This window comes from Canis lupus, chromosome 7 (assembly GCF_011100685.1).
Source record: "Canis lupus familiaris isolate Mischka breed German Shepherd chromosome 7, alternate assembly UU_Cfam_GSD_1.0, whole genome shotgun sequence".
NCBI lineage: Eukaryota > Metazoa > Chordata > Mammalia > Carnivora > Canidae > Canis > Canis lupus.
The window spans coordinates 38,722,820-39,683,941 of record NC_049228.1 but is presented as its reverse complement, the minus strand read 5'-3'; the positions used below and the strand labels follow the sequence as shown (position 1 = coordinate 39,683,941).

The 961,122-nt window shown below is 44.6% G+C and overlaps 13 protein-coding genes, 9 long non-coding RNA genes and 3 pseudogenes across 73 annotated transcripts; 10 read left to right on the top strand and 15 right to left on the bottom strand.

The window, feature by feature from the left end:
- Positions 1 to 30,272: 30,272 nt before the first annotated feature.
- Positions 30,273 to 30,524, bottom strand: LOC100855683 (40S ribosomal protein S27-like). Its single transcript, XM_038541777.1, has one exon. The coding sequence runs from the start codon at positions 30,522 to 30,524 to the stop codon at positions 30,273 to 30,275; it is 252 nt and encodes an 83-aa protein (XP_038397705.1).
- A 17,549-nt stretch (positions 30,525 to 48,073) lies between these two features.
- LOC111096895 lies at positions 48,074 to 59,422 on the bottom strand. The gene is made up of 4 exons (XR_005361676.1): positions 59,256 to 59,422; positions 55,370 to 55,766; positions 52,803 to 52,950; positions 48,074 to 48,261 (listed from the first exon to the last, which is right to left on the bottom strand). It is a non-coding gene; the product is annotated as an uncharacterized LOC111096895 (long non-coding RNA).
- A 28,294-nt stretch (positions 59,423 to 87,716) lies between these two features.
- Positions 87,717 to 421,527, top strand: DNAH14 (dynein axonemal heavy chain 14). 18 transcript variants are annotated; one of them, XM_038542857.1, is made up of 86 exons: positions 87,717 to 87,752; positions 114,885 to 114,979; positions 121,223 to 121,386; positions 130,580 to 130,723; positions 136,414 to 136,544; positions 139,522 to 139,674; positions 140,792 to 140,904; positions 149,080 to 149,142; positions 153,489 to 153,633; positions 157,117 to 157,248; positions 167,527 to 167,777; positions 179,329 to 179,458; positions 185,492 to 185,771; positions 186,200 to 186,245; positions 186,333 to 186,430; positions 189,311 to 189,477; positions 190,203 to 190,547; positions 195,710 to 196,051; positions 199,999 to 200,368; positions 202,213 to 202,403; positions 205,372 to 205,617; positions 210,363 to 210,484; positions 212,432 to 212,603; positions 224,078 to 224,182; positions 224,269 to 224,387; positions 225,113 to 225,187; positions 229,204 to 229,291; positions 232,703 to 232,956; positions 234,936 to 235,167; positions 235,906 to 235,959; positions 237,299 to 237,444; positions 239,807 to 239,875; positions 240,461 to 240,647; positions 241,702 to 241,778; positions 246,084 to 246,255; positions 255,617 to 255,706; positions 261,995 to 262,129; positions 265,763 to 265,978; positions 267,699 to 267,789; positions 269,099 to 269,307; positions 270,064 to 270,316; positions 288,411 to 288,495; positions 290,883 to 291,124; positions 309,549 to 309,665; positions 312,402 to 312,560; positions 313,523 to 313,655; positions 315,169 to 315,230; positions 316,344 to 316,528; positions 317,480 to 317,608; positions 318,133 to 318,270; positions 319,517 to 319,684; positions 320,686 to 320,856; positions 325,749 to 325,916; positions 326,607 to 326,699; positions 332,158 to 332,355; positions 334,287 to 334,448; positions 336,410 to 336,601; positions 337,701 to 337,882; positions 341,790 to 341,898; positions 342,823 to 342,948; positions 344,726 to 344,820; positions 347,907 to 348,102; positions 353,868 to 353,999; positions 354,435 to 354,530; positions 361,003 to 361,143; positions 362,043 to 362,258; positions 366,314 to 366,544; positions 367,657 to 367,778; positions 369,845 to 370,089; positions 373,790 to 374,211; positions 374,287 to 374,485; positions 380,319 to 380,534; positions 383,000 to 383,085; positions 386,880 to 387,036; positions 388,268 to 388,478; positions 390,339 to 390,441; positions 392,261 to 392,488; positions 393,684 to 393,881; positions 395,744 to 395,943; positions 398,845 to 399,005; positions 399,841 to 400,037; positions 413,483 to 413,595; positions 414,434 to 414,573; positions 416,855 to 417,018; positions 420,775 to 420,921; positions 421,288 to 421,527. In XM_038542857.1, the coding sequence occupies exons 2-86, from the start codon at positions 114,948 to 114,950 to the stop codon at positions 421,498 to 421,500; spliced, it is 13,857 nt and encodes a 4,618-aa protein (XP_038398785.1). In that variant the 5' UTR covers positions 87,717 to 87,752; positions 114,885 to 114,947; the 3' UTR covers positions 421,501 to 421,527. The 18 variants fall into 18 exon arrangements, 16 of the variants coding, with proteins under 16 accessions (XP_038398785.1, XP_038398784.1, XP_038398789.1 ...); XM_038542856.1 differs by lacking the exon at positions 87,717 to 87,752 and adding an exon at positions 91,286 to 91,375; XM_038542861.1 differs by lacking the exon at positions 87,717 to 87,752 and adding an exon at positions 91,292 to 91,490 and having other exon boundaries at positions 347,943 to 348,102.
- On the bottom strand, positions 342,164 to 365,836 carry LOC119872556. Its single transcript, XR_005362293.1, has 4 exons — positions 365,389 to 365,836; positions 360,646 to 360,727; positions 347,351 to 347,406; positions 342,164 to 342,235 (listed from the first exon to the last, which is right to left on the bottom strand). It is a non-coding gene; the product is annotated as an uncharacterized LOC119872556 (long non-coding RNA).
- A 1,551-nt stretch (positions 421,528 to 423,078) lies between the features above and the next one.
- LBR (lamin B receptor) lies at positions 423,079 to 444,450 on the bottom strand. Of its 4 annotated transcripts, none has more exons than XM_038542851.1 (15): positions 444,334 to 444,435; positions 441,517 to 441,702; positions 440,445 to 440,623; positions 438,909 to 439,112; positions 436,632 to 436,715; positions 436,195 to 436,390; positions 435,019 to 435,215; positions 433,380 to 433,434; positions 430,404 to 430,595; positions 429,712 to 429,815; positions 428,704 to 428,829; positions 426,958 to 427,126; positions 425,655 to 425,735; positions 425,435 to 425,557; positions 424,794 to 425,002 (listed from the first exon to the last, which is right to left on the bottom strand). In XM_038542851.1, the coding sequence occupies exons 3-15, from the start codon at positions 440,607 to 440,609 to the stop codon at positions 424,842 to 424,844; spliced, it is 1,857 nt and encodes a 618-aa protein (XP_038398779.1). In that variant the 5' UTR covers positions 440,610 to 440,623; positions 441,517 to 441,702; positions 444,334 to 444,435; the 3' UTR covers positions 424,794 to 424,841. The 4 variants fall into 4 exon arrangements, with proteins under 4 accessions (XP_038398781.1, XP_038398779.1, XP_038398780.1 ...); XM_038542852.1 differs by lacking the exon at positions 444,334 to 444,435 and adding an exon at positions 443,607 to 443,822; XM_038542850.1 differs by lacking the exon at positions 441,517 to 441,702 and having other exon boundaries at positions 444,334 to 444,450.
- A 15,127-nt stretch (positions 444,451 to 459,577) lies between these two features.
- LOC119876440 lies at positions 459,578 to 465,213 on the bottom strand (annotated as a pseudogene).
- Positions 460,885 to 470,517, top strand: LOC119876441. Its single transcript, XR_005362289.1, has 4 exons — positions 460,885 to 461,022; positions 464,580 to 464,708; positions 468,252 to 468,350; positions 469,224 to 470,517. It is a non-coding gene; the product is annotated as an uncharacterized LOC119876441 (long non-coding RNA).
- A 2,509-nt stretch (positions 470,518 to 473,026) lies between these two features.
- Positions 473,027 to 478,929, top strand: LOC119876442. The gene is made up of 2 exons (XR_005362290.1): positions 473,027 to 473,470; positions 477,529 to 478,929. It is a non-coding gene; the product is annotated as an uncharacterized LOC119876442 (long non-coding RNA).
- A 3,069-nt stretch (positions 478,930 to 481,998) lies between these two features.
- Positions 481,999 to 627,323, bottom strand: ENAH (ENAH actin regulator). 21 transcript variants are annotated; one of them, XM_038542832.1, is made up of 16 exons: positions 627,040 to 627,236; positions 553,248 to 553,413; positions 547,344 to 547,521; positions 525,906 to 525,962; positions 521,095 to 521,179; positions 502,891 to 503,195; positions 500,944 to 501,735; positions 498,642 to 498,946; positions 497,649 to 497,782; positions 497,391 to 497,448; positions 496,705 to 496,753; positions 495,055 to 495,121; positions 492,127 to 492,189; positions 488,917 to 488,995; positions 485,530 to 485,587; positions 481,999 to 484,950 (listed from the first exon to the last, which is right to left on the bottom strand). In XM_038542832.1, exons 1-16 carry the CDS (start codon positions 627,171 to 627,173, stop codon positions 484,913 to 484,915), a joined length of 2,568 nt encoding a protein of 855 aa, XP_038398760.1. In that variant the 5' UTR covers positions 627,174 to 627,236; the 3' UTR covers positions 481,999 to 484,912. The 21 variants fall into 21 exon arrangements, 20 of the variants coding, with proteins under 20 accessions (XP_038398760.1, XP_038398772.1, XP_038398763.1 ...); XM_038542844.1 differs by having other exon boundaries at positions 500,944 to 501,054; positions 627,040 to 627,220; XM_038542835.1 differs by lacking the exon at positions 492,127 to 492,189 and having other exon boundaries at positions 627,040 to 627,226.
- Positions 627,324 to 648,613: 21,290 nt separating this feature from the next.
- LOC102155950 lies at positions 648,614 to 658,676 on the bottom strand. 8 transcript variants are annotated; one of them, XR_005362281.1, is made up of 6 exons: positions 658,478 to 658,676; positions 658,090 to 658,264; positions 654,564 to 655,014; positions 654,155 to 654,316; positions 653,896 to 654,051; positions 648,614 to 651,312 (listed from the first exon to the last, which is right to left on the bottom strand). It is a non-coding gene; the product is annotated as an uncharacterized LOC102155950 (long non-coding RNA). The 8 variants fall into 8 exon arrangements; XR_005362283.1 differs by lacking the exon at positions 648,614 to 651,312 and adding an exon at positions 657,160 to 657,226 and having other exon boundaries at positions 652,943 to 654,051; XR_005362286.1 differs by lacking the exon at positions 648,614 to 651,312 and having other exon boundaries at positions 652,943 to 654,051; positions 654,564 to 654,752; positions 654,863 to 655,014.
- Positions 658,677 to 658,749: 73 nt separating this feature from the next.
- LOC111096720 lies at positions 658,750 to 669,875 on the top strand. Of its 2 annotated transcripts, XR_005362279.1 has the most exons (3): positions 658,750 to 658,889; positions 665,841 to 666,345; positions 668,137 to 669,875. It is a non-coding gene; the product is annotated as an uncharacterized LOC111096720 (long non-coding RNA). The 2 variants fall into 2 exon arrangements; XR_005362278.1 differs by lacking the exon at positions 665,841 to 666,345.
- A 4,830-nt stretch (positions 669,876 to 674,705) lies between these two features.
- On the top strand, positions 674,706 to 677,590 carry LOC102155860. The gene is made up of 4 exons (XR_005361675.1): positions 674,706 to 675,015; positions 675,123 to 675,266; positions 676,122 to 676,200; positions 677,146 to 677,590. It is a non-coding gene; the product is annotated as an uncharacterized LOC102155860 (long non-coding RNA).
- A 31,661-nt stretch (positions 677,591 to 709,251) lies between these two features.
- SRP9 (signal recognition particle 9) lies at positions 709,252 to 720,123 on the top strand. The gene is made up of 3 exons (XM_038542829.1): positions 709,252 to 709,446; positions 714,245 to 714,313; positions 717,883 to 720,123. Exons 1-3 carry the CDS (start codon positions 709,375 to 709,377, stop codon positions 718,000 to 718,002), a joined length of 261 nt encoding a protein of 86 aa, XP_038398757.1. The 5' UTR covers positions 709,252 to 709,374; the 3' UTR covers positions 718,003 to 720,123.
- Positions 720,124 to 732,958: 12,835 nt separating this feature from the next.
- EPHX1 (epoxide hydrolase 1) lies at positions 732,959 to 767,959 on the top strand. Of its 2 annotated transcripts, none has more exons than XM_038542827.1 (9): positions 732,959 to 733,112; positions 748,892 to 749,079; positions 751,340 to 751,520; positions 760,808 to 761,035; positions 761,549 to 761,678; positions 762,125 to 762,330; positions 763,130 to 763,238; positions 766,884 to 767,009; positions 767,509 to 767,959. In XM_038542827.1, the coding sequence occupies exons 2-9, from the start codon at positions 748,897 to 748,899 to the stop codon at positions 767,708 to 767,710; spliced, it is 1,365 nt and encodes a 454-aa protein (XP_038398755.1). In that variant the 5' UTR covers positions 732,959 to 733,112; positions 748,892 to 748,896; the 3' UTR covers positions 767,711 to 767,959. The 2 variants fall into 2 exon arrangements, with proteins under 2 accessions (XP_038398755.1, XP_038398754.1); XM_038542826.1 differs by lacking the exon at positions 732,959 to 733,112 and adding an exon at positions 742,172 to 742,594.
- On the bottom strand, positions 754,710 to 755,237 carry LOC119872551 (annotated as a pseudogene).
- Positions 767,933 to 793,023, bottom strand: TMEM63A (transmembrane protein 63A). Its single transcript, NM_001287159.1, has 23 exons — positions 792,613 to 793,023; positions 790,692 to 790,891; positions 788,375 to 788,454; positions 786,884 to 786,950; positions 785,996 to 786,033; positions 783,862 to 784,004; positions 782,754 to 782,805; positions 782,245 to 782,353; positions 781,511 to 781,581; positions 779,428 to 779,508; positions 779,067 to 779,190; positions 778,842 to 778,975; positions 777,534 to 777,671; positions 776,249 to 776,402; positions 773,844 to 773,950; positions 773,681 to 773,767; positions 772,997 to 773,059; positions 772,456 to 772,618; positions 772,091 to 772,196; positions 771,107 to 771,274; positions 770,403 to 770,518; positions 770,027 to 770,086; positions 767,933 to 769,463 (listed from the first exon to the last, which is right to left on the bottom strand). The coding sequence occupies exons 2-23, from the start codon at positions 790,875 to 790,877 to the stop codon at positions 769,290 to 769,292; spliced, it is 2,421 nt and encodes an 806-aa protein (NP_001274088.1). The 5' UTR covers positions 790,878 to 790,891; positions 792,613 to 793,023; the 3' UTR covers positions 767,933 to 769,289.
- LOC111096719 lies at positions 786,234 to 794,995 on the top strand. 2 transcript variants are annotated; one of them, XR_005362277.1, is made up of 7 exons: positions 786,234 to 788,855; positions 790,528 to 790,606; positions 792,178 to 792,239; positions 792,420 to 792,638; positions 793,009 to 793,530; positions 794,129 to 794,365; positions 794,546 to 794,995. It is a non-coding gene; the product is annotated as an uncharacterized LOC111096719 (long non-coding RNA). The 2 variants fall into 2 exon arrangements; XR_005362276.1 differs by having other exon boundaries at positions 794,129 to 794,995.
- A 2,276-nt stretch (positions 794,996 to 797,271) lies between these two features.
- LEFTY1 (left-right determination factor 1) lies at positions 797,272 to 799,709 on the bottom strand. The gene is made up of 4 exons (XM_038541802.1): positions 799,630 to 799,709; positions 799,093 to 799,284; positions 798,632 to 798,874; positions 797,272 to 798,354 (listed from the first exon to the last, which is right to left on the bottom strand). Exons 1-4 carry the CDS (start codon positions 799,707 to 799,709, stop codon positions 797,991 to 797,993), a joined length of 879 nt encoding a protein of 292 aa, XP_038397730.1. The 3' UTR covers positions 797,272 to 797,990.
- A 26,579-nt stretch (positions 799,710 to 826,288) lies between these two features.
- PYCR2 (pyrroline-5-carboxylate reductase 2) lies at positions 826,289 to 829,517 on the bottom strand. The gene is made up of 7 exons (XM_038541776.1): positions 829,356 to 829,517; positions 829,052 to 829,122; positions 828,466 to 828,645; positions 828,149 to 828,370; positions 827,840 to 827,932; positions 827,495 to 827,658; positions 826,289 to 826,987 (listed from the first exon to the last, which is right to left on the bottom strand). The coding sequence occupies exons 1-7, from the start codon at positions 829,420 to 829,422 to the stop codon at positions 826,822 to 826,824; spliced, it is 963 nt and encodes a 320-aa protein (XP_038397704.1). The 5' UTR covers positions 829,423 to 829,517; the 3' UTR covers positions 826,289 to 826,821.
- Positions 829,518 to 835,351: 5,834 nt separating this feature from the next.
- LOC490387 (left-right determination factor 1) lies at positions 835,352 to 840,236 on the bottom strand. Its single transcript, XM_038542825.1, has 4 exons — positions 839,905 to 840,236; positions 837,286 to 837,532; positions 836,825 to 837,067; positions 835,352 to 836,547 (listed from the first exon to the last, which is right to left on the bottom strand). Exons 1-4 carry the CDS (start codon positions 840,152 to 840,154, stop codon positions 836,184 to 836,186), a joined length of 1,104 nt encoding a protein of 367 aa, XP_038398753.1. The 5' UTR covers positions 840,155 to 840,236; the 3' UTR covers positions 835,352 to 836,183.
- Positions 837,913 to 838,897, top strand: LOC102151399 (ribosome biogenesis protein NSA2 homolog). The gene has a single exon (XM_038542824.1). The coding sequence runs from the start codon at positions 837,963 to 837,965 to the stop codon at positions 838,743 to 838,745; it is 783 nt and encodes a 260-aa protein (XP_038398752.1). The 5' UTR covers positions 837,913 to 837,962; the 3' UTR covers positions 838,746 to 838,897.
- Positions 840,237 to 862,643: 22,407 nt separating the features above from the next.
- On the bottom strand, positions 862,644 to 877,068 carry SDE2 (SDE2 telomere maintenance homolog). 2 transcript variants are annotated; one of them, XM_038542823.1, is made up of 8 exons: positions 876,874 to 876,911; positions 876,322 to 876,422; positions 870,578 to 870,695; positions 868,844 to 868,955; positions 868,337 to 868,506; positions 867,085 to 867,199; positions 864,941 to 865,445; positions 862,644 to 864,403 (listed from the first exon to the last, which is right to left on the bottom strand). In XM_038542823.1, the coding sequence occupies exons 4-8, from the start codon at positions 868,942 to 868,944 to the stop codon at positions 864,182 to 864,184; spliced, it is 1,113 nt and encodes a 370-aa protein (XP_038398751.1). In that variant the 5' UTR covers positions 868,945 to 868,955; positions 870,578 to 870,695; positions 876,322 to 876,422; positions 876,874 to 876,911; the 3' UTR covers positions 862,644 to 864,181. The 2 variants fall into 2 exon arrangements, with proteins under 2 accessions (XP_038398751.1, XP_038398750.1); XM_038542822.1 differs by lacking the exon at positions 876,322 to 876,422 and having other exon boundaries at positions 876,874 to 877,068.
- Positions 877,069 to 907,892: 30,824 nt separating this feature from the next.
- LOC111096928 lies at positions 907,893 to 915,228 on the bottom strand (annotated as a pseudogene).
- A 10,632-nt stretch (positions 915,229 to 925,860) lies between these two features.
- On the bottom strand, positions 925,861 to 926,972 carry LOC119872678. Its single transcript, XR_005361674.1, has 2 exons — positions 926,913 to 926,972; positions 925,861 to 926,116 (listed from the first exon to the last, which is right to left on the bottom strand). It is a non-coding gene; the product is annotated as an uncharacterized LOC119872678 (long non-coding RNA).
- Positions 926,973 to 928,584: 1,612 nt separating this feature from the next.
- Positions 928,585 to 936,907, top strand: H3-3A (H3.3 histone A). The gene is made up of 4 exons (XM_038542821.1): positions 928,585 to 928,733; positions 930,165 to 930,315; positions 931,776 to 931,929; positions 936,239 to 936,907. The coding sequence occupies exons 2-4, from the start codon at positions 930,188 to 930,190 to the stop codon at positions 936,365 to 936,367; spliced, it is 411 nt and encodes a 136-aa protein (XP_038398749.1). The 5' UTR covers positions 928,585 to 928,733; positions 930,165 to 930,187; the 3' UTR covers positions 936,368 to 936,907.
- Positions 936,908 to 961,122: the final 24,215 nt, after the last annotated feature.

Sequence of the window (961,122 nt, the reverse complement as noted above, 5' to 3'; positions counted from 1 at the left end):
ACTTCTCCCTCTGCCTACGTCTCTGCCTCTTTATCTCTCTGTGTCTCTCATGAATAAATAAATAAAATCTTTTTTAAAAAAAATACACATTTACAGAAGGAAAAACAAAGATACTCTGAAACGTCTACTTTTGCAATAATCTGGGTGCTGTTTACAGAGTCACTCTTGGGCAGCATGACCGATGTTGTAAGGCTGTGACACTTCCACCCAGAAACATCCTGAAGGGCAGGAAAACCCCCCTGGGCCCAAGAAAGAAGCCCGGACCTGTGAGCAGCTTCATCTGACATCACAATCCCTGCGAACACTGCTGGGGCTGCAGGAGGAAGAGTCTGGAAGCCTGGGTCGCTCGGGGCCCATTCAAGAGAGCAAGAGGCTTCAATGGAAAAGCTTAAGCATAGGAGCTATGACTCTGTTAATGTTTGTTATTTGGAGCACAGGGTGCTGGATGGTGAGCCACTGTTCCACAGAAGTTTCCACAGAAGACCATGAGAGATGCTGAGATAGAGATGCTTTTACAGGACCTGGAGAAAGTACGCAGCGTGTCTGTAGGAGCTGCACAGCAAGGTCAAGGCAGGGAGAGGCAGGATCCAGGGCCTGGGCAGAGTGACTTGCGGTTCCTGGGCTGGGACCCGATTGGTCCACTCAAATCCAAGGAGTGGGGAGTGGGTTCGCCCCATGGGGTCTGAGGGGCACAGGCCCCATGTGGCAGACCCGGCTGCTGACCACAGGCTGTTGGGGAGTCCTACCAGGAGCTAGCACACAGTAGGATCGCACCCAACAAAAGTCAATTTCCCTTCTTCCGGATGAGCCCCCAAATCAGATTACACTGAACCTAATTAGCCACGACAGACTGCTCTTTGAGAACGTTCAATCTACAACTTCTGCTTAGAATAAAAGCTCTTTTTTTCAGTAAAAAACAAGTTCTTTTAAAATTCTTAAAAGCAATTATAGATGTTTTTCACGGCAATATCAAAATACTTTCATAAAACAAGTATAACTCTAAAATTGTATGGAACTATACAAACTGGCTTATTGCAGTTAGGAATGTGAGTGATCCTAATGCCCCAGAGGGAAGAGGATATGTATTAGCCACAGTCTGCAGCCACCTACTGTGGCATTGTCTTGTTTAGGATTTTCAGCGGTTTTCTTCTTCAGTATTTTACAAATGAATCCTCTGGCGTATGTGATTCTGCTTCCTCCCCAGGACTGAATTGCAAGATTTAATATTCAGGGGAGATTTTAATATTTGTTTGTTTGGTTATTTTTGCCAAAGGCAGCAAGAGAATCCCGGGTTGGAGGGGTTGGAGCCGAGATAGCAGAGGTGGTGGGAGGGCTGCGTGGCCTCCTGGGGGGGGTCCCAACTTCGGAATCCTCTCTGTGTGCTGGGGACTTCGGTAACGTGAGTTGAGAAGTGTTGTCTGCGCCTTCCTGGCCCTAGTGTGGCTCAGGACCCACCAGCAAGGGCCCTGAGGTGGGGGTTGGTGAGCAGGAGCCTCGGCCAGAAGCTGAAAGGTTTGTCAATGTCAGGAACCATCGGCATCTCTTAGAAGGCAGGGGCGTCCTTCTACTCTGTTCTCAGGCCCCAAGCTGAGGGCCACAGGGACCCATCTAGGATCCTGAGAAGTGTGGCTTCTGCCCAGAAAGAGGCCAGGAGCTCTGGCGGAGAGCCTGGAGCAGACAGCACCTGGGAGACACCCCCGTCCCTGGTCCAGGGAGACTGGGGGGACATCACAAGGCCGGCTTCTGCCTCTGCAGGTGGGGGAAGGGCCGTGGTCCTTTGGGACACATGGGTCTGGGATACGCCGGTGACCCATGCCATCTAGAGACCTCCACTCCTCCATCACAGAGTGTGGGTTTGAGGCCGTAGGCCCGACTTCACATCCCACCTCCAGCACAAACCAGGTGTGTTAGTGGCACGATGTCTGCATCTGCCAAATAAGACCTTACCTGTGGCTTGTGGGGCTGTCGGGAATAAACACATCTATAAGGGCCAGGCCTTTTGGAGGACCCGCGGGTTCAGTACCGGTTGTATCTATACCTTAGAAATCACTCACTACCTTGGCCAGTGCCAGGAAATGAGAGGCGTCTAACGGCAAAGTCTGGATTTCCTTATAATTTGCCTCTTAAATATTTTTAGACATTCTGATCAGCGATCCTGTCCTCTTGGCTGAGAAGCCTTTGGTTGGAAACAGCAGAGTGGACATCTGCTGTTTGTTAGTGTTTAAGGGGAGCACGGCGCCCGTGTTTTAGGACTGGCCCCCCGCAGTCCATGCAGTTGTGACAGGGCTGCCAGCCCAGTGCTCAGTGCTCAGGCTCCCAGAATCAGGATGCGACCCAGACGCTTAGAATATGTCACTCTCTCTGGAGCCCCAAGTGACCCATGTGGTGACAGGCCTCGGGTGCCACACACGATGACACTGCACCAGGGAAACAGAGGCACGGGCACCCACCCCTGGGCCACACTGGCTGGCTGTGTCTGCCTTCCAAAACCATCCTCCCCACTTGTCCTGCTATTTGTGCAACAGGTTCCTGCTCCTGGTAATTTTACAGGTCATTTCGGTTGCTCAGAGTAAAACGTGTCTTAACAGACAGAGTGCTTTGTAACTTATGCAATGGACAAAAAAAGATGCCATTTGAAACTAAAACTGTAGAGCAGCTCATGAGGTTGAGGGGAGGGTGGTCTCGGGATGGTGGGGGCATGAGCTCTGCTCCTCCTCTGGCAGGGACTGGCGGGGCAAGGAAGAGCAGAGGTGCGTCTGCCAGCAGAACCACACCATGGGGCCTGAGGAGGTGGGCTGATGGGAGGGCTGAACTGCTCTGCTAACAAAGTGGTGGAAGTTTCCAGAAGACTGTAAAGCTAGCAAGGTGGTAGAAAGCTCCAACTTAAAGAGAACTTGGCCAAAGGAATTTTGAGGATAAGGTAACATGTTTCGTGTTAAATAATTTAAATTGGTTCAGGGTAAACCCACTATTCACTTCCTCAGAGGGAGAGTCAGCTGAACACAGATTTCTGTATGACCGACATGGGCGTATGTGTGTGTGCGCAGAGAGCAGGTGAATGGAGGGAAGGCGCCTGGATTGGCAGTGGCAGGATGTGCTGTGCAATGGGGATGGAAGATCCAGGAAGGCAAGATGATTCACAGACTAAGCCACTTCAGCAGAACAGGGCAGGCCCACCGCCCCTGGAGAGATGGGGTAGGACCCAGGCCGGCTTCTGCCCATGGTGGCCCTTTCACCTCAGGGGCCAGGGACCCTCAGCTCATGTCTGGTTGACAGGGTGTGTACTCGCCTCCTGTGTGCAGCGAGGAATGTGGGGGGTGCAGGACAGAGCCCCGAGCACGTTGTGTCACCATCTCATGGCTGCACAGCCTGCTGGCCAGGGCCATCTGTCCTAGGGCGGCTTTCACCCCGACAGGACGGGCTGACCTGCCACACACACCCTGAGGACCTAAAGCCTACAGTACTTCCTCCGTCGCCCTTTATGGGGAGGTTTGCGCTTCTGCCCTAGAGGCCGAGAAAGCCGTACGGGGTCAGGTCAGCCTCTGGCTCAGGGCTTAGAAAGGTCCTAATATGGGCCCATATGCCTGAGGTGAGGTTACGCTGTGCATCTCAGGGCAAGATGGGGAGAATCTACACCAGGGAGGCCAGGCCCAGGGGGGCCGGGGGGCCCCGCCGCACAGAGGCGCTGGCAGAGCCGTAGAGGTGATTTAGGACTTGTGGGAGACCTGACCTGGGACCTGGTTCACCTGCGTGTGTTCCGTGAATGCGGGATCCCTGCTGGAGCCCGGCAGGACCCCACGCGATCGCCCGCAGAGGAGCTACTGCCCACCGCTTGGAAAGCACTTCGCCTTAGACGCTAGTGCCGCCGAGAGGCCTGGCCTCCCGGGCTGGACTGCGTGGCGGGACTTGTGCGCCCGCTGCCCTGGCTCCCGCGGGCTGCCGACCAGCAGCTCCCGGTCGTGTGGAAGTTAGGGGACGTGCAGCCCCTGGGTGAAGCCCAGAAAATCATTGTCACCGTAAGAACCCTGGGAGCGCCGTGGGCTGAGAGCTCGCTGAACACCAGCTGTGTCACACACACCTTATTCCCCAAAGGTTGGGCTTTTACCCCCATTTGAGAGATCTAGAAACTGAGGCACTCAGATGTTAAATCGCTGGCCCAAGACAGGGTCATTGGGTCCTGCTAACTCCAGAGTCTTGGCCGCGTGTGTGCTGGCTTTGCTCACAAAAACCGAGGTCAGCATTCTCCTCACTGCCAGGCCCCTCCTCTGGAGGTTCTGATCCAGTGGGTCTGAGGAGGTTGGCGAGATTTGGGATGTGATAGGTGATTCCTGTCAATGGGGTCCTCCAACCCCTCCTCATAGCCCCGCATGGTGACATGTGGAGGCTAAAGTGCAGACACGTGTATAAGAGGATGAGAGGCCATCAGGCTTCCCGGGACGCCGTCCCGGCAAAATCCCATCTAAGGAGGTGGGAAAACCCAAGCATGACAATAGCTCCAATTCCACTGGGCCACACTTGATTTTTCAGGAATGGAGACAGAAGACGCAGGCTCGTAACCAGGACTGGAGGAGTGGTGCTGAGTTGGCATAATCAGCTGCTGTAGACTAGATGTAGCAGATGTCGGCTGTGAAAACCAGCCAGAATGAACTCAGAGCCTCAGAATGACTGAGAGAAGTAGACTTCTCAGGCTAGGAGGCCGTCGTGTGCTCAACAATGGGACCGTTACAGGTGCACAATTGCCAAGCCAACCATGGGCCCCCGCGGTTCATGGGGTGTCTGTAGTAAGAGTGAGTGTCTTTCTCCTGGCTGCTGGAAGTGGGCCACAGAAAGTTAGCATGTCCATGGCAAAGGCGGGAACAAAAGATATAGAAAAACCCTTAATTTACATTGAAACATATGAGAAGTCTTCTACATTGAAGCCATTCAAGGATTAAAACAAAACCATAAAGCTTTTAACACCAGGCAGATAGCAGGCTTTTCAGAAATAGAAATAGCAGGCCCTTCAAAAATAAAAGGGTACGGAGCCAAGGCAGATCTTGTCTAATGTTCCAAATGGGCGTGCAAAACAAAACAAAATAAAAAACAAAAAAAAGGGTGGGGGGGGGGGACACAGAAAGAAAGACAAGCAAAGAAAAAGAGAAAAGAAAAAAACAAAACAATAGCAAAGTAATTTAAAAATAGAAAAAAAAATCACTTTCTGATTGTCTGAGATGAGAACTGTTTGGTCCAATTACCATCCAGATAGTCTTTTCTGCTAGTGTGTGCGGGTTTAAGAATTCTTTCGAGTTAGAAGATTTTCTGTTAGGATCAGGTTGGAATGTACACAATACAAACAAATAGATAGGCGAAAGTGGCTTCAACAAGATAGTTCCCTCCAGAATAGAAGAAGTCAGGGGAGTCCTGCAGAGCTAATGTGGCCATTCATAGTCTTCCAGACCCAGGCTCCAGGCTCCTTCTTCCCACCTGTTCCTCCTCCACTATTTGGCTCCTGCCCCCAAGAAGGCTGCTTAACCTCCAGCCATCACATCTACTGTCTAGTCTGCAAGAATAAGAGAAGGTGACAGTGTGGCAAAGTCAGCTGTTTCTCTGGGCAGTTTCCTGGAAGTTGCTGCACAGCACTTCTGATTCCCTCTAACTGACTAGCACTTGGTCCCATAGCCTCAGCTAAGTGCAAGGGGAAGTGGGAAACTGGTCTTTGGGCACATGTGCCCAGCTCAAAATGAGGGATTCTATCACCAAGGCAGAAGGGGTGAATGGAGAGTTGAGTGGCAAATTACGGTTCTTGCCACAAGATGTGATGTCCTCGCCACCAGGAAATGGCCTCAGAAGCTCTGGGTTGGGTGACCAACAATAAGCCTGTCCGTTCTCCTCTAAAGTGGGGAGCCTTCTCCTGACCCTTTGGCCATTGCATACGAACAATGCTCCAAGCAGGTGCCCCAGAAGTGCTCTTGTCATGATCTCTGGGAGGCTGCCCAGGCCACTAAGTCTCGCCTGTGTCGTATGAGAAAGGAAGGGCGCACCTGTGCACTGCTGCTGGCCGACCGCCATCCCACTGCTGTATTCCTCTCACACGGGAGCTTCCTGCCATGCCCGGCTCTGGACCACTCCCTCCAGGGCAGACGTATCCTGCCTGTCTTCTCACTGAGGGCAAGGACGGAGCATTTAGCTGCTCTCCGCGGGGCTGAGGGGGAGGCAGTGGTGGGTGGCTGGAGGGGAGGCCACACAGCTCAGAGGGCTGGGTTTGCAGGTGAACAGGAACATCCAGTGAGCCTTCACTCAAGGCCAAGCACCGTTCAGCATTGTATATTATAGTCCTCACAATAAACTCGGGGAAAGATGGACACATATTTACCCATTTTGCAGATGAGAAGACAAAGGCTTAAGGAGGCTAACTTGCCTAAGGTGGACCCGGCCAGTAAGTAAGTGGTACAGTCAGGTTTTAAGCCCCAGGCCCTTCTGACCCCAGACAGTGACCTGTAACCCTACACTGTGCCCTGTAGCCTTTGGAGGGAGCTTCACAGAAATGTTCGTTCCTTCCTGATGCTGGTCAGCATGCGGTGGAGCCAGAGCGGAAGCTCCTGCCCACGACAGCTGTGGGGCAGCAGGCCTCATTTTGCCTTGTCACGCGGGAAGTCAGGCCAGGGAGAGCTTCTGAGGGGATCCAGGGCAGGCTTCGTGCCCTAAATAGGATTCTGTCCCATGTGAGCTTCTAAATGGCAACTTTCTTCCTTCATTCCATCTCCCTGGCTCTGCTGCTTTCGAGCAGTTGTCAATGCTGCTAACAAGCCAGCAGGGGATGTCAAGAAAGGATAATTTATTCTCTTTCTCCCGCAGCTGAGGATATCACCCCCACCCCACCCCCCACCCCCAAAGACAGACACTCTCTTCCTACAGAGAGAAAGAAGCAAAATCTGGCATCCTCATGAGTGGCCAGCTGGGGCTTCCTGCGAAAGCTCGCGGTGAGAGGGGGTGCAGGGGGTGCTGGTCCCTGGTGCATTTGCGCGCCTTCTCGGGATGTTGGCTCGCAGCTGGGGCCACCGAGAGCGTGGGTGCAGCTGCACGCCAGCCCTCAATGCTTCTTGAGACCATCAGAAAGGGCCTGGCTTGGAAATAGAGACTTTACTTTGGTTATTGCTGCTTATTTAATTTTTGTATTTTTTTTTAAAGATTTTATTTATTTATTCATGAGAGACACAGAGAGAGAAGCAGGCTCCATGCAGGGAGCCTGATGTGGGACTCGATCCCAGGTCTCCAGGATCAGGCCCTGGGCTGAAGGCAGGTGCTAAACCGCTGAGCCACCTGGGCTGCCCTTTTGTATTTTTTTAATAATAAAATTTGCTATTGAGTTTATGTAGCTGTTTTCCTCTTCATCTACGGCGCATCAGTGCTACAACTTTGTGGTGATTCTATCAGATTTAAACCAGCAGGCAGGTGTCACCAGAATGACGTCATCGTAACAAATCTCTCCGGTCCAGACAAATTCTTCTACACGGTTCATAGAGGCCAGAAGGAAGAAATGAATTAGTTGCTCAGAAGATAATATAACTCTCCCTGGAAACTTAAAGAAATTTCTTCTTTGGTTTTTTCATAAAGTGGCCTCTGTACTATAGTGAACAAGGTAGCTGGTAATAGGGTAGTCTCATGATTAGGGTTGCCAGGTTTAGCAAATAAAAATACAGCATACCAGTTAAACTGAAATTTCGGATAAGCAACCGATAATTTTTTAGTATAAGTTATGTCCCATGAAATATTTAGGAATGTGGTTATGGGGGCTGGGGCAGGGAACAGGGGGACCCTGGTCAAGGGTACAAAGTTTCCGTCAAGCAGGCTGAATGAGTTCTGGGATCTAATGTACAACATGGTGACAACAGTTGATGATACCGACTTGTATACCTGAAATTTGCTGGGTGTTCTGATACACACGCAGGAAGGGTAGCTACATCAGGTGATGGATATGTTACTCAGCTTGATGGCGGTGGATACATAGATCACAATGTCACATTGTACACTTTAAATATATACAATTTTTGTTGCTAAAAAATTAGATTTTTAAAAGTTTGATGTTCATCTGAGATTCAGCTTTAGTGGGATTTCCATATTTTATCTTGCAGCCTGACTTCTGATAAATACAGCTTTGAGACTCTGAAGGCTGCGTTTATTTTGTTTGTCTAACATCTTATTTCTTTTTTTTTTTAAATTTTTATTTATTTATGATAGTCACAGAGGGAGAGAGAGAGGCAGAGACATAGGCAGAGGGAGAAGCAGGCTCCATGCACCGGGAGCCCGACGTGGGATTTGATCCTGGGCCTCCAGGATCGCGCCCTGGGCCAAAGACAGGCGCCAAACCGCTGCGCCACCCAGGGATCCCTTAACATCTTATTTCTATCCAGGCTCCATATGCACAGGGACCAGGAAGTTAGAGAGTTCCACCTGGTTGGCTGCAAAACCATGACCCTCCCTCCATGTCTCCCACCTCAGAGATGACTATTTCCAGCTCCTCTGATGTTTCTGGCAAGGATCGCCCCATCTCTGAGTGTCAGGCTCCCATCTCTGTGTCTTGATTTCACAGCGTCTGCTGCTATGTGCTGACCTCCTTCCACAGGAGACAAGAACATGAGGCTTCACCACCTCTCTCTGCCACCTCCCAAGGTCGTTTTATGGTGATTTTGACCCAATGCATAGGGTTTGCATCACTATGACCTGTGCACCCTGTTCACCAGTGAGCCAATTATATCTCCTTCGTGACATAGCTATTTGGGAGTTTTTCTGGGGGGGAGCTAGTCATGGTCTTTTTTTGTTTAGGTTTTAAAGTGCTTATTACTAACTTGTCCCAATTATGTGACCTCTCTCGGTTATGCAAATCTTTCAATACACTCAAACACACCAGGCATCCAACATTATCTTCTGGACAGTACCCCGTCCTCTTCCCTACTCTGACGTGAAGCAGTCAACTGTTGGCAGGCAGGGTCTCACCTGGGGCCTCTCTCATTTGTTCTGGGGACATCCCCTCAGCCCCTTTGGTTGCTTCACCTGGTCCCTGGAGGCAGCGCCTCCTATTCCTCGGGTGGCTCCCTTGTGTTGATGGAGTAGACTCCTTGCAGCCTTCCATAACTGCTTGTTGAAGGGAAAGTGGTGAACAGCACAGATGAGCTAGTTGACGATTGGCCCTGGTGGTAGGGTCATGCCCACGTCCCAAGGGCTGGGCACTGCCGATGGACATCTAGCACCTCCCCTCCTTCCAAGCCTGAGGGCAGTTGCACCTCATTATCTGCATCCAAACCTTGGCTGTCCCTGCTGTTTCAAACAAACTGTGAGCAAGGAGCCATGAAGATGTCAGTAGAAGCAGCAGGTGAGGTGTGCAATGTAGGGGTCCCACAGAGTGACCAGCAGATGTGTCCAGAGCACATGTGCTTTGTGTTTTCTTTGTCACTAGTGATCAATCACATCAAGTACCTAGCGATGTCATGGTTTGCCTCTCTCCTGATTGGATGGGGATGGTTATAAAAGGGGAAAAACTTGCTCTCTACCTCCAAATTGTTCTATTTCTGTTTTCTGATCCACATTGTCATTTTTCGTTGTTCCTCACCCAACAGAATAAACATCATGCAGGATGAACCCTCAAGTACCTTTATCTTTCGACATGCTGGAGACATGCCCCAGGCATCACCTGATCTTGACCCAAGTGCTGGCTGCATGTGTGTAGCTAACTGTGTTAATGTGGTTTGGCTGCATCACTGCGAAGAAGATACTTCACGGTCCATGCTACCCACGTAGATCAAAGTCCATTTTCTTAAGGGCAGATGACATGTGGATCATGAAAGACAATAGAAATGCAAACCACTCTCTTATTCTGGACATGGACACTTGTAGTAGGAGCATAGGCTGTGTCCCCAGTTTTGCAGATGGAGATGGTGTGGGTGCACCCAGGTGCAGGGCCTGTGGTGTGCGATGCAGCCAAACAGCCCAGATGAGCACTGTGCTGGAGGAGATGTGTGGGGATGGTTTATCAAGCCACGTGGGTGCCACAGTCGGTGGGAAAGTGGAGGTGAACTCTCCTTGCTGTTGCTGTGTTTGTATCCAAGGAGCACTCTGTCATCAGGCTGTAAGACGTGCCTCTGAAGGGTGAACGTACACTTTGTGCAAATTATACTATTGACTAGCTTCCTTCACGGATGAAAGAGATAAAGAGCAGGTGGGTTGTAAACCATAAAACTCTCCTGACCAGGGACTCTTTGCCCGGCTCACCCTTCCATCTCAGAGGAGCTGGGATCCTCCTGAAATGATGTGCAAAAATCGCATGTATATTCATTTTTCTGAGGACAGGGTCCAGTTCTCTGACAGGAAGGTGCACAAAAGAGAGTGGACCTCTGATGCCTGTAGACCTATCACTGCCTCCCCCTGGTGTCGGTGGGGGCGGGGGTGGGGGGTGAGGGGTGGGGACTGAGTGCCGGCCTGTCTGAGGGGTGTTGGCGCCGTGGTGGGGCTGCCCTAACTCAGGGAAGCAAACATTCCCTGAGCACAGGGGCGGACAGGGGGACGGACCTTCTGGAGAACGAGGCGTGATGCGTGGGGGGTGTGCTTTGGGGCCAGGCAGCTTGCTGGGTTCAGGTGCCACGGACACCCCAAAGTCTGGCTCCGCCTCTGCCCTGCCATCTGTGAGACACTCCTGAGCTCTCCTATGTTTGCCACCGCCTTCTTTTTTTTTGCTTTGGTTAAACTGGTTCCAGCTGGTTTCAGCTATTTGCGAATAAAAGAGTCTCAAATAACACAAGGTGTCAGAGTAAGAAGACTTGGAAAGCTCCTTGCTGGAAGAAGAACCAGGTGGGGGTTTCCTTTCCTCTGCCAAAGTCAGGCTCAGGTGGTCCTTTGCCAGCTCCAGGAGATGTAAAATCAGGCCGTTACTTGCTTGCGATCCTTCTTCTTTTTCAGTGTAGATATTAATTTAATTTCCGCCCATTTGTGAATTTCCCATTCTTCTCTATGCCACTGATTTCTAGTTTGACTCCACTGTGGTCAGAGGAGAGACTTGGTAGGGTCCCTGTTTTCCTACACGTCAGAACTTATTTGGTGATCTGACATGTGGTAGGTTCTGGAGAGAGGGGAGTGTGCGTTCTGCTGCTGCTGGAGGATGCTCTGCATGCACCTGTGGTGGTCTTAGCGCTGTTCAAGTGGTGTTTCCTGTGGGTCTTCTGTCCAGACATTCTACTCTTTATTGACAGTGGGGTCGTGAGGTCTCCTGCCGTGGTGGGACTGCAGCCTACTTCTCCCTTCAGCTCTGTCCACATGTGCTTCCCATTTTTAGAGGTAGATATATTTGTATTTGTTGAATCTACCTGATGGATTGTTGGCCCTTTATCATTATGCAAAGTATTTCTTTGTCTCTCATGACACTGTTTGACTTAAATCCATTTTCTCTGATGTAAGTATAATCACCCACTCTAGATCTCTGTTTAAGGGGAATAGCTTTTCCATCCCTTCACTTCTGGCCTTTGCACATGCTTGAATCTAAGCTGAGTTTATGGCACATGATTTGGTTGTGTGATCTTCACTGATCTTCATAGCCCTGTAAATAATGCAGATCCTTAGGGGCGCCAGGGTGGCTCAGTTTGTTGAGCATCCAACTCTGGATTTCGGCTAAGGTCATGATCTCAGGGTCGTGGAATCCAGCCCCACATTGGGCTCCGTGCTCAGCAGGGGGTCTGCTGAAGATTCTGTCTCTCTCTCTGCCCCTCTCCCCACACTCACGCTCTCTCTTTCAAATAAATAAATAAATAAATAAATAAATAAATAAATAAATAAATAATAATGCAAATCCTTTTTATTTCCATTGGAGGGGGAGACCCTGGTGCTCACAGATGAAGTGACTTGCTCAGGCCCCTGGGTGCTGAGGGTTAGACCCAATCCCCTGGCTGGCAGAGCAGGGCTGTTTCCACAGACCCACCCACTACCTCTCTCCATCCTACCCCCTCCTCCAAACACAGGAGGAGCTGCTCACAGGAGGGTCACAGATGCCACGTGAGGAGTCTGGTCTCAGGTGGAAGGGCCACAGAATGCCTCGGAAACTGGACGCATCGTCCTGTGTCCCCAGCCCCAAGCACTGCTGGCTACAGACTAACATGCTTGAGGGTTCTGTGGTCAGTACATTATCATGCTTCTGGCACTCAAGAGTATTAGGTGGTATTATCTGTCCTTTTTCCCGTATCATTTTCCACCATTTGATTATTAAGTCATATCAAAAATGAGATGATCTCCATCTTCTCTTGGTGGTTGCCATGGAGCTTCACTGGGCATCCCTTCAGGCTGGAAGATCCAGGTGAGACAGCAGTTGGGTGTGGAGGAGCTGCCCGTGGACATTAACGGGGGACAGAGCTCTCTGCCAGCACCCCGAGGGCTGCTCCCCAGCAGCAGGGAGGACGGGGCATGCCCACACGGCCTCAGCTTAGCAGCACCTTCCACTGCATGGCTGGGGCCAGGGATGTTCAAGAAAGGTTCTAGGCTTAGAGAACTTTAGGAAGTTTCTTTGTCTAAGGAAGCAACATAGAAAGTAGAAGCGAAGGCTGTGGGATTTGGACAAGCCGGTGGCTTTCACACATTTTTTGGACATGATCCACCATAAGAAATGCATCGTGACCCAGTGTGTGTGTGTGTGTGTGTGTGTGTGTGTGTGTGTGTATAAATTAAACAAGAAGTATTAAGCACATAATACTTTTCCAAAAATGCTCTGTCCTCCTCTGTACTCTGATCATTCTGTCCAGGCCAACCGATTAAAATAAATTTGAGTCCTGACCAACCGAATACATTTGCTACCCACCAATCCAACCTAGGGCAGGACCGTTGGTTAGAAATCTTCTGAAATGAACCTTGGTGCCAGCTTGGCTGCTCTGCCAATTCTCCATCAGTCAAAAGGCGGCAGCGCCCCTCCAGCAGGTGGCCGTATCGGTGAAATGTCATCCGTGCTCACAAGGCAGGCAGGGCTTTCCCCACGCTGTTTCTCTGCACCAAGTGTGGGGCTTGGCCCCTAGCTGGTACTTACCTTTACTGCTCCTCCGTCCCATCCCACCTGGGGCCAAGGGAGGCGTGTGAGCTCTGAGGGCCCCTCTGGTGAGGGCCCAAGGTGGCGGGCCTAGGCCAGCCATCCCAGGGCCTCTGCAGGGAGAACACGCCAGAGGATGCTGCGTTCAACCAGAGGCCAAAGCTGTGTCTGTAAATTAAGGGTAAGACCCTGGAATAGCGCCAAGCTGGACCCAAAACTTTTTTTTTTTTTTTTTTTTTTTTTTTTGCAATCCCGCTTAGTAGCAAGTTTACCCCATCAAAGAAGTAACAGGATTGACAAGTAAGTAGAGGCCCTGAGCGAGCAAGCCCATAACCTGTGTGCTTAGTGGGCAGGAAAGGCTGCAGGGCCCAGTGTTTTGCAGTAGACGCATCCTGGAGCAGCTGATTGAGACGATGCCAAAGCTCCCAGGAGCTCATCAATGATCTATAGGTGAGGCTGCTTGCTATCAGCGTCCATAGCCTGTGTATGTATTTCATACTCGGCCCACAGACAACACACTGGAGTCTCCCAACGTAGAGGAGACCCTCCTCTTAGTGCTGAGAAGAAGGACTTTGCAGCAAAGGTGAGAGGGTTCATCCTAGCTCTGTCACCTCCTAGCCCTGTGGCCTTTGGCAGGTGACCTCATTGTGGGAAATGGGACCTGTAACCGTGTGCACTGCACAGTGTCTTTGGGAAGATCCAGTGGATTAAAATATGTAGGACTCTGTGAATGTGGGAGAAGGGGAGCTGACACTCCGTGGGGCCCAGGACCCTGAGCCGTGGGAAGCCAGAGAACCGATGAGACCCCCCCAGGGCACATGGCCTCCTCTGGGCTCCTCCGAGCCCCCAGCCCCTCTTCTCATGCTTTCGGGCATCCTGGGCAGGGTGGCAGAGGTCTAGCTGGAGGGCTGGAGGTTTCCCAAGCCTCACAGAGGGTGGAAACAGAACTGCCCCCAGGAGAACAGACCGCCACCTGGGTTTCAGCCCGCCCCCCTCCTGGTGAGCTCTGCTGCCCAGGGAGGTGGAGTCATAGCTCCCCATACTGCCCTCCCACCCCCGAGGGTGGCAGACACAGACAGAGACAAGAGGCGGGTACACAAACAACTCTATTTTGGTGACGCAAAGTGGGTACAACCGTACATGGAACGCCATCTGCACATACCCACTCTTGCCTTCTGTGTGTCCTCCCACCTGGCATGGCTCAGCTCCCCACAGAGCTCCACCTCCTAACACACCTGCCCCCAGGTGCTGCCCCCCACCCGTTGGGGAAGGGTCCTTTCTGCCCCAGGAGCTTGGTGGGCTCTGCCTCTCAGACCGTCCGACTGTGAAGAGGGTGGGGTTAGAGACACCGTGGCTCAGGCATCCCCGCCGTCGGACTGACAGGATGCAGGGGCCCAGGTGCGCCCCAGCAAGACGGCTCAACCCCCAGGATGTGGGAAGCTGTCAGTGGTCTGAGCCTCCAAGTCTGGGGGTCCGACAGATGCGCACCTGCACGTTAGGAGGGACATTTGATCTTCGGGCCTGGCTAGGAAGGGGCCCTGGAGGTTCACGGGTAGGACCCAGTGATGACGGGCCGAGTCCTATGCGCTGGTCCCTGGCCCATCAATGCTCGCTGCGGTCCTGCGGCTAGTGGGAAGCCCGCCTCAGGGCTGAGGCCCCGGTGGTTCCCTGGGGGCAGGCTTCCTGGGAAACTACAAGGAAGACTGGGGCGCCAAGAGGGAGCCTCTGCGGGTCCTGGTGGAGGAAGTGGGGGGCGAGGAAGCTGGAGCCCCATCACTGGGCATGGCCCCCAGGGCAGGGGCAGGGAGAGGCGAGAATGCATTTTCAGACATTTCTTGCTTTCTTCTTGCATGGGGGGCAGTCTTCTGGAAAAGAGCTGCTCGCCCTGGTTGATGGGAACAGACAGCAGAGATGGAGCTGGGAGTGCAGGGCACATCTCTGCCCCGGGGTGGGGGAGGGGCACCTGCACGCAATCTGGGCAGGCCACAAAGGGCAGGCTGCACGCGGCCCTGCGCTCCCTGAGTGCTCCTCCCGGGAGCCCTACCCGGCCTTCCAGGGTGTCCCCAGGCGGTCCTGTGGTCCCAATGACACCCCAGGCTTCTTTGCCTCCTCACCCCTCTTCTGAAACAGCGAGGCTGCAGCTCGGCCCGGCTTCTGCTTGTGTTCCTTATGAGATTGTCAGTCTGGTGCAGCCACAAGAGGAGCCCCGGGAAGCCCAGGATCACGGTTTATTGTACCCCCAGGTGCTGGAGACCACAGCACGCCGGCACACAGGGCCCCGTGAACACGCCAGGGGGTCAGGACCCAGGAGACAGAGCCAAGGAGGGCTCAGGCCAGAGGCAGGGCAGGGCAGGGCAGGACAGGCAAGTGGCTATGTTCTGGCCCGTTTGAATGAGGCCGACAGGCTTGGGGCTCCGGGGATGTCCTTGCTCACCTGGTCCCTGGCCCAGGGATGACCCAGATGGCTAAATGCTGCTTCCTTAGCCCTGCAGGGTCAGTTTGCAGGTCAAAGGCACACGGGGCCCTCGGCTGTCTCCAAGAATTAGCTTTCCTGCCCAAGGGCAGGCCTCTCCAGCCAGAAAGGTGCTTTGGGGATGTCAGAACGTCACACGCAGAAAATCAGGTGTGTTTACGATACAGCTTCTCAGCCAAAGGGTGTTCCACTCTGATTCTTCGCTTCTTGACAGGAATGTTCTACGATTTGTCATCACCACACTTACATACATGGAAGCCTCAAGTGTCCCAGAAAAACCACCTCACACATCAGGTTTAAAACCGTGTGATGTGCTGCTTGGCAGTTTAGACGTTATAGTCCAATCAATTTGAGTCGTAAAGCCTTGAAAGGGTGCCTTTTGTTGTTAATATGAGCAGCTAATACTCATCCTAGATAATTTTTAACTGTTTATTTTGAAATAAATAATCAGACTTGGAAAAAACATAGTGCAAAATATTTCCATATAGATTTTACTTAGGTTCCCCAAGTGTTAACATTTTACCATACCCACATAATCATTTGTTGTCTCCCTATACACGCACACAGACCTATAGATGTGCACATGAGCACACACACAAACCACACATATACAAACACACAATTATTTTCCTGAAATGTTCTGAAGTATATCATTTCTATATTTTTGTGGTTTTTTTCTAAACACAGGTCCTTTCTCTTACCTAATCATAGTTTAAGAGTAGCAGGTCAGCATTCCTCTGATTTTTTTTTAAATTTTATTTATTTATTCATGAGAGAACAGAGAGAGAGAGAGAGAGAGAGAGAGAGGCAGAGACACAGGCAGAGGGAGATGCAGGCTCTGTGCAGGGAGCCCGACGTGGGACTAGATCCCGGGTCTCCAGGATCACGCCCTGGGCTGAAGGCAGGCACTTTAACTGCTGAGCCACCCAGGTGTCCCCATTCCTCTGATTTTATCGGAGGACTGGATTCCAAGTCTGCCCTGTGTCCCGTGCACGTCCTTACCTAGCCTGCAATCATGCTGCATTTTCAGTATTATGAGTGATGCTCACTTTGATCATGTGATCTTGCTGGTGTGTGCCTGATTTCTCCATTGTAAAGTTAATGTGATTTTCCCTTCACATTAGTAAATATTTTGAAATTGTGTAAGTGTCCTGTTTCTCATGCTCTCCTGCCATGCTTGTCCCTGAGAAGGACTCTGGCCTGAAATAGTCGCTTCTGTGCTGGTTTCCAAGTGGGGCTTTCCAGTGTCATTGTCTCTGCTACTTTATGACTTGGAAGAGCTTTTCCTCCCTCATGCTCCCCCCACACCGCCCCCCGTTTGTTTATTTATGTCAACATGGATTCATGGATCCTTGGTTTTATGGAATATAACCCACTGTTATTTTATTGCTGAAATTGTCCCGTATTTGGTGGGGGAGGCTCATCAAGATAGCCCTCCATCCCTTGGCATGCCCTTGTCCTTTCTGGAGCACCTCCTTGCTCTCTGGCATTAACAGATGTTCCAGGGTTCTCTGGTTCTCTGGAAAATGAGTTTAGAAATCCAAGATCTAGGGGGCACCTAGGGGGTTCTGTTGATTGAACATCTGACCTTGGTTTCGGCTCAATCATAATCTCAGGGTGGTGGGATGGGGCTGGGTTCTGCGCTCCAGGCAGAATCTGCTTGAGATTCTCTCTCTACCACCACCACCCTCCACTTTCTGAAAAAAGAAAGAAGGAAGGAAGTGAAGGCCGGGGCACTAGGTATGCTCGTTGGTTTTCCCTCTCTCTGCTGTCACTGTTTGTGAGCCTCCTGGGTGAACGGAGCCAGGACAGGTCTTACATGAGCATCCACCAGTGTGAAGATGCACATACACACCTATATCCATGTGCGCATGAGTGTGCAAGTTCATATTGACGTCTCCAGCTCCCCTCCAACACCACACAGGGTTCCCAGGAGCCCCCCATTTGCTTATTTATGAGTTTCTTCTCCAGCAGGGAGAAACCTGTGTCACTGCCAGACTGTATTCGCTTATCCTGAGGGTTAGCATACAGCTGAAGGAGTTTTGCAGTGGGTGACCCATTCCCTCGCCTTTGAACTTTGAATGGCTGTCCATGGAGCCACACAGGAAGCTGCGTTTTGGGGAGCAGGAGAGCCGATGAGAAGGGGGCTCCCTTCTAGCTCTTTCCTATCCCCATCCCTTTTGGTTTTGCCAGGAGCCCAAGGGATGGAGTCAAGGGAAGATGGGTGCCTGGGAGGCAATGTTTTTTTTTTTTTTAATTTTTATTTATTTATGATAGTCACAGAGAGAGAAAGAGAGGCAGAGACACAGGCAGAGGGAGAAGCAGGCTCCATGCACCTGGAGCCCGATGTGGGATTTGATCCCGGGTCTCCAGGATCGAGCCCTGGGCCAAAGGCAGGCGCCAAACCGCTGCGCCACCCAGGGATCCCGGAGGCAATGTTTAAATCCACAATACCTGCTGTGTAGGCTACAGGTTTGTAAATGCAGGTCACAGAGCTGTTGGGCTCAGCAGCTGAGGTGGGGGCGGGGGTGGGGGGGGGGAGGCACTCTTCACACATAGCAGGTGTAATGATAAACTTTTTCTTCCTCCGGTGTGCTGGTGTGCTGACCGCAGCTGGCCCTGTGGGCTGGGGCTCTCTCTCTCTCTGTCCCCCTTGTTCCTTGCTGCTCCTTGAAGTTGTCTGTGATGACAGGCTCCCTGCTCTGTGTTATACCCACAACAAGTGGAGTTGAAGAACATTCCACTGGATTCATTTTAGATTATAAATAGAATTTCTGAGTTTTTTCCAAGTCACTTGTATTGATGCCAGTAGTTTATTACTGAAACATGTGGTCCTAAACACAAATGTTCATGACAATATGAAGAATAAGCAGTTCTTTGCCACAAAGGTCCAAAATACCCCCATCAGCTATGTGCCCAGGGGGCTTCTGGCAGGGTTCAGCAAGGCCCACTGGTGCAGAGAGAGAGTGGTGTCGCTGTAAGGGTGACAGCCCCATGGCTCCATGTTGTGGAGGCCGAGAAAATTAAGGCCATTCCACTTTAAGTTCAGCGTTAGCACAAGTCCAGCCATCCCAGGCCCCTGTGAATAAGAGCTGAACTTTACCTTACTTCAGTTACTGGAAGAAAACAGCTTACAGCTAAACGTCCTAGAAAGCCCCATATTAGAATAAAAACAGAGCCCAAGCCAAGGGCAGGAAGCCCCTATTAGAATGAGAATAGAGCTCAATGCCCTTGAAGGCCCCAAATCAAAATGTAAACAGAACTTGAGAAATTCCTCCACCCCTTCTGGAGGTCCCCTAGACCAGCCCTTAAAACTAAGCTAAAACTCACCTGGGGTCCAAGTCCCTGCTCCGCTGTGTCGGGTATACTTGGACCCAAGCTCGAGCTTGTAAATAAACCCTCGTGTGTTTGCATCGGTGTCGGCTCCTCAGTGGTTTCTCGGATTCGCGATCTTGGGCACAACAATGTCACTGCCCGCCGCGCCCTCTTGTCAAGTACTGGCTCTTGGATTTCAGAGTTGGCGTGACGAGAACATGGAGGGGGGTGCTGTCTGCCTGCAACCCCCGCCCCGACCAGGCAGGATGGGCAACAGCTCTGACCAGGATGTCTCCTGGCCAGGGTGAGCCCAAGGGTCACGGTGGTGGTGCTGCGGCCTCGGCGGAGACTCCACGCCAGGGGGGCGTGAGCAGCTGTTGTCACTGGAGCTCATTGCCTGACCGGGGTGTGTGTTGGGGGGGGTGATGTTGTACTGCTCAGGACAGACCTCAGTGTACGGGAGGCAGGTCTGCCCACAGCTCATCTCCCGCACACAGTGGTCAGGGGAGCCCGAGCTGGGTCCTGGGCTCCTCCTTCTCTCTGGGTGGTGCCTCCCAGGAGTGGGGCCTGGGGACACCCTGGGAGGGGTTGGGTAGCTTTGTTCTCAGTTCAAATTTAGTTTCTAAATTATGGGATGACCAGACCTTTCCACTTGTAAGATTGGCATATTGTCAGATTATTTGGGAAATAAAAAATAACCCACCAGTCAGGGGCACATCTCTGCCACCTGGACTCTGCTCCTGCAATTCTGTTTGAGGTTGTTTTTCCTCTTATCAGAAATGCAAATGGACTCCTTTAATGGTGCAAAAAAGCCCCCCAGGCAGGCACTGGATGAGCTCATTCACACCCCCCCCCCCCCCCCCGTTGAAGTCTGGAGGGCCCCTTGGTGAGAGGTGCACACAGCCCCATTATCTGGGGAGTCTGCCCCACCCCCCCCACATCCATCCTGGCTTCTCCCCGCTCCCCCCCCCCCCCCCGCCCCCACGTCCCTTAAGAGAAGACAGGATCTGTGCTTCACCCCTGCATCAGCCCTCCTCCCTGCCCCTCCTCCTCAGGATCTGGGCCCCAACACCACTCCTGCTCTGGGCCACTCCCCATGGTGCTCACCGCACTGGACCACCGGACGGCTCTCCCTCCCCAGGGTGTCAACCACAGGGCGGGGGTTGGGGCCTTCGTTCAGTTTGGGGAAAATGCTGTTCTTCAGGGTCAAACTACGCATCACAAGGCAGAAACTCAACCTTTTTGGGAGAGTTAATTTCTATGCGCTTCAAATGCAAACACAGAGCACGTGTAGCAGTCTTGCTTCCTGCTAATTGGGGTTTCATTGCAGAGGAGGGACAAGAGCAGGGCATCCTGTGTTCATTGCTGCTGGTTCCCCCCAGGTTATGGTTTGCAAAGCATCTAGTGGGTCCGGGGCAGGATTTAAGAACAGATATGGAGTAGAATCAGCACAGACTAGATGAGACCACCTGGCGGAGACGAGCCCCAGGAAGCCTCTGTTTTGTCTGTACACAGGCGAAGGTGTCCACGAAGGTGTCATGGTATGTTGGACCATAGTGATGGGGCAGCAGGGCTAGCTGAGGGAGGACAAAGCACAGCTGATACCCCACAAATGACCCTGCCCAGGGTGAGATATGTGTGTGATTCCTCAGGAGGCTTCCAATTGTCTTAATGTGGGTGCCTTGCTAGAGGGAAAAACAATCTTTAACTTGACAATGGCAAGGCCTCCAGTGTCTCTGTAGGTCCTCCTTAGCTTATGAAAATCCTTTTGAAATCTCCCTTTTCCTTACCTCCCCCAACTCCCAGGTATATAAGCAGCCACCCCTCACAGGCCCGGGGCAGCAGCTCTTCCTGCCCACGGGTCCCGTCCCTGGGCTTTAATAAAACTACCATTTTGCACCAAAGACATCTCAAGAATTCTTTCTTGTTAGCACAAGTACAGCCATTCCAGGTCCCTGTGAATAAGAGCTGAACTTTACCTTGCTCATTGGCTCCGGACTTCACCTATATTCCAAAACTTCATCAATAACCCTGGTTTCTTGGAAAAATTGGGAAACCACAGACTGCTTTTTACAGAGTCTCAAACTCTCTCTGATGCATCATTTGCATCAGAATGACCTGGAGGGGGACCTGTTCAAATGCAGATTCCAGATGCCAGCAAGACATCTTTGTGGGAGGGGCTCCCCTTCCCTAGGGCAAATGCCCACTGGTGCCCTGGCCATAGCCCTCGATCAAGACAGGTCTGAACCCCGGGCACAGAGCCAGCTGGAGGGAGCTGGGACCCTCACCTGTCCGAGTGTTGCATGGGTGACTGTGCTGTCCCCAGCAGGAGCTGACACGCACAGCGAGGGTCTCGCCACACCCCGCGTAATGAGCACAGAGCCAGCAGGGTGTCACTGTTGAATGTAGCACTGTGACTAGTGACACAGAAAGCATTTATCCTGAGAAATGAGCCGTGGAAGGTGCCCCACCAGGCATTCGTAACGAGCTTCCCAGAGGAGAACCCCGATGCCCTGCTGGCCTGCCCCTTGCTTCCTCCTACTGAGCCCTGTGGAAGGTGTGGGGCGCGGGGAGAGGGAAAATGTGCAGTTTTTGGCGTGAAGACAGGCGTGGTGGTCCGCTGCCCGTTGTCCCCTGGTGGCCTGACCTCACGGGATTGGCTCTGCCTGCTTCTAGATTGTGTTGCTCTGTACCAGTCTGTAGGAGACACTCAGGAATGTTTGAAGAGTGTGGAAAGGCAGGCAGTTTAGCTGCTCGGAGGCTGGCCTTGGTTCACAGCTCCTACCAATCGTCACAGAAAGCCACTACTGCCTTTGGGGAGTAAAATCCTCCTTCATTGCTTCCCGGTTGCATGACGTCGGTGACATCTTTATTTCTCCTGGGGCCGCAGGGATTTCCTTAGAGGGCAAACCGCTTCTTAGGGATGCTTTACCTTACACCTTCATTACCTTCATTACCTGGTCCGGGCCCTGCATCGGCCTCCCTGTGCGTCGGTGCCGCTGATCGCACAACTTTGCCTCCTACGATATGAAGTCAGAGTTTTTCTAAAGGAACGTTTCCTCTTTCCACTGAGGTCATGACGATCTGCGGCTCTTAAGAGAACTACCCATTGAACACTGTACTTCTCGCTTTTCTTCTGGGACTCTCTCCACGTGACACAGGAGAGTGGAGAAGGAGTAGGAGTTGAAAGCGCTCATCCGTATTCTGAGGCGCAGGATTGAGTTTAAATAGACTCATTAGATCTTGGGAAAGAGGTCAATATTCCGAGGGTGGTTACTGAACACTGTCTTGGGAACACACAGAAGGAAGTGCTGATTAAATTCAATTAAACGAATTGTATGTATTATTGAGCCTGCCTGCCGGGGCCCCACAGGTCCTGCGGGAGGTGCTCAGGGACTAAGGTCCCGCCCACTGGGTGCGGATAGATTTCCTGGGAAGGCTGCCAAGCAACTAAGTCATCCTCCAAGGAACGCAGGCTAGATGGGTCCGTTCACCTGTTGCAGCAGCACCACGCTGGGCTCCCGGCGATCACGGAGCAGGCAAGCAGGGGCACGCCTCAGGAGACTCCCCGGGGGAGCCTTGTGATAATGCATGTGTTTCAACCTAGGAAAAAATTTCCAAACTTTTCTTGTTTTGAGTTAATTTTAGGCCAGGAAATTACCACTGACACAATACTATCGATCAATCTGCAGATCTCACTCCAATTTTGCAAAGTGGCTCATGAATGTCCTTTTTGTCCTTTATGATCCCACATCGCCTCTAGCTCTCCTGTCTTCTTCCTTTCCTTGAATCTGCATCTTGGGAAACTTTCACATCGAAGCTTTGGGGTGGGTTCCAAGAAGTTCCCTTTTTCAAAAGCTTCACAAATGCAGGCCCCTCTTTGGGAGTCTCTGCGTTGGCATTTAAATATGAGTATTACTGATCTGATACCCAATTGTGATGATAATACTATTTCTAGTAACATTCCTCATAACAGTTAACATTTCTTCAGTGCTTTCTGGGTGCTAGACACTGTTCATCGTGTTGCATTTTGCACCAGTTACTTTTCACAGGAAGACTTCGAGTTGGGCTTTGCAATCCAGATCTCTCAGCCCAGGACACTACTAGGGTACAGAGAGCTCAGTGACTTGCCCAAGGTCACAGAGCAGCTAAACGGTAGAGGTGGGATTTGGACCCAACTAAGCTGGCTCCAGAGGCCCCGCAGGATCTGAACCACTGCTGGTGGACTTCCATAAGTGGCAAGTGGTGCTTCTGTGCTTCAAACTGCAAGGCGCTAGGCCCCAACAGATAGAGGAGGAAGGCATATCCCCACCCTAGAGAAACTTCCAGAGCAGATGACAACCCAACTCATCAAATACAAGTGATGTCTGCAGGGATAAGGCAGTAGGGTGGGACTCCCCAGGAGAGAGCAGTGCACAGGGGCACAGGGAAGGGAAAGCATGCGTGGCCCCCACAGACTGGCCAGCAGGGGAGCTGAGAGGCCAGAGGGGCCGACATGAGGGTGTCTAGGAGGGGTCTCAAGTGCTGTGCTAAGCAGGCCTGTTCCCTGCAGGGGAGGGCTCCATCTGAGGCAGAGGATTTTGCAAAAATTTGCGTTGGCAGAGGGGGAGATGGATCTGGGCACTGGATCCCAGGAATCCCATTTGGCTGCTTTACGAGCCCAAATGTGAGCTAGAGATCACACGTCAGAACAGGCCAGGGGATGGAAACCACTGTCTGGAAGGAAAACTCGCTTCGGTTGTGACAGGGAGGGGAAGACAGAGGGGATTATCTTTATTTTAAACAGAAACTCTGCTTCTCACAGGGTCGGCGTTAGGGCTGTCACCCGGTGTCCTAGTTTTCCTAGTTTGGGTTCCCTCAGAAGGGGACCAGAGGTAAGGATGCTAAGGTGTGAGGTTATTCTAGGGGCAGGAGGCCCAGGAGGGCTGGGTTCTGTGAGAGGGGAGTTAGGCAGCCCGTGGAGGGTGTGTTATCAATCCAGCCTCCTCTGCTGAGAGTCTGGGGCTTAATCCCTAGGGAAACTCTGCATAAGAGCATAAAACATACTCCTAAAATGGATTCCCCGGGGGTGAGGGGTCTGAAGTACTCATACACCCGCTCTGTCAGTCCTGAGCTCTGAGGACAGCTCTGGGGTGTATTAATTTCCCCTCCTGCTGGCCATCAGGCTGCAGGGAAGTGCTGGGGCAGAGAGTTGCACCCCCAGGGTCAGGCCCTCTCCCCAGGGGCCAACAGGGCCTGGCTGATGCAGGGAACGGAGCCAAATAGGACTAAGGAGCAAGGACTCCACAGATATTTAGAAATGGCATATCAAAATGATGTGTTTTAATAACCCTAGTCATGCAAGTTTAACTTGTCAGTCATAGACAGTGGCAGGCATGTATGCAGCCTGGCTGGCAGGCTTTCTGCCATGGAACTCTGGAACTCTTGTGGCGGGAAGGCTTAGAGAGGATGTGGGGCTTAGCCCAGGGCAAAGGATGGGAGGGTTCCAACAGGTAGAGCGGAGCCCTTGCACATCAGGACAGGCCATGCAGGGCATGTGGGGGGCAGGCAGGCCGGGAAGGGAGCCTTGGCTCAGCTTTGGGGGAGGGTCAGGTGCAGGAATCTGGAGGTAGAGCTGCCTGGAAGCACCACCCCTGTGCGGGGCAGTCAAGAACAGAGTACTTGGCCTGTGCTTTTCCAACCCCTACCTGTGCAATCGATTGAGTGCCCTGTGAGGCTGTGACCGAAGCTCAGGTGTCAGACCCAGAGCAGGGTGGTAGAGATGACCCGGGATGCACAGACGGTCGGTTAAGCAGGGAGGGTTCATTGGGCAGGAGTGTATGCTGGGAGTGTAGAAAGGGATGGATGGCATCATTCCTGGAATAGAGGAGTCGGGAGAAGGAGCAGAGGTGGAGGGGAAGCAGATGAGTTTGGGCTGGATGCTCTGGCGTCTTCAACAGCGAGTCAGGAAGGTGTCCTCTGTCCACTAGAAGCTCTGGCCTAATAAGTGAAGTGATGTGTCCTTGAGTAATAGGATCACAAGGTAGAGAGAGTGAGCACGAGGACCCAGGGAATTGCATCCCTTCCAGCCACAGGGATGAGGGGAGGCAACCAGGAGGAAGCACCTTAGTCTGATCTCAAGAAGCAGGTGGAGAAAAGAGGGAACGCCTGGAACCAGGCGGGACCATCAGAGTGTGGGTTCTGCTGGGGGAGCCGGGCACTTCGAGACACTGGAGCAGAGCTGGAGCCAGATGCAGAGTCAGATATTTCTTCCCTGTGCATGAAAAACTATAGATTTTTAACTTACAGCCATTGAAGGCTATTGAACTGGGGCAAATGGTGTTGGACAGGGGGACAGGCAGCCCATGCTGGGCAGGAGACGGAGATCCTGCAATTGAGAACAGACTTTACTTGGGGAAGGTGAATGAGCAGGACTATGAGCCAGGTCACAAGGCAGAGGACGCCCACACCAGGCAAATGGCCCACTTCCAATCTCGTGGTGCACTTCCACGATGCAGCGCAAGGTTTGGGCTTTCCTGTTGAGGCAAATTCAGTGGGGCTGGTCAATCTTGAACACAACTCATGGGTTAATTAGTTTATGTTTTCCTGCTTTTCTGAGATGTAGCTTTCACAAGTGTGTCAGTGGGAAGTCGTAGGCAGATCCAAGAGGGCTGTGGGTTGAAGTGCATCAAAATGCATCCATCCAAAATTTCTACAAGTCTGTTACCAAGTGACAATGTTTACTGCTGTGCAACAAAAGTTTGCTTCAAATGACCTTGAAGGAAGTTGGACTGTTTCCCATGTCAGCCATGAACAGATGGAAATGTGTGTGCAGACGGCAAGAGAATTTATTTTGAAAGCTCTTGAAAAATCATGTCTCCTACCAGTGTCAGAACAAGTATCAATGTAAGAACACACTCTGTGCTGGCATAAACAATAAGAATCTTGTTTCATTCCTGACAAACAATATTTTTTATGAAAGCATATGAATGTGTGCTCTGTTTTCTCCATAAAATTCTTGGGAATTTTTAATTTTAAACATTTAAGTCAGAGAACAAGAAAGCTGAAACTTGCCATTTAAGGTAACCCTAACTGGGATCCCTGGGTGGCGCAGCGGTTTGGCGCCTGCCTTTGGCCCAGGCGCGATCCTGGAGACCCGGGATCGAATCCCACGTCGGGCTCCAGGTGCGTGGAGCCTGCTTCTCCCTCTGCCCGTGTCTCTGCCTCTCTCTCTCTCTCTCTGTGACTATCATAAATTAAAAAAAAAAAAAAAATTTAAGGTAGCCCTAACTACTCCGATCATGATTAGCTCTCCACCAGGAGAACCCACAACATCACCATCACAAGTGTCTCTGTGGCTGACCATATTTTCCCCAAAGGGCACAGAAACATCTCTGCTTCTATGTGTGCTTCCAGAACAACACCACTCGCCCTCCCAGAGGTGGAGTCTATTTCCTCCACCTTGAAACTGGACTGGGGTTTGGGGTGGTGAGTGGGGTGGGGGAGGATCTGCACCTACCTTAACTAATAGGATGTGATGGAAGTGACACTTCAAGACTAGATCACAGAAGGTGGTATGACTCCCATCTGGCTCACTCTGTCTCTCAGGACACTTGCCTGTGGGACCCAGCCATCATGTCGTGAGCAAGCCCAAGCCACATGGAGAGACCACGTGTAGCTGCTTCTACCAACAGTATCAGGCAGGCTGACAGCCAGCATTAACCACCAAACCGTGAGTAAGGGAGCCCTCAGGAGATTCCAGTCCTCAGCTCCAAACCATTCCAGCTGAAGCCAAGTGGAGCAGACAAACTATCTCCACCCAGCCTTGCAAACTGTAGATTCATGGGCAAAATAAATGTTGCTTTAGGACACCGAGTTTTGGGGTAATTTCTTATGCAGTGAGAATAACTAGAAAAGCCCCTGAAAGCCTAAAGCCTAGGACAGAAGTGCGGGCAAAGAGGATGACTGAGTTCTGGGTGTTGGATTGAAATTCTTGACCATGAAGAGGCTGGGCAGCATTTAAGAAAGAAATTGCAAATTGCAAGGATTTGGAGCAGTCAGGGCCACAAGGAATCTACCATCTGTCAGCATGGCCAGACTTCAATGCTGCAGGTGTAACCCCTTCCCCAGAAGCACATGCATGAGCACGAGTGAGCAGAAGCACAAGCAAAGCTCATAATGTGAGAGAGGATGGAAGGGCCTGGTGACAGCTATCTGTTTGTGAGGAAGCCGGAGTCACAGATCCTGAAAAGAACATGACCTAGAGGCTCCTGGGAGGACAACCAAGGTAGGAAGAACTCTCCTCCTTCTCTTCTTCCTCCCTGTTCTTCTCTTGCAAAAAGGTAAGGATTAATTACTAATCAATGAAAAAACCTCCCATCCCACCTCCCATCACCTGCCTCTGGCAACCACCAATCTGTTCTCTCTCTCTATCTCTCTATATTACTATTTTTTCCCATTTGTCCATTGAGGGACACAGGTTGTTCCCATCCATTTGCTATTATAAATAAGGCTGCAATGAACATGGAGATGCAGAAATCTTTTCGAGTTAGTGTTTTTGTTTTCTGTGGATAAATACCCAGAAATGAAATTGCTGGATTGTAAATTATTCCTATTAAAACTTTTTCTTTCTATTTAAAAAAAATTTAAGGAACCTCTATACTGTTTTCCACAGTTGCTGCGCCACTTTGCATTCCCACCAATAGAGCATGAGGGTTCCTTTTTCTCCATATTCTTGCCAACACCTGTTGTTTTTTGTGTTTAAGATTTTAGAGATTCTGACGGTTGTGAGGTGACATCTCATCGTGGTTTTGATTTGCATTTCTCTAATATTGAGCATCTTTTCATGTGTCTATTGGTCATCTGTATGTCTTCTTTGAAAAAATGTCTACTCAGATCTTCTGCCCATTTTTTAATTTGGATTGTTTGTTTTCTTGCTATTGAGTTGTGTTTTCTTTATATATTTTGGATATTAACCCCTTATCAGATATATCACTTGCAAATATTTAATCCCACTCCATAGGTTGCCTTTTCACTTTGTTGATGATTTCCTTTGCTGTGCCGAAGATTTTTAGTATGATGTCATTCCAATAGTTTATTTTTGCTTTTGTTGCTTTTGCTTTTGGTGTTGGATTAAAAAAATCATCATCAAGACCAACATCTAGTTTATCACCTATGTTTTCTTGTAGGAGTTTTATGGTTTGGTCCAATCTTTAATCCATTTTGAGTTAATTTTTGTATATAGTGCAAGATAGCGATCTGGTTTTATTCCTTTGCACATGGCTGTCCATTTTTTCTAACATCTATTGAAGTGACTGTCCTTTCCTTTTCATATATTCTTGGTTCCTTTGTTGTAAATTAATTGATTATAAATGTGTAGGTTTATTTTTGGGTTCTTTATTCTGTTCCATTGATCTATGTATCTATTTCTATGTCAATACCATATTATTCTCATTACTACAGTTTGGTAATATAGTGTGAAGTCAGGGAGCATAATGCCTTCAGATTTACTCTTTTTTTCTCAAGATTTCTTTGGCTGTTTGGGTTTTTTGTAGTTCCATACATATTTTAGGTTGATTTGTTCTATTTCTTTGAAAAATGCCATTGCAAAAAAAAAAAGAAAAGAAAAGAAAAATGCCATTGGAATTTTTATAAAGGTTGTATTACTCAATGAGTAGATTGCTTTGGGTAGAGCAGACATTTTAACAATATTGATTCTTCCAATCCATGAGCATTTTCATTTATTTGTGTCTTTTTCAATTTATTTCATTAATGTCTTATAGTTTTCAATATAAGCGTGTTTCATTTTCATGGTTAAATTGATGCCTAGGTATTTATTTTATTCTTTTTGATTCAATTGAAATTGGATTGTTTTCTTAGTTTCTCTTTCTGTTAACTCATCATTAGTGTATGCAAATGCAACAGATTTTTGTGTATTGACTTTGTATCCTGACACTTTACTGAATTGATTAGTTCTAAGAGTCTTTTTGGTGGAGTCTTTAGGGTTTTCTATACATAGTATAATGTCATCTGTAATTAATGACAGTTTTACCTCTTCCTTTTTGATTTGGGTACCTTTTATTTCTTTTTCTTGCCTAACTACTGTGGCTAAGACTCTTAATACTATGTTGAATGAAAGTAGGAAGTAGGGTCATCATTGTCTTGTTCCTGATCTTAGAGAAAAAGTTTTCAGTTTTTCATCACTGAATATGATAATAGCTATAGGTTTGTCATGTGTCAACCATTTATGACAAACCCACATATATGGGGTGAAGTACATTCCCTTTATACCTACTTTGTTGAGTATTTTTATCATAAATGGATGATGAATTTTGTCAAATGCTTTTTCTGCATCTATTGAGATGATCATATGTTTTTTTCCTTTATTTTGTTGATGTGGTAGATGACATTGATTTGTAGATATTGAACCATCCTTGCATCTGTGGTCTAAATCCCACTTGATCATAGTGTATGATCCTTTTAATGTACTGTTGAATTCAGTTTGCTAATATTTTGTTGAGGATTTTTACAACTATGTTCATCAGGGATATTGGCCTGTAGTCTTTTTTTTTTTTTTTTTTTTTTCTTGCGGCATCCTTGTCTGGTTTTGGTACCAGGGTAATGCTGGCCTCGTAAAATGAGTTTGGATGAGTTCCCTCCTCTTTTATTTTTGTAAGAATTTGAGAAGGATTGGTATTAACTCTTCTTTGAATATTTGGTAGAATTCACTAATAAAGCCAACTGGTCCTGGACTTTTATTTGGGAGGCTTTTAATGATTGATTCAGTCTCCTTATTAGTAATCACTCTGTTGAGATTTTCTATTTCACCATGATTCATCTTGATAGGTTGTATATTTCTAAGAACTTTTCCATTTCTTCTAGGTTGTCCAATTTGTTGGTTTATGATTATTCATAGTGTCTCTTATTATCCTTTGTATTTCTTTGGCATCGGTTGTAACATCTCCTTTTTTATATTTGGTCTTATTTATTTGAGTCTTCTTTCTTTTTTTTTTGGTGAAATTAGCTAAAGGCTCATCAGGGTTATTTATTTTTTCAAAGAAACAGCTCTTACTTTCATTGATCTTTTCTATTCTCCTTTTAGTCTCTATTTCATTTATTTCCTCTTTAACCTTTGCTATTTCCTCTTTCTACAAGCTTTAGGCCTTCTTCTTTTCCTAGTTCCTTGACGTGCAAATTTAGGTTGTTTATTTGAGAATTTTCTTGTTTTATTGAGGTAGGTATGTATTGCTATGAAGTTTTCTGTTAGAACTGCTTTTACTGCATCCCACAAATTTTGGTATGCTACATTTTCATTTTTCTTTGTCTCAAGGTACTTTCTGTTTTCTTTTTTTTTTTTATTTCTTCTTTGAGCCATCGGTTGTTCAGTAGCATGTGTTTTATTTTATTATTATTTTTTTAATCCAAAACCTGTTTATTGGGATAGTGTCCCACTCCTCTTGATTCAGGGAGCTTTTAGTGCTGCTTCCACCTGAAGGAGCATCCTTCTGTAAGCCTTGCTTTTCCTCCCGTGGGCTGGCAGAAGACTGTGGAGCAACCGACACACAGAACTACCGTCTGTGCATGGCTGAAGACGGTGGTGATTTTGTAGCATCCTGGGCACTTCATGTCCATGAAGTAGGAGTTGGGGCTCTGCACCAGGTGCTTCTTCTTGTGCTTCCTCTTCTTTTCTGGGGATGGGTGCAGGAGGTCCTTCACAAGGGGCATGGTCTTATGGGGAGGTCGTCACCACCAGAAAGGTTCAGTAGCATGTTGTTTAATTTCCACATGTTTATGAATTTTCCAGTTTTCTTCATGCAATTAATTTCTAGTTTCATACCACTGTGATCATAAAAGACATCCATGTAAACACTTAGCACAGTTCTGGCATATTAAGGTGCTAAGTAAACAAGAGCCCTTCTGGGAAGAGAGAAGCAAGAAGGCTGGGGAAGAGGGTTGGTGAGGAGATGGGGGGCTTGGATCCTTGATGTGACTCTGCCACCAGCTAAGTGATCTCAGACAAATCACTTACTTGTTCCCTGGCCTATTTTCCTACCTGTAAAATGAGCATACTGGACTCATGAGTTATGGGTTTCCATATTTTGCACTCTTTAACTTGCATTAATATTGGCTTATATTTTTTGTCATTACTAGACTGACCTACTACCCCTAAACCCAGACCTGGGCTGGCTTTCTGCAAAGCATTTCTATTACCTCTGCTTACTACACTCCCATCCCGGTTCTCAGGCCCACAGTGCTGTCCAAGGTCATCCATGGTGTTGGAAAAATGACTTGATACCTACATACACATCTATTTAAATATTAGAAGTGCTCATCACATCTGGGTTCCATTTGACCAAAAAGGCCTGAGAGGACGATTTTGGTATTTAGTGATTGCAGGGTCTCTCAGACCCCATTGCAGAGTTCTTTCCTGCAGGGATTGCAGGCAAGGTGTCCCTAAAGGGCTGCCAGCCTTCCATGAGAGAAGAGTTTAGTCTCTTTTTACTTTCTTCCAAATTATCTTTCCATAAAAAATGTTTGACTCTACTCTGGAAGCCCAGGGCCCCTGCCTCATCCTCCTTTGCACCATCCCTGGCTGCTCACCCAGGTCATACCCTGTGGTTGTAGAACAATCAAGCCATGATCATAGTGGGGGAAGATCCAGCACTGCTGTGTTTCCAGACGCCTCACCTACGTGTGCATGTGGATCTTCCACATGGCTCAGAAGCCATAAGCAGAATAGAAAAATTAACAGAAGGACAGAGCACAAACATTTATATTATTAGCTGGCACATTATTTCTATAAGAGTTACTTTCCCAAGGGAAATATCTTGTCACAAGCTTAACTCATTGGTAGAAAAGGACGATGCTGTTTATAGAGAACACTTTTGTATTGATTGTCTTATTTATTTGAGACTCATCAGTGGAGAAACAGAGGCCCAGAGAGGCTGCTCAGAGTCCAACAGCTAACCTGTGGCAGAGACAAGACTGGCACACAGGTCTTTGGGCTCCTGGTCTAGTGTTCTTTCCTGGGCCAAAAGCTACTTTAAAATGAAAAGCTTTTCAAAACAGTATCCTCTTCAAACAAATAACTGATTGATAATATAGAAAAATTGTTTAGGCTTGTTGGCAGAACTTCTCTCCCAAAGTCCTAAAGTGCTTATAGAGTCAATGGCCTAGCTGTCAGTGTTTCTGGACCGTGTATTTCCACCTGCCTCCTAACTGCCCCCAGAAGTCTGCATAATGCCATTGTCACGGTTCAGTCACTGAGTGCTGGGGGCTCACCCCGTCCCGGCTTCCCTCATTCATTCACCTTTAATTTCAAGCAGGAAACAGGAAATATGGCCATGGGTAAAGCCACGAGATGGGAATACAACATTTGCTACTACATCCTTCATTAAACTCCAAAGTTAAAATAATTCATGCAGATGGCACGGTCATCAGTGCTCTGCCAGTTTATTTTAAGAGAGTTCTTTTTTCCAATTCAGTGGTGGGGCTAGATATCAACTCTAATAAGGTGGAAAATTCTTGCAGTGGAAAACCGTGTGGGTGCGTTTCTGACAAACTCTGAGGACCCACTATGCATTGCCTCATGTAGGGATTATTTCTTATTTTGCTTCCCAGATAATGAATAGGCTCAATTCCAATCTCAAAGGCAAATGTATCTGGAGAGATAAAGGAATGGAGGAATGGAGAGAGGACCCATTTAAAACACAACAGGGTCTCTTTCAGCAAAATGAATAATTAAATTTTGGATTTGTTGTCCAACAAAAGCAGTAATATGGGCAGACGCCAAGAGAAGTGTGACCGTGGTGTTAATGGTGGATTAAATGAAACATTACACTGTTCTCTTATTGCTGCATGGGGTTGGGTGTGAGGGAAGGAAACGAGGTTACGGAGGCAGAGTGTCCCACGGAGACTAAGGCACTTGGCATTTTGTGATCTTGCCACCGAGTTCATTTGTCCTGAGGCAAAGTTATTCTCTTTTATTGTATTTTCTTTCCCTCCCTCTCTGTTCTTCCTCTCTGTCTCATGCTGCACAGTCCTTCACATTAGACTGGCTACATCCAGCACTGGTTAAAAACTTTGACCTGTTCCTTGCAACTAAATAAATTAATAGTTTAGGAATAAGGAATTTAGGACTAGTTTTGTATTCACAGCTGATTGGATGGACCATAGAAGCGCTATTCACAGTGACTCGGAACCACAAGCTACCCAAATGCTCTTAGACCGAAGAATAGTTCAGGTGTAGTGTGCTCGCCCACTGAGATGAATGACCTACGGCTTCTTGCTACAGGATGGATGAACATCGCATCCGTAATGTTGAGCCAAAGGTGCTAGACCCAAGAGAGAACAGGCCATATGAATCTGTTTATAGACAAGAGTATAAAATCAGGGAAAACCCAATCTATCCTGTTAGAACCAAAGGTTGTGCTTATCCGTAGCTTTTAGTGACCAAGAGGGAGCACAATGCAGCGGGGGTGGGGTGGGGGGGGGTGCGGGGGGGGGGTCCTCCTGGATTGACATAATTTTCTTTCTGGATTCATGTGTTGGATAAACAGATATAATCTGTTTGGTTCGTGAAAACTCTTTGAGCTGTTCACTTATTAGTCCTTTTCTGAATGTGTATTTATTTATTTATTTATTTTAATAATTTTTTTTTTTTATGATAGTCACAGAGAGAGAGAGAGAGAGAGAGGCAGAGACACAGGCAGAGGGAGAAGCAGGCTTCATGCACCGGGAGCCCGATGTGGGATTTGATCCCGGGTCTCCAGGATCGTGCCCTGGGCCAAAGGCAGGCGCCAAACCTCTGAGCCACCCAGGGATCCCCTGAAAGTGTATTTAATTTTAGTTTTAGAGATTTTATTTATTGGTTTGAGAGAGAGAGCACAGTCAGTGTGGGTGGGGGGTGCAGAGGGAGAGGGAGAATGTCAATGGCCCCACTACACGGTGCTGGCGGCTGCATGGTCTGAAAGTGCTTCCTGCGGTTAAGTAGGACCCAGCCTTGGACCGCCCAACAACTGCTCCCCTGCGGCAGCTGGCTCACAGATACAGACCAAGGGAAAAGCCAGAGAAGAAGCAGAGGCTGCTGGCCTAGATGCCCCACTCAGAGGCCACCTGTCCCCCGAGGAGATGTGGAGCCCATCACCACTCTGGTGGAAGGAAGGAGGCTCAGCTGGCAGTGGTTGTGCAAGACGTGGATCCTGTCGAGCACACTGTCTGCTCATGTTGTTAGAGCAGTGCACTGTCCAGGGGGAGGCAGGCCAGGTGTCCCATCCACAGGAAGACCTCACCCCTTGCCAAGCTCACACAGGTCAGCTTGGAAGATGGTGGAGCTCTGGCTAACTGGTGGGAGCCTTCAGGACCAGCTGCACATGGCAGACAGGATGGGATCCCTCATCACTGGGAGGCAACATCCTGTGTCCAAGCTGGAAAGGGCAAAGGATAAAGCACTGGCCACCCAACTGGGCCCAGTGAACACTGTTGAGGTTTCTGTACATAAAAGTAATAAAAATTCAGCCAGTGTCAAAACTAAAACCAAAACCAAACCAAACCAAAGCCCCCAGAAATTGAGCAGGGCTCTCCTCCCCAGGTAGCCCCACCCTGGGCCTGGGTCACCTGCTGGGGTCAGCCCAAGCCTGCCACACAGACATCTGCCCACCTTACTGTCTGCCCACCTTATCGGCTTACCTTCTACTCTTCTCCATTTCAATGCTTACTGCTTTTCTGCCTCATACCTCCTTCCTTCTGGACTGCCAGCCCCACACATTCCCCCTGGCTCTCTTGGAAGCAGCAGTGATCTTGTGACCTTCAGCCACCGCCACCGTAGATTGGTTCTGGGATGGGCTTGCGACTGAATAAGGACCAATTTCAGTTACCTCCCTAAAGCATGCCTCCCCTGCCACCACTGGTTGGTCCGGCAGCAAATACATGGCCAAAGGGAGTGAATCCCAGTTTTTCTGTAGGACATTTTGGAACTAGAACAGAGAAGGAGAAATAAGTCTTTTCCAGGAGTTAAGCGGTTATGTTTAAAATTTAAGAGCCATGTCAACCACATTCCCTGGAACAGGGATACAGAGACAGCTTAGGGGGAGAGAGAGAAATGATATAAAGACAAGACAGAGAGAAGTCCCAAGAAGGTTCTGGAAGTTTCTGGCAGCGTTCAGCTTCTTGGTTATACCCCTTCCTGAAGGCATACAGCTTTCTTGGTGCCACAAGGAAGCCCAGGATCTGCAACATAAAGTTCTGTTCTTTTGAACCAAGTTCTAAAGTTGACCAGTGCCTGGTGCCTCATGCACACGTCCCACACTGTGCTGGTCAGCTTGCTCCCCATAAACAAATCAGTCCTCATTTGTAGCATTTGCCAATCCCATGATATAAGTACTTCCACTGAGGCCAATTTCAAGCTACCAGAATTTTAACGAGGGGAAAGTTGAACATGTGCTGCACTCAGAGGAGCTGGCACCAGCATGCCCTTGTGCGGCCAGGTCACATCCCCCTCTGTTTGTGGTCTTCTCTCACCTTGTGATGTCCTCCCATCAGCTCTCCCCCGTGGCCTGCTTACTTTCTCAGTGCCTGTCTCCTGCACCACCAGGAAGCCTTCTGGAGCCCCTTCCAACCCCCTTAGCTCCCTATGTTTGCCCCTGTTGTTGTGCTCACAACACGAAGTGCAAATTTTCATGAAGACTGTGCCCCTCCATTTACACAGGCCATATCTCAGGGACCTTGCCCTGGGACCCCTGTGCTCACCATGTGCTTCTGCGCAGGGCTGAGGAGGAGGGGGCCGGGATTGCTGGCTGAGTGTACCGTCCAGCAGGAGGTCCCGGCTGAGACCCTGTAGCACAGACCCTTAGAGGACAGGCTGCTGTGGAGAGGCTCATCAGCCTCAGCCCTGAGAGGAGCTTCAGTCCAAGGCAGCCCTATGATGCTGACTGGGGCCCCAGAATCCAGGGAATAAATGATTACCTGCCGGAGCTGGACTATTCTCCTGGGAGAATAGCTGTGGTCAAAACACAAGCAGCACCAGACTTTCCAGGGAGACTCAAACTCTAGGTGTTAAAAAATCAGTCTGGGGGTGGTGGGCACCTGGTGGGTCAGCTGGTTGAACGTCTGACTCTTGGTTTCAGCTCAGGTCACAATCTCAGGGTCCTAGGATCGAGTCTCACATTGGGTTCCCTGCTCCAAGGGGAGTCTGCTGGAGATTTCTTCCTCTCCCTCTGCCTCTCCCCACACTCGCTCTCTTTCTCTCTCTTAAATGTGCAGGATACAAGAAGTAATGCTGCTCAGCTCTAAAAGCTACCTTCAAGGCCTGTCTGTAACCCCTGACTCCGCAGTGAGGCTGTGCCAAGCAGTCTGACTCACCACCACTTTAGTTTCTAAGGTTGTAGGACTTTCATTCATGTTATTCAGTTGCCAATTAATCATGAATCAATTACTGGTCTTTAAATAAGTCCTATTTTGCAAGACTTAATATCTGTTGGATCTACCCATATCAGTGCAAAGTTTTTGAAGCTAGGAGCCATGATAGAGCCTTTCTGTATACAGTGTTCCTTGGTGTCTCTGATCATGCCCAAAAATTGGGTTTTCTCCTTAAGCACCCATCTGAAGGATGCCAGGGGCCTCCTCTGTAGGGGACCGACAGTGCACGGCCTGGCAGCTGGAACTGGATACCATGCCCTCCACTCTGGTGTAGCAGGCTTCTCTGTAAAACGGGAGCAGGGTATTTGTATCTGAGTCCAGTGTGCCCGACCACTGGCTGGATGGCACAGCATATGCTGCATGAAGGGGGACTCCTGCTAGGCCCCTGACACCTGTCATGCTGTGATGATGTAGCTCAAGCCTTCAGTTCTGGGTCTGGAGCATATCTCACAGGAAGGGCTGTGACACTGCTCTGTCTGCTAATGACAAAACATCATCTCAACCAGATACTTTCACCTTAGGTGAGGCCTCTTGTCAAAACCTGCCTGTCCTACCAGTGAAGTTCCTAAGAGTGAGAGTATGTGAGTGAATCAGTGATCTCAATCCAAAAGCATTTCCTTATTGACCGGCTTGGTTCCCAAAGTGAGAATGGTGAGAATCTGATGCCTGGTTGAAGTTTTGGTCTCCTCCGAAGCATTTACCAGATCATGGCCTCTACAAAGTCTGTGTGTGACCATGGGGCTCTGACCCACACTGGCTGAGGTGGGGCCCAGGGTGGGCCCAGAGTATCTCAGAAGCTCACACTTAGACACGGGGTGCCCTGGGTCACTTTGGTAACTTGGAATAAGTCATCAGGCTGGCAAGGGAGTGGCTGTCCTGGCAGGTGACAGCCATCTATGTGGACACCCGCTGGTCTGAGGGCGAAAGAGGAGGGACCTGAGGCTGTCATCATCACCTGCATGATGGACTACCCTTCTGGGTCACCTCCAAACTGTCAGAGTGCGAACATGAGCAGAGAGCACTACTTCCAGACCTTGTTTCATAGGTCTGTCCAGGGAGCATTTAGGGAAAGGGCGCTTTGTGTGGGTGCTGTGTTGGGCAGAGAGCAAATTCACAGTGGAGCCAAACAGAAACAGTCCCCACTTGTGGCTTTCCATCTAGAAGACACATCAGTGTTCGATTCATTGGTCTGTTACTCCTTTCTAGCTCAGGTGGGGCTCGATGTGGGGCCCCCACGGCGTCAGGAGAGCAGGCACTAGGCTGAATGGAAGGACTGGTCTCCTGGCTCTGATGTCCACTCCTGGGAGGGAGGCTCTCGGGTCCCCGTGCCGTAGCTGGTCACCATATGGTCTGATAATTGCTGCCTCACGGCAGTGGGTGGTGGAGCAGCCGAGTGGATGTGGGGTTCCTCTTATAGCACAGAGCCTGGGGCAGCTCCTCAGAGACGTCTGCCCTGCCTATACTACAGGCTGGGAACCAAAGGGGATGCTCCCCAAGCCTGCAGTCGGCACAGGACTGAAGCTTTAAGCACCACCCACCCAGCCCTGCTGCACTGTGTGTTGTCTCAAGGTGACTGTGGTCAGGGAAGGTGGCTCTGAGAGGACTGTCTGTCCTCCAGGAGGGTGGACGGAGGACTGAGAGGGTGGCAAGGGTAGTGCACATGCAGCACGCTCAGCATCGTCACACGCTGGCCAGTGGCACTGCTCTTAACCAAGGGGACAGTGACCCAGAAGACAGGCCAGTGGAGGTACCCCCTGAGCCCGATCTCCAAGGGGGGAGAGCCAGATATCCGTCACCCTACTCCGTGTCAGCCAACCTCTACAAAGTCCGAAAGCAAGTTGCTCCCAGGTCCCGTGGAGCCCCATGTTTTCTGACGGGCACAATCACAAGCTTCCAGCTTCCAGAATGTTCTTGGGTGTGTTAAGCCCACAGGTGCCTGACAAAGGCCAGCTCGGGTGCAGTGCCTGCCCCACACCTGCCCCACATGCTGGGAGGAAGGGCAGGTCAAGACACAGATTCCTTCTCTGGCCACCACTGGTTTTGATTAAATGTGAAAGAGGTCAGCAGAGAGGATCCTGGCCATGGGGTGGGGACAAAAGCAGAAGAGAGGCAGGGGTTGCTTGGGGTGGTATTGGAGCCGGGCAGGCCCAGCCTCTTCTACACTTGCATTTCAGTGTTCACTTACATCTGCACACACGTAGGACTGCCTTACCTGGCTGCTTTGTAGGCTTTGGCCTCTTTGGGTTTCTTGGCATCTCACCATTGTAAGGTCCCCATCTAGCGGCAGTAGAAGCCAATTGCAAGTCTGTTCCTCTTGTCTTGTGCATTTGGTCCTTAGGGAGACTGGGGAAAGTCAAAATGCATGCTGAGATGAAGCTGGCAGGGCAGTTTAGTATTTGCTGATGGATCAGGATTTGAGATGAAATGTCTCTGTAGATTGCTGAAGCAAGATTGGGTGACATTTGGGGGGAATATATCACACACTGAAGTGAATTTCATGTTCTTGGGCCAGGAGGGGTTGCTTGAATGGGGTGGAGGGTCCCTGTGGACAGTTGCCAGGAGTAGCTGGTGGCCTTATGTAGGGCCTGGGGCGGTGGGTGGAATTCAGTTCTGATGGAACAACTGTCCCAAGACAAGATGCCGCACCACTGTCCCAAGATGCCCCACCTCTGTCCCAAGACCGTCCCCCCACCTCTGTCCCAAGACCTCCCACCTCTGTCCCCAGAAGCCCGGCCTCTGTCCCGAGATGCCACGCCTCTGTCCCCAGACCCCCAACCTCTGTCCTGAGATGCCACACCTCTGTCCCAAGACTGGCCAGCAGTGTAGGTCAGGGGTCCCCGGTCTCATTCCCTGCAGCGTGCCCTAAGAGACAGTGGGCTGCCCATCTTCTTTGTGCCCCCCGCCCCCCGCCAGCCTCTCGGGAGGCTGTGTGGGACGGGGGTTCAAGGTGTGGGTTTAGGGTCAGGTCACCTGTGCTCCGGAGAAAGGCATGCACTTGTTTCCTCACCTGTGATGTGTGGTGCGGGCAGGGTGGCTCTAGGTCCTGCGGGTTGCCGTGAGCATTGCGGAGACCAGCGTCTGCCTGGCACAAAGTGGGGCTCCACACGGCACTGATGTTAACTCCTCTCTTTCCCTTCATTGATCACTCTATCCCCCCCACCCCACCACGTTTACTAGGGTGGCTTTGTGCTGTGCTTGTGTAAGAGGATGTTCAACACACACCCGTTCCTATGGTAATGGAAGCACCTGAAGCCAAGAACGACACGAGCAACTCTTCATGGGCCGTGGCCACGGAGCCGCTGTGGCCTGTCTGCACCAGAGCCCGGGAGGTGTACAAGCAAAGGCCGAGAAGCCCTGGAGCGGCTCAAGGGGCGGGTGGAGAGCTGCCAGTGTGCGTGCCTCCTACCCGCCCCATCTACGGGAGCCCACGAACCGGAGGCCAAAGAGAAAGGAAGCACCCAGAGAACAGCTACGCGGGGAGAGTGTCACGTCCTCTGAGGTGGGAGGAGTGGCTATAGGTGACCTGAAAAGACTTTGTTCAAGAAGACGTCCTGCCAGAGCTAGGCACCTGCCCAGTGGGGATTGTTTTCGGGACACAGAAACCGCGTTGGGGGTTGGGCGAGAAGCTTGTGAGCAGCCGGCTGGGGGAATGACTGCACCAGTGTCCAGTGTCGTGGCTCCAGGAAGAGAGTTCACAGGGGAATCCCTAAAAGCCCTTGGCCTCACGGGGAGCTCTGGTCCCTCAGCTCCTGACCGGCCCCTTAACCATGCTGGAGACTCCCCAACCATAGCTCATGAAAGAGGCAGAGACTGAGAAAATGAGGGGCCCCGACTCTCCGAGTATCCTGGGCAGCGTGGAGCCAGGACAAACTTTAATAGCATGAGATTCTGGAGTTTTGATATTAGGCTAGATTGTATGTGTGATGACCTCAAAGTAGAGGACCTGCTGTCAATGGCGAGTGACCTCTGAAGCCATGGTACCCGGGTTTCATGCAGGGGTGACGGAGGGTGGCAGGCAGATGGGGTCCTAGAGAGGGGGATGGAGCTCGTGCCTGGAGTCCTGCTCGTTTAATAAATAGGTAACGGGTGCATTTGCCCTGCATCCTCAGCTTTGCTGAGCTGAGGAATTGGCTCTTATCCTGGGAGGACCAGGTCGACATGACACTTGTCTATCCATGTTGGGACTGTCCAATGTCATCCTGCCCAGGAGCACAAAGGTGCATAGACTAGATCCTCTATTGGTATTTCTCACAAGTCTGCACATAAAAAGGCAGTTAATACCACAAGCCAGGGTTGGGGACCCAGAGCTCAGCAGGACTCAACCTTGTTGGCTCTCATCTCTGTCCTGTGTGCACACACTTCACCCTGTGGAGCCAGGGTTTCTTCATCTGCTCCAGGGGTATCACCTACCCTGGAGGGTTTGTGGAGTCAGTGACTCAGTGGCTGTGGAGACTGGAGCAGTACAGACCCCCAGATGCAGTACCTAACCTCTGGTCTATAAATGTGACTGCCCAGGATGGGGCAGCTGGCAGGACACTGCATGTGACAGGATAACCCACAGTCTCTGTGCCCAGAGAGCTTCTACCCTGGGAAAGGGGTAGACTGGGTGTGTGCACACCTGCCTAACTCAGACAGTGAGTTTTTGGTGAAGACTGCATGTTTTTACTGACCTCTTTCTACACAGATGCTTTGGGTCGGGTGTCAATATTCTTAGGTGAGTTTGTAGCCAAATGAAAGATAAATTCAGAGTCCTTACCTAGGAGGTGTGATACAAGCGGCAGAGTCGGGCAGTGATGACCCCAGGACCTCCCCCTAGGTTGTCTGACAGCCAGCCAGCGGGCTTTGGGGCCTCTGCTCTCCAGTGGCACCTGGGAAGTACCCGTGGTGACTTCCCGTGAACTCTGTGACAAGGTTCTGGGGTCTCCAGGTGCCGGCAGCTTGCTTTCCCAGAAAGCTTCAAGAACAGTGGGCACCCAGATCCAGACTGCCGGGTGACCAATAAGGCTGTTCTCAGATTGGCCCTCAAGGAAGGGAAGGCAGCTGGGGGCCAGGCCCCTCCCTGGCACCCAAAGTCACATGGCAAGGTCAGCGTAACGCAGGCCCACACCGTCTCCCAAAGACAGTGTGAGAAAGACCTGTTCTTGCTGACTCTGTCTGTAAGGTTTGTTCCAGGAGAGCCCATTCCCTGCCCAACCTACATATATGAGGGATGTGGGGCTGGGGGAGGGAGGGTGGAGACAGAAATCACTCAGACAGCATGATCAAGATTCTAAAACATCGGGGCACCTGGGGGCTCAGTCGGTGAAGTGTCTGCCTTCGGCTCGGGTCACAATCCCGGGATTCCGGGATTGAGCCCTGCATCGGGCTCCCTGCTAGGTGGGGAGCCTGCTTCTCCCTCTGCTGCTCCCCTTGCTCATGCTCTCTCTCTATATATCACAAAAAATAAATAAAATCTTTATTTATTTATTTTTAAATCTTTATTTTTTTATAAAGATTTTATTTATTTACTCATGAGAGAGAGAGAGAGAGAGAGACAAGCAGAAGGAGAAGCAGGCTCCATGCAGGGAGCCTGATGTGGGACTTGATCCTGGGACCTCAGGGTCACCCCTGGACCGAAGGGGGCGCTAAACCACTGGGCCACCCAGGCTACTAAAAAGATTCTAAAACGTCCCCATGACTTGAAAATTTGGAACCATACACTAAAGAGAAAATACAAGATCAAAGCAACATTTACTTGGGTTAGAAACATTATAAACCATGAAATGGAGCGCTCCTCTTGATAGAGTTCCTCTGAAGACTCACTGGGGCTTTACCGGACCCAGCTCCTCACGAGCACCCAGTACGATGCGGGTGTCAACGGGAACGGGGGGGGCACAGTCAGGTCCCCTGGGCTCCACGGTGGGCTTGGATCTGGAGTGTCCTTCACAGCCTGGCAGCAGGGTTGACGCCTGTAACAACCTGGTGAAGAGTAGTAGGAACGGGGTGGGGGCTTGTGAAGAGACCCTTAGGGGCCTGAGAGACAGGAACCCTCAGACATTTGTTGTTCCCAAACCGTTTCATAGAAAGGTGCCCTCCCTTGCACTGAGGCTGTGGAGGCAGAGCATCCTGGAGGGGTGACTGAGCCATGCCGCAGCCCCTTGTGGCAGAAACTGCTAGGTGTCTACCAGTGTACATTTTCTACTTCTTTTTAATGACAAAACCCTGATTTTTTTATGGGGCAGCAATGTGCTAGCCAAAAACCGTATTTCTTGATCCCTTGCAGTTAAGTGTGGTCACACATCTAAGTTCAAGGTCAAGAACTGTGAATGGAAGCATTTTCTGGAGCCACTGGGAAGGCTCATTAATGAGAATTGATTCACTGGGAAGCACACTTTTTTGCCCTTTCTTCTTTCTGTTGGTTAGGGTATGGATGCAAGATGGCACTCCAGCAGCCATCTTGGACCATGATATGACCTTGAGTGTAGGAGCCACACCACAGGATGTTGGAGCAGAAGGATGAGAAGAACCTGAATGGCAGATGGAGACAGAGCAGATGTTTATATGCACTTACTGGGTGTTCACTATACTCTACACAGTGTCTTAGGCACTTGGTGAAACAAACACACAGTATCTGCCCCCATAGATATCAAATCAGTGAGGCAGCCAGGGCTGCCTGCTGCCATATCCAGTGTATGGCCAGGGAACATCGATGCAGAGTGAAACAGGGCCCTCTGAAGTGGTACAGAGGGGAGGTCCTGCCAGGAACTTACATTGTAGGAGCTCACTCACAACCCTGATTAGACAGATGATAGCATGGGGATTTACAGATCCCAAGATTGCTCAAAGAAGTGATCCAACAGGGAATCAAATCCTAAGACTATTTGACTAGAACTCACTTTCTTTTTTTTTTTTTTTTTTTAAGATTTTATTTATTTATTCATGAGAGACACACACACAGAGAGAGAGAGAGAGAGAGAAAGGCAGAGACACAGGCAGAGGGAGAAGCAGGCTCCATGCAGGGAGCCCGACGTGGGACTCCAGGACCATACCCTGGGCCGAAGGTGGCGCTAAACCGCTGAGCCACCCAGGCTGCCCTACAACTCACTTTCTTAACCACTTACTTCACTTGCTCAGGGCAAGAGGTGAGAGAAGTGCAGGACCGTCCTCGGAGGCATAGAGAGGAAGAGGACCTGGAGAGGGCAGTATTCTGAAAGTGGGGGTGGTGGTGAAGAGAAGTGTAGGGAGATGATCATGACCTTCAAGAGGACAAAGTTAGTGATAACCTCCCTAGCTTACTAAGTCTCTCAACTTGAGTCTTTCCCCTGTAACAGGTTTACAAAACTTTTCCTTTTCATGTCTATTATTGAGATTTATGTTAAAAATAGATTTCAGCAACTGTTGGGTAGCGTAATTATTCCTCTGACGCCAGTAGGACATCCAGTACCAGCTTCTTTTGTTGTCAATCTACCAAATGCCACACAGAATCGCATGTCACGCAGTGGTGGCAGCTGTTTTGCAGACATTTAAGTATAGAACGGAGCTGTTTTTCACAAACAACTTCACGACTTCACGTCCACGGACCTGAAAGGTGTTTCTGCACCATATGCTTCTCCTTCTTGCACCGTAGAATGAGAAATAACACTGCCGAGATCACTACCAAGAAGTATACATTCTCATCTTATCTTGAGGGGTGCGGACAATATGTTTCCAAAAATGCTTCCTCCTATGACTGTGCCCCCATGGCTTAGAAGAAACCTGCCCTCCAGATTGAAAGTGATTTCCTTTTTTTTTTTTTTTTTAAGATTCTGTTTATTTATTTGACAGAGCAAACAAGCATGAGCAAGAGGAGGGGCAGAGGGAGAAGCAGATGTTCCACTGAGCAGGGAGCCCGATCATGACGCTTAAGGCAGACGCTTAACCACTGAGCCACCCAGGTGTCATCTGTTTCATTTGTTGAAGGTTGTAAGGAGACAGTCCAGCTGTTTGAAGGATAAATCGGATCCTGTTTCAGTCTGTTCTCTCATGGCATCGTGTGGGGAACCTCACTTCTTCTTCAGAACAACCCCATTATCATCCTCATTTATTGTACATCTGGAAGAGTTGAGGTCCTCACAGCTGGGGGGCTGGTAATGACCTGGGACACGCTGTGACTGCAGTCTGGCTGCAGAGTGGTGCATTCCCATGACCCTCCTGAGCCAGCTTCCCACCCCAGCCTGTCCAAGACTGAGCTTCTGTACTCTGTGCTCTGCAAAGTCTTTCTTGGGGTATGCAAAGAAGGGACGCTTTGGGCCACCATTTGGGTATAGATTCTAGAGAGTTTCAAGGGTCAGTCATTTTGAGGGTTTTTTGTTGTTGTTGTTGTTGTTGTTGTTGTTTGTTCTTTTCTGTGTATCTTTCTCCGGGGGGAATTAAATAATCAATCTTAGGATGGGTGCTGAAGCAATTGCAGAGCAGTATAGCTAGACAACCAACACCAACCAAATCATCAACTTGATTTCTTCACTCAACATTACATTTTGAGCACTCTCCCTGATGACATAGACGGATGGGTATAAATAGTCGATTCCCTTTTAACTGCTGTATAAGAAACGGTTCACGGTGTGGCTCTATCGGATCTTATTTCCCCATTTCCCTTGGAAGCATGCTGAGCTTCACCTCTGGCTGCCCCCTAATGCAAGCAGCACAGCCGCCCATATCCCCGTCCAGAGTTTCTGAGAACAGCTGCACTGTTTGCACTGACTGTGTCCTCAGCCCTTGCTGAGCTCCCGGGCGGGACATACTCTTACCTCCTGCACTGACTTTGGACGTGGCCGTGGGACCTGTTTGGCCAGTGGAACTATACTGTATCTGAGCAAAATATTTCACTGACTTGTGTGGTTGGCCTTAGCTTCCCTTGAGACTCTGCCCTCCGTTATGAAAACAACACAGCCTAGATGGTGGCTAGTCCTTTATCCCTGGGACACAAGAAGCAGGCACCAGAGCCAAACGGAGAGCAGCCTAAGCCAGCCTGGTTGGGGGATCCACTGCCGCCTGCAGCCCTCGTGGTGCACAGGCAAGCTGCCTGTCTCCTGACTCCGTTGTGTCCCCTGGAATCTGAGTAGCTCTGTTGCTGTGGCACAAGCAACTCCTATAGATAAAGGGCTCCCAAGAGTGAGCTGCTGCCAGAATCCATCCTGCAGATACGCTCTGGCCTCAGGAGATGGCCTGTGTGCCGGCAACATGATGCAGATCACTTGATGGAACCATCAGAAACATACTAATAGGCTATGGCTTTGGGTGAAGAGATTTCAAGGCAGAATGTTCACTGTAGGGGTTGGATGTTGTTTGCTGTATAAGCTAAGGTACTAAAAGAAAGAGGTACTCAGAAAATAGTTGGCTTATTTGTTTGAAGGTTTAATTTACTCATGGCAAAATCCATCCTTTTTTATTTTTAAGTGGCTCCACACCCAACGTGGGGCTCAAACTCATGACCCTGAGATCAAGAGTCAGATGCTCTGCCTACTGAGCCAGCAAGGGCCCCATCCTTTCTTGGGTGCAGTCTGGGAGTTTTGATGAGTGTATACAGTCATGTGACTACCATCAAAATCAATACAGGATGATTACATCATCCTGCCCCATTGGAGTTAAGCACCTGCTTCCAGGTCCAGCGCCTAGATTCTGTCTCTATGGTTTTGTATTTTCCAGGTATGTTCTGAACAGAGTCCTGCAGTAGGGAGCCTTTGAGTCTGGCTTGTATCACTCAGCATATGCATGTCCAGTTTACCCATGTTGTTGCGTGTATCAGCAGTTTAGTCTTTTTTAAATTTTGAGTATTTTTTCACTGTTTAGATGCACCACTTGTTGCTACTTGCTGTATCACAGTTGAGCCATTGTCTGTTGAAGAACACGTAGGTATCTTTCACTTTTTGGCAATTACAAAGAAGGCCACTATAAACATCTGCATAACAGTTTTTGTTTGTTTTGTTTCGTTTAGAGGGGGGATGAAGGTGCAGTGGGTGCAAAGGGAGAGAGATAATCTCAAGCAGACTCTCTGCTGCATTTGGAGCCTGATGCAGGACTTGATCTCATGACCCTGAGATCATGACCTCAGGCAAAATTCAGAGTCATGTGTTTAACCAAATGAGCCATCCACCCAGGCGTCTCTGCATACTTTTTTTTTTTTTTAAGATTTTACTTATTTATTCATGAGAGACACAGCGGGGGGTGGGGGTGGGGGCGGGGAGCAGAGATTCAGGCAGAGGGAGAAGCAGGCTCCTTGCAGGGACCCCGACGTGGGACTTGATCCCGGGTCCCCAGGATCATGCCCTGGACTGAAGGCAGGTGCCAAACTGCTGAGCCACCCAGGGATCCCTGCTTCCTGGTTTTTGAGTGAAGTTCTGTTTTTATTTCCCTTGGGTAAATCTCTAGGAGAGAGGTTGCTGGGTCGTGGGATACCGCAGACTGCTTCCAAAGTGCTCGTGTATCTTCCGTTCTTGCCAGCAGTGGGTGAGAGCTCCAGTTGCTCTTCACCAACAGATAAGGAGTAGTATCTCCTTGTGGTTTAGGTTTGCATTTCCTACTGACCAGTTAGGTTGAACATCTTACATGTGCTTTATCGACCACATGTCTTCTTTGGTGAGGTGTCTGTTCAAATCGTTTGCCCATTTAAAAAATTCTATTTAATAAATAAATAAATAAATAAATAAATAAATAAATCTTTTTTTTTTTTTTATTAGTGAGTTTTAAGAGTTCTTTGTATGTTCTGGATACAAGTCCATTGTCAGAAATGTGATCTACAAGCATATTCTCCTAGCCAATGACTTGTCTTTTCATTCCTTTGGCGAGGTTACTTAATTTTGATGAAGTCACATTGGTGTGTTTGAAAGCATGGTTTATTTATTATTATTTTTAAATTTTATTTATTTATGAGAGACAGAGAGAGAGAGAGAGAGAGAGGGAGAAAGAGAAAGAGACAGGCAGAGGGAGGGGGAGAAGCAGGCTCCATGCAGGGAGCCCGATGTGGGACTCGATTCCGGGTCTCCAGGATCACGCCCTGGGCTGAAGGCGGCGCTAAACCGCTGAGCTACCGGGGCTGCCCTGAAAGCATGGTTTATTTTTATTTTTTTTTAAAGATTTATTTATTTATTCATGATAGACATAGAGAGAGAGACAGAGGCAGAGACACAGGAGGAGGGAGAAGCAGGCTCCATGCACCGGGAGCCTGACGTGGGATTCGATCCCGGGTCTCCAGGATCGCGCCCTGGGCCAAAGGTAGGCGCCAAACCGCTGCGCCACCCAGGGATCCCTGAAAGCATGGTTTAAAGAGAAGAAAACAGAATCCAGACATTCTGAGATTTACAAGATTGAAAGATACATAAGCTAAAGACATGAGCTGATAGCAAAGACCAAATCAAATGTATGGTTCTCTTATTGGATTAGGTGTCCTCCAAATCCTTTCAACCAAACAAAATGGTTCATGGAGAAAGACCGAGGGCATGGTCTCACAGAGGCAGGAGACACTAAGTGAAGTCAGCCATGGCCTTGTCAGCCATGCAGTGAGTGCCATGGACTGGCCCAGCACCTCCTGGTGTAGAGTTGTGAATGTAGATGGTGTGTGCACACATGTATGTGCATGTCTGCTGTGTGCCTGTGTGCACATGTGTGTATGTGTGTGTAGATACATATATATGTGCACACACGTCCCAGGCCTGATACATATACACATGTGCATCTGTGTGCACATATACACGTATGTATGTGCATATGTGTGCTGTGCACATGTGTGTCCATTACATGTGCGTGCATTGTGTGGCTGGGTAGTGCATATTTATGAGCATTGCAGTGTGCCAAGTGTGTATTTGGTGCAAAATTAAGAAGTTCCTCATAATCTCTTTCCTTATGTATTTATAGTTCAGAGAGATTCAAGACAGCAGGTGAGAAACAGCATAGATGTTAATAGGCCACCTTTTGTTGGGCATTCTCTACAAAGTGTCTCATTATTACTGAAAGTTCATGTTTATGAAGTCCTCAGATACTTCAGGCATTGTCCAAGCAACTGGTAACAAAATATGGTCTGTGTTTTCTTCATCTGTAAAAGTAAAGGGTAGAAGTGAATAGATTTTAGCCTCCTTTCTCTCTAAAGTGTTATGTTTCAAACACACATTTTTCTGAAGTACAACCATCATTATCAAAAAATCCTCAAGAAAAACAGCAGCCATGAGAAAGTTGCAGTGTGGAGCATGCTGACCAGGCTCCTGCAGAAATCAGTGAGGCTGAGGGTGAGGTAGGGTGGCCCCACTCGCCTCCTCCAGAGAAGCACTGGAAGACCATAAAGACTGGAGGTTGGAGGGACTCTGCCTTCACTCACTGACCTGCTTGTATGTTCATCCCCTCACTCATCCACTGTCCCATTCTCTCTTTTCCCTTCCACCCACTCTCCCATCCTTTCCTTCTCTCAGAGACAGGAAGAGATGCCCAGGTATGCCCGTGATGTGGAACATCCCTATCTTTTCTACACAGTGCTGGATCCTCCTGTGATCTGTTCCACCTACAGATTACTCCATCTTCCCTGGTGTCTTGCCACAGATTCACAGATGCCTCATTTCACAGTAAGGACGCCTGGGCTGGAAACAGGCTCAGTGACTCACCTAAAATCACACAGCTGCTTACGGCATAACCACCATGCCTGAATAAAGCTTAGAATCACTGCATCGTAGGCTAAATGACATCTCAAGGCTTCCCACGGTCCATTTGCCAGCCAATCTTTAGGCAAACACTGGAGCTGAGCTCAAAGTTTTTGCTTCTAAGCATGGAAAGAGCGAACAAGATTCCAGACCTGGCTCGTTTCTGAACTATGGTCAGAAACCAAATCCCTCCAGTGATATTGACTGCAGGCCTGTTGCATTTGTGCCTTAAAATCCTGTTTCTTACCTAATCTGGACTACTGGAATCGTATCTATCACCCACTGGAAATTCTACTGCATCTCTTAGCCTCACTCTTTAAAATGCATGTTTAATATCATCTCTAGAAATTACAGTCAGGGTTTAGAGGACTTCAGTTGTCTAATCTAACAATGTTCAGCAAAAAGTGATCAAGGTGATTCTTGCATGAGGTAACTGGTAACAGCAGCTTTCATGTGTTAGGTTCCTTCTAGAAACTAGGATAATTTCTAGAATAATTACTGACTGAATAATGTCTTGCTCCATGTGTATACATTTATATACATTTAAGAAACGGAATACTAACTTTTTTTTTTTTTAAGATTTTATTTATTTACTCATGAGGGACACAGAGAGAGAAGCAGAGGCACAGGCAGAGAGAGAAGCAGGCTCCATGCAAGGAGCCCAATGTGGGACTCGATCCCGGGTCTCCAGGATCAGGTCCTGGGCTGAAGGTGGTGCTAAACCACTGAGACACCTGGGCTGCCCAAGAATAGGAATACTAAATATAACTATTAAATATGAATATTCAGTCCAATTGATAACTAGTGATTTTATTTTTCCTTGGCATAAATGCCCTGATGTTTCCTGCCCTGAGCTGAACAAATTGCAGGGCTCCCTCCTCGCCACCTGACTGGACAAGTAAGCCACACATCTGAGTGATAGGATCTATGAAGAGCAGATTATCAGCTTGTGCCTAGGGAAGGCTGTGTCAGTCTTAAGGCACCTGCTCACTCTTGGGAAAGGAACAGCATTTTGCTAAAAATGCTTGAGCTCTTACAGAAAGAAGCCAGCTTTCTGCATAAATCAGTCTGGCTTCTAGGGCGAGTTAGAAAAATAATGCTAACTAGATCCATAATGAGTGTAGAGATTCAGGCAGGTCAAAAAAGAGCAGAAACCTAGCACAATGGCCTTTTAGAAAGGAATGGGCTATGAGCATTTGTTCTAAGTCTATAAAAAGGGTAATTACCTTGGCAAGTAGTTCATTTTCTGCCCCATAAAGGCAGCTGTAAATGGATTATAAATAAGTGATGGCTCATAATTCATTAAAAACAAGAATATGGGAACAGTTTTAAGGAAGCATGAGTTTTAAGGAGAACCTTCAAATTCAGCAAACTTTACAGAGTACTGGAGCAGCCCAACAACCCCCCCCCCCCAACTTGGCATTGAGATAAGCAAAAGGGGAACTTTCCTTCATAGGGGCTGGCTCTTCCACATGCGCTAGGCATGGGGCTGGGGCCATTCTTCCTCCCCAGGTGTGGGCAGAGCATTGGATTTGGCATCCGAACAATGAAAGCCAGTTTACTCCCTGGAATCTTGGGCAAATGTCCTTGAGCCTCAATGTCCTCAACTGCAAACTGGGATAATAAGAGCATCTGAGTCACAGAGTGGGCATGTGTGCTGCTTGTCTCATTCACTCAACAAATACATGATGTGTGATTGAAGCCTACCTTGTGCCAGACCTTGGGAGAGGTGCTGAGGATGCATACCAGGACCTGGCCCTTCAAAAATTCAAAACTTGCCTGAAACCAACTGAGTCGAAGTCTTAGAGGTGGGACCCAAGCCCCAGAATCTTTATAGGATTGGCAGGTGAGCTCAGGCATAGGGACTGCTGGTGTAGACAGCATAGGCAAAGCACTAAGTGAATGGAATGCACAGGGCTTCATGGGTGTGGGATAGGTCTTGAAGGACCCGTGAATGTTTGTCTGTAGAGGGAGCCCAGTGAACGAAGGCACGGGGCATTCATTTGGCTTTGAAGTTTGAAGTGGAGGAAGCCCAGAAAGCATTTGTTCCTGCCTGGGAACTGAGTTAGAGGTGTGCCAACAGAGGGACAGGAGTGCTGTACTGATGTGAAGTCAACAAGGGGGCCTGGGACTTTTCATATGTACATTGATGGGGCTCAGGACACACTACCCTAAAATATGGAGGATTAAATAGAATAGCAGAGTCAAGAAGGTCACTCTGATCTCCCCAGTCCACTCTGATCAGCCTTTCCTCCCTGAAACAGGTCATAAAACCCCAAGTAAAAGGTGTCCTCCCTGTACCAGGGACCCATCACCAGACTCCTGGAGATGGGGAATTTGGGACCAGGAAACCTGTACAAACAAACCCTGTTAAACCAGCCCTCATCTTCCTACTTCACTTCTTCACCACCCACTCCCATTTGTCTTGTCAATGCTTCACAAATCTTTTTTTTTTTTTTTAATGCTTCACAAATCTATTACTACCTTGTCTAAAAGCTATCAAAGCTTCTTGTTCTGTTTTAGACCCAGTGGGGACCCTAAGAGGGTCAAGGGGAAATTTTTAACAAAAAAAAAAAAAAAAAGGAAAGTTTAAAAAAAAAAAAAAGAAAGTTTTTCACAAAAGTCAATACCCATTCAAGATAAAAAGCTCGAGGGTAGGTGTAGAGGGATGTACATCAGCATAACAAAGGGTAAAAAGACAAAAGCCTGTGAAAAACTGAGAGCTCTTCCTCTGAGATCAGGAAGGAGACAAGGATGCCTATTTTTGCCACTTGTTCAACACAGTATTGTAAGTCCTAGCCACAGTGATTAGGCCAAAAGCAAATGGAAGACATAAAACTGTCTCTATTTGCAGATAACATGATACTATAGATAGAAAACCCTAAAGACTCCCTAAGAAACTTTTAGAACTAATAAATGAATTCAGTAATAATTCATGATTTGGGGCATTATGCTAAATGAACTAAGCCAGACGGAGAAAGACAAACACAGAATAATATCATTTATATATGGAATCCAAAAAACCACCTCAACTTATAATGCAGAGAACAGACTAGTGGTTGCCACAGTTGGGAGTGGGGGGGTGGGATAAATGGGTGAAGGGAATCAAAAGGCCCACACTCCCAGTTATCAGATGAGTAAGTCCTGGGGAGGCAGTGCACAGCCTGGTGGCGGCTTTGCAAGGGTAATAATTCTTTACTGTAGCTTTGAAAGTTGCTAAGGGAGTAAATCCTAGAAGGTTTCATCACAAGAAAAGTAAATTGTACTATGTGTGGTGAAGGCTTGATTTCACAATGTATACACAAGTCAAATAATTATGCTGTATACCTAAAGTTGATACAATGCTACATGGCAGAAAAACTTTGTTCAGATCCAGCCAGGGAAACTCAGCTGGTGCAGGAAAATGTCTTCCTCCCCTGCAGTGTGTTAGCAAGACCAGTCAGACTCCAGAAACGGAAACTCCCACTCTTAGAGAAGCAGCTCTGGGTCCCAGGTACCATGAGCTCTATTCAGGTCACATACTCACTATGTTAACCTTGGGCAAGTTCCTTAACCTCTCTGTGCTTTAGTTTCCACAACTACAATGCAATCAAAACCAATTTCTATGTCATGGCACAGTGGTTCAGATCAGTGACCTACTAGTGGTAGAGCAACCCAGAGCAATGCTGGACACTCCACCAGCACTGAGTTTGCTGCTGTCATGTTGGAAGTGCTGGCTCCTTCCTCTGAGAGCTCCATCATGCCTGGTGAATAGTCCCCCTGTTTTTCCTAACATTTGTATTGCAGTTACTTATCTATATGTTCCTCTCCTGAGGCTGTGAATTGATCAAGGGCAAGGCTATTCTTACTTCTTACCTGACATAGGTCTGGGGTAAGGGCTTTCTACTTATTTATGGCATATGACTAAGTTTTTATTAATTTAATAAAATAAAAACTACTGAGGTACCTGGGTGGCTCAGTTGGTGAAGCGTCTGCCTTCAGCTCAGGTCCTGATCTGGGGTCCTGGGATCCAGCTCCGTATGGGGGCTCCCTGTTAACAGGGAGTCACTCCTCCCTCTCCCTCTGCTCCTCCCCCATGCATGTGTCCTCTCTCTCTGTCAAATAAATAAATAAATAAATAAATAAATAAATAAATAAATCTTTTTAAAAAGGTAATTAATTAAAAAATAAAAATGAAAGCAAAGAAAGATGTTTTTAACACTCAGCAACAATCTTTCATTGTGTTTTAAAGACTGAAATTGGATTTTTTTTCCCCGTGTTGAGAAGGACTTGCAAATGCAAAGACATTTCAATTCCTTTGGTTTTTGCTATTAAAAATTTGGCCTTCCCTCTGGCATTTTCTTGCTGCAAATCCTATAAAATATTTAGTTTCCTAAGCACACTGAAGTTTAATCCTTGTAAAGAAACTTCCGTCTAGAAATGTCAGGCATAATTTATTAACTCCCTTTTCTTGCACACTGATAGTTACAGTTCTGCATTTCTAATTGGGAGTTGAGTTGCAAATACAATGAAGATATGGAAATAGACAAATCTCTTTGAAGGTACAGTTAAGGAGGTATTTTAGGATGATCTGCAACTGTAGTTGTGGCCTGATTCACACTTGGTTTCAGTTCACAGGGGCTCCTGCTGTCCCTCTTCCTGAACGCCCTCGCCCCAGATGTCCCAGAGGCTAATGCCCTTACTTCTTTCAAGCTGAATGGGTGTAGACTATGTTAGTCAAAATATGCCTCTTTTGCATAAAGAGAATCTTGAGCTGTTTTTCTTTTAAGATTTATTTATTTATTTATTTATTTATTTATTTATTTATTTATTTATTTAAGAGAGCAAGAGAGAGTATGAGCAGGGGGAGGGGCAGAAGGAGAGAATCTCAAGCAGATTCTCCACTGAGAGTAAAGCCCCACATGGGACTCGACCCCATAACCCTGAGATCATGACCAGAGCTGAAACAAAGAGTCAGATGCTTAACCAATTGAATCACCCAGATGCCCCGAGCTGGTTATTTTTAAGAAACAGCAGACACAGGAGAAGCTCTGACAAATTTTGTTTTGTTTACTGGCATAGCCCAGGTACCCAGAGCAGCCTCCGGCATTTACTAGGTGCTCAAAAATCGTGGTTGTATCAAACACCAGCTACTCTCCAACTACTGCCAGTACCAACTGTTGATAAGACACAGCAGGAGGGAAGAACACAACCTTGACAGTCTTGTCTCACACAGAGGGAAGGAAAGGTCAGAATTTACAGACCATTTGAAGTTTGGTTTCAGGCAAGTCTCTCCAAGGGGAGGTGGGTGCAAATCAACTTCTAATATCTTTAAAAATACCTTTAGTATCTTAGTATCTTTAAAGCTATAATATTACATTTTATACATTTTTATTTGTTTATGTCATCTTGAAACTATGAGGTCTCTGGAGCCAGGCAGATTATCATTTATTTACAGCAATAACTGCATCAGTTCCCCACATGCCAATTCCTCTCTTTTTGGAGGTGAGAGCCAGGTGGGTGAGTCTGTGTGTACAACGGGACTCCTTGCATCACAGGAGAAGAACCCTGAAATTGTCAATCTGTTTATATAGGATGGCATGCACTTCAGCGGGCTGCCCACAAGCAGTTGGAAGAGGCGGATCCCCATGAATGGAAATAAATGTCTCCAGGGGATATAGAAGACAAGCTTCTTTTTTTTTTTTTTTTTTTTTTTTTTAAAGATTTTATTTATTTATTCATGATAGTCACAGAGGAGAGAGAGAGAGAGAGAGAGAGGCAGAGACACAGGCAGAGGGAGAAGCAGGCTCCATGCACCGGGAGCCCGACGTGGGATTCGATCCCGGGTCTCCAGGATCGCGCCCTGTGCCAAAGGCAGGCGCTAAACCGCTGCGCCACCCAGGGATCCCAGAAGACAAGCTTCTAGGCCTTGCTTACAACCCCAGAATGTCTCCCTGTCTGGGTTTCATCCTCCCTTGAAATATAAATGCGTACCTCCAGAAAGCTGAATCTTTCTGGAGTTCTATGGCAGCTGCATGCCCATTAACTTCCAAGACTTATCCCTTCACCAGATTCCAGTAAAATTTGCTCAGAGGGGTGTCTTGGTGGCTCAGCGGTTGAGCATCTGCCTTCGGCTCAGGTCGTGATCCTGGGGTCCTGGGATCAAGTCCCACATTGGGCTCCTTGCAGGGAGCCTGCTTCTCCCTCTATGTCTCTGCCTCTCTCTCTGTGCCTCTCATGAATAAATAAGTTAAAAATCTTTTTAAAAAATTTGTTCAGAGAGCCTTAACTGTCAGAAATATGAAAATGTTTACTTCCCGACGTAGCCTTAATTGGGATTGGATAAGATCACGACAAGGCCGTCATGGAAATGAAGACCATCTAGACGAGAACAGGCAAAGACTATGTATTCAGAGCAAAGGAATCAGCCACCATCACCTACATTCAGCACAGACACAAAGAAAGGCAGAGGAGTGGGAAAGAGGGACTTCACAATTATTCATCAAGTGCTGGCGGCTTGAGGCTAATTATTACCGGAGTCACTGGCTTCGTAGACTGTTTGCTAGAGACAGGGAGCTGACTTCCTAGAAGTCTGATTTGTAGGCAGTAGGTTGGCTTCCCCTGCTGGTTACTGTTGATGATGACTCGTTCTTGGGCTGGCTGCTGCATATTGTGGGTCAGAGTTCTATTGTGTATGTTGTCCCGGCACTGCTCGTTGTATGTTGAGTCTGTCATGGTCTGGAATGGGTGGAGACGGCAGGGCAAAGATTTTGAAGCAAGGGAATCTCAGGCTGCAACCACTCTGTGGATGCTTCCCATGAAGAGCTGGTTAATCTTTTGGGAAGTTCTTACGGTGAACAGTCAGGTTATCTGCTTGGAGCAGTAGAGTGATGTTAATGTCAACAGGCTGGGGGAGGGCAGACAGGTGGTTCTGGATTTGGTTGAACAAATTGAAGAGAAGGGAAGGGTGAGATTTTTCTAGTATCACAGATGTCCTCAATTTTAGCACCTCCCCACCCGCTCAGTGAGGCGTAGTGCTGTGATAGAAATGACACTATTCCTGTTTTACAGGAAACGGAGACTCAGAGTTTATATAAGCTGCCCAAGGTCACATTAAAATTATAGTAAAGGCAGAACTCAAAGCCAGCCCTGCAGGACCTGCCAACCTCAAAAATAAAATAGTCCCTTATCTTACAAGCAAAATGAGTATACTTAGGAAGAGCAGAGGAATTGCAATTGTGGCTGAGCAAAGTGTAGCAAACCAAAGGCAAGTCCGAAGAGACAAAGCAAAGGTCAGCTCTCCTTATTAGGTTTCAGGAGAAAATTGGGGAGCATTGTTCTGAATAAGACATCATTGAGAAAGAGGAAGAGGTTGTAGCAGTGTGTCCCTGGCTGTGGGCGGTGGGGGGTGCCCTCTTGCAGGGACAGATTTTTCCTTTTTTTTTTTTTTTTTTTTAATGCAAGTCTTACGTGGAAAGTGTCCTTCCTCCCCTACTGGTTTGCAGGCTGCCCCCTCAGGCCTTCCTGACTCTACGTTTGTTTGTTTTTTTAAAGATTTTACTTATTTATCAGAGAGAGAGAGAGAGAGAGAGAGCATGAGCAGGGGGAGGGGCAGAGGGAGAAGCAGGCTCCTCGCTGAGTAGGGAGCCCCATGTGGGAGTCAGTCTCAGAACCCTGAGATCATGACCTGAGCTGAAGGCTGATGCTTAACCCACTGAGACCCCCAGTGCCCCTGTTTTATTGTTATTTAAAGATTTATTTATTTTAGAGTGAGCAAGCCAGTGTGGTGGGGAGGAGCAGAGAGAGAGAGAGAGAATCCTAAGCAGGCTCCACACTACACTGAGTGCAGAGCCAGGTGTGGGGCTCGATCTCACAACCCTAATATCAGGACCTGAGCTGAAATCAAGAGTCAATTTCTTCACCGACTGAGACACCCAGACACCCCTTGATGAGGCTTCCCTTCTCATGTGCACACCCCAAAATCCCATGCTGCCTTCCATAATTGCAAATACCACCCAAGTCACCTCATCACTGCCATGCACACGTGTGTGATACGTACATCCATATGGGTGTTTTTTGGTGGAAGATGGGGGTGGAGTGGGCCTTGGAGGGACACAGAATAAGGACATTTCGAGTGTTTTCAGGGTGAACCCAGAACTGAACCTGCTCTTCATGTCAAATATTCTCTGTACGGAGAGAAGGCCCTTTTAGCTACTGAATCACAATTCTCCTTAATACATGTTCTTTCTACTTTTTCTCCCCCTTAAAAGTAATTGGCAAAGTATCTGGAGTCAATGTCGAGTAATTAAATGTATGTGATTCCTGGGAACCGGTTCAGATTTTGCAAGTGCTCGGCAGCTTTCAAGAACCATGGAAATAAAACTTCAGGCTGTTCCTAGATTTACAGTCTTCACAGTTTGTGGTCTGTGCTGCTGGCATTTTTACCGAGCTGGCACACTCTGGAGAACATCATTTTATCTTTTAAAAACAATTACAATTATAATTAGTACTGTTATTATTCTCTGCACCGCAGCAGGGGAATGCGGTGATCAGCCTCCAGCTCATCAACGAGAAATGCTGCCAGCACAGCAACGTTGGGGGGCCGGGGGGCCGGGGGGCTCCGAGCTGAGCCCCAAAGCTCTGGGTAGGACAACTGTGGGCAGGACTGTGTGTTTGCTAGGAGCCAGCAAAGGGCGTGCCCCCCCAGAACCCCTGCAAGTGGCCCTTTTCTTCCTTTCTTCACTGAGAGGGTCGCCAACCATCCCTGTTGCCTTCCAATGCTGCTGCATGTTGGGATCAGCTGGGAAGCTCTGGCCGCAACCACTCCCAGGCAGTCCCTCCGCCTACCCCACTGCAGCCCCTGCAGCCTGAGGTCAGGCCAAGCTGGGGAAGAGAGGAGGTTTAAACTGGAGGAGGAGTCTGGGCTTTTGATACTCTCCTGGCCTCAATGTTTTCATACCTGGAAGAGTAACTTGCTTATTACCCGAGAGACTAACCACATACCCAGTCCGTCTGCCTCAGGCTGCAGGGAGGGAAATGCAGCTTCAGAGCCGGTGGGGAAGAGGTACAAGGGGTCTCTTGATCTGGCCTCGGTCATCCCAAAACCCAGTTGCAGAACCATAGAGTGAAGGTGGAGCTCGGAGTCTGAGTCCGATCCCTGGGTCTACGTGCTTGGTCATCATCGGTACTGACAGGGCAGCTATCCCAAAACAGCCTTTGCCTCTGCCTCTGCATCTGCCCCCACTTGTGCTCTCTCTGTCTCTCTCTCAAAAAATAAATAAAATTTTTAAAAATGTGTATGTTTTTGTCCTGCTAAACTGTTATTGCAGTTTAATTTCCAGATCCAGCCAGGGACTCAAGATGGTTGAGGAAAACTATCTTCTCTCCTACACCTCGGACCAGAGAATCTGTGCCTCAGTTTCCCCTCTGTGAAATGGGGATAATTTGACCATACAGAGTTACTCTGAGGATCATATGAATGAATGAATATAAAGCATTTGAAACAATGCAGGAACATAGGAATAAACATTGGTTATTAGTAGTTATTAATTGATCACCTGGGAGCTTATTAGAAGTGTTGATTCTAACACTGGCCCCTCACCAGTGGTCCAGATTCATTAAGTGTGGGATAGGGACCAGAAAACTGCATTTTAAACAAATACTACCAAATTTTTTTTATTAAAAGGGGTCTGAAGACTATTTTGTGGAGTGCTTGCCATAAGGGAATGTGGTGTTCATGGGTAAGATGTCTGTCTGGTTAACGGAAAATGAGGTGAGAAGGTTGGAAGAGGTGAATATAGAAACCACTTATACTATTCTGTGGTCAAGAAACAGAAACTATTTTAGAGATACAGCATCCCCTTGCTCCAGCCCTTCCCATCTCATAGGTAGGGAAACAGGTCTGGAGCCATAGCACCCACAGTCATGGCTGTTCCCTGAAGCCTTGAGCCACAATCATTGTGTCTTTTTTTTTTTTTTTTTTTTAAGATTTTTATTTATTTGAGAGACAGAGAAAGAGAGAGAGGCAGAGAGAGCATGAACAGGGGGAGCTGCAGAGGGAGAGGAAGAAGCAGACTCCCTGCTGAGCAAGAGCCCAGTGTAGGGCTAGATCTCAGGACCCTCAGATCAGGACCTGAGCCGAAGACAGATGCTCAACCAACTGAGCCCCTCAGGTACCCCTTGATAGTTGTGTCTTAACTGCAAGCCTCTTGCTCTTCTCGCTCTGCAGGATTGGCTCAGAAGACATTCATTATCAGGGCAATCCTGTTTCTTTCACCAGGATCCAGAAAGTTGTCAGATTCTAAGTTGAGCTAGAATATTACAGTCAAATATGTGGAGATAAACAAAGACAGAAAAACAGGAACAGGCAAGAGCTCCATGTTCAGAGCTCATGATAGCAAGGGCTGCTGCTGTCACTCACCTTCTGGCAGGGACTCAAAGGCAGACAGAGGAGTGGTCGACCTTTGTGGTTGGAACAGGGATGGCTCTCAGGGTGCCCTGGCTGGAGGCTGTTGGCTGGAAGCTGCAGGACGGCTAACTAGAGGAGGGCATCCTATGTGATTGCTGATCTGGATTTCTCTGATTGGCTCTGAGTTGGAGGTAGAGACAAGGATTAAGAAAGCTGTCAGTTATTTATTTATTTATATTTTATTGAAATTCAAGTTAGTTAACATATAGTGTATTATTAGTTTCAGGGGTAGAATTTAGTGATTCATCAGTTGCATACAACACCCAGTGCTCATCACATCACGTGCCCTCCTTAATGCCCATCACCCAGTGACCCTCCCCCCATCCCTCTCTTGTCCAACGACCCTGTTTGTTTTCTAAAGTTAACAGTCTCTTATGGTTTGTTTCCTTCTTTCTCTCTTTTTTCTGTCCCATACGCTCATCTGTTTTGTGTCACATGTGAGTGAAATCATATGGTATTTGTCTTTCTCTATTTCACTTAGCATAATACCCTCTAGTTCCATCCATGTCACTGCAAATAGCAAGAATATTCCATTCTATGTATATACCGTATCTTCTTTATACATTCATCCATTGATGGATACTTGGGTTGCTTCCATATTTTGGCTATTGTGGACATTGCTGCTATGAACATTGGGGTGCATGTGCCTCTACAAAATCACTATTTTTGTATACTTTGGATAAGTATCTAGTAGTGCAACTGCTGGGTCATAGGGTAGTTCTATTTTCAACTTTTTGAGGTATCTCCATACTGTCTTCCAAAGTGGCTACATCAACTTGCATTCCTACCAACAGTGTACAAGGGTTCTCCTTTCTCCATGTTCTTGCCAACATCTGTCATTTCCTGACTTGTTCATTTTAGCCATTCTGACTGATGTGAGGTGGTATCTCATTGTGGTTTTGATTTGATGCCAAGTGATGTCGAGCATTTTTTCATATGTCTGTTAGCCATCTGAATGTCTTCTTTGGAAAAATGAGAAGTCGTGAACAGTCATGTCTTCTGCCCATTTCTTAACTGGATTATTTGTTATTTGGTGTTGAGTTTGATAAATTCTTTATATATCTTGGATACTAGCCATTTGTCTGATATGTCATTTGCAAATATCATCTTCCATTCTGTAGGTTCCTTTTTAGTTTTGTTGATTGTTATTAATCATGTCTTGGCTATTTGGGGCCAATTGTTAAAGGCTTTATTGTTTGGCTTGATGGACTGTTTTTAGAGACTTCCGATGAGTCTGACTTGTAGGTAGTAGGTGGGCTTCCTGGGCTGGTTAAGTGCAGGTAATGGGTTGGTGTCTTCAGTGTGCCACTGCAGATCACGATCAGAGCTCTGTTCCCATATGTGATCTGGCCATTTACTCTATTTGCATATTCAGTCTTTCACCTATTTCAATCCATGTACTTTCACCATTCTCTCCTAACCCAGATTTTGTCATGAACTACAAGTTCTGATTTACATATCTGTAGTTTGGGAAATTAGGGAAGGGTGTTGTTTTTGGTATTCATGGTGCAATGTGTGTAGTGAAAAGGCAGACAAAGACTGAATCACAAAAATCCAGCTGCCTGGAGAAGGTTCAGCCTCTGAGAACTGCTGCATGCTGTTCTCATGAGAATAGTTGCAAAGATAAATATAGCTTTTTTTTTTTGGATTAGTATCTTATTTATTCATTGTGCATTTTAAAAATACCTATATCACATAAAGAACTACTACATAACTGTAGACAGTGTGCATATATGTGTGAAACACCTAAGTAAAAATTATGATGGGTGGGTTGTCCTAATTTTTAAATAAATTAAAAATATTGAAATATTCTTCGCTGGAAAAAAAGCCCACCTGAAAGAAACTTTATCTGCAACCAAGAGATAGCTAATTATCTAGAAAAACTTAAGATTTTATCAGTCAAAGGATGAAGTATTCCTTAGCCATCAGGGAAATGCAGATCACAACTACAATGAGATAACACTTTACACCTCCTGGGATGATAACAACAAGTGTTGGAGACAATGTAGGGAAATTGAAACCCTCACACTCTGCTGATGGGAATGTAAAATGTTGCACCTCCTGTGGAAAAATCAGTAGGTCCTCACAAGGTCAGACACAGAGTTATCCTGGGTCTGGGAAAGTCTGCTGCTAGGTATCTACCCAAGAGAAGTGAAAATATACATCCATATGATAACATTATATGAATGTGTATATAAAGTTTATTTGTAGTAACGGGAGACTGGAAATGACCCAGAAATCCACCAAAGACGCATAGATAGATGAAACACCATGCGCCTTTGTAGTGTAGGTGACTCGGGCTGAAAGGGAGCAGAGTGATTATACACACAGCAAGGGTGAATCTTGAAAACACTGTGTGACAGAAAGAAGCCATTCACTGAAGACCACATGTCGTATGATTCTATTGGTGTGAGATATCCAGAGCCAGCAAATCCATAGAGATGGGAAGTAGATTAGCAATTGTCTAGAGCAGCAGACCTGGGGAGAAATGGGAAGTGACTGCTAAAGAATTTTGTTTTTTTCGGTGTTCTAATATTGATTGTGATGGTTGCACAACTCAGGGAATATAATAGAAACAACTGGATTGCAGATGGGTGACTCATAATGTGTATGAACTGTATCTGCATAAGAGTCATGAAAAAGATGACAAATTAGCACCATTTTGCTTGGCTGTAGAACAACCCTTCTGGTTAAAGAACATGACATAAATGTTAAGGCTTTAGAGAGAACATATATATTACTTTATCATTTTCATAGTCATTTGCACAGAGATGTTGAGTACTAACAGATTTGGTGAAAGCAAGTTATATGAAAGGGATTTACGTGAAGTAGGAATTGGTTGAACCACATACATATTTCCTACAAGTCTCCAGTATATGTATCTTTTTTATTCACTAAGTCAGAATTTTTGGATCATGTATTACCTGTCTAACACCATTTTAGGTGCTGAGGAATAAATAGATAAATGAATATATATCCAGCATAAGGAATATAAATATATATAAATATAATACCTATCTATATAAATATTTACATATCCAAGTATGAAGTCCTAGAGAGTATAGTCAGTGCTATGGGGCACATAGAAGCACATGTACATGCTGTCAAGGAAAGCTTCTGATTCAATAAATAAAAACATACTCACATGACCCTATTGCTTAACTAATAGGATAATTTGGGGGCAAGCAGAAGGGTTTTCCTAAGCATAGGGATGCATCTGGGTGTCAGGGAGGAAGGGCACTGGAAACCAGAAAATTTTGCCCCCAGTGATGTCTCTTTCTTTTTCTTTCTTTCTTTCTTTCTTTCTTTCTTTCTTTCTTTCTTTCTTTCTTTCTTTCTTTCTTTCTTTCTTTTCTTTCTTTCTTTCTTTCTTTCTTTCTTTCTTTCTTTCTTTCTTTCCTTCTTTCTTTTCTTTTCTTTCTTTTCTTTTCTTTTCTTTTCTTTCCTTTTCTTTTCTTTTCTTTTCTTTTCTTTTCTTTTCTTTCTTTCTCTTCTTTCTTGATTTTATTTATTTGAGAGAGAGAGAGACCCCGAGAGAGCACTAGCAGAGGGAGGAGCAGAAGGAGAGGGAGAAGCAGACTCCCCGCTGAGCAGGGAGCCCAATGCAGGACTCATGGATCATGACCTGAGCCGAAGGCAGATGCTGAACTGATTGAGCCCCTCAGGCCCCCTTGACTGTTGTTTCTGAACCTCTCTGCCTGCTCCTTCTCTCTCTCTCTCTCTTTTTAAAGATTTTATTTATTTATTTATTTATTTATTTATTTATTTATTTATGAGAGAGATGGAGAGAGAGAGAGAGAGAGAGAGAGACAGGCAAAGACACAGGCAAAGGAAGAAGCAGGCTACGTGCAAGGAGCCTGATGTGGGACTTGATCCCAGGATCTCGGGATCACACCCTGGGCCAGAGGCAGATGCTCAACTGCTGAGTCACCCAGGCATCCCTCTTTCTCTTTCTCTATCATCTTCTGCTAATTTATCCACTAAAATAAGTGTGGTTTCTAAGTTCACAGATCCAGCCACAGAGACCATCTATTTTCTTTTTATCCTCCATCTCCCCATCTTCAATCTCAAATTGCCTCCATAACAGAAAATGTGCTAAGCATCTTTCAGCTGCAAGTAACAGAACACCCAGCTCAGAGTGACCTAGATCTCCGCCACTGCCTGTGTGATTTATGGACCAGTGTCATCGCCGTCACTCAGAGGCTTGCTGGGAAAGCAGAATCTCAGGTGCCACCCAGACCCCGTAAATCAGAGCCATACTTAACTAGACCTTCAGGAGGTTGGAATGCATAATATAGTTTAAGAAGTTGCCTAAGATGAAACAGATTCATTGTCTTTTGTAACAACATGGCCCAGGACTGAGACCCCCATCTGGTGATTCGGAGGCTTGGTGGTCACCAGTGTCCCTCCTCTGCATCTCTGTCCTCCTCTCAGGCTTCAGGACATCTTCCCAGGATTCCCATCCTCGTGCAGTAAACATCCCATAGCTGGGGGACAGGGCACTCATCTTTGTGCTCCTTTCCAGGAGAGACAAAGAAAGATCTTCCCCGTCTCCCCTTAGTGGGTTTCCCCTCCTGGCCGCTGGCAGATTGTGTAGCACACCTATTCCTAAATCAGTCACAGGCAAAGGGATGGGATTGTCCTCGGTGACAGACTAATCAGTTCACTCCCAGATCTGGGACTGCCCTACTTTGTCCAGAAGCACATGTTGCCCACTCTCTGGAACAGAAGTGGGCTCTGAGAGTAAGAACCTTGGGAGGAGTGGGGCTGGGCGGTTGCCCCTAGCATCTGTCCTTCCAATCCAGCAGCAAATACCCATGTAGGCAACACGTGTGCATGTGCAAGGCTCTTTAGTGTGATGTGGTAGTGGTGGAGGCGCTGGTGCTCAGATGGGGACATGTGAGTTCTCTGGCCATTACACATCAGTTTCTCAGCAAGCTCCATGTAGGGACCTGCTCTGGCAGGCTTCACCACCCCAGCCAAAAGTGATTTTTCCTGAGATGACCAGGATGAAATGAAAGCTTATTGGAGCCAGTTTTGGGAGCCCTGGGAGAAAAGTGGTGAAACGGTCATAATGTGTTTTGGGATGATGTAAGTCACCACAATGGGAAGCTGGAAGTTGTAGTTCTCATTTTAGTTATTCTGTATAATCGTAGTCAAAAACCCAAGCACTGGATTGATACATAAAATAGTAACTAAAATATATTGAACAGGCACTGTTCTAACATGTTATGCAGGAATTAGGTGATATAATCACCACATCATCCCTTTAAGTATATACTATTACTACCTCCAGTTTACAGAAGAAAAACTGAAGTAGAGAAAGGAAAAGAACTTGCCTGAGGTAAACCCTATAAGAGATGGAGGCAGGCTTTGAACCAAGAAGGTCTAATGCTAGGGCTCCTGTTCAGAAGCTTTGCAGCAAATGAGAATCTACTGGCTCTCATGCACGTCCACTTCTACAACTGGAAAAATCACAGGTTGACATGACCGCCAGCAACATCCTGAGAGTCCATGATTATCAGCTGAGGAAAAAAAAATCCATAAATGATGTCCTTCTTTTGAGCAAATATTAGCCCACACAGAAATTCATTTCTGAATTATAGACCCAAAGGAGTGCTCTGCCCTTTGATTTTACTTCATTCATCCAGTGATGTTATACTTTATGAATAAGCTCAACGGAAGGAAATGTGCTCATTATGTAATAATACTATTCATCGGTTTAAACACTTGGTGATTGCCTATAAAACCCTCACATTTATATATCCCAATTACTGAATAATAGTACAGGGGAGAAAGTATTATAGCTAAGATAGTCACAGATCAGTACCTCTAGATGCTCATGTGCTGGTTTTTAGTATCTACCTTAGGATGTGACCTAATGAAATATGAAGCTAATGTAGTCAGCACTCAAAATGGTACTTATGGTTTGTTTCATTATCCTTGGGTTGTTTCTGAAAGAAAAAAAATTAGTTATCTTTTTATGGTTATTCAGTAAGGATGATAGCAGCTTTACTATATTGGCTCAATAAAGATTAATTTTTTTTGCTTAAAGTGCTTAGAGTTACTTAAAGTAATAGCATGTAATTCTTGGATCTTACTTTTTTCTATTTTTTTTTAATTTTTTTATTTATTTACTTATGATAGTCACAGAGAGAGAGAGAGGCAGAGACACAGGCAGAGGGAGAAGCAGGCTCCATGCACCAGGAGCCCGACATGGGATTCGATCCCGGGTCTCCAGGATCGCGCCCTGGGCCAAAGGCAGGCGCCAAACCGCTGCGCCACCCAGGGATCCCTTAAGGTAGCTTACTTTTTTCTAAATCAGTTCATTCATTCTATCATCGCCAGGAGTCCTTCCTCTGTAGCGAATTCAAATGGGCAGATATGAGGTAAGTTGCAAAATGTATGGATTTTTAAAATACTAGAGGATCTATTGGCTCACAGGAGAGAATTGTTAAAGTATTAATTCATCAGTGTCTACAGATCTCATCAGAAGAAAATTTTATTGTCCTCAGATTTTAATTTAAAAAACTTAAAACATACATGAAGTATGTGTATACCTGAATTTTCCATTAAGTAATGTTAATACTGGCATACCAAAGAAAGAATATTTGCCAGAATTGCATATGAAAATCATCTCACTTAAACTGGGGATTAGAAGATGGTGGCAGAACGGGAGAATCCCAGGCTCACCTTATCCCATGAACACAAGTAGGTAACAATCAAATCATCCTAGATACCCCAGAAATTGACCTGAAGACTATCAGAACAAACTCCACAACTAAAGGGAGAGAAGAGACCACATCAAAGAAGGTAGGAAGTACAGAGATGTGGTTTGGGAGAGAATTGGACCATGAATGCTGTGGGGAGAGGGAGCCATGTTCTCAGAGAAGAACAGGAAACTAGCACTCACGGGAGCTCATGGGGAAAATGAACCCCCATAGCAATTGGCTTGGAAAGCAAAAGGGGCTGAATTTCCTGAGTCCTTGCAACCAGTGGGGCTTAAAGCTTGGAGTTCTAAAGTCAGCAGGCTTGGCTAAGATAGAGCCTGGAGGGCACTGTGCTGCTCTTGGAAAGCAGGCAGGCCAACAACGCATGGACATACAGCATGGAAATGGCAACCTGAAGGAAAAAATCAACAAGGAAACGATAGCTTTGAATGACACACTGATCCAGATGGATTTAACAGAACATTCCATCCTCAAATAGCAGAATATACATTCTTTTCAGGTACACATGGAACGTTCTCCAGAATAATTCACATATTAGGCTATAAAACAAGCCTCAACAAATTCAAGAAGATTTAAGTCAAACCATGCATCTTTTCTGACCATGACACTATGAAACTAGAAGTCAACCATAAGTAAATCTGGAAAGACCATAAATAAATGGGGGTTAAATAACAACCTACTAAACAATGAGTGAGTCAATCAGAAAATAAAAACAGAAATTTAAAAAGTACATGGGAACAAATGAAAATGAAAACACAATAGTCCAAAACCTTTGGGATGCAGCAAAATGGTCCTGAGAGGAAAATATATAGCAATACAGGCCCACCTCAGGAAGTACGAAAAATCTCAAATGAACAACTTAATCTGACACCTAAAGGAACCAGAAAGAGAACAATAGACAAAATCTAAAGCCAGCAGAAGGAAAGAAATATTAAAGATTAGAAGAGAAATAAATGATATAGAAACTAAAAACCAATAGAACAGATCAAAGACACCAGGAGATGGTTCTTTGAAAAACCCAACAAAATTGACAAGCCTTTAGCCAGACCTATCAAGAAAAAAATAAAAAGGACCCAAATAAATAAAATAGCAAATGAAAGAGAAGAAATAACAACCAATGCCACAGAAATACAAGCAATTATAAGAGAATATTATGAAAAATTACATGCTAACAAACTGGATAACCTAGAAGAAATGGATAAATTTCTATAAATATATAAACTACCAAAACTGAAATAGAAAGAAATACAAGATTTGAACAGAGAGATAACCAGCAGAGAAATTGAATCAGTAATCAAAAAACTCCGAACAAACAAATGTCCAGGGCCAGATGGCTTCATAGGCCAAGTTTACCAAACATTTAAAGAAGAGTCAATACCTGTTCTTCTCGAACTACTCCAAAAAATAGAAAGGAAGGAAAGCTTCCAAATTCATTCTATGAGGCCAGCTTTACCCTAATACCATAACCAGATAAAGACAGAAGTAAAGAAGAGATCAATAGGCCAATATTCCTGGCGAACATAGATGCAGAACTGCTCAACAAAGTATTAGCAAACCAAATCCAACAATATGTTAAAGAAATTATTTACTGAATCAAGTGAAATTTGTTCCCAGGATGCAAGGGTGTTTCAATATTCACAAATCAATCAACATGATATGTCGCATCAATAAGAGAAAGGATAAGAACCATATGACCACTTCAAAAGATGCAGAAAAAGCATTTGACAAAGTACAATATGCATTCATGATAAAAACTCTCAACAAAGTAGATTTAGAGGGAAAAACCTCAATATGCCAAAGGTCATATATAAGAAATCCATAGCCAACATCATCCTTAATGGAGAAAAACTGAGAGTGTTTCTTCTATGGTCAGGAACAATACAAGGATGTCCACTCTTACCACTTTTATTCAACATAGTACTAGAAGGCTAGTCAAAGCATTCAGACAACAAAAATAAATAAAAGGAGTCTAAATCATAAGGAAGAAGTAAAACTTTTACTATTTGCAGATGACATGATATTATATATAGAAATCCTAAAGGATCCACCAAAAAAAAAAAAACCAGCTAGAATTGATAAATAAATCCAGTAAAGTTGCAGGATACAAAATCAATGTAGAGAAATCTGTTGTATTTCTGTACATCAGAAAGAGAAATTAAGAAAGCAATCCCTTTTACAACTGTAACAAAATTAAAAAATACCTAGAAATATACTTAAGAGGCAGAAAACCTTTACTCTGAAAATTATAAAACATTGATGAAAGTAATGGAAGATGACACAAAGAAATGGAAAGACATTCCATGCTCATAGATTGGAAGAACAAATACTGTGAAAATGTCTGTACTACCCAAAGTGATCTACACATATAATGCAATCCCTATCAAAATACCAGTAGCATTTTTCATAGAATAGAACAAACCTAAGTTTTATATGGAACCACAAAAGACCCCAAAGAGTGAAAGCAGTCATGAGAAAGAAAAGCAAAGCTGAAGGCATCACCATTCTAGACTTCAAGTTTTATTACAAAGCTGTAGTAATCAAGACAGTGTGGTATTGGCATAAAAATAGACACATATATCTATTCTATGGAACACAATATAAAACTCAAAAATAAACCCACAACTATATTATTTATTAGTCTTCAACAAAGCAGGAAAGATTTCAAATGGGAAAAAGTCTCTTCAACAAATGATGTTGGGAAAACTGGACAACTACATGCAAAAGAATGAAATTGAACCACTTTCTTATACTATACATCAAAAATAAACTCAAAATGGATTCAAGACCTAAAGCCATAAAAATCCTAGAAGAGAACACAGGCAATAATTTCTCTGACATCAGCTGTAGCAACATCTTTCTAGACATGTCTCCTGAAGCAAGAGGAACAAAAGCAAAAATGAATTATTGGGACTATATCAAAATAAAAAGCTTCTGCACAGTGAAGGAAACAACCAACAAATCTAAAAGACGATCTACTGAGTGGGAGAGGATATTTGCAAATAACATACAAGATAAAGTATTAGTATCCAAAATATATAAAGAACTTCTACAACTCAATTAAAAAAATGAGCAGAAGACATGAACAGACATTTCTCCAAAAAGGACATACAGATGGCCAACAGACACATGAAAAGATGCTCAATATCACTCATCATCAGAGAAATGAAATCAAAACCATGATAAGATACCACCTCACACCTGTCAGAATGGCTAAAATCAACAAGAAATAACAGATGTTGGAGAGGGTGTGGAGAAAGGGGAACCCTTATGCTCTGTTGGTGGGAATGCAAGCTAGTGTAGCCACTGGGGAAGACAGTGTGGAGTTTCCTCAAAAAGTTAAAAATAGAGCTACCTTATGACCCAGTAATTGCAGTACTGCATATTTACATGAAGAATGTGAAAACACTAATTTAAAGGGATACATGCACTCTGGTGTTTATAGCAGCATTTTTTACAATAGCCACGATGTGGAAGCAGCCCAAGTGTTTATCAATAGATGAATGGATAAAGATATATATACACAATATATATACACAATAACATGGGTGGATCTGGAGAGTATAATGCTAAGTGAAGTAAGCAAGTCAGAGACAGACAAATACCATATGATGTCATTCATATGTGGAATATAAGAAACAAAGCAAATGAGCAAAGGGAAAAAAAGAGAGAAACCAAGAAACAGATTCCTAACTCTTGAGAACACACTGCTGGTCACCAGAGGGGAGGTAGGTAGGAGGATGGATGGAAGAGGTGATAGGGATTAAGGAGTGCACCTGTTGTAATGAGCACCAGGTGATACATGGAATTGTTGAATCACTGTATTGTATACCTGATACTAAGAAAACACTGTATGTTAACTAGAATTAAAATTAAAACTTAAAATATAAATTATAATAACTAAGTTTTCATTTGAGTGGAGGCTTTCTTGCCGTTAGAGCTTCTCTAGGATTAATTAATACTTAGCAAGGTACAAACTAACCAACCAGTTCTTAATTATTTACAGGTTGATGAAACTTTCTAGAGGCTCCTGATTTTGTTTTTTCCATGATTAGGTGGTTCATTGCTCACTGGAAGCATGTTTTGCAAAAACTGGAAGTTTGATACTACATAAGGCAAGCTAAGATTTGGTATATCCCCACAATCTAGGGCATACACTGGAAAACAGACATGAAATAAACCCATGAGTATAAAACCAGGGATCCTTTCTGAAGTAGATTTGCTTCACTTAGCTCAATCTTGATGGATTGGTCAAGATGAATTCAGTGTATTGATTGTTTCCAGAGTTGGAAAGCTTGACAGGTGCCATGTTGAGTGTGAAACTTCTTTACAAGCTGGTTGGCTGCTTGATACCATTGTTCTGCTTTATCAGATACTTTATGTGATGTCTCTCATCCCTCAATTTACTCAGTGCATTTGCTTCACTCCTGCTGAGCGTGGACCCAGATGTCAGCCTCTGGAGTTCATGAGCGGTCTCCATGTGGCTTCCATGGGGTCCGTTGTCCTTCTTCCCCAGGTCCTGTCAGCCGCAGTTCAGACTTGGTCTAAGAGTTCCTGTCCAGGTGTGGCAGGGGCACCACCTTGGGTCTGTCAGTGTGGATGCAGAACCTGCAGCCACCTCCCTTCCCGTGCTGAGCCCCTTGCTGGCTTCCCTGGCGGCTGAGCCAGGCCCATGTGAAGGATGGGTAGCAGAATATGCCTCTCTGCATAAGGGTTAATTTGAGCTGATTATTTTGGGAGACAGCAGACAAAGGATAAGCTCTGGAAGTAGAATAGAAGTTACCCTTTTGTAAGGGACTGGACAGCTTCAAAGACTATGTCTCTTCCCACGCAGGAAGAGAAGGATGTGTCCATGTCAGGACGCGTGCACCAATGCAGAAAACATGACTCAGATCTGTGTAGCTAACCTCATTCTGTTTACATACTTTCCCTGTCACCTGCCCAGACTGGCTCCCCCACACCTTTTCTCTCTTCCACCTAGCTGAAGATGGTGTTGCAGCCTGAATTGTGAGCCACCTCTTTGATAGGTACACATTTCTCCCCAGGCATGTCCCATTGGCACATGAGGTCTATGTATTAGTAAACTTCTTTTTGGGGTTTTTCTCCGTTAATCGTCTTTTGTGGCAGGAACCACAGCAGAAAACTTAGAGGGTTTACCTTTTTTAAAAATATTTTATTTATTATTCATGAGAGAATAATAAATAAAACACAGAGAGTAAGGCAGAGATACAGGCAGAGGGAGAAACCACTTTTACAAGCCAACCAGCTTGTAAAGAAGTTTCACATTCAACACGGCACCTGTCAGGCTTCCTATGGGGAGTCTGATGCAGGACTTGATCCCAGACTGCAGGATCACGACTTGAGCCAAAGGCAGACGCTCAACCACTGAGCCACCTAGGCATCCCAATTTAGAGGATTTAAAGGAAAGTGGTTTCCCCTCCTGTACCCGAGTATCTCCATCCCTATACTACCTTCCCTTCCTCTTTCTGGGCTGTCAGACAGTTCAGACTGCCTACCTTCCAATGGACTCACACTACTGCTGAGAAATTCTCTGGTTTCTGGATCACTTCCTAGTATATTTCCTCATTGCTGATCCATAACATTGTCCATATTCTGTGGACAACATCCACAAATCCTTCCCACTACACTTTGTAAAAACAAGTTCCTCCCTCGTGTATAATATTCTGCTCTATATAAAGTTTTTGGTCTCTATCTCTTCTCAGTGGTGAAAGACTTTGAAAATGGGTAGCTGGTCTTACCATCCCAAAGCCCCCAAGAACTGTGAAGAACGCTTGGCACATGATATCTCCCCAAAACCCCTGCACTAAGAGATGTGACTGAACGTTAACATGGTTTCTGGCTGGCAGCCTAAGGTCAGCATCCCTGGGACAACCCAGCGCCCCCTTGAGTTCCAGCCTGGAAAAGCGTGGGGCTCTGAAAAGAATTAACTGTTCATTCTAGCCAACACCTGGCGATGGGCCCCTGGCCTCCCTTTCTCATGGCATTTGCTATAAAAGGCCCGCAGTCGTAAATCCCTTCTCTGTCCCTCCAAGGGATGTATATATCTCCTGTGACTCGGGGGTGTCTTTCTCAGGGACCCAACAGCCATCAGGAAGGACAGGGTCTCTGCCTCCCGTCTCTGTGGGAGGACGGACTCTTGACTCTGATCATTGCCAGCCAGCAGACACAGCTGCCTAATCACATTTACACCAAGCTACGCTTTGTCATTTTTCAGTTCTGTGACTACTTGCATCCCTACCTGCCTCCTCATCCTCCCCTTAAAATTCCCAGTCATGTCTGTGTAACTCAGAATGGAGTCCTCCTTTCCCTTGCCATCAGCAGTTACTGAATGCTGTTTCCACTGTTTCAGCAGACCTCCAGCCTGTTGATATCTGACACCCTAGCACGGGCTATGGGCAATACGGTGTGACACCTCTCTTGAGTCCCTGAGAAGAGCCTGCAAGGCCAATTCGGGATAGAGGAGTGTGGGGGCTGTGCATGTATTCATTCACTCATGCCTTGTTTAATCATGCCCCAGGCACTGCAGTGTGCGATGGCTCCCACAGAACTGCGTGGCTCGTAGAACCACATGAGAGGAGGACATCGGACTCCCAGATACAACTGCTCCCACCACAGCACTTTCTGCAGTCACCTAAGTGTGGAGGATTGATGGAAATTGGTCAGGCTGATAGATTTGTTCACAAAGGTGTTTTATGGCATTAGAAAATTTAATATATTCTTTACATATTGATGGAGGGTTGTTAAATCTCATTGCTAATGGTTTTGTAACGTAAATACCAAGTGAGAAGAGGTCATTTGCACCTGCTTTCTGGATTTGCAGTTTCACAAGATTTTTTTTTTTTTTTGGTTGGTTCAGTGTGTGTGTTTTTTGTTGTTGGAAACAGTCTTCAGAGAATCCCACTTTAACCTCGCAGAATGAATCACAGGTGTTTTTCCTTATTTCGCAGCCCAAATATCAAGTTACTGGGATCTCTCAGCCTTGTAATTATATGCCAATACTACATGAGGTGCTGATTGTCTGCGTTTGATTCACCCATTATTTGGTCTCTCCCCCTTCCTCACCCAAAGGTTACATTTGCATAAAAGATATTTGAGGATGACGCTTGATCATCGGAGGCTTGAGTCCTTACTGCCTACATTACAGGCTGTGGTGGAGAGAGATCAATCTGAGAGACATCTAGCAATCCAGGTGCAGGCTTTTGACATTGTCAGGAAATCATCTTCATGAGGGAACTGTGAAATTCTAATGTCTCAATTACCACATGTTACAAGCCTCCCTCCCACGCTTTGTCTTACCACCCCATCTTCTGTAACCCCCTCCCACTGAGGGTGAGAGATGGAGGAATCATGCTCAACTTTTGTGCAGTTCCCAGACTGAACTGTGCATCAGAATCACCTGGGGGTTTCTACACACACACAAAACCTCACTCTTTACAAAGAGACAAGTTCTGTTAATGAAAGGTCAGGGCTCAGGCATTTGTATTTTTAAAGCTTTCTGGGGGCTTTTGATGCAAACCAGGACTGGAAAAACTATGGTCCATATAACAGAAATGTGAGTTATACAGCCACACCAAAGGAGGGGTTCAGTAACCATGTGCAAATCATATCCTGGAATCCAAGGGCTCCTGAAAAGTTGGGTAGCCTTTTTTGCCAAACACTGCTCCCCCCATTGCAGGATGTGTTGGAGTATAAATACCTCTCCTCACCACCCCCAACACACCCGCCATCACCGACCACACCCTAGGAGGTGTGAGCATGATGTGAAAGATGGACACCACGCCCTCGGAGAAACGGCCAGCCAACATTTTAGCAAAACTTTATGTTTGCCTTACATTTTTCTTAGTTTGGTTTTCCCTAAAATAAACTCTAAGACAAGAACTTAGATGCAATTGAAGGAGCAGGGAATGTGAGTCAAGGAAGGGAGAAAAGCCAAGATGGGATGCACCATTGTGCAGACTCCCACTGTAGGTGACCAGGGCTCACTCCTGTGCAAGCCTCCGAGGAGCAGTGTGGAGGCAGCTCAGGAGTGTCCTGTCAGAGGACCAGAAAACTGGAGGACTTACCCACCAGCAACAGTCCCAGGCCAACCCAGGGCTGCCACCAGGGGCATTTAAATTGCAGTTCTTGGGTGCAGCCTTTCCTGAACCAGGCAAGCTCACAGGGTGCCTCAGGAAGCCTCTGCAGAAGAGCACAGGTGTGGGCTTTTGAGTCTAGAAGCGTTCTGTGCACACAGAAGCTGCCCACCATCACTGCAGGTGACCTCAGAGCAGGCTGACAATATCTGAAGCCCAAATTTTGAGACGTTTCCAACTGGATCTTATCTGGGTCTAGTCTCAAAGGCCCTGATACAAAGGAGTGTCCCTACCAGTACAGACTGACCTGGTACATGGTCAGTGGGAAACAGAGACAGGCGAGGACCAGGACAAATGTTTCCATTCCCATGGCCATGAAAGGCTTCCTTTAGACCAGGATAGCAGCTACACGAAGGCATTCTAAGTATTGAACTACCTGCTCTCAGATGCTGCCTTTCCTCTGTGCTGTGCGACAGGGAGCACCTTTTCTGGGTTCCGCTGCCCTCTGGCTTCCTGGAGAGGTGGGTATCGCCAAAGATGGAAAGTGGGGGTCAGAGAAATGCCAGAGCATTCCACCCTTTCCCATGCTTTGAGGGCCCTGCCAGCAGGGACTACACTGCTCCGTGACTCTACCTCCCACTGACTGCCTATCCCTAGTACTGGAGATTAGAATTCCAAAATTAATCTCACTGGAATAAAACCAAGGAATGGGCAGGGTTGTGTTCATTTCTGGAGGCTCTAGGAGGGAATTCGTTTTCTTGACTACTCTAGAGTCTAGGGCTGGCCTCATTCCGTTACCCCCTCCTGCCTTCAAGGTCAGCAATGGCTGGTAGAGTCTTTCTCATGGTGTCCTTTGACCTACTTTTTTCTCTCCCTTTTCTGCTTTTAAGGACTCTCTGGTCCACTCAGATAATCCAGGATAACCTCCACATTTTAAGGTCAGCTGATTAGCAACCCTAACTCCATTTGCTACCTTAACTCCCTTTTACCATGCGATGTAACACATTCATAGATTCTGGGAATGAAGATGTGGATATTGTGGGGGAGGCCACTGTTTAGCCAGTTACATCAGATTTCTAAAACGGCAACTCTCTTCTGCAAATGATGCTTTTAGGTCCTGGAAGCGTGCAAGTTTGGTAACATGAGCAAGTATGGGAAGGGCATCCATCACATAGGGCCACAGTGAGTCATTTCTTTTCCTTTATTCTAAAAGGAAGATGGGGTCTTCTATCTGTTGAATAGTCTACATAAACACTTACTAGGTGTAAAACATGCTCCCATAATGGAGATAAAGGTGAATTTTCCATGGATTTTGCACTCAAGCACCTTTCTATCTACCAGAAACTTAAACATGCACAAAGTATACACAGACCAATGCAGGGAATGAGTAGAGCTGAATGACATTCTGCTCCGTGGAGTCACAGAATTGCCACATTGGCCTCACACTTCCAAAGTCAAGCCCTAGTGATTGTCTTCTCACCTGGGGGATGTCTTTTAAGTGTCACGCTGGGGAGGATGAGGGTGGCTTAGGCCAGGAGATATGGCCATAGGACACTGAACGTGTTACTCCATATGAATCTCAAGTTAAATATGGGATTTATTCTTTAATCATTTGGGGCAAATGGGATGAGTTCATGTAGCAAATGCTTACCATGAGGTTGCAGGGTGAGGACATCTCCACACCTTCTCATTTCTCTCCTGCTGCTCAGTGACTGTCCTTGTTCTATTCCATGCTGCTTCAATGTTTAATCCCGTTAAGTATCCCACATCTTAAAAATGTCTTTGTCTTAACCTTAGAAACTTGCATCTCTAGAGTAAATATTTTATACAATCACATTGATCTGTATTGAAAGAGTTACTGTTCTAGGAGATCCTTGCCGTGGTAGAAGTCATATCCAGACCATGGATGGATCAGGACAGAGGGACTGGGCTCAAGAATTAGACAAAACTGAAGGGAAACAATTGGGGATTAGATAAGACATTTTGCCCTAAGTCATGGGAACCAATTCAAGCTCTTAGGAAGCATGTGGGACTTGCAGGGGACTGGACAGTAAGTGTCCAGGAACCTCTGCTGCTCCTCTATGCCACTCCCTGTTTCTGCTCTGTTCTCCATTACCTGCAAGCTGGTTTTCCCATCAATTCAGCCTGTGCTATAGCACATGGTCCCCCTCAGGGGCTACCTGTCTCTCAGTCCCCATCTACAGGGATAGGAGGAGGGCTTGACTGGTCATCTTGACCCCATATCCAGTCAACTATGAGCTCAGAGGGCACAGTCATGTAGTATGAATGAGGCCATTCTCATGGCCTCAGAAAAGGCATTGTTTGGAATTAGCCAAACTCATGCTTAGGGGCACAGTCCTCCAGATGGTCAAGTCCACCCAAGACTTCTGACACCAACTGCAAGTTCACAGGTTTCCGAGAACTATCCTTGGATTCAAGAATTCATTAAAAAGTCTCATAGAACCCACTAAGAATTATTACTCTCATGGACACATTTACTACAAGGATAAGATACACATTAGAATCAGCCAAAGGAGGAAGCATAGAGCAGAGTCTGGGAAGCTTACAAATGTGAAGATTCTGTCGTGCTCAGTGTACCTTTCGGTACTGATGTATGGCTGAACTGACTGAGTGTTGTCAGGCCTGGAAGCTCACCCAAGCTTTGGTGTCCAGGTATTTTACTGAGGCTTCATTACCTAGACATGATTAATTCATCAATTGCCCATGTGTTTGAACTAAATTTCCAGCTCCCATCCCTGGAGGTCAGGTTGGTATCAGCAGTCTGAGACCCCTGTGCTCTCATCATATGATTGGTCTTTCTGACCTGGTTAGTCCCCACTCTAAGACTGCTAGGTGTGTCCTCCCACCCCAGTCATCTTAGTAATTAACTATCAGAGGTGGTACAAGGAGCCTGCCATGAATGAGAAAGACATCCCTATCAGGAAATTCCAAGTGGATCAGGAGCCAAAGATAAAGGCCAGTCCTGTTTGGGATAAGGACAAATTCCTTACTACACAGAAGTAAACATAGTAGCCATTCTGCTTAAATGGTCTTAATGCAAAACACAATAAAATAGAATTTAATTTAATTTTTTTTTTGAGAGAAAGAGAGTGAGTGCTCAAGGGGAGGGGAGGGATAGAGGAGGAGAGAGAGAGCATCTAAAGCAGACTCCCTTCTCACTGTGATGTCTGATGCGAGGCTTGATCTCACGACCCTGAGATCATGACTTGAGCCAAAACCAAGAGTCAAATGCTTAACCAACTGAGCCACCCAGGTGCCCCCAGTGGGCTCTAATTTTAAAGAAAGCTTCATGTTTTCTGCTCTGTGGTGACCACAGAAAGCAGGGTCAGAGACCTGGTGGTGGACTCCATCCCTTGCTGATGCACCAGCCCACAGTGGAGTTGACTGTAGCTAAGAGTCCATGGTGGCTGGGGAGAGGGGGTAGTACCCGCAGTGTCAAAGAACATTCAGGGCAACACGTGGTTCCAATGACCAGAACAGGTCCCAAGTCCTTTGTATTCAGTGAAGTCAGGCTTCTGGATTCTCCCACCTTCCTTTTCTGTATCTCCTGTCTTGTCCCAGCTGTCTTCCAGTGGCCCCAAAACCCCAGGATTATGACTCTTTCTTTGCCACAGCCAGCTCCATTCACACAGCCGTGCCCACAATCCTAATCACTCAGCTGCTGGGAAGGGTTGTAGTCAGGTAAACTAATGCATAATTCATGTTTAATCATGTATGTCCTTTGCAAATTCTGTTCTGTTTACCAGGAAAGAGAGTCAAAGTCTGAATTCAGAGTGAGTTACAGTCAGGGATTAGACTGTTAAAGTTGTCAAAAGCGAGAAGACTAACCTGTTATTTTAAACAATTTGATGCAAACCTGGTCAGCAACACCGATTTGGAGAGCAGGAAATTAAACAACATAGACTATTATTGCAGGGTTTTCAATAAACTCAAGTGTGCAGACTCCTGCTTATCTCTTCCTAGTGGGGTGGCAAACTAATTATTTTAGCTAAGACAGCAGGCACCTCAGAAAACAGAAGCCAACCAAATCAACAATTCTCTGAGTCAAGTTCAAAGTAACAAGTCCCAGAGACAAGGAACTTCAAACTCCACCCATTTCTCCTTGTTTTGAATTTGAATACACTGCCAGGGAAGGCTCACACTCCCAATGGGACGAAAATGGCAATTGAATTGTGCAGAAGCAAAACACACAGATATAGATGGATCTGAGCATCACACAAGCTTCACCATGTAATCAGTATGAATATAGACGTTGCAACACTGGAGAAGTAGCTCAGCCTTACTGGGTATGATGAAATGCAAACTTGGGTCACCAAAGCCTTTTTCCAGACTTAACCTCCAAATCTTTAAGATTTGGGGTGGAGCGTGTCAACATGGAAACTGCCCATCAACTTGATTCAGAATAGAACATCTAGTGATATGAAAGACAGGACATCTCTACACAGGTGAATACTAATTCAAACTCTAGGGACATTCTGGACTTGGGTGAATTCTCTGGGAGTGGTATTATCAACATCAGCAGCAAGTTCCCAGACAAGAGTCTGAGAAAACTCTTTATTTGGATAACATTGGTTTTTATATAATTCAAACCTGTTATTTCCATAGCGGGCCTAGAGAAGCCATTAAGTAGACCCTGACTTTTTTATTTAAGGAGAGAAAATTTATTTAATTTATTTAAATTCAATTTACCAACATATAGTATAACACTCAGTGTTCATCTCATCACATGCTCTCCTTAATACCCGTCACCCAATCACCCCATCCCCACCCCCCATCAACCCTCAGTTTGTTTTCCAGAGTCGGGAGTCTCTCATGGTTTGTGTTCCTCTCCAATTTTTCCCTACTCAGTGTTCCCTCCTTCCCTATGGGCCCTTTCACTATTTCTTATATTCCACAAATGAGTGAAAACATATGATAACTGTCTTTCTCTGATTGACTTGTTTCGCCAGCATAATACCCTCTAGTTCCATCCACTTAGAAGCAAATGGCAGGTATTCATCCTTTCTGATGGCTGAGTAATATTCCATTGTGTATATACACCACATCTTTTTTATCCATTCATCTGTGGAAGGACATCGTGGCTCTTTCCACAGCTTGGCTATTGTGGACATTGCTGCTGTGAACATTGGGGTACAGGTGTGACTACATCTGTATATTTGGGATAAATACCTAGTAGTGCAATTACTGGGTTATAGGGTAGCTCTATTTTTAACTTCTTGAAGGTGTACCAGTTTGCATTCCCACCAACAGTGCAAGAGGATTCCCCTTTCCCCACATCCTCCCCAACATTTGATGTTTTCTGTCTTTTTAATTTTAGCCATTTTCACTGGTGTAAGGTGATAGATATCTCATTGTAGCTTTGAATTGTATTTTCCTGATGGCAAGTGACATGGAGCATTTTTTCATGTGCTTATTGGCCATGTGTAGGTCTTCTTTGGAGAAATGTAGGTTCATGGCTTCTGCCCATTTCTTGACTAGATTGTTCTTTGGATGTTGAGTTTGATAAGTTCTTTATAGATCTTGGATACTAGGCCTTTATCTGATAGGTTATTTGCAAATATCTTCTATTCTGTAGGTTGTCTTTTAGTTTTGACTATGTCCTTTGCTATATATCTTGATGTAGTCCCAATAGTTCATTTTTGTTTCTGTTTCCTTGCCTCTGTAAGAAGGCAAGAAGTTGCTGTAGCCAAGTTCAAAAAGGTTGTTGCCTGTGTTCTTCTCTAGGATTTTGATGGATTCCTCTCTCACATTTAGGTCTTTCATCCATTTTGAGTTTATCTTTGTGTATGGTGTAAGAGAATGGTCTACTTTCATTCTTCTATATGTGGCTGTCCAATTTTCCCAACACCATTTATTGAAGAGACTGTCCTTTTTCCATTGGATATTCTTTTCTGCTTTGTCGAAGATAAGTTGACCATAGAGTTGAGGTTCCATTTCTGGGTTCTCTATTCTGTTCCATTGATCTTTGTGTCTGTTTTTGTGCCAGCACTATACTGACTGGATGATCACAGTTTTGTAATATAGCTTGAAGTCAAGCATTGTGATGCCCCCAGCTTTGGTTTTCTTTTTCAACATTCCTCTGGGTATTCAAGGTCTTTTCTGGTTCCATCCAAATCATAGGGTTATTTGTATCGGCTTTGTGAAAAATGTCAATGATATTCTGATAGGGATTGTACTGAATGTGTAAATTGCTCTGGGTATCACAGACATTTTCACAATATTTATTCTTCTAATCCATGAGCATGGAATGTTTTCCCATTTCTTTGGGTAGACACTGATTTTTACAACTCGATTTACATTTGGAAATTTAAGGTTCTTGATTTCAGTTGACGTATTTGTGAATCTAAATTATTGCAAATTCCTACTGACTATGCTAGTCATTTTATATGCTTAGAAAGTATTGCTTTGGATGGTTATGTTAATTGCCATTTCGAACCAATTTCTGTGTGTGTGTGTGTGTGTGTGTGTGTGTGTGTGTGAGAAAACAAACTGTTACAAATCACCATTCTGCATCACAGTTTGGTAGTAAATTATAGTATATTGAGCTAAAGTGTTTCTGTTGTAATGTAGAATGGAGAAAATTATCAAAATTTACTATCCATAGTGAAAAGCTTAATGTTCATTGTCTTTTGTAAACATGGAAATTAAAACAATTAGGAATAAGAAATGAACTTTGTTTGTTTACAAACACAATCAATTCTATTCATCAATACTTTTCTGGTCTTTAGGGAATCCATTGTTCTCTTTGTGACAGTTGAATAGATTTAGATATTATTCTCCTAGCCTTCATTTTAAATTAAACATGCTCAGTAATTATTTATAGAGTGCTTACCATTGCAGGGTACTGCAGGAGACACAGGGAGAATAGACCCAATTTCTGTCCTTAAATATATATATTTTTTATTCATTCATGAAAGACACATAGAGAGAGAGGCAGAGATACAGGCAGAAGGAGAAGCAGGCTCCATGCAGGAATCCTGATGTGGGACTCTATCCCGGGACTCCAGGATCATGCCCTGAGCCAAAGGCAGACGCTCAACCACTAAGCCACCCAGGCGTCCCTGTCCTTAAAAATTTAGGTTTTACATTGAGATATAAAGGTTCTGGTTCAGGGGTCATTTTCTAGCTATTTTCACATAAGTTCTTATTTACATCATCTAATAATCTTTTAAAGTAGAGAAACTACTTTCATTAAATATAAGGCATAGTATTAGGGTAGTTATAACACTGTGATGTGGGCTGAGGCATGGTAACATTACACAGATGATAAGTGAAGGAATTCTCAGTCCATTTCTAGTGCTCTCACCATGTTTGAGACAGAGTTAAGTGCCTATGTGTTAAGAAAGTGCTTGAAGGGTTTGGAGGAGGTCGCATAATAATAATTTGAAAAATCTCCCCAATGAATGCTATATGAATCTCAGTTTCTTCTTAGAATCTCTGTTGCGTATATTTAACCCCATCATTCTAGTTATTTCCCTGGCAGATTATAGATTTGTCTTTGCAACTGAGTCAACATGAGTTCTCTCCTTGGACAAGCCAGAAATCACACCAGGTGAGTTGTTGCACAAAGGAAACTTTATTTGCAGTAAATCAGATCACAGAATGGCTTCCAAAGTAGCGACTCCCTGAGAGAGGGTGAATGCATGTAGAGGTGGGAGGGAATAAGGCCTCGCCTGAGCCTTAAGGAAATGCGCCTGTGCATTATGTAAATAGGGCTAGTGCTCCTCCTTGAGTGGGGATTTTAGCATTATAATGAGCTAAAGGGCCATTCTAGAGGTCATACTAGAGGTCACCATAGTCCTTCTGCACAGGGGCCAGTTGGGGTTATGCTGAAACTGGTCTGGGTGATCTGGGCTGGTCAGGACAGTTGCTGCTGCTCCAGGGGTGGTTTTTGGTTTCCAGATTTCCATTTGCCTGAGTTAAGAGACAAGCTGTAAAGAAGAGCTTAAAGGAAAATGTGGGCCAAGGGTCGATGAGGACAAGCAGGTGGGCAGTCAAGGTCAGGTCTTGGGGTGCAGCTGGTGACACCTTCACTTCTTTGGCCTGCATTTCTGTATGCTCTCTCCCATTCTTCTCACCTCTTTCCCTCTGCATTCTTGGAGAGCTGTTTTTAGACTGTCGCTCAGTTTTCTGCAGGATTAATGTGTTTCCTTCTGCCTCTAGAGCACATGGCTCACTCTTTATGGTGCATTGTTCCAATTACAGAAGTGCTATATTTTCTTGATTCCTTGAGAAAAGCAGAAGTTCTCTAAAATTTTTGAAAGCATGCCCTTCTTCCGGGTTTTTAGATTCAAAAAACCTTAAAAAGAAAGGCTCAATTGTATGAGTTACCTGATCTCACAGCATTTCTTTATCTGAAAGTAAGGTTCATAGTAGTGTTCACTTCAAAGGGTTGGTATGGCAGGTAAATGAGTGAGGACACTTAAAGACTGGCCCAGTCAGGGGACAGAAACCACACAGCAGGCTAAGCTGGGGAAGTTTAATGTAAAACTTTATTGACCATGATAAAAGACTATCTGGTAGAACAAACTCTGTGTGGTCCTCCAGGTTGAGGGAGGCAGGAAGGACAAACCTGGGAAGGGCTCAGGCTTCCACTGCAGGTGATGTGGCTCAGCCCACAAGTAGAAGTTTCCCTGTTTGGCCAGACTGGAGCTGCTGGGCAAGCAGCAGGCTTCTGGAACACAAGCTGGTGATGAGAGCAGGTATGGCGTGGGCATGCAGGGGGAGAGCCAGCATCGACTGGGATGGGAGCCCTACAGGGCCTGTGGATTGTAGGCACTCTAGCTTCCATGTTGAAAGGGCTTTGGATGGGTATGGCCAGGCCATGGCTGCAGGGCCACAGGGTCTGTGGCTGGTGCAGGCTCTCCTGGATGAACTCACCCTCTACCACTGACCCCAACTCCTATGAGAAAGGGCAGGAGAGCCTCCACCCTCTGGCAGTTTCCTCTCACTCTCTACTGAGAAAACTGGACAATGTGATCACTTTAAAGGAGAAATAGAGAATTTCATTGTTTATCACAGAACTTATACTGAGAAGATGATTCGGAGCTGAGAGGGGATATATGAATTATTGGTACAGAACTTAAAACTGTGCCTGGCTCTGAGTCTCTGCCACTACTATAGTGTTCCTTTCTTTAATAATCTTTGAATAAGGAAATACCTTGTGGCCTGGTGTGAACCAACAGTTACATTGAGGGTCTTCAGCTCTGCTTGGTTTTAATTTAGAAGCTAGCAGATTCTTTCTCTCCTACAAAGAATCAGCATTAAGGGTGATACAAACAGCCCTTAGCCCGACTTTATAGGCGTTTTCCTAATGGGGGTCTTGCCTACCTGGCTGGCTGATCACCCTGATTATTAGAGATGGATGCAATATATAGAAGGATTCTGTACAACATCGAAGACACCACTCCTTACCACCTCTGGCCCCTGGGCCCGTTCCTGCTCAGCCAGGCCCACAGCGCTTCCAGGATGTTATCATTGTGTGTCCTCCTCTGTGGCCGCTGCTGCCAGTTTCTGTGGCATCATGGGAGTGACAGTCTCTGAATGGGAATGTGAGCATGAAGGAGGTCAGCAGTCGGCTGGAAGCACATTATTCTGATGCTGAGGACAAGACTGTAATGCTTTCCAGGCAGCGTAAGTCTAGACACGGAGGCTTTTCTGACCTTGTTCGTGGCATTATATTTGCTCTCTGCTTTAGAAGGCAGGGTAAGTCAAGGTCAGGGATAAATTTCTCAGTCAATTGCCATATATCCCGCTGATGGTAGAACATCTCAGCAGATCGATCTCCAGAATTGCAGTTAATTTTTGTTGTTCTGTTTATCATTTCAAATATTTTACTTGGGAGTGGGAAAATGAATACTAGGGGCTATGAGCATACTATCTTATAAATTGTGAGTCTACAGTTTGGCATCTATCACTTCCTCAAAGTAAGTATTACAAGTATCGTAATATTTTACATATTATATTTAATTATAATTTATATAATTTATTATTATTATAGCTACCACTTAATAAGTGCTTGCCATTTGGAACATGGCATGTGTTTCTCATCTCCCTTTAATACAATACTATGAGATGAGGCACGATCTTCACTTAATGGGCAAGGAACCAAAGCTTTGTACATTTTGTTAAACTACAGAAATTCATGCTTTAGTTACCAGAATTCAAATTCAGGTTATTGTAAAAATAAAGTCCATGTGCTCTGTTATGCTGCTGTTTTATTTTACATTTTTTTAAAGTAGGGTCCACATGGCTCATCAGCGTCCTACCACCCCACCAATTGTCAGTCTAAAAGAGACAAATCATCAACTCAAACTTCCCATCTACCTCCTCTTCCACTTTTGCTTCAAGAGCTCGGCCATTTTTGCGTAAACATTGCCTTCCAGTGGCAGAGACTTTACAGCACATCACGGTGTGGAACTCATGGTTAGGTGGATTGACTAGTGAGAGAGTTTCCCTTCATACTTAATGTCAGTATGTTTCTCTGTAGTTTGTATGCAGACGCTGCACTACTGGGTTCTGGGGCGTCAAAGGATACGTCTGTTCCCACTACTCAGGTATGTGAAAACTGGCTGTACCGTCTATCAAACCAAACTGTTAACTCAATGAATTCACAGTGGACTAAAACTCTTAAGATTTTTCATGATTACTATTCTTAAATACATCTCCTTCTTAGGTTTTGGCAAACTTAGCTTGTTAAATGGAAATCTATTTTATTTATTCTCCTGTGCCACTGAGTCATGGGTTTGGTGTGTTGTTCCAGTTTACTGAGGTCCTCCCAGGTCCTGGCTCTCTCACCATTGTACACACCTAAAGTAGCTTGCAGTACATGCCAATGTCTAAGTCTCTAAAAACAACTTGGAATGAGATTGGGCCAAGGAAAGCCTGGCAACATGATGTTAGACACCTTTCCCACTAATTACAAACCCACTTAAGTGTAGTATCACCATTGTGTCCATGAGAACCTTTACTGAATGTATTGCTAAAAATCCAATAATACTAACTGAATGATTTTCTCTTTACCCATGAAATTCAAATATCTAGAGTTTCCTAGAAGTAGAAAAAAAAGTAACATTTTTGAGTGATATTTTTGCCTCCACAGAGGCTACACTAGGGTTGGTAGAAGGGAGTCCCCACTGGCATGAAGCCTCAGCTGGAAAGGAACCAGTCTGATGAACATAATGAACATAATGGGTGAGGGTTTGAGAGGAATAGTAGGAAGTCTTGGTCTTTGCTGGAACCCTGGCCCCACTCAGTCACTCAGGCCACTTGACATGAAACCTGTCAGTAAACTTCCTTCCAAGTTTGGATTTAAGCAATTAATTAAAAAAAAAAAAAAAGGATTAGTCATCATTCACATTTTTTTGAAATTCAAATCAGGATTAACCAAGAATAGGTTAGTGAAAGGCTGACTTACCATTACCTGTCAGGTTTTTGCAATGTGGGTATTTGGATAGCCTAAAATAACTGAATTTGACTTCATACTATTTTTTTTTTTAAAGTACTGGATGAAAAAAAAAAAAATAAAGTACTGGATGAGCCAGAAGTAAGTGTGTAGAGGAGCAGAACAATACTTTTTAACTGTTAAACTCATGGTTTGAAGGTTATTTCCTTTGGGAAGTCATTTTAATGTTGATTAATTTTAATTTGGGAAAGTACAATGGCAATTATTTGTGGAATGCAGGAATAATTACATATAACAATGTAAAGTCACTCTTGTTTGAAAAACGGAAAGGAAAAACTAGATGACCTCTAAGACCTCTTTCTGCCTGAAAACTGTAGATTTAGTGTTGGAGCAAATGGCTGAAAGTACAGAGAATGGCTGTCTCCATTCAGGGCTTTCTACCAGAGCATGTGCAAGTGCTCATGCTGCACTGGGCAGATTACACAGTGTGCAAGTGTTTGTGCTGAGTTGGGCAGATTAGTGGGTCCAAAGTGCTCACGCCCTGCTGGGCAGATTACAGCATGTGCAAGTGCTCATCATGTGCTGGGCAGATTAATTGACAAGCACTTGATTCCAAAGATCCACACAATTATGTGTAAAAGAGTTTGCATCTGTAAAACATCATTAAATGGGCACACATACAAATGAAACCCAGCTGCGTGACTCTTGGGAATTTAACCAAAAATGTTAGTTTGAGGTGTATTTCCAGATTGTGGGAGAGTGCAAATTAGAAAAGAAGGAAGTGCTTTTTAAAATAATGAATTTCCGTCTTGAAAATTAGAGTTAAAAAGTGGAAGAAAAGGATGACTGACAAAGGCGCTGATATGTTTGCAAGGAAAAACAATGCTAATTTATTTAGCAAGTATAATAGGTGTTGAGAACCTACTATGTTTCACCACTGGGCTGAGGATGGTATCTAGTAAAGTGGAGATCAAGCCCTTGTGGAACAGAATCTAATGGGGGTGATGGACATTAAACCAGTAATTCTATTGATAAATACATACTTGTAACATGTTACGAGTACCATAAAGAAAAATGACACGGCGTCGTGAGAGGGTTTGCCCAGGGACACAACCACAGAAGTCTTCTTGAAGGAGGTGACATTTCAGTTGTTCCCCAGGGGGTGAGTTGAGGTTAAAGAGGTGAGGGCTGTGGGAAGATAAACTCAGGCAGAGGTGTCAACGTCATTGTGAGTGGCTGAGAGAAGGGGAGTGGGATGAGAAGGTGTCAGGGACAGGCCAGGCAGCTCTACAGGACGGGCAGAACCTATAGGATTATGGGTCTCATGGCAGGGAGGATAGCTTCAGTAAAATGGAAATCACTAAAGGTTTGTAAGCAGAGGGGGTCCTGACTCTATTAGCATTTCACAAAGAACATTTGGGAGGATGGACAGGAAGAGGGCAAAGTGGACACAGAACAAGTCCTAGGATGTTTCCATAGACTGAGATGATGCAGCCTTAGTCCAGTGTTCTTCCCGCTGTGGTCTCAAGTTATTACAAACATAATGTGTCCTGTCATACATTTTTAAGATAACATTTATATTTCTCATTATGCTTAACAATTACAAAGGACATAGTTTCTGCTGTATTGTAAATATTGACAATTTAAAATGAAATAGTTGCATCTCTAATTTAAGTCAGTTAAATGAGAATCTAAAAACTATAGTGATTTGATACCCGCTATTATTACCCATTTAAAAATTCCAGGAACTAGCTCTTCTTTGCCAGGGGGAGCTTTGTATCACTCCTTTTTCTCTTCTTATTCCATTCCAAATTCCCCACAAGACTCTGTACTAATTTGCATGTTTTTATGCTTGAAACTCTTAACTGAATCATGTCTCTGCAACAAAAATATGCATATAAATTACCAAAAGGTTCTAAGTTCAATATGGGTTGAGGAATTATAACTAGTATACAATCGATCAAAACAACACAAATACTATAGAGACTTTTAAAAACAATCGTTAGAATAAAATTGTTCTGGAAATTAACTTTTAATGAGATGAATGGGGTGCTTTTTTCCCAAGTACTTTACATGTCCATGGATAAATATGACTTATTTCAGTTATTGATGTAATGAGACAGAGTTCAGCAATAATTCTGGTTCTATTTTTCTTTTTTAATAGATGAAAGCGGTTACACCCATGTTCATATAGATACAACAGGTAAGAATGAAAGTTTTGTTGTAGTATTTCTTTGAACCCCTGAGTTACATGCAAAAACCCAAATAGTAATTCATCATAAAAATTATCTTTTATCTATCAGCTAACAATTCTATTAGGTCCTCCTTCAATTTTTTTGAAAGCACAAAATTGGAAAAGAATGATTTATAACCCTGGAGGCCCTAACATTTGCAGGGCAAGAAGCAAAGAAAACCTCAAACCATATATTTAACTCTGTAAAAATACCCAGTTGGTTCTTGCTATTTGCAGTAGCTAGGTTCTAAAAAGTTGCCACAAACACTGATTTAGCAAATACTGAACCATTGCTCTGAGGGAATTACAGGGTTAGGTTCCTGAGAGCATTTACTTACATTTTTATCAACAGATCGATCCATAACCTTGTGTTATGTGTGTTTCTGTTTGAAGGTATTTATATACTATGATTCATTAACATTGAGCTCAGAGCCAAGAATCCTATGGAAAGCCTTGAGCTAAGTGCATGTCATGCACCTATTTTCTCTGGAAGACAAATCACAGCCTTCTCGCACTTGGGAGCACTAGGCAACACTTTTGCACTACATTTGGGTGCCATTTTAAACAGCAAAACCACCAGCAAAAAGCATAAAAATGTGGAAAACATGGCACTGACTAGATCAGGAAAGATCACTTGTTTACTACAGCATGAGAGCTGAAATGAGAAGGCTGTGCGCTGCCTCGTTCAGCCTCAGCCGGGAACCTGCTGGTCAGGACCTTCAAAATTGTCACCACTCACCACTCTGTGTATATCCACATGTAACCACAAAACACCACAAGTGTTGGTATAGGGGCTACACATACATTTGAGTGAGTAGGCGAATTCACAAATATGGAACCCGTGAATAATGAGGATGGGCTGTAATCGAGTTTATACATGGTCTAATAAAAAAGGTCCTATGGATCTCTATTATCACAGATCTCTGTATCTGTATGTACTTTCATAATGAAATGAAAGGTTAGATTTAAGTGTAAAAGTATCAGACCCCTTGGATTCTACGTGGAAGGGGAGCAGGAAGAGTCCACTCTGCTTGGTGGTTCTGGAAGAGTCCACTCAGCTCCATGCTGTGCCCGGCCTCCTGCTCTTTGGGCTGTGCAGAGGCGGAGGGAGGTCTCATGGTCATGCTGATTACCTACTCATTAGAATCACTCCTTTTCCTAATTTTAGAACAGTATTATTAGCCGTATTTTTATCAAATAATTTAATTATGCTGTTGTTATGATTTTTTACTAACAGGTGCCTTGTTTAACCCAACAGTTTCAGAAAGGGTTAGGAAAATATAAGTAAACAAATTATAATACACCTTTGCCAATACAATTTTAATAACGCTTATTATTTTCATGTCTTTCAATATTTTTTGTCAAAACATTGAAACAATGGATTTAGCTCAATGAATTTATGGAAAATGTCTGCTGTATCATTAGCATTGCCAAATCAATTAGCCAAATCAGACTGACTTTCAATCTTAAAATTTGACTTGTTTTCAATTTATACAAGTTAATTAATAAACATTTCAAAAGCTACTAGAGGAACACTGGGAAAGAAATTTGAATATATTTTTAGAAATGGACTATTAAACCAATCAAGTCAAGATCAAATAATGTAGATATAATTTATTTATGTTAATAAGCTATACAAGGGACATCTGGGTGGCTCAGTGGTTGAGCGACCTATTGAACTAGGTTTTCTAATTTAATCTTCATCTTATTTCATAATATGTGTAATATTTTCTACTCTCAAAAAAAATCAGTTTGTAGATGTTGAACCAAATAGATTTTTTAGCCTCATATACCTTTCTCTCACTAAATATCTAGAGATATTTTTACCATGATGTATATAACATTAATAAAATTATTTCCAAAGCAGTCTCTACAATGCTTTATAACAAAAGCTGATGACCAGTTTTCAATAACAACATGCTTTTAATCACACCTCTTCCTTCATAAATAATGTATTTAACTACATATCCGATTGTGTTGTTACAATTTAAGTAATGAGAAATAGTATATAGGTTTATTCTTATTTGTATAGTTTTTAAAAGATTTTATTTATTTCTTCATGAGAGATACACAGAGAGATGCAGAGACACAGGCAGAGGGAGAAGCAGGCTCCACGCAGGGAGCCCAGTATGGGACTTGATCCAGGGACTCCAGGATCACACCCTGAGCCAAAAGCAGGCGCCCAATCCCTGAGCCACCCAGACGTCCCGTGAGCAAAGAATGAGTTTGAGGGTATGGAAAAGTGCTTTGGAAACAAATTCTCATGAGTCCATGCTGTGTCTAGCACCCCTTTTCACTCTTAACATAAGACAGAAAAATGGGAAGCCCTGCAACATGCTTCTGGATGCTTTGATCATTAGAAGTGTCTCACCCTAATTTGTTTGTTTGCATTGGCTTTTTGGTGTCCTTGCACGTGTTTCCACCCGGAAAGCAGTGCCGTGGGCTTGCAGGTGGAGCGTGCTTATCCTCCTCTTGTAAAGTGGGTGAAGGGCCATTTTGAAAGAGGGGGTAGAAGAGGGAGTCTTCATGATGCTTAGCGAATGGTATCCATGAAGGTGTGGACCTATAACTCCATTCCTCATAAACCACTGCTATCTTCACGGCCCCGGGGGTCTGTGCACGTGCACAGACACTGCACCCTCCCCTGGAAACACCGCTGCCTACAGCGGAATCAGCAGGCACGGACCGCAGCGACGGAGCTGCCATGCTTTGCGGTGTAGCCTGCAGAAGCCAGGCATGAATTCCGCTGGGTGGGAACAGGAGATGGAGTGTGGACGATCCACAGCAGGTGGCTGCGTCAGAGGAGGGGTGCGGTGCCACCCTGGGCCCTGTGGCCTCGTGGTCAGCTTTCTTTTACCCCAGATCATTTTATAACGTGTTGACTGGTATTTTATGGCGTTGACTCTCAACTCTTGGCTAGTTTACCAAATGTAAGTGATGACTCGCACATCTTCCAAAAGACCTCCGTGCACCGGGCGTCCCCTCACCGTCCGCTCCAGCCTCTTCCAGCATCAGTCATCCTGGGTCTCGGCGGCGATGGGTCCCGCGCGCTCACCCGACACATCCCCGTGTCTCCTCTGCGGCAGCCCCGAGGGAGGGGACCCAGGGTAAGCGCTCAGTACGCGGCGGCTGCGCGAGCAAACAGGCCATGTGACTGCGACCTTCCTCAGAGAGAAAGGAGGGCTGTGCGCACGGGCCTCGCTCCGTCCCGCTACACTCCTCGCTCCTTCTGGAAGCTTCTACGGTAATGGACCCGTCCCGGCCCCGGGGCATCAGGCCGGTGTGCGGTGGGAGCAGATCACACCTGGGTCTCACCCGCGCGGCCTATGTGCTGTGCCCCGTGGAAGGAGGCACGCCCAGCGTCGTCTGCGGGGCAGCCTCCCAGCAGCGGCCAGCCAGGGCCTCCCGGTCGGCTGCAACCCCAGCCCCCTCCCCCCAGCGTGCACTGCGCGGGGCCGCCCCCTCCCCCCAGCGTGCACTGCGCCTCCCTCCCCCAGCGTGCACTGCGCGGGCCTCGTGACCACACCGTAAGCTCCGTGCGTTGGAGGCTCGTGGCCGTGGCCGGAGACTGGCGGGCGGTTACGGCCAGGAGGGTACGGGGCGCCATCCCTCTAGGCGGTCCTCGCCCGGCTCCGACGCCTACGAGCCTGACCTTCACCTCTTGGCCCCAAAGGGGGCCGAAGCAGCCGCGGGACCACGGGGCTGCGGGTGAGGGTGGGCGGCCTGGCCCCTTGCGGACACTCGCCCTTTGCGTGCGCCTGCCCAGTGGGCCAGAGGGGTGAGCCCCGGGGCGGGGTGGGGCCCTGGGGTGCGCAGGGCTGGGGAGGCGGGGTCAGGTGAGCGGGCTGGGGGGTGTGGCAGGACCCGCGGAGCAAGGCGGGGGAGGTGGCGGGTGTGCGGAGCGGACCGGGGAGCCGGGAGCGCGGTGGGGGTGGGGGTGGGGGTGGGGCGCGGAGCCAGGGGAACCCGGCGCGGTGGTGGTGCTGGTGGTCGGGCAGGGCCGTGGGTCCGGGCGGGGCTGGCCTGGGACCGGCCTGGGGGTGTCTAGTGGAAACGGGCCTCTTCGTTCCTCCAAGTACCGCCATTGGGCGCAGCCCTCCGCGGGCTCACCTTGTCACCGTACGGTTGTTTACCTGCCCTTTATCAGGCCAAGTGACCTCTTCTAGTCCCTGATTCCTCTGTTAGGTTTTGTTTCTGCAGTCGTAATTGAGTCACAAACCCCGGAAACCGCCTCTGCTTACCGTGCAGTATCTACGTGTAAGGGTACGGACGTCATTTAATAGAGATGTGAATAGCTTAATCGATACGGCGAATTAATGACACGGATACTGCGTTCATGAAATAGACTTTACTAAGCTATCTGTGTATCGCACGTGTGTGCCTTGATGCTTTGGATTTGGTTTTCTAATATTTAGGATATTTGCATTTCTGTTCAGAAGTGTTACTGTCTATGATTTTTTTGGTGCCTGGACTTGTTCAAGTAAGTTTGGTAGTTTTCCTTTATTTCTGAGAGTTTGTATAGTATAAGAATTTTCTTTTCTTTGCATATCTGATAGAGCTCACCTGTAAAACTCCTCCGGTCTGGTGTCTTTTACTGTAGGGTAAAGGAGAAACTTTTGAGTACTGTTTCTTTTTTTTTCTCTCATCAGCTTTAATGTTACTGATCTTGATTATTCTTTGCTTTCTGTTATATTAATTTCTCTTAGCTTTTTTGTTCATATCCTGGCTTTATTGAAAACATCAATAAATGCACACAATGCTCTTAAATTTTAATTTCTAAGCTCTAAGAACTAATATAGCTGCATCCACCAAGTTTGAATACGATATTTTAATTGTTGAGTGGTTCGAGAGAGCAACTTCCAGTTTTATTTTCTTTTTAATCCATGGTTTATTTAGGGGTGCTATTTCAAATCCAAATAGGGAACATTTTTAAAAAGTGTAATTTTGTTGACTTACAATTTATTTGGATTGGACTCTATTGGAAAATGAGTCTTCGTAATACTGATTCTTTGAAGTTTGTGAATTCTTTTTTTACCTAGGATGTGGTCAATTTTCATAAGTGTTTTTTGTGATTTAAAAGTAAATTTCTTACATACTGAGTTCTTAGGTCAAGCTTATTCGTGAGGGTCAAATCTATTGTTACTTTTGTTCACTTGATCTGTAAATCACTGGGATGGGTGTAAAATACCTCACTGTCATTGTTTTTCTGAAAAGTCATATTTTTTTGTGATTTTTTTTTCTGGTTTTGCTTTATTTTGAGGTAGTGTTAGGTATATAAAAGTTATAAGTTGTAGCTTCTTGATGAATTGTCCCTTCTAATACTATGTTGAGACCCGGTTTCTTCACTTTAATGCTTTTTCCTTCAATTCTGTTTTTTGTCTGGCAGAATATTGTTAACAAGTTTTCTTTTGGTTTTCATTGGCATGGTATAGTGTTTTCTATTCCTTTATTTTATTGTGAAATATGCACGACATAAAATTAATCATTTAACAAGTGCAGTTGAGCAGTATTCATACTGCTCCAGGATTTGTCCTCATCCCAAACTAAGATTCCATACCCATTAAACAGTAACTCCCCGTTACCCCTTCCTCCAACTCCTGGTCACCATTCTTCTACTTTCTGTCTTTGTGAATATGACTATTCTAGGCACCTCATATAAGTATAAGCATAAAATATTGGTTCTTTGTGTTTGGCCTGTTTTACTTAGTGTGATGTCTTCTAGGTCTATCCATGTTGTAGCTCATCAGGATTTTTTTTTTTTTTTTGTGAGAACAATTCATTTTTTCAGCAGATTTCATTTTTACAGTAGTGTTATAACTGTAGTCACTATGCTACACATTATTCTCAGATCTTAATCATTTATAGATGAAAGTGTGTACACTTTTTCTAGTTTCCCTAGTAACTCTTAGCAACCATTTTTTTTCTTTGTTTCTGAGAGTTCAACTTTTTTTTGGATTCCACATATAAATCACACCATGCAGTAATTCTCTTTCTCATCTGGTTTGTTTCACTTAGCAAAGTGCCCTCAAGTTAGGTCCATGTTCTCACAAACTGGATTTCCTTCTTTCAAATGGCTAATATAACATTATATATGTACACCATATTATCCATGTGTCCATTGACACTTAGGTTCTTTTTGTATCTTAGCTATTGAGAATAATGCAGTGAACATGGGAGTGGAAATATCTCTTCAAGATTGTTTTCATTTCCTTTGGATATATTTCCAGAAGTGGGATTGCTGGATCATATGGTAGCTCTATTTTAATTTTGTGAGGAGCCTCCATACTGTTTTCAAAGTGGCTGCACCAATGTACATTCCCACCAACAGTGCATGAGGATTTGCTTTTCTCTACATCCTTGACAACACTTGTTAGAGTTTTTTTTTTTATAATGGCCGTTTTAACAGGTGTAAGGTGTTATCTCATGGTTTTGATTTGCATTTCCCTGGTGATGAGTATGTTGAATACTTATGTCTCTGTTGGCTGACCATTATGTCTTTATGTCATTATGTATGTATGTGGAAAATCAGCCCATTTAAATTGGTTGTTTATTTCTTTGCTATTCAGTTGTGTGAATTCTTTATATATTTCAGATATTAACTCCTTATTAGATGACTTGCAGATGTTTTCTCCAATTCTGTAGGTTGTGTTTTCATTTTGTTGATGGTTTCCTTTGCTATGAAGAAGCATTTTCATTTGATGTAGTCCCACTTGTTTATTTTTATTACCTTTGCTTTTGGGCTCATATCTGAAAAAATCATTGCCAAGACCAGTGTCAAGAAGTTTATCTTCTATGTTTTCTTGTAGTTTTATGGTTTTAGGTCTTAAATTTAAGTCTTTAATTCATCTTGAGTTAGTTTTTGTGAGTTAATATGATTCTGTACCTAATTCCAGTGTGTGTGTGTGTGGGGGGGGTGGTGAGGGGGGGTTCCCTCATATCACCAAGCAATGCTCAGACACCACCTGGTGTCCTACAATTCAGCTCCCTTCTGACAGCATCTGGAGATCACATCAGATTTCATAGGCTAAGTGCTCAATCCTGTAACGCTGTACCCATCCTACCTCCTCTCCCCACTTCAGATGCCAGTCTCAAGCCCAGGTTCTCGCCTTTTCCTCTGAACAGCTGCAGATGGGAGGCTCTAATGACCCCCATTTTGGGTTCCATTACTTTCCTAGAGTGACTCACAGAGCTCAGAGAAATATTTTACCGGTTTATTATAAAAGGATGTAACTCAGAAACCTCCAGACAGATAAGAGGCCTAGGACAGGGTATGGGGAAAAGGCACAGAGCTTCTATGCTTTCAAGTGAACCACACTCTATGAACCTTCATGTGTTCACCAGCTCAGAAGCTCTCTGAAACCCATCCTTTTGATTTTTTTTTTTAAATGTGTGTTTTAGAAGTGTGTACACCTGTGTGTGTGTGGGGGGGAGGGGATGTGGTGAATGGGAAGGGCAGAGGAAGGGAGAGAGAGAATCCCAGTCTCTATGCCCAGGTTGGAGCCTGTGGGGAGGCTCCATCCTACAACCCTGAGATCATGAACCAAAATCAAGAGTTGGACACTTAACTGAGCCACCCAGGTGCCCCTCCTTTTGTGCTTTTATGGAGGCTTCATTACATAGGCAGGATTGATTAAATCATCGACAGTTAATTTAACCTGCAGCCCCTCAAGAGATCAAGGTGGGGGGCTGAAAGTTCCAACTCTCTAATCAGTCTTAATGATGGGTTCTCTTGGCAATCAGCTTCCGTCTTTAGATGAGGTCCAAAAGTCACCCATTAATGGAACAAAAGACTCTTGTAGCATTCACTTAGGATATTCTGGGAGTTTTAGGAGCTTTGTGCCAGAAATGAGGACAAAGACCAAATATATATTTCTTATAAAGCACAATATCACAAAGGTGTAAGATAGTGGTCCGGTTTCATTCTTTTGCATGTGGCTGTCCAGTTTTCCCAACCATTTGTTGAAGAGACTATGCTTTCTCCATTGAATATTCTTGCGTCCTTTGTCATAAATTAGTTGATCCTGTATGTGTGCATTCATTTAAGTCATAAAGTGTGATGCTTCTAGCTTCATTGTTCTTTCTCAAAACTGCTTTGGCTTTGAATATTTGGAGTCTTTTTTGGTTCCATGAAAATTTTAGGATTGTTTGTTCTATTTCTGTGAAAATGCCATGGGAATTTTGATAAGGATAGCTTTGAATCTGTAGACCATTTGGTGCAATATGGATGTTTTCATATTCTTCCATCCCATGATCATGGTAGATTGTTTCATTTATTTGTGTCATCTTCAGTTTGTCACATTTATTGATTTGTGTATTTGAGCCATCCTTGCTTCCCAGGGATAAACCCCACTTTCTCATGTTGTATCATCCTTTTATTGTGCCATTAATTTAGTTTGCTAGTTTTTTGGTTGAGGGGCTTTGCCACTTATTCCTCAGGAATATGGGCTATAATTTTATATTCTTGTAGTTTCTTTTTCTGACTTGGGATCAGGGTAATGCTGGCCTCATAATATAACCCTGAAGTGTTCTCTCCTTTTCCCTTTTTTGGAAGTTTGAGAAGGATTAACATTAGTTCTTTAAATGTTTAATGGGATTTATCAGTAAAGCCATCTGCTTCTGGGCTGCTTTTTTGAGGATGTTTTTTTATTACTGTTTCAGTTTCCTTGTTATTTGTTCAGATTTTGTTTCTTTCTGATTCAGTCTTGATAGGTTGTATGTTTCTAAGAATTTTTGTTTTTTACTTGCTGAATCATTATATTAGGACATAAATGTTCTTAATATTCTCTTATGATCCTTGATATTTCTGTGGTATCATTTGTAGTCTTTTTTTTTTTCGTTTCTGATTTTGAGTTTCTTTTTTCTTACTTTACCTAACAGTCAGTTTATGTTTTCAAGATCCAGTTGTTAGTTTGTATCTTTCCTTTTGTTTTTCTAGTCTCTATTTCATTTACTTGTGCTCTGATCTTTCTTACTTCCTTCTGCTAACTTTGTGTTTTTTTCCTCTAGTTCTTTAAGTTATGAAGTTAGGTTATTTATTTTAGATTTTTTAAAAAAGTTGGTCATTATTGCTATAAACTTTTCTCTTAGAACTACTTTTGCAGCATGCCATAGTTTTTGGTATTTTTCCATTTTCATTTGTTTCAAGATATTTTTTATTTTCCTTTTGATTTCTTCTTAGACTTATTGGTTGTTCAGGACTGTGTTGTTTAATTTCTATATGTTAACTTTTCAGATTTCCTCCTGTTTTTGATTTTATTTCTAGTTTCATAACATTGTGTTTGGAAAAACTACTTGATATGATTTAAAGTCTTCTTTAATTTCTTAAGACTTGTTTTGTGGTCTACCATATGATCAATCCTAGGAAAAGTTCTGCATTCCCTTGAGAAGAATGTGTACTCTGCTGCTGTTTGATGATATGTTTTGGATATATCTGTTAAGTCCATTTGGTCTAAAGTGTAGTTCAAATCAAATATTTCTTTCTTTTTTTAAATTTTTTTATTTTATTTTTTATTTTTTTTTAAGATTTTATTTATTTATTCATGAGAGACACAGAGAGAGAGAGAGAGGCAGAGACACAGGCAGAGAGAGAAGCAGGCTCCCTGTAAGGAGCCCAATGTGGGACTCGACCCCAGGTCCCCAGAATCACACCCTGAGCTGCAGGCGGCACTAAACCGCTGTGCCACCAGGGCTGCCCTCTTTTTTTTTTTTTTAAACAGATTTATTCAGCGTCATGATCAGACTATTAAATTTAGCAATCAACAGAATGGATGCAAAAAAAAAAAAAATTCTACATTAAAGCCCTTTGTTGGAATGCTTTACACTTTCCACAGAACAGAAAGTAAAATAACCTGTTATACAATTAGTCACAAATACAGTCCTCGAGTTTTTTGCCCATCCACATGAGTATTGTCTAAAATATGTCTTCTTTGTGGCAGCTAGGCCCTGCCACCACTGTGCTTGGCTGAGTTCACAAATCTGTTGTAACCTGTAGCTTCCCTGTCACTTCTCTGCTCTCCCCTCCGGCTAAGCTTTGTTTTGTGGCAGTAATTAAAACCTTCTGCCCCTGCCATAGCTGCTGCTGCTGCTGAAACCGTCATAGCCACCTTGGTTTCATGGTTTGGCAAAGTATTGGCCTCCACCACCATAGGGGCCAGAGCTTCTGCCTCCAAAATTTCCTCCTTTCATGGGTCCAAAATTTGAGGATTGATTGTTGTAATTGTCAAAATCATTATAGCTTCTGCCACCTCCAGAGTTGCTTCCATCATTACCAAATCCATTATAGCCATCTCCACTGCCACCGTATCCACCACCACCTCGACTGCCACTGAAACACCTTGACCACTGAAGTTCCCTCCACGACTAAAGTTGTCATTCCCACCAAAACCACCTCCATGACCACCACCAAAGTTTCCAGAACCACTTTGGTCTCTTTGGCTGGATGAAGCACTAGCCATCTCTTGCTTCGATAGGGTTTTCCTTACTTCACAGTTGTGGCCATTCACAGTATGGTATTTTTGCATGACAATCTTGTCTACAGAGTCAGGGTCATCAAATGTCACAAAAGCAAAACCTCTCTTTTTGCCACTGCCTCGGTCAGTCATGATCTCAATCATTTCAATTTTCCCATACTGTTCAAAATAATCTCTTTGATGATGTTCTTCAGTGTCTTCTTTACTGCCACCAACAAAAATCTTTTTCACAGTTAAGTGGGCACCAGGTCTTTGAGAATCTTCTCTTGAGACAGCCCTCTTTGGTTCCACAACTCTTCCATCCGCCTTGTGTGGCCTCGCATTCATGGCTGCATCCACCTCCTCCACGGTGGCATATGTAACAAACCCAAAGCCTCTGGAGCACTTGGTGTTTGGATCTCTCATTACCACACAGTCCGTAAGCGTTCTCCATTGCTCAGAATGGCTCCTCAGACTCTCATCGGTTGTTTCAAAGCTCAAACCTCCGATGAAGAGCTTGTGCAGTTGCTCAGGCTCTTTGGGAGACTCTGACTTAGACATGATGGCAGTGGGAGGGGAGACTTTAATGATGCTTACTTGACAGCATTCAGGGGCAGAAAAACCAAATATTTCTTTCTTGAGTTTTGTCTGGATGACTTATTTAAGTTGAAAGAGTATATTAAAGGTCTCCGTTATTATTGCATTGCTATATATTTTTGCTTTCAGATCTGATAATAATTTGCTTAATATATTTAGGTCCTCTGATGTTGGTGTATAGATGTTTACTGTTATATCCTCTTGATGATTAGACCCTTATGTCGTTATATAATGACTTTCTTTGATCTAGTTACAATTTTGGACTTAAAGTCTATTTCATCTGATATAACTTCCCCTAGTCTTTTTTAGTTACCATTTGCATGAAATATCTTTTTCTCTTTTCTTCGAACCTGTATATGTTCTGAAAGCTGAAGTGAGTCTCTTGTAGGCAGCTTATGGTTAGGCCTTTTTGAATCCAGTCAACCACTCTTTATTGGAATGAATATTCAGTGCATTTGCATATAAAGTAATTATTTACAGGTGAATACTTATTATTGCATTTTTCTAAATGCTTTCCGGCTACTTTATAATTTCTTTGTTACTTGTTACCTCCTTTACCATTTTCTTTCGTGGCTTGATAATTTTCCAGAGTGGTATGTCTTGACTATTTTACCTTTTGTGTATCTACTATAGGTTACCAAGGGGCTTACATAAAACCCCTTATAGTAAGGATAGTCTGTTTTAAGCTGAAAACAGCTTAACTTTGATTGCATATAAAAACTCTAGCCTTTTATTTCTATCTCCTACACTTTATCGCTTTGGTGTCATAGTTTACCTCTTTTTGTATTTTATATATATATGTGTATATGTTATTTTAGCTATAGTTATTTTTAGTATTTTTGTCTTTCAAGTATATCCTAGAGTTAAGTGATTTATGTAATAACACTCTTACAGTATTATTCTAAATTTGCCTATATTCTTAACTTTATTAGTAAGTTGTAAGTTTTATACTTCCATATGTTTTCATATTACTAATTAGCACTTCTGCATTTCAGCTTGAAGAGTTTCCCTTAGCATTTCTTATAAGGCAGGTCGAATGGAGGTGAACTCCTTCAGCTTTTATTTGAGAAAGTCTTTATCTCTCCTTCATTTCTAAAGGATAGCTTTTCTGGGTAAAGTATTCTTTTTTTTTTTTTTAAATAATAAATTTATTTTTTATTGGTGTTCAATTTGCCAACATACAGAATAACACCCAGTGCTCAGCCCGTCAAGTGTCCCCCTCAGTGCCCACCACCCAGTCACCCCCACCCCCTGTCCTCCTCCCCTTCCACCAACCCCAGTTTGTTTCCCAGAGTTAGGAGTCTTTCATGTTCTGTCTCCCTTTCTGATATTTCCTACCCATTTCTTCTCCCTTCCCCTCTATTCCCTTTCACTATTATTTATATTCCCCAAATGAATGAGACCATATAATGTTTGTCCTTCTCTGATTGACTTATTTCACTCAGCATAATACCCTCCAGTTCCATCCACGTTGAAGCAAATGGTGAGTATTTGTCGTTTCTAATGGCTGAGTAATACTCGATTGTATACATAAACCACATCTTCTTTATCCATTCATCTCTCGATGGACACCGAGGCTCCTTCCATAGTTTTGCTATTGTGGACATTGCTGCTAGAAACATCGGGGTGCAGGTGTCCCGGCGTTTCATTGCATCTGTATCTTTGGGGTAAATCTTTACCCAGCAGTGCAATTGCTGGGTCATAGGGCAGATCTATTTTTAACTCTTTGAGGAACCTCCACACAGTTTTCCAGAGTGGCTGCACCAGTTCACATTCCCACCAACAGTGCAAGAGGGTTCCCTTTTCTCTGCATCCTCTCCAACATTTGTGGTTTCCTGCCTTGTTAATTTGCCCCATTCTCACTGGTGTGAGGTGGTATCTCATTGTGGTTTTGATTTGTATTTCCCTGATGGCAAGTGATGCAGAGCATTTTCTCATGTCCCATTTACAATTGCACCCAAAAGCATAAGATACCTAGGAATAAACTTAACCAAAGAGATAAAGGATCTATACCCTAAAAACTATAGAACTCTTCTGAAAGAAATTGAGGAAGACACAAAGGGATGGAAAAATATTCCATGCTCATGGATTGGCAGAATTAATATTGTGAAAATGTCAATGTTACCCAGGGCAATTTACATTTTTAATGCAATCCCTATCAAAATACCATGGACTTTCTTCAGAGAGTTAGAACAAATTATTTTAAGATTTGTGTGGAATCAGAAAAGACCCCGAATAGCCTGGGGAATTTTAAAAAAGAAAACCGTATCTGGGGGCATCACAATGCCAGATTTCAGGTTGTACTACAAAGCTGTGGTCATCAAGACAGTGTGTTTACTGGCACAAAAACAGACACATAGATCAGTGGAACAGAATAGAGAATCCAGAAGTGGACCATCAACCATTCATTATGGTCAACTAATATTTGATAAAGGAGGAAAGACTATCCACTGGAAGAAAGTCTCTTCAGTAAATGGTGCTGGGAAAATTGGACATCCACATGCAGAAGAATGAGACTAGACCACTCTTTTGCACCATACACAAAGATAAACTCAAAATGGATGAAAGATCTAAATGTGCGACAAGATTCTATAAAAATCCTAGAGGAGAACACAGGCAACACCCTTTTTGAACTCGGCCACAGTAACTTCTTGCAAGATACATCCACGAAGGCAAAAGAAACAAAAGCAAAAATGAACTATTGGGACTTCATCAAGATAAGAAGCTTTTGCACAGCAAAGGATACAGTCAACAAAACTAAAAGACAACCTACAGAATGGGAGGAGATATTTGCAAATGACGTATCAGATTAAGGGCTAGTTTCCAAGATCCATAAAGAACTTATTAAACTCAACAGCAAAGAAACAAACAATCCAATCATGAAATGGGCAAAAGACATGAAGAGAAATCTCACAGAGGAAGACATAGACATGGCCAACACGCACATGGGTAAAGTATTCATTGCAGTTTTTTCCTTTTAGTACTTTGAATATATCATCCCACTCTCCTGGTCTGCAAGATTTGTGTTGAGAAATTCCTGATTGCCTTTTGGGAGTTCCCTTTGATGAGTTGAGTTTCATTTCTTCTGCTGCTTTCAAAATTTTCTTTGATTTTTGATAGTTTTAATATGATGTGCCTTAGAGAAGTGCTCGTATGGGGACTTACTAACTTCATGCACCTGGATGTCTCCCCCTTTTTCCTTTCCCATGTATGGGAGTTTTTCAGGCATCGTTTTAAAAAGCCTTCTGCTCCTCTCTCTCTCTCTCTCCTCCTTTTGGAACTTCCATATCCTAATATTATTTTCACTTGGTAGTATCCTGCAATTCATATATTTCTTTAATCTTTGTCATTCCTCATCTTTTTTATCTGATTGGATAATTTCAAATGATCTTTGAGTTCATAGATTTTTTTTCTTCAGCCTGATGAAGTCTGCTGTTGATGCTACTGCAAGTTTTTTTTTTCATTAATTATATTCTTTATCTCCAGAATTTGTTTGGTTCCTTTTTATGCTTTTTATCTGTTGATCTTCTCAGTTTACATTTTATTTTCTTTTTTTTTTTTTATTTGAAGACTATTGGTAAATTAATTTTATTATGCACAAGGGTATTTGAATTATATGGTCGTTTGAAGAATGAAGTATTTACATAACATTCAATTGGTTACATACAGGGTGTTCTATGCACCTAAAATCAAATTGTTTTAGAGTCAAGAACTCATATCAGTAAGAGAAATATCTAACAGTCTTCTAGGACTCAGTGAAGGACAAGAAAAAACAATTCACTAAAGAAAAAAATGAATAAGAACTTATAGGAGATAGTTTATCACACTTTAAATTAATGATATGTCTAAGTACAAAGATGCAATCTTTGGCCTGTCAGGTAGGTGTAGATTATAAAGGAATATTATGAAATGGGCACTCGAAAAGGCTCCTCATGAGATCATAAACCAATGTCAGTATCTGTTTAGACTATTTTAAAGGGCTCAGACTGCTTTCTTTTTTTTTTTTTTTTTTTAATTTTTTATTTATTTATTTATTTATGATAGTCACAGAGAGAGAGAGAGAGAGAGAGAGAGAGGCAGAGGGAGAAGCAGGCTCCATGCACCGGGAGCCTGATGTGCGATTCGATCCCAGGTCTCCAGGATCCCGCCCTGGGCCAAAGGCAGGCGCCAAACCGCTGCGCCACCCAGGGATCCCTCAGACTGCTTTCTTAAAGTAATAAGCCATAAACACCACTAGCTTAAACAGTAGGAATTTTTTTTTTAGGTTTTTTTGATTTATTTATTTATTTATTTATTTTATTTTATTTTTTTTTACTTTCATTTATTTTTTATTGGTGTTCAATTTACTAACATACAGAATAACACCCAGTGCCCGTCACCCATTCACTCCCACCCCCCGCCCTCCTCCCCTTCTACCACCTCTAGTTCGTTTCCCAGAGTTAGCAGTCTTTACGTTCCGTCTCCCTTTCTGATATTTCCCACACATTTCTTCTCCCTTCCCTTATATTCCCTTTCACTATTATTTATATTCCCCAAATGAATGAGAACATATAATGTTTGTCCTTCTCCGACTGACTTACTTCACTCAGCATAATACCCTCCAGTTCCATCCACGTTGAAGCAAATGGTGGGTATTTGTCATTTCTAATAGCTGAGTAATATTCCATTGTATACATAAACCACATCTTCTTTATCCATTCATCTTTCGTTGGACACCGAGGCTCCTTCCACAGTTTGGCTATCGTAGCCATTGCTGCTATAAACATCGGGGTGCAGGTGTCCCGGCGTTTCATTGCATTTGTATCTTTGGGGTAAATCCCCAACAGTGCAATTGCTAGGTCGTAGGGCAGGTATATTTTTAACTGTTTGAGGAACCTCCACACAGTTTTCCAGAGTGGCTGCACCAGTTCACATTCCCACCAACAGTGTAAGAGGGTTCCCTTTTCTCCGCATCCTCTCCAACATTTGTTGTTTCCTGCCTTGTTAATTTTCCCCATTCTCACTGGTGTGAGGTGATATCTCATTGTGGTTTTGATTTGTATTTCCCTGATGGCAAGTGATGCAGAACATTTTCTCATATGCATGTTGGCCATGTCTATGTCTTCCTCTGTGAGATTTCTGTTCATGTCTTTTGCCCATTTCATGATTGGATTGTTTGTTTCTTTGGTGTTGAGTTTAATAAGTTCTTTATAGATCTTGGAAACTAGCCCTTTATCTGATACGTCATTTGCAAATATCTTCTCCCATTCTGTAGGTTGTCTTTGAGTTTTGTTGACTGTATCCTTTGCTGTGCAAAAGCTTCTTATCTTGATGAAGTCCCAATAGTTCATTTTTGCTTTTGTTTCTTTTGCCTTCGTGGATGTATCTTGCAAGAAGTTACTATGGCCGAGTTCAAAAAGGGTGTTGCCTGTGTTCTTCTCTAGGATTTTGATGGAATCTTGTCTCACATTTAGATCTTTCATCCATTTTGAGTTTATCTTTGTGTATGGTGAAAGAGAGTGGTCTAGTTTCATTCTTCTGCATGTGGATGTCCAATTTTCCCAGCACCATTTATTGAAGAGACTGTCTTTCTTCCAATGGATAGTCTTTCCTCCTTTATCGAATATTAGTTGCCCATAAAGTTCAGGGTCCACTTCTGGATTCTCTATTCTGTTCCACTGATCCATGTGTCTGTTTTTGTGCCAGTACCACACTGTCTTGATGACCACAGCTTTGTAGTACAACCTGAAATCTGGCATTGTGATGCCCCCAGATATGGTTTTCTTTTTTAAAATTCCCCTGGCTATTCGAGGTCTTTTCTGATTCCACACAAATCTTAAAATAATTTGTTCTAACTCTCTGAAGAAAGTCCATGGTATTTTGATAGGGATTGCATTAAACGTGTATATTGCCCTGGGTAACATTGACATTTTCACAATATTAATTCTGCCAATCCATGAGCATGGAATATTTTTCCATCTCTTTGTGTCTTCCTCAATTTCTTTCAGAAGTGTTCTATAGTTTTTAGGGTATAGATCCTTTACCTCTTTGGTTAGGTTTATTCCTAGGTATCTTATGCTTTTGGGTGCAATTGTAAATGGGATTGACTCCTTAATTTCTCTTTCTTCAGTCTCATTGTTAGTGTATAGAAATGCCACTGACTTCTGGGCATTGATTTTGTATCCTGCCACGCTACCGAATTGCTGTATGAGTTCTAGCAATCTTGGGGTGGAGACTTTTGGGTTTTCTATGTAGAGTATCATGTCATCGGCGAAGAGGGAGAGTTTGACTTCTTCTTTGCCAATTTGAATGCCTTTAATGTCTTTTTGTTGTCTGATTGCTGAGGCTAGGACTTCCAGTACTATGTTGAACAGCAGTGGTGAGAGTGGACATCCCTGTCTTGTTCCTGATCTTAGGGGAAAGGCTCCTAGTGCTTCCCCATTAAGAATGATATTTGCTGTGGGCTTTTCATAAATGGCTTTTAAGATGTCGAGGAATGTTCCCTCTATCCCTACACTCTGAAGAGTTTTGATCAGGAATGGATGCTGTATTTTGTCAAATGCTTTCTCTGCATCCAATGAGAGGATCATATGGTTCTTGGTTTTTCTCTTGCTGATATGATGAATCACATTGATTGTTTTACGGGTGTTGAACCAGCCTTGTGTCCCAGGGATAAATCCTACTTGGTCATGGTGAATAATTTTCTTAATGTACTGTTGGATCCTATTGGCCAGTATCTTGTTGAGAATTTTTGCATCCATGTTCATCAGGGATATTGGTCTGTAATTCTCCTTTTTGGTGGGGTCTTTGTCTGGCTTTGGAATTAAGGTGATGCTGGCTTCATAGAATGAATTTGGAAGTACTCCATCTCTTTCTATCTTTCCAAACAGCTTTAGGAGAATAGGTATGATTTCTTCTTTAAACGTTTGATAAAATTCCCCTGGGAAGCCATCTGGCCCTGGACTCTTGTGTCTTGGGAGGTTTTTGATGACTGCTTCAATTTCCTCCCTGGTTATTGGCCTGTTCAGGTTTTCTATTTCTTCCTGTTCCAGTTTTGGTAGTTTGTGGCTTTCCAGGAATGCGTCCATTTCTTCTAGATTGCCTAATTTATTGGCGTATAGCTGTTCATAATATGTTTTTAAAATCGTTTGTATTTCCTTGGTGTTGGTAGTGATCTCTCCTTTCTCATTCATGATTTTATTAATTTGAGTCTTCTCTCTCTTCTTTTTAATAAGGCTGGCTAATGGTTTATCTATCTTATTAATTCTTTCAAAGAACCAACTCCTGGTTCTGTTGATCTGTTCCACAGTTCTTCTGGTCTCGATTTCGTTGAGTTCTGCTCGAATCTTTATTAACTCCCTTCTTCTCTTGGGTGTAGGATCTATTTGCTGTTTTTTCTCTAGCTCCTTTATGTGTAAGGTTAGCTTTTGTATTTGAGTTCTTTCCAGTTTTTGAATGGATGCTTGTATTGCGATGTATTTCCCCCTTAGGACTGCTTTTGCTGCATCCCAAAGATTTTGAACGGTTGTATCTTCATTCTCATTAGTTTCCATGAATCTTTTTAATTCTTCCTTAATTTCCTGGTTGACCCTTTTATCTTTTAGCAGGATGGTCCTTAACCTCCATGTGTTTGAGGTCCTTCCAAACTTCTTGTTGTGATTTAGTTCTAATTTCAAGGCATTATGGTCCGAGAATATGCAGGGGACAATCCCAATCTTTTGGTATCGGTTCAGACCCGATTTGTGTCCCAATATGTGGTCTATTCTGGAGAAAGTTCCATGTGCGCTTGAGAAGAATGTGTATTCAGTTGAGTTTGGATGTAAAGTTCTGTAGATATCTGTGAAATCCATCTGGTCCAGTGTATCATTTAAAGCTCTCGTTTCTTTGGAGATGTTGTGCTTAGAAGACCTATCGAGTATAGAAAGAGCTAGATTGAAGTCACCAAGTATAAGTGTATTATTATCTAAGTATTTCTTCACTTTGGTTAATAATTGATTTATATATTTGGCAGCTCCCACATTCGGAGCATATATATTGAGGATTGTTAAGTCCTCTTGTTGAATAGATCCTTTAAGTATGATATAGTGTCCCTCTTCATCTCTCACTACAGTCTTTGGGGTAAATTTTAGTTTATCTGATATAAGGATGGCTACCCCTGCTTTCTTTTGAGGACCGTTCGAATGGTAAATGGTTCTCCAACCTTTTATTTTCAGGCTGTAGGTGTCCTTCTGTCTAAAATGAGTCTCTTGTAGACAGCAAATAGATGGGTCCTGCTTTTTTATCCAGTCTGAAACCCTGCGCCTTTTGATGGGGTCATTAAGCCCGTTCACATTCAGAGTTACTATTGAGAGATATGAGTTTAGTGTCATCATGATATCTATTCAGTCTTTGTTTTTGTGGACTGTTCCACTGAACTTCTTCTTAAAGAGGAAGTTTAAGAGTCCCCCTTAAAATTTCTTGCAGAGCTGGTTTGGAGGTCACATATTCTTTTAGTTGCTGCCTGTCTTGGAAGCTCTTTATCTCTCCTTCCATTTTGAATGAGAGCCTTGCTGGATAAAGTATTCTTGGTTGCATGTTCTTCTCATTTAGGACCCTGAATATATCCTGCCAGCCCTTTCTGGCCTGCCAGGTCTCTGTGGAGAGGTCTGCTGTTACCCTAATACTCCTCCCCATAAAAGTCAGGGATTTCTTGTCTCTTGCTGCTTTAAGGATCTTCTCCTTATCTTTGGAATTTGCAAGCTTCACAATTAAATGTCGAGGTGTTGAACGGTTTTTATTGATTTTAGGGGGGGATCTCTCTATTTCCTGGATCTGAATGCCTGTTTCCCTTCCCAGATTAGGAAAGTTTTCAGCTAGAATTTGTTCAAATACATATTCTGGCCCTCTGTCCCTTTCGGCGCCCTCGGGAACCCCAATTAAACGTAGGTTTTTCTTCCTCAGGCTGTCGTTTATTTCCCTTAATCTATCTTCATGGTCTTTTAATTGTTTGTCTCTTTTTTCCTCAGTTTCCCTCTTTGCTATCAACTTGTCTTCTATGTCACTCACTCGTTCTTCCACCTCGTTAACCCTCGTCGTTAGGACTTCTAGTTTGGATTGCATCTCATTCAATTGATTTTTAATTTCTGCCTGATTAGCTCTAAATTCTGCAGTCATGAAGTCTCTTGAGTCCTTTATACTTTTTTCTAGAGCCACCAGTAGCTGTGTAATAGTGCTTCTGAATTGGCTTTCTGACATTGAATTGTAATCCGGATTTTGTAACTCTGTGGGAGAGAGGTCTGTTTCTGATTCTTTCTTTTGAGGTGAGGTTTTCCTTCTAGTCATTTTGCTCAGTGCAGAGTGGCCAAAAGCAAGTTGTATTGGGAAAAAGAGAAAAAGAGAGGAGAGAAAGAAGGAAAGAAAATAGAAAGAGAAAAAAAAGGGAAGAGAAAAAAAAAACCGAAAGAAAAAAAAAAGAAAAAGAGAAAGAAAAAGAAAGGAGAAAAAAAAAGGGGGGGTGGGGGAAGGAAACAAATCAAAAAGCAAAACAAAAAAAAACAAAAACAAACAAACAAAAAAAAAAAAAAAAAAAAGAACCACAGGGGAGTATCTTCTGATTCTGTATTCTTTAAGTCCCTTGGCTTCTCCTGGAAGTTGTCCGTCTAGCTGGTGTTCTGGGGGAGGGGCCTGCTGTGCTGATTTTCAGGTGTTAGCAGTTGGGGGAGCTGCTGTGCCCCTGCCTGGTGCAGGGCTCGGTGGGGGTTGTTTACCCCGTGAGGCCGCAGGAGGAACAGCCCCAGTGGCGGGGCCGCTCTGGAAACCTGGATTCAGCTCCGGCGGGAACTCCGTCTGCAGGGCCTGGAGGCTCCGGGGCGGGGCCGCTGATCTGCTCAGCTGGGGCAGGAGCGTCCTTGCTGTCCTGGGCCCTCCCGGCCTCTGCCTGTCCCGGGGGAGGCCGGATCCTGGGCTGGGGCCCGGCGCCCTGTGCTCCGGCGCCTGCGCTGGTGGATTCGCGTTCCCGGGCCGCGCAACCCCCTCCGCGGAGCCGCCGCCCGAGCCCCTCCGAGCTGCTCCTGGAACCGCGCAGCCCCCTCCGCACGGAGCCTCTTCCTCTGCCCGAGCCCGGCCGAGCTGCTCCCGGGGCCGCGCAGCCCCCTCCGCGGAGCCGCCCCCGAGCCCCCCCAGCTGCTCCGGGTCCCACCGCCCGCGCTGCAGCCCTTAGGGAGCTCGGCGCACTCTCCTGGGCGCGCAGTTGCTGTTACTGTCCCGGGGAGCCCGAGGGCATCCCCGCCCTCCTGGGTCCTGCTCCACCTCCCCGCGAGCCCCTTTCCGCCGGGAAGGTCAGTGCAGCTCCTGCTCCTCCGGGACGGGGCTCTCCTGTCCTGGGGACACTCGCCCCGGCCTCAGCCCGGTTCCTCGCGGGGCCCCTCCCCCTTGGAGGCCTTTGTTTCTTTATTTCTTTTTCCCCGTCTTCCTACCTTGATAGAAGCGCGAACTCTTCTCACTGTTGCATTCCAGCTGGTCTCTCTTTAAATCCCAGGCCGAATTCATAGATTTTCAGGATAATTTGAAGGTTTTCTAGGTAGTTTGGTGGAGACAGGTGATTTGGAGACCCTACTCTTCCGCCATCTTGCTCCTCCCCGCTTACATTTTATTTTCTTGATCTTCTTTAGTTATCTGTGTTCTCTTGTAGCTCACTGAGCTGCTTTAAAATGATTATTTTGAATTCTTTGTCCAGCAATTCATATGTTTTCATTTCTTTGAGATCTGTTATTGGAAAATTAGTGTGTTCCTTTGGTGGTATCATATTTCCTTAATTTTTTTTGTGTACTGTGGTAGTCTTGTATTGATATCTGTGCATTTGATGGAGCGGTCATCTCTTCCAGTATTAGGGACTTGTTTTGATGGTTAAAGATCACCTGTGGGTGAGGGCACTGTCTTAATGGGATGTGGCAGCTCTGGCTCTAGGGAAGACCCAACCACATAGTTTCTATGTAGCTTCTTCAGTGAGGTCAGTGTTGGCATAGTTTTAGGGGTTCTCAGTAGCCTAGGCTACAAGTGTTCACAGTGGCAATGAAGACTGTTGGGGACTTCCATATCCTTTTTCCTCCTGTGTAGACTGTTAATGGTTGAGGGGATCCCTCCTGGCACAAGGTCTGGCTCCTGAGCCCCCTTGTAGTGGTGGTGACACTGGTGTCTGATATGTGGGCACTTTGGAATACCAGAAGCTCTGGGGTCTGAGGAAGTAGCTATTCCACAGCAGTGGTGACTTCAGTGGCTGCCATGTAGATTCCTGTAGAGCAGCCATGGGACTAGGGTTTGGTGCATGGGACTGTGCAGAGCAGCACGAAGGTGGAATGTGAAATGTGCATGCATGTGGAGCACTGGGACTCTGGAATCAAGGCACGTGCAGGATTGGGGCATGTGGCAGTGCTGGTCCTGGGGCAGCATGGTAGCAGCTCCTTCTGGGGAGAAGGGCACAGTAGAGTCTCCATCTCTGGGTGTTTTATTGGCAGTAGTGCCTGTTGGTTATCTCAGTAGCTGATGCTCCTGGTGTCCTCTGTGGAGCAGCATGCTAGGATCCCCATGACAGACACTATAGGATCCTCTACTGTGAGTGCTGTGTGGAGTCTGTGCTATTCTGGAAGCTGCTGAGATCCTCAGTGGCGAAGGCTACCAGGGTCCTCTGCAGAACATGTCTCTGGGGACTGTGATGGCAGCCCCTGTGTGACTGATACAGCCCACCTTGTTTGTTCTTAGCCAGACCTCCCAGCTCAGTCTCCCCAGGGATCCTTTCCACATAATTGTTCTCTTTTTCCTCCACTGCCTTGCTGTAGTTCTTAGTTGGGACTCTTGAGCACCCAACCCAGGCCTATTTTTGTTCATGGGTAGCAATCTACTTACTCTTTCTTATGAGAGGACAAAGAGTAGCATTTCCTCCCATTACCTTGTTCATGTCCAGAGGCCTGCTCTCATCTTTATTTTTTCTTTCTCCTTTCTTTGGATTTATAAAGTTTTGCTCTAGCTTCCTTTCTTCTGGTATACGCATAGGCTTTTTTTTTTTTTTCTTTTTTTTTTACTTGTCAGTACCTTTTTAGATGCATCTTACAAGTTCTGATATTTAATATCTTAGCATTTAGTTCTTAATATTTTGAAATTTTAATTATGATTCATTCTTTGAACTATGAGTTAGGTGTTTCTTCATTTCCACATTTATGGGATTTCACTTTTTACTGCTTTATTTCTAATCTGATTACATTGTGGTCATAGAATTTGGATTATATGATGATAAAAATGAAATTTGTTGAGATTTACATTAGGACCCAGAGGGTGGTTAATTATGAAACTGTGCCACATGCGCTTTAAAATACATACAGTCTCCATTTCTTGAGCATATTTGTTAAGTCAGATTTTAAAATTAGATTATTAAACTTTCTATTGTTACAGTGTTTTGTTTTGGTGGCAGAGGAGTTGGCCTGATTTACTGAAATGAATTCATTAAAATGTTGCATTATCATACTGTATTTGTTTTTTCTTCTAGTTCTTCCAGTTTTTGAATTATGTATTTTGCTTATATACTTGCATTATATATTTTGAAGTTATTTTGTTAGGTGGAAGTTCAGGACTGTTTTATTTTCCAGTGAAATGAACCTTAATCATTATGTAGTGAACTTTCTTTGGTTTAGTGACTCTGCCTTAATATGTATTTTTTCTGATAGAAATATAGCTATAGTATCTTCATTTTGCTTAATAGTTGCCTCATAAATCTTTTACTATCCTTTTCTTGCATTTGTTTTGTATCTTTCTGTTTTACAGATTTATCTTTTAAATAAGGTATAACTGGATTCCTCCCTCCCCCACCCAGTTTTTCTGCCTTTGTCTTTTTTAGAAAATTTGGAGCACTTATATTGATTAACTATTACGTTTTGGTTTATTTCTGCCACCTTGTTTTGTGGTTACCACAGAAGTTTTAAGATGTGTGCTTAACTTACCAAATTGTAAATTTAATCATTTTCCATCTTTCTCCAGATAATATAAGAATCTTAAAACAATTTAATTTTGATCATCATCCTCCTGACCTCTGTGCTATTGTTTGTTGTATAGTTTAGTTCCTTCTCACTTTTAATCCCTCAGGAAATAATTACTCTTTTATGCAGTTAGTATTTATTTAGGTGTATACATATTCATTATTGCTACTGCTGAGAATTTCTTACATCTTAGATCTGTCATCTTAGGATCATAGTCCTTTTTGAAGTCCTTTAGAGTACATTTTATGTGTGTTGATTTTATTTGCCTGAAATACATTATTGCCAGGTATAGAATTTTAAGTTGACAGTTACTTTTCCATTGCACATTGGAGATGTTATTCCACTGTTTTAATTTTGTGTGCATTATCACGAAGCCCGTACCTAGTCTGTTTTTCCTTTTAAGTAATGTGTCTCTGGCTACTGTTATGATCTTCTCTTTGCTTTTGGAATTCTACAGTTCCACTGTTTTGGAAGGGTGCGTGTGTCCGTGTGCATGTAAACACTTCTATGTTCATCCTGCTTAGAATTTGTAGGATGTGAAACTGTAGGTTGGAGTCCAGAAAACTGTTGTTGTATTGCCCAATTTACCTCTTCTTCCAAGCTTTTGATATGTATTATGTCTGATTTGTCATTCTCTCCTGTTATTTAACCTGTCTTTTCATTTTTTTCATCTCAATGACAATTTTTTCACATCTACCTGAAGAAAAATCAGAGTAGTGCTAGGGAAAGGGAAGGAAGGAATATTTTATAGGCAACCTACCGAAGTCAACCACACCTGTCCTTTATTTATTTTTTAATGTTTTAAATCCTTGTTTTATGTTAATACATAGTTGTGGTTTTTTTTCTCATATTTGGGGGAGGTTCATGCACCATTTTAGTTCTTCTATGCTTATAGCCCGACATATAGTTTCAACCTTTATGTTCTGTGCAGTCTAGGTAGCATCTGTTGGCTCCACATTGTGAAATAAAGAAATTAGAACATAATTCATGCATTTACATTTTATCTGATACCTCATACTCCCTAATTTTTATTGGATATATTATAATTTTAGCTCTTTTTGGGGGTACCTTTATACTTTTAAATAATATAGTTAAACTTTTTTGTTATTTTGTTACTTTGCTTATCACATTTAAGGAGTATCTGTTGACCTGTGTTTTTGAAAGATAAGGAGCATAAATATTCCTTGTATTCCATTTACTTATTCTCCCTTCTTGATAATTTTAACTCTTCATAGCTATACTACCAAGGTTCTACTCTGTATGGTAAGTCCTGAAGTTGTCGTGACCTACTTCTGTACCGAAATGAATTTAATGCTCTTCCTATTACTTCTTTGATTATCATATTTTTGTCTTCATTGCTGCGAGGGTGGAATTTATTATCACATACATTTTACAAGAAGTGTTCATGTGGATGATACTTCACTGAATTTTACATGTGTGGAAATGTTTGTTAGCTTCATACTTACATGAAAACTTGGCTCGGTATGGACTTCTTAAGCCACACTTATCTCCTGAGGAAATGTTCTGGCATTCGAATGTTGTTGTGGAGAAGTAAAGGTTAACTTTTTTCCTCTTGTCTGGTAGGAAAGAGGAATAACTCATTTGGTTTTTTATACTGTTTGATAGTGAGATCAAACAACTTCTCTCTCTCTCTCTCTCTCTTTTTGATATGTGGTGGTGGTGATAATAGCATGAAAATATACTCCAAAGTTAAAGTAGATGTTGCAGTTAACATATATACTCTCTGGTAGGGGCTGGCAGATGATGGCCAGCCCCTACAAGATAGGTCAAATCTGACTTGCCATCTTTTTCTATGTCCAGAGGCTAAGAATGGTTTTTATAAAGGAATAATGTTGAGCAATTTGATGATGGGTAACACTAGCCTTGAATCCCTATATGTAACATGTTATCTTTCTCAAGAGAATTCTGTTTCTTTGTTAATAGGAGCATTTAAATAGGAATATTTTTAAAAAGTTGTGTTTAACTATTTTCATATTGAATTTCATCAATAAAATATTTACAGAAATTTGTTTTCTCTTGCTGTGTGAATAATGTGTAACATCTTTGATTTTTTGCCCTCTGATCCTCAAGCCTTTTTCCAGAAGAATTCTGCTGACCTCTACTCTGTTGTAAATCCAGAATGGGTTTGATTCAGGGATGCTTTTGAATCTAGTGGAGTGTCCCTTGGATCTATCTCTTTGTTTCAAGTGTGGGCCTCAGAGTTGTAACTTTCAGTTCCTGGGTACAGTGAGTGATCCATCCGCAGGCATTGTTGGCACCCTTTGGGTCTCATTGAGACCCTTTCTACACCTTGAGTCTCCTCAATAGATCTGTCCTGCACTGATACTGCAGTTGTAGGCTTCGTTTCTGATGTAGAAATATCTATCATTTCTATTCCAATAAGAACTACTCTTGTCTTTGGCCTGTTTCAGTCTGTCATATTTGATTTGTCTGATGCTTATTCAGTTGACATTTAAATCTGTTTCTGCCCTGCATTGAACCTAGGCTATATGTTGGCTTCTTTAGTTGGAGTATACTTCCATGCCTATGCAGTGCATCTTCTTTTTTTGGACCTTGTTAGATATCCCTTAGTAATCAGAAAGAGAACCTTTCTTTGTCATATTTCAAAACCCACTCCCATCTATTCTGTCTAAATGGCCTTTTAGTACTTACTGAATGGCAAAATGAGTTTAACAGCTTAGGCCACCAGTTCTGTTACATTCTATCTATGATTTTCCCTGAAGAGAGGATCTTAAAACCTAGCATTATCTTTAGTATGGAATTTAAGTTAATTGGAATCATACATACATAAGCTCATCATCATAAGAAGGAAAACACTGTATTTAGAAGTATATTTTATGAGAAGATATGCAGAGGCTGCTCTGAGAAGGATAACTAGAGTAGCAAAGAGCCTGGAAATCATATTATATAGAGGAAACACTTGAAGGTAGTGGAGTTGTTAAATTAAGCCTAGTGGGAAAGTTGGGAACCACATACGCAGTTTTGAACCCAATAGTCATAGCTGTGAAAGCATCTTTTATATTTAAAAGATAACATGAATGTGTTTTTTACAGCCTGTTCCTTCATAGAAAAATATCAAAAATATACCCACTGATTTGGCAACAGTAAATCAAGACATGGACAAGGAGAAAAGCAACACAAAATCAAGGTAAAATAAGATAATGAAATTAAAATTTCAATAGTAATGACTGGTGGTAAGCCATTCTGATAAAGCAGAGTGTGCATTGTCATGTGGGGGTGGGGATTGGGTGAGGGTGCTGGAGTTTAACAAACCTTAGGGAGTAGTGGTTCTCAACAAGATAGGCAGATTAATACTGGCTCCTTCCCCAGACCAGTCTTGGATATGCCAAAAAAGTGAGAAAGGGAGTTGATGGAAATGAGAAGTTAACCAACAGCTGAAAAACCCCAGGAAGGCAAAAAGGTGGTTAGATATAGGTAGATGGAGAAGAGGTCAGAGAGATTGATATGCTTTCTTTTCTTTTTCACATTCCTGTTGGTGGATCAGCATCCACTCAGCAGGAAGAAAATAACAGAGATGAGGAAGTACTGGAAGATACTGACCTCTGTTTAAATCTCATGGGCTAAACTCATGCTCTTACTGTGTCCTTTCTGAAATCCGACCAAATGATCAAAATTTGGGATTGTGGGAATAAACACACAAAAGGAGGAGAGAGGAGACAAAAGCACATGGGAGCTACCAGTGTAGTTTTGGAAGCTTGGAAACAGAAGGATAAGTGATTACTGATTTTGCAGAGCAGACAGTGCAAACCTAAGGTGGCAGGGAGTGAAGCCCAGAAGGGACTGCTTCATCCCTGCCCCCACATCACCTCCCACCTGTAAGGATGCTACTAGATACTCAGGACTCCTCTCAAAGTGGCAGTGGCAGCAGCAGTGGCAGCGAAAGCAGTAACCTGAAAGTTTGTAGAAGCAGCAGTTAGAAGACAGATCCCCTTCCTTAATCTCACTCAGCCAAGAGAATGTTTCCTCTTTCATTCCAACAGACGAGATCCAGGATGTGGGGACACCAAACACAGCTAAGAGTATATTACTGTACCCAAATTATATAACCTTAGTATTCTTTCTCTGCTGGACTTTGAGAAAGCTCACAGCCAACATCTAACTAAGCACATTATCCTCTGGGAAACTGACCAGCCAACAAGAAAGATCTATATAGATAAGGCCAATTGGAAAACAACAAGCCTCAGATTATCCCACAGTGAAACCTACCAGTTGACAGATTCCACCAGTGCATGAAGAATGGTCTCATTGCTATCTTGGTGATGATTCTTAAATATGAAAGGATCATTTGACAGAAACTAAATCACAGAAGCCTGGAGAAAATACACTGTGTAGGGAGAAGAAAAGTTCAGTAACACCCAGCTCAAGCCTATCCTAGGTTGTCAGGAGACAGAAGAAATAACATTAGGAGAATAAAAAATAAGGCACCTGGGTGGCTCAGTGATTGTCTGCCTTTGGTTCAGGTGGTGATCTCGGGATCGAGTCCCACATCAGGCTGCCCATGGGGAGCCTGCTTCTCCCTCTGCCTGTGTCTCTGCTTCTCAGTCTCTCATGAGTGAATAAATAAAGTCCTAAAAAAATTAGGGAACGTTTGGGGAAAAATAGCTTTTAGAAATTATATAATAGCAGAAATGGAGATTGAGAGGATAGGTGAAAGATAAAGTCGAGGAAGTTCTCCAGAAGAAAAAAGGAAAAGGTAGAGATAGAAAGTAAAGATAAGAAAAAGGGATACATAGACAAAAAAAATAAGATGCCTATAATCACAACAAATGCTAATGGGCTAGACTTGGGGGTGTGTGTATGTGTGTGTGTATTTTAAATGTCAAACTGAATTAAATGCATGTATGGAGGGATCCCCGGGTGGTGCAGCAGTTTAGCGCCTGCCTTTGGCCCAGGGCATGATCCTGGAGACCCGGGATCGAATCCCACGTCGGGCTCCCAGTGCATGGAGCTTGCTTCTCCCTCTGCCTATGTCTCTGCCTCTCTCTCTCTGTGTGACTATCATAAATAAGTAAAAAACAAAAACAAAAAAAATGCATGTATGGAAACATGTTGGAAAGCAAAAGGATACCAACAGATGAAAAGTAAAATGGTGCCTCCATATTCTCTTCTGGGTCATAGGGAACAATTACAAGACTTCACCTTTGTGGACCATAAAACTCCTTTGAACAAATTCTCAAAGCATCTCAATAGATCATATACTCCTTTATCACAGTAGACATCAGTTACAAGAGGTTAACTAGAAAACCACTCTACATTTGGAAGTGAAATATAATGTCTGAAAACAGATACTTTTCTGAGTGACTCCCTCTGATGAAAGGAGGAAACCGTGTAGAACTAATAATAGAAAAGCAAGAAACAAAGAAGAAAGGAAGGAGCTGAACCTTCCCCACTAACCCTGTCACATTTAAGTGGTGTGGTATAGCTGATTCAGCTGCACAGAGAGAAATTTATAGTCCTACAACTTACATTAGCAAACAAGATAGCCTGTAAAATTCATGACCTAACAATCCATTGTAGTAAGGGGGAAATACTGAACAGAATAAACCAAAAAACAAATTGAGGGAAGGAGATAAATAGTATCAGAAATTAACAAAATAGAAATCAAAGAGAGAAAATCAGGGAGAGCAACAGCTGTCAAGTCAAATTGGCAGACCTTTGACAGAATCAACCAGGAAAAAGAAAGTCACAAGTGACTTTGCACAGCTCTAGGAAACATCACTTAGCATGTGTTCACTTTATATACTGCCTCCTAAAGCACAAATGCAAGGGGAGCGGAGTGGTGCCGGGCAGTGGCTCTATAACCATCACCAAGGAGGTGGGAAATGGGAAATACATCAGCACAGAACTATTTGCAGTTAAAAAGATGAGAAAATTGGGGCACCTGAGTGGCTCAGTTGGTTAAGCATCTGATTTTGGCTCAGATCATGATCCTGGAATCCTGGGATCGAGCCCTGAGTCAGTCTGCCAGGTTGCAGGGGAGAGTAGGGGCCTGCTTGTCCCTCTCCCTCTGCCCCTCCTCACTGCTCCTGCTCTTTCCCACTCATGCTCTTTCTCTTTCCCTCAATTTTTTTTAAGGATGAGAAAATTAAGTATGGCAGTTAGTCTGAAACAAAATGTAAAAGTTTTAAGAAAAGTATGAACAAAACAGGCTCAATAAGTAATAGGCAAGGTGAACTTTTAAAAATTTTTATTTAAGTTCTAATTAGTTAACATTTAGTGTTCTAGTGTTCTAGGTGTATGATGCAACAATTCAGTATCCGAATAACACCCAAAGTTCATCAGGGCAGTTGTACTCCTTAATCCCCATCACCTGTTTTCACCATCCCTCCTCATCCTCCCCTCTGATACCATTAGTGTATTCTCTAGAGTTGAGTCTTGTTTCTTGATATGCCTCTCTTTTGTTCCCCTCTACTCATTTTTTTTCTCAAATTCCACATATGAGTGAAATCATACAGTATTTTTCTCTGACTGACTTATTTTGCTTAGCACAATACTCTCAAGTTCCATCCACATCATTGCAAATGGCAAGATTTTGTTCTTTTTTATCCACTGAAATTGTTGAATTTGTAATTCTGAATCATGACTGCCTCCCCACCTACCCCTTCCCCACAGACCACACATACCAGGCTTAGGCAGATTTCCAGAGATTTTGAGTTTCTACTAGGTTTATAAGTTCTAACAGAAATTCAATAAATGGATAATTACAATCTTATACAACTTCTTCCACAGAACAGAAAAAGAAAATATCCTTAAATTGAGCTAGGATTGCTTGTACAATCTTTTATATATATATGTAAGATAATTGATTTGAAAGAGAGAGGGTATGTATGCATGTACATGGGGGTAGGGGCAGAGAGATTTAAGCAGACTCTATGCTGAGTCCAGAGCCCAAGGTAGGGCTTGATCTCATGACCCTGAGATCACAACCTGAGCCAAAACCAAGAGTGGCACTGACTGTGCCACCAGTCAGTTTATACAATCTTCTAAGTTAGTTTCATTCACAACCTTAGAAGCAGAAAACCCTAAATAAGATATTAACCTACAGGTTACATTTGCATATACAAATGGATGATATACCAAGGTCAAATTGAGTAGCCTATCTGGAAAATGCAAGGTTGGTTCAACATTAGAAAGTGCATCAATACCAATAACTATTAATAGATTAAAGGAAGAAAAGCATTTGATAAAATGCATTGTCTCTTAATGATAAAAACCCGTGGCAGACTATATGATTAAGGGCATTTATCAAAAAACCTGAAGCAAATATTTTAACAAGACTTAAAAATATCCCTCTTAAATTGAGAAAAGTGATAAGGATACTTGTGATTGCCACTTATATGTGACATCCTATTAAAGGTCATAAGGCAATAAGACAAAAAGATGAAATGAAAACTGGAAGGTTTGAAAAAGAAACAAATCGTAATCAGTTATAGATGATTGATGTCTAAAAAAGTATAGAAGAATTTATGAAGTTTTATAATTAATAAGTGAATTTCATTTCGCAAGGCTGCTAGATTAAAATCAGTGTAAGTGAATTTCATTCCTGTAGTCCAACAATAGATTGAAATTTTAATTTTAGTTATAACTACCATTTGTGTAATAGTAATGAAAAATCCAGTACCTAGGAAAAATCATTTTTAAATTTATGTGTTTGACCTTTGTGGAGAAAACTACAAAATTTAATTGAGAATGCAACAGAATTTACATGGAAAATGAAAAGGCCGAGGATATGTAAGCCCTCTTTAAGAAAAAAAAAATCTGAGGTGTGAACCTACAGCTATGACAACTTTAAGCAATTAAAGCAGTGTGATAGGGCAGCCCAGGTGGCTCAGTGGTTTAGTGCGCCTTCAGCCCAGGGGTGATCCTGGAGACCTGGGATCGAGTCCCAAGTCAGGCTCCCTGCATGGAGCCTGCTTCTCCCTCTGCCTGTGTCTCTCTGCCTCTCTCTCTCTCTCTGTCTCTCTCTGTCTCTCATGAATAAATAAAATCTTAAAAAAAAGTGTGATAGAAAAACAAGGATAGACAAAGAACGAGGGGTGGATAATTGTATACATTTGGAGTGATGCAGACTTGGTGTTACAGGTCAGGGAAAGAAAGGATGGGGATGTTCAGTAATGTGCAGTGACAATTGCATTATATTACGGGGTGGGAGTAGGGAGAATTGGATTTGCCCCTCACATCACACCCCGAACTCAAGGATGAATTGTGAAAGGCAAAACTTTAAAACTATTAAGAAAAAGTAAGAGAATTTTGTCAAGATTGGAGTAAGGACAGGTTTCTGAAGAATAAACACAAATTGTAGATGCAAAGATAGTTATATTAAAGGGAAGAACGAAGACTTCATAAAGCGAGAAGGTGAGTCCAAACCAGAAGACATTTTCAGCACATATGAAATAACAGATTACTATATAAATTGTGAAAAGAACTCCTAAACATTGTTAAGAAAAGGTATATAATTCAGTATAAAAAATCAACAACAACGAAAGATATGGATTAGACATTTTAATGAAGAGGAAACTGGTCAAGGTGTTTATAAATCAAGGGACTCTGAGTGTTCAAGGGAGGAGAATTTAAGAATAAAGACCCATGAGCAAGTGTGAAGTTATGCTGTCTCTTTGAAGAGAAAGTTTGCCTTCTTATTCATGTGATATTTTTGTGCAATATATCAATAGGTAGTTGTGCCCACTGAGCAGCATGTGAGGATCTACAAATGCTGAATTTCCTCCATCTTACAATAACATGGTCTGTGGCATTAGTTAGCTTCAGGCATTGGTTTTGGATTCTGTTGTAATGAAAAGGTTTTCTAACATTTACAAATAGTTGGGTAATGTATTATGAGAAGATTTTGGTTTTGGTCTTGATAAGGGTTGGTGATGGTGGTGGTTTTATAAAGAGTAATATAGGAGTATTGAGTTTCAAAAAAATGTATTCTGACCTCACTCAGCTGCTAATTAGGTAACATTTCTTTATCTTTTAAGTTAGATGAGGATTCTTAAATTCTTTCCAGCATTAACATTTCAGTAATAGTATCAGACCTCTTTTGCATTTAACTAGACTCTCCATGTTTCAGATCGGCTTTTTATGTTATTTATTTATAAATTAAAAAAAAAAATTTTTTAAGTAGGCTCCACCCCCAGCGTAGAGCCCGCGGTGGGGCTTGAACTCATCACCCTGAGATCAAGACCTGAACTGAGATCAAGAGTTGGTCGTTTAACTGACTGAGTCACCCAGGTGCCCTCAGATCTGCTTTTTAAATTGTCTTTCAAAAAATTGCTTGAAGGGATAGATATTTTATTGTAGAGTATAAAGATTTAAACTTTAAGTTCTAGAGAATGTTAACCATAGTATCTTATTTTCTTTGTCATATTAGACTTCTAAAATACGAAGAGCAAGAGTATGAAGCTGTCATACCATCGGAAAGTGAACCAGCTAAAATAACAGAAAAAGAAACCTTGAAACATAAAACATTTAGAACGTTTTCTGTACCCTTGAAGTCAGAGGAAACAGAAGACATCTATCAAGATTACTATCCAGGCATGCCAAGTTTTCTTTCGTGGAGATGGAAAGTAGTTTTCATAGCATTAAATTAAGAAAACAAGTGAACTATGTTGAAATACTAGTCTACTTCCAAATTATCGGGACTTCACTGATTTCATTAGTCATAAGTTGGTGATATCTTCAGATACAGAGCATGTCTCTCTTAAAGGGAACAAAACCTAAGTACTGGTCATCATGGTAAAAACAGCAGCAGTGATACCACTGCCACGCCAAGAATGTCTGACATTTTTGGACCAACTTAACATCACTCTTTCCCACACACCCTGTCTTTCGGGGTTTGCATGATGGGAGGACCAAGAAGTTGGGCCGGGCCTCCCCTGAGGGCCTCAGAGCCTCCTGGCTGCGCTGTGACCTTGTTGGTGCCCTTGTCTGCCATGGCACGGATTCCTCCTCTGTGTGCCTTCATTGTCTTCTTCCTTCCACCGGTCCCAAATGCACCATTAACAGGATGTAAAAGCGTTTTTTTAACCATGTTTCCTTTTTTATCCAGCTCTTTTCTTTCCTCACTTTTATGAGGGTTGCCCTTTCGTCTCCACCCATGGCCCCCTTCTTCCTCCAGCAGTCAGTCTGTTAGTGATGTCCTTAACTCTTCCACTTCTCTGCTCCTGAGTTGACAAAACTTCAACTCTAATCAGTGTGATTGTCAATGTTCTCTGCATTCACCCTCATACTGCTGAGCCTTTTTGCAGAAAACTTTCACAATCACGTGGGTTCCTTCTTTTTCCTGAGTCACAGTCTCCAGCATCAGTGGGACAGGGGGCACTGCCTGGTGCCCTTTTATGTCTCCTTTTAACTTTCCCTGTCATTCTTCACAGCATCTCTTTACACTGTCACAGTTTAACCATAAGCATTCTACTACCTGATTATGCTTCCTACTTTATAGAAAATGAAAATTAAAAATAGACGTAACCAAATGGAAACATCTAACTTGCAGCTCCCCGGCCCCATTTTAGTACTTGCCTCACATCTGGAGCTCCTTTTCTGCTACATCTTCAGGAATGTGAGGTCCATATGTCATCTCTCTCATCTTCTTTTTTAATAGCTCTTTTCTGTCTGTGCATTAATATGCTGTAGGCTTACGGCTCACCTGTCTTAAAATGACCCAGAAGCATTGTTGGGCCAATGCTCCCTTTTCACATGATGAGATCAGGCCTCTTGAAAGAGTTGCCTCAGCCTTCCCCTCCACTTCCTTCTTGTTCCCTGCTTGGGTGGGTTTGACTTCTTCATTCTACTCAGAAGACTGCAGTGTCACCAAATACCTCCACATGGTTAATTCCTTGTTAAAAGAATTAATTTGTACATAATCTTTCTTTACTAGACTAGTTTGCAAAATTTTATTCCTTTGACCACTTCCTTTTCTCTTGACTTTTGAGGAGACTACTGTCTTGGCTTTCTTTCTACTTTTCTAGCTGATCTTTTTTGTCTATTTCATGAATCTTTATTCCTCTGTCTGCCCTTTAAGTTGTTGTTTTTCAGATGTATGTGCAATTGCCTACTAATCAGTCTCTGTCTGAATATGAGTATGTTTGATTTTCAGAAGGAGCCTAAGAACTACTGGTGTACATTGAGCAAGGATGTTTTATCTGACAGATTAAAACAGAGGGAGTACCTGGACCTTACAGCAATTTGTAGGGCTGACTAAGCTTCCTTTCCAGCAAAGTGAAAAGTAAAAGTACTCTGGTCCTTCTGTTATTTTCCTCAGTAAAGAGGGCTCAGAAATACAAGACTGGATAGGAATACAAGAGCCAGGCAAAGCAATGACTTTTTGGCTTTGTTAAGGATGCAGGGCATTATACTATGAAGATAAAAACCAAGAAAGGTTTTGCACAGAGTTAACATGATTAGATTTTTGCTTTGCAGAGATCACTCTGGCTGCAGACTAAGGAATAGATTGGAAGGGAACAAGAATTGATAAGGAGCTCAGTTAAGAGGCTTTGAATATTCTGAAGGCAGGATTATCGATTAGGATGATGAGATGGTGAGAGAAGTGGTGTCAAAGATGATAGTTAGGTTTCTGGTTTGTTTGATATAATGAACAGTGATGCTATTCTCTGAGATACAAGGCCCTGAAGAAAGGTCAGGATTTGTGGGGTCTGGGGACGGATCAGGGTTCACTTTGGGGCATGTTGAATTTGAACTACCTTTGGTCCATTCTAGTGGGGATGTCATAGAAGCAGTTGACTCTATGTGTCTGGAGCTCAGAGAAGCCAGGGCTGAGATGATGCATTTGGAATAACTATAGGAGTGGAAGCTTAAGGCATGGCCATGGGTGAGATTGCCTAAGGAAAGTGTATGAAGTGAGCCAAAGAACTGTAGCAGCTCTGGTCCAAAGAAGGATGGCTGCAGTAGACACATGGGTTGGTCAGAATCAGGCTAGAGAGAATGATGAGCAAGAGGATGGGTGTGGGTATCACCAAAGCTAAAGGAAAAAATTATATCAGAAATGGGGGTAGGTCCTGGTTGAAGATGGTGATGTAGAAAGATTCTGAATTTACCTCTTCCCACAGACACACCAAATCTACAGCTACATATGTGGCAGTTTCCTCTAGAAAACACCCCAAAATTGGCTGATCAACTCCTAGTGATTGGGTGAATAAAGAAAAAAGCTGTGTCAAAATGGTTAGGAGAGGCCAAGACACAATCTCACTGTAAACCCTACCCACAGTGTAGCAATCCACATTCAGGAGGAAACTCAGAATCCTGATCTCCCTGAGGAGCAAAGAGTTGGAACCCCTACATTGGTCCCCTCAAATTTTAAGATCTATGCCTGTAAGATGAGCTCCCAAAACAGCTAGCTTTGAAACCCAGGGCTTTAATCTATGAGACCTACAAAGCTATACTGAACTGAAAAACAGTTCTTAAGGGCTCATGCAGACTTGCCACCCCAGAGCCTAGAACACAGACAGGTGGGAGACTAAAAAGTTCCCAGTTGTTCAGTGAAAGAAGCCTATTTGTCCTAACTCTGAGGGTCAGGCTTCTGAAACACACACCCAAGGGCCCACTGAAATGCTTTCCAAGATGGAGGCTGGCAGATGCCATCCTTACCCTCTCCCTTGCTCCAAGCCACCATTTTCTCCCAGAATAGAATATATACACTCATCTGGCACCCTGATTTTTGTGACCACCACCTTTGGGATACCTCTTGATGGCCTGACTGGTGTCCAGAGGTGCTTACACTCACAAGTCCCGTAGGCCTGTAATAAGGGGAGAAAGAGTTCTTAATTGGCTCCACCCAGGGCCCAGCACACACAGAAGACTGAGACACACCCCAGGTTGTTCTGAAAAAGGAGTCTGTTGGCTTGTCCTATAGCTTCAGCCTGCAGAGCTGGCCTCTTGTTTGGCTGAAGTGCTGTCTGGGGACAGAGGCCAATGGGCACCATCTTGGTACTTTCCTTCTGCCTCATTCTGGGTCCCTGGAATCTCCTCAGGAGGGAGCTTGTGCACTGATGCTGCACCCTGATTTTTGTGTCTGCCATCCAGGAGACCCTTTTGAACTCCTGGCTTTGGTAACCATGGGGTTTGCACGTGTGAGTCTGCTGAACTGTTGCAAGTGGAGAAATAGTTCTTAGTGCCCATCCCAGGGACAGAGCAGAGATAGCATACTGAGGTGTACCCACAGTCTGTCAGATTAATGTTGGGGGGGGGGTGTAGGTTAATCACTTATGTCCTAGTATGAAGGTTAAAAGATAAAAGTAGTAAAAAGAACCATAAATGCAAAGTTTTGTTAATGGATACACAGGATAAAAAGATGTAAATTGTGAACATCAAAAGATGTAAAATGTAGGATGGAGGATTAAAAATAATAGTTTTAGAATGCATTCAAACTTATGTCGCTATCAACTTAAATAGATTGTTATAAGTTTAAGTTGTTTTATGTATGTTTCATGGTGAGCACAATGCAAAAACCTATGTAGATTCACAAAAGATAGAGGGATGTAAGAATATGTTGTAGAAAACCATCAGCTCACAAATGAGGGCAAGAGAAGAAGAAAGGAACAAAGAAATTATAAAACAGCTGGAAATCAATTATCATTAATTACTTTAATTAATGAAAGTTACATAAAACAACTTAAATTTAAATGTAAATGTACTAATTCTCCAGAAAGAAGATCTAGAGTGGCCAAATGGATTTAAAAAAAAAAAAGACCTAGGGATGCCTGGGTGGCTCAGTGATTGGGTGTCTGCCTTCAGCTCAGGGTATGATCCCAGATCTGGGATCAAGTCCCACATCAGGCTCCCTATGAGGAGCCTGCTTCTCCCTCTGCCTATGTCTCTGCCTTTCTCTCTCTCTGTGTGTCTCATGAGTGAATGAATGAATGAATGAATGAATGAATAAATAAATAAACAAACAAGACATATATATTTTTTTAAGTTTATTTGAAAAAACAGCACAGAGGGAGAGGGAGAACAGTCTCCCTGCTGAGCAGGGAGCCCAACCCAGGGCTTGACCCTAAGACCCTGAGATCATGACCTGAGCCAAAGGTAGACACTTAATTGAGCAACTCAGGTGTCCCAAATGAGACCTATCTATATATGGCTTACAAGAGATTCACTTCAGTTTGTACAAACATTCACGACTGAAATGAAAGGATGGAAAAAATATTCCATGCCCATGGAAACCAGAAGCTGTGGTCATAATAGACTGTAATAAGAGACAAAAAAGTCAATATATAATGATAAGGGGGTCCATACAGGAAGATGATATAACACTAGTAAATATGAACTCAATGTTGGGGCAATTAATACATATTGACAGACCTAAAAGAAATAGATAACAAGACAGGAAGAGTAGAGGACTTTAATGTCAATGGACAGATAGATCATCCAGACAAAAAAATAAAATAGAAAATCCCTCCTACAATAAGGAAACATTGGTCTTAACATGAGAGACCAGATGGATTTAACAGATGTAGTAAAACATTTCATCTAAAAGCAGCAGACTACACATCTCAAGTGTATGTAGGAAGGACATTCGCCAGGTTACATCATACAACGGGTCACAAAACAAGTCTTAATAAATTTAAGCAGATTGAAATCATGTCAAGCATCTTTTCTGCCACAATGGTAAAAACAAAACAAACTAGAAATAAGTTCCAAAAAGAACACTGGGGAAAAAAACAACAAAAAACAACAAAATACCCGAGACAAATAAATATGGAAGTACCAAAACTTACAGGATACAGCAAAGTAGTTAGAAAAGGGAAGTTCATAGCAGTGCAGGCCTACTTGGATAAATGAGAAAAATCTCAAACAATTGAAGTAGAAAAAGAACAAAGCCAAAGGTTAGTAAAAGGAAAAGAATAACAGATCAGAGCAGAAATAAATGAAATAGAGACTAAAAAGACAATAGAAAAGACCAATGACACTAAAAGATGATTCTTTGAAAAGATAAACTTGACAAACCTTTAGCAAGAATCACATAAGTGTAAAAAGACTCAAATATAAAACGAGAAAGAGGAGATGTTACAGTGGATACCATGGGATCAGAGGCACTATAAACAATTATGTGCCAACAAATTGGATAACCCAGAATAAATGCACAAGTTCCTGGAAACCTACAACCTACCAAAACTGAATCATGAAGAAATAGAAAATTTGAACAGAACAGTCACTATTAAGAATTTGAATCGGTAATCCACAAACAGAAGCCCAAGACCAGTTGGCTTTACTGATGAATGCTACCAAACATTCAAAGAAGATTAATACCTATCCTTCTCAGATTCTTCCAAAGGTAAGAACACTTCCAAACTCAGTTTACAAGCTCATTATTACCCCGATATCAAAATCAGACAAAGTTGCCATAGGAAAAGAAAATTACAGGTCAATATCCCTGAGGAACATGCAAAATTTCTCAACAAAATATTAGCAAACCAAATTCAACAATACATTAAAAGCATGAAACTCCTAGGAGAAAACATAAGTGGAAATGTCCTGGATGATTGGTCTTGGCAGTGATCTATTTTTGGATTTCACATTAAAAGCAAAAGTAACAAGCAAATACAAACAACTGAGACTATATCAAACCAAAAATCTGCACACTGAAGGAAAACAGCAAAATGAAAAGACTATGAAATGAGAGAAAATATTTGCAAATTATGTATCTAATAAGGGTGTCATATCCAAAATATATATAAAGAACTCCTACAACTCAATAGCCAAAAGAAACCCAAACTAATCCAACTAAAAACAGAGGACCTGAATAGACATTTTTCCAAAGACCTGCAGATGGCCAAGGTAATCATCAGGAGAATGTAAATCAAAACTGGAATGAGCTGTTTACCTCACACTTGTTAGAATGGCTATTATCGAAAGATAAGAGCTAGTGTTAGTAACAATGTGGAGAAAAGGGAACCCTTTGTGCTCTGTTGGTGGGAACATAAGTTGATGGAAGCCACTGTGGAAAATGGTATGGAGGTTCCTCAAGAAATTAGAACTACCATATGATCCAGTAATTGCTTTTCTTCATATTTATTTAAAAGAAATGAAAACTCTCAGAAAGCTGTATTATATCCCCACATTCATTGCAATGTTACTTCCAAGACAGAAATAAACTCTTGATGGATGAATGGATAAAGAAGCTGTGATATGTATACACAATGGAATATTATTCAGTCATAAGAAAATGAGATCTTGCCATTTGTGACAACATAGATGGGCCTTGGCAGCATTGTACCAAGTGAAATAAATAAGTGAAAGACAAAGTATGACAATATGATCTCACTTACAGGTGGAATCTAAAAAAACCACCAAACTCATGGGTAGAACAGGTGGTTCTAGAGGCAGGGGTTGGGAGTGGATAAAATGAGGGAAAGTTGTCAAATATATAAATTTTTAGTTAAAAATGATGAGTACAGGACATACAACATGGTGATTGTTAATAGTGTGTTGTAAATTTCAAAGTTGCTAAGAGTAAATCTTAAAAGTTCTCATCACAAGGAAAAAATGGCAACTGTGTGATTAATGTTAGCTAGACTCATGATCATTTTGCAATACGTACAAATAACAAATCCTGTGTTGTGCACCAGAAAGTAATGTTGTCAATTATATCTTAATTTTAAAAAAGAAAGATGTCAAAAGTAACAATACTGATAACGTTGTGGAGAAAGGTGAGATAGAACTCACCAACTAGAGGGAAGTGTGGTCTAGGAGCAGGTGAAACTTGATGGCAGCTCAAGCTCTATGTTGGAAGCTGGATACACAAAGGAAAAGAGGAATGGTTAATGCTGTAGGAATGAGAGGGGTGGGGTCCAAATGAAAGGCTGAAAGGATTGGTTTGGATGGGGAGAGAAACACCTCATTTATGAAGTCAGATAGGAAAGGATGATGCTGGGGTGGACTCGGCTGACTTAGCACAGGCATGTTGAAGGAATTCCCATCTGATGACTTTATGTGCCTGGGGAAGTAGGCATGAGGGTCAGGTGAAGTAGAGAGATTGGAGGTGTAGGTTCGGGGGTTTGTAGTGCATGGAGACTGAGCTAGGCTGAAAAGCCAGAAGGGCAGGTGAGCCAGGCAAACAGGATTTCAGGTTAGTGTTCAGGGTCAGTTTGTGATTCATTAAAGTGGATTTCGGAAGTTACCAATCCACTCATTTTTGGGTATTTGTCTAACAGCGCTGGGCTGTGCAGACGTAGGCATACTGAGCACATAGAGTTGGATTCTTCCAGGGCCACTGTTCTGCCATGGAGAGAAGATAAAAGAGTTGAGGGTATTGGCCAGAGTGTTGAAAGACAATGTAATTTCTGTGGGATAAAGAGACATGAAAATAAACAGAAGGAGGATGGATAGTAATGGGGCCGTGAACTGGAGGTGCTGATGAGCTAATGAAAATTGGGAGTACTGAGCAGGTTAGAAGGAGAGAGGCTGGTGCTGACAGGCTCTAGTGGGTAATCTCAGGAGTGGTTGGCTGAAGCCAGAGTAAGCCCTCCCTGAGTCAGGGCTCCAGAGCAGTTGAGTGGCCAGGCAGTTGGCAGAGAGGCCAACAAAGATGAGTATGATGCCATAAAAAGCTTGAGCTTTGGGGGAGTAGGATTTTCTTTTAGGGCGAGTTGTAAGGATTTGCAAGTGGTGAGTAGGAGCAGGGAGGGAAACAAGCCCTATGGAGGCTTTTGGAGGCATTTGGAGTGCAGGCATGTTAACAACCATTGTTTGGGAGGGCTGCACATTCCTGAGGTCTGGGAAGTCTCTGGGTTCCAATTAAGGCTTGGGAGTGAGTGTGAGAAACTCTTGGAAGAGCCTTTAGGGAGAAAGGAAGGTTTGCAAGGTTCTCTCTCAGACTTTCCACTGAAGCACACATTTCCTTGTGTGGTCTCCTGAACAAGACCTTACTCTCACCCCTAGCCCTGTCAATGAAAAACCTTACCATTCATTCAACATTTGATTTCGTGGAGCAGGATGGGTGTGTGCTCTCTGATTATACAAACAGGATGTCTTCTTTCTCTCTATCTTATCCTGTCTTGTCTCTCCTCTCATTTAGTTTTATTGGGTGAAGTAGAACTTTGCTGGCTATCTCACTTATACTCATTTTGTTTGTAATTCTGTGTCTCATCCCTACTCAATTGAAGCTCTGTGCTGTATACCACATAAATCTCTGTTAAATCAATGAAAAAGTGTAAAATTTATTAGCTTTTGAAAAACTGCATTTTCAGTAATTTCCCCATTCTTCTTCATGCTGAGAATCCACGAATCAGGTAAGTCAGGGAAGAATCTGAGAAACAGAAGAATCTTTTTTACATTTGTATCTAAGCATTTTTTGGCTGCAGTTAGCAAATTAGAGTTAACAAAAGGATTTTGTTATTTTTTTGCATGAGAATTCACATTTTAAAGACTTCTTGTAATGATAAAATTAACATTTATCTTTGTACGCACTTATTGTGTGCTGTAAACATTGATTAACTTAATCCTGGTAACACCCTATGAGGTTCTCACTGTAACAGATCTTGTTTCACAGGTGGGTAAAGAAAGGTAGATGGGTTACTTATGAAATAAATCACGGAACTGAGTGGTAAAGCTTCTAACTGCTTGGAACAAAGGCAGTCTAACTCTGAGCCCATGCTCTTCAAAACTGAAATTATTTCATGATCGACTGACTGTATGGCCTGGTGTGTAGAATTGCCCTGGTATTATTTATAGCTCTTGCTGGTTTCTCAGTTAATAATGCTTTTGTTTTCAGATTACTTTCAAAAAAGTAGAATTCAACAAGAATCTTCAAAACCAGTTTCTCGTAAGAAGGAAGAAAAACCAAAGGGAAAAAAGGATCAAACTCATGGTTGTCCAGAATTTAAGAAAAAAAGGCTTGTGTCATATGATAGAATAGGTACGTAGTATCACTGACCCAGATTGTTTAGAAGATACTACACTTTTTTCCTGATAATTTTGTGGTTTTATGTGTTTGAATAGAACACTGACTTTAGAAGAAACAATCTTACTGAATTTTATGTGTTTGGTTGCTTAAAGAACTGTTTTTTAAAAATCTTTTTGAAAACCTAAACTATCAATAGATTGAAAAATTGTACACTATGTTCTTAGAAACAATCTCTGAAGGTTACTGTTATAGAATTATAAATAAAGTTGTATGGCTTTGTTTTATCCTTTGAGTAAGATTTTGTGGTATCATTAAATTTAATTCTTTTGTGTCTTTGACATAAAGTTTAAATTCCCAAATAAATAATTCATTTACACTGATTTTCCTCACTAATGTTTAACAGTTTGTGCTTTCTCTGTACCTGAAATTCTTATTTGTTTTATTAAGTTTGACAGGAAAAGGAAAACTTTTCTAAGTTTCACCAATATACCATAGTCCAAGGCAGATTAGTCATAAAACTATTGACACCTAAACTTCCTCACTTAACCAGACTTCGTTTTTTTAAAAAAGAAGTTCCTCACTATGATAAATGCCTCCCAGAGCACAAAACCACATGAGTGTGGTGGTTCATGCCTTGTCTACTCCCCTCCCTCCTGGTGAGTGATGCAAAATCTGTGAGTATGGTGGAGCATTGCTTCTAGGACTAGGTCAGTCTCTCTCACATTGTTGAGATGTAATAAGACCTCTAATCAGCTGACTTCTTGTTAATCAAAAGGAGATTTTCCTGGGCGAGCCTGCCCTAATCTGACAAACCTTTAAAAAAGACCAGAGCAGTAGTAGATGCCACACTGCTGCCTTTGAAGGGGTTGTGGAGAGGGGCCAACAGTAGTAGCTGGCCAGCCACTAGCTAGAAGATGGAGGCCTCATCATGCAGCCACAAGGAAATGAGTTCTGCCAACAACCTAGGGGAGCTAGGAGGCAGTTCTGTCCCTAGCTGTGTCTCCAGATGAGGGCATCATCCACTCACATGTTCATTTCAGCCCTGTGACATCCTGAGCACAGGACCTAGCTGAAATTTGCTAGACACCTGACCCGTGTAACATGTAGTGTCTTAGCACCAGTTTGTGGTAGTTTGTTACATGGCAACAGGAAGCAAGTACAGAAGTAAAATGGTACAAGTTAGCTCAAGGTGCTCCCCCTTCCACTCCCTGTCCTCAGTTACAGGAGGTCCAGCTGATAGTCACATTGACATGAGTGACTGTCCTTTCCATGGATTGTCTACATTTATAGTTATTGTGGGAGTTTAAAAATGTGTCCATGTGTGTTTTGGTACTCCATCCTTCAAAAGGTGGAGCCTTACTCCTTTCCCTTAAATGAAGGCCAGACTTAGTGACTCCGTTCTAGCTAGTAATACAGTGGATATGATAGTCTACAATTCTACGGAGTAGAATGTGGCGGTGGAAATGATGGTGTGTCCTCCAAGACTAAGTCATAACAGGCATAGTAGTCCCTTCTACTACATACTCTTCCAGCTAGCTCACTCTCTGAGGGACACCAGGGTCATGTGAGACATTTGCACAACCCTACAGAGAGGTCCATGTGAAGGAAAAGCTGAGATGACCTGTGTGCCGTAGCCATGTGCTGGAGCTGTCCAGGAGAGGGGTCCTCCAGCTCCAGGAAAGCCTTTAGAGGATTGATTGTAGCCCTAACCGACATTTTGATTGCAACCTCATGGGAAACTGAATTCCTAACCCATAGAAAGTGTGAGATAATACATATTTGTTTTAAATCTCTAAATTTCAGGATAGCTGCTTATACATCAATAGATAACTAATACATCCATAAAATGTATGGCATTATTTTGTGTATGCAGAAGCACACACCACAGTATTGACCAGAGTAAGCTAGATATAGAAGAATACATAAAGTAAACACTAGAATGAATTGATCTCTAATCTTAGAAATCAGGTCAGTGGTTACTTTTGTGGGAATGGGATGAACTGGGCAGGGTTTTGAGGCAGACTTCAGGAGTGCTAGTGTTGCTTTTTTTCTTGATTGGTGTGCTGGTTCAAGGGTATATTAATGTCTGAAAGTACATTAGGCTGTATGCCTATGAATTATACCTGTACTTTTTTGTATGTATATTATACTTCAGTGAAAGTTTTGAAATATGCACATATGTGATGTTTTGCACAATAAAACATCTGTGTCTTTTTGTAACCTGTCCTTTTCAGGTTGTTCATGTTGATGTGTGCTTTTGGAATTTACTCTCTCTCCCTTTTAAGATGACTTTTTGTCTAAAATGTCCTCTTTTCTCTTTTTGCTCCTCTCAAGCCTTATGTTAAGATCCATTTTTATGAGACTTCTGTAAAGCTTTCAGTAAGGTCCCTAGTCTGCGTTGATCCTTCTCCTTGGAATTAACACAATATTTACTAGCAGTATTATTCATTTGACAATATTTATATATTATCTTTCATTATGAGGACATTCACATGGTGGAATAGTATCATCACTTAAACATTTTAAACTCCAAAGCAGCAGAAGTTCTGTTTTAAACTTTTTTGAGAGAGAGAGTGGGGGGAGGAGGCAGAGGGAGGGAGAGAGAACCCCAAGCAGACTCCCCACTGACAGTGGAACCCAACGTGGGCTTGATCTCACAATCCTGAAATTGTGACCTGAGCCAAAATCACTACTCAAAACGCTTAACCGACTGAGCCACCCAGGTGCCCCTGCATTAAACTTCTTAAAGGTTTTATTTTCATCCTAAAGATATGTAATTTTACCCTTAAGTGCTGGAACTCTTCATTAACTATTGTCTTCACTGTTTCTCCTGCTGAAGATTCTGTCCTGTGATACTGCTTGTTAAAGGCTATACAATTAGAAGGTGAGGGAACTGGAAGTTCAGCCCATTGCTTGCTGATGAGGTTTTATTGCATCTATATCAAGATATTGTGGGGTGCCTGGGGGGCTCAGTCATTTGGGCTGTTGCCTTGGGCTCAGGTCATGATCTCAGGGTCCTGGGATCAAGCTCCATGTCAGGCTCTACATAGACACAATAAATTTAGTCTTTTTTTTTTTTTTTAAGATTTTATTTATTCATGAGAGCCAGAGAACCAGAGACATAGGCAGAGGGAGAAGCAGGCTCCATGCAGGAAGCCCAATGTTGGACTCGATCCCAGAACTCCAGGATCATGCCCTGAGCCAAAGGCAGATGCCCACCTGCTGAGCCACCCAGGTGCCCTGATAAATTTAGTCTTTATGCTGCTCACTCTCCCATTTTTTCTTTTCATGGTTTTTCTCTGGAAGGCTTTCTCTTGAAAGTTGGAATTTCCTGACCTTAGTTCTGGTACCTGTTTTCTTGACTCACTGTGAAAGTGCAATACAGGCTAGTCTCCTCATATTTCTGTTATAAAGAATTGCTTTTTTGGATCATACCATGCACCCAGCATGGAAGGATAGTGCCACACCTTGCCATGTTAGGTGTATAATATATTGTCTGTTATTAGTAAATACCTATGATATTCTGCATTAATCTGGCTTTTTAGAAAAATTTTCCCCCAGCATTTTGGAGGATATATATTTTCCTTAAATTTACTACTTATTCTGAAGAATTGTTATTTTAAAATTGTCCTAAATTGCTTCCATTCTCCAGTGGTCTCTATCATTAAATCCGCCAGATTGCCATCAAGAATGGATGTGTTAATTTATGCTTTTGCAGTATTGCATGAGAGGAATACCCTGGTCAGCAGTTGCTGTTTCCTAACTTAATTTTTTGCAAGTCTGATGAGTGAGAATGACTTTTTTCATTGTAATTTTAATTTATGATTTCCTGATTACTAATGGGGTTGAAAATTTTTTGTGTTTACTGGCCATTTGTCTTTCCATATAAGTTGTTCATCTTTCTATCAAAATGTTTATTTTTTATTGATTGGAAGAACTCTTTAAATATTTGGTATATTAATCCGTAGCTTCTTACATAGGTTATAAACATTTTATTCTAACTTGACAATTATGCTTTAGCTTTATTTATGGTGGCTTTTCATCTGTATGAATTGCTAAGTTTAAATAAGCCAAATTTATTATTCTTTTTTTTTTAACATGCTTTGATTCTTTTTCAGGAATATATTATGTGTTTTCTTCTAATACTTCTATAATTTTCTTTTCCACACTTACTGCCATAATCCATCTATAATTTACGCTTGCCTATAATAGCGTAGTTTCCCAAATGGCTAACCACTTTGCCGTTATGATTCATAACAGTTAATGATTGCTCTACTTATTTGAAATGCCTTTTTTCACTTACTAGATTCTCTTTTGTAAATGGTCCTATCTCTGGACTCTAATCGGTTCTACCGATCTGTTTTTTCCTATGTCATAACCTCGCTACTTTGATTTCCACAGGTACGTGCTGTTCTGTCCTAGTCTGCATGGCTTACCTGTCAGCTGGACATAAGCAGTTTGTACTGTCCCTAAGCGTCAGTACTTTGCCTTCTCTCTTCCACACCTATTAGTAACTGGCTTTTTTTTTTTTTTTTTTTTTTCAGTTAAATATATTAAAGTTCTTTCTGTGTTTAAGCAACTGATAGGGTCTAGACTAGGGTGAGACAGGTAAGGCACAAAGTTAAAAGAGGAATTTACTCTTAGGGTTGTGTAGGATTGTATCCTGGTCCTGACACCATTTTACACAACAGTTCCAGGCTCATTAGTCCTGAGTTTCTAAGAAGTTGTTTTGATCAGTTGATGTTTGTGATTTCTGGAGAACCAGAATTCTTGAACAACTTCACAGCATTGCTGGTTTTGCCAACATGGTTTCTGGGTTGCTTCTCTTCCTATGATTAGTTTTATCAAGAAAACCAGAAGGACTAAGGGGACGAGCTGTAGAGCATGGTGAATAAAAGCCAAGAAAAGAGAATGTTTCAAGAAGGAGAGAATCATTAGCTGCTAAGAGGTCAAGAAAGATAGACTGAGGGGCAGGTGGGTGGCTCAGTCAGTTGAGTGTCCAGCTTTTGATCTCAGTTCAGGCCTTGATCTCAGGGTTGTGAGTTCAAGCCCTGCATTGGACTCCACGCTGGGTGTGGAGCCTACTTTAGGAAGGAAGAGAGAAGGGGCAGGGGGAAGAGGGGAGGAAGGGAGGAGGGAAGGAAGTCTATTGCATGAGAATCTTTAGAAAGAATATTCCTGCCTTTCCTCGTCATTGCTTCTTTCCTGGTCCTGCTGTTTCCACCCAATTTGGCTTCTGTTTGAGTGTCATCTTGTGCCAACTATCTGTGCAATTGTGAAATTAGGTCTTTTGTAATATATATATTTTTAAAATATTTATTCATGAGAGACACAGAGAGAGGCAGAGACACAGGCAGAGGGAGAAGCAGGCTCCCTATGGGGAGCCTGATGCTGGACTCCATCACAGGAACCCGGAATCATGCCCTGAGCTGAAGGCAGACACTAAACCACTGTGCCACCCCCACGTCCCTGTAATATCTTTTTTAAATGGAAAAATAATATTCCTTCCTCCAGCTTCTATTAAAATTAAATTTTAAGCTATATTTTCTCTTTCAATTATATAGTGTTTGTATGAACATTAAGTATAAGTTTCCATTTAAATTTTTTCTCTATGTAGAAATATTTGGAATATTATACATTATTAAGTGATGCCCGTACTCATACTTATATTAGATATATATTTTTTTAATGTCCCAAACCAGAACCAGAGGATGATGATGTGACAAGACATATTATTAGACTAAGAGAAAAGTTTGGTTGGCAGACAGTGTTACCACAGCACTATTTGGAGTACAGAAGCTTCAAAATTGCAATTCAGAAGATTATTCTAAAGGTATGTCTATTAAGAGTTAACATTTAAAACTGTATCCTGATTTCTTTTACTTCACAATATATTACATCAAAATTAGACATTATTATAGTAATATCAAATTATAATCATTGTTTCATAGTAAATGCTTATGAAAGTGTTGAGTGTCATTTCACTTATTTCAAGAATGGAGAACAGATAAGATATATATGCCTGAAATTTGAATCTCTTATATTCCTGTTTATCAAATTTTTTTGTTATTTGAAAAGAAATTCTAATGTACTTCTATAACTGTATCTTCACTCTTACTGCCTGGTACCTGATTTTCTGTCTCAGTATCTTTGTATTTCCTTCTTCTTTCCTCTTTGGAGAAGTTTTTAATCTTGTGCAGGGTCACATGACCAGAGGGTACAAGCAGTGAGAAGAAGTAAGATCTGCCTCCTCTGCCCTTCAGTACAGGAGATGGAAGATTGGGCAGGATCATCTAGTCCTACTTTTAGACCCAAGATTCTCAAAGGGCAATCCCCAGGCAATGAGCATCACCATCACCTTGGAGCTCCTTAGCCACACATATGCTCATCTGCACCCCAGCCCTTCTGAATTGAGACTCTGGGGGTGGAACCCAGAGACCTGTACTTTATGACACTCTCCAGGTGATTCTCATGTACAATTGAGAACTGTTGTTCTAGACCAGGGGCCAGGTTAACTTTTTCTGAAAAGTGCCAGATAATAAATATTTTAGGCATATTGCAGGCTATCTGATCTCTGTTGTAAATTACTCAGCTCTGTCATGGTAGTTCAAAAACAAGAACAGTATATAAACACATGGGTGTGGCTGTGTTCCAGTGAAACTATATTTACAGAAGTAGGCACCTAGTCCTGGCCATAATTTGCTGATTCCTGCTCTAGACTGTTACTATGAGGATAAATGGTCTTTGTATCATTGTTAGAGGCAGCATTAATGTGAAGCAAAGTACCATGCATTATAGAGTCAGAGTCGCCCAGTTTTGAATCTGTATTTCTTTGCTCACTGTGTGATTTTGGGCAAGTTCCTGACCTCTCTGAGCTTTAGCTTCTTTGACTGTGAAAGAAAGTCTAGTCTTTCTAGACTAGAGAGCTGTGAAAAATTAATGAGGAATTAATGTGGCATGGTATCTGGCATATAGTGGGCATGGTGGTTTAGAAAACACATAGGTATACATGGGCTTGATATCCTTGGACTCACTAATAGGGTATGTTTCATTTGTAAAGGAAGGGTTGAGAATATGAAAAAAATACATGTTTTTAAATGGAAAACAATTTAATTGAAACATACTATGCTTCTAATAAGTGGATGATATAATTACATACATGACCCACTTGGATAATTATGTCTACGTTAAGTTTCTAGTATCTTCAACTTTCTGGAACATAATTAGAACGAAAATGATTCCAGTGGCCACATAACTGTAACCAGACCACTGTACTGTACAAATCATCACCCAGAGCTTATTTATTTTATTTTAGTTACAGGTTTTAAACTTGCTTCATAAGGTTTCTGGGTGCATATCATATCAGAGGTTAGAACAAGACAGAGAGGGGTGCTTGGGCTGTACAGTCAATTGAATGTCCAACTCTTTTTGGCTTCGATCGTGATCTCAGGGTCGTGATATTAAGCCCTGCATTGGACTCCATGCTCACTGCAGAGTCAGCTTGAGATTCTCTCTCTCCCTCTCCCCCTACCTCTCAAATAAATAAATCGTTAAACAACAACAACAACAACAAACAAGACAGTGAACACCTGGGATGAGTAAAGACAAACAGTAACAATATTTTAAGGAGGACAAAAACTTTTTTAGAAGAAAAACTGGATCTGAAACTTTAAGTGCCAGTAATTAGAAAGTCCCAAAGCTAAAAGAAATAAATTTCACTTAAAATTTTTTCTTAATATGAAGTGGCTGATTTCTCAGTAATGCCAGGTAAATAAGAAAGGGGCATTATAGTATATTGCACTGTCGGGCAGCCCCTGTAGCGCAGTGGTTTAGTGCCGCCTGCAGCCTGGGGTGTGATCCTGGAGGCCTGGGATCAAGTTCTGCGTCGGGCTCCCTGCGTGGAGCCTGCTTCTTCCTCTGCCTGTGTCTCTGCCTCTCTCTCTCTCTCTCTTTCTCTGTGTGTCTCTATGAATAAATAAATACAAATCTTAAAAAAAAAAAGTATATTGCACTGTCTCAGAACATGGGTTTATTCAGACTTGTATTCACATCTCAACTTACCCCTTCCTGTCTTTGTGACTTTTCCCAAATTTCCTAATTTCTCAAAGTACTAATTTCTGCATCTGTTTTATGAGCTTAAAATAAGATGATCATCCCTGTATCCCTGTGGGTAATTTAAAAGGTTAAATTCACAGGGTTAAATTCCTGTGGTTATAATATGTATGAAACATTTATTATTTATTAAATATTTACTTTTTACTTCACAAATATTAGTTATTATTATAATACTAAGCCACCATCATTATCAAACTAAAAGATTAACATGCTCAAAAGGTGGGGCACCTGGGTAGCTCAGTGGGTGAAGCATCTGCCTTCTGCTCAGGTCATGATCCCAGGGTCCTGGGATTGAGCCTACAGGGAGCCTGTTTCTCCCTCTGCCCCTCCCCACTGCTTGTGCTCTCTCTCTCAAATAAAATCTTTAAAAAAAAAATAGCATGGTCAAAAGGCTTCTGGTGTTGGCAAATTTACTGAAAGTGGGGCATGTGTGTTAAAGGTATGTTGCCAGTTCTTCATGTGAATAAGCATGCATTGGGAAGCACATAGATGAATTTCTCACCACATTATGAGAGTGAAAATTACATATTATGTCTTTCATAAGATTGATCTTGTTGAACTTTGGACACAATTTGATGTCAGCTTTCCTCAGTGATATTACTCTTAATTTTAATCTCAAATTGTTTAAATTTACTGAGGAATCTGTTCAGTCATTTTATTAATTTGATCAAGTTAATTATTTTTTTTGACCTCAGGAACCTTTAAAAGATGATGGAGAATTTATATATTGCCTTCCTCGGAAAAATAGTCAAGTTCTCTATAATCCATATGATCTTCAGGTGGTCTCTGCCCACAGAGCTAGACATTGCAAAGAATTTTGGGTTGTTACTGCATCATTTATCTCAAAGGTAATATAGAGTGGGTGTTTTCCACTAATGAAAAAATATTATCCAATTTAGAATATCTTTGTGTATATCAGATAAACCTGGTCATTTGAGAGACAGTTTGTGTTTAAGATACTCTTTGGGAGAAAATTATTTAATAGCAAGGTTTTTTTCTTTTTTATAGAGATACAGGTTTAAGGATTCAATTAATGTCAAATACTTTATTAAGTGTAGTTTTTTAAAAAGAAAACTCAACTATAGGGATTTGCTGACAAAATAGGAATTATAATAGTAAAAGAAAAAAATGTTTCTCAGGCTTGTCAGAAACTTCATTGCCAGTTGTAGAAACCCCCCATTACATTCTTGCATAGCACTTTCATACTTCTCACAAGTTGTAATTATACAGTTACTTGTTTTGATCGTTTTCTTAGTGTCTGTCTGCTTCCCCCTACTCTCCCAACCTCCCAACTACACTATACTGTAAGCATGTGAGGGTAGGGCCACATCTGAATGAAGCAGATCTGTAGGTGCAGGTGTAGAGATATATCCCTGATGTGTATTATCAACTGAAAATGGGAGGAACAGCTTGTATATAAACAAAAGTACACAAATACATATGTGCTGATATAGAGGTACTTTTATTGCCAGAAGAAATTTAAGGAAATGTTAACATTCAGTTGGGGAAGAGGGACTCTGAGGAAGGGAATTCCTTAGGAAAGGCCTGTGGTTCTTGAATGTCAAAATAGGGCATCTTGGTAATGGGGTTATTAGCCCCTCTGAAACTACTACATCTTTGTGGTTAAAATTGAGTTCATACATATGACTTTTATAGAAAATGTGGAAATTATGAGACTGAAAAAATGAACATATATTTGTGAAAAGCATCTCAGGGTGAGGAAGAAGCTTCTCTTATTCTTTCTCTATTGGAGCATGAGAAATAGCATTAGAAAAATGGCAAGTATAGAAGTAGTGTGGGAAGGGAAGTCAAGTTTGGGTATAGATGAAGCGGTGGAGGTATTATATAGAGAACAACCTTAATTATAAAAGCAAGTAGTTATGAGGCAAACATAGGCTTTTTTATTTCTTTAAAATAGTGCATATTTTTAAAAGAAAGTCATGGTTTTGTGCTTTATATTTGCAGGTTACTAAAATAGGTGATGTAGAAGAAATAGAACTCATACCTACCTTGGAATGGCTTTTAGAAAGAACATGTTACTCTTTATTACAGCAATTCAGGATATTTCCCAATTTTCGGTGAGATGAAAAAAACCCCAATTATTTGTAGTATGGCCCTATTGAAATAGCAACTGCCTGGTTGATATGGGTGTTCTACTACATAATTCTATCTTTATGGGGAATATTAGAGGAAATGGGATATTCCATAAAAGTATTTTAGACAAGTTGGAGGTGTAGGGAGATCCTGACTTCACCACCTCTCAGGCACAACAATCCTACAGTTCTATGTGGAATAATTTCCTTTGGAAAAGTTCTGGAAACTAGATGGAGAGTAACTCCACCACAAAAATTAAAGGCAAGATGAAGACAGGAGAAACAGAGATGCACTTTCACCAAAAACCCCACCCCCCAGTGTGGCAACCCATGAACAGGAGGGAGCTAAAAAATGTGGAAACTTTACCTGAGGAGTAGGGAATGTTTCCCTCATCAGGCACCCCAATCCTTGGGTTCTGCACCAAAGAGATGAGCCACCAAAATGTAAAAACAATGGAGACTGGTCCAGAAAAACCATAGAACTTAGGGAATGGAGAACCTGCTCATAAAGGGTTTGCATACACACTCAACTCACCCTGGGACCCAGAACAAAAGTTGCACCTTGAAAAACATCTAGGCCACATGTAAAGGAGACCCACTTACTATTCTTAAAGTGAATGTCAGAAAGGCAGGAACCTTTTGGGACATTTTTAAGGAGAAAAGTGCTGGAAGGTACCATTTTTACAATCCCATTCTACTGTGCTAATGCCAGGGTTGACAGGCACTGATTTGGCAATCTTCCTGTAACCTGGGCACACGCCAACCCCCCATGCCACAGGTCCACCACAGCCATCTGGGCAAGCATCCCATCCATCGTTAGCCATAGCTGCATCCCTACTGGCCATGTGAGTGCCATGCCCCTCCAGTGCCACAGACATGGTCTTGCCACAGCCAGTGGTGTGCCACAGTGCCACCCTTGTCACAGTTGGGACTCCCCTTGAGCACCTAGCACCGGTGGTCAGGGGTAATTGTGCATCTCAGCCTCACAGGTCACCTACATAAGGCCACTTCTTCAAGTTTGGGAGAGGTAGCTGTTTCACCTAATACATAGGGAAAAAACAAAATCAGACAAAATGACAAAGGAATATCTTCAAATGAGAGAACAAGACAAAAACCTTGGAAAAAGACATTAATGAAATGGGAATAAGTAAATTACCTAATAAAGAGCTCAAAGTAATGGTCATAAAGATACTTACTGAACTTTGGAGAAGAATGGATGGGCACAGTGAGAACTGCAGCCAAGAGAGAAAATACAAGAAAGTACAAAATGGAAGTCACAGAGCTGAAGTAGAATAAATTAACTGAGAAATACGCTAAGGGGATTTAACAGCAGACTGCATGAATCAGAAGAGTGGGTTAGACGGTAAGCTAGAGGACAAAGTGATGGAACTCAGAGCAGCAAAAAGAAGTTTTTATAAAGTGAAGATAACATAAGTGACCTTTGGGACAATTTTGAGTGGAATCACATTCTCATTATAGGAGTTCTAGAAGAAGAGGGGGAAGAAAGGGCAGAAAAACATATTTGAAGAAATAATGGCTGAAAATTTCCTTAATTTGGGGAAGGTAGCAGACATCATGTCCAGGAAGCCCAGAGAGTTCCATGTAAGAAAAACCCAAAAGAGACCAAAATATAGCATAATTAAAATGTTAAATGTTGGAGATAGAGAATCTTAAAAGCAGTGAGGGAGAAACAGCTTACTATATACAAGATTTATCCGTATGGCTATCAACAAATTTTTCAGCAGAAACTTTGCAAGGCAAAAGGGAGCAGCAGAAAATATTCAAAGTATTAAATGAAAAAAAGAATGCAACCAAGAATACTCTGCCCAGCAAGGTTATAATTCAGAATTGAAGGCGAGATAAAAAGTTTTCACATAGCAAAAGCTAAAGGACTTCATTACCACTAAACCAGCCTTATAAGAAATATAAAGAGACATCTTTAAGCTGTAAAGAAATGGCACTAATTAATGACTAGAAAACATATGAAAGTGAAAATTTGACTGGAAAAGGTAAATGTATGGTGAAGGTAGTGAATTAATCATTTATACACTAATACAAAGGTCAAAGACCAATGTAGTAAAAACAACTAAAACCACAATAATGAGTTAAGGAATATATAAAAAGTTGTAAAATGTGATATCAAAAACCTAAAACAAAAAAACAAAAAACAAAACAAAAAAACCTAAAACATAGGAGAAAGGGATAAAAATGTAGAGTTTTGGAAGTTATTCAAATTTAAGTTGCTATGAACTTAAAATACACCTTTATATACATAGGATATTATATATGAACCTCATGATAACCATAAAACAAAAACTTAGTGAATACATAAGATGAATGAGAAAGGAATCTAAACATTAAAGAAAGTTATAAGGTGTCAAGGGAAGAGAGAAAGAATAAAGGAACAGAAAAAAACTATAAAAACGATTCACAAAAGGGCAATAAGTACATACCTATCAAAAATTAGATGTAAATAGACTAAATTCTCCAATCAAAAGGTAGAGTGACTGAATGGACTTAAAAAAAAAAAAGACTCCTGCAAATGCTGTCATCAAGAGACTCACTTCAGAAGTGTAAAGGCATGCTTCTAAAAGTGAAAGTATAGAAAAAGACATTTTATGCAAACAAATGAAAAGGCTGTTGTAGCTATATTCATACAAAATAAACTTAAAGACTTATAGAAAACAAAGTAGGGCATTACATAGTGATAAAGGAGTCAGTCCGGTAAGGGGATATAATATTTATAAATTATATGCGCCCAACATAGCACCAAATGTATAAAGGATATATCAGCAGACCTAAAAGGAGGAGACAGTGATACAATAATAGGAGGAGACTTTAATTAAACACCCAACCCATGTCAATTATTAGATCACCCATGCAGGAAATCAATAAGGAAACATTGGCCTTAAATGACACATTAGACTAGATGGACAATAGATTATACAGAACATTACATTCAAAAGCAGCAGAATACATTTCTCCTCACATGCACATGGTACTCTTTCCAGGATAAATAATGTTTGGCCACAAAAAAGTCTCAATATAACGACTGAAATCATATAAAGCATCTTTTTCAACCACGATGGTATGAAACTAGAAATCAGTTATAAGAAGAAAACTGGGAAAACCATAAAAACAAGGAGCTTAAGCAACATGCTATTGAACAACAAAGAGGTCATTGAAGAAAGCAAAGGAGAAATAAACCTAGAGACAAATGAAAACAAATGTGGCATCAAAAATCTATAGGATATAGCAAAAGCCGTTACACGAGGGAAGTTCCTAACAATACAGACCTACCTTAAGAAACAAGAAAATCCCAAACAGCCTAACTTTACACCCAAAGGAACTGGAAAAGAAGAAACAAGTGAAACCTGAAGTTAGTAAAAAGAAGGAAATAATAAAGATCAGAATGGAAATAAGTAAAATAGAGACAAAAAAACAATAGAAAGGATCAGTGAAAACAAGAGCTGGTTCTGTGAAAAGACAAACAAAATTGACAAACCTTTAGCTAGACTAACCAAGAAAAAGAAAGGGCTCAAAATCAGAATGGAAGAAGTTACAACTAATACCGTAGAAATATGAAGAATCATGACAGTTGCTATAATTATGCATAAGCAAACTGAACAACCTATAAGAAATGGATAAATTCCTAGAAACATACAACCTACCAAGACAATCATAAAGAAATAGAAAATTTAAATAGACCAATGACTAGTAATGAGATTGAATCAGTAATCCAAAACTTCCCAAGAGTCCATGACTGTTGACTTCATTGGTGAATTCTACTAAACATTCAAAGAGTAGTTAATACCTATTATTCTCAAACTCTTCCAAAAAAAAAAAAAAAAAAAAGAAAAAAGAAAAAAAGAAAAGAAAAGAAAAAAGAAACCAAAAAATGGAAGAGGAAGGAATGTTTCCAAAGTCATTTCATGTGGCCACCATTACACCAATACAAAAACCGGAGGACACCACACAAATAACATTGCGGGCCAATTTCCCTAATGAACATACAAAAATGCTCAATAAAATACTAGCAAATCAAATTAGAAAATGGATCATATACCATGGTCAAATGGCATTTATTTCAGGGATGGCAGGATGGTCCACCATCTGCAAAATAATGTGATATATTGTGATACACCACATTTAAAAAAAAATCATATGGTCATCTCAATTATGCAGGAAAAGCATCTGAAAAATTCATTTATGATTAGAACCCTCAACCAAGTGCTTATAGAGGGAATATACCTCACCATAATAAAAGCCATATATGACAAACCCACAGCTCAAATAATATTCAACAGTGAAAAGCTAAAAGCTTTTCCTCTTGAAGATTAGGAACAAGACAAGGATGACTACATTTCCCAGTTTTGTTCAACATAGTACAAGAAGTCTTAGCCACAGAAGTTAGGCAAGAAAAAGAAGAAAAGGCATCCAAATTGGATAGGAAGTAAAACTCTTATTTACAGATGACATTATACTATATATAGAAGAACGAAGCTGTGGGGCACCGGGGTGGCTCAGTGGTTGAGTGTCTTGACTCTTGATTTTGACCCAGGTCTCGAGTCAATCAGGGTCCTGGGATTGAGCCCCATATAAGGCTGCATGCTCATTTGGGAGTCTGCTTCTCCCTCTCCCTCTGACCCTCCCCCTGTGCTCTTACACACTGTGTTTCTCTCTTTCTCTCTCAATAAATATATCTTTTTAAAAAAGAAAATGAGCAGAGAATCTGAATAGACATTTTTCTAGGACCTACATACAGGTGGCCAACAGAATCATGAAAAGATGGTTAATATCACTCATCAGGGAAATGCACATCAAAAACCACAGTAAGATATTACTTCCTACCTATCAGAATGACCATTTTAAAAAGAAGGTTTGATGAGGATGTGGAAAAAAGGGACCGTTGTGCACTGTTTGTGGAAATGTAAATTGGTGTGGCCACTCTGGAAAATAGTCTGGAGAGTCCTGAAAAAATTAAAATTAGTACCACTATATGATCTAGCAGTTCCATTTCTAGATATCTTTTCAAAGAGAACAAAGACTAATTTGAAAAGATACATACACTTCTTTGTTTAGTACAGCACTTTTATAATAGCTAAGATAAGGAAACAACCATGGTATTCACTGATGAATGGATAAAGATGTGTATATATAAAATGAAGTAGTACCCAGCCATAAAAGAAACTGAAATCTTGTCATTTATGTCAATATGGATGGGACCCTAAAGGTATTATGCTAAGTGAAATAAGAGAGAGATAGATATTATTATATCATTTCACTTTTATGTGGAACCTAAAAAACAAAAGTTACACTCAAAGTTACAGAAGACAGAGGTGTGGGTTGCCAGAGGGGAGAGGTGTTGGGAGGGGGATGAAGTGAGTGAAGAGAATCAGAAGGTAAAAACTTGGAGTTATGCAGTAGACTAAGGGGCAGTCAGTAATATTGCGTTAACTGTACCCTAACAGACTAACTCACTGTGCTCATCAGTTCACTGTATTTACAAACATCAGATCACTGTGTTGTACACCTGAAACTAATATACTGTATGTCAATTAGACTTGAATAAAAATTTTTTAGACAAAACTTAAGTATTAAAACTTCTTATCTTTTATGATAAATATTGTAAGAAAAAGATTTTTTGTGGTTGAATTTAAATTAACCATAATGACCTTAACTTGCCTTTTGTTTTTCATGCAGTTATTCATGAAACATATATACTGAGAGTTTGCTAAGATCCAGTCCTTGTTCTAGATGCTGGGGATACTCTATTGAACAAAAGAAACAATGTCCTGCTCTCAAGTAACTTATAGCGGGAGGGAATAAACATATAGATGTGTAAGATATCAGGTAGACAAGGAATGCTATAATGGAAAATAAATCAGAGAATTAGGGAGTTGGGCAGCTTGTTGATTCAAGGTCATCATTTAAAAATTTATCTAGTTTCTAAGGGACATGACAGGAGACCAGGACTTCTAGACTCCTGATCCTTCACACAGTAGCCCCAGACTTGTTCTTCTAGTGTTTATATCTAGTTTTTTTTCTTTTTTTACCCTTGTTTCTCTTTGTATTAATTGACACATGATGTTACATGAGTTTCAGGTGTACAACATAGTCCTTTGACATGTATGTATGTGGTGCTGTGCTCCCAACAAGGGTGGCTGCTGTCACTGTATCATGCCACTACAATGATGTTCTTGTTTCTGATGTCTGTATTTTCTTGTGGTCTGCTGCTATCTGCTGGAGACTAGGGAAAAAGATAAGTAATATTTTAAGTGGTTACATTTTTTTAAAATGTTGTTTATTCATGAGAGAGACAGAGAGTGAGGCAGAGACACAGGCAGAGGGAGAAGCAGGCTCCATGCAGGGAGACCAATGTGGGACTCGATCCCAGAACTCCAGGATCATGTCCTGAGCTGAAGGCAAACTCTCAACTGCTGAGCCACCAAGACATCTCAGTGGTTACATTTAATATGATAAATAATTGAAATAACTAAGAACCTGAGGAAGTTTTTAATAAGCGAAGTGAATGGATTTTGTGGCAGAATAGTTACTCATAGAACAGATATTTGCTTTGTACTTCTGTTGTTCTATTGTCATGGGCACTGGAGATAGAACCACATGAAAAATATATAAGGTTCCTGTTGCTATAGAACTTCCACTCTAATGGAGGGAAATAGATAATAAGGAAATAAGATTATATTTCAGTGAGTGGTAAGGTCCAGAAAGATAATAAACGGGCAACGGAGCTGGTCCCGTTAGGGTCTCAACCCACGTCACGTGGCCGCAGAGGTGATTGAGGGAGACATGGGTCTGACCAGATCCTCCTCCAGAGTCCACATGACAGTGGTTTTGCCGGCAAGCAGGCGGTAATACCAGCTTATGGTATCGTGGAGAGCAGTATGGTCTGCATCTTTTGATTTAAACTGTCCCTGCTGTACTTTCCACTGGCTGCCTTGCCTGTCATAAATCCTGGGCTCCACTCCTCTAGAAATAATTTTAATTAAACTTTTGAAACACAGTTGACCTGGGATGAGTCCTCTTTTTATAGAACATGTGACATCACTTAGTACATGGTCAAAATGATATATTTTCTTTATTCATGTTAAAAGTATAAACTGAAGTTTAGGCATTTAAAACTTACAAATCCATTAGATTTTTGAATTTTATTTTTAACATATTTTGTGAAGTTTAACAACAAATTAGTTACAAGACTAACTTGTAACAACAAGTAACATTTCAAGTAGAAAAATGAGGTAAATCTATAGCATTGGCAGCTTCCACTGGCAGTGCAATGTGTGAAGTGTGGAGGTGACTCACAGCAGCACCAGCTTCTTAACTTTGGGGGCCTGCCTGGAAGCATTGCTTTGTGGCCTGGTGTGGACACTCCTAACACTATCATTGGGGTGATTCATCTGGGATTCTTTCCAGGGATCTTCTAGAGTCATGAGGCTCCATGACCAGAGAAAAGTGAGATAGGAATTTAGCTAGAATGCCTTTTGGGAGCCTGACCTAACGTTAGAAGCATTTCTGATTTCTGAGGCTTCAGGTATGCCTGTTTGTGTTGTGACATCACAGGATTCTTTCTGATTCTCAGTCAGCCAGAAAGATGAGTAGCTTGGCTTCTGGGGCACTCCTGCCCCACCAGCTCCTCTTGCTACATGAGGAATCTCACCTTGGCAAACAAGCATCACCTCAAAAGTACCACCAAACATCATTAAATTTATTCTCAGATGGGTTCTTTGGAATTTTAAAATGATAAATTCATCTTTTCAAAAACATAAATATTAGATATCAAAATGACACACACTTTCTTTACATATCAATATAAAATGATTTCTTATCAGTATACTTTTTCATTATCACTGGAAACTGAATCCTGATTCTTCTTGAAATATGAGTCTCTTAAAAATAGTAAGCTAATAAATTAGATAAGGGGCAAGAATATATGTTTTTAGTTTTTATATTATTGAGATGTAACTAAATTTTGTGTCTATGAGAATTGCAACAACTCTTGCTGTTATGTTCCGTTGATAGTTTGGGAGAGAAGTATTTAGGTAAAATTTAGGATAAGTAAAACATGTTCCAGGAAATCTAGTATTCCACATGAATACATGATTTATGAATATAGAATGTAAGAAATGTTTTTCCTTTCAGAATTAATAAATTATTCGTTACTTGGAAATTGAATGTTAGAAGAATTAAGACAGATAATAGCAGGTAAGTTTTGATGGACAACGCATTTTTAAAAATTGTGTGTACCTTGAATATGTAGGATGGAAGCAAGTCTAAGTCATTTTTCACTCAGTGACTGGAAAGTCACTTTATGGTTAAATTTAACCTATCTTATTTTTATACACAATTTCTTTTTTTTTTTTTTAAGATTTTATTTATTCATGAGAGACAGAGAGGCAGAGACACAGGCAGAGGGAGAAGCGGCTCCTTGCAGGGAGGCCAATGTGGGACTCAATTCCAGGACCAGGATCACGCCCTGAGCCAAAGGCAGATGCTCAACGACTAAGCTACCCTGGCACCCCTAAACACAATTTCCATAGAAACATGATAATACCCACTTACTTTATTTCCTGGTCTGCCAGTCCATGACAGGAGGAAATCACAGTACTGTGAAGACATTATGATGATTCTCTTTGGTCACTTGATTTAAATGCCTCCAGAAAGGAAAGGACTCTGTCCTACGTGTCCTACGCGTAGCTGGCTGCCAATCCTGTTCTGCAGGATCTCCAGCAGCCACATTTTGTTTTTGAACCTTGTACCCTGAGGTGACCTTGATGGAATGCAGCTATGAAAAATGACACACAGGGATCTCTGTGGCCCCCAGCGGTCATGTTTTGCACACTTACTAGTAGGACAGCTGTGGGCAACCAGAACGGTGGTCTTCCCCATTTGGGGTTTTGTCTTTCCGAGAATGTTGTAGAAATGGAATCACGCAGTCTGCAGTCTGAGAGTAGAGCTCTTCCCAGGCTGCTGCCGCCTTTACTGATAGTCCTCTACGCAGGGCTGTGCCACAGTTAGTCATTCCTAGTTCAAGTATGCCTCCTGCTTTCCAGTTTTTGATCATTAGAAATGAAGCTGCTATAAATCTTCACACACAGGTTTTTACGTGACCACGAATCTTCGTTGCTCTGGGGGCCATGCCCAGGAGTGCCGTCCTATGGTGATTGCATGTTTAGGTTTCCTCAGAAATTATTGTACCATTTTGCATCCCCACCAGCAACATCTGAGTGCTTCAGCTTCTCCAAGTTTGCAGTTGTCAATGTTTCTTCATTTAGACATTCTAGTGGGTGTGTGGTAGTATCTCATTGTGGGTTTTTGTTTTGTTTTTACATTCAATCTAATTGTTTATATGTTAGGGCTTAAGTTTGCCACTTTATTTTTTGGTTTCTGTTTCTTCCCTCCACTTTGTTTCTTCTTCCGGTAGATTATTTGAATATTTCTTAGAATTCTTTTTGGATTTTTTATAGTATTTTTTAATGCATCTTTTTGTGTAACTTTTTTTAGTGGTTGCTGTTGGTGTAATACATGTGCAAAACATACAATTTACTAGTGTTGTCATAGTATTAGTTGGCATGAACTCTACAAACATTAGCTTTATGTCCCTTTTCCTTCCTCTGTTTATAGCGTAATTATCTTAAATATTAACTCTACCTGCATTTGGCACTGTATCAGAAGAATTATCATTTTTGCTTCCATCATCAAACCTAAGTTATAAAACTTATAAGAAGATAACCTATACATTTTTACTTTTATTTTTTTAAGATGTATTTATTTTAGAGAGAGAGTGGGGGGAGGGCCAGAAAGAGAGGGAAGGAGGAGGGAGACCCCCCGACCCGAGCTTGGAGCCCTACCCTGAGATGTGACCTGAGCCGAAATCCAGTGTCTTACTCTTAACTGACTGAGCCACCCAGATGCTCCTACATTTTTAAAATGTGTTCAGTTTGGTTTGTTAATCATGTTCTTGCTTCCTTCTCCATGTTCCAGGATTCCCTCTTTTATAGTTTGTTACTTAATTTCTGTATAGAGAACTGTAGCCATTCTTTTAGAGCAGGTCTGATTGCAATAATTCTTTAATTCTCCTTTCTCTGAGCTGTCCTAATCTCTCCTTCACTGAAGAATATTAATTTCCCAATATGGAACTATGCCCTGATAGTTCTTTCCTTTCAGCATTTGAAAAATGGGTGCCGTTGTCTTCTGGCCTCCGTGGTCACTCAGATTGCTTTTCTTCTATAGATGTTTCTTTCGCTGCTTTCAAGATTTTTTCTTTTGCCTTCAATTTTCAGAATTTTGATGCGTTTTGGTTGGATTTCTTTGTCTTTATCCTGTTTTAGGTCACCCTGGCTTCTTGAACCTCTGTGTGCATTCTTTGACAAATTTGGTAAATTTTCATCCATATTTCTTCAAGTATTTTTTCAGCCCTGCCCTCTTTCTCCTCTCCCTTGGGACTTCAGACACATGCTAGATCTTTTTTATAGTCCTGCTGGTCCCTGAGGGCCTGGTTATTTTTTTCAGTCTATTTTTTTCTCTGTTTTTCAGATTGAGTAATTTCTATTGTTCTTTCAGTTCACTGATTTGTTTCTCTATCCATTCCATTCTGCTGTTGAGTCAATGTATTGAGTTTTTATTTTAGTCACTATATTTTTCATTTCTAAAATTTCCATTTAGTTCTTTTTTATGTCTTGTTTCTTTGTTTGACTTTCTGTTTCTTTGCTTGCTCCTACCCAGGGAAGATGAAATTCCTGGTTCCCGACTCAGCTTTCCCTGGAAGCCCTCAGAGGAATGCTAGGGAAGCCTTGTTACCCCTTGCTGAGGATGAAACTCCACACTCTTCTCTATGGTATCGCTGAAATAGAATGGTTATTGTTGAAAATTTTCTTGCATTCTTGACTGCCCCTTTCCTGATTCTTCAGCTGGATGGCAGGCTTATTTGTTGGCACCTGTAGGTGTTTCCAGGTTGCTGGTTTCTTCAACTCCAAGCCTGGGATAGAGGAAGCAAAAGAAAACCCAAAGACCTTACCACTATGTCATTCTTGGCCAGTCAGTCTTCTTTGCCTTTCAGTGTCTTATGTCACTTGATTTATGATGTTCACAGTTTTTGGTTGTACTTAGAGGGAATAATAGTGGAAAGTCCATTTATTCCATTTTTCTAGAAGCCAGGATCCTAGTTTTAATAGATTTCTGTGACATATTTTCTGTTACCAAGCAGTTCTAACTTGTGAATTAAGTTTTAGAGAATGAATTTAGTTTTCTGTTATAATGGAATGGAAGTCTGTTGGTGAGTTCCTCATAACACCTATGCTTGAATAGTCATTGTGATGCATTTTTTGTCTTGTCAGATTTCACCATTACAATTCTACATTTTTTTCATGCTTTTCCCACTGTTAATTATTTTTATAATGCACTCTCCATAATTTCTTCATATCTGTGTTAAAACCTGCAAATAAAATCAACTATATTTTTTAAAGGAAAAAAAGAAAGCTTTAAACAATTCTGAGTAATGTGAATCCATTACTATGTGAATTTTGATCACTATTTTGTTAATAAATGTCAAGATTGGGTCTGATATTTGGCATTTCACTTTCTGGAATGTGTGATCTTTTTTTCTCCCTGTGCTAGACACTCAGGCATGTCACGAACCGTTCCACCTCTGTGAGTAGCTTCAGGTGACATGAGGGCTGCGTAGTGTAGGGAGGCCTTCTCTGAGACACAGAGCTCGTGCTTTGCAGGAGGCAGAGAGAATGAAGGGCCCACGGAGCTTCAGCTTCACTGGTCTCATGGTATATAAAACTCTTGCCAGTAAAATGGAAAGACAGCAAAAGGTTTAATATACAATATAAAATATTAATATTAAATGTTAATATATCGATCACAATATTAAATATTAATACATAAAAACCAGCCACTCCACAAGGGATCAGTGAGGGGCAAAAGACCTCCTCTTTTTTATACACTGATGCACAGAAAAGTTTGCATTTCTTGATCCAATTTTTTTGGCACCTTCTCTCTCCCATTCTTCTCTTTTCTCCTTTGACCTGTCTTGTGTTATTGGAAGTGATCTATCTCACCTTTGTGACCATGACCAGACAGTAGAAAGGGGCCTAGGAAAGAAAAGGGCCCATGTTTTCTATTTTAGGACTCAGGTGGTTGGAGAATTTAAGAAACATTCTCCAAATGGTTCCTAATCCAGTTAATTTTTTCCCCTATAATTAGGGAAAAATTAAATTTAGATTAATAGGAAAAATGTAACTCCTTTTGGATATCACTGCCTAATATTTCAAGACTATTAGGACTTGGTGACATAAATAAAATTGTAACATCATCACTTCTTCCCCCTCCTGTTTTGTTCTTACTCAACACACCCAGTACCACAGCCTTGCTTTCAACATTGTCAGCCAAATAAACCATGTCATGCTTACTAATGTTTATTAATGTCACTTAAACTGTAGTAGATAGCATACATTTGGATACAAACAAATTATACTACTTACCTCCAAATCGATTTTACTGATTTTGAATGGGAGATAAGTCTGTGGAAATTCTTTAACTTTCAGGTCATTTTTGTACCACCATCTTTTTTGGGCCGATGAGTTATTTCAAGGCTGTTTGCTTTATATAAAGGGACTTTGTGAAGATGCAGTTGATATCAAAAAAGGTTATGAACACGAAGATCATCCATCTGCCATATGCCTCATTAAGGTGGGTAGAAATGCACTACCATATGCTAATGTTTGTATGCGGAAACCAGGAAGAACAAACAGAGTTGAATTGGAGGGTTACATATTGCTAGATCCATTAGTAAACGATCACAATGCATGACTAATGTTCTAAAATATCGCAAAGAACATTATTCCCTCTGATAGCCATTTACAAGAATTTACATTCCTTATGCATAATTTCTTCCCTAACTAAACTCAACCTAAGTCTGTTATGAAGCTCCTTCTTTATTTTCAAAACTCTAAATATACAATATAATTTATAAATAATTATCTCTAGTACATAATTGATGTTACCAGCTATTCTCTCAGTATAACATGTCAAGAAATTATCGTAAGTTACAGCCCAGAGGTTTAGGTTAAGTTTATGAATTCTTCTAGTCTACAATTCTAAGAAAGGGTAACCTTTCTAATGAATGATTTAATTCAGTTTTATATGGAATAGTTCTTTCAAAGAGGTTAAAATACATAGAAGTATATCTTTTAGGTGTTTAATATACAGTTGAACAGGATTCCAGCAACTTTTATTTCATTTACCCACTGAATAAGGTAGAAACTGAGTGAGGAAGAAACTAAAAAGTAAAACTGATAATCACCAGACTTAAAAATAGTACAAGAATTTAGACAAGTTATACATTTGATAATCAACTCAAAAATTGTGTTGACTATACAGTTGTTATAAGGTTAATACTTATAAATCAATAGCTTATTTTAGAATTGATTATATACAGTGGCTGACACATAGTAGGTGCTTAATAGTCTTTGAGTGAATGAATAAATAAAAGAGTTAATGAAGAAAGAGAAGTTAGTCACTACAGCTGAAGTACATTTTTTATAGTTCTATTGAGATGAATGTTTCAAAAGGATTAAATTCAAGTTAAGGAAACATTTCATAGAGGAGTATTTTTTATATGGTTTCATTCTAGAAGGAAATTGGTTGGGCAGCTATATAGGTTGTTTAATGAGTGACTTTATGACAGAATTTATTGGTTCGTGATGGGTGGGAAGGCAGAGGAGACTTTAGATTATCTGTGAATGCTGGTGCCTGGTGGATGGTAATGCTAACAGTGTGACCTTAGACCCTGTCAGCTTCCCCCAGAACATCAAGAGGAAGTGAACAAAACTTTCCAGGTAATTTATAAATATTTGTTAGTTACCTATTATATGCAAAGTAAATGGATACAAACTAAAAATGAAGTATTGCTCTTTTTAATTTGCTTACAGTTTATTGGAAGAGAGAATTCTTTACATATAAAAATGATTGCTAATTCCGGAAGTAGTCACGTGGTTTTGCTAATCATTATAGCTCACCAATTAGCAAAATACAATACAAAGAAAATTTGTAAAATATTCATGCCACAGATACTGAGAGGAAGCAGAGATTAGATTAGCCTTTGTAGTTAAGTCAGGGGGTGTTTCATGAAGGAAGAACACGATGAGCTAGGCCATGCTGGATTTGAATAGCCAGGGAGCAGGGGAGAGTATGAATGTAAGTAAAGCATTCAGTGTATGATTGATGTGAAAGGTCTTAAATGTTGGGCCAAGAATAGTAGAATAAGGGAGAAATAGGAGCCGAACCTGGGCATTAGGGCTGAGAAATTCCTCGTGGGACTTGTGAAGAAAGTCAGCAAGAATAGGACTTTCTGAGACTGAAGAAACCAGGGCCAAAGGGAGGGAGAACAGAGATTGATAGCCAGGAGAACCAAAATATGGGGGTCAGGAATCAGAAGGTGGCCACTTGTGCATTAGGAGTAATGGGGATGCAGGTGCCAATGAGGATTGACAAGGGGGAGGCAGGAAGGATGAGCAAGGTCAGGAATGCAGATGAGGGATTATTCAGAAGTTAGAGTGGAGTGCAGGAGTGTGTGGGTGCTCTCCTGGGATGAAATCACTCTGTGAAGGGGCTAGGGTTTCTAGAAGTGGATGGGATAGGACAGACGTGGATCATTTTATCCAAACGTATCCTTTCAAATGGAAACCTAAGTCCTAGAGAGATAGTGGTCTGTCCAAGGCCACAAAACCCGCCAAAGGGTTGGAGGAGGCAGTACTTTGAGTGCTTAATAAAAATATAAATTTTTGTGTTTCACTTCTTTTGGGGGAGAGTGCAGTGAGTGGCGCTAGTAATCTACACTTTTAGCAAGCCCCTTAGGTGATTTCCTATGCAGAGTAAACTTTGAAAACTATTTCTTCTTTTTCCATGCTGGGCATGGAGTCTAATGCGGGATTTGAACTCACAGGCCTAAGATCAAGACCTGAACTAAGATCAGGAGTCAGACACTCAACCCACTGAGTTACCCAGGTGCCCTGAAAATTATTTTTAATGAACAGTTGTTGAAAGCTTTTGAACATGTTCTTTTAGGAAAATCAATGTGATGTTGGTTTGTGGGGGGAAAAGGAGATACAGAGTTAAAGAGATCACTAGGAGAGTGGTGGAATCATGCAGGTGTGAGCCGGAATGGCTTCAGGTAGGAGGTTGGCAGTGAGATCAGAAAGGAAAGGAGATTTTGAGACACATGTACTAGAAAAATCAGGATCTCGTAGCCAGATGTGGGACCAGGAGAAGAATACAGAGTTAATCTAGAACAGCACTTTTCAATCTTTTTTTTTTTTTTTTTGAGGAGAGTGTACATTTTTAAAGTATTTCAATAGAGGGATCCCTGGGTGGCGCAGTGGTTTGGCGCCTGCCTTTGGCCCAGGGCGTGATCCTGGAGACCTGGGATCGAATCCCACGTCGGGCTCCCGGTGCATGGAGCCTGCTTCTCTCTCTGCCTGTGTCTCTGCCTCTCTCTCTCTCTGTGTGACTATCATAAATAAATAAAGAAAAAAACATTAAAAAAAAAACTATTTCAATAGAGCTGGGGTCAAAGGTGTTAGCTATTTATTGATGAAAATGCATTTTGGCAAGAGAATTAATAGAATATGGGAAAATAAGAAAATTCTGGAGGGAGGAAGGATGCCGTGATCTATGTTGTTTGTCTATGACAGGGCTTGGTAGCATAGTGATGGAAATTTCTCCAGGCTACATTTTGAATGAGCTCAGAAGAATGTGCACATTACTTGAACTATGTAATTTTAGCCTCTTTATCCCACATTAGTGCTCACGTTTTTAAGTCTTACACATAATTGGGACTTCAAAGGTAAAAGCAACTCCTGGGTTGGATGGTTACCCTGGGTTCATAGATATTTCAAAAATACATCAACTCTTGAATTTTTCTACTGAGGCTTAATCTTAGTTACGATTAAAATAATATTTTTTTCCTGTCTTTTATTGAGATTTAGCTTGTTTTAGCTACTGGTGTTTGGATTTGAAGAACATAAAAAGCATTTGGTATATAAAGAATGATGTATACAAAAGGAAGTATAAAATACGTTCTTTGTGACATGAAAGGATGGCCAAATTATACGTTTTCTTTTTGGTGATGAATTTTGACTTTTCAGCACTCAACATTTACTGTCATTTAATTAGCTGAACAGGTCTCGAACATATTCTCTAGATGAATTTTATAAAGAACAGTTACAGCAAGCTACCCAGGCACAGAAGCAACTTGAGGATATCAGAGATAAAGCTATTTCTGAAATCAAAAGTACAATTTTAAAGGTAATTCTTTAATTACATCCTCTCTCTTTATCAATTTTGAATACTAACTAAAGCAGTTGCTCCAAATTACATCCCTGGACAAAGTGTTGGAAACTGGCAGGTAGATTCATTAGCCAATGAGCTAATGCTGCATATTTAGTGGGTGCAGGAAATTTTCCAGGTGCTGCGTAGAATGCAAGTATTTATGTGTACAGGTATATTCCCTGCTTTTTGAAAGTTCATGTTAACACCATTTTGCTTTTACGAAAGATCTGTATTCGTACCTCTTTTTGCTAGCTAACTGAAAGAAATCCAAAGAGAATTTTTGCCTTTATAAAAAGCCAGAAGCAAAAATAGCCTTCAGTATCTGTTTTGCAGTATCCTTTTTGTTACAGGGGCAGCACCCAGAGCCATGAGAGGGGCCCCCTGGGTCCTTCCCCAGGACCCACAGTTGGTAGGTATCTCAGCATGGGGCTGACAGAGCCTTGAACTGTGTCTGTGATCTAATGTGCTTTTTCTTGACTTGGTTTGTGCATCCATTAGCAAGATGTGTCCTTACGGTATCGGAAAAGCCTAATAGAGGTGACTTTTATAGTTTGGGAGTGCTAAAAAATTCTTCCATATAAACTCATGGTAATTGCCTCTGCTTTATGCTATTTTGGATTATGGAAGGTTTCATAGTGACTCTACTTTTGGATAGTGGGAAAAATCTTGTATAAGTGTGTGTATGTAAATGTATTTGTCTCTTTACATACATCCCTTCAAGATACCTAAAATCTAACCTGAGCTGACATATATAGGGAAATACAATTTGTTATAAACTTCGGTTTCGTAAGATGAAAACTCATTGCTCAAGAGAAACATACCTAGATAAGACAAAACTCTCCTAAGGATTCTATAAAAAGGACTCAGTAATACAATGAATAGTGTCCTCTGAACATTCTTACCTGAGATGCTATGACTCATTTCACAGGATTATTCCTTACGTAGGGATTTACAACGCATGGAAGCATAGTTTACAAGTGCAGTTTGGTAAGGAACTGATGCAGTGTGTCTGGTTACAGGCTTGCTGCCTCTCTTTGCTAGTTTGGCAGAATCCAGGTGGATATTTGAGGCTCTCTGGAGGAATAAGTGGACTGGGTCTCCCTCAAGCCATTTTCAGATGTTATTTCTTGAATTAAACTTTGATAGATACTAGGAAGTGGCGACTTCAGGACTTTGCTTCTTGACAAGGAGATAAAATGCAGCTGTTTCAAACCAATGAAAGAAGAACTCTCTTTCCTCATTGTATTCCGCAGTCACCCTAACCTCCCTAAGCCTTGTCATATGGACAGACTCTGGGACAGTTTGGCCAAGAATCATATAAATCAAACAGGGATGAACAGCACATATCTTAGACCCTGAGATAGTAGTTACATATTCCTATAGTCATTCTAGTCTCTCCCATTCAGTATCACCAGGATCTGGTCATAAATATTTGTTAACTTCAGATAAGAACCCATTAGACCCACTGCCAACCAACCACCAAATTGTTGAAATTTACCCAAGTTATTCACTCCATGGAAGTATACAGATTTAATAAAAAAGATCATAAAACTCAGAATGTGTACAAACCAAAAAAAAAAAAAAGTATGGGGAATGGAAGTATAAATTAGGCATTGCATTAATTTTTCCTTCTTTGGTGTTATCTCTCCACAGAGGCTCATGTTTGACATGGCTCTTTAGCCAATACATGGCTGAGTTGCTGGGTCCCATCCCATGCAGCTACCTAAGTCAGGCAATATTCCCCCTTTCCCCATTTCCAGGCTGAGTGTAATTAGAAAGCACTGACATTATGTCTACTATTTTGTTAAGGCATTTCATATTTAAATGCTAAGGACCATGATTATCCAGCTTTTGTGGGCAAGAGAATCACCTAGGAAGCTTGGTATAACAAGGGGTTTCAGTTTCAGCAGGTGTGGTCAGGGAATTTATTTCTAACAAGTTCCTAGGTGAAACTTGATGCTGCTGGTCCTGGAATCACTACTCTAGAATTCCTCAGGAGAATATCAACAGTTTATTGATGTGTTCAGACTAAACTTGATATGTGAATTGAACATACTATAAAACTATTTATTTCTCACTGTGAGTTTCCCTGATCTCGGTAGAAACATCTGATTCAGAGAACTTCAGAGATATCTGTTAGAAATAAAGTCATAACTTCAGATGCAGATTTTAACAAATAATGAATCATGCATTAAGTTTCAGTGGCTGCACCCTTTAGGAAGAATTTGAATTATTAAGCATTTGTCCTATCAATTTGACTTGCCAGGAAGTTTCACCATGCATAGAATTTTGGAAGTGATGGATATTTTCATCACATCACATAATTACTACTATTTTCTTGCGGTGAGAAAGGAAAGGAAAAGCAAAGGAAACCATCAACAAAATAAAAAGGCAACCTATTGAGTGGCTAAACATATTTGCAAATGATGTATCTGAAAAGGGTTTAATATCCAAAATACATAAAGAACTTCTATGACTCAACACCAAAAAACCTAAATAATCCAATTTAAAAATGGGCAGAGGACCTGAACATTTTTCAAAGAAGACATAGAGATAGCCAAGAGACATATGAATGCTCAGATCACTAGTCATCAGGGAAGTACAAAACAAAGCCACGATGAGATATCACCTTACCACCTGTCAGAATGGCAATACAAGAAAGACAAGAAGTACGGTGTCAGCAAGAAAGTGGAGAAACAGGGAATCCTTTTGCACTGTTGAGGTAATGTAAATTGTGGTGTAAAACAGTATGGGAAACAGTAGGAATTAAAAACAAAAATACCAGATGATTCAGTAATTCCACTGCTGGATTATTTACCCAAAGAAAATAAAAACACGAATTCAGAAAGATATATGCACACCTATGTTTACTGCAGCTTTATTTACAGTAGTGAAGATATGGAAGCAATCTAAATGTCTATTGATAGATGAATGAATAAAGGTGTGGTACATATACACAATGAAATATTACTCAGCCATCGAAAAGGATGGCATCTTCCCACTTGCAACAACATGGATTAGATCCAGAGGGTGTTATGCTAAGTGAAATAAGTCAGAAAAGACAAATACTATATGGTTTCATTTATATGTGCAGCTGAAAAAATGAACAAAAGCATTCATAAATACAGAGAACAAACTAGTGGTTGCCAGAGGGAAGGGGCTTTGGAGATGGGCAAAATAGGTGAGGGGATTAACAGGTAAAAACTTCCAGCTATAAATAAATCATGGAGATGAAAAGTATAGCATAGGGAATATATGTTGTAATAATATTGTGTGGTGACAGATGGTAACTACATTTATTTATTGTGTTGAGCATAGTATATTGTATATAGAATGCAATATATTCTATAGAATTGTGAAATTTCTACATCATATACTGGAGACTAATTAGAACATTGTCAGCTATACTTCAGTTTTTTTAAATTGCAGTTTTCAGTATGTGGATCTTTTACCTTCTTGGTTACCTATATTCCTAAGTATTTTATTGTTTTGAGGCTATTATGAATGGGATTATTCATTTTTCAGATATTTTGTTGTTTCAGAAATGCAACTGATTTCTATATCTTGATTATTAGTTTTAGTGTATTTTTGATGAATTCTTTAGGATTTTCTGTAAATAAGATTATATTATTTGAAAACAAAGATAATTTTACTTTTCTTCTGATACAGATGCCTTTTGTTTCTTTTTCTTGCCTGATTACTCTTGCTGTACTGCCAGTACTATATTTAATAGGAGTGAAGAGAATGGGCACCCTTGTCTTGTTTCCAATCTTAGAGGAAAAGCTTCCAGCCTTTCACCATTGAATATGATGGTGTTAGCTGTGAACTTGTCATATATTGCCCTTATTATGTTGAGTTATGTTCCTTCTCTACCCAGTTGTTGAGCATTTTTATCATCAGAGAAGGTTGTATTTTATCATATGCTTTTTCTGCATCTATTGAGGTGATCACATTTTTATCCTTCAGTTAACGGAATGTATCTTACTTACTGATTTGTGTATATTGAACCATCCTTGCATCCCAGAGCTATATCTTGCCTGATCGTGGTGTATAATCCTTTTAATATGTTGTTGAATTTGGTTTGCTAGTGTTCTTGTGGAGAATTTTTGCATCTGCATTCATCAGGGATATTGGTCTGTAGTTTTCCTGCAGTGTTGTTATCTAGCTTTGTATCAGACTAATGCTGTAAAATGAGTTTGAGGATTGTGCCTTCTTCAAGTTTTTGGAAGAGTTTAAATGATACTGGCGTTAATTTTTCATTAAATGTTTAGTAGAATTCACCAAGGAAACCAAATAGTCTTGGGTTCTTTGTTGGGAAGTTTTTGATGGCTGACTTGTCCTTAATTGTTACTTGTGCTTCTAGTTTCAGACTTGGTTGGTCCTATGCTTCTAGTAGTTTATCTGTTTCTTCTAGTTTAACCAATTTGTTGGTGTATAACTGTTTATAGCTGTCTTTTTTGATTGGCTAATTCAGCTCATTTTTATTTAGAATAATTATTGATAGGTAATGACTTACTAATACTCTCCTATTATTTCCTGGCTGTTTTGTAGTTTCCTGTTCCTTTCTTCTTTTAATGCCTTCTGTGGTGAATTGATGATTTTCCATAGTGCTGTGCTCTGATTTTCTTTACATTTTGTGAACCTCCTATATCTCTTTGCTTTGTAGTTACTATGAGGCTTATGTAAAACATCTAGATAGCACAGACTATTTTACACTGATAATTTTGATCACAACAAAAATACTACCATTTTATTCTCCCCCTTTTATGTTTTTGATGGCATTATCTACCTCTCTCTATATTGTATCTCCATTAACAGTAATGTTAGTGGAACTAGTTCTTTTTAATATTCTTGTCCTTTAATCTTTACATAAACTTCAGTGGTTAACAGCCCACCATATTACATTTTTAGAGTATTACAAGCCTGACTATGCCTTTTCTTTTATCACTGTGTTGTGTATTTTCATGTTTTATATTACTAGCTAGCACCTTTTCATTTCAGCCTGAACAACACTTTCTATCATTTCTCTTAGGGCAAGTCTAGTGGTGAGGAATTCCTTCAGCTTTTGTCTGGGAAAGTCTTATTGCCACCTCATTTCTAAAGGACAGTTTTACCACATAAGGTATTCTTCATTGGCAGTTCTGCTAGCTCTTTGAGTGTGGCCATAAAGTTTTTACTTAGAAATCTGCTGATGGCCTTATGGGAATTCCCTTGTAAGTTACAAGCTTTTTTTTTTTTTTTTTTTTTTTTTTTTCCTCTCTTACTGCTAAGATTCTGTCCTTGTCTTTGATTTTTGAGAGTTTTATTATGTGTCCTGGAGAGGATCTCTTTGATTTTGTTTAGTGACTTGTGAGTTTCATGAACTTGCATGTAGACATCTCTCCCCAGATTTGGAATGGTCTTAGTCATTTTCTTTAAATAAACTTTCTGACCTTTTTCCCTCTCTTTTCCTTCTTGGACCTTCAATAATTTGAAAATTGGTTCTTTCCTTGGTATTCTCTAGATTATGTAAGTTTTCTTCACTCTTTTTTCACTCTTTTTTCTCTGATTGTGTAATATCAGTTGATCCGTTTTGCAGTTTACTTTTTTCTTATGTGTTTTGTGAAGTCTGTTGTTGAAGCTCTCTGTTGAATTCCTCATTCAGTTATTATATTTTTAAAACTTGTTTCTTTTTTACATTTTCTGTCTCTTTTTGAGCATCTCATTTTGCTTGTATTGTTTTCCTGGTATCATTAAATTGTATATCTGTGTTCTCTTCTTATAGATCTCTGAGCATCCTTTTTTAAAGTTTTTGTTTAAATTCTGTTTTTTGTTTAAATTCATACAGTGTAATATTGGTTTCAGGAGTAGAATTTTATGATTCATCACTTATATACAACAGCCAGTGCTCATCATAACAAGTGCCCTCCTTAACACCTATCACCTGTTTAGCCCATCCCCCCTACCTATTTTCCTCCATCAACCCTCAGTTTGTTCTCTGTAGTTTATGACTTGCCTCCTTCTCTTTTTTCTCCTTCTCCAATGTTCTTCTGTTATTTCTCAAATTCCACATATGAGTGAAATCACGGTATTTGTCTTTCTCTGACTGACTTTGCTTAGTATAATACACTATAGCTCCATCCATGTTGTTGCAAATGGCAAGATTTCATTCTTTTTGATGGCTAATATTCCATTGCGTATATATACCCATCTTCTTTATCCAGTCATCATTTGGTGGATATTTGGGCTTTTTCCATAATTTGGCTATTGTTGATAAAGCTGCGCTAAACATTGGGGTGCATGTGCTCCTTTGAATCAGTGTTTTTGTATCCTTTGCTGGGTCACAGGGTGGCTTTATTTTAAGGAACCTCTATACTATTTTCCACAGTGGCTGCATCATTTTGCATCAGCAGTGTAAGAGGGTTCCCCTTTCTCCTTTTGCCAATATCTATTGTATCCTCAGTTGTTAATTTTAGCTATTCTGATGGGTATGAAGTGGTATCTCATTGTGGTTTTGATTTGTATTTTCCTAATGACAAATGATGTTGAGCATCTTTTTGTGTGTCTGTTGGCCATCTGTATATCTTCTTTGGAGAAATGTCTGTTTATGTCTTCTGACCATTTCTTAACTGGATTTTTTGTTTTTTGGGTGTTGAGCTAATAAGTTCTTTATAGATCTTGGATACTAACCCTTTATCAGATATGTAATTTGCAAAGATCTTCTCCCATTCCATAGGTTGCCTTTTGGTTTTGTTGATTGTTTCCTTTGCTGTACAGAACCTTTTAACTTGATGAAGTCCCACTAGTTCATTTTTGCTTTTGTTTCCCTTGCCTCTGGAAATGTATGTATCTCCACAACATTGCTGTCACAGAGGTCAGTGAGGTTGCTGCCTATGTTCTCCTCTAGGATTTTGATGGATTCCTGTCTCATATTTAGGTCTTTTGTCCATTTTAATCTATTTTTTTATGTGGTATAAGAAAGTGGTCCAGTTTCATTCTTCTGCATGTTGCTATCCTGTTTTCCCAACACCATTTGTTGAAGAGACTGTCTTTTTCCCATTGAATATTCTTTCCTCCTTCATTGAACATTAATTGAACATATAATTGGGTTTATTTCTGGGCCCTCTATTCTGTTCCATTGATCTTCATGTCTGTTTTTGTTTCTGAGCATCTTTAGAACAATTAATTTGAATTCTTTGTTGGGAATTACTGGGTATCCATTTCTTTGGGGTCATTGACAGAGTTTTACTTTGGTGGTCATGTTTTCCTCGTTTTCATGATTCCTGTAGCCTTGCAAAGATGTCTGAGCATTTGAAGGAGGAATTACCTCTTCTGGACACTATGAACTGACTTTGATAAGGGAAATATTTCATCTGCATGTGGGTCATGCTGGAGCATCTTGTGATCTTGGGGTAGTGGTGCAAGGTGTCGTGATGTCTCTTTGCTCAGGCCTCTGAGGACCACAGCATTGACAGCTTTGTGGTCCTTGGCAAATACGATGGAGGCCCCCAGTGGCTATAAGGATTTTCAGTAGTGGCTCCAGGTCCTATGGCGAGGGACCAAGGCAGGAACTACTTGCAAGTACATAGTTGGCTGTTGGGGTCATCTGTTTCTGTATAGTGGCAGGGGCTGGTTGAAGACACACTGTGGGTGCACTGGTAACTGATGGCACCTGACTGTCAGCATGTATTAGTGTGGCTGTTGGATCACACCATGAGTGCATGGTATTCAGGGGTCCGTAACAGGTATCAGGCCAACAGCTTGCAAATGCACATCTGGAGAAATAGCCCTGAGCACGTACATGGTGGGGGTCAGCGTTGGGGGTTTAGGCTGGTGTCTTGTGCTCATGTACCCACAGAAACCTGGGCTGGCTGACAATGTGTTTCCCAGGCGTGGCAGGAGCCAGAGAGGGGCATGGCTGGAGAGGGACTTAGGAAGCTGGCATCAGTGAATACAAATACCTATGTGCCAAAAGCTGATGAAATCTGCTGGAGGTCTGTGGCAGCTATGTTGGCTCCTGATTCCTTCTTCAGGGGCAAAAGCTACTGTGTTTGTGGGTTGAGCTGGTCACTCTGAATGGGGATCATTCCTACTGCATGGCTGCTATTGGCAGTCCATGTTTTCTTCCTTGTTCTAGCCATCTCTGTCCATCCCAGCTTTGCTGGCATGGGCAGGGTGAAACCAAAGTGGGACCTTTGTTCAGTGCCCCAAAGTTTGGGGAAGCCAGTGGTTATTCTGCTCTTCCTTTCCCAGCGAGGGGAACTTTATCTAGCTAGAAAGTTTCCTCTTGGCACTGAGCAGTGCCAGCTCGGGCTGGGATGATGTGGGCAAATTGAAGCTGTCTTCCTTTTCGTTTTGTGTGGTTATTCTCAGGTTTTTGGTTTCACTGTGTTGCTGAAGTTTCTTAAGTGGACTCCAGAGCTCTCCCAGAGCTGTTTTTGGTCATGGATACCTGTCTTACTTGCTGATCTTTCTTGGGAGCAAAGGCTGGGGTTTCCTACACCACCATTTGGGTGAATTTTTAAAACTGAAATGTGTGACTACTCAGTAGCCAAACTCTAAACTAGTGGTTCTCAAATAGGCTGCAGACTAGAATCATCTGGTGTGTGTGTATGTGGGGGGGGGGGGGGGGGGGGGGGGGGGCACTCAAATATTGATATTTATCAATATCAATATTGATAAATTGGGACCACCGTAGGCCAATTAAATCAGAATTCCTGATGATAGAGCCTCAGGCAGCAGTAGAAAATCTCCTTAAGTGAATCTAAAGTACAGCTAGGTTGAAAAGCATTCTGCGTAATTTTGGGGACTGCTCAGCTCCGCAGAAATACAGCATGGGCATAGAACTGAGGAAATGGAAACCAGGAGCCACTATCAGTGAGTGATATGCACCTAGAGTCAGACTTGACTCAAAATATAGTCTGTGATGGTAATAGAGTATCCACCTATCTGCCTATTGGTGTCAGAATATCCATTAGCCTCAGAATATTCAATAAAAAGGCCAGTATTACCAGGCTTACTACTACTGTATACTTTTATATTAATACAGTTATTAAGCTATTTAAAACTCTTTTAGTACCAATGCTAAAAATCTTTATTTTGAATATTTAATAGACTGTGCCTCACCATTTTACCGATTAAAATGCATTTTGCATATAAAACTTCAAATCATGTGGCCATTCCTGGAAAAATATTTATTTTTTTCAATAAAAACATAACCTATTAATAAAGTCAGCATTTCCTCTGTTAGGCCCATGTAGCTATGCCCATAACTGGTATAGAAATTATCTTGTCTTTCTTTAGTCCAATTTCTACAAGCATTTGTTGTAATAGTAAAGAACTGCATCACGGTGGTAAACCATTCCTCCGGAGAGTCAACCAGTGCTGGAAGAAACATGCCAAATTGATAATCAACTGACCTAATTAATTTAAAAAAGAAAGAAAATACAAACGAAAAAGAAAAATAAAGAGAGGCAGCATAAATGAATGCAATTATTAGAATATAGTTTGGAAAGAATTTAAGTATCAATGAGGAAAAAATAAAAAGAATGAACAACCAATAGGTGAACAAATATTGGAAATATTTTTAGAATTTTAAAGGCCCATCACTAATAAAAAAAAAAGTATTATGTGTCAAAAGGAACCATTTTGACCAACTTTGGGATTATTTTGGAGAGCTCAATTTGGAAATTTGGGTGGTACTAGTACTACTGATGCCACCCTACATTTTTTATCAAAACATGCCATTCCCTTAGCAACGTACTAAGTCATTTATCTTAAGAGATACATTGTTTAAAGGATAAAATTCTAATATTGGATTTGATGAACTTAAATTTTTTCTTAATTCTGTGTTATGTACCATATATGTGTTAAAAACACAAAAGGCGTCTAATTGCTGTAGCCTAGCATAAGGGAGGCAGTATTAGACTGAATTTTAGGAAATCTTTTATTTCCATTTGACTCTTCCCCCCAGTGGTGGGTGTACTTGAGGAGGGTCCCTCTATGTAGGAACGCTTAGATAATCATTAGTATGTACTTTCTATTTGAGTCCCATAAACTCATCTCCTTATAATTGAAACCCCAAACTTCATAGGCTTTTTATTTTGTCTGCCGTTTAGATACAGCACAAGCATAAAGTTTTAATGAAAATGATCATCATAATGTTTAGTTGCAGTGTTATTCAGACTAATGAAAATGCTATACATTAGAAGTCATGCTATATTATATCAACATAGGAAATTATCACTGGTTTTTCAATTGTTCATTGAATTGTAGGTGGCAGAAAAGAAAGAAATTAAAGAATATTTTGAGTCAAACTTCTCTGAAGATGACACAACACATTTCAAGCTGCCTAAATATCGACGTTTATTAGAAACAATTTTGAAGTTTCTGATGTTGATTGACTACATATTTCAAGAACTCATCCGTCAACTAATGAACACTGCAATCACACTACTTTTTGAATTATTTAATAATTCTGCTAGAATGCCATTTTCAATGGAAAAAAGGAATGAAGATCTCATTAAGTAAATCCCACCTTTTTGACTTTTATAAAAGGGATATTATTATCATAATGAAATATATTTCCTCTTATAGAGGAAATAGCCAATAACTTAAACTAGAATTTGTAGCACATTATATGTACTCAGCTTTTGCAATTACCTGAACTTCTTATCTGGTAATACTTTCCTTCATACTGTGCATAAAATTTAAGAAAATGTCCTCCCCCTGCCCCCCCAAAATTCTACCTAGGTTAGGTTGCTATGTGAAGTACATAACACATGTACTTGAAGTGAAATTTGAAATTCAGATAATAATATCTTAGTGTAAGTATGTCCCAAATATTGCCTATACTAAAAATTATCATCTTGGAATTCAAATTTAATTTGATGTTCTGTACTAATTTGCTAAATCTGGCAATTGTATACATAGGTATGCTGTATCTTCAAAGTTCAGAACTAGTTCCTAAAAAGTCATTTGTGAGAATGATTCTGAAAGTAGCCACAAAGTTCAGTTGGAACTTGAGTCAATTCCAACTACTTATTGAAAACAAAATATTTTTACCTATTTAAATACTATTGTTAAAACCTTTTTATTATTTTCCACAACTGGATCTATCACTGTAATTTGTGAACCATGGAATATGAATTGACACTTGTAAAATATGTTCAAACTCAGAATTTAGCAATATCATTTTAAGTCAAACCAGAGTTTTAATATCAAAACTAGAGAACAAAAAATATATCAATTCATAACATTTTGAAGAATCTTAAAGATAATATATTATTTCTCTAATTTGTTATTGAATCCAACAGAGCTTAAATCACTTTTCTAAGGCCTCATAAGCGATTTGGTTTTTTTTTTTTTTTTATAAATATTTGTTATTATTTGTAAACTATTTTATTTATTCATTAGACACACACACACACACACACACACACACACACAGAGAGAGGCAGAGACACAGGCAGAGGGAGAAGCAGGCTCCATGCAGGGAGCCCAATGTGGGACTCGATCCCGTGTCTCCAGGAGAAGGACCTGGGCAGATGCTAATCTACTGAGCCACCCAGGGATCCCCCTCATAAGCGATTTGAATCAGTGCCAGGACTTTAACCTGTATAAGAGCACAACTGTTTAGTAATAGCACAATATAATTTTATTTTTCCTAAAACTACAGGAGTGTGTATATGTGTATGTTTGTGTGTTTAAGAGAACTTCTAAATTTTGAACAAAATTTCTTAAATGATTTTTATTATTAGTTAATTCATCATGTAATAGAAAATTTGAAAAAAAAAAGAAAATTTGGAAAACAGAAATTACCCTCATTCAATAACTTAAATTCAATGTCTTATTATTTTTGATATTTCTCGTAGACTTTTCTTATGTAATTTTGTTGTAATCCTAGTGTGCTATTTTGTAGTTTATTTTAAAAATACAACATGTCTTATATATATGTTTTTTAATGTTATAGGAGGAATACTTGTTCAAGTACATGTGTTTTTGGAGTTTTGGAGTCATACCACCTGGGTTTTAATCTCTGTTTCATCTCTGAAAAGCTGTGTGACTTTGGTTAGCTAGTATGCTAACAGACATTAGGAAATGCTTTAGACCTGTTTCCTATCTATAGACTGGAGATACCAGTAATACCTATATCACAGTGTTGTTTGAGAATAAACACAAAGTAAATGTCTGCCAAGTAGGAGCTACCATTATTGAATCTGTTTCTATCGACCTTCTTAACAGTATTGGTTTGTATTTCCATAATAACTAATGATATGGTGTATCCTTTCATATGATTAGTGGCTACTTGATATCTTCTCTGAAGAAACATCTTTTCAAGTCCTTTGTCCATTTTTAAGTTGTGTTGTCTTTTTATTATGTTATAAAGAGTCTTTTTTTTTTTTTTTTTTTTATTTATGATAGTCACAAAGAGAGAGAGAGAGAGAGGCAGAGACACAGGCAGAGGGAGAAGCAGGCTCCATGCACTGGGAGCCTGATGTGGGATTCGATCCCGGGTCTCCAGGATCGCGCCCTGGGCCAAAGGCAGGCGCCAAACTGCTGCGCCACCCAGGGATCCCAAGAGTCTTTAAAATATATTTTGGGTACAAGGCCCTTATTAATTCCAAATAATAGATAATTTGCAAAAGTTTTCTCTCATTCTGTGGGTCATCTTTTCACTTTCTTGATAGTAACCTTTGGAGAATGAAAGTATTTAATTTTGAAAAAGGCCAATTTCGGGGGCACCTGGGTGGCTCAGTAGTTGAGGTCTGCCTTCAGCTCAGGGAGTAATCCTGGGGTCCTGGCATGGAGTCCTGCATCAGGCTCCCTGCAGGGAGCCTGCTTCTCCTTCTGCCTATGTCTCTGCCTCTCTGTGTCTCTCATAAATAAATAAAAGATAAAATCTTTTTTTGAAGAAAGCCAGTTCTTCTTCAATTGTATTTTAAGTGTCATATCTAAGAAATCCCTGCCCATTGCAAGGTCATGAAGGTTCTATTTTTTCTTGTAAGATTTTCAGTTTTAGCTTCTGCATTTAGATCTTTGATCTACTTCCATTAAGGGTATTTTGTTTGTATACAGTGTGAGATAAAGGTCTAAGTTCATTCTTTCCCACATGGGTGTCCACTTCTCCCAGCACTACTTGTTGAAAAGACTGTTCTTTCTGCATTAACTTGTCTCGGAACTCTTGTTGACAGTGAGTTGACCATAGGTGTATGCGTTTATGTCTGGACTCTAAATTTCATTAGTTGATCTATATGTCTGTCCTCCTGCCAGAACCATACTGTCTTTATTACTGCAGCTTTGTAGTAAGCTTTGAAATTGGGAAGTGTGAATCTTCCAGCATTGTTCCTTTTCAACATGGTTTGGGCACTTTTGGCTCTCTTTCATTTACATATGAATTGTAGAATAAGTTTCCCAATTTATGCAGGAAAAAACAGCTGGAATTTATATAGGGATTGCATTGAATCTGTGGATAAATATGGAAACTTTCATTTTAATAGTATAAAGTTTTCCAATCCCTGAACATGGGTTTATCTTCCATTTATACAGTCTATTTTTTCAGTGGTCTTTTGTTTTTCAGTGTATGTGTCATGCTTCCTTTATTTATTCTGAAGTATTTTATTCTATTTGATACTACTGTAAATTGAATTATTTTTTTAAATTTTATTTTGGATTATTAATTGCTTGTGTATTGAAATAGGGCTGAATTTTATATATTGATCTTGTATCCAGCATCTTTGCTCAATTTATTTATTAGTTCTATGTTTGTTGATTTGTTATTCCTCCTTAGGATTTTCTTTTTTTTTAAATAAATTTATTTTTTATTGGTGTTCAATTTACCAACATACAGAATAACACCCAGTGCTCATCCCGTCAAGTGCCCCCCTCAGTGCCCATCACCCATTCACCCCCACCCCCCGTCCTCCTCCCCTTCCACCACCCCTAGTTCATTTCCCAGAGTTAGGAGTCTTTATGTTCTGTCTCCCTTTTTGATATTTCACACACATTTCTTCTCCCTTCCCTTATATTCCCTTTCACTATTATTTATATTCCCCCAAATGAATGAGAACATATAATGTTTGTCCTTCTCCGATTGACTTACTTCACTCAGCATAATACCCTCCAGTTCCATCCACGTTGAAGCAAATGGTGGGTATTTGTCGTTTCTAATGGCTGAGTAATATTCCATTGTATACATAAACCACATCTTCTTTATCCATTCATCTTTCGATGGACACCAAGGCTCCTTCCATAGTTTGGCTATTGTGGACGTTGCTGCTATAAACATCGGGGTGCAGGTGTCCCTGCGTTTCATTGCATCTGTATCTTTGGGGTAAATCCCCAACAGTGCAATTGCTGGGTCGTAGAGCAGGTTAACTCTTTGAGGAACCTCCACACAGTTTTCCAAAGTGGCTGCACCAGTTCACATTCCCACCAACAGTGTAAGAGGGTTCCCTTTTCTCCACATCCTCTCCAACATTTGTGGTTTCCTGCCTTGTTAATTTGCCCCATTCTCACTGGTGTGAGGTGGTATCTCATTGTGGTTTTGATTTGTATTTCCCTGATGGCAAGTGATGCAGAGCATTTTCTCATGTACGTGTTGGCCATGTCTATATCTTCCTCTGTGAGATTTCTCTTCATGTCTTTTGCCCATTTCATGATTGGATTGTTTCTTTGGTGTTGAGTTTAATAAGTTCTTTATAGATCTTGGAAACTAGCCCTTTATCTGATACGTCATTTGCAAATATCTCCTCCCATTCTGTAGGTTGTCTTTTAGTTTTGTTGACTGTATCCTTTGCTGTGCAAAAGCTTCTTATCTTGATGAAGTCCCAATAGTTCATTTTTGCTTTAGTTTCTTTTGCCTTCGTGGATGTATCTTGCAAGAAGTTACTGTGGCCGAGTTCAAAAAGGGTGTTGCCTGTGTTCTCCTCTAGGATTTTGATGGAATCTTGTCTCACATTTAGATCTTTCATCCATTTTGAGTTTATCTTTGTGTATGGTGCAAGAGAGTGGTCTAGTTTCATTCTTCTGCATGTGGATGTCCAATTTCCCCAGCAACATTTATTGAAGAGACTGTCTTTCTTCCAATGGATAGTCTTTCCTCCTTTATTGAATATTAGTTGACCATAAAGTTCAGGGTCCACTTCTGGGTTCTCTATTCTGTTCCATTAATCTATGTGTCTGTTTTTTGTTTTGTTTTGTTTTTTATGTGTCTGTTTTTGTGCCAGTACCACACTGTCTTGATGATCACAGCTTTGTAGTACAACCTGAAATCTGGCATTGTGATGCCCCCAGATATGGTTTTCTTTTTTAAAATTCCCCTGGCTATTCGGGGTCCTCTCTGATTCCACACAAATCTTAAAATAATTTGTTCTAGCTCTCTGAAGAAAGTCCATGGTATTTTGATAGGGATTGCATTAAACGTGTAAATTGCCCTGGGTAACATTGACATTTTCACAATATTAATTCTGCCAATCCATGAGCATGGAATATTTTTCCATCTCTTTGTGTCTTCCTCAATTTCTTTCAGAAGTGTTCTATAGTTTTTAGGGTATAGATCCTTTACCTCTTTGGTTAGGTTTATTCCTAGGTATCTTATGCTTTTGGGTGCAATTGTAAATGGGATTGACTCCTTAATTTCTCTTTCTTCAGTCTCATTGTTAGTGTATAGAAATGCCACTGATTTCTGGGCATTGATTTTGTATCCTGCCACGCTACCAAATTGCTGTATGAGTTCTAGCAATCTTGGGGTGGAGGCTTTTGGGTTTTCTATGTAGAGTATCATGTCATCGGCGAAGAAGGAGAGTTGACTTCTTCTTTGCCAATTTAATGCCTTTAATGTCTTTTTGTTGTCTGATTGCTGAGGCTAGGACTTCCAGTACTATGTTGAATAGCAGTGGTGAGAGTGGACATCCCTGTCTTGTTCCTGATCTTAGGGGAAAGGCTCCCAGTGCTTCCCCATTGAGAATGATATTTGCTGTGGGCTTTTCGTAGATGGCTTTTAAGATGTCGAGGAATGTTCCCTCTATCCCTACACTCTGAAGAGTTTTGATCAGGAATGGATGCTGTATTTTGTCTAATGCTTTCTCTGCATCTAATGAGAAGATCATATGGTTCTTGGTTTTTCTCTTGCTGATATGATGAATCACATTGATTGTTTTACGAGTGTTGAACCAGCCTTGTGTCCCGGGGATAAATCCTACTTGGTCATGGTGAATAATTTTCTTGATGTACTGTTGGATCCTATTGGCTAGTATCTTGTTGAGAATTTTTGCATCCATGTTCATCAGGGATATTGGTCTGTAATTCTCCTTTTTGGTGGGGTCTTTGTCTGGTTTTGGAATTAAGGTGATGCTGGCCTCATAGAACGAATTTGGAAGTACTCCATCTCTTTCTGTCTTTCCAAACAGCTTTAGTAGAATAGGTATGGTTTCTTCTTTAAACGTTTGATAGAATTCCCCTAGGAAGCCATCTGGCCCTGGACTTTTGTGTCTTGGGAGGTTTTTGATGACTGCTTCAATTTCCTCCCTGGTTATTGGCCTGTTAAGGTTTTCTATTTCTTCCTGTTCCAGTTTTGGTAGTTTGTGGCTTTCCAGGAATGCATCCATTTCTTCTAGATTGCCTAATTTATTGGCGTATACCTGTTCATAATATGTTTTTAAAATCGTTTGTATTTCCTTGGTGTTGGTAGTGATCTCTCCTTTCTCATTCATGGTTTTATTAATTTGAGTCTTCTCTCTCTTCTTTTTAATAAGGCTGGCTAATGGTTTATCTATCTTATTAATTCTTTCAAAAAACCAACTCCTGGTTCTGTTGATCTGTTCCACAGTTCTTCTGGTCTCGATTTTGTTGAGTTCTGCTCAAATCTTTATTAACTCTCTTCTTCTGCTGGGTATAGGATCTATCTGCTGTTTTTTCTCTAGCTCCTTTATGTGTAAGGTTAGCTTTTATATTTGAGTTCTTTCCAGTTTTTGAATGGATGCTTGTATTGCGATGTATTTCCCCCTCAGGACTGCTTTTGCTGCATCCCAAAGATTTTGAACGGTTGTATCTTCATTCTCATTAGTTTCCATGAATCTTTTTAATTCTTCCTTAATTTCCTGGTTGAGCCTTTCATCTTTTAGCAGGATGGTCCTTAACCTCCACGTGTTTGAGGTCCTTCCAAACTTCTTGTTGTGATTTAGTTCTAATTTCAAGGCATTATGGTCTGAGAATATGCAGGGGACGATCCCAATCTTTTGGTATCGGTTCAGACCCGATTTGTGACCCAGTATGTGGTCTATTCTGGAGAAAGTTCCATGTGCACTTGAGAAGAATCTGTATTCAGTTGAGTTTGGATATAAAGTTCTGTAGATATCTGTGAAATCCATCTGGTCCAGTGTATCATTTAAAGCTCTCATTTCTTTGGAGATGTTGTGTTTAGAAGACCTATCGAGTATAGAAAGAGCTAGATTGAAGTCACCAAGTATAAGTGTATTATTATCTAAGTATTTCTTCTACTTTGGTTATTAATTGATTTAAATATTTGGCAGCTCCCACATTCGGGGCATATATATTGAGGATTGTTAAGTCCTCTTGTTGGATAGATCCTTTAAGTATGATATAGTGTCCCTCTTCATCTCTCACTATAGTCTTCGGGGTAAATTTTAGTTTATCTGATATAAGGATGGCTACCCCTGCTTTCTTTTGAGGACCATTTGAATGGTAAATGGTTCTCCAACCTTTTATTTTCAGGCTGTAGGTGTCCTTCTGTCTAAAATGAGTCTCTTGTAGACAGCAAATAGATGGGTCCTGCTTTTTTATCCAGTCTGAAACCCTGCGCCTTTTGATGGGGTCATTAAGCCCGTTCACATTCAGAGTTAGTATTGAAAGGTATGAGTTTAGTGTCATCATGATATCTATTCAGTCCTTGTTTTTGTGGATTGTTCCACTGAACTTCTTCTTAAAGGGGAAGTTTAAGAGTCCCCCTTAAAATTTCTTGCAGAGCTGGTTTGGAGGTCACATATTCTTTTAGTTCCTGCCTGTCTTGGAAGCTCTTTATCTCTCCTTCCATTTTAAATGAGAGCCTTGCTGGATAAAGTATTCTTGGTTGCATGTTCTTCTCATTTAGGACCCTGAATATATCCTGCCAGCCCTTTCTGGCTTGCCAGGTCTCTGTGGAGAAGTCTGCTGTTACCCTAATACTCCTCCCCATAAAAGTCAGGGATTTCTTGTCTCTTGCTGCTTTAAGGATCTTCTCTTTATCTTTGGAATTTGCAAGCTTAACTATTAAATGTCGAGGTGTTGCACAGTTTTTATTGATTTTAGGAGGGGGGGATCTCTCTATTTCCTGGATCTGAATGCCTTTTTCCCTTCCCAGATTAGGAAAGTTTTCAGCTATGATTTGTTCAAATACATATTCTGACCCTCTGTCCCTTTCGGCACCCTTGGGAACCCCAATTAAACGTAGGTTTTTCTTCCTCAGGCTGTCGTTTATTTCCCTTAATCTATCTTCATGGTCTTTTAATTGTTTGTCTCTTTTTTCCTCAGTTTCCCTCTTTGCCATCAACTTGTCTTCTATATCACTCATTCGTTCTTCCATCTTGTTAACCCTCGTCATTAGGACTTCTAGTTTGGATTGCATCTCATTCAATTGATTTTTAATTTCTGCCTGATTGGATGTAAATTCTGCAGTCATGAAGTCTCTTGAGTCCTTTATGCTTTTTTCTAGAGCCACCAGTGCTTCTGAATTGGCTTTCTGACATTGAATTGTAATCCAGATTTTGTAACTCTGTGGGAGAGAGGACTGTTTCTCATTCTTTCTTTTGAGGTGAGGTTTTCCTTCTAGTCATTTTGCTCAGTGCAGAGTGGCCAAAAACAAGTTGTATTGGGAAAAGGAGAAAAAGAGAGGAGAGAAAGAAGGAAAGAAAAGAGAAAAAGAAAAAAGGAAGAAAAAAAGAAAAAAAAAGAAAAAGAGAAAGAAAGGAAAAAAAAGGGGTGGGGAAGCAAACAAATAAAAAAGAAAAACAAAAAACAAAAAACAAAACCACGGGGGGAGTATCTTCTGATTCTGTATACTTTAAGTCCCTTGACTTCCCTTGGAACTGGTCCGTCCAGCTGGTCTTCTGGGGGAGGGGCCTGTTGTGCTGATTTTCAGGTGTCAGCACTTGGAGCTGCTCTGCCCCCTGCCTGGTGCAGGGCTCAGTAGGGGTTGTTTACCCCGTGAGGCCCCAGGAGGAACAACCCCAGTGGTGGGGCCAGCTCTGGAGCCCTGGAGTCAGCTCCCACAGTAACTCCAGAGCTCTCCGTCTGCAGGGCCTGGATGCTCCGGGGGCGGGGCCGCTGATCTGCTCAGCTCGGGCAGGAGCGTCCTTGCTGTCCTGGGCCCTCCCGGCCTCTGCCTGTCCCGGGGGGAGGCCAGATCCTGGGCTGTGTCCCGGCGCCCAGTGCTCCTGCGCTGTTGGATTCGTGCCCGGCGCACAGCCCCCTCCGCGGAGCCGCAGCCCGAGCCCCCCGAGCTGCTCCGGGTCCCGCCGTGCGCGCTGCAGCCCTTAGGGAGCTCGGCGCACTCTCCCGGGGCGCAGGTGTCTGTTACTGTCCCAGGGAGCCCGAGGGCATCCTCGCCGTCCTGGGGTCCTGCTCCAACTCCCTGCGAGCCCCTTTCCACCCGGGAAGGTTGGTGCAGCTCCTGCATCTCCGGGACGGGGCTCTCCTGTCCTGGGGACACTCGCCCCGGCCTCAGCCCGGCTCCTCGCGGGGCCCCTCCCCCTTGGAGGCCTTTTGTTTCTTTATTTCTTTTTCCCCGTCTTCCTACCTTGATAGAAGCGCGAACTCTTCTCACTGTAGCGTTCCAGCTGTTCTCTCTTTAAATCTCAGTCTGAATTCATAGATTTTCAGGATGATTTGAAGGTTATCTAGGTAATTTGGTGGGGACAGGGGACTTGGGGACCCTACTCCTCCGCCATCTTGCCCCTCCCCTCTCCTTAGGATTTTCTATGCAGGATCATGACACCTGCAAATAGAGATAATTTTACTTCTTTTTTGTCCAGTCATACATCTTTTATTACTTTTTGTTGCCTTAATTGCCCTAGCTAGAATCTTTAGTATCTTGTTAATAGAAGTGGCAAGAGTGAACATTCCTGCTCTTGGGAAATTTTAGTCTCTTTTCATTAAGTATGATGTTAGCTGTGGGTTTTTTGCAGATGCTTTTATCAAGTTGAGGAAGTTCCCTTTTACTATTTATTCAATGTTTTTACATGAAACGTTGGATTTTGTTAAATGCTATTTTCCTATGTCAGTTGAAATGACCATATGTTTTTTACTTTATGCTACTAATGTGTACATTAAGTTACATAACGTACATTTTTGTATGTTGAACCAACCTTGCATTCTTCGGATAAATTCTACTTGATTATGGTATATAATCCTTTGTATATATAGCTGTACTGAATTTCCTCATATTTTGTTGAGGATTTCAGTATCTCTGTTTATAAAGCATGTTGTTCTGTAGTTTTCTTGTCATGTCTTCATTTGGTTTTGGTTCCAGGAAAATAGTGGGCTCATAGAATGAATTGATATAATTTCTTCCTTAAATATTTGACAGAAGTCACAAGAAAACCTATCTGGGCCTAGGGCTTTCTATTTTGAAAGCTTATGAATTGTTCAATTTCTTTAATAGATGTGGTCCTATTCATATTGTCTATTTCTCTGATTTTTTATAAGAGGAGGTAGATATTTTTTAAATATTCTGTGCCATTCCTGCTGCCAGAAATTCCAAATAGGTCTATTTATTTATTTTTTTACCTTTTCCTCCTTAAATTGAGATGTTGGTCATATCTTATTATAGTTTTATACTGCTTTTTAACTCAATCTGATATTTTCTGTCTTTTAATTAGGACATTGAATAGGTTCAATGTAATCATTTAGTAATAAATGGTATACTTTTCTTACTCCTTCTATTTTATTTATGCTTATTTTGTCATTTTTTCTCTTTCCCTTTCTCAATTTTCTCTTCTTTGTTGATTCAAATGGCTCTTAATTCCCAATGGTTTCCTCTAACTTCTTGTTTCAGTTTTCTTGTGCTTTTCAGTGTGTTTTAGAATTCTTGATCTCCCTCATTATTGTGATTTAAATTTTATTTCCCTATTTAGCATATATTTGTAAATCTTTATTTTTTTTTTATAAAAACCCTTCATTTTGGGGCACCTGGGTGGCTCAGTGGTTGAGCGTCTTTTCCATCCTGCTGAAATGAGATATGAAATTTTTATTGTAGTAACAATTCAGTATCACTAAGTGCATTCATAATATTGTGCAACCATCATCAAATCCATTTCCAGAACGTCTTCATCACCCCAAACTGAAACTCTGTGTCCAATAAACAGTAATTCCTCATTCCCCATGCGTGGCCCCCTTCCTCCCACCAAGCTCTCATGACCTCTAATACAAATTCTCTATGAATTTGCCTATTCTAGATAACCTCACTTAGTGAAGTTTTCATACATATTTGAACTTTTTGTCTGGCTTATTTTGCTTAGCGTGTTTTCAGGGTTCATTCATATTGTAAAATGTATGAGAATTTCTTTCCATTTCAAGGCTAGATAATAATCCATGTGTGTATATATCATGTTTTATTAGTCCATTCATCTGTTGTTGGACATTTGGATCATTTCACCTGTTGACTCTTGTGAATCATCTTGTTATGAGCAGTGGTGTGTAAATTTCTGTCTGAGGCTCTCAAGTGGAGCTGCTGGGTCATATGGTAATTCTACATGTAAGTCTTTGCGGAATTTCCCTGCTATTTTCCACAGTAACTGTACTAGTATTATTCCCACCAGCAAGGCGCAAGGGTCTAATCCTCACCAACACTTACTGTTGATATCTTTTAGAATATAGTAGCTATCCTAAATGGTGTGAAGTTATATTTCACTGTGACCTTGATTTGTATTCCCCTGATGATTAGTGATGCTGACCATCTTTTATTATACTGACTGGCCATCTGTATATATCTTCTTTGGAGGAATGTCTATTTTGTGTTCTGGATATTAGTAAGATCTAACAGTTTAGAAAGATTATGTTTATGTTTCTTCTTTCTTAATCTAGAATATACAAGGACATCTTTGCTTTCACTGGAAAGATAACAAATGATTGTGAAGGATTTGTTGATAATTCAAACTTACATGCCACTTCTGTTTTAAAGTCAGAAGTAAAAACGGAAGCAGATGTTAATGAGGTAAAATGGTCTTTGAAAAATATAAGCATAGATTTTTTAAATGTAAAATGAATAAGTTTTTAAATTAAAAATATGACTTATGATTATTCAAAATTTCTTGTGCACACACAGATACCCTTCCACTGTAGAAAGCTATAATTGCACTTATCTCAGTTGGCTCATTTGTTCATGCATTGAGTACTTATTTACCAGTCACTGAGCTAGGCACCCATATAGAGCAGTGGGCAGAACAATTCCCTGACCTCTTGGAGTTTATATTTTTCAGAGAGAGACAGATATTGAAGTGATGAGTGCTATGAAGAAACACAAAGGAAGATAAGGGAATGAAGAGTGATGCTGTGTGCTACTTTACATGGGAGTAATCAGGAAAGACCACTTATCTGCAGTAGCAGCTACCCCATCCTACCCCCACTCCTGTATACCCCTTACTTTTTGCTGTTCTTCAAAGTACTTTCTTTCCCCTTGTTATTAACTAAAGAATGACACAAGACAAATAGGAAAAATCCTGACAGAATCCCAAAAACTTTCATTAGGAAATCTTTCTTTGCCATGAAGAATTGTACCCCACTCCCCACAATATTTTATTAGGATTAAACTTTAGATGGTAGATGCTTGTCCTGTTTAGCAAAAGCAGCATTTTTTATGAGATAGTACTATATAATATGTATACTTTACACATTTTTCCTTTTAAAAAATATTTTAGGTAGATTTGGTAACAAGGGAAAATGTCTACATTTTTTATTTTGTTTTTCTCTTATTAGTGTACTTTAAAAAAAGATTTTATTTATTTATTCATGAGAGACACAGAGAGAAAGAGAGGCAGAGACATAGGCAGAGGGAGGAGAAGCAGGCTCCATTCAAGGAGCCTGATATGGGACTCAATCCCAGGACTCTGGGGTCACACCCTGAGCCAAAGGCAGACATTCAACCACTGAGCCACCCAGGCATCCCATTATTAGAGTATTTTAAGAAATATGTTTTAGGAGATTTTTGCCCATTAATCTCCTGGATTGATTTTTCTTATTATTTTGTAGGAATTCTCAATGTCTGTATTGCAGTTATCTTTTCCTACTAGATGGTTTGTTACTTTTATTCCCTTATGATGTATTTTTATTAGTAGTAATTCCTTCTTTTCAAGATTTACTTATTTGAGAGAGAGAGTGAGTGTGGGAGTATGGGCAGAAGGAGAGAGAGAGAGAGAGGGAGGGAGAAAGAGAGAGAAAATAAAGCAGGCTCCCTGCTGAGTGTGAAGCCAACATGGGGCTCTATCTCATGACCTGAAGATCACAATCTGGGCCAAAATCAAGAGTCATAGGCTCAACAAACTGAGCCACCCAGGTGTCCCTATTATTAGAAATTCTTCATTTCAATGTAATAGAATTTATCAGTCCTCTTAGTTGTGTTCATGTTTGGAATTATTTACCTTCCTAAGTCATAAATATGTTCTCCTTTATTTTCTTATGAAAGTTTTTAAATCCATCTTTCACGTTTGTCTCTAATTTATCTGTGTGTAGTGTGTGTTAGGATTCATTTTCATTTGTTTCTATCTGAGTGACTGAGTTACTCAGGCACGGTTTCTTTACATCCTTTCCCTGTTGATCTGCCTGGCAGCTCTTTCTTCATGTATCATATGTGTCCATACACGTATGTCTTCTGTTTCTAAACTGTTACTCTGTTGTTGATCTATCTGCCAGTTACTGTGCCAATCCCATACCAGATTAATGAGATAGCTTTGAAATAAGTCTCCTTTTCTAAGAGTGTCTTGTCTATTCTCAGCTGTTTGCACTTCCATATATGTTTTAGAATCAGACCCTATTTGGATTTTGATTAAAATTGCCTAGAAGATGGGGAGAGGTAATATTTTATGACATTGAGTCTCCCTACATGATTGTGTAATTTATGAGTCTTCTTTAATTTCTTTCAATGTCTTTTATAGTTTTTTTCCATAAAAATGTTGTGTATTTTTTTTGTGGATTTAACCTATGTGCTTTATAGCCCATGCCTGTACTTTAACAGTATTGTTATTTTAGTAGCTTCTACTAGTTCTTTATGAACACTTCAGAATAGAAATATTTTTAAATAAAAATATTTGCATTGCTTTAATTTTTTCCTTAGAATTAACATTAAATCAGCACTATGGACCTTTTATGGCCTTCCATTTCCATTGCAGAATTTCTCTTTAGACAACATTATACTAATTTCTATTAAAGACTGCCTTCTAAATGTACCCAATTATATACTGGCTGATGCTTATTGATAACAAATTTTGGATTAACTGGTCTTAATTTTTGCTTATTGCTCAGAATACTGGATGCTTTCCTTATGCTCATTAGCCATTTATATGTCTCATTTTTATGACTTTTTGATATCCTTTCCATTTTTCTAATGGAGTTTTCTTTTTTTCTTACTGAATTACAAAACTATAATATAGAGACTATAACCATTTGTTATATCATGAAAACATAAATCTTGGTGCATTAATTTTTCTGTGTATTTTTTAATCCACCCTCCATAGTTCACAGTGAATTTTTTTTGAAAAATACTGGGATATACATGTTAAAGTTTGTATAGGGTCACTGTTATCCTGCATCTGTACATTCCCTCACTCAAGACCTGTGCCACATGTGTGGCAGTCTAGGTCCAGATCCCACTAACATCACTTAGTAATGTTCCACTAAGTGCCCACAGTGTGGGGCATGTTTCCCAGCTGCTGGAAGTGCTGTTAGCAGACAGCCTTTAGCTGTCGTCTTTTTCAGAGACGGCTTCAAGTACAGACCCCTTGTTCAAGGTCATGCCCCTTTTTGGGGGTGGCCCCCATGCAATGAACAGTTGTTATAAGGGTGATAAGACATGGCATCTCAATTCTATTCTGGACACTTCTGAAGGGCTGTTTGAGCTCCTGTGCTCCTTAGGGGTTGGCTGAGCCTATAGTGTGGCTTGTATGACAACTCAGCTCTCCCCTCTAAAACTGTGATAAATAGCCTCTGAACAGGTTTTCTTATGGACTAGTTGAAAATTTCTCTGTGTTGTGTAGACTTGGGCATGGATTGCTGGGTCATTGGATTGGCACTTCATTTAAACACCACTCTCTTGGTCTCCAGCAAGAATAGAAGTTAAAGTCCTGTTACCAGTGCATTTCTCCATATTTGATGACTTTTTAATTCTTGCCAGTCAGGGAATCAGTATATAATCTGTGATGTCTCACTGTTTCTATTTCTCTTTACCAATGTGGTTTCATATCTCTATTAACTATTTTAATTTTTCTTCTTTGAATTGCATATTGATACTTTGAACATTTTTTCTATTGGGTTTCTTACTGATTTGGGGCTTTCTTGTGTATTCTAGATATTGATTTGTTAATTTTAGACTTTGTTAATATTACCTCTTTATCTCTGTCCATTAACCTTTGGTATTAGAAATTCTTAATTTGATTTTCTACTTTGCTTATGATTACGTTTGCTTATGTAATACAATCATATGATTACATTATGATTACAATGCTGTAGACAGCCTTGTGATCCTGGCATAAATCCTGTCTGTCCCTGGTTCTACTCTTGCCCCACAGCCCTAACTGTAGCATCTCACTCATACTTTGCCTTCTAGTATCTGACCTTGGTTCTCTCCTATTTTTGATAAACTCATGGATATCACCTCAGTTTTTGAGCTCATTCTAACATCCAGTCCAAGAAGAGATAGAAAGCAGGGTGCCTGGGTGGCTCAGTCAGTTAAGCATTTGCCTTTAGCTTAGGTCATGATCCCAGGGTCCTGGAGTCAACTGGCATCAGACTCTGTGCTCAGCGGAGAATCTGCTTGTCCCTCTCCTTCTGCCCCTCCCCCGGCTCATGGTCTCTTTCTCTCTCTCTCAAATAAACAAATAAAAAATCTTTAAAACACAAGATAATTATTTTATTTGGGGATGTATTAAGTTAGAGGTCCCTGCGGGCAACCAGATGAAAATATTTTCATTAGGATTTTGGAAATCTAGATTTGACTCTCATAGAGCAGGGCTAAAGTGGGGGAGGTGCTCATTTCCCATTGTGTACTGTAGAGTTTAGATTAACTATTTCTCTCTTATACAATCCTGAGGAAATCAAACTATTTGCTGACCCATTCTTTTTGGCACACACACACACACAAAATAGCCAAAAAATTTATTACAAAAAGATTTTCAAGCCCCACAACAAACTTCAGCCCTACCACATGGTGGTAACATAGCCTTTGACAAATTAAAAGAAGCTTCCCTAGTCTCAGCTTCTTTTTATGTATAATAAGAGTAATAATTTCTACCCCAGGATTACTGTGAAGTTGAGGTAAAGGTTGCTTATTTACCATAGTGCCTAGGATGTGATAAACACTAATCAAATAGTAATCAAATAGTATCAAATAGTGTAGTATGCTGTATCAAGTATACTTCAGTATTTGGTCTAAGTCCAAGTATACTGGGCAGCCCGGTAGAGTCCCACGTCAGGCTCCCTGCATGGAGCCTGCTTCTCCCTCTGCCTGTGTCTCTGCCTCTCTCTCTGTGTGTCTCTCATGAATAAATAAATAAAATATTTTTAAAAAGAACCGACTTCCTTTAAAAAAAAAAAAGTCCAAGTATACTATATCAAATAGTAACTATAGTATACATATTTCAAGAACAATTCTTTGCAAAATATTTATGTACTATAATATAGGAAAGTATGTAGGGGTTGAGGCCAGTACCAGAATTCAAGGTTATTTTCCAGAAGAAGCTGTACAACATATTATATATTTGTTGGAATTGTCTGTGAACTTTAGTGTGATAAACCATACATAACATACAATTTACCATTTTAACGTAAAATTCAGTGGCACTGGTACATTCACAATGAGGTACATTATTGGCACTATCCATTTTGTAGTTTTTCATCATCCCACAGAATCTCCATATTTATTTGTGTGGAATGTTTAAGGATTGCATATCACCTTCAGCATCTACTCCATCTTTTTCCGTAGCAGTTTAACAGGGTGTTCATGGTGTTTGCTTATATTGTTAACTGCCTTTATTTGTTAATGAATGGTCAATGTTCTAGCAGGCAACTTAAAACTACCACTCTAAGAAACACTGGGTTCCTCCAGAACAGTGGATTTATGTGGGGCTCTTAGGGATCCATATGTTAGTGGAGAACTCATGTGTAGACAGAGCCTAAGAGCAAATATATTGTCTAAGAAAGATATTCACACATAAAATACTCCAATTATTTCCAGTAGGGATAGATACCTGTATTGGGATATGTACATTAAAGTGAAGAACTAGCACGTATAGTAGTGGATTTGAAGTATATTCCTGATTCATAATTCTTAACTTATAGTGCACAGTACAATCTCCTCAGCTTTTATTTATATATTTAAAAGATTTTATTTATTTATTCATGAGAGACATGGAGAGAGAGAGGCAGAGACACAGGCAGAGGGAGAAGCAGGCTCCATGCAGAAAGCCCGATGTTGGACTCTATCCCAGGAATCCGGGATCACACCCTGAGCCAAAGGCAGATGCTCAACTGCTGAGCCATCCAGGTGTCCCTCTCCTCAGCTTTTATTTTATTTAAAAATTTTTTTTCTCCTCAGCTTTTAAATGATTCAAATTCTTGGTATAAAATTGCTCAATCGATGTATTGTACACCTGAAACTAATATAACATTGTGTGTTAATTATACTTAAATTAAAAAATATATATATTCTTGGGTCTTTCCCCTGACCTTTTAACTCAGTCTCTGGGGATGGGCCTAAGAATTTGTATTTTTAATAAGCTCTCAAATGATTAATATGTAGTCACTCTGACATTAAGGCATTAATTTACAGTCTTTGGAGGGTGCTACTGCATTATTATGTGTCATGTTTTACATTAACTGATTTTAACATGGAAATGTCAGTTACATGGTAATATAATGTTATTGTTATACTGAAGTTATTATTGATCATTTAAAAGTTAGGTCTGTATCATCCTAAGTTAAAAGGAACGTTCTTTCAGTTACATATTGTCACCATCACCCTAACATGTCTATTCATTAGGTTTTGAATAGTATTAAAGTGGATGAAGATTTGAGAAAAATCTATGCACCGATATTTGAAGTAACTGTACACTTAAGTGTACCTGAAGAGAGTGACTCTTCAGGAAATTCCACAGAGAAATTTGATGAGTCTGACAAGTCCTCTGAAGAATCTGAGGTGTGTGAAGATGAGGCATCAACAAATGAAGTCAGTTGTGTCATAAAACACTCAAGTGAAGAACTGCTCCCAATAATGAAGAAACCAAAAAAAACGTTTTACAACTTAGAAGGAATTCTTTCAGGTAAGATGAAGGAGACTATTAAGAATGAAAGGAAATGTCCTAACAGCCAGAAAAGACAAATGAGAGAGAACTGTAGTAGTTTATATATGATCCGTGACTAGGAAGTAAGTGTTAAGAATGCACAAAGTGCACATAAACTTAGATCATTTGTGGTGTGTGTAGTAGTCTCAGTACTCACACCATTTCTCACTAGTGGGGTCCTGAGGACCTCATGAGGATGAACACCACCTGGGATGCTTGTTAATAGTTCAGACTCTCAGACTCCATTAGGATCTGAGGATGAGGTGTCCTGCTCAACACTATCTTTCAGATGACCTTTCAAGTTTATTCTTTGGTGTTTGGGAAGCACTGACACATATCAATTGGTCATTGAGCTGGTTTAAGTATCAATGTTTTATTCTCTTTTTTTTTTCAATGGATTCTCACAGATACAGAAATCATGGCTGAGTTTGAGAATAAATACATGTATGATGAGTAAGTAGTAGACATTTTTTAAATTACAAGTAATTGTAATTTATATTAGTTACTGTATTTTTCTGAAATAAGCTTTTATTTTCTCAGATTTTCAGAATTTGCTGCAAATCTCTTCTTAGCTCCCAACAGATTAGAGTTTTCAATAAAAATTCAAAATATGGTGGCTGACATTGAAAAATGTATAAGTAAGTATTTTAAAAATTTAGCTAGATACATTATCATCTTTGACAGTACTTTTTTAGATTTAGGCATTTGATGCTTATACCCAGAAATGTGGCCACCCATTATGGTATATTAGGAGATCAGACATTCCCAGTCTTTGAGATCAATTGGTGTGAACTTGGGATTATTTGAGAATATGGGATTTATACATATAACCACAGAGTGCATAGAAGATGGGAATTAGGAAAACAGCCTAAGGTTTGGATTTTTTCAATGATATACTACAGAATTTTGTGAGACTTAAATAAGCCATATATGATAGCATAGCAAATATATTGTTTCCATCTTAAACAGATTTTTATTAATTCTTTTCTAGCTATGTGTATACAGTCTGAAATTACATGGCTGTTACTAGCCTGACCAATGAATTGCTCCTTTCTCCATAATCTAAGTCTTATAAAGATCTTAACACAGCAGGACCCTTGTCAACTTTTTAAATGTTTTAATTTCCTCTTGTTACTAATAAATTTGGGGAGGGATATTTTTAGATGGTCAGATATCTTTGTTTCTTCTAAAAATTTTGCCCACTAATTTTAGCTTTAATTTGTGGATCTAGCCACTAATTAATGAGTGGATCCATTTCTTTGTTCAGTTATTTATTTACATAAATATGGATTCAGTGCTCTGTGTACATATTCATATATGTATATATACATGTATTGTGTCTGTGTGTATATTTACCTGAGAAAAAATAAAACATCTTGATCATCTCATTTCAGTCACCTTTATACAACAGCTATTTGCATTTTTAGTTTCATAAGCATATATTAGTGAAATTTATGTTTAAAATATTTTATCATCACTATTATAGACATTTTCCACATTGTTGAATTTGCTCTCAAAATCATCATTTAGATGGCTGCATAATATTACATTACATTAATGTGCAATAATATGTTTAACCATGAGTGCAAAGTTAAACATGCTCATTTCTACACATTGTCATGCCATTAATGTCTACCACACAACTTGTGGTTCCCATGGGATCTTCTCACAGAATAACTGCATAGGAGTGAAACTGATGGGTCTCAAGTCTTTCACTGATGTGTGGTTCTTTTGAATTAAGAAAATTAATTCTTAATCTTTAATATGAGTTTTAAGAAAAATAGGTTGTTTGGCTTGATTTTATGGTGATATTTCTGCTGCAAAGAACATAATCTTTATAGCATAACATGTGTAGAGCCTTTTAGAAAAGGCTCCAGGGGGCTCCCTGAGTGGCGCAGCGGTTCAGCGCCTGCCTTTGGCCCAGGGCGCGATCCTGGAGACCCGGGATCGAATCCCACGTTGGGCTCCCGGTGCATGGAGCCTGCTTCTCCCTCTACCTATGTCTCTGCCTCTCTCTCTCTCTCTCTTTCTGTATGACTATCATAAATAAATAAAAATTTAAAAAAAAAAGGCTCCAGGATATGGTGTCTGAGTTAGACAGGCTTGCCCAGTGAACATCATAAAAAACATTCTCCTATGTCTAATTCTATTATGACTTCATTTTTATGTTTAAATATTTGATTGCTCTAACATTTATTTGGCATTCTTTCCAGAATGTCATATAAGTGGATAGGTAGGCCTTTGGGTCTGGCTTTTTTTCAGATTTATTAATACTGTTGCATGAAGCAATAGCCTGATTCCTTTTCATTGCAGAGTTGTGTTCTGTTGTCAAGATGCACCACGGTTTGTTTATTCACTCACATCCGAGTTTTTCCAGTTTGAGGCAGTTACGAATAAAATTGCTATAAACATTCACATACAGGTTTTTGGATGAACATAAGTTTTCTTTTTTCTTGGGTTGATAATCAGGGATAGGATTGCTGGGTCATATGGTAGGTATGTGTTTAATTTTATGAGAATTGCAGAGTGGTTGTGTCATTTGCTTTCCTACCAACAATGTGTAAAGTTCTAGTCACTCTTCATCCTTGTCACCACTTGGAATCGTCAGATTTACAAATTTAGCCATTGTAGTAGGTGTATAGTGATACCTCATTGTGGTTCTGTTTTGCATTTCACTAATGACTAACATTGTTCATCTTTTCATATGCTTATATGTATATGCTTATGTGCATTTTTTGTGGTCAGATCTTCAAATCTTTTGCTTATTTCATTTTATTGAGATGTTTGTTTCCATATTTTCAAGTTGTGAGATGTACCCTGGATACAAGTCTTTTATCAGATATAAGATTTGCAAACATTTTCTCCCAGTCTGTGCCTTATCTATTCATTCTTTCTCATGGACCTAACCTTCTTAACTCTGATAAAGTATGGCTTATTAATTTTTTTCCTGTTGTGGATTATGCTTAGGTACCTATAAACTCTTTGACTCACACAGATTCTTCCTGTATTTTCTCTTGGAATATTTATAAATTCGTGCTTTATATTTAGGTATATGATTCATCTTGAGTTAATTTTGACATAATGTATGAAGTGTAGGTGGAAGTTTTGTTTTGCTTGTTTGTTTTTGCCTGCAGTTTTTGAGTTAGACTGTAAACACACTGGTGTTGGAGGCTGTGTCTCCTCTGTCTCCTCTCTGTGCTGGTTTAATACTCTCCACGTGACACCACGTAGCATAGACACTGCAACTATTTCTCAACTTAATCATTTTCTCTCAGTTTCTATTTTAACCATGCCTTGGGCCATCACCACCCAGGACCTGTGAGTGATTCTGTTGTTTGCATAAAATTAAATCCAAACATTTACACCTGTCTTCAATTCCATTTATCAGCATAGAGCACTTGTAGCCCTCATAATAAATTAGCCTCCATGTCCAGTAGTTTTAGATGTCATGGGTAACTTTCATGTGTTGCTTTCAGTGGGACTTCTGAAAATACTAACTTTTGAATTATGTATTTTAGCCAAGATTATTCCCCTTTGCCAAGATCCTCGCCTGTCTCTCTTTACTGAATCAGTTTTAGTTATGGATTTACCTAATAAGGCTGAAAGTAGAATTGCCTATAAGAAGCTAGCCAGATGGCCAGATTGTCAGATACTTTTTGAAATGGATCCTACCTACCAAAATCAAGTAAGTTTGAAAACCATTTCTCTTAGGGACTATTTGGCTCTAGGAGCAGAAACCTACTGAAATTCTTAGGTTAAAGGAATTTATTGAAAAATTCAAGTATCCTAACATGTTGCAATGAAGTGTCATTTCCAGTGAATCTCCCTATTTGTCCTGCTCATGGGCTTTCAGCTCCACTCACCTCTTTTGTTTTTTTCCAACTTCTGCTACAAAAAAGAGCTTTCTCTTTTATGGCTCCCTCGCAATACTGACCTGCCAATCTGTTGACCTGCAACTTCCCCATTATGCTTCATCTGGGTGGTGTTGTTCAGACCCATAAGAGAATCTCAGTGTCTCTGCCTGGGTCAGAGTCTGCCTCATCAGGTAGCTGTGTCTTGGGAATTGGGCAAGGTCACACAGTACACAGAACTGCCCTTGTGCCAGGCTGTGCACGGAGCATGTCCTAAAGCAGGATGACAAGTACAGGAATACATGACTGGTGTTTCTGGTAGTACATGGCTTAAAACAACATACTAACCAGAAAGGTAAATGGCCTAGTAAGGCTTTTCAGAAAAACTAAATATTTTAAAAGCCATCTAAATTTCTTAAAGTCTTAGGTTTCCAACATAGTTCTATAGTGTGGGTGCTTCACGGAGAACTGTTGTATATGTTCTGACAGAACTGTCACCCTGTCAGCCCACACTTGTTTCTCTTACAAGTCTGACTAACATAAACACTTTTTTTTACAGATTGCCAATCTCCTGACTGTTGTTGGTAATTCCATGGGCCTAGTTAATGTTTATATATCTAAGTTTATAAAATATTGTTCCATGGTACAGAAGGCCAAAGCCATGAGTATGAAACTGTCATCGATAGAAGAATTAACTTCAACACAGTTTAAAACTATCCTGGCTAAATTCAGAAACTATCTTCAACATATTGTTAATATGACTATTGAGAAACGCATTGGTATTTTCAATGTTTTAAGTCTTAATTATCAGTCAGAATGCTTACCATATGTTGAGACTGTCATACATCTGAGCCACGATCTCTTGCGATCTGTAATTGAAAGAAAGAATACAAATCTACTGGAAGTAAGTATTTTCAAAATTCCTATTGCATGAGAATCTTTATGATTATTAGATTATTATTTTAAAATATGTACTTAGGAAATCTACATGAGTGTTATCCTCAGAAAACTCTAGTATGTATTAACATTTGTTTGGTTCTTTGATCAGATATCATTTCTTCAAAGAAACATTCTCTCTATCTACCATTTCTAAAGTGGTACCCCATGTTCCTTTTTCCTTTTTTTTCTGCTTTTGGGAATCATTGTAATATTATAAATGTGGAAATGACATGATACAGCTTGCATTTCTGTAGGGACCACTCTGGCTGCAGCATAAAGAATGGATTATAGTGGGACAGGATGAGAAGAAGGCTGTTTCTCGCATCTAGAAGAGAGGTGATGAGGGCTTGAACCAGGGCAGCAACAGTGTGGAGTCTGAGAAGCAGATGGATTTGAGATGCTTTGAAGAGATAGAATCAACAGGATTTAGAGATTGGTAGACTGTAAGGAGGAAGGAAAAGGAATTAATGATACTTTTAGCTTTTTTATTATGGCACAGGGGAAGGGAGCATAGTGCTCGCTTAGCTATGTAAACTGCAGATAGATGTGCGACTGTGTGTGTCTGGCTTTCAGGAAGGAGTCAGCGCTGGAAGCACGTGTTGAAGTGACTGGCATAAAAATGGTCTTTGAGGTCATCCTTCATGACAGTGCCTCTGCTCTGGAGGTAGTGGGATGGAAAAGAACCCTATGTCAGAAGCCTGAAGAATGTCAGCATTTAGGAGGTTGCTAGATGAAGAGGAGCCTGCAAAGTAATCTGAGAAGGAGCAATCAAAGAGATTGAGGAAAGCAAGAGAGTATTTTGGGAAAGAGGAAACATTTAGTAGTTTTTATTTTTTATTTAAAAATTTTTTTAAAGATTTTATTTATTCATGAGAGAAACACACAGAGAGAGGCAGAGACACAGGCAGAGGGAGAAGCAGGCTCCATGCAGGGAGACCGACATGGGACTTGATCTCTGGGGCAGTTCCAGGATCATGCCCTGGGCCAAAGGCTGCGCTAAACCACTGAGCCACCCAGGTGTCCCCATTTAGAGGCTTTTAATGCTACAAAGATTTTAAGAGAGGATTGAAAAGTGTCTATGAGCTGAGAGGTACCACATGCAGTGTATAATGAGATATGCATTATCTTTAGAACCACAGCAATCCTAAAAACATACAAAAACTATCTTACTTAGGATTGTATTCCCCAACTAGTATCAGAAAACAAAAAGAAAAAAAAATGTGTTAAACAGTGATTTCTGTGTCTCCTGCACAAAGACGTCTGAGTATTGGTAACCCAGGCTGGTGTGGTAGCTGACATGCAGGCAAGGAGCCAGGCCTTCCATTCTTTCTGCTCCACTTCCCTTGATGACAGCTGCTGCCTCACAGGCACTGTGCTTGCACTTTCGGCAGAAATACAAGGGACGCAGGAGCAGCAGCATGGTGAATGCTACTTCAGCTCCTGTTGGCCGAGCTGGGTCATGGTGCCTCTGCCAGCTGCAGAAGGACTTGACTGAGTTGAGCTCATCTTCCTCAGTAGGAGAAGAAAGCAAGTGAAAGATGGGGTGAGTTGGGTTTCAAATCAGACAACTTGCTGTGTCTGCCACAGTTGACACTTAGGCTGTTGACACTCTTCTTCCCATAAGTATTACCACTCTTATTCAGCTGAGTACTCAGCTGATTGAGAAATAAGACAACAGGTTAAGGCAAAAAGAGATTAAAGTGTATCCTTTATTAGTAATAAAGTGGACCTTGGAGAGTTTGGCTTCTGGTTACTTAAAATTAACCTTCCCCCAAACTCAGAGTTAGGGAGGGACCTAACCCACTCAACACTGGCTGCTCTGAAACATCATCAACATCCTGGTTCCAGGGAATTCCTTTCCTTGTACAGCAGTGAGCAGAGAGGGACACAGATGCTCTGAGGACAAGGTGACTTTTGAGAGGAAGTACCTGGGCTTTGCTTGTCTACTTTCTCCTTCCAAACTCACTAATCACAGGAGTCACTTCACCTGCCCCAGGAAATGAGCATGAGGTGGAAGAGACACCAGGAAGGCCAGACGAGCCGGGGCCTGCCTCATGGAAACATCAGAAGTAGGGGTGAGTGTTGCTCCCCATGCACACTCTATCAGATGAGACATGGCACTTAGTGTTCTGGTGAACTCTAAATAAAGACGGGGTAGAAGCCCCTACTCACCCAATGTAAAATGGTGGAGAAGGAACAGGATAAGTAGAATTAAAACCTCCACCCTGTAAAGAAGAAAATGGGGAAACAGCTATCTGAGGTGGTCTAGAGCAAATATCAAATCTTGCTGGACAAAAGTACTGAGCATTCCCTTCTTTGAGGGTAGAGTAAGCTCTGTCATTGGTCAGTCTGGTAATGCTCAGTCTCTGGGAGGTCTCTCTGTCTGTGACCCCCAATGGGGCCCTGTAGGATAACCCTCTGGATTTGTTATTCTCCACCACCTCATCCAAGCCAGGCATTGCCAAACAATGCCTGAGAATCATACTACAGGGGGTGTAGTATGGGGTGACCCACTGGGGGTCACAGAGGACGAGTGTTATTAGGCTTGGATTTTCTTCTTAATTTTTTCCTATCTGCTTCTGGTTAATTCCACACTTAAGTCTAGACATGATTTTGAAGCCTGAGAAGTTTTTATTTTTAGCTGCTGTCTGTACTATCTGGCCTAAAAGTATGGTTACGTATCTGGTCCTGTTTGGAACATAGACTTGGGAGGAAAAGCTACATCCTTCATAGTGTCTGCCAGGGAGCTTCCTGCCAGCCCTCTTGTCACAGCTTCTGCAGTGACCATCCATGCTTGATTACAGATAAGGGCCCCAGCCTTCTCTCCTGCTGTGGCTGTCACTCTGGAGCCACCACCAGAATCTAGAACACCAAAGCAGTTAGCTCTCTCAACTTCTGCAGACCTATGAATTAAATGATCCTCAAGTCAGCTCTGCAAAAGGCAGACAAGAATCTTCTAATCGAGCTGTAGTTCCTTCAGTCTCTGCTTAGCTTGTTTTAGCATGAGTTCATCTCATAGGATTTCACTGGAACCAGAATATGCAGGACAGCACATTTTTCCTACTATTTCCCTAATGCTATAGCTTTGGCTAGCACATCCGCTCAGTCCCAGGAAATTGCAGGCAACATTGTGACCCAATATTTTGTTTGCCACCACATAACATATGTTCACAAAAGAAGATGGCCAATAGATAAGAGTATTCTGACCACCACAGTCATCAGGGAGGTGAAAATGACTCACCTGCTTAGACGGCTAGAAGTAAACAGATTGACAATAGCAGGTTCTGAGGAAGATGTGGAGGAACTAGAATGTTCACATGTTGATGACAGTGAAATTCGTGCAGTCATGTTGGAAAACTGGTGATTTCTGGTAAAGTTAAATTTTCTCTTACCGTTTGACCAGCAACCCCATTCAACATTTACTTACAAGAAATAAAAACAGGTTCACACAAAAACTTGTGCTCACATAATCATAGAAGCTTTACCCGCAAGTGCCAAAACCTGTAAATGATCCAGATACCTCTTGAGAGGCAAATAAGGAAAAAAACGGTGCGTTCATGCCTTGGAATAGTGTTCAGCAATGAGAAGGGATGAGTGAGTGCCACATGCACTTCGGATGGATTACAAAAATATATTGACCAAAAGAAGCCAGACACATAGGATTACCTACTGGAGGATTCCATGTATATGTAACATGACAAATACACAACAGATGAGTGGTTTTCTGAGGCCAGAGGTAGGAGGAGATTGTTGGGGATAGGGCACAAGGCATCTTTTAGGGCAATGAAAGTTTCCTAAATATTGATTACAGAGGTAACTACGCCTGTGTATAAATGTGTTAAAACTCATTATGATATAGAGTTAACATCTTTTGTATGTAAATTTGGCTTCAAAGATTAAAAAAAAAAATCCTGCCTTTTCCCTTTACTATTTGAAAGAACTTACCTTATTATTATTGTTGTTGTATCTCAATCTCTTTATCTGTGAATTAGTGACTAATCTAGAGAAGTATGAGAGTTAAATGAGTTACCAATTACAAAGCTTTTAAACACACTCTGGCACATAGTCACTGCAAACCAGATTCCTACAGTTAGAAGGGTCAGGGTTTTTTTAGTTCCAGAAAACTTTCTGAGTCATAATTTTTTTAAAAAGATTTATTAGTTTATTTGTGAGAGATGCATGAGTATTCATTTAGAGCCCTGGAAACATGAGGAAAAAAATATGGCAAAATTGTAATTTGAGTATAGAAATGCAATTACTTTGAAAATTTCATAGAATGATGTACATACACTTAGAAAAGTATTGATATTATACATATAATGAGTACATACACTTACAACAGATAAAAACAGGATTTGGAATCAGATTTGGGTTTGTTGAGAGCTCTGTAACTCACTACATTTCTGATTTTAAGCTAATGAGTGCCTCTGAGACTGTTTGCTCCTGTGCAGACTAGAGAAGATACCACTTAATGAGCAAATGTGCTATCAGAACAAAGTGAGATCACGTACAGAAAACTGGCACATCACTGCCCCCAAACAGGGTAGCAATTCTACATTGTTCACATTGCAGCCAAACCCTTGCTGTAGCCTGTAGCTCTTGGTTTATTTCTTAGAAGCAAAGTTATCCATAATATTACTTCCTTTATATCTTAGTAGCATTTATTTTATGTGGAAGGTACATTCAGGTTCCCTCTGTTAATAATAGAAAGAATTTGAGCATGTTAATGCTCCAATATTAAAACAATAGTTAGAATGTCTAGATGTAAAAAAAAAAAAAAAAAAAAAAAGGGCAGCCCGGGTGGCTCAGTGGTTTAGCGCCACCTTCAGCCCAGGGTTTGATCCTGGAGTCCTGGGATCGAGTCCCACATCGGGCTCCCTGCATGGAGCCTGCTTCTCCCTCTGCCTGTGTCTCTGCCTCTCTCTCTTTCTGTGTGTGTGTCTCTCATGAATAAATAAATAAAATCTTTAAAAAAAAAAAAAAGGAAAAAAAAGGAATGTCTAGATGATGTCTTCATTTTTTTGTGAAATTATAATGATGTAAGTTAGCGATATTAAGGGAGTAATTAGCTGTGTAAAATAGTGAAAAATCATTATTTAATTATCATTGATGTGTTAATAATCCCAGGTAATGGAATCCTCTCTGAGAAAGCTGGAATCTGATCCCACTGAAATAGAAGAATTTGTGGAACATTTTACTTTTTTGGATGCAATTTCCTCGAAAATACCTGTATTAGAAAAAGAGTACTCCACAATTGCTCAGCTGTATTCCATTGTACGCTATTACCAGATCCAGATTTCTGAAGAGCAAATTGCCATATATAAAATTATTCTTATCAGGTTTGGGCAACTAAAAACTTCTATGAAGTTAAGTGAAATAAATAAAGATGCATCTATTTCTAGATTCAGAGACAATTTGGAAGCACACATCACTGGTCTGCGAGTTGACCTCAGCAACCTAAAGGCCAAGGTCAGTTTTTGTTCTTTAACACTCAGCTGGATCTTCGCTTCATGTAGGCCTAAGCATAAGATATTTGCTTTTTGTGGAATTTTAGGTCAATGATCTAATACAAGTGTTGTTAACCCAGGATCCACAGACAGAATCTTGGTGATTTGTGAGCTTCACTGGAAAGAGAAATTGCATGTCTGTTTTCAGTGACCTCAGGATTCAGCAGTCAGCTGCAGGAAGTGTTGTCGTCTACCCCCGCCACACCCCTACCCCTGCCCCAGTGCCCGATCCAAGAGGCACACCCTGAAGTCTGTGTGGGCCTAAGTCTGGGCCAGAAGGAAAGAAGAGGTGTGATTTCAGCCACTAATGAGGGGTAAACTGTAAAACAAGCCCCCAACATCTGCTGGGCCCTTCCCTCGTGTCAGTAACCTTCTTAGGTGCTTTTACACTTTTATCTGCCTAAAGAAAGTGAGAGGTCAGCTGACTTGCTTGAGATGGCACCACAAATAAGAGCCAGGGCTCTGGAAGCCTTGCCTCTGTGCCTCTCTGCCCTCACCCACACTGCCAGGTATTAGCACCCCATGGAGTCACTACAGCCGGAGTTCCTCAGTGGATTAGACACAGTGTGACTCGTTGCAATCACTGGTTTTTCAGTTTTTCCATCAACATAGTAGATTGGCACCATTTCACACAAATACAGTGAAGATGAAACAAATTAGTCCTGAAAGCAGTTGGTGCACATACCCCATTGGCAACCTTTAACATCACCCTAGAGATGTATACTCAAAAACAGAAATTTCTGGTTTGCACAGTTTATGTGTGTTGAGTGCACGAGGCTGGACACCACCTGCAAGGGAGGTCTGTGTTATAGGCAGTTTACTGCCAAGTGCTGGTGGCAACCACATGGCAGGCCAGGGGCATGAAGCTGGGGCAGGAGAAGGTTTGTGCCCTTGTCACACAGGGTTTGAGGTGCTGTAAGAATCAAGAACTGGGGTGGCTCTGCAGAGTGTGATAGTGGGTAACTTTAGCTCTTCTTGGCCAGGGGCAGCTTCTGGGAAGAGACTCAGGTGTGCAGAGTGAGTGTCTGTCGTCAGGTCACTGACACCGTCCCCCACTCCTATCCCCTCCCTCCTCCTCTTGCCCAGTAAGCTTTCATCTCTGCTGATTGTGGTTTTTCACTTCTAAACTTTCTATTGGGTTCTTCTCTACATTTTTTCATTTTTCTTTCCTAAGAATTTCTGTTTTCCCATTGGTTTCAAGAATATTTGTCATTTTTTGGTAGAGCATTTTTTTTTATCACACCTGCTTTAAATCTTTTGTCAGATAATTTTAATATCTGTGTCTTTGAGGCATTGGTGTCTGTTGAATCTTCCTATGCGAGTTGAGGTTTTTCTGATTTTTTTATATGCTGAGTAATTCCACGTTCTGTATTTTGGATTAAATATTAGGCTGTGGGAGTCTCTTATTTAAACCACATAGAATGTTGGTATTTTTGTTTTAGTAGGCAGCTGACCTAGTCAGGTTTGGGTCCCAAGTCCCAACCCATGCTCTTTGGTCTGCGGTCCCATTGTCATTTTAGCTGTCACAGCCTCAGAAGGGCTGCTCAGACGTGTCCCCCTGTGCACCATGGGGTGCTCAGTCTCATTCTGGGTACTGGTCTGTTAGCTGAGTCTCCAAGTCTTAGATCCCTCCAAGTGTGTGCAGCTTGGCAGGGTGGGGAGGGTGGGGGATGCAATTGTTGCACAGAGCGCTCATCCTCTGGGGTCCCTTTCTCTCTGTGCTCTTCCCAGAACTTCCCACATTCCTGGCACTCTTCTTTCCGGTGCTCTGGTTGGAAAGCTGGGGTTGGTTACCATGCTCTGCCTTTCACTTCCATCACTGTGCACACTTGTGGGCACAGCAGTGGGAGGAGAGCCAGCAGTCTGCGGGGTCATCCCTCTCTGGAAGCACAGCTAACTACAGCAGAGAGGACAGTCCCCTTCCCTTGGAGTTTCAGCATCTGAGGTTTTCAGGCCACCGGCAGTCATACCACCTGGGGACTACTTGAGGGCTGGAACATGAGACAACAGGGGAGAGAACGTCCACAGCTGTCGGAGGACCACCAGGGCTGCACAGCAGTGAAGGCTCTGGGACCTGGCCCAGTTCCAAGGGCCCAGGTTAGGGGTGAAGAGAGGATTCCTGCTGAAGATGGGCCAGAGCCATGCCAGTCCTGTCTCCCCAGGAGCCCCACATCCCCCTGCGTTCAGTGCAGGCAAGGTGCAGAGCCTGAGCACTCAGGGGGGCCTGGTAGTGTTCTTACTGAACTTGGACTTCACACAAGTGGGCCACAGAGAAGCCTCAGGAGCCTGAGCAAGAGAATCCTTGCCAGAACCTTTGCTGCTCCTTAAGTTGGCAGCAGGAAGTTCTCCCAGAGCTCTCAGGGTATGTGGCTGAAGCTCAGGCCCACATTGTCCACACTGAGCTGAGGCCTGGGTGTGGGGAAGGAAACGGGTACATTTACTGCTCATCTGCTTCCAGGGCCTGCCTTCTGCTCTCTGCTTTCCAACTCCTCAGGTGGCTGCTCCACAGGGAGAGCTAGGTGGGGTAGGTGGACCCTGTCTTCTCACCTCAGCAGTGTAACCTTTCACATAATTTCATTTGTATACCTGATGGCTGAGATCATTTTGTGAGGATCTTGACTGGAGGACCACTGATAGGACTGGTGAAACTTGTGTGCATATGAGCCAGTAAGATCATTTCTCCAACTAGCTTCCCCAGAGATCACTCACCAACAAACAAAATATTGAATGGAAATTATGGGAGAAACCTAAGGAAAACTTTTATTATGTGTCCATTATATGAGCATCCCTTTTACAGATCATATGGTAAGCTCTGTCCATTATCATGAATACCATTTATCAGTTTTATGCAGCATGGCCACACCACGTGTAACATAATGTCACATGCAATTCCACAGGTTGGACTTTTTAAAAGAGTAAGATGATAGGATTGAAATCCACTTATTCAATAAGTTTTTAATAAAAACTGTATGTTCTGTTAGGTATTCAGAAATAAACAGATGAAACTATTCTTAATCCTGAGAAATTTATAATCTAATAAGGGATAAATCAGGGCAAACTTCTACTTATGTCTTTTTTTGGAGGTCGTTGTTGCAAAATGTCCACAATTTTTTTTTAAAGATTTTATTTTATTCATGAGAGACGCAGACTGAGAGAGAGGGAGAGGTAGAGACACAGGCAGAGGGAAAAGCAGGCCCCATGCAGGGAGCCCGATGTGGGACTCGATCCCAGGTCTCCAGGATCACACCCCGGGCCAAAGGCAGGTGCCAAACCGCTGAGCCACCCAGGGATCCCAAATGTCCACAATTTCATGTGCAGTAGTTAAACCCTAAAACAAGGCAGCATGTAACAAGCACCATAAAAATAGTACAAAGTTATGGGGTGCACGTGGTTTTCTTGGTGGAGCAGTGTGTAACTCTCAATCTCAGGGTTTTGAGTTCAAACCCTACGTTGGTTGTAGAGATTACTTTAAAAAATATGGTCTTCCAAAAAAAAATATGTTAAACAGGATAAGAAAAAGAAAATGGCCTCTGGAGTCCGTACGATGCCCTGGAGGCCATACCCTGAAACTGCCACCTAACCATTTAATGATGTGACAATTATTTGTAACTTTAGAAGTTCCTTGAAAAATTGTGAAAAATACGACTATCAGGATTGTTGTACAGAGTTGATAACGTAATGTGTTACCACAGAGCCCAAGATAGAGAAGGAACCTGACAAATTATATGTATGATGATAATAATTAAAATTTATCATAGTAAACACACATAATTATAAATTAAAGACAGTCTCTTCAGATGATTGCAAGTAAGGGTTGTTAAGGCTTCAATTATGCGCTGAAATGCTATCAAAACACGTTTACGTCCTGGATACTGTGATACCTTAGAATGTTTTCCTGTTGTACTTTAGATAAGAACTCCCATTCTGTTGTGTGCTGGCACCCGCGTGGACACAGCCATGGAGTTGATGCAGACTCTCACGGAGGAAACTGCTAGTTTAGCTCATAAGGCTAAAATGTACTCCAGCTACCAGAACTGCTTTGAGGAGATCCAGCCTCACATGCACTCTCTGAACATGGAAGAGATCATACAGCTTGTCCTTGGGGAGGTTTCGGACATTGAATATGACCTAACCCTGAGGAAGCTATTGTGGGAGGCCCAGGAGGAATGGAGGACACTGTTCTGGGAATGGAGGAACACTACTCTTCACAGCATTGATATAGAATCAGTACAGAGAAGTGTCTCAAAATGGATGCACAAAATCACTGTCCTAGAAAAAGGTAAGTGTCTTTCTGTAGTTTCCCACCTATTGATTACATGCAAAGTGGCCTCTGGACCAGGAAGATCTTTGTCCTCAACCTTATTTCTTTACCTGTTCCCAAGGCCTGACCATTAATGGCTGGAGAGGCAGTACAGGAGAGTAGGGGTAGGAATTGTTTCCTGAAGCAAGAAAGAGATCAAACTTTGCAAAAACAGTTTTAAGTAATTAATAATATTTTGTATTCTTTAAAAGTTGTTTCCCTAGGCAGAACCACAGACACTTCACTATGATCATGGCTCTTCTTTGGGCCAGACATGCTTTGATGACAAAGGCCTACCTGCAGAGCGTTCACCCAGATCCTTGCTGTTTACACCTACAGTTTCCTTTGGCCAGTGGGGCAAATAGCTAAAAAGTCATTTTGAGAGGTTTCCTTTCTGCTGATCCTCAAATCTGAAACCTTGCCAACATAGAGATGCTGTTTCTATTTGAATACTTATATAAGATCTGTCATCTCCACGAGGCTAGCATTTGTTTTTGAAGCTCCTCCCTTACCTCTCACAAGTACCTCAAGCTCTAATTTCCTTTCTAGAAAAATATTTTAATTTGTTTGTTTTTGAGTTATATAAGAAATAATATCAGGAAAAGTTTACAAATGAGAAAAGCTGGGGGACAAATTGCCTAGAGCCTTACTGCTTCAATGTAGCATTCATTCTAGGCATCTTCCCCCAGTATTTTGTCCTGTGTTTCAGAGAATGAGGTGTGAAGTATATTATATTCATAGTTTCCCAGGTAAAAAATCTTGCTATTTGCCAAAATGTACTTACAAAAAACATAGTTTTTCTTTTGTGCTTTTATTTCACTAGGTCTTGAAAAACATTTTATCATTCATGGCTTTCTAAAAGAAGCCCTATTTGTACAAATTGGATATTCAAGTGTATCAGTGTAGTCTCCAGTTCTTTTTTTTTTTTAATTGGTGTTCAATTTGCCAACATACAGAATAACACCCAGTGCTCATCCCGTCAAGTGCCCCCCTCAGTGCCCATCACCCTCTCCAGTTCTTCTGAGTCCCCAACTCTGGCTATTTCTCTGCCTCCTCTCTTTTTCTTTTACAAGTTGAGTAAAAAGTTTATGAGGTTTGAAGTTTCAACTGCAGAGGTTTTGAGTCCTGTACATCAGTGGTTTGTCAATGCTAGAGGACAGACCAGTACTGGTTGATGGCAAGATTTGTAAAAGTACGTTTCTTATATTTCAGTGTTAAATCTTTTCTTTATGAAATGATGACAGATTTTCTTCCCCTTGATGTTCCTCCTTACTGAGCAGAATTTTAAAACCCAAAACCTGTAACAGTCTTTGGAATGTATATGCATGTACCTGTCCACCTGTATATCTAGTCAGTAGAAAACTGGGAAATTCTGTGGTAGTTGGCTTTTCCCAGTATCAAATTTTCTAAGAAAACTTGGCTTAGGTGATCTCAAATTTTAATCACCAGTCCTGATAGCTATTTTTTTTCTCTCTCTTTTTAAAAGATTTTATTTATTTATTCATGAGAGACACAGAGAGAGGCAGAGACAGGCAGAAGGAGAAGCAGGCTCCCTGTGGGGAGCCCATTGCGGGACTCAATCCCTGGACCTTGGATCACACCCTGAGCTGAAGGCAGACGCTCAACCATTCAGCCACCCAGGCATCCCTATTTCTCTTTGTTTTAATCCATAGTCGATCTTCTGGGAGGGTGATGTTAATAAAACTCATTGTTTTAATGCAAACTAATTGATAAATGAGAATTACACTAAATAGCAGATGCATTTTCTGATTAAAAAAATATTATGAATGTATCATAACCTTCTGCCCCATTGCTATTTATAGGTTTACCTAAAAATGACATAGTCACCCATCTTAAGCAATCAGTGACAGAATTTAAGCAAGAACTGCCTATTTTCATGGCTCTGGGAAACCCCTGTCTCAAGCCAAGGCACTGGGAGGCTCTCCAGGAGATTATTGGAAAGTCTGTTTCTCTTGATAAAAACTGTACAGTAGAGAATCTTCTAGCACTCAAGGTAAACAAATATTTAAAAAACAGGTTGAAATACCAGAGGGGCCAATTTTAAGCAAGCCAGTAAATCTACAAGGAATAGGAATTTAAAAAGTGAGAGGTTTGTGGACTAAGAAGGTGGGAACAGCTGGTGGAGGTCAGGTGGCTGAAGTTATGGGTAGCTACAGGTATGACGTGCCATTTGTTATACTATTGTCCTGGTGATTTGGAAACTGATCGTGGTTTTCATGTGTGACAAATGAAGCTAGTGTTTTATTACTTAACAGTGCTACTTCTTACAGAGATGCAGGAACAGAAACATCCAAACTACTTACTCATTTCACATAAAATGAAAATACATTAAGATCATATTAGGATAGCTCTGCCAAATCACTTGATACTCTATTTAAAATACACAAGAACTATTTGATTTGCCTTCTAGTTTTGTTGTAAAAATAGATTCCATGATTTTTATGGTTAAGAGTTGTTCTGTTTTCAGACCTAGCCTACAGTAAGCTTCATTTATATTTCAGGCTTTGTGGTTAATAGTATCCAATGTAATGAGAGACAGTATTTTATAATTTTCTACAAAATGATTTATTATAATGAAGAAATGGGAAATTTTAAGGCATTTAAAAAGAAGAACTTTTAAAAGACAACTTTAGTTGATCTTTAAAATTTGATTGCTGTGTATCTCGGGCCCTGGCCTCAGTCTTCCACTTAAACTCACATGTTCACTTTGCTGTTTCAGAGATACCTCACAGTTAGGGTTCTCCACCTCCCAGGTGATTCTCTTTCCTCCCTTCCCCATATCAGCTAAGGGCATCTCGTTGTTTTTCAGTTGCTTAGGCCAAAAATCATGAAATAATCTAAATCTTCTCTTACTTTCTCACTTCTCACCCCATCTAAATCTCTCATCCTTTCCTGGATCGTTACCGGGCCTCCTGACTGATCCGTGTACCAATAGCGAATACAGCAAAATATCTAGATTATTTCAGAACATATGCTTTAATGTCAATGGCTAGGTTTATTCAAAACAGCATTCCAGAAATGAAGCACAATGGCAATGACATTTTCCTTGTCAAAGTTTTGGGTTATTGGAGTCATCCCTGGGCAAGTCAGGTAAAGGGGGAAGTTTGGCAGTCTAGCATAGCAGCAAGCAACAAAAGTGAGGGCAGGCAGGCAGGCCTTGAGCGGATCAGCTGGTAGCCTTCCTGGGGTTGGTGACTACAGTAGCTCAGAAGGTTTCAGCAAGCTGTCCCTGTATTTCTAATGTAAATGGAGAGTTTAAAAAGGAATTCCCATGCAGCTTTTGGAGGATCCAAATTAACATAATTCAACATCTCAACAAGAATGAACAAGGTCTTCAGCCTTTGAAATACTGGAGCCAGGAATCAGAGGAGCCCTTTCTTCCTGAGGTTGATTGATATAGTAGTCAGAGGGGATACCTGGCAATCAGCTGCCAAGAGTTCATGGAAGATTGTGATCATGCTATTTATTTGACAACTTATCTAGTATAATCTGTGTACCAAGATGGATAGGATTTGGACCAGAAACTCAGCCTTCATTTCCGAAAGCATGCATTTCATGGGGTCGACCCAGAATCGACCCAGCAGTCATGCTGCAAGACTGCCCAGGACAGTCTGTGGCAGGAGTTCTTTTGTGATTGTGTCAAATGAATAAATTATGATGTTCTATGACAGCCATTTCTGTCCAACACATTATGTACATTATGTAGGCTCTGTAAAGCCTATGATGTGAAAAGCATGTTGCAAAGTAAATTAAGAGGAAGTGGTCAGTAATATGCATAAAATAATCACAGTCACTTCATGGTTGATCTTTTTCACTTTAGAAAACAGGTGCTTTATCATATAGGCAGATAATCAATTATAGGTATTGGGTTCATCTGAAGCCTCCTAGTCATTACTAAGTTAATTGGGAGATCTGGCCATTTGTCAGGCCCAAACTTTGACCATAAGGACTTGAAAGGGCTCAATGCATTTGGTTGAAATTTTGCTTTACACATTATCAGTATCTGGATTTAGTTACTAGCAATTTCAGAATGTCAACATTAAGCAAAAAGTTCTTTATTCAGCAAACTTGATGGTTCAATGTTCCTTATCTACTTTTGGCTGGGTAGTCTGTATCAAAAGGCAAGCCTCCTTGCTAAACTGTTAATGAAGGCCATAAGCAGTCAACCAATTCCACTGTTGATACCCATCTTTGGCAGATGATGAACACTAGTTGTAATTGCTGAGTCCCCTGAGCTGCATTACCAGAACATAGGGGTTAGGCATTACTCTTTAACCCTGTGGAGTAGACATATGGAACAGTGGTAGATTCTTCTTTTAGGGATAAAAGCAATGAGCCCAGCTAGTTAATTCTATGATGTGGGAATGAGAAGCTCTCCGAGTATCTCTGTTGCCATGAGTGAGCCTGGAGATCTTGTATCAGGATCTTGTCCTATGGGAACTGGCAGTCAGTGGACATTATTAGAAAGGCCTATCTGTACTCCCTTAATTTGTTGTGAGAGCCATGTAGCCTCATGGCAATAGAACACAGAAAGGGAAGCCATGGAAAGCTTGGGTCCATTAGGATTATGTTCTCTCATAATTGTATCTCGAGGATTATTGCAGAAAGTAAAAGCATGTTACTGAGTGATAAAACAGTGGGCATTAGTGCAGAGAAAAGAAAGCTGGAATAGGTAAGCCATCTGCACATGTACAGAAGGTGCTGTTAGCTGTTCTTCATATGAACTAGAATTAGAGGAGATACACATAGCAATGAGAGATTTCACTGAGTGTGTAGACCGTGAAATGGTTAGAATGAATAAAGCCTGAGAAGGGCCGTGTCGTTCAGGTTGGGACCCACAATCTCGGGTCAGGGCATCACTGAGCTGGGACCAGGTCTCCAGGACCTGTGATGTACACGTTCACCTAAGTCTTGTGCTGCAATCATCTGATGAGTATAAAAGAATAATGTTTTCATTTTAGATGTTTCAATACGAAAATGAAATTAACGAAATCTCAACCTCTGCCACTAATGAAGCTGCTCTGGAGAAACTGCTATTTAAGATTATTGATCAGTGGAATACAACCCCATTACACTTAGTTGTTCATCAGTCAGACACGTTGTCCATCCTGATCATTTCATCCATAGACGACATATTAGCTCAGTTAGAAGAGTCGCAAATGATACTTACAACAGTTAAAGGATCTTCGTCTCTTGGGCCCATTAGGGTAAATATTATGACAAGGGGAAAATATGTTAATTGTTTATAGCTTTATTTATCACTTGAATTTTTTGCATTTTGCAACCTTTTGAATTGTATTAATCATTCACATACTTACATAAATCATTCCACATACTTAAATAGAAATGAGATTGAATGTTAGTAGCTTAAATACTAGAAGTAACTTTTTATGGAATCATGAATTGTTCACGAAGAAATGTTGTAAAGTTCAATTTGAGCAGGTAAAATAAATTTGTATGAATTATAAAACTATGACCCTATAAACCATGACTTATTAGCAGTGCCACTGCTGCTAGAAATACCCACAGTTCTAGCAGGGTTCATGCCAAGCCCATTGCCTGCAGACTCCATACCTGTGTGTTCCTGTAGCTACTGCTAGAATGTCAGCCTGTACATACACTCTCGTAGTTAGGAATCGAAGCACAGAGCCAGCTGGTATTCAGTGTTCTCCAGTAATCCCTCTCTGGGAATCCCCTGTCCAACACCATGATCAAGGATCATTTAAAAACTTAAAGAAACTCGACAAGATATGTTATAATATAGAGATACTTAATAGTAAGGTTATCATATTTGACAGAGATAGAGTGAGAGAGAGAGAAGTGTGCACCCATCAAATGGAAATCACATTATTTGCAAACACATCAGCATTTAGAGAAAATGTCAGTTAACTGAACCTTAGAGGGGGGAAAAACTCAAGAAATTACAAAAAAGGGGATGAACCATATAGACTATATTCTCTAAGTGTATTAAAATAAAAAATGAACAGCAGAAAAACAGCAAAAAATAGACAAAACTATCACAAAAAAACTAAAAAAATTCAAAGCATCCTTAAGAATATATAGGAAATGGGGGATCCCTGGGTGGCTCAGTGGTTTGGCGCCTGCCTTTGGCCCAGGGCATGATCCTGGAGTCCCAGGATTGAGTCCCACATCTGGCTACCTGCATGGAGCCTGCTTCTCCCTCTGCCTGTGTCTCTGCTTCTCTCTCTCTCTCTCTCTCTCTCTGTATGTCTTTCATGAATAAATACATTTAAAAAAAAAAAGAATATATAGGAAATGTAATAAAAAATTTTAATTAAAAGTAAAAGGGAGAAAATTCTAAATCAAACACTGTCACAGTTGGCTTAAAGCCCCATGAAAAGGAAGATTTAGAACACCAAATGCCTTTATTAAAAAGTAAAAATGAATTTAGTAAATGATACCTTAGGCATACTTCAAGAAGCTGAAGAACAGCAACACACACATGGACCTCCACTTCCAGGCAAGATACAGTAGAGGGACCAGGTACACCATCCTGCCTGAAATACCCAAAGCTGAACAGGAAAAAGTAGCTGGAGCTATGGTTTTCAGGACACTCGATATTAGGAATGGAACGATAAGGATCCTTGAGAGATGGGAAACACACAAGAAGCCCCATGGTTGCTCCAACTTGAGTTTGCAGGCCTTGGTGGAGTTGAGAGTAATCCAACCAGAGCCTGGTAGACTGCCCGATAGGAAGAGATGCTGCTGAAAGTTAGAGGATGCCATAGCTTGCAGGGTGAAGTACCAGGAAGGATACTCTAGAGAGCCATGGAAGCTCTCTATTCAAGTACTCCACAGTCCCAAGTGCTGGGATGTGAATTGGAGGAAATTCCTTGAAACCAGAGAGATGACTGTTTAAGAGGATCTGAGGGAGCCATTCATACAACTCTGGGAGTAGCACCCATATCCACCAGCCGCAACAGTAAGCAATGATTTGTACACATTATAGATGGAGCCATTGAAAGGATCTTGCCACAGTAAAATAAATACTGTTCTAACAGATCTGAAAAGCAAAACCCCAAATGATGAAACTGTTTCAAAGTGATTTACCAGCACTCAGAACAAAATTCAAGAATATTTATAGGAATACAAAAATAGGGGTCCCTGGGTGGCTCAGTCAGTTAAATGTCTGCCTTCAGCTCAGGTCATGATTCTGGGGTCCTGGGATTGAGCCTCACACCAGGTTCCCTTCAGGGTAGGAAATCTGCTTCTCCCTCTCCCTCTGCCTGCCACTTCTGCTTGTGCTGTCTCCCTTTCTCTCAAATAAGTAAAATCTTTTTTTAAAAAAAAGTAGATCTATAGAGGATCATATAGGCCAAATAGAAATATAAAGACCAAACTCAAACTTCTATGGATGAAAACTATAATATCTGACATGAACTATGCGCTAGATGAAATTGACAGCAGATTAGACATTGCAGGAGAGAAGATTAGTGAATTTAAACAATTTTGAAAAAGAAGAACGAAGTTGGAAAATCAACACTACCTGACTTTAAGATTTAATTGTAAAGCTACAGTAGTCAAAACGGTTTCATATCAGTTTAAAGATAGAAAAATGGAACAGAATAGAGTACAGAAATAGACCCACAAATATACAAACACCTGATCTTCAACAAAAGTTTAAAGATAATTCTGAAAAGAAAGTCTTTTTAGAAATAGTGCTGGCAAATTAGACAGTTGCATGCAAAACAAAATTTTAAGAACTCTTCAAGCCATGTCTTGTAGCATATATAAACTTTTAACTCAAAAATGGATGAAAACCTAAAACATCAGAAGACATTTTTGAAACATTAAGAAGAAACCATTAGAAAAAATTTTGTGACCTTGGGCTAGCTAGGTTTCTTCAGTAGGACACCAAAAGAATGATCAATAGAAGGATTTCATCAAAATTAAAAATTTGTGGGAGCCCCCGTGGTGCAGCGGTTTAGCGCCGCCTGCAGCCCAGGGCCTGATCCTGGAGACCCGGGATCGAGTCCCATGTTGAGCTCCCTGCATGGAGCCTGCTTCTCCCTCTGCCTCTCTCTCTCTCGCTCTGTATCTCTCATGAGTAAATAAAATAAAATCTTTAAAAAAAAATTAAAAATTTGTGCCCTTCAAAAGACACTGATAAGGGGAAAAAAATACAAACCAAGACTGGAAGGAAATATTTACAAAGTATGTATTTGGTAGTAGAAGATATAGTAGTAGATAGTAGTAGTAGAAGATATAGGAGAAAGATATATAAATGAGTTGCATGTGGTAAATGCAACTATATTATAGTTATATAATATGCAACTTATAAATGCAACTTATATATTTAAGAATATATACAGAATTCTCAAAATAAAAATCAGTAAAGAAATGGGCAAAAGATTAAAGCAGACACTTTACCAAAGAAAATACTGGAATGGAGAATAAACATATGAAGATGCTTATCTTCATTATTCATCAGGGAGAAGTTAGAATCCTAGTGAGGTACTGCTACACCCCTTATGGAATGACTAAAGCTAAAGAGACTGAGCATCCCAGGTGCTGGCAAGGATGTGGTGGAATGGGGAGCTCTCACTGCTGTGTGAAGGGTAAAATGTTATGTACACTCATTTAAAAGGTTTCTTTAAAAGTTAAAAAAATAGACCTACCACATGGTGCAAGCATTCCACTCTAGGTGTTTACCAAGAAGAAAGGAAAGCCTATGTCCACACCTGAATATTCATAGCAGCTTTATTTATAATAGTGAAGAACAGGAGGCACCCCAGGACTTCATCTGGTGGATGAGTATATTGTCGTCCATCTATAAAATGGAATACTACTCAGCAGTACAAAAAAGAAATACTGACATATGCAACAACAGGAATGAATCTCAAAACAATTCTGCTGAGTGAAAGAAGTCAGACCAAAAAGAGTACATACTATACGGTTTCATTTATAGAAAATTCTAGGAACTGCCAACCAGGCTATGGTTTCAAAAAGTAGATCAGTGTTTCCCTAGGAATGGGAATAGGCAGGGGTTGGAGGAAGGGATGCCACAGGCTGCAAGAACCTTTCCAAGGTGAAGGATGTGTTCATTATTTTGACCGTGGTGATTGTGTCACAGTGATAAACATAAGCCAAAATGTTCAACTGTGCAATTTGAAAAGATGCCATTTACTATATGTCACTTATGCCTTAATAAAGTTATTGAAATATAAATTAGATGTTAAAAGAAATATGGAGGTACATAGTAGAAATATAAATGAAGTGCATGTGGTTCCCTCTGAGGAATCGAGTTAGGGGATGTGCCAGTCTACTGATATGCAAGCATTTTAGTACTAATTGATTTTTAATCATTTTCTTCTTACTTTAATAAATATACAAGTCAGAAAAAGATGTTATATCCACACAATTTTTTTAATTCAAAGAATGGAAAAAACCTGTAAGTACTAATGTAAATCCTCTCTAAAAGACAAAGTCAGGGATCCCTGGGTGGCGCAGCGGTTTGGCGCCTGCCTTTGGCCTGGGGCGCGATCCTGGAGATCCAGGATCGAATCCCACATCGGGCTCCCGGTGCATGGAGCCTGCTTCTCCCTCTGCCTGTGTCTCTGCCTCTCTCTCTCTCTCTCTCTGTGACTATCATTAAAAAAATAAATAAAAAAATAAAAGACAAAGTCAGGTTAAAAAAGTTACAAAACCATGTGTATAATATGGTTGCACTAAAGATATTACTTGTACATATATACAAAATATTTAAAGAAAGGACTGAAAGAATATACATATAAAAATATTTGTATGTTGTATAATGAATAAAATAAAGTTGTATGAATAGAACATCTCAAACGTCTCCCAAAACTAAATATAATTAGATTTACATTTATTTATGTGATCCGCTATGTCAGTGACTGATAATCACCTTTGATGTCAGTATTTCTACTAAATGAATCTTTAGACTTTATGAATGTGTATGTTCATCTTATAGGATCTTGTGGATGAGTGGGATCAGAATTTGACTCTCTTCTCTTACACTCTTAAGGAATGGATGAATTGTCAAAGAAATTGGCTCTCTCTTGAACCAATCTTTCATTCAACCGAAATACAAAGGTAAAAAAGCCATAATGAGGTTAAAAAATGCGTGGTGGATATTTATTGCTTGTGATTCCTAAGAAGTCGTTTCTTCAATGAATGCTCTAAAATAACCCACCTATAAGCACAGGTGTATAAACTGTTGAATTGTGTTTTCATGAAAGATTGCAAGCATCATCTTTTTTTCTAAGTCCTGTTTCTCAATTATTGATATAAAATGATTAAGGACTCGGAAAGGTGCATTGGATAGTTCATTATAATCTATACTACAATGCTGTGTGTCTACTGAGTTCTGGAATATTAGTGTGGTTTTTATATCAATAATGTGTTTCTAATAGCATTCATACATGAATGGTAATTTTTTTACTTCAGACCATGTAAAAGAATGGAGGTCCTAGATGGTGAAAATTCTACCTTTTCTTTTTATTCATAGCATTCAAATTAATTGGTCTCTCTTTAAAGTGACTGGTCTTGAGAGTGTGTAAGTTGTGACACATGTATTATCTAGATAGAATTTAAAGTGTTGACCGTAAATCACACAAGCTAATCTAGGAGCCACTCTGAAATAGGGTAGGAAGTCATAGAGCATGTATTTGTAAGGTGTGTTAGATGATAGAGGGCCTTGAATATCAGGTCCAGTATTATGAATTTTATTTTAGGGGCAAAGGGGAGCTGTGAGAGGCTCACAAAAGAAAAATGTCTAGATGTGACTACTGCTCTGCAGGGAGCAACGTCCATTTTTGTTATAAATGTGTATTTGTCCGATGTTTCATCTATCAACCTGTAGTTTTTCTAGAGTTCCCAAAGGTGAAAACACATACCTAAGGAATGTATCCTCTGCTTACAACAGCTTAGGGCCTTGAACTCAGACTTCCATATTACTACTTTATTGATGGAAAGGTAAGACTCCTAGTTGACAGTGTCACCTCAGTTGTTCACAGGATTTGAGAGAAAAAGGGGGGCTTTTAGTGAAAGGATGCTGAAGAGTCCTGTCCAAGAGTGTTCAAGAAGAGAAGATACGGGTCTGTAATGGACCTGCCTTTGCTGGTGGAGAAAGATGGGGGTGGAGGGATGTGAAAATGAGGAAGGGGAGGAGACATTCATTAGCGAGGAGAATCATGGGAAAGAAGAGGATACTGCCCCTTCCCATCCCTCCATACTCACTGTGAAGTGGCACCAGAGCCTCCTGTGGCTGTTAGGAGGGTACCGAACAGAGGTGAGCTTGAAGCCTCCTCCCTAATAGGATTTTTACTGCACTGAGGATATTTTTAGGCCCATCGCCCAAAATGGGGGCTGGGATAATGTTAGGGAGGGCAACTTGTGGAAGAGTTTGATGAGTATTGCTCTGGGGTTTGGGGCATTAGAAACTAGGACCTGCCTTTTTGAAGAGCTCTGAAGCAGCCTTTATTAGCAGAGCAGAAAAGTACAAGAACACACAGTCATGGTGGACCCCTGATCCTCCATCACGGGGATGTTGCCCTCTAGGGGACATCTGGCAATTCTAATGCCAAAAATTGCTGCTTCAGGAAGATCAGATTAATAGCTTCTTCTCAGGAAGCTGTCTCCAGATCCCATTTCCTCCAGAATTTTAGTGCCTTTGTTTTGTTACCTTTCCTAGGACATGGGTCACTTTTTCCTACTTTATGCAGAACTTGTATACCTGTCTTTACGTAGAACTTGTATACCTGTCTTTACGTAGAACTTGTATACCTGTCTTACATGTCTCACTAAGTATAGTCTTACGAAATACTGGACACATGTCTGATTTATTTTAGTATTTCCTACCATGGACATCACCACAGGTAAGAAACATTATCAAATATCTTCAGCTAATGATCAGCAAAAATAAAACATATCACAACATTTTAAAAATTGAACAGCATCCTGTAGAAAATGCATTTAGAGTATAGATTTTAATTATACTGCCTTCAAAAGATAAAATTATCTTTAATTTTCTTTCTAAAGGCAGCTCCCAGAAGAAGCAAAACTCTTCTCTCAAGTGATTTCCATGTGGAGAGAAATAATGTTAAAAATACAAAACAAACTGGATGCTTTGCGAATAACTACCTCTGCAGGAATCCTCGAAATTCTGCAAAATTGCAATACATGTCTTGACTATATAATGAAAAGTCTTGAGGTAAAACTATAGCAGTCCTAAAGTGAAGAATCATTTAAACTTCACAATGTAATGTAAAGGACAACAGAAACTATTCCAATGCAAATTTTCTTTCCAGTAGCTGCCCACAATATTTCCAACTCTCACTAACTATAGGGTTAATGAAAATACTATCACAATGAAAAATAGTGGATAGACCAATCTAAATGGCCTGAGACAAAAATACCGAATTTTTAAGTGCTTAGATTTCCTTATCTTTAAATTGGGAATAATGGTAGTGCCTACTTTGAGGAGCTTTGTGTTAAATGAGATAATGCATTTAAAGCATAAGAGCTGGTACCAAGAAAGTATTCAATGAGTGTTAATTATATTAGCACTATGATTATTAAATTGACAAAATCCGCAAAAATTGATATGGAATACTTTGATGATTCCATTTATTTTAAATCCAGTACAGTTAATTTAGTGATATGTTAGTTTCTGGGGTACAATATAATAATTCAACAATTCTATCATTATTCAGTGCTCATCAAGCTTTGTGTACTCTTAATCTCCTTCACCTATTTCCTCCATCACCCCACCCACCTCCCTCTGGTGACCATCAGTGTGTTTCTAGAGTTAAAAGTCTGTTTCTTGGTTTGTCTCTTTTTTTCCTTTATTTGTTTTGTTTCTTAAATTCCACATATGAGTGAAATCCTATGGTGTTTGTCTTTCTCTGACTGACTTCATTTAACATTATACCTTCTAGATCCATCCATGCTATTGCAAATGGCAAGATTTCTCATTTTTCTTTATGGCTGAGTAATGTTCCATTGTATGTATAAACCACATCATCCTTATCTTTTCATCTGTGGATACTTGGACTGTTTCCATAACTTGGCTGTTGTAAATAATGCTGTGATAAAGCATATATCTTTACAAAGATATATGGGGTACATATATCTTTCTGAATTAGTGTTTTTGTATTTTTTGGGTAAATCCCCAGTAATGGAATTACTGGATCATATGGTAGTTCTTTTATTTTTTCAAGGAATCTCCATACCACAGTGCCTGCACCAGTTTGCATTTCCTACCAACAGTGCAGAAACACCTATTGTTTCTCGTGTTTTGGTTTGGGTATTCTTATAGGTATGAGGTGGTATCTCGTTGTGATTTTAACTTGCATTTCCCTGATGATGAGTGATGTTGAGCATCTTTTCATGTGTCTTTTGGCCATCTGGATGTCTTCTTTGGAGAAGTATCTGTTCATGTCTTCTGCCCATTTTTTAATTGAATTATTTAGGGGTTTTGATATTGAGATATATAAATTATTTATATACTTTGAATACTAACCCTTTATCAGATATGTCATTTGCAGATATCTTCTTCCATTCAGTAGGTTGTTGTTTAGTTTTGTTGATGGTTTCCTTTGCTGTGCAGAAGCTTTTTGTCTTAATGTAGTCCCACTTGTTTTTGTTTCCCTTGCCTCAGGAGACATATCTAAAAAGAAGTTACTATGGCTGATGTCAGAAACACCATTGCCTGTGCTCTTTCAGGATTTTTATGGTTTCAGGTTATCATTTAGGTCTTTAATCCATTTTGAGTTTATTTTTGTGTGTGGTGTAAGAAAATAGTTCTAGTTTCATTCTTTTGCATGTTGCTGTCCAGTTTTCCCAATATCATTTGTTGAAGAGACTGTCTTTTTTCCCATTCAATATTCTTGCCTCCTTTGCCTCCTTTGTCAAAGATTAATTGACCATATAATTGTGGGTTTATTTCTGGGCTCTCTATTCTGTTCTATTGACTTATAGGTCTTTTTTTTTTATTTTTTTATTTTATTTATTTATTTTTTTTTTTGAGAGAGAGAGAGAGAGAGAGAGATGGGGAGAGCAAGAGCATGAGTAGCAAGGGTGGGCAGAGGCAAAGGGAGAGAGAGAATTCCAGCAGGGTCCACACAGCATGGAGCCTGATGTGGAGCTTGATCTCATGACCCTGAGATTATTACCTGAGCCAAAATCAAGAGTTGGACACCTAACCTGAATAAGCCACCCAGATGCCCCTCTATCTGTCTATTATTTTGTCAGCACCATATTGTTTTGATACTGCTGATTTGTAGTATATCTTGAAATCTGGAATTGTGATGCCTACAGCTTTGTTCTTCAAGATTGCTTTAGGAAAAAAAAAAAAGATTGTTTTGCTTTGGCTATTTGGGGTTTTTTTGGTGGTTCCATACAAATTTTAGGATTGTTTATTCTCATTCTATGAAAAATGCTGTTGCTGTTTTGATAAGCATTGCATGAATGTATAGATTGCAATGGGTAGTATAGACATTTTAACAATATTTATTCTTCCAAACCATGAGCATGGAATATCTTTCCATTTGTTCATGTCATCACGAATTTCTTTCATCAGTATTTTATAGTTTCAGAGCACAACTCTTTCACCTGCTTTGTTACATTTATTCCTAGATATTTTATTATTTTTGGTGCCTTTGTAAATAAGACTATTTTCTTCATTTCTCTTTCTACTGCTTCATTCTTAGTGGATAGAAATACAATGTATTTCTATATATTGATTTTATATCCTGCAACATTACTGAATTCATTTATCAGCTCTAATAGTTTTTTTGGTTAAGTCTTTATTTTTTTTATGTATAGTATCAAGTCATCTGCAAATATCCTTACCAGTTTAGATGCTTTTTATTCCTTTTTTTCTTGTCTGCTGTGGCTAGGACTTCCAGTACTATGTTGAATAAAAGTGATGAAAGTAGACATTCCTGTCTTGTTCCTAACTGTAGAGAAAAAGTTCTCAGTTTTTCTGCATTTAGGATGATATTAGCTGTGGGTTTTTCATACATGGCCTTTATTGTGCTGAGGTATGTTCCCTCTAAACCTACTTTGTCATGAATGGATGTTGTACTTTGTCAATGATTTTTTTTTATGTCTGTTGATATGACTATATGGTTTTTATCCTTCTCGTGTTGAGGTGATGTGTCATGTTGAATGATTTGTGAATATTGAACTACAGTTGCATCCTGGGTATAAATCCCACTTGATCATGGTAGATGATTTTTTTTTAATGTATTGTTGGATTCTGTTTACTAATATTTTGTTGAGGATTTTTGTTGAGGATTTTTGCTGAGAATTTTTACATCTATGTTCATCAGAGATATTGATCTATAGTTCTCTTTTTTGAGGTGTCTTCATGTGGTTTTGGTATCACGGTAATGTGGCCTCATAGAATGAATTTAGAAGTTTTCCTTCCTCTTCTATTTTTTGGATTGATTTGAAGAATAGGTATTAACTCTTCTTTGAATGTTTGGTAGAATTTACTTGTGAGGCTAACTTTTGTTTTTTTGGGAGTTTTTTGATGTCTGATTCAATTTCATTGCTGATAATCAGTCTGATCAAAGTTTCTGTTTCTTCCTGATTCAATTTTGGGAGTCTATAAGTTTCTGGGAATTTATGCATTTCTTCTAGGTTGTCCAGTATGTTAGCATATAATTTTTCATAATATGCTCTTATAATCTTTTGTATTTCTGTGATGTCAGTTGTTATTTCTCTTCTTTCATTTCTGACTTTGTTTGATCGCTCTTTTTTTTTTTTTTTTAGATGAATCTGGCTAAAAGTTTATCAATTTTGTTGATATTTTCAAAGAACTAGCTGCTGATTTCATTGATCTCTACTATTTTTTTTAGTTTCTGCTTTGCTTATTTCTGCAATAATTTTTATTATTTCCTTCCTTCTATTAGTTTTGAGGGGTTTTTGTTCACTTTCTCTAGCTCCTTTAGGAATAAGGTTAAATTATTTGAGATTTTTCTTCTTTGCTGACATAGACTTGTATTGCTATAAACTTCCTTTTAGAACTGCTTTCACTGCATCCCAAAGATTTTGGACCACTGTGTTTTCATTTTCATTTGTTTCCATGTATGTTTTTTTATTTCCTGTCGATTTCTTGGTTGACGTGATGATTGTTTAGTAGCATGTTATTTAGCCTCCATGTATTTGTGCTCTTTTCAGATTTTTTCTTGCGGTTGATTTCTAGTTTTGTAGCATTGTGGTCAGAAAAGATGCATCGTATGACTTTGATTTTGTTAATTTGTTGACACTTGTTTTGTGGCCTAACATGATCTATTCTGGAGAATGTTCCATGTGCACTTGAAAAGAATGTGTAGTCTGCTGTTTTAGGATGAAATGTTGTGAATGTATCTGTTAGATATTTCTAGTCCAATGTGGTATTCAGAGCCACTGTTTCCTTATTGATTTCCCATTTGGGTGACATGTCCACTGATATAAGTGGGGTGTTAAAGTTCCCTAGTGTTGTTATATTACTATCATTCCTTTATTATTCCTTTATTATATCCTCCATATATTATTTCCTTTATGTTTGTTATTAGCTGTTTTATGTATTTGGGTGCTCCCATGTTTGGTGCATAAATATTTACAATTGTTATATCTTCTTGCTAGAATGTTCCCTTTATATAGGGTCCTTCTTTGTCTCTTGTTACAGTCTTTGATTTAAAGTTTATTTCATCCAATATAAATATTGCTATTGCAGCTTTCTTTTCATTTCCATTTGCATGATACATGTTTTTCCATCCCTTCACTCACAATTCACAGATGTCTTTAAGTCTGAAATGAGTCTCTTGTAGGCAGCATATAGATGGGTCTTGCTTTTTTAGTCATTCCATCACCCTGTGTCTCTTGATTGGAGCATTTATTCCATTTACATTCACAGTAATTACTGATAGATGTGTATTTATTGCCAGTTTGTTATTCATTTTCTGGTTGTTTTTGTAATTCTTCTCTGTTCCTGTCTTCTCTTACTCTCTCAGTTTGCTGGATTTCTTTAGTGATATACTTGGATTCCTTTCTGTTTATTTTTCACATATATATTATCAGTTTTGGATTTGTGGTTATCATTGGGTTTGTATATAAACATCTTATGCATATAGCAATCTACATTAAGTTGATGGTTGCTTACGTTTGAACTCATTGTAAAAGCACTAAATTTTTACTCCTCACATTTTTAAGTATATAGTGTCATACTTTATATCCTTTTATTTTGTGAGTGTCTTGACTGATTTTTACATACAAACTTATTTTTAATGTTTTTGAGATTCCCACTTCTTATTCCTACTTATGGTCTTTCCTTTCCACTCAGAGTCCCCTTTAACATTTCTTATAGGGCTGGTTTAGTGGTCACAAATTCCTTTCACTTTTGTTTGTCGGAGAAACTGTTTCTCTTTCCTTCTGTTCTGAATGAAAGCCTTGCTGGATAGAGTATTCTTGGTTGCAGGTTTTTCCTTTCAATACTTTAACTATTTCTTACCACTCCCTCTGGCCTGCAAAGTTTCTGCTAAAAAATCAACTGAGAGTCTTATGGGATTTCCCTTGTATGGAACTGTTTTGTTTTTTGTTTTTTTTTGTTTTTTTGTTTTTTTTTTTTGTTGTTGTTGTTGTTTTTCTCTTGCTGCTTTTAAAATTCTCTTTTTATCTCTACTTTTGGCCATTTTATTTTATTTTTATTTTTAATAAATTTATTTTTTATTGGTGTTCAATTTACCAACATACAGAATAACACCCAGTGCTCATCCCGTCAAGTGCCCCCCTCAGTGCCCATCACCCATTCACCCCCACCCCCCGCCCTCCTCCCCTTCCACCACCCCTAGTTCGTTTCCCAGAGTTAGGAGTCTTTATGTTCTGTCTCCCTTTCTGATATTTCCCACACATTTCTTCTCCCTTCCCTTATATTCCCTTTCACTATTATTTATATTCCCCAAATGAATGAGAACATATAATGTTTGTCCTTCTCCGATTGACTTATTCACTCAGCATAATACCCTCCAGTTCCATCCACGTTGAAGCAAATGGTGGGTATTTGTCGTTTCTAATGGCTGAGTAATATTCCATTGTATACATAAACCACATCTTCTTTATCCATTCATCTTTCGATGGACACCGAGGCTCCTTCCACAATTTGGCTATCGTGGCCATTGCTGCTATAAACATCGGGGTGCAGGTGTCCCGGCATCTCATTGCATCTGTATCTTTGGGGTAAATCCCCAACAGTGCAATTGCTGGGTCGTAGGGCAGGTCTATTTTTAACTCTTTGAGGAACCTCCACACAGTTTTCCAGAGTGGCTGCACCAGTTCACATTCCCACCAACAGTGTAAGAGGGTTCCCTTTTCTCCACATCCTCTCCAACATTTGTTGTTTCCTGCCTTGTTAATTTTCGCCATTCTCACTGGTGTGAGGTGGTATCTCATTGTGGTTTTGATTTGTATTTCCCTGATGGCAAGTGATGCAGAGCATTTTCTTATGTGCATGTTGGCCATGTCTATGTCTTTGTGAGATTTCTCTTCATGTCTTTTGCCCATTTCATGATTGGATTGTTTGTTTCTTTGGTGTTGAGTTTAATAAGTTCTTTATAGATCTTGGAAACTAGCCCTTTATCTGATACATCATTTGCAAATATCTCCTCCCATTCTGTAGGTTGTCTTTTAGTTTCGTTGACTGTATCCTTTGCTGTGCAAAAGCTTCTTATCTTGATGAAGTCCCAATAGTTCATTTTTGCTTTTGTTTCTTTTGCCTTCGTGGATGTATCTTGCAAGAAGTTACTGTGGCCGAGTTCAAAAAGGGTGTTGCCTGTGTTCTTCTCTAGGATTTTGATGGAATCTTGTCTCACATTTAGATCTTTCATCCATTTTGAGTTTATCTTTGTGTATGGTGCAAGAGAGTGGTCTAGTTTCATTCTTCTGCATGTGGATGTCCAATATTTCCAGCACCATTTATTGAAGAGACTGTCTTTCTTCCAATGGATAGTCTTTCCTCCTTTATTGAATATTAGTTGACCATAAAGTTCAGGGTCCACTTCTGGGTTCTCTATTCTGTTCCATTGATCTATGTGTCTGTTTTTGTGCCAGTACCACACTGTCTTGATGACCACAGCTTTGTAGTACAACCTGAAATCTGGCATTGTGATGCCCCCAGATATGGTTTTCTTTTTTAAAATTCCCCTGGCTATTCGGGGTCTTTTCTGATTCCACACAAATCTTAAAATAATTTGTTCTAACTCTCTGAAGAAAGTCCATGGTATTTTGATAGGGATTGCATTAAACGTGTAAATTGCCCTGGGTAACATTGACATTTTCACAATATTAATTCTGCCAATCCATGAGCATGGAATATTTTTCCATCTCTTTGTATCTTCCTCAATTTCTTTCAGAAGTGTTCTATAGTTTTTAGGGTATAGATCCTTTACCTCTTTGGTTAGGTTTATTCCTAGGTATCTTATGCTTTTGGGTGCAATTGTAAATGGGATTGACTCCTTAATTTCTCTTTCTTCAGTCTCATTGTTAGTGTATAGAAATGCCACTGATTTCTGGGCATTGATTTTGTATCCTGCCATGCTACCAAATTGCTGTATGAGTTCTAGCAATCTTGGGGTGGAGGCTTTTGGGTTTTCTATGTAGAGTATCATGTCATCGGTGAAGAGGGAGAGTTTGACTTCTTCTTTGACTTTTGGCCATTTTAATTATGTATCTTGGTGTTGGACCTCCTCAGGTTGGTTTTGTTTAGGGTTCTCTGTGCCCCCTGGATCTGGATTTCTCTTTCCTTCCCCAGATTCAGGAAGTTTTCAGCTATTATTTCTTCTAATAAATGTTCTGTCCCCTCTTCTCTCTCTTCTCCTTCTGGGATCCCTGTAACACGACTGTTATTGTACTTGATGGTGTTGCTGAGTTCCCTTAACCTGTTCTCATTTTTTATTATTCTTTTTTCTTTCTCTTGTCCAGCCTGATTGCTTTTTATTAGTGTCTTCCAGGTCACTGATCTGTCCTCCTGCTTCCTCTAATCTGTTTATACCCTCTGGTGTATTTTTAATTTCAGTTATTGAGTTCTTCATCTCTGATTGGTTCTTTTTTATGTTTTCTATCTTTGTGGAGGGTCTCACTGAGGTCTCCATCCTTTTCTCAAGTCCAGTAAGTATCTTTATAACCATTACTTTATATTCTCCATTAGGCATGTTGCTTATCTTCATTTTTTTAGGTCTCTTGCTGTGATTTTGTTCTGTTCTTTCATTTGAGACTTATTCCTCTGTCTCATTCTATCTAACTCTCTATTTCTCTGTATCAGCTATGTCTCCTGCTCTTGATGGTAGTGGCCTTTTGAAGAAGAGGTCATACAGTGCCCTGCAGTGCAGTGTTCCCTGTTACTCCAAACCTGGTGCTTCAGGGAGGTCTCCTGTGTGTGTTGTGTGCACCCTCCTGTTGTGGCTGGGATGTGTTTGCCTTGAGTCTCGTCTGCAATGGCTCTCTGCCTGTCGTGGGCAGGGTCTGGTCCCTGTGGTGTTAGTGGGCTGCCTTGAGCTTGGGATGAGTCAGACCAGGTGTTTGCCAGAGATGAAGTAGCACCAAACTATAGGGCACTCTCCCTGTCTTGTCCCCTAGAATCTTTTGTTGGTGGGTAGACCTATAGTCAGACTGGTGTGTGGTCATCTTCCCCTCTCTCCAGGGCAGGACTCATTTTGGAGTGGGGCTGGTTGGTGGTGGGGCTGTTTGCACACTGCCAGGCTTGTGGCACTGCTTTGGATGGATTCTTGCCAAGGGCCCTTTGGAGAGTGGGTGGACCCACAACATGCATGTGAGTGGGGTGCAGTCCTAGCAAAGTCTGTGCAGGTCTGCTGTGGGAGTGGATCTGGAGCTGAGCTCTGGCTGGAGGGGGCATGTCCACACTGGAGTGAGGGGGTGCTGTGAGCAAATTAGTTCCAGCCAATGTTAGCGTATCTAGGCTAAGGGAGAAAAGTGACACCCGCCAGCTCCTTTGTTCCTGGAGAAGTCTCCCCCTGATTTCTGTCCCTTGTTCCTATATGCCCCAGGCACTTTTCATACTGCAGCTTCTGTGCTATATCTCTGTGGGACTGTCATGCAGTCTCTTTAACAGTGGAGATGGTCTCCTCTCTCCCTCCCAGCTCTCCCAGAGCTGAGTCAATGTTCTCAAGATTCCAGGGTTTAAGTCCTCCTGGTTTTAAGAAGTTGTAAAATTTGACCTATCTCATTTTCAAAGCCAAATGTGACGAGGATTCATTTTCCCCATGCTGGATCCTCCCACCCCAGTCTTTGCCTATGGGTCTTTCTCCTGCCAGCAGACCCCGGGTCCAGTTAGGTCCCCACCCCGTCTCTACCCTTCCTCTCGTTTTCTGGGTCTCTACATTCAGCTGTGGGGTCTGTTCTCCCAGTCTACAGAATTACTTATGCTGATGTGGATGTTATCTAGGTTTACCTGGAGGACAAAGTGAGCTTGGGTCCTCCTACTCCACCATTATTCCCCAGAAGTCTTAGTTTGATGATTTTATAAATGAAGTTATCGAATCCATATATTTAAAGATTGCCAAAACATTAAATTTTCAGCTTAGACGTACATTTTTTTAAATACTGGGTTTTAATATTTGAGATTCGTGGTGAATATATTCACTTCATAAACCAAGATCTCCTTCCAGGTTTTTGTATCTTTTCCTTGTTGAACACAAGTTACAGTGGTTGTGATGACCCTTCCAGATGTGGAAGGTAACTACCCACATGTGGTAGTTACAGCCTATAGAAAGTTCTCTACCCAGGAAGACCCTCTGCTACATGAATCCATGATTTGGGGCACGAGCTGGAGGGATCTGGTTAATAATAGCAAGTTTACTGAGTAAGGATTGAGATAGGCTTTCTAATTATTTTTTAGCATACCTTTGGACTATTAGTAAGCATCATTGCCAACCGGTAATTCTCCATTTATTGATGTGTTGAGCACCTGCTCTGTACCAGGCACTGCTGCCATGTGCTGGGAGTCCTCAGACAACTCCCTACTTATTATACAGAGCTCAAGATCTATTATAGGAACCAAAGTAGAGAGATACTAATGTGTGATGTATGCTACGATCATTTGGATGATATGGTCATGTGAAAGAAGAGAAATTGACCTAGCCTGCAAGAAGTGATAATTCATCTGGGTTTTGGAAGATTGTGTTGAGTTAGCCAGGTAAAAGGGTCCAGGGTGTGTGGGTAGCTGAGTGGAAAGAGCACCCTAGGCCAGGGGAGAGTATAGATATGGAACCATGAGCAAGCATGGCATGTTCTGGAGCTATAAATAAGATGGAACCTAGTTTGCAAATGGGGAAGTGGTGAAAGGTGAGATTCTCTAAGGAAGCAGGACCAGATGAGGAAGGGCCTTGAATATCACAATGAATGCTGACCATAGAGTAGCTACTGAAGGATTTTGAGCAGGAGGGTGAAATGATTTGATTTAGAAATGTCTCAGGACCCTAGGGTATGTGTAGATGGCGGGGGGGAAGGGGGGGGCAGTGAGAATAGATAAACCAGTTACAAGACTAGAAATCCTGGGGGGACTAAGGTAAGACGATGGTGAGGATGAAAGAAGGTGGAGCCACAAGCTTCAGATGGGCACGTGGCCCAGGCTTGTGCCAAGATACCTGGCTTGGCCACCAATATGGAAGGGTTCACACTACAGAGAGGAAGTAGGAGGGAGAGGCTTGTGTAGAAACAGCTAAGTGCCGTACATGTTGGAAATCTAATACTCATGGGACAGCCACATGACCGTCTTCAATCAGCAATTGGGGTTAGAGATCTGTGGCAAAAGGTAGTGACAGGAGCTACAGAGCATGTGTGTTATGTATATGCCCAGCAGCCCAGGAAGAGCAGGATGGGTGGAAGGAGAGCAGCATCCCAGGCAGAATAAGGAACGGAGCCAGCTGTCAGATGTGATGCAGACATCATGCAGCATGAAGGCTGACCAGCTAGTGTCAATCTGTTAGTGATGCGGCCACACAGCAGGGCCTGGAGTGGCTGAGAGATGCATACGCAGAGACCCGGAGTTCACAGACCATCTTTTCAAGGCCTGTGACCGTGGAGAGGAGGTGGGGACCCAGACAGTAACTAGACGAAAACAAAGCACAAGAGGGGCTTCTTGTGTATACTTTTAATGAGAGGTAAAAAGGAAGCCTGTGGCAAAGGAGAGCTTGAGAGAGGAGGAGAGTAATGAGTGACACAGGGATGGCTTGGTTGGCATGTGGGAACAGGTGTCTCTTCCTCTGGAAAAGGAGGATGAAGTTAAGACAGCATGGGTGCAGCTAAGCCTCGGGGAGGGCTGGGACCAGAGGGTGTCACCATGGGACATGAGAGGACAATCTCTCTCCTGATGACCAGGAAATGGGCAGAAAGTGAGGCTGTGGGAAGGCAGTGCTAGTGATCCAGCATACAGCAGGGTGTCTGCATGTGTACATTCATTGGAGGGGGAGGTTAAATTTACATTTACTTTAGTTTTGCTTTATTATAAATTATTTTAGCAACTTAAAAAAAATCAGCATGGACTCTTATTTTTACTAATGCAGCTACATATGCTGCAATTTAAATATTGTATTTTTTATGTGCAAATGTAGCCCCAAATGAGGCTGTGATCGTATTATGATTAAACATACATTATGAACTGTATTTTCTTTTGGTTCTGGACAGGACTACCTTGAAATTAAAAGAATGATTTTCCCAAGATTTTACTTTCTTAGCAACGCTGAACTCCTTGATATTCTAGCTGACAGTAGAAATCCTGGGTCTCTACAGGTAATATTTTTCTCTGCTCAGGGATATTATTTCCAAACCAGGTCAGAATTGTATAGTGTTTATTGACATTTGATTCTGGTCCACAGCCTCATCTTGTGAAGTGTTTTGAAAATATAAAACAGTTATTGATTTGGAAACAAGAAATTGGCCCTCCTGCTGTGATAATGCTCATGTCTGCTGAAGGGGAAACTCTTCTGTTGCCCAAGTATGACATATGTGTTACTAATGAAACATTCAGACACCATAAAACTTTATTATTTAAAACCTCTGCTTGGAAATTTCTGATATTTCAAGAAGTTTGCTAAGCAAACTATTTCCCCAAAGCTAATGTACTTATGCAGAATTTTACTTTTTCATGTCTGTATTTATTGGTATTATCCTAGGTGCCAGCATAGGGGTTTTATTATAGGAACTTATTAGGAAGAAAATTTGCTATTTGCTTGATGTTGTTCATGCTGCTCCCTATGCTGCCTCCCTGGCCCCTGGCCCTAGGCCCCCTCTCATCAGCTGATTCCCTCCAGCCTTTGGCACGTGGCTCCTATTGGGAGTTGATTAAAAAATGCTGTGCCCAAGTGTTTCCATCCACTAAAGTCCCTAACCCCACCGTAACCTAGGCTGGCTGTTTAAAAGAGCCAGCAAGGAATACAAAAATGCTCTGTAATATGACTTATCTACTTTGTCAGTTCATGTTTTAGTGGAACCTCTTAATTTTGTAAGTCAATGGTTTCAGTGTCATAGTTCCATAAAGTTAGGTGATAAGTTGTCTCCGTAGCTTTCCAAATTAAGATCTAGAAAAAAACACAATTGTAGAATTATCCTTTGGCCTGTGAATGTTATAAGTGTAGAAAAGTTAGTCTACAGCCTTATCAAAGGAATGAAGAAACATAGATAAAAAGAATTATTTGCGATTTTTTTTGGAAAAAATTACAGGAAAATTCGTGTAAGAAGTGCTGTGGAACAGTGGTTGATAAATGTAGAGAAAAGCATGTTTGATGTACTGAAAAAGTAAGTACAATTTTTAAAAGATTTTATTTATTTGAGAGAGAGAGAGAGAGAGAGAGAGAGCACGCGCATGAGCAGGGAAGAGGGAGAGGGAGAAGCTGGGAGCCTGATGCGGGACTCAATCCCAGGAGCCCAAGATCATGACCTGAGCCAGACACTTAACTGACTGAACCACCCAGGTGTCCCTGTGAGTACAATTTTTAATTCTAAGATTGCATTATATATATTTAACCTTGGTTAATTACCTACTAATCTTATTGGAAAGGATCTGTAGAAATGTAGAGTGAAGTCTTTTATGAAATGGGCTTTGATAGAACATGACAGCACATGGCTGGATGGAAAATCACTTTTCCAGCGTGAATGTCAGTTTGAGAGCATGATCCTGGACTGCATCCAGGTGTTTTTGTGTGTGCTTTCAGCCTAGTCAGTTTTCTAAAGACCCCATGCCCTGAAGGCTCGGCTGTAGCCCATCCCCGTTCTGCTTCCTCACATTGTTTGCTTGGTTCCATCTTTGTGATGTTCTCCTTTTTACGTTCCAGTTGGTTTAGAGCGAAGAAAGAGCCCCAGAGCATGAATTTTTAAATGACTTTGACTCGCGCTGCCTTGTACATTTCTAATTCTTTGTGGTTGGTTATATTTGTTGGTCTTAAAGTTTTTATATATTTGTATTAATTAATATGATCCTGAATGCCAACACGAGACTCCTAGAGCAGAGCAGATCATAACCACAACAGCTTTCTCGGCTATAGTCCTTCCCCAGGTGATGTGATCAGAGCCAGATGCCGTCTCCCATGAGGGCAGGAGCTTCTGCAGGCTCTCAAGAGACGGATGTTCACTTGTCACGCCAGGACCATCTTATCAGCTGCTAATCATGATAGTTCTTTCTCTTTATGGTTCTTTTGAAATGTCTCTTCCTTTTCATGTTACTTAGGATGACAAATTTGGTACAATGTTAAAAAGTACACATGACAGTCACCATCCTTCTTTTGTTCCTCATTTTACTGGGAACATTTCTAATGTTTCACTGTTTGCTATGATGCTAGGATTTCTGGAACATACCCCTCCTCAAAATAAAGAGTTTTATTCTCTAACTTGTTTGCAAAGTTTTTAACAATTGAAGGGTATTTAATTCAAAAGTTTTTTAATGAATCTATCAAGAAACCTAAATACCCTTTTGCCTGAAATTTGCCATGAATGACAACCACAAATGTCCTTATGTTGAACTTTCCTTCATTTTCCTCTTCATATTTTGGTCCACTTAGTTTATTTTCTGGAAAATTGTATTAAACATTTCCTCCTTTTCTGTGGGTTTGTCCTTATCCTCTTTTTGTTTCTAGCATTTATTTCTAATAAATAACTGCATTACCACCCATGTTAGCTCCCTGAACCTTGCCCACAGCCCTGCAAAAAGTCCCCTCATTAAACTCTCTAGGCACCCTTCACATGTGCTGCTGCATGCATGCTTCCCATCCTCTGTCCACCCTCGAATCAGCAGGCTTTGGGTCTGGGGGTTTTTACTTCCTGTTGCTGCACTGAGTTTCTTCATATCTTTTGGGGTAGCCATGCCAAAGTCAGAGACATTTCCTTTGTTCTAGTGAATACTCTTAAAATGTGAATGCACATTGTGAAACATACTTTCATCAAAGCTTATGGTAAATATCTCCTATTTGTCCCCAACAAGCATGGTCACTTCATACTGCCCTCCCATCACCTCCTCCATATTGTAATCATGCAGGATTTTATTCCAGTTGTATTAATTTCTATATCATCAAATGTCACAAGACATGGCAGCATTTAGTCTCACCAGAAAGTGTTCATATTCCTCTGTTACACTCCCCACTGGTTGATCTCTGATCTCAGAGAGCTTTAGCCAGGGGTTAGCATCCGTGAAGGAGTGGTCTGTCACTGCGTCAGCTTTGTTCATGTTTCTACTGGTCGTTTTTGGTTGTCCATTCGTGTTCAGACTGGTGAGTGTCCCTCTCCCTCTCTAAGCAAGTGCTGGTATGTAATTACAGTAGCCTGCCTGCATAGCTACAGGTGACAGGATGGACACATGGCCTAGGATGTGAGTGGTTTTAGCTCCCAGCATATGGAGATTCCTTTCCATTTCTCCTGGGAACTACAAGACACCCTTGTCACCTCCCCAGTGTGTGAGTTCCAGTGTCATTTCAGGTACTCCGCATCTTGGAGAAAAATGACAGCGTCAACGCCTCGATTCCTGTCTTCCCCTTACTCCCTTCCTGTCCTGCCATGTTTGAAGATGTGTGGTGTGATTGCAGGCCCTCCTCTGTTTCTCTCTGCAGCCTCATCGCCCTTGGAGATGGCTATTCATTGTGGCCATTGGCAGCTGGGGTGTGGGGAAGGTAGAGGCCGCCACTGGCCCTGCTTAGAGAGTTCTCATTCCCTGCAGAGCCGCCCTGATCTCTCTTGTGTTTGTCCAGCTTGGCAGTGGTGTTCTCCCATTTCTCTGCTCATTTCTGTAACTCAGTCCCAATTTGCTTTCCGCCTGCTAGAGCCTTTTCAAGTTGATGCCCTGCGGCACACTTTCTTGTGTTCCAGTGTTTTGTGTGTGTACATATGTGTATATGTACAATATATATGATATATACTATTAACATATTATCTGTCACTTGAAGGAATATCTCTCATGATGAAGACAGGATTGTTACATCAAAAATCTTGATCCACTCTCTCCCAAGAGGCTGTAAAAAATCAGAATAAATATTTCTAAAACCCTGAAGGAAGTTAAATAAAGAAATTATAATGTGCTGTGTGTCTGTGTGTGTTTATATATAAATGGGGGTACCGTGTCAAAATAAGAGTAAGGTCTTTTTTTTGTCAAAAGAGAAATGGAACTACATGTTTTTTGAGAGATAAAGCAATGCTACAAAAGGTGCAAATAAAAGCAGTAAAGACAGGTCATGGAATAGCAAACAAAAAGAAAACAAAGACATTAAAATAAAAGGTCATTTTAATAAGAGCTGCGTTTGTATCTCAACAATGTCACTGACATTGTTTTAGAATATATAAAAGTCATTATAAACCTATTTCTCCTCTGTGGCAGTGATAATAAGAAAATAATAAAAACAGACACCATTTGCAATTACAGCAAAAATTAGAAGAATCAATATTTATTTTAAAAATAAACTAAATTCTAGATTAAGATTGGTAAGTAAAGAAACTGTCACAGTAGTAGAAGAAAAGTAAAGTTTAATGTTGAAAATTTGTGACACATGGGATCAGTGATCAGTTTGACTATATAGAAACTAAAAATTTCTAAGTGACAAAAAACCCACTGTAACAATATGAAAACCTATTTTGTTGGCACAAATTAACTTGATCTTAAATAAAATTTCTGCATATTTTTCATGAATCCTATTTTTCCTTATGATTAATTTTTATTTTATTTTTTTAAAGATTTATTTATTTATTTATGATAGACACAGAGAGAGAGAGAGAGAGAGAGAGAGAGGGGCAGAGACACAGGAGGAGGGAGAAGCAGGCTCCATGCCAGGAGCCCGATGTGGGACTCGATCCTGGGACTCCAGGATCGCGGCCTGGGCCAAAGGCAGGCGCTAAACTGCTGAGCCACCCAGGGATCCCCTATGATTAATTTTTAAAGCTAAATGCAGGGCTTTACTGCTAAAGTTCATTTAATGGTTTCAGCCCAGTACTCATCTTGTAGAAATTATCTTAAATACTGATTTTGTCATTGATAGTAATAGATATTCAAAGCTAATATGGCCATCTCCCCCTTCCAGTTTCACCACCCCAGAAACTCAATGGCCCCATTGGAAGAGTACAGGTGATATTAAAGGGAAGTTTAAGGAATCTGCATTATGCATGAATTCAGGCTCTGTTAACTCTAGCATTTGGTCCCTTACGTACACCTAAATCAGAATTAAAGAACCAGAGATCCTAAAGGAAAATCCCCACCCCCACGTGATCTTGTCATGCTTGATCATTAAATGGCCACTATGATTACATGTAATAATAGAAATAAAATGTTCTATTTATAGATTTGTAAGTCAAGGAGTTGAAGACTGGAGCTGCCAAACTTTTTCCGAGTGGGTGGTGTCTCATCCAGGACAAGTGGTCCTCACAGTGGTGAGTTAATTTATGGTCATACTGCCAAGAAAGCAAAGATTTAGAAGTAAACCACTCTGAAGGGTACTAATATGTGTCACTTTGAAATGCATCAAAAAATAATATAGATGGTTGGATGGATATATGGACAGATGTGATAAAGTAAATATAGCAAAAATTAGTTGGAATATAGGTGGTGGGCATATGGGCATTTGTTTTAGAATTCAACTTTTTTATGGTTTTAAAATTTCTTCATAATGTTGAATGAAAAGAATCATAAATTATTTTCTCAGGGATGTTCCCCTATGGTATTGTATTTGGTTTCTACTGCTGTCATTACAAAGTTACCACAAATTTAGTTGCTTAAAACAGCACATGTTTATCGTCTTGCAGGTATGTCCGATGAAGGCCTCACTGGTGTCACTGGCTAAAATTGAGGTGTTGGCAAGGCTGCATTCCTTCCCAGAGGCTCAGGGGAGAATCCCTTTCCTTATCTTTCCCAGCCTCTAGAGGCCACTGGCATGTCTTGGCTGGTGGCCCCTTCCTTCATTTTCAAAGCCAGCCCTGTTGGCACCTGTCTGACTGTTCTACTTTAATCAAACTTCCCTCTGCTCACAGCAGAAAAAGTTCTCCAGTTTTAAGGGTACCTACAATCATATTGGCCCCGCTCAGGTAATCCCGAATAATCTCTCCATCTGAAGGTCTTGATTTAGTCGCAGCTGCAAAGTCCCTCTGCCATCTAATATGACTTGGTCACAGGTTCTGGAGAGTAGCATATGGGTGTTTTTCAGGGAGCCTTCATGCTGCTGATTGTTGCTTTTGTGGAACTCAAAGGAGAAAGAGAAACGAGGTATGTGTGATAGCAAGAAAACCAGGGCACATGGTTCTTTTGAGAAGAAGAACTTATAAAGTAGTGATTGAAGTCAAGACAGTAGAGAATTCCCCAATAGAATGTATAGAATAAGAGAAGGACAAAGAAAGACCCCAGAGGACATCCACATTTAAGGAGAAGATGAAGGAAGGGGCTCCGTGAAGGGGTCCAAAGAAGAGGCATCATGGAGCTAAGGGAGGAGAGATGGAACTGGATTAACTTTTCTCTAGAGCAAGTGAGCAGTCAGCATTTTATTTTATTTTATTTTATTTTTAATTTATTTTTTATTGGTGTTCAATTTACCAACATACAGAATAACACCCAGTGCCCGTCACCCATTCACTCCCACCCTCCGCCCTTCTCCCCTTCCACCACCCCTAGTTCGTTTCCCAGAGTTAGCAGTCTTTACGTTCTGTTTCCCTTTCTGATATTTCCCAAACATTTCTTCTCCCTTCCCTTATATTCCCTTTCACTATTATTTATATTCCCCAAATGAATGAGAACATATAATGTTTGTCCTTCACCGACTGACTTACTTCACTCAGCATAATACCCTCCAGTTCCATCCATGTTGAAGCAAATGGTGGGTATTTGTCATTTCTAATAGCTGAGTAATATTCCATTGTATACATAAACCACATCTTCTTTATCCATTCATCTTTCGATGGACACCGAGGCTCCTTCCACAGTTTGGCTATCGTGGCCATAGCAGTCAGCATTTTAAAATGCTCTAGAGAGATCTGAAAACTCCATTATGTATGTCGGTGATGAGAATCCCCATGAACCTTGGGGACGGAGGTTCCCCTGCAGTGATGGAGGAAGAAGCCCCAGCTCCATGAGTTACCATTACCAAGTGTTTGTAAAACAGACTTGACTTTATTAAATTCTCTAGTAAATTTAAAAATAACATCACATCTGTTTACTGTGCCTTGCCCTGCCACAACTGTCAAGTCTCTGTTAAAATAAGCTGGGATTATGGACACAAATGATGATGTCCTTTGTCTCTTGTCTCCTTTGTTATCCACTTGGCTGAATATTGATAAAATGCTTGAAGAGCCTGAGCTGAGGACTGTCTGCAAAGGCAGCAAAAGGATAATGAATTATTGTGGACATTTCTGTGATTTACCAGGCACATACTCAGATCTGCTCTATGAAGAAGAGATCATCCCAGATCCCTGGTTCTCCAAAAATCCCTGGTTCTCTAACAATAAGAAGCACTCTGTCGTGTCTCCAGAAGTACTTCATTATAGGCTTGAACTTACATCATTGAACAGACTTTGCCAAAATTTCTCCCCTTTCTGCCCTGCCTACTGCTAATTTCCCATCCCAGCATACAATTGACAATTACCCTTTCTCCTGCACTTCTGCATATGGACTAGGAGCCTTCTCCCAGCAGACATCTGTGGGGGAGTAGGGATGATAACTGGCCCATATGTTTGGCCACTGAAAGCATTTCAGTGCGGATTTATCCAGACTAGAGCAACTTCCAGCTGTCTAAGGAAAGAAAGATCTGGTTCGCAGCCCACCTCACCAGAACCCACACTGACGCAGCCTAGCGAGGGGACTCTTCCCCTTGGATGCTCTCTCCGGAGACTGAATCCTGAATAAATGCCTCAATCATAGCAGTGCAATGGCGCTTGACTGGACTCCTCTGTGATATGGCCTTGGTTCCTGCCCACTTCCCAAGCCATGGTCTCCAGCCTCCTGTTGATCTGCCACATCTCTTAAGAAAGTCAGAGTTAGTTTCTGTTGCATGTGGCCAAAAACACTGATGCATCAGGTTTCACATCCTCTACCCTTTCACCTCGTTCTAGAAAAAGGTCCCATCGCTATGCCTCTTATTCCAAAATTACTCTATGCTAATTATTCCAGAATGTATTTCTTTATAGCCTTACTTACATGTTTCTTAGGCACTTCAAATTCATTAAATCCCCAAACACATTCACTGTGCCCCTTCCCCTCCAGCATGCTCTTCTTCAGTAGCTACTATCCTTGTGACTGAAATCACAGTTCACCCAGTTACGGGCCAGAAACTTGCAAGCCTCTGGACATATTCCCCTTCACTGACTGCCAATGTGACTTTAAACCATGGGCCTTCTGGCATACATGGAGAGAGTGAGCATCAAAAGGTGGATCAAGTAACAGAAGTCCTATAGAGTTCCTGAAAAATTATGATTACAGACAACATATTCTAGGAAAAGTTCCTGAAAAATTATGATTACAGACAACATATTCTAGGAAAAGTATTTCTGGGGTCAGCTGAGCACACAGTCCTAATTTCATGCTGGAGTTTTTCTTCCATTATTACTGTCTCAAGTTATGAGTCTTGTGATGATAGCTAAGAATATCAGATTTCTAAAGTAGACATATTGGGGGTGAATATATTTCAATTTACTAAAAAAATAAGGCCACACAAGCATTAATAAAATTCAGTGTCTGACTCTCAAATGCATTCAAATGTTGTAAGCTCTCTTTCACATACACTCACACACACATATCATGAAAACACCTGATTTAATTTATAGTTGATTCTTCAGTTCTCATCTTTATATCTTTTTCAGAGCCAGATCATGTTTTATAATGATTGCATCAAAAGTTTTGTGAGTTCTCATTCAAGAGCAGAGTTGGAAAAAGTCCATGCTGGTATGATTGGTCATCTAGAGGAGACTGCAGCGCTGGTGGCGCTGGATACTAGTAACACTCGCACAAAAGCTGTACTGACAGCACTGCTTACGCTTTGCGTTCACTGCCGAGACATAGCAAGAGATTTACTGCTGAAAGGTGTCTCCGGTGTGGGGGATTTTGAGTGGACAAGGTAAGTAGATCTCAATTATAGCTCCACCTGAAATAACTCCTCACATAGCTTCCTCTTGATAAACTTATTCTCCACCTCCAATTATGTGAAACTTGCGTTTCAATTTTCTGGGATTTATAGACATTCTGGGCAAACAGTGTCAGTTTGAGTACCCTGTGCCTGTGTTTTCTTTTCCACTGTGCTCCCTTCATTGTAACTTCCTTCTGTATCACATTCCTGAGTGGGCCTCACTTCTCACCATTCAGCCAGGCTGCAACATCCAATGTGTAGTGAGAGCAGCTCCCCCCAGGCCTCCGTTCTCCTTCTTCCCTGGGTGTGGTCCATTCTGGAACTCACTAAGCTGGGAAACAAAACTGAGAACGTTTGTGGCCAGTTCTCCACCTCAGAGCCCCATTCTCCTCCCAGGAATCTGGTGTGTGTGTGTGTGTATGTGTGTGTGTGTGTGTGTGTGTATTAATGTCTCCCATCTATATATTCATAAATACATATTTCATACATGAAACACCACACAGCCACTGACCCTGGGGAGAAGAGGAGAGCACACTAAGATTCGTACAAGAAATGTGAAGCTTTAAACTTCTGAGTTACTTTTCCCTAAAGATGCCTCTGTTCATGGAAAAATTAACTGTCCTGCCTATATAAGGTCTTTGATTCTCAAGAAAGTGAATTTTTAAGAAATTCTGCTATCGTATAAATTTCCTTATTTTAGATGTGACAATTTCCTTTAAACTCTAGAGAAGATGGAGCAGAGAGGCTGATGTATTTAACTAACACCATTTGAGTATATTTTACCAGAATACTTCATATTTGATATGTATTTCCATGTCCATTTTACTGTAGAAGTATAACTATACCATTTTTAATTGCCAAAGAAATATGCCATCTGGATGAATCATCACCCAAAAGTTCAATATGTCATTATTACTTTCTAGTAACTCTTTTTTAAAGTGAAAATGAAAGGTGGAAGAGCCTATATAGAAAAGTAAAGTAGAGAAGACATGACTCTAATAAACTCTGTGAGCATCTATGATTCTAGGGCTAAAGTATGCTAGAGTCCCTCAAGATCCCATAGGGAACTCACAGGACACTGCAAAACATGTTAACCTTTTGAGGGGCTCTGAGGGATATGCATCTATGTCAGACACCAACCAAACTGGTAGCTCAAAGTAGTTGACAGGTGTGGTGCCTGGGACAGGAAATGTGGATAATGGATAAAGGAAGTCAAAGATACCAACTTCCAGTTATAAGATAAATAAGTTCTGGGGATGTAATGGATAGCATGGCAACTATAATTAATAATACTTCATTGTATACTTGAAGGGTACTAAAACAGTAGATCTTAAATGTTATCACAAGAAAAATAAATTCATAAGTATGTGAATGATGGATGTTACCTAAATATATAGTGATCATTTCACAACAGGTGCATATATCATCATCATGTTGTATGTACACCTTAAACTAACACAAAGGTTTGGGTCAATATCTAGGGGAAGGAGTGCACACTATAAAGCTCCAGCTGGGTCACAAGTTTTGCTCATAGCCTTACAGAGAAGAAAATTTATGGTGAGCCACGCCGATGCACAGGGTTCATAAGATAAATACCACTATTTTGTTTGATATTAAGAACAACTAGCATTTCTCTCAGCTCTCCTTGTAAGGATCCTGGTTATAATGAACAATGTAAACCATAATAAATTTCATAGGGATGATTCTGGTATAAATCCTCTATTTGTGTGGCATACATCACAGCAGAGCAGCAGGATTCAGCCAGACTGCTTTCCTCACAGGGAAAGTGCTCACATGCTTGTAGTGTTTGGAGTTCTGAAGTTTCACTGATGAACTATCCATAACTCTTTTCATTTTGTTGTAATTTTTTAGTCAACATTCCATTTTTAATCTTCATTATGTTTCTACATGTGAAAAAATTAAGAATGATTTTGCCCAAATACTATGTGCACTTAAAATATTCTTTTCAGACATTTGCAGTATAAATGGAATGACAAGCAGAAGTTGTGCTATGTGTCCCAAGGAGATGCCAGCTTCATGTATGGCTACGAGTACTTGGGATGTACTCCTCGGTTGGTTATTACACCCCTCACTAACAGATGCTGGCTCACCCTCACGGCAGCTCTGCTCTTGAATCTTGGAGGCTGCCCCACTGGCCCCGCTGGCATGGGCAAAACAGAGACTGTCAAAGATCTAGCCAAAGTAAGTGGTTTCTATATCCAGAATACTATTTTTTTTATAGTCACACAAACTTCCAATGGTATCTTAAATTTATACTATTCCTGCTATTAAGATGTTCCTAACATTTAACAAACACCTGACCACATTCACTAAGTCATGTAATTCATCTGTTCATTTTGAGATGTCTGCTCTGTGCTGGAACTTGGGACCTTGGCAGGGCCAAGTATGCTTTGTGCGACTTGGTATTACACTGTGCTAACTGATGTGCCAGCGGCAGTGTCGTCCCATTCATTGGGGGTGATTAGTCTGTTCTTAGCCACACACAGACTTTTACTGTTACCTAGTCTTTGTGATTAATAGCAGTGTGTGTGTATCTGTGTGCGTGCGTGTGTGTGTGTCTGTGTGAGAGAGAGACAGACAGACAGACAGAGACAGAAAGACAAGTAACGATGGAAGTGAAGGATGTAGTTTGACGTTGCTGCAATGACATCATTGAAATGCTTTTTTCTTAGTTTTTTATCCGTTGATGTTTTAAAAACATGACTTTAGTGTTCCATGTATTAATCAACTTAGCTAATAGTGTATGTGCATTTATGTACCCTACCAAGTTTTGTGAGTTTCTAAATTTGGTATGCAGTTCACCTGTATATTGCAACGTTTTCTCAAAAGAGTAAAGACATTTTATTACTCTGAAGTTTTAGCATTAATATTTTGCATCATAATGCAAGAGATCTATTAAAATAATATTTTGTTTCTCAGTCCTTAGGCAAACATTGTGTGGTCTTCAACTGTTTTGAGGATTTGGATTATAAGGTAAAAGCTTATTCATATATATGCAGGAAAAAATATGTACTTAAAAGAAATAATTCAAAAAATAAAATAAAATAAAATAAAAGAAATAATTCGTTGAGGACTGAAAGACAAGACAAATATTTCTCTTAGATATTAAGTATTAACAGAACAATAGATGCTATTGATTCTTCTAAATTAATAGAATAGAAACAAGAGTATAATAGAAACTTAAAACATTATGCAATTTGTTTTCATGCAACTGAACTACTACTTAAGACAGTGGTTTTCAAACTTTTTGACAGGGGGATTTTTCCAAACATGTGGAACATGTGGAACATGTGGAACATGAATATATTAAAAAAACTAAGAGTACTGCTCTATTAATATAAATTTATTTTATAATTTCTGACACTATACTTTTATTTACTAAAAAGGTAATCATTAAGAACAATGAGGCTATTATAATTAGCACAAAAATTTGAGTCAGAGCTTGTATCGATGATTACAATTTAAGAGTTATTTTGTTTTTGGCGGGACATTCTGTAAGACATAAAATTCTGAAATACTTCTTGAAATGTCGTGTACGTTAGTGCCTGTCACAAATTTACTTGAAGTTTCAAAACACTCCCATTTATTTAGTCTTGCACGTTAAGTTCAAACTATTTACCTTTTATTGTCATTTTCTTTGCAGTTAAAAAGCACATTACCTGTGAGATCCTGCATTTTCCATTTGTGCTCACTTAGCACATTATAAATATCAATAAACATAAATAAGCTGTTTGCATTAGTGTTAAGACATAGAGTTTCTTGTTTCCTCCCTGGGAACTGCCTTCCAGTGGGGTCAGAAGGGCTGAGAGTAGCTGTAGTGCCTGCCCGCCTGCAGATATTTTAATGCAAAGCTTTTTAGAATAATAATTAATGTCTCCTAAAACCCCCAAGATAAACAGAATATCAAAATTTTCAATAAAGACAGGACCTGATTCCTGCAGCCAGTGGGATGAACCGGCCTGTCTTAGGGCCCAGGGGCTCTGGCATGGACTCTCCATCCCCTCTGCACCAAGTGCATGCATTCCCTGGCCTGTATTCATCCATGCATGTTATGTTTGGCCTGCAGTGTTTCCGGTTGTTTCAGCTGCTAGCATTTAGGAATCAGTAGGTTCCAGAACTGGAACCTCCTCTGAACGCTGAGGGCCAGGCAGTGCTGCCCTGCACCTGCCATGGACGCAGGCCGAGCACCACACATGGCCCTGCGGTAGAGGCCATGGCTGGGGAGGGTGTGCACTTGCCCTGGAAAAAATGAGGGAATGCACAGAGCCCTGGCCCAGTGAAAGCCTTCTCCTGTATAATCATTGTTTTCAAGATAATGGGAAAATTCTTCTTTGGAGTGGTCCAGTCGGGAGCATGGTGCTGTTTCAGTGAGTTCAATCGGATTGACGTGCAAGTCCTCTCCGTGATTGCGTCGCAGATACTAACAATCAAGGTCGCAAAAGACAGCTATTCTGTCAGGTACTGGCTGAATACATTTGGTTACTTACTATTAAATATTTTTTCTACAGTAAGTGTTGGGTTTTTGTTTTTTTTTCCCCTAAGTACAGACCAAAAGGAATGACATCTTGGTTGTCTCTTTTGCTTGGCAAGTAAGGTGCAAACATATGTAACTAACGTTCATGCCAGCCTGAGGGTGTCCAGGCTCCTGCCCAACTTCGGAACAGTCTTCTAGGCCACAGTACAAAGTTGCAAATATAGCCACTTGCTTTTACTTTGGAGTTTAAATTCTCTTAGTACCTTTCCACGTTAGGACATTTCACTTGAAGAAACCGAAGTCTTTTCTTTAATTCTACATCTTAAAAAAAAAAAAAAAATTATAAGGGTTCCTGGGTGGCTCAGTAGGTTGAGCATCTGCCTTCAGTTCAGCTCATCACCCCAGGGTCCTGGGATCAAGCCTTGCGTTGGGCTCTCTGCTCAGCGGGGCGTCTGCTTCTTCCTCTCCTTCTGCCCCCCTGCTGCTCATGCTCTCTCTCACACTTTCTCAAATAAATAAATAAAATAATTTTTGAAACTTATACTAGCCACACATCTGACTGAAGCCCCCTCTTATCCCATTACTCTTAATTAATATATGCTTTATTTTTAAAAATCCTGTAAAAATAATATTTGTACGTTAGGATTACTAAAGTTTACTAATCTGAGCAAATTTTTTTTTCTTCAGATAAATTCAGGAACTCACATGATTTACTTTATGGGCATAATTGAATTTCTGTATTTAAATTTTCTATTACAATCTAATATTTCTTTTTTTATTTTTTTTTTTTAAGTAATCTCTACACTCAATGTAGGGCTCAAACTCACCACCCCAAGATCAAGAGCCACATGCTCCTACAACTGGGCCAGACAGGTGTCCTTCCCCCCGATATTTCTAATTCAAGCTAATGGACACTTACTTCTGGCTTTACTCTCAAGAATTTTGTTCCAGCTGTTAGAATCAATGTTGCAAGGCCTTACAAGCCACAGGAGGCCACATGTCACCAGTTCTTCATCACACCTCAGTATCTGCCAGACTTTGTTCTGTCCAGAGAGTCCTCAGCTTTTGTTCCCAGTGTTCTTCCTTTCCAGCTTTGACCACCCTCATTGGTATCAGCTATCCATAAAGTCACCAGAGGATTTCTTGCCATGTTCCCTACCTCTGGTGCTGACAAGAGGATACTGATCTCCTGGGCTGCATTTCATGCTGACACAAGAACTCTATGCCATGGCCACTCTTTGCTCCATGGTGTCACTCAGGGAGAACTCTGTGTCCAAGGGTCTCCTTGGGTTCTCTTCCCTGTTCAGTAAGTTCATTCAGGTGGGTGCCTTCCAGTCTTAGGCCCCACAAACTCTTTAAACATGATCAAATAAATATGAAACTTCAGAGCACCTATGTGATGAAGTTGGTTAAGCAGCTGACTCTTGATTTTGGCTCAGGTCTTGATCTTAGGGTCATGAGTCTGCTTGGGATTCTGTCTCCCTCTCCCTCTGCCCTTCCCACTCATGTTCTCTCTCTCCCTTTCTCTCTCTCTCTCTTTCAAATAAATAAATAGATGATTGATTGATTGATAGATAGATTGATTGATTGATTGATTGATTGATTTTAAAAAAAAATCTGAACCCCAGCAGGGCTCACAACTTTGGCTTAAGATGACCCTCTTCTTTCCTCTCTTAAAATTGTTTTTTCCCCAGCATGTGCTGTTTGGATTTAAATATAACACAGTCTTAGGAACATTCCCAAACTCACTTATTGTTTTAACATACTTTGACTTAAAGAAAACAATTCTCTTAGTAATGAATATTATAATGGATGGGAGAGGAAGTTTTTTCCTTTACCTTCCTAGGTTCTTTTGGCTTATCCATTAAGTAAATTGGCATCAGATAAATTAATAGGATAAAAATTTAATTGCCTACGTACATGAACCTCACACAGACATGAGAGGTTCAAAGATAGGCAGTTAAGGTTTGTATGCCATGCTGAGTTAAACAGAAGTGGAAAGAGGTCTGGGGATTCAAAGGGAAGGAAAAGAAGTCACAGGGAGATAGGAAGAGCAAATGCTTGGTGAACAAATATTTGTACCCTGCAGATACAGCAGGGCACAGAGAGGAATTCAAATGCACAGGCCTTCTGAGCTCCTTACAGCTTATGATGCCCAGCCTATATTCTCTGTTGTTGTCTCTGGTTATAGCTGTCTTTCTGGACCTGGCCCTTAAATTCTTAGAAGCAATTAAAGAGGAGGTAAAGTTTTGGGGGCCTTCATTGTCTTCAGCTAAAAATTATCCATATAATGAAGTGGCACATTTTGGAGGTTACTCATTCTGAACCCTTTCCAATGTCTTATAGGTTTGTACTGGAAGGAAAAGAAATTCGTATCAATATGTCTTGTGCAATATTTGTTACTATGAACCCTGGGTAAGTATTGGTTAATCTGTGCCAGGAGTAGGGACAAGTCAAAATCCTTTTCTTGGATCTTAGCCACAAAGCAGTTGTCTGTCATTGTAATCAACCATCCACCACCACCACTGGAATCCCTCCTCTACTTGCACACTTATAAATAGCTACAGCTCCGTCCTTATCCACTTGCATGGTCCTCATAGTAAGTTTCTGACTGAGGGACGTTTTCACTTCAATAGCCAGAGAGAAAGGAAGAGGTCAGCCATTTGTCACATTGAAAACACAAGAAAGCAGAGAGTAGCAGAAGGGAGGGAACATGGTGGTCACAAGGAGTGGAGACCAGGCAAGCTCAGTAAACACCCATCCATGGAACATGGTGATAGGGCCTCAGTGAACTCGTATGAGGAGCACTATGGGAGGAAAGGTAGAGGAGGAAGATCTTGAGAGGAAGAGTACAATATAAGCCATCTTATACTCTTATTTTCAAATGAAGGTCACATAGAAAACTAATAGGATTATTTGGGGAAAACTGTATTGTGTGTTTTCTCATCAGAAAAACTGAAAAACTGCATTTTCTTTTTTCATTTTTCTTCCCCTTATAAGGTACAAAGGTCGAGTAGAACTCCCAGATAACTTAAAATCTCTGTTTCGCCCAGTGGCAATGATGGCTCCCCATTATCAAATGATTACTGAAATAATTCTGTTTTCATTTGGTTTCAAATCAGCAAAATCGCTCTCTGGAAAGCTAGTTAACATTTATGAATTAGCTAGCAAACAGCTCTCACAACAGGTAACAAACTGCTTTTCTCAAAACGAAGGTGATTATAGAAAACTTTAAATAAGACCTTTCTGGTATTGGAATAGGGATGACCTGGGAAATAATGGAGCTAGAATCCTATCAATACTTCTAGTTGGCAAGCCAACGTGGATGTGAGGTGATACGTAAAATCAGTCAGGGTTTCAGGATCCCTGGGTGGCGCAGTGGTTTGGCGCCTGCCTTTGGCCCAGGGCACGATCCTGGAGACCCGGGATCGAGTCCCATGTCAGGCTCCCGGTGCATGGAGCCTGCTCCTCCCTCTGCCTGTGTCTCTGCCTCTCTCTCTCTCTCTCTCTCTGACTATCATAAATAAATAAATAAATAAATAAATAAATAAATAAATAAATAAATAAATAAAATCAGTCAGGGTTTCAAGCCTTTCCTCCAGGACCTGGAGAGAATAATGGAATATCTGCTGTGTTAAATTATGGGCTACTTTCTCCTTACAGGGAAGTTAACCTCTATAGCAGTGGCCCTCACACTTTATTGTGCTTCAGGATAATTGGGGGGATCTGTTAAAATACAAATCACTGGACTTCTTACCAACTTTTTGACTGTCTAGGGTGGCCCTTGATAATTTGCTTTTCTGACAGGTTTTTGACAGTTCCTGATGTTGCTGATCTGAGTACCACATTCTGAAAATGATTATTATGGGATATGTCAGCTTAATGAGTATTTGTTTATGGTCCAAGATAGTTTGGCCAACCAACCACACTACCTCCAAAGTGTTCCTCTTTTTCATGTCCTTTCAATTCATATCTCCATTTCAGAGAAAACTTAACTTAAATACTAATAGTTTTTAACAGCTTTAATACTTGTTACTCTCTCTTTGAGGAGACTTGGGGCACCAGTTTGGGAGGGAAGTGAGGGCATTGGAAGCAAAATGCAGACTTTCTTAAGTTATATCGTAGTCTGTCTCCACAGTGTACATGATTAGGGATCTAACTGGGTAGGATATGCATTTATTTCCAAGTTGTCCAATTTTTCCTTCAGAAATTTAATAACTCAGATATTTTAATTCTTATAGGCTCATTACGATTTTGGCTTGAGGTCTCTGAAGACAGTTTTAATAGTGGCTGGAAAAAAGAAACAGGAGTTTAAGTGGTGAGTTGAATTTTTTGAATATTAGGTCAAAGAAAGTTATAAACAACACAGGGAAAATAATTTGTAAAATTCTAAGTAACAATGACAAGATAAAACAGGGATCTCCCAGAGTGTCACAGTAAAATACAGTAAAAGTGTTTAAGAATGTAAAAGAAGAGGAAGAAAAAAAAGCACAAAATCCTTGGGTACTTTTTCCCCAAAGAATCTATTATTTTTTAAAAATGTGTCTTACCTTTATATAATAAAAGATACACAAGAGTAAAAGACCTCATTTAAAAGAGCAGTAATTTAATGAGAAATGTAAAACCCATATGAAGAAAACATGGGTAAAGGACACAAATCAAAATATGAATAAATGAAATAATATACCATGTGCTTAATATCATAATATCTTAAAGGGCTTAGCAATCATAAAGAGTTAAAGACACTAAGCATTCATTTATGAATGGGAATGTATCCCAGTGAATATACCAAAAGGCATTATTTATTTATTTCTAGGGAGGTACATTCTAAAGTTAACATAGAAAGGGGTGCCTGAGTGACACAGACGGTTAAGCATCCAACTCTTGGTTTCAGTTCAGGTCATGATTTCATGGGTGATGATCTCATCGGTTGTGAACTTGAGCGCTACATCCAGCTCCATGCCCAGCAAGGAGTCTGCTTGAAATTCTTTCTCCCTCCGCATCCCCCGACTCACATTCATGTGTGTGCTCTCTCTCAAATACTCTTTTAAAAAAGAAAGATAAACAATTAAGACTAGCTAGAAACACACTAACAAATGAAAGCAATGAAGGAGAAACATCCCTTTAAGCATTGAGACATGTTATCTAGAGCTTCATTAGTTTTAGCACAGGCTGGCTTATGAGCAGAGAGGCAAGCCTTCAGGCTAGAACAGAAAGTCCAGAGGCAGGACTGTTCCCACTGGGCATATAGTCTGTTGTCAGCTCTGAGGGAGGAACAGACTAACAGACTTTTCAGTGAGTGCCCTTGGGAAAACTAAACTGCCGTGTCCACGAAGATCCAGTTGGAACCATAGTCCATGTTATTTACCTGGAGAAGAGGATCAAAAAAGGACTAAAAACATAAAAGTATTTGAAGAAACAAAATGTCCTTTATATCCTGACTATGGAAGAACTTTTTTTTTTTTTAAAGATTTATTTATTTATGAGGGGGGGCGGGGTGCAGAGACACAGGAGGAGGGAGAAGCAGGTTCCATGCCGGGAGCCCGACATGGGACTCAATCCCAGGACTCCAGGATCGCGCCCTGGGCCAAAGGCGGGCATCAAACCGCTGAGCCACCCAGGGATCCCCTATGGAAGAACTTTTAAACTAAGACTCAAAATCTAAAAGCCATAAGGGAAAAGAGTGATAATGGTTAAGAAAACACTGTTTGTGAAGTCAGGAGATGAATGATGGACTGAGAAGGATATTTGCAGCCTCCGGTGCATTGAGAGAGCTCATTCTCAACACACTCAGGACCCTCTAGAAAATGAGGGGAAGAAACAAATTGTATGGAAAATGGGCAAAGAACAGTTCTCAGAAAAAGAAACATAAAAGTTTTTTAAATATATGAAAATATACTCAACCCCACTCCTAATGAGAGAAATATACATTAAAAATTACACTGAAATGTTGTCTCTCATGAGATGGGCGAAAATATGAAAGTTAGATGGGACTTTGTTGATGAAGCTATAGGGAAGTAGGTGTTTTCATTATTGCTAAGGGGTGGAGCTGTATCCATGTATTGCCTATTAAACATTAAATGAAAAAAAATGAATATGTTGTAAAAGGACATACCAATATACATTTACCTGAATTTGTAAAATGCAGTAAATGTTACAGATTGTTTGTGGGGACATAGATATAGCAGCAAGTACAGAACATTGTGTGGGAGAGGAGGAGTCAGGGATAATGCGTTCCTCTACTGTAGTAGTTTATTTCTTAAATATAAAGGAACTAAGGCACATACTGTAAAATGGCCTGTGTAAGATTGATGGCAAGTAAATGGGTATGTGTTATGAAATGCTTTATTACTGGGGAGCGTTAGAGACAGGAGTATAAGAATCAGCTTCCTGACATCCTCAGGTCCTCCTGTGTTTCCAACAGGCATCAGCTGGTCATTTGTATGAGCACCTGCTCCATTGAGAGAAAGACCCTGATCGGTGGTGTCCATGTTCAGTTCTCCCAGGTGCCTGGGCAGGGCCTCCCATGTCCAGAGTGCTGTCAGTCTGTCTGCCATCGTGAGGAGCAGCCAGTGGTCTTCTGTCTTTGCTTACCTCCCTCCTTCCTCCAAAGCACCATGCAAATCATGTACTTGTGTGAACCTGATTGTTATATAAAGAGGATGGGGGAGTTTTTATCAGAGTAAAGCACAGCAAGCAATTTAAAACTTAATAGTAGACTTTTGCTTTTTAAAAATCCTTTGGCCCTCCCGACACCAAAAATTATCATTATTGTTCTTGTCTGTCCTCTTCCTTTCTGTCCCTTCCTCTCCCTCTGTTCCAGCCCATTCCTCCTCAGGCTTCTGGCTTTGCCTCCCAGGCACACAGAGATGCCACAAGTGTCCCTCATTTCTAGATGCATTCTGGATGCACTTCTCCTTTCTCCTGCCTTTTCTGTCTGGAGTGTATTGTCAGAGCCTAGACTAACTCCCAAAGAGTTTTGAGGTGCTTACATTTGAAAACTAATAAAAGACCATATATTTGTTTTGTAGGGCTGCCATAGGAAGTTATGACAGATTTGACGTCTTTTTTTTTTTTTTTTTTTTTTTTTTTTTTTTTTTTTTTTTTTTTTTTTTTTTTTTTTTTTTTAGATTTGACGTCTTAAAACACCAGAAGTATATTTTCTCATAGTACCTGAGGCCAGAAATCTGGAACAAGGTTGTGGGCAGGACTGCTGTTCCTGCAGAGACCCTGAGGGAGATTCCGTCCTGTCCTCCAAAACCCCTGGGCTTTTGGGCACATTACTTCAGTGTCTGCCCATCTTCTGTGTGCCTCTGTGTCTCTCCGCCTCACTCTCAGTAGGAATCTGACTGCACTTAAATCTGGATGATCTGGGATAACTCAAGATTCTTCATCAATCCATCCTCTGTTGTATCAGATAATATTCACAGGTTCCAGGGATTAGCAAGTGAATAGATATCTTGGAGCCATTTTTGTCTGCCTCCCACAGGCAGCTTCTCTGGGTCCCAGGAAGGAAGTTTCCCTATCTCCTCTTTTGTTTAGAAAAAAAACTGCCCAACAGCTGGAATCCCAGGATGTCCTTGGTAGAAATGATTTGCTTTGTCAACAGCTAGAGAATTAATATGTCTTCAGGTAAACACTTGAAGCGCTTACAAATCCTACCATGGTACTGAGCCATGAAGTGGGTCTTAACTAACTCTGAAGAACTGGTAGGTATCTTGAAGGCAATCATAATGGGTAACAAAAATAAAAAGGTTTAATAAATATCCTTTTCTTGAATTTTAGTTGACATTAATCTAGAGCTTTCATTTTTTATTCTTAAATTATAACAGATATTCCCCATGATAATCTCAGATGCTAACTCCCAAATTATTGTTTTGTAGAACTTTAGTCAAGTCTTATCTTTGTATCTAATAGCAAAGTATCATAACATTATTATTATATATAAACTATGATAACTCCCAGATGTAGTAGTCATTTCTTTCTTTTTTAAATTTGTTTTCCTAATGTAAAGCAGATCTGTCTTGAGTAAAGACCTCACTGACACCCAGCTGCTGTCTGAACTTGCTCCCTACCTCTTAGATGGTTGAAAAGATTAATGAATTCTTTAAAGAATTAAAGTGCCCAATGCAGAGAGAGTTCATGGTTTCTCTTCATCAGGAAATGCAGAGGTGTGCAGGGTATGACTACTTTTATGAAGGTTTCAGTTTGATTTACAGGATCAGTTCTGTGGCATAACTTTGGCCGTTGTTCCCAGCAGCATAGCCTACAAGTCTACTTCTCTGGCTTGCCTAGAGATTTTTAATAAATTATGTTATTTTTCATTTGATATTAGGCTGAATTCATTTTGTTATTTGCAGATAAAACACTTTACTGATACAGTGCACACCCCTGACTCAGTGACTGGGGAGTAGCATGACCCTGACTGTCCGACCAGCCCAGGCCCATCTCTGGACAAGACCCAGAGTCACCTCACCCACACTACATAGCTGCTTTGCAGTGAGGAATAGGAGGAAGGGCTGTTGGGAGAGCCACCTGTCCCAAGGAATAGTAATTACCTTCAGTGTCAACAAAGCATACTTGCTAACTTGTTCTTTATCTCTCTTTTCTTCTTCCCTTAAAGTAACACCGATGACCATCTTTCTGAAACAGATGAGACTCTGATCATTATTGAGGCTATAAGAGAAGCTAGTCTGCCAAAATTTCTCCCTAAAGATGCCCCACATTTTGAAAAGATTATAAGAGATTTTTTTCCTGGAGCAACATTTTCAACAGCAAATCAAATTGCCTTGGAGGTAAGATTTTTGAAAACCATCACAAATGATTTAGATGTGGAATGTTAATTAAGATAAGAAACTTGATGTAAGTAAAAAATGCTGTCATTCTTCCTGAAATACTCTACTCGTGTTACAATTAGAGGAATAAAAATACCTGGAGATTGATTTCCCTTTGGAGAAAAACAGCATCTCAGCCTCAGTCAGGAAAGGCTCCTACTTATTTTGTTCCCTGGTTTTCTCATCTTTCCACTGAGAATGATGATGTTTTCTCTTTCTACTTTAAAGAGATACTTTAAGGATCAAATTAGATCAGAATTACAAAATGACTTTACAATATAAAATTTTGTGGTCATAAAAAATAACGTATTAAGACTGTAGAGATCTTTATTTCCTCTTATACCTGCCACCTTGTGGCCATTGCCACAGTCTCAGTGGGGTCTCAACTTCTCTTGTGGTAGGAGGAGCCCCATCACCCTGTGGCCTATGGCCACACACTGCCAGGTGGCCTCCAGCACTGCTTTCCTAACATACCTGTGACCACACCAACAGAGCCACTGTGGGACAAACCCGGAGTCAGGTCCCCTGACTCATATAATACAGCCCTTTACAGTCTGGCCAGACCAGCTTTACCTTGCCAGTGTGTCGTCCTCCCTCCTGCCTCTCCACTGCAGGTTTCTCCCTGTCCTCTGGCTCCAGCTGGGCCTTTATCAGCTATCAGGCTATCAAACCCATACATTCCTTTCTCTGGGACCCTGCCCAATTTTTTAAAACACTGTTTTTCTAATTTATTTTAAAATATATGGTTTATGTAGCTTATAGTTCAAAAAGCTTTGTAATTATTCTTTCTTTAAATATAGATATAAGCTGGGGGCACTTGGGTGGCTCAGTCAGTTGAGCATCTTGCCTTCAGCTCAGGGTTCTGGGATCGAGTTCTGCATAGGGCTCCCTGCTCAGCAGGGAAGCTTCTCCTTCTCCCTCTGCCCCTCCCCACCATCTGCTCATGCTTCTTCTCTCTCTCAGGTAAATAAATAAAACCTATAAATAAATAAATAAATAAATACATGCATACCTACATAAATAAAAGTATAAGCTCAACATGGATGGAACTAGAGGGTATTATGCTGAGGGAAGGAAATAAGTCAGTCAGAGAAAGACAATTATCATATGATTTCACTCACATGTAGAATTTAAGAAACAAGATAGGATCATAGGGGAAGAGAATAAAAAATAAAACATAGTGAAATCAAAGAGGGAGACAAACCATAAGAGACTCTTAATCATGGGAAACAAACAAACTGAGGGTTGCTGGAGGGGGTGGGGGGAGAGGGCCGCTGGGGGATGGTCATGAAGGAGGGCATGTGATGTGATGAGCACTGGTGGTTATATAAGACTGATGAATCACTGACCTCTACTTCTAAAACCAGTAGTACACTATATGTTAGTTAACTGAATTAAATTAAAAAAAAGAAAGAATAAATAAAAGTATAAGCTATGTGCATAACCTCATACCCAACAGGCAGAAAATACATAATATTTTTAGGCACATATGAAGCGCTTAGCAAAAGATCATCATTTATTAGGTTATGTAGGAAGATTTGGGAAAATTTCCCTTGGAAACGAGGCTAGGAGTTTTATGACAGGATAGTTCTTTGGCATTTCTGGTCTAGTTAGATTTCATATCCCTTCTAGGATCAATTCCATTGAACTAGATAGTATTCCCATTGCTTTCAAATGTTAGAATGCAGTCTGGGGATCTGAGTAAACCACTGTCTTGTGACACCTGTGGTTTCTTGTTTCTGTTGTTGCTCTCCTGATCATGCCTTATTTTCTTAATTTGGGTTTTCTTCTTTACATAAGTAATTTAGAAGTTTATATAATTGTTTTCTTCAAAAACCAGCTTTTTATTATTTAACACATCTTTTTAAATTCTAACCCTTTAATATCCATATTAATATTTTTAAATATCTTCTTTTATTCCTCTGGGTTTTAAGTTTTCTCCCCAGCTGTCTAAGTAAGATATCTAATTTATTATTTTTTACTAATGTAAGTTTATAAAACAAGGGACGCCAGGGTAGTTCAGTCAGTTAAAGCATCTGGCTCTTGGTCTCAGCTCAGGGTTTGGTCTCAGGGTTATGGATTCAAGCCCTATGTTGGGCTCTGCACTGGGTGTGGTAAAAAACAAAAAAACAACAAAAGAAAGCTATATAACTTTGTCCAAGCACTGCTTTAGTTTTATAGGCTATAAGTTCAGGTAGGTAGGGTTTTCCTAAGTATTTTTTCCCAGAAATTTGATAGGATAGTGAGTACTTCCTTTTTTCCTAAGTGTTCTTTTAGGACAGAGGTTTCTCATGCTTTTAATTTCCAGGTAAAGGATCTTTTTATTTTCTGATTTTGTTACCGATTTCTAGTCTTACTGAATTGTGATTAAAGAATATTATCGGGCAGCCTGGGTGGCTTAGCAGTTTAGCACCGCCTTCAGCCCAGGGTGTGATCCTGGAGCCCTGGGATCGAGTCCCACATCCGCATCCCTGCATGGAGCCTGCTTCTCCCTCTGCCTGTGTCTCTGCCTCTCTCTCTGTGTGTCTCCCATGAATAAATAAATAAAATCTTAAAAAAAAAAAGAATATTATCTTTGTTATTTTTTTAAACTGTGTAATTTAGACTTTTTAATGGCCCAATATACAGGTAATTTTTCTTAATAGGCCCTATGCACATGAAAAGAAAGATATTTTCTCTTATGGATTGCAAATATAAAACAAAGTTCAGTTTATCTCCATTTGTTATGGCTGTTAAATTAGCATTTGTTAAGTGGAGCACAGGGTATGGGCTGGTGAGCCACAGTTCAGCAGGAGACCATGGGATGCTGAAAAGAGATGCTTATTCCTCATGGGTCCTGGAGGAGGTACACAGGGAGGACAAGGCAGGGTGCAGGCAAAGAGACACATGCCTCCATCAGGGTCCACAGCTGGAGTGCTTTGAGGTTCCCATGCTAAGGCTGGATTGGTCAGTTCAAACCAAACAAAGCAGGACTTTGGTAAGTTCCATGCAGGTTTCAGGGGAGTGCGTAAGCGGAAGGCCCAGGGAGGCGGTGAGGTTCTACCAGCAATTTGCACCTGCTCGTGACTCCACCACCTGCCATCCCAGGCCTGTGCTGGTGTGAGGGGCTGAGGTCGTGGATTCAAGTCCCTGCAGGCTCTTCAGTGGAACAGAAGGGATGCTGAGGCAGCAATATCATGAAGTGGCTTAGCTAAACCCTCGCTCCCATTTTTGCTGTCTTATTGATAGACTTGTACATCTTTACTTGTTCTCACTCAGTGAAGTAAATCTATGTTAACTCTTACAGTCTCTGCTTTCTAATGGTTGTTACCACATTGTTTGATACATGAATATCAATTACAAACTGCCCTTTAATATATAGTGCTTTTGTTTTCTTGTCTACCACTTTTTGGCTTGTATTCCATTCTGTTAAGACCGTTATTCTATTTTTTGTTTGCCTTGTTTACTTTGGGACTTTTTTTTTTCAAACTTTATAAATTCCACAAAGTGAAGTGGTTTTTAAATTTTGTTTTATCTTACTGATTTTTATGCAGATGAATATTTTTACTCTACAGGTAACTTTATACATTTTGATAATAATACCCATAGTTCTCCACTTATTTGGATATCATATCTTAGTTCCCTAATATGAAAAGTAATACACTTCTTTTCCCCTTTCTGCTGTCGCTGTCACTGCCCAAACGTTGTAAATTAGAAGTGCTGCCTGTGGCTCTGTGCAGGAAAGGTGTGTGTGAACTTCCTCTGCCTCCCAGGCCCCTGGCCCTGGTCCCTCCAGCAGCTCGTGCTAGATCCAGCCTCTGCTGTGCAGCCATGCAATGCACTCAGTTACTGCCCAGTATTGTAGAGTTTTTGGCAATAATGGTGTCATATTTTTATAATATTCCTAGTGGTCTAATGCAGGCATGCTGTAATTTGAAACTCTGATTTGAAACTCCCCTTGAATATGGCAGCCTTGCTGAATTCTCTTATTAGTTCACAAGTAGCACTGATTTTTGTGTGTTCCCCTGGGATTTTGTTGTTGGATCGTCATAATGACAGTTGTACCTCTTTCCTCCAATCCTTGTGTCTCATATTCTCCTTTTCTTGTTCTTACTTTTCTAGTGATGAGTTATTCCTGCATTCCTGGGATATATCATGCTTTATCATCATCATGTGATTTTTAATACACTACTGGATTAAATTAGTTAATATTTTATTTAGGATGTTCACATGTACACTTATAAGTCAAGTGTCCTTACCTGTTTTTAGAACCAGCTCTTCAAAATAGGCTGAACAACAAATGTCTTGTTTTCTGGAAGAATTCCATAAGATTGAGATGAACTATACTTTAGATTTACTTTAGATTTTTAAATGGTCAAACTTAACTATAAAAGTGCTTGGGGGATCCCTGGGTGGTGCAGCAGTTTGGCACCTGCCTTTGGCCCAGGGCGCGATCCTGGAGACCCGGGATCGAATCCCATGTCGGGCTCCCGGTGCATGGAGCCTGCTTCTCCCTCTGCCTGTGTCTCTGCCTCTCTCTCTCTCTCTTTGTGACTATCATAAATAAATAAAAATTTAAAAAAAGTGCTTGGGTCTGGATTTTGTTGGGGTGGGAGGGAAAGGCTTTGAATACTGTTTTAACTTTTTGTTACTTAGTGACCCCTTCACACTCCGTGTTCATACAACATCTCTGGGTTTCTAAATGTCTTAGCTAAAGTTATTTCTACTCCTCTCATCAGTTCCCAGGCTCTGCTACAGTTTTTTTGTTGTTGTTGTTGTTGTTGTTGTTGTTGTTCTTTGTTATTGATCATTCTTGCTTGAGATTTGCATATAATCAATTTTTTCAAAGAGGTAACTTTTGGTTTTGATTATTTTCCCTTTTTTTCTCTGTGTCCATTAGGTTGATTTCTGTCCTTCATTATTTGCAATTTTTTATTTTGTTGGACCTGTTCTCCTGTTCTTTTGTTTGTTTCTTGAGTTTAGTGCTTAGATTGTTTGTTATCTGTGTTTCCTCAAACCTGAAGTATTTAAAGATGTGAATTTTCTTCTAAGTATTCCTTTAGCTGTTTCCCACAAATTTTCACATGTAGTATTCTAATTAGCATTTAATTATAAATATTTCTTAATTACCCTTATGAGGGTAAAAAACCTGAGAGGTTTTTTTTGCTAAATTCTGGGAATTTAAACTATCCTTTTATTATTAATCACCATTTATGGTTAGCTTTGACTGGGGACTGTATGCTGTATCATATATTTATCCCTTTGAGATCACCTTTATTTAGGTTTCCTACACCTTCTAATGTATTGTTTTGTAAGTGCTTCATGTGTGCTCTCAAATGGTATATATTCTGTGCTTGCTGTATATAATGTTATATACACATACTGTGATGCAGCTTTGTTATCAGTTTTTTGCTGATCCATCAGTTTCTAAAAGGGTGTATTAAGATCTTAATGACAGTTGTTGATACATCTATTTTCCCTGCATTTCCAACAATTGCTTTATATAGTTTGAAGATATAAGTGGTGTATATATTTATATCTTCTTACTCTTCTTATATTTCACATGTGAGTGAAATCATATATTCATCTTTCTCTGACTGACTTATTTCACTTAGCATTATTGTCTCTGGGTTCATCCATGTGATTATAAATGATGAGATTTCATTCTTTTTTATGGCTGAGTAATATTCCACTGTGTGTGTGTGTGTATACACCACATCTTCTTTATCCATTCATCCATCGATGGACACTTGGGTTGCTTCCATACCTTGACTTTTGTAAATAATGCTGCAGTAAATATGTAAAGATAGGAGTGCATATGTCTTTTCAAATTACAGTTTGCATATTCTTTAAGTAAATACCCAATAGTGAAATTACTGGATAATATGGTAATTCTATTTTTTTTTTTTTTTGAGGAAACTCCATACTTTTGTCCACAGTGGCTGCACCAGTTTGCATTCCCACCAGCAGTGCTGCAATGCTTGTTGTTTCCTGTGGGTCTTGGTGGCTTGAGGGTATTTTATTTTATTTTATTCCATTATAATTAACATATAGTATTGTATTAGTTTTAGATGTACAGCATAACAATTCAACAATTCCATATATTGGATTCCTGTTCATTCTATGAATTCATTCTTACTCCTCTCCCTCCCATGTTTTAAGTATATGGTGACATACTTTACATCCTTTTATTTTGTGAATCCCTTGACTTAGTTTTGTAGATACACTTATTTTACCTCTTTTGTGCTTCCTACTTTTCTTACTCCTTCTGGTCTTTCCTTTCTACTCAAAGAATCTCCTTTAACATTTCTTGTAGGGCTGGTTTAGGGTCATGAATTCCTTTAACTTTTGTTTGTCTGGGAAACTCTATCTCTCCTTCTGTTCTGAATGATAGCCTTGCTAAATAGAGTATTTTTGGCTGCAGATGTTTTTCTTTCAGCACTTTGACTATTATCATGCCACTCTCTTCTGGCCTGCAAAGTTTCTGCTGAAAAATTAATTGATAGCCTTGTGAGGTTTCCCTTGTGCAAATGTTTTCTCTTGCTGCTATTAAAGTTCTCTTCAGATCATTACTTTTGGCTGTCTTATTTACTTTGGGTCTTGGTGCAGACCTCCTTGGATTGGTTTTGTTTAGGGCTCTCTCTGCCTCCTGCATCTGGATTTCTGTTTCCTTCCCCAGATTCAGGAAGTTTTCAGTTATTATCTCTCCAAATAAATCCTCTGCCCCCTTTTCTCTCTCTTCTCCATCTGGGATCCCTATCATGCAACTGTTATTTATGCTTGACAGTGTCACTGAGTTCCCTGGGTCTATTTTCATTTTGCATAATTTTTTCCCCTCTCATCTGCTTAGCTTTATTACTTTCCATTACTCTGTCTTCCAGGTTACTGATCTGTTCTTCTACTTCCTCTTGTTTGCTATTTATTCCAGGTGGCCCACTTTTAATTTCATTTAGTGAGTTCATTATCTCTAACTGGTTCTTTTTTATTTCCTATCTCTTTGTGGAGTGTCTTACTGAGGTCCTCCACTTTTTTCTCAAGTCTAGAAAGTATCTTTACAAGCATTACTTTTAATTCTCTATTAGGCATAATATTTATCTCCATTTCACTTAGATCTCTTGCTATAATTTTGTTCTCTTCTTTCATTCAGAACATATTCCTCTGTCTCCTCATTTTGTCTCTGTTTCTTATTGTATATTCATCTTTTCATCAGTTTTACAAGTCAATTTACAAGCATCAGTTTATTCTGCTACTTTTCCCTTCATATAATTTTTACATTGATAAATATACAACCTCTCAACTGTTAAATAAAAACTGTTAATAAAATGTTCCAAATAGTAATATGTGTCTTAAGAAATGGCACAGAGGAGCAGTTGGGTGGCTCAGTGGTTGAGCATGTCTGCCTCTGGCTCAGGTTGTGATCCCCTTCTTCCTCTTCCTATGTCTCTGCCTTTTCTGTGTGTCTCTCATGAGTAAATAAGTAAAATCTTAAAAAAAAAAAAAAGAAATGGCAGAGAGATCACAATTTGTAGTTTTAATATTAAATTTAGAATATTTAATGGTGTATTTTTGGTGGTTTACACAAAAACCTGTCACATATAGCATATCCACATATGAATATATGTTATTAAATAAATAGTCTGTAGGTATGCTATTTGCACTTATTGCTCATTTAACATATAAGAATCTGAATTGCATGCAATAGGCAATTGGAATCTTTTTTTTTTAAGATTTTCTTTATTCATGAAAGACACAGATAGTGAGGCAGAGGGAGCCCAATATGGGACTTGATCCCAGGACTTCAGGATAATGACCTGAGCCAAAGGCAGACACTCAACCACTGAACCACCCAGGTGCCCCAGCACTTGGAATCTATCCAGCTTCTTCATGTTTCTGTCACTAACAATATCTGCAGGAGTGGGGGTGTCATTAACTCAGAGCAACCACAGGATTAACAGAAGCCATATCCTGGAATAAATAATGTATAGTTTGCCATCCAGTTGATTCTATGGAATATCATATACAAACCATAAATACTTTACAGTAGGATTATGATTTTATTTCACAACCTTCCAAAATAGGGAATTGTGAAAATCTTTAACCAGATGGGATGAACCTGTCTGAATGTCTCTTATTTTGATTATCCCACTTCTGCTGATCTTCTGTGCATCCCATGCTATCCCTAGTCCACTCCTGCAGGGCTTACAACCAGGCAGACATCTAGGTTTGTATTGTCTATGGCAGAGAATCTCTAGCCCCTGCATCTAAAACTGCTCCAAGTACAGGCCTTAAGTGAGTGTCTCATCCAACTCCATTTAAAAGAGGTTTCTTTCAGCTGATTTCCTACCTCCAGTAGCCTTGCCATAGGAACTACTTTTCTCCATTTGTACAGTCCTACTGAGTGTTCTGTTTTGCCTTCAGCTGCTCCTTGTCTGTCCCATCAGGGTAATGCAAGAAATGAGAAATGGAGTAGGAGAGGTCAATGAGAAAAAAGATAAATCCCACTTTTTTTTCTGTAGGCACAGTTTCTGATAGTATTGACAGTGAAATAAACCCCACTTTAGAAGGAAACATAGATGCCCTTATAATTCCTGTGTTAAAATATTAAGTATCTTTACAAGTTGCAGCCACTTCCTGGATGTTTTATTGTATAACCACATCAGGTACTCAATCTTACAAATTGTGCTTATTATCCTATGATATTATGAACATTGAAACATTAAAATAATTGTTGTAAAGCTGAAAACCTACCTTAATGGTGACTAGAATTATACAAAGATATAGACTCTTTTAAATTTTCTTTTGGTGTAGGATAATTAGATAATGATTCTAGAATAACAGCTAGTTCTTAAACATATTCTAAAGAATGAATTCTTTTCTTTTTAAAGATTTACTTAGAGAGCATGTGAGCAAGGGGAGGGGCAGAGAGAGGGAGAATCTCAAGCAGACTCCCCACTGAGCCCGACCTGGAGCTCGATCCCAGGTGATGATGATGATCCCAGGTGAGATGATGACCTCAGCTGTAGTCAAGAGTTGAATGCTCAACTGACTGAGCTGCCCAGGTGCCCCAAGAATGAATTTTAAATTGAGGGAGCTCCAAAAATAAATAAATAAATAAATAAATAAATAAATAAATAAATAAATAAATAGAGGGAGGGAGGGCCTACAAATTTGCTACTGGGGGTCTGTGAACATAACATTTTGTGTGTATTGTATTTTGGTTGAGAAATTAAGAACCACTGTCTTGATATAGTAGTATTCAGTACCTAGTTAAGAAAGATTTTGTAGGATTATGTATTAAAGGTTTAATTTGCAATGCCTTTTAAATTAATGTATTTATTTTTAGAAAGCAATATTTATTGCAACACAACAGTTGGGCTTACAACAATGGCCAGCTCAGAAAAAGAAAATCATACAGTTTTATAATCAACTGCAGGTGAGTGTGGAATGACATGTTAGCAGCTCTTTGCTCCTGAATCATTATGATCAAGGAGGAAACCAGGATAACAATAAAGTGTTTTACTCATTTATTTACCCAAATGTGGCTGCTCAATTCTCACTTTAACTTTGAACAGGTCAATCCTTTTCGCCTTTGTCCCCTTAATACGTGATTCTTTTTTTTTTTTTTAAAGATTTTTTATTTATTTATTCATGATAGTCACACAGAGAGAGACAGAGAGGCAGAGACACAGGTAGAGGGAGAAGCAGACTCCATGTACCGGGAGCCCGACGTGGGACTCGATCCCAGGTCTCCAGGATCACGCCCCGGGCCAAAGGCAGGTGCCAAACCGCTGTGCCACCCAGGGATCCCTTAATACGTGATTCTAAAAAACCCTCCAGTGTTCTGCCTCACATAGCTAGCTATGAATTCATAGCTAGCTTTGAATTTTCTGTCCCCATGAATGAACCATTTGGAAAATATGGTGCGTTTCGCTGATTACTAGTAAAATTGTACATCCTCATATATATTTCTTTGCCATTTGAGTTTTCTATGAGTTGCCATTTCTCAATTGGATTTTTTATCTTTTTCTTACCAATGTGTAGGCTTTTCATTATGTAATTTCATATACTATTTCTTTCTTGTTTCTGTACATTACAAATAAATTCTCTAAGTCTTAGATTTTCAGAAATAATTCAGTTGTTCAAGAGACGTTGTTAATGCAGTAAAGTCCATTGATCATTTTTTATGGTTTGTGTTTTTGTGAATTTTTAGAAATCTTTTCTATTTCATAAAGATATTTTATGGTTATTTTCTAAAATGTTTTGATACTTGCAATTTCCATTTCTAAGTTGTCTAGAATTTCCTTTTCTTTAAGGTGTCAAATATGGATCTGTTTTTCCTCAGATGGATAGCCATTTCCCAAGACTTTTCCTCCCTGGTTTGCTGTTTCTCTCATATACCATGTTTCCAATATAATAGGTTGGATTTCCTTGTTGATTTCTTCCATATTTTATTATTTTGGCCTTTATCTTATGACAGCACCAGTCCTAATTACCATAGCTTTATAGTAGGTCTCCATGATTGGTGGTACCAATTGTAAGAGGAAAGAAAAGCTATTCCTGACCCTCTTAGAGTTCCTGGCTGAATCTGAAAATCAAATTGACAGGTAGATTAGCAGGATAAAAACATGCACATTTTACTGTATTTGATATTTTTTTATATAGGAGCCTTCATATAAGAATGGAAACCCAAAGAAGTAACCAGAATAGGAAGCTTTACACCTTTTAGATAAAAAATGAATTTGTGAAGAATTGGCAGGACAGAGGGGTTTGGACTGAGGGTGTAGTAAGTGGTAAAGAAGTAACTGGGAAGATATGGGCCAGTTGAACCAGGTTTGTTCACACAGCCTTGTCAGCCCTGCATTCCCCATAAGGATGTCTCTGCTCTCTGGGTACAAGGAGGGTGCCTTTCAGTGGGAGTTTTGTGACCTGTTTCAAAGAAGAAAGATGGTGGTGTTTAGGAAGGGGGTGTTTAGAGTGACCTTCTTGCTTCTCCATGTGAAAAAGACTCCTCCAGCTTAATCTGCTTAACACACCAGGGTCAAGGTGCCTAGCTTGTCCTGAGCCCTACCTCAGCCATAATCTTTGATTTTTGCTATTTTCAAGATTCTTAGATAATCAGTTCATTGACTGCCAGTTTAAAAAAAAAAAATCTTGTTTGGGTTTTTATTGGGATAGAATTGAATAAATAATTAATGGTGAGAATTTTCATGAATATAATGGGTTGATTTAATAAGTTAGTCTACCATAGCTTCATAGCATCAGAAAGCACTAGACTCCTGCATCAGAGAGGTTTGTTAATCATTCAGCAACAGCAGTAGCCATGTCCCCAAGATTGAATTCTCAGAGGATGACACAAGGTCAAGTGATAGGTCTGTGTGCTGCACACACAGTTGGTTGTTCCACAGAAGAAACCCATGCTTAGGAGCACTGCAGTCTTGTGAGGGGACTACTCCAGACATTCCTAGCCTCTACTCTTGAAGGGCACATCATCTTTGTTGTTCTAGCCAGCAAATAAACATTCCCCATCCTGGTAAGAGGATTATTTCTATCTTCCAAAAACTTCTTGCTATACAAACATCCTTGAAAAGGTAGCCCCAAACAAAGCTTATCAATGCCCCTGTTCAGAGGCATGTAAAAGTGTCAGCAACCGTAAAGACTTGTCTCCCAAAAACTCTACCCCTCATTTATACTCTGTCTTGGCTTCTGGTGAATTTCCCCCATGGCCACTCTATTGACTGCTTTGATTAATCTGACTGACAAGGACTGGAGCCAGACCATATTCAATTTATTTCATACAGCGTTTATGTAAAGCCTCTCTCAGGAGGACTATATACAGTAGGATGGAGCCAACCTAAAATATTAATCTCAGCCATGCCCATCCAAGATTCTGGGCCCAAACAATGAAACAAATCCTAAGGCACCAGACTCTACCTTAGAAAGCCAGTGAATTTCTCCTAAAATTACTATATTGATTGTTCCTCTTGGTCCAAAAGATTAATCCAAGTAGAGCAAGATTATCAGTTGTACAAATGTTTCTTGGCCCTGAAGGAGGAAGTGATTAGGGCAGTTCTTTTTCCTAACAACCCTAGAGAGTAAATTGAGACTGTCTGACTGCCTTCCAGGGACAAGTTGATGTTTCCTTAAATACTGAATTTTTAACATGTTAACTACCTCTGATGTGCAAGTTGCATTGTTTTAGGGAAGGAGACTATTGTCTGACTTCTACATAAGAAATACAATCATAAATGTATACATGGTGCCCTTTAGAAAGAGTTTCTTAATAGTTGTTGGGTGGGTTCCCCAAGTGGGATTACAACGGTTCAAGAAATTCAGCATGATGGTGCCTCTGCCATGGGTTCTCAGGTCAGCTCTAATAATTAGATTTAGTTTGTTTGGTTTTGGGTTTGTTGTTTTGTTTTGGTTTGGTTTTGGTTTTGGTTTTTTTTGGAGTGGCCACTTGAGGACAAGCAGTCCAGTTTAACCTGTTTACCTTCTCACGAGCCAGATGGCATTTGTCTGTTCCATAAAATGAGTGAACCATGGAGATAGGGGAAGACATCCAAGTTATCTTGAGGTATTGACAGGTGTTTTGTCTGGGAAGCGTAGAAACTGAGGCCATCCCTGCTGCTTCTGATAGGCCTCTCAGTAATACTTAAGCAAATAAAAATTAAATCATGGTCAATTCCACTAGTAGGGGATAGCAGTCCCAGCAATCTGTAAAATGAAAGGCTCCTGCAGTTGTTTGGAATGCCACATTAGAGTATTTTCCTTTGTGAGGATGGAGAGACAGAGTTTTGAAAAAACAGATGTTCAATATCCATCCCTCCCCCTGTATTCCATGGTCTGAGGTATGTCTGGCCTAGGTGTCTGGGTTTTTGCTATCCTTGCACTGCCACAAAATTGGCATGCCTCATTTTAGTAATTCTTACCCTAATTATTTTCCAAACATCTCCTGCTGTGAGACAAGAGGGACAAATATGTTTTTATGGAACTTGTAACCATTATATACCCTGCTTTGGCCTATATGGGCCACTAAGAAGAACTCATCAGGAAGTGTACTCAGTCAAGTAATCATTATCCTATGGACTAAGACCATGACAATCCAAGAGAATCTGTATAGTTGAACCAGAATTAAATTTTAATCCTCTAAGCCCCATTTTGGAATGTGTACAGTCAGGATGAACTGGGGTTGTGATTACGGACAAGAAGGAAGCAACCATGCTCAGGAATGGTTAGGATTGAATCCCAAATTTCCAAAATAGGTTTCTATAATCCCCCATCTCTTTTATGCTGATAATTACCCAAGAAGCAGATGAAAGGAGATGATCCCCTTCTGGGGATGTCCACATTCAGTGACCAACCCTCCCTGGCAAGGTGTGTGGACAAAGAGAAGGTAAGGGGGAGAGAGTCAGAAATATTTTGCGTCCGTCTTCGAGAAGGCTGTTTCAGTGCTCAATCATACCAGATACATATGGATGATAGGGAGTGGAGAGACCCCATAAAATATCTTGACCATCAGCTCAGGGTTAAGAGACTCTTGAAATAAAAGGTATACCATTGTTAGACTGCAAATGGTACAGAGTCCAACTGACAAAAATTTTGTTTCAAGAAACATAATGGTGTGGCTGGAGTTAGCTGATTGGAATCAACAGCAATCCCATAGCTTGAAATAGTGTCATTGTCAGTGAGTCACCACCAATAGCCCCAAGACAGGAGGTCACAGATCTAATGTGGGACCTGCCAGGAGTATATGGGACTCATTTGTGCCCTAAGGCAGTATGACTTTTCCCACCATGAGACAGGAGTCTGGAGTGCAGCAGTATTCTCTGCATCACAAACACAGGCCTTTACTTGGTGAGTTCTGTGATGGGGAACGTGTTGCCGCATCCAGTGTGATGTTGTGTCCAGACAACAATCATGGCAGTCTGTGAAGGGCAGGCTGGATGAGCAGCATGATTCTGGGTCATCTCAGTAAAGAATGGATCCTCATCCCGGGCCCATGAGTAGCTCAGTTTGAGGAGCAGCCACAATTTGTTCCCACAGTTCACAATCCTAGAGAGGGTTGTCTTTAATCTTCTAGTCTGTGGTTTCCCAAGTGGCAGACCAACTAGCAAGTCAGAGTTCTCACCAGTGGGCAGGATTGACAGATGTGCTCTGGTTCTACATAGCTGGCTCTGAGGAGGGACAGCAAGAGCCTTCAGGTCCCAGTGAGGCTGAGCCACCAGGACACTAGACTGAGGCATTCATGGGAATCTTTCTAAATTAAGGGCTTAACAGAGCCAGCAGCTTTGCTTCAGGAGGTGAAGTAGGGAACAAAGTCACTCCCAGAGGGGCAGCTGCCACTCATTCATGTAAAGCCATGATGCCACTACAGCCAGTTAGCTGCATTCTTGAATATATCATTTCTTCTTGACATCCAGGGCTTCTCATCTTGCCTATCAGACTAGAGAATCACAAGACCTCCATGAAGATAGATTGGAATGGAAATGAAAAACATTTTAGATTTATCCATATTTGAATTTTGGCATATTTATTTAATATATTATTAAGAATAATCATTTCTTTAGTGCTATTACAATAGTCTAAAAGAGATGATCAGGGACTCTTTTTAAGAGCATCTGGCCCTTTCCTTCTTGCCTTAGTCCATTTGGGCTGAAATAGCAAAATACCATAGATGGAATGGTTTAAACAACAGATATTTATTTCTTACAGTTCTGGAGGCTGGGATCAACATGCTAGCTGATTTGGTTTCTGCTAAGAACAGTCTTCCTTGATAGATAGTCACTTTCTCACTCTGTCCTCACATAGTGGAGAGATGTTGAACTCTGAACTCCCTCTCCCTCTTCTTACAAGGACATTAACCACCCTCATGACCTCATCTAACCCTAATTACTCAAAGACCCCACTTCCAGTATTATCACACTGGGTGTCAGCCTCAGCATTTGAGTTTTACAGAGATGCAAACATTCTTCACTCCATGACACCAATTGTGATTGGGTTGGACAGAAGAAGATGGAATCAAGCAAATTTTGTAAGACATGAGGGACTTTGGACAATGAGTACCTAGTGGTTTTATTAACTAGATCAGGAAATAAGAGAAGCAACAATTATGAAAAGGTGTAGGTTAAATTATGTTGACTTTGAAAATCATGTGAGACATCCAGATGGAAGTATCTAATAGACCACTGAAATTTCACTTAGGCACATAGAACCAAAGACCAGGGAAAAGATGTACACATTAGGAAGTCATTAGAACTCAAATCATAGTTACTCACTCAAGTTGATGAGATTGGTAGGGCCAATGGGGGAGTGGGGTAGGGGAGGAGAGAGAGAGAAGGATGAATTAGGGAAGACTAAAATAGAAATGACATTCAAAACTCAAAAGAGAGAAGATAATAAAGAAGAAAGCTGAGATGAAACATATTACAGAAGCCAATCTTAGAGAAACGTACAGAAATAAAGGAGAATTGGAAAGAGATAAACTGTAAAATATCAAGAATTGAAAGTTATCCTTTGAATTTTAAAATTAGGAAATTTCTGTTTATTTTGACATTAACCTAGTCAATGGAAACAGAACCCAGATTATAATAAATTGAACAGTAATTTGAAGGAAGGGTTTCCAGACATAGAGATGTATTTGTAAATAAGAACCTTCAGATTTCAGTTTAGCTGAATCATCAGTAAACCAAAACTAAATCATAAATCTGCAACTTTGTTTTAGACTTGTGTTGGTGTGATGTTAGTAGGCCCAACAGGTGGAGGAAAGACAACAGTCAGAAGAATTTTAGAAAGAGCATTAACACTATCACCAGTTGAAGACCTCCTGTCAGTTACAGAAAGGGAATCTACTTCACAGGTAAATACTAAGTAATATGTTTCTCTATTTCTTCAGACCTTAATTTATACTTCAGTAACATTTTATGTCCTATTTACATAAGTATGTTTAATTTATTGCTAGGAATTTAGTAGTTAGGAATCATTGTAGTAAATTGGATTTTTTAAAAGATTCATTCATTCAGAGAGAGAGAGAGAGAGAGAGGCAGAGACATAGGCAGAGGGAGAGCAGGCTCCATGCAGGAAGCCCAACGCAGGACTCGATCCTGGGTCTCCAGGATCACACCCCGGGCTGCAGACGGCGCTAAACCGCTGCGCCACTGGGGCTGCCCAAATAGGATTTTTTTTATTTGAATTAAAACTAGTAATTACTAGTATAAAATAAATCTATTAAATTATATATTTATTTTGTAATTAGTCACCTTCACGGACTAGTTAAGTTGTAATTGTTTTTATAGGTGATCAATTGAATCATCTTCAAATGATTATAATTTTGTCTCTTGTAATATTTATATAATTTATATTCATTAACCCTCCAAGATAGTGTTAACTATAATAATATCTTGTTCCTTACTTTATCAGAAATGCAGTTTATATTGCTGTATTTAATATGATATTTGTTCTTCATGTATGGTAAATATTCTTTTATACTTTGGTAATTTTCTTCCATTCTCATTATACTTTGGTTTTTGACTTCTGTAATTTATGAAATAAATTATATATATAACACCCAGTGCTCACCATGACAAATGCCATCATTTGTCACCCCTCCTCCCCCCACCTCCTTCCAGCAGCCCTCAGTGTGCTCTCCATCATCTCCTATGGTTTGTCTCCTTCTTTTGTTCCCTCCTCCCCATATATTCATCCATTTTGTTTCTTAAATTTCACATATGTGTGAAATCATATGGTATTTTTATTCAATATAAAGTTAGATTCCAATAAATAGTGTGTACTTCAGTTATCTTATTTAAAGACTCAGCAGGATATTCCAAAAGTTTTAGAAAGTCAGGGTCTCAGTTCTGATGTTTTTTCAGCTAGTGTGCAGTTTCTTTCCATTTTCAGATGTTTGTTTCAGTAAGCAAGAAAATTTTTTTTTGTAGTTCTTAATAAATAACTCTTTCTCCTCCTTGATTAAATTTATTACAAAGCATCTTATTCTTTGGATGCTATTATAAATGGAATTAGAATTTCTTAATTTTTTGTGTTGTTGTTGAAGTGTGTTTGTTGCTGCTATTTAGAAATGCAACTGATATTTATGTGTTGATCTTGTATCCTACAAGTATGCTGGTTCATTTATAGCTCTAGTAGTTGTTTTGTAGATTCTTTGTAGATTTTCTATATATATAATCATGTCATATTTTTTTAAGATTTTATTTATTCATGAGAGACACACAGAGAGAGACAAGACAGAGGCAGAGGGAGAAGCAGGCTCCATGCAGGGAGCCTGATGTGGGACTTGATCCCGGGACTCCAGGATCACGCCTTGGGCTGAAGGCGGTGCTAAACCACTGAGCCACCCGGGCTGCCCTCATGTCATATTTAAATACAGATAATTTTACTTCTCTCTCTCTAATTTGGATGCTTTATATTTTTTTTCTCACCTAATTACCAGGCTAGAATTTTCAGTGCAGTGCTTAACAGCTTTGGTGAAAATGGGAATTCTTGCCTTGTGCTTGATTTTAGGGAGAAAGCTTTCAGTCTTTCATTATTGAGTATGAAGTCATCTCTGGGTTTTTTCATAAATGCTCCTGATTAAATAAGTAAGGAAGTTCCTTTCTATTTCTAGTTTGTTGAGTGTTTTTATCATGAAAGGGTGTGAAATTTTATCAAATGTTTTTTCTGCCTCTCTTTATGTGATCTTGTGGTTTGTTTCCTATGTTGTATTAATATGTTATATCACATTGATTGATTTTCTTCTGTTAAACCTGCCCCTCCATTCCTAAGATAAATCTCGTCTGGTCATGTGCTGTTACATTGAGTTTGCTAGCACTTTTTTGAGGATTTTTGCATCTCTGTTCAAAGGGATATAGTATGTAGTTTTCTTATGGTGTCTTTGTGTGGATTTGGTATCAGAATAATTCTAGCCTCATAGAATGTGTTGAGAAGCATCCTCTTCTTTTCTATTTTCTGCAAGAATTTGAGTAAAATTGATGTTAATTCATTGTCAGATGTTTGGTGAAACTCCTCTACCATCTGATTTTGGACTTACATTCTTGGAGATTTTGATTACTGATTCAATCTCTTTACTTGTTACAGATTTGTTGAGATTTTCTATTTCTTGAGTCAGTTTTGATAATTTTTGTTATTTCTAGGTATTTGTATCCTGCAGATTATATAATTTGGCATATAGTCATTCAAGTGTTTTTTTTTTTTTAAGATTTTATTTATTTGACACAGAGGGTGCACAACCAGGGAGAGTGGCAGAAGGCAAAGGGAGAAGGAGAAAGACTCTCTGCTGAGCAGGGAGCTTGATGCAGGACTTGACCCCAGGACCCTGAGATCATGACTTGAGCAGAAAACAGATGCTTCACTAACTGAGCCACCCAGGCGCCCCATAGTGTTTCTTATAATCCTTTTAATTTCTGCAAGGCACTAGTAATGTCCATACTTTATTTCTGATATTATTTATTTGTGTCTTTTTTATTTAATATTTCCTTTTTATTGAGGTATAATTGACATACAGTATTATATTATTTCAGGTGTACAACATAGTTATTTGACATTTACATATATTGTGAAATGATCACCACCAGTCTAGTTACCATGTCACTATACAAACTTAATACAGTATTGTTGACTCTGTTCTCCATGCTGTGCAGTGCTCCCTAGGACTTAGTTATTTTATAACTGGAACTTTGGACTTCTTGATTCCTTTCACTTATTTTGGTCCCCCTGCCAGTACCTTTCCCATTTGGCAACCACCCATATATTCTCTGTATCTATGAGTCTTGGGTTTGTTTTGTCTTTTGAAAAGATTCTACAGGGGATCCCTGAGTGGCTCAGTGGTTTAGTTCCTGCCTTCAGCCCAGGGTATGATCCTGGGGTCCCAAGATCAAGTCCCGCATCAGGCTTTCTGCATGCAGCCTACTTCTCCCTCTGCCTGTGTCTCTGCCTCTCTCTCTCTGTTTCTCATAAATAAATCTTTAAAAAAATAAAAAGATTCTACATGTAAGTGAGGTCATGTGGTATTTGTCTTCCTCTTTGTAACTTATTTCCTGAGCATAACCCCAAGATCCATCTGTGTTGTTACAAATGGAAAGATTTATTCTTTTTTTAATGACTGAGGATTCCATCATGTATACACTTTGTGTGTGTGTGTGTGTGTGTGTGTGTGTGTGTTCGTGCATGTATACACACCACATCTTCTTTATCCATTCATCCATCAGTGGACATTTAAGTTGCCTCTATATTTTGGTCATTGTAAGTGATGTTGAGCATAGGGGTACATATAACTTTTCAAATTAGTGTTTTTGTTTTCTTCCAATAGATACCAAGTAGTGGAATTGCCAGATCATTTATTAATGATCAGAAATTATTAGGATCTCTTTCTTTGGAGTGAAAGACCTCTTCTAAAACTTTTGATATTAACAGTGTAAAAATTTAAATAATTGTATTATAGTTGATGCCTTTAAGAAACCACACTGGATTTTTTCAGATTTCAGGAAGAAAAGGAAAAGTAGATATTTGTGTTTTAAATCCAAAGTGTATCACTGTTAGTGAACTATATGGACAACTGGATCCTAATACTATGGAATGGACTGATGGATTGTTATCAACAGCAGTTCGGAATTATGTATATTTTAACAATGCAAGGAACTTAAAGAAAAACAGTGATTTCGGATTGAAATCAAGAATCTCAGATGCATCTAATGTAAGTTAATATGGAAGGATTATTTTTTACTATTGTGGATAAAATATTTTTATCCATTGTTTAAAGCATTTAAGCATTATTAGATCCTTACCAGTATAAAAGTAAATTTAAAAATCAGTTTTAAAAAGGAGAAAAATTATAAGCTATAAAAAACTGAGATAATATGCTAGTGTGTCTTAAAATGGTTGATAAACAATAAAATGAAAGATACTGGCTTTTAAATTAACATAGAGTGGAATAAGTGTAAGCAGAGGATGATCTAGTCATTCTGACACCACTAGTATATCTTACAAATTAATGAAGTATGAACATAATTCAATGGCAAGGTAAATAAAGTTTTTGATACAAAATTCATCATATAATTGTAAATAGAAAGAAAAAATTTGAATGTTGTATTCTCATAAGTTATAAGTAGAAATTACTAGTAAATTTCATTAGCCAAAATATAATGGAAGAATGACATTTAGAACCAAACAGATAAGCAAAGGTTTTTTTCAGGTTTTATTTATTTATTCATGAGAGACAGAGAGAGAGAGGCAGAGTGAGAGGTGGGCCGGATGCAGGACTCGATCCCAGGACCAAGGATCATGACCAGAGCCTAAGGCAGATGCTCAGCCACTAAGCCACCCAGGTGCCTGCAAAGATTTTTTTTAAGTTTTTACTTAAATTCCAGTTAGTTAACAGAGTATGATATTAGTTCCAGGTGGACACCATAGTGATTCAGTACTTGCATACTTCACCTGGTGCTCATCTTAATCCTCATCACCTATTACTCCCATTCAGTGGCCTCTCTGGTGACCAGCAGTGTGGTCTCTAGAGTTAAGAGTCTTTTTCTTGGCTTCTCTCTCTCTCTCTCTTCTTTTTTCACTATGCTCATTTGTTTTGTTCTTAAATTCCACTTATGAGTAATGTATAGAATTGTTGAATCACTGTATTGTACACCTGAAACTAATATAACTCTATGTTTACTACACTGGAATTAAAATTAAAAAGAAGGCAATATTAACTCTTCCAATCCATTTTTTTTAAAATACAAGTCCCTTATCAGGGACTATGATTTACAAACACTTTCTTTCATTTTGTGGGTTGTCTTTATTTTCTTGATATCCTTTGAAACAAAAGCTTTTAACCTTGATGAAGTTCAGTCTGTTTTTTTCTTTTGCCACATTTGTTTTTTTTGATATCATATCTGAAGACAGTTTTGTATAATTCAAGGTCAAAAGACTTTCTTCTGTGCTTTGTTTGTAAGAGTTTTATAGTTTCCACTTTTAAATTTAGGTCTTTGGTCTGTTTTGAGTTGATTTTTGTGTGTGGTATAAGGAAGGGATTCTGATTCATTCTAAAATTTTAGAATTATGACATAATAAAATTTTAAAACTATCATGAAGGAGGGGGAAAATACCCACCAAAATATCCACCGTGATTCTTTATAGGTGGTAGAAATTCAGAGCAGTTGCTATCTTCTTTGTCCTTTAACAGTATTATTTTAATGTTATATAACAAGCATGTACTTAACTGTATGGGAGGGACTAAGAGAATTCTCTATAAGAAATAGCCTGTGATCACCTCTTAGCTGAGCCACACTGTGTTGCTTCTGTGGGTCTTACAGCAACAGAACCTTCTGCCTTTCCCATTTTCATACTCAAGAGACCATATTGGCATATAGTCCATTTGGATTGGAAAGTGTGATCAAACAAATATTATTGCTTACATATTTTAGGTCTTCAAACTTGATTCCTCTGATGCAGCAGATACTGACATTCATGTGTTTGAGGAGGTGGGGAAAGATGTCAACATTCCAGAAGGTCAGAGTAAGTGTTACTAAGATTCGGTAAAGTGACTGATTAACAGAGGAGACAAACTGAACCAAACGAGCTTTATTGCTAACTTTAAAAACATTTTTTTAGTGATATTTTGTTCTTATACTATTTATTTTTTTCTTCATTCGTTTATTTAGAATCTGTGTAGTGTTACCACATACTGTGGTATATTCATCTATCCTTATGTTATAGAAGCAGTAGGTCTTATTAAGCCTTTTCAGTTTATAAATGAACATTAATATCTCACAAGAACCATATAGATATTAAAGGTAAAAGTAATATTGTGTGGAAACCTACAATAGCATTGCCTCTGAAGTGGGACTCCACACAGTCTATATAATACAACCCAAGCATACCCCTCTAAAAAGAATTGCACATCCACCGTGTACTACTTTGCAGTGTGCCAGGGGCCAGAGAGTGTGTACAGTGAGGTTCCTAGAGCCCCCTTAGTCTCTCACTGCTCCAGGCTGAACCTTCAGCCACACACTCATTGTTTTGTTCTTAAATTCCACTTATGAGTAATGTATAGAATTGTTGAATCAGCCATATGCCAATCTTTCAGACTTTGAAAGAGGCTTCTGCTATTGCTTTTACATTTCTAGAATTCCTTAGTTTGTGTGTGTCACTTCTTGGCATTTGAGTTAGGAGAGCATAGTCTTTGGGCATAGTGAGTCCCCTTCCTAGGGCTTTAAGACAGGCACCAAGGCAAGTATTTCCACCAGTCAAAGCCTCTAGCATCCTGATTCTCCTCCCTCTTCTGCTGGGATTCTAATGTTCACAGGCAGCTAGCTATTTTGTACCTCCACAGTGACCCTCACATCCCTCCTCTATCTTGACCAATGAGTTTTTTACAACCGTGGAGCAAGGTGGTGCCTGTAGTGTATGGAAAGAGGAATAAATGGGGTCACAGTATGAATTACTCTGAAATCTATTTGGTTCTTTCTTTGAAGGGCATCTACTTCTGTGCTCTGTTTTCCCTTCCATGCAGAAGGGGGAAACTCACAAACTATATTATTGTGGAAAAGATAAATCCATGGATCTCTCTCTTATCCAGAATGTAAGGGCTAATGATACAATGCAGTAATCTAAGAATATTGAAACAATATTTAAAGAATTACTAAGGTGTATGGTGTAGATAGGGTTGTTTTTATTTAATAGATATTAGAAACTGCATATAAACATATTAAGTCTAGTATTTTCTAGGATATCATTTTTCCAAACAAAATAGAAAATTTGCAAGGTTGTAATAAAAGAAGACTGAGATTATTCTCAGTTACATTAAAAATACCTTTCTCTGCAGACTATGAGTGGCAGTGGATTATTTTAGATGGTCCAGTGGATACCTTCTGGGTAGAAAATCTAAACTCCATGCTGGATGATACTAGAACATTATGCCTAGCAAACAGTGAGCGAATAACCTTAACTAATAAAATACGAGTGATTTTTGAAGTAGACAGTCTTTCTCAGGCCAGTCCTGCTACTGTCAGCCGATGTGCAATGGTCTATATGGTAAGTTTCCAAAAGCATATTTCTTAAAATGTATTGTTTAGCCATCGTCTACAGCATTTTTAATGACTGTTTATCAATACCCCTGGACTCAGAGGTGATCAAAATAGTTTTGTGTTCCCTAAAGCCTCTAACCCAGAAATGAATAGGAGAGTAAATAGGACTATTTAAACTAGGACTGCTCCGTCACTGGAATGTCAATATTTTCCACAGCCGTGAGCAAGTAGTGCCCTTAATAGGCAGGATAGGCTGCTGGTGTGGATTCTTTTCTAGTAGAGGAAGACTGCCGTGAAGCCTTTCCATACCTGCTCTATGACCCTCAGGATTCGTGGAACACAGGACAGTGGTGAGGGAAATGGAAGACACAGCAAAGAATTCTTTTTTTAAAATTTAAGTTGAATTAACTAACGTATAGTGTATTATTGGTTTCAGATTTAGAACTTAGTGATTCATCAGTTGCATATAACACCCAGTGCTCATCACACATCACATGCCCTCCTTACTGCCAATCACCAGTGACCCCATCCCCCACCCCGCTCCCCTCCAATGACCCTCAGTTTGTTTCCTGTGATTAAGAGTCTCTCATAGTTGAGAATAGATCATTCTTTAAGCTGTTCTGATCAGTTGCACTTTGATGAATGATGATTCTGATCCATATTTTGTGTGGGGCAGCAGTGAACTAAAGAGATGGTAAGTAAGAAGATGGGCACTGTATTTTTCTTTATTCATGTAAAATTATTTTGTACTTTGTATTGTTAGGATCCTGTTGATCTGGGATGGGAGCCTTATGTTAAGTCATGGCTTTTGAAAACTTCAGAAATTATGAATCAAACAGGAGTGAGTTGTCTTGAATTCATGTTTAAAAATAGTGTCACAGATGGACTACAGTTTATAAAGAAGCATCAGAAATATCAGCCATTTCCTGTCCAAGATATAATGACTGTTATAACTCTGTGCAGAATTCTTGATGCTTTCTTTGACTTCATGAGTAAAAATGGAGGCTTTGGAAAATGTGAGTTTCCTTCTTACATGATGTGATCTTGTATTTCACCTCATCAATGCCAATGATTTATCACCTTCTATTAAGTCTTATAAAAGAAAACAAAGGAAGACCATGAATTTTTAGTCACCTTGAACCAACAACAGACATAGAACAGCCTAGGATCATTCATAAAGGAGCATGTCATTAATGTAAAGTAATATCATATGTATGTTGAAGGGTCACTGAAATGACTAGAAGGAGTTCTAAGAAGGTCTCTATTCAGAAAGAATGCTTTTGGTATGTTTTAAAAATTCTCAGAGATAGAAATAGTGGGGGAAATGTGTCCAGAATCCTAGGTGTGAGATGTAATCATGCAAAGCTATAAACATGGAGTGTAGTAAAACGTGCAAGGTGAGAGCAAAGGATTCAGAAAATAGTGTAGCATTGTAGGTAAACGTGTGGTTTTCAGGCTGAGGATGCCAATCTTCAGACCCTAGTTCTGTCTGGTTCGCAGTGAGACAGGTCATTAGCACAGGCTCCCAGCTCTGCTTCCAAAACCCAGCTGTAGATCCGTCAAACTAACAGACATTGTGAGAAATCCCTGGGGTGACAAGATGGCTAATGTCCCAGTTGGGGGAAGCAGTAGTCCTGAGCAGAAGAGAGCTGTATACCAGGAATGGGAGAATATCTAGCTTTGGCATCTCCCCTTCTCGCAGCTCTGAACAGACCATCGTCCTTCCCTTTACCAGCCAGCACACCACAGCCCAGCTAGGGGCAGTAACCACATAGCATGTTGGCAGCGAAGCCTGACTATGTTAAGGAGCAGCTAAGAGCATATTTCTTCCTACTGCTGAAGCCCTTCACATCTTAAAGTCTAAGTGGTTAAGAGAAAGAGAAGGCATTTGAAAAAGAGCAGTGTCAGTGTGGATACAAGTTAACACATGCCTCTCCTGCCTTGAAGAGTGTCCACTGCCTCTCCAGATGCACAGTTCTAAATTCATCAGAAGCATAAGTCAGGGAAGTGGGAGTATTAGAAACAAAGCAAGAAGTAGTTAAAAGAAGGATCATAATCAATGGGTTGAATCTTGATGTGGCTAGCTAGATGACAGCTCAGCCAAGGAGCAATCCTGGATCACAACAGGAAATGCCAAAGAGAGAAAGTATCATGTATGTGTACATGCACACTTCAATAGAACTAACTATATTAGAGATGCAGTTATTTACATACTATATATGCATATGTGTACATAAGTATGTGTGTGTGTATTTAGTTGAAAGATGATTGAAACTTTAGCATCCGTATAATTGAACCTCCACAAAGAAATTTTTTAAATAAATAGAAGGGAGGAAATACTTCAAGAAATAATTACCAAGGTGTTTTGGAATTTGAGAAAGTAGAAGACATAAGATTAAATAGGATTCTGAATATTAAATAGAATAGAAAAGTAAAAATGTACATCTAGATATATTATATTGATATATTGCCCCCACCCTCAGTTTTTAGTTGCTCTGCTCTTTTGGTTTGTGGGGGTTTTGTTTGTTGTTTTTTCTTCATATTTCAGTTTAAACTTTTGTTGATTCATATTCCAAATCACTGACTCTTTGCTGCATCCTGTCTACTGTACAAGCTCTTTGAAAGGATTCTCATCTCCATTATTGTGATTTTTATTTCTAGCATTTCCATTTGACTCTTTTTATAGTGCTCAGTGGTCTGCTAAAATTCTCTTCACTTTACATCAGGTGTGTTAAAAGATTTTGTTTATTTGTTTGACAGAGTGGGAGAGCACAAGCAGGGGGAGCAGCAGGCAGAGGGAGAAGCGGACTGCCCGCTTAGCAGGAAGCCCAATGCCGGGCTTGATCCCAGGACCCTGAGATCATGACCTGAGCCAAAGGCAGATGCCTCCATCAGGTGTTTTACAGTATTATTGTAGTTTCTTTAATTCTCCAACATCTGGGCCATGTCTGGATCTGTTCTTTTTTTTTTTTTTTTTTTTTTTTTTTAAAGATTTTATTTGTTTACTCATGACAGACACAGAGAGAGAGAGGCAGAGACACAGGCAGAGGGAAAAGCAGGCCCCATGCAGGTAGCCCGACGCAGGCCTCGATCCTGGACCCCGGCATCAGGCCCTGAGCCAAAGGCCAACCCGCTGAGCCACCCAGACGTCCCTGGATCTGTTCTATTGACTGCTTCATATCCTGGCAACAGGACTCTTTTTTCATGTTTATTTTTGTGTCCCATACTTTTTAATTGAATGCCAGATATTGTGGGTAGAGGAAGAGTAGAGACAGGTATATTGAGTTTATATCTGAAAATGGTTACACCTTTTCTTCTGCCAGATTGTTGAGTTAATGGTGGGGAGGACTGAGTCTGTATTGACCAAGATATAACTTTCATTGTTACTCATAGTTAGCTTCAGTGCACCTGAGCCTGGGGCCTGGGGTTTCTCAGCAAAGAAACAATTTGTTGTGATTTAAGGCTATCTAAGATTAAAGAGAGATTCTAAGAAACTCCAGAGAGAAAAATCCAATAGAATTATAAGAAGAGTTTAACACAAGATTTCTCAATAGTGATACTGACTGACGGGAAAAAAATAATGTATTATGTTCACAGTGTTTTATATGTAGCTAATTAAATATATTCTCAGATCTGCAAAGCCTGAAAAAGCTTAACACAAGATATTTTTGGAGTAATTCAGTACTGTAAGAAATGGATAAAGGAGAATTATATGAAATATGGAAATTAGATGTGATTAAATAATTTAGTAAAACTTAATGCAATCAGAGTAAGCAAAGAATACTTCTCAAAAGTATTAACATAAAAACCCAGAACAAAACTTAATTTTTTTTAAGATTTTATTTATTCATGAGAGGCACAGAGAGAGAGAGAGAGAGAGGCAGAGACACAGGCAGAGGGAGAAGCAGGCTCCATGCAGGGACCCCAATGCGGGACTCGATCCTGGGACTCCAGGATCACACCCTGGGCTGAAGGCGGTGCTAAACTGCTGAGCCACCCGGGCTGCCCCAGAACAAAATTTTAGACAATTCCAACATAAAGTGGATAGGAAGGGAAGGAGGTGGTAGTTCAAAGAAAGCTGAGAGAGAACTATTACCTGCACTGTTTGAGGGGGAGGAAAAAAAAAAGAGAAGTCTAAAAAAGTGATGGGGAAGAATAAACATAAGTATAATCTTAATGTGTAGTGGTTAAGCCTCAGAAGAATAATAGAATCAATAGCATGGTACCTGGGTGGCTCAGTTGGTTAGGCATCCAACTCTTGGTTAGCCCCATGTCAGGTTCTGTACTCAGGAGGAATCTGCTGGAGATTCTCTCTGTCTACCCCTTCCCCTCTTGCTTGCTCTCTAAAAAAAAAAAAAAAAAAAAAATCTTAAAAAAAAATAGAATCCATAGCTTTATATATGCAAAGGAATATTTGTTCTTTACAATAGAGGGTAGCAAAATAAATGAAAAGAAAGAAATTTGAATAACAAAAAAACCCAATCCAACTTTAACAATAATTACAATAATAAAAATGAATGAAACTCCCTCATTTAAAAGATAGAAACTGATTTCAAATTTTTTGTAGGTTATTTTTAAATTTCAAGTTTTTATTTAAATTTAAGTTAGTTAACATATACTGTAATTCTGTTAACAGGTATAGAATTCAGTGATTCACCATTTATATATTCACACCCAGTGCTCATCATAAGTGCCCACCTTAATCCTCAACACCTATCTAGCCCATCTTCCTCCCTCCATCAGCCCTCAGTTTGTTCTTTATAGTTACGAGTCTTTCTGGTTTGCTGCCCTCTCTTTTCTTTTTAAGCTGATTCAATTTGGGGGCCCCTGGGTGGCTCGGTCAGTTAAGCACTGTCTTTGGCTCAGGTCATGATGAGTCAGGCTCCTGCTCAGCAAGGAGTCTACTTCTCCCTCCCCCTGCTCTTGTGCTCTTGCTTGCATGCTCGCTCTCTCTCTCTCTCTCTCTCTCTCTCTCTCTCTCCCCCCCCCCCAAATAAAGTCTTAAAAAAAACGGATTAAATTTTAAAACAAATAGAAACTTTTTCTCTACAAGTATCATCATTAAACCAAAATGATACAAATGGAGCATGCACTTTGGTTAAACAGTTTGGCAGTTCCTATAATGTGAAACATAGTTACTATATGACCCAACAAATCCACTCCTAAAAAATATACCCAAAAGAAAGAGAAATGTGTCCATGCAAAAAGTTGGACACAGATGTCTTTAGCACCATTATTCATAATAGTCCAAAAGTGGAAACAACCCTAATTCCTATCAACTATTAAATGGATAAAGAAAGTTGTGGTTTACCCACATGACCCAATTATTGGGGCCTAATAAGAAATGAAGTATTGATGCACAGAATGGATGAACCTTGAAAACATTGTGTTAAGTTAAAGAAGCCAGTCACAAAGACCTTATACTGTAAGACTCCATTTATATGAGATGCCCAGAATAAGTGAATATGAAATAGGTTGTGCTTGCCAGAGGTTGGGGGAAGGAGGAAATAGGAAGCTCTGCTAATGGGCAAAGAGTTTCTTTTTGGAGTGATGAAAACATTCTAAAATTATAGTGGTGATATCTGCACACCTCTGATTATACTAAAAACCACCAAATTGTGCACTTTAAAAGGGCAAATTCTGTAATATGTGAATTCTATCTCCATCTGTTATTTATAAAAATGGATATGGAAAGGCTGGAATAAGGGACAGAAATAAGATAAATAATGTAAATACAAATAGAAAGAAAACCAAGCTGTCAATTTAAGTATTTGCTCAAATTTTATTTTAGCATGAAAATTGTCTTAAGCAATAAAAAGAGTAAGACATATTAAGAACATACTGGAAGATAAATATAGCAGATTATTGATACATACACACACACACACACAGAGGGAGGGGGAGTGAAAGACAATAGAAGAACTAAGTGTTAAATAAAGCAAATCTCAGTGATCACAAACATGTTAGCAACCTCTCTTCGAAGGCCCTCCAGGTAGCACGCAAAGAAATCCTTATATCCTGCAACTGAAGGGATATGAAAGCTCCAGGCCAGGACTCAGTAATTAGAGTGGTGACGCTTTAGAAATATTAAATGACCAACTCTGACACTCAGAGTGGATCGCATCTGAGCAAACATCACCCTAAATATTGACACACCCCTCTGACTCAGTACACCAAGGCATGCATTCTTAATAAGCTCAGTGATGGCTCTGTAGACTAGAGCTAATGGTAGGATGGCCATTGCTGAACTCATCTCCCTGGAGGGTCTCATATAGCCCTTACCCCCAGAAACCAGAAGAATTCAGCCAAGCAGGGGTGGGAGGTGCAGTAGATGATTCTCAGAGTTACCAAGATTGTTAGTGGAATGTTGCATCCCTCGGGGCAAAATATATGGGCAACCAACTCGGTACCACCAGCTTGTATTGTGAGAAGTCAAAGGTGAGTTAGGAGGTTGAGGGTAGCTGCCTCAGTAAAAAGTTGTGATCCCTTGTCCATTTCCAAACCCAAGCCAGCTTTCAGGCCCAGAACTCATTGAATCAAGAAGAGGCTGGGACCTTCTGCAGTATCATGGAAAGTACTTATAAAAATAATTACATGGATCCTTCTCCAAAGGGGACTTCAGCCATTTACCTGAGTAACTCATACTAGGGAGAGAGGAATAATCAAAGATCTATAGAACTGTGGACACAGGCTCTGACTGATACAGATATCCAGAAACCTAGAGCATCTTGTCGCTCTCCTTCTGTAAGAGTGGGGGGCCTGAGGGCTAGATAATAAATACAACAGGGAATTTTGACCAGGGTTCAGTTTACTGAACTCAGAACTGAGAATTCTACTGGGAATTAAGAATTTAATTTTTTAATGCTATTAAGTTTTAAAATCTTAATTTCCAGTTTATTGCTGGTACATACAAATACAATTGATATTTTATATTGACTTTTTGTCTTACATATGTGTTAATGTACATTTCATTAGCTTTTGTAGTTTCCTTTGGATTTACCATGTAGATGATCATGTCGACTGTGAATAAAGACATGAGTACTTTATTTCCAATCAGCGCTTGTTTTATTTCTTGTATTTGTCTCATAGTACTGGGTAGGACCTACAATTCAAAGTTCCATAGATATTTTGAGAGCAGACATGCCATTTTTTCCCCTATCTGAAGGAGAAAGCCTTCATTTTTCACTATTTCAGTATCATTTTAACCATAGGTTTCTTCCGTAGACATCCTTTTTCAAGTTGAGGAAGCTTATTACTATTTCCAGTTTGCTAAGAGATTTTCTTTATCATGAATAGTATTGATCTTATTTGTTTTTTTCTGCATATATTGAGATTATTAATTTTTTTAAATAAAGCATTCTCTAATTTCCTTTGTGATTTATTTGTCCTATGGTTGTTTAGAAATGTGGAGTTTATTTCCAAATATTTAGGGATTTCTAGATGTCTTTTTGTTATTTCTAGTTTAATTTTTCCTGTTATAAAATGTGCTTTGCATGATTCTAGTGTTTTAAGTTTATTGAAACTTGTTTTATAGCCCAGAAGTTACCTGTCTGGGTGAATATAACTGTGCACTTGAAAACAAGAAGTATTCTTCATTTGTTGAATGAAATATTCTAGAAATATCAACTTAGTCTAGTTGATAGTTTTGCTCAAATTTTCAATATCCTTTCTAATTTTCCTTTTATACATTCTTATCCATTATAATGAAAAAGGAGTATTAAAATCTCAATCTGCAATTGTGGTTTGTCTGTGTATCTCTTTTTAGTTCTGCAAGTTTTCCCTTTGTGTATGTTGAAGCTGTTATTAGGTGCCTACATTTAGACGTATTCTCTTCTTAATGAATTGAATCCTTGTTAATTATTTCTTTATCTCTAAGTAATTACCCTTTCTCTAAAATCAGCTTTGCCTGATATTAACATAGCCACTTCTGCTATACTGCTTTCCATTCTTTTACTTCTAACCTATGTTTTTGCGTTTGAAGTGCCTTTCCTGTTGACAGCCTGTATTTGGTTGTCACTTTGTTATCATCTGATGGTCTCGGGCTTTCAGCTGGAGCATTTGGACCATTTATTTAATATGTAATGCTATATATTACATAACATCAGATAAATACAAGAGCACTTTGAGACTACAAAAAATTATTCAACAATATGAAAAATAAATATAACTTCTAAAAATGCTAGTCAATGAATGGAAAACTGAGTGGATGGGCTAATGCTGACTCAGTTTTATGTAATGCTAAAAAGAGAATTAGCAGACCAATATATAAAAAAATATGGCACTATGACAGGTTAAAAGACAGGGCAAATTGAGACAGAGAAATCCTCACATATATTTGTTTGGAGTTCCAGAAAAAATCTTGAGGAAAAAGCTATATGCAAAAAGTAGATGTGTGAGAATTTTCCAGAACTGATAAAATACATATATTCTCAGTACAGAAAGTGAAACAAATCTCAAGCAAGACAAATAAAGTGAAACACTCACCTACATTTACCAACATGAAACTACTGAGCACCAAAGACAAGAATACATTTGAAAGGTAGAGAAAAAGGATGGATTACCTACTAAGGAATCATAATTGGATTGACAAGAGACTTTTCAACAACAAAAAAGGAAGCCAGAAAACAATATATAATAGGCTGAGAAAAAAGTGACTATTAATTCAGAAGTGGTAGTCAGTTTGCCTTCCATTTTAAAATGATAAAGACCACTTGTATTTTCAGACAAAACATTTGAGAGAGTTCACCATAACAGACCATAATTAAAGGAACTTCTAAAGTATGTGCTTCAGGTAGAATGAAAATTATCTCAGAAGAAATATCTGGGGTTAAAGAAAAAAAAACATGAAAAACAGAGATGATTTAAACAAAATAAATGACAAAAGTAGCACAACAGATGAATAAGAATAAACATTTTAATTATGTTGGATCAATTAATTATCTGTATTTTTTTAAAAGGGCTTTTTGCCTCCATTAAACACAAAAATAAATCTGGTAGGTTAAAGTGTCTAGTTGAAAAAAATGATACTTGAGAATTTTTAGAAGGAAATATAGTAGGATTTGTTCATGATATTGAATTGATTGATATTGGATTTACACTTGACGTATTTTTCCGTATAAAATTAAAACTATGTGTTTCTCAAAAAGCAGCAAAAATTTGAAAGACAAGCCCCAGACTATAACACAAATAACCAACAAAATATCCAATATATATAAAGTACATGGATTAAAAGCTACATGTATCAACATGCTTGATGATCCACAAACATAATGAGTAGAATAAAGCGAACTGTACAAGTACATACATTTGACACAATTTATGTAAAATTTTAAAGTCATAGAAAGTGAAACTATGTATTTTAAAGAGACTTACTACTGAAATTATTTTCATTGCTCATGAAAATAATAAAACAACAAATTCAACCTGATAACATCTACAGGAAACAGGAATGTCAACAGAGAATGGTAGCCAGAGGTCTACAGATATATTTGTGATGCTTCATATCCTAAGCTGGATGGACTATTAAAAAACATTTATTGTTTAATTTATACTTTTTATATACTTTTGTCTATTGCACAATAAGTATCTTTTATGAAATGTATAGCTGTCATACTATGAAGGTAAAACAGTTCAATAAAAACAGTGATCAAAATAATGAAACTTAAGAAAAGGGAGAAACAACATGTTTAAACACTGCAAATAAAATGATAAATATATCATGATTGCAATGAAGATAGATTCTCAAATTCAATTTTTCAACGCTACTATAAAAGACACACTTAAATCATAATGAAATAAAGATTGAAAGCAAAGTAATGGAAAATATACAAGAAAACCATCAACAGTACCTGCCATGTATGTTTTATATGTACATATTCATCTATATATGGGTTGGCAATAGTAATAGGAGACAAAAGGAGTTGTAAGCTAAAAACACTGGAGAGGGAATGCCTAGGTGGTTCAGTGGTTGAGCGTCTGCCTTAGGTCATGATCCTGGAGTTCCGGGATCGAGTCCCACATCGGGCTTTCCGTGGAGAGCCTGCTTCTCCCTCTGCCTGTGTCTCTCATGAATAAATAAATAAATAAAATATTTTTTAAAAACTGGAGGGAAAAAGGAAGGGCATTTTCTGTTGGTAATCGTAACTATCTACTAAAAAAATAATACAATTATGAGCCATTTATGTATTAACAATACATAATATTACATAATTAACAACATGGCCTCAAAATATTTAAATCAAAAACAGACAGAATGGTAAGAAGTTTTCAAATCCACACTTCCAGTAAAAAGAATTGTTTGATGATTTGAGATTTATTTTACAATTTTATTGAGATATCATGACATCCATCACTGAATAAGTTTAAGACACACAGCATGATGGTTTGATTTATATCTATTGTGAAATGATTAATACATTAGGTTCAGTTAACATCCATCTTCTTATATACATACAATAATAATGAAGAAAAAATTGATTTTTTTCATGGTTTTATTCTCGTAGTTTTCCTTCGTATACCATTTGAACAGATTTGCTATCTATTGTCTTTCAGATTTTAATTGTACTTTATCAATTTTTAAAAATTTCTGTCTTTTTGAGTGTAGTTGACACACAGTGTTATATTAGGTTCAGGTATACAACATAGTAATCTGACAGCTCTACACATTATGCTGTGCTCACCACAAGTGTAGCTGCCATCTGTCACCACACAACATCATGACAGTTCCATAGACTGTATTCCCTGTGCTGCACCCTCCATCCCATGATATATTTATTCTATAACTGGAAACCTGTGTCTCCCACTCCCGTTCACCCACTCTGCCCATTCCCCCCACCATCTCCTCTCTAACAGTTATCAGTGCTCTGTATTTATGGATCTGTTTCTGCTTCTTTAAAATGTGTTTGTCTTTTATGTTCCACATGTAAGTGAAATCATACCATATTTGTTTTTCTCTGTCTGACTTATGTCACTCAGCACAATACCCTCTAGGTCCATCCATGTTACCACAAATGGCAAGACCTCATTCTTTTTTCTGGCCAAATACTTTTTCATGTGTGTACACATTTGAAGGAGCTCCTCCCCCTTCTTTTAGCTCAGCTATGGTTAGTTGTTGTTATAGTTGTTTCCATACTTAAGTGTTTGGAGTGGTAGGTAGTAGTCTATATCTGTCTGGTTTTCCATATTAATGAGATGTCAATAAATTTGAAAACCTATTTAAGATGGATAATTTTGAAGTAAAATATAAACTTTCCCAAATGATCTGTAAAAGGAAAAGTCGTGGGGTGCAAGGGTGAATCAGTGTGTTAAGCCTCCAATTCTTGATTTTGACTCAGGTCATGATCTCAGGGTCATGAGATCGAGCCCCATGTTGGGCTCCTTGCTGGAGTGTGGAGCCTGCTTAAGATTCTCTCTCTCCCTCTGCCCCTTCTCCCTACTTGCATGCATGCACTCTCTCTAATAAAAAAAAGCTTTTGGATTCTGGAGGGATTAGACAGGTAGAAAAATATAAATGTTTTATCTTTGTTAACAAAGGTATGGGTTAGCAAATTGCTGATTTGCTAAGAGAAGTGAGAAAAGGTTTCCTTTTTTAAGTCAGAAAAAATAAAACTATAAAAGAACCAACAATATTTTAAACAAAAAGTCATAAAAATTATAATCATCCTCATCAGGTCATTTAGTTCAGTATAATTACTTGTGTTGATCTTGATCTTTTGGTTTCAGTTTTATGAATTCATCAGCTTTATATTGGAGTACTGTAAATTCTTACTCAATTCGGTGGTATAATGTTAGCTATCAGAAACCTGTACTTTATGATAGAGTCTTTTCTGTGGCTCTCCTGGAACATGAAGCATTAGAGTAAAACCATAACTGTCTATAAGTGACAAAAGACTTAAAAACAGCTGTGGTTAAAGATTTGATGAGAGTTCATTATAATGCAATTAACATGGAAATTTGGTGATTTTTTAAATATCCTTTTTAAAAATCACTAAAATGATAACATTATACTAGTTCATAAGATTTTTAGGAATTTAATATAATTTTTAGAATATTTACATTAATAATATATATATGTTTATATATAACCTAGAGAAAATTTAGTAACACTTTTATTTGATAATGCTTTCTGTGTAATTCAGTATATCAAATAAGCCTAATTAGTTGAAGATCTCACTTTTATAGGGAGAAATATCAAATCTTTTGAAATGGTCCAGGGACCCTCTTGAAAATCTGAAACTTGGGATCCCTGGGTGGCTCAGCGGTTTAGCGCCTGCATTTGGCCCAGGGTGCGATCCTGGAGTCCTGGGATCGAGTCCGGCGTCGGGCTCCCGGCATGGAGCCTGCTTCTCCCTCCTCCTGTGTCTCTGCCTCTCTTTCTATGTCTATCATAAATAAATATTAAAAAAAAAAAGAAAGAAAGAAAATCTGAAACTTATTTTTTTAATAAATTTATTTTTTATTAGTGTTCAATTTACCAACATACAGAATAACCCCCAGTGCCCATCACCCATTCACCCCCATCCCCCGCCCTCCTCCCCTTCCACCACCCCTAGTTCGTTTCCCAGAGTTAGGAGTCTTTATGTTCTGTCTCCCTTTCTGATATTTCCCACACATTTCTTCTCCCTTCCCTTATATTCCCTTTCACTATTATTTATATTCCCCAAATGAATGAGAACATATAATGTTTGTCCTTCTCCGATTGACTTACTTCACTCAGCGTAATACCCTCCAGTTCCATCCACGTTGAAGCAAATGGTGGGTATTTGTCGTTTCTAATGGCTGAGTAATATTCCATTGTATACATAAACCACATCTTCTTTATCCATTCATCTTTCGATGGACACCGAGGCTCCTTCCACAATTTGACTATTGTGGCCATTGCTGCTAGAAACATCGGGGTGCAGGTGTCCCGGCGTTTCACTGCATCTGTATCTTTGGGGTAAATCCCCAGCAGTGCAATTGCTGGGTCGTAGGGCAGGTCTATTTTTAGCTCTTTGAGGAACCTCCACACGGTTTTCCAGAGTGGCTGCACCAGTTCACATTCCCACCAACAGTGTAAGAGGGTTCCCTTTTCGCCGCATCCTCTCCAACATTTGTTGTTTCCTGCCTTGTTAATTTTCGCCATTCTCACTGGTGTGAGGTGGTATCTCATTGTGGTTTTGATTTGTATTTCCCTGATGGCAAGTGATGCAGAGCATTTTCTCATGTGCGTGTTGGCCATGTCTATGTCTTCCTCTGTGAGATTTCTCTTCATGTCTTTTGCCCATTTCATGATTGGATTGTTTGTTTCTTTGGTGTTGAGTTTAATAAGTTCTTTATAGAAACTTATTTTAAGGTCAAAAAGTCTTCATTTAGAATTTGATTTGGGGAAGTTTATCAGAAATTTCACAAAGTTTTCAAATGCTTGATTAAAAAGGATCATATCCTTGTGAAACAATATTTAGTTATTAATTTAACCAAATGACAAAGACTTGAGGCAAATAAAAAGCTATGTAGTTGTAAAAAAAAAAAAAGAATTCACCCTTTTAGTAGAGAAGACTCAATTTTCTTAAGTAATCAAAGACCTGATAAAGATAACATTGATCCCGGGAGATTATTTGGTAAAACACAGAATCTTTGTTTTTTTTCCTTTTTTTTTTTTTTAAGATTTTATTTTATTTATTTGAGAGAACGAGAGCAAGAGAGAGAGAGAGAGAGCACAAGCAAGGTGAAGAGGCAGAGGGAGAGAGAGAAGTAGACTCCCCACTGAGCAAGAAACCTGATGTAGGACTCAATCCCAGGACCCTGAGATGACCTGAGCCAAAGGCAGACACTTAACTAACTGAGCTACCCAGAGGCTCCCAGAATCTTTGTTTTCTAGGGAGATTACTTAAAATAAAAGGTAAAGAAAATCCTTCTATAATCCTATCAGGAACAAATCAATAGTCCCAGAAAACTTTGTCCTTTTAGCAGACAAAAGAAAATTAAATTTTAGTTTCACATAAGTTCATTCTTGATATTAAAGCTTATTTTCCTTTAAAGCAATTAAATAGAGATCTTTTATAAATTAATTTTGAAGGCACCTGAGTGGCTCCAATTATTTGGGTTCCTGCCTTTGGCTCAGGTCATGATCTCTGGGTCGTGGAATCGAGCCCCACATTGGGCTCCCTGCTCAGCGGGGAGTCTGCTTCCCCCTCTCCCTCTGCTCCCCCACTTCATGCACTCTCTCTAGTAAATAATATCTTTAAAAAATTAGTATTAACAGTGTTATCTAGATATAGAAAAATGTTATCTATACATAGTATGGCCGTACACATAACATAAACATACAGACAGACACAAAGACCCTATAGCTCTAATAGTAAAATTTATCCACGAATCTGGTAAAACAAAATGAAACTCTCTTGTTTACAAATAACAGTTAGGTTCAAATTGTGTCTGTGGCAGATGGAACAATTTATGGTTACCTACCTGAAGGGCCAAAAGCTTTGAACTAGTATTTGTGGAGAGGACTTAAGATTTGTGTTTGTCAAGTTTTCTCATGGACAGTGAGGCCTGGATTTGGGATGAGGAAGCTTCCAGAGCCCTCTGGATTTCACAAAGCTCAGATGAGTGTGGGTACTGCTTTAGTTCTCTCTCCCAGGAGGCTTACATTTTAAAGATATGATCAAATTTACATTTTCAAGGGACAGAGAGACAATGTAAGTTTTGGCATATGTTTATTATCAGAAGTCCAGAGTAATTACTGTTTAAAATTTCTCTTTGTCTTAGGGGTCAGGCGACATGGGGCAGTTCCATCTGTTCACTGTCAATCAGCATAACCTCCTCCCCTTTGCTATCCTCATTTTGTCAGTGATTCTACCTCTTATTCTACCTCTGATTCCCCATCAGGATTTGTCAGAGGGTGCAGACCTTACTCTGTGGACCTTGTGCCTTCCTGCTTTGTAAAATGGCACGCTGAAGTCTCCACCTATCCTGCTCTCCTGTGTGTCTGCCAGCCCCAAAGCTAGCAGAGTGGTGGACAGCTGCACATCCTTTGCTAACCTGGGTTCTTGTAACTTTCTAACTCAAGCTTCAGACTCTGGTTAGGCATCAGTGGCCCACACAGCTGCCCACAACACAGGCCAGCCCACAGCAGCAGCCACTCACATCCCTTCTTTGCTGCAGTGCTGTGCAGTTTCTCAAACAGCCAGCATTGTCAGCGTTTCCTCATACTCCTGTGGCAGTTGGTAAACATCTAACATGTGTGCCATCCCTCCCCACAGAGGCTCATGGCTAACCTGGAATGTCTCCTGACAGATGCCTTGTTCCCAAGTCTAATTTCTTTGGTCTCCTGACTGACTGACTCATCAATTGTCAGTTTGTTACCTCAGGAGTTTCCTGGATGAAATTCAAAACCAGCCCTTACACATGGAAGCAGGAAAAGACCAAAGAAAGAGGCAGACCAGTCTAGGTTGGTGGGTGGCAGTTTTAATAAGCAAGGGAACTTACTTGTTTAATAAGCAAGGGAACTTACCCAAGGCTTGTCTTGAATGACTACAGGATGAGTGGATCCCCACATCAACACATAAGAACCTTACAGGTTTCTATAGAGGCCTTAATAGGATTCAGTCCCTATTCATTCTGGATGGTCTCAATGACCCATTGCTCTCTCAAAATGGTATACCTGAAGTGGCTTGTAACATGGGAACAGGAGGCAGAATGTGCATTATGAGGATAAAAACAGAGAGTAACAAATGCCCAGTTCCTTGGGGTTCAGCTGCGGGTCAGACAACAGTCACGTTCTCTCAATGGCCTTCTCCAACAATTCATATTAATACTGTGTTTACTCCTATTAGTATCCAATATGGCCTTCATGATACCAGTCAATTAAACAACAGAGGGGAAAAAAGTTTTAAGAAATAGGAAGAGGAAAAGTTGTTATTGTTGGCAGAGGCTTTAATCATATTTATTATAACAAAAACAAAAATCAGGATTTGATTAGAATTGGAGATTGCAGCACGTTCACCAGATATTAGATCAATGGGCAAAACTCAGTAGTGTTTTTTATGAAAAATATCATAAAGATATTGTATATTTTTTTAACCATGTTACAGTTTTATTTTTAGTTTAAATTATCAATAGTGTAAAAAGGCTCAGACTGGGAGAAATTATTTTCAGATTACATATCTGATAAAGGATTAATATCCAGAATATATAAAGAACTCCTTCAGTTTAAAAACAAAGGATAACCTGATTTAAGAATGGACAAAAGACCTGAATGGACATATCTCAAAAACTATATAAATGGCCAAGAAGCATGTGAAAAATTAAACATAGGGCAGCCTGGGTGGCTCAGTGGTTTAATGCCTTCAGCTCATGCTGTGATCCTGGGGATGTGGAATCAAGTCCCACGTCAGGCTCCCTGCATGGAGCCTGATTCTCCCTCGGCCTCTTTCTCTCTCTCTGTCTCTCATGAATAAATAAATCTTAAAAAAAATAAATGCAAAAACCAAACATATTAAATCAAAACCACAATGAGATATCACTTCACACCCATTAGGATAGCTATTATAAAAAATTTTTTTAAATCAGAAAATAACATGACATGAACATGGAGAAATTGGAACCCTTTGCATTGTTGGTGATAATGTGGAATGATGCAGCCACTGTAGACAACAGTATGACCATTTGTAAGCAAATTGAACATGAACTTATCACCTGACCCAGCAATTCCCCTTCTGAGTATATACACAAAAGAATTAAAGCAAAGACTGTCACAGATATTTGCTCACCCATGTTCATAACAGTACTATTCACAATACCAAGGGATAGAAACAAGTCAACTGTCTACTGCAGAAAAATGGATATTATTCAGCCATAAAAAGAAAGGAAATCTGTCACTACAGCACAGATGAATGAACCTTAAGGACATCATGCTGAGTGAGATAAGCCAGTCACAGAAGGGCAAATATTGTAAGGATCCATTTATATGAGGTACAAGAAAAGGTAAATTGATAGGAACAGAAATTAGAGTAGAGATTACCAGGGCCTGGGGGGAAAAGGAATGGGGAGTTATTGTTTAATGGGTACAGAGTTTCAGTATGAGATTATGGAAGGTTCTAGAGATGGATGGTGGGGATGGTTGCACAAAAACTAAATGTATGTGATGCCATTGAATTGTACACTTAATGGTTTAAAGTGGTAAATCATATGACATTACATATATTTCACCTAATAAAATGAGTTCTTAAAATTATTCCTCACAGTTTTTCAGGACCTTCTAAAAAGCTTCAAATATCCAATGGCATGCCTACTATCACAGAACTATTCCACATCCTACGATATGTACATAGATGGGGTATCCTTCCTGAACATTCTCAGCTAAGCTATCAGTGGCTAGAAGGATAGAGAGGAGAACAGGTAAAAAAATCCCTGATCTTTTCAAAACTAGTAACATTTCCAATAAATAAAATCCTTAAGGAAATGTTTAACCTTATAGATAAAGAAACATTTATTTGAAAATAAAAAATGAAATAGCATAGGGTGCCTGGGTGGCTCAGTGGTTGAGCATCTGCCTTTGGCTCAGAGCATGATCCCAGAGTCCTGAGATAGAGTCCTACATCAGGTTCCCCACAGGAAGCCTGCTTCTCCCTCTCCCTCTGCCTATGTCTCTGCCTCTCTCTGTGTGTCTCTCATGAAAAAATAAATAAAATCTTAAAAAAAAAGAAAATAGCATAAAATTTTCATCTAATATTTTCAAATGGAGAAAACACATCAATTACCAGAATATATCAACATATAAACTCTCACAGAAGCTATTTGATGTATATATTGATTCAGCCTTTCTTGGTGAGCCATCTGGCAATATATGTTAAAAATATCAATATAGGGGCACCTGATGGCTCAGTCAGTTAACTGTCTGCCTTCGGCTCAGGTCATGATCCCAGGGTCCTGGTATCGAGTCCCACGTTGGGCTCCCTGCTCAGCAGGGATTTTGCTTCTCCCTCTGCCTCTCCTCCAACTTGTGCTCTCTCTCACTGTGCTCTCTCTCAAATAAAAAAATGTTTAAAAATCAATGTACTGTGTCCTAGAATCTCTTATTCTAGGAATGAATTCATTATAAGGAAATAGTCACAGAAGTGTACAGATTTGTGCACAAGGAACTTTATTTATAGCAGCATTATTTACAATCATAAAACAGCAATAATCTGAATTCCATCAATAGAATAGCTTCATAAACCATGGTGCAACAATGTTATGTTTCAATGGAAAGACATGAAGACAGACTTAAAAAGCAGAATGAGAAGACAACTCTCTTTTTAACTTTTGATTTGAGTTTAAATTTTAAAATATAGTATTTAAATACTATGTATTTATATAAAGGACCATAATGCATCAACATTTTTTTAAATTGGAGTTCGATTTGCCAACATATAACACCCAGTGCTCAAATGCATCAACACTTAATCATTGTTAACCTATCAGTGTGGTCAAATTCTATAGAATGATAAGTTCTACAAGAAGCCTATATTATTTTCATACAAAGAAAACAAACATTATGAAAGACAAAATAAGCTAGAAGGAAGAACCTAATAATCACCCTTTGTGTTCCTCTGTGACCTGCATGATCTGGACAAAACAAGAGGGTGACAGGAACCAGGGAGAGGAATACATCCTGCCTAAAGTGCACCTGTTTGATGTTTGTTTTAGTAAATTTATCATTTGAAATTATACAGCTTTCTTTCTACTCTGCTCTTCATTAGGACCCATTTACTATTTAGTTTGTAATGTATGCCATATTTGGAGGTAGTTACCTGAATATTCTAAAGTTTTCCTGTTGGAACAATCAGACTTACAAAAAAGTTGGTAGAAGAAAAAAGTGTCAATTTATGCTTCAAATAAATAATCGTTTTGGACAATTGCAGGTACATTCTCTGCTCCTCTTAGAAAGGTAACTCTCACTGAAGTCTGATAAGGTAGCTACTTGCTAATGCATGTGAAAGAAAGATGTTCTAAAAAAAAAAAAAAAAAAAAAAAAGAAAGATGTTCTGTGATGATTTACAAACAATTTTGAAGGTTAAACCTCACTAAGTAACCAGATAAATTTTGGGTCTCTTGTTCACTGTGGAAAAATACTCTTTCCTTGTTAAGGTGAAGATTTGAAGGACATTCCAACCGAGAAGACACATTCTTCACATTCAAAAGTTTCTGTCAAGTTCAAGAATACAAAAAAGAGGTCAGTTAAATTCCACAGACATGCTTAAGTACCTACTAGATCCCAGACACTTAAGCAAGCACAGGATTACCTGTCAATAAACCAGGACTTTTGTGACTTCAGAGTAACACAATCCACTTAAATTTATTTTATTGCAGCTTAGAATAGAGTCCTTGTGTATTTAATATGAGATCATTAGATTTTGATGCCAACTTAAATGGATAATATGAATACATTTGTGCAGGTTCTGTACATAATTGAGAAAGGAATAAAATTGACATGAGTTTATTTCATGAATCTGCCATTTATGAGCTGAGAAATGTTGATCCAGTTACCAATTTATTTTTAGGCTTTGGTTTTCTCATTTATAAAACTAGATAATAATGCAATGTGCTACATGTCTAGAATAGTGCCTGGTACATAGTAAGTGCTCAATAGATTATAGCCACAGAAATTACTATCTCTACAAGTCTGCCATTTTACAAAAATGGACAGGAGAGCCACAGCTGAGGGTTTTCTACATTCCATTAAAAGGTACGAGGCCCTGACACATTCACGTCACATTTTCTTTTAAATGACAACATTTCAATATGGTTTTTACTCTGCCTGTCAACTCTGCCTTCAATTCCACATCCTGCCCAAACCATCACTCTTTCCTGCCTGCCCTGTAGCAAGAGTCTCCCAGTTGGTTTTCCCAGTTCTTCCAGCCCATTCTCAACATGGCAACAATAAATTATTTTAAATTTTTATTAGGCTGTGAGTAGCCATAAAAGAATATTTGTGAAGTATGTGCAAGATATAAGGAATAATACACAATCATCCCTATATACACCACACAATTCTAGAAAAACTTTATAATCTATCTTTGAAGTCCTCTGTGTACCTATCTAGATCTTATGCCATCTCATCATTGGAGGTGACTACTAACCTGGATTTTGTGTTTATCAATATATTTCCAAACAATATATTTTTCACCTTTGCATGTTTTTAAACTTTAGTAGAATCACCATGTTCTTGTATGACTTACATTTTTTTGTTCAGTGTTATGTTCCTATGATTAATTCATCGGATATAAGGATTCTTCATTCATTTCACTGCTGTCTAATAGGCCATTGTATAACTATGTTACAACTTACAACCTGTTGATAGACATATATGTTGTTTTCAATTTTTGTTATTATAACTGCTACCATGATTAATATGCTTGTACATGTCTTCTGGTATTTATATGCAGACATTCAATTTTTTAAAAAACATACACTACAATAAATAAATAATAAATTAGAATGTTTCTTTTTTTAGAGGCGTTTAATGCGCCTCCTTTTAGAGGCGTTTCATGATTTCCCATTACACTAAGAATGGAAGAAAAGAAGCCGTGATAGAGCACGAAAGCCCTACCCATTGCTGCATTCACTACATGGGCTTTGGGGACACAGGCTTTTTGTTGTAGTTCCTCACTAGCCTTGATCCTTTGACCTCATGGTCTTGGCACATGTGTCCTTCTGCTCAAAATGTTCATCATCCACCATTTTGCCAAATCTCACTCAGTCGTCCTGTCACGTGTCCGCAAAGGCTGTCCCTGATTCCCACTGCTCCTCACGGCATGTTTACCTATTCCTTACACACATCATGGCTTAGTAAGCATGTTCTTGTTCTGGAGATAAGGGAGCGTGTCCAGAGTAACTGATACATAGTAGGGATGCAGTAAATACTCACTGAATGAACTATTTATTACACCTGACTAGAAATTTAAATAGAATTGTACATGTGCATTGTACATTAATGATTGCCAATAAGTTTTAGTTCAGTGATACTTTTTTAGGGTTTTCATAATTTAGAATTAATTTTATGATAATGCTAAATCCTGAACTATTTTAAATGCCTTGAAATCAAGCCCAGACCTCTCATTCAATCCCTTCACTGTCAGCCCTGTCTCATAGAATCTCAGGGCCCCACCGACCAGAGTGATCTTGTTGGCCCAGCCTGGACGGACAAGACTCCCCCCAGACTCACATTACCTGGCTTTAGCCAGGTTAAACTAAATCAGCCTCTAGAACTTGGTTGAGAGGAGTACAGTACATTTGCTTCTGTTTTTGTACATGAAATGGAGAATTACCAGATAATCTCCCAAAAGAAGGGTAAACTCTCAATTAATAAATTGATGTAATAAATAAAACAAAAGTGAATCATATGTACTAAATAAATGAAATAAAGGTTAACTGCAAACCTCCTACAGAAGTGGTACTTTAAAAATAGTAGCAGTGCATAATAGTAGCTTGATTTATCATAGAAAACTGTACATTAACCTTAAAACATTTGTGTCAATACCTATTTTAATTTTTAATAATGAAACTTTGATATGATATTGAAATCATTGAACTTTCTTCTAAAATTCTTAATTTTCACAGTGTCTACCCTAGAGCTGAAAATACATGGTATCTGGAGAAGAATCCTGATAAATTAAAAATAATGATTCAAAAGCTCTTCGTATTTGCATTTACATGGGCATTTGGAGGAACTTTAATGCGTGAGGATGAGCATGAAGATGACACAGTACTTTATTCAAGCCATGAGTCTAGTTCGCCTGCCAAAGTGACCTATGATTTTGACAATCTTGTGCATGAATTATTTGAAAGCAATCCACAAGTAGGTAAGTTCTGGGGGGCAGCAGTCATAATTATGTTTACTTTAGAGTATTACTTTGGGGGCATCTGGGCAGCTCAGTTGGTTAAAATTTTTTTAAAAAGAGGAGCACCTGGGTGGGCTCAGTTGGTTAAGTGTCTGACTCTTGATTTTGGCTCAGGTCGTAAGCTCATGTTGTGAGATGGATTCTCTTCCTCTGCCCACCCCCCTAAAAAATTAGTTTGAGACTCTTTATGGTTGGGCTCATATTGAAAGGCTCATCTTTTAAACTGTGAAATTAAAGATAAAAGCACACTCCAGTACCCTTAACTCCAGCAAAAAGAGGCTGAAGTAACTTAGATTACTGGTTCATTCTTGTTTCAAACGAAATTGTAACACAAGTAGGTGGAAGAACAAAGATAAAGCCTTGAAACTATGACCTCAGCCCAGTTGAGCCCATCAGCCCTATAAGCTGGATCTGTGTTATACATATCATCACACACCAGGAACTTATGTATAGTTTGTTTCATTTACTTTCTAAAGACTAAAATTTTTAAAATTATTTTATGAAGTTAGATTTATTATATGTGTTTATATGTTTTATATTTATTATATGTGTTTTTAGTCAGTTCTAACAAATGGAATCCTAATATTCTGAAAGAGTAAGCCTTCCCAATTAGCTGTTACTGATTAAAGGAACTGTGAACAGATGAAGAGATCCTTGGTGCAGGTACCAAAAAGACTCATAATACTGGACATGAATATATTTAGAAGAACTTTGTTAAATAAAGATGAAACCTAAAAAAATTTTACCAAAATTACAAATTCTACTGGTTTATATGATGTGATTCTTGAGGTATCCTTTTGAAGTTATTTGTAATAGCTCTATTTAAGGTATCTTTAATCACAAAGTTGTATGTTATTTCCTATGCAAATTAACTATTTTTTAAAGGCTTTATTTGAGAGAGAGAGAGAGAGAGAGAGAGAGAGAGAACAAGTGGGGTTGTGGGGAAGGAGCCGAGGGAGAAGCAGACTCCCCACTGAGTGAGGAGCCCGAGGCAGGGCTCAATCCCAGCACCTCAAGATCATGACCTGAGCCAAAGGCAGATGCTTAACCAACTGAGCCACCCAGGTGTCCTGGAAATTAACTTTTAATATCAAAGCATTGCATGTTAATTTGTTGTTGAACTTACTGGTTCAACTTGATGTTGCTAACTTTGAAGATAAATAAACTGCCTTGATTTTTCAGGCAGAAAACCCCCAAATTCCGTTATTTCTTCTCCCTGTGAACCTAAAGACAAATCAATAAGTTTTATGTTATGTTAGACTGTTCATCTTAAAATGATGAATAAGAAATTGTGTTTTGTCATCTGAGGTACCATAGGAAAGCTACTTTGGAGCACAGATGTAGGAATGAAAGGAGACGCAGGTGGTAGCAGTCATTAAAAAAAGTACAAAACCATCAGAATGAAAATAAGAGAAGAAAAGAGAGTCCATAAACCTCCCACTTGTAGTCATCCTGCAAACTAAATTGTAAAACACAAAACAATTCAGACAAAACAGTATACCAATAAAATCACCTATCATAATATGAACTCATTCCAGATGAAATTATTATAGCCTAGCAGAGACTTTAATATAAGTGTGTTTAGGGTTCTTTTTTTGGAAAGATAAAGAGATGGATCAATTTTTAAATAAATAAGCATATATGAAGCACACACAAAAAAAAGTAGAAATGAAGACAACATATGGCTATGAGAAAAGACCAAATAGAAATTCTGTAATCATTCAAGTAAAAGTTGGTAGCCTGGATCAACTCTACTCTTGGCACCATCAAAGAAAGAATTTGTAAATTAAAACCTAGGAAAAAATGTTTTTAACTTTTCTTCATATTGACTTTGCCTGTTTCTTATTAAGCTTAATCGTAAAAATTTCATCTGTTCTTTTGCGGGTTTGCATTTGACATTACAAATGGTAATGCTGCAAGGGCTTCCCCATGACGTATGGTCCTGGTTTTGTTGCTGCTAAGCATTTCTGTCTCACTTCTGGAAGGTCTGTTTGGGTCCTTTTCAAATAGGCTGTGTCACTTTTTAGAATTTTTTGTTCTTCATAGGTACTTTCCATCTTGCTTTTATTTAAACATAGTAAACATGGCTGTCTTAGAATATGCATCTGATAATTCTAGTCATTCAAGTCTTGTTAATTGGTGGCTGTTACCTTGTTTCTGCTAGTTACCTTTAACTAATTATTAAATTTGTGAAAATTATCTGTGTGGTTTAGGACAACAGTTCCATTCTATAGACAGTATATCCACTGCAACCATCATAGCTAAAGATTAGATCAGGCAAGAACATCGATGGATATTAAACTTAGGGCAGAATCTGATGAGGACAGGTTAGTCCCTCATCTGACACTGTTTCCTCACAAACTAGTTCTTAGTTGCAAGAGATAAAACAACAGAGAAAGAAAGTAAAGGACGAATGTTCGAATGAACCCTCTTGTTGGATGATGATAGAGCAGAATAATGGCTTTCCTGAGCTTCCCACATCCTATTCCTTGGGACCTGTCAGTATTCTATCTCATAGCACAAGGGAGTTTGAGGGTGTGATTAAGTTAAGGAGCTTGAGATGGGATGATTATCCTGGGTTATCTTACGGGGGCCAATGTAATTACATGAGTCCTTAATGATGAAGAAGGAGGCAGGAGTGTAAGGAGGAAAGCAGAGCTTGAAGTGACACAGTTGTGTGGTTGCTGGCTTTGAAGGTGGAGGAAGAGATCCCAAGCCAAAGACTGACGGTGGCTGCCCTAAGCTGGAAAGGGCAAAGAAAGGGATTCTCCTTGAGAGCCTCCAAAGGAATGCAGTCCTGCCAACACTTTGATTTTAACCCAGTGCCAAACAGATTGGACTTCTGACCTCTAAAACTATAAGAGTAAATCTATGTTGTTTTAAGGCCCCTAAGTTGGTGTAATTTATTACAACAGCAATAGAACACTTACAGAAAGGCTTTATTAGTCTGAATTCATGCTTTCCTTTCTTGATATGCAGAAATAAAATAGATGTGTATATATTTGTTAGTATACATAGATCTGTTTCTCAGTTCTTCACTTGTATCACCCTCCCCTTGGCAGCACAGCCCACTGCCAAAGAGGCCCATTTTTCTTTAGCCCCATATAAAGTAGTGAATTGTGAACTACCTGACTGTAGGTCAGTGAGTGGCTGGGAGGACAGCAGCCAGGGCTCAGAATGGAACATATTAAAGAGACACAAATCCTACTAAACATCTTTAGGACTCCCAACAGGAGGTCTTCCCATGAGCTGCTGGGGACACCTTGCCTGAGGATACCCTGAACTGGCTCATGGGCTCCCCAGCACTGCATTAGCCTCACCCATAAACACCCTTAACTAGGTGCCCTGTGTGCATCCCAGACGGGAACAGAAGTGAGCCTTTACAGATGGCTAGTAGAGAACCAGGCTGACTATAGGATTGAGAGAGACGACACAAACACAGCCCAGCATCACCCTAGGGACAGCAACAAGGAGGCTGTCAGCACCTGGCCTGGCCTGGCCAGATGGAGAGAAGGCATACATGCCTAAACATCACCCAACAGGAGAGAGCAAGAAGTGTGGGACAAGAATACCCATAGAAAAGACTTTAGAATCCTTAACAGTTGAAGGGAGTTATTTCTGTCTCTCCCACAGCCAGTAAAGACTGGAGAAGACTGCCTCTTCAAATGCGGAGACCACAACGAAGGACTTCAAGGAACCCGAAAAACTGAGGAAACATGACAACCAAAGGAGTCCAATATTTCTCTAGTAACTGACCCCAAAGAAACAGAGATTTGTGACTTGCACAATAAAAAAATTCAAAATAGTTTTTTTGAGGAAGCCCAATGAGCTAAAAGACAACAGTGGAAAGCAATTCAATGAAATTAGGAAAACAATACACGAAATGAGAAGTTTAGCAGAGAGACAGGAATCAGAGCAGAACCAAACAGAAGTTATGGAGCTGGCGAATACAGTGAATGGAATAGAACATCAACAGCCAACTGGATCAAGCTGAGGAAAGAGTCTCCAAGACAGAAAACAGGTCATTTGAAATTATCCTCTTACAGGAGAAAAAAGAAAAAAAGAATGAAGAAAGGCTATGAAATATGCAACACCATTTTTAAAAATGTACACATTATGGGAGTCCTAGAAGGAGAAGAGAGGGAGAAAGGAGCAGAAACCTTATTTAAAGAAATAATGGCTGAGAACTTACTGAGTCTGGGAAGGGATTTAGATACCTTCAGAGATTCCCCCCACCCCCAGTAATTTCAATCCAAAAAATGTTCTCGTACACATTATAATAAAAGCTGTCTAAAGAAAGAGAATTTGAACACAGGCAAAGGAAAAAATTGCCCACATACAAGGAACCCCATAAGGCTCAGCAAATTTCTCAGCACAAATCTTGGAGGCCAGGAGAGAGTGGGATGATCTATTCAGGGTACTGAAAGAAAAAACTGCCAACCAGGAATACTTCACCCTGCAAAGTTGTCCTTGAGAAATGAAGGAGAGGAGTACCTCAGTGCCTTGGTTGGTAAAGTGTCTGCCTTCTGCTCAGGTCATGATTTCAGGGTCCTGGGACTGAAGGCTGCATTGGGCTCCCTCTCCCTCTGCTCTTCTCCCTGCTTGTACTCTCTCTCATGAGCTTGTTCTCTTCTCTCTCTCTCTCAAATAAATAAAATCTTTAAAAAAAAAGAAGAAGAAGAAATGGAGAGAAAGACTTTCCCAAACAAATAAGCTGAGGAAGTTCATCACCACTAGAAATGCTAAAAGGAGTTCTTCAAACTGAAGTGAAAATCTTAATTAGTAGCAGGAAAACATGAAATTATAAAACACATTGGTAAAGGTAAGTATATAGTCAAACTCAGATGCTCTAATACTGTAATGTGTGTGTGAATCACTGAACTCTAGTATAAAAATTAAAACACAAAAACATTAAAATTTCTATAGCTACTTAGATGTGTAATAGATACACAGTATAAAGGGAGGTAAATTGAGACATGGAAAACATAAAATGTGAAGGGAAGGTACAAGAGTTTTTTCATGTGATGGAAACTAAATTGTTATCAGCTTAAAAGATGTTTTATGTGTCATGGTAACCACAAACCAAAAACCAATAGTAGATACATAAAAGATAAAGAAAAGGAAATTAAAGCATACCACTAGGGAAACAAAGGAAGAGAGGAAGAGACAACAAGGGAACCACAAAACAGCCAGAAAACAATCAGATGATAGTAGTCTTTGCTTTTCAAAATTACTTTAAAAGTAAATGTATTAAATTCTGCAATCAAAAGATATAGAGTATATAAATGGATTTTTTAAAACAAAATCAACTATATGCTGCCTACAGGAGATTCACTTCTGATTCAGGGACACACAGAGGCTCAGATTGCAGGGTTGGGAAGCAATATTCAATGCAAACTGAAAGAAAGCAGGTGTAGCTAAGCTATATTTATATTTATATTAGACAATATAGACTTTAAGCCAAAAAGTGTAACACAGACAAGGTCATTATGTGATGATAAATGAGTGAAGATCTGAAGAAATAGAGACCAGTCCATTAATAGTAGGGGAATTTATTTCCCTACTTTAAACAATGGATAGATTGTTCAGAGAGAAAAATCAATAATGAATACTGGAACTGAGCTATATTTTAGGAAAAATGGGCCTACCAGACATAGAGAATTCAATCCAATAGCAGCAGAATACACATTCTTCTCAAGCACATATGGAATATTCTCCAGTGTAGGTCAAATGTTAGGTTACAAAACAAGTCTTAACAAATTAATAAGATGAAAAATTATATTAACTATCTTTTCTGACCATAACGAAATGAAACTAGAAATCAATACCTTGATGAAAACTAGAAAATTTAAAATATGTAGAAATTAAATAACACACTTCTGAAAAATCAATGAAAAAATTATTAAACGTTGAAAAAACAAAAATGAAAACACAACATACTGTAACTTACGGGTTTCGGTAAAAAATTCTTAGAAAGAATTTTATAGCAATAAATGCCTACATGGTGATAAAAGAAAGATCTCAAATAATCTAACTTTACATGTCAAAGAAAAAGGAAAAGAATAATAAGCTAAGCCTAAAGTTAGCAGAAGGAAAGAAATAACAAGATCAGAGTAGAAATGAATTAAAAGAGACCAGAAACTAAGAGCAGGTTTTTTAAAAAGACAAAATTGAAAAAAAAAAAAAAAAAAAGACAAAATTGACAAGCCTTTACCTAGATTAAGGAAAAAAGAGAAAACTCAAATAAAATTAGAAATCAAAAAACATTACAATGGACACCATAGAAATACAAAAGTTCAAAAAAAAATACAAAAGTTCACAACAGACTGCTATGCACCAACAAATCAAAAGGCCTAAAATAAGTGGGGACATTCCTAAAAGCATACAAGCTACCAAGGCTGAATCATGAAGAAATAGAAAACCTGAACAGCCCAAAACGAATAATGGGATTGAATCAGTAATCAAAAACTTACCATTAAACAGAAGTCCAGGACCAGATGGCTTCACTGGTGAATTCTATCAAACACCGAAGAAGAATTACCACCAGTCCTTCTTAAAATCTTCCAAAAAATTGAAGACAAAGAAAACTAACAAAGTCATTTTACAAGGCAGCATTACCCTAATGCTAAAATCAGATAAGGACACCACAAAAACAAACAAAAAACTCTACAAGCCAATATTCCTAATATATATAGATAGAAAAATCCCCCCGCCCCCGCCAAATGAACAAACTATATTCAATAGCACATTTAAAAAATTACAAACTTTGATCATGCAGGATTTGGAATGCAAAGATGGTTCAATTTATGCAAACCAATAAATGTGATATGACACATTAACAAAATAAAAGATCAACATCATATTTTTAATAGATGCAGGAAAGGCATTTAACAAAAATCCAACATCATCTCATGATAAAGACTCTGAACAAATTTGCTATAGAATTAACATATCTCAGGATGCCTGGATGGTTCAGCAGTTTACAGCCTGCCTTCAGCCTAGGGCATGATCCTTGAGTCCTGGGATCAAGTTCCACATTGGGCTCCATGCATGGAGCCTGCTTCTCCCTCTGCCTGTGTCTCTGTCTCTCTGTCTCTCTGTCTCTCTCTCTCTCATGAATAAATAAATAATCTTAAAAAAAGAATTAACATATCTCAACACTATAAAGGCCATATATAAGAGGCTTACAGCTAATGTCATACTCAATGGTTAAAGAGTGAAAGCTCTTCCTCTAAGATCAAGAATAAAACAAGGGTTCTCACTACTCCTATTCAATATGATACTGAAAGTTCTAACCAGAAAAACTAGGCAACACATCAGGGAAATACAAATCAAAACCACAATGAGATACCACCTCACACCAGTGAGAATGGTGAAAATTAAGACAGGAAACAACAAATGTTGGAGAGGATGTGGAGAAAGGGGAACCCTCTTGCACTGTTGGTGGAAATGTGAACTGGTACAGCCACTCTGGAAAACTGTGTGGAGGTTCCTCAAAGAGTTAAAAATAGAACTGCCCTACGACCCAGCAATTGCACTACTGGGTATTTACCCCAAAGATGCAGATGCAATGAAACGCCGGGACACCTGCCCCCCAATTTATAGCAGCAATGTCCACAGTAGCCAAACTGTGAAAGGAGCCTTGGTGTCCATCATGAGATAAATAGATAAAGAAGATGTGGTCTATATATACAATGGAATATTACTCAGCCATTAGAAATGACAAATACCCACCATTTGTTTATGTGGATGGAACTGGAGGGTATTATGCTGAGTGAACTAAGTCATTTGGAGAAGGACAAATATTATATGGTCTCATTCATTTGGGGAATATAAAAAAATAGTGAAAGGGAGTAAAGGGGGAAAGGACAGAAAATGAGTGGGAAATATCAGTGAGGGTGACAGAACATGAGAGACTCCTAACTCTGGGAAACGAACAAGGGGTGGTGGAAAGGGAGGTGGGCGGGGGGTTGGGGTGACCAGGTGACAGGCACTGAGGGAGGCACTTGACAGGATGAGCACTGGGTGTTATGCTATATGTTGGCAAATTGAACTGCAATTAAAAAAAATTTTTTTAATTAGGCAACAAAAATAAATAACTGCAAAGTAGGTCTAGAGGGACCATACATCAACATAATAAAGGCTTTATATGAAAAACTCACAGCCAACATCATACTCAGTCATGAAAAAACTGAGCTTTTCCTGTAAGGTCGGGAGCAAGACAAGACAAGGATGTCCACTCTTACCACTCTTATTCAACATAGTGCTAGAAATCTTAGGCACAGCAATTAGACAATCTAAAGAAATAAAAGGCATCCAAATTGGTAAGGAAGAAGTAAAACTCTCACTATTTGCAGATGACATGAAATGACATATAGAAAACCATAAAGACTCCACCCAGCTACTGGAACTGATAAGTGAATTCAGTAAAGTGACAGAATACAAAATCAGTGTACAGAAATCTGTTGTGTTCCTATACACTAATAATGAAGCAACAGAAAATGAAATTAAGAAGGCAGTCTCATTTACAATTTCACCAAAACCAATAAAAAATCTAGGAATAAACCTAACTGAAGAGATAAAAGATTTGTACTCTGAAAACTACAAAACACTGATAAAAGAAACTGAAAATGACACAAAGTAATACAAAGACATTCCATGCTCATGGAATGGAAGAACAAATATTGTTAAAATGTCTATACTGACTAAAGCAATCTACATATTTAATGCAATCCCTATCAAAATATCAATGAAATTTTTCACAGAGCTAGAACAGACAGTCCTAAAATTTGTATGGAACCACAAAAGACCTCAAATAGCCAAATAAATCTTGAAAAGAAAAACAAAATAGGAATTATCACAATGCCAGACTTCAAGTTATATTACAAAACTGTAATAAAGCATTATGGTACTAGCACAGAAATAAGCACATATATCAATAGAACAGAATAGAGAGTCCAGAAATAAACCCACAATTAGGGCACCTGGGTGGCTTAGTCAGTTGGGTATCTGCCTTCAGCTCAGGTCATGATCTCAGGGTCCTGGGATCGAGCCCTGCATTGGGCTCCCTGCTCAGAGGGAGATTCTCTCTCTCCCTTTTTCCCTCCCCATGCTTGTGCATTCTCTATTTTTCAAATAAATAAATAAAATTTTTAAAAATAAACCCACAGTTATATGGTCAGTACGCCTTCAACATAGTGGAAAGCAAATGCAAAGGGGAAAACACAGTCTCTTCAATAAATGATGTTGGGAAAACTGGGCAGCCACATGCAGAAGAATTAAACTGGACCACTTTCTTACACCATACACAAAAATAAACTCAAAATGAATCCAGGACCTAGTTGTGAGACCTGAAACTATAAAAATCCTAGAGGAGAACACAGACAGTAACCTCTTTGACGTGGACTATGGCAACATTTTTCTAGTTAGAAATCAAAGTAAAAATAAACTAACCAAAGTAAAAAGCTTCTGCACAGCAAAGGAAACAACAAAAACTAAAAGGCGATTAATGGAATAGGAGAAGATATTTGCAAATAACATACCTGATAAAGGGTTAGTATCCAAAATGTATAAAGAACTGATACAACTCAAACCCAATAAACAAATAATCCAATTTAAAAATGGGCAGAAGACTTGAACAGGCATTTCTCCAAAGAAGGTATCCAGATGGTCAATAAACACATGAAAAGATGCTCAACATCACTCCTCATCAGAGAAATGAAAACCAAAACCACAATGAGATATCTCCTCACAATTGTCAGAATGGCTAAAATCAAAAGCATCAGAAACAAGTGTCAGCCAGGATGTGGAGAAAACTCATGCATCATTGGTGGAAATGCAAACTGGAACAGCCACAGTGGAAGACAGTATTGACATTCCTCAAAAAAATTAAAAATGGCACTACCCTACAATCCAGGAATCACACTACTGGGTATTTACTCCCAAAATATTTAAAAAAAAAAAAACACTAATTCAAAGAGATGCATGCACCATGATGGTTATCGCAGCATTATTTACAATAGCGAAAATGTGGAAGCAGCCCCAAGTATCTATCAACTGATGAATGGAAAAAGAAGATGTGAGGGATATATATACATATATATCCATATATAATGGAATACTACTCAGCCATAAAAAGAATGAGATCTTGCCACTTGCAATGACATGGATAGAGCTAGAGAGTATTGTTCTAAGCAAAATAGGTCATTCAGAGAAAGACAAATACCATATTATTTCACTCATATGTGGGATTTAAGAAATAAAACAAATGGAAAAAGAGACACAAGCCAAGAAACAAATTCTTAACTGTAGAGAGCACACTGATGGTACCAGAGGGAAAGTGGATGGAGGGTGGTGTCAAATAAGTGATAGGGATTAAAGAGTGTGCTTAGCATAATGCAAATAAGGAAAAAATATGAGAGAAAATAAAACATCTTTGAAAAGAGTGATGAAGGGATCCCTAGGTGGCTCAGTGGTTCAGCACCTGCCTTTGGCCCAGGACGTGATCCTGGAGTCCCCGGATCAAGTCCCGCATTGGGCTCCCTGCCTGGAGCCTGCTTCTCCCTCTACCTGTGTCTCTGCCTGCCTCTTTCTCTCTCTCTCTCATAAATAAAATCTTAAAAAAAAAAAAAAAGAGAGAAAAGAGTGATGAAGGGGTGCCTAGGTGGCTCAGTCGGTTGAGCATCTGCCTTCAGTCAGGTCATGATCTCAAGAGTCCTAGGATTAAGCCCCAAACCCCTGCTCCTCCCTCTCCCTCTGCCCTCCCTTAGTTCATGCTCTGTCTTGCTCACTCTCTCAAATAAATAAACAAAATCTTTAAAAAAAGAAAGAAAAGTGTGACAAGAAGAAACAGAAGTAAAAGGCATACAGATTGGAAAGGAAGAAGTAAAATTGTCTCTGTTTGCAGATGATATGGTCTTATATACAGAACATCCTAAAGAGTCTACCAAAAAAATTTTAGAACTAATAAACAGATTCAGTAAAGTTACAGGATTCATAATCACATACAAAATTACTTGTGTTTCTGTGCACTAACCATAAACTAGGTGAACAAGAGTTTAAGAAAATAGTGCATCTATTTACAAGTGCACCAAAAAGTGAAATACCTAGGAATGAATTAACGAAGGAGATAAAAGATCAGTATGCTGAAAATTATAAGACATTGATGAATCCAACAGGAGACAAATAAATATTTTGTACTTATGGATTAAAAGAGCTAATACTGTTAAAATGTCCATACTACCCAAAGCCATCTATAGATTCAATGCAATCTCTATTAAAACTCCAGTGGCATTTTTCACAGAAATAGATAAAAGAATCCTTAAATTCATATGGAACCACAAAGGACTGAAGATCCAAAAGATCCAAAACAATCCTGTGGAGGTGGGGCAAGATGGTGGAACAGTAGGGGTCCTCAACTCACCTGGACCCACCAACTTACCTAGATACCTTTCAAAACATCGTGAACACCTACAAATTCGACCTGAGATTTAAAGAGAGAACAGCCAGAACACTACAGAGAGAAGGGTTTTTGCTTCTAGCAAGAATCATCTAGGGTGAAATTTACTTAGGTCGTGGTTGATTTTCTTGACTCAGTCTGCTCATACAGCCACTCTGCACTGAGCAAAATGACTAGAAGGAAGAATTCACCACAAAAGAATCAGAAACAGGACTCTCTGCCATAGAGTTACATAATATGAGTTATAATTCGATGTCAGAAATCCAATTCAGAAGCACAATTATGAAGCTACTGGTGGCTCTGGAAAAAAAGCATAAAGGACTCTAGAGACTTCATTACTGCAGAATTTAGATCTAATCAGGTCGAAATTAAAAATCAAATGAGATGCAATCCAAACTGGAAGTCCTAACAACTAGAGTTAATGAGGTGGAAGAAAGAGTGAGCAACATAGAAGACAAATTGATGGCAAGGAAGGAAGCTGAGAAAAAAGAGAAAAACAAGAGACCATGAGGAAAGGTTAAGGGAAATAAATGACAGACTCAGAAAGAAGAATCTACATATAATTGGGGTTCCAGAAAATGCTGAGAGGGACAGAGGGCCAGAATATATATTTGAACAAATCATAGCTGAGAAGTTCCCTAATTTGGGGAGGGAAACAGGCATTCAGATCCAGGAGATAGAGAGGTTGCCCACTAAAATCAATAAAAATCGTTCAACACCTCGACATTTAATAGTGAAACTTGCAAATTCCAAAGATAAAGAGAAAATCCTTAAAGCAGTGAGAGGCAAGAGATTCTTAACTTATATGGGGAGAAATATCAGATTAACAGCAGCCCTCTCCACAGAGACCTAGCAGGCCAGAAAGGGCTGGCATGATATATTCAGGGTCCTAAATGAGAAGAACATGCAACCAAGAATACTATATCCAGCAAGGCTGTCATTCAGAATAGAAAGAGAGATAAAGAGCTTCCAAAATAGGCAGAAACTGAAAGAATATGTGACCACCAAACCAGCTCTGCAAGAAATATTAAGGAGGACCCTGTAAAAGAGGAAGCCCAAAGAAATAATCCATAAAAACAGGGACTGAAGAGGTATTGCAATGACAACTAAATTCATATCTTTCAATAGTTACTCTGAACGTGAATGGGCTAAATGATCCCATCAAAAGATGCAGGGTTTCAAATTGGATAAAAAAGCAAGACCCATCTATTTGCTGTCAACAAGAGACTCATTTTAGAACTAAGGACATCTCCAGCCTGAAAATGAAAGGGTGAAGAACCATTTATCATTCAAATGGTCCTCAAAAGAAAGCTGGGGTAGCCATCCTCATATCAGATAAATTAAAGTTTATCCCAAAGACCGTAGTAAGAGATAAAGAGGGACCCTATATCATACTTAAAGGATCTATCCAACAAGAAGACCTAAAAATCATGAATATTTATGCCTCTAATGTGGGAGCTGCCAAGTATGTGAATCAATGAATAACCAAAGTAAAGACATACTTAGATAATAATACACTAATCGAGAGACTTCAACATGGCATTTTCTGCAAATGACATCTTCTAAGCACATCACCAAAGAAACAAGGGCTTTAAATGATATACTGGACCAGACGGATTTCACAGATATATACTTTCCATCCAAAAGCAACCAAATACACATTTTTCTCAAGTGCATATGAAACTTTCTCCAGAATAGACCACATACTGGAACGCAAATCAGGTCTAAACCAATACCAAAAGATTGAGATTGTCCCCTGCATATTTTCAGACCACCAATGCTTTGAAACTAGAACTCAATCACAAGAAGAGATTTGGAAGAAATTCAAACACGTGGAGGTTAAAGAGCATCCTACTAAAAGATGAATGGGCCAACCAGGAAATTGGAAAATTAAAAAGATTAATGGAAACTAATGAAAATGAAGATACAACTGTTCAGAATCTTTGGGATACAGCAAAAGCAGTCCTAAGAGGGAAATACATGGCAATACAAGCCTCCCTCAAAATATTGGAAAAAACTCAAATATACAAGCTAACCTCACACCTAAAGGAACTGAAGAAAGAACAAGTAAAACCTACACCAAGCAGAAGAAGAGAGATAATAAATATTTGAGCAGGACTCAATGAACTAGAGACCAGAAGAACTGTGGAACAGATAAAACCAGGAGGTGGTTCTTTGAAAGAATTAATAAGATAGATAAACCATTAGCAAGCCTTATTAAAAAGAAAAAAGACTCAAATTAATAAAATCATGAAGAGGAGCAATCACAACCAATACCAAAGAAATACAAATGATTTTAAAAACATATTATGAGCAGCTATATGCCAGTAAATTAGGCAATCTAGAAAAAATGGATGCATTTCTGGAAAACCACAAATTACCAAAACTGGAACAGGAAGAAATAGAAAACATGAACAGGCCAATAACCAGCAAGGAAATTGAAGCAGTCATCAAACACCCAAGACACAAAAGTCCAGGGCCAGATGGCTTCCCAGGGGAATTCTATCAAACATTTAAAGAAGAAATAATACCTATTCTACTAAAGCTGTTCCAAAGGATAGAAAGGGATGGAATACTTCCAAACTCGTTTTATGAGGCCAGCATTAACTTAATTCCAAAACCAGACAAAGACCCCACCAAAAAGAATTATAGACCAATATCCCTGATGAACACAAATGCAAAAATTCTCAACAAGATACTAGCCAGTAGGATCCAACAGTACATTAAGAAGATTATTCACCATGCCCATGTGGGATTTATCCCTGGGATGCAGGGTGGTTCAACACTCGTAAAACAATCAACATGATAAATCACATCAACCAGAGAAAAAATAAGAACCATAGGATCCTCTCAATAGATGTATAGAAAGCATTTGACAAAATACAGCATCCATTCCTGATCAAAACTCTACAGAGTATAGGGATAGAGGGAACATTCCTCAGTATCCTAAAAGCCATCTATGAAAAGCCCACAGCAAATATCATTCTCATGGAGAAAAAATGAGAACCTTTCCCCTAAGATCAGGAACACCACTGCTCTTTAACATAGTACTAGAAGTCCTAGCCTCAGCAATCAGACAACAAAAAGAAATAAAGGCATTCAAATTGGCAAAGAAGAAGTCAAACACTCCCTCCTCACAGATGACATGATACTGTACATAGAAAACCCAAAAGACTCCACCCCAAGATTGTTAGAACTCATAGCAATTCAGCAATGTGGCAGGTTACAATATCAATGCACAGAAATCAGTGGCATTTCTATACACTAACAATGAGACTGAAGAAAGAGTCAATCCCATTTGCAATTGCACCCAAAAGCATAAGATACCTAGGAATTATCCTAACCAAAGAGGTAAAGGACCTATACCCTAAAAACTACAGAACACTTCTGAAATTGAGGAAGAGATTGAAAAATATTCCATGCTCATGGATTGGAGGAATTAATATTGTGAAAATGTCTATGCCACCCAGGGCAATGTACATGTTCAATGCAATCCCTATCAGAATACCATGGACTTTCTTCAGAGAATTGGAACAAATAATCTTAAGATTTGTGTGGAATCAGAAAAGACCCCCGAATAGCCAGGGGAATATTGAAAAAGAAAACTAGAGCTGGGGTCACAATGCCAGATTTCAAGTTGTACTACAAAGCTGTGATCATCAAGACAGTGTGGTATTGGCACAAAAACAGACACATAGATCAATGGAACAGAATAGAGAATCCAGAAATGGGCCCTCAACTCTATGGTCAACTAATATTTGACAAATGAGGAAAGACTATCCCCTGGAAAAAGGACAGTCTCTTCAATAAATGGTGCTGGGAAAATTGGACAGCCACGTGCAGAAGAATGAAACTGGACTATTCTCTTACACCATACACAAAGATTAACTCGAAATGGATGAAAGTTCTAAATGTGAGACAAGAATCCATCGAAATGCTAGAGGAGAACACAGGCAACACCCTTTTTGAACTTGGCCACAGCAACTTCTTGCAAGATACATCTATGAAGGCAGGGGGAAAAAAAGCAAAAATGAACTATTGGGACTTAAGATAAAAAGCTTCTGCACAGCAAAAGAAACAGTCAACAAAACTAAAAGACAACCTACAGAATGGGAGAAGATATTTGCAAATGACATATCAGATAAAGGACTAGTATCAAAGATCTATAAAGAACTTATCAAACTCAACACCCAAGAAACAAAAATTACATCATGAAATGAGCAGAAAACATGAACAAAAATTTCCCCAAAGAAGACACACATGGCCAACAAGCACATGAGGAAGTGCCCGAATCACTTGCCATCAGGGAAATACAAATCAAAACAACAATGAGATACCACCTCACACCAGTGAGAATGGCGAAAATTAACAAGGCAGGAAACAACAAATGTTGGAGAGGATGTGGAGAAAGGGGAACCCTCTTGCACTGTTGGTGGGAATGTGAACTGGCACAGCCACTCTGGATAACTATGTGGAGGTTCCTCAAAGAGTTAAAAATAGACCTGCCCTACGACCTAGCAATTGCACTATTGCATATTTACCCCAAAGATACAGATGCAGGGAAATGCCGGGACACCTGCACCCCAATGTTTATAGCAGCAATGTCCACAGTAGCCAAACTGTGGAAGGAGCCTCGGTGTCCATCGAAAGATGAATGGATAAAGAAGATGTGGTCTACGTATACAATAGAATATTACTCAGCCATCAGAAAGGACGAATACTCACCATTTGTTTCAATGTGGATGGAACTAGAGGGTATTATGCTGAGTGAAGTCAATCGGAGAAGGACAATCATCCTATGGTTTAACGCATACGGAGAATATGAAAAATAGTGAAAGGGATTATAGGGGAAAGGAGAGAAAATGAGTGGGAAAAATCATCTAGGGTGACCAAACATGAAAGACTCCTAACTCTGGGAAATGAACAAAGGGTAGTGGAAGGGGAGGTGGGTAGGGGGATGGGGTGACGGGTACTGAGAGGGGCACTGGATGGGATGAGCACTGGATGTTATACGGTATGTTTGCAAATTGAACTTCAATAAAAAAATAATAAATCAGGAAAAAAAGTCCCATGGAAGAAGAACAAAGCTGGAGGTATCATACGTTCTTATCTCAAACCATATTTCAACGCCATAAAAATCAAAACTATGGTGCTGGCATTGAAAACTGACACACAGACCAAGAGAACAGAATAGAGAGTCTAGAATTAACCCAGTCCTGTATACCCAACCATCTTTTCTTATTCACTTCACAGAGAGACAGTGTACTCTTGAGTGGGGAGAGGGAGAGGGAGAGAGAATCTGAAGCAGATTCTACAGTCAGTGCAGAGCCTGATACGAAACTCGATCTCACAATCAGGAGATAGTGACCTGAGCTGAAACCAAGAGTCAGATGCCCAACCGACTGAACCACCCAGGCACCCCCTAGCCAACCAATTTTTTACAAAGACACCAAGAAGATGTCTTTTTGGTATACAGAATTGGGAAAACTGCATATTCACATGCAAACTGAATGATGAAGTTGGACCTTTATCTTGCATCACTGACAAAAATAAGCTCAAAATGAATTAAAGATATAAATTTAAGACCTGAAACTATAGAATGTCTAGAAGAAAACATAGGGGAAAAGTTCCTTGGCATTGGTCTTAAGAATGATTTTTTGGAATTATTGCCCAATAGCAAAGGCAACACACGCAGAAGTAAGCAGGTGGAACTGCACAGATGGAAAGCTTCTGCACCATGCAGGAAACAACCAAGTGAAAAGGCAGCCTGTGCAGCAAGGGGAGACATTTGCAAACTGAATGTGTGATAAGGGGTTAGTATCCAAAATACATACGAAACTCCTATAACACAGTAGCAAAAAAAAAAAAAAACAGATCATGGTTACCAGGGGTTAGGACTGAAGACAAAAGGGAGTTTTTTTAGGGTTTTAGAATTCTTATATTATCTCATCATCTATTATGGTGATGACAAGAATACATTCAGGGGGTAACAAACTCCTAGTACTGTATACTCCCAAAAAATAAATTTTCCAGTATATAAAAATTTTATAAATGATTCAAAAAACAGTCAAATATTCACACTTTTATCTTCATCTGGTGAAACCATGGCTACATGGTTTAGCATTATTATTCTGTGTTTTCCAGAATCTATTAAGAAAATGCATTACTTTTATGATGGAAAAACAAATATGTTTTGCAAGTAAATAGTTATGTAATATACTGGTTTGACTAAAACCAGCATAAACTGTCATTTCATAATATCCATGTGGGGCAGCCCCAGTGGCTCAGCAGTTTAGTGCAGCCTTCAGCCCGGGCATGATCCTGGAGACCTAGGATTGAGTCCCATGTCGGGCTCCCTGCATGGAGCCTGCTCCTCCCTCAGCCTGTGTCTCTGCCTCTCTCTCTCTCTCTCTCTTTCTCTCTCTCTGTGTGTCTCTCATGAATAAATAAATAAAATCTTAAAAAAATATATCCAACATGTGATAATAAGTAGAGCTTCTGGGTAAGATTTCAAAGGATATCAGATCATGATTCACCTTGCTTTCTGGATATAGAAATACATTTTTATATAATTAAAACTCAGAAGGGGATCCATGGGTGGCTCAGCAGTTTAGCACCTGCCTTTGGCCCAGGGTGTGATCCTGGAGTCCCAGGATCGAGTTCCTCGTCGGGCTTCCTGCATGGAGCCTGCTTCTCCCTCTGCCTGTGTCTCTGCCTCTCTCTCTCTCTCTCTCTCATGAATAAATAATAAAAAAAATCAGAAGGAAAAAAAGATAGGCCTGTTTTATAATTTTGGATATATCCTTGGTGAATGGTTATTATTTCTGATTCAACAATCAGATTTTTCACATTGAGATCATATCATTAAGGAAACATTCCATAAATGAACCTTTCTAACTTGGATTTCTTTTTCATTTTCAAATGCAGGTGTCAATCTACCAACTGGTAAGCGTTCTATCTTTGGCTATTTTGTGGATTTACAGCAATGCGAATTCATACCATGGTCAGAATTACTTCCTAGTATTCAGACACTAATTCAAAAAGGTAAGAATAATTCTAAGAATCATACTCTAACTTTTTTAAAATGTTGAGATTGCTCTAAAAAGTAGTTAGATCAGCAGCTTTGAAGACTGACCTATTCCAAGTTTGTGCAGAACCAATATAGATCTATGTTTACAAAGCATGACTAAAAACATAACCACAGAATATTGATTTCTGAGAAATTGGAATGTATTTGATTGAGGCAGTTGTGCATTGTAAAACAATATATGTATGTATTTTGCTTATTGAAAGTCTTACTAATGGGAATATTTAGTATTTTTTTTACTTTTATTTATTTATTTATTTATTTATTTATTTTATTTATGATAGTCACAGAGAGAGAGAGAGAGAGAGAGGCAGAGACACAGGCAGAGGGAGAAGCAGGCTCCATGCACCGGGAGCCCGACATGGGATTCAATCCCGGGTCTCCAGGATCGCGCCCTGGGCCAAAGGCAGGCACAATCCTGCTGCGCCACCCAGGGATCCCAGGAATATTTAGTATTTTAATTAGTTGTGGGTAGTGAAAGCAGAAAAGGGAGAGGATCTCTTCTAAAATAGGAAAAGCATATATGTAAGAACTACAGTCAATTATAAAAGAAATTAGAAAAGAATAATCATACTTTCACAGATATCTTCTGCTTATACATAGAGAAAACAAAGATACAGAATATGTTGTACCATGAGAGCTTAGCTGAAGTTTGAGGCAGGAACTTAATGATTAGAGGTCTTGCAAATATAAGAAATTCAATAAATGCAAATTGAATTGAATTTCTTTTAGGTCAGGTTTCTCTCATCAGTGAATTTCAAAGTTCAGTTATAAGACATTCTGGTAGGAAACAACCAGAGATATCATAATTATGGAGTGTTTGGGAATTTCTAATTTTGAACTAATTTATACGAGCATCCTACTGTATAATATTTGTCACAGTATGCATTAGTAGATGATTACATTTATCTAAAACCTCCAAATTGTCTATCACATGTTTTGCTAATATTGGTTATTTTTCTCCTTAGCTTTTACTACTACGTATAAAAACATAACTGAATGTCCATGCATATAGCTCAATATCTTAGTTTACCATTCCTCTATAAAACCATAAAACCAGGGGTATTTACTCCAAATCTAAGGTACCACTTCCTCTGCCCCCACCTTTTCCTAATTGTAGGCAACAGGCTTAGAAGAAACCAAAACCCTCACAGGCTTTCAAAGCCAAACCTATGACAGGAATTTAAATATCAGAACATCACAATATCGTCTTCCATTGAGCCTGTGCAAGGTAAATCAGAGGTCCTGGTGCCAGACCAAGACCAGTGTCTGGTACAAGAAACAAAAAAATGACAAAACCCCACATTTTGTTCATGTAAGAATCCAGGAAGATTATCAGAAATACAGTGAGTGATGTGAGGTGCTTTGGAATGAAAACACTGGAAGGCAATTATCAAGATACATCAAAATTATAAGTCATATGCCAGTTTATAGTGACCCAACAACTTTCCATGTGGGGAAGCTATGTGCAGAATAACATGTGTATATTATATAAATTCATCAGAAGACAGGAAACACCATAAATATCTAATACTTGATTGCTGGTAAGAAATCTAGGACACACAAAAAAAATCTAGGATACATTCATTAAATAGAAGAACATTAATCAGAAAAAAAGTCTTTACTGGTATGGAAGGATTTCTAAAATGTACCAAATTTTTAAAACTTGCTGACCAGCATGTGAATGTATCGGCTAGTTGATTTCTAATGTTAAAAAAGCGAATATGAGATGAAGGAAGTGAGGTCCATGTTGTGTTGAGCCCTTCTGAGAGGTTTGGCTGCATAATGGGAGAAAGAACTGGGGTGGTATTTGTAGGAAACTGTGGGGTCAAGAGAAATTTAGTTTAGTTTTGGGTGTGTGTATTTTCTATTACATATAAAATTGCCTATATTCAATTAGTTTTTCTAAATAAATATCCATTTCCCATAGTTCAGCCAATAAAAAGATGGGTGATACTAGTACATAAATGTTTGTACAACAGAAAATTTGAACAGAAACGAGACAGATGATGGGAGGAGAAGTCTTACCCGAGAAGTGAAGTTCTTTTTTTTTTTTTTTGTATATTTTTTATTGGAATTTGATTTGCCAACATATAGTATAACACGCAGAGCTCATCCTGTCAAGTGCCCCCCTCAGTGCCCGTCACCCAGTCACCCCATCCCCCCACCCACCTTCCCTTCCACTACCCTTTGTTCGTTTCCAAGAGTTAGGAGTCTCTCATGTTCTATCACTGTCTCTAATTTTACCCACTCATTTCCCTCCTTTCCCCCATAATCTCTTTCACTATTTTTTATATTCCCGGTATGACTGAAACCATATAATGTTTGTCCTTCTCTGATTGACTTACTTCATTCAGCATAATACCCTCCAGTTCCATCCACGTCACAGCAAATGGTGGGTATTCGTCCTTTCTGATGGCTGAGTGATATTCCATTGTATGTGAAGTTCTTAAAAAGGACCACAGGAGGTTCTGCAGGAGAGCTGCTTTCCTCCTGGGCATCACCTACAGGGGTGGGGGGTGGGGGAGCTGGAAGACAGGGTGGGGGGAGTGTGGGTGAAAGGAACAGAAGCCGTGGGTGCTAGTGTCAGTTTACATTGTGTCACAAGGGATAGACTTTTCCAGAAAGTGTTTAGTACCTTAAAGATTAACATTCATGTATAAGTCATTTGAAACATTTGCACTTTACCTTAGGAACTTCAATTCTAGCGGACCCTGAAGGATCCAGTGAAAATCTCTTGAAGATCAGGGAGTACGGAGAGAACATCAGTCACATCGCCACCAGGGACACGGTGTCCCTTTCTTTCCTCATAAGCTTTCTATTAAAGAATTTCTGCCCTGTGCTTCTCACAGGTACTAAAACAGAGTTAGGAACAGACTTAGTAATTACTTAGTCTAATCAATTTACTTTATAACTGGGGGCAAAATAAGCCCTGAGAAGCTTTAGACACTGTATCAGTGTACAGTCTTACTAACAGTGCATGAATGCCCATCTCCCCCATGTTTGCCAATAGAGGACAAATCTCAGAGGCAACCTGTGGGCTCAGTCCTTGCTAGGGCTCCATACCCATGGGCTGACAGCCTGGACGGGGTGGGTTGGGGGGTGGCTGATGTTAGGAACATCCATTCACTCACATAATTATATACACAGAAAAAAAAAAAAAAAAAAAAGAAACCGCATGAGTAAAAAATGACAGATGTAATTCCTCAACCCAGTGTTAAAATTTTTCAGTCTTTTGCTACCAAATGAGTTCATACAGTCCCCCTCTTCCTTAACATTTCTGTCACTTCTTCTTGCCTTTCTCCTATGCTGACCTGCCCATCACCACAGGCAGTGGTTTGCTCTCCCAGTTCCATACAGAAAATATGGAGGCAAAATGAGGGTGGAACTCTCAGTCTATACCTTGCCTCCAGTTTGGTTTAGAAAATTCTTATTCTTAGTATTTGGTGAATTGTAAAGCCATGCCCCTATATTACTGTAGTAGTTTGTCATCAAATTTCTCCCGCAGATTGTGTTGACAAAAAATTTCAGGGAAATTAATTTCATGAGGTAGCTCTGCTGTCCTGTAAGAAAGATTTGTGATAGGTGCAAGTGACTATTCAATTAAAAATAGTAGTTAACTCTTAATCTATCCTTTTATAAGAGATGTAAATAATTTGAGCAGATTTCATGTTTACCTCCTAGTTTACCCAATCTTGACATTGTTTAACATACAATTTTCAAATAAAATGTTATTGGTTCATCTTAATATGTTAGCATCTATTCATTTCCTTGGCTATAAATCTAACCTAATGTGGGTTTTTTTTCCCCCTAGGAGACCCTGCTGTTGGGAAAACCGCTGCCATTAAAGAAATGCTTGAGAAGTTGGAGTGTCCTGGAGCACTGGATGTGAAATATGGCTCAATCTTAGGAGAAGTCCTACTATATAATGAAATTAAAAAATCAAGGTTGTATATTTAAACTCTAAAGTTGATTTGTCTGGTAAAAAAAAAAAAATGTTTACTTTAATATATAAATGTGCCTTGTTTTAAAAAGCAAACCTGTTATGTAAAAATGCAGAATTCTTCCAAAGAGGAGTGAAGAAAATCTGTATTTTTCCAAAGTATTAACACCTAGATTAATTCCTTTAAATGAGAAATTTTTATATATAATTAAATTTAAAATCTTCTTTTTCTTACATCACAAAGTACAGCTATAAACTATTTTCTTTCCTGGAAAAATGTACCCACAACATACAAAAAAATGTTGCATATAATTTCTAACACTAGAAATACATTTTCTTCTTATCAAATATAAAAATATTCTTCACAAGGGTGCGTGGGTGGCTTAGTCTGTTAAACATGGGACACTTGATCTCAGCTCAGGCCTTGATCTCAGGGTCATGGGTTCCCACCTTGTGGTGCTCCACCCATGCTGGGGGTGTGGAGCCTACTTGAAAAAAAATTTTTTATAGAGAACTTTGTCATACTCTGTGTCTCTTCCTAAGATGGGGGAGGGGAACAATGAAAAAGAGTTCTAAATTGTGCAAATAAAATGCAAATTTTTAAAGTTAATTCTAATTAAAATATGAGAGAACCACACTGTTGTTTGAACAGAGTAAGCAGGTGGAACTGTGGAGGAGCCCAGTTCAACCCCTTCTATAATGTTAGACTCCCAGGAGGAGGAGGGAGGCCCTCCCAGGGCTTAGCATCACCAGGGCAGGGTCTCAGATACAGAAGAGACACCTGCCCTCCCTTCAGGGGATTCCTTCCAAGCCACAGCCCCTCTCCTGCCCACACTGGCACTCATCAAGGCAGTCCTGTCTTCCCAAGATATCTTGAATTTCACTTGTATCTCCAGTGCCACTGGTTTGCAGGAGCACTGTCACCTGCATGTTCCATGAATGATTTTGGAATAGAATCCTTCTTTGCTTAAATAAGGCTGTTAAAAAGTCAGAGAAATAATTTTGGAAACATTGAATACCATAGGAATCATTCCTTACCTGAATTACTATAAACATAAATAATGGACACCAGAAACTAAATCTTACTATATGTGCAGTATATAAAGTGAAATGGAGTTTAATACAGCAATAACGTTACAAAGCAATACCTGAAGACACGGCCAGAATAAAGGTGAAGGGCTTGTGTGGAACCGTCCACAGGCAAAGTGCTTTCCATACAGGGATGAGGGAGTTAGTGGCTTCCTGCCCATCAGGGACACTGGCAGCCTGGCACCCCTGAGATCTGTCCAGTTTGTTCTTTAGAGGAAATCTGCGTTGTTAAGTTTGGGTATCAGCTTTAATGGTGACAGTGGTGACACAATCTTATCTGTAAAAGTGTAAACAGGAAAAGAGAATGTTTCCTTGTAGGAGAGTGAGGTAGAGCCCACCACACACTGATGCTTTCCTTATGTTTTGTTCATAAGGCTACTGTGGGAAGCAAGCTAACTCTGAATTTCTAAAACATTGTTTTCCACTAGCCTGAAGCAGAATATCAGCATCTTGCTTTCTGAAACTCACAAGGCAGCAGCCGGGAGTCTAGGTACGTGTACAGTCCTGGACATCCCTTCCTATCTCAGCCGCATGCAGGTCACAGCATTTCGGGATGAACACATTTCCACTGATAGTTTAAAATACAAGATCCTGAACTGCCTTGCCCTGCCCAATAGCTGGAGTGGTTTGGGAGATCTTCCGAGGAAGTGGGAATTTGGACTAATTCTAGAAGCACCGGGAGGCAGTATCGGCCTATTCTGTTCTTTCGTGCTTGTATGAGTAACATGGTGGAGGAGTTAAAATGCTGTGAGTTCTCAGATCTGGCCACACGTGTTGCTTCCAGGCCTCATCCCAGAGACCTCTGGCCCGGTGGTTTGGGAGCAGCCACTCATTTTCTGAAGAAGAAAAGCAGGGGCAATCCAAAGAAAGCTGCAGAAAGGGAAGGGAACCTGGCCACAAGATTCTTGCCTGAGGAGTTGTTTTGTTTTTACTTTCATATTTGCCGTGGCACCATCCCACCCTTGTGGAGGATCCTCTCAGGGAATGAGTCTGATGGCTTCTGTAGACACACTTGCATGCTGCTTTTAAATCGTTCATACAGGGATCCCTGGGTGGTGCAGCGGTCTGGCGCCTGCCTTTGGCCCAGGGTACAATCCTGGAGACCCGGGATCGAATCCCACGTCGGGCTCCCGGTGCATGGAGCCTGCTTCTCCCTCTGCCTACGTCTCTGCCCCCCCCTCTCTCTCTCTGTGTGACTATCATAAATAGATAAAAATTAAAAATAAATAAATAAATAAATAAATCGTTCATACATACTTTCATTAGATACATAACATCTTGCAAATCTAAATATTTTTAAATCATAAAAAGTGACCTGTGTCAATTGTGCATAAATGTACAGAGAGTTTTCTGGGCTTTCATACTGTTTCATTTGGCTGTTGTTGCAGAGACCCTGCATACCACAGAAAAGGAAGGAAATTGATGGAAATATTTCAGAGTTGGTATTCCTTCTCTCTCTGAATTGTCTGCAGAGTGATTTCATGAAAATGAAAACAATATAGTAAAACTATATAATCTTCATATTTCCTAACACCTTAAAATAAATCACAAATATTCTTAAAGTACTCTGAATTTGTGTTTCTTTCCATATTTGGTATAACAGATAAGCCTATTAAAAAGCCAGAAGTCAGAATTGATGAAAGTTCATTTAAAAATGATAATAAAGGAATTATAGTCTCAACAATAAATTTTAGCATCAGTATCACAGCTGCCCAAGCCAAGGAGATGATTCTCAAGAAGTTAGTACGAAGAACCAAAGACACTCTTGGAGCACCAAAGAGCAGCAGGGTAATACACCCCCCACTACTTTGACTAATATGCTTCTGCTACTCAAGCCATAATGTGACTTATTTTAATTCATAGTAATAGAAAAAACTGTGTCTCCATATACACACCTGCACATTGCTAGAAAATGCACTTTGTAAATGGAAGCTTTGGTTTTCACATCCATGTAATACTGATCAATTATACTGATTCAGAATTACTAAAGCCAGAAGAAGCTCCTGGAACCTAATAAACAAGATCAGATAAGACAGGAAAATGCATTAGATGCCAATGGTTTTGTAACTGAGTGTTTAACCATGTTTTCTTCCCATGATCATGACTTGAGATGCTAAAAAACCAAAATTCAACTGAATAAATTTTAAAGATTAGTTGGCTTTATTCAATTATTTGTGAATCTGCTAGGCATCCAACTAGCAGAAAGGAGCTTCCAGGAGCTGAACAAAATGAAAGACTTTCACAGGCACAGTAGTGTGGGAGCAAGGAAGTTACACTGGCAAAAAGCATATTGTTTGTGGCAATGTCACTTCCTTTAGGGAGTTGGCAGTGTCTATCAGGCAGAGGACCTCACTAGGGCTGAGTTCCTGGTTTTAGATTCCATTTCTGGGAGAGCGGAACTGTCAAGAGGTTTGGGTTTGGTGGTCTGGCGCTTAGCATAAATGACCCCCATTTGGGGCTGTTTTATTTTTAACATGCAAATAAGAGGAAGAAAAACTAGATCCATGGCCTCAGGGAAAGGTACCAAGAGAATAGCCTTGTTGAGTATGTCCTGCTGTTTTGAAAACTTACTGTTTTCTAAAATCATATCTTCAAAATAGAATTTGGTCTGCTACTTTTTAAGAGAAAAGCAGGCATGTCATTACATATAACTTTGTTCTTACACCGTAGTATAATTAATATGTGCAACTGAAAGAAAGACAATTCTAAGAGATATGTTTTAAAATCCTTTGTCTTAAGATTGTAGTATTCATCGATGATCTGAATGTGCCAGAATCAGATACATATGGAACACAGCCACCCCTGGAATTAATCAGGCAGTTACTAGATATGGGAGGGCTTTATGATACTGAGAAGAATGCTTGGAAGGTACCGTATATCCTAAGATTTTGTTCACATTAACTGTTGTTACTTAACAAACATTCATAACGGCATTGAGTGAATTGAGAAACTTAGAAACTCTAGTCAGATGAACATGCAGAACAAATTGGAAACTAACCATGCTGATGGCGTCTTTATGTGTGTTTGTGGGTGCATAGAAATCCTGGCTGTCCCAGAAACTCATGCCCATTCTTCTGCGCCCTCCCTCATCACCAGAGTCCTTCATGCGCCTCAACATGTTGCTTCGTTTCCAGTAATTGCTTTTTAAAAGACAGGCTATTATTTGATGACATTTAGAAAGCCTCCTAGGAGTAACAGGTCTTAAAATTGCTTTTGAGGATTTCGGTTACGTCTAAGAAGACCAGTTTCTATTACCATCACAGTTTTTGTTTTTTGCAGTAAATCATCTTTTCATCTAAACATTTAAATATTTTGTGCACCGGGGGCTGGGAAGTGGGTGATATTTCACTTTCTACAGATGCATGTACTTATCCTTTTCACTCTTCAAGCAGAACATTCAAGATCTTTCCCTAGTGGCGGCCTGTGTCCCTGCAGCAGTCAGGAGGCACATCAGCCCACGTCTCCTCAAGCACTTCTCCATCCTGGTGCTGCCTCATCCTTCACAGGGCTCCCTGCATGCGATTTTTCAGGTAAAATGAGTTTTAATTCCATGGTATAGGAGAAGACATGAGAACTTAAACCACCGAAATTGAAAGAAAATTCCTGTAAGGGATGAGTTTTATTCCCTCTACATTTTCTGGCTTCCAGTGGTAATTTATCTCTAAATAGCAGAAACTTAAGTCAGTGTGCATTAGAAATACATGTGGTGCACATTTAATGCATGTTTAAAATGTAGGTCCTAAGACTTCATTCTCAGAGATTCTGATCCAGCGTATCTGGGGTGGAGCTCAGGAATCTGTATCATTAACAAGCACACCTGGGTTTTTGCTATATTGGTTTGTTCTTTGTGTTTCTTTATAGAACACAAAATGAGAAAAGGAATCTGAAATATCTTATTAGAAAAATGGCTCAACTTGAAATCTAGTTTTATTAGAAAAATAAATTTGAAGGGCACCTGGGTAGTTCAGTAGGTTAAGCATCTGACTCTTGATCTCAGCTCAGGTCTTGATTTCAAGGTTGTGAGTTCAAGCCCTACACTGGGGCCTACTAAAAAAAGGAAGGAAGGAAGGAAGGAAGGAAGGAAGGAAGGAAGGAAGGAAGGAAGGAAGGAAGGGAGGGAGGGAGGGAGGGAGGGAGGGAAAGAAAAGGAAAGAAAAAAGAAAAAAGAAAAAGAAAAGAAAAGAAAGAAAAGAAAAGAGAGAGAAAGAAAGAAGAAAGAAAACTTATGCAAGATTACCAATTTCTTCAAAACTAACCATGTGTTTTTCTTCTTTATAATGTAATATTTAAAGATTGATCTTTTAAATCTATTTTTCAAAAAGCACTTGGTAATTCTGCACATGATCAACAACTTATACCTTAAAAAAAATCCTAACATAGGAGAACGTACATGTACATAAACCAACCAAAAATGAGAAACCAGTTCTGTCACTTTATCTTTCATCTGGTAACCTCCCTTCAGGAGCAAGGAGGTAGAAAGATTGCCAGCACACCTGGTATACACACAGGCGGGACATAAATTGTCCCTAGAGGACATGCAACACATACCTCTAGATCATTCATCAAACTCGGACCAATTGGAATTTTCCCCAGCTTGCGACACTCGCAGTGTCTTTGTATTATTAGTCTGTTGTCAGTTGAAAGTGGATTCTAATTACTAGCATTTTAAATGCCGTTAATCCTCCCTGATAGTACACAACTTCCTTTTTAGAAGGGATTATTTAGGAAGAAACCATGCTTAAACTTTTGGGCTAACTATAAAATTTCTCTTTAAAGGTTCATTTGGGAATATATTTCTCCCTCAGTAACTTCACATCTGATGTTCAGAAAAGTAAGGATCAAATAATATCTTGTTCTCTCGCTGTATACTACCAAATATGTCAGAATATGTTGCCAACTCCAGCAAAATGCCACTACATGTTTAATCTTCGAGATATGTTTAAGGTGTGTTTTAGAATTCATTCTCTATCTTTAAATTATAAGTTGAGGGAATGTAATTTTACGGAATTGACTCTCTCCATTTCTCCACTGTCAGCATCCAATTGTTAGAAGGAGGGAAAGGAAATCCACATTGATTAGTTTTGCTATTTATTAGCACCTTATCCCATGAACCATTTGAAAAGAATCATTAAAATAATTCCTTGCAGAGAATTCAGTGATGAAGCCACTAAGACTGTTAGAATATTAGCTGAGATTCTCAGCAGGGAAAGCAGTGGCAAGGGTATTCGAAAGATTTTGGTTTTGCTAAAATACTATTGCAGCTCTCAGAAAATGAAAGCATGTATGCATTTCATGGATATGCCTACATTTCCCACAAGCCTTGCTTTCTACCATAGGAAACGTTGCTAACAGTGCTGACTTAGTCATTAGCTTTGATCAAATAATTTTTAGAATTAAAATATTAAGAAAAACAATTTTTGAATTTGATCTTCCTCTCCTTGCCATGGGACTGTGGTTCAAAATAGTGCATATAATGTTTGAAATGGGTTACACGTTCTTTTCATCAAGATTCAGAATCTTAGAACATGTGTGCAGTGAGGAGTGTCTCTGTAAGCATCAGCACGCCTGCCTCCAGGTCAGCACCATAGTCAGGACTCCTGGCTTCCCATGCTAGCGAGGCGAGCCCTGGGAGGGGTCCTCAAACCCTCTACTCCAGGGGGGATGCCATGCCTGTTTTCCCTGCTATATTGGGGAAAAATATATTCTCTCACCCTGTTCATAGGAGCCCAGGACATATCATGAATTCACAACAGTAAACTGCCCATCTCATCAAAACTCCAGTTTATGACTTGGAGAAATGGACATGTTTTACCTCAGATAATCACTTCTATTTTTATGGAATCACAAACATGTAAAAATTGAGCCTCTACTTCACATAGTACCTGCTAATGTTAAAAAAAAAAAAAAAAGGAAAAAAAAAAGTCTTACATTTAAATCCTTAATAGCTTCTTCTAGGATTGCTGCAAGCTGACAAAACTGTTATTACCTCCAAAGAGATGTTGGCTCTATTCTTCGTTCATGAAGCCACACGAGTGTTTCACGATCGCCTAATGGAATATACAGAAAAACGGCTTTTCTATCAATTTCTTTCAAAGGAACTTGAGAATTATTTTCAGGTAAACTTAAATTTTAAGAATTATTTTATTTTTAATTTATTTATGATAGTCACACACAGAGAAGAGAGAGAGGCAAGACACAGGCAGAGGGAGAAGCAGGCTCCATGCACTGGGAGCCCGACGTGGGACTCGATCCCAGGACTCCAGGATCGCGCCCTGGGCCAAAGGCAGGCGCTAAACCACTGCACCACCCAGGGATTCCTTAAGAATTATTTTAAATGGTATCTTAGGCAAAAGGGTTGTTTTCTCCCTCTTACACTGTTGGTGGGAATGTGAAATGGTGCAGCCACTCTGGAAAACCGTGTGGAGGTTCCTCAAAGAGTTTAAAATAGACCTGCCCTACAACCCAGAAATTGCACTGTTGGGGATTTACCCCAAAGGTACAGATGCAATGAAACGCTGGGACACCTGCACCCCGATGTTTCTAGCAGCAATGTCCACAATAGCCAAACTGTGGAAGGAGCCTCGGTGTCCATCGAAAGATGAATGGATAAAGCAGATGTGGTTTATGTATACAATGGAATATTACTCAGCCATTAGAAATGACAAATACAAAAAAAAAAAAAAAGAAATGACAAATACCCACCATTTGCTTCAACGTGGATGGAACTGGAGGGTATTATGCTGAGTGAAATAAGTCAATCGGAGAAGGACAAACATTATATGGTCTCATTCATTTGGGGAATATAAATAATGGTGAAAGGGAATAGAGGGGAAGGGAGAAGAAATGGGTAGGAAATATCAGAAAGGGAGACAGAACATAAAGACTCCTAACTCTGGGAAACGAACTAGGGGTGGTGGAAGAGGAGGAGGGTGGGGAGTGGGGGTGACTGGGTGGCGGGCACTGAGGGGGGCACTTGACAGGATGAGCACTGGGTGTTATTCTGTATGTTGGCAAATTGAACACCAATAAAAAATAAATTTATTATTAAAAAAGTTGTTTTCTAAAAGTCCTCAGCTGTTTCTATTGTATTTATAACATTAATATTATTAGCAATCCCATTTCCAACTTGATAATGTCTAAATAAGTACAGACTTGATATGATGGAAATGATAAGGTCTTGGTGCCTTCGCTGGTGCATTTGTCCTTTGCAAGCTCTGAAACTGCTCCCGTTTCTCCAGGGCTGGAAGAAGTGCACACTCTCAGTACCTCCAGCCTTTTGAACTGTGGTGTCCATGGTGCCGGTGGACTCCAGGTCTGGAAGGAAGCTCAGCACTTCAGGAGGCTAAGCCACACCACCAGGGTTAACAGGAAGCACAGGGGCAAGCTCAGCACCTTCACAAAGCCTCCTTGCAGGCTCCTCTCAAGAGCATTAGGGAGGTCCTTGGGAATTCCTTCCAACATGACTCCTCCTTCCTTTTCCGTCTTCTTTGGTGGTGCTGCTTTCTCTCACCCTGTTCATAGGAGCCCAGGACATATCATGAATTCACAACAGTAAAAAAATAAAAAAGACTTTTGGATATGAATCTTATACCTAGAGATATGTGCAAGCACATAAACTCAGAGTACAATGTATACACACACACATGCACATCAGCATTTGTGTGTATGTGTGTACTCATGTACATGTACATAGGTCTCTTTAAGACAAGTCACAAATGCAGAAAGTTTTTACGAAATATTTTCTAGACACTCCCATACAATCCAAGTTCTCTGCTCTTCAGCCCAGATCCTTGATGTGATGATTCATGTTAGCACACAGCCCCCTCCCCTCCAATCTTTCTGTTAGGCTCACAGGGATGACTCTTCTCCCACCTGCACATCCAGCACTCATGGGTGGGGTCTCTCAGACTTGGCCTGGTGTCACTCCTCCTTCCTTGCCCTCCTTGGGGCTACCCTTCTGTGATGCTTCGGCCTCCTCTCATCCCTGCATTCCTTCGCTCAGAGACCACACTCCCCAGCCTACCCATGTATTGTTTCCACTTTCTTCCCTGAGAAAACAGTTGAACATAGAGGGTACCACATGGGCTCTGCCTACCTGCAAGGCCCAGCCCCTCCCATGCCCAGCTGTGGAGCTCTGGCAGGTGACCCCCTGTGTCTCAGGTCCCTGTCACTGAGGTTAGGGTAGCAGCTGGACCCACCTCGTAGGCTGTGCTGAGAATCTATGGCACAATTTGTGTCAGATGATTAGACAGTTTCTGACACATAGTAAATGCTTGATAGATATAAGCTATCATAGAGCAGTGGTTTGGCAGAAAGAATCTGAACCCTAAAGTGAGACCTTGGTTTGTCTGCTAAGTCTAGCTCATGTTGCTTGGGGTGCTTCATGCTCAACATGCAAAACCACTTGCAGAACCATTCCCAGTCTTTGCCCCCTGTGCTCTCTGCGCTGCCTGGATGCCCTATCCTGATGGCTCCCACCCCTGTGATCAGCGGTACCCTCCAAGCGTACATCTGCACTGGAAACCTCAGCACCTTACCCCCACATCCTAGCACAGCATCACCTACCTCTGCCTGTACACCTCTGGGGTCCCTACCCCCACTACCCTCTGGCCATCCTTCAAAATTCAGCTCATGCTTCCTCTTGGGGTGGATTTTTCCGGCCAACACTGCACTCTTTCCAATTTGAGTGCCCCTTCTTTGTATTCCTATCATAGAACTTATTATAATGTAATTACTTCTCCCTCTCTCTAACCTATGGGTTCCATAAGAACAAAGTCATTGATTTATTTTTTATTAAGTTTTTTATTTTAATTCCAGTATAGTTTTTTAATTTTATTTAAAACATTAATTAACATATAATGTATTATTGGTTTCAGAGGTAGGGATTAGTGATTCATCAGTTGCATATAATACCCAGTGCTCATCCCATCACATGCCCTCCTTCATGCCCATTACCCAGTTACCCTATCCCTCCACACCCCTCCCCTCCTGCAATCCTCAGTTTGTTTCTTGTGATTAAGAGTCTCTAATGGTTTGTCTCCTTCTCTGATTTCATCTTGTTATATTTTTTCCTCTCTTCCCCTATGATCCTCTGTTTTGTTTCTTAAATTCCACATGAGTGAGATCATATGACAATTGTCTTTCTCTGATTGACTTATTTCGCTCAGCATAATACCCTCTAGTTCCATCCATGTCATTGCAAATGGCAAAATTTAATCCTTTCTGGTGGCTGAGTATCCGTAGTGTGTGTGTGTGTGTGTGTATATATATATCTACACATATGTGTATATACATATACATATATACATATATATACATATATATGTATATATATGTATATCACATCTTCTTTATCCATTCATCTGTTAATGGATGTCTGGGCTCTCTTTGTTGATTTTTATTTTTACTTAAATCACCAGAATTTAGCATCCTTTCTTACTTTCATTTGGTGCTTGATAAAGATATCTGGGATGAAGGGAGAAGGGAGGGCGGGAGAAACTTTGCTAAAAAAAAAACAAAACAAAACAAAACTAGAATCTCTGTATTTTAGTAGAGAGAGCTCATTCCTGCCCATGAAGTTTGTAAACTCTATCCTATAAAGGCCAACTGAAATTCAGGTTTAAGACTTGGCTAGACCAAACAATAGATGTAGAGGCAGTAAGACATGGGCACGCAAATGCTTCAGGGACACAAAGCTTGCCCTGTGGATGGACAGCAAAAATAACTACAATATCCCCAAATTAAAGACATATTGACAAATCTTCCTTAAGGATATAAGGATATAAAGTAGTCCTCTGAGAATTTAGGTTTATATGACAATGTTTAATCAGTTGGTTGGCAAGCTTATTTTAATTTTTAAAAAATACAATGCGATAATAAAAACAGTAGTTGTACTTACACTGTGCCAGGCACTGTTTTCAGAGCTTTATTTTTTTTTTTTTGTTTTTTGTTTTCAGAGCTTTATATGTCATTACTCATTTTAATCTCTATAATGCCTTTGTGATGTTGGTGCTGTTGTTATCCTCACTTTACAGATGAAGAAACTGAGGCAGAAGGGGATTAAGAACTTGCCCCAGGTTACATAGCTAGTCAAGTGGCGGATTCATCCAAACCCAGGATAGCTGACTCTAGATACCCCTTTAATCATCATGTTATTCTGCCCCCCAACCTTATCTCCTGAGTGCCTGCTAGGAATTTCCAGTACCAGATACAAGTGAGAGGGTGCTAAGACCTACATAGAAGGCGTGGGCTTACAATACAGGTGCAGCACATTTCTGGAAGTGCTGTGACAGACCTGTCTGCATGAGTGGCCTAGGGATGGAACCAAACAAGTCATTTTTTTCTACCAAGTTTTAGAGGAATGGGAAATAATGGTCAGATCTCTTTGTATGAGGGATAGATGAGAGCTGGCCAAGTGGACCAGGAAAGCAAGTGTGGAAGCTTGCCAATTTATGGTGGTGGTGTTTTTAACTAGAATACAGATTTTTAGATTTGCCAGTTTTCAAATCACTCATTTGTAGGAGTGGAGGGCTGCATTTTTTCTATGAAATTTTATCCCATGTATGGATTTGTATAATTATCACCACAGTCTTAACACAGAATTGTTCCCATAACACAGAGATCTCCCCCATGCTACCAGATGTATGATGGTATTTAACAATTAATTAAGGGAAGAGTCCTTGTTTTTAATTGTTAGTGAAACTTCAAGATGTTATTTCCACAACAGAGACTCTTAATTTAGGGCCTATAGATCTTCAGAGTGTCCTTAGATAGAGCTCTATATCAATATATTTGGTCTCCTTTGCAACCTTGTATTTGACTACATGCATTTTAAAATATCATTCTGAGAAAGAGTGCATAGGTTTCACTGACAAAAGGTAAAGAGCCCCAAGACTTGCCTAGCTCTGTTGTGCCAAGAGCTTCTCTTATAGAGATCTATTACATTCGTTTTGATAACAAGTAGAATTTTGCTATTAACAGGTACTATTAAATGATTATTTTACAATAGATCCAGTGGACCAAAGAAAAACTGATGAATGACTCAATTGTATTTGTGGATTTCTTGGATATAAACAAGGCTCATAGGAAAAAGATCTATCAAAATACTAATGACTATAATAAACTTGCCAGTATACTGAATGAATTCCAAATGAAGTTAAGTTCAGCATCTTTGGAGGTACAGACATGTGTAAAATCTGAGGAGTGCTGTGTGTATATGTGTGTGTATACATATGTATACATACACATGGATATGTATATTTATTTCACAACAGATATTTTCAAGACTGTGTGTGTGTGTGTGTGTGTGTGTGTGTGTAAGAGAAAGAAAGGGGCACCCAAGTGGCTCAGTTAGCTAAGCGTCCAACTCTCGATTTCAGCTCAGGTGGTGATCCCAGGGTCCTGGGACCGAGGCCTGCCTCAGGTTCCACACTCAGCCGAGAGTCTGCTGGGGGTTCTCTTTCTCCCTCTGCATGTCCAGAGCATGTCCAGGGCAGGCAGGTGTCAGAACGGGGGCACCAACAAAATCACAGATGCCATAACCCTATTTCCTGGGGTCTCTTCTCCCCACCCCCACCCCCACCCCAGAGTTCTACCCCAAGACAGAGCAGTAGAACAGCCCCAGTGCTGCTGCTCTCTTCCTTTTCTTCTATTGAGCCTCTCACTCTCCCAGTCTTGCTCACTGGAATACTGGCAAAAGAACAGTCCTCATTATGCAAATTTATTTTGCATAAATGTAAACCAGTTTACTGGGTCTAGGTTATTGGGTTACCAAAATTGTCACTCTCACTTCCAGATCCTTGTATGTAAAACTATAGTGACTTTTCTCTGCCTCTAAACAGTTTATCTGTCCCATTTCCTCTGCTAGATTTTTCATTCCATGGTGTTCTTCAAGGAAGCAATAGAACACATCGCAAGAGCTTCGAGGGTCCTTCGACAACCAGGGAGTCACATGTTACTGGTAGGAATTTAAATTGTTCCAGTCATTTTAAGTTTCAAAATAACAATTAAGGAAATCTGATAAAATTTACTTTGCTTACAAAAGTTTTACTTATGCAGACTTTCTATTTGTGAAAGCTTGCAGCCACTGAGTCCCCACAACAAGGTGATATTCCTCTCTAGAGTCAGCATAAGAAATTTATCAGCACATAGAAATGCTTGTTTTTAGAGAGCATTTGACATGAATAGAAGTGCTAGAGTTGGCACCATCTTTAACATATCCTCAGCACTGATGTACCATCACTTCAGGGGGAGCTTGACTTTGAGAATAGTACATTTCCTGGAATATTTAGAAACATGAGTCTTTGCACAAAGTTCTACTTCTCATAAAAACAAGTGGAGTTAAATTCTTGCAAAATCCCCAAATAACTTGAATAGAGGAAAGCTTACAGAAGGCTAGGTCAAATCCAACACATGCAGCCAATTCTAGGAATCATATTATTTATGAATATTTAAGCTATTGTTTGTGCCTATTATTGATGTATAATAAAAATTATAAATACTTTGATACTTTTATTTATGACTAGTTATTTAATTCACATCATTTTTTCCCAAAAGGACTTGTTTTGCATTCAGAACTACTAGACCTCTATTTAAACAGATATGTATAGGGGATCCCTGGGTGGCTCAGCAGTTTGGTGCCTGCCTTCAGCCCAGGGTGTGATCCTAGAGTCCCGGGATCTAGTCCCATGTCGGGCTCCCTGCGTGGAGCCTGCTTCTCCCTCTGCCTGTGTCTCCGCTTCTCTCTCTCTCTCTCTGTTTCTCTCATGAATAAATAATAAAATAAAATCTTTGAAAAAATAATACTAATAAAAAATAAACATATGTGTATAAGACTAATTAAAAGGAATTAAAAATTGAAAGATAGAATTAAGGTAAAAATACAAAATGAAGTATTTCCTCCACTAAAACTATTCCTTTACTAACTGTTTGCATCTCATAAATGGCACCAACATAGATCTGCTCAAGCCAGAAACCGAGGAACCCCTCATTCTTGACACTTTTCTGTCACACCCCACACTCAACCATCAATATATCTTGACAATACAACTTCCAAAATATTTTTCAAGTCTACCCACTTGTATGCATCGTGTTTGCCATCACCCTACCTGAGTCACTACCACCTCAGCCTGCAGCCTTCTCTGCCTCCCTATCTAAAATAGCAGCCTCTGGGGACCCCTGGGTGACTCAGCGGTTTAGCACTGCCTTCAGCCCAGGGCATGATCCTGGAGTTCCAGGATAGAGTCTCAGATCAGGCTCCCTGCATGGAGCCTGCTTCTCCCTCTGCCTATGTCTCTGCCTCTGTGTGTGCGTGTGTGTGTGTCTCTCATGAATAAATAAATAAAATCTTTTTAAAATAAATAAATAAAATAAGAGAGCAGCCTCTTCCCCCCCTTCAGTCTCTGTCTCTGTCCCTTTATTCTTGCTTTTTCTTCCTAAACCTTAGCATTATCTGATCTTATGTACTTCAATTTCATTTACTTATTATGTCTCCACATTCAGAACATAAGCTCCATAAGATCTGTGATTTTGTCTGTCTTATTTCAGTTTTTAACAGATTTTTTTAAAGATTCTATTCATTTATTAGAGAGAGAGAGAGAATGAGGCGGAAGAGGGGCAGGGAGAAGCAGACTCCCTACTGAGCAGGGAGCCCAATTCGGGGCTCAGTCCTAGGACCCTGGGATCATGACCCAATCCAAAGGCAGGCACTTAACCAACTAAGCCACCCAGGTGCCCCTAACAGATTATTTTTTAACTCCCAAATGGCACATACTCTCAGTTTGCTTCTTTTACCGTAAAGTGACTTTCTTTTTTAATAACAAGTGAGTTTGCAAAAAGTTCTCAATTCTAAAATTCCTGAGAATGCAATCAGAGCAATTTTTTAAAGACCTAACACTCAACTAGAAACTTGCCTCCTTAACAGTGCTTTCTCATGACCCTATCATCCTATCAGAGCCCTTATTAAAAATACAAAGTAAAGCATATCAAGTCCCTGTTTCCTCCCTGATCCCATGACTACTTTGTCCAGTTAAACATCATTAATAGATCTTCGCCCCAGGTCAAGCTAGCACTGGGATTCACTTATGTAAAATAGTAATATAACCAGAAGCTGACATAGCCTGTGAGGCTTCAGCAGGGAGAAGCAGCTGGAGGGAGCATAATGACTTAGTGAAGAACATTTAAAACAGATTTTAAAAAAATAAACAATCATGATCTAGATTGGCCAGTTTAAATGAGATTAGTTGAATAGGTAAAGAAGTAAAAGATAAATCATACATGACTTGGTAAAAGTAAATATCAGTTCAGCTTGATTTTATTACTGAACCATCAGAGCAAGAAAACAAGTTTCTAGAGGCTGCCCTCCTTCCTTGGCTCAATACCCAGTTTTTCCATCTCCCAAGCCAGCAACATGCTATCATTCTGACGCTTCATCAACTGTTACACATCTCCCTTTCTCTCTCTGGCCACAGCCAGGAAAGTTTCCTGGATTTTAAGGACTCATGTGTTTAGACTGGGCTCAACCAGATTATCCAAAATCATCTCCCCATTTCAAGGTCCTTAATTTTAATCACATTGGCAAAATCTCTTTTGCCATGTAAGGTAATATATTCACATGCTCTAGGGATCATGACATGACACATTTGGGGGTGAGGGTGAGGGTGGCAAAGATATTACTCTACCTACCACAGACAGTATCAGCATATTTTTCTCTTAGCTGCTTTCAAGGATAGATACATAAAACAGTAATTATGAAACTATTGTTAGTTTTATAACATAAAGATTTAGTATGTAAAATAACTACAAAAGAGGAAGGAACAAATGGAGCTATATTGGAGCAAACTTTCTATATTTTACTGGAATTAAGTCAGTATTAATCTGGAGTAAATTGATAAAATATCCAGTGTAATTCCTAGAGAAAATATCAAAGAAATACATAATATAAAACATCAAAGGAATTAAAATAGAACTCTAGAAAAGGTTGCATTAACACCAATAAGAAGGTACTGAAGGAGAAACAAAGGAGAAAAAGACATGAGACATTTAAAAAAAGCAATATGGTAGATGTAAATCAAATCACATCAATCATAACATTAAATATAAATGTACTAAATGTTCCAATAAAGAGGCAAAGATTGTAGGACAGAATTTTTTTAAATCTAATCATATGCTATCAACAGGAGTTGCATTTTAGATTCAATGACACAAAGTGGTTGAAAATGAAAACATAGAAAAAGATAATTCATGCCAACAATTCCCATAAGACAATTGGTATAATTATACTAATATTAGACAAAATAGACTTTCAGGGAAAAAAAATAAGTGTTCTGAGGGAAAAGAAAGATGTTATAATGACAAAATCATCAATCATCAGGAAGACATAACAGTTACAGGCACACACACATAACAACTAAGCCCCAAAATATGTGAAGCCAAACAGACAAAATTGAAGAGAGAGAAATAAGCAGTTCACCAGCAATAATTGGAGTCTTCAATATCCCCACTCTCAATCATTAGTAGAGCAACTAGATATAAAATCATTGAGGATATAAATATGTCAACAGTACTGTACAACAATTTAACCTAAAAAGAAAAAAAACAAAAAACAATTTAACCTAATTGATATATACAGAAGACTGCTTCCAACAACAGCAAAATACACATGCTTCTGAAGCATACATGGAACATTCTGCAGCATAGACCATGGTACCAGACTATAAAACAAGCCTCAGTAAATTTAAAAGGACTGAAGTCATTCAAAGTATGTTCTGACTACAATAGAATTAAAGCAGAAATCAATTAAAAAAAAGAAAAAAAAAAGAATTAAAGCAGAAATCAATAACAAAGAAATTTGAAAAAAAAAAAAAAAAACAAAGAAATTTGAAATATTCACAAATATGTGGAATTTTTACACATATCCCCAAATAACCAATGAGTGAAAGAAGAAATCACAAGAGATATTAGAAAATATTTTGAGATGAATGAAAACACAACATACCCAAAAGCATCACTTAGAGGAAAATGTATATAAGCTATAAATGCCTATATTTTTAAAAAGAAGAAAAATCTCAAATAACCTAACCTCCCACATTTGGAAACTACAAGGAGGAAAGAAAACTAAACCCCTAAGCAAGCAGAAAGAAGGAACTAATAAAGATGAGAAGAAAGTAGAGAACAGAAAAGCAATAGAAAATATCAATGAAACCAAAGGTTCTTTGAAAAGATCAACAAAATTGACAAACCAAAGAGGGAAGGAAGGAAGGAAGGGAGAAAGAAATAATGAATGAATTCATTATTAAAATTATCAAAATCAGGAATTAAAGAAAAGACATAACTACCAAAATTACAGAAATAAAGGATTGTAAGAGAATAGTATGAACAACTGTGTGCTGGCTCATTGGATAGCCTAGATGAAATGGACACTTGCTGGGAAGACATAAACGACTGAGCTAAAGAAATAGGTAATCTGAATAGACCTAAACAAAGAGATTGAATTGGGAATTTAAAAATTTCCCCTAGAGAAAGCCCAGGACCAAACAGCTTCACTGGAGAATTCCATCAAACATTTAAGGAAGAACAAAATCAATCCTTTACAGACTCTTCCAGAAAATAGAGAGAACAGCTCCCAACTTTACCCATGAGGCCAGTATCATCTGATAACAAAACCAGACAGATGTGGAAATCTGTCCACAATGGTCCATTGTGAATAAACAAAATATGGTGTAGCCCATCCAGTAGGATACTACCACATGAAGGAACCACAAAACCATCATGCTAAGTGAGGAGGCAGATGCTATTTATGATTCATTATAGGAAGTCTACGGAGGCGGGTTCCCAGGCCTGGGGTTGGAATGAAGACTCACTACAAGCCTGGAGATATTTCCAGTGATAGAAATGTTTGAGGATTGGATTGTGGTGATGGTTGCATAACTGTAAATTTACTAAAAATCACTGAATTGTACATGTAAAAGGTGGTATAGTCTGTAAGTTACACCTCAGAAAAGCTGCTAAAAAAGATAATACTTGGTCATGATTACCAAAGAGCATTTAAATGTTTATTGCTCAAAATAAATAGGAAAAGATCTATCTAAATTCTTATAAATGAATATCCAATCAAATATTGGCAATCATATAATGATGATTTATAAACCTGCCAATGCTATTTTTCCAGATTGTATTATCTTTCTAGTGAAATTGTCTCATATGTCAACAGACAATATAGAGAAGAGGTGAAAATATTGACTGTGTGTGAAAGTCTTATAGAACTTTGATGAATACTTTAGTTATATTTAATGTATTTCCCAAAAAATTTATAAACATTTTGGCCATGTAAATTTCTAGCACATACACATAGGCAGCTTATACACTGCAAAGATTCCAGGATGTATATAGGAATCATATGTTGTATTGTTCTTCCACAGATTGGAATAGACGGCTGTGGGAAGGAGACCTGTGCCACCCTGGCCTGTTATTTAACAGAATGCAAACTCTACCGAGTGCCCACATCCCACAATTTTGCCTACGTAGAATTCAAAGAAGACTTTAAAAGGGGCTTCATTCAAGCAGGATTAGAAGGGAACCCCACTGCTCTGATAGTTGCTAACTTAAACCCAAAGCAGGTAAGTACATTTTGTCTATCTTATTTGCTAACGTTTGCTACATAAGTAGTGCCCCCCATTTAATATTTGAAAATGAAACACAGTCCTGCCAGCCTGCCCTGTTTTTTACGTTATTTTGTCCTTATCCAGTCACAGCCCAGAGTTTATATATTTGTCATCATGCTGCAGTTTTACATAAGCATTACAACAAAAGTATTTTCTGTCTTTATAGTTTTCATTTTAATTGGCAAATTATAGTTTGCCCACGTAGCTACACTAGTTTTGTCGTCTGTGTTTTGAAAACAACACCATCATCTGAATTCACTATGTCCTTGCGTGCTCCGCAGCGTGCCATCACAGATTTGAGGCTCCTTTTCCTCTATCCGCTGCCCCAATGTCAGCATCAAATTTAGGTCTCCCTGCAGGATGTGCTTTGTTCACAAGCAAAAACTGCTAATCACCCAGCTTCATTTTTAATCTGATTTATGGCATAAATTGTGCCCTTCCACAGCCTGAACATAATTCGGCCTGCCATCTCTGATTGTATTTACTTCTTTGTGGCAACATTCCAAGGCACACTGTTCATCATCTATGTTCCACGCTCATAGAGTTACAAGCGTTGTGTCAACTCTCATCTTGTTTTTTCTCTGCATACTGGGCCTCTCTCCCAAGGCTTGTGGTGTTCTTGCATGTTGTTATTTTGAGAGTAAGTCCTAGTGTTGTATTGTATCTGCTGTTCTCTATAGTATCTGACTTTCCTCTTTAATTCTGTGTCCTTCCTTTCCCAAATTTAAATACCCTGGTCTGTTCATTAGCTTGAGGTTTCTGCCAGACACCTCTAGATTCTAGATGTCATTTCTCCCCTGCCAGGAGCCTACCGTTCTAGTTTAAGAAATCATTTTTCAGAAAACTACTGTAAGGTCAAAGCTGAGATGGATGTGATCATCTATTCCCATGTCATTTAGGACTTCAAGGTCATTTGACTTCAAGGTCTTCCCCACACTTCCCAGGTTTCTCCTGCTCACATCATTGTTTTCCATGTGAATCCAAAACCTGGTGCTATGACAATGTTAAATTAACATTTGTAAAGAGGATTACAGAGTGCTGGATGGTGATCCCCAGTTCAACAGGAGACCACAAAAGAAAGTGAACTAGAGAAGTTTACTACAGGTCCTCGAAGAAGTAACACAGCATGCCTTGAGGGGCCGCCTGGAGAGGTCAAGGCAGGGTATGGGCAGAGAGAGGCAAGACCCAGGGCACATGCCTTCATCAGGGGCTGTGAGCAGAGCGACTTGGGGTTCTCAGGTCCACTCAAGCCTAAAGAGTAGGGTTTCGGTTTGCCCCATGAGGGTCTATCTAAGGGGCATCTAAGGTACACAGGCCCTGAGCAGCAGGGACTGCTGCTGACCACAGACTGTTGGGGAAGTCCTCCCAGGAGCTAGCACTTGCTTGTCACTCTGTGGGCTGCTTGCATGAGGGGCTGGTGTCAGAGTAGGGTCTCCACAGGCTGCCTGGTGGAACAAAACAGATGCTGAGACAGCAGCACCCCAGAGCAGGTAAGTGAACCCTGGACAAGTAGGAAATAATTGGTGTGCTTAAGAAGCTTCGTCAGTCCTCCATCAGTCTTGGATGAGACAGAAGATCAGCCAGCTTCGTGTGAGCTCTGTCAGCCCCTCCTGGAGACTGTCCCACTAGCTTTCCTTCCCCACCTGGGCTGAAACACTAGGAACCCGGGAGGGTCTGAAGAGTATCCCAAGGAGGTCATGATACTAAGGATGCTTTTTTTAAAGTAAAGCTTGGACTTATTCTCAAAATCCAAATGCTCATACTTATTAATAAAAATTCCCTCTGATAGTTTCACAGCTCTTTGTCCTGGGTTTCAATTTGGTGTGTTTCAAGTGGAATATGTAAATAATTAACTCAGTCCTGATTCATCATTTGTTTCACCTAAGGAGGCGTTTTTGGAAGATTTGAACAACGTTCTCAACATGAGGAAAGTACTTGACCTGTTTGAAAATGAGGAGCTGGATTCCATTGTGCTAAGGATGAGATCTTTTGTTGAACAGTCTGGTTATATTGATAATAGGCAGTCTTTACTTGCATTCTTCCAAAAGGTATTGGTTTTTTCAAATTATTATATTAAATTAAAAGTAGACTACATTTATAATTCTGTACCTGATTTTCAAGTTGGATAAAGTTTTTTAGTTCTTTAAATGAGTTTTTAAAGTTAAAACTAATGACTGGACCCCCGCACACAGACAAATCACACCCTAAGGACATCCAGGGTCAGCAAGGGTCTGGGTCTGCCTGCTATCGGTGGCTAAAGAACATGGTAATAACAAGAGGCAAAGATAAGAGAAATAAGACCCCGGGTTTACTTCTTACACTGAGTTCCCTGCCTACCCACAGTTGGCATCAAGTCCGCAAAGACAAGAAACAGGAATTCTTGTATCCCTTTGAATAGCCTGGAATTGGCCAGGGGGTGACGGGAACACACGGAAATAATCCAGATAGAGCAGATGATATTCTAAAGGACCTCAGCAGTGGGTCAGTAAAGGGCTGGTTTGAAGGGAGGCAAGATCCAGACCAACGAGCTAAGCTTTCTGCATCTTAAAGGCACAATGACTGAACATCCACCTAGTGGTGAGAGAGGTGTGATTGCTGAAAGCAGGAATCCACAGGGGAAGCACCGCAGGCTGGCTTAGGTCTGGCGCCAGCTCCTATCTGTGATGGAGTCGTTGGAAAATCGAACTAGGTCACCTCATCCTCTGTGGATGTTTAGTGATCCGGCACAAGAAGATGTTAAAAATTCCAGAAATGGAGTCCACTACTGACAACATCGTCATGTGAACGGATGCTTAGATTGGGTCATATTTTTAAATGCAATTATCCTGATCACTTGTGGCCTTCTAGTGCCTTGTTACTAAACTGGTTTATATGTATGAACTGATTGGTAAGGAGGAACAAAGAATTTCTAACTTGGAGTATGGAGAACAGTGCACTCTAGAAATAAAAAATAAACCAAAAATCCCAGTTAGAAATCAGTTTTCATTATTTGTCTATTTTATATCATACTTCCAAAAATGGCATGAAGTATCTTACAGTAATTATAGTGAATTCATCATACTTTCAGCTGTTAACATTGAGCATCTTTAGGTAGGAGTTTAAGAATGGGTTAGGCAAAGAGAGGTAATTTCATTTTTAACTTAAACATTTCTCTGTTGTATAAATTCTGCATTGAGCAGTTTAATTTACTTTTATACATTTTTTAAAGACAAAAGGAAAGAAAGAGAATCTTACGCTTTCCTCCTCTTTCAGCTTTTACCATACTTCTTTGGCAAAATAGGTTGCTTGATACTCAAACATCATCTTATCAGTTTGTACAAATTGAACTGTTTGAGTTGAAAGGAACATTGATTCACCTAAACTGCTCTCAGTAATGTGGTTTCATTTAAAGTGATGTATGGGAATGAGGAAAGAAGCTGCACCCCTGCCAGTCCTTCAAGAAGCCAGGAACAGCAGCCACACCACAGCACAGTCATATGGGGGAAAGATGCAGGGAGATTCACAGGAGGCAGCACCTGCCAAGTACCTGGGGATGGTTGAGGCTCTAATATTGCTGAGCTCTAACCCTTCAGGATTTTACTAATGCTTCCCTCATGTCCCACCCATGACATTGGTCTGTTTTTCTCTGTCTTTCAGCTTTCATTCATCTGACCACTTCCCACATTGAGTTTCTAGGCATCTTAGATGCACACCAATCCAGAGCCAAAAGTGAAGTAGTTAGACTTGTCCCAGTCTGCTGTAGGATCCCCTACTGAGCAGAACTCGGGCACCACACCCACTCCTAAGACCTGGTTTATATAAGAGGTGTTCCAGGTCCCAGAGAGCAGAACCTGGCTACTTTCCTCACCTGAGCTCCGGGGATGTGTAGTTTCCTTTGGAAGGTGCTCGGGGCACACCTGCTCAATTCTAGTAAAGAAGTGAAACAATTTTCAAATGGAATTTTTAATAAAATATTTTTTCCAAAGCAGAGGATTACATTTTAACAACTTATATCTTTATTAATTTTCAGAGGATATATAAAAATCTTCATATTTTTATAACCATGAGTCCCACAGGACCGCACTTCCGCCAACATTGTAGAGCATATCCTTCTATGATCACCATCTGCACAATTGACTGGTATGAGAAGTGGCCAGATGAAGCTCTCCTTGTTGTAGCCAATTCTTTCTTAAGAGAAAAGGTGGATTTACAGAACAGAGAGGTAAATACATTCTCTTTTAAAAATCTGACACAATGGAAGATTTCAAGTTATTGACAGCATCTGACAGAATTAGATCTCTGAATGAATCCTAGGTAGGCAAAAATAGGCAGCTCTAGGCAAACTATGACATAGGTCAAGGGTTTTCCTTGACCCTTCATCAGTTTCCCCTGATCTGTGTCAGAGATGCCCAGATTCCTTACTGCCCGGGCTTCTGAACTCTCCTGCCTCATGGCAGACAGCAGAATCCCCAAAGGGAACAAGCTCCACTTGGCACACCAGATGCTGTGCTATGGATGCTGTACCCTTTGCGTATTCCTTATAAGTCTCTCTGTCTCCAACAAACCACATGCAAAATTAGTTCAGAACTCATGAGCCTTAGTAAGTAAGAATCTTCCCTAGCATGGCCCAACCAAAGACCCATGGGGTGTCGACAAAAGAAGCTATAAAAGTAGCTGCCCGAAACTTGGTACAGCACTTGCGACGTTACCTGGCAAGCACCCAAGGAAAGCAAAGGCTGAGGGTGAGTCAGGTGGACCTGGGAAGAATGTGCAGCTGGGCTCAAGGTGACTAGGTGATTGGCTAGCCATAATGGGCAGGGCGGGTGCTGGGGCCAGGGTGTGTCTCAGACACAGTTCTCTCCAAAACTGTGTAAGGGGCACTCTCTCCTTCAGTTTTCCCAGCCACATACCTGTATGTCCTTTGAGCCCCTACATTTTTGCAGCCTTCTTTCACTCAAGGAAGAGAAGTAGAGTCTCTTGCAATTGCTAACCCACTTTAGGAAAGGAAGGCACCATGAACCAGGCCACGGACGATGGCCTCTGAGTCCTTGGACAGCTGGAGCAGAACGGAGGGGAAAGCCTGGTAGGATGAGTCCAGCATGTCACCAGTCACCGGTCCAGTTGTTGCCTCTTTCATCCCAACACCATCTAAGCCACTAGCATGTCTGTATTCTCGGTCCCATTTGCCGGGGGCCTTCTCAACCTCAACCTCGCCACATATCAGAATGATAAACAACTTCAGGTTATTCACCATGTTCAATTTTCTCTTTATGTCTATTTAGATTGTTGTCTCTTAATTCTTAAAAATTATTATTTTGTAGAACTTAAAAGAAAAACTTGCCCCAACATGTGTCCAGATCCACAGAAGTATAAAAGACTTGAACACAAAATACTTCCAAAAAACTGGAAGGCATTATTATATCACTCCCAGTAGCTACTTGCAGTTCATGGATACCTTTGCTCACATTTTGAGGTCACGGGAGAAGGGAATGCAAACAAAGAGGTAAGACTTTGAGACCAAATCAGAAATATATATCTATATTTTTAATTGGTGCTTTTATTTGTAAAAAGAGACACAAATACAAAAGAATGAGTCAGAATCTGCCTTTCCAGTGGGGGAAAAGGACAAAAACTGCACAAGCCCTTGAGAGACATAAGGCATCCACAAGCTGCCTGGCCGTGGAGACCTGGCTGGCACAGGCCCCCTGGGAAAAGGCAGTGTGCCCTCCCCTTGATCATGTCCTGAAAGCAAGAGCAAGCGCAGGTGCCACCGGCTTTGCCTTTATCCCAGGGACACCAGCAAAATAAAGGGAGCCCAGTGACAGCATCATTGATGGTGAGAGAGTATTGCTGAGGAGCCTATGCAGCTCCAGAGCCCCCACTGCACCGGGGAAGGTGGGCAACGAAATACTAGGTAGGACATCTCGTACCTGATCAGAGTCCAGGAGACCACTAACAGCCTCCTGGGAAGATCGGGAAGTGAGTGGGAAATGACCTGGTAGCCTCTGCCCACAAGCATCCTGTGCTCTCGCTCCAGGAGGCCCACAGGCACAGGGTGTCCGGACAAGACTCCATGACCTCCAGGGGCCACCCCATGAGACACCCTAATTAGCCATACTGATAGGGGCTTGAATCCAATCTGTTCTGTGTCTCAGGCCATGCTGGATGACAGTGGCTGTGACTCTGACCACCCCCTCCCCCCAGAACTTAGAGGGTAGGCCACAGCCAGGCTCCTGATTGGGCGCATCAAGAGGCATTGGCAGTCATACATACTCTCCTCAGATGTCCAGCAGGAAACCCAGGACAATGACAGATTATCATCACCAGTTGTGCTAGAGATGTCAGACTGGTTTGCATATGGCAGATTAGTGTAGGCCTAACTTTTAGGCAAGAAGTAGTAGCAGCCTCAGCAGTGGCATGATGCTAATGTGAGGGCAGGGGCTAATTTCGTAAAGTTGTTGTTAACAAGGTTGGGGGCAGGGAGTACATGGCAGATTCAACTCAGCTAAATTTAGAGCAGTTGCTGGAGTCTGTAAATACAGTGAGGCTACAAGGAATCCTCTTAGATTCTTTAGAAGGTGAATCTTGTCCTGTTGTTTTAAGTAAAGACTCTTCAGGTCCTGGATTTAGGGACTTCTAGGTGGTTCTGGAAGTCTGTGGATGGAGCTTTTTGTGGGTCGATGGTTCAATTTGAGGCTGATGACAGCAGTCTGGATAAACTGGCCAGATGCCCCACACACAGGAGTTAAGAGATGAGTGGATCCTCTTTCCACCTCTGACTTTCAAGCTTCCAAGTGTCTCCTTCCCACCACAGGGACTGCTGCCTTCCATTTGCAGCAACATGACTATGATCACGTGGCCAGTCACTAGCCCAGTGCTTCTTCCCTTCCCCATCTTGTCTGTGCCTCACCCACACCCTCAACCCAGACACATGTCTAGGTGGCTCTTTGTGCTATACTAGAATATCCCCTACCCACAACGTGTGGGCCAGACCAGGACCGCATCCATGCATGGTCATGATCATCTATTATAACTGCTCACCCCCATCACAGTCGTAAAGGAAGCCCCAGGCTAGAGGTCCCAGTGCCCCAGCTCCTATTTGCCACTTGAAGATTCCAGCAGCCCTGTGTCCCAGGGGTAGACATGGGAGAAGAAGTGGGGAGGGTTCATTGTGTGGTCTGGGTCCCTTACAGCCAATCTACATCTCTTCTCCAACCCAAAACTCATAATGAAACATTCTGTTTATATGGGAGGGACCCTTCAGGAAGGTAAGTCCCAAACTGCCTGCCTTATGCATGGGCTCCCCTGGGAGCCAAGCTTCAGGAGCCCCACTGTCTTTTCAGTTTTTCATTTTATTTTTAATAGCACCTACTTCTTGGGGGTGATATTTCAGATTAACTGCCAAGCTGTGGCCAACATACATCACTCACAACAAATAACAACTCTGTTTAATACAGACTTGTGTTTTAGGAAAATCAGTCTGGTATTAGAATGGGGGATAAATTCGATATAAAAACTAAAACCAAAGATTTGAAAGCTATTGTAGGAATCCAGATGAGAAGTTTTGAGGAGCTGTCCTGGGTTAGGTCAAAGAGTGAATTGCCCAGCAGTCTTGGTGTCATTGACAGTGTAAGCATGTGGCAACGACATCCTCATAGGTTAGGAAAGCCCAAGAAGTAGAAACTGGATCTTCCACAGGGCTTTTTCCTCCTTTTGCTAGAGTTAGGGCTAAACAGGGCTATAGATTTGTAGTCCTCTGATTTTACAGTGTTTATTTTATTCCTTACAAACTGTGTATTTTCAAGTTTTTATTCTAGTAAATAGGTAAGTGGAGAATTTTCAACTTTATCTTATGTTTCTTTAAAAAAATAATCTTTTCATTTTGAAATAGATTGACCAGAAGTTGCAAAATAGTACAGAGAGGTCCCGCATACATTAAGCCAGTTGCCCCCCTCACTTGTTACATTTTCCATGACTGTAGTGCAGCACCATATCCAGGACGTTGGTGTGGACACCCGGTGTGGACACAGTCCTGTGCCCATTTACCCCGTGTGTGTGTTTGTGTGGACCTGCAACAGCAATGAAGATGCAGAACTAGTCCCTCACCACAGCCGAGTCCCTTGGGCAGCCCCTACGCAGCTCCCAGCAGCCCCCGGCCACAGTCTGGTCTCTGTCTCCAGCCTCCCCTGTACGTGGGGGGCGAGATGGGCTTCGCTCAGCATCACACCGTGGATTTCCATCCAGACGTTGCACGTATCAATAGTCTATACGTTTCTGTAAGCACTCTGAGGCATGGATGGGTATGCATGGGTATGCACATGAGTGCAACCACTCATCCACAGAAGGAGCCAGGGTGGTTTTTGCGGTGGAGCGGTTCTAGGAGAAAGGCCAGAAACAGGCCACGGTGAGTATATGCTGGATCGTAAAGAAATACCACATTGTTGTCCACCGCGGCTGTGTGCATGAGGAATAGTGTTCCTCTACAGCCTTGCAGACACGGCACTGTGGTCTCTGCCTGCGGCCCTCCACCACCAGGGTAGCCCTCTCTGTGCCTGCGCCTCCTTTCCCCGTCAGTGTCTCTGCACAGCGCTGGCACATTTGCTAAATGGATTCTTCAGTTTTTCTCATTGCCGAGTTTTGAGAGCTCTCTGGGTGTTCTAAATAGGAATCCTCTGTCTGATATATGGACTGCAGATATTTTGTCCCAGCAGTTATTTGTCTTGTCATTCTTTGGATGGAGTCTTTCTGTTTTAATTTTGATGACATCCAATTTGTCAAATTTGGTTTTCTTTCTTGGCTGTGCTTCTCTTGTCATGTCTTCGAACTCCTCCCTCCTCCCCCAGTCTTGGGTCCTGGAGACTTTCTCCTATGCATTCTTCTAAAAGTACCACAGTCCCACCTCTCACACTTCATTCTGCCCTCCACTTAGAATTAGTTTTGTGTAAGGCATGAGGCTTACATCCACAATCTGTTGTATAACCAGCCACTCTACACCCTTTGTTGAAAATCACTCTCGCACCTTTGTCAAAAGCCAGTTGACTGTGCATCTGTGGGTTTGTTTCTGGCTTCTCTGTCCTGTTCTGTTGATGGAGGTACCTTACCCTCTGCCAAGACCTCTTCCTGATGACCATCATTACTTAATCAGTCTCACAATCAGGTAGAGAGATGCCACCCACTGTATTCTTTTGCAAAATTGTTCTAATCATCCTAGTTCATTTCTATGTAAATTTTATGTGAATTTTAGAAAAAGCTTGTCTGTATCTACAAAGAAAAATCTTACTACGATTTTGGTAGGCATCACATTAAACCTATATGATAATTTAGAAGAATCGACATCTTTACCATGTTGTCTTTCAATACATGATTGTGGTGAATCTCGCTTTGCTAATATAATGCTATTTTCCCCTCAGGAATCGTTTTTATATGGGTCTATCCAAGATCCTGGAAGCAACCACTCTAGTTACAGATATGCAAGAGGAGCTCTTGGTCCTTGGCCCACAAATAGAACAAAACACAAAGGTACATTAGGACACCTGGGTGGCTCAACGGTTGAGGGTCAGCCTTTGACTTAGGTCGTGATCCCGGAATCCTGGGATCGAGTCCCACACTGGGCTCTCCTCAGGGAGCCTGCTTCTCCCTCTGCCTGCCTCTCTCTCTGTCTCTCTCATGAATAAATAAGTAAAATCTTTAAAAAAAAAAAAAAAGGTACATCTGGTTTGAAATCTCTTTTAAATATTTTATATTTAATATAGAACAGCATTGGGAAGCAAAGGCTGTGATACTTGGCAAGCATGGATTAGGATTGCAGCTTTGTTAGCATGCAGCTGTGTAGCTCTGTTGGCCTCAACTTTCTTATCTGTAAAATGAACAAGACAATGACAACAAGACAACAATGATAGCAAAATAATAACAGCACTATATTGTAATAACTCAGTGTGATAATAGGCATACAACTAGTTGGAAAAGCTCACATGGAATAATTCTGCTGTTATTAGTTAAATCAATCAACTATGCTGTGGTAACTCGCAGTCTGCAGGGTGCTCTAAAACTCTTCACATGTATCTCATGAGATGATATTGGCTATGGTTATCCTTTCCAGTTTAATCTGTTCAACAAATATATTTCAAGCTGATTTTGGTAAATTTTAAATAATGAGATGAGCTGGGGCACCTGGGTAGCTCAGTCAAGGAAGTGACTGCCTTCAGCTCAGGTCCTGATTTCAGGGTCTTGGGATCAAGTCCTACATCAGCTCCCTGCTAGGGTGGAGTCTGCTTCAGCCTTTCCCTTTGCCCCTCCCCCTGCTCATGCTCACACTGTCTCTCTATGTCTTTAAAATAATAATGAAATGAGCTTTATGAATTTTTCTTTAAATGAATTTCTCTTTAAAAAAGAGGTTCTATATCTCTTAAACTTCATTCTTAGAAGAATTATGTGTCTCATTAGGAAAAGGAAGCACTCATGGAAAAGCTGCAGAAAGATTCACAAGTAGTGGAGAAAGTCCAGGTGCTTGTTAAACAGGATGAAGAAATTATGGCTGAAGAAGTAAGAATTGTAGACGATTATGCTCAGGTAAAAACTAAAATATAATCAATACCAATTATTTGGAGATTTGCAAAATTATCTCCTACTTCTTCATGTGAGAATTATTCATTAATATCATTTCCTGTGCAATGTTCAGCATAGTTGATAAAAATGTGGGTTTTTTGATAGTTGGATAGTTTCTTTGAACTTTATAACTCATCACCAATAATGTCATGAGTATTTTTAATGTTGCTATTGATTGGTTTAAGCAAAACTGGCATTTCAAGGTTTCTTGGGCAATTAATGATTTTTAGATGGTATATGAATTGAAAGCATTCATTAACTAGTTTTCCACCAATATCTTCCTTATAGAGTTGTTTTCTGATATTTAGATTTTCATTAATGTCAATATCTCTTGCAAACTCAGCCAGAACATTGACATTTTCCAGTGTGATTGTATGATGCATTCTTCTTTGTGAATTGGATTATTAAACAGACAAGAGCCAGATCTGAAATGTATTTTTTTCCTCTTAATAAATTATTGCTTTTGGTGTGATCTGAAAATTTTCATCACATTTGCTTCTCTATCAAAATAATCTCTATTGATTTTAACATTTAATCACTTCTGTGTTCACTAAGTTTTGTCTTAATTATTTATTTGTAAAGAAAATTTTAAAATTACAAAATAGAGTACCTTTCACACACATCTATGTAAGGAACCTCTAATTTCTCACTTATTTCATTGAGATACTCCAAAACATCTTTTTAAATGCAGTAGCTATTACCCGAAAACTGAGGAATTCTGATGGCTTGTTTTTGCATAACTCCCACTGAGAAAAACAGAAGCTCTCTGCTAAGTTTAGAGTAGTGTGTACTACATTATCACCTGTGTTCCATTTTGGGTAGGTATCATTGAGAATGTGACCCTGCACTTCCAATCATACACATCTGATGAACTGACTTTCCACAAATCAGATTCTGGGTTCATATACCACAAACCTTGTTTCTTCTCCCACTGCCCACGTAGGTGCTCGGCCTGTGGAATAAATTTATGTTACAATGTGACTCCTAGCTGAGCCCTTAACATCACATGCCCAGGAAAGCTGAACAGGGGACAACTGAAGAACTTCTCCAAGTCCTTCCTAATTTAGATAGCTTCTAATAACTTCACTATATAGAGTAGTGACTATGTCCAACTCAGCTTCTCAGCCAGACCCCAAACATGTCCACAGCTGCTCCGCTGACACCTGACCCAAGGGAAAGCCGGTTGCAGTTACAGTGTCTGACTTTTAGAGCCAGTGAAGACACACAGCCCTGTGAACCCTGACAGAGCTCCTTCCAGGCACAGGAGAAGGCCAGAGCCGGTGAGGGCCTCTGAATCTCAGGCTTCCTTAGCTGGGCAACCCACCTTTCCCAGGACCACCCTGAGTCTGATGGAGAAGAGTTCTCACACACACAGCTCCTCATCACCCGCACTCAGGACTGCAGCACACATTCCTAGTTGTGTACACAGCATGCATCGTAGAAAGGGCCAAGGGGGATCCCTGGGTGGCGCAGCGGTTTGGCGCCTGCCTTTGGCCCAGGGCGCGATCCTGGAGATCCGGGATCGAATCCCACATCAGGCTCCCGGTGCATGGAGCCTGCTTCTCTCTCTGCCTCTCTCTCTCGCTCTCTCTCTGTGACTATCATAAATGAATAAAAAATAAAAAATAAAAAAAAAAAAAAAGAAAGGGCCAAATCTATTTTCCAGGTTCAAGATAGAAGAATTTACAGCATGCAACTATATGCATTCATACATGTTTGGGGGCCTCTAACTTTGTTGCAGGAAACTGCCCATGAAATAAAAAGTGTGCTGCCAGCTCTCAACAAGGCGATCGTGGCTCTGAGCGCCCTGGATAAAGCCGATGTCGCTGAGCTGAGGTAATTCACCTCATTTGTTTGGAACTGGAAAAGCCCAAAATAAAGCACAAATGCCTAGTAAATGTTACTAAGTCTGTATTCATATGTTTTTAGAACAAGTCATTTTTACCCATCTTGGTTACTTTAAACTAGTTATTATGTGTGTCACATAGTGTATGTCATCCATGTTATGGCTCCATCACCCGCAGGGCACATCAATATTTTTTGCAGCCGTGAGAAAAGCCACTGCTGACTAAACTACATGCTGTGCTACTGATGACAAACTTTATCCCAGTCTCAGAGACCTAAAACCCACGTCCTAGGATTGGCCCAACAGTGCATATCCAGGATGAGAGACGGAGCCATGGTGACTCTAGCAGCACCTGACCTACAGGTCCAAAAGTAGGACAGTGTCTGTGGTGCTGCTGTGGGCTACAGAGGGCCGGGTCCATGGCACCACAGTGACGTGCGTCCAGGGCCACAGTGGCCACCAGGTGCCCCTGGGGAACCACTGCCCGGGCCCTGGGCCCCCTGGCCGCCCTCCTGGGGTAGGAACTTCCAAGAAGAAATGAGATACTCCAAGGTCCAGAGCCTGATCCCAATATTTGTAGTTTGAATCTCTTGGTGAGATGCTCTCCATAGGGGTCTGTGGCCCAACAGACAAGAAGACTTTGCTGTCACCTGCAGGATGTGTTACATTTTCCATTATTTATTGGAAGTGATATTTCAATTAAAGATGCAGAAGTAGGCAAATCTACCATGATATTTGTAACATTATTAACTCTGGGAACAAGAAGAGACGATGACAAACAAGCTGTCTTTAACCAGCAGGACTTTCCCGGGAAAGCAGCGCATACCACAGTGCCCAAGCTCCTCCCTGCAGTTGAAAGTCAGACAAGGAGAAGCAGACCAAAATCTTGACTTCTTTCTCCTGTGTGACCTCATTCACAGGAATGCATTCCCCCGTGCTCAGGCAGCAGGGATGCTAAGTGTGTGCTGTGCACTAGGCCCCAGTCTGGGCACTGAACTTAGAGCCTCTACCAGTTAGTGAAGGCCCTTCTGACCAGGCAGCATGGAAGTAGAGAACTAAGCCAGATTTGCAAGTGAACCAGGAAGGTGTCTAAAGGAAAGGTGTTCTAAGCAGGAGAAATGGAAAGCATGACAGTCTGAAGCCAGAAATGCACTTCATGGGTTTGAGGAACTTCAAATGCCAGGGTGCCTGCAGCCTTTGAGCATGAGAGGGTGGCCTGAGTCCATGTGAGAGAAGTAGCAGTGTCTAAGCCACCCCCAACATCACCCTCCCTGGAACCTCAGGACTTGTTTCCAGAAGTTCCGTCCTCTTAGCTTTTCTCTGGGAGATATTCCTAGGAGAGAAGCCAGAGCAAATGCCTATGAGCCTGATTTCTAAGAGCAGCATGTTATGCTGGGTAAGCGCTCTGGCTCTGGTGCCTCAACTTCCCTTTTATGCAACAGGGATGACAGGTTATTAGAGGACTGGTTGAGTTAAAACATGTAAAGTGCTTACATTAGATTCTAGCATGAGGCAGGTGCTCGTTATTTTTATGCTAAGAGGTTTCTAGGACCGAACAGGCCCACTCCCATTCCCTAGCTAGAAATCCCTAACCTTTCCTTGCATACGTTATGGGGGTTTCTTGTTGTGCAGCTTGTTTGTTAAGATTCCCCCTTGTGATATTGCTGATTCCAATGCCACATCTTATGATGTGCAGCAGAGACATCCAGCAGGTACCCAGGGCAGCCCACTCTCTTTCCTAGCTGCATTAGCCACTAGAAGAAGGGGGAAGGTGGTAGAAAATATAGATTAGAGCAAACCAATAAAAGTCTAAGAGGACTCCTGTGTAGTAACGAGGCTTTTAAAGCAGATTTCCAATGTAGGTTGGTCTTGCTTTGAATCAGGTATTTGTTTCTTAAAAGTGATAGGTAGGTGGGATGATAGTCAATTGAATCTATTTTCCCTTTAATTTACATTAAAATTTTATATATAATGTATTTTTATCTCAATTTTACTATATTTCCATTATGTTTGTTTAAAAAGTGTCAAATATAGGCAAAATTGAGGAAAATCCTGTTTTTGGACCTCTCTTTTCTCCCCTGTGGACCTTGTCACTCTTTCCCTAGTTCCTGTTACAACCTTTCTCCTTATTTCAAAAACAAAACAAAACAAAAAAACCCACACTGATAATCTCAGAAAAGCCGTCTGATAAATTAGTTCTAAATAAACCATTAATTATTTAAATATATAGTCCTGAAAAATATCTGCATTTTCGAAGTAGACTGTAAAAGAAAACCAAGATTAACCTAAATGAGTGAATCTCTAGTGGTGAAATTTAAGGCAGGAGGACCTTCTTGGTAACCCTTGTAGCTAGTGTTGTATGCATATAGTTGGCTTTGTTGCCTGCCTTCTGTTGGGAAGTCTGTATGGTTTCATTTGGGGGAGACTCATTGCTGTGGATGGACCTGTGCCTTTAGTTCCCAAGTCCCAAATGCTACTGCATAATAATCACCACCCTCCTGGCATCTCACTGAAACTTACTTCTTGTGACTGTTCTTCTGACCCCTGGCTCTCCAGAATGTCACCTTCTTGTGCTCCTGCAGTGGCAAGTCAGCTGATGAGGATGCAAATAAGAAGTGGCTTCCAGCATTCCAATAACCACACTAACAATCTAAGAGACCAGCCCCCACCAATCCTCTTTCCCACACTCTGTTGTATCAGTGATTTTATGGCAGGAATTTCAGATGAGGATGGAGAAAAGTCAGAGGATATGTTTAAGGGGAGTGGCTTAGTTGTCTCTGTCAAGTAGTCATTAGGACATCAGTGCTGGGACGAAACAGGAGGGATCCTGCTATAAAGGACTCTGCAGTGAGTACTTTTCTAATGAAAAGAATTAACCTCTAACTTAGATGTTCTACATATTTAAGTCTTACGCATGTCATCTTCCCAAAGTAGAGATACCCATATGTAAAACATACCCAAATGTTTGCATATAGCCCAAACTGAAATAGCTAAGTAGTTAACCTTATGAAAAAGCCTGTTAAAAATCTGCGTATTTTGTCTTCTAAGATAGTTTACAGGATGCATTCAATTTCAGTTGTGAAGCTGACCAGGTTTCCACCACCTATTGCAGAGTGTATACACGGCCTCCCTTTCTCGTGCTGATAGTCATGAATGCGGTCTGCATTCTTCTGCAGAAGAAACCTAACTGGACGTCAGCAAAATTGCTTCTTTCGGAAACTGGTTTCCTGAAAAGACTGATTAACCTTGACAAGGACAGCATACCGGAGAAGGTACAGAGTTGATCCCTAATTAATGCATAACTGATGCCTCCCATACTCATAGTCTACAGGAGTCCAACATTGGAATTGTGCATTAGAATGGAAAGTCTTTGATGCAGGTTAGAAGATGAGGGAGCAAGCTCCATAACCATATGTAACAGGTTTGCTGGGAATGCTGAGGAAAAGCAGTGTGTCTCCCAAATCAGGGAATGCTATGTCTCAGAATCTCTTTAATGAGAGAAGAGACCAACAGAGGGAGAAAGTCTCTCTGGAGGGACTGCATTACACTAAGAAACCACAAGGTTTGAATAAAAGTGTCTGGAATTTTTTAAAGTTCAGATATAATTGACATATAACATTATATTAACTTCGGGTGTATGGTATAATGAATCAATATTCATATATATTGTGATCATCCCACAGTAAGCCTAGTTATCATCTAACACCACACATTGTTGCCAATATTTTTTCTTATAATGATAACTTTTAAGATCCTACTCCATAATAACCTTCAAATGCACAATATGATATTTTTAACTCTAGTCATCATGCCATACATTCTACCCCCAGGACTTATTTATCTTACAGCTGAAAGTTTGCACCTCTTGGCCCCCTTCACCATCCCTAAGTCCCCTACCTCTGACAGCCACCAATCTGTTGTCTGTATTTGAGTTCAGTTTTTGTTTTAGATTCCACATGTAAGTGATAAAATCCTTCTCTGTCTAACTTAGTTCACTTAGCATAACACATGCAAGGCTCATCTATGTTGTCACAACTGGAAGGATTTCCTTCTCTTTTTTTTAAAGATTTATTTTTATTTATTTATGAGAGAGAGAGAGAGAGAGAGAGAGAGAGAGGCAGAGACAGGCAGAGGGAGAAGCAGGCTCCATGCAGGGATCTTTGGAAAAATGTCTATTCAGATCCTCTGCCCATTTTTTAATCAGATTGGGTTTGGGGTTATTTTATTTTTTTTGTTTTTGCTTTCTCTTGTTTGAGGTGTGGTTTTGGGGGGAGTCTGTAGGAGTTCTTTATATATGTTGGGTATTAACCCCTTACCACATATGTGGTTTGCAAATATTTTCTCCCAGTCTATGAGTTACCTTTTTGCTGATGGTTTCCGTTACAGGGCAGAAACTTTTCAGTTTGATGTAGTTATATATATATATATTTTTTTTTTTGTTAGCTTTCTTTTTTATGTCAAATCCAAAGTCATTACCAAAATCAATGTCAGTGAGTTCACCATCTATGTTTTCTTCTAGGAGTTTTATGGCTTCAGGTCTACATCCACATCTTTAATCCATTTTGAGTTATTTCTGTGTATGATGTGAGATAGGGGTCCAGCTTCATTCTTTTGCATGTGGCTGTCAAGTTTTCCCAGCACCGTTTGTTGTAGAGATTATCCTTTCCAACTATTGTATATTCTTACTTATTTTTATTTTTATTTTTGGAGGGAGTAGGGAAAGGGCAGAGGAAGAGAGAGATCTTAAGCAGACTCCATGCCCAGCACAGAACCTAATCCAGGGCTTGATCTTATGACTCTGAGATCGGACCTGAGCCAAATGAACAGTTAGATGCTTAACTGACTGAGCCATCCTGGCATTCCTCCCCATTATATATGGTTGGATCCTTTGTTATAAATTGATCAACTTTATGTGTGGACTCATTTCTGGACACTCAGTTCTGTTCCATCAATCTATGTGTCTGTTATATGCCAGTACCATACTCTTTTGATTACTATAGCTCTATAATACAGTTTGAAATCAGGAAACATGTTGCCTCTAGCCTTGTTCTCCTTTTTCAAGATTATTGGGTTATTTGAGCTGTTTTGTGGTTCCATACAAATTTTAGGATTGTTTGTTCTATTTCTGTGAAAACTGCTATTGGAATTTTGATAGGGATTGCATTCAATCTATAGATAGCCTTGAGCATTATAGACATTTTAACAATCTTCTTCCAATCTATGAGCATAAAATATCTTTTCACTTATTGTGTTTTCTTCCATTTCTTTCATCAGTGTCTTACAGTTTTTGGTGTACTGAAAAGTATTTCACCTCCTTGGTTAAGTTTATTTCTAGGTATTTTATTCTTTTTGATGCAACTGTAAGTGGGATTATTTTCATAATTTCTGTTTCTGATGGTGCATTGTTGGTGTATAGAAATGCAATTGATTTTTGTATATTGATTTTGTATCTTGCAACTGTACTGAATTCATTTTTTCTAAGTCTTTAGAGTATTCCACATATAATATCATGTCATCTGCAAATAGTGACAGTTTTTCTTTTCTAATTTGAATGCCTTTCATCTTTTTCTTGCCTAATTGCTCTGGCTAGGACTTTGGATACTGTGTTGAATAAAAGTGGTGAGAGTAAGCGTCCTTCTCCTGTTCCTGACCTTAGAAGAATAGCTTTCAGAATTTCACTGTTAAGTATGATGTTAACTGTGGGCTTGGCTTGTCATGTACAGTCTTTATTATATTGAGGTATATTCCAGCTATACTCAGCTTGTTGAGTATTTTTATCATAACTGGATATCGAAATAGTCATCTATTGAGATGATAATGTGATTTTTATCCTTAATTTTGTTAATGTAGTATATCACATTGACTGATCAATTGATACTGAACCATCCTTGACCCCTTGGAATAAATCCCACATCATGGCTTATGATTTTTTTGAAGTACTATTAAATTCAGTTTGCTAATATTTTGTTGAGGATTTTGCATCATTGTTCATCAGGGATATTGACCTGTAATTTTCTTTTTTTGTGATGTCCTCGTCTGATTTTGGTAACAAGGTGATGCTGTTACCTTGTCATTATAAAATGACTTTGGATGTGTCCCCTCTTCTGTTTTTTGGAAAAGTTTGAGAAGGATTGGTACTAATTCTTTTTAATATATTTGATAGAATTCGCCACTGAGGGACACCTTGGTGGCTCAGCAGTTGAGCGTCCGCCTTTGGCTAGGGTGTGATCCCGGAGTTCCAGGATCGAATCCTGCATCGGGCTCCCTGCGTGGAGCCTGCTTCTCCCTCTGCCTGTGCCTCTGCCTCTCTCTGTGTATCTCTCATGATTAATAAAGAAAATCTTTAAGAATGTATATATGTTAAAAAAAAAAAAAGAATTTGTCACTGAAGCCAGCTAGTTCTAGACTTTTGTTTGTTGGGAGGTTTTTCATCACTGGTTCAATCTCTTTACCAATAATTAGTCTGTCCAGATTTTCTAGTTCATGATTCAGTCTTGGTAAGTTGCATGTTTCTAGGAATTTATCCATTTCTTTTAACTCATCCTATTTGTTTGTGTATAATTGTTCATAGCAGTCTCTTCTAATCTGTTTGTACCTCTGGGGTATATTGTAGTATCTCTTTTGTTTCTATTTTTATTTATTTGAGCCCTCTCTTTTTTTCTTGGTGAATTAACTACAGGTTTTTCAGTTCTGTCTTTTTTTAAAAACCAACTCCTCAATTCATTGATCTTTTCCATTGTGTTTTAGTCTCTATTTCATTATTTCTGCTCTCATTTTTTTTTAAGATTTTATTTATCCATGAGAGACACAAAGAGAGAGGCAGAGACATAGTCAAAGGGAGAAGCAGGCTTCCTGCAGGGAGCCTGATATAGGACTCAAGCCCAGGACCTGATCATGACCTGAGCCAAAGGCAAATCCTCAACAACTGAGCCACCCAGGTGCCCCTGACTTGTTCTTTTTTTGCTAGTTTTGTTTGGTATGTGAAACTAGAACACCAACCCTCATGTCAAAGCTATGAGATAAGCACATGGGCCTCTTTCCCTGGATGATTGGGAACCTTTCAGTCACCCGCCTGTGCACTGGGCCCTAGGGGATAAGCCTGCATGAGCTCTTTCAGGACTGTTCCTCAGTTCACTGTGGCCTCGGGAGTCTTGTGGATGCAAGCCCTGTTGGCTTTCAAAACCAGATGTTTTGGGGATCTTCTCTCAGGTGCAGGTCTAAAAAGGTAAGGTGCCAGGTGTGGGGGTTCAAACTTTTCAGAGAGAAGCTTGGGGCTGTGAGTTCCCTCCCAGTTGTGGGTCACCATGCCAGGAGTGGGTGTACAGCAAGATTATGTCTCTGCTTCTGCTACCCATTTCAAGGGTGTTTCTTCTCATTGCCCAATGTGTAGGAGTATTCAGGTAGCTTCTTGGTTCCTTTTAAAGATAGTTGTTCTTATGTAGTTGTAGATTTGGAGAAGGGAAGTTTCGGATCCTCCTACATCACCATCTTGAACTGGATCCCAAAGATTTATTTTAATTTGTGTAACAAATGTTCATATAACAACATATGCCAGACATTGTTCTGAGCACTTTGAAAATATTAATTCATGTTGGAGGAGATGGGGGACAGATGAGAGCAGAGAAAAAATAGAAGAAAATCAAGTAGTGTAGACACCTAGTGAAGGGTTTTGCTGGAGCAGATTTAATTCAGAAGAATATAGATTTACTGTAGCACTTCAAGAACCATGAGAGTGGGCCAGAGTGCTGAGTAAGTGTTGGGGCTCAGTGCCCAATGTAGTGGGAGGCCATGCTGGACAAAGGAGTCCTGTAGGAAGAGGAGAAAAGTATGGCAGGGTAGGCGGAAGGTTCCGAGGGCCTGGACAGAGGCACAGTAGAGAGCAGTAACTAGCCCAGACACCACCCATGTGGCCACAAGCCAAGTAATGCTTCTGGCAGCAGAAGCTGGAAAAGGCAAGGAACAGAATCTCCACCAGGCCCCCAGAGTGAGTACTGTCCCACCTGGACCTTGATTTCAGATTTCTGGTTTCCAGCACGGCCAGAGCATAAGTTATGGTCTTTGGTCACCCAGGCTGTGCTGATTTGTCACAGTACTCACAGGAAACTCGGAGATTTGGGCCACAGGCAGTGGTTGCTATGGTAACAAATACCCAGAAATGTGAAAGTGGTTTTAGAACTGGGTAATTCCAGTGTAGAGGCTAGAGGAATATCCGAACAGGAGTATTAGGCAGGAGCTGAGCTGAGATGTTAGGCAGGTAGATTTGTAGATGCACACAGCGCCCTGTCCTTGATTCATTCACAACTATCTATGGAGTGTTTTCCTTCTAAGGGACATCATGAGACACGACGATAGCTTACAAGACCAACTCGTTCCTCGATGTTATGAAGTTGACATTATAAGAGGGAAGCCAGACACGAAACAGCTAAAAACAAAATTAATTAATTACTTACAGTGATAATCTATGTTATCAGGAAATACAGGATCATATATGAACAAGGTGCATTCTTTAGCAGAATGTTAGTGCTGACATCCATATTACTCATGGATTAATGTAACAACTACTCACTCTCTGAAGCATTCTTAGTAAAAATGATTCCTTGTGGTTTTGTTTAAATAGAACTTTCAAGCTAAAATAATAGCTCATCTAAAGAAGTTATTAAAAGCATAACAGTATTTTAAGCAATAATGAAAACAGCAATAATAAATTGATAATGGATCACCTGCCATCTAAATTATTTAGCAAAATGGTTCTGACCTACCAGGCAAGAGAAGAAAAGGAATCTCAGGTCTCAGAAGGATTTTATTTTGATTATGGCTCCGCAAAATAGAGGAGAAATAGTATGTAAGCAACTGGAAAAAAGGCATGTGACACAAGTCAACTATAGTGTCCTCAGCGTGCTCAGGCCTCACTGCCACCACTGACAACCCAGACCCTTCACTGGGGCCTGGAAACTGTGCCCTGCAGATTGTGTATTTAGGACAACTTCAGGTCAACAACATTGCTTTTTCTTTAATACACGAATTGTATTATCTCTAGGTTTTCATGAAGCTGAAAAAAATTTTAATCTTACCTGATTTCAACCCAAACAAGATTGCTCTCGTGTCTGTTGCCTGCTGCTCTATGTGCCAGTGGGTTATAGCTTTGAATAACTACCACGAAGTGCAGAAGGTATGTTCTTTCCTCCTCAGTACCTAAAACAACCTGGAAGGGACACCTCAGAGTCCCAGAAATAATGTTCCCTTAACAATGCTCAAATGAACTTCTGTGAAAGGATACCTAGTGCAACTTGAATCAAAGATATTATGCTAACAGATACAAATTTTATTTTTAAATTGTTTTTATTATATTTTATAAATAATTACTTTTTAAATAAATATATTTATTATATTTATTTTTTATTATTTTATTTATGGCAACTATGCTATTGTTTTATTTGGTTTTCATATATTTCACCATATTAAACTTCTTTATATCCCTTTTGTACACATAATTTCTAGGAAAGCCGATCATAAGAATTGACACTTATAAATGTCTTTCAAACATAAGCAACATTTTTAACTTGACATTTTTTAACACTTAAATGTTGTGACATTCTTTTTTAAGGTGGTGGGCCCTAAGCAAATGCGAGTAGCTGAAGCTCAGAATGTCCTCAAAATTGCACGGCAAAGGCTGGCCGAGAAACAAAGAGGTTTGCAGCTGGTAAGACATTTGTTTGCTTGTTAAACTTACAACACCTTTATGAACTAGTCAGAAACACCAAGAAACACCATCATATTTACCTCAGTAGAGTTTTATCAGTTTAGAATAAAATGAGGATAATAAAGGTAATGAAGATATTAATTGTGATTAAGTAAATAATACCAGTACTATATGTAAGGGTACCTTCCATATAGTAAAACACTCAATAATGATAATTATTACTGTATCAGTAATATATTAACTAACCATTTCACCAGATTTCTCCCAGGAGAGCTTTGTGACTTCTGTCTACCAAAGACCCACCCATTATCAAACTGTGATCTTAAAAAACTGTCCTTAACCTGTTTATATCAATGACTCTTTTGTTTTGTAAAGACAAGGTTATTTCTTAAACTTCTGGGTTTTAAGTTAAAACTTCTGTTTACCTGTATGGTCTTTCTCCCTAAGCTCTCCATTTCAACGTAGTTACCAACATTTTAAGATCTGGGGATTTCATTTAAAATTTGAATTTCTGCCTTCATTTGAAAATTCAGAAGATCTGGCAGCCTTGGGTTGGCACTCTCACTTGTCTGTAATAAGCCCCCAACTCACTTCAAGCATTTGTGTCACCTGCCTGGCCCCATAGGCATTTCTTGCAAACTCAGCTATCTAAAAAGTATCAGACATTTTTTAAGAAAATTAATAAATTTTTACTGAATATATTTTGTGCTGATATGTCATTTTATCGCTAATACTTTGTTGCAGCCTATCATGTACCTATATAGTTATATTTAGAGATGTGTTAATAATAGCTAACATTTATTGTGTATACTATGTTCCAAGTACCACACTGAGGCTTTATACAGACTTTCGCATTTAATCCTCAGGTCAGCTTTCAGAAGGAGATGTTTACAAGGAAGAAAGCTTAAGTGAAAGATTTATAAATTTGTCCAACACCGTGACCCTCTGAGTGGTGCCCATGCTCTAACCCAGGCATGTCTAACTCTAAAGCCCATGCACTTACCTACTCCACTATAAAATACTTCTCTCCAGGAATGATTAATCTAGTAACTGGTGTGGCACAGACACCAACCAGTCACAGAGCAGTGTCAGGTCCTGGAGCCTACAGTGAAAACAGAATGGGGATAGAGGGCCGGGGTGGGCAGTGGCAGGGCTGGGAGTGCTCTCCAGGGCATAGCACAGGACCACTTAGCAACCACTACAGAAATAGTCTGTATAGTCTATGCTCATGGTTAGGAAGAATGAATATTGTAAAATGTCTATACTGTTTTTTCTGACGCATTCTAACAGGTGTGAGGTGATAACTCTTTGTGGTTTTGTTTAATTTGCATTTCTTTGATGATCAGTGATGTTCAGTATCTTCTCACGTCTGTTGCCCATCTATATGTCTTCTTTGGAAAAATGTCTCTTTAGTTCCTCTGCTCATTTTTAAAAATATTTATTTATTTTGAGAGAGAGAAATAGAGAACAAGTGGGGGAGGGGCAGGGGCAGAGGGAGAGAGAGAATCAATCCCAAGCAGGCTCCTCACCAAGCAGAGCCTGATGTGGGGCTCGGTCCCGTGACCCTAAGATCATGACCTGAACCTAAATCAAGAGTCAGAGTTGAGATGCTTAACTGACTGAGCCACCCAGGTGTACTCCATCTTCTGCTTATTTTTTAATTGGATAGTTTGGGTTTTGTTACTGAATTGTAAAAGATCTTTATATATTTTGGATATTAGCATCTTATCCAACCGTTTTACAAAACTATTCTTTTTTCTAGGTTTTTCCTTTCATTTTGTTAATTGTTTATTTTGATCTGCAGAAAATTTGAAGTTTGATATAGTCCCCGTTGTTGATTTTTGCTTTTATTATTTGTGCTTTTGGTACTCTATCCAAAAAAAAAAAATCATCACCAAGACCAATGTCGAGCAGCTTCTTCCCTACATTTTCTTCTAGGAGTTTTATGGTATCAGTTTGATGGTATTTTGATTTATTCTGAGTTAATTTTGTGAGTGGTGTAAGATAGGACTCCACTTTCATTGTTCTGCATGTTATCTTGGCACCATTTGGTGGGAGAGATTGTCCTTCCCCATTGGATTGTTCTTGGCTCCCTTGTTGAATATTAGTTGACCATGTATGCCAGGATTTACTACGGGGCTCTCTATTCTGTCCCACTAGTCTCTGTGTCTATTTTATGCCAGTACCACATACTGTTTTCATTATTGTTCGGAAATGCTACTGATTTCTGAATATTGATCTTACATCCTGCAATTTTACTGACATTGTTGATTAGTTCTAACAGTTATTTGGTTGAATTTTGGGGATTTTCTATATACAAAAGCATGTCATCTGCAAATAGTTAACACTTTTACTTACTCCTTTCTGATTTGGGTATTGTTTATTTCTTTATCTTGCCTGATTGCTCTAATCAGGACTTCTAATACTATATTGAGTAATAATGTTGAGGGTGGGCATCCTTATCTTGTTCCTGATCTTAAAGGAAAAACTCTCAGTTTTTCACCATGGAATATTATGTTAGCTATGGGTTTGTTGTAGTAACTGCCCTTTATTATTTTAAGGTTTGTTCTTCCTTTACCCAGTCTGTTGATGGTTTTTATCATGAACTGATATTGTATTCTGTCAAATGCTTTTTCTGCATTTATTGTGATGATCGTGTGACTTTTATCATTCATTCTATTAATGTGATATAATACATTTACTGATTTGCATATTTTGAACCATCCTTGCATCTCAGGGATAAATCCTATGTGGTCATGGTGTGCAGTTCTTTTAATGTGTTCTTTAATGCACTTTGCTCTATTTTGTTGAGAATTTTTGCATCTTTATTCATCAAGGGTATTAGTCTGTAGTTTTATTTTTCAGGTCAGTTATTTCATTTTTCTGTGATTTGGAATAAATAATTTTGTTTCTTTATTTTCCTTAACTCTCTGTGTTGGCTTCTGTGCATTTGACAAAACAGCCATATCTCCCTATCCTGTCAGAATGGTCTTGTGTAGGACATAAACCTCCTCAGCCCAGCCTGAGCTCCTGGTGTCTCTCACACCATTGCCCAAGCAGCTTTGTTTTTTCTTAGAGATTCCCAGTATTCAGAGTGTCCCAAAGGGAAGCATCTCCGTCAGTACCTAGATGCAGGCTCTTTGGACACCTGTGTAAATAGCTCTCTTCAGGGACAGATTGGGAGATGAGTGTTTCTGTCCAAGCCCTCGACACTGAGCCAGTTGAGAATTATTTCTTTGTTTGTTGTAATTCTGGCGACCCACAAACACAAGGTTTCTGGCCACCAGAGCTGGGTGCTCAGGTACTGTATCCTCTGGGCCACAACCACCAGTGCAGGAGGATCACAGTCAGCCCCTAAATGTGTACTAAACTGGAAGCCTGACCCTTAGACCACAGCCTCTTTCAGATAGGCCTCCTTAAAGCAAAGACTGAGAGATACACATTTCTATCTATTCCCTCCATGCTAAGCCCTGGAGGGATAGCCAGTTAGAAAGTATTTGTTCTAGTTCAGTAGGTCTTATGGATGCAAGCCCTCTTGGCTTTCAGAGCTAACTGTTTTGGGGGCCCATCCCTTAGGTGGAAGTCTTAAAGGTTGAGACATGAGATGTTGGGTTCAAAATCTTCACCTGCAAGGGAAGCTAGAGTTGTGAGTTCTCCTGTTTGTGTCATTGTGCCAGGGGTGTAGGTTGTGGTAGGAGTGTCCCAGCCTTTACTGTGTGGATTTGAATACTTTTCATTCACCCGGTGTGTAGGAGTTGCTCAGTTAGTTTCTGAATTTCTTTCATGGGGACTAGCTCTGTGTGTAGTTGTAGGTTTGGTGTGTCCACAGGAGCAGATGGGTTCAGATGCCTCCTGTGTCACCATCTTGGACTGGAACTCCCTTTCACTTATTCCTTGATGCCTGGTACTTTCAATTTTAGTATTTACTCAGTTCATTCATGATTTTTGGTATATTTTTTGTATTTCATTCATTCACCCAACAAAACTTTATAATATTGTCCTTTTTTTTTTTTTACTATTATCAAGTGGTAGGGCAGAAAAAAATAAACTCTAAATTTCAGTCAAAACCTAACTTAAAAGTAGTCTGCATTCCCTTCCAGCTTGCAAACTTGGCCTTCACCAGACATTTCAAATATTTTAATTCATTGAACTCAAGTATATTTAAATGTTTATAAAATATTAATAGATACACTTAGCATTTTAAAAGTGAGCGTAATAGTTAACGCCACTGGTTTTAAGCCCTTCGTTGAGATTTTCTCCTCAGTTATGTACTGTCTCCTATTTTAAAAATAGATCTTTTGTTCACTTGGGCCCTAATATAAAAAATATTTCCAAAAAATATAGGGAACGTTAGGGGAAATAAATAATGCCAGAAGCTATGATATTACATGGGGATTCATTAAAAATGTTATCTTGGAGAGCATAGTGCCTGTCTTGTAACATCATCAGGAAAATGCAGATCAAAACCACAATAATACCTCACACCTGTCAGAATGGCCACAATCAAAAACAAGAAACAAATGTTGGGGAGGATGTGGAGAAAAAAGAACCCCTGTGCACTGTTGGTGAGAATGCAAACTGGTGCAGCCATTATGGAAAATAGTATGGAGGGTCCTTAATTAACCCCTATGTTTATAGCAGCATTATTTACAATAGCCAAGATATGGAAGCAGCCCATGTGCCACTGATTGATAAATGGATAAAGAAGATGTGGTATATGTATAGACAATGGAATACTACTCAGCCATTAAAAAGAATGAAATCTTGCCATTTGCAATGACATGGATAGAGCTAGAGAGTATAATGAATGAAATCAAAGAAAGACCAATACCATATGATCTCACTAATATGGAATTTAAGAAACAAAACAAAGAAAGAAAAGCCCAAAAAACAGACTCTTAATTCTAGAAAACACAATGATCACCAGAGGGAAGGTGGGTGGGTGGGTGGGAAATAGGGAATTAGGGAATGGGGTTTAAGGAGTGTGCCTGTCCTGATGAGCATTGTGCAATGTATGGAATTATAGAATCACTATATTGTACACTTGAAACCAATATAACACTGTATATTAACTATAATTGAACTAGAAGAAAATAAATAAAATGACAGCACAAAGCAGAAAAAAAAAAGAAAAAGGAATTTTACATGTTTAGTTGAGTCAGTAAAGCCCGTACACTTAAATATTTATACAGTTCACTATGTCACAAGTAGCAAGAACGTTTTCTCAGAATAATCAAATCAAAAGGAATGAGCAAACAAAACAGCATTTTATATTAGAGTAAAAAGAACTGAGTAATCATTATGGGTGAACCAGTAATAAATCTTTAGAGTAATCATGCCACAGGTAGTAATGTGTGTGTGTGTGTGTGTGTGTGTATTTAGATATTTTCACTAGAATAACATATTTAGGAGGATAAATTATAAATTAGAAACTGTATTCAATAAGCACAATTTGGTATATATGATTCCATGAACATACTGTGTTCAAGTTTCCATGTTAAACACTGTCTTCAAAGATTTTGAGAAGACATGAACATCTTTCAAAAATATAAATATAAAATATAAGGATAATAAGTCCACAACCCAAGAGATAATATCAGGCAATTTATGATTAGTACTCAAACAATGGTTATAAACAAGTACATCAGTGTGGATTTGAGAGGACAGAGGCTTTGTGGCATCTAGAATGTGATAAGGATTTTAAAGAATGCCTTGGATGTAGATCCAAGGGATCCTTTCAAGGAACGATTTCAGGTATAAGGGAAGGATGGCAGTCAAATCCCAGAGGCAAGAACATTTAAGGTGTGTGTAGGAAATATGGAAGAAAGCAGTCTGGCAACAGTGTAATGTTATTGGAAAGGAGTTGACATTGGGGAGTGAGGTTGGGGTCAGATCGGGGAGGCTTTTATTGACAAGGCCAAAACTTTGGGCCATATCCATGGGCAATCATTTTTATAGAAATTCACCAAATGCTTTTGAGCAAAGGCGTTATCAAGATAAGCACTAATTTAAGAATATCATTTTGTCAGCTATTCATGATGGTATCTTTTCCACTGACAGCCCAGGCATAGGTTAGAGCTGCTTCATCCTACCAGCCTTCCTTCAAAAAACCTACCCATTCCTCCAGGCTGGTCAGTGTATCTGGGATGATAAAGTTCAGTCATTTTCTTGGAGAAGGAAACTGGATATAACATTTTCTGTGTGAAAAATAAATCAGAAAATGATGATTCTTCAAGTGCTGAGCTTATAAGAAAACCCATTGAGGAAAGTGACCTTTTAAAGGCAAACTTGACTTTCATGGAATCATTTATTTAATAACTATGTTTCTATTGTTAACATAATCCATCTCTCCAGGAAGATTTTCCAGGATGTGGAAATGAAGTAACCACATACTATATTCATATAAGTGATAGTTAAACTCTTGAGGCAAAATGAGTGTAATACTGTGTCTCGATAATGAATTGTCTTTCAGATTGAAGAGCATCTGCTGTTTTTGCAGGCAGCCTACAAAGATATAGTTGCTGAAAAACAACTCTTGGCAAACAGAAGAAAACTGGCCACCAAGCGCTTGCAGTGTGCATCTGTCTTACTGACTGCTCTGAAGGATGAGAAGGCATGATTCTCTTTCGTTTTATTTCTCTCCTTCAGTAATTTCTACTGAGCTTGACAAACCCCAAGATGTTATTTTCACCAAAGGTCATATCATGTGCCCCCTAAAACTATCTTATCATCCAGTTGCTTTTTATTGAGATCAGTAGACACTCCTGATAAAAATAAAGGAGTCCTGGTCAAGAAGTCTTAAAACAGAGGCAACAGACTACAAGGATCAGACAGGACTTTCTCTTGTTCCTCAGACATCAGTTCTCTTGTCTGATAAGATCCACAGGAAACCTGTCAATGAACATGTCATGGGGCTTTCCTTTGTCCAGCACAGGGACAGCCTGAGCCAAATGCATAAAACAGGGGTGGCTAAAAGGGATGAGATGTCATAATGGAGAACATTTTATTCTGTTCTGTCAATCCTCAGACCTCTTTCATCCCTTTTAAAAAAAAATTCTGCTAATCTCTAAACTTCAGTCTCCTGGTCTTAAAATGAAGTCAATGGCCTTTACTTAATAGGATATTGAAAGTGTCAAATGAGACTTTCAAAGTAAAATGCCTGTTAGACATCTAAGGATTCAATAAATATAAGTCAATATTATATTGAACATCATTAATAATATAACGAATTGTTAACTTAAAAATTATCTTGCTTTATAAGACAAAGGACTTGACTATGGGTCCTAACAAATATGACACTGTTGACAAATCCAAGAATAGGACTCATGTTCCCCGTAGAAAATAGTTTGTTTTATGATTTATCCATTAATAATTTAAATGCAAACACAGCATGAGAACAGTAATAGTGATAGCAATGCTATATCCAAGTTGGAGACCACAAATATCTGAACTGTCTCATAATAGTATATTTTATGTCAAATAGCAAGAACTCATTTTTATTTTAACATTTAGACTCGATGGCAAGAAACAATCAATCAAATAGACAAGAAGTTGGAAGGAATTTTGGGCGACATACTTATTTCAGCAGCATGCATTGTCTACAGTGGAGTGTTAACAGCAGAATTTCGCCAGCTAATTGTGAACAAATGGGAGAGCCTTTGCACTAAAAACAACATTTCTTTGTCCCCTAACTTTTCCTTAATTGAAGTCATGGCACAGAAACATGAGGTAGTAACATATTTCTGTTATCCAGTTAAGTGGCTGTTGTTGATTTGAATTTTGGGCATAAGTGCATTTTTTTAAACTGGGATCTTTTCCCCAAATTGTTTGTTGTTGTTGTTTTAAGATTTTATTTATTTATTTATTTATTTATTTATTTATTTATTTATTTATTTATCAGAGAGAGCACAAGCAGGAGGAGCAGCAGGCAGAGGGAAAGGGAGAAGCAGACTCCCACCTGAGCAGGGAGCCCACCCAATTTGGGGCTCAATCCCAGGATTCTGAGTTCCTGACCTGAGACAAAGGCAGATGCTTAACTGATTGAACCACCCAAGTGCCCTCAAAAATTGTTTGACAGAGGAAACTACTGAAATTTTTTAAAAATTTTAAGTTATAGTTCTAATGCCTCAGTTAGCTACATCTATTGTTTCTCATTCTCGGGGCAAAAGTCACAGAAAATCCTCTTACTCATTGTAATTTTACTGCCTCGCCCTAATAAACATAGCCAATTTATCTCCCAGAAGTCCCTTTCATTAATAAAATTGGTGAGCTTGGGGCACATGGGTGGCTAGTTGGTTAAGTATCTGGTTACTGATTTTGGCTCAGATCATGATCTCAGGGTCATGGGATCAGCCCCTCTCTCCCTCTGCCTCTGCCCTTTCTTGCTCTCACTTACTCTTTCTCTCTAAAAATGAATAAATAAAATCTTTTAAAAAATAAAATTGGTGAACTTACTGAACCATAGGTAGCATTCTTAGAAGGAGCCAGAAAGGGACACCTGGGTAGCTCAGTGGTTGAGCGTCTGCTTTTGGCTCAGGTCATGATCCTGGGGTCCTGGGATCGAGTCCCACATCAGGCTCCCCACAGGGCACCTGCTTCTCCCTCTGCCTATGTCTCTGCCTCTCTCTCTGTGTCTCTCATGAATAAATAAATAAAATCAGAAAGAAAAGAAAAGAAAGAAAAGAAAAGAAAAGAAAAGAAAACCAAAAATACAGACCTTACATTTATCAATAAATATTTATTGTCTATCTATCTGTGTGGAGAGGATGAAAAAGAAATGCACCTTTTTTTAATTTATCCCCAAAGAGTAATTTTAGATAACTTTAACTAACCACCCAATTTACAAAATCTCAGAAGCAAATACTGGCTTCTTATTTTCATAATGCCAATAACCAACTTAAACCCAAATATATCAACAATTACATTAGATGCAAGTGATCCAAAGAAGTCCACTTAAAAGGCTGAGATTGTAAGACTGTATAAAAATATAAACTAAAGCCCAAAATAGAGACCGTAAGTTACTTAGAAGGACATTTCTAAATCATAAAGGTTGACAGTTAAAATAAAAGGTGGGGGGAGGAAATTTACCACAGATTACCAAAAAAGGACAGAGTAGACATTAAGGCAAAAAAAGATTACTAGAATTAAATAAGTTTATGTTGTGGTAAGAATTAGTTTAAGTCTCCAAAAACGTTTTATCAATTCTGAATTTGTTTGTGCCTAATAATAAGACTTGAAACAATACAAAGCCCACATTAAAAGAACTGCAGATAAAAATGGACAAATCTACAATCATAGAGAAAGATTTTAACATACTGCTTCCTGTAACTCATAAAAAAAGAACACAAAAATCAGTAGGAATAGAGGACATTTGAGCAATGTAATCAACAGACTTAGTGGGCAGGACCCTGTGGCCTACACCTGAGGCTTACACATTCTATGAAAGCACACGTAGAACACTACCCACCATATAATAAACCACCAAAAAGTTCCAACCAATATCAAAGGATTTAAATCACAGAGTATATTATCTGTCCAAAAGGCAATAGAGCCAGAACTCAATAATTAAAAGTTTCTTTGAAAATCCCCATATTTCTGGAAATTAGGATATACACTCCCAAACGAACTGAAAGACTCAGTATCCTGAAGTTGTAATCCTAGTCGTAATTCCAACAGGTGAGGGGAGCATGTATGTGTCTCTTACATGACAAACTGATTCCAAAAGTAATAAGAGGAGGCAAAGAGCCAACATGTCTAAGATGTTGTTGATGAATAGGTAGAAGGACTTGCAGCATCAAATATCAACATTTACTTTAAAGCTACACTAGTTAGGATGGTGGATTTATTTATCCATGTGTAACCAGTGCAGAACAAACAATACCACCAATGGAGAACAGAGATCCCAGACACAGACTCACACACATGTGGATGTCTGACTTACGACAAAGCTGGTACTGCAGTGCAGTGTGGAATTAGTAGTCTTTTCAATAAATAGTGCTGGGTGATTGAATGTCTACCAGCAAAAAAGAGAGAGAGAGAGAGAGAGAGAGAGAAGGAAGGAAGGAAGGAAGGAAGGAAGGAAGGAAGGAAGGAAGGAAGGAAGGAAGGAAGGAAGGAAAGAAGAAAGAGAAAGAAAGAAAAGAAAGAGAGAAAGAGAGAAAGAGGAAAGAAGAAAGAAAGAAAGAAAGAAAGAAAGAAAGAAAGAAAGAAAGAAAGAAAGAAAGAAAGAAAGAAAGAAATTTGATCATTACCACACACCACACATAAAAATTCAATTGCAATTGAATGGTGGCCCTAACCATGGAAGGCAAATTAGTAAGGCATAATTTAAGAGAAAATGTTCATGACCCTAAGAAAATATTACTTTAAGCAGAACTAACCATAAAGGAAAACATTAATTGAATAACATTGAAATTTAGACATTCTGTTCATCAAAAATCACCACTCAGAGGCTATGAAAAGAAGTCAATGAATAGAAGAGGATATTTGCAGTAAAAAGGTCTACTACCAATCAGTAAGCAAAAGACATAAAAGCCAGTAAATAAATGGGTAAGAACTTTAAACAGGAAGCTCACAAAATCACCAATAAACATTTGAAAACTGCTTAACCTCATCATTCATTAGGGAAATAAAAGTTAAATCTAAAATGAGAGATCACAACACTCTAAGTGCCCTCAGCAGTAGAATGTATAAATAAATCTAGGTATGTTCATAAATACTCTACAGCAATGGGAATGAATAAAGACAGCTATAAACAACACAGATGATGTTGGACAGAAAAGGGAATATACTTTAAGATTTCCTTTATCTAAAGTTCCAAAATTAGTGAAGTGAAATTATAGCATTTAGGAATACATACTTTGGTAAAACACTAAAGAGAAGCATGGAAGTCAGGAGAACAGAAACTCTTGGGTGGGTAATGTGTTTCTCTCACCATGCTGACCTTCACTCTAGGCACCTATATTCGGGTACAAACAGGGCTACTCCTGGGTTTCAGGATTCTTCATCCCTTTTCCTGTTTCCTTTTGTGTAGACTTCTAGAGCATGCAGTTCTTCACAGGCTTAAGTGAAAAACTTTTTCTTTCCTTTAAAAACTGAGAAGTATCCTTGGCTTCTCCTGAGGATGCCCTGCTGCCTAGGACGTCCCCTGTGTCCTGTTCCTTCTCAAAACTCCATAGGCCTTCTTGGCTTTTTCCTCCCAACCTGCTGATACTGCCATGAAGTCAGAGCCACAGGCAGAGACTATGTGAGGATGAGAAGTTTATCAGTCCTGGAGTCAGCATCTGAGTCAAACCCTCGGTCTGCCTCTTCCTCTGACAGTCTGACCACAGGCAGACCCCAATTCCTCCTCCCAAACAATTAGGGTTGTTGTCACAATTTAACCAGATAATGTATGTATGTGCTTGGCAGGTGGTGGGTGTGCAACAGAGTAGCTGTGATTACATCTACATAATTCTGTGTTATTGCATGTTTCATGTATGCATTAGAGTCCAGGATCCTTGGGAACAGGTACCCTGTCCTATATTTATCTGTTTCCCAGAGCATTTTTGTTGTGATGGGCGTTCATCCTCCCTGATGAACAGAAAAGTGTGTTTTAGTGAATAATTACTCATCTGACCCAAAATTTCATATCCCAGCATTTAAATTGTTATTTCCTTAGTCCTCTTAAAGAGTATTTGATTTTTCTAAAGGCAGTGAGCCTGTAAGATCCTTTGGTATCCTATAGGATACTAAAGATGTGAAGAAGTATATGAAACAGTAAAGTACTAACGATCTCATTCCAGGTTGGCCGATGGCACTCTCAGGGACTCCCCCTTGGTCAGTATTCGACAGAGAACGCCATCCTGATCAAGAATGGCCTGCAGTGGCCACTGCTGATTGACCCCCACAAGCAGGCACACAACTGGATCCGGCAGATGGAAGGGCCCAGGCTGCAGGAGCTCTCCATCAAAGACAGCAGTTACATCCAAAAAATTGAAAATGCTATGAAAATAGGAGGGAGTGTCCTCTTGCAGGTATTTGGACAGAATGTCCCAACCACCCAATTCCATGCAGCTGACATATATACTGTGTGCACCAAGCATAGAAACTGAAAGCTTTGAGTTACAAGTAACTATGTCATGGAAAAAATAATAAATAAACAGGAGTGCCTAGGTGGCATAGTCTGTTGAGCATCTGACTCTTGATTTCAGCTCAGGTCATGATCTCAGGGCCCTGGGATCAAGCCCCACATTAGGCTCCCTGCTCAGCATTGGAGTTTGCTGTAGACTCTCTCTTTCCCTCTCTGTCTGCCACCACTCCCTCATACATGTGTGTGCATGGGCACTTTCTCTGTCAAAATACATAAAATCTTTTAAAAAATAATAACTACAGTGACTTTTCAGTGTTCAGTTCTCTCAGACCAGGCTTTCTTTGGTATCCAAATACTAACATTTCTTTTTATTTTTCTTAATACTAACATTTACTTTTATTTTTCTTAAAAGAAAAAGTTGGGGGTGGGCAGCAAAGGGAGAGAGAATCTCAAATAGACTTCCCACTGAGCAGGGACCCCAAATACAGGGCTCAGTCTCACGACTCTGAGATCATGACCTGAGCCTCAATCAAGAGTCGGACACCCAACCAACTGAGCCACCCAGGTATCCCTCATTTACATTTTCTTTCTTTCTTTCTTTCTTTCTTTCTTTCTTTCTTTCTTTCTTTCTTTCTTTCTTTCTTTTTTTTAAGATTTTACTTATTTATTCATCAGGGACACAGAGAGAGAGAGAGAGAGGCAGAGACACAGGCAGAGGGAGAAGCAGGTATCCCTCATTTACATTTTCTTTCTTTCTTTCTTTCTTTCTTTCTTTCTTTCTTTCTTTCTTTCTTTTTTTTAAGATTTTACTTATTTATTCATCAGGGACACACAGAGAGAGAGAGAGAGAGAGGCAGAGACACAGGCAGAGGGAGAAGCAAGCTCCATGCATTGAGCCTGATGTGGAACTCATCCAGGACTCCAGGACAAAGGCAGGCCCTAAACTGCTGAGCCACCCAGGGATCCCCATTTACATTTTCTAAATGCTCTTTGAAATGCTTTTTAACTGATTTGCTTTCAGATGAACTTTTTATATATTTCTCTTGTGTTTTTCAGAATCTCCCTGAAACATTAGCTCCAAGTTTGAAGGCAATTTTGAAGAAGGATATCCATCAGAAAAGAGGACAATATTTCATAAGGGTTGATGATTCTGAGATTGAATACAATCCCAGATTTAGGTAAAGTCTCTCACAGCGAAATTGAGTCAAGTGTTTATATTTTTTAAGACAAATATTATAGAGGCCTCTATTGACATAGTGGTAAGCTTCTCCTGGAGCAAAAAGTGAGATTACATTTTGAATATTTTGTTTATTTCTGTTTCTGGTTGCACTCGTCAGTACACAGAATAGTGAACTGACTTTTATTTATCAAGCCATTCCAAAACAGTTTCCAGGCAGCCTGGGTGGCCCAGCGGTTTAGCGCCTGCCTTGGGTCCAGGGCGTGATCCTGGAGACCCGGGATTGAGTCCCACGTCGGGCTCCCTGCATGGAGCCTGCTTCTCCCTCTGCCTGTGTCTCTGCCTCTCTCTTTCTCTCTCTGTGTCTGTCATGAATAAATAAATAAAATCTTTAAAAAAAAAAAAAAAAACCAGTTTCCATACTGTTCCAGCTAAGACCTGTGGGTCCAGAGGGAATCCTCAGAAAGTGTGCTGGAAGGGGAAGCCTGGCCCCACTTGAATCACAAGAACTCCCCCATTGATCTGTTTGCCTAACATTTTATTTCAGCAGGAAAAGCTTCTGCTTCTTTAAAAAACAAAATCCATACTGGATATCCAGAGCAAAAAGAGAGACTTTGCCTAGCCAGATAAAAATGTTGCATCCATGTTCCCAACAGTAAGGGACCTTCGGGATTGCAACCCCCACCTCCCCCCAGTCAACTTCACAAAGCACTTTTATATAGTCACATTTGATTACCACAAAAATATAATTCCCAGGGTAATAAGGCATTTGAGTTGCCAGGCAGGTGCACTGTCCCCTTGAATTCATAATCAGCAGCTCACTGTATGAGTGGGTAGTCACAAGGGGAGTTGGAAGGTGGATTTATAGGCCCTCAGCCAAGTGGGCATAACCGCCTTGCAGGGGCTCTGACACGCTGGTCCATATATCCTTGTCCCAGGCAATGCTCTGAAGTCTTGATCCTCACCACACTCTTAGAGCCTGTAATCCTCTCTCTGGGCCTCCTTCCTTCAGTTAAGAAAATATTTTGCAAAGTATGTTCCTCAAAATGACATTCCAGGAGTTTAACAGGTGTCACTCAAAAAAGGGGTCCCAAACTTCTGAAAAGCACTAGGTTAAACCAAGTTCTCTCCTTCAAGGACTTAAAACCCCTTTATGTAACAAGCCCTCTCCAGAATGCAGCATTTGGCAGGACACCCATTCTTTCCCTCCTGCTCTCAGAAGGCTAATGAAGTCATGTGTTGCTGCAGTGCCAACCTGGTGCCCATATTGGATTGTTTGTGAGGAGGTGCTAGAGGGACCTCTGGAAAGGTGGGCTGGCCACAGGTCCCCACTCGGCCACTTTGTGGCCACAGGCTGTGAGCAACTTAGTTAACCTCTCTAAGCCTCCATTCTACTCTTTATAAAATGGAAGGAGAAGCTGTCCCTGTTGTATCGAGTTGCTGGAAGACTCCCCCTCTACCACCCCCATACCACCTCGCTCCAGGTTACAACCCCCCCATACCACCTCACTCCTGGCCACCCCACCCCTGTGCCACCCCACTCCAGGTCACACACCTCCCTGTACCACCCCACTCCAGGTCACACACACACACACACACACACCCTGTATCACCCCACTCCAGGCCACTACCACCACCTCTTACACAAACCAGTCTGCCAGATTCCTTCCCTCCAGCCCCCAGCCCAAGTCACTCTCCTGGCAGCAGCTGGGGTCATCCCTTTAGAGAAGGTATATCTCCCTGTACTCACACCCTCCACCGGGTATTGACAACCATCTAAGGGCAGGTCTAAGTTCCTACTAGCTAGCACTTCGCTTTCCTCCATCTGGGTGCTTCAACCAAATACAGCAGGGACATCATCTATGGTTGTATTTCTTCAAATTATAAACAGGAAATGTCTCCACACAATATAAATGGAGAGCCTATTTTGTGTACAAGGCTGAACAACACTAAAAGTTAACCTTGTTAACCTCCAGGAGAAATATTTTTTTCCATTATTTAATAAATTAGGTTTTTTTTTTCCCTCTGCAGATCCTTTGACTAACTGGTGCCTTTCTCATCCTTTAGGTTATACGTTGCTACAGAAATAGACAACCCTCATTTTCCTCCCTCAGTTTACAATTTCGTTACTATGATCAACTTCACGGTAACATTCCAGGGTTTGCAGGATCAACTCTTATCTACCGTGTTAACCCATGAAGCCCCTTACTTAGAAAATCAACGTTTCCAGTTATTGGAGAGCATTTCCCTTGATGCTGTGACCCTTGAAGAACTAGAGGAAAAAATGTTAAATGTTCTGCAGAATGCACAAGGTGAGTTCAGGTCTTTAGTGACGTTAGAAGACCTGGGCGTAACTTGGGGAAGGACAGAATAGAAGCTCCGAGAACCATACTCTGAACTGGTACCCAAAACATCAGATCTACATTTCCACCAGATAACTGATCAATGTGGGTGAAACACCCCATTCTTAAAACATTGTGGCTGTTGATGTTCCTATATTCCTATCTCTGTCTTAGCTCATCAAACCGCAGGACATTTGCCACGAGGCCATTACGTCAGGTATCTGACATCTGTTATATGTATCAAGTTAGATTACAGAGACCAAAAGATTAGGTTTACCCCAAGTATTAATACTAAAATATACCAGGATGGAACCCAATGACTTAATCATACATGTCCCATGAAAATGTGGTATTTATTAAAATAGCAGTGGAAATTATTTTCCTCTTCAACATAAAAAATAAGAAACCATAGTCTTTAAATTTTTTTTTTTTTTTTTTTAGATTTTTATTTATTTATTCATGATAGTCACAGAGAGAGAGAGAGAGAGAGGCAGAGACACAGGCAGAGGGAGAAGCAGGCTCCATGCACCGGGGGCCCGATGTGGGATTCGATCCCGGGTCTCAAGGATCGCACCCTGGGCCAAAGGCAGGCGCCAAACCGCTGCGCCACCCAGGGATCCCCAGTCTTTAAATTTTAACAATGTAATTTCTAAACAACTAAATATAAAGCATTAGAAATTCCTGGGGCACGCTGACATTCCTGCTCCTAAAAGGGGTTCTGGATACCCGATTTCAACATGCAGGATGGGGTCCCCCATGCTGGTAAGCAGTGCTCAGACACTATGTGGGTGTCTCACAGTTCAAGTCCATTCTGACACTATCTGCCCAGAGACAGCATCAGATTCCCCTCCCCTTAGGGGTTCAGTGCTACAGGCGCCCCCTCCCCACAGCCGGGCTTCAGACAAAAAGTTCCAGCAAGCCCTTTCTGAGGTCTAATTAGTTTGCTAGTAGACTAGAATCGGGACTCACTAGATTACTGGTCTCCTATGGAAGAATGGAACTAGGAACAGCCAGGTCGAAGGGATTGGGTGGCGGGGGGGGGGGGGGGGGGGGGGGGGGGGGGGGGGTGGTAGGCAGAGTATCACGGATGGGTGTGGGCTTCAGGGGCGCTGCCAGGGCAACCACCCCATCCTTTTCAGAGACTCAAGCAACCTCATTAACATAACAAAATACACATTTATTCCTCTCATCCCCAGGGTATTCAGAGCTCTAAGCCAGAGCTGGGGATGGAGACCTTAGGTGTATTTCCTGTCATAAATCACAGTATCAAGCTCCTGACTCATCTGTCATCTAATACTCTTTATCTAGCAGTGGATTGCTGTTCTCTCTTAACTGCTGACTCAGTGGGGCTTGAAAAGTCTCTCAGATACTTTCGTTCCATATTATAATAAGATCTGACTGTAATCCTTCCTATTTTGCTGACACCTAATACACAATTTCTGTGTAACACATGGCTAAACCACGCTTCTGTTAATGATAGGACTAGGACGAGATTGTGTGGACAACATTGTCACATCCGTGTCTCTGGGAAGGTTGGAGTGAATTAGCAGCTAACTCCTTAGGGAGCAAAACCAGGACATGTGGGTAATATGTGACACACCAGAGGTGACACTGTTGGTGTAACAAGACTCACAAGGATAGCCTCTGCTGGTTTATGAGCCACTGTGTGACAAATGTCATGTTGTTGCTGCAAGTTTTGCCTAAATTGGACAAAAGATAAGCTTAATGAGACAAAAGGATAGTTGTTTATGATAATACCCATCAGCACACTGTGAGCTGTTATTATGCCTTTGCTGCTTATTCTCTACCAGGCATTCCTCATGGTAGAGTTGGATTGTTTTTAAAGACTTAATTTTTTACTGATAGTAGTTATAATAAAAATTGTCCTTGAAAAAAACTAAACGAAAAAGACTCCTCAATTTGGTACATATTTTTTCCTCCCTTTTTCCAAGTTTTAGTAAAATAGATCATCCTACTATCTCTTTGTAAATATTTTGTCTTTAGTGTGACCACCCGCTCTCTGTGGGCAGTGGTTGGTGGGGGGGGGGACACAGCAGTAGCCCACAGCTCAGGTCCTGACATTGCTTAGAAAGCTTCCCTAAAATCAGTGAGAATATGCTATCCAGATCATGGAACGTAATAATCCCGTAACTCCTTACAACAATCATGTGATGCTGTTTAGTTCTTTTTTTTTTTTTTTTTTAATTTTTATTTGTTTATGATAGTCACAGAGAGAGAGAGAGAGAGAGAGGCAGAGACACAGGCAGAGGGAGAAGCAGGCTCCATGCACCGGGAGCCCGATGTGGGATTCGATCCCGGGTCTCCAGGACCACGCCCTGGGCCAAAGGCAGGCGCCAAACCGCTGCGCCACCCAGGGATCCCTGTTTAGTTCTTGATACTGATGTAGTTTTAAAATATTTTTGGTGAGGTTTGGTGGGGTCCAGAGCCGATGGCCAAGAAAATTCTTGAGACGTCTTTGGTGCAAAACGATGGTTTTATTAAAGCCCAAGGACAGGACCTGTGGGACAGAGAGAGCTGCTGCTGCTACTCCCACTGCCCCCGCCACCCCTGCTGCCCCACTGCCCCAGGATTGTGAGGACAAATGATTATATACTTCAGGGTTGGGAGAAGTAAAGAGAAAAAAGTTCCAAAAGGACTTTCAAATGCCAAAGAAGACTCACAGGACACTGAAGCCCTGGCTATGGTCAAACCAAGCCAGGTTTTTCCCTCTAGCGGAGCATTAGCATAAAGACAATCAGGAGCTTCCTGGAGGAACCTCATTCTCTGCCCCCTCCAGTATGTCAGTGGGCTGCAGGTTATATGGACATTTAATTGTATCTACATCTCCCTCTGCCTTTGATTCCCAATCAGTACCACATTTTAAAAGGGCTCTTTTCAAACTACCTGTGTCCGGGGTAAGCATAAGGATACTGAGGAGTCTATAAATCATATCATTAACAAAAGCACCTCAGGAAAATGGAAATGTTCATAAAATAGAGTTTGTAATCAAAATATGAGAACCAGGGGATCCCTGGGTGGCGCAGCGGTTTGGCGCCTGCCTTTGGCCCAGGGCGTGATCCTGGAGTCCCGGGATCGAATCCCACGTCGGGCTCCCTGCATGGAGCCTGCTTCTCCCTCTGCCTGTGTCTCTGCCTCTCTCTCTCTCTCTCTGTGACTATCATAAATAAATAAATAATTTTAAAAAAATATGAGAACCATCTTAAACACTTGAAATGGAGAGAATAATTCTGTTTCTAGAGCAGTGCTTTTTCGAAAGGTAAGTTGCAATCTGTTCGTGGTCATTACCAACTTGATTGTTTGGTGAAACACGATAGAAACTATTACCGTGCACATGCTATTTTCTGGAAATTTTGTTTCCTTGTCTATGCGTATCATGGGTCATTAGGACAGATTAGCTATTTACTATGTGTTTATAATGGGAATAGAATCCACTCTATGAACGTCATCTAAAGAAGAGATGGGGGATGCTATTAACCAAATTATTCAGAAATATGCCCTGTCTTCATTTAATGGCCTATCTCCCAAATAAAACCACACACACAAAAAAAACTAAACTAAAAACTCTTATTAAAGAAAGATTTCAGAATGAAGGAACTGCATTTAATATTCCAGTAGTTTTTATTTAAATTCAATTTTTGTTTGCCTTTAGAATGTGTCTTAGATGATGAGGAAATCGTAGACATCCTAAGAAAATCCAAAATGACTTCAAATGAAATTTCAAAGCGCATCAAAGCCACAGAAAAAATGGAAAGTGAAATCCAAGAGACTCGTACAAACTATCTCCCCATTGCAACTCGAGGCTCCCTGCTCTACTTTCTCGTGGCAGGGCTCGCCCAGGTCAACTGCATGTACCAGTTCTCCCTAGACTGGTTTCGACAGGCCTTCGTTCTGTCAGTAGTCTCCGGAAGCAAAGAACAAGAGAAACCCAGCTCGAAATGGGATAAAATGTCTCTGAAAAAAATTCATGATATTACAAACCTCTCAAAAGAACCAAAGTTAGAAAGTGAGAAAAATCTCTTAGAGAGACATCTTAAAAATTCAATAGATGTGTTAACAAGAAATATTTTTAAGGTGAGGCATCCTTTAATGTGGATTATACATATTTAATCTAGCTGGGCCGGTCAAATGCTCTATTTCCCTCCTTAGGTGGTCTCTTCAGCTCTATTTAACCAACATAAACTGTGCTTCTCCTTCCGGCTTTGCACCACAATCATGCAAAATAATGCTCATGGAAGTTTACTGCAGGATGACATTGGGTCCCTACCAGATGAAGAATGGGACATCTTCCTACATTCTGCCATGTTGATAAATATTAAAGCTGTGATGCCCCAGGCTAGACTTAATAGTAAGTAAAGGATACTGCTCTGGGTTCAGTAAAAAAAAAAAAAAAAAAAGCCATTAAAAACATGTTTCCCTGAAAAAAACACTGAGAGATTTTTTAAGATGCTCTAAGTCAGTGCTTCTGTCTGGTTAAACTAAAAGCAGCTTGAAGTCAGGTGTGATGTTTAATTCATTGTTGTGTCCTTATATGTTGAGCACATGATTGGTACTCAGTGATTTTTGAATAAGTGAATGACATTTGCTATGGTAATTGTAATGCTAATCTATAAAGCTGAACCCCTAGTGCTCCTTATTAGAGAGGTGAGCGCACACATGCACGCACACATTGATTAAATACCACCTGGATGAAACTTTACCCCTCCTCACTATAATCACCCTCAATGTCTTCTGAAAATTCCTGGAGATTTTGAACCACAAAAACTATGCTTATGCAAAACAATTGGGCAAAAATCACTAAGTGTGGGCAGCCCGGGTGGCTCAGCGGTTCAGCACCTGCCTTCAGCTCAGGGCGTGATCCTGGAGACCCAGTGTCAGTCCCACATCAGGCTCCCTACATGGAGCCTGCTTCTCCCTCTGCCTGTGTCTCTGCTCTCTCTCTCCTCTCTGTGTATTCTCATGAATAAATAAATAAAATCTTTTTAAAAAAATCACAAAGTGTGGGATCTTTCCAAATCCTCCTGTGTTGTACATTTTTAAGTATATTTATTTTTTAAATTGTGGTAAAATACATGTAACATAAAATGTACCTTCTTAACCCTTTTTAAGCATCCAGTTCAGTGGCATGAAACTACATTCACATTGTTGTGCTGTTTGTAATTTTAAGTCACCAAAAAATACAAAGTTCTAGGTAGTCTGACATTCTCACTGAGGGAGAAAAGGTGGTTGTTTAGAGTAGCCTTTGTCAGGTGTTTCAAGACTATTAGCAAAGACTAGAAATCACAATTGAAATGTCAAAGAATTACTCTAGAGGTATACCAGACATTTGAATCATTTTGTTTTGTTTTTTGTTTGTTTTTACTTATCCCAAAGCCTGGTATACAGTAGGTGTTTGTGAACGATTGTTGAGTCAATAAATGCTCTTGTGAGTTTACTAAGATTCTTTTGCTTGCAAAAAAACAGACAACGACTCAATATTTTAACCCAAAATAAAAATGTTCAGAAGGATTCTGGGGTATCTAAGAAAACAGCAAGGAAAATGTGAATAACCAAGCACCAACGTGAGAAGAACCAGGGACCACTATTAACCCAATGTCTAGCAGTTCTAAGACTCTGGGCCTTGGAGACCCTCCAAAAGGGAGGGTCTGAGTGCCACAGCCTCAGTCAGGACTCTTCTCCTCAACCATCTGCCTGCAACCAGGAGACAAGGTCACGCAGCAAAACAGCCAGCCCACAAGGCATCCATTGCACTTGGAAACCTAAAAACATCCCCAGTGTATTTTAAGAAACAACAACAAAAATGTAATAGCTTCTATTTTTTTATTATACAAATAGTACACGTTTATTAAACAAACCATTCCAACCTACAGATAAGCAAAAAGAAGTAAATAAATCTTCTGTAATTCCACAATCTAGAAAAATATTAATATTTTTGTGGGTTTTCCTTCTACTGGTTTTCCTAACTTTCCCAACTTTTTTCAAATTAATAACGTCAAAAGTAGCTGCTCGTGTCAAATATACTTAAGAAAAATTATATATATACACACTTAAGACTTTTTAATGTCTGCACAACATTCCAATTTTTGAATGGACCAAAACTTACATAATCACTCTCTCAACCACACTCTCTCAGACTTGGGTTTCCAATTTTCTGTTATGCTAAGCAATAAGCACAATGACTGATATACAAAGCATCTTTTCTGACCACAATAGAATGAAACTAGAAATCAATATTAGTGGGGAACAGAAGCACAAGCTGACACCTTGCAAACCAGGTGGGATACGTGTGACATTCCTTCAGGAAACTCCAAACTATCTTAATGCTTTACTAGAGGGAAAGACAACCTTAATTTGACAATGGCAAGACCTCCAGTATCACAGTAGGTCCTCTTTAGCATATGAGAATCCTTAGAAACCTCTCTTTTCCTTACCTTCCCCCAACTCCCAGGTATGTAATCAGCCACCCCTCACAAGCCCAAGGCAGCAGCTCTCTCAGCCCACGGGTCCTGTCCCTGGGCTTTAATAAAACCATCATTTTGCACCAAAGACATCTCAAGAATTCTTTCTTGGTTGTCAGCTCTGGACTTCACCCCACCAAACTTCACCTAGTTCCAAAACTATGTCAAATATTACATGAAAAATCCAAAACTATGTGGGTATTAAACAACATACTCTTAAAATAACCAGTGGGTCAAAGAAGTTAAAAAGGAAAATAGAAAATGTCTTGAGATAAAAATTAAAACACAATATAACAAATCTTAGAGGATACAACAAAAACAGTACTAAAAGAGAAGTTTATAACTATAAATGCATTCATTAAAAGAGCAGGTCTCAAATAACCTGACCCTACACCTCAAAAAACTAGCAAAAAAAAGAAAGAGCCAACCATAAAGCTGGCGTAAGGAAGGAAACAATAAAGAATGGAGCACAAATAAAAATAGAGCATTAAAAAATAGAAAAATCAGCTAAACTAATAGCTGCCTTTTTGAAAATATTGACAAAACTGATAAACTCTTAGATTAACAAGAAAATAAGACTCATAACTAAAATCAGAGATGAAAGTGGGGACATTAAAACTGATGCTACAGAAATAAAAAGTATCATAGGAGACACTATGAACAATTATATGCCAACAAATTGTACAACCTAGAAGAAATGGAAATGTATAATCTACCAAGACTGAATCATGGAGAAGTAGGAATTTGAACAGACTTATAACCAAGTAAGGAGATTGATTCAATAAGCAAGAATCTCCCAACAAAGAAAAGGCCTAGCTAGCCCAGATGGCTGCACTGGAAAATTCTACCAAACATTTTTAAAAGAATAAACACAAATCTTACTGAAATGCTTCAAAATAATAATAATAAGGAGGAGGAGGGAACACTTCTAAGCTCGTCTGTTAAGACCAGCATTTCCCTGATAGCAAAGCCAAAGATTCTACAAGAGAAGAAAACTACAGGCTGATATTTCTGATGACTATAGATGTCAAAATTCTCACAAAATACAGCAAACCAAATTCAATACCATAGTAAAAGGATTATACACCATGACCATGTGCAATTTGTTCCTGGAATGCAAAGATGTCGCAATATAAGAAAATCAATCAATATAATTAAGCACATTAACAAAATGAAGGACAAAACCAAATGACCATCGTAATTGATACAGAAAAAGCATTTGATAAGATTCAGCTTTTTTCATGACTAAGAACACTCAACAAACTGGGAATAGAAGGAAGCTATCTCCACACAATAAAAGTCATTTGTGAAAAACTCACACCTAACATCCTACTCAGTGGTGAAACTTCCGTTTTTCTCTAAGATCACAAGCAAATCAAGGATACCCCTGCTCTCATCACTTGTTTTTAACATGGAAGTTCTAGCCAATGCACCAGACAAGAAAATAAAAGCCATCCAAACTATCTTTGTTCACAGGTGACATGACATGACAACTCTTTAGAGTTTTCTCTTTCTCATGAAAACACTGTTAGAGCTAGTAAACCAATACAGCGAAGTTGCAAGATACAAAACCAACATACATTATTAGATGTGTTTCTATACATAAACAACAAATAAAATGAAAAGGAAATTAAGAAAACAATCCCATTTGTAATAGCATCAGAAGGAATAAAACACTTAGGAATAAGCCTAACCAAGGAGGTGAAAGATGCATATACTGAAAACTACAAAATATTGCTGAAAGAAATTGAAGATAACACAAATAAATGAAAGACATCCAATGTTCATGGGTTGGCAAACAATATTGTTGAGATGTCCATGGTAACCCAAAACAATCTACAGATTCAGTGTAATTCCTCACAAAATCCCAACAGGACTTTTTGCAAGAATAGAAAATTTCTTCCTAAAATTCATATGGAGTCTCAAGGGACTCCAAATAGCCAGAACAATTTTGAAAAAGAACAAAGTTAGAGGCCTCATACTTCTTGGTTTCAAGCTATATAATAAAGCTACAATAAAAACGTCTGGTAGTGGCATAAAGACAGGTAAATAGACCAATGGAACAGAACAGAGAGCCTAGAAATTAACACATAAACGGTCAAAAAATCTCCAGTGAGGGTGGAAAGAGCACTCAGTGGGGAAGGGACAGTCTCTGTAACAAATGGTGCTGTGAAAACTGGATATCTACGTGCAAAAGAACAAAACTGGGGCAGCCCTGGTGGCTCAGCGGTTTGGCGTCACCTTCAGTCCAGGGCGTGATCCTGGAGACCCGGGATTGAGTTCCTTTTCAGGCTCCCTGCATGGAGCCTGCTTCTCCCTCTGCCAGTGTCTCTGCCTCTCTCTCTCTCTCTCTCTCTCTCTCTCTCTCTCTCTCTCTCTCTCTCTCTCTCTCTGTGTGTGTCTCTCATGAATAAATAAATAAAATATTTTTTAAAAAGAACAAAACTGGACTCTTACACCAAATATAAAAATAAACTCAAAATGGATTCAAGATCTAAACATAAGACCTAAAACTATAAAACTTAGAAGAAAGCAGAAGGGGAAAGTTTTATCACACTGGACTTGGCAATAATCTCTTGGATATGACACCAATACACAGGCAACAAGAGCAAAAAGAGACAAATTCAATGACATCAAACTTAAAAACTTCTGTACATCAAATGACACAACAGAGTAAAAAGGCAACCTATGGAATGAGAAACAATTTCAAATCATATACCTGATAAGGAGATAATGTACAGAATATATAAAGAACTTCAACCCCTCAACAAGAATCAAATAACCCAATTTTAAAATGGGCTATTCAGAAATGTCTGAATAGACATTTCTCTATAGATGATATATAGATGACCAACAAGCACATGAAAAGATGATCAACATCCTTAATCATCAGGAAATGCAAACCAAAAGACCACAATGAGATATCATCTCGCACCCATTAGGACAGCCACTGCAAAAAACTGAAAATTTGAAAAGTGCTGGCAGGGGCGTGTGGGCATCAGAACCCTCGTATACTATTGGCGCAGCTCTTATGGAAAACTGTATGGAAGCTCCTCAAAGAAATTAAAGATAAAGCCAGCATATGATCTAACAATGCCACACTGGTTATATATCCAAAAGAATTGAAAGCAGGGTCTCAGATTACTATTTGCACACCTGTGTCCACAGCAGAACTGTTCATGTAGCCAATAAGTGGAAGCAGCCCCAGTGTCCATCAGGGGATGAATGGATTGACACAATGTGATTTGCCATTTCAGGGGGATATCATTCAGCCTTTAAAAGAAGGAATCCCTGACACCTGCTACAACAACATGGCTGAAGCTTGAGGACATTATACTGAGGCCAGTCACAAAGAGACTGTGTGATTCCATCCCCCTGAGGGATCTAAAGTAGTTGGAGGCATAGAGACAGTACAATGGTGGTGCCCAGGGGCTGGGGAGGCCTGTTTAATGGGGACTGAGTTTTGGATTTGCAGGGAAAGTTCTGGAGATCTGTTTTACAAAAACACGAAGGTACTTCACATTGATGAACACATACCAATGGTTCAGAAGGTAAATGTTCTGTGTTTTTACCACAATGAAAAAAGTTGCTGTTTATGTGATTAATTTTTATATAAAATGGCTTTTCCTTAAAAACATATTTATTTAACATCTACCTTTTATGAATAACTCAAGGCTGAAAGATATTGTACCTTTCAATGTGTCCTTTCCCCTTTTCTGTTAGGTATCTATGAGACCTGCAGAAATCGACATCTTCAGTGGTTGTCGGAATCCAGGTGGAAGCAGTGCCAGTATGTCAGCAGTGAGCTGGAGCCCTTCTCTCTCCTGTGCAAATCCCTTCTGTCTAATGTGCCCCAGTGGGATGCTTTCATAAACAGTAAGGCTGCATATTGCCTGATGAGTGTACCTTTCTGTTCAGAAGAAGCTTCATTGGAGAAACGTAAGTAATCACCAATGAGAAGTAAGAGAACATTCGGTGTTTTACTTAACCTGAGTTGCATGTATGTGTCTGTGGATCGTCAGCTTATAGACATAGCTCAGTGTCTGACAGGGAACATAGCTTTGCGGTGAGCAAGGCTTGGGTTACTTATGCACCTTAGGCCTTGCAAGGTGATCACCATGGGTAAGCATCACTGCCACCTGTGCAACCGGTGCAGATTTCATGGGTTATTTTATACAACAGATGCCTTTTAAGAATTGCATAGGAAATAGACCTTACTTTAGATGTGAGTCCCTGCTCATTACTCCCTGCCACCTCCATGCCCATCCTGCTTTGTTTCCCTCCGCAGCTTTCTCCACTTTGCTTCCACATTTTTGCCATAACATACAATTACATTTTGCGAGCAGACACATCCTTAGACACACTTCCTCTGCCCTTGTCTCTGTGGGATGAGCAGCCAGAGTGGAACCATTGGGTCAGAAGCATATTATTTAATGTTAACAGCTGCTGCCAGGTTACTTGTCTTAAAAGTCCAGGATAACTTACATTTCCACAAACAGTACATGACTTCCTTCTCCAAAAGGGGTATTGATTTTTTCTTAACTCGTGCCAATCTGAAAATTTTAAAGTACTTTAATTTGGATTTCCTGACTAGCACCACGTTTAAGTACCTTTTCTTCAGATGTTTGTAGACCATTTGGACTGACCTATTTATGTACTTGGCCCATTTTTCTACTGAATTGTTAATTCTTTTTTTTTCCGTTTCAAATTTTATTTTATTAACTTAAACGTTGAATAAAATGTGTATTTTGAATCTTTAATTAAACCCATTTATCTAAAACATGTTTACACACAGGACAGATACAGGATTTCAAGTAACTTATGGTAGAGTTCACTGTCCATTTAAAAGTATGCTTCTTTCTTCCACAAAAACTGCGTTGAAAAGCAAACAAAATTTTCTTTTATACTGCGTAAGAGCTAGATGCAAAGTTCTGATGCAAATTTACTTCACTGTCAACTCTGATGCTGAAGCTGGGAGGCAGAGATGTCCATAGTTCCGTTAAATGATACAAATAAAAAGCTTCTGTTTCTCTTAAATATAAATTAGAAGCCTTCATTCATGGTCTCTCTCAGTAGTACCAGACTTGGCCCCCTTAGGCAGTCACTTCTTTCCTTTTCCTTTTTTGCTTCCCTCTCCTTGCTGAAGACTTTGGCGTATCTGAACAACAAGAAGGCCATCGCCAAGGGCCAAGGGCCGGTGCATCCCCATCAGCAAGGCTGTTGAAAATCCTACAGCTACTGAGATTCAAGATGTGTGCTCAGCAGTTGGGACTTAATGTATTTCTTAAGAAAAATAAAATGTACTCTAGAGAGTGTTAATTCTTTTTTAACCAGCTGTAAGAACCCTATTGGTGTAACAGATAATTAACTTTTTGTTTTGTTAAGATACCAACCTATTATTCAATTATGTTTAAAAATCGGTCATTGTCTTTTGGATTTGTTTATTCTGTCTCTACCACACAATGGTGAAATCTCTGGCCAGTTACACCTTTTTCTTTCTTTTATAGCTTCCTGATTTCCATTTCTAAGAAGTTCTCCTTCCTTAGAGTTTTCTCTCTAGGTCACTATTTTGAAAAGTGAAGATCTTTTTATTTGGGGGGAGAAAACTTTTTGTTTAAGATCAACAAACCTATTATAGCTCTATTCAAAAAAGCTATTTCTGTATTTCAAGTTGTGTTTGAAGTTAGACATGGGGCAAATACGTTGAAATAATAAGTAGGCAGAAACTTGAGAATCTGGTTGCATTTCCACTTGATTCTCATTTCCCATATCTGTTATAGGTAGATTATAACTAGAACTTTCTAATCTCTGGAGTTAATACTTTATATTCACCAGAAAACCCTCACACTCGCAGGAACAGATTGTAAAGTGTTGGCCATACTTCTGCTTCTCGTGTGTCTGCTTCAGCAGTTCACAAGCTTGTTAGAGCACTCCTTGCCAGCCTCTCCACCAGGATGGGCACACTTAGACCTGGCTCAGTGCTCACCTCACTTGTGATCATAAGGATGCCTCAAGTCTTAGGGAAGTCAGACAGGGTGCCTGGTGGTACTATCAGTTAAGCGTCCAACTCTTGACTTTGGCTCAGGTTGAGATCTCAGGGTCATGGGATAGATTTCCCCCCCTCCACTACTCCCCACTCCCACTCCAAACCCCCATGTCTGGTGCTCAGCAGGAATCTGCTTGGGATTCTCTCTCCCTCTCCTCTGCCCCTCCCATCCACACACTCATGCACATTCTCTCTCTAAAGTAAATAAATCTTTTAAAAAATAATAAAAAGAAAAAGTTAGACATGTTTTTAAAAAAAAAAACTTTACAGTTCACAACAAAATTTTCATTTTGGTGTCTTCTAGTGATCCCAGACACTTGATTGTTCATTTCAGTTTCTTTCTCTAAATTCTATCTAGCTGAACTTCCGGATGAAAATGAAGACATGTGTAGTCCTGTGAATTTCCCCTGGGAGAAACTCACTCCATTTCAGAGACTTATTTTGGTAAGATGTGCTATGAGAAAACAGTGATATTCTGAGTGTTTTGAGCACTTTATCAGTAACTTAAACCATTCAAATTTAAAATTTTATTAGCAAAATATAAGGATTTTACAAGTAATGTTCATGTTAGAGGGAAGCACACTCTTACTGGCTCATTTGTGTGGAGGGGGTCCAATCAGGTAGCATCCTTGGCCCTTCTCGCCCCCATGACTTCCCCCCACAGAAGTAGGGGACCCCATGTGTGGGGTGAGCAAGAGCACTTGGCTCAGCAGCTTCTCCCTGGTGCCTTTGGGATCTGCCTTCCTGCAAACAGTGTACCTGTGTTCTGCTCTCAGCACCACAGATGGTCCAGGAACAGACCCAGCCTGTTAGGGTTCCCTATTAGGAAGCACACATGCCTAAAGCACAGCCATCCTCCTATTGTTAGTAAAGGTGATATTTTACCTGACCCCTGTTGCTTCAGAATCCCTGGGAGAAGGCAGGTTGGGGATGTAAATGGTTGTCATTCATGAGCCCCTTAAAACATCTAAAGCTTAGCCTATGCTAATCATTTTACAGTCATTGTTTCATTTAATCCTCATTGTAATCTTGGGGAGAGATGTGATTATTTCCCTCACTTCACAGAATTGGGGGGACAGGGCTTAGAAATTGCCTAATGGCTGCCTTGCCTGAGTGATTCAGTAGGGAATCTGCTTGAAGATTCGCTCCCTCTGCCCCATCCTCCCTTGCTTACTCTCCTCCCCCCCCCCATAAATAAATAAATATTAAAGAAGAAGAAGAAAAAAGAAAGAAGAAAGAAGAAAGAAAAAGAAGAAACGAAAAGAAAAAGAAAGAAAGAAAGAAAAAAAAGAAAGAACGAAAACTAAGCAAAAATGCCGGAAAGGAAAGTAGGTCGAAAACCTAAGGGACGCGAGGGCTAGCGAAGCAGATCAATATTTCACAATACTTGAAGAAATAGGAAGAGATGGGAAGGGAAAATATGCATCATTTCATTGAACTCTAATCTCTTTTAAATTAAGTGAGAAATTTTAATTCTTACATGATAAATTCAGCAGCATTAAAGTGCATTCACAGTGCTGTGCAAACACAATCTTATTTCTAGAACTTTATCATCCTAAACAGAAACTCTGCACCCACTAACCAGTAACTCCCCATTCCTTTTTCCCACTAGGCTGACAAATACCACCGTACTTTCTGTCTGCAGTTGTCTATTCCAGGAACCTCATGGAAGTGGAATTGCACAACATTTATCTGTCCATGTCTGGCTTCTTTCACTCAGTATAGTGTGTTCAAGCTCACCATGTAGTAGCAGGTGTCAGAATCTCTTTCCTGTTCAGAGCTAAGGAATATTCCATTGGCTGGATGTACTACATTCTTTATCCATTCATCTGCCTGTGCACACATGGGCTGCTTCCACCTTTGGGCTGCTATGGATATGGGTGTACAAGTGGTTTTTGTTGTTTTTTTTCTTTTGAGCCAAAATTTGCAAATTGAGAGATTTCACAAAAAAGTCCATATTTCCAGCTTTTACTGAAAAAGTAGGAGATCAGGCACTACTGGATCTGCAGTCTCAGGAGCAACAGTAAGAGCTGAGCAGCATCTGCCCCAAGAATGGGTATGCCATGGTCATCACTACTGGTGATCACTCCCTCACATGGGCAGTGACTGTCGGCCACCAGTAGGCACCATACCATACTTACATCTTTGTTTTTCTTGCAGGAAGAATTGTTTTCATTCTGTCCAGCCGACTTCTCTAATTCCTGTTACCCACCTGGCGACTGTAGATGACTGACCCCCAACCCACCCCACCCCCACCCCGCCTGTGGATTGTTGACCTCATCATGACATGAACAAACATTTAAGCTGCAGTAACTGACAAATGCTAAACATCTAACAGTCTGTAGTATAGGTCCACCTGTGGAGCAAAGGAAGGTAGATGGAGTGATGCTTGTATGTGCACAGAACACATCTGCAAGGAGCCACAAGAACCAGTCATGGTTCTCCAGGAAATAAGACCTCCATTTTTCTTTTTCTAAAGATTTTTTAAAGTTTATTCATAAGAAAGAGATAGCATAAGCAGAACAGCAGGCAGTGGAAGAAGGAGAAGCAATCTCCCTGCCGGGAACCTGACATGGGGCTCAGTCCCAGGACCCTGGGATCATGACCCTAGCTGAAGGCAGACCGAGTCCCCCAGGCATCCCAGGACCTCCATTTTTCAATTTCTGGCTTTTTGTATTATTTGAATTTTATGTAGCCAGTATATATTACCCTAACAGCAAAATTAAGCACATTTTTAAAGCCTGTGATACATTGACTTTCCCCAGTAAACTCCAGATGATGTTAGTTTGTGAGCTAGAAACTTCATGAGTGTAGCAATCCTATTTTCCAAACCCACAGTCAAAAGACATGGTCTGATGAAGTTCAAGTGCTCATATAAAGAAATTGAGTTAGAATATTTGAAACTGGGTCTGACCGTGAGAGTCAGAAATTGAGATTGCCACATGAGAGATTTAGAATACATTAGAAAGAAGGCTCCACCTGGGGAAGGACACTATCTCAGAGCTCTGCGAGGGCAAGGACTTGGTTCAGTTGATGCACCGCTTCCCATTCCAATGGCCTGCTGGACAGGGAAAGAAGACAAGGCAGGGGCAGGGAAAGTGGACATGAGAATTTCCAGAACTGTCTGTAGTTGTTTAGAAAGGAGCTGTAGAACTGAGTTCAGCGCAACCCCATTTCTGCTGGTCTTGCTTTCTCTCCCACCCCCACCCCCCGTGTTAAAACTTACAAAGGCATCATTTTATTGGTCAATACAGTAAGGAAGGAGCAGCATGATGGTAACAGTGGGTCACACTTGCTTCTGGGAGCACAGACTCTGAGAATGACGTGTTGGGACTACACCTGAACATCTGTTGCTTTCAGATGATTCCTGTGCTTTTGTTAAGTGGATGTGCTGGGCGAGCCCTGCTCTTAGACCCCAGATGCTTTGCATGCTTCCAATTTTCATCTAAAAATATATATGTACCGCATTTAGTTAGATAAAATTGATTAATTTTTCCAGGGAGTAACAGAAAAGAGCAGAATTTGACATAATAATCAATATTTGACAATGTAAAAATAGCAATTTCCCATGGTTCAACCTAGGGCATCCACACAGATCCACACATAGTTTCAGCTTTGTCTTAAATGATGAGGTCTCTGATGCCAAGGACAGAATTCAGGATCATTTTATAAATAACACATAAGTTTAGTTTGTATGAAACAATTTTCATGGAAAAGATCCTTCCTCCAAGATTTGCAATGGTTTCTTCCAGTGGGCCCCAAACCTCTACTTACTACATGCACACTGCTTCCAAAGTCTTCAGCCCCTCTCGAGCTCTGTTTGGATACAAACTTGGTTTGCTGTGCTACTTCCCTTTATGTTACTCATGGAGGAGTTAGTGGTCTTCTGGTTGTGCCGTCCTGAGTTCCATACTCCAACTCAGCAGAGCAGGAAGAGACCCACAGCCAAATTTCTCTTTGCAGAATCAGGAACCATAACTTAGATTTTTACAACCAATGCAAGATCTCTGTCAGTGTGAGAGGGAGGGAGGCACCAGGTGGCCCTGACACCAAGGAGGGATCATGAGCCATGGTGGCGGTTTCTCCAGCACACACAGACCCTCTGCCATTAAACGTTCCCATAAAACTCTGACGACACAAATGCTGAATACTTCCTCATTTTATTCCACTTTACCATAGGGGCCATTCCCTTGGGTGCTTTATTAAAGTTACCCTATCTTCCCTGCTTTCTTGTTTAGATAAAAATCCTTCGACCAGAGCATTTAAAGAATTCAGTGAAAAGGTTTATAACTGAAAAAATGGGAAATGACTATGTCTTGAGAATGGGATTGAATCTGAAAGAGCCCTACAAGGAATCCACAGCCATAACTCCACTGATACTTACTCACACCCATGGTAAGCTATATGAGCACAGGTAAGACACCACCACGATACTAACCAGAAGGTGTAGACAGGTATGCTCGGTGCTGGGTATTATGTTTAAGATATTTCCCTATTCTTATTTAACTGTTTTGGGAAAGGGACTGATTAAAACTTTAAACCATATTAAGACTGAATATTTCTAAAAATGTAAAAGGACAAAGAATAATAGAATTTCCCAGATTCATAACCATAAAACACTTCTCAGTGCTAATTCTCTGTGCAGAAAATATCTCCTAAACACATATTATCAATCTGGAAGTTGGGATGGACCTCGTATTTATTAACTGTTTTAATATGTTGGGTCATGAAAACATACATGTATGACAAACCATCAGAAAGTGGCCCTGCCAACACAGCCCTTGTATCCCTCAAAACTCCAAATGCTTTTTCCCTTGTCTTTGCCCCACAGACCCTAAGCAAAATATTTTAACTTATCTTCTGTTCATTGTCATCTCTAAATCAAGTATGTCTTCACAATTCACCATTTTCAAACTTTGATTCAATTGGGCAATAAAAACTTTCTGAGGGGAGCCTGAGTCAGTTAAGTGGCTGCCTTTGGCTCAGGGCATGATCTCGGCTCAAGGCATGATCTCAGGTTCCTGGGCTGGAGTCCCACATCAGGCTTCCTGCTCAGCAGGGAGTCTGCTTCTCCTTCTCCCTCTGCCTGCTGCTTTGCCTACCCGTGCATGCTCTCTTTGTCAAATAAATAAATAAAATATTTTTAAATTTTTTCTGAAAGTGTGTCCATGCAGAGCCTTCCTCCTCTGTAACCTTTTATGTAAACCAGCTGCTCTATACCTGACACAGAGTAGCTGCTGTCCATTTCCTGCAGACATAGCCCAGAATGGCTGCCGGGCTCTAGCCCTCATGTCCACACTCTAAACAATAGAGTAGAAGAAAGGAAGTATTATAAAAGTTAACAAACTTTGCTACCAAAGCTTGTTCACAACACCTAGATGCCCATACCTGGCTGCAGGAGCTGCTAAAATGAAGTATTTCAGGGGTGCCTGGGTGACTCAGTTAGGCATCTGACTCTTGATCTCAGCTCAGGTCTTAATCTCAGGGTTGTGGGTTCAAGCCCCACACTGGGGCCCACGCTGGCTGTGAAGCCCATTATAAATAAAGAAACAAAGACAGATGTAAGTTTTCAAAAGGGGATGAGATGAATTTACAATTATGTGTACGTTTCCACGTTGCTGTACAGGGATCGACCCCACCAACACTGTCCTGAAGTTTGCACAAGAGTTAAAAGGAGGAACAAGTCACGTGACCATGATTTCCCTGGGCCCTGGCCAAGCCGCTAAGGCAGAGGAGCTCATCATGAAGGCCCTCCCCAGAGCCGCTCAATGGGTCTTCCTCCAGAACTGTCACCTCGCAGCATCGTTTATGCCAAGGCTTTGCACTATCATTGAGTCGTAAGAACTTTACATTTATTTGTAAGGGATCAGATTAATTATAAGAACAGTGAGGTGAAACTGGGAACAGCCACGTGAAGCAACGATAAAATAATAGTGATAGTGTTGTGCCACTCAGAGAAAATTCAGCTTGCTTACATGGACCCTCCTTTGTCCGGGATCTTTAAACTATACTAAGAATACCTCAATTTTATAAGAAAAAAAGCCTCTCTGGTTTCTACTCTCCATTGCCTTCATCACTTCCTTCCTCTCCTTCTTAAGCCTTCCCTCTCAGTAGATAAACCTACAGACATAGTCTTTATTATTCTACGTGATTCTGCACAGCAAAATGCAATAGCTCACATCCCTCCTTCCAGGGGTGATTTATTTTATGGCCTATGTTTAGTACTTACTTTGACTTTCTTGGACTAAGTCCACTTTTATAGGCTGCATCTGTCAAAGACTTGTTCACTCAGACAGAAACTTCCAGAGGCTCAGCCCTTGTTGGCAGTGGAAGTAGTTGGGAGTCGACTGCTAAGTTGGAGTGAAGAATTATCAATGTTTGGGTTTTTTTGAAGATTTTATTTATTTATTTATTTGGGAGAGAGCACATGTGCACAAGCAAGCAGGAAGAGCAGAGGAGGCGGGAGAGAGAATCTCAAGCAAACTCCCTGCTGAGTGAGGATCCTGATGGAGGGCTCAGTCTCACAACCCTGAGATCATGACCTGAGATGAATCCAAGAGACAGATGCTCAACCAACTAAGCCACCCAAGTGCCCCAGCAATGTTTCAAATTAGGAAAGTTTTAAGCAGTTGTGTTCTATAGTTCTGTCTCCCGCTTTGCATTTCTGTCTGCTTCACTGGCCACAACTGCTGTATTTGGGATGTATGTTCATGTGCTCATTTTCTTCATGCAGCTGTTTTTATGTCACGAGCATCCACAAGGAAACTATAAACCAAAATGCAACTGCTCTGACTTAAATTTCTAAAAACTTTGTTAGTATCATTTGTTCTGTTCTCAGGCTCCTATGCTTTTAGCAGTTTCAAAAGTATTCAGTAATCTCTGTTTCACCTTTACTTCACCACTTAAGAGAGCCAGAAGATGACATTTGCCTAGTTGTATGATTTCAATAGTTGTAAACTTTGGAAGATGACACAATAATTTCTACCAAGTCCTTCAGTCATTGTTCATTCAAAAACTATTTATAGGGCACCTACCTATTTCCCAAGAATCATTCTAGAGACCAAGGACACAGTCTGGACCAGATAGACATCCTATTAACCTTCCAAAGTGTATTAAGGTAGAGTAACAATAGAATGGCAGATAGTCATGTATCATTCTAAAAACAGAAATTGGAAGAACATTCTCCAGAACAGAATTTCAGAAACTTAATAAGAGTAATTAACAATGTATAAAAAAAAATTCTATATAATCAGAGTGTAATTAAGAGAAATTCATACTTCTTTGTCAAATCAAGCCTGTAAGTGTTTAAGACTGCCACCTAGCAGCCTACTGTGGGAGAGAGAAATGTGAAGCAAATTTCTTACATGTAAGAGTTAAGAAAATATGTTCAAACATTGTTAAGAGGAAAAACAGCAGGCTACAGACAGGTACAGCATAATACTTTTATTTTAAGAAAAAGAGGTGCAACTGGGTGGCTCCATTGATTGAGTATCCAACTCTTGATTTTGGCTCAGGTCATGACCTCAGGGTTCGGGGATCAAGCCCCATCGGGCTCCCTGCTCAGAGGGGAGTCTGCTTCTCCTCTGCCCCTCCTCCCCCTAGTGTACTCGCTCGCTCTCTCTTTCTCTCTCTCAAATAAATAAAATCTTTAACAAAAATTTTTACACTAAAATATTTATAAATTTTGTATTTTGCAGATTTAATAGCCCAGATGTGACAATAGACCCTGAGTTCCGGCTGTGGTTGAGCTCAAAATCAGACAGTTCTTTCCCAATTCCTATTCTTCAAAAGAGTTTGAAGGTAAGGACAGAATAGAACAGAGCTTGATGCTGACTGAGGAGCACTGTTTGAGTGTAAACTAACTTGCATTCATGATTCCGAATTCCGAAGAGTGCTTGACTTTCTACTCTAGCTCAGCCCTGACCTGTGGGCCAGGAAAGATGCTCAGGTAGTAGATGAGATCCTTGCTTCCAAGTAATTGAGAGTTTGATGGACATTTCCTCCAATGAGGATGTTGAGACTTCCAAGAGCCATAAACCAGAATGTGGGATCTGAGTTATCCTCTCAGTCTTCTTCTCCAGCCTTTCCTGTTTCTGCTCCCCAAAGCACCCCACAGCATGTTTTCTGGAAAGGCTCTAGCAGAAGCAAGTTGAAAGCAGGTGTTAGGGATGGAGACCAAAGGGTGGCAGGGCAAGACAGAGAAAGAGCTTGGAGGAACTTTCACCTCCCGTAGATCCGTTGCTCTAATTAGCAAAATGCTCCCTCAGTTCAGATGTTAGCAGCTTTCTTCCACAAGATAACAGCTTCTCTTTCCCTGTCTCTCTCTCCCTTCTCCCTCCTGCCTTTCCCTTTATACATAGCTCCTCACAGGGAGCAGACATGAGCAAGAGTCTCCAGAGAATCAACCATGATACAAAACTCTCTGAACATTTCCTCATTTCTGCAGTCAGGGCTTTCTCCACAAAAATTGCAGGCAATCTGCATTGAAAGATGTTGAAAGATAATGGGGCCCTGGAAGGAGAGAATATCTGCTCTCCTAGGCTCTTTCCATGGTCATGTGTCTGCATGCAGGGGATGGAAAGGCTCAGAGCCGTTCGCTCACACTCCAGGAATCATGAAAACCCAGGCACCTGCTCCTGTCTCCCCAGAGAGAATTTGTTTGCATTCCAGAACATTCCAGAGCAAACATCTTCCTGCTTGTCTATCTCTGGAAGAAGGAGGGGCTGCTCTGCCAGCCATTCTATATGAGCACCGAGTTTCATCCCTTGAGTACCTGTTCTGGGGCACAGATGCACTCTACACATGCTCTGGCTCTGCCTGTGTCACCCCATGGGGAACCGGAGCATGGGGGAGCACTGTAAGCCTCTCTGTGCATACACATCAGCCTATCCTTGATCCAGAAACATCATGTTCGTGTGCATAACACATCCATATGTCCTGCATACAGACCCACACAACTCTTATATGTGAATTTGTGTGTGTGCATGTATGTCTGTGTATATATATGTGTAAATGTGCAAGTAGGGGAACATTTCAAATCTTTTAGTTTCAGAGTTAACAGCCACACTCTAAAAAGCCCCTGCAGCTGGATCTCCCCACCTCACCTCTGCCCCTCATCACTGTGATCACCCTAGTTAAGAAGTCAACCAAAAGGATTTTTAATGCCAGCAGAACAATTGGGTAATACACCAAGTTAGTATCAGTGCTGATGAGACAGATGTGTCAGCCCCCTTGTTCTTCTGTCTCCTGTCCTGGGCACCCCGAGTCTACTGCTCTCCAAGGCCATGCAGCACCACCTTTGTCACAGCCATGTGGCCACTACAGTAGCTCTTCACTGCCACACTTTCCAGGATACTGTACTTAGAGCCAATAGAAGTGCTTTTATGACAGTGTTAAACTTTTCATTTTAAGATCTGAATTGGAACAGGAAATCTGGTACAATCTTTTAACAGAAACTTTCAAATTAAAAAAAGAATAACTCAGGATTTTTTACTTGCCACTGACTCTTGCAAACAGTGGCACTCCTCCCAGTTCTTGTACCAGAGCAATGTAGGCAAGCATCTCCCTGGACCTTGTGCCTGCATCTGTTGCTCACATGCTATCATTACCTCTCTTAAAGATCACAGTGGAAAATCCCCCAGGACTGAAAAGTAATTTACTTCAGACATTTGGATATAGTGGGAGTGGAGAGGTAACAGAAGAGATATTTGAAAAACCTGACTGTGGACCGTGGTGGAAAAAACTTCTATTCAGCCTGTGTTTTTTCAATGCTCTGATCAATGAAAGAAAAAATTATGGAATATTGGGCTGGAATATTGCTTATAAATTTAGTTCTTCAGACTTGGAGGTAAGTGTGATGTCTTCAAAATAAACAGTAACAAATGAATCATAGTATGATTCAAATTGCCTAGTGTCTGTCTACACAGACACTGAGTATTTTCATGGTAAGAGAGTGAACTCTGTGACCACATGACAAGGGCCAGTGTTGAGAAGGGGCCTTGAAGGCAACTTTTCTGGAAACAGGTCACAGCCCCCACCTACAGATGTACAGCATTTACTCTGGTGGGCAAGCTGGCGACCTCTCGGGCTCTTTGTTCCCTGGGCCAAAAAAGAAAAAAGCAGGATCAAGAAAGGGAGAGGAAGTGGGGGAGGGTCGGGGACAGTGGGACGAGGGCAGGGTGCAGCCAGGGGAGAGCAGACACGGGGAACTGTTCCAGGGGGCTTTCTTTGAGGCCAACTAGTTGACCTGAGGTGAGGCTGTCAGGAACCTCTCTGCAAATGTGTCGGCAGTAAGAGCTTGCATTGACCCACGGGTGGGGGAAACACACAACTCGCTGGTCTCGGTCTAGAGCCTTCTGTGGACTTTGCAGGGTATTTTCTTACTGCTGAAGGAAACGTGGTAACAGCTGCTTACATTTCCCCCAGGTCAGAGCAAATACCAACAAACTCTGAGCATAATCTTGATTCTGCCGCTGGGCATCTGCCCCTGAGACCCGCCTTGCACCCGCCCTACATCTGCTCTGGACGGGCACCTTCCACCTCTTCCACATCCTCAACAGGCCGCTCAGCTTTCACAAGCGGCCATTACACCTCTGCAAGCTGTCTTGCTATTTCCAGATACAGTGACCCTGGAAATGCAGGGAATAGGGGCACTGACCCCCTGTGTGGTTAAAATCTATATATATATAGCTTCTGACTCCCCAAAGCTTTCCTGACAGCTGACTGCTGACTGGAAGCCTGACTGAGCAGTGGACACTCAATGAACACCTGTTCCGAATGTTGTGTGTATAATACACTGTTTCCTTATAATGAAGTCAGCTCCAGAAAAGAAAATGATATTGAGAAAATACATTTACAGGACTGTGAAAAACCCCACATATACAGGGACCCACATAACTCAAATGCATTGTTATTCACGGGTCAACTGTATTTTTAAAGAGAAAATATACGTGGCTGATTGAGAATTGTTAATTTTATGTTAAAACATCAAAGTGAGCTGCAAACACATTCTGAAATAATAAAAACAAGTGGATTTTTTAAAGGTTGCCATAAAGATGTTGGAGAATGCCCTGAGCACCCGGTCCAGTATTTCGTGGCCGACCCTGCGCTACCTGTTTGGGGAGGTGATTTATGGGGGCCGGGTGACTGACACCTGGGACCGGCGATGTTTGAACACCCTTCTCTACAAATATTGTAATCCTGACGTGCTGAGGGATGACTTCAGTTTCTCCAGTGATGAGGTAAGAACATGTATTTCCTTACACTACTTGGTTATCTAAATGTTGTTGCATTATTTAGAATCTGCCCTTAAAGAAACCATAATGCTCACTTCCAATACTTTTATTAACTTCTAGCATTACAGAAATAACTTACCATTAATCTAGCAGTTGACATTTCATCTATCCATCTGCACTCTCAAGGCCAGAAGACCTGGACATGACTTCTGTCCCTTGGATTATTCTGATTTACGTGTCCCTACGAAGAGACCCAAACGGAAGGCCCACAATGGCCATGAGTCCCCAGAAATGTGATCCTATCGGATTACCAGCTCCAGGCCTGAGACCCAGTCTTACTTCCCAGGAGCACTCAGAGGTCCCTGTGTCTGAGCACCGGGCTCTTGGTTCCGCCCTCTGCACCACCCTTCCAACTCTGTAAAAAGGGGCCCATGTCTATAGCTAAACCATTTCTTCAGCAGCTTCCTTTTTGCAGTTTTACAGCGGTCTGACATCCTCTTCAAGTTTTACTGTCTCTATCCCTTTCAACCCAAGCAGATACATTTCATTTTTAAACTGAGTTTCTTGTGAATTGATTTGTAATGTTCTCCAATAAAACCGTACCAGCATGTATCCCAGGGACAGCTCAGTTGTGTGGTGGTGGTTCAGGGCCCCCCAGAGAGTGATGGGGCTGCAGGGCGTAAGGGCTTAACTGGGGCATGAAAAGCCACTCCCCAGCCTGCTCACAGGACTGTTGGCCCAAAGCCTCAACACCTGGGACCTTAGGGCTGCTGGAATGTCCTGTGCCCTGGTGGCAGCGCTGGGGGTGGCTCTTTGACCACCAGCTAGATGTGGGGGATGTCAGAGAATTGGGGCTGTGCAACTGGTGACCCCCAGAGCAACCGAACCACCAGAGAGAAAAGAAGCTATAGTACCATTTATGGCCTCATCCCCAGGGTCACACATTGTCCCCTCTGCTCCATGTTCTGTCAATAGAAGCCAACAGCAGGCAGCCTCCATTCAAGGAGAGAAGGCGGCTCCGTGTTTCAAAGGGATGGTGTCAAAGAAGTGGTTGGACTTATTTTAAACCAGCAGAGTCATGTTCATTGTTAGCACTGAATAGGGTTTTGAAGGCACATTGTCTCCCAATTAGACAAAAGTCTGAGAGTCAGCCTTAGAAAGCAGTACTCAGAGCTAATCACAGGAAGATGCAGCTGGTAGACAGGAAGAAAGCTCTCCCGTGCCCATTAAGTAGCTTGTCAATTTCTTAAAATTTTATTATTTATTTTATTACTGGAATTTTGTACCTTTTACCCATCTTCACCTATTTTGCCCATCCTCCACCTCCCAAAGGGTCAGAATGATTCTTAAGATCACTGTCACATTCCTTCTTTAGTTTTTACCCCAGTAAAATGGCTAAAGGCTTGATTGCATCCACTCTCTGTGGGTACAGCTCACAGAGGCAATAGGTAGTCAGAATCAGCCTAGCTTTTAAAGTCTCTTTTCCCAACAAGGAAGTTATTGTGCATATCATACAACTTCACTTTACAAATACAGTCATCCCAGAGGTAGCTTTTGACATAAGAAATAAGAAGAGCCAGGCACTCCAGGTGGATCAGCAGTTTAGCACTGCCCTCAGCCCAGAGCCTGATCCTGGAAACCTGGGATTGAGTCCCACGTCAGGCTCCCTGCATGGGGCCTGCTTTTCTCTCTGCCTGTGTCTCTGCTTCTCTTTCTCCCTGTGTGTCTCATGAATAAATAAATGAAATCTTTAAAAAAAAAAAAAAAGAGCCTTCTGTATAACTTTTATGGGAAGTAGTATCTTCATACATTCCTGAAAATAGGTATCACTCTGGGAAAAAAAACTAACAAAGTGCTTAAATTTTCAGATACATCAGCCAGTGCCCAAATTTGGGAGCATAATGGACTGCATACACACTATCCAGTCCTTGCCTGACGACGACTCTCCTGAGCTCCTAGGACTGCACCCTGAGGTCATAAGAGGCTGCAGGGAGATCCAGGGCCAGAAATTCATCGACAGTCTCATTGCCATGCAACCAAGAAGTACCACTGCCAAACTCATGATCAGGTAAGAACTCAGCAGGAAAAGTTTTAGTTGGAAATTATTAAACATTCATATGAAAGAATTAAATATTAAAGGAATAAGTTAATAATTTGAAGAGATTTGATGCAGAACGTATGGACAAATAAGTCTAAAATATGGTGTAAAATATAAAATACAGTCTAAAAATACAGACTAAATTCTCCAAAGGACACAGACAAGCAGACACACAGGAGCACATGTGTGCACACACACAGAAATATAATTACGAAGTATGTAGTGGGTACTCAATAAATCTTTGTGCAGTGTGTGGCATTTTTAAACAAAATTTGTTTCAATGTGAAATGTCATATTTACTTCTATAGGACAGGGAAAGATCCCCATCACAGTAAGAGGACAGCATGGTCAAGAGGAGCTAGCTCTGCATTTAGAGGCCTGTGTTGCTCAGAGCTCTTATTTGAATGCTCTGTATCCAAGGTCACACTGTTTATCTGTCCATAGAGACAATGCCTGTCTCTACCCATCAAGGCCATTATGAGGTTCAAGTGGTCTCACAGATGTGACCCAAATTCTATAAGATAAGATTGTGTTTGTCAAGGCCACTAGCTGGTGTGAGCCCTCAGTGGCATGATGGCCTTCCTAGCAAAGCATGTTCCTGCTATTTGGAAACACCCTCCAGGGTGCTCATTCAGAGCTGCTCAGGACACAGGCTTCACCTCTCTTCCTTCCTCATGGACTCTGGGTTCAAATCCCAGCTCTGCCACTTGACTTTGCAAACTTGGGGATGTCAGTTAAGTCTTTCGTCTTGGGTTCATTAAACAAATATGCTGGATCTTAAACTCTCTTATGTTTTAAATATATCAACTTAGCTGGTTTCAACCTAAAATCATAAATTTAAACCCATTTCTCAATTATTTGTTTTAAATTGGAGTCCCAAAGCTGACCTTCAGGTTTTAAGAGCCCCAAATATCTTAAATATCACAAATATTACAATACCAACATGTACACATTCCTGAACACAAAACTATTGTCATTGTGACTTTGATTCTGTTAGCGTTATCTACACCAACTTCTATGTCTTCCCCTGTTGAGAGATGCTAAAAAAACAATAAGCAAATCAGCTAAAACAGAGATGGAAACCTCAATATGAATTGATGCTTGTTGGCAACCCTCAGAGGATACCTTGAACCCTGATTATAGTTGTCACTAAGATGGTAACAACTCCAAAACCCTATGAGGTGACAGTCACATTGCCCCATCCCGGGTTCCAATGACACGTGCTCTAACCGCCTGTGTACTCATAGACCGGGATTGACATTTTCTTTGCTCTGCAGGGTACTGGCATCACTAGCTCCACCTATGGCCCCCAAAGTTCTCCCTCAGGCACAGGCAGACCCCCCTCTAGACCACTACCCTGTGACCTCACCACAAGACCCCTCCTTCTATAAAAGCTGTGGGGTGAGGCTCGGATTTTGTGGAGAATATTTGCGTACTGTCAGGATCTTCCATCCACAGGTTCCTACCTGTCAGTAAGTTACCCCAAATAAAACTCTGTCACTGGGCTTCTCAGTCTGGAGGATACTTGACTGGTCCTCCTCCACCGTCTGACAGGCTCTTAATATACTCGTGTTATTTGTTCCACTTGCCTCTAAAACCTCTGAACCCATGGGAATCCTGTACTCTTATGGTCTTCCTGTCTTTTTGGACCATAAAATTCATATTAAAATATCCAATTGGATTCTCACTGTGGCTTTGGCTGACTCTTTGGTCATATCTTCCAAGATCATTCCACTGACATAAAATAAACACAGTTGAGCTCCCATTTCCCTGAATGAGTGAATATATCCTATTTGCAAATTAGAAGGGAAGCTACACACAGAAGGAGATGGTAATTAGAAATCTCCTAGTATATCCCCAGAATAGCAGGTTAAATTCCCTGCACATCCTACACTTCTAAATATTAATTCTGTACTTTTAGTCTCCAACAAATACATCAGTAAGAGATGAGATGATTGTTAAGGGGTTGCTTTTCATAAGCATATGTCCCTCCAGTCATTTCAGGAGGCTAAGATTATTGCACTTAGGCTGCCTTTACTCAAAACATTAGAAACTTTTCTGTGTGACAGGACTTAACAGATCTGTCCCATCCTATTTAATGACCTTGGTGGTAGCAAACATTTTCCCTTTGGAGATGTTTGATTATTGAAATGTTTTGATCTTGCAAAACATCAGAAGCCACCCTGGATGAATTCCTCCTGAGTAAATCCGACTTACACGTCAAAAGCTAAGGTTCCCCAGCTATTTCATGGGAGTGGTAAGCTGGCTCAGAAGCAACACGTTACGTGCGGTTGCAGCCTCCAGACTACCGCTGAATTTATAGGACGACAGTCATCTGAGTGTGTGTCCCAGGGCATTGGTTGAAAGCCAGTCCCTGTCCGTACTTTGAGTAGCAGAGTGGGAATGCCAAAGTGCTGAGTCCCATTTCCTTCTCCTCCACTAATGGTAGGGAGCTGCAGTCACCACCCTGGGCCCTGGTTTCAAAGAGTTCCTCCAGCTTTAACATCACAGCCCCATCCACACCTGTACCCACATGGCCACTCAGGATGCCACCAGATGAGCCAGTACACACCTGAAGTCCTGTGACCCTCCACAAGCGCATGCCAGTGGCCTGCCTACTCTTCAGTCCAGTGTTGGCACTTTGTGCAGACGCATTCAGAGGATGAATAGTTAAAAGGAAATCTTAAAACTTCAAAAATATATACTTTCTTGTCAGTATTTGCCATGCATTGGACAGTTTTCTCCTCTGTATCTTCATCTCATAGTTCCATGGTTCCGTGAGGCTGTGTTTGCCTACAGATGCGGCTGATCAGAGGGCTCTCCCGGATTGAACAGACCTGTATCTCATTCTCCTCTTAATTTCTTCTGCAGTCGTGAGCAGAGTAACGATGAACTAGTAATGGAAATTTTATCTGACATGCTAAAGCGGCTGCCAGTGTCTGTGGAGAAAAAAGAGTATGCTGGAACTCCCAGCACCTTGAAATGCATCATGTCCAGCCCCATTTGGGAATCTCTTTATAAGAGTATCCAAGGTAAGCACAGACGTGAGCTGCATCCTCGGGGAAGGACTCGGCCACCAAGGGAATGGGAGAGTGGATTTCCCCCCAAAGGTGCCACAGAAGTAAAAAGCCTGAGGGAGCACCACCCACCTGTCTTGTCTCTCCAAGCAGAAAAGAAAACAATGCTGTGGCTCTACTTCTGTTGAGGCTGGGTGAGGAAGGTGAGGAGGGTCGTGGCCCCAAGACTAAAAGGGAGGAAATCATCCTTATCACAGAGCAGCCAGGAGCAGCTCTGCAGGCAGTGGGGCTCAGATCCTGACAACTCAGGGCAGGCCAAAGGGTGGGGCTGTGGCAACTGGCCAATTAAATTTTCAATATTCATATTGTAACCCTCTAAAGAAAGTTCATCTGAGAACCGAATGTTGAGCACTAGTCTATGCAGTCAGTGCTATTGTTGAGTCTGAACTAGGTCGGCAAGCTGGGACTGCAGCCACATCCAGCTGCCATTCGTTTCTGTACAGCCTGAAGGCTAAAATGGTTTTTACGTTTTTTTAATGGTTGATAAAAAATGGTAAAATATTTTAGGCACATAAGTATTATATGAAATTCATATTTGAGTGCCCACAAATAAAACTTGATTGGCACGCAGCCATGCTCATTCATATTTGTATGTCGGCACCTGTGTTCACGCTCCAGAAGCAACGCGGGTGGGATAGCCACAGAGGCTGCAAAAGTTACTGACTTTTTTGCGGGAAATGCATTTCAATCCCTGGTCTGGAGGTTCCTTTAATTTCCAGAGCCTATATTCCTTCATGTAAAGCCTCCTCTTATCTGAAAACTATACATAATTTTCTCTGTCTAAATCTAGGCTATGATCCCCTTATCCACTGCGTCTTGCTAACCTTTCTGAGCCAAGAAATTGAACGATTTGATAAATTGTTATTTATTGTGCATACATCTCTGAAAGGCCTTCAACTTGCAATCAAAGGGGAGATCATTCTCACCCAGGAACTGGAGGAAATCTACGGTTCTTTCCTTAATACTCGAGTACCTATGCTGTGGCAGGTAAGCCACTGCCTTCGGGCTCCCTGGCCCCCGGCTGTGGTGGAACATCCTGTCGCCGCTGGAGCATGCTGACCTACTTGCTCTGGGAGGGCAGCTTGGCACTCTGCTTAGACAAATTTAAGATGTATTGTTAAATTGTACGTCTTTTTAAAGATAACAAAACCTGTATACTTATGTGTGCAGGTATGTGGTTATAGAACATATACATGCTTCAGATTCAAGACACACAAGCAAATGTTTCGGAAGAAAATGTAAGACAACCGCTGTTAGGAGTTGTTTGTGCACAAGGGAGACTTGCGTGTCCTGTGGGTAGGGCAGGAAGCTCAAACTTCACATTTTATATATCACTATATCTTAATGTATTGTCTTGATTTTTTTTTTACCATGTTCATGTCTTTTTATTTTTATTCCCGTATAATTGACATACAGTGTTAGATTAGCTTCGGGTGTACACGATAGTGATTCAACAATTTTATACATCACTCAGGGCTCATCATGACAGGTGCACTCCTTCATCCACATCACCTGTTTCCCCCATCCCCCCATCCACCTCCCCTCTGCTGACCAGCAGCATGCTCGTCAGAGTTAAGAGTCTATTTCTTGATTTGTCTCTTTTTGTTTTGTTTTGTTTCTTAAATTCCACATATGAGCAAAACGATATGGTACTTGTCCTTCTGTGACCTATTTCACTTAGCATAATACTCTCTAGTTCCCTCCATGTTGTTGCAAATGGCAAGATTTCAACCTCTTTTATGGCTGAGTAATATTCCATTGTGTATATATACTACATCTTCTTTATCCATTTATCTATCAAAGGACTCTTGAGTTATTAGTTTTATTGGTCTTGGTTATTATAAATAATGCTACAATAAACATAGGTGCATATATCTTTTTGAATTAGTGTTTTTGTATTTTGGGGGTAAATATCCGTGAGTGAATTAATGGAAATGCAGTAATTCTACTTTTAATGTTTTGAGGAACCTCCATACTGTTTTCCACAGTGGCTGCGCCAGTTTGCATTCCCACCAACAGTGTAAAAGGGTTCCTTTTTCTCCACATTCTCTCCAACACGTGTTATTTCTTGTGTTTTTAATTTTAACCATTGTGACAGGTGTGATGTGCTGTCTCACTGTGGCTTTGATTTGCATCTCCCTGATGATAAGTGATGTTGAGCATCTTTTCTTGTGTTTGTTGGCCATCTGCATGTCTTCTTTTTTCCAACAGATTTATTTAAGAGAGAGAGAGCACACAAACAGGGAGAGGGGGAAACGGAGAGAGAAAGTGAGAGAGAGAGGAAGAGAGAATCTCAAGCAGGCTCCCTGCTAAGTACAGAGCCCAACACGGGGCTTGATCCTACTATCTGACCTGAAATCAAGAGTCAGACACTCAACCAACAGAGCCACCTAGATGCCCCCCGCATGTCTTTGTAGAAATGTCTGTTTGTGTCTTCTGCCCATTTTTTAATTGAATTAATTTTGGTGTTGAGTTGTACCAGTTCTTAAAATGTTTTGGATGCTAACCCTTTATCAAGTATGTCATTTGAAAATGTCTTCTCCCATTCCATGGGTTGCCATTTAGTTTTGTTGATTGTTTCCTTCACTATACAGAAGCTTTTTATTTTGATGAAGTTCCAACACTTTATTTTTGCTTTCGTCTCCCTCTCCTCAGGAGACATATCTAGAAAGACACTGCTATAGCTAATGTCAGAGATATTACTGTCTGTGCTCTCTTCTAGTAGTTTTATGGTTTCAAATCTCACATGTAGGTCTTTAATCTTTGTGTATGGTGTAAGAAGATGGTCCAGACTCACTTTTCTGCATGTTGCTCTCAAGTTTTCCCAACACCATCTGTTGAGAAGACTGTCTCACATTGTATATTCTTTCCTTCTTTGTTGAAAACTAATTGACCATTAGCTATGACTTTACTTGTGGGTTCTCCATTCTGATCCACTGATCTATGTCTCTGTTTTTGTGCCAGTATCATACAATTTTGATTCCTACAGCTTTGTTGTATATCTTGAAATCTGGGATTGTAATACCTATGCTTTTGTTCTTCTTTCTCAAGATTGCTTGGCTATTTGGATTCCATACAAATTTTAGGATTGTTTGTTGTAGTCCTATGAAAAATACTGTTGGTATTTTAATAGGAATTGCATTAAATCTGTAGATTCCTTGGGGTAGTATAGACATTTTGACAATATTTGTTCTCCCAATCCATGAGCATGGAATATCTTTCCATTTGTTTGTGTCATCTTCGAATTTCTTTCATCAGTGTTTTGTAGTTTTCAGACTACAAGTCTTTCACATCTTTCGTTAGGTTTATTCCTAGATATTTTACTATTTTTGCTGCAATTGTAAATGGGGCTTCTGCTTCATTATTGGTGTATAGAAATGCAATGGATTTCTTTGTTGATTTTGTATCCTATAACTTTACTGAAATTATCAGTTCAAGCAATTCTTTTGGTGGAATCTTCAGTGTTCTATATATAGCACCATGTCATCTGCAAATATTAAAGTTTTGCTTCTTCCTTGCCAGTTTGAATACTGTTTATTTCTTTTCTAATTGCTGTGGCCAGGGCTTCCAGTACTATGTTAAATAAAAATGATGAGAGTGGACACCCTTGTCTTGTTCCTGATCTTATAGGAAAAGCTTTCAGGTTTTCCCCATTGAGCATGAGGCTAGCTATGGGTTTTTCATATATGGCCTTTATTATGTTGAGGTATGTTCACTCTTAACCTACTTTGTTCAAGGATTTTTTTTTAAATCACGAATGGATGTTGTACTTTGTCATGTTTTTTCTGCATCTATTGAAAGGATTATATGGCTTTTATCCTTTCTTTTATTGATGTGGTATATCACGTTGATTGATTTGTGAATATTGAACCACCCTTGCAGCCTGGGAATAAATCCCACTCAATCATGGTGAATAATTTTTTAATGTATTGTTGGATTCAGTTTGCTAGTATTTTGTTAAGGATTTTTGCATCTATGTTAATCATGGATATTGGCCTGTAGTTGTTTTTTTGGTTGGGGAGAGGGGTTTTTATCTTGTCTTGGTATCAAGGTAATGCTGCCCCCAGAATGAGTTTGGAAGCTTTTCTTCTTGTATTTTTTGGAATAGTTTGAGAAGAATAGGTATTAACTCTTCATTAAATGTTTGGTAGATTTCCCCTGAGAAGCTGTTGGGTCCTGGACTTTTGTTTGTTGGGAATTTTTTAATTTAATTACCAGCAACTAAATTGAATCAGAAATCAGTTGAAATTTTCTATTCTTCTTGATTCAGTCTTGGGAGGTTCTATGTTTCTAGGAATTTATCCATTTCTTCTAGGTTGTCCAATGTATTGGCATATAATTTTACATAATATTCTCTCATAATCCTTTGTAATTTTGTGGTACCAGTTATTATTTCTCCTCTTTTGTTGATTTGATTACTTGAGTTCTCTCTGTCTCTGCTTTTTTTTTTTTTTTTTTTTTAAGAGTCTGGGCTAGTTTAATCAATATTGTTGATCTTTACAAAAATCCATCTCCTGGTTTCATCGATCTGTTCTATTGTTTTTGTAATCTCTCGTTCATTTATTTCTGCTCTAATCCTTATTATTTCCTTCCTTCTACTGGTTTTGAGTTTTATTTGTTCTTCTTTTTCCTGCACCTTTTAGGTGTAAGGTTAAGGTTGTTTGAGATTTTTCTTACTTCCTGAGGTAGCCTGTGTTGCTATAAACTTCCCCCTTAGAACAGCTTTTGCTGTGTCCCAAAAACTTGAGACTGTTACATTTTCATTTTAATTTATCTCCATGTATTTTTTTATTTCTTCCTTGAATTCTCAGTTGACTCATTCATATTTTAGTAGCATGTATTTAATCTTCATATATTTGTGTTCTTCCCAGATTTTTTTCTTTTTTTTTTTTTTTTTTCCAGATTTTTTTCTTATGGTTAATATGTAGTTTCATAGCACTGTGGTCAGAAAAGATACAGTCAGACTGAATACAGATTCAGTCTTTGAATTTGTTGAGACATGTTTTGTGGCCTAATATGTGATCTACTCTGAAGAATGTTCCATGTGCACTTGAAAACAATGTTTATTCTGCTGTTTGAGAATGGAATGTTGTGAATATATCTGTTAGATCATCTGGTCCAGTGTGTCCTTCAAAGCCACTGTTTCTTTATTGATTTTCTGTTTGGATGATCTGTCCACCGATGTAAGTGGGTGTTAAAGTCCCCTAATACTATTGTATTATCTATTTCTTCCTTCATGTTTGTTATTAGCTGCTTTATGCATGTGGATGTTCCCATGTCGAGTGCATAGATATTTAGTTATTATATCTTCTTATAGGATTGTCCTCTTTATGAATATATAGTGTCCTTCTTTGTCTCATTACAGTCTTTGTCTTAAGGTCTGTGTCATTAGATATAAGAATTGTTACCCTGGCTTTCTTTTCCATTCCATTTGTATGATAAATGTTTTCGTGTCCCTTCATTTTCAATCTGCAGGTGTCTTTAGGTGTGAAAGAGTCTCTTATAGGCAGCATATAGATGGGTCTTGCTTTTTTATCCATTCCATCACCCTGAGTCTTTTCTTTTTTTAATATTTTATTGATTTATTTATGAGAGACACAGAGAGAGAGGCAGAGACACAGGCAGAGAGAGGAGAAGCAGGCTCCATGCAGGGAGCCTGATGTGCGACTGGATCTTGGGACTCCAGGATCACGCCCTGAGCCAAAGGCAGACACTCAATCCCTGAGCCACCCAGGTGTCCCACTCTGAGTCTTTTCATTGGAGCATTTAGTCCATTTACATTCATAGTAATTACTGATAGGTGTGTACTTATTGCCATTTTGTTACTCATTTTATGGTTGTTTCTGTAATTCTTCTCTGTTCCTATCTTCTCTTGCTCTCTTCTCTCAATTTGTTGGTTTTCTTTATTGATATACTTGGATTTCTTTCTCTTTGTTTTTTGCACATCTATTACCAGTCATTTGTGGGGTTTGTTTTTATAATAGAAAGAGCAAGGAGGAGGGGCAGAGGGAGAGATAGAATCTTAAGTAGACTCTACACCCAATGCAGAGCCAGACATGGGGCTCGAATTCACAACCCCAAGATCATGACCTGAGCTGAAATCAAGAGTCACATGCTTAACCGACTGAGCCACCCATGTGCCCCTCTGTTAGCAGTTTTTGATTTGTGGTTGCCAATCACTTTGTATATAACATCTTATGTGTATGGCAATCTATATTAAGTCTATATTAAGTTGATGGTGTCTTAATTTTGAGCCTGTTCCAAAATCACTAAATTTTTACTTCTCTTCATGACTTTATGTATATGGCAACATATAAGAGGATCTTATTTTGTAAATCCCTTGACAGATTTTTACATGTATACCTATTTTTACTTCTTTTGTGTTTCCTGCTTTTCTTGCTCCTGCTTATGGTCTTTCCTTTACACTCAGAGTCCCTTTGTCACTTCTTGTAGGGCTGGTTTAGCAGTCATGAATTCGTTTCATTTTTGTTTGGAGAATGTTTTTCTTTGTCCTATCCTGAATGATAGCCTTTCTGGAAAGAGTATTCTTGGCTACAGATTTTTGCTTTTAGCACTTCTCAGGCCAGAAGGGAGCAAAAGGAGGTAATCAAAGTTTCTGCTGAAAAATCCACTGATAGCTTAATGGGGTTTCCCTTGTATGTAACTGCTTACTTCTCTCTTTAGCACTACTTTTGGCCATCTTATTCACTCTGTGTCTTGGTGCAGACCTCTTTGGGTTGATTTTGTTGGGGGCTCTCTGTGTCTCTAGGATCTGGATTTCTCTTTTCTTCCCCAGATTCAGGAAGTTTTCAATTATTATTTCTTCAAATATATTTTCTGCCCCCCTTTTCTCTCTCTTCTCCTTCTGGGATTCCTATAATGCAACTGTTGTGCTTGACAGCGTCTCTGAGTTCCCTGAATCTATTCTTTTTCTTTTTCTCTCTTTCTCTCTCCCTTACTCAGCTTGATTGCTTTCCATTACTCTATCCTCCAAGTTGCTGATCCATTCTTCTGCTTCCCCTAGTCTATTCATTCCATCTAGTGTATTTTTTATTTCATTTATTGAGTTCTTCATCTCTGGTTGGTTCTTTTTTTTTAAGTTTTATTTATTCATTTATGATAGACATAGAGAGAGAAAGAGAGGCAGAGACACAGGAGGAGGGAGAAGCAGGCTCCATGCTAGGAGCCTGATGTGGGACTCGATCCCGGGTCTCCAGGATCACGCCCTGGGCCAAAGGCAGGCGCTAAACTGCTGAGCCACCCAGGGATCCCCTGATTGGTTCTTCTTATGTTTTCCATCTTTGTGGAGGGTCTCACTGAGTTCTCCACCCTTTTCTCATGTCTAGTATCTGTGTGACCGTTTCTTTATATTCTCTATCAGGCATGCTACTTCTCTCCATTTCCCTTAGATCTCTTACTGTGACTTTGTCTTATTCTTTCATTTGGGATATATTCCTTTCTCCTCATTTTGTCTACTCTCTGTGTCTGTTTCTATGTGTTAGAAAAGCCAGCTATGTCTCCTGCTCTTGAAAGTAGTGGCCTGATAAAGAAGAGGTCTTGTCATGCCCTGCACTGCAATGTTGCCTGTTCACCAGAATCTAGCACTCCTGAGGTGTCTCCTGTGTGTGATGCATGCACCTTGTTGTGGTTGTGCCATGTTTGCCTGCAGTCAGCTCTCTGCCTGTTGTGGGAAGGGTCTGGTCCCTGTGGTGTTAGTGGGCCAGTCTGGGGCCACCTTGGGCTTGAGCTGAGTCAGACCAGGTATTTACCAGAGATGAAGTAGCACCAAACTGCAGGGTACTCTCCCAGTGTTGTCCCCTGGAAGCTTTTGTTGGTGGGTAGAGTGGGGACCTACACTCCCATGTTCATTGCAGCCCAGATATGGAAACAGCTTAATGTCTTTTGATGAATGACTGGAAAAAGGAAAAAAATGATATATACACATAATCATATTTATTCAGCCATAAAAAGGGAAGGAAATCCTGCCATTTGCAACACCATAGGTGAAACTGCAGGGTCTATGCCAAGTGAAATAAGCCAGACAGAGGAAGGCAAATGATGGATCACTTCTGTGTGGAATCTAAAATAAGAAAGCCAGTTTTGTGAAGACAGAGAACAGGATGGGGTGGGCTAGGGGTGGGTGAGGGGAGGCAGAGGTGGTGGTGGTCAGGGCACATATTTTTAGAAGCATCAGTTGAAAGGAGCAGGGGGACAGCATGATGACCACATATGATAATGCAATGCCATGCACTTGGACGCTGCTGCAAATAGATGAGCATCCTCACCATCACACAAACAAGAGTAACCATTTTAACTGTGGTATATGATGACCACGTTCGTTATCTTCACCTTGGTAATCACTCTACAGTGTTTATCAATCATCACATAGTATACTTTCAACATATACAATTATATTTGCCAATTATTCGTTAATTTTAAAACACTCTGTTGTGGGGGAGGAGAGAGGCCCTCAGCCCTCACTCTGTGACCTCCTTTTATCGTCCAGTTTCCTGACAACTTTACCAGCAACTGCCCCCTCTTCCCACTGACTCTGAACTTATCACCTTTGGCACTGTCTACTTTTCCTGTTCATGATTCCACACCCCTCCCCACCCCCACCCCCTGCCCCTGTCCTGCTTTGCACCTGTTCTCTGCAGGTCACCTCTGCCCTCTCTCACCCTGGCTTCCATGACCACTTTCTATCCTAATCTCTGGTTCTCCTCATTGGCTCTTCTGCTCTTTCCTCCCCTTTGGGTTGGTGTTGTCTAGACCAGCCATCGTCTCTTCCTACTTTTCCTAGATCTAATCCAGGGCTGTTCTTTCCACTTCGTCTAGACAATCCTTAATCTGCTTTCTGCCTCTATGGATTTGCCTGCTCTGGACATTTCCCATGAATGTAATCCTATAATGTGTGGTCTCCTGTGGCTGCCGCCACTGACTCAGCATCCTGTTATCCAGGCTAATCCATGCTGTAGCATGTGCCAGTACTTTGGTCCTTTTGACGGCTGAATAACATTCCGCTGTATTCATGTGTTTGTGTATATCCATCTCTGTGTACCTACCATATTCTGTTTGTCCATTCATCGGGAATGTTGGCATTGTCTCTATCTTCTGGCTATTAGGAGTAATGCTGCTATGAACATTCATAGAAAGTTTTTATGTGGCAATGCTGTCATTTCTCTTGGGTATATACCTAGGAGTGGAATTGTGAGGTTCAATGGTAGTGCTATGTAACTTTTTGAGGAACTTACAGACTATTCTCCAAAGTGGCCACACCATTTTACATTCCCAGGAGCAGTATACAGGGATTCCAATTTCTCCATATCCTTGCAATGTTTGTTATTATCTGCCTTTTTGATTCTACTCATCCTGGTAGATGTGAAGTTGTATCTCATTGTGGTTTTGATATGTATTTTCCTGATGACAAATGATGTTATGCATCCTTTAATGTGTCTATATAGGTTTTTAATCTGGTGTGGGCTTCAGGGTTTGAGGGAGGGCTAATATAAAAGGAGAATTTAACTTCTGGAGCAATAGTTTTGTTTTCAACATTGTATTACCTTTTCAACAATCCTTGTTCATTTCCTACTCCATGCTGCAAGAACTTCATGGCTGATTTTATTCTTGTGTTTCTAAAATTTGGTTTTCTGCTTAAGACAAAGGCCCAGGAATCATTTCATCTTTTATTTTTAATTTTTAGTTTATGAGTGTCATTCAATTTTTTTCTGTCTACAAAGAGCAATATATTCTCATTGTAGAAGTATGAAAATATAGAAAGGATAAGGCAGAAATAGAAATCACTTAAGGTGTTTGGGTGGCTCAGTCAGTCAGGTCATAATCCCAGGGTCTTGAGATTGATCCCTGTGTCAGGATCCCTGCTCAGGGGGAAGTCTGCTTCTCCCTCTCCCTCTGCAGTTCCCCCTGTTTGTGCTGTCAAATAAATAAATAAAACTTTTTTAAAAACACTCATAATTCTATCACCCAGGGAAAATTTGTTATTTTTCTATGTTTTCTTCCAATTCTCTCTCTCCACATATATACGCATATATAGTTGATTTTCCTTATTTGCAGTAGTTAAGTGGCCATGAACACTGCACTAGTGAACACTGAACTATTGCTTCTGATCACATTTTTGTCACCCAATCAATAAATAATCTTGTTTTATGTATGTTTGCATAAAGACATCTATGTAGTATTGAATCATTAATATCTCATGGCCAACAGCAGTATAATTCATGAGTGAGCAAAGCTTACTTATCTAACATGTGTATTTTCTGCGTGAAGTACATCACAGCCTTCTTCTGTGCAGGAACACCAGGTAGAATTTTAGCACTATGCTTGGAGCCATTTTAAGCAGTAAAATCACCAACAAAAAGCAAAAAAATATGAAAACTGTAACACTAAATAGATCATGGAAAGAAAAAACAAGCAGAATATCACCTTTTTGGTCTCAGTTGGGAATGTGCTGGTAGGGGACTGAAATTTTTTTGCCACTCTACATATGTGTGTAAATGACTACCAAAGCACCAGTGGTACAATTTTGGAGTTAGAAATATTTTTAGGGGCACCTGAGTGGCTCAGTCAGTTGAGCATCAGACTCATGATTTCAGCTCAGGTCATGATCTCATTGGTTGTGAGATCGAGTCCCATGACAGGCATTGTGCTCAGCAAAGAATCAGCCTGAGGTTCTCTCTCTCTGTCCCTCCCCACACTGGTGCTCTCTCCCCGTAAAATAAATAAAATCTTTAAAAAAATATTTTTTACGAAGCAGTCAAGTTTGCAAAGATGTAATTCATGAATAACGAGGACTGACTTGGCAAGGGTTTCTGAGGATGTGCAGACAGTCCATGGGAGGGAGGAGTGCAGCCGGGCAGAGAGGGAAGAGGAGTGGACCCCCAGGTATGGGGGACCCATAGAGCAAAGACAAATCCCCAGAACATTTAGCTTTGAAAATCAGAGGGGCCTAACTTTGCCAGGTCTTAAAATCAGTGGGCTTAACACCTGTGACTTTAAAAATCAGTGGGGGAGAGAGGAAATTGAGTCCCTGCCCTTAAAGAAACAGAACAAAAAATAGCCTATGGAGATAATTGCACAGAAGTGGTTTGAAGAACAGTTGAAGCATATGGGAGAGAGATTTGTTTACTAATCACAGAGCCTCTCCTGGAGGTCCTGGGAGACCCCTCCAGGAAAAAAGGAGCTGGCACCATCTCCCTCCATGAGTCTGCAGACAACCATGGGAACCAGCACGGCTCCATCACTCACCACCCTGCTCCTCATCTTCACATACATCCCCTCCAGCCAGTCCTCCACTGCAGCCCCCACCTGCCCCCGACAGCAGACATTGCTAACACTGCGTACCCCACACCCTGGCTCTTCTGCAGATCTGCCAGCTCCAACATGCCCTTGGCAAGGGTCCATCCAAAGCTGTGCCACCACCCTGGCAGTGTGAGAATAGCTGGGATAGGGGCCAGCCCCACTCCAAAGTGAGTCCTGCCCCAGCGAGAGGGAAGATGACCACGCGCCAGTCTGACTGTGGCCCTAGCAATGGGCTGGGGGCAGGCAGCTTCAAAACACTGATTCTAGTTCCTTTGTGTGTGTGTGTGTGTGTGTGTGTGTATATATACACACACATATATGTGTGTGTATATATGTATACATATATGTGTATATGTGTACATACATACATACATGTGTATATATACATGCATATACACACACATATATCAGAGTGGGACTGCTGAGTCATGTGGTAGTTCAATTTTTTTTTTTTTTGGTAGTTCAATTTTTAATTTCTGAGAAATTCCATACAGTTTTCCATAATGATTGAATCATTTTAGGGGCACCTGGGTGCCTCAGTTACTTAAGCATCTGACTCTCGGTTTCAGCTCAGGTCATGATCTCAACGTCAGGAGATGAAGCCCCATGTCAGGCTCCACACTCAACATGAACTTTGCTTGAGATTCTTTCCCTCTCCCTCTCCACCCCTCTCCCCACTCATGCAGGCGTGCTTGCTCTCTCTCTAAAATAAAATAAATGACTGATCCATTTTAAATTCCCACCAACAATGCATAAGGGTTTCCCTTTTCCACATTCTCATCAATATTTGTCATCACCTATCTTTTTGATGATGACCATCCTAACATATATGGTGCTATCTCCTTGGGGTTTGGTTTGCATTTCCCTGGTAACTAGTGATGTGGAGCACCTTTTCATGTACCTGTTGGCAATTTGTATATCTTCCTTAGGAAAATGGCTCTTCAGGCCCTTTTGGCCATTTTTTTAAATTGGATTGTTTTTTTTTGTTTGTTTGTTTGTTTTTTTGCTATTGAGTTTGGATGAGTGCTTTGTATATTTTGGATTTAACCCCTTGTCAAATATATGGCTTGTGAATATTTTCTCTGATTCTGTAAGTTGCTTTTCCAATTTATTGATTGTTTCCTTTGCTGTGCAGAAGGAGTATAGTCCCCCTTGCTTATTTTAGCTTTTGTTGCCTGTGCTCTGGTGTCTTATCCAATAAATCATTGACAAGACCAATGTCAAGGATCTTTTTCCATATATTTTCTTCTATAAGTTTTACGGTTTCAGATTTCATATTTAAGTGTTTGATCCATTTCTACTTTTTGAATGGTGTAAGATAGGGATCTTATGTCCTTGTTTTGCATGTGGATAACCAGTTTTCTCAGCTTCATTTGTTGAAGAGACTGTTCTTACCCCAGTTTGTGTTCTTTGCACCCTTGTCAAAAATTAGTTGACCATACATCACTGAATTTGGGCTCTCTATTCTGTTCTAATCTATGTGCCTATTTTTATGCCAGTGCCATGCTGTTTTTAGCATTACATGTAATTAGCATTACAAATTATTACAAATTTGTAATAGAACTCAAAATCAAGAAGTGTGATGCCTGCAGCTTGGGTCTTCTTTTTTAGAAGTGCTTTGAATATGTAGTGTGTTTTGTAGTTCCATACAAATTTTAGGAAACTTTGTTTTTGAGAAAAATGCCATGGGAATTTTGATCAGGATTGTATTGAATCTGTTGACACTTGGGATAGTATAGACATGTTCACAATATTCTTCCAATCCTAGAAGACAAGAAATATTTCCATTTGTGACTTTCTCAACGTCTTTCATCAATTTTGTACAGTTTTTTAATATATAGATCTTTTACCTCCTTGTTTAAATTTAGCCCTAAGTATTTTGTTATTTTTGATGCTATTATAGATAGGATTGCTTTCTTAATTTCTCTTTCGGATGGTTTGTTGTTAATATGTGGAAATGTAATTAATTTCTCTATGTTGATTTTATGTCCTGCAACTTTACTGATTTCGTTTATTCTACAGTTTTGGGGGGGTCTTTAGGGTTTTCTATATATAAGATGATATCATCTGCAGAGACCATTTTACTTCTTCCTTCCGAATTTGTATGCTTTTTGTTTCTTTTTCTTGCCCAATTGCTATGGCTAGGACTTTCTATACTATGTTGAATAGAAATGGTGAGAGTGGGCTTCTTGTCTTGTTCTTGATCCTAGAGGAAAGGCTTTTAACCTTTGACCATTCAGTATGATGCTAGCTATGGGCTTGTCATCTGTAGCCTTTATTATGCTGAGGAACATTCCTTCTATGCCTAATTTGAGGAGCCGATGCTCCACCACTGAGCAGATGCTCAACCACTGAGCCACCCAGATGCCCCTCCTTCATTCTGTTTATGTGGTGTGTCACATTTATTGATTCCCATATGTCGAGCCATCCTTGCATCCTGGGGTGAATCCCAGTTGATTAGGGTTTATGATCCTTCTAATGTGTTCCTGAATTCAATTTGCTAGTATTTTGTTCAGAATAAAACAAGTAGGATTGAGTGTTGGATGGTTGTGTATTTAGGATAGAAGGGCATGTTAATAAACAGGGTGAAGAAAAAATTTTAAAAAATAAAAATAAAATAAACAGGGTGAAGAATGGAAAGCTGAAGCTACTGAAGAGAGGCAAACTCCAGAAAGGCTTTGCAGAGCATGGCAGGTCTGCTTGACTCAGAACTAGAAGGACAGGTGATTCAACAGTAGGCAGTAGATGGGTTTGTCGGATTTGGTATAGGGGAAGGCTGGGGAGTTGAAATTGCTCACATTTAACTGCTTGTGAAGTTAAGCTGCCCAGAGAAGGGGAAAGGAGCAGACCAAAGGACTTGAGGAGAGTGATAAAAAGCCTTCAGCCAGGTTGGAAATGTCAGGTGTTTTGTCCAAAACACAGTTAAGATAATGCTTCTTTTCCTGGGTATTAGTTTTCATATTTCTCATGTGCTCTCAGCTAGAAAATGGCATCCTTCTGCCAAGTTATTTTTCCTTGGAAATTGAGTACAAGTTCACAGATATGCTCCCAATGACCCCCAAAATAAATTCTAATGACAACAAAAATATGATGTACCTATCTCTAAATCCCAACAGAAACATGCCTACAAGTCCTGTAAGCCCCTGAGTTCCTGGGTTAATGATCTCATCCAACGACTGAATTTCTTCAATACTTGGGCCAAAATGGCTTATACTGCAATACATCATCGGTATGGATGAAAGCCGCCTTATATCTCTTACTTACTGTGGCTTAGAGCTTGACCTTTGGGGTTCTCAGAGCAACATGTGAATTAAGCAAGGGGGAAGAAGTGTTATTTTTAGTTTAGGATGAAGACCTGGAGACATGGGATGCTGAGAGTCCTGTCCGTGGTCCGTCCACTTGAAGGACTCTGTGGCCTGCACCTCGTGCATGTGTACTTCTGTGATTCTGCACTGTGTCCCAGGAAACCAGCAGGGAGAAATGTGAAAGGAAATGAGAATTAGTTATGTGTAATTTTTAAATGTGTTTAACACACAAATTGAAATAATCTGAACAGCATGAGAGCAGCCAACACTCAAGGAGTCATGTCATTGTCACAGTAGCCCTGTGACACACAGGGGGTACCATCCTTCATCATCACCCTCATTGTAGAGATGAGCACACAGAGCCACAAAGACTTGAAGTAGCTTGCCAAGTGCTTTGCAACCAGAGAGTGAAAGTATTAAGATTTGAACCCAGAAAATCCAGTTCCAAAGTTTGTACCAAACTGTGTTTTGTGCCATTTAACTCTAAGTGAGTGCTGGGGCATCTCCTCTTATAGAAACCAGCAACTCTGGAATAGATGCCTTAGGGCACAGCCAGGACCTCCAGCATGGAGCAGCACCCCTTGTCACCCAAATCCATGGCCTTCCCACATGTGTGAACCATAGTTGGTCTCCACTAAAGTATGAGATTGGGTCCTGAGTGGGAGAGCTTGAGATGGAAAGGAAGGACCTCAGAGGGATGGTGGTGGGAAAGCGTGCATTGGTGGTGCCCTGACCTCTCTGCCCATGGTCTGCCTCCAACAGGTATATGAGATTTGTCACAGTCTCGAATCTTTCTATTCCATCACCTGCCCAAAGCCCCAAATATCCCTATGATAAGAACAGTGATTTCTTTGAAGGATTTCCTGCAAGATACTGGCTCCCAGCTTTCTTCTTTCCACAAGGTGAGTGCACCCTGCAGGTACCCGCACCTGGGCGGTCTCTTCTCCCTCCCACTCTCTTCCTTTCCTCACTCCTACCTCCCTCCATGCTAAACTAGACCATCCTCCTCAGAGCACACCTACACCTGGCCGGCCGTGTCACGTCATCTATAGGAGGCTGATTCTGGATGTCAGAGGCTGACCCCACACCCCTCTCAGGGGCCACTGCACTTCACTGGGACTGCTGCAGATGGGTACTCCCCAAGGGAGTGCATCTGTGCTTTGGCCATTTTCACTCCTTTATGAATGAATGGCGCTGGGTCTGGGCACCATGCTCAGCATAGACATCCAGCAGGAAGGAAAGGCGTCCCAGCAGAACATGTCACCACAGCATGTGGTTGGGGGTTATGGGAGTGGTAGAGGGACATGGCTAGGTCCTAAGCACCATGAGGGCAGACCCAGGTGTGTCCTAATGCCCTGCCATACCCCTCACATCTACTAGCCCCCAGCACCTAAAAAAATCTCTTGGGAAATATTTGAAGAATGATTAAGTGACTTTCTGAGCAGATACATATGCATAAATAAAGGAACGGCTTTGGAACAGAGCACAGGGCCCCGAGCTGAAGTCAGGGAGGCTCCTCAGGAAAGACCTGGCTGCCTGTAAGGTAGTGTGCAGTGCAACAGGCAGGAGGATGGAGATTCCACCCTGATACGCCCTGATGGGGAGCCACGGGCTGCTCTGAGGACTTGGTAGACACTTGCTCATTCAGCGCTCCTGACCATCTTACAGGGTCCTGAATATTGTCACTCTTGTTCTCAGAGAGGAGAACCATGGCAGAGAAGTTACGGAGTTTCCCCATACTCCCAGGACCAGACACACCTGAGCCAAGATAAGACCTTGGCTTGTGTGACTTGGAAATCCCTGTGTGTGACCGTGGCACAAACTGGGAGTCCCCCAGTGTGGAAAGGGTGACTGGGCAGGGTGCAGTGGGGACGCTGGGCAGGCTGGGGACACACCAGGGAGTCTGCCCCCTGCAGCCAAGGGGCCACGGCCATGGTCAGGCCAGGGAGGAGCCAGGGTGGGTCTGCTTGGTCTCCAGACAGGAGCTGGGGGTGGCCCCGGGGGGGGGGGACCCTGAGGAACAGAGTGTGTGCGCTGGCCCTGGCTCTCTGGCTCCCACAGCTGGTGGAGGCTGACACCCTTTACTGACATAGAGACCCAGGGTGGAGCCACGTGATGGGCAGCAAGGGGATAGCCACTAGCCACCTGTCATGTCTAAGACAATCGGGGAAGACAATGCAGTGGCCGGTGCGCAGTTGTGCAGGGCTGGCTTGCAGGAGAGATGGAGGCTCCACACACCACGGGGCAGCACCGCCCAGCACTGCAGGCCCCGTGTGGCACCTGCCACCAGAGGCCTAACGGCATCCACAGCACAGTCTGGTCTCCTGCAGCCTGCAGAGCCCTGAGGTGCATGGAGGAGGGCGAGGGCCCCTCTGACCTGCCGGCACTGACGGCTTCTGGGGTCTCAGACAGTTATAGGCAAAGGATGAGAATGGCCATCCAGGCAGGAGGCAGGCTCAAGGACACATAGGAGGTGCCCTGTCTCAGCGGGTCATTCCCGCAGCCACGAGCAGAGGACATGGACCAGCGTGACAGGGGCTCGGTGGCCCAGTGAAGGCCCTAGAATTCACTCTGTGAGGACTGCCAGGGCAGGTTCTGGGCAGGGCTGTGACAGGATTCAGAAGTAGGATGAGGGTCCGGGCAAAATGCAGGGTGGATTAGACAAGAACAGTACCTGCAAGAACTGTTAGGATCCACGTTAAGAGTGTTGGTAATCAGACACACAGCGTGATCCAGACTTGCTTGAGCAAAACAGAGTAAATATAGGCTCATATGAGTAAAGAGGAAGCCAAGGCTGTTGGCTTCAGGAATGGATGGTTCCAGGTGACTGTCCTCTATGCTACTCTCAGCCTCCTCCTCATCTCTTAGCTCTGTTTGCACTGCCTTGGTCTCCTTTTCCTCAGCTGCACACAGCACTTTTCATGCAACCAAAGGTAGAAACAGCCCCCCCACCGCTTAGCAACTCCAGGGGAGATGTGCTTCCCTCTCCCGATGTCTGAACACCACTTCCTGAGAAAGACTCTGACACGCTCCGGTCTTCTACTGTCTCTGGGACCCAGCTCTGTTGCCAGGAGGATGGAGTCCATCAACACTGCTCTCTCAGACCCCAGGGAACCCCTAGGGCATACTCAGCCCCTGACTCCCCCGACTCACTGGGAACTGCTTGGGTGTTTTTCTCCAAAGGCTTTCTTACTGCTGTGCTTCAAGACTATGGAAAGTCCCAGGGAATCTCTATAGACGCCCTCACTTTTACCCACCATGTGACCTCGGACACCACTGACATCAAAGATGAGGAGTTCTCCATAATCATCCAGAAGAAACTCAACATCGTCAGGAGAGCCTTTAAGGTACTACCCCAGGCAGCCCAGGTGGCTCAGCGGTTTAGCGCCGCCTTCAGCCCAGGACGTGATCCTGGAGTCCCGGGATCGAGTCCCACGTCGGGCTCCCTGCATGGGGCCTGCTTCTCCCTCTGCCTGTGTCTCTGCCTCTCTCCCTCTCTGTGTTTCTCATGAATGAATAAATAACATCTTTAAAAAAAAAAAAAAGGTACTAGCCTGCTTAAAACAGTACATGTCCATATGTCCAGTCACTTCCTCACCAGCCTCACTCCTGCCTTCCTCTGAGCCGGGTGCTGCATGAGCAGAGTTTGTGCAGATCCTTCTTTGTACTTTTTTTTCTTTAAGAGAATTATTACTTTTTCCCACTTCTTATTGTGGCAAAATATACATAATGTAAAACCGTCATTTTAACTATGTCTAAGTGTACAGTTCTGTAACATTGTGCACATTCACTGTCTGTCTCCAGAACTTTCCTCAGTGTAGATCAGTGGAGAAAGTGAGTGAGCTCTCTAGTCTCTTCTCAAGGAGGACGCTAATCCTGGTGGATCAGGCCCCCACCCATGTGACTTCACTTGACCTTAATTACTGCCCAAGAGGCCTCATCTCTTAAGTACAGCCACGTTGGGTGAAGGGCTTTGCACAGGGGTTTGAGGGCATTGCACCACGCTGCCACCTGCCAGTGTCACCAGGATTGCTCCCTCCTTCTGTCTACCATAAACACTGCTTCCTTGAATGTGGGTGCACAAGGATTTGAGCTTTTGATTAATTTGGGTATATGTCTAGGATTGGGATTGTTGGATTATTTGGCAATTCTGTTCAACTTTCTGGGGAGCCTCCATACTGTTCCCAAGTGGTGGCACCAGTCTGCATTCCCACCAACAGGGCACTAGGGGTTCCCTTCCCTACATCCTTGCCAATACCTGTCATTTTCTAGGTTTTGATAGTAGCCATCCCAGTGGCTGTGAGATGGTATCTCACTGAGGTTTGCATCTGCATTTCCCTAGTGATTCAGGATGCTGAGCATCTTGAGGTGTGCTCATTGGCCCTCTGTGTGTCCTCTTTGGCGAAAGTCTGTTCAAGCTCTTTGCCCATTTTTTTTTCACCAGGATTTTTTGTTGTTAAGTTGTAGGAGTTCCTTAGGTATGCTGGATATTAATCTCTTACAGTATGTATGACTTGTATTTTTCTTTGTCCTGTGGGTTACCTCTCCATTCTGGGACAGCATCCTTTGATGCACAAAAATTGTTAATTGTGATGTAGCACAGTGTATGTACTATTTCTTCTGTTGTGCTTCTGCTGTCACAACCAAGAAACTACCAACAAGCCCCATATCATGAAGCTTTTCTGCTCTGTTTTCCTCTGAGAGTTTCATAGTGTTAGCTCTTAAGTTTCAGTCTTTGATCCATTTTGAATTAATGTTTAGACATAAGGTCATGCTCTATGTGGTGGGTGATGTCTAATTTTCCCAGTACCACTTATTGAAGAGACTTGTTCTTTCCACATTGAATATCATAGCACCTTTGTTGCAGATCATTTGAACACATATGTCAATGTTTATTTATGTTCTTTTTTTTTTTTTACGATAGCACACTGTTTTGATTACCATCACTATCATAAGCTTTGAAATCAAGAAGTGTAAGAACTCCAGCATTTTTCTTCAGGATTATCTTGTTTACTTGGTTGTCCTTGAAATTCCTTATGAATTTTAGAATAGATTTTGTTATTGGGATTTTGGGATTTTGATGGGGATAGATAGCACTGACTCTGTAATCGCTTTGGGCAGTATTGACATAAGCATGTCTTCAAATCCATGAATTCATGGTTTCTTTTGAAAATGATTTGTGCATGCTTTCTCTTCTAGATGAATTTGACAGTAGGCCTTTTATATTTCATTTTTTAACTTGGGATTTTGATCAGCTTGCTGGACATTTATGTATAAATTTGGGAGAGAATGGTTATCTCTTTAGTATTGAATCTCTCCATATAGAAACATGGTTTATCTTTCCATTTATTCAGGTTTTTCTTCACATTGATCTTAGAAATTTATGTTTACACTGTTTTCCTAAGTGTTTTGTAATCGTGCTATTGTGAATAGGGTTTGTAATGCCCTACATCTTCCTCTCTATGTTAGCTCTCTACCTGGGCTTAGCCATGCTGGAGATTAAGGACACAGTCCTCCGAGGCTGTTACATCCAAGACTTCTGACACCAGCTGCAAGTTTGGGGTTTCCTAAAACCACCCTCAGGTTTAATAATTTGCTAGGAAGATCATAGAACTCCAGGAAAACACTATACTTACAGTTTTATTATAGCAAAAGGATACAAATCAGAACTAGCCAAAGGAAGAGACACATAGGGCAGAATCTAGGCCTGGGAGGGTCCCAAACATCAGTCTTCCATGTCCTCAGGCCCTGTTCCTCCTGGTGTCGACATGTAACAACAGGAGAGTGCTGCCCACCCAGGAAGCTCACCCAAGCTTCAGTCTTGAGAATTTCCACTGGGGTTTCCTAATGTAGCCCTATTGGCTGAATCACTGCCCTCATGGCTTCCCCTAGTCCCGGAGGCTGGTTGATGTCACTGGCTCCATGTCCCCCCCCCACCAAATCTCCTGTTGGCTCCTTCTGTGCCCGCCAGCCCCCATCCTGAGCCATCTCATTAGCACAAGCCCTCTGGGGACCGGCTGGGGAGGCAAGTCCTTACCCTGAGCCTGCAAGGTGGTCCCTCCCGGGAACCAAATCCTTTATTTTTTTTTTAAGATTTTATTTGACAGAGAGAGAGAGAAAGAGAGCAAGGGGAGGGACAGAGGGAGAAGCAGATGCCCTGCTGAGCAGGGAGCCTGACTCCATGGGGCTCCATCCCAGGACCCCAAGATCGCAACCGGAGCCGAAAGCAGACACTTGACCACCTGAGCCCCGGGGCACCCCCTACATTCTTTATGACACATTCTTCTGCTCATTTCTAATTTTTTTCTAATTTAAACTGGCCAAGTTTGTCTACTTCATTTACTTTCTTCAAATATACCAAATTTGCCTTTATTAACTGTAATGGTGTTTTGTTGGCCTTCAATTTCTGTTTCCCATTTATTTGCTCTTCACAGGTTTGTGTTTACTCCCCGAGGCACAGTATGAGGAGCGCAGGCATCCTGCTCGCTGCCTGGCTCGCACCCCCGCCAGGGCACGTCCCTGGGCCACCCCACCCGCGGCCCCGCCTCCGCCCCCACCCCCCACCCTGACTCCCGGGGCGGCGGGACCCCGCAGTGGGCCCCCTCCTCAGGTCTGGCTGCTCTTGCTCCCAGTCAGAGTGAGACTCGTCCCTGCAGTGTGCATAGGAACGGGTGTTTGGTGGCTCGGGAGTGTGCTGTCGTGCTAATCGCGTACCACAGGTTCTCCCCGGTGATGGGCTGAGGGTCGATGTCTGTGGAGGACTGTTGCGATCTGCTGACTCTGTCTTTGGATGGACACGGATACTCATTTTCCTTGGATGCATACCTGGGAATTAAACCGAGGGCCATTGGTGGCCGTGCACTTGGCCTGATGTAGATGCTTCTGGTGTTGGGTGGTTGTGCTGACATGCAGAAGCCCTGGGACCATGTCAGAGTCACCAGAGTCACGGCCCCCGGAGACCAGGAAGGACGACCGTACCCCTGGGAGGACGGGAACCTGGGAGGACCAGCAGGGCCGGGCTGGGAGGGACCCCCACCCGACAGAGCTTCTGTTCAAGGAAGCATCGCGCCGGGAAGCCACTGACACCACTTCTCCTACGGCAGGGCACGGACCGCACACACGTGGGAGTTCACATTTTTGGCTTATTCATCGAGGGAGCCAGGTGGAATCATGAACAAAATGCACTAGAAGACTCGCTGCCTCGTGAGCTATGCTGCGATTTTCCTGAAATCTATTTCTTGCCAACAAAGGTAACTGCCTACCTTTTGGTCAGGAGTCAGCCCTCCTGGCTTTCCCTCAGGGCTGCCAGGCACGTCCAACCCCACTCCTGTGGCCTCACTAGGACGTGTGATAAATACTTCAGACAGCAAACGACACTTAAAATAGCCCAGAATACTGATTGCTAACATCTGAAGTAGATGCTATACCAACATCCAATGCTGCTTCTCCAGACTATGTACCGTGATGTCATGATGATCACTCGGCAAGTTCGAGTCTCTGGCGTATCCCGAATATGCAGCCACAGAACCACTGACCAAAAATGCATGCATTTTACAACTGTCCCCCAGATCTAGCACATGGTTTGCTTGTGACTATTGTTTTTTTTTTTTTTTAAGATTTCTACTGAAACAACAAATACTTCTGAGCAGAGAGATTCAGAACTCTACACATTTGAATGTCCAGTTTATCAAACACCTGAGCGGTCAAGAATTTTGACAACTGGCTTACCCTCGAACTTTCTAACATCAGTGTATTTATCCACAAGGAGACCTCCTAGTCACTGGATCACAATGCAGGTTGCACTGCTCTGTGAGAAGAATGAGAAATAAACACATGTACCAAACCATTGAATTTTTGACTCTTAACCAGTTTTATGTGTCTCAAGACCCTTGCATGTAGCCAACACCTTCCACAGAAACATCCATGCTCAGCGGGGGGGCCCCACCATATACTGTCCCCGGTGAGCACATACCATCCCCAGTGAGCCTGCACCATCTCAGTGAGCGTGCACTGACCCTGGTGAACATGCATCATGCTCGGTGAGCATGCACCTCCCAGAGCGCAGGTCCCCCTTCAGTAAGAGTGGAAACCCCCACACCCAGCAAGCACTTGGGGCATGTTCGAATAACTTCCTGATTCCCAACAGTGATTCCCTCAGTTCCAAACAGTAAAATACGCACGAGGGGGGAGTTCCTGGGAGTTCCTGGCTTGTTGGAGCCCAGAACAGGACCCTGCTGGGCAGCCTGCAGACTTCTGAGACACAGGCGATCTTCTTCCCTTCTGCAGGAAGTCCTGTGACCTCACCAAACCCCCTCCCTCTGAAAGCCAATCCCGAGAGGGCAGCATGCTCAGTCACTATGGAAATGCATTTTTGTGGCAGGACCTGTGCTGCAGAGCACCGAGCATGGAGCACCAAGCACCAAGCACCGAGCACCACATTGAGCAGGATCAGGATCTTCTGGGACCCCCGGGCCAGCCTCGTACCACAGGGTGCTGGTGGCCAGCTCTCTGCTTTAGAAGCTGCTGCTCAGAGCCCTAAGTCTTGCCCACACTCACTGCGTGGAGGAGGGCCTGTAGCCACACTCACAGCCCATCCTCAGCAGCAGGGGGAACCCGGATGGGGACCCATGCTCCACCGTCGGGAGCGTGGGCAGGGCAGGCCCACACCCCTAGCTAGATCCAGGAGAACTGCCAACAGGATACCAACAGCTTACCTTTGTGTCTATGAACTTGTACTCTCTGAAGGTAACCATCCAAAAAACACATGAGCCAGTTACACCCCACAGTCTAGAAAAGACTGAGACCGAATCTCTGTCAATTAGAAATTAAGAAATTGGCATTTGGTCCATTGCACTGGACCGTCAGAATTAGACGCAATTTGCTAATATGGTCCCTGAGTTCTGGAGACATCCGGCACGTGCTGCCTTTTCTCTGAGCCATCCAAGGGTAAAGACCAAGGGAGGCACCTGGCTGTGGCCTTCTGACCCCACTGAGTGTTGACGCCGGGCCTGACACCCCCATGTCCCACCAGGAGGAGGTACACATGGAAGGTGTCTGGTCTCCTCTCATGAACACACAAACACCTCACAGACATGCATGGTCTTTCCAATGTACATGGATGCTTTTGTGGCTCATCCAGACTCGTGCAAGTATGACTGAATGTGAGTGGTTTCTCTATTCTCTCAAACAAGGACAAACAGCCGGCCACCATCTGGGACCCGGGACCCTCAACTAAGCCCTTCAAGTTCCAGCCTTCTGCAAGCCTGATGCCAAGAGCCATGGCCCTGCACCCAGGTCGTCTCTTGGATCGCCTTCCCCTCTCTATGGCACAGGAGTGTGGAGGTGGTCACCTCCAGGCTCCTGTGTTAGCACCAACGACCCCAGAGTCACAGGCAAAGAGACTCTCATATGCAAAGAACATCTTTTTTATTTCCAACTTAAAACTTCATCATTACACTTGTCAAATGCGTCAAAAAACAAAATGAACCAAAAATCGTAGCTGATATCCAGAAAGACAGCTCTATGGTGGTAAGGGCTCTCTTTTCATTACTGGAGACTGAGTCCTTCTTCCTCCCCTACAGCTTCCTCAGTCAAGTACAGAACACGCTGGCACGCTCTTTCCGACACTGAGCAAAGCATAATAAAAAACTCCTGCTTCCATCAGGGTGAAGAAAACACAACTTCCCCCAAAACAAGATTTCAATACCACAGGACGTAGGATGCCAGAGCAAGCCAACTTCGTGATCACACACCTTCCAGTGGCTGAGCAGGACCAGTCGACACATGTAAATGTCGCGTGTGGAAAATGCATCATTAAAAACCCAAACGTATACACTCTAGATTCCCCTATATTTAAGATACTGAGAACAATTGAAATATAAAATTTTAGTGAGTTTGCTACTGTTCCATTCTAGGACAATTAATACTGAGACTGTATCAACTAGAATTTAATAGCTACAGCTACCCTACACACCTCTATTAAACTAAAATAGAGAAATGATTTTGAACTCTTATTTTTAGATGAACAGACTCCTAACAATAAACACCACCCTCTTTTACAGGGAGTAGCGTTTTGTGACTATAAGGAATGTACAAAATACAGTATGAATAGCATGATCCCAACAGTAGCAAAACCACGGTTTTATTTTTTTAAAGTCAAAAACATACAAAAATATTAGCCTGAAATGGCAAGTTTTCAAATACCAATCTGTGTAAAAATGTTTAAATAGTGATGTTACTGCAAAAATATATATTTATTCTATTTTTTTCTATCTGCAACAGTTTATAAAGGCAAACGAACACCTGCAATTGAGGTAGCGAAGCCAAATTCACAAACTTTGGATTAAGAAAATATCCTTCCTATGTTTTAACAGCATCTTTTATACAACGTTAAATGAATTCTAATGGTTTTGCGATTTTTAATTGACATGTATCACTTCATAAAACTTAATATAAAATACTGCAAATGTTTTTGTTAAAGAGATATTTCGTCCTGACAATTATTTCACATTCAAAATACTGTACAGAAAAATCTGAAGTCACCATATATTACATAAAAAGCTATGTATTTACATTTTCAAATGCAGTTCTGGAAGCTGGGGGTAAGCAAACTGCTCCTGGCGGTCTCCTGCATCAGTGGCTGCGAATGATCCCTCTTTATGGAGGGTGGTTCATGCAGGGCCTCTGTGTGCTTTCCAATCACAGAACTAGGAAATGACTCAATTCAAAAGGAAATGGATAAAAATTGTCTTCTCTGAAGGTAACAAGACAGAAATGTGCTTCAAAAGTAACAGCTGATTTCTGGTTTCATTTCAGTAACACCGACACAATCATAATTTGAAAATTCATCAAACTCACAGACATCTATGGTATTCTTTTCAGTGCAATTACAAGACTTTTGTTTTCAGATTTTTAAGGATTTTTAAGGTGGGATTTTCTTCCCACCAGAAAGCCAATTCTAACACCTTGACATTTTTCCTTATGTTGTTGTGATTTAATAATAATAAACATGGCTACGTTAAAAGACCACTTGGCTCCATAGTCCTGACCCGAAAAGAAAAATAAGATCCTGTCAGTGCAACAATGAAGACTGGTTCTAGAATGTTTCCTAGTTTCTGCAGGTGGAAGCCAGAGCTGCGGGAGCATCCAGTGCTGCGTGGGGCCGGAGTGACTAGTACACGTAGGGGAAGATGCGGTAGGGCACCCGCTGGCAGTACTTCTCCCAGGCCAGGCCGTACTTCTTCCGACAGTGGCGCTCATCACGCGCTTCCCGGTGCACCAGCAGCACGGTGAAGTAGATCACGTAAAAATATGGCAGGACGTGCTTAAAACCTGTGGGTCGCCACCGCAGAGGAATTAGGTATTTTTATGATCCCAGCGCAGTATTTTCCCTGCTCTGACCCCCAAATCCTCTCAAAGTGAAGCATGAGATTGCTTCCTTTTTTCCAGTGATGGGGAAAGCACCCTGCCCCCAGCACATGGCAGACGTGGTGTCCGCAGCACAGACTCTCCGGGGGACAGCAAATGCCACGCCCGTCCTCCCCTCTGCCCCAACCTTCGGGATCTCTGAACCCCAGTCAAAGCTCTAAACTCACTACCCTAGACTCGGCTTAGAAAGAAAGCTATCAGGCACAAGCTGCAGGTGTGGGAGTTGCTTCCGCCAGGGGCGCTCCCAGATGCTTTCGTTCCAAAGCACCCCCCTGCCCCTGCCCCTGCCCGTCACCCCCACACCACACACACCATGCCCCCCCACGCAGTGCTCACCACAGGGGAGGGACCACGCCAGGGCCATGATGAGATCACCCAAGTAATTGGGGTGGCGAACGAAGCCCCACCATCCACTAACTAGAAGATTTTTCCCTGTTGAAGTATGGATGGTTTTTAAATCTAGAGGAAAATAAAAATGTATTTATAATGACCTTTACACAAATAGAGACATAAAACCTACGTAATGCAGATAACATAAATATAAACCAATGCTTACGTGCAAGCTTCGGATCAGTGGGATTTTTCCGGAATGCGTTTTTCTGAGAATTTGCACATCGGAAGATTACATATCCACAAACTGTAATTTTTATAAAATTTCATGTTAACAATTTAGATATAACCTAATACTTAAACGCATCTCTAATTTCACTCCAATTATTTCTGTGCTCTGAGGAAATTTCCAAAGTACAGAATACTTTGAAAGGTTTTGAATTGTTCTTAAGAAATCAATCTCAATGTCAAAAGAAGAGAACTATCCTGAAATTTCACCATCTACCAGGGGAATGCAAAACCAACCAATACAGTTACATCGACAAATAAAACCGAATACAGACCAGGCTGTAATTACATCAAGCCTGGCGTCCTGTAGACTCAAGAATGTGGGGTGTCATCTGATGCTGTAGCACCTACGAGTCGTTAACATGGACGCTGCATGAATCACAAACTACAGCTCGGAGGCAGCACCAGGGTGCCCTGCATATAACACTCGCCGAGTCCCACTGCAAGCCTACAAGCTGACTGCTTTATTTCAGATTTCAAATGTCTTGTGGGCTTTGACATATCACTGCCTATTAACCACCAGGTAGTCCGGCCTCCACCCGTGCTGAGCCACAGCTGTACCCCCCACTTGCACGACCACCCTGAGGGACACGCACACATGGTGATACTAAATCTTAATTTTAACTTTAACCAATGCCTTGAATTTCTTCTTCTGCCATGGGTGCTGGTTGGCATAGCAGACCTCGCTACCCTCGAAGCTCACGCTGATTTCCCCACCCTACCTCTGGGGCAGGCATTTAATAAACAGAGTAACAGAAGGAAAGCCAAGCTGATGCTGTACGCACCTGCCCATGCTGCCCCTCTGCCCTCCTCTTCCCACAATTCCCCACCACCTCACAATTTAGATCAAACACCCTATCCTCTAGTGAGTCCACACCGCCTGGCATTCCCCAGAGAGCCATGCTCTCCACCTTCAGCACCTCACTTGGGCTGTAAATCCCCCCCACTGGTACGCTCACACCACACACGGAGTCAGAGCCCAGGCAGGGCTAGCACACAGGACCAACCTTCCTGCCTTTCAGGTGCCCAGCAGGGACAGCAAAGGGAAAGCCACCGACGGATGAAGCATCATTCTCTCTGAGAGACCAGAATTTTTCTGTATCACTCACCAATCACAAGCCACTTCAAACCTGAGCTAACTGTGGCCGCATGAAAAGGCGTGTTAGAACAACATGTAGATGCCAGAACACGACAGACTCAGCAACAACGCTCCATACATAGACACTGAAGACAATACTCACGTTTCAGAGCGATGATCAGGGAAGCCATGGGCCAAGACACTTCATTTGGATGGTTGACGAGATAAAAGGCTTGAAAGCTGTAGATAAACGGAACCCACACTAGGTCTCCAAAAGCCAGCATGAATCCAAACCCATCGTGGGTGATGTCCATGGTTGTCAACAATGCTTCCTGTGGGAAAGAGCGGGAAAAGCCATCGTTAAAGACCTTCGTGGAATGAAAGCTTCCAGACTTCAGGTTTACAAATAAAGCATGGGTTTCTAGTCAAATTCATACCGAGCTATGGGAGAAGACCCCAACCAAAAGTGTTTGAGGCGGGTCTCGGATACTGCACCTGCCTACAGCCTCGCAGACACTCCCAGGAAAGTGCACTTGTGTTTAATGACTCTTCTCCCTCCCCTCCTGACCCAGTGAGAAGGTGGGTCAGCCTCCAGCGGGCGCCCCACAGCAGCCAGATGCCACAGGAATTCCTTAACTGGAGCCCTTTCCTCCAGAAGGCTGTGGTACTGACAACACACGGCCCACCCCCGCCCCCCGACTGCACCCCTGCACCCCCCCCATAAGGACCCGCCTTCCCAGCAGCCGTCACTCCACTCAACAGAAGATGTGTCAAAAGTTCCAGAACATCAACGTCCAGCACTGCACGTCAGAAAGCAGCCGAGAGGAAAAACTAGAATTACTAATCGCTGAAAAGCTACCAGAAAGAAAGTTTTTTTAGAAAAGCCTCTGAGGTGATGAAGCAACAGGGAAGCATCGTTTGGCCTCCATGACTCCAACAGCAGGAAGGCCATGTGCCCAGAAGACCAAGTTGCTTTTAGGATCAAGGTTTTCTTTCCAAAGCACATCTCCCCAGGCACTCAGAGAGCAGGGCCCAGGGCTGAGCAGGAGGCAGGACTTGAGAGGAACCGTGACCCGGATTCTTATAACTGAGGCCCACTGGCCACAAACTGCCCCTGCCCTCCCAAAGACAAGGAAGATTCCTGAAAGACCAGCATCAGGCTTTCCAGTGGCTCTGACAGTGCTCTCTGCAGCCAGCCTGGCGCAGGCCAGGGGCGATGCGCTGGTGACCCCACCACAGGGCCTGCAGAAGCCCCTTCAGACACCAGCCACCAACACACCATCACGCAAACTTGCTCTGGGACGAGAGAATGTCAGCTGCCAGTTGTTTTTGCAAACCGAGAGAAAACTCAAGTTGGAACCAGAGGCACAGATTACAAGGACACCAGGAAACTGGTAAAATGAGTCTAAGATGGGCCCAAGGAATACATGATCCTCAAGCAGCAGAAAACACAGATGGCTTCTCAGCATGAGGAAAGCCACATGTTAGGAACTTGGCCTGACTTATACTGGTTTCCTCCATTATCATGACTTCTTTCTACCCATTTAGTCACAGCGGTTGTGTTTTGCAACACCAACAGTGGGCCCCAGGATGTAAGAACTGGCTGCCTCCTGACAATCCAAAAAGTATTATCCTAATCCAGTGACACTGCATCAAATGAAGGTGGATGGATACATTGATTAAGAAATTGAGACTGATTTATATCAACTGGCCACATCTGCAAAGCCACAATCTACAGATCTTAAGTATCTCACACTAGGGAGCAGCTGACACACATGGAAATTCCCACTTGCATGTGTTGGCTCAAGGTGCCGCGTGGACGGACACCCAACCTGCTCCTCAGCAACAGCCTGAGAGGGGTGCCCCCTCCAACCCCGGGCAGGAGGCCAAGGCTCCTAAAATGAATTACCTCATTCCAGAGAGCGTCCACCACGTACAAGAGCTGGAAACTGTTAACCAAAATCATCGCTAAGGATGGAGCAGCTCGATGCTGTAGCTTCATCTCAGCCAAAAGCATCACCAAGTTCACAACCACCTAAAAGAAAAGGGTTAGGTACCATCTCGAAGTGCCTCCCCAGAGCCTTAGCTACCATGGCAGGAGACAGTCACCGTCACTTCACTGCTGAGAAAGCTGCAGATGCCACCTTACCACGCAGCAACCTGCAGAGCCAAGATGAAGGGGGGAGACCATGAACCCAGATGTGATGCTCCAGGAAGGACACGTGGTCACCTCTGCAGTACTCTTGTCAAAAAAGCATCATCACTCATGCAGTCATGAGAAGACAGCAGCCCCTACACAGCACAGGCCCAGCACTCTGCAAACGGCAAGGCCACATAAGCCGGGAAAGCCTCCGAGAGGCAAAGCCGGGTCACAACCCCAGGGACCGGGGGTCTGTGGAGCAAGGGTCCCGGGATAGAGACAGGGCAACAGTGGAAAAACAGGAAACCCAAACACAGTCTGTGGATTTAGCTGATGATACTGTAACGACGGTAATCCGCTGGCCTGCAGGATGCTCACTCGGGGAACCAGCGAGGTGCAGATGCCAATTATTTCCCCCAACGGGTCTAAAATTAAGTCAAATTCATTTTCTTTTCTTTTTAAAGATGAGGAAAATACATTTTTTCATACATGAATTCACCTACACAAATAACACATCCCTACATAAACAACTGATAAAATCAAAACAAACTCTTAGTTTTTTATAACCTACAACAAGAGGGTATCTGAACCCCACAGCCTCTATTTACAGGGACAAAATACTCCAAATACAGATCTGCAGAAAGCTATAATTATTCCTAAAAACAAAATTATTCCTAAAAACTCGCAGCTTAATCGAAATTATCTACAGTTTTTTCTAAATGCAAGACGACCATGTAGTCCTGAATAGAAATTTTAAAGAGAAGAAGACATACGTACCCATCCAATCAATCCAGGGCGCAGTTCACAAAAGTATTTGAGATCAAAAGTACCAATCCGAGGATTTAGTTCACGGCCAATGAAGAAGTCATAGATGGCATTTCCTGGAAAGGGAAAAGTCCTTATCCAAACAATACAGCAGTTGTGAAGCTTACAAAGAGCACTGCTGCATGCCGCCCAGGTCCCAGTCCAGCCGCTCAGGGTCTGGCAGGCGGCTGCGCGGGTGGGCAGGACGGACTGTGAGCTCCAGGTGGCAAGAAGATGCGTTCCCCTTCCAGAAGCAGCCAGGGCCTTTATGGCCAGATCTGCTTTTAGGGGACCCGGAGCTTTTTTTAAATGTAGACTCAAAATTTTCTAAAATAAGCAAGCTCATTTTACAAAATGTTTGAACACTTCAGGTCAGAATCAATCAATTTGTAATATCCGTGACTTGTCTTCTTTTTTTTAAGGCTGTTTACCATTTGGGCCTGAAAGGAGACTATCCTAACTTGTGATGCTGATGATAGTAAAACGTTAGTGACTGTACTCAAGTCACTAAAGTAAGAGGTCTTACCTGTCAAGTGACTGAGAAAAGAAGAGAATTGAATAGGAAAGAAGAAGAAAAATACTCTATTTTTTCCCTTATTGTGTCTTTTCTTTCCTGTGGGTTCTCCATCCCGCAGGGCTGGAGAGGGCAGGGCTGCGCTGCTCACCAGAGCTGGCGGGGGCCAGGGCGGCCGGGGGTGCCCATGCAGCCCGCACGGCCAGGTAGGTGCTCAGGGCCATGGCGAAGGTGGCAGCGGCCAGCGCCAGCGGCAAGAAGTGGTGGTACACGTAGTGCAGCTCCACACCCCGGCACAGAGCCGCCCCAACGGCCACGCAGGTCAACAGGAAGGCGTAGAACCCTTCAAGAAAGGGCAGAAGAGAACCGTTAGCCTGGGTTCCCAGGTCTCTATCCTGAGAAAAGGCTGCAGCGTCATCTTTTCAAGGCTCACTTGCATGACTCAGGATCAGCAGCCAAGCGGCGTCCTGAGCCTGACCTTTCAACACGGGTCCCCTGGCTCTCAGTGTTTCAAGTATTTTAACATACTTGAGCTATTCTTTTTTATTAGGAACAGTCATCATGTGCTTTTAGTGAAGAGAGAGCTGAAAAGTACATAGAAATTCACTATTAAAAAGCTGAGAAGGTTCTCAAAATTTACCTAATCCTAACCCTCAGGCCAAACCATGAACAGAACTATGCCAAACATACCTATAAAGTCTTTGGGGCAATCTTAACAGTTAAAAAATTGTAATTAGGGGCACCTCGGGGGCACACTCAGGTATCGGACTCTTCGTTTTGGCTCAGGTCGTGATCTCAGGGTCATGGGATCGAGCCCCCTGAGAGGTGCCTTGCCAAGTGCAGTCAGCTTGAGATTCTCTCCTTCTGCCCCTCCCTCCACCTCTCTAAAATAAATAAATCTTTTAAAACTAAAATAAATCTTTTTTAAAACTTGTAACTATTTTCACTTGAAAATACCTTATCGGTAATGGTTTCAGAAGATCCTGGTTATATTGTATCCCCCAGAACAAAGGTAAGAGGAGAGGCCATTGGGTGGGGCCTGTGGGCCCCCAGGGAACCCCTGCCCCCGCCAGCCCCCCTCAGCTCACCAGCCGCCCTGTCTCTGAGCTAAAGCAGCAGTTCCACTTCCAGGAACAAGCACCTACGAGAGCACTGCTCTAAGTCAGAAAGTTACATTTGGACTAACAAACACAGAAAAGAGGTAGCTATTATTTACGTAAGAATTCTACAGATGAAGCTCTTAAAAAGCAAAAGGGTCAGCTGTGGTTTATAATTTAAATCCACATTCTCCACATACCAGGTTTAGTCCAAAAACTAACTTTTAGGTATTTAAACTTTTTCTTTAACTTTTTACAACATTCATTTAACTCTTATAAGCTTTATGAATATTAAAGACAAAGAACAGCAGAAAAAGCAGCTTCCAGCCCTACAGCCCGTAGTATCTAGGGCTCTCCTTGACTCATAAGGGAGAAACCTCTTGAAGAGAAACCTAACGCTGGAACCAGTGAGAGAGAAGGACTGAGCAACTAGTCCACGGCTGCCACCCAGACACCGTGGCTGGTAGTGAAAGGGGAGTGAAAACAAGATCCCTTAGGAAAGAAGGAAATCCATGCCAAGGGAGAGCCTCTGACACAAAGATCAACAGGCCCGAAGGCAAAAATAACCCCCTCACCCTCCCTAGCCTGGGCCTACCAAGGGGGCAGAGTGTTAGAGATTCTGAAGCTGGTTCTCTGGTTCTAGCAGCAACAGATGTGGTAAAACTAAAATAAATAAAATACCTGACAGTAGCAGCAAGTGAGCATAAAGCAGACACACGGGTCAGCAGTGAGCAAGTCTCCATATTTTACACACTGGGCACAGGATGCATCTAAAATATCTTTGCCTGACCTTCTAGAACCCAGGATAATAACTTCAGATTGAGTAGGTGCTAGGTAAGTCATAAAAAAATGTACCCAGGGTTAGAAAGGTAAGTGACAGGATTAAAAATAGCCAAGAATTAAATTTATAACATAATTCCCAGGAACAGAAATCTACTCAATCATGCTGAAGTGGAAAATCACTGAGGGATAGCCATAACATACACCTAGTTCCTAAAAGCAAGTGAGCTGCACTTGATCAAAGTCTTTGCATGGCACGGGGGGACCCCCATCCTCACTCAGCACATCATCCCACCATGGGGGTACCTGAAGGTTCGGACCACACTCAGCCTCACCCACTGGTGCCCAGTCATGGACACCTCCTGCAGGCCAGTCACCATCCCACCACCGAGGGTCCCACGGGGAACAAGACAGGGTCCCCACTTCCCCATCCCCAGATGTTGGGAAGGCATCACCAAACAAACAGGAGAAGGGAGACAAATGATGAGCACAGGGTGATGTAGGGACATGTGGAATCACTCCACTGGACACCTGAAACTAATATGACACAGTATGTTCACTACACTGGATTTTTTTTTTTTTTTTTTTTTTTTTTTTTTTTTTTCTTTCACTACACTGGATTTAAGATAAAATTAAGAACTAAAACCATGGGTGCCTGGGAGCTTAGTCGGTGAAGCGTCTGCCTTTGGCTCAGGTCATGATCTCGGGGTCCTGAGATGGGGCCCCACGTCACGCCCCCTGCTCAGGAAGGAGTCTGCTTCTCCCTCTGCCGCTCCCCCACTAGTGTTTTCTCTCTCTTTCAAATAAATATTAAAAAAAAAAAAAACATAAAGTAAAATATAAAAGAGAAAGGGACCCAAGGGCTTCTCTGAATAGAGATGTGACAGGGATGAAGCAGCTCCATCGGCACTTCGGGGACAGCTTTCCAGGCAGAAGCACTGTGGCCACAGCTGAAGGAGGATGGCGTGCTCCAGAATGGGACTTGCCGGGTCTGGCAGTGACCCAGGATGACCCAGGAGGATAAATACACAGACAAGTACAGTTACTTCAGTCAGCAATAAACACCTCTAGGAACATCAAACTCGGTGGCGGCAGAGGCGCCCGAGGGGCTGTCACCACACCGGGCACTGTGGGCTGGGGAGCCAGCGGCCTGTCCCCACTGGCAGCAACCAGCTTTGACACGCCAGAGAGCAGAGCGTTCAAGGGCTCTAAACCATCATCAATTTGAGTGTTTAAAAAAGAAAAATCACCATTCAATCTATACTTGAGTCTTCTTCCATCAGCAAGAGGCATTCCTTCCACAACCTTAAAAGGGGGAAAAAAAAGGGTTTTTTAAATTTAAAACTTTAAATAGCACCACACTCCACCATCACATCCATCCTGGCCCTAGAAGGAAGACCACCTTTCAGTAGCAAAGGTGGTCACAGGTCCAAAGAGTTTAGTGGCGCGGCCAAACCCCACAGCAGCTGCTCAGGCATGAGGCTGTGGGATGATCCCCACACCCCGCCCCCCAGGTGCCACCGCCAACCATACGCACGGAGAAGCCTCTGTCTTGTCCACCCTGAGCTCCAGAGTCTCCAGGGACTTCCTGCTGCTCCCAAGGCAGGCTACCAGGCTTCCGTCCCACACAGCATGGGTCCCTGTCCTCAGGCCCGCCACTGACTGACCCGTCCTCACAGACTCACCCGCTCTTCCATGCAAACATGCACGCTCACCCTGTCACTCAACCATTCCATGTGCTGCTCCATCTGCTCAGTAGTCACACACGTCACACCCACACAAGCACTTAAGAAACACACGTCTCCCACTGGATGAATTAAAAAGTCCACTATTCAGAAACGGTGTGATTCACTTTGAATACAAAGCGCTAACACGGTGTCATTTGTCTTGGGCTAGACCCTCTTCCCTTTCATCGGCTATGAAAGGGGATCCAGGGGAAGGGTCACACCCGGCTGGGATCACAGGTCAGCAGCATCCCGCCTGCTGACTTCAGGTGATCTATGATCCTATCCGGTACCAATCTAACACCACACTGGCCTGTGGTCTATAAATGTGTGAAAATATACACGTACATGTATACATAAAATCTTTAACCATCAAAACTGCTTTTCTTTTTAAATATTATCTAGTTTGAAGTAAGCTTACCTAAGTCAATCTGAATGTGCATTTTTACTGTATAGCTTTACCCTAAAAACGCCTGAGAGTTCACATCCCAAAAATCATCTCTAGAACCAATAAAGTTATGGGGAGACCCTAAAGTATGGAAGGTCTGCAGCCCCAACCTCCTCTATGGGTGCTCGCCGCAGCAGTAACAAGATCCTCTAGTTCACAGACTGTAAACTTGCAGAGCCCCAAAAATAAGATCTTTAAATGAACTACTTAGTGCTCAGGGAAGCCCACATTCCTTTAAATATACCTGAGCATTCTAGGAAAAAAAAAGAAAGCAACTACACTCAGCAATTTAAGACACCACGTGAGTCTGAAAAGAACTTAAAATGCTCCTCACAACACATTTTTTTTTTAGAAAGATGAGAATCAGAAACTTACTATATTGAAAAAAAAAAAAAAAAGAAAGAAAAACCAAAGCTACAGACTAGTTTAAAATCCTGATCTGGCATCTGAAATAACACTGAGGGGAAGAAGGTCTTTCCTATTTGGTTTGGGAAGTGACGCAGGACCACCCCGCCTCATCGGGGGTTCATACCATTCAGACTTTCAGAAGCACGAGTGTCACAACAGACAAGAGCAGTGGCTTCGCAAATGAGGCAGCCCTGCTACTTCCTACCATGGACGGCTTCCGACCTCAAAACTACTGTCAACTTCCTTCTGGAAGCCCCAGGGTGGGTGGGGCGGGGTCCCCACAGCAGGTGCCTCCCAGCAGACACTTACCTTCCCAATTGGCAATATGTAGAACAGAGCCTGAAGGGAAAACCAGAAGAAGTAGATCGCAAACGCTCTGGTGTCCCACAACTCAGACAAAGCTGGCATAGGAGGCGGGAAATTCAGGAGACTGGGCTCCTTCTCTTTGCACAGCAATAGCAACAGGAAGAGGAAGGTGGGCAGGCCAAGCATGATGAGAAACACACCTGCAAACAAGCAGTGACCATTCAAGGCTTGAGGTTCAGTGCAGACTACCTCGTGTTTTCACTGTTTTAAGGCAGAACAGAAGGCTGGCTGACCATCTGCCACCCAGGGCCGCACCATCCCCAAGTCCACCCTGCCCTGCTTGCCCCATGGGTCCTCAGACAGCAGGTCAGCTGAGTCAGTGCCCAACAGCCAAACCCCACCTGGCAAACCAGGCTCTGACACACTTCACATCCAACCACCGCAGGAACAAACATATTGAGATTCCAGCAAACTAAAGATCAGAAAATCTAAAACTTACCAGCCTAATCGTAAAAAAGCACACTTTCTTTCCCTATGTTTCTAGCAATTAGGACCGCATGATGTTCGTGGGACACATGATGCTGGACACCACCATTCACAGCCCAGCTGGCCCACAGTTATAACTTCCAAAATACAAAGCAACGAAGCCAGGCAGAGTTTTGAACCAGTTGTCTAAAAGTATTTTCTTTGACTAGTATTTTCCTTTACGTAAAATCTCATCACTTTCAAATTACTACCTCTTAATAACACTAAGCCTTTAAACACTTCTGATCCTGGATGCTCACGCCAACCTGTCCAGCGGGTTGGGCAGACATGCTGACCCCATCCTGTGACCCAGGGGCTTTGCTGCAGTCAAGCTCTGTCCTCTTGGGCCTGATGAGTCCATCTTCCTGTCCCTACCTGTCCACCACCCTACCCATACACCTCCCACACAACCTTTCTTTTACCACTCGTCTGCATTTCTTTGTTCAAAACCTATTAATGGGTTGCTGCAAGTTTTAAGTACAGCTATATGGGCCCCCTGTCAACTCCAGGATGTCCTCAAAGATGTTCCCACCCCAGGACTCTGGACCTGCTGCTCCTTCTGACGGGAAGGCTCCTCTCCAGGTTCCACGCCACCAGTCACTGCCCCGCTGCCCCGCTACACCCCGCTACACCAAGCCCCCCACCCCCACCTACCAGGGACTCCACCAAACTCCAGGCTCTTGGGCTGTGTGCCCAGCACTTCAGAGGTTTTCAGTAATGTAGATCCTTTTGTTGGAACAATGTTTTCTTCCTTAGAATCTATGTCTTTTAATTTGATCTCCTCTCTTCTTGGACGAAGGCTATACTGTGTAGACATGGACCTAATTTCTTCCGACAAATGGAATTTTTCCTAATTAAGAAACAGAAAATACTAAACATTTATAGTCAATAGTTATCATTAATGCTGCCACATTCCCTAATTCAGCATCTAAATATAGCCATTTACTAACAAGAATAAATTTGCTAAATTATAGTCAGTCTCAATTTAAGGACAGAATTTTAGAAAAGATAGTAAGAAAATACTATGCTGTACAGTGTGATCCTCGAGGGGAAGTCACACTAACAAAGAGATGAGAAGGGACACCCCGTACCTCAGCATTTCTGTGAAGCATGCCATCCCTCTCTGTGTGCTCGGGCTCCCCATTGTATCTGCTGATGCTGTTCCCAAAAGGCTTCTACGTTGAAGAACACAAACCATTGTAAACATAAGAATTGGACCTTATTAAAAAGACCAAGATGGCAAAAATTTGCTATTAGAAATCAAGCAACAAAACAAAGACAGCTTTGATTCTAAAGAATTTCAACATACTTCTGTTAAAAAGGGAAAGGAATAGATTAGAATTTCTCAGTCTCTAAAAGATTGGATTTCACAGCACAGATTTCTACACAAGATCTTTCATCTTTTAAACATAATGAGACTGAGTGTTACGATGTCACTGAGCCATAGCAGGTACTTAGGGAGCGCCACCAAGTGACCCACAGATCACCTGCCTCCTTGCTAGATTCCCACTGCCTGCTTTCTACAGGGCCCTCAGCTCCCTCTGCCTGGGTCTCCTTCCTCAAACCTGCATCCTATCAGGCAGTGGAGAGGATTCCTCATTGGACCGAATGGTGCAAATCTGTTAGTTTGCAAAGATTTTCCAGGCAATGCTTGGCTGAAATCTGTCACTTTGCTCCTTTCTCCATCACTGACAAATTACAACGCTAATAAGCCAAGAGGAGGAAAGCAAGTTAAAAGTGTCCTTGGGAGGCGGGCTGGCAGAGAGAGGGCCACAGTGAGATGGTATCAGGTTCCAGCTTAGATCAGGGTCAAGCTAAGCAGTGTAAACATTCAACGTACACTTAAATCTACCCAAGCGCCAGTGAGTACTCAGCAGCCAACGGAGCCGCGTAAACACCACACTCCACTTCCAGCAGCCAGCATAGAGTCCACAGCAACAAGGTGGCCCAGTACCACAGCTGGTCAGCCAGCCCCAAACTATGCGGCTGCAAACTGCCAGGATGCTCATGCAGGGAGGCCAGCGACTGCAAAAGGTCACGCTCAGGCAGCCATGTGACCATCAAAGCTACATGCAGCACAGGTCCTTCCCACACAACACACCGTCCTCAACTCCAGGGTGGGCATGCAGTGCCCAGGGCGCTGCTGGTGAGGAACAGAGCCAGTGTTCCTGAGGCACCAGGACTCTAAGGTCACACTGTACACACAGAATGGTCACTACATGCTAAACACGAAGAAATGACAGGGAGTAGCATGCAGCCTGTTCCCTAACCTGAGTCACCTGACTGGCTGTGAGAACCGCTTACATGGAATGCTCGAGCTCACCAGCCATCATCAAAACACAAGGTAGAGCTCTGAGCTGACAATCTCTGCCAATCAGATTGACAAAATATATATATATATTATTATAAATCTCAGGATGAGAAAATGAAATAGGCATTCACACACCAGTGATGTTGGCATAAACCTTCTTGAAGCAATTTGGCCACAAATCTGCTCTACCATCTGACCTAGCAGTGCCATTCCTAAGAATTCATCTTAAGGAAAACTTCACAACAGTGAAAATTTAGAGAAAAATCTAAATGCCTATCATCAATAAGGAAGCTGATGTTAACAATCAGGTCACATCTGTATGATTTACAGTATAGCCGAACAAGAACATATAGCAAACCATGTACAAAAATATAATACAGGTTATTCCCAATATTTTAAAATTTAAAAATCTGACTATAAAACAGTATGTACACAAAGCCAGTTTTTTAGGGTTATTAAAAATCTGTGTGCACTTTCCCAGAAAAGAGAGAATATTAAGTGAACAAAATAAAAGATCATCTGTATTCTATCCTTTTTCCTCAAAATCATTTCCATCTGGCGTATGTACAATGTAAGATATCCAGTGCAAGGACCTACGGGTTCTGTACATGGATGTCTCTAAGCTTCAACTTGGACAATGATTCCCCTAAAGTTATCGTCTTGGAATAGGGCAAGTGGTCAAGTGTGATGATGTGAAGACACCACAGATATGTTTCCCTATTTTATACACAAACTTCTATAAACTATAAAACTTTTTCAGGTCTACCTACAATATACCTCTATGTCAAATTTAAACACTGCTTTTTTAAAAACCATGATATTAAACAGCACCCTCATAACAGCATTTTTCCCCCCCTGGTATTAAGAGCATTATACTTCTATTCTTCCATTTGTTTATATCATCCTCCAAAGTCATCACCCAGATGCACTGTTTCCTGGGCCCTTTATTCGACTCACTGCAAACAGTGTGAGAAAACAGGCCCCCAAAGCAGGAGGCACTTTTGGAGGGAACCCTGAATAAGGGGAAAGGCCCCTCCACCGGCCCAGGACCACGCACCAGCACCAACGGGGTCAGCTTCACTTCAAGCACCTCCTTCCTCATTTCCTTCATGTCGGCCTGGTGCGAAGCGGAGGCAGATCGGCGGGAACTTCTCGGTGGTCGACCCGGGGATCGGGAGCGCGATCTGGACCTACTCCCTCGGCGTCTGGAGGGAGAACTGGAAGTTGAGCCACTTTTCCTTTGTCTGAAGGAAGTTAAAGGCTAGAGAGGAACAAAAAGGCAGAGCTTTAGCATAGAACAGACCTGAATAAGATGAGGGCATAAAGGTGTGGCCAGTACGGACTCCACCACTGCCCTGGGCATTGAGGCCTCCAAGGGCCTGCCGGATAGTGGCCCACCTCCCACAGGACACGTGTGGCCTGTCCACTCCTGACCCTCCTCATGGATGTGCCCAAACAAACCAGCCATGTGCTTTCCTGAGAGTACATACAGGGAAAACAGCTACCACAGACTGAGTCAAACCGAGATGAGGGGACACACAAACAGCATGCAGTAACAAGAAACCCAACCCCCCCCCCCCCCCCCCCCCCAGGTACAATCTGAAGGCGCATAAAATCTGCAAGGCTGGATTACTTCACAGCGCTTCGCACTGCCCTCTTCTTTCCCACCCGATTCTGTGTGGCCAGGGAGCTAAGAATGGCTTCACATTTTGTAAATGATTGCAAACAAAAGCAAAAGAAACATGAAACTTTGTGACACATGAGAATTACTTGAAATTCTGGTTGCAGTGTTCATAAATAGTTTTATTAGAACACAGCCACATCCATTCACTTCCAGACTGCCTGGAGCTGCTCTCACACTGCAGAAACCACAGGGCCCATAACGCCTAAGATATTTACTATCTACCTCTTTGTTCAAAAACTTTGCCAACCCCGGCTAGAGTACTTAAACTGTGGTTCAGGCTGTGGGTTCAAGAACTGTTTCTTACTGATCCACAACAAAAAATGAAATTGAGGTTGGACTTTTAGAAATGTTTAGAGCATTTCGACAAAGTAATTTCATGCCTACTGAATCAAAGGGTACAAAGTTAGGGCTTTTACTTTGTACATCCTTTTCCATGTGTCTAGTAAGTTATTTTTATGGTATTTTACATAAGCACTTCTACACCATGGATCAGATCATTTAAAGCCCAAGCCCCACTGAGAGGCCAAGAAGCTCCAGGCCAGACCTAAATCTAATTGTCACTCTCCTGATTAAATCCTCCGTGATCGGGATGAAGCCCAAACCCCTCCAGTTCTGCTCCCATTGAACCCTTGGCTGGTCCTCACCCCCACCCCAAGCCTTTGGCCAGAGTGTGACCTCCATCACCCAGGGCTTCCCCATCTGGCCTCAGTGCCCACAAAGGTGTCTCCCTGAGACCCAGTTCCGCCCCACCCCAGTGTGCGCCAACACCACCCACCAAACTTCCCTCACCAAAGGCATTTATCCCAGCGCCTCCAAACAGAGCCAGAGGCGACTGCTCTATGCCAACAAGCCCCCCATTGGTTATGTCCCCTTCCTCTGAGCAGACTGGCTGACCACAGGGGCACCGACCTTGATATCATTCTCCTTCAGCTCAAGCTCAGTGCCATCTTTGTACTGTACGGTGTAGAGCTGCGAGTGGCTGTCATGGCTCAGAATTTCCACTTCGTAGTAAAGCGAACTCCCCGGCCACCGACCTCTCACCACCTCGCCATCAGCGAATTTCCTACTCGGCATCTTCAGGACTCAGTCTGGTTGAAAAGAAAAAACAAGGAGTTGCTGCATACGCACTTACATGTGTCTTTTTTCACAGAATAAACACTAAAACAACTTTCCAACTGGCCAACATTTTTGGACCAGAAACACCTCTGGGCAGGGGTAGGGGGAGAAGGGGACGTCCAACCCCTTTGTCCAAAGGTGAGAATATAGTGTAAAGCTGTTAACTGTTTTTTTCAAGGACATAAAAATTGGCAGCAGGAAATGGCAAGGGTTGGGATACACAGAGGCTGTTCTTTCTGCCAGGACATAAACCTTCTGGGGTCACTTTACACAGGATGATGTTGCCACCATGTCGCCTGCCAGTGATATGAAAATGCAGCAGGACATAAAGGCACCAGGTGGTTTGCACTCTGCAAAATCTATCACCCAAGTGACCAGACATCTTGCTGTTCAACAAGACACAGTCAACAATTAGGTCCATTTTTTCATTTATAAATTCGCATATGGGGGCGCTTGGCGGGCTCAGATGGTAGAGCGTGCAACTCCTCATCTCTGGGTTGTGAGTTCAAGCCTCACATTGGGCGTAGAGCTTACTTCAAATAAACTCTAATAAGAAACCAACCATCTGGGAAAATCAAGGATATACAATTAACGTTACTACAACCCACCAACAAGGAGAAAAATAATTCCAAACTCATAATGAAGAGCAAACTGGGGGTGCTTAAATAAAGTTTTTAAGTCTTACAGCTAAAATACAAATTCTACCAAACAAGTCTGCGGGTACCCGGCCTTCATCCTGGTGCAGCTCTCAGGGCTGCAGCAGACACCCACCCTCATTTTAACATTCTTTTGCACACGGCCCCCAGAGCCGCCTTTCCACCACACTCTGAGAAACCACGCATGATCCGCAGGAATTGCCACTTACAGGGGGCCTGCTGGCCACCCTCCTCCAATATCAACTGGTTGCTGGGCGCTTCCAGCTCTCAGGCCGCACGGTTTCCCCGTCCACGGAGTTACAGATTCCCACTTCCACGTGACAACACCGAGTGCCTCCAACTCTCCGCACCGGCGGCTGAACCAGCGGCTGGCCTCGTCTAAGCAGCAGACAGTCCTGCAGAGAAATGCTCCCCCAATGACCTTCCTGTCGCCAGCTCAACAACCTGATCGGCCGTCTGGGCACTAAGCATTCCTCCTCACTCTTCTCCTGTCCAGAGCCGCCGACTGTACAACGCCTGCCGTGTGGGCCCCCCCAGAAGCTCTGGAGTTAAGAAAGGACAAAGCTGCATTACCCCACCCCTCCAGGGGGAAACCTTTCATAAGCACATTTCTTCACTGTTAATTGCCTGAGAAAATACTTCACAAACTGCACTTGTTTAGAGATAGTAGGGAGGCTGGGAGATGAAAGCAAACACAGCCACTCAGCCAGTGATTAGAGGGTGTCCATCCATTACCCACCAGTGTAGAAGGGGCCCTGCCCGCACCCACCTGAGATAGCATCATCGTAGGCTAATGAAGGGGTGTGGGCGAGGGTGAGAGGAGCCAGAGGCATTGGGGCTGACTCACACCTAGCTAAGGAGGCACCGGAGGGGCACCTCGCCAGTGGAGGCAGTGGATGCCTGGGGACACACAGAAAGGGCACAAAAAGGAAGGTGACAACAGCAAACCTTGTCTGTTTCAACATTCAGGTCCGAGAACCTCCAAGTACTAAGAAAGAGGAAGGAAATGTGCCCTCTTCTCTCTTGCCCCTCCTCCTCCCTGGACCCCCTAAAATCAAACCACTGTTACTGGTACTGATTCTCTGATGCTGGTCAACCAGGGTTTAAAGAAGACAACTATATCTGACTACATGAAGATGCCATTCAAGTTTCAAACAACTCTCCACACATCTGAAATCCAGTCCCTCAGAACTTTTAAAAAGGCCTCGGAACAGATACTGCACCTTTCTGAACACTGATTTATTGGCATCTTTCTATTACACTCAAGTAAATCTTTTAGGTTAGGGTGCCTGGGTAGCCTTGTGGTTGAGCATCTGCCTTTGGCTCACTGCGTGATCCTGGAGTCCTGGGAGAGTCCTGCATCGGGCTCCCCCTGCAGGGAGCCTGCTTCTCTCTGCCTATGTCTCTGCCTCTCTCTGTGCCTCTCATGAATAAATAAATAAAATCTTAATTAAATAAATATTTTGGGTTACAGAAATTAAGATACCTGGTGAATATCTGTTAGGTCACTATGCTTAATTTTTTAAAAAGATAACAAAGAACTGGGACTTCATAGTGATGTTTCACATGGTGGCCAAGAAAGAAAACCCAAGCCGGCACTTTCCTTAGGAGACCACTATGGTATCAACAAATACCCCAAAAGATGAAACCACAGCATCATGTGCACCTCCACTTTGCCCAAGATCCTCCCACATTGTGACAGCGGGGCCACCTTCTAACAGGATCTCCTGCGGGAGTAAATGGGCCAGGTCTGGACACTCGAGCTTCACTGCCATCACACATCCTTCTAATGAGGGGCAGACACACAGACAAGCTTCTCTTAGAAGGGATGTATCAGTCAAGGGTGGAAAGAAAAAATGTGTTTACTGAATACCACCTTCTCAGGCTTGTGGCTGTGAAGCCCCATGCTTGCTAACTTCTCAGTCAGCCCTGGAATCCTCACCCACTTGGGCTCCAATATGTTACTGTTTATCAACACCACAGAGCACTGCTGATCAGAGACCACAGTGTTACACGGTCTGTGGTCATCTTTCCCTCACTTTTCCAAACCAGTCCAGATAGGGCAGAAAGGGGAACTTGGAGAAGTCTGACTGCCTCCCTTGCACACCTGGGCCCAAGGTCGGCCCACTAGGCATACCCTGGCCTTGCCCCCTGCCCCCTGCCCCCTGCCCCCTGCCCCCTGCAGGAGGCCAGGGTAACACCACAGCCCCGGCCGCCGTCAGGTCAGGCCGGGGAGGCTGACCGAACCCCCTAGGTAATGCAAACACCCCAAGGTGAGGCCCGCTCCCCGGAGGCTCACTCTTCTCCCTCCTCCCCGGACAGCTCTCGGAAACCGGCTGGAGCAGCTGCCCGTGCTCTGTCCACACCCGGCGTCTTCCTGCCCCGCAGCAGGGCCCGTCCTCCCGCCACCAGCACACGGGGCACGGGGCACGGGGCACGCGGCGCGGGCTAGTGCGGCAGGTGCGCGCAGCCGCCAAGGACCTCAGGCCGTAGAGGGGCCCCTTGAGACCGTGGGACGGTGTCGCGACGAGGACTTTGTAAAGATCCTTAAGACGCTGAAAACACAGGGTCGAGCACGCGCAGCCCGCCGCGCTACCCGCGTTCGGAGCGTGAGAGCCGCGGGCCGGGAGACGGCGAGCGCGGACGTCAGAGCATCCCCCGCCCCCGCCCCGGCCCGGCCCCGGCCCGGCCCCCGCCCCGCGCGCCCCTCCCCCGGCCCCGGCCGGGCCCCCCTCCCCTCCCCCCGCGTCCCCGCCCGGCCCGCCGCGGCCGCACGCAGGCTCCAGGCCCCCCCGCCGCCCTCCCGCCGACGCCGCCGCCGCGCGCCCAAAATGGAGGGAGGCGCCGGCGATCTCCACCTCCGCTCCACTTCCGCCGCGGCCCCGCCGACCCCCGCGGGAAAGCCCAGGCCGCGCGTCCCCGCCCCCGCCGCCCCCCACCCCCCCGCCCCCGCCTCCCGCCTCCCGCCTCCCGCCCCCGCCCCCGGAGGCCGCTCGGCGCTGGGCGGCGGGCGCGGGGACGCTCACCTGCGCCGGGCTCCGGCGGGACGCGAACGGCTCCGGGACACCCGCCCAGCAGCACCCGCCCAGCAGCACCCGCCCAGCAGCACCCGCCCGCCGCTCCGCGCGCACGACGCCGCCCGCCCCGCGCGCACCCGCACCCGCACCCGCGCGCCCGAGCGCGCCCCCGCCCGCCCCGCCCCGCCCCGCCCCGCCCCGCCCCGCGCTCCCATTGGCCGCCCGGCCTTTTGAATCGTCCCCGGCGCCGCCCATTGGCCGTGCGCGTGGCGCGGCTGCGGGGGCGGGGCAGGCGCGGAGCCGGGCCGAGGGCTCCATCCGCCCGCCGCCCGCCGCCCGCCGTATCTGGGCGGCCCAGGCGCCGCGCCCCCGCCCCGCCCCTGCGCCCCCGCCCCGCCCAGCCGTGCCCCGCGCGCTCCGGAGAAAGATAATCGCTACCTGCCCAGGAGTCCGTCAGTTCGCGCGGTGCCGAGTCCGGGCCGACTGTCGGGGGCGGCAGGTGCTTCCCGCCAACTCGCAGGCTGAGCTCTCCCGACCGCGAGGGCGGCTGCGGCCGGCCCGCCCCGACGGCCCCTCCAGGGCTCCGGCTCCTTTGTCCCGGCGGCGGGACCCGGCCTGGGCCGCGAGCGGGTGGGGGGCGCAGTGACCGGAGCGTGGGCAGGGGTGGGGCGGGGGGCGCAGTGACCGGAGCGAGGGCAGGGGTGGGGCGGGGGGCGCAGTGACCCGAGCGAGGGCAGGGGTGGGGCGGGGGGCGCAGTGACCCGAGCGAGGGGCAGGGGTGCCGCGGGGTCTGGGGAGCCAGGGGGCCGGGGGTCCTGGCCGCAGGTGCCAGAAAGTACGCCGTTAACATGTGACCGGCGACAGAGAACTCTTGCCTTGTGCGCCCGGCTACCACAAGGCTGGTGTTAATTGGCCTCCAAAGCGGCGATCGATAACTCGGAATCTGGTATGGATCCTATAGCTTTTTGTGCCTCAAGTTATCATCATCGGTTGGTTGGTTTCCTTACTCTGAGGTCGAGAGTTTAAAGAAGTCCATTGAAGTTCCCCGTTTTGCAGTGTGGTCTTCAAGTACTTCTTAACCCAACTACTAGGTTAGCCTAACTTACTGGTAAATTTAAGTGAATGTCAAAAACTCTGTCAGTTAAATTATAATAATAAACAGGCTTTTCCTGTTGATGGCACAGCTTCACTCGCAAGAGTTCTCATTTTCTAACAGTTATGAGCTACAAAACACTCAGTTTACTACTTTAAAAAAAAAAAAAAGCTAATTGAGCTTTCTCAGTCATTCACATCCAGTGTGAAAGCTTTTATCGGAGCCTTTCCTGAAAACAAGTCCTGACATCAAACTGTCTTCATTGTTGTGGAGTTTTCTTGGAGATCTGAGCTACAAAAATGGACATTGCACTCCAAAGTCAAAAAACCTGATTTTTGGCAAAGCCATGGACCCTGGTTGTCTAACGTTTAAGATAATATCAACCCTGCCTCATTTTTTTTGCAGCAGATGACCCAGAAATGGGTACCTATCCCAGGTCCAGGGGGCCCCAAGATAGACTTTATTCCTAATGGCCAAGCAGTGCTACTCTGTTCTCATCTGCCCTGCCCAGAACCAAGATTTCACTGCCCTTCCCTTGAAATACGCATTTCCTGGATCATTTCCGTTTATGAGACAAAAGATTCTCTTAAACACACATGTTGCATTTTCAAAGTCAGGTTTATAAAAGCCTCATAACAAAATGAAATTAAAAGATTGTAAATCACTAGAATGAGCTGAGCTAACATTTTACCTTATAAATTACCAAAAATATTTTTCAAAACAGCTGCTTCTGACATCAGAGAAACAAAGCAATACTTATTTATTTCTAGCTAGTGGACTGAGGTGTGTTGTGAAAAATCAGATTGATACATAGGCTACTTCCTCAATAAAGGAATAATTGGTATTTTCCTCTCATTTTTCTTACAAAAACTACTTAAAGTGTGTATATTTGGGAGTAGAGAATTTCCAGGGTTTGTTCTCAGAGAGATGTTCATCAATCACATGTAGCAAGTGTGGATTTTCAGAATATATAAAGTCAGAGTCACTTAAAGAGCAGAGTCTTGGATGCCTGGATGGCTCAGCGGTTGGGTGCCTGCTTTCAGCTCAGGTCATGATCCTGGGATCCAGGATTGAGTTCTGCATTGAGCTCCCTGGGAGGAGCCTGCTTCTCCCTCTGCCTGTGTCTCTGCCTCTCTCTTTCTGTGTGTGTGTGTGTGTGTGTCTCTCTCTGTCTGTCTCTCATGAATAAATAAATAAATCTTTAAAAAAAAGAGCAGAGTGTTGGCACTGCTGTTAAGGTAGCAGTGAGTGGCACAGTGCCCTCCCACAATCTGCAAGGAAAGTGAGGTAGTGGGGAAGCAAAGCCCACCGCCTGGCCACTGACAGAGCCAGAGACCACACGTGGGGCCAGGAAATCTCATGTGGGAAACCCAGGAACCTCCTTGCGGTGTGATCGCTCATGGAGATTCTCTGCTTTAGCTTCCCAGAGGATCTGGGCTGTGAGGACTGAAACAGTTCTTTTGGGAAGCAGGTCTAGGCACAGTTTCACATGACGTGAGGAAGCCCATTTGGACTCTTTCGGTACTGTTTTGTTGAGGCTGTTTTTAGCGATTTTATTTATTCATTTATTTGAGAGAAAACAAGCAGAGGGGGAAGGAAAAGTAGGCTGCCCGCTGAGCAGGGAGCCCCACCAAGGACTCGATCCCAGAACCCTGAGATCATGACCTGATATCCAAAGGCAGACACATACCCAACTGAGCCCCCAGGCGCCCCAGTCCTGCTTTATAAGGGAGAAGCTGTTAGATAGACACTGGAGCGCGGAAATCATCATGACACGGACGTATCCCAGGGGCCATCTGATAGCACATTCCTACTGAAGTTTGATCTGAATCATTTCTACTTACACAGAATCGGAGTTTGTGGTTACCACGATCAAGGAATTAGGTCCATCTTGATAACGACTTTGTTCATCCTTATTTGAAACACTTACACTTACATATATTCATAGCACTTACCTGCTTCTTTTTTCTTACTATTTCACTATCAGAAGGGGAAGCTTTGAAAAGATAGACCCAAGAGCCCTGCTATCCTTGGCTTCGGTGGAAGAACTGAAACAAAGGAATATCTTAAGCAATTCAAGTATGAATATGTGATTTTTTTTTCTGCCAAAATACTCAAGCTGTGCACTACTGAGAGCTGTTATATTCGAGCCAACTGTGTACAACTTTCACATAACTGTTGCAATTACATTCTGTCTGAAAACAGAATCACTTGCACTTACAGTCTTTTATGTATTCTGAATAAAATAATTCAACAGACCACTGTGCTCCAAATAGGTTTCGGGTTGTACAATCAGTTAGAATGCTCTTGCTTCAAATAAAGTGAAGATATAAAATAATTATGCAACTTTTATTTTAAATTCATGCAAATTTTAAATTCTGTTTAAAATAATAACATCCGTCTCAAATATTTTGTATCATCACCCTGGGACGTGTTTTACATAGATCCAATTGCACTGGATACTGTAGGAAAGAAAGATTACAGTGATCTAGTGAGTCTTCCAAGACTAGCACTGGGGAGGGAAACAGACAAGCAGTTCTTCAGAGCCCAGACTTAGGGCATCAGAATTAAAAGATCCCTGGAGGAGGGCACCTAGGCAGCTCGTTGGTTAGGCCACCGACACTTGACTTGGGCTCAGGTCATGACCTCAGGGGCATTAGAGCCCCGCCCTGGGCTCTGCAATAATCAGCGGGAAGTCTGCTTGAAGTTCTCTCCCTCTGCCCTCCCCCACCTCATAAATAAATCTTTTAAAAATAAAAAATAATCAGTTAAAGACTCCTGGAGGAAAGAGTCAGAGTCGTGGCAAGTTCATGTGCCAGGTGTGCTCAGGCAGCATGGCCAGCGATGTTCTGTGACCCCAAAATGTGGACAAAAAGCCCATGCACCAGCTGCTTTTTTGATCAGCCTGGGAAGCCTCCCACTGATAAGACAGTGGGGTCAGGTGGTCCCTGGTTCATGTGGCCTCTGGAAGCCCAGGAACTGCCCCCAGGGACCAGATCAGCTGGCTGGGGAATTGAAGCATGGCAGCTCTGGAATCCTCAGTTGTAGGCCAGAACTTCTGCTCTAGCACTGGTTTGTTGGGCATGACCTTGGGCCAGCTTGGTGACCCCTCCCAGTCTGTGCCCTCTTCCTAAAAATGGGGATGATGACACCAATTTCACTGAGCTGATCAGAGCCATAAAGAAGCAAGGAGTGAAAGGGCTGCCTACACAGCAGGGTCTCAGACATCAGGCCTCGGACACTCCTTGCCTCTTTCTCCACTATGCTGATGCCAACTGCGGGGACTCCCCACTTTTACTAAAAGGAGGGGCACAGTATTAGTGCTAGGCTCTGAGGACAATTGCAAGTGCTAAACATGAGCATCGCCGAGGGGCTACGACTTGGCACTGGTGGGTGCTGGCACAGAATGGTGACCGCACATTATGTAGGTGAGTGTCTGTGTGCTCCGTCTGCCTCCTAGACTGGGGTGGGAGGTGCCCTCAGGGGCTCACCCTTTATTTTAGAGCTGTGCCAACACAAACCAGGCACCTGTGTGCAGCGTCTAAACCCCACAGGAAAAATACAGTAGGATTTTAAAAAGTAACATTTAGGAGCACCTGGGTGGTTCAGTGGTTGAGCGTCTGCCTTTGGCTCAGGTCGTGATCCTGGGATCCTGGGATCAAGGCTCACATCGGCCTCCCCGCAGGGAGCCTGCTTCTCCCTCTGCCTATGTCTCTGCCTCTTTCTCTGTGTCTCTCGTGAATAAATAAATAAAATCTTTAAAAAAAAATAAAATGTTATAAAATAAAATGAGGCTATAAACTCTAAAATAAGGTCATAAAATAACACAAAGTGTTATTGTATGCTGTGCCCACTAACATGTCTAAGTGCAGCTAATCCTCACAATTGCCATTAGGACAGGGACAGATCCCTGTTTTGCAGATGAGATCCAGACTTTGGAGGAGAGTGCTAGGACGGGGTTCACACCACCTCCCACCCTGGCCCAGCGCCACCATGGGGGTTACATAAATCAACACCCAAGAAGTGCTTAGAGGAGCAGTGGGCAGGGGTAGGAATATAATAAGCCAAGCTGAGTTATTGAGATTATCACATCAGATCCTGCTTTTCTTTCTCACCAATACGTGTCCCACTGTTTTAAGTTCTTGCAGTGAAGCAGAGGACGGCAGTGTCCCTGGATCCATGTACTCAGAAGTTCCCCTTCTCGAGGGATCCCCCCAGGCTTGTTTAGTTTAATACAGAAGGCTAGGACCCCGCTGCGGAATCAGTGGTCTGAATTGGGAGTTCTCCAGTGTAAGGCATGGTGTTAAACGGCATGCCATTTTAGGTCTACTTTAAGCTTATTTGGCTATATAGTCATGGTTTTTATATGCCTAGATTTTTTTAAAGATGTTATTCATTTATTTGACACAGAGGGAGCGAGCACAAGCAGGGGGAGCAGCAGGCAGAGGCAGAGAGAGAAGCAGACTCCCCACGGAGCAGGGAGCCCAACATGGGGCTTGAGCCCAGGACCCTGAGATCATGACCTGAGCCCAAGGCAGACACATACCAGACTGAGCCGTCCAGGCACCTTCATCCCTAGATTTCTAAAATAGTACAATAACATTTCCCCCATGTAAGGTAATAAAGGAAGATTTTATCCAGAACGATCTCATTTGGAAAGCACGAAAGTATGAGGTGGAAAGCCTTCCTGCAGCATAACCCACAGAATAACATCATAGCAGCACCCCTGGAAAGTGTCATTTCTACAAATACATAGAGCTCCCTTTTTTTTTAATTGCCATATCTTTTTTTTTTTTTTCTATTTTCCTTCTGATGTTCTCTGTATTCATTCTCCTGGCCCTAGAGACAACTCCTGTTGATCTGCAAGTTAAGCCAAGACACCCGTCCTGATCGGAAGGGAAGATGCCCCAGGCTCCCTCTGGGACTCCTTCCAGTCCCAGGGCAGGCAGCTCAGGAATATTTATGCTCAACTTCTAAAGAAACATCCTTTGCCTTAACCGTAGTTTTGCTTCCCATATGCCTACTGGACAGTGTATATGCTTGTGGGAAGATCCTAGAGAGCTGACCATGAGTTTGCCAGGACAAGGTTCCCTTCTCAACATTCGCAACCATAAGGTCAAATGGGGGTTCCTGTTAATAATGAGTTTTCCGTATTACATCCAAAGGGCAACATGAAGTCCTGCCTGTTACTTTGAAGATACTTTGCTCATCAATGCCTACTCAATATAAGTACTACCAACTGTTTTTGCTTCCTTTTTAAGACTGAATGATATTCCATTGCATGTACATGGCACATTTTGTTCATCTGCTCATCTAGCCATAGACTAGATGGGGTGCTTCGATCTTTTGGCTACTGTGAATAATGCTGCTATAAACATGAGTGTAGAAGTATGGCTGCTTTTAGTTCTTTGGAGTATACATCCAGAAGAGAAATTGCTGGACCATATGGTAATTTTATGCTAAAGTTTTTAAGGGAACCACCATATACAAGTGGCTACACCCATTTCCCATTCCCATCAATGGTGCTCAAAGGTTCCAATTTCCCCACATCCTTATCAACACTTGCTCTTTTCTGGTTTGTGCTTTTTTTTATTATTATTGTTATTACCCATCCTAATGGGTGAAACTTGGTCCTACCAATGTTCTAATAAAATAAATATTTCTGATTTAAAAATATTTTTATTATATCATACACACAGGGCATACCTGCAAATTTTGACTTAGGATGTGCCCATCAGATTCAGATGAAGAATGACTGCTCTAAAACATGATATTCATGCCATGCAAACTTTTTTTAATACAACACAAGATGGCTTCCAGTGTGGCATACCTCAAAATCTTGTTAACTTCTTGAGACCAAGGCCAAGAGTGAGAAAATGCTGGCAAGCGTGTGAAGTACTCGTCCAATTTCTTTAGGAAAATACATTTTGAGAATCACTAAAATATGAAATATTAACAAAAGTAAATACCATAGAAGCACACTGTTGGCCCCAGTCACCTCATCTCACTGTCATTCAGTCAGGGTGGAGGAGAATAAGCCTTGCGAGGCTCATGGGACTATCCTTAGCAGAACAAGAGAGCACTTCTCTGAGGGAGACTGTGTCAGCAAATGCCAGTGAGCCTCAGTTAACCTATTGGGTTTTCAAGGAGAAGAGAGACATGTCAAACTCTGTGGACTGCACCCAGTTTTGCAGAGCAAGTGTTCGGACACATAAGCATACAGAGTCCGATGGGGAGGGGTGCCAGAGAGGCTCAGTCCATTGAGCGTCGGGCTCTTGGTTTCAGCTCAAGTCATGACCTCAGGGTCCTGGGATAGAGCCCCGAGTTGGACTCCATGGGATTCTCTCCCTCTGCTCTCCCCCTGCTCACTGTCTGTCTGTCTCTCTCTGTGTCTCTCTAAAATAAATGAATGAATAAATATCTATCTATATCTATCATCTATCTATCATCTATCTATCTATCTATCTATCTATCTATCTATCTATCTATCCACACACACAGGGAAATAGTAGCCGAGAGAGAATGGCTCTCTTTCAATTCCAGGAGTCCACACCAGAAAAAGCTGGAGGGATACTGCCTGCAGACTTCAGACCCAGGGAGACTTGCATCAGGACCCCAGCCTCTTTCCCAACACTGGGGACCTTAGGCAAGGTACTTAGACTTTATTTTCAGGCTCTTTCCTTATCTACAAAATAAGAAAAATCATAGGGATTATTCAAAGGGCTGTTGTGAGGTTTCAATTTAAAAATAAGTCATCACTAACTACTTCTGACTCAGTGATTTATTCATTTGGCAAATATGTGTTGAACTCTTATGGAAGAAATTTGAAAACAAAATTTTAAAAAATTTTACAACAAATTCTAGGAATGCCTGCGATTCTTATCAAAATATGGTATAAATTAGTTGGGGGAGGATGAAGCACCCTGCTTTGAAGGGATCGTTTCAGTAAAGCTTCCCAGCGAAGCCCCACATGCTGTCGGACACTTGGACTGCCTAGAAAAGCAAGTGGAGCCAGTGTGCTGTTGTGCAGAGCACAGCCCCTCACCCCCACCTCGGCAGGAGACCTGTGGTTCCTGGGGGCCCCGGATTCACACTTCTGGCTGGAAGGTCATCACCCTGTCGCTCATCCCAGTGACATTAGACTGACCACTTGATAGGTAGGTCAGTCCTTTGCCACCCCAAAACATTTTAGAGTAACTAACATGGAAAAAAAGTCTCTCCTACCATTTGGAAGTACCTGGGAATCCAAAAAATATCCCCCCTTAAAGTACTGGTAGTGCTTGGTGATTTTACGTTGCTGAGTGGTTGCAAAATGCCAGGCACTGGTTGGCAGAAAGTCCTGCAATCGCTTGAGCTGCTCTTTGCCCAAGACACACACACCAGGGCCTCCACCACATCCTCTGCCTTTAAATACATTTTGCAAGAAGTATGCCACTCACAGCAGGGCCTTTGAAACTTCCCTGGCAGGTCTGTCCCCTGAGGATTGACTTCAGGCTACGGGAAGAAAGCAGAAAGCGTTGGCGTCAGGCAGAGAGGGGCGGGCCGGGCATGGTCGGACCAGGGTTCGGGTCTCCCCAGCATCACACCCCAGCAGCTTTTGAATGAACTTGCTTTGTCGGGCCATCGGCTCAGGAGTGCTTCATGATGAGTCTCACCTCCTGGTGGTGAGATTGGAGTCGTTTCTAAATGTTTATCATTCCCGGTGCCCGTGTGCCAAATGCTAGAAATTCTGAATTCGCTTTGTTAATATTTAACAACATCCCTGAGCTCCTCTCCTGACTCTGCTGCTGCCAACTGGGGCGTGGGGCAGTTCTGTTAATATTTCTTTCAAGGAGAGAGTGGTTTCGGGGCGCCTCGGGGGCTCCGACAGTGAAGCTGTCTTGGGCTCAGGTCATGATCTCAGGGTCCTGGGATCGAGCCTCGAGCCTCGTGTTGGGCTCTGCTCAGCCGGGAGTCTGCTTCTCCTTCTCCTCCCTGCTCGTGCTCTCTCTTTCTCTCAAATAAATAAATAAAATATTTTTAAAAAATAGTTTTTAAAAAGGGCATGGTTTCTAACCCAGCAGCAGGAATAGGGCAGGGGCTGCATAGCCTGCGGTCGGGGGGCCTGGCGGGCCTGGGGGGCAGGCTCCGGGGCAGGTGGACGTCTGCACATCTGGGCTGCCTGCAGGAGCCCTCCCAGAACTGTGGTGAGCCCCCAAAACCGAAAGCAAAGGGGTGGGGAGCTCTTCCGCCCTTTGTCAGGCACCTGAAGCTGAATTCAAGGAGAATAAAACAACATCTGACCCCTTTGTTTTCCATTCCAAGTTTTGAAACAGGAAGAACAGAGCAGGAGGGGGAAGGCTGCCCTGGCAGGAGGCTCACCCAGCCGCCTGGGGCACCTCCTTTGTTCCGGGGCTCCCTGAGGGAGGGGAGGGCCCATCAGTACCCTGGGGAGCGGCCAGGGCGTGGGAGGGCCACCCGGGGTGCAGCAACCTGCGTGTGCGCTGGCCTCTGCCCCACACCCAGGACGGGCGCCCTGCCATCACTGTACTGGGCTCTGTGTCCCTGTCATGCTATCGGCCGACATCTGTTGTGTCGATAAAACACAGACCCCCGCTGGGACAGAAAAGGCTAAGAAGAGCAGAAGAGGCGACTGTGCCACCCTGGGGACTGGATGGGCAGGGACATCCTGGCTCAGCACAGGGAGGAGCACTCAGCACGCGAGCTGGCTGAGTGCAGGGCAGCCCTGAGACAGGGGTGTCCATTCACAGAGACACACTGGAGGGGACACAGAGCAGGGACAGGGGAGCCACCCCCACGCAGCAGGGACTTGGGGCATGGGCAGGTATGAGGGACCAGGAGGCCAGCCGGGTGCAGCTCAAGCCCTGCCTGGGCCCCAAAGAGACAGGACAGGATTCAGGGATGCTTCCATGGATCCCCATGGAATCCCCAACCCTAGGGTTGGGATGGATCCCCATCGCTGAGATCCCCAACCCTGTGCCTGTGATGGCCCCACCGACTACAGGAGGAGGCTGTCAATGCAAACGGTGGGCCAGGCACCAGGCAGGCAATCTGAGGCTGCGGGGGTGGGGAGATCTCGCTCTGACTTCACTTCCTGGGGTGCAAGGTTATTGCAGGCGCTCCACGTGAGCAGGAAGTGGGCAGGCCCCGCGGCTCTGCCTGGTGGTTCATGAAAGAAAAAACAGACAAGTCATAACCTCTGCGGTTTGGTTCATGTTGCAACATGGAAACCAGGAAGCTTATCTCAGAGGGAGCCAAGGTCCCAACATGGGGCTGTGGGGCCTGGGCTGCTGAGGCTGAGGGAGCAGCCAGTCTCCATCCTGCAGGGGAAGCACCTGGTCCTGGTAGTGGGCAAAACTGGAACCCTTGGAATGGGCCCCCAGATGCAATCATGTCATCAGAATGGGCCAACTAGAACAGAGTTCACAAGAATGGCATCTTCTAAAACAAAAAACATGAGTTTGATTCTCCCTAAAAAAAAAAAAAAACCAGCCCCTCCCTGAGTTTGAGGTGAGTGAGAAGCATCTCAAGTAAGTGGGTGACAGGATGTGGGGACAGCTTGATGCCCTTGGGTGGGGACACAGGGCATCCCAGCGGGAGGGTCAACCTGACTTTCAAGCCTGTGAATCTGCTGGGTCTTGAAATCCTGTTGGGCATCAGACAGATGGTCAGGAACCGCCACCCCGATCAGCGAACACACCCACACTGCCAGAAAGGACTGCCTGCAGGTGCACCAGAGAAATGTCCTTCCTGGAAAACCGCAGGAAGAGACCAAAGTTTCAGTGGGGATGTGCTGGTTACGCACAGAAGTCCTGATGCTTAGTGACATGGAGCATCCTGGTGGAGCCAGAAGAGGACAAACCCTCTGACAGCCACACCAAAGGTGCCCTGAGGCATGGGCTGGGTGAGCCTCACTGGCTCCCATGGCTTTGGTGACCACTGGGGAGAGGAAGCCAGCCTCCCCACAGCCCTCTGCTACCTGCCACCCAGCCAGCAGGTAACTAAGACTGGCCAAACACGACTGGGAGTAAGAAACGCCTGCTCATAGTCTGCCAACATAGCCTCCTGAGTTTCTCGTTGTTTCGAAAGATGAGACAGCATAACCAGATTTCCAAGTGCCCCCCCACAGTGGATGCCACTGCTGCATCCCCGGTGCTCCTGGAGCGTGGGCACAGGCAGCTGCAAGACACCCTCCAGCGTGTGCACCCCGGGGTGAAGCACTTTGATCTTAATTAGCATCTAGGATTTAAAATAAATACCCAGTTCCTGGGGTAGGGAGGTAGCCAGGGGAGTCCCAGGAGGGGGGCTCTCAGGGTCTGGGGCAGATGGCCTCCAGAGGCCACATGGGGAGCTTAGCTGAGGGGGGGTCACCTCTACCCAGCTGCTGGGTGTGTCCTGGAAGCTGTCCCCCGGCCTGATAGGCCCGACCCTACTGACTTCTGAGAACAGAGACACCTGCTTGCGGGCTGTGCCTCTGGGGCTGCTGTGCATAAACACGGGGCTAAAGATGCAGGAGGATGGGCAGCCCGGGTGGCTCAGCAGTTTAGTGCTGCCTTCAGCCCAGGGCCTGATCCTGGAGTCCTGAGATTGAGTTCTACTTTGGGGTCCCTACATGGAGCCTACTTCTCCCTCTGCCTGTGTCTCTGCCTCTCTGTGTGTGTGTCTCTCATGAATAAATAAATAAAATCTTTTAAAAAATAAAAATTAAAAAATAAAGATCCAGGAGAACGATGCTGTTTTGCATGGGGTGAAGGGATTGTTTATATATGGGGAGGGAGGTACGTCTGCAGAGACCCCCAGCCCCCAACCTTTGGAGCCTGGCTGAAGGGACCTCCTGGGGGAGCTCTGCAGAGTGCTGGGTGGTTGGGGAGCTGGGGAGTTGGGGAGCCCAGCCCAGCGAGGAGCAGGTCCTTCTGCATCAGGGCCCTTGCTGTCTCTGGAACGTTTGGGAAAAGACTCCTTCCCGGGGCCAGTACTCATCCCGTACATTAAAGGGTTCATTGCAGAGACACTTTTAATATCCAAAATGTTGTTGCCTGCAAGCCGATACTACCGTCAGCGCCCTGCAGTGGATGGCCTGGCAAGCCCTGGCCCAGTCTTGGTGCAGTGAGCCTCCAGGAAGGAGTGCAGCCCTCGGGACACCAGGGAAGGGGACCTCAGGTCTTGTGGATCAATAGTGAACCAAGGTCTGCTCACTCAGGCCAACATCTGTGGAGCACCTGTGTGTGCAGGTGCTGGGCTACAGCCTGGCCACAGCCTCAGGAGAGACAGGGGTGGCAGTGGGCCACAGAGTGGGGACCTCACAACGGGACCCATCAGGTCCGGGAGGTCAGTCCCTGCAAGCCCTTTGGAGATTTCCCTGGTGCAATTTGCCAGGGGCTTCTGACGACCTCCTTCTCTAGCAGTTGAATACTTCTGGCGCCCCAGTCCTGCCTTGTGCCACCCACATGAATCCAGGTGAAAGAGATTTCTCCTGGGATGCCTGGGTGGCTCTGTGGTGGAATGTCTGCCTTCGGCTCAGGTTGTAATCCTGGGGTCCTGGGATCGAGTCCTGCATCAGGCTTCCTGCAGGGAGCCTGCTTCTCCCTCTGCCTATGTCTCTGCCTCTCTCTGTGTCTCATGAATAAATAAATAAAATCTTTTAAAAAACAAAAAAATTAAAAATAAAGACATTCCTTCTGAGAATGTTTTCAATAGTAAGGCTGTGACCAAAGAAAACACTTCCCAAAAGGGCAGAGGCGGTCACTACTCCTTCCATACCTACACCACCTCCCTCTCTGCCTGAGTTGCTGATTTAGGGGTCTCATGCAAAATAGAGAACAAAGCAAAACCAAACAGCCCCCTAGGGGCAGGGGGCCTGGACCTTGGTGCCCAGCCATCTCCCAGAGCCCTTGCCTGGTTGTCCACAGTGCCTCAGGCAGGATTCAGAGACTGGGGTGGACTCCTAGCACAACAGCACCCTAGGGGAGGCCCTGAGACTGGACTGGCCCCTCTGGGATGCCTTCCCAAGGAAGGGACCCCAGTGATGGTGCCCGCATGGATGGAAATACAACTACCACTGAATCAAAGCAACGGGCTGTTCCATGTGTAGAAGCTTGGCAGGGGAAGAAGGAAAGTCCCTGAATTTCCAGGGCACTCAGCCCTTGGTAGCTTTTGGTGACCACTCATCTGCAATGTCTCCTCTGATCATCACAATAACCAATGGGGAAAAGGAAAAGATACTTCTCACTCACTCTGTACAAGCACGCAAACAGGTGGTGCAGAGGTGCCTGCCGGGGCTGCTAGAAGGCAGAGTGGATGGAGCCAGAAGCCAGGCTCTTCTGCCCATCTGAACTCCACAGCCTCCTAACTGGCCCCCTTCTTCCATTCTTGCCCTGTAGGCTGCTTTCCATGCAGCCACCAACTGATTTTCTCTTCTGAAAACATGAGGCCAGGTCAGTCGTCTGCTTCCCATCTTTCACAGTGCTGCACAAAGCCCCTCCAAATCTGCCTTCCCCTCTGCCCTTCACTGGCCTCATCCCCTGCCTTATCCTCTCTGCTCACTCAGCTCCAGCCACCCTGGCCTCTTTGCTATTGGCTTCTACTTCAGGGCCTTTGTACATGCCGCCCTCTCTTCTAGAACCCTTCCCAGATACTCTGTCTCTCTCCCTCTCTTCTTCAAGTCTTGCCCTCATGATCTTTAAGCAAAGGAATGACCCAGATTATTATTTTTGTGTTCAAGGGACCCAGAAGAGCCCCCCAAAAATCCTGGAAAAGAACAAAGTGGAGAATTCACACTTTTTGATTCCCAAACTTATTCTCTATAGTACTCAAGACTGTGTTACCAGCACAGGGACAGACATATAGACCGATTAGATGGGATTAAGTCCAGAAATATACCCTCACATTTACAGTCAATTGATTTTTGACACGGGTGTCAATACAACTCAATAGAGAAAGAACAGTCTTTGCAACAAATGGCGCCGGGACAACTGGATACCAAAGTGCAAAAGAATGAAGTCGGACCCCTACCTCACACCATATGTAAAAATTAGCTCCAAGTGGATCAAGAGCTGGAATGATAAATCTTTTTTTTTTTTGGAATGATAAATTTAACAGGAAAATATAGTCATAAATTTTGTGAGATCAGATGAGGCAATGGTTTCCTACCGAAAGCATTAACAACCAAAGGGAAATCATAACTAAACTGGACTTCATCAAAATTAAAAGTGTTTGTACTTTCTAAAAGCCATTAAAGGACACTATCAAGAAAGTGAGACTACAACCCATAGAATGGGGAAACGTTTTCCAAATCAAGTATCTATTAACAGACTTGTTTTAAAAATACGTAAAGAATGCTTACAATTCAATAATAAGAAGATAAATAATCTGATTTTAGAATGGGCAAAAGATCTGAATAGACTCCAAAGAAGACATACCAAGGGTCAATAAGCATATGAAAAAATACATCATTGGTGTCGGAAAAATGTGAATCAAAGCCACACCACTTCACACTCACCAAGTACAGAGGAAGGAAGGAAGGAAGGAAGGAAGGAAGGAAGGAAGGAAGGAAGGAAGGAAGGAAAAGAAAGGAAAGGAAAGAAGAAAGAAAGACAGAAAGACAAGAGACAGAGAAATACCAAGTGTGGACAAGGATGTGGAGAAAACAACCCTCATGCTGTACAGAGAGGACTGTAAAATGGTGCAGTCACTTTGGGAAATAGTTCCTCAAAAGTTAAACCTTTGGTTACCATATGACCCCTAGGTATATGGAGGTATATGGAGAAATGAAAATGTATGTCCATACAAACACTTGTACGTAAATTTCATAGCAGCTTTATGCAGAACAGCGAAAAGAAGAAAAAACATATGGTGCCCAGTCCATCCCCTGGCGAATGGCTAAAGGAGATGCAGCATATCCGTACATGGAGTATTATGGGCCAGAAAAAGGGGTGAAAACATGGTACATTGTGGATGATACTTAAAAACATCAGGCTGAGTGAAAGAAGCCAGTCGCAAAAGACCACACAGTGTATGATTCCATTAATATAAAATGTCCAGGGCAGCCCGGGTGGCCCAGCGGTTTAGCGCCGCCGTCAGCCCAGGGCGTGATCCTAGAGACCCAGGATCGAGTCCCATGTCAAGCTGCCTGCATGGAGCCTGCTTCTCCCTCTGCCTGTGTCTCTGCCTCTCTCTCTCTCTCTGTGTCTCTCATGAATAAATAAATAAAATCTTTTTTAAAAATAAATAAAATGTCTGGAACAGGTGAATCCATATATACAGAAAGTAGATTGTGATTGCCTAGGGCTGGGGGTAGATGCAGAAATGGAGAGTGACTGTCAGGGTCATGGGGCTTCTTTTTGGGGGGATAGCAAAGTTCTGAAGTTGGTTGTGGTGATGGTTGCACACTGTGAATATACTACACATTACAAACCACTGATTATACATTTTAAATGAATGAAGTACACATATGTGAATTATATATCTCAATAAAGCTGGTTTTTTCTAAAGCTTTACCTATATTTGAGAGAGAGAGAAAAGGAGTACAGGAGGGAGGAGCAGAGGGAGAGGAGAGTCTCAGGCATACTCCACGGTGAGAGTGGATTTTTTTTTAAATTTTAAATACAATTTTTATTTAAAAACATAAATCAAGATTACAAAGTTTGACAAATAAAAATAGATATTTTAACTTACTATTTTTAAACAGTGCTCCCTCCTTATATATTTGTTCAAAACCCTCAATAACATGTTTAATTTTTTAAATAGCCTCAAAAAGTTAAATTGTGACAGACTAAAAACAGTTACTGTATTTTCAGGCTTTGACCAATATGAAAATAACCTCATTTGTTCAGAGAGACAAAAAGCATATACAAAATATTAAATCATGAATGTTGGCAAAAGTAATGTAAAGTATTTTCACTTGTTTAAATATAGGAAGCAATCAAAATGACATTTTTACATAGTAAGAGAACTTAATAATTTGAGAGAAAATAAAGTCTATTATTATATTTAAACAAACAAGGCCTATTTGGATGATGGTTTTAATTTTCCCAGTACTCTTCATGAAGCTTTTGTACTTGATGGCAATGGTGCCTTTCCTTTCTTCTTAGCAACCTTTTTCATCTTTATCTTTTCTTGGTATTGTCTTTCAAAGAAAGCCGTGTCATCCTCCGCAGGTCTCTTTATGGAGGAAACTTGGCTACTCGTACCTACATCTGTCCGTGTTCCTGGAGAAGAACGAGATGATGCTTGTAATGCTGTTAGAAATGGGTGGTCCATGGCTGTAACCGGAGAGTCTAAAAGTCCAATTGAAGGCGCACCAAGCCCACTGTCATCTCATCGCACGTAGCCTTCTGCCAGTGGGCTGAAGCCAGTTCAGCCTCCCATCGCTGCACAAGGAACATCCTGTCCCACTGGTTTGCCCTGAGCCAGTCTTTGGTGCTTAGGTTCCACTACTGTGTCATGAGCATATGCAGGCTGACCGCAAGCACAAGCGAAGCAACTATGGAATCCTGAACACTTGGAACAGACGTTGCATATAAAGCCTGGCGCAGTGCTGTGCTGAGCCACAAAGTGCTTGCACCTGCAGCGAATGGGCCGCATCCCCGCCCCAGAGGGACGAAGAGGTAAGTCCTGCGGGAGCAGCCGGCTGTGGAATCGTTTCAAAGTCAGTTTTATGTTGTGTATACCTATGTGTACAAAAACACAGTGTCTCTGGCCCCACAAGCTTACAATCCATTCCAGTTGGTGATGGCCAGCTCACAAATAACCTGTTCTGCAAGTGCATCAGTAATGGGTGGGTTTGTTTTTTGTTTGTTTGTTTGTTTGTTTGTTTGTTTTTTGGTATTCTTCATATTCCTCAGGAGTAAAAAGTTTCCCTCCATCGTCCTCACCAACAATTCCCCGGTACTCCAGGTACGTCCAGGGCGCGGCGGTGCGGGAAGGCAAGGTCAGCTGCTCGGTGGGGAAGTGAGAGGCAGCTGCCAGGCGCACCGGCCCGCGGGGGCCCCCCACGCACCCGAGCGTGGATGTTTAATTGCCTAAGCCACCCAGGGGCCCCCCCGCTGTTGTGTTTTTAAGGCGGTCTCCAGCCGGACTGGAGCAGGGAGAGCAGGAGGGTAAAGGTAGGGAGGTATTGAGGTCATTTTGGGTGGAAATGACAAAGGTCCGTGTCCAGGCTGTGGCAGTGAGGGATCCAGGCAGGACTGGGAGCAGGATCCAGGGGGAGGTGGATCCCAAGGATGGAGTCACTGGACATGCAGGTGGCTCCTGCTTACTGAGTGCTCACCTGTGCGGTGGCCCCATAGGGCACCTCCTCCTTTATTTCTTCTTCCCGTGACTCTGCAAGAAGGGCACACGTTTTGTGCTGTGAAACTGAGGCTCAGAGGGGTTTCTGGGTTCCACCCTACATCCAGGGTTCCTTCCTGCCCCCTTCCCGGTCTCCAGAATTCTGGACTTCTGCTGGGGACTGGGGGGTGGGTGGGGAGTGGGGGGACTGGGGGGCAGGTGTGGGGGTGGTTGGGGGCAGGTGTGGGGTGGGGGGGCAGAGGGCAAGTGGGGGAGCAGAGGGGCAGTTGGGGAGGGGCCAGAGGCAGGTGTGAGGTTGGGGGGCTGGAGGGCAGGTAGGGGGGCTGGGGGGCAGGTGTGGGGGTGCTTGGGGGTGCTGGGGGCGAGGTATGGGATAGGCGGGCAGGGGAAGCTCAGAGGGGCCAGAGGGGCTGCATTCAGGCACATAAAAACCCAACTGGCCAAAGACACACGAAACAATCTGCTAAAAATAAACTCCCTGAGGAAAACCCTCCTATGGCTCTATAAGCCCCACCGCTCCCTCCACGCGGTGTGCTGGGGTCTGGGGGAGCCATGTCCAGGGGTATTGGCCAGCATCCCTCTCCCCTGCAGCCCCGAACCCTGAGGAGGTGTCCCCCTGCCCGCCCCTGCACCTCCCCTCCCTCCAGCCCAGGGAGCACAAGGTGGGCCATCTGGGCAGAGGAGACTGGGGAACCCAGCAGGCCAGGTCCAGGGGCGCAGGGTGCAGACAGGACAGGCGGATGGGGCACATGCAGTTGGGCTCTGGGGGCAGGGAGCATGGGAGGGACGGAGGGACCGTCCCAGACGGAGGCCCTGGGATCCTGGCTGGCATGGGGGAGGGCATAAACCACTCCCCACCCCCCACCTGGCACAGGTTGTGTCAATAAACTTTTATTGGAACACCGTCCCGCCTACCGTTGCAGCGGGCAAGCGCACCTCAAGTCTGTGCACCTGACTCTGCAGAGAAGGTTTGCCGCCCCCTGCTGTAGACAGTCTTTCACCCCTGAGCAAGAATGAGTGGACCAGGCCTTGCCTGCGCCCTGCAGGCCACTGGGACTGAGTGGGGCTGGAGGCAGGGCACAGGCTGGGGGACAGGCGACCACCTGTGGCTGCCCCCCGTGGGGGCAGGTGCCGACCTGAGCGGGGCTGGTCAGGACCGAGGGGGGCTTGGCTTTACAGGAATGGCTGAAGGATCCCCCACCAGCAGTGGCTGCCTGAGGCCCTGGGTTGGGAAGGAGTCTGAGGTCATTCTACTTAGGAGGAAGATGTCACTGCGTCATAACCTCTCGTGGAGAAGGGCCGAGGAGGTAGAGACACAAGGACCCCATATCTTCCCCTTAAATTAAAATGTCTGCGTCCACTGAGTTGAAAATAAAGCTTGACCACTGGAATTTCTTCTTGGCTGAAAAATAAAAGACGTCATCTTGGGATCTGCTCAGGTCTGAAAATTCTGAGCAATTTCTTTGTTCCTCTTGTTGACAAGCCTGTGGAGGCTGGTCTGGGCATCTGTCCAGACCCGGGCCCCCGCCTGCAAGCCCACCCCGCATCCTGAAGGAGGAAGCGGCAGGCAGTGGGGGCCAGAGGGGTGTGGCTGCGAGGTAGGGGGGCCACAGAGATGGGGGGAGGGGCGTGGCTGCAGAGTGGGGGGCTGCCTGGCTGCAGGCCCCAGAGACCAGCACCACCAGCAGAGTCCACTGGGCGGCAGCTCCCAGGCAAAGGGAGCCACGCGGCCTGGATGGAGCTGGCAAGAGGCCTGGGCCTGTGAATGTGGCCTCTGTAAATGCTGCAAAGAGAAGCGGCAGTACTGATCCCCAGGGGGATCTGGGTGTCCCTGAGAGCAGGCCCTAGAGGCCTGGGAGGGACACCCGAGCCTTGCGGTTCAGACGACATGGGGGCCTGGCGGGGACAGGAAGTAAGATCTGAAACAGTGACAGGACCACGCGGGGTCAGCCCAGGCTCCCAGGCTTGGGGCAGGAAATAGGAAGCCTCATCTCTCTGGTGAGCCCAGGGGGCGTGGGGGTGCCTCCCGGACTAGTGCCCACATGTCCCCCATGGGCTACCCAGGACTCGGGACTCACCCCCTGAACCCCGGCACCTCCCTGAGACATGTTCAGCTGCAAGCGAACAGCAGGATGGCTGTAAAATGAACTGTCTGCACAGAAGGAACACAATGAGAGGAACGTCCCCTCCTCCCACTGGGAAGGACACACAGGCTTTGTGTCCCTTGGCCAGGCTCTCAGAGGGAGAAGGAGGGACGGGAGGGAGATGGGAGCGGCTTCTCTGTGCTTTGGGGGTGCCCAGCCCAAGAAGAACCCCTGGGTTCTGGGGTTCCTGGGGCCCAGTGATGGGGGCACCTAGGCTCCTCCAGAGGGAAGGCCAGGCTGCCCAGGGGATGCGGCAATGTCCCCTCTGTGGGTGAGCCCGCAGGGTTTCCTGGGGCCAGAGCAGAGCAGGGGACCACTGTGCCGACCTGTGGCAGGCCAGGGAGACCCTGGGGGGCGGGTGATGCTCAGGGAGCAGAGGGAGTGGCAATGGCTGCACAGGACTATATAGCCCAGGCGTGCCCCCCCGAAAGCCTCAGTGTCCCCATGAACCAGAAGGGGTCCCCAGAAACTGAACGTGGATGATCCCCCTCAGGGAGGTGCAGGCTTGAGTCAGATTAATTTAGTTTAGAAAACGAAGTTCGCGGCTTTCACATTTCAGCATCACAGTGTTGTTAGGTGGCCACGCGAGTGATGGAGACCCTCACTTTTACCCCAAAAGGCAATTCGTCGGGAGGAGGATGAGTGAGCAGAAAAGATCTAAATGTGGCATGGTGTCCGGGCATGGGGACGCCAGCGAGAGCCCAGCAGAGCCCCCTTTGCTCTCTCTGCAGCATCTCCCCTGGGCCTGGGGCCTCACCAGAGCACTCACACCAGCAGGGCCCCGTGGGCACTTGCCATGTGCCAAGCACAGAGCTGACCATTCTACGTGGGCTGTTTAATCGTCACGGCAACCTGGTGAGGTAGGCATTATCGTCGTTACCCCCAGTCTACAGATGTGGGACCAAGGCACAGAGAGGTCGAGTAACTCACCAAAGACCACACAGTCAGGACACAGAGTCAGGAATCTCTCCACCGCTCTGCTGTGGCCTCCATCAGGAACTGGGCGGCCACCCCGAATGTGTCCCCTCCCAAACACCTGACAAGTCACCGGGGAGGACAGGCAGGAAGAGGCAGATGGGCTACTGTCACACACCTGTGCGTATAACTGTTTACATGGCCACCCATTTCCTCTTCTCAGCCACACATAAGTGAAAGGCCTGGGGCCTCTGCCTGGGCCACAGCAGGTGCTGGGAGTGATGCAGGGGCCGTGTCGCTCTCCTGGACCTTGGCACGGTGGGGGGAGAGGGCTGCAGGCCCGGCTGGAGCCAGGGCACCAAAGTCAGATAAGAACCAACTTCACACAGGGCCTTCTGATCAAATCTGATGTCCCATCTCTCCAAGTTCTGCCACTCAAAGCCACCAGAAGAGGGGCGCAGAGCAAAGTCACTGTGTCCCTGGTGCAGGACCGTAAACCAACCGCTGAGCCTGCAGGGAGCCGCCCTCTCTGCGGCTGGCCACCCGTTTCCTGCCTGACTTCTGTGTCAGGGTGGAGGCCGGTGTGCAGTGGAGCTGCCCAGAGACCTTCCCCTGCCCCTGCGGCTGGGGCCCCCTGCGTCCTGTCCCGGGAGGCCTGGGGATCAAGGTGCCACACAGAGAGGGCTGGGGGCTCTCCAAGGCCGCTGGGAGGTGACAAGGGGCTCCTCGGGGTCAAGGTCTGGACCAACCATCCCACCTGCAGAAGAGCAGGGGAGCTTCCTGGCCCCGAGGACAGGACCGGGCTAATCGTTCCTTCTCTCTCTTGCTTGCTCTTCCAAACCGGAAGAAAGGAACTTGAGCTTCAGCTCAGGATGGACGGGAGCTCCACGCCTGCAGGGAGAGCGGAGGGAGGACTGGAAGGGGGGTCAGAGCCAGAGGTCCGGGTGGGAGGCCCCTCTCTGAGAAGGAATGGCCACGGGCCTGGGCGCACCTGCTCCTTGGGCTCCTTCCAGAAACACACGGAACGGAAAACCAGGCACCTCCGTGCAGCCGGGAAGGACTGTGTGCTCCTCAGATGAGGCCCTGAGAGAGGCCTGGAGGGGTTATCGGGCAGTGGCAGGAGGGGTTTGCACCTGGTGACCCCAGGGGCTTCCCAGCTCCACCTCTAAGACTGGGAGTTGAACCCCCTGCATGCACTGCGTGTAGATAATTCCAGAAGGAGGAGGGAGTACGGCAACACCCCGAGGGCTTCTCCAGGACGACAAACCTGTGTCCACTTCACCACCTAGTAAATCACAGGCAGGGCCCAGCAGGTGCCGGTAAGGAGCTCACAGCAACATCCAGGCTACAGCGCACTGGCCCTTGGGCGCTTCCTCCCCCAGGGCCCTTGCACCTGCTGCGCCCCTGCCTACACCTCCCTCCAGGTCTGCGCTGCTCACCTCGGTTTCATTCGGGTCTCTGCCAGAACATTCCCCAGTGGGCTTTCCTGATGGGTGAACAGGCCTCAGTGCCGTCCGGCTACGTCCTGTACTTTGTTCGGGAAATACTTCTGCTAGATAAGTATCTTGGAGCTGGGATGGCTGGGGGGTCGGTTTGTGTCCCACTCTGAAATCCATATGTGATATCTGAGCCCCAGCACCCTGACATGTGGCCTCCTTTGGAGATGGGGGCTGTGAGGTCACAGCAAACATCTGTTGGTCTCTGCCCCTGGCTCCTGACACAGGCAGGGCCCCCGGAACCCTTCCCATTTCCTAGGTGACGAGTGTACCCTGTTCTAATGAGGCAACTTTGGGTGGGCTCCCAGGTGGAGGCGGTCCCGGGAAGGCCAATCTCCTCCTCTTAATCAGACCTGGCCCATTCCCTGGAGAAGGCACAGGGGCTGAAATGGACTTTGTGGCCGGGAGGTGGTCCAGGGGCAGGGAGGTCCTGGGGGTGGCCTGAATCCCATATGACCAGCGTCCTCCCAGGAGGGGGTCTAGACGCAGACACAGAGGCAGGGAAGCCCATGAAGACACGGGTGGAGGACAGCCGTGTACAGGTCAGGGAGGGCCCGGGGAAGGAGCCAACCTGCCCATACTGGATGTGGCTTTGCGGCCTCCGTTCTGTGGGTGGGGACACCCGGTTACCCGGCTGGCCAATCCAGGGCCCCCATCCCTCTGTTAATGCAGGTGGGGGTCCCCCAAGGACACGTCTGTGGTGAAGCCCCAGGGTGACCCCTTCCCTCCTGCTGAGGAACGGGCTCCTCCTGGCTCAGGAAAGCTGCTTGGCGCCACCTGGTTGGGGCCCCAGCCCCCAGGGCTGGCCGGGGCGGCGGGGGGCAGGGGGGCCGCACTTGCTCTTACACCAGCCTCGCTGGGGAGTTTGGGGACCAGCCGCAAAATGCTCCCTGGGAGCCCAGAGTAGGACTGTCAGGTTGTGCGGCCGGAGGAGAGATGGGACCAGCCAGTCGGAGAAGGGCGTGCGGCCCGTGGCGAAGCCGGGAGGTGGGCTCCCGTGTTCGCGGAGCGCGGCCGTGCACCAGGGCGGCTCGGAGGCCGCTGGCACCTGGGGTGGTGCCCTGCCCCGCTGCCCTCTGCGCCGGCACCCCGCACGGCACCTGCACGCAGGTGGCGCTCAACAAGTGCTTGGCGCTTTGGCCTCCGTCTGAGGCTCAGAGGAAGGAGGTCCCTTGCAGGCGCCGAAGCGGTCTGCTCGGTGGCGGGCACTTGGAGCCCGCGTTTCCACCAGACGGGCGGGTCAGGAGCTCTGGATTCCCCACCAGTTGCCAGGTGGCCGCGGCTGGGGCACCTTGGGCGACTCCTGCCACCTGCTCCGCAAATGGAAGAGCCCGGGTCCCCCCGGGGCAGCATCTGGCCCCAAGATCCCTTCCCAGCCTCCGGTGGGCGGTGGTGCGGGGCCTGAAGGGCGTCCCCAGGGGGAGAGCTCCCCGAGGGAAGGAGGGAGACCCCCCAGCACCGGCCGCCAGGTCAGGGCTTCAGGTACATCGCACGGAGCTGCTGCGGACAGAATGTGTGTGGGCCCCCTGCCCCCCAGATTCGTAGGTTGAACCCCAGCCCCCAACGGGATGTTAAGAGGAGCCTCTGGGCGGTGAGGGGTCATGAGTGGGGGGTTAGTGGCCGTGTGAGAGAGGTCACAGAGGCTCCCCTGGCCCTTAAGCCACATGAGGGCTGCTTGGGACCAGCCACCAGCTTGGACTCCAGCCTAGGATGGTGACAAATGAACTTAGCGAAAGCCCCCGAGCTGATGCGCTTATGCCACAACACGTATATGGACCAACATGAGAACAGGTTGCTTCTTAGTGTCTTTTAAAGAAATAAATGCCCGTTTTCAGTGACTGTCACCTTGTGCCCACCTGGGGACCCTAAGCCTGAAGAATGTGGGGATGGGCACAGAGGGGTGGCGGTCCTAGAGCTCTCTGCCCAGGGAGCACCCAGATATCTGGAAGGGAGGCCCCAGCACCCTTAAACCTGTAACTGGCCCTACTGCAGGCAACCCAGGAGAGAGATGGACACCAGGGGGCAGAGTGACGCTGTGGCCAGTCCGTGACCCGCACACCAGGCCTGGACTCCTGCGAGGACAGGTTGGAGGTGAGTGAGCAGCCCAGGGCCAGCACTGTCACCCTGCTCCCATCCTGCCTCTTCCACTCAAGCACCCCAGCCAGTCTCACGGAGCACGCGCTGTGCTTGGGCCCCAGGGACACCAGTCGAGAGGGACGGGACCACCTGAGCCCTCAGCCCATTGCTCACCATGGCCCAGAAAGGTGGGAGACTGGGAGGGCCACCCAGGAGGGCCCTGCAGCCCCCAGTCCCCTCCCCAGGGCAGGGGTGGCCTCTCGGGAGGGCTCAGGGCTGTGGAGCTCAAGCCCCACTCCACCCCTAGCTGGGGTCTAGACAGGCCGCTGGGACCAACCTAGAAGGGTGTGCCCAGCACAGGGAGGGTCGTCGGCGGATGGCTAACCTGAGGGTGGGCTTGGCCCCAGCTTCGGAGCCATGGTCAGGGTCATCTTGTTGCCCCTCCAGCCAGAGACTGAAGGAGGCAAGGCCGGAGAGCCTGGCCACATGTGCCCTCTGATGGGCCCCCACTCCCCTTTCCTTCCCCTGGGGCAGCTCCCCTCACTCCTGCTCCCCTCCAAAGCCCTGTGCCTCGGTTTCCCTGACACTGCACAAGGGGATGGTGACCCCCCTAGGCCCGAGCTGACGGGGCACCAGGATCAGGAATGGGGCCCCCCATCCCCTGCTGGCCTCAGTGTCCACAACAGAGATGCTTCCACTGAAATCAAAACGCAATCCCCCAGAGGAGACCCAGGGGCATAACCAGCAAACCAAACCAGCTGGTTGTCCCAGGAGTCACCCCTGCCTGCTGGGCACTCCCTCCCTCCTCCCTTGCTGGGGATCAGGGCACTGCCCCGAGTCACCAGGCACTGGGACGCATCTGCCCACTCGCCTCGTCCTCCCCCACAGGCCTGCGGCTCCCTGGTCACATGCCCAGGTGGGATTCGGTCCCGTGGTATGTCTGTCCCCAAGACAAGGACACTGCACGGCCTCAGAAGCCAGGCGCCTGGACCCTCCTCCCCTCACAGCCCCTCCACCCTCAGGTCCTCCCCTATTCTGGCCACTCAGTCTGATCGTGCTGTGGTTTGCTGGTGGCTTCCACAGAGTGGGGTACCCAGGGCCCAGCACCGCCCTTGGGGGTGGGAGGGTCAGCTGGGTCCAGCACGGCTCTGCACACACCGTCCCGTGGACGCACCTTGGGGTCCCGTCAGCCCTCCTGGACTCGGTGCCGACCGTGGAAACTGCCGGGCTGCACGTCCCATCTCAGTCCTTTCCACCAAACACACCTTAGCCTCAGTTTCCTTAACTGTCGGAGGACGGAGGTAGCACCTGCCAAGTGCAAGCCACATCGGGGAAAGAGGCGAGAAGGGCTGGTGGCCACCAGGGGCACCCGAGCGCCGCCACCCAGGGCAGCCAGTCGGGGGCGGGGCCCTTGCACCTGCCACCGCTGGGCCGACCCGCAGCACCTGCCCAGGGACGCTGGCCGTCCTCTCCTTGCGCCTCCCCCGCCCTCCTGGAAGGCCCAGTGTGTCGGGCGGCCCACTCCCCGGACGCACATGCAAACCCCAGGTGCTGTGGCCAATGAGCAGGGCAAAGGGCACCTGGTGGGAACAGTGGGGACGGCGACTGGGAAGGATGCTTGTTTGCTGAAAGAATGGAGATGACCGGAGCCCGGCCACGGCCAAGAATACGACAGAGCGGAGTCGGCTCTCTCCACACAGTCTCTGCCGCTCACCTGGCCTCTGGTGTCTCACGCTGACCCTCACCGTCGTCCTGTTCCCCACTCCCAGGACGGGGTCCCCTCTGAGGAGAATGACAAGCTGGCCCAGGTGGTAAAGTTAATGGGTCAGGGGGGTGACACATGGGACACAAAACAGATATCTGACTCCCAGCTCTTCCTCTTGGCAACGACCTCTTTCTGGTCTGACGGGGAAGGCACAAATGCTCACACAACCCCCTTCCTCTTCGTGGGGGATGAAGCCAAGGGTCAGCACTTTGACCTGGCTTAGCTGGGAGAAAAAGTCCCATTTCCAAAGTGTCTGTCATGTCCCTGGCAGCCAAGGGAATGTCAGGAGGACACATCTATGACGGTTAAATTTTTTAAAGATTTTATTTACTTATTCATGAGAGACACAGAGAGAGAGAGGCAGAGGCACAGGCAGAGGGAGAAGCAGGCTCCAGGCAGGGAGCCCAATGGACTCGATCCCAGGACCTCAGCATCACACCCTGGGCCAAAAGCAGGCGCTCAACCACTGAGCCACCCAGGAGTCCCTATTTTTTAATTTTTTTGAGGAACCTCCACACTGTTTTCCACAGTGACGGCACCAGTTTGCATTCCCACCAACAGTGCAGGAGGGCTCCCCTTTCTCTGCATCCTCGCCAACACCTGTCGTCTCCACTTTGCTTATTTTTTTTTTCCACTTTGCTTATTTTAGCCATTCTGACAGGTACAAGGTAGGATCCCACTGTGGTTTTGATTCTCATCTCCCTGATGATCAGTGATGATGAACATCTTTTCATGTGTCTGTTGGCCATCTGGATGTTTTCTTTGGAGACATGTCTATTCTGATCCTCTGGAGTTGTAGGAGTTCTTTATATACTTTGGGTACTAGCCCCTCATCAGATGTATGATTTGCAAATATTTTTGCCCATTCCGTAGATTGCCTTTTTGGTTTGTTTCCTTTGCTGTGCAGAAGCTTTTTAATGTGATGTAATCCTACTTACTAACTTTTACCTTCCTTTGGTGTTGGGAATGGCTTATCAGGTAGCAATGGATGGTCTCTGCCACACTCTGCCTCCCAGCCTAGAGGCTGGACTAGACCCTGCAAGGGCTTGTAAGGAATTCAGACGCGGTTTTGGGTACAGCAGGGAGCAGGAGGGACGGACTCTGAGCTGCATGTAGTGAGGCTGCTTCCATGGCCCGTATGCAGGCAAGGGAGGAGAGAGGGCAGGGACACTATTTTAGGGGGTCCTGGGAGGAGCTGTGAGGGGCTCACGCAGCCCCAGGTAAGGAGAGCCAGCAGATGAACCACAAGGAACTGGGCCACAGGGGGAGCGTAGCCTGAGGCGATGGTCTGGAGACAGAGGTGCCACAGGTGGCAGATGGCCAGGTCATGCCCAGCCAGGGGGTGCTTGCAGGTGTTGAGCTCCAGAGGCATACCCAGCAGCCCTGGGCATGTAGGCAGAGGGCCAACCTTCCAGCACACTGAGACTGCGAGAAGCTGCTGGGAAAGGAGGGTGGCCACCCTGCATGCTCCTTGTGACTCGGCATTCAGGGCCCCTGACACCTGCTCCTAGTGCCTAGGGCCAGCCCAGACTTACTACCTTCCACCCGTGGGGTGGAACAGCAGTGACAGGGCTCTTCCACGTGGCGTGGTACCCCACTGGAACCTTCCAGCACATCTGCACTGTGTCTGCCTGCCTGCCCGTGAGGGCTTTACCTGAGAGCATCTGGCAGAGGGCTTTTGGAGGTGGTGTGTGTTGTGCCCCTGAATGCAGAGACCAAGTGGTGGTTGTCTACTCCAGTGTGTGGACGAGGCTTCCAGCCCCTGTGCACAGGTCTGTTTGACACCTGGAGGTGCTCACAGCGTGCTGTGCCCTCTCGGAGCACGGGGTACCGGCCCTGTGTGGGCAGCAGGTGTGCAGACTGTGACAGCGGCCACGTTCTCCACCATCACGTCCCCTCTGGGGCTTGCACGGCCGCTGGGACCTGAGCAGCGACTGGCGGGAGCTCATCTGGCACCTGCCCCTCTGCAGCCAGAGAGGCATGGGACACACACTGGCTGCAGCCCCAAGGGAACCACCGTGGCCACAGGCAGCCCTTCCGCTCCAAGACATGGGCAGGGTGCTTAGGAGGAAAGCTGCCCCCAGAGCTGCAGCAGCGTCAGTGGCCTAGGGCAAAGACTGGCACAACCTAGGGCATTAACCAGCCTTCTACCTGGGGCTGGACTGTTCCTGGGCCAAACAAACCTACAGCAGGAGACCAGAACTTAAACCCATTATCATGTGCTGCCTTGCCACCTGGTCAAATGGGGAGGGACCTCCCGGGGGCCAAGCCGGCCTCCCCCTGCCCCCACTGTTGGCTCTGCTCTTGATGGCAGGTGTGCAACATCTGCCCATGCTAGCAGCAAGTGGCATTGGATGTGAGTTGGCTGTTCCTACAGCTCTGGGTGGACACCCCTTCCTCCCCAGTAGGGTGCACAGGTAGCAACGACATGACTCCTATGGTTTTGGTCGCTTTTTGCCTGGGGACTGACCTCTGACAGTGCTCAGGGTCCAGCTGGGTATCAGCCACCAGGCCCACCTAATGGGATTCAGGACTCGGGAGTGCAGCACCAGCAGCTTGCATTTCCCGTCCCCACGGTGGGGGGTGAGATGTGCCTCTGCCGATTGCCCTGCAGCACACCCAGGGGCCGCCAACGCCACCAAGAAGCCAGGGGTCTGCGCTCCCCAAGGGGCCAGCCCTTTCTGCTTTCCCTCTGAAAGCTTAAAACCAACTTCAGGGGACACCTGGGTGGCTCAGGGGTTGAGCGTCTGCCTTTGGCCCAGGATCCTGGGATCGAGTCCCACATCAGGCTCCCCGCAGGGAGCCTGCTTCTCCCTCTGCCTATGGCTCTGCCTCTCTCTGTGTCTCTCATGAATAAATAAATAAAATCTTAAAAAAAACCCAACCATCTTCAATTGGTTATATTTGTTTTCCACATAGGGCCTGCATGTGTGCACAGATGCCAAGCCAGATACTGCTGTGGTTCCTGTGGACAGGGGTTGTGCCACACATTGTTATATCTTCTGGAAACTTCGCACAGTGCTAGAAACTCAAGATATTCTTTCAAACATCAGAATCAATCTCTCTCTCTCTCAAGGGCCTCTGAACCTCTGCAGGAACCACCCCCCTGTGGCATGTGCTGGGGCTTCAGTGGGGGAAGCGTACGTCCTCTCCAATTCTTTCCCACGGTTCAGGCGCTGCCTCTCACTCCCTCCCAGCCTGCCTCCGCTCCTGACTTTGACCCCCAACCTCACCCCCCAGCCCTGCTGGCTGCTGGGCGTCAGGAGCGCCTTCCCTAGGTTGCCTGCTTTGCCTCAGAGCCCAGCTCATGCATGGACGAGGATGGGACCTCTCCAGCCGCTCCAGGCAGATGATGACGTATGAATCACAGGTGCACCATGACTTCTACTTTGTAACTTAGGCAGACGTAGCTCACCAGGGCCCCCCACCCCTCTCCACTGCACACACCACACACACAGGTGCTGGAGCGTGTTTCAGAGGCAGCTGGTCAACTCTTCTTCCTCTTCCATCTTATAGTTGGGACAGAAGGCTGGCAGGCTAAAGCATCAGGAGTCGGTCCCCTCCCAGAATGTGGCCCCTTGCAGCGCTGTGTTCTCACCTGCTGAAGCTCCAGGGCATGTGTGCTGGGTCTTACTGTGGCAAGAGAACTGGGACAGAGCCTCCGTTGGGCAAAGGGGCCGCCTTGAGCTCACCTGCATTTGCAAATCAGCTGGACCTGGCTCCCATCCCGCAGGCTCAGAGCTTCCTCTGCTGGAGGCCGAGACATACAGGGCAGTCCCCGCAGGACTCCCAATGGGACGAGCTGCCCCTGGGGACCCTGGGCACATACTTGACCTAGCAGTGCTGCTCCCAGTCAGACACCCAGAGGTGCAACCATAGGTTCAGCAGACACACGCAGGAATACTCAGGGCATGGCACCCATGAGAGTCTCGAGCTGGGGGCTGCTCCATCACACACAGAATATGGAGGGAAAGAAACCAGCGCAGAAAAAAGCACCATTCCGCTTACATAGAGCACAGTGCAGTCAGGAAAGGGTTTATGCTGGGCTTGGCCCATGGCCGAAGGGAGCATGTGGGGGCTGCTGGGGTGGTGATATCATTTCCTGAGCTGGGTGCTGGTCAAGTGGAAGTGTTTAGTCGGCCAGGTAGGTGAGCTGTATGTGTATGTGCACTTGTCTTTACTTAGATTAAAAAAAAAAAAAAAAAACTAAACCAACTTGCTGGAGACTCCTGGCAGCATCCCGCTTCCGGGGCTGGGTGCCTTGTCAGGGGAGTGGTTCTTTTCAGCCAGTTGACAGGCAGCAGACTTGACCTTGGGCTCTACTGTGTGCCCGTACCTACGGAGGCTGAACACAGGCACCCACAGTGCCTGACCCCACAGTTCTCCCCAGCCACGCACCCAGAAATGCAACCCCATGCTCCCATGTGGGGCCTGCCGCTGCCATGGATGTCAGAAAGACCCCTCACTCGAGTTCTGGGACACCAAGTATCATGGTTAGCCTGGCCTCCACAGCTGCGCACCTCTCAGCACAGAACAACCTTGAAGCTAGAGCAAGGCCTCTGAATTCCCACTGAACCTTCCAGCTGAGAACAGAAGCACTCAACACTAGTCCCAATGTCCAGGGCACGCTCTGTGGGGGCTAGCTTCACCTGGCATGGCTCTCGGCCACCCCGGGGTATTCTGTGGTCATGACCGCCAGCCCAGCATCCCAGAATACCATGTCATAAGCAGCTCCAGGATGGTGCCTTTCTTGGGACCAAGGGGCTGGCAAATGTTTCCATGGTACTGACTCTTGCAAGAGGCGCCCTGTGTCTAACAACAGGATTTAGCCTGAAACGAAGCATTGAAGAATGCAGGAGGCAGAGGGCACCCTTCTCTCCACATCGGCTCCCTTCCTCCCAACCTCAGGGGACTTCTCAGGCATCGGACCCAGGGAGGAGAGCTCAGGAATTTCAGCTTAGAGATGAGGCTGCGGGGAAAGGAAGAGGAAGTTGCACTACTCGGTCTGCAGAGAGGCCTGCACCTTCTCTCGCACCTTCTCTCGTTTGCCTAACTTCAGGAACGACGATGTTGTGCAGATGTGAAGCCACCAAATGGTCACATCCTTTACACCACTGTCCCTGCGAGCTCTATGTTAACCAGACCCAGATACCCTCGGCTGGAAGGCATTGCCTGAGCATATTCCACACGGATTCCTCATTAATGACACAGCGTCTTGTTTGTGCCTTCGGGTTCTAAGCTCACGGCACTGAGGGACCCTGCAGTGGTCCCACTCTCAGATCACATACTGACACAGTTGACAGTAAAGAGCACAGGGCATCCAGGAGGCCTGGAGGAGCAGGGGGTGTGCACAGCCACTCACTAACTCGACAGGCTCCCTCCAAGTCTGAGCTATGGCCCAGGATGTCTCCAGCCCAGACAGCACTGAGATCCCTGGAGCGGTGGAGCATGGAGGGAGGGGCGGCACTTGTCAGGCAGGCTGACACCCTCCCAATAGTGGGGTCACATGTGGAAGGGGTGCCCAGAGAAAGCTCTTAAAGCTTTCAGAATTAAGTGTATTAAAAAAAAAAAAAAAACTTGACAGAGAATGTGCACATGCAAGTAAGGGGAGGAGCAGAGGTAGAAGCAGACCCCCAGCTGAGCAGGGAGCCCACCTGAGGGCTTGATCTCAGGACTCTGGGATCACAACCCAAGACGAAGGCAGACACTTCACTGCCTCAGCACCCTCCCCCCCGCCAGGTGCCCCAGAACTGAGTGCATTCTAATGTCAGAACCACCACCAGTAAAGCGGTGAGCAAAACTTTCTCATGCTGTCTTTGGAAAACTGGTCCGTCCCAACTATAAGAGCAACCAGTACAATGAACACCTTTGAATTAAGTATCTCATCCTTTTATTTCAAAAGAAGAAAGGACACCAAGAAGCAGAAGGGTGAATGGTTAGAAAAGCAAAGCTGCAGAGGAAAGATGGGCGAGAAGTGGATCAGATCCCAGTGACGTGGTGGCCGGATGCTGTGAACCTCCATCCAGGTCCTGGACTTCAGCAGGCTCGCTGGGCCCCTCTTCTGGGACATTCTAGATGTGTCATACAGCTACCTGTAGGGCATCATGCCGCGTGCAGGCGCTGCTCCTGCCTGCCAGATCCTTCCTTGGGTCCTCTCCATTCACTCCTGCTTGAGGCTCTGACAAAATACCGGGTGCCACCGTATGCTCCCTGCCCTGCTGCCCTGCTCTGTGTCTCAGCTTCTCTTTCACTCCCCTTCATGAAGGGGGAGGCCAAGCTCAGAGGGTAATGCTTCCTGACAGTAAGACCCCCTCTTGTCTGGATTTGCTGATGATTTGACCAAAGCAGTAATTGATACTTTGTTGCTTTAAGACAAGTTGCTACGTTTCCTCGGCTCCTGAAATTGGGCTTGGCCTGTAACTCAGAACTTCCATGAGATGAGACCGTGAGATCTGTCTGCACATCAAATACAGCCCTGTGTGTGTTTAAATCAACGCATGTTGTGAAGCATGATTTCCGTCCCTGCCACTGCAGGAGACTCACTCCCAGATTGGAAGGCCCTCATTACACAGGCTCCATGTGTTTACATCTTTTGCAAACAGCACTGCATAATCTGAGGGCACAAGCACACATTTCTGGTTTTAAAATCTGTAGTGAAGCAACATAACATGAGAGACTAACCCATCTGGACCATAAGGAAGTCACCTTTACATTGTATCTATTGTACTACTCTAATGAATGCTTTTGGCCCATCTACCGGGTAGGTCTGGGAGGGAAAACGTATTTAACATTCCAAATCTCATAATGGAAATAGTGGAGGTTGTCCTCTAGCCAGAAAGCAATTCACTGCCTCCCCTCCCCACCAAGAAACAAAATACAAAGCACCAAGCCAGTCACTCAGATCGCACTCTCACACCCAAGGGGTCAGCAAGAAGCACAGTGGAGCTGATTTCTGTTCAGGTCATATAAAGGAGGGTAAGCTTTGCACCAGTACTGAGAGCTGAGAGGGCCCCCTCTGCTCACAGCACAGGCCACGGGTCCTAACACACCCACGCTCCACACCCAGCTACAGACTAGAGGTTTTCAGCGAGTTTCTATAATTACAGACTGAGGGGAGGCTTCCTCATTCAGCCTTATCAAGAAAAAAAAATATTCTATGAAAATATGTAAATACTGTAATTGAGTTTGGGATATTTTACATCAACTACAGATGGCTCAAGATAGAATTTTCTTTCTAGCTCATTCACTTTTGTTAGAAACACTTCATTTTCCCAAAAAAGAAACACTCATAAAACGAAAAGCATATCTTACTAACAAAAAAAAGAATTCCAGAACACATGCATCCCACCTAGAACTAAGCTAAAAGAATGTCTACATAACAGGGCTCACCTTTGTTTTTTTTTTTTTTTTTTTTTGGTTTTTTTTTAGGGCTCACCTTTGTAATCCCAAACTGTCCAGGTCAACCTCTGGCTTTGTGCTAATGAACTTCACCTTGTCAAGGTCAACTGACCTTCACCTTTTCAAGGCCAACAAAGGATGCAGGACAACACTACCTCGAACAGTCAAGAAACCACTGGATTAAAATGAGCAGCTGGCAAGTAGCTGCAACCGTGTGCTTCCCTTGCTGCATCAAGAGCAGGGCACAGGCAACGTCAACATAAGTGCATTCCTCCCCAAGAAACAGGAAGGGGCTGCTTCACCCCATGTGGCCGAGTCTGTTCACTGAAGCAGCTCCTAGGTGGAAAGTCACAAGGATGTCCTGTCGTCGACCATCTCCTGAGATCCCACGGCACCATGCCACCTGGTCTTTGTGAAGAGCAGTATGAGCTCTAGGGTTCAGGGCTGGTACCAGGACACACAAATGCTGTGAAGAGGACACTCGGCATCCCCTCAGGCACCACCAGCCTTATGTGACAGCACTGACCCCAACGATCACCTCACCGATTTTTCCTTATTGTTCCACCTATGATGGGTGTTTCTCGGTGATTAGGGTCTAAGATTTAGAACACTTAAAATGTGTGCTGAAGATCAGAGAAAAAAGTCAGGGTTTTCCTTTCTGCTGGATAAAAAAAAATTAAGCAACCAACCAGTGGCCACAGAAGAAACGTGGAAGCAGAAGCAACCTGTGAGGCCCAGAGGGAGAGGGCCTGGATGGCAGCCTCATGGCCACGAGCAGAGCCCACAGGGCCCCACCTGCAGGCAGGATGATGGCAGCGACACAGGAGCACTGGGCATTACACACCGCTCCCTTCCAGAGACGGCACTAAGCCCAGTGTCACCACCAGCAGCTGACACTACCTACGGCAAGGCACGATCCAGGGAAGGCACTGGCACGGGACCACCACCTGCCCCACCTGGTAGTAAGTAGAAAGAACAATGACAGGCTTTAGTATGGCACTTTGCTAAGTATCTAAACCCTTCCAGCACCTTTCTCGGGGAAATTCTCCTCCCTGAAGATCCTGGAGACCATGTCCATGCCTCCCACAGAGCCTCCCAGGGCTGCTCTGGACGCTCCATCCCTTTCTCACTGGTCTGGCCTGACCAGCATCAGCACGGCGGCTGGCCAGCTCTGCGGAGGCAGTCTACCTGGAGCACAGATGCCGCCAGACTCGAGCATGTGTGGGGCCAGGGAAACTCGGGAGCTCTCGTGCCTTTTGCCGGGGCAGGCAGGATAGACCATGTGCGCCCCCCAGTGCACACTGTGTGTGTGTGTGTGTGTGTGTGTGTGTGTGTGTGTGTGTGTGGAGGGGGGTAATGTAAATCCTAGGTTATTTCTCACCTAAAATGTAACGAAGCAAATTGAAAGATGTTTAAAAATGCCTTTAATGTTTAAAAAAAAGAGACAATTTCCATAGGTGTGATTCAGGGCATGGAATGTTAGTAGTTTTAGGAACCAATGTTAATAACCCACCTGTGGCACGCATGTCCCATGGTTGCAACAGTGTGTGCTCAGAGTGTTAGCCAAAAACGTCTTTTCCTGGCCTTTTCCAACCAGAACACATTCTTGTGCCTGCTGGAGAATTAAATACCCCTCAGTGTAGATTTCTCCTCCTCCAAACATCCTTTCTCACGTAGTCCAAAGGACCAGCAGTGCGCTTTTCTGCACATTCCCCACGACTTACTGGAAGGAAGGATTTCCTAACCACCACTTAGGAAAATGAACCAACCCACAGGACATTATTCGCTACGTTAGTGTTTTCTTCATGGGTTTAAAAAATTTTACCTACTGGAAAGAAATCATTCTTGGAAGCTAAGAGGAAAGAGTTAAATTTACACGAGGAACGTGGAGGTTGTTGTCTGCATACAGATTTTTCATTTACGGTATAAATACAAATTTAGTCCTCTGAATAAACCGTTACTGAAAAGGAAAAGTTGTGTTCTCTCGCATCTAGTGGCCGGTGCCTTCAGTTTAGGGAGTTTCTGAGCAGCACTCACCTACAATCATTCAAAGGAAAAATCTATTTTTTTCTCTGTCTTCACATATATGATTTCTTCAAATTTTTAATTTAAAAAAAAATTTAAAATTAATTTATTCATGAGAGATACAGAGAGAGGAAGAGACACAGGCAAAGGGAGAAGCTGGCTCCATGCAGGGAGCCCGATGTGGGACTTGATCCGGGGACTCCAGGATCACGCCTTGAGCTGAAGGCAGATGCTTAACCACTGAACCACCCATGCATCCCTGATTTCTTCAAATTTAACACGATTAACGAATAAATGTGGCAGTCATTCCTTTATACCCTATGACCAAGTCACTGATTTGCCCTCTCGTAAAAAAGAACTATTTAGGAAGGCAAGTACATTCAGTTTGTACTTGAGCAGTGTTTAAATGGGTGTCCATCAAGGAAGACCCCAGATGCCCCTCAGGTGAACACAGTGTGGCTGCTCAGGTAGGAGGTGCTGAACACTCCCGCCACCCTCCATTTACTGTGGTAGCCTTTTCTTAGCAACCTTAGACTTAAGTTGAAGGCTTCACTTTTCTAATATCACCAGGATATAAAAATCTCTTTGATTCTCAAAAACTATACAGAGACAACATAATGGGGACACGGGAAGCCCATGGCCCACCTGGATGTTGGGACCTGAGAGGCTGCAGCATGGGTCCCACCGGCAGTGCTCCATCAGGTAAACATCCTTCCCTGGAGGGCTGCCCGCTTGAGCATCTTCATCAAATGTGCTGAGACGCCAGAGAAAGCTACTCTTGAAAGTCAGCGTTCTTCACGATGTCTTCTTGTAGCTGCAGGCACCTAAAGCAATTCTGTTCACTCAGATTCACAGGTCCTTACACGTGCTTCAAGTTCTGACAACTTCAGAAGCACCCAAGTATAAACACTAAACAGCTTTTCAGTGACAAGTTAGAGATATTAAGCATCAATGCTTTTGATGCACTCTGGGGACTCCTTTCTCATCCCTCAGAGTTCTGAGGTGATGTACAGACACACATTCATCTTTCTAGTAATAACAAAAATGGCATACAACAGGTTTGGGGTTTTGAAGTAAACGTCTTTAGGAAACGGGATGATAGGAAAGTGACAAAAAGGCCCCTGGAGAGTTCTTTCACACAGTACACTTTACGTGATGCCATTTTCATGCTACCAATTCACAGACTTTTTAGATTTTTTTTATTTGTGAGAGTGAATGAAAGTGAGTGAGCATGGGCACAGGGAGAAGCAGGTTCCTCTTGGAGCAGGGCCTGAGCCCGGACCCCGGGATTATGACTCGAGTAGAAAGCAGATGACCGAGCCAACCAACTGAGCACCCAGGACCCCAATGGACAGATTCAAAGGTGACAGGGTTATGAAGTTATGATGCAACATTCCTTTGTAAACTGTGCTCCATAGGATATTGCTTAGAATCGAGCCCAACTCTTCACAATAGCATTGAAAGTATATACACATCTTAGGTGACATAGAAGTTGTGGCTAGGCGAATTGAAAAGGTAACTTAATTCACTTTTTTCTTTTTTAAAGGTTTTATTTACTTATTAAGAGTATGGGGGCAGGAGCAGAGGAAGAAAGCAGCTCCATGCTGAGCCGAGAGTCTGACATGGGGCTCTCTGCCACAACCCGGAGATCATGACCTGAGCTGAAGTCAAGAGTTGGATGCTTAACTGAGTCACCCAGGTGCCCAATGTTGCTTAATTCACTTCTGAATGGGAAGCGACTTCTAGTTTGTAGTTGAGCATTGTGATTTATACATGAAGGGAAGAGCCTGAGACGGTTGGCATTTTTTGAACTGTGGCCAGTGACATGGCTGCAGGCACCAGTGAATGACAGGGATACACTGTCAAAAGAAGTGGAGAGGATGGGAGGAACCGGGGTCAGGGTGACTGGGGTGTGGTGAAAGAGGAAAGACAAGTGTTAATGTACCTCTAATGAAGACATCAGAATTTCACAATGGACTCCAAATCAGTACTGGGTGAAGTCAGATAAAAAGTGTCCCTGCTCACACAAAGGCTTCGGGAAATCGGCACACTAAACACTACAGATCAGACTTTACTATGCTTAAAATTCACTGCTTGCTAAGGCTCTTTCCCTCGTAGACTACATAAAGGGAAATAGTAATTGCATGAGTTTTGCTAGTACCTATGTTATAGAACAAAACTGTAAAATTAAACCTTTGTCCCTCTCTTGACGAGAAGAGTAACCCACTGCACTGAGGCTGGCCGAGGGGACACAAAACAGTCATTTCAAACAAACAGTAGACACATAATCACCTCTTCCCTTTCTCTGCATTACTCAGTATTTTTAAGGAAATCTTGAAGGAACAGTGAAGAGCTGTGTAAACTTTAGATTGTGAAGTCAAGGGCTTTTGTGTGGGCTTTTCACATTCAGTAGAACTTATTTTAGAACCGACAGATTATTTCATAGTGTCATCTAAGTGTCACAAACAAGCAACATGTATATACTGCAAGTTTATTTTCAATCACACAAACGAAGTTAGCGTGTAGGAAATTTAAATGAAACAGTATGGTAAAAATAGCAAGAGAACCGAAAAATCTAAAAAGGAAGCACACCTAAAGCATGGGAATCCAACATTCATTAGTGTTTCATCTTCAGTTCTGATTGACACGTGATGCTTGCAAATTTTGAACCAACTGTGAAACCATGATGACTATTCTGGAGAGATTTCAGCACCGGCATTAAGATTTGTACATTCAGTGGGTTTGCAATGGACTGTTGGCCATTTACATAGCGTATAGGACAGATTTGTCACGGGTCAGATCACAGTGTTGAGGAAAGAAGTGCCTTCCTGTAACCAGAAAGGACCCCCTGAACTGCACTCAGCTTCAGACACCCAGCATACAAGAGCAGGAACACCATCGTCATGATGGGTTCCAAGGAACATCACTTCCATAAAGGAGAGTAACTGAAGCTTCTGCTTCCCATTTTAATTACTGAAATCTCTAACAATGACAAAACTGTCACATAGGACAGTAAATGTGTACAGTGACTGAATCAAACTTCTTGGAAGAACAGTTAGCAATCTGGGAAAACGCAAACTGATGGAACACGATGTGACCCAGCACTGGTTCTGTCCTGTTACACAGACATCCCGTGAGGATCAGACCAAGGCACGAGACATTTAGTGCATAAACCAGTTCCTTTTGAAGATCTAGTGTTTTGCTGTAGTCTTTTATCTGACTTTGGACCACTTGTACCCAGCATTCTATCCTACTAGAGACTAACTTCACCGACAAAATCAAGTGATTTCTCACCAGATTTATAGGGGACTTAAAACACTTATACCATCAAAGTGTTTGCATAACCAAAAGTACAATAATAAAGATCAAAAGTGCCTCCTATTTCTTTTAGAAGACGCTACTTTAGAGGCTTGCTGCCGCTTGAATGCCTTTCCTACTCCTAACAATGAACAGTTGATAGAAAACAGAACTGTAGACTTGAATTATGATCGCTCATCCATCACAGATTAATTCTAAAACTGAAGTCTCTACAGAAACAGGAACTATTTTAACAAGGAAAACAATTCCCTCACTCAAATCTTTTTGAATGATAAACTGCAATCAACAAGCTGTCTGACCAACTGAGGTTACAAAATCTAGAAAGCAGATGAAAATGGATTACTTCTTCAAAATTTTAGTAAAACTTCAGATAATCAAAGATTTCAAAGTAAATATGGCACATACCAAGCAGAAATCAAGATGGAGAGCCTGGAGAATTTTTAATGTCCTAAATTAAAAAAAAAAACAAAAAAAAACTATCCTTGCAACATACAGATTTTCTTCCCTGTTTTAATCTTCACAAGTTTCCGGGGTGGGGTGGGGCGTGGATTACACACTGCATGTGTGTACACAACACGCACACACACCCAGACCCATGTGGGGGTGAGTGGAGGATCTAGTTCCTTCTTCCCACCACCTGAGTCTTGCTCCATCATGACAAGAAAACCAAGCAGAGCCCCTCGCTGGTCCCCTCTGCCACGTGATGTCTGTGACTTCAGTTGCTGCTGACATCACTACTTCATGTGTTTCCATGTAACAAAATTCAAAAGCAGCTTCCTGGTCAGGAACACGTACCTGAACACCTGTCCAACTGCAGGGCACCTAGGTAGTAATAACTGCCAAATTCAGGGATCAAATTTTCGAGTTCCACAGTACAATGTAATCCATGTGAAGCTCAGAATCATGTTTCAGACCACTGAAATTACTGAAGTTAAAATACGAACAGCTGAAGACATGATGTAAAAGATTGAGTACTTGGTTCTGCTAACATATTTACCAATTAAAGTCACAAAATATTCCTCATTATTATTCATGCAGGTAATTGAGAAAAAAAGACAGTGCAGAAATTAACTTTAAAAGAAAAATTATTCCTTCCCTTCCTCCCACCCCCTATATTCTACAAAATGTTTTCCCTGGGACCAGGCCTTGAAAAGGCCACTACGTATTAGTGTGACATGCATTACTGTCTGCAATTAAAAAAGCTAATTTTGTGGTGGTTGTAATTACATTATAAAAATGTCCACATGCATAAATCTAAAAAAGGTTGAAAACCTACAATAAGTCTACAATATATTGTTTTACATTTGACCACTGGTGTGTGTTATGTAGGAGTCATAGATTTGGTAAAGCATTTTAACAATTTAGGAAGGCATCTAAATCTTTAAATTCTGGATGAATTTTACGTTTTAATCTACAAAATTGCATGAAGGCTAACTCGAGAGACTTCCTATCATTCTAAAATTCCTCAAGCCAGACAACTCATTTTTAGGACACTTTCTTATAAATATCACCCTTTGAAAGCACATACAATTCCATTTGTTCCACATTTTATGATCTTAACCTACACAGGGCTGATCTCCATTACTCACGGAATATCAAATGTGATAGGAAGACAAACCTGAGAGAAACATTTACAATAGTGTAACTTGCTAAATTCTTCATCAGCACTCTCTGAAAACAAACTTCTTAAGCCTTTCTCCTCTTTATTTTAGCAATGGATTGTGAAAAACGTGCGGTTTTGTCTTGACATGAAAATATTTCAAAGCACGGCGATCTTGCCTGATGGGTTTAGTATTTTCTGCATTAATTGTTAAATAGGAACTCTCATCCAACTCTTCCATCCTGTTGAAAAGGTCAGAAAAAAGCAGCAAACTGGGAGGGAAATAGCTTATCGCCAGAGTAATAGCGTCTGAAGGCTTGCAAGTATGTTGGTTTTCCTCCTTCCAACTATTTGTCTCCACTTTCTTCTCACAGCTCACAAAATGTAGGGGTTTGTTGTTAATGGCTGTTGTTCACAGGGGTCTTTCTTCTTTCTCCAGACTAAAGTCCTATTTCTCCTTGGTTTGTTTCTCTACGCAGAATTGGACTTGCTCAGTTCTTGCCTGATCGCTGGGTAGGAAAAGGAAACATAGTTCTAGTAAATACAATGATAAAGTAAAATCAGCAAGTGATTCACTCCTAAGAAATCTTAGTGATTGTCTTCAAACTCCCAGTAATAAAAAAAAAAGAGCTGACCCTGCATCTTCTGCTGCATGGACTTTGTTTTCTTAACACAAAGAAGTACTAATATATATATATATATGTACACAATACATATACTTAACTCATTTGCGTTCTTCCTTTTGTGCACAAAATGAGAACAAAGACTCTGTGGCCTCAGGACAAGAGAGTAGTAGGGTGGGACATGAGGAGAGGCAATCCAGAGACAAGTCTATTTGCCTGGATTTCCATCTGAAGCTACTCAAACCCTGGTACGTAGGGACCTTGTTTATCACTATTCTTACAAATAACTTCCATTGTAGGCAGGAGAGGGCTCCTTCCTGACATCCTAAGCCAAGTGAAGGACAGGATACTATGCAAAAGTAACTGCTTTATGCCTTGAGTAAGAAACTGGTTATTTATGTGCATTTCCTTAAAAATGGATATTCTTAAACACTACAAAGGCAGCAAATCTGCTTATATACTCACCATCAATGAGCTCTTCTTTTAGCTTTGTTAATTCTTTTCTCATTTCATCTAAAATGTCCTAAAGTATTAGAAAGAAAAACATCAGGAATATAGGGGAAAAATTAATGCTACAAATATTGCTCATATAAAATTTTAAGAATATAAAATATGAAAAACTAATGTAAAACATAAAACTAAAAATAATTCTGCCATCCAGTGAAAGGATTCAGATAACTTCTAGAAAAGATAATAAATAGCTCTGCTTTTAACCTCATTTTCTGGAAGGAGTCTGAAAGGTGGTGCAAAATGAAACTTCCAAGGAACAAGAGAAGTAAACTAGATAAGCAGATCCTGGTCAATCTGCGATCTGGAAGTATGGAATTCCACATCTGCCCAACTATGCTTCAAGGAATCGAAGATTCCCCTGGAGCTGCAAGGGTGGATTGGGGCCTGCTGGACCTACATGGTATGATATGGCAAGCACCAGTCACACGTAGTCACCTGAGCACCTGGTGACTGGCCACATCTGGGTGACTGGCCACATCTGTGGCCAGTATAAAATGAGATGCACTGTCAGTGTAAAACATACACCTGATTTCAAAGATTTAGTGTGAGGAAAATAATGTGTAATAATTACAGATTATTACACATTATAATTATATAATGGGATTATATACTGAAATATTGTTTTAGTTATATTAGGTTAAATAAAATGTATTAAAATGAATTTCACCTACTTCTCTTATTTATATGGCTACTAGAAATTTTAAAGTACTTGTGTGATCCCTATTTGTATTTTTTTAAACATTTTATTTATGAGAGAGAGACAGAGAGGCAGACACACAGGCAGAGGGAGAAGCAGGTTCCCTGTGGGGAGCCCAATGTGGGACTCCATCCCAAGACCCCGGGATTATGACCTGAGCCAAAGGCAGACCCTCAACCACTGAGCCACCCAGGTGCCCCCCTATTTGTATTTTAACAATATTGCTCTAGATGCTCCTTCCTCCATGAAAACCACTCTTTCAAATATTCTGCAAAATCTGTATTTATAAGTTCACTCTGAAATAAAGGACAACCCCTTCCCCAAATTTAAAAAAATTACTAAGGACAGGGGCTCCTGGGTGGCTAAGTCATTTGAGCGTCTGACTCCTGATTTCAGCTTGGGTTCCAGTCTCAGGGCCCACGCTGGGCATGGAGCCTGCAGGAGATTTTCTCCCCTTCCCTATCCCCCAAATTACTGAGAATAGTGTCACATGCCAGCTAGCTAAAAGGGCTGTGACAAGGTGATGAAATTTGAAGGAAGAATAACACCTACCCTTTGGATGGATTAGTTTCTAATATGTGACCTCCTTTAACACTGCACAGCTCCAGTAAAATTCAATCGCTCTATTTAAGGTTCATTTTCTTAAAAAAACTTCTCTTTTTTCTTTTTTAATGATGTTATTCATTCATGAGACACAAAGAGAGGCAGAGACATAGGCAGAGGGAGAAACAGCCTCCTCACAGGGAGCCCGACATAGGACTTGATCCCTGGGACCAGGATCATGTCTAAGCCAAAGGCAGATGTTCAATTGCTGAGCCACCCAGGCATCCCCTTAAAAAGCTTTTCATGTTTAAAATAAGGTTGAAACTACCAATTAATATTAATTCCTCCATTTTACCAATAAGCATACTAACACAGAAATTATTAATACAGACCATGACATATCCTTATTCAAATTAATATTAAAATGAGCCCTAACATGAAAGTTTTCCTTTCTTCTCAACTACTTCAGATAGCCAAGAGTTTACCAGGTTTTCAAGTGTGTGCAAACATCTACTTTAAGGTGTTTTTCAAAAACAGAAAACCATGTTTTAATATACAGGAAAATAAGGGCTTGATCATCAGTGACCTCAAGCTTCCTTTTCAAACTCAATTTAAATTTTCAAATAGTTTTCCATATAAAAATTAGATTTATCTGAAATTATTCTTAGTATTTCTCTAATTCATCTTTGACTCCTATCACTGCAACACTCTTGGTCCTTTTTTGAACCCCAAACATTTGTTACCATTTAAACAAATGAGTGACTCCATGGGGACAACAGGCTTTGAGGAAAGATCTGGGCTCTGAGCCAAGTAACTCCTCAGAACCTCAGTCATGCAAAATCTGAGTATAAATACTGTCCGACAGGATTCCCACAAGGACCAGAAGACAGCACTGTGCTAAGATCCCAGCCAGTGCCTGGCCGGCACATCATCGAGTGGATCAGTATGAGGTTACAACAGGGACTGGTGTGGTTACTGCTCTCAGAGGCCTCCTGGGGATGACCCTGCTCGCTGCAGCTCCTCTGGGCTCAGGTCTTTGAAACTGACGTCTGTCTTACAAAAGTACACTGGCCCTACCTTTCAAATCTTTTTGACACTACCAATTTTTTTTTTAATTATTTTACCTCTTCTGGGAATAAAATATTTTATTTTATTTTTTTTTTAATTATTTTATTTTATTTATTTATGATAGGCACACAGTGAGAGAGAGAGGCAGAGACATAGGCAGAGGGAGAAGCAGGCTCCATGCACCGGGAGCCTGACGTGGGATTCGATCCTGGGTCTCCAGGATCACACCCTGGGCCAAAGGCAGGCGCTAAACCGCTGAGCCACCCAGGGATCCCTCTTCTGGGAATAAAATATTTTAAAGCCCCACAATCTTCTCGCCTATCAACACTCCTTCCCCTTTGTTTCTGATTATGCACGTGAATAATGCAAAGTTATCCAAAAAAGGACAAGATGCTATTCTTTTTCATAAAGTTGAGATAACTGTTCATATTGTTTGGTTACCTGTTTGTTTCACCTAGCATGGGCAAGTGCTCACATTTCAATATTCAATACTCTCATTTATGATTCCTTAATGGCCACTGTGCCCTCCCCAACGCCGTAGATTTATATACTTTTGCAGTATTTTCTTGGCATCAATTCTTGGAAGTGAAATTGCTGGGTTCAGAACTAAGATATTTATTTTTAAGGCTTTGTTATTTGTTTTCCCACCTGCTTTCTAGAAAATAAAAGCATATGAGAGTGCCCATTTCCCTCATATTCTTGCCCAAACCAGATACATTGGGTCCATTTTTGCCAAAGTTAAGTGAAAAGTGCAGCCCATTCTCCTTTACAGTAGTACACGATGCATGTACAGGTCAAGCTTATGTTCTACCATTGAACTATTTGCCCCACCACTGCTGGAACTTTACATGAATGTACTGAACCAAAAAATGAAGAGTTAAAGAAAATAATCTAGTACTAATGTCACTGTTTCATTTGTATAACAATATCTTCACTCTATACTCTTTCCAGAGCATTCAATCTACCAGATACCAGCAAAGAAGCCACTTTTATAGACAAACAAGCACATAGGGAAGTGGCTGTCTGGTGCCTACCTGCTTCAGGCGCTCATAGTCCAGCCCCTCCGTCTGGACGCCATTGGCACTGGGTTGTGATGAAGGTGCAGATTTTGGTCTGTATAAATGGAATTACCAGGACAGGTAAATAACACTTGGGATGTTTAAGGAGTTCACAAAAAATTGCAAATTTACCAACACCAGAGTTCAGTACTTTCCTCAAAACACATTACATTAAAAAGTTAATTGTCAAAGTTGCAGAACTGAATAGAGAACATAAAACAAAGTATTTTTCACTTTGCTCAGTACTTCCAGTTACTTGTACAGAAATCAGACAATGGTGACGGGATGATGATGCTTCTTCAGTGAAGGGCAGAAGAGCATGATGCCTGTGCAGGAGGCGGGAGGCGAGGCTGCGCACAGCACACTGACCAGGACGGACCCCCCAGACCAGCTGCAGCATCGAGGCCCAAGGAGGACAATCATGTCCTGAAACTGTGTGGAGCCTACTAAACATCTGTCAGACCAACCACTAAGATGAATCAGTTAACAAATTCTATGCCTCGGTTTATGGGAAAAAACCATTTTAGTAATAAGCATGATTCATTCTATATTTTATGCCATTTCAAGCATCCAAATAATGTTGGGGGAGATAACTAAAAGTATATTCATATCCAACTGGCAGTTAAGATGAGGTTACTATGGAGATGCCACCTAAACGATGTGTTTCCAACTACTACTTACATAAACTTATTTTGTTTAAAAAAAAAAAAAAAAGTGGGTGCCTTGGGTGGCTCAGTTAAGTGTCTGACTCTTCGTTTCAGCTGGGATTGTGATCTCAGGGTCCTGGGATTGAGCCCCAAGTTGGGCTCCGTGCTCAGTGGGGAGTCTGCTTAGGAGTCTTCCTCCCCTCCCCCTGTGCTCCTTCCCTATGCGCATGCACACTCTCTAATACATACATCTTAGAGAAAAAAAAAAAGGAAATGCCACATAGAAGCAGTTTGCTGATTATTGTACTTTCAGAAGTATAGCTTCTATTAAAACTTCTACATGAAGAAATAAGCCTTAGAAATTAGGTATTTTTAAGCAAAAGTTTCAATATCAAATAAACCAATCATGGCTCCTCTCCAATTCCGGCAGGCAGGGAGAATCTAGAGTCTTAACTGGGCACTCCTCTATGTTGTGGTTTTGTATGGTAAGTGGCCGTGGATTGAAAGCCACAACTCAATGCAGATGAAAAGAGCTAAGTCATGTATCTTCAAGTGTGCAGAGGACCAATATCACAAATGTGAACCAAGACTTGGTTCAGTAACTTTTCAAAGTTATTATTTCATAACTCTTACAATGCAGATTATACTCCAAACCCATAGGCACTGTTTGTGAAGATGAAATATTCAATTAATTGCTTTAATATCAAAATATGACTGCTTAACAGGTTGTTATACAAAGCAAGTCGACCAATTTTATTTTTAGGAGACCTCTGCTGCTCTGCTTGTATAAACAAGGGAAATACAACTTCCAGGAAACTTCACTCAATGAGTCCTGAGCTAGGCACTAGGGGGAAAAGAACACTTATTTCTAGGACATATTTCCTTTCCTCTAGAGAGGACCACTGCATCCCCTGGACACAGAGCATGTACAGAGAGCCATGGTGCATGAAAAGCAGGCATTCCAGGCCCAATGTGATCTAGGGACTGCTCCTGATGGTTCACATACTGTGTATTTCATTTACCCACGCTGTCTGTTCCTGCTCGCCAGACCTACACTCTTAATTATTATGCTTTTCTCTTACTTTTCACATTGAAGTGGTATAACCAAATGAATGCTTTTCTCCTAAGCTATGTAACAAATATCCCTGACTTTCACATGAGTAACTATGGTCTACTAACCAACCAGGCAATATTATACGAATATATCCATATTTATTAAATGATACAACACATTATTGTTATATAACAAACGACTGAGGAAACATGCAATTAAGAAACTTTAATTCATGCTAACATGCAATCCTCCACCACCACCACCACCACCATGATAATTAACTAAAGGGGGGAACTTTTCATACTGAAGGAAAGAAGTAATCACCACGTTTTAAAAAAGGTTTATCAACATTATTCTCTCAAGGGGCCCCCCATGGGAAAGCAGCAAGAGAACTGAAAAGATTAACAGCAGAATATCTCACTGAATGTTATTTTTCTTGGCACTAGCAAATTTTCTATGTAAGTCTTTTGGTCACAACAATTAAACCACTCTGGAAAAAAGCAGGAAAAATGATTTCACACTTGTAATAAAACATTTTATGCAGATTTAGTTGGCTGACAAACTTGTAAAATATTTTAATCATCAATGGCATGAAAATATTTTGGCCAAATGCAGCCTGCAGAACTCCTGACTCACTGCCGTAGACACCCCTCCACATACTATTTAAGTCATAGCTCCCAGTAGACTTGATGCATATTTTTAAAAATAGGTGCATATGACTTAACATGGGCACATATTGGTTATTTGTAATCTATGGGTTTTCACCATAATTGATTATAAAGTACAAGGGCTTCCCAGAGGTTTCTGTGTTACCATAACATTTAAAGCCCCTGTTCCACCAAGTCAATTCTAAATATAAGCTTACACTTGATTTTTAATTGTCAATTTCTTTAATTAAGAAAGAAATACATGATTCTTAATTTTCTTAATTAAAAAAAACAGTATTAACAGGACTCATCTTAGAAAACAACCTGCTCAAGATGGTAGATGTCAGATTGGTAAAGGCACTCAATCTACTGCACAGTATATAGGAGACACAGACATTCCTCCAGGAATACATTTTTCACAAGTGTGCCTGTAACATAGTCCCATGTTCCCCTAATAAACAGAAAATCTTCTACTTTACCTTTTAAAGGCTTTGTCTCATGCTTATAAGGAGAAAAGCCTTTAGAATAAAATACAAAAGCTACAAAGGGCCTGGAGAAGACACAGGTGGCCTCTGACTCCATTCTAGCCTTGTTGATGTGTCCACCATTCATGCTGATCCAACTATAAAATGAGGGCAAGGAAATGAATACTACTAACTTTTCTAATTAAAATTTCTTGGTGTTTTTAAAAAATACTTCTAAATAAACCTATATATGAAAGATTCAATCTTCCTAAGTACTTCCCTTGTGGTGATTACCAATCCAGGTAGAAAAAGCTCAGCCCTATCCTCAATATGTTATTTCAGTTTCAAATCACAAAGTCACATCAGGATGATACCTGTGTAATGAATCATAGGACCTGTTGTCAAAAACAATCTGATTTTTCCTTGGAGAATCCCGTCTATGAAGGGGAAAAACCATTTAAAGGGAAATACAATAGAACTTTAAAGAAATAATTCGCACTATATTCCTGTTTTATATAGGTTTGTAGTCATAGCAAAACAATGGAAGGAGTCCATTAACCTTAAAACAATCGTTTTTTTCCCAATACAAAAGAATGTACTTGGACACTAGTTCTAGTTATGTAAGGATACCCCTTTTGACAATTACAGAGAAAAAGGCAATCATAGTGCAATGACCACTCTTATAGGCTGTAGACATAATAAAAGCTACCTACAAAGTATCAACAAGTATCAAAACACAAAAAAAATGACTGTAGCTTGAAGTAAGCAAAATTAACCCCTCTCAGAAAGAAAGCATATAAACTTTTTTCTACTTTGAATATAAGATCTGTGAGCTCTTACTGAAAACCATATGAGAACTCACACATTTTCCAATGGTACATTCCAGTCATAGTTTAAAATAATTTTAACTACAACATTCTTGCTTTTATCCTACCATTCAACATCTTCACTTAATAAATACAGCATCATGCAGATTCTCCTATGTATTACAGGGTATTAATCCATCCTACCACTAATATAATCTTAACATGGATGTTCGTAAGAGAATGGAGTACTTTCACCACCCTGCAAGGATGAGGTGCCCGTAAATAAAAATATCAAGTGGCCAGTACACTGGAATAGGGGAAGGAATAGGGGAGAAAACTTGAGAAGAAAAGCCATACAGTTTAGTCCTTCAAACATACTTTTAAAATCTTTTATGGCTTAAAATTGCTTGGGGTGAACTTTTTAGACATGTAGTGCTGGCTGGATCAAATCTTTTTTTTTTTTTTTTAGTTTTTATTTATTTATGATAATCACACAGAGAGAGAGAGAGAGGCAGAGACATAGGCAGAGGGAGAAGCAGGCTCCATGCACCAGGAGCCCGACGTGGGATTCGATCCCGGGTCTCCAGGATTGCGCCCTGGGCCAAAGGCAGGCGCTAAACCGCTGCGCCACCCAGGGTTCCCTGGATCAAATCTATCAAAAGGTGTGTGAGTGGTTAGGGGAATGATTGGGCATTTCCAAATTTCCGTTTCAGGAACGGAGAAAAAAAACCACCTACCAGAGCAGAATACGACTATCAATACACTACTGGATAATAAGAACCAATATTCAGTCAACCTAAAGAAAAGTCCTTTTTAAATGGTGATTTTCAGAACACTTATTAAACTTCCTTTAGAAGTCTGAAAAATCTTTCAAAGAGTATTTTTTAAACGAACCCAAACACAGTAAGGAACTTACTCCACTTGGAGAAGCTCCTTCACATCCCTCCATGGACTTAGGGTTAGCTTCAGGGAACCCATTATCAGGAAGGTAGGAATGAAGAGTAGACACAAGAGAAAGATTCTTCCCTGTCACTTTATGGCTTCAAAAGACACATGGAGCATCACACTTCTGTGCTCTGATATGCACTTGATAAGTCAGGCTTCAAAATGTGCGAGTGGAGAAATTCTGTAAAAACTACTTGAGATGCACTGGAAGGCCACATCAATCAGGTATCTGATAAACATTAATGTGTAATTTTTCTACTCTATCGAAAACATGTCCACCAAAAGCAATTCCTGCATTTTCTTCCAAAATCAAATACATTCATCTTTTAGCCACTGAGAAACTAAAAGCTTCCATATAGTCGAAAAGGCTGTTTCTTTGAGGAACTTTAATTGTCATCACCAAATCTTTCCTGTCAAGCACACAGAACCACATAAAAACAAATCCAAATTTAGATTTAGGCTAACAGGAACAGACCTGTGACAATGTGAGGTCTGTCCTTGTATTTTTCTTTATTAGTTTTCTATTATCAGAGTCAAATTTGCTTTTAAGGTAGGCAAAAATAAGGCAAACAGCTCAGAAATAAAAGGCCAAAACCTTTTTAGTCTCTAGACACAGTACTTTTTTTCTGAAAAAAATGTAAGCCCTCTAAGCTGCCTCATAAATCAGGAAAAAGTTTCATCTATATTCAAGACCTGAGATACAAATTTAGTTATGGCAATAAAATATGCCTAGGTAAGAAATGCTAAATTTGCTAAGACCATGCCCTCATGGCCACTGGTAGAAATAGAAATTAACTAATCTTGTTTCTGGACACTATCTTTTCTAAGTTTATTAAAACTAGAAGTGTCAACTGAGAGAGAAATCAATCTTCCTACTTCACCAATTCCAAACTTCAGGCTTTATTTTGCTCTCTCTTAAACAGTGCAGGAATTTTTCTCCAGCTGCTTTTATAAATTTCTTTTAAAAATTACATTTACAAAATGAAGGATGTCACTGAGATGAGAGAAATGTGAATATATTATAAAATATTGTTCAACCTTAAATTTTTTGAGTGATAATGGTACTGGGGTTACACAAGAAGACATCTCAGGTCTTAGAGAAAATGCTGAAGGATTCAGGATAAAGGAGCACATATTTGTTCTTTCCAACTCTCCAGAGGAACATGTATAGAAGTACAGGTAAGAAGAGCTCAAGCCAGTGTGGCAAAACTCGTAACTGGAGAATCTGGGTGATAAGCATATAGGGGTATTTGCCTACTATTCTCTCAACTTTTCTACAGTTTTGAGTTTTTCAAAATAAAAAAAATTGGGAGGAATGAAAGCTATCTTAAAACTTTAGACAACCTGGTAAACAGCATCTGTTGGAATTCAGACAATCACTAGGGAAAATACAATGGTGCTCAGTGGTTTCCAGTCACTGAATAGTAGGATTACAGGTTTTATCTGCTCCTTTGTACAATTTCAAGTTTACCATTTAAGTTTTTCTATGATGAAAATGTAGTTGTTCATTTCTTTTTAGATACACGTGTAGTAAGATTTAGACACACATACCTGGAGATAACAGGTGACTTGCTGCCATTCATTGTATTTGTTCTTTCCCAAGGTTTTCTTGTTGGTTCTTTAAAAATAGGGAACATAAGTTATGAAATATTCTATGTACTCCCAGACTTATTTATTATAAAACAAATGACAAAATACTAAGTAACATTATACACGTTTATGTAGTAATACAGATGAAAAATTTATTTCAATTCTGAACTTTAATTAAAATCTATAAGGATTCTAATTTGTACAACTCTCAGACCTTAAAGTGAAAAGAAATTAATAAGCGAATGTGACAAGCCACCCTGGGAAAGTCACAGATGGCGAAGCCTAAGACACTAGAAGCCCACAAACCAGGAGGTACATGGTCTCTCTAAAGAAGCAGGGCTCCGTATTAGATAAGTTCTCAGCTTGGGGTCCAGATTAGCTTCAGGGAGTACACGAGTGAAATTATGAGCAAATCTGTATAAAAATATGGCTAACCCCTCTTGGGAGAGAGGGAGGAATCAGCTCTTTAACTTCTGAATGGTGACCTTAATTTACAATGGAGTTCTACACTACCTGTGTTCTTAGTAACAGCATATATATTAATTTTGGCTTCTGGAAGAAAGACAAAACTATTATAGTAAGCAGTTCATGAATCAGAGAATTTTTCATCAGAGTAAATCAACAATCCGGTCTAAGGTCTATTTAGAGGAAAAACAATTCACAAAGTCACAATAATTTTAACCACAATAATCAAAATATTGAATAGTCACCATTCAATAATGAGAATGTGAGTTTTTCTTGGCAAATGGATTACAATCACAAAAACAAATTTTTTAGAATTTCTAAATAGTGGAATTCTAGAGGTCGCTGCTAATCAACATGTGTAGGTATTAATGTGGACATTTCTCTATAAATACTTCTCATGGGCCATTCTAGATATTAATCCATCGAAATGACCAAATTTACTCATATCACTTTATTCCAAATGAGATAAAAAGCTGAAGAGATAAGTAGTCTAGCTCTTCTCTTCAGTCAAATACAAGGAAATGGCGTGTAAAACATAAGCACCTCAAATCCTTGTCATGGACACAGCGCTTATCAGGTGCCTCCAGTAAGAGGTAGTTGCTCATATTCTATGGAATATACTTGCAACATAGAGTCAACATCAGAAACTGCGCTGAATTCAACAACCTTCCCCAAAGCTATTATGAGACTTTTTTCCTTACAAATTAGAAGCTTTATTTTCCTGATTATCAGTATTACCCAAATGCATGGTTAAAATGCTCTCCATGTGAGAAAATGTTTTGAAGTGGACATCGGTGCTAACTACACGCTCACCTAATCATCACCTTTAAAAATCCATGATTAAAAGTACTTTCCTTTCATTTGATAATGTATGTCTCTGTGCTCTAGTGAATAACCTCAAATTATCAACAACAGTACACATGGAAATCGTCGGAAAAAAACTTTGGGTTTTAATGGATCTCCTAGTATCATAAGGGCAGAAGAAAAGCAAGTCACTGCTTTCAAGCGTAAACAAAAAACTTCAACATTTTCATCACCAGGCAGGCACTTGGTCCCAACATGGGTAAATGGGGCAGTTTTAGTTAAGAAGTATTAGTATTTCAAGACGGTTCATAAAGGTTAAAATAGATCTCCTCCTTAACTTACCGGGTGTACTTGTCGATGAGGCCTTAGAAATTATGGGCTCTGAATCTTCCTAAATATATAGAAACACTCATTAATCACACAGACTCAACGGCTTACACTCTTCATTTCCAATACTCCTGCTCCATTTCCTACTGTGTCCTTCATCAGCCTTTCCCTAGACTTTCCTCCTATCCCCCACAGTCCCTATCCTTGTGCAACCTCCCTGAGTGGCACTGGCCACTGCTACTGAGCCAGATGTCAGAGGCAGGTGGGAGGACAGGCACTGAAGCCCAAATGCAGCAGGGAGCAAGGAGACTGCTTGTCAAGCACTAGCATGTGGAGCAGATAAAGCGCAGCTGACCTGGGGCTCCTTGGGAAACATTTTAAAACCCCTGGTTTAGTCTCTAATTCCTTCATTTTCAATGCAAGGCAACTGACCCCCTAAGAGATTCAGAAAATCTAGTGAAGGTACAGCATTCACTCAACAGGTCTGACTGAGCATTTCCCCAACAAATCCATATGCCCAACCCGCCACGCAAGAATGCTATTAAAAATTGATCCATCACGCTCAAATAAGCCATTTTTAATATGTGAAGAGCTGAAATAAGTAATTTATAAGTTCCAGCTAATCTTTGACATCATGTCCTGAATGAGCTACGCCTGGCTTTCCCATTTTCAGATGTGGTAGATTCTCTTTATGAACTTACGTTTTTGTCCTCTTTTTGTTCTGTTTCTATTGTTGATCCCTTTTCAGCAATTCTTCTCCTAGAAAGAAGGTAAACCAGATTTTTAAAAAATTCATCTAACTCTCTTAGTATAAAAACTACTCTGATAAGGGAAGAACTGCATCTAGTTAAATAGTATCTGAATAAAATGAACCCAATCCTCTTCAACATTTCATTTGAAATGAAATGAAACATTTCCTCTTCAACAATTCCGAACATTTCATACAGTTTCTCACTCACCTCCTGGCCAGCAGGGCACTCATTTCTTCCATTAATCCACTGCCTCCTAAAGGAAGGGGTCCATTCCCACGACCTGTGTCTGACTTAGATGAGGCTGGGTTCACACCTCCGCCTGGGAAAGAGGCATCCTCCATCTTAATGAGAAAAGACAGATAATAAACTCCTGTGTTTATTATATTAATTTCAATACAAATATCTAAATATTATTTTTTAAATTTTTAAAGAACCAATGGAATGAATGGCACGAATTCTACATTCATCAGTGGAAGTTACATCCAAGTTATCATCAACAACAATGGGATAAAACATCATCACATGTCTCCCTGTTTGATACATGGAGAAGGACAGATCTGATGGCAAAAAAAATGTGTATCCTGCTCCAAAATGCATAATCCAAATCTAATCTTGAGGAAACTATCAGGGAAACCAAACTGAAAGATGAGCTACAAAGTCAGTTTTGCAGGTTTCACCAAAGTCAACCAGATTGCAGCAAATTTAGGCCATCACAGATAAATGTGCTGAGCAATGTGTCATAAAGGACATTATTGGACAATAGATGAAATTTGAATAGATTTGTAGATTAGAACAGTCTGTCATTTAAACTTCCTGATCTTTATTATTCTACAGTGGGCACACAGGTGACTGTCCCTGTTCCTATGAACCACATGCTCCAGTGTTTACGGAAACAGGGGCCTGGTGTGTCTGACTTAACTCTCAATTCAGACAGAAAGGGTGAGTATGTGTCCCGCAGAAGGAAACACACCCACACAGAGAATAATAAGCAAGCAGTAAAATGTTAAGTGGTGAGTCTGGGTGGTGGGGTTTACAGAAACTGTATTCTCATAACTTTCCTGTATGTATAAATTATCTCAATTTTTTTAATCAATGAAGTGAATAACAAGGGTTCATGAAATGAGAAGACAGTAAATCTGCTGCCCCAGTTCCTGAGAATTGGCACAAGCAGAAAGCACAGAGACATGGAGGCGCATTTACCCGGGACACTTTCCTCAGTTTCGCTCCGGCGATGGCAGCCGCAAGTCCAGTCAAAGGGCGATTGTCTTCGGACGCGGATGCCGCAAAAAATCCAGATGCAGGGAGGGGGGGAGCGGGAGGCGGAGGGGGAGGTGGGGGGGCTTGATTAGGAAGAGGGGGTGGAGGGGGTGGTGGTGGAGGTCCTGAAGCAGGGAGCGGAGGGGGTGGTGGAGGCCCTGGGTGGGGGGGCAGCGCTGCTGGAGCCAGAGCAGGACCTGGGGGGAGCGGAGGGGGAGGTGGAGGTGCAGGTGGTCCCAAGACAATGCCTGAGAGAGAGAGATGTTAAATAAGATGGTCAACAACAGAGCCTCAGGATACGATCCTGTGGAAAGGGCTGCAGGATGCCATGCTAAAACTAACTGCTTCTAACATCTACTACCTATAAGTGAGTTCCATCTAGCATAATGTTTAAATCTAGATCAGGGTTAAAAAAGATGCTAAAATCAATGCCAAAGTATATAATGTTCTACTTTAATGCCAGAGCTTTATTAACAGAACTCTGTGACAGTCATCTAATTACTTCTCTTGGGACCATGGGGATGTGGGAAACACACAAAGTAAGTGCTTACGAAATCTGTGACAGAGGCACCATCCCTGAAGGAAGGAGCCATGTGTATGACTGCAGTTAGTACCGGTGGAAGTACCAGGCCCCAAAGAGTCTGTGTGAACCCATAAAGGTTGAGACAGACAAGTCTACAATAGTGAAGACCCATATTTACGTGGTGACAGGTGGCCAAAGTAGCTGGACTGAGGACATGAGGGAGGGGCAGGTTCCCAGTTCAGGGTCTTAAAAGTGTTCCCCCCTTAAATCCAATGTGTACAGAATCACTAAAGTGAAGGAATTTATTAGAACAAACTATAACTTCCAAGTAACTACTAGAAACTATTAAGTGATACAGACTCTGAAGTATATCTTTTAGTCTAGATAACAGGGGTAAGAGAGAAATGCCTCCAATCTTGTAAAATCACAAAGGAGAGTAAACAAGAACTTATTCAACATCAGAAGACTGAACTAGGAGGCACTCTCCCTTCTTGAAGACTTAAAGGTTGATTTTAGGACAAATAAAATGCTACTTGCACACTGGGTGGTTATTTTTTGTAACTGAAAATACCAACAGCTCTCGGGAGAACACAGAGCAATGGACTGCCTCTCCTCCTCGGGCTGTTGGCTGTAAGGGTACAGCAGATGAGTCACCTGTGTCAGGTTCACTATACCTTCTTGTCTGGCATTACTGTCACGTGATATGAGTCTGCATGTACTAGAATTCTGAGTTTTTAAGCAAATTCGATGAGTCAACAAGAAAAATATATACGCAACAATGAGTCTTATTACTTAAGAACAAAGATTTTTTTAAATGGGGTAATTTAAAATCTAGGCTACAACACTGTTTCTTTCTACATACATATTTGTTGTCATATTCCTTCCTGTAATACTTGCTAAACCCTATCTTTGAAAAAAAGGATTGCCAAGCATCATCTTACTTACTGATGCAACCAGGTCCTTCTCTACTTACAAATAATCCATACTTAGAAGATTACATTCTCTCTTCCTCTATTACCATGACGGCAAGGTCTGGACAAGAGGAGGGTGGTGGGAGGGATAACTGTAGAAGATGCTTATTTTCTTTCAACTATCCCTTCAGACCACTAATTCTTGTAATTCTGGAGCATGGAATCCACTGGGGCATACGTCAAGCCTGCCATACTCCCAACTCCTGAGGCAAAGTCAGGCTGCTCCTGACGATTTGGGGTACATCTAGCCTAATGTAAGAAGCCCAATACAGGAGAGGCCAAAATGAAATAGGGCCCAAGATCAGAACTGTTCCAGGAGACTCTAGGATGACACATCTAATGACTTCAGTTGGGCACCAAGTATCATCTCTAAATTTCCCACCAATTAAAGGAAGACAAGTTAGGTCATATATTTATTGTGTCGATAAAATGTGTCAAGTAATGTTTTCCTAGTGGGACTAAAAAGGAATGTGTTGTGGAGGCCCTCAAATACTGGAACACCCCTCCAGCTACAATACTGTGAAAGACACCAAAATCCAAATTAATGTGGAAACTCCTCATCTTGATCTTCCAACTGCAATTAATCCAGCAGAAAGAGCCTTCTACTTGTTTAAATTACAGTAAGTTGGGGCACAGTGACATAGGGCTGTTCACCTATCAAAACCACCCTCCCCATGTTTCTAGGCAGTAACAGCTGCTGATACACCATGTTTCCAGGATGCGTTGTTAGCAGCAACAACGGAAGCCTTACCCTGTTGGGCTGGAGTCTCGGCCGGCTGAGAGGCTGCCTGCAAGCCTGGCTCAGAAGCAGAGGAGTCCCCCAGCACAGAGTTTAGAGGAGTCTCCGCAGAGGCAGGGGCAGCTGCAGAGGGAGAAGGGAGAACACTAGGCTTGGATGAGGGAGTTGAGGCAATAGGGGTGCTTGGAGGAGGAGAGGCTTGAGATCCACAGTGTGAGCGCGGTGCGAGGGAAGGCAGTGGAGGCGGCGGCGGCGGCACTGCTGGCCCTGAGGTAGGCGGTGGAGACACTGGACATGTGACAGAGTCAAGCGGCCCATTGGGTGCTGTTGGTGATGGAGGCATTGGGGGCACAGGAGAAGAAACACAAACAGGGAGGACAGGCCTCGGACCAGTCGCTTTGCCTGGGGGGCTGCTAATCATTACTGGAGGAGATGGAGGGAGGGGCGAAACAGTGGAAGTAGACCAGGCACAGGGCTTCGTAGCTGGAGGCTGAGAAGAGGGTGTGTTCACAGGAGAAGAAGGCCGAGAGTTTTTGTTCAGAGGACGAGGAACTGTAGCATAATGGGGAAGAACAGGGTGGAAGGCTGAACCTACAGATGCTGCAAAACGTGTCGCTGAGTGTCGCAGTGGTGGTGTAGGGGGTGTGGAAGTAGGTGGCAAAGCGGTCACTACAGCATAGTCAGGAGTGGCCTCTGACACTGGAGCTGAGATGACTTTAGCATAGGATGGAGGAGGTGCCGAAGGAGGCTGGCAACTGGCATACTCAGGAAGTGGCGCGCTATACGGGGAGCTGTCGGACGGTGCTGCACAGAAGGTGGGAAGCGGCAGCAAGGACAGGATAAAAAAGGAGAGAGAAAAAGGGAGCTAGTAAAGCCACAAAACCAGCATTCAGACAAAATGTACAAATGTAGACCACAGTTAGTACCCAACAACTAAGCACGTGTGCAGAAACGGACCTCACCCAAGCACCGCATTACCCTATACGTGCATTCTGAGACCCAGAGGAGGAAGAGATCAATTTTCTTTTTATCAGATAAGTATACTGATAAGTTAAATTGCTGAACTTCTCCTTTGTAAGAAAAAGACCATATCTTACTTCTCGTTATCTAGCCCACTAGAAGGACATTAAAATTATAGGACTACGACCACAAACAGAAGAATCCGTCTGCTTGTCTTTTAGAAACAACAAACGGTGAAACTGGCAAAAAGTTTTATAAAGGGCTAGGAGCCCCCTATTCAATGCTTATTTGTGGATAAGTGTTGTCCTATTGGCTATACCCCCAGAAAATAATTAGGCAGTTAAGAACAAATTATCACAAACAAACCAATCAACCACACTGAGACCCACGTTGAGACCTTTGACATAGGCCTTATGGAATAGAAAAATCATTCTTAAATCCTATTACAATAAATGTCCATTTTAATGAATGTTTCAAACTTTCAGTTTTTTCTTAACCCTTATGTCTTTCGATAAATTCCATCCAACTTAGAAATTTTCACCAATTTTTTGCAATACTAGAACATACATAAACTACTAGTCAGTTTTAGAGAGGGTATTTTCCTCCTTTGACAACTCTAGAGTACGCTCAAGCAAATTTCTTGAATCCTATAGGCTTCAGGACAGTTTAAGAAACCCCAAAGGGAAATACATTCACCCAATATAAAAATTTCTCATAAAGAAACACTTGTACTTTATAGCCAATTTACAGGGCCTCAGAAGAGTTTGAAAGCCAGACTACACATTTTTCAAAAGCTTTCCCAAATCTCCAAGCAATAAATGCAATAGAGAGAGGACTAAGAAAGTGGTAAAGCAGCAAGTGCTGCACGTTTTGCCCTGTCCGACTGTTCTGCCTGCCCCCGAGCCCCTCCTGTGCGAGCTCCGACAACCCAGGCCCTGCACCCGACACCCAGGCACCCACCCAGGCACGGGGCAGGAGAGCAAGGCACGTACTCCTTACCAGCGGCTGACAGCCTGCGCTCACGCTCCCGCTCCCATTCCAGCTGCTCGCGCTCAAGCTGCTCCTGCCTCTCGCGCTGCTCTCGCTCCCGTTGCTCCTGCCTCTCACGCTGCTCCCGCTCTCGGTCCAGCCGCTCCAGGCGCTCTCGCTCCAGCCGGTCCTGCCGCTCACGCTCACGCTGCTCCCGCTCGCGCTCACGCTCCAGCTGCTCCTGCTCCAGGCGCTCACGCTCCACCCGCTCCACCCGCTCGCGCTCCACACGCTCGCGCTCCAGCTCCTTTTGTCGTTGTTGCTCTTGCAGCTGCCTGAAAACCAAACATTAAAAAGATCAGAAATCTGCAACAATGGCCACTCATCACTAAACACCCACTCCTTCAGATGAACCTATGGGTGCCTTAGTTCTGATGCAGATACACAGTGGAGCCTGCAATCAACAGCTGCCAGTGAGGAAAGACAGGACAGGACCACTTACCAGTTTCATGGAAATGAAAAGGACTTCTCTTCGCTGGATCATTAGCATGATCATCTCATTTTATTCTGCACTGTTCATGAATGAGGTGCTACAAATAAATGAATTTTCCAAGTAACTGCAGTGACCATGCCACTGAATCAAATGTTTACTAAGGAACAGTCATCATTTTAGAAAACACAATGGCTGGCCACAGCAGCAGCTTGGCAAAAATCTGCTTATTTATTTTATTTTATTTTATTTTATCTTATTTTATTTTAGAGAGAGAGAGAGAAAGAATGGGAGCACAAGGAGGGGGGAAGACAAGAAGGTATAGTGAACCTCACACAGGTGAGGAGGGGAAGAGCAGAGGGAGAGAGAAGCCTACTCCCCGCTGAGCAGGGAGACCAACATGGGCCTCGATCCCAGAACCCTGAGGATCATGACCTGAGCCAAAAGCAGACGCTCAACCAAATGAACCGACCAGGCACCCCTGCTTCATTTATTTTTGAGCCCCATCTCTACTGTTTCTGAAGGATCGTTACTGGCAGATTTGCTAGGAGGAAAGGCACCTGTATCTTAAGATTTTGGATACATGGCTCCAAACTGTGTTCAGGAATGGTGGCTGGGCTCCCAACAGGAGATGAGAATTTCCTTCCTCTTCTCCAATACCCAACATGATCACCCTTTTTAATCGCAGCTAAGAGGCTTGCTACCACAACCAGCCTGCATCTTGGACCTTTCAGAGCACAATGAGACAAGGCTACATGCACTCTCTGACTGGTTGACTCCGGGGAGAATTCATATTCTATACTCACATGAAGAGCTCCTTTCTCTATTAAAGGTAATAACCCTTGGTCACAAATGTTGGTCATATGTATTTTTAACTTTTATTATGGCTTCTTAAATGCCTTTGATTTTTAAAGTTTCGTTTAAAACTGTAATGTGTTTAACTTTGTTAAAGTTGTCATCTGGCTTGTAACTTATACATAGAAAGTCTCGTGGTGTCATTCCTTTATGTGATCTGACATAAAATTCATGTTGGGTATGGGATGTGCAGTACTGAGCTACATCACAGCACCACTTAGAGCATTGACCATCCTAATTTAGATGCCACCTTTACATGTATTAACTGTTTCTGAAATTCCAGAATATTTTGGTTGGTGGATCTGTTTGTTTAGTATGACACTAGTACACTGATGCTTTGACATCTGAAATAAGTATCTGGTAGGGTGCATCTATCCTTATCCCTCTGCTTTTTGAGTTTTTCTAGATGATTCTCACTTACCTTCTTTTAGGTAAGTTTTAGGATTACTTTCTTAAATTCATCCCTTCTGGCAAGATCTATCCTTCTCAATCTTATTAACACTTCATTAAATTTGAAGACCAATGAGAAAAACATTCATGTCTTTTTAATCTCCTCTAAGAACATATGAAATGTCTCAGTATTTATGCATTTACATAAAAAATCTTTCACTCTAGGACTTCAAATGGTGGCTGTGTAATCACTGTGATTATATTAAAATCTACAGAGGCCCAATGTATATGGCTCTAAAACATACAGTTTGTTTTTAACTTCCACACATACATGTAATACAGCAAGCAAATGTCTCTAAGTTCTCACCTGGACCTAAACAATAGTCTTGCTATAAAAGTTACCTCTCCCTAAAATAAAAAATAGCCCCATCTTGTACATATCTCATAGCACAGAGGGTAAGATTAAATTAAGCGATGCCTTAAAAAGCTCTTTCAAACATTCCTGGGGCATAAGAATGCTCAATAAATGTGAGCTATAATTTGGAATCTCATGTGAGGACTTTTCTTAGATTGGCTAATAAACCACTGGGTTCCCAGTAGAGCCAGAGTTAAATGACAGAACATGGGTGCCAGTCTTTGTCCCTCCCAGCGCTACCAATAAACTACTAAAAGATTTTCCCAGAAATCTCTCCCCTTCATGATTCCTAAACTGACTATAAAAAGGGAAAAGCTCACCTGACAAGTGAACCAATCCCACTTCTCTCAGAAAAGCACGAAGTCCCTCTCTGGGCCTATCCCCATACCTAACAGTACCTGTCCGAAGGAAACAGAAAAGGCCTACAACAGTACTCAGGGCAAGCAGTCGCTGTGTGTGAGATACCAGCTATAAAGTCCTAAGCCAGATCTTTATGGTGCAGTATCAACTTGGGGAATCTGGACAAAGCACTAGCTGACACAGTTTTTGAGGAGTAGCAATATGCTGCAGGGGTGAAGGCAAGAAATTCGGGGTATTCACAAGTATGTTTTCAATAAGAAACCAAATAGAGAAGAGTCAGTTCTTTTTGTCAGTTCATCACCTCTAATAGATGAACTCAGCTGGGACTTACATTAAACACACAGTGTGTGTCAAAAAAAAATAGGAGCACACTCTATAATGTGATATTCTAAGCGATCGATTGGGTCCAAAAGGCAAAGACACACCCATATTATTCTAATTAGAACACATCTGTGTACAGTAGCTAAGAGAAACTACTTAGTTTCAGAAGATAGTAGCTTGGGCAGCCCGGGTGGCTCAGCGGTTTAGTGCCGCCTTCAGCCCAGGGCCTGATCCTGGAGACCTGGGATCCAGTCCCATGTCAGGCTCCCTGCATGGAACCTGCTTCTCCCTCTGCCTGTGCCTCTGCTTCTCTCTCTCTCTGCATCTCTCATGAATAAATAAAATTAAAAAAAAAAAAAGAAAGAAAGAAAAGAAAAGAATATAGTAGCTCACCAAGAAATCTAGGATGGAAAGACCCAAGTTCCTAGGCCCTTTTCCATTTCCACACCACCTCTTTCATTTAATTCTTGTCAACAGAATACAGGTACATAAAGCGTATTAACAAAAACCAACAGTTCATTGCTCCAACCTTCCCACTCATTCCCAGTTACTATCAACTCTTTTTAGACATTTCTTTTTAACTTCAGACACTACCTCAGGTGACTCCTTCAGCTCCCTCACCACACCTAAGCCTTTCCCAGCATGGTCACATACACATACACATACACAGGAGAATATACATTCCTGGGGAAATCGATATTCAGAGTTTATGTTATTAATACAGTTAAACCATACAGTATCCTAAAGCTACACTGCATTTCTTTTATTTTAAGTCAACTCTACACCCAACATGGGGCTGGAGCTCATGACACTGAGGATCAAGAGTCGCACACTCTTCCAACTGAGCCAGCCAGGTGCCCCACACTGCATTTTCATATTGAAGTTCTTAGGTTTGATTTGTTTTGTTGTTGTTTTTACCTCCACATTGACAGCCACTTCTTCAAGCAACACAATGTTTTTGTTTTGTTTCGTTTTGTTTTTAAGATTTTATTTGTTTATTCATGAGAGACACAGAGAAAGAGAGAGAGGCAGAGACACAGGCAGAGGGAGAAGCAGGCTCCATGTAGGGAGCCTGACGTGGGACTCGATCCCCATCTCTAGAATCAGGCCCTGGGCTGAAGGTGGTGCTAAACCGCCAAGCCACCCAGGCTGCCCAACACAACGAACGCTTTTATCATAAAAAGTAAGCTTAAGTTACAGGCAGTAAGCCAGGTCTCAAAAACTTACTGCATAATGGCTATTTAGAGCCAGGGAGTTCTGACTTAGAAAGATTATTCCACATATCGTAACGTAATATTTATTCTAGGGTTTTCAGTCTATAAAAGATCCAGAATATGTACTGATGTAGGAGAGGAGTATGATGCCAGAGAGATTCCCCAGGTTCATGGATAGTGAGTGGAGCAGGCATTTCACAAAGCTGCAAGAGATTCTGCTGATTGTATATTTTCTTGATTTGAAGGGGGAAAAAAGGTGGTAGTCAAAGTCCTTGGCTAATGTTTTAGCTTGCTCACTAAAAAGATGCATGTCTAAATATATTTCCCAGATCTTTAGTAGCATGAATAATTCCCACCTGAACTGGACAGTAAATAAATCTGACATTCATGTTTTGACCTCTAAAGGAGAACATTTGTATTTTCTTTTTAGGGGACAGTTTCCAAGTTTGCAAACCCTGCTTTTCTTAGAAATATCACTGCCGACTCACACTCAGGAAACACATATGATGCTTCTTCCCAGAGCGGTGTTGTGTCTACAACTACTCTTTACTGTTAGAACCACCTGAAGACTTTTTCAAATTACAAGGGCTTGAATTCTGAAACTATGCAAAACTTCTCCCAGGCTGTTTTAATTAAGGATGTGCATTTTACATTAACTTGAAAATTTCTGAAAAAATACATTTTTCAAAGACAATTATAGAGCAAATGACCGATATAACAGTCAAAAGCATTTTAAAAACATCAGAAATAGTCTCTCCCACCACCAAAATACCTATTTCCTCAAAAGAGCTAGCCACGAATATAAAGATATATCCAAAACACTGGCCAGCAATAAGGTTAATGGCTTTTTCTTAAATATATTCAGGCACACATTTAGTTTATGTTAACTCAAAGATTTTTTTTTAAAGCAAGCAAAATATAAATAAAGTTTAAAAATACATTTTATACAGCCTTACCTATGTGGGAGAGTGTTAGGTAGGTAAAGAATGATTGAAATTTTGACACAATTGGAAGTAGAGGAGAGCAGACAGGGAAGAGGACAGGACCTGAGTTGGTAACATTTAGTAACACTACAATATTCCTAACATTTCACAGAAAATAAAACTGTATGGATATATTCTGATCATATCATGTGGGTCTTTCACTTCTTTACTAGCAAACAAATGAAAAGTGGACAAAATGAAACAAAGTAATTAAGGTTTAAGGTTATAGCACTCCTGAGACAGGGAGGTGGTCATACTTACAGGAGGAGGCGATCCACTCTTGGTCCACCCTGCCTGTGAAGGCTGACTGGGGGGCTATACACCCTCATGGCTGCCCTGCTGCTTGGGTACTGGGACTACAGTCCCCTTTTATAACTTTCAAGTAATGGTGCTGATCTACTAACTATTTATAGACATTAACTAAATTAAGTTCTATGTTGAGACTAAACACAGGACTGACTCATGTTTCTTAAATATGTTTTTCACCATAGTCAAAGAAGCCAAATATTAATAATATGAGTAGACACCAAAAACTGATATTAACAAATGAAACAAAAGTGTGCAGAAAACTAAACAATAGCACCATCACGTGATGACAGGAAAGGTATGGGGCTAATTAATATCCGAGGTAAACGTTAATTTCAACTCCTCTCACTCTTATTAAAGTAAACAAATTAAAAGTGTATAACCAGCAGTACAACAAAGCTTGTAACAAAACAGGAATCCCTTCCCCAGGGAGGGACCCTCCCAATCCTGATTTCACTCTCCAGAAACAACTACTTTCAATCTGGTACTGACCTTGTGTTTCTAAACACAGTGATTTGTTCAGAGTGACTGAGTCCTCCAGCGTGACACGTTTCTACTGATGTTCAACTGCACAAAGGACCTAGTTTCTACCCCTCCAACCCATAAAACCTCTCCCTTCGCATTCTTCTAACCAAACCATACTGCCACTTGGGATACATCAACATTCACTTATATTATTCATGGGTGATCATATTTACTTTTCAGAGCAATTCTTCCTTGCTCTGGTGTTAAAAATTACAACCTTTTTCCCCATTTGATCCTTTTTTCTCTATACTATCCCTGCTCCACCCCAAACTCTCCAACAGAACTGTAAACCCTCCTGATATGGTCCAGCGTATCAGGGAATCCACTCTATTTTCTGTTCCCTCATGGTTGCTCTCCTCCAGAAACACATCAGGAACCCTCAGACCTCTTGGCTTATCAGACAGGTCCCTAAGGTCTGGCTTTCGCCTTAGCCACACTGGGAATTCCCTTGTCTCTGTCCCAAGCTGGGTCCCTTGCTTGCAGGCTGCTCCTATGACTTCATCACTCTTGGTTTATTCTCTCATTTTAATAGAACACACCTTCTGGTAGCTTCCTGGGGAAGTTGTGCAGAGATATAAGTTTGACTGGCAACATCCTCTTAGGATTTGAAGCCACAGTCCTCACCCCAAGCTCTGAAAACATTCTGTCATACTCTGAAATGCCACCATGACAGGCCTTGGTGAGTCTCATCAGTCTAGAACCAGGGGCTGGCAAATAACACCCAAACCCAGCCACTCCTGCCCCCTCAAGTGTCGTCCCTGGCAAGCCGCAAAGAAGAGGTGAACTGCTGCCATAGAAACCTTGTGGCTGTGTCTGCAATAATGACCACCTGGCCCCAAGCAGACTTCCCAATGAGCATGGAGCCTTGACACAGGGCTCGATCCCACAACCCTAAGGATCGTGACCTGATCCAAAACCAAGAGTCGGATGCTCAAATGACTGAGCCACTCTGGTGTTCCTGATTATTTTTAAATAACTACAGTTTCTGCCTTATAAGTGAAATATGTTCCCTTAGTTCTCTGCAGCTGCTGCAGGGTAGTTTTAGGTTTTCTTCTGTTTCCTGTATTACACCTATTTCCTCAAAGGTCAATTTCCTGTTTGTTGTCTTCTGTTTTCATGCATAGGTGTCCCTCAAAGGTCTGACGATTTCTGGCTGTCCACTTATGTCTATGGAGTGGCACTGAAGCTGGGCAGAAGCCCTCGAGGAAATTACCTTCACTGGCAGGGACCCTAAATGTCAATACCTATCCTTTCTCTTGGCCAGGCCAATTTTGCCAAAGATGGCTCAACATTTCTTGCATGAGCTCTACAGGTGTGGCTACCAATGTCTAGGAACTGGGCAAGAAAAAGAGACTGACCTGGCCGACTCTAACCAATCCCTGTTTTCATGGCAAATTGCCCACACCTGCACTTCTATGCCTGATGTGGCCCAGTCAAGACCAGGGGTCAACAAACTTTCTGTGGGCCTCACACAGCATCTCTACTACATATTCTTTTCTCTCTTTTTAAATACAACTCTGTAAAAATGTTAAGTCATTCTTAGCCATCAGCAATGCAAATACAGACCTGAGGGCTGGATGTGGCTGGTGAGCTATAGTTTGCTAACCTCTGGCGTAGGCTTCTGAGCAGTCCAAAACAGTAGTTGCCAGTTGTATTTCACCACTGAGCATTTGACATGCTCCTAGTTTGAAATGATACATGCCTGACATATAAAAATACATATCAGATTTTCCACACCTAGCATAAAAGAATGCAAAATATCTCTAAAGATTTTGTATCACTTATTGAAGTTATTTTTCTTAAGATTTTTTAAAGTAATCTCTACACCCTATGTGGGGCTCGAACTCATAACCCTGAGATCAAGAGTCACATGCTCTACCAACTCAGCCAGCCAGGTGCCCCTGAAATGATAATACTTTAGATTTAGAAAGTTAAATACATTATTAAAGTTCATTTTTGTTTCTTTTTTTATGAGAGAGAGAGAGAGAGAGGGGCAGAGACACAGGAGCAGGGAGAAGCAGGCTCCATGCCGGGAGCCCGAGGTGGGACTCAATCCTGGGACTCCAGGATCGCGCCCTGGGCCAAAGGCAGGCACTAAACCACTGAGGCACCCAGGGATCCCCTCTTTTAAAAATTTTAAAATGTAGTCACTAGCAAATTTAAAAACGACATGGAGTTTGCATCATATTTTACTCGAACAGCACTGGTCTAGAGTGTGTCTGGTTCACTTCTAGAGAATAAATCTCTGGTCTCCTGGCCAAGTGTGGTGGAGGACATGTGGCTATCTACATACTCTTCATAAAGACTTGTAACTGACACTTCTGTGTGTGGCACTATAAAATAGCTGGCTGTTGACAGGTGCCATGGCCACTCACCCTTCCTCTGTCCTGGCTTAGCTGTAGCTTTTGCTGGTCTAAGCTACTACTCATACTAGTTTTTTTTTATGATCGCCATAATAAGATCCATAAATGAGGAGGCTTACAACAACATGAATGCATTCTCTCATACGAGAGGTCAGGCTCTGAAATCAAGGTGCTGGCTAAGGGCTCTGATGCTGAGCCTGCTCCATGCCTCTTTACTGCTTCTGGTGATCACTGGTAACTCTTGGGATTCCTTGGCTTGCAGATACAACACTACAGTCTCTGCCTCCCTCCATCCTATGATCTCCTCCCTATGTCAGCCTCTGTGTCTTCATAGGGCCATCTTGCTTTTGTATCTTTATTTAAAATTTTATTTAAATTCAACTTAGTTAACATATAAATGTATTACTAGTTTCAGAGGTAGAGATCAGTGATTCATCAGTCTTATATAACACCTAGTGCTCATCACATGACATGCCCTCCTTATGGCCCATCACCCAGTGACCCCGTTCCCCCACACCCTTCCCCTCCAGCAACCCTCAGTTTGTTTCCTATGATTAAGAGTCTGTTATGGTTTGTCTCCCTCTCTGATTTCACCTTGTCTTATTTTTTCCTCTCTTCCCCTATGATCCTGTTTTATTTCTTAAATTTCACATGTGAGTGAGATCATATGATACTTGTCTTTCTCTGCCTGATTTATTTCACTCAGCATCACACCCTCCAGTTCCATCCACGTCATTGCAGCCTTTCTCCTCTTCTTCTAAGGTCACCCAGTATACTGGATAAAGGGGGTCCACCCCACTCTAGTATGACCTCATCTTAACTAATGAATCTATTTCCACACAGGGTCATATTTTGGGATGCTGGGAATTGGGACATATCTTTCTTGGGGGGCACAATTCAATCCAGAACATCCTTCATGAAAGTTAGAGAGTAGATGCCCATTCCTTTTCTGTCACATTACATAACTGATGTTCTGCAAAGGGCAGCTGACCTTCCTAAACAAACCAGATTCTAAATATGTTGTTTAAACTTTTCTTTAGTAATTAATTTCCTTTTCGTAACTATTTCAGAAGCCAGGAAAAAATGATTTAAAGAATAAGAATTCTTAGCTATTAATTAAAATAACCCATTAATAGGGGTGCCTGGGTGGCTCAGGTGGGTACACATCTGCCTTCAGCTCAGGTCATGATTTTGGGGTCCTGGGATTGAGCCGCACATCTGGGGGGGGAGGTTCCTGCCCAGCAGGGAGTCTGCTTCTCCCTCTGCTGCTCCCCCCATTTGTGCTCTATCAAATAAATAAAATCTTAAAAAATAAAATGAAATAATCCAGTAATAATTTATGGTTCTGAGTAAAAAATCCTATCAAGTTTGTATGCATACCCAATATACATATGGCTGGGGAGCACATTATTCCTGTCATTCTCTTCCAACCCATCACTTACTACTTACTCACCAAACACAAACCACTTGCCCATCGTCAAAAATCAATTCATGAAACCCTCAAGAACAATATACCTAAAAGCAGTAACAGAAATGTATCATTATATAATATGAACTTTATACTAAAAATATAACTACCAAAATCTTACAGGTGAATAATTATAATGTAATAATCTTCATTTTGATTACACTTTTCAGTAATGGTGTAGAAAAGAACCAGGTAAGGAGCCAAAGTTATTAGTAAGGTCACGAAATAAAAGTTGGCCAAGGGTATTGTATCATGCCTCTGAAAATCAAATCAAATGCAAGAACATTTATTTCTTTATAAATAACCACATAAAATAAATCTTGGAAATAGAATTTCTATTGGAAATCCAGCTTCTGATAGTCTGTGCTGCATTACCCTGCTACCATCATGTTTCCTTACCAACTGCCTCTGCTGCTGAGACAAAGACCAGTGCTAAGTGTCTGTATAAAGATACTACAAAGTACCTTCTTCCAAGTGTGGTTTCATCATGGGCAAAAACAAATCCCATAGGATGTAGGCCACAGGAGAACAGCGGAGACTTTTCTCATAATTTGAGAATACTGAAGTGTTAAAAAGCAAGGTCCTTTTTATTACTCAACAAATACAGGAAAAGATAATAAAAAATCAATTTCTCAATATGGCATATAAAGCACTTTACAAGCTGGACACAACTTATTCTTCCAACTGTTCCATCAGTCCTGGGAGCGGCACCCATGTCACAGGGCTGACTGCACCCCCTTGCCTTACACATCTGCTCTTTCTGCCTGGAATGCTCTCCCTTTCTGAAACCAAAAGTTCCTACCCAGCTTCCTCTTCAGGGCATGACTCCAGGTGCATCTCCTCAGGGAAGCCTCCCACCATCTCCCAAATAGCACAGACAGAAAAGCCTAAACAGCATGAAAATGGATTGTATTATCTTATTTAACTGTCTCCCAACCACATAAACTCATATATTTTCTGCCTCTTATACCTAACTAACACCTACATACATGTGAATTCAGGACCAGAAAATTTCTTGGCTTTTTCTCAGAATTTTTTTTTTTAAGATGTTATTTATTCATGACAGACACACAGAGAGAGAGAGGCAGAGACACAGGCAGAGGGAGAAGCAGGCTCCACGCAGGGTGCTCGATATGGGACTCGATCCCGGATCTCCAGGATCACACCCTTGGCTGAAGGCGGCGCTAAACCACTGGGCTACTGGGACTGCGCTTTCTCAGAAATGTTATTCAGGTCTCTACTCTCTAGGAGTCTATAATGTTCACTGTATAGATGAGGGTCAGCTATAAAGTACATAATAAACAGTAAAATATAAAGTAAGAGAGGATGTGATTAAGTTGTAAGAGTTCAAAAAAGAAAGCCACTGGTACAACTAGAAGAGAGTCTACAGATGATGACAACGCACTGTCAGAAAAGGAAAACCAGAGAGTGGTGTGTGGAGAGCGAGCCAGGAGAAAGACAAATGTGCAAGGTAGTCCTCAGACATTAGGCCAAATGATGCAGCTGGAAGTGAGCAGGACTGGCCCTTGGGACACTGAGGGCAAAGTGACATGGCAGGACTGTCTGGACTCTTATTCAATCTGACTCCACTCCAAGACTCTACTGGAATTCCAGAAAAATCTTGTCTATGAACAAACTCATGACAAAGTAGAAAACTGAGGGGTCATCAGCAGAACAACTCTATCATCAAGTTTATGGAAGCAGGAATGGCAGAGAGGAGTTTAATTAAGTCTACACTTCTTTCCTCAGTTTCCATAGACAAATATATCCAAGTACCCATTCAACATCTTTACATGGATGTCTAACAAACATCTCACTCTTACAACAGTCTCAAAGTTTACCTCTGATACCTCCCAACAAAACCTGCTCGACTCATATATAGTCTTCCGTATCTCAGTGAAGGACAACTCCATCCTTCCCACTCACTTCATGTTAAAAGCCACGATCCCCCCATCTCTCATACCCCGTATACAACCTCAGAAAGTGGGGTTTCTGCCTTCTTGCCACCTCCGTCACTTGGTGGAAGCCACTGTTATATCCCACCTAGTTTTCGTTAATAGCCACCCGGTTTTCCTGCTGGACTGTATTCACCTCTAGAAGGCGCCCACCTCTATCTGTGTTTCTCCACAGGCTAGTCTCAACAGAGCAGCCAGTCTGATGGTTAAAATGGTAAGCCAGGGCAGCCCCAGTTGTGCAGCGGTTAGCTCCGCCTGCAGCCCAGGGCGTGATCCTGGAGACCAGGGATCAAGTCCCATGTCAGGCTCCCTGCATGGTGTCTGCTTCTCCCTCTCCCTGTGCCTCTGCGTTTCTATGAATAAATAAATAAAAATCTTTTAAAAATAAAAATAAAATAAATAAAATGGTAAGCCAAATCATTTCTACCAAAATCATTCAGGGGCGCCTGGGTGGATCGGTCAATTGAGCGTCCGACTCTTGGTTTTGTGCCAGGTCATGATCTTAGGATTGTGGGATTGAGCCCCATGTTGGGGCTCCATGCTCTGCAAAGTCTGCTTGAGATTCTCTCCCTCTCTCCCTGCCCCTCTCCCCATTCTCTAAAATAAATAAAATCTTAAAAAAGAAAGAAAAGAAAAAGAAAACCATTCAATGGTCCCTCTTTCTCTCAGAACTAAAACTACCTTCTCTGCAATCTCTGGCCAGGTACTGCACGATAGGATTCTCCTTTCTATTCTTGCTCTCTCTATCCAAGTCACCGTGGCCTCTTCATTTGTCCTTGTACACAAATGCACGATCCCACCCCAAGGCCTCTGCACTAGCTGTTCCCTCTGCATGCAAAGTATTTCACCAAGACACCTGCTTGGCTAGCTCCTTCCTTTGTCTCAGTAACACCTATCCTGACTGACCCACCCCATTTACAATTATAACCAGCCTCCCTTGCCCTGCCACCACAACCACTCCCCTCTACTTGGCCCAGTCCCTTCCCAGAGCACTAATCATCTTTTGCCATGTCTACTGTTTACTGTCTGATTGGGGGTAAGGCTGTTTACACCCCCATCCCATTCCCTGCCCTGGTGTGTTACAAACACAGGGAACAGACAGTGCCCAGAAACTCCTTACTGCGCTGCAGAGCAAAGACAGCACATCCAGAATACATACTCAAAGTGGCTAAAGCACACATGACAAGAGGAACCTGGGAGAGATCTCTCATAAGTCCAGCAGACACACAGGATGGGAGGGGGCAACAAGGCCATAATCAGGCTTAATAAACTCACGCATTGCCTGAAAAGCAGGGGCATCTGCCACCCCTCTCCTCCTCAACCTTCGCTCAATGGATGGAATGGCATTTACCACAGGAGACTGTTCTCTAAACAAACTCAACATGCTGCCTCTGGTGAGTCAGAGCTTTTGGAACCAGCTCAGCATCTATGGGGTCCCAAGGCCTGTCTGTTCCCCACCCTTGTATCCTCTAAAGGAGAGCCCGCCAGCCTCTGCATCCTGCCCACCTCCACAGATGTCCTGACAGCTTTCTTGGTCAGGGAGGAACCTGCCCAGTAGAGACCTTACCTCCATGATGCAAGAGGAAACCCAAGCCATGGACTGACACCATTCAATCTCGTATGTTTAGAAATAAATGGACCACTAAAGATGACCAGATAATTTGAGTAAAACCAGTATGACAATCAATTTAACTCTACAGGAGGGAGAAGACTCAGGCAAAGCAAGAAAAATAGAAAATAGGAGAGGATTAAGATACAATTATGAATTTGAAACAGGCTGTTAAAAAGGGAATAATTATAAAATAGAAAAAGCTCTTGGAGATTAAGATTAATCTTTCAACAGACGATCCACTACTGTGCTCAAACCTCATTAGGCAGCTGTGAGCCATGTGTGTGGCTCCTGAACATTTGAATGTGGCCTGTCTGGATGGCAATGTGTGGTATTCATAAACACATTCCTAATTTTGAAGACTTGGTATGAAAAATAGGATATAAAATACTCTAACAATTGTTATACTTATTTCATGTTAAAACGATAATACTTTAGATAAACTGGCTTAAATAAAATATATTATTAAAATTAATTTCACTTGTTTTTTACTTTTGGTAATTTGGCCACTAGAAAAAAAAATTTTTTTTAAAGATTTATTTGTTTATTTATTCAGAGAGAGCGAGAGAGAGGCAGAGATACAGGCAGAGGGAGAAGCAGGCTCCATGTAGGAAGCCTGACGTGGGACTCGATCCCGGATCTCCAGGATCTCACCCTGGGCTGCAGGCGGCGCTAAACCGCTGCTCCATCGGGGCTGCCCGAAAAATTTTAATTACATACATGATCCATATTACATTTCTACTAGATGGTACTGGTCTAGAATATATTGTTACAAATATCGCCAAGAGGGGTGTCTGGGTGGCTCAGTCGGTTAAGTGTCTGCCTTTGGCTCAGATCATGATTTCAGGGTCCTGGTATCAAGTCCCACATCGGGCTCCCTCTTCAGTGGGGAATCTGTTTTTCCCTCTCACTCTCCCTCTGTTTTCTCTCTCTCAAATAAATAAAATCTAAAAACAAACAAACAAACAAACCTCCAAGAATACAGAACTGAAAAAGAAGCAAAAAAATGAGACAAGTAAGTATCATGAGGAAATAACCCAGAAAGGTCAGCATTGACTAACATTGACTAACAGGAGTTCCCAAAAGAGAACTCAGAAAACAGAGAGAAGAAATGTTTAAATGGTTATAAGTCTTCAAATGAAAAAAAGGTCCGTTAAGTACTGAGCTAAAGAAAATAAACCCCACAAAACCCTAAAACTTTAGTTCATGACATAGTCCTAAAAATCCAGATTACTGTGGTTGACAGGTTTAAAGGGATTCCAGAAAAGGGGGCGGGGGAGGGGGCAGAACACCTGTAAACATAAGGACAAAATTAAGGACAGATGTAAGAAGACTGCAAATGTATAAATTGTTAAATGAGAAAACCAGGGGATGGGATGGAAGCACAGGGACAGGGGTGTCACAGAACGAAGAAGGTGGAAACAGCTCAAGCGAAGACACAGGTTCAATCTGAAAGAGAAACCAGTGTCAGGGCTGAAACTAACAGCTGCTGGAAGCTGGCCAGGGAGGTGACAAGTTGTGCTTTCTAGGGGGTGGGTACACAGCCCCCAGCTGTCACAGGACTCATCAAGAAATAGAAAAAGCAGCATACGATTTCATGCTATGGAAGAAGCTATCAGGACTATTAAATGCAGAAATGGTTAAGAGTGATTAAACTCTGGGCATTAATAGGAAGGGAAGGCAGGCGACCCTCCCCATCTTCTGCCCTCCAGAATCTACCATGTGCTATAAAGGGAGTCTACCACGTGCAAATGACTTTAAAAAAATTAATCTGACAGTAATAAAGTGGGAATAACTGAAAGGAAGTCTAGGTTAAAGATCAGTAAATCAACTACAAAACACTGGCAGTATGTAAGAGAACAAATACTGGAAGCTACTAGTAATGAGAATGTCAGAAGAGTAGAACAGGCTTTTAGAGACAGAAGTCACAGGGCACACTGGAACAGAGATCATGAATGAAGAGCATTACAGACCCTCTAAGCAGAAAGTCTGGGAGAAATATTAAAGAGAAGAAGGTATGTACATTAAGAATGAAATCATAAGGGTTTAACACTTCAGTATTAGTAGGACACCCAAATGCATGAGCTCTAAAACAGGAATTCTCACTGAGGATCAACTGTTGGAACTGAGGGTGGGAGGGTCTGTGACCCTCTGAAATGACATGCAGATGTTGCACGTAAGTGCACATATATGTGCATGTAAGAAGGGCGGGAGGCTGGGGGAAAGATGGCACGAATCTGCTGCTGCGCCAAATTCTCAGGAGGGTCTATGATACTACCCTATTTCGTGGGCAATATGGCACAGATCTCAGGTGTATGATCACAGCTGTCGATGTAGAAGCCACCGGGATAAGACAGTTAAGGTAAAGCTTCAATATGCAACCCAATCATCAGTCTGTCAAGGTATACCACATACAGAGGGAGAACAAGGACAGCTTGTGCGCATGTTCATGTAAGAAGCCAGAGGAGTGAGGGGTACAAGGGACAAAAGGCAGCAAGGAAGAGACTCTGCACTTTGAAAGGAAGAAAACAAAGTGGCAAAGTTGCACAAAGAGGAGATATTTGAAGTAGAAACAAGTCAATGCTGGAAGCAGCATTTCCAGATTTGAGGAGACACAAAACAGATTTCAGCAGATAAAAAAGGAAGTGGGTGAAGGAGAGAGAAGGGAAGGGACAGAGAAAAAAAATTAACACTGAAAGAGAGAAAGTGGTACTCGAATGGAAGGTTTCCCTACAAGAAAAGGGGGCACCCAGCTGGCTCAGTTAGTGCAGTGTTCGACTCTTGATCTCGAGGTTATAAGCTTGAGCCCCATGCTGAGTGTAGAGATTACTTAAAAAAATATTTTTAAAAATCTTTTTAAAAAATAAAGAAGACAGTGTAGCTAGGGACAGAAAATAAAAATTTACACAGAAAATTTACATTTACCAAAAAATTTTAAAAATTAATTTACAGAAAATAATTTAAGAATTTTTCAGAACTTTGGGTTTTACTCTTCAAAACGATTGAGTTCAAGTTTTGACCTAAATGAGCAGTATAGACAACATTCAATTTTCAAACTCTGAAGTATCTTCCTATATACAAACAGAAAAGCCAGGTGAGCGCTGCAGGGCCAGCCCCTGGACGGGACAAAATCAGACTCAAGGTACAGCGTTTTCACAGCAGTTAGTAAAAATTCACTCAATATTCATTTCCACTAAAACTGCAAGTTCCAAGTTCTGTTCTGAATGACCTCCATGCAGAGGATCACCCATCTGAGATCCTCACCAAGCCAGCAGTACCCTCTGCTGGCTCCTATTTCTATCCTGCATTGTCCTCATCCAGCAACTGTTCCAGGAGCCACTTGTCATTCCATGATGCCAGAAATTATGTTACATTTGGGTTCTTTCCTGGTCCTTCCTAGCTTTCCACAAAGGTTATTCCCAATCATTCTCTTTTAAAGATCTATCCATTCATTTGAGAAAGACAGAGAGTGTGCAAGCAGAGGGAGGTGTAGAAGGAGGGGGAAGCAGACCCCTCGAGTGTAGAGCTTGACCTGGGGCTTGATCTCACAATCCCTAAGATCAAGCTCTGAGCCCAAACAGTGTGAGACACTCAACCAACTGAGCCACTCAGGCACCCCATGATCATTTTTTGTTAATTACTTTTCCGTGTGTGTGTGTGTGTGTGTGTGTGTGTGTGTCTATGTGTGTGTGTGGAGGGGGAGGCAACAGTCTCATTATAATTTCTAACTCTTGGAATTGTTCTGTTTAAAACACTCAATACAGAACCAAATTCCATCTTTTAAACTTTCCTTATTTCTACAAAAATTTAATTGTATTTATATTTGTTATAGCTTCACTCAAAAGAGTTGGATAGATTTTCATCAAATTTGGAGCTATTTCCAGAGCAACTTTACTAAATATAAAAGGCTGTGACAAAACCAAAATTCATTTCAGAAGGGCCTTCCCCAAGAGCCAAGCAGTTACACACCAAAGCAGCCAACACGGAACATGGTGAGAGATCCCTCTAGCTGACAGGGGAACATGACACACACATCAAAACAACACAGAGAATCTGAAGAGTGTTTCAAATGTGAGATCCAAATCAAAGGTCAGAAGAAGAGATGCTGGCATGCTATGGATCAAATGCTTGTCAACTGGAAGAATCCATCTAAGTATGATGGTTATCAGCTGTCTAAAATAAAACAGGTGACCGACTAGTGATAAAAAGCAAGATCAACATCTCCAAAAAGTTTTCATATGTTTAAAATGGAACACCTAGGGGTGCCTGGGTGGCTTCAGTTGGTTAAATATCTGCCTTGAGTTCAAGTCATGATCCCAGGGTCCTGGGATGGAGCCATGCATGGGGCTCCCTGCTCAGTGGGGAGTCTGCTTCTCCCTCTGCCACTCCCCATGCTCATGCTCTGTCTCTGCCAAATAAATAAATAAATAAAATCTTATGAAATAAATAAATAAAATCGAACACCTGAGTTTAACTAACTCAATTTTACTGAATGTATCTGAATTTTACAAAACTGTTACAAATTTGGTAGCTTATAGTTCGGAGACTCTGCTAATTGAGAAATTTTCTTACAAACTGTACTGTATTTCTTTATAAATTACATTGAAGCAACAAGATGTTATCATTGATCTTACTGAACCAGCAATTTAATCATAAATAGAATGAGTTTGTATTCCATTACTAAGCACTATGATAATATCTCATTATCAATGACTTCTACTAATAGCCATGATTTCAACTTTCTAGTTAAATTAGTTATGTGAAAACCATAATGACCATAGATCAATTTATAATTGCTATAAAAATAAGACTCCCTGAAGTGAAAGTCACTTTGTATGCTGCCAAGTGACTTTTTTTTTTTTTTTTTTTTGCCAAGTGACTTTCAAACGGCTGACAAGATATAATCCACTTTCAATATTAGGATGCTTACAGGTTTTCTGCAGTAGAAAGAAAAACTGCAAATAACAACATAAAATTTACCTTCTTTGAATTTCCAATTCTTCTTGTGATGGGCCATTTTGAACTTGGGCAGGCAGTTGAGAATTTTGTCTAGGCAATGTTGGCCCTAAAAGGGAGGGAAAACATTATAGATGAACATTATCTTTATAGTTAGCTGGACGGAGGAGATAAAATCATGAGAAGAATAACATAAAACCATCACATATTTACAAATGTATCTTCTCTTTGTTTAGCAAAATAAAATATAAGCTTTACATAACACACAGCAAATGAAAGACTGCAACATAATGCTGTCATCATCTCCAGAAGGCTTACTTGAAACAAATGGAAAACATCAACAATAAAGGAAAAATAAACATTTATATATGAAGAGCTGGAGGAAAACAAGTGTTCAATGAGCATCTGAATAGGCACCTGAGCTGGACGTTTCTAAGACAATGAGACATTCTCTTTGGGGTACTTATTCATGAAGTGAAGAGGGAGAAGTTAAATGAAAAAAATCAGAATTCAAAAACTCACCTAAATAGAACACTGGAAATGAAAAACAGGAGAGAGAGAGCATGAGAACCTTATTACTAGGATGAAGAATGCTAATGCATTTATCAAATTTGCCCAATTTAAGCTGCCATTTTTATTTAATGGCTTGGCATTTCCAGCCCTGGTGAAAACAAACATTTGCTAAACTTCTATATATAATTAACCTACTTATCTGAATTTTAAATATAACAGAGGTAATCTTAATAACTTTTCATTAGGGGTAAAAAAAAAAAAAGCAAACAAAAAATCAAACAAACAAACAAACAAAAAAAAAAAAACACCCAAAAAAACAAAAACCCTACATTCAAACCAACATGGCTGTCACGAGAAACTAATGACCATCCATTCCCACATACCATGTGCAATGCAGACCCATTTTTGCCATCTTGTAAAAAATGCCACTAAATATGGGACATTTGCAATATGCAATGCCTAGGATTAAAACAGAACAATCTTGAAATCTAACCCAGGAAACAAGAGAATCCAGTAAACAAGTAAATCTAGTCTGCCAGCAAATGCCAACAGATATTTTCAAAGTGATTTGTAGGCCACTAGTACCAGAAACAGGTAATAGAGAAATGCTTCTGTGTACTAAGGCAAATTCTTGGTAACTGTGCCGTACTAGGAAAGTAAACCTTGCAACTAGAAGGATAAGTTTCCTGGCAATGTGGTTCGGTACTGGCATATCCCAATTGTAGAGAAACAGATAATTTGATCTAAACTTACCTACTAAATTTTTTCCTCATGTCTTTACCCATCTCTAGATTAACCATGTAATTTGTCCTCTAAAAGACAAGTTACATGACAATTGTGGTGATGTATTTCATCAGGTTTCCTAACAGTCTGCTATTTTGAGAACCACATAAAGGAAATATTAAAATATATTAATCCCATGTCCTCAGCAACAACAACAAAATCAAAAAACTTTTTGAAGTTAAACATGCACTTAAATTTTTGCATAAATAAAAAAATAGAACTTGTGTAGTAAACAGCCTAGAATTCTTTCCTTCTTTTTGGAAGTGTACACACTGTACACTTTTTGGAAGTGTACACACTGATGTAAAAATAGACTATATATTAATAAACCACACACTAATATCTAATACTCTTAGAAGGAAAAGATGTCTTATCTCTTCCAGCAGAAGGAGAGAAAAACAGAAGATTGGGGGTGGGGGATGAACTTGGGAAAATAGAAACTATTTGGGGGAAGTATTTTTTATATCCAAAGTTACATTTATCCAAAAATATTAAATGTGAACATTTAACCTAGGCAACTCATGAGACCATTCTGGTTTATTTTTTAAAATTATAATTAAACAGCTAGATGCCAGGGGGTCAGAGAGACTTGTCCAGCATCCATCTCAAAAAAAAAAAAAAAAAAAAACAAACGCTAACACACAGCTCACATCTAGCACAAGCATTTTGACCTTAACGGTGATCCTAACAGATGAAATTCACCAATACAAATCTACCGATGTAAATTTTAACTCAAATATATAAATTCAAGAAAAGGGTATCAAAATTTCAACTCAATCCTGTTTTATTAAGCAGATTTTAAAAAAATAACAAAAGTTCAATGTAACTTAAAAATAAAGCTTGAATGAGGAATAAGGGTCTTTTAAAAGCAATTTAAAGAAACTGTTTTGAATTTTTTTTAAGTTAAAAACAAACTTGTTTTAAAAGGAAGTTTTAAAAATGTAGGAAGTATTCTCTGGCTGATATCATTAAATTATAAAAATAATTTACCACAGTTTATTCATGCAGCTAAAAAGAGGAAAGTTATAAGGAAGATCCTTTTAAAATGAGGGGAATTTTGATACAAGAAAAACTCTTAAGATTGTTTTCTATATGGTTCTTTCCATAGACATCCTCTCCGTGGAGGGCAGGAGAGGAGGGGCCTTCCCCTGGTGTCTTCTTACACCTGTATTTAAAATCTAGTTGTCCTGTTTGTTTCTTCTCCATCAGTACTATCAAGTCACCATAATGAGCACACTGAAACTCATTTGCATCTAACAATAATGCAAATACTGTAAGCACTGACTAGAAGAGTTCTGGGTCAGTCAAGACCTTTAGGGACACAATTTCCTATTTCTTTCTCATCAAGCACTCTGTAGTCGATCACACCAATGTGAGGCACTCGGCAGGAAGCAGCAACTGAGATTAGTCAAGGCTTCCAGCCACCAGTTTTCTGGACTGTAACTCTTACTTATTTCACATCGGTCATATTCCTAAATGAGTATCTGTGTCCTCACAGAATGAAAAAAAAAAAGGCACTTTCCTATCTGGTGGGCAAATGACAGCATTGTTACGAGCATCATGTGGTGGATGACAAGTCTCTTTTGGGAAGAAAGAGAAGAAATGTGAGCCTGCCTCCTCCTATAATGGTGTCATGAAGTACAGTAACTGATTTTGAGGGTTATTTCCCTGTTATATTACCATAGCCAGAGACAAGGACTGATACTAATATGTCCTGGCTAGAATTCATATAGCAGAGATGTGACTTAGTTTCTGATCAAGAAAATGTGCTCATGCCACTGATAAGTTCTCTATAAATGATGGAAATCAGAACAGAGTGTCTCTCAGATCCAGGAATGAATGGCATTTCGGTCTTGAATTAATACTGAATTTTGGCTAAAGCACATTGCACCTGCTGTCACATTTTAATTTTCACAAATCTGGTTTCACACTTAGCCACAGACTGCTTAAAAACACAGGACTAAAAGACCAATAGGTGTTATTATACACAATACAATCAAGTGTAAACTTAGCAATGTGGTAATTATATTGTTATACACCGTTAAATCAACTAAAGGTAATAATGGGGAAAATCTTCTTTTTAACACATTATTTTACAACTTAAAAAATTCACTTTTATTAAGGGCAAATCAATCTTCCCTGCAATTGGGTAAAGTGTATTATTCTGCATGTGGAACTCAAGATAGTAAGGAGCAAAGTACAGAACATCAAGTAGGTTTTCAAAATAACTAAAAAAAAACTCCTAATAACACCAATACGAGTAATAGCTCATGGCTAGTTCAAAAGGTGGCCTAAAAGAGCCCCGGGGAGGAGGCCGATAAGCACAGCTAAGAGTCACTGATTAAACCCTGGGGAGGAGGGAGTTACAAAGATCTACACCACAGGCTCACTGCTGTAACTATGTCACCTGGAGCAATCTGAAAATGGAACTTTAGGTGATTAAGAAATACATCAGAGATTTCCTTTTTGGAAATTTATCACACATGCTTCTTTGCCTAAACCAGCTGTACATAAATTTTTAAATAATTCTAAATAGAATTATGTAAAGAAACAATATCAGAAATACTGAAGAATCACATCAAAAGTGGAGTCACATGGATATAGTACATATACACAGCTGAACTGTTTATATAAAATTTTAGCAGCATTATCACTTTATAATTTTATTTCTCATAGAGTAATTGGGCCATTCAAGATATACAGGAGAAAAAAATGTTCAAATAATTACAAGTCACTTTCTGAACTTGGTTTTTCAAAACAGAAAATTTCAGAATCAAATGAGGATAAAAACAATTCAGAGGAAGGTGTGTGTGCGCGCGTGTGTGTGCATACCACACAGCTCTATCCTTGTGTTAAGGACACAAGCATGTACCTGTCTAACTGTGACTCGGGCAGCTAAGGGACACATCCAGCTCATGCGTGTGAACAATGCCTATATGTGCACACGTGTACACAGGAGTGGAAGAGCCCTCTGGAAGCCCAAGCTCATTCCTCACCTACAGGAGAAAGAAGGCTGTCACTCAGAAGCCTATCCAGTGAAGTAGCAATGGCCTCCACCTGCCTCACAACATGCATGCCCACAACTTAGCTCACGATGAGCAAAAGCTCCCTTAAGATAATCACATTCACATTCCTCAAAACATACTAAGGTGGATGTAGTATGTGGATGCGTGTGGAGCCACATACTAAGGTGAATGGAATTTTGTCCCCATTAAATTATAAATTAAAAGACTGCTTCAAACAAAATAGCTGAAAACAAAAACGAACAAACAAAACCCCCTCTCATTCGTGTTAGAAGAACTGAAGAAGGGTTAGTCTTAAGACCCTCATTCTAACTACATTCTCACTAAGAAGCCAACTCAAAAGCTGACCGAATCACCTACACGAACCACAACAGATATCACAACATAAAACGGTAGCTTGCTGTCGATCCCAAATACCACAAACCAGACTATGGCCTACGGAAACAAAAGTTATGGAAATGTGCAAGTAGTATGTAGCACAGCTTGAAAAAGTAATGGAAACATAATGTTGCTTACCACAGAAAATACATCGCAAATTAGTGCTGTCCTGGGTAGCAGCAACCTTGCTCTGGGCTGCAACAGACACCTTGGTGTTAGAAGCTTCAAAGGACAACGGGGCCATCTGAAGAACTTCACACAAACTAAAAGGTGCTTTGAAAGGTTCAAAATGTTTTTATACATACGTCCTATCTAGATCCTCATTCTGGAAGCTCTGTAATTTAATAGAAACGTATCTTCTTTAATATAAACTTTAAAGAGAGTTTTTATGTGTCATCTTATTTGTGGAAAAACCCTATAAAAAGCCACAGACCAAATGATGCACTTATAGTCTCTTTTCCGAGTTAGAGAGTGCAATCGATTTACATTTCACAATCATAGTTTAAAAAGCAAATGAAATTGCAGTAAGAGGGCCAGGATCCATGGCTGAGTTTCACAGTATCTACCCTCTTTTAGTACTGCTCATTAAGAAGACTTAGCAGCTGAAAAAAATTCAGGGGAAACACTTAAGATTAACTTTATTTACATCAGAATTCACTTCTACTAGCTGAAAGAGACAAAGCCGGTTTTTAAACAGCCTGTAGCAATTAAAGTGTTTTATAGTTATTGATGTAATAAATAAGAGTATCTTCATTGGCTTTGTACTCTGAAAAAACATCAAAACTATTCATTGTTTTACCAAGGCCACATTTTATCGTTCTCTTTTCCCTCAACATGTATATATACACAATGAAATATCTTATTAAAAACATGTGGCCACATCAAATAGGCATTTCTACATTAAAATTTACTTTAAGTAAATTTAAGAAAAAAAAAACTCAGTGAGAAAAAGGTGCTAATTTATGAAAAGTGGAAAGGCTTATATAAAATCAAGGTGACATTCAAAACTGGGATAAAAAAACAAATTTAAAAAATTCCTTAGTATTAGTGACATTCAAAACTTTACATTAATAATTTTCTATAAAATTGCAAAGAAATTCTTTTCACTGTGGGAAAGATTTTTTTCCGTTGGTAATAACCAAAAAACAATGAACAGATTAAAATATATTGATTCAAGAAAGACTGCATAAAGGCAAACAAGACAGTATCTTAGATTTCCCCTAAACTGAGTTAAGTAATACAATTTATGCTAACTAAAAAAGTTTGCACAGATTGAGAACCAAACCAATTTAAAGATTGTATATCTGAAAATGGTAATAAACCTTAATCAGAATTTTTTATCATTTTTAGAAATTAGATTAAATATCATCCAATTAAATTTATATCTTGCTTTAAAAATATTACATACAGCAGATATTTTCAAACACAAACAAAATAAGATTGATAAATGTCACCTTTGCTAAGTACTCCCAACAACCCAGTCTATTATTATTAAAGCCGCATGCACAACACTTACTGTAATGACAGGAGACCACAGGCATACATATAAAATGTCTACCAAGTCAATCATATCATTTCAAAGAAGATAAACAATTTAGCAAAATTTTAGTAGTTATATTTTAAGTTTAAAAGAATCTGTCTTACCGATATCTATAAATGACTACTTCTGTAAAAAGCTTTTATTAATAAACATGCCTGGTCTTCAGGTTTTACCCCTTCTGTTCCTTTAATTCATGTTTAAAGGAAAAAGAGAGTAAGGAAAATATAAAAACTTACAAGAAAGCCCTGAGAAGTGATCCCGTCTCGGACAGCAAAGCACCTGCCAGGCTGCATTACCAATCATTCTGGCACAGTCAGCCGATGGCTGTCAGAATGCAGGGGGACCATTGGGACTGTATGAGACCCAACATTTTCCACCAAAACTCCCATTTTTTTCACAGTTTACACTACGAGGCACCACTCTTGCACTCAGTATCTTCAGGCATCTTCTTTCTACAGACTTCTACTCCTTGCCACCACATAAAATACTGATCTCAGTTCGATCACAGTCGGCATTTCCTAAAGATGCGAGATTATTCATTCTGTAGTGTGCACACGCCTAGTGTGCCGAATGCTGATGCCACTCACTCTCTTGGCTGGGGGGGGAGGGGGTGAAGAGGGGGAAGGAAAAAGGGGAGGGGCGGAGGGGAAAGAGAAAGGGAAGAGGAGGGGAGGAGGAAGGATGGAATAGGGGAGGATGGGGGGAGAGAAGGAGGGCAGTTACTGCCCAGACTGGGCAGAAGCAGTAAGAGGATGCCTGCAGCACCCCTTTACTCTCAGGGTTATAGTCCCAGCATTCCATACCTCTCTACCTGTCCCCCAAGGGCCCAGAGGACTAATCTGGCTTGGCGCTGAGAGATGATGAATGCGCCCTGAAGGAAAGCAGGTACTGAGGACGTTAAGATGCACCAAAAAAGCAAAATTCAGCATCTACATGGGACTTTTGGAGAAGAAAACAACCTGGTCTATCAGCCACTCTGACCACAGACAGCCCTGTGGCAGCAGCTCATGCTTTTCTAATATAGTCTATAAGTGGTGATCCTCCGGCTCTGCCTACCAGTCCTCTCTCCCCTTGGGTGTTTGGTCTGAGCAGTGAGATAGAAAAGGCCTGGGTGAGAGAGTAGTCACAACCATGACAGGCTGTTTGCATCTGATCAGCATAAATGCACATTACGGCTATAGATAAAATCATTACAGCAGACCCTTAACTTCAGTTCTGAGGCAACTGGTAATGGGCTATCAACCATCTCAGCATTTTTTCTGAGGACTCAATGACATAATGTTTGCCTAAAGCTGGTTTTCCTTCGATTTACTCTCAGGAAAGCGATCTGTTGAATAGGCACATCACCAGCTTCCAAAGAGGCAGTGTTCCCACTTTTGACCATCAATATGGCCCCCAGGTATTACCCTCGTGATTGCAAAGTTCAACTACATACGTTTTGAAAGGGAATAAAAGCAAGTATGTATGTGTCTGTTCTAAGGTGTCTAGAACAGAATGCAGGAAGACCTGCAGTGGTGTGGCTGCCTGCAATAAAATAAACAAAAATAGGTACCACAGGAACACAAACTGGTGCCGCCACTATGGAAAAAATATGGAGGTTCCCCAAAAAATTAAAAATATAACCACCCTAGGATCCAGCAATCCCACTTCTGGGCATATATACAAAAGAAATGAAAACAAGATACCCAAGAAATACCAGCACCCCTATGTTTGCTGCATTATCCACAATAGTTAAGATACTGAAACAACCTAACCTCCTGTCCATCAGCAGATGAACAGATAAAAGAAAATGCAGTGTGTGACTATGTGTATGTGATAGATAATTCCATTCCAGAATATTACAGAATATATACAACGGAATATTACTCAGCTTTAAGAAGGAAATCCTGTAATTTGCAAGAACATGGATGGACCCTGCAGGCATCATGCTAAGTGGAATGAGCCAAACAGAGATAGACAAAGACTGCATAGCTTCACTTGTATGTGAACTTTAAAAAAACAAAACAAAACACCAAGCTCATAGAAAAGTGGTTGCCAGGGAGTGTGGGTGGGATAAATAGGCTGGTAAGAAGGTACAAACTTTCAGTTATATAATGAGTAAGGATTGAGGATCTAATGTAAACTTGGTGACTCTAGTTGATAGCACTGTACCTCATGCTATCACGAATTGAAGTTTGCTATAACTCACCAAAATTAATCTCTCTCTCGCTCTCGCACTCTCTGTCACACACACACACACAACACACAGAGGTAAGGTGACAAATGTGTTAATTAACTAGATAGGAGGGATCCTTTCACAAAACAAGCTATACTAGATCATCATGGCATAAATTTTTATTCTTAGATTATACTTTAATAAGACTGAAAAAATATATATACATATATATCTAGGTCTCATACTGCAAGGCTTCATGCCAGCAGACATGAGAATTACAGCAAAGAGCAAACTGTGTGTTCAGAGTGATGGCATTTTTTTTTTTTTTTAAATTTATGATAGTCACACAGAGAGAGAGAGAGAGGCAGAGACACAGGCAGAGGGAGAAGCAGGCTCCATGCACCGGGAGCCTGATGTGGGATTGGATCCCGGGTCTCCAGGATCGCGCCCTGGGCCAAAGGCAGGCGCCAAACCGCTGTGCCACCCAGGGATCCCCGATGGCATTTTTTAAGTGGCATTTTAATACTTCTTCAAAAAAATTTCATTGTTTTAAAATATGTGCAGTTTTTAATAAAGAAAATCTTTAAAGATCTCAGGAAATTGAGCATCATGAATCTATAGCCATATGAAAGACGGCCAACATATAAACCTCTCCCATGTCGTTGTGCCAATTCTTAGGCAGACTGTATATGTGATCCCTCCTTCATTTCTTTGATCTTTCCTCAATTTAAGGCCTCAGATACATTTTATTCCTTTCTTAGCAAATGTTAGATGGCTGCTAACGGCTGACAAACTGCAGATAACCCATTAGAGGTTTGAACAGCAATAGTCCCAACATGCCCCCTAGCCCACACCTATTTTGTAGACCTTTTATTTTCAGCTGTGGAATCAATGACTCTGAAGCCAGCTAAAGAAAGCTTTAGAGTCAACCAGAAGTAAGAAGACCTGTAATGTACCAATCCTGCCACATCCTAACAACCATACCATGTTCCCTTCTGTGCAGAACAGAGCTGTCCACCAACCACCTTACAAGCACCCCCTGCCCTCTGCCACCACAGGCATTGTGAGGCACAGGTGCAGTCAGGCAGGGCTTCAACAGGTCAGCGCACTGCTGGATTGCTAGCTGAGTCTCTAACCAGCACTGGGATCCACTCAGTGACACAAACCAGAAACCCAGAGCCCTCCTCACCCCTTCTCTTTTGTTATGACTAGTTAATCTACTGCCAAGTCCCTTCCTGCAACCTTGAAATCTCACTCTCCAAATGGCCTTCATTGCCACACATTATGCTCCATGACCTCTTGTCCAGACTGTGGTTTTCAAAGGGGGTGCGTTTATCCCAGACCACTAAACAAACACTGGGCTGGGAAAGAAAACGGCAGCGCTTCTATTTCTGTTCATTTTTCTCTCATCCTTTTTCTTTTTCTATGTTTCTCACTGTTCTCAAGATAAATCTCAAACTCTAGGGCCTTCTCTCCATGCTATGACACTGCCTCCCATCCGGTTCATGCTGTCTCCCTATACTCTAGGCATGTCTTTCCATCTTTCAAACATGCTCTCAGGGTTCCTCATTCTGAAGGGCCGCCTTACAGGTGCCCATGCCTTCTGTCCACAGCAGTCATCTCTGGGTCAGCAAGAGTATTTCCTTCTGAGCCAACTACAACTTGCTAGTAGTACAAAACTCAACTGGAGTTCAGACAATGAAGACAAGTAGTCCCCCTCCTTCACTAGGAGTTCTTTCTCCTACTTCAAGTTTTTATCATGTTTTTTCCTGTTAGCCACTCAAAAAACTTAAAAGAATGTAATAAGCATAAAGATAAAATTAGGTAATTATCAAATTTTTTAAGAAATATGAAGATCTGTCTAAAGACTTTGGAGCAGGGATCCCTGGGTGGCGCAGCGGTTTAGCGCCTGCCTTTGGCCCAGGGCGCGATCCTGGAGATCCGGGATCGAATCCCACGTCAGGCTCCCGGTGCATTGAGCCTGCTTCTCCCTCTGCCTGTGTCTCTGCCTCTCTCTCTCTCACTGTGTGCCTATCATAAATAAAAAAAAAAAAGACTTTGGAGCAAAGTTTTAATACAATATTCCAATTTAGGCAAAGTGGTCCACTTGGACCTTGGACCAAACCTCCACTTGGACCAAAGTGAGATAGAAGAAACGGACCTGCAACAGCCTTCAAAACTGGAGTCTGGCGGCGGGTGGGGGGTGACAAAGGTGTCCAGCTCAGTAGGCAAGACTCATGGTAGGCGCACATTCAGTGACATGAGGATGTCTCAGATCCTACGTAAGGAAACTCAGACAACCTCACTGCTGTATCCACACAGAAGGAGTTGAAATGAAACCCCTGTAACCAAGAAAAGTGTTTGCACTCTAACCGTACAACACACCAACTTTCAAAGACCAGGTCTCCTTTCCTACTTTTACAAGACAGAGAATTAAAAGAATAAAAAAAAAAGTATAAAGTTTCTAAGCTAAATGGTCTTGGACATGGGAAAAAAATGAAGCTGGGCAACTGTGGGCAGATAAACTGAGCCTGGAGGCAAACAAATCTGAGATTTCACAAATCCGTTAAGCACTTCCCTCTATTTACATTCAGCTCAGCACACAGTTCCACTACAGTTCACCACAGTTTAATATGTGGAGTTTCTCTAAACTAAAGAATCTGCAGAAGGCCTTCTGCTTTGCTTTTAAGCTTATTTTTTAAAATGCAAGGATTCAGTCATTACTTTCACTGTACACCAGTCATGCAACTTTAAAATAAGAAAGCTAGCTGTTGAAATCAGTCCACAGAGCATGCCTGGACACAGGACACATATTTTTTATTATGGTTTACTTTTCAAACTGCCATGCGTGACACATGCTACAAGATGCCTCAACTGTGAAAGCATCACAGTAAATAAAAGCCGGTTACAAAAAAAAAAAAAAAAAAAAAGGCCGGTTACAAAAGACCACATATCATATGATTCCATGAACATGCAAAGTCCAAAACAGGCAAATCTACAGAGAGTAGATCAGGGGTTGCTAGGGGCAGGGAAGGGTGGTGGTGACAGCGTAAGGGTCTGAGGCTTCTTTCTGGTATGAATGATAAAAACTCTCAAAGGTTGCCTGTGCTGATGGCTGCTCAGCCCAGTGAAAGCACAATGAACCACTGAATAGTATGCTTCACACAGGTAAACTGCACAGTATGTGAAGTAAAGCTCAATAAAGCTATGAAGGAAAAAAAAATAGTGCTGGGTTTTTGTGTTCTTCATCTCAAAACCGTCTTTAAGACAAACTTGAAAAATATTTCAATGCCTATCACCTTTCCCTTATGGAAAATATAAAAGGTGATTATCTCTGGGTGGTAGGATTTTAGGTTTTCTTTTTTCTTTACTTTCTTCTTTATGCTTTTCTTTACTGCTTAAAATTCTTTTTTTTTTTTAATTCTTATAATAAGCACACGACTTTTTAATCAGAAGAAAGAATTCCTTATTTTCCCTTGAAAAACAAAATGTTATGCTGGAAGTTACAGTTCCATCAGCAAGAGCTCTTGCTGGGTGAGGTCCCTCCAGGCTCTGGCCTCGGACCTATGAAATGGATACAAACAATGAAGAAAGTGACTCGAGTTAATAATACTAGGGTGACGAGGGTCTGGAAAAGCTTGTGAACCAGGACCTAGATGCCCTTTCCAAACTTGAGAGCTAGTGTGGGAAGGCCTGTGGCAGTTCCTCTGCCAGCAGGTTCTTTTTCAGCAGGAACCAACACCTCCTGATTTCAGCAGGAATCAACCCCCCCTTCTTAGGTGGGGACTCTGAATACCTGTGCACTTGGGATGGTTTTTACCCTAGAACAGAAGTTTCCCTCTCCACAGGGTCCAGTGCCTAGCTCTCACCTTTTCTGCACAGGAATTCCAGATAATCCAGCATGGAAACCAAGAAGCAACTTCTACCAAAAACCACACAGGGCAACTAATACAACAAAGGCGTCCAAATTTATTTTGAGAATCTAAAATATGTAAAGTTGTATTAAGAGAAGAGTTTGGTTAAATACATGAAGCAAAACAAAACAAAACAAAACAAAAAATAAAATAAAATAAAATAAATACATAAAGCACAAAATAAGCTGGGCTTGATCACATGATCCAGGGTTTCCACCTAGGCTGCTGGCGTGGGGGGTTGGGGGGGGGGGGTGCTGTCATCGACCATGAACTCACCCTGTTGACTGAACACCAGGAGCTTCAGTCTCTGAAATTTAATTATATCCACAACAATATATACCTTTATGTCCCTACTTTTTTTATTTTAAAGATTTTATTATTTTTTAAAAGATTTTTATTTGACAAAGAGCACGTGCACAGGCACAAGCAGAAGGAGCAGCAGAGGGAGAGGGAGAAGCAGGCTCCTCACTGATCAGGGAGCCCATACACAGGGCTCGATCCCAGGACCCTGAGATCATGACCTGAGCCAATGGCAGACGCTTCACCAACTGAGCCATGCAGGCGCCCCATGTCCCTACTCTTTAAATACAGTGTCTCATGATTAGTGATTAGTAGGCTATATATAAACTCTGCTGCCAATTCAAACTTGATGTTTGTGAAGGTGATGAAGCATTGTGTTTTTATTCAGACAAAGAATAAGGAAACAAAGTTAGTGTCACAGGTTCCCATTCTTAATACTCAGTAAATGTTACTCAATAAAGTACTTCTTTTTCAGGAAAACTGTACACTAAATACTTATCATCTTTTAAATTATATTTTTAGCATTTTAATCTTTAGGTTTATATTATTCTACTTTCTTCATTAGACATTTTTCATGTTAAATCTGAATCTTTTAACTACTCATCCTCTATAAGTAAGATATAAAAGCAGCAGCAACAGCAACTAATTGTTATTTAAAAACAAAATGAGGGGGGACCGCAGTATCAGCAAGAACCCAGAAGGAAACATGATAAAACCCAGCACCACCCACTAGAGCCTAAGGTCTTTCCAACATACTATGTGATTGCTAAGTTCTTACTTTATATTATCTACTCAGAGTTAGGGGTCTGCCTCACTGGACTTGAAGATACTCAGAGGTCACGTCTGTACCATATTCATCATCCTATTACAAGCAACCAGCATTTCCAGCTTGGCACGGAGTAATTATTACATTTGTTTAACTAAAGTGGTTTTTGGGAGGCTTAGTAGTTGAGTGTTTGCCTTTGGCTCAGATCATGATCCTGGGGTCCTGGGATCGAGTCCCTCATAGGGCTCCCCACAGTGAGCCTGCTTCTCCCTCTGCCCATGTCTCTGCCCCTCTTCCTGTGTCTCTCACGGATAAATAAAATCTTTTTAAATTTAGAAAAATAAAGGTTTTTTTTTCAGAATCGATGCAATTAAACAGAACTTATTGAAGGCATACGGTGTGCTAGCAGTCATCTAAGTACCTTTACGTATATCAATCCATCTAAATGAACGTAAATATGAGAATGAATGAATCTGTACATAATTTTACTAAAAAGGAGAGGTATACAAGACCAGAAATATTTCAACAAAAGTCAGGGAAATAAAATTGCTTTTAAATTTAAAAAACTAACCTTTATTTGGACAGAGAAGTGGGGGGGGGGGGGGAGGTCCTGTAAGGCCTAATTCAGTATAATATAAAGAAGAACTCAGAAAATCTATCTGAAATTTTTAATGCACTGCAAGATTGGGATCCCTCAAGCTCACAGGAAAGAATTAATTCTTTAAAAAGCAAGAAAGCAGCCTCATCCACAGCTACTTCCCAGAGAGAAGAAATTCAGGTGAAGCCAAGTTCTGGCCCAGTTCTTACAACCAAGAGCCCTCAGAAGGCAGGCATGACTTCAGAAACCAGGGTGTCTTCAGAAGGCAACCTGGCTGTGTATCCTCTTAACAAGCTCAGCCTGAACTTGTCATAAGCAAGTGTACACTTGACAAGCCACATGCAGGGACCCGGGACGGTCACTATGGTGGTCACAGGAAGATGAAGTGCACAAGAAAACACTGATGGAAGTCCTAACAAGTTGCTCTAGATCACACTTTACCAAGTAAGAGAAGTACAAACTGCACTAACAGACAAGGCAGAAGCATCAGAGTCCTGAACACCTAGTGCTTGCGTGGAATGCGATCCTCGAAAATAAAACCACACTATCCCAACTGAAGCAGAGTGTTTATTTAAAAGTGAAGAGATGTACTTCAAGCTGATTTCCCCAAAGAATAGTATGTCCCCCTTTGGAATAGTAAAACAGTCATGCCTTTGTAAGGACAGAGTTCTAGACACTCCAAATCCATTCACGGAAAAAATACCATCAGTTACTCTTAAGGCATTAAATATACTTAAGAGCTGTTTATAGATCACATCTTAGTCCAAATTAGGAGGACTGTAGGTTACATTTTTTAAAAATGTATGTATGTGTCTTTTGGCCTTCAGCAGACAAGACACTTTAAATAACTTGATCTGTATGCCAAGAGAACCTGCTAGGAAAGACAAGCATTGTCACTAACTTTGGTTCTGTCAAATTTATTTATATAATCCAGAAATCAAGAGTTTAAAGTGTTCTGAGAAAACATTAAGTCCCACCCACAGTGGTGAAAGAAGAAACAGAAAGCCAAGGACCTGGATGCAGGGAGAGTGTTTACTTGATACAGAATCAAAAGGGGCTGCCTCTAGAGAACCAAGAGCCATGTTAAGGACTCTGCACTTTGTTCTAAAAACAGCAGAAAGCTCCCAGAAGACTACGTGGTGCCCACAACAGCAGGAGTACAAAATCAACAGAAGGTCTGTCCTAAGTAGTACTTAGAGAAGAGATGAGAAACTCACTTCCTGGGAATTAATGTTACTTATCCAGTCAATATCCTCAAATTGGGTATGTATAATTCTGAGGCCTACATATATGAAGACTAGTGACTCTAAATCTGAGTAAGAAAAAGTAACTATTTGTGTTTAGTACAGCATTACCACAGTAAAGATCAGGATGTTATTTGCAAAGGAAACTCCTTACTATAAATGTATCTCTTCCTACGTGAACAACACTGTCATAACCAAATGCCCCTGAAAATTTCCAGAAAACAGTAGCCATTTGTTTTCTGGTGTGCATTTTCTCAGAAATTGCAAAAGCCTGCAGAAATAGCAGGTCTATCTTATAAGGACTATTTCCAGTGTCTGCCCATGATCAGCACACTGTTTGCTTACTACACCTCACAACTGCCACTCTGTACCCCCTCTGTACCACTCGTGAGGTTCACGCTGCCCTGCAGACATTTCTGACCATGTCGGTCTACTCTATCCAGTCAGTAGGCCCTCTAGGTCCACGATTCTGAATTACTTGCTTCTGTTTCTTTCATAGAGTGTAACATGGCACCTTATAAGATTATAAATAATTCAGTACCCTTTTCTTCTTTTAGATTACGAGACCACCTACCTCTTAGGAATTTTCTATGGATTAAGGAAACAATATCCTTTATATATATGATACTGATTTCAAGGATACCACTGTTTAATACCATCTTCAAAAGATTGATTAGAATTTTTCTGTCTTGGGATGCCTGGGTGGCTCAGCGATTGAGCGTCTGCCTTCGGCTTGGCTCAGGGCATGATCCCATGGTCCCAGGATCGAGTCCCACATCGGGCTCCCTGAGTGGAGCCTGCTTCTCCCTCTGCCTGTGTCTCTGCCTCTCTCTCTCTGTCTCTCATGGATAAATAAATAAAATCTTTAAAAAAAAAAAAAAGGAATTTTTCTGTCTTGTCTAGAACATAAAAATAGAAGTGCCCAATGTTCACTTGGAGGCACCACTGTATATGTGCTCTTTGCTGGATACAAACACACAAAAGCCCACAAAACACCACAATTCAGCTGTAAGAACGCCTGGGCAGACGTGGCTGCCATTGTGATGTTGTGATTGGTCTCACCAAAGAAGTAGTTCCATCAATCTGGTTCTCATCATCAATGAAGAACAAGATAGATTCCACTCTATTAGAGCGTCTCCCTACTCCCTACATCCTTAATTAAAGATGGAAAGGTCCTACAAAACAGGTATCGGGGGATCCCTGGGTGGCTCAGTGGTTTAGCACCTGCCTTCGGCCCAGGGCGTGATCCTGGAGTCCCGGGATCAGGCTCCCTGCATGGAGCCTGCTTCTCCCTCTGCCTGTGTGTCTGCCTCTCTCTCTCTCTCTCTCTCTCTGTGTGTGTGTGTCTCTCATGCATAAATAAATAAAATCTTAAAAAGAAAAAAAAAAAAAACAGGTATCAGAATGTGACACCCAGCAAATGCTCCTCCCACTTATAGGCAAAAAAGTGATTAAAATTCAGGAATACAAGTAAAGTAACTGTATATAAATTACTATTCTCATGCAGTAAAACATGCAAATAAGGATGGCATCCTCAGATCACTGCAGCGCCATTAATTAAATTTTAAGCTAACTTTAAAATAAGCTGAGAAATGTCATCCCCAGCTAGACCTGCATTAGACAATACCTTACAAGATGCCCACTGCCAGAGAAGCAGAGAAACAAGAATGAGAGTCAGGAAGAATATAGTGTCTGTCTGACAACTTCAGGCTCAGGTCACCTTCTCTAAGACCATGACATGTAGATTAATCACAAAAATCTTATCTGTCTCTTTTGCTCATTCAGTCACACCAATCTTGGAGCAGGACAAGATTTCCTAAGGCCGCCCCCTAAGACTAAAGCCATGCCCATGAACAATGCAGTATAAGACCTGAGTTATAGCCACACTGAAAAGCAGCTTTCCTCAAACAGCTAGTGATCTGGAACTTAAAAGTCTAGAAGCAACTATTTTAAAGTTTATTTATTATAAATCATAATTCCCATTTTATGAATATATAACTCATCTATTAGAACATAATTGTGAAAATCCCAAGAGAAGTCACAACTGTACCAATGAGAAACCAAAAGAATGCGAACTTCTAAGAGGCAGAGCTAAAACAGCAACAGTGGTCACCAGTGTTGGATACAAGATGGTTTCAAATCTCATCACTGGGAAATTTTTATCCATGCAGCATGAAATAAGGCTACCAGACCTCCACGCTCCCTGTCACTGACAGGATGAGCAGGACAGGAATGATGTCTGTACTCTGTCTACTCCTCCACCATGCCCAGCCCCCAGGAAGTCCTCTTGCTGGGAAGGAGAGAAGAACACTGGAAGAAAGGCTTCTCTGTTAGAAGCAAAGCTGGGCTTATCTTAGAGAAACAGAATCTTACACTAAGGAGATAGAAAATACGGAATCATCAATTCTCATCTGGAGACGATCTTATCCAGTAGACAAGAGTCCTTTGCTAGGCTGCCTGGAAAGGATAAAAGCCACTGGAATTCTCTTCTCAGTCAAGAGTCTCCATGATGATCGATGAAGGCAGTCATCCTCAAGGGTCCTGGTCATGGGCCCCTCACACTTTTCAACATCATTAAAGACCCTCAACAGCTCTTGTTTAGGTGAATCATGGCTACTGTTATTTTCTGTATTAAATAAACAATATCTACCAGTTTTAATTTCTAGTAATTCATTTTAAAAAATAACAAAAATTATTGTAACAATTACTCTCCAAAACAAAAATTATTTCCCAAATAAAAAATAGTATCCAGGATAACAAGGTTTTATATTTTTACAAATCTCTTCAATGTTTGGCTTAGAACACAGCTGGATTGTTTTATTTACTTTTGCATTCAGTATGCTGCAGTACCTTGTTTTGGCTGAAGTGTAAGAAGGAAAAAAGAGTGCCTTACAGACCTCCTGAAACGGTCTAGGAGAGGGACCTCAAGGTTTCCTGGAGCACATTTTTCAAACCCTGAGTTAGAGCTTTCAACTCAAGATTTCTAATGCTACACATGGTTTAGCCCAGAGAAAATGAGAATATGGAGAAAAATCAGGTGGAGACCCCAATCCAGGGATGACATCAATCCCTCCCAATGATGAGGGGATGATGAGGGCATCTACAAATGAGTGGTAGCTACAAGGTAAACGTTCATTCAAACTGTCCCCCTAGTGACCAAGAACTAGATATGGAGTCATTCCAATTATTACTCATTATAAATGCTGGAGGACAGGGCTGTAGTGAACAATCGAGAAAGAAGGATGTGATACCTCGGTACTTATCATCTGCACTAATCCACAGTCACTTTTAGTCCCAGAACTTCAGGTAGTTCCTGCAGGTGAATGGGAGACCAGAAAGCAGAGGCAAAAAGGAAGGCCAAGGGACAGAACCCACGAGAGGCAGCCTTCCCAGGGAATGTGCCTCTGGTGCACCCACTGAAAGGGCACCTATGTTCCATCCTGAGGAGAACAGAGATGTATCACCCAAATCACTTTCCAGATGCACTCAGTCCCCCCAGGAAGCCCAGCTGAGAAATGTGGACACACAGGTTAGAAACTGAGGCCTGGTGGTACAGCAGGCAGAGCACAGGAAACAGAAGTCTATCTCAGCAGCGCCTGACCTGTTGCACAGCTGGAAACCCTTTTATTACTTTAACGAGTACCCCCACCCCCGGGACTAGATGTTTGGAGGGCACCCATCCAGAGAACCTTCTTTCACAACTAATTAAATCAGATATGCAACTGGTCATGTTTTCAAATCAGGTAATGGGACTATTTAAACTTTTCTTATCAGTATCTTGGCACAGTCACAAAATCACAAAAGATCCAAAAATTCCTAAAATGTCAACAAGTCAATCAGAACTTCTTTCTCATCGGTTTTAGATTAAGTATCTCTACAAAGAGCTGGTAAATTTTAGTTCCAAGCAAAAAAGCTTAATATGGAATTAGTGGTTTTAGCAACCCTATCACTGGGATGTGTGGTATACAACAGTGTTCTTTTAGCTTTCTAAAACCCAGGAGATTATCTCACAACTTCAGTTGTTTTATAGGAGTCTCGTAGGTAACAAACTGAAAATCACTGCTCTAATATGAAAGGAATCATCTCCTATAGTAAAGGACATTCGCATGTAACACTCATGCAAACTGTCAATACGTTACTAAGCGAGAGGTGACGTCTGGGTGGCTCAGTTGGTTGGGCTTCCTGCTCTTGGTTTCGGCTCAGGTCATGATCTTGGGGTTGTAGGATCGAGCCCCATGTCAGGCTCTGAGCTCACCAGGGAGTCATTTGCTTGGGACTCTCTCTCTCTCTCCCTTGGCTCCTCCCCCCTTCCCTTGTATGTGTGCATGTGCATGATCTCTCCCTCTATTATAATAAATAAATCAATCTTTAAAAAAAAATTTACTAAACTTGGGGCTGAATAGATTTGCTAATTTCATTTTAAAGTCTGAAAAGAAATTTGCCCCTACTGTAAGCTACCTGAAGACAATATTGTGACTATATACCCTTTTTTTCTGAAACCTGGACTTAGGTTCACAATAAAAATCAACTTCATGCTGAACTATGTTTTCGTGTTCGCCTTTTTCTCCCAATCTTAGGACTGTCTTTACCTAACAGTCGTACCACAGCATGATGCTGCAGACACGGTGTTCTCCCCAGATGTCTGCCACTGTTGTGGAAAAGAAGTAGCCAGAATTCTTCCATAATGAAACAGCACCTAAGGGGGCGAGGCACTAGAACAATATCGGCTTCCTGCAAGCTCACCTGACTCTCACTACAATCTCTTTCCCGCTTCTATTTTCCCCTCTATTCTCATGATTTCTGTCTCTACTAGGCAATTTCATACTTATTCCCCCGCCTCCAGCAGCTCCCTTTTCAAACTACTGCCAGCTTTCTGAAGTACAGCTCTGTTCCCATTATTCCAGCTGCTTGAACACTCACACTGTAACGGTCACCAGTGGCTCTTAAAGGCCCTTCCTCATCAGACCTACCTTCTGACTTTCTCCCTGCCAGGACAAAACCAGCCCCTGCTCAGCAAACACCGTTCATTCTTTACCCTTCCGTTCTCCCTGTGCCTACATTTCATTCACCTTTCAAACTCCGCTCACAAAGCCACCCCATCAACACCTGCCCAGTTGCTCTAGTGAAAAGAAACCTCATTCCCCCTCAGGCAGGATTTTATCTACACCTCAGCAATGACCTCCCCTTTTTGGGACAATGGGTATGTCTTATCTCTTTGAGGATGAGATGGATGAGATGGGAGTCTAATTTCCTCCTGGATTTAGATGCACCCATATGATGAATGAAATAACTAATTTCCTAAGAGAAAAAAAAACTAACAAGACAGATCTCCACCAGGGAGCAAAGACAAGGAAAAAGCTAGAGAAAAATCAGTCTCCTTATCACTTCTTATTCCTCAAAGTCAATTAATCCACACAGCAGAATCTTCCAGGTATTTATAAATATTAGCATTCAAAAATAACATTTTATAGTTTAAAATACTGTCTTCATCTCATTTAATTCCTGTAATGATATCTTAACCTATTCTCCAAAGAAAACCACTTCAGAGAAGGCACCCTGCCACCAGAAGAAGGGTCAGCCTCTGCCTCCAATGGTGTTTTCCACTAAATCACTTTGAAAGACCTTGAAATTTTATTCAAAGACATAAAACAAAAAGTAAATAAAAGATCTCTTCTTTCCTATTTTCTCACCCTAAAGTGATTTCCCTCAAAAGTGTCTTAAAAGTGCCTGGAAGATGTTGATTTGAAAAAGCAAAGCAACGGCCTGAGGGCCAGAAGACCCAACCCCAGTTGTGGCTCCCACTGTGGGTAAGACTCAAGTGCCAATTTTTGTAACTGGAAACTGGGGTCACCGCTCCTGCAGATCCACCTCCCTTCCTGTGAAAACTGTGAATTTAGAAGTTGGGGAAAGTACGGGAGAGGTTAATTTAAAAGTGAAGCACTATGTGAGCATACACACAAAAACACTGTCCCACCCACCTGACCCCAAACCTGTCACTCCCTGCATCCTGAAGAGCAGCGGACATCTCACTGTTTCAAAAGGTTACTTCAGTAAAGTAAGTTGATTGACAAAAACTCAGTGAAAAATACTGTCCAAGATGACCTTTGGGATTCTTTCAAGGTCCAATTTCATAGGATATTATGAGGGCATTAATAAAGTGCTCCAAATGCAGCATGTCCAGGACCAAACGCATGTCCCTGTGCCCAGAACCGCACCCCCTCCTCTCCTTCTATGGCTAATGTCATTTCACCAGGGGCCCAGACAGACACATCTGTAATCACCATACAGCACCTGTGCCTCCTTCCTGGCCTGTCCATCACAGCCCACCGACAGATCCTAAATGCCATCTTACGCAGCAGTCTGGCTATACGCCCCAGGGCTGGTCCCGTGACCTTCTTGTAAGAGAAGGAAGATACCACCCCCTGATTCTGCGGGGTTGTTGTAAAGATCTTTAGTTAGACGCCTGGGTGGCTCAGTGGTTCAGTGTCTGCCTTTGGGTCGGGGCGTGATCCCAGGGTCCCAGGATCAAGTCCTGCATTGGGTTCTCCTTGAGGAGCCTGCTTTTCCCTCTGCTGATGTCTCTGCCTCTCTCTGTGTGTCTCTCATGAATAAATAAAATCTTAAAAAAAAAAAATTTAGTAATACACATGCCAAGGACTTGGCACATGGCAGGCACCTAATAAACAGATTATTTCTGCCTCTGCCTCAGATAGGCTTTAAGGACAAAATGGGGACCTGGATAGAAGGCCCAGAACAATGTCCTCAAGGGTACAGCAGCAGGAAGTAAAAGTGTCACCTCCTCCTCTGCTTCTCACCTTGCTGTGACTGTTTCATTTCAGGGCACCACCTATCTTCCCCACGGCATCACACCCTAACCTGGCCATACCTGGGCCCCATGCTCACCCGCCCATCACGATCAACCTAAAGCACGGACCTGGTCACATAAATGCGCACCTGGCACCCTTCACAGGCTGTGTCCCACTGACCCTGCACAGGGCCATGCACAGCCCTCAGCAGGATACCACGCTCTTCCCAACCTTCCCCACCTTTTCTCTTGGAATTTCTCTCCTCCGTAAATTCTCATGCCCAGGCCACAACACAGCCTCTCTGTTGTCTCCCAATGGTTCCCATCCCATCTAGAATGTTCTTCTACCGCTGCCAAGGCCTACGCTTTCTCCAAGATATGTCTCCAGCGTCATCTGCTCTTCGAATCTCCCTTGGACCCCAGAGTTTTCTTTGTGCGGACCCCACTCATAGCATCTCACACATTGTATCCTAATGTGCTGATCTTGTTTCCCGTAGCCGAAAGCCCGGAGGGCAAGGGACAGGCCTCATCCTGTTAGCATTATTCCTCATGCCTGACACAGAACCTATGCTCAAAACACACTTGATGACATCTATGATACAACCACAATATTGGTCTCGTGACTCCTGCGATCTGCAGGGCTGAAAAATAAATGTCTCTATTACCTTAAGGTATTTCTAGAAACTTTTTGAGGTTTCTAAAATCCAATTAATTCTAAAACATATCTCAAAAAGATTTTAAAATGGTGAGATAAAATTCATATAAATGCTCATATGAAAGGTGTATCAGATCAAGTTTCCAGCAAAAAAAAAAAAAAAAATTTAATGGAATCTCTATAAAACTATTTTTAAAATCTAAAATTTTTAAACATGAGATCTCTGTGTTCTCATCTTCAATAGCTATAAAATAAAATCAAGCAAAAGCAGTCTTAGTTAATGGTATAATATTTTAAGGTTTTCTTCTACAAAGGTATGCTTAATCTTGATTGAGAAGAACAAAAGCAGAATATACTTCCTGGCTATGCAGGAAAAAGTGAATTTAAAAAATTATTTCCTATTTTCAAATGCCCTGAACCTTTCACAAAAACAGTGTGCAAATTTACCTCCACTAATCATCGCAAGGACTAACTTTATATTTTATGTAATCCACAACTATTACCTGCAAACCTGCTATAAATGTACCTGACAAACAACACAGAAATAAAAATATCAGTCTGGATAATACCATCTGAAAGTAAGTGTTTAAGTTGAGTCTAACCTTAGAGAAAGGGAAGAGATAAACTGTAGCATTTGGTATAAAAGAAGGAAGGCTAACCCAACTCTTTTTTTAAGAATGTTAGAACATGTGATTTGTGTTTTTTAAATTCCAAATATAACTCGCTGTATTTAGCACCTCCTGTACTTTCCAGTATATTAGATAATTGCACACCAAGTTAAAAACAAAATAAAGGAAAACATTCCTGCCACCCTCCCTTTTCATAAAAGAGATGGAAATTTCACATGCACAGAGTACCTTATAAAGGTCAGTATGAACAGCCCCAAAGAAAGTGGTTTTTTGTCCATTAAAAAAATATTTGGAGGGCTTAGAGAACTCAGGGACAAGGGAGAGGGGAAAGGAGAACCATGCAATTATGGGTTTTGGCAAAACGAATGGGCTGGTACCTTCAGCCCCTGCTCTGGAAAGCTGCATGGTGCCTCAGTGGCTCTGGGCCCTGACCCTCCCACAAATCAGAATGGCACCACAGTTTGTCTGAATGCACTAAGGTTCTATAGGAGATTTTGTTTGAACAAGGCTGTGCATAACTTTAAAAAGCCTAAAATCACTCAGAAGAATAAACCAACGTTCAGTGAATAATACTGATATTAATAGCTAAAAAATAACAAAATGAACAGAAGTATTCAATATGGAAAAATAGTTTTAAAACATGGCAAACCATTAAGCAGCAGGAAAGACTACTGTCTGCAGTCACTTTACCTTTAGAAATGTTTGTTTCTGTGGCTTCTGATCAGAGGTTTACTGGGTATATTGTTTGCTTAGGGAGGGGACATGCCAGTGAACTTTTTTCAAGGTGGTTTTGGCAGGGAAGACAATAGATGGTTTCAGCAAGGAACTGGCTGTGAACCCAAAGCAAACAGCTGTGGAAGGGGAAGGCATGCTCAGGATGAGAGGTGACATTATTGGGTTTGTTTAAGCAGCCAAGTCAAGTCCACTAAGTGATCCTGGGGTGGGGGACACAACCATCCTACTGTGGAGACCTACAGAGAAAATGACACTCTTCTGGATTCTTCTGATTCTTCACCTCCTGCGCCTCTATTTCCAAGCCAGTTAGTGCCATCAAAGATCAGAAATTAGAGTCTAGCTACAGTTAATTATGAAGAAAGTCATTATCTAAATACATCAACCATTCCACATGCTTTCTTTTCTCTGATGAAACTGCTACAAAACCAAGTGGCAGGGCCATGGTGCAGGGAGATGGTTACAATGGGCCCACCTGTTCTGCCACTATCCTCCTCCCCTTGGCCCATGGCACGAAAGGCTTGTTGTGACCCTGAACAGAACAAAATCTCACAATCATCTAAGAAGAATCTATTGAATTTGTCTGCCTTACCAAAATGTTCACAATTATAGTGAGATGGTGGGCAATTTTTCCATTTGCCAAACTTTCTAGAATGTGGAAATTATAAGAGAATGTAACTGAGTCTCTCCACACTAAGACTCATCAATTTCAAAAGACAAAGATCAGAAGGGAAAACATTAGTGTTTACATTCTGAAAGCAAACTACAGGACTCCACACTTAAAAACAATCTTTTCCATTTGGTTAAAAACAAATAGATGACAAGATGAAAAACAATCGTCTAGTTTCTAACATCCACAGACACTCTTTTGAAGGTTTAGAAATAAAAATGCTATTTTGCTTCAAACATGCAGAAGCCAAATGTCACTGTCCTAAACACACCCACTACACTTTGGGACTTTAATTATTCATTATGCAGCTGGCCTCTTTACAGAATAAGAGCCACAATCCTAGTTTCTCCCCTACAGTGAGACCACAATGAGGGGACATTCTATCCCTGCAGCAGAAGGCTGACAAGAGACCAATGCGTGGCCACTCAATCTACACCCAAGACTATGCACACCCAAGGGCTTTCCTGTGCTACGTTCTGGACTTACTGAAGCTCCAGAGGTTTATCTTCTCAAAACAGATAAGATGTAAGAGCTATGTCCCAATTATTTATAAAAAATCTTAATTTCCTCAAAAGACCTCCTATCAATCATCTTATAGGCATAAAAAGGTGGTTTTGGCAAGATTCCAAAATGTCGTCTTGCTCTGAAATTTCTATCTGAAATAGACTAATCTATGGGCTAGATGCTTCAATGCTTCTTAGAATAAGTCATGGTATAAATAAAACTTGACATATCTATAACAAGCTTTGAAACTGTACCTTCAACAAAGTATCAAAAATTAATCTGTCTCTCCTCTTAAGATACATAAATAAATTTTGCTTCTGGCACATTTATATCATCAACATCACTACTAAGTATACAACAAAGGCAAAAGTAATCGTATTTACATTGTTTTACATATAACACTTATTTTTAGGATATAAAATCTATCTCCCCAAAGAGATAACCACACATCGGTATATTTCATTTTCGATTTTGTGAACCAAAGCTAAATCACATCTCTGAGACATACACAATTTTAAACCCTGGGTTTTTAAACAGTACAATTATTTCCACTTCTCTTTTTCACTACCACACAGTATCAGAAGGGATGCAATTCATGGCGCATACCACCTGAGGGCACTCCTAAAATCTTTAAACAACTTTCAGAATCAAGGTCTCTTCTGTGCAAGGATGAAGGAAACCCAGTCCTACATGAAGTTCATGGGCTTGGAAGTGACTTAAAAAACATATTTCGGAAAGCATGTGTTTCTTCATATAAAGGTGAGATGACGATAAATACACAATTTCTATCCACTGCATATTCTCTGAGGTTCACATCCATGCAATAAAAGCTAAGGTTCTAGAGTAGGAGGATCATAACCATCTTCAAAGGAGAAGGTTAAAAACTTACTGACTAACCAATCTTGTAAGATTATCCTTCTAAACTGTATGTCTATCATCAAGAAACCAAAGTTCACACTTCTGAGGGAAACAACAGAAATTTAAGAATTACTTCAAACATTATTTCACATACACATACACAGGGCACTTGAGTTGGAAGAAACAAGTAAACCAAGATACCGTACCTGTTTCCTGTGAATTCAACACCTCTAAGGCATGCATCATGGCACTTGCGAAGACATTGGCATCCTCCTTGCTGCCAAAGTTGAGGCCATACACCTGTCTGGCATCTCGCCACTGGTGGAAGGTCTGTGTAGCCTGATTGTACTTCAACCCCTTAGGGATGGCGCAATTTATCACCACCTGAAAGACAGTGATTCCTCACAGAGTCAACCTAATACTTGGCAGAACCAACAAATCCTGATAGGATGTACTTAAACCTGTTCCGCCCAGATCTTGGCCAAAAAAAAAAAAAAAAAAAAGTTAAAAATCATTCTCTTGGGTAAAGTCAGTCAAGTCAGTCAGCAGAAATAACAGTCTGATGATGGAAGGTAAGGTGTCTGATGTTACAAAGATCTGGCCATAACCAGAAATCTATACCCTCATTAAAAATCTATACCCTCATTAAATATATCTTAACATGCTTATCGAAATATTAATTCAGAAAGCATATAAAACATAAACAGTGAACAGTCCCACGTAGCCAAATCCTGATCAAGAAATAAGAATGTCAACACCAGAAACTTCCTTCATAAGTCCTCCGCCTCCCCAAAGGTACTAGCTACAGTTCTAGCATCACAGATTAGTTCTGCGGGTCTCCAAATTTTATGTAAAGCAGAGTTACACAGTACATACTGTGACATGCCCACTCTATCCTTCACAACTGTTTATGGGAGTCAGCTATTCACCACACACAGCTGTGGTTGATTCTTTTTCAGTGCTCTGTGGTATTCCATCATAGTAATCACACTTATTTACCCATCCTCCTATTAATGAACATTTGGATTACTTGCAGTTTGGGGCTATTAAAAATAGTGATGCTATGAACATCCTACTAAATGTCTTCTGCTACACATGGGCACCCACTCTGTTGGTCATACACCCACAAGTGGAGTTGTCACGGGCCAAAGACATACTTGACTTTAGCAGAAAACTCCAAGTAGCTTTCCAAATTGGTTCTGTCAATTTTCACTCCCATGGCAGCATACAACAGCTCTCCTACTTGTACGTACAATGCAACATTATGACTGGAATTGTCGGCCTTTATTTGAACACTCCTGATAGGTATGAATATACCACTGTGGTTCCGCTCCATGTATCCCTGATTACTAATGAGGTTTAATCCCTTTGCGTGTTTTAATGGCTATGTGGATACCTTCTTTTACAAATAGGTGCTTAAATCAAATCTCTTGCCCAATTTTTCTCTACTGATCTGGAAAAGTCCTTTATATATTCCAGACAGGACCCCACTGCTGGTTATCTGGGCTGGAAATACCTTCTCCCCGGGTGCAGCCCACCTTTTCACTCCCTGAATGGGATCTTCTGATGAATACAAGTTCTCAACTTTTATTCAGTCCAAAGCAGCAATCTTTTCTTTTCAGTTAATGCTTTTAATAACTTGTCGAAGAAGAGCTTCTCAATTCCAAGACCATGAAAATATTATCCCACGTTATTTTAGGAGCTTTACTGTTTTACTTTCACAGTTACATCTCCAATCCACATGGAAAGCTTGCCTTTGGTGTGAAACAAGGTTCAAGTTTCCTTTTTCTTCCAATATGGCTATCCAATCAATCCAGCACTATCAATTGTACTGCAGGCTTACTTTTTTCATAAATCAAGTGTTTAAATGGTTTGGTTTTGTTCTATTCATCAATATGCCTAGGTCTGACCCAACATCACAGCATCTTAATTGCTGCAGCTTTATCCTGAGCCTTGGAGTATGTCCTCCTTACTCTGGTGGTCTTCACTACTGCTGTGGCTGCCCTCCATCCTTTGTGCATAGCTACAGTTTCATATTAATTCTGCATGACTTACACAATCTGCCTGTGTCTGCTTTTCACTGGAGGGTTGAGTCCATTTATTATGTTTCATGTAAATTATATAAAATTCGGGTCTAAATCCATCTCACCTTCTTTTAGAGTGTATTCTTATTACCCTCCTACTAGCTAGCTCGTTGTACATGCTTTCGATGGCCTAGAGAGTACAAGAGGTATCAGTACCTCACTGTCACTTTTCTATGACAGATGATCATTTAGGATTTGCCCACATTTACACCTGTTGCTCTTTATTCCTTCCACCCCCTCCAAACTTCTGCTGGGATCATTTCTGATTCTGAGGGACACATTTCAGAATTTCAATTTCTTCCAATGTAGATCTCCTTGTGATGAATTCTCTCCATTTTTCTCAGAAAATGCCTTTAATTCACCTTCATTTTTGAAGAGGATTTTTATTCTGTACGGTCACTCGTTTTCTTTCAAGCCCACTCCTTCTCAGCTTTTGCTGTTTCTATGGAGAAGTTGGAAGTTGGCTGACCATCCACTGTAGCATCTTCAAGTCGTCCTGTCTTCCCTGGCTGCTTGAGGGTCTCTAGCTCCATTTAATGGGCAGGGACTTTGTATGATGGGTTTCTATATGGCTTTCTCTGTGTTTATCCCACTTAAGGTTTTCAGCATTTCTGAGCTGGTGTTTCATTGCCTCCTCAGTTTTTCTTCTTCCTTCTTTCTTCCTTTCCTCTAGACCTCCAAGTACACATGTATATTATACTTTCCCTATGTCTTTTTTTTTTTTTTTGGATTTTATTTATTCATGAGCGACACAGAGAGACAAGCAGACACAGGCAGACAGAGAAGCAGGCTCCACGAAGGGAGCCCAATGTGGGACTTGATCCCAGGATTCCAGGATCATGCCCTGAGCTGAAGGCAGAGCACAACCACTGAGCTACCCCGGCATCCCTCCCTATGTCTTTCTCTCAATTCTCTTCACCTCTTTCACCCCTCCACCCCTTCCCTCTGGCAATTTATTCTCTGGATTTAGGAGTCTATTTCTGTTTTCTGTTTTGTTTAGATTCCACGTGTTAAATGAAATCATATGGTATTTGTCTTTTATTTCATTTAGTATTATATCCTTCGGATCCATCTAGTGTTGTTGCAGATGGCAAGGTTTCATTCTTTATTATGGCTGAGTAATATTCTATTGTGTACACACACCACATCTTTATTCACTTGTTTATCAGCAAACACTTGGTTTACTTCCACAGTTTGTCTATTGTAAATATTGTTGCAATAAATGTAGGGGTGCATATACCTTCTGGAATTGTTTCCCTTTGTTTTTTATACGTCCATATTTTTCTGTCTTAGAATATCTTAGCTTCAATCTGAATATTTTCTTTTGAGAGAGACTCTCAAGCAGACTCCAACTCAGAGTGGAGTGTGACACAGGGCTCAATCTCACGATCCTAAGATCATGATCTGAGGGGAAATCAAAAGCAGATCCTTAACCAAATGATACCCACCCAGGCGCCCCTGAATATTTTCTTCTCCCCTGCATTCCATTTACTGCTTCTCTTTAGCTGTTCCTAGTCTGCTATAAAACCTACCACCAAACTGGTAATGGAGCACTTAGTCTTCAATTCTGAAATTTCCATGTGGTTCTTTTTCCAAGTTTCCATTCTCTGCTGAAATTCTCAACCTTGTGTTATTTCCTTGAATATATCAAGCATAGTTATTCTAAAGTTAATTCTGAATTCCCCGTGGGTCTGTTCTGTTACCGCTCCTCTTACCTCCTCATGGGCCTATTGATTTTTATTTCCTGTCAGATGCCATATATGTGGACAGCTGTATGGAAATTGTGAAGCCTACAATGATGTTTTATTTTTCCAAAGAAGATTCACATTTGCTTCTGGCAAGCAGCTAGGGAAATTAACAATCTGAAATCAACTTAATCCAAGAGTGAATGAAGTGATTAAAGGCTGGATGTCAGTTCCCGTAAAGACTAGCCTTGGTCTAAGGCAAACCTCTTCCCAGGGGATGGGGCTTTGGGTTCCCAAATGACAGCCTGGGGATGGCCAAGAAAACCCTCCCTTATTAGCAGACCCTAACTCTTAGTTCTTGTTTTGCTAGTCCCAGGAGTCTGCCAAAAGCTCTGCTCAGTCCCCTCTTTCAAAACTGGGGTGTGGGGGCACCTGAGTGGCTCAGTGGTTGGGCGTCTGCCTTCGGCTCGGGGCATGATCCCAGGATCCAGGATCGAGTCCCACATCGGGCTCCTTGCAGGGAGCCTGCTTCTCCCTCTGCCTGTGTCTCTGCCTCTCTCTCCGTGTGTATTTCATGAATAAATAAATAAACTCTTAAAAAAAAAAAAAAAACTGGGGTGTGCCTCTAGGTAAACAGAGGTCTGAAGCTGGGCTCACTTCTGTGGTTCTCTTTTCTTTCAGATCATGGACCTGTAACTCTTGTCATGTAGGCACTCCAAACACTTTCTTCTTCTTACTATTCTGTCCAATCGTGTTAGTTCTCAGGGAACAGCTGTCTATATTACCTTATCCACCAATACCCAAATTTGGAATTCTTTTTAAAATACGATAACCTCTTAAAGACATTATGCCAGACACAAACTTGATAAATACTGTCTGACTCTACTTATCTGAAATACCTCAATAATCAAATTCATTTAAAAAGGTGACGGGGAGCACCTAGGTGGCTCAGTGATTGAGTGTCTGCCTTTGGCTCAGGTCATGATCCCAGGGTCCTGGGATAGGGTACCACATCAGGCTCCCCGCAGGGAGTCTGCTTCTCCCTCTGCCTATGTCTCTGCTTCTCTATGTATCTCATGAATTAGTAAATAAAATCGTAAAAAAAAAAAAAGAATGGAGATTCTCAAGGACCAAGGAAGAGGAAACAGAGACTTAGTATTTAATGAGTTCAGAGTGTCTGTGTAGGAGGATGAAAACATCCTGGAGATGAATAGTGGTGACAGTTGCACACCAACGTGAGTGTACTTCGTGCCACTGAACTGTACACTTAAACATGGGTAAAATGGACAGTCTTATGTTGTAATATTTTACAATTTAAAAAATGATGGCTTCTTGTCATGTGGTGTTTCTACATGTTGGGGTGGGAGCCACAAGTTATTACTGGGAAATTATAAGCCCCATTTTAAAGTGGATCTATATCCCTGCTTGGCAAAAATTCTGAAAAGGTCAAGCAAAGACCAAAGAGCCACATTCAGTTTTTCAATTGTTCAGCAACAGAATGTTAGAAAAGAGGAGGAAAATGTTACTAAACTAGTTTTATGGGACATGAGAGTGCTGCCTTTGGCTCAGGTCATGATCTCAGGGTCCTGGGATCATGCCCCATATCGGGCACCCTGCTCAGAGGGGAGTCTGCTGCTCCCTCTGCCCCTTCCCCCAATTGATGCTCATGCTCTCTCTCTCAAGTAAAATATTTTTTAAAAAAAACTTTTTGTGAAAAAATATTTTTCTGAAACTATTTACATTTTTTTAAAAGATTTTATTTATTTGAGAGAGAGAGAAAGAGAGAGTGAAACAGAGTATAAGCAGGGGAGAGGGAGAAGTAGACTCCCAGACCAGGAGGGACTTCAACATGGGGCTCAATCCCAGAACCCTGGGATCATGACCTGAGCAGAAGGCAAAGGCTTCACCAATTGAGCCATCCAGGCGCCCCCACCACCCTCCCCTCCCACCACCATTTATACTTTCAACTCCTTCTTTGAGCCCCACACCATTGGCTGGAAATAAATTCCTTAAACATTCAATCTGCTACTTACATAGTATTTCACATTTTTGTTTGTCCTAAATTTACTTTAGATTCCCAAATCTAGTTATCTGGAAGGTCAAAAGACTTAATGCATGTTCATAATTTAAAGTCGTATCTATATTTTTGTGCAATTAGCTCTAAATCCCCACCCAAATTCAAGCCTCCTAAAAGGGGGAAAGGGTGGGAAGGTGTACCTCTACCTAGCTCTGCCACACAGAACATACTGACTGCACTTGCAAAGCACTACTTCAATGCACTATTTTACAAGTCCTTCTGTAATTCTAGACAACTTTCAGTAAGAATTTAATAGATCCTTACCTGATGGTCCTGAATCTTCCTGCCCACCACTCGGAAGGTGTTGTTGCCTGTATGGTGATATATATGAACTCTGCTGAACCCAGTTGAGCCACCAGCTGGCACCCACTTCTTGTTGGCATCATCATAAACCATCACAGCAGCTCTTGCCTGACAGATACTCTGTTCGCTGTAAAAAACAAAATAGGCAAACTTGAGATATTTAAAATATGCTAAGTTTCCCATACAGCTATACGAACCAGAGTTAGCCAACAATCAGTGCTTTACTGGCTGTTAGAACAACAGTGAATAAGAAAGAAGCTTCCTGTCTTTATGCGTAGAGTCTAATGGGGAGAAGAGACCAAAAATGAAACATAATGAGGGACCAGGGGAGGTCAGGACTCGTGAATAGCACTTAGACAAGCAACACAAGAAATGTTTTCTAATTCTTTTTTTTTTTTAATTTTTTATTTATTTATGATAGTCACACAGAGAGAGAGAGAGAGGCAGAGACACAGGCAGAGGGAGAAGCAGGCTCCACGCACCGGGAGCCCGACGTGGGATTCGATCCCGGGTCTCCAGGATCACGCCCTGGGCCAAAGGCAGGCGCCAAACCGCTGCGCCACCCAGGGATCCCAATGTTTTCTAATCGAATACACGGAGTATCTATATGCTCATGAAACTGAACAGAACTTCAAGTATAAATTAACCATCATTTATTCAACTGTATATATGTTTATAATACTGGTGAACTGGGATTACCCACTCTTTACTGGCAAGATTATTTTTATCATCAGGCTTGCTTCAAGGTTTACAAAACAAATTCTGATAAGCTCTATCTGTACCTTGAAATATGGAGTGGCCACTATCAATCACAGAATGGCAATGTGATTAAGTGCCTGATTCCACTTGGGCTAGACAACATCCTATATACTAAATTTCTTCATTTAAAAATGAGGGCAGCTCCGGTGGCCCAGCGGTTTAGCACCACCTTTGGCCCAGGGTGTGATCCTGGAGACCCGGGGTCAAGTCCCACATTGAGCTCCCTGCATGCAGACTGCTTCTCTCTCTGCCTGTGTCTCTGCCTCTCTCTCTGTGTCTCTCATGAATAAATAGATAAAATCTTTAAAAAATAAAAAAAATAAATTTCTTCATTTAAAAATCAGAAAATAAAAACGAGATAATTTCTAAAGAATTTTCTAGATTTTAAATTCTAACCTTCCTAGACAAATATTAAAGAAAAGACTAATTTCTATGATAGAATCTTTAAATCTCAGCTTTGTTTAAATTGTTATCAAGTAAGACTGAGATACAGGAATAAATAAAATGTAGAAATGATCTTAATTTCATATTAAGTAGTAGGATCATCTTTTAAATATTCTATACTACCCGGGGCGGGGGGGGGGGGGGGATTGATCTGAATTTTATTACTTCATACCATAGCTTATTTTTGAAAGAATCAAATACCAAGAGCAAGCAACAGAAGAAAACAGATTCATTATACTGACCCAACAAATATAACTCAATCTACACATCAAAGACCAATCTGATGTTTAAAGCAGAAGTTAATGGAGATGCCTCTACGCAGCTCATCCAATCTCATTCTTAACAAAAGCACTGCTCATCTACCAATTTCTGCCTCAAAGATTTTCAACAGTTAATCATGTGGGATCTTGGCCAATATACTCAAAAACAAAAAGTCACTTTCAGACCCTCCCCTCTTATGCTCTGCCCCATCTCTCGACAGCCTGTGATTTGCTCTTGTCATGTGACTTGGCGACAGACTATCAGGACAGACCCACAGGAGTCCCAAGCACTGGACAACAAAGGTCACTTCAGAACAGCAAGGTAAATCATTATTTCTAATTTTCCATCAGAGAAACTATAAAAATAACTCATAACAATATCTGTGTAGCACAAACACTGAAATAGAATGATACTTGTCTAAATTTTTATGTTGCACTGCAATTTCTTGGTAAACTAGTTCTGGATATAACAAGTTAATGACAAAAGCTTGAATTATTTCTAAATGCCTGATTAAAGAGAGCATTTGTCAGCACAGAAGTTAAAATCTCTTCATCATTCACAACAGAAACAGTTGTGAAGTGACAGCATTTACAGGACCCCACACAAAGATTATGTGAAACAAGCTATGGCAAAGTGCCCCTCACATATATAATCCAAGAAAGAAATCTACTACTAGTCACCAATAACAAAACAGTATTTTCCATTTTCAAAAAAAAATAGTATTTTTGGACATGTTTCCTAAGATTCAAAATACCACGTCTCCTCCAGAAGTCCCAGTGGGATCATAGAAGCCACGGCAATAAACCCCCATTTGCTGTAAATTAAGTCATTTCAAGACTAAAGCAAAACGAAAATAAACCTTTTTAAAATATACAGAAATTTTTAATATGTATAGGAAATCTAAAACCAAGAGAGCTAGATACAGTGTCCCCACTTCTTCCTCCATTTTTCTCCCCCACTGCTCAAGTGGGCTACTGGAGACATTCCAAACAATGAAGCACAGTTAACTCAACATCGTTAACCCTTGATTAATCAAGATCTATGCAAATTACTTAGCAATCAATATCTGGTCACTTCCATTTTCCTGGGAAACTTATAACCACAGAAGCAAAGACAAATGGACCTATCCACGCAGCCAAGAGAGGACAAAAATGCAAAATTAGTTGACTAGTTTTCTAAGGAAGATGAAAAGAAATCTTCAAAATGAGATGCTAAAAATACAAATCCAGCTCTAAACATAGCCAAAAAGCACAAAGAGAAGCTAGAATTAAAGAGAAGAAAAGTAACATGTCTGTGTGGCAAGCTGTGAGGGACAGGTTTTTCCCAAGCAACTCTGTTGTCCTAGATGCCACAGAGCACCCAAAGTCACAGTAAGGCCCAGGCAAGACAGGACAGCACTGACCACTGGGATTCTCAGTGACAAATGCAAAACAATTCCTTCCAATTCCATTCCACAGTATGGGAGAACCTCTCTTTTCTAGACAGCTGTGTTGTAATAAAAATTACTTGGTCTTTGCCCCCGCTCCAGGCACCAGAGCTCCTAAAACCCCTGGACTTATCTGGGCAGTGAGGGTGTTGTTGGTGTGCTAATGAGTGGCTCTATGCTTCAAAATGGGAGCTAGCTGTCAGAAATACCAGGCCATGCTCTATTAGAAGGTTGAAATTTTCGGTTCCACCCTACCCCCCACCTCTGGGGAGTAAAGAAGGACCAGAGATAAGGTTCACACAGCAAAGGGCAATAATGTCCTCCATCATGCCTACATAATGAACCCTCCATAAAACACCCCAATGAGCTCACACCTCAGGGCTGGCAGGGTGGGAAGCAGTAGAGGGCATGGAAGCTCTGAGCTTGCCCCATTCTTTGCACTACACATATTTTTCACCTGGCTGTTCCTAAATTACATCCTTTATTGAAAACAAACAAAAATACTAATAGTAAGCAAAGCAGTTTACTGAGTTCTAGGAGTTGCTCTAGCAAATTACTGAACCTGAAGGGAGGCGGTGGGAAGCATCAAATGTGAGTAGCCTGAGTTCCCCTGTTGTCAGCTGGTTCCTGAAGTGGGGCCAGTCCCAAAGGACTGAGCCCTTAATCTGTGGCATCTACGCTAACGCCAGATAGTGTCAGAAATGAAATGAACTGCACACCTAGTTGGTACTGGAAAACAGAACTGGTGGTTGATGTAAGAAAACCACATATATACCAACTCTGATTATAGGTGTGCATAAAATAGGCCAGTAGCACTCAGTTTTGGATTTCATAAATCCACAGACTTCAAACATAAGCTGCATGAATCAATATGGAATTGGTCGACAAGATTTTGGTCTACTTGCCAGGGAGGAAGGGTAGAGGGAGGAAACACCACAACAACTTACTAAAATGAGGATACTTGGGAACTTAAATATCTCAAAATAAAAATCGTGTCATGTAACAACGTAAACATAACTAGCTTTCTCTACAGAGGCTATTTTTCCATCTCTCCCTGGTCCAGTGAAATACTTCAAGTAAGACTGGCCTCAGGCACAAGAGAGCTTCCTGAACGCCGGGGTGCACAAGCAATAGAGCAAGCAGAGAAACAGCCCACAGGTTCTTCTGATAACAATTTCCAGCTTTCTCTAGGATTTTGGGCTAAAAAAGTCAAAGGGTGAGTTTCCAAATTGCTGAAATTATATACATATGCGCAGGGTTTCAGGGAAAAGTCAAATGGAAGGCAGGCAAGATTTAAGCATCACAGCTACTAAAGAGTCAAAAAGAAACAAAAGATTTTTAAGAAAATGAAGATCTAACAAGCACAGCAGAGACAAAAATGTTAGGATCCTCCTAACAGCCTTCTATCTGCATTATAATAAGCCTCAAAAATAAACAGCTAGTCAGAGTCTTCAACATTCGGAGTCTGTAAAGGAACTACACACAAGATTAAATTAGTAAATTACTAAACTATCGTTTTGTGAAGATCGAGCAGTAAATGAGTTTCATTTTATGATCAAATACTGTTGGTATACATAGTTGATTATAGCTCATCTTCCCGATATTAATTTTGATGACTGACTGATCACAACACAGAGCCTAACCTGCAGTAAACTACCCAGGTCTATACGACAACCTCTGCTATACTACCAACCACTTACAGAAGGAGAATTTGCATTTTGTCTGTTGTGATACAGAGTCATTCCATGAATAAAGATGTAATTCAGAAGATAAAATATTAAAATAACATTACACAAGAAAGCTGGGAATTTTAAAGATAGGATTTCTGTCTTATGCTCTGATGTCAATTTTTTTTTTTTTTGCTCAAGCCTGCACTTTTATAACATTTTTGAAGAGTCTTAGAGTATAAATGTTAGATTTTAACTCAATTCCACAAATGTTGCTCACACCTACTGTGCACAACTCCTGGTGCACAGAGTCACAGGGAACTAGGTCATCTCAGTTATAAAAGATAATGTACCCCAACTGGAATAATAAAATGCATTTTTCCCAAATAGGAAGAAAACAATAAAAAAGCATGTCCTGTATGGTGGTGTTAAGCACTACAGAATCACAAATAGAGTCTTTTTTGCTCAGTTCCCCACTTAAAGATCCAAGCACCCTGCAAACCCATGGATCACTCCAGAACCTTCCCTACCCTCATCTGCCCAGGCCCTCAACTAAATCACCACAGCCTGCCAATTCTACTTCCTCACACCTTCATAAACTCATTCATTCCCTTTACTTCACAGTGCTCAGAAGCTCTGGGCCCTCCCTAGTTTTTAACTAATTATTTCAGCAATCTAACTGGTATTTCTGACTCCAATCTTCCTCTATTCTCTCCTCCAATACTTCTGGAGGGATTTTTTTTTTTTTTAAACAGACTCTTTTTTAAAAGATTTTATTTATTTACTCATGAGAGACACAGAGAGAGAGAGAGAGAGAGAGAGGCAGAGACACAGGCAGAGGGAGAAGCAGGCTCCATGCAGGGAGCCTGACGTGGGACTTGATCCCAGGTCTCCAGGATCACGCCCTGGACTGAAGGCAACGCTAAATCGCTGAGCCACTCGGGCTGCCCTGGAGGGATATTTTTCTAAGTCAAATCTGATCATGTCAGTCTTCGGGTTAAGACATTCCAAAGATTCCTTTCAGGATAGATTCTGGCTTCCTAACACAGCAGACAACGTCCACTCTCTTTAATATCCTTTCTTTCCTTCAAATACTTTTGAAGCATGTAATGCATGCCAAGGCACCATTCCAGCATCCTAGTGCTTGGGGCACATCAGTGTTCAAACCAGTCCAAACCCCCAACACCACAGTAACAACTTAGCCATACTTGTCGAGAATGTCCACACCCCTGCACTTGCCTTTCCCTCCACCCATCTGCACATTTTCTCTTCCCAAATACCTTCTGCCTCATAATTAGCTGTCCCTCAAATTTTAGACACAAGTGTCACATCATCTTCAAAGTTTTTCCTGCCCCCACCCCCAACAGAACTCATTCTCTGTATTGTCACAACAAGCTATGCCTATCACCTCTCCACTAGCATCGTGGAGATTTGTCAAAGTGGTGAGAGACAGTAACTGCAAAAAGTAAAAAAAATTCTGCAGTAAGAGGAGAACCCAAAAATATGCTGGGGAAAGCCCCCTTTTCTGACTTGCAATGCCCAAAGGGACAACCTATCATTAGCACCCAAAAGCTACTCCATGCTGTGCCCCAGCAGCTGGCCAGTGTGCTCATCAAGAGTCAGCTTTGCTTGTGACAGAGTGTATTCACTCTAACTGTACTTGTCTTACAGTTCTGCAATTTTTAAAACGGATATTGTGTGAATATACAGAAATTCTATGAAATTAGGTTCAATGTTTTGGAAAGTTTCTCTCAAGGTCTAAGTCACTAAAGAGTTATGAGCCATGTACATAGGGGGAGAGGCTCGCCCAGGGAAAAAAAAATCCCACACAACCTTGCTAAGATTCAGAAGGAAAGGGGCAGCTGGTGGCTCAAGTAGTCAAGTGTCTGCTTTCGGCTCAGGTCATGATCCCGAGGTCCTGGGATTGAGTCCCACATTGGGTTCCCTGCAGGGAGCCTACTCCTCCCTCTGCCCGTGTCTGCCTCTCTCTCTGTGTGTCTCTCATGAATAAATAAAATCTTAAAAATAAAATAAAATAAAAACTCAGAGGGAAAGCTGCCTGCTAGTAACAGGTGCCGCTGTGACACGAGGAACACAGGAAAGACATGACTGCTGACACAGAAACACAAGGAAGGGCAGCAGACAATCTGTTTTCTGCTGTTTTCTGCAAGGCAGGAAAATCATCTGGGAGGCAGCAACTCCAGATACAGAGAAAGGCAAAATTTCCCATAAGGACCACACAGGAGTAGACCACTCTTCTAAGGAATACTAAGGCTAAAAAGTGAAAACATCAATGTTTCACTACTAACCTCTTTATCCTGCAACGTCTATATTCATGTGTGAAATACAAATGCAATATAGTATAATAACTGATCCAGTCACCAAAGAAAATGATCAGTCTATCTAAAGCAAAACAGTGTGTTTTAGAAAATGTTTTAGCAAATCTGGTGGGTTATCCTGCAGGATGAAAAACATCTCTTAAATGAGGAGAAATCATTGGGTTGGATAAAATGTAGAAAAAGCACCTTGAGGAAACACTTACTGCATGCAGTCATGAGTGCTCGGGAATAAAGAGGGCATCTCTATAAAAATCTGTATGTGCCATGTGGCTTTAATTATGACCACCTTGCACTTGAGTAAGTATAGGATCTGCACAATCCTATAAATGTGAAGAAGAACCCGGCTCTGTCCACAACGTATCTGGAGAGAGATGAGTGATACAGAAAATGAAAAGGCACAGCTCTGGAATGCTCAGAACCACAAGAGAGGAGGAAGCAAGGACAGGAGTTAGAGGATTCTATGGAAAGAGAAGAAAATCAAGTCCTACAGGGCAGGAAGTAACAAGCAGCAGGACGGGAAAGACCCCAGATGGGAACTGACTCAGGATGAACACACGAAAGGAGACCCAGCCTCACTGCGAAGGACTGCAGGCAAATTCAAGCCCTCCTACCTTTCCTGGGGTACACAAGAAGCCTACTACCAACAGTAAAGCAAATGTTAATTTATTTTCTAAAAACTGTTCTTTAGATTTTTCTAAAAATTAAAACCAACTGCTTCAGGAGACTGCTCTACAACTATCCATAGATAAATATTTTTTAAATATTTAAAAATGTTTTAACATATTACCTGCAAGCACAAAAATCCTAATAAAATCAAGGAAGGAAAATATACTAATGGGTTACTATCTGTAGTATCTACTATACAGACTGACACATCCCCTCTTAAAGTCAAGGTCATAAAGAATCCAAATCACTTTACATCATCAAAGATTTAAAACCCAAAGACAATTCAGTGACATAGGTCATTAATGACTGAGCCAGTGTTGAGAAAATGACACTATTAAAGATGTGAATTATGAATACAACACATAGTATCACACACTATTCCATGGGCTTTTTCCTTTAGTGATTCATTGATCTATTTATCAACCTTATTTGGTAGGTATTTGCCAATATCCCCACTATACAGAGAGGAAGTTGAGACAGTGGGAGAAGGGATTCAGAGCAGCCAGTCAGCTTCAGAGTAAGGACTCATGACAACTCTACCTGAGTAACTATCAATTATATTAGTTCCACAAAACTACCTCCTCAAAGTTTTCCACTATTTCCACATTATTCTCATGCTATACTTAATTTGAAGGGAAGGGAACCTGTATATGATGGACTCTTGAACAAAAAAGGTTTCAATTGTGTGTGGATTTCTGATAGACACAGTGCCGTTGGCAGTCCTGTGTTTTCCTTATGCTTTCCTCAACATTTCCTTCTTTCCAGCTTACTTTATTATAAGAATACAGCGTATAATACATAGAACATACAAAATACATGCTAATCAACAGTTCATGTTGTCGGTAAGGCTTCCAGACAACAGGCTTTTAGTAATTAAGTTTTTTTGGAGTCAAAAGTTATATACGGATTTTTGACTGCATGAGGGTTCAGCACCCCTAACCCCCATGATGTTCAAGGTCAACTGTACATTCAATGGAATATTAGTCTTAAAAAGGAAGTAAATCCCGACACCTGCTATAACATGGATGAATCCTGAGGACATTATACTGAGTAAAATAAACAAGACAGAACAAATACTGCGTGATTCCATTTACGTGAGGCACCCAGAGCAGTCAAATTCAGACACAAAGAACAGCGGTTGCCAGGGGCTGAGGGTGGGACGGGTGAGGAGTGATTTAATGGGTTGAGTTTCAGTTTGGGATGATGACAAAGTTCTGGAGATGGATGGCAGTGATGTTTACACAATCATGTGAATGTACTTAAGGCCACTGTACACCAAAAAATGACTGTACACCAAGAAATGACTAAAATGGTAAATTTAGTTATGCATATTTTGCCATAATGAAAAATATATGTAATAGCTTTAAATATTAAGAAAATACTTTTGTCCATCAAAGAATAAAACTATATTTATTAATCTTACTTGCTTTTGGTTAAAGGTTACATCTTAACACAAGTTTTAAGAAATTGGGCAGCCCAGGTGGCTCAGCGGTTTAGCACTGCCTTCAGCCCAGGGTGGTGTGATCCTGGAGACCCGGGATCGAGTCCCATGTCGGGCTCCCTGCATGGAGCCTGTTTCTCCCTCTGCCTGTGTCTCTGCCTCTCTCTTTCTCTGTGTCTCTCATGAATAAGTAAATAAAATCTTTAAAAAACAAAGTTTTAAGAAATTAGTATTAATAAAGAAAACAAAGATGACATTTTCTAGAATGAGTCTAACTCGTTATAATAAAAATCTAAAGTTTTGTTATACTCCTGTATTTGAAATACTTTGCTACTCTAATTTCTTTCTTTCTAGAAGACTTCTCTTTGGGTTGTTACTGACAACCCACTACTTCCTTGTCATAAACTCCGGCTTTAAAATCTCTCACTCATATACATTTCCAGCCCCTGCTGGAAGTATACACTGTGAAAAACAATCCCCATCTCCTTCCCTCCTTCCAGCAACAACCAGACAGGTGCCTCCCAGTGCCCCCTACCTCCTGGTATTCATGCCCTCGTGTGATCTTCTCTCATTGTCTGTGGGCAGGACCCGGCAACCTGCTTCTCCAGCAAAAGTAACGAAATCTCTCTTCCAAGGTTAATTTACAGAAACAGTGGCCTCCGTTTATGGAGAAGGCCCAGCCCACGTGACATGGCCACCCGCCAGGAAAGGACAGCCACCCTCAGTCCCAACAGCTCACAAGCAACTGAATCCAACCCATAACTCTGTATATGAACCTATAAGGAGGTCTTCCCAGGGGTAACTGTGGTCAGGACCATAACTCTGGCCAGCATTTTGTTAGCACTTTGTTGAGCAACTTGTACTCAGATTCCTGATCCACAGAAACTGTGTGGCAGTAAAATGTGTACTGTTTTAAGGCATGAATGTTTTGCTATAATTTTTACTATATAGCCATTAATAACTACTACACCGACATGGGACTCGACCCCAGGTCTCCAGGATCACGCCCTAGGCTGAAGGCGGTGCTAAACCGCTGAGCCACCGGGGTTGCCCACAATACAGTACTTTAAGTAAATTTCTTAAAAACCAAGATAATGTCAGACTTATATTGCCCCGAAGGAACCTAGCACATGACAGACATGCAGGGTGTATGTTCTTTATCTAGCCACTCATCTTCTTAAATTGAATTTGCAGTGCCAAAGACCAATTCCCAATGTACCAGTGAACCTAAAACCTCATTAATATCATGACAGCTCACACAAAATACAGACATTTAGAAACAGTCACAGAAGGGAAAAATAATACAGACACACTTCACTTGGCAACATATACCTTCACTATCCTAGCAAATCCTTCCATTAACAAGTAATTCTTCTCAGATGGGGGGTGGGGTGCTGGGTGGCTCAGTAGAGTCGATAAAGCGTCTACTTCAGTTCAGGTCATGATCCCAGGATCCTAGATCAAGCCCCACATGGGTCTCCTTGCTCAGCAGCAAGTCTACCTCTCCCTGTCCCTATGTCTGCAGTTCCCCCTTCTTACGCTCTGTCAAATAAACAAACAAAATCTTAAAAAAAATTTTTTCTCAGAACTGATTCAAGATTATTTCACCTGTTTCCTGAGGCTTTTTTGCCTAAAATTATTTTCATCAGGTTATACGGCAAAGCATCCAAAGTACTTCTAAGCACTGCTTGAGTTAAAAATACTAAAGGGATGCCTGGCTGGCTCAGTCAGAGGAACATGTTTCTTGTTCTCAGGGGTGTGAGTTCAAGCCCCACGTTGTGCATAGAAATAATTTAAAAACAAAATCTTTAAAAAAAATTTTTTTTAAATACCAAATTATGGCTGATTTTAGCTATAAAGATACCAGACAAGGTCAGGCTAGGCCAGACTTGGAAGTAAAAACAGGTATGGAACAGGAGTAGATGGGGTTTCACTTATTTATATTCTCACTTTGGAAGGTTATTAATTTCCTGAGGTCATAATTCCATGAACATGTGTGAACAATAAGGCAAAAGACAAGTGCCATATGAGATCAAGAGAACTGAGGCAGAATACAGTAGGATCTCAACTCCCCCCGCCCCCCCCCCCAAAAAAAAATTCCCTGCCAGGAGGGCTCTGCTTCTGGCCAAGTAATGGCCACAGGAGCTCCTTCCCAGAGGACCCTCCCATAGATAAAACTACAAACTCCGGGTAAGATGTACAGAACAACGATCTGAAAGTGAAGAATGACTGATAGGAAAGGAGTAAGCTCTGGTAAGAAAAGGAACAAAATGGGAAGAGAGCCCTGATTTTTTACAGCTTTCAACCTGAGGACAGGTCCAAGAATCTGTGCTACATGGCAGATCTGCCCCAAAAGAAAACCCCAGTCTTTGTAGCTTAAAGAAGCAAAAGACAGAGTTGAGGTCAATCCAAGGGACTGGAAAACTGGAGGGTAACTGTAGGGGAACAAAGCAGGTGGAGGGTCACAGGAGACATTCGGTGTATACACTCTGCCTACATCTCCTGCTGAGCCCTAAAAAGACACATGTGCAGGCACTTTCTGAGCAGCCCAGCTAAGATTGATGGAATGGAACTGGATTCCACCTGCTGCCTGAGAGATTCAGCATGCAGCTGAAGTTCAACTAGACTAATGTCCTGCTGGAACACCACTACCAGCACTCTCCAGAGCACCACAACAGAGGGCAGAGGCTCCACAACGTGTCACAGACTAGGCCCATTAGTCCATAAAGACCTGCAGTCTGCCTCAGAAGGGACAGGTATGAGAGTCCAAGCACATGATGAAGGTGAGAAGTACTGGAGTGAAAGCAGCTGCTACTATCACTGTGCTCAATGGCATCGAGTAAAAGGTGCTGATAATGGAAAGACAGGGATTAACAGACAAATGTTTTAAATGTCAAGTGAAATTTCTACTACTGAAAAATATTTTTTCTTTATTGTTAATATTAAAATTCTCTGGATGGACTTAACAGAATGGACATAGCAAGGGAAAGAACTGGTAAACTTTACAATGTATCAGTAGAGATTACCCAATATAAAGATAAGAGGAAAAAAGACTGGGGGGGGGGGGGTGGCGGGGAGAACAAGCAGTGGTTCAGGGACCTGTGCGGATTATGAGCAGGTCTAACATACGTGCAAGAGTCCAGGACCAAAAAAAAAAAAAAAAAGGTAAAGCATGGGCAGCCCGGGTGGCTCAGTGGTTTAACCGCACCGCCTTCAGCCCAGGGTGTGATCCTGGAGACCCGGGATTGAGTCCCATGTCAGGCTCCCTAAGTGGAGCCTGCTTCTGCCTCTGCCTGTGTCTTTGCCTCTTTCTCTCTCTGCATCTCTCGTGAATAAATGAATAAAATTCTTTAAAAAAAAAAAAAGTAAAGCACAAAAAACATAGAAGTAATCACCTACAGACATACTGTAATCCAAGATAAAGAGAAATGCTTGGGACAGAAAAAAACGACACATCACATACAGGAGAACAATTCAGATGACCATGGACTTCTCTTCAGAAATAATCGCAACCAGAGGACAGAAAAACACAAATGTCAATCCATACCTCACACCATGCAAAAAAATTAGTTCAAGACATATCATCGACTTAAACATTCAAGTTAAACTCAGAAAGGTTTTAGAAGGAAATAGGAGAGTGTCCCCATGTACTGGGGACAGGCAAAATTTCAGCAAAAATCATAGAAGAAAAAAGTCAGCGAATTAAAATTTACTCTCATCAAAGAACCCTTTAAGAAAATGCAAATGTAAGAATATTAATTACATCTCAATTAAGCTGCTACAGAAAGGAAGAAAGAAGGGAGGGGAGAGGGAATATATAGGCAAGGGGCAGAGGAGAGGAAAAAATACAAAACAGAAATCTGGCACGTATCCAGGATGTTTTTAAAACTACAACTAAATACAGAATTTCCTCAACTTATGAGTGAATGGTGTTACGTCCTGAGAAACCTATTTTAAGTTGAAAAACATCCTAAGTCGAAATGCATTTAAATACACTTAACCTACTGAATGTCCCTAGCTTAGCCTCAGCTACCTTAAACATGCTCAGAACACTTCCATCGGCCTAGAGTTGGGCTAAATCCTCTAACACAGTCTGTTTTCCAGTAAAGTGTTGAATATCTCAGGTAACTAACTCAACACTGTACTGGAAGTCAGACGTAGGATGGTTGTGTGGATACAGCAAGGTTGTGTCAGCTGCTGTCCCTGTGACGGAGTGGCTGACAGGAGCTGCAGGCACTGAGTATCACTGTCCCACATCACCACAGAGTGCTGTACTACATACGGCTAGCTTGGGGAAAGATCAAAATTCAAAACTCCAAGTATGGTTTCTACTGGATAAGGATCACTTTCACAGCACTGTAAAGCCAAAAACTCCTAAGTTGAACGAACCATTGCAATTAAAAGGCAACCAATAAAATCCTGGGCAAATGATCTGAAAAGACATCACAAGACATGATGCATAAATGATCAGTAAATCCTCAGAAGAGTGTGAAATATCATTAATCTTCAGGGAAATACAAACGAGAATCACGAGATGCCACCACCCACCCGCCCAGACAGCGAAGATAGGGTGCAGCCATGGCCCTCATGCACACAGTTGGCAGCAGCAAGAATGCTTCAGAAGCTGTGAAAGACCAGCTGACACTTCTTCACAGAACTAAATACATGTCTACCCTCTGACCCTTCAATCCCAGTGCTTGGTAAAGCCAAGAACTGGCAACTGCCCAGACAGCCATCAACAGAACACAGCATACACACCATGCCATAACCATGAAGGAAGACTTACATGCGCATGTGCATTTTGTGATTCCCAACAAATGGAAGTTCCAGAACCAGAAACACTAATCAATTAACAGAAAGAAATCAGAACAGCAGTTATCCATGGGGGAGAGGGATGAAAGCCAGGATGGCATGGGAAGGGGCTTCAGGGAACTCTGCCCTCACCCTCACAACGTTCCATGTCTTGGAAAGGTTGCCTTATTTGGGTTACATGGGTATGTGCATCTGTCAAAACCCACTCAATGGTTTGTGTATTCCACTGTATGTACTCTGCCACAAGAGGAATAAAAACTATTACTGGGCCCTGGTTAATGATATACATACTGAGTACTTTAAAAACTGTGTGCTAATGACTGTACCTTACTTCTTGGACATACATCTAAACAAATAATTTATACACACATATGTAAATGGATAAATGGACAGATACATGATAAAGCAAGTAGAGAAAAATATTTAATGATCAGACAGGTGGTTGCCAGGGGTGTGGGGTCGGGAGGAGTGGGGGATAGGGGGTCAAAGGTGCAAACTTCCAGTTATAAAATCAGTCCTGTGGGGTAGAATGTACAGCATGGCAAATCTAGTTAGTAATAATGAATTATACATCTGAAAGTTGGTAAGATCACAAGAAAAAAGATATCTGTAACTCTGTATTTACAGATATTGTATGTATGTAAGTCTAATGTTAACTAGACTTATCAGTGATCATTTCACAATATAAACATCAAATCACTATATGCTATACACATGAAACCAATGTCAATTATATCTCAATTAAAATACATATATCCAACACACATAATTTTTCTTCATATTTGTGCCAAAATCCAATAAATGTATAAATTTCACACTGCTGGAAATCAAAATCCTGAAGAATATCAAAAAAATGTTAATGGTAAAAATCCAGATTGTGGATACACATTATTTTCACTGAATAATGCTTGTGTATGTTTCAACTGTTGTGTATATTTAAAACTGCTCATAATAAACGGGGAAGGGGGATTTACCAAGTGCTCATGCCTGTGCAGCGTTCTCTGTAAAGGAGCTAACTCTGCACACACTTCACCTCTGTAATGGAAATCATGTGATACAGTACATTTTTAAATCTTTGTTAATAAAAAGGAAAGACAAAAGACTGGCATGTTTTATTTCTCCATATCCATTCAAATAAGAATTCCAAAAGTTTTAAATTGGATCCGTTAGGAACAATGTGTAGACAAAAAAATCAAAGTCTGGCAGCAGTCTCCCTCTATTAACACATACATATACACACATACACCAAGGCTTAAGGAGTCCCACAGCACAGTTCTAACAACAGCTCCAAGCGCCATAAAGGTATTTACAGCCCATACTTCCCTCTTCAGCTCCAAACCCACAGGGACAACCACCTAGTATGTATTTCGACCTAAATGTCACAAATACCCACTCTTTTCTTCCCTCACCCTGTGTGCCCCTCCCTCTATTTCCCATCCCAAGTGAAAGGTACTAAAGATCCTGCTGTCTGGCCCCAGCCAGAGACTCCAGCACCCAAAGGTCTCCACCAGCCCCTCTTCCTCCCATCCCACAGTTCCTCATTAGAGTGTTCTTTCTGTCCTATATTACTCGCATCTCTCCAGTCATCTGCTAGGAGCTCCAGCATCAGCACTTCCTGAACCAGGATAAACATCCAAATATTACCCAGAAAATGTAATATCCCACTATTTCTGCAGAGGAGACTCTAGTTAAGAATATTTTAATTAGTACTTTTACAAAACAGATTTACTTTTCTGCTGGCTTAACTCATTTCAGGCAAACTTCTGAAGACGATTTATTCACATTGCCTTATCTCTTTCATAGTTAAAGCCAGATAACCCTGAGATCCTTGATTTTCTTCTGGAACTACCACTAGGTCTACATATGTCACAAAATCATCGATATATAAAGTTGGCCACCTTCCCTCACAGAGCTCATATTGCAGCAAAGCTTCCACTTTCATTCTGAAATCCTCACAGCAGTACCTGAGTCTGCAGAGCAGATGTCTTTAGATGCACCACCAGAGCATGGGAGAGGACCTCCCTCCCAGTTCTGCAGGACAGAGCACTTCACACAAGTTACTTAGCCTCCCCCAGCCTTAGTTCCCTTGCTTCTAAAGTGAAGGAAAGGCAGTACCTGTGTCAGAGAAGTGTCCTGAGAGCACAACCACATCTGTCAAGCACTCCCAAGGGTCGCACACAGGGAGCACCCCACAATGTTCACTGCTCCTAGCAGAGCAGCAACAGCATGGTGGTAAATGAGGATCGCAAGTAAATGCAGTCCCAGAATCCCTGCGGAGCACACTGCTGAACAACTATAGGGTACCTATAACTTGTCATCTGTGGACAAACCATCTGAAGACCTGTGGGACCATCTGAAGACCCCTTCCATGGAGGAGTCATCCTCTGACAGATCCAAAATTGGGGCTCCCTACTCTGCTAGTCCAGAATGTGCGTGGAGTGAGCTTGAGTGCCTTCCTATCATTTGCATTCAGTGGGGCTCCCACTTCATGTGTGGCTACTAAGGCTACAGTGGATATTTATGAATCTGGGAAACCACAATAGTCTTGAAATGTCACCAGTGTGACAACTGGCTGCCACTTAGTGCATCTCTATGGGGCTGGAATACAATCCTCACTTCCTGTTTCAATTTAAATTAACTGCTACTGCTTGTGACTTAACAAGGATTATGCACTCTATGAAGTTGGTTTTTGTTAGTTTTTCAGTATTTGAATTAAAAGGCAACTTAAAAGAAGATATAAAAAAAAAAACACTACTTCCTACATTGTGAAATCCTATCCTGAATTCTGGCCTTGTCCACTACAGCTGGGAAAGCACATTCTCACTTCTTTTCCATAAGAAGGCTCCTCCACACATACCAGGAATCCAGCCCCTAAACACGACAGGCCAGATCACTGTGCATGATTAGCTAAATCAAAAAAGGTCAGCATGCTTCAGTTCTGGGAACTAAACTATATGACTGCCACACAAGAGAAATACCAGAAGAGATTACTGGACTGTCTGGGATGGCACACAATGGACTCCCAACACACATACTGTGAATGAGTCAGGGAGCCCCAAAAAGCCTACAGCAAACACAGATCTTGCAAGTTTCATGTTTTCTATTAAAATTTAATTAGTATCTTGCAATTCACTACAACATACAGCCAGTTTTAATACGATGTTCTCCCCACAGATCTTCTAGTAAAACTGACGTTCAGGTAGGTATGCCACATTCACCTTGTGGTCTGCTCTGTGCACTAGCACACTGCAGCCTGTCTCTGAAGGGGAACAAGTACCCCAGTACGAGAAGGCAGGAGTACTAGAGAGTGCTGTAGTGCCACAGGAGGAAGCCTGAATTTCAAGGCCACAACACCAAAGCCTCACACAGGGAGGGAGAGGGGGAATAAAACATATAGATGAAAAGTCAACGGTCATATGACTGTCACTGACAACAGAATAAACAGGATAAAAGCAAAGAGTGATTTAGGAGTCACCAGCATATGATGTTTTGTTCACACACTTTGGCAGTGTGTTCAGAAAGTAATTATAACACAGCATGATCGAAGAGAATTACTGGCCGTAATCTGAAAGACAGCGGCCCGCTTTTATCATGCACCTTCAGCCACATACAAACTGCATGACATTCAAGAGATTTTGGAATATTATGTCCTATGCTCTATTTACAAAACATTCAAACAAGGTAGAATGGTAATTATTACATGTTTAAGGAAAAAAGGTGCTTGACAAGAAGGCTTCAGTGCTGTGCTTTTCTGATAACTTTGGGTAAAGCGTTATCAACAATCACGGTTGCTTTAAAGGCTGGAATCTGCTGAAGGGGTGACCTAACTATGCTCCTAGAAATGTACCTATGATCTTCAAGTGGGACCAGCTGTAACTATTCTCTTCAATCTACCTTAAGCTGAAATGAACATACATGCAATACAAGTTTAGGTGAGGCGACTAATGCAAAGGCATTTGTTTGTTATCTTGAGAACCAAACACATTGCTGCTCTGACATACTGCAAGATTCAATGTTTAACGGCAATTTGTTCTTAAATGGCTGTGAAGTGACAAGCCACACAATTTTTATGTTTTCAATTTCATTGATGACATTTTTTCAAGCAGAGCACATCTATTTCTCAAATTTCTTCAGTGAAATTATATCATTAGAAACTACTAACTCATATCATTCCTACTGAGGCAATGGTCTCCTCTCCATTCCATTAATCGTGCTATTTACTGCCTACAGGCCTGAAAGCCTTCTTTGTCTCACTACCTTGTTAAGCACCGCTGCCCCATACTACCACCTCCTGTTCACACCCAAGTGGTCTTCTCAGACTGGCCTCTTCCCATACCAGTGCTCACATAGGTCTGCAAGAACCACCCAACTGAGGTATCATCCTACCCCAGGTGACTCCTTATTGCTGCAATCTGTTAACTAGATCCGGCATCCTAGCATAGAAAACTGCATCACCTCTATCCAGTGTTAGTACTTGAAGCATATTCAAGTATTTGCTGAACGCCAAATGAGCAAATGAATGTACAACATCCACATGAAACACAGATCACTATTTTAAATCTTTGCAAACTTATTAAAATTAGAGATCACCTTCCACAGAAATGATGTGCAACTTTGTATTTGGAGTCAATGGGGAAAATAAAATGTCTTACTTTACACCTTTCCTAAAGTACAATTAATTACCAGATTAGGCACTACACACTGAATAAGCATACAGAACTGATACAATTTAGGAAAAACAGGCATATAAAAAACTCACATAAAATGTCAGATTTCACTGAAGCTTGGGAGCAACTCACTCTTAAAACTAGGTTAATCACAGCACAAAGATCCAAACAAGGGGCACCTGGGTGCCTCAGTCAGTGAAACACCTGCCTTTGGCTCAGGTCATGATCCCAAGGTCCTGGGATGGAGCCCTGCATCAGGCTCCCTGCTCAGGAGGGAGTCTACTTTTCCCCCTGCTTATGCTCGCGCTCTCTCTCTCTCTCTCTCCTCTCTCTCTGCCAAAGGAATAAATAAAATCTTCTTTTAAAAAAAGGTTCAAACTAAGTATTTCTACTTATTAATTTTAACCAGATGGAAGTGTGAAACTGAAACAGATTTAATGAAATCCATCTTGACATGAGTAGGTGGTCACTCTTACTCTAGCACCCAGCAAAATCGGGGGCAAGTACTCCCGGCTTCCCAACAGTCTCCGCATCATGAAATGTACCTTATCATGACCACTGGATACCTAAAATACCACACGTGCCACGCAGACCATTCTAACTATGATTCTCCCATCCATAGTCTCATGTGTTAGCTTAATCTTTTAAATGTGTAACAGCTGACTATCAGCTGGCATGGGACCTAAATCCTGATCCTATTTCTCAAAGTAATTCACACAACATCTCCAAGCAACAGCTGTGTAATTTTTATAGTATCTCTAAAAATATAGAGTTCAAACATTAAATGAATTTCATCTAACATTTAGGAATTTGACTGAACAAAATATAGTCAACTCAATTCATGTTAAAGTAGTAATTCAGCAGAAGGCAACATTCAAAATGAGTAATCCAATTCATAAAAAATAAAAACGTTTTGGGGCTGCATTTTAATTCTAGAAGTTCCCTCTTTTTTCCTCAAGATATAATACCTGCAACTAACCACACTTATAGTATTCTTTTTATTATTATTTCCCTACCACTAAAAAGGATATTCTTTTGGCTAAAAATTTAGAAACCATAGTTTTCTCAGGTTCCTGACATTAATTCTCAGTCCTACCCAACTGTAACCAAGAAAGACTTTTCTGAAGTGGCCTCACATTGCCATCCCCCCTTTTCATACTGTTACTCTGCAAGTCCTGTTGCTAGTGAGACAGATAGCTACATCTCACAGGAAGTACTCCTCATTGAAAAACCCAATTTTAAGATACTTTTTGCCCTTGGTGACAATCATAACAAAGACTTATACCATCTGACCAGTCCATCTAACAGTCAGACGTGCTACTTGATCAGCAGAGAATCCTGAGGGCTTGCATTGAGCTCAACCCTCCTGGGTCTTCAGTGTCCTCACACTTAAAAAAGAAAAGTTCCTGAGATTACACAAGTCATATCACAAAATAAGAGGACCACATACAGCCCCAGTGATGATGTACAACTTCAGTCTGAGAAGGGGGAGGGGAAGAACCCTGACTTCAAATAAGGCTTTTTCAAAAAGTTTCACTATTTAAATTTATCAAATAGCAGTTAAATTATGCTACAGGAGCAACAATGACTACAAATATTCTTCTCCAATTGTTAAGCCTGAAATGAGTGATTTAGCCCATTATGTTATAACAGTTTCTAGGAACTTTTACTTAGTGTAGGATTATAGTTCAAAACTTCTAGATGGCTATTTCTTTTCAAAAGCCACTAAATAAGAACATAATCAGGTGAGGGGCGCATCAGTGGCTCAGTCAGTTGGGCGCACCTGACTCTTGTTTCGGCTCAAATCATGATCTCAGGGTTGAGAGATTGAGTCCCCCCCCCCCCGCCCCCAACTGGCCTCCATGCTTGGTGGGGAGTCTGCCTGAGATTCTCTCTCCCTCTCCACACCTGCTCTTTCCCTTTCTCTCTAAAAATCAATCAATCAATCAATCTTAAAAACAATCAGGTGATACACACACAGCTGGGTAGCAAAGGGTTAAAGATCACAGCTTATCTTGCTGTTGGACTGGCTGTTCACAGCTGCCACCTTAAGACTTCCATCTCTCTCTACAATGTTCAAATGAAAATGAAAATGAAACATCTGATCAGTGAGATAAAAATGGTAAGTAAGTTGAACAAGTGGCCACAGCTGTTGGTGGCATTGTTTCTGTCATTCCAGTGACCGCCTGGAGCAGACTTAGGGGACCCCCCTCCCCACCCCACATCTCTCTCCTCCTTTCTCCCACACTCTTGGAAGAGACAAGAGAAGTTCTCCAATCATGCATGCCCTGGACAGCACTCCTACCCAAAGTAACCACGTGTTTCTGTTCTAGAAAGAAACAACTATTCTGCCAGTGGTCACATAAGACAATTTAAATCTTTACCCAGAGAGTGTTCTCTAACAGTAGTGCCTCAAAACAAGGTTAACACTGAAACCCAACTTGTTACCCAAACTAGAGGACACTATACAAAATCATCTTTCTTCATCAAAAAGGTCAAGGTTAAGAAAGACTGGACCTGCTCCATATTAAAAGACACATGACCATGAAACCCCACACGCCATCTGAATCAACTCCTGGACCAGAAAATACATTGCTTTCTTTTGCTACACTAAATCAGAACAAACTTTCATAGACAATGCATTAGGCCTACAAGATATATTCTGAGATCATATTCTATGGCGACCCAGATCTGAAGTCAACCTGTTGAACTTTTCATTTAAATCTTTACTTTTTAACCAGTGGCATTAAGAGTTTTCCTCTATTTAATTTTGACAACTATTATCATCTAGTTACATGCTTCCAAATGACCTCAGTCTTTGCAAACCTCTGCAAGGTCAGTATTCTTTTTTTTTTTTTTTTCATTTTTATTTATTTATGATAGTCACAGAGAGAGAAAGAGAGAGAGGCAGAGACATAGGCAGAGGGAGAAGCAGGCTCCATGCACCGGGAGCCCGACGTGGGATTCGATCCCGGGTCTCCAGGATCGCGCCCTGGGCCAAAGGCAGGCGCCAAACCGCTGCGCCACCCAGGGATCCCAAGGTTAGTATTCTTAATTCCTTTTTAAAGATATGGTAGCTGCAAAAGCCTGAAGGAACCAGAGAAGAGTGCCCAGTGGGACCCAACGCCCCTCCACACAGGGTTTCAGACACTCATGTCCCGTGCAAAAAAGTTAAAAAAGAAGGTGCTTCCCTTACAAGAGTATTCCTACACTTTCATACTGTCAAAACTTTACTTTTAATTACTTCAGTCATTTTATTTTTTTAAAGATTTTGTTTATCTATTCATGAGACACAGAGAGAGAGAGAGAGAGAGACAGAGGCAGAGGGAGAAGCAGGCTCCCTGTGGGAAGCCCAATGTAGGACTCGATTCCAGGACCCTGGGATCATGCCCAAAGCCAAATGCGGATGCTCGCTGAGCCACCCAGGTGTCCCTACTTTAATCATTTAAAAAGAAAATATAAATTACACAATCCCTTGCTGTCTTCTAAGCTAATGCGATGCAAGAGTACATGGGAAGAAAGTGAGGAAAGAAGGAAGAGAGGGAGAAAGAAAAAGGAAAAAGAAGACCAAAAAAAAGGAAAAACAAAGTATATCCACAATAAAAGGAACTAAAAATCCTACATAACATCAACTTCAGTGGGCAAGGGGAGGCCTCACCAAGAACATGACATGTAATAAGGCACCTGTCTCGTTAGAGAAGGTCCTGTCTTTGGTAAACTTTTAAAACCAACAAAAGAAATAAACATACATGTTTTAAGTTAAGAGCAAATGACACTCCAGCTTGCATGCATGGACACAAACTACAACTCTGAAACCAAAGGAGAAAGAGTCCATCTACCCAGGGGAAGGCAAGAGGGGTAAAAAATAATAAAAGGAAAATAAACAATATATAAGACCAAAGCTGGAAAATGCAGCCATAATGCCCAATTAAAGATAAAAGCAAAATTACAGAAGCATGGCAGTTAACAGAATAAAACTACTATAATAATATTTGATTCATACAAAATCAATGGATGCTAAACACTGGGTTGCAGTTGCTGGATATGCATTCAGTCTCAAAGCATCACTCCACAGAGCACTTATGCATAATGAAGAGACATGATTCCACATCACCTTAACCCAATGATCAAACCTAACATCCAAGAACTGGAGAAGATGGTCATCATGTGCCCCCACACGATGGGCTGGCAAGAATACAACATCACTACGTAATATAATAGAATATTCTTGCCTCAATGTTTAGCCTACACATACTCAAGCAGAAACAAGCAAGCAGACAAGCAAGCAGAAACAACCTGCAACTGGATAGGACTCCTCCAAATGGCCACGGCAAGAAGAGGGAAAAAAAGGCTGAGGAACTGTTTTCAGAATCTAGATTACGAGAAACCAAAGAGACAGGATGGACAGATGGAACTGATGAATGGAGAGAGGGCAAGAGCAATAAAGATCACACTTTTGGTAAATCTGAGAAATCCTAGGTGAAGACAGCATACTGGGCAACATGGTATCAATGTTAAACACCTACAGTCTGATAACTACATTGTGGCGATAAAGCAAGATGCTCATATTCACATTTGGGAGAAGTATGTGCAGCTCTCAAAAGGTGCACCAAACATACAAAAAAAAAAATTAGAAAGCAAATATGAAAAAATATTAACTACTGGTGAATCTACATAGAGTACATTAATTTTCTTTGTAACATTCTTGTAACTTGGGAATTTTTCCCAAAAAAGTAAATTTAAAGGAATATAAGATATATAAAGCAGTTACATACTAATGAAAAGAGGAGAAAAAGATCTATCCACCATGAACACATTCACTCTACACAATATACTTCAAAAAATATCTAACTAACAGGACTGTAGGGAAATACTGACAATTATTCTTAATTGAATCTACTGTTCAGAACTGACAGATCAAGCAGACAAAATATAAGCAAAAACATCAAAGTCCTTAACAACACAATTAGAAGGCTCAAATTAGAAATACACAGAATACCACCCCAATAAAAGAGAAAATATGCAGGTTTTCTAGCATACCTGAAATTATATAAATAAGCCATGTACTGGGCAAAAGGAAGTCTCATTAAATTCCCGAGTTTATCTTATAGATTATGTTTGATACAATGCAATAAAATTAGAAATAAATAACATAATAACTATTTAAAAATTCCCTAATTTCAAAACCAGAAAGTATAATTACATAACCCTGAGGTTGAAAAAGAAACCAATAAAAATTAAGAAACATTTAGAAAACCTATTAGACCAAAGGCAGAACTTAAGCACATGTATCAAAAAATAGAAAAGGTTGAAAATATTTAAACCAAAAGAAAAAAGCCAAAGAAATAAAAAGGAAGGGAAAAACGAGGCAGGCAGGAATCAGTGAAAATCTAGACAAAGGGGATGCCTGGGTGGCTCAGCAGTTGAGCACCTACATTTGGCTCAGGGCATGATCCCGGTCTGGGGATCAAGTCCCATATTGGGCTCCCTGTGAGGAGCCTGCTTCTCCCTCTGCCTATGTCTCTGCCTCTCTGTGTCTCTCATGAATAAATTTTTTTTAAGTATTTTTTTAACCACACATACAGTTCTTTATTAGAGTTCAAAGTACATGTTTAAAACCTAGGATGAGGGGCAGCCCCAGTGGCACAGCGGTTTAGCGCCTCCTGCAGCCTGGGGTGTGATCCTGGAGACCTGGGATCAAGTCCCAGGTGGGGCGTCCTGTATGGGGCCTGCTTCTCCCTCTGCCTGTGTCTCTGCCTCTCTCTGTCTCTATGAATAAATAAAATCTTTTTAAAAATTTTAAAAAAATAATAAAACCTAGGATGCTATTAAAAGAATAACCTCTGAAATTATTTAAGATTTGATAATTGCAGCTCCCATAAAATTTTTAATTATACATTAATACTCTAAAGGAAACTAGACAAAGTACACTTTCAAACAGAACTTTGCTTTTCCCTTTCTCCACAACGCAGTTCTGTAAATCCAAGTTTAACACTAGTATCAAGCTTCAGTTTCACAAGGGCAAGGAACTGCTGTTTATCCTACCGCAGCCTCAGAATGTATGAGAGGCTCAGGGCAGGCAGGCTAGGCTGAGAAGGGCTGTGAATCACGATTATTTTCAAAGACAACACTTAGGGGGTATCAATCAAAAGGACTGTGAAAAATACATTAAGGAAAACATCTGTATTTACCAAATGTAGTTTTAAAAATCAGAGCATCAGCCAATATACAAAATCATAAAAATGAACTCACTTTATATGAAATTTCACAAATTTAAGTAGCATATAGCTATGGGACCAAATGGTCAAAATAAAAATTGTTAGTCACTCAGAACTGTAAAGAAAAAAAGACCATGGCAAAATCAGAAACATGCTTCATAGAACAAATGAAAATACCACCCAAAACTTTTCACATACCTGGTTTTAAGGGGCCAATCTTATTTATCCAACTAAAATATATAAGGGAAAACTTTTTGTGAGCACTATAAATTGCCGCTAGAAACTTCTAATAAGCAAAAAACTTGTGTGTAGGTCAAAAAATTTTTAGTAATAGTACACATTATGAGTAAAATAAGTTATTCCACTAAATAAACTCAGAATCTTAAACAAGCTATTTTTGGTGGTAGACAATAAAAACAAATTCCTTTCTCTTCATTTTGAAAAAATTCAAACTCTTAGCGGGTATTCCAGGCAAATTAAAGTCCAGACTCTTTTACCATTCTCAGCCAGTGAAGTTACTACCATTCCTTTTTCCTTTGGACAATGGCAGTGCCTTGCCTTGAGAGAGAAGGGACAAAGGGCCAAAGGGGAAATAGGGCTTCTTCCTAGAAAGGGGGAAGAAGTGGGTGGGAAAGAGGCACCAAGGGCTACTGAACAGGGGAGGATTACACACTGAGTGATTTACCCACTCCAAGTGAACACCAATGTATAAAAATCCTATGTGTTAAAACACTGGGCTACATTAATAGCAGTATGTATATGACCCAACAGTAGAAATCCTTTTTTATCCAGCTGAGTATCACAAAAAAGCATATATATTTGTAAATGGGGAAAAAAATAAGATTTGAAAATAAATGGTTTAAGTAAGCCCTAAGAGAAAAGACTACAAAATGGCTGCAAGCTGACTTTAGTTACCATTAATTAGACATTCCAGTACGAGTTGTCAAGGGTTAAACAATACACAAAGGGAATGACGTCAGCTTACAGTGTTGATTTCTCACAGGGTTAAATGAGGGAAATCTGCACAACAGAAAAACAACTCCAAAAACATGAACCTAGATCTTTGAAATGCAAATAGAAAATACTGAATTAAAATCTTAAAAAAAACCCAACATCTTGTAAACAGGCATATTACTTTAAAAGCACAGCAAAAACATCATATAATAAAGCTCAGAACATGTAAAACAAAGTGCTATATCTTCCCTTTGGATAGTCCTCTCTATCACAAAAGTACTACTAATGATGGCTGAACAAATCATGAGTTATAATCCAATTTTAAAACACTGGAGACAAAGATCTAGCTCTTCAGTTTTATTAGGGAGGAAACCGTCATTTTTTCCTTAGTATTTAGCTAAGCAAGATGCCACAGTTAAAACTAGCCCCCCGCTCCTTTTTTTAAGATTTTATTTATTTATTAGAGACAGAGAGAGAGAGACAGGCAGAGGCAAAAGCAGGCTCCATGCAGGGAGCCCGACATGGGACTCCATCCCATCTCCAGGATCACGCCCTGGGACAAAGGTAGGGCTAAACCACTAAGCCACTGGGGCTGCCCAAAAACTAGCCCTTTGAACAAACAGTTCAAATGGTCCTTGTAATGCACAAGCTACAATCAAGATACAGGGAGGGGGCAAGTGTTTCCTTGCGTTGTAACCTAACCAGGCAGAAAGCAAAACTCAAAAGCACCATCACAAACACAGGTTACTGATCTGCACTGAAAACCAATGGTGACTTACAACAGGAGTCTCTCTGAAACGTGCTGTTCTCCATTTCATACTGTTTTTAAACCAGCATCATCACATGATTAGAAATGCAAAAGCAACTAAATAGATGTATTCAAAAAATGACTTTAACACTACAATTAGATGGAAACACATACTGTCTTAATTTTTTATTTAAATTCAATTTGACAACATATAGTATATAACACCCAGTGCTCATCTCATCGTATGCCCTCCTTAATTCCCATCACCCAGTTACCCTACCTGCACATAATGTTTTGAAATGAAGAATGATAAATGCTATTTAAAATTTTTAGATTCTACCAAATGCTGATGAAGTTTCTAGTGAAATGGCTAGGAAAGCCAAAAACAAAGAGCACGGGCTGAAACAAAGATTGTACTCCCCCAGCATGAACTAACCTGACCGTGGACAGCTCCCCTTCAATAGTTAGCTTTACTGACTACCTGGGACAGGGGCTTCACAACCAAGTCCTTCTCAATCCCTGCAATAATCATAGCAAATAGGCACTGCTGCTACCCCCATTCTGCAGACGAGGACACAGGCTCAGGTGTTAAAAGGGCCTGCCTAAGGCTATATACAGGCACTCAGTCATAATCCCAGGATTCAAACCTGAGCCATCCGAGGCAAAGGATGCTTCCCTGAACTACCAAGTGTGTATGTGTTTGGTCTTCTTGGTTTCAACTTCAGCCATGCAAAGGTTCTAACAAAATGCAAAAACAGAAACAGAGTTTTAAACTATTAAACAAGACAAACTTAGAAGCAGTGGAAGAGAGAGATCAATAAGAAAAACAAATGCCCCAATATAAAAATGGACAATTCTCAAAGCGTTTAGAGGAAATGGACAGAGATGAAAAATACTCGTTAGCTATGGCAAAGAAATGCAAGTTAAAACAAGATATCCTTTCAAACCCTGATAATTCCGGTGTGAGGAAAAAGGGCCTACCCTGTTGACAAAAGTGAAATGGTATAAGCATTATGAAGAGCTGTTTGTCCTTATGCATCAAGAGTCTTTGAAATGTAGATATCCACTGATTCCACAGAATACATTGTTTATAAGTGTATTATGTAATATAAACGTATAATGTATGTGTAAGAATGTTAAACCAACAACCACTCATGATGATGATGAGAAATTCCAATACAGGACCAACTAGGTAAATACATTTTTCAGGTTGAACCTTATGAAACTGCCAATATTCAGCCACTTGTGAACAGAAATGCACACAGTAATTTTTAAAATAATATGTATATTTTTTTAAGATTTTATTTATTTATTAATGAGAGAGTGAGAGAGAGAACGGCAGAGACAAAGGCAGAGGGAGAAGCAGGATCCATGCAGGAAGCCCAATGTGGGACTCAATCCTGAACCTCTGGGATCATGCCCTGAGCCAAAGGCCACTCAGGCATCCCATATGTATCTATATTTAAAGTTGACTTTTAAATATTAAATAGGGAAAAACAATACAAGAAAAACAATACAAAACACACTATTTTAGGTTAAAAAAAGAAAGAAAGAAAGACCAACAGGAAGAAAATACCTTAGAGTCAATTCTATGCTTGGTACCTTTACACACTGTCTCTAATTTCCTAGAGTCACCCTATAATGTACTGTTACTCTCAGGTCACAGGTTTGGGAGCAAATCTCAGACAGTTTGAATACTTTAGTGAACTATTTGAAGACAAGATTAGAATTCACAGTAGACCTTGTATGTCTGACCTCAAAGCCCACACCATCTCCAAGAGGTCACACTAATACATTCTTTCCTTAAGTGTATTAGAACTAATGTTATTATAATAACAACAGGAGGACTTCCAGAACATATTTTTTAAATTTTTTTTAAAGATTTATTTATGCATGAGAGACAGAGAGGCAGAGACACAGGCAGAGGGAGAAGCAGGCCCCCCATAGGGAGCCCAATGCAGGACTCCATCTCATACCCTGGGATCATACCCTGAGCCAAAGGCAAATGCCTAACTGCTGAGCCACCCAGGCATCCCATTTTTTAAAATATCTTAATGAAATACTGCTTTCAAAGCATAAGAGATCATGAAAATACTTGCTGTATGCCCCACCTCCCCCAAATTCCTATGCTGTAGTCCTCACCCCCAGCATCTCAGAATGGGACTGTATTTGGAGATCAGACCTTTTAGGAGGTGATTAAGGAGAGATCATACAGCTGGCCCCAATCCAACAGGGTTGTTGCCCTTATAAGAAAAGATTAGGACACAGATAAAGGGAAGAGCATGTGAGGACAGCGAGAAGGTGGCCATCTGCAAAGCAAGGAGACAAACCTCAGAAGAAACTGGACCTGCCAATATCTTCATCTTGAACTTCGAGCCCCCAGAATGGAGACATAATGCATTGCTGTATTTACGCCGCCAATCTGTGGTATTTTGTTATGGCAGCCCTAGCTGATGAACACAGTGCTCTTACTCTGAAAGTACTAAATACTGTAAAATCTTAAACCTGACAACCCCCTTGTATTAAAGAAAATATGCCTTCAGATAGATTACCCATAAAGCACCAAAAGAAAATATTTTACAAATACTTTTAATGAAGTATGAAATCTTTTAAAAAATATACCTAAATTTAACTTACTGGAAACTACCATGTTAGTTAAAGAGCACTGGTAGCACATTCAAATTAAACATTAATAACCTTACAACCCCAAAACTACTCATTCTTACATATACCCAATAAAATCACTAAGCACCTAACAAGGTCCTGAATGATGCAGCGGGCAATACCAATGCAGAGCTGAGAAGGCCTTGCAGCTCCTTCTCCCTCGGCAGAGCAGAGTGGTGGTAGTGGCGTGTCTTACAAGTCCAACAAAAAATAATTTTTTTAAAAGCAGAGACCACAAACAAGCAAACAAACAGCAGCAGAGAACTAGGGCAGACTCCAGGTATGAGCACAACTTGGGAGCAGGACAGCAGGTGATCAATCTGACTTATTAGCAGGCTGAGGAAAAGGAAAATGGTCTCATGAGTCATTGAGGTGGGAAATACATACATACATACATACATACATACATAAGCCTAGAAAGGTTCAGGAACCAGGAATGGGAAAGGCTAAAAAAAAAAATGGTCAAAAACACCTCAGAAGGAGTTCTCCATCAAGCTCCCAGATCCTGTAACCCAAGCAAACAGCCAGACACTGAGCCCTCCTCCCTAGCAAGTTTACCGCAAGGAGGACGCAAACAAAGGCATTTCTGAGGAAGGCCTATCCGGAATGGCCACCACCAACCACTCACTGCTCTTTTCCCCCAGCTCAGTCACAGAGTCTCTGCAATCCAGTACAACCTCTCAGGCAGCAAGACCCTCTTTTCCTTACAAGAAAAAGACCCACAGACATTAGCAGCTGAAGGTCCCCTGAGTAAGTCAGACCCACTGGTCTGGCCTACAGAGCCACACTTTGCTGTAAGCTCTGTCCCTCTCTGTAAGCTATGTCCACGGGAATGCACCTCCCAACTCACTGTCAGAGCAAAACCAAACAAATCCTCACACTTTAATCTGATGGCCAAGGACTGTCGAATATTTGAGAAATCCTCCAATTTGAAAGGTAGAAACAAAACAAGGAAGGGAGACAATTTTATAAAACAAAAACAAGACAGGGGATCCCTGGGTGGCTCAGCAGTTTAGCGCCCGCCTTTGGACCAGGGCGCGATCCTGGAGTCCCGGGATCGAGTCCCGCGTCAGGCTCCCGGCATGGAGCCTGCTTCTCCCTCTGCCTGTGTCTCTGCCTCTCTCTTTCTCCCTATGTCTATCATGAATGAATGAATGAATAAATGAATAAATAAACAAACAAACAAAAACAAAAACAAGACAATGCTGGGAAGAGGAAAAATTTCAAATTATATATAATTAATACCCTCAAAGGGAAATATTCACTGGTGAAATAAGCATGTTATTAGAAGGAATATTCATTAAAAAAAACCTTTGAAATTAAAAAACAAAAAAAATCCATAAAACCAGTAAGAGTTGAAAAATAAGATAAATAGGGAAAAAATAGAGAAGAAAAGCTGGTCCAGAAGGCCCAGAAACCTCATAACAAGAGCTCTTCCCTTTCGGACAGCCCATTACCAAAGAAATAATAAATTGCTTAGCATCGAAGGGTATATGCTTCTAGATTTAAAGCATCCATCAAAAGCCGAGCACAATGAATTGGTTTTTACAGACTCATATTAAGACACATCACTATAAAGTTTCAGAGCACCAGGAACAAAAAAAAAGGGAAGTTCCTAAAGGCTTCCAGGAGGAAAAAACAGGTTTCTTCCAAAGGACTGAAAAGCAGAATGACATCCAATTTTTCAGAGCAACACTGGGACCTCAAAGATGCTGAAGCAACACCTTTAAAATTCTGAGGAAAAATCATTTCCAGCTTTTTTTTTTTGAAATTTCCAGCCTTGACTTCTAACCACAGCCAAGTTACCAATCCAGAAGAGGCTCTAATAAAAATATTCTTAGATGTTTTCTGAGGTTTTGGGTTTTTTTTTTTTTTTTTAAGATTTTATTTATTTACTCATGAGAGACACAGGCAGAAGGAGAAGCAGGCAGCAGGCTCCATGCAGGGAGCCTGACGTGGGGCTTGATCCCAGGATCTGGGATCATGCCCTGAGCCAAAGGCAGATGCTCAACCACTGAGCCACTCAGGCGTCCCAAAAATATTTTTAGATGTTATAGGTCTATCAGAACTTGCTTCCCATGCCCCATTTCTCAGAAAGCTAGAAGTGGTAAGCAATACAGAAAAAAAAAAAAAAAAAAAAAAGCAAGAATTCCCAGGACGGTAAAAACCGCACTGTAAGTTGGCTAAAAAGGTAACTGGTCCGAACTGAACCAGAAGGTTAAAGGTATCCAAGAAAAATAAAAAGATGCTGAAGAATGACCTGGTATGCTTGTACTGAAAGGAGAGGTCACCACTGATGGAAGAGTCTGAGGCTGGGAAAGTGGTTGAGAGAACCGACAGCTAAGCACAGAATACGAAGACTCACTAAATCTAGATACGGCAAAGTCATCTGCAAGGAAAATGTTATGAGTGTACAACAAAGCTCAGCGTAAATGGTATTTCTGTAATCATAACAACTAGAATCTTGGTTAACCAAAATTTGTTACATAAGTGTATCTAGAAGATGAAAAGGAAAGCACACCCTGGGGAGGAGGCAGGGCTAAAAAACAATCCCCATCTTCCATAACCGGAAGTCAAGACAAATTCTGAAACTGGAGTAAGTCAAGAAATATTGGAAATACAAAAAGAAAACTACAGGGGATACCTGGGTGGCTCAGCGGTTTGGTGCCTGCCTTAGACTCGGGGCATGATCCGGGAGTCCCGGGATCGAGTCCGGCATCGAGCTCCCTGCATGGAGCCTGCTTCTCCCTCTGCCTGGGTCTCTGCTTCTCTCTCTCTCTCTCTCCCTCTCTCTCTCTGTCTCTCATGAATAAATAAATAAAACCTTTAAAAAAAAAAAAACTGCAGAAGAAGAACACAAAGGTGGCAGCAGTTCTTCTGGAGAGCTGGATTCTAGAGGGGAAAAGGTACAGGATTCAGGATTCTCTTTTTTTTTTTTTTTTTAACTCTAGGCTCTGTGGAACTACTCGACTTCCTAAACTATGTACTACTTTGATAAAAAGAAAATCACAGAATCATGCTTTAGTTTTTAAAAATCATGCTACAGAATTAGTATTTAATTACACAGGAAAGTATTCATAGTACATTATCATGGGGGAATCACAGAACATTATGTTCAATAAAAAAAAATATATATATACTGCATAAAAAAAATAGAAAATATACCACAAGTAGTTTTTTCCTGGAATAGTGGAATTATTTTCATTTTCTTATGTAAGCTTTTCTGTATTCTTCAAATCTTCTGTAATATACACAATTGCTTTGTAATCCAAGTAATTGAAAAAGTAAAAGGTCAATAGAGCCCAAAGACCAAATAATTAAATTAATTCTGATTCCTGCCCCAATAAGACACTTAGGCCCCACTGTGTGGTTAAAAATAAATTTGTGATTTTTTAATTATTATAAAAACCCAAAAGGTTTTATAAACCCTTAAATAATACCAGGTCCCCATGTCAGAAACTTCTCATCTCTTTCAAGTGTGCTTACATTTCATCAGTCTTATTAAACTTCAGACCAAGATTATAAATTGACTTCCAGTTTCAAAACTCTACCTGTAATGTAAGAGTTACAAAGTCACTTTGTAAACTTAAAACATAAACAAAAAGCTGGAATAAGGAAACAACTTAGAACTTCTCTTATGTCCAAAACAGAACTAAAATTAAAAGAGAAAATAATGTAACCAACAAAGTACAGGAAATATTTATAAAAGTGAAATTAGTATGACAACTACAAATGCTGAATTTGGCCCACACATTCGTGTTCAGGGGAAAAAGCAGAATTCAACATTCATGGTATTATAATATCCCAACACTAATTCAAATGCTCATCAAGAGTACATTGGATAAACAAACTAGCATTTCACACAGTGGAATAAAATGAACGATATGCATGAATGACACAAACCTGATGTTAAGCCAAAGCAGCCAGATAATGAGTATATAGTCTGTGATTCTATTTATATAAGTACCAAAACTGACAAAACTCATCTACGCCATTACAAGTCAGACAGTGGTTACCCTCTGGGGACAGACTGCACTGCAACTCTAAGAAGGCAGGAGGGCAGCAGGGTTTTGTTTCCAATCCAGGTGGTAGTTACATGGGTCTACTGAGTAGTGAAAAGTTATGTGTACTTTTCTGTACACATTTTACACTTCATTAAGAATTTCAGGGGCACCTGGGTGGCTCAGTCAGTTAAGCATCTGCCTTCAGCTCAGGTCATGATCCCAGGGTCCTGGGATCCAGCACCAAGCTGAGCTCGCTGCTCAGTGGGAGTCTGCTTCTCCCTCTCCCTCTCCTTCAGCCCCTTCCCCTGGCTTGTGCTCTCTCTCTTAAATAAATAAAATCTTAAAAAAAAAAAAAGAATTTCAAATCAAAGAGTAATACTCAAATGACCAAGAAGCACATGAGAAAACAGTCAACATCAGTAATTAGGAAAAAAGACAAACTACAAGATACCACTTCACACCCACAAAGATGGCCATAATAAAAACCAAAAAACCAAAAACCTAAGAACTAGTGTTGGCAGAGGATGTGGAGAAATTGGAACTCACATGCATTGCTGCTGAGAGTGTAAAATGGCCCAGCCACTGGGGAAACCCGTTTGACACATGCCAATAAGTTAAACATATTTACATATGACCTACCAATTCCACTCCTAGGTATATGTCCAAAGAAACTGAATACGGGCTTACAAACACTGTACATAAATGTCCATAGCTTTATTCACAATAGCTGAAAGGTAGAAACAACCCAAATACCCATCTACAGACAAATAATGGAGACTCAAAATGCAGCATACCCATATACCAAGCAATGGAATAAAAAAAGAATCAAAGTATGAAAAAGAATGAAGTACTGACACTTGTTACAACATGGATGACCCCTGAAACCCTAGCTAGATGAGAGACGACAGACACAAAAAGCCACATATTCTATGATTCCATTTATATAAAATGCTCGGAATAGGCAAATCTGTAGAGTTAGAATGCACATTAGTGGTAGCCAGAGGCTAACGGGCAGGAAGGAACAGAAATGACTGCTTTAATGGGTACATAGGGCTTCTACTTGCAATGACAAAATCTGGAGCTAGAGTGCTGACAGTCACACCACAGGATGAAAGGACTTTTTTTTTTTTTTAAGGTTTATTTATTTATATATTCAGAGAGAGCGAGAGAGGCAGAGACACAGGCAGAGGGAGAAGCAGGCTCCATGCAGGAAGCCTGACGTGGAACTCCATCCCGGATCTCCAGGATCACACTCCGGGCTTCAAGCGGCGCGCTAAACCGCTGCGCCACCAGGGCTGCTGGATGAAAGAACTTAATGTCACTCACTCGTGCACTTTAAAATGGTTACCACGGTAAATTTTATGTTATATATATTTTACCACAATAAAAAAATTGTAATAATGTTTTTGAAAAACAGTAACACTTAAATGCAAGCCAGGATACCCTTAGCACTTAAACTAAAAACAATCCTTTGCAAAGAACTTTGGCAATAAATAACAATTTATCTTTGTCCTAGTTCCTATTTCTCCTTCTGAGAACCCTAAGAAACAAAAAACCTTTAGATCCAAAAGTGCTCACCGTAGTATTTATAATAGCAAAAAATCCACAAAAAAACAAAAAAAACTAAAGGCCAAGCTATCAGGAAATGGGTAAGTAAATCAACAATATATTTATAAGATTAACTATACCAAAACTAAAAATATTTACTGATGACATCCATTATAAAATGGGGGAATGTTTATATGATGAAGCAACTGTGATTAAAAGCAAACAATACAAATTCTATAAACAGGGGCACCTGGGTGGCCCAATAGGCTGGGAGTCTGCCTTCTGTGCTCAGGTCATGATCCTGGGGTCCTGGGATCAAGTCCCACATTGGGCTCCCCACAGGGCTCAGGTCATGATCCTGGGGTCCTGGGATCAAGTCCCACATTGGGCTCCCCACAGGGAGCCTGCTTCTCACTCTGCCTATGTCTCTGCCTCTGTGTCTCTCATAAAGAAATAAAACCTTTATAAATAAATAAATGAATGAATGAATGAATGAATGAATGCAAGCCAACAATACAAATTCTATAAAGAGAGGTGCCTGGCTCAGTAGGTTGGGCATCTGCCTTCGGCTCAGGTCATGATCTGAGGGTCCCAGTAAATAAATAAATAAATGCAAGCCAACAATACAAATTCTATAAAGAAAGGTGCCTGGCTCAGTAGGTTGGGCATCTGCCTTCAGCTCAGGTCATGATCTGAGGGTCCTGGGATGGAGCCCCATATCGGGCTCTCTGCTCAACGAGGGGTCTCCTTCTCCCTGTCTCTGCTCTTCCCTGCTCATGCTGTCAACTAAACAAACAAAATCCTTCAAAAAAAAACTCTATAAAACCAAGCCAACTATTGCAAAAAAAAAGATTCAATGAATGTTTACTATGGGTTTGCTATGGACACTGTATTTTCATTCTGCTTTCTGTCCCTCAAACAAAGAAAGCTTTCTCATCTCAGGGCCCTGGGACCTGCTCTGTCTACATGGAATGCTCTTCCTCCTCATCTCATGTGACTATCACCTCATCTTTGAGGTCAATTCAAATTTCAACCCTGAGAAGGTCCTCCCCTCCCTACTCCCATCACCACAGGCCTTGGTGCACCCCCTGCCTCACCTTTTCCCACCCCACATTTTATCTTCTTTGCACTGACCTGAGAATAACTGACTTGTTGATGTACTAGTACATATTGCTTCTCCATCTCCTAAGAAAATACACATCCCCTGGGTACAGGGACTCTTACCTTGTCTAAATGCACATCCCCGACAACTGTACCTGCCAGCAATCATGAGTATTTGAGAAGCTAATCAATAAATATTCATTGACTGATTAACGTGTTTCCTTTACTTTCCCATACTTTGTCAATTCTCTACAGTAAGTATATACTACTTTTGGTTTTAATCCTATTTTTAAAGATTAAACTACTTCACGTACAGAACTTTGTTGGATATTCCCTAAGGACAAGCCAAGTGTCTAGTTTTCAATCCTAACCACAAAAATAACTAGTTATAAATCCTTCCTAATAAAAGATAATGCTCTAGTACATTTTCTAGCCTATCTTACCTGTTTTTAGAAGCTTAGAGACCTGTCTCAAATTTCTAGTTCCATAGGTGTTTAATCACCTTTCTCCACAACAATCCTCCCTGCATTCCACCACTCATGCGTGCATACACACACACACACATACATCCTTTCAGTCCCATTTTAAAATAGGCATGAGAACTATTTCAGAACTCACTGGAAACAGCATGCAAAATAAATGATGTTGAAAAGTAAATACATTTAATTTTACTCATATATGTGAATTTCAAAATAAGATACACTAGGAAAGTAGCCTAACTACATTTGCTCTTCTGTTGATCTGTAGTTGAAATGCAGTTTACAAGGATATAACTATATCTAGTATTTATATTTATATTGTAACCATATATAAAAATTGAAAAGAAAAACATCCTTTTCTGAAAAGAAGAGCTAGTTGAGATGTCCAAGAATCAAAAGTGCTACTTTTGATTTACTTTTATAGGAGACAATGCCAGATTCCAATAAAATACAAACCTTTAAAATTTACTGTCATTGTTTCCATTAGTGACTGGAAAACTATACCCCATCCACTAAATCAGTTTTGAAGATACCCAGCTTGAGTGCTGAAAATCTACTGAGCTCAGACCAGCAAATTGAGCCTTGAACACCAGGGAAAAAAAAAAAAGAAAAAAAGGATATTTCTGTCATTCTGTTGTTTGAACTTTGCCGGTCTACGGACAAATGCGCCAGCTATTTTAAATGTAGATTTAAGTTCTACTCACAATAATACAACCAAACTACATATGCAAATATATGTCCAAACTCTTGTACTTTACCCTTCAAGGTTCAGAGATACCACCAAAGACCTTCTAGACTTAAAAAAAAAAAAAAAAAAAAAAAAAAATCTGCCCAAGTAACACAGAAAGACCTTCTAGCTTTTGAGTGACAGCTTGTAGCCCAAGCCTAAACAGACCCAGGGATTATTAAGATCCTGGCTCACTATTTAGACACATTATCTGGTATATAAAAATCAGCACACACCCACATTAAAAGTACCCACTGCAAGTTTTTATTTCTGCAGTATTAAATAAATGTTCATTCAGATGATCCAAAGAATCTCGACAGAGCAGTACTAAGTCACAGAGTGGCAATTAATTTATTTTTTTTAATTTTTTTTTTAATTTTTATTTATTTATGATAGTCACAGTGAGAGAGAGAGAGAGAGAGGCAGAGACACAGGCAGAGGGAGAAGCAGGCTCCATGCAGGAAGCCCGACGTGGGACTCAATCCCGGGTCTCCAGGATCGCGCCCTGGGCCAAAGGCAGGCGCCAAACCTCTGCGCCACCCAGGGATCCCCCAGAGTGGCAATTAATTTAGCCTCTCCTATAAAGTCTTGGCATAATTAGAACCATCAGAACCATGGATGCAACCCGAATCCACTAGACAAACTTAGGGTTCAACCAGCTAAGTAGGGACGCCTGGGTGGCTCAGCAGTTGAGCATCTGCCTTTGGCTCAGGGCGTGATCCTGGGGTCCCAGGACCGAGTCCCACATCGGGTTCCCCGCAAGGAGCTTGCTTTTCCCTCTGTGTATGTCTCTGCCTCTCTGTGTTTCTCATGAATAAATGAATAAAATCTTTAAAAAAAACAATCAACCAGCTAAGTAAATTCCACTATCAATGCTTCTACTACCAATGCTTACAAAAACTATTAGAATTTAAAGTCCTTCACAAAATATGGATATATCATGCCTCATATTGCCATTCGAACAATAGGAAGGCATTTGTGTCTCTGCCATTGCCAAAGTGGTTAAATAATATGCAACTAATTTTCTATGCTCTGCTATCTACCAGCTTGTAATTAAATTCTGAGCAAAAACTAAGAAAAGACAGAAACAACATTTTTAATTTGCTCAATACTAGCTATCAACTACTCTTCCAAGGAAGATCTCCTGAAGAGAAAGGTTATCAGCTTAAAAGTATTACCAGCCAGAACTAAGTGAATGTAATGAGAGGGAGCAGAGTGCGCCTCATCCTTGAGGCAAAGGAACACGGTTTCAGCAACCAGGAAGCAGATTTCAGCTATATACCAATGTGCACCTAATCCCCAAACAGACTGTTTGGCAGCTGCTGCCCCTGCAGAGTAGCCTCCATCCTCATCCAAAAATCCCCCTGGAGGAGAATAACAACTCTCTGAAAGCAATCAGCCTTCCTAACATTAAACTTTTCGATAACTGGGGGGATGGGGGGGGGGAGTGAACCATGGGCCAATGTCCCCAAAAACTAAAACCACCAGCAGCTCTTTGTACTAAAGGCTAACCCATGTCTCTTTTTTAAAAATGGCCATCCATATACACAACTGGCCACAGGGATGGCTTTTAATCAACCAGTTGCCAGTTTGGGATTCCTGTCTTATCTCTCCTTCCAAGAGAATACAGCACAGAAATAAGGGAACAGTAATTGCCTCCGCTCCTGCCGTCGCTCCTGCTTCATGGCTCACTAATAAGTAGTTCAGGGATCCTGGACTGGTGCTCAGAGCTCTCCCCATCCATCCATCCAGTCCACAAAGATTCACTGAGTGCCTGCTAAACGTCAAGCGCTGTTGTACCTCGCTTTCTCCTCTGAATCACTGATGAATCCTCCAAGATTTCTAGACCAAAAAGTGAACCAAGAAGTTTTATATTCGATTTATAACACTGAAATGGAAAAGCAGAAAGCCACCTCTATGCCTTAAATTTCCAGGTTTTTAACTACCTTCATCCCAGTAACTACTGGAAAGCCCCTTAAACCAAAACCAAACCAAACCAAACGCCAAAGGATTCGGCCCCAGGAGAAGGGCAGAAGGCTGAGGGAGCCCAGAACCCCTACGGGGGCATACCCTGAACTGCAGAGGCGCCCGCCCAACTCACAGCGATTCCTCCCCCTCCTCAGCCTTTCGTCAAGCTGCGGCCGGTGACAGACACGCTGTGCAGACCTCAAGCCAGCACCTGCAGCACGGACACGCGGGGGACACGCGGGGGGCACACGGGGGGCACGCGGGGCGCACGCGGGGCGCACGCGGGGGACGCACACGGCCTCGCGGACAGCACCTGCCCTTAGCAGGTGCAACGTACCGTGACATGTTCTAGCCTTTCAGCTCTGATACACGGTTAAGCCAGTTCCCAGACCACCACCCTAGAACCTTCCGAGGGAGGGAGGATGACTACTGGAGAGAAGACCCAGGGAGCCTGGGGACTAGGAGGGGGGTCCCCGTGCCCAAGGCACACAGGAGGCAGCATGCAGGGGAAGGGGTCTTCAAGCCTGGTCGCCTCAGTGGGAAACTGAGGTGGTTCCGGGAAAATATTCTTAAGCCGTGTCTGTGAGGTCAGCGCTGCAGCTCCAGAGTGCGCCGCTGAAAGCAGCTGCGGGGAACACTGCACCGCGCGGCCAGTACGTGCCGGTCTCTGAGAACCTGTTAAGTTCCCCACTGTCCCTTACAGGGGACCAGACCCTCTGGACAGGCCACCGCGGAGGGGAGCGCTCTCCGGCCGCCAGTCCTCGTCAGCGCACGCAGCCCTGAGGCGGTGCCAGGGGTGCGGGGCTCGGGGTCTTCGCCGGGGGCGAGGAGGCCGCGTCACCAGATCCGTCTTGCCCGCTGCCGCCCAGTTTCCAACACCAATTACCGGCAGACACACCTGCCCCTTTTCATGGAGGTCCCGGCCCAAGCTCTTGCTCTGAGCGTGGTCTTCCGGGGCCGAAGGTGCCACTCCGCGCCCGGAGGTCCGTCAGCGCCCGCCCGGCCGCGCCTCGGCAGCCCCGCGGACCGCCATCTTGCCTTCCCAGCAGGCAGCGCGCCGGCGGCCCCGTACCTCCCCTCCGACCTCCGCGAGCGGCACGTGCACCCGGCCGGTGACCCGGCCCCCGACCCGGCCCCTGACCCGGCCGTGCACACTGCACCACGCGCCCCAGCTCTCCGGCGGTCGGCGGTCGGTGGTCGGAGGGCAAGGCCGCAGCGCCCCCCCCCGCCCCCCCCCCCCGCCCCCAGGCGAGTCCCTGGCGTCCAGGAGGAGCGCACGACGACACTGGGCCTGCGCCCGCCGCGCGCATCCGCCTGTCCAGCTCTCCCACAGACTTCAGGCCACACCGAAGGCGGACACGACCTTTCCAGTCCCGGCGGCCCACCTATCGGCGGAGCGCTGGACAAGGCGGGGGCCATGCGTCCGGAACCCGCCCCATTCCCCATTCCCCATTCCCCGCGGGCGGGCATCCTCCGCTGAGGAGTGGCGGCGACCCCAAGACCCAGTCCCCTACCAGAGGCCGCAGCACCGTTCTCAGGACCCGAGCGCGCCGACACGCCGCCCTCCGAGGCGCCCCGGCCGCTTCCCGCTCGAGGGCCCGCCCCGCGCATCTCCCGCTCCTGACTCGCCCAGGGTGCCCCTGACCTCCGAGGACCTCGGGGCAGCCCGCTGGGCCGGTCAGACACACACACACACACACAACCTGGAAGAGCCAAAACCACGGAAACAGCCTAGAGCGGGGTGCGGAGGGAGCACTCGTCCGTCCAGCTGTGAGCTAGTTCTGGGCCCCTGCAGCACGGACCGCGGCTCGTTCCTGTCCCACAGTGGGTGCTGTGAACACAGGCCACCATGCGAGCGGACGGAGGTGTCCGCATACATGGATCACACCTGCACGCCGCACACTTAAACTTACCCATGTTACCGGTCAACAAAATCCCAGGGAAGCTGGGGAAAACAGAACGGTGCACGCTTCATCAACGCTAAGGTGGGTTTACATACACAGCCAGAATCCTGTCACCATCCACCAGACCCCTCCGTGGGTCTTCCTAAATGAAATACCTCGAATCCAAACTTTTCTCCCATATGCCACACGAGCCCCCCACCCCTCGTCTTCACCCAACAGGTACAAGGACAAGCTCCCTGACACATGCTTGCTCTTCCTTCCAGAGCTCCATCCCACAGCCCAGGGCACAGGGACCATTCAGGTCCACTTACGCTCCCCCACACTCTCCCCTCCCCCATGCTCTCCCCTGCTCTCCCCTGCCCTCCCCTGCCCCACACTCTCTTCTAAGAAGCTCTCCTTCCGGGATCCCTGGGTGGCGCAGCGGTTTGGCGCCTGCCTTTGGCCCCGGGGCGCGATCCTGGAGACCCGGGATCGAGTCCCACGTCGGGCTCCCGGTGCATGGAGCCTGCTTCTCCCTCTGCCTCTCTCTCTCTCTCTCTCTCTCTCTCTCTCTGTGTGTGTGTGTGTGTGTGTGTGAGACTATCATAAAAATTTAAAAAAAAAGAAGCGCTCCTTCTATCACCGACTTCAAAAGCAGCTGAAAATGGGCCCCCCACGTGAAACATTCTGTGTACTATCATGATAGATACGCAGTTAGGGTGTTTTTAATGTTATCCCTCAACTCTTTAAAAAGTCTTATTATGAAGACCATGTAACAATATGGAAAAGTAACATGATACCATGTGAAATGAAGACACACCAAAGGTTATGCATCTTAAGTGTCTGGCTTTATAGGTAACTCTCTTCTCTTTCCTATATTCCAAATTTTTGTTGACAGTGCTTCTGATTTTTTTTAAGATTTTATTTATTTATTCATGAGAGACAGAGGCAGAGACACAGGCAGAGAGAAGCAGGCTCTATGCAGGGAGCCCCATGTGGAACTCGATCCTGGGACTCCAGGATCACACCCAGAGCAGAAGGCAGATGCTCAACCACTGAGCCACCCAGGCATCCCATGCTTCTAATTTTAAATTGAGGATAATACATATGTTCCCTAGCTTGCCTGACCTGATGGTTTCATGGGTACATACATGTCAGAGCTTATCAAACTGTACACTGTGAATGTGTGACACTGACCATATAAAGTGGACATGAATGAAGCTGTTAAAATGTCTCAGTGGTATGCACTGCCTGAGAAACTGGCAGAATGACATAAATGCAAACCTCAAGTGTGTCACCGTGGGAAAGTCTGGAAGGGGAGGGACCAGACAGGAATCTGCTTTATAAAATCAAAGAGTAAATTTCAAAAAGAAGAAAGGACAAACAGGGAAAAAAAGATATACTTCTAAAGAAACCCCCTCCCCCACACCCACATACATACCCAGTGCACAGAAGCCTTCTCTAGTTGAAGCAAAAAACAAAACTAAACTTGTAAGTTAAGGCATTAGAAGTAGAACTTTTGTATTGCAGAGATTTGGGATTACACTAAAACCCAGAAGAAAAGCAGCCAAGAATTTTTAAGACACTAGAGTTCTTCCCCACAGATTTAAGAAATCTCAGGAAAAAATAAAAAAAAATTGTCTTAGAGAAAGGAACAAGAAAAGGAGGTGGTACGTTGTTTTTTTGTTTGTTTAGGGATATATGCTTCTTGTGCTTTGCTTTTATATTCTGTTGCCCTATTTTTTGTATTTTATCTACAATCAGTAAATTAGCCCTTTTGTTCTAAAAAATGTTTTTCTTTTTTTTTTTTCTTTTTTTTTTTTTTCTTTTCTGAATATTAGTAAGATACTTCCCCAAGGGCTCTCAGATTAGAGGGTAACCCTCCTATGTTGGGTAGCTATTCTAAAAAACACGTGCATTAACCTGGTGAGTGAGGAAAGGAAATAGCCAACAAGTCCTTTTTATCAGCAGTCAGAAACCTGTAATTTCACCTATAAATCCAAAGCACAAGGATTCTCTAGGTAACAAATCTCTTGGAAGAAATAGAGGCTTTATATGTTAAAAGCTTCGTAATTTAGTGGCAGTGAAGCAATCTGTCCCAGAGAACAAAAGAGTGCTGTTTCCTACAACCAGACTCTAACCAGAGAGGCTGAAGAAGCCAAGAGTAAGGTCCCCTGAAAGGGACATACTCGGGATCCTGGTTCTTGTGACACCTGGCATAGGGTCAATTCTCCCCAGGCCACATTCTTATGTGGTGTGTACATCACTGCATCACCAAATAAGTGGGAAAGCTACAGGGTAGGTGTCCCTGATCTGGTGGGATGTGAAGTGGCCCAGTTTGGTATCTGCTGGTAGAGTGCTGTAGCCAACAATGTGGACACAGAACACTTAGACATGAGGTCCCAGGCTCCCTACTCTCCTACATGATCTACTCCTCAAGGTGGAGTAGTCAAGAGCCAAGCAACAGTCTTACTTTAAAAATGAGTTTTCAGGAGCACCTGGGTGGCTCAGTCGCTTAAGCATCTGAGTCTTGATTTCAGCTCAGGTCATAATCTCCAGGTCCTGGGATGGAACATCACACTGGATTCCTCATTCAGCAAGGTCTGCTTGAGGATCTTCTCTCCCTCTCCCTCTGCACCCCCTACCCCATGCGCGGGCTCATGCATGCACGTGCACTCTCTCAAATGAATAAATCGTTTTTAAAAAAGATTTTTCATTCCAACAGTCAAAAGCTACAAAATCCCTAATTGAGGCATAGATACTTAGTTTTAAAAACTAAGGTACAAGAAACCACTTGAAACAATTAAATATAAAATACAGATAAAATTTACTAAATGATTCTCAGCTTGAATTCTAGTTTTCATGACCTACCTAATACAGCATTTGGTAGACAGAAGTGATTTTTTTTTTTCATTGCTCAGAGTTTGTAAGAAATGAGATGTCTTACCAATTTTCTTTTCAATTTTCTTGGGATGATGTCAAGCCTCAGCCTTGTTTTATTACTGTAAAGGGAGTGCGGCCAGCTACATTTCGCAACAAGCCCTATAATCCTGCAAACTTAATAGACCATTAAAATGTTAATAGACCTCTTCTATTGTAAGACTTCACCTTCAGACACATTTCCTATCTTTTTTACATATAACTAAATTTTGCTATTGTCCTCCTTAGTTGAGTATCACAATGGATACCTGCTTCCAGCATTCCTTCAGCCACTTCCATCCCCACCACCCTTGGGGCTCATCACAGAAGCCCTGCCTGCTGGAGAAGAGGGATGATGACCCAAGAAGAGCTGTCACCAGTCTTAATCCAGGATGTTTCTATCTGAAGATTACAGCAAACATTCTTTGAGTTCAGCTTATGAAAGCTGGAAAAATGGAAATCTGGAGACACTATGAAGAAAGACAGCGGAGACAATGAAGCCAAGCCGTAAGAAGAGACAGAGTAACTCCTGGTCAACCAAAACTGCTTGCTTTCTTCTCATCCCTAAAGACCCTAGAGCAGCTGATTCTGGAAGCAGGTACTTTGTAAGCTGACCTGAATTTCCATCTTACTACTACAGAGACACAGCCAGGTGGCTGATGTACAGATAGGGTCCAGTCCCAATGAGAATGAAGAATACCGTTTCTGGAATACCTAGGGACTTCTGGATTTGTGTTAACTGTGCTACAAACACTTCATTTCTTCTATTTCCCCCTCATTCTTAGAAGGGCAAAGCACAGTCACAGTCAAGTAAATGCGTACCGTGCTCTACAAAGGCAGTGATGGTGACAAAAGTGGGCTGCCCAGCGGCAGGCTGTCCACTGCACCAACAGCTCCAGTTACTGTTCATCAGCTGACGTGAAAAATATTAATGTGAGAAGAGGGAGCAGTGTGTGCGGGCCCGGGCACACAGCAGGTGATGCTCACATGAGGAGCCGCTCTGAGCACGCACTTCCGTCTTCATTCAGGAGGATACAGGCAAACCTCCCTGCTACTAGAAGAAAACGATGGGATCTAACGCTTACAAAATGAGGGTAAAGACATTCGTTTAAATGTTACAGGTCTTGGGCAGTCCTGGTGGCTCAGCGGTTTAGCGCCGCCTTCAGCCCAGGGCGTGATCCTGCAGACCCAGGATGGAGTCCCACATAGGGCTCCCTGCAGGGAGCCTGCTTCTCCCTCTGCCTGTGTCTCTGCCTCTCTCTGTGTCTCTCATGAATATCTAAAAAAATAAATAAATAAAAATAAATGTTACAGGTCTTATGTCAACAATTTTTATAATTTAACCCTTTATGTTATTGTTTTAGTTAAAAACTCTGTCCTTGCAATACCTCTTCCTCAGTCAGCATGAATTTGCAGGGACATACCACACATATGGATGTGGACTCGTGGAACTGAAGGTGCCTATTAGATGTACAAACGACTTAAGTTCTCAAATGATTACCCAGAGCTCACCAAGAGAGCAAGTCAGATGTGGGAGTCAGCAGCACTGGCGGGGGGGGGGGGGGGGGGGGGGGGGGGGGGGGTTAGACCAGGGAAGAATGCAAGTTCTAGGGGGAGAAGAGAAAGACAACGGAGGGAAGGCCATGGACAAAGCCAGTGTCATACAGAGAGAAGCCAGAGCTGCAAGTCTCTCAAGTCAAGTGGTTCAAGGCCAGGATGGCCGGCAGTGCTGGCTGCTGTGACAAGGCCGGGGCAACCAGGAGTCTCTGCTCTCAGCCTCCTCTCTTCAGAGAAAACGTTCTACCAGCACATAATAGCTTGGAATCCTAGAACAACCTCTTCAAGAAAAGCCACTTTACCTGCAGAGTTGTTCGTGATCTTCTAGCTGAAGAAGTATCAGTAACTCAGGCTACATCCAAGAAGCAGCCCCCCCACCTCTGGCAGGCGGCTCCTGAATCTGACGTGGGATGCCTCTGCTGACTGGCAGGGTGAAGGAGAGAACCAAACCTGTTTCTGCCCCCAGCGGTAGAGGCAATGGCATTTTAAACACTCCCTACTTGTCCCATACCATCCAACCTATCAAAATATTTAAAGCAGAAAAAGTCAGTTACTTCTAGCATCCAAAGGACACAACATTAAATGAAAGCTTACCTGGGTAGCGAAAGCATCACCGCACAATTTAAAGAGAGCTGGAGGAGACGCTTTGTAGCCAGGCCCTCCTTCTCCCAAACCCAATGCTAGCACCTTTCAAATCTAGGTATGATTCAAGATAAAGACCCAGCAGAGCCATGAGTCAATTCTTCTGGATTTAAAGGTCAACATCAAAACATTCTCTGTTGCTGCTGGTTGCAGTGAAATGGACACTCCATATATTTGCAGGCTGGCATGAAAACTGGCAGGAGGCTTTGGAAAGCATTTGACACTATGATTCAAGAGCTTTTAAGACTGTTTCTATTTATTTGTAGATCTAATACTATTTCTGGAAATCTATCTTAAGGAATTAGTCTGCAATTAGGAAGAAAAAATTTATGAAAGCATTTTCCTTATACAAAATCACTTTAAGCCATGTAAGTAGCCATTAAAAAAAAAAAAAACAGGTAAATCACAGTGAAATATGCAACTAAAAAAAATCAAGGTTTTTAGAAGCATAGAAAATGCAAAACATCAAGTGAACAAAACAAAAACTTCAGAGTGCATAATCAAATGTGTACATAAATGCACAAAAATAAAAGGAGGGTGTTTTTTAAAGATGGTGCAACAGCAAGTGAAGAGAAATGGAAGCAAACATAGAGCAAGTCTGGTTGATCAAGACCGGAACATACAAATGGCGGGGGGGTGAGGCAGGTCGAGGAGTTTCAAGACAGAAGACGTGCCAGAATAGGAGTTGGGGGAGAGAGGCCGTCAGAGGGAAAAGTAAGTTCTTTAGCTAAAGAATGGAAATAGAGGGATGCCAGGGTGGCTCAAGAGATTGGGCATCTGACTCTTGATTTTGATTTGGGTCACAGGCTCAGGGTTCAGGATCAAGCCCTGCATGGAGCTCACGCTGGGCGTGGAGCCTGTGTAGGATTCTCTATCTCCCTCTGCACCTCCCCAAGCCTCTAAAATAAATAAATCTTTATTTTTTTAGAAAAGAATGGGGGGCAGCCCCGATGGCCCAGCGGTTTGGTGCCTCCTTCAGCCTGGGGTATGATCCTGAAGACCTGGGATCGAGTCCCACATCGGGCTCCCTGCATGGAGCCTGCTTCTCCCTCTGCCTGTGTCTCTGCCTCTCTCTCTGTCATGAATAAAATAAGTAAAATCTTAAAAAAAAAAAAAAAAAAAAAAAAAAAAAAAGAATGGGAACAGAGATACGGTAGCCCAAGGAAAGGAAATCCATCATCGTGTGCATGAACTGAAAAGCTCCAAGGATACTTGGAACTGCCCCCTTTTGTTTCACTCTGGCCTCTTGCTCCTTATTCTAGATTGTCCAGGTTCTCCATGAAAAAGAGGAGCATGAACTCAGAGAATACTGAGAAGCAGAAGATCAGATGATGCCGATTCGCTTTAGACCTTGGACTGCGTCACATCAGAATTCCCTAGTAACAATGTACCTTCCTATACACGTGTACTATGCTCCCAGAAAATAACTGCAGCACTGTGCATGCTCCCAGGAGGAACAGCACAGGAAACGGCCCAGAAATAGGCCAGAAAAGAGCACCAAATCCTCGACACATAACCGTCACATTTATAATTGTACACACAATTCACCATACTATAAAAGAATACAAACTGCATCCTTTTAAAATGTATGACATTTACAATTTACAACCAAACTAAATTCATTAGCAGTTCAAGATACGGGTAAAAGGATATTAAATTTACCTGGAAAAGGTAAAAAGGTAATTTTGAAAAGATCATCACTCTCACCACTCAACAGAAAAGAAAGTAATTCCAAGAGAGCGTGCCATCTCGTGGCAGCTGAGCACATGGATTGAACACAGAGGTAGTGGCCCGGACAGCCCTGTGAACACACCCAACACCTGACAACTGTACATTTGATAGTATGTATACTGTGCCACCATGTTCTAGAAAAAGGCTATTAATCGTGTCACCCACTTGCTATCAAAACATTTTTACTTCTCCCAGAAAAAAAATAAACTATCGGATTTTGCATAAGATTCTATCCAAGGTTAGGAATTCTATAAAAATAATCTTAAGCAAGGGATTCTAATATCAATTTCTGGACTTGTACTTTTAAAAAAACAAATTTCAAAATAACATGTACTATGGTAAAGCTCTGATGTTCCAATTACTTAACTTGAATCTCCCAACAAAAATTTACTCATTTTTGAGTAAACAGTTACAAGACAAAAATACACATACAATACAAAGGAAAAATATAAAACCTTTTCTTTGAACACAAGCATTTTAGTGTAACTTCTAAGCAAGAACAGAAAGACCTCACATGCCTTAAAAGTAACCAATTAGAAACAGCAAGGAAAATCATCTTTAAACGGTTGTTTTAAAAAGAAACCTTGCAAAATAGCCCAAAACCACTTCTCTCCGATTACAAAATGAGCATGTGGTGCAAAGGGACACAGAATACCAATTTACGATACCCTGTACTGACTGACAATGCTTGTTGCATGGCAACGAGATCCTGCAGTCTGAAAACAGCACAGAACTCCTTTTCTCCACTTGCCAAGCCAGTTAACCCCGTCGAGGCTGAGGAAGGATGCAAAAAACAGTTGTGCAGAGACGACTACCAACACCAGCATTACCAACACAAGCACTTTAATGATGGCAAGTCTAAAGCCATAGATAGAATCACAAGCCCAAATTCCAGCTCATTTACACCTTGAGAGCAACTTATATGCCCCCACTCTTCAGGTTTTCCAACATACTAGAAAAAACTGCTGACCGTTGGGCACATTTCTTTGAAAAGCATCATCTGCAGTTTTTTTTTTTTTAAGATTTTATTTATTTACTTGAGAGAGTGAAAGAGAGTGAGAAAGTGAGGGGGGGCGGGAAGAAGGTAGAGGCAGAGGGAGAAGAAGACTACCCGCTGAGCAGGGAGCCCTATGTATGGACTTGATCCCAGGACCCTGAGATCACGACCCGAGCTGAATACTGATGCTTCTTGGAATGAGCCACCCAGGCGCCCCAAGAATTGTTTTTTGAATAAAAGTTCCTAGGTAATAACATACCCACACATCTTTTGTTTCATAATTTAAAAGAAGTAATTTGAGCCTTTCAGTTTATCTTCTAAAAAATCGTAATTTATGCACAAAGGCTGTAATTTCCTAACAACTTAAATTTCTCCTACTTAAAATGTTATTTGAACTATTTTTATGTATTACCTATACAGGGAACTGGTAATATGTCATAAAACTTTTGACAGAATTCTGCTTCATCTAAAGAACAAAACATAAAAGCTTGTAGTTAGTCTTGCCATGGCTTTAAATATGTTCACTGTTTTGTTGGGATTCCCCCATTTCTTTTGCAAAATGGCTGCCACACTCTACCTAAAAACAGATTAAATATCAGATAAAATAAACTTAGAGTGGTTCTCAAACTTCTCAAAAATGAGAGGCCTTTTAAAGTCAGGAATTGTACTTTCACTGTATGTTGATTGAGAAAATGTGATGGAAAAACACTTTAGGGGCACCTGGGTGGCTCAGTCGGTTAAGAAGCATCTGACTCTTGATTTCAGCTCTGCTTATGATCTGAAATCAAGTGCCTAGTGCCACTCCTCCCTCAGCATGGAGCCTCCTTGAGATTCTCTCTCCCTCTCCCTCTCCCTCTCCCCTCCCTCTCCAAAACAATTTTTAAAATATATAAAAGCCCCCTGAATATACTATGTTTGAAATCAATCTGTGTATCATTGTAACAGCGTGTACATGCATACTTGAAATATAATGCATGTGAACTGAGGGCTGGCAGTTTGGGATTACAGAAAAAGCTTAGTACACATAGGTATACAGGTGCTCTGTAAAATAATCCTACAGCTGACTCAGAGCCCACAAATGGGAAATCATCGATCTACCAGAAAAGTTCAAATCATTTTGAAGATCTAGGGTACAGTGCATACAGGTTTGGAAGTGAGGCACTGCCAGGTTGGGGTCCAGGGTCTGCTGCCTGCTGGCCATGCTCACTCACTCACTCGCTCTCTCCCTCCCTCTCTTGGGCCAGGGTCCCACCGAGGGTGATCCTCCCCTGCAGGTAGATGTGCCCTACACAGCACATCACTGACATTCCTTCACCTGTCCTTCAAAGACTTACAAAATCTGGCCCTCTCTGCTACACTGCTCATCACTCCCTTCCTGTACAAAATCCAGGAGGAGGGCTGGACTGGGTGTGATCCTCAAAGGATGGGACACCAAAGCTGAGAAGCAGCTCTAGAACGTAAAAGAATTATAAGCCCTGTAAAGTATTATGAGCAAGGTCTTGGGAATTATGTAGGACTTTGATGTGAACCTCAGCTGTCATTCACCAACCACGTGACTGAGCCCAGGCTTCCTCCACTGTAAGTGACCGCTTATCCTAATCTGTTATATAAAGTGTTTCACTGGACACACTTAGCAAGTCTCCTGGCCTGTCCTTATATGTGCAACAAATAGTTGCTTTTATGTATCACAGATCTACTTATTTTACATAAGGAGAGAACATTAAAAGTCATCCTATATCACTGGCTGGTCCACTTGGTTTGTACCCAGTGTGAGCAAAGATTCACCTCGGAGACACTGTGCCCTATGCTCCTCGTGTCTGGGCTTCCAGATCAATGAGGAACATTCATCAAGTCTTTGGAACACAAAAGTTAATCAAAAAAAGGGATGCCTGGGTGACTCAGCGGTTGAGCGTCTTGCCTTTGGCTCAGGGCATGATCCCGGATTTCCCGCATCAAGTCCCACCTTGGGCTCCCTGCATGGAGCCTCCTTCTCCCTCTGCCTATACCTCTGTCTCTGTGTCTTAAATAAATAAATAAATAAGTAAATAAGTAAATAAGTAAATAAGTAAATAAAATCTTTTAAAATATCAAGAAGATACCTTTAAAAACAATGAGTTAAGTTTATTTTAAATACTTGCACTGAACTAACAATAAGGTATAATGATTTCTTTCAACGGGGTTTTTGTTTGTTTTTCATTTCACTTGGGTTCAAATTCAAAGGCTGATTTTTTTTTCATCTTCATGTAGTTCCTAACTTACAAATGGGATTGTATCAACTGATTTTAAGGACAGATTTTCTTTTTTGAAACACTATTTACAAATTGTGTGTTACCAAGCTAAAGTCTAAATAACCAAACAGATGTGTCTTTTGTAATAAAAGTAGGGAACAGCATGAAAATCACCTTTTTCCACTTAAACATAAAACATTTAAATGTTTTAAATGTTGAGTTTTTCCCAAAAAATTGTACAGTGGTTCCTGGCATCACAGAATTTAGGGCAATAGTTCTCGACTAGGAACTTTCCCCCCATGCAACATTTGATGCTGTCTGGAGACATTTTTGATTGTCCTAACTACTAGGGGCAGGTTGGTGTGAGCTACTGGCACATCTACTGGCAGCAGCCAAGGGTAAGGCTGAGCATCCTGCAATGCACAGGACATCCCCTGCAACATGGAATCACCTGGTCCAAAACATCAATAAAGCGTGATTTAGAGGCTGGGATTCACGCTGGAGGAAAAAATACTAAACTTTCTTTCAAAACTAAAAACATCCAGTTTTCCCAGCATCATCTATTGAAAAGATAATCCTTTCCCCACTAAATAGTCTTGACACCCTTTGTCAAAAGTCAATTGACCGAAAATATGCAAATTTAACTTCTAGGCTCTGTTCACTGGTCTACATGCCAGAACCACACTGTTTTGATCACTGCAGCTTTGTAGCAAGTTCCGAAATCTGCAAGTGGGAGCCCAACTCTCTTTTTTAAGATTGTTTTGACTATTCTGAGTCCCTTGAAATTCCACCTGATTTTCAGGATGGGCTTTTCTATTTCTGCAAAAAAAAAAAAAAAAAAAAAAAAAAAAAATGCCATTGGGATTTTGACAGAGATGATACTGACCCTGTAGTAGTACTGTCATCTTAACATCATTAAGTCTTTAATCCATGCACAGAGCTCTGATCATGCAATTAGTTCTTTGATTTCTTTCAGCATTATTTTATAGTTCTCAGTATACAAGTCTCTCGCTTCCGTGCCTTAAATTTATTACTAGGTATTTTATTCTTTTAGATATTACTGTAAATGGAGTTTTCTTATTTTCCTTTATAGATTGTTCACTGCTGGTATATAGAACTGGAACTGATTTTTTTTTTTTTAATTTTTATTTATTCATGATAGGCACACAGTGAGAGAGAGAGGCAGAGACACAGGCAGAGGGAGAAGCAGGCTCCATGCACCGGGAGCCTGACGTGGGATTCGATCCCGGATCTCCAGGATCGCGCCCTGGGCCAAAGGCAGGCGCCAAACCGCTGCGCCACCCAGGGATCCCTGGAACTGATTTTTATGTGTTGATCTTCTGCCCTGCAATTTTGCTGAATTTATTTCCCAGTTCTGGTAGCCTTATGGACATTCTACATGTGTTTATATTTAATGTATGTGTACGCATATCTCTCCTTGTATTTGTCATCTGAGGCAGCAAGCTGATCAAAGTGAGGGATAAAGGAGACCCAAGTTGTGGTCCATACCTCAGGAGAGGATGTTAAAGTCCTAACCCCCACCCCCACCCCCGTATCTCAGAACATGACCCTACCTGAAAACAGGGTCATTATAGATGTAATCACTTATGATGAGGTCACATGAGATAGACCAGGCCCTTTAATCCAATATGATCAGTCTCCTTAAAAAAGGACACCACCACACGAAGACAGAGACACAAAGAGAAAAAAGGTGGCCCTATGACCACAGAGGCAGAAATGATACTAATGTGTTTACAGAAGCCAAGGAATGCCAAGGATTGCCAGCAAACGCCAGAAGCTAGAAGAAGCAAGGAAGGAATTCCTCATCAAGACTCTGACATAAAGACCCCGTCATAAATACCCACCATTTGCTTCAACGTGGATGGAACTGGAGGGTATTATGCTGAGTGAAATAAGTCAATCGGAGAAGGACAAACATTATATGTCCTCATTCATTTGGGGAATATAAATAATAGTGAAAGGGAATATAAGGGAAGGGAGAAGAAATGTGTGGGAAATATCAGAAAGGGAGACAGAACATAAAGACTGCTAACTCTGGGAAACGAACTAGGGGTGGTGGAAGGGGAGGAGGGCGGGGGTGGGGGTGAATGGGTGACGGGCACTGAGTGGGGCACTTGACGGGATGAGCACTGGGTGTTATTCTGTATGTTGGCAAATTGAACACCAATAAAAAATAAATTTATTATAAAAAAAAAAAAAAAGACCCAACCCATGGACCTGCCCTACGAATTTCAGATGCAAGATCAGCTCACAGAACAAAGTTCAGACTTAGCGGCCTCCATTCAATTCCAACATCCATCAGTAAAGGGAAAGAGCAGATTGGAGATCATAAAACATAAGCTGCCTATTTCATAACTGTATCCATGATCTGTATAAAAACCTTACTGAATCAGCTTCTGATTTTAGTACTTTTTATAGATTCAAACAGAACTGCATCAATTCATCAGTTAAAAGGAAACAGAATTGCTGATTGGGTGACAGGGTTCCTTATTTGTAAAGTTTCCAGCAGAAAAAAAAAAGACTTGATGTGTTGTCCTTATACTTCAAGTATATTACATATTAACATTTACATGTGAAAAAAATTTTTTTTTAATTTATTCATAGAGAGAAAGACAGAGACACAGGCAGAGAGAGAAGCAGGCTCCACACAGGGGGCCGGACGCGGGACTCAATCCTGGGTCTCCAGGATCACACCCCGGGCTGCAGGCGGTGCTAAACAGCTGCGCCACGGGGGCTGCGCCACCGGGGCTGCCCCTACATGTGAAAATTTTTTATCCAAATATTACACTGTGACCCTTTCACTTTGTCACTTAATTCATACCTTTACAGGTAACGTGATTACAGGGGTATAAAAACATACTGTGTTTAAACTGTTCAAAGGACTGTCTTAATACCTTTGAAAATCACAAGTCCAATAGAGAATTAAAATAGGAAGGCCTAAAACAATAACCATGAGGATAGTTTTTAATTTTATTTTTTTTTAAATACTGGAAGTCCCTGATTATATTCAGCATGTTACAAAGTGCTTAGGGAAATGCACCTGCTTTTGTAAAAGGAGCTGACATTAGATTTTGTGAGGGAAAACTCAGGCCTGGAGTGCCAAAAGCTCTGGAAGGTGGACAGACAAGGGAGTGATCATTAAAGAAATAAAGTGAAATAGGAAGCTGAAGCAAGCGACTGCGTGGGCACCATGGCACCTTTCAGAAGACAGAACAGAAGGACAGGACCAAACTCCTGTCAATTCTGAAATGGACAAACCAAACCACAACTGACCATTCTGAAATAAATGACTGGCTGGGAGAGGTGTGGCTGAAGGTGTGTGGAGCACCCTGAATGCCAAGTGGGGACGACCCTGCTGCGAGCCACAGGGGCAGGTCAAGGTTCTCAGGAGGAAGTGTGGGAAGCAGCGCCCAAGCATCAGGCCAGGAAGGTCGAGGAGGAGACCCAAAGGTTCCAATGGGGGAAATGGGAGGCTGGTTCCCCAGGACACAGATGATGGTTCTACAGTTCAGGGCTCTGCTTTTCCATCTGACAATTCATCTTAACACATTTTAAACACCATTTTGAAATACAGGTTCTCTAAGAGTTTTAACTGGTTCCTTCCTTTCAGAGTGCCTAAAACAGAAGTCTTTCGTATTCAAGGTTAAAGAAGAAAGGCCAAAGAACACTGAGAATCCTGTATTTACTCAAATGAAAGTAAAGGTACAACATAAAGAAAACAATAACTGCAATACATCAAATCCACAAATCCTCTAAATGCACTCTGGCAAACTGCAAAACAAGACAATGGATTATTACTCCCATTTTGCACAGAAAGACTTTCAGATCGGACAGCCAAAGGAAGTTTTTAGAGCCAGTAAAGAATAGAATGGCTTTGAAGCCAAAGAGGATTCCGTTAAACTATCTCTTCCCAAAATGAAAACACCTTGGAAAACTTCCATATCCAGACGAATCTAAAAAGATGACAGAGATTTTCGCCAAAGCAGATGATTTGAACAAAATAACAGACAAGTATAACAAAATACTAAAGCAATACAAAATAATGCTGTCAATCTCCCCTAAAAAATGTAACTACAAAAGAAAAATTGTGTTATTTGCAGATGACATTTTGAAAGAAATCAAACACGAATATATGAAGTAGTCTCTACCCCTGTGAACCATATACCATTCCTCAAAGCTTCTGAAAAACGTTAATGGCTATTCCTTCATTAAACTATAAACACAAGAGAAGCCATTGTGTCTATGCACATATTTACTTTTTTAAAGTAGTTTCTGAGGATTGATCTTACTGGGCCATATCACTAACTCTGGAATCACAGAGCAGGAATCATGCATGTATGCCAAGAGTTCAGTCTTAATTCCCACCGCAGAGGGAAGCCACTGAAATGAGTTATACAGGAGACTGAGCTGACCACACGTGAACTGCAGAAAGAGCTGACTACAGCAGAGACAGCACACTGGATGGGACAACAGGCCAACACAATAGCGAATCCAGAAGAATGTGCATATAAAAATGTAATACAGGACAAAAGGGGTCCAGAGGTCTCGATATGATGCACTGCCAGGCTCCAATAAGATGCCAGGTTGCCCAAGGACACAAAAGTAACCCTAACACAGAAACATTCACTAACGAACTAACCTTTTATTTTTTTTTAAGATTTTTATTTATTTGAAAGAGAGAGAGAGCCAACAGGGGGAGGGACAGAGTGAGAGGGAGAAAAGTAGACCCCCTTGCTGAGCAGAGAGACTGAAGTAGGAGGTCGACCCCAGGACCCTGTGATCATGACCTGAGCCGAAGAGCTGAGCCGAAGATGCTGAGCCAACAGAGCCACAGAGGCGCCCCATAAACTAACCATTTTTAAAATCAGTCCCTATGAAACATGCGTGCCAGTTGCACTGGCCTCTGGGGGGTCTATTTCCCCTTTGCCCTATCAGTCTCTCCATGACAGGCACATGTTTCAATGACAAAGCAACACAACGCAAACCATGTACAAAGCAGAAGTGCAAGCCTTCCAGACAATGCAGGCGCCTTGGGGTGCTTGGGTGGCTCTATATGCCTGCAGCTCAGGTCATGATCCTGGAGTCCTAGGATCCAGCCCCACATCAGGCTCTCTACTCCGCAGGGAGCCTGCTTCTCCCTCTCTCTGCTGCTTCCCACTGCCCATGCGCTCTCTTAAATAAATAATCTTTAAAAACAAAAAAAGAGGCAGAGCTTTATGAAGTCACCAAAAATGATGAGAACCATTTCCAACTTAGGGGCAAAGCCACAAAAACAACAATCTGAGAAGGCCATGGACTGGAAGAAAAGGGAACTCAGCGGGTGGAAAGCGCACTCCCGCACCCTGACCTGGGTGGTGGTTACAGAGGCATGCAGACTCAGGACAAATCCACCAGGCTGTGTGTATGTTCGTAACACATACATTTAGCTGTGTGCAAATTATACCTTCACAGGGGAAAAAGAACACAAGAGATGATAGATCCTCCTTCCTCCAAGAATTACGGGTTCTGGACAGTCAAGCCTAGAAGCCCTACAGCCAACCTGCAGCAGAGATCAAAGACATCACAGAGCCACAGGGTGCAGCATGCCCAGACCCCATCCCACCTCTGGACTCTCAACTACAAGTCAGTAAATGCTAATGTTTCAATCCATTTAAATACAATCAATCTGTTACTTGCAGCTGAAAGCATTTTAACAGATACAATAAGTAAATAACTGGAGAAAGCTAACAGAGATGAGGTAATGGGAGGTAAATGGAAAGAACTGGCCTCACAAATGGAGCCTTTGAGTATTTTGGCAAAATTACTTTCTTTGGGATTAACCTAGAAAACTATCACGACATGAGGGGGTATACAGTTCCGACCTACATTACAATTTTTAAAGAAAAATTAGGTAAAAAAAGAAACATTTGATTCGCTCTTGTTCCATTCTAAGAATTTAACACAGTTGCAACCACAGCATGAATGTTTTCATAATTTTGTTTCATTTTTCAAGATTAAAGCCAAATAAAGCCTTTTCTCCCCACCTCTGCTATCTCCAAAGTGTCACTCAATCTATTCTGGGTCTATTCATTCTACAGAGCCTTGCTCTTGGACCAATTATTTTCAGAAAATAAAGAGCCTTTAGATGATGAGATCACAAAGAGGACAAATCATTCGCTCACATATCAACATTTTAGAAAATTCAAATACACACTTCAGTTCATACAAGTTAACAGGACAGAGAAGCCCCAGAGCACACTGGTTGAAAGCATGAGCTCCAGAACCAGACTGCTGGGTTGGGACCCCAGTTCTATTGGTTACTAGCAGGAGACCCTGGACAAACATCTGTGGCTCAGCATCCTCATCTATAAAATAACAACAGATCCTACTTTATAAGCTGTTAGAGGAGTATCAAATAAGTAATATGTAAAGTATTTCAGGCAATGAGTACTCAATAATATCAGGGATTATATTCCAAAATCTAAGAAAACCGAAGAATATAAATGCAGACATTGGAATTAAGTTCTTAGCAAATAAAAAAATTTTTCTAATCCCAGGCATTATGTTTAAATACAAGCATATATACTTTAAGAAAAATTAAGACAATCAAATATGGGAATAGATGTTGCACTGACAGTATAAATGAGCTAAAAGTTTAATTTCTAAATATAAAAGAACTTTTTTAAAGGTAGCAGCACACCAAACCTATTGAACATTTTAGAATCTATACGATCCTGCACCTTCCCAGAGATGACATGAAAAATCTGAATGTGGAAAGACTGGAAAACTTGTTATTTAGAGTCAATTCTGTCCTCTACCCATTATTAATTCATTAACAGAACACAATCCAAATCAAAACCCCAAAAGATTTGGGGGTATACCTTTTATTTCATTTTTAACTGATAAAAATCATTCTACAACTAATCTAGAAGAATACATTAAATGAACAAGTAAATAAAGTTTTGAAAATCCTAAGAAAATGAACAGTAACTTCCCTTACTGGGCATTAAAATACAAACTTAGGGTCACTGAACTGTGAGGAAACAGCACTGAATTAGATGATCAGTGAGTCCCGACCCAGAAACAAGTATTTATGGATACCCGGTACACATGAATGTGGCATTTCAAACCAATGCGGAAGGATGAGTTGGTCAACAAAGGATGCTGACAGGTGACCAAACACTCCATCTTCAGGTTGATACTAACCTAACCTCCCCACCTGACTTCACAATAAATTGCAGGTGGCTTATACTGCAATAGAAATGAAACCATTGAAAGAAAAGAAAATGTTGGGGCATATGCATACACTTGCAGCTAGAGAAGGCATGAACACCCAAGGCAGAAACTATCAAGGCAAGGACCAACAGATCAGACAGGAAAGGATAGCACTTCTACCCCAGAACAAATGAAATTAAAAGACAAGGTGATGAGTCTCCTCCCACACAGACTCTGGTCTTGACCGGGTGCCTGGCTCCGGCCCAGGAGACATGAGAACAGGTCACAGGCTGAGGTCTCATGAGAGCCTATGCACCAAGACCGCCACTTCCAAGTGAGAGACAGACACACCAGGTGAACCCAGCCCAGGGCTGAGAACGCACAAGTGAGTCTGGGGACACCAACAGCAGAAGTGCGTGGCCAGCTCGAAATATTCTAGTAGGTAACTGAACTGCATGATGTGGGGCTACCTGTTAGGGAGATAATAAACCGCCGCAAGAAAGACTTAACATCCTGCTGGGAAAACAGACAAATCGCAGCAGCAGACAATCCCCACGAAATCAGAGCTGTCCAATAATCACACGAAGAAACATCCAACTCTCCTGGTAAAGAAATACAAATCAAAACACTGAGGGGTGCCTGGCTGGCTCAGACAGCAGAGCAGGCAACTCTTGGTCTCGGGGTCATGAGTTCAAGCCCTGTACTGGGTGCAGAGATGACTTAAAAGAAATTTAAAAAATAAAACATTGAGATAACACCGTCTGCCTACCAGATTGGCAAAGACCAAAAATATCGATAATGCCCTAACTTGGCCAGCATGTCAGAAAACCTGCACTCTCATTTACTGTTGCTCATTTGGTAATGGGTATCAAAAACTAATAATATTCCCTTTGGTCTGGTAAACTAATTTCATTTGTTATTCACTCAAATATTTCTTGTGTACTCACAGAGCCTGTGCTGGGAACTATGAACACAGTCAGATCAGGATCTTAATAATTCAGGTTTTATTCAAAGAGTCTAAGATGCCTTTAGCAGGGAGTAACAACAGCCAAGGGCCGCTTTTAAGATCATTCTAACTGCACAGAGAAGGGGGAGCAAGAAGGGAAACGAGGAGATGCAAGGGGTGCCTGGTTGGCTCAGTCTGAGCAGCGTGTGACTGGATCCTGGGATTGGAAGTTCAAACCCCATGTAGAGAGATCACTTAGAAATAAAATCTTTTAAAAATAAATAACAATACACAAATGTTCACGTGGAGAGTAGAGTCAGGGAGAAGCAGCAGAGATCAACCTCACAGGACCTGCTAACAAAAGAAAAAGAAGGAAAAAAATGACTACTACTGATTCTACTACTAGGAATTTATCCTAAAATATAAGCAGATGTGCAGATACAAAATATCAAACATGTGCACAAAGACATATATTCAAAGGTGTTCATAGCACTAGCAAAAATAATAGAAAAAAATCTAAAAGTCCATCCCCTAAGAGATAAATTAAGTAGATTAAGGCCATCTGAAGCATCATGAAAATGCTCTGTATTTAGTGACAAGAATTAAGTAGAAAGGCACCAATTACAAATCATATAATGTAGTATAATTTCACTTATAAACAGTATGATCTCACTTGTATTTAAAACATACATGTACATGCACATACACATTTAGGGCTGTGTAATGCTCTGCATTAGAAAAAGTCTAGAAAGCTACAAATCAAAAGAGCAAAATTCTAGATGATCTGGGTCTGAGTTAGTAACCTCCTTCCATACCTTCTAAAATCTATGTAAAACCTGTACTGGAAGTTTCTAATGAAAGAGAAAACATCACTAAAACAAAATACAACACTGACCAGATATTTATTTGGGCAATAGTAATTGGTTCATTTTCTCAAAACACTATAAACACAAAGATTAAAGAGATTACAAAATAATAAAAATAACCCAAAGTTTTAAATTAAAACTTCTGATTCATGAATCTTATCTTGTTAAAAACTGAACGTTACAAAAAAAAAAAAAACTGAACGTTACAATTTGCTTGTGACGCTAGTCTAAGGTGAGACAGGAGTCTGAGAGAGGAGGGGATTGCAGAATGAAGCAGACACAAATATAACCAAGGTAGAATCATCCTGAAACCACAGAAGAGCCCTCCACTGCAACCAGGACTCCTTGGGGATTTGACCTAAGAATAAGAGGAATAAGATGACCTGGAATAAGAGCTATTCATCTTATTCCACTTATGCTCTGGGGTTCTCTAGAACCTTCTTCCCTACCAAGGTAACACAGATAACATAGAATCCACGGAGGACAGAAGATCAAGGGCCTCACGCACACAGTGACACCACTTCTGGAATTCATGCCATGAGATGCACCAGTTACCAAGACCAAAAGTTCTAAAAGGCCTTCACCCCTGGAAAAGTCCTCATGCCCCAAAGACAAAACTTCCTTGGGTGTTTGAGGGTAATATAGACATACCCAAGAAACCTCACCAGCAGACTACACGGTCTTCTTCAGATTCTCTGGGACTGGCTTCATGTACTGTCCGTGACCTCAGCCATCCGCACCGCTGGCAGGGCTACCAAAAAGAGGGTTCCGACGGCACTCAGGCCCCCAGGAACACCCCGGCAAGGCGTCCCCTTCAGCACTCCCACCTACCCGGCTGCCCACAGAGAAAAGCCCGGGGGGTTCGGCCTTCAATCTCTCTTCTTCAGAAATAGGAAGATGTCCATTTACAGATTCGTCCAAAGTTGTACCAATGTCAGAAACCTGGTAAAGCGAATGGTATCATCTATTCTAGTGAATAAGTGAAAATAATAACACAGGGATGAAAGAGTAGGGTTGAGATATAACTCACATACCACAAAATTCACCATTTAAAAGGATCAAGTACAGTGGGCTGTGCAACCGTCACCACCGTTTAATTCCAGAACATTTTCATCCCCGCAGAAAGAAACCCCGTGCCTACCCACAAAAGCAGCCACTTCCCACTCCTCCTTCAGTCTCCCGCTCAGGCCCTGGCAACCGTTCATCTGCTCACAGCCTCTACAAGACGTGCCTCTGCTGGACAGTTCCTACCACAGGAGCCCTGGCACTTGTGGCCCTGGGTGTCTGGCTTCCTCCACTCGCACCTTCTCTCCATCCCCGCCATGTGTCAGGGCTGCTCCTCCTGACAGTCAGATGCTGCTCCGCTGGGTGGGTACACCACACTCTGCTGCGCCATCAGTGGTCCGAGAACATCTGGGCTGTCTCCACTCTGTGACTATTACGGGTAATGCTGCCATGGACATCTGGGTACGAGATTCTACGTGGACACACGCTTTCGTTTCTCTGGGGGTCTGTACCTGGGGGCGTAGCCGCTGGGTCAACAGTGACTCTGTGTTTAACTTTCTAAGGAACTGCCAGGCTGTGTTCCAACACAGCTGTACCACTCCACACGGTTCTTCACATGGTTAACACAAACTGAAAAGAAGTGGGGGATTTACTCCTCTCAAGTCCATTTTATGTGCCGAAGACAGCGCCAGGGTTTTACAGAATTTCTAATTTAATTTTCCCAACAATTCTATAATGCAAAAAGTATCTCCATTTTACAGAAGAAATTCAAATCTCAAACTATAACCTACTCAAAAATCAACGAATTGGCACACGTCAAAACAGAACCCAAACTCAGGCTGACTTGAAAGCCTGTCCACTTCACCCTCTGCCAGGCAACCTGTACACTCCAATACATGCAGCACACTGCTTCACACCAGAATGATTCTTTGGAAAAGCTACCTGTTAACTAAATTTATTACAATCATTATAAAACAGAAACTTCCCATGTACAGAAATTTCTAAAAAATATTAGATCTCTTGCATAAATCAGCTCCCTCATTTATGTTCTTTAGCAAATAACATTCACACATAAAGTTATTGAAAACCTGTCTGTAAACTGCCTAAATGTAAGGGTAGCTTTTCTTTTTTTTTTTTTTTTTTTTTTTTTTTTTAATTTTTATTTATTTATGATAGTCACAGAGAGAGAGAGAGGCACAGAGACACAGGCAGAGGGAGAAGCAGGCTCCATGCACCGGGAGCCCGACGTGGGATTCGATCCCGGGTCTCCAGGATCGCGCCCTGGGCCAAAGGCAGGCGCCAAACCGCTGCGCCACCCAGGGATGTAAGGGTAGCTTTTCCATCAAAGTTCTACCAATGACAAAAAAAATCTGGGTACCTTCTGCTGTGGACTGAACTGTGCCCCCCAAAATTCATAGGCTGAAGTCCTAATCCATGATGTAACTACATTTGGAGACTGGACTTTAAAGAGGTAGTCAGGATTAAAAGAGGTCATAAGGGTGGGGCTCTAAATCCACAGGACTGGATTTTATAAGACTTTATAGGAAGAAGAAAAGGGATCGCTGTCCCTGTGTCTCTGCCACATGACAACACTGCAAGAAGGCAGTTTGCCTATGGACAGCGAGAGCCCTACCAGAACCCAGCCACACCACACGGGCACCATGGTCTCAGACACTCAACATCCAGAACTTTGAGAAAAATAAGTTTTTGTGGTTTGAACCACCCAGTCTATGGTATTTTTTGTTATAGCAGCCTGAGCTAAGAAAGACATCTTCATGAGTATCAGAAACTACCCCATTATTGGTATTATTTTAAGCACTGGTAAGAATGTAAAGGATGCACTAAGCGGAGTAGAAATAAGCTAACCCAATAGACACACAAAAGCTTTGTGCTCAAAAATATTTACAAGTCCCATGATCAGAAAGACTGAAAAACGGAATGATGACCCTTCTAACTCAGAATGTAATGAGACAGTGCATGATCATGGTATCCTCCAAAGGGCTTTGGAGTCAGACAAACCAGTCTCACACTCTTTTTGGCCATTTCTGAGCTTTGTGTCTGAATAAGAGACAAACTCTACTACATGTAATTCCCTGTGGCCCAGATGCTGGCTTCTGTTTGAATCAAAGTAACAAATACTATGGGTCTGAACCCAGTACAACCTAAAGAATGTTACAGGTGCTCCAAAAATGGTGGTTGTCACTGTCAGCACACAGATTCTGGAAAAGGATACCCTGGCCAAAGCCAAGAGCATCCACTATTTGCTAAATATTTTACAATACCATAAATATAAAAATGCCACCCCTGCCCTCAAGGAGCTTACAGGAAAAGGGACAGAGAGATCCAGATATTTATAAAACAATGTAATAAATGCAAAAACAAAAAAATATACAGAGTATATGGGAACACAGGGGATTGGCTGGGAGGTAGATAAATCTGGGACATATCCCAGGAGGCTGACAAAGAATTCCCTTGCTTTCTACTCCAGAAAGCTTCCTAAGACTTTACTTAGGGAACCACCTACTGAGGGACAGCCCAACTTTCTTTTTTTAAAGGTTTTTTTTTTTTTTTTTAAGATTTTATTTATTTATTCATGAGAGACACACACAGAGAAAGAGAAAGAGAGAGGCAGAGACTCAGGCAGAGGGAGAAGCAGGCTCCATGCAAGGAGCCCGACGTGGGACTCGATCCCAGGTCTCCAGGATCACACCCTGCAGCACTAAATCCTAAACCGCTGTGCCACCGGGGCTGCCCTCAGACTCTCCTTTAACTTTTATTTACACCCAATCCCATCCATCAATTGGGAGGGAGAGTGGATTTAAGTGACACAGAAAGAGTTTACTTCTCTTTCTCCCTCACAATCACATAAAAATTGAAATCACATTTTCCCCAAATCCTTGTTACATCCATGATAAAGACTGCATGTTTTACAAGTTACACAATCACCCTAGATTTAAGCTGGCTGTAGGGTAAACAACCCAAACCATCAGTCTGGGATGTCCTTTCTTCCATACCAGCCAAATGGGGTCTGCCTACTTATTATGCTTATTCCAACCGGGCTAGCTAGGTATCCAAAACCTTGAATACCATACAAACTTCAGTAAATTTTCTCCATTAATCCAAACTGTTACTCAAGATTGATTCACTTACTAAACACCTAAAACACAAACTGATGCCTAAATACAAAGCACTGGCATTCCACCAAAAATGCAAATTTGGCTCCTGCCCCTAAAATAAACCTCTGTGGGAAAGTCACACATCCAAAAACCACAGTATAAATGAAGACCAGTGAGAACAGACACTAGTATTTGCATCCTTTCATAGGTATCTCACTTGACACTTGACAACATCACAATCCTGTGACAAAACAATATCTCTGTTTTTACCAGTCTGCTTAATTAATGAGCAAATCCTGAATATTCTGAGCCCTGATCCTACCACACTCTAAAATGTGTATATAAGCTTATCGTTACCATAAAGGAAGGCAACAAAATCATAACAAGTATCTCAAACACTCCACACGGGAAGATATGTAAAAGATCAGTTTCCTCACTTACGAAATAAAAGACAGCAGGGCCAGATTAGGTGATCAAATAAGGAGCATTTCAGGAAACACTCCCGCTGCCACTGTGTGGGACCACACATGTCCCAATCAAACCCTGATGATGAGAAAGAACATCATGCACTCTCTCCCGCCAAGTCCAGGATTGCATTTATGTCCCTATCAACAAGGGAGCCACTATCAGGGGGAGTAGATAAGCAAAATGTAACCCACTTGACATCTGTGAACTAGAAAAGACCTAGAAAGGTAAAGCAAACTACCCAAAAGTTTTATAGAACTAGTCTAAGAGCTAAGCCCTGAAAACAAGAGGAACATAATTGTACGCTGCCATAAAGCATACAAAGCATCTTCTCTTCCACTGCCATTTGACCCTCACTACCACCCAGGCAATAAGTCTCCCCATTTTTACATATTTTAAAGTGTGGATCAGTGAAATCATGTAATTAGGTCCAGGTTATCCAGCTAGTAAGTGGCTTCCATGAAGCCTCACAACCTTACAGGTGCCCTTCCTTTTTAACATGCAAAAGTCACAGAATAGTGGAAGCACAGCAGGACCCAAGAATGTCAATCCAAAAACTTCCAGGCTCTTCTTACCGACTAGCCTATGTGCAACTGTGTTACATCAGATAAGCTCCTTCTTCCATAAAAAAGGATCTTGAGGCCCCTGGGTGGCTCAGTCCATTAAGCATGCGACTGTTGATTTTGGCTCAGGTCATGATGTCAGGGTCATGGGATCAGCCCTGCACTGGGCTGTGTTCAGTAGGGGCCCGCTTGACATTCTCTCCTTCTGACCCCCCCTCCCCACCCATGTGCTTGCTCTCTAAATAAAATTAATAAATAAATCTTTAAAAAGAAAACTCTTGGGATCCCTGGGTGGTGCAGCGGTTTGGCGCCTGCCTTTGGCCCAGGGCGCGATCCTGGAGACCCGGGATCGAATCCCACGTCGGGCTCCCGGTGCATGGAGCCTGCTTCTCCCTCTGCCTGTGTCTCTGCCTCTCTCTCTCTCTCTCTCTCTGTGTCTATCATAAATAAATAAAAATTTAAAAAAAAAAAGAAAAGAAAGCTCTTGAGTAACCAGCTAGTTAATAAAAAAGCAATCATTTTAAAAAAGCAATCTTTTAAAAAAGGCCTACACTCTGTTAATATTACATATATACATACCTACCTCAAACACAAATCATCATTTTGCAACATTTTTTGCAACATTACATAAATGAAAAATAGTAGACCCAAGGAGCTAGATGTTAAGCTAACAAAACTACCAGCTTTTTGGGCCTCCACCTTTTCCCTGTCTTATACAAGAAGACATTTGTTAAAGAATCTTCCTTAGACTAAGTATTAGCCAGTAATTCCATATACAGCTTTTTACATGTATAGAATGCCTTTAAGACTGTCTCAGGAATGTAAAGCATTATCCAGTTCCATTCTGCCTAGGAATATTACACCCAGGGAGCCTACTATTCCTGAAATTGAAGTCATCTGAGAGATCTTATCACAAATATTTAAATGGCAACATATTCATCATATCCTCTCTTTGGAATTCTGACCAACTTAATGGAAATTCCTGCCCATGCATTCCTATTTCTGGATGGACTTTAAACCATCAGAACTACTCCTTAATATAATTTAAAGACTCGATACGGTAACACTTATGTCGTTCAGTACTTAAAAGCATCATTGAGATGAAGTCCAGTATGAATGCAACCCTGAAAAGCCCTTTCTTAACACCGAAATATCCCAAAGCTTTCTGCAACCAGCACAAGAACCTTTTACTTCCATACCAAAGCAGCCTACTTTTACAGGGATCTAAGGAAATGCGTACACATGAGCTGCACCAACCACCTGGCAAATAATCCAATCCCTACCAAGTGAAAAGCTGATCCTCTTTTGTGCTCTTAAATTATTCAAAATTAGCCTACAAAGAATTGCTGTGGACTACCCGAACAAACCTTTCAGACCTGTGCACCATGTTCTGTTTTTATGCTACTGGAAAGCATCAGTGCAAACTTCCTTCTCCAAATTTAGTAAGGCACAGAGCAGGAGCTTAGAAATTACAAATTACTCTGCATTAGAAAAGGAACTTTTAAAGTGAAGAATAATTTACCTGTGACAGACTGGCAACTATACATGATAGTGATCAAACTTCATCAAATACCCAAAACTTTTTTTTTTTTTTTAGTACATAACCTCTGAATCAGAAAGCTTTATGATGATTTTATTTTAAAATACCCCAGTTTTTGCTGTTTTACATTTCTCAATGTTGACATAAATTTACCCCAAAATCGGAGGGAGGGGGGAGGACTTGTAACCTCTGGCCTGCAAGACTCCTTTCAGCATTGAGTGTTTCAAGCAGAAATGAACACTCCCTGGTATTAGAAACTATATCGTTACCTATGTTTTATTACAGTTCCTGCGTTTCCAAGGACGTCAGTACCCGGATAAAGAACTATATACTCCAACCCAAGGTTCAAGTTTTTCCAGCCGAATTTCACAGACATGATGTTTCCGGGTGTGCAGGTCATAATTACATTTTAAACGGACCCATCACATTTGAAAATAAGTTGTGTGGCATGACTAAGGAAAAGGGGTCACTCAGAAATCCGTATTTTTAAGGCCAAGAAAAATCAGGCTTCCTAACTCGGAATCAGAGAAAAGCTCATTCAAATTCCCAGCAGCTGAAGCGGAAAGCCGAGCGAGATCACTCAAAAATACATCTTAAACACAAAAATGGGAAAGTGTTCAACCTTGGGAGGAGGAATAAAAAAAAAGAAAGAAAACTAGCGTTTAAGACGGAAACTACTCAAACGGAGCGAGAATCCCAATGACATGACATTTTCTCCCACGGCGACGGGAATCTGGAGGGTCTCTGCGCCGCTGGCCCGTCGCGCCGAGCACAAAAGGGCTGGGCCGCCGCGCCCCGGGAGCCCCCCTCGCGGCCCGAGCAGGCCCCGCGGGACCCCCAGGCGGGCGGGCGGGCCGGCCGGCTCCCCAGGTCGCGGCCCCGGGCGCGGCGGGCGGCGCGCAGCCCCCCAGGAGCGGGCGGCCCCCCGCAGCCCGCCGCCCCCCGCCCGCCGCCGAGGGGAGCCGCCGCCGCAGCGCCCCGCGGCCCCCGCCCCGCCCGGGCCCCTCCCGCGCTCCCCGCACCCGCCGGGCGCGCAAAGTTTTCCGCCGCCCCCCGCCCCCCGCCCCTCGGCTCCCGCCGGGAGGAAGGCTCACGACTCCTCACCTCCGCCCGGAACAATACCCGTCTCCCGGCAACGCGCACGCCGGGCCCGCGCCCCCTCCCCAGCCCCCTCCCCAGCCCCAGCCCCAGCCCCAGCCCCATCCCCATCCCCGCTCGGGGCCGGCCGGGCGGGCGCGGGGCGCGGGGTGCGGGGCGCGGGGCGGGCGGGGGCAGGGGGCCGGCCGAGCAGGGCCTCGGGGACGCCGGTGCGGAGCGAGGCCCGAGGGACAAAGGGACGGGAGCGGCGAGGCCGGGCGGCGCCCGCCGGGCTGGGGGCCTGCGCGGGGTCGCGGCGCCCGCCGCACAATGGCCCGCCGCCCCCGCGCGCGCGAGCCCTCACCTCATGGTGCCGGCGGCCGGGGCGCGGGGGGCGCGGAGCCGGGGCCTGTGCTCCGGGGGCGGGGACGTGGCTGGCGGGCGGCGGGCGGCGGGCGGCGGGCGGCGGGCGGCGCGCGGCTCCTCCTCCGGCGGCCGGCGCTACACCATGGCCCCGCACAAAGCGGCGGCACCGGCCGAGCGCGGGAGACGCGGCGGAGGCTGCGAGGGCGGGGGAAGCGTCGTCCCCGCTGCGGGAGCGCCCGGCCGCCCTGGGAGGGAGCCCGCCGCCGGGCCGAGTGCAGGCGGCGCCGCTGCCGCGGAGGAGAGCCGCGAGCGCCGCGCGGGGCCGGGGAGGCGGGGCGCGCGGCCCGGGAGCACGCAGGCGCCGCCCTCGCTCCCGCCCCGCCCCTCCCCCTCCCCCCCTCCCCTCCCCCTCGCCGCCCCTCCTCCTCCCCTCCCCCTCCCTCTCCCTCCCCCCTCCCCCCGGGGCGGGGGCGGGGGCGGGGCGGGAGCGCCCCCGGGCCGGCCCCCGGGCCCAGCCGGCCTGCGGAGCGCGCTCGGCTGATCGGCTTTGTGGCTTCTGGCCCACCCGCCTGCGCTTCCCCGCGGCCGGGCTGCCGGGGGGCTGCGGGCGGTGCGGGGGAGCTGCGGGAGCTTGCGAGGCTGCCGGAGGTGCAGGGGGGTGCGGGGGACCGCGGGAGGTGCAGGGGGCTACGACGGCTGCGGGGAGGTGCAGAGAGTTGTGGGAGGTGCGGAAGGCTGCAGGGAGGTGCTGGGGGGGTGCGGGGGCCGCGGGGGGCCGCGGGAGGGGGACGCCTAATCGCGACCCCGGGGCCGCATTGTCTCTGGGCCGGCCTGCGCGCCGCACCGGGGGCGGGTATGACCTCATCCCGAGCGGTGGGGGTGGGGGTGGGGGTGAGGGCGGGGGGGAGGGGAGTTGCCGCCGGGGTGGGGCCGGGGGCGGGGGGGGGAACCCCGCGACAAGGGGGGGGTCTAGGGTCCCGTCTTTTACTGGGTACCAGGTCACCTGCTTTGAAAGGTAACTGCGGAGTGCGGGCGCCACAAACTCGTGGAGAGCCCGGAGGCGGGGGCCGTCCTCCAAGGAGGCAGAATTGATGGTGTAGGAGGCGATCGGCCTCCAAAAGCAAATCTACTAATCAAGTAAGAATTCAGACTGGACAAGTGACAGGCATCCTGAAGTCCCGAGGAGGAGGAGGAAGGGGAGGCGGAGGGGGTCCACTGTACAAAAGGTGGCTGCGATGGAAACCACCGGGTTCCCAGTACCGCACCATCCTGTCCAAAATGGAGGACCTAGCATGACTCCAGGAACCGATTCAAAAGTTTTGGTGTGTTATTTTAAGATGGAGGTACAATTCCAACTGTAGTTCTGACACTTGAGATCATTTACACTTGCAAAAGAAAAGCCAGCAAGTGACAGTCATGCCTGGTCAATGCCCGACTCCTCTGTAATGGAACTGTGCGGCCCAGTTTTAACTATAAAAAGCTGCCTGGTTTCAGACTCCATACCGGGTGATTTTCCTTTGGGAACCTGCAGCCTCAAACCAGCAGCCCTAGAGAAGCAGTGACCTGGAGCTATGGCAGAGGACCAGGGTGGCCTCAGGTGGTGGTGGGAAGCACAAGCTCCGTGAGGCTGCTTTCACAGAGCATACTTGGAGAACACTAATTTCCACCCACGCAGCTAATTACAGCTTACCGCCACAGAGTATTGTATTCAGGGATCTCCAAGCACTGATAATACCCTGGCCAGTCAACTGTCCTTGTTGCCATATTGCAAGCAGAGACGGAGGCAGGGAGCTCCAGAACTGGATGAGTTAGTGCACTGGGCCCCGTTAGCTGCCAACTATGAGGCCCATCCTCTTGCCATAGCTACCAACTATGAAGTCCCTCCTCTTGCCATAGCTACCAACTATGAGATTCATCCTCTTACCATAGCTACCAACTATGAGGTCCATCCTCTTGCCATAACTACCAACTATGAGGTCCATCCTCTTGCCATAGCTACCAACTATGAGGTCTATCCTCTTGTCATAGCTACCAACTATGAGGTCCATCCTCTTGCCATAGCTACCAACTATGAGGTCTATCCTCTTGTCATAGCTACCAACTATGAGGTCCATCCTCTTGCCATAGCTACCAACTATGAGGTTCATCATCTTGCCATAAACACTCACCGTAATTTATGTTGTTAAAACGCGTGCCCCTCAAAGATTCGCCTCCAAATTAACCAAAGACCGTTTGCTGTGGAGGCTTTTTTCTTGGAAAAGTAATAAGACACACCGAACCATCTTGGGGGAAGTATTAATAAGACATACTCGACCACAGAGCACTCACACCAATCTGCCTTCATCCATTCACAGCACCACAATAAATCCAGCAGAGCTTAGGTTTCAGGGAAAACTCTCACAAAGGGCCGAAAGGGGGTGGAGATTTTGCTGTAATGACTCAGACCACCTCCTGCCAGAAAATGCCTTACTGATGACTCCATAACCTACTTCTCGTTTGTGAAATTTAATCCATCCCGCACTCAGTGATCTATCACATCATCTCTATCCTAACAGCAAACATTCCAATGGTATGGGCACCAAATTAAGCAATCCGAGTGGAAAATGCTGCTCTTATTTTCTACATTTATTAAAAATGTACCGGCCAAGAATCTTGGCTGCCTACGACCATTTCCATCCTTTGGCGTGGCAGCTTGCCAGCTCGCGAGTTGGTCATACCATTGCCTTTGGATTTAGATATTGCAATGGGCGGCCTGACCTCCAAAGGTCGTTCTGTAGAAGGACAATTTGTTGCTTGTGACAAAATGTTGTTGCTTCTCATTCATATTTGGTTCAACAGTCCAAGAGGGCAAAGAAAAACTTGAGCTGGGAAATCACAGACTAATTCTGGTCACAGAGCAAACTTTGCAGAATGTGTTGCCATATAGAATAAAAGAATTTTAGAGATGGAAGGAATCTTAAGTCCCTCCCACTCATTTTTCCAAAAGCAGAAAGCGAGACCCAGAGAGGCTAAGTAAACTGCCCACTGTCACACAGCTACTTGGTGGTAGAATTTAAGCCCATGATTTCCAATGACTGCTCCTTCCACCACATCATACTACCTAACAATGGCAAAAGTAACAGTGGGGTGAGGCAGTCAGAGGTAATGCTGATTCTCTTCTCATAAACCCTGCTTTAAAATAGGCTGAGATTATGTGTTGCTCAGCGGGATGGAGAAAATGGTCCTAACTCCTCTTAAGAAGGTTGCTCTGCCAGAAGCCCAATGTCTGACCTTTATGTAGGCACCCAGATGTTTGAACGCTAAAGGAAGGCAGCAAGGCAGGAAGGAATGTCTGCTTGCTCTAATCGAAGATGAAGAGGAGACTATTCATCAAAAGAAATAGATTCTCTTCTTAACACTGAGTGTATGAACCTCCACTTCCCCACATCGAGTGATGCCCCAGCTGAACGTGACCGTAGGAGGTCTCCACACCCTATGGATTCACAGCCTGAATGTTGGTCTACACATCTGTTAGCAGTGTGCACCCAGGCATAAGATGAAACAAAACCCATGCTTCTGTCGAAGATGAATTTGCTGCAGGAGTGTTGTCAGTCTGGCTCTGAGGGTTCTCTCAGAACATGCCTTGTTTAAATTCGTCTGATAGCATCAGTGTGGGCTTGCCCTCCATTTATGGGCATGAGGAGGATGCATGACTAATGCTACTCACCAGTCAGGAAATTGGTGCTAAGGATTACAGGCAGTCTCCCCGGCACCCAAAAAAGGGTTCTCCCCTGAAAAATTAGGAGTTACCTAGGGAGGAGTGAGGAAGAGCAGGTAGTTCAGAATGAACATGATTGTACACTTTCTTCTTCCATGTATCAGTATATTTTCTTGTGTGGCAATTAGTTCACAGCGTATTTTTTGTTTATTTCTCCAAGAATGGAAAAAAATAAAATAATGTAGAACATGATATTCCAGTAGGATTCAAGATATTTTTCTTACTCATCTTTCAGCTCTAGCTGCCCATATATAATCTGGGTCCTAAAATATTATGAGAAGACATAGACGTAAGAGGAAAGTATTTGCCTCTGACATTTGCATTTTTCTCCCATTTGTCAGTTTTCTCCCTTCCAAATTAGGATTTATTTAGTTAATTTCATTTCTTCTTCCCAGAGTCTCTTCCCTTCGTGCTTCACTGTGTAAACTTGCAGAAGTTTCCCAAATCCTGAACTGTCCCACTGGAGTAACATTAATTGGTAGACATCATATTCTAGAAGATGCAATACATTATTTCCACAACATTCAGCCATGGCTGCCATTCAGAGGTGGGGGGGGGGGCACAGGAAAAGAATCCCAAACAGACCTCCTGCTGAGCGGGGAGCCCAATGCAGGGGCTCTGTCTCACCACCCATTAGATCATGACCTGAGCCAAAACCAAGAGTCAGAAGCCAAATTGAGCCACCCAGGTGCTATTTAAGGAATATGGCAGGTCCACTGGAGTTCTAGATAACAATCAGATCATGGTGCTTTACAGATTGGATTGAAAAGAAGCACCACCACAGTCTGGTTCTGAACTCATACACCTTATAAGATCTGCCGGTAGCTTGGGAAGAACTAGTGGTTGCCCTCTTGCATTTGCATTGGTTTACTTGTCCCATTTACTGTAATCAAACTCGAGAATACCAGTGAGTTACCTTAGGGACATTGCAATCAGGTGACAACAGACCTTGGAATCTTTCCTCAAAGGAGATCAGGAGGAAAGTTAATAAAGAAAAGATTATTTTCTGCCTAATTACAGCAGAGAAGAAAGTTACTACCACTAGGCTGTATCCTGAGCAAGCTGTCCAAAATTAATTCACACTGCTTCACACCACATTGTTTGTGGCTTTTTTCCTACCTCCAGGTTGTTGAAAAATTCATTTAAAAAAAAAAAATCCCTATTATCTTTCTCTTTGAAACTCTGGCTAAGCATGGTGATCTGGTTCGAGAAATTCTAGTTCGAGAAACGATCTTTGAATCTTCATTTCCTCAGGTTTAATGTCAAAATGCAGGCTCTGGTCAAGTCTTCCTACAGTTAAAGAAAAACAGCAACCTCCACACATTGTAATGCCCTCTGGTCACTTATCATTAGTACCAACTTATGATGAGGGAAAGTGATGATGTCATATCCATTGCATCTAGAAAGATATTGGGTCCTTGGGCAAGGGAGCCCGTGGCTAAATACTTCATGTAGCAGTAAGGGAATTGAATTGCAAATCGAAAACTAAGGAAATTAAGGAGAATCATTCCCATCTCCTCTCTGTGCTAACAATACCTGCTTTATATGGAAGCTGAAATGGATAGTCTCTACATCTGAGAAAACTAATGGTTTTAGAGTCACAGGAATGTGAGAGATGAGTGTGGCTTGGTGATTGGCTCGCCAATGATGGTATTTGCTAACCCGCTAGGCACAGACATACCCCAGTTAATCCTCCTGACGTTTCCTGGGAAGTGGGTCCCATTATGGTCATCCTTGCTGTGCAGGCAGCTCATGCAAGTGAAGCAAAGGAAGGTTAAGACACTTGCCGGGAGCCACACAAGCAGTAGATGAGAAAGCCGGAAAGGCCAGTTCCACGGGCTACATCAAGCTCTGCACCTGACAGCCTCCTCTGTCCCTTCTTCTGATTAAAAAAAAGAGAGAGAGAGAAAGACTCACAAGGTCCACTTAGGAAGTAAAACTAACACATTTAAAAACAAATCAAACCAAACACTCTCAAGTCACTTACCTTTTCTTTGCTGACCCCAGGTAGCTATGACAGGAGTCCACCCAGTAAATCATGACACTCAGGTCACCCGGCTGGAAATAGACCCCTCTGTTGGGCACAGGTTTGCATTCTGAGTGCCTGGGATGGTGCCTCATGCAACAGAGGCACTCGATGAATGAGTTAAAAGTCTCCAAATGAAAGACCTCTAATAATGTTTGTTCATTTGCTTTCCAGAATAATAATAATAATGCTACTGAGAAGTGACTGGAGGTAACTCACCACTTCACCATGTCTTCACCTCTGGTGTCCCAGGCACACAACTACCAGAGGTGTACAGAGCTTGGAGGAGCAGTTTCTTAAACCAGCCTGTTGAGCCAAAGATTAATGTTGAAATGCTTGGAGCAAGCACACTGGCTAACATTTTTTGTTGAATACACGGCAATAAACAAACGAAGCCAAGCCCAAGTATGTTTTCAGAGGTCCCTAGAGAAGTGTCTACATTCTCTTTATTAATCTTCTGGTTAGTTATCTGAGAGCCTAGATAGGAAAATGCCACACGCCCTGGGTGACCCCATGCTCTCTGGAGCTTCGGTTGTTCGCAAAGGAATCAGCATGAAAGTCTTAGTCCAGGATAAGAGTTATAATCTCTGAAAAGGACTCATCTATTTCTTGAGATACCCTCCTGTGAAAGACTTTTTTTAGGATTGAAGTACTCATGAAAAATGTATCACCAATGCACATGGTTACAATAAGTCAGGGAAAGATCTAGAATGCAACCCCACTTACCATCTTAGATTCCCGTCTATGCTTTCTTATCGAACTCAGGTGGCATTTTCTATCTGTCAAGCATCTCACCATTACTTTTTCTTTACAGAGCTCCTGTTTGGGGGTGCCTAGGTGGCTCAGCCAGTTAAGAATCTGCCTTCAGGGCAGCTCTGGTGGCTCAGTGGTTTAGCGCTGCCTTCAGCTCAGGGTGTGATCCTGGAGACCCAGAATCAAGTCCCACATCGGGCTCCCTGCATGGAGCCTGCTTCTCCCTCTGCCTGTGTCTCTGCCCCCCCTTCTCTCTCTCTCTCTCTCTCTCTCTCTCTCTCTCTCTGTGTCTCATGAATAAATAAATAAAACCTTAAAAAAAAAAAGAATCTGCCTTCAGCTCAGGTCATGATCTCAGGGTTGAAGATCAAGTCCCACATTGGACTCCACACTCAGCGGGGAGTCTGCTGAAGACTCTCTCTCTCCCTCTCCCTCTGCCCCTACCCTTCCCTCTAAAATAAATAATTCTTTCAAAATAAATAAATAGCTCCTGTTTTGTGTGTTTGTTGCGATGTTGCCTCCACTGAGCATCTCACTGAACTCGAGTTTACTTGGTGTCTCTCACTTACAAACAATATTTCCCTTCAAAAGTTCACAGTCTGGTCTTTTCTTCTTACTCTTCATCTTACTTTCTCTCCTATTACTAATGAGATGGTAGTCTCAATTTGCTTTATTTGAGTTATTTATATCTTCAGGCCTCTGTTTTGTGTCAAGTCTGGTTTGGTGCTCCTTTCTTATTGAATGATGCCCAAATTAAGTTAAGAAACAATTGCTGAGACAACTGGCCTGTGAGTCTTCATGTTCCCCTGGTATCCCAAGCACTGTGGTCTGTTTTATATTGAAAATTGATGTATCTAGCTAAGTCCACAGTTTATGTCAGGTTTGACTCACAGAACTTTCCAAAGTAAGTCTGTTCTATGACTGGAGGGATACAACTAGGGAAAAAAAGTTGAAGCAGTCTAGGTGTGAGCATAAATGCATAAAAGCTGTTGACACGGGGAAGTTTGATCTCTTGGTTGACTCCTGCTCATTTGGCATCAATCCATAGCATATAAGGCACTTAATCCTCTCCTAATGTTGGGGTTTCTAGTGAGAGGATGCTGAGTGGAATATAGTAACAAGGAGCCCTGATGCTGAATCTAATGCAACTACTCCACCAGTGCTATCAACTTATCAAAGAAAAGGAGCTTTTCTACTTTGGCCTTCCATCCAGATTCTTTCGTTAGGATTCTGATTGCAAATGACAGAAACCCAACTTGAAGTAGCTTAAGAAAAACAAAAAGAAATTTAGGAGTATATTTCTTTAAAAAAAAAGATTCGTTTATTTATTTTAGAGAGAGGCAGAAGGAAAGGGAGAGTTTCCAGCAGACTCCACACTGAATGCAGAGCCCGACGTCACAACCCTGAGATCATGACCTGAGCTAAAACTAAGAGTCAGTCAACTAACTACACCACCCCAGTGCCCCTAGCTGTATATTTGTTTTTCTTAAGCTACTTCAAGTTGGGTTTCTGTCATTTGCAGGCCCTTAGAGGTAACCAATTATGTGCAGATAAGATAGGAGTTCCTGAGGTCATGCACAAGAATTGCAATTTATAAGTTGAGTGATTGACATTCTTATTTCTCTCTCGGCATATTGGCCTTTCGATATCCACAAATCTTTAGTAAAATATCACTAGAATTTTCCAAACTGTTCCCAGCTGGCCCACAAGATATGAATAGTCTTTGTTGATGCTCAAGTTCAATTTGAGGGGTGGGACTAGAACCCCTCTTGGGCCATCAGGTTGGTGGCAGAGGTAGATATGAGGAAGATACTCCCTCTAATCCATCAAACTCTTCAGAATCACTCAGCATGGTTCTCAGTAAGGGACTGTTGTCTGGCCAAGGAGCCAGGCTCAAGTTCAGGCTAAAACCCATGTTTCTCTCCAATTTTAAAAAGACACTGAGATCATCCCTCAGAAGAGTTCAAGAGGGCCATTTCTCTCCAAGGAGAGGAAGCGAATATTCCTGGAGGTCTCAGAGCAAAATTTCAGATCTTGGCTTCCAGATGTACCAGGCGGCAGTCCAAGGGCATAACTGCAGGGAAGCTAGAGTATGTGAAGGATCCAAGGAGGCTCTAAGAAGCAAACTTAGAGCTCAAGACACTCAGGTCTAACGGAAGTGGACATGACAGGAGGAGGGAAGAACCACGATGGATTTGGGGGAGGACAGCCCTTTACAAATACCTGGGGCCAAGCGGTCCGCGAGAAGTCCTGGAAACCAATAGGTTATATATCAGTATATGTGTGTCCTGGCCAAAGGACCTCTCAGTGGTGGTTTTTTTTCATTAGGGGGGTCCCAAGTCACTCTCTGCTGCCTATATGGGACCTATAATGGACCTATATGAAGCACTCCCTTTTAGAAGGTTGTAATGGACTTTTACTTTAAATATATACATATATATATATATATATATATATATATATATATATATATATATATACACACATAATTTATTCATGAGAGACACAGAGAGAAAGGCAAAGACATAGGCAGAGGGAGAAGCAGACTCCCCACATGGAGCCCAATGAGGGACTTGACCCCAGGACCCCAGGATCACTACGTGAGCCAAAAGCAGATGCTGAACCACTGAGCCAAACAGACATCCCTGGACTTTTACCTTTTAAAGGCCAGCTTGCACTTAGGGAATTATTTCTCATGTAATGAAGCCTTGGCAAAGGCAAGGATGACTGGTGTCTCAAAGAGTCAAAATCTCATCTGTCTTTCATTTTTACCCTCTGAGTATTAACTTCTTCCTCCTAGGTTGGCTTCTTCACAAGACTACAACCACAGCTGCCAGCATCTCCTGGCTCCCCTCTTTCTTGGCCATCAGAGGGACTGCTCTACTCCAACGGACTGTGGGCGGAGAAACAGTGACAAGCCCCAACTGACTTGCTTGGGTCTGTGCCTGTACACAGTCCGGCTTGAGTCCATGCATGGCTGGAGAGCCCTTCTAGAAGCAGACCCCTGCAAGGAGAGAAAGGAGGCTCCTCGAAAGAAGAGAGGGGATTTTCTCTGAATATAAAAATAAGACAGTCACAAATTCTCTGGCTTCCTTGCCAAGTTCTGCTGCTTCCCAGTGGATCACTCGTTTAAGGATTAAGATGGAAAAGAACAGAATAAAGTCCACATAATGGCATCATGGCTGTGGACCAAGTTCTGGGCAATGTCTCTCTCTCTTCGTTTTTTCTCATTTCATCTCCCTCCATATTTTACTTCTCTGTATTTCTTTTTTTTTTCTTTTAAGATTTAATTTTTAAGTAATCACTACACCTGTCGCAGGACTCAGATTCATAATTTTGTTATCAAGAGTCACATGATCTTCCAACTGAACCAGCCAGGTGCTCCTCCACATTTCTTCTCACCTGGATGTATAATAAAAATCATGAAAATAAGAATAAAAATGAAAATAAAAAGGAATCGTTTTTTAAACTTTCTTTAAACAGGGGCACTTGGGTTGCTCAGTCGGTTAAGCATCTGCCTTCGGGCTCAGGTCATGATCTCAGGGTCCTGGGACCAAGCCTCAGGCTCCCTGCTCAGTGGGGAATCTGCTTCTTCCTCTCCCTCTGGCACCCTCCACCCCCTGCCTCGTGTGCTTTCTCTTCCTTTCTCTCTCTTTCTCTCTCTCAAATAAATAAATAAAATCTTTAAAAATCTTTAAAATCTTTAAAAAATTTCTTTAAACAACAACATAAAAGGCAACCAATGGTTTTACACTTACATGCATAAATAGAGCAGAGATGCATTTTAAAAAGATAGAAAAAAATAAAAATGACCTTTCAAACAGGTACAAGGTGATGTGTGAACCCTTAAATTATTTCTAATTCTACTGGAGTTTGTGAATACCCCCATTAACATCTAGTTGAGTTGCTTTTTGCTACTGTGCAGAAAAAGGGCTTTGTATTATATTAGCTGCTGAATTTTACCGTAAAATCTCTTCCTTTGGTTAGTTGGGTGGAACAGGAGGTCCTTTCTATATTTGTTTCTGTCTGTGTCTATTTGGGTTATTTTAAGACATCAATCCATAATTAAACAGACCAAGAGGGAGGACACCTGGGTGGCTCAGTGGCTGAGCACCTGCCTTCAGCCCAGAACGTGATCCTGGAGTCGTGGGATCAAGTCCCACATCGGGCTCCCTGCATGGAGCTTGCTTCTTCCTCTGCCTATATCTCTGCCTTCTCTCTCTCTCTCTCTCTCTCTGTGTCTCTCATGAATAAATAAATAAATAAATAAATAAATAAATAAATAAATAAAATCTTAAAGAAGAAAGCCTCAGATCAACTACTGTGTTTTTAGTTTATTTCATCCACCATCGTAGTTCAATGTATGATTTTTAAATAAAATTTATTGTGGTACCACTTATATAAAATAAAATGCACCTACCTCAAGTGTATATTTTTTCAGTGAGTTTGGGCAAATTGATGTGCCATGTGACCACCAGTGCAATCAGGAAGTAGGAAAAAGTTCATCACCTGAAAAAGCTCTTTCGTAACTCTTCCTAGTTCCCTTCTCCACCGACAGCCCCAGGCAATCACCAGTCAGTTTTGTGTCATCAAAGATTAGATTTGATTTTTCTAGAGCTTCATATAAATGTAATCATGCAGTATGAACTCTTAGGTAGACTTCTTTTACTCAATAAGATGTATTTGCTATTTCTCTGTGTTGTTATGTATATCATATGTATATCAGTACACCTTTCCCTTTTTTTGCTGAGTGGTATTCTATTGTGTGGATATACCACAATTTGTTTATCCATTTATCTGTTGATAGACATTTGGGTTGTTTCCAGTTTTTAAGCTATTTTGCAAATAGCTGATATGAACAGTCATATACAAGTTTTTGTGTAGATGTATGTTTTCATTTCTCTTGGATAAATATTTCAATTTGGAATGGCTGGATTATCTGGTTAGCATATATTTAACTTTACAGAAAACTGCCAAGCTGGTTTCCAAATTGTTGTACCAGTTTACCATCCCACCAGCAGTATATGAGAGTTCCAGTTGCTCCACATCCTGACAACACTTAGTATGGTCAGCCTTTTTAATTTTAACCATTCTGATGGATATGTAGTGCTATCTCATTGTGGTTTTAATTTGCATTTCCCTGGTGACTAATGATGTTGAGTGTCTGTTCGTGTGCTTATTGACCATCTGTATATCCTCTCTGTTCCTCATTATTACCACTCTTCCATGTTTAGGGTTTCCTGTCTAGAATGTAAATTGGTAATTGAACTCTACCATAAATCACTGATCATATCCTCACTGAACGTATAAGCCTTCCATGGAGCCCTATTTGCTCAGAATACAGTTCACACTTCCATAGTAGTCAATGGTTTTACCAGTTGAGTCCCATAAGATTTTTTAAGACCAATTCCCTGTCATTTTTCTTCCTTATCTTTTCTCCCTGCCCCTGTGTCCCCCACATTTGCATCTTAGATGTTGACCGCTCCCTAACTCTGCCATATATGCTTATGGGGCTGTGGCTTTCTCATGCCATATAATCTACCTGGGAGCCCTTCACTGGGTGACCCAGGTAGATTGAATTCTTCATGTGAATTCATAAATTCATTCTTTAAGGCCCAGCTCAAAAGTCTTCTCTTTTGGGAAGCCTCCTCAACCTGCTCTGGTAGAATTAACAGCTATCTTTTCTTTGTGCTTCGGTGGTACTCAGCACATGCTGCGACAATGGACTTCACCACAGTCTGCTGGGTGCCTGCCCGGGGCTGCCTGCCTGGAGTCTAACTCTTCAAGAGCAGCAGTGGTGTCCTACCCCTGTCTGCATCCCAAGCGCCTTCCATTGACTCTTGCTTGGTAACACTGGCTGACCAAGTGAGGATATACGACTTAGCTAATAAACCCAAAACCTGCCTTGAGGTCAGGATTCACTCTCTATTAGACCTGCATCTCCTTATCTGTGCATTGAGACTAGAAGAACTGATTCATAGTAACTTTCCAGGTCTAATGTTTTTTAAATTCTATATTTAGTATTTGAAATCCAGTAAAATAATAAATTTCACCGTACTCCAAAACTGGATGATGGATCCAGCTGCTTGGAGGAGCAGCATCTGGTTCATTAGGAAGTGGCAAGGTGAAAATGGTGGCATTCTTCTCTATCACCTTTGCTGGCAGATGTGCTAATGAAGAATTGCACCATTTGGGTCTAAATCTACAAGTTAGCAGCAACAGCACATTCTCACATTTTTCTATGAGTTCATGCCTTTCTGTTTCTATGTGTCATGGGTTTTTTTTCTTCTACAGTTTGAGGGTAGACAAAAGGAAGAATGATAGTACTTAGGCACATACAGTCTACTATTTAGCTGGATAGTCACAATTAAAGCAATCTAGTAATTATGACTTAAATTGTAACTTGTAGGATTTACCATCTTTTTAAAAAAAGGTTGTTTACCAAGTATATCAAGTTAAAAATACATGGTGAAGACATTTTTTCCATACCGGATATGACAAATATTGTTTTAAATAATGCAAATTATCTATAATATTTTTTGACCTATAAATCCAGAAGTTTCCTTCCCACATGATTATCCTGGAAAAAGTTAGAAATTGAAGTGGTCTATGATAGCTTCTTAACTTCTTCCCAGTATTATAGCATTCATTAGCTGGCAACAGCCAGAGCCAGCTCTACAATTCAGATTTTGAATTTAGCAAGTGGTAAATCATTTGTAAGACCCAAAATACACAAAGCTACAGCAGCGACAATATCCTTTGCAAGCATTTCAGAAGGATCACCAGCACACTGCCAACATGTATTAATTGTCCTATAAAAAGACACACATGAAGGCGTCAGCCCCAAAGGTCTAATGACACCTAAGCATTGTTAAAATTACTGTTAACTGTCCATTAACTCTGAAGTGAAAGCTGCTCATGGAATTATATCACAATAACCTTCCAGGACTCTTTAACATTTTTTAGGAGTTTTGTCCAAGATAGGGATATTCTTCCCTTGACAGTTTGAAAGCTGCTTTGAATTGACCATTCTACATGTGCCTTCCCATATTTAACAGATCAATATTCCTGCCATTTAGAAAAAGGTACCAGATCAGAACTACCTCTCTGAGTGTCTGTCTTTCACTATCCATAAAATGAGAGTAGTAGTCTTGGGAGTCTACCCAGTAGAACTCCTATAAAAACAGGTTCAATCTTTTTTTTTTTTTTTTTTAACTCTACAGTATCCCCAAGAAAGTCCAGAACATGAAAACCTCCCAAACAGAGGATAAGAAGTCATTATTTTTTTCAAGATTCTTATCTCACAGCTATTAAAAAGTAAGTTAATAATTCAAAACTGTGATGACATGGGAAAATGCTCTTAACATATTATGGAGTGAGAAAACCAGGCTGTCAAATTGTTAAGAATAGAATGAGGCCAATTTTTTTAAAAGATTTTTCTTTCTTTCTTTATTTATTTGAGAGAGATAGCACCACGGAGGGGCAAGGGCAGAGGGAGAAGTAGACTCCCTGCTGAGCAGGGAGCTGGACCCAGGACTCGATTCCAGGACCTTGAGATCATGACCTGAGCCAAAGGCAGACATTTCACTGACTGAGCCACCAGGTGCCCCGAATAAGGCCAATTTTTGTTTGTTTGTTTGTTTCTTTCTTTCTTTCTTTCTTTCTTTCTTTAAAGATTTTATTTTTAGGGCAGCCCGGGTGGCTCAGCGGTTTAGTGCTGCCTTCAGTCCAGGGCCTGATCCTGGAGATCTGGGAGCGAGTCCCACGTCAGGCTCCCTGCATGGAGCCTGCTTCTCCTTTTGCCTGTGTCTCTGCCTCTCTCTCTCTCTCTCTCTGTGTCTCTCATGAATAAATAAATAAAATCTTTAAAATATTTTCTTTTTAAAATAATCTCTACGCTCAAGTGGGGCTTGAACCCACAAACCCAAGATCAAGAGTCACATGTTCTACCAACTGAGCCAGCCAGGCACCCCAGAGTAAGGCCAATTTTAAAAAATAAATGTGACTAAGCCACAAACCTATGAGCATGTATGACAGGATTAGGGAATGGTCAACAATCTAAAGTACAAGCCTGTGTATGTGGAGAGGTGATCAGAGGAGACAAGATACTGCAGAAAAATGCCAGGAAACATATATATATATACATATGTATTCATACGCACACACCTGCACACATATATGTCTATATATATATAAGTATCCACATGTATGTGTGTGGCCCGTGTGTTGGAAGGCATATAAAATGGGCAGATATGCATGAAAACATTAATCAAAATTCTCTCTAGACAGTGGCACTAATAGTCTTCCACTTACTTTTCTATAATTTTGAAATTTCCTACAAATGAATATCTTATTTTATAATAAAAAGTTATTTCTTTAAATATTTATTTATTTATTTTAGAGACAGAGAGAGAGAGAGAATCTCAGGCAGACTCCCTGCTGAGCACAGAGCCTGATGCAGGACTAGATCCCATGACCCTGAGATCATGACCTGAGTTAATAACAAGAATCAGGGATCCCTGGGTGGTGCAGCGGTTTGGCGCCTGCCTTTGGCCCAGGGCGCGATCCTGGAGACCTGAGATCGAATCCCACATCAGGCTCCCGGTGCATGGAGCCTGCTTCTCCCTCTGTCTGTGTCTCTGCCTCTCTCTCTCTCTCTGTGACTATCATAAATAAATAAATTAAAAATAAATAAATAAAAAAATAAAAATAAAAACAAGAATCAGACTCTTAACCTGCTGGGCCATGGAGGTGCCCCAATAAAAAGTTATTCTTAAAAAGATCTTTAAAGTTATTTTTAAAAAGCCACCTGGGTGGCTCAGTGGTTCAGCCTCTGACTTTGGCTCGAGTTGTGATATTGGGGTCCCAGGATCCAGTCCCACATCAGGCTTCCCGTGGGAAGTAAATAAAGAAAATCTTTTTAAAAAATTAAAATAAAATAAAAAGATCTTTGAACATAATTGATTATAGGCCTCTTTTAAATAGCTATCTCTCCTGTGCCTTGAAAATATGATTTTTGTGATCAACAACTGCTGTCCAAAGTGAGACATGTCTCCTTAACTTGTTCTCACTTTGTGCAGGAGACACCCTACACAAATTTCTGAGAGCTGGTAGTCTTCAACATCTAAAAGACAACCAAGAACCACTATGTGAGCAAGAAAGGGCATTTTTTTTTTACATTTTTAAAAAAAATTTTATTTATTTATGATAGTCACAGAGAGAGAGAGAGAGAGAGAGAGGCAGAGACACAGGCAGAGGGAGAAGCAGGCTCCATGCACCGAGAGCCCAATGTGGGATTCGATCCCTGGTCTCCAGGATTGCACCCTGGGCCAAAGGCAGGCGCTAACCTGCTGCGCCACCCAGGGATCCCCAAGAAAGGGCATTTGACAGAAAATCACAAGTGCTGGCGAAGACTTGGAGAAACAGGAATGCTCGTGCCCTGTTGGTGGGAATGTAAATCCATGCTGTCATTGTGACAAACAGTATGGAGGGTCCTCAAAAAGTTAAAAATAAATTGTATGATCCAGCAATTCACAGTCTGGGTATTTACTAAAGAAAACTGAAAGCCAGGAGTCAAAGAGATATCTATATAGCCATATCCATAACAGCATTATTCACAATGGCCAAAAGGTGAAAGCAACCCAGGTCTCCAACAGCTGAACGATGACAAAATATGCTATATATCCATACGATGAAATTTAATGTGCCTTAAAAAGGAAGGAAATTCTAGGGTGCCCAGGTGGCTCCATTGGTTAAGCATCTGACTCTTGGTTTTGGCTCAGGTCATGATCTTGGGGTCCTGAGATTAAGCCCTGCCTCAGGCTCTGCACGCAGCTCAGAGTCTGCTGGAGATTCTCCCTCTCCCCCTACCGCTTCCCCTGGCACTCTTTCTCTCTCTCTCTCTCTCTCAAATAAATAAACAACTCTTTAAAAAAAAAAAAAAAAAGGAAGAAAATTCTGACACATGCTTCGATATACATGAATGTCGAGGACATTATGCAAAATGACGTAAGCCAGTCACAGGAGACCAAATACTACATAATTCCATTTCCATGAGGTCCCTAAAGCAGTCAAACTCATAGAGATAGAAAGTAGAGTGGTGGTGATCAGAGGCTGGAGAGAGGAGGAAATGCGGTTTATTGTTTAATGGAGACAGAGTTCTCAGAGTTCTGGTTGGTTGCACAACAGTGGAAATGTGCTCAGTGCCATGGAGCCATACACTTAGAAATGGTTATGGTGGGGACGCCTGGGTGGTTCAGGAGTTGAGCATCTATCTGTTTTTGGCCCAGAGTGTGATCCTGGAGTCCCAGGATCAAGTCCCACATCGGGCTCCTTGCGTGCAGCCAGCTCCCTCCCTCTGTCTCTGCCTCTCTCAGTGTCTCTCATGAATAAATGAATAAAATCTTTAAAAAAAGAGAGAGAGAGAAAGAGATGGTTATGGAGGTACATTTTCTGTTATGTGTTTTACCATAATTAAGATGAATAATTTAAAAAACATATTTGTGTTGTTCTAGAAATCACTGGACAAAAGACCAAGCACTTAATTCATACTGGGACCCTGGCTCTGTTAGCCAATTCTGAGAGGTTGGGGTGTTCTGGTTCCTGGCCCTACACAAAATAAGTTAATGGAAAAGAAAAGGGCTTCACAAGGCAGCTGTGGGTGTGACCTGTGACAGTGTGGCAGGCCCATGCCCGTAAGCGGAGGTGAGGGAGGTGTGTACTTGGGACAGGACAGGAGCCCCACCACCTTAGACACTCCAAACACAGAACGTTAAAAGTCTCAGTAATGAGAACCCAGATCCAGATCCAGGTAAATTAAAGGGAATAAGTTTTAGAAAGTTTCCAAAACAACAGCAGAAGTTAAAAATCTGCAGTTTGGGTTCTTGAAGGAATAAGCTCTGGTTACCTGGAAAAGTCACAAGACTGGCCAGTACCAAGAAGTGTGTTCTCCTCCACAGTGCTAGACAAAGAAGGTGTCACCCGTCCAGATGTGTGCCATTATTTGAGTCATCCCACACAAGACCAGCCCCACGATCACCTTGGTTACGGTCTCCCGGGCAAACTTCATTCATTTACCCTCCCTGAGTGCTTTCTCTCCAGGCAGGCACACCTGCGCTCCAACTTTGCAGGGCCCTGATCAAGGTGGATGGAGGGGGGTTGATCCCAAACTGCACATGCTATCCTCACCCACCTCCTCACTAAAGGGGATCCTGGCCTTTTTCCTCATTTTGCACTTGGGCCCCAGACCACTAACCACCTCTGGTGCATAGTATTTGAAGAAGCACTCAACAATGACTCCTGGCTGATCCCATGGCAAGCAGAGCCATGACCCCACTTGGGGTTGGCGAAGATGGGGCTTCCTTAGGGAAATCAGTTTCGAAGTGCTGGGGGAGAAATGATCTACTTTCCATCACGAAATGTAAAAGCCACAGCCCTGGCCTGGAAAGACAGAGAGAGACAGAGACAGAGACAGGGAGAGTCAGGGAGAGAGAGAGAGAGGCTGGGAGTTGACTGCAGCCAACCTCCGGACAGCACTCTCCTGCACATTTTTTTCTTTTTTAAATTAAGGAAACAGGCACCTGGGTGGCTCAATCTGTTTAGCGTCTTCCTTTGCCTCAGGTCATGATCTGGAGGTCCTGGAATTGAGTCCCACATCAGGCTCCCTGCTCAGCGAGGAGTTTGCTTCTCCCTCTCTCTCTGCCCCTCTTCCCTGCCTGTGTGCTCTCTCTCCCTCTCTGTCAAATAAATAAATAAAGTCTTTTTAAAAAAGAAAAAGAAATGTTACTGTCAGTGTGGAGTCACCTACAAGGCTGTACCCAACCAGGGTTTCTAAACATAGAGGCCAAAGGACACCTGAAACTCTGAAGAAGCTCTACTTCAGAGACTTTTTTAGAGGTAGAGCTTTCCTGGCACATCTTGCCACTGCCTCCCTGGCCTCAAGGGTAGCCAGCACAGCTCTCTCTGCTCTTGGCCACTCACCTGAGTCACCTCCAACCTGCCCCTGCCACCCCCACGCCCCAACTGCGTCTGACTCACACCAGCCATCCAAAGATGGGAGAGGTCAGAACATGAAAAAACATGAAAAAATAGCATCTCAGGTGGAAGCAGCCCAAGTGTCCACTGATGGAATGAACAGATAAGCAAAACCTGGCAGATAGAAACAATAGAATATTTCCAGCCTTAGAAAGGAAGGAAATCCTGACACATACTATGGCATAAATGAATCCTGAAGACAGTACTCTCAGTGCATCAAGCCAGTCACAGAGGACAAAGATTGTGCAATGCCACTTCTGTGAGGTACCAAGAGTAGTCACATGCATAGAGACAGAACATGTGATAGAAGTTATGAAGGTCCATGGGAGGAGGCAATGGGAACTTATGTTTAGCAGTGAGGAATTTAAGTTTTGCAAGATGAAAAAGTCCTGGAGAGGGCTGATGGTGATGGTCGTACCACAGCGGGAATGAATGTACCTTGTACCACTAAACCATTGCTTAAAAATGGTTAAGGTGGTAAATGTCATGATTTGTGTGTTTTACCCCAGGAGAAAAAAAAAAAGGAACATCTCCTAGCAGAAATTTAGGATCTCTGGCGACGCTTGCAGCTTTTTTTCCAGAAATCAAAGACAAGCACTTCTCCGGAATGTTCTGTATTGTTCTACTCATTCTGGGAAGGGCTCACTAAGTAAATTACATCTTTAGTTCACACTCAGATGTCAATAGGAATTGTAAGCAGATGGGTGGGCTGATTTGGGCATCTAGAAAAAGGATAATAGCACTGGTAATGTAAACTTCAGTTAAGTTTTCCTAGCAATTCCAGCAACTGCTAGCTACTTTCCCCACTCCTTGTAAAAATCAAATGTCTAAGTTTTTGAAAATCTTACGTGTCTTTGACCCCTTTTGGAAGTGTAAGATAATATTGTTGTACTTCACCAAATACATACCCATCTATAAATTCATTTGTCTTAAAAGATGCAAAACATTGATGGAACCCCCAAAATTCAGTGATTTGAAATACCTATGTACACACGGCTGCATAACCAGAAATGTAGACGAATACTTGACTTCAGTGTAATGTTTGGTCCGACACGCCTACCTCTGTTTGAAGGAGAGATTGTCTTTGTCAGTGGAATGGCTTCTTTAACAATGAACCATTCATTCGTTTGTGATTGCACCAGAAGGAGAGAATTACCAGTTCTTCAAAATAGCTTTTTAAAGCACAAAATTAGCCTTTTGGGGGTGAGAAAGGCTGGGAACAGGTAGGGGTAAGAAATTGGATCTAAATGTATTCAGCCTGGGCTACCCAGGACCTGGAAGTTGGTTCCACATTGACGTCTTCTGTCTGAGTTCTTCTGTCTGGTGGCTCTATTTCTGTTTTTAATGCAAAGAAATCTTTATCACACTGAACACGGCTGATCTAATGGAGACTATCTGATCAGCTCAGCAGAAGGAGTAAAAGCTGAATGAGCTGAGTGACCTCCTGCTCTCTCTCTAGAAGCCAAAGTGGAGATGGGTTCAGAAGTGGTAGATAGAAGAGACCATCAACTTCTCCTCTTTGGAAGACAATTTTCCTCCAGAATCGTCTACACAGCATTGTTCATCTGCACTGAATTTTCCTTAAAATTAAATGACTCTGTTCAGGGGCTCTTACAACAATGAGAAATCTCTGATATCATACAGCCTTAGCAACCAAAATTAGCAATGGGCTTCAAGGCAGGAGGAAATGAGACACTTCAATAGGCAAATAACCTTGATGTTCATCACAGGAACTCCCAACTGTTTCAGCAGAAAGCGCCAGTAGTTTTTGCTCAAAGACTCTTTGACACTCTGTCTCAAAATCCTTGCCTTGCTATTTCCACCACTGTAGAACAATCTTTACCAGATGTACTCAAGCCCCCGTGTCGAAAGACCTGCCTGAAACCAAACTGCCAATTCTCAGTAAATTCTGACCTTGCCATTTCCCCTTGGAGACCCTACAAAAGCTCCGTCGAGGAGGTAGTCTCCCTTCTCGAAGTAAGCGATAAGCTCAGCTTTCTCCTCTCAACGGGTTGGGCTGGTGTTATTTGCAGACACAGCATTTGATGCATTAACATGCAGAATACACAAGGTTAGTTGATAATTGATATCAATTGTGATCTAGTGTTTTACAATTCACAAAACACTTGCCCATGCTTTGTCTTGTCACACGCGTTCACTCCTGCAAAGGGTAAGTGGGATAAGCAAATGTTGGTGTCATGATGGTTTCACATAAGGGAACCGGAGCCCAAGGAGCAAACGTGATTTGAGGGTAAACAGCCAATTAAAAAGCAGGGTGGAATCTTTATTCCAGGTCTCTTGATTTCAAAGGTTGAAGGTCAAACTACAGAGGTCATTATGACAATATTTAGCATTCAAATAGGAAATAAAGCATTTGCCTAAATCTTAAAGAACCAAAATGTGTTCGTTTGCTGGGACCACTGCCACACAGCACCACAAATTTGCATGGCTTGGAACAACAGAAATCATTGTCTCACAGTTCTGGAGACAAGAAACCCAAAGTCAAGGTGTTAGGTGATTCCTCCCGAGGGCTTTGAGGGAAAGTCGACCTCATGACTCTTGCCTAACTTCTGGCGGTTTTCTGGCAATTTTTCACATTCCTTGGTTTCTGCCAAGAAACTTCAATCTCTGCCTTCATCTTCATACAGCATGTTCCCTGTGTGCACGTCTGTATCCAAATTTCCCCTTTATTATTTATATATTTATTTAAAGATTATTTATTTATTTGAGAGAAAGTGTTCACTCAAGACACAGCACCAGCAGGGAGCAGGGTGGGAGGAGCAGAGGGAGAGGGAGGAGCAGATGCCCCCTGAGCAGGGAGCCCAAGCCTGAGCCCTACCCAGGACTCAATCTCAGGACCCTGAGATCACGACCCGACCCTAAGGCAGACAACAGTTAACTGGCTGAACCACCCAGGTGCCCCCAAATTTCCTCTTTTTTTTGAGTATACCAGTCATCTTGGATTAAGGGTGCACTCTACTCCTATATAAGCTCATCTTAACAAATCACATCAGCTATAACTGTATTTTCAAATGAAGTGACAATCTGAGGTCAGCACATGAGTTTGGAGAAGCAGTTCAACCCATAAGACAAAGATACGAAAGTCTGTTCCACCTTTGCAAGCCCAGCAACTGATAAATGATGCTTTGATTCGAGTGAGTCCATGGGACTGGGGATGATCTTTAAGATGGCCTACTTTGCCACAGTGTAGATAGTGTAGATGCTTGATAGCCGAGGGCAGATATATTTCCTGGGCTGCTATGTGGCTAATTATACTTTATTCTCAGTAGTAAGTAATCATGGATACTTCATGGATTAGTGAGCTAAAAGCGTGCCTGGAAGCCACCGTTTGTATCCGGATTACAGGATACACCCTCCTCTGCTGCATTTTGAGAGTGAGAGCAACAAACGAGTCGTGTCCACCAGAGACCCTGGTCCGGTCCCGTGCATGCATACCCGCAACCGTGCAAATGGGCTTGTGCAAAAACACAGTTTGAAGAAAACCATCTATTTTGGTAGAAAAGAGTAGACCGAGAAAGTGGTCTGTTACTAACTTGGGTGAATTTATTCCAGAAACCTTTTCAGCTTTAACATTCAAGGGCTGACCCCAGGAACTGCACAATGGGTGTCTTGCCTTATCCGGTAATTGACACTTTAACACAATCAGCAAGGACAGCCTCAGGGAGTTGTTGTTTTTCTTCTTCTTCTGTTTGGTCCATTTTTTGTTGGTTTTGATGGAAATCTCTATTTTGATGAGGGAAAATTATAATTGCTTACTGGAACCAGATGTTTTTTGAGTCAGTGGATTAGATGTTTATGACTATATTGTTTTGGTTTCAAGTAATGTTGCACCCATTCCAATATTATATACATGAAATATACAGGATACATACACTAAACCTGTCTGTAAAGAATGAATAATAAAATCAATACATGCAAAGCCCACCACTTAGCTAAAGAACCAGAACATCACCTGTCACTCTCCCCTTCCCTTTGTAACGTACTTGATATGCTATTTTGCTTTGCTGTGCGTGGAGCTTTATAAAAGTAGGTATATATATGTCTTCTTTGCTCGGCTCTTTGCTTTGGGTTTTGTGGCTCTGAGATGTACCTCTATGGCCACATGTAGCTTGTTCCTTTGCATTGCTATGTAATTGTCCACTGTGTTAATGCTCTAAGATTTATTTATCCCTCTGCCTGAAAAAGAACACCTGAGTCATCTGTAGTGTCTTTGTGAATAAGGAACATTCTACAGGTCTCTTGGTAAATATGTCAAAAGTTACTTTGGAGCATTGGTTTTCAAACTTCTTAAAAATGTAATATCCTGGACACATAGAACACATATATTTTACATGTATAATACAATTTGTACACATAATCTGTATACACATGGGAATACACACAGAAATGAAACAATTTGTGAGACAAGGTTATCCTTACTATAGACAATGTCCCATCAGTTTTTCTACCCTACTGTATTCTGTTTGGTTTGCTAAAAAAGCTGGTTGTACACTAGTAAATTGTTGGGGGAGTCAAAAGTTACACTTGGATTTTCAACTGCTTGGCGGGGGCAGTGCCTGTGCTAGCCCCGCACACTCTGCAAGGGTCAGCTGTATACTCAGGAGTACAACTTCCAAGTCCTAGCTATATGTATGTGCAACTTTACAACAAAATGCCAAACTCTTTTCCAAGGCGACTATACTGGTTTATAATCCTTCTAGGAAGAATTCCCGCAGATTCACATTCCTCTCCCTCACTGGCACTTTTGGGACAATTGCATCTCTGCATTGGCTCACCTAACCCAGGGCTTATGTGAGATGATTACCCTGTTTGGGGTGGACTGGGAGCCAAGGCACCTGAGCTTGTCTGAGGGGGATAAGAGGAAAACTGGTACCCCGTGTTTTGTTTCTACCGCTGAAGCCCTCTCTTTACCCTTGTCAGGAACAAACCCGACTCAGAATACTTGCCTCTCTCAGCTCGCCCCGGTGCCTGTTCTCTTTGTCCCTTTCTTGACATGTAATAGCTGTTGAAGACAGTCCAAGGCTGTCAATCACTTCTCACAGGCACTGCTGGAGGGATAGAAGCCTGCATCCCATTCCCCATGGCATCTTGCTTCTGCCCGCCTCCAGCCTCTTGCTCCTTTGTTCATCTGGCATTGAGACTACGGGCTCCTGTACACTCTAGAGGCTTCTTTTGATGGCATCCATAATTTAGCCTTGAATGGAAATTGTGGACCTCTTCTCTCACACGCTCCTCTTTTCCCTGGTGTTTCACCAGAAGAGGCAGAGAATCGCCAGTCACCGTGTGCTGGTGGCTCTGCTCATGGGCCTCTGTTCATGGGTTTTGCCCAGACCCCTGTGGTGCTGTGCTGCAGCTGCATCTGGGTCCAGGTGAGCCTTATCCCAGGAGGGCTTTTGGTATTTTTTGTTAAGATCTTATTCAGTTATTTAGAGAGCACATGTGAGCAGGGGGAGGTGCAGAGAGAGAGGGGAGAAAGAATCTTAAGTAGACTCTGCCCTGAGCACATGGGGTTTGATCCCAAGACCTCAAGATCACGACCTGAGCAGAAACCAAGAGTCGGATGCCCAACCAACTGAGCCAGCCAGGCACCCCTCCAGGAGGGTTCTTGTAGCGGTGTGGTCCATGCAACCACATCATAAAGCAGGTGATATTTTTCCATGTTGACCATGCAATGATTGGGGTTTGTGTTGTTAACTAAATCAATCACCAATATAGTCATCCCAATATCATAAAAACAAAAATCCAACAAAACCTAGGCTTCCCTGTTGATAAATTTATGATCCAGAAAATGAGTGAAGTTCAGATTTGCCACTTATGTGACTATGTGATTACAAGGCTCACAGTGCTCCTGGTTTGCTTTGATGCCATTATTCTTGGGAGCAGCTCTGGGTCCTGCCTCCCACAGCTTAGCAGTTCTCAAACTGGGTTTCTTGGAAACCAACTTCCTGGAGGAAAACTGTAGAGTTGGCATCCAGCCCCTCTGGAATCAGTGTCTAAGATGCCGAGCCCACAAGACCAAGTGGACAAACAGGCCCTGTCCAGTGTTTCAACCAGAGAACTCTCTTGTTTTCTTTTTTATGAATAGAATCCCATGTAAGAACCTGTTTTAGAGAATGTCACTTCTTTTTCTGAAGTTTGAAAACTACTGCAGCAGCTTGCCTTGAAACAAAAGCCCTCCAAGTAGTGGGCTATAGCTGAGGACGTTGGGCTGGGTTCTGCTGATGGTTTATTTCCCTTCAAATCAATGTGCAGCTGCTAAAATGATACTTTTTTCTTTTCTTTTCTTGTGACATTGTGATGGCTGTTCAGAGGTTCACAGTCGCCCCTGTCCTGGAGGCTGCAACCTTTTGTTCCCTTACTGCAGCGGGCCTCGATCGTCTCCCCAGATCGGTGCTCCCCTTTGTCCACAGTAATAGAGTTTCGGCCCACACATCCCCACCCAGACCCACTGTGGCTCAGCACAGCAGAGCGACAATGTTCTCCCAGTGGGCTGTAAGCAGCTCTGTGAGGCGTGTAATTCCACATCACTTGCTTAAAAAAAATCTGTTTATGCAGCTCCTGGTGGCTCAGTGAGTGAAGCATCTGCCTTCAGCTCAGGTCATAATCCCATGGTCCTGGGATCAAGCCCCACGTCAGGCTCTCTGCTCAGCAGGGCATCTGCTTCTCCCTATGCTGCTTCTGCTCTGTTCTCTCTCTCTCTCTCTCTCTCTCTCTCATAAGTAAATTAAAAGTTAGGGAAAAAAAGAATCTGCTTATCACTTATCATCTTCCACTCTCCCACAAGCTGGGCACTCAGACGGTGGTGACCCTGTACCCCCACGCAGAGAAGGACAACTCTGGTGGAAGGAGGAACACTAGGATGGGTCCCCAAAGTACTGTCCAACAGCTGGAACAGCTCACCTCTAGACGGAGATAAGGGTCTGTAGTTGGTTGCCATATAAGTGGTCTGCAACCCTATTCTGCAACAGAATCAGCAAATCCAGTGATTTTAGAATGGAGAGAAGTCTCAGAGCATCGATACTAGTTCTAGGATTTGGGGGAAGAAACTGTTTTGGGATTTCTGAGGTCTTGGGATCACGGGGAGCGGGAATGTGGGGTAGGAACATAGTTTACACGGAGACAGAGAAGCCCACTGCAGTGGAGAGCCTCCTTCCCTGGGATGCATGATCAGCTACCACCCACTCAGAGGCAGGAGGGGCGGGGGGACACCCTCCAGGCGAGGCTTACTGGAAGCAACCAGGTCGGGTCCTCCAGTGAGGTTGAGATCCCCTTTGACTCCCCTGGCCAAGATCTCTGCTCTGGGGACCTCTATCCTGGGTTAAGCTCTTCTGCTCTCAGAGAAGGGAATGAAGGTCAAAGGGCGTGTCGAAGGTTACACAGTGATTTAGTGATGAAGCCAGGACTAGAATCCAGCCATACCAGACCCCGCTGTCGGTCCGTCCCTGCTCTGGGGTTTTTCTCTTTTCCTGGTCCTGGCACAGCGTGGAAACACAGAATGCACAGGAAGCCCTCGGAAGACAGATCGCATGGAAGTTTAATCTCACAACATCCAAGAATATGTATCAAGCCAACGCTCGATACCTGGACAAGACCATCACCTCCACTGTAGACATGTGGAGCCACGCTCTCAAAAGGAGAAAGTGTAGGGAAGGGACTGGATTCTGATTCTGCTGTCATCCGTGTCACCTTTCATCTTGAGAGCTTACCGAGAATTGTCACCAAGTATGGATGCTCACACCTCCCCTCAGAGTTAAGTAGCTGTAACTCCTTTTTTAGCAGAAGGAAACCGAGGCTCCACAAAACAAGACAATAAGCTGAGTGGCTGGGGTCATCTCCAGCCAAGCTAGAAATAGTATGTATTTTGTGAAAAAAACAGGAACGTGTGCCTCTCTCTGCTTTTCTTTGGGCAAATACCAAAAGGCAATCAGCATGCAGAGGGTTAAAAGTGGGGCAAATACATTCCGTGGTGTTGGCTCAGGACAGGGCATGTTGGAAATGAATAATAGAAAAACAGTGCTCTCGCTACACTATGTAACTCCAGCAAATTTGTGGATTTGGGTTAACCAAGGCTGAAATTCCAGAGCTCAAGTAACCCAAGAGTGGCAGGCCAGGGGAATTTCTGTTGGTTGGATTAGAAATCTTCAGTGTCAGCATTTATGCTCAACTGAACTCAACGTTTTCACCCAACATCTAAGTAACTTTCTTTCCACTCTTCTGCCGATACAGAGCCCGGAGCCCTGATGGAACATAGGTGCAAAAGGTCTGTATCCACCAGACCAGCCATGGAGGATGCTGCCTGTGGCCATCCCCCCACAACTTCCCCCTGCCTGGCACTGGAAGACACTGGATTCATCAGGCTGCGAGGACATCAAGGCAGTGGCCACACTGCATGCTTCTCACCCAATCATAGGCTGTCATGAGTCCCAAGCTGGCTGTGTCTAAATGATCCAAGTCCCCAGGAGCTGGAAGCCCCTTCAGGAAAGGGACTCCCTTATATCCTGCAGAGGTGGTGCATGCGCATGCTATTTTGTCAGCCAGGATTTGGTCGGGAAGCGGCCCCACTGTACAATCACAGGATACGTCAGGCAGTTGTGGGAGAAGCTGGGGAAGTCGGGTGTCTGAGGGGGCGCTGGTTGGTCCATTACTAATCTGCGCCCCTGCAGCCCTGGTATAAGAGCACCAGGCAGTTGGCCCAGCAGCATGGGCGGCTGTGAACGCAGGGCCAGTCCACGGAGGATTGTCCCCTCTGCATCTGGTGGTGGGGCTGGGAGGAGAGGGAAGTGGGGAGACATCGGTCAAGGGTAGAAAATCTCAGTGAAGATGAGAAAGTCTTAGACATCTCCCGCACAGTATACCGCCTGTGGTTAACAATGCCGTATTGTATACTCAAACTTGCTAAGAGGGCAGATCTGAGTTTAATGTTATCACACACAAAATAATAACAGGAATCATAATAAGTGAGGAGAGTAAGTGGAAGTTTCTGGAGGTAATGGATGTGTTTATGGCAGACTGTTGTGCTAGTCTCACAGGTGGATACTTCTCTCCAGACTCATCAAGTCACAGGCATGAAACACATACAGCTCTTTAGGTGTCAGTCACACCTCAGTAAAGTAGGTGGTTTTTTTTTTTTCAAGAAAGAAAGTGGATGTGGAATGGAAAGGAGCAAGAATGAGCCAGAGTCCCCAGCCCTTGGGCCCCAGCCACTCCATTGAACCACAGCGGCCTTCACAGAAGAGTGGCTGTTGCTTTACTCCCACCTTCCAGGTTGGGCCCCTGTTTCTCCTTGGGCTAACTCTCACCCAGCATCACACAGAGAAAGATATTCTGGAAATGTAATTTCCGCTAAACTTAGCTGATACCAGATAGCACACAATCACCACAGATGTGTTTCAGGCACCCAGAGTCTAGCTGGTCACTTTCTAGCATCATGGGGAAAGCACTGGTCTGGAGTCAGGAGGCCAGGAGCTCTGGTCATGGTTCAGCCCTACAAGTGTGTGTCTGGCTGAGCTGCTCACCCTCCCCACACTGCAGCCCCTCACAAGGAGAAGGAAAACGATGATTCATTGCTAGATGCCTATGTAGAGGTGAGAAAGTTAAAACGTTAGCGTGAGCTTTGGTAACTTCCATCCAAAGCTTCTAGAAGATACTAGATTCTGCTGCATTATTTCCCTGCTGGGCACTTAAAACATGTCCGTTGAAAGCTGAGTCTCCTAGCTAAAGCATGGGTCTGAAAATCAGAAATTCCAGCCAATTTTTCCTCTACTTCTGGCATGCCTAGAAATTTGGAGCATGTCATTAAACCATTCTCTGTCAATGTTTACTCCCGTACAGAATGGGAATAATAATGTTCCAGCAACAGAGATCGCCCACCAGCTAAGTCTCTTAAAGAAATGAGGCCCTGGCACAGTGACTAGGAGCTTCACCAGGGCTGTGTTTGCAAGATTTCTAGGGCTTGCTGCTACTTCCTTGTTGGGACCATCGATAGCATTATGCCAGAGTTTGCTAAGCCAGCAAACCTGCCCCGTTTCACGGAGGTGAGTCCCAGCTGGGGCAGAGGAAGCAGAATCCAAGCCAAGCAAAGCCCTCTCCTGGGACCAACCACTTTCTTTTTTTTTCTTTTCTTTTTTAGGATTTTATTTTTAAGTAATCTCTACACTCAAAGTAGGGCTCAAACTCACAACCCCGAGATCAAGAGTCATGTGCTGTAGTGGTGCCAGGCACCCCTGGACCAACCACCTTCTATGGAGGATTGGGGGGTCTGGCCAGGGACCTCCTCCTGAGACCACAGCTCTGAAGAGCACAAACCCCACCCGCTTCACCCCTTGGCTTCAGAGGGTTAACTTTATGCTAAACAGGGAGTAAGAAAAGAATGCATGGGGGCCCCTGGACTCGGTAGTTAAGCATCTGCCTTTGGCTCAGGTCATGATCCCAGGGTCCTGGGATCAAGTCCTGTGTGGGGGCTTCTTGCTCAGCAGGGGGTCTGCTTCTACTTCTCCCTCTGCCTGCCCCTACCCCTCCTCATGCTCTTGTTCTCTCTGTAAATAAATAAAATCTTTTTAAAAAAAGAATGCACAATGATATTCGCTCCATATTTTCCTAGGTCTGTGTACTTGAGTGGCTACCATCTGGGACATTTGGTGCTTCATTCAGCTCTTTTACCGACATCCTTAAGTGTCAACCAGAACCCACCGACAAGTATAAACATATGACACTTGAACATAAAAAATAATCTCTTTCCCTCACAGGTGACAAAGCCCAAAGTGACATTTGCCATCTTCAGCTTCCCTCTGTTAGCCTGAGGTTATTTATAGAGGTAAAGCCTTGTATCACCCCATCCACATTCTTTCTCGTGCCTCTGTGATGCAGGGCATGCTCAAGCAAGCCGGCTGGTGGACAGTAAGTGAGGTCTGAATATTTATATAGAGTTAAGGATAAACATACTTTGGTATCTGAAAAGCCCAGCATTAAAAATAGCAGCCCCAATATTTCATGATCAAAAGAATCAGTTCCAAGGCCCTTTGTTGGTTAGCTCCCCTTTTTTATAACTGGAAGACTCTTATGTGACTTAACTACATCTGGGGCCAGTGTCATGTTGGCTATGTTTATATAGTAACCAAAAATTGCAGATAAATATTTATGTAGTTACAAAACTTTTAGCAGTCCCCAAGTTTGGAATGATCTGAAAGAAAGCTAAACACTCCATTTTGGGCGGTGGTAAATCCCCCATCGTCAACGTGACTTGGATATAGGGAAAGGAGAAGTAAGTCCAAATGGCTGCCATATGTCTGCCATGAGTGGGCTCAGAGGGGTCAGGATGATGGGAGTAAAGAGGAAGGGTCTGCCGTGGCCGGGCCGCACTCCGTGTCCTGACAGCTGGTAACGTGCAGAGCATCACTTTGCATCTGTCAGCTGTTGCCCGGTGGATGCCTGTGTGATAAATGAATAATGGGCTCCATGGGGCTCTTCTTACACTAAAAAATTCAGTGCATATGGTTCTGGCCAGCCCTCCATCCCATCCCATCCCATCCCACCATTGGGTCATTGCAGAAGTCCATTTGTTCCCTCAGGCCATGCCAGGGAGTATCACAGCTTTTAGGAGAATATGGCAAAGCATCAGTCTTTGGGGACATGAACCCATATGTGAAACCTTCCAATGGCATCTGCTAGAGAAGTGCTCAGAGTTAGTGAGGCAGGGGTGTGGAGAAAGAGAACCTAACAGGATTGTCCCTTTGAATCCATAAGGACCAAGTGCACATCTACACTGGTCATCACTTGAGAAAGTCCACGGGAGAGAGAGAGAGACAGAGACAGAGAGAGAGAGAGACACAGAGAGAGCCAGGGCAGAGGATACTCCCAGGCGTGTATGCATCACAAGGTGGCTGAAGACTCGCAGGAATTTGGGGCCCATGGTGTATAAAACATAGTCACAGCAGCTGTGGTTGCCTCCTGAGGCTGCTGTGAGGAGTAAATGCAGCGATGTAGGAGTTGCCGAGCACGATGTCAGGTGCACGCACGCAGCAGCCGACACCCAGCTTTGGAGACACTGCCTCACCACCAGAGCTGCGAGGAAGGAGCCCACACCGCGCTCCTGCAGCTGGAACATCTCCACAAGGGCTTTGACTCTGAGTGAGGTTGTTTCTGGTTCTGTTCCCCGAAAGCTCTCACCTGGGGGGGTTATAGTCTGCCCCCCATCTCAGGAGAGAAACCCTACCCTTGCTGCGGCTAACTCAGTGGAAGGCTGGCCTCCCTGCCGAACCGGCTCTGGGCCTTTTTTGTCCTTGAAGAGTTCAAAGCATTTCTCGAAGCTTTGCTAACGGGGCAGGGAATGCTGGGTGAGACCTGAAATAGCCCCTGCCGGGGCAGCGGGCCAGCAGCTGTGCCAGTGGCAGTTGCCACGTCCCCTGTCACACATCTGACCCCGGGCCCGGGGATCCCAGACAAATGGTTGTGAGAGCCTCACATTTGTCATCTGTCTGGAAGCCAACAGCCCGACTCTGGCCCCCCAACCCTGGAGTTCTGTGCGCGGCCGTACCCTCCCACCATCCCCATCCTGTCCATGTAAACCGTGGAGTCTGGGGAGGGAAGATTCCCCTGCTTCAGAGCAATGAGACACCTACACTTTTATCCTGTTTTCAGGACAGTTTGGGGGTTTTTCCACTTTAAAATTCAGGTAAATTTCTCATCAAAAGGAACTGGACCCCGGGGGTCCCCTGAAAGCATTTTGAACACTGATCATCATTTGAGGAGGAATGAGGATGCTAACTGTCCTTTCCTGAGCACCTACTATGTACCTCGCGGTGTCGTAGGGCCCTATACATGATTCCACTTACTCTTACAGAGTGGGTCTGAGCAAGGGACTGGTGAGTGGCCGAGCAGAATCAACTCACCTTCCCCACCCCTGCCCCACCCACAGAATGCCACCTGGTTTTATAAGGAGTATCTTGAAGCATTTTTTTTCTTCTTAAAAACAGTTTATAAAGTTTCCTATATAAAAATAATGTATGTTCACATTAGAAAATCTGGAAAATGTGAGGTGCATTAAAAAGTTGTCACTCAACAACCCCATAGAACTTTTAATGTTTTTCATAAGGTATTTTTCTGTGCGTCTATTTATAATATTCCTTTTTTTCCCCAAAAAAGTTGGGAACGTGAAACTTTTTCGACTTTCCATAGATTTGTAGGTCTACTTAAATACAAGAAGCTTATTTCAGCCAGTGAAGCAACTATGGAGTGCTGAAGTTCAAGCAGAGTTCAGAGAGCTGACCAGGCGGTTTCTAAGAGGGGACAAAACTTGGCAAAATGCCTTTTTCCATCCTGATAGAGGCTTTAAGTGTCTGATCATTTGTTTTTCTGGCAGCAGGACCACTTTCCAGTGGTAACCAGTTGTTATTAGCATCATTACAAGTCCTTAAGCCTCTCTGAGCATTAATCATGCTCCGGATGTGACAAAATTTAGTGACTTTCAGAGTTTCAGCCAGACCCCCATCCATGGGACTGCACCTCCATGATAAACCAAGACAGCTTCACTCTGCATACATTTTAGCATTTTGTATTTTCAGTTGGCCGCCCGGACGGTTGTGTTCCTTTAAAACAGCATTCCGTGGCCAGATAGCTCTCCACGGGAGTCTGTCTCTCATGGGCACGAGAGTTTATACTCTGATTTTCTCTTTGCTCGAGATACTAACCAGTAGCGTTTTTCCTACTTTGTCTGATAGAATGGAAGTATTAGTGGTAGAGGCTGCTTTGCTTCAAAGACCGCCTATAATCTTAAAAAGCCCTGCACGTGGTAAACATGGGCTTCATGATAGTGTGCATCTGGAATTGCAGCGTCCTCTCTGCCCAGAAGCGTACCTTCGAATCCCCCTCCTGTGTGTGCATGCGTGAAGATCAGTGAATTGTGGGGCACTGAGTACTCATAGCATGTCTCACAGCATAGATGCAGAATAGAGGAGAGCGTGCATCATCTTTGATGACCCACTTCCTGAGCTTCATCCCAAGTGTGGTACAAACCATTTTTATTGCTTCTCGAAGGAGCGCGATGGCACCGAGGGACACCATCAGCTGGCTGCAGGCACAGGCCAGCTGGACGGACCTTCCTGCGGCTCTTCCACACAGTTTGACATGTCCACTTAACAAATGGAACGGGTACTCTATTTTGCTGGAACCCTGTTGGGTAAATATGGAAAGAATGTGGGAGCTGTGTCACGGACCACAGTGGTCGCGTTCTGTGTAATTTGAAGACAAGATTCCTTTGCCGTGTGTCACTTACCTCCTATGTTACCTCCTTCGTCAATATTTCGTAACCACCAATTTTCTGCCAGGGCCCACATGCAAAGATGGGTTTGTATTAAAAAATAAATGAGAACAGCACATTCTGATGTGGTGTAGTATAGCCGCAATTTCCACCCGAGGCCGTGAAGCTGCTCTTTCCCTTTTAGGAAACAAAAGACACAAAGCAGAGCTGCTTATTCTGTTACTGCGCCTGGTGAGAAGGGGGACAGAATGTCGGCAATAAAAGAAAAGCCTTCTTCCTTTGAATTATCCAAGTGCCCAACGATGGGAACAGCCACAGGGGGAGAACACCGTGCTGTGCGGTTTGATCTGACTTTGCAGACCATCCGTTTCCAACCGGAAAGCTCAACTATTTTCAACACCAAGAATCAGAAAACCAGACTTACTGTGGATCCAATGGACTGAGATGGGTTTTTCTCACATCACAAGGTGATGGGAAGTGGGGGGCAGGCCAGGCTGGGTCATCCAAGACTCAGGTTCTTTTTCCTGTTCTGCCAACCTCACCGTGTTGGATTTTGTCCTTGTGCTTGTCGCCTCATGGTGGCAAGACAGCTGCTGTGCCTCCAGGATTCGTTCTTAAGGCAAGGAGAAGGGGACAGGACCATGCTAGCCAGGCTCTCTCCTTTCATCTGGGAAGTAAAAAAAAGTTTCCCTGAACCCAGGGCAGATTTTGCTGTTTGCTCACTGGCCAGAGCTGTCACATGGCTACGCTCAATAGGCTGAGCCCTTTGCAGGTGTAGGCAGTTGTCCACATGTGTTCTCAGAGGCTTGGACATCACGGAGAATCCTTGCTTACATGATGGCAGTCCCAAAAGTTCTGTTCATATATGAAAATGTCTGTAACAGATTATTAATTCCCCGTTATAATTATCATGAAAATGCATTGGATTTACATTAGGAAAAGGAAAACTCTTTTTTTTTTTTTTTAATAAAAGGCCAATCTGTCCATTTTATCTCTACCCACCACTCCCCTTGCCCCCAGCTGAAACCCTTTGGAAGCTTTCCATAGCTTTTAAGATGACAAGCAAAGTCTTTGGTGTGTCCTCTAGAGACCTGTAGGAAACCGTTCATTTCAGCAGCCTCTTCCTTGCCTGTTGGCCTTGGCCTTTGCACCTGCCCTTCCTTCTACTCAAAAGCCTCTTTCCCCTCTCTGGGCCTGGCACCTCCTGCTTACTCTTTGGCATCAAATTGTTTCAAGTCTGCTTTCCTGCAAGAATGTTAGCTTTGTGAAAGCCCTAATGTTCTTGTTTTCCACACCTGGTTTATTGTCCGCTGTGTGGTAATCACCTAACAAATATTATGGGATGTATGAAATAAAATTTTAAAAGCATGAAACTGGGATGCCTGCGTGGCTCAGCGGTTGAGCGTGCCTGCCTTCCAGCTCAGGGCGTGATCCTAGAGTCCCCGGATCAAGTCCCACGTTGGGCTCCCTGCATGGAGCCTGCTTCTCCCTCTGCCTGTATCTCTGCCTGTGTGTCTCTCATGAATAAATAAATAAAATCTTTTAAAAAATTTAAAAAATAAAAGCATGAAACTGATTTTGCTGATAATATGCATTTGCACTACTCAAAATATGGTCCACAAACCGGTGCTGGTCCGCAAGATGTCCTTGGTTCATCTGCGACAAGCATGGACATTGAAAGCCAGCATTTAGAAAACTCTATAGCAATTCTTAAAATGTCACTGGATGGCTGGAAAAAAATATTTTTAAAGATTTTATTTAAGAGACAGAGCATGAACAGGGGGAGGGGCAGACAGAGAGGGAGAAGCAGATTTTCTGCTCAGCAGGGAACATGATATGGGACTCGATCCCAGGACCCTGAGATCATGATCTGAGCCGAAGGCAGCCACTTAAGCCACTGAGCCACCCAGGTGCCCCAGTTTGAAAATTTTTAAAAATAGAATAAAACTTGTCCTTTAACACAGTTTGAGAAACGGTCATCACGCTAATAAAAGGCAAGCATTTCTCAGGCTGCAGAAGATCTAAGGCCACAGCCAGCAGCCGGCAGAAGCTGGCAGGAGGGTCAGCGGGAGTGCCAGTGAGACAGGGGCTATCTGTTCTCCTAAGTGGAGGTCTGTCTCCATAGCTTCGCAGGACCGTCTGTAATTTGTGCCTCTATTTCCTCATGTGTAACTGGGGACCGTGACACAACCCACCCGTGGCACCTTCGTGAAAAAGTTTGATCCAGGCCATCCCATGCAGAGCATTTTGAAACACTATGTGAGTATCTGATATTATTTGGCGGTACATGGGAGAGCCATGTGGTGCAAAATAAGAAGGGATTTTTAACAAATAAAACATGGTTTTGATTAAAATAACACTGGGCTATAAAAGCACAGTGAACAGAGATTGATATCAAACAGCAAAGAGAACAAACAGCCCGCTGGGAGGATGTGAGACCGTGTGTGCCTGAGGCAGGCAGAGACCTGGCTCTGACCTCATAGCAAGGAAAATATTTGCACAGCAGAGCTGGCAAATTCGTGCAAGGTTCTTATATAGGAAAACTTGTAGTCAGAGAGGGAGAGATAGATGAGTGTATATGTTTTACTCTGATATTCTTCTCCAACTCAGAGTAGGTGACTGAAATTCTGTCAAGGTCACTTGTCTTAGTTGAAGACTTTCATGCAAGATGGCAAGGATGACTTACAGGTTTTATTTGAGGGTCTTGCCAGTCATTTACACTTTAGTATGAAGAAGACATTTGAGGGAGCCTCTTGCTCACTCCATACTCTAACAGGCACTGGCTCCCTAACCCCACCCTGCCCCCACAAATCCTGACCATTTTATGTAGCTCAGCTGGTGGCTTATACTTGAAAATCGCCCTGGGGGTGTCCAGCCTCACTGTTCTCCTGTTTCCCTGTCAGGGTGGACATACAGACAGTGCCCTATAACTCAGCACATCTTTGCAGTCTGTCATCTGCTGCTCTATGCTGCTTCATGTGTGTTCAACTCAATCTCCTCTCCACGCCCAGGGACCACACCTGACACTCTGGTCGCTTCTCCTCCCCCAGCACAGACCTGCACACAGGACTGGTCCTCAGTAGACTCCTGTAGGGGGGCGGGGGTGAGAGGTGAGACAGAAAACCCCACACACCTGTGTCAGTGGAGTCAGGGTACGGCCTGGGGGTCGCAGGAACTGTCCCGGGGAAGGGGGGTAGGTGAGGAGGGAGCAACTGAGAACAGGCCAGAAGGAAGTGCACACGGAAGTCATGTTTCCCTCCCTTTTTTGCTTCTCCTTCCTTTCGATTGGTTTCTTTTGTTATTGAAGCGTGATGGGCCTGCCGCCACGCCTGTGAGGTGTGCCGCACGAGGACCTGACTTACACAGTGCAAAACAGTGACCACAGCACATGAACACCACTCTTCTCATACAGACACAGAAAGAAAAAAAGAAAAAACTTTTTTCCTTGTAATGAGAACTTAGGATTTACTCTCCTAGCAACATGCAAAGATACCCGACTGCAGGGTCCTCCGAGATCCTCGCCCCTGCCCCACTCTTACCTGCCTCAGCCTGGAGTTTGGACCTTCTGACCTGGTTCCTCTCGCTGCCCCCCACCCCCACCTCTGGTAACCACACGTCTGGTCTCTTACGCTGTGACTTCAGGGTTTTTTTTTGTTTTGTTCTAGACTCCACACCAAAGTGATAACCTGCTGTATTTGTCTTTCTCTTAGTTCACTTAGCACAACACTCTCAAGTCCACCCATGTTGGCACAAATGGCAGGATTTCCTTCTTTTTTATGGCTGGTAATATTACAGCGTGTGCGCGTGCACATGTGTCTTCTTCACACACTCGCTCATCAATAGACACTCAGGGTGTCTCCACGTCTTGGTGGTTGTGACTCTTGTTGCCCTGAACACGGGGCTGCAGACATCTTTTTGATGTAGTGATTTGGTTTCCTTTGAATAAATACCTGCAGGTGGAATTGCTGGGTCATGTGGTGGTTCTAGTCATCACTTTTTGAGATGCTTCCATCCTTTCTATAGTTTGTACCCTCACCAGCAGTGCGGGGTCCCCTTTGCTCCACATCCTCACCAACCCTTGTTGTCACTTGTCTTTTTGACACTAGGAAGTCCTTTTTGAAGAGTCTGTTGGTAAAGAGAGGTGAATGGGGCGGCTGGAGTGGGGGGCGGCTGGAGGAAGGAGCAGGAAGGTGTTTCAGGGTGGAAGAGGCAGAGGTCCACCATGCAGGGAACTGGACCATAGGGTGGGGAGATTACAGGTGAAGACAAAGGGAGAGGTGGAGGCCCACAGTCCCCGAGAGGCCTGGGATCAAGGGTCCCCACAGGGAGAGGGGCTACCTGGGGCTGAGAGAAGGGACCCCTCCTCCACCGAGACAGAAGGAAGGAAAAGTAGGTGAGAGCATGAGGACGGGAGTCCAGGAGATGGGATAAGGAGGAAGGGTGTGGTTACTCAGAGAAGAGAACCCAGGGTCTCCTCTAAGGAAGGCCTCCACCTATTCCCACTTCCTTCCTGGAGCCTGAGGCTCATGATTGGGAAAGAATGTTTGCAGTGGGTGCTAAGATACCAACAAAGAGGGCTCTAGAAGATTCTAGCACAGTGGGGACCTGCTTTCCTGGCTGCCATGGAAGCAGGGCATTGACTCAGCCAGCCATCATGTCCCTTGGTGCCTTGTGCTTTGGGGAGGCATATCCAACAGGAGAGACTCCCACTTACCCTCCAGCCATGTGGGAGCTGGCAGGAGCCTGGCAGGTGTGCCCTGGACACAGGCAGGGGTGTCACAACAGGGGCGAGCACAGGGCTGTGGGAAGCCGGCTCCCATCCTGACCATCGTGTCTGCCACACGATTGTCCCGGTCAGGGCAAGTGGCAGGGTCAAAAGCCAGGGGCAAAAAAGAGCTGGGCATTTTCGGGGACTGGAAGCAGGGGAGCACATCTGGAGGGAAGAGGGGGACAGTCAGGGAAGGTGAGTACAGGCTACTAGGAGCCCAGCCTGGCTTCCAGGCCCAGCCCACTGGCCCCAGAGTCTGGGCTTCATCCCATGGGGAGGGAGGGAGTTTGGAAGCCAGAGGCTGGTGAAGGACGAGGCTGGAGGTGATGGGAACAGACCCAAGGCCTAGGGAACAGACCTGAGGAGGCCCAGGGAACTGACCTGAGGCCTGGCACCAAGCCTATCATCCACTGGCCAGGGAGACACGGAGGCAGACCTCTTTCTAGCTGGAGGAATAGGCCAAGAGGGGCATCTATTCATCCAAAGGGGCAGCAGGAGACAGAACTGGTTTGTGGGGAAAGATGATAAGCTTGTTTTTGAACACGTGGACTTGGAGGGCCTGCGGGGAGGGAGAGGGGGCCAGCGTAGGTGGTTGGATGGTGCGTCCAGAGCCCATGGGAGATGGGGCACCTGTTTCCAGATCTGGGTGGTGATAGAAGCCATGGAGTCACTGGGATGAAAAGGGGGTGAGAAGGGAAGCCAGAGCAGGCGGGCACACACCCTCCCCTGCGGAGGAAGAGACCCTCACACAGGACCCCAAGGGGCACCCCTGGCAGGAGGACAGCAGGAACAGTCACCTTGACAGAAAAGATCCCATGTCCAGTGTAGGGCTGAGCCTGACACCCAGCATCTCCTACAGTGCCCACAACCACCCACTAAAATAGACATCCATATTATCCCCATTTTAAAGTGGGGGCCAATTTTCAACAGAGACCGACACAGCTGCCTCGGTTGCTCAGGGTCACAGGGCTAGCAAGCCGAGGAGCTGGGGCTGTCCGATGTCGCCAGGACTGTCAGGACAGACGGAGGACTCAGACGCAGGTCACTTTGCAGGTGTGGTGACAGGAAGCAGTGGGCATCGTCATCGGATGTCCTTGCTGCGAAGGAGGGGTCCACGGGGAGAACGAGGCTGCCCGCGCTGAGGAAGGGACAGCCGAGCACCTGCCAGGGGCTGGGGGCCGGGGGCTCGGGCAGGGGCAGAAGCAGAGGACACAGCGGCCACACCGGAGAGGGGACAGGTTCTCTCTTGTCTCTTCCCGTCTTCACCTCTCAGCACTGAGGCGGGCCTGGCCTGGAGGTGTACTAGCTAGAGTGCCAATTTAGTTCCAGAAAGAAGGAGGAATCGCTGGTTACCTGCCAGTGCCGCATGTCAGAACAATAGTCCTGCTGCGTCCTAGAAAACCCAGGGCCACACCCGTGTTGTTACCACCCTTATAACCCTGCATCGGCTTTTTTTTTTCTTAAAGATTTTATTTATTCATGAGACGCACAGAGAGAGAGAGGCAGAGACATAGGCAGAGGGAGAAACAGGCTCCCCACTGAGCAGAGAGCCCGACCCGGGGCTCGATCCCAGGTCCCCAGAATCATGCCCTGAGCCAAAGGCAGACGCTCAACCACTGAGCCACCCAGGTGCCCCTGCATTGGCTTTTGAGTCCACTTTGTAATTTGTACTACCGTTCGCTGTTGTCATACTGAATCCCGGTCGCATGACAGTCTTTGGTTCTGAAATGTTCCGTTCGTGCTACTGTTTGTTTATCCATTCCAGAAATGTTTATTCCGAATCAGGCAGCGGCAGCCAATACGTCTGTGGTGTCTGTTGTCCAGAGCCAGGGGACACATCTGCTTTAGTGGGACTAGAATGTACGCACCATGAAGTCTGAGACATGGGTTATTTGTGGACTGCTGCATTCCTGGAAACAGCACCCGGCACGTAGTAGGTGCTCAGCAAACATTTGTTGGCCGCACAGAAGCATTGACTGTGAGGCCACAGGAGTTTAAGCCTCAGCTCTCGCTTTTAAGTTTGGGACCCTGCTTCACACTGGCCCCTTCTGAGGCTCTGGGAGCAGTCCTACTATGTGCTCTCATGGTTATATGGTTTTTTGGTTTTGTTTTTAAGATTCTGTTTATTAGAGAGCACAAGTTGGCAGGGTGCAGAGGCAGAAGCAGACTCTGCTGAGCAGGGAGTCCAATTTGGGGCTTGATCCCAGGACCCTGGGATCATGCCCTGAGCTGAAAGCAGACGCTTAACCCACTGAGCCATGCAGGTGCCCCCTGGTTATATGTTTTTATTAAAAAACAATTTCAAAAGTAAGCTATTTTAACTAGTTGAAGCCTCTGTCTCTACTCTAGCTTCTCCCCCACCCCTTCCCCTCACATCAAGTGACCCCGGAGCGGCAGTGGGCAGGAGGAGATCCAGCTAGGAGGAAGATGCCCTGGGAACACATTAGTATGGGCTGCAGGGACTTATCTGTGTGGTATGTGTCATGGAAGGTGTATAGCTGACTTATCAGCTATCCAGCATGGGAATGACTTCCAGGACTCCCACCCCCCACCACGGAGACTCACCTGGTGTGTCACAAACGAGCAGGGTCACAAAACTGAGTGTGTCCTAAGCTCCTGGCGCTGCAGGTTTGTGGGTGTTAGAGAAACAAGATCTTTCTTAAGGAGGCCCTCCAAAGTTGTTTGAGCTTCGGGCCCCCCAGAACATGAACCTGCCCTTGGCTGGATGAATGGGTAGACCTAAGTCCTCCCAGGTTTGAGAAACGGTCAGCTCCTATTCTCCTTTGGGACTTATAGACAACAAAGTCTGGTTTGGAGTTTATTCTTGGTCCTCAGACATGCATCAAACTCTTCCAGTAAATGGTCCATCTTCCTAAATGCTGCTTTTGTGAGAACAGCTCGACCAACTCCTCCAAAGGGCAGGCAGCTAGCTTCCAGCCAGATATTCAGAACTGATACATCCATCAAATTCTAATTGCTTTTATATAATATCCAGATAAATATCATCACTACCAAATGATTTGCAAGCACGGTCACCCCATTCAAACAATGACTATTAGATTTGCTTCCTTCCTTCCTTCCTTCCTTCCTTCCTTCCTTCCTTCCTTCCTTCCTTCCTTCCCTCCACAATTATATTAGGCCTTACTGTGAGTCAGGAATTGGGGGTAAAACATTAAATAACACACAGTCCCCTTCTTCAAAGGGCTTTTAGTCTAGTTGGGGGCGGGGGAGCCGGCCACACAGGTGACAGCAGTGCAGGGTGCGCAGAAGGAGGGTGGTGAGCCTGTGGGTGGAGCAGCGCACTGGGGCGAGGCGAGCCAGGGAACGCTCCTTGGAAAGGCTGAGTCAAGCGCTTGGCAGGGGTGCCGTAGCCCTGGGTGGGAGGGTGAATTTACTGGATCAAAGGTGCCCAGATCTGGCTGATGATGAGAATCACCTGGGGGAGCTTCAAGACTCCCAGACCCACCCAGACCTCCTGATTCAAGGTGAGCCTCAGGAATCCATCTTAAAAAAAAACCACCCTGGTGGTATGTTTGATCCACCAGATTTGGCAAGTGCGTGCCCTTTGTGACTCAGTGGGGGACAAAGAGCCTGCAGGATCAGGGGTGTCCTGTGGATGCAGATGGAGGACACATTCCAGGCCCAGCACTGAGGATCCCCATGTGGGCTGTTTGACTTCAGCAGAGCCTGGCCCTGCGGGGGAGGCACCCAGCAGAGCTGGCAGTGCACATGGCCGCTGGCTAACTCAGGCTCTGAATGCCGTGGAACAACCTGCTGGAATGGCAGGCTCAGTGCCAGGGTCACAGGGGCGCCACTGGCTGCGCTAAGAACAGGGCGGACAAGGTGCAAGATGCCCCGTGACCCTGCAGGTCTCTATCACCCTGAGGTTTGCAACAAGTCCAGCCTCCACTTCTTGGTTCAAGAGACAGCTCATTGTGTCATTTACCTTTTTTTTTTTTAAAGCAGTTTTATTTAGATGTAATTCCTATGCCATAAAATTCATTCTTTTAGAAGTGTACAATTCAGTGGGTTTTAGCATATTTAGAGTTGTGCAACCATCACCACTCTGTAATTTTAGAACATTGTCATCACTTTAAAAAAGAAACTTGAGCCCTAAAGAGGCTCTCCCATCCCCACCCCCCTCTTCCATGCCCCAGCAGCCACCAGGCTACTTTCTATCTCTGTAAATGTGTCTATTCTGCATGCTTCATACACCCAGTCACATACTCCTGGCCTCTGTGTCTGGCTGCTTTCACTTAGCATGTTTTTGAAGTTCATCCATGTTGTAGGATGAATCTGTGCCCCATTCCCTTTGATAGCCCAAGAATATTCTATCACATGGATCTTGTTTATTTTTCAGTTGATGGACATCTGGGTTTTCTCCACCTTCTGGGTATTAGGAATAACACCACTCTGAATATTTAAGTTTTCTCTTAAAACATAGGTTTTCAATTCCCTCGGGTGTGCGTGTAGGAGCAGAATTTCTGGGTCATATGGAAAGTCCATGTTTAACTTTTTGAGGAAGTGCCACATTGCTTTCCAAAACAGTCGCTCCCTTTCACGTTCCCACCAGCAGTGTGCGAGATCTGGTTTCTCTACATCCTCCCCAACTTGTTTTCATTCCTTGTTTTCATCATAGCCATCCTAGTGGGTGAAGTGGTACCTCGCTGTGGTCTCAATTTGCATCTCTCTTATGACTAACGATGCTCAGCATCTTTTCATGTGCTTATTGGGCATTTGTATATCTTCTTTGGAAAAATGTCTACTCAAAGCTTATGCCCATTTTTTTTTAAAGATTCAGACTCTTGTTTTTATTTTATTTTGAGAGAGAGAGAGAGAGAGAGCGAGCATGCAGGACCGAGGGGATGGGGAAGAGAGAATCTTAAGCAGGCTCCATGCCCGGCGCAGAGGATCTCATCACCCTGAGATCATGACCTGAGCCAAAACCAAGAGTTGGATGCTCATCCAACTGAGCCCCCCAGGCTCCCCAGCCTGTGTCCATTTTTAAATTGGGGTTTGTTTCTACCAAGTTGTTAAATGTCCTTGTATATTCTAGATATGAGTCCCTTATCAGACATATGATTTGTAAATATTTTCTCCCATTCTGTGGATTGCCTTTTCACTTTCTTAATGGCATCCTTTGAAGCATACAAGTTTTTAATCTTGATGACGCCAATGTATCTATTTTTTCTTTTGTCACTTAAGCTTGTGGTGACATATTTAAGAAACTAATCCTGATCCAAGCTCATAAAGATGTATTTCTGTGTTTTCCTCTATGAGTTTTATAGTTTAGCTCTTGCATTTATGTCTCTGATCCACTTTGAGTTAATTTTTATATGGTTTGATAGAGGGCGTCAACTGCATTCTCTTGCATAAGAATATCCAGTTCTTCCCAAACCATTTGTTGCAAAGACTATTTTTTCCCTTTTGAATTCTTGGCACCCTTCTGGAAAATCCATCAACCATATGTAAGGGTGTATTTGTGGACTCTAGATTCCATGCCATTGACCTATATGTCTATCCATATGCCAGCACCACAATATCTTGACTACTGTACCTTTGTAGTAGCTTTGGAAATCGGCAAGTGTGAGAGTGCCAACTGTTCTTTTGTTGGTGGGGGTAGTGATTCAGGCTATGTTGGGTCCCTTGGATTTCCATATGAATTCTAGGATCAGCTGCCAATGTCTGCAAAAAAGGCAGCTGGGATTTTGGTAGGGATAGCATTGGAGTCATCTATTCTTGAAGTGCTTCCATGAGGTCACTAAGAGGAGTATTTATTACCTGTTAATACTCAAGTATTTATTATCTGTTTGACAGATAAGAAACAGACACAGAACAGTTCCTTTTCAAGTCCCCCAGTCTGGCAATGCTGCCTTCAACCGTAGAGCAGATGCCTCCTAAATCTCACGATGCCAATCTCCTTCTCTGTCCTCAATTTTCAAATGTGCTGCACACTTACTCTGTGCCAGGCACAGTTCTAAGCAATCAAGAATTTAAAGATCAAGAGGGGCGTGTGGGTGGTGCACAGTCGGTGAAGCCTCTGACTCTTGGTTTTGGCTTAGGTCATGATCTCAGGGTGGTGGTGGGATCGAGCCTTGCTTCAGGCACCACGCTCAGCTCAGAGTCTGCTCAACTTTCTCTCTGCCTCTGCCCCTCCCCCTGCTCTCTCTAAAATAAATAAATCTTTTTTAAAAAGTGGATGATTGGTAAGAAGATGAGCCAATGCAGTAAAAAGTCACAATCCTTTGCTCAGTTTCCAGAAAGGAGCTAATTTTCAGATCCAGAACCCATGGATTGAAAGAGGGTTCAGGTCCCCAGTAGGAGTGCCCTTTAACACCATGATGATGCATGTGGTGGGCATTTCCCAGGTTTTTCCCTAAAAGGAACCATGGCATTTATTCAGCAAGCCGTATGTTGAGAACAGGGACTACCCTTTCCAGGACTGTTGGAGAGGAGTCTGAGTTGAGAGTCGGAGACCTCAAGTATCATCATACTTAGCATCCCTGCTACAGTTGGAGCACCTGGGTGCCAGTCCATAAGTGGAGGCTAGCCCAGGGCTGCCCCCTGTGTGCCCACTTAGGTCCATGGGCCCAGCAGGTAGTCATTTCCCCAGCCCCTGTATATATAATTAGAATGCATATATCTTGGGGTTTCCGCCTGTGAATAAAAGCTTGGCAGAAGGGCCTTTAAAACTGCTTTTCTTATGCCACACCTGCCCCTGTGAGCCAAGATAGTAAATTAGAAACAATAGTGCATTCTGGGGAGTTGGGGGGGCTTGAAAGCGATTCATGAAAAGAAACTGCAAAAGCGATTCAGGATCCTAAGGGGTACAAGGCTGGTGGTCCCTATCATGTCTCCGTTGATCGCCAGTCTGCACCCAGCACAAGTCAGGCAGACCCTGGACAATGACTAGAGATTACTGTGGTCCACCAGGCAGGAGCCCCATCTGCAGCTGCTGTGCCGAACATGATCTTCACTAGAACAAATTAACATAATTGCACATAATATGTGGCCACTGAGCCAATGAGTGTATTCTTTCCCATCCCTACCAAAAAGAGGATCAGAACAGTCGATTCATTCGGAACAGACAACGTATACGTTTACAGTCTTGCCCCAAGGCTATGTTAATGCTCCTGCTCCTGGCATAATACAATCCCTAGAGACCTGGACTGGCTGGGTAATGATGACATCATGCTCACTGGACCAGCTAAGCAAGCAGTGACTAGTGCATTAGAGACCTCCGTAACACACGATCCCAGAGAACAGGAGGAAGACACCGACGATTCAGAGGTCTGCACTGTCAGCAACATTTTTAGGAGTCTGGTGATCTGGGGAATGCTGAGACATCCCCCCCACAGTAAAGGATATGTTACTGGCTCTTGCACTTCCCATCACAGAGAAGGAAGTCCAACACCTGGCAAGCCTCTGAGATCTACAGGTAGCATATTCCAAACCTGAGAATATCCCTTCAACCCACATACCAGGTGACATGGAAGCCTGTCCACTTTAAGCAGGGCCAAGGGCAGGAGAGGGCTCCGTGGAGAACATCCAGGGTATAGTGTAAGTGGTTCTACCGCTCGGGCCATATGATCCTGCTGGCCTTGTGTTACTAGAGGTGTCAGCGGAAGTTATGACACATCCTTGTGGGGGAATCACAATGCAGATCCCCAGGATCCTGGAGCAAGGCCATGCCATCTGCAGCAGAGAATTCAATCCCTTTCTGGAAAGCTTCTGCCATTGATTAGACCCTCCCAGAGATAGATCCCTGACCATGGGACAAGTGGCCAGGCAGCCAGAACGGCTCATTGTGAGTGGGGTTCCGTCTAAGCCACTAGAATCATCAGGTCAGGTGGTCCTAAAACGGTGCACCATGAAATGTAAATGGTAAATCCAGGATTTTCATGAGCAGGGCTGAAGGGCATATAGGATCTAAACTAGTTGGTGGCCCAGACACACATCGCTAATGCCCGAGCACCTCTCCCTGAGCTCCCTCCCATGGCTCCCTGTGGCTCTCTGGATAGCTGGTTAGGACCCAGTTAACAGAGAAGGAAAATTCCTAAGCATGGCTCACAGAAGGGGTGGCTTGATATGCAGGTATATGCTGAAAATGCATGCTAGCTAGCTACACCACCCTATAATTCAGGGATGACCTTGGAAGACAATGCTAGGCGGAGATCCTCTCAATGGCCAGAACTTCCAGCAGTGAATGTCATCCATCTCATGTGAAAAAAGAAGTGGCTGGGTTTAGAATAATCAAGGACTCATGAGTAGTGGTGAGTGGCTTGGTCAAGGGCCTTGAAAGAGAAACATTTGAAGATTAGGACTAAGAAATCTGTGGTAGAGGCACTTGCATGGACATATGGGAGTGGGTGTGCTTTGCAAAGATCCTCTGTTTGCAGGTTAATGCCCCCGAGATAGCACCCACCAAAGAAATACTAATAACCAGGTGGGTTAAAGCCACCCCAGGGCTAGTATGGCACGTATGTGAGTGGAGTAGCCACCGTGGGAGAGACAGAGCCCATGCGTGGGCCCAATGGCCTGGCCCCTAACCCAGCCACCACTGCTTGTGCACAGCCTGCAGGCACAGAGACCAACTCTGAGTTCTCTCTTAGGTCTCAACCCCTGAGAGGACCACCCACCTGCCTTGCAAGGACTAGCCATTAGATTTCTTTTGTTTAGAATACTAGTAGAAAATGGAGTATTTATTAGGTCTGTGCAGGAATGACTATCTTCATGGCTTTCAAACAAGAGAAGCAACCAGTGAGGCAAAGATGACCAGATCTGAATATCTTAACATTTAAAACTTTTATGCAAATGAAGAGACAACAGACTGGGGATGTCTGCATTAAGTTTGTGACACATAAATGATTAGTGGGTGTTATGACTTCAACATCTAGCCAACCCGATGTGTAAGAACAGGGCTGGGACCCTGACACACACAGAGTCTGACAAGTGCCCACGTACTGAATGTCTTTTCCTGCCCACGTAGACTTATAACATCAGGTTGTATGGGTTGTTTTGTGTACAGAAGATTGTGTCAGCAGCTTTTCTCACATTACAGCATAGATCATGTTCTGAAACACACTTTTCAGCGGTCGCAATGCACTGCACTGTTGGAGAGGTTCAGCCCTGTTCTACTTCACTAAGTTCCCCCCCCTTTTTTTTTTTCGGTAGTTAATTTTGCAAGAATTAGATACTCCAGGGATGTCTTTGCCTTTCCTCCATGTAGGTCTTCAACTGGCACCGGCATCCAAGGGCTCCGTGTTCAGTCTACCAGCACAGAGGCCTGCAGACCAAGGGATCCATATTACAGTGAAAGAGGTGCCAGAGGAGGTACGTGACCATGACACCTGTACCAGACCACCCCGTCAGGGGGAGAGCTGATGAGGCCCGGCTGAAGCATCACCGTGGAGGCGGTTGTGAGGATGGCAACAGACCTTTTCTACCTGGTACTCAAGAGCTGGGAGTCAGAAAGACTCTGCTCACCACCACTCCCCGTGACCCACTTGGGGGGTCTGTGCCGCCTGTCTGTGTAGCTGAGAAGGCCTGGTTTCAAAAGAAGTGTTTCCACCAAGGGACCCAAAGAAAGTCCTTCTTCACTCTGAGCTCGGGCTGCTGTTTGGCAGGCCCAGGCGCTGTGTGCCAAACGCACAGCAGACATCACGTCAGCACTGGAAACGCACGTGTGTCAGCAAGAGGAGGCAGGATGCTCTGACACATTGGGGGCAAGAGTGAACACGTCCGGCACACAGGCGACCCATCTGGGCAAGCCCTGGCTTTCCCTCGCCCAATGTTGACAGCTAATGGACAAGAATAGCAGCTATGGCTGAGAAGGGCACCGTGACAAGGGAGACGATCTCCCTGAGATAAAGGCCTGGGTCTCCCTGCCAGGTAAGCCACCTGGAGCAGCAGACGTGCCACTTGTGGGTAAGGAGAATCTAGGCTGGATAGAAGGCCACTTCTAGTTCCAAGACAGTCGGCAATGTCAAGAACTGGAGCTGCTCCCCAGAACCTTCTTCCTAGAAGTTTCTCCAGCAGAAGCCCCTGGGATTCTGGACGACCTGCTCTCCAAACTTCAATGATGGAACAGCTCTGAGCACATGGAGATAGATTATAACAGACACTGTGATCGCCATCGGGATGGATGGCCTTATTCCCCCAAATATTTGTGGGGCCACCGGTACACAGCTAGTGGGTGGAATCAGGGATGGCATGGCCTGGCCCCTCATCCTAGCTCAGGACAGCTCTGAAAGGCCTGCCAGCTTCAGAGCCCCCTTCGGGTTGCCGATGGCTTCGTGGGTCTGTCTCCTTCCCACCGTGGGATACAGCCCCAGACACTCCGCAATAAGTGGCCTGCATGCTGACTCCAGCTCCGGACCGGCCTCCAGGACCCCGCCTGTGATGGGGCGTCTGAGCAGATCCAAAGGGAGCAAAGGGACAGCTAGTCCAAGAGCCCTAGGGCAGGGCCAGGACGTCCGTGTGGTCAGAGCCGCAGAAGCCAGAGTGGCTGTAGCGGAGGGAGCGAATGGGCAGAGCAGGAACAGGAAACCAGGCGGATACGCAGGACCCCAGAGGTCACCACTGGGATTCGGCTCTGCACTCAGAGTGGCACCACTCCATGCGTTTTGACAGGAAAAGTAACACAGTCTAAAAGAACCGTTGAGGCTGCTGTCTTTGGGGTGAGGCTGGTCCCCAGGAGACTGGCCGAGAGGGTCCTTCAGAGACCCAGGGGAGGCAGGACGGTGGCTCAGACCAGTGTGGCAGTGTGGAGTCAACAGGTGTCTGGGGCATCAGATACAGGGTACACCAGAAAGAAAAATAATCAAACCAACAGAAATTCCTGCCACTGTGCTCTCAGATAATTGTTATTTACATTTTCTTGATTTTGGTTTCCAGATAGCATTATTAAAAAGTTCACATAATGTGTTTACACAAATCTATTATTTTAAATAAATCTTGAACATCTTTCTCGCTTTCTAGTCAGTAAACATTGATCTACGTTGTCGTTTTTAATGAATTAATTTTCAAAAAATTCCATTATATGGATCATTGTCATGGTTATATTAATCTCTTATTTGGGCACTTTCAGGTTATTTCTTAGTTGTTTGCTACAGTAAGCCAGATTAGAGATACTGTACACACATATTTATGTACTCACCCATTCTTATTCTAGGCTTCATTCTAAGAAGTGGGGTGCTCGCTTCGGCAGCACATATACTAAAAATATATTCTAAGAAGTGGGGCTACTAGGTCACAGATTGTTCACATTTCTAGGGTTTTTGAGATGTATTCCTAATCACCCAAACATTTCCCAAACTACTTTATCTCTGCAACTGGATCTAATTCATAAACGAACATTGGTTTTTGTTCAACAATGTGCTGAAATAAGCAAGAAGGAAGTCACAAGTTCTCTTTGGAAGAATAATTAGTTTCCCCGGCTTACCGGGGGAACTTGATATTACTTGAGAAAGGGGGAAAGGAAAAGATAAATAGAGGGAGGGTAGCTTAACTTCTAGAAAATAAAGAGGTAGGTCTGTACTCAAGAGGGAGCTGAGCTTCCAGAAGCTTCCATGTGACTTGGCCTCTGGCTAATGGCGCAGCCGTCCCAGAGGCTCTTGATTCCATACCATCTGCCTTGCACCCGTCTGCATGCAATACCCCTATTAACACCCAATCATAGACACTGTGATCACCATCGTGATGGATGGCCTTATTCCCCCAAATATTTGTGCCCTCCAGCTCTGCCCGGAGGTGACTTTTGTAGGCATGTCATTGCTTTGGACAGGAGCTGATACCTGCTAGTTCCCTGCCGGTAGGAAGATTTTCTGCTGGCTAGCAGACGAGACGGCAGCACTGGAAGAAGAGCAGGGTCAGAGATGGACACGGGGCTGGCACAGCAGATTCGGTGTCCTCTGAAGACGATCAGATCACAAGCAGGAGAAGAGACCTCTGCAGAGGGGTCAGCAACCACCTTCACTTGGTGCCCTAGTCTGCGCACCCCCAAGCCCCCACCCAAGCTCGCTGTTTCCCAAAGGCTCCTGCTCTGAGCAGCGTGTACAAGACACCTCATGTGTCACTCTTGACTTCCTCTCCTCTCTCTGGCGGCACCTGAGCTGTGGGTTGTCCCCTCCTCTGGCCGGCCCCTCCTTCCCTCCATCACCGTCTGCGAGAAGGTAGCAGTCTCCTGAATGGGTCTTTCCACAAAGGTTTAAAGAACCTCACATGGCTCCGCACAACGTGCAGGCTCACGTCTCCACTCATGAGCGAGGCAAGGGCGGCCCTTCAGCATCTGGCCCCCTCCTTGCTTTTTGGCTTCAGTCCTGCCCCCTCCCTCATCATGCTCCCTGTGATCTGACCCACTTCCCAGCAGTCGCCTCTTGTGCTTCCATTCCAGCCTTGCCCCTCGCACTGTCCTCCCTCCGTTCCTCAGGCTGCCAAAGCTCTCTCATCCCTAAAGGGCCAGTGCAAACACAGATTCTCTGGAACTTTCTCCAGGCAGAATTCATCACCCTCTCTCTCATGTTCCCGCAGCAGTCTGTCCACCGCTGGGGGAGCAGTTTCGTGGTATCTGTTGCCTTCTGCTAGACAAGGAGTTCACTAAGGACAAGGGTTCATCTCCTTCACCATTGGACTCCAATGCCAGGTATACAGCAGGTGCTTAGAAAATACTGGCTGAACTAGAGTGACTCAGGACCAGATTCAGGTCACCTGACCCTCATCCAGTGCCTTTACGCAGTCCCAAAGCAAAGCCTGCACCTCGAGGATGGGCATTACCGTAGGCGGAGTGGATGCCTCTCCCAACTCCCACCAGCTGTTTCTGTGGCCTGTTGAAATTCCAGTGGCAATCATTTCTTCCGGGTGTGATATTCCTTCTGGCTCCATTAGCATATCCCTGGGAGGGACTCATTCTCATCACTGTTAACCCTGCTAACGTTTTCCTGCCGACAAGGAACTAGCAGGTATTAGCACCTGTCCAAAGCAACGACGACAAGAGCCACACCTGCAGTGGAGAGGGCGTTGGGTAGGTGTTAACAAGCTCTGCAAGGAGAAATGTGCAGGGCAGGGGTGAGGGCTCAGGGCCTATCCTGCATGGGGCGTCACGGAGGGAGGTACAGGGCAGTGAGCAGGCAAGGGTGCCAGGGAAGGGGAAGGCGAGGGTGTGCATGCTGGGAGGGAGGCCGACTTTTGGGGACAACTGTATCCTCTGCACAGAGTGCAGATTTCCTGCTCTGATTTCCAATCACCTCCCGTAAACCTCCTTTTTGCTACCGTGTCAGAAAATTCTCAGGTATTTTTCAATTTTGGTTCACCTTCATCTTAAAAATAAATACGTACCTCACAGCATTTTTCAGAGGGGTGGGTGTTTGATGAACTAAAGTGAGTGACAATAGGGTGTCACAACTCCAGAAAGGTTTCATATCGCTGGTTTCGAGTTTCCCAGTGAGTGGGAGTTTGATGAAGTGAAAAATGAAGTGGCTTCCAAGTCACTCTGCCCCTACTATGCTGATCTGCAAACATGTAACCTTCCCACACAGCTGCAGAGCTCCAGCCCTGGGGTGAATGAACCCTGCAGAGCTAGCACGCGTGGCACTCAACCCTCAGCTAGAGAAAGGACTAGAAGGATGTGTTAGCAGACAGTTGACAGCAGCAGGACCCTCAGGGACACAGCCAGAGGCGGGACCAGTCAAGGCTGCATGACCGGTATATAGTCTGCAGCACAAGAGCTTTCCCTCTCAGGGTAGTGGCCAGTTGGAGCCCTGGCCTCACAGTTCCCTCTAAAGGAGGCCACCACCCAAGTGGGTTAAGATGCTCCTTTCTGGATCCCTGTACTCAGCGCTTCACACCCTCCAGGACAAGAGGGAAAGGGGCAAATCAGCCTTGTTAGCATCTGTGTACACTGGGCTTGACCCAAAAGCAGTGCTGGATTGTGCCTTTTAGGACAGGCAGGGACTAGACACACTTCCCTGTGTCTGAAGGCAGCTCCTGGCTTAATTTCACATTTTTTTAAGCTCCGTATTATGTGGGAGTCTTTTGGGTTTTTTTTTTTTTTAAGATCTTATTTATTCATGAGAGACACAAAGAGAGGCAGAGACACAGGCAGAGTGAGAAGCAGGCTCCCTGTGAGGAGCCCCATGAGGGACTCAATCCCAGAACCCCAGGACAACGACCTGAGCGGAAGGCAAACTCTCAGCTGCTGAGTCACCCAGGAGTCCCCAGGAGTCTTTTGTAAGTGATGATTACTTTGGATTACCCATTTGCATTGTAATCTTCCTATTTCCCAAAGGAGAGAGCCTGAGGGGTCCTTTCACCAGGATCCCCTTCTCCAGAGCCCAACAGGTGGTGTCACTGATGGGGAGACACCTTCACAGGTGCCCAGGTGGCATTTGTAGCTTTTCCTGGTACCCAAGAGCTAACTCCTTCTCCCTCTGGGTTTTCCTCTTTCAAAACTCTGTATGGCTGTTGCTAATGGATGGGATATGGATAATGCAAGTCGGGCCTCTATGGACATTGTTTTGATTTTATTTATTTATTTATTTATTTATTTATTTATTTATTTATTTAGAAGATTTCATTTATTTATTAATGAAAGACACATGAGGGTGGGGCAGAGACACAGGCAGATCCCTCTAGCAGGCTCGCTGTAGGGAGCCCGATATGGGACTTGATCCCCAAACCCTGGGATCACACCCCGAGCCGAAGGCAGACGCTCAACCACTAGCCACCCAGGTGCCCCACTATGGACATTTTTACAAAGATAGAGCTCTTGGGCGCCTGAGTGGCTCAGTGGGCAAAGCATATGCCTTCGGCTCAGGGTCATGATCTTGGGGTTTGGGGATCAGCCCCACACCTCCACCCCCGCTCATGTGCTCTCTCTCTCTCAAGTAAATAATCAATCTTATTTTTTATGAGGACCTGCCCCTCCCAGCCCCTGGAAAGCAAATCTGTCACAGCTTCCAGAATGCTGCCATCCTCTGAATTGCAACTTTTCAATCTCCAAAGGAAATTTGGTCACCGGGCATTTCAATGGCCGTTTTAAAATATTACAAAAGCTTTGGCAGAGTCCCGACAGGAGGGGCGGGCACCTGTGCCTTGGCTTGGAAGCCAGCAGGCAGCACTGGGGAGTGTAAGTGACCGGCCACGGCCAGCTCCGCTTGGCGGCTCTCAGCTGCCGCCCTGTTTGCTGCCAGCATCACGCAAAGCACCTGGTGGAGGGAAGGCCCCAGGGACTAGAACCAGTGAACACCTGGCTCATGGGGGTCGGACGGCCCCGCAACTTTCCTGTCCCAGGACGGATGCCCCCTCCAGCTGCTTGCCTGGAGGTGGTTGTGAGCAGCCAGCTGTTAATGAACGTGTAGCAGGTGTATATGCACGACCCCTCGGAATCCTCCCAAAACTCCAGGTCCAGGAACGCCCCTATGGAGCAGGGCCACACACAGGCAGCCTTCATACTGGGTCAACTCCTTAATGCAAGATCGTTGTTAACTTGGGATTTTTTCGGAAGAGAGGAGGGGCTCTGCCTCAGTGAGCAGAGGCAGATGCTCTGTTGTTGGAATGAAATGAAATTAAATGCGTCCTTCGGAATCAATAAACCATTCCCAGGACAAGGAAGGGTCACGGTCAGGCCTGAGGTTGGGGGCTGATTTCAGGTGCCTGCTGGCTTTTGCAAAGGAGGAAAAGCAACCAGCCCTGTCCTCCTAATTCCCCTCGCCAACCAGGCCTAGAGGGTTCACCATGTTCTCACTGGAGTTCAAGAGCAGCTCACTAAACATCCTGTCCTCTGAAAACTGACCCACCCCGTAGGGCACACGCCAAGAGTGCTTCTCTTCTGGTATTCAGGCCAGACGGTGATATTCCTGTGGTCACAGGCACGAGTTCCTGGAGGAGGGGCACTGGTCCTGAAAGCCGGGGCCCCACACTGAGCTCCACGGGCTCCCACTCAGTTCCACTCCGAGACGCAGCATGGCAGAGAACTGGGAAGGTCCAGGAATTGGGAGCAAGGTTGTCTGAGCTCAGGCCGGAGCCTCTGCAACAGAAGGTAATGATCATACTCGCCTACCAGAGTCATTGCCAAGAAATGAGAACAGGCCCTGCACACAACTGGTGCAATGTAAGTGTGAGCAGCCTTTGCCTTCACCCCTGGATTCACCTCTGTGCCATGCCCCTACCTCCCCCTCCACTCCATGGGGGCCATACTCCTGCGATGGTTTCTTTCAGGTGCTGAAAACTGAGGCTGCGTCTGGCTACTTCAGCCCTGCCCACCTCACGCCCATCTGCAGGATCTGATCCCCGGAAGAGCTCCAACATCGCTGCCCCAGGACTTGCTGGCAGGCAGATCCTCTCAGGATGTGGTTGTGAAAGGTCACTTTTCACCTCTTGCCCTGAGCCACGAGGAAAAGCAGTCACATGATTGCTCAAGATCATGTGCCTGTTTCTCTGGTGCTTGTGAGGGACCACCTGAGCCCCGTATGGGTGATGGAGAGGCCCCGCCCAGGCACTCATGGAGCGGGGTGGGGGAGTCTGCTTAGTTAAGAGTGAGCCTGACAGTTGGGAGCCGTGCACCCTTCGCTTCTTCTGTGAGCTGCCTGTTCCCCAGCCAGCACCCTTCGTGCCCTGCCTTCGAGAACTGGAAATAGCTAGCACCGAGGCTGTTTTATTTTATTATTTTTTTTAAGATTTTATTTATTTATTCATGAGAGACACAGAGGAAAAGGCAGAGACACAGGCAGAGGGAGAAGCAGACTCCCTGCAGGGAGCCTGACGCGGGACTCGATCCTGGGACTCCGGGATCACAACCTGGGCCGAAGGCAGACACTCAACTGTTAAGCCACCTAGGCGTCCCCCGAGGTTTGAAAGTAGAGATGACGAAAATAATTGCCATATGCCTCTCTAAGTAGAAATTACAGCAGGCATAAAGGCTTTCCATAACGAGACTCGGCCCCTTGTCCCCCTTCGGCACCCCGAACCACAGAATCAATAATGTCATTCCAAGTGCAGCGTCCCCAGGACAAGATGTGAATCTGCTCCCCACGCCTGGCCCTCCGGAGCCTGCTGTCTGGGGCTGGGGCTGGCTCCTCCGCCCTAAGTGCCCATCCCTTCCCGGGATCCCGGCCAACATGCCAGGGTTGCAAATTTCTCTAATTTCACAGGGAGCTTTGTTCGGGGGTTGAGTGCTCACAATGGCTGTGGCCATCTATCTCCATTCTGTTTCCTCAGACGTGAACTCAACTAGCTTCTGTGGAGTACCTTTTGTATGAAATGCGTCCGCCAACACTATCTCGTTGAGTCCTCCGAGGTGGGTGTCACTACCCTTCCCATTCTGCCTGAGGACATGGACACCTGAGTCACGTTAGCAAAGCAACACAGAAAACCAGGGCCAGGGCCAGGGTGCCTGCCCAGAGCGCACGATGACTGTCCCACGTTCCCCTTCTCACACTTGTCCTACATTCAGACATTTCCAGTCTCAGAGGAGCTCGACCTCGGTTGGAGGAGGTGCTGATTAGAGATTCTGCATATGTCCTGGGGGAAGATGCCGTATGTGCGACCTCTGGGGACCCTGCGCCCTGGGGGGATGAGGGCCAGGGGAAGGGTCGTTTTCCCCTCTCCTGGAGACCCTGGGGGCCCGCAATGCAGAGCATCCAGGCTTCCAATCCTATAGCAGGCCCCGAAGGTATGGGGCCACGGGTGTTTGCACCCACCTGCACTGAGCCAACCCACCTTGCTGGACGTGCCCACGTGCTAAAAAGCCTTTGTGCAGTTTGTGTGCCACAAACTCTTCACAAGGTCGTGTCCAGTAAGCACAGATGATGAGCACAGGCCAGAAGCAGAGCACAGGGTCCACCCTTCCACTCCTCTCACAGCTCTCCACATGGGTGGGACAGTATTGGTCATCAGCCCCTCTATCAAAGGGTGCCAGGATGTACGGCAAAGCCGAGCTGCCTATAGATCTGTGGATTTTTTACACTTTTTCTTAAAAAGAGGCCCTTCCTGACAGTTTTGCTTAGAGACTGCAGGTTCCTGCATGATGTTTGTTCTCCTTTCACCACTAATTATAAAACTCCAAGTTTATTTGTGGCAGCACTGCACCCAGCTAAAGTCTCCATTTGTGAGCTTTCCTGACCAATGAGGTAGCAGAGGAGGTTTTATGTGCAACTTTTAAGACTTCTGCCTAGACTCAGTTGGCAAGTTGTCCTTCTGTTGTGTTTGCCATTCTGCCTTTATGCTGCTGACTGGAATGCAGATGTGATGGCTGACATGCTGCAGCCCTCTTGAACCATGCGGTGACCCTGGGAATGGGAGCCTATGCTATGGAAGGTGCTGGAGAAAGCCAGAGCGGCTTGGGGTTCCTGATAACTTCATGAAGATGCCGTGCCTGCCCAGAACTGCATCTTTCTGGACTCTTTTGACACCAGAGAACGAGCCCTTGTTTCTGTTGTATAAAGTCTAACTTAATCCTAAATGATGGGTCTTGTTTGACTAAAGTTCTGGAATGTCTAGCTATCCTGGGATACTTGAGTCCTACCTGCTTTCTCTGCCTTTTAAACACATACCTGAGTCTACTTCGTAATGTGATGAAGCACAGAACATATGGTTACCTGTACAAGTTTAGGTACAGAGACTTTGTGGATAGTTCTAAATTAATGTCTAAATTCAGTCCTTTGTTGAATAAATATATGTGGAACATCCGTCATGCCAGGTACTGAGCTACTCTACTCTCTGGGAGCTCATGGAGAGATATGTACTTAAATAGTGAAATGTGTACTGTAAGAAAGTGCTATGACAGAAAGGAGTTCCCCAATATAACCTTGGGGAAGGCTTCCCAGGAAACACTGGGGCCTGGAGGGCAGGTGGGAGCTAGGCAGGTATGGAAAAAGAGAAGCTTTCTGTGGCTGATGTGCAGCCCTCTCAATGGACCACACTTGTCCTTTCTAAAAAGTCTATGACCCAGCAGCTGATTCTTTCTAAGCTTGCAGCTGATTCTTGCTAAGCTTGCGGTGATCAATACTGATGGCCACTCCACTGCTGTACCCACAATTTATTTTTTTAAGATTTTATTGATTTATTTGAGCGAGAGAGAAAGAGCATGAACGGGGGCGGGGGCAGGAGAGGGAGAAGCAGACTCCCCACTGAGCAGGGATCCCTATGCGGGGCTCAATCCCAGGACCCCTAGATCATGACCTGAGCTAAGGGCAGACAATCAACCCACTGAGCTACCCCCAGGTGCCCTGCACCCACAGTTTAGAAAGGAATTCATCTTTTTTTCCTTCTTTTACCACAGTGTTTACTCCCTCCTAGGGCTGAGAGCAAGGGGAAAAATGCTTGTGAGTCAGAAAGCCTGATCGTATAACAAAGATATGATGATTTAGGGGAAGGTCATACTCTGTATCCAGATCAATCTGCATTCTGGGGCCTTGGCATGGGAGGAGAGGTGGTGTGGGGCAGGGGAGCATCCCCAGTGAGCGCTGGTCTCTTGGGCCCCACTTTGACTGTCATTCCCAGACCTGACAACATGGAGGCAGCTGTAGGTCTGCTGCTTCTGCCCTTAACAGAAAGAGTTTGTTTGCATTGAAGGTGAGGATGAATTGGTTATAAGTAGCAGAAGCCAAGTGGAGCCAGCTCACACACGAGAGGACAGGTCACCAACCTGGTGAAGGCTTTGTCTTTGTGCCCAGCAGCAGGGAAGCTGTGGCCACAGGAACATGACAAACCCTGGGACAGGAAGATATCAGGAGTGTCTCTCCACACCTCATCTCTGTGTCCACATCCCCTCTACTTCCCTTGCTCTACAATGGACTCTCTATGCCTTCTGTGCACAGAGTGAAAAAATTAAATAATATTTTGATAACAATGCCTTTGCTCCTGGTTCTTCACATGTTCAAGAGATTGGCCCAGATTGAGACTCTTAGTCTCAATGCCAGGCCCTGTGGCAAAGACACTAGCAAGGCCAGATTGGTTTAGGATCCCCTTCCGGAGGGCAAACCACGGGCAGGGAAGGAGGCCAGAGCAGACAGCTGGAGAGCCCACACTGGCAGCCACGGGCACGGAACAGAGGAAGCGGGGGAGGAAGGGTCCAGATGACACAGCGGGGCCCATTGGGGTCTGCACAGTGGCCCAGGGCTCCCAGACCTCCCCAGACCATCTGATCCGCACACCACTGACAAGGTCTAGGCAGAACCTGGTCTCTCAGACAAACATCCATGCCCTTGGCTGGGGCACAAGCTCCATCGGGCAGAGAGTTCAATCTGTTCTGTTCACTCAAGCCTGGCATCTAGGATAGTGCTCGGCACCATCACAGGCTTGCAAATGCCTGGCATCTCAAATAATCAATCTATGCCTTCTTGGAAAGGCAGGGAGGGCAGCGGGGAGGATAAGAGCAGAATCAGAAAACCCTCCTGAGCATATTTGCAGGCATCAGCCTTCCCAGGGTCTGGGCCCTACACGGGATCATAGAACAGAGACGAGCCCTAGCAGACCCGTTCCTTCATTCAACAACACCTTGTTCCCTGGACAACAAGCATTGCTGCACTCCTGGACCCACAGGCCAAGGCTCACTCTTCACCTCCTGGCTCCCTGAGTCTTCGGGGTTACTGAGATCAAGTGGTACCATATGCAAAACACTTCCTTGTATTGCTTTGTAAATATTGATTCACTCTTGCGACACACAGTTGGGTGTTCTGTTGTTTGGCAGGAGGTCGGGTGGAACAGGGTGCTTGTCTCCCCCTTCCTACAGGCCTGGGGCTCTTACAGGGCACGGAACTCCCTAGCAGATGGACCATTTCTCACACAAGAGGAGCCTTACCTTCAGCTGGCTTTTTCTGTAAGAAGGCAAAGCTCTGGCCCATAAGCAGGAGCACAAATGCAGCCTGATGGGCACGGGGAGGACCAGGTTGATGTTGCACTGGCATGTCTTGCTACCTGTGGTGTGTCAGAGGGCAGACCAGAGCACCTGGCTGCCCAGAAGGGAGCCTCGACACCCGTGATGCCTCTAGGGCTCTTCCCCACCTGGCTTCTGGCTCCGAGGTTATCCAGCACAGGTGGGTGGAGAACCTGCCCCCCTGTCCAGCCATCCCATTCCCCAGATGGATTCCCAGCTCCTCTGCTCCCTTAGCCTTGCCACCTGCTCTGCTCCAGTTTGGACATCCTGCCCCCGCCTCCCCCCAGGCTCCCCTTTGACAGGGACCCGGGAGAGAAAATGTCTCCCAGGTCTTGTCCCCCAGAGACTGTCCCTCCCACCTCCAGGTTGTCCTCAGAGAAGACCACTGGTGATGGTGATGATCATTCCCATCATCCAGTGGCCCATTAACCATCCTCACCAGTTAGGGACACAGTGACAATCTAAACCAAATAGAGAAAGCAGGAGAAATTTTTTAAAGAAAAAAAAGGAACAGATAATTTCAAAAGGACATCAAGCCCTATTCAGAGACACAATCTCCAATCAGCACAATGAAAGGAGGGGGAGGGTGGCCCCAGGGGACTGGCTGAAAGGCAGCTGGATGGTGAGAGCGTCCTGGAGCTGGCTTCTCACACAGAGCCACCCCCAGCCCACCCCAGCCCCAGCCAGGGCTCTGGGCCTCCCTGCCCCCTGGGGCCATCCCCCTGAGCGCTTCCAGGGCTTCCCTCTGAGGGGGGTGGGGACATTCAAGCGAGAGGGTTGGCTGAGAGAAGCCTCTGAGTCCCTGAGAAGTAATGAAGCCTGATGCTGTTTGCCCAGCACTGAGCAGGGCAGGATGCTGAAGCGTTTGGCTTCTGGAGGGCGGAGAAGGAACAGCTGGGCAGTCAGGCCTGGGCACTCCCAGCATCCCTACCTGAGGCAGTGCAGAGAGAAGGCCCTTAACCCAAGGGGACTCTTCCTGGAAGCCTGTTTCCCTCCAGGGTCTTTGCTCGCAAAGGCCAAGAGCCTCCAGGCATGGCCAGGTGCGGTCAGATGCTCAGAGGAGACTCTGGAAACAGGAAAACCAGACCAGACGTCGGGGAGTTCACCACCTGGGTACGGAGCTGAGACACAGAAGGGTGTTAAATTAGATGTTGGCCCCATGCTCACACATTCAGGGTGCCTGAGCTTAAGACCAGGAGCTAAAAAAAAAAAAAGAAAAGAAAAGACCGGGAGCTCCTTGACTTGCTCAGATGGTAATATTGCCTGGGATTCTTTTAATTAATTAATTAATTAATCTATTTATTTATTTATTTATTTATTTATTTATTTATTTATTTAAGGCAGAGAGGCAGAGACACAGGCAGAGGGAGAAGCAGGCTCCAGGGAGCCTGTTGTGGGACTCGATCCCGGGACTCCAGGATCACACCCTGAGCTGAAGGCAGGCACTAAACCCCTGAGCCACCCAGGCATCCCACTGTCTGGGATTCATATTGGTTCTTCCTTCTTTTTTTTTTTTTTTTTAAGATTTTATTTATTTATTTATGAGAGAGCACACACAAGCAGAACAACAGGCAGGCAGAGAGAGAAGCAGACTCCCCACTGAGCAGGAAGCCTGACACGGGGTTCGATTCCAGGACCCTAGCATCATGACCTGAGCCAAAGGCAGACGCTTCCCCCACTGAGCCACCCAGGCATCCAGGTTTTCCTTCTAAGAAGCCTCAGAGTTCCCTGCCAATGTCTCAGGAAACCTTAGTCACATTCCCCTCTTTCATTTTTCTCCATTTTAAGGCCAAAATTTTTCATCCTTAACTCACAGCCAGGAGAGTGAGGACCGCAGGCCACGGGCCAGCCCTCCCAAGACACAGACCCGAAGCTGAGCCAAGGATTTTAGAATCCCCACTGGCACCTCCGTCTTCATGCACAGGATGATTCACAGAGTTTTAATTGGCAAGCGCACTCCAGGAGAGCCATGGTCCAAAGGGACTCAGAGACAGCATGGGATGCTCCCTGCAGTATAGCAATAATGTAACAGTGTTGAGGGGCGCAGTAGGATGCTACAGGCTACCAGCGTGGGGCTCAGCAGTCTGCTCGGAAAGGGCCAGGCCTAAAGAGAAAATAGTTAAGGATCTGTGGGCCAAATATTATCTCTGTTGTCCCTTCTTCTCCTCCTCCTCCCTCTTCTTCCTCTTTACTTAAAAAATTGTATTAAAGTATATGTAACATGAAATTTACCATCTTCCCCATAGGGGAAGGACAGTCCCTGGATATCCATATGCGAAAGAATAAAAGTGGACCCTTACCTTACACCACATACAAAAATTAACTCAAAGTAGATTTAAAAGCTAAACCTAAGAACCCCAACTATAAAGCCCCTAGAAGAAAATCCAGAGAAAAGCTTCATGACATTAGATTTGTGATGATTTCTTGGATATGACACCAAAAGCATGGGTGACAGTAACAAAACCAGATACATGGGTTGACATCCAACTTTAAAACTTTTGTGCATCAAAGGATACCACCAGCAGATTTAAAAGGCAACCAAAATGAGAGAGAATGTTTGCAAGTTACTTTTCTGATGAGGAGTTCGTATCCAGACTATGTAAAGAGCTCCTGCAACTCAACAACATAAAAATCAAATAACCCAATTAAAAAAATAGCCAAAGGGCTTGCATAGACATTTCTCCCCAGATGATATAACATGGCTGACATGCATATGCTCAACATTACTAAGTAACAGAAACAGAAGTAAAAAATCACAGTGAGGTATCACCTCACATCCATTAAGACAGTCACAATCAAAGGAAGCAAACAACAAAAACCCCTGTAAACTATGAGCATTGGTGAGGATGTGGAGAAGCCAGCATCGTGCACGGTGTAGGTGGGATTGTCAAATGGGTACACCCGTTATGGAAAACAGTATGGCGGTTCTTCAAAAAGTCAAAAACAGATCCATTTACATCCAAAAGAACTGAAGCATGATCTCAAAGAAATATTTGCACAGTCATATTCAGAGCAGCATTATTCACAGTAGCCAAGAGGTGGAAGCAGCCCAGGTGTCCATCCATGGATAAACAGACACAATGTACTACACAAACACAGTGGAATATCATTCAGGCTTCAAAAGGAAGAGAACCCTGTTCTGTCACATGTTACATGTGCTAGAACAGGGGACAAACATAAGGACAGTACGCAAAGTGAAATAAGCCCTACTCAAACAGGCGACACAGTGTATTTCACTTTAGATGACTTAGAGAAACAGAAGGTAGAAGGTGCTCACCAGGGGTGGGGAGAAGTTGAGAATTGCTGTTTAATGGGTATAGAGACAAAAAACCTCTGGAGATCTATTTTATAACCATGAGAAAACCACAACACTCCTGAACTGTAACATGTAAAAATGGTTAAGATGATAAATTTTATGCTGTTTTCATTACAATTTTTCTGAAGCATTGAAAGGCCCAGCCGGAAAAAAATCTGTTACCATCTGAACCATTTTAAGTGTTCCAGTCAGTGTGTGTGTGTGTGTGTGTGTGTGTGTGTGTTAACAGCCCTTTAAAAATGTGAAAAACCATGGGGCACCTGGGTGGCTCAGTCTATGAAGCCTCCGCCTTCTGCTCAGGTCATGATCTCAGGGTCCTGGGATCGAGCCCCACATTGAGCTCCCTGCTCCACCGAAAGTCTGCTTCTCCCTCTGCCTCTGCCCCTCCCCCAACCCTCTGCTCCAACTCTAGCTCTTTCTTTCTCAGATGAAGAAATAAAAAAATCTTTTTTAAAAAATGGGAAAAACCAACCCTTACTAAAACATGTTATGATGAGATTTGGCCCAAACACCATAGTTAGCTGACTCCTGTGCTAGATCAATATCCAAATGACCCAGATCTGGTAAAATGTAAATGCTTTAATCCAGGACAAAGAAAGGAAAATCATCCTATACAAGAGATGATAAGGGGTTGTTAGGACTGGTCCCTTAGCCAGACTTTCAGCTCTTACCCTCCCTGTTCTCAATCAGCTCATCAGTAACACTGGGGTGATAACCAAACCTTCCTTCTGGAGTCATAGTGGGGATTGAGTGAGAAAATATGCAGAAAGCACTTGGCACAGTGCTGGGCATGGGGGAAGGCCATGGTAAATGTTGGCCTCTGTACATGTCAGAAATAAAGGAATTCTGAGAAAGACGTCAAGTTCACTACACTTGAGATAGAAGCGTTGGAATCGAAGTCAAGATGGAAGCTGTTGGAATTCCAAGATGAGGTTGTGGTCAAAGTCTGCTCAGCCTGGAGAGTACGAGAGCTCACGGGGATTGTACGGTCCCCTGGCCCTGGGGCTCCGGGGTTGGGGGGAGAGCCCCTCAGCTAACCCGAGGTGCTGTTTGAACCCTGGCCTCTGGCTTCAAGCTATAACACAGGGGAGAGGCTGCCGCCACCAGACAGAAGTAGGGGTGACCAGATGGTCAGGAGGGGCAGGGGATGAGAGGGGTCATGAGAAAGAGAGCCCGCACTGAGACGGGTGAGGTCAGAGCCTCACACCAAGGCGCCCACACACACGCTGCATCTTTGTTCCAGTGGGTGTGACGGGTGCCAACACGGCCAGGAACCCAGGACGATGGCTGTGCACACCCTAGCTCCTTAGCAGGCATCAGAGAAATTTGGGATCAGGATGGGGACTCTGACACTTGCCCCTGAACGCTGGATTTAAAACAGATTCCCCATCCCCTGTCAGCCCTCATGGGAGCCCCCTGTGTGCACTGCCCGGTGGGAATCATCAGGAAGGCAGGGGCTCAGCCGACGGCCACACCCCCACCCCCCCTCCACCCCCCCACCCCACCCCCGCCACTGTGGCTGGCTCACGTGGTTGCACTGTAGGAGCCAGCAGGGGAGGAGGTCACAGGGACAGTGCGGGGCCCCAGGCCCCACCCCGAGTGCTTGGGAAGCAGAGGACACAGCCTGGAGGTGCTCCTCCCAGGCCACTGCGGGACTTGAAGGGCACCGAAGGCCAGGTGGTGGGCGGGGATCCATTTGGTTTTAGAGGAAAAACAACCTCTAAACAGATCGGATTTCAAGGCTCTAAGTCTCTCCACCCCTTCCTTCCAGACTTCTCTAAAGAACTGCAGAACTGGAACCCCACCCCCTCACCCCCCACACCCCTCACCCGCCCCCCATACCCCCAGGCAGCCAGCAGGGTCTGTGGGAAGCTCTAAGCCCCTAGACCTGCAGGGCAGCTTTCCCAAATGGGGAGCGACAGGGATCTGCAGGCATCTCCTGGGCCAGCAAGGACCCAGCCTGGGTGCTTCTGACACCAGGGACAGAATGCCTGCAGAATCCACGCTGGAAACTAAACCGAGAACAAACAAAATCAATTCCACCCTGTCCCCCCACACTGGAGCCAGAATTTTCTTAAGCCAAAGCTACTGATGTTCAGAGATCCTTTCATCCTGCGCAGGGGCCCCACCCACCATCAGGTCAGGAGCCCCCAGGAGTGAAGTGTCAGCAGTGAGTTACCCCTCCCACGGTGGGTTAGCTTCCAAACTCAGCGTGGTTTCATGGTTTTGCGATGCGGGGAAACAATGGCACAAGAAAATTTAATTTCCTTACATCCCACAGCCCACTGACCAGTCCTTGAAAGAGGCAGAGTGACATTCTTCTAGAAGCTCAGCTTCCTCCATGTTGATACTTTACAAGAGCAAAAGGTAACCTTAGCCCCACCCCCAGGATCCTGTGAGTCTACTTGAACATATAAAAATTCCTTTGGAAACTTCCTTTATCTCTAAACTCCAAGATACGTGTTGGCAACCATCCCCAACCGTATGACCCACGGATAATCATCTGAAGGGTCTCACGACTCAGGTTTTATTAGACGGTAATAAACAGCTAGCCCCCTCAGGTCCTGGGAACCCTGCTTCCAAACTCCTTAGAGACTCACCCCCTCCCTAATCCCCTCCCAATTTGAAAGTATATAATGGGCCACCCTTCATGACCCTAGCAGCTCTCTACTTATGTGTCCTGTCCCTGAGCTTTCATAAAACCACTTTTTAAAAAAAAGATTTATTCATTTATTCATGAGAGATACACGGGGGGCGGGGGGCGGGGGAGGGATGCAGAGACACAGGCAGAGGGAGAAGCAGGCTCCATGCACGGAGCCCGACGTGGGACTCGATCCCGGGACTCCAGGATCACGCCCTGGGCAGAAGGCAGGCACCAAACTGCTGAGCCACCCAGGGATCCCCATAAAACCACTTTTTGCACCAAAGATGTCCCAAGAACTCTTTCTTGGCCGTGGTCTTCGAACCCTAACGTCTCTCCTACATCATTAGGAGTTAGGCTGTTAGAGCCTGGAAGTCACGCACCTCACAGATGGTGCCCTCCCCAGCCCTGGGCTCTAGGTCCAGACAGTGGAAGAGTGCGACATGTCATTTGTACTTTCAATTACAACCTTTCCACCACCCACGGGATCACAAGCAGCCACTGCCATTGGCATCTGCAGCCACTTCCATTGGCATCTGCAGTCACGCTGACCCAGGGGGTCTCGAGATTGATCAGACTCTAGGTCCAGGCATCTAACCTCTGGTAGCCGGGGCTCCTCAAGCCGGGAAGCAGATGAAGCTAATAAAGGGAGGTGTATTTTAGATATCATGCCCCCCCCCCAGCTGGTTCCCTCTAACTGCATATCCAGCTCCGACCAAGACAAAAATTTACATTAGTTTGCATTTTAAACAATCTATTAGTCTTCCAAAGAGTACTGATTGAAGAGTCGCAATTAACAACTAAGCAATCAGTTGCAAATTGCCAATAATTGCTGTCATTTCAAGTGTGCTTTTTTCCCTTCCTCTTCATTTTCTTCCGTCTGCTCTGTCTCTGATTTTTAAGTAAGCTCTATGCCCAAAGTGGGGCTTGAGCTCAGGACCCCAAGATGGAGAGTCACATGCGGCACTGACTTGAGCCAGCCAGGTGCCCTGACCTCTGTCTCTGATTTTAAACCAACATCTATTTATTGACCTTCTTTAGACAAGGTGTGGGCTAGGAGCCATGATGCCTAAAAAGATACACCAAGGGGACATCTGGGTGGCTCAGTGGTTGAGCTTCGGCCTTCAGCTCAGGGCATGATCCCAGGTGCAGGGATGGAGTCCTGCATCAAGAAGCATATCAGGGGATCCCTGGGTGGCGCAGCGGTTTGACGCCTGCCTTTGGCCCAGGGCGCGATCCTGGAGACCCGGGATCGAATCCCACGTCGGGCTCCCGGTGCATGGAGCCTGCTTCTCCCTCTGCCTATGTCTCTGCCTCTCTCTCTCTCTCTCTCTCTCTCTCTCTCTCTCTGTGACTATCATAAATAAATAAACATTTTAAAAAATGTAAATAAATAAATAAATAAATAAATAAATAAGAAACTGCCAAAAAAATTGATAAATTGGACTTCATCAAAAAATTTAAGCCTTAAAAAAAAAAAAAAAAGAAGCATATCAGGCTACCTGCGAGGAGCCTGCTTCTCCCTCTGCCTGTGTCTCTGCCTTTCTTTGTGTGTCTCTCATGAATAGATAAATAAAATCTTAAAAAAAAAATACACCGAGTATTTGCATTTAAGATACTGGTATTCTGACTGCGGTAGTAACACAAGGGAAAAAACCCAAGTGTCACAAGAGTGGGAAGCGATGCACATTGGCTCCGTGAAGGGCAAACATTACGCTGGATGTACAGGGAGTGTGGTTATACGTTGCTTGAGGTCATAAACTACTTCTGTTTCCAATGAGGTGCTCTCCTTTACATAAGTGGCTCCCAAACTTGGAAGTCTATGAATGGCTGACACAAGTTCTAGGAAAGAAGTGTTCCATGGCCAAAATGATCTGGGAGACATGCAAGCGGTTTTTATGTATCTGAGACATAATTGACATACAGCTCGTGACTATAGAGCAGACAACATGTGCGGTTTTCTGTAGTGCGGAGCGTCGGTGCCCCTCAGGATCATCAGTTAAGAACTTAGCCTTTGCCTCCCTCCTATTCATACAGTTCTGAATCTCATGCCACCCAGCTCAATGAAGAACGTACAACAAGTGCTCACTAATGACAAATTGCCTGACTGTTAAATACGCCTCAGTGTCGTGGATGAGAGTAGACCCTGGGCTCAGGAAGCCAGAGTTCAGATACTGGCTGTGGCTTAATTAGCTGTGTGACCTTAGGAAAGTTACTTAACCTCTCTGGACTTCTGTTTCTTCAACTGTACCTCATAAAGTTTCTGTGAGCATTAAACTAAAGTGCCCAGGACATAGTCAATAGTTAATCAATGTTAGCTATTTTCATCACTAACCTTTTTTTAGAATATTTCGTCTATTTATTTGAGAGAGAAAGAGCAGAGGAAGAGAGAGAGCACTAGCAGTGGGGAGGAGCAGAGGGAGAGGGAGAAGCGACTCCCCCATGGAGCAGGGAGCCCACCCGGGGCTCCATCCCAAGACCCAAGATCATGACCTGAGCTGAAGGCAGACGCTTCACCAACTGGGCCCCCCAGGCGCCCTTCTTCACTGATCTTAAGTGTGTTCTACACTCGGTCATTGAGTGAGGGGGAGAACGTGGCTGCTGCATGGCGAGCAAGGCTTCCAGGGCAGCCCCAGCACACTGGCCCCAAACATTGTTCGTTTATCTCTTCTGAGATCTCAGGGTACTTTACAATCTCAACTTATCCATTTTCACAGGAGTTCCTGGACCTGGGATGGAATCCGATATAATTACCCTGGGAGGGTGAGTGACCTGCTCAAGGTTACTCACTCACCAGGGTCAAGCACGCGCTAGAAATAGAAGTTGGCTCCCTGGTCCCCTTTTTGTCTCAGCAGCTTCCTCTCGGTGTGGTTTTGGCACAGACGGAGCCCCCAGGCGCGATGCAGCGACTGGAGCGGTCAGAGAGCAGCATCTGTGCTCAGCACAGCCTTGCCTCTGTCCTCTCGGCCTCCCACGGGCAGGCTGATACCTGGCAGCCTCCTGTCCCCTTCCGAGCACTCAAAATAGTTTTCCCTGACCTCCATTCTGCAGGCTGCTGCGGGGAGAAGAGACGGGGCTGCTGGGCGCCGGCGGGGGAGGCCTCGCCAGCTTAGAGCTCGCGCGGTCCGACCTCGGCCCTGCCGGCAGCACGCCCCTCGGCTCCTCGCTGCTGCCGCCGGCCGCCTCCCGCCGGCTCCTGGGAAGGAACCCACAAGGCCCTTGCTGCTTCCGTAAGCAGGAAAAGTCCTCTACCGCAGCCCCTTGCTCAAGCAAGCGTCCAGGGACCGCGCTGGCACCGCCCAGTGTCTGACTGCAAAAGCAGTCAAGTGCAGGAAAAAGCAAAGCAGAAAACCATATAATGAATGCTGAGAAAACTCCCCCTGCGTGTGTGTGTGTGTGTGTGTGTGTGTGTGTGTGTGTGCAAACCCCTCGCTGCCTGCCCTCTCCGGTTACAGAGCGCCTTGCTTTCACAGTGGTCACAGTTAATCATTTATGGAGCACCATGCTGCATCCAGGGCTCCCCGCGACCCGCAGACTGTCACGGGCGCTGGCTGCCTCAATTGCTCCAAGAGAACGGGCAGGTGAGGTATAAAGTGACCGGTGAGGGACAGTGATCTAGGTGGGGGCCCTCTCCTCACCAGGGAGCAGTCTGAGGGGTGGCACAAGACGGTGGAACTGTCTGGTCGGCCTGCCTCCTCCAGGGAGGGATGTGGAAGCAGGTGGGAGGCGTATCAGGAAGGAGTAAAGGTACAAACAACGAACTCCTGTCCAAGCTGTCAGGCAACTTCTGTTGTCACAACACACATCTGGAGCGACTGTCTGATAACCCAGACGTCGACCTCCTCCTCGTGGTGGAAAATCAGAGGGTGGCAGTGGGGCCAGGACCCAGGCCAGGAGCCCCAGGCTCAATCATCCGCACATTATCTCTATACCGTCGGTCAGCTGCTTCCTCCATAGAAACCTCTGGTTCATGATTTCTGCTCGCAGGGCTTCATGTCTGCTCTTTATTGCTCTTTATGCAGAGAATACCAAGATATATCTTCCTCTGGGTCTCTGCCCCCTGCTAGCTTACAAAATGTGACAGAACAGATAAGACAAGTACACAGTGCTGCTTCTGTGAGGGAATGTGCTAGAATGCTGTTCCAGAACCCTCTTCTCAAACTGTGTCTGCTTGAGGGGCTTCCAGCTGGCTCTCTCAGTAGGGTGTGTGACTCCATCTCAAGGCCGTGAGTTCAAGCCCCACGTTGGGCATTGAGCTTACTTAAAAAAAGAACAGACAAGAAATCAAAGTGTGCCTGCCTAGTGTTCCAAAGTCTCACTTTTAACACTGGTAGTTAATATTCATATCAAATAATAAGAGCTCTTTGCTTGCATTTTATATGGTTTTTTAAAGATTTACTTATTTTAGAGGGAGCACAAGCAGGAAGGAACAAAGAGAAGGAGGGAGAGAATCTCAAGCAGACTCTGTGCTGAGCCCAGAGCCCCACGCAGGACTCGATCTCATGACCTGAGGTCACGACCTGAGATCACAACCTGAGATCACAACCTGAGCCAAAGCCAAGAGTCAGACACTTAACCAACTGTGGCACCTAAGAGCCCCGTATGCATTTTAAATGACCTTCCCCTGTACGTTATTTCATCCAATTATAGACACCATCAATATAAGAAGCATTTTACTTTTGTAACCATCAAGGGAAAAAAAAACTTGGATTGATTGTAAAATGCATCCTGATTTCAGAGACATTAAAATGTGAAAAAAAAGCGGGGGGCACCTGGGTGGCTCAGTTGGTGAAGTGTCTGCCTTTGACTCAGGTCATGATCTCAGGGTCCTGGGATTGAGCCCCGCATCGGGCTCCCTGCTCAGCAGGGGGTCTGCTTCTCCCTCTCCCTCTACCCTTCCTCCCACTTGTGCTCTCTTTCTCTCTCAATCACTCTCTCAAATTTTAAAAATCTTTACAAAATAAAAAATAAAACAAAATGTGAAAAAAAGTGCATCTTAGAATTGATGCAATATCACACATAGAAGAATCTCGTTTTCATTAGCTTCTTGGAGTGAATCAGACTTCGCAAAGCCTGCCTTGAGGCCGGCCTGCTTCAGAGTGGATGTTGCTGGGAGTAAAGAAAGGTGGGGGAAGGATAGATATAGTCTTTGTAAGGATGAGGTACCACATGGATAAGCAAGTCTAGTCATCTCACCTCTGCCTCCTGGGTCTCCCAAACAACTGAGCTCAGGAGTAATGGAAAAGTGACCTGGGAGGGAGTAGGAGGTGCCTCTGGAGCTGTTTGTAGGGAAGGAGCATTGCCTCCCTGAGTCAGTGCACGTGCTGTGCAGCGGAACAAAGTTTCCGTGGAGAAGGCACCCAAACTGAGCTTGAAGGGAAAGCATCTCCGTTCTGGAAATGCAGGGAGACAGGGAAACAGGCACCAGGACCAGATGGCAGTGCTGCCCCTTTAGTGACAGCCAACCGTGAGCAGCAAGGCTGGAGGGACCACAAGGTCGTATGCAAACAGCTCAGCGTGTTGGACCTTCATAGGCTGGCAGCTGCCACCATCAGGTTTTTGAGCTTGGGAATAACTGATGTGAAACAACATTTTAGGGGAAAAAACAGCATTTCAGGGGAAAAAACCAACAGAATTTTAAGAAGACAAATCGTCTGTGAATGGTGAACTCAGTAGGAAAAGATGGAAGTTGAAAGGATTAAGGAAAATACAACCTAACATTTGCTGGAGGCACTACCCGCAGAAAGAAGACAGGACGAAAAAACAGTTTTGAGACAACGATGTCCTCCAAGTCAGCAACCTCTGACTTGGTTGGTTGCTGACCTGGAGGACAAATGTGAGATGCCCGGAGAATCAGCCTTCAGGTGACGCTGGGGAGGGAACAGGCAGAAAGCAGATCAGATCGGGGAATTGTTTGCACAGAAGAGAAAGCGGAGTCAGGGTCCTGGAGACGTGAGCAAAGATGAGAAGCAGAAAGGAGGAACTTCCGGAGTGAAGAAATCGTTGTCTAAGTTACCAGGTATTTGAGGCTTGCAGAGTGGGACAGAGAACAACGTACATACGGGCAACATTTACACACCCTGGGGGCGGGCTCCAGCGCCAGGCTGGGGTCAATAAAGCCAGTCCAACAAATGCAAGGGTTTCCTCGTGTATATAAAGGTTAGGTTTACAGGATCCCGGAGGGTTAGTGTGCAATCACATTTTGTCTAAAGAACAGTGTACAGGGTGCCCAGGGGGCTCAGGCGGTGAAGCATCTGCCTTCAGGTCATGATCTCAGGGTTCTGGGATCGAGTGCTGAGTCGGGCTCCCTGCTCAGTGGGGAGCCTGCTTCTCCCTCCCCACAATTCGTGTTCTCTCTCTCAAATAGATAAATAAAATCTGTTTTTTAAAAACCTGTAAAAAATAAAGAACAATATACACATTTTAAAAAATAAAAACAATGGACATATCTTAATCAAAAAATACTTTATTGCTTCAAAATGCTAACCATTACCTGAGCTTTCAGTGTGTTGCAATCTTTTTGCTGCTGGAGGATCTTGCCTCCATGTTGGTGGTTGCTGAGGATGGTGGGCGCCTGAAGCTTGGGGTGGCTGTGGTAACTTCTTAAAATAAGACAACAATGATGTTTGCCTCATCGATGGACTCTTCCTTTCATGAAGGATTTCTCTGTAGCATGTGATGCTGTGTGATAGCATCGGAAGCATGATAGAATTTCTTCTAGAACTGGAGTCCATCCTGTCAACTCAGTTTCTGGAATATTCTAAATCCTTTACTGTCATTTCAACGATCTCTATGGCATCCTCACCAGGAGTAGATCCCATGTCAAGAAACCACTTTCTTAAAAAAAAGAAAAGAAAAGAGAAAAGAGAAGAAAAGAAAAGAAGAGAAAAGAAAAGAAAAGAAAAGAAAAGAAAAGAAAAGAAAAGAAAAGAAAAGAAAAGAAAAGAAAGAAAAAGAAAGAAAGAAAGAAACCACTTTCTTTGCTCATCTGTTCAGGTTTTATCATGAGATTTCAGCCAGTCAGTACCATCCCTTGGCTCCACTTCCAATTCTAGTTCTCCTGCCCTTTCCACCCCATCTGCTGTGACTTCCTCCCCTAACGTCTTGATCTTGTCAATTTGTAAACAGCACAATATCCGTGAAGCACAAAGAGAGGTATGCCTGATAATAAATACCCAGTACCTACTACTCAGATATTCAAATATTACTCTTTCCATGTATTTACTCAGATTCTTTCTCAAACATTTCTCCCTAAAGAAAAAACAAACATAATAGATAAAACTGAGGTCATTCCCATTCCCTGCTCTCCTTCCCTAGAGATAAGCTCTATCTTCCTATTGCTCTGTGGCCCTTCTAATTATTATTATACTCTTGGGCAGCCCGGGTGGCTCAGAGGTTTAGTGCCGCCTTCGGCCCGGGGCGTGATTCTGGAGACCTGGGATCAAGTCCCACGTCGGGCTCCCTGCATGGAGCCTGCTTCTCCCTCTGCCGGTGTCTCTGCCCCGCTCTCTCTCTGTCTCTCATGAATAAATAAATAAAATCTTCAAAAAAATAATAATTATTATTATTGTACTCTTATGATATAGAGACTCAAAAATATTATGTAGTAATTTTAAATTGTTTATAAACACGGTATAATAACATACATATCCCTTTGCAATTTTCTTTTCATTCAGTATTCATATTGTTTTGGAAATTCACCCATAATTATACATACATATTAATATATATTTAACTTCTACATAGTATGTGCTTATGTGAATAGGTCATTAATTATTTCTCCATCTTTTTTTTTTAAGATTTTATTTATTTATTCATGAGAGACACAGAGAGAGAAAGAGAGGCAGAGACACAAGCAGGGCTCCATGTAGGGAGCCCAATGTGGGACTCGATCCCAGGTCTCCAGGATCACATGCTGGGTGGAAGGCAGTGCTAAACTGCTAAGCCACCCAGGCTGCCCCAATTATTTCTTCATCTTAGGGAGTTTCAGCTATTATGAAGAACACAGTAATGAGCATCTAATGAGTGATCCAATTCTGTGCTGTATATCAACCCAAGACTTATTTATTTAATCTCTATACACAACGTGGGGCTCAAACTCACAACTCCAAGATCAAGAGTCACATGCTCTTCCAACTGAGCTGGCCAGGTGCCCCTGCCCCGGACTTTTTTTGGGAAATATAAACTCAGAAGTCAACTCCTGGGTGGTAGGATGTACATGTTTCCAGCAGACATTGCCAAATTGCTTTCTGACTTTATGTCTTAAACTCTACATCTCCCCCAACACTTGATATTGCTAAACTCTCAAACGCTTGCCAATCTTACAGGCATAACTATCTTTATTTTCTACTTTGCATTTTCTTGATCACCTGGGAGGGTAGACATTGGCCATTCAAATTTCTCTTTCTGAGAAAGAAATTGGTTTATTTATTTTTTTCCTGTTTTGGGCGAGGAGGAGGAGCTGTGGGAGAAAGAAAATCTTAACTAGGCTCCATGTTGAGCCCGGAGCCCAGTGTGGGAGCTCGATCTCAGAACCCTGAGATCATAACCTGAGCCAAAATTAAGAGTCAGATACTTAACTAACTGAGCCACCCAGATGCCCCTAAAATTGCTTTTTTTAAATCTATGCCTTTTTTCCTATGTGGTTGGTAGGGTTTTGTTTTTTTTTTTTTTTTAACTGATTCGTGGGAGTTCTTTATATATTTTGGGTAGAAATTCCTTGTCAGTTACACGTGTTCTAAATATCTCCTGCTCGTCTGTGGCTTGTTTTTTTAACATGATTCGGTGTCTTTAATTTTTCTTTTAATTATGAAAATGTTCAATCAACGACACAAGTTGAGAAAACAGTAAAATGAAATCATATTATCCATTACCCAGCCTCAAATGTTGAAAGGCTTGCATTCTTTCTCTTTTTTCTTCCTATATTTCTGCTAACATATTTTTTTTATTATTTTTTAAAGATTTTATTTTTAAGTAATCTCTACACCCCACATGGCGCTCAAACTCACAACCCCGAGATTGAAAGCCACATGTTCCTCGAAATGGAGAATGCCTGACCCAGCTGGCCGGGTACCCCACTGTTCCTGTGGGGTTTTTTTTTTTTTAAGATTTTATTTATTCATTCATGAGAAACACACACACACAGAGGCAGAGACACAGGGAGAGGGAGGAGCAGGTTCCATACAGGGAGCCCGATACAGGACTCGATCCCTGGACTCCGGGATCATGCCCTGGGCCAAAGGCAGATGCTCAACCTCTGAGCCACCCAGGTGTCCCAACACTTCCTTCTTCATATCACCTACCATATAGTGATTTTGGATGCCTGGAAGTTTGTCATTGGACTTTAATTTTTCTGCTGTCAGAACAGATGTCCCATGGCCTGGCCTAGGATGACAACAGTTGTCCTTCTAGGTGAGGATGACCCGGGTGACTCCATCTCTGAGCCATCTGGGGCTCCTTCCTATACCTGGGGGGGCACACAGTGGCCACTTGCATCATTATTTCTCTGACATTTCCATTAGAAACTAGCCATGGACCTCAGAGAGGGGATCTGCCTGCTGTTAGAACATTCCCATGCCTGCCAGGGAGGCTGGTGTGAGCTCACACGAAACTCTTCATACCTCAGGGGAGAGGGAAGCCAGAGAAGCCAGTGAGAGTCCGCTCGCTCTGCGGGGTGGGCTGTGTTTTCAGAATGAAGAAAACAGATGTTTATTGCGGGGGCAGGGGAGAGGGCTTCTCAGATTTGTGTGTTCTGTGATTCCCTTCACTCAGAGGAAGTCCATGGATTTCTCCCTCAACTGCTTAACACAGCAAAAGACCCCAAATCATTCAAGTGCCTTTGGATAAGACACCAGTGAGGTAATGTCTGGTTTTTGTTAAATATCCCAAATAGATTACTCACTCCTACTAGATAAAAGGTAAAGACAATATCGTGTTATAAACACAAATCCTGCGGAAAACAGGGCCCCCACTGGGCCCGGACTGGGGAGCCCCAGGGCTGTGTGAAGCCCACAGGTACAGTGTCTTGGCAGGAAAACTGGTCAGCTCCGTGACCTTTGCAAACTTTTGCCCTAGGATCCCAGGCCACGGAGGAGAGGCGGGATGCTGGTGTCCAACAGGGCCTCATCTCTGAGTGCAGGGGAGGATGTGCTAGTCTCCAGAGCCAGAGTCACTCCCCAGAGGCTGCAGACAGCAACTCTTACCCTCTATGCCTTTGATTCTGGTCCCAGGAACAATTCCATTTAAAAAGCACTTTGCAGTTTACAGAGAATTTCCACGTGCATTGTTTCAACTCCCAAGAACTTTGCAAGAAGAGTAGAGAACAGTGAGGCTCAGAAGGTTCAAGGACTAGGCAGGACCTCCAAACAGGGGGAGTGTGGACCCCAAGGCCACGGAGGTTTCTCTGTACCCCTTGAGGGGGGTTAGAGGCCTGGGAGAGGCTGATCACTTTCTGGCCCCAGGGGTGGGAGTGGACCTGCCTTCATGCCCCTGTGCCACCCCCAGACCCCCTCTTCTGTCCATAGCTCCCCAGGGCTGGGCTGGCCAGACCAGCTGTTCTGCAAGGAGACTAAACAAGTGCCAGGGAAATGGACTGACTTCCCCCAGGGTTCTCTCCTACCACCCAGTCAACCCACACACTCTCTGACTCTCTGTGTCAGGGTCCCTGAAATGTCATTTAACAACGTCCTGGCAGCCGTGGGGCAGCGGATGGTAATCCTGTTAGCCTTAGTTGGTCACCCAAATAGGCTCTGCAGCAGACTTCCTCCTCCCCCACGCTGTTGCCAGGCCTGCTGGCCTGGAATCTTGGTGGCAAGCTCCAGATCCAGGCAAGAAGCTCCTCTGGGACATGCGAAGGCAGCTGGGGAGGGTGAGCAAACACCAAACTGCCCCTAGGGCCACCACACCCTGCATGAACCCTCCTGCCCCAGCCCCGCATCCACCTGGCTGCTCCGCAGAAGCCCTGCTGGCCACGCAGATGGGATGGCAGGCGCTGGAAGCTGCTCTTGGAGTTTGCCCCACCTATCTGAGCCCCTCGGCCCTGACACTCCACCCCTAAGAGCTCCACAGGGCAGACCCTCCTTTGAGGAAATCACCAGCCTCCCATAGGGGCAAAAGGCTTTAGTAATCTGGACCTAAATAGCATGGAAATGTGGTGAATCCCTCGGAGACAGAGCAGCACGCCAGTGGCACCTGCTAGCATGAAGGCCAGACCAGAAGGCCTGCCTCCCATCACCCCTGCTCTGTGGACTGTGGCCAGGGGCGTAGGGCAGAGCAAAGTCACAGTCACCCTGGGGGTTGCACTTCACAAGGGACAATGTGATTTGTTTATTTATTTTTTAAGATTTTATTTATTTATTAATGAGAGACTTAGAGAGAGGCAGAGACACAGGCAGGGGGAGAAGCATGCCCCATGCAGGAAGCCTGATGCAGGACTCGATCCCGGGTCTCCAGGATCACACCCTGGGCCGAAGGCGGCACCAAACCGCTGAGCCACCCGGGCTGCCCATGTGATTTGTTTAATATAAAATACACATGACATACGTTCTCTGTCGCTATCCTCAGAATAAAATGGCGTCTGGAACACAGCAGACGCTAATGTTGGCTTCTCTTCCTGTCTCCCAATGAGGTTGGAAGGGAAGATATGATCCCCACTTTACAAAGAAACAAGCTGAGGCCACAGCTGTTCAGGAGTAAGTATGCACAGTAGTGGACTGACACTCAGACATGGCTCTGCTGGCTGCACTCGTCCAGCCCCAGGACCCTGGACGCCTCTCAAGCCCTCCATCCCACCTGTCCTTCCAAACCTCTCAGCCTCTCAAGCCTTCTGACCGACCGTCCTCACTGCTCCTGGCCCGGTTCTGGGCACTTGGGATCTGTTACGTAGCCAGATCCTTGCGAAGCGTGAAGGAAGGTAGCCTATTCTCCTGATCCTACACAGGAGGAGACGGATTCTGTGGGGGGCCGGTGATTTCTCCGAACAGCACAGGGGCAGGTGCCAGGGCCGTCTGGCTGCCTGGTCCAGCTGGGGGCCTGAGAGCCCACCTGCCTCCGGCACTAGCCAGTGAGTCCCTCAAAGGTGCCACCTGACTTTATGCTTATTTCCCAAGCCCAAAGCACTGTGTTGAGCACTGGGTAGATGCTCAATATCTCTCTACTAAGCGCCCAGACAGCTGGGGAGGAAGGAGGCCATAGGCAGGCTGATCCTGCTGAACCTAGAGTCTCCAGCTCTTCTGGGCAGGAACTATGTTCTCTGCTTTTCCCAAGACCCTGAACAGCCACAAAACAATCCATCCTCTGGGGTCCCGAGATGGCACCAGGGTGGCACCATCAGTTGAGCGTCCAGGTCTTGGTTTCAGCTCAGGTCGTGATCTCAGGGCCATGAGATTGAGCCCCACGTCAGGCTCCAGGCTCAGCACAGAGTCTGCTTGGGATTCTCTCCCCTTCTCCCTCTGTTCCTCCCGCTCATGCTCTCAGTCTCCAAAATAACTAAGTAAATCTTAAAAAACAAAAAAACAACAACAGTCCATCATCTGATGGACTCTGAGTAACGAGCTCCTCTGAAGGCAGTGCCAGCTCTGCAGACCCAACAGGGAGCTCCCGGCACCCCAGGCTGAGTCCTGACCTCGGCCCCCGGACAACACCTCTGCGTCTGGCCCCAGGATCAATAGACTCCCCATACAAGCTGGAAATCTGACTCACAGCTTCTGTGCTGATGTGCTGAGGTGGAATCAAATGGTGAGGACTTCCCAGAACGTCCTGGTGAATCAGCTGCTCAGGTTGGGACAAATCCAGAACGTGTGCCCACAGAGACAGCAAGTTGCACACTGAGATCTAACACGAGCCATCTGGTCTGGAGGGACGGGGGCCTGGAAACCACCCTGAGAGCAAGCTTCTCTGGGGAAAACGATGATTCAGCTCTGCCCAGAAACCAAAGCCCTCGCCACAGTCCCCGCACAAGCTCTTCTCAGAGGGGCCAGAGCTGGGGAACTCCAGCTGAGGACCCTCAGCTTCGAAGTTCTAGGTCACCTGGTCCCAGGCTTGGTGAGGACACGGGTGAGCACGGCCCAGGGAGCAGAAACCGCCATGGCTGTGCTGGGGGCAGCGTGGGGCACAGAGCAGCGAGCCACAGACAGATGTGCCAGGACGTGGCAGGACGCCTGGCCAGCCAGCCCAGCATGTTCCCCTCAGCCTGGGACAGCTCAGCCTCGGTCCTGGGGAACGACCGCTCCCCTCCGTCCTGTGTTCCCTGCTCCCCTCAAGGCCACAGTCACTGGTGCCTGTAAGAAAGCAAAAAGCAAACCAATTACCAGGTCTAATTATCTCCCTTCAGCCTCCTCCTGGCAGCGGCTGCCAAGGCTCTTGCCAAAACTCTGCTTCACCAACACCCTGATCCAAAAACCCCCAAGTCAGCGGGAGAAGGCTCTGCCGGCCCAGAGCAGCTGCAAGGTTTCCCGACACCAAGGCAGGCCATAGGGGTTCAAGGCCAGCTTCAACGCAGCTCTCTCCCTGGAGCCCTGGGAGAGATGGTGGGCCTGGCCCCTGGGACCATGGCAGAAAGTGACACAGTGGCCATCGATTGCCACTTATCCTACCTGCACTCTGTACCCCAGGATGTTAGGAGGCTCTTAAAGGCCTGTTTGTGCTTGCAGCCAGAGCTCCATGGTCAGGGCTTACCTAGGGCTGCCCCTGGGCCTCCAAGATGGGCCAGGGCTCTCAAGGGGACACTGGGAAGCCCTGTGAGCATGGTACCATGGCCCAGCCACCTCCCCTTGCAGTTCCACAGCAGCTGTCCCACCTCTGCATGGGTGAGCCTGAGACCCATCAGTCTCTTCTTGCCCAGAACAGATGGGAGCTCACCCCTAGAGGATACCCCACACTGAGGTGCCCTCTGATTGGCAGATGAGTCAACCTCCAAACCCCGTGGCCTCAGGAGTTCTTTTTTTTTTTTTTTTTTTTTTAAGATTTATTTACTTATTTTATGATAGACATAGAGAGAGAGAGAGAGAGAGAGGCAGAGACACAGGAGGAGGGAGAAGCAGGCTCCATGCCGGGAGCCCGATGTGGGACTCGATCCCAGGACTCCAGGATCGCACCCAGGGCCAAAGGCAGGCGCTAAACCGCTGAGCCACCCAGGGATCCCCGGCCTCAGGAGTTCTGTGGGTCTTGTGAGAGCAGGGAGCGAGGGAGCAGGGAAGAAGGTGGCCATCCCCTCAGCCCCCAGCCTGGCAGCCCAGGGAACCAGGATCAGGTGCATGTTGCCAGGCAGTTATGACACCAGAGAAGGAGTGAGAGTGATTTGGGGCCACTGCTCAGAGAACAGGGGATGCCCTGTGGTTGTGTGCAGAGAGCTCTAGGGTACCTGCCGGTTCCATGCAGATACCATCCTGGAGGGAGGGAGTGCCTGCCAGCAGCCTGCGTGGTTTCAAACCCCAACGGAAAGAGGGAGGCTGTGCCCAGGAGGTGCTGATCACTTGTCCCCAGAAGAAAGGAGGTCTAAAAGGCAAGATGGACATGTTTCCCAGCCCTGGCCCCATGCATGCAATGGCTCATCCATCTCAACACACATGCCTGAGATGTCTCTGGAGAGGCAGAAATCCCCCCTAGTCAGTGATTAAGAAAGAATGTTTCCTAAAAACTGTGGTGGGGGTTAATCATTCCATATGTCATCCTGCTGGTCATTGGCAAGTATGGACTCTGCAGGACTCTGAGTATTTGGTTACAAAGGTAAGTGCCTGGGCACCTTGGTGGCTCAGTGGTCAGTCAGGGCATGATCCCGGGTTCCTGGGATCAAGTCCCACATCTGGCTCCCCACAGGGAGCCTTCTTCTCCCTCTGCCTGTGTCTCTACCTCTTTCTGTGTGTCTCTCATGAATAAATAAAATCTTTTAAAAAAACAAAACAACAACAACAACAAAAAAAAAACAAAGGTCAGTGCCTGCCCCTAGCTCCTGCATCCTGAAGACAGACCATAAGGGTCAGCAGAGCTTAACAGGAGCCTGAGTGACCGGACACACCTGCCTTGCAACTCGTCACACATGGGGACACAAAATTCCCCACCTTGGCCCACTTTCCTCCTTGGCAGCAGCTGGAAGGCTGTATGGGGTGGGAAGCAGGAGAGTGTCTAAGGAGGAGCAGGGCTGTGCTGGAGTGAGGAGGTGGGGGACTGTGGGACAACGCTCCAGGGTCTGAGTACAGTCATGACTTCCCCTGGGCCCGGGCTTATCTTCTCCACCCCGTGCTCTGGCCTCAGTGGGTGTCCCTTTCTCTCTCCATTGCTGCAGTGAAGACTGGGTTTACATGTGCTCCACTTCCCGCAGCCCCACACAAAGCTCCTCTAAAAAAAGACAGCCTTCAGGGGCGTCTGGGTGGCTCAGTGGGTGTAGTATCTGCCTTTGGCTCAGGTCATGATCTCAGGGTCCTGGGATCGAGTCCCAGGTCAGGCTCCCTGCTCAGTGGGAGCTTCTCCCTCTCCTCCTGCTTGTGCTCTCTCACTACCTCTGTCTCTCTCAAATAAATAAATAAAATCTTTAAAAAAAATTAAAAAGACACAGTCTTTTTAAGGGTGGGGTGGGAGGAATGAGAGCACATTGCCCATGAGGTCTCCAGGGCCACTGCCCCCTTTTAGCACTCTCTCCCAAGTGGCCGTGTGGGGCATCTCTGCTACTAAGCTCATGGAACTCCAGGCATCCCCCCCCCCGCCAGGGAAGGCTGCACCTGCTCCCCAAAATCTTGTCTCTATGCCTTTGTTCACACCCTCTGCATCCAAAAGCCTGGCCATTCTGCTTATCACCATCTGACCTTTGTCCTCAAAACCTAGCACCCCTGTGCAGCTTTTCCTGATTCCCACCCACAGGAAACCTGTGCCTTACCAGCTCAGCAGAATTATGACTTGATTGTAAACGCTGCTTATTATAGCTTAGCCCTGTGCCCAGACGCTGCTGTTCCTGTGCTGGGCCAACCCCCACCACTCCTCTCATGAAACCCAGATGAGTACCAAGTAGGCTCTCAGGACATGTGGATTGAGGGGACTGAATGACAGGACAGACATCGCAGCTGGGATCAATCAGGAGCCTGCAGTCACCACTGCCTGGGCCACCCAGAGGGTTTCCAAAGCACAGCCCGCCGCTGAGTGGAGATGTCATCTGATTTATTAATTAATGCAAACAGTTCATCCAAATGCTCCAGGGCATGGTTAGGGAAAAAATCCAGAACATTTAAAAAATGATAAAAATAGCATTTACCAGCCTAGAAATAAGTGCCCGTCCTTTCTTTCCAGGGCCGTCCCCTCCTGCCCCCCGAGTCCCCCACCAGCTGGTTGTCCTCTTTCCCCACTGGCACTTCTTTGGTGATTAACAGAACTCCTGCCAGTGCTAACTGGGTTAATGCAGTGGCTCTCCTGCAGCCCAGCCCAGCACACGGGCTGTCTTCCCTATACCTGCCTCTCATCTGTTCCAGGCTCACTACTCTGCAACAACCATCCCCATTGTCTCCCACATCTGGGACTTTGGGGTTTCAAGTGAATCTCCCTAAGGCAGAGAACAGAAGATGCTGCTATTTGGGTTTGTCTGGCGGACAATGAAGCCATTCTCTGGGGCCTGTGGGCAGTGCAAGGGAACCTGAGCAGTGATGGGACCCAGGCCAGGGAGGGGAGCACACAGGGGTAAAATCCTGACCTTTCCTTCCCAGCTACTGGGGTTTACATTTCATTTCAATCAATTTCAGATGCAACTGGCAAGCCAGGAGCTTAGGGATCTTGGGGCACCTCCCCGCCTTAAAACAGCCAGCAGCAGGGCTTGGGCAGATCTGACCTGGCCTGCCCCAGCTGCCTCCAGAGAAGGAAACACTGGGGGTGGTTTTTGATCAGAACCTGTTCCTTCTCAACACACGTGGGGTGGGGGGGAAGCTTTTCTCCCTGTTCATGAGATGTTTTCATTCTGCTTAAATCTGCTTCACCCAAAAGAGATCATGACCTGCCCCAGAGCACCTGGCTGGCTCAGTGTAGAGCCTGCTACTATTGATCTCAGGGTAGTAAGTTCAAGCCCCACGTTGGGCGTGGAGCTACTTGAGGAGGCGGGTGGGGGGGAGGCATCAGGATCATTACCTACCCAACGTACGGCAACGTCAGCATTCTCAGAGCAGCATGTACCTGGGGCGCCTAGAGACAGCCTCCAGGAGCTCTGAGCTCACCTGGGGAATGCCTTTACCCTCGGGGGAGCTTCTGTGGCTTCTGAGCACCCCTTCAGCCTGGCTCCTAGGAAGGAGCGTTGTCTCTTAGGGTAACTTCTTGCTCTACCTTTGTCCCTCCCAGCCGCAAGGCAATCCTACTGTCCCCGGGGCAGCTCCAGGGCTTCAGCCCACAGGCTGGGGTGGTTGGGGTGTGCCGGAGGTGGGTCCCTGGGGCAGCCCTGGGCTACCCCCTCGGACACACCAGGGAGACCTGGTGGCCTTTTATACAGTCTCACCTTATAGGGTTTGGTCTTGAGCTCTGGCCGAGCCCGCCCCATGCACCTGGGAGGGAGGGAATGCTTAGATCTGCCCCACTCCCCAGCGTGCCAGGCACCCGTGATCATGGATGCTCCATAAACGCTCATTCAGCTTTGCCTTCAGCTTTGTCATCTTGCCTCACCCCTGTGCCCTCTGCTCTCGGTAGCCTGGAAGCTTCCTGCACCCGGCTTTGCTGTCACGGCAGCCCCGGAATGGTGCTCAATAAGTCATTAATGAATTAAACTGGGTTGGAGGTTCCTGGCAAACAAGCAAGCTCTCAGGCGGTCTCCAGAAAGGAAGCGTTATTTGAACAAAATGTAACCAAAGGTACAGCGGCTTCCCTGGCTAAGCTGGGCAGAAGGCTGGCTCCCCAGGGACCAGATCCTTCGGGGGCAGCGCCCTGGACTTTCTGCACACCACTGCCCCCCGCTGGACGCTGGGCCCACGCTGCTGGGGCCACATCCGTCTGTCGGTCAGTAGCAGGCCGCCCTGGGTCTCCTTCCTTCCCCACTCTGGACACAGCCACCCGACCAACCGGTTTCTCGGTTGGCTCCTCTTACCCTATTTGTTTCGCTTTGACTCCACGTAACCCAGGAAGGTACTGGAGGAACAGCAGCTGCTTTGACTCCTGGCACATAGTGGCTTCCACGAACACCGCCTGAAAACCAACATAACAACCCACAGCCTCTGGCAAGCTGCGGCGTCAAGGACTGTTACTGATTATTAACCTGAGAATCCCTTGTAGGACCTACACCTGCTTGTGAACTAGAACCCCCTAGGGTGCTGACCATGTTTGGAAGTCACCCCAGGAAACAAGAAGGCTTCAAGCAGGACAGTTCAGTTGGTCATTTCTATCTTAAAAACAATAAAACCTTTCTCCTTTGGGGGAAGATCAAGGTAAAGGGAAGTCCACACATGCTCTGCCAGATTCGTGGCTTACACTGCTCTCTCCTCCCCCGTGACACGCTTCCTATCTCCGGTGACAGGGATTCATGGATTTGCCTTATTATTTCTGCCCTGACCTCATTCACTTAAAGGACTTCGCCCAGCACACGACTGGCCCATAGAAGGTCTGTAAGGCACAGGTACTGAATTCCTGGTGGTCAAACCCAGGATAGGAGTGGCTTAATTTGCAAAGAGCAATAGTAAAATAGGCAAAAAAGAAGGCATCACAAGCATCACTCATAAATTGCTATGGTTTGCTGAGAAGTTACGTTCATCTCCCCAAGTGGAACTTGGGTTAGCCAAGGGCCTGACAGGCATTGATACAAGAGTCAGGCTCAGGGAGGAGGGCAGAGCTGAGCAGAAATCCGGGACGGGGTGCGTATGGCCCAGGAAGAACCATAGAGGGTGAGCTCCATCTGGTGCCTCTGGCCCACTGCTGGCGGAGCTGGGGGTGCTGGGGACCAGCAGAGAGCCAGAGCCGTAAGGCCCCAAGGGGAGAAGGCAGGCAAGGGAGAAGGAGGTCAGAAAAGCCAGCGGCTGGGGAGGTTTTAAGACGGCAGGGTGGCCAGTGCCTTAAGTGCAGCTGAATAATCTAGTCAAGGGATTGAGAGTTGCCTGTGAGAAGGGCAACGTGAAGGTCAGTGGGGACCCAGCTCAGGGGATCAATGGAAGTGCGATGCTGGGAATCCCGAAGACAGGACAGTGATCAAGGAGGCAAAGGCTTTTGGTTTCCACCTTGTGCCCAGGCTCCCTTCCATGGGTCCAGCTCCCCTCTTACTACTGGTTACAATTTCTAAAAATCAAAATTAATCATACCTCTTCCTATTGTGTTTAACACCTGCTGGCTTGCCACTGGCTGCCCAATGAAGAGCAAAGTCCTGTGCCAGTCAGTCTGTGGAGTATAATTTATTCTTAGATTTGGTGTCTTTCTTTCTTTCTTTCTTTTTTTCTTTCTTTCTTTCTTTTCTTTTTTTTTCTTTTCTTTCTTCTTTTTCTTTCTTTTTTTAAGATTTTGGGTTTTTGGAGTTTGTTATCTTTATTTTTAAGATTGTATTTATTTATTCATGAAAGACACAGAGAGAGTCAGAGACATAGGCAGAGGGAGAAGCAGGCTCCCTTCAGGGAGGCCTAGATGCGGAACTTGATCCCAGGATCCCGGGATCACGACCTGAGCTGAAGGCAGATGCTCAACCACTGAGCCACCCAGGAGCCCCAAGATTTTGGTTTTTAAGTAATCTCTACTCCCATCCATGAGATCAAGAATCTCATGTGCTACAGGCTAAGCTGGCCAGGCACCCCTCAAACTTGGTTTCTTCATCAGCTAGAGAGGACAGTCGCACAGATCCATAATCCCTTGTCCAGAATCCTTGAAGCCACATGTGTTTGGGAATCCACAGCTTGTTGGATTACACAAAGGGAATATGGCACGCTTGCCATGCACCATGTGATGCCACAAACAGAGACCGGGCTCCACCCTGTCCTCAAACACACCAGGTAGGACAATTAAAAACTCCAAACAACCTTCTAAGAGGTCAACTTTTTTACCAATGGAGTTACTAAGATACTTTTGTTTGTCGGAGCTTTTCAGACTTTCAGAATTGTGATAAGGGCTGGAGAACTGCCCTCACAGGGTTGTTTTAATGCCCAGATGGGATCCATGGGTGTGAAAATGAAGCCAAGTACAATTAATAAGGGGCACTCTCAGATAGCCTTTCCCAAGCCATGTCTCTACAGCTGGAAAACAACCTGCTTTAAAGAATGCATTGAGTGTAGTGGGGGGGACACTGGAATGTTCCAGGGCAGTTCCCCTCACACCATCCTGGTTTCTCTGTCTTCAGGGGCTGGAGCTGCGCCAAGCTCAGGGATGCAGGAACCCCCAGTGCTGGGCACCCTCACCAATGAAATCCCTGATCCACTGTCCCCTCCTCCCAAAGCTATGGTCTCTAGGAGGCAAGGACTGGATCTGCCTTACACTTGCCCAAGGTAGACATTTGACATACATTATGTCCCTCATTGTGACAGAAGGCAAAGGTGTCATTGTCTCAAGTTCTACCGTCTTCACCTCCAGGCAAAAACCCCTCCTCCCAGAGGGTCATTCTTCCTGACCCTGCCCTCTCTGCCCCTCATTGCTGCTCTCCCACCCCATTCTCAATACCCAAGTCCCTGGCCCCTAGTCATCTTCTTCATCCCATCCTCTTTCTTATTGGTGACATTCATTAAGTATGGATAATTCAGCCTCACCAGGAACTACTGCTCCTCTGAAATCTCATCCATCTGTAACTTCAGCTCCTCTTTCCTAGTATCCAACCTCCAGATGTCCTTGACACCTTGGTCCCTGAACCTCTCTCTTTCTCTTTTTAGAGATTTTATTAATTTATTCATGAGAGACACAGAGAGGCAGAGACACAGGCAGAGGGAGAAGCAGGCTTCTTGCAAGGAACCTGATGCGGGACTCGATCCTCAGATCCTGGGATCATGCCCTGAGCCAAAGGCAGATGCTCAACCACTGAGCCAACCAGGCATCCCTGAAACTCTCTTTTGAACCAGTTAAATACCCACCAACCTAGCCTAGATCCTGTGATTTATCACTTCAATCATGCTCTTGCCAGTACCTTCAACATTGCTGTCCACTTGTCTTCCTGTCTCATGTACACTGCAAATCCCTACTTTGTGTCTTTTCCACTGCAAGAGCCAGACTTCTGGATGGTAATGGAAAGAGATCCCAAAATGTGCAGATTAGGGCTCTTCCAGGAGTATGATCTCCACCTGGGCCTTCAGCTCTTTTGGACATACTGGGTTTCTGGTCTGCTTCCTTACTCATTTCTCATGACGGCTTTTCCAAATCTTCTCAGGGCTCCAAATAAATGCTTGCCCTCCTGTGTAGATACTCACCTACATGTCACTCAGCTTTTCCTCCTCCCCATTGCCCCCAGGACAGTGGGGGGCCTCCACCCATTCATGCACCTGTATCTCTTGTCCTCCCTTTCGTGTTCTCCCTTAGATCTTGTTCTCCTCTTCCCTTGTATTGATAAGCCCTCACATCTCTTAGGATTCCTTCTTTGAAAGTCACAAACAGGCACAAACTCATTCCATCTTAAAAAATAACACTCGGGATCCCTGGGTGGCGCAGCGGTTTAGCGCCTGCCTTTGGCCCAGGGCGGGATCCTGGAGACTTGGGATCGAATCCCACGTCGGGCTCCCGGTGCATGGAGCCTGCTTCTCCCTCTGCCTGTGTCTCTGCCTCTCTCTCTCTCTCTCTCTTTCTCTGAGTGTGTGTGTGACTATCATAAATAAATAAATAAACATAAAAATAAAAAATAACACTCTTCCAGAGTACCTGGGTGGCTCAGTTGGTTAAACGTTTGAATTTTGACCTCAGCTCAGGTCCTGAGTTTAAGCCCTTGGCTGGACTCCACGCTGGGCATGGACCTACAAAAAAAATAAATATAAATAAAATAAGAAAAATAATACTCTTTCTTTAGTAATGTCTTCAGGCCACGTTCTGATCTCTTCTGCGTATTGTTGGGGGTCTGTTCAGACGCGTGTAAAGCAGCTGCCTCCACTTCTCCGCCTCTTCCGGTCAATTCCACCCAGACCCCAGTGTGGCTGAGGCTCCTCTGGCCGAGGTTACCAATGAGTGCAATCAATCGACTCCTTTCCGTGTACTTGTGCCCCATCTGCCACCTGAGATCAGACTGGTTCCTCCCTCCTTAGAACCTGTGCCTGTCGCAGACCCTCCCGGCCTCCTTTTATCTGACAAGTTCTCCTCTGCCTCTTGCAGGCTCTGCTCCCTCTCTCTCACCCTGTGTTCGTGTGGCTGTTCCCTGGAGGAGGGATCCATGACGCCCTATTTCACACCCCTGCTGGAGTTTCAGTTGGAGACATCCAGCTTGGCTACCAGACGGCTCCACCCGCATGGTCTTCCCCAGCCTCCCCCAGCCTCTTGTTTTCTCTTCCCTGTGCCAGCCAGTGGCACCAGCCTCCATTGGTCTGGGCCAGTGACTCAGCAGGCCCATCCCCAAGTCTGCATGCACCTGTCCACTCCCCGGCTAGGGCCCGAACTCAGATCCCTGGCACCCCTGCCTCTATTACTGGAGGAGCATCTCAAGAGGCCTCCCTGCCTTTGGGTTCGCACTGTAGTTGGGGGTGGGTGTGCAGCCGGAGCCCCATAAAATGTAGCGGACAGGAACAACTAATCTAGTGTGCAGAAAGCAGACCAGTGACGGCCTGGGGGGAGGGGGGCTGCAGGGGGGAGTGGGGAGCGGTTGAATACAAAGTAGCACGATGGGACTTTCTGGACTTCCCATCCTGACTGTGGTCCTGGGCGTGTTGCCTTGTGACCCGTGTGTATACGTATAGCCTAGGCAGAGTGCATCACACTATATGTTTTTTTTGTTTTAAGATTTTATTTATTCATTCACGAGAGACACACAGAGGCAGAGACAGGCAGAGGGGAAGCAGGCCCCCTGCGGGGAGCTGCATCGGGACTGGATCGCGCCCGCCCGAGCGAGCGGAGGGCAGACGCTCAGCCGCTGAGCCACCCAGATGCCCCCGGGCTGCAGGTTTAAAGCCGGTGTGTTTCACCGTATGTAAGATACCCCTCCATGCACCTGACGAAGGCCAGGTGCTCCTCCACGTCCCCCGCTGCCTGCAGAGCCAAGCGCAGGTAAGGACGGGACCTCCTCCCGGCTTCCTCTCCCCCTCCCCTAGCGCCCACCCCCGGCGTCCACCCGAGGTCTGGAACACAGCGGCCGCGCCCCGGCCCCGCGCGCCCGCGCCTCCTCGGGGTCCATCGCACACACTTCCCCGCTGCGCGCCTGCGTCCGCGTCTCCCCTTCTCGGCCAGGCCGCGGGCGGACAGGCGCCGCGTGGGGGCCGCGGGAACCCCGGGCCTGACCACTCAGTCCCGCCCTCGCTCCTCCGGTCCGGACGGGGGCGCTGTCCGCACCTCCCCCCCACCCCCGGCTCCCTGCTCTCGACTTCTCCCGCGAGCTCCCAGAGCCGCCGGCTCGGGGCTCCGCCCCTCCCGGCAGCATCCCTCCTTTCCATTGGGCGAGGCCGGGCCGGGCTGTCCAATGGGACGAGGCGTTGGTGCGAGGCGGCGCCGCCATCTTGGGCCGCTGGGCCCCCAGCATCGGTTTCTGGCCGCCCGAGGTAGGTGGTAGGTGGGCCGGGCCGCGCCCCCTGCCTGCGTCCGCTGCGGACCCACGATGCCGCAGTACCAGACCTGGGAGGAGTTCAGCCGCGCGGCCGAGAAACTCTACCTCGCCGACCCTATGAAGGTGCGTCCCCGCGGGGCCGCTGGCTCGCCCCGGGTCAGGATGTCTTCCCTGCGGTCCGCGCGGCCGCCAGCCGCTGCAGCCCGCCGGGAGGTGCGGGGGGTGAGCCCAGCCCGACCCCGCCGGGCGTCGTGGTATCCACGGGCTCCTCCCCGAGGCTCGGGAGGGGTCTCGGCGGGTCCCCCGGGGCGCCCCGGGCCGCCTTCCCCGCCCCCAAGCCCCGAGCTTCCGTGGTGCTGCGGGTGGTTTACGTGTCTCTGCCGGCCGGCTCCTCCCCCTGCGGCGGCGGCCTCCAGACCCCCCCTCGCCCCTCGCGCCCCGGACTGCCTTGAAGGCCGCCCCAGCTCGGAGGCCTGCACACCCCTTAGACCCGAGGGCCTTTCTCAGTCGGAGGTCAGTGCTTCGAGTATACGAGCGTGTTTGCACCCTCTTCTCAGGGAAATGCCCCGACACAGAAGCGTAGGGGCCCATTCGCAGCCCCCGCAGAAGTTGCCACGAGTAGATGCCTGAGCTCCTTCCTAAAGGGCCCCCCAGAAGCCCCAGTGACGGGGATTGCAGCGTTCAGACCTCGATTTCTCTTCCTCTCCGGTTTTCACTTATCTTGGTGTCAGATCCACAGACGGTTTAAAATAGCTCCTCGCCAGTCAAGAAAAAAGAAAAAAAAAAAAAAGTTTTGGTATGTTTTTAGACCTAGATGAGTAACAAGAAGCCCTGAAACAGTGTTTATCCGTTCTTTACAATAAAATGATGTAACAGTTGCAGATGATGAAATGAGTTAGGTTATTTTTGAAATGGGGTATTTTGTGTGTGACACGGTTTCTGGCTCTCCCGTTGGGTCGACACCACCACCACCACCACCCCCCTTGTTTGTAGGGACATGTGTCTATCCACACAAGCAGCGCACCCTGAAAACGATACAGGATTTTTGTCCAGAAGTACGCCCACAGTACACAGAATGTTTGAAACCCTGACATCAAGAGCAGTCCTGCTTTAAGAATGTGGTAGGAAGGTGAACACAAGGTGGGCTATGAACAGAGCCAGTCTGGAAGGGGCAGGATGGGGAGCTTCTCAGTCAGCTCTTCACCCCACCGAGAAGTCCAGGGCTTAGAAACTTTGCTGGGTTTCAGCTCTGATTTTTAGATGGGGAAGGGGAGGAATGAGGAGAGGACCTTGGCAGCAGTGTCCTGGAGTGCCTTGTATGTGACAGGCACTTTGCATGACACATCCTTACGGGTATGATTTATGTGAGCAGTCAAGACAGTGTCTGGAGGTAGACTGATGGACAGTCTTTGATGCCTTAACTGGATTGCCTCATCTAAGAGAGAAAGCTAATACTTGAACCCAGTTCTCTAAACCCCAAGTCTGTGCTGTCTCTGCTAGTCCACACAGCCAGAACAATAGGAGACTCAGAACCTGTTTTACAGGATTCTCTGTCTTCTATGCCGCCCTCCTGGGCTGTCAAGTGTACCTGTCACCCCTTACCATTCTCTCTCACATTGCTTCATTGAAGGTGGCGTTACTGCTGGACCACGTTACAACCTCTCAGTCCATCTGCCTTTTTAATCCCTCCTCCATTCGTGCCACAACTGTCAAAAACAGAAATGGAATTCCTTCCGTTTCCTACTTAAATGCTGGTTTCCCGTTGATTGCCGGGTAAAGCGCAGACTCCCAGTCCACAGTGTGACCCTCTCCAGCCTCTCTGGCTTTGTCCTCCCACCCCATCCAGCATCCTCAGAATTTAGGTCTTCATTCACACTGCTGCTTCACCTCTGTCCTACCCTCTTCCCTGAAGCATGCATGTTGCAACAGCCACCCTTTGTGAAGCCTTTTAACACATCCCCTTCCCCCAACTTAAATCACTGTTTTCTCTTTGAGCATTTCACCTGTATATCCCCCTATAAAAGGACTTCATTCATGCTGTCTTGTGTTTGGTTACTTTGGTTGGTTGAGTTCAAAGTTCCTAAGAGAGCAAGAATCTTGATTGCTTTCTCTCTGTGGCATCTGACCTGGTAACTTAGATGCCCCTCAGTCACAAAATAGATGCTCTGATAGTACCGTGGAGGTTTTAACTCTGACTTCTCATGAAGCCAACCAGCGTTTTTCTAACTGAGAGTTAAAACTTTACATAGTTGTTAGGCTTAGTACATTTTAAAGTTTCTTTTTGTTTTTGGAGAACTGAATTTTTTAAAACACATAGAATTGATTTAAATAGCCCAATATATATAATCAGGTATCTACAGATAATCTAATTATTGTAATTTGTGTAAGTGCTTGGTGAGTTCCCTTTTCTCCTTCATCAAAACACATCTCAGAGTGCTGTGCCTTCTCCCACCTCCACCCCTCCAATCCCAGGGGAGCAGAGACATGGGAAAAGCTGAAGTGACAGCTCTTCACAGCCCTGTTCCTTTAGTTTCCAGAATTGTCTTGAGGCTTCTGTTTTTACATCATAACCATTTAAAAATTAGGTTCCTATTTTGGCTTGTAGATACAGGCACTTTTTTAAACAGCCAGTTAAACAAGAGTTATTTATATTGGTCAGCAAAAAAACGGACTCCACCGCAGTACGCTATTTTGAATCTGTCATTTAAAAAAATAAAAATGGGGGATCCCTGGGTGGCGCAGCAGTTTGGCGCCTGCCTTTGGCCCAGGGCGCGATCCTGGAGTCCTGGGATCGAATCCCACGTTGGGCTCCCGGTGCACGGAGCCTGCTTCTCCCTCTGCCTGTGTCTCTGCCTCCCTCTCTCTCTCTCTCTCTCTCTCTCTCTCTGTGTGTGACTATCATAAATAAATAAAAAAAATTTTAAAAATTAGAAAAAAATAAAATAAAAAAATAAAAATGATGTTCCGAGAAGTTGTAAACTATTGGGAGATGTTTTCTTCCAAATCAGTCATTTTCTTGGCCACTGAACTGTAGAATGCCAGATAACAAAAGGTATCATGTCGCATGCTGTTCAATATAGGAATTATTTTGGGAAAGTTATTGGTGGAGACTTCTTTTCAAGACAAAATTCTGCCTTTCTGTTGAAATGCATTGTGTTGTGCCATCACGATAAAGATGTGATTTTGCTGAATGCTTGAGTCCGAATTCACCTCCTGAGGGCCATGGGGAGGGGACGGCATGAACTATAACTGCAGCAGTACTTCCTGCAACATGGACTTGGACCTACAGAGCCTTGTCTGCTGTTTTCCCCCTACTTTTCCTATCATTTCTCTTGTCTGGGTTGTGGGTGTTGTAGGAAGGAAAAACTTTCTTCTTCCCTCTTAGGTATAACAGCTGGGGCCCTGCATATTAAACTGACAACAGATTAACAAGACAGAAAATCCAACATGTATGCAGTAGGCATGGAGTTGACAAAGTCTTTGACTTGAGGAGGCAGCTATAATTGGGGCCTATATACCACGTAAACAGGGGTGATAATGCATGGAAAAGAGGGTGGACTAAGGAAAGAAATAAGTTTAGGGCTTCTGTGGAGGGGAGTAAATTGTAGGAAGGTGATTAGTAAGGATTGTTACGCAGATGAAGAGCCCTCCTTTTCCTCCTAAGGGGAGTAAAGCACCTTTACTGTTAGAAAACAAAGGTTAACGTAGCCCTGCTTTTAGACAGAAAGGGCAGAGAGCTAATTGTTCTCCTCTCAAAATAGTCCTTATGCCAAAATTACATGTTTGAGGAGGCATGTTGTGATCCCCTTCAATATATAGATGGTCCCCAACTTGCATGGACCTTCGTTTTTTTGACTTTTGGTACTAAAAAACCATATAAATTCAGTAGAAATCGTACTGTGAGTTTGAATTTTGATCTTTTCTTGGGCTAGTGATATACGGACAACACTGTCGTCATGGTGGCCACAGCCAGTAGTGGACTACAGCTCTCCATCAGCCAGGCAATCACAAGGGTAAACAACTGATAGACTTACAGCTATTCTGTGCCCACACAGGCATTCTGTTTTTCATTTTCAGTATGGTATTCAACAAATTACATGAGACATTCAACATTTAGTATCAAATAGGCTTGTGTTAGATAATTTTGTTCACCTCTAGGCTAATGTAAGTGTTTGGAGCATGTTTAAGGTAGGCTAGACTATAATGTTTGGTAAAGTATGTGTATTAAATGTATTTTTGGCTTAACGATATTCTTCTTTTAAGATTTTATTTTTAATCTCTATACCCAACATGGGGCTCAAACTTAGAACCTGGAGATCAAGAGTGGCATGCTGTACAGACTGAGCTGGCCACACACCTGTGATAATTTCAATTTATGATACTTTCAACTGACAGTGGTTTTATTGGGGCATAACCCATTGTAAGTTGAGGAAGATCTGTATATTCTTCAAGGGGGCGGGGAGAAAGGGAGAGAGAGAACCCCAAGCAGGCTCCACACCCAGCATGGAGCCTAACACAGCTCCCCGAGATCATGACCGGAGCCAAAATCAAGAGTCAGATACTTAACCAGCTGAGCCACCAGACGCCTCAAGATCTGGGTATTCTTAATGCCAAACCACCCTAAGAGTCTCATGGACATTCCCTGAATATGGATGTGTTTCAGGAATTTTCAGTATATCTCTTCAAACGTTGCAAATAAATATCTAACTTTCTAATAAGTCTTTTTAAGAAATTATAGCAATAGGATGAACCAAAATACTGTTTTGTATCTCATTTCAATAATGGTGATTACAGTAAAGATGCCTTTAGATGTTTTGGCTGTTAATTCTGAAAGGATCCTTTTTAGCATACCCGAAGACTAAATTATTTATGAGAAATGCTTTCTGACGTCATTTTTTCTAAATATGTATTTTTATTTCAGGCACGTGTGGTTCTCAAATATAGGCATTCTGATGGGAGTTTGTGTATTAAAGTAACAGATGATTTAGTTGTAAGTATACATTTTTATTTGTTGCATACTTCCAGATTTGTTTGAGTTAATCGTTTGAGATTATTTACATAGAATTTATGGCGATTACCCATTAGAATGTTTATTTTGCATTTCATTCCAAAGTCAAAAACCTCATTCTAGAAGCCACTTTCATGGACTCGGGGAAATAACTTACTTTGTTGATGCATTATGTCAAGTGTAACCTAATCACTTTCTTCAGATCTTAAGCAAAGGAGCATAGACTAAAAGTGGACATGGTATAGAGGGCTCCTTGTGAGCATAGGGGGAGGAAATGATGGCTTTGTGTAGTGCCTTCCCTCCTCCCTAGCTGCACAGTCTCATCACTTCCAAGACCCTCTGCCACCTGATGGCTATATGTAGCAGTTGTCCACTGAACTACTCTTGCTGAGAGCCGCTAATTTCCAAACCTGATAGTCTCATCGGTTCACATCTTATTGGACTTCTTGCTGCTTCTGATACAGAAAACCACTCTGGTGGGAATTATTTTGGCATCTGTGGCTCCATTTTGTCTTATTTTTCTGTTTCTGTCTTATTACTCTTTGCTGATAAATACTGGTTTCTTCAGGATTCTGTCCTGGGTTATCTTTTCCTACTGCTTCTGGAGGCACCCATTCAGTCATGGAGCACAGGGCTGCCTGATTCTAGGTCTGTCTCCAGATTTGTACATTTGGCTCACGTTTTTCTTCTGATTTCCTGACTAGCTCTCTGCTAGGCCTCCTTTACCTTGGTGCCGCTCACAAGCAGCCTGTCTGGAATGGGACTCCTTGTCTCTGCTCCAACTGCTGCTTCCTGTTAACTCTCCCGTTCTTGTGTCCCTGGCCCTTGGACAAGCTTGAAGAGCTTGTATTTTGATCCTTGACATGCTCCAGGTGCTCTCCAAGCATGTGGGAACTACTGGCTCGATCACCCTTGTCTCAGTTCCTGTCATGGTCACTCTATCTTTGCTGTGGCTCCCTGAAGTTGAGGGTGTCACTCTCACCTGGCTCCTCTGCTAGACCAGTCTCCCGAATGTGTCCCTGCTGTCCAGTTGTCCAGAGGGATCAACTCTGGGAGAGTTGAGAGAGGGAGAGTTGATCCAGTTGTCCAGAGGGATTTCTGAACATGCACATTTGGTGGTTATAACCCTGCTTGCTTAGTGGCTCCTCATCACTCACGATGTCACTGCAGCCTCCCATCCCCTCCATCGTCTGTCACATGTTGCTGTGGGACTCCTGAGACGAGGTGGGTTGTCCTAGACCTCTGCTGGTCCCTTTCTCTTACTGTGGCACTGAATCCCACTGCTGGCCTAGGTGGCGAGATGGGGACTGACTTTTCAAAACCCATCTAGAAGGATTTCTTCATCTCTTGCTTTTCTTTTGGCTCTTTTTGTGCTGTATCACCATTGTTTTATCAAGTGTGTCTTTTTAGTAGTAGATTGTGAGTTTCGGGACACTAGGGTGCAGAAAGACGTTTCCAGTGACTAGCATGGTGTCCTGACCCGGAGAGCACTTATAAACAGGCTCTTAATAGATTAATTCTCTAAAAATTTCATAGTGATTAAAAATCCCTATCTGTCTCTGGTCGTATGTTAGATTTTATATATTTGTGTTCAAGGTTCCATTGTGAGGTTGCATAAATTCAGACTTTTAATGATTACCATGTCTTCCAGGGACCAATTAAATTTGAAGTAACTGAAAATATGAAGAATGAAGAGAACCTTGAGCTGTAGTGTGCTAGACCTAGAGTGAAGAGACTTGAATCTTAATTTAGCCATTACCAGCGTTTCGGCCTTGGAAAAGTTCAGGCCAAAAGTTTGGCTTTATGGGCCTCAGTCCCTTATGTAAAGTGCCATAGTGGTAGTCTGCTTCCCTGATTGGGGTGTGGGTAGTAAACCACACAGGTGAAAGTACCTGCCTCTTAGTACATCCACACATGTGTGCTTGATCCTGGAGCCTTCACATTGAGGATCGTCCCAGTTGTGAGGGGCACACAGAGCGTAGGTATATCTGCTGAGGAGAAGTTGGCATGTCCTGTTTTAAAATAGGAAAAAGTGCAGAACTGATTTTGATACAAAAGGCTTTATCTCAAAATGATGACTTTGCATCTGGTAACGATTAAACATAATTAAGGATACAGGGATGACAGTAGTGCCAAGAACTTTGTCACATTGATGATTCCTGTGACAAAATCGAAATATGAAAAATGCCTTCTGTTTTCTTTCTTTCTTTTTTTTGTTTTGTTTTGTTTTGTTTTGTTTTCTTTCTTAAAACTACTGGAATTGGTCCCTATTTGGAGGGGGCTAAAACACAAAACCATCCTCCTAAATAGTAAACATATGAACCAACTCCCAATGGTAAAACACTATTTTCTAATAACTCTTGAAAAGTGTGTACACTTCCCTTGCTAATTTGTTTTAACTATTAATTCCTTCAGAAACTCAGTCTTAGGCTACATTTATTATAATCACCATGTGGCTTTGACTTTTTTATAATCCTATTTATGCATCATTTCTTCTAATCCCATAACTGATGTATAATATTGTATATGAATCTGAAATTTTTTCTGTCAAACTGCAGTGACAATGTAGATAGATCCTCCCACAACAGGTGTACTGAAATTGAAATGATAGAAATTATTATGGCCTCTTTACAAGATTGTTACACAAATTTCCGCAATATATGGATAACGATTTTGAGTGATTTTTAAAGGCAAAATGAGTTCAGACCAGTCAGGGATGATAAGATTGAATTATAAATTACTTAAGTTGATGAATATTATTGTAGGATCATTCATTCCCTATAAGACTCATGTGAAGCCTTAAAATGGGCTAAAGAAAAATGGACATTTTATTACAAAATGAGGGAAAGAGTTGCCAGCTTAAATTTGATATTTTTGAAGACTCTAGAAGAACAAATAGTTTTTGAGAAACCATAAGCAGATCTTAAGTATCTATCGGAGAGTTTAACTTATAGCAAGGAAGAATTTGGTCTGGATTAAAAATTGTGTAAGCCTTTGGAAAATCAAGGTTGGACAGATTTATCTGGTTTAATTTAGATCATGACCAGCTGTGAGCAAGGGATGCTGGATTCTTTTTTTTCTTAAATTACCATTACTACCCCTGCCCCATTTCCCAATTTAACGAGTAGGGAAAGCTATCCTAATATTGGTATGCTTTTCCCAGTTGAATTAACTCAATTTAAAACCCAGTTTAACTCAGATAATCATGACCAGATCCCAGGGAGAAAATAATCTGATTCTAAGCCTTGAATTCTCATCAGATCCACAGCAGGACTTGGCATATTACTTAATTGGTCATTTTTGAGGAGCTTCTATTAGAGTTCATTTAGTTTTTTGCTTACAGCAGTGGAGTTGGAAATACTATAAGATACTAAAGAAACGCGATTGCTGGGGGGTTAGAAACTTGAGTGTTAACTGCCTTAGTATGACCTCTAGAGGGAATAGAGCAAAACACAGTAGGAAGAACTCTATTTGTACCCAATCCTACATTTGCTACGTTGTTGATAATCTAGTTTTACACAGTTAATGTGTACTTTAAAATTTTCTGACAGTGTTTGGTGTATAGAACAGACCAAGCCCAAGATGTAAAGAAGATTGAGAAATTCCACAGTCAACTAATGCGACTCATGGTAGCCAAGGAATCCCGCAGTGTTGCCATGGAAACGGACTGACGGGTTTGAAATGAAGATCCTTCATGTTCTTAGGAAGTAAATATCTTTTGAATCAGAAAAAGTGTTGGGAAAGAAAATATGTAACTAAGTGGGCTCTTCAGAAGTGGGGAGATCATTTTTTGTACTTTGTTTTTTAATGTTTACTTTAGAGAGCTAGGAACGTACATGCTTTCAGGTAGAAAGCCTTTATTTATTTTTGGAAATTCAGTAAAAGGCAGTTCTTCCTTAAATTTAGTTAATCTGTCTTTAAAAGAAAATTAAATTTAACCATTTTGCTGGATTGTTGTATTTCTTTTGGAGCATAAAATTTGTGCTATTGATGACCAACAAACATAAAATATGGTAATTGGAATTACCTGTGCACAGCAGTGTACCTATGTATAATATAGTAATGTAGTCTCAGTTCTATCTAAAAGTAATCATGGAAATGAGTATGCTTTACCTAAAACTTTTCCAAACTTAAACTGTATTTTTGAATGTAAGGAATTTGTAGTATTGTTAGCTTGTTGAGCAGGGACTTGCTTTAAATCTAGTTTCCAGTGCTCAAAAACAACTGCATTTACTTGAAGTGCATGAACAGATTATCACTAGTGGACTGAACCACCATATTACGCAAGTATTTGCTGCAGATTTCCCATCTATATTTTCTCAGAAGGGCTAAAGATTATTTGAACTGTTAAATCTTTGCATATGTCTGTGCCACTCCTGCCTGTTTCTCCCTGTACTTAACCAAGGTGTTGAACATGACTGTCACAACTGTTATTTTTTCCATTAAGCCAGAAGGATATCATTTGATATTTATCGTATAATTGTAACCTCAGTTTTACCATCTCAATGTAATGTTCACATGTTGCTTCCTACATTAAAATATTTTTTGTTAGGACTTTGTCGTGTTGAGCAACATTTTAACCTGGACAATTCTATCAGCCATATGAAATTTTGCATGTTTCAGAGAAGTCAGTGAGTAAAATATTATATGAATATACATTGTTTCTCTTGAAGTGTATAACTTCTCGAGAATTAATGATTTTTTTGACTGAGATTTACTGTATTCATTTAATGTAAGATGAGCCTGATGAGCCTGATTTTGTTGTTGGTACTTTTTATTACATGACTTTCTCTTAAGATGTCTGTTGATTGCAAGGTGGTTTTCTTGATTAAGAAAAGTAACATCAGGGGCGCCTGGGTGGCTCAGTGGCTGAGTGTCTGCCTTTGGCTCAGGTCATGATCCCAGGGTCCTGAGATCAAGTCCTGCATCAGAATCCCCACAGGGAGCATGCTTCTCTCTCTGCCTATGTCTCTGCTTCTCTCTGTCCCACATACATACATACATACATACATACATACATACATAAATAAAACTAAATAAAATACGTAAATAAGTAACATCAAATAGTAAAGGAGGTTTGGGGATTGGGGTGAATTAATGGGCTCACCGGAGGATTTTTTGACCTTCTTTGTTCTCATTTACACCTTCTGCTTTTTAACACTACTTTATTTATTAAAATAACCTGAAAGGAAGGGCCTGGGATTTGGGTTCCTTGAGTCCTTGTAGCTTACAGCAGAGAGAGGAGAGCAGAAGTTGCAAGCAGGCAGCCTGGGCTACAGTCTTGGCTGGCCTGCTTCCCAACTGTGGTCTTATGCTTCTCTAAGCCTCTGCTTCCTTCTCTGGAAATTGGGCCGACAGCAGGATTCCTAGGACATGAGGAGGATCAAATGGTAGAACCTATTGTAAGCCCTTGGTACAGTACTTGAAACACTGTAATGCTCAGTAGATGGTAGCCGCTAGAAGTAGTCATTTTATTTTTCAGGGCAAAAAGTATGGCTGGCTCTTAAGGTTTATTTCATAATTTCCATTGAAGGATTATTTAGAGGTAGCATTTTCTGCCTTTTCTGCTGAGAGCTGTGTCTATTATTAAATGCCATTTTTGGCAGTTGGGAAGCAAAACAAAACTGCCCCCATAGAGAATGTTCTTACTGGGAGAAACAGAAATCCTTAAATATAAAACTTGCATTTATTTGTGTCTGTACATATTAAGAGAATTAATTGGTAAATGTATCAAATTTCTTAAAGACCATATAAATAATAAAACATCAACTCATCATATATTCTGAAAATTACAGTGCTGTATACTCAAATTTTTTTTTTTTTTGTAATCATGAAGTATTTCTTGACACCATAATCACACTTAGCTGGGTTAATTTTTAGCAAACATGTTAGAAATATATTTGATCAAACACTGCTGACTAAGGTAATCCATATGAAGTCACTGTAGTAATTGGGATTCTGGGTATCGCAGTTAAAATTTCATTTTGTTTTTCTCTTCTAAAGACCCACTCTCCTTGGAGCACAGAGTTCATTAAATAAACATTGCTATTTGGCTACATATACTCTCTACTGTAAAGGATTGGATTCTCCCTCTTGGGGTACCTAGTCTGCCAACTTTCTGTCTTAAAAATATAAAGTCTCAGGGCGCCTTGTGGGGACGCTCAGTTGGTTAAGCATCTGACTCTTGATTTCAGCTGAGCTCATGATCTCAGGGTCATGAAATCAAGCCTGTGGGGGCGTGGAGCCTGCTTAAGATACTCCCACTCTCTCTCTCCCTGTGCTCCTCTCCTTCCTCATTCATACTCATTCTCTCTCTCCCAAAATGTGTGTTTGTGTGAATAATATATTAATAATATATATTAATAATATATTAATAATATATATTATTATTCACACACAAAATCTTTCTCACCCACAGCCCTAAGTCATTGATTAGAGGCAGTGTTGGCAGCATTTTATAGTTGATACTTTGTTACCCTTAGAAAAACTAACATTAACAATTGTATGATGGTAATAGTCTTCAGAGTGTTCTAAAACTAATTCAAAATGAGTGAAATGTGAAATTAATTGACCAAGAATGGTTAATAGAGTCCTATCTTTTCTTCTTGCTGAAAATAAAACTGAAAACCAAATCCCTACATTTATTGCACTCCTTCTGCTCATCTTAATAAAAAATGCCTTGTGGTAATTGCAGTATCATCATATTTAGTCTTACTTCTCTTTAAACACAGGGAAGATGTTCTTTTGCTACTGCAGTTGAAATCTATGATGATGCAAGAAGAGAATTAAAATCTTTCATACCATTTCCTTACATTAAAAGCATTAGTTGGGGGAGCACCTGACTGGCTCAGTGGGAGAAGCTCTTGGTCTCAGGGTCATGAGTTTGAGGCCCATGTTGGGTGTAGAGAATAAACTTTAAAAAGCACTAGTTGGACTGGTTCCCGATAAGGTGGAGCAAGCTCATGCCACCATGACTCTTTCACCAAATACAGTTGTGAGCGCATGAAGCAGCTGTGTGAGGACTCTGAAAGAAAACAGCAGGTGGATTAGGAAGAAGATGAGACTTGGAAGTACCATTGAACCAGTGATAATTCACCATTTTCCCCCTCTGGTATCCCCCAGCCCAAATTCAGCACCCTGGAAGGATGATGGATATGAATGCTGGGGTGCAGACAGGCCACAAGCCCTCTCCGTCTGGTTCAAGGAGTACAAGGGGATCTTCTAATATACCCAAGAGAGTGCAGAAGTCCTTTGTATTGCTTCCTTATTCTTTTGTGTTCTCTTACACTGCCCCCCATCCCACCCCAGCAATCCCATGCTGGTGACAGCATCCACTACTGGCAGTGGGAACCTGCGGGAGCCAAAACTTGGGGAGATGACCCTTCCTCTCCCGTACAGCTTTGTCTCCAAGAGGGTATAACCAATTCCCATTGCATTTTTCTCTCTGCCCTCCATCCAGTTGGCCCTGGATGCAGACACTGTGGCAAAAGTGACTAGAGATAGAAGGAATCAAAGTACCAGAGAGATCACAGGGAGGAAAGAACTCAGAAAGTGACTTCATTAAGTTGTTTATGTACCTCTGGGTCCACTGCTAAGCTCTATGTATGTGTGGATCTGATCCTTTTCAGCAGACCAAAGACTAATAGACCACCACCCAAATCCCGGGCCAGTAACTGGGAGGCATTCACATGTGATAGATCCAAAAAGCACTGTATTGATTTTGAAAGTTGAACTGACATCCCAAATGGCACTCTGAAGGCTATGATTCCAGTGTCAGTTTAGCTTTCAAAATCTTTATCTGTGGGGTCCTCCTTTCAGTGAACAAACACAGGTGGAGGGACTCGCCTAGTTGGTAGAATGTATAAAAAATAAAATTGATCTTAAAAAGAAAAAAAAAAAAAACCTTTATCTGATCTCACACACCTGAAACTTATGTAATGTTTTATGTCAGTTTTGCCGGAATTTTTTTTTTTTTTAATAATAGACCTTTGCCTATAAGCTAATCAGGTTGACTGCCTGCTGAAGCAGAAACTCAGTATTTTCCATAGGATTTAAACAAGACTTAGAGTTTAATGACAGTGTTCAAAATGTCAGGGATACAATCCAGAATTAGCTGGCATACCAGGAAATGGGGAAAATCTCAATTCATAGAAAAAGACAATCAGGAGATCCCAGCACTGAAATATCAGATGTTGGAATTATCTGACAGAGACTTTAAAGCAACTCTTATAAAAGTGAACCAGCAAGTAACCAAGAACATTTGTAGACCATGAAGAAATAATCTGCAAAGAAAAAAGTTATAGTACAAAATGGAGATTTTAGAACAGAAATACACAGTAATCAAAATTTTAAACTCCCTGAATAGTCTATTATAATGGAGGAAACCGTGAACTTGATGATAAACCAAGAGAATTTAATCAAGATCAGAGGAAAAGTTCAGGAAACAACAAAGCAAAACCATGAGCAGAGCTTCAGAGATCTGCCAGACAATAATAGGTCTAACATTTGTGCCATCAGAATCCCAGAAGAAGAGGAGAAAACATGATGCTGGAAAAGGGTGTTTGAAGAAATACTGGCTAGACACTTCCCAATTTGGTGAAAAACTTAAACCTGTGGATTCAGGAAACTCCAAGATACCCACACCCCACACAATCATAATGAAAACTGGACAATACTCTTGAAAGTAACCAGGCATGGAGCCTGCTTCTCCCCCTGCCTATGTCTCTGTCTATCCATGTGTCTCATGAATAAATAAAATATTTAAAAAAAATAAAAATTGTGCATACATCTGTCCACACAAAGACTTGTACATGAATTTTTTAAAAAAGATATTCTAAAAAAAAAAAAAAGATATTCTTAGGGTGCCTGGGTGGCTGAGTCGGTGAAGCGTCTGTCTTCAGCTCAGGTCATGTTCTCAGAGTCCTAGGTTTGAGCCCCATATCAGGCTCCCCACTCAGCACGGAGTCTGCTGCTCCCTCTGACCCACCTCCATTCATGCGCGGTCTCTCTTTCTCTCTCTCTCTCTCAAATAAAATCTTAAAAAACAAATAGTATTTACCCCATAGGGTTGTTATGAAGATTAAGTGAATTAATATTTGGGGAGCACTTAAAACGGTGCCTGGCACAGTAATCTCTGTGTGTTCATTATGTTTAAAAAATAGGAGTTCTCAGAATCTGTGGGTGGCTCAGCCGTGTTGCCTTCGGCCTGGGGCATGGTCCCAGAGTCCTGGGCTTCCTGCATGGAGCCTGCTTCTCTCTCTGCCTATGTCTCTGCCTGTCTCTGTGTCTTTCATGAATAAATAAAATCTTTAAAAAAAAAAGGGGGGTCCTCTATGTGTTCAGAATGTCCTTTGTAATGTGTGTTGCAAGCGTTTTCGCCAACCTTTTTCTGTGGGAGATTTGGTTCCTTGGCAACCAGTTCCTTTCCTGTGGCTGCCATCTCAAGTTACCACAAGTTTGGTGGCTGAGAACAACACGAATCTATCCTCTTACAGCATCAGAAGTCCTGAACAGGTCTTCAAGAGCTGCTGTGAAGGTTCAGTAGGGTAGGGGTTGTTCCTTCTGGAGCCTCCAAGGGAGAATGGGTTTCTCTGCCTTGCCCAGCCCCCGGGGGCTATCCGGCTCATGGCTGGCTCATGGCTCTACGTTTCATCACCTTCCCCACCCCATCACTTCTGCCTCTCTGACCTCCTTGCCTCCCTCTTGTAAAGACCCTTGTGACCATGTTTAGTGCCCCCCACATAGCCCAGGATCCTGTCTCCATGTCAATCCCATCTGCAAAGTCTCTTGCGACATAAGGCAGCAAATTCACAGATGCTGGGGGTTAGGGCGTGGATATCTTCGGGGGAACCATCACTCAGCCTGCTACAGATACCTTTTGTCAGACACAAGTTTCAGATTGGGATGAGAGCCAGTCTCCTACTCCACTCCTTAAGGATCGGGTCTAACATCACTCTTCTTGGCACCCCTGCACCCATGACTCACAAGCCTGTGAGGCCACCCAGGGCCAGTAAGGGATGGGAGCTCTCACTCCGCTTTTCACCCCCTGGGTGGACCAGCTCTGAGACTCATTTTAGAAAGCTTAGAAGGCTCCACAGAAGGCAGCACCAGCTGCCCAGAGCAGTGGTCAAGTTGAAAATACATCCTCATGGGGCTCCTAGGTGGCACAGTCTGTCCAACTCTTGATTTCAGCTCAGGTCGTGATCTCAGGGTTGTGGGATCGAGCCCCACGTCACCTATTCAGTGGAGAGTCTGCTTGAGATTCTTCCTCTGCACCCCACCCCCAGGAAAAAAAAAAAAAACACATCCTCATATCTTCTTTTCCTCCTTTACATTTTTACCTCCTGTCCCTAGAATGACATCCCAAATAAGCTACTTACATGCAAGCCCTTGTTTTACACTCTGCTTTCAGGGAGCCTAGATTAGAACAACAACAATGAAAAGCTCTTGGAAATTAAGAACATGCTAGCTGAAATGAAAACACAAAAATGTGAAGGGAAAAAAATACAGAAATATCTCACAGAAATTGGAGCCAAAAAGAAAAAAAAGCGAGAGAGGATAATTTCTTATCAGTTCAAGATTTGGATAACAGGAATTTCAGAAAAAGGAAATTTGAAGAAGCAGAAATCATCAATAAGATGATTTAAGAAATGTTTGCAGAATTAAAGGATATGAGCCCTCCTGGTGCCTAGAGTAGCACGTGAAAGTAAACCAAGCATCAAAGCCAATGATGCTGGAATTTCAGAACCGTGCAGGTAAAGAGAAGATCCTTTAAGCTTTCAAAGGGAAAATGAGGTTCTTTAAAACCTAAGGTTGGAGAATCAGAATGGCTTTGTACTTGAGTGGCCTGGATGGCTCAGTCAGAAGAGTGTGCGACTCTTGGTCTTGGGGTCCTGAGTTCAAGCTCCATGTTGGGCGTAGAGATTACTTAAATAAATAAACATGAAAAGAAGAATAGCTTTGGGCATGTCCGTGGCAGTCCTAGAAACCAGGAGATCATGGCCACAGCCTTCAAACTTCTGAAGGACAATGATTTCCATTCTGGAATTTTGCATTAATAATGGGAAGTGCTTGGGATCCCTGGGTGGCGCAGCGGTTTGGCACCTGCCTTTGGCGCAGGGCGTGATCCTGGAGACCCGGGATCGAATCCCGCGTCGGGCTCCCGGTGCATGGAACCTCCTTCTCCCTCTGCCTGTGTCTCTGCCTCTCTCTTTCTCTCTCTCTGTGTGACTATCATAAATTTATTTATTTATTTTTTGACTATCATAAATTTTAAAAAAAAAGAAAAAATTTTAAAAAAATGGGAAGTGCTGAATGTAGATGTTTGCCAGACACACTTAGATTATGTTTTACTGAGGTAACAATCTCCCCAATCTTAGTACCTTGAAAAAGTTTATATTTTGCTTAAATTAGAGGTAGCTGTGGCCCACCATCCTGCTCCTGCTCCAAAGTCTTGATTCCAGGTAGAGGAGGAAAGAGCAGAATCTCACAACAGCTCTTAAAGCCTCTGCTGAGATGTCACGTCGTGATCTATTGATCAAAGCAAGCACCACATCCCCACCTGATGTCAGTGACCTGGGGAATTCGTATCTGCAGGGAAGTCCTGGGATAACCAAGCAAAGGGCAGGTGATGTGCACCATATCTCAAAACTCTACAAGAAGCTGTCAGGGATGCATTCCTCTAAAACAAAGGAGTGAGCTATGGAAGAGGAGATGTGGGGTACAGGAAGCAGATGCCTAATAGGAGAGCCCTGAAAGGATCCCCAGGGTGGAGGTGGTGCACCAGGTGTGGAGCCACCACATGAGGCAGGTCAGAGTCTCCGCAGACACTAAAAAAAAAAAAGAAAAAAATGGAAGGAAATCCAATGTGAATGAATTTACTATTACTAGGAAGAGCTGTACATAACCATTGGGGGTTGGTGTTGAAGTAGGGGCCTGGTACGCAGGAAATTATGCGAAATTCAAAAATACTAATTAGTTGGATGCCTGGGTGGCTCAGCGGTTTAGCGCCTGCCTTCGGCCCAGGGCGTGATCCTATTAGTCCTGAGATCAAGTCCCACATTGGGCTTCCTGCATGGGGCCTGCTTCTCCCTCTGCCTATGTCTCTGCCTATGTCTCTGCCTCTCTCTCTGTCTCTCTCTCTCTCTCTCTTTCATGAATAAATAAAACCTTTTTAAAAAATACTAATTAGGGGAAACATGTTAAACAGGGAAAAAAAAAAAGAAAATTAATAGTAGTTATATAGATCAGCACTGAAGTGCTTCCTAACAATGAAAACAGTGAATAATGCCACCACTAAACTTATTTGGGGGATTTGGGGAAGGATGGGAGTCCATGGGGAGAGGTCAGTTGAAGAAAGAGCTAATTTCCGTGTCTGTTGAGGTCTTCTACCTACGGTGCCTGAGATGTGAGTGAAAAAGAAAGAAATAATAAGTATACAAATATAAAAAGTCATCCACTAGACGGGTTCAACTTGGTTTTCATTTTCACTCTTTCAGGAGAATGGGCGCCAGGGGTGCAATGGGAAGAAGGGCAGAAACTGCTATTGTCTGAACACCCCACAGACCCAGCTGATGCTTCAAAGAATTGATTAAAACAGAGGTTTAGGGACGCCTGGGTGGCTCAGTGGTTGGGCACCTGCCTTTGGTTCAGGTCTGATCTCAGGATGCGGGATCGAGTCCCACATCAGACTCCCTGCGAGGAGCCTGCTTCTCCCTCTGCCTATGTCTCTGCCTCTCTCTGTCTGTGTCTATCATGAATAAATAAATAAATCTAAAAAAAAAAAAACACAGAGGCTTAGATAACAGTCCCTTATTTGTTCCAAATGGGAACAGAATTATGTTCACAGTGAAATAAGGCATGGAAAAGATTCGGTGTCCCATGCAGACATGCAGAGGGCCAGAGAGCCTTTCCTGCCTTTGAACTTTGCGCACTTGTTAGCCTTTCCTTCCTTCTGTTGACCTCTGATCTGCGTGCAGTTGTATCGTTGATCCTTGCTCTTGAAGTCCTGAGAACAGGGCACAGTCAGAGAACCCGGGACACCTAGGAGAAAGTGGTGTTGGGGAGTCAGTGTGAAATCATTTGGAAGAACTTTGGGGATAGGTGAGTAATGATCTATCCATCCTCCTTTCTGTGGACTTGAGGAAAATGCTTTGAAGCTCAATGAACTGCATCTTTCTTCTTTGCATTCTTTATAAATGTGAAATCTTTTTTTATAAATGTGAAACCTATAGAAAACCTCAGATTATTTTCTATGAGTAGTAACTCAGTACATTGGATATATTATATGTTATTTTGTCATTCCTGATATCCCCAACAGATATCTTTGCAAATTATCTTGTGTATTGAACAGGAGCGAGTTTCCAGAAACTGGGGATTCTGCTTGCATTTTATTTATTGGTTGGTTCGTTGGTAGCATCATATGCTGCCAGATGACTGGTAAATATACTTGACTATAAAAATGATGAGGGGAATCCCTGGGTGGCTCAGCGATTTAGCGCCGCCTTCAGCCTAGGGCGTGATCCTGGAGACCCGGGATCGAGTCCCACATCGGGCTCCCTGCATGGAGCCTGCTTCTCCCTCTGCCTGTGTCTCTGCCTCTCTCTCTTTCTCTCTGTGTGTCTTTCATGAATAAATAAATAAAATCTTTTAAAAAAATAAAAATAAAAATGATGAGAAAATGCAGATATGAAAGTACTTTATATAATTAATATTCTTACAAAAGTCTCTCTTGAGCGTTTTGGTATCCCCTGTTTTGGTCCCCCTAGAGCCTGTTTGGTATCCCCACCCTCACATCTTCAAAGTCCCATTGGATTTATAATCTGTTCGTCTTGCAGTAATGAGTAGTGGGCACTATGCCCTTTTCAGAATCTAGTTGTCATAAAATGCATGCAGGGTCTTATGCAATCAGTAAGCTCTCGATTGGTGTCTGGTAAAGGAATTTATTGGTAAGTATGGGGAGTGTCCAGATAGCAGATTGGACAGGGCAAGGAGTCCCGTGGTGAATAAGAGCAAAGAAAAAGCTTGAGGTGAGGAGAGAAAGAGGAAGTGATCCGAGCCTGGGATTTGCAAAAGCACAAGACATGCTTTTGAATCTAAAGGAAGAAGCAATGAATGCCGGGGATCCAATGACCTCAGAAAACAGTACTTTCTTATTTTTTATTTTTTTATTTTTTTTAGAAAACAGTATTTTAAAGTTAATTTTTATTTTTATTTATTTTTTAAAAGATTATTAACTTGAGAGAAAAAGAGAGATAATGAGAGAGAGCAGGAGGAGGGGGAGAGGGAGAGGGAGAAGCAGACTCCCCAGCTGAGCAGGGAGCCCAACGTGGGGCCCCATCTCAGGACCCTGAGATCATGACCTGAGCCGAAGGCAGACACTCAACCGACTGAGCTATCCAGGTACCTCATCATCTATCTCTTTGATTTGCATTCTATTTTTCTGGGAGAATTCCTCAAATTCCATGCTCTGACTTTTCCATTAAAAACTTTATTTCAAGGGCATCTGGGTGGCTCAGTCAGTGAGATGGGGAACCAGCATCTTTGTTTTGAGGCCCCCAGATGTCCTTATCTGTGGCTGTTTCCTTGGGGAACTGCTCATTTATTTCAGAGACTGGTCCTCCACTTCCTGCCCTGGGATTGTCACCTGGAGGCAGTGTCCTGTGACCCCACAGCAGGAGGGGGCCTCGGAGGGACTCGAAGTTCCAGGCAAAGACTTTCACTCAATCCTATTGTCTTCCATCAGGTACTTCACCCTGTCCTCCAAGTGCCGAGTGCCAAGGTAGGCAGATCAGAGGGCTTGGAGTGAGAATGAGGAACAGGGGATATAACTTCGTATACACACTTTAATCCTGAGGTGTTTTTCCCCCACTTTTTTTTATTGCAGTAGAAACACATACAACAAAATTTGCCATCTAAACCATCTTTATTTTTTATTTTATTTTTTAAAAGATTTTATTTATTTATTTATTTATTTGTTTGTTTATTTATTTATTTATTTATTTATTTATTCATGACAGACACACAGAGAGAGGCAGAGACACAGGCCAAGGGAAATACAGGCTCCATGCAGGGAGCCCAAGGTGGGACTCAATCCCAAGACTCCAGGATCATGCCCTGAGCTGAAGACAGACACTCAACTGCTGCCACCCAGGCATCCCTCATCTTTAAAGATTTATTTATTTATCTTAGAGAACAGGAGTGCAGGGGGGAGGGGCAGAGAGAGAGAGAGAAAGGCTCTCAAGCAGACTCCCCACTGAGCACAGAGCCCCACGCAGGGCTCGATCTCACCACCCCAAGATCATGATCTGAGCCGAAACCAAGAGTCAGTTGCTTAACTGACTGAGCCACCCAGGCTTCCCTAATCATTTTTAAGTGTACAAATAAGTGATTTTAGGTTGATTCATATTGTTGTACAACCATCACCACCATCCACCTGCAGAATGCTTTTCATCTTGCGGAACTGAAGCTCTCTACTCGTTAAGAAATAAAGTGCTGTGATTGAGTCTATGCCTTGCATTCTCACCCAGCAGGGACACTCAGGGTGTACAGAGGATCCCTACTCCCCTCATCCACCCACATCCCTGTCTTCGGAGGCTCTTGATGCCTTTGGCTCCTAAGACTTTGCAGGGCTGTAAGGTAGGGGTTGGCAAACATTTCCTGTAAGGGGCCAAGTAATACATTTTTTAGGCTTTATGGGTAACTGCTCATCTCTGCTATTGTAGCAGGAAAGCAGCCATAGACAATATGCAAACAAGCGCAACCTTGCTTTGGTAAAACTTGATTTACAAAAGTAAGTTGTGGGTCAGATTTGGCTCCTGGGCCATAGTTTGCTGATCCCTGCAGGTCTAGAGCAAGAACACACCCACTTCTAGTGGCAGGAAGGTTTTCAGCTTTATTCACTTTGCTGAATCAATCACCCTACTTTCCACCTTGCAAAACCTAACGTTTCTCTTCTGCTGTTACCTTTTCTCATGTTCACTTTGTCCCTGTGGAATATATAGTTTTTTAAAAATCCCTCTGTAGTTATTTTCATGTTGTTCTCGGTAACTGAGATGTTTGTTTGATCCACAATTTTTTAAAAGATTGTTTGATTAGAGAGAGTGAGTGTAGGTGGGGGGCACACAGGGAGAGGCAGAGGGAGAGAGTCTTAAGCAGACTCCTTCTGAGTGCAGAGCCTGACATTCTGGTCTTGATCTTATGACCCTGAGATCACAACCTGAGCCCAAACCAAGAGTTGGTAGCTTAACCAACTGAGTCACCCAGGTACCCCTAATTCACAAATTTTTAAGCTTTTTATTTCAAAATAATTCCAAGCTTACAATGAAGTTGTTATAAGCATAATATAAAGAGCTCCCAAATACTCTTTACCCAGTTAGTAATTAGTATTTTGCAACATCCTTTTTGTGTTTTTTTTTAAGATTTTATTTATTTATTCATGACAGACACAGAGAAAGAGAGAGGCAGAGACACAGGCAGAGGGGGAAGCAGGCTCCATGCAAGGAGCCTGACGTGAGACTCGATCCTGGGACTCCAGGATCACACCCCGGGCTGAAGGACACGCTAAACTTCTGGGCCACCGGGGCTGCCCCACATTTCCTTTTAAATTCCCGATAGATAGATAGATAGATAGATAGATAGATAGATAGAACCATTTCAGACCTTGTATTCTATTACTCCTTAAATACTTCAGTGTATGTTTTCCAAGATCAGGTATATTAACTTAGAAAAAAAATCAATTCTCAAAATCAAGATATTTAATATGTGTAATCTATTCTTTAATCTATAGACCAGATATCCCCAATAAATCCTTTCTAGAACTCTTCCCAGCCCAGATAGAGCATTGCAGTTGTTTTTCACTACTCCTTGGCCTCTTTCAATGAGAAACAGTTTCTAAAAAAAAAAAAAGAAACAGTTTCTCAGCCTTGTTTTCTGTTTCATGACATTGACATTGTTTTGACACTGACGTCTTCGGAGATAAGGGCCATTGGTTTCTAGAATGTTACTTTATTTGGGTTTTGGCTGATGTTTCCTCATGCCTGTATTTTTTACATAAAGAATGTTATTTCCTTTGTTGTGAATCAGGAACTGATCTACAATTTTTATTTAAAATCATTCCCTCCCCCGAATTATTTTTCATTCTACCTTATGTCCCTGGAAACTCTCCAGAATTTTATACAGGGGAACATCATTTGTTCTGATTTTTAAAAATATATAAAATATTCTAGAGATCACATTATACCCACTCTTTTGCTCCATAAACCTTTGGGTGGCTTTTGACCAAAAGCAGTAGAAATCTGACTATCTAAACTTTGCCCTGCCAAGTTGGACTCTGTAGTGTATTTATTTACCAACGGCATATATACAGATTGTACTTTGAAATATCTTGCACGAACTTAGATTTCATATTCTAATGTTGCATGGATGGTGTAACCAAGGAGCAAGATGTTAGGATACATGGGTGAGCCTTGAGTTTACAATCTCACTGTAGTTATTTTATATAAAAATACCAGCTTTGGGCAGCCCGGGTGGCTCAGCGGTTTGGCGCCGCCTTCAGCCTGGGGCGTGATCCTGGAGACCCAGTATCGAGTCCCACGTCGGGCTCCCTGCATGGAGCCTGCTTCTCCCTCTGCCTGTGTCTCTGCCTCTCTCTCTCTCTCTCTGGGTGTCTTTCATGAATAAATAAATAAAATCTTAAAAAAGAAATACCAGCTTTACCGAAATGTAATTCACATACTATAAAACCCACCCTCCCAAAGTGCACAGATCAATAGTTTTCAGTATATTTCAGACTTGTGGCAATGCGGCCATCACCAGGATCTAATTTTAAAATGTTTTCATCATCACTGCAGTTTTAAGAATAATGGCAAAGTTGAGTCCCTTGGCGAAATGGCCAGAGCTTCTGTCGGAAAGATTCAGGGGAAGGATGGGGAGGAATGTGACAGAGAGTAAGTTGTTTTTTTTTTTTTTAATTAAAAAAAATTTTTTCTCAGAGAGCAAGTTTTGAAAGAGTACAGAGATGCCCGGGGAGGCGGGGACGGGTGGGGGGTGTAGATTCCAGGGGCAGGAGCACAGCACCCGGGAGGAGCGAGGCCTCCGGTCCAGGGCTTGCTCCCCGAGCACAGGCCCGAGCACAGGCCCGGGGGCGGCGATGAGTCGCACCCGCGGCCCGGCAGCAGCCTGTCTCCCCGCAGGGCAGAGTCCCGGGCCGGGTGAGCGCCGGGCTGGAGGCCCAGGGCGCCGGGCGCGGGGCTAGGGGCTGCAGGGGCGCGGAGAGGGAAGGAGGGCCTCGGGCGGGCGGAGTCTGGGATGGGCGCCCCGGGCCGGGTCGGGGGAGCCCCGGCGCAGCCCTTCCGAGTGGGCGCCGCAGACCCCGGGCCTCGCGGGGAAGACCGCGTCCACCGCTGTGTGCGCCCGAAGCTTCCCAGGACCGCTGGCCCCAACGCGTGCAGGGGCAGGGGCAGGGGCGGTGCGTGCAGGGGAGGAAGCGGGAAGGACGCGCCCCAGGGACCGCCCCGGGCCCCTCCGCACGCGCGGCTGGAGGCTGCGCCCGGCCCTCGGCCCCCCTCTGCGCGCCCTCTCCCCAGCAGGGGCCGCTAACGGGGGCGGGGCGGGGCCGCACCGCGCCCTCCCGAGGCCGGGGTTCGACCCCGGACCGCCCCTCGGGGGCCGAGCCTGGGCGGGGTCAGCGCGGGGCGGCCCGAGCCTGCAGAGCGGGAGGCGGAGGCACCGAAGGAGAGCGCGCCCGCCGCCGCCGGAGCCTGGGGGCCTGGGAGCCGACCGCGTAAGGGGGCGCGAGGGCACGGGCTGGGGGCGCGGTTGCGAGGGGCCAACGGGGGCCGGGGGGCTGGGGGCGCGGGCGGCGCTGGACTTGCAGGCAGGCGACTCGCTCACGTCCCCGGGGCCGCAGCTGCGCGGGGACCAAGGTCCAGGAGCGCCCGCGCCTGGCACCCCCCCCCCCGCCCCCCGGGGCTGCAGGTGCGCGCGGCTCCAGGAAGAGGCCTGGGCAGGCCCTGCGAGCGCGCTCGGGCCGCGGGGTGCAGGTCCCCAGGCCCGCCCTCCCGGAGAGTATTGCTTCCAGGGCGCGTGGAGCCCCGAGCCCCGCAGTGAAATGCTCCTGTGTCACCGAAGTCCTGAAAGCCGTGTCCAGGCTTGCGGTTGGGGCCTGCTTCTCGGCCCTCGTGCCCGCCGCGCGTTCCCGCCGCGCCCCTCGCTGTTGTCCCGGGAGGCAAGGCCTGCCCGCCTCGCAGCTGGGGCGGGGGCGGGGGAATCTCGGTCTGGGGTCCGAGTTCCCCGCGGAGCTTCTGGCCGCTCCCGGAGCCTTGGCGGTGGGGAGAGGGGACCGCGGCTCCCGCAACTCTGCGGTCCCAAGTTTGGCTTCTCTCTCTAAGCCTGTCCCCCCATCCTCCCCGCGGGGCAAAGCTCAGGCTCCGCACAGCCTGCCGCGATTGGGCGCACAGCCCGCTTCCTGCCTCGGCTGCTCTGCACCCCGAGCTCTGCACCCCCGGCTCTGCACCCCGGGCTCTGCACCCCGGGCTCTGCACCTCGAGCGCTGCACCCCCAGCTCTGCACCCCTGGCTCTACACCTCGAGCGCTGCACCCCCAGCTCTGCACCCCGGGCTCTGCACCCCGAGCTCTGCACCCCCAGCTCTGCACCCCGGGCTCTGCACCCCGAGCTCTGCACCGCAGGCTCTACACCCCGAGCGCTGCACCCCCAGCTCTGCACCCCCAACTCTGCACCCCGGGCTCTGCATTCCCCGCTCTGTACACGAGCCCCGCGCCCCGGCTGGAGGCGGAACTGCTGGGGCCTGTGCACTTGAGGTCTGCGAGCAGTTCAGCGCCTCTGCTCAGATTTATGAGCTCCTGTGGGAAGTTGTTGGGGACGTTGGCCAGAGTCTCTGAGGCGCCCTGCAGCCTCTTCTGATGCAGCATCATTGAAAATAAACATTCTCAGGAAGCTGCCTGGCTCCAGAAAGTAAAACTGTCTTCTGGTATGAAGGCAGTTGTGGCTTCCCTCAGGGAGTCAGGGCCTCAGGGCCTGGCCCCTTTGGGTCTGAGGAGCAAAAAATTCTAGGATTGATCAGCAATGTTTCCACACCTGGGAGGGCCATGTGAGGATGGCTTTTTTCCTCCATCCTTAGTGGGGGTGGTGCGGAGGGCTCAGCGGGGATTATGCCCTCTGCAAGCTTGCAGGTTTGTGGGGAGAGAGGTAGACAGTGAAATAAACTGGTAAAACGTAAAATATGTTGGAGGAAGATGTGTGCCATGGAGTAAAGCCCCAGAGAGAGAAAGAGAGTATCTGGTGAAACAGAAGCCTGGTGATGTTTGAATAATCCCAACCAGTTAGGAGTGGCACATTGCCACTGGGGGTGACTATGCACCAAGAGTGGAAAATTGCCATGGGGGGTGACTATGCACTAGGCTGAGGAAAGAGCAAGAGCAAAGGCCCTGTGGCAGGAGCATTCCTGGTGCAGATGAACTTTATGTCTGTTTGCCGAGTGTCAGCCTAGCTGCCACCAGTGCTTTTGGTGTGAGTGACCTCCTGCATAAACTATACTGGCCCAGCATGAGAGCCAGAGGACTCTAAACTTTCTGCCACCTTCCCCCAACCCCCAACCCAGTTCCAGAAAAGAAAAGACCTCCACCATCGCGCGGTCGGTAACTGCTCAGCAGGGCAGCCAGAGGGAACCTCAATAGCATCTGCTCCAGCCCATGTGCCCTCGTATCCCTTGAGCACTCTGGCTGGTACAGGCTTACAGGTGCAGGGTGATCCCTGGAAGTGACTGAATGCCCTGGGGCAGAGAGGCCATTAGAGAAAGGGCACCCACCATTGCAGGAAGCAGAGTGCCTTCCCCAGGACCCCCTTGCCGTGTCCTGGTTCATGTCTGATGCACGCACTGGAGCTCACAGGGAGCCCTGGCCATGGATGGAAGAGCTCAGCATGCCCCAGGCTTAGTAGCCGCTCCCCTGGCACCCTGACTCTTCTCTTCCAGCATCCTGGCTCAGGCCCAGACCCGAGAAGGCACAGGTGGCCCAGACTCCGTTTCTCCGTTCTTGCGTGGAAGTGCCCAGAGATGTGGAGCACAGCCTGGCTCACAGAATAAGAGAGGGCTGGGTGTGAGCCAGATACCCGAGGACACCTTCTCGGGGCCGGAGCACGCACAGTTAGATTGGGCCTGTGTTGGTATGCGGGGCCCCTAGGGCCTCATGCCCAAAGCCCACCTCAAAGGATCCTAGACCCGATCATTAGGGATTCCTTCCTTTGAGGTTACACAGTGATGTGAAAGCACACCTAGCATAGAAGGAAGAGGGGACTCGTGCCCTAGCCATGTCATCGGTATGTCCCCTCCCTGGACCTCGTCCATAAAATGAGGTTGGGCTGTTCAAGCTGCAAGTCTCCTGGTGGCTCTACTGTGTGACAACTGTGTGGTGAAGAAGTCCAAATGGATCCTCAGGAAAGGAAACACATAGGTGGGGAGCAGTCCATATTGGCGGGGCCTGCGTGGGCCCTGCAGCCTGTGCCAGATCCACTGAGACCGCTTCAATGGGAGTGAAGACCACAGCCCAAGGCTGTGGGGCAAAGCCTCGCACAGAAGGCAGGGGCTCAGGATCGGGACAGAGGTGTCCATGCCCAGCCAGCTGGCCTCCTGGGGTCACTGTTGGGGTGCTGGTAGGTGTCCTTGGGCTCGGCTCTGCACTTAAGGAGCAGAGGCTCCAGGTGCTCAGGGGGTGAGACTGGAGGTGCAGTGGGTCTCCCCCAAGCAGTTCCCCAGGAGAGGATGCCGCCCCCTGCCTTCCCTAAGGAGGGAGCAGCACTGTGTCCAGGACCCCCGCTCTGCCAAGGAGAGCACTGCGCTGTCCCATCCTTGCTTACATAACTAAACACACAATGATTGTGCAAACGCAGTTCAAACTGGTGTTTCTACTTTCATCAGTGTGTTTACCTTCCTTAGGGAGGTCAAATTGACCCTTCCTCACCTTCTGGAGTCCAGCCAAGGACTTCCTACTTAGTCTCTCTGAGCTTTATTGTTGATCGTCTTTTTTTTGTTTGTTTGTTTATTCATGAGACACACAGAGAGAGGGACAGAGACACAGGCAGAGAAAGAAGCAGACTCCTTGTGGGGAGCCCGATGCAGAACCCGATCCCAGGACCCCAGGATCACGCCCTGAGCTGAAGGCAGATGCTCAACCACTGAGCCCCCCAGGCGTCCCTGATCATCTCTTTAAAACAGAGAACTACCCCTTACTTCTCCAGGTCACTGTGGTATATGAGATGATGTGTTTAAAGAGTCTTCCCACCCTGTGTCACACCTAAAGCACACTGTGGGGCCCAGACAGACTGACCGACAGGATGGGGGCCACATGTCCTCGCCCTGGGCTCACTGGGGGGCTTCAGGCAGCTCCCTCCTGGCCCAGGAGACTGTGAGGGCATCAGGAAACTGGTGACCAGGAGCAGGGGGCCTGAAGGCCTCCCCATCAGGGTGTCCCTGGCAAGCACACCTGGGATATGGCTTTCCCTGTGCAGTGTGTGGCCTCTGCTGTACTGAGGGTGACATTCCAGAGTATTCCTCTTCCTGTTAGGGCTAGAGAGACTTGGACCTTTGGGAAACCAGGAGAAACACTCTGCTTCCAGTGCCAGGCCCCAGGTGAGTCTGCATAGTGACAGGCGCAGCTCCGGGAGGTTTGACTCTCTTACCACGTCTTTGGGGGAAAATGGATGTACTTTCCCGCCTTCCTGGGGTTTTATTTTGCCTATGGCAGGACCTACCGGCTGGACCTCACTGTTGCTGCGAGGAGGCAGGAGCGGGCAGGCCCAGCCACCCTGTGCAGGCAGAGAGAGCATGTCCTTGCCTGGCCTGGCGCCTGCCTCCCTCCCTCCTGGCTGCTCTGTCCTTCAGGACCTTCCATTGAACTCCAGAAGTATTTTTAGCCTTTTGCAACTTTTTATTACTTTCTGCTACCCGGACATTGCCACAAGCAAACTAACCCCCACCAAAATAGCAGCAGCCCAGAACTTTCCTCAATACCCTGACCCTCATCCTCAGGGCCACCCTCCACGCCCTCCACGGAGCACAGGGGCCCTATCACCACATTCCAGAGGAGAAGCCGGCTTAGGTTACAGCCGAGGCCCTGCCAACAACTCTATCCCTGACACACCATTGAGGAAGCTTCCAGACCAGGCAGCAGAGCTGGAGGCAAGGGAGGGGCCGAGTGTGGACGTGCTGGGGAGGAGACAGGGTGTGCGCATCACAGCAAGCCCAGCCCACTGCTCTGTCCTCCGGAGCAGGGGTCTTCTCTACTCCCAGGGAGGTGCCAGTGTTGAAACCCCAGGCAGGGTCGGGCTCTGCCCCCGCAGGCAAGTGAACTCCGCCCTGCTGTTTCTCTTGTAATTTAAAACCCATGGAAAACCGTAAGGGTCTCATGTGGCAGATGGGGAACTGAAACAGGGCCTCAAGTGACACCAGGCGGGGCCCATGAGCCCCAGTGTGGGGATGCGCCCCCCCTCCCCTGCATTATTCATTATTCATGCCATTTAGGCCTGAGTGGGGGGGCTGTGTAGATGAGTCTACAGTGGCCTCCGCTCGGGAGGCTAAGTGTGTGCAAGTGCACGGGGGTCAGCCAGCCCCTCCAGGGTTCCTCCCTTCCACTACCAACAGCCCCCCAAAGTCTGCCTTCCCCCCTACTCCCCGGGAACCCCCTGCCGTACCCTCCTCCCAGGACCACCCCTCAGCTTCCTGTCCTGGCCCACGGAGCACTTAGCCTTGGCCTGTGTCCCTCTCTCCCACCCGTCGTGTTCTGAGGACTGAAAACCCTAAGTGATTGCCCGTATGGGTGCACCCCCCTTCACCTGATGGAATGCTTTGAATCCCCCCAGTTCGGTGAGGCCTGGAGAAGTGAGGTTCTCCTTTCCCTGGGGTCCTGGCTCCAGGTTGTTCTCCCAGGTTTCGCTCTGGGTCTTGCAGAGAGGTGAACACGGCCTGATCCCGGGGCAGGCGCATGGGCATGTTGCTCGGCCCCGTGGGCCCCAGGGGGCCGGGGGCAACGTCTGTGGGGCAGAGGCTATGCCGTCAGCCAGTGTCCTCCCCTCCAGGGCTTTCCCACTCCGTGGGGCCAACTGCAGCCCGGATTGGGCAGAGGGTAGGCGGTCTGGGCTGCAGCGAGCAGGGCCTAGGGATTTCGGGAACTTCGGGAAGCCCCTGGGCTTGGGTGGCCGTCAGCCATGTGTCAGCAATGTGTTGGCGGCAGGAACATTCCCATTCCTTGCTGCCTTGGCAGGCTGGCCCTGGCATGGAAGGGAAACCATCTGTTTCGATGTTCCTCTGGCCATCCTCCGGAGTGGAGTGGCGAGACGGGGAGGGCAGCCAAGGGCCCGGGCCTGGGGGAGCATGCGGCCACCGCGCCCACCGTGCTGTCTGGCCAGGCATCAGAAAGGCTCGTGGTGCCACTGTTTTCCCCGCGCTCTGCCCTGGAGTTCCCTGTCCCTGTTCCCGAGGTCCTCCCTCTCCTGTGAGTCTGTCAGGCCACTTGGGAGCACCTCCTGATCGTGAGGTTCTCGCCCACCGGCCTGGGTGTGTCGGGGGTCTCTGAGGGCAGGCTGACAGATACCCCATTGCATTCTCCAGGGTCTTGAGTCTGATCTTCACCTTTTTAAATCCAGACCCTGGTATGTGCAGTCCACCTGGCATACTGGCGGTCCACTCTTGCTTCTGGGAGAAATCTGCCATAACACCCCCTGCCACCCCCGAACCCTCTCCCTGCATCTTACGGCCAGTGTCTACAGAGTAGTCTGAGAAGTAGGTTATATATAACTCCTCTGGGAGAATTCAGACATATTTTTGTTCAAAAGTTCTAGGGGCGCCTGGGTGGCTCAGTGAGTGAAGCATCTGCCCTTGGCTCGGGTCATGATCTCAGGGTCCTGGGATCAAGCCCCACATGGGGCTCCCTGCTCACTGGGGAGTCTCCCTCTCCCTCTCCCTCTCCCTCTCCCTCTCCCTCTCCCTCTCCTTTTCCTGCTCCCCCTGCTTGTGCTCTCTCTCTGTCAAATAAGTAAATAAAATCTTTTTTAAAAGTTCTAATAATTTTCAACACTGTCATTCGAAGAATACTTAAATTCATTCACTCGACAATACATTCTGAGCATCCAGGACGTGCCAGATGGTGGGGACCAGAGGGCGGCCAAGGCAGACGTGGTCTCTACCCTCAAGGAGCTTCCTTCCAGCGGGGGTGGCGTATACTGTAGAATGTCGAACAGATGAGCTGAGCTAGGGATGAGAGGCACTCCGTGCTGAGATAGGTCAGGGCAGGCTGCTGGGAAATGGACGCTTGGTTTGAAATTGGAAGGATGAGCAGGAGTTAGGAAGCTGAGGAGAGGGAAGAGATCTGCAGACTGAGGGACAGGTTTCAGCAAAGCCCCGAGGAAGGAGGGAGCGTCATAGGCCCAAAGGATGCCAAGAAGGTGGGGCTGGGCTCAGAGAGGACGAGGAGGTGGGGGGCAGCTCAGACCCTATAGACCTTGAAGGGTGAGCTGGTGTCACTCCATTCCAAAGGCAACAGGAAGTTATCCTAGGATTCTTTTTTTTTTTTTTTTTAAGATTTCATTTATTTATTCATGAGAGAGGCAGAGACATAGGCAGAGGGAGAAGCAGACTCCATGCAGGGAGACCAATGTGGGACTCAATCTCAAGACTCCAGGACCACGCACTAGGCTGAAGGCAGACGTTCAACCACTGAGACACCCAGGCACCCCTATCCTAGGATTCTAACAAGGGACATGAGGTGGTCAGGTGGATTTCCAGAATAGCACTGTGGCTGCAGAGTGTGTGGGAGGGGGACAAGAGCACGTGTGACAGAAGTGGACAGGGGCCCTGCTTGGCTCCAGGGGAGGCAGTGTTGGAGGTGGATCTGAGATTATCTCGGACGTGGAGCTGCTGGACTTGCCAGTAGGGTGGATCGACATGAGTGGGGTGTAGGAGGGGGTTCAAGGATGTCTCCTGGCTTTTGGTTTGGCATTTGGGAGGTGGGCAGTCTCCACTACTGGGTGAGCTGGAACCCCAGAAAAAGACAAAGGTTTAGGGGGAGAAGATTGCGGAGCAGCTGCAGATGCAGCAGAGGAGGGTTTGAGATATTCGGGAGCAGGTGGGTGGGCAGGTGGGCGTTGGGGTCCCAGTTAGACCCGGGCAGGTGGCAGTGGGAGCCACGTGGACAGAAAGGATGGCCCCATGTGGACACAGTTCTCTGGCCACCTGATCAGCTTTGTTTACCCATTTATTTCACATTCCCACCTGCCACTGGCCCTCAGAGGCCCACGGGCCGTCAGGTTCTTGGCCACGAGGAAATCACACAGTGGGATCCCAGCCGCGTGAGCAGGTCTTGTGTGGCTCTGGTGTCAAGAGGGTGTCTGACTCACTGTTGAAGTTGAGTCACAGGGCAGACTGTCACCTTCATGGTTTGTCATGTAAGAGATGTATGATTATGTTGTTTTTGAGTAGATAGTACATGCATTTGGTAAAAGATGATTTCTTTTCAAGATATAAAAGCTTATTCAGTGCTAGACTGTTCCCTCGTGGGGCCCCTGGGTGGCTCAGTCGGTTAAGCATCTGGCTCTTGATTTTGGCTCTGGTCATATCAAGGTCATGGGATTGAGCCCTGTGTGGGGCTCTGTGCTGAACACAGTCTGCTGAAGATTCTTTCTCCCTCTCCCTCTGCTCCTCCCTGCTTGCGCGCCCTCTCACTCTCTCTCAAATAAATAAACAAAATCTTAAAAAAGCAAAAAAGATTGTTCCCTTGTGTTGGGCATCCAAGTGAACTGCCACTGTCCACAGCTTGTGTTTTTGGTCCATGCAGGTGCACCGTTTAGTATGCCTGCTGTTCTCACTTAACTATCAGGGAGATCTTGACCAAGGCAAATAGTTTTTATACTTTTAGACAAAGAGACAATAAATTTGTGAGGAATTGAGAGGATAAAGAAGACGGGTGTTTTTGAGCAACGGGGAATCCTAATCAGAATGTAGACCAAGGCTAGAAGATGAGACACACATCATCGGCTTTCTGGGCCCTCAGGTCCACATCTCTGGCGGTGCAGGTATCTTTTTCCTTCTTCTAACAGGAAGGGCATTTTTCACATGGGAGATTTGTTTCCTGCTTTCGGGGGGGGGGGGCAGAGAAGGGTCTGAGACTGGAAGCACCTCCTGTCTCGTAAGTGACTTTTATTTAAAATAGTCACTGTGCCGAAGGGGCGCATCTGGGGTGGCCTGCCCTAGATTGGATCGATAAACCCGTCTCTTATTTCCATCCCCAGCTGGTGGACATTCAGGTTGTTTGCAGTCTTCCTTCTTACCAGGAGGGAATATCTGCAGCAAATCCTCCTGAGCATATGACAGTTTCTGTAAATGCAAGTTCAGTGCTCTGGAGAAAGGAACTCCAGCCCGGAGGAGCTGGGTCAGAGGCCACATGAGTTTTACATTTTTTTTTAAAGATTTTATTTATTCATGAGAGACACAGAGAGAGAGATAGAGAGACAGAGACACAGGCAGAGGGAGAAGCAGGCTCCATGCAGGGAGCCCGACGTGGGACTCGATCCCGGGACCCCAGGATCACACACTGGGCGAAGGCAGACGCTGAACTGCTGAACCACCCAGGGATCCCCAAGTTTTACATTTTGACAGATGTCACAGAATTGCTTGTCATGCAAAAAAGCAGCCTGAATGCTGTGGCCAAGTGGGAAGACACCCTTTTCTGTCCTCGAGAGGGATGAGGGCGCCTATTCCCAGGACCCCCGCCCCCAACCACTGTGCTGCCATGCCTTTCCTTTGAGAACATACCTTTTATTTGGTCAGGCTGCAGGAGGATGTTTGGTCGTTGGATAAATGTCTCAGCCGTGGAGCACGAATACAGCACGGAACATTTTGAAGACTGAGCATTTGTTGCTGAGAGTTTATCTACGGGGAGAGGGGGGACTGGATCTATTTTCTCTGCCCCCTGACTTTTGCAATTAGGGTGCTGCTAGGCTCTGTGTAATAGAAACTCAAAGTGACAGTGGCTTCAACAATATAGAAGTTTGTTTACCTGTCACATGAAGGAAGTTCGGAGTAAGTAATCCAGGACTGGGCTGCTGGCGCCACGGGCAGCAGGAACCCAACATCTCCATCGTCGTCCTAGCATTGACCTCTCCCCTCAAGATCACCTCACAGCCCAAAATGGCTGCCAGAGTCCAAGCATCGCACCTGTATCCTAGGAGGCATGAAGAAGGAAGGGGAAGGGCAAAAGGTGAGTGGTTCGCAGCTGAGTCAGCGCTCTTTATGTCGTCTTCCACACTCGTGCAGGACCCATGCACCCTTGTGCGGACTGTGCACTGTGCAGTCTTAGAGGATGCCGTGCACGTCATCCACATCATGGATCTGTGTATTTATTTACAAGTCCTTCCTAGCAGATGGCAATGAGGCATCTTACGACCAAAGCAGTATATTAGATTTTCTAATTGTGTTTTGAAGAATGGGTGTCTTTTCCTAATTCACACAAAATGCTGTCTGGGCCATGGCTGGCTCTGCCCCGGGTACACTTACAGCTCTTTGTCAGCACCTAATCACTCCATAGACTGACCTGCAGGGAGGGCCAAGAAACGGTGTGTGGCTGGGCTTTACCAACTGAAATAAAACTCCCAAGTGAGGAAAGGAGAGAATGTAGCTGGCCACTCACCACTCTGCGTCAGTCCGAGGGCACATTTGCTGATCATCCAGCTCCCTACAGGCCGCGAGGGCAGAGTGCTGGGTTTTCAGTCCCGGGGCTAGGCCACGTTTGTCTCACGTGGCTGTGATGCGCTCACCTCCCCAGGCACATTTCCTCACCCCGCTCTGGAGACTCGGCTGATCAGCTACAGAAGGGTCATCGCAACAGCCGCCCTGATTTCTGAGCTGGAACTCCTGGCTTCGTCATGATGCACTAACAATTTACAAACGAGAGAGGCAGGGACCCCATTCATCTGGTGCAGACCGAAGTGCAAAGACTGCACCCTGCAGCTCGCAACTCAACGCCTATGCGGGACACGGGTGTGGACCCTTGTGGCTCCTCGCTCACGCGTGCGCTTTCTTACTTTCTGCCTAGTGAAGTCCTATTTATCCTTGAAGCCTCTGCTCTGTGACCCCCTCCTTGTGAATCCTTTGTGTCTGTCACTGGAAGGGTGGTGCTGTCCATCCACTTGCCCTGCTGGGACAGGACCTCCTCCTGCTTACTCCCTTGTGCCTGCAAAGAACCCGGCTCCTTGTCACCCACACGCGGTGACTGCCGAGCTCATCTGTGGTCCAGAAAGCAAACTGGTATTTACCTTTCCAAGGCGCCAGTCCAGATCTGTTACCTGCTTTAAAGGACTAAATGACTTCCGGATACCTCCCAGACCAAGTTCAAGTCACAAAAGAGTCGACTTGAGCTTTCAATGTTGTTCCTTAAATGAATCGTCTGTTCGGAAACTTGTGTTTCTGCCTTGAGCAGAACAGAAAGACAGCTTCATTTAAACTATTAGACGGATGTTTCCTGCACCTGGGCCGGAGATGTAAGCACCTACTTTACTTGACCTTGTGTATTTAGCGTTGTGCCTTGTACGTCAGGCCCAGGAAGGCAGGAGAAGGTGAATCCGCTGCTCCATGGGCATCCCTCATCACTTTCAAGTACTTCATGTTCAGTTCTCTTTTTTTTTTTTTTAAAGATTTTATTTATTTATTCATAGAGACAGAGAGAGAGAGAGGCAGAGCCACAGGCAGAGGGAGAAGCAGGCTCCATGCAGGGAGCCCGACGTGGGACTCAATCTAGGGTCTCCAGGATCACGCCCTGGGCTACAGGCGGCGCTAAACCGCTGAGCCACCCAGGCTGCCCTCAGTTCTCTCTTTTTAAAAATATTTTATTTATTTATTCATGAGAGACACACACAGAAAGGCAGAGACACAGGCAGAGGGAGAAGCAGGCTCCCTGCAGGGAATTTGATGTGAGACTCCATCCCAGGACCCCAGGATCATGACCTGAACTGAAGGCAGACGCTCAGCCACTGAGTCACCGAGGTGCCCCTTTTATGTTCAGTTCTAAGGTCACCATGTTACTCAGTGAACTGCTTCATGCTAAACTGATCCCTGATTTTTTCCCCCTAGTTTCATGAGTATGTGCCCAGAACTTGACCTCAGTGTAGAATTTGGAGAATTCAACTCTGCACGACCTCATTTCTTATCTGAGTTGTCAGGGTCCCTCTGAGCAGTCTCCTGTAACTAAATGACCATCGTCCTCCAGTGATTATGCTAAAAAGAAAGAAATGACACTGGTTTACAACAAAAACTACATTCTCCTTACAAGGCAGGCTAATCGTTTTTTAGGAAGGGTAGCCTGATTCCAAGGATGAAATGCTTTCAATCAGAGGCCTTCCCCCCTCTGCCCCCTGCCCCGTGGCTCTCCCAGCAGAGCATTTGGTCTGTGTTCTGGGGAGGTGCATTACAAACTGAACAACACAGAACAACGGAATTGGATGGAATAGGGCGCCGGAGCTTTCGGAGCTCACCGCCCTGGCTGTGGTGTCAGGAGCCCACACCACGAAGCAGGCACGCTGGCCCTGGAGAGCATTACTTCTGATGTTTTCACAGTAGCTCCCAAACGTCCATGTTTTGAAGGAGGTAGAGTATTTTCTACACCAGCAGGAGCTGACTGCGGGAGCCTCATGACAGACGGAAATAGACAGGCACCTCCTGCCCAGGGACATGTGTTGCAGGATGCTGATAGCCAGGGGTATCCATCACGATACCATCTTCCTCCCAAGTCACGTCCGTGGGGAGCAGATACTCCCAGACCACAGGTGTTCATGCCGTGCATGCACCAAGCAAGTCTCGCAGCCTGTTGTGCACATGGGCTGCAGCATGGCTCTAGGGTCTCTTCCAGCCTGAAGATTCCACACAGTAAGACAGGACTTAGGGGGAAGGGAAGGCACACACTGGCAGAGCACCTGCTTTGAGCCAGCGCTTTTATCCTCATCTTACAGACAAGGCCACAGACGCTCCGAATGGTTTCCTGCTAAGTGGCGGCACTGGGATTCCAACCACTGGAAACAGCAGAGGCTCCCTTTTTGTAAACTCCCAAGATGTTCCAGTTCTTAAAGTCATGGTAGTTAGACTTCAGGGGTCCCCTGGAATGGGGGTTCTCCAGGAAAACCAGGCTGGGCCCTTGAATGGTAACACCATGCTTCCCCAAACCCACAAGGGGTTTGCATGTTACTTGGTGTGCAGTGGGGCTGGAAGATAGTGTGTCACCCACCAGGGGACCCAGTGATCAGTCTGTTCTCCTGCGCGCAACCCCCTTCCCAGAAATCAGTCTACCTGTGACTTCTGAGTCAGGAGGTCTTGCTTAGTAGAGAGAGCCCAGGCGGGTTGCCACAGTTGGGGACAGCGTGCAGGCTCGGGAGGCCCGTGACTGTGGACACCCCAGGCTCCTAACAGGGTTCCTGCAGCGACGACTCCATGCACCTGCCCAAGCCATGACCTTCACGTCTCTTCTCCAGGCTGCGTACAGACCTATCCCTTCTGTACATTGTAATCTCTGTGTAGCTTTCAAAAATGTGAGTGCTGCACCCCGGCTTACACCACCAGAGGAAAACATCTGTGTTTCATTACAGATTATAGTTTTGCTTGACCTCTATATAAAGGGACTCGTGCAACATGTGCTCTTCTGTGTCTGGCTACTTTGGCTTGGCCCTGTCTGCGGGGTCACACGTCGTGTGTACAGCATAGACCGTTCGTCCTCTGGCATGGCGTGCCACCGTGATGACACCAGTCTGTGACGGGTGGTGCGTAGGTCGTTTCTCGTCTGAGGGTTCCATGGATAGAGCTGCTGTGAACGTTCTGGTTTATGGCTTTGGGCAAACACGTGGGCATGTTTAGGTTGGGTCTATACCTACGGGTGCATTGCAGAGGCATAGACTTTGTGAATGTCCAGTTCTAGTAGACTCTACTGGTTTTCCAGAGAGATTGTAGGAAATTGTCCTGCTGGATTTTGATTTATCCTGGTTTCTCTCTAGGAATTGCCTCCCTTACGGTTTTGATGGTGTGCTCCACGTACACCTGCCACTGAAGAGGGAATGTCTGACTTGAGTCTCTGGGTAGCAGGATTGAGGCCCTGCCTCCAGGCCTCCCTGCATCAAGGGTGTGGCTGCACTGCTCTGAGTGCCTCTGTGCAGAGCATGCTGCATGTGGCGAAGGGGGCTGGGCACAAGAAATAGATTGCATTCTAGGTAGAGGAGGGAAAAGTAGGGAGAGACACCTGCAGGGCACAGTGCTCCGAGGCACAGAAATGGGGCCCAGCTTCCTGCTGAGTTAGCTCCCAGAACCACCTGCCCAGCACCCCCCCCCCGCCACAGGCCCGGCAGCGAACGTTCTGGCAAAGGCCAAGAGCTGCATCAATAAGCCCAGCAACCTGGAGCAGAGTCATGTGGTCTGCCTAAGGCCCAGGTGCTCTATGGCAGGACAGGTGAGGCTCTATCAGTACTCAGCTCTAGGTCTTCCTGGCCACCTTTTTTAATGTTTTTTAAGGTTTAATTTTTGAGTCATCTCTCCACCCAACATGGGGTTTGAACTCACGACCCTGAGATCAAGAGTTGTAAGCTCCAAAGGACTGAGCCAACCAGGTGCTTCCTGGCCACTTTTTTTTTCTTTTTAACAAACAAGGTACAATAAGGTTTTTTGTTTTTGTTTTTGTTTTTTAAAGATTTTATTTATTTATCTGAGAAAGAGAGAGAGAGCAACACAAGCAGGGGGAGAGGCAGAGGGAGAGGGAGAAGCAGGTTCCCTGCTGAGCAGGGAGTCCGACTTGGGGCTCAATCCCAGGACCTTGAGATCATGACTTGAGCTGAAGGCAGATGCTTCACCAGTGGAGCTACCCAGGTGCCCCCACAGTGAGGATTTAGGGCTGAATTAGTGCCCCTTCCAGGGGCACACAGTTCCATGTACAGATGACTCTTGCCTGAGTAACCAGGCACAGGGAGCCGAGGGGGTCTGGGCAGGCTGTTGTTCGAGCTGGGGCTGCTGGTCAGGCTGTCTGCTTTCCAACCTGCCTCCTCCATTTACGGGCCCTCCCGGCTTGGACATGCTGCTCAGCCCTCACTTCCTCATCTGTAAAATGGGACCGTTAAGATAACTAGATGAGCCAAATGACATGGGGTGCTCAGAGCAGAGCCCTGAGGAAGCTTCCCCACACACTGCCTGTTCCCTTCCCAGGCAGTGAGCCCACACACACACTGCCTGTCACCCTCCCAGACAGCGAGCAGACACCACATCGGGGAGGCGCACACCGCCGCCCCTGCGTCCCTGGGGTGAGGGCAGCAAGGGGCATGCCATCTCTCAGCGCTGCAATAAGGGCAGGGAGCTTGGAGAGTTCTAGGCGCCCTCAGACCAGGACTTCAAGTACCAGCCCACTGGTGACCCCGTTTAGGAGGGCTTCTGGGCAAGAGGGAACCTCAGGGCAAGCAGGATCGGGAAGCTCCTAGGAATGTGCCAGGCAGGTCTACAGATACAGGAAGCGGATTCGTGGTTGCCTTGGGCTGGGCTGCAGTGGGGGCAGTACGGGGCTGAGATCTAAGGAGTCTCTCTTTGTGGTGGAATGTTCTAAAATTGTGCTTACGGCCACACAGAACTGTGAAGGTGCTAGGAACCACCAGATTGTACACTTCAGGCAGGTGAATTGTATGGGACATGAATTCTGTCTCCTAAAGCTATTTTAAAATTACAGCTGCGATGTGTGGCCGTCTTCCGGCCACCTCACACTCCGCCTGCCTCCTGACCGTGGGAGCCTGCTTGTCCCTGGTGTGCGTGGGGACAGGTCCCTGGCAGAGACAGCAGGGGGCAGAGCTCCGGAGTCCAGCGCTGGGTGGTTGGAGGGGGAGCACTCAAGAGGGTGGAGAGAAGCTTCCAGAGCTGGAGGTGCCTTAGAGGAACCCACGGCTGCAGAAGTACAGCCCCTGCGCCCAACACTCATATTTTTCTAGTTGGAAGGATGAATTTCATAGCTCAGTGTGGTTGTAGATGACTCTTGTCTTTTTTCTCTCCTTTTCCAATTCTTCCAGATGCTTACATTCTTTTTCTTAGGTCAGAAATATGTGAAATTAGGGTGCCTGGGAGGCTCAGTTGGTTAGGGGTCGGACTCTTGGTCTCAGCTCAGGTCCTGATCTCAGGGTCGTGAGTTCGAGCCCCACCTTGGACTCCATGCCCAGCGTGGTGCTTACTTTAAAAAAAAAAAAAAAAAAAAGAATGAGAGACACCTGGGTGGCTCAGTGGCTGAGCATCTGCCTTCAGCTCAGGGCATAATCCTGGGGTCCTAGGATCAAGGCCCTAATCGGGCTCCCCATAGGGAGCCTGCTTCTCCCTCTGCCTATGTCTCTGCCTCTCTCTGTGTCTTTCATGAATAAATAAATGAAATCTTGGGTAAAAAAATAAAGTACCCGAAGTCAGGGACTAGATGGGAGAGCAGGTGGGGACAGGCGTCCAGGCCAGGGTCAGGGCCTGCCTGGGGGTCTCTGCAGCTGATGGACATGCCTCTCTCTTGCAGGAATCATGTGGCTGGAAATTATCCTTGCCTTGCTGCTGGGCTTCGTCATCTACTGGTTCGTCTCCCGGGACAAGGAGGAGACGTTGCCGCTGGGAGATGGCTGGTGGGGACCTGGGGCAAGGCCCACAGCCACGGAGGATGAGAGCGTCCGCCCCTTCAAGGTGGAGACTTCCGAGGAGGAGATAGAGGTAGGGTGCCATCTGTAGGCGGGACTGAGCAGCGTGGAGGGCAGAGAAGCCCCGCCCGTGGGTCCTGAGGCTGGGGGGACCTGCCCAGGGATGGGTCTCCCTCTGCTCTTCTCCCGCCGGGCAGTGCACAGAGGCTGACCCACGCCACCTGCCCATCCCCTCTGCTCCCTCCTCCCCTGCCTCCTCCTTCCCCCCTGCTCATGGGTCGGCAGCGCCCAGGTGAGAGGGGGTGCCAGCTGGCCCCTGGCACGTGCATCAAAGCTCATGGAAAGCAGTTGCTTCCTTCTCCTTTGGGCCCCTCTGAAACCCTCGGAGTAGGCTTGCAGGACAAAGCCAGCAGGTTTTCATCAGGACCCGGGCGGAGGTTCTTCCTGAGTAAGAAGCTAGGCCATGGGGACATCAAATGCTCAGGTACAGAGAAGCTACCCCGGACCAGCACTGATTACGCTCCTGCTGTGGTGCCGGTGCTCATGGTCACATCCAATCCCTGTAGTGAGGACTGTTGTTCCTCTTTCCAGATGCAGAAATTGAAGCTCAGAGGGTAAAGCAGTTTATGCCAGGGACCGAGATGAGAAGCAGGATTTGAACTCGGATCTGTCCAACTCCAGTGCTTATGTCCCTCCACCACACACTGGAGTCTGGGTGGGGGGGTGGTATCCAGTGGGATGGGCTGCAGGGCCAGGAGGGTGAGTGGGACCTAGGACGTCCCCACCCGTTCTTCCTCTCCTTCTGTGCGTATCGGAACACCTGCTGTATACAGGTGCGTGCTGGGTGCCGGGAGAAGAGCAGAGAGCAAATAACTCACAGTCCCATAGCCCAGAGAAGGAATGGGCATGGAGGAAGGGTAACTGAGGGATTCATAGGCATAGATGCCATAAAATGTGCCAACAAAAAGTGAGATTTCTGCAAAAAGCAGAAATCGGGCTGCACCTGAGAGAGAAACCAGGCTGAGGCCCCTTGGGTAGGATAGATGATGCCTTGCTATTCAGGAGGCTGGGCCCTGAGGATGTTACCATCCTTGGGTTCTCAGACTCAGTCTAAAACATCCCAGTCTGGGTGCCTGGAGTGCTTGGGAGGACACTGGCTACAGGTGACACCCGGGAGGCCCCATGAGCCCATACAGACGTCCCGGTCCTGGCTGGTCTTCTCCCCTGATGCTCGCCCAGGGGGCTTGCGTCTTCTCTCCTGGTCTGTCCTTCTGATTCGAGCTGAGTTATAGGGTTTTCCTCAGTGCAAACCACAACCCGGGACAAATCCGTCCTACCACCTGTTTCTACAGCCCCCAGGCTGAGAATAGTTTTTACATCTTTAAATGGCTGAAAATAATCAAAAAAAAAGGACTGTCTCGTGACATGTGAAAATCACACAGCATGCAGATTTCAGTGTCCGTAAATAAAGTTTTATTGGAACCCAGCCGGGTCCATTTGTCCATGTCTGGTCTGTGGCTGCTTCCATGCTACAAGGACAGAGTAGACCAGAGGCAGCTTGAAAAACCTAAAATAGTTACTGTCTGGCCTCTTACAGAAACGGCTTGCTGGTCCCTACCACGCATAAGACTCAATAAATTAAAAATGTGTATTGTTCATATGTTTAAAAACAGAAGGAGAAGTAAAGGTGAAGTCAAAAGGGGCGAACAGGGCAGCCCGGGTGGCTCACCAGTTTAGTGCTGCCTTCAGCTCGTGGCATGATCTTGGAGACCCAGGATCGAGTCCCACATCGGGCTCCCTGCATGGAGCCTGCTTCTCCCTCTGCCTGTGTCTCTGCCTCTCTCTCTCTCTCTCTCTCTGTCTCTCATGAATAAATAAAATCTTTTTTTTTTAAAAAAGGGAGGAGAACATAAGGGTGCCTGGGTGGCTCAGTTGGTTTAAATGGCCGACTCTTAGTTTCAGCTATGTCATGATCTTAGGGTCGTGGGATCGAGTCCCTCGTGGGGCTCCATGCTCAGCACAGAGTCTGCTCAGGATTATCTCTCCCTCTGCCCTACCCCCCCCCCCCATTGCACACATGCACACTCTCTCTCAAATAAAGAAATTGTTTTAGAAAGTGAGGAACATAGTCTTTCGGAACAGCCACTGTTGTGGGAAACATGGAGTTTCCTTCTGGGGTAAACCCGACCACCCAGGGTGCACGTCTGCAGACCAGCAGCCTCCTCACCCTCCCGAGGGACATAGCTTTGCCTCTCCTGTCTCACTGTCTTGTGGCTGCAGGGTTTGCTCTGTCTTCTGGAACCAAACCTGCTTTGCCCTGCGTTTTGCTCCAGGACTTGCATCAGAGGATCGACAGGGTCCGTTTGACTCCACCTCTGGAGGATGGGCGCTTCCATTATGGCTTCAACTCCAAGTATCTGAAGAAAATCCTTTCCTACTGGCGGAATGAGTTTGACTGGAGAAAGCAGGTGGAGATTCTCAACAGGTACCCTCACTTCAAGACTAAGATCGAAGGTATGTTCACAGCACCAGCTGCCGGGGGAGGTATGTCACAGGAGTAGCCTTGGCAGGTGCCCATGTGACTCAGACCTAACTTAGAATCCAAATACTGGTCCTCAAGAGGTATTTACAGGGTCACCTCTGGAGCAGAAAGAGACAGAATCCCAACAAATCCAATGGGCCTTAGAGCAAGACAGGAAAACGTATAAATAGTTTAAAAGCCAAAGAAATGCAGAATCTGGTCCAGTGATGGGACAGCCTTTGAGGGGAGGGAGCGGAGGCGTGGGCCTGCCGTGGCACGGGTCAGCTCCAGCCCTGGAGGGGGGGGGGGGGCGGGTGAGGTCTGCTGAGGGTTGCTCAAGGGATATGTCGGGATCTGAAGAAGTATTGCCCTTTCTGTCGGCAGCTCTGTAGCCCGTGTCCGTCTGTGTGGTAGGTTGTTCCGCACCTGGGAGGGCTTCACCTGGGAGGGCAGGGACCTCCCAGATTGTCTTGGCAAGGCAACCTCAAGATCATTTGGGGTGAGGTCACAGTTCCCTCAGTGGAAAAGCATTTCCCCCCTTTTGAGAAATAATTGACATCCCTCACGGTGTAAGTCTGAGGCGTAGAGCGCGGTGGGTTGATTTATAGTCGTTGTGAAACCATCACCGCGGCGGGTCCTGCTCACACCCAGCTTCTCGTGCAGACACAGGACAAAGAGAGAAAAAACTTTCATCCTTGCGGTGAGAACTCAGGATCGACTCTTAACTTTCGTGTGTGCCCCACAGCAGTGTCCGCTACGTGACCCCCCAGTGCCTGCGACCCTCGCACCTGGGGTTTGCACCTCCTGACCCCCTCCCTCCGGCTCCCCCCCCACCCCCGCCTCTGGTAACCGCATGTCTCATCTCTTATCCTGAGTTCACTTTTAGTTTTTGTTTTAGATTCCAGGTACCCGTGAGATCCTGTAGTATTTGTCTCTCTCTGTCGGGCTTACTTCACTTAGTGCAATGAAGGCTTTATGTTTGCACGGTGGTAGGATTTCCTCGTTTTTTAATGGCTGAATAATATTCCATTGTACACATTCGTACCACAATGTCTTTCTCCGTTCATCCATCCGTAGACACTGGTTGCTTCCGTGTCTTGGCTGCTGTGAGTAATGCTGCAGTGAACATGGGGTGCAGATACCTTTTTGAATTAGTGTGTTCGTTTTTATATATATATTCCCCAAATTGGAATGCTGGACCATATGGCCATTCTATTTTTCATTTTTGAGGAACCTCCATACTGTTTTCCACAGGGGCTGCGCCCATTTACAATCCCACCAACAGTGCAAGAGGGTTCCCCTTTCTCTGCATCCTCATCCACACCTGTTGTTTCCTGTGTCATTAATTTTAGCCATTCTGACAGGTGTGAGGTGGGATCTCACTGTGGCTTGGAATTGCATTTCCCTGATGCTAAGTGATGATGAGCATCTTTCCATGTCTGTTGGCCATCTGGATGGCCATCATGTGTGTTGGAGAAGCATCTATTCTGGTCCTTTGCCCATTTTAATTGGGTGGTTTTTCTGCTACAGAGTTGTATAAGTTCTTTCTGTATTTTGGAGATGAACCCCTTATCAAACGTAAGGATTGCACATATTTTCTCCCATCCCACAGGCTGTCTTTTCACTTTGTGGATGGTCTCCTTTGCTGTGCAGAGGCTTTTTTAGTTTGATGTTGGTCCACTTATTTATTTTTTTACTTTGATGCTTGAGCTTTAGGTGTCAAGTGTTTGAGTGTTCTTGGCTCCCTTGTCAAAGTTTAGTTGACCATATATGCCTGGATTGGTTTCCAGGCTCTCAGTTCTGCTCCATTGATCTGTTTGTCTCTTGGGAAAGCATATGTTAACCCCAGAAATATTTAGAATAAAACAGAAATGCTGGGGTGCCTGGCTGGCTCAGTCGGTGGAGCATGCAACTTGATCTCAGGGTTGTGGGTTCAAGCCCCACATTGGGTGTAGAGATTACTTAAAAATAAAATCTTTAAAAGTAATAATAAAGTAAAATAATAAAATCTTTATAAACACATAGAAATGTTTAGGAAAATCAAGTTCATAGTGTTACTGAGCCTGGGTGGCTCAATCAATGTAGCAACTGTCTTTGGCTCAGGTCATGACCTCAGGGTCCTGGGATCGAGTCCCATGTTGCAGGGGTGGGGGAGGTCCCTGCTTCTCCCTCTGCCTCTGCCCCTGCAAATAAATAAATAAAATCCTTTTTTATGTATTTATTTTCTATTATAGTAAAATATACATAACAGAATGTTGACCATTTTGACTGTTGTCATATGCAATACCCCAGAAAAGTGACAGTAAGCACATTTATATCATTATGCAGCCATCACCACCATCCATCTTCAGAACTTTCTTATTTTGCAAAACTGAAACTGCATCCCTGTTAAACAATAAGCCCTCATTTCTCCCCTCTCCCTCACCTCTGAAAATCATTCTACTTTTGCACTCTGTGAATTTAAGTATGAATTTTGTACCTAAGTACTTCCTATGAGTGGAGTCATTCAATATTTGTCCTCTGCCTGGCTTATTGCACTCAGCGTAATGTCCTCAAATTTCATTTGTTTTGTAGCAAGTGTCAGATTTCCCTTTCTTTTTAAGGCTTTCATAGTATTCCATTACATGGATAGACCACAGTTTGTTCATGCATTCACCCGTCCATGAATGGGCTGCCTCTACATTTGGCTATTGTGAATAATGCTGCCAGGCATGTGGGTGCACAAGTATCTGTTCATGTGTCTGCTTTCTGTGCTTTGGAGGAATGCCCAGAAGTGGAATTGCTGGGTCAAATAGTAATTTTGTGTTTAGCTCTTTGAGGAACTGCCATACTATTTTCCATATTTTACTATTTTTGCACGATTTTAAATCTCCACCAGTAATGTACAAGACTGCTAGGTTTTATTAAAGTTTGTTTTAGTTATTTTAGAGAGGGAGAGAAAGTACAAATGAGAGGGGCAGAGGGAGAGGAAATCTCAAGCAGACTCCATGCTGAGTGCAGAGCCTGATGTGGGGGCTCGATCCCACAACTCTGAGATCACGACCTGAGATGAAACCGAGAGTCACGCTCAACTGATTGGGCCACCCCGACACCCCCAGACTGTCCATTTTTCCATGTCCTTACCAACACTTGTTATATCCTTTTTTTTTTTTACTTTTATTTGTGTTTAATTTATGCAGAATTTACTCCCAGGCCATAAGCTTTTGTTTCTTCAGCTTCTTCTGGGATGTCTTTGTCTTCTGTGCAGCCTCCTCTGCTGGTTTAGGAACAATTTTGTCTTTCCTGTCAGGACCGTCTCCATGACGCAGGGAGAGCTTATGCAATGGGTTAGTCTGACCATGAGTCCTAAGAGTTCTGCACCACATCTTGGGGGTTTTGCTCACCTGGATGTTCTCTGGCCAGATAATCTACATCTAAACCCTTCAGATCAGCATTACTCTCTGTGTTTTTAAGTACATGAGGTAAAATTCTAGCACTCTTCTTGGGGCCCTGAGCCTGTGTCCAATATGGGCACACCTGCCAAGTCCAACGTCACAGCGATAGCGTGGCACATGCTGCTTCTGCAAAGCGACACCCCTCATGTACCTGGTGGCTTTTCAGGTATGCCTGTCCTTGCTAGTCTGCGCAGTCTCACCTGTGTTTAAGTGAACACTAAGATCTGAAACTCTTGATTTGCATGACTTTTCTGGGTCAAGTGGATAGCAAACCATCTTCAGAGATCACATCCGGCTGTTTCCGGGAAGAGCAACACTTGTGACATTAGCCATCCTGATGGGCGCACTGCAGCGTCTCATTGTGGTTCTGATGCACGATTGTCTAATGATTTATGAGACTGAGCATCTTTTCTTGCACTGCCAGCCATTTGTATATCTTCTTTAGCAAAATGTTCAAGTCCTTTGCCCATTTTTGAAGAGATAGTTGGGTTTTTGTTGTTGCTGGATTTGGGGCTTTCTCTTGTTCTGCCTATCAGTCCCATATGAGCTGTGGGATTTGCAAATATTTGCTCATGTCCTGTGGGTTGTCATACTATTTAGTGGTTCATGTTAAGGAAACTGCATTTTTGGAATTTTAAATATTCATAATGTTCAAGACAATTTGGCCTTTTCAAGTAATGGACTTTTTTAAGATTTTATTTATTCATGAGAGACACACAGAGAGAGAAGCAGAGACACAGGTAGAGGGAGAAGCAGACTCCCTGCGGGGAGCCCGATACGGGACTCGATCCTGGAACCCCAGGATCACACCCTGGGCTGAAAGCAGATGATCAACCACTGAGCCACCCAGGAGTCCCCCAAGTAATGGACTTTTGAGTTATAACTGAGAGTGTGTAACTGAGTAATGGATTCAGATTTTATGTGAAAATCTTCTTGAGTTTACATGAAGTGTTGGAAGATTTAGGCTTTACCACAGTCATAAATTTATTAAAATTCTTTTTTTTTTAATTTTTTTTTTTTTTTTTTTTTTTTTTTTATGATAGTCACAGAGAGAGAGAGAGAGGCAGAGACACAGGCAGAGGGAGAAGCAGGCTCCATGCACTGGGAGCCTGATGTGGGATTCGATCCCGGGTCTCCAGGATCACGCCCTGGGCCAAAGGCAGGCGCCAAACCGCTGCGCCACCCAGGGATCCCAAATTTATTAAAATTCTTAAATTCAAAGTATGTGGAAGATGTATCAGTCAGATCAACTAAAGTTCTTAAAAAGGAAATTGAAATTATACCATGTTTAAAGGAGTGTCATTAAGCAAGTTTAGAAATGCAAACATTCATTAATCAAAGGCCTCTGGAGAATAACTCTCAACACTGCTTAGATTAATAAATATACAGGGGACGCCTGGGTGCCTCAGTGGTTGAGCGTCTGCCTTTGACTCAGGGCCTGGTCCCAGATTCCCGGGATTGAGTCCTGCATCCGCTTCCTTGTATGGAACCTGCTTCTTCTCCCTCCGCCTGTGTCTCTCTTTCTGTATCTCTTATGAGTAAATAAATAAAATCTTTAAAAATAATAATGATAAATATACATGAGCACCTGGCTGGCTCAGTTGGTGGAGCATGTGATTCTTGATCTCAGGGTGGTGAGTCCGAGCCCCACATTGGATGTAGCAAGTACTTAAAAATAAAATCTTTTAAAAAGAATAATAACATTTTAGCAATATAGAGAGGATAATATTTGTAAGTTGAACTCAGAGGCCTAATATAGAGCTAGGTTTCTAAATTTGTAACTAATGAGATGAGGACTAATTTTAAACATAAAGCAGTTGTTGCTGTGCCCTTCAGGGACTTTGATATCTTCGTCATGAGCCTCACAAGAGAATCTGAGCCACTTCATCCAAGCCAAAGTACATATAGATCTTTGTATGAAATTTCCAAAGGTTGCCTTTCGCATCCCTGGTGCCACATTGCCTGGTTTCCTCATCTTGATTCAGATCACTCTGTTGCTGCATCTCTTCACTGGTCGTCTATTAGAGGCTGACAGACAGGGTACCTCCTGCATCCAGGCGTTTTGGGTGCAGAGAACAGGGTCCCTGCCTTCTTTCAGGGGTGATGCTTACCTTTACAGTACAGGGTGAGGGGTTCTGGAAGGGAGGAGGCTCTGGGAGCTTCATGAGCCCCACTGCCACCTGGAAATGTAATGGAAGGCTTCCTGGAGGAGGTGGCATCTAAGCTAAGACTTAAAGGATAAATAGGAGTTTGCCACTAATGTGAGGAAGGTAGTCCAAGAGGAGGAACCAGCACCTCCAAACATCCAGCGGCAAGAAACCCTAGGGGGCTATTCCCTTCCTGGAGGCTGCAGGCTCAAGAGGTCTTACCCCCTGGACCATCTTGGGTTCCCCAGGGCATCACAGTGAAGAACAGTGCAGATGCTCCAAAGGGGGCGACTTGGGGCATTGAGTCGTGCCAGAGGGCTGCGACCGACCCCATGTGCAGTTCAGCTCCCTCCCCAGGGTGGCGGTCCCAATTCAGAGCTGGGCGTGCAACACCCTGCAGCATGCTGCAGACCATAGATCTGCCTGGAAACAGGGGCGGGTGAGGTTGAGGGGACTTGCTTCCTCCTCCAAGGGAAACCCCCATATTTAGGAAGTATGGGCTTTTAACATTTTTTTTTTCATTTCTAAAATTCAAATATTTAAAACTCAAAACGTCTATAAGGAAGCAGTGAAAAGGCAATCTCTATCTCAACCCTTCCCCCAGCCAGCATTTCCCACCCCAGGACAGCTTCTGGTTCCCTCGCACGCATGCTTCCAGGCATCGCTGTGCACACCAGCACCTGTGCATCTGTGTGGAATTCCCTCAGATGACAGTGTGACCATTTGGATTGGAAATCATATCACATTGTGCAGTGTGTCCCAAAGGAGGTAAGGATATCTTCTGAAATGAACTTCAAACCAGGAGTAAATATAGCAACATAGAAGGACATGTTCCAAAATAGAATGTATGTAGAGTTCTGGTTTTGTTCGAAGAAGGTTATAATCTGTGACTGTTTTTTAAGAAGTCTGAGCTGCGGGGCACCTGAGTGGCTCAGGCCATTAAACATCTGACTCTTGGTTTCAGCACAGGTCAGGATCTCAGGGTCGTGGGATCGAGCCCCATGTCAGGTTCCATGCTCAGCTCAGAGTCTGGTTGGGATTCTCTCTCCCTCTCCCCCTCGACACCCCCTGTCTCTAAAATAAATAAATAAACCTTAAAAAAAAAAAAAAAAAAGTCTGAACTGTCCCAATCCAGAGGAGTCTAAGGAGACATGAAGGCAACATGAGATCCTGGAACACAAACAGGATGTTAGGTAAAATTTAAGGACATCTGAGCTGTATTCACCGTCTGTGGACAGTGGTGTTATTCAGCCGTTGCAGAGAAGGAAACCCTGCCCGAGGGGACATCATGGATGAACCTGGAGGACATTCTGCAGAGTGAAATAAGCCAGTCACAGGAAGACAAATTCTGCATGATCCCGCCTGTGGAGGGATCCCAAATTGCCAAGCTCATAGAAGCAGAGGGGGCTGAGTGGGGGCCAGGACGGGGGAGATGAAGAGACGGGGAGATGCTCGGTAAGGGGTATAGAGTCTCAGTTTTGCCAGATGCCTAAGTTCTAGAAACATCCTGGGCCGCGGCGTGCCCGCTGTTGATAGCACACTTAACAGTTTGTGAGGACGGAGATCTCCTATTAAATATTCTTACTACCATAAAAATAAAAATGTTTTTAAAACTAAGGAAATCTGAAGAAATTACGGACTTTAATGGAGTCATTAACGCATCAGTACTGGTTCATTCCTTGTAACAAATGTACCGGAATAACGTAAGCCGTTAATGACAGGGAAGCTGGGTGTGGGTTCGTGGGAACTTCCTGTACTGTCCTCACTCTTTTTCTATAAATCTGAAATTGTTCCAGAATAAAGGCGCCTGGCTGGCTCCATCAGTGGAGCACAGGCCTTTTTTTTTTTTTAAGTAGGCTCCACCCTGAGATCACGACCTGAGCCAAAACCGGGAGTCAATCACTTAACCCGCTGAGCCACCCAGTGCCCTGAACATTCTAGTCTTGACCTTGGGGTCATGAGTTCAAACCCCACGTTGGGCATCAGGATTATTTTTTTTAAATTATTCCAAAATAACAGATTTATTTTTAAAATTCTGGAAAGAGAACACAATGTTCTCTTCATGTGCTTTTTCCCCCTTTTGATTTATCTGTTTTCCATTTCTTATGGTAAACATATGTTATTTATGTAATGAATTCACAACTGACCAGAACATTAGCTAGTCATGGTGCAGGGCTCCAGGCGCTCTCTGGGCCACCTACCTGCCTGGGAACAGACTGCCCTCAGAGGGGCTCTGGAGTGCCTGGAACCCACTTGCCCACCCTTGGCTTGGATGTGTTCCAAGGGTCCAGCACTCGACTCAACCTTGAAAACGTTTCTCCACTTTAAAAAATTATGCATTAAAAAAAAATAAAAAAATAAAAAATAAAAAAAAATAAAAATAAAAAATTATGCATTGAATTTACATCCCTTATAGAAAAATTAGGAGATCCAGAAGTGCCTGGGTGGTTCAGTGGGTTAAGCATCTGCCTTTAGCTTGGGTCATGATCTTGGGTCCTGGGATCGAGTCCTGCATTTGGGCTCTCTGTTCCACAGGGAGTCTGCTTCTCCCTCTCCCTCTGCCCCTCCTCCCTGCTGGTATGTGTACTCTCTCTCTCAAATAAATTAATAAAATCTTTTATCAAAAAATTAGGAGGGGACACCTGGGTGGCTTAGCAGTTGAGTGCCTGCCTTCGGCTCAGGGTGTGATCCTGGAGACCCAGGATGGAGTCCCACATCGGGCTCCCTGCATGGAGCCTGCCTCTCTCTCTGCCTGTGTCTCTGCCTCTCTCTCTGTGTCTCTCATGAATAAATAAATAAAATCTTTAAAAAATTAAAAATTAAAAAAATTAGGAGGGACAGAAAGAGTAAAAAAATAAATTAACACTTGAAATTGTCTTGCTCAGAGACAACTTTATATATATTTGTAGTTTATCCTTCCAAATTTAAAATTTTATATACATATGAGTTCATATACTTACCTATCCATACATATACATACACATACAGTTCATGTACACACGGTGTATAAATATGCACACATAGGACTGCTTTCAAAAATTAGATATTTGTCTTGGTAATTTGCTTTGACCACTTTGAACTGTTTTATATGTTAAATGAATACATATTTGCACTGTCATATTAAACAGGTGTATTGTATTACAGTGTAAACTATAATCTGTTTCAGCCTCTAATGCTACAATATACAGTTTTTTTCCCCTACTCCTTTGTTTTAAAGGTTTTTTTTTTTTTTTTAGTTTTAAGTGACCTTGACACCCAGCGTGGGGACCCCGAGATCAGGAGTCGCATGCTCTACGGGCTGAGCCAGCCAGGCACCCCACCCCCCCTGTCTTTATTAAGCAGCATTTGCCAAGTGCCACCATGAGCCACGAAGTGTTCTGGGCTCTGGGAACTTGGCAGTGCGTGAACAGCCCGGCCCTGGCCTCACAGGGCTCATGATCTGCTGGGTAGGGGGCATGGCAGCGGTCTGTCCCCTGCAGGGCACCTGTGAAGGCCAGGAGGGGCACCTGTGCAGCTGGAGCATGGGGTGGGTGCACAGCCAGCCTGGGTGGCCGCTGCCATGGGGCCCCGGGGGCGTGGCACCTGCTGGCCGAGCTCTGGAGGGAGCACAGCCTGGGTGGACACGCTGAGGGCCGGGGCTGCAGCCTCCTCGGCTCTGGGGTCCTCTCCACCCTGGGCTGCCTGTGCTCTGTCCCCCAGGGCTGGACATCCACTTCATCCACGTGAAGCCCCCCCAGCTGCCGTCCAGCAGCACCCCAAAGCCCTTGCTGATGGTACACGGCTGGCCTGGCTCCTTCTACGAGTTCTATAAGATCATCCCGCTCCTGACTGACCCCAAGAACCATGGGCTGAGCGACGAGCATGTTTTTGAAGTTATCTGCCCTTCCATTCCTGGCTACAGCTTCTCGGAGGCATCCTCCAAAAAAGGTAGGGAGGCGGGGGGGGGCTGGTGGGGGCCAGGTCTTCACGCAGGCGGGCATGGGGCTGGGACGGCTCCCTTCGGATGGCCCGTGCACCTGCCCAGGCCCTGCCGTGTGCAGTGGGTGAGGGGCGGGCAGGGCCGCGGCCCTGAGCAGCCAATGCTAGCCCGGGCGCCTGGACTCTCGCGCCCTCAGGAGCTCCCCACACGGCAGCAGGTCCACGTCTGGGCCAGCAAGGCCCACCAAGCCCCGCAGGGAGTACAAGCCCACAGAACCTCACCGGTGCTGGCCGAAGCCCGTGCACCCTCACTGCTTGGCCGTCCACGCACTGCCCCTCTCTCCACACCGCCTGCTGGGCCCTGGGTCTCGCTCCCAGGGGCCCTAAGATGCCTCCTCCCCCACTGTGAGCTGCTGTCACCCCAGCATGGGGCAAGGGGGCCAGTGAGGAATTCCATAGGAGCCCGAGAGGGCCCCAGGAGTGACATCTCTGTGACTCTCTTCTCTTTCCCCTTCAAACCAGGCTTGAATTCAGTGGCCACTGCCAGGATCTTTTATAAACTGATGCTGCGGCTCGGCTTCCAGGAGTTCTACATCCAGGGTGGGGACTGGGGGTCCCTGATCTGTACCAACATGGCCCAGATGGTACCCAGGTGAGGGTCACTCTTGGGCATGTGAGACGGCCATCTGTGCAGGGCCACAGGGTCTGCCCGGACGTGCCATCTGAGCTACAGCGCATCCTGTGGGCCTAGAGGAGAGGAGGAAAGGTCCCCCGTCCCCCTGCTGTGCTTGGGGCACCTTGACGTGCATTCCCTCTCTATTTGCTATCACATGGGGCTGGGGACTCTGGGCCAGGTGCACAGGCAGAGAGGCCCAGCCAGACGAGGAAAAAGTCAGACAGTAGACCTTTTTGGTGGCCCATGTCCTGGAAGAGACCAGAACTTTCTGGAAGCTGTATTATCCTTCCCAACCCCCTCCTCCATGTCCAGTGGCCACCCCAGAGGGACAGATTCCCAAAGGGGCCAGGGCAGGCGTCTCAGCCCCATGGCCTCCCCCAGCCCTGATGCCAGCCTCACCTGGACCCTCTGTCTGCCCTCAGCCACGTGAAAGGTCTGCACTTGAACATGGCTCTGATATTAGGTCCCTACATCCTGACTCTGTTATTGGGACGGCGTATCTTGAGTCTTCTCGGCTACACCCAGAGGGATCTGGAGCTGCTGTACCCCTTCAAGGAGAAGGTTTTCTACAGCCTGATGAGGGAGAGCGGCTACATGCACATCCAGTGCACCAAGCCTGACACTGTGGGTGAGCACGCATTCAGGACACTGCAGCCTCCTCCCGGGAGGTGCCCACACCCTTCCATGCACCCAGCCAGGCGCCAGCCAGGGGCCCTCACTTGCCTCAGCAATGCTGCTCACAGGGTGAAAACCTCCCGGGAGGGACCGAACTCTGTTTCTCGCGGCATTTCTGGGCATAGGTCAGCCAGTGCATGGCCGGAACATTCCAGACGCCTGCGTGAGCTGATTCAGTGGGCACCATGCCCTGGTCCCCTGACCCCTGCGCCCTGAGCTTGAGTCGGGGAGGGAACTTGGGGGCCCAGCAGCTCCAGGACTGGGGGGCTGGAGGGCATCAATATTCATTTGTAACTGTTCCCCTAATTTGGACTTTCAGGTTCTTTCTTACCTTTCACTAATCTGAGCGTATAAACTTAAAACCCCACCTCTTAAAAAAAGTTTATTTATTTATGTAAGTAACCTCTACACTCATTGTGGGGCTTAAACTCAACAATTCCAAGATCAAGAGTCGTATGCTCTTGATCTCAAGCCAGCCAGGTGCCCCCAAACACCACTTTTTTAAAAACAGCATTCATACATATTTCTTATCGGGGTCCCCCGAAGCTCCCCATGCAATGGATGGATCCCCCAGAAGCAGTGGGGGCAGTACCCCCACTTTTTCCCAGATGGGAGTTCCAAGGCCGAGGGTTATGTAGATGGGGGGTGCACGAGCATCCCAGGAGTTAGGGCAGAGCTGCATCACCCCATGACCTGGCGGCCTGCTCACTGGTCCCAGGCCTGAGTTCCTCCCTTACTTCTCCCCACACCAGGCTGTGCTCTGAATGACTCTCCTGTGGGCCTGGCTGCCTATATCCTGGAGAAGTTTTCCACCTGGACCAACCCAGAGTTCCGAGACCTGGAGAATGGAGGCCTGGACAGGTGAGACCCTACCTGCCAACCACCTGCTCAGGTCCCAGCAGCCATGGCCAGCACGTCCACCTCCTGCCCAATGCCCCTCAAGCCCTCACCTGGTGAACACAGCCCCAGCTCCTCCAGATGAGGCCGCGGAGGCACGGGGAAGTCTAGCCATTCGCTCCAAGCCTCACAGTGCAGTGGTCAAGAATAGGAAGCAGGGCTTCAGAATGTCTATGCTCCATTTGCTAAACAGCCCCCTTCTGGGATCAGTGGGTCCAAGGGGAGCAGCCGGGGCTTCCTCCTCCCGTACCCGGGAGAGCCAGGCTTGTGCCCACCTGGATGTGTGCCCTGGGGAAGCCAGCCGTGGAGGCAGCTGAGGGGAGCCTTGGAGGCCGTGGCTTCTTTAGCATGTGATTCCCAGGCCTCTGGCCCAACTCAGGCTCCAGGAGGTCGGCCCTGACCCAGCTTCTCCAGCATCCATCCCCTTCATTGCTCTGGGGACACCCAGGGCACCAGACGCAGTGCTGGGGTGGGAGGAGGGAGAGATGGGGCTGGCTCCCACCTCGGAGATAGGGACCGTGTGTAGGTTGTGCTCTAGGCCCCACTCCTAGAATGGGGCCCGGTATGCAGCAGGCACTCGACAGATACATACTAGAGGTGAGCTCGGAAAGGCTGTGGGAGTCCCGAGAAAGGAGGATTTGCTCTGTCTAAGGGGCAGGGAGGGGAAATGACTGGGAGAATCAATTAGGCCTGGGCCTTGAAGTATGGGTAGGAGTTTGCCAGTGGAAAGGGTAGAAGAGAATGCAGGCAGAGAGGAAAGCAGAAGTGAAGGCTGGAGTGGTAGACAAGTGAGGTGCCCTTGGAAAGGCTGACTTTGCCGAGGCGTGGAGCAGGTGCACAGGACCAAACTGTGAGCCCACTCACAAGCCCTCACCCTGGGATCTGTTCCCTGCCCCACACTGGGCAGGACCCAGGGGCAACAGGGATCCATCAGCAGCTCCTTGGCAAGGGGTGGCCCTGCTCCTTGCCCACAGTCCCTGCAGCCAAGGCTCGAGGCCCCCACTGATCCCCCCAGCCCTGGGCCTGGGGTTCCTGCACTGCTGCCTGGCCCCCTGCCCACACACACCAAAGCTTTGAGCAGGGCACAGCCGTGCTCAGCTCTGTAGTCTAGAAAGATCACTGAATGCTTGGGCAGAAATGGGTGCTGTGGTCCTTTTCAAGCTTTGACCAGAGCCAAGGGGGAGATGGGAGCCCTTGGCCACCTCGCTGAAAGTCAGTTCCCAGTTCCCAAGTTAAATGTTGATTCTGACCATTCACTTCTCATTGACTGGATTCCATCCTGTCACCACAGTAACATTTAAAAGGAAGTTCATCTTTCTCTCCTCCTGCTCCATGCTGCTGTTGCTAGAGAGGAAGGAGTGTATTTTTTTTTAAGATTTTTATTTATTTATTCATGAGAATACACAGAGAGGAGAAAGAGAGAGAGACAGAGACACAGGCAGAGAGAGAAGCAGGCTCCATGCAGGGAGCCCGACATGGGACTTGATTCCTGGTCTCCAGGATCTCGACCTGGTGCTAAACCGCTGAGCCACCAGGAGTGTATTTCTGAAGGGGAAGATGCTTTGTGAACGTATTCATCATTTCAGAGAAGTTTTCACATTTAATGCTAACATCCCACCCTGCGCCCCTCACCCGCTCCAATGGGAGCAGGGCAGGGGTGAATCGAAGGTTCCTTAAAATGTGGTGCTCCAGAGAAAAATGTGATTGGCCAGCTACAGCTAAACAGCTGACACAAACAAGCAAGTTCAGCAAATTGGCCGTTTTGGGCAAATCAGCATCTGATTAATCAACCAAACTTCCTGGCCAAGAGCTGGGGAGCCAAGTGGAGCTGCCGCAAGTTCCTCAATTCAGGCAGCAGTGACGTCAGCAGAGCCTGGGGTGGGGAGGAGCGGGGATTCTTGGGGGGCTGGGGCAGGGAGAGAGGAGAGGGGCGCAGGGACGACCAGGGCTCAGAGGGGACAGTGAAGGGGGAGGGAGGAGCAGGGGCAGAAGGTTCTACCTCCCTCCTCCCTGCTCAGGCCGGAAATAGGGCTTAAGGAGGAGGAGCCCCTGCAGTGTGTGGCATTTAGAAACAGAAGCGCTTCTGGATTGTGAAGGATATATGTGGATTTGTATACAGACGTGTGAGCACACGTGTGAGGGTTGTGTCAGTGAGGAGGGGCTGGGCAGAGGTGGCCCCACTTCTGGTGGACATGCTGGGGGGGAGCTGAGATCTGGAGCCCATGGAGGGGTCAGGAGGAGATGACCTTCTCTGCTCTGGGGGATGGTTAGCAGGCAGTGCCAAGGAGCGGCCTCCGGGTACAGGGAGGAGCTCTGGCCTCCTGGCTGCAGGGGGAGGATGGAGCCTAGTGAGAAGCCCCTAGCTGAGTGGGGGGCAAGGGTGAGCTGACAGTTGCAAAGGGGTGCTGAGGCATGGGGAGGCAGGAGAGAGGGGACGGGGCACAGAGGGGAGGCGGGAAGGCTGGCCTGGGGGGCCTTGGGCAGCAGACCATGGGCTGGGAAGGGAGAGATAGAGGCTGCAGGCTGGGTGCAGGGAGGCAAGAGCTCTTGGAAGCCCCCAGATCTGGAATTGAACAGGGAAGGCCTGAGCAGAGCTGCTCCTGGAATAGGATTTCCCCAGAGGGGAAGGCAGGCAGGGTAGGGGGCTGTCAGACACCCGATGGTGGGGACTCGTCCGGTCCACAGAGCCCGAGTCCCCCAGGGTCTAGACCATCAGGTGGGTCTGGGCTGCAGAAGGTACAGGGCTGAGGGCATCAAGGGTGTATCATAGAAGTGAGGGGGATGGGGAGGGAAGCCAGTGGGTCCGGGTGCAAGGGGTGCTATCCTGGGAGGGAAGTGCAGAGGCTGGTGGGGCAAAGATGAGTGGGGGGCACAGGGGCAGAGGTGGATACCCAGAGGGCACGTGCAGTGGGCCCCATGGCGGGCTCCCGGGCTTCTGGACACAGGGTAGAGTGAGCCCAAGGGCAGGTGGGGCCAGGGGAATGTGGAGTCTCAGGGTCCACAGACCACATGTGCCCCAACAGTAAGAACCAAATGGCTCTTTTCTCGCCAAGCATGGAGGCCTGCTGCCTGGGTGGGGTCCCCCCACTCAGCAGTCCCGGGGTGAGGAAGAAAGGGGTGTCCTGTGCTGAGTGGGAAGGTGTCTGCAGGGCCCCATGGCTCCCACATGGGATGACACAAGCTTGGCAGGAGGCTTACAGGCAATGCCAGGTGGATCTAGGGGCTCTAAGGGCCTGGAAGCTGGGATCCACCCAGGGCCTGGTTGTGGTGAGCCCACCTGGGGCTGGCCTGAGGGTGGCCTGTACAGAGGGCCCAGGGGTGGTGACCAGCCCAAAGCCACTGGGTCCCGCTGACCTCGCCTGCTCGTCCCCTGGGCTGAGCCTCTGGGGATGGGCAAGGAGGGGGTGCGCTGACACTGCCCAGGATGACAGTGGCAGCCAGTGTAGCCTGGTCCTGTTGTTGTGGCAGCTGGCGACCCTGGGCCAAGCCTGCCTGTGCCCAACCTTGGGTGCACTCTGACGAGGAAGCCAGACAGGCAGCGGGGGTCCTGGCCTGTGTCTGCAGCCTGAAAGCCTGCCCCTGAGCCGCCTTCCGGTTCTGCTCTCATAGGAAGTTCTCCCTGGACGACCTGCTGACCAATGTCATGCTCTACTGGACCACAGGCACCATTGCCTCCTCCCAGCGCTTCTACAAGGAGAACCTGGGGCAGGGCTTCATGGCCAACGCGCATGACCGGTGAGTCTGGCTGAGCCCACACTGGGCCCCTGCCCACGGGCTTCTGGGCTGGGAGCAGCAGGACCACCGGCTGTCGACCCCAAGGAGGCATATTTGACAGTGGGACAGTACAGCTTTGCCTGCCAGGTGCCCAGGTGCCTGGGATGAGGACACGATGTAATGAGCTCACAGAGGGAAAGCAAGCTGGCCGCAGACCACCAGGATGCTGGCCCGGCTAGCAGTGACGGTTCTGAGGCTTCCAGACTCTTCGGGGGCAGCAAAGAGGAGCTGGCTGGGGGTGTGAGAAGCTGCCCCGTCCCACTCAGCCATGTTCTCCAGAGAAGAAGGCCCCCAGTGGTTGGATTGGAGGGAGCGGTTAGAGCCCTGGGTCTGTCCTCCTCCTTACGGCTTCCTGTGGCTGGTGAACAGACCCCCACCCCATCCTGGAACCCCTGCTACGGGGCAAAGACGGGGACCAGGAGGCCACCTCACCCCTCATTGGGACCTCTGCCCCTTCTAGGATGAAGGTCTACGTGCCCACAGGCTTTGCTGCCTTCCCTTGTGAGTTAATGCACGTGCCAGAAAAGTGGGTGAAGGCCAAGTATCCAAAACTCATCTCCTACTCCTACATGGCCCGTGGGGGCCACTTTGCCGCATTTGAGGAGCCAGAGCTGCTGGCACAGGACATCCGCAAGTTCGTGGGGCTTCTGGAGCTACGCTGATGCCCATGGGGACTGGCTGTCACCCTGGGGCTCCCTGGCCAACAACGTCTGCCCCTTTACCTGGAAGCCCCCACACCCCGCCTCCCGGCGCCGGCTCCCAAGGAGCAGGGAGGCTCCCAGTGTTCTCTTGGCAAAGATGTACACCCCCATGCCTGTCCCCTGCCCATGCCTGGACCCCATGCTCACTGCCGCCAGCACCAGTGCTCCCACACACACAATCAATAATGATAAATGATTTTATTCCTAAAAGTGGCTGGGACCAGGTGACATATGCATGCCACAAGCCCACGTGGGGTCCCCCTCCCAGTGGAGCTGACAGGTCTGCAGTCTGGGTTGAGGAGGGGGCCGCCCTGCCCAACCCTTTCCTAGAAGGGCAAGACAGGCCCACAGAGCACCAAGATGCCACTGTACCCCCTCCCGGTGTCCTGGGCACCTCAGAGCATGGAGCAGGGCCTGAGGCTGGGCGACACTGGGGCGGGATCGCAGGGCCCTGAACCACACACCACTGGGTCCCTACAGGGTGGGCCCCCCACACGCACTGCTACCTGTGCCTCTGGCATTCCCTGGAGGCAGCAGGAGGCTGCTTTTCCTGCAAATGCCCAGAACTGCATCCCAGTCCCCATCCTTGCAGGAAAAGAAAGGAAGGGGCCACCTGCCCTTCCAGCTGGGGTCACAGCCTAAGGGTGGTACATGGCCCAGCTAGGCACAGATACCCCCTCTTTCTCCCCCTTTCCTGACCTGTTCCCCTGGCTCTGCTCTAGGAGGCCACCCCAACCTTGGAGGGAGCAGGCATATGCAGCCCTGCAGAGGCAAGAGAGGGTGGATCTCACCAGTCTGGCTGGTTAGGCACTTCATTAGTGGTCCTCATTGTCCCTACCTGCCACAGGGTGACCCTGATCCAGCCAGTGTCACTGGCAACATGATACAAAAGGAGCCACCAGGTAGGCATGGAGGGCCGCGTGCAGCCAGGAGGGGTGTGGGGCCCCCCAGACGGGCCCATCACCTTCCTGTTCCCACAGTGGGTGCCCGGGATCGGCAGAGGAGGGCTGGAATGGACCCTGACCATCATCTGGACCCCATCTCCAGCCTGGCTCCACCGCAGGCTCTTTGGTTATCAGCTAGTTGAGTGTGTGCCTGGAGCTGGGTGGGCAGCGTCTGGGGCCTCCAAGGGGGGCCCCTCCACTGCTCCATTCTCCCTCGTACCTGATCTGGTCACCACAGCAGCTGGGGCTACGGGTGTAATTCCAACACGTGATTTTGCTAAAAATCCCCAGGGAAGTTGTCCCAGCCACAGAACTGGACGTTTGTGCAGGAGGGAGACATAGAAGGGAGCAGGCCTCTGGCAAGCAGGTCGGAGGACAGGGCTGCATGACCCCCTCCTTGCTGCTGTGGCCGGGAAGGCCGCTGCTCACCACCCCATGGGAGTCCCAGCCTATCTTCCTCAGCCAAGGGCAGGAGCACCTTTCCAATTCCATCCTTGGGGAGCAGTTGTGCTTAAAACAGGTGGAACGTAATCCTGGGCTTGGCTGCTTTCCCACCTGGGTCTCCTCTCCCGGCTCGGAGCCTGGCCTGGCCGCCCTCAGGCCTCCTGGTAGACAGGCGGCTCGCTGTCACTGTCCCCAGGGCCCTGGGCCGGGCACTGCCCTGGGACAGTCCCGCTGATGCTGTGGATGGCGCCGTAGGTCTGCTGCTGCTGTGGGGACAGGGCTGTTCTCTCCGAGGACAAGCCATTCAGAATCCGGGGCACATAGGGCTGCCAGAAAATGGGGGTCTGAGTGCTTGGAGCAGGGCCAGGCATGAGATTTCAGACCCAGTCCTCCACCCCACTCCCGCTACTCCTCCCCAGAGCCAGGCTAAGAAGGGGATTTGGGCCATCCACCTGCCATGCCTCCTCCCTTGTCTGCAGGGGCAGGTGTGCCTCCAGGGAATGAATCTTCTTTAAAACCTTCTCTGGGGCTGGACCAAGGACAGACACCCCTAAGAATGCCTGACCTGGGGGGGGGGGGCGGGGGCTGGACAGAAGGGTGCTGTGACCTGGGTCTCTGGCCCAGGCCTGGCCCTGTCAGGTACCGTGGGGGCCTCACCCCGCAGGCATTCAACCTGCAGAGAACAAACAAGGGCCCAGAACTGAAACCAGGGGATGGGGCGGCATCTTGGCCAAAGGAACGCGGCTTCACCTCTGCAGGTGAAGCATCCCGAGGGCCTAGGGATTCCTTCTCGAAAGGACCACGGCTGCCACGTGATCAAGGGACTTCGGTCTCACCAGGAGCCTGGGAACCACTGAGGCTTGTTGCTCAGGGAAGAAGCAGAACGTACCGTGAAGGGTGCTGGCCTGGGGGCTTCTGCCTCACTTCCTTTGTCCCCTGAGTCTTCTGTCTGCAGACAACAGCACACATTTGTGATGAGAAACAAAACCGATTTTCCTGCACTAGCACCCTCCAAACAAACAGACTATTAACACTCAGGATGGCAGTACCAGCTGGAGCCAAGCTCCCAGCAGCAGAGGGTTGGGGGGTGGGCCTCCCGGGGAGCAGGGAAGGGGTGGGGAGGTGACACATGGCACAACTGCTGCGCCTGCCCCATGGGGAAACAAAATCTGGAGAGGGCATGTGACGAGGTGGGCAGTGGACCTGCCACCTTCTCCCCTGGGCCACATGGGTGAATGGCTATGGGGGGACCCAGCTCCCTTCACCTTGTAGTTGTGAGGGCTCAGGTGCTTGAAGCATCCAAAGCAGGTGTAGGCCAGGCAGACCAGGATGGTGAGCAGCACGACCAGGAAGGTGAACACAGTGAGGGGGGCCTTCAGACCTGGGGACAGAGACAGGCCAGCCTTGCCAGGGGGGAAGAGGGGCTGCATGTGGCGCAGGATCTGTTTGTGACCTCTCCCACTGCAGGGAGGGAGGGTGTCTGTACCAGCCAGGAGTATCCAGGGGATCCCATGGACCAGCTGCCTCCATCCCCAGTCAGATTCCAGGGCCTGGGACACCACATCCACCTGTCCACTTCCTTGCTGGGTCGGTGCCCTGGGCGAGGTAGGAGTGGGGCTCCCCCACCTGACGGGGCATGGTCACACCCCTTCTGATTTTTCCTTTGCACAAGAATGTAAGCTATGAGGACCCAGGCCTACCCACACCCCAAAGGGCAGCCTGGACCAGTGTGCCCATCTCTGGCTCAGCGCTGATAAGGGGGCTGCCTTCTCTGGAAGCTTCTCCACTAACGTGCCACCAGGGTCACCAGGGGCAGCTCTGGAGCCGAGCTGTCAGCCGGCCCTCCCCCAGCCACCACCCTCTGACTGGCCATCCAGGGGCGGGATCTGACCAGCTGCTGTGAAGGCCTCCTCCAGAGCTGCCTCCTGCCCCCAGCCCACACCCCACCGTGGCCGGGAGGGCCCCTCACCCAGACGCAAGAAGGAGAAGAAATAGAGCCAGAAGAGACACAAGATGGGGGCGGCCAAGGCCTGGTTCACAGCCGCCAAGTGGATCCTCTTCTCCAGCTTGGCCGGGAGGTAGGCAAAGTAGAGGTTGTGTCGGTCCACCATGTGTTTGAGCAGGATGTAGATGAGGCCTGCAGGGATGGGGCTGTGAGCGGCAAACCCGGCTGGGCCCCAGGGCCCCTTCATCTCCTTCCTCCTGGGACTGGCTCTGCTGCCCCACCGCAGGAAACCCAAAGAGGGCTAAACACACATCCCAGCTGCGGGTGTCCTCTCCCTGTCCCTGTCCCTGTAGCACACAGAAATTCTAGGATCATTCTGCAGAAAGAAGCTACTTTACACCCAGATGCTCAGACTCAACTATTTCTGGGACCTCCCCCACGAGCCCCCCACCATCCCACAAGGCTCCGGCTCTCCCTCCTTCCCCCACCCAAGCTGACCCATTACACCCAGTAGTCGGCAGATGCCCCACAGTCCTACCCCAGGGGCAGCATAGAAGGTGGGGTGCAGCCTCCTCTATGAAGTCATGTTCTTTAAAAAATTATTTTGTTTTTAAAGATTATTACCATACACTTTTTTAAATAGTTGAAGAACATACAGGGACAAGTGAAACCTCCTCCCACCCCTAAACCTCAGCAGGCACTGCCAACAGTCTCTTGGGTGTTCTGTTTCCTTCCAGAATCTTCCATCTCTCTGGAGTTCCTGATGCTTATTTTAGTGGCAGGACTTTGATCTCTAAAGTCAAACAGTTCAAATCCTGCATCTACTCCTCACTAGTGTCACACTGAGGGCTTCCACACTGGAAGGGCGTGGGCAGGAGACCGCTTCATAGGCCAGCATTGAGTGTTAGGACTGAGAATCCAGGTGGTTCCGGAGGGTTGGCTGCAGGGACCACGGATGGAGGGAGAATCAGCCCCCTATCCCCCCGGGGCTGCTCCGGAGCCACTCACCGAACGGCGCAATGATGGGGCAGGTGATGCTGTAGGCCACGATGACAGTGAAGACACACAGCATCCACGCGTACATGGCTCCAAACTCAAACTGGAAGGCCTGGTTCTGGGCAGAGGGGAAAGGAGCTCACTCCAGGCAGCCAGGGCACAGACGAGGACGCTGGAAATGGGAGGCACACAGCTCCCCCCACCTCTTGGGAACCTTTCTGCCTCAGGCTCAACCAGGCTGAGGGTGCTGAGGACCAATGGCACAGTGACCCCCCCACCCTAAGCTTCGGGGTCAGCCTCTGGGCAACCCCACAGTGCAGAGGCTGGGGTCCCGGGAGGGAGTCTACACTCCAGCCATACCCGCCGCGCCGCTGTACCTGCTTGATGTTCCTGCGGTCGGCCGCGGTCTTGGCCATGATCATGCGGAAGGTGTAGAGGATCAGGCCCGGCAGCCGCAGCAGCTCCATGCCATTGCCGATGAAGGCCGAGGCGATGACGTAGTTCACAAAGAAGGCTCCCTGGTCAGGCAGGAAGACACACCTGGGGGGCCACCGGGGCGGGGGTGGTGGTGAGCTGAGGCCTAGGAGCCTCTCCCCCACCACCCTCTCCCTCAGGGAGCCTAATGATTCCTCTCCTCCCCGAGTGGCTCTGTTCTCAGGAATAAGTCTCAAAAAATGAACAAGACTCCACTACTGGAGTTTCAGCCTCAAAGATGAACCACATTTCTGCACACGCAGTGCAAAGCAGGTCAGCTCCACGGTGCCCACTGATGGTTCTGCTCGGCCTGGGAGGGACGCTGTGGGAATGCCAGGCCCAGGGGCCCCAGGAGGAGAGTACTGTCCCCTGCAGCCCCAGCCCAGCCCCGGGGGGACGTGCCCCTGGAATGCAGCTCTGAAACACAAGGTGGCTGATACTCACTCCAGCCTGATGGAGGCTTCTGAGGAAGTTTTGTCAAAGAGCCACCGGAAGAAAAAATCCAGACTGGAAGAAAGAAAGAAATGAACGCCATGAGAATTTATGTCCAGTGCTCTGCGTGATGCCTGCATGTTTTCATTCCTCTCTGCTCTGAACATCAGGCGGAAACTCCAGGTCCGAATTTCTTGTCTAAGATGCCACTTGCTCCATTTAACGAGCAGGGCAGCTTTGACAGCGACTCCTTCCTTTTTTTTTTTTTTTTTTTAATTTTTATTTATTTATGATAGTCACAGAGAGAGAGAGAGAGAGGCAGAGACACAGGCAGAGGGAGAAGCAGGCTCCATGCACCGGGAGCCTGATGTGGGATTTGATCCCGGGTCTCCAGGATCGCGCCCTGGGCCAAAGGCAGGCACCAAACCGCTGCGCCACCCAGGGATCCCGACTCCTTCCCTTAAAAGATGGTCCTTGTCCTGAGCGGAAGGTCCATGCTAAGTTTTGTTTTCAAGCTTCTTTTAAAGGAAAAAAGACCCTATATCCAGAAAAATCAAGGAGCCCGCACAAGAGCTCCCCAGGTGGGGTGATGGGGATTTGCACACCCCCCCAAACTATCTCCCCTCTCCTGGGGACAGAGCTCTTCAGATCTAGCCCCCATGCTAATCTGGAGCACAAGGTGGAGGTGATGCGTACCTGGTGAGGCCCAGGGAGGGCAGGATTAGCACCATGAAGATTAAGAATATGTAGACCTTTGACATCATGATGCGGTTTTCTCCGGACCTGCAGGAAGCCACAGGTGAGTCCCCCGGGCCCCCAAGTATCCCAGGTGGCCCCAGGGATACCCCTGATCACTCACTTGGTCCAGTGAGACTCCAGCAGTGTAGAGTAGTACACGATGGTGGGGAGCAGAGCAGAGAAGGACCACAGCAAGAGGGTGGGGAAGAACTGGCTGATTACTGGGTCCTGGAAAACAAAGGCCACAGAGGAGAGACATGGGCATGGCCACATGGGGACCTCTTGGTCCTGCCTGCGCCCCCCCCTCCCCCCCAGAGCTGATGCTGGGCCTGGTACAGGGTAGGTATTCCAGAGCAGTGGTTGAAAAGGCTGTAACGGCACTTGGCAGGAAGACAGCTCTTTGGAGCAAAGGAAGGAACTTCACATATGGCTCATTTGCACGTGTCCTACTGACCACATCGATCACCCCCGGCCGCCTGATACAAACCTAATAACAGATGCCGGAGGAGGTGGACACACCAAAGCCAGGCCTCCCTGGGGCAGCCACCCGCTCAGCAACCGCTGGCCCAATAGGGGCCCAATCCCTTGTGCGCCTGCTGCACTCAGGACTGTCATCACACAAGCTGACCCACTACTACTTTCCCTGATAAAGTGAGTATAACAAGAGAGGAAATTCCTTTATTTAAGATTTTTCTTTTTTATCTAAGAGATGCAGAGAGAGAGCAGGAGGAGAGGCAGAAGGAGCAGCAGGCTCCCCACTAAGCAGGGAGCCCAACGTGAGGCTCGATCCCAGGACCCTGAGATCATGACCTGAGCTGAAGGCAGAAAGACAGATGGATGCTTCACCAACTGAGCCACCCAGGTGCCCAAGGGAGAAAATTTCTTGAAAACTAAGTTGCATACTTCAGAAAGACTATAAAGGCCAATTTCTTAAAAATGCTACTGAATTAGAGGCACTGGGTGGCTCAGTCAGTTGGGCGTCTGACTCTTGATTTTGGCTCAGGTCACAATGTCGGGGTCATGACATAGAGCCCTGCATCACGCTCCATGCTCAACAGGAAGTCTGCTTGGGATTCTCTCTTTCTCTCCCTCTGCCCTTCCTCCCTGTGCTCCCCCTTTCTCTCAAGTAAATAAATCTTTTAAAAGAAATGTTACTAAGGGATGCCTGGGTGGCTCAGTGGTTGAGCATCTGCTGTCAGCTCAGATTGTGATCCCAGGGTCCTGGGATCGAGTCCCACATCAGGCTCCCCACGCAGGGAGCCTGCCTCCCTTTCTGCCTATGTCTCTGCCTCTCTCTGTGTGTCTCTCATGAATAAATAAATAAAATCTTTTTAAAAAATAAAATAAATTTTAAAAATAAAATTAAATAAAAATGTTACTGAATTATATGACAGTAAATTAACTATAGAAGACCAAGGGGGGATCCCTGGGTGGTGCAGCAGTTTGGCGCCTGCCTTTGGCCCAGGGCACGATCCTGGAGACCCCGGATCGAATCCCACGTCGGGCTCCCGGGGCATGGAGCCTGCTTCTCCCTCTACCTATGTCTCTGCCTCTCTCTCTCTCTCTGTGACTATCATAAATAAATTTTTAAAAAAATTAAAAAAAAAAAAAAAGAAGAAGAAGACCAAGTGACTGGAGATTCAGGAGAGCTCTGTACTTAGAATGGCTCTGCAAGTTATCTGTAGATTCTCGCTTTATTTAAGAAACAAAAACTAGGGCATCTAGGTGGCCCAGTCAATGAAGCATCTGCCTTCGGCTCAGGTCATGATCTCAGGGTCCTGAGATCAAGCCCCACGTGGGACTCCCTGCTCAGCAGGGGATCTGCTTCTCCCTCTGCCTGCCCCTCCCCTTGCTCGAGTATGTGCTCTCTCTCTCTCTCTCAAATAAATAAAAAATAAAATCTTAAAAAACAAAACAAAACTGGCTTATGGAGAACAGAAAAGGAGGGGTCCACTTAGCTGATCCACCCTCCAAAGAACAGGCCTTGACCATACACCCAAAGATTGGCAAAGGCATGAACAACATTTACAGGCTTTAAGTCTAAATAAAACTGCTTAATGTACACTATAGATTTTTAAATGATGTTTATTAACCTCTTAATAAACCTGTTTATTAAATCTGTTTACCAAATCATGTAAGAGAGCTTTAACCACATATTAGCTCATGAGCAGCCCTGTGAGGATGCTATGGCAGGTGTTTCAGTCCAGCTATCGGATGGAAATCGAGGCTCAGAATTCATCAGCAGGGAACAAACAGCAGAGCAAGGGCCAGGACCTCAGGCCCTCCAGCCCCATGTGCCTTCCCAGAGTGTGATTAACTGAACGCTTATTTATTGGAATAAATAAGAAAGATTTAGGATGATATTTCAGCAGAGCTAATTATGAGAAAACAATACCTTTTTAAGCAAATGCCAATTTAGGGAGTATTTAGCTATTCTGGATTCACCTAAGATTTAAAAAAAATCATTTGGGGGCACCTAGGTGGCTCAGGTCATGATCTCAGAGTTCTGGGATCAAGCTCACTCACGTTCAGCTCATGGATGGGTTTGGTGACATTGAACTTGTCTATGGTGGACAGGATGATGGAGGGCGTGGTCAGGAAAAACAGTCCCACGAAGAGAGTGAAGTTGATGCCCAGCCACTGGAACCACCAGCGGAAGCCCTGGATGGAGAGGTTCTTCCTGCAGAGGGGAGGTCATGGCCAGCAGGCTTATCTCCCAAGCACCCACCCCCAGAGTTGGTGGGTCCACAAGTCAAACTTAGGGCAGGAGACCAGCCCGAGGGCTCTGGCTGGGGTCTCATTTCGACCTCAGGAGTACAGGCAAGTGCTCTGTCTTGACCTTCAGGTCCAGTAATGTCAAGTTTGGGTCTCTCCAAAGGAAAAGAGACTGTTCACTGCTAACATGGCTCCCCAGTTACAGCCTGGGGACCAGAACCCACCAAAGAGATGCCATGAATACCTAGGCAGACAAAACAAGGCTATGAGCGGTACTCCCCAGCTATATCTGCAACTTTTGGTGACTGGTGACACATTCTTCCCAGCAGGGGCAAGGGCTGGATGCAGGGAGGGCAGGCAGGGGACGTAAGGGCCAGGGACAGACAGAGACAGCCTGTCCTGGCCTCTCATCCCACTGAGAACAGACAACAAACCACCGGAGTTTGATGAACACTGTGAAGTGAGGTGCAGAACCCTCAGAGGCCAAGCTAGAGCCAGTGGAGACAAGCACCCAAGGCTTGCTCCAGGAGGAGAGCAGAGGAGGGGTAAGGAAGAAACTGAGGCCAGCCTCTCTGGGGCCTCTGCTGGGGCTGCCCTCACCCCCCACATCATGCTCAAGTCTAGCCAATGGCCCCCTTGGACACAGCTCAGCTCGCCAGCCTATCTCCCAGGCTAGACGGGGGAGGGGGAGGCCAACACCTGCCCTAAGGCTGCATGTGGGGAGACAAGGGCCAGGAGCCACGCCTGGCTGCTGGGCATTGCCACGGGGCTGGTCCTAATCCAGGTAACATACCCACTGGATTTCAAAGATGCTGAGTATGAAAAAGAGAAATATCACAACTAAAAAATAACTGATCACACATTGAAATGCTAATATTTTGGATGTTTTGGATTCACTGGAGCAAAGCATGGGGCATGGACACCCCCCTACACACACATCATGCCCCGCCCCACCCCACCAGCCCAGGCTCGGAGAGGAGCAGGGGCCGCCTACGGACCTCCCTGACTGCCAGATCCTGCTCGTGCTTCCAGGTGACAGGGCAGCCCCACCAGCCCTGGGGCCTCTCTCCCACCCCCGCCTGTCCTGGGGGCTCACCAGCAGATGTCCTCAGGGTAGGTGGCAAAAGTCACTGTCCATTTGGAAGTGCAGAGCTCTTTGCTGCAGGAAGATGGCTGGGGCTCCCCTTTGCACCGCAAGCTCTGACACTTGCAGGCATTGAAGTCTTTCAGGATGCTGCCAGGAAAAGCAGAGGTGGCCAGGGCCCGGACACAGAGGGGACCGCGTACATACATGGGAGACAATACCCAGTGAGAGCAGGGCCCCAGGGCACAGGACCTTGGCTTTCTTATTAGTTTGTTACAGGTGATGCTAAGAAACATCGTGCCTGGCACACTGCAGGGAGGACTCCGTCTGAGCCCCAGAACAACCCGGCAAGCCAGGGAGGACTTCTGCTTTATGGAAAAAGAAACCAAGGCTCTCCCACTTGGGTTTGTGCTCCATCCGTCTGATGCTGCCTCCTACGCTGTTGCACAGCCTCACCCAACGCTCCTCCCTGGGCCATCCCCTCTGCCCGCCTAGCACGCTGGAGCTGTGGGCACACCCTGCAGCCGGCCAGGGCCTCACCGCCCTTTCCCTCACTCCTTTGCACTCTGACACCCTGCATCCCTCGCTAGGACGGCCACCCCAACCCCCACCCTCTCCATGTCCCCCACTCCTGACTCAGAACACCCTCTATCTATACGGACATCTCCCCCTTCTGGCTCCCACCTCACTGCAGGGTCTGCAGGGCACACCAGGGGGCTGTTCCTGGGTCCGCGCTGCCCACAGAGAAGGCAGGAGAAGGGGTGTCCATGTGGCTACCTGCTTTCCACAGCCCTCTCCCAACCCCAGGCCATGCTGTTCCCAAGGCAAGATGACACCGAGTACCCATGTGAGACTGCTATGGGAGCCCAAATGCACTCTGGAACCCTCCCCAGGCCTCGGCTTTGCAGCAGGGAGTGCCCCGAGTGCCCAGGGGTCTGTGTGTTTGTATGAAGATGGGAAGCCCAGGCACAGAAGAAGATCTGTGGTCCAGAGAGGATATCTGAAGGAGGGCGGCATCTATCCCGCTGGACAGAACACTGGACACAAAGCAACGGGATCCCCAGGGTGGCTAGTGAGAGCCCAATGGTAGGGTGAGGCCACATCAACCCAAGAGGGGCTCAGAAGAATCAGCCCTGGCCAGCTGTCACACAAACTCGGGCTGCGATGACAGAGGGAGTGTGGCCTCCCCAGCCACATCTGGGGAAAGAGGCAGAAATGCCCCCCTGGCAAATCCTAGAGACGGATTCAGCAGTACCATGCATCCCCAGCAGGGATAGCAAGTCATCTGGAGGGGGGCCCCCCGCGCCCTGTCATACTCACTAGATGGCCATGGACTTCTCCTGGAAGGTGACGAAGGCCATCCCCAGGGGCTGCTCCTGGACACGGCATTCCTCCTCCGCGATCCTCTCCATCAGCCTGTCCTTCAAGCGCGTGTAGTAGGAGATGGCGTCCTCCTGCCAGGGGACAAACACGCCCTGGTGACAACACGGCCCTGGGTGCAGGTCGGGGACCCTGCGGTGTGCTCCTGCAGGGCTGGGCCCTCACCCACTCACAGCCCGGCACTTCACAGCAACAGAACTGGCCGCAGGTCTTGGGGTTGATAAGGGTCCACTGGCCTGTCTTCGCCTGCAGGTTGGTGTAATAGGTCAGGCTCTTCTCAGCCTTCTTCCTGTAGGGTGGAGGGGCAGGTGCAAATGTCAGCTAATCCTGCAGCACACACCCCACACTCACCCTCCCACCATCGGTGCCCACCAGACCCAGGAGTTCAGCTTTCTAAACAAGAAAGGGCAGAGCCACCCTCCTGCCTTCCCCACTGAGGGCTCCAGCCGCAGCCAGCAGGAAGGGGGGTCTCAGTGCAGGAAAAAATTGCTACCCAGCGGGCTACTCCCTGCCAGCCCCCACTTACCTCTCCTTGCACAGGTACATCAGCCTGGCCACGTTGTAGCACAGCTGGACATCCACCACCTCACATGTGGGATATGCGTCCCTGTGCCCAAAGACAGCCATTGGAAAAGAGAACGTCCCAGACAGGAGAGATGCCCAAGTCTCCAAGGCTACCTTGTGTGCCACCAGAGACCTCTTTTCTCTATGTCTTTTATCAGGGATTGCAGATCAGAAATTTTTTTTTAAAGTCTTTATTTATTTGTTTATGAGAGACACAGAGAGAGAGGCAGAGACACAGGCAGAGGGGGAAGGAGGTTCCCTGTGGGGAACCTGATGTGGGACTTGATCCCAGGACCCCGGGATCATGACCTGAGCCAAAGGCAGATGCTCAACTGCTGAGCCATCCAGGCATTTTAAAAATTTTTGAAATTTCATACAAAGAGACCTTTTTTAATAGCATGAAAGTAATTTTTTAAAGACTTTATTTATTTATTCATGAGAGAGAGGCAGAGACACAGGCAGAGGAAGAAGCAGGCTCCCTGCAGGGAGCCCGATGTGGGACTCGATCCCGGAACCCCAGGATCACGCCCTGAACCGAAGGCAGGCGCTAAACCGATAAGCCACCCAGGCGTCCAATAGCATGAAAGTAATTGCCTGAAAGTGACAAGTTTATACTCTCTGGGCTTTAAATCAACAGGCGCTTCTGACAAGGGATGAACCATTGGCACCATCCTCCACCCACCCAAAGGAAGAGAGTTATCTGAGATGAGAGTTATCTTTTCCAGATGAGGAAAATAAAGGTCAGAGAGGCTATATGACTTGTGCCCCAGGCCACACAGCTAGTGACTGTCTGAGCCCTGATGAATCCAGGCAGCCCAGTGCCAGGACCCATGCCCGGAGCCACCACATGATGTTCCCTCCCAAGACACACAAAATCCCCACTGACTACATGACAGGAACCACTCTGGGTACATCTTAGTGAGAGAGACAAAACCTACAGATAAGTCAGTCACTCATTTAAACAGCACCCCAGCGTAAGCATCCCAGCCACAAGACAAATGCCCATGTCGGTCGGTCCCCAGGGATTGCAGTCGTGTGCATCAAAATTGCCCCCTCAAATGGGATGGCTCTGATCCAGAGTCTGTATGGGAAGGAGGGGGCTTTTTTCTTTAAGGTATACATTAAATAAAACAACTGTTTCCAAACATCGCCTGCCAGGTACCTTGGGGAGCCATTTCAAGGAACAGAGAAAAAGCATGCCAGTATCTGGCGTTTATGTAAAAGGATATTTCTAAAATACTTGGAGTTTCTGAGGATTTAGTCAATAAACTGTAAACATTCATATTATAACTGTGCATACGCATCATCTGCTTAGCAAGCATTCTTCACAAATAGCTCCAAGTTACACCTTCCTCAACCCCAAGTCCGCACTACAGGGTAGCGACTGCTGCGCCGGTGGGGAGTGAAGACAGAAGCCTCGGCGCCCTTGCCTGCAGCCCACAGGGTCCAGGGGCACCTGCTCTGCCCCACCCACCCCACTGCTGATGCTCCATCCTGCATACCCTTCCTCCCTCCTCCATCTGAAACCCTCCTCCCACCCCCACCTCCACCTTCAGGAGTCCTGGGTGCAAGTGCTCAGCAGGGACTGTCCCGGGAAGGAGGTCCCACCAGGAGAGCTTGGACTCGCTGAATGGTGAGCTCTATGAGGACAGGGCTCCGGACCCAGGTGCTTACTCAAGAGACACCTGTGAGTAGATAGATGAGCAGCCCCAGGCCTTCCCCTTCAGGGACCAGCTCTGTCTGGGGCATCAGGCTCAGCACAGCTGATGCTGAGAAGCCCAGGCCAGATCATCTTCCATGTGCTCTCAAGACATTTATTTGCACCTACACCCTGGCCTGTACTCCAGCTACTGTGGTCACACGGAGTAGTGTGGTGGCTTAGAGAGGACAGGCCACCTGGCCAGAACCCTTCTACAACACCAGCACCGATTCGATGCTTGTGTGGCAGGGCCAAGCCCCTCTTGAGGTCTCTGGGTGCCCAAGCAGAAGACAGAGTGCTGCCCTAAGGCACTTGTCCCACCCAGAGGGGCCACAGCCCTGCTCACCGGAAGTGGCTCTCCACAGCCTCCTTTTTGGTGTCCTTGGGAAAGCCCGTGATGAACAGGGTCCGCCGCACCTGCCAGAGAAACGCACCAGGAAGAGAAGTCACCAGGGCAAGCCAGTCTGCAGGTGGGCCCAGCCTTCCCACCCTGTTCAAGTCTCCCCAGAGAAAACAGTGAAAACTCGGAAGGCTCAGGTGTTCTCCTCCTGCAGCCTGGCAGAGAGAGAGCCCTGATGGATGTCATTCACGTAGCATCATCTTCCAGACTGTACAAAGAATACACTTCCAAAGCAATTCTGTGAGCCTCCCTTGCATGACAAGAAAGGGAGAAGGAACCCAGAGAGGGTGAGTGACTCAAATGGTGTCACACAGCAGATCAGAGGAAGACTCAGGCCTGGAACCAACTCACAGAATCTCCTCCTCTCCCATCAAGCTGTGGGTTGCAAAGACAGAGAGCTGCTGGCTCTCCATCCGAACTTCTGAAAAGGTACTCAGAATCAGTGACTATAAGCCCAAACCCCACAAATTTAAGGGCTAGTGGACAAAACAGAGGGGAAAAAATCCACAGTCTAAAATAATCAGAAATTTTTAAAAAAACATAACATCATCTTTGAGTACAAACATGCCAACTGGATTCCACAGAGACCTCTCTGGAAGATCACTGCTCCTGGATCCCAGCCCGTAGGCCTGGGGCACCACTCGGCTCTTGCTCCCACCTGCACCCCCAGCCTCGCTTACCAGGCTCTCCTCCTTGTACAGGATGGACTGGGTGTGATGCCGCATGAAGCCCACGGTGAGGATGAGGTAAAGGACAGCGAAGATGGTGTGCAGCCAGAGGAGGTCATTGCTGGGGGGGGGGGGAAACTAGCTGCCATCAGGGCTGGGCTCCTGAGCTGGGGTGGGTGTGCAAGGCTGGGTACCCCTCCCAGTGCTGAGCTGGGGGCCAATGGCTCCATCCCAGCAGATGCCTCCAACAGAGGTCTCATGGCCCGGCTCCTGTAGAGCGGGCATCATCCTGACAGATGGACCCTGCCCCACAGGACCCTCTGGATCTCCTAGGACCCCCAGCAAAAGAGTCGCTGCCTGGGCCATGTCTGTGCCCACAGCCGGGCCACAGGTGCTGGCTGCGGAGGGACCCTCGGACATCAGCCTGCTCGAGTGGGCTATCTGGCCAAGCCCAGGCTCTGGAACCCACTTTCCCCTTGCTCCCACCATCAGCACCCTCACAGCCCCCTCCCCACACTCACTCTGTCTGCAGGTTTGCTATTGTGGTCCTCCCAAAACTGTAAGGGTCTTTATCTGCAGAGAAGCAAGATAACGTAGTTCCAGGGTCAGGTTAGGGAAGGGGTTGCGGTATGGCAAGCCAAGGGGTGTGATCCCAGACCAGTCAGAGGACCTGACCATCCATCCGGTCATCTCAGAGCTCCACCAAACAAGGCCTCTGCTCTACCCAGCAACTTCCCAACCCACCACGTGGGTAAGTCAACACTTGAATTCCTCCTGCTTTGAAATCCTTGTGACATTCCTTGAGAAATCTAAAATCATAATAAGCTGGTCCCAAAAGCAAGTTGGGAATCTCAGGGCATAGAAGTGGGTTCCTGGGGCATCTGGCTGGCTCAGTCAGCAGAGCATGGGACTCTTGATCTTGGGGTCGTGAGTGTGAGCCCCACAGTGGGTGGATAGATTACTTTAAAAAATTTTTTTCTTTTAAATTAAGGGACACCTGGGTGGCTCAGTGGTTAAGCATCTGCCTTTGGCTCAGGTCGTGATCCCAGGGTCCCAGGATTGAGTCCGGCAACGGTTTCCCTTCAGTGAGCTTGCTTCTCCCTCTGCCTATGTCTCTGCCTCACTCTGTGTGTCTCTCATGAATAAATAAATAATATCTTTTAAAAAAGATTAGTTTAAAAAATAAGAAGAAAAAAACCCAGCGGATTCATGATGGCATTTTGGAAGCTGGCTTCCAACAGTTGCTTAGAAACATTGTTCTCCACTCTGATTTTGACTTTGAGCATCATAGACATCTTCCAGATCCACTAATTATGGCCTCCTGATTGGGTGGGGGCTGGACAGTGTAAAATACTCTCCGAAAGCCCTTGATTCTACATATCTTGGGGCTTTATTCCTCTTACTTAGATAGAATCAAATGGACATTGGGGGCCCTGGCTCTCGGCCCCGGTGAGGGTGGGTTCTTCTCCAGACCTTCAGACAGAGGGGACGTTCTGAGAGTCACCCCAAGGACTCCTCATGTCTGACTCTGAGCGGGAGTCCTGGGGTTCTGCTCTACCTCACTGAGCCCCGTTCCCTGGGGCTGCAGCTTTGCCCGGGCCCAAGTCAGACAGGACAAGGGGTCATTACCCAGCAAGTCACCCGAGAGGTTGACAGGCAGGATGACGCACAGGGACAAGCAGCTGACCACCACCAGCAGGAAGATGATGTGTCTCTGGAAGGACAGGTAGTGGATGGCGTCCTCCCCACACCACTCCAGGATCTGGTCATCGCTGGCCAAGACACGCACATGGAATGTCAGTGAGCAGCCAGTAAAAGGCCAGGCCTCAGGTGACCTCGCTTAGTCCTCAGGACCGTGCAGGGAGGCAGGTGCTAATCCCACCCCCACCACTTTAGAGGTGAGGACACAGAGGCAGAGCCCGAGTTTCCAGTCACACAACTTGTGAGGCCAGAGCTAGAATGGGGACCCCTGAGCCTGGCCCCCCCGAGGACCCCCACACCAGGCTCCCTGGGAGCTGCCGTTTCTGGAGACATCTGTGCGGGGGCAGGACGTGGATGCTCAGTTACCCCGAAGCCCCTACCTGCTGCTGGGAATAAACAAAGCCACTGACAACAGGGCTGCTGGGGCTCTTCTGCCAGGCTCACAGCCCCCACTCTTTCTCCGGGCTCCCCACCCCCGGGGCAAGCTTTGAGGCAGAGTGGGAGCCAGCACTTCCAGCATTCCGGGGCTCGGGCCATCCTGCTGCCCCCCTTCTCCCTGTGTCCTGCAGGGTGGGGGGGCCCCACAGAGGCTCCACCCTTTCCTGGGGGCCATATTTGGAAGCTTCAGCTAGCTTGGGGACTGGAAAATTCTAGAGGCTGACAGCCAGACTTCCATGCCACAAAGGCAGAAGAGGGATGTCCTTCTTTCCCTCTCCTGACAGGGAGGTGCGCTGGGCGTCCGGCTTCCAGAAGGTGGGAACAAGCAGTGATGAAGACTCAAACCAATGAATGAGCAATTGTCATCCACGGTGTTTCTGGGGACACACCTCTGACTTCCCAATCTGGCTGGGAATGGCAATCCTAAGGAACCTGTGGGGACCCTTTGAATGGCGGTTGGAATGTTGGCCGGGAGCAGCTGTTAGAATTTAATCATAGCCTCAAAAAAGTCCAAGTGCTGTCCTTTCTGCAACAGGAACAGAAGACGAGAAAAACATGGGGAGTGGTGATGGGAAAATACGGCTGACACAGCATTGCAGTGACAAAGCAGGATCCGCAGCGGTCCCTGCTATAGCCCCCCTTATGAAAATTCATGTCCATGAGGTGGGGGGGTCTGGAGGGGACACAGGACAGTGAAAACAGGGTGCAGGGAGAGACCAGCCACGGAGCAGATCTGCTACCCTCCTTTGTGGGTTACCATGGAAATGATGAGTCAGTGTCTGGCACTGCCCCACCCGGTTCTGGGGGGTGCGGTCCAAGCCCAGGGGCAGGGGTGTGGCCTGAGCCCCACCCAGTGTGGCCACAGAGTAGCCAAACAACAGGCCCTGGGCATCTCTTGGGGGCAGGGTTCCAGGTGACCTCAAATTTCTTCTTACTGGTTCTTTCCCCTACGTGATGGACTTTTGGCGCAGAGTATATGTGACTTCCAGCATCAGGAGGAAATGCCTCCTGGTGGCACAATTTTGCAGTGGCAGAGAAGGGTGGGGTGGCAAATCCACCTCTCCCACCATGTCATTCCGGGCCCCCTTTTATAGTGGAAACTGAGACCCAGAGTGAGGGTACCCAGCATCCCATAACTGCCGGACATCACCAATCCTAAGGGGTCCTTCTTGTATCTTGGCACCTCTGAAAGGTGCTCCCTATGATCACAGCTGATCCTAGCTTGATCGGATTTCTCTCTGCAGGCCTCCCATTTTAAAAACAAGGCAACCTTTAACCCAATGAGGTGAATGCACTAAAGCACCATCTTTTCTCCTCTATGCACTAAATCAGATACAGAAGCCTTCCCGGAAGAGCCTCCTTTGAGGGGGTGCCCATCATCCTTGCCTAGAGCACCAAAAAATCACCTTTAGTTAGCTTGTGCAGGTGCTGTCTGGGCGCCCCTAATGTCAGCCCCCCCACACTGCTTTGGGCCCGAGCTGAGAAGCAGCTAAGAGACCTCATCTTGCAGTCAGGCGTTTTGGCTCTTTCTTCCTCGCTGACCAAACACGCAGAAAACCCACCCAGACAAAGACAGACACACAGACACGCCCCCACTCACACGGGCTCCCCGAGCTGTACTCACTGCAGGCGGAAGATAGCAGTCAGCCAGGGGCAGCATCCCTGGAAATGCAGAGATGGGGGATGAGCCTTGAACATCTTTGTCTTTGGGAGGTGGATGGGATCGCGATATTAAACAACCATCTGACCTCCCGTGGTGTAAAAGCACTACTTCTGTCCTAAGTTCAGCAAGCTACCGCATGTCCCCGAAGTGACAGTCTCCACGCTCCCATTTATGACACGCACCTGTGCCTGGAATTCTGGTAAAAACCTCTCAAGCTCTGACAATCTGTGGAAACATACAGGCTCCGGAGGCAAATCCTGAACTTGAATAAAGAGCTCAGGGCAGCTGTGGAGAAGCTGCTGTGGGTTGCTATCTGGACATCCCAAATCACTGGCTGAGACATGGGGCAGACGCAGGGAAACTGGTGAGACAGTCCCCCCAGGGTGTGTATATGGAGGAAGAGTGTGCCTGTAGCATCTACTGTCCGTCGTGTCTCTTACACATAATACTCCCTAAAGCCAGGCTGTCCCTCCACCCCTGGCTGGAGACACACTACTTTTGGTCATCACGTGTTCAGGGTGATGGGCTCCTGCCTACATCTAGCTCAAGCCAGTAGGCAAGCCAACAAAGAACTGTCCCACTTGGCCCTGAGTGTGATCACAGCAACAGGCGCCGGGACCACAGGGATTCAGGAGCCCTCTGCCTGAGAGTTGATCCTGTCGCACACCCTGGACACCCCCAGCTGCATCTTCCCTGCAGGACATCCCAAGTCCAGGTGGCACAGGGAAGAGCTCTCATCAACGCTCACCACTCAGGACACAGCGTACGGAAGCAGCCGCTCAACAGGTGCACAGCTGCCCTCCCCCACCCCCACCCAGCCAGAGCCACACCTGCCCCTTAGATACCAACCAGCTCGCTTTCAAAATCTTGTTGCCCGAAAGAGGAAGACGATGACAATCTCTGGAATCTGGACTCACTAGAAACACAAAAGGGAAGAGTGACAGGAAATTATTTTTAAAAGTCCAAAACCCGATGTCCAACGTCAGGTATCTTGCCACCTCTTAGAGCTCCAGACCAAAGCTACTGGCACTCCTCCAAGTCTGGCACAAAATGTAACAGTTCGTGAAACATGCAGACAAGGGCAATGACCACTACATGTAGGGATGTAACACTACATCACAAGGGACAAGTGGCAAGGGGTCGGCATCAGCAGATCGTCTCTGTGCCCTGCACCCTGGGGCCTCAGCACCCCAATGCATCTATCTAAAGTGTCTTCAGAGTTCAATGTCTGCAATACATTTCTCAATGTGTTAAACAAAACTTAGAACAAAGGCTGTATTTTATCCAATCTACAATTCCACTGGTTATAAGGGACATAACTATTTTGTTTTAAAGATTTCATTTATTTCTTTGAGAGAGAGAGCACAAACGGGGAGGGGGAGGGGCAGAAGGAGAAGGAGACTCCCCACTGAGCAGGGAGTCCAACGTGGGACTCGATCTCAGGACCCCAAGATCATGACCTGAGCTGAAGGCAGATGCTTCACCGACTGAGCCACCCAGGCACCCCAAGGGACAGAAGTATTTTATTTATTTGCTTCTGCAAATGCCAGAACTGAGGCTTTGAGGAAGGAAGGTGCTTTTACAGGCCCAGTCCCTCCCACACAGTATGCATTTCAACACGGCAGCAGCCCCTAGAGCAAAAGTGGCAGGTGTCGCAGGGTGAGCACCAGAGGAGGCCCAGGTGGAGCAACCTGGCACACGTGGCTTTCCCTGATGGCTTCCTATTCTGCATCTTACACAAGATCCGGGCTGTGTGACAACAGCTGGGGTTGGAAACACCAGTATGCAGACCTAGAATACACCCCCTTCCGGGGTCATGAGCCGAGAGCCAGCAGAGCCAGGAGAGGTACGGCCAAGGGGGTCTCCATTCTGCCACAGACTCACCTGATGCTGGCTTAGGGAGGGCCATCAGCCTACACCAACCCGGAGCAAGGACAAGGGCCTCTCCCTATGGCCCTACCACCCTTCCTAACCCTTCTTGCCTCCTCCCCAACCCCAAAGTAGCACATTTCAAAGAAGAGACACTTGAAAATATTCAAGGTGAGAAAGAAAACTGGCATCATTTGCAGGCAATACTGACAGCTCCACATACGGAAAGCAATCAGGTCTCCTCCAGAGCCTGAAACCAACAAGGTTCCAGCCACGGCCAGGCCAAGGCCATGGCCCAAGGGCAGCACTTCTGGCACTGGCTTGGCTCACTCAGTGAGCGCAATCTAGTGTCAGCATCACGTGTGGGCCGCCAGCCTGTCCCAGTCTCTCTCTCTCTCTCTCTCTCTCTCTCTCTCTCATACACACACACACACACACACACACACTCTCGAGGTGATGTGTCTTTGTTACCTGTCTGCTTCTGACACCAGGGCAATACGGCCATAATCCCAGAATTTCCTTCTTATGATGGAAAACACGAATATTAAACACTAAAAGGAGAAAAGAAACCAAGGACAAGCATCTCAGGTGACTTCTAATTAGAGAGTCAGCGATCTTAGAGACTTGCCTAAACTCAATGGGGCTAGAAGGGCCCAGAGAGGGTGCTGAGCTGCCCATGGCCACACAGCTGCATGGTTGGATGCTCTGCTCACCTCATTCGCTAGCGCCTGTCGCAGGCCACCCATGCTGCGCTAAGCTTGCCCTGGCGCTCTTCTTGTCAAGCACATTGCCCTGTTCTTCGCTCTCAGGGCGGCATCAACAGACGCGACCTTCCGCAGCCCTGATCAGCCTTCTGCTGCTCCCAAGCAGGAAGGCAAGATCTGGCCTCATAGCTGCCCTGGGGACCAGCCTCCTTCTTCACTTTACACAAACTTGCATTTTTAATTACAAGGTAGCAGAGCAGCGCCCCCCCGCCCCCCAGGCAGAGCCAGAGGTGGTGAGACCCTTACTCGGTGTTTGGTTGTCCTGGAGGCAAACCCTGTGGATGCCAGTGTGGAGCGAAGCCCACCAAGGACCACCAGGTCCAGCGGGCTCGGCCTCCACAAGCTGGGACCTTTAGCCTATCTAACCCTCCCTTAGCTCTAAACTCTGTAAATTCTAGATCTCTCCTCCCTCCCCAAACCTCTGCCCTGGCCTGGCCGGTCCTCAGCCCTGGTCCCACCTCTCCTCACTCCCCAGACAGGCTCCCTCCCTTCCAGATTCAGGGACCTAAGAGAGGCCATTTCTCATTAGCACATCCCCACCACGTCCCCAGGCAGGAACTGAGCTTTTCAGTGTGGTTTTTGTGTCCCTCAAGGGAATCCAGAAGGCCAGAACCCCAGAGGGACTGCGTTCCTGTTCCCTGAGGAATGCCCTCAAGATGGGTGGGGAAGTTAGTGATGTTTCCAGAAGCAGGTGACTCATGTCTTGGGGTAAACCTGCCTGCCCTCCTGCCCTGCTGCTCCTTCTCGGGGTGTGGACACCTCCCACGCACTCATGTTTGCCAGTTCCCAAGTGTACCCCAGAATATCCAGTGATGAACACCCACCCCCGCCAGCATAGTGCCCTGGAGAGTGACTCTCTCTTCAGCCAACCCCGCTGCAGCCTCGACCACCTCTTCCTCCAGACCACCCACCTCGGCCCACGCCCACGCTCTCCTGGGCCCCTCCTCCAGTAATCCCAGCAATCCTCTAGACCACCACCCCGCTCCTCTGCTGCCCCTACCCACTGAGGCTGCTGTAGGTGCCCGTGTCCTCAACCTACAAGTGGGTTTCTGCTCCAAGACAAGAATCCTTTCTCACAGACACAAGATGAGTGGCATGCGGGTTCCCACAGCAGCCCACAAAGCGCCACAGTGTAGCCACCATGGACATCTGAATCCTGGGTAGAACTCCCTCTTCCTTCCCAGGAATAATTTTCCACTAGCTACTTATATTTATACCTGCCTCTTTCTCTCAATCTGGGCCTAGGGCCCTCCTGCCATGCCAGTCCCATTTCTCAGGCCTGCCCAAGCCCAGCCTCTGGCCCAAAGCAGGGCATCTATACCCTCCACCCCCATCCCACCCCATTTACTCAGCTGATGTGTGTTACCCATGGGGAGAAGGCATCAGGACATGGGCCAGCCACAGGCAGGCAAAGGAAGGTGGCCTTACCCCACTACCTCCCACCTGGCCAAAGGCGAGTCAGCACAGGGGAGAAAAATAGTGTACTTCCAACTAGGGGGGGTGTTCGGGAACAAGGAGGTCTACACTAAAGAGAGGCCACTGAGTGGATCAGCTCTGAGTAAGGTGGGCCTCTTCCGAGGTCTGTCCTATTCTCTACGTCTGATCCCTCCAAATGCCCAGGACCCAGTGGGGACAGAAGGTTACATTTCTAAGCCGGGAGGTGTGGGATGCTCTAATTCAAGCCCACACCTTCCATTCATACCTCCTGTCCCTGCGGACTGCACCCTTCCCACTAGCCCATGACATGACAGGCCAACTCCGCGGTCATGCTCATCATCAAAGAGACAGCTAAGTGGGCCCTTTAGCACAGTTTGATCTCTGAAAATCCCAGGGGTAGGAATTATGAGCTCCATTTTACAGAGCAGAAGCCTGAAGCCCATATGAGCAGTGACACACACAGTGACAGCAGGAAAGCAGCAGAGTTGGCATTTACACTCAGGTATGCCTGGCTCCTCACCTGACTTCCCCAGAAGGCCCGGGGATGGTGGGGTGAGGGGGAGGACATGATTCAGGAGGGGTCTCACCAGGAAGCAGCTGACGTCGATGAGCAGGACGGTGGGGATGCCCCCGAAGGTGATGCCCTGGAGCACGGTGCTGTTTTTGGCCGAGTTGTAGCAGTAGGAGTCGTTGGGCTGATCCCCGATGCCCAGCCGCTCACGCATGGACACGGCCTTGGACTGCCACAGCTCCAGCGACGGGCGGTGGGTCATCGTGCCTGTCCTCCCTGGAGAGCAAACCCGGCAGACGCTCAAGGCTTGGACCCCCCTGCAGCTCCCCCAGCCTGCACTGGCAGCTCCTAAGGTGGGAGCGGCAGCGAGAATCAGGGAGGGACAGACGCCAGGCCCCAAGCGCCTGGCAGAGCCTACGAGAATAGGTCCATTGTGGGGACAGTCCCAAGGGTCAGCTGGGTGGGTGGAGGGCTCGTCCCGGACATGGCTGGCAGCCTCCCCAGCGCGAGGGAGCAGGAAGGAGAGCCAGGGTGCCAGAGCTCCTCCTGCCTTGGGGACAGCTGCTGAGAGGGTCATCTGTGGGAGCCCCTGGGGGCTCTGAGGACAGGCAGGGACAGACCAGGGGAGACAAAGGGGAGGAAAAAAACCCGGGAAGGAGCAAAAAAGAAAGGACATCCAAGTTGACAAGGATGGCTGATCCCCTGGAGCCACAGAGGAGCCCCCGCCCCCACTGCTCCTGGCATGTCCAGCTGGGACAACAGACACGGGCCTTCCACCCACTTGGAGCCGAGGCCCAAGGGTGTAACAGCCTGCCCAAGACTGCAGGCTCGTCAGGGCAGCATCGGCTCTCAGCCCCAGCCCCTTCCCTGTCCTGCACGGTGACACACACACATGAGTTCTGGGCAGCCAGAGAAGGCAAAGGGGGTGGGGGGGCAGTGGAAGAGGATGGAAAGGAGGGAGGGGGCTCCTCAGGGCCCCCCAAAGCACACTCCCAGCTCTGAACTCTCACCCCCACCCTCCTGGGTATCCTCGGTCTACTGGAAGACCCAGCATTTCCAAAGCAAATATCACTCCCAGCTGGTTGTTGACCTTTCCTTTCGGAGGCACCTGGCACCCCCGAGAAGCTGATGGAAATCTCCAGTGTTTGTCTCCTGGCACCAAAGGCCCCAGAGTTAATGGCCAGGCTCTGGCCCCCTCCTCATGCCACCTGAGGCTGGAGAGCCAGCAGACACACTGGGCAACCCGACCTCAAGCTCCCCACTCCCCGCATCTGGCTAAACTTTTTGTCAGGGGAGTCGCTACATCTGATATTTCTGTTTCCTTTTTCTTTCTAAGATTGTATTTATTCATTTATTTCTTTGAGAGAGAGAGAGAGCACACGTGCATGCACATGGGGGGGGGGGCAGAAGGAGAGACTCTCAAGCAGACTCCTCCCTAATTGCAGAGTGGGGCGCAGGGCTCAGTCTCACGATCCTGAGATCACAACCTGAGCCAAAATCAAAGTCAGACACTTTGAGCCACCCAGGTGCCCCTAGCTCTGAATATTTCTAACCTGTTATAGGAACAAGAGTCTTGAGGGCAAGAAAAGGCACAGACAACCCAACCTGGTGTTTGGACTACCTGGTAATGCCGCTGGGGTGTGTATGGGGGGCGGGGTTGCCACTTCTGAGCCCTGGGGCTGGCTGGCTGGGGACAGTCTCACACACATACGCCAAGACATGAAGGAAAGGGGTGGGGGTGGCAGGTCCAAGGGCATGGGAGGATTCCCCAGAAGGCTGAGTCACTTTTTCACCCCTCTAAGAGACTTGGCAATGGCTGGAGTAAGTGATGCCAGAGCCGTGGAGTCGGTGGTTCTGAACAGAGCAGACGACCTCTGAGAGACAGTTCTTGTTGGTTTCCCTGCTTTAAATGTCACCCAGCGGCACCATCCCAACAGAAGGGCCCGGCCTGACTCTCTGCGGCCAGCTCCCGCCCCTCCTCCCCGCTCCACACTCACCAGATGCCAGGAAGGAAAAACTGTGGGTGAGTCCCCTGGAGAGGTCCTCAGTTGGAGCCGGTTCCGGCTCCGGCTCCAGCAAAGACAGGGGCAGCCCTAGCCACCTCCCAAGACGCCTCGGGCCTGCTACTCATTTCCTGCAGGGCTTTCCTGACCCCAGGAACACAGAGCACCAGCCTTTACAGGCTTCTCTAGGGAAGACAGACGGTCAGAGTCCCCGGGAGCTGCCTTTCTCAGTTGGGCACACTGCCCTGTGCTCACACCTGCCCTAAGTCTCTGAACTCAGACACCCACGTGGAGTCTCTGGTTCTTCCCAGGGCGATCCCCCACCCTCCTCTCTCCCTCAGCTCCCCGAACTGGTTCTGGGCGCTCCTAACTCCTCTTCTCTGACTCCAGGCACTGCTGGAGCTGGGGAGTGTCCACTCCCAAGAGTGAGCTGGCTGTGGACTCCAGAAAAGCCTCTGAGTTCAGGATCTCCTCTGGGTCCCAAGGGCAGCTGCCATCCGAGGACTAGATTCAGGAAAAGGGACACAGCAGAACAAGCAAGGGAGGCTTGAAAAGTGACGTGGGAAGAAAAAAGTCATCCTCATAAAATGCCCACAGAGGGAGCACTGTCCCTGGAAGGGAGAGGCTGAGCTCTAGAAGAGCAGAGCCCCCCCACCCACCAGGAAGTACCTGTGACCCCTCCCTCTTCACCCTCCAGCTCCAGACACGCCTCTACAGGACTCTCCTCCTGCCAAACAGGCTCCTCCCAGTGGCTTTACGAAGTTGGAAAGAACTCCCGAGGTCACCCAGCAAATAGTGCCGGCCTGGGAGGGAGCCTCGGGGTGCCTGCAGGGTCAGCCCCTTCCAGGGGAGGCACCCATGTGAGGGCAGAGCTTTAGAGGCCTGCCCCGCCTCTCCAGCCTTCCAGCTCAGGTGTGAACTGTCCCTGGCCGTACACACATGGTGTCCAAAATCTGCTGAAGCCTCGCGGTCCCCCCAGGCTCAGCACTCCCAACCCCCCATCCCCAGCATGTTCCAGAACAGACAAGCTCTGATGCGGCAGCTGGGAGCACAGCCACCCCAGGGCAGCTGGCTCAGTGGCAGAAACCAGCAAGCAGGCCCTGTGGCCCTGGGGGAGCCCTGGCTTCAACCACCCGCAGTCCTCCCTTATTTGTAGTTACGCTTATGCAAATGCCTTATTTGTGCCTTCTGGAGAACGCTCTAGTAACTAAAAGGTAGGAGCCACAGAAGCACTGTGGGGCCCTGCAGCCAGTGGAGCAGGCACCCCGGAGTCTGGTCCCGGCCGCTGGGAGGGAGGGCCGAGGTCCCTGCAAGCTCTAACCCGCCGGCCTGAGTTGGCAGGAAGGACTAGCCCCTGACCAGCAGCGCACACCTGACCGTCGTCACCTTCCTTCCAGAAAGGCTAGCCGACTGTTGCAGGGGGGAGCGTGAGCACCGTCGGTTCTTGTAGGAAGGCCCCCTACAAATTCAGGGTATCTTTACCACAGATCTTCCGATTTTCTTACAACAGCAAGACCACAAGCAGTTCCGGCCCTGCTGCCACAGGAGCTAAATGGGATCTTCCAGATGCAGGAGGTGGTTGCGAAGTGAACACGACGTTCTCAAAGCACCGCCAGACTTTTCAAAAGCTCCTGGCTTTTATTTTAAGTCACTCCTCCAGCTAACGGAGGACTCCATCCGACGCTCCCACTGTCAGAGCCCGTTCAAGAGAGACCTTTGCCCCAACACCAGGCAAACAAGACGCCATGTGAGCAGGAAAGGGAGCCCTGCTTCTGTTGGCATCCTCTGGGGGCACCCAGGGCTCCAACAGGTGCGGGGGGCGGGGGAGAGGGGGACAAACTCGGTGGGACAGGACACCTGGAGGGAAAGGGGGAAACCCTGGTTGCGCAGTAAAGCTGACAGGGAGTCTGTCCCCATCCCCCGTGAGTGTCTTCAGCCCTGCAGGAGCCAGCGCCCCAAGGAGCCCGCAGCGCCCTCCACAGCCCCCTGCGACGCAGGCAGGGATGGGTGAGCACGGACCCTGGGCCCTGGCACCCAGTCACACAACTTGGCAGTCACTTGGTCCACTGCACCGGGCATTCCTGCCCTTGAGGACACTACCTGCAGCCGAAGGGGAAGGCCACCCCACGCCCCAGTCTCAGGTAGCCAGTCTTCTCAGGTCCCCAACCCCAGTGGCTCTGGTTTCTGGGCAGAGCTGTCCTCACCCTTCCGGAAGCCCTGGGCTCCCCAGGCCCGGGCAGGGGTCACCGCCGGGCAGTCCCAGAGGCTTCCACCTTCCACCTGTCCCCCAGCGCAAGGCACCCAAGCGCCAGCCCCTTCCCAGTCCTGCGGGGCCCAGGGTCCGCGAAGGAAGTGCCCCCCCTTCCCAGGGCTGGGAGGTCGGGCTCCGGGGACAGGTCCCGAGGGGAAGGAAGGGGCCAGAAGGGGAGAAGAGGGGGAGGGGGGGCAGGGAGGCTCGGAGGGGGAGTCCGGGAAGGCTGCGGGGCCGCACCGACCCCTGCTCCCACCCCTTCCCCTCTACCTGCAGTCTGGCATCCGGCTCCACCTGGCCGCCCGGGAGGCGCCCCACCACTTAAAAGTTGCAAAGTGAAACTCCAGCGCCTCCCGCACATGCGCAGAGCCACGCGCCGCCGGCCCAATTCTCCGCTGTGACCAGCGCCCCACGGCCCTCACCTCGCGCAGTGCGCAGCCTGCCCGACCGGGCCTGCAGCCGCCCCCCAAACAACACGCAGCTAGCTCGGCTCCTGGCGGCGGTCTCCAGGCGGCCTGAGGCTCCCAGGGTCCGGACCCAGCTGCCCTGCCCCACGGGGAGCGGGTGGTGTGTGATGTGGGCAAGAAGGACAGAAAAAATTATTAGATTTCCTTACTGCCCACAGCCCACTGACAAGTCCTTGAAACAGGCAGAGTGACATTCTTCTAGGAGCTCAGCTGCCTTGATGTTGATACTTTGCAAAGAGCAAAAGGCAACCTTATCCCCACCCCTGGGAATCCGTAAATCTACTTTAACATATAAAAATTCCTTTAGATATTTCCTTTTTAAAAATATTTTAATTACGTATTTATTTTTAAAGATTTATTTATTTATTCAGGAGAGACACAGAGAGAGAGGCAGAGACATAGGCAGAGGGAGAAGCAGGGTCCCCATAGGGAGCGGGATACAGGATTCCATCCCAGGACGCAGGGATCATGACCTGAGCCAAAGGCAGATGCTCACCCACTGAGCTACCCAGGTGCCCCTATAAATTTCCTTTATCTCTAAACCCCCCAAGATACATGTTGGCGATCATCCCCCAAGGATATGGCCCACCGACATATATCAGAAGGGTCTCATGACTCGGGCTTTATTACACAATGACCTTCCCCAAACAACAGCTAGCCCCCTAGACGTCCTGTGAACCTTACTTCCAAATTCCTTAGAGACTCACACTCTCCCTAACCCCATCCTGACTTGGAAGTATATAAGGGGCCACTCAAGGGGGCCACCCCAGTGCAGTTCTTGCTGCCATGTCCCCTAACATTCTTTTTCTACACCAGTGTGCACAGTCAGCTGCAAGCTCCCTGGGGCACAGCCCTGATGCTCCTCCTGCAGGCCTCCGTTTAGCATCTGCAGCCCTGGGGGCGTGGGAGCAGGGGAACCTCAGGGCCTTTCTGGCACTGCAGCACTTGACCTTCACAAGAACTTCTCAGGCCTCTCCCAACTCTTGGCTCTCACAGACATTCTCCGTATGTCCCTGGCCCTGATTGGAGCCTGGCTGTGGCTCTCTGCTGGGGTGAGTGCCTAGCATCTCTTCCTGCTTTTCAGATAGTTCTTTCCATTCCCCATCTGGCCTTCTCCTTGTCCCTCCCACCCTCACCCCACCCCAAACCCAGCCACTAATTCCTGCAGTTTACCCAGGGCCCCTGCACTCAACCCTCGTCCACCTAATAAATGCCTGGACAGCTGTCCTCTACTGCAGTTACCTTTTGCTCCCAAGGGCCTCACACTTGACCTCCCCCAGGTTCCTGGTCTGGTTGGTTGGCTGGATGTCTGTCCTCCCCCCTACTGCCCCCACCCCTTCTCAGACTGATTGTCTTTGCCTTTATCATCCTTCACACCTGTCCTTCATGTCCTCATTCCTTCCCTGCCTGAATTAATGGCACCGCCACCCCTGGTCTGAGCTGAGGGGTCCAGGGACATGCCAGGCTCCATTCCCAGTTATTAGAATGGTGAAGCCACTGACAAAAAAACAAAGCAAAAAATGAAAAGGAGAACCATCAGAATCTTTGATTTCAAAATTTCAGAGAGGGAAGGGATTTCTAAACTTGATTTTCAGTAGATTAAGTTTATTTAGAAATCAAGAGAATGCCTGATGGGTCAGAATGTGAGCTGAGATAGTCATAACCCCAGTTATTTATCATTAGTGTGTGGGGTGCTTGTAAAAACACCATTTCCTTAAGTCTCCAGTAAATACATGGGAGTCAGGGATTGTTCTTGTACATGGGGAAGAAACAGTTTGAAGGGTATGGAATTCAGAGCTCATAAGGGCTGTGCACACTGGCTAGGAATTCAAGGCATCCAGACTGGGAACGAACTCACAGCTTATCTGCCCCTGTCATCTCTCATATCCAACATTTTCAACATCTGCTCCCTTCATCTGCCCCCAAAACTAAAGGCAGTTCTACAGTCTTGTAGTACTGATGAGTTTTCCACCAAAGACTTTTTTTTTTTTATTTTATAGCAAGTGGAAGTGAAACACAGCCAGGAAAGTAAAAACATCAATAGTGACAAGTATGTCTGCTTTGGTTCTAACAGGACAGGTACACTGGATTCTGAATGGCTTCAGGCTTAAATTCCTATATTAGTAGCTGAGACTGTGACTGAATCCCTCCTAGATCCTTCCTTGGCTTTCTAAGTAGGCTGATCTAATCCCCGAGAACTTTCTGTTCCCTCAGCATTCTGCATCAAATGGAGAAATACAGATTATAATGTGTTTTGTTTGCTTGTTAGAAAATGCCCTCACTGTCTGGGTTGGGAATACACAACCTTAGGGCCATTCCACAGGACACAGCCCACATCCAGTGACCGTACAAGGAAACGGTGACAATTTGGCTTTCTGCTCTTAGGTTATAGAGTTGACAGAGGTAAGTGCTTGGGACATCCTGCAGTGAATAACATGAACAGAGAAGACAGGCAGGGACTACCCAGTTGCCAGGGAGTCTTGGGAAACAAAAATCAGCAGGTGAGCTGAATGGACAGAGGAAGCAAATTCAAAGCTCAGATGATGGCCAAAAGTGTTTGCCCAGCAGCAGATCTGTAATCCCCAGCTCTTCCCATGCCCTTGAGCACGCCTGATGCACATGGAAGCCAAACCCCTCAGCACTGCACCCCACACCTAAGGCTCCAGCTTCCTTGGCACAGGCATCCCGTCCCAGGAGCAGCTACACTTCTGCACCCTCATGTTGGGCAGGCTGACCACCCGGGGCCTGGGCCTGCCTCCCTCTTTGACAGTGACGATCATGGGCAGCGATGTCGTCTCCGAGGGGACGCACTGCCGTGGCCCCAGAAGTGGCCACTCGAAGGGCAGAGGCCGCGGGGGCTGCTGACAGGTGCCCACACACTCGTAGGCCAGGAACCCCGGGGGCTCCAGGACCCAGTTCTCGGCCCACTTCATCCCCCGCAGGTCAATGTACACCTCCTGGCGGCAGCAGCGGGCAGCCTGCGTCACCGGCACCTCGGGGTCACAGTCGCCCTGAGCTCTGCGGGGACAAGGAGAGGCAGGGGTCAGCTGAGGGTGCCCGGGGCAGGGGGAGGGCCCTGGCGGAGGGGGCGTCTAGGAGGGAAGTGTTCCATCCTGGCTGTGTTCAAAAGGCTGCTTGTGATCCGGCTGGATGACTACCAGTGGCCAAACAGCACAGAACAAGTGCCATCAGCCCCGAGAGTGGCCGGAGAAATTTCCCGCACCCGCACCCCAAAAGAGCCCCTTCAACGGAGGTGGCAGTCCCTAGGTGCCCCATCCGCAGGCCCGGCGCCTACCCGTAGGTCCCCAGGTCCAGGGTGTGCAGCTCCAGCCGGGGCTCCCCCTGCCCGGCGCCCGTGGGCCCCTGGGAGGCAAAGCGCACCAGCCTGTGGGCCCCGGAGGCGGGCGGGCCCAGGTGCTCCCTCTGCACCGACACCTGCAGGAGCAGGGGCTGCCGAGGCCGGCTCAGCTGCTGCCAGAAGGTCACGGCCTCCGTCACGTCAAAGGCCTTCCAGCCGCTCTCGTGGAGGGACACCAGCCTGCGTGCCACAGGGGGGCCAAGGGGGACAGGGGCCTGAGCTGGGGAGGAGGGGGTGGCTCCCGGGGGTGGGGGTGGCTCCCCTCCGCGCCACCCCGCTGGGGACGCCCCCAGCCCCCTCCCCCCCTCCCCTTCCCGCCGTCTCCCCCAGCTGGGACTCGCCCCCGGCCCTCTCCTCCCTCCCCTCCCTCCCCGCCCCGCCCCGCTCGCAGCCCCCACCTGGAGTCCACCAGGGAGGTGCGGTTGGGGCCGTCGTCTCGGACTTGCAGCCACTCGATGGTGACGCGGGCGCGGGCGCTGTACCGGCTCCTGGAAGAGGCGCAGCACCGCCGCAGCAGCCACCACCAGGGCTCCTGTGTGAAGGACCGATCCTGTCTGCCGGGATGAGCATCTGGCCCGGTGCTCAGGAGGCTGGGGGGAGGGGGAGGCTGCTAGATCCTGGGCCGTGCGCAGTGGGAAACCACTATTCCGGAGGCACCGTCCTGGGCAAGGGAACCTGTGATAATTTAGCACCGATGCAGCTTTATCCAATTAGGCCCCATCTGTCCCTCTTTCTGGCTGTTGATGGATTCAGAGATTAGAAGTGGAAGAACCAGCCAATCCATTGCCCCCTCCGACTTCTGAGCCAAGGCAAGTGATGCTCAGACATGACCGCTTCCTAAAGCTCCCACAGTCACTGATGGCTACAGCGTATGTACTATCCGGGCTCCCAATGGCCATCCTGAATTCCCTCTACACCCTCCAGCTCTTCCCAACCAGAGCCCTGCCTGACCCCGGAAGCTCTCCTGGGGGTACTCAGTCCAGGTGATGGGGCTGGGCAGCAGTGGGCCAATCATCCAGCTTCCGGAGGCTTCCTGCTTGTGATGGACGGTACCACTGCCCGAGGGCCACTTTGGACCTGGCCCTGGGCCTAGAGCTGAGGGTACCATGGAGGGCAGGGGGCTGGCATGGGTGTGGGCAGCAAACCTGGTACCCCCTGGAGAGATGAGTGATGGGGGCTGAGGCAGGAAGGCAGGAGGGCAGGTGAGGTGTAGGGCCCTGTGCTTACCACCACCCTCCCGCCCCTCCAGATTTGAACCCCCCTAGAATCCAGGCTGCCAGGTGAGGGGTCAGAGGTCATGCTCAGCCTCCAAGGGTCAGGGACCTGCTGGACCTGGCCTGGGCTCAGAACCAGAAGGGATTCTGAGGTCAGTCAGGCTGGAGCCCAAAAGCAGCTTCACTCCTGCATTAGAGCCTCACATCTGGGGGCTCCAGGGGCCTCCTGTCCCCTTCCTGTTCAGGGCAGGCCCTGCTGGGGGTGTTCCAGAGATGCCCTGTGGCCTGGCCCCACATGCCCTGGGTCATCCCAACCCTGCACCCATCAGTCTCCTTGATCCCAGGCCCAGGGGCCCATGTGGCCCTTTGGGGTCTTCAGACAAGCTCCCAAGTAGGCCCACCTGTCCTCCCAGGATGGCCGGGATCAGCAGGGTGGCCCCTCCCCAGGGGCTCCCTAAGCAGGAATAGGGACCCTCGTTTCTATTCATCCAGCCCCTTCCTGGCAGGAACAAGTCCTGGATTGTCCTTGCCGTGCCACCCACTAGCTGTATGTAATTGGGCGAGTTTTCTATCCTCTTCCATAGAAGTCTCCTCGTATAACATGGGAATAATGTACTGGTTTTTTTTTGTTTGTTTGTTTGTTTGTTGCAAGGAACTTGTCAGTATTGATCAAGATGTCAGCAGACTGCCTAGTACAGCCCCCTGGTGTACAGTAGGTGCTTAATAAATAACAGGAGTCTTTTCACAGTGCTACTGATTTTTCTAGTGTTTTATTTTTTTTTTTAAGATTTTATTTATTTATTCATGAGAGACACACAGAGAGGCAGAGACACAGGCAGAGGGAGAAGCAGACTCCATGCAGGGAGCCTGATGCAGAACTTGATCCCAGGACCCAGGAATCATGCGCTGAGCCAAAGGCAGACACTTAACCGCTGAGCCACCCAGGCGTCCCTCCAGTGTTTTATTTTAAGAAAATTAAGTTAACACTGTTTTTTAAATCCTTTTTTTAATAATGAACACACATAGTACGAGAGTGAAAGGTACCAAGGGGGTGCATGAGAGACAGCCGGGCTCCTTCTCTTGTTCCTCATCCATCCTTTTCCCCAAGATGATCTGTGCTCTTCAGCGAGACATGTCACTATTTCTCCAGGTGGGCCCCGCCTCTCCTCCCAGGACAGCCAGGGTCAGCAGAGCGGCCCCTCCCCTGGTGCTCCCTAAGCAGGAATAGGGACCCCGGTTTCAGTTCATCCAGCACCTTCCTGGCAGGAGTGAGTCCCGGGCCATCCTTGCCGTGCCACCCACTAGCTGCATGGCCTCCCGTGAGTCCAGAGGACTGAGCCAGCCTCCTTCTGACAGCTGTCTGCTTCAATTGGATAAGGCCAGGAGAGCCAGGATTCTGAAAAGAGCAGGAAGGTAACAAGAGCAGATGTGGCTTGGGCACCCATTGTCCCTCCCCTTGAGTTCCCGGGATACACATTATTAACACTCCCATCTGACCAATAAGGTGATGTACTTGCCCAAGGTCACAGGCCAGCCTTGGCCCCCCTCGGAGTTCTCACTAACAAACTATGACCTTGGACAAGGGTCTTAACTGCTCTGAGCCTCCTTTGTGAAATGTCAGCACTGTTTCCCTCCCAGGGCACGGGGGAGGGTGAAGGAGCCCCGGGAGGTCTGTAAGGCAAAGTGGGAGACCAGGCTGCACCAAGGGGGGTGCACACTGTGAAATCACCCGAAGCAGGGCACTGGGACTCCCTTGGGCTCTGGAACACAGCCTCACCTGGTGCCTCCCTCTACCGGGGGGGAGCCACTCTTCCCCTGCCCCACCCCTCCCTCCTCCTTACCCCCCTGCACTTGAGCTTCCTATCAGCTGCCTCTTGGTCTCCCCAACACAGAGAAGAGGCAAAATCCTTAAATATCTGCTTCATTAATTGAAGAGAAAGGGAGGGAGGAATAGAAGCTTATGGAGAGAAGGGCTTCTAGAAGATCCTTCTTCAGGACAATATTTGAGCAAACAGACTAGTTTATAGGAGCATTTTTCTTTCTGTGCATTTTTTACCTGGTCAAAAAAGAGATTAATATTACTAACAACTCTCCCCAAGAAAGGAAAGAGAGAGAGAGGAGGAGGAAAGAGAAAGAAAGAAGAAAGAAAGAAAGAAAGAAAGAAAGAAAGAAAGAAAGAAAGAAAGAAAGAAAGAAAGAAAGAAAGAAAGAAAGAAAGGAGGGAGGGAGGGAGGGAGGGAGGGAGGGAGGGAGGAAGGAAGGAAGGAAGGAAGGAAGGAAGGAAGGAAGGAAGGAAGGAAGAAAGAAATCTGTGTACAATCCTACCACCTAACAGTGATTTGTTTGCTTTTGAGTGTCTGAACCCTGGGAAGTCTGGTGTTTAGGTGGGAAGGAAGATGGTGTCTGGACTCAGGGCTGGGAAGTCCCCACTCCCTGGAGGTGAGGAGGAGGAGGAGGGGAGGCCAGCGGGGCTGTGGACCGAGGCCAGCAGGCCAGGGAGGACAGCCCCACCATCAGGGATGACCCTGTTCTTCCAAGGACAGAGGCTGTGTCGGCTCCGCGGCTGCCTACACGCTGGCGATGGGCCCGAATCCGGTGCTGGGCCTCCGTACTTACCTCCTGGGTGTCTGCTCCAGCCGGAAATGTCCCTTGACAGGTGCAGGTATGATCGAGGCCATGAAGGGAACAGACAAACCAGCCAAACAGCCAGAGCCGGGCCTGTTTGGGCCCCTGCCTGCCTTGTGGATCCCAGGGCTGGTAGACCTTGCGGTCCTGCTGCCATCGCTGCTTCCTACTAGGCCTACGGACTCTTGTTCTCTGCGGTGAGGCCCACAGCAGAGAAAGGAAAGGACAAGCTTTTCAATTAGGGGGGAGAGGCACGGGCACACCTAGGCCACGGCGTCCTGCCCCCAGCCCTAGCGGAGGACACAGGGCGAGGAGGGAGGTACTGGAGAACAGGCGGCGGGGTCCCTGTGCAACCACACCTGTCCACCCATGCAGCCCATTGTGCTGAGGCTGACGTGGGTGCCCCTGCCCGCTCCCCAGGGGCATACACAGCAAGCCCTGGGAACTGGTGGCCTTTGCAGCTCTGGGCAGCATCCCCCAGGCTGGCAGGCCTGAGTCCAGGGGTCAAGGAGCCCCATCTCGTCTGCAGGGGTCAGTCCACTCCTGCTGCCAGCAGCCCAGGGTGGTGTGGGAGCCCGAGCCTCCTCCATCACCCAGTCACCCAGGTGGGAGCAGCCCATCCCCAGAGCCGGGAGGGCCAGCCTCGGTGGGATGGCTCTGGGACTCCACTGAGCCCTGAATATGGGGACCTGATAACCCGACCTCCTGGCCCTCCTGCTCCCCTTCCTCATCCTGTTAGGGACTTAAGTGCTCAGAGATGGAAGCAAAAATGTCACATGAGAGAAAGGAAAGAAAGAAAAGGTGGGCTGTGCCACTGTGGGAGGCTCCCTACTCTGGAGTACGTCCAAGGCTACCTACCCCTCCTCCCCCAAATGTGCCCTCAAGATCAAAGGGCCGCTTAGATCCAAGGGGAGGCCTCGGATGGTTGTTGGGGTGTGTGCCTCACCTAGCCGCCTCTGCGGAGCTGCCTCTTCTGCTAGGATGCTTTTCGTCCTCACACAACACCATTAAAGCACTATGTACAGTATTTTCCTGATTTGTCCTTTTTTTTTATTATTTTTTTTATTTGTCCGTTTGAATGGTCAGTGGCCCCCATACTCCCGCCCCAGAGACACTTCTGGGGGCTGCATGTCTCTCTGGGATCCTGGCTGGTGGCTCCTGGACACCCTGCTCCCCCACCCCCACCCCCACTCCCCGCCCTCTGCACTGAGTTTAAAAAGGCTTGGATTCTCCAAGCAGGGGGCAAAACTTGCTTGCCGCTCTGGGACTGGAGATAAGGCTGAAAATGTAAACATCCCCCGGAAAGAAAGCGTGTGGACCTGAATCTCTAGAGGGATTCCACAGAGATCTCTATATAAACACACGATAAAACTAAAATGTCATCACAGTACACGTATTGTTTTGAAATTTGGTTTTTATTTTCATTTCCCTTTATTTTTATCATGGGCCTGTTTCCAGGTAAGTATTTATTATTTTTTTAATGGCTCTTTAGAAAATTAAACAAGTAATGCTTGAAAATGTTCTTGATGAAAAAAAAAATGTTCTCGATGTCACGAACCCCAGGAGGGCAGGGGTCCCTGGCTGGCTCTGTCGGGGGCACATATGATGTTTGATTTCGGGGTGGTAAGTTCGAGCCCCACATTGGGCGTTGAGATTCCTTAAAACTAGTAATTAAAAAAAAAAAAAAAAACAGCAGGGGGCACCTGGATGGCTCAGTGGTTGAGCATCTGCCTTTGGCTCAGGTCATGATCCCATATTCCTGGGATCAAGTTCTGCTTCAGGTTCCCCACAAGGAGCCTGTTTCTCCCTCTGTCTGTGTCTCTGCCTCTCTCTGTGTGTCTCTCATGAATAAATAAATAAAATCTTTAAAAAAATAAAAACAGCAGGGCAGAAGTCTATAGAGGAGAAAGCAGAAGTCTCCCTTCCCACCTCACAAATTGTCTGCTCAAAACAATACTTTCCCAAAACAGTCAGTGCTGTAGGGCAGAGGTCTGAACAGGCTCAGCAGGAGTCTGTGCCCAGGGAGCACAGGGCTGTGGTTACAGTGTCTGCTGGAAAGGACACTGCTCCTAAGCTCCGCCAAGTTGCTGACAGAGTCCAGCTCCTTGGGCTGGACTGGCTGCAGGCTGGGAGCCCCTCTTGACTCCGTAAGGGCATCACTTAGCAGATGCCACTGTACCAGAGCACCACACACAGGGCAGTTTCAATGACCAACACTCATTCCTCACAGTCCTGGAGGCTGCAAGTCCAAGGTCAGAGCATCAGGGTGCTGGGGTTCTGGTGAGAGCCCTCCTCCAGCTTTCAGACAGCTGCCTCTTGCTGTGCCCTCAGGTCACATGAGGGCACGGATCCCATGAAGGCTCCCCCTTCCTGACCTAACCACCCTGCAGAGGCCCCACCTCCATACACCATCACACTGGCAATTAAGGCTTAAATGTGTGAACTTGGCAGGAGGGGGACACGTTCCCCTGACCATGTGGCCCCTCCATTTTCGTGCCAATTACTATGTGTCAAATGTCCCTTAATGGGGGCACCTGAGTGGCACAGTTGGTTAAGCGTCTGCCTTTGGCTCAGATCATGATCCCAGGGTTCTGGGATCGAGCCCCATGTCAGGCGCCCAGCTCACCAGGGAGCCTGCTTCTCCCTCTCACCCCGTTTGTGCTGGTGTGCTCTCCATGCTCTCTCCCAATCTCTCTCTCAAATAAATAAATAAAATCTTTTTTAAAAAAATGTCCCTTAATGCTTTGCATCCCTCTGACTTCCTTTTTTTTTTTTAAATATATTTTATTTATTTATTAGAGACACACACAGAAAGAGAGGTCAAGACACAGGCAGAGGGAGAAGCAGGCCCCATGCAGGGAGCCTGACGTGGGACTCGATCCTGGGTCTCCAGGATCAGGCCCTGGGCTGAAGGCGGCGCTAAACCGCTGAGCCACCAGGGCTGCCCCCTTTTTTTTAATATTTTATTTTTTTATTTGAGAGAAGAGACCAAGCAAGAGAGAGAGCACAAGCAGCAGAAGCAGAGAGAGAAGCAGACTCCCCGCTGAGCACACAGCCCGACATGGGGCTCGATTCCAGGACTGACTCCAGGATCATAAACTGAGCAGAAACCAAGAGTTAGATGCTTAACCAACTGAGCCACCCAGGGGCTCCAGAAAGCTCTCTGCTCTCTCTGCTACTTAGGGCTGATATAGTTAACTGGGCTCACCCTGAATATTCCAACATAATCTAACTGTGCCATATAATAAAATCATGTAATCGAGGATGTGATATCTCTGCATATAGTCCAATTCTGTGATATCTCTGCATATAGTCCATATAGTCCAATAGATGAGAGCAGGGCATCACTGGGGGACCTTCTAGAAATGTGTCTCCCATGGTTGACCACTGGTAGGGGCTTGATACACATCTTTTCAGACCTTTTTCCATGCTTTTGTGTACACTTAAGCATATCACTTTATTTTGTGTTATATAAATGGTACTCATGGGTATTTTTCTGTAGTTTTTTTTTTCAGTTAAAATGTTTTAGGATATTTTCTATGCCAACAGATCTTTACTGATATTTTCCAACACCTAATCTTTTAAATTTTTTTTTCTGAAGATTTTTTTGAGGGAGGAGGGCGAGGAAGAGAAAGAATCTCAAGCAGACTCCCCTCCAAGTCATGACCTGAGCTGAAACCAAGAGTCACACACTTAACTAACTGAGCCACCCAGGCTTCCACCAACAATTTTTTTAAAGATTTTATTTGTTTATTCTTGAGAGATACAGCGAGAGAGGCAGAGACACAGGCAGAGGGAGAAGCAGGCTCCCTGTGGGGAGCCCAACGCGGGACTCGATCCCAAGACCCTGGAATCACACCCTGAGCTGAAGACAGACACTCAACCACTAAGCCACCAGGTGCCCTCCACCAACAACAATTTTAAAAAGACTTAATGAATAAAGAAAAAACCAACTAGGTCCTTGCATGAGAAAAATTCCAGTGCTTCTTAAATTAATCTACAAATGTAACAGAATTCAATAAAAATATTAGAGTGTGGTAAAACCCAGCATACACAAAGTCAAAAACCAATAATAAGCCAGGGGGAGATATAACATTTGCAATAGGGGAGCACTGTGTCCACAATGTATAGTGTCCACAAGTCAAAAACCAAAATGGCAACTTGGTAGAAAAATAGACACAATGTACTGAATGAATAGTTCTCAGAAATGGAAATACAAATGGCCTTAAACATTTGAAAAACTGTTCACCGTTATTCATAATAATAAATGCAAATTAAGAGTACAGTGAGATGCCACTTTTTCTGTATTTGATTTTTTTTTAAGTTTGGTTTTTAATGACACTGTGCTGGTGAGGCTGTCCTCTCATCTGTTGCTGGAGGAAATGGAGCTCAGTTTGGCAATATCTACCAAAATGAGAACTATAAGGGGGAACTTGGGTGACTCACAATGCTGAGCGTCTGACTCTTGATCTCAGCTCAGGTCATGATCTCAGGGTCGTGAGTTCAAGCCCCCGCACTGGAGTCCACACTGGGCACCCAGCCTGCTTAAAAGAGAGAGAGAGAGAGAGAGAGAGAGAGAGAGATCTATATATACTCTGTAGCCAGTGTATCCACTTGTAGACTTTTATTCAAAAGACACATTCATACAGGTATGAAGTGGCACTTATACTAGACTATTTATTGCAGTATTATTTGTAACAGTAAACACTTGGGAACAGTATGAACTTCATTCAAAGAGATCTGATTACATAAATCTTGCCACATCTGTACAGAGGAATTTTATATAGCAGAAAATAAAATAAATAAAATAAAATAAAATATGAGGCAGCACTACATAGAAGACTGCATTGTGTCCCCCACACATTCATATACTGACGTCCTAACCCCCAGCACCTCAGAATGTGACTGGGTTTAGAGATGGGACTTTAAAGAGATAATTAAGGGAAAATGAGGTCATGGGGGAGGTGATCTCATCCAATCTGGTGTCTTCTAACAACAGAAAATTGGGACCCACAGACCAGGGGTGCACGTGCATAAAGGACCTACCATGTGGGGACAGAGAGATGGTGGCCACCTACAAGCCAGGCAGAGAGGCCTCAGAAGAAACCATGTTTGCTGGCACTTTGATTTTGTGGCTGACGATAAATTCCTATTTCAAGGAGGTTACAGTGTTGGAGAAAATAAGAAGCTCCTTTAAATCAATTAAACTAATTGCACTGGCTTTGGGGGGTGGGGGTGCGGGCCTGGGACAAGGGGCGGTACTGGAGGGGCCACAGGGAGACCGAGGCCAGAACGGGCAGAGACTGTTCGGTGAACCTTTACAAAAATAACATTATAATAACAAATTGCAATTACAATTTTGAAAAGAGGAATAGACCACGCTGACGGATTAGTAAGATTGGCACAGTGCAGAGAAATAGTGACAAGTCCCTCTGCAGAGCGCAGACCATCTCGGGGAAAAGGATGGATGAGGAACAAGAGAAGGAGCCTGGCTGTCTCTTGTGCACACCTTTGGAAGCTTTCACTCTCCTACTGTGTGTTCATTATTAAAAAAGATTTTAAAAATACTGTTAACATTTTCTTAAAACACTGGAAATTTCAGTAGCACTGTGAAAAGACTCCTGTATTTATTAAGCACCTACTGTACACCAGGGGGCTGTACTAGGCACTCTGCTGACATCTCGATCAATACCGACAAGTTCCTTGCAACAACAACAACAACAAAAAGTACATTATTCCCATCTTATACAAGGAGACTCCTATTGAAGAGGGTAGAAAACTCGCCCAATTACACGCAGCTAGTGGGTGGCACGGCAAGGACAATCCAGGACTCACTCCTGCCAGGAAGGGGCTGGATGAACTGAAATGAGGGTCCCTATTCCTGCTTAGGGAGCCCCTGGGGAGGGGCCACCCTGCTGACCCAGGCCATCCTGGGAGGACAGGTGGGGCCCACCTGGAGGCTTGTCTGAAGACCCCAAAGAGCCACGTGGGCCCCCGGGCCTGCGATCAAGGAGACTGATGGGTGCAGGGTTGGGATGGCCCAGGGCATGTGGGCCCAGGCCTCAGGGCATCTCTGGAACACCCCCAGCAGGGCCTGCCCTGAACAGGAAGGGGACAGGAGGCCCCTGGAGCCCCCAGATGTGGGGCTCTAATACAGGAGTGAAGCTGCTTTTGGGCTCCAGCCTGACTGACCTCAGAATCCCCTCTGGTTCTGAGCCCAAGCCAGGTCCAGAAGGTCCCTGACCCTTGGAGGCTGAGGATGACCTCTGACCCCTCACCTGGCAGCCTGTACTCTGGCAAATCCTGGCTCCTCCTCACCTGCTTATCCCAGGCCCCATCACTCTTGTCTCCAGATGTCAGGACCATTGAGAGTCTCCTCAACCCTCCCTTTCCTCCACTCCCCTCTTCCCCTGCAGGACAGCAGATCTGACTTTGGGATGACTTGCAGGCCCAGTCCACTGCAACAGAAGGCCAGGCTCCCCGCCCCCCCCTCAGATCCACAGCCTGCAGAGCAGGGCCCCTTCCTGTGCATGACAAAAGTCTGTCCTCCCACTGCCAGGCCATCAGTCCCTTTGGTCTCCCAATCCACACAGGCTTTCTTCTGGCTGATTGCCCAATTGTTTTATTTCCCCAGCAAAACTCTTGAACCCAAGTATAATCCACATTCAGAAAAGGGCCTGTGTTTGCAAAGGGATAAAGGGTCTGGGAGATTGGCCCTGTGTCTGCCTCTACCAATCCTCTTTCTGAGTCCACACTCAATGAACCCACTGTATTAAAGGTGGCTCACCATCTCTGTGACCTCAGGCCAGAAGGGTCCCTTCCTGATGCATGTGGCAAGAGGCCAGGGGAAGAACCCACTTCTCTTTCCTCTGAGTGGTTCATTTGTCTCTTGGATGTGAGTGCCTCCAGCCCCCACACCTGCTCCTTCTCTGTCCCACACCCTCCAGACTCAGCTCCCAGAAAGTTCTAGCATCCTCACTGGCAAAATAAAGCTGTGACCATCTGGGATTGACCCTCCATTAGTCACCGGCAGGGCTGCAATGGCCACCTTCCCCTCCCACTGCCTGCCCTGCCCCCACTGTCAACAGGTGTCTCAGACAGACTTGACTCAGAGGCACTCTATTAATTAAAACCCTCTCCAAATTAGCTTGAAATAGATCAGAGAACTAAATAGAAAATGCAAAGCCATAGGGGCGCCTGGCTGGCTCAGTCAGTAGAGTTAGAGATTCTTGATCTTGGAGTCATGATTTGAGCCCCACATTGGGGCAGAGTTCACTTAAAATAAAATAGTTTTTAGGGGCCCTTGGGTGGCTCAATGGGTTGAGCTTTTGGTTCAGATCATGATCTCAGCGTCCTGGGATCAAGACCTGCATCAGGCTCCCTGCTCAGGGGAGAGCCTGCTTTTCCCTCTGCCCCTCACCCCTACTCGTGCTTTCTCTCTAAATAAATAAAAATAAGAACAAACAAAATAATTTCTAAAAATGCAAAACCATAAAACTCCTAGAAGATTAACAGGAGAAAATCTAGATGAACTTGAGTTTGGAGATGACTTTTATTTTTTATTTTTATTTTTTTTAAGATTTTATTTTTTTACTCATGAGAGACACAGAGAAAGAGACAGAGACACAGACAGAGGGAGAAGCAAGCTCCTCGTGGGGAGCCCAATGTGGAACTTGATCCCAGCATCCTGCCATCATGACCTGAGCCAAAGGCAGATGGTCAACCACTGAGCCACCCAGGCGTCCCTGGAGATGACTTTTAGACATATCACCAGAGGCACGATTGGTGAAAGAAATCATTAATAAGCTAGACTTCATTACAATTAAAAACTTCTGTTGTGCAAAAGATACTGTCAAGGGAATGAGAACACAAGCCACACACTGGGAGGACACGTTTGCAAAGGACACATCTGCTAAAGAACTGTTACCCAAAATATCAAAGAACCCTCGAAACTTAACAATAAGAAAACAAACAAATCAAAAAGCAGTCAAGGGGCACCTGGGTGGCTCAGTGGTTGAGTGTCTGTCTTTGGCTCAGGGTGTGATCTTGGGGTCGTGGGATTGAGTCCCTCATCAGGCTCCCCATAGGGAGCTCACTTCTCCCTCTGCCTATGTCTTTGCCTCTCTCTGTGTCTCTCATGAAAAATAAAGTCTTAAAAGAAGAGATACAGATGGACGAATAAGCATACAGGGGGAGGCTCAACAGCACATGTCATCAGGAAATGCAAATTTTTAAAAAATATTTTATTTATTTATTCATGAGACACACAGAGAGAGAGAGAGAGAGAGAGAGAGAGAGAGAGGCAGAGGGAGAAGCAGACTTGGGACTCGATCCCGGGTCTCCAGGATCACACCCTGGGCCAAAGGCAGGCGCCAAACTGCTGAGCCACCCAGTGATCGCCAGGGAAATGCAAATTAACCCAATGATGGCTCCATCTCATGTCTACTAAAACGACCAAAATCAAGAACACTGACCCCACCAGGATGCCTGGGTAGCTCAGTGGTTGAGCATCTGCCTTCAGCTCAGGTCGCGATCCCAGAGTCTTAGGATCGAGTCCTACATCAGGCTCCCTGCATGGAGCCTGCTCCGCCTTCTGCCTGTGTCTCTGCCTCTCTCTCTCTAGTGCCTGAATAAATAAATAAAATATTTGTTAAAAAAGAAAGAAAATACTCTGCATGATATTACAATGGTGGATACCTGTCATTTCACATTTGTCCAAACCCAGAGAGTAGAAACGATGGACTTTAGGTGACAATGATATGTTGGTGCAGGCTCAGACACTGTAACAAATATGCACCAGGGTGGGGTTGCTTATGGTCAGGGAGGTTGTGCATGTGTAGGGGCCAGGGGTATGCGGGAACTCCGTATATTTTGCGCAATTTTTCTGCGAACCAAAACTGCTCTAAATAAAATAAAGTCTTTTTTTTAAATAAAGTCTATTAAAAAAAACAAACAAACAAACAAAAAATCTCCAATGACTTCTTACTACACTTTGGGTGATAAAACTCAGATGTCGGGATCCCTGGGTGGTGCAGCGGTTTGGGGCCTGCCTTTGGCCCAGGGCGCGATCCTGGAGACCCGGGATCGAATCCCACATCGGACTCCCGGTGCATGGAGCCTGCTTCTCCCTCTGCCTATGTCTCTGCCTCTCTCTCTCTCTCTCTCTCTCTCTCTCTGTGACTATCATAAATAAATAAAAATTTAAAATAAAAACAAAAACAAAAACAAAAAAAACTCAGATGTCTTCTCTTAAAGCCCAGGCTGATCTTGGCCAGGCTCACCCTCTTACCTCTTGTCCTACTGCTCCTCACTGGCTCCCTCACAGCCTGTCACACGGCCCTTCTTGCTGTCCCCAAACCTGGAATGGCGGTTCCACCCCAGGGCCTTTGCACCAGCTGTACCCTCTGTCTTCAAGGCTCTGCATGCTGACCTTTGCCGAGTTAGCTGATTTTTGTCATTCAGAACTCGGATCACACATCACGTCCTCAGAAAGCCCTCTCTTGACCATTCATAAAATCCTCAGGTCCCTTCCTGTTCCCGCCAATCAAGATGTCTCTTATCATCCAGCTTTATACTCCTCCTGCTACTTAGTCTTATCTACAATGATCTTATCTGTTTGTTTCACTGTTTGTTGACTACCTCCCCATTAGGATGTAGATCCCATGGGCTCAGTGACTTTGTCCAGCCCGTTTTCCTGCTGTGTCCCTGCACACAGAACAAAGACCAGCACTCATAGTGGATACTTCATCGACACTTGTTGAATGAATAAATGAATTAATGAATTGAAAGATGGGAATCTGAGCTCTGCATGGACTTTGTGAGCACCCCAGGATCTCAATTTCTTTGTAAAATGAGGGAGATAAATAGATTTTCCTTCCAGCTCCAAAGTACGGGAAGGGAGAAGCAGGGTGAGTTGGGCTTCTCCCTGGACAAGCCCTGTCCACATGAGATGCTGTGAGTTCCCACCAAGGACTTCCCAGTCCCAGGAAAGGTTCTGGCCACCCAGGAACTCTCAGGGGCCCTTGATCCCTGCCCCACGCCCCAGGGTATCTCCATGGGACAGGGGAGAACCGTCAGAGAAGCCGAAGGAAACCCCAGCACCCACCCTGGCCCACCCCACTGCAGAGAGCCACAGGCCTAGGGCAGGGGCAGGGACATATAAAGAATGCCTCATCGTTGCAGTGAAAAAGGAGAGCCCAGAGATGGGAGAGGCCGGAGAGGCTGCAAGGGTGCCCACATGGGGGTGAAGACCTGCCCAGGCTTTCCCAATTGGTGGTGCCAGAAAGACCCCTAGGGGAAGCTTGCTCCCATGCCTCATTCCCATGGGGAAACTGAGGTCTGCTGAGGTCACCTTATTTGCTGAATGGAGGGATCAGTTTGGAATCAAACTTCTCGGTCACAGGATCCCCCCACATGGCCAATTCTGGACCCCAGGGAGCCCTGTGTCCTTGCATTCTCTCCCCAAATGCCCACCCTGAATGCTCCCCTGCATGCTCTCTCTGCATACTCCCCCTGCATGTTCCCCTCTGCATATTCCCCCTGTATGTTCCCCCGTGCATGCTCCTGCTGCATACTCCCCTGCAGGCTCCCCTGCTCGCTCCCCCTCCATGCTCCCCTTGCATTCTCCAAGCAGTGGGCCCACAGGGCTTTCCTTTGGGAGAACAAAAATCCAATTAAAAAGCTAACTATTTCTGGCTCAGCCTGGGAGGCTCTGCTGTCTCGGCTCTGCAATTAAAAACGGAGTAACATTTAAGTGAGGGAGGGATGGGTCCCTAGGGCTCTGTGTGACCAGCCTCTCATTTCCCACATAGGGCTTCAGCCTCCTGCTCCTGGGGCCCTTGAAAGGGGATGGTCTGAAAGCCTCACCTCAAAGCACCAGGCTGCCCCGCCCGAGAGGGAGCACCCCAAGAGCCTGCAGGTCAGTGTGACAACGGTCAGCTCAGGGTTGGCCTGAGCACCAGCTAAGAGAGCCTGCATGGGCCGGGGCACACCAGACCCAGCGAGCTATGTGGTCTTGGGCAGACCAGGACCCTCTCTGGACAATGAGGGGTTTGACCTGCACAGTCTTCCCGTCCCTCCAGTGACTCTGGTTCTGGACCACAGCTGTGTCCTCTGGTCAGGAATCATCCAAGATGTGTCTCTGTTTAATTTGGAGTCCATTTTTACAGTTGGAGATTTCCAGGAGATGTGTTAGCTCGGTGTTAGCAACTGAGCAAAACAGAAGCATCCTCTGGGAGGTGTGCGTGGGTGTGTGTGTGCTTGTGCAAGTGTACATCTGTGAGGGTGCAATCCCTTCTCTGCCTGCAAGCCCTCCGAGGCCAGTCCTGAGGACTGGAGACACAAGCAGGCTCATGGTGGTCCCAGGAAGTATTTTTATCTGGGCTCTAGTGGGAAGAGTGGGCAGGCACCCCTGAGGCCTGCAGAAGAACAGGGCCTGTTCCCATCTCACAGGCCAGGGGCCCTGGGTGTCGGGAGGGGAGCAGCTCTAGGTAGATTCCAGACACAGACAGCCTCGGGTAAAGACAAGGAACAGAGCTGGAGACAGCACTGCCCCACCAGTAATGACCAGAGGGCCCTCCACAACTGCAGTGGCTGTCATCTAGAGTAGGCGGCAGGTGACTCTGCAGGTAGAGGTGGAGGTGGCCACTCCAGCCACGGCCTTCACCTCTGAGCACCTTCCCATTCCTCCAAGCTCCCCCCCAAGCACCCAGGTCCTCTGGGGCCTGTGTCACTTGCCGAGTTCCCCAAGCCACCACCACGACTGCCCCTTCTGTGTCTCTCTGGTCCTTCTCTGCCTCTTCTCCCTGATATCTCCACATTCCCCAGACTCTGCTGTTAAGGGCTGAACCGTGTCCCCCCAAATTCCTATGCTGTAGCCTAACCCTCACACCTCGGAATGTGACTGTGCTTGGACATATGTCCTGTAAAGAGGGAAGTAAGGTAAAATGAGGTGGTGTCAGTGGCCCTAACCCAATATGACCTGTGTCCTTACAAAGAGAGGACGTTAGAACACGGAACTATGTGAGGAAAACGGGAGGGCAGCGTCTGCAAGCCAGGCAGGGAGAGAGGCCTCGGAACACACCAGCCCTGTCGATCCCTGGATCTTAGGTGTTTAGCCTCCAGATCTGTGAGACACTAGATTTTCGTTGCTGAAACCACTCCATTCGTGGTACTTTTGTGTACAGTCCGAGGAAACCAATATTCCGATCTCAGGCCAATGCACACGAAGCCCTAACTCTACCCAGCTCTAAGTTATGGTTCAAGGTTGCACATCTACACTCGGGCCTCTGTCCCCGCCTGCTCCTCAGAGGTGGGGCTCCCCGGCAGAGTGGGGCGCACGGGGCTCTAGCTCCGCTGCAGCTGGTCACAGCCCCAGGCACACCATGAGCCTTGTTCTCCTTGTTTGTAAAAGTGGGGATCGGGACACCCATTTGACGGGGTGCTGGGTGGGGATCATTGGGCTGGAGAAGCGGACGCAGATCTGCAGATCCGTGGATGGGGGCAGGCCAGGAGGAAAGCAGGTGTGGCGGCCTGGCCGAGGCTTCCAGCTCGGTCACTCCCTTACCTGATCTGCCAGGTACTGCCAGGAGGTCAGGCCCGTGAGCCACAAGAGAACAGCTGCGGTCCGTCAGGTCCAGCCCCGGGCCGGGCCCTCCATGCTACCTGCCCACATCGTCCCAAGAGACCTGTCAAGTGGGCACCTATCTCCGGCCTCACCTCCTCTGCCACTTCCTGTCTGCTCCCAGCGCTCTTTACCGCCTCTGTCAGAGCATTTACCACCCTGTAGCACGGATGCATTCCCACCAGATGGGGAGCTCCCTTAGGGCACGAAGACATTGCTGCTCTGGTGCCTGACACACAGTGGGGTTCTATGTGTGCAGATGAATCAGTGCAACTGAACAGAAGCTTCCCATGCCCCCCGCCTCATCTCCCGCAGCTGAGGACGTGCACCGTTGCAGCAAGGCCAGCTTCTGTCTCAGCCCTGCCTGCCCCCTGCGCCCCCGCCCCTGTGGTCCCTGGGCTTCTCTTCACCTGGGTCCTATCCCCCAGAGCTGCCCTGGACATCTCAGGACACTGACACCATCACATCGAGGGTCTTGGTACATGAATGTTTTGTATTTTATGTGCCCCAAAAGAAGTTATAAATAAATACAGGTCAACTGGTAATCAGGCAGGTCTTTTCTCGAGTCTTCACCTCCTTTCTGTTGTGTCTCCCCAGATGCCCGGGCATGCTGGCTGTGGGCCATGGTCAGCCCCACACAGTCAAATGGGCATCTGTGTGGGTCTCAGGGCAGAGCCGGGCAGCAGCTCCCCTACTGCCTGAGGGTCAGAACCTCTAGTTCTGCAGCTTTGGTGGGAGATGAGGACCCACCACATTCAGAGAGGCAAAAAAGATAAGGAGAAGGCATTTCTGGCGGAGGAAACGATGTGAGCAAAGACAGTGGGGGGCATCCAGGTGGGGGTGGGCCTGGGGTCTGGACCAAGGAGCGTCTTGGAGAGTAGAGGGTTCTAAGACTGGAACCAGAACTCAGGAATGCCAGTGTTGTTTCCATTTCCCATAATTAAAAAGGCAGGTGTTTGGGATGCCTGGCTGGCTCAGTCAGTGGAGTGTGTGACTCTTGAGTCGGGGGTGTGAGTTCATGTCCCACGTTGGATGTAGAGATGACCTTTAAAAAAAAAAGGCAGGCGATCACTTGGTTTGAGAAGCAGGTCTGGAGCCGGTGGTGCTTGGGGAACAGGGGCCATGGCCATCCCCACCCCTGCCCCTGCCCCAGACCACAGCCTGACCCTGGCTCCACCAGGCCCCAGCTCTGGCACCTGTCTTCCTACTTATCTTCCCTGAGCCTCAGATTCCAGAATGATCCCCATGAAAACAAGAGTGACCTCTGGTTATTGGAGCTGCCTCCTGCCAGACCCCTAGCCCAGCAAGTGTTCCTGGAGGGTAAGCAACTCACCTAAGGTCACGCGACTAAGGAAGGGATGTGATTCTCCAGGCCTCTTCCTGAGCTCAATGACCAAGGACAAGCCTGGACACGGGGCCACCTGGAGAGCCACCCAGGGATGTGTGTCCCTCCAGGGACAGTGGTGCTGAGGTGCAGGAGCAGAGGCTGCTGGGAGGAGGAAGATTTGAGTCCTTCCCTCTAACCCATGCTAAGCCACTTTTTCATAGGAACGCATGAAATCACCTGCCACAGCGGGCACTGGGCACGGAGCTGGATCCGGCCTCCCCACGGGGTCTTGTCCTGGTGTCAGGCCACCCGGGATCTCAGCGGTTGGCGCCTGGTGCCCTCTAGTGGCGCAGCTGGGCACCGACGGGCCAGAATGCGCCTTCCTCCTGGGCCTGCCCCTTTGTTCCGGGCACCTCACCAGGCCACCTGCTGTCCTTGAGCACTCTTCTGGGAGACAAGGGGGACACTGGGAAGAAGACTTGGAATCTGATGGCTGGGATTCGGCCCCGCTGCCTTAGATAGGTGCCTTGGGTTTTTCATGTGTGCAATGGGGGTGCCCACACCCTCCCTCCTGCCTCCCGGGACTCTGGTGAGAATCCAATTGGATGTGATGGACAACAGCACCTTGAAGTTCAAAAGTGCTACAGAAGTATTGTGCTTGAGAGAAAATAACTAAGTGCAGGTCCAGGACGCCAAGGACCAACGAAGGGCTGGTGTCGGGGAAAGAGCCCAGGAGGGGAGAAGGCATCCCCAGCAGAAGAGAGGGTGGTGGGCAAGGGCAGCTGGGCTCAGCAGAGACCAATTCATCCTGTAGGGCAAGGGGAGCCTTCTGGGGACATTCAGACAATGGTGTTGGAATAAGAAGTCGACAGAGATTCATTTCTTGGTCCCTTCTCTTACTCTCTTACTCTACTGCCCAAACCAATCTGCAGATGCAATGCTATTCCTATCAAAGTTCCAGTGGCACTTTTCAGAGAAGCAGAACAAACCATCCTAAAATGTGTGTGGAAGCACAAAATACCCTGAACAGCCAAAGTGAACTTGGGAGAGAAAAGCAAAGCTGGAGGCATCACTGTATATTTCATAGTTAGGGTAACGCACACAGTATGATGCTAGGGTAAAAACAGACACACTGGTCAAAGAGCAGAACAGAGTCCAAAAATAAATGCACACGCATATGGCCAATTAATTTACAACCAAGGAGGCAAGAATATACAATGAGGAAAATAGTCTCTTCAATAAATCGGTAGAAAAACTGACAGCTGCATGCAAAAGAATGAAACTGGACCACACTCTTGCTTTTTTAAAGGTTTTATTTATTTATTTAGCAGAGAGAGAGAGCACAAGCAGAGGGAAGAAGCAGACCCCCTGCTGAGCAGGGAGCCCAACACAGGGCTCGATCCCAGGACCCTGGGATCATGACCTGAGCTGAAGGCAGGTGCTGAACCTACTAAGCCCCCCAGGTGCCGCTGGACCACTTTCTAACACCACACACATTAACTAACTCCAAATGGATGAATGGATTAAAGACTTGAAAGTAAGACCTAAAACCACAAAACTCCCAGAAAACATAGGTGGTAAACTTCTAGATGTTGGTCTTAGTGATGATTTTTTAAATTTAATACTAAAAGCAAAAGCAACAAAAGCAAAAACCTGCAAGCTGGACCACATCGAACTAAAAAGCTTTTGCACAGCAGAAGACACCGTCCACGAAGTGGCAACCTACGGGATGGGGCAAGATGTTTGCAAATCACATATCTTATATATCTGATAAGTGGTCATATCCAAAATACATACAGTCACACAACTCAACAATAACAACAAAACACATTTGATTAGAAAATGGGCAGAAAAAAAAAGAAAATGGGCAGAAAATCTGACAGATATTTTTCTGAAGATGACATCCAGATGACCAGCAGGTGCATGAAAACATCTCAACGTCACTGATCACCAGGAAGGTGCAAATCAAAGCCACAGTGAGATGTCACCTCATGCCTGTCAGAATGGCTCGGATCAAAAATACAAGAAATAACAGGTGTTGGTGAGGATGTGGAGGAAAAGGAACCCTCATTCACTATTGGTGGGAATGCAAACTGGTGCAGCCACTGTGGAAAACAGTATGGAGGGGCTTCAGAAAATAACAAATAGAATTACCTTGAATCCAGCAATTCCCCATCTGGGTATTTATCTAAAGAAAACGAAAACTCTAACTCAGAAGGGTATCTGCACTCCCGTGCTGACTGCAGTATTATTTACAGAAGCCAAGACACAGAAGCAGCAATCCACTCATGGACAGATGAATGGATAAAATTGTGGTATTAATTAATGGAATATTACACAGCCATATAAAAGAATGAAATCTTGCCATCTTGGATGGACATCAAGGGCATCATCCTAAGTGAAGCAAGTCAGACAAAGAAAGACAAATAGAATATGATCTCTCTTATATGAGTAATGTTTAAAAACACAACACCACCAAGATCACAGATACAGAGAATGGATTGGTGGTTGCCAGAGACGGGGCTGGGGGTGCAAGAAATGGGTGCACCATTTTTTTTAGTTTAAATGAATCAAATAACTTGTATTTTTTAAAAGATTTATTTATTCATTTTAGAGAGAGAGAGTATGCTCATACATGTTTGGGGAGGGGCAGAAGGAGAGGGAGAAAATATCTATGAGACTCTCTCCTGAGCGGGGAGCCCAATGTGGGGCTCGATCCCGGGACCTTGAGATCAGGATCTGAGTTAAAATCAAGAGTCAGACACTCAACAGATTTAGCCACCCAGGTGACTTGAATAACTTACATTGTTTTAAGTATATTTTAAATAAAACACTCTTTAAAATGTCACGGAAACACATTTTTAAACAGTTCTTTGTTTTAAAATATATTTGCGGACCAGATAGGTTATCAAGACTCTAATGACTCAATGTTATCAACTAAGAATTTGAAGTTTCTCCTATTTAAAAAAAGGCAAGAGGAATAACTGTTTTATTTGCTTCTACAAAACAGAAAAAATTAAAATATCATATCAGAGGGCAGCCCGGGTGGCTCAGCGGTTTGGCGCCGCCTGCAGCCCAGGGCCTGATCCTGGAGACCCGGGATCGAGTCCCACGTCAGGCTCCCTGCATGGAGCCTGCTTCTCCCTCTGCCTATGTCTCTGCTTCTCTCTCTCTATGTCTCTCATGAATAAATAAATGAAATAATAAAAAATAAAAATAAAATCTTTAAAATATATATATATATATATCTTCTCAGAGCATGTTTCCCAGTGGCTTGATACCCTCAAAGCAAGGTTCCCACTCCCCAGAGAAGGCTGTAGGGAAGCCAGTGCTGACCCCATGGGGCGGCACCTGCGGCGGGGGCAGGGGGCCTGCAGCATTAGCCCCTGTCTCCACTCCCCGCTCCTCCTGCAGGAGGGCACCCCCATCAGCACAGTGAAGGGAGGCGGACAGCCCGGGGCTTCCGGAAACAGGTCTGGTTTAAGGCACTCAAGCCTTCCTCCTCGCTGGCTGTGCTCCCACCTTCGCCAATCTGCCAGTGTTCCCAGCAGTAAAGGGGGAGATGCTAACCAGGTAATAATTCTTGAAGAGAACATAAGATCATAGCTCTTGCCTAGGTGACACTGTGTCCGGCCCTTGATCAGTGCCCACAGTGTGCACGGTGTAGGTCATGCAGGAGAAGCTGTTGACGAGGAATCTCGCTGGGCTGCCCACCTCAGGAGAGAGGACCCCTCACAGCGCCGGGGCTGCAGGGAGAGCAGGGCCGCATCAGCGCAGCATCACCACCTGCTGAGGTTCCACCGGGCTGCCCCATGACTCAGGCCACACTGGGCTTTACCCATGGCAGTCACCACCCCCAGGGAAGGACGGGCAGTTATTGTTGTTTTTCCATTCTAAGGACCGAATGATCAATTGAAGCTGAAACAGACTAATGAGTTGTCTGAGCTCACCTGGCCAGGGAAGATTGGAACCCAGGCCTTTGCTCTTTGGTTTGTAGAAGTGTATTAACTAAGATGGCAGGAGGGAAACTTTTGTCGGGATTTCACTGACAAGATCCTGGACGTGAAAATCCAACATAAAACTCACATACCTGGGGTACCTGGGTGGCTCAGCCTGTTAAGTGTCTGCCTTTGGCTCAGGTCCTGATCTCAGGGTCCTGGGATCGAGCCCCACATCAGGCTCCCTTGCTCAGCAGGAGGTCAGCTTCTTCTCCCTCTGCCGCTCCCTCTGCCCATGCTCTCTCTCTCAAATAAATAACATATTTTAAAAATAAGTAAATAAAATTCACCTATCTTTGAATTCAGGGGGGACCAGTAACCGAGATGCTGGCATACACCCACTGAGATGACTAATCGTTGTTTGTAATGCCAGAGGCAGAATTCTCATTCTATCTGGGTCACCCCCACTGAAGTACCCCCCAATGCATGGGAAAGTCTCCCATGTCCAGACAAACCTCTCTTGCGGCCACTCCAGCCCACCGAGTGCATTTTCAAGGAGGAGAAAACATTTACCCATGTAATCCCTCCTAAAATGGAAAACTACTTTGAAACTGATTTCCATCTCAACATAGTTTTTAAAGATTTGTTTATTTAGAGAGCATGAGTGGGGGGAGGGGCTGAGGGAGAAGCAGAACCCCCCAAACAGGCTCCATGCTCAGCACAGGGCCTGACATGGGGCTCGATCCCAGGACCCTGAGATCACAACCTGAGCCACAATCAAGAGTCAGATGCTTAACCAACTGAGCCACCCAGGCGCCCCCACAGTATTAAGTTCTAAAATCGAAAAGTGCTTTGAAGTTGACTTCCATCCCAATTCCTTTCTACTTAAAGGTTCCTGACACGCTTCCCTCTTACCAGAAGGAGCCGGACGCTATAGGAAAGGCTCAGATGCTCTGGGGGAGGCAGGCCTCAAGACAGAGTAGCCCCGATAGAAAGTCATCAAGGGTTCCGCCCATGCCAGCCAGCTGAGCAGAAGCACAGCATTTTAGAGGGGCTCAGAAAATGCTTGTGGAGGGACCAAAGAAAGTCAGAACCTCACCAGCAGTGAAATGCCAGGTGCAAAGACAGCTGGCAGGTGCACAGGGCTTTCATTCACCCCAGCAAACAAGAAGCCTCCTGAGGCACCGCAAGAAATAGCCCAGCCCATCATGCACGCAGAAGAATTGTCACGCATTCATTCATCCGTGCCTGCCTGCTGGCATTGACTCAGCTGTATTTACTGAGTGTCAAGCCTGAGGACTGAGGACCAGGGGTGTGGCCTGCAGCCCAGACTGTCCCCCACCCCCACCCCCAGAGGCACCCCAGCTGCTGGGGGAGATGGACGATTAGCACCCGATATGATCAGTGTCACGAGGCAGGAGGCCCAGAGCCACCAGATGGCAGCCCACCCCTGGGGACTGGTGGCACAGAAGGGTGTTTTGGTGGAGACAAGAGACAGAGGACCAGTCTGTTCACTTTAGCAGTGGAAGACACTCGTGGCTAGAGTAGGGTGTACAGGACGTGCTCCAGGCCTGGCTGGCCCCCCTGGGCGATGCGTCCTGCTGGGGCACCCCCCAGGCAGCCTGGCAGCCCCCTAAAAGTTTGCAAAATATATTTGGTGATGAAATAACACCCCCATATGACTTCTAAGTCAGTACAGTGAGAAAAGACTTATAATGAAATGTCTTAGTCCTGTCCCCATCTGCCCTCCCATCGTCCCCATCCCAAGCATCTCTTTCACTGGTGTCTTGTGTAACCTTCTAGAGCTTCTTAATCAGATTTCGTACTCCCACCCCCCCGCCCCCAACCGCCTGTCTTTCATAAAGGTAATGTGCTCTCCACTCTGGCTCGGACCCTGGAAGGAGGTGCATTTCGCTTTCTAAATGCTACTGATGCCACAGACACAATACCCATTTCTGTCTGTGTTCTGGTTTGCTGGTAAAGGGAAGAATAAGTCAAGGTTTTGAAGTGTTTTGATTAGACAGCAGAGAGGCTGTCTGCGCCACCTGGATTGGGAAGGGAAGTGCAGTCGGGCTCTCCAGCGTCCCCCTGAGAGACACAGAGCGTGCTGCCTAGTAAACGGTCACACACACGGGACAAGGATGTGTGTGCCCAGCAGGAAACAGCACAAACATGTTTTAATCTTTTTTTCCCCTTAAGATTTATTTACCTTTGAGGGGAGCAAAGGGAGAGGGAAAGAGAATCTCAAGCAGACTCTTGCTCAGCACAGAGCCCAATGTGGGGCTCGGTCTCATGACCCTGAATCATGACCTGAGCTGAAACCAAGAGTCAGATGCTTAACCGACTGAGCTACCCAGGTGCCCTATTTTTTAATCTTTTAACTCTGGAGGTAAGGCCTGCATATGGCCAGGAAGGAAGGAAGGAAGGAAGGAAGGGAGGGAGGGAAGGAGAAACCAAGTGAGAACCAGCCGCAGCCCCACTTCTACTTCCCAGGAGTAACTATTGGTGACAGGTGGGCAGATATTTATGCTCTATTTTGCAGGAGAGCAACATCAAGGCAGCAGGTAAGGCAGTTTTGTGGGTCCTGTGAGAGCCAGCTGTGACAAGGGCTTTGAGGCCTGCTCTAGGCCAGGCAGCCCAAGAGTCCTGATGGGCTGGGCACAGGAGACAGGGTGCTGGCTACACCCTGCCCTACTCTCTCTCCCTCAGCCCCTTCTGCCCTCCATGTTGCCCACATGTCCTGTGCCCACATCCATCCTTGGCCCCTGTGCTACTCCAAGCAAGGAGAGTCTTGCTGACCAGGGCACCCCCAGGCCTCATGGGCACTTGGCAGAGGGAGCACTCAGCACGTATGTATCACAGAGGCTGTGTTCTCACTCCTGAAAGGCTTGCAGGGGGCACTCAGGTGCCTTCCAGGTGGCTCGGACTACAAGCTGTCTAGGGCCTGACAGCCAGGGGGCTCCCTTGACCTCGAAGGGAGTCCCTACCCCCAGGGCTGCTAGGCACAGGGGGAAACTGGGCAGCCAAGTGCGGGGCAGAGAGGAACAGAACTGTTCTCCAAGGGCTGACCCTCTCCCCTCTCCCCCAGGAGGACTGGGCCGCAGTCACCCTCAGACAAATCCTGCCCTGACCTCATGGGGTCCAAGGGCAGAAGCGAAGGGCAGGCATCCTTAGCAGGTGAGGATTCACCTAAGCCGGACAGACCCCAGGCACTGAGGCACAAGCCAGGGCCTGGCAGTTAGTAGGTCCTCAGTAACGTATGTTGGTGGACAGAGGCCTGGGAGTAGGGTGGCCTTGCAGGGGGTGAAGAGAAGGGGACAGTCTCCAGTCACCTAGGGCACTTCCCCAGCAGGCACAGTGCAGGCAGGACATGGATCCAAGTCCTGGTACTAACTTGACAAACTTTTCACTTTTTTATTTTTTTATTTTTTTTTTTAATTTTTATTTATTTATGATAGTCACAGAGAGAGAGAGGAGGCAGAGACACAGGCAGAGGGAGAAGCAGGCTCCATGCACCGGGAACCCAACATGGGATTCGATCCCGGGTATCCGGGATCGCGCCCTGGGCCAAAGGCAGGCGCCAAACCGCTGCGCCACCCAGGGATCCCACTTTTCACTTTTTTAAAGCATCGGCAGGATTTATGCATCAAATTCACCCACTTAAGTGTACAGTTCAGGGAACATGTGTGTACACAGCTGAGCAACCATCGCATCTTATTTACAGCCCCCCTGGCTCCCAACGGGAACCCCGTGCTCCTCCCACCCCGGCCTGGCTCGGGGCAGCCATGATCTCTCACTACAGATACACATTTTCTGGACACTTCAGATACGTGGAGTCATAGAACTTGCAGCCTTTGTGACTTGGCTTGTCCCTTCCCGTGAGGTTTCTGAGTGCCACCAGGTCACAGCCAGGCCAAGGCTTTTTTTTTTTTTTTTTTTTTTTAATCAACAAACGATATTCCATGGAGTGGATGTAACTCATGGTTTGTCTGCTCACCAGTTGGCAAACATTTGGGTGGTTTCCGCTTCTTGGCTCGAATGGATAATGCTGCCACAACTACTCAGCTGCCCAGGTGTTTGTGCGGACAAGCGTTCCTGCTTCTCTTCGGTGAGTGCCTGAGTAGCACCACTGGCTCACATGGTAACTCGGTGTGACTTTCTGAGGAGCTGCCAGACTGTTTGCCCAAGTGGCTGCACCACCCTCCACATCCTCAATACCCGTTATTAGCTTTTGGGTTAACACCACTGCTGCCACCACCACCATGTGAGTGGTGATGGTTAAAAGTTAAAGTGAGTGGCTGTGCAGTGGTAGCTCACTGGGCTTTGATCTGCATTTCCCCAGAAGGTGACGGTATTAACCATCTCTTCACATGCTCATTTGCCATGTATCTTCTTTGGCGAAATGTCTGTTCGCATCTTTTTGGGCAGTTTATTTAACCTTCTTGAGCTTCACCTCACTCTCCCCAGCTACTAAATCCTAGGAATTCTTTATGAAAGGCATGCAGAGCCTGCCACGTAACAATGATGGCTTTCTGTAGGGTTGACCTAGTCGCTGCGGCCCCACAGGGATGGGCCCACAAGTCTCTCAGGTTGGGAGTCGGAGGCCAGGCTGCCCAAGAAGGATCCCCTCCCACAGCTGGAGGGTGAAGGATGAGCATTACTTGCTTGAGGGGTCTACCCTGTTCTAGATGTTCTGTTGAGCCACTCCACAAGGTCTCACTGCAAACCTACCAGAACCTTCTGAAGTGTGACCTCCCTGTTGACAGGAGACAAAACCTGGAGACCAGATTCAGTAAGTTCTCCAAGTTATCGAGTTGAAAGGGTCAGAAACTAGCCCACTTGTGATGAGCCCAGGGCCGTGCCTGGTGTGTTGAATCACTGCGTTATACACCTGAAACTAATACTGTATGTCAACTAACTGGAATTGAGATTTTAAAAAATAAATCTACCAGCTAATCGCGAGGGAAATAGTGGCAGAAACTAAGATTGGAACCCAGAGATGCTGCTGATGCTGATGTCACGGGGAGAAGGGTGGGGTGAGCTCCCAGGGATGTGCCAGAAGCACGGGCCTGCACTGGGAAACCCACAGCCTCCAACTGGCTGTGCAGACAAGCACACTCAACCCTGGCCCCACCAACGAGAGGCAGCGCAGTGAGCTAAGTTGCTTATCCCCTGCCCCAGGCCTCAGCTGCGTCTGTCAATTGAGGGAAAAAGTAGTCCCTCTCTTGGAGAGCAGTCTGTCTGGATCCCACGCTTGGCAGGTACAGTACCCACTACAAAGCAGACAGCTTCCTCCTTTGTGTCGGGGCTTCTACCCTCCCCCCACTCAGGCCACTTGGTTCTTCTCTGCCATGAATTCGAGCTCCTCCTAGAACAATCCCCTGACCCTGACCTGGGGCCCAGGCTGGAGCATAGTGTCTTCACAGCTCTTAGGACCTATCCCATAATTTCTCATCCCTCTCATCCCTACTTACTGCCTTTAGACAGTGTTCCCCATATAAGCAGGGAACACCAGGTCAGGTCCTCGAGTTCTCTAGAATGAGGACTTAAGATTAAGCATAAAAAAGCAGGTTAAGGGATCCCTGGGTGGCTCAGCAGTTTGGTGCCTGCCTTTGGCCCAGGGCGTGATCTTGGGGTCCCGGGATTGAGTCCCACGTCGGGCTCCCACCATGGAGCCTGCTTCTCCCTCTGCCTGTGTCTCTGTCTCTATCATGGATAAATAAATAAAATCTTAAAAAAAAAAAAAAAGGGCAGGTTAATAGGGGCATCTGGCTGGCTCAGTCTGCAAGGTATCCAACTCTTGATCTCAGAGGGTCATGAGTTCAAGCCCCACATTGGATGTAGAACTTACTTTAAAAGGGGGGGGGGCAAGGTAACAAAAAATAACTTTATTGAAGCAGCTTAACAGCATTGAGTAAGGCTTTTTCAATGAGACACCTACAAAGCAAGAGTTCAATATAAGCACAGTCTAATTCCCTGCTTTTCTGATTAACTGTAACAATTCTAAGTTGCTCGCTTCTTATCCATTTACAGTTCACAGAGAAAAGCCCTTGTCATGTTTGGTAGCTCTCTCCACCTTGACGTGGCATCAGGCGGACCCTGCATCGGGCTCCAGATGGAGGACTCCAGCTGCAAGTCTGCAGAACTTGCTACTGAGTGGGGCTCTGACTGGAGTCCTGGCCTGTTTCACCCCTGGCAGGTATGCCAGCCTGCCTCTGGCTGCCACCCTCAACCACTCCCAGAGCATATTCCATGGACAAGACAGGAAACTATTGCAGCCTGGCCTGAGCAGGCTTAAGGAGGTTTTATGACCAGGACCAAAAGCTGCTTGCTGGGGCCTGCCCTCACCCTGCACGGTCCCCCTCAGGGCTCTGGTTCTAGAAAGGAGGGCAGAGGCTACCTCAGTCCTTCTTGCCCCCAGAAGCTGGGTTTTTTGTGAGGAGCTTCCCTGAGCTGGAATGGGTCAATGTGTACACTGTGGGGGATTCCAGCTTCACTCTGTCCAGAAGAGTCTTCTTGAGGGCAGCTGGGGACACCTTCTCTTGGTCAGCCATGGACTGCAGCTCTCTGCAAACAAAGCCCCACAGGGTTGAAGGAGGAGCCAGAGCTCCACAAGGCTGCTCTGTACAAATAACCCCCAAGCCCAGAGAACTTGACACCACCCGAAATTAGAACCCCAAATCAAATGCTCCCCTGAGCTTCTCAGAAGTGCCATTCAACTCCATGTGGGTTACTACACACACGTGTAGTTCCACGTGGAAGGAGAGAGCTGGTAGGGACAGGAGACTCAGCAGGCTTGGAGTCACACACCTGTCCAACCCCACCTCCACAATGTACTACGAGCTGCCTGGGCTGGGGAAAATCGTCTCTGGGCCTCACCTTCCTCTTCTATCAATTCAAGCTACCCACCCACCCCCACCATCAGAACTGTGGTAGCGATGAACAAGTAAAACCTGCAAACCCTCAGCTAAACAGAGTCTGAGAAACCATGCTTGTGGACACAGCATGGACTCCAGCACTGCTGAGGGATCAGAGACAGCAGGTTCTGCTGGGAGTGGTGGGCGAGAAACCCACCGTGTGCGGATGCAAGAGGCCTCCACAGCATTGATGAGCAGGGAGCGGAAGCCCCCACTCTCTAGGAAGTGCAGGGCATGGATGGTGGCCCCCCCAGGGGAGCACACATTATCCTTGAGCTGGCCTGGGTGCTGCTCTGAGTCCAGTAGCATCTTGGCAGCCCCCTGCAAGAGGTAGGAAGGATTAGAGCAGAGAACTGCTTCTCCTTACCCACTGCCCTTCACCAATCACTAGCCCAGCTTCCCAACCCAGCCCCACCCCAGCTCAGGGACCCCCCCCCCCCAACTCCACCCACAGCCTCCACCCCACACCCTGGTCCAGAACACATAAGGCAGAGATACTGACCAGCAAGGCCTGGGCCCCCAGTCGGACCGCCAGGCGCCGAGGCAAGCCCATCTTAACCCCACCATCAGCCAACGCATCCAGGGCCATGAATGCCTATGGAAACACTCACTGAGTCCCGGGGCTGCAACACCCAGGGACCTCCCTATGGTCGGCTTCACCTGAGGACTAGAACTAGCTCTGAAGGCTGACGTCCTCCACCAGCTAGCTTCGCCCTGGACATGGGCAACACCCAGAGCCCGAGTCTGCCTACCAGCCCATCTCGTTGCCTAAGTCCCCAGAGGGCTGAGGAAGTACATGAGGGGGGCTCACATAGGCGGGCCCGCTGCCGCTGAGCCCTGTGACAGCATCAATCAGGTCCTCCTCCACCTCGGTGCAGTAGCCCACGCTGCTCATGAGCTGCTCCAGGAGCTGCCCATCTTCCACCAGGGCATGGGTGCCTGTGGCATACACCGTGGCGCCCTCCCGCACCACCACAGGTGTGTTGGTCATGCAGCGAATCACCTTGGGGGCCGGCTGGAATGCCATCAGCTTCTGGAACAAGGAAAGGCCCAAGTGAGCTGCCGGGGCAGGCCCCCCACCCCTACACACAAAACGCTTCACAAGGGCACCAGGGCTGAAATGGGCACCTTTTCCACAGAGCTGATGGTGACCCCGGCAGCACAGGACACCACAATGTGCCTGGGCTGGACGTCGGCCCCGATCTCGTCCAGAATGAAGGGGATGATGTGTGGCTTCACTGCCAGGAACAGGACATCACTGTGCCTCACCGTCTCCTTGTTGTTCCGGGTCAGGTTCACACCCATCTTCTGCAAGAGGAGATTGCCCAGCTCACAGTGCGGGGCAGGCTCACAAGGCCCAGGCCCCGCCAAGGAGGGGATGAGCCCCTGCCAAACACTCTCTGCCAGCTGCAGCCTGGAATCCGCCGGGGAGGCACAAAGTCTCCCCTTGCTGCTGCGGGGCATGCGAGCTAGGTGCTAGCTAGGCTCGCTTCCCCAAGGCAGGTGGGATGCGGCTGCCTCCCATCCCCACCAACCCTCGGGCCCCGCAGCCAACCCCTCGCCAGGCAAGTCCCCCCGCCTCCGGGCTGGGAAGTGGCACGGGCAAAGGGGCAGGTGAAATGGAGCGCCCAGCCGTGGGCACGGAGGTGGGCGCAGCCGGCGGCCAGCACGGCTCCTGCGCCCGCGCCCGCGCCCCCGCCCCCGCGCCCCCTACCCTGAGCGAGGACACGGTGGGCAGATCCATCTCCGGGGAGCTGGCTATGATCTTGTGAGCCGACAGGATGCCTGCGGGAGACGCGACCCCTCAGCCGGACGCCGCGGACCCGGGCTCCCGCGCTCCCGCGCTCCCGGGGCGGCGGGTCAGACCCACACCCAGCCCCTCCCCCGCGCGGGCTCGCGGCCCCCTCTGCTCCACGGGCCCCGTCCCGCCCGCCGGACGCCCAGCCGTCGGGGCTCGCGGGGCGCAAGGCATCCCCGGCCGGGCTGCGGCTCCCCGCCCCCCGCCCGCGCGCGCCCACCTGCGGCCGTGAAGCCCCGCGCCAGGGCACAGGCCAGCTGGCCGGCGCCGATGAAGCCCACGCTCATGGCCACTGGAACGCGCCCGGCGCCGCCCGGGAGCCGCCGCAGGAGAGAGCCCTCGCCAGCCGCGCGCGCCGGAAGCCGGACCCAGGCCGAGGCCCTCAGCTTCCGGCCCGGCCCCCGGGGCCGCTTCCCACCGCCTCCCCGGCAGGGGCGCCGCGGAGCCTCACGGGAGGACGGACCAATCCGCGGCCGGGAGCTCTGGAGGACGGACCAATCCGCGGCCGGGAGCTCGCGGAGGGCCAATCCGCGGCCGGGAGCTCGGGCCACGTGCCCGCCCCCGCGCACGGGATTGGCGGTGGGGCCCTCTGGCGCGGTGCCCGGCAGCGGGGGCTCCGCCCAGCCAGCCCACCGGGACCCGCATCGCCCGCACCCCGCGGGTGGGGCTGGGGCCGAGGGCTGGGGCCGAGGGCTGGGGCCGGGGGCTGGGGCTGGGGCTGGGGCCGGGGGCCGGGTCGAGGTCCGCTAGTGCCGTATCTGGCGCGGGCCGTCAGCCGCCCTGGAGGCCCCGGCAGGTCGCGGCCTGCAGGCATGAGCGGGGTCCCGGCTGGAAGTCCTCCCGGCCTGGGGGGTGGCCGCGGGAGCGCCCCTGGGGGTCCGCCGAACCTGTGCGGTTCTTAAGAGATGGAGGCCAGGCGTCTTTCCTGCCTCGAGGAGGATCCACTGCTCAGTGTGAAAGGGGCGGGGGGGCGGCCAGCCGCCTGCATTCTCACCTGTCTGCTTTCCAACTAGTTCTTTTCTCCAGCTTCTGTCCTAACTCAGGCGAGCCCGGGGCCGGGGGGTGGGGGTGGGGGCGGCGCCCCTGGGGGCTGCCCGGGGCGGGAGAGACCTGCCCCCCTCCGGGCTGGGGGGACTCTGCTCCCTCCCCCACCCTCCCCGCGCGCATCCCGGAGCAAGCCCCCGCCTCCTCGGGGCCTGAACCCTTGAAGGTGCGGACCAATTGTTCACTGTTATGCAAAATAATATTTCGATATTTTTTTTCCTTTAAAAAAAAAGATTTATTTATTCATGAGAGACACAGAGCGAGAGAGAGAGAAGCGGAGACACAGGCAGAGGGAGAAGCAGGCTCCATGCAGGGAGCCGGGCGACGTGGGCGATCCTTTCCCAGGATCACGCCCTGAGCGGAGGGCGCTCCACCGCTGAGCCACCCAGGGATCCCTTGATAATTTTTTTCTGATTGGAAAAGGAACACATGCATATTGAGGAAAATTCGGGAAATACAAAAAAGTAAAGGTCAAAATCACCCACAATCAGAGTTCCTGGGGATAGTTTCTTGGGAACATTGCTGGTGTATTTCCTTATGTTATTCATGTCTAGGCATATATAGTTTTCCACCCTTGGAAATAAATGACATAGATACAGTTTTGAAGTGTCTATCGTAGATAGTTAATAAACATTTCCCAATGTCATTGAAAAGTTGCTTAAAACAAGATTTCTGTGATGACTTAGTAAATTCCGTTATACGGCTGCACCACACTAACCATTCTCCCAAACATCAGAATTAGGTTTATCAATTCCACAGATGCTCACTGAGCCAGGTTCTGGGGGTACAGCCATGAACAGGGTCCAGGGACAAAGGTCCCTGTCCTCACAGACTTAAAACAGTGTTTTAAATTATTCAGGGGCACCTGGGTGGCTCAGTGGGTTCAGCGTCTGTCTTCAGCTCCGGTCATGATCTCAGGGTTGTGGGATGAAGTCCCAAATTACAGTCCCTGCTCAGCAGGGAGTCTGCTTCTCCCTCTCCTCTGCCCCTGCCTCCTGCTTGTGCTCTTTCTCAAAACTTTTTTTTAAAAAAATTACTCATACTACTGTAAGAAAATCTTTGTCTAACTCTTTGATTATGTGCCTATGTCCATGCATAGTGGCTTTAGAGGCTCCCCGTGGTGGCCATGCCACAGCCTGGCCCTAATGGCACCAGCAACTCAACAGTGCAAACTAGCTGAAGAAAGGGGGGCTTTTGGTACAATCCTTGGGAAGGTACTGAGGAGCATGCTTTCTGGAAGGGGCACATGCCTCAGGAGGAGCCCAGGGACGAGACCCATGGCCCAGCACTGCCCACTCTTTCCTCTCTTCTCTGGTCCTTACTAGCTTCCACTGGGCCTCCTTTCTTGTAGAAGAATCTTCGCCAGGCAGTGGGGGAAGGTGGGTGCCTCTAAATGCTGTCTGCTCCTCTGAGGGATACTGGGCTTCCCACAGTCCATTTGGAAGGCTGCAGGCCCCCTTGCTTCCCCTGCCTCTCTGGTTATGGCCTGCAACCCAAGAGGTTGCACCAAAGCCAAGTGGTGTGTGTGTGTGTGTGTGTGTGTGTGTGTGTGTGTGTGTTGGGGTGGGGCACAGTGTGCTGTGTCATTCCCGTCACACTCCTTTCACACATCCATCCATCCCTGACCTGCTGGCCTTGGTATCTCTGCTTCAGCGTCCAGTAGAGGACCACGGGGACAGGGGAGGAGGTCACGTCAGTGGCCCCCATGCTGGCTTGGCCACCAGCTGGGCCACAGGAGAGAGGGCTCTGCTGAGGCACTTGGCCCTCTTGATACATCTTGGATGAGTGAGCCACTGGTTGAAAACTGGTTATTTTTTTGTGTGGTACTTTGAGATCTATCATCTTGGGTTTTTTTTCATCTCCAAAGTTTAAAGTTTTTGTGTACAAAGTTCTATGTTTTAATTACAGGCAGTCCCATTTCCTTCTCTTGTATGACCTTGCTGACTCTTATGGCCCTGCCATGGTTCACTTGGTGAGATGCAGAGAAGAAAGACCCTTCCTTCCCTGGGCCACTTAGGATGCCTCTTCAGGAGGGTCAGCCCAGTGCCACCATCCTGCAGTGTATACCCAGGCTCCAGGGCTGGCAGCTGTGTCCTTGGGTGCCCACTCTACCCCTGAACAGGCAGAGAGAAGTCCTGAAGGAAACCAGGGAAGCTCACCAAGCTTCCAGGGCTGCCCACCTTCCCCCCTCTCCTCCTCCTACCTCTCTACCCCCCTCCTCCCACAGTCCTGCTCCTCCCCCTCCTACCTTCCCAGACAAAGTGGATAATGGGTCATTTCTGCCTCCACTTGTCCACGTTTCTCACCCCCAGGGCCTCTGGGCCTCCTTCCTAGTCTGTCTAATTAGCTGGCTCATATCCTAACAATGGAAGAGATCCAGGGAATGAAGGAGGATCCTGAGCTGCTTCCAGCTAATCCTATGGCAAGTCTCCAGAACCCCAGTCCTCCCTGACTTACGGACCTCTCCAGGGAGGCACATTTTGCATGCATTTTTTTCTCCTTTTTAAATTATACCAGTAATCCATGTTGATTGTAGAAAAATTTTAAATTTGATCAAATAGGAAAATGAACATTGCTTCTAATCCTATCACTTAAAGAGATCTAATGTGACTCTTTGGAATTTAACTCTATACTTCTTTGTCCTGGAGTCAGGTACATCTTAAACCTGATGTTTAGGGGTGCCTGGGTAGCTCAGTCAGTGAAGCATCTGCCTTTGGCTCAAGTCATGATCTTGGGGTCTTGGGATGCAACCTCACAGCAGCCTGCTCCCTGATCAGCAGGGAATCTGCTTCTCCCTCTCCTTCTGCCACTCCCCGGCTTGTGCATGGGCTCTCTCTCTCTCATATAAATAAATAAATCTTTAAAAAAAAAACTGATTTTTAAAACCAGTAGGTGCTCATGTTGTATATAAACAGGTCAGGTTGTATGTAAATGAGATATGCAAAAACCAAATCATGATGGGGTTATGGGCAGTTTTCAGGTCATTCAAAATTATCTTTAATGCTGTTACTTCGCCTTTTAAGTGGAAACAGATTGTAATTACACCTCACTTCTAATGGACCTCAACTGTCCTAATTGCTGCTACTGCCATAAAAATGCACTGCTAATTTTGTATCAGAATAAATGTATCACCTCACATTTTGCAGGTCAAAAGTCTGAGTGGGTCGAGCTGGTGCCTCTGCTCTAGATCCCACAGGCCACATCAAGATGGCTGATCCGAATTCTTCTCCAGACACTCGGTGGGAGAATTGGGACTCCGACTCATTCAGGTTGCTGGCAGAATTTGGCTCCACATGGCTATAGGACTGAGGTCCCCCTTCCTTGCTGGCTGCCAGCCAGGAGTCCTTCTCAGCTTCTGGAAGTCGTTCTCAGCACATTCCCTGACTCATGGTCTCCTTCATCTTCAAACCAGCAATGGCAGGTCTAGCCATTTTCATACTTCATATATTTCTGGCCTCCTCTTCTGCCCTTTTGGGGATCCTCCTGGGAGCTCCTGGGTGTGATCTGAAGCCAGCCCACAGACACGGTGGACCGGGAGGGACAGAGGCAGGCCACTCCCAATGGGCTGAATGAGCTCAGGAATCTGAGCTAGGAGGTGGTCTTGGGGGCTGCAAGGTGGTAGACCCCATGCCCACCCACCACATCCTAAAGGTTCAGAGGAAGGCTTCACTGGGGTCCAGTCACATACCCCCTCCCTCCTGATGGTCCCAATACCACATCATTATCCCAAGTCTGTCCTGGGAGAAGCTTCTGGGAGCAGGCAAGGCAACTGGAACCCACATTCCAAGGACAGGAGAAGGGATGAGGAGCCTCCATCACCTAGGTCCAACTCACAGGTCGTATCTTCTCATTGACCTTCCCTGCAGCCTCACCTCTGTGCCTTCAGCCAGAGAAAGTTCTCTACTTTGAAGGAATCCTGTGATTCGATTGGGTACACTTGGTTAATCCAAGATCGTCTCCTTATTTTGTGGTCTGTAACCTTAATTACAACTGCAGAATCCCTTTTGAAGTATCGAATAACAGAGTCACATTTGAAGTATAGAATAAGAGTCACAGGCTCCAAGGACTGGGAGGCATGGATGTTTTGGGGGAGAACGTTCTGTCTACCATGCTGTCTCCGTGTGCTGATAAGCTCATCTTTACATTTTAAATTGGACCCAATCTCCTGGATATTTTAGCTCACATGGGATGATGGGAGCAGGCCCATCTTTACCACTGATTAAATGTGACTGGCTGGGAGTCCACAGACCCACAGAGAGGTCACTGAGTAGAATTCTTTAGAAGGTATCCATACCATTCTTGTAAAGCAAAAAACACTATATCCTGGTACTCAACATCCCACAGGGAAGGGCTTCATTCAGACGTCTTATGCAGGTGATCTAGGCATTTCTTTCAGAGCCAAGTCCTCTCACCTGCCTCCAACAGTATGCTTGCCGCGTTCTCAGATCCTGGCTGTCCAGAGACTAGCTCCATCTTTCCCTCCACTATTCCGCTGTTATTAGTTTTGTGGATAAAAACAGAGTCCAAGAACTTCAATAGCCAGTCATAAGGAAACCCCGTTGTCTGGAAAGGGAAACATAGGGGCACTGCCAGATGTGGCAGCTTCCAGATGACATGGTAGCCAATGCCCATATCATCATTATAAGCCATTCTGTGGCATAGAGATTCAACAGATTTTCATCACCCCAGTCCCAATTTCTTCATCTGGAAAATGGGAATAATAATACCAACCTCAAGGAATTTGTTGCAAGACTTAAGTGATGTAATGTATACAGAATCGCCTAGCACAGCACCCTGGCTTATAGTGAGTGCTCAACAAGTGCTAGCTTGCTTGCTACACCACTGTCACCCCAGGTCCCATCCCCATAACCACTGCCAGGGTGAAAATACTTTCTAAAGAAGGGGCATGTGTGAGTGATTGTTCACAATACCGGTTTTGGTATTGTGAGAGCCGGGAGAGGATATAAGTATTATAAATGAGAGCTTAATCTAAAGTTGATTTTTGCAGTGTTTGGCAGCCCCATAGACTGGAGGATCTTGATCACCTCCTTTCATCACATCGTTATGAGAGCTTGTCCCTGTATCACCCCTTCTCTCTGGCTCAAGGGGCACCAGAAAATAAATGCAGAGGCACAGAGTGAAACATCACTTTATTTCAGCAGATTATCTACACTCAACTGCTTTTGCTAAATTTTAATAAAAGTAAATACATGTGGGTCCTGGTGGTATATCCTCTAAAGCAGTGGGGGAAATGACCTAACTATGCACAGAAAATGCTGGGTCTAAGGGGGAGGAGCGGGGGAGGTTAGGGCTCTCTGTCCCCCAGGGTAATGACTCAGAGCTGAATCCCACCTCCTCCCTTGTAAGCAGAAACAGTGGCCAAGGGCTTCCCCGTTGGCTTGAGGTCACAGTTGAGGTCCTGTTAGATCCAGAAGCCAGGTGTCCTGACTGCCTGCCCACTGTCCCCAGCTGGAAACCCTTCGTCCTCCCTCCTCATAATCTCTCAGGGGAGTGGGGGACCCAACTATGTTTACAAGAGTCCAGAATGGATCAACGTTTTGGGGAACAGGAGTTCTGTTTTAGACCTCCTCCGTACCTAGGGAAAACCAGGAGATTTTTAAAAATTCTCTTTTAATTCTCATAATGTAATGGGGTATATCAGTCTGTTTCCGCAGTTCACATCACAAGGCGTGTCATCCCATACGCAGCTGAGGATTTGCTGAAGAGAAGCTCCCAGCTACCAGTCTGTCCATGCCCAGCTGCATCTTTTCACAAGTAGGCTGGGATTTCCTTCTAAAGCTCGGTAGTCCTCACTGCTGCGTTAGTGACTCTTGGAAGTGCTTAGGTGGGTGAGGCTCAGGAGGACAGGAAACAAAAGACCATGCAGCAGAGGTAAAGCAGGGATGAGTTGGGCCGGGGGTCACTAAGGAGGATTTTCACACCTACATCAAGACCTGCTTCTGTGCACCTGTCCAGTCAGAGGCCTTGGCACTGCATCCCACACCTAAGGCTCCAGCTTCCTTGGCACGGGCATCCCGTCCCAGGAGCAGCTACACTTCTGCACCCTCATGTTGGGCAGGCTGACCACCCGGGGCCTGGGCCTGCCTCCCTCTTTGACAGTGACGATCATGGGCAGCGATGTCGTCTCCGAGGGGACGCACTGCCGTGGCCCCAGAAGTGGCCACTCGAAGGGCAGAGGCCGCGGGGGCTGCTGACAGGTGCCCACACACTCGTAGGCCAGGAACCCCGGGGGCTCCAGGACCCAGTTCTCGGCCCACTTCATCCCCCGCAGGTCAATGTACACCTCCTGGCGGCAGCAGCGGGCAGCCTGCGTCACCGGCACCTCGGGGTCACAGTCGCCCTGAGCTCTGCGGGGACAAGGAGAGGCAGGGGTCAGCTGAGGGTGCCCGGGGCAGGGGGAGGGCCCTGGCGGAGGGGGCGTCTAGGAGGGAAGTGTTCCATCCTGGCTGTGTTCAAAAGGCTGCTTGTGATCCGGCTGGATGACTACCAGTGGCCAAACAGCACAGAACAAGTGCCATCAGCCCCGAGAGTGGCCGGAGAAATTTCCCGCACCCGCACCCCAAAAGAGCCCCTTCAACGGAGGTGGCAGTCCCTAGGTGCCCCATCCGCAGGCCCGGCGCCTACCCGTAGGTCCCCAGGTCCAGGGTGTGCAGCTCCAGCCGGGGCTCCCCCTGCCCGGCGCCCGTGGGCCCCTGGGAGGCAAAGCGCACCAGCCTGTGGGCCCCGGAGGCGGGCGGGCCCAGGTGCTCCCTCTGCACCGACACCTGCAGGAGCAGGGGCTGCCGAGGCCGGCTCAGCTGCTGCCAGAAGGTCACGGCCTCCGTCACGTCAAAGGCCTTCCAGCCGCTCTCGTGGAGGGACACCAGCCTGCGTGCCACAGGGGGGCCAAGGGGGACAGGGGCCTGAGCTGGGGAGGAGGGGGTGGCTCCCGGGGGTGGGGGTGGCTCCCCTCCGCGCCACCCCGCTGGGGACGCCCCCAGCCCCCTCCCCCCCTCCCCTTCCCGCCGTCTCCCCCAGCTGGGACCCGCCCCCGGCCCTCTCCTCCCTCCCCTCCCTCCCCGCCCCGCCCCGCTCGCAGCCCCCACCTGGAGTCCACCAGGGAGGTGCGGTTGGGGCCGTCGTCTCGGACTTGCAGCCACTCGATGGTGACGCGGGCGCGGGCGCTGTGCGGGGACAGCCGCTCGAGCCTGCGGAGCGCCGCCCTGGGTACCGGCTCCTGGAAGAGGCGCAGCACCGCCCGCAGCAGCTCACTGTTGGGGGGCAACCGCCGCTCCATGCCAAACACCAGCAGGTGCGTGGAGGCCTCTGTCGCCAGCCACCTGCCCGCCACCTCTGGGGACAGGCATGGGGTTAGGATGCCTCTCCAGCCTCAGGGCAGCTTCAAGGGGCAGCAGAGCCCGGAGTCTGCACAGAGGACTGGGGGCTGGGGTTCACCTCAAGTGCACAGACTTGCAGCCTTTCTTTTTGTTTGCTTTTTAAGATTTTACTTTTATTTATTTTATTTTGTTTTATTTCATTTCATTTCACTTGGGGGGGGGGCAGAGGGAGAGAGACCATTTCAAGCAGGCTTCTTGCTCAGAGCAGAGCCCAGGGCAATGTCACCAACCTGAGATTATGACCCCAGCTAAAATCAAGAGTCCGGGGCGCGGGGCCGTCTCTTTCCGTCGCGGCCGGCGCGGAGCGAGCTCGCGGGCCGGGAGCCCGAAGCTAGAGAGCCTCTTGGCGCCCGGCGGCTGCTCTCGGCGGCCCGGCGGCCGTCACCATGCCACAAAATGAATATATTGAGTTACACCGGAAGCGCTATGGCTATCGTTTGGATTACCATGAGAAAAAGAGAAAGAAAGAAGGTCGAGAGGCTCATGAACGTTCAAAAAAAGCAAAAAAGATGATTGGTCTGAAAGCTAAGCTCTACCATAAACAGCGCCATGCTGAGAAAATACAAATGAAAAAGACTATCAAGATGCATGAAAAGAGAAACACCAAACAAAAGAATGATGAAAAGACTCCACAGGGAGCAGTACCTGCATATCTACTGGACAGGGAGGGGCAGTCCCGAGCTAAAGTACTTTCCAATATGATTAAACAAAAGCGAAAAGAGAAAGCGGGAAAGTGGGAAGTTCCTTTACCCAAAGTTCGTGCTCAGGGAGAAACAGAAGTATTAAAAGTCATTCGAACAGGAAAGAGAAAAAAGAAAGCATGGAAGAGGATGGTCACTAAAGTCTGCTTTGTTGGAGATGGCTTTACTAGAAAACCACCTAAATACGAAAGATTCATTAGGCCAATGGGCTTACGTTTCAAAAAGGCCCATGTAACACATCCTGAATTGAAAGCCACCTTTTGCCTGCCAATACTCGGTGTAAAAAAGAATCCCTCATCCCCACTATATACAACTTTGGGTGTTATTACCAAAGGTACTGTCATTGAAGTGAACGTGAGTGAGTTGGGCCTTGTGACACAAGGAGGCAAAGTTATTTGGGGAAAATATGCCCAGGTTACCAACAATCCTGAAAATGATGGATGCATAAATGCAGTCCTGCTGGTTTAACAGCAGTTTCAGACGAGTAATCCCTTATAATTACTGAAGACTACACACCTGTCAGGAAGACCATTATTGTTGTGGTTCTGGATGCTACCAAACAGCCTTACATATCTACAGTCATCAAGACATTTATTCTACTATAAAAAAGTTGAAATAGACATTTATTAAAATAAAAAAAATAAAATAAAATAAAATCAAGAGTCCATACTTAACCAACTGAGCCACCTGGGCGCCCCTAAGATTTTATTTTTAAGTCATCTCCATGCCCAGTGTGGGTCTCAAACTCACAACCGGGACATCGGGAGTCCAGTGTTCCACCGACCAAGCCAGCCAGGCCCCTGGACATGCAGCCTTCTTTGGGCAAAGAGGACACAGCAAAAATGGGAGGGCCAGTGGAGAGAGAGGGAGAGAACCCCACCATGGAAATCTCTGGTCCTAAGAGTGTCCTAAGAGGCAGAGCAAGAGCCCTGAATTCTTCTCATTTCCCTGTCATGCCCAGGGAGATGTCCCCACCTGGAGGAAGAGGAATCCAGGGCCTATAACCAGCTTTTGCGGGGCAGAGGCAGGACATGTACAGCACCCTCCTCAGATACACTAGTCCATGTGTCCCTGACACCTGGGGCTCCAGGGTGGCAGCCTCATCGGCAGACCTGCCGGCCACATGGCCACCAGCAGTCACCTCTGCTGAGTCGCCAGGCCTCCAGGCACCTGACCCGGCCTGGCTGGAAAGCAGGAGGTGTGGGTCTGTGTCCAGGCACTGAGGAGGTGAGCCCCAGCCCCAGGGAGGCAGGAAGGTGGGGTGGGATTCACACCTGGCCCAGCTCTGATAGGCTGACTTTAAAATGCTGGAATGGGCCCTCCCAGGTCGTCTCATAAATGGCCCATGGGTCTGGGAGGTAGTCAGAGCTGCTGTACCCTCATTTCACAGAAGCCACCAGGCTCAGAGCTGTTGGGTGACTCGTCCAGGGCAGGACAACAAGTACCAGAGCCGAGTCCCAAGCCCAGGGGTCCCTCCTCTGCTCCTGGCCGGCATGCAGATCCGGACAGGGCCTGGATACAGCCATCCTCGCTGTCCACGGGCCCCCGTCCCAGCCCTGCCGATGGCCTCCCCAGAACGGACCCCCCCACAAGGACTGGGATGCGGCAGCCAGCAGGCAGGTCTCACCTCGGAATCTCTGGCTGAACCTCTTCCCTCGGGAGTGGGCCCCATGGCTGCGCCGCAGCAGGGCCACGTACTGGGCTGTCACATGGGCAGGGGTGACCAGTGCCTCCACTTCGCCCTCATCCAGGACGGGCACCTGGCTGAGGTGCAGCTGGCGCAGCAGGCCGCCCAGGATCCGCTCCCCGCTCAGGGCAGCTCCGGGGCCGGTCAGGGGCAGCGCCCACAGGGCCCAGCACAGCCACACGGGCGTCATGGTGCCGCTGGCTGGGGAGGGGGACGAAGAACAGAGCTGACGTGTCCCCTGGGAGGCTTCAGGAGGGTCCCAGCCGGCTGTGCGGAGGGCCAGGCTGGGCCAGCTTTATAGGCAGCTCTGGGCCTGGCTGGGGTGGAGGGAGGGAAGGGGGGAGGCCAGAAGGGAGGCCTGGAGAGAAGAAGGTCACACCCCTCGGACCTCCTGGGAGCCCAGCAGCCAAACAGGTCCAGGAGCCTGGAGGAGGGGGCTGTCTAGAAGGGGCACTAGAGCCTGTCTGGTTGCCACACCAGCCTGGGGCCTCTGGCTGCTGCTGTCTGGGCAGCTCAGGGCTAACTTTAGGGCATGTTGACTTTTCCTGGCCCTACCCCAGTCCTAGTCTATGAAGAAGTGGGCCTATTCTGTAAGAAAGAGAATCCTATTAGGCAGCTATTGAAATCTCCTTCCTGGAGGCCAGTCTGGGTCTCCGTGTGTTCGTCGGGAAGGAAGGAGGGAGAGGATTCTGAATTCCTGTCTGCTCCCGGCCAGGCCCCATTCTGTGAGCTCTCACAGCAGTCCCTGGACCCCCATCCCCCACACTCCATCTCTACAGTCCCCCTCCTGCTCCTCTCCACGGACCCTCAGAGGACTGTGTCCTGTCTGTGACTGAGGAAGCTGCCGCTGTCAGGCCCAGCTCTCTGGCTGTCCCAGAAAGGGCAGTTTTGCAAGTGTCTTCACAGTCACACGACCGACCTCAGAGTGGGAAAAGCCATGCAGGCTGTGCCAGTCACTCTGGGAGCACTCCACACCGTGAGCCTGGCCTCAGGCTCACATGGGTGCTCAGGTGGACCCGGAGCAAGGGACAGGGACCTGAAAAGCGAGGTCATAGCTGCCCAGAGTCATGTCCTGTCCAAAGCCTGAAGTATGGAGCACATGGGGGTGGGAGCCTCTCAGGGCCTCCCAAACACATAGTTTAGGTTGGCTGGATGCAAGTATGGGGCCTGTGGGCTTAACTGGCTGTTTGACCTTCTAGCAAGATCCTGAAGGTCTTAGTGACTCAGTTTCCCCATCAGAAGGAGGGGTGATAATAATCGGGTCTACTTCACAGGACTAGTCTGGAAATCAAATGCATTAACATGTGGAGGATGCATAGCCCAGAGCCTGGTATACCGTAAGCACACTATAAGGGTTACCTGTGGCCTTTCTAAAAATGGCCACAACAACAACAATCATTTCTTGAGTGCTCACTGTGCCAGGCACTATTCTCATCTCTGAGCATGTGCTCACAACAGCCCGAGGAGGCAGGTATCCGAATGCACCTTCCAGACACAAAGTCAGAATACTGTTCAGGGAAGGAACCTGCCCTCGTTCACTCAGCTGGAGACCAGGAGATCAACACATACATCTGACCCCAGAGACCCCCTCACGGAGGAAATGCAGGAGACAGCCCTTCCCAAACCATGTCAGCCTCATTCTATCATGCTCTGGAATAGACGATGTTTGAGTGCCAAGGGGCCCGGCAGATGGATGCTGTGTCCCTGACAGGTATCTCCTGCCATGCCTCTTCCCCTGTGCTCCCACACATCTCAGGCAGAGAAAGAGTGAAACTTCTGGTGCTCAAGGGCAGAATGTCCTCAGGATAAGAGCCCAGGGACATTGTGCACAAATTGCCACCATATGCATATGCATATTCGTATGTGCAGGTGCATAATAAACATAATGGCTAATAGTGCCTATGGGTTCCATGATGTTCTGAGTGCTTTAGATACATTAACTCTTTTTTTTTTTAATTCAGGTATCATTGACATATAACATTATATGAGTTTCAGGTATACAATGTAAAGATTTGATATTTATATATGTAGCAAGCTGATCCCCACTGGTAAGTCTGCTTTACACCAGTCACTAGACACAGTAATAAAATTTTCCTTATGCTAAGAAGCTTTAAGATCTATTCTCTTACCAACTTTCAAATAGGCAACAGAGTATTGGTAAGTATCGTCACCATGCTGCGTGGGGGTGCACATCCCCAGAACAGACGTCTTTTATGACAAGAAGTCTGTACCTTTTGACCCCTTCCCATTTCAGCCCCCGCCTCCCCACACCCAGTACTTTATCCTGACAACAGCTCACCATTCTGATCTCATTTGATAAAGAAACTCAGGTGTAAAATCATTGCCTGACTTGCCTGAGTCACACAGCTGGGAGTGTCAGAGGCGGGGATGTTGGAAGGGATTCTGGCCAACGCGGATCCCCGTACCTGTGCAGGGAAGCGGAGGTGCAGGCACCCGGCCGCCAAACCAGGGCAGGAGAGGGGTGGCCTCAGCTCCTTCCCACCTGAATTTGTGCAACCCAGAGGGAGTGCGGTGCTCCTGTCTCCCACTGTCTGAACACCCCTGGCCCGCGAGGCACCACCTACCCATTGCAGCCCTCCCCCCCCCCCCCCCCCCCCCCCCCCCCCCCCCCCCCCCGCCCCGGGCCTCCTGCTCTCTCTGGACCAAGTGCAGCCTCCTCAGTAGCAGAGCTGAGGCTTTTCTTTGCAAGTGATTAGCAGGGGCTCACTGGATGCAAACATTTGGGCTTTAAATCAAGCCAAAAGGTGCAGAAGTGACCCATTCGCAGGCGAAGGGCCTGTGGCCCTTTGTCCCTGAAGCTGTCCTGAGTTGGTGTTCCATAAATATGCAACAGGCCGCCACCCTTGCCATTTGCAGAGAGAGGAAGTCCGGTGGCTTATCACTGGCCAGGATGGTGCCAAGGAAGTAACACCGGGCTGCCCTGCGAGGCCAGGGACCCCTCCCTAGGGCCCCAGCATCTAGGCCCCAGGAGCCCTCTGGAGCTGGAGGCTCACGATGAGGTCACAGGGGCCCCTGTGCTGGTTTCAGCAGGGACTTGTTCTAACAGGGCTAGGGGAGGTCAGGCCTCCAGGACAGCTGCTCCCCGGCCCACCGGGCACACAGATACCAGGCTCTCCCCTCTCCCCTCAGGGGCCCCAGCCCCTGTTGCACCTAGGGTCACCAGCCAGTTACACTGAAACTTCATTTTCCCAGAAGAAAGTAAAGTACCCCTCATGTGCTGGATCGTCTGCCTCCCCCAGGCTTGTCACTGTGCTCCTGGGTGGGCCTCCCAGCACCCAGACGACTCAATGCTCTCAACACCCAGCATTTCTGACAGGGGAATGGGCTTCCAGGACCTGCTGCTCAGGGAGGCCCGCAAGGCCAGTGGGCACCTGAGCAGGTGGTCCACAGTTAGGAAACAGAATTATTCTAGATCCTGGGGACCTCCCTTAGGGAGCTCCTGGGAGCATTTGGCATTCCAGGGGTTTTCCCAGCAAGAGGCCCCCTGCTCCTCCTCTGCTACTTTATAGAATCGGGGAGCTGAGAGCTGACATGGACTGTCCAGGCCAATCTGCCCCTCCCACCCCCATTTTTAAAGCCAAGAAAACCGAGATTCAGAGAGGTGACCCCTTCCCCCAACTTCCCACAGTCCCTAAGGCTGCTGGCATAAAGCCAGGCCTTGGATTCCCAAGCCCAAATTCCTTCCACACCCTGAAGATCTTTCCGGCACACAGTCGTGCTGGACTCCCAAAGCAGGCAAGGTGCACCCCACAGCCTCAGATGATCTGGGACTCAGTCTGGTGGGGCCTGAGCTGGGCAGAGGCCACAGAGAAACAGACAGAGGCCAAACCCCCCTACTCCCCAGGCTTCCTGGACACAGGCTTTTAGTCCGGAATGTGGATTCCAGGCCGACTAAAGTTTTGCTGGGGAAATAAAATAATTGGGCAATTAGCTAGTGGCCAAAAGAAAAACACGAATGTGGATTGGGACACTTTTTACCAGGGACTCATTAGCCAGCAGGAGGGAGGCCAGCGGCCTTTGTCATGCACAGCCGGGTGGGGAAGCAGGCCTGCCTGCAGAGACTGTGGATCTGGGTGGACAGTCTGGTCTGGCAGTCTGCGGGTGGGGTGCGGGGTAGGCTCCAAGAGGGGAGCACAACAAAATCTTGCCTCTTCTGACCCTTGGGAGGGAAGACTACTTATAATGCTGTCTAAATATGCCCCTTCTCCCCAAGGCATGATAAGGTGGAAAAAATCCATACCATCTACCAACCTGTATTGCTCGGGATTTTAACGTTTTGCAAAGACTTTTTTTTTTTTTTTTTAACTAGGGAATGGTAAAATGGCACGGGTAGGGGGGTGTTTTTTGTTTTTTGTATTAATTCCAGTATAGTTAACATACAGTGTCCTGTTACCTTCCGGTGTATGGGAAGAATTCTATTTAATTTTTTTCTTTAAGATTTTATTTATTTATTCATGAGAGACACAGAGAGAGAAGAGAGTGGCAGAGACACAGACAGAGGGAGAAGCAGGCTCCATGCAGGGAGCCCAACGTGGGACCCGATCCCAAGTCTCCAGGGTCAGACCCTGGGCTGAAGGCAGCACCAAACCGCTGAGCCACCGGGCTGCCCAAGACTTTTATTTTTCACAGATATGTTGGGATGCTAAGAGTATTAACTGTATGAACGCCATACAAGAATGCAAATACCTTGGAACATCATGGGTCTGAACTACACAGGTCTGATTACACACAGATTTTTTTCAATAGATAAAGTCCAGTGTTGTAAGTGCATCTTCTCTTCCTTATGATTTTCTTTTCTTTTCTTTTCTTTTCTTTTCTTTTCTTTTCTTTTCTTTTCTTTTCTTTTAAGATTTATTTATTTAGAGAGAGAGCACAAATGCGGTGAGGGGCAGGCAGAAAGGGAGAAGCAGACATCCTGCTGAGCACAGACCCCAACACAGGGCTCTATCTCACGACCCTGAGATCTCAACCTGAGACAAAATCAAGAGTCAAATGCTCAACCCACTAACCCACTCAGATGCCCCCTCCTTACGATTTTCTTTTATTTTATTTTTTAAAGATTTTATTTACTTATTCATGAAAGACAGAGAGAGAGGCAGAGACAGAAGTAGGCTCCATTCAAGGAGCCCAATATGGGACTTAATCCCAGGACTCCAGGATCACGCCCTGAGCTGAAGGCAGACACTCAACCATTGAGTCACCCAGGCGTCCCTCCTTACGATTTTCTTTTTTCTTTTTTTAGATTTATTTATTTATTTATGATACACACAGAGAGAGAGAGAGAGGCAAAGACACAGGAGGAGGGAGAAGCAGGCTCCATGCAGGGAGCCCGACGCGGGACTCGATCCCGGGTCTCCAGACTGCGCCCTGGGCCAAAGGCAGGCGCTAAACCGCTGAGCCACCCAGGGATCCCCTCCTTACGATTTTCTTAATGACATTTTCTTTTCTGTAGCATACTATATTGCAAAAATACAGCATATAACACCTAGAACATGCAAAATACAGGTTAATCAACTGTTTATGTTATCAGTAAGGTTTCTAGTCGAGTAGTTATGTTTTGGGGGAGTTGAAAGTTATGCGGGGATTTTCAATGGCCCAGAGGGGTTGGCACCCCAAACCCTTGTTCAAGGGTCGGCTGTTCCCTGCACTCACACTGGATCTGTTGCACGCATATGTGTTAGGACCAAAGTCTCCTCCAACCCAGGTGGCCTTTAGGTGGCCCATCCTCCCAGCTGATTCTGCCCTCTCCGTGTGGGATTCCCGGGATCCTACAGTGGCTTCCCTGACCTGCTGTGGCCTGGCCCTGCCCTTCTGCACAGCATGGTAGTGCTGGGACTGTGAGGGTGAGCTCCCGCTCTGCACCTGCTCCAAGCCCCGCTCGGATCTTCCACAACCTCCCACTCCGGCACCTGCCACCTTCTCCAGGGCGGGTCTGTTCTGTGGGCCAGTGCCCGGGCAAGGGGACTCCTGCCCGGAACTGCCCAGGAACCTGCATGAGCACTGACAACTGGGACCCCATGCCTCCTGAACTGGCCTCCCTGGGCACACAGTCCAGGGATGGGACAGGAGCAGGGGGAGGCTGGCTGGGGTTGCAAAAGCAGGCCTGTGAGGGGAAACATCTGTCCTGCCATGAAGGTGACAGGGATCTGGCCCATTCCAGATGATCCAGATGATTCCTCGGCTTCCCAAACGCCTGAGAGAGGTAAGAAAGCCCCCCCGCCCCCCCCCAAAAAAAAACAGAAAAATATGTTTTCCTGAGGTCCTTTTTGGGCTTTCCCTAAGCGTTTGAGAGTAAGAACAGATGAACAGAGAGGTTTTTTTCTCTCTCTAAATGCTCCAAACATAATCATGCTATATGCAAATGAATATTTAACACTCTAAAGTTAGCACCATGTAAGTCAATGTTTCCCTCCAAATTTATGTTACTTTAGGGCACCTGGGGGCTCAGTCAGTGGAGCATCCAACTCCTGTTTTCAGGCAGGTCAGGATCTCAGGGTCATGAGATCGAGCCCCATGTTGTGCTCCACGGTCAGCACACTCAATGCGTGGTCTGCTGGAGATTCTCTTGTTGCTCCATCCCTTCCCCCCTCCCAAAATAAAGAAAGAAACCTAAAAAGTAAAATAAAATTAACTTCTGTTACTTCTCCACCACCACCCTTTATTGCAAAAGACTCTTTTATGCCTTTCTAAATACTTTCACTTTCGGGCAGCCTGGGTGGCTCAGCAGTTTAAGCACCTGCCTTCAGCCCAGGGCATGATCCTGGGTCCCGGGATCAAGTCCCATGTCAGGCTCCCTACATGGAGCCCACTTCTCCCTCTGCCTGTGTCTCTGCCTATCTCTCTCTCTCTCTCTCGAATAAATAAATAAAATCTTTTAAAAATAAATAAACAAATACTTTCACTTTCAGGAGCACTGGAGCAAGCAGGAGGCTAGTGCTCACTCTGAACTGTGCCCCTTGGCAACCCGGGGTGGGGAGGGGGCTCAGCGGTTTAGCGCTGCCTTCGGCCCAGGGCGTGGTCCTGGAGACCCGGGATCGAATCCCGCGTCGGGCTCCCTGCACTCTCCCTCTGCCTGTGTCTCTGCCTCTCTCTCTCTGTGTGTCTCTCATGAATAAATATATCTTTAAAAATAAAATAAACGGTGCCCCTCTGCCAGGTGACTCCTAGCTTGTCCCTTCTGTGACACAGACACAGTGCCCCCTTCAGAGCCCCCCGGGAGACTCTCCCAAGGCCCAGCCTGGCTTCCAGCCCATGCCCTGCCACCAACCACCTTGCGTGCAACACAGAACAGCCGTGAGTGACCAGCTTTGGGCTTATTCTTCTCTCTTCTTTCTCTTGCCAGAGATGGCAAGAGAAAGTGTAGCACAAATTTCATTTCCTCCATGAAAATCTTCCCCTGGTGTTCTGAGCACCCCCAGCTCTCCCTGACCACTGCGTCCCTGTTCTCTGGATGCTCTTGATCCTCATGGGAACAGCTAGGTGATGCTCCCTGCTAGCATTCCGGAGACAGATATCCAGCAGAGTAGTAGCTCAGCAAGGGACAGACACTCTCTTGTTGGGACCTGTGATCTGCCTAGCCCAGCGCCTGGCAAACAACCAGTGCTCAAACAGTTTGTGCTGGGTAGGGTTGTGGGGTGGGGAGGGAAGGAGGGAGGAAGAGAACCAAGAATGCATGAATGGATGAGTTACTTTTTGCTAAAAAACTTGAAGGGTTTAATTAGAGAGGAGATCTTAGTCCAGTCCACCTTTGGGGTCACCCTGTTCTAGATGGAAAGTCTTCACACCCCAGACTGGATCACAGTTTCTAGGCTGCAGGTACTGAGCCCATCCACGTGGAGTCAGGCTTCTACCCAATCCAGGGAAGAGCACTGGGGAGGAGTGGTGTTGGTACTCTAATCTGGAGGGGAGGGGGGCGCGGCAGGGGGGCTGATAAAGCGGAGAGGAAGGATTTGCACATCCTGAAGGGTGACTCAAAAGGTGGGCTGAGTAAACAAAATACATAATAATGAGCAAGTAGTCATTTGGGAATCCTTGGATTAGCTCTGTCCTGCTGGGACAGACCCTTTCCCCAGCTTTTTTATCAAGAGCTCAACGCAGCACCCATCTGGGAAAGGAAATGAGCTTTTGCCATCCTCTCTGGTGAGAAGCTACTGGCCTGCTTGCCTGGCTTCCTGCATGTTCATTAGGGAGTGTGACACTCCAGCCACCATGCAGCCCTGACACCTCCTGCAAACACTTCTGGCTTCCTATGCAATGCAGTGCTCAGCTGTCCCTGGAGCATTTGGCTGCCACCACTTGGTCTCAGGGCTCTGAGAGGTTCCTGGTGGGAGCTGATGAGCTTTCTAAAGAGCTATGTGTGTAGAGTGAGTGGGGTGTGTGTATGTGTGTGTGGTGTGTATGTGTATGTGTAGTGTATACGCACGTTATGTGTGCATGTGTGCATGACGTCTATATGGTGTGTTTTCAAGGACGTGTCTGGGGTACAAAACCCCGCAGGGAAGAAGGGTCTGTAGCCACAAGCGTGGGTCTCCCACTTGGTCCTCCTCAAGGCAAACACCACTTCTGACACAAACCATGCTTCTCCAGGGTCTCCTTCCTTCGATTTGCTAACTTCAACGGTATCATCGACTCCCCACTACAAGCAAGGACTCTGCTTTCCATGGCCCTCTCCAATTTTTAATAAACACTATGGTAATTGAGTTCTGCCACTTTTGCAAATGAAAATAGAGTGTTCAGGGGATCCCTGGGTGGCTCAGCAGTTTAGCGCTGCCTTCAGCCTAGGGGTCTCTCATGAATAAATAAATAAAATCTTAAAAAAAAAAAAGAAAGAAAGAAAGTTCAAATCTCCACCTCTTGCCCCTAGAGCTACAGATAGTGTCTCTCTTCATCACCAGGTAAAACTAGGAGGTGAGGACGATGGAGATGTCTGCACTGGGGGAGCCGCAGCCTGAGCATCACTGCGGAGAGCCAGGGCCACCCCGCCCCCAGGGGAAACGACATGGGAGGAGCAGGCATCCACCAAAATCTCTCTAAGAGATGGGGTTGCCTGTGCAACAAATTGTCTCAGCACTAAGTGGCTACAACACCAACACTTCCCATGTCGAGTCTGGGCCGACTCCGCGGAGCCAGGAACAGCTCGGTTGGATGGTTCTGGCTCAGGCTTCCTGAGTGGGTTGCACTCAGCCCGGAGACAGGGGACCAGGAGGGGCAGGAGGGGAAGAGGTCCAGGGAGCTGGGACCTCACCCCTCTGGCACCCTGGTCCTCCCTTGACTATGGCCACGGCACCATGCTTGCTTGCTTCAGAATTTGGAGGGAGGAAAATTTAGAACTTTCTAGAGGCCAGCCTCAGCCACTGTGGACAAATTAATTCCATTTTGAGGTCATGCAGCCTGTGAGGGACCCCACTGGGATTTGAACCCAGGGCCCCTGACCAGCCAGGCTGTTCTCCACAGGACCTTAATCTCATGGGTAAACAAGCTTCTAATCCCAGGGCTCCTTCTGCAGCCAGCTAAACCCATCACTGAGCACCCATCCAGCAGCAGACTTTTCAGGGCTGGGGACAGACAGGGTCCCACCCTGGGGGAGCTCAGCCTCAATGCACAGGTGATGAGTGTGGCTGGGTCCAGCTGATGCTAATGCTGCTGTGGACCCTTCTTAGCTTCCTGAGGAGCAGCTGTTTCAGGTTTTCCTTCCATTGGGGTGGGGCCCGTCCATGTTGACTGGGCAGAGGCAGCCCTGTCATCCCCCGAGCCTCTGGGGTGGGCAAAGGCCCCACTACCCTGAGTCACGGCTCTAAGCCCTTGACCACAAAGTAAGTGGCACCCTTGCCATCCCAGAGGACACTGGCCGGGCTGACTGTGGGCCCCTGTTCACATGACCAGGCTTGGCAACGGCCTCACAGCTCAGGGCACCCGAAGAAATAAGATGGGGCCTAAAGAAATAAAGCAATGAGTCAGGAAATGTGTGCCTGAGACCCAAGGGAGAGGTGCTGGCTTCTTCCCACAACACAGACCCCCTCCCTGCCTCTGAGTGACCCCAGTGCCTGGTGACATCGCACGCTGGTCATGCCCACACGTCACGGGGCCTTGGGCTCGTCCCTGAGCCATCTGCCACATCCAAAGAACAAGAAGGACTGAGCCTTCTTTCTAGGGTTGCTAAATCAGTTAGTACTCATAAAACACTTAGAAGGGGCAGTTGGGGGGCTCCGTTGAAGCGTCTGCCTTTGGCCCAGGTCATGGTCCCAGGTTCCTGGGTTAGAGTCCCATGTCGGGCTCCCTGCTTAGCGGAAAACCTGCTTCTCCCTTCCCCTGTTTGTGCTCTCTTTCTCTCTCAAATAAATAAGATCTTAAAAAATAAAATAGGGATCCCTGGGTGGCTCAGCGGTTTGGCACCTGTCTTCGGCTCAGGGCGTGATCCTGGAGTCCCAGGATCAAGTCCCACGTCGGGCTCCTTGCATGGAGCCTGCTTCTCCCTCTGCTTGTGTCTCTACCTCTCTTTCTGTGCATCTCTCATGAATAAATAAATAGAATCTTAAAAAATAAAATAAAATACAGCACTTAGAACAGGAAAGCCCCATGTAAGCTTTAAAAAAAAAAAAAAAAAAGGAAAAGGAAGGATGTCAGAAGCTATTTAACTGACCCCAGGCCCCTCAGCCAGTCCCATCCATGAAGAACAGCCCTGGTCAATGGGAAGGGAACACCTCGTTAGGAAGATCCATTGTGAAAAGTCCGTAATATATACCAAGGACCTTCAAAACATTCGTAGCCTTGACAGCTGGTAGCTATGCCCATGGTGAGCAGGGCGTGAGGCGGAGTCGTCCATCACTGCATTGTACATCTGGAGAGAATGTGACGTCGTGTGCCAACTGTACTTCAATAACAAAACAAAAAGAAAAAGAATTAAAGATTTAAAAAATCTTCCTATTCTTGCTCCAGCGAGTCCCCTTTTGTGGATCTATCCCAGGGAGATAATCTGAGATTCAGATAAAGGTTGTTTATACAGATTCTATGTGGCATTTTCTTATAATTACCAAAAAATTAAGAAAATACAAATGCCCAATTCAAGAAATATAAAAAGATGATATAAAATAAATACACAAAATAAATCATTAGTCATTAAAAATCATGTTTAAAAGAACTTAGGGGGCCCACAGATGGCTGTCAGTTGTTCAGCGTCTGCTTTTGGCTCAGGGCCCTGGGATCCAGGGCCCTGCTCAGGAAGAAGTCTGCTTATCCCTCTGCCTCAGCCCTTTCCTTCATGTTTGATCTCTCTCTCTCAAATAAATAAGTAAAATCTTTTAAAAATAAAACAAAACTTTTTTAAAGAATTTTAAATGAGGCACCTGGCCGGCTCTGTCTGTGGAGCGTGCAACTCTTGATCATGGGGTCATGATCAGCCCCACATTGGCTGTAGAGATTAATTCAAAATAACACCTTTAAAAAAAGAATTTTAAATGGCATGAGGAGAGCTCACGCTATGCAGGGTCAATTTAGAGAGCAATACATAGCATCATTTATAATGTATGATTCCAGTCAATATACATAGAAGGGGGAAAAAAGGAAAATCACCGATGTGTTAACGATGATTATTCTTGAGTTGAAGAAATCTGGGTGATTTTTAATGTCATCTTTTTTTTTTTAAAGATTTTATTTATTTATTCATGAGAGGCAGAGACACAGGCAGAGGGAGAAGCAGTCTCCATGCAGGGAGCCTGACATGGGACTCGACCCCAGGTCTCCAGGATCACACCCCAGGCCAAAGGCAGTGCTAAACCACCAAGCCACCTGGGCTGCCCTTTAATGTCATCTTTATACTCTTATTGTATTTTCCAGAATTCCTGAGAGCTTATTTTTTAATAATCAGAAAAACGAGATTTTTGTTTTGCTTTGTTTTTAGTGCACACACTTGGATGTCACGACAGATAACTTTCTGCCAATAACCTGCCTGCTTGGCAGGGGTGCGTTATCTAACCACAGACACCCAGTCTGATGAACCATGACAAGGGGAGAAACTTGAAGTTTGGGGATCGCCAGCATCTGGGGGCTCCCCAGATGTAACATGCATTCCCTGACAACCTCCCTCCATGCTTGGTGCCAGAGGGGCTGCCACTGTGGAAGAGGCACAGACTACCTCGGGATGGGTGTCCACAGATGGCTGTGAGTTTATGGATTGGCTTCGCTGCCCATGCAGCAATCACACTATTTTTAAAATATTTTATTTATTTGTTTGAGAGAAAGAGTATGTGCACACAGGGGTGGAAGGGCAGAGGGAGAGGGAGAAGTAGATTACCCACTGGGCAGGGAGCCCAATATGGGACTTGATCTCAGGACCTGAGACCATGACCTGAGCCAAAGGCCGACACTCAACCCAGTGAGCCACCCAGGTGCCCCCTGCAACTGCATTATTAAGTATTTATTCATTCCTCCTTTTACATCCTTACAACTTGATTCATGTACACACTAAATCTTAATAGATAATCTATGTCCAAGTTGGAGAGATTATGTTTTGAATGTAGTGGAATTTCATACTCGTCCCTGTTTTACACATTTACTATACTTACTGTTTTGGTAGCTATGATTTAATTTTGCAGCCACACCAGAGGTGTTTCCAGTTTTTACTCCTGAAAGCACTGCTATTAAAACATATTTGTGTATGTGATTCTTTTCTCTTTTGACCTACTTCCTTGGGGAGTAAATTTGCAGATGGTACTAACATTCTCGTCTCTGTCTGCCTAGTTGCACTCCAAAAGGATGTTCACATGTTCTAAGTCTCCAGCAATGAAATGAGTGTACATGTTTCCCAGAATCCTCAACAGGGAATCTTCAGAGTTAGCTCTCTTGGGTTGCTCACTACCGGTGTAAGAGCCATAAAATGACTCCTCAGTGTTGTTTTAAGCTGTACTTCCTTATAATTTTAATTATTTCCCATATTTATTGTTTCCTCTAGACTGTCATGTTGGACAAGAATAGTTTTAGACATCAATTGCAGAAAATATCCAAGAGGTAATATCCTCTTTCAGCTACAGTTTCAACTTGTCTTCAAAGTCTTTAGTGTAGGGATCCCTGGGTGGCGCAGCGGTTTGGCGCCTGCCTTTGGCCCAGGGCGCGATCCTGGAGACCCGGGATCGAATCCCACGTCTGGCTCCCGGTGCATGGAGCCTGCTTCTCCCTCTGCCTGTGTCTCTGGCTCTGTCTCTCCTTCTCTCTCTCAAGAATAAATAAATAAAATCTTTAAAAAAAAAAAAAAGTCTTTAGTGTAAAACAGTGTGATATTGGTAGGAATAGATAAATACACCAAAAAAATAAGAGAATCAGAAACAGACCCCACAGGGGACGTGGGGGTGGCTCAGTGATTGAGCATCTGCCTTTGGCTCAGGGTGTGATCCCAGGGTCCTGGGATCGAGTCCCGCATCGGGGTCCCCGTAGGGAGCCTGCTTCTCCCTCTGTCTATGTCTCTGCCTCTCTCTCTCTCTCTCTGTCTCTCATGAATAAATAAATAAAATGTTAAAAAAAAAAAGAATAAACTCAAGCCAGACAGGGAAAGAAGATACAATTCATCTATTTGACAAGGGACTCGTATTCAGAATACATAAAAACTTAGTAAAAGTCTCTCAGGAGAGAAAACCAACAGCAGAATGGACGACAGACAGGCAGGCACAGAGAAGAGACCCACATGGCCCAGAAACACAGAACATTGCTCAGCCTCACCAGTCATCGGGGAAATGAAAGTTAACACAATGCAATCCCACCACAATCTGACCGTTAGGTGAGACAGGAAGGACCACATGTTGGGGTCTCTCCCACCATCTCCTACAGCTAAATGTGCCCATATCCTAGGACCAGCGCAGGTGTGTGGCCAACAGAACAGGGTCGTGCATCCCTCAAAAGCATGTGTTAGAATGTTCGTTGTGCTACTGATAATGCAACCAAACTGGAAACCATCCAAATGCCCATCCATCATAGAACAGATGCAGCGCCAGGCAGCAGGAGGAAGTGCAGAGCAACAACCGTGAATGAATGACAACTACCACAGGCGATGCGCTGAGTCCCACATCCACATGTGCACCACGGAGATCGGACTTGTATTTCAGCCACAGGAGCTGGGATGCTGCTTACCCCTGAGGGTGGTGCCCAGGTGCAGGTACAAAGGGATGCTGGAGATGCTGGCAATGTTCTGATTCTCCAACCAGGTGCTGGCCACACCATTTGCTTGTACAAACCTCACGCTACACATTACGCCTTATATTCACTATTCTTCGTGTACGTCACGTTCAATAACACAGTTATTTCCAGTCACCATCAATGAAAAGACCTGTCAAGAGTAGGAAGGTTGCTTTAGCAGAATATTGCTGAGGCCTCACTTGCTCTGGAAGCCGGGGGCCTCCCTTTTTAGTTTCTGTTCATCTTTCCCTAATTATATAGTTTTATGTGTTTCTACAGATAGGTGTAATTTGGAAATAAATTCTTTTTGTGTGTGTTTCTTGGAGCGATTTTCCCACGGTACAAACCTGTGAATGCAGATGGGCAGAATTTTGGCCATTCCTCTGGGGAAATGTTTCAAATAATTGTATTATGCTGCCCTTCATTTCTCGCTTCTTGTGGTAAAGAGATCTGATGTGTTTCTCTCTAAAGCTCTTTATTTTTACCCAATGTTTTTAGTTTCTCTGCATCCTACCTCTGCACAAGATAGTAATGACATAGGGATACAAGACCACCGCAGTGTCACCTCCCTCCGGCTGCAGTGGGGAGAGCCTGGCCCTGTCCCACCAAGCAGTCAGGGGGTGTAGGCTCAGGGACAGGGGAAATCGGGGGCTCCGACCAAGCCAAGGCGACCCCTCTCCAGGCCATCCACCGCCTGTCAAGACCAGCATTGCCATAAATGAGCTGGTAGGGCAGGTGACGCCACCAAACAGCCTGCCAGCACCCACCCCTACACCCCTGGCCAGGCACCAAGCAGCACATCCCCCACAAGCTCCACAGCTGTGACCCAGACACAGCCCGGGCCTGGGTAGTAGCCGTTCCGGGGGAGGAGACAGACGATAAACAAGACAACAGAGAAACCAGATAACAGGAAGGAGGTAAACAGGGTCATGAAAGAGAGAGTGAGCGGAAGGCCTCCCCAAAAGGCCACGTCTGGGGTGAGAAGGGCCAGCCGGGCAGCAGCCATGGGGGTTCGAGGTCAGAAAGTGGCCAACGTGGCTGCAGACAGGGGCGGGGGCAGGGGCTGGCAGAGGGGGGTCCCAGGCCGTGGGAAGGCTCTGACTCAGAGCCCTGGGAAGCCACTATGAGGTCTAAGCAAAAAAAGTGACACGATCTGACTTGTATTTGTTTTTTAATTTTTATTTATTTTATGATAGTCACACAGAGAGAGAGAAAGAGGCAGAGACACAGGCAGAGGGAGAAGCAGGCTCCATGCAGGGAGCCCGACATGGGACTCGATCCCGGGTCTCCAGGATCGCGCCCTGGGCCAAAGGCAGGCGCCAAACCGCTGCACCACCCAGGGATCCCTGTTTTTTGTTTTTTTTTTTAAGATTTTATTCATTTATTTGACAGACAGTGAGAGAGTACAAGGAGGGGGAGCCGCAGAAGGAGAAGCACCCTCCCCGCTGGGCAGGGAGCACCATGCGGGACTTGATCCCATGACCCTGAGATCATGACCGGAGCTGAAGGCAGACGCTTCACTGATGGAGCCACCCAGGCACCCCCTCTACATACGATTTTTATATCTGGTCTTTTTTAACAAGAATTGCAATATTTCATTCTTATATCTTGGTATCATCTTTTACCCTGTCTTCCCACTTTACTCAGTGACTATTTATTTTCCCAAAAATCATGTTTCCAAAATAAGGATATAAAGAATTATGCCTAAATTAAAAAAAAAAAAAAAAAAGGGATCCCTGGGTGGCGCAGCGGTTTGGCGCCTGCCTTTGGCCCAGGGCGCGATCCTGGAGACCCGGGATCGAGTCCTACATCGGACTCCCGGTGCATGGAGCCTGCTTCTCCCTCTGCCTATGTCTCTGCCTCTCTTTCTCTCTCTCTGTGACTATCATAAATAAATTTAAAAAAAAGAAAAAGAATTATGCCTAGAAGCTTTCAAAACTCTTTTTGTCAATAAACTTTATTTTTGTAAAGAGAATCTTTTTTTATTCTTTGGAATAATTTTTTTGACTTAAAATCAATGAACTAACATATAATGTATTACTGGTTTCAGAGGTAGAGGTCAGTGATTTGTCAGTCTTAAGTAACACCCGGTACTCATCACATCACATGCCCTCCTTACTGCCCATCACCCAGTGACCTTGTCCTCCCTCCCCTCCAGCAACCCTCAGTTTGTTTCCTAGAGTTAGGAGTAAATAGAATCGCATGTCAAACTCTGATATACAAAGTTTAACTATGCTATTTTACTTAGATGCATTTGTTTTCCAAATCAAAATCCTGGCATTTGCTTAGGGTAATGGCAAAGAGTAAGCACACAAAGGCTATCCAGATGAAGACAGCATTGGTCCAGCACAGAGGAGGTGCAGAAAGGCAGCACCCAGCACCCTCGCCCTGCTCAGCTCCACAGACCAGGGACAGACCTGCTGCATCCCCAGCAGCCCATTCCCTCCCCAGCCAGGCCTGTGCCCAAGCGGATTTCCCGGCACTTCTAGGAGCCTGTCTAGTTCTGCCGAGTGATCAGAGGGGACAGGGTGAGTTGGGGGACACCAGGGCAGGAGTAATGAGCTGGAACATCACATCAAGCCAGACATTTCCCACTGAAGTGACACGAGGGCATCAGGCAGAAATTCCTGTCAGAACTGTCCAAAACACAGCTATACCCCCCAAAATATATTTTTTAGAACACAAAAATAAAGGCGTTGTTGAAGATATAAGCATATTCAAATTCCTCCAGCAGGACACAATAGCACATGATTATGAAAGAATCCTTTGTTGAGAGGTAGTAATTTTATGGGACACTCAGCAAGCCTGTCACTGCAGTGTTCCCCATCTGCAGAGGCAAAGCAGAAGCGAAACACAAGAATCCCAGGATCAGAAAGGGTGGAGTCAGTTCCCATCCAGGCCAGCTGCGCCCAAGCTTCTGCTGCCACTTATCCTGAGTGTGGGGTGGCGGGTCTCAGGGACCCTCCCCTACCCCCAGTGCCTGGCCCTGGGCTTTGGATCGAGTTTGTTAGCGGCCGGCTCCCTCTGCTGGCAACGAGAGGAGCCTGCCTTCCTCACCGAGCCCCACGGTTTTTCATGGGTGGCGGTGGAGGAACACAGAACATTCTCTATAGGATTGCCATTCGTGCCGGCACTTCAGTTGCTCTCAGATTTTATTCTAGTAAACTATTCGCTTCCAGTCATTTTCCTCAACAATTTTCAAAGGCACCCCATGCCTACAAGCAAAGATTTCAAACACACCCCATGGGATACACCTTACAATCCACTGGTGATGGGGAATATATTTGTGATTCTATTTATGGTCTCAGAAAACACATCTTTGTTAGTAGAGATGTACATTCACTCATTCAATAAATATTTGCTGAGCACCTTCTATGTGTGAGGCATTAGCGAAGCACAGAGAATCTCTGCCATGATGGAGCTTACTCCCTATGGGGGGAGAAGGATATGTGATAAGTAAAATAACTAGTATGAAAAGTGGTGGTACAAAAAAGAACAGGCAGGAAAGGAAAGAAGGGATGTGTACGGAAGAGAGGTAGTTGCTGTTTTATTTTTAAGATTTTATTTATTTATTATTTAAGAGAGAGCACGAGCAGTGGGGAGGGGCAGAGGGAAAGGGAGAAGTAGGCTCCCCATTGAGCAGGGAGCTCAATATGAGACTCAGTCCCAGGATCCTGGGATTGTGACCTCAGCTGAAGACAGACACTTCACCAACTGAGCCCCTCAGGCACCTGGTAGTTGCTGTTTTATTTATTTTTTATTTTTTTTTATTGGAGTTCAATTTGCCAACATATAGCATAACACCCAGTGCTCATCCCGCCAAGTGCCTCCCTCAGTGCCCATCACCCAGTCACCCCAACCCCCAGCCCACTTCCCCTTCCTCTATCTCTTGTTCGTTTCCCAGAGTTAGGTGTCTCTCATGTTTTGTCACCCTCACTGATATTTTCACTCATTTTTTCACCTTTCCCTTTATTCCCTGTCACTAATTTTTATATTCCCCAAATGAATGAGACCATATAATGTTTGTCCTTTTCCAATTGACTTATTTCACTCAGCATAATACCCTCCAGGTCCATCCATGTCAAAGCAAACGGTGGGTAGCTGCTGTTTTAAATGGAGATGCGAAGTGAGCCATCCCTGTCAGCAGACGGAGAAAGAACGTTCTGGGCACAGGGACTGGTCAGTACTAAGCTCTGGGGGCCGAGTGTCTTCATATTAGCACTCTTCAAGGCTCTGGGCATGCTGATTTGGATTCAGGGGGATTGCTGTGCCATGCTCACTATGACACCTTCCTGAGCCAGGCACTAGAGCCCTGAAGTCCAATTCAGCATGAGAGGTGGCTGCTCTGGATTGAGAAGTGCTATGAGTGTAAAACACACACCAGATTTCAAAGACTTGGCTCAGTGGTTGAGCGTCTGCCTTCAGCCCAGGGCGTGATCCTGGAGTCCCGGGATCAACTCCCATATCAGGCTCCCTGCATGGAGCCTGCTTCTCCCTCTGCCTGTGTCTCTGCCTCTCTCTGTGTGTTTCTCATGAATAAATAAAATCTTTAAAAAAAGATGAATGATCTTATTATTGTCTTAAATTGATTACATGTTGAAATGAGATTTTGAACATATTGGGTTAAATGTTAATTTTATTCATCAAAATTAATTTCACCTGTTCCTTTCTTTTTTTTTAAAGATTTATTTATTTATTTTGGGAGGGCGAGGTGGAGGGAGAGGGAGTGAGAATCCCAAACAGACTCCCCGCTGAGCAGGGAGCCCCACTTGGGGTTCAATCTCAGGACCCCAAGATCACGACCTGAGCCGAAACCAAGAGTCAGACACCTAACTGACTGAGCTACCCAGTGCCCCTCATCTGTTCCTTTCTCCCGTTTCATGTTACTATGGGAAGATTTCTGATCCACTTGTGGCTCACGTGGCATTTCTGTCAGACAATGGTGCTCTCCAGAACACTCCAACAGCTTCTGTTTATTGAGCAACCACAGCTGCCCAGCACTGTGTCTGGGGCCTTACCTACCATATTCTTTCATCCTCAGAAGCCTAGAACAGATATGACCCCTTCTCCTGGTAGGCTTAGGGAACCAATGCTCAGGAAGGCTATGCAACTTACCTGAGGAAATACTGCTAGAAAGTGGAAGAGCAGGATTTGGACCCAGATTGGTGATTGTGCCCTGAAGCCCACCACACAACATGGTCTATATTGCAGGGAAAACTGTTCATCTCATGTCACTGCAAATGCTTCCATTCAACCCACAAACCCATGTGGCTCAGGCCCCAGATTCTCAGGGTGACCCTGAAGCAATCATGCATGAATGATTTGGTTGTGGGCTCATTTCACAGCGCACCATTAGTAATTTATTAGTAAATTACTGGAGATGTAATGAAAAAGCTGGAGATGAATGAAAAGTGTGTTAACACCAAGAGGCATTTTTTGAATCTGACATCAAAGTGTCCATGTCCAAGAGTAGACTGGCATGGCCTGAACCAGACTTCTGCCCAGAAATAGGGTGAGGGGCTGGCGGCTGAGAGCGGCCACCTGGATTCCACGGTACCCTTTGCCGTGTTCCTGTTCAGACGAGTGAGTACAGCCAGGAGCTCAACATGTGGTACCTTCTTGGGTCTAATCAGAGCCAGCCTCAAACCTATAGCTGGTATTGGGTTACTGAGCTTTCAGAGGCACTTCCGATCTTGAAAACCCATTAACCAGCCGGTCCGCCGTGGTAATCTCAGCACGTGGAAGGTGAAAGCCTCCCTCTTGCCGAGTCCCCTTGAATTGATCGACAGAATGTTGCTAGGAGGTTCTCTCACAGAGCATGCAGGTGAAGGGGGGCTAAGGAGCAGCTCATGGGCATCTCCACCCAGGGCTGTGAGGGCAGGAAGGCGACCTGGCCCTTCACCACAAACCCCCTGGCCTCCAGCCTTTCACATGCCCAGGAAGGGGCAATTTCAGAATCAGGGTCTTCTCGCTTTGCAAGACCAGGTCTGTGGCGCCGATGAGCTGCTGGGACGGCCCTGCGGTCAGGGAAGGGACGCCCCAGCCAACCTCACGCAGCCATTCAAGAAAGAAAGCTTCAGGGGATCCCTGGGTGGCTCAGTGGTTTAGCGCCTGCCTTTGGCCCAGAGCGTGATCCTGGAGTCCCAGGATCAAATCTCATATCAGGCTCCCTGCATGGAGCCTGCTTTTCTCTCTCTCTCTCTTTTTCGGTGTCTCTCATGAATAAATAAATAAATCTTAAAAAAAAAAAAAAAAAAAAGAGGAAAGAAAGCTTCAGCGCCAGCTGCCTGAACCACCCACAAGTGAAAGCACCTCTGATCTGACAAAGGAAACCCCTGGTTAGTGTCAATTATCTCCTTCCCGCTCTGAGTGTGCTCCAGATGTACACATGCCCACGTGATGTGAGGAAAACCATTTCAACCACAACTAGAAAACTCATGCTCCCTAAGCAACGGGAAAACACCACCACCACAAGCATAGAGCAGATTCCCTCCCCGTGGGAGCCCAAGTGACAGATGTCCTTGTGGGTCCCCCAGGCTCACACCCAGGCCACACTTCCTGCGGGTAATGCTTTCTAGCCAGTTAGCATTGTGGTGGCACAAAGGCCTAGCTGGTGAGATGCTGGATTCTGATGGGTGACTTCAGCTGGAGGGTCCTTTATCCGCCTGGACGAATATTCCTGGGAAGGCACTGCAGTCTGGGACTCTGCCTACACTATCCTTCTTTCTCCTCTGGCCTTCCATGGGAGCCCACCTCTCACACCAGTCCCCAGTGAATCTCTTCCTAGACCTTAATTGTGCACAGGTGGACATCCTGAAAAAAATAAGTATTTGTAGAGAAATCAACTCGAGGGATCAGAGGAAATGTGTTCCCACCAAGAAACAGGAGATATGCCAAGCCTGGCGTGCATACGCACGTTTCTAGGATTAAAGCAAGCCGGCACGACCAGGTCCAATCTGAGAAAGATTTTTCTACAGGAAAAACCTAATTGTTGAATTGATGAGCACACAAAAAGTGGCAAATGGCAGACTGGATATAAGACTCAAGTTCCATGGGAACAGAGCAACAATCAAATAATAGAATAATGCCTTAAAATAAAAAGGCCAGTCTTCATATCTCAAAAGGGTCACCCAATACCAAGAACTATTAAGGAAGAGACCTCACCTAGAAATAACCTGTGACTTTTTTTCTTCAGAGAGGGAGAGACAACCTCAAGCAGACTCTACACCCAGCACAGAACCCCTGACACAGGGCTTGATTTCATGACTTTGAGATCACAATCTGAGCTGAAACCAAGAGCCAGACGCCCAACCGAGCCACCCAGATGCCCCTCTTCCTCTTAATTTCCTTTAAATATGTATGATTAAGTATAGAAATTACAACATATTAAAGGGCTTATAAGGAATATAGTTTAATATATATGAAAACAAGACCATAAACGACAGGAATGGTAAATGGACCTATGGTGTTGCAAAATTTGTTTTATGTGAAGTGGTACAGTAACTCTAGGTAGATTGAAAAACAGAATGGATATAACTCCCAGAGCATCCACAAAATAATCGTGTAAAGACAGGTCACCTAAAAAGCCAATCAATTAAAATGTAATTCCAATCCAAACAGAAAAACAATAAAATGATAAACCTAAATCTGACTATGCCAATAATCACAGCTAAGGCTAATGAAAAGGTGGAGTCTGTCAGAACAGATAAAAGTGTAAAATCCGGGGATCCCTGGGTGGCTCAGCGGTTTGGCGCCTGCCTTTGGCCCAGGGCACGATCCTGGAGTCCCGGGATCGAGTCCCGCATCAGGCTCCCAGCATGGAGCCTGCTTCTCCCTCCTCCTGAATCTCTGCCTCTCTTTCTCTATCATAAATAAATAAGTAAGTCTTTAAAAAAAAAAAAGTGTAAAATCCTGGGTAGCCCCGGTGGCGCAGTGGTTTAGTGCCGCCTGCAGCCCAGGGCATGATTCTGGAGACCCGGGATAGAGTCCCACGTCGGGCTCCCTGCATGGAGCCTGCTTCTCCCTCTGCTGTGTCTCTGCCTCTCTCTCTGTCTCATGAATAAATAAAATTTTTATTTTATTTTTTTAATGTTTTTAAATTTATTTATGATAGTCACAGAGAGAGAGAGAGAGAGAGAGAGAGAGAGAGGCAGAGACATAGGCAGAGGGAGAAGCAGGCTCCATGCACCGGGAGCCCGACATGGGATTCGATTTCGATCCCGGGTCTCCAGGATCGCGCCCTGGGCCAAAGGCAGGCGCCAAACCGCTGCGCCACCCAGGGATCCCGAATAAATAAAATCTTAAAAAAAAAAAAAAAGTAAGATCCAAGTTTGCACTGTGTATAAAAATTCCACTTACTTTAAGTAGAAAGACACCAGAGAGGCAGAAAAGTAGTGTCTCATGTACACAGGATGCATTACAAGGGTGGAGAGGCTCCAATTCACATCAGATACAAGAGAACTGGACACAAAAGGTATTAGCAGAGATAAAGAGGGAAATTTTGTAAGAACAAAGTGGTCAATTTATTAGGGAGGACATGACATAACCTAGTAACAGGCCTTCAAAACATGAAGCAAAATTGATACAATTAAAAAAACAGATAATTGCACAATCATAATAGATTTTAACAACACGTAAAACCTGAAAGACACAAAAGATCCATGAAGACACAGATGTGAACAACAGTTGTATTAATCACATAACCTGTTATTAGAGAACAAATTCACCCAATGTTTCAGAATACATATTCTTTTCAGGTGAATGTGGAACACTCACCAAAGCAAATCATACGCATACAGGTCGTATTAGGAGTCTCAATAAAATTAAAAAGACTGAAATCATAAACGTATTCTCTAACGTTTATAGAATTAAACTATCAATAACAAGATATTTAGGGAAAAAAACAGACATCTGCTAATTAGGCCATATACTTCTAGATAATCGACCCACGGGTCAAGGAAGAATTCACAAGGAAATTAGAAAACATTTACAACTGTTCATGAAGACACAACATATTAAAATTTTTTGAGATGCAGCTAAAGCAGTGCTTAAAGAAAAATGTGCAACTTTAAATACTTGTATTAGAAAAAATTCAAGATCATGACCTATAACCTATCTTAAGCTAAAGAAAAGAGCAAAGTAAATCTGCACTAAGTAGAAGAAAGTTAATGATAAAGAGCAGAAATCAATGAAACTGCAAAAGTTGAGAAAAATGAACAAAGCCAAAAGTCAGTTCTTTGAAAATCAAGATCAACAAAACCAATACACCCCTGGCTAGACTGATTGGGGAAAAGAACAAACAGCAACTACCAGTCCCAGAATGAAAAAGCAGTTAGCACCACAGCTCCCAAAGATGCTACAAGAATGAGGGACACCTGTGAATCGCAAACCTAACAACTGGGATCAAACGAATACACTTCTCAAAAATTTAGCTGACCTTTCAACAACGTGAGGGTTAGAGGCATCAATCCCCGAGCAGCCAAAAATCTGTGACTTCTGACGCCCCCAAAAACGTAACTATGAAGAGGTGACTGTGCCCTGGGAGCCCAAGTGATGACATCAAGTCAAACACATATTCTCTGTGTTCTATGTATTATATATTGCGTTCTTACAAAAAAGTGAACTAGACAAAAGAAAACATTATTGAGAAAACCACAAACACTGACAGTACCATACTGTATTTCTTGAAAACAAAAAAAAAAATCCAGGTAAGTGGACTCCTGCTAACCAGTTGTTCTAACTGGTGATGTTCAAGGGGCAACTGTATAACTTCCCTAAATCGCACATGACGAAAGCAAAAATCTGAATACACCTATATTTATTAAATTAAATCTGTTATTAAAAAAAACATCCCACAAAGAAAACTGCAGGCCCAGATGGTTTCACACATTAACTCCATAAATACAATAATGAAAAAGTCAGAATTGGCTCATTAAAAAGTCAGCTTTAATATCAGCTGAATAATGGCCAAGAGTCAACATTATGCAGGCTACAAATGCTAGACTATAAACACATAGGAAACCAGCTCCGACGAAACTCATTTCTTCTTCCCCTTCAAAGGCTTGGCGAACAGAGCAGGGTCAATCTGTTCCCTTGTCAGTCCCCTGACAGAGAAGAGTCTCGCTGCCCGCTCCTGCAGGGTGCCCCCACATTTCAGTCCCAGGGCCATCAGTTCACACTTGAGCCTGTCCAAACCCAGTGCCTCCATCTCAGCTACAGAGCTGAATGCCAGCAGATCAATCGTGTCCTGACCGGGATCCTGAGAGAGGGGAAAAAAAAAAAAAAAAGAAAGAAAATATTCAAAACAGGCTCTTCCTCTTGAAGACTTTCCTTAGCTGTCAACTACATTCCATCTGACAAGGAATTTTCAGTTCCTGGGAGGCTCAGGCAGTAAAGCATCTGCCTTGGCTCAATCATGATCCCCAGGTCCTGGGATCGAGCCCTGTGTCGGGCTCCCTGCTCAGTGGGTAAACCACACCCATTAAGCTCTTACGGATATCCACCCCAATTCAGATATTAAAACGTGATCAATGTGTGGCTTAGAACTGATAAAATATGGAACCAAAGCTGCCACCTAGAGGCAAAAAATGACATACATTTCAAAGTTTAAAAGGAAAAAAACGAAAGGACTTTTGGGGGGTAAGGCAAGCTTCACCCTTGTCTGTACTTCTGGTTATTAAACAAACCAGCCCACTCGGGAGCTGATGGGGAAAGCACGTTTTTGGGTTAAGGACTCACTGAGGAACTATAGCCATTAAGCTGCCTGGCTCTGGACATGGACCCCCAAACTACTTACTGTGCTTCCTGACTGGCTTCCCTCCAGGCTGGCAAGGGGGGCGCTTTCCCTGCCCTCTCCAGGCGCAGCCTCCGCAGCTCTGTCCCTGCCAGCCATCTCCAACTGCTTTAGCTCCCCAGTCGCTCCAGGGCCTGCGGCCTCATCTTCCTTGGGCTCTTCACCTTCTGTCCCCCTCTCCTCCTGGCTTTTCTCCGTTTCCACGGCCATCGTCTCATCCACACGACCCTCAGCAGAGCTCTGCCCCAACCTAGCACACCTGCCTGCGGAGACAGCATGCCCAGAGCCTGTCCCTGGGGTCGGCGGTGGCTCCGGGGACTGAGAGGCTGCACTCGGCACACTTGCCCCTGGACAGTGGTGGGAGGACCCGGCTGCCAGCTCCATGTCATCGCGGCCGCCGTCTAGAGCCTGCGGGCTCATTCCCGAAGTACTAGGAGCTTCTTCCCCATCATCATCCGAGGTCTCTGAGCTGGACTCCTCTGCCGTCTGCAGTCCATCCATGCCCAACCTGCCAGAAGCGACACAGGCTTAACACCACTCCACTGCCTCTATGCTGAACAGTCAGGGTTTGTCTTGGGAACGGACTGTGTCAGCATCAGAGTATCTGCTCATTTGAGGTGGAAAGGAGCTAATTTTTAGGAAAAGATATTCAGAGGTATAAATGGGGAGAAGAAATTCAGTGAGCTTGGAACCAATCATCCCAAAGATCCAACAGGGACTCCTGTATAAAGATGTGAATCTCTCTTATTTTTAAGATTTTATTTATTTATTTGAGAAAGAGAGAGAGAAAAAAAAGCACAAGCAGGGGGAGGGGAAAAGGGAAAGGTAGGCTCCCTGCCAAGCAGGGAACCCCACGGGGGGCTAGGTATCAGAACCTTGAGATGATGACCTGAGCCGAAGGCAGACGTTCAATTAACTGAGCCACCTGGGGACCCCAGGGGTTGTGACTCTCTTCAAATAAAACTGATATTGCCTAAAGCTCTTTTTCCTATCTTGTACAAATCTCAACTGTTAGAAATGTAGCTAAAATAACAAACCGTTAAAATCCTTTTTCGTTCACAATTACCCCAAATGGGAAACTACCCAAACTATCAACAGGAGATGGATAAACAGACACTATGATACTTGTGAACAGAAAGGAACAAAAGCACTGAGACATAATACTAGCCACGGATTTCAAAAGCATTGCGCGGAGAGACTCCAGACACAAAGGGCTGTCGGACATTCTGGAAAACACAAAACCATCAGATCACATAGCACAGTAGTATCAGAGCATGCCGGGGCAGGGGAACAGGAATTAACTGCAAAGGTGCAACTGTTAGTGAAATGGAAAAATTCAGTATCTTGATTTTAATGGTGGTTATGTGACTTTCTCAAAACTCACAGAGCTCTTCAATGAGAAAGTATGAATTTTAATGCACATAAATTACATCTCAATAAACCTGACTTAACTCTCTCCCAACCTCACGCAATCCAACTACCTTTTCTCTCAAGAACACTTACTTCCTATTTCAAGATTCTATGCTAGACTCTCAGTTACAGGATCTTTAATTAATTATTTCTCTGTCCCCAAAGCAGAGGCCAGCAAGAAAGCAAGATCCATCTGGAGGTCATTTTCTAGAACTTGGCCCAAGGGAACTGAGCTAGTAACCGGAGAACCAAGTGGGAAGGGCGGGAGCGCTACCAGAATGATGGCCAAGAAAAGGCGCCATTGTGCTTCTCAGCTGCAAGTACAAAAGTGGTCAGAGAGAGGTCTAGCCGTGGCCGCAGACCTCAGTAACAACTGTGAAAAACCATGGAGAAAGACAAAACGATCTGGAAAGTGAAAAGTGCAGCCATGGCTCTACCTAGAAATTCTGAAAGTTAAATCCTTCAACACTAGAGAGTAATTCAAGGATAAAGTGATTTTTCTGTGATCTTTCACTGTAAGAAAAAAACCATCCTTTAGATTCCATTCCTGGCACTCAAGGCAGAAACCAGTAGTAGTGTGTACAGTGTGACAGCTATGGAGAACTGAGAACTAAAGCACTCTGGAAATTTCTGAGCTCCCATCAAACCTTACTTTAAAAAGTGTTTACACCAGATAGGCAAGAGGAAGCGTGCCGGTGCACATAAATCTCTTTGGAATGAAAAGGAAGCACACTTACCAAAAGCACTTCCTTTTCCCTGCTCTGGCTCCTCTGTCTGCTTTTGATTTGTTGGGTCTTTTCCGACTCTCACCAGTCTCTGCCGACACCATCTTGCTGGAGGCAGCCTGCATGCCTAACCAGAAATTTTCACAACTCAGTTACGCCATAGAAGGTATGATTAAAGACATAAACTGTATGGATTACAAATGTAGCTGCATTGCAATCTAAAGCTCCAGTTCTAAATTTCTTAACATACCAAAATTTAAAATGGCTAAGATGAGATTCAACTTCATTTTACACAGATTCAAAGTAATGAGCATTCTGGCTCTGGAACCAGGTTTTGAGAATACCAATACCCAATCTGTAGCTCTGAGACTGACGGGTGCATACCTGGCCTCCCCAAACCAGATGGTCCATCCCTTTGTACTCGCTACTTGTGTATTATTACATCATAACCTCTGATTGAAAGGATTCCTTATTATTCAACTGAATCCACAAGAGCTCTAGCATAATGCTAAATAAAAGTTAAATAAAAATTAATAACAATCATTCTCATTAAAAATCATTTAGGGATGCCTGGGTGGCTCAGTGGTTGTGCGTCTGCCTTTGGCCCAGGGCATGATCCTGGGGTCCTGGGATCGAGTCCTGCATCGGGCCCCCATGGGGAGCCTGCTTCTCCCTCTGCGTATGTCTCTGCCCCCTGTGTCTTTCATGAATAAATAAAACCTTTTTAAAATTAATTAATTATTTAATTAAATAAAAACCATTTTTTTAAAATGGACCTAAAAAAAAAAATGGACCTGAAACTAGATGCAAATATGTTGAGGTGTAAACACTTCCTGCAGGCTTGGCAACACCTAGCACAAGTGTTCTCACCTGCCTGTGCACCCCTAGAATTCAGGAGTCGAATACATCACATTCTGTGTGAGTGTGTGCTCTTTCTTTCCTGGGATATAAGGCATACTGTTTATTATTATTTTGAAAATTTTATTTTAGAGAGCACGCACAGGTGCACACAGGAGGCAGAGCAGAGGGAGAGGAACAAGCCGACTCCCTGAGCACAGAGTCTGAGATCATGACCTGAGCAGAAACCAAGAGTCAGACGCTCAACTGACTAAGCCACTTGGGTGCCCTCATATTGTTTATTACTGAGGGGAGAGGTTCCACGACTTTCATCCACTCCTCAGAGGTCTGTAACCCGAGACTCCAGGAGTACCTTTTGTATGCAGCGAGCAACAATGTAGCTTCAGCAAGGAACCGTCACTCTCACCTTTGAGGACAGAGTCCTCCAAGCGTTCAGCCATCTCATGGCATTGCTGCTGGTACGCCCGGCTGGTAAAGCAGGGCCTGGGCTCTGCAAGCTTCCGCTGCAGGCGCTCCAAGCGCTTCTGCTCCTTCTCAGCCTCTCGCTCAGCTTGCTGTTTCACCCACTCAGCCATCCTAGGACAGGAGAGACACGGAACTGACCAGACGTATCACACACATGCTTGTTTATATGTGAGGAGTTCCCCTCCCACACCCTGGATGAATCCACATTGTCCTGCACATACTGTGATATTCCTTCAGAAAGGTGAGACACACTTAACATAGGCGCCCTGTGACGGACCCCTAAAACCCGACAGGAATTATTAAACTACAGAGAGAGCTAAGGCCGATAACAATGAGCTAGAGCGCTAATCTTTTAAGTCCACATTTCAATATGCATGGCCTGTGTACAATCACCACTGTCAGCAAAGTGTGTTGTTGTCTTTGAAGAAATTAACAGTGGGCAGCTTACGCTTTTTCATGGTTGACATCTCGTAGTCTCCTTCCACTGAGGTCCCGGCAAGCTTCTCGATTGGTTGTCTTCTCAATCTGAGCACCAAGTGCACGGAGCATAGATCCAAACCCTGGGCAAATAAATTTGGAGAAAACAGTTTAAAAAGGGTTCAAGGATTGATAAATATCAAATTTGTGGAAATGCTATTATACCTCAAGATTAAAAATCTCTTTGGGGAGACTGGGTGGCTCAGTTGGTTAAGCATCTGACTCTTGGTTTTGGTTCAGGGTCTCGAGATCAAGCCGCTCATTGGGCTCCAAGAGAAGTCTAAAATTTCCCTCTCCCTCGCCCTCTCCCCTTCTCTGTGCTTGTGCGTGCACACTGTCTCTAAAATAAATAAATCTTAAAAAAAAATCTTTTTTTTCTTTTCTTTCTTTTTTTTTTTTTTAAAGAAAGGGACATCAAGATTCTACGCAGGTATCAAAGGTACAAGTACTGATAAACCAGGGGCGCCGGGGTGGTTCAGTGGTTGAGCGTCTGCCTTTGGCTCAGGTCAGGATCCCGGGGTCCTAGGATCGAGTCCTGCATTAGGCAATCTGCAGGGAGCCTGCTTCTCCCTCTGCCTATGTCTCTGCCTTTCTCTCTCATGAATAAATAAATAAAATCTTAAAAAAAAAAATGATAAACCTGATTCAACCTCATGCATTTTGCTCTCCCTTATACTTCTGAAATACTGTCTCTACACCACTGGGATATCTTAAAGGGTTTAACTCAATGCCAGAGATTCCAAGATTAATAACTTAAAAAAAATCTTTTTATGGTGAGATTTTGCAGTGAGTTTCAAAGCAAAAGCAATTTTAAGTTGTCCCTCGCTAATAAGCTTTCTTCTTATTGACAGAATTTCAAACAAGAGGATGATTATAATGTGCGATGCCAGTTCTCTGAACACCAAATCAAGTCACTGTGAATTCTGAGAAAGCTTTGGGATGACACATTAGTGCATCAGGAGAAATACCCAGGACTGCCCATATTCAGTGTTTGCTCTTTTATTTATTTTTTTATTTTTTTATTTTTTTATTTTTTTATTTTTTTATTTTTTTATTTATGATAGTCGCACAGAGAGAGAGAGAGAGAGAGAGGCAGAGACACAGGCAGAGGGAGAAGCAGGCTCCATGCACCGGGAGCCCGACGTGGGATTCAATCCCAGGTCTCCAGGATCATGCCCTGGGCCAAAGGCAGGCGCTAAACCACTGCGCCACCCAGGGATCCCCTGTGTTTGCTCTTTTAGTTTCTCTTCTCTATTCTTAGAGAATAGTGTTCATGTAACAAGGATCTTAACCTACCCTAATCTATAAATGGCTGTATTCCACAGGCTGGCTTTAGTCCTCTCTGGGAACTACAATGACCAGACAAAATCTTGCTAAAAGCAGAAGAAGATTTAATTGTTTTAACACTCTTTCTTCCACAAGCTGGACAGAATAATGATCGTTTTTCTTCATCTAATCTTCCCCCAAAGTTTTAGAACCTAGCTGCCTAAGAGCTATCCTGCTTCTGAAGGCAGAAATTATAATCAGACAATATATTCCTCAAAAAGAATAAAAGAAAGTACTCAGAACTAGGAAAGTAAAGAAAGGATTTCATAAGGCAAAATAAGAATGGCATACTCCAGAGGCCCAGAAGTGCGTTAATTTCCTCCATAGAGCTAGACACTGCAACTGTAATATATGGCAGCCACAAATATGCGCGTCCTACCTCCTTTTCCACCGAAGAGCCTGGGTTCCAAACTATAAACCGCGCCATGCTGCACTCTGTCATTGGCATCAACGAGTGATCCATTGCACTTCACAAAAAAGCATTCCACTGGAACAGCCTAGAGACAAGGTTGGAATTTTTAAATGAGACGACACAAGCTTCCTGCAGGAGCCTTGCCTATCATGTCTTTATTACTCCAGTTATAAGCAGACAGCATGTGTTCCATTAGTATTTGTTAAACTGAATACCCAAAGAAAAAAAAAGTCATGTCAGAGGATTTATTCAGGGTATGACTTTTTTTCTAACACCTCATCATGATGCGCACAAGAATTTTTTGTCTTTTGGGCAAAAATTAAGAACTGCTCTCTTCTCCTCTGACAGGTAAACAGAGTCAAGGTAGAAAATTAGACAGGGTTCAGACCCAGTAACTCTGCAAGTCCCTTTTTCTCTCGTTTTTTTTTTTTTTTTTTAAAACAAGTAATATCACGTTGCACAAGTTTAAAAGTGACAATACACCTTCTGAAAAGTATAGGTAAGGACGAGCAGGGGGAGGGAAGGAGACGACGGTATGATCTTTGTACCCCTATATATAAGCTTTAACAGGTGGAGGGTCAGCTGGCAGCAGTACTTTTCTGCCCATGTTCCTGAGTTACAGCAGAAGCCCCATCTGTGTATTTCAAATTTTCTCAGATCAAATGATGAATATAAGATATAAAACCTAAGTCTTGGGCAGCCCGGGTGGCTCAGCAGTTTGGCACCGCCTTTGGCCCAGGGCCTGATCCTGGAGACCCGAAATCGAGTCCCACGTCGTGTTCCCTGCATGGAGCCTGCTTCTCCCTCTGCCTGTGTCTCTGACTCTCTTTCTCTCCTCTCTGTGTATTCTCATGAATAAATAAATAAAATCTTAAAAAAAAAAAAAAAAACTAAGTCTTTCTAAACAAGTTTCTGATGCTGTAAAAAAGACAATGGAAGAGTATTCTCCAAAGTTATATGGAACTTGAGAGATACACAATTAACCTATAATATCAGGAATGAGATCTACACGCTAACAGAAAGGAGAAACGCACAACTGCCATCTTTCCGAAGTAGACACAATGAACATTCGTTCTGAACCATATCACATGGCTGTTTCAACAGGACCCGTCCATTCATTCAACAAATATTAATGAAGTCCCTACTATTTGCCAGGTACTTTTCAAGCACTGTAATACTGTAATGAATAATCCAGTGAATAAAGACCCTGCTCACAGAGCTTCCATTCTACTGGGGAAAGACAGGGAAAGAATAAGTGAATGATATACAATGGCCAGTGGTGATAAGCACGGTAAAGGGGACACCAGATGTGGATGGGTACGCCAGTAATCTATCTTACATATACTGTTAGTCAAGAAAAGCCTCTCTGATCAAGAGACATTTTAGCAGAGAATTTACAAAAGGGAGAGAACAAGCCACATGGCTCTCTGGGGGAAGAGCATTTCAGAGGCAAAACAAATGCAAAGCAAGGCAGCAGAGACAAGCCAAGAGTATTCATGGAACTGTAACACCACCAACATGGCTGGAAGAAGTCTGCCAAAGGGGAATGAGAAGGCCTGAAAAGCCACTATAAGAACTTCAGGCTTCACTCTGAAAAAAGCCACTGCAGAGTCTGGAACAGATTGAGAGTAGAGTTATATTTTTAAAGGATCACTCTAGCTGCTAAATTGGAAATAAAACTATAGAAGCAGAAACATCAGTGACATCGGCTACTGTGACAACCCAGGTGAGCAAGGAAAGCCATCTGTATCGGGGTAGTGGCAAAAGGGGATGAAGAACAGAGTGGGGGGGCCCTAAGGCTCTGGAGGTGGGCAGTGAGAGCCACAGAGCAATGAGAGAAGGGGAAATAGAGTTGCCATTTGTTAAGAGTGAGAAGCACCTTTCGGGTACCAGTCTCATTTAGGATGTGTTCCTTTGAGTGGTCTAATAGCCACATGAAGATGCTGAGTAACCTGATGGGTACACAAGTCTGCAGTTTGGGGACAAGGTCTGGGCTGGAGCTTTACATTTGGAAGATGGTACTCACAGCCCTGAAAATGAAGGATACGTCCTGCATGACGGAAGAGACACTGGAATGAAGATCAAACACTCAACTCCAGCCAATCCTTGATTCAGAGCTCAGGAGATGGGCAGAAAGTAGCAGGAGAAACTGGAAGGGAGGTTAATGAGGTGGAAGAGAACTGAGGGTGACGTGTGGACACAGTGAGCAAAGTATGCCAATGTCCAGGTGTGCCCAAAGATGCTGACAGGCCAAGAGAGAGGAGGCCTGGAAACCAACGATCGGGTATGAGAACACAGAAGATGCTGACATGCATGACAGGAGGTGGTCTGCTGGAGTGACGGGAACAAAAGCCTGACTGGAGTGGGCTCTAGAGAAGTTTTCTGTTCAAGGATATTTTCTATAAAAAAACTTAAAAAAAAAAAAAAAAGAGAAAAGGAGGCGACATCTGGAAGGAATGTGGGCTCAAGTGTGCACACCGGTGGGAATGATCCAGGAGAAAGGGAAGGCACTGGGAAGTGCAGAGGACATAGAACTGATGCTAAATATGGTCAAGGAGACAGGGTACAGTGCAAAGCAGAAGCTAATCGCAACTCCTCTGTAATGACTGGTTATCCACAGTAATGGACGAAGAGAGGGCCAAATGTATGACAACGAGGTAGGGCACTGGTGTGAGGATAAGGATTCTGTCTCTTGACTGCACCAAATATAAAGTATGGGCCTGGAGATGGGAGAAGCACCAGAGATTTTAAGAGAGAAGAGATCAAAGAGTCACACAGGAGAGTGAGAGCAATGAACCTTGGCACTACTTCCTAATCTTTCCACGCCGTGGTGTACAGAAGACAATCAAGGTGACACAGGGAAATGAACAAAGCTGCTGCAGCACCCCCAGATTCTGCCCAGCTGTGCAAATGCTGCAGGGATCAATATTCTCAGCAGTCCTTCTACCCAGTGGAAGCCCACCCTGGCCTGGGACTACAGAGTAGAAGGGCCAAGCATTACGAAGGTCGGTGTTTGTAAATTTACGGTCAAACTGATTTGTGTGATTGGTTTCCCTAGCACAGTCACTGCCTGCATGGCGGGGGTGGGGGGTGGACGGGGTGGACAGGTAGATTTAACTTGACTAGAGTTTTCCCAGGCAAACATGCTAGCAGGAGAGAAGAGCTCAGCCTACATGCAATTAACAGGAAGGTCTATTATCTGTAAAACATTGTCCACTTTTAAGAATTATACAAGATTAAATGAGATATGTAATATACCTGTTTGTTTTATGTTTATGAATGAAAAGCAACCTTAGTTTCTCTTATTTTCTATCTAGCAGGTAAGTATTTCTAACATTCTAAACAACTTTTTTTTCTAAATAACTTTAAAAGACATTAATGTGAAGGCAGAAAAATTATATACACCGTACTTGGTTTCCAAACAGAACTACTTATTAAACAAGACAACTGATCAACAAAATTTCACTTTCTATTCGTTAAGATTCTTATCAATAATCACTAGCAGAAAAAAAGGACAAAGAAAATTTAGAATCAACTTAAGGGTCTTTCACCATTTGTGTGTTATAAAGTACTTCAAGCACGAAGTATTGTGCTAATCTTAGCCCAATCAACTCAAGGCCACCAGAGATAAATGTATAGTTCACCAAAGTCAAATTTACTGGCTCAATGCAACAAGGGAGGGGCGGGGGGGGGGGGGGACTGCAGACAAGAGGAATAGTGCAGTGTCTCAGCACCAACAAAAAACAAATAGTATAGGATTTGAGGCAAGGGTGGAGGTTTATGTGAAATTTAAACGAAAGTGGTTTTGAGGGGCTCAAAACAAAGCAGAGCTATGTAAAAGGGGCAACATCAGGTCTAGACTATGAAGCAGATTGGATCCAGACCCCCGTTTCCTTAGAAACCACAAAGTTAAGATAAACGTGGAATGTTGTGTTCAGAAACTCCTAATCTGACTCTCTGCACCTGGGCTGGAAATCAAGCATGCTGTCTCTGTATCAAAGTGACTTAGAGGGCAGCCCTGGTGGCTCAGCAGTTTAGTGCTGCCTTCAGCCCAGGGTGTGATCCTGGAGACCCGGGATGGAGTCCCATGTCGGGCTCCCTGCATGGACCCTGCTTCTCCCCCTGCCTGTGTCTCTGTCTCGCATGAATAAATAAATAAAATCTTAAAAAAAAAAAAAAAAGTGACTTAGTCTCAAGGCAAGAACGGGATGCTTAATCTTCACCGATAAAATTTCAAACAGCAGGGATCCCTGGGTGGCGCAGCGGTTTGGCGCCTGCCTTTGGCCCAGGGCGCGATCCTGGAGACCCGGGATCGAATCCCACGTCGGGCTCCCGGCGCATGGAGCCTGCTTCTCCCTCTGCCTGTGTCTCTGCCTCTCTCTCTCTCTCTCTCTGTGACTATCATAAATAAATAAAAATTAAAAAAAAAAAATTTTCAAACAGCAAAGACCCTTGTAGTCTGTAATTTTCCAGATCAATGTTTCTTAGTGAATCAGAAAGCAGCACACTTCCAAGAGAGTCACTGTAACATTTTACAACTGCACCATCTCAAGAGAAATACTGTTTCCTATTAACTTGGCAGTTGGCTCTATTTGTGTCTTTTATCCTAGCCTGAAGAACAGCAGGGCAGATTTATACTTTTTCAGTGGACACAACACTGACCTCATACCATCAGTATAATTTTGTTTTAAAAAGAATGTTGTGGGATCCCTGGGTGGCGCAGCGGTTTAGCGCCTGCCTTTGGCCCAGGGCACGATCCTGGAGACCTGGGATCGAATCCCACGTCGGGCTCCCGGTGCATGGAGCCTGCTTCTCCCTCTGCCTGTGTCTCTGCCTCTCTCTCTCTCTCTCTCTCTCTCTCTCTCTCTCTCTGTGACTATCATAAATAAATAAAAAATTAAAAAAAGATTGTTGTGAACTTGAGCTATTTTAATTTCTTCCAGTATCTCACAGGATACCCTTTTGTAAATTTCTTGTTTCTGTTCACATATGTTATGGTCCTATCTCTTGAGCACCTGACTGAAGCATCCATTTATATTTCTTCCTTGTATTTTGAAATTATATTTTTCTGGGGCACCTGGGTGGCTCAGCGGTTGAGCATCTGCCTCTGGCTCAGGTCGTGATCCCAAAGTCCTGGGATGAAGTCTACATCAGGCTCCCTGAAGGGAACCTGCTTCTCCCTGTGCCTATGTCTCTGCCTCTCTCTGTTACTCTCATGATGAACAACAACAACAAAAAAATTAAATATTTTTTCCCAATACTTCTCATCATTAAGATCCTATTTTTTTCTGGTCATTTTGGACCAACAGTCCTTGAGATAAAAGCTTATTTTCAGAGATATTAAAATCCATCTCCTTTGTAAAATATTTCCCCTACCCAGATGGTCAAAAACAGTTCTGACAGTTTTTAGACTCCACTGTAGTGTGGAAACACACATGGGGAAGCTGAAAAACATATTTGCAAAGACGGGTTGCTTTTTCGTGGAACCGGTCCAAATAAAGATTCGGCTTAAAGTGCAGTGTTAACATGTTGTAAGCCTATAAATAACAAGCAGAAAAGCGAGCCTGGAGAAACACGGATAAAGTGAGGTTATAAAGAAAAACAGACTAGTAGGTCAAGTGCCAAATTTAAAATTAGGTTCGGGGAGACCACCAAATTGTTTAGATAACCCAACAGGTGTGACGTCTCACGGCTGGTGGAAGCTCGCTTACTGGGTACTTCACTCAACCACACAGGTAACTCTGGGAGTCCACGGCAGGTTTTCAGAAACGTGTACGGACACATGTGGCCTTCAGATGATCCGTGGAAACACCTAAAGGACAGGACGCGCGTGTGCGCGCTCGGCCCCGACCTGAGCCGGAGGAGCCCCCCGCCCCACCCGCCATCCTCCGGCCCAGGCCCGGGTGTGAAGACGCTCCTCTAGGTCGGAGCTAACGGGGCTGACCGGTGGACGACATGCACGTCATACAAGCCCGGGATGGATGCACGGAACACGAGAGAGGAGCCCGACACGTCACCCGACAGCGGGCCCAGGGTCCCCGTGCGCCCACCCGGAGCGGGACCGAGCACCGGCGAGCCGCGGAGCTGCGGCCCCTTCCGCCACCCCCGACACGAAAGCAAGCAAGGCCCCAGCATCAGTGTGAAGCCCCTCAAAGCTGGGGAGCCCTCAGACTCAAACACGGAGAACCCCCAGGGAGAGAGAGGCGCGGCCCCGGCCGGCCGGCCCCTCACCCCATCCCGCCCGCCAGGAAGCGCGACCTCACCTGATCCCGGCAGTGTCGGCGGACCACTTCTTGGGCGGACCACCGGGCCGAGGCACAGCGCACCGCCTTGCACCCGAAGCCGGGGCCGCGAACCCACACCAGCGGCGCGGCCTCCGCCATCTCGGCGAGCTCCCGGCCCTCGAGCTCCCGGGACAGCCGCCGCCACTCCCTCGGCGCGTCTGGATGGCGTCACGAGGCCTTCCGCGCCCCGCCCCTCCGCTTCCGCTCGCCCCGCCTCTCCCCGCCCCTGGGGCCGGTCACGTGAGCCGGGTGCCCGCGCCGCGCAGGCGGGGGAGGGGAACAGGAAGGGCTGGCGGCGGCCGATAAGGCAGCGCCGCGCGAGGGCGAGGCGTTGCTAGGAAACGCTGCTGGGGCGGGGCTCGGGGGACCGCGGATAAAAGGCTGGCGCGGGGCCGGCTTGGGAGCGTTCTGGCCGCGCGCGATAAGGCCGTGGCCTCGCCGAGTCCCTGGCCCCGCGCGGTTACCTTGGGGTCGCGGAGGGGCGAGCTCGAAGGAGCGGCGCTCGCGAGCGCGGAGAGGCCTCCTAGGCCCGGCCCGCGAGCGGCCGCCGGGGCTCTCCTCCTTTTTCTCCTCCCTGGTCTCTGCTGGCCGCGCGCAGTGCCTGCTTCCTCCTCCCGCCGGGGAGGGGGCCTGGGGCGGGGGCGGGGCGCCGGCCCGCAGCCTCTGTTCTCGCTGGGACGGCACTCGGCCGGGGAGAGGCCACGTCCCCTACCTGGGATGCCAAGGCCTGTGAAGGCGGGGGGTTCGGACGGTGGTCTGGGCTTCCCTCGCCGTGCGGGGGCGGGGGGCTGCCCGGAGCGCGGGGGCCGCGGTGCCCGGGGCGCAGGCAGGCCCTGCAGGCGACCCTGTGCAGCCCGCGCCGGCTCTGTCCGCCTCGGCCCGGGGCGAGCCGCCTCCGGGGGTCCCAGCCCCAGGCCTCTTTGTTTATGCACGATTTCTTCTTCCTTGGGGTTGTTTTGTTTGTTTGTTTTTAATGGCTATTTCAAAGGGCTGAGGGCTTCCCCTCCTACGAGAAACCAGACAAAAGAGCAGTTGAGCTTCACACAACATTTTTACTTCGGTGATTTGTACCTTAATTAGTCCTTGTCAGTTAGGAAAGTCAACGTCATTTAGTATTAGCCTGGCGTCTCATCCTCCTAAAGCCTCATGTCCGGATGAAATCGTTCGCTATCTCTGTTGCATTTGAATCCCTGTTATTAAAAAAATTCTAAGTATTGAACAGGCATTGCCATTTAAAATAGGAAATAACTTGTTACTAAGCATTGTATTGTCAGAGATAGATATTTACTGAGCAAGCAATATATAAGGCGTTCTTAAACTTTTACACTGAGCCATAGCACCGTGATGTACACTGGGTAGAAGTCAAAAAAATATTAATTGGACATGCGATGAATTACTAAGTTAGGTCAAATTATTCCCAGTGTACATCCGAAGAAATCTATTTCGCAGCCGTAGAACTACTTTATATCCTAAAAATGCAGAATTCAACTTGGATTGATGGTTTCAAAATTCATTTAAATAGCTGGGAAACTAAGAACCCTAAAGTCAGGCCAAGGACACATCAGTAGAGAAAAATCTAGAAACATAGCTGATTCACTGGGTGGCTGAGAGTATACAGTGGTGTCCAGCAGACACAGTTGTGTCCATGACTATGAAAACAGACAACTTCTGCCACCTTCCCCTCCTCGGTGGTAGGCAGGGAAGGGACAGGAAGACACATTAGGGTTGGGACCAGTAGGTGGTGAGAGGGTGGAGGCCAGTTCCTCTTTTAGAAGAATAGCTTAGCTGTGCTCCTGGGACTGTATTTGCTGTTTCCAATAAGCCACACTCTGTTCCTGCCCATCTTCTCCAAAAGACTGACTCTAGCCCTACCTTTGCTTTTTTGAAGATTGGTTCAGATGCCAGGAGGACACTGTGAGCACGTCCTGAGGCCATGTGGAGTAATTGTTCACTGCCAGGAAATGACAGCTCCAGACAATGTTTGTGTGGCAACCCATGACAGGGGCTCGACTGAGCCAGAATGTCATGCTGGCCTGCAAGAACAGGAAGCAGGGCTGCACACTCTGGCAATTTTTATAGATGACAGTGAGGCTCCTGAACTCATGGATTTGCAGACTAGCTCCATGTGCGACAGGCAAGTCACACTTCGGTGTTTCCAGCCACGTCCGCTCCGAGGCAAGGACAAGAGGTTGTTAATGCCATCTCTATGATAAAAGACAATGGCACAGCCTGGCTCCTCCTGTGCCACAAACGCAGAAGTGCTATAAACTCCTAAATTGGCAAGTGGTGTCTTATGGATGGTTCCAGCCCCAGGAACAATGAGGTCAGCTTCTAGGATGGAAAAACAGCTTCTGGGTAAGAGCTGTGTAGTCCACCCTGGGTGGTGGATGATGTGGGAGGTGGAGCCTCTGAAGTAAGGATCCAAGACGTTTGGCTGCCAGAGAAGGCACAGCTCCACCCTCCTTCCTGTATTGGACAGAAGAAAACAGGACACGTCAAGGGCGAGGTGGAGTTGGGAGGTGGAAGAAGTGTGTGTTTAGCTCTAGTGCTAGGAAGGAGCTTGAGAAGGCAGAAAGGAAGAGTAGGGTGGAGGTATGAGCAGAGAGAAAAAGCTGGACCCATAGCCAGTGCAGAAGCCCACCTCTTTGTAAGTGTCAGCAAGAAGAAAGGATCTTCATTCGGGGTGGACTTCCCTCGAGAAAGCTGTCTCTCCTGATTGCCTTGTGTGCTTTTTTTTTTTTTTTTTTTTTATCTTGTGTGGTTGTCATTCTTAGGCTTCCATCAAATAATGCTGTTAACGTTAAAAAATTTTCAGTCATGCCATTCATTTGTACTAGAATTATAAAGCAACACTGGTAGAGCACTTGTCCATAAACGTGGTGTTTCAGCACTGGAAGGTTTTCAACATTGAAATTCAATTTCCCTCTTGTCAATAAAAATCCATAATTTTTTATGAATTCTGCATGGCCATTCAAAAGGGGATTTCCTCCTGGAAAATTCAGAGATCCGTAGGAATATTTTTTAATCATTTGACAGAGTATGTTTGGTGTATTAGGGTTTTCTAGAGAAACAGAGCCAATGGGGTGCAGAGAGAGAAAGAGAGAGACAGACACACTTCAGAGATACCGATGGCTCAGTTCCAGATCACCACAATAAAGCCAATATTGCAGTAAAGCAAGTCAAATGAATTTTTTTGTTTCCCAGTGAATATAAAGGTTATGTTTATACTAGGGTATGAAATAGCAATTATATCGAAAAGAATACACACACCTGAATGGAAAAGATATTTTATTGCTGAAACACCCCAACCATCACCTGAGCTTTTGGCGTGTTGTGATCTTTTTGCTGCTGGAGTGCTTGCCTCCTTGTTGGTGGTGGCTGCAGACTGGTGGGGGAGGGGCGGCGCTGAAGGTTGGGGTGGCTGTGGCAATTCCTTAAAATAAGACAACAGTGTCAGGATGCCTGGGTGGCTTAGCAGTTGAGTGTCTGCCTTTGGCTCAGGGTGTAATCCTGGGGTCCTGGGATCGAGTCCCACACTGGGCTCCCCAGAGGGAGCCTCCTTCTCCCTCTGCCTGTGTCTCCATCTCTGTGTCTCTCATGAATAAATAAATAAATAATAAATAAAATCTTAAAAAAAAAAAGACAACAATGATGCCTCATCGATGGACTCTTCCTTTCATGAAGGATTTCTCTGTAGCATGTGATGCTGTGTGATAGCATTGGACCCATGGTAGAACTTCTTCCAGAATTGGAGTCCGTCCTCTCAAGTGTATTGGTGTCTGGAATATTCTAAATCCTTCGCTGTCATTTCAACGATCTCCATAGCATCCTCACCAGTAGATTCCATGTCAAGAAACCACTTTCTTTGCTCATCCATTCAGGTTTTATCATGAGATTGCAGCCAATCAGTAAAAAGGCTCCCCTTCCAATTCTAGTTCTCCTGCTCTCTCCACCCCATCTGCAGTCAGAACACACACAATATTTGTCATTTAAATTTGCCATCCTATTTTGGTACCCTAAAACAATTATAATAGTAACATCAAAAAAATCACTGATCAAGATAACCATAAAAAATACAATAATAATGATAAAGTGGGGCATCTGGGTGGCTCACTAGGTGAAACTCCGATTCTCTTTTTTTTTTTTTTTTGAAACTCCGATTCTCAATCTCAGCTCCGATCTTGATCTCAGGATCATGAGGTCAAGACCAGCGTTGGGCTCCATAGTAGGCATGGAGTCTACTTAATAATAATAATAATAATAATGACAAAATTTGAAATATGAGAATTACTAAAATGTGGCACAGAGACATGAAGTGAGCAAATGATGTTGGAAAGATGGTATGGAAAGACTTGCTTGATGCAGGTTTGCCACAAACCTTCAACTTGTTAAAAAAAATAACACATCATCTGCCAAGCAATAGAGCAAAGCATGAGAGGGAGAGGCAAGCAGATATTTTTTTTTTAGATTTTATTTATTTAAGAGAGCTCAAATGAGAGAGCCGGAGGAGGGGCAGAGGAGGAGGGGAGAGGGATAAGCAAACTCCCCACTGAGCCTTGACCTGGGGCCTGAGGTCATGACCTGACCTGAAATCAAGAATTGGACCAGCAACATAACCACCCAGTCACCCCAGCAGGCAGATTTGTTACAAAGAATTGGCTCACCCAAAAAAAATAAAATAAAATAAAAAATAAAAAAAATAAAAAAAAATAAAAAAAAAAAAGAATTGGCTCACCCTCTGTCTCCACAATTATGGAGGCTAATGAGTCCTAAGATTTGCAGACTGATCCAGTAAGCTGGAGACCTAGGAAAGCCAATGATGCTGTTCCCATCTGAGGGCAGGAAAAAGCTGATGTCCTAATTCAAAGGCAGCCAGGCAGAAGGAACCCTCCCTTGCTGGAAGGTGGGTCAGGTTTTCAGCTCACATCAGGCCTTCCAACTGACTAGATGAGGCCCACCATTCAAGTAGAGGGTAATCCACCTAACTCAATCTACTGATTCAATTGTTAATCTCATCCAGAAATACTCTCACAGGAATATCCAATGTAATGTTTAACCAAGTATCCAGGCACTCCATGGCCCAGTCAAGTTGACACATAAAATTAACCATCACATCCACTAACTGGGATTATCTTTAATGAGAAAATAGCCTTCACTATTTCGTTTAATTTTACTTTGGCAACCAAAGGGAAAATATTTGATGAATAGAGATTGATTAAAAGTCAGATGTTCCTCACTCCCTGGAAGTTTCGCTGGTGTGAACTCAGGAAACTGCTTTCGGTACGCACTTATGAATGGTTACAGAGCTACACCACAATTGTTCTTAGAATTTGCCTTTGTATCCTAAGGTGCGGTCAAAGTTTGTGCTTGTGAAACTCTTGTAGAAGTTTTTTGGGTTTTTTGTTTCTTTTTAAATATTTTATTTCTTTATTCATAAGAGACACAGAGAGAGGCAGAGACATAGGCAGAGTGAGAAGCAGGTTCCTTGCAGGGAGCCCAAGGTGGAACTCAATCCCTGGACCAGGATCATGAGGGCAGACACTATTCAAATGCTGAGACACCCAGGAGTCCCTCGTAGAAGTTTTTGAATAGAAGGTGTCTTATCAATCATAAGGCCAGTCGTCATTAGGCAACTGAATTAGCATTCTAGTTTAAATAAGTTAACTAAATTTAATGATACAGCCATCTGGCTCACTCACCTACCTAAAACACATTTTTTAAGAATTTATTTATTTAGGGACTCCTGGGTGGCTCAGCGGTTGGGCATCTGCCTTTGGCTTAGGGCGTGATCCCACAGTTCTGGGATTGAGTCCCACATTGGGCTCCCTGCAGGGAGCCGGCTTCTCCTTCTGCCTCTGCCTCTGCCTCTGTCTCTGCCTCTCTCTCTCTCTCTCTCTCTCTCTCTCCCTCTCTCTCTGTCTCTCATGAATATATAAATAAAATCCTTTTAAAAATTATTGATTGGGGATCCCTGGGTGGCGCAGCGGTTTAGCGCCTGCCTTTGGCCCAGGGCGCGATCCTGGAGACCGGGAATCGAATCCCACGTCGGGCTCCCGGTGCGTGGAGCCTGCTTCTCCCTCTGCCTATGTCTCTGCCTCTCTCTCTCACTGTGTGTCTATCATAAATAAATAAAAATTTAAAAAAATATATTGTTTGGGCAGCCCCGGTAGCGCAGCGGTTTAGCACCGCCTGCAGCCCAGGACATGATCCTGGAGACCCGGGATAGAGTCCCACGTCAGGCTCTCTGTATGATGCCTGCTTCTCCCTCTGCCTGTGTCTCTGCCTCTCTCTCTGTCTCTATGAATAAATAAAATCTTTTAAAAAATAAAATAAAAACTATTTATTTATTTATTTATTTATTTATTTATTTATTTATTTATTTATTTGAAAAAGAGAAGAGAGCACAAGTAGGGGAGGAGCAGAGGGAGAAGGAGAAGCAGACTCCACACTGAGCAGGAAAGCCCAAAGCAGGGCTCGATCCCAGGACCCTGAGATCATGACCTGAGCTGAAATCAAGAATCAGATGTTTAACTGACTGAGCCACCCAGGAGCCCCTAAAACATATTTTTAGAAAGTAAAACAGGGGCTGCCTGGCTCAGCCAGTGGAGCATGGGACTCTTGATCTTGAGGTCATGAGTTCACGCCCCACATTGGCATAAAACTTACTTAAAAAAATAAATAAGACATAGAAATAACCCAAAGGCCCCTACACAGCTAACATCTGCATTTTGCTCAAAGAACCCTAGGTTCTTCTTGTTTTATAAAGAATTATTAGGGGATGCCTGGGTGGCTCAGTGGTTGAGCGTCTGTCTGCCTTTGGCTCAGGTAGTGATCCCAAGGTCCTGGGATCGAGTCCCACATTGGGCTCCTACTTCTCCCTCTGCGTATGCCTCTGCCTGCCTCTCTCTCTCTCTCTCTCTCTCTCTCTCTGTCTCTCATGAATAAATAAATAAAATTTTTTTTAAAAAGGATTATTAGAAGTGTGAGGGTCTGCTTAACAGCCTACTGAAAGTTAGCAAGTTAATATAAAGCCCATTATATGAATCAAGGGGACAAGAAGAGCAGATTGCCAAATGGGGGCAGGTGCTAAAGGAGGCTGGAGGGGAGGCAGTGATGAGAAGTATCAGTTGGTGGCCAGAGTAATATAAAAAGACAAAGCAAAAAAAATTTTTTTTAATTAAAAAAAAAAGAGCAAAGCTAACACCACCATTGAGGTAGATTCCAGGTATTGGGTCAAACAACATCGTGTACCTCAGATGACCCTAAAGGCATTCCTATATCACAGCAGAGAGAAAGCACAGGAGAAAATGTCGAGAATCCTGAATCCTGAAGGAAAGGCTCAGCTATATTCAGTGTGCCCTAGGTAAGATGGCAAGGCAGCATAATACAAGTTCTAGAAGTCCACCAAAAAGGGTAGAATTTTGAATGTTCATGAACACACCAATTAAATCCTAACAATTGAGAAAACTCAGGTACCCAGAATAGCAGGTTTCCCCAACGCACCAGATACCAAGAGTCTTAGCTGCTGAGACTCTTCCACCAAATATCTTTTGTCCTATAATGTATTTCTAATAGAGGATAAGACAAAGTGTTTTGCGTACAAATAAATAATTTCCTCCTGTTACTATAATATGATAGTGATATCAACACATAACTTGGAATTACCCAGAGCCTTGGAGGAAAAAAAAAGGATTCTGGGATGCCTGGTGGCTCAGTGGTTGAGCATCTGCCTTAGGCTCAGGTTGTGATCCCAGGGCCCTGGGATCGAGTCCTGGATCCGGCTCCCCGCAGGGACCCTGCTTCTCTTTATGCCTGTGTCTCTGCTTCTCTCTGTGTGTCTCTCATGAATAAATAAATAAATAAAATCTTTTTTTTTTAAAGGAGATAAAAGAAAAAAATTAAAAATAAATAAAATAAAGGAGATAAAAGGATTCTCTCATTTTCTGTAAATTAGTAGAGGGCTCTCCTTTGACTATTTCCCAAAAATCTACAAGGCTTGTGTCTGGACTATCTGAAGGGATCATAAAGGGTATGACACACATGATACACTGTAATCACTATGGATGCTGCCAGAAGCATGGGAGTACTGTACATTAGCTGCTGCGATTTAAAGATGCAAGAAATTCATGTACAGTCTCCAGATGATATTAATATTAAATTAGAGCAGTGTTTCCCAAAGTGTGTTCCACGAAATGCTAAGTCATCACAATGCACTATTTTAAAAGAATTTAGTTTTCAAGCAGCCTGGTGGCTCAGCGGTTTAATGCCACCTTTGGCCCAGGCCATGATCCTGGAGACCTGGGATCGAGTCCCACATCGGGCTCCCTGCATGGAGCCTGCTTCTCCCTCTGCCTGTGTCTCTACCTCTGTCTCTCTGTTTCTCATGAATAAATAAATAAAATCTTTTTTAAAAATAAATAAAAAATAAAAGAATTTAGTTTTCAAATGAATTCGGTTACACTCCCATAGCATATGCCTTCCAATGAAGATTCACAAAGTTAAGGGGCACCTGGATAGCTCAGTTGGTTAATTGTTGACTCTTGGTTTCCGCTCAAGTCATCTCAGGGTCATAATCTCAGGATCCTGAGATCAAGCCCTGGCTCCATGCTTTGAGTTTCTCTCTCCTTCTGCCCCTCCCCACTGTGCACACTCACTTTCTCTCTCTCTCTCTTTCTCTCAAATAAACAAATCTTTAGAAAAAAATATTCATAAGGTTCATTAACATCATAAAAGCCCCAAGAAATTCTGTTATCTTTGTTTAAACCAATATTTCACAAACTTATTTGACTATGGGACTTCTTTTCAACTTCCACCCATCAGCATGCCCTGGGATTGGTATTCAGAAAAGGTTCATATGGAAGTATGGTTAACTATGAGGTTTTTTTCTTTTTCTCTCCAGTTTTGATGATATAACTGGCATACAGAGCTACATAAGTTTAAGGGGTACAGCCTGATGATTCACATCTATTGTGAAATGGTTGCCACAGTAAATTTATATAACATCCATCATCTCATATCAATAGAAAGAAAGAAAGAAAGAAAGAAAGAAAGAAAGAAAGAAAGAAAGAAAGAAAGAAAGAAAGAAATTTCTTTTCCCTTGTGGTGAGAACGCTTACAACCTCTTAACTTCCCTGTATGCCTCACAGCAGCATTAGCTACAGCCACCATGTAAACCTCACTTCCCTCATGCCTATTCATTTTATAACTGGAAATTTGAATGTTTGACCCCCTCCCCCCACCCCCCACCCTCCCCCCACCCCCTTTTCTGCCAACCATAAGGCTGATCTCTTTTTCTATGACTCTGGCTTTTTGTGTGTTTTTCCATTTGTTGGTTTGGTTTTTCAAAGATTTTATTTATTTATTTGAGAGAGAGAGAGAGAGAGCACGAGCTGGAGAGAGGAGCAGAGGGGAGGAGCAGACTCCCCGCTAAGCGGGGAGCACCATGCGGGACCTAGGACCCTGAGATCATGACCTGAGCTGAAGACAGACGCTTCACCGACTGAGCCACCCAAGCACCCCTGTGTTTTGTTCTCTAGATTCCACATATGGATGAGATCATGCAGTGTTGGATAGGCCCACTGCCATGAGGCCCACTTGGTTCGCTTCACTTAGCATAATGCCCTCAGGGTACATCCCTGTTGGCACAAATGGCAGGATTTCCTTCTTTTTTTAGGCTAATATTTCATAATGTATACACATATACCACACATTTTTATCCATTCATCCCACAGTGGACACAGGTTGCTTCATGGCTGTTATAAATAATGCAGCTACGAACGTGGGGCCGGGGGGGGGGCGGACATCTCTTCAACATAGTGTTTTAGTTTCCTTCAGGTATTTTCCCAGAAGTGGGATTGCTGGATTATAAAGTAGTTCTAATTTTTTTTTAAGATTTTATTTATTTATTCATGAGACACAAAGAGACAGAGAGGCAGAGACACAGGCAGAGGGAGAAGCAGGCTCCACGCAGGGAGCCCGACATGGGACTCAATCCCAGGACTCCAGGATCACACCCCGGGCTGAAGGTGACGCTAAACCACTGAGCCACCAGGGCTGCCTAAAGTAGTTCTAGTTTTAATTTTTTGAGGAATCTCCACACTGTTTTCCACAGTGGCTGCACCAGCTTGCATTCCCACCAACAGTGAATGAAGGTTCCCCTTTCTCCACATCCTCACCAACACCTGTTGTTTCTTGTCTTTTTGATCCTAGCCATTCTGACAGGTATGAGGCAACATCTCATTGTGGTTTGGGTTTGCATTTCCCTGCTGACTAATGATGTTGAGTACCTTTTCATGTATTTTGAAAAATGTTCTTTGGAAAAATGTCTGTTAGTGTCCTTTGCTCATTTTTAATTGGATTATATGTGGGTTTGGTATTGAGTTGTGTTAGTTCTTTATCTATATGTTGGATATTAACCAATGGGGTTTAGAAAAAAAAAACAGACACTGATCATAAAGGCAATTCATCGGAGTATTCATGGAGCTCAGTTCATTTTAACACAAAACACACTTTGTTCTCCACATACCAGAAAAATCTACTACTTTTTTTCTAGCATTTAGGATCAGGGCTGGTGAGCTAAATCTTTCTTTTTTCCGCCTTTTGGAGGATAAGGTAATAAGCTAACACAACGGTATCACTTGTCCTCCTCATGCCCGTGTGCAGTCAATAAACAGAGCATTTTATTGTGTCAAGATGAGCCTCTGTATCATCCCAGCTCCTACCGAAGATCTGGAGAGCTGCAGTGTGGGTGGGTCGCTCAGTGCAGTTCCAGGGCCGTTCACTTCTCACCTCCCAAGTGTAGGAGAAGACAGGTGAGAGGCAAGGGGACTAGCTGGACGGACAACTAGATGAACAGTTAAGGGCCGCCTCTCCAGACGCTCCAAAACCCCACAAATAAAAGTCATTCGAAAGCATGTCAGACCAACGCATGCTGTGATAGCAAGCACACACCCGTGCGCTGCGTCCTGTTCGCGTGTAGGCGGCAGAGGAGCCTAGGAGCCGGGCTTGGGAAGGAGATGCCCCCGAGCAGGTGCTTAGGCATGCACGCATGCGCACACGCACATACAGCCAAGGCACGCGGAGCGGAGCTCAGGGTCCCCTGGACCGCATGAACATGCACAGCCCGAGACAGGGTGCAAGCCACGGAGGTAGACGGGGTTTCTAACGCCAGGCTGAGGCCTCCAGACCTCAGTCTGTAAGGAAGGCCAGACCACAGAAGGCTCTTTCTGGTTTTGATTCTGTTTTTATTGACGGGCCAGCTGACACACAATATTACATTAGTTTCTTTTTTATTTTATTTTATTTTATTTTATTTTATTTTATTTTATTTTAATAAATTAATTTTTTATTGGTGTTCAATTTGCCAACATACAGAATAACACCCAGTGCTCATCCCGTCAAGTGCCCCACTCAGTGCCCGTCACCCACTCACCCCCACCCCCCGCCCTCCTCCCCTTCCACCACCCCTAGTTCGTTTCCCAGAGTTAGGAGTCTTTATGTTCTGTCTCCCTTTCTGATATTTCCCACAATATTACATTAGTTTCAAGAGTCCAGCATCGTGATTGGACAAGTCTACCTGTCATGCCTGTGGCGCTGTGATCACCTCAAGTGTGGCCACCTCCTGTCACCATACAGCACGATAACAAAATGCTTACTAGACTCCCTATGCTGTGCCTTCCATCGCCGTGACCACAGCAGGTTTTGAATAGAGAAGAGACATGATTATACCTGTCCTTTAGAGAAATAATCCTGGGGACAGACCGGAGGCATAAACAATAGCTGCCCTTTCTTTGAATAGTTCCTCCTATTTTATTAGTCTGGAAACAGAAAGGTTGAATGGCTTGACCTAAGTCACACAGCAACAAGGTGTCAGAACCAGGATCTCAACTCAGGTCTGATTTCACAGCACAGTGACCGACTACCTGGTCCTACAATTAGGCCCTGTTCAGAGGGAATGAGGGCATTGGCAGGAAAGGGAAGAGGACAGGTGGGAGATGCTGGGGAAGCAGAATGGGTCGGTGGCTGCCTGATTGCACACGTTGGCCTGGCCTCCTCCCAGAGGAATCACAGTCTGGAAGAGAGATGGCCACAGAGCAAGAAACGAGACATCTGTGTGCAGAGCACCTTCTTCCCGCCAGAAACCCTCAGGGTTGCTGCCGAGCCCTGCGCTGGGCGACTCTGGAGCTCCTCTGAGTCCCATCTTTATCATCAGTGTGCTTCTTCCCAGATTCCTTCTCTTCGCCTTTCCAGGTATATATGTGGGTTCCATGTGCAGCCTGTCAACGTCTGCATCAGGAGTTCATAGTGACATTCTGCTATTATCTGCATGAATCTGGAAAATGCCTGTACATTTGCGTCATCAATCTATGTAAATAGAAAAGCCCCATAGAAAGGTCTGGGTGCTCCTATGACATTCATGGAATGCAGATGTAGATAAAAACATTATCATCTTGAGTCACATTCCTTCGTGCACTTGTTATAATATAGGATCTGGACCTCCTTGCACATGGAGATTGTGGCTTGCTGTCCCTGACACAAGAGGGTCTGTGTTATAATTTCGACACTGTCTAGGAACTTATTTTAGGGTAAGAGTGGCTTCCTGGAAATGCCATTATCTTTTCTATGAAATTTCAATGTTCACAAGAGGGACCAAAAAATGGGATTCCCCCATCAGATACTCAAGCATTCCAATTCCACCAGCTTCTTTCTCGCTGTCTGGATACATAATCATGTTTTACATATCCTAAACCTCAAATCCTCCTCGACCCTGTGCCCCTCAGACACTGCCAGCCTCCACCTGCTCCCTCTGGGCTGGGTTCCTCAGAGGTGGTCTCTGTGCTTGTCCACCTATCCCTCACCTGGCACCTCCATCTCAGCTGCCTGCCCTGGGGGGAGTCCCCTATGCATCTGAGGGTCTACCACCTGCCCCCCTCAGCTTGCGTCACCTGCTGTACTCCCCAACCCTGTGATGGCTTCTATCTACCCAGGCCTCAATATGTAAAACCCAGCATCATCACAGATCCCCACACTGTGTCATCCCCCCAAATCTGATAGATATCATATCCTTCACACCTGTGTCTCAGCCCTCCCACCCCCAGGGCTATTGCCTTGTTTCAGCCATCCCAACTCTGGCCTGGGTGAGCTCCCTGCCCCCCCACCTCTACTTCACTGCTGCCAGAGTGACCTCCCTGAAGACAAGTTAGTGATGTCCCACCCCCACCCCGATCCTCCACTGGCACCTAGCTGCCTCTGCGCCCCATCTCATCTGGCCTCCCATTCTGGGCTCTACTTCAGCCCTGCTGACTACTTATGCTCCCTGTACCCACCTCGTTATCCACACCTTTCCACCTTTCCTCAGCATTCCCTGCCCTGGCTAATAGGATCAACCCTCCTTCCCTGGCCCCTACTGGACCCCATGGCAATCCTAAAGACACCAAGAGTGCCCGTGGCCCTGTTGTCTCAGCCTTTCTGTGACAGATCATAATCTGCTGAAGGGCAAGGACTGCGTGCATCCTATGTATTTTTCTGCTTCTAGCTTCAGGCTCAGCATCTGAGAGATAGTTGGTGCTCCACACAGATTTGAGGAGGGGATGTCTATTAATTTTCGCTAGCTACGCTGGAAATGTTATTTTTTGTATAAAAATTTTTATTTTGGGGTAAGGATAACATCCTATTTGCTTCAACGCATCAGAAAGATCCAGATGTTGTGCTTTTTTTTTTTTTAGAAAATATTTATTTATTTATTTATTAGAGAGAGTGAGTTAGCATGAGCAGGGGAAGGGGCAGAGAATCTCAAGCAGACTCCCCACAGAGCAGGGAGCCTGACATGGGGCTCAATCCCATAACCCCAAGATCAGGACCTGAGCTGAGCTGAGATCAAGAGTCAGACACTTAACCAACTGAGCCACTCAGGCACTTCTGGTCCAGATGCTTTTTAACCTTTTTCCCTATTTCTGTTTCTAGCCTAAAAAGGCTCTATCGTTCATGTTCCAAGTGCAGATGACCAGGAAGCAAGCGGGGCACCCAGTTAGCAGGAGCCAAGTTGAGTAAAGAGGGTGATTGGCCCCAGTAAGACTTATAGTGGTTCTCTCTAAGATGATGAAGTCAGTTGAAACTCTCTATAGTCAAATCGAATCTCAAATTATAAAAGATTTAACGTGGGGGTGGAGTTAAGGGCAGCAGAGTAATCTTTAGTCCTGGAAATTGTTTGCAGAACATCTAGAGCAAACTAATGTTCTTACTCTGAATATAATCAAATTGATCAGTTTTTCCTTTTTTAGTTGAATGTTTTTCATGTCTTCAGAAATTTTTCCAAGTTTGATGTCTTAAAGATTCACCTGTGTTTTCCAGTCAGAGTTTTTATGTTTTGTTTTGATATTTAAGTCTTAATCAATCCATTTGGTGTTGAGTTTTATTATAGACCAAAGTAGGGATTCTGTTTTGTCCTTTTCCATATGGATGATAATATCATCCCACTCCATTTATTTGGTAGTCTCCTCTTTCCCACTGTCTTAAATGTCACCTCTGACGTCTGGCAGTTTCTTGCCATCCCGCTCTGTTCCCCCGGTCACTTGGTCTGCCCCTGGCCAGCACTGCACCACTCAGATCACTATCACTGCATACTATCTGCAGGGTAAGTGGCTTCTTGCTGATCTTTTATCAGCATCCTGTCTCCTGTTCACAGTAGCAAAAACCCCCAAACAACCCGAATGCCCATCAAGAGAGGAGTGGATGGATAACCTGTGTTTTATCCCCACAATGGACTATGATTCAACAGTTAAAACAATGAAACTACAGCCACATAGAATGATATGGTTGAGGGGATCCCCGGGTGGTTCAAAGGTTTAGCGCCTGCCTTGAGCCCAGGGCGTGATCCTTGGGGTCCCAGGTTCCTCTACTACTTACTCTTCCATCAGCCCCAAATTTGTTTTCGGCATCCCTGGTTGAATTGGTATAAGACAGAAAGACACATAGGAAAAAGTCAGGCATGTGTAGTAAGTATTACACTCCTGTGAATAGTCTTCATTCTATGTCTTTCCCAGGAAGGGCTCAGAGCCCTGTGGGCACACCCTGCCTTACCATTTATTCTGATAACAGCCCATGGAAGGTTACTGAGGATGTTTGTCCTTGCGTCTCAGGGCCCCAGCCTTCAGCCCTCTGCCTATATGTGGACTGCCCTACCATTATTTCCTGAGCTGGCTCCCCAGGACCACCAGGCGGGTTTCCTGAGCCCACTGGCAGGTCTCTTCCCATGCCTGGACTGCTTCCAAACTGACGAGGGGGACTGCAGGGCAAAGAGGCCTGGTACTGGCAGGAGCATCCTTGTCTGAGCAGTACCTGGACCCCAACATGAGACGGGACATAGGTGAAGAGAGAAGGTTCTCCTCTTGCATCAGCGGGTCTCATTGGGTGAGAAGGGAAAAATAATTTCTAGTTTCCACCTGAAGAAACAGGGTTGGAAAAGACGGACAAAATGGATGTTAGGCAACTATGAAGCCCACTCAAGGCAGACAAGAGAGCATCTTTCCCCCATCTTCCTCTCCAAACACCTGCTTTGCCTACAGACTAGTTGTTCCCAAACTTTAGTGCCATCCAGAGGGGGCATTAAAACAGGTTGCCAGGCCCCATCTCCAGGGCTCCTGATCCTGTAGGACTGGGGAGGGTGGGGCCTGGGAATGTGCATTTCTGACAAGTTCCCAGCTGCCAGATGGTGTGACCCACACAGACCAGACCACCGCACTTTGGTTGTGACACAAGCTCTGATCCCCTTCCGTTGGAGCCTTCTAAAGGAAGGCATTAGAAATTTGGAGTTTGACTATCACCCTTCAGGTCTCTCCTGCAACCAGGTTCCAGACACAGTCAGGGACCTGATTGCACCACTGACACAGTTCCACACCAGAGGTCAGAAGCCCGTGGTGATTCCTTGGGAAGCGTTTCCCTGCCAGCATAATGTGGGCAAGAGGCATCATTAATTCATCTCTCGCTCACATTCGCCCAGAAGACGCCTTCTTACCCGGAATTATATCCTGAATTGGGCTCAAAGGGCATTTGGAGATTGAGAGTCAGGACCTCCTCTAGTGCTTGTCGGTTTGTTTTCCGAAAGTCTGAGTCAGGAATCAAGGGCCACCCACACTGATGTCCCAGGCAGAGACAAACAACAACAATGAGCCTTTGAGGCCAGAGCAAGGAGCCAGCGTGCCCTGTGATCCCAGGTAACCGACTCAAGCCTCAGGTTCAGAACCCACACCTTCTCACTGAGGGTCCGGGGCGGAGTCTTTTTAGGTGAGCACTGTTACTGCTTGCATTTAATTGCAGACTTTCCAGCATGCCAGCCCCACAGTATGCGGACTTTTAATCTCATGCATTAGGCTGACCAAAGTTGCTCCTTGCCAACCAGGAAATGGTTTGACCTGATCTCGCAGTGAAGAAGGGAATTAGTATCTGGAGTAGAATATAACCTTGGCCCTTTGTACAGTGGATTTTTCATTCCTGGAAAAGCAAGCCAGGAGAGGCTTTACATCATAGCAGGTAGAAGCCCTGTCTGGTCAAGCTTGACGGGGCTATTCTTTTTTTCCCCCTCTCTTTCCTGTTGGCAGGTGAGGACATCTGACTCTTTCCAACACATCTGAGGCATGCTCCAACAGCATCTTGTTGTGATTTACTGCTTAATTATAACCGTACCCATGTCTGCCTGGGCCTGTAAAAGTACTGAAGCCCTTTCCTTGTCATCTGACATAGGCAGTCGTAACTGCAATTTTTTTTTAAGATTGTATTTATTTATTTGAGAGAGAGAGAGAAAGCAAGCACGATTGAGGGGGGAGGATCAGAGGGAGAAGGAGAAGCAGACTCCCCACTGAGCAGGGAGCCCAACAAGGGGCTCGATCCCAGGACCATGACCTAAGCCCAAAGCAGATGCTTCACCACCTGAGCCACCTGGGTGCCCTATAACTGCAGATTTCAAGAAGATAGTTTTTTATGGCTAATGAATTACGTCTAAAGTACTACCAAGCCAAGGAAACCAAAACAAGGATGCAGGAATAAAGCAGAGAGAAAAAAAGAGAGAAACATTTGAGGCCAAGGGAAACAGAGGCTGCAGAAAGCCTGAGCTTGGATGTGATGCCACCTTCTCTAGCTTGGGCCACAGATGGGTTTCTGATGGGTGATCAAAAGACTCCTGGAGCTATCCTACAGTGGGGCAGGAGAGAGACAGAGATAGAGACAGAGACAAAGAAAGAGACGCTTTTTGAAGAGCAGAATGCAAACCAAAATCTGTATTTTCAGACCAAAGTGCCTTTGAGCTGTAATACCCTGCCCTGACCACCGAGAAATCAATGCAGCAGACTGTAGGGATGGTCCTGACCCCTGAGAGCCTGGGCCCAGGACCCCTGAAGCTGACATCAGCCATGAGGAGACAGCAGGCTCCAAAGTCCAAAGTCTCGCCTCTGGAAGAAGAAAAGGAGCATTTCGGTTTCAGTTCTGCTCAGGAGGCCCAGTGTTTGTGATCACAATTTGCAGTTACCTCCAGCCTTATTTTAAAGTTTGTTTTCCCTGAAGGTCCCCAGGGGCGTTGGGAGGGGACCCTGCAGTCAGCAGCGGAGGAGGAGCCCTCAACCCTCATCCTGTCTGAGTAGACCTGAAGGGTACCAGGAAACTGGTCTGAGGCTTTGAGAGAGTCACAGGAGCCATCATCGTCATTCTGGACTCTTCTAAAGCCTCTTTCATCTGAAGATCTCAAAGACCTACATAAACATTCATTATTCACACAGTGCCGCTTGGAGGTAAACAGGTATTACGATTCTATTAGCTTCTCACAGATGCTTTATCTACCTCTGCAACCTACAGTTTCCATCCCATATTTACTTTAGGGAAAAAAAAGATTATTTCTCCCAGTTTGTAGGGAAAACGAACTTGCCTACTAAGGGCACAGCTCTGGGCAAAAATCTGTGGGCCATACATAGAAATTCTGTATAAAGCCCAGCCCCTGCCCTTAGTGAGTCCACAGTCTATTGAAGAAATAAGAAGCATACATATAGTGAAGTGTAATATAAAAATTATTTCAAGGGGCACCTGGGTGGTTCAGTGGTTGAGCATCTGCCTTTAGCTCAGGTCATGATCCCGGGGTCCTAGGATCAAGTCCTGCATCCGGCTCGCTGCTTGGCAGGGAATCCCCTGCTCCCTCTGCCTCTGCCTGCCACTCTGCCTTCTTGTATGCTCTCTCTCTCTCTCTCTCTCTGTCAAATAAATAAATAAATAAAATCTTGTAAAAAACAAACAAAAAAAGAACTACTTAAAAAATAGAAATACATGTATACATACATACATAAAAATTATTTCCAGACAGGATACAATTAGTGCAGAATGAGAGGTTTTCAGCAGGAGAGATCACCATGGATGCTGGTAGTCCAAGAGAGCTTCATCGAGGAGGAGGATTTGGACCACACATTTGATACTCAGTGTGTGAGTGCATGTGTGTGTGTGTGTGTGTGTAAATGCCCATGTGCATTCCAGCAGGGGATGAAAGTGTGGACAAAGGTACTGAGGTAGGAACATGCCTGACTTGTTTAGAGGTCAGATAGTTTGATATCGCCATAGCTGGGAAAACAGTGAAGGGTAAGATTGGAAGGCAAGGTAGGCCAGGTGCAGAGCCTTCATAACAAATTTTCAAGATTTTGATTATTTTATTCCAAAATAAATTGCATAATTTATTTTTATAAATGATTATAAATTTATTTTTATTTTTAAAACTATTTTTAGGGGCACCTCACTAGCTCACTGGTTGAGCGTCTGCCTTTGGCTCAGGGCATGATCCCGGGGGTCCAGAATCAAGTCCCACATTGGGCTCCTCACAGGGAGCCTGCTTCTCCCTCTGCCTGTGTCTCTGCCTCTCTGTGTGTGTCTCTCATGAATAAATAAATAAAATATTTTTAAAATAAAATTTTAAATGTATGTTTTAGAAGTAATGATAATTTTATGAATAATATCATTTATTCCAGAATAAATTAAGTAGGGTTAGCAACCGGCCCATGTGAGCTGTTAAAGCTCGGGCTTGACATGAAATAATAAAGAAAATGCATGAAATGCACCCTTAGAAGAGGAAGGAAATAATAAAGATCAAGGTGGAAATAAATGAAAGAGAGATTTTAAAAACAATAGAAAAGATCAATGACACTAAGACCCGGCTCTGTGATTAGATAAACAAAATTGGTAATAAAGGATATGAAATCGATTGGAAAAAACACGCACTGGGTGGTTTAGAAGAGGTGGCTTAGGGAGAGAGGTGGTTCTCAGAGTGTGGTCCATGGACCTGTGGTGGTGGCATCCACTGAGAACTAGTTACAGATGCCATTTCTTGGGCCTGAGCGCAGACCTGCTCAGACGCTGCAGAGTAGGACCCCGCCTGCCGGTGACTAACCGATGGGCACTCAAGTTCCAGACGTCCTGAGTTAGAATTCTGACAGATTGGCTTAAACTCAGCAGAATCTTTCTGTCTCATCCAAGCTCTGCACAGTTGAGGGATACATTGTTGAACCAGATATTTGAATTTGTCTTTTTAAAATCTGTTTTGGGATGCCTGGGTGGCTCAGTGGTTCAATGTCTGCCTTTGGCTCAGGTCGTGATCCTGGGATCGAGTCCTAGATCGGGCTCCCCACAGGCAGCCTGCTTCTCCCTCTGCCTGTCTCTGCCTCTCTCTGTGTGTCTCTCATGAATAAATAAACAAAAACCTTTAAAATAAATAAATAAAAATAAGCCATTTTTATTTTGTGAAAATTTAGACTTACACAAAAGTAGAGTAGAATGTTAAACACAACACCCAGATTTAATAACTAGCCAGATTAAAAAAAAAAAAAAAAACTAGCCAGATTTGCTATACTGTCCCTTTCTTTTTCTCTGAATTATATTTTTATTCCAAGAAATGATCTCGGGCAGCCCGGGTGGCTCAGCGGTTTGGTGCCGCCTTTCAGCCCAGGGCCTGATCCTGGAGACCCTGGATCGAGTCCCATGTCGGGCTCCCCACATGGAGCCTGCTTCTCCCTCTGCCTGTGTCTCTGCCTCTGTGTGTGTGTGTCTCTAATGAATAAATAAATAATTTTTTTAAAAAAGATTTAAAAAAAAGAAATGATCTCAACTCACTTCTACATATTTCAATATGCATCTCTTAAAAACATACATGTGGGACGCCTGGGTGGCTCAGCGGTTGAGCGTCTGCCTTCGGCTCAAGGTGTGATCCTGGAGTCCCAGGATCGAGTCCCACATCAGGCTCCCTGCATGGAGCCTGCTTCTCCCTCTGCCTGTGTCTCTGCCTCTCTCTGTGTCTTTCATGAATAAATAAATAAAATCTTAAAAAAAAAAACAAAAACGTGTTCTTGAGGCACCCAGATGGCTCAGTTAGTTAAACACTTGATTCTTGGTTTCGGCTCAGGTCATGATCTTGGGATCGTGGGATTGAGCCCCGAGTGGGGCTTCACACCAAGCCTGGAACCTGTTTGGAATGCTCTCTCTCCTTCTCTCTCTGCCCCTCCCTACTTTCTCTCTAAAATAAATTTTAAAATCTTAAAAAAAAAAATCATACAACCACCATCTTACATGACCATAATGTCAACATCACACCTACAGGAAAAGCAGCCATTCCTTGGTTTCCCCCAAGACCCAGATGATAACCACATTTCTCTGATCGTTGAAGTAGAGTCTATGAAATTCTACTGTGGCTGGCTACTGTTTACATTATGAAACCCACCGACCATCATAAAATTTAGAGGGAAGGACACCTGGGTGGCTCAGCGGTTAAGTGTCTGCCTTCACCTCAGGGCATGATCCCGCTCTCCTGGGATAGAGTCCCACATCGGGCTCCCTGCATGGAGCCTGCTTCTCCCTCTGCCTATGTCTCTGCCTCTCTCTCTCTGTGTCTCTCATGAATAAATAAATAAAATCTTTAAAAAAAATAAAATTTAGAGGGATACTGAGAGGGAAAAAAGTTAGATGTGTTTCTTTGTAAAGTAATTCTAAAAAAAAAAGATTCCTTTTAAATATAGGTAAGTTTGTAAGTATTTGAGGAATGTTCTTTATTATCAGTGGATTAGATAATATTACCTATGAAACTGAGTATCCATTTTGGATGCTGTGACATCACACTGGTTGTCAGATGGCGTAACTCAACAGGGTGAATCTTCCTGCGTGTAAATGTGGCTTCCTGTAGTCAGCAGCAAGCATTGCTGAAACGCATGGTGTTTCCTGACACTGCTTTGGAAATACCTTGCCATAGGAGTATTAAAAAGACTGTAAAATATTCTAGTACCTTCTAAACATTCTTAGTTCATTTCTGGAGTCAGAAGTAATAATAATAATTGTACACACTTCTACAGTCCTTTCAAGCACTTTACCTACATTGGCTCATTTAGGTTTTTTTTTAAGCCATTAAGAAAGGGCTTACATGATGCTAGAACAGCAGGACACACAGAGAGAAATGAAACCATAAGAAGCTAAGTGACCAAATATTCAGGTAATAGGAAATTAGATTTTTAACTTATTTTTTCTCAACAAGTCATTTTTTCCAGATTCCATTTATCTTCTGTTGTATATGACCTGTCATGTATAAAATGACAGAAACCTTGATACCTATAAAACCCTGATACTTTCATTAGTGTACACTAGAGACCCGGACACACTGTGTGTATCCCTTGTAAATGTAGTTTGAGCTCCATGATGAAACAAAGCACAAAGGATAAATTTGGGTCAAAATCGAAGTGAACCACCCCTTACAATTTGATACAGGCTCCAGATTTTAATTATTTCACTCTCTTCACCCTTTGTGGGAGAGGAGTGTTCTATCCATCTGCCCTGCTCACCTCCCCTCTTCTCCCTGCCTCATCCCTGCTTCTCAAACATGTCACTTTCACAAATGTGTCACTTGGTGGAATTTTATTTAGATTGTTTGTACGTTTGAGTAGACTGTAAGCAAGTTGATAAGATCGTCAAGTAGAGTGATCTTATCAAACATAAGAATAATTCCAAAAATAGTTGTCGCCTCTCAGGCTTTTTTTTCTCCCAGTAATGAAGCTCACTCCTTTAATTATAGTTTAAGACACTGTGTTGAAATATTTAATCTCAGAGTAATGACTGGATCTTAGTTTCCTAATTGGCATCTGTGTGTTTGGCATCTGTGCCGAAGCCTGAATCTAAGGGTGAGCACACAAGATATGGACTCTGTGTAAACCACTTCTGATACCTGCTCCAGGGCAATGATGTCATAACCAAGGAAGGAAAGAGAAATAGCATATATTTTATGATGCCACATATTTTTTAATCACTAACCAATGACCTGTTAGAGGGTAGGAGTCAAACCAAAAACCCAGAAGCAATCAGCCCACGGCAAAGAGTCATGGAAGCCCCGAAGGACCCTTGGCCTTTGGAAGTGCACCTTGCTCTTTCTAAAATGGACTCTCTGGTACCTGGGAGTACTTCCCAGAACATACTGCCCCACCCACCACTGGGTGACTTATTTAAAACCTTGTGAAACCAGCTTGAAAGGACTAGAAGGGTAGGTTGGGGAGAGAAGTTATTGGCTTGAATGAACTCTGTCCACCAAAATCCTTTCCTGTCCTCCTCAGAGGGGAAGCCACAACTGTGTCACTTGGGCCCCCTCCTCTCACTGTCATCAGCATATTGTCTGAACCAAGATACAACTCCCTGTGTACGACATGCCTCTTTGGAGACACGCCTCTTTGGAGAGTGCCTGATACTGGCTGTGGGCGTGGGACCTACAGGCTCACATTCCCTGAATAATGCATGCCTGCTTTGTTGGTGTTTATCCAGGTTCAGGTTACACGCGGTGGAGGTGCAGCAAGAGGTGGAATTACAGAGCCGGCTTTTCTGCCCACCGAGGATGTCTGCGAAATGAGAGGTCAGACCAGAGACTGCTAACCGGCTCTGCAGGCAGGCGGCAGGGTTGCTCTCTGGGCCGCGGAGTGGGGAGGAGAATCGGGTTTTCCAGTCGTGCTAAGTATAGGGGGAACACATCCCCTGCAGGGCCAACAGCCATGCCACAGGCCTTCTCACTCAGGACAGGGTCTCACCAGCTTCTCTAGAAGCTTTAGAGCTCTGCGTGTGCCTGGAGGGCCCCGACCTTCCCAGCTCTCTGAAAGGGCAAATCGCTCTCCTGCCGCCGGGAGTACCAGGGCGTGGGAGGGACATGAAGCCAGTGCCCTGACACCGTGAGGAACCATGCAGGCCACTCCCAGACACCGAACCATCCTGGTGGTTGCTTAACAGGGTCAAGATCAAGCCAGCTGTCACCGTGGCAGGGCCTTCGGCAGCCACCAGATGTAGGCAGAGGCCACCTGAACTTTACGTGCGCATCATGTGTCCCATCCTGGTCCCCCCACTTAGCCCCCAGCTGCAGCTTTGATTCTTCCCAGTTCATATAAAAGGGTCCGATCACGTCCCAACACAGCACTCATGCTGCCAGTGAGTTCCCTCTACAACCTCGTAAAATGGGATCATTTTGTCTTCATGTCAAGGAGAAGAAATTAATACTTAGGTGACCTACCACCAGGAAGAGATGCTCCAGGAAAGGAACCCATGTCCATCAGACTCCAAATGTCACACTCTTCCCACTTCCTCATTTTCCATTAAAAAAAAAAAAAAAAAGGTTATGTTATAAACACACGCTGCTGTGTCTCCACCTCAGAATTAGCGGATCCCAAGTCCCGCTGTGATTGAGCTCTCTGGGCCTGATCCATTCTAGGTAAAGGTGACAAGTATCTTGACAACAGGAGGCCATAAGATCCCTTGCTTCCTGGGACTCAGTGAGTTCATTCCTGTCCCAAGATGCTGAGTCGACAACATTCTTTGAACCCTCTGTTTTGGCGCAGTGTAATTCTCAGCCCCGAGTCAACAGATTGGCTGGCATTGCCACCTGGGAGACAGTGGCTTCCCTTTCATACTCTCCCTCTGTATCTGGAAGCCATTAACCTGAAGTTTATTTAACGACATCCTCTCCTCTGTAACAAACTGAAGGAGGGCAGAGGCAGTGTCCTAGAGAAGGCACCCTTATTAGTTGAGAGTCCCGCGGAGCCCATACCCCAAAGCTTCACATATTCTCCCACAGAGCCTCTTGTGGCAGGCCCCACTATTCAGGTAGACCAGAAGTAGATGCGAGCACAGCCCCACCTCTCTAGGCCACCCTCCTGGCTGCATGTCCCTCGGCCCACCTGTTCACCTGCTGAAGTTTTCTTTTTTATCTGCAACAGCTGGGTTTGGATGCTCCTGAAGGCACCAGGTGAGCCTACAAGTACCCGAGCACCATGTACTTCTGCTCTAACATTCCTGGGTCCGTATCTAGGGCAGAGATCTGCTCCACTATCAGGAGGCACCGTGGCAGAAGAAGATAGATGAGTTGGCCACTCTGATGGCTCTTTATCCACAGTGAGACAGAGTGGAAACTCCCTCTGGTTCCCTCCTGAACCCACTGCCTAAGAAGCAGGATGGTCTGGACCTGAATGAAATCAAAGTGGTTTACATAAAAATTAGTAATATTTGGTTTGGATGCTGTCGGACTAGAAGTCCCAACTCTATCTACAGTAGAAAGGTAGCTCTTACTCACTCAACCCACAAAGGTACATCGAGAGCCTCTTAAGAGTTGAGCTCTATGGCAGGTTTGTCGATTCAACAGTGAGAAAACCCACTCTGTTCCTGTGGGGTCTACAATCAAGCAGGAGAGAGAAACGTTCAGCCAATAGGAATACAAATACACGTGAAATTTTAATTTGATGATAGAGTGTAGTTCACATGATCTAAAAACCAATGGGAACATAGCTACTCATTTTTAAAAACAGGCATTATATAACAAAAGCAGAAAAATATGAAGGCAGGGGGCCCTGGGTGGCTCAGTCAGTTGGGCATACAAACTCTTGGTTTCAGCTCAGGTCATGATCTCATGGGTCATGGGATTGACCCCTGCATTCAGCTCCACACTCAGCGGGGAGTCTGCTTGAAGATTCTCTCTGCTCCTACCCCTGCTTGCTCATCTTTTCTCTCTCTCAAATAAATAAATAAATAAATAAATAAATAAATAAATAAATAAATAAATAAATCTTTTAAAAAATATATATGAATGGGGAAGAAACAATGATTCTTGATAGCAATTCCTCTAACCAGGGAAAAAGGATGGCAGGGCGATAGGGAGGAGAACCATATTCAAAATGGATTTTAACCGTATCTGACTTGAGTTTGATTCATCTTAAAAGAGAAGGAAAACATTTTAAATCAACACAGCAGAAAGGTAACATTTGTCTACATTCTAAATTCTGGATCATGACTATACAGGTTCTTGATGCAGCCTCTGAATTTCTCTGAATTCCTTTTTTCATTAATAAACAATATTTACAGATGTTTTACATTATAACCATGATTCACTGCTGGAAAGGCAGGTCCATGGGACTGTGAGAGGGGGTGGGGGTCTTGGCGTGGGATGGATGCACAGCCTGGGACTCCCCCTAAGGAAGGAGCAGAGCCTGCAGGAGTCGGGAAGGCCTCAGGGGTCACCTGTTCTGGAGTGATGCACTTAGGAGACTATGTAGGAAATCCAGAGATGATAGGGGCTTGGATGGGGCAGCCAGAGTGGTGGATGTAGAGTGAAATGGCAGGACCCGGTGGTGGGATGAATGCAGGTCTGAGGCTTTCGTGTCCAGGTGGCACCACCCGGCAGGTGGTGGTACCCCTCAGGCTATGGGATGCTGAAATACACCTGCATTCACCAAGGAGACTCGTGGACTTACTGATTTCAAGCACCTGGTCAACGTTCAAGGAAAAGCAGGGTACAAGAAGGCAGGCACACTAGATGGGGGCCTCCAGAGCTACTGGACACTGCCACTGCTTTACTGATTGTCAGAGAACCAAAACCCAGCAGCCCATCCGGTCCCTCCCAATGTGACACATCCATGTCGCCACTCTCAGGATCAGCAGCTAAGGGGCCAAAACAGCAGCTCACCCAGGTGGTGACCATGTTCCCTGTCTATACCTGGGCAGTGAAACTGCTCCCAGCTGTGTTACGTTTGACCAACTCATTGAGGATCGTGTCTGGTTTTTCATTTTCCTTCTCAATACCACCAGGCCTGCCAGGCTCCCTCTCAAGTCCTTGCTGATCTCAGGTCCCTTTCAGCTGGACTATGCTGCAGTCTGAATATCTGTGTCCCCTCCCCCAAATTCTTATGTTACAAACCTAAGGCCCAAGGTGGTGATATAAGAAGGTGGGGCTTGGGGATCCCTGGGTGGCGCAGCGGTTTGGCGCCTGCCTTTGGCCCAGGGCGCGATCCTGGAGACCCAGGATCGAATCCCATGTTGGGTTCCCCGTGCATGGAGCCTGCTTCTCCCTCTGCCTATGTCTCTGCCTCTCTCTCTCTCTCTCTCTGTGACTATCATAAATAAATAAAAAAAAATTTTTTTTAAAAAGGTGGGGCTTTGGGGGGTGGTCATCAGGTTCTGAGGGTCATTCATTCCCTCATGAATGGAATTAGTGCCCATTAGTAAAGGCCCCAGAGGGCCGGCCCCCTGCCCCCCACCCCTTCCACCTTGTGAGGTCCTGGCCATTCACAGCCTGGAGCGGACCTCTTCCATCAGACACCAAATCTGCCAGCAGCAGTGACTGGACGTCTGATCTCCAGAACAGGAGAAATAAAGCTCTGGTGCCTGTAAGTGACCTAGTCTGTGGCATTCTGTTATAGCAGCCTGAGCACACCCAGACTCCAGGTATACCCTGACTCCAGCCCAGAGGTGTGCTCTCTTGGGTTGGGCTGTCACCAAATCAGACCCCGAGGCAGACATGGAGCAGGGAGGCAGGGAGGGAAGGAGGCCAAGGAAAGGAACATTATTTTCACAATTGCTGCTGTGGCAAGTGCAGCTGGGGCCCAGCCCTGCTGGGGACCCTGGGAGACAGTACAGGACACACTCCTCTGTTTTGTTTTTTTTTTTTAAATCTTTTTTTTTTTTCTTCAATTTTTATTTATTTATGATAGTCACAGAGAGAGAGAGAGAGAGAGGCAGAGACACAGGCCGAGGGAGAAGCAGGCTCCATGCACCGGGAGCCCGATGTGGGATTCGATCCCGGGTCTCCAGGATCGCGCCCTGGGCCAAAGGCAGGCGCCAAACCGCTGCGCCACCCAGGGATCCCACAGGACACACTCCTCTGAATCCTCCTTGCCCACGGGGTGAGGAAGTAGGGGAGCCTCCATTTCCCATCCCTGGACAAGTCCCCAGAATGTGAAGTCCAGGTACGCCCATCACGTGGAAGGAGAGCTCCCAGGTGGAAAACTGCAGGTACCCGTAGCAGGACAGCCCTGAGAATGTACTGGAAGGTTGAGTGATGAAAGGATGTGGATCCCACAAGAATTTTTGTGCTCCCTGTGACAAACAGGCTCTAAGGGGGTCCCCATACTCCCCATGTCCCAGGACCTACCCCCTTATATCACCCACTTGCCCTAAGTATGGGTGGGACCTGTGACTGCTGTTAGAATCTAGAATGTGGCAGAGAGGATTAGGTTGTATTATCAAAGTTCCCATTCTTGCTGGCTTTTCCCCCCTTGCTGGCATTGCAGAAACAAGCTGCCATATATTGCAAGAGGGTCTGTGGACAGACCCAGACGGCAAGGAAGCAGGTGGCAAGCAGCTTGTTGGAGACGAGTGTGGCCTCTGCCCTATTGTCAGCAGAGAGCAGGGCTCCCAGTCCTAACAGCAGTAGGGAACCGAGTCCTGCCTACAGCTGAACCCGAAAACAGATCCACTGCCAGTCAAGCCTCCAGGCAGGGCCGAGCCCCATAGACCCACAAGTGCGAGTCCTTACCTTACCTACCCAGATCCTGACCCACAGGGTGTAAGATAATGAGCAAGTGTTCCTCTAAGGCTCAGAGTCTGTGGTCATCTGTTGCACATCATAGAAACCAAACGTGCTCCCTCATCCCCTGTGCCTCCCACCTGAGCCAGGCGTCTCAAACCCCTTGTCTTGTGGCCTTCACTCCACGTCCACTGAGGAGTCATTGTTCTCATTAAGATGAAGACGTTGGGCAGCCCGGGTGGCTCAGTGGTTTAGCGCCGCCTTTAGTCCAGGGCCTGATCCTGGAGTCCAGGGATCGAGTCCCATGTCAGGCTCCTTGTGTGGCGCCTGCTTCTCTCTCTGCCTGTGTCTCTGCCTCTCTCTCTCTCTCTCTGTCTGTCTCTCATGAATAAATAAGTAAAATCTTAAAAAAAAAAAGATGTTTTTTTGCTCTGGTCAGATTGCTCTGACCTCTGAAACTAATAATACACCACATGCTAATGAATTGAATTTACATAAAATAAAATGTAAAAAAAAAAAATAAATGTATCGCACTTTTTTTGGTCTTATTACAAGAATAAGCCAAGTGCATTCTACAACATTTCTATAATAGAAGCCAAAAAAAGCTGATGAAATTCACTCAACTTTTTCTTAGGTAAGTTCAAACTTTGAACTTTCTTCCACGGGGTTTTCTCTGTTTGTGAGTCCTATAATTTATTCTTTTTCACCCCTGCTCTAGACGAACTTTCACCCAGAGATAAGTTTATAGTTGGAAAAGACTGCATTTAAATGGATTGTTTTTGAACTTTCCCAAAGAGGAGCACTCTCAAAATACCCATAGAATTGAAAAGAGACATTATTCCCCCAAGAGAAAAGCTCCCGAGGGACAGGAAAGCCAGCATTCAACCTTTGCTCTAAGGGAGTCTTGATCCACTCAGGAGGAAAGAAGTGCCAAGTGTTTGAGGCCGTTGATCCCGAACATCTTTTCAGTAAACAAAGGGCTTTGGAGCTTAGAATTTAGGTGCTGAATTTAGCAAAGGAGGACCAGCAGAGGTGGAGCTTTTGTGTCCTCCCTCACTGTCCTATTCTCTCCCCTTGCTCAGCCTGCCTCCCGCGCGCCCCCCCACCCCCCCAGCAGCAAGGAAGTGACTCTCCTGGGGGCTCCCGCAGGCTCCGGGGCTCTAAGTCCCCAGGTGGCAGACCTAAGGCATTTCCTCTTCTGTCTCTTCCCCTCCAGCTGTGTCTCTTTCTGCTGCTCACAAAGCAGTTTCAATTCTACCAGGATGTGGCCTCTGTGAGGCCACCCGCCAGTGAGTGAAGCTCCTCACCCTCCTATTCCACCGGCATTCCTTTCTGGGGGTGACGAGGTGTTTCAAGTTCACTCACATTCCTTTAACGAACCTGCTTTAAGGGACTGCAGCCTGCTGCGCAGTGTGATGGGTGAGCAAGCGTGTCCCCAAGAAGCATCCCTGCCCGCCAGGACCTTAGCCCTGCCCGTGGAGCCCAGTGCGTGCACAGGGACATTCTGTGTCCTTGTGGCTCCTGGCGGTTTCTCTGCACACAGCGCTGCAGGCACCAAAGAGGGAGCTTGGAAGCTGGGGGGTTAGGGGGACACAAGGTGGGAGGTTAACTAACATGGACCTTGAGGAGATACCACTGCCCACCCACGAGGATGGTCATGATGGCAAAGACGGGCAGTAACAAATGTTGGGGAGGATGGGGAGAAATGAGAACCCTCATGCACTGCTGGCAGGACTGTAAAATCGTGCAGCCCATTGGAAAACGCTTGGCAGTTCCTCCCAACGTCCAAGTTACATATGATTCAGCAATCCCATCCCTAAGTGTATATACCTGAAAGAATTGAGAACATGGCTACAGGACAACTTACACATATACGAATGTTCCTTAGCAGCATTATTCGCAGTGGCCAAAAAATGGAAACAACCCAAAAAGGCACCAACTGAAGAATGGAAACACAAAATGTCAAGCATCTCCATACAGTGAAATATTATTTGGCCATAAAAAAGTAACACAGTCCTGGGGCGCCTGGTGGTTCAGCTGGTAAAGCATCTGTCTTCAGCTCAGGTCATGATTTCAGGGTCCTGGGATCGAGTTCTGCATCAGGCTCCCTGCTCACAGGGGAGTCTGCTTCTCCCTCTGCCTCTCCCCACCCCCTACTCGTGCACTCTCTTTCTCTCTCTCTGCATCTCTCTCTCTCAAATAAATAAATAAAATCTTTAAACAACAATCACAATTCAGTCCTGACACATGATAATGCTGACGAACCTTGAAAAACATCATCCTAAGTAAAAGAAACCAGACACCAAAGACTACATATTTTATGATTCCATTTATGTGAAATATCTAGAACAGGCAAACAGAGAGTGAAAGTAAATCTGTGAGCATGGGGGCATGGATGGGAGAATGCAGAGTGGCTACTGACAAGCACAGGGCTTCTTTTTGGGGTGATGAAAATGTTCTCTAGGATACTTGGTTGCCCCACTCTGTGAGTATACTAAAACCAGTGAGCTGTACACATTAAAAGGACAAATCCATGGGGATGTGAATTATAGCTCAATCAAACGTTTTTACATAGAAAAAATGCAAAGAAATCTTCCACCCATCTCCACCTTTGGTAACATCTAAGGAAACTGTAGCCTGTAATGTTTTTAAAACATTACACAGAAAACTTATTTTAGAGGTGCCTGGGCACCTCAGCTGGTTGAGAGCATCCAACTCTCAATTTCCACTCAGGTCACGATCTCAGGGTCGTGGGATCGAGCCCCATATGGGGCTTCACTCTCAGCACAGAGTCCACTTGAGATTCTCTCTCCCTCTCTCCCTGCCCCCACCCAAACCTTTTACTTTATTATTCATATTTAAAGCATAGGAAGTTATAGGTAGATGAACTTTCCTCTGAAGTGTGAACTCCAAATACCATCTTCAGAGATCTTCCCAATAACTTATCCCCCATAGCAAAATGTACACTCACCTGAACAGGGAAAGAGAGACACCCTGGGGTCTCTACAGCACTCAGCCGGTAGCTGGAAGATCTCAAACTCTGACCTTTCAAACCAGGACCATACCTGCTGTTGGAAGAAGGGGGCCCTCCTCACACCATGAGGTCACCAGGTCTCGCAGGCCGATTCTCCTCTCGGTGTTCTGAGGTGCTTTGCTTCTGTGAAATCTGCTATCTCTATAAGGCTCCTTTTGCATCTACTTCCAGAAGCAAAAGGCAGCTTTCAAATGGAAGATCTTTATGAGTTAATGCACAAGCATCTTTTGTGAAGGAGTGTACGTTCTCTTTTGTTGGTCTCTTATCCAAAACTACATCATAGCAAAGGCTCCAGGGAGGGCGGGAACTTCTGGAGCTCTAACCAGACTGGCCATGCACTCACCCTCGAACGCCTCTATGGCCACACAGCCTGTTCTCCACCAGAGAGTGCCCATAGGCTGCAGTCACTTCTCCTAGGTCTTGATCTCTGAAAGTGAGCAATTTCATCTCACAAGACTCCATCAAGGCCTTATACGTCCAGAAGAGCCCATCGGGATGGGCTTCCTATAGAGTCACTCACTTAAATTTGTGGCACACTGTCAGGAGCTGAAAGGTGTTCATTCATCACGTGGATAATACCAGCGTCAGTTTTCCCCCACGTGTTTGCATTCAGCCTTCTAACTTAAGGGAGTCAATGATGACTGCCTGTTTTCTTCATCAGAGAGACCCATCTGGGGCAGCCCGGTTGGCTCAGCAGTTAGCGCCGCCTTCAGCCCAGGGCCTGATCCTAAAGACCTGGGATCGAGTCCCGGGTTGAATTCCCTGCGTGGGGCCTGCTTCTCCCTCTGCCTGTGTCCCTGTCTCTGTCTCTCTCTCTCTCCTGAATAAATAAAAATTAAAAAAAAAAAAGAGAGACCTGTCTGCAGGACAGCTTGGTTGGTGACAACTGGGAAGCTGGTGATGATATTGCCACGAATCTCCAGCCAGCCCCTCTAGCAGGTCAGGTCCACCAAACTGCAGCCCCTGGACCCCTTGACTGCAGCCTCCTTGGTGACCAGATTTTACCAGGTTTTTTTTTTTAAGATTTTATTTATTTATTCATGAAAGACAGAAAGAGAGAGGTGGAGACATAGGTAGAGGTTGAGAAGCAGGCTCCCTGTGGGGAACCCAATGCAGGACTCCATCCCTGGTCCCTGGGATCACGACCTGAGCCAAAGGCAGATGCTCAACCTCTGAGCCACCCAGGCGCCCATATTTCACCAGTTTTACACTCACGTGTGTGTGTGTGTGTATGTTTAGTTCTTTGTGGTTGTATCACACATCACAGGTGTGACCACCACAGTGGAAAATACTTTCATCTCACACCTGGCTTGTGCTCCACCTTTATGGCCAGTTACCCCCTCCTCCCCTCCACTTGATCCCTGGCAACCTCTAATCTGTTTTCCATCTCTATAATTTTGTCACTTCAAGAATGCTGTATAAATGGAGTTACACACTGTGTAACCTTTGAGACTGACTTTCTGCACTCAGCAGAATTCTTCGGCGAGCCACCCAGGTGGCCGTGTTTATCAGCAGTTCCTTCTGTCTTAATGCTGAGCAGTATCCCGTGGCATGGATGGACCACAGTTTATTTAACCTGTCAGCTGTGTGGACATTGGGGTTGTATCCAGTTTGGGACAACCACGAATAAAGCCGTTATGAGCATTCATGTACAGGTTTTGCTGTGGGTGTAAGTTTTCATTTCTCTGGGATGGATGCCCAGGAGTTGACTATGGGGTCCCATGGTGAGCCCCTATGTCATTAGTGAGAGACCCAGCCATCATCTTTCCTATAGGGGCCGTCCCATTGCATAGGAGTGCTCCCCAACTCGCCAGCAACACCCCAGTAGTCCAGCTCCTCTGTATCCTCTCTGGCACGTACTGTTGTCACAAGTGTTTATTTTAGCCATTCTCATTATACACATATATTTTTAAAGTTAGACAAACATGCACCAAACTTTTGGCAGTGGTTATTTCTGGTGTGAGTGCGTGTGTGGAAAGTGACTAACATTATGGAGAGCTTTTACTTTCTATGTTATGTATTTTTGTAGTGTTCAAATTTTGCATTACTCAATGCGTGTTTGGAATCTAAAAGTCAACAAGGATTTTTTAAAGAGTTAACAGACAGTGAGGAAGTGAAGACAAGTATTATAAACCAGTCTGTGGAAACGTTTGCCCGTGAGAGGAGGGGAGGTGTGGGCAGGAGTGGGGAAATTAGCGTGGAGGGAACGTTCTCTGTGATGGAGCTGAGAAAAGAAACCAAGTTAGAGGGAGAAGCTGATAACTGGGGAGAGAGGGAATGTCTCTGTGAAGCCAAGACCCCTCCTCCTCTGCCCTACTCCGTGTCCTGGGAGACTCCACGCCCTCCGGTTTCCAGAATTCTCTGCACAGCTAAGAGGCAGGAGGAGAGAGAGGCAAGGATCTCTCAGGCGCCCCTCACAGTGCCCTGAGACCACAGTGTCCTCCCCTGCCCCCTGATGCCCAGGTGCCCGCACCCCTGCCATGGCCTTTCCATCACAGCTCCCTGGTTAAGCCCTAGCAGTGCTCAACAAGCAGGTTTTGAGCACACCCCTCCCCTCTGCCAGGACCCTGGCTGGTCCATCAAGGGGACAAGTCCCCAAAGCAGCAGCAGGGACCCAGAGCAAGAAAGAGGGGGGGGACGCCCAGTTCTCTGAACCCCAGGAAAGCCAGGGAGGGTGATGATCCAGTGGAGATGTCTGTGGGGAGGAGGAGTTCGTGCCTCCAGTTGCCTGGCTGGTCTTGGTGAACTAGGAGGCAGAGGACAAGACTGAGCTTCCTGAGGGCATCATCTTGTCCTCTTCTTAAGAAAAAAAAAAAGATTTTATTTATTTATTCATGAGAGAGAGGGAGAGACACAGGCAGAGGGAGAAGCAGGCTCCACACAGGGAGCCTGACACGAGCCTCGATCCTGGGTCTCCAGGATCACCCCTGGGCTGAAGGCAGCGCTGAACCGCTGAGCCACCAGAGCTGCCCTATATTGTCCTCTTCTGAGGAATAAAGCCCTCGCTCTGGCTCTTCGATTTGGGCTGCCCAGGCTCCCAGCTCCAGCCCCTCAGCGGTGGACAAGGTACCCTTCCACCTATGCAAGCTCATTATACTGTTAGATTGCCTGAAAAATCACTTCGCGTTTTCCTTCTTGTGTTGCCCTGTCAACCTAAAAATGGAAATTTGGAGTGATTTTTGTTGAGGCTTTTCGTGCTCAATCAGAACTTCCTCTGGCCATGGAGGAACTGAACAAAGGATAAAGACGATGGCCCGAGCTTCCCCTTTCTGTCTGGTCCTCAACCCTACTGCAGGCTTTTCCCAAGTTTTCCCCCTTTCTTCCCATCTCTGTCTCAAGATTATTTCTTTTTTTTTTTTAAGATTTTATTTATTTATTTATTTATTTATTTATTTATTTATTTATTTATTTATTTATGAGAGACACAGAAAGAGAGAGGCAGAGACACGAGCAGAGGGAGAAGCAGGCTCCCTGTGGGCAGCCCGATGTGGGACTTGATCCTGGATCCCAGGATCACTCCCTGAGCCGAAGGCAGACGCTCAACCGCTGAGCCACCCAGGCATCCCTCAAGATTATTTCATTCTTCTGAATCCTCACCTGGTTCCTCTCATGTCCTGGAGGGAGAGAGAGACAAAGAGAGAGAGAAAGAGAGAGAGAGAGAGAGAGAGAATCTCAAGCAGACTCCACACTAAGGGCAGAGCCCCACTCAGGGCTCCATCTCATGACCTGAAGATCACAACCTGAGCCAAAACCAAAAGTCAGATGCTGAACCAACTTGCCACCCAGGCACTCCTGGGTCTCCTCCTCCGCTAAAATTTTATTTATTTTTAATTTTTATTTTTTTAAAGATTTTATTTATTTATTCATGAGAGACACACAGAGAGAGGCAGAGACACAGGCAGAGAGAAGCAGGCTCCCTGAGGGGATCCCGATGCAGGACTCGATCCCAGGACCCCAGAATCACGACCTGAGCCAAAGGCAAATGCTCAACCACTGAGCTACACAGGCACCCCTCCTCCCCTAACATTTTATTTTATTTTTTTTAAGATTTTATTTATTTATCCATGAGAGAGAGAGAGAGAGAGAGGCAGAGACACAGGCAGAGGGAGATGCAGGCTCCATTCAGGGACCACAACGTGGGACTCTATTCCAGGTCTCCAGGATCAGGCCCTGGGCTGAAGGCGGCACTAAACCACTGAGCTACCCGGGCTGCCCCTCCCCTAACATTTTAATGAAAAAGTTAACCATACAGAAAAGTTGTAAGAACAGGATAACAACAGTTCTATACATTACACCCAGATTAATAATGCACCTTTCCTGGCACCTAGGGGCTCAGTTAGCTGAGCATCAGCCTTCGGCTCAGGTCATGATCTCAGGATCCTGGGATCGAGCCCCAGATGGGGCTCCCTGCTCCATGGGGAGTCTGCTTCTCCCTCTCCCTCTGCTGCTCACCCTGCTTGTGCTCTCTCTCAAAAATGAATAAATAGGAACACCTGGGTGGCTCAGCCTTTGAGCGTCTACCTTCAGCTCAGGGCGTGATCCCAGGGTCCTGGGATCGAGTCCTCTATCGAGCTTCTTACAGGGAGCCTGCTTCTCCTTCTGCCTATGTCTCTGCCTCTCTGTGTGTCTCTCATGAATAAATAAATAAAATCTAAAAAAAAAAAAAAAGAATAAATAAGATCTTAAAAAAAATAATGCATGTTTGCTATATCTGCATTCATCCCTCCTCCCCTCCCCCTCCCCCGACACAGGGATAAGAATAATCTTCCAACAGTTTTATTGCACATGGTGAAGTCAGCAGTAATTCCGTATCATCTACCACCTCGTCTGCATTGTTTTCCTGATCGTCTGCCCTAGCTCTTCAACCTTCTGTTCCTAGATATTCCCACTTTCAAGCTATGCTCTGATGCTCAGCCCAACTGCCCTCTTCTTCCCAGTGATAATTCTCTTGGCAGAAACCAAGAAACAAAAAAAATTAAAAATTAAAAATTAAAAAAAAGAAACCAAGAAACATTAAATGAACCCCAGGGAAAGACCAAAGGACTCTGGGACGAGATGCCCTATCCATTCTCTCTCTCTGTCTCTTCCTAGAAAATAAATAAATATTTAAAAATAATAATAATAAAAGAGGCACCTGGGTGGCTCAGTCAGTTAAGGTCTGACTCTTGGTTTTGGCTCAGGTCATGATCTCAGGGTCGTAAGATCGAGCCCTGCATGGCGCTCTGCACTCAGCACGGAGTCTACTTAAAGACTCTCTCTTCCTCTGCCCCTCCTACTCATTCTCTCTCTCTGTCTCTCCCTTTCCTCCTCTAAAATAAATAAATAGATAAATATTTTTAAGATGCCCTATCTATATTTTCCAACGTTGTGCCCTGGGAAAGGGAGTCAGTCTGCATTCAGCACCCTTTGCTGGCTCTGCAGACTCTCTGGTTTGCAAGCTTGCATCATCAAAGGTTCCCAAATGACTTGACTCTGGCCAGAGGAAGTTTCCGTGAAGCCAAGTCTCAAGGACTTACTGTGCCCATCTTCGCTGGCTCAGGAATGGCAGTTGGGTCTAGGTCAACGTGGGTTATTCTAGGGCAGGATCAGTCTGGGCCAGATATGGAGGACAATGATGGTGCCTCAGTCCCAGGCCTCAGGCGGGTGTTGGATGGGCCTTGGCGGCCTGGAAGCCAAGAGACTGACTTCTCACTAATCTGTCCACCTTCTCCAGGAACTAACTGCAGATAAGAGAAAGTATCTCCTACATGATGGGTGTATTAATTTGCTGCCATAACCCAAGTACCACGACCTGGCTGGCTTAAACCATAGACATGTATGGTCTCACAGCTCTGGGAGCCAAAAGTCTGAAACTGAGGTGTAGGCAGTTTGGTTCCTTCTGAGGGCTGGAAGGGGAGCATCTATGGCAGGTGTCACTCCCAGGCTCCTAGACAGTGGTTTTCTCCCTATGCCTCCTCCGGTCAAGCTCCCTACATGCATGTCTGTCTCCAAAAGGCTCCCTGTGATGAAACCCAGTCCTACGGGTTTAGGGGTCCCCCTACTCCAGTACAACCTCCTCTTAACTAATGACATCTGCAGTGACCCCGTTTTCCAGGAGCGCAGCGGGGGTTAGGATTTCAACACAGGAGTTACGAAGGATTTGACTCTGGTCTCTGATCAGAGAAACCTGAGTGTGTGCAGGAAGGGAGACACTCAGGAAATTATTTCACTTTCTCCCACAATGACTCTGAAAGGAAAGGAATTCGAGCACTGTCGCCATTTTACAAGTAAGAAAGGTGAAATGTCTCAGCAAACATATGTCACACAATGTCATAGACTGGGCTGTTTTTGCAGGGGGCTGATCTCCACAATTTTTCCTAATTTCATTCTCAAAGGATAGTCTTTTTTTTTTTTTAACTAAGACTCTGTGGGTCCCTTCATGTGGCCCCATGTACCAACTACAACCCCAATCTGTATTAATAACTCAAACTTCAATACTCAGAGAACTGGAATAGGGTGATGGAGTTACGGGTGGATTTGTCTTCATCTGGTCTCTGTCTTCCAAATATTTTGAAATGTGGGGATATTTTACAATTTAAAGTTTCTTTTTTTTTTATTTTTTTTATTTATGATAGTCACAGAGAGAGGGAGAGGCAGAGACACAGGCAGAGAGAGAAGCAGGCTCCATGCACCGGGAGCCCGATGCGGGATTCGATACCGGGTCTCCAGGATCGTGCCCCGGGCCAAAGGCAGGCGCCAAACCGCTGCGCCACCCAGGGATCCCTAAAGTTTCATTTTAAATTTCTTTTTTTTTAAGGATTTTATTTATTTATTCATGAGAGACACACAGAGAGAGAGAGAGAGAGAGAGAGAAGCAGAGAAACAGGCAGAGGGAGAGGGAGAAGCAGGCTCCATGCAGGGAGTCCAATGTGGGACTCGATTCCCGGTCTCCAGGATCAGGCCCTAGGCTGAAGGCGGCCCTAAACCGCTGAGTCACCTGGGCTGCCCTCATTTTAAATTTCTTTGGTGTAAGTTAGAAAGGCTGAGTTCTGGAGATTGGCCTCTGGAAGGGCTAAGAGCTTCCTTGCCCCTAATGGCCTCAGGCAGCCTGCTTCTCCCTCTGCTTATGTCTCTGCCCTTTTCTCTGTGTCTCTCATGAATAAATAAATAAAATCTTTAAAAAAAAAAGAAAGAAGAAAGAAAGAAAGAAAGAGAAAGAAAGAAAGAAAGAAAGAAAGAAAGAAAGAAAGAAAGAAAGAGAGAGAGAGAGAGAGAGAGAGGGAGGGAGGGAGGGAGGGAGGAAGGAAGGAAGGAAGGAAGGAAGGAAGAAAATGAAGGGAAAAAGGAAAGCCTAGAAGGAGAGCAACAGGATTACTGCCCAGAGGAGAACCTGGGAGCCTTCTCACCTCCTAGGCCAAGAATTCTTGCTCTGTACTCTCCAGAAATCCTTGCAAAGACAGAACGTAAAGGTTAGACCCCACCCTCACCTCACCCCCATGCCTGCTGGGCACACCCTTGGTGGGCGAAGCAGTGACCTGCCCCATCACAGGTCTCTGGCATGGAAAGAAACTGTCAGCAGTGTCTGGCCAGTCCTGAGAATTTTGCTTTCAGGTCCGACACCTGGGGATTTGCTCAGGCTGACTATTGTTATGCATCACATTTCAGGCATCATAGAAATTTGCTCAATAAACTCCTAGGGAACCTCCTAGGCAGGCAGCTGTGAAAACTCTGGATTGGCAGAAACACCCAAAGAGGACTGAACGCAAAATTGTCTAGTAGGTGACGTTCATCCTCAATGTGTCCTCCCTCTCCTTTCTGCATGTCCCTCCAAGTTTCCATCTTGCAGTACACCTGGTGGCTTCCCAAGGCCTCCCTGGAGCACACCCCTGAGCCCTTCTGTTGGCCCTTCCCTTCCTTCAATCTGAGTCCTGCTCCCCAGGAACAGGTGGCTCATCTCACAGGGTCCCCAGGTCCTCAACACACAGACTCCCCTTCCCCAGCAATTTCTGTGACTCCAGCTTAACCTATAAGCTGGAGGGTTGGACAGGGAAATGGATGTTTTTCTGTGCAATTTTAATTTCAGTATGCGATAAATTACTCCGATTTTAACTAATCCTTTAATAAATGAATGAAGGACTGGGTGAATCTTCAGGGCATCAACAATACCTTTTTAATAAAACTTAATTTGGAGTTTATGTAATAGCAAGGTGTCGGCGGGGATGAGTAATGCAAACCAGAACACAAGAATGAGAAAGAGCATCTGGTTTATTCTCCAGGCACCATCCTGGAGCGTGCTGCTAGATACCAGGCCTAGGAGGAAGGTTCTTCTCCCAAGACAGGCAAAGGGACAGAACGCAGTTATCTGAATTCCACCCAAAAGCTTCCAAATTGTGGCTAAGAGGTTGTAATGCTTTTGACAGTGTCCACGTCGGTCAGGACCGGTGGACTTGCCTTTGTATAGAACGACGACACTGTCGTCAGAGAAGTTTCCTGGGTGGGACAATAGCTCAAAAGACTCATTGTTTTAGCCGCAGGCAGGCATCGATTTTATTTGGTCCCCTGACAGCTTGCACTGCCCTGGGACTGTGGCACCATGGGTGGCCTAGAGTCACTGACAATATAGTATCTGGAGGACTTCCCTCTAGTAAAGCTATTCTCCAGATTCACTCTTGGCTGGCGGCCCTCATGGCCAGTGTGCATGTATGTATGTGTCCCACATCTGGGGAAGTAATTCCAGCTTCAAACCCTGTGTCCCATGGCCAAACCGTAAGTCAGGCCACATGTCCTGGTGTGTTCTGAAAATTCTCATCACAATATCATACGGTTCTAATTGTACTTGCAAGATTTTTTTTTTAATTAAGAATCTTTCCACTATGGGGGCACCTGGGTGGTTCAGTGGTTGAGCATCTGCCTTCAGCTCAAGTCATGATCCTGGGATCCTGGGATCGAGTCTCACATCAGGCTCCCTGCAGGAAGCCTGCTTCTCCCTCTGCCTTTGTCTCTGCCTCTCTGTGTCTCTCATGAATAAATAAATAAAATCTTTAGAAAAATAAAATAATATTTTCACTATGAAAATAATATAAACGTATTGTTAACTGTCTGCAAAACTAGGAAGAAAAACATCCCATCCATACTACTGCCATCCTCAAGTATAGGTACATACAAGTGTATAATTTTCCCAGCACATTACCAAAATAAGTACCCCATTTGATATCCTACTTTCTCCAACCAAATTACTTATTTTATTTATTTGTTTGTTTGTTTGTTTAGAGAGCACACCAGGTGGGAATGCAGAGGGAGGGAGAGAGAGAATCTTAAGCAGGTTTCATGCCCAGTACTGAGCCCGGTACAGGGCTCAATCCTACCATTCTGAGGTCATGACCTGAGCCATAATCAAGAGTCAGAGGCTCAACCGACTGAGCCACCCAGGAGCCCCTAAACATTTTCAAAGAAAGCATTTTAGGGGATCCCTGGGTGGCTCAGCGGTTTAGAGCCTGCCGTTGGCCCAGGGTGTGATCCTGGAGTCCTGGATCGAGTCCTGCATCGGGCTCCCTGCATGGAGCCTACTTCTCCCTCTGCCTGTGTCTCTGCCTCTCTCTCTCTCTCTCTCTCTCTCTCTCTCTCATGAATAAATAAATAAAATCTTTAATAAAAAAAAAGAAAGAAAAAAAACAAAGAAAGCATTTTAGTGGAAGAATGATATTTCTTTTGAGAGTTTACTTAAAATATATTAATCACATTTCTATTTGTTTATAATTTTCACTGGTATTAATCCACAATAAATACCATTGTACACACATTTTCTATACTTTAAACTTGTCTTTAGTTCTATAAGCTGATTTATAAGCTCAGAGCATGAATATGCTTATGACTGTCGATGCGTATCACAAAGTGCTTTCCAAGAGTTGTCCTAACAAGCATGAGGCAACGTCTGCAGTGTCTGTCTGTTTCACGCCGTCCCGCACCAACAAACCAACAGGCGGAGATGAAGTTCCAAGAGGATCCTCATGGCACTTTCTCTGAACCCCATTTCAGAAGGGGAAGTACAGCTACAAAATGGACAATAAACAGATGACGTGCTGAAGAGAGTAAACTGACTAGGGGTGTCTTTTAAGCCAGGTAAGCAGGAAAAAAAAAAGGCACTTGAACAGTGCCCCAAACCACAACTCCCAGGGATGCATCTGAGGCCGGCTAGCAAACAAAGGGCGGCCAGCAAAGGAGCGGGCATGCAGCCATCGTGACCAGGGTAGCTTTTCCAGAAGAAGCTTTTGGCAGATTTGAGTCTGAGGCCAAACTCCAAACAGTTCCAGGCACGCTGCCTTGTAGGCAAGGTCTGCTTTCTCCGTGAATCCCTTGGAAAGCGCTTCTGGCCCGTATTAGTCTTCTCAACTGTGCACATAGGTGCATTTCATGGGGATGACTCTCATTTTCTAATATGACCATAAACACTGGCCAGACACAACCCAGTCAGCTGCTCGTTGACCAAGAGAAGGAGATAGTACTGCTCCCAGGGCACCTGCAGAGCCAGGTTCCTCACACGGGTTTTGTCCATTAATAAGCTCAAATCCAGAGTGCTGGCCCGACAGCCTCCCCTAGCAGCTCGGAAAACCAGGTTGCAGGAGCACAGGGTGACAGAGCTCAGGGCTCCTCAGCTTGGGCTCCCCAGGTTCAGCCCACCGCTACACCCCTCTGCGGGCTCTGGAAGAGCAGTTCCTCCACACCCGGAGGAAGGAAAAATCTTAGGTGTTTGCTGAGTTCCACGAAGAGGCTAACTGCTGACACATGGCAAATTGTTGATGCCCTCCTTACTGGAAGATTCTTGCATTTAGATGCTAATCTTGGAGAATTACTGTGGCTTTTTTTTTTTAAGATTTTATTTATTTATTCATGAGAGACACAGAGAGAGAGAGAGGCAGAGACACAGGCAGAGGGAGAAGCAGGCTCCATGCAGAGAGCCCAAAATGGGACTCGATCCCAGGTCCCCAGGATCACGCCCTGGGCTGAAGGCGGCACTAAACCACTGAGTCACCCCAGCTGCCTACTGTGGCTTTTAATAGGAAGTATTAGAACTTACCTTCTGGATTTAGCAACTTACGGTGAGAGTCTTAGTATATTTATATGACGCCCTAGAAAATTTGACCAATTCTTTTTTTTTAAGATTTTATTTTTAAGGGGTGCCTGGGTGGCTCAGTCCATTAAGCATCTGCCTTTGACTCGAGTCATGATCCTAGGGTCCTGGGATCCAGCCCCATGTTGAGGGGGGTGGGGTTCCTGCTCAGTGGGGAGTCTGCTTCTCCCTCCTCCCCCCCACTCATGCTGTCTCTCTCTCTCTCAAATAAATAAATAAAATATTTTTTTAAAAGATTTTACTTTTAAGTAATCTCCACACCCTAAGACCAAGAGTCACATACATGCTCCACTGACTGAGCCAGTCAGGCTCCACAATATACTCAAACTCTTAAACAATTTGCTGAAGACCCAAATTCCTCTTGAATTAATTAAGGAGGAAAACTTGACTGTGTCTTTAAGTGTAAAAAAGACACGTTTCTGAGGTCTCTTCACAAGTCTCTTTGCCTTAATTTTTTCATGTTTTTTATGAAGTATCTGGCACTGAGTAGATACTCAATTATACTTGCTGAATGAAAATAAATATTTTCTTTTTTATTTATTGGAGACATAATCGATAGGTAACATTATATTGGTTCCAGGTGTACAAGTACATCAGACAGAATGATCTCCACAATGAGTCTACTTTAATATCTGACACCACACATAAGTCACAAAACTTTTCTTTTGTGATGAGAACTTTTTTTTTCTTTTTTTTTTTTTGTGATGAGAACTTTTTAAAAATTTTTATTTATTGGGCAGCCCCAGTGGCTCAGCGGTTTAGCGCTGCCTTAGGCCCAGGGCATCCTGAAGACCCGGGATCAAGTCCCACATCGGGCTCCCTGCATGGAGCCTGCTTCTCCCTCTGCCTGTGTCTCTGCCTCTCTCTCTGTCTCTCTCTCTCTCTCTCTGTCTCTCATGAATAAATAAATACAATCTTTTTAAAAATTGTATTTATTTATTCATGATAGACACAGGGGCAGGGGCAAAGAAAGAAGCAGTCCCCATGCTGGGAATTCTACCCAGGACTCCATCCCGGGTCTCCAGGATCAGGCCCTGGGCTGAAGGCAGCACTAAACCGCTGAGCCACCGGGCTGCCCCTGTGATGAGAACTTTTAAGACTTACTCTCTTGGCCACTTTCGAATGTACGGTGCCATATTATTAACTGTAATCACTGTGCTGTGCTTTACAGTTGTTTCCTTGATTTATTTGTTTTACAACTGGAAGTTTGTCCCTCTTGACCCCTTCTACCCACCCTACCCCAACCCCTGGCAAACACTGACCTGTTCTCTGTATCTATGAGCTTGGGCTGTTTTTGGTTTTTGTTTTTTTTGTTTTTTTTTTTTTAATTTTTTTTTTTAATTTATGATAGGCACACAGTAAGAGAGAGAGGCAGAGACACAGGCAGAGGGAGAAGCAGGCTCCATGCACCGGGAGCCCGACGTGGGATTCGATCCCGGGTCTCCAGGACCGCGCCCCGGGCCAAAGGCAGGCGCCAAACCGCTGCGCCACCCAGGGATCCCTGTTTTTGGTTTTTGTTTCAGATTCCACATTAGAAGCAAGATCATACAGTGTCTGTCTTCCTCTGTCTGACTTCGTTCACCTCAAGCAATGTCCTTGACGGGCATCCACGATGTCACGGAGTCTTTGCCTTCTGTCTCAAGGTCTCTCAGACCCACAGCCCACCCAGCTGCCAATGGGAGGCTCCTGCAAGCCAGTCTGATGGGGTCTCCTCCCTCCTTACCCTTCCCTAGACCCGTGCCAGCCTGACGGGACAAGGCTGTCTGGGACCAAACCCTGGTTTCTCTCAGCCTCCAATCCTGAGATCTCCTGCTTTTACGAAAATACTGGCCTCCCTGCCTTCCTCTACGTGGAACAAACAGCCTTCTGCCTCTTCTTCACCTGATCTGTTACCACTCAACCCTCGAGGGTCATGTAAACTCCTATTTTTTTGTAGAAAACCCCAAAAGCAAAGTTTGCCTATGAGTATCATGTTTATGCGTGTTGACAGAGGAATATCATAAACTGGAAAGAAGTCAAAATATCTGAAAATGTGAACTCAATGTGTTAGAAAGTAGTTATTGTCATTGTTTCCTTCTTTACGGTAAGGAAATTAAAATAGTATCTAACCCGTCCAAATATCTACTATTTTTTAAAAGATTTTATTTATTTATGAGAGACACAGAGAGAGAGGCAGAGACATAGGCAGAGGGAGAAGCAGATTCCCCGCTGGGAGGCCAATGTGGGACTCGATCCTAAGACCCCCAGATCACGCCCTGAGCCGAAGGCAAACGCTCAACTGCTGAGCCACTCAGGTGCCCCCAAATACCTACTATTTTTTAGCCAGAATTATTTGGATCAATGTTTTTCAATTTTCTTTTCCCATTTGCTGGCACATATATTAACTTCTAAATTTTCCAAGCACTGGGCTAATTAGGAAGTAGAGGGGTCCTGTGCCCATAAATTAAAACATGTGGGGACCATTAGTGCAAATAGAGAGACTTTTTTTTTTTAAGATTTTACTTATTTACTTGAGAGAGATAGCAGGAGTAGGAGAGGTAGAGGGAGAAGCAGAGTCTCCACAGAGCAGGGAGCCTGGTGTAGGACCCCGAGATCATGACCTGAGCCAAAGGCAGATGCTTCACTGACTAAGTCCCCCAGTGCCCCAAGACTTTTAGTGACGTCTTAATGTTGGAGTTTGTTTCCTGCTAAGTTTAAGGGTCCAAGGAAAGGACCTTGCCTCTGCAAGACAAGAGATCCCCCAGCAGTGATTCCTGGTAGGTTGATATGAATAAGCTACTTTTGGTGTCCAAGATAACCTCAAAGAGCAAGGAAAAGCTGATCGCTCTTGGAGGGAATACAAAGAGATTATCCCAGGATGACTGAGTCCTATAGAAAGTCAGGGGGAGCCTTCTCCTGGAATAAGGGGCTTTTCCTGTTGGTCCTGAGTAGCAGTGGGATGTCTCTCTATCTCTGTCCCAGTGAGATGTTAACACTTGTATAGACCCAGCACAGAAAGATCTTCCTCCCTCCTGATCTTGCACTTACCGTCTTACCTGAGAGACTGAGGCACACATAGGGGCTTCTACTAACATGGCTATTGCTTCCTCAAACTTCTTACGTAAACCTTATGTAGAAGGACTGGGCCCATACTCTGCCCTGGGGGGGATCGACTAGCAGGGGCCTGAATAAAGCATAAGAAGCCCCTAAAGGTTACCTGGATCTTCATGCCTTGAAAGAGGTCACAGTTTGCATGTTAGAATAAATTGTAGAGACACCTGGGTGGCTCAGTGGTTGAGTATCTGCCTTTGACTCAGGTTGTGATACTCGAGTCCTGGGATCGAGTCCCACATCAGGCTCCCTGCAGGGAGCCTGCCTCTCCCTCTGCCTATGTCTCTACCTCTCTCTGTGTCTCTCATGAATAAATAAGATCTTTTTAAAAAATGAATGAATTGTAGACAGTCAGAAGGGGGCTCGGTTGGTTAAGCATTTGACTCTTGGTCTCAGCTCAGGTCTTGATCTCAGAGTCGTGAGTTCTAGTCCCATGTTAGGGCTTTAAAAAAAATTCTGAAGTTTTATTTAATGTGGGGCTTGAACTCACAACCCTGAGATCAAGAGTCGCATGCTCCTCCAACTGAGCCAGCCAGGCACACCTCTATTTTTAAAATTCTTAACATAATCACAAAAGTATAATCTATTTAAAAGAAGAAATTATTTAATATAATTAAGATACATTAACTTGTGGGGCACCTGAATGGCTCAGTGGTTGAGCATCTGCCTTTGGCTCAGATCATGATCCTGGGGTCCTGGGATAGAGTCCCGCATCAGGCTCACCACAGGGAGCCTGCTTCTGCCTCTGCCTTTGTCTCTGCCTCTCTCTGTGTGTCTCTCATGAATAAATAAATAAAATCTTCAAAAGGAAGCTCTGCATGGTACATATTCCTAGTTTACCAAAGGAGACTCACCTCCTCACCTTCCAGAGGAGAAGTCAGTACTGGTTGAGCCTTGCTTTTCTTGAACTTGGATAATTAATCCAGTTCTTGGTTCAGAGAGAATTCTTGTAAAAAAAGAATCTTTTTCTTTGGGGGCTTTTTTTTTAAAACAACATTTTCTTACCTGTTTATTCATACTAAAGAAGTGTCCAGATCATTCTACCAGAATGTTGGGCTTTCAAGGAAGCGGGTGGGGAGTGTCTCAAAGACAGTCTCATGTCTGAAAAGCTTCCCAGGCTGGCATTTCCCTGTGGTTCAAGGCGTGGCCCCTGGGCCTCCAGTCTCAGAAACTACTCTGACTTCTTGGCACTCCTCCCTCACCGCAGACCAACACTAACCAGTTCACCAAATGTATTTAGAACCAGGCCAGTGATTTCTTCCTTTACAGGGAATATGAAGGTCTCCTGCGTTCCAAGAAAGACATCACCAATCTACCCAGAGGGCCCAGGTGTGATCCCAAGATGACCTGGTGAGCATCCTAAGAGTAGATGCCATTAATCATTTTGTGAGCGTTCAAAATTAATAAAACATGAAGAGGGATGGTCCTGGTCAAATGGACATGTTTCATCCTTACAACTTCACCATGAGGAAAATATTTGTCATCTTCCTTTTACTGATGAGAATACAAGGCAACATGTGTTAGAGCTCATTAACTGTGAGAGGTGCATTTTCTCAGATGGGACTCTTCTGCAAACCAAGCGGCATCTTGCAATTGATTCTAGTAACAATGTAAAACACAGTTACTTTTTTTTTAAGATTTTATTTATTTGTTCATAAGAGACACAGAAAGAAACAGAGATACAGGCAGAGGGAGAAGCAGATTCCCCAGAGGAGCCCGATGTGGAACTTGATCCCAAGACCCCAGAATCACGACCTGAGCCAAAGGCAGAGACTCAAGAACTGAGCCACCCAGGTGCTTCAAACATGGTTACTTTTTGTATATTCCTCTACTTATTAAGTGTCCGCCCTAGGCTAGGTACTGTACAAGTTGATAAGAGACAAAACAGTGTACAAAGCATCCAAGCCCTTGCTCTCATTAAGTTTACAGTCTAGTCGTGGGGGGTGGGGGGGACCACAAATCAGGAAACAAATCAACAAAATGCCAGCTTATAAGAGTTGCCATGAAGGAAATAAACCTGGAAATGCGACAGAGTACCATATGGGCAGTAGGGACAAGGAGACAAGGATGTGGGGTGCCACTCTGAGAAGTGACATTGGCACTGAGGCCTCAGAACAGCCGCAGTGGTCTTTCTGATGGGCCATCAGGGAACCAGGAGGTAGGTCCCTTCAGCCCTAGGGACAAAGGCCCTAGTTGTGAGCAGCCTCATTTGGGTCTCCTTGAAGGGCAGCCTGAACAGCATGACCCCTGCTGCGTGGCCACCAAGGTGGCCCCACTCCCTGTTTTACATGATATGCACATGAGATGAGCACAGCCAAGGAGGTGCTCTAGCCCCTAGATCCCTGCTTTAGTTGGGGCAGGGAACAGTGCCCATCACAGGCAAGGACACCGAGGAATACCCACGCCAGGGGCCCAGGAGCACTAGTGAAGCCCAAAATGCAGCTGGCCAGGGTTGAGGCCAAGGAGGCTCAACAGATATCCTGGCACAGACCTGCATTTCCATCTTTCTACAGGGCACTTGTCTCCATTCTAGTGCACAGACCCCTTTGGTGGTGACCCAGGCAGCCCTGGGGCGACTGCTCAGCAGCACGTGGGCATTCTACAGATTTGAGCTACATAATCATTTTTAAATACGTGACCTTTCAAAAGTTTCATTGGACTCAAAATCAGTTCACAAGGAAGTACGAGATCACATTTGTCGAACAAAAGGGAAGATTTTTAAATATCGAACCTCAATGGGTATACTTTTTTGAATAGTCCAAGACAATCATTTTTGCATTCTTTACCACCTATTTGTGTGAACAGACTTTCTCAAGGATGAGACCATAAAGAATATGAAGAGATCTTCATTATAAAGTCCTGATCAGAAATAGACTACGGCCATCTCAAGCTTAAAACTTGACATAAAACATCCTGTGCATAGACACAAGCTCAGTGTTTTTAATTGAAACCTTTGAAAACATTTGGGAGTTTTACACTAGTTTAATATTTAATATCTTCCTTAAAATAGAATTTTTTATAGTGATTATAGAATATATACAAATGTATAATGAAATTGTTAATCAATGTCACCAAATCCCTGCTACTTCTCTTCACTGTCCCCTACAAATAGGATCACTTTCTAAGAGATGAGAGAGGTAGCCCCCTCTGAAAAGCTGCAGGACAGCATTCAGCATGAAACAGAAGCGCCATGACCCGCAGGAGGGAAGGGCTTGACAGCCCCAAGGTGGCTGGGCTGAAGCACCAGGCCACAGGGAGGGCGGGAATGATGGCAGGTCCTGCAAAGCACCAACTGTATCCAGAGCAATGGGAGCCACTGAGTGGACTTAAGCAAGGACGAGACTTAATCTGATTTACCGCCTATGAATCTCATCTCGTGTGCTGTGGCAGAGAGATGGAGTACAGAGTCGCAAAAGTGGAGAGAGGCCACATAGGACAGTACCATGAGGCCCAGAGAGAAGGGAAGAGTAAGGTCATCCCGAGGATCCCATCCTCTTTCCAGAAGGAGGAATCCCATCCTCTTTCCAGAAGGAGGAATAACAGGACCATGGTGGGAAGAAAGGGAGGTTGGAGGAGCATGCCAGTGCCTTCTGGTGTGAGCAGCAGGACAAATCATGATGTCCTTCACTGGGCAAGACTGGACAGAACCAGTTTTGGGGAGAGGACTGGGATCCAAAGCCCCAGGATGGATTTTTCAACAAAATGCAAATAACAAAGGACGCCTGGGTGGCTCAGCAGTTGAGCGTCTGCCTTTGGCTCAGGGCATTATCCCAGGATCCTGGGATCAGGTCCCACATCGGGCTTCCTGCATGCAGGCTGCTTCTCCCTCTGCCTGTGTCTCTGCCTCTCTGTGTCTCTCATGAATAAATAAAATCTTTTTTAAAAAATGCAAATAACAACTCTACAAAGAGATTTAATAGGCTTATCAACCATTTATTTGGCTCCTACCCATACATACTGAAATATCTATACATGAAATGATGTAAAAAGTCTGGGATTAGCTTCAAAATAATTCAAGTGGGAGAGGCAGGGAAGTTAGTAGATGAATCGCAAGATTGGTCATGAATAGCTCATTTTTGAAGGTAGGTGATGGGTGCATTAGAATTAGACTATTCTTTCTACTTTTTGTTGTACTTTTGACAATTTCCACGGTGCTGGCTGTGATCACCTAGTGAGGAAGTAGAACAAATTAGAACAGCCCCCAAATTGGGGGGTGGAGTGGGGCAGCAATGTTAGACCAGTGGAAAGAAACAAGTAAGCCCACTGCTGTCCTAAACTTCACATTCTTTGGGGAAGAGACGGACAACAAATAAACAAATATGATCATTTAAATCAATGTGCTGAAGAAACAGGGTAATATGACAGTGTGCGTGGGGGTGGCACCAGAGTAGCCAGAAACAGCAGCTCCATGACAGCATCTGACTGCCTCAGGAGCCAAGCAGATATTAATAGTGGTGCTTTTAAAATCCTTTCCATTCTACTTTTTTTTTTTTTTTTACTTTTACTTATAAACAAATCTAAATTAGTGGCTATAAGCATTCTATTCTAGGGAAAGTGTTTTAACTTAAAAGCTTTTCCTCCCCTGCCCCTCCCCCATCCCTGTTTTTTTTTTACTCCAAATTTCGAGGCCATTATTATTAGTGCAAGAGTTTTACAAGTAGCGCCAACTCTGGGCTGACCCTGGCGCCCCTTTAGCATCCTGTTTCTGCCCTGGCATTTCTCCTGCCGGGTCATTAGGACCTGAAAGCCCTCTTCTCTGGGCCATAGCTTCCTACCAGTCTTCTGGCCCCAGGGGACCTCCTTCCTCTCCCTTGTCCAGGTGCTACTTCCCTGAGCAAGGCAATGCTCCCGGAGGTCCTACGCCCCAGGAGGGCAGGATGGTCGCCTGTGTCCTTGACTATTCTACTCCCAGCACCCGGACCTGTGCCTGGCACACAGTTGTCACTCAAGAAATATTCACTCACTGGGGATCCCTGGGTGGCGCAGCCGTTTAGCGCCTGCCTTTGGCCCAGGGCGCGATCCTGGAGACCCGGGATCGAATCCCACGTCAGGCTCCCGGTGCATGGAGCCTGCTTCTCCCTCTGCCTGCGTCTCTGCCTCTCTCTCTGTGTGTGCCTATCATAAAAAAAAAAAAAAAAAAAAAAAAAAAAAATCACTCACTGAGATTTCCCGAGTTCACTAGGTAAATAAGCAGACGCCCAGCCAGGGCGCAGCGTCCCACCACTAGAATGAGCTCGTGGTCTATCTTCAAGGGATACATATTCCTTCCATTTTACAGCCGCACACCTGAGTTGCTTCAGATATTCCGAGGCCAGAACTCTCTCGCCGGCCGTAGGCTTTCCCTTCCTTAGAAATCTCTTTCAAAGCCAAAAAAATAGAAACTATGGAAAAATCTAGCACGCCGAGGGAGCATTTCTACCCAGGTCACTTTACATTTCTTGAAGATACAACGAATGTAATTGAGGTAGGACAGCTTTCCCGGATAAGTCCGACAACAAACATTTTGGTTTCCTGAAAACAAAACAAAAGCAAAAACCAACAAAGCACGACAAGCCAAGTCCCGTGGGCGCGGATGACACAAGTCCGGGCGGGCAGCTCGGCCGGCCCCGAGCCTACGGGGCTCTCCCCTCCGGGGGCGGCTGCAGGCGGCCCGGGCCCAGGGAGTCAGGGCGGACGCCGGAGGCGCGGAGCCCCGCGGCGGCTCCCGGGCCGGCCCCGGACTCAAGTGACCTTGGGCGACTCTTCCCCCGTCCGACCGCTCGGGACGCCGTCCGCGGCTGAGATGCCGGCGCCGGGAGCGCCCCGCAGCGCCCCCGCCGTCCCCCGGAGCCGCGCACCGCGGCGGGACCATCCCGGGGCCGGGCACCCACCCTGCCGGCGCCCCGAGGACGGGAACCGGCCAGTCCCCAGGCGCCGCCCCGGCCGCGGGTGAGGCAGGCGGGCGGGCGCCGCGGCCCCGGAGGTCCCGGCGCTGGGCTGGCGCGGCGGCGGCGGCGGCGGCGGCGCATTGTTGTCGGGCGCGCCGAGCACAGCCATCTTGCGTCAGGCGTCCGGCCCCGGCCCCGCGCCGCCACCTGCGGGGAAAGTTGCGCGCGGGCGGGCCCCCTCCCCCGGGGCCGCCCCCGGCCGGCCGCGGCCTCGGGCCCGCACCCCCCAACCCCCGCCGCCGCCGCCGCCGCCGCCGCCGCCGCCGCCCGGGCCGCCCCCGCTCCCCACCCCATCCCTCCCCCGCCGCCGCCCGCAGGCCAGGCGTTCACCGGCCGCGCCCGGGCCGCCGCCCCTCCCCCACCGCCCTGGGCGCCCCGACCCCGGGCTCCGGGCGGGATGACGTGGGCGCGGGGGGGCTGGGGGGGGCAGCGGGCCGGACGCTGGAGCCCGGCCGGGGGTGCGCGGGCGGGCTGGCAGGCGGGCGGGCGGGCGGCCGTCGCGGCGGGAGCCGTCGGCCCTCCGGCACGTCTTTTGTGTTTGTACACACTCGGCGCGAGGCGGCCGGGGGGGAGGGAGCGGGCGGCGCGCGGGGGAGGGGCGAGCGCGCGCCAGCGAACGGGCGCGCGGGGGGAGGGGCGGGGGCGGGGCGCGAGCGGGGGCCGGGGGCGGGGCCGAGCCTTCCCTCCATTGTTTGTGATTGGCTGGCGCGCGGCGCGGGGGCGGGGCGGCGTGTGTTGGGGGATAGCCTCGGTGTCAGCCATCTTTCAATTGTGTTCGCAGCCGCCGCCGCGCCGCCGTCGCTCGCCAACGCCAGCGCCGCCTCTAGCTCGCCGAGCTCCAGCCGAAGGAGAAGGGGGGTAAGTTTCCCCGTCCGCCCGCCTCCCCGGGACCGAGCGCCGCTCGCCGCCCGCCGCGGGTCGGGCCCTGGCGCGGCGGGGGCGGCCCCGCGGCCCCCCCGGGCTCGGCCCGCAAACTTTTTGGCCCAGAAATGGAGGTGAGGAGCGAGTTTCCGTGGCCCCGAGGCGGCGGCGGCGGCGGCGGCTCTCCCCGGCTCTCGCCGCCTAAGCCCCACAGCAGCCTCCGCCGCGGCGCCGAGCCGCTCTCCCTCCGCCCCGCGCCCCCGGCGCCTCTTTCTTCGGCGAAATGCCGCCCGCTGCCCCTTCCCGGGACCCCAGACCCTCACCACGATCCGCGCGGGCCCCTTAACTGCCGCCCCCGGGCCCCGGGCCGCGGTTTTCGGGCGGGAAAGGGCTGGAAATCGCCGCCGCTTCCCACCCCGGGGTAACTCGCTTCTCGCTGCCTCCCCACAGTTGTTGCTGAGCTTCACCATCTTGTCTCTCTTCTCTGGTCACCGACCATATTTTCTCCCCCGTTTCTCTCTTCCCCGTTTCACGGACGGGGGAACGTTTTTCGCAGAGGGACATTTTTCTCTCCTTTTTTGGAGAAGCGGAAACTTGATGCATTTGAAATGCAAAAAAAAACTTTTGCATTTTGGAGGGCGGCACGTGGCAGGGGATCGGGGCATTTTGGAGCGTTTTGGTGTGCGGTGCGTGCGGGAGGAACGGGCTCGGCGGCGCGATTGTTTCCATCTGGCCGGGCTGGGGAGCCGCGCGGGCGGCGGGCCGGGGCCGGGCCCCAAAGTTTCGGCGGGCCGGGCCGGCGGGGTCGGCGAGCCCTCGGGGGAGGTCGCGGCGGAGCCCCCGCGGGCTGGAGCGGGGCCGGGCCGGGCGGGCGGCCCGCGGCGCCCCGGGAGCTGTACCGACGGAAAGCGGGGCTGTTTGCGGATATTTACAGCGGTCTGTGCGCTGCCGGGCGCGCCGGGGGGCGGCCGCGGGGGGGGGGGGAGCTGGAAAACCCCCTCCCCCCGAAATTTGACTCGACCTTTCTGTGGTTTGTGGCTTCGTTGTTTTGACTTGTCCGTGGATTGGGTGCTTACAGACATTTCTAATTTCTGATTTAATTGAAGACATTGAAGCAGAGGCAGTTTGGGGTCTTTTTTGTTTTGCCGTTTGTCGCTCAGGTTTGGCATTTTGAGAGATGATTGGCCTTAATGCTAACAATCTTCTGGTACTACAGTTTGTTTCAAGAAGTCCTATTTGGGTGGTAGACGTAATCTGCACCCTTTCGAATTACATAACGTTACGGACATTGTTGGGTTTTGTTTGGGTTTGCCGGGGGCGGGGGGTGGTACTGGTAATTTCCAGATTGGGGGGGGGGGGGTCGCTTGTGACAGGAAACTTGGGTGTTTGGTAGTCGGAGACATGATTTTCGTTTTTTAATGCTGGTAGGTAAGTAAGGAGGTCTCTGTACCATGGCTCGTACAAAGCAGACTGCCCGCAAATCGACCGGTGGTAAAGCACCGAGGAAGCAACTGGCTACAAAAGCCGCTCGCAAGAGTGCGCCCTCTACTGGAGGGGTGAAGAAACCTCATCGTTACAGGTATTTAAAAAAAAAAAAGGAAATAGTGGGACAAAGTCTGTCCGCGGAAGCAGTATTTATATAATACAACACAAGAGTGTATAATCAGACTTCTGGCTTGAGGGAAACTAATGTCTTTCCCCCTTTGAGTATTTGTTAATACTTGGAAGAAAAAAGTGTGTGTGTGTGTGTGTGTGTATGAATTTAGTGTTGGGTTTTAGGAACGTTTTATTTTGAAACTGCCGAAAGGAGACCTATTGAGTCACTAATAACGTTCGTGGATAGAGTAACATTTTATTTCGTTTGTTATGTTAGTGGTATATATTTTTTAAATCGTAAAGTGTTTTAAATAAACATTTCTGAGAACACTCACTTTTGGTGAAACGAGAGGTTTTAATATTAATTTTATTTTCCCAGTAACCAAGATGGGGGACGTCTTATTTGAGTAAAGTTCTCATCCCTCGTTTACTTGAATTGGTTTATTTCCTTGTTATTAGCACAGTATGGGTTTTGAACTACACTAAACAGTGTTGTTAAGAGCATCTGCCATTAGAGGGCAGAAGTTGTCCATACTTAATCTCTTTGAATGACTTTATAGTTACTCTCAAAAGCTCATTCGATGGAAGAAAATAAGTCAGATTTGAGGTACATTTTTTTTGCCAGCAGTTACTTAGTAAAAACAAAACCACTCAGTCTTCCACGTGGAAGATACGCTGCACAATCATGAGTACTCAGGTGGGATTATTCCCGAGTGATGAGCAGTAGTCTAATAAATGCACTCTGGGGAATCCAACTTAAATAAATAGACCACAATAGTATTTTTATTTTTAAGATTTATTTATTTATTTATTTGTGATAGAGAGAGAGAGAGACAGAGAGAGAGAGGCAGAGACACAGGCAGAGGGAGAAGCAGGCTCCATGCAGGGAGCCCAACACGGGACTCCATCCCAGGACTCCAGGATCGCGCCCTGGGCCAAAGGCAGGCTCCAAACCGCTGAGCCACCCAGGGATCCCCTACAATAGTATTTTTAAACGAGGCTCATTGGATGGTGTTGGTAGGTCTTTCAGAAGAATTGAGGGTGCGGGTGGGAGTGAGTGTGATGCCAAATTGAGAAGAGTCTGAATTGAGACTTTATTGTTAATGGCGCAACACCCTCCCAAATAATGATAACAGAAGTTACTGCCACGTCTGTTATAGATGAAAATGAATGGGACTTGAATGAATTCCCTGCCAAGACTCTACTTTAATACCATACTTTTTGGTTTAAAGGTACTGTTACTCTTGATACGCTTGAATATTCACATCATATTATAAATTGATAAGTGAAACTTTTATAGAAGCTAAAGAAAACATGGAGGGTCTGTTTTTTGGATATTAACTGCATTTCTTTAAAGCTAACCACTTATCCTTTTACGTTTTTTATATGTTTTGGTAACCATTACTTTAACGTAGGTTTTTTGTTGTGTTGTTTTGTTTGAAGGCCTGGTACTGTGGCACTCCGTGAAATTAGACGTTATCAGAAGTCCACTGAACTTCTGATCCGCAAACTTCCTTTCCAGCGTCTGGTGCGAGAAATTGCTCAGGACTTCAAAACAGATCTGCGCTTCCAGAGTGCAGCTATTGGTGCTTTGCAGGTAAAATGGTGGGTGGGAAAGGCTCTGCTGGGTACCAAGAACAATTCTAAATCTTTATGTTGCTGATATAATTTAATTATCAGAGGCCTGTAAGGTAATACCTGTACTTCACTGTTGAGGTATCAGAAAGATTACATTGTTCAAGGTCATATATACAGAACTGTCATTTGATCCCATTTGGGTCCCAGAGTCCTAATAATGAACCCGTTTGATGCCAAAGCCAAGTGCGCGTTCTTATATGCCTTTTTTTTTTTTTTTAAGTTTTAAACGTTGCTTTGAGAACAGTGCTTAAAGGGGGAAAGAACCCTCTTGTTCATCGTGCTGCAGGATGGTACAAAGACAGTGAGACTAAAGGTCTGTATTGGTAATCAGCTCTAAACAGTGACCACTGGAAAAGGAATGTAGGATGAATGTCTTACTGGCTCCGAGGGAGCAGGTGCAAGGAGAGAGAGCAGTGTCTGGGATGGGCATAGGCTGTATTAAAGAATTGTGTATGAGGTCAGAGGAAGCACAGGGGTAGTTAGGATTGGATTGGCGATAGGAAGAAGAAAAGGTTTGCTGAAAGATTAAATGGTATGTGTTAAGGGACAGGGATTTCAAGACTTGTAGTTAGGTAAAGAGGATTATGGATTTCCACTTAAATGGGAAACTATTGAGTTTAATCTTAGCACCTGTGCATCAGAACTCTGAGAAATAGTTTTAGAGGTAATTATGTATCTGAAATATTTGTGTTTTGAGCCAAGATTAAAAATGCCCATAAGGAAGATATTTGATTGGCTGAAAGGATATATTTAACGTCCGTTAGTAAAGTGTAACCTATTTTATGTAGTGCTTGGCATTCTTTAGATCAGTGAACGCTCAAGGTATGGGAAGGCTGCCACGTCCATCAGAGCAGTGGGTTGAAAGTGATTACAAATGCAGATTGCTAGGCACAGCGGACCTGCACTGGAATCTCTGGTGGGGAGAGGGTCCACAGTCTACATATACACTCCATTGGAGGATTCTCAAGGCTGCTGTTGCTGTGCTGAGCTGTTGCTCTCTCTGTGAGGAAGATTGGATAGGTGGATTCTCCACTGAAGTGTAATTGGTTGAGCTGTTTCTATGGTTAGTCTGAGCCTCTTTTGATTGGTGCATTCCAGGAGTAGGCATCCATTAAATTCTCAATGAATGGAAATTAATGAAATTTCAAACTACTAAAAATTTTCCAGTACTGTTACTTAACTATTTTCTGTTTTAATATCCTGAAGTCTCATAGATTACTACAATTACAAATCACATTTCTCCCACTGTATTTTTAACTGTGGAGACATCACTGAGCTTGACAAGCATTTGGTACAGAGCTGCTAGTTTTGTTTTCTAGTTAGCCTGACTCTCCTTCAAGAACATGCTATACTTGGAAGTCCCACATGTTTCAGTTTACCTGTCAGTGATGGGGCCTTATAAATTGAAGTGACTAAACAATCTGGGTAGAGAGTTCACGATGTAAATTTACACCGTCACTGTGATTATGGGGTGTGTTTTACATTAGTGAGTGTGATAGTGTGGGTTTTAAGTAAAATGTTTGCCTCTGCTCCTCAAGGTACTCTGGCAGTTCCAAAGTTCTTTATTGGAAAGAGGAACCTTGGTTTGCAGCTTTTTACGTGTTTGCTCTTTAAGACCTCATCTCAGGTCTCTTTAAGATGTGGCGATGGAGAATTTGTTAATGGAAATAAGGTAATAGAGAGCCATTAAATAAAACTCCAGAAGTCAGTGAATTTTTGGCTTTAGAATTACACAGTTTACAAGTTTCAGAAGGGGGCGAAGTACAGGAATGGGGGAGAGAAATTAGTCTGTATGATAATCAGAAGTTGACAAACTTAAAATTCAGCCTTTGCCTTTAACATCTGAGAGTTTGGACTAAGGTGTCCTTGTGTGAAAAACTCAGACCTTGATGTTTTGAAATGGTGGAAGAACCAGACCTTGAATATACTCAAAATGTCATAAATTAGTATTTACTTCCAATTGGGAGATGTTTTTTAACCGTTATCTTAAAATTATGGTGTTTTTTGGGGGGCTATAAGTTTACGTGGCGTTCTCTAATTCCCATTACAGCCTTAGTGTTTAGGAGACTTTAGGACCTGTGTGACAGAATTAGAAATATGGGTCACGATCCAATCCCTTGTGAGTACTAAATACTCCCCTAGAACTGACCAGGCACAAGCCAAAACCACCAGTAGCCAGGTTCTAGGATGGTAGTGAGAGCTGCAGGCTGCTACATGCCACATCAGACCAGGACCAGGGTGCCTATAGATCATGGTCCTAAAAGGTCTCAGGATCATGGGGCCTGTGGTTGGCTTGTCCATAAATAAAGCAGCTCATAGTGCTCCATTTTGCAAAAGCATTCCAGATGTGCACAGTCGTGAGATGATGCTGGGTGAAACAAGACTAAACCCGTATCTTTCCTGAGGAACATCAGTCGTAGGATCTGATGTGTGTTGTGAACCTGTAAGAGTAGGCTGCAGTATGCTATATTTAAGAATGAGTCCCTGGATAAGGTGTTCTGCTTTTAATAAACATTCTTTGGAATGTTTGCATGGAAATGCTGCAAACTTAAGAGTTAGATTTAAGGGGGGAAAAAACTATCTCTTGAATATCTACCCAGAGCAAGGCATTCTGGGTACAAAATGAGATTGTTGAATCTCTACCCCTCACCCTGCTCCCATACTCTCTTAAAAATATATATATATGTTATATATATATATATATATATATTACTATATATAAGACTCTATTAAGTAATTGGCATTAAAAGGTGGCAGGTGTAGAGGCCAGTGAGTACCAAGGAGTTAAACCATTTGAAATAATTGTTGCTGTGTTAATGCTATGAAAAGCAAATCTCGGGGTTTTTTTGTAAAAAGCAAATCTGCCTGTTCCTATCTACATGTCTTATATCATTAGCATACCTGGCTTAAACTGTTCAAGTATTTGATATGTGTTGTTTTTAGTTTTATCATTGCCTAAGGATTCCAAAATGGAAAAGTTTTATTAGGATAAAAATAGCAAGTATAAAAATCTGCTTTTTTCTAAGTATCTTCAACAGAGAAGTAACTTCGCTGTAGAGGAGGAGACAGGGCCAGATAACCTCTCATTTCATGCTCTTTGTCCACTAGAACAGTTGGGCTGAGGACTGGGCTAGGAACCCAGTTTTCTTCATTCCAGAATGAGTAAGCAGATGTTACAGCTTCTAGTAAAGGGTGCTTCAGCTTTTCACATCTGTAAGAGAGACTAACAATTTGAGTTGAGTTCATTATAAGTAGAAGCCCCTCTTTTTCCTCTTCACCTGCCAGATGTCCGTGGACAGACCCTACAGCTGGTGGTTTTGTGAATGCTGGTAGGAGATAAGAGGATGCCTTCAAAGAATCTTGAAATGTAATGGAAAAAACTAAAGGGACCAATATTAATACTAGAAGGTAAAAGGTTATTAGAGATTGGGATACAGAGGAAGGCACCCTTTGAAGGGGGCATGTCTAAGCCAAATAGGTCCAATCTGTAAGGAATAAAACGCTGATCTGATCTAGTATATTCTGGGACCCGTAGTCCTCATGTGATCAAACAAGTGTAAAAGGAAAAGTAGATGGGGCCATGTCATGGGAGCCTGTGGATTATTGGCAAGGCAGAGAGGTTCAAGCAGGTACAGGAGTGTGAATGGGATTCAGAATAAGGAGGTCACTGGTGAGGGAGTGTTATTTTGGATTGGATACATGATTCGATTTATCATTGAAAGGATGAGAATGTTAGAGTTGAGATGGGATTTCTTGGATTCAGTTGTAGGTCGTTAAGACATTTCAGTTTATGAGAAATTGCATATTAAACATTAGGAAAAAAATTACTTTCTTAATAATGAAGTAATTTGACTTTTGTGTAATTGGATAAAGATTTCCAAACTGGAGCTTTCCACTGTTGTAAACTGCCTTTCAACGTTGTCCCACTGGTGTTTGAGTAGAAGCATTTGGTAAAATAGTCAACATCACCTGAAGTAGGTTTTCAGAGGGTTCAGAAACTTCATCTTTTTTAAAATTTTATTTATTTATTTGCGAGAGACACAGAGAGGCAGAGACATTGGCAGAGGGAGAAGCAGGCTCCTCACAGGGAGCCCCCAGTGTGGGACTTGATCCCTGGACCCGGGATCACGCTCCAAGCTAAAAGCAGACACTCAGCCACTGAGCCACCCCGGTGACCCAAAACCTCCTCATCATTTTATAACTGATTCAGAGGCATCTATACTGTTGGTAATTAACACCATTAATATCTTTTTCTCTGTTCTTTGCAGGAGGCAAGTGAGGCCTATCTGGTGGGCCTCTTTGAAGACACCAACCTGTGTGCTATCCATGCCAAACGTGTCACAATTATGCCAAAAGACATCCAGCTAGCACGCCGCATACGTGGAGAACGTGCTTAAGAATCCACTATGATGGAAAACATTTCATTCTTTAAAAAAAAAAAAAAAAAAAAAATTTTTTTTTTCTCTTCTTCCTGTTATTGGTAGTTCTCTGAACGTTAGATATTTTTTTTTTCCATGGGGTCAAAAGGTACCTAAGTATACGATTGCAAGTGGAAAAATAGGGGACAGAAATCAGGTATTGGCAGTTTTTCCATTTTCATTTGTGTGTGAATTTTTAATATAAATGCGGGGACATAAAGCATTAATGCAAGTCAAAATGTTTCAGTGAACACGTTTCAGCAGTTCAACTTTATAACAATTATAAATAAACCTGTTAAATTTTTCTGGACAATGCCAGCATTTGGATTTTTTTAAAACAAGTAAATTTCTTATTGATGGCAACTAAATGGTGTTTGTAGCATTTTTATCATACAGTAGATTCCATCCATTCACTATACTTTTCTAACTGAGTTGTCCTACATGCAAGTACATGTTTTTAATGTTGTCTGTCTTCTGTGCTGTTCCTGTAAGTTTGCTATTAAAATACATTAAACTATACCTGCTTTTGGTCTTTATTATCCACCTTAGCTGTGAAGTTAAGTCACTTGAAATTTTCATATTAAAAATAATTTGAGTGTCATCAAGTGTTTTGTCACTTTATATCTGAGACAGGGCTGCTGAGATGGGGAAAGGAGAAGTAGTAAAATTTGTGGAGTAAATCTCAACTCTTTGGATATGTTGTATTCTAAACCAATATTTCACAAACCCAGCTGGCTAACAGAATCACCTGGAAATAGTTGAATCTTCATAAGTAGCAAAAGTACATTTTTATAAACATTACTATGCTATTAAACTTTGAATGTTTAATAGTAACTTTTTTTTTTTTTTTTTTAAGATTTTATTTATTCATGACAGAGGCAGAGAAAGGCAGAGGGAAAAGCAAGCCTGCAGGGAGCCCAACATGGGTCTCCAGGATCACGCCCCGGGCTGAGGGTGGCGCTAAACCGCTGGGCCACCAGGGCTGCCCTTAATGGTAATTTAAATGCAAATGTAACAGTCTTGAGCTCAAAAGTGCATTGGAGATCTGGCTCTTTTCAAGATGGTGTGTATTAACCCTGAAGTTATTAATCAAGCACCAATGGTTGATTCTTAGCACTGTTTTATTCAGCATTGGAATGATGAGTGGGAGATGTACTGACGTTCCTTGTAACATTTGAGTGTGTGAAGCTGCTGAGCACTCCTAGTCTATAGGTAGGATGCTGGACTTCCATTCTTCCTGCTCTCAAGCTCGTTTTTAACAATTTCATTTTTATATTGATCCATCAAAAATCACTTAATGAGAGAAATACAAAGTTAGCTTTAGAGCCTGATTTTAATGTCTTGACATGGGATCATAGTTTTTAGTGCAATCCTTCGCAGAAGCTTTAGGCAGGCACTGGTATTACTTGGTATTGAACAGAGTAACAGTATGATACAAGCTGCAAAAAGTCGGATTATTATTTTTTAAGTTCTACCCTCACCGTGGAGCTCAAGCCCAAGAGTCAGACCAGGAGTCCTGTGCTCCATTGATCCAGCCAGACTGCCCCCAAGAAGCCAGTTTTTAATGAATTTTCCCCAGTTTGGTTTTTGCAGTGCAGAGGGGCAGATGCTAGGGCCTGTTCATGAAGAATTACTGGGGAAAGTGGGCATCTCCAATAGGGCAGGAGAAATTTGCTAGTATGTTTACAAATAGGAAATGCCATCCTTTGAATTAACTCACTTAGAATCTACTAAATTTTGCTCTTCGTGAACTAAAAAAGCATGTTTCTATTTTTGTCAAAGTCCCCATGAAGTGGTTATGGTAATCAGTTCTGTTGCACAAGTTAGGGGCACTTTGCACACTGTTGAGGTGCTGATACATAGTTGTACATGACAAGATGAGGCAGGTATTTTCTTCCTCAAAATAGATGAAGTTGGCGCTCTCCGTACGCAAATGTCTGGCCACCATGATGAGCTTGTCTCAATACTCTAGGACTCTTGGATGGAAGTGATACGGACCCCTAGGCTGATGATTCCCTTCCCCGCTATGCTTTGGAATTGGTATTTGACAACCCTACCCATTGGATTTGGGCCCAAAGTGGTGTGTGGGAGCTGTGGCCTAATTCCACGATCAACGTCAACAAGGTTCATTCACCCACTTCTGAATACTAAAGGAACTGAGGCAAACAGCCACTGGTCTAAAGCTCACAGGAGAAAAACCATACAACGTTATAGGGTAAGATAAGAATAACTACGTACATAGGTCTTGGGAAATCAGGAATACTTTAGAACTTTCAGGGAGGAATTTGGAAACCTTGTTCTCAAGCAAACGGAGTCAGTCTCACTGGGCCCAGGTGAGTGAGTGTTGGAAAATGCTGTTCCCTCCTCATCTTGACAGCTGAGGATCTGAGAGGAAATAAATTCAAATGTGCAAATTTGAACCTACCAAGGATCTGCTAGATGCTGAGGATATAAAAGATAAGCTCCGACTCAAGCTTCGCAACCCCATAAGGTGGGTGCCCTTATAGACCCGATTTTACCCATGAAGAAACTTGTCTGTGGCCACATGGTTAACGGAGGACGTGGGATTTGTTTCCCAGTGGACTAAATCTAGGACTCTGTTCTATTCCCATGCTCTGATGGAAGAGTCACTGATGTTGCTGGGAGTGCTAGAAGGTAAGGAAAGTCTCGATAGTGGAAACATCAGAAAAAAGAAAATTGGGAATGGGGTAGGGGAGCAGACTATAGAAATCATAAGTTCCTCTGCATTTTTCATCACCTGTTCATTCTCGAGCAACCTCCTTTCCATTCCCCCCCACCTCCATTATTTCCTGTTGACTCTTAATCCGAATAACTATCTCTAAAACTTTGTACTTAACACCTCTGCCATCCTGGTCTAAGCAGGTTGGGTGGTAGGATACTACCTTCTGCCTGGACCCAAGCAACACCTCACAGCAGCCCGCCTTCACCTGCTCTGACTCCCTCTGGCCCCTTCACACAGCTCCTGGGGAATCACTTCTAAAACATTCCAGGTCATTCTCCCACTTAAAAAAATATCCAAAGGCACCCAACATCTAGCCTCATCGGCTCATGTGGGCCTACGTGGGCCTGGGCTTGCCAGGCTTTTCTCTCCATCTGCCCAAATGCCTGAAATCAGAATCTGAAATGACATTGTTTGCTTTTTTATCGACCACCTCCACTCAGATGCGCTACAAGAACAGGGTCTGCCATGCTCTCCCCTGTTGCCCCAGAGGTGGTACCTGGCGCACCTGAGTAAGAGTGCCCCACGGTTAAGAGTTCTGGCTCTGGGGGATCCCTGGGTGGCGCAGCGGTTTGGCGCCTGCCTTTGGCCCAGGGCGTGATCCTGGAGACCCGGGATCGAATCCCACGTCGGGCTCCCGGTGCATGGAGCCTGCTTCTCCCTCTGCCTGTGTCTCTGCCTCTCTCTCTCTCTCTGTGTGACTATCATAAATAAATTAAAAAAAAAAAAAAAAAAAAAGAGTTCTGGCTCTGGAGGGGATGCCTGGCTGGCTCAGTCAGAAAAACATGCAAGTCTTGATCTCAGGGTTGTGAGTTCGAGAGCCCCATGTTGGAGGTAGAGATTACTAAAAAATAAACTTAAAAAAAATTTTTTTTAAATAGGGATCCCTGGGTGGTTCAGCGGTTTAGTGGCTGCCTTCAGCCCAGGGCGTGATGCTGGAGACCTGGGATCGAGTCCCACCTCAGGCTCCCTGCATGGAGCCTGATTCTCCCTCTGCCTGTGTCTCTGCCTCTCTGTCTCTCTCTCTCTCTCTCTTTCTTTCTCTGTGTGTGTCTCTGATGAATAAAAAAATAAGATCTTTAAAAAAAAATTTTTTTTTTAAATTTCAGGCACTGCAGCTAAACTGCAACTCTCCTAGCTGTGTGACTTTGGAAAACTCATCTGATTACCCGTGCTTCATTCCTTAGTTCAGTAAAGATTCAGAGAGCACCTTCCATGTGCAAATACAGAAGTGAACAAAACAACCTTCCCTGTCCTCATGGAGCTACAATCCAGTGAGGGAAGTAGACAATAAAGTAAAATACACAAGTTATCAGTGCTAAAGAGGAAAACAATTTGTGGATAAGAAGTGTGGTGTTCCGGGCAGCCCGGGTGGCCCAGCGGGTTTAGGGCCGCCTTCAGCCCAGGGCCTGATCCTGGAGACCTGGGATCGAGTTCCACATTGGGCTCCCTGCAAGGAGCCTGCTTCTCCCTCCGCCTGTGTCTCTGCCTCTGTGTGTGTGAGTGTGTGTGTGTGTGTGTCTCATGAATAAATAAATAAAATCTTTAAAAAAAAAAAAAAAAGAGTGGTGTTCCAAGGCAGGTGGGTGTTGGGAGTTTGGCCAGGGAAGGCATCAGGGATCTTCTGAAAAGAAAAATATCTGAAGGAAAGGGAAAGGAGAGCAAGCCACACAGAGGTGGGGAAAGAGTATTCCAGGGCCTGGCCAGGGTCCCTTGAGCAAGCCTGGTGTGTACGGGGCGGGCGTGCAGGGAGCAGGCGTGGCTGCAGCAGAGCCAAGGGGCGGAGATCCTCAGAGCAATCAGATGTGTGCCAGGAGCCAGATCTGGGTGCTAGCAGGAGCTTAGCTATCCTCGTGCTGAGACTGGGAAGCTCATCAGGTTTCAGTGGAGATTTCAGGGAAATTGTTAGATGGGAGCCTGCGGTCTAGGAAGGAGTTCTGGGCTAGAGATCGGAATTCAGAAGTCACCAGCAAAGCTATGGTCTTAAAGCCAAGAAGCTGGATGAGCTCACCAAGGGAGGAGATGGAGATGTAGCAAAAGAGATCCAAGGACTGACACTCAACATATACTTGAAGGAGTCTGAGGAAGAGAGTCAGGTATATATGGAGTTTGGAAGCCAAAAGAAGAAAGTGCTCCAAGGAAGGGAGTCAATGGCCACTGTCAAATACTATTGAATCGAGCCGTATGAGAGGTGCCCACTGGAACTGGCAACGTTGCGGTCTCTGTGGTCTTGATAAAAACAGTTTTGGTGGGCACCTGGTTGGCTCAGCAGTTGAGCATCTGCCTTCGATTCAGGGCGTCATCCCAGAGTCCCAGGATCGAGTCCCACATGAAGCTCCCCTCAGGGAGCCTGCTTCTCCCTCTTCCTGTGTCTCTGCTTCTCTCTCTGTGTCTCTCATGAATAAATAAATAAAATCTTAAAAAAAAAAAAAAACACCTCAGTTTTGGTGAAACAAGGGACACAAGATCCAACTGGAGTGGATTCAAGAGACCTGGGGCTTTAATCAAAACGAGGGGATCCGGGCAGCCCCGTTGGCACAGTGGTTTAGCACCACCTTCAGCCCAGGGTGTGATCCTGGAGCCCCGGGATCGAGTCCCATGTCAGGCTTCCTGTATGGAGCCTGCTTCTCCTTCTGCCTGTGTCTCTGCCTCTCTCTCTCTCTCTCTCTCTCTCTCTCTCTCTCTCTCTCTGTGTCTCTCATGAATAAATGGGTAAATCTTTACAAAAATAAAAATGATCACACTTCTGGGCACCTGGCTGGCTTAGTCAATAGAGCATGTGATTCCTGATCTCCAGGTGGTGAGTTCGAGTCCTATGTTGGGTGTAGAGCTTACTTTAAAAAATAAAATAAAAAGAGAATTGGAAGAATGAGAAACAGCAACAATAGGTAATTCCAGAAGTCTTGTTTACAGTGGAGAAAAATGGAAAGTAGCTGAGGAGGAAAGTCAGAATGGCGGGGAGGGCAGGGAGGGTGTTCCCCCCCTAAGGTGGGAGAAATAGAATGATTATTTGCCATGGTGTGTTTTCAATGTCTATGTTGTTGGAGTTCTGAGGATTCTACGAATCAAAGCATGTCAAGTGCTTGGAACTGTTCCTGAAACATAGTAAATGCTCAATAAATAGTCACTGCTAGTTTGATTATAAAATTGTTATTACTAACAATATTTGTCTTGGGCACATGGGTAGCTCAGTGGTTGAGCATCCATCTTTGGCTCAGGGCGTGATCCCGGGGTCCAGGATCGAGTCCGGCATCGGGCTCCCTGCATGGAGCCTGCTTCTCCCTCTGCCTATGTCTCTGCCTCTCTCTCTGTGTCTCTCATGAATAAATAAGTAAAATTTTAAAAACAAACAATATTCATCTTGCCAAAGAGTTTCAACTACAAAATTATTGGTTTTAATGAGATCTCAATAAGACAGCAGGCTATAAAATATATAAAAATCAATAGAATTTCTATACATTACCAATAACTGGTTAATATTTATAATTAAACTAAAAAAAATATTTATAATTAAACTGATTGTTGGTTATAAGATCAGCATATAAAAATGCAATATAAAAAATAAATAAATAAAAATGTAATATAAACAATTATATCCACAATGTCCACTAATCTATAACACATCAAAAAATAAACATAGGAAATGTGTGAGAATTACTTTTTTTTTTTTTTTTTTTATGATAGTCACACAGAGAGAGAGAGAGGCAGAGACACAGGCAGAGGGAGAAGCAGGCTCCATGCACCGGGAGCCCGACGTGGGATTCGATCCCGGGTCTCCAGGATCGTGCCCTGGGCCAAAGGCAGGCGCCAAACCGCTGCGCCACCCAGGGATCCCGAGAATTACTTTTTAAAAAAATATTTTTGAAAGCCCTAGAAAAGATGTGAATAAATCAAGAAAGATGTATGTTCCTTGATGGAACTACTCAACACTGTAAAGATCTGGGATCCCTGGGTGGCGCAGCGGTTTGGCGCCTGCCTTTGGCCCAGGGCGCGATCCTGGAGATCCGGGATCGAATCCCACATCGGGCTCCTGGTGCATGGAGCCTGCTTCTCCCTCTGCCTGTGTCTCTGCCTCTCTCTCTCTCTCTCTCTCTCTGTGACTATCATAAATAAATAAAAATTAAAAAAAAACTTAAAAAAAAATAAAAAAAAACCACTGTAAAGATCTTAGTTTTTCCCATATTGAATAAGATCACCTCAACACAAATTCTAACAAGATTTTTTTTAAGATTTATTTATTTATTCATGATAGACATAGAGAGAGGCAGAGACAAGGAGGAAGAAGCAGGCTCCATGCCAGGAGCCCCATGCAGGACTCGATCCTGGGACCGAGGATCGCGCCCTGGGCCAAAGGCAGGCGCTAAACCACTGAGCCACCTAGGGATCCTCCTCTAACAAGATTTTTAATGGAACTTGACACATTAATTCTGAAGTCCATCTGGGAGGGAAAATATGCAAGTAAATTAAGACATTTTAGAAAAAGGAGAAAAGACTTCCTTTAAGCACCTGTCATGTTAAAGGCACCTGGGTAGCTAGGTCAGTTAAGTCTCTCTTTTGGTTTTGGCTCAGGTCATGATCTTAGGATGAGATTGAGCCCCTCCATTGGCTCCCTGCTCAATGGGTAGTTGGCCTCCCCACCTCTTCTCTCCCTTGTCCTCTGCCCCTCACCTCACTTGTGCACCTGCTCCCTATCTCTCTCTCTTTCTCTCAAACAAATAAAATATTTTTTTTAAAAAGAAACAGAACCAAGATTATATGAGAATCCAACATACAATGTAGTGTTCAAAACTTGGATAAGAGGGGGGGCGCCCTAGCTGGCTCAGTCCTCAGAGCATGGGACTCTTTTTTTTTTTTTTTTTTTTAAGATTTTATTTATTTATTCATGAGAGATACAGAAAGTGAGGCAGAGACACAGGCAGAGGGGGAAGGAGTCTCCCTGCAGGAAGCTGGATGTGCGACTCAATCCCAGGACCCCAGGATCACTACCTGAGCTGAAGGCAGAGGCTCAACCACTGAACCACCCAGGTGCCTCTGGAGCATGGGACTCTTGATCTCAGGGTTGTGAGTTGGAGCCTCACCTTGTGTGCAGAGAGTACTTAAAATAAAACCATTAAAAAAAAAACTTTGAATAAAAGTGAACTTCAGTTTTTTTAAAGAGTAAGATAATTGTAGTATTCACAAAGGAGCATGTGTTCCTACATGTTTTAATACTCTTCCCCAAATCTCCATTTCGTTCCCTAGAAATGTAAAGGTATGAATTTCTAGGGCAAACTTATGTATTGCAGTAGTATTTCTTTTTTTAAAATTTTATTTATTTATGAGAGATACAGAGAGAGAAGCAGAGACCATGCAGGGAACCCACTGTGGGACTCAATCCCGGGTCTCCAGGGTCATGCCCTGGGCCAAAGGCAGGCGAGGCGCTAAACCGCTGAGCCACCCAGGGATCCCCTATAGTGCTGTTTCTATAAGGGAGAAATCTGAGCAACCTAAAGCCTATCCTTGGAGGAATGGCTAAATAAAATTTTATGTAGTGATACTAAGAAATACTATGTAGCCATTAAAAAGAATGAGGCAGAGAAACCAATGCTTGCGGATGTGAGAAAATCTCCAAGCTACACAGTTAAATCGAAAAAGCGATCTGCGGGATAGTGGAGCGTATTTCTTCTCTAGAGTTTAACAAAAACAGTAAGCAAACAACCAAAACCTTTGCAAGTAAACGCGCGGATATGGACACTTGGAGCGTATGCGGAGACTACGTGCCGGAAAAGGTCTGGAAACTCCGGCGGAGCCGCACAGCAGCCCGGGGAGGGGCCACGCCGCCGGCCAGGCCCCGGGCTCCGCGAGCCCCGTCCGCAGCCGCCGTAAGGCTGTACCGGTGCCGGGGGCCGCGCACCTGCTCCCTCGGGGGTTCTGCAGGACCTGCGAGCCGGCTGCCACCGCGTCCGCAGAGCGCAGAGCGTCCCCGCCCCCCCGCCCCCCCGCCCCCAGCCCCTGTCGTGGGCCCGTCCTGGGTCCGCGGTTCCGCCTCGCGAGAGTCGTTTTGTGTGTCCCTCCTGGTTGCACCCTTGCGCTGTCACCGACGTGTGCAACCGAGGCACCTGCGGGCTAAGTTACGGAGGGCGTCAGCTCCGCTCTCCCGTAACCCCCGGCAGGACGCGGAACCTCCACGGGCCTCAGTTTACCCGTCTGAAACTGGAGACCGCTTGTGCCACCGGAGGTGACTTTATGTGGCTTAGGACTGAGCTTTTTTTTTTTTTTAAGTCTCTATATTTTTTGGTTTCTATATTTGACTCCTCTCTGCCCCCAGTCCCGGGGCTGGAACTCGCCAAGCGATCCCAGGGGCGAGCATTTGAAGGCGTCTAACGGACCCTGCACGCGAACCCCGGGGCTGCAGAGAGCCCCTCCCCACAGGAGCATTTCGGAATCATCGTAGGGATGCGGCTGGCGAGGTGCAGGAGGACGTCGGACGCTCAGCGAACGGCCGACGCTGGGGCGCCCGGGGTCCCCCGGAGTCGCGCTCGCTGCAGCCCGGGACGCCGCTCGTCCAAGCCCCTCGAGCCCAGCCCGTCGCCCCCGCCCCCCGCGCTCCGCCCGCTCCAGCGGCCGCCCCCAGGCCGTGCCCCCTGGGTGGCCCCGCTTCGCCCACCCGGACCACGCCCGCCAAGTTCCGCTGTGTCCTCAGGCCACACCCAGACCACGCCCCCGGGAAGCTCGCCGCGCCCTCCCTGGCCGCGCCCCTCCCAGATCGCGACTCCAAGGTCACGCCCCTCAGGAACTCTCCCTCCAGGACCACGCCCCCCACGCTCCCACCGGGCCCCCGCCCCGCGCCCTGCCGCGCGCCCCGCCAGCCCCCACCTCACCCCCCGCTACCCTGGGCGCTCCCGCCGCCCGTGCCTGGGCCGCAGCCTCCCGGGGAGGACGCGGGCTCGCTGTCCCCGCAGCGGCTCCGGCCCCGGGGTTTGGGACCCCCCGCCCGGGCGCGTGGCCTCCTGGAGGCCCGCGAGCTGCAGCGGCCGGTAGGGTGCGCCCATCCTGGCGGGCTGTACGCGGCCCCCGGGCAAACAGTGCTGGGCCGGAGGTGCCTCCCGGGAGGTGGAGGGAGACCTAGCGTTGGTGAGCCGAGAAGCCCCCGCGTGCGCCGCCGGGACCTGGCTCCGACTAAGCGGGGCGCAAAGCTGGGGCGACACTCCGGGGAGCCCCTGCACCCCGGCCTTCCCCCTCCTGCCCCCTGCCACACTCCGGCTTCGGGCTCGGCCTCTGCTAGGAACTGCGAGGCAGGGTGACCAGGCGGTCCCCGGGTCCCCAAGGTCTCCAGATCCCCAAGGCCCCCCCACCCCCGGTCCCCAAGATCCTCAGATCCCCAAGGTTTCCATATCATCCCCAGTGTTCCTGGTCAAAAGGAGGCATGTCATTTCTTTTTTTTTTTTTAAATATCTTATGTATTTATTCATGAGAAACACAGAGAGAGAGAGAGGCAGAGACACAGGCGGAGGGAGAGGCAGGCTCCATGCAGGGAGCCCAATGTGGGACTGGATCCAGGGTCTCCAGGGTCATGCCCGGGCCAAAAGCAGGCGCTAAACCGCTGAGCCACTCAGGAATCCCCAGGCATATCATTTCTGACTCGGGAGGGGAGGGCCTGGGGCTGAGCACTAGGCCAGGTTGTCCTTCTGATGACCTCCAGGATGAGCAGGATTTACAGGGGTCAGGACCAGATCTTCCTCAGGAACCAGCATGGGAGCGTGACACAGAGATCAGCTAGGAGGTCACCACAAGGCCTGCAGAGCTGCCCTGGGACAGAGGGAATCCCAAGTCCTGGGGAAGCCGAGTCTTGGGGACAACAAAGGTGGTGCGGTATACAGATGGCCTTCAGCATGCAGGGAGGGTGCCCCCAAGGGCACCCTACAGACCTTGGTCAGCTTTTCTCCTGGTCTGGTTGGTGGGGGTAGGGGGGGAATCCCAGCACAAGTACCACCTTTAGGGCGGTCTTGTCCAGAGGTTTGGAAGAACCATTTAGTAAATCAGACACTTTCCCCCACCTCACAGAATCAAGTCCTCACAGTGAGTCTGAGAGAAGGCAGGTTAAAGCACTCTCAGCAAACCAGGATATTTTTCCAAGGAAAGGGCACATCCAGAGAGAGGATATCACCTTGACTTTTGGGGATTTCAGCTAGGTGCTGCCCGGGATCTCCCCAGAGCCTCTCAGAATCTGCCAGTCACCCCCCTCTTGGGAGTTAAGGAACATACTTAGCCCAAGATTTCCAGGGCCCGACAAACAATGTTGAGGACAGTTGACATACACTTCTCTCTTTATATATATAGATTTTATTTATTCATTCATGAGAGAGGCAGAGACACAAGCAGAGGGAGAAGTAGGCTCCCTGCAGGAGAACGATTCAGGACTCAATCCCAGGACCCGGGCACCCCCGGTGGCGCAGCGGTTTAGCGCCGCCTGCAGCCCGGGGTCTGATCCTGGAGACCCAGGATCGAGTCCCACGTCGGGCTCCCTGCATGGAGCCCGCTTCTCCCTCTGCCTGTGTCTCTGCCTCTCAGTCTCTCTCTCTCTCTCTGAATAAATAAATTAAAAAAATATATATACTTTAAAAAAAAAAAAAAAAAAAAATCCCAGGACCCAAGGATCAGGACCTGAGCCGAAGGCAGACACTCAACCACTGAGCCACCCAGATGTCCCAACAAACACTTTAAAGAAGGCTGTTTGGCTTCCTACTCGGGGTGAATGGATGTTTTGGAGTACCTTTTCTACTGTGTGCCGAGTACCATGCTAAGTTTTCATGCTCTGAGAAATAAGCTGCCCTGAGAAATAAGCATTGTTCCCCCTGCTTCAAAGACCCAGAAGCTCCTGGCGATGAAGTGACAGGTAGTACTCACAGAGCCATGAAGGGACAGAGTCAGAACTGGAAGGCAGGTCTTCCATTTTGGTAGATGAATGAATATAGATAATTAGGAAATGTGGGAAATCTTCGTTAGGTCTGGTACGTTGTGTTTGCCTGGCAGGGATGATTTGGGCCCCACCTGGACGTCTCTGTCCAGGGCCTGGTCCACAGCTCTTGCTTCCCAGCTGCCCTAGCAGGCTCCTCTGGGAGTGTGGGGCAGGAGGCCACAGGGACTGCTCCTCCTCTGGGCCTCCTCTGGGCCTCCTGCAAGCTTTCACTTTCTGGGCACGCTCCGTCTAAAGTTTTCAGCCCAGCACCAGCAGCTAAATCCGGTTGGCAGTCTCTTGCTTCCTCCTCACACAGCAACACCCCCAGAGACACTAGGCCTGGTTGGACGGTGCCCCTGTCCGAAGCCTGGGCCTGGACACACAGGGCCTTCTTGCCAGGTGGGCGAGGTGCAGCACTCACTGAGTGGCACACTCCCAGAGGTCCACATTCTCAGAATTCCTACATCCTAGGAGGCTGGCTGTTTCCAGTGGTTTCTGCCTTTGTGACGCCTGATGGTTTTCTTCTTAGTCGTTCAGTTACTAGTTAACATGTTTTTTTTACATACTTAACAATCCTTTATAATCAATGTTCTCTGTTGCAATAGCTGCCGTGGTTTCTGTCTCTTGACTGGCCCTTCCCTGGCACAGACGTCGGGGATCAGGAGTGGGGTGTCGGGTGTGATAACTGCCACTGCCACCCCTCCTTCCCAGCCCCCTGTTTTGTGGCCAGGGGAGAGATGGCGCCACATGGTGGCCTCTAATTCAAAGCCTTTGCTGGACCCAGTAAAACGGAACCCCATCCCTTCAGAGTGGTGACTCCCCACAGGCCCCATAACTGGGTCGCTCCACCTATCAATAGGTCAGCTGCTTCTGAGTGATAAGGCATGTGGTTAGACCAGTTAGTTCCATGGGCATCAGCGCTTTGCTGCTGTGCTTTTGATGTGAAGTGACTTCCTTGATCAGAAGCAGAGTCGCGTGGAATGTTAGGACAGTGAGTAAGGCAAGCCCACGCTTGGTGGTGCTGGTAGAAACCTTCCCCGGGCGGGAAGGCAGGTTATGTGTATAGTGCACAGGGGACAAATCTCTCTACCCCTTCCGCAATGCGAAGGGTCCAGTGTAATCGCCCTGCTGCGAGGTGGCTGGCTGGGCCCCCGCCAGGCCCGTGGCGGGGCTCAGTGCTGGCCTCCGCTGCTGGCACGTGGACAGCAGGTGCCCATCTGGTAAGGGGAGGCCCTCGCAGACCTTCACCCTCTGCCACCGTGGCCTCTTGTCTTCCTGGGCCCAGTGAGCAAGCCCTGGCTGGAATGGCTGGGGAAAGAGGCCGATTGACATCCAGAGAACATATTTCACTCGCCTGCCTGTCAAGAGCCTGTTTTTCGAGGGCAGCCACAGGTACCCTCGCATTCCTTGCCCATTTGGAGAGAGCCTCCCTGCCCTGACCACCTGTCACCCATCTGCCAATCAGCCTCCTTCCTTGTCCTCGCCAGATGTGGTGTGGAGACACACTCTGGCCGCCTCTCGGTGCAGACAGACACGGGTGCCTGAAAGGCCTGGCCTCCAGGGAGAATCTCCTGGACCACAGTCCTTCCGGGCTTCGGGCTGGGGCTCCAGGTGTCCACTTTCGACCAGAGCCAGTGTATCGTGCAGAGCCATCTGTAAATGGTACCTGAACTCTTTCCCCACCAGTCAGCTGACAGTCAGATCACAAGAATTTCCTATGAGGTCCTGGGATCAGGGGAAAAGAGGCAACGAAGCCAGTCTCTGTTGAAGGCTTGTGAGCCGCCTGTTCACCCAACTTACTTGCGGCCTCTGAACCCGCTGGGGCCCAATCTCTCCATCTGATCCCTGTGATGGAGGTGTGCGGTGCATGCCCGATCCCAGGGCCCGTTGAGCAGGTGAGCACGTGTGCGTGCATGGCCACCCCATGACCCTGGTGGGGTGATCAAGTTCTGCCCAGGACCCATAGCAAGCCAGAAGAACAGTCTTCTGCAGAAAGGCTGGGATTTGTTCTCAAGCCTGAGAGGTCTACGCGGTGATTCTCCTACTGGTGCTTCCTGGAGACGTCATCCAGCAACTGTGCTTGCCACAGACATGCGGACTGTCAGGTCCACGGCTATCGGGCAGCCCGCTCAGGAGAGCCGCTGGCCCTGCCGCCGGCACCTGCCACAGACACCTCTCTTCCTTTCCCTGGCTCTCACTCAAAACTACTGCTTAATAGATTTAAATTGACTCACGGGCGCCTGGGTGGCTTAGTGGGGTAAGAGTCTGCCTTCGGCTCAGGTCATGATTTTAGGGTCCTGGGATCGAGCCCCCATCAGCTCCCTGCTCATCAGAGAGTCTGCTTCTCCATTTGCCCCTCCCCCTGCTCATGTTCTCTCTCTCTCAAATAAATAGTCTCGCTGTTCCTTCTTTTTTTTTTTTTTTTTAAGATTTTATTTATCCATTCGTGAGACACACAGAGAGAAAGAGAGGCATAGACACAGGCAGGGGAGAAGCAGGCTCCATGTAGGGAGCCTGACATGGGACTCGATCCCAGGTCTCCAGGATCAGGCCCCAGGCTGAAGGCGGCACTAAACCACTGAGACATCGGGCTGCCCCAGTGTCACTATTCTTTACCTAAATAAAAGCAACCTCACCCTTAGCAATGGTGTCTGTGATGGACTGAGTCTGTTTTTTCTTTTTTTTTTAAGGGTTTTATTTATTTATTCATAAGAGACACAGCGAGAGGCAGAGACATAAGCAGAGGGAGAAGCAGGCTCCCTGCGGGGAGCCCAATGCTGGACTTGATCCCAGGACCCTGGGATCACGCCCTGAACCAAAGGCAGACACCCAACCACCGAGCCACCCAGGCATCCCTATTTATTTATTTATTTTCATATGAGGTCTACATCCAATGTGGGGCTCAAACTCACAACCCCAAGATCAAGAGTGCACTTTCCTCCGACTGAGCTGTCCTGGCGACCCAATAGGCTTTATTTTTTTAGAGCAGTTTTAGGTTCCCAGCAAAATTAAGCAGAATGTACAGCGAGTTCCCCTACACCCCTGCCCCTACATATTCTCTGATGTACAGACATCCCAACCGGGTGGGACATTTCATGATTTCCCAGCCAGGGTTATGCTTGGTGCTATACATTCTGGGCATCCACCCTCATTCTGTCACCCCAAATATTGTCGCAGCCCTAACACTCCTCATTACTCCCTCCTTCATCCTCCCTCCCCAGCCTTGGTCACCACTGCTCTTTCACTGTCTCCACACCTTTGCCTCTTCCAGAATGTCAACAGAGTGGAATCATAATGTATATAACCTTTTCAGATTGGCCTCTTTCACTTAGTAATGTGCATTTCGGGTTCCTCTGTATCTTTTCATGACTTAATGGCTTCTTTCCTGTCAGTTCTGAATATTAGCCCATTGTCTGGGTGGACCACGGTTTATTTACCCACTCACCCGCTGAAGGACGTCTTGGGTAGTTATGGGGAAAGCTGCTATAAACATCCATGTGCAGGTTTTCGTGTGGACCTAAGTTCTCAGCTTCCTTGGGGAAAAGAAACACCAAAGAGTGTGATTGCTCATATGATAAGAGAATGTTTGATTTTGTAAGAAACTGTCAAACTGTCTTGCAAAGTGGCTGCACCATATTGCATCCTCACCAGCAATAAATAAGAGTTCTTATTGATCCACATTGTTGTCAACATTTGGTGTTGCTGACATTTTGGATTTTGGCCATTCTAGTAGGTGAGCAGTGGTGTCTTGTAATTTGCAATTCCTACCAATTCGTGACATGAGCATATTTTCATATGCTTAGTTGCCATCTGTGTCTCTTCTTTGGGGAGGTGTCTGTCCAAGTCTTTTGCCTATTTATCAATCTGCTGATTTATTTTCTTATTGTGGAGCTTTCGGAGTTCTTTGTATATTTTGGGTAACAGTCCTTTATCAGATGTGTCTTTTGCAAACATTTTCTCCCAAACTGTGGCTTCTCTCCTCACTCACTTGATAATGTCTGTCACAGAGCAGAAGTGGGTTGGTTTTTTTTTTTTTTTTTTTTTTTAAGATCTATTTTCTTTATTTTAGAGTGGGGAGGGACAGAGAGCAAGGGAGAGAGAATCCCAAGCAGACTCTGCCCTGAGCACAGAGCCTGGCTCGGTGCCCCACAGAAGTTTTTAATTATTTCTTTTGTGGATCATGCCTTTGATGCCATATCTATTTTTTTAAGATTTTTTAAATTTATTTATCCACAACACACACACACACACACGCACACACAGAGGCAGAGACACAGGCAGAGGGAGAAGCAGGCTCCATGCAGGGAGCCCGACGTGGGACTCTATCCTGGGTCTCCAGGATCACACCCTGGGCTGAAGGCAGCACTAAACCGCTGAGCCACCCGAGCTGCCCTTTGATGCTGTATCTAAAACTCATCACCACATCTCAAGTCTGCTAGATATTCTTCTAGAGTATCTTCTAGGAGTTTTATAGTTTAACCCTTTACATTTAGGTCTACGATCCAGTTAGAGTTAATTTTGGTAAGGGATGTAAAGTCTGTGTCTAGATCCTCCTCTTTGCATGTGGATGTCCAATTGTTCAGCACCATTTGTTGAAAAGTATAATTTCATTTTAGTTCTTGAATTTACACACAGTCACCCCTCTTTATCCCATGGGGCATGTGGTCCAAGACCCCTTGGATGCCTAAAATCATAGCCAGTATGGAGCCCAGTGTAGACTGTTTTCTTCTCCTATACATCACAGACCTATGATAAAGTTTAATTTATAAATTAAGCACAAAAAAAACAAAAATATATATAAATTAAGCACAGTGATTAACAACAATAACTAATAATGAAATAGAATGATTATTACAATACAATGTAATAAAAGTCATGTGACTGTGGTCTCTCTCTCTCTCTCTCTTTCAAAATATCTCATTGTCCTGTGCTCCCCCTTCATGTGATGATGTGAGTTGATAAAAGGCTCACATGAAGAGGTAACGCACGTGGGTAACACATCACTAGGCTGCTGTTGACCTTTTTTTTTTTTAAGATTTTTTTATTCATGTGAGTCACAGAGAGAGACGCAGACACAGGCAGAGAGAGAAGCAGGTTGCCTGCGGGGAGCCCAGTGCGGCACTCGATCCCAGGACCTGAGCCAAAGGCAGATGCTCAACCACTGAGCCACCCAGGCGCCCCTGTGTTGACCTTCTGAGGCTGAGTCAGGTGAAGGACCATCTGATCCTGACGGCGGTCAACCACAGTCACCGAAGCCACGGAAAGTGAAATTGTGGATAAGGAGAGATGTTGTACAATAAAATTGGCCTTCTCACTCCCAAAAGCTTTATCACGTGTGCAGATTCGTGAAACCATCACTGTGATGAGGAACAGTGTCACCGCCCCCAGGTCCCTCCTGCTGTCCCGTCTCTGCAGTCACGCCTTCCCCACAATGCCAGATACTTGGCCTCACACGGCCCATGGCCGCTCTGCTCCTCAGCACGATGCCTCTGAGACCTGTCTGTGCCGATGCCCGTGTCGTCGCCTGTGTCGTCGTTCATCACATTTGCTGACCTGTGCTCCGTGCCTGGTTCAAACACTCTGTGTTGCCAGTTTTCCAGGACTCGTGGAAGGTTACCATAGGCATTGGTGCAGAGGTTCTGCATGAATATAAATGCTCATTTCTCTAAGATAAATAAATGGGAATGGGTCCCTGTATTTTTGAAGATCAATTTCTTTCTTTTCTCCTTTTTTAAGATTTTATTTATAAAAAATTTTTTTTAAGATTTTATTTATTTATTCATGAGAGACACAGAGAGAGAAGCAGAGACAAAGGCAGAGGGAGAAGCAGGCTCCTTGCAGGGAGTCCAATGTGGGACTCAACCCCAGGACTCCAGGACCACGCCCTAGGCCGAAGGTGATGCTAAACCGATGAGCCACCCAGGCGTCCCAAAGAGCATGTGACTCTTGATCTCTGGGTCATGAGTTCAAGCCCGTGTGGGTTAGAGATTATAAAAAAGAAAGAGGGAAGGAAGGAAGGAAGGAAGGAAGGAAGGAAGGAAGGAAGGAAGGAAGGAAGGAAGGGAAATAGAGAAAGAGAGAGAGAGAGAAAGAAAAAGAAAGAAAGAAAGAAAGAAAGAAACTCCCTCCCTCCCTCCCTCCCCCCGCCTCCTCCCTCCCCTCCCTCCCTCCCTCCCTCCCTCCCTCCCTCCCTCCCTCCCTCCTCCCTCCCCCCGAAGGTCCCTTTGTTGTTCGCGTTTTCGCCTTCCTTTGGCCCCGCGCGATCCTGGAGACCCGGGATCGAGTCCCACGTCGGGCTCCCGGTGCATGGAGCCTGCTTCTCCCTATGCCTGTGTCTCTGCCTCCCTCTCTCTCTCTCTCTATGTGACTATCATAAATAAAAAAAAAAAAAAGAAGGAAGAAAGAAAGAAAGAAGAAAGAAAAGAAAGAAAGAAAGAAAGAAAGAAAGAAAGAAAGAAAGAAAGAAAGAAAGAAAGAAAGGGGGCAGCCCCGGTGGCACTGCGGTTTAGCAGGGTCCTGGAGACCCTGGATCGAGTCCCACGTTGGGCTCCCTGCATGGAGCCTGCTTCTCCCTCTGCCTGTGTCTCTGCCTCTCTCTCTCTGTCTCTATGAATAAATAAAATAAAATAAAAATTTTTAAAAAAAGAAGAAAAAGAAAGAAAAAGAAAAAAAGAAAGAAGAAGAAGAAACAGAAAATGAACAGAAGAAAGAAAGAAGAAAGAAAGCACATACAAGAAGAACCAGAAGACCGAACAGAACTCCCAGCCCGCCTCCCGCCGCCCGCCCGCCCGCCAGCCCCCCTCCCTCCCGCCCTGCACCGCACTCCCTCCCGCCCTCCCTCCCTCCCGCCCCTCCCTCCCGAAAGCCCGCCGACAGAAAAAGAAAGAATTTGCGGTTCTTGAGTGAAGTGGGGCACCATGATGTCTAGGACCTCCCCCCACCCTAGTGTCACAAGCAGCCTCTGAAATACTGTCCCTTTCCTGGGCACTAACCAAGTAGCTTCCTTGGACCCGGGGTGGTTTTGAAATATACCCACAAATTCTTTGCTTCTCCTCCCATCAAAAAGCAGAGACTGACTTCCCCTCGCCTTGAGCACGGGCCGTCCTCCATACCTCGCTTGGCTGAACAGATGTGCAGGAGGACAGAGGCTGTGTGACTCCGAGGTGACCTCAGAACAGGTGACTGCTTCCGCGCGGCCCAAGCCCCAGGCTGGGAGAAATCCCAGCAGCCACACGGAAAGACTGCTTGTGGGTGTCTGGCCACCAGTCCAGCTGAGGCCCCAGTGAACGACCCATGTGTGATGGAGCCATCATTGGTGATTCCAGCCACCAGCCTTTGCCTCCAGGCCCAAGCTGATGCCACAGAGGAGGGATCAGCCATCCCCACCCAATGCTGCCCAAATAGCAGATTTGTGAGCAAAATAAGCTGTGCCATTGCTGAACACTAAGTTTTGGGGTGCTGATGTCACAGGAATGGATAACTGGAGCAGAACCCCCCTTCTGTCCCCAGACTCTCCTCCGGGCCTACAGCTGTCACCCCTCCCCACCCCCTGGGCACCTGGCATGACCTCCTCAATGACACCAGCTCTGACACAACTAAAGCCAGAGAGGAGAAGGCAGTAACTTCCTGGTTATGCCCGCACTACCTTCGCCCTCCTCTATAGTAAAGCAGTTCAGGTTAGCACATGTCGCTGCAACTAGAGACCACATCTGCCAGCGTTCCCAACAGCTGGATGCATTTATTTGGTTTAATTCCAGACGATGCACAGTAAGCAGAAGTAATGTGTGCTGTGCCCCCACCCTGGACTTGTGCTATTTTGAATGCTCCCCTTTCCGTGGGCTGGAATGCAGATGGGGTGACCATGCAAAAGGAGGATAACCCTTTAGGGGATGGAGGGACACAGCATCCAGGAAACCCGGGTCCCTGACTGATGTGTGGAGCACAGCAGCTGACCTGTCTTGAGCCACATCATCCTCCCTGGCATTGGTACAAGACACAGAAACTTCCACCTTGTTTGAATGACTATATGGGGGTCTCTTTGTTGCACCAGCTTAGCCTCTATCCAAACTACTGGAAGTGAGAGTCTCAAGCCCTGGACTTTACCTTCCTGAGCCAAGGGTGCAGGAGAGCCCAGCTACTTCCCTAAAATGCGACAATAAAAACACAGGCAGGAAAAATCTAGTCTGTACTCAGGATATCATCCTGCTACTTAGAGCAGGACACTCACACCCACCAGTGCTGGCAAGGGGACGATGGGAAACTGGAAGAGGAGAACGTGCCTTCAGATGGAGCTACGTGGATGAGGAAAGGGGTCTGGGCAGTTCAGATAAAGGAACGACAGCCATAGGGTAGATGCAGGAAAGTGCCAGGATCCTTTAGGGGGACGCGAAGAGATGGTACACAGTTCAAAGGGATAGCTTAACATAAGCCAATACTTTGGGGCTTAAATTCAACACGGCAAATCCTAAAAGATTCTTTCTTGTCTCTATTAGAGGACTGTCTGCAAACAAATCTTTACTTGATGAGAAGCTTACACATAATTACACCTAGTATATTACATGCATATTTCATTGCTTTATTAAATCCTTCAAACAACAGGGTTCTTGGAGTTGTAATTAACCTCTTTAGAACATTACCTCACAACAGAAGGAATGAACCACAGGCTTCAGATATTCTTCCTAAACACCCTGAGTCTGTAAGGTCTGCAGTGACCTGCGTGGCGCCATGCAGTAGTGGCCTAAGGGAATGGTGGCGGAGGTGCCCGGCTCACTGGCTCCTGCCCTCCTGCTCCTGGTAACAAACTTCCCGGCCAGAAGCAAAAGGCATGTCCGCCCAGCTCGGACTGTAGCAGTACCCCATTCCTCAGGCCTCAGTGATTAGACCAGAGGCGAACACATGAGTCAAGCAGCCAATCAGAATTCTTTCCTGGGAGCCACACAGAGGCCTGTGGAGAGGTTTTGGTGACTCAGTGGCAGGACTCTAAAGCCAAGATGGCCTCGTGGAGGAAAAGAGCCTGTTGGCAGAGACCAGCAGAGATGAGAGATGGGCAAAGACCTAACGGTGCTGAGTCCCCCTTTCAAGGGCCCACCAGTTCTTCCTCCAACCCAGTGGCCTGTTCCTCAGATCCTTCACCACTGTCGTGCCACTAAACTCCCCTCTGAGTTGGATTTGTCACTTGCCACCAAGAATCTTGACTAAGTAAGCATAAGCCTTTTTTTTTTTTAAGATTTTATTTATTTATTCATGAGAGACACAGAAAGAGAGGCAGAGACATAGGCAGAGGGAGAAGCAGGTTCCATGCAAGAAGCCCGATGTGGGACTTGATCCTGGGAATCTGGGATCAGCCCTGAGCAGACGCTCAACTGCTGATCCACCTCAGTGTCCCACAAGTAAGTGTGAACCTTAATGGCGTATCTCAACACATTTAAGATGCCCTTGATTGTAAAATATTCTAATGTTTTTTGTGCCACTAAGAAAGGGGGAAATGCTGTCAAGGAGCTGTGACAAGCCAGTGATGATAAGATACATCCTGGTTTCAGAAATAGAAAATATGAAAGGAACGTACTTTCTAGAACTGATAAAATGTGGTAGCTGTGAGGCCTTGGACATGGGTCTCATGATCTTTGGTGTCCCCATCCACAGGACTGTGAGGGCTTGAACTAACGAATTGGAAGTTTCTACACACAGATGTTCTTAGCAGTGTTATTCAAGAGTCACAGCTGGTGGATGGAGAGGCAGCATATGGCATGGCCATACTAGACAGCAAAACCAAGCAATGGCGTGCTGACATGGTGCTGGGCTGTGGAGGAGCCCTGATGGCATTTTGGATGGGGAAAGAAGCCAGGCACGAGAGACAGCACGTGGCATCACTGCTTTATGTGAACTGTCCAGAAAAGACAAATCTATAAAGACAGAAAATGGATGAGCGGCTGCCCGGGGCCAGGAGAGAGCAGGTGTCAGGGACTTTATTGGGGGAACAGACGCGGTCTACAGCCGGTCTATGGCAATGGCCGCGCAACTGGGAGAATTGACTAAAGAGTCTATGACTCGTACATTCAAAATGAGTGGATTAGACAATGTGTAAAATATGACTTGACAGAGTTGTTAAAAATATAGATGTCAGGGGGGAAATCCCTGGGTGGCTCAGTGGTTTAGCACCTGCCTTTGGCCCAAGGTGTGATCCTGGAGTCCCTGGATCGAGTCCCATGTCGGGCTCCCTGCATGGAGCCTGCTTCTCCCTCTGCCTGTGTCTCTGCCCCTCTCTCTCTCTGTGTCTCTCATTAATAAATAAATAAAATCTTAAAAAATAATGAATAAATAAATAAATAAAATCTTTAAAAATACATATATAGATGTCAAATGTGCAGAATAGACTTCATGGGTAGTTGGGAGCCAGGTTCCCGGGCAGGTTCCACCCATTCCTGGGCAGGGGGAATAGGAAATGTGCTCTTCTTTATGTGCTGCTACTGGAGCTCCCCAGGAGGTACCAGAGGAAGCGCTGCTTCTAGAAACTACTCTGGTCAGAGACAGAGATAGCAGAGAAGGCCCTGTCTATGGAGAACAGACTGGAGAACCTCAACCCTCCCACCTCTCCACCCAGCGCCACCACCACACACAAACCAAGAGGTTAGTGACTTCCAGGGTCTCAGGTCTGTCCTGGAGTCAGTAAAGTTCACAGAAATACAAGGAAAAAAGGCAGATCGCACGTTCTGGAAAACTTGTTGCGTCCCCAAGGCTCTTCAATTCAGCTGAACCGTACATTTGTCCACGTCCCTCCTCAACCTCAGGGTGGGAGGGTTTTGGGCATGAGCCTCAAGACCTGGCTAGCCCTCAGTTTAGTGACCGTCAGCATGTCAGGATGCTCCAACACTGCCAAAAACATGTGACCACAACCCCAGAAAGACGCTTCTTTAAAAAAAAAAAAAAAAGATTTTATTTTTTTATTCATGAGAGACACACAGAGAAAGGCAGAGACATAGGCAGAGGGAGAAGCAGTCTGCCCGCAAGGAGCCCAATGAGGGACTTGATCCTGGATCCTGGGATCAGGACCTGAGCCGAAGACAGATGCTCAACTTCTGAGCCACTCAGGCGTCCCCAGAAAGACACTTCTAAGAAGGCCCTCCTGCACGAGGCCGGGACTCAGCTCCAGGAGAGGGCTGGGCCCTGCCTTGCCATGGGGCGAGGCCCTGGATACCCATCCCTACCCCTGCCAGGCCTGCCAGACAAAAATGTGGGTTTCAGGGTCCAGGAGCCTGGTGTTCGGAGTCTAGATCGCTGTGCATCGGCCCTGTGACCTGGGGCATTTACTTCGGGAACCGCGGTGCTCTGCTGTAGACATAAAGAGTGGGCCTTGCCTCTGCAGAGACTGCTGTGGACGACGGGAATGTCATGGGTGGCCACGCTGCAGTGGCCAGTTCCTCCCCCACGCTGCTCTTCCCTGGTGACTGCTGGGGCTGCCATTGGATTTACCTGGCTGCTTTGTGCTTACCTGGGCTCCATTTTCATCCCAGAAATTATACTGTCAGCAAGTGATCAGGCCCAAGGGAAGGCCTGCCCCCATGATTTCTTGTGACACTCTTACTACCTTTGAGGTGCTGGTAGACACAATTGGGGCTGGCAGCAGAAACCATGCGTGTGGATTGGTTTGGGGCTGTGCCCACCGGGTCCTTCACAGCTTGCAGGCGTGAAGGACTTCCGTTGCCTTACGGAGGTAGAGAGCCCTCCAGCTTTGAGAAAGACCCAGCCAAATCTCCCCCAGGGCTCTGCCTTCAGGTGTCTTCCCTGCTCTACCCACCCCAGCCCACCTGAGCCCAGCACGTCTGGCCTGGTGTCCCCCATGCACCTGACCCAGGCAGCCACACACTACCTCCATCTGCTCTTATCCCTCACCCACCCTCTCACTGCCATTCAACTTTTGCTCCTTTTAAGGCTGCCTCACGCCTGGGACCACCCTATCCTCAGGCCCCAGGCCCCAGGGCACACCTGGTTCTGAGGGGAGGGGGGTTGTAAGTGGAAGTCGCTCTGTGGGGCTTCTGGGAAAGTTCTCTAAAGGGGGCTGACTCAACAGGGAGCTGAGCCCCTTTGGTCCTTCCCATCTTCCTCCTTCCAGGAACTGAGAGGCAAGGGTTGGAATGCCAGCAGCCACCTTGTGTCACCTTGAGAGTGAGTGGAAACCGTCATTGAACAGTGAAGCCGCCCTCCACTCCTGGGATCTCTGCCTCCCGACTTTGTGTGTAAGAGACAGACACTCACAACTCCATTCAAATTGACTCTGTTTCACACAAGATCCATCTTCCTGAAAACCTGCTTGGCAAATAAAATTTTCACTCATTGACTTCCACACAGAGGATTCTCAGTCCTAAACAAGTTTCCTTAAAATATCCTGTGCAAATCATATTCTTACAATTCTAGTCACGGTTCCCCATTGACTTACTGTATGGATCTTGGAGATGCCTGTGATAGGCAGTATTCAGCGGGCAGAGACATCTAACCAGGGTTGTTTTGAGATTTTCAAATTTGTCACTCCTCACTCGGTTGGGTAATGACTAGTAAACAACACTTGAAAGTCCCAAAGAGCCACTTGAAAGAGAAGAATCTTTTTTGTAAGATCAGTGTAATTCCTACCCCTGATGTGTTTTGTGACCTTGCATTTCTTAGAGCAGTGCCTGGCTGAGGACATCTGCCCTGGAGGGTGCCTGGGGACTTTCATTCCAATGGCAAGAGATGGCATCCTCCCTAGTACATTCATGGCCTGACATGGTGTTAATAAGCATTTAGCAAGGGTCTGAGGTCGCGTCCATTTAGGAAGAGTGCTCACACAGATGTCACTGATCCAGGCCTCCCCTGCTTCCCCCTACCCTTAGGACTCCTGGGTGAGCGAGCCCAGGCGACCTCGGCTGCACGGCCGGACACACTGGGAGGTGCTAGGTTAGGGCACCGCTTCTTCCAAAGACCCAGCTTCATTTCATTACAGACCAGGGGGCACTGTGCTGGGCTCTGGGGAGGCTCTGCTGGAATCCCCCAGGACCTGGTTTTAGAAGGAGCCCCGGGGCAAGG

What these genes read in the sequence shown, in the direction of transcription:
- LBR (XM_038542850.1), bottom strand. Translation starts at nt 440,609, where the DNA reads ATGCCGAGTAGGAAATTCGCTGATGGCGAGGTGGTGAGAGGTCGGTGG. An exon ending in TGCTTCACAGAAATGCTGAG is followed by an intron (nt 436,391 to 436,631) that starts GTACGGGGTGTC and finishes TTTCTTAATTAG; the next exon opens with GAAAAATTCCATTTGTCGGA. An exon ending in ACATATTGCCAATTGGGAAG is followed by an intron (nt 433,435 to 435,018) that starts GTAAGTGTCTGC and finishes CCCCCTTTTAAG; the next exon opens with GTTGTGGAAGGAATGCCTCT.
- LOC100855683 (XM_038541777.1), bottom strand. Translation starts at nt 30,524, where the DNA reads ATGCCCCTTGTGAAGGACCTCCTGCACCCATCCCCAGAAAAGAAGAGG.
- SDE2 (XM_038542822.1), bottom strand. Translation starts at nt 876,993, where the DNA reads ATGGCGGAGGCCGCGCCGCTGGTGTGGGTTCGCGGCCCCGGCTTCGGG. An exon ending in GCCGACACTGCCGGGATCAG is followed by an intron (nt 870,696 to 876,873) that starts GTGAGGTCGCGC and finishes CCTTGTCTCTAG; the next exon opens with GCTGTTCCAGTGGAATGCTT. An exon ending in GGGAAAAGGAAGTGCTTTTG is followed by an intron (nt 865,446 to 867,084) that starts GTAAGTGTGCTT and finishes CGCTTCTGGCAG; the next exon opens with GTTGGGCATGGATGGACTGC.
- LEFTY1 (XM_038541802.1), bottom strand. Translation starts at nt 799,709, where the DNA reads ATGATTGGCCCACTGCTGCCCAGCCCCATCACCTGGACTGAGTACCCC. An exon ending in ACCTCCCTGGTGGACTCCAG is followed by an intron (nt 798,875 to 799,092) that starts GTGGGGGCTGCG and finishes TGTGGCACGCAG; the next exon opens with GCTGGTGTCCCTCCACGAGA. An exon ending in CTGGACCTGGGGACCTACGG is followed by an intron (nt 798,355 to 798,631) that starts GTAGGCGCCGGG and finishes TTGTCCCCGCAG; the next exon opens with AGCTCAGGGCGACTGTGACC.
- H3-3A (XM_038542821.1), top strand. Translation starts at nt 930,188, where the DNA reads ATGGCTCGTACAAAGCAGACTGCCCGCAAATCGACCGGTGGTAAAGCA. An exon ending in AAGAAACCTCATCGTTACAG is followed by an intron (nt 930,316 to 931,775) that starts GTATTTAAAAAA and finishes TTTTGTTTGAAG; the next exon opens with GCCTGGTACTGTGGCACTCC. An exon ending in CAGCTATTGGTGCTTTGCAG is followed by an intron (nt 931,930 to 936,238) that starts GTAAAATGGTGG and finishes TGTTCTTTGCAG; the next exon opens with GAGGCAAGTGAGGCCTATCT.
- SRP9 (XM_038542829.1), top strand. Translation starts at nt 709,375, where the DNA reads ATGCCGCAGTACCAGACCTGGGAGGAGTTCAGCCGCGCGGCCGAGAAA. An exon ending in ACCTCGCCGACCCTATGAAG is followed by an intron (nt 709,447 to 714,244) that starts GTGCGTCCCCGC and finishes TTTTTATTTCAG; the next exon opens with GCACGTGTGGTTCTCAAATA. An exon ending in AAGTAACAGATGATTTAGTT is followed by an intron (nt 714,314 to 717,882) that starts GTAAGTATACAT and finishes ATTTTCTGACAG; the next exon opens with TGTTTGGTGTATAGAACAGA.
- EPHX1 (XM_038542826.1), top strand. Translation starts at nt 742,525, where the DNA reads ATGGCTGCCAGAGTCCAAGCATCGCACCTGTATCCTAGGAGGCATGAA. An exon ending in CTTCAAGACTAAGATCGAAG is followed by an intron (nt 751,521 to 760,807) that starts GTATGTTCACAG and finishes TCTGTCCCCCAG; the next exon opens with GGCTGGACATCCACTTCATC. An exon ending in CACCAAGCCTGACACTGTGG is followed by an intron (nt 762,331 to 763,129) that starts GTGAGCACGCAT and finishes TCCCCACACCAG; the next exon opens with GCTGTGCTCTGAATGACTCT.
- ENAH (XM_038542830.1), bottom strand. Translation starts at nt 627,173, where the DNA reads ATGAGGCACCATCCCAGGCACTCAGAATGCAAACCTGTGCCCAACAGA. An exon ending in TTTGCGATGTATTTTCTGTG is followed by an intron (nt 521,180 to 525,905) that starts GTAAGCAACATT and finishes CCTCCCTTTTAG; the next exon opens with GGCCAACATTGCCTAGACAA. An exon ending in AACAAAAAGAGGACAAAAAC is followed by an intron (nt 496,754 to 497,390) that starts GTAAGTTCATAA and finishes CTATATATTTAG; the next exon opens with GAAGATTCAGAGCCCATAAT.
- LOC102151399 (XM_038542824.1), top strand. Translation starts at nt 837,963, where the DNA reads ATGCCACAAAATGAATATATTGAGTTACACCGGAAGCGCTATGGCTAT.
- DNAH14 (XM_038542857.1), top strand. Translation starts at nt 114,948, where the DNA reads ATGGACAAGGAGAAAAGCAACACAAAATCAAG. An exon ending in AACAAAGAGGTTTGCAGCTG is followed by an intron (nt 354,531 to 361,002) that starts GTAAGACATTTG and finishes ATTGTCTTTCAG; the next exon opens with ATTGAAGAGCATCTGCTGTT. An exon ending in TCAGTTTCTCCAGTGATGAG is followed by an intron (nt 393,882 to 395,743) that starts GTAAGAACATGT and finishes TTAAATTTTCAG; the next exon opens with ATACATCAGCCAGTGCCCAA.
- TMEM63A (NM_001287159.1), bottom strand. Translation starts at nt 790,877, where the DNA reads ATGACCCACCGCCCGTCGCTGGAGCTGTGGCAGTCCAAGGCCGTGTCC. An exon ending in AAGATTTTGAAAGCGAGCTG is followed by an intron (nt 786,034 to 786,883) that starts GTTGGTATCTAA and finishes CTGCATTTCCAG; the next exon opens with GGATGCTGCCCCTGGCTGAC. An exon ending in GAAGCCTCCATCAGGCTGGA is followed by an intron (nt 772,619 to 772,996) that starts GTGAGTATCAGC and finishes GTGGCCCCCCAG; the next exon opens with GTGTGTCTTCCTGCCTGACC.
- PYCR2 (XM_038541776.1), bottom strand. Translation starts at nt 829,422, where the DNA reads ATGAGCGTGGGCTTCATCGGCGCCGGCCAGCTGGCCTGTGCCCTGGCG. An exon ending in GCGGGGCTTCACGGCCGCAG is followed by an intron (nt 829,123 to 829,355) that starts GTGGGCGCGCGC and finishes CGTCTCCCGCAG; the next exon opens with GCATCCTGTCGGCTCACAAG. An exon ending in GCCTCTTGCATCCGCACACG is followed by an intron (nt 826,988 to 827,494) that starts GTGGGTTTCTCG and finishes CTTTGTTTGCAG; the next exon opens with AGAGCTGCAGTCCATGGCTG.
- LOC490387 (XM_038542825.1), bottom strand. Translation starts at nt 840,154, where the DNA reads ATGACGCCCGTGTGGCTGTGCTGGGCCCTGTGGGCGCTGCCCCTGACC. An exon ending in GTTCAGCCAGAGATTCCGAG is followed by an intron (nt 837,533 to 839,904) that starts GTGAGACCTGCC and finishes GCCTGTCCCCAG; the next exon opens with AGGTGGCGGGCAGGTGGCTG. An exon ending in CTGGACCTGGGGACCTACGG is followed by an intron (nt 836,548 to 836,824) that starts GTAGGCGCCGGG and finishes TTGTCCCCGCAG; the next exon opens with AGCTCAGGGCGACTGTGACC.